General features: G+C 37.7%; 119 protein-coding genes, 6 long non-coding RNA genes and 3 other non-coding genes across 226 annotated transcripts in view; 66 read left to right on the forward strand and 62 right to left on the reverse strand.

The window, feature by feature from the left end:
* The first annotated feature begins 6,682 nt into the window (after positions 1 to 6,682).
* Positions 6,683 to 8,175, forward strand: LOC132195319 (RNA exonuclease 4). Its single transcript, XM_059617239.1, has 7 exons — positions 6,683 to 6,835; positions 6,972 to 7,186; positions 7,247 to 7,344; positions 7,394 to 7,587; positions 7,642 to 7,777; positions 7,836 to 7,935; positions 7,985 to 8,175. The coding sequence occupies exons 1-7, from the start codon at positions 6,817 to 6,819 to the stop codon at positions 8,153 to 8,155; spliced, it is 933 nt and encodes a 310-aa protein (XP_059473222.1). The 5' UTR covers positions 6,683 to 6,816; the 3' UTR covers positions 8,156 to 8,175.
* Positions 8,174 to 10,957, reverse strand: LOC132195317 (ATPase family gene 2 protein homolog B-like). The gene is made up of 7 exons (XM_059617236.1): positions 10,716 to 10,957; positions 9,933 to 10,661; positions 9,421 to 9,864; positions 9,041 to 9,368; positions 8,787 to 8,987; positions 8,379 to 8,725; positions 8,174 to 8,329 (listed from the first exon to the last, which is right to left on the reverse strand). The coding sequence occupies exons 2-7, from the start codon at positions 10,647 to 10,649 to the stop codon at positions 8,186 to 8,188; spliced, it is 2,181 nt and encodes a 726-aa protein (XP_059473219.1). The 5' UTR covers positions 10,650 to 10,661; positions 10,716 to 10,957; the 3' UTR covers positions 8,174 to 8,185.
* LOC132195318 (cysteine-rich protein 2-binding protein) lies at positions 10,902 to 13,599 on the forward strand. Its single transcript, XM_059617238.1, has 11 exons — positions 10,902 to 10,940; positions 10,999 to 11,213; positions 11,273 to 11,410; positions 11,473 to 11,624; positions 11,679 to 11,704; positions 11,764 to 12,019; positions 12,074 to 12,348; positions 12,401 to 12,507; positions 12,560 to 12,765; positions 12,816 to 12,997; positions 13,053 to 13,599. Exons 2-11 carry the CDS (start codon positions 10,999 to 11,001, stop codon positions 13,224 to 13,226), a joined length of 1,731 nt encoding a protein of 576 aa, XP_059473221.1. The 5' UTR covers positions 10,902 to 10,940; the 3' UTR covers positions 13,227 to 13,599.
* A 343-nt stretch (positions 13,600 to 13,942) lies between these two features.
* On the forward strand, positions 13,943 to 23,381 carry LOC132195582 (uncharacterized). Of its 2 annotated transcripts, none has more exons than XM_059617681.1 (10): positions 13,943 to 14,183; positions 14,677 to 14,747; positions 14,828 to 15,036; positions 15,089 to 15,306; positions 15,356 to 15,500; positions 15,570 to 15,771; positions 15,825 to 16,060; positions 16,122 to 16,360; positions 16,419 to 16,485; positions 16,777 to 23,381. In XM_059617681.1, the coding sequence occupies exons 2-10, from the start codon at positions 14,689 to 14,691 to the stop codon at positions 23,241 to 23,243; spliced, it is 7,842 nt and encodes a 2,613-aa protein (XP_059473664.1). In that variant the 5' UTR covers positions 13,943 to 14,183; positions 14,677 to 14,688; the 3' UTR covers positions 23,244 to 23,381. The 2 variants fall into 2 exon arrangements, with proteins under 2 accessions (XP_059473664.1, XP_059473665.1); XM_059617682.1 differs by lacking the exon at positions 13,943 to 14,183 and adding an exon at positions 14,538 to 14,620.
* Positions 23,382 to 23,420: 39 nt separating this feature from the next.
* LOC132195583 (guanine nucleotide-binding protein subunit beta-like protein 1) lies at positions 23,421 to 24,658 on the reverse strand. Its single transcript, XM_059617683.1, has 3 exons — positions 24,086 to 24,658; positions 23,822 to 24,016; positions 23,421 to 23,765 (listed from the first exon to the last, which is right to left on the reverse strand). The coding sequence occupies exons 1-3, from the start codon at positions 24,656 to 24,658 to the stop codon at positions 23,538 to 23,540; spliced, it is 996 nt and encodes a 331-aa protein (XP_059473666.1). The 3' UTR covers positions 23,421 to 23,537.
* Positions 24,659 to 24,660: 2 nt separating this feature from the next.
* On the reverse strand, positions 24,661 to 25,953 carry LOC132195584 (deubiquitinase OTUD6B). Its single transcript, XM_059617684.1, has 5 exons — positions 25,818 to 25,953; positions 25,607 to 25,758; positions 25,197 to 25,441; positions 24,923 to 25,145; positions 24,661 to 24,837 (listed from the first exon to the last, which is right to left on the reverse strand). The coding sequence occupies exons 1-5, from the start codon at positions 25,906 to 25,908 to the stop codon at positions 24,661 to 24,663; spliced, it is 888 nt and encodes a 295-aa protein (XP_059473667.1). The 5' UTR covers positions 25,909 to 25,953.
* Positions 25,954 to 26,585: 632 nt separating this feature from the next.
* On the reverse strand, positions 26,586 to 29,607 carry LOC132195298 (doublesex- and mab-3-related transcription factor A2-like). Of its 2 annotated transcripts, none has more exons than XM_059617208.1 (5): positions 29,323 to 29,607; positions 28,055 to 28,259; positions 27,294 to 27,565; positions 27,060 to 27,206; positions 26,586 to 27,006 (listed from the first exon to the last, which is right to left on the reverse strand). In XM_059617208.1, the coding sequence occupies exons 2-5, from the start codon at positions 28,249 to 28,251 to the stop codon at positions 26,909 to 26,911; spliced, it is 714 nt and encodes a 237-aa protein (XP_059473191.1). In that variant the 5' UTR covers positions 28,252 to 28,259; positions 29,323 to 29,607; the 3' UTR covers positions 26,586 to 26,908. The 2 variants fall into 2 exon arrangements, with proteins under 2 accessions (XP_059473191.1, XP_059473193.1); XM_059617210.1 differs by lacking the exon at positions 29,323 to 29,607 and adding an exon at positions 28,457 to 28,584.
* A 1,597-nt stretch (positions 29,608 to 31,204) lies between these two features.
* LOC132195269 (frizzled-1) lies at positions 31,205 to 46,155 on the forward strand. The gene is made up of 4 exons (XM_059617164.1): positions 31,205 to 31,301; positions 31,432 to 32,362; positions 34,027 to 34,637; positions 44,736 to 46,155. Exons 2-4 carry the CDS (start codon positions 31,689 to 31,691, stop codon positions 45,269 to 45,271), a joined length of 1,821 nt encoding a protein of 606 aa, XP_059473147.1. The 5' UTR covers positions 31,205 to 31,301; positions 31,432 to 31,688; the 3' UTR covers positions 45,272 to 46,155.
* A 337-nt stretch (positions 46,156 to 46,492) lies between these two features.
* On the reverse strand, positions 46,493 to 50,406 carry LOC132195253 (meckelin). Its single transcript, XM_059617121.1, has 15 exons — positions 50,174 to 50,406; positions 49,911 to 50,117; positions 49,515 to 49,843; positions 49,216 to 49,458; positions 48,883 to 49,164; positions 48,698 to 48,822; positions 48,470 to 48,632; positions 48,080 to 48,373; positions 47,814 to 48,026; positions 47,566 to 47,703; positions 47,382 to 47,515; positions 47,142 to 47,325; positions 46,958 to 47,086; positions 46,659 to 46,904; positions 46,493 to 46,602 (listed from the first exon to the last, which is right to left on the reverse strand). The coding sequence occupies exons 1-15, from the start codon at positions 50,358 to 50,360 to the stop codon at positions 46,522 to 46,524; spliced, it is 2,955 nt and encodes a 984-aa protein (XP_059473104.1). The 5' UTR covers positions 50,361 to 50,406; the 3' UTR covers positions 46,493 to 46,521.
* A 63-nt stretch (positions 50,407 to 50,469) lies between these two features.
* LOC132195377 (MYG1 exonuclease) lies at positions 50,470 to 52,263 on the forward strand. The gene is made up of 6 exons (XM_059617324.1): positions 50,470 to 50,591; positions 50,689 to 50,880; positions 50,957 to 51,052; positions 51,125 to 51,352; positions 51,578 to 51,970; positions 52,029 to 52,263. Exons 2-6 carry the CDS (start codon positions 50,765 to 50,767, stop codon positions 52,198 to 52,200), a joined length of 1,005 nt encoding a protein of 334 aa, XP_059473307.1. The 5' UTR covers positions 50,470 to 50,591; positions 50,689 to 50,764; the 3' UTR covers positions 52,201 to 52,263.
* On the reverse strand, positions 52,229 to 53,584 carry LOC132195380 (retinol dehydrogenase 12-like). The gene is made up of 6 exons (XM_059617331.1): positions 53,352 to 53,584; positions 53,109 to 53,300; positions 52,887 to 53,045; positions 52,705 to 52,824; positions 52,462 to 52,654; positions 52,229 to 52,408 (listed from the first exon to the last, which is right to left on the reverse strand). Exons 1-6 carry the CDS (start codon positions 53,464 to 53,466, stop codon positions 52,306 to 52,308), a joined length of 882 nt encoding a protein of 293 aa, XP_059473314.1. The 5' UTR covers positions 53,467 to 53,584; the 3' UTR covers positions 52,229 to 52,305.
* Positions 53,585 to 53,740: 156 nt separating this feature from the next.
* LOC132195379 (retinol dehydrogenase 12-like) lies at positions 53,741 to 55,658 on the reverse strand. The gene is made up of 7 exons (XM_059617330.1): positions 55,517 to 55,658; positions 55,206 to 55,337; positions 54,956 to 55,147; positions 54,743 to 54,901; positions 54,318 to 54,437; positions 54,060 to 54,252; positions 53,741 to 54,005 (listed from the first exon to the last, which is right to left on the reverse strand). The coding sequence occupies exons 2-7, from the start codon at positions 55,324 to 55,326 to the stop codon at positions 53,903 to 53,905; spliced, it is 888 nt and encodes a 295-aa protein (XP_059473313.1). The 5' UTR covers positions 55,327 to 55,337; positions 55,517 to 55,658; the 3' UTR covers positions 53,741 to 53,902.
* A 299-nt stretch (positions 55,659 to 55,957) lies between these two features.
* LOC132195378 (retinol dehydrogenase 12-like) lies at positions 55,958 to 57,856 on the reverse strand. Of its 4 annotated transcripts, none has more exons than XM_059617328.1 (8): positions 57,805 to 57,856; positions 57,529 to 57,660; positions 57,279 to 57,470; positions 57,065 to 57,223; positions 56,709 to 56,828; positions 56,433 to 56,637; positions 56,230 to 56,383; positions 55,958 to 56,149 (listed from the first exon to the last, which is right to left on the reverse strand). In XM_059617328.1, exons 2-7 carry the CDS (start codon positions 57,647 to 57,649, stop codon positions 56,281 to 56,283), a joined length of 900 nt encoding a protein of 299 aa, XP_059473311.1. In that variant the 5' UTR covers positions 57,650 to 57,660; positions 57,805 to 57,856; the 3' UTR covers positions 55,958 to 56,149; positions 56,230 to 56,280. The 4 variants fall into 4 exon arrangements, with proteins under 4 accessions (XP_059473311.1, XP_059473312.1, XP_059473309.1 ...); XM_059617329.1 differs by lacking the exon at positions 57,805 to 57,856 and adding an exon at positions 57,719 to 57,737; XM_059617325.1 differs by having other exon boundaries at positions 56,012 to 56,149; positions 57,529 to 57,674; positions 57,805 to 57,850.
* Positions 57,857 to 58,404: 548 nt separating this feature from the next.
* Positions 58,405 to 61,753, reverse strand: LOC132195245 (retinol dehydrogenase 12-like). Of its 3 annotated transcripts, none has more exons than XM_059617111.1 (7): positions 61,664 to 61,753; positions 61,330 to 61,433; positions 59,710 to 59,835; positions 59,448 to 59,639; positions 59,046 to 59,204; positions 58,676 to 58,988; positions 58,405 to 58,621 (listed from the first exon to the last, which is right to left on the reverse strand). In XM_059617111.1, exons 2-7 carry the CDS (start codon positions 61,424 to 61,426, stop codon positions 58,522 to 58,524), a joined length of 987 nt encoding a protein of 328 aa, XP_059473094.1. In that variant the 5' UTR covers positions 61,427 to 61,433; positions 61,664 to 61,753; the 3' UTR covers positions 58,405 to 58,521. The 3 variants fall into 3 exon arrangements, with proteins under 3 accessions (XP_059473094.1, XP_059473095.1, XP_059473096.1); XM_059617112.1 differs by having other exon boundaries at positions 61,677 to 61,695; XM_059617113.1 differs by lacking the exons at positions 61,330 to 61,433; positions 61,664 to 61,753 and adding an exon at positions 61,119 to 61,244 and having other exon boundaries at positions 58,406 to 58,621.
* Positions 61,754 to 62,422: 669 nt separating this feature from the next.
* Trnad-guc (transfer RNA aspartic acid (anticodon GUC)) lies at positions 62,423 to 62,494 on the reverse strand. Its single transcript has one exon. It is a non-coding gene; the product is annotated as a tRNA-Asp (tRNA).
* A 239-nt stretch (positions 62,495 to 62,733) lies between these two features.
* On the forward strand, positions 62,734 to 64,239 carry LOC132195203 (dnaJ homolog subfamily C member 8). The gene is made up of 2 exons (XM_059617034.1): positions 62,734 to 63,232; positions 63,318 to 64,239. Exons 1-2 carry the CDS (start codon positions 62,798 to 62,800, stop codon positions 63,639 to 63,641), a joined length of 759 nt encoding a protein of 252 aa, XP_059473017.1. The 5' UTR covers positions 62,734 to 62,797; the 3' UTR covers positions 63,642 to 64,239.
* Positions 64,240 to 64,421: 182 nt separating this feature from the next.
* LOC132195116 (vang-like protein 2) lies at positions 64,422 to 67,886 on the forward strand. The gene is made up of 10 exons (XM_059616876.1): positions 64,422 to 64,590; positions 64,844 to 64,993; positions 65,046 to 65,163; positions 65,227 to 65,492; positions 65,553 to 65,889; positions 65,949 to 66,105; positions 66,165 to 66,259; positions 66,310 to 66,469; positions 66,525 to 66,739; positions 66,791 to 67,886. Exons 2-10 carry the CDS (start codon positions 64,875 to 64,877, stop codon positions 67,007 to 67,009), a joined length of 1,686 nt encoding a protein of 561 aa, XP_059472859.1. The 5' UTR covers positions 64,422 to 64,590; positions 64,844 to 64,874; the 3' UTR covers positions 67,010 to 67,886.
* A 234-nt stretch (positions 67,887 to 68,120) lies between these two features.
* LOC132195419 (peroxisomal acyl-coenzyme A oxidase 3-like) lies at positions 68,121 to 71,566 on the forward strand. Of its 2 annotated transcripts, none has more exons than XM_059617394.1 (15): positions 68,121 to 68,232; positions 68,643 to 68,775; positions 68,836 to 68,994; positions 69,056 to 69,202; positions 69,266 to 69,413; positions 69,468 to 69,642; positions 69,697 to 69,812; positions 69,864 to 70,030; positions 70,087 to 70,209; positions 70,339 to 70,459; positions 70,512 to 70,742; positions 70,793 to 70,938; positions 70,997 to 71,123; positions 71,176 to 71,330; positions 71,383 to 71,566. In XM_059617394.1, exons 2-15 carry the CDS (start codon positions 68,647 to 68,649, stop codon positions 71,473 to 71,475), a joined length of 2,037 nt encoding a protein of 678 aa, XP_059473377.1. In that variant the 5' UTR covers positions 68,121 to 68,232; positions 68,643 to 68,646; the 3' UTR covers positions 71,476 to 71,566. The 2 variants fall into 2 exon arrangements, with proteins under 2 accessions (XP_059473377.1, XP_059473376.1); XM_059617393.1 differs by lacking the exon at positions 68,121 to 68,232 and adding an exon at positions 68,418 to 68,577.
* Positions 71,567 to 71,636: 70 nt separating this feature from the next.
* LOC132195420 (uncharacterized) lies at positions 71,637 to 72,687 on the reverse strand. The gene is made up of 4 exons (XM_059617395.1): positions 72,553 to 72,687; positions 72,298 to 72,480; positions 71,877 to 72,161; positions 71,637 to 71,822 (listed from the first exon to the last, which is right to left on the reverse strand). The coding sequence occupies exons 1-4, from the start codon at positions 72,652 to 72,654 to the stop codon at positions 71,667 to 71,669; spliced, it is 726 nt and encodes a 241-aa protein (XP_059473378.1). The 5' UTR covers positions 72,655 to 72,687; the 3' UTR covers positions 71,637 to 71,666.
* Positions 72,688 to 73,555: 868 nt separating this feature from the next.
* On the forward strand, positions 73,556 to 75,417 carry LOC132195056 (zinc finger protein 585B-like). The gene is made up of 4 exons (XM_059616771.1): positions 73,556 to 73,635; positions 73,693 to 74,381; positions 74,508 to 74,922; positions 74,982 to 75,417. Exons 2-4 carry the CDS (start codon positions 73,729 to 73,731, stop codon positions 75,342 to 75,344), a joined length of 1,431 nt encoding a protein of 476 aa, XP_059472754.1. The 5' UTR covers positions 73,556 to 73,635; positions 73,693 to 73,728; the 3' UTR covers positions 75,345 to 75,417.
* Positions 75,336 to 82,793, reverse strand: LOC132195055 (large neutral amino acids transporter small subunit 1). Of its 5 annotated transcripts, none has more exons than XM_059616766.1 (11): positions 82,546 to 82,793; positions 81,259 to 81,396; positions 80,677 to 80,890; positions 80,041 to 80,183; positions 79,720 to 79,845; positions 78,670 to 78,811; positions 76,471 to 76,594; positions 76,212 to 76,412; positions 75,760 to 75,994; positions 75,610 to 75,702; positions 75,336 to 75,556 (listed from the first exon to the last, which is right to left on the reverse strand). In XM_059616766.1, the coding sequence occupies exons 2-11, from the start codon at positions 81,389 to 81,391 to the stop codon at positions 75,486 to 75,488; spliced, it is 1,482 nt and encodes a 493-aa protein (XP_059472749.1). In that variant the 5' UTR covers positions 81,392 to 81,396; positions 82,546 to 82,793; the 3' UTR covers positions 75,336 to 75,485. The 5 variants fall into 5 exon arrangements, with proteins under 5 accessions (XP_059472749.1, XP_059472753.1, XP_059472750.1 ...); XM_059616770.1 differs by having other exon boundaries at positions 81,259 to 81,392; positions 82,546 to 82,719; XM_059616767.1 differs by lacking the exon at positions 82,546 to 82,793 and adding an exon at positions 81,766 to 81,923.
* Positions 82,794 to 83,483: 690 nt separating this feature from the next.
* Positions 83,484 to 85,666, forward strand: LOC132195058 (uncharacterized). 2 transcript variants are annotated; one of them, XM_059616775.1, is made up of 6 exons: positions 83,484 to 84,135; positions 84,316 to 84,440; positions 84,491 to 84,665; positions 84,767 to 85,016; positions 85,162 to 85,320; positions 85,376 to 85,666. In XM_059616775.1, the coding sequence occupies exons 1-6, from the start codon at positions 84,103 to 84,105 to the stop codon at positions 85,459 to 85,461; spliced, it is 828 nt and encodes a 275-aa protein (XP_059472758.1). In that variant the 5' UTR covers positions 83,484 to 84,102; the 3' UTR covers positions 85,462 to 85,666. The 2 variants fall into 2 exon arrangements, with proteins under 2 accessions (XP_059472758.1, XP_059472757.1); XM_059616774.1 differs by having other exon boundaries at positions 83,487 to 84,135; positions 85,162 to 85,323; positions 85,376 to 85,665.
* LOC132195060 (large ribosomal subunit protein uL10m) lies at positions 85,645 to 86,776 on the reverse strand. Its single transcript, XM_059616779.1, has 5 exons — positions 86,629 to 86,776; positions 86,370 to 86,566; positions 86,204 to 86,314; positions 85,945 to 86,146; positions 85,645 to 85,893 (listed from the first exon to the last, which is right to left on the reverse strand). The coding sequence occupies exons 1-5, from the start codon at positions 86,651 to 86,653 to the stop codon at positions 85,694 to 85,696; spliced, it is 735 nt and encodes a 244-aa protein (XP_059472762.1). The 5' UTR covers positions 86,654 to 86,776; the 3' UTR covers positions 85,645 to 85,693.
* A 47-nt stretch (positions 86,777 to 86,823) lies between these two features.
* On the forward strand, positions 86,824 to 88,997 carry LOC132195059 (solute carrier family 66 member 2). Of its 2 annotated transcripts, XM_059616776.1 has the most exons (6): positions 86,824 to 86,985; positions 87,169 to 87,494; positions 87,546 to 87,685; positions 87,905 to 87,940; positions 88,312 to 88,528; positions 88,584 to 88,997. In XM_059616776.1, exons 2-6 carry the CDS (start codon positions 87,280 to 87,282, stop codon positions 88,762 to 88,764), a joined length of 789 nt encoding a protein of 262 aa, XP_059472759.1. In that variant the 5' UTR covers positions 86,824 to 86,985; positions 87,169 to 87,279; the 3' UTR covers positions 88,765 to 88,997. The 2 variants fall into 2 exon arrangements, with proteins under 2 accessions (XP_059472759.1, XP_059472760.1); XM_059616777.1 differs by lacking the exon at positions 87,905 to 87,940.
* Positions 88,998 to 89,427: 430 nt separating this feature from the next.
* LOC132195057 (ubiquitin-conjugating enzyme E2Q-like protein 1) lies at positions 89,428 to 93,593 on the forward strand. Of its 2 annotated transcripts, none has more exons than XM_059616772.1 (5): positions 89,428 to 89,574; positions 90,314 to 90,595; positions 90,903 to 91,126; positions 91,184 to 91,534; positions 91,822 to 93,593. In XM_059616772.1, exons 2-5 carry the CDS (start codon positions 90,361 to 90,363, stop codon positions 91,948 to 91,950), a joined length of 939 nt encoding a protein of 312 aa, XP_059472755.1. In that variant the 5' UTR covers positions 89,428 to 89,574; positions 90,314 to 90,360; the 3' UTR covers positions 91,951 to 93,593. The 2 variants fall into 2 exon arrangements, with proteins under 2 accessions (XP_059472755.1, XP_059472756.1); XM_059616773.1 differs by having other exon boundaries at positions 89,465 to 89,524.
* Positions 93,594 to 95,154: 1,561 nt separating this feature from the next.
* LOC132195084 (uncharacterized) lies at positions 95,155 to 109,459 on the reverse strand. 2 transcript variants are annotated; one of them, XM_059616825.1, is made up of 5 exons: positions 109,209 to 109,459; positions 99,911 to 99,986; positions 99,609 to 99,766; positions 99,161 to 99,548; positions 95,155 to 96,639 (listed from the first exon to the last, which is right to left on the reverse strand). In XM_059616825.1, exons 2-5 carry the CDS (start codon positions 99,934 to 99,936, stop codon positions 95,532 to 95,534), a joined length of 1,680 nt encoding a protein of 559 aa, XP_059472808.1. In that variant the 5' UTR covers positions 99,937 to 99,986; positions 109,209 to 109,459; the 3' UTR covers positions 95,155 to 95,531. The 2 variants fall into 2 exon arrangements, with proteins under 2 accessions (XP_059472808.1, XP_059472807.1); XM_059616824.1 differs by lacking the exon at positions 109,209 to 109,459 and adding an exon at positions 100,037 to 100,897.
* LOC132195086 (uncharacterized) lies at positions 97,680 to 99,234 on the forward strand. 2 transcript variants are annotated; one of them, XM_059616826.1, is made up of 3 exons: positions 97,680 to 98,256; positions 98,320 to 98,440; positions 98,496 to 99,234. In XM_059616826.1, exons 1-3 carry the CDS (start codon positions 98,057 to 98,059, stop codon positions 98,640 to 98,642), a joined length of 468 nt encoding a protein of 155 aa, XP_059472809.1. In that variant the 5' UTR covers positions 97,680 to 98,056; the 3' UTR covers positions 98,643 to 99,234. The 2 variants fall into 2 exon arrangements, with proteins under 2 accessions (XP_059472809.1, XP_059472810.1); XM_059616827.1 differs by having other exon boundaries at positions 97,682 to 98,256; positions 98,323 to 98,440.
* Positions 101,039 to 109,174, reverse strand: LOC132195083 (uncharacterized). Of its 2 annotated transcripts, none has more exons than XM_059616822.1 (4): positions 108,389 to 109,174; positions 108,152 to 108,309; positions 107,747 to 108,098; positions 101,039 to 107,601 (listed from the first exon to the last, which is right to left on the reverse strand). In XM_059616822.1, exon 4 carries the CDS (start codon positions 105,899 to 105,901, stop codon positions 104,039 to 104,041), a length of 1,863 nt encoding a protein of 620 aa, XP_059472805.1. In that variant the 5' UTR covers positions 105,902 to 107,601; positions 107,747 to 108,098; positions 108,152 to 108,309; positions 108,389 to 109,174; the 3' UTR covers positions 101,039 to 104,038. The 2 variants fall into 2 exon arrangements, with proteins under 2 accessions (XP_059472805.1, XP_059472806.1); XM_059616823.1 differs by having other exon boundaries at positions 106,379 to 107,601; positions 108,389 to 108,552.
* Positions 109,460 to 130,853: 21,394 nt separating the features above from the next.
* Positions 130,854 to 135,207, reverse strand: LOC132195063 (uncharacterized). Its single transcript, XM_059616783.1, has 9 exons — positions 134,656 to 135,207; positions 134,228 to 134,367; positions 133,966 to 134,173; positions 133,707 to 133,905; positions 132,959 to 133,239; positions 132,647 to 132,903; positions 132,494 to 132,588; positions 132,035 to 132,260; positions 130,854 to 131,849 (listed from the first exon to the last, which is right to left on the reverse strand). Exons 1-9 carry the CDS (start codon positions 134,951 to 134,953, stop codon positions 131,694 to 131,696), a joined length of 1,860 nt encoding a protein of 619 aa, XP_059472766.1. The 5' UTR covers positions 134,954 to 135,207; the 3' UTR covers positions 130,854 to 131,693.
* A 779-nt stretch (positions 135,208 to 135,986) lies between these two features.
* On the forward strand, positions 135,987 to 143,845 carry LOC132195064 (protein Smaug homolog 1). Of its 2 annotated transcripts, none has more exons than XM_059616785.1 (8): positions 135,987 to 136,167; positions 137,459 to 137,692; positions 139,286 to 139,657; positions 140,007 to 140,266; positions 140,326 to 140,659; positions 140,716 to 140,899; positions 140,952 to 141,168; positions 141,603 to 143,845. In XM_059616785.1, exons 2-8 carry the CDS (start codon positions 137,500 to 137,502, stop codon positions 141,804 to 141,806), a joined length of 1,764 nt encoding a protein of 587 aa, XP_059472768.1. In that variant the 5' UTR covers positions 135,987 to 136,167; positions 137,459 to 137,499; the 3' UTR covers positions 141,807 to 143,845. The 2 variants fall into 2 exon arrangements, with proteins under 2 accessions (XP_059472768.1, XP_059472767.1); XM_059616784.1 differs by having other exon boundaries at positions 135,988 to 136,167; positions 137,456 to 137,692.
* Positions 143,846 to 144,486: 641 nt separating this feature from the next.
* Positions 144,487 to 147,981, forward strand: LOC132195413 (beta-galactosidase-1-like protein 2). Its single transcript, XM_059617378.1, has 12 exons — positions 144,487 to 144,624; positions 144,927 to 145,138; positions 145,200 to 145,385; positions 145,442 to 145,583; positions 145,644 to 145,803; positions 146,091 to 146,246; positions 146,310 to 146,456; positions 146,728 to 146,915; positions 146,974 to 147,218; positions 147,271 to 147,477; positions 147,534 to 147,762; positions 147,822 to 147,981. Exons 1-12 carry the CDS (start codon positions 144,580 to 144,582, stop codon positions 147,888 to 147,890), a joined length of 1,986 nt encoding a protein of 661 aa, XP_059473361.1. The 5' UTR covers positions 144,487 to 144,579; the 3' UTR covers positions 147,891 to 147,981.
* A 171-nt stretch (positions 147,982 to 148,152) lies between these two features.
* LOC132195412 (beta-galactosidase-1-like protein 2) lies at positions 148,153 to 153,487 on the forward strand. Its single transcript, XM_059617377.1, has 12 exons — positions 148,153 to 148,290; positions 150,335 to 150,549; positions 150,606 to 150,791; positions 150,846 to 150,987; positions 151,044 to 151,197; positions 151,763 to 151,915; positions 151,973 to 152,119; positions 152,180 to 152,367; positions 152,424 to 152,668; positions 152,720 to 152,926; positions 152,986 to 153,208; positions 153,271 to 153,487. Exons 1-12 carry the CDS (start codon positions 148,252 to 148,254, stop codon positions 153,358 to 153,360), a joined length of 1,989 nt encoding a protein of 662 aa, XP_059473360.1. The 5' UTR covers positions 148,153 to 148,251; the 3' UTR covers positions 153,361 to 153,487.
* Positions 153,488 to 153,563: 76 nt separating this feature from the next.
* LOC132195410 (beta-galactosidase-1-like protein 2) lies at positions 153,564 to 156,852 on the forward strand. Its single transcript, XM_059617375.1, has 12 exons — positions 153,564 to 153,692; positions 153,757 to 153,959; positions 154,022 to 154,207; positions 154,733 to 154,874; positions 154,929 to 155,088; positions 155,147 to 155,299; positions 155,353 to 155,499; positions 155,589 to 155,776; positions 155,837 to 156,081; positions 156,142 to 156,348; positions 156,414 to 156,642; positions 156,697 to 156,852. The coding sequence occupies exons 1-12, from the start codon at positions 153,633 to 153,635 to the stop codon at positions 156,769 to 156,771; spliced, it is 1,995 nt and encodes a 664-aa protein (XP_059473358.1). The 5' UTR covers positions 153,564 to 153,632; the 3' UTR covers positions 156,772 to 156,852.
* Positions 156,853 to 157,326: 474 nt separating this feature from the next.
* LOC132195409 (oxysterol-binding protein-related protein 2) lies at positions 157,327 to 169,552 on the forward strand. Of its 3 annotated transcripts, XM_059617372.1 has the most exons (20): positions 157,327 to 157,607; positions 158,045 to 158,205; positions 158,720 to 158,917; positions 158,976 to 159,120; positions 159,340 to 159,485; positions 159,537 to 159,749; positions 159,803 to 159,925; positions 160,193 to 160,318; positions 160,372 to 160,455; positions 160,570 to 160,765; positions 160,972 to 161,170; positions 165,658 to 165,868; positions 165,930 to 166,039; positions 166,105 to 166,263; positions 166,706 to 166,903; positions 166,961 to 167,065; positions 167,349 to 167,610; positions 167,773 to 167,855; positions 167,916 to 168,050; positions 168,695 to 169,552. In XM_059617372.1, exons 1-20 carry the CDS (start codon positions 157,484 to 157,486, stop codon positions 168,795 to 168,797), a joined length of 3,081 nt encoding a protein of 1,026 aa, XP_059473355.1. In that variant the 5' UTR covers positions 157,327 to 157,483; the 3' UTR covers positions 168,798 to 169,552. The 3 variants fall into 3 exon arrangements, with proteins under 3 accessions (XP_059473355.1, XP_059473356.1, XP_059473357.1); XM_059617373.1 differs by lacking the exons at positions 157,327 to 157,607; positions 158,045 to 158,205; positions 158,720 to 158,917; ... (6 more) ...; positions 160,570 to 160,765; positions 160,972 to 161,170 and adding exons at positions 162,746 to 162,893; positions 164,634 to 164,682; XM_059617374.1 differs by lacking the exons at positions 157,327 to 157,607; positions 158,045 to 158,205; positions 158,720 to 158,917; ... (6 more) ...; positions 160,570 to 160,765; positions 160,972 to 161,170 and adding an exon at positions 162,747 to 162,897 and having other exon boundaries at positions 165,662 to 165,868.
* A 160-nt stretch (positions 169,553 to 169,712) lies between these two features.
* LOC132195416 (serine-aspartate repeat-containing protein I-like) lies at positions 169,713 to 179,364 on the forward strand. 8 transcript variants are annotated; one of them, XM_059617386.1, is made up of 13 exons: positions 169,720 to 169,828; positions 169,908 to 170,021; positions 172,531 to 172,626; positions 172,694 to 172,768; positions 172,824 to 172,966; positions 176,277 to 176,823; positions 176,882 to 177,021; positions 177,718 to 177,770; positions 177,824 to 177,887; positions 177,959 to 178,059; positions 178,113 to 178,232; positions 178,320 to 178,681; positions 178,741 to 179,360. In XM_059617386.1, exons 2-8 carry the CDS (start codon positions 169,953 to 169,955, stop codon positions 177,740 to 177,742), a joined length of 1,095 nt encoding a protein of 364 aa, XP_059473369.1. In that variant the 5' UTR covers positions 169,720 to 169,828; positions 169,908 to 169,952; the 3' UTR covers positions 177,743 to 177,770; positions 177,824 to 177,887; positions 177,959 to 178,059; positions 178,113 to 178,232; positions 178,320 to 178,681; positions 178,741 to 179,360. The 8 variants fall into 8 exon arrangements, with proteins under 8 accessions (XP_059473372.1, XP_059473369.1, XP_059473368.1 ...); XM_059617385.1 differs by having other exon boundaries at positions 177,824 to 178,059; positions 178,741 to 179,359; XM_059617384.1 differs by having other exon boundaries at positions 177,718 to 178,059; positions 178,741 to 179,364.
* LOC132195417 (cyclin G) lies at positions 179,102 to 181,051 on the reverse strand. Its single transcript, XM_059617391.1, has 4 exons — positions 180,732 to 181,051; positions 180,458 to 180,564; positions 179,855 to 180,397; positions 179,102 to 179,770 (listed from the first exon to the last, which is right to left on the reverse strand). Exons 1-4 carry the CDS (start codon positions 180,751 to 180,753, stop codon positions 179,564 to 179,566), a joined length of 879 nt encoding a protein of 292 aa, XP_059473374.1. The 5' UTR covers positions 180,754 to 181,051; the 3' UTR covers positions 179,102 to 179,563.
* Positions 181,052 to 181,280: 229 nt separating this feature from the next.
* Positions 181,281 to 183,325, forward strand: LOC132195415 (glycerate kinase). Of its 2 annotated transcripts, none has more exons than XM_059617381.1 (4): positions 181,281 to 181,716; positions 181,773 to 182,027; positions 182,088 to 182,452; positions 182,509 to 183,325. In XM_059617381.1, exons 1-4 carry the CDS (start codon positions 181,551 to 181,553, stop codon positions 183,085 to 183,087), a joined length of 1,365 nt encoding a protein of 454 aa, XP_059473364.1. In that variant the 5' UTR covers positions 181,281 to 181,550; the 3' UTR covers positions 183,088 to 183,325. The 2 variants fall into 2 exon arrangements, with proteins under 2 accessions (XP_059473364.1, XP_059473365.1); XM_059617382.1 differs by having other exon boundaries at positions 181,579 to 181,712.
* Positions 183,326 to 183,721: 396 nt separating this feature from the next.
* Positions 183,722 to 186,373, forward strand: LOC132195414 (ADP-dependent glucokinase). The gene is made up of 7 exons (XM_059617379.1): positions 183,722 to 184,172; positions 184,243 to 184,433; positions 184,498 to 184,594; positions 184,654 to 184,790; positions 184,851 to 185,014; positions 185,069 to 185,283; positions 185,344 to 186,373. The coding sequence occupies exons 1-7, from the start codon at positions 183,850 to 183,852 to the stop codon at positions 185,645 to 185,647; spliced, it is 1,431 nt and encodes a 476-aa protein (XP_059473362.1). The 5' UTR covers positions 183,722 to 183,849; the 3' UTR covers positions 185,648 to 186,373.
* On the reverse strand, positions 186,104 to 187,847 carry LOC132195418 (breast cancer metastasis-suppressor 1-like protein-A). The gene is made up of 4 exons (XM_059617392.1): positions 187,444 to 187,847; positions 187,181 to 187,271; positions 186,916 to 187,123; positions 186,104 to 186,859 (listed from the first exon to the last, which is right to left on the reverse strand). The coding sequence occupies exons 1-4, from the start codon at positions 187,571 to 187,573 to the stop codon at positions 186,527 to 186,529; spliced, it is 762 nt and encodes a 253-aa protein (XP_059473375.1). The 5' UTR covers positions 187,574 to 187,847; the 3' UTR covers positions 186,104 to 186,526.
* Positions 187,848 to 188,061: 214 nt separating this feature from the next.
* Trnai-uau (transfer RNA isoleucine (anticodon UAU)) lies at positions 188,062 to 188,151 on the reverse strand. The gene is given in 2 exon segments: positions 188,062 to 188,097; positions 188,114 to 188,151. It is a non-coding gene; the product is annotated as a tRNA-Ile (tRNA).
* Positions 188,152 to 188,470: 319 nt separating this feature from the next.
* Trnaq-uug (transfer RNA glutamine (anticodon UUG)) lies at positions 188,471 to 188,542 on the reverse strand. Its single transcript has one exon. It is a non-coding gene; the product is annotated as a tRNA-Gln (tRNA).
* Positions 188,543 to 189,767: 1,225 nt separating this feature from the next.
* LOC132195340 (uncharacterized) lies at positions 189,768 to 190,738 on the reverse strand. Its single transcript, XM_059617278.1, has 3 exons — positions 190,698 to 190,738; positions 190,208 to 190,455; positions 189,768 to 190,151 (listed from the first exon to the last, which is right to left on the reverse strand). The coding sequence occupies exons 1-3, from the start codon at positions 190,716 to 190,718 to the stop codon at positions 190,070 to 190,072; spliced, it is 351 nt and encodes a 116-aa protein (XP_059473261.1). The 5' UTR covers positions 190,719 to 190,738; the 3' UTR covers positions 189,768 to 190,069.
* A 2,230-nt stretch (positions 190,739 to 192,968) lies between these two features.
* Positions 192,969 to 208,131, forward strand: LOC132195446 (uncharacterized). The gene is made up of 9 exons (XM_059617447.1): positions 192,969 to 193,212; positions 205,343 to 205,448; positions 205,755 to 205,888; positions 205,940 to 206,052; positions 206,222 to 206,331; positions 206,667 to 206,742; positions 206,806 to 207,068; positions 207,125 to 207,338; positions 207,636 to 208,131. Exons 1-9 carry the CDS (start codon positions 193,165 to 193,167, stop codon positions 207,811 to 207,813), a joined length of 1,242 nt encoding a protein of 413 aa, XP_059473430.1. The 5' UTR covers positions 192,969 to 193,164; the 3' UTR covers positions 207,814 to 208,131.
* Positions 208,132 to 208,172: 41 nt separating this feature from the next.
* LOC132195443 (uncharacterized) lies at positions 208,173 to 216,234 on the reverse strand. 4 transcript variants are annotated; one of them, XM_059617441.1, is made up of 27 exons: positions 216,083 to 216,234; positions 215,187 to 215,323; positions 214,946 to 215,085; positions 214,582 to 214,889; positions 213,921 to 214,134; positions 213,723 to 213,856; positions 213,497 to 213,661; positions 213,262 to 213,446; positions 213,034 to 213,211; positions 212,483 to 212,691; positions 212,274 to 212,428; positions 212,090 to 212,217; positions 211,924 to 212,031; positions 211,737 to 211,862; positions 211,563 to 211,683; positions 211,347 to 211,471; positions 211,138 to 211,292; positions 210,989 to 211,085; positions 210,740 to 210,925; positions 210,472 to 210,681; positions 209,884 to 210,120; positions 209,647 to 209,826; positions 209,474 to 209,584; positions 209,106 to 209,420; positions 208,946 to 209,052; positions 208,771 to 208,862; positions 208,173 to 208,710 (listed from the first exon to the last, which is right to left on the reverse strand). In XM_059617441.1, the coding sequence occupies exons 2-27, from the start codon at positions 215,300 to 215,302 to the stop codon at positions 208,331 to 208,333; spliced, it is 4,482 nt and encodes a 1,493-aa protein (XP_059473424.1). In that variant the 5' UTR covers positions 215,303 to 215,323; positions 216,083 to 216,234; the 3' UTR covers positions 208,173 to 208,330. The 4 variants fall into 4 exon arrangements, with proteins under 4 accessions (XP_059473424.1, XP_059473426.1, XP_059473427.1 ...); XM_059617443.1 differs by lacking the exon at positions 216,083 to 216,234 and adding an exon at positions 215,705 to 215,914; XM_059617444.1 differs by lacking the exon at positions 216,083 to 216,234 and adding an exon at positions 215,497 to 215,657 and having other exon boundaries at positions 212,090 to 212,211.
* A 118-nt stretch (positions 216,235 to 216,352) lies between these two features.
* On the forward strand, positions 216,353 to 221,051 carry LOC132195447 (uncharacterized). The gene is made up of 9 exons (XM_059617448.1): positions 216,353 to 216,618; positions 217,004 to 217,162; positions 217,216 to 217,365; positions 218,263 to 218,481; positions 218,880 to 218,987; positions 219,041 to 219,152; positions 219,204 to 219,306; positions 219,360 to 219,511; positions 220,060 to 221,051. The coding sequence occupies exons 2-9, from the start codon at positions 217,088 to 217,090 to the stop codon at positions 220,149 to 220,151; spliced, it is 1,011 nt and encodes a 336-aa protein (XP_059473431.1). The 5' UTR covers positions 216,353 to 216,618; positions 217,004 to 217,087; the 3' UTR covers positions 220,152 to 221,051.
* Positions 221,052 to 221,277: 226 nt separating this feature from the next.
* On the reverse strand, positions 221,278 to 230,805 carry LOC132195445 (myb protein-like). The gene is made up of 10 exons (XM_059617446.1): positions 230,618 to 230,805; positions 225,505 to 225,658; positions 225,294 to 225,443; positions 224,101 to 224,586; positions 223,873 to 224,042; positions 223,381 to 223,816; positions 223,228 to 223,320; positions 222,376 to 222,783; positions 222,010 to 222,087; positions 221,278 to 221,786 (listed from the first exon to the last, which is right to left on the reverse strand). Exons 1-10 carry the CDS (start codon positions 230,641 to 230,643, stop codon positions 221,673 to 221,675), a joined length of 2,115 nt encoding a protein of 704 aa, XP_059473429.1. The 5' UTR covers positions 230,644 to 230,805; the 3' UTR covers positions 221,278 to 221,672.
* Positions 230,806 to 231,412: 607 nt separating this feature from the next.
* Positions 231,413 to 232,744, forward strand: LOC132195448 (proline-rich nuclear receptor coactivator 2-like). Of its 2 annotated transcripts, none has more exons than XM_059617449.1 (2): positions 231,413 to 231,597; positions 232,311 to 232,744. In XM_059617449.1, the coding sequence occupies exon 2, from the start codon at positions 232,340 to 232,342 to the stop codon at positions 232,742 to 232,744; it is 405 nt and encodes a 134-aa protein (XP_059473432.1). In that variant the 5' UTR covers positions 231,413 to 231,597; positions 232,311 to 232,339. The 2 variants fall into 2 exon arrangements, with proteins under 2 accessions (XP_059473432.1, XP_059473433.1); XM_059617450.1 differs by lacking the exon at positions 231,413 to 231,597 and adding an exon at positions 231,642 to 231,736.
* Positions 232,745 to 234,309: 1,565 nt separating this feature from the next.
* Positions 234,310 to 241,955, forward strand: LOC132195444 (5-oxoprolinase). Its single transcript, XM_059617445.1, has 19 exons — positions 234,310 to 234,447; positions 234,532 to 234,740; positions 234,806 to 234,997; positions 235,055 to 235,293; positions 235,346 to 235,508; positions 235,557 to 235,642; positions 235,713 to 235,914; positions 235,971 to 236,231; positions 236,470 to 236,797; positions 236,847 to 237,066; positions 237,120 to 237,258; positions 237,320 to 237,597; positions 237,655 to 237,915; positions 237,971 to 238,223; positions 238,673 to 239,020; positions 239,077 to 239,301; positions 239,723 to 239,966; positions 240,341 to 240,438; positions 241,735 to 241,955. The coding sequence occupies exons 2-19, from the start codon at positions 234,558 to 234,560 to the stop codon at positions 241,885 to 241,887; spliced, it is 3,873 nt and encodes a 1,290-aa protein (XP_059473428.1). The 5' UTR covers positions 234,310 to 234,447; positions 234,532 to 234,557; the 3' UTR covers positions 241,888 to 241,955.
* A 3,975-nt stretch (positions 241,956 to 245,930) lies between these two features.
* On the reverse strand, positions 245,931 to 265,411 carry LOC132195270 (neuropilin and tolloid-like protein 2). 4 transcript variants are annotated; one of them, XM_059617167.1, is made up of 10 exons: positions 265,149 to 265,411; positions 260,236 to 260,277; positions 259,301 to 259,498; positions 258,750 to 259,010; positions 258,200 to 258,360; positions 257,329 to 257,572; positions 256,819 to 256,928; positions 256,382 to 256,519; positions 253,527 to 254,030; positions 245,931 to 250,725 (listed from the first exon to the last, which is right to left on the reverse strand). In XM_059617167.1, the coding sequence occupies exons 1-10, from the start codon at positions 265,225 to 265,227 to the stop codon at positions 250,711 to 250,713; spliced, it is 1,752 nt and encodes a 583-aa protein (XP_059473150.1). In that variant the 5' UTR covers positions 265,228 to 265,411; the 3' UTR covers positions 245,931 to 250,710. The 4 variants fall into 4 exon arrangements, 3 of the variants coding, with proteins under 3 accessions (XP_059473150.1, XP_059473149.1, XP_059473148.1); XM_059617166.1 differs by lacking the exon at positions 245,931 to 250,725 and adding an exon at positions 251,039 to 251,113; XR_009441624.1 differs by lacking the exon at positions 245,931 to 250,725 and adding an exon at positions 256,062 to 256,153 and having other exon boundaries at positions 253,909 to 254,030.
* Positions 265,412 to 267,498: 2,087 nt separating this feature from the next.
* On the reverse strand, positions 267,499 to 269,943 carry LOC132195589 (longitudinals lacking protein-like). Its single transcript, XM_059617707.1, has 4 exons — positions 269,784 to 269,943; positions 268,874 to 269,080; positions 268,625 to 268,819; positions 267,499 to 268,043 (listed from the first exon to the last, which is right to left on the reverse strand). Exons 2-3 carry the CDS (start codon positions 269,060 to 269,062, stop codon positions 268,625 to 268,627), a joined length of 384 nt encoding a protein of 127 aa, XP_059473690.1. The 5' UTR covers positions 269,063 to 269,080; positions 269,784 to 269,943; the 3' UTR covers positions 267,499 to 268,043.
* A 40-nt stretch (positions 269,944 to 269,983) lies between these two features.
* On the forward strand, positions 269,984 to 272,915 carry LOC132195590 (V-type proton ATPase subunit G). The gene is made up of 4 exons (XM_059617708.1): positions 269,984 to 270,152; positions 272,024 to 272,124; positions 272,409 to 272,507; positions 272,563 to 272,915. Exons 1-4 carry the CDS (start codon positions 270,071 to 270,073, stop codon positions 272,635 to 272,637), a joined length of 357 nt encoding a protein of 118 aa, XP_059473691.1. The 5' UTR covers positions 269,984 to 270,070; the 3' UTR covers positions 272,638 to 272,915.
* On the reverse strand, positions 272,813 to 275,668 carry LOC132195588 (intraflagellar transport protein 52 homolog). Its single transcript, XM_059617706.1, has 7 exons — positions 275,260 to 275,668; positions 275,070 to 275,196; positions 274,660 to 274,877; positions 274,475 to 274,598; positions 274,130 to 274,406; positions 273,828 to 274,070; positions 272,813 to 273,754 (listed from the first exon to the last, which is right to left on the reverse strand). Exons 2-7 carry the CDS (start codon positions 275,171 to 275,173, stop codon positions 273,488 to 273,490), a joined length of 1,233 nt encoding a protein of 410 aa, XP_059473689.1. The 5' UTR covers positions 275,174 to 275,196; positions 275,260 to 275,668; the 3' UTR covers positions 272,813 to 273,487.
* A 96-nt stretch (positions 275,669 to 275,764) lies between these two features.
* Positions 275,765 to 281,966, reverse strand: LOC132195587 (mannose-1-phosphate guanyltransferase alpha-A). 6 transcript variants are annotated; one of them, XM_059617699.1, is made up of 14 exons: positions 281,864 to 281,966; positions 281,341 to 281,668; positions 280,794 to 280,976; positions 280,500 to 280,739; positions 280,228 to 280,429; positions 279,790 to 279,944; positions 279,497 to 279,735; positions 279,225 to 279,426; positions 277,606 to 277,659; positions 277,301 to 277,499; positions 276,861 to 277,244; positions 276,425 to 276,704; positions 276,101 to 276,365; positions 275,765 to 275,994 (listed from the first exon to the last, which is right to left on the reverse strand). In XM_059617699.1, exons 9-14 carry the CDS (start codon positions 277,643 to 277,645, stop codon positions 275,894 to 275,896), a joined length of 1,269 nt encoding a protein of 422 aa, XP_059473682.1. In that variant the 5' UTR covers positions 277,646 to 277,659; positions 279,225 to 279,426; positions 279,497 to 279,735; positions 279,790 to 279,944; positions 280,228 to 280,429; positions 280,500 to 280,739; positions 280,794 to 280,976; positions 281,341 to 281,668; positions 281,864 to 281,966; the 3' UTR covers positions 275,765 to 275,893. The 6 variants fall into 6 exon arrangements, with proteins under 6 accessions (XP_059473682.1, XP_059473683.1, XP_059473685.1 ...); XM_059617700.1 differs by lacking the exon at positions 281,864 to 281,966 and having other exon boundaries at positions 281,612 to 281,668; XM_059617702.1 differs by lacking the exons at positions 279,225 to 279,426; positions 279,497 to 279,735; positions 279,790 to 279,944; ... (3 more) ...; positions 281,341 to 281,668; positions 281,864 to 281,966 and adding exons at positions 277,722 to 277,805; positions 277,881 to 278,023.
* A 4,136-nt stretch (positions 281,967 to 286,102) lies between these two features.
* Positions 286,103 to 290,439, forward strand: LOC132195396 (metal cation symporter ZIP14-like). The gene is made up of 8 exons (XM_059617353.1): positions 286,103 to 286,417; positions 287,789 to 288,083; positions 288,146 to 288,315; positions 288,363 to 288,476; positions 288,969 to 289,178; positions 289,235 to 289,457; positions 289,518 to 289,702; positions 289,822 to 290,439. The coding sequence occupies exons 1-8, from the start codon at positions 286,292 to 286,294 to the stop codon at positions 289,984 to 289,986; spliced, it is 1,488 nt and encodes a 495-aa protein (XP_059473336.1). The 5' UTR covers positions 286,103 to 286,291; the 3' UTR covers positions 289,987 to 290,439.
* On the reverse strand, positions 290,141 to 293,423 carry LOC132195397 (beta-1,3-galactosyltransferase 5-like). The gene is made up of 4 exons (XM_059617354.1): positions 293,009 to 293,423; positions 291,939 to 292,336; positions 291,262 to 291,544; positions 290,141 to 290,354 (listed from the first exon to the last, which is right to left on the reverse strand). The coding sequence occupies exons 1-4, from the start codon at positions 293,314 to 293,316 to the stop codon at positions 290,267 to 290,269; spliced, it is 1,077 nt and encodes a 358-aa protein (XP_059473337.1). The 5' UTR covers positions 293,317 to 293,423; the 3' UTR covers positions 290,141 to 290,266.
* A 2,155-nt stretch (positions 293,424 to 295,578) lies between these two features.
* Positions 295,579 to 296,553, forward strand: LOC132195382 (neuropeptide SIFamide). The gene is made up of 3 exons (XM_059617333.1): positions 295,579 to 295,660; positions 295,731 to 295,868; positions 296,206 to 296,553. Exons 2-3 carry the CDS (start codon positions 295,739 to 295,741, stop codon positions 296,304 to 296,306), a joined length of 231 nt encoding a protein of 76 aa, XP_059473316.1. The 5' UTR covers positions 295,579 to 295,660; positions 295,731 to 295,738; the 3' UTR covers positions 296,307 to 296,553.
* A 1,586-nt stretch (positions 296,554 to 298,139) lies between these two features.
* Positions 298,140 to 299,673, forward strand: LOC132195333 (uncharacterized). Its single transcript, XM_059617260.1, has 4 exons — positions 298,140 to 298,270; positions 298,627 to 298,823; positions 298,912 to 299,071; positions 299,126 to 299,673. The coding sequence occupies exons 1-4, from the start codon at positions 298,231 to 298,233 to the stop codon at positions 299,356 to 299,358; spliced, it is 630 nt and encodes a 209-aa protein (XP_059473243.1). The 5' UTR covers positions 298,140 to 298,230; the 3' UTR covers positions 299,359 to 299,673.
* Positions 299,674 to 299,869: 196 nt separating this feature from the next.
* Positions 299,870 to 301,639, reverse strand: LOC132195332 (trypsin alpha-like). Its single transcript, XM_059617259.1, has 7 exons — positions 301,482 to 301,639; positions 301,262 to 301,350; positions 301,096 to 301,184; positions 300,888 to 301,035; positions 300,723 to 300,836; positions 300,505 to 300,657; positions 299,870 to 300,442 (listed from the first exon to the last, which is right to left on the reverse strand). The coding sequence occupies exons 1-7, from the start codon at positions 301,588 to 301,590 to the stop codon at positions 300,287 to 300,289; spliced, it is 858 nt and encodes a 285-aa protein (XP_059473242.1). The 5' UTR covers positions 301,591 to 301,639; the 3' UTR covers positions 299,870 to 300,286.
* A 721-nt stretch (positions 301,640 to 302,360) lies between these two features.
* LOC132195330 (protein ERGIC-53) lies at positions 302,361 to 306,137 on the forward strand. The gene is made up of 9 exons (XM_059617258.1): positions 302,361 to 302,558; positions 303,043 to 303,197; positions 303,262 to 303,434; positions 303,569 to 303,668; positions 303,727 to 304,001; positions 304,193 to 304,389; positions 304,439 to 304,589; positions 304,923 to 305,204; positions 305,448 to 306,137. Exons 1-9 carry the CDS (start codon positions 302,390 to 302,392, stop codon positions 305,482 to 305,484), a joined length of 1,539 nt encoding a protein of 512 aa, XP_059473241.1. The 5' UTR covers positions 302,361 to 302,389; the 3' UTR covers positions 305,485 to 306,137.
* An 18,134-nt stretch (positions 306,138 to 324,271) lies between these two features.
* On the forward strand, positions 324,272 to 368,595 carry LOC132195334 (talin-1). Of its 3 annotated transcripts, none has more exons than XM_059617263.1 (32): positions 324,275 to 324,549; positions 351,394 to 351,568; positions 352,265 to 352,362; positions 352,422 to 352,551; positions 352,628 to 353,069; positions 353,126 to 353,294; positions 353,356 to 353,613; positions 353,772 to 353,848; positions 353,900 to 353,991; positions 354,569 to 354,588; positions 355,204 to 355,347; positions 355,405 to 355,719; positions 355,866 to 356,135; positions 356,192 to 356,385; positions 356,442 to 356,838; positions 356,899 to 357,393; positions 357,454 to 357,653; positions 357,711 to 357,968; positions 358,021 to 358,189; positions 358,327 to 359,543; positions 359,855 to 360,119; positions 360,182 to 361,054; positions 361,147 to 361,272; positions 362,575 to 362,691; positions 362,805 to 362,990; positions 363,084 to 363,300; positions 363,414 to 363,538; positions 365,050 to 365,175; positions 365,435 to 365,832; positions 366,215 to 366,358; positions 366,482 to 366,731; positions 366,954 to 368,595. In XM_059617263.1, the coding sequence occupies exons 2-32, from the start codon at positions 351,433 to 351,435 to the stop codon at positions 367,119 to 367,121; spliced, it is 8,076 nt and encodes a 2,691-aa protein (XP_059473246.1). In that variant the 5' UTR covers positions 324,275 to 324,549; positions 351,394 to 351,432; the 3' UTR covers positions 367,122 to 368,595. The 3 variants fall into 3 exon arrangements, with proteins under 3 accessions (XP_059473247.1, XP_059473246.1, XP_059473244.1); XM_059617261.1 differs by lacking the exon at positions 354,569 to 354,588 and adding an exon at positions 354,235 to 354,326 and having other exon boundaries at positions 324,276 to 324,549; XM_059617264.1 differs by lacking the exons at positions 354,569 to 354,588; positions 362,575 to 362,691; positions 362,805 to 362,990; ... (5 more) ...; positions 366,482 to 366,731; positions 366,954 to 368,595 and adding exons at positions 354,235 to 354,326; positions 361,504 to 362,543 and having other exon boundaries at positions 324,272 to 324,549.
* Positions 368,596 to 369,161: 566 nt separating this feature from the next.
* On the reverse strand, positions 369,162 to 376,962 carry LOC132195336 (solute carrier family 52, riboflavin transporter, member 3-A). Of its 3 annotated transcripts, none has more exons than XM_059617270.1 (7): positions 376,868 to 376,962; positions 373,314 to 373,582; positions 371,432 to 371,675; positions 371,200 to 371,375; positions 370,967 to 371,119; positions 370,592 to 370,903; positions 369,162 to 369,716 (listed from the first exon to the last, which is right to left on the reverse strand). In XM_059617270.1, the coding sequence occupies exons 2-7, from the start codon at positions 373,485 to 373,487 to the stop codon at positions 369,429 to 369,431; spliced, it is 1,347 nt and encodes a 448-aa protein (XP_059473253.1). In that variant the 5' UTR covers positions 373,488 to 373,582; positions 376,868 to 376,962; the 3' UTR covers positions 369,162 to 369,428. The 3 variants fall into 3 exon arrangements, with proteins under 3 accessions (XP_059473253.1, XP_059473252.1, XP_059473254.1); XM_059617269.1 differs by lacking the exon at positions 376,868 to 376,962 and adding an exon at positions 375,528 to 375,692; XM_059617271.1 differs by lacking the exon at positions 376,868 to 376,962 and adding an exon at positions 375,525 to 375,692 and having other exon boundaries at positions 373,314 to 373,570.
* Positions 376,963 to 377,178: 216 nt separating this feature from the next.
* Positions 377,179 to 390,549, reverse strand: LOC132195335 (SUN domain-containing ossification factor). 4 transcript variants are annotated; one of them, XM_059617265.1, is made up of 14 exons: positions 390,151 to 390,549; positions 389,802 to 390,042; positions 389,194 to 389,381; positions 381,628 to 381,941; positions 381,003 to 381,238; positions 380,751 to 380,927; positions 380,534 to 380,687; positions 380,282 to 380,395; positions 379,778 to 380,106; positions 379,421 to 379,723; positions 379,106 to 379,360; positions 378,797 to 379,051; positions 378,527 to 378,731; positions 377,179 to 378,369 (listed from the first exon to the last, which is right to left on the reverse strand). In XM_059617265.1, the coding sequence occupies exons 1-14, from the start codon at positions 390,216 to 390,218 to the stop codon at positions 377,852 to 377,854; spliced, it is 3,357 nt and encodes a 1,118-aa protein (XP_059473248.1). In that variant the 5' UTR covers positions 390,219 to 390,549; the 3' UTR covers positions 377,179 to 377,851. The 4 variants fall into 4 exon arrangements, with proteins under 4 accessions (XP_059473248.1, XP_059473251.1, XP_059473249.1 ...); XM_059617268.1 differs by lacking the exons at positions 389,194 to 389,381; positions 389,802 to 390,042; positions 390,151 to 390,549 and adding exons at positions 382,666 to 382,899; positions 388,416 to 388,492; XM_059617266.1 differs by lacking the exons at positions 389,194 to 389,381; positions 389,802 to 390,042; positions 390,151 to 390,549 and adding exons at positions 382,666 to 382,899; positions 387,775 to 387,928.
* A 369-nt stretch (positions 390,550 to 390,918) lies between these two features.
* On the reverse strand, positions 390,919 to 432,611 carry LOC132195553 (chitin synthase chs-2). Of its 2 annotated transcripts, none has more exons than XM_059617631.1 (24): positions 432,440 to 432,611; positions 404,284 to 404,390; positions 400,240 to 400,475; positions 399,915 to 400,003; positions 398,460 to 398,664; positions 398,185 to 398,391; positions 397,929 to 398,128; positions 397,601 to 397,745; positions 397,246 to 397,448; positions 396,992 to 397,180; positions 396,649 to 396,919; positions 396,325 to 396,587; positions 396,035 to 396,245; positions 395,781 to 395,981; positions 395,501 to 395,727; positions 395,279 to 395,446; positions 394,913 to 395,218; positions 394,579 to 394,826; positions 394,310 to 394,455; positions 394,092 to 394,252; positions 392,906 to 393,082; positions 392,468 to 392,635; positions 392,159 to 392,411; positions 390,919 to 391,764 (listed from the first exon to the last, which is right to left on the reverse strand). In XM_059617631.1, exons 2-24 carry the CDS (start codon positions 404,373 to 404,375, stop codon positions 391,382 to 391,384), a joined length of 4,749 nt encoding a protein of 1,582 aa, XP_059473614.1. In that variant the 5' UTR covers positions 404,376 to 404,390; positions 432,440 to 432,611; the 3' UTR covers positions 390,919 to 391,381. The 2 variants fall into 2 exon arrangements, with proteins under 2 accessions (XP_059473614.1, XP_059473615.1); XM_059617632.1 differs by lacking the exon at positions 392,906 to 393,082 and adding an exon at positions 393,123 to 393,299.
* A 553-nt stretch (positions 432,612 to 433,164) lies between these two features.
* On the reverse strand, positions 433,165 to 436,642 carry LOC132195554 (MPN domain-containing protein-like). 6 transcript variants are annotated; one of them, XM_059617634.1, is made up of 10 exons: positions 436,547 to 436,592; positions 436,099 to 436,235; positions 435,778 to 435,942; positions 435,182 to 435,328; positions 435,031 to 435,124; positions 434,882 to 434,981; positions 434,658 to 434,827; positions 434,354 to 434,602; positions 434,120 to 434,298; positions 433,165 to 434,064 (listed from the first exon to the last, which is right to left on the reverse strand). In XM_059617634.1, exons 2-10 carry the CDS (start codon positions 436,177 to 436,179, stop codon positions 433,567 to 433,569), a joined length of 1,683 nt encoding a protein of 560 aa, XP_059473617.1. In that variant the 5' UTR covers positions 436,180 to 436,235; positions 436,547 to 436,592; the 3' UTR covers positions 433,165 to 433,566. The 6 variants fall into 6 exon arrangements, with proteins under 6 accessions (XP_059473617.1, XP_059473618.1, XP_059473620.1 ...); XM_059617635.1 differs by lacking the exon at positions 436,547 to 436,592 and adding an exon at positions 436,455 to 436,471; XM_059617637.1 differs by lacking the exon at positions 436,099 to 436,235 and having other exon boundaries at positions 436,547 to 436,642.
* A 175-nt stretch (positions 436,643 to 436,817) lies between these two features.
* Positions 436,818 to 439,048, forward strand: LOC132195555 (nuclear pore glycoprotein p62). The gene is made up of 9 exons (XM_059617640.1): positions 436,818 to 437,006; positions 437,185 to 437,313; positions 437,369 to 437,671; positions 437,722 to 437,877; positions 437,938 to 437,998; positions 438,052 to 438,208; positions 438,264 to 438,430; positions 438,493 to 438,604; positions 438,662 to 439,048. Exons 2-9 carry the CDS (start codon positions 437,202 to 437,204, stop codon positions 438,818 to 438,820), a joined length of 1,227 nt encoding a protein of 408 aa, XP_059473623.1. The 5' UTR covers positions 436,818 to 437,006; positions 437,185 to 437,201; the 3' UTR covers positions 438,821 to 439,048.
* A 435-nt stretch (positions 439,049 to 439,483) lies between these two features.
* Positions 439,484 to 451,122, forward strand: LOC132195145 (protein phosphatase PHLPP-like protein). 3 transcript variants are annotated; one of them, XM_059616937.1, is made up of 21 exons: positions 439,484 to 439,957; positions 440,410 to 440,734; positions 441,149 to 441,292; positions 441,904 to 442,136; positions 444,776 to 444,969; positions 446,890 to 447,043; positions 447,327 to 447,500; positions 447,561 to 447,714; positions 447,833 to 447,893; positions 448,021 to 448,150; positions 448,209 to 448,333; positions 448,387 to 448,581; positions 448,671 to 448,833; positions 448,892 to 449,022; positions 449,076 to 449,210; positions 449,278 to 449,475; positions 449,667 to 449,957; positions 450,011 to 450,212; positions 450,306 to 450,418; positions 450,476 to 450,707; positions 450,767 to 451,122. In XM_059616937.1, exons 1-21 carry the CDS (start codon positions 439,931 to 439,933, stop codon positions 451,004 to 451,006), a joined length of 3,621 nt encoding a protein of 1,206 aa, XP_059472920.1. In that variant the 5' UTR covers positions 439,484 to 439,930; the 3' UTR covers positions 451,007 to 451,122. The 3 variants fall into 3 exon arrangements, with proteins under 3 accessions (XP_059472920.1, XP_059472921.1, XP_059472922.1); XM_059616938.1 differs by having other exon boundaries at positions 441,907 to 442,136; XM_059616939.1 differs by lacking the exons at positions 439,484 to 439,957; positions 440,410 to 440,734; positions 441,149 to 441,292; positions 441,904 to 442,136 and adding an exon at positions 443,101 to 443,335.
* Positions 451,094 to 460,215, reverse strand: LOC132195143 (activating signal cointegrator 1 complex subunit 3). Its single transcript, XM_059616936.1, has 29 exons — positions 460,141 to 460,215; positions 459,920 to 460,062; positions 459,753 to 459,850; positions 459,539 to 459,690; positions 459,228 to 459,482; positions 459,025 to 459,165; positions 458,833 to 458,980; positions 458,458 to 458,778; positions 458,041 to 458,387; positions 457,669 to 457,980; positions 457,042 to 457,552; positions 456,697 to 456,986; positions 456,527 to 456,646; positions 456,356 to 456,470; positions 456,145 to 456,302; positions 455,912 to 456,088; positions 455,634 to 455,859; positions 455,441 to 455,582; positions 455,092 to 455,384; positions 454,807 to 455,033; positions 454,600 to 454,749; positions 454,321 to 454,546; positions 453,942 to 454,096; positions 453,419 to 453,703; positions 453,074 to 453,364; positions 452,628 to 453,019; positions 451,969 to 452,395; positions 451,618 to 451,913; positions 451,094 to 451,517 (listed from the first exon to the last, which is right to left on the reverse strand). The coding sequence occupies exons 2-29, from the start codon at positions 460,051 to 460,053 to the stop codon at positions 451,244 to 451,246; spliced, it is 6,663 nt and encodes a 2,220-aa protein (XP_059472919.1). The 5' UTR covers positions 460,054 to 460,062; positions 460,141 to 460,215; the 3' UTR covers positions 451,094 to 451,243.
* Positions 460,216 to 460,406: 191 nt separating this feature from the next.
* Positions 460,407 to 461,897, forward strand: LOC132195197 (large ribosomal subunit protein uL2m). 4 transcript variants are annotated; one of them, XM_059617025.1, is made up of 3 exons: positions 460,407 to 460,554; positions 460,800 to 461,194; positions 461,360 to 461,897. In XM_059617025.1, the coding sequence occupies exons 2-3, from the start codon at positions 460,812 to 460,814 to the stop codon at positions 461,853 to 461,855; spliced, it is 879 nt and encodes a 292-aa protein (XP_059473008.1). In that variant the 5' UTR covers positions 460,407 to 460,554; positions 460,800 to 460,811; the 3' UTR covers positions 461,856 to 461,897. The 4 variants fall into 4 exon arrangements, with proteins under 4 accessions (XP_059473008.1, XP_059473010.1, XP_059473007.1 ...); XM_059617027.1 differs by having other exon boundaries at positions 460,414 to 460,546; XM_059617024.1 differs by having other exon boundaries at positions 460,425 to 460,690.
* Positions 461,898 to 462,188: 291 nt separating this feature from the next.
* Positions 462,189 to 465,342, reverse strand: LOC132195359 (uncharacterized). The gene is made up of 9 exons (XM_059617301.1): positions 465,140 to 465,342; positions 464,270 to 464,763; positions 464,031 to 464,209; positions 463,924 to 463,977; positions 463,721 to 463,870; positions 463,360 to 463,659; positions 462,853 to 463,307; positions 462,635 to 462,790; positions 462,189 to 462,578 (listed from the first exon to the last, which is right to left on the reverse strand). The coding sequence occupies exons 2-9, from the start codon at positions 464,741 to 464,743 to the stop codon at positions 462,316 to 462,318; spliced, it is 2,031 nt and encodes a 676-aa protein (XP_059473284.1). The 5' UTR covers positions 464,744 to 464,763; positions 465,140 to 465,342; the 3' UTR covers positions 462,189 to 462,315.
* A 99-nt stretch (positions 465,343 to 465,441) lies between these two features.
* On the forward strand, positions 465,442 to 466,771 carry LOC132195114 (uncharacterized). Its single transcript, XM_059616874.1, has 4 exons — positions 465,442 to 465,554; positions 465,614 to 465,822; positions 465,893 to 466,099; positions 466,157 to 466,771. The coding sequence occupies exons 2-4, from the start codon at positions 465,640 to 465,642 to the stop codon at positions 466,439 to 466,441; spliced, it is 675 nt and encodes a 224-aa protein (XP_059472857.1). The 5' UTR covers positions 465,442 to 465,554; positions 465,614 to 465,639; the 3' UTR covers positions 466,442 to 466,771.
* On the reverse strand, positions 466,626 to 468,484 carry LOC132195113 (palmitoyltransferase ZDHHC23-B). The gene is made up of 4 exons (XM_059616873.1): positions 468,151 to 468,484; positions 467,565 to 468,095; positions 467,225 to 467,401; positions 466,626 to 467,166 (listed from the first exon to the last, which is right to left on the reverse strand). Exons 1-4 carry the CDS (start codon positions 468,291 to 468,293, stop codon positions 466,971 to 466,973), a joined length of 1,047 nt encoding a protein of 348 aa, XP_059472856.1. The 5' UTR covers positions 468,294 to 468,484; the 3' UTR covers positions 466,626 to 466,970.
* Positions 468,485 to 468,558: 74 nt separating this feature from the next.
* LOC132195360 (splicing factor U2af 38 kDa subunit) lies at positions 468,559 to 470,237 on the forward strand. Of its 2 annotated transcripts, none has more exons than XM_059617302.1 (7): positions 468,559 to 468,691; positions 468,915 to 469,002; positions 469,062 to 469,128; positions 469,231 to 469,313; positions 469,397 to 469,602; positions 469,682 to 469,786; positions 469,988 to 470,237. In XM_059617302.1, exons 1-7 carry the CDS (start codon positions 468,648 to 468,650, stop codon positions 470,100 to 470,102), a joined length of 708 nt encoding a protein of 235 aa, XP_059473285.1. In that variant the 5' UTR covers positions 468,559 to 468,647; the 3' UTR covers positions 470,103 to 470,237. The 2 variants fall into 2 exon arrangements, with proteins under 2 accessions (XP_059473285.1, XP_059473286.1); XM_059617303.1 differs by having other exon boundaries at positions 470,009 to 470,237.
* Positions 469,667 to 486,146, reverse strand: LOC132195480 (dynein axonemal heavy chain 7-like). Its single transcript, XM_059617498.1, has 63 exons — positions 485,856 to 486,146; positions 485,573 to 485,799; positions 485,151 to 485,447; positions 484,939 to 485,092; positions 484,727 to 484,876; positions 484,461 to 484,667; positions 484,192 to 484,320; positions 483,901 to 484,142; positions 483,540 to 483,843; positions 483,266 to 483,481; positions 483,023 to 483,226; positions 482,677 to 482,966; positions 482,170 to 482,292; positions 481,731 to 482,111; positions 481,483 to 481,672; positions 481,190 to 481,421; positions 481,018 to 481,133; positions 480,816 to 480,957; positions 480,622 to 480,758; positions 480,340 to 480,564; positions 480,125 to 480,290; positions 479,932 to 480,077; positions 479,645 to 479,878; positions 479,444 to 479,595; positions 479,226 to 479,397; positions 478,997 to 479,173; positions 478,813 to 478,944; positions 478,543 to 478,764; positions 478,293 to 478,490; positions 478,113 to 478,236; positions 477,739 to 478,063; positions 477,535 to 477,682; positions 477,274 to 477,483; positions 477,050 to 477,222; positions 476,821 to 476,962; positions 476,444 to 476,584; positions 476,236 to 476,394; positions 475,957 to 476,180; positions 475,727 to 475,898; positions 475,433 to 475,660; positions 475,150 to 475,378; positions 474,976 to 475,097; positions 474,698 to 474,917; positions 474,409 to 474,649; positions 474,307 to 474,357; positions 474,152 to 474,254; positions 473,963 to 474,096; positions 473,714 to 473,905; positions 473,246 to 473,651; positions 473,010 to 473,198; positions 472,788 to 472,959; positions 472,584 to 472,729; positions 472,384 to 472,533; positions 472,181 to 472,332; positions 471,906 to 472,128; positions 471,699 to 471,852; positions 471,482 to 471,648; positions 471,404 to 471,421; positions 471,135 to 471,351; positions 470,931 to 471,082; positions 470,735 to 470,878; positions 470,547 to 470,681; positions 469,667 to 470,487 (listed from the first exon to the last, which is right to left on the reverse strand). The coding sequence occupies exons 1-63, from the start codon at positions 486,144 to 486,146 to the stop codon at positions 470,281 to 470,283; spliced, it is 11,826 nt and encodes a 3,941-aa protein (XP_059473481.1). The 3' UTR covers positions 469,667 to 470,280.
* Positions 486,147 to 486,418: 272 nt separating this feature from the next.
* LOC132195212 (anaphase-promoting complex subunit 11) lies at positions 486,419 to 488,542 on the reverse strand. 3 transcript variants are annotated; one of them, XM_059617053.1, is made up of 5 exons: positions 488,434 to 488,542; positions 488,233 to 488,366; positions 488,046 to 488,165; positions 487,624 to 487,771; positions 487,424 to 487,563 (listed from the first exon to the last, which is right to left on the reverse strand). In XM_059617053.1, exons 2-4 carry the CDS (start codon positions 488,249 to 488,251, stop codon positions 487,656 to 487,658), a joined length of 255 nt encoding a protein of 84 aa, XP_059473036.1. In that variant the 5' UTR covers positions 488,252 to 488,366; positions 488,434 to 488,542; the 3' UTR covers positions 487,424 to 487,563; positions 487,624 to 487,655. The 3 variants fall into 3 exon arrangements, with proteins under 3 accessions (XP_059473035.1, XP_059473036.1, XP_059473037.1); XM_059617054.1 differs by having other exon boundaries at positions 488,233 to 488,349; positions 488,434 to 488,532; XM_059617052.1 differs by lacking the exons at positions 488,046 to 488,165; positions 488,233 to 488,366; positions 488,434 to 488,542 and adding an exon at positions 486,419 to 486,943 and having other exon boundaries at positions 487,201 to 487,563; positions 487,624 to 487,759.
* Positions 488,543 to 488,697: 155 nt separating this feature from the next.
* Positions 488,698 to 489,979, reverse strand: LOC132195090 (uncharacterized). The gene is made up of 3 exons (XR_009441613.1): positions 489,711 to 489,979; positions 489,203 to 489,335; positions 488,698 to 489,143 (listed from the first exon to the last, which is right to left on the reverse strand). It is a non-coding gene; the product is annotated as an uncharacterized LOC132195090 (long non-coding RNA).
* Positions 489,980 to 490,025: 46 nt separating this feature from the next.
* On the forward strand, positions 490,026 to 492,097 carry LOC132195088 (26S proteasome non-ATPase regulatory subunit 4). The gene is made up of 9 exons (XM_059616831.1): positions 490,026 to 490,167; positions 490,430 to 490,570; positions 490,629 to 490,740; positions 490,806 to 490,961; positions 491,010 to 491,141; positions 491,192 to 491,278; positions 491,331 to 491,442; positions 491,503 to 491,667; positions 491,726 to 492,097. Exons 1-9 carry the CDS (start codon positions 490,142 to 490,144, stop codon positions 491,938 to 491,940), a joined length of 1,146 nt encoding a protein of 381 aa, XP_059472814.1. The 5' UTR covers positions 490,026 to 490,141; the 3' UTR covers positions 491,941 to 492,097.
* Positions 492,098 to 492,508: 411 nt separating this feature from the next.
* Positions 492,509 to 496,627, forward strand: LOC132195087 (protein bicaudal D). Of its 2 annotated transcripts, XM_059616830.1 has the most exons (10): positions 492,510 to 492,880; positions 493,072 to 493,212; positions 493,272 to 493,634; positions 493,715 to 493,814; positions 493,874 to 494,226; positions 494,284 to 494,436; positions 494,493 to 494,706; positions 494,770 to 494,991; positions 495,046 to 495,294; positions 495,411 to 496,627. In XM_059616830.1, exons 1-10 carry the CDS (start codon positions 492,686 to 492,688, stop codon positions 495,701 to 495,703), a joined length of 2,283 nt encoding a protein of 760 aa, XP_059472813.1. In that variant the 5' UTR covers positions 492,510 to 492,685; the 3' UTR covers positions 495,704 to 496,627. The 2 variants fall into 2 exon arrangements, with proteins under 2 accessions (XP_059472811.1, XP_059472813.1); XM_059616828.1 differs by having other exon boundaries at positions 492,509 to 492,880; positions 494,770 to 495,294.
* A 435-nt stretch (positions 496,628 to 497,062) lies between these two features.
* On the reverse strand, positions 497,063 to 498,358 carry LOC132195089 (presenilin-associated rhomboid-like protein, mitochondrial). Of its 2 annotated transcripts, none has more exons than XM_059616832.1 (2): positions 498,250 to 498,358; positions 497,063 to 498,178 (listed from the first exon to the last, which is right to left on the reverse strand). In XM_059616832.1, exon 2 carries the CDS (start codon positions 498,126 to 498,128, stop codon positions 497,202 to 497,204), a length of 927 nt encoding a protein of 308 aa, XP_059472815.1. In that variant the 5' UTR covers positions 498,129 to 498,178; positions 498,250 to 498,358; the 3' UTR covers positions 497,063 to 497,201. The 2 variants fall into 2 exon arrangements, with proteins under 2 accessions (XP_059472815.1, XP_059472816.1); XM_059616833.1 differs by having other exon boundaries at positions 497,063 to 498,202; positions 498,250 to 498,324.
* Positions 498,359 to 499,730: 1,372 nt separating this feature from the next.
* Positions 499,731 to 501,151, reverse strand: LOC132195310 (uncharacterized). Its single transcript, XR_009441631.1, has 3 exons — positions 500,635 to 501,151; positions 500,170 to 500,411; positions 499,731 to 500,104 (listed from the first exon to the last, which is right to left on the reverse strand). It is a non-coding gene; the product is annotated as an uncharacterized LOC132195310 (long non-coding RNA).
* Positions 501,152 to 501,263: 112 nt separating this feature from the next.
* LOC132195461 (uncharacterized) lies at positions 501,264 to 509,130 on the reverse strand. The gene is made up of 3 exons (XR_009441643.1): positions 508,999 to 509,130; positions 503,377 to 503,772; positions 501,264 to 502,029 (listed from the first exon to the last, which is right to left on the reverse strand). It is a non-coding gene; the product is annotated as an uncharacterized LOC132195461 (long non-coding RNA).
* On the forward strand, positions 505,106 to 506,929 carry LOC132195462 (uncharacterized). Its single transcript, XR_009441644.1, has 3 exons — positions 505,106 to 505,207; positions 505,259 to 505,563; positions 505,722 to 506,929. It is a non-coding gene; the product is annotated as an uncharacterized LOC132195462 (long non-coding RNA).
* A 4,132-nt stretch (positions 509,131 to 513,262) lies between the features above and the next one.
* LOC132195300 (transcription factor Jun) lies at positions 513,263 to 520,425 on the forward strand. The gene is made up of 2 exons (XM_059617212.1): positions 513,263 to 513,914; positions 518,614 to 520,425. The coding sequence occupies exons 1-2, from the start codon at positions 513,394 to 513,396 to the stop codon at positions 519,074 to 519,076; spliced, it is 984 nt and encodes a 327-aa protein (XP_059473195.1). The 5' UTR covers positions 513,263 to 513,393; the 3' UTR covers positions 519,077 to 520,425.
* A 3,621-nt stretch (positions 520,426 to 524,046) lies between these two features.
* LOC132195565 (cilia- and flagella-associated protein 410) lies at positions 524,047 to 544,146 on the reverse strand. Of its 7 annotated transcripts, none has more exons than XM_059617656.1 (10): positions 544,006 to 544,146; positions 538,761 to 538,826; positions 528,040 to 528,207; positions 527,773 to 527,968; positions 527,008 to 527,112; positions 526,125 to 526,237; positions 525,991 to 526,066; positions 525,387 to 525,623; positions 524,875 to 524,994; positions 524,047 to 524,614 (listed from the first exon to the last, which is right to left on the reverse strand). In XM_059617656.1, exons 2-10 carry the CDS (start codon positions 538,787 to 538,789, stop codon positions 524,459 to 524,461), a joined length of 1,200 nt encoding a protein of 399 aa, XP_059473639.1. In that variant the 5' UTR covers positions 538,790 to 538,826; positions 544,006 to 544,146; the 3' UTR covers positions 524,047 to 524,458. The 7 variants fall into 7 exon arrangements, with proteins under 7 accessions (XP_059473639.1, XP_059473636.1, XP_059473635.1 ...); XM_059617653.1 differs by lacking the exon at positions 544,006 to 544,146 and adding an exon at positions 540,942 to 541,172 and having other exon boundaries at positions 527,038 to 527,112; XM_059617652.1 differs by lacking the exon at positions 544,006 to 544,146 and adding an exon at positions 540,942 to 541,172.
* LOC132195568 (carboxypeptidase B1-like) lies at positions 541,809 to 543,628 on the forward strand. The gene is made up of 9 exons (XM_059617661.1): positions 541,809 to 541,961; positions 542,015 to 542,224; positions 542,280 to 542,373; positions 542,435 to 542,737; positions 542,791 to 542,881; positions 542,939 to 543,087; positions 543,139 to 543,195; positions 543,250 to 543,334; positions 543,399 to 543,628. The coding sequence occupies exons 1-9, from the start codon at positions 541,897 to 541,899 to the stop codon at positions 543,593 to 543,595; spliced, it is 1,251 nt and encodes a 416-aa protein (XP_059473644.1). The 5' UTR covers positions 541,809 to 541,896; the 3' UTR covers positions 543,596 to 543,628.
* LOC132195569 (RNA 3'-terminal phosphate cyclase) lies at positions 544,035 to 546,107 on the reverse strand. Its single transcript, XM_059617662.1, has 11 exons — positions 545,999 to 546,107; positions 545,817 to 545,934; positions 545,612 to 545,738; positions 545,429 to 545,552; positions 545,314 to 545,372; positions 544,897 to 545,041; positions 544,727 to 544,839; positions 544,519 to 544,672; positions 544,356 to 544,460; positions 544,230 to 544,296; positions 544,035 to 544,176 (listed from the first exon to the last, which is right to left on the reverse strand). Exons 1-11 carry the CDS (start codon positions 546,086 to 546,088, stop codon positions 544,169 to 544,171), a joined length of 1,110 nt encoding a protein of 369 aa, XP_059473645.1. The 5' UTR covers positions 546,089 to 546,107; the 3' UTR covers positions 544,035 to 544,168.
* Positions 545,891 to 547,432, forward strand: LOC132195570 (proteasome subunit beta type-4). The gene is made up of 6 exons (XM_059617663.1): positions 545,891 to 545,953; positions 546,184 to 546,353; positions 546,500 to 546,706; positions 546,764 to 547,109; positions 547,161 to 547,249; positions 547,306 to 547,432. Exons 1-6 carry the CDS (start codon positions 545,894 to 545,896, stop codon positions 547,313 to 547,315), a joined length of 882 nt encoding a protein of 293 aa, XP_059473646.1. The 5' UTR covers positions 545,891 to 545,893; the 3' UTR covers positions 547,316 to 547,432.
* Positions 547,427 to 549,238, reverse strand: LOC132195567 (uncharacterized). Its single transcript, XM_059617660.1, has 7 exons — positions 549,062 to 549,238; positions 548,899 to 549,013; positions 548,670 to 548,837; positions 548,298 to 548,607; positions 548,029 to 548,231; positions 547,806 to 547,975; positions 547,427 to 547,753 (listed from the first exon to the last, which is right to left on the reverse strand). The coding sequence occupies exons 1-7, from the start codon at positions 549,119 to 549,121 to the stop codon at positions 547,478 to 547,480; spliced, it is 1,302 nt and encodes a 433-aa protein (XP_059473643.1). The 5' UTR covers positions 549,122 to 549,238; the 3' UTR covers positions 547,427 to 547,477.
* Positions 549,239 to 549,278: 40 nt separating this feature from the next.
* Positions 549,279 to 553,025, reverse strand: LOC132195564 (NF-X1-type zinc finger protein NFXL1). The gene is made up of 12 exons (XM_059617651.1): positions 552,796 to 553,025; positions 552,536 to 552,698; positions 552,306 to 552,439; positions 552,108 to 552,250; positions 551,604 to 552,045; positions 551,313 to 551,549; positions 551,119 to 551,250; positions 550,853 to 551,064; positions 550,560 to 550,800; positions 550,338 to 550,505; positions 549,839 to 550,285; positions 549,279 to 549,780 (listed from the first exon to the last, which is right to left on the reverse strand). Exons 1-12 carry the CDS (start codon positions 552,889 to 552,891, stop codon positions 549,541 to 549,543), a joined length of 2,655 nt encoding a protein of 884 aa, XP_059473634.1. The 5' UTR covers positions 552,892 to 553,025; the 3' UTR covers positions 549,279 to 549,540.
* Positions 553,026 to 554,156: 1,131 nt separating this feature from the next.
* On the forward strand, positions 554,157 to 561,081 carry LOC132195182 (WD repeat domain phosphoinositide-interacting protein 2). Of its 2 annotated transcripts, XM_059617004.1 has the most exons (10): positions 554,157 to 554,386; positions 556,383 to 556,465; positions 556,925 to 557,091; positions 557,756 to 557,947; positions 558,467 to 558,747; positions 558,827 to 559,009; positions 559,080 to 559,187; positions 559,365 to 559,462; positions 559,809 to 559,871; positions 560,538 to 561,081. In XM_059617004.1, exons 1-10 carry the CDS (start codon positions 554,250 to 554,252, stop codon positions 560,645 to 560,647), a joined length of 1,422 nt encoding a protein of 473 aa, XP_059472987.1. In that variant the 5' UTR covers positions 554,157 to 554,249; the 3' UTR covers positions 560,648 to 561,081. The 2 variants fall into 2 exon arrangements, with proteins under 2 accessions (XP_059472987.1, XP_059472988.1); XM_059617005.1 differs by lacking the exon at positions 559,809 to 559,871.
* A 1,049-nt stretch (positions 561,082 to 562,130) lies between these two features.
* On the reverse strand, positions 562,131 to 563,355 carry LOC132195183 (transcription factor BTF3 homolog 4-like). The gene is made up of 3 exons (XM_059617006.1): positions 563,195 to 563,355; positions 562,507 to 562,990; positions 562,131 to 562,418 (listed from the first exon to the last, which is right to left on the reverse strand). Exons 2-3 carry the CDS (start codon positions 562,984 to 562,986, stop codon positions 562,413 to 562,415), a joined length of 486 nt encoding a protein of 161 aa, XP_059472989.1. The 5' UTR covers positions 562,987 to 562,990; positions 563,195 to 563,355; the 3' UTR covers positions 562,131 to 562,412.
* A 250-nt stretch (positions 563,356 to 563,605) lies between these two features.
* On the forward strand, positions 563,606 to 566,618 carry LOC132195511 (nuclear protein localization protein 4 homolog). The gene is made up of 10 exons (XM_059617555.1): positions 563,606 to 563,757; positions 563,950 to 564,033; positions 564,088 to 564,503; positions 564,572 to 564,695; positions 564,754 to 564,933; positions 564,991 to 565,128; positions 565,246 to 565,545; positions 565,604 to 565,764; positions 565,821 to 565,992; positions 566,198 to 566,618. The coding sequence occupies exons 1-10, from the start codon at positions 563,740 to 563,742 to the stop codon at positions 566,456 to 566,458; spliced, it is 1,854 nt and encodes a 617-aa protein (XP_059473538.1). The 5' UTR covers positions 563,606 to 563,739; the 3' UTR covers positions 566,459 to 566,618.
* A 61-nt stretch (positions 566,619 to 566,679) lies between these two features.
* On the reverse strand, positions 566,680 to 608,894 carry LOC132195512 (nuclear migration protein nudC). Its single transcript, XM_059617556.1, has 7 exons — positions 608,699 to 608,894; positions 608,532 to 608,609; positions 608,242 to 608,448; positions 607,865 to 608,038; positions 567,551 to 567,742; positions 566,943 to 567,145; positions 566,680 to 566,888 (listed from the first exon to the last, which is right to left on the reverse strand). Exons 1-7 carry the CDS (start codon positions 608,771 to 608,773, stop codon positions 566,837 to 566,839), a joined length of 981 nt encoding a protein of 326 aa, XP_059473539.1. The 5' UTR covers positions 608,774 to 608,894; the 3' UTR covers positions 566,680 to 566,836.
* LOC132195513 (uncharacterized) lies at positions 593,663 to 605,403 on the forward strand. Its single transcript, XM_059617557.1, has 5 exons — positions 593,663 to 593,895; positions 602,744 to 602,947; positions 603,866 to 603,964; positions 604,404 to 604,626; positions 605,143 to 605,403. The coding sequence occupies exons 1-5, from the start codon at positions 593,794 to 593,796 to the stop codon at positions 605,169 to 605,171; spliced, it is 657 nt and encodes a 218-aa protein (XP_059473540.1). The 5' UTR covers positions 593,663 to 593,793; the 3' UTR covers positions 605,172 to 605,403.
* A 44-nt stretch (positions 608,895 to 608,938) lies between the features above and the next one.
* On the forward strand, positions 608,939 to 609,772 carry LOC132195517 (guided entry of tail-anchored proteins factor 1-like). The gene is made up of 4 exons (XM_059617562.1): positions 608,939 to 609,166; positions 609,219 to 609,384; positions 609,441 to 609,508; positions 609,564 to 609,772. The coding sequence occupies exons 1-4, from the start codon at positions 609,080 to 609,082 to the stop codon at positions 609,747 to 609,749; spliced, it is 507 nt and encodes a 168-aa protein (XP_059473545.1). The 5' UTR covers positions 608,939 to 609,079; the 3' UTR covers positions 609,750 to 609,772.
* Positions 609,766 to 611,783, reverse strand: LOC132195515 (lanC-like protein 3 homolog). The gene is made up of 5 exons (XM_059617560.1): positions 611,415 to 611,783; positions 610,781 to 611,050; positions 610,507 to 610,728; positions 610,330 to 610,446; positions 609,766 to 610,277 (listed from the first exon to the last, which is right to left on the reverse strand). The coding sequence occupies exons 1-5, from the start codon at positions 611,779 to 611,781 to the stop codon at positions 610,030 to 610,032; spliced, it is 1,224 nt and encodes a 407-aa protein (XP_059473543.1). The 5' UTR covers positions 611,782 to 611,783; the 3' UTR covers positions 609,766 to 610,029.
* A 240-nt stretch (positions 611,784 to 612,023) lies between these two features.
* Positions 612,024 to 616,170, reverse strand: LOC132195514 (serine/arginine repetitive matrix protein 2-like). The gene is made up of 6 exons (XM_059617559.1): positions 616,010 to 616,170; positions 615,811 to 615,920; positions 615,456 to 615,646; positions 612,845 to 615,400; positions 612,409 to 612,723; positions 612,024 to 612,280 (listed from the first exon to the last, which is right to left on the reverse strand). The coding sequence occupies exons 2-6, from the start codon at positions 615,880 to 615,882 to the stop codon at positions 612,025 to 612,027; spliced, it is 3,390 nt and encodes a 1,129-aa protein (XP_059473542.1). The 5' UTR covers positions 615,883 to 615,920; positions 616,010 to 616,170; the 3' UTR covers position 612,024.
* An 87-nt stretch (positions 616,171 to 616,257) lies between these two features.
* LOC132195516 (mediator of RNA polymerase II transcription subunit 27) lies at positions 616,258 to 617,638 on the forward strand. The gene is made up of 6 exons (XM_059617561.1): positions 616,258 to 616,530; positions 616,589 to 616,736; positions 616,789 to 616,916; positions 616,971 to 617,064; positions 617,116 to 617,343; positions 617,410 to 617,638. The coding sequence occupies exons 1-6, from the start codon at positions 616,346 to 616,348 to the stop codon at positions 617,542 to 617,544; spliced, it is 918 nt and encodes a 305-aa protein (XP_059473544.1). The 5' UTR covers positions 616,258 to 616,345; the 3' UTR covers positions 617,545 to 617,638.
* A 500-nt stretch (positions 617,639 to 618,138) lies between these two features.
* On the forward strand, positions 618,139 to 623,591 carry LOC132195233 (enhancer of mRNA-decapping protein 4). 4 transcript variants are annotated; one of them, XM_059617083.1, is made up of 19 exons: positions 618,139 to 618,218; positions 618,442 to 618,519; positions 618,608 to 618,810; positions 618,864 to 619,068; positions 619,143 to 619,470; positions 619,532 to 619,653; positions 619,731 to 619,935; positions 619,990 to 620,152; positions 620,207 to 620,359; positions 620,415 to 620,701; positions 620,755 to 620,908; positions 621,229 to 621,292; positions 621,367 to 621,495; positions 621,562 to 621,959; positions 622,012 to 622,127; positions 622,183 to 622,348; positions 622,401 to 622,575; positions 622,731 to 623,084; positions 623,180 to 623,591. In XM_059617083.1, exons 1-19 carry the CDS (start codon positions 618,214 to 618,216, stop codon positions 623,370 to 623,372), a joined length of 3,498 nt encoding a protein of 1,165 aa, XP_059473066.1. In that variant the 5' UTR covers positions 618,139 to 618,213; the 3' UTR covers positions 623,373 to 623,591. The 4 variants fall into 4 exon arrangements, with proteins under 4 accessions (XP_059473066.1, XP_059473068.1, XP_059473067.1 ...); XM_059617085.1 differs by having other exon boundaries at positions 620,755 to 620,902; XM_059617084.1 differs by having other exon boundaries at positions 619,990 to 620,149.
* A 6-nt stretch (positions 623,592 to 623,597) lies between these two features.
* LOC132195234 (mRNA (2'-O-methyladenosine-N(6)-)-methyltransferase) lies at positions 623,598 to 627,775 on the reverse strand. 2 transcript variants are annotated; one of them, XM_059617090.1, is made up of 11 exons: positions 627,647 to 627,775; positions 627,026 to 627,335; positions 626,582 to 626,856; positions 626,355 to 626,509; positions 625,997 to 626,228; positions 625,671 to 625,933; positions 625,428 to 625,612; positions 625,094 to 625,374; positions 624,729 to 625,034; positions 624,519 to 624,669; positions 623,598 to 624,412 (listed from the first exon to the last, which is right to left on the reverse strand). In XM_059617090.1, the coding sequence occupies exons 2-11, from the start codon at positions 627,329 to 627,331 to the stop codon at positions 624,248 to 624,250; spliced, it is 2,319 nt and encodes a 772-aa protein (XP_059473073.1). In that variant the 5' UTR covers positions 627,332 to 627,335; positions 627,647 to 627,775; the 3' UTR covers positions 623,598 to 624,247. The 2 variants fall into 2 exon arrangements, with proteins under 2 accessions (XP_059473073.1, XP_059473072.1); XM_059617089.1 differs by lacking the exon at positions 627,647 to 627,775 and adding an exon at positions 627,412 to 627,608.
* Positions 627,776 to 627,857: 82 nt separating this feature from the next.
* Positions 627,858 to 631,956, forward strand: LOC132195061 (basic salivary proline-rich protein 2). Of its 2 annotated transcripts, XM_059616781.1 has the most exons (8): positions 627,858 to 628,288; positions 628,353 to 628,429; positions 628,501 to 628,582; positions 628,654 to 628,879; positions 629,131 to 629,234; positions 629,392 to 630,349; positions 630,410 to 630,443; positions 631,015 to 631,113. In XM_059616781.1, exons 1-7 carry the CDS (start codon positions 628,229 to 628,231, stop codon positions 630,415 to 630,417), a joined length of 1,515 nt encoding a protein of 504 aa, XP_059472764.1. In that variant the 5' UTR covers positions 627,858 to 628,228; the 3' UTR covers positions 630,418 to 630,443; positions 631,015 to 631,113. The 2 variants fall into 2 exon arrangements, with proteins under 2 accessions (XP_059472764.1, XP_059472763.1); XM_059616780.1 differs by lacking the exon at positions 630,410 to 630,443 and having other exon boundaries at positions 627,864 to 628,288; positions 631,015 to 631,956.
* A 1,139-nt stretch (positions 631,957 to 633,095) lies between these two features.
* LOC132195062 (cAMP-dependent protein kinase catalytic subunit 1-like) lies at positions 633,096 to 645,477 on the reverse strand. The gene is made up of 3 exons (XM_059616782.1): positions 644,783 to 645,477; positions 641,571 to 641,945; positions 633,096 to 636,211 (listed from the first exon to the last, which is right to left on the reverse strand). Exons 1-3 carry the CDS (start codon positions 645,302 to 645,304, stop codon positions 635,981 to 635,983), a joined length of 1,128 nt encoding a protein of 375 aa, XP_059472765.1. The 5' UTR covers positions 645,305 to 645,477; the 3' UTR covers positions 633,096 to 635,980.
* LOC132195304 (chymotrypsin-like elastase family member 2A) lies at positions 636,711 to 639,302 on the forward strand. Its single transcript, XM_059617219.1, has 6 exons — positions 636,711 to 636,809; positions 636,864 to 637,111; positions 638,079 to 638,284; positions 638,347 to 638,555; positions 638,633 to 638,693; positions 638,750 to 639,302. The coding sequence occupies exons 1-6, from the start codon at positions 636,738 to 636,740 to the stop codon at positions 638,863 to 638,865; spliced, it is 912 nt and encodes a 303-aa protein (XP_059473202.1). The 5' UTR covers positions 636,711 to 636,737; the 3' UTR covers positions 638,866 to 639,302.
* A 299-nt stretch (positions 645,478 to 645,776) lies between the features above and the next one.
* On the forward strand, positions 645,777 to 647,149 carry LOC132195228 (THO complex subunit 3). Of its 2 annotated transcripts, XM_059617077.1 has the most exons (6): positions 645,777 to 645,825; positions 645,886 to 646,087; positions 646,147 to 646,303; positions 646,354 to 646,558; positions 646,616 to 646,777; positions 646,834 to 647,149. In XM_059617077.1, the coding sequence occupies exons 2-6, from the start codon at positions 645,899 to 645,901 to the stop codon at positions 647,099 to 647,101; spliced, it is 981 nt and encodes a 326-aa protein (XP_059473060.1). In that variant the 5' UTR covers positions 645,777 to 645,825; positions 645,886 to 645,898; the 3' UTR covers positions 647,102 to 647,149. The 2 variants fall into 2 exon arrangements, with proteins under 2 accessions (XP_059473060.1, XP_059473059.1); XM_059617076.1 differs by lacking the exon at positions 645,777 to 645,825 and having other exon boundaries at positions 645,832 to 646,087.
* Positions 647,150 to 647,599: 450 nt separating this feature from the next.
* LOC132195202 (zinc finger and BTB domain-containing protein 40-like) lies at positions 647,600 to 649,479 on the reverse strand. Its single transcript, XM_059617032.1, has 3 exons — positions 649,238 to 649,479; positions 648,752 to 649,183; positions 647,600 to 648,512 (listed from the first exon to the last, which is right to left on the reverse strand). Exons 1-3 carry the CDS (start codon positions 649,356 to 649,358, stop codon positions 647,878 to 647,880), a joined length of 1,188 nt encoding a protein of 395 aa, XP_059473015.1. The 5' UTR covers positions 649,359 to 649,479; the 3' UTR covers positions 647,600 to 647,877.
* A 1,690-nt stretch (positions 649,480 to 651,169) lies between these two features.
* On the forward strand, positions 651,170 to 652,983 carry LOC132195108 (aldo-keto reductase family 1 member B1-like). The gene is made up of 7 exons (XM_059616866.1): positions 651,170 to 651,327; positions 651,381 to 651,548; positions 651,612 to 651,728; positions 652,039 to 652,236; positions 652,332 to 652,538; positions 652,625 to 652,776; positions 652,833 to 652,983. The coding sequence occupies exons 1-7, from the start codon at positions 651,250 to 651,252 to the stop codon at positions 652,861 to 652,863; spliced, it is 951 nt and encodes a 316-aa protein (XP_059472849.1). The 5' UTR covers positions 651,170 to 651,249; the 3' UTR covers positions 652,864 to 652,983.
* On the reverse strand, positions 652,910 to 798,517 carry LOC132195103 (atrial natriuretic peptide receptor 1). 6 transcript variants are annotated; one of them, XM_059616856.1, is made up of 27 exons: positions 798,303 to 798,418; positions 754,617 to 754,701; positions 754,450 to 754,560; positions 754,126 to 754,310; positions 753,813 to 753,972; positions 684,112 to 684,277; positions 683,639 to 683,716; positions 677,291 to 677,444; positions 665,195 to 665,317; positions 661,814 to 661,923; positions 661,505 to 661,693; positions 660,631 to 660,769; positions 660,180 to 660,407; positions 660,032 to 660,122; positions 659,434 to 659,542; positions 659,232 to 659,351; positions 658,697 to 658,954; positions 657,511 to 657,670; positions 656,544 to 656,702; positions 655,665 to 655,836; positions 655,394 to 655,540; positions 655,117 to 655,240; positions 654,982 to 655,050; positions 654,731 to 654,905; positions 654,577 to 654,675; positions 654,282 to 654,523; positions 652,910 to 653,817 (listed from the first exon to the last, which is right to left on the reverse strand). In XM_059616856.1, exons 6-27 carry the CDS (start codon positions 684,121 to 684,123, stop codon positions 653,683 to 653,685), a joined length of 3,093 nt encoding a protein of 1,030 aa, XP_059472839.1. In that variant the 5' UTR covers positions 684,124 to 684,277; positions 753,813 to 753,972; positions 754,126 to 754,310; positions 754,450 to 754,560; positions 754,617 to 754,701; positions 798,303 to 798,418; the 3' UTR covers positions 652,910 to 653,682. The 6 variants fall into 6 exon arrangements, with proteins under 6 accessions (XP_059472839.1, XP_059472840.1, XP_059472838.1 ...); XM_059616857.1 differs by having other exon boundaries at positions 754,455 to 754,701; XM_059616855.1 differs by having other exon boundaries at positions 754,450 to 754,701.
* LOC132195105 (neurotensin receptor type 1-like) lies at positions 702,678 to 723,736 on the forward strand. 3 transcript variants are annotated; one of them, XM_059616861.1, is made up of 6 exons: positions 702,678 to 702,933; positions 711,005 to 711,556; positions 716,079 to 716,260; positions 717,808 to 718,054; positions 720,512 to 720,713; positions 722,861 to 723,736. In XM_059616861.1, the coding sequence occupies exons 2-6, from the start codon at positions 711,026 to 711,028 to the stop codon at positions 722,983 to 722,985; spliced, it is 1,287 nt and encodes a 428-aa protein (XP_059472844.1). In that variant the 5' UTR covers positions 702,678 to 702,933; positions 711,005 to 711,025; the 3' UTR covers positions 722,986 to 723,736. The 3 variants fall into 3 exon arrangements, with proteins under 3 accessions (XP_059472844.1, XP_059472846.1, XP_059472845.1); XM_059616863.1 differs by having other exon boundaries at positions 717,811 to 718,054; XM_059616862.1 differs by having other exon boundaries at positions 702,684 to 702,933; positions 722,864 to 723,735.
* LOC132195107 (neurotensin receptor type 1-like) lies at positions 751,062 to 775,379 on the forward strand. 2 transcript variants are annotated; one of them, XM_059616864.1, is made up of 6 exons: positions 751,062 to 751,201; positions 761,577 to 762,131; positions 768,554 to 768,735; positions 769,966 to 770,200; positions 772,939 to 773,140; positions 774,868 to 775,379. In XM_059616864.1, exons 2-6 carry the CDS (start codon positions 761,598 to 761,600, stop codon positions 774,978 to 774,980), a joined length of 1,266 nt encoding a protein of 421 aa, XP_059472847.1. In that variant the 5' UTR covers positions 751,062 to 751,201; positions 761,577 to 761,597; the 3' UTR covers positions 774,981 to 775,379. The 2 variants fall into 2 exon arrangements, with proteins under 2 accessions (XP_059472847.1, XP_059472848.1); XM_059616865.1 differs by having other exon boundaries at positions 769,969 to 770,200.
* On the forward strand, positions 783,328 to 784,645 carry LOC132195470 (uncharacterized; the record flags this gene model as incomplete). The annotated part of the gene is made up of 3 exons (XM_059617488.1): positions 783,328 to 783,388; positions 783,836 to 783,954; positions 784,640 to 784,645. Coding segments are annotated over 3 exons (186 nt in total), but the record flags the coding sequence as incomplete, so codon positions are not given.
* LOC132195312 (uncharacterized) lies at positions 784,568 to 785,690 on the reverse strand. Of its 2 annotated transcripts, none has more exons than XM_059617232.1 (5): positions 785,616 to 785,690; positions 785,469 to 785,549; positions 785,198 to 785,411; positions 784,982 to 785,121; positions 784,568 to 784,919 (listed from the first exon to the last, which is right to left on the reverse strand). In XM_059617232.1, exons 1-3 carry the CDS (start codon positions 785,664 to 785,666, stop codon positions 785,199 to 785,201), a joined length of 345 nt encoding a protein of 114 aa, XP_059473215.1. In that variant the 5' UTR covers positions 785,667 to 785,690; the 3' UTR covers positions 784,568 to 784,919; positions 784,982 to 785,121; position 785,198. The 2 variants fall into 2 exon arrangements, with proteins under 2 accessions (XP_059473215.1, XP_059473214.1); XM_059617231.1 differs by having other exon boundaries at positions 785,175 to 785,411.
* LOC132195313 (uncharacterized) lies at positions 787,127 to 788,746 on the forward strand. The gene is made up of 4 exons (XR_009441632.1): positions 787,127 to 787,456; positions 787,815 to 788,133; positions 788,315 to 788,484; positions 788,568 to 788,746. It is a non-coding gene; the product is annotated as an uncharacterized LOC132195313 (long non-coding RNA).
* On the reverse strand, positions 793,733 to 795,348 carry LOC132195109 (uncharacterized). Its single transcript, XR_009441614.1, has 4 exons — positions 795,023 to 795,348; positions 794,346 to 794,664; positions 793,995 to 794,164; positions 793,733 to 793,911 (listed from the first exon to the last, which is right to left on the reverse strand). It is a non-coding gene; the product is annotated as an uncharacterized LOC132195109 (long non-coding RNA).
* LOC132195104 (uncharacterized) lies at positions 796,337 to 801,724 on the forward strand. 3 transcript variants are annotated; one of them, XM_059616859.1, is made up of 6 exons: positions 796,337 to 796,485; positions 798,661 to 798,882; positions 799,209 to 799,397; positions 799,647 to 800,117; positions 800,169 to 800,484; positions 800,548 to 801,724. In XM_059616859.1, the coding sequence occupies exons 3-6, from the start codon at positions 799,223 to 799,225 to the stop codon at positions 801,311 to 801,313; spliced, it is 1,728 nt and encodes a 575-aa protein (XP_059472842.1). In that variant the 5' UTR covers positions 796,337 to 796,485; positions 798,661 to 798,882; positions 799,209 to 799,222; the 3' UTR covers positions 801,314 to 801,724. The 3 variants fall into 3 exon arrangements, with proteins under 3 accessions (XP_059472842.1, XP_059472841.1, XP_059472843.1); XM_059616858.1 differs by having other exon boundaries at positions 798,661 to 798,878; XM_059616860.1 differs by lacking the exon at positions 796,337 to 796,485 and having other exon boundaries at positions 798,659 to 798,878.
* Positions 801,725 to 802,852: 1,128 nt separating this feature from the next.
* On the forward strand, positions 802,853 to 805,090 carry LOC132195218 (uncharacterized). Its single transcript, XM_059617062.1, has 6 exons — positions 802,853 to 803,133; positions 803,324 to 803,773; positions 803,824 to 803,903; positions 803,958 to 804,235; positions 804,302 to 804,411; positions 804,472 to 805,090. The coding sequence occupies exons 2-6, from the start codon at positions 803,345 to 803,347 to the stop codon at positions 804,568 to 804,570; spliced, it is 996 nt and encodes a 331-aa protein (XP_059473045.1). The 5' UTR covers positions 802,853 to 803,133; positions 803,324 to 803,344; the 3' UTR covers positions 804,571 to 805,090.
* A 669-nt stretch (positions 805,091 to 805,759) lies between these two features.
* LOC132195481 (putative gustatory receptor 28b) lies at positions 805,760 to 809,136 on the forward strand. Its single transcript, XM_059617499.1, has 7 exons — positions 805,760 to 805,895; positions 806,239 to 806,396; positions 806,458 to 806,775; positions 807,734 to 808,108; positions 808,242 to 808,310; positions 808,792 to 808,881; positions 808,993 to 809,136. Exons 1-7 carry the CDS (start codon positions 805,760 to 805,762, stop codon positions 809,134 to 809,136), a joined length of 1,290 nt encoding a protein of 429 aa, XP_059473482.1.
* Positions 809,137 to 809,183: 47 nt separating this feature from the next.
* Positions 809,184 to 828,087, reverse strand: LOC132195549 (ATP-binding cassette sub-family A member 7-like). 5 transcript variants are annotated; one of them, XM_059617626.1, is made up of 45 exons: positions 827,953 to 828,087; positions 819,773 to 819,884; positions 819,320 to 819,413; positions 819,128 to 819,266; positions 818,921 to 819,069; positions 818,719 to 818,855; positions 818,461 to 818,661; positions 818,278 to 818,405; positions 817,988 to 818,218; positions 817,417 to 817,575; positions 817,180 to 817,357; positions 817,034 to 817,125; positions 816,719 to 816,976; positions 816,441 to 816,662; positions 816,154 to 816,376; positions 815,865 to 816,086; positions 815,600 to 815,804; positions 815,432 to 815,548; positions 815,193 to 815,370; positions 815,010 to 815,141; positions 814,765 to 814,956; positions 814,626 to 814,711; positions 814,401 to 814,573; positions 813,990 to 814,341; positions 813,827 to 813,928; positions 813,712 to 813,759; positions 813,422 to 813,600; positions 813,150 to 813,367; positions 812,949 to 813,090; positions 812,801 to 812,889; positions 812,556 to 812,742; positions 812,333 to 812,502; positions 812,093 to 812,270; positions 811,920 to 812,035; positions 811,720 to 811,864; positions 811,536 to 811,659; positions 811,316 to 811,470; positions 811,133 to 811,264; positions 810,964 to 811,077; positions 810,703 to 810,900; positions 810,516 to 810,650; positions 810,263 to 810,459; positions 809,972 to 810,209; positions 809,815 to 809,914; positions 809,184 to 809,754 (listed from the first exon to the last, which is right to left on the reverse strand). In XM_059617626.1, the coding sequence occupies exons 2-45, from the start codon at positions 819,836 to 819,838 to the stop codon at positions 809,738 to 809,740; spliced, it is 6,918 nt and encodes a 2,305-aa protein (XP_059473609.1). In that variant the 5' UTR covers positions 819,839 to 819,884; positions 827,953 to 828,087; the 3' UTR covers positions 809,184 to 809,737. The 5 variants fall into 5 exon arrangements, with proteins under 5 accessions (XP_059473609.1, XP_059473607.1, XP_059473610.1 ...); XM_059617624.1 differs by lacking the exon at positions 827,953 to 828,087 and adding an exon at positions 823,136 to 823,464; XM_059617627.1 differs by lacking the exon at positions 827,953 to 828,087 and adding an exon at positions 823,136 to 823,463 and having other exon boundaries at positions 818,021 to 818,218.
* LOC132195551 (galactokinase-like) lies at positions 820,430 to 828,268 on the forward strand. Its single transcript, XM_059617629.1, has 10 exons — positions 820,430 to 820,558; positions 824,642 to 824,733; positions 825,355 to 825,555; positions 826,042 to 826,234; positions 826,298 to 826,427; positions 826,941 to 827,066; positions 827,116 to 827,297; positions 827,354 to 827,504; positions 827,557 to 827,677; positions 827,766 to 828,268. The coding sequence occupies exons 2-10, from the start codon at positions 824,713 to 824,715 to the stop codon at positions 827,877 to 827,879; spliced, it is 1,239 nt and encodes a 412-aa protein (XP_059473612.1). The 5' UTR covers positions 820,430 to 820,558; positions 824,642 to 824,712; the 3' UTR covers positions 827,880 to 828,268.
* A 150-nt stretch (positions 828,269 to 828,418) lies between these two features.
* On the reverse strand, positions 828,419 to 830,393 carry LOC132195552 (uncharacterized). The gene is made up of 4 exons (XM_059617630.1): positions 830,177 to 830,393; positions 829,435 to 829,762; positions 829,105 to 829,377; positions 828,419 to 829,026 (listed from the first exon to the last, which is right to left on the reverse strand). The coding sequence occupies exons 2-4, from the start codon at positions 829,756 to 829,758 to the stop codon at positions 828,439 to 828,441; spliced, it is 1,185 nt and encodes a 394-aa protein (XP_059473613.1). The 5' UTR covers positions 829,759 to 829,762; positions 830,177 to 830,393; the 3' UTR covers positions 828,419 to 828,438.
* Positions 830,394 to 831,403: 1,010 nt separating this feature from the next.
* Positions 831,404 to 833,212, forward strand: LOC132195467 (uncharacterized). The gene is made up of 3 exons (XM_059617484.1): positions 831,404 to 831,810; positions 831,868 to 832,446; positions 832,499 to 833,212. Exons 2-3 carry the CDS (start codon positions 831,887 to 831,889, stop codon positions 833,052 to 833,054), a joined length of 1,116 nt encoding a protein of 371 aa, XP_059473467.1. The 5' UTR covers positions 831,404 to 831,810; positions 831,868 to 831,886; the 3' UTR covers positions 833,055 to 833,212.
* LOC132195466 (HIV Tat-specific factor 1 homolog) lies at positions 832,356 to 858,174 on the reverse strand. Its single transcript, XM_059617482.1, has 7 exons — positions 857,792 to 858,174; positions 857,383 to 857,553; positions 856,774 to 856,986; positions 833,961 to 834,130; positions 833,721 to 833,907; positions 833,509 to 833,645; positions 832,356 to 833,413 (listed from the first exon to the last, which is right to left on the reverse strand). The coding sequence occupies exons 1-7, from the start codon at positions 858,092 to 858,094 to the stop codon at positions 833,200 to 833,202; spliced, it is 1,395 nt and encodes a 464-aa protein (XP_059473465.1). The 5' UTR covers positions 858,095 to 858,174; the 3' UTR covers positions 832,356 to 833,199.
* Positions 843,641 to 856,756, forward strand: LOC132195469 (C-type lectin domain family 7 member A-like). Its single transcript, XM_059617487.1, has 4 exons — positions 843,641 to 843,884; positions 855,167 to 855,545; positions 855,763 to 855,947; positions 856,034 to 856,756. Exons 1-4 carry the CDS (start codon positions 843,815 to 843,817, stop codon positions 856,288 to 856,290), a joined length of 891 nt encoding a protein of 296 aa, XP_059473470.1. The 5' UTR covers positions 843,641 to 843,814; the 3' UTR covers positions 856,291 to 856,756.
* A 35-nt stretch (positions 858,175 to 858,209) lies between the features above and the next one.
* On the forward strand, positions 858,210 to 874,957 carry LOC132195465 (pseudouridylate synthase 7 homolog). Its single transcript, XM_059617481.1, has 13 exons — positions 858,210 to 858,481; positions 858,534 to 858,616; positions 858,686 to 858,804; positions 858,864 to 858,993; positions 859,047 to 859,155; positions 859,205 to 859,411; positions 860,103 to 860,256; positions 860,307 to 860,501; positions 860,553 to 860,748; positions 860,805 to 861,003; positions 861,070 to 861,218; positions 861,276 to 861,470; positions 873,425 to 874,957. The coding sequence occupies exons 1-12, from the start codon at positions 858,303 to 858,305 to the stop codon at positions 861,467 to 861,469; spliced, it is 1,914 nt and encodes a 637-aa protein (XP_059473464.1). The 5' UTR covers positions 858,210 to 858,302; the 3' UTR covers position 861,470; positions 873,425 to 874,957.
* Positions 861,536 to 868,161, reverse strand: LOC132195463 (titin-like). Of its 2 annotated transcripts, XM_059617479.1 has the most exons (12): positions 868,018 to 868,159; positions 866,600 to 867,068; positions 866,046 to 866,197; positions 865,927 to 865,993; positions 865,689 to 865,867; positions 865,243 to 865,576; positions 863,923 to 864,010; positions 863,697 to 863,863; positions 863,443 to 863,643; positions 863,108 to 863,388; positions 862,066 to 862,155; positions 861,536 to 862,010 (listed from the first exon to the last, which is right to left on the reverse strand). In XM_059617479.1, the coding sequence occupies exons 2-12, from the start codon at positions 867,026 to 867,028 to the stop codon at positions 861,914 to 861,916; spliced, it is 2,085 nt and encodes a 694-aa protein (XP_059473462.1). In that variant the 5' UTR covers positions 867,029 to 867,068; positions 868,018 to 868,159; the 3' UTR covers positions 861,536 to 861,913. The 2 variants fall into 2 exon arrangements, with proteins under 2 accessions (XP_059473462.1, XP_059473463.1); XM_059617480.1 differs by lacking the exons at positions 861,536 to 862,010; positions 862,066 to 862,155 and adding an exon at positions 862,202 to 862,536 and having other exon boundaries at positions 868,018 to 868,161.
* Positions 868,319 to 876,454, reverse strand: LOC132195468 (T-box transcription factor TBX18-like). 2 transcript variants are annotated; one of them, XM_059617485.1, is made up of 7 exons: positions 876,174 to 876,454; positions 873,418 to 873,583; positions 870,139 to 870,255; positions 869,277 to 869,439; positions 869,022 to 869,219; positions 868,864 to 868,931; positions 868,319 to 868,784 (listed from the first exon to the last, which is right to left on the reverse strand). In XM_059617485.1, the coding sequence occupies exons 1-7, from the start codon at positions 876,286 to 876,288 to the stop codon at positions 868,499 to 868,501; spliced, it is 1,113 nt and encodes a 370-aa protein (XP_059473468.1). In that variant the 5' UTR covers positions 876,289 to 876,454; the 3' UTR covers positions 868,319 to 868,498. The 2 variants fall into 2 exon arrangements, with proteins under 2 accessions (XP_059473468.1, XP_059473469.1); XM_059617486.1 differs by lacking the exon at positions 876,174 to 876,454 and adding an exon at positions 874,100 to 874,357.
* LOC132195482 (pupal cuticle protein Edg-78E-like) lies at positions 876,359 to 879,430 on the forward strand (the record flags this gene model as incomplete). Its single annotated transcript, XM_059617502.1, has 3 exons — positions 876,359 to 876,385; positions 879,014 to 879,132; positions 879,192 to 879,430. Coding segments are annotated over 3 exons (354 nt in total), but the record flags the coding sequence as incomplete, so codon positions are not given.
* Positions 879,431 to 879,984: 554 nt separating this feature from the next.
* On the forward strand, positions 879,985 to 883,960 carry LOC132195297 (SH3 domain-containing protein Dlish). Of its 2 annotated transcripts, XM_059617206.1 has the most exons (7): positions 879,985 to 880,118; positions 881,493 to 881,677; positions 881,737 to 881,956; positions 882,018 to 882,196; positions 882,419 to 882,608; positions 882,923 to 883,071; positions 883,291 to 883,960. In XM_059617206.1, exons 1-7 carry the CDS (start codon positions 880,070 to 880,072, stop codon positions 883,453 to 883,455), a joined length of 1,137 nt encoding a protein of 378 aa, XP_059473189.1. In that variant the 5' UTR covers positions 879,985 to 880,069; the 3' UTR covers positions 883,456 to 883,960. The 2 variants fall into 2 exon arrangements, with proteins under 2 accessions (XP_059473189.1, XP_059473190.1); XM_059617207.1 differs by lacking the exon at positions 882,923 to 883,071.
* On the reverse strand, positions 883,950 to 888,284 carry LOC132195295 (molybdenum cofactor biosynthesis protein 1). 4 transcript variants are annotated; one of them, XM_059617203.1, is made up of 9 exons: positions 888,069 to 888,284; positions 886,728 to 886,847; positions 886,163 to 886,292; positions 885,937 to 886,104; positions 885,654 to 885,880; positions 885,380 to 885,604; positions 885,182 to 885,327; positions 885,046 to 885,131; positions 883,950 to 884,657 (listed from the first exon to the last, which is right to left on the reverse strand). In XM_059617203.1, exons 2-9 carry the CDS (start codon positions 886,803 to 886,805, stop codon positions 884,080 to 884,082), a joined length of 1,638 nt encoding a protein of 545 aa, XP_059473186.1. In that variant the 5' UTR covers positions 886,806 to 886,847; positions 888,069 to 888,284; the 3' UTR covers positions 883,950 to 884,079. The 4 variants fall into 4 exon arrangements, with proteins under 4 accessions (XP_059473186.1, XP_059473187.1, XP_059473185.1 ...); XM_059617204.1 differs by having other exon boundaries at positions 886,728 to 886,844; positions 888,068 to 888,284; XM_059617205.1 differs by lacking the exon at positions 888,069 to 888,284 and adding an exon at positions 884,912 to 884,972 and having other exon boundaries at positions 884,515 to 884,657; positions 886,728 to 886,968.
* Positions 888,285 to 927,062: 38,778 nt separating this feature from the next.
* Positions 927,063 to 930,009, forward strand: part of LOC132195117 (PR domain zinc finger protein 1) — a 23,333-nt gene continuing 20,386 nt past the window's right edge. Inside the window, exon 1 of the mRNA XM_059616878.1 lies at positions 927,063 to 927,316. The gene's annotated coding sequence lies outside the window, so the exon portion shown is untranslated. The remainder of the gene's footprint in view (positions 927,317 to 930,009) is intronic.

Here is a 930,009-nt window from a genome sequence, read left to right on the forward strand (position 1 = left end):
TTGAATTTTTTTAAAAACATAAAATTAACAAATTATTTATGAATTTGAAAAAATGACAAAAATTTTTAAGAAGCTAATAACGCAAAAAATGAAAAATTATTGACTATTGTTAAAGTAAAAAAATAGCTAAAACTACATCAAATAACATTTTAATACATTTTTTATTACAATTATATTTATATTTTTTTAAGCTATTTTTTATATATAGCAATTAATAGTCATTAATTTCTCAATTATTGCGTTAAATAGCTGCTACAAAATTATCGTCATTTTTTCAAATAGATGTATCACGCAGCTGTTGAAATGAGTGGCGATTTGAATGCAGATAGATAATGGAGCGAATGCATAATGAATTAGTGGCCGGCGCGCGCCTTCTCCGTGGGATAGAAAGAAAGAAAGAGTTAAGGTCAGTGCGGCGATGTAAGAACACCGTTTTGCCTGTTTTATCACAGAGCTTATCTTACGAGTGCATCGGCTTAAGGCCGACGGAAATAGACCCGCGAGAGATACCCTTTAATATAAATTATGATGGAAATTGGCAAGGACGCGTGAGGACTGTGAAAGTTTGCGTTCTTGTGCGGAGTAGGAAAATTGCGCCGCGCAAAATTTATTGAGCTGATGCACACGCGTTTACTCAGCCGAATTAACTGACTTTGTCGGAGAACAATTAAAATCACGGCCGCTTTGTTAAACTTGCCGCTGCAATTATATTAAAATGCTAGTCCATGAACGACGGAATTTATGATACAATGTCGAGGATGAAAGGAAAAGGTCAACACGCAAAAATTCACTGTCAGCAGGAACATAGTGAATGGCAAAAATAAACTTATACTTGTATTTTTAGAATGAGAGAAAAAATAAAAATAAAGCATCCCATGTTGCGATAATTACATGAAAGTACCTTTAGTATTATTATTTTAATAACAAAGAAGTAATAAAGGATATGAGGATAACGGAAAATTGTCATTTAAGATGCAGTAACAACCTTTAGTTCCATAGACGTTGCAGTTAGAATTTTAATTTTTGACGGCAACTCCAAATAGGCAAAAGTGCCGCTTATTTCGAAAGAAAATTTTAATAGAAATTGCATGAGTTTGTTAATAAAGCCAAATCTCTGCTCTTTATCCTGGAGTTTTATTTCTATTTTTAATAGCTTCCTTTTTATATCCTGGAATGAGTGGTTTTAAATTATTTTCTTTTGATTCCTGTCATCTTTTACAATGATTTCCAATAATAAAATATTCCATCGGCTACATTTTTTTAGTGTTGATCAATTTCAATAATTTCAGAGCTCTAATAATTATTTCCCTGGCATTAAGTTAAATCAGATTTTATAATAGTTTTTAATATTGACATTATTATTAATGATTGTTAATAACAAATTGAAACTGAATCATGTATCCTTTTTAAAATTAATTTAATCGTTAAATTCATTATTTATTTATTTTTTATAGATCAAATTTGAAACATACTGAAGATTAATTAAAAAGCCATTTAAAGAAACATAAATTTTAGTGTAAATTTATATTCAATCAATTATTTTTGTATTCCAGCAGTTTTTAATTCAATAATTTTCCCTCAAAATTAAATTTTTGTTTTTATTTTTAGGAAAAAATGGGCTATCGGCGCTATCGCCTACATTTTTTGCAGGTTATTAACATCAGATAATGAATTGCACAACACTTGCAGATGAATCTGAGTAGGTGCCGTGGCAGCAGACCAGTGCAAATTGAATTGCGGCGCGTCGAATCGCACGCGGTGTGCCTTATCGTCTAGGGCAGCGACCAGCGCGCGTTTCCCTCTCAAACGCACCCAAATTGAATGAGAGAAAATCGCAGCACCGCGTCCAATTATTTGTCGCACTCGCTGGCGAACACTTTGTTTCGCTTTGCATTCTTTCTTTCTTTCGATTTCTGCTTTTCCTCCGACTAACGGAACCGTTGTGCATTTAATGCGGTGCATAATGAGTTGGCGTGTAATGATTCGCGCACACAACAACACACGAGGAGCAACGGCCACCCGCACTAAAGGCTTCGTGCATTCCGCGGCTTGTCTTCGTTTCACTTTCGCTTCATGTGTGCGCAGCGAAGGATGCGAGAAAAGCAGAAAATCGCTGCTTTTGTTTGCGCAGTTCCTTGCTGTAAGAGTTTCGCAGTCCGTGCCGCCAAGGAAATGTTCTGTTCCGCCAAACTAATTAATCCTTTTTTCCTATACTAAGTTTGACTATAATTGGATTAATTGGGGGTTTGTTTTGCAAAAATTGTATTCATTAAACAAAAGTTTTTGCAGCTGGAAAATTATAAAAGATGAGACTAAAGGAAACTAAAAAAAGTACCATCTTTTGTTGGCAAATAATTTTTATTCTTTAAAAAATTTTCAGGCCATTTCATTCAACGCATTTAATTCAAATTTTAAAATAATACTGGAATGATTGGATTTGCTTTGCTCGCCAGTCACATAAAACTTGGAGTTAGCTTAACTTAAGTTGTAACTTATATCTTTAAAAAAAATAGTTACAAGTATAGAATTTAATTTGCGCATTGCATTTGTTTATATTATTTAAAATAATTTATTTTAATTTATTTTAAACATGTAGTTTTTTTCTAAATACTCATTTAGTTATTTATTTACATATTTATTATATTAATTTAGTTTTTAAATTAAATATTTTTTGTTTTAATAAATTTAAAACCCCAAAGAAAATTATAAAAAGGTAAATAGATTTTTGTATTTATAATGTGAACCCAACGACAAATTCTGGTATTTTTGACATAGGATATGATTTTGCACCTGCTCACGAGTGCATTCAGATATCCATTGGGACATAAAAGACGCGATTTGCCACCTGCAATCGAAAAGGATTTCTCAAACGCAATGAAGCAGAGGCATTTTTCAGGTGGCCGCCGCATCAAACTTGACCTTGGTGCTACGAAAAAGTGCATCTTTGCCGACTTAAATTAATTATAAAACCAATGAAGCCTACTGGCAAGTCAAGCAAAAACTAACTTCTTCGGTGTTCTTTGACTTCGCGGGCAAAGAGTTTTCACAGCTGAAAAGCCATATTAGGAGAAAAAGTGAAATTGACAAAGATCAAACTTGTGTGTTGCGCAATGTGAAAAAAAAAATATTTAAGAAACCTCAATAATGTTTTCCTTTGTAATAAAAATTTCCCTCCTTTCTAATATGTGACTATATAATTCAATTTGAAATAAATTAAAGTTCAAATTCCAAATAAAAATCAATTAACTTCAAAACCACGAACAAAAACTTTTAAATTTAATTAATTCTTATTAAATAGTACATTTCAATAAAATAATTTCTGCAACTATTTTCTTAAAAAGAATCCAGTTAAGTTAATCTATTTTGTTCAATGATTTTTAACCATGTTTTTTTTTTATTGAACGAAAAAAGGGTGAAGATTTCTGTGCTTTTCAATAGTTGCTGCAATTTTTACACCACTTTGAACATCCTCTTTGACCATTTTTTACTTGCTATGATTTTCCTCGAGTGTCTCTGTTGAAGCGGGTGCGAAATTTTCGTGAGAAATGTGAATTTATGACGCATAATAATGGCGCGCAATGCTTGATCAGGCAGCGAAAAATTGGCCGCATCGCTGGCTGCGAACGACAGTACTTCACCCACACGTGCTTTGCTCAGGAAAATTTCCTGCGAGGCGAAAAAACTTTTTCCCAGGGAAAGACCACATTTTCAGGCTTCTTCTTCTCCTCTCCGGGGGCAAAAAACAGCCGTCCTTGACTCGCGATTGTCGGCGGCGGAGCATCATTTACTCTCGCTCTCTTATTTTGTTTATTGCTGTCGTCGATTGATCGGCGGAGAGCGCAAAAAAAACCAATGAGATGAGTCGCGCATAAAAACTTCCTTGGGCACACAGAGGCGTTATTAAAAGCTGGGTGATATTGTCAGTGTAAAATCGAGTGTGGAAATTGGCTGCGATGAATCGCTTCTCGGAATGGAGCCTTTTATAGAAATCGTTTTGTTTGTTCGGCGCGCCGATCGGGTTCGATTGAAACTCTGATGCAGATTCAATGGCACCGCGCCGCGCAATTTTGCTTCAAGCGGAAAAGTGTAGCGAATGCTTAAAGGAAACTCTTCTCGCAACGAGATATTCATACAAAACTTATTCAATTAAATTTCGACCTCGCATGTGTACTTGTTTAAATTGAATTTTGCGATCAATGCCTATTTAGCAGAGGGTCCGCTCTTTGTGCGAAATTCCGTAAAAGCAGGGACCATTGGTAGTCTCCAGTGGGAGAATATTTTTCAACCATTTCATTTTTAATGACCTGATGTGGTTTTTTTTGCCTTTCAAGAATAATAGGATATAAATATCATATAAAGAAGTTTGTTGAAGCATTTTCTCACAATGTCAAAATTCTGATTTTTTCTCACGGATTTTTTAAAATAGGTCCAAATTTTTGTTGAGAGAAAAGTAATACAAATGGCAATAAAATTACTGTTGTTTTATAATTGAATGTGTAACAACAACAGCATCGTTGTTTAAAATCCTAATTGATTCAAATTGTTTTTGATTCATCATTTTAGCACGTTTTTAATTATGAAAGTGGAAAAACAAAAATTATAATTCCCAATTATTTATTTATTTCCTTAGAATAGTTCTGATTTTAATGTAGTTTGAAGAAAGTTAAAGTGACACATTTGAAGACCTTTGAATGCATATTTAATAATTTTATTCAGAAATTTTAGTGAGCTCCATAGAGAATAATCATGAACATGATTTAAAGAAAAAATAATATAATTAATTTTTTTTTTCAAATTATTTATTTGACATTTATTTTAACTGATTATGAATTACGATTTTTGTTTCCTAAATATATAAAAAATATTGGGTGCTAAAAATTATCATTCCGAATATTTTTGTATATTTTTTAAGTAAATAATATAATTCTATCATGACCTTGCATGATATTATGGCGCATAAAATAGCGTATAATTTATTATTCATATCAACAGTCTACAGATCACGTGATTTTTTTTTTTTTTTTTTGTTACAAAAGGATGCTTGGTCTTTTTAATAGAATTAAAAGCAAATAAACTGCCAATCGAGAGGTAATTGAGCCGCCGAATTTCACGTCGCATCGGCGGCAAAAACGTGAGAATCACGCGCGGATCGTTCGTCGCTCTGTGGCGAGCAGAAAAAAGGTTCAATATGTAATTTGAATTTGTGATGCACGCGACACATGAGAGTGTGCATCATGTTGGAGGCTGATGAACCTTTCCCTTCGAATTGGTATGTCTTTCTTGGGCATTATTTCCTGGTTCCTCTCTCGGTCGGCGGCAGCTCAGGTGACAAATGCATTTGATTTGCTTCATCTCCCGCGCTGACAACACATATTGATACAGAAAGAGATAGAAATATCAACAAAACGGTTTACAGTAGTGGCAAAAAAAAAAAAAAAAATACAATCAGACGCCAGTAGAAAATGACAAAAGACGAAGCGCGCTGGCGCTTTTGCATCCTTTGTTTATCGTCAAACGTCAAGTTAATGGAGCCCAAAACTAAAATGAAATCATTGGGGATTTCTCTTTCATAAATTTAAGTGTGCAAAATAAAAATCGGAAGTTAATCAAATTAAAAATTCTTATCTTTTGTTAGCTTCGTGGAAAAAACTGTCACTCCGCGGCAATTTTTTTAAAGGAGAAGTACACCCAATATTTTTCACGTTAATCTGCAAAAGGAGTCAAATTTCAGAATCAAATTTCAAGAACCTTCTACAAAGATCGACTGGTATATTAGTGAACAAAAATTATAACAGAACGAAAATTCGTAAGTCCCTGATACAATACCCACTTATACGTTATTCAAGCTAACAACAAAATAGTAAGTTTTTTTACAAGATTAAAAATTTATTTAGTACTTTTTTATAATTTTCAATCTATTATCAATTATTGTTTTAAATTTTTTAATTAAATACTTAATATTTAATTTAATAACTTCAATATTAAACTTAAAATTATTTCAAAAAGTAATGACTTGAAAATGTGCATTGTTATTTATTTATATTTAAATATTCTAACAGTCTTAATATTTTATTTCAAATATTAATGAGTTCTTTTTTTAAATTAAATTTTTCAGTAAATTAGAAAAAAAAAATCATTCCCAGTTATTTATTGGTTTTGAATTACATCCAAACTTAAAAATTTTTTGAGAGATAAGATCATTGAGATGACTAATTCACAATAATTCCCTCTTAATCCGGCAAAACGTTAAACGGATCCATCACTTCAAATTTAGTTAAAGTATGTACTTTTTGCTATTTTTTTATTTAAATTTATTTTCATTTTCTTCATTTAAGCACTAACCGCGTATAATAACATGCATAAAAGTATATATTTATTCACAATTTACACCATCAAATGGGCAAAAACTATATTGAATTATAAAGATATTTTAACAAGTGTTAGGTATATTTTATTATTTAGAACACATTTTTCAGATTTGTTTCATTTACTTTTATCATTTTATTCACTTTTAACATTAATCGCATTATTATCTTTTATTCACATTTATATCGGTGCACATCAGGTGCAGTGTTTTGTACCTTGGTTTTGTATTTTGTCTGCCGAGCGAGTTACCAACGCTTTGAGTGCTGGATTAGAAATACAGATGTCACTACCTGACTGCCTATAAGCATTATTTTATTGTTTTATTTTTGTTATGGTTCTCGTGCCCCAATCAATAACACGTGTTTACAACAACACAACGCAAAATTTTCAGAACATTTCTTTCACGGCGGAAATTATTCCTATTAACTCCTTCACTCAGGCAGTCGAAGAATGGCAAAATCTAAAAGAGGCTGGTTTTCTACATGTTTTTCTTCTTTTTTTTATGTATTTCAAAACATTTAAAAACTTGCTGTTTTGCCTTGAATGTTACAATTTTTATGTGTTCATTGGTTGTACAAAAATTTATACTTTGTATTTGATTTTAGGAGTTTCCCTGAAAGACGATAAAAAGCTTTCTGAAGTTCAAAAGACGCAGCTGAAGGCAAAAGAAAGGGTCAATAAAATGAAATCTCACCAGCGAATCCCTCCAAAACTTGTGACACCAGATGAGCAGAAGCATGAAAACCCCAAAGAACAGTCCATGAACTTCGCCTCCAGCGAGAAATCAAAGCCGTCACAAAACTGGCTTCTTTTTAAAACAGTAAAAATTTGCACTAATTTTTTAAAAGATCCAAATAATACATATTATTTTGTTTTTTAGATCTTAGCCAAGGATCCTGTCAAACCACATTTTAAGAAGCTGAATAAAAGTGGGAAAGCCGGCTTGGAAAAGATGAAACCAAATAAATTTTCCAACAAGTATTATTCAATTTGCATCGACTATTTTATTTATTGCTTAATTTTTCAGTATAACAGATGTGGTTGCCCTTGACTGCGAGATGGTCGGAGGTGGAGACAACGGAAGAGAAAACCTTCTAGCCAGAGTGTCTGTGGTCAACAAGTTCAATGAGGTTTTGTACGACTCATTTGTGAAGCCCTTGGAGCCAATCACTGATTACAGAACTCAGTACTCCGGAGTTCGACCATCTGATTTGGAAACAGGTATGTTTTTTTAATAACTAAAAAATTCATTTGTTTATATTTGTTAATTTGAAGGAGCCGACTTCAAGGAGGCACAGGAGAAAGTGGCTGGTTTGATTGACAAGAGGATTTTGGTTGGGCACGACATCAAAAACGACATGAAAGTCCTGTTACTCAGTCACCCTCATAGCAGAATCAGAGACACTTCCAAGTAAGTTTGGGGAATTATTGTGCAAAGTAATTAACTTAAAAATAAAACTGTTTTTCAGGTACAAGCCATTCAAACAATTAAAATCAGGAAAACCCAGTCTCAAGTTTTTAGCCGAAAAACTTCTTGAAATCAAAATTCAAACTGGCGAGCATGACTCTGTAAGTTTTTAATAATTTTATGTGTCGAGTTTTAATTGAATTTTTAAAGATTGAGGATGCCAAAGCTGCCATGAGCTTGTACATGATGCATCAAAAGGAGTGGGAAAGACTGAGGAAGGAGAAAAAAGCACCACGTGATAAGCCCATCGAGAAAGCAAAAATGAGGCGCAACTGGGAGCGCACAAATAATTCCGACAAGTGGTTCAATAAGAGGAAATAAATAAATAAATTTGATAAAAACACATTTTTATTAGTGTCCTGGTTTGTATTTGGTAAACCAATCTAGGCATTTACTCGACAATGACGGTTTCATATTCTGCAAAACAAACTCAAAGTGTTTGTATTGAACTTCTTCCACTTCCATCCCATCAATGGTGAGGGCGTGCAAGGCAGCCTATTTAAAATATGATAATTGGCTAAATTTAACTAAAATAAGAAAATACCTCTTGGCACAAGTTCTGCAAATCAGCTCCAGAGAAAAGCTCGGTTTTCCTGGCAATCGCATTCCAGTCGACATCTGGTGACACTGCCATGCAAGAGGACTTTGCCACCAATATCGACTTTCTGCTTTCAAAGTCGGGAGCAGGAACATGAATTATTTGGTCAAAACGTCCTGGCCGCAGCAGGGCAGCATCAACCAAGTCGGGTCTATTTGTTGAAGCTACAATGAGGACTCCACCTTCACTCGAGGGTGCAATTAAACCGTCCATTTCAACCAAAACTGTGGCCAGAACTCGTTCTTGCACTCCAGTCTGTATCTGGCCCCCACCTCGGTGACCAACAAGTGCATCTGAAAATAAAGAGGCCAAAAAAAATTAATGATTTTAATTCATCTTAGCAAATAAACTTGCCTATTTCATCAATGAATAGAATGGCTGGAGCAGCAGATCTTGCCTTTCTAAATAAAGCGACCACACTTTTTTCAGACTCGCCAACAAGAGACGAGTAGAGTTCCGCAGCAGACACGGCAAAGAATGATTTCCCAGTCATGGTTGCAATCGATTTGACTAAAGATGTTTTGGCACATCCTGGAGGCCCATAAAGCAGAACACCTGATTTTATATATATTCAATTAATTTGATCATCTTGAAAAATAATTAATCACCTTTAGGTCTGGGTATACCCATGCGTTCAAACGCCTCAGGATGGACCAAAGGCCACTCAATCAGAATTTTCAACTTCTTTTTTATCTCCGTCAATCCACCAATCTGCTGGATGGACATTGGGTCTGTTGTGACGACGCCTAGGCCACTTCGTAGAGACGCTGGTTTCATTCCAGCAAGGGCACATTTAAATATTGAGTGCCAATCATTGTGTGGCAATTTTGTCTTCAGAAGGGCAGTCTCCCTGGCGAGCATGGACAGGTCAGCCAGGACATAACCTGGGGTCACTTTTGCGGCCTCGGAGGAAAAACTTTCTACAGAATTGGAATCCTAAAAATCTAGTAATTAATTTCTTGTAAAAACTGAAATTTTTTTTCTGTACCTTAATAAAATTAGACAACAGGTTTTTCAACATGATCTCCCTTTCCTTCTCAGTTGGGGGACCAATAGAAATTTCGTGTTCGAGCCGTCCAGCTCGAATTATGGACGGATCCACATTGCCAGGCTTCGATGTGACGCCGACGACAAAAACTGAATGCAAATATTCGTCCAGCAAAGAAGCCATTTGTTTCACAAGTCGTCGAGAATGACTCTGGGTTGTGTCATTGATTTTTGGGCAGACTGCTTCGATTTGGTCAATTACAATGGCGCAGTGTGTTAGCCTCTTTGCTGTTTCAAAGATGCTTCTCAACTTTTGCTCTGCCTCTCCGGGTTTGGACTCGGCAAAGGTTCCGCCAGAAATTTGGATCAAGCTCAGGTTATTTCTTTGGCACAGGTGCTCCACAAGGACCGTTTTTCCGCAGCCTGAAGGACCAGAAACTAAGACCTGAAGTTATGAAAAAAAAGAACAGTTTTAGAAAAGAACAAAGTCAATTTTAAATTAATTTGTATTACTTTGTTATTTTTTCTATCCTCGTCTCCATTTCTAAGGCAATCTCGGACAAGATTGTTCAACTTCTCAAAGGGAGCTTCCAAGCCGAGGGCAACTTGGTAATTTTTCGTTGAGAGAACTTTTGAGTAAGAACCAATGTCGATGACATTCCTCACAGAAATTTTACTGTTCTTTGAAAATTTAGCCAAGCACCCATTCAGCTTGTTGCAGTGGAAAACAAGATACTTGATGTTGTGCAAATCAAGGCCCTCAACGTCCACTAAACTGTGCTGAGTTACGTAGAACAAATTCATGCTTAGAACAGAAAGGAGAATATTTTCAAAGGCAGGCAAGTCTGCTCTCCACGAAGAAGCACTTTCGGCACTGTCGAATATCACCGACACTTTGGCGTTGGCCACCGTTTTGATCTGCTGGTCTAAAACTTTTATTTTACTTATTTCCACGCTTGATATTGGCTGGTGTGGAGGAATTTTCATGGGCAGCCCATCACTGCCAGTTTGCATGGTGGAAATGTCAAAAACGGTTCTGTCGCATTGACAGTAGTCGGGGTGCAGAAATGGGTCTCTGGTGACTTCGCACACAGACCGGAAGCCATCTGACCAAGGAATGAGGGCGAACTTGTACAAATGTTCCCGCAGTTCATCGCTGTTCTGCTCAAAGCGCTGAATGTTGCCGTGGGTGCGAGCAATGGAAGTGTGGATTAAACTTTTGCCTGCCATTTTACTCCTCTCCTGCAATGAAATCATTAATGAACCTATTTTTGGTATATTGAATTATAAATTTACTCGTATTTAAATCTCGTTTTGTCTCAAAAACCAGGAAAATCAAGCATTTTTGCTCGCTGCTTATGAAATCCAGGTGTCTGCGCCAAAAACACACGTGCCTGTGTTGACAAAATTCAACGTAAATGCTGATTGGTCAATTTTAAAAATCCATCGAATAACAGCCAATCAGAGCGCAGTAGTCGAGAAGTAGTGAAAGTGAAGGAAAAAAGTAAACAAACAGCAAGGGTAAGAATCCGCTGATGAATTTAGCTTCGAAATTATAATTTTTTTAACCTCTTTACAGATGAGCGACTACGAATTTGCGACGTGTTCAAGGTGTTCGAAGTTGGAAACGAAGGAGTCGGCGGCGCTGAAATGCAATGCATGCGGCTTGGCCTGTCACCTCACTTGCATCAACAGCCCCACAGCGGTCTTCCTCGGCGATGCGTTTTTCACCTTTACCTGCGGTTCTTGCTCGCAAAGCGATCAGGACGAGCTCTTAAGAGAAAATTATATGTGGTAAGTTTTTGGTTATAATGTATTGGATTTAAAACTCATTTGATAAATTAATTAAACAGGCTCAACGTTGTTATTTTGGTGATGTACAACCTGCACCGCCAATACACTTGCCACAGTCGGAGAGGATTTTTCCACTACAAAAACCATGTTACAAAAATCATAGACGAAAAATGGAAATATCTGTTTCCGCAAAGATTGTGAGTCTGCATTAATGCAACATTTGCTTTTTTTCTATCTTTTTGCTTTTTCTTAATTTCAGAAAGAAAAACCGAACACTGCATGCAATAGTTTCGAGCAAGTTGACCAGCAACCTACACATTTTCGAAAGTGGATCGGCGGCACTTGGTGAACAAGGCTGGTGGCGCCTCTTAGAACCTGATCTCAGCCCTCTTTACCTTTCAAATCTTAAAAGTAATTAACAAAACCTCAAATTCAAGGGCTTAATTTGTTTTTACCAATTTTCAGAGCCAGTACTAACAAAGCAAACCGAGGTCAGCAAATATGCCAAATTTTAAATTTATATATTGTTTACTTTAAACTGATTTTTCAGCCCACAAAGTCAACAACCCCTGTTCCTACAACATCAATTACTATAGATCCAACACCTTCGTTCTTGCCAAAAATTTTACTAGAAGAGGATGAGGTTGACATCGATATGGAAATTGATCCATCTGCCATTCCACAAAAGATTTTTGATCCTGAACCTGCCTTGAACATTTTATCCCTCTTCAATGAAACTTGCAAATCTGAGATTGAAAGCCAGCCAGTGACTCCCTTGGAACCACAAGAGAGCTCAGATTCTGATGGTTTGTTTTTTTGATCGAAATTTGTGACCAAAAGGTTTACATTTAAATATTTAGAAGTTGAGTCTCGGCAAGATGTTCTGCCTGAGACAAAAGCTTGTAGGCCCATGACGCAGTACGAGGAGGTTCACCTGATGCATCGACTGGAGAGGGCAGGGCCGTTGCCGACCAGCGAGAGCCGCAGACTTTACAGGAAACTGGTTGTGAGAAATTTGCAAAGGAAAAATGGGCAGCCGCTTTTCAACCTTTCCTACTCTTTGATTGGATACACATTTTCAGACCCATCACTTACCATGGATCCAAAATTTGACAGGATTTTGGATAGATTTAGCGTAAATTTTCAGTTCTTTGTTTTTCTTCGGCATTAATGTTCATATGTCTCAGGTTAGCAACGCTCGTCTAAAGAGTTTAGGTCAGAAAAATCCTTCATTCATGTTGAGGCTCATGGGTAAAATTGAACCCACCACTTTTATCAGTCCGTTCACTGAAAGGTAATTTTCGGTCTATTTTTCTCTCCCTTTAATTTCTCGTTTGCTTTTTTAGAGCCTTGAAACCATTCATTATGAAGGAAAATTGCGCAAAATTTCAATGGATTAAGATGATGAGGGAGTTGATGGCAAAAGCCAATAAAAATAATCCTTTGTGGAAACCAAGAGTTGAAGAGACCCTCGACTATAGCTACGTCCGCCCACAGCACATCCCAGCAATCAACAGCCTTTGCCGAGACAATTTTTGGCCAGGAATAGATGGTAGGAGACATAAAATATGAAAATATGCCCTTACCTGATTCATAACTCAGTTACGGAGACTCTGCAATATCCGGACTTTTCGTGTGTGGCTCTTTACAAAAAACTGGTTGTCGGATTTGCTTTCTTGGTTCCTGACACTGGCATGAACGAGTCATACATTTCCTTCCTGTTTGTGCGGCCTGAATGGAGAAGAGGAGGCATTGCCTCATTCATGCTTTACCATCTTATTCAAGTATTCTTAAAATATTCAATCTTAGATTTTATCTTAAAAAAAAAATGTTCAACAGACGTGCATGGGAAAAGACGTCACGCTTCACGTCTCAGCAACAAACCCAGCTTTGATTTTGTACCAAAGGTTTGGATTTAAGGTTGAAGAGTTTGTACAAGATTTTTACGAAAAGTATCTTCCTGCTGACTCAAGAGAATGCACTCACGCTTTCTTTCTTCGACTGAGCAGATGAGTTTTTTTGTAAATACATGCAGAATGAATGAGGTTAATATAATTCAATTTAACGTAAAAATAAATTTAATGCTTTCGAATATGACGAAAAATGGAATCATTGATATTGAAGCTTAAATGTAATAAAGCTGAATTACGCAAGGATGATTTTTTAATTTGACAATTGATTTCGTGATTATTACACGCAATGGTTGATGTCTCGGATGTGAATAAAGGAATTTCTTAATTATAATTTCAGCAAGTTATCATAAATTTTATAATTTTTATTTTGTCATAATGATATTAATAAGTGCTGGTCAGAATGCGACCCTATTAAATGATTAATAAAATACAGAAAGCATTATCTGCAATATTGAAAATAAATTGATTTGTGATATTTCAATTTTGCTGAATTTTTATTTTATAGCCATGAACGTCTCCTCAAGTTCCAACTATTTCACAAAAATCAATTATTAATTTATTACTTTCTATTTTGTTGCAAATGAATTTAAAGTTTATATTCCATTAAAAAAATTATATAAATTCAAAAGAAAAAATCTTCTTAAGGCTTTTGTCTAATTGGCCCTTATTAAATTTGATGAGTCACAATATCGCTTTTTCCTTATTGAGTCATGACTTTCACTGTTGCGCGCAAAAATCCCATTGGCCATTATGCGAGCACTGCGAATTACGTCACAAATATTTTGCACACGGAGTACCCGTCGTTGTTTTGAGAGGCAGTTTCAGCTTGTTTACTGATACCAGCTACAGCGTAGAGTAAAAATTATTCACTTTTTATCTAAAAATTGGAAAATTTAAAGCTCTACTTTTATTAAATACCAAACCTTTGTATAGATAAGCTGATATAATTTGTGACTCACGTGAAGCTTAAATTTTAAGCTAATTATAAAGATAACCAAAGGTCTGTTATGTATAAGGAATAGCTGCTTTTTACAGACGCCGGATTTGTGAAGGATCGGTAAGGACACATAGTAGTATTTATTTTGTTTCTAATCCACACTTATCCATTGTTGAATTGGAAGACAGGTTTTACATTTAATATATTTGTCACTGTTGTTTATTTGTCAAATAAATATAAAAAAAAAATAACCATGATGTATTTTGGAATACACTTTTCTCAATAATTCAAAGAAGAGAAATGCTTCATTTAATACTTAATCTTTATGATATCATAATATTAAAAACACAGTAAATTTTGTAAGGACTTCTTGACGCCGTAATCGTTTTCAAGAAGAATTATAAACTTGTTACTTATTGTTGAAGTTCACTTGAATACTTATCACCCATTTCCTGTGTGAGCCATAATTATCTTGTTGGTGGTTTGATAAAACATTTTACAGTTATTGCGTTCACTCAAGACATTCAAGTGCAAAATGAAAATTTTTAATCATTTTTGTAAATTAAATCCATTTTTTCCACATTATTCTTATTATCTATGGTGTATTTTCAAGGATTTGCAGAAGATGGAGTTAAAGCCAGTGCTTGGCTACTTTGGATCAAATAAGGATGCCACCGACATAACGTAAGAATATTAGTTTAATTTCCAATGAATTCCAGGTGATATAATTATGTGAAATTAATTAATATCTCTGCTGATGATAGCGCTTGGGCATTGGTCATTCACTATGCATTCAAAGGCCATGAAAATAACATGGAAAGGCTTGGCAATGAGGCTGACGTGGAAAATCTGAGGAGTACTTTTCTGAGGCGCGGATGCCTTTTTTGTGAAAAAGGCTCTTTAAAAAAACAAGAGCTACAGGAATTTTTCAAAGATGATTTAGCGCTGAAAAAATTCTTTTTGGAAAGCGCGGGTATGACTGAAATTTTGCGTTTCAAAGAATATTTTATATTGATTAACTTTAGAAACAAAATTTGAAGTTGTCGGAACAGAAAAAGCGCCAGATGTGCTTTTCCTCTTTATTCTGTCTCATGGTGATGAAAATGGAGAAATTTACACTGAAGAAAAGATTAAAATACTGGACGGAAAACCCTTATACCAAAGTTTCAACATCGAATTCATTTTTGGCAAGCTTAAAGAAATGAGCTTCCTGAAAGACTGTTTAATTTCAGTATTTCTTGGGGTAGCTGGATTTTTCCACAAATTATCCGCTTACTTATTATACATTTCAGCCGTGTCGAGGCACTGAAGAAGAGCAAATTGTCCACACATGCAGTTCAGAAGATCAAAAATTTGAGCCTGTACCAAGTGATGCCAATCGATTTCTCATAGAGCCAAATAGCAAAAATTTCATTGTTGTATATTCAACCACAGAAAGTAAGAAAAAATAAAGATTAATTTTATTATAAAAATTATTAAATTAAATCTTTAATCTAACTTATTTAGAGATGGCGTCAAACCGAGATTCCGACGGCACTTGGATGGTAAAAAGCCTCTGCCTTGTGCTGAATGGGTTGAACAGAGACATGGATATCTTGGAGCTGCTTACTTCAGTGCAGCGCCACATTGATGGAAAAACTCGTGCACATAACGAAGGCCAAACTTGCGAACTGCGATATTTTCCTCACCAAAGATTTACATTTTGCAGGTAATGCGCTCATAAAAGTTTCCATCGTAATGAATTTAGGGGGAATTTCTCAGATCTTTGGATGAACCTGCCAAGATAATTGCGCGGGATGGAAGAGCGGGAAACCTGGATAACATCAGAACTATAGATGGAATTGAATACTACAGTTGGAATCCTGGGAGCAAACGCAAAGCTTACATTTTCAAAAGCCAAGCTAGAGATTCGTTCCAGCTGGAAGAAAATTTGCAGAATCTGTATTTCACAGTTGAAACAAACCATCTCCAAAACTTGATTCCCACTTTAGAAAAAGGCAAGGATAATTAAACGCCGAGAAAATAGTTTAAAAAATTGCAACGTTTTTTTGGTCACAGTTGCGCACGGTGAAGAGAAGATTGAAAACATATGCACGATGGTCATTGTTATGGGTGCAATAATTGAGTCTAAAACGGCCACCCAGAAGGAAATATGTGTAGATATAGGCAAGACGATTGTTCCAGTACAAAATTTAACAAGAATGTTCACCGGGATTGAAAGCAGGAAACTTTTAGGAGATCCAAAATTCTTTTTCTTGCTAGATGACTTAAAGAGACCACAGTTCACGGATGGCACGGTTAATTCTCTGATTGCGTTAAGTAACTCTATAAATTAATTTTTAATTTTTCACATAGAGCGATAGATTTGAAATATCAAGCGCAAACCACGCAGGAATTTACTCATTTCTTGCTATTGGAGAAGGTAAAAATTTGCAATATAAAAAAAAAATTTAATTTAAAATTTTAATATTTATAAATATATGTAATATTATTTTTAATTTCATTTCTTTTAATTGTTCTTTAATTATTTAGTAGTAATTATGTATTAATTATTTTATGTTTAAATATTATTTTAATTTTTTTAAATTTAATTTTAATTAAAACTGGTATTTTAAACTATTATCAACAACATTCATTAAATTATAATTTATTTATAATTTGAATTTAATTATACTAATAATTGTCTATAATTATAACTAACTCACCTTTTCAGAAGTTGTAAACGGCGTCATAGAGGGTTTTGGTAGCCCAGAGTTAAGAACTGGTGGCAGCATTCAAACAGAAATGGCCAAAGTTATTCGAAGCGCACCAATAGATAAATCGCCGCTTTTGACGCAAGTTACAACTACACTTCCCTGCCTTGTTAGCTTCCCAGGTTGCGCAAATGTTTACATTCAGCCGAGTTTTGAAATGCAAGGCAAGGTTCAAGACTTTGACGCCATGAAAATGCAAATTACGACAGCAACGGAGAAAAGACCAAAAATTTTGTGGCTATTGAGTGCACAGTCGGGTATGGGAAAAACTCTAGCAACGGAGGAAATGTCCAAACGACTGCAGAACTCACTCTCGTCATTTAAAATTGTCACAATCAACGCAGCCGATTTGGAGCATTACGAATATTTTGAGAGCTTGCTAGAAAAAGAGGTCGAGACTCCCGACGGCACTGAATTTTTGAGGCGAATTTTAGCAGCCCAACATAACCAACTGGCCTCTAAAACGCAGGAGGAATTGATCGAGAATGGAAAAATCTTTGTGATGATTGATCGGATTGACGAAATGACTGAATCTGAGCACAAAGAGTTTCTCATGAAAATTGTTCAGCAATTGTCAACCAAGTTCCACGTGTGGATAGCAGCAAGGCCTGAAGAGGCAAGAAATTTTGAAGAGGAAATGAAGCTAGCAAACATAATTAAGTTTTCACTAAGTGGCTTCAAGAAAAAAGATCAAATAAAATTTCTTAGAGCAAAGCTTTCTCTGCGTGATGATGAAATACGGCAAAAACTAGAAAACTACAGGCAGAAATCCACTAATGAAGTATTGGAGAATCCGCTGCACCTGTATTTGTTTGCCGACATGATCGCTGTTGACTTGCAGAGTGACAACCTCTATGACATTTACGACAATTTTTTCAACGAAAGACTGAAATACGTCATGAAAAATTACGAATACCTGGACATGACAAAACGACCGCACGTCAGTAAGCAGATCAAATTGAGAAAAGCAACACTTCGTAAGGCTGCCTGCTTGGTAGCGTTGCCTAAAAAAGTTTCTGAAATTAAAATTCACAAGACGGAATTGAGTCAGGTTGAGAAGTTGGATGAGTTGATTGTTACTAGTGGAGCTATTAGATCATTTCAACACCAAACCTACACAGAATATTTTTTGTCACAACTGTTCTTTGAGGATCTAGATACGGCACTGCTTGAAAAAAATGACTTGATTGAATTCTTGACTCAGGTGAATTTTAGGCAGGTTCGACTTTTCTTAGATAACGCTTTTGTGACTCATGAGGAAAAGTGCAAGAAATTTCTCACAAGACTGCCACCTCTGAATATCTTGGCAAAAGAAATGAAGCAAAAAATTCTTTTAGTCATTTGCAAAGAAGGGCTTGCGAATCTATTTGGGGCATTTTACCAATACGTGGAAAGCAACCCGTCAGAAAATGCATGGTTTGAAGAGATACAACATGAATGCCTCTATTATGCTTGTCGCTCAAACGAAGATATCGCACTGTTATTGATCAAGAGTAAAAATGACCTAGAAAAAATGATCAAAAAATACTACAACCAAGAGTTTTCTTGTTTCCTCGAATGTATCAAAGCTGGAAGACTGCAAGTCATGAAAATTCTCAATGAGTTAGGTGTTGATTACAAAGGCCCGCAGGATCATCCTGTTGATGAAACATTAATTAGAGAACCGCTGAACAACGCGATTTCAGGGGGGAAAAGAGACTGCGCCGAATACATTTTTGATTTGTATAAAAAAGAAGACGATCGGATCATCAGAGAAGCATTTGATTCAGCTTTCAATCAGAGCACAATCAGAACACTGATTGATTTGTATTGCGACTCAAGTGCTGCGCGAAGACGGGAGCCAGAAGATGACTACGAAAATTTTCTAAAAGTAAACAAGACATCAATTCTTAAGAGCATCTTGAACCGTGGCTCTGCATTGTTTGTAGGGGTCAAGGAGGGTGCCTTAGACTGTGTAAAGCAAATGGTTGAAAAGGGAGCTAAGGTCGATGAACAAGATATCAACGGTTGGACACCACTGCACGTGGCTGCTAGTACGGCGCAACTCGAGTGCGGAGCGTTTCTCATTGAAAAAGGTGCACAAGTGAACATGTGCACAAATGAGGGCAGACCACCTATTTTCCACGTGTTTGACTTTCCGCACGTTGGATTTGTATCAATGCTCTTCAAAAATGGCTCTTTTGGTGATTTCACAGACAATGAGAAAAACAATGTATTGCACTACATGCTTTCTAAAGGGACTGCAGATTACCTTGAATTCATGCTGTCACAACCAAGAATAAAAAAACTCTTAAACGAAACAAACAGCGCTGGAAAAACAGCACTGCATATAGCGGTTGAAAAGGGTTTAAAGAACGCTGTAGACATACTGATTGCAAGTGGAGCCAATATCAATTTGAAAGATAACTCTGACTCGACACCATTGCACGCAGCAGTTACTTGTGGCAACCTTGAGATTGTCAAGGTTTTCTGTTCAAGACAAGAACTCAATCTAGAAATGAAGAATGCCAATGGAGATACCCCCGCTGTTCTAGCAAAGCAGCTGCAAAAATGTGAAATAGCAGAATTCCTAGAAGAAACATTAACAAAGAAAGGGATCAATCTAAATAAAGCAGATAAACACCGAATCAAACGCCGAGAACAACAAAATGAAAACACAAGCAATCCATACAAAGATTTTCTCAACAACCCTAATCAGGAGTATAAGAACTCAAACTACATACTAGAAGTAAGAGATTCAAGTGGTAATATTCTCGATTTATCATTTGAGGAGTATATAGAGACCAAATTGATGTTCCTGAACAAACCATCTAGCAGTGATTTTCAAGTTTTAAATGCTCCTGAAATGTACATGGATAGTAGCATTTCAGAAAATGAAAATGCGGTGAAAAATGGTCACGTTGAAAAAATTTACAGCCCACAAACTTTTGATTTCATGCAGAAGCAAGGCATTTTCGGAAAATCTCTACTCCATTTTGCAGCACGCTTTGGCCAATCAAATATCCTTGAGCATTTCTTGCATCAAGATAAATCAATGGTGAACCATAAGGACCTGTTTGGGCTAACTCCATTGCATATGGCCATTATAAGCGGAAAAACTGATATTCTGAAATTACTTTTGGAAAATGAAGCTGTTGTAAACGTAGAAAGTAATAACGGAACAACTCCCTTGTGCCTCGCATTCCTAATGGGCTCACAACAAGCTATTCATACTCTTTTAACATGCGATAATTTAAATGTCAGTGAGGAATACAATGGATTTAACGTCATTTTTGAAAGTTCAAAACTTGGGTTCCTTGAAGTGCTCGAGGCATGCCAAAAGAAGGGAATTAATTTAGATCAGCAAAATGACCTTCTAGAAACGCCACTGATGTTTGCATGCTACTATGGCCACGAGGAATGTGTTGAATATTTACTTTCTCTGCACACGGGCAATATTAACCAAACTTCAAAAGTTGGAAAATTTCCTTTGCTTTTTGCAGCTGCAACAAATCATTTTAACGTCTGCAACATGCTTCTCCAACACGGGGCGGACATAAATTTAAAAGACAGCGACGGCATTGGCCCATTGCACATTGCCATAGGAAGAAAACATTTTGACTTGGCATTGTGGTTATTGGAGCAAGAAGATTTCGTAATTGACGATGAAGCTGTGCAAATTACAGTCACTAAAGGAAATGCTCAAATTCTTGAAAAACTAAGAAGCAAAAATGCTGATTTACTAAAAAAAGACGAAAGGTTCCGAAGCCCAGCGCACTTAGCAGCCATTTCTGGTAACACTGAGTGTTTGGGAATGCTATTGGACTTGGACACTCCGAAAGTTAACATTGAGGAAAAATGTCACAGTGATTATACACTACTACACCTTGCAGCCAAAGAAGGACATGCAGAAGTTATAAAATTGCTACTTGAACGAGGAGCGCAAACAAACGCTAGAGACTTCCAAGGAGTTCAGCCTCTTCACCTAGCAGTAATTCAATCTCACGAAGAATGTGCTCTTTTACTGTTGGAAAAGGATTCAAGCGGTATTAATGAGAGACTGCCAAGTGGTGAGTCACTAATGCACTTTGCCGCAAAAATGAGTGGTGGATCAAAACTACTTGAAGAATTAATTAGGGCGGGCGGTGACACGACTGCCAAAAGTGCAGACGGTAAATCTGTTATGTCTTTTGCCATCTCTGCGGGAAACGTTTCGGCAGTAAAATTACTGCTAAATGAATTTGATAAAGACGAAATTAACCATAAAGACGATGGCTATGGGCCCCTAGCCTTTGCAGTCCTATTAGACCAGCCAGAAATATTCGAAGTGCTGGCTGACGCAGGTGCCGACTTAAATTTGGCTGACGATTTGGGGAGAACAGCTGCCTTCTACGCCCTTGTTAAGAGCGATGAAGTTTTTGAGCGAATAATTAGTCGAGACGGTGTCAACATTAATGCGGAAACAAATAAAAAGAGGTGTCTTCTGTTTTGCGCCGCTGAAAGTGGTGAATTGAATAAAATGAAAATGCTGGTTAAGCGTGGTTTGAACGTGAACAAAAAAGATCTGAACGGGCAAACGCCTCTGACTGCAGCAATCAGATTAGGCCGTGAAGACATTATTGATTACTTGCTCACTTTCGAAAATTTGGATGTGACCTCTAAACAACATGAAGATACGACACCTCTTCACCTAGCAGTTTCTTGCAACAAAGTTGAAATAACAAAGAAGCTTTTGAGAAAGGTAAATGTCACAGAGCGCTCAAGTAAGGGAAAAACGGCTCTGTACTTTGCTGTCCGCTTTGCCGGCGAGGAGATGGTCAAGTTGCTATTGGAGCAAGAAGGAATCGACGTCAACGCCCAAGAGGAAGAAGGCACGACACCACTTCACATGGCCGCTATGAGGGACCTGCCAAATTTGATTCAAATTCTTCTTCAAAGCGGAGCCAACCCAAACATTCCAGATTGCAAAGGGAACTTACCCCTGCACAATGCCGTGGAAAGCTCGTTCAACAAAAGTACAGCTGCACTTGCTCAAGTGACCAAACCAATTGATGCAAAAAATAAAAATGGTCAGACTGCATTGCACCTTGCAATAAATAATTTAAATTTGGTAAATATGCAAATTCTTGTCAACGTAGGGGCAAACGTAAATTCGCGCGACTCCAATGGCGAATCGCCCTTGTATTTGGGAGTATTTTATGACTACGAAGAATGCCTACAAATTCTAACATCGAAAAACGCGCAAATAGACTTTGAAGAGCGATTTCATAATTTGACTTTACTGCAAGTCGCCTATCAAGATAGAAATTTCCATGCCTTTCGATTCTTAGTTCAGCGACGTTGCAACCCTTTCCGTGATCTAGGCCCATACGAGTTAATCCTATACGACTGCCTCCGAGGTTCTTGCAAAGAGAGCAATGAGCAAATTTTCACTTTCCTCTGCCAACAAGAAGTGGTGAACCTCAACTGCCAACTCTCGGCCGGAGTGACGCCGTTGAGCATGGCAATTAGCATGGGATTTGAACCAGCAACCAGGGTTATTTTGGAAAGAGGCGCCGACGTTAATCAACGAAACGAGTCTGGCGAGACGGCCCTGATCATGAGTATAGTGGCAAACCATCCTACGCTGATGCAAATCCTTTTGCAACATCCTGAAGTTGAGGTTGACGCAACAGATTCGGACGGCTTGACTGCTTTGCACTATGCAGCACAGGATGGTCTCTACAAAGCAATGGAAATTTTGCTGCAAAATGGAGCAGACGCCAACTTGCAAGACGCAATTGGGTACACCTCTTTGCACAGAGTGCTGCAATCGGGAAACCTGGAGTGCATAAATCTTTTGCTTTCAGTGCCAAACGTCAATGTCAACCTACGAGATCGTCTGAATGGATTTGCGCCAGTCCACATGGCACTGGCAATGCGCCTTGAAGACGCAGCTCTGGCACTAGCGGAGAAAGAAGATGCAGATGTAAATTTGAGGGTCTCCTTGCCTTCCTTACATGATACCTATATTGGGTTTACACCCCTCCACATAGCTGCTGCCCACGGCCTTACACGATTTATTCGACGGCTTAAAGAAAAAGGTGCCCAGTTAGACATCCCAGACGCCAAGGAACAGACTCCGCTTCATCTGGCTGCAAATAATAGTCAAGAAGAAGCAATAAAGATGCTCCTAGAAGAGGGTGTGGATTGCAATGCAAAAGACAATCAAGGGCAGACACCTCTCTTTTTAGCAGCCGCTGCAGGAAATAATAAGTGCGTCTTTGCTTTGTTAAAAGACGTCCGTATAAAATTGAATGAGACAAATGCGAACGGAGAAACGGCAATTTTAACAGCGGCAAGGAACAAGCATTGGGGTGTTGTGCAAATATTGATTGATTATGAGGCTGACCTCGAATTAAAAGACTCAAATGGGCACTGTGCGTTGGACGAATTAAGTAACTTGTAAATTATAATTACGTATAAAAGTTTTTTATGTAAATTTTGTATTTTTAGTTCACTAATAACCTATTAATGAATTTATAGTATAAATATTTTAAATAATATTCATAATAAATTTTATAAATTATAATTCAAATGAAATTTAATTTATGTTAAGTAATCCCTAGCACGTCACGTAGTTTGTTAAATAAAAAGATATTATTAAAAAATAGAATTAAACGTAATTTGTTGTTTAGTTAATTAATTTAAAATCTTCATTGAAGTTATAATTAAATTTGTTTAATTGCGAGGCATTTTTGCCTCAATTGTATACATCCCACATAAGAACAGAGCAGGCCTCACCTGCAGCTGCCAAAATAGTTTTGTTTCCAAGACTTACAACTGGAGAGTCTGAGAAGGCCGTGCAGCTGACACTTTTGTCCTCCACAAGGGTTGGTAGTACTGCAAGCGGTCGAAGGACAGTCTTGCTCTCAGGACCACGAAGAGAAAAGAGTCGTACCTTTGAGTCCCAACAGGCTGCAGCAAGTAACTTTTGGATGAAATAAAAAATAATTTCCTATTCACAATAAGGAATAAAAATTTCACCTTCTGGTCAGCTCGCAAACTCATGTGATTGATGCCCGAGTTTTTTATTGCTGATGACGTGAGATGTTTAAAATCCGGATTTTTAGAGAAGAGGTTGATGTTGTTGTCCGAGGTTCCAACTATTCCGAGCAATTTTTCTTTGCTGAAGGCCATGCACATTGCAGCCGTCGGATTTTCTTCATCCCCACCCAAATCCTGTAAAAAATTTAGAAAAAATTTAGGTTTATGGCAATTAAATATTATTGAAATTTAATTTTATCTTACCAACTTGTGGCTCAGCTGGTGTTTTGAGTTCCGCATGTCCCAAAGCAACAGGTCGCCAGCCTCAAAGAGAGCCAAGATTTGTCCACACCCCGCTTCACAAATATACATGATGTTTCCAACCTTCTCTGGCCACTGCAAACGACACACTGTGCCCTGCTCAAAATGATCAACCTGGATACAATTGGCCTCTCCGCTTGGAAAAACGACGAATTGGTCTTTTGTGGTGGGGGATTGCAGCAACTGAGCAGCACAAAACTGCAGGCAGCTGGTCGGTAGTTTGGCTGTGCACTTGAGAGACCCATCATCGACCACCGACCACTTCTTCACAGCGTCTCCTCTGTTGTGTGAAACAAAAGCACTTGATCCTTGAGGAGCAAGCAGAGAAATGCAAGCTCCATCTCCAGACGCAAAACTACGGTCAAGACCCAGAGATTGGAGGTCCCATATAAATATGTGACCATTCCTGGTGCCCGACAAAAGTTTTTCAGTTGTCGCATTTAGCAAAAAGTTCAAACTGTGCACTTGAGTTTGGTTTCCTTTGAAGGAGTAAAGCGGATCTGGAGGGGCGGCCATTTTTATTCTCTTTCATCTGCAGTGACCGAGTTGTAATGCTCGCCCAAACCAAAGGCGTGCCTGTGGTAGGTCAGGACGAGGGGAAGTTTAGGACGGTGATTGTCTCCCAGCAAAACTGGGGCTCCTTCCGCCTGGAGAACCTCGATTGGTGTAGAGAGAGCTTCGGACAGGGCTTGCAACTGAAATTAAATAATTTAATAATTTATTTATTTATTTACAAGCACAAAACATAACTTTTATTGTAATGAAAGAAATAAAACTAACCTCAAGTTGACCGCCCCACTCTGAACTGTCACTTTCAACTCTTCCGCAATATGAGGAATACTCCTCAGGAGAAAATTCACATCCAGTTGTTGGATTGCAAGTGAAGGGTCGTAAGTCCTCTTCGTGGGCCCGCAAGTACTCGGCTGTAAGTCTTCTTAATTCCACCACCTTCTTCAGTGGCCGATTCAACTCCTTAAGTTGGTGCTCGATTGCCAAATACAAGCTTCAAATCAATTAAATAAAAATTGTAATTTTCAAAGTTTTCAACTCTCACCAGTCCCCGTTGGATGGTACTTCGAATAAGCGCAGTTTTCTGGCTTGAAGCAGCTGTTGGATTATCGTCTGTTCTCTGTGCCTTGGACCCAATTTATTATCCACCTCTTGCTGTGCAATTAAAACCTCCCGTTCTTTATCTTTTTCAGCCTTCTTGTCCCGTCGCTTCTGGGCCTTTGTCAGCCTCGGAGGAGCTTTTTCGGCAGCGCTGTCTATGCCAAGAGCTTCTACTTCTTCCGAAATTTCCTAAAAGATTACGAAATAAATTTTTACAAAATTGCATTTTTTTGTATAAATAGTACATAACTCTGAAAAATTATCAAATTATCAATTTTTCATGAAATCCACCTCGAGTGTTACCATTCAATTTAAAGTACATAACTCTGTTCAAGGAAATGAAAATTATAATACCTCAACTGAAGAATTTGAATTTGTAATCTTCCTGACTTCTTCCTCTTGTTTTTTGTCCAGGTCAGCCTCCAACTTGGCGATTTCGTCCGCCACTTCTTTCTTTTTCTTTTTGTCGCCCTTCGCACACGACTTTTTCAGTGCTTGTATCTTGGCTGAAGATGACGACGATTATGTATACCAGAAATTAATTAAAGCTGAATAATTTAATTACCTTGCAGGTCTTTCCGTTCTTTTCTGTGAATCTGCTCCAATTCCTCAATATTTTCGGCTGGAAGGTCGCAAACTTCTGGTTTGTTTTCCATACTTGTGGTGCCGGTTTGTTGTGATTGTGATTTTGTGATTTTGCATGCGTGATGCGAGGCGAGCAGAGGCGAGAAGGGTCCGGTGGGCGCGGCGTATTTAAAATCAAGCGCGAAAAACGTGTGCAATCACACGAAAGATTCACATTATGCATGCTAAACGATTAGCACTGCCATTGACGGAATAAAAATACCGAAAAATACGACAAATTTGCATGCGATTCAGTAAAATTCATTAAAATTTGGAGGTTTTAACTTTTGTTGTAAAAAATGTGTTATAAAAATTGGGCAAAAATTGTGGTATCACTTCAAACTCAAACTCGGTGGGTGGGAATGCCCGCTGAGTGTACCGACCTTTATCCTTTATACCGCTTTATACTAGGAACTGGCTTGGCACCTGCTAGGGGACAGGGTTGTGCCTTGTTTCGCCAGCCTAGGCCCAACACCACTTTAAGTCTTGATTTAGGTGTGCTAGTTTCATATTTACCTGTTTAATAATTCGTCTAGGGTTAATTTTATTCAATTCAACAATCTTCAAACTAATCCAAAATAATATGCTTGCGGCTCACCAGCCGTTGACGGCTGGAAGCCCCCCACTGAGTATGACCCCCCGAAAGACTTACTGACCTTGTTTTATAGCCCTACTTGGGACCGGTCGGCGAAATAATAACTCGAGCGGCTCACAGGAGAAATCAAAATCATACTAATTTATTTGTATCACACACAAGGTGTCGCCAATGTATCGCTGTGAGGAGAAATACAAGATAAGGGGACGAGCATAAAAAAATCAACTTTAAAAAATAACATGAATTATGCATCCGAATCGCCGCACAACAATAATTAATGATAATTAATTTCTTATATTTTTAATACTTTTATTTCATACAAAATATTAAGGATGTGTATAAATTTTCCGATAGCTTTTTCCACTTTTGCATTTATTGATGAAAACTTTTTTGTATCAGCAAAGTGTTTAACCTCAGAACTTTTAAAGTGCAAAAATTTACATAAAGTATGGACGGTGCATGCTTGAAAATGCTGACAAGTGGATGCTCTTTTTAAATCCAGGCTGTCCTGGCAGAGCATTTAACTCGTTTAGTTCTGCAATGAGAAAAGTTTAATGAAACTCTAAATTTTTTATATTCTGGCCTTACCTTTTTTAATTCTCACAGAAGCTTCCTCATACGATCCTGTAAGTTTCAAAACGCACAAAAGAAAAGGCATTGCTTCCTCTGATATTTGGAACTCGTCTCTTAGCTTCAGCAGTTCCTCAAACATAATATTTTTTCTCTGTTTTTCCGCTACAAATGCAGAATAAAATTAATTATAATTTAATAAGTAGAAGAATAAATAATAATAATTAAAAATTAATTTTAACTTAATTTTACCTTCGGCAACCAAATAGGCCGAGCTGACGGCAGCGGCAGCCACGCTGTTGGAGTGATGGTAGTCGGGAATGGGGGCCGCCACCCCGGCCACCCTGTACAAATCTGCGCCTTCGAGGAGTGGAGACTGCAGGGGAGGATTGCGGCTGAGGGCCGCCGCTTTGGCCGCCTCCGCCGCGTCCTCCTCCTGCTGCTGCGCCCTGCGCACGTACAGGTGCAGAGCAACAATGCGTTGCCGCTCCTTGACCAGCAAACAGTTCTGACAGTTGCACAATCTTAAAAACAATAATAATAATAAAATAAATTAAATTTTTGTTTCAAGAAATCTGGAATCTGGAGTTATGAAACCAGCCGTTTCTTGATAAATATCGGAGTTTTAGTTTTCAAAATGTTTTTATAGTAGTACTCCATAAATTAGTTATGCTCTACACCAACATTTTCAACATTTGGATTGCAGAGAAATGAAATAGAAAGGCTCTTTAGAAGGTAAATGGGTGTGATTTTTCTCAAAATTTCTGCAGTTTAAATTATTTTCAAAAAATTATTTACAAATATTAAAAAAAGTTAATTATGCAAAAGAGTAAAAAAATGAAATAAGAACATTTTATTGAATTTTTTTCAGATTAAGCAAAATATTGATTTGTTTTAAGGTTAAGAAATTGTGAAAGGAAAAGGAGCTTTAATTTTGAGTCCAATTTCAGCATGAATCTGCATCCTCAACAGTAATTTTTATTATGCTGTAATAAAATAGACGAATTTTTTACCTGAACTTGCAGCGACGTTTGTGTCCGCGAACGGGAATTTTGAGGCCGTGGTTTTGGCACTGGGCGCACATGCGGTTCGAAGCGGGCTTTGGCGCAGGACTCGAGTTGCTGCTGCTGGACGAAGAGGATGATCGAGAAATTGCTCTAGCCGCAATGCCGACGCTTTTGCTGCTGCTGGCTTCTTTTTTGTTCACCATGCTCAAATCTACAGAAAAGAAAACATTATTCAAACAATTAAATCTTCAGGATTTTTTCCAAGTTTCAGTTTAGACAAATCTATTTTGTTAATTTATTCTTTAAAAGAAAATATAGCCGCAAAATAAAATAGGAGGAAAAATACAGTTAATAAATTGATATTAATGAAATTTAAAAAGTATAATTTTAATCTAGAAACGATCATACCTCTCACTTAGGAGAATTGCAAATAAAAGCGATTTTATTGCAATAATTGCAAAACATCACAATTATCAAGTCAAAGAATGGCAGAGAAGAAAGTTGCTCTCGGCTAGGAACGGAACGAAAATAGCTGCGCGCGCCGAGCGAGAATTATTATTGCAATAGATAATTATTGCACATTAAATATGCACACGTACGGAGAGATTCATATCTGTGTGTGCAGCTCTGCCTCTACTTGAACGAGTACACGTGCAGCGAAAACGGCAAAGTGCATTATTTTCTCTTCACTGCACTTGAGAACACAGGGGAAGGGGTAAATTGGCAAAGCATCTTGCGGCGCGTGCACTCTTGAGATTTCGCCTTGGCCTCTTTACGCGCAAATAAATATGTATATTGGTGCACGGAAAAGAAACTACATAAGCATGCAGGGGATAGCAACGAACCCTCTATGTCAATTGTCTATGCAAATCTATTGCTGCATACTCCGCTTGCGATAATCCAGAAAATATCATGGAGGCAAAAAGCAGGATGTCTCAAAATTAAACCGGTGCATATTTAAAACTTCAAAAGTCCATCAAATTTTAAAGTATTTTAAATATTTTTATTATTAAAAAAAGCAAAATAGAACAAAAATGCGATCAGATATTTTTTTCTATTCATTTGAATGTTTTTTTTAGTACAGTGATTAAATTGATAGTAAAATCCTTTCAATGGAAAAAACTATAATATATTGCAGTGATTTAATTTTGTAATTTCATGAAAAAAGTAGAAAAAACACTTTTCTTAAACTAGTGAGTACATCAATGCATGCATTTATAACATAAAACGAAATAATCAAAATGTGAAAATTATCATTGATAATTTCAAATTACCTTTTCAGTGAAAAATTGTCCAAATAATGATTGCCAGCCGCTTTCGCCAAGTTTAAATCTGAGGGATTGCAAGCAGGAGCGAAGTGTGCGAAGGAGCGGCTATTCACTTGAACTGATCAACTCATTACCGCACGTGCAATTGCACATATATGCAACTCGTCGCCGTCTCTCTCTCTCTCACTCTCTCAGAGTCATACCCCCCTCGTCCCCTTCGCGAGCTGCAAAGCTGCTCTCTGCACTCTTTGTGAAAAAATCCAAGGTCGATTTGAAAAACCTGAACCGTTGTTGCCTGCTTGTCGTCTTTTTAGCACCACTTTTTGCCCGCGCCGCAGCCAGTCTGATATTCCAGTGTCTCGTCGTCGATAAGCCTTCTCGATATATATGAAAATAAATTGCCTTCGCATTAAATTGGAATGTGTAGCAGGCCTGTGTACCACTTGTCGATATATAAAATAAAGAAAAAATGTGGGGACGACCAATTCAGCAAAAGTGTGCATTTGTGGCTTGTTTTCGTTGTTGATTGGCCAATATTTAATATGGACGGGTGAAATGCTGAGTAACCAAATTGAAACGAGAGTTGTTTCCTTGTTTGTGGAAAAATTAAATGTACAGATAACCTTAAATAAGCTTATTTCTGTTATGAAAAATAGCTGTTTTTGTAATTTCCCCTAATTTTCCTTTGGCCACCGCTGGCGTGAAGCTTTTTTAGGCTCCGCGTTGTAGCGACTTGTTCGCTAGAGGTGCTGCCGTTTCGTTACATTTGTATTTTCCCTTTGAGTTTTATTTTTTCAATAATATGATTTGATAAGAATAAGAAATAATTATTATTTTCCTTCTGTAAAATTATTCACTTTTAGATAATGTGAACTCATTCAAATGAAATACAATAAATATTAGCCACTTAATTGGACTGTTTTAAATGACACAACACGTGCAAAATGCATTTTTATTCATTTCTTCATTCCTTCACCTTTTCAGAACTCCACTCGTTTTCATTATAAAAAAATGCAAGAAAATCCTGGATCAAAACAATATGTTTTTTTTTTTAATTTCTCTATATCAATGGATTCCACTCATAACGCATAAGTCAAAGATATGCTCATTATTAAATTTTAATTAAACGTTCATTTTAATGATTCAGATATATTTATTAGATTGAAGAAAAAATTTGCACTTGAGGAGACCATCATGGAATTAATAAGTGAAGAAAATAGGCTTTGTCCTCATTGAAAAATTGTTTTTATTAAAAAATATGGCTCTATCCGTTTTGGTCAAGGTTTGTGACTCTATTTCATGAGTAAGAATAGCACACACAAAAATCAGAAAAACCAACAATTTAAAATAAGAAATAAGTAAAATATATTATATTTAAATATGGTTAATTTTCTAGTTTAATTCTAGAAATAAATTGATTTTTCAATTTTCATTTACAACTTTTTGAACGCGAAATATTAATATGAAGTAGAAGTATTAGGTATTATTAAGATAAAAAAAAACATAAATACAAAAATTTGCTAATAATAATTTTTTCTCTACTAAAAAATGGCCAAATAAAAAAAATATGCGCTAAAGAATGTAAAATAACAATAATAAATTTAATTTTAAATTGAAAATTATATTTGTATTTAATGATACAAGTCCTGCCAATCTAGAAAGATATTATCGGGTCTGGTGCTCATGTCAACTGTAATGTAATAACACAGACTCTATTATAATTATTTGTTAGTCTGTGTCATCTGTGTGTTAAAAATAACCCAACTCGGCGACCTGCGTTTTATGTTTTGCAGAGCAGAGGATCCAACCACAAGCGCTCTCTGATGGGAGTTTCTAGAGACAAGATGAAGCAGGTGCGCGCATGCGGTGGTGCGCGCCGACGAGCCGCCGAAGGGGGGGTCCCGGCCATTTTTCTACGCAAACGCAAACAGATGGCTTGCAGATGTTCCTCATGGGTCCCCACATAAGACAATCGAAGCGCCCAGGTATAATTTTAAACGTGTTTAAACTTGAAAGAGAATTTCAAAAATAATTCGAATGGACTTTTAATGTGCCAAAACTTATATATTAAATTAAAAATAATACCAAGATCTAATTCCATTTTCAAATTTACAGGAATTCTGAAAAGCAAGAAGCTGATCGCCGCACTCGATTTTACCGTGCTGCTGCTTATCAAGAGAGCTGTCGCGGCGATCAGCCCCCAATTCGGAAGAATCGAAACGAATCGATCGATCTTGAGTTTTGAGGCCCGACGCAGTACTCAACTTTTCGTCTGCTGAGTGCTGAGCATAGTTTCCAGTGTTGTGTGCGTACGGACGGAGGTGTCCGAGTGGCGCGTTCCAGCATGGACAGAGAGTGACCGCAGCTAGGAAATGGTCGGACGGGTGTCGATTTTGCTGGCAGTGCTGGCGGCGGTGGTCGGCCGGACGAGCGGCGCCTCGCCGATCCAGTCGTCGCGGGTGTCCGACAAGGACAGTCTGCCGCACCACGAGCGCTGCGAGGCCATCACGATCCCCTTCTGTCTGGACATGCCGTACAACCAGACCATCATGCCCAACCTGCTGAACCAGCAGAAGCAGGAGGACGCGGGCCTCGAGGTCCACGTCTACTTCCCCCTGGTCAAGGTCAACTGCAGTCCCGACCTGCAGTTCTTCCTGTGCAGCGTGTACGCGCCGGTCTGCACGGTCCTCGAGTACCCGCTTCCTCCGTGCCGCTCGCTGTGTCTGTCGGCCAAGAACGGCTGCGAGAGTTTGATGAACCGCTTCGGCTTCCAGTGGCCTGAGGGCCTCGACTGCAACAAATTCCCCAACCCGACCGACGGCAACATCTGCGTCGGCGAGAACAAGACCAGTTCGGCCGCCCCCGGCGGCGGACACCACCAGGACCCTGGCGGCCTCGGACACTGGGACAACACCCTCGCCGGTGTCGACACCTTTCCCACTCACCTGGGAAAACTCCCCTCCCCAGGCTTCAACCCTTCTCCGAGTGACTTCAGTCCGAATCCTGCTTATCCCAGAGGATACCCTTCAGATGGAGGCAGATACAGGTGAATTATTTTGTCCCTTTTGTCAATACATTAATTAAAGTAATTAATATTAATTAATTAATTAATTAAGAAAAAACTGAATTTTTAGTTGACTTACAAATCAAATTTTATTAAAATTTGAAAAAAAAATCATAATTATTAATTTAATTGAAACATTCTACTAAATGAATTGAAAAATACATAATTTAAATACAATATGAACTAAACTTTTTTTAATTTATGTAGGAAAAAATAATATTCAATATTTCATGTGTTTGTCATTCTTAAATATTTATTATCCTTTTAGACATTATTGGAGATGAAAATTTTATGGTTTCTGTTTCTCAGAATGAATTCTCCGACTTAACTCTAGATGATTAATTAAAGACCTTTGGACCGAAGTTTTAATCTACACTAGAGGCTACTTACAAATGAAATTGAATTATTCAACACCAAAGTTGCCAAACGCATTAATTTTATTTTCTTAATGAAGCTTCTTCAAGCTTCACGAATTTATTAAAGTTACTGCAATTTATTTTATTATTCTGTTGATATAAAAACCGATAAAAACCTCGTCGTCTCTGTGTTTTAAACTTAAATATGGAATTAGACGTGTTTGTTTCTATAGTCCTCGCAATTCCTTGGCAAATTGATATTTCAACTTCAAGATTCACAATCATTTTGGACACCTGACCTGAGTCAGGTGCACCCTTGGTGGGTGGCATAGCAAACCACCTTTGGCTGACACTTTTTGACACTAGCTTCTATTTCAAAAGCCACCCAAAACTATACTATTTGGTCTCAGGTGGCCATTCAGGGTCAAGTTTCACGACCTGGAGGGTCAGAAATCAGAAATCGGTCAACCTGACCTGAGCTTGCTGATAAACAAGCACAAAATTCTTTGTATCAGGTCGCGTCACCTGAGCTCTAGTAACCTGAGCCAGACAAAACCAACCTTTGAACCTTTGGTAGGTTTCAATTTGAAGCGTGAAGCGTGCTAAATATAAATTTGGAGTTTTCAAATTTAGATCAAATTTAATGTAAATTGAACAATAACTTTTGAGGTGGACTTCATGAAAAATTGAAAACTCGTTGCAAAGAGAAAAATGAAAAAATAACATGACAACTGACCCCAAAGGTGACCTGCGGTCTGTTGATACTTTAAAGTATTGAGCAATTTAAATTTTAAACCCGCTAAGAGGTTTTTTGATGAAAAAATAGAAATTAATATTGGGAATTATTCAAATAAAAAAATGCATACTAATTAAGTAATGGAGTTAGTCAATAGCATACTGTAATGTAAATTTTCCAGAAATTTCCAGGGCTTACAATTAGATGCATATTATTATTTTGTATTATTTATTGATTTTTTATTTTATTTTATTTTTTTAATGTTTTATTCAATACCTCCAATTTAGATTTAGTTTCGAAACACAAAAAAACCCTAGGTTTAAGAGTATCAGCAGACCGCCTTTTGGGATCAATTGTCCTTTTATTTATTTATTTTTTCAACTTCCTCTTTGCAAAAAAGAAGGTGGTTAAAAAAGTTTTTCATGAGCGGCATGCATTACGATGAAAATTAAAATTTAATTTGACCCGCAAATTTTAAAAATTGCGAGCATATTTTTTAATATTTATTTTCGTTTGAAATGCAATTTTGACGTTTTTCTTTTGCTTGTTCTCAGATACGGATTCGCGTGTCCTGAGCAGTTCAGGGTTTCGAAGGACCTGGACTACACCCTCCGGGTGGGCACCATCGAGGAGAAGGACTGTGGCGCGCCGTGCGACGAGATGTTCTTCAGCAACCAGGAGAAGCAGTTTGCGCGCGTGTGGATCGGCGTGTGGTCCGTGCTGTGCCTGGTGTCCTGCCTCTTCACCGTGCTCACCTTCCTCTTCGACACGAACCGCTTCCGCTACCCTGAGCGGCCCATCATCTTCCTCTCAGGCTGCTACCTGGCCGTGTCGGCCGCCTACGTGGCCGGCTTCATTCGAGGCGACCAAATCGCGTGCAGGGACCCTTTTCCGCCGCCGTCCAACCTGCCGAGGCTGCAAATGGTGTCCACCGTGACCCAGGGCACCAAGCACCAGGCCTGCACCATTGTCTTCATGGTCCTCTACTTCTTCAGCATGGCCTCCTCCATCTGGTGGGTGGTTCTCACCCTCACCTGGTTCCTGGCCGCCGGCCTCAAGTGGGGCCACGAGGCCATCGAGGCAAACTCGCAGTACTTCCACCTGGCCGCCTGGGCCGTCCCTGCCGTCAAGACCATCACCGTCCTTGCCATGGGAAAGGTCGAAGGTAGGGCTTTTCAAAAATTTCAAAAGTTTACAAAATTCGAGACCATGATAATTTTTTTTAATTTGAAAGTAAAAACAGTCTTACATGAAAATTGAACATTTTGCACTCCAACTTATTAGGGATTACTTTCAGAAAAATTTAAAAATAATAAAGTTTTAGTCATCGGCACAGTTTTTGTGAGGATCAATTGAATTAAAAAAACCGTAAAAATCAAAGCTAAAAATGAAAAAGGACTCCGTACTGTAGATTTTTGTCATTTTTCTTTGTTATACGATTTTCGAGAAAAAAATATTTTTTTAATTTTTAAGCAATTCAAAAACAATTTACCAAATTTTTTTTATATCAACTTTTCTGTCCAAGTTTATTGACTAATCTGGGACAAATATTTACTTTATGAAAGGGTTGGATTGAAAAGAAAAGAAAATGACGTTTCCTGTTTTCCTTGATAAGGAAACTGAAACGAGGCAAGTTTCCCTTTGAAGCTGACCGATCGTGACAAGCCTGTTAATTATTCTGGAAATGATAAATCACCAAAAGCGCGTCGTGCTTTTGTTTCGCTTCCCGCCTGATGAATTCTCGGATGGAGAAATATCCAATTAAGACGCGGGTCAAAAGTCAATTAATTCCACGCCGCTTATAATATGCAGATTACCAAGAGATAGATCTGATTGCGGCGCAGAATATTTATTCCCTCGGCTGACAATCTCGCCGGCATCTGGCGTTCAAATGTTTGAAAAGACCGAAATAGATTTTCTCACTCGCCACCCACGTCCGAAGCAGGAAGCAGCTCGTTTTCGTACCGAAGAGAAAAAAACTCCCCCGTTAATCAAATAAAATAAAAGTCCCCTCGATTTTTTGATTTCGAGAATCTTAACGACCGGTGATAAATTTGTCAAGCGCCGCGCTGCATCGAGCGAGCACTCGTGGCGTGGGTATTTTTTTGTATTTATTTATTTTGTCAAGTGCCCAGCGAGCGAGCTAGCGAGAAAAAACCAAACGAGGGCGAGAAAGGAATCTCAGATATTCGGCGCAGGCAAAGAAGAAACTGATCCACACGCTGGCCGGCCACGACTCTATGGGTTCTGCTCAGCGTCAAGTTTCTTTCTCCGGATTCGATTTCGCACCTGAAAACTAGATTTTGGCCGCAAATTGAGTTGTTCCCATCATGTACGATAGAGTATTCACGAAAGTCTTCAAAATGATTATAAAAAGAAGGAATGAATTATTATTTTACTTAAAAGTACGTCACAAATTTTATTAATTTAAATTAATGTTGCCAAAATATTAATATAACTTTTAAAAACAAATTTTTGCTTATTTTGAAATTTTTTTTGAATTCAAACTTCTAATGTAGAGTTTCAAACATTTGGTGCCATTTTGGGCAGCTGAAATTTTCTCACCAAGCCGGGCGAATTAAATTAAAAGTGCTTTAGTTGTTTGCCAACAAGCATCTGTCGGCATTATTTGCGACTTGGTCTCTTTGTCGCTTGTTTTTTATCAGACGAAATGAAAAGCCTGTCGTCCCTTTTGATAAGGCAGCTGAGGTGTCGTTTTTATTTCGGGTCGCCTATTGATCTGCGCCGCCAAAGCTTTTTTATCAGCCAATCAATAACGCACAGCCCAATTCTGATCGTAAAAACTTGTGTTACACAAACTGAATTATTTTTCGAAACTTAAAAATGTGCTCCTTTAACAAAATTGAAAGCGCCTCTTTTCAAAACGAATACGATTTTTGTTTATTTTAGAAAAGTGGTTTTTTGTTCTTCGATTGTGGGTGGAGCGGAAAATTTTGGGAGGCAGACACCAAACTTTATGCTCGAAATCACCACTTTCCCTCCCTCGCACTTTAGGGCGTGTTTTTTCACATTACGTGCGCAAAACATGCAAGGCAATTGTGAGTATAATCGCTGCTTTTCGTGCGGAGTCCTCGTTTAAAGCATTTCATAATCTTGATAATGGACTGGAAATATAAATATTCACCTGAACCGTACTGCAGAGGAGCGTGTAGTAATTTGTTGCTGCCAAGTCAAAAACCAAACAGCCAGAATTTATTTTGCTTATTTCCTATTTAAAAATCGAATATCGATTAAATTCGGTTTTATGAGAATTGTCCAAAAGTTTGACTATTCTGACTGAGATATGAAGTCAAAAATTACTTTTTTAAGCCAAAAGACATTCAAAATCTGTCTTCAACAAATTTAAAATCTGAATCTAGAAAAAGGAAAGAAAAAGATTCTAAAAAGTTTCACTGAAATAACTGCGACAGATTATTTTTCGCTTTAAAAAAAATATGAAAAATACTATCGGAAATAAAGAGATTGAGCTTTTCATCGTCGCAGAAATTATTTTTATTCAAAAACCAAATGGCCCTGCAATATTTGCAACGAGGAAAAGCCTGATCTATTCATTCCCATGATCATCTCCTTTAGTTTCAACTTCTTCAAACAAAAAGATATTAATTTGTAATATTACTGAAAATTACTCAACTTGGATCGTGTTGAGCAATTTGGCCATAAATTCAGCGCAAACCTCTTAATTTCTTCACGTGGAGGATTAATTAATTCATTGCGCAAAAGCCACGTTGACACAAAAGGAAGCTCTTCCGTGCATACCAAGTATGAGGCCATTTTCGTTTGTTCCCGCACCCTCCGAAAAAGGAGGAACAAACAGCCAAAGTCAGGTTGTGACTTTTGACAGGGACGAAAATATTTACAGTAAAATAAATAGGAGAGGGAACATTTTTACAATGTTTTCTTTGTGATTTATGAGGGTGTCTGGGTAGCAAAAGAGCCACGCATTATATTCCTAGCCCGATAAAGTACCGACACAAAATTTCTTTAATATTTTCATCCCGAAAAATGCATTGGTTAAAGATTAAAATCTTCAAATTTAATTTTGATCTTACTCTGGTTGATTTTTTTATTTTGGGCCGGAGAGAAACACCCAGCAGGGAGAAGCAGCCAAGCAAGAATCTTTCTCCCAGTGAGCGGAGCGCGGCTCACACACTGTTGCAACTTCTCTCGGGCTGCTGCAAATGTTTATCTTTTTCTCTTTTTTTGTCTCCTCTTTTTCTCTCTCACTGGCAGCAGCAGCATCAGCCCACAAATGCTAACAAGGTGCTGGCTGGCTGGCTGCTCGAGAAGAGATTCTTTCTTTCTTTCCTCACACACTACTCTGACGCCCAACGTGGAATTAGTGACCGCAAACGCCTCTTTTTGTGCCCCAATCAATTACAATTTTTTTCCGTCCGGTTTGTTTATTCTAATTCGGCTTCGGGGAAAAAGGGCACCAAAGCGTGGCCGATCTTGGGTATATTTTGAAGAAGAAAAAAATGTCGTCTCGCCTCATTCCTTTTATTCATCCTTCGGGATTAAATTTCGGAATCATACAATTTTTTGTCCTCGGTGTAAGCGATGATGAGATCTTTTTATTAACGAGTCGGAACTCAAATGTCTGGAGATATTTCCTCGGCAAGAACCTGTTTGAAGCATTTATTTGGCACTTAAAATCAGCAGGTGGTCCTTTAATCTCCGAGAGTTACGCACAATTGTGTGAATTATCTGTTAAGATTTCACAATAAATAATTTAAAGAACATTACACATTTAATAAAGTGAGCAAGTAAAATGCCTCAAATCAAAGAAATGTTTCTACTTCTGGAGAAAATTTGTATTCCAACACTTTTTTTATGTTGTTATTTTATAAATATTTCTTTTGCATTGATCACAATTGCTCAATATCGAATAAAAAATACACAATTGCTGGAAATCTACTTTTGACCTTTTGAGCTTAAAGGCAAAAATGGAGATGGCGTATTCCGTGTAATTGCCGAAACTCTGAAGTTCGCTGGTCTGAGTCGCACTTATTGGTAACGGTGCCAAATTAAAGTGCGTTCACTCTCGCCGGCTGAGAAGGAAAACCAGTTCTGGAAATTAGAAACACAAATCGCTCCAACGAAAAATGATGAACGTTGCAGAAGAGCCGATTAAAGCGAGCGTCCTAAGCGGAGATTTTGATTTGGAGCGAAATTGACACGCGTTCTGCCACAAACAAATCAAGCAGCGCTTTTTATGCGCGAATGAAGAAGTGGCAAAACCGCTTGGGCTACTGGAAAGCAAGCAATAAACTGCCTTTATACCTCTCGCGCTTAATGAGAAGCGGCGTGAAAAAAATACAATAAAAGCTCGCACGCAGCTGATAATGCGTCAAGTAAATGAAGTCGTCGCGCCATTTTATCCGAGGTACGAAAATCCATCCGGAAATTCGCAAAGTTCAATGAATCGCTCAAAGCCCTCTGTGCGAGTTTTTTTTTGTTCAAACAATGGCCACGAAAGTACCAAACGAAGAAGAAAAAATTGATGCGGCTCTTTTTGCCCCGGGGGGCTATTAGCATTATTTGTGCCCCGCGAGTACGATTTGATTGGTTTGGGCAAAAAGTGTTTGGAGCAGATGAGTTTTTCTTTCAAGTGCGTCCGGCCTTGGACTCTGGAGAAGAAAAGGTGGTACAGGTGGGGCCACAAGTTGCGCTGTGGACCGACCGGCCCATTAGCCGCTTGATTGATGATTTTTTCAACCAGACCATTTTCTCATGCCTTGTTATTTTATCACAATTTGGATGACCTCCGGTTCACATACATACGCAAATCCATTTTGCGCAGAATTAAACTGAAAATGAATTTATCTCGCGAGAAATATTATTTAATAATAAATTAGAAATTATACTTTTGGGTTAAATTTGAAATTTTTTGTTTCAAATATGGAATTGCAGCTTCTTGGTGAAATTAACTATTAATAATTGTAACAATTGTTACTTTAAAGTATCAGGCTTTTTCCTCGATCGTTGCATAAAATTGTTTTTTATTCACTAACAGATCTGCCAGTTTTGGTCACGATCTGCGACCATAGTTCATGAGCAAGAAAAATACAAAAAAGCAGCAAAATTGAAAACCACCACGTTTTAACATAAAAATTAAAATATTAAAACTAACAAATTCAAGCACCAACCTGTTTAAAAACAATTTACTGCAATTTCCATGATCATCCCCTCAAGTGTCAACTTTTTCAAACAAACACTTTAAAGTAATATGGGTGTTTTTTCTTTATCATAAATTTGCAGGAATGTGAGTTGTGGAGATGAAAATCTCTCAATGTTTATTGTTGTTTTGAATTAAAGCCGTGCACAGATGTTTGTGCTCCGACTTGTGATCTAAGTAATTGCAAGTTCAGCCTCTTGGCTCGCTTGCCTGAACATTTAATTTTTCTCGGCCGTCTCCCCAATCGAACCGAAATTGCCACTTTTGCCAGAAAATGATTTTTAAGTGGCAGTTTGCGGCAAAATCGGGAGCCGTGTGCAGATTTGCTGGGCTGATTTATGCGAGCGTTGACCCTGCCTGTCATTACCAGGCGCACCGGCCACGCAGGTATAATTATCAACGCAAATTAGCGCTCACCAAAAGAGATTTGTATGATTATAAAGTCCCTTTCAATAGGACCTCTGAAGCACGCTGCGGGCGTTTTGTATTGACGAGAGTCGATCGCGCTTTCCAAAAGCGCCACCTGCTTGATCAAAAATTGCAAATCGAGAATTTCCAAAATCCAGAGACGGATCTCGGTTTTCGGAGAATTTTAAGCGGCTGGAAATTAAACGCGTGTCGTGACTGGAAATTGCCGCGAGTGCAATAAAACAAAAACAGCAGTGGCGTGCTCGCTCATTTTCGACTCCATTCAGGCTGAAAAGTGAGACGCCCTGCTTCAGGCGAATCAAATCATCCGGGCAAACAAAGCATTTGAAAACCCTCATTAGGAGAGAAAACGGTTTTTTGCAATCTATTGCAACGGTAGAGATTTTTCTGCGGGCAAATAAAACGGCAACTTAACTTTTTGAATGCAATTTAGTTTTTATATTTTGACTTTAGGTTCATTTCAATGTACTAGAGAGAAGGAAGTTTGATGCATTGAATTTATTTCGTCGATGAATATGCCTGTAAAATTCCACCCTGACTGGGCAGGAGAAAGCTTCCTGCATGGAAATAATTCTGTATTGAATTTGAAATCTCGGCAAACGTGCAGGTGAAGAATGCTTTTCTCACACTTGAGCTGCGTTTTGTTTGCCAAGCAGCCCCTTTTTCGCTATTGTGAGCTCAACCTTCCAGGGCCGTCTCTAAATGAGGCCTGACACGTGCAATAAAGGGACTTTCATAATTTATTCTGCTGGTCGTAAACCCTTTCTTCTTTTTTACAATTTTTTAATTTCTGTTTGAATCAACCGCGAAAAATGAATAGTAATAATTTATACTGATAAATTTAATAATCTCTTGTTACTTATCCTAAACCAATATACTTAAGATTTCAGATGTTCCTAAAGTGAATAATTTTAAAATGTGCAAATTCAATTGATTTGCTGAATTAATTTATTAAAATTTAGAAAATACAGGATTTCAATTGTATTTCCACCTACCAAATATTACATTTCTGTCATTTTATTTATTTTACTGCCAATCAATCTGATTGTTGACAAATAAAGTTAAAAACTGAAATTGAATTTTCTCGGGAGGCTGCAATCAGCGAGTAGAAGAAGGTCCCGCCCGGTTGTTGGTCTCGCTCCCTCCGTCTCTCTCCTTCTCGTTCGCTCGCAAACAACTCACAATCAGATGCAGGCAGGCTGGCTTTTTATAATCCATTGTTGGAAGGTGTAAAGCCGCTGCTGCGTTGCCTGCTCAACGCCTAGTTTACAAACTGCGGCTGCTCTCTCATTACGACGTGTTACCATTCTCAAGGTGACTGCCCGAAATTATTCGCGTGGGCTAACGAGGCCTCTTTCCTTCTTTATCGGCCCCCGATTTTCATTTTTATTTTCATTCGTGCCGCCGTGGAATGAAACGAAAATTCCGGGGCGTGGGAGGCTCTGATAAAATGGAAAGCATAAAAAATACAAGACACGACCCCGAGAGGAAAGAAACGTGAGACGATCGCTGCTCTCTCGTTAAAATATTTGACTGCATTGTTGTTTGTCTCTCTCATGTGTGTGCCTTACCACCAGAGAAAGATGGAGGAAATTATTTATCACGCCCGCCAGGCCTAAAGATGTTTTGTGAAAAATATCATGTGACAGTTTGGTCGAGGAGCTCATAAATATAATCTGTAAATTTATTGAAAGCCGGTTTTTTCTGATGACATCAAATAAATCTTCAAACTTCTTGCAAATGTTATTCCGTTTACAATCCACGAATGTTCAATCTTCAAAATTATATTAAAATATTTCAGAAATATTGATAATGAAAAATTAAAAAAATGGAGTCTTCGATGGAGAGTTAGTTATTCTGGAGGAGATAACTCGGCGTCATGTTGCGCATTTGCAGCTGAAAGGAAATCTAATTTGGACGCAGCCACTGAGAAATTGGGGTGTCTTTTTCATCAGGACGGATCTGTGTGGGGGTGACGCTGGCAGGGGGCGGAATTTACGCAACAACGGGGTTGTGTAATCGTCGTCGAGCCGAGGAATTTTGGGTGGTGTGTGCGGCCATGTGCATGCCAGACTAGCTGGCCGTAAAAACAGCTCGATGGATTTTAGTCCCGCGGGAATTCCACTCGCTGAAATATATAGCACGAGCGAGGCTTCAATAAAAGCGGCGACGACCGCAATCGTAAAAAATTAGAATTGGCGTAGGAGAGAGACACAGAGAACTGGTCTTGTTTTACTGTCGGCGGCAAAAATGCAGCTCGTGAAAGTTTGGAATAATTTGGTTTTCAAAAATGCGAGGTATGACGAGACAAGCGAAGTGCCATGCATAATTAATTCCGGTACGTGCACTGACGACAGGTTTTGAACTTTCTCAGGCAGATTTTTATCACGACCAGGCTTCAATAAAATTTCAATAACAAATGACAAAAAAAGCATAAGTATAAAATTGCGACTCATTTTGAAAATTATCTCCCTCATAAATTTTTTCACTATTTTATGGCACCTCAATTAAAGAATTCTCAGATTTATTAAAAAGAAAATTATTTAAATGCTCAATTTAAAATAAAAATAAGTTGTGGAAATGAAGAGAATTTTTTTTATTCAAAAACAACTTCTTCAAACAAATGCAAAAACAACATTTGAAACAAAATTCAAATACTATTTTTGCAACGAGGATAAGCCCAATCTCTTCATTTCCATGATCATCTCTCGAGCGTCAATTTCTTCAAACAAAAATAAGTTGGTTTGGTTCAATGAAGCACAATGAAGTTTTTTAGCTCGAAAAGTAGTGCATAAATTTTAAAGATAATTCAAATAAGAAAATATTGATAATATGGATAAATAAAAAATCATACATTATTTATTTAAATGAAATTGCATATCTTTTGTCTTTTGCTTGGCAACTCTTTGCAAGAAAGACTATGCATATTTGTGTAAAAGAACATGTTCATAATTTTTCTCGCACATTTTAGTAAAATGTCTCTTAACTTAAAAAACAAACCTGAAACGGAAATTCAAATATTACTATGAACACATTATATTATACTTTTTACCGTGAGACATATTCTGAAATGGAAATAATGAAGTAGAAATTGGCCTTAAAAACTAATTTGTTTTCAGTCGATGAAAATTCAGGTTGAAAAGCTAGAAAATCCGACTTTTATACAAAAAGAAAAATCCTTTTTTACAGGAAAAAACCCACTAAATTTATGAATCATTAATATTTGTGTGAAGCCTTTTTGGATTCATTTTGTTGAAAGGGTCAAAGAGGTTCAAATTCAATCGTATTGTCAGCCGCAGCCTCGAATCCAAGTACGTCTCATTCCAAATGGCCGCTTCTCCTCTCTTCCATTTCAAATAATCCACTCGAGAGTTGGTCATTTGTTTGAGTGGTTCTTCTCAGCTAGAATGAGGAGTGACAAGAAACGCGCGTATTATGCAAATGCGCGTTTCTCTGAGTGTAAAACGAAAGTATTAAAAAAATCTCTACACAGAATAATTCTCCCTTGAAATTTATTTGTCCTCTTCTCTTATCGAGTGGCATCGCGACCAAATTTATTGCGCCCATTTTTGGTCGCATAAAAACCAGGGATAAGAATTTACGCCTCTATGAGATGCCGACCGCGTGTGTTTTACATTTTAATTCCCGCCCGAGGTGCAAACAAGAAAGTCGCGTCAAGTGGCAATAAATTGTATAAAAAAGGGCTTTGGCTTTGTCAACGCGTTGCCTTTAAAATTTGTCTATATAGTCGCGGTTTTGGGCTGGGAAAATTTCGGGCGGGCGCCGCTTTACTCTACCATCAGTCAAATGTTTTGACAGCGTGGCTCGCCTGCTCAAAAATTGATTTTCGCCCTATCTTGATGGCAACAAACGAAACGAACGCGCACACAAGTTTTATTAATGGTTGCTACTTTTAGCTGAAGGTCAATTATTGTCGATAATTGTGCACCAAATGCTGTTACCTACCGGTCATAGAAATGAACTGGCCAATTTTCACAAGCTGAGTTAAAATTTAAAAATTTAAAAGAAGATGTGACAGACAATTTATGGGAATATTAACAATTTTTACAATTTATAAGGAGAGGCTTTGGAAAAAAAGTAACGGCCCGATTTGTTTTGATGTTAATTTTTCTCTACATTTAGCAATGTTTTGTTCCAAGGAGACATTGCGAGAAAAATTGAATTTATCAGGAGTACTGAATTTTTAAAATTTAATAGTTTTTCTTATGGGAATTTTCTAAAATATTTTTTTTTTCTCAAAATTGGCCCGACCAAAATTGATAAAAATTTTACCAAATCTCGTTCATATCACCCCAATTAAGATAGAAAAATAAAATCAATAGGTTAGTCAACATAAAAAAATTTACATTTATCTTATGGGAAAAGGTTGAGAAAATTTATTTACGGTGTAGATATCATAAGCTCCTCGTTAATTTAGCTTTGTTTAAGAAATTTTATTTCCGCATATTCAAATATTGAAAATGAAATCATTTCTCACTGTCAAACTGACTTTCATTTACATGCCACACTTTTCCTATTAAGTTGAAGAAATTTTTAATTTCTGGTCTCGGCTTTTACATTTATTTTATTTAGTTTTGTTAAATTTGACTTTGGGACTAATTTTTGCGCAATTTCCAGGTGACGTCCTGAGCGGGGTGTGCACCGTCGGCCAGTGGGACCCGACCGCCCTCCGAGGTTTCGTGTTGGTGCCTCTGCTGATCTACCTGATGCTGGGCACCATCTTCCTGCTGGCCGGATTTGTGTCCCTCTTCCGCATCCGCACGGTCATGAAGCACGACGGCACCAAGACGGACAAACTGGAAAAGCTTATGATCCGGATAGGGGTGTTCTCAGTGCTGTACCTGGTGCCGGCCGCCTCGGTGCTCGGCTGCCTGTTCTACGAGCAGTACTACCACGACAAGTGGATGCTCACGTGGAACTACGAGATGTGCAAGGCGCACAATTCATACTCCATCCCGTGCCCCCCGCCCCTGGCGTCCGGAAAGCCCCTCGAGCTGATGAAACCCAACTTTGAGGTTTTCATGATCAAGTACTTGATGGCGCTCATTGTCGGCATCACCTCCAGCTTCTGGGTCTGGTCCGGCAAGACCCTGCTCACCTGGAAGAACTTTTTCCTCAGGTTCAGGTCGCGCCGGGCCGAGGCCTACGTGTGAACTGCTGTGTCGAGGAGGAATCTCCATTTGTTGGGAAAAGAACTGTCAGTGCCATTTTTCCTAATCATGCCAGTTTGAAAAGCAAACGGACTTTTCTTTCTTATTGATCTAATTTGAAGTGTCAGGTTGAAGATATTTGACCTTTGAAATTTCATTTGTACTTTGATTCTTTCTTTGTTACGCCCTGACATTTCAGCAGCTTTTTACTATGACGCTTTATTTTCTTGAGATGATCCATCGAAAAGGTGCTATAATGAGCTAATATTGTGTACGTTTTGTAATTACAAATCTTTTTTGTACAGTTTTTTTTCAAGTACCTTTCCAATCTTCAGTTTTTAGTTGTAGAAGTTAGTTTGATAATGTGTAAAACTGATTCCGTCACAACTGTTTGCGAGAGAAGTAAAACTAATATTTTTCTGCCACTCAAGACTGACTATGCAACTAAAGTAGCAAAATTTCCATGGAAAATTTGTATTTTTCGCAGCGTCTGTGTTTATACAGGCAGTTGACGACTCAAAATTCAACAAAGTGCTCGATTTGAATTGCTCGCCGAGCCACTTTATGCAGCTTATGCAAATATTTATCGATTTACAAACAAAAGTGACAAAATTCTCTCTGCTCGTGCATTTGATTCATTGTTGATCTGATGAGTGTGTTCGCTAAAAGGTTTAAACAGCAATTGAAGAATGCTTCGGAGTTGCAAGAGCTTCAGAATATTTGTGAATCCACAGTTGTATATTTATTGGGTTAGAGAGACAGTTGAGAGAACTCATTCATTGTTAGCCTTTATGACATGCATGGACACTTAAACAACTCGAATGTAAAAGCATGTTTATTTATGAAATCTATTCTATGAAATAAAATCAGGATATTGTATAGAAACTCACAAATCAAGTATTTTTTTTTTGGAAATCCATATTTTTTTTTTATTCACAGCTTTAATTTCATATAAATCCCAACAGGTTCATTATTTACAGTAAAAGAATAAATTTAAACAGGAAATATCTGTTCAGCATAAAAATAATGTAATATCGTTACTGTCGTGGAAAATTGTCCCACCAAAGATTTGACATTTTAATATATTCAGCATTATCTTTATTTTGAAAAAAAAAATCATTTTAATTTTACAAGATATTTAATTATTTCATAGCACATCCAAAGACATTAAAAATATTGATGTTAATTAAGAATTTTTCATAGTGCAAGATCGCCTTTATTGAGTTATAAACCACAAGAAATTTGTATTTTTATCAAATAAGGAATCTTTCATCCACCAGAGTCTTCCTCGCAACATTATTTCTGCCTCCTATTTGTCGAAGAACAATCAGGGTCTGGAATAAACCCTCAAGCAATAAAACAAAATTTCAAAACAGAGTCATGACCTTACCTTAGCTGCAAGGGCAGTCGTAATTGCGGCGAGCAGAAAGTCAGCAAATATCATTTCCGAGCAGCAAAAGAGAGCGAGATCAAACGAGAAGAGTGTGAATTCGGCTCCGTGAAACAATACCCTATCAAATGAACTTCCGTCGTCGGCATACAAAATTGCCTTATCCGTCGAGTCGGCCAGCTCAATGTCCAGCAGCTTTTCCAAAAAGGCCTTTTCCTTAATTTCGTAGTCCAATTCGCGAATGGCCTGTAATCGATAGAATTTTGAAACTGCGTCGCGATTAAATTTCATCGACTCACGTGCTGGAAAAAGGCGGCCAAGAATTTGTTCATGGTGTCGTAGGCCTGTGCGATTCTGTCCGCGTTCCCTTGCCAGTGAACACCGTTTTTTGTCGAGCTGGACATCAAACGTCTGCTGCGATGCCCCGCCTGAAGAAATCTCTTAATTTTTCGATAAATTCAATATGTAGAATATAAAACTGACCGAGGTGTCAAGGGGAGCCGTGACTCTTCTGCTGAATGCTCGCATTTTCGGAGGAACGGCCATCTCGAAAGTCTGTTGCTCACAACCAGGCACCAAACCTCTGTGCGCACACAGATCCTCCTGCTCGCGCTTCAGTTGCTCGCCCAAAGTTTGCATGTCCGTGTCTGCTGAACCGTGAGCTGATCTGCAAATTATTTCAGATCCAATAAAATTAAAAAAAAAATTGTTTCTGGATTTTACCTCCCGTGCAAATAGTATCCATAATTTTCGTGCGACATAATAAATACGCTGATGTTTGCCACAGAACACAGATCGATGAACTGTTGGACGCAGTTGGAAACGTACCGCTCAAAGAAGCCCGTTATAAAAATCCACTGGAAAATTAATAATAAAACGAAAATGAAAATATAAAACGTTTAACAACCTGAGCTGCGTAAACAACAATGTACACCAGTAATCCAACAGCAAATCGCAGAGCGAGACTTTTGCCTTCTCCAAAATTCCGTTGAACACTGGTGTGCAGATCGGGATCTGGCGTCGCCCAGTGCTCTATTCCAATTATCTAGAAAGATTAAAAGCTTTAAAACTAGCCCCTTTGAATAGATAAACGCAACCCGCTTAACATGTGTGTCCCGCAGGTTGCCTACATTTCCTATATATTTTTAATTTTACCTGCAATAAAAACGTTGTCGCGAGCAATTGGAAAGCGACGCTCGTCCTTCTTGTAGCCTGAATTTCGTTCCACTCGTTGGCAACCAAATATGTGCGCCAAATACTGACTGGGTTCGATGGCGTTGGCAAAGATGCAATTTTTGGCCGCTCCCAGTCCATGAAAAAGAGATCCACTTTGGTCTGCATCCATAGTAAGTGGAGAACTTCCACAAGCTTTGAGAAATTCTGATTAAAATTTTCCCTAATTTAATTGAATTATTTTATACTTTAAGAGCAGCAGCACTAATTACGAGGTCCCTTAGCAAAGTTTCGTGCTCTTCGGTGGGCAGCAAAGTGTGAGGCACCGACTGTCCTTTGTACAAGAGAAGGGTCAAAAGTCCCGAGACTCCGGACACGAGAAGAAACGCGTTTGCCACTGGCCCGCATGCGAGTAGAAGCAACCTGACGAGGGTCAGCAGGTCAATTGTAGCGCCCTGAGCACGGCCATCCCTTCTGCTTTGGCTCCACGCAGCGATCCCGGCCCATACAATACCAGCGCTTCCCAAAACTGCAGCGCTCACCTGAAAAATTGTAATAATAATTTTAATTGAAATTTAAAAGAAGTCAAAACGCAATTTATTTTTTAATTTTTATGGAGACAGCGTAAAAAAATTCACCTGCACGCTGTAAGTTGGAGTTTTTTCCATTTCCCAAGTGACCTCAAACGAAACCTTGAGTGCGGAATTTTCCTCAATTTGGCCCTGATTAATTTCCGCATATGTCAACTCAATAAGAGGTGGTAAAATTTGCCCTGCGTTTTCATGACTCTGAGCTGTAACTCTTTAAAAATTTAAAAATACAAAAATACACGTAAGTAAATCTATTCAAAACACTTTACAACTTACTTAACTTTGCATGACTTTAGGTAGCGAATAATTCTTGGAATTTTGTTTTCTTTGGAAGTTCGAGCCAGCTCGTTGTCAACCAAAAACATCCGCCTCACGAATTGCCAATTAGCGGAATCCACAGCCTACATATTTTGATAATTTTACTTTAATTAAAAAAATTTATATTTATTCCTATTTTGTACATCATTTCCGCGCATATTCCGAATCAGCAAGGGGATAGGGTAGAGTTTTTCACTGCCGTCAGCTAACGTTGCCTCCAAATACAAATCCTGCAAGGTGGTCGTTTGAGACAAAAATTTCCTGGCAGAGACCAAACAGGAAATCTGGTATTTGGCGCCAAATCTCAGTCCTTGCTCCTCTTCGTCCAAAGGGCAGAGTGTCAACAAACTCGCACCACCACTTTCTAGTCCAATTAATTTGCCTTCAATGCTGAATTTAACAGCTCGAAGATGGAGAACGCTAGACTGATTTTCAAATAAAAAATTGTGTCACATAAATTAACTTATTAATTTCACATTAGAATTTCGAGTCAAAGTGAATTTGAGTGGAGACAACTTTCTTTTGGCCAAAACACTGGGAGCGTCACCGTCTCCGTACAAAAGCCACGGCCTGGCTTCAGTTCCCGAAACCACAGCGCCTGCTAGAGTCCTTTTCGCGTCCCGAAACGTTTTGCACGCAGAAGGGCCAGAATCGTCGTCGTTGTACAAATTTAGAGCGCACAAATTTGCTACGAATTGGCATGCTGTGCGGTTACCTAACTAAAAAAGAAAAAATTAATTAAAATGGTGTAATTAAAATAATTTTTGTATTATACTTGGCAAAGAATTGCAGATGGCCGGAGTCGGTCTTTGATAAGTTGAGAAGTAACGGTTTCCGTGTCGAATTGGACCTGCGCGAGTTTTTCCGTAACAGGCCAATTGACAAGACTGCTTTTTGGAACGCAAAGTGGAGGTTCGTCGGGCGGTCGCAGCAGTTCGTGACTCTTGACAGGGCAGCTGCAGTTTGCGGAAACGTCCAGAGAGGATCTCAGATTGCACGGTTCGCACAGACCAAAAGCTCCTAAATTTTCTCTAGCCTTGAAACCCGGAGCGCAAGCAACGCATCGTGGTGTTTGAGACAAAAGTCCGCTCCATTCCGTGCTAACTATAAAAATATTCATTTTGAATGAAATTTTCAATTGAAAAAAATTAAAATGCGCTCTTTTCATTACCAGAAATGTGATTGGCCGGACAGGAGGCACAAAGAGACACGGCTGTGCTGTTCGGCTCTTCAGTGGTTGTGACTAAATTAGCACAAGGGACGCATTCACGCTGGTCAAAGGACGGTTCGTGATCTTCGGGACATTTTTGGCACCTGGGAAATTCGCCTCCGACCGTCGGCACAATCACACTAGCCGCGTTGCATTGACAAGAAAATCCTGGAAATAAAATAATTTGGTATGATTTTAAAATTTTTAATGTTTCTATTCTAAACCATCTTCGGTTGGTACGAGATTCGCGAGGTGACTGCACTTGGAGCACTGCAGAAGGTTCACATTGTAAAACTCGTCTGGGAGGCACGTCCCGATCTCCGCAAACTTGATTAATTCTTCAGCGTCTACAAAAATCCGAAAAAATGATAAAGAGAAAAGGAGGGCTGAGAGGAAAAGCGGTGAAATCATGTTGTAATCATATAATGATGTATTGACGGGCCTTGCACGCCTGGAAATTAAGCTTTCGGCTTTCGCGGGCATTCCAATGCAGTGCGCCGAGCGACTGCAGCGCTGCGGTCGTCATCAAAATCAGACAATCCGCCGGCTTTTTTGTAAACAATTAAACACAGAACCCCGTGCGTTTTTCAAATTGCTTTTTGGTGTTTATTTTCTCCTAAACGAGTTGTAATAACTTAACTGGTATGAACAAAAGGATATATTCTTAAAATAATTTCATTTGCCTGCATTTTTAAAGCATTTATTTTTGGTAATAAATCAAATAAATTGTGTGTTCCAGAAATAAAAAAGGTTTCATCATTCTTGCATTATTTCGTGTCTGCTTCTCCACATCTGCAAGAACAGCCAGCAGAAATATGAGTGTCGTTCCAAAGAAAATCGGCACCCACAACGGAGTTTTCCACTGTGACGAGGTTGTTGCCTGCAACCTGCTGAAGAGATTGCCAGAGTACAAAGATGCAGAAATCGTCAGGTAATTTTCACATTGTTTCACATGAGCAATTTAAGTTGCTTTTTAAGAAAGTAAAAACCTCTATAATTACTCACAGAACCCGAGACCCAAAAGTTTTGGAAACTTGTGACATTGTGGTTGACGTGGGAGCAATTTACGATCACGAGAAGAAGAGATACGACCACCACCAAAGGTAAGAAGAATTAATTTACTTTGATGTCATCAATTTATTTTCTATTAAATGCTAAAATTTTCTAAATTTTAGGGAGTTCAATGAAACTCTGAAATCAATCCGTCCTGACAAGCCGTTTGAAATTAAACTGAGCAGCGCAGGTCTCGTCTTCTGCCACTACGGAGAACAAATTCTTCGAGGAATGATCGGCAAGGAAAATGAAAGTCTTCTGGATATTTTGTACAACAAAATGTACGAAACATTTGTCATGGAAATTGATGGCATTGACAATGGTGTCAACATTTGTGACGGAGAGCAACGGTAATTATTTTTTTATGTACATAATTTTACTTGTTAATCGTTTTTTAAGAAATTTGTAGGAGTTTTAGATCTAAAATTATGTCAAGTTTTCTTGAAAATTCAAATTTTTTTAGTCAAATATTTTAATGATTCATTTATGTAAATTGAAAGATAATTCTGTTTGAAAATAAAAGATAGATACAATTTCTTATAATTAAGTTTTAAATAATTTCTTTCTTTTTGTAGCTACCAGATCCACACAAACCTGAGCTCAAGGGTGGGCCACTTGAACCCTTCGTGGAACGAGACTGACTTTGATGAAAACGCCCTTTTCCGAGCTGCCATGGCCATGGTTGGCGCAGAGTTTGACGAACGCGTCCGCTATTACTCCACAGCTTGGTGGCCTGCACGTAGCATTGTCCAGGAGGCGATCAACAAGTGCCTGAACTCCTCTGACCCCAAGCTGAAGCAAATCGCCATCTTCGATCAGTGCTGTCCTTGGAAGGACCATTTCTACTCCATTGAAGAAGAGATGCAGATTGAGGACAAGATCAAGTTTGTCATTTTCGAGTCTTCCGACAAGCAGACCTGGCGTGTCCAGGGCATTCCAAAAGGCAACGCCCGCTCTTTCGTTCTCAGGTTATTGAAATAAAAAATATTTATTTGTCAAAATCAATAATGAATATAATTGATCCAGGCTGCCTCTGCACGAGAAATGGAGAGGAGTGCGAGACGAGGACCTGTCGTCAATTTCAGGAATTGAGGGATGCGTCTTCGTCCACGCCAGCGGCTTCATTGGAGGTAACAAAACTCTAGAAGGGGCTATTGAAATGGCTTGGCAGACTATTGAAAAGTCCAAAACTGATTAAAATGAAACCAAAATAAATTGAAGGCGAGCAATTTTATATTCGAGGAAATTTTTATTCGTCAAATTTAAAAACACAACATAATAAAAATTATAATTTGATGATGGATTAATATAAAAATCTGGAGACGCGCTCTTCGCTGTACCTCCACAATTTTTCTGCACTTTCCTTATTTTTGGCTCTGCAGGACGTGGCAGCTTTGGAGCATTCGCTAAAAGATTGTGTTAGATTCATTCTTGTTATTTATTTGGGATTATAAGGAACCTATAATAGAGTCCGTTCTGCACCGTCAGCTTTTTGTCCAAGACGCAGTGAAGGGTGGTTTGCGCCCCTTCATTAGCTGTCAATTTGGCCCACTCGATTCTCTTTTGAAGACTTGCCTGAACGCCCTTTAAATGCCTCGTTGCTTCCGTTGAAACGAGACCGGGATGAACTGCATAAGCCACGACCTCTGAACCTGTATTAAGTATTTAAAAAATATTTATTACTTTTGTTCTAAAAAAATACCTTTTAAGCGTTGAATAAGCTCTAAGGTGAAAAGAATGTTGCAAAGTTTGCTCCGGTTGTAGGCCTTTGTTGGCTTGTACGACTTTCTCATCTTCATGTCGTTGTAATTGATTTTTCCAACTGAAAGTTTTGCATTTCACGCTTTGATATGATTACCCAGTTTAATATTTAATTATAATTACGCCAGTGAAGGCCACTTGATACATTGATTATTCTAGACGGGGCACTTGCTTGGATCACAGGGAGTAGAAGAAGGGTTAGTAGGAAGTGTCCAAGGTGGTTAGTTTGGAATTGCATTTCATTGTCATCCTCGGTCAAAGTGTATGGACACGCGTAAACACCTTGAAAATAAAAATTTTAAAGTAAAAATTTTGATTATATAATAATTAAAACTTTTTTGCAACCTGCGTTATTGATGAGCAAATGAATTCTGGCCTCGGTACTGAGAATTTCCTCTGCACAAGATTTGACCGATTGCAAAGAGGACAAATCGAGCTTCACAAAATGTAAATCGCAACTGGGAATGTCCGCCTGCAGTTTTTCCAACGCTTTTTCCGAGAGCTCCAAATTCCGGTTTGCCATAATGACACGCGCGCCTAAAAAGTGCAATTTGTCTCCTCTTCAAAATATATATTTGCCAGATTTACCTCGAAGCAACAGTTCCTTGACCGTTTCGAAACCAATTCCAGTATTTGCCCCTGTCACTATCGCCGTTTTTCCATCCAACCTGGCTGTCGATTTGCACTTCGCTTTCCGCCCCATTTTTAAAATCAATAATTTTCCTAGTCGCTCACTGTGTTATTGAATTATTTTTCTTATCAATTGCGTAAATCATAATGTCTTTTGAGTTGACCCGTAAATAATCCTAAAATCCCTTTGTACTTCTTTATCTTCGTCTGTTATCAAGTTTGCGGGCTTGATAAGAAAAGAGCCCAAGCACAAATACAAACATTACAGTTGAGTACATTTTTTAAAAATTCTTTACTACTTCTTGTTAAAGTAACCTCAGATGTAAATAAAATTATTTTGATCTGGTTTTTATTATTTCTATAATAAATCCAATTTTATTTTCAAATTAAATTTCACATTGAACAATATGATAATAAATCGTTAAAGAATCCATTATTTAGATAAAAAAATTCATGGCAGTAAAATTATTTATCGGTTATTACCTTTTTGGAAAATAAACGTGAATGAGTCATTCGAAAGCCCGTTTGACCAATTCTTCGCTTACTTCCCACAATTTCTGAGCGTCCGCTTTGTTCCTTGCTCGGCTGCTCGTCTTTCCAGGCTTACAATCACTAAAAATTTCCATATTAGCATAGAATTTTCCTTCAGTTATTTGTTTAAAATACCTGAAGTAGAGTCCTGATTGGGTGGCCAGCCGCTCATCAAGGGCGCAGTGCAGGGTGGTCTGGGCGCCTTCGACGGGCGTTTTCTTGGCCCAGTCCAATTTGTTCAATATCCACGATGTGCCTCCCTCCAAATGCCGCCCCAGTTCCGTTGAAACCACACCGGGGTGCACGGCGTATGCAACAACTCCAGTATCTTTGAAAAATAAGTTAATTTCTTTCTTTTTAATATATTTGCCGTCGCAAATTCAATTTAGTAACCTTTAAGTTGGTCGGTCAACTTTGATGTGAAGAGGATGTTGCAAAGTTTGCTCTGTCCATAAGCTTTGGTCGGACTGTAAGATTTTTTCGACTGCAAATCATCAAATTTCACCTTCCCAACTGTAATTTTAAAACAATTTTTAACGAAGAGATTAAATAAATTAGTAAACCTTTTAATAAAAAGCAATGAGAATGATCGGGAAAATCAGAGACTAAAAATTATACTATTCATACAATTTTAGGTTTATGTGTGGGTGGTAAAATGCGACCATTACTTTTAGTATAATTTCGATTTTTCTCTAATTTTACAAATTTAAATTTTCGTGCGTTTTTTCATTGCCCAATTAACAATTTTGATTTTAAAGCAACTCCTATAAAAAAGTTTTCATACCCAAAGAAATTATTTTTTATCAACGTCAACTTACACAAATGAGCTGTGCTGGAAACGTTTACAATTCGCGCAGGAGCGCTTTCTTTGATCCGCGGCAACAGAAGCGTCGTGAACAAAAAGTGGCCCAAGTGATTGGTCTGGAATTGCATTTCATATCCATCCTCTGTTGTCATGTACGGGCACATCATTACGCCTGAACGCAATTTTTAAATACAGATTTTTATTTAATAATAATTTTGAAAAGAACCGGCGTTGTTGATGAGCAGATTAATTTTTGGCTCGCTCCTCAATAATTCCTCGGCGCATTTTTTCACCGAGTGAAGCGAGGCCAAGTTGAGCTGAACAACACGCACGTTGCAATTGGGCACTTCTTGGCGCAGTTTTTCCGCCGCTCTCTCGGAAAGTTCCACGTTTCTGTTAGCCATGATAACTTTCGCCCCTGTGATTAAAATATCGTTGATTATTATTACGAGGAAGGAAAACTCGGACGACCAAACCTCTTTTGACAAAATCCTTGGCAGTTTCATATCCGATCCCTGTGTTAGCGCCAGTAATGACTGCGGTTTTACCTACCAAGCTGGCAGTTGAGTTGCACTTTCCATTTTTGAACAGCCCCATTGTCGCTCTTCCTGCACAGTGACCAAAATTTTACATTTAATTCACAAACTGAATGCTGCGGAAAATTCCTTTCAAGGTCCGGTGTAATTATTAATTATTATTTAATTTTTTAAACGCAGAAACTTACAATTTTTTAACCAAAATCTAATTTTAACTTATGAGAAGAAAATATTTAATGAATTTTTCTTACCTTATGATTTACCGCTTATCTTTGTATGCTTCCTTTCGGCAATCTGCCTGTGAGCGGATTGAGCTTCTCGAGTGGCTTCGCCTCTATTTAATATAAGCCCAAAGATTTTTGTGTGGGAGGAATGATAGTGCACAAAGTGTTTTTTGGTGACTGCTTAGAGTGCTTACATCATCTTTTAAAATTCCATTCTAGATTTCTAGAAATTCTATACAAAATGAAAATAAATGGAAAATATTCCACGTGCAAATAATCTCCCGCTTTAGAATTGCTATTCATTGAAGCCGCAAAATTACAAGTTGAAAGAAATTGATTAATTACGGTTGATCATGGCTTATCAGTGACATGCCGCAGAGCAATCATTTCATATCTTTAAAATTAGTGCCAAAAAAGGTATTAAGTTTTAAATTAATTAAACGGAATTAAATATCAATAAAAAAGTTCCGTTTCTTATGAACTTTAAAAAAAACATTACACAATTATTTATCACAAAATTTGTGGTGCACAGAAATAGCATAAATTACACTTAAATTTACAGTTTTCAGACTTTGCTGGTTCAAAGATGACTCAATTTGACAATATTTTACATCGCCTTTGTTACTTGTTTTAAGGAGGCCTGTGCTGATTTTACAGTCACTGAAATTATTAAAAAAAAAATTATTCATATTTTTTTTAAACTATATTAAAAATGACAAACTTTAAAATTCTAGTCACACCTGAAGACAATTCTGTTTAGCTAAGAACATGTAGCAGAAAATGTGAAAAACTCAATCAAGGGCCTCTTTGATCAATCTTTCGCTGACTTCCCACAATTTCTTTGCGTCACCCTTGTTTGTTGCGCGTCGGCTCATCATTCCAGGCTGGCAATCGCTAAAAATTCCTCAATCAAGATATTCCTTCGATTTCTTGTTTTATATACCTGAAGTAGAGTCCTGATTGAGTGGCCAACCGCTCATCTAGGGCGCAGTGAAGGGTGGTCTGAGCGCCTTCAAGGGGTGTTTTCTTAGTCCAGATCATTTTGCTGATTTTGCTCAACAGCCTTAATTGATCTGATCCCCTTAAATGCCGACCCAATTCCGTTGATACCACACCAGGGTGCACGGCGTATGCAACAACTCTGGTTCCTATACAAAATCAAAGTCATTGTGAATCAAAATTTAGTTTTGTTTTTGATTAAAAAAATAAATTGAATTACCTTTAAGTACTTCGGTTAACTCTGATGTGAAGAGAATGTTGCAAAGTTTGCTCTGTCCGTAAGCTTTTGTTGGATTGTAAGACTTTTCGGACTGCAAGTCATTAAAGTTGATCTTGCCAACTGTTATTAAAAAATAATTATGAATAAAACCTTCATAAATAGATTTGCGGATAATTTTGTTCAAAATTAGCAGAAGTGTCTATGAAGGCTTAAATTAAAAAGCCAGGGGCAATGAACTCTTGTAAACAATTTACAATTGCCCCAATTTTTAATTGGTTTATAGGAAGGGTCCATGACTATTTTCCAAAATAATAATAATTCATAATCAGATATTGTTATCAAAAAATTTTTCTTACACAAATGAGCTGTACTGGAAACGTTTATAATTCGCGCAGGAGCGCTTTCTTTGATCCGCGGCAACAGAAGCGTCGTGAACAAAAAGTGGCCCAAGTGATTGGTCTGGAATTGCATTTCATATCCATCCTCTGTTGTCATGTACGGGCACATCATTACGCCTGAACGCAAATTTTTAAATACAGATTTTTATTTCATATTAATTTTGAAAAGAACCAGCGTTGTTGATGAGCAGATTAATTTTTGGCTCGCTCCTCAATAATTCCTCGGCGCATTTTTTCACCGAGTGAAGCGAGGCCAAGTTGAGCTGAACAACACGCACGTTGCAATTGGGCACTTCTTGGCGCAGTTTTTCCGCCGCTCTCTCGGAAAGTTCCACGTTTCTGTTTGCCATGATAACTTTCGCCCCTGTGATTAAAATTTTGTTGATTATTATTACGAGGAAGGAAAACTCGGACCACCAAACCTCTTTTGACAAAATCCTTGGCAGTTTCATATCCGATCCCACTGTTAGCGCCAGTTACAACAGCGGTTTTACTAAACAAATTGGCCGCAGAGATGCACTTTCCATTTGAGAATATCCCCATTATTGCTCTTTCTTCAGCGAGAAAACTAAAGAATTAGTAGGCATTTTTTTTTAAATAACGTTTCGTTACTTGAGGCCTTGAATTAAGTTAAAAAATTTTAAAACTCAATATAAGATATTAAAATGAAACGAAAGAAAAATGAGCTCCTCTCTTACCTTTTTACTGACCCACTTATCCTAACCCGTCTTCCTTTCTCTAAAGTGCCTGCGCACTGAGTGCTTCGTATGTCTTCGCTTTCGAGAGTCTTCGCCTGTAGTTTTCTTTTTTGGAAGGAGTAAAAGGATGCTTTGGAAGCGTGACGTATTCCGTCTCCTTTGAAAATTACATCTATAAAATTATTGAAAAATGTTGTATTTTTATTACCTTATTTATTTTTCCCATTCAATTCACATTTCAAAATATATAAAAATACTATATTATTAATGAACAGTTTTGAAAATTTCACTTACAACTGATGAAAATTTCATGCAAAATTATTTATTCAGTTGCATAAATGAATTTAAAATAGTTTATAAAATAATTGGCATTTAAAAATCCCCTTGAAAATCAAAGCCATGCTGACGAAATCTGATAACCATTGAAAAAGATATCAGTATTAAAGGGCACTGGGGTCTTTGCTTGACTTAAAATTTAAGATGGTTTAACTTAATTGCAATTTTAAAACAGATATCAATATCAGCATTCTGCTTTTCAAAATAAGCATGTCCAACATTTTTATTAATTAATGTATTATTTAAAAAAAAAACGCAATAATTTTATTCAATAAATTCATGGTCTTGTATTTAATTATTTACAAATGACAAAATACAAAATAGTTTAAAAATTAAAACATAAATAATTATTTTAACAATAGTAATTTAAGCAATTCAATCTCATAGGTAATCCTTTAACAGTTCTTCACTGACTTCCCACAGTTTTTTCGCGTCCTCTTTGTTTCTTGCTCTTTCAGAGGTCCGCCCTGGGCTGCAATCACTAAAAATAATTTTTTTATCATTTGCTTTTGAAAACAAAATAATAAGAGCCAACCTGAAGTAAAGCCCATTCTGCGTGGCAAGTTTCTCATCGAGCGCGCAGTGGAGTGTGGTCTGAGCTCCCTGGAGGGGCGTCTTCAGAACCCACCCGAACCTCTGGAAGGCCCAGGAGCAGCCGCAGGGCAGGTGCCGACCGAGCTCGGTGGCGACCACGCCAGGGTGCACGGCGTAAGAAACAACGCCGGTGTCCTTGAGTCGCTCCTGCAACTCCAGGGTGAAGAGAACGTTGCACAATTTGCTCTGGTTGTAGGCGAGCACCGAGTTGTACGACCGGGTCGACTGCAGGTCTTCAAAGTTCACTTTGCCCCCTGAAATTAAAATTTTTTTAATCAAAGGGATGAATTTAATGAATAATGAGGGCGTACCAAGGTGAGCTGCGCTGGAAAGATTGATTATCCGTGAGGGAGCGCTGTTTTTTACTGTCGGGAGCAGCAGGTTTGTCAGCAAAAAGTGGCCTAGGTGATTAGTTTGAAACTGCATCTCAAGTCCATCCTCGGTTTTGGAGTAAGGGCATGCCATGACCCCTGAAAAAAGTCAGGTTTTTTTGTTTGCGCCTTGAATAATTTATTCAGCGATCTGTAATTACAACAGTTTTACTCTCCGGTCATGACTTTTACCCTTTAACTCACGATATTGGCATAGATTGCCTTATGGTGCACCAAGAAACTTAACTTGCAAGTAAAGGGTAAATCAGACAGAGAGAAAACAGCTATCATGTTTTGCTTGAGTGACGAAAAAAATTGTTTGTAACTAAGCCTTGGACTGACCAGCATTGTTGACCAGGAGATGGATCTTCTGCTCAGTTTGGAGAAGGACATCGGCGCACTCCTTCACAGACTTTAGTGACGCCAAATTGAGTTGCACCACGCGGATGTCGCCGCCAGGTACTTCCTTTCGCAGTTCGTCAGCTGCACTTTCGGCGAGCTGGATGTTTCTGCACGCCATAATCACTCGGGCACCTAATTCATTTTTTTTTCATTCAACAAATAGTAAAAATTAATAATTAAATTTAAAATAAAATATAAGCACCTCTTTTCAAAAAGTCTTTGGCCGTCTCGTATCCAATGCCAGTGTTAGCTCCAGTAATAAGGGCGGTTTTGCCCTCAAGGGTGTCTTTTGAGGTGCATTTTCCGCTGCCGAAGAGTCCCATTGCGCCTGAATAAATTATTTAATTCAAAAGTTTTTTTTATAAGCCTGCAAAGTATAAATTAATAAATAAGAAAAATATTGTTTGCACTTTAATTTAATATGAAAGAATCTGTTGATTTGGAACGTCAGATGATTCCGTTATTGAGTGTCAAAGTAATCAAACTTGGCATTGTTATATTTGAGAAACCTTCAAGTAGGACGCGCGCGCCTCTATTCCGAAGAGAGAAATACTCTCGCACTCCGTAAAAATATACAATAGCACCAATCGGCGCCGATGGAGGTCAGTGGCAGCTAATGTGCCAAAAGCTACGGCCGCGAAATTCTTACGGAGAAATTTATAAAGAATCCAAAACAAATTGAACTGAATACGCTCATTCATAAAAAGAAAGAGGCAACAGGTGCGCTGCACAATTTTTGCACAGTTGTTTTGAGTGAATGCGAAAATATGTTTGAGAAACTTATTAATCCGTATTTAATTATTATTATTCAATTTTTTATTTTCAATTGTATTTCTCGGTGTTTTTCAACTCGCCTACTTTAAATGGCAAAAAATGAGGAAAACAATTATAATTTTAAGATTTTTTGTTATGGAAACCTGAAAATTTATATCAACATGCGATTGACCATGTTTTATGAAGCAAAAATTTCACGCAATAAAGGACGTTCATGTTCAGTTGCATGTTGATGTAAATTTTGCGATTCCCATAATATAAAATTGTAAAAAAAAGCGAAAGAAAGTAAAATAAAAATTTTAATTATTATTAGTCAGTGCAGAAAGAACGTTTATTTATATTTTCTCAAATCATAAGCTAAATTCTAAATACAACAATGTTTCGACGGAAAAGTACAAAAAGCTAAAAACGGGTCCGTCAATTCATTCATATTGGTTCTGAACACTGAAAGATTTCCTCTGCATGCTTATATATTGTTGCGTTTTCTGTGTATGTGTAATCACCTTTTTGCGTCTAATCTAGTTAATAACTTTGAAGGTCTCACACTCGTATTGATTTTGGCTTCTGCAGGAAGCGTGTACACAAACTGTCACGCGACAAAAGTATTGACAATAAAACGACTGAAATACGTTTTGTTTTGGAGAAAAGACAATAAAAAAAAGAAAATTAAATAAATTTTATAATTTAATTCGATAATCTCTTTAAAATAATGCACCAGATAGAATTTTGTCATAAGTCCCACGTGTTAAATAAATCAAATAAATAACCAAAAATAATGAATAATAAATTTTTTTGAATTTCTCAACAAAGTGGACGGAATGCAAATTAGCCAAATACCTGATTTTGGTTCCTTCCTTAATCTTTTTATAAAACGAAGCCAGAGGAATCGAACACGTGCTGTGTATTAAGGACCGCAAACTGTCTGACTTTGTAATGAGAAGGAACTGACAAAGCACTGCGCTTATCAAAAAGTGTTCACCATTCTGCGGTTCCCCTCCCGAGAGCGAGAAATAAACAGCAGGGGAAACGACAGCAAACGCTTGGTTACCTTTGGAACGGTGCCAGACGGCGCGACTCAGGCTGCCGAGGACGTTGGTCAGGGTGCGCAGGTACTCAGGGTGCATCGAAACCGACGGCAACGCCATCCTTCCCCTAATGAAATCTAATTATTCACCGATATTTTTTTTTTAATATATCGAATGGTTAAAAACTTATTCTTCATGAATTTTGACCTTATTAAAAGCGATATTTATAATTCATTATATGAATATGCTACTTTTTAATGTCAACTCCTTGCATTAATTACAACAAAAGCACTATGCAGAAAACTGAAATTCAATTTCCTTTTGCTCTGCGGAGCTCTGGCAGTAATAAAAGGTCACCTTTAATACAAACTGGAATGTAATCTTTCGCAGTCACGGTACTCCCGAATTTCTGTAGTCTAGACGGTCGAGTGTCTGCAACTCTTCTGCCAATGAGCACCCCTTCAGTCCCTCCCCGCAAAAACAGTTATCGGGTTTCATATCCACTCTTGCTTGCTAATAAAATAAAATGGTCACCTGCGTAGAATAAATAATCTCCAGTAGAAAACAATTATTATTTCTTGATGTTTTTCGTTTTTTTTTCTGATGCATAATTTTAAGTTTATTGTTTACATTTCATTATTGAAAAGCAATTTTTTTTGCAACGAGGAGAAAAGAATTGACACCACCAATGACAAGAATTTTGTTAAAACCCCAGAGGTCAAAAAGACCCCATTCGCCCCAGTAAATAGAGGAAAATAACTTAATGGTTCATGGTGAATATTTCAAAGCTCGCTTTTCCTCAGAGGCTTTTAGCCGTTTATTATAATTCATGTGAAAAACTAGCCTCCCGTAGCGGAAACACGTGTAGAGCGCATAATATGCTTTTTTTCCAATTTGACCGACAAAACGACGTAATTTTGTAAGTTTATAAACTATAAACTAAAACTACTCAAAAGTTTAAAAGCTTAAACTATTTTTTTTTTAAATTCGCCGTGTGACAGAGAAATGCTTTAATTTATTCAAACTAAAATATTCAAAATAAAGTTTAATCGTATTCGTGTATTTACTATAATTGCAGTATTAGAAACCCAAATGAATACGAACGTGGTAAAAAGCCTCCCCGGCGGGGAATCGAACCCCGGTCTCCCGCGTGACAGGCGGGGATACTGACCACTATACTACCGAGGACATAGTAAAATTGAGAATTTTATAAAAATTTATACCTAAAACAAAATAAAACGATTTTAACCGGTTGTAGCACTATTGATAATCGAGTATTTGTACTGAAATTTCAACAAATTGTACCAACAAAAATGTGTAATTAACGCTATGAACATTGTTTTAGTGAAAAATTTACAGTTTTATTCATTTTCATCGATATTAAAATTGCTTGACTACAATTAATTTATACCGGTTAATATTCTTCATAATCGGTTTTCAGAAGAACAAAACAAAACAGCAAAACACCCAAAAGTGTTGAAAACGAAAATTATGGCGTCGTCCAGCCAAAGCAGGCCAGTTTCGGCCGGCGAAAGTGGAGTTTCGTTCGACTCGTTTTATACCGAAGTAAAGGCGATCGAAAAACGAGACTCCGTTTTGACCTCAGCGCAACAAATCGAGCGCCTCATGCGACCCGGCTCAAGCTATTTCAACTTGAATCCGTTTGAGGTCTTGCAGGTGGACCCTGAGACTTCGCTGGACGACATCAAGAAAAAGTACAAGCGGCTGTCCATCCTGGTGCATCCAGACAAGAACCAGGATGATGCCGAGCGAGCTCAGGAGGCTTTTGAAGTCGTCAACCGATCGTGGAAGATCCTTGAAAACGAGTTGTCTAGGGCCAGGTGCATGGAGATTGTTGAAGAGGCCAAAGGACGGACAGATTTAGCCCTTGAAGAAAGAAGAAAAAAGGAGAAAAAAGACGGAAAGGTAAAATTATATAATTATACAATAAAACATTCATTTTTCTTTATTATATATCTACATTTTCATTGATTAAAAATTTTTGCCCCAGGAATTCGTTGAGCCGAGTCCAGAGGAGTACAAGCGCCAGGTGTACGTCCTGACGATGAAGCTCTTTGCAGACATGGAGCGTAAAAGACGAGACCTAGATAAGCGCGATATGGAGGAGCGAAAAAGAAAACGAGAGCAGGAAATCGAGGCTGAGGAAAAGGCCAAGACGGACAAGGAGTGGCAGCAAAACTTTGAAGAGTCTCGACAGAACCGAGTGGAGAGTTGGAAAACCTTCCAGGCTGGTGGCAAGAAGAAGAAGTCCTCGTCAGAACCCAAGAAAATGAAGTTGTTCAAGCCTCCGAAGCACAAAGCCGAATCGAGATAAAAATAACTCAACGTGCAATTTGCGATCGAATGTGCCCAAATTTGTGTCCCAGTGTGTCGTTGGTAAAAATTAATGTGAAAAAGTTGCTTTGCATCTCCTCTGAATCAAGATTTGCATAGTTTTTTTCTCATTGAAGAATTTAAATTATTTTGATGCAGAAATTAATAATATAATAATACAGCTAATCCAGGAAAGAAATTTTTAACACTGCCGAGAATTTTGTATCTTTATCAACACAGAGTGGCTTGGCTTGAGAAAGGTGCCAAGAAGGTGATTAATGTAAATATTTATTTTGTTAAAAATTAAGGTCCAAATTATTGCTTATACAAATAAATTTAAATTAAATGTAATCCACTGGATTTTTTAATCATACATATTGTCAACAATTTTAAATATTTCTTGGACTGCTGTTACTTTTGACAATTATTTTTTTTAATGCACTTTTTCCGGTGTTTTTTATATTTATTTTTTATTGCTTCTTCTCTTCTTCTTGAGTCCCTGCCAAGAGGTGCGGATTTCCGTGGGTTGGTAGCGTACGAAGACGAAGACATGCAGCATGCAAAGTTCATCACCCTCTTCATCTCGCAAGCACATTATCTTAAGAATATTATGATCAAATAGATTTCATAAAAAAACCTTTCCAGTTTAAAATAAAAATACCAAGAAAAGTCAATGCAAAATTCCACAAAAATCTGCTGTTGGCTGTTGAGCAAAACAATTATAATTTTATGCAGTGTACTAGTGCAAGTTAAACTTTGTTATGTTGGCAGCAATGCACATCGTAAACTTTTCTAATAATTAAATGGCGTCCTTTGTTTTCCCCGAAGCCTAATGAGCGTGTTTCGACCGATAGACTCTTGAAGCAGCACGATTTCGGCGCCCGCCACACCAACAAAATCGTCCTTCGGCTTGTTGTCGACAATCGGGCCGATTTATCGAGCAATAGGCGGTGAGTTTAATTGAATTGCTGCCGGCTGAAAAGGGTTCCCACGGTCCCCTCCAAGATGCGGTCATTAGTGTGGTTTTACACGAAACCGAATTCCTCTCTGTCGGCGCGGTGTCACCGGAGGTCAAGAATTTCTCTGATTTACGGTCCGAAAGAAACCCGAGAACCTCTTTGTCGGAACCATTTTCAGTCGCGTCTTCTCCGCCAGTTGACACTTTTTTCATCAAAATTTAATTTATTATTGTCTCCGATGCAGGCTTCTTTATTTGAGGAGATATGCCAACGGCATGGAAACGGAAAGCGTAGTTTCTCACGCAACAGAGCGGTCGAGCAAGTCCAGGAGTCGAAGCTCGTCATCTAAACTGAACAACAGCTCCTCGAAGCACAGCATGGGTCGCTCAAATCGGTAAGTTTCTGCTAAAAATTGAACGTTGTGTGCTGAAAAATTATTTTGACAGATCGCACCATCGTCAGGGCAGGCAGGGCGACCGCTCTGCAGACATCTACCAGTCCACTGTGACTTTAGAGGAGACCAGAGAGGGACAAGAAATAATCGAAGTTCAAATTTTACCTCAGGTAAGCGTTCTTGCCCATCAAAAATAAATTTTTGTTAAAACAAAATGTTATAAAAATCTTCAGGATGAAAACTGGGGGGAAACGCAAACACACATCACCTCTGAGCAGTCGGTCAGCGTGGAAGACTTGTCCATGCCTGGTTTCAGTGGTCGAGGTGCTTTGGAATCGTGGGACGGAGGTGACAGCGGCTCGGCCTTCCATGTTTGTCAAAAGTACATCAGCGTTTTGGCCACCGTGGCTCTTTCGTTGGCGGCCGTTCTAAGTCCATTGGCAATGACCATTTTGCCAAAAATCGGCGTCTTTGGAGAAACAACCACAACCTCTAGCAGGTAAATAGCAAATCCTAAGCCTGCCTAATAAAATTCCTAAAAAAAATATTTTGATTCCAGCAAGTTACAAGTTTGCAAAGCGGACTGCAAAGGCCAAATTCTGTCGGTGTCACTCAAGACGGCAATACTGGCCGTGGCCATCATTGTGCTTCTGCTCCGTCGCCACCGTGCCACCATGCCTCGGATTTTTGCACTGAAAGCCTTCCTGATGGCCCTGCTGCTAGTGGTGCTGGTCAGTTTCTGGATTTTCTACATGGCGTCCCTCACCCCTGGCAAGACAGAATATGCTGCCCTCGTGTCTTTTGCAAACTCGCTCGCAGACACTCTAAATTTTGTGCTCTGGTTGGCCGTTGTTTTGTTGGAGATAAGACATCTGCAGCCAATTTATTGCATCAAGGTTTGAAACTATAGTTTGTTTAAAAAAAGCAGCTTAACTTAATTTGATAAATTTCAAAGGTGGTCAGATCTCCAGATGGCGAAGCTCGTTGCTATCCTCTAGGGCAGCTGAGCATCCAGAGAGCAGCATTGTGGGTTCTCGATCAGTATTACTCAGGTTTCCCAATTTATAATCCATACCTGGAAACTATGCCTCTCTCAAAGAAGAACAATGCCAGTGAGTTTGCCTGGTTAATTTGAAAATAATATTGAAGGCTAAATCTAAATTAATTCCAGCCCAAAGTCATCAAAGTAAACCCAGGAGCCAGCACAACTCTGTCTCAGAGTACAAATACTATGATGTGGACAACTCTACCACAAATTCAATTCTGGTAGTTAATTTTCTCAAAATAATCTTTAATAATTAATCCTCCACTTACAGTCGCCAGGGTCCAGAGCTAGTGGGAGGCATCGCAGAGATTCTAGTCATAATGAGAGGTTCTACGAGCAAACTGAATACGACCGGCGTGTGAAGAAGCGCAGAGCCCGACTCGAGGTTGCCACTGAAGAGGCCTTCACTCACATAAGACGCCTTCAACCAGGTAATTTTTTATTGTTAATTAATTCAGTGAAATCTAATTTTTATTTGATAATCAGGGGCAGCAGCTAACCAGCCTTTGGACAGTGAAGAGGCAGCACAAGCGATTTTTCCATCCCTGGCTAGAGCACTTCAAAAGTATCTGAGGGTCACAAGACAGCAGCCGCAGCACTCGGTCGAGTCGATTTTGAACCACCTTTCAGCCTGCTTGAGCCACGATCTCAGCCCTAAAGCCTTTCTTGAGCCTTTCTTCACAGCAACTCCCCTCTTACATGTAATTGAAAATTTCCTGGAAATGAATAATTAACCACTTATTTTTTATTAGTTTGAAAGAGACCCTAGGAGTATCCAAGGGTGGGCCCTGATTTGTCCCGAGCTGCTCAGCAGAGACATCCGTCATGGCATCAGGTTTTTGCTGCGCCAAGGAGACGTAACCCTGAGCTGCCTGGTGACCCAATTGCCCCAGTACAACCTGGTTGAGCAGCTCATCCCAAGTGCTTCAAACCGCTTTGCCCTCCGTCTGAACTCAGAGACAAGCGTCTGAGAAAAAATTTTGTGGACTTTTATTTACAAACAGTAAGTTTTGTTCAGCACCGTAATTACCGCAGGCCATCAAATACTTAATTTCTCTACCGTACTGTGATGGTTAGTAATTTAGTTCAACAGGATTTGCCAAATGATTTTTTTTTATCTCTATTTTGAAGAATTTACTGTCTGGTTTGTTGGAACTTTCAAAGTTTGAGCCAACTTTGCTCTCTTAGCAATTATCGAGTGTGATATGAACTGAAATTTACTCATGTCTTTTTGCATGAAACTTGAATAATACTCTTCTCAAAAACACATCAGATTTTATTTTATTAGTTGCTCAATTTTTAGTTTCTTCTGAAATTCTATGTTCAAATTACGTGTAAAATAATCTTTGACAAACTTTAGTGTTTTTCACCGACTTAACTCTTTTGTAATTTATGTACAAAGATTGAGAATCTCTGAAGCAGGCTTCGCCTATTTATTGACGACAGATTTATCACAAAATTCTAAATCAAGCATTTTGACGACTGCATTTTGTAAAGTTTTTACTTTTGTACCGAAAGCCCAAACAATAATTTTGTGCTGTAACAGCTCAAACATATTCTACATTCTAGACCGTCAGGGAAATCTAGATTTTACACTGTAAAGAAGGCGATCTCTCAAGTATTGTAAAAATGTCGATTATCACTCGTGAATAAGCATTTTCGTGTTGCGTTCTAGTGTTCAATGAGTAATGTTTGAACAGAAATTTACAAGATCGAAACTATATAGGTGTATCGATGTAAGAATAATAACTAAATTATATGATTGTGCCTTTGTATAGTGTGGTGTAAGCTATTTAAATACAATAAATTTATTACAGCTAAGTATAATCATACCAAATATCATAAGAATGTTTTTCATTTAAGAAGAAAAATAAAATTTAGGTAAATAATTTAATTTTTCACTTTCACCTTTATCTTGATTTCAAATTCCAACTCAATATTTGAATATCATCATTTATTCATCGGCAATACACTCAACATGATTATTTCTATTTCTAGCCTCTTCCTGCATTAAAGTTCATGACCTTTGAATGGGAAGCAGGTGTTTTCAGCTGGAGGGGATTTGGTCGGGAGGGGATTGAGGGGAAATCGGCATGTAAACACAGGCGATAGGCGTGACTTTGCACTTTGGACGGATGGAGATATTATTTTTGCAATTCTTTCGATAATATTAAAAATAAGGACAAACGCACTGGTAATTATCAATTAATGCAAATCGTTGGCTAATTTTTATTTAAAATATCATTAAACAAACTAGCCTCTTGAAAAATATAAAAACATTATGTAATTAAAAGTAAAATTTTATTTTTCGCTACAGTAGTACATATTATAGCTTTAAATTATCAACTTTTTTTATTTTCCAACCTTTGCTCGAGTTGAAGATTAGCAAGGACAAAGATACCTTCTCATCTTGATAAATCAATCAATATAAACTCGGTCTTGAAAGAATAATTATTAAGAAATTTAGTCCAAAAACTTTGTAGATAACTCGCAAAACAAAGGCGTCTGTGCTTTGATTCATATTAGGCAACAAAACCTGGTTTGGCTTTAAAATTAAATAATTAATTAAATTGTGTGAATAATTTTTCCAATCTAAAATTATAGCAAGATGGGATCACCAAAGCCCCTTCTGGAGGATTTTCCGCCAGGGCCTTTGGATGAGTATCGAAAGCAGGCTTCTTTTGATTGGAAGAAGTTGAAAATTTTCCTTGAAGATGAGGAGCAACTTAGGTTCAAAGTATTTATTTTTCTTAACCTCTCTCCTGCTCTGCTAAATTTTTAATAATACCTTTTGTAGATGGAAGTTTGGAGCAAAATGGAAAATGATCCGCTGTTTCATCACCCACCTGTTGCACTGACAACTGAACAAACCAGGGAGCTCACTGTCAGAAGGATGTACAAACTTCGTAGCTGGGACGTGCTGCCCACTGAAAAGATTTTGGAAGACCTTAAAAAGGTACAATTTTCTATATAATAATAATAAAAAGGCATTATAAAATAATTAATTTAAATTACAGCCGTTCTCCCTGACTTACCTCCTGAGTCAGTACGACCCCTCTTTGATGGTGAAATTTGGTTTGACTTTTGGTTACTTCGAGACTGTCTTGTCAGGAATGGGGACAAAACGGCACAAGCATTTCTTAAGCGCCCTTAAGAAAAATGAGGTTTGCTCGGAATATTCATCTTTTTATTGCTTTTTATCTGAAAATATTTTGATTTCAATCAAGATTGGTGGTTGCTTTGCTCTGACTGAAATTGCTCACGGAACGAACACAAAGGGTATGCGCACTACAGCAAACTACGACCCGCAAACCAAAGAATTCATCCTGCACTCGCCCGACTTTGAGGCTGCAAAATGCTGGGTTGGAAATTTAGGTACCGAAAGAGATACAAAAAATAATTTCTAGACTAAAAAGGCGTTACTTTTAGGGAAATGCGCAACTCACGCCATCACCTATGCCAACCTCATCACTCCTGATAACAAAAACCACGGACTTCACGCTTTTATTGTTCCTATTCGAAACCCCAAAACGTTGAAGGCTTGCCCTGGCGTCATTGTTGGCGATCTGGGTGAGAAAATTGGACTGCACGGTGTGGATAACGGGTAATCTTGTCTCATTTCACCCTTTCAAAATTAAAATGAAAATTTTTTCAAAAGGTTTATGATGTTCGACCAGTACAGAATTCCCCGTGAAAATCTTTTGAACAAGACCGGCGACGTTACCGAAAATGGCCAATACCAGTCCCCTTTTTCTGACCCCAACAAACGATTTGGTAAATGACACATCTTTTTTAATAAAAATTTTACTGAGGAAATCTCAATAGGGGCATCTCTGGGTGCTCTTTCCAGTGGCAGGGTGGGAATCATTGGAATTTGTGTGGCCTACTTGTGCAAGAGCATTGTTATCTCTGTGAGGTACTCGGCTGCTCGTAGGCAGTTTGGTGATGGTGGGCAAGGAAAGGAAATGGCCGTCATTGAGTATCAATTACAGGTACAATGTTAAATTCTGCAGGAAAAAAATTTGGATCAACCTTTCTTTTGCTCTAGCAATGCCGTTTGTTCCCATATTTGGCTGCAGCCTTTGCTCTGCGAGTCTTCAACGATTACTTTTCACAAAGGTACATTGATTTTCAAATGGAGGCCATCATGGGAGGAGACAAAAACCTTATTGTAAGCTGTTTTAATTATTATTTTTAACTGATATGAAAACTATTAAATTATTCTGCATTTTTTTAAATTAATAAATGCCTTATTTTCCTCTATTTAAAAACAAAATTAGAGATTTATTGCTATTTTCAGGCTGATATGGGAATGGAAATTCATGCTGTATCCTCAGCTGGAAAGCCGCTGGCTGCTTGGACGTCTCGTGACGCAGCGCAAGAGAGCAGGGAAGCATGCGGTGGGCACGGATACTTACGAGGTATGCAAAAAAATTAATTTAATGCATGCATAAATTTATTTCGTATTTTAAGTCGCAAATTTGGGTGAGATCCGCAATGACACCGACGCCAACTGCACATACGAGGGCGAAAACAACGTCCTCCAGCAGCAGGCGGCCAACTGGGTGCTGCAGAATTGGGCCCGCAGAAGGGAGGGACCCATCAGCAGTCCCTTTGGATCAATCAACTTCCTTTCCAACTGGCAGAAAATTCTGACAAGCAAATTCCAAGCTAAATCTGTCGAGGAAGCAGTTCACCCCACAAGTATATCTCAAAAATTTGTTATTTTGAATTTTTATTTAAATTTTGACCAGATCTGCTGGCTGCCTATGAGTGGTTGATTTGCTGGCTGGCTGGGGAGACGGAGAGTTTCCTGAAGGCCTGCAAAAAAGACCCTTTTACAGCAAAGAGCGAGTCACAAATGTTCAGGGCCAAGACGCTCTCGATGGCATTTATTGAGGTTTTACTTTTTTGTGTTTGTTAAATATTTTTTATTTTATACAAAATTCTTATGTTAGTACTACGTCCTGAAAACGTTTTGGGACTGCGCCTCCACGAATAGGGAATTCCAGCCTGTTCTGACAACTCTGTGCTCTTTGTACGGTTCTTGGACGCTCGAAAAGCACCTTGCCACCCTTTACCAGGGTAAGCCTATTTATTTCATAATTCATTTTCAATTGAAACTTGATGAAAATAGGAGGGTTCGCAACCACTCCTGAAGCTGCTCGCTTCATCAGAGACGGAGTGATCATGCTCTGTGCCAGACTGAAGCCCGACGCTGTTGCTTTGGCTGATGTGATTGCACCGACGGATTTTATCCTGAACTCGGCTCTGGGCCACTCAAGTGGAAAGGTGAGATCTCTTTTCGTTATTGTTTAATTGAGTTAAAACAATTTGGTATCAGATTTACCAAAACCTGCAAGCGGCCATTCTCCAAGGGCCAAAAGTGATGGAGAGGCCTGACTGGTGGGACGTGATTGTCCAGGCTAAACTGTGATTTTCTTGCCAAATTTTATTGTGATTTTCAACTCTTCTTGTTCCAAAATGGTGATACGTTTTTTTTTTAGAGAAAATATATTTTTACATTTTTAATGGAAAATTCAAATTGCGTTTTGCTCAATAATTAAAATATTACAGGGTTTTAAAATTATACTTTTGTTGCAAAATTATTATTTTTATTTTTTTACGCTACACTTGGTTAGCAACTATTTCCAAAGATACAACAGCGGTGTTTGCACGCCCTTCGAAAACGGATATAGCATTGTTCAACTTCAAGCGGGCTGCGTCTTCTTGGGCAAGAATATTATCCAGAATATCCAGTATCTCACCCACAAGGGGTTGGCTCTAGAAAACGAAGGAATTAATTAAAATTACGCTTTTTTTCAAATACAAATTTACTTGTTCAGCTATAATTCCAACAACCTCGGCACTAAGGAAGTTGACATAGGTGGTCAAATTGTTATCGACAGCAACAGTGATGGACAACGTGGTGCCTGTGTCTTTGCGGAGAGACACCAAGTTATCAGGGATGGCCACCAGGTTGACCAGGAGGTTCTCTTCATAGGTGTGCACTCTTTCCTCATAGCCCTGGAAGGTGTTGAGCTGGAGTTGCAGAAGGTTGTTGGCGCTCACGCTCGTTTGGTTCATGTCAGCGTTGAATTTGTCAATGATAGCTTGGTCAATCTAGATGTAAAATTAAATTCCAGTTGTTTCAACAAAATGAAATGTAAACAAAAGGAAACTATCATATTTACATTTTTGTTAATTTAATATCATTTTATAGAAAATTTATATTAAAGTACCTTATAAACTTGCTTACCCCAAGATCTGAAAATTTTCCAGAAATTTGACCAACTTGAGTTTTAAACTCGTTGTTTATCAGAGACTTGATGTCATTTGTCCGGAAAAAACAGCTCGAACTGCTGGCACTGAGCAGCAGCAGGTCAGAGTGCGCGACTTCAACGTCAAGCGCTAAATCTTTGCCACCAGAACATCTTACAGGCTTGTAATAGATTATTGTGTTTAAATTATTTGGAATTATTTAAAAATTAATAAAATTAATTATTGATTTTACCTCAAGCTGCGTTACCAGAGCAACACAAAAAGCCACGAGTGCGATTTTGTTCATTGCGAAAATATAAATGTTTATCAAGCTGTTTGTAAACGACTGCACCATAAGAGTCAGGTTTGAAGAGGGTCGTTGTGAATATCTTTTAATTTTTATCTAGAAAAAATGATATCTTAACAAAGTCAGGTGTGTTTTTCATATTTTTGATTAGTGATAAAAAAATACTTTCAAGGACACTCTTCCACTTAAAAAATATTGTATTTTTTATTTGGATGATTGTTGTTCAGAAAAGTAAGGAAATAAATGAACAGAAGTTAAAAATATAGTATTCAATAATGATTGACCGCGGATTGGCCTAAATTTTGGCTCACAATGCCATTCTGTAATCGAAGTATGATGTTGCATTGTGTTGAGTCCTTTGACTAAAGTTTATGAAATCGAAATTTTCAGATTTTTTTGTTCAAGTTTCTTTAAAAAGTCAAAATTCAAATATCCGTGCCTCTAGTGGGAAATTGGAAATTTGATGTGCTCTCTTCACGTCTTAATGTAACTTTTTATTCTTAACAATTTTTCTATTGACCATTTTTTGTGTAGGTCAAATAAGATTCAAATTAAATTTGAAGCCGATTTTTCTCAAAAAAAGTAAATTATTATTTTTTTTTCAAACAAAAAATATAGCTCCTGAAATTCTGCTTCTGGTGAGTGATTTTTCTAGTTTTTCTGCAATTCTTAGCTGAAAAACATTTTTTTTTGCTCGTCATCAATGTTCGTGAACAGCCTTGGCTCAAATTTCAGAAGAAAAAAATCACAGTTACTAATTTAATAATTTTTTATTGACCGAGAAGAATAAATAATAATAATAATCATGCACGCCTAACTAATGGATAATGTAATTTTGCTCATCTGCGCGCCTTAGTAATATTTTGAGACAACCCGCTCAACATGTGCGTCGAGCAGGCTGCCTAACTTTAGCCACCAACCGCTCGTGTTGGCCAATGAAACTAAAAGGCTTAGTCACGTGGTTTTGTTTTGATCTCACTGTTCATTTGTTGGAACCACTCGAAACCTTAAAGAAGCCAAGTCTGTATGGTCTGTATCTTATTTTTTCACTGTAACAACATTAAGAAATTATGTTATGATTTGCAGAGTTTTTCATAAATAAGAAAATCTGCAGACGCGACCATGACGGAGGTGATCGACTCAAAAGCCGACTCTGTGTCCAGCCGACTGCTGGCTGGCCTGTTCGCCCAGAGACGCACCGGCAAGTTTTGCGATGTGAAAATTCACATCGGCAACACCTGTCTGTGGGCGCACTCTTGCGTCCTCAGCACCTTCAGCTCGAGGCTGTACGACGCCTTCGTCAACCTGGACAGCGACGGCCGCAAACAAAACCGTAAACACCTGAATCTCTACAAAAACTGGTCGCTCAACAAACCGCTGGAAATTTTCCTGTCCGACTTTGGTGCCGAAGAGGGCGAGGAGTGTCTGAAGTGCGTCGACAAGGTTGTTGACTTTTTGTACAACGGCCGCATCGCCATCGACCACGTGGACCACATCGGACACGTCGAGAGACTCGGCAAGTTGCTCCAGATCAACGAGTTGGACGAGGTGTGCCAGGAGGCCAGAATGAAACTGAAAGAAGATGTGCCGGAGGAAGAGACGGAATTACTGATTGACCGAGATAAAGAGAAATGCAGAAAAACACAGCTTGCTGGAGGAAAACCGTACAGTTGTTTGGCCTGTGGCTCCAAGCAGAGGACGGTTGCTGCCCTTTTGCAGCACCTTCGAGAGCCGTCGCACGAAAACACCAGTCTTGACTGTTCCCTTTGCCTTAGGTTTGCAAAGCTAATAAATAATAATTTAAATTGTATCAAAAATTCAATATATTATAACATTTAGACAAAAAGATGAAATTAAAAGTGGAAAATTTTTAATAAACATTTTCTATTTTGTTTAATCAGGTACACTGCAAAGTCCGAGTCTGACCTGAGGTTGCACCTGGCTCTGCACGATCACTCGCTGCCCTTTTTCTGCGCCAGTTGCGACGCCCGTTTTCGAACTCGCACGGCGCTTTCCTCGCACGAGCCGCGCCACTCGACCCAGACACCGTTCCTCTGCGGAAAGTGCGGCAAAGGCTTCAAGTGGAAACACGCGCTCATCAACCACGAGTTGGTGCACTCGGACGAGAAGAGGCACTTGTGTGACACGTGCGGCTTCTCGACGGCTCACGTCAGCACCTTCAGGGCGCACAAGATGGTGCACGCGGGCGTCTGCTTCAAGTGTCCGGTGGCCGACTGCCAGTTCGTGGCCACCAGGAAGCAATCGCTCATGCAGCACATCCCCACACACACCAACCAGAAACAGTACCAATGCGAGGTTACTAAACTTTTCCTCGTGGAGAATAATTATTAATTTTATTAAATTTATAATTTCAGATTTGCGGTCAAAGTTTCACGATGCACAAGAACCTTCGTCGTCATGCTGCCAAACACGAGCCTTCGCCAGAGGGTCTGACGTGTTGTCCTGTGCCCGGGTGTCTCTACTCAAACACCCGCCTGGACAAAATCAAAGCTCATGCTGAGAGACACAAGTCTGGCAAACCTGTGCGCAACTCCCTCATTCCTCGAGTGCGCCAGTCGAAGATAAAAAAACAAAACACTCCTGTTCCGTCGTTCCTCAAAAGTGCTGCGGAGCCGGTGGCCGAAAAAAACTTTGTGGTTGTGATTCCAATGGAAGTTGCTCCCTTGGTGGACGATTTGAGGAGTCATGATATTGAAATTTCTGCAGTATCCGAGTAATTGGCTGCATTTTATTGTTCAAAATAAATTCACAGAATGTCCAAAAGTAACATTGGTCAAGTCTCTAAACAAATCATTGAATGTTTGCATACATAGTCGGTCATAAAAAATTATAAAAATGAGATTTTCTAATTAAATCTATTACATCAGATGCGGGCCTTCGTCAGGGCTTACCACCTCCAACCACGCCTGGATCAGTCTTGTCAGTTTATCTGATGAGATTTTCTCATTAATTTAATAATATCTTTTATCACGCAAAAATTACCAGTCCACTTTTCCAGAAAGGGGAACTTGTTTTGTCCAACGATGCAAATGTAGTACACCGGAACGCCAGTCAGCGTTATCAACACTCCGATGGCTGCAGATTATTTCCAATTAACTTACAATTCCTCTACCTAATTCAAGTATTAATTACCAGAGTCCAGCGGCTGATTGTAAGCAGGTACTATCACAAGCAAAGTGCAGGCGCAGAGAAAGATTATGGGCAGCCACAGGGGCAGGCGAATGGGTCGTGGGAGTTCAGGGCGTGTTCGGCGCATGATGAGCATGCCGAGGACGCAGGCACCAACTGTCGCCCACAGAATGAAGCTGAAGTAGTTGATCAGGCCGAAAATGTCGGCAGACAACAACATCACAAGAGACATTCCACACTAGAGACATAATTAAAAGTTTAGACAGTGAAACGCAACAAGTAAAACAAAATTATTTAATTTAAACTCCCAATAAAAACCCAACTGTGTAGGGAATTTAGCTAAGTTTTGAAGTTCTCGTTTTAAATTATTAATTTTTCATCGATATTTTTATTTTGAAATAAATTGTAAAATTGATAAATAAGCAAAATTTAGTAAAATTCTATTCAATGCTTACTGTGAACAAAAGAGACGGCACAGGCGTTGACCTTTTGATGTGAATGTAGGAGAAGAAGGCTGGCAACTGCTCCTCTTTAGCACCTGCGAGAAACAAGCGGCCCGAAGTGAAGAGGATGCCGTTCACGCCGCCAAAAGTCGAGAGCGCCACGAAAACCGGCACCGTCCAAGCGAGGGGGCCAAAAAGTTTGTTTCCAAAAGTCTGCAATTTTCACAGAATCGTAACTGAAACGGAAGTAAAATGCAGTAAAAATTCTTACGACAGCAACTGCAGGGGACGAGAGCATCTCGTCCGGTGACACGGCCGCCAAATAGGCCAGGTTTGCCAAAACGTAGACCAGGGTGACAATCGGCATGGCAATCCATATCGCCCTTGGCAGATTCCTTGAAAGAAAAAATGAATCAATGTTAGAGTACAAAATTCAAATGAATGTGGATATTAATAGAATTAAAATTTTATTTTGAGACTGCAATAAATCAAATAACTAATGTTTTTTATTGGTATTTCATAATTTTATAAAAAAAAAAACGTGATCAATTAATAATCAATTGATGCTGCAAATGATGCGATAGTTAAGAAGTCAAAAAGCGGTGTCACGCCAGTGATGTATGCTTTGAGCGATCGAGCTATTAAGATGAGATAAATGCTGAGAGGTCAATTGGACAGGTTATTGTTTCTTGTTTCAGCAGCGCCCTTTTCTGCTCAAACGAGACGAACGTGATCTACAGACGAACCCGAGAAAATAAACTAAGGCAATTTGAAACTTTGGTGTGTGTGAGGTTCCAGGCGTTCCAGCAATAGCTCCCCTTTCTGGCCTCTCAAACCATAAATCTCCTGCTCAAGTGATTCGACACTGATGCTGCCTAGGACTTTTCATTAAATTATCGAAAGATGTCTGAAATTCCAGTTCAACAATGAGACAAGGTCTCATTGTAAGTAGCGAATAAAGGCAGATATTTGCTCCAAAAATCTCCCAAAATACTAGAATAAGCATTATTTTATAATTTTGGAGAAGTATCAACTTGGGAAAATGTATTGTCTTTGCGCCTCTTTTTGTTGCACAAGACAAACTGATCTAAATACAAGCACGTGAGCCAATGAAATGGTAGCAAATTTATCAATAAAAAAAATATTTTTATCTATTACTTTTGAGTCGTAAAATTAAATTCTAAAAATTCCTACTAATGAATTTGCAGAGAGGAATGTGAAAGGAGCCAAGAAAGGCGAAATGTTGAATTTGCCACGCGGATATAATAGTTATAACAATAAGGTCTGCCTAATCAACCTGCACGGAGATGAAGTTTCAGTAGTAAAAATAAAAATTGTTTTTTTTTATCAGAGAGATTATTTGGAAAATTTTCAAGCGTGTTGAGAAAATAATTTTTGCTTACTTCTCACTCGAGAAAAATTGTATTGCTTTTTTGTTTCTAGACATGTCCTGAGGCGTGTGTTGTAAGCTGGTTGCCGATCAAAAAAAAGAAAAGACCAAAAAGATAATGAAATGAGCAAAGAATGCGCAGCATTTGCCTCAAAGACACCAGCAGCAAAAGTTTGGTTCAGGTTTCATATTGCTACAGTTTCAATCAGGTTTAATTCAGTTCATTTATTTAACTTTTATTTTAGAAAAAAATAATAATTTTCTATGTCAATTGAATTAATGTGTGATGATTAAAAACAAAAACGATATTTAAAATTACATTAAAAAAAACAAACCTGTCTCAGGAAACTTGTCATGATTGTTAGAAAAGAACATTTTTCTAGTCACACATAAAAATTATTTCTGAAACATTGTGAGTCTGAAACAAAACGTGGTCCAACTTTTATGCAACTAAAAGGACAATGGTCAATGATTGCATATTCATTGCAAAACGTTATGGAATCTGGCACAACAAGTGCACAGCGGCGCGACGGGTGGCAATCAATCTGCTTTTCACCCACTTGTCGGCTCTCTCGCTACCCATCCCTGGAAGAGATAGATGCGTTCCTCTTTTTTCGACATTGGCGCTGCCGACCGCTTTTTGTGTTTGCGCAGCAGAGGGAAAATCAGCAGAAAAGCTTTGACGTCACCCCTGGGAAAGGCTCTTAACACAAAAGGTCCATTTAGACCGACGGTTTGATTTTCTGGAGCATCAGGGAGGGTAAAGTATAGAACGCCTAATGAAACGCCCGACGTTAATAAAACATGTAGCTGCTGCTGGGAGAGAAGAAATTGAATTTCACATCCAGCAGCAGCAGCAGCGCAAGAGTCACTCCGTGGAATTAGATTTCGTCGACGTTCAGCAAACTTTGAATCCTACATTTCAACCTTTGCTTGATTATGATTAATATGTATTTCAAACTTCATTATATTCACCAGACTAAAATACAAACATAAAAAAACGTTGGTTCCAAATGATTTTTTTTTATACATTTTTGTCCCGAGTGAAAAAGACGCTGATGAAAATTAAAGAGGGCTTACTTGTATGGGTTTTGCAGCTCGTCTGTGACGAAATTGAGGTAATTCCAGCCGCCGAAAGCGAAGAGACCCGAGTAGAAGGCGAGGGTGATAGACTTTGCGTCATAGCGCCCTTCAAACGGCTTCTCTAAATATTCAGTGTGTCCTGTGGATACAATTCAGTTTTCTTCAGAATTCAAAATTAATAAAAAAAATTGAAATTTGTGTTTCTTTTTGTATTTTAATCATTTATTTAGAAAGTGCATCAAATAATCTCCTAAAATTCCAAATGCAAAAAAAAATGTGATCTTTCTGATCTTTTAAAGTTTGTTGATTGAACTTGGGATTCGCGCTTTATTGATTTAACCATGAAATGAGAATCTTGCTTAAAAAATTTCATGCGGGCCCACGGTGGAAAAAAGTTATTCAATTGCGCCGGGTGATGATCATGCTGCACATGTCACTTTCAATTAGTATTCCAGACACTAACTCGTCTTGGGCCGCCGCAGCTTAATTGAATATTCCCATTTCCAATGTGTTACTCGTCTCGACGCTCCACACGTCTTTAATTGAATTTTTTTTTTATCAATCGTAGTCGTTTAATAATAAAAATGAAATTTTTGATACATAAAATTAATATGGTTTTAAATATGCTTGAAAACACAAAGTTTTTATTGTCTAAATGTAAAGTGAAATAAACTAGAAATTCCAGTGGTTTAAGTTTCCTAGCGTGAATATATAAAAAAGCACATCCGCCACACCTTTGTTTAGTCCATACACGGAGTGTGGTTGTTTTTCAAATAAAGCCAGGAGAAGGGAACACCGCATAATGAAAGGTAAACCGATCCCTTCAGAGGAAAAATTCGACAGTTTCGTGCATTTTAATATTTTGCTGCTGCTGCACGCTAAGGAGAAAACCAGAGAAACCAGATCTATCAATGCAGATTTGGAAATTGATACTTTTAGCATCCTTTTTTTCGCGCCCAGATATTGGCCAAAAACAATCAGCTTCGGGTTTCTTGCACGAATGGAAGCAAAATGCATGAAACATGGGAGGAAAAAAAATTGGCTCACCACTTAGTAGGTGGACGAGACCTGCGATGATGATGGCCGCCAGGGCTACCAGTTTGGCGGTGGTGAAGACGCTTTGAACGCGCATTGCCCAGCGCACGCTCAGGCAGTTCACAGCCGTCAACAAACCTGTGGAGCAGAAAAAAAGCGATTCATTAATTTGAAGTGAAAAAAAGAAGACTTTTTCAACACACCAACTAAATTAACTCATGGGTTAGAGAAATATTTGTTTAATTCCATGTTTCTTGTTGCCAAATTTTATTTGCCAGCACTAGCAGGCTCGACAGTAATTATCAAAAACAAGAAGGGTCAAAGGTTACTCACAAAGGCAGGCAGCTGCGAGGAGGCGGACCGCATTTTCGGGCGGTGCGCAAGTTGTGAAGAAGGGCTTGGCCGCGTATTGTGCAAACGTCAGAGCCACGATGGCCTGCGTCGTTGGGCGAATAACCAGAAGGGCGCACCAGAGTCTGAAAATTTTAAATTTCAGTGGGATTAAAACATTATTCATATGAATTTTAGTTTCTAATCGCTATTAATTTTTGTTGATTTGAATTTAAAATCGGCTATCCATTGATGGACTTTGTGAGTTGTTTATTGTTTATGAAAAAACAATATCCTGCTTTAATGTTTCAGCTGCAGCCATAATTCATGAGCTGTAATAAGGCCATAATTAGTACAAAAATCAATCTTTAAAAATAAAAAAATTCCCTCAAATTAACAATAATTTTGTGAAAAATTAAAAATTATTTAAATTTTGAATTTATATAATTAAGGATATTGTTTTTTCTTAAACAATAAACAACTCAGAAATCCATCGAGTAAAAGCCGATTATAAACTAAAATCACCACGAATAAACCCTCAATTGTGAAATCCTTCCACAAAATTTAATTTTTATTCAAAAGTATGACTAAAAATTGTAAAAATTAATATCTGCTCATTTCTTTTTTCTTTTTAATTACCGGAGGAAAGCTGGCAGAGGTCCGAACGCCTCGAGAATGTAGGCATAGTCACCCCCAGACCTGCTGATGGTGGTGCCCAATTCAGCATAGCAAAGAGCACCGAGCATGGAAAAAAGGCCACTGCCGAGCCAGACGAGCAATGAGCCTCCCGCGCTGTGCGTCGCCTGGTAGACGCCGGCTGGCGACACAAAGATCCCTGAACCCACAATAGTGCCTGCGAAAGAGTATTTTTTTTGCCAAATTTTACAAAAAAATCTCAGACTTCAACCAGATTAAATAAGTCGCAAAAAAGGGAAGCTAAAATATATATACTTGATAATTAATCCAACTCTTCAAAGAAAAAGATTAAAATGATGAAGCAATTCACTAAAATAAGCAATTTCACCGTGCAATGGTGTTGTTTTAAATTGCACTCTCATTTTTTAATCTAATCTCGAACCAGAGGATTAATTGTAAGTTCGCAAGTAAAATCACAAATGAACTCTGTCGCTTCTATAATTGAGATCAATTGCGCGCGTCCTAGATGCCGCGTGAAGAGAAAGTTGGGTTGACAAAAAATTGCAAGTGCAAAAAAACGCTCACCCACGATGATGGCGACTCCATTGAAAAGGGTGATCTTCCTTTTCAGGTGCACCGAGTCTGGGTTGTTGGCCGCGTCGCTTTTGTCTTCGCCTTTCGCGGCAACGACCTCCAACTCGCTTTTCTCCGGGACCATTCTGTCTGCAACAAAATTTACATTTTCTTAATATGATAGCGAAATTAAAATTTTCTTCTATAACTTTTTTTCGTAAAATTAATTTGTCTGAGCAAACTAGCTTGATTGAAAGACCCTCCACCCTTTAATGAACGCATTCGCAATTCGCACGGTAACGACTGAGGATGGTGTTTATTTTTCAACCTTTGCACAAAACGTTTTTTGGTCAATGCAGAAAAAAAGTTGTTCTTTTTGACAAAACCAGGTGTGTCACGTGTGTTAACACTTGACACGCTGCCTGCTCGTGGCTGTTTCGCGCAATCAAAATAAAACAAGTTTCTTTTGCGCATAATAATTAATAGAGAGAACGAAAAAAAAATTACAATTAAGCCCACCTGTCTCTCGTCTCTTTTGGCAGGGAAAATTCTAAGACGTCTGTGTCGGCTGCACACACACTATACCTTTTTACAAGGCATAAGACATATAAGAGCACACGCGCGAGAGAGCAGCGAGTGAACCGACCGGTCCGCGGTGGAACTGCGGCTTCGAGCCCAAGAGACGCACGCATTCATGGGAAGGAGTTTTTGGAGAGGGGTGCGCTCTGCAAGACACACACGCGAGACCACAGCAGATGCACCAGCGAGGAATATTTTATTGACTCTCACGATAAAGTCACACACATGTGATGCCATAAAAACTAAAATAATCCACATTTTGCTATTGTATAGAACTAGAAATTACTACTTAAAAGGCAATCAAATAATACAAGATTATCAATTAGGAATTATTTTTATTAAATTTTAAACAATAAAAATTAATTACATTTTATAAAATTAACAAATAAATTAAAATTTGTCATTAAAACACTTATTTATGAATTTTGTTTAAAATAATTAATTTTAATTTAATTGTCAATTTTTAAAATTCATGTATGTTCATTTTTATTGTTGAAAAATTTGACAAAAACAATCTTTTCCCTAGAATTTTTTATTTTGAAAATGTTTTTCTAGAGGAAAAAATTGTAAAAATCGAATATTGTAGTTTATGCTACTTCATGATTATTTGAGGGATGCACGCCCCTGCGTAGACGCGAGTGGCGTATATTTGCCCTATATTGATGCCCGCTGGCGTGTTGCCGGTGGGCTACCCTTGCGCCTGAAAAGTGCAAAACTCACCCTGTTCACGGCTCACCCGTGGGTGGCCCTTTCTGCGCAGGAAAAGGTTTCTTGCCCGGCGTTTTTCCTCCTCATCCGCTTCAAAACAAACAACACATGACGAGAGGCGGAACAAAACGTGGTGCTGCGATGGCAGTGCTGGCAAGCAACGAAGCAACCCTTTTACTGCTGGCCGCACTTGAACGCATGCGTTTCCGCGTTTTCGGCGGGGGAAAGCCTTTGATAAGAGGCGCCATATCCGCAACACGTGCTCCCTATTGCGTTCCACATACTTCAATAAATTATAAAAAATATTAATAGAGTTGTACAAGTTATTTTAGTTGTAATTATTAATGAAATTTATTGATTGGTAATTCACTAGGCCACGATTAGGAGGAATGCAAAGAAAAAATTCCGCCAATATGAATGTAAAATAATCAAAATGATAGAGAAAACTCTAAACGCAAATTTTCCTATGGTTTTTGCAAAATGAGGCGAGAAATTCAGAGAATTAATAAAAATCCTTTAATAATCAATTGAGCATTTGAATACAATTAGTGGATTAGGAAAGGATTTTAAACAAAACTAAATTTGTATTTTAATAGAAGACTATAAAATCAACTTATGCTATGCTAATTATTACTCAGAGGCTCTGTGCATAATTAAATGAGATTATTTTTAAATCAAATACTTCTGCTATTTTTTAATTTGTTGCCTTTACCTTGGCTACACTAAATTTTTTGATAAATAATTTTTTCTTCCCTTTTTTTTAAGCTTAATAAATAAATTTTGTCTCCTTTTATGAAAAATTGTAAATTCCGTTTATTTATTATTATTTTATTTTAGAAGAGCGCATTTCCTTTCCAAATAAAACCCTCACAGCTGAGGGACAAAAAAGTGACCCCCCGCAAATCCACGGTCCTCCTCGCTTGAGGTTAATTTGGCTCGTACGCAATCCCAGATTAGCCGAGCTCCGTTGAGCACCAAAGAAAGCTGCAGATCCTGCTTTGAAAACAGTGCAAAATTTCCAGAGCGCAAAATGAGTCGCAGGGAATTTTGCGAGCGGCAAACCAGAGTAGCCGCGAGTTCTGCACTGAAATTCAGCGCGTTTTGTTTTCGAGCTGCTGGCGGGCGCTAGAAGAAAGAAGAAGTATCAAGCGAGAGGGCGATGCGACCACCACGACGACGCTCTATTTAAAAACTGGCGATTTTGCAATTGTGTCAAAATGTTTTGCTCAACCGACGTCTAATGTGAGTACCTGCTGCGGACGATTGGCGCCGATTCTGGTTCGCGAAAGAGTGCAAATTTTTCGGCGCGACCCTTTCGCGCTGACCTCGCGTCCCGTTGCCGCACTCGACACTTACATGACCCGAAGAACTTTGTTCTGATTGCGAAGCAAAGCGCCATTTTGCCTTTCCCGAAGCGGGGTGATTAAGTGAAAATCCACCCACTGGCATCTTTTCACCGCAATTCTCGCGACCTCCGGTCTTTTGTCGAGAGCCGCGCAGCTCGATTCTGCAAGGTGGCGCAAACGTCTGGTTCGCGTTGTCCTTTTCCGGAGGAAAACATCGACTGTCATGGTCCATGTAAGAAAGACAAAGAAACTCAAGGTAAGCTGCCTGCAAAGATGGCTTTGGGGATAATTTCGCAATCATGTTTGTTCCGAATTGAAAATTGCTCCGGAAAACCCAAAATTTAAACTTTTTCGCTCCAGAATCGCCAGCAGACTTTTATTTCATGTTTCTGGAATTAAAGGCCGAATTCCAAAATGACTCAAAATCATTTTTCAGACGGCGTCTCCAAAAAAGGCGTTCAAATTGCAGAAAAGAGACCAACGGTCTGAACGGTCGCGCAAGCAGACGCCTCCGGTCAAGATGCCCTCGGACAGGGTTCTCCGAGCCAGAAAGGCCAACAGGTTTTTTTTGCCAATTTTTCTTTTGGTCAAATAAAGAGATTTTGGTGCAGTTCCATCTGTCGCCATCTGCTTATGGGATTCGTGGGCCGCCCTCCTAAGAGACTTTTCACCCCGGAAATCAAGAGGAAGTTGAAGGATTGGCTCGTGAAAAGGAGACGCAACCCCTATCCGACCAGGGAGGAAAAACAGGCGCTGGCCAAAGAGACTGGATTAGAATATAGCCAAGTATGGGTTACATCATATGGCGTTATAATAATTGCCAGGCAAAAAATTATTAAAATATCCCAATTATTAGCATATTTTTTTTAGTTACATTTTTTCCACAGATTTGCAACTGGTTTGCTAATTGGCGCAGGAAACTGAAAAACGCAGAGGCAGCTGAGGATCCCGCCGAGTCCGACATTTCAATGGACTCGGAGCCAAGGGTCACGTCCTCGTGGGGTCGCAGAATTCTCATTTACAATAATGTGGCTGCGCGAAACGCCGAGAAAATTCCAATTGATTGCCAAACGGTGCTTTTGGAGGACAGTGACCAGGAGATGGAACTTTCCTGCAGCCGACTTACAAACTACAGCGGTAATAATTTGTGTAATGTTGGAATTTGAAGATTTGAATTAATTTTATAAAAGCAAATTGTATATAAATATATGATTTAAATAATAGAATTTCAAATTGGCAAAGCTGTCATTAAAATAATTTTTTTTATGTATGATTTTTCAAGATTCTTACAATCCAACTGTGATTGACCACTGCTATTCAATGGCACCGCTCCTGGTCAACGAGCTGGACAAAAACGGCAACTACTGCAGCAACAGTGCAAGAGATTGGATTTGGAGTGCTGGAGACGTGAAGAGATCTGATTGGCACCGCAAAAGCAACAGTGGTAACATAAATATTTCTATAAAAATATATTTAAATCTTTATACTAAAACCAGATACTGAAATGGAGGACGCAGACACTCCTCATCGGGAGGCAGAAATCGAGGCGGCCGTCGTTTTGGCTACGCTGGGAACGGCCTAGTTTTGAATGGCGTCGGGAGTTCAAGACATGATTTGAATACTTTCAAGGCTGATTTTACTAGAAATTGTATTTTTCGAACGCAAAAATCTACACCAGATTTTCTATTTTTTCGGAAAAATTTCACCTCCCTTAGATATAGACGTGTGCTAGCGAGTAGAAAAATGTTCAAATAAAGAGAATTCGTAATTTATACCAGCGTTTATGTCTTCCACTAATCACAGAGCAGGGGTGTCTATACGGATTTGAGCTGCTCGATCCTCGACTCCAAATTGGAAACCAAAGTTTGTTGATGCGTGTTCAGGTTAGATACAAGGGTGCTTCCGGCACTGTTCAGAACTGACACCAGCTGTGCTCTGGCTGTAGTCAGGTCAGGCAGGGCGGCGAACCTTTCCAGCTGGGCCACCGTCATAAATCGGTTCTCAACAATTCCAGCTAGTTACAGGATTACTTTAATTTAGAAAGATTTTAAATTTAAAATACTACCGAGCAAAATGTGATGGCGAATCTTCTTCCTGAGCTTCATAAATGTTGCGACTGCTGTGGGACTTTCAGCAAAAGCTATCGAGTTGTGATAGACGAGTAGCGGCAAAAGTACTTCGTACTTGGTATCCTTAAAAGCTCTAGTTGCTACTTGCTTGCCAATTTTTTCAATGTGGATGCCTTTACGCTTCAGAATGGCAAATTCCTAAAGAAATAAACTCAAATTAATATGGAGAATTTTGCAAGAGAATTTATTTGTTACTTTGTATCTGGTTTCTCCGTCCATGCTAATTTCTTGGAATAAGGCAACAAATTCCGACTTTTCTACCCAATTCATCAATTCCTTGGCTAGTATTCTTTCGTATGGGTTGTCCTGAAAACAAAAAGTGAAGAACATTATGAAGGAATCGCAATTTGTTTAAACAAACTATTTGATCCTCCTCCCCGCGTCCGTCCAAATTTTTTTGACAAATTTCTGCAACGGTTGGAGGCGGTCTGGGGTAAATTGGCTTTGTGAATTCGAGCATGATCAACTTCTGTGGGTGCGGAGGAGCCGGATTCTGAATGTTAATCTTCGCTTTGAACCGAACAAACTGCACTCTGGGCGTCCAAGGCAAAAGCATGGCTGGAAATCGGAAGAAATACAAAACTTACACTGCAAAAATGGTTTGAAAATTAATTATGAACCTCTTTTCAAAATATTCGACGTCATTTTCCTTGTACGAGTTTCTCAAATGTACAATAAAAAATGAAAAATTTCACTTCAAACTAAACTTTGTTCTGCTCAATGCTCAATCCGAGGGGGCGTGGCGCGTGGTCCATTGTCCATTGTCTGGCTTTTAGCGCCACCGTGGTCAAATGTTCAAACTCGGTGACACGCGGGTTGTTTAAAAATTCGTACCCTTCGTCAGGCGCAAAAGTTTTATCTCAAGTTTTAATCTCTCTATTTACATTGAAATGCGCGTATTTGCGCCACGCGCGCTGACGTGTTGTCCGCAATAGCCTAAGACAATGAGTATTCATTTGAAGAGGCGTCAAAAGAAGGTGAGAGCCAGTGTAATTCGCAGGCAGAAGGACGTCCTTCGGCCCGTCAATTTTGTTTATGTGTCAAACTCTGCATCAAAGTTCATTCATCGTGTGTCGTGCATGAGATTATATGATTTCCTGTGACCCCATCTTCGTCACATTTCAACATATATTGAATTTCATTATAATTTTCCTCACCAGGTCTTCCCCCTCTACTGAAAGGCAGCCTGGAAAATAATGCTCCTTGAAAGCAGCTTTTTGTAAAATTCGGCCGGAAGTTTTGATCACAATAAAGTAAAACTGGAAGACGCAATGGACGACGCTCTGGGCGAGGAGCTCGGTGCCGCCGACGAATACACGCTGACCACCTTCTTGTCATGGGCCTCCTCTTTGGCAATGATATTTGGCGGAGTGGTTCCGTACATCCCTCAGTACGCTGAAATCAGACGGACTGAAAACGCCGAGGGTTTCTCTTTGTATGTCTGTTTTGCGCTGCTCATTGCCAATACTCTCAGGATTTTATTCTGGTACGCTTAAATTATTCGTACATGGTTTGTAATAAAATTCCCCTCTTGCAGGTTCGGCCGAGGGTTTGAGCTTCCACTTCTAATTCAGAGCGTAATCATGAATATTGCCATGCTGGCCATGATCAAGTTGTGTGTGGATGTTAAAAACAAAACCCTTATCACCAAAGTGTCTAAAGACAGGCATTTTACAGGTAAAATAACACCCATGAGTGCCCTTTGCTCAACATAAAATAATATGCTCGGGTTTTATAATTTTGCACTCGAAATTTTTAAGATGAATTCCGACAAAATTGGTGAATGTTCTGCAGAAAAATCCCTTTTTGCATTGTTTTTACGTTGTTTTGTTTTTTATATTGATGGTTTTTATTCTTCTTACATATTCTGTGCTGTCTAAACCTTCTTTCGCCCAGCCGGAGCTTCTAATTTGGTGCACCACACTTTGCGTGGTACGTGGAGCTCACTTTTATATTTTCACAAAAAGAAAAACTAAAAAGTAAAAGTACACAACTCTCCATCTTTTAGACCAACGCATATAAAACGATTTTAATTTCTCACACAATCTCATAGTGTATTGCACACGTATGTATTATCCATTCACATTGTTGGTAGCATAATATTTTGTGCACTTAGTATGTTCTATTTTTTTCCCTTTTTGCTGGCAGACAATCTTGTGTTTTATTGCATAGAAGCAGCCACTTTAATTTAGAACTAATTTCTGTTACCAATTTTTTTCCGATTATTAGTGCTTCTTATTGTCTGAAAATGTAGGTTAATGGATTTGTAATTAAATCAACTAAAATTGTCTCCCTTCACAAAGATTTTGACCTGAACTTCTTTTGGCAATGGACCGACTTCCAATCATACCTCGAGTGCATGCTCTTCGTGGCAGCCGTCGGGAGCGCTTCCCTCTATATTTTCTCTCCGTCTTACTGGTTCGTCGAAGGACTGGGACTCTTTGCCGTCCTCTCTGAATCCCTGCTCGGCGTGCCGCAATTGTTGCGAAATTTCAAGCAAAAGTCCACAGAGGGAATGAGGTGCAATACTTGAATAACAAAGTATTTGATTTTGAATTAATTGTTCCGTTTATAGCGTGAAAATGGTGCTGATGTGGACAAGCGGTGATACATTCAAGACTTGCTACTTCATTGTTAAAAAAGTTCCAAAGCAATTTCCCGCTGGAGCGATCATGCAGGTGATCGTTGATATTTTGATAATGGGGCAAGTGTATTTTTATCGAGGGAAAGCGCGGCACGCTGTTCGTCAAGAATGAGCGCAATCAAAAACTTTATTTCTATGGGATGATTATGTGACAAAATGCGTGATTTTTGTGTGTAAAATTGTAAATTTACACTCACTTTTGAGGTTTTTAACTTAAAATTACTTTTTTTTCAATCAATAAATTTGTAAATATTTTCTTTACTACTTGCTGACATTTGATTAATTTTCTATAATGTTAAATAAACATGGAATATGAAAAATTATTCCAAACCTGACTTATATGTATGATATTGCACATTTTTTTTAAAAATCAAATCCAAGCAATTTTTATTGTCTCTGGCTGTGAGAAAAGCACCCTTACAATATCCAGCAGCATAATCGGCTTTAGGAAAAAGGTATGAAGGCGGATTGCTGTACTGAATATTATGTATGCGTGTTGGCGTGGATCGATTTTGAATTGCATACCGCTGTCGCCACCCACCCCGTCAGAATCGATTTTCCACCCTTCGACCGCCAACTTTAACCATCGATGTATGCATGACTCATTAATTTGTCCTGGCGAATTAAATTTATTATCAAGCGCTTCTGCTATAAAGTGCGCGTGCATAGTTCAGAAACGGCTCGAGTGAGTCATTGTTGCGATTCCGCGCAATATTATTATTACATCTCTCTGCGCGTATTATCCGGGGGCGCAAATCCCGACGGAGGGGCGAGTGAGCATGCGTGGCGCGCGCAGGGTCCTCCGCTGCCGATGAGTCGACTGCCGTCTTCGGGGCCGCAGCGTTTTTTTACACGGAAGGTCGCCGACGAAGGTGTGCGAGTGTCTCTCCTCTTTTCACCCTTTGGTCCTGACTGCAAATAGGTGGGTTGGGGGTGCTCGGTTGGTAGCCAAGTCCGCTTCAGACGATGCGGAGATCAACAACAAAAGTATTGATTTTCCATTAGCACGTCGCAACTCTCTCTGCTGCTGTTCATTCATGAGACGCATCGCAATTATTTTGCTTTTCCTTCTTTTTTTTATGTCTTCAGGAAATTGCTCACGGATTTTCGTTTGGCTTAGGACCAGCAAATCTCGTGTCCTCTGATTAATTTTATAACATATATATAGAACGTGCGGGGCTAGAAATTCAAGCGCGTTAATTATAAGAACAAAGCTAAGAACCTTTTTTTCTGTAGAGGTTTCGTAGAGATGTTTTGTCGGCACTGCATGCTCCAGTCATATTTTCTAGCAATATCGATCTTCCATTGATGTAATGACGCCACAGGAAAATATAGCTGCAGATAATTAGAATAAATTTAAATAAGAAAAACTCGGAGCCTCCTTTAATAATGCATTTTCTGGCCAGAAAAATTACTTTGGCTGAATTCGAACAACCAGTAAATGTTTAAATTGAATTCCTAGTTTGAATGTAAATTTGCAAACTTCTTTATTTTTTCCCTTTCTTCAAGTAAGCAATATATTGAATTTTTTGTCCACAAATGAAAGTGAGCATGTCGTTATTTGAAGCTATTGTAAACGCGGCACTTCATCGTCTCATTCTTTTCAATCCCATTATTTACTGCGCACGAAAAATCTTAAAGAGCTCTCAAATATTTTTCAGATGTCTTTCGAATAAATCGTCAAACGATCCACGAGTAGCGAGAAATCATGACATCGCGATCAAAGGAGCGAGTGGCCGCAGCCTTTCGTCGCATTTTCCGCGGCGCCCCCGAACGGAACGAAAGTCCGAGCTCACCTTTGAAGGTTGTGCCGAAAACGCAGGGCGGACCGGCGACGGTGCAGGCGGCTGCCAGCAGTCCCATGGCGTCACCAGCGCGGCGCCTCCTCAGGTGCAGGGACGCCGTTTCGCCAGCGGCAAACTTGGACATCGCGGCCAACGCAGGTCTCGAAAACTTAGTTTCAGATCTTCCACCAATTTATATTTAAAATTTTTATTTAAAGCATGAGAAATTTTGGTATAGAAATAAGTGTACATTTTAAAATTGAAATTTTCAATTCAAGAAGATGAATTATTTATTATAAACTTTTACTCTAAAAAATTACTTTTTTAATTTCATCCAAATCAATAAGTGGATATTCATTTTTTGCATAGAGTCATAATAAAAATAAAAATATGTAAACAGACAGTTTTTTTAAAGGATTATTTGGAATAAAAATTTAAATTGAAAAACATTAATTGTTTTTTACAGGTGTTGTGCCAGCCCAGCCAAACAAATCGTCCCGCCTTCATTTCCCTGGTGCCAGTTTTTTCAAGAGCAAGAGAAAGCAGGCGGCTGCACCCCAGGCTGCAAACTCTTCGTCCTCCTTGGCCAGCTCAAGCTCGTCCACTTCCAAGACCTCCAGCAACCCCCTTGAGCAAAGTTCTGGCCACGGAAAGGCAGTCAGGACCAAGCGGCTCATGAAGGAACTCAAGGTACTTGAATCGCTATTTTTTATTTAAATAAATAATAAAAGACATTGCAAAAATCAGGAAATACAAAAGCTGCAGAGAGCAACGCCGCAACCGAATTTCACCGCCGAGCTGGTCAACGACAATCTGTACGAGTGGCATGTGCGTCTTTACGCAATCGATCCTGAGAGCGACTTGGCGCGGGACATGCGAGAACATGGAATCACTTACGTCCTGATCAGCTTCTCCTTCCCGGACAACTTTCCGTTTGCGCCTCCTTTCATGAGGGTAGTGTCGCCGAGGATCGAGAAAGGGTTCGTCATGGAGGGCGGCGCCATCTGCATGGAATTGCTCACCCCGCGCGGATGGGCCAGCGCGTACACCGTTGAGGCCATCGTCATGCAGTTTGCTGCCAGCATAGTCAAAGGACAGGTACACAAAAAGATATTTTTCTTTTGAGTTGGTTAATTTCTCCATTTAATCCTCTAAACATCTCACTCTTCTCAAAGGTATTTGCAGTGTTTTTTTTTTATAAATATGTTATTTTATATTTTTGATTTATTAACTTAATGTAAGATTTTGAATCTAAATTGGAGAGGAAATAAATAGGGTATTTCTAATTTAAGGAGAAAATTGTGCAGCTTGAATTGAATCTGGATTTTTTTAATTTATTTTTAACTTTTCCTTATTTAAAAATTGAAATTGGCCTTTCTTTTCAGGGTCGCATCGCACGAAAGCCGAAGGGTAGCAAAGAGTTCACGCGACGCACCGCCGAGGACAGTTTCCGTAGTTTAGTAAAAACGCACGAGAAATACGGCTGGGTGACTCCTCCACTGGCCGACGGCTAGACCGCTACGGCCCTGCTGTGTGAGGGGTGCCACACTTCAAAGACACTTCTCACCCAAACCTCAATTGCACTCGTTTAGTGATCATCACTCTAGTGAACAATGTCCAGTTCGCAATCGGTTGATTTAAAACCAAAAAAGTCTAGACTTTAACAAGCCGCGTGCTATTAAAAAATTCACGCTTATGCAACCGGCTCGGCTTCGGAGTCCACACACGGTTGCAGAGGCGATAAATTTCCGAGAAATTATCTCCCTGTTAATTAAGGGTGGATTTCCGTCTCCGGTTGTGGAACCTGATCTCTTGATTGAGATTCGCGGCGTCATGTTGTGTTACAGTATCAGGTAAACATGCCAAGCGCTAGAATGTGTGAGAGGCTCACCAAAGCGACGGTAACACGCGCAACAAGAGATATTTAATTACATTGTTATGTGCTCAAATATACAACCCCCCAAGCCCTGTTATATTGCATGTGTCACGTGTTGTGTAACGATATATACAAAAAATCGTGTTGTTACCAAATTACTCCACTCATTAGCTGGCCACACGGAAAAAAAATAATCTGTATGTCTTTCTCGATTCTCATGAGCATTTTTACACGTTTTGGTGTTTATATATCTTTGACAAAAGTAATAAGTGCACCAGATTAATTGCAGGCATCACAAATTTCAGAGTGAGATTTTAAAGTTATCACACGCATCATATTTGCATGATATTAAGTAATGTGAATGATTGTAACATTTTAATGAATTTAGTTTAAAAAGCGAAAATCTGTTACAAAAAAAGAGAGCTTTTGCAAGTCTTGCGCGACCCGCAAGCACATTATACCTGATGTACGCGCGTAAATCCGAAAACGATAGGGTTGTATTTTCATTAGAGCTCGTTTGTTTTGTTTTCATTCAAGTGGCTGTGAAAAGTTTCTGTTCTGGTTAAATATCTAGAAAAGCGTACTTGAGAGTATAAATCTAAAAAAAGTCAAGAATTAGTTTTTCGTGTGTGTACTTATAAATTATATCCGTCCCATTCAAAGATATGTTAAAAGAGAGTCGGCGTTTGTGGGCACAAAAAAAGAAACTTAATGATTACCAAAAGAGGCTTCAAATTCCAGGCCAGCTCGTTGAAATTTTAATTAGCGTGCACCATCGTAAACAGCAAACACCAGGATATATAAGTTTTAAATTGATACATGTTAAAAATTAATATAAACGAGAAAGAGAAAACGTTATAAATAAATTATTAAATTCTGCTAAATATATCATTACTCGCAGAGCATTTGACATTTAAAATCAATGCATGTTTTAATATCAAAACTGATGTTTGGTCCTCTGATCGATTAAAATGTGTAGGTTAACCAAAGTTATACTTCCACAAAGCGCTGATCAAATTCTAAAAACAATTATTAAACTGGCGGAACCTTTGCACTTCGAATCGCAAATTATCGACAATTATTGTGAGAAAATATGCGTCTCAAGTCGAAGAGTTTTGTCGCAAAACACATTAAACATTATGTATTGATTGTAATTAATATACGTGTCTTGTAAATAAGTATAGCCGATGTTTTGCTCCCCGTGTCCAGTATGTTAATTCACCTTGCCTGCTTCACACTGTGTCAATACAAAAATGGAACATCATCGTCAGTAAACCAAACTGAAAAAACAAAAAATGTTTTTGTTTTCATTAACATTTGATTATGAAATATCTGGAAATATCCCCAAAAAAATAATATTTTTTTTATTTAAAGGATGGATTTAAAAATTTATGAAACAGAGAAGTCTAATTTTCCAATTAATTTGAAATTTTGCGTCTGAATTACACTAAAATTTTAATATTTTTTTCATCAGGGCCAGGTGTTTTTGGTCTGTGCCCTTTATTAGTGGTGCAGAAGGCACCAGCCAATTTAATTTTTTTTCTCAACTTTATTAAAAATCTTCATTTTTTGCTGGTATATCCTTATTTTTGTCCTCTCGATGAGACGAACAATGTTGAAAACATGAAAACTAATAAAGAGAGATAAAAAGATTAAGAAAGGATTTGGATTTAGGTTGCGGAAGGTCAGATTGTGATATTTTAGGTGTTTTGAATAATTTTGTGTTAAATTAATTGTGTTTGTTTTTATTTTCGTTTGTATTGCAAGTTAAAAATAATAAAGATTTCTCATTTTTATTGTTTTGTGATTAAATTTTTTTTGTGTTTGCTGAGAAACTGCAATTTTTGTTCAGTCAGGAATTAATTTTATAATTAATTTTATGTTTTCTTAAGCCGTTTGTTTCAAGTTTTTTAAGCGGGAAGGCTGTCGTATGTGCACAACGGTCAGGGAAGAAGGCGGAAGAAAGCATAAAACTTTCATCTTTGTTGGGAACCGCGGGACTGTGTAGCGTGTATTAAATTACTTCATTTTAATTTGTTGCTGCTCAATCAAAAATTCCTTAACAAAACGAGACGAAACAAGCTGGAACGCGTTTCAAGCCTGAGATTGCGACTTCTACTCAAATAATGCCTCTTGGTGGAATAAACAGTGTTAAACAGATAAACTTATGTTCATTCATGTTCTGAGAATTTCACTATTCGCATCTTATACAATGAGGAAGGGAGAAAGAATGCCAGCCTACTTACTCCATTCGGTCGTTTTAGATGTGGAGGGGGAAATTTCTTCCCTTCTCTCTTCTGCGTGAGACATGCTTTGCTTTATTTTTTGTTTCAAATTCTGATTGTTTCATTACCCAGTCCAGTCAGTACCCGCTTGTCAGTGAAAGAGAAAAGTAGAGAGTGAATATCAGTATTATCAGTGTGTCTGGATAATCAGTGCAGTGCGGACATTGTACTTTGGTGTGCGAATAACTGCGAATGCGATGTGTTTCACGCGTGTCGTGTGTGTGCAAATTTGCATTTTGCAAGAGGAATGCTCAGTCGGGATTCGGGATCAGCAGTGGCCTTTGAAATTGGAAACCCCGAGTTCAAAAAGCAGCGACGAGAAGAGCGACCGGCGAATTCCCCGTCTTCAGATAATGGAGAAAATCAATGGCAGCAACAAAGGTAGGTGAAGAAATTAAGGAAATTATGTATGTATTCTTTGTTATCCTATAAAAGAAAAAAATTTACCCGTTACTCAAAAGCAGGATAGCTTAATTTAATAAGATAAGAGAAACGTTTTTGATCAATAAATATTTTAGGAAAAGGAGCCACAATTTTGCAACTTGATATGAATGAAATTACAATTAAAATTTAATATTATTTTACTATTTAGTTATGCCTTTTTCTGCGTTAATAGTTAACATTTCCTTGGAAGAAATTGTTATAAAAAAAATCCATAATATTTCCTTAATTTTGATAGGAGTTTTGACGTGAAATTTTCAAATTTACCATTCATGGAAACTACAGGGGAACTGATTTTCAGTGAAAAAACCTTGCAAATAATGTAAAATATAATTTTAAATTAACTTTTGCATAAATTATTATAATTTAATTTTATTTTATTTACACGCCGCCCATCTTTGAAACAGGAGCCAGGTGCAAATTAAATTAAAATTTTAAATTTGCAAGAAAATGGCATACAATTTATAAAATCTTATGTGTGCGCGTTCTAAAGTCAAATTTCACTGAACACCTCATACTCGAGTGGTCGCATGTAAATGGGCTCGTATTCCAAAGAAACGTCCAGAGCTTCAGTCATTCTCAAAAACCACCTTTCCAGGTACGCTTCAAATGACGTGTATCGGTACCAAATTTTGATCCGCCTCAAAAACGGCGAGCGAAGCATGAGGATTTTGGCGATCTGCATCACCTGCTGCGTCTCAGATTCAGGAAACTCAACGTCAAAATGCACTTCCTTGATGTCTTTCAGGCACTCGTGGTCTTCTCGGATTGTCTGCAGAACGGACGGAATCATTTCGGCCACGAAAATGTGCACGCGGTTGTTGAGCTTTTGCGAGCCGGTGAGAAACATTTTGAGCAACTCGCAGTTCTCTTTGCGATAGACGTAGATTATATTTTCGTATTTGGTCCTGTAGAGGGCGAAAGTTTCCATTCGACTGAAACTTTCGGCGCTCAATGTGCAGTCCGCTGGTCTATTTAGTGTCGAACATTCATCGACGAAAAGTTTTCTCAAATTTGGACACATCTCAATTACTCGGTACAAATTCAAATTTCTCGTCATGGCTTGCGCCAATCTGAATTTGAGCCCCAACTGCTCTAATTTCGGCCCAAAAATTTCCAGCGACCGGTAAACATCTTGGTCTTGGACATTTTTTAGTTCAACAGCAATCAATTTTTCCGTGCAAATGGAGCGCATTTTTTCAAGTGCTGAGGTTGACACGAAGACAAGACCGAGGATTTTCAGTTTTCCAACAGTCAAATTTTTCGGCCACTCGCACTCCAATTCGTGCAGTACGAGTTCAACTATGTGCAATTTTCTCTTTGCATTTTGTTCCAAAGAAGAGAATTTTTCCAGGAAGCCGTTCCAAATGTTGTGGGTTAAATTGTTATGGCAGAAGTGGAAATTGGTCAGGTTCGGCGTCTTGGCCGCGACGTTCGCGATCAAAGCGGTGATTGTGTGCGGGTTGTACCGCGTGATTTGACTCGAGTTATTTTTCCCAGTGATTTGCAAACTCAGGTGTTGCAGGTTTTTCATGGCCGTCAGGTATCCAACGCACTCGCTGCTTTCCTCTTCGTTGTAGTAAATGGTAATTTCCAGTCCCCTGTTATGAAAATTTCATTATTCTCACTGTTTTAGTTTTTTGGATGAATCTGAACAGAAGAAAAAAGTATCAAATTCTATGGTGAATTGAATGGGCTTTTCCTCGATGGGTTTTGTAAGTTGTTCATTGTTTAACTTAAACTATAAACAAGTCACAAAAACCATGAAGGGAAAGCCGATTTTAAATTCAAGTCCCCATGAATCAAGCCTCAATCGTGAAGTTCTGTTCAACTATTAAAATATAAAATTCTTCCCCAAGTTATTTTCCTAAAAAAGAGTTTCCGAGTGAGATTGAGTGGACATTAAAGGAAATTTCAATTATTTTTAATAGTCAAATTCTGAACCTACGTTTTATTTTAATTTTTTAATTTTTATGAAATAATTTTATGTGAAATAATGTTACATCGGCCCTATAATGTTCGAAAAAGCAATTTTCTCCGTTTTATTTAGAGAAAAGAAGAAAAAAATTTGCTTTATCAAGCAAAATGCGCTGTTCAGAAATGCTTTTTTTTTTGTGTGTCTATAAGTCATCAGTGGTGGCGACTCAGGGACTCTCATGACCTGAGCGCCACCTCCTGAAGTAGCGATTTTTTTAATATAAAGAAAGACACGTTTAATTTAAACCCTGGGTTGGGTTTTCCGTTCTTTTATCCACTATATTCATGCCAACTCAATTGCAATAAATATTGAAATATAATTTTATTAAAAAAGAAATATTAAAAAAACTGATTAAATGAAAGTAAAGAAAAATTAAATTAACATAATAATTTTATTGCGAGTTGAGCTGGAGATTATATTCCAATATTTTTTGTTAAAAAATATCTCAAAAAGTGAGAGAGATGAAAAATAGTTGAAGCAAGAAATTTAAATTGACACATTTAAAAAAAATTTAATTGAAAATGCAAAGTTTCTTTAATTTATCTGAAAGAAAACGATTGAATAGACATAAAATTCATGTCAATCCTTATCAATTGAAATCTTAAGTCTTAAATCTTGTGGCGAATGGTGTCTTTTTGATATTGGAAGTTTAAGCAAAATCTTGCTAGTGGTGGTGCCGTTTTGCCCAACAATTCCATTTCCTTTAAACAATTCAAACTGTGATTTAAAAAAAATTTGAAAAAATAAAAAATCAATAAAAAAATAATAAAAATTAGATATTTTTCTAATATGAAAAATAAATGTTGTTCTTATGCATATTTATGTTGCCTGAATTTAAAATAAACAGCAATTTAAATTGTTGAGCAAAAAAAAAAATAAATAATAAATAACCGGGAATTTTATTATTTGAAAATTTTATACTATTTCCTGGCTGCATATTTATTAAAAAATACCAAAGGAAGTTGGTGTGATAAGCTTTTTTCTCAATAAGTAAAACCACTCGCGTGCTCCTACAATCGTCACTGCGAGCTTGAGTCGGGATGCATAAATCTTGTGCTAAAGAATATCCGGACGATTTGAATCCGTTCGGCGATGCCGAGCAAGATGGGGTGGAAACAAGATTTGCAGGGCTCAACCCATTTGAATGTGCAGAAGAGAGGAAACCCGCCGAGTACCGCGCTCGTTCCGTCTATGTCGTGCACAGCCCAACGCCGTCCCCGCGCCGGATATCAACCCAGTTGTGAGCATTCAAAGTCTCTTTCAAAATTATATTTTTGAAAATGCCATTTTTTTTCGACAATTGGAGTCCAACTCCTGCTCCTCGGAGAGCCTCAGACCGAGTTTCAATTTGCTCTAGTTATTTGTCTCGGGACTCTGAACCTCGTCCCGATTTTTCTTCAACCACAATCGACTCTAAAAAATGTGTAAGTTTTTGGTTTGCTCTAATTAAGAGATCAAATTATTTATTCATTATTTTAGTTGTCATCAATGCGCAGTCCTAGACCGTCTAAGAAAAAACGACGTGCACCGAGTCCGCCCAAATTTTCTCCCCGAATCAACCCTGCTAAAGACTTTATCAAAGAGGAAACGACTGATGTTGAAATTAGAAAGGAAAACTGCGCATGAGGAAAACGGTTTTGATACTCAAAATAAGCGTTAAAAATTACTTTTTGAGTGAATCCAACTATTATTTTTTATCTTTTTGAAGAAATTGACCCTGGAAAAGATGATCATGGAAATTGATGGAAATGAAGAGATCGAGCTTTTCCTCGTTGCGAAAATTGTTTTTATTTAAAAACAAAACGGCTTTACCAGTTTTGGTCACGATCTGCAACCCTACTTCGTGAGCAAGAAAAATACTAAGAACAAATCAGCAAAATTGAAAAAGAAAATATCACTTTTTAAAATAAAAATCTCAAAACTACCAGATTCAAGTTAAAAAAGTTTATGAATTTTTTGTTAACATTGTAGTTTATCAATTTGCTTGATTTTTTGTATTTTTCTTGCTCATAAAATAGAGTTGCAGACCGCGACCGAAAACGGTAGAGCCGTTTTGTTTTTGAACAAAATCAATTTTCGCAACGAGGAAAAGCCCAATCTCCTCATTTCCATTATTTTTTTTACAATAAATGTAACTTTTTCACCTGAGATTCGGGTGGTTTTTTAAGATGAGTCGTAGTGTCTTCGGCTCGCAAATAAAATCCTTGATACTGAGAAATTTCAATTCCCTCCACTGCACAACGCTTTCCCAGGGGAAAAAGTACTGCATCTGACTTGGCCAGTACATTCGCAGCCACTCGATTTTGGTGCAGTTTCTCTGAATGTGGTGCAGAAGGACGCAGGCTATTTGCACGTTCTTGAACGGTTGTTCCGTCGGAGCGACCAGTTGGGTCACAATGTCAAAATCGAACTTGGTGAAGCTGTCGTTTACCAAAGGCATCAAAAAATCAAAATCTACCTTGGAAGTGAATTTTTGTCTTTCAGTCAATGCTGTCCCGATGAATTGGAAGAACTTTCTTGCAAGTGGTTTCGCTGTGTAAAATAGTTAATATTATTTAAATTTTTATTTCATTTATGAATTGTTCTTCTTACGAATTATTTCCAGCAGTGATACTCCGTTTCTTTTGACTTTGAAAATGTGTGCGTTTTGTGTTATCGTCTTGAAGCAAATTTCGGAAAGAGGCAAAACCGTTCGTTCTTTCCATCGTTCCATATTCACTGCTTTCATAATCAAAGCAAAGAACCAATCACTGAAATTTAAAAAAAAATTTTTAAACCAGGTATTTAATTATAATAATTTAGATTATTAAAATTTCATTCTTCATTTTCAAATAAATTTTTATAACTGGTCAGTCGTGGTCAGTTAAAAAATTTACACGGCCTTTTAATTTTACCTCATAAATGCAATGTCGTCCGACATGCCGATATCGGCAACTTCTATAGACAGCAACACGAGTTAGCTGACATCAGCTATAAACAGAATGTAAGAATAAATATTGTACAGTTTTCTTAAGTTTTACTCTCGCGAAGCGCCTAATTTTTATTGATACACGCAAATTGACTGATTATCTGATTTATTCGTTTATCCCTGTCAAGTCAGTGTCAACCCTGATCTTTCTTGAAAAAGGAGAGGCGAGCTTTTGGGTTTTGTGAAATTCTTCAATAGCAATGGAAAAGTATAATAATAATAATTCTTTTATTAAACGCGTTTGCGTACATGCGCTGCTGGAGCAGCACTAGAAAAATAACATTCATACACCACCTAACGGTGGGAGACACAAGCATATTATTGGGACTGAAATCAATACAGCAAATAAATGCATAGCACGAAAATTATACAGCTCAGCAAATTATTAGTTAATCAAAAGAAAAATGATGACGTTACATGTCAAAATAATAACCACACCACTTTGCACTATTTTATGTCAAGTTGGACCTGCTCTTTTACTTCCTACAGAAACTTGTGATTTTGAAATTTTGGCACTCGGTTTTGAAGAAATGTTGCGGCACGGTGCTTTTGGTGCTTGAGGTCTTTGCTTCCTAGTCGTTATGAAAGTTTTGCTGAAGCGAGCTATCTTCGCAGGTGTTGCTGGTTCTGGACTTGGACTTTCTGCTACAAAAGGTTAACAACAACAACCAAAAAACTCAGGTTCCGTGACTCCACCAACCCAACGCCCCCTTATTGCGCCGATTCGTTGCTCACTTCTTTTTCTCTGCGGCTTCTGCCAACAAGAGCTTCTGCACCGACGAGAATTGTGTTTATGATCAATTTCACGGTTGGTTTTGCAATGGCATCAAAATAATTTTTTTCGGCTTTGGAAAGTGTTTTATATTTTTGAATAATTTATTATTATGTTAGTACAATACGTTTCATGACAATTTTGAATACCACTGCTTCATTTTTTTTTTTTTAAATAAATTTATACAACTCTATGCCTTTTTAATTTAATGAAATATGCTATATTTTGTTTTATTTACTTTAATCAATTTTAATGCTTGGGAAAGGATATTCAAGTATTCAATATGTTTTATTTTGTTAAGCATTGCTACAAGTAACAAAAACTTTTTAAAATAAGTCAGAGTACAGTACATTATTCAAACGATAAAACTCGTTCAGGTCATAAAATTGATGTTCTTGTACAAAAGATTTAACTTTCTTTACAAGGACCTCGTCACTTTCGAGGATTTTCAATGTTACAGGTAAGGCATTAAATATTCTTGGTATCATAAACTCGGGATTTTCAACAGATTTTTTTAGCTTAATTTCCTTCACAATCAGATCATTATCACAAATGTTTGCTTGATTATATCGAGTTACCCTCCTCATATCTTCGTTATCACTATATTTCTGAAATAGCCTGCGGTTTTGCACTAGAAATTTAATACACTCGAGAATGTACAGAGAAGGCACAGTCATAATATTATACTTAGAGAATAATGGTTTACATGTGTCCAGCGCTTCATTTGATCGCCAATATCGGACGCCAGCCATAGCTCTCAGGGCTCTTTTTTGTGCTCGAAATACTTTTATAAGATGACAAGAACCTCCCCAGATCACAATACTATACATTAAATGACTCTGTACATGAGCAAAGTATATCAGTTTAAGAATATCGTCTGACACTTTATATTTTAACCTAGTAAATATATGGGAGACACCTCTAAGTTTGTTAACAACCCTATCGCAGTGATCACTCCAATTTAAGGTATCATTTATTTCTACTCCTAAGAGTCTGCCGGTCTTTGAGATTTCTATAACTTGGTCTTGAATATTAATAACAGGTTGGACTATATTTTTCGTTTGACTTGTGTGAATCTGCAATATTTTGGTTTTTTTGGAATTGATTCTTAGAAAATTGTCGTTAGCAAAGCTGGTAAAACTATCGTTTACTGCCACTGTTTTTGTGTTTACTTCAGAAAATGATCCTCCCTTAACAATCGCCGTAGAATCATCTGCAAAGAGGATCAGAAGGGCCAAAAAAACAGCGAGAGGAATATCATTTAAGTACATAGAGAAACCAATTGGCCCGAGAACTGTACCTTGGGGCACACCCATATTACTTTCTAACACATCTGAGTTTATATACTCTTCATATCTATCACAACCAAGATTTTTGAGCTGTACAAATTGTTTCCTATTGGTCAAAAAGCAATTGAGCCACGAGAGCAAGTTATTATGTAGGCCGTATTGTTTTAGCTTATGCACGAGCAGAGGTGGATACAGAGTTCCAAACGCGTTTGAGAAGTCGTACAGAATTACGTTTACTTTCTCTCTTGCTTCAACCGATTCATATAATGAGGTCACATAGCTATAGAGCGCAGTTACAGTATTTTTTCCTCTCCTGAAACCGTGTTGCTCGGGAATTAAGATATTGTTGACATTCAGGTGACTTTCAAGTCTGTGCAAGAAGGATTTTTCGTAAACTTTAGATATTGCCGATGTAATTGAAATTGGTCTATAATTAGCTGGGTCTTCCTTATCGCCTTTTTTAAATAACGGAGTAATTTTAGCTAGTTTCATATTGTCGGGAAATCTCCCTTCCAGGAAGGACTGGTTTATCAGATAGGTGAGTGGAACTGTAATAAGCATAGATATCTTTTTCAAGACAGTAGTTGAGATTCCGTCCCAACCAAACGATTTTTTAGATGGAAGATTTTTGATGATACTATACACTTCAAATTCATCCATTAACTCAAGACCTTGTGCCATACAGTAAGCTTCATCCGGTAATTTTGAGCAATTATTTAAATTAATACTGTTAGTGTCGGGTTCAGGCTCAACAAATTTACTGTTCAAACAATTAGCAATATTTAATTTGATTGTTTCACTAGCACCATCTACAGTTAACTTTTCAATGAATTCTGCATTTTTGTCTTTTCCACATTGAGTATTAATTAATTTCCATGCTGCGCTAGATTTGTTTGTTGCCTTTAATATTTTATTGCCATTTACTAATTTTATTTCCTTTTGGATGTTATCTATAACTTCCTTCTTAATACGTTTTAATTTTTGCTTCATATCAGTTTTAAGATTTTGATCCATGTTAGCTTTTATTTCTTTGCTAAGTTCAATCATCTGCTTTTGTAAATTTTTTGTTTCTTGTGATAAATTAATTTTCCCAGTTTGATTAGCCCTTAGTGTAATACGTTTTTTTGGAAAAGAGATCTCAAAGTATCTTACGAGTATGTTCATAAAGGCCTCGCTTTTACTATCAATTGAGCAAACCTTAAAGACTTGATCCCAGCTTTCAAGTTCAAGCAAGGAATTAAATTTTTGATAATTTTCATCAGTATAACATCTAACATATTTAAACTATCTTGAAGTTTTTCGACTGGCAGTGCAATCGACGCATACACTGCGCAGTGATCAGAAAAAGTCATTGGAATTATTTTAAAAGTGCTTTCCAAATTAAAATTAGTATATACATGGTCAAGAAGTGTACCTCCATTTACATTTGCCCTAGTTACTTTTTTTTCATTCAACAGGTGCAGGTTGTGAAAATTAGTAATCTCTTTTAATTTAGTGCTGTTTTGATCATCACAGAGAAGATCAATATTGAAGTCCCCAGCTAGAATTACGTGACCACTAAATCTGGATTGCATGAGTACATTGTCTAAATGTTCTAAAAATTCAGGAACTATTGCATTTGCTCTTGGATTACTTGGGCGATAAACACCAATAACATAAATATTTTCAGACCCGACAGATATTTTACTTGCGCAGAATTCAAAAAACATTTCCCTAGAAAACATTTTAACTATTTTAGTTGAGCCTTTCATAAGTTTATTTTTTAGGATTAGAACCCCACCTCTTTCATATTTCTTTTTACTTCTTCCAAAATAGGCTAACAACTAAAATCCCTCCAGATAAAAAGTTTTTACCTCATGTGAATCTAACCAATGTTCTGTAATAATAATTATATCTGGACGTTCTTTTAAGCCATGTATAAAACTAGTAAATTCAGTATATTTGTCGGGTGTCTTTAGGCCTCGAACATTTAAGTTTAGTAATTTTAAGTTATTTAAGCGACTTTGTAACGGGACTTTACAATTGAGTTTTTTGAGTGTCTTCTATAATTAATCGACGTGGATTTAGAGGGTGATGGTGCGGCGATCTTCGGGGATGTATCCGATGGGGAGGGCTGCCTACTCAGGTGGCGCACGGCCGAAGGGCCGGCCTCCTTTCTTGGCAGCGATCGCCTGATGTTTACCGGAACTGTCCCACGTAGCCCGACCGAGACTTGCTCGGCCAGCGCGTCGATGCTGCGCCTCATGCCGGACAACTCTTTGGCCAGGTCCGCTGTGCTGCAGGGCGCATCAGGAGCCACGGTGGGGGCGGAGTAGGTCTGTGGTGAGGCTGAGGGCTCGAACGAAGCGAGGGGTGAGACTTTGGGTAAGTCCGAAACACCGATTGTTACCTTAGCATTGGGAGTTTGCCGGGGGGGTCGGTGATCGGAATCAAGTGGGGGCAGCTGGTGCAGGCTACCCCCACCGGCAAAATTTTCCCGAAGATTCTCGGCCTCGCTTCCTCCTTTCAGGTCAGCAAAGAATTTCGTCAGGCTGGTATACTCCTTCTTGCCCTCGCCTCCAGAATAGTTGGCTTCCAGACTAGAAATAATTTCCTCCTCAGGGTAGGTTGACTGAATCAAAGTTATTTCACCTTTATTAGCAGGTGATGAGGTGGGGCTGGACGCACGGGAGGGCACCCCAGCTTTTTTACAGGTCTCCGGTGTGCGCCCAGCTTGTCCACCTGTACCTGCTGTAACCTTGGCAGCTTCTGATGGGGCACCGCCAGGCCCGGGGGGAGCCGCGCCAGTCTCTATAGTTTGCTCCTTCATCTGTCCCGTTGTCACCGCTTTCGGCTCCGTCGTCCGCGGGGGTTTTGGCAGAGAGGAAAATTCGGGTTTAGTGAGGTCAGTAAGAATTTTATTTTTTACTAACCTCGTGCCACTCCTGGCCGCCCTTGCATCTTTTCCTCTCCCTCTTCCTCCTCGTTGATGGGCATCGGTCATCCGGGACGAGTGTCCAGTGCGCATTTGCTGCTGTCTCTCAATGTCGGCGGTCAGCCTCTGCATTCCATTGACCTTTGGGCTTCGCTGGTGTGCTGGCTGCTTGTTCTTCGGGGAATTTCTTCCAAATGAATCTGCGGATACGTCCGGACAGGTTTTTTCAGCTGCTGCTTGTACGGGAGTCGAGGCCGCGACGTCCCTGTACGAGCGGCGCTTCATCTCATTGACTGGACGCTCAGACGGGTGGACAAAGATGAGAACGTCAGTATCGACTCCGGCGAAGGCCTCTTCGATGACCGAACGGACCCACGGCCATGGTTGTCGGTCCAGTCCGGCCCCGATGCGCGGCATGGCAAGCGTTGGCACTCCAAGCGAGGAACAGAGCTGAGCCAGCTCTCGGACGGCGGAGACAAAGTCATCAGGGCGAGGTAAGCAGTACGCTGAGCGCGGCTTGGTCACTAGGTAGAAAACGAATTTCAGCTGCTCTTCCGAGATAGGCAGAGAGGCGACCTGACCAGGCCGGCGGCCGAGAGATTTCAGGTAACTCACGTTTCCGTACTTCTCCTTTATTGGCACTGCGATGCCGGCTCCCATCAGAAAATCGGCACCAACGCAGTGAGCCAGTGAGGCGTCGGCTGGAGCGTCCTCAAAAAGGTCGCCGTCGATTTCGTACACTCTCGCAGGACGCGTGGGCGGCGGTAGAGATTTAGGGCTTTCAGGTACGTTTTGAAGGCTTGCCTTTATTACCGCAAGTTCGACGAGGACAGACTGTAGTGTTTGGTAGATCCATTCGCCTCGGTGACAGCATGGCGTTTCTAATGGCGTTCTGTGCCCAGCCCTCCCAAACGCTGGTCGTCGTGGAATTTGAGCTTGCATCTTGGAAAGTCGGATATCACATCGGCTGCCCACAGACACACACCCGCACTGAACCTTCACGAGCTCTCAGACACCAAAAACGGGCAGACTCAGTTTCAAAATCGCAGCGAAAACTCAAAATTCCGGGACCAAAAGCAGTGTTTACAAGTTCATAGGGGGGCGTTCATAGGTATAATTTAAATGTAAATTAAATAACTGAAAAAATTTAACACACGACTTTTTAAACAATTTATGAAAAAGATTTATTTAAAATGAAGTAACGAATATGCATGTTTTTAAAATAACAAAATATATGTGATTTAATTATACATAATATATTTATTGTATTGAAATGGTTGATTTTTGAGGTATCAAAAAAAGTCGTTTCTTGCAATTTTACTGATTTTGCATTTTTTTTTTTACTTGCTCATGAAATAGGTTTACAGATCGTGACCAAAAATGGTGTAGCCATTTGTTTTTTTAATAAAACAAATAATGTTCAACAAATGAACGACACCTCAAGTGCAAATTTATTCAATCAAACAAAATAAAATAATATATTGACCTATTTAATCTCATTTTAGATTATTTTAAGCTCAGTTCTCATTTTTTTATCATGAGATCATATTCTTTAACAAAACTCATTTTTCCTCTATAGTTTATCTACAATGTTTAAGCTTACATTGAGATCATGAACCAACGTGATCAATTTATCAGACAAAAGCGATCGCATTTTTTTCGCATTGATCATTTCTTGGCATTTGATATTAAAAGTGTGAAGCCGCGGCGCGCGCTGAATCATGACGTCTAAAATCTTCTCCACGAAAAAGGTATGCATAATGCACTGGACATTAAAATTCAGCTCTTCAATGTCTTTTAAACAATTAGGGTTGCTCACCAGCGCGTCCAGCAGGGCTGATAACATTTCGCCCGCGAATATGCTCAGCCTTGTTTTGATTGCCTCCGAATTGAGGAGAAACATTTTGAAAATCAGTACATTGTGCTGCCTGTCGATCACATGCACGTTATCACTTTTGCACCGGTAGAAATCGAAAGACTCGATTTTTGTGAAATAGTCCGCGGTCAGTTCAAAACCCTCCATTTCCTCTGTGGTCGCAAACTCGTCCACGCTGATCTTGCGCAGATTTCTACAAAGATTCAAAATTTTGTAAAGATTCAAGTCTTCCGGTGGCCTTTTCCAAAACAGTCCCAAGTGCTCGATTTTCGCACCGAAATATTTGAGAATTTTGAAAACGAACGAAGTCTCGGAAATCTCACGCAGGTCCAGCCGTTGCAGATTTGCGGTCGGAATCGTGAGCACGTTGCGCACAGTGTCCGGATTCGAGTCGAGCAAGTCGCCGAAAATGGTCAGTTTCTCGACGGTGAGTCCATTTGCAGGCCACGTACATGTCAGGTTAAAAATTTGCAGCCCCAGCAGGCAGACGTTCCGATCGGATTTTTCCAGTGAAATCCATTTTTCAACAAACCCGTCCGAACTGCGCGATGGACACGCTTCTGAAAGCTCGCAGTGAAATCGTTTGACATTCGGGGCCGCGGCGGCGATCGTGGCGAAAAGCTGGTTGGCCATTCTTTCGCGAAATCTCTTCACCTTTTCTTTGCTCGGCAGGGTGCCCAAAACGTAGAGGTATTTCAGACTTTTCATCTCGGCGAAGACGTCGGGTGAGTCAAATTGGTTCACAAAAATTCCCATTTCTAGGCATCTGTGAAGAAAAGTTAAAATTTAAAGAAAATTGAAACAGGGATCATCATTGCAAAGAGAAAAATGAAACTTTTTTTAATTGTCTCTTTGCAAATTTCATTTTTGCACGAAAAGCTTTCAAAATGTTTGTATTGTAAGAAACTCACTCCAATTTCACGTGATTCTTTGTCAGCAAAAGTATCGACTGTGGGCTGAAGATGAAATCGCGCGCGGCTAAAAACTTGAGACCTCTCCAAGGAGCCAAATAATCCAAAGGCACGTCAAACTGCAGTTCCGTCGGCCACTGCAGTTTGACGCAAGTGATTTTTGGGCAGTTTTTCTGCATGTGGCGCAGGACGACACACGTCCTTGCAATCGAATCAAAAAAAGAAGAGGCTTTCTCGTTATTTTTCAGAATTTGAAAGTCGAAATTGGCGACAAATTCGTTGCACAACAGAATGATGAAGTTCAAATCGGCCGCTTTGAGCTCAGCCAGGATATTTTGCACCACATAGTCGGCTGTATAAAATTTTCAGATAAAATATTCCATTGTGAAATGAATAATTTCATACGTATAGTGTTGAATTTTTTTCTCAGAACGGGATTCGTTAAATACTTTGACCAATTTCGGAAGATTTCCTGGGCGCATAATTTCTTCAGTTTGGGGATGCTGGTTCTCCTCCATCTTTCAGCCTTGATCGCTTCTCTCAATAACGCAAAATCATCATCACTGTGGTTTCACAATAAAAACATAATAATATATAGTGAATTATTTGCAGAGAGAAGAGATTAATCAACTTTTACGTTACCTCAACCGTCGCAACTCAACCTCAAGCATAATTCAATAAATTTAAAAAAAAATATTAGATCACGAAGAAAAAGATATGGAATAATTTTTCTCGGTTAAATGTCCTTCTCAAGAAACCTGCTTAATAAACAGCAGCGCGCACAGTGATGCTCAGTCCTTTTAATCTAAAAATAATCCACTGTTGATCACTTGATGCGCACTAGATTGACCGCCAGCAGAGGGGCTCATACTATGGGAAATGATCAAATTTAGATTTAATCTCCACTCTTCAATTAATCAAGAGAGGATTAAAAAGAAAATGACAAAAGTTTTGCGTTGCTTGGTTTATTGTACATTTTATAATATATCGTCTTTGGTTTGTAAAAACAAACAATCTTATATGCAATTTTAAAGCTCTCTATACATTTAGAATTTTTTTCTAGTTCCCACAAGGAGAGTCTCCACAATATTTACATATATTGACGAGTTTTGGTCTACAACATTGCTTGGACGATCGACAGTTTCTTCAAAATTAAATATTTGATCATGATGAAAATTGATCTTATATTTAAATGAAGTATTTAACCTAGGAATTTAGATTAAATGAAATTTTTTTGCATCAAACCGGAAATCATGTAAAGAGTTGCTTTTTAAGCAAACAGCCATTTAACAAAAAAATAAAATCTCTACTTGTGTGTTGTGTTAAAGCTAAATGTGTGCGGTCGCAACGTTAAAGTCCATCTTGGTGCGCATGTCGTCCTCGCATCGGATTCGGAAAAGGGCACAAAGACGCTCGCTGTGACGGGCAAAGATTTTCCCGTCCGTAACCCAAAAAAACTTACACCCTTTTTCGGCGGCAGCGTTGCGAGTGAGGACAAGTAGTCGGCGGTGGTAGGGGGTCAGTAGTTCGTACGCTCGAATGTTTTGAGAGTCATCAAGTCGACAGCGTTGAGAGGGCAAGTTGTTGGCGGCGAAATTTTAGTCGTTCAAATCTTTGAGAGGTGTTAGAAGCTAAGAGTTGTGAATTTTCAAAATAAAAACGCTCAATCCTATATGAGACCGAAAATTTTAGTCTATCAAATCTTTTAGAGCTGTTAGATGTTTGAAGAGTTGTATTTTGAAAATAAAAAAACTCAATCCTAACAGACCCGAAATTTTAGTCCTTCGAATCTTTGAGAGCCTGTTAGAATCTGAGAGTGGTGAATTTTGAAAATAAAAACGCTCAATCCTATGAGACCCAAAATTTAGTCTATCAAATCTTCAAGAGCTGTTAGATGTTAGAAGAGGTGTATATTGAAAATAAAAACACTCAATCCTAACAGACCCGAAATTGCTCCCTCATGCCAGAGTAACTCCCTCTGGCCGGAGTTGCTCTCTCCTGCTCCCTAATGCAGGAGTTACTCCCTCTTTCCAAAGCAGCTCCCAGCCGCTATAGCATTTTTGGCCAGAGTTTCTCCCTCATGCCGGAGTCACTCCCTTTGGCCGGAGTTGCTCTCTCCTGCTCCCTAATGCAGGAGTTACTCCCTCTTTCCAGAGCCGCTCCCAGCCGCTATAGCATTTTTGGCCAGAGTTGCTCCCTCATACTAGAGTCACTCCCTCTGGCCGGAGTTGCTCTCTCCTGCTCCCTTATGCAGGAGTTACTCCCTCTTTCCAGAGCCGCTCCCAGCCGCTATAGAATTTTGGCCAGAGGCACTCCCTCATACCAGAGTCACTCCCTCTGGCCGGAGTTGCTCTCTCCTGCTCCCGAATGCAGAAGTTACTCCCTCTTTCCAGAGCCGCTCCCAGCCGCTATAGAATTTTGGCCAGAGTTGCTCCCTCATACCAGAGTCACTCCCTCTGGCCGGAGTTGCTCTCATACCAGAGTCACTCCCTCTGGCCGCAGTTGCTCTCTCCTGCTCCCTAATGCAGGAGTTACACCCTCTTTCCAGAGCCGCTCCCAGCCGCTATAGAATTTTGGCCAGAGTTGCTCCCTCATACCAGAGTCACTCCCTCTGGCCGGAGTTGCTCTCTCCTGCTCCCTAATGCAGAAGTTACTCCCTCTTTCCAGAGCCGCTTCCAGCCGCTATAGAATTTTGGCCAGAGTTGCTCCCTCATACCAGAGTCACTCCCTCTGGCCGGAGTTGCTCTCTCCTGCTCCCAAATGCAGGAGTTACTCCCTCTTTCCAGAGCCGCTCCCAGCCGCTATAGCATTTTTGTTTGGCTAGAGTTGCTCCCTCATGCCAGAGTCACTCCCTCTGGCCGGAGTTGCTCTCTCCTGCTCCCTTTTGTAGGAGTTACTCCCTCCTTCCAGAGCCGCTCCCAGCCATTATAAAATTTTTGACCAGAGTTGCTCCCTCATTCCAGAGTCACTCCCCCTGGCCGGAGTTGCTCTCTCCTGCTCCCTTATGCAGGAGTTACTCCCTCTTTCCAGAGCCGCTCCCAGCCGCTATAGCATTTTTGGCCAGAGTTGCTCCCGATTACCAGAGTCACTCCCTCTGGCAGGAGTTGCTCTCTCCTGCTCCCTAAAGAAGGAGTTACTCCCTCTTTCCAGAGCCGCTCCCAGCCGCTATAGAATTTTGGCTAGAGTTGCTCCCTCGTAGTGGAGGCTCTCCCTCAGGCCGGAGTTGCTCTCTCCTGCTCCCTTTTGTAGGAGTTACTCCCTCATTCCAGAGCCGCTCCCAGCCGCTATAGAATTTTGGCCAGAGTTGCTCCCTCATTCCAGAGTCACTTCCTCTGGCCGGAGTTGCTCTCTCCTGCTCTCTTATGCAGGAGTTACTCCCTTTTTCCAGAGCTGCTCCCAGCCGCTATAGAATTTTGGCCTGAGTTGCTCCCTCATACCAGAGTCACTTCCTCTGGCCGGAGTTGCTCTCTCCTGCTCCCAAATGCAGGAGTTACTCCCTCTTTCCAGAGCCGCTCCCAGCCGCTATAGCATTTTTGTTTGGCTAGAGTTGCTCCCTCATGCCAGAGTCACTCCCTCTGGCCGGAGTTGCTCTCTCCTGCTCCCTTTTGTAGGAGTTACTCCCTCCTTCCAGAGCCGCTCCCAGCCATTATAAAATTTTTGACCAGAGTTGCTCCCTCATACCAGAGTCACTCCCTCTGGCCGGAGTTGCTCTCTCCTGCTCCCTAATGCAGGAGTTAATCCCTCCTTCCAGAGCCGCTCCCAGCCGTTATAGCATTTTTGGCCAGAGTTGCTCCATCATACCAGAGTCACTCCCTCTGGCCGGAGTTGCTCTCTCCTGCTCCCTAAAGCAGGAGTTACTCCCTCTTTCCAGAGCCGCTCCCAGCCGCTATAGAATTTTGGCCAGAGTTGCTCCCTCATACAAGAGGCACTCCCTTAGGCCGGTGTTGCTCTCTCCTGCTCCCTTTTGCAGGAGTTACTCCCTTTTTCCAGAGCCGCTCCCAGCCGTTATAGCATTTTTGGCCAGAGTTGCTCCCTCACACCAGAGTCACTCCCTCAGGCTGGAGTTGCTCTCTCCTGCTCCCTAAAGCAGGAGTTACTCCCTCTTTCCAGAGCCGCTCCCAGCCGCTATAGAATTTTGGCCAGAGTTGCTCCCTCATACAAGAGGCACTCCCTTAGGCCGGTTTTGCTCTCTCCTGCTCCCTTTTGCAGGAGTTACTCCCTTTTTCCAGAGCCGCTCCCAGCCGCTATAGCATTTTTGGCCAGAGTTGCTCCCTCACACCAGAGTCACTCCCTCAGGCTGGAGTTGCTCTCTCCTGCTCCCTAATGCAGGAGTTACTCCCTCTTTCCAGAGCCGCTCCCAGCCGCTATAGCATTTTTGTTTGGCCAGAGTTGCTCCCTCATACCAGAGTCACTCCCTCTGGCCGGAGTTGCTCTCTCCTGCTCTCTTATGTAGGAGTTACTCCCTCTTTCCAGAGCCGCTCCCAGCCGCTATAGCATTTTTGGCCAGAGTTGCTCCCGAATACCAGAGTCACTCCCTCTGGCAGGAGTTGCTCTCTCCTGCTCCCTAAAGCAGGAGTTACTCCCTCTTTCCAGAGCCGCTCCTAGCCGCTATAGCATTTTTGGCCAGAGTTGCTTCCTCATACCAGAGTAACTCCCTCTTTCCAGAGCCGCTCCCAGCCGCTATAGAATTCCGGCCAGAGTTGCTCCCTCATACCAGAGTCACTCCCTCTGGCCGGAGTTGCTCTCTCCTGCTCCCTTATGCAGGAGTTATTCCCTCTTTCCAGAGCCGCTCCCAGCCGCTATATAATTTTGGCCAGAGTTGCTCCCTCGTACAAGAGGCTCTCCCTCAGGCCGGAGTTGCTCTCTCCTGCTCCCTTTTTAGGAGTTACTCCCTCCTTCCAGAGCCGCTCCCAGCCGCTATGGCATTTTTGGCCAGAGTTGCTCCCTCACACCAGAGTCACTCCCTCAGGCAGGAGTTGCTCTCTCCTGCTCCCTAATGCAGGAGTTACTCCCTCTTTCCAGAGCCGCTCCCAGCCGCTATAGCATTTTTGTTTGGCCAGAGTTGCTCCCTCATACCAAAGTCACTCCCTCTGGCCGGAGTTTCTCTCTCCTGCTCCCGAAGCAGAAGTTACTCCCTCTTTCCAGAGCCGCTCCCGGCCGCTATAGAATTTTGGCCAGAGTTGCTCCCTCATACAAGAAGTACTCCCTCAGGCCGGAGTTGCTCTCTCCTGCTCCCTTATGTGGGAGTTACTCCCTCCTTCCAGAGCCGCTCCCAGCCGCTATAGCATTTTTGGCCAGAGTTGCTCCCTCATACAAGAGGCACTCCCTCAGGCCGGAGTTGCTCTCTCCTGCTCCCTTTTGTAGGAGTTACTTCCTCCTTCCAGAGCCGCTCCCAGCTGCTATAGCATTTTTGGCCAGAGTTGCTCCCTCATACAAGCGGCACTCCCTCAGGCCGGAGTTGCTCTCTCCTGCTCCCTTTTGTAGGAGTTACTCCCTCTTTCCAGAGCCGCTCCCAGCCGCTATAGCATTTTTGGCCAGAGTTGCTCCCTCATACCAGAGTCACTCCCTCTGGCCCGAGTTGCTCTCTCCTGCTCCCAAATGCAGGAGTTACTCCCTCTTTCCAGAGCCGCTCCCAGCCGCTATAGCATTTTTGTTTGGCTAGAGTTGCTCCCTCATGCCAGAGTCACTCCCTCTGGTCGGAGTTGCTCTCTCCTGCTCCCTTATGTAGGAGTTACTCCCTCTCTAGAGCCGCTCCCAGCCGCTATAGCATTTTTGGCCAGAGTTGCTCCCTCATACCAGAGTCACTCCCTCTGGCCGGAGTTGCTCTCCCCTGCTCCCTTTTGTAGGAGTTACTCCCTCCTTCCAGAGCCGCTCCCAGCCGTTATAGCATTTTTGGCCGGAGTTGCTCCCTCATACCAGAGACACTCCCTCTGGCCGGAGTTGCTCTCTCCTGCTCCCTAAGCAGGAGTTACTCCCTCTTTCCAGAGCTGCTCCCAGCCGCTATAGAATTTTGGCCAGAGTTGCTCCCTCATACAAGAGGCACTCCCTCAGGCCGGAGTTGCTCTCTCCTGCTCCCTTTTGCAGGAGTTATTCCCTCTTTCCAGAGTCTCTCCCAGCCGCTATAGCATTTTTGGCCAGAGTTGCTCCCTCATTCCAGAGTCACTCCCCCTGGCCGGAGTTGCTCTCTCCAGCTCCCTTATGCAGGAGTTACTCCCTCTTTCCAGAGCCGTTCCCAGCCGCTATAGAATTTTGGCCAGAGTTGCTCCCTCATACAAGAGGCACAATCTCAGGCCGGAGTTGCTCTCTCCTGCTCCCTTTTGCAGGAGTTAATCCCTCTTTCCAGAGCCGCTCCCAGCCGCTATAGAATTTTGGCTAGAGTTGCTCCCTCGTACAAGAGGCACTCCCTCAGGCCGGAGTTGCTCTCTCCTGCTCCCTTTTGTAGGAGTTACTCCCTCATTCCAGAGCCGCTCCCAGCCGCTATAGAATTTCGGCCAGAGTTGCTCCCTCATTCCAGAGTCACTTCCTCTGGCCGGAGTTGCTCTCTCCTGCTCTCTTATGCAGGAGTTACTCCCTCTTTCCAGAGCTGCTCCCAGCCGCTATAGAATTTTGGCCAGAGTTGCTCCCTCATACAAGAGGCACTCCCTCAGGCCGGAGTTGCTCTCTCCTGCTCCCTTTTGCAGGAGTTACTCCCTCTTTCCAGAGTCTCTCCCAGCCGCTATAGCATTTTTGGCCAGAGTTGCTCCCTCATTCCAGAGTCACTCCCCCTGGCCGGAGTTGCTCTCTCCAGCTCCCTTATGCAGGAGTTACTCCCTCTTTCCAGAGCCGTTCCCAGCCGCTATAGAATTTTGGCCAGAGTTGCTCCCTCATACAAGAGGCACTATCTCAGGCCGGAGTTGCTCTCTCCTGCTCCCTTTTGCAGGAGTTAATCCCTCTTTCCAGAGCCGTTCCCAGCCGCTATAGAATTTTGGCTAGAGTTGCTCCCTCGTACAAGAGGCACTCCCTCAGGCCGGAGTTGCTCTCTCCTGCTCCCTTTTGTAGGAGTTACTCCCTCATTCCAGAGCCGCTCCCAGCCGCTATAGAATTTCGGCCAGAGTTGCTCCCTCATTCCAGAGTCACTTCCTCTGGCCGGAGTTGCTCTCTCCTGCTCTCTTATGCAGGAGTTACTCCCTCTTTCCAGAGCTGCTCCCAGCCGCTATGGAATTTTGGCCTGAGTTGCTCCCTCATACCAGAGTCACTCCCTCTGGCCGGAGTTGCTCTCTCCTGCTCCCAAATGCAGGAGTTACTCCCTCTTTCCAGAGCCGCTCCCAGCCGCTATAGCATTTTTGTTTGGCTGGAGTTGCTCCCTCATGCCAGAGTCACTCCCTCTGGCCGGAGTTGCTCTCTCCTGCTCCCTTTTGTAGGAGTTACTCCCTCCTTCCAGAGCCGCTCCCAGCCATTATAAAATTTTTGACCAGAGTTGCTCCCTCATACCAGAGTCACTCCCTCTGGCCGGAGTTGCTCTCTCCTGCTCCCTAAAGCAGGAGTTAATCCCTCTTTCCAGAGCCGCTCCCAGCCGCTATAGAATTTTGGCTAGAGTTGCTCCCTCGTACAAGAGGCCCTCCCTCAGGCCGGAGTTGCTCTCTCCTGCTCCCTTTTTGTAGGAGTTACTCCCTCATTCCAGAGCCGCTCCCAGCCGCTATAGAATTTTGGCCAGAGTTGCTCCCTCATTCCAGAGTCACTTCCTCTGGCCGGAGTTGCTCTCTCCTGCTCTCTTATGCAGGAGTTACTCCCTCTTTCCAGAGCTGCTCCCAGCCGCTATATAATTTTGGCCTGAGTTGCTCCCTCATACCAGAGTCACTCCCTCTGGCCGGAGTTGCTCTCTCCTGCTCCCAAATGCAGGAGTTACTCCCTCTTTCCAGAGCCGCTCCCAGCCGCTATAGCATTTTTGTTTGGCCAGAGTTGCTCCCTCATACAAGAGGCACTCCCTCAGGCCGGAGTTGCTCTCTCCTGCTCCCTTTTGTAGGAGTTACTCCCTCTTTCCAGAGCCGCTCCCAGCCGCTATAGAATTTTGGCCAGAGTTGCTCCCTCATACAAGAGGCACTCCCTTAGGCCGGTGTTGCTCTCTCCTGCTCCCTTTTGCAGGAGTTACTCCCTTTTTCCAGAGCCGCTCCCTGCCGCTATAGCATTTTTGGCCAGAGTTGCTCCCTCACACCAGAGTCACTCCTTCAGGCTGGAGTTGCTCTCTCCTGCTCCCTAATGCAGGAGTTACTCCCTCTTTCCAGAGCCGCCCCCAGCCGCTATAGCATTTTTGTTTGGCCAGAGTTGCTCCTTCATACCAGAGTCACTCCCTCTGGCCGGAGTTGTTCTCTCCTGCTCCCGAATGCAGAAGTTACTCCCTTTTTCCAGAGCCGCTCCCAGCCGTTATAGCATTTTTGGCCAGAGTTGCTCCCTCACACCAGAGTCACTCCCTCAGGCTGGAGTTGCTCTCTCCTGCTCCCTAAAGCAGGAGTTACTCCCTCTTTCCAGAGCCGCTCCCAGCCGCTATAGAATTTTGGCCAGAGTTGCTCCCTCATACAAGAGGCACTCCCTTAGGCCGGTTTTGCTCTCTCCTGCTCCCTTTTGCAGGAGTTACTCCCTTTTTCCAGAGCCGCTCCCAGCCGCTATAGCATTTTTGGCCAGAGTTGCTCCCTCACACCAGAGTCACTCCCTCAGGCTGGAGTTGCTCTCTCCTGCTCCCTAATGCAGGAGTTACTCCCTCTTTCCAGAGCCGCTCCCAGCCGCTATAGCATTTTTGTTTGGCCAGAGTTGCTCCCTCATACCAGAGTCACTCCCTCTGGCCGGAGTTGCTCTCTCCTGCTCTCTTATGTAGGAGTTACTCCCTCTTTCCAGAGCCGCTCCCAGCCGCTATAGCATTTTTGGCCAGAGTTGCTCCCGAATACCAGAGTCACTCCCTCTGGCAGGAGTTGCTCTCTCCTGCTCCCTAAAGCAGGAGTTACTCCCTCTTTCCAGAGCCGCTCCTAGCCGCTATAGCATTTTTGGCCAGAGTTGCTTCCTCATACCAGAGTAACTCCCTCTTTCCAGAGCCGCTCCCAGCCGCTATAGAATTCCGGCCAGAGTTGCTCCCTCATACCAGAGTCACTCCCTCTGGCCGGAGTTGCTCTCTCCTGCTCCCTTATGCAGGAGTTATTCCCTCTTTCCAGAGCCGCTCCCAGCCGCTATATAATTTTGGCCAGAGTTGCTCCCTCGTACAAGAGGCTCTCCCTCAGGCCGGAGTTGCTCTCTCCTGCTCCCTTTTTTAGGAGTTACTCCCTCCTTCCAGAGCCGCTCCCAGCCGCTATGGCATTTTTGGCCAGAGTTGCTCCCTCACACCAGAGTCACTCCCTCAGGCAGGAGTTGCTCTCTCCTGCTCCCTAATGCAGGAGTTACTCCCTCTTTCCAGAGCCGCTCCCAGCCGCTATAGCATTTTTGTTTGGCCAGAGTTGCTCCCTCATACCAAAGTCACTCCCTCTGGCCGGAGTTTCTCTCTCCTGCTCCCGAAGCAGAAGTTACTCCCTCTTTCCAGAGCCGCTCCCGGCCGCTATAGAATTTTGGCCAGAGTTGCTCCCTCATACAAGAAGTACTCCCTCAGGCCGGAGTTGCTCTCTCCTGCTCCCTTTTGTAGGAGTTACTTCCTCCTTCCAGAGCCGCTCCCAGCTGCTATAGCATTTTTGGCCAGAGTTGCTCCCTCATACAAGAGGCACTCCCTCAGGCCGGAGTTGCTCTCTCCTGCTCCCTTTTGTAGGAGTTACTCCCTCTTTCCAGAGCCGCTCCCAGCCGCTATAGCATTTTTGGCCAGAGTTGCTCCCTCATACCAGAGTCACTCCCTCTGGCCCGAGTTGCTCTCTCCTGCTCCCAAATGCAGGAGTTACTCCCTCTTTCCAGAGCCGCTCCCAGCCGCTATAGCATTTTTGTTTGGCTAGAGTTGCTCCCTCATGCCAGAGTCACTCCCTCTGGTCGGAGTTGCTCTCTCCTGCTCCCTTATGTAGGAGTTACTCCCTCTCTAGAGCCGCTCCCAGCCGCTATAGCATTTTTGGCCAGAGTTGCTCCCTCATACCAGAGTCACTCCCTCTGGCCGGAGTTGCTCTCCCCTGCTCCCTTTTGTAGGAGTTACTCCCTCCTTCCAGAGCCGCTCCCAGCCGTTATAAAATTTTTGGCCAGAGTTCCTCCCTCATACCAGAGTCACTCCCTCTGGCCGGAGTTGCTCTCTCCTGCTCCCTAATGCAGGAGTTACTCCCTCCTTCCAGAGCCGCTCCCAGCCGTTATAGCATTTTTGGCCGGAGTTGCTCCCTCATACCAGAGACACTCCCTCTGGCCGGAGTTGCTCTCTCCTGCTCCCTAAGCAGGAGTTACTCCCTCTTTCCAGAGCTGCTCCCAGCCGCTATAGAATTTTGGCCAGAGTTGCTCCCTCATACAAGAGGCACTCCCTCAGGCCGGAGTTGCTCTCTCCTGCTCCCTTTTGCAGGAGTTATTCCCTCTTTCCAGAGTCTCTCCCAGCCGCTATAGCATTTTTGGCCAGAGTTGCTCCCTCATTCCAGAGTCACTCCCCCTGGCCGGAGTTGCTCTCTCCAGCTCCCTTATGCAGGAGTTACTCCCTCTTTCCAGAGCCGTTCCCAGCCGCTATAGAATTTTAGCCAGAGTTGCTCCCTCATACAAGAGGCACAATCTCAGGCCGGAGTTGCTCTCTCCTGCTCCCTTTTGCAGGAGTTAATCCCTCTTTCCAGAGCCGCTCCCAGCCGCTATAGAATTTTGGCTAGAGTTGCTCCCTCGTACAAGAGGCACTCCCTCAGGCCGGAGTTGCTCTCTCCTGCTCCCTTTTGTAGGAGTTACTCCCTCATTCCAGAGCCGCTCCCAGCCGCAATAGAATTTCGGCCAGAGTTGCTCCCTCATTCCAGAGTCACTTCCTCTGGCCGGAGTTGCTCTCTCCTGCTCTCTTATGCAGGAGTTACTCCCTCTTTCCAGAGCTGCTCCCAGCCGCTATAGAATTTTGGCCAGAGTTGCTCCCTCATACAAGAGGCACTCCCTCAGGCCGGAGTTGCTCTCTCCTGCTCCCTTTTGCAGGAGTTACTCCCTCTTTCCAGAGTCTCTCCCAGCCGCTATAGCATTTTTGGCCAGAGTTGCTCCCTCATTCCAGAGTCACTCCCCCTGGCCGGAGTTGCTCTCTCCAGCTCCCTTATGCAGGAGTTACTCCCTCTTTCCAGAGCCGTTCCCAGCCGCTATAGAATTTTGGCCAGAGTTGCTCCCTCATACAAGAGGCACTATCTCAGGCCGGAGTTGCTCTCTCCTGCTCCCTTTTGCAGGAGTTAATCCCTCTTTCCAGAGCTGCTCCCAGCCGCTATGGAATTTTGGCCTGAGTTGCTCCCTCATACCAGAGTCACTCCCTCTGGCCGGAGTTGCTCTCTCCTGCTCCCAAATGCAGGAGTTACTCCCTCTTTCCAGAGCCGCTCCCAGCCGCTATAGCATTTTTGTTTGGCTGGGGTTGCTCCCTCATGCCAGAGTCACTCCCTCTGGCCGGAGTTGCTCTCTCCTGCTCCCTTTTGTAGGAGTTACTCCCTCCTTCCAGAGCCGCTCCCAGCCATTATAAAATTTTTGACCAGAGTTGCTCCCTCATACCAGAGTCACTCCCTCTGGCCGGAGTTGCTCTCTCCTGCTCCCTAAAGCAGGAGTTAATCCCTCTTTCCAGAGCCGCTCCCAGCCGCTATAGAATTTTGGCTAGAGTTGCTCCCTCGTACAAGAGGCCCTCCCTCAGGCCGGAGTTGCTCTCTCCTGCTCCCTTTTGTAGGAGTTACTCCCTCATTCCAGAGCCGCTCCCAGCCGCTATAGAATTTTGGCCAGAGTTGCTCCCTCATTCCAGAGTCACTTCCTCTGGCCGGAGTTGCTCTCTCCTGCTCTCTTATGCAGGAGTTACTCCCTCTTTCCAGAGCTGCTCCCAGCCGCTATATAATTTTGGCCTGAGTTGCTCCCTCATACCAGAGTCACTCCCTCTGGCCGGAGTTGCTCTTTCCTGCTCCCAAATGCAGGAGTTACTCCCTCTTTCCAGAGCCGCTCCCAGCCGCTATAGCATTTTTGTTTGGCCAGAGTTGCTCCCTCATACAAGAGGCACTCCCTCAGGCCGGAGTTGCTCTCTCCTGCTCCCTTTTGTAGGAGTTACTCCCTCTTTCCAGAGCCGCTCCCAGCCGCTATAGAATTTTGGCCAGAGTTGCTCCCTCATACAAGAGGCACTCCCTTAGGCCGGTGTTGCTCTCTCCTGCTCCCTTTTGCAGGAGTTACTCCCTTTTTCCAGAGCCGCTCCCTGCCGCTATAGCATTTTTGGCCAGAGTTGCTCCCTCACACCAGAGTCACTCCTTCAGGCTGGAGTTGCTCTCTCCTGCTCCCTAATGCAGGAGTTACTCCCTCTTTCCAGAGCCGCCCCCAGCCGCTATAGCATTTTTGTTTGGCCAGAGTTGCTCCCTCATACCAGAGTCACTCCCTCTGGCCGGAGTTGTTCTCTCCTGCTCCCGAATGCAGAAGTTACTCCCTCTTTCCAGAGCCGCTCCCAGCCGATATAGAATTTTGGCCAGAGTTGCTCCCTCATACCAGAGTCACTCCCTCTGGCCGGAGTTGCTCTCTCCTGCTCTCTTATGTAGGAGTTACTCCCTCTTTCCAGGGCCGCTCCCAGCCGCTATAGCATTTTTGGCCAGAATTGCTCCCGCATACCAGAGTCACTCTCTCTGGCAGGAGTTGCTCTCTCCTGCTCCCTAAAGCAGGAGTTACTCCCTCTTTCCAGAGCCGCTCCTAGCCGCTATAGCATTTTTGGCCAGAGTTGCTTCCTCATACCAGAGTAACTCCCTCTTTCCAGAGCCGCTCCCAGCCGCTATAGAATTTTGGCCAGAGTTGCTCCCTCATACCAGAGTCACTCCCTCTGGCCGGAGTTGCTCTCTCCTGCTCCCTTATGCAGGAGTTACTCCCTCTTTCCAGAGCCGCTCCCAGCCACAATAGAATTTTGGCCGGGGTTGCTCCCTCATACAAGAAGTACTCCCTCAGGCCGGAGTTGCTCTCTCCTGCTCCCATATGTGGGAGTTACTCCCTCCTTCCAGAGCCGCTCCCAGCCGCTATAGCATTTTTGGCCAGAGTTGCTCTCATACCAGAGTCACTCCCTCTGGCCGGAGTTGCTCTCTCCTGCTCCCTAATGCAGGAGTTACTCCCTCTTTCCAGAGCCGCTCCCAGCCGCTATAGCATTTTTGGCCAGAGTTGCTCCCTCATACCAGAGTCACTCCCTCTGGCAGGAGTTGCTCTCTCCTGCTCCCTAAAGCAGGAGTTACTCCCTCTTTCCAGAGCCGCTCCAAGCCGCTGTAGCATTTTTGGCCAGAGTTGCTCCCTCATACCAGAGGCACTCCCTCAGGCCGGAGTTGCTCTCTCCTGCTCCCTTATGTAGGAGTTACTCCCTCTTTCCAGAGCCGCTCCCAGCCGCTATAGCATTTTTGTTTGGCTAGAGTTGCTCCCTCATACCAGAGTCACTCCCTCTGGCTTGAGTTGCTCTCTCCTGCTCCCTTATGTAGGAGTTACTCCCTCTTTCCAGAGCCGCTCCCAGCCGCTATAGCATTTTTGGCCAGAGTTGCTCCCTCATACCAGAGTCACTCCCTCTGGCCGGAGTTGCTCTCTCCTGCTCCCAAATGCAGGAGTTACTCCCTCTTTCCAGAGCCGCTCCTAGCCGCTATAGCATTTTTGGCCAGAGTTGCTTCCTCATACCAGAGTAACTCCCTTTGGCCGGAGTTGCTCTCTCCTGCTCCCTATGCAGGAGTTACTCCCTCTTTCCAGAGCCGCTCCCAGCCGCTATAGCATTTTTGGCCAGAGTTGCTCCCTCATACAAGAGGCACTCCCTCAGGCCGGAGTTGCTCTCTCCTGCTCCCTTTTGTAGGAGTTACTCCCTCCTTCCAGAGCCGCTCCCAGCTGCTATAGCATTTTTGGCCAGAGTTGCTCCCTCATACAAGAGGCACTCCCTCAGGCCGGAGTTGCTCTCTCCTGCTCCCTTTTGTAGGAGTTACTCCCTCCTTCCAGAGCCGCTCCCAACTGCTATAGCATTTTTGGCCAGAGCTGCTCCCTCATACCAGAGTCACTGCCTCTGGCTGGAGTTGCTCTCTCCTGCTCCCTAATGCAGGAGTTACTCCCTCTTTCCAGAGCCGCTACCTGCCGCTATATCATTTTTGTTTGGCCAGAGTTGCTCCCTCATACTAGAGTCACTCCCTCTGGCCGGAGTTGCTCTCTCCTGCTCCCTTATGAAGGAGTTACTCCCTCTTTCCAGAGCCACTCCCAGCCGCTATAGCATTTTTGGCCAGAGTTCCCCCTCATACCAGAGTCACTCCCTCTGGCCGGAGTTGCTCTCTCCTGCTCCCTAATGCAGGAGTTACTCCCTCATCCAGAGCCGCTCACAGCCGCTATAGCATTTTTGGCCAGAGTTGCTCCCTCATACCAGAGTCACTCCCTCTGGCCGGAGTTGCTCACTCCTGCTCCCTAATGCAGGAGTTACTCCCTCATCCAGAGCCGCTCACTGCCGCTATAGCATTTTTGGCCAGAGTTGCTCCCTCATACCAGAGTCACTCCCTCTGGCCGGAGTTGCTCTCTCCTGCTCCCTAATGCAGGAGTTACTCCCTCTTTCCAGAGCCGCTCCCAGCCGCTATAGCATTTTTGGCCAGAGTTGCTCCTTCATACCAGAGTCACTCCCTCTGGCCGGAGTTGCTCTCTCCCACTCCTTAATGCAGGAGTTACTCCCTCTTTCCAGAGCCGCTCCCAGCCGCTATAGCATTTTTGGCCAGAGTTGCTCCCTCATACAAGAGGAACTCCCTCAGGCCAGAGTTGCTCTCTCCTGCTCCCTTTTGTAGGAGTTACTCCCTCCTTCCAGAGCCGCTCCCAGCTGCTATAGCATTTTTGGCAAGAGCTGCTCCCTCATACCAGAGTCACTCCCTCTGGCTGGAGTTGCTCTCTCCTGCTCCCTTATGAAGGAGTTACTCCCTCTTTCCAGAGCCACTCCCAGCCGCTATAGCATTTTTCGCCAGAGTTGCTCCCTCATACCAGAGTCACTCCCTCTGGCCGGAGTTGCTCACTCCTGCTCCCTAATGCAGGAGTTACTCCCTCATCCAGAGCCGCTCACTGCCGCTATAGCATTTTTGGCCAGAGTTGCTCCCTCATACCAGAGTCACTCCTTCTGGCCGGAGTTGCTCTCTCCTGCTCCCTAATGCAGGAGTAACTCCCTCTTTCCAGAGCCGCTCCCAGCCGCTATAGAATTTTGGCCAGAGTTGCTCCCTCATACAAGAGGCACTCCCTCAGGCCGGAGTTGCTCTCTCCTGCTCCCTTTTGTAGGAGTTACTCTCTCCTTCCAGAGCCTCTCCCAGCCGCTATAGCATTTTTGGCCAGAGTTGCTCCCTCATTCCAGAGTCACTCCCTCTGGCCGGAGTTGCTCTCTCCTGCTCCCTAATGCAGGAGTTACTCCCTCTTTCCAGAGCAGCTCCCAGCCGCTAAAGCATTTTTGGCCAGAGTCGCTCCTTCATTCCAGAGTCACTTCCTCTGGCCGGAGTTGCTCTCTCCTGCTCCCTTTTGCAGGAGTTACTTCCTCTTTCCAGAGCCTCTCCCAGCCGTTATATCATTTTTGGCCAGAGTTGCTCCCTCATACCAGAGTCACTCCCTCTGGCGGGAGTTGCTCTCTCCTGCTCCCTTATGTAGGAGTTACTCCCTCTTTCCAGAGCCGCTCCCAGCCGCTATAGCATTTTTGGCCAGAGTTGCTCCCTCATACCAGAGTCACTCCCTCTGGCCGGAGTTGCTCTCTCCTGCTCCCAAATGCAGGAGTTACTCCCTCTTTCCAGAGCCGCTCCTAGCCGCTATAGCATTTTTGGCCAGAGTTGCTTCCTCATACCAGAGTAACTCCCTTTGGCCGGAGTTGCTCTCTCCTGCTCCCTAATGCAGGAGTTACTCCCTCTTTCCAGAGCCGCTCCCAGCCGCTATAGCATTTTTGGCCAAAGTTGCTCCCTCATACAAGAGGCACTCCCTCAGGCCGGAGTTGCTCTCTCCTGCTCCCTTTTGTAGGAGTTACTCCCTCCTTCCAGAGCCGCTCCCAGCTGCTATAGCATTTTTGGCCAGAGTTGCTCCCTCATACAAGAGGCACTCCCTCAGGCCGGAGTTGCTCTCTCCTGCTCCCTTTTGTAGGAGTTACTCCCTCCTTCCAGAGCCGCTCCCAGCTGCTATAGCATTTTTGGCCAGAGCTGCTCCCTCATACCAGAGTCACTCCCTCTGGCTGGAGTTGCTCTCTCCTGCTCCCTAATGCAGGAGTTACTCCCTCTTTCCAGAGCCGCTACCTGCCGCTATATCATTTTTGTTTGGCCAGAGTTGCTCCCTCATACTAGAGTCACTCCCTCTGGCCGGAGTTGCTCTCTCCTGCTCCCTTATGAAGGAGTTACTCCCTCTTTCCAGAGCCACTCCCAGCCGCTATAGCATTTTTGGCCAGAGTTCCCCCTCATACCAGAGTCACTCCCTCTGGCCGGAGTTGCTCTCTCCTGCTCCCTAATGCAGGAGTTACTCCCTCATCCAGAGCCGCTCACAGCCGCTATAGCATTTTTGGCCAGAGTTGCTCCCTCATACCAGAGTCACTCCCTCTGGCCGGAGTTGCTCTCTCCTGCTCCCTAATGCAGGAGTTACTCCCTCTTTCCAGAGCCGCTCCCAGCCGCTATAGCATTTTTGGCCAGAGTTGCTCCCTCATACCAGAGTCACTCCCTCAGGCAGGAGTTGCTCTCTCCTGCTCCCTAAAGCAGGAGTTACTCCCTCTTTCCAGAGCCGCTCCCAGCCGCTATAGCATTTTTGGCCAGAGTTGCTTTCTCATACCAGAGGCACTCCCTCAGGCCGGAGTTGCTCTCTCCTGCTCCCTTATGTAGGAGTTACTCCCTCTTTCCAGAGCCGCTCCCAGCCGCTATAGCATTTTTGTTTGGCTAGAGTTGCTCCCTCATACCAGAGTCACTCCCTCTGGCCGGAGTTGCTCTCTCCTGCTCCCTTATGTAGGAGTTTCTCCCTCTTTCCAGAGCCGCTCCCAGCCGCTATAGCATTTTTGGCCAGAGTTGCTCCCTCATACAAGAGGAACTCCCTCAGGCCAGAGTTGCTCTCTCCTGCTCCCTTTTGTAGAAGTTACTCCCTCCTTCCAGAGCCGCTCCCAGCTGCTATAGCATTTTTGGCAAGAGCTGCTCCCTCATACCAGAGTCACTCCCTCTGGCTGGAGTTGCTCTCTCCTGCTCCCTTATGAAGGAGTTACTCCCTCTTTCCAGAGCCACTCCCAGCCGCTATAGCATTTTTCGCCAGAGTTGCTCCCTCATACCAGAGTCACTCCCTCTGGCCGGAGTTGCTCACTCCTGCTCCCTAATGCAGGAGTTACTCCCTCATCCAGAGCCGCTCACTGCCGCTATAGCATTTTTGGCCAGAGTTGCTCCCTCATACCAGAGTCACTCCTTCTGGCCGGAGTTGCTCTCTCCTGCTCCCTAATGCAGGAGTAACTCCCTCTTTCCAGAGCCGCTCCCAGCCGCTATAGAATTTTGGCCAGAGTTGCTCCCTCATACAAGAGGCACTCCCTCAGGCCGGAGTTGCTCTCTCCTGCTCCCTTTTGTAGGAGTTACTCTCTCCTTCCAGAGCCTCTCCCAGCCGCTATAGCATTTTTGGCCAGAGTTGCTCCCTCATTCCAGAGTCACTTCCTCTGGCCGGAGTTGCTCTCTCCTGCTCCCTTTTGCAGGAGTTACTTCCTCTTTCCAGAGCCTCTCCCAGCCGTTATATCATTTTTGGCCAGAGTTGCTCCCTCATACCAGAGTCACTCCCTCTGGCGGGAGTTGCTCTCTCCTGCTCCCTTATGTAGGAGTTACTCCCTCTTTCCAGAGCCGCTTCCAGCCGCTATAGCATTTTTGGCCAGAGTTGCTCCCTCACACCAGAGTCACTCCCTCAGGCCGGAGTTGCTCTCTCCTGCTCCCTAATCCAGGAGTTACTCCCTCTTTCCAGAGCAGCTCTCAGCCGCTAAAGCATTTTTGGCCAGAGTTGCTCCTTCATTCCAGAGTCACTTCCTCTGGCAGGAGTTGCTCTCTCCTGCTCCCTAAAGCACGAGTTACTCCCTCTTTCCAGAGCCGCTCCTAGCCGCTATAGCATTTTTGGCCAGAGTTGCTTCCTCATACCAGAGTAACTCCCTCTTTCCAGAGCCGCTCCCAGCCGCTATAGAATTTTGGCCAGAGTTGCTCCCTCATACCAGAGTCACTCCCTCTGGCCGGAATTGCTCTCTCCTGCTCCCTTATGCAGGAGTTACTCCCTCTTTCCAGAGCCGCTCCCAGCCACAATAGAATTTTGGCCAGAGTTGCTCCCTCATACAAGAAGTACTCCCTCTGGCCGGAGTTGCTCTCTCCTGCTCCCTTATGTGGGAGTTACTCCCTCATCCAGAGCCGCTCACAGCCGCTATAGCATTTTTGGCCAGAGTTGCTCCCTCATACCAGAGTCACTCCCTCTGGCCGGAGTTGCTCTCTCCTGCTCCCTAATGCAGGAGTTACTCCCTCTTTCCAGAGCCTCTCCCAGCCGTTATATCATTTTTGGCCAGAGTTGCTCCCTCATACCAGAGTCACTCCCTCTGGCGGGAGTTGCTCTCTCCTGCTCCCTTATGTAGGAGTTACTCCCTCTTTCCAGAGCCGCTTCCAGCCGCTATAGCATTTTTGGCCAGAGTTGCTCCCTCACACCAGAGTCACTCCCTCAGGCCGGAGTTGCTCTCTCCTGCTCCCTAATCCAGGAGTTACTCCCTCTTTCCAGAGCAGCTCCCAGCCGCTAAAGCATTTTTGGCCAGAGTTGCTCCTTCATTCCAGAGTCACTTCCTCTGGCAGGAGTTGCTCTCTCCTGCTCCCTAAAGCAGGAGTTACTCCCTCTTTCCAGAGCCGCTCCTAGCCGCTATAGCATTTTTGGCCAGAGTTGCTTCCTCATACCAGAGTAACTCCCTCTTTCCAGAGCCGCTCCCAGCCGCTATAGAATTTTGGCCAGAGTTGCTCCCTCATACCAGAGTCACTCCCTCTGGCCGGAGTTGCTCTCTCCTGCTCCCTTATGCAGGAGTTACTCCCTCTTTCCAGAGCCGCTCCCAGCCACAATAGAATTTTGGCCAGAGTTGCTCCCTCATACAAGAAGTACTCCCTCTGGCCGGAGTTGCTCTCTCCTGCTCCCTTATGTGGGAGTTACTCCCTCATCCAGAGCCGCTCACAGCCGCTATAGCATTTTTGGCCAGAGTTGCTCCCTCATACCAGAGTCACTCCCTCTGGCCGGAGTTGCTCTCTCCTGCTCCCTAATGCAGGAGTTACTCCCTCTTTCCAGAGCCGCTCCCAGCCGCTATAGCATTTTTGGCCAGAGTTGCTCCCTCATACCAGAGTCACTCCCTCAGGCAGGAGTTGCTCTCTCCTGCTCCCTAAAGCAGGAGTTACTCCCTCTTTCCAGAGCCGCTCCCAGCCGCTATAGCATTTTTGGCCAGAGTTGCTTTCTCATACCAGAGGCACTCCCTCAGGCCGGAGTTGCTCTCTCCTGCTCCCTTATGTAGGAGTTACTCCCTCTTTCCAGAGCCGCTCCCAGCCGCTATAGCATTTTTGTTTGGCTAGAGTTGCTCCCTCATACCAGAGTCACTCCCTCTGGCCGGAGTTGCTCTCTCCTGCTCCCTTATGTAGGAGTTTCTCCCTCTTTCCAGAGCCGCTCCCAGCCGCTATAGCATTTTTGGCCAGAGTTGCTCCCTCATACCAGAGTCACTCCCTCTGGCCGGAGTTGCTCTCTCCTGCTCCCAAATGCAGGAGTTACTCCCTCTTTCCAGAGCCGCTCCTAGCCGCTATAGAATTTTGGCCAGAGTTGCTCCCTCATACCAGAGTCACTCCCTCTGGCCGGAGTTGCTCTCTCCTGCTCCCTTATGCAGGAGTTACTCCCTCTTTCCAGAGCCGCTCCCAGCCACAATAGAATTTTGGCCAGAGTTGCTCCCTCATACAAGAAGTACTCCCTCTGGCCGGAGTTGCTCTCTCCTGCTCCCTTATGTGGGAGTTACTCCCTCATCCAGAGCCGCTCACAGCCGCTATAGCATTTTTGGCCAGAGTTGCTCCCTCATACCAGAGTCACTCCCTCTGGCCGGAGTTGCTCTCTCCTGCTCCCTAATGCAGGAGTTACTCCCTCTTTCCAGAGCCGCTCCCAGCCGCTATAGCATTTTTGGCCAGAGTTGCTCCCTCATACAAGAGGCACTCCCTCAGGCCGGAGTTGCTCTCTCCTGCTCCCTTTTGTAGGAGTTACTCCCTCCTTCCAGAGCCGCTCCCAGCTGCCATAGCATTTTTGGCCAGAGTTGCTCCCTCATACAAGAGGCACTCCCTCAGGCCGGAGTTGCTCTCTCCTGCTCCCTTTTGTAGGAGTTACTCCCTCCTTCCAGAGCCGCTCCCAGCTGCTATAGCATTTTTGGCCAGAGCTGCTCCCTCATACCAGAGTCACTCCCTCTGGCTGGAGTTGCTCTCTCCTGCTCCCTAATGCAGGAGTTACTCCCTCTTTCCAGAGCCGCTACCTGCCGCTATATCATTTTTGTTTGGCCAGAGTTGCTCCCTCATACTAGAGTCACTCCCTCTGGCCGGAGTTGCTCTCTCCTGCTCCCTTATGAAGGAGTTACTCCCACTTTCCAGAGCCACTCCCAGCCGCTATAGCATTTTTGGCCAGAGTTCCCCCTCATACCAGAGTCACTCCCTCTGGCCGGAGTTGCTCTCTCCTGCTCCCTAATGCAGGAGTTACTCCCTCATCCAGAGCCGCTCACAGCCGCTATAGCATTTTTGGCCAGAGTTGCTCCCTCATACCAGAGTCACTCCCTCTGGCCGGAGTTGCTCTCTCCTGCTCCCTAATGCAGGAGTTACTCCCTCTTTCCAGAGCCGCTCCCAGCCGCTATAGCATTTTTGGCCAGAGTTGCTCCCTCATACCAGAGTCACTCCCTCTGGCCGGAGTTGCTCTCTCCCACTCCTTAATGCAGGAGTTACTCCCTCTTTCCAGAGCCGCTCCCAGCCGCTATAGCATTTTTGGCCAGAGTTGCTCCCTCATACAAGAGGAACTCCCTCAGGCCAGAGTTGCTCTCTCCTGCTCCCTTTTGTAGGAGTTACTCCCTCCTTCCAGAGCCGCTCCCAGCTGCTATAGCATTTTTGGCCAGAGCTGCTCCCTCATACCAGAGTCACTCCCTCTGGCTGGAGTTGCTCTCTCCTGCTCCCTAATGCAGGAGTTACTCCCTCTTTCCAGAGCCGCTACCTGCCGCTATATCATTTTTGTTTGGCCAGAGTTGCTCCCTCATACTAGAGTCACTCCCTCTGGCCGGAGTTGCTCTCTCCTGCTCCCTTATGAAGGAGTTACTCCCTCTTTCCAGAGCCACTCCCAGCCGCTATAGCATTTTTGGCCAGAGTTCCCCCTCATACCAGAGTCACTCCCTCTGGCCGGAGTTGCTCTCTCCTGCTCCCTAATGCAGGAGTTACTCCCTCATCCAGAGCCGCTTCCAGCCGCTATAGCATTTTTGGCCAGAGTTGCTCCCTCACACCAGAGTCACTCCCTCAGGCCGGAGTTGCTCTCTCCTGCTCCCTAATCCAGGAGTAACTCCCTCTTTCCAGAGCAGCTCCCAGCCGCTAAAGCATTTTTGGCCAGAGTTGCTCCTTCATTCCAGAGTCACTTCCTCTGGCAGGAGTTGCTCTCTCCTGCTCCCTAAAGCAGGAGTTACTCCCTCTTTCCAGAGCCGCTCCTAGCCGCTATAGCATTTTTGGCCAGAGTTGCTTCCTCATACCAGAGTAACTCCCTCTTTCCAGAGCCGCTCCCAGCCGCTATAGAATTTTGGCCAGAGTTGCTCCCTCATACCAGAGTCACTCCCTCTGGCCGGAGTTGCTCTCTCCTGCTCCCTTATGCAGGAGTTACTCCCTCTTTCCAGAGCCGCTCCCAGCCACAATAGAATTTTGGCCAGAGTTGCTCCCTCATACAAGAAGTACTCCCTCAGGCCGGAGTTGCTCTCTCCTGCTCCCTTATGTGGGAGTTACTCCCTCCTTCCAGAGCCGCTCCCAGCCGCTATAGCATTTTTGGCCAGAGTTGCTCTCATACCAGAGTCACTCCCTCTGGCCGGAGTTGCTCTCTCCTGCTCCCTAATGCAGGAGTTACTCCCTCTTTCCAGAGCCGCTCCCAGCCGCTATAGCATTTTTGGCCAGAGTTGCTCCCTCATACCAGAGTCACTCCCTCTGGCTGGAGTTGCTCTCTCCTGCTCCCTAATGCAGGAGTTACTCCCTCTTTCCAGAGCCGCTACCTGCCGCTATATCATTTTTGTTTGGCCAGAGTTGCTCCCTCATACTAGAGTCACTCCCTCTGGCCGGAGTTGCTCTCTCCTGCTCCCTTATGTAGGAGTTACTCCCTCTTTCCAGAGCCACTCCCAGCCGCTATAGCATTTTTGGCCAGAGTTCCCCCTCATACCAGAGTCACTCCCTCTGGCCGGAGTTGCTCTCTCCCACTCCTTAATGCAGGAGTTACTCCCTCTTTCCAGAGCCGCTCCCAACCGCTATAGCATTTTTGGCCAGAGTCGACGTCCCAAGGATGCGGTTGCACCCTTCGGGTCCCTCACACAATGGCCAGAGAAGGCGGCTGCCTCCTCCCGGCGTCTCAGGCGGTGGACAGGGTGCCACAGCCGCCACACGCCTTCTGTCCGACGGCCTCCGATGTCTCGGCTGGCGGTGCTGGAGCGCACCCTTTTACTGCGCCTTCTTGGCTGCTTCTTTGAGTCCCACTCTGGTTGAAGTCCTCTTCGAGGCGGGGCTTCCTTGCGGCTGACTGTGGGCTCGTCTTCTTATCTTTGACCACCTTGTCGCTCCACATGTTCCGCTCCCTATGGGAAATGGAAGTGTTTGGAGGAAAACCTAAATTATGGCTTTTCAATGTTAAAAATTAACAATCAGCACGCATTTCCATGTAGCCTTCATCCAAACGCTTTTGCTTTTTAAAATCTATTGCTGGTTTTACTAAAAAATATTTTGCAGCCTTGAAATATGCAAAATTTTGAAAATTTGTGAATTCATTTAGATTTTTTAAATAAAATCACGATTTCAGTGCCATAATAAATTTATTAGTCTTCTCTATCTATAATAGTTCGAACTTAATAAAACATCAAACTAATAGTTAAGGCAATTAATGTTATTGTTTTACGCCATCATAATATTAAATAAAATATTTAGGAATGAATATTAATGCAACACGCTATTACATTGTTTTTTTTTACATTGACATTGAAATTTTATTACTCCTTCTAGACTATATAGTAAGTAGATCAGCCCCGGCTTGCCTAAATTTTTATGTAAGTGTCTATGCAATTGAAAGAAACTGCAGGTCAAGAAAATGAACATCGATCAGAATGAAATATTAAAAACTGTCGTCAAATATATAAGTGCTTTTCAACATTTTAAGTCCTAGCCACATCATTGCCTACTAAGCTTGTTTGCTTTTGTGCGCTCTCTAATTAACATCCATTAAATTTTTCAGCACATTTTGTATAATTAGTATTTGACCAAGTGCGGCAAATTTAAAATTTTGCAAATTTAAGATATACCAGGCTGAGATAATATAATGCTAGAGCAAAATTATCATAAAAATCAAGTTATTATCTGCACATAATAGAATAAAACATTTGACAACAGAATGCAGGACTTCCACTGTGGTTGAATTCCATTTAGCTTAGAATTAGTCTCAAATTCAGCACCAGATAAAATTTTGGACAGATTTTGAAAGTCTTCAAGTGCAGAAATCACAATAATAGCTTCAAAAGCATGGTGACTCACTATTTGTCAGTTGTTAGAAAGGTGATATTTCTGCTTTAGGAAAAAAGAAAAGGAATGTTCAAAAATAAGTAGCAAGATTATCACAGAGCATCAGAAGTATTGGTGGCTGCGATCTAATATGGAGCGATAAAAAGGTTGGCATGCAGGTGCTTCAAGTGGTGAGGACAGTTTGCCTCAACTCTGGCCCTCAGGACTCCCGGTCCAATCAGACTGCTCAGCTGGTTGAGGCACTGACTTGCTGCGCTTGAGGTCAAAGCATTTTCACTCTCCTGTAAATTAAATTTATAAGTGCATTCTAAATAAGATATGTATTGTAATAATTTGTTTTTGTTCCGTTTGGAAATCAATCAATAGCAATCAAAACTGACTAATGCATTTCGTGATAAAAATAATGATTGTTATTGCTGTAGATAACTTAATAATATGAAAATTGACAATATATTTGTATATTCACCAGAGCATAAAATATTGGGTCAAAAAACTCATCCAAATGCTGCTTGAAATTTTTTCTGCCAACACCTTTAGCAATAGTGGGCAAATTTTTGCAAACCGTCTCCAGAAAAGTCAGGTGAGAGGAATAGTGTCGAAGTCTGCAGGCTTCGGCCAACTTAGGAAGGGCAGCAGCTACAGTGTTAGTTGCGCTCGGAACCATAGACAACTCGGCAAATAGCATCACACACCTGCGTCAGGTTGAGTATTATTATTATCAAAATCAAACAGTTCGATGGTCACTTTTGATTCTGTCAACCTTAACATTACTAAGTTTTTTTTTAATAAATCTAAGATTGGCAGTTAAAAAATACAGCTTTGATATATAATATTCAAAATTAAAAATTAAATTTATAAATAAACATAATTTAATCTCTATTGAGGAATCCTAGGAAGCTATTGAGAGAATAAAATTAAGAATTACCCGTCAGCAAATTCCCATGGCTGTGACGGCCTGCAAAACCTGTGATCCATGCTGCCTGTTCTGCTCATTCTAGGATTCATGGAGCACATCACCCCCTAGATAAAAAAATTTAATATGGGCATTGCAAATTTATCAAATTCATTGCACTCAAACCTGTTTGTTCTCCTTGAAGACGTCTTCAGGCTGCTTTTCAAGGCCCTGCAGACCTTTCAGGGCTCTTTCGAAAATCTGCTCCAAGACAGGTGACCCTCTAGCCCTGGCAACGCCGGCCAGTGCATTTGCAGCTCCAGCACGAACAGTGGGAATCACGTCCTCGAGGTTTCGGTAAAACAGTGGAAAGAGTGTGAGAAGACTGGACTCACACTCTTTAGGAAAATTCGAGGCGACACTGCCACACGCCAAGCACGCAGCTATTTGAGAAAAATTAATAACTCTTTAAATTTGAGTGTAAAGAATTTTTAGTACCATCTCTGACAGGCCAACTATCATCGTCAAATGCTTGCAAAAGGGCGTCCAGAAGTCGGTGGACAAAGGGGCGGACTGCCTCCGGGGGCAGTTTGGAGGCCACCTCTGAAATGCAGGAACAAGCCGCCTCACGGACTGCATGGCACTGTGCGTTGGCGCTTTCACAATAAAAGTCGATGACCTGAGGCAGGTTCTGGATAACCAGGTCGCGACCAAGGGCTCCTGTCACTTGTCGCCACGTTTCCTGAGAGTAAATTCTCACACCTTCCGCTGCGTAGTAGCTAAAGTTCACACATTTTCAGAATAAGAAGAATGCAGTTCATTTATTTCAAAAACAAAACAAAAAATACATTCCGCTGAGATAATTCATCTATGCAGTCACATAATTCAATTTTATTTAGATTAAAATAATAGTAATATATTACATTTGCTTGAATTAAATTTAACTTGAATTTTGAAGTCAATAAAAAGGTTTTACTGATATGTTTTTACTTTTTACAATATAATTTATAAAATTTTAGAGAAACAAAAAATTACTCTCATTGAATTTTCAATACATAACGGAGGTAAAGTTATTGTAAATAATATTAATAACAATAACCCACCTACCCATACCAAACTGTGTGTGCAAAACCTGCACCTCTTATTAGTTCATTTAATGCGTCATTTATTCTTAAAATTTGTCTCATAAATGAATATATAATTTCTGCTAAAAGAGTTACTTTTCTAAATATCAACATTATATTACCGATTAAGGCACATTCTGGGGAGGAGAGTGTGGTAGAACTTTTTCCTGCTTTTGTCGGGTAGCGCGCAGAGAAACCTTCTGACAGCAACAGAAGCGGCCAAGCGGACGGGACTCCACTCGTCTGCAAGACCAGAGGCCAGTCGTGAGGCCAAAACGTCCCCAAAATGAATTAACCCTTCGTGAGAGTTTTTTTCCGCTTCTGAAATAACAGTATCGAATAGAAAATTGAAATAGTCTTTTTGCACCTTAAATTAATAACCTGCAAGAGAAGTGGCCAAAGAGGCGGCCAAATAAAACGCTGCCTCTCTGGGGGAATGAATTTTGTGGCCCAGGGCACTGTTGAGCAGTTGCAAAAGCTCAATGTCCACAAAGGGCGCCATTCGACCACGACACGCCTCGGCCACCCCTTGTATTGTTCGGAGGGCAGCCTCCAAGCTGCCAAAACAGGTTATGTCGGCGTGCAAAATCTACAATCAAAAAATCATTATTTTCTGCTTTTTCCATTACAGGGTAAAACCAACCTGATCAGCAGTGTCACCCTCAATTTGAGAGTTACTGGGGTCATTTTCCATTCCTTTCCTTATCATCCCTAATAGCTGCTTTTTGCTGTCTTCGTACACTTGAGGCCCTTGTTTCTGTGCCAGAGCTCCAATTAGCTCGCCTTGAAAATGGTCAAAATTAGAGAAAATTCAACTTCTATTTTAATATTGACTTTTTCTGTCCATCAATTACCAAAATTATAGAATTAAAACTATTTTATAGAGCAGGAAAAACGGATTATTAAAAACATAATTTTATTTTCAAAATTTCTCTCAAAGTAAAATTTTTCTTTATCGAATAGCAACAAAAGAAAGAATTTAAAAAAAAAATTTTTTTTTAAGAAAAAAATATAAATATAAATAAATTGCAGTAATTATACATAATAAAAAATTATTATTGCTTTACATACCCGCAGCCGTTTGAATGCAAAGGTCAGTCGGGTGTTCCTTGAGGAGGCGGAGAGCCGGAGGCAGAAGGGAGGCGGCAGGGTTGGCCAGATGGGGCGCCAAAATGCGAGCGGCGCCTAAACACCCAATCAGCGCGTCCCTGGATGCGGAGGAATCGCGCTCAAGAGGAGCCGTGACCTGTTGAACAAGGGTGGCCTTTTCGGCCGGGGGCAGACCGGGGGCGGCTCGCTGCAGCTCAGCCAGCGCCGCCTCCCGCTCTAGCTTCTTGCCGTCAAGCAGGCGGCTCACCATTCGTTCCATGCCACCGCCGGGGGCGGCTGACGGCCTCCAGTGACCACTGTTCGCTCTGCGTGGCCTCCGACCCCCCAAATACCAGCTCTCAACCAGCTGGCAGCTGGCGGCCTAGGGCTTTGTTACTGCTGCGGCCTCCCTTGGCTGCGCCGGCTGCGGCTGCTTCATGGCTGGTGCTCTTGCAAAAGAAGAGAGAGTACATGAGGGAGACTAGGGAGGCGAACGTTTTATGCCCCCTTCTGAGTTGGCTGGCAAGCCTGGCAAGGAATACACGGAAAAGAAAGGATGCGACCGCAGCGCCGATCGTGGAATTTCTTTCGAAGCTCGATTCCGCTATAATTATTTATATCATTTTTCATGCATTCCTTGATTTCCTTGCCAGCCGCCAGTCTACTCAGAAGTGAGCATTCGCCTCCCTCATATACTCTCTCTTTAAGTCAGCGGTGCCAAGCGGCCGTTTTCGGCGATCGCGCTCGCAACATAGGGAAAATAACATGCGTCGCCCGTCGCCCCCTCTCTCCCGGCTCTCTTCTCTTCTCTCTGATTTGTTTTGCTTTTTCTGTTTGTACCAAAGGGCAAAGGATTGCATTTTATTATTTCTTTGGCAGAAAGGAGCTGCCGTTTGAAACGGAAAAGTTATCTAATTTGGCAATTTCTTCATTCGTTTTCTTATAATATATAATATTCGATCAGTAGAATGGCAACTCAGGGAGTAAACAAAGGTGCTAAGGAGGATTTCTGCCAAGCGATGATTGTTTTCCAACAATCAGAAAATCAAACAATCCAAATATAATTTAAAAAAAAAAAAAGCAAATCATAATAATCTAACGCAACCTCTCATACCGTGAGGTACAAGAACAAGAGTAGAAATCTAGAAATCTCGCTCCTAAAGGAAACGCATTTAACTCTAGGCTAGTGCAACGGGTGCAACGTTTCCCCGCCAGATGGCCGACAACAGAACGGAATTTTTACAAATTCAAAACAAACCAATTAAAAAACAAAACCATTCATCCCGTTTTAAAATTCGCTAATTTTAATTCAAATGGTGAAACAGTGGCTTTTGAACAATCACTACTTTGCGGCAAAAAGTGTCTCATGTGGCGTACGTGCGAGGCAGAGGTTGGCTGCCCTGCGCTAGGCGTGTGCACCGTGTCCGTGTCCGAGGTGGCCCCAAACTCGGAAGGGAGCGAGTGCGTCGCCAGAAGGGCCCGAATGAAGAGGAGGTGAGTGCATCCTCAAAGGTCACCCAGGGCACTACCGAAGGTCGGTCGTCGAGAGGGCGGTGTCTGCTGGAAAGAAGGGGTGCGGGAAACAGGAAGGGAGCGGAGAGAAATCGGCCAAAAAAAGCAAACAACACTGTCGGGCAGGGGGAGGGGTCGCAGGGGGCTGTCAACTTAAATTTTATGTATTTTTGGGGTTGCATATTTACGATTGGATTTCCTCGTCTGGCACAAATATCGATGTGCGCGGAAATTAATAATTTTAGTCTATTTCATATTATTCCAGTGATATTCGTTTTTCATTGATAAAAATACTTTTCTTTCTATTTCGGTTTGCTACATATTTTAATATTTTCTACCTGCACATTTCAAACAATATTTTTGGTAACCGCAGATTTATGCGGTTCCAAAACATTTTGGAATGTTTTCACCGACTCGATTGTTTTCACAATGAAAAATTATTACCGCTGCGAGGCGCGTCTGTTCTCTCCGGCGACAGGCCCGGTAGTGAAGGTCAAGGGTATTTATATTTTCTTTTTATAGAAAAAAACAAACAGAGAAAAACATTCAAATCGTGGAATTAAATCGCGTTTTCCATTATTGACAAAGTTGATAATTTCTCCACTTTCCTAACAATTCTCTTAGTCTTTTAATTAAAAACTGTAAACTTTTTTTTATTTCTCAGCGTACGTGATTTTTGAGCACAAGTCGCGCTGCCGCTGTGTCGCGCGCGATTAACGGCAATTTTTCGCACGTAGGCCTCTCTTTATCTCGGCCAAATCTGCTTGGGTCAAAATGAAATACACAATATAACATTATTTTCGGGGCCATTTCGTCTGGATTCGGCGTTCATTTAAATGTCCGCCAGCTGAGGCTTACAATGGAGGGGAAGAAGAAGAAGAAGTGCAGCAGTTCGGGTGCAACGTCAAACAAAATGCACTTTCGGCGCACGCGCCCTTGGTCCAATGCAGCCGAAAATTTTATCGATGCACCCACTGCAGCGAAAAGATCAATACTCTGCCAGAGTCAGCGACAAAAATTCTGCACTCAACTTTGTCCAAGAAAAGCACTCAATGAAAATAATTTTGGTGAAAATAATTCACCCTAATTTTTTTCCTTATTCACAAACATCCCGTTTGAATGTTACAATAAAAAATAAAAAAATGAAATCGATCGATAAAGTATTGTTTTTTTTTTTTTTTGCTGAGGGGGAGCCCATCCGTGTGTCCGTGTCTGGCGGCGTATCAGTGTCGTGCAGGGACGATGTGAGTTGAAAGGGCTTTGCTTTCAGCAGGCGGTGAAGGAGCGGAGGCGGCTCAAAACACCTGACCCACGATGTTTCGCGAGCAAGTGAACCGGCTTTCGCTGTGGTTCGAGCAGTGGAATGAGTGCGAGCAGACCGTGGCGCTTTACTCGCTGCTCAAACGACTGGCTCCGCACCAGGCGCGCTTCTGCTCGCTGGTGCTCGACCAGTGCCTCCAGGACAACCACGACCTCCTCCAGCAGGAGCAGAGGGCCAACAACCCAGGTAATCAATCTCAACGACTATTTCAGGTTCACCAATAAAAAAATTCAAACATAAAGATATGCAACCCGCACAACAATTTTTTTGTAATGAATTTTCAGTTTTTTGTCTCTTTGGGGTTTCATTCAGTTCAACCAATTTTTTTTTTATAAAATTTTAAAAGGAAAATGTAAGTAAAATTAAATTTCTTTTCCTGGTTTCTTCCAGTTTCTTCAAAGAAAGCTTTTAGTTTTCAAATCATGTTTATTTATGCAAGCCGCATAATTAAATATTTTCATCTTTCCACTGTTGATGAAAAACCTTTTTTATTACTGCTTTCGATTAGGAATTTAAGTTTTAATTATTATTATTGCTTTATGTGACAAAAATTAGAAAAATGAGCAATACCTTAAAAGCTGCAATTGGATTAACTGCATCTCTTTTATTGCCTTTTGGTGTGATATGCAAATCATAGATATAATTAATACTCTTATTATTCACCCATTTGAAAGTGATTGAACAGAAAAATAATTTAACAAAATTAGCGTATATTAAAATAGAAACTTTTCGTTTTCAGAAAATTTCTGTGTTCAGCGAGTTGCATTAATACAAAGTTATTTTTTAAATTATCAACAAATGCGATATTTTAGTTCACATCATTCCATTTTCATTCGCTCTCCTCGCTTCTTTTCGTTTTCATTCTCCCCCAGCTTCTCTAATTCCCTAACAAACTTGCAGCCTAGCGAGTGCAGAGCAGACGCAGACAGAAATTTATTAGGAGGGTCTGGTGTGGGGAATGTGGGAAGCTGCTTCATCTTGGAGAGGGAGAGCAAAGAGGGACCGCCCGCCCATTCCCGATTTCCCTCTTTCCTCTCGCCTCCCCCATTCACGGTCCAGACGCTGCAACAAAAATAAATTCATCTTCCTCTCTGGAGATTCTGGACCTCAAATTAACATTCCTTGCTTAGACTTGGCATTTAAAAGTAGGAAAGAGAGCTCGTTTGTTTCAAGTTTCAATATTTACAATTTTAAATTTCTAGAAAAAAAAATGATCTGGAAGGTGATAACATTGAGGGCGTTGCTATGAAATTTTGTTGCTTGTAAATTATTTCTAAAGATAACCAAACGGCGCAGTAGAACAAACGTATCTTAAGGATAATATATATATTATGTAAATTTGATTATTAGTTATGCATATATCTGTCAGGTTAACTAATATATCACAGTTTTTAGTAGATGTTCATGTCATTAATCAAAATATTTCGTGAATGATAATCGGAAAAAATATGTTGAAGAAATTAGTATATTTGAAATAATAAAAATCGAAAAAACAAAAATGATTTACACTTAAAATCATATAATATTATTATTATTTATTCTCTTTGGTTTTAACAAAACTCTAATCTGCGCTAATTTTAATTGAAACAATTATATGAATTCGTGCTAGACAATTTTTGAATAAAAATTAGGACACTGATTGAGAGCAAAAAATAAGCACTCACTTTTTCCCCACCCTTTATTATCTTAAGCATACGATCGTAATTTTTTATATCTTGAAAATTCGTTTTTTGCTTCTATGCATGAGTATAATTAATGAATTTTTGTTTTGTGTTGCAGCTTTTGTGTCAGGTCTGCTGGGCGAGGGCGGACGAGAGGGGGCGCTGCCGGTGGCGCCGCTGCTGAATCACCTGCTGCTGCTGCGTCCAGGCAATGCCGAGGCCAAGGCGTGCTACCTGGCGCTGATCCCGCGCGTGCTTGGCGCCGCCGTCAACTCGGGCTGCAACATCGAAGCGGCTCGCCAGCTGCTTTCGTACAGCCTGATCCATCCGGCCATTGGCTCGGATGACCGCAAGCTGCTGACTCAGTGGCTCAGCCACCTTGAGGAACGCATCAAGAATCCACCGACGCCGGCCAACGCTGCTCACCACCATGAGCACACCTGGGACGGATACGGCGGTGGACCAAACTCAAATGGCCACTCAAATAATGGTCAGCTTCATATTTTAATCAATTTTTAAATGAATGCAGATTGTCTTTTTATTTAAAATTCCACAAGATAGAATTGCCATCAAAATTGAGGAAGAAAAAAATCATAAGAGTAAAAATTATTTTAAATTTTTCACTAGAAATCCAGTGATAATTTCATGAAATTCAACTATTTTATTACACGAGTTGTTATATCTCTATTTTTGTGAGAAAAATGTCAAACTTGAAACATAGTTTCTTTATGTTTAAAAAGTTGACACTCGAAGAGATGATCATGGAAATGAAAAGATCGGGCTTTTTCCATAGTTTCTTTCTCTAAAATAGGTTAATAATTTTTGATTCCATTTTGCAGGGACTGAATGCCAACCGCGCGTGCGCAGAAGCAACAGTCTGACACCGCCGGTCAGCATCCCGCACGTGGACCTGAGCAGTTCGCAGGACGACTTGTGCGCTCGCCCAAAGCCGCGCAGCTTTTCTTTGTCTTCGGAGCACGCGCCACTCAGCCCGCAAAGTTCGTTGGCCTCCTCAGGCAGCGGCTCCGAGTCCCATTTGGACGAACTGCGTTCAGGATCTCAGGCGTCCACGCACATGGAGCACCCGGGCATGAAAGAGGTAAATTTTTCAACAAAAATGATGTATGCAGAAAAAAACCAAAGAAATTTTTTGATCAGGTGCCTTCGTGGCTGAAAAGTCTGCGTCTGCACAAGTACGCGTGGCTTTTTGCTTCACTGACCTATGAGGACATGCTGACCCTGACTGAAGATGTGCTTGAGACGCGCGGCGTCACCAAGGGGGCGCGCCACAAGATTGTGCTGAGCATCAAGAAGCTGAAAGAGCGGCCAGCAACGCTGGTGCAGCTAGAGCAGGAGGTGCAAAAAGGAGGCGGACTGAGGGCTGCGCTCGATGAGCTCAAGTCCATTCTGACCACGCCGATGAAGCCTCCAGAGATGGACACCCCGGAGCACGAGGACGTACCCAAACTTTTCACCAGAGTGCTTGGAAAAAGTAATTAATTAGCTTTTTTTTTTTGCAAATTAATTTTTAAAAAAATATCTTTTCAGTTGCAACGGCCCTTTTGATGGGTAACAAGCAACCTGAGGAGGAGGTTTTGGGCGCTTTTCACTCAGTGCTGGAGCGCTGTGTAACGCACGAGGCGTTTGACGCTGCATCCCGGTCACGTATTTCGGCCTGGCGTCAGCAGCTGGTGCAGCTCTTCCCACATGAGCGTCCAGTCCCCCAGAGAAAGTAATTATTAATTCCTAACTTGCTCACATCCTAATCTCTGAATAATTCCAAGATGGAGCCATCCATTCGGAGAAGGAGCAGCAAGAGGGCGTCCCCTGCAGGCTCCCGCGAGTCGTTTTGGGGGAAACACTACACGTCATGCATCACCTCCTGTGCTGGCAAGTTCTTTTCCAGCAGGAGGGACCGAGTCTCTGCTGAGTTCAATGCATCGCCTCTCGGACAACTCGTTCTTTGCCAAGCGACCTAGCCTTCAGGACTCACTGACAGAGGTGATTATTTGAATGTATTCATTGTTATCTGTTCTTCAATTATATTTCCCAGTATTTAAGAAATGCTAAATATATAAATTTTTATCGAAAAAAATATAAAATACTTTAATGACATAGAGAATGTGATTATGGAGAACAAAAGTAATGCAATAATAATGATAACGGATCCTAATTATTGTATATTATTTAGAAATTCTTTCCCAAAATTAGGATCATTACCTTTTACTTACACTCAAAATAACAGTTTTTATTATTATTTCACAATTAAAAAAAAATTAAATAAAAATCTCTCCAGAGGATTTTAATTGGAGCGTTTTAATGATCAAGTTTGTGCTGTATTTAATTGTGAATTCAATTATTGTCACTTTTAAATTTTATTAATAATAATAATAAGTAATAATAATAATTTAACAAAACATCTTGCATTGTTTCAGCCTTTGCAGGCACTTTGGATGCAGCAGCGGACCAAGAGCGCGCCGTCGAAGGCTGCTGCTGGCTCTCAGTTGTGCGGACTGGTGGCCACCTACGGCAAGTTGAGTGCGGCCGAGGCTGAGCCAGACATTAATTTGCGGCTCGAGTCGTTGTGCCGCAGCATGACTGAGCATGCCCTTGGGGGCACTGGCTTGGGTGAGATTTGACCCTTGACCCCGCGCGCCACACCACCTTGTGATGACGTTACAAGACTGACCACCTGCTTCTCCGGCCCAGGGTGTTTGTTGCCGCCACTCGTCCCCTGAGTTGCGGCCCCGCGAGGGAGCTGCCAGGGAGCCCCCGGGGTCCCTTTTCAAAGCAAAGGAACCCTGCGGGTTTTGCTGAATCCTCGCGCTGCGCCCCAAGTACAAACAGACAGATTCGTTTTTGTTGCACAGCCTGGCTGTGCTGCTGGCTTGCTTTCTAGTTGAGGGGAATCCATTTACATTGAGCTGATTTATTCTGCATAGACTTTCTATTACATCTCGCTTCACGGAGGTCAGGGAGCGAAAAGAATATTATTGAGAACTGGGCATGGAATGAAATTGATGACTTGAGCGGGCTCTTTATCCGGTCGCGCTGAATTTAAATTGGGAAAAGAAAACAAATGAATTAACAAATCGACTGAGAAACCAGAAACCTAGATGTGAAAATCCAGTCCCAAAGAGAAGAAAAAAGACTCGCGTGTCATAAAAATATTCGCATTATATATTAGAGCATAATTATCTCTACACTCGATTATATTGAATTGATTATCGCGTTATTTAGGCGTGTGTTAAAGTAAGGTAAGGAAGAACGTGGGGAGACGATTAACAACTTGTATTGATGGTGGTTTGTTTGTTTGTTGTTTCTGGTTGTTGTACCAAATCGTGTTTTGTTGGAGCGGCCCCTGGACGCGGCCTCCGCCCGTTCCTTTCACGGGCCTGCGCAACGACTGCGTGCGCATGCGCAGCTGTCAGCGCGCTCGCGAAACGAAATAATATTTGAAATATTATTGATTCGATAATTATAAAATATATTCACTTTGTCTCTCACAACACCGTGGGAATCGCTCGCGAACGATCATTTTTGACAGCCAATCGGAGAATTTGACTGAGGCAGACCACTGTTTCCTGCCGTCATTATAGACTAGGGTTTAAGCACTGATAGAGCATAGGACTGGGGACCCGAGCGTCGAACCCTCGCCGCGCCTCCTTGCAAGCAGACTTGGCTTTTCCTCGTGTTTTCGCCCGCGAGCCCGATCGCTTTGGCCCCGACCCCGAATTCGCATGCTTTTCATACAAAACTTGCATTTTTTTTTTTCAAAAATTTTTTCTCATCATTGTTCAACGTACGCAGTGCATTTTGGGCGTTGTGCGCATGTGCAGCATTTGGTCGCTGCGCACGCGCCTTTTCATCCTGCGCTGAAACTTCTTTCGCGACTGATTGATCGGTCCGTGTAAGAAAACAATTTTTACCGGGCTCGGGGCCTCTCTTTTGAGACTGTGCATTTGCAATTGCCGGCCATCCACGCTTTCGGTCGGGGGGAGGAGGCGCGTGCGAATTTCTGTTCGACGGGTCCACTGCTGGGTATGGTTAAAAACTGAAGTGTTGTGCAGTGGTGTGCGTAGCTAGTGTTTTGAAACAAGAAAAGAATTGTTATAACCCGACTAGCAGTTAATCGAGTTCATTTTTAAAATATAAATTGATCTTTATTTTACATTAAGTTTCTTGTCCCGAGAGAAAAATCGCGCCTTTATTGATTATTTTTTGTTACTCGCCGTTCAATCGTTTGTTTGAAAAAATAAAATTACATCTCAATTCATTGATGAAACACGCGGGTATTTCGCTATTAGACCATCATGTCTGTTCAGAACAATTACGTGAATTTTGTAATCTGGATTACGACTACTATTTTGGTTGATGATCGCAGCTTTAATTGATTCTTTTTTTACACCGTGCTTATGAGAGCGGAGGACTACAAGATTTTAGCAAGGCAGGCCCTTTTTTTAATCTATTATTATTTTTGCAAAATGATTTTATCATGATTTGGCGGGTGACTCGGGGAGGTTAATAAGACTGGTGGCCTCACAGATGCTGGGCAACACGTTTCGGCCGCCGGCCGCTCCTCCTCAAGCCGCTCTACCCAGAGAAACCAAATTTTGTACCGACAAGATTTATATTGTAAAGATGAATAAATTCTTGTATTCTTTCTCTATTAAATTACTTCGTCTTTTTCTAAAATTACCTGAGTGCATTAAACTATTTTTATCAAACTACTTACTCCTGCATTTATTGACTTGTTGTGAGAGAATGAACAAAATGAAACCCAAATTCAAATGAAACATTTCTGATAATGGATCTTCAAAAGTTACTTAATATATATTATTCCTATTTTTTGAAGTTAAAAAAACGGGCTTTGGTGAAATTTTTATTCAAGAAACGATTTCCAAATCAGCAGCAATTCTTGCTCATGAAAGGTCGCAGACTGTGACCAAATGAACTAAAAAAAAAATCAATGAGGAACAAAGCCCATTTTTTCACTTCCATGACCGTCTCCTACATTGAGTTTTAATTTTAATTTCTTCACTTAAGTTTCTATTCCTATCAATTTCTATGCAACAAGGAAATTAATCATTATTAATACGATTTATAAAAATCTAAGGGTATAACTGAAACTGACAAAATTGAAAAGTAATAATTTGCTAGAATTTAATAAATTACAAAATAAAATTAATGGTAAAAACGTGAAAACATTTTTACAACTATAAATAATAATAGAATTGTTGAAAAATCTTGATTTGACTGTGCCAATGAAGAGTCCTCTTCACACAAAGTTGGAAATCTCTCTCACCAAATATTCGATAAGCAAGTTTTAATCTGACAAAAAGTCAAGGTGATCAGCTTCTTGCGTGAAGAGCTTCACCTTTTGTGATCTAGCTGCCGCCGAATCAACTGAAAATGGGTTCCTGGACTTGGATAAATATCCTCATTCTGGGAGCAGTTGTAAGCATCTGATTATATTATTCCAAAAACTTAATATTATATTTATTTCAAAAGTTCAAATTTCTTCAATCATTAAAATTTCAAGATTTTTATTCTAGTTTAACGTTGGAAAAATTAGCAGTGGAAAATTTACAATAAAATAAGAACCACCGTTTTCTTGTCAGCTAAAATAGAAGTTTTTTTAATCCCGAAAAGTTGCAAAACGTTTCATAATTTTGAAAATTCGCCTTTGGACATTCAACAGCCACTTTTCTTATCAATTAAAAAAGATAAAGATTCGAATAAATATATTTTTTCTACAGTGCGTGAACGCGCAAGTACTGCCCACCGTTTACGAATACTACACCGAGGGTGGAATCAATTCTGGTTTGGTGGCGTCGCAGGGAAAATTCACGCTCAATGGGAAAGACATCACTTTGTACTCGGGTTCCATCCACTACTACAGGGTGGTGCCTGAATACTGGCGCGACCGTCTGAGGAGAATGAGGGCGGCAGGCCTGAACGCTATTGAGACGTAAAATTATAAATATATTCATTTATTTTTTTAATTTAAAATTAAAAATCTCATCAATAAGCTACGTTCCGTGGAACCTGCACGAGCCCAAAAAGGGCGTCTTTGATTTCGGCCAAGGCGGCAATGATTTTTCGCGCCTGCTCGACATTCGCACTTTCCTGCAAATCGCCCAAGAAGAAGACCTTTTGGTCATTTTTCGACCTGGTCCGTACATTTGCGCTGAGTGGGAATTTGGAGGCCTTCCGAGGTATTTTTTTTTTTTTTTTAATTTCTTTATTATGAATAAAATTGAACCAAATTCAGTTGGCTGCTGCGCTATCCCGACATCAAAGTGCGAACCTCCGACCCGATTTTCGTTGGCCACGTGCGCCAGTATTTTGACCAGCTGATTTCTCAGGTCGTCGACCTCCAGTTCACCAGGGGCGGCCCCATCATAGCCGTCCAGGTTAGAAACCTCACCCTTATTACCGAGAGTTAATTTAATCTTACATCACTGCTGCACCAGATTGAGAACGAGTACGGCATTTTTGGTCCTGGTGAAGAAGTTAAGGACAGGGTTTACCTGGGCGCAATTAGGGACGCGTACGTTGAAAATGGAATTGATCAGTTGCTCTTCACGTGCGACACCCCTGCCAACTCGTCCGACAACGGCGCCCTTCCAGGATGTAAATAAATTCAACTCATTTTGTTTTCATCCTAACAAGTTAGAAAAATCAATTGTGAAATATTTGTTGGGAGGCACATAATGAAAAACTCATGCAATCAAGAAGGCGATTAATATCACAACTACTCACCGCACTGCACACGAAACTACAGAGGGAAAAAATTTTTAAATATATTTTTACACAATTTTGAGAAATTTTTGAAACACAAGTTTTACATGGAGCCAAAATTCAAATGCACCAAAGAAATAATTAAACACAAATAAACTTTTACTTTTGATTGGCTGCAGATCTTCAAATGGCCAACTTCAACACCGATCCTGAAGTTCAGTTTGAATTGCTGAAGCAGTTGCAGCCTGACATGCCTTTGATGGCCATGGAATATTGGACTGGATGGTTTGACCATTGGTTTGAGTCTGGCCACAACATTGGAAACACGCCTGACAGTAAATTTTATGAATTTTATACTACACTGCAACGAATTAAATTATATCATATTTTTTTTTTAGATTTTGCGCGTTATTTGCAAACAATCTTCAGCTACAACGGCTCAGTTAATTTCTACATGTTCCATGGTGGCTCTGCTTTTGGTTTCATGAACGGCGCAAATGTGTTTGATTTCTTCCCAAACTACGCAGCTGACGTTTCCAGCTATGGTAAAATAAAATTTCAGAGAAAACTAAAATTTCAAATAGATAATTTAAAGTTTTCGTGATTTTTAACTTTTTAATAGTGTGGGTTGCCGCGGCGACCGAACCTCTTGTGATGTCGTTTTTTTTTGCACTTCCTCTCTTTTTCCAATTTTTTGAACCAGAGGAATAAAAAATAAATCAAAATATATGATGAAATTAATCACACAAAAATGCACTCTAAATTTTAACGAACTCTATTTTCCATGGGAGTAAACTTTTCCACTTTAATTTTTAGACTACGACGCTCCTTTGAGCGAGGCCGGCGATTACACTGAAAAATACTCCCGAGCCCAAGAGCTGATCGCCCTGGACAGCAAAGTGTCTTTCCTGACCCCGTCACCGCCTCCGCCGAATCCCAAAACCATCTACCCGGCCGTGCAAATGCAAGAGTACCTCAGCTACGCCCAAATAATTCAGCAAATCGTGACTAATTATTTCATCAAAATCTATATTGTCCATAAAGTAAATTTTTTAAATTTAGCCACCCGAGTCGATAACTCAGATTGACACGGTGACCAACATGGAAGCTCTGGACATCAACGATGGAAACGGTCAGGCTTACGGACTTCTAGTTTACAGGTCGCAAATCGATCTGCCCGAAATCGCACAGTTGCAAATCACAGGCCGCATCAGAGACGTGGGCATGGTGGTTGTGGACAACCAGCAGAAGACGAGACGGCCTGGCAGCCAGGCGGCTCTTCTGGGTTTTGGATATTGGACCACTCTGTAAGCGTGCAAAAATGTTTTTAATTTACTTTCGAATAAATTTAAAAAAAAGGGACCCTTCTTTCAACCTTGGGGGCGCAGCGAATGGAACAAACACCTTGGATGTGATCATCGACAACTGGGGCAGAAACAACTTTGGCACGCCAGGCGATTTTGACCAGAGGAAAGGTCTCTTCGGCGGGCCCCTTTCCGTTGATGGTGTCGCCCTGAGCAACCTGACCGCCATACCCCTTGAATTTAAGTCCGCATGGGTGCAAAAGTATTTTTTCCTTTCTATATATAATTTGGAAGGAACAAAATGTCGCCACTTTTTAGTCTGACTGGCTGGCAAACTCTGGCCGGAGGCGAAATCTTGGAAGGGCCCCTGCTCCTCAGGACAACATTTTCGATTACGGGCGCTCCGACCGACACCTTCCTGGACATGAGTGCCTGGAGCAAGGGCAGCATTTTTGTCAACGGTTTCCACCTGGGCAGGTTCTTCCGCCTCGGTCCTGTCCGCACAAATTACATTCCAGCGCCCCTGCTCAGAGAAGGAGTTAACGAGGTGAAAATAAATCGACAAAAAGCCGGAAAAATTTAAATTCCAATTTGCTTTATTTTTAGGTCATCGTTTTCGAACACTACGAGCCGGCTGATCAACTTGTGTTCACCGACACCCCTATTCTGGAGTGAAATTCAAGCACGTGCATGTGTACATGAAAATGTATAAGTTCGATTAATAAAATGAGAAACGAGTGCACCAGAGATAAATCCAATGATGTTTATTATGCGCTTCATTAACTCTCTTTGAAGAAACCGTTATCCGAATCAAACAGTCAAGATAAGGGCCTGCATACTATATTATGTTTTTATGAATAACAAATCGCTTGTGCGATGCGCGAGACCCATTTTTCACCCACTTTGATAAGATAATGAGCTGCAAGTCTTCAGCCAGTTTTTGAATAAATGTTTGGAGGGGGGCGCGCTCGAATGAAAATAAAAATCTTGAGCGGAAAGATCGCGACATCATTAGGAGGAGGCTATCGCAGCAGACATGCCTGGGCAAGCGTCTCTTCTTCTACTGCTTTTTGCAGTGAGTAAAATTGGTATATTAACTCATTGTCGATGAAAGGAGCTTGATTTTTTTTATAAACAGTATAATTTGCTAAAATTATTAGTTTTTGCGAAAAGTTGAAAAAACATACGGGATGCAAATATTTTAATGATTAAGATAGTTTTTAATATTTTAATTCATTAAATAATCAACGCATTATTGACTACTTTTACGAATAGTTCTTGAAACAAATTATACTCAAAATTACAGGTGAAAAACTCATTCGTGTCATAGAACTGGTATTTTTGTATGCGATTTATTTCTCTAATTTCACATTATACGAATTTGGTTTGGTCTTCAATCATTTATTATGATTACTGGAAATGAGTTACATTCTAGGAAACATTACAAATTGATTTTGGTTGATATTAATTCTAAATGATCCTCAATCTCAATATAATTATAGAGGTTGTTTAAACAGCTTTATAGTAATAATACTAATAATATTTTTCACTTTTTGTTTTTGGGCTTCTTCAATTTGGAGCTTTTTCCGGGAATTTTAAGGGCGTTTAATCAGAAATTTCTTGCATTCCAATATATACAGTGAATAAAATGTTGAGAATTTAGTAAAAAGCGGCCTGAACATATCGAGAGCACAGTGTTGCTCATTCAGTATCTCAGCTCCACTATCGCTCAAACACACGCTTTTGAGAAAAAAAATCCCTAAGTGGTGATCACGATTTAATACAGTGGCATATTTTTAGACGAGTGCAGACGAGTGTAAGGGAAACTTTAGAAAAATAATAATAATAACTATATCATGCAACTTAGTAAAAAGCTTAAAAGGTACGTCATAATTTGCAATTTGTAAATTAATGATCACTTTTTCACCCTGAAAGATGCCAATTCATTGCATCTCTTATTTGAACGACAGGGATTTTATATATTATATGCTGCATCTATATCAATAATAATACCATAGATTTCAAATTTGGGAGCAACGACGATTCTAGTTTGGTATGTGTGCATTTGCATAACCTTTGTTTCACTGGGCGTTAATCTTTAGTAGGTTATCATTGGCAAACTGGACGAAGTCCTTGTTAGTTCCGCCAGTGTTTGTGTTTGCTTCATGTGAAGGTTTCCTTTGAAATATCGGCAAAAAGAATAAATATGGCAAATGGCAATTAATACTTCCGAGCGATTTATTAATACGTAAGCACGAAACACTTCTAGTTGGACCTAAAATTGTCCCTTGGATATATCTGCAGGGGAGCTCCGCGTTGATTTTTTATTTCTGTTCCGTCAAAATCAGGGTATCAAATTTGTACGTATTGTTCACGCTTGTTTGGAAATATTGTAGCCGTGAGATTGCATTTTTCAGAGATGCCTTAAATTTTAAGCTTATACAGGGTAAAAAAAGTACAATGCGTTGGAGAAATCATACAAAATTACAATTATTTTTCACGTGCATCAATAGAAAGAATAATAAATTTGTTGCACAAATTCAAAATGTCAAATAGAGCGGTTACTGCTTTTGAAAGCCGTGTTGGTCAGGTTGTAATATAATTATTTTACATTTTGATCTAAAATGGTATTGAATCAAAAAAATTCAAGAATTCATTTATTTCGTTAAGCATAATTGCTATAGATGCATCGTAATTAATTGTTAAAATAGGCCACAGTACAATATTCAAACGAATCAAGTCGTAGATCACAAAAGCTTCATATAGCTCTTTTATTTTAAAATATCTTTTCATTTGGATAATCAGATGATGTGTATAATTGTGATTAGTATAATATAATAATCACATCATAATTTTCCATAGTCCATGTAAATATTGTTTTAAATAAATTAACAAACATACTTACCATTTTGATCAAAATAATTAATATAATAATTAACCATAAAAGGTAGGATTTATACAAAAATTTACTTTTGTTTTCATAAAAGAAGACAGACCAAATCAGATTTTCCAATTATTTTTGTTGGAGTATAGTGAACAGATAACTTGTTCACAATGAACTTTAAAATTTTTTTGCTGCGTTTATAAAATGTTTTCAATATTTTTTTTCTAACCTAAAGGTTGCTGCTTCTGGGCAAATATTGCCAACCCTTTACGAGTATTACACGGAGGGAGGTATAAGTTCCGGATTACAAACGCCGCCAGGACAATTCAAACTAAATGGAAAGGACATCACTTTGTACTCGGGCTCCATTCACTATTTCCGAGTTCTCCCCGAGTATTGGCGCGACAGGTTGCGGCGAATGAGGGCCGCCGGGCTCAACGCCATTGAAACGTAACTCAAAAGCATTATTTTGCGAAATTCCTTGTTCTGATTTCTCTTTGTAAAAGTTACGTGCCGTGGAATCTGCACGAACCTGAAATTGGCAAGTTTGATTTTGGCGACGGCGGAAACGATTTCTCAGCCCTCGTGAACATAACCCAATTTTTGCGAATCGCGCAAGAAGAAGATCTCTTTGTCATTTTGCGTCCTGGACCCTACATTTGCAGCGAGTGGGATTTCGGAGGCCTGCCAAGGTTTTATTTGAAATAAGTCTAAAATTATAAATCAAAATTTTAATCCATTCAAAGTTGGCTGCTGCGTTACCCTGGGATTCAGGTGCGTACTTCAGATCCAATTTTCACTCGGCACGTGAAGCAGTTCTTCGACCAACTGCTCGCTCAAGTTGTCGATTTCCAATTTACTCGGGGCGGCCCCATCATCGCAGTCCAGGTTATTACTTTGACAGTTTATGAATGTCATCACAGTAATTAAGTTAAAAAAATCAGATTGAGAATGAATATGGCTCATTTGGCGCGGCAAACGTGCAGCAGTCGTATCTCCAATTCATCAGGGACGCGTATATTGAAAATGGAATCAGCGAAATGCTCTTTACTTGCGACTCGGCAGTTAGCTCTGGAACTACAGGAGCGTTGCCTGGATGTGAGTTGATTTTTAATGTTAAATATAAATTATAATTGCGCCAAGATTTATTTTAAAATCGCGTTCAACTTTGAGCATAAATTTAATTTCCTAAAAAAGTAATTAATTGGCACTCAAAAAAGACTTTCTTGTTGAAAAAAAGATTTTTTATTCATAAAAAAAATAGCCTTACCACTTCCGGTCAAAGTTTGCAAACCTATCCTATTTCACAAGGAAGAAAAAATACAAAAATTTGCAAAATTGAAAAACGACTTTTAACCAAAATTTTTAAAAATCTTATTGCTAAAACCAACAAAATTCATGCGCCTACCTTTTTATTTATTAAGCAAACGCTTGAGCAGTGCGTTTACTCGCGAAATAGATTAACATGAAATTTTGAAGATTCGAAATTTTTTTTATTATTTTTTAATTTTGCCTATTTGTGTATTTTTTCTTGCACATTGTGGCCGAAACTAGTACAGCCATTTGATGATCTATAAAAAAAAATTAGCGTGCTTCGCTTAAAAATTTAGCTTTTCAATTTCAAGCTTTCTACGTAAGATTTTAATATTTTTAATTATTTCAGACTTGATGATGGCAAATTTCAATACAAATCCTGCCGCTCAGTTCGACAAACTTCTGGAGCTGCAACCTGACAAACCACTCATGTCGATGGAATATTGGGCGGGATGGTTCGATCACTGGTGGTCCAAACACGACACTGGACTCACTCCTGAACGCACGTGTTTTCTAATCTCCGATTTCTCGTTTTTAATTATAACTTTCAAAATTTTAGAATTTTCGACGAATTTGGGAATAATCTTCAGTTACAACGCGTCGGTCAATTTGTACATGTTCCACGGCGGCAGCACCCACGGTTTTTTGAACGGCGCCAACGCTTTGGGCTCTTACCCATTTTACGCGGCGGACACGTCTAGCTATGGCATATAAATTTACTAAATTTGAACTTTCATTTATTTAATTATATATGTGCTTCGTTTAGATTACGACGCACCATTGAGCGAAGCGGGCGATTACACGCTGAAATACAACTTAACCAGAGACATGGTCGCTCAGAACAACAAAGTACAAACGCTCCTTCCTGCGCCGCCTGCCAATAGCATGAAAACAGCCTACCCTACCCTGCCCATCACTGAATACCTATCCATCGAACAAATCATTCAACAAATCGTTAGTTCAAAAAATTTAATTTATATATTTTTTTCTTGTTTATTTTTTATTTCAAGCCGTCAGAGTTGATAACACAAATAGAGACAGTCACAAACATGGAAGCCTTGGAAATTAACGGAGGAAGTGGTCAGAGCTACGGTTTGATTGTTTACCGGAAGCAAATAGATTTGCCACCATCGGCACAATTGCAGATAATGGGACGCATCAGGGATGTGGCGATGGTGGTTGTTGACGGTCAGCAGAAGACACAAAGGCCAGAAGGTGGAATTTCAAACGAATCATTCGGCTACTGGACTGTCGCGTACGGAAAAGGATGAATTTTTATAATTGAAAATTAATTTAAAAAATTCAGAGATTCCACGTTTACAATTGAGGGCACTGATGCGGGAATCAACACGTTGGACATCATTGTTGACAACTGGGCCAGAGTCAACTTTGGTTCGCCGAAAGACTTTGAGCAGAAAAAGGGTCTGTTTGAAGGAACTGTGTTGGTTGAGGGTCAACCCCTGTCCAATTTGACTGCCATTCCTCTCGAGTTTAAGTCCAAGTGGATCAAAAGGTTGTTAATTTTATTAAACTATAAAATAATTTCTTATTTAATTTTAAATTTCAATTCAGTTTGACAGGTTGGCAGCCAATTCAGGGCCAGTTGCAGGGACCCGTCCTTGTCAGGGCCCAGTTCCAAATCCAGGGCACGCCGACGGACACCTTCCTGGACATGAGTGGCTGGAGCAAGGGCAGCATTTTTGTGAATGGCTTCAACTTGGGCCGATACTTCCACCTGGGACCACAAGTAACCAGTTACATTCCGGCGCCGCTGCTCAAAGAGGGCGATAACGAGGCAAAATTGATTTTCATTTCAAATTTAGAAAATTTATATATTTTTTTTTCGTTTTTACACAGATTGTGGTGTTTGAGCATTACATTCCAGCTACTCAACTCGTTTTTACAAACGTTCCGATTTTGGGCGGCAAGCGGAAAGGAGGCGCCTAATAATCAAAACGCTGAAGACTGCGATGTTATATTATAATTTGTATTTTAAAATATGTTATTTAATTTTATAATGGTTTCAATTTGCTATCTTTGTTGCTACTCGGAATATTAAATTAAATTAAAAATGGCTATTTCATTTTGTTTTTCACCTGCCTCAATCAGCACATGCGATATCTTTTGATATGCTGTTTTTTTCTGAGGTCGTTTTATGGTACGTCAAATAATATGTCAAACCTGCTCCGATTAAATCAATGTGAGATTTCGTGGCGACAATGATAGACGTAAAAATCCTTCTTGTTTTGGGCTGCCTTTTGTGTGCCGTGTGCATTGAAGTATATTGATATTTTTTCTAATAATTTATTTCTTTTAAAATTTTTAAACAATATATTAATTAAGGGCCAAGTGTTGCCAACAGTGTATGAATATTACACAGAAGGGGGAATTAATTCAGGACTAGAGGCTCTGCCAGGCCAATTCAAGCTCAATGGAAAAGACATTACCCTGTACTCAGGGTCCATCCACTATTTCAGGATGGTGCCCGAGTATTGGCGCGACAGACTGAGGCGAATGCGGGCTGCAGGACTGAATGCGATCGACGTGTAAAATTGTCCATTTTTTTATGAAATACAAATATACAATGTCATTTTATAAAACGGTTCAGTTACGCTCCTTGGAATCTGCACGAGCCAAGAAAAGGTGTTTTCGACTTTGGAAACGGAGACGAGGATTTTTCAAAGGTGCTCAACATTCGGCAGTTTTTGCAAATTGCTCAAGAGGAGGATCTTTTGGTGATTTTGAGACCGGGTCCGTACATTTGCAGCGAATGGGAGTTTGGAGGACTTCCTAGGTATAAATGTGTATAATTTTACTTAAAAATAAAAATACCTAAAGTCAAAAGATTAAAAAAAAAATGTATGAAACTCACAAGCTAGTTGTATTTTGTGTAAAATGTTGAGGAAAAAAATAATGTTTCCAGCTCGGTGAGAACGTTAAATTTTTTTAAGGTCAGGCCAACAAAAAGTCTTGTCGGCCTGTGCCCCTAATTAAAAGTGCAAAAAGCATCGCATCACCCAATTTTTTTATTTTATTTTGCAAGCGTTTTTTTTCACTTTTTGGGTTCATCTTTATTTAAAAATCATTATCATTTTAAAACATGTTTGCTTCCCAATTAAGCCTATGAGTTTTAGTAAGTTGCTTAATAAAGCTTGCTTAATTCTCTCCCAATGTTACTTTTCCATTTAATGATGCAAGGGGAAATTTATTTTATATACATGTATTTAATTTTTTTAAGAAAAGTTTTATTTTTTTTTTAAATTATTAAACTATTTTTAGTATTAATAAAAAAGGAATCAATTTTTATTGCTATTTAAAGTTGGTTATTGCGCTACCCTGATATCAAAGTGCGCACCTCTGACCCAGTTTTTACCGGCCACGTGAGACAGTATTTTGATCAATTGTTGGCGCAAGTCGTCGATCTCCAATTTACTCGCGGAGGTTCAATAATCGCCGTTCAGGTAAGCAATTCATCCTAGAATTATTATTTTTATTTTTACAAGAATTTATATCAGATTGAGAACGAATACGGCTCTTTCGGTCCTTACGACGAAATCAAGGATCGCGACTATCTCGCTTTCATTAGAGACGCTTACGTGCAAAATGGAATAAATGAACTTCTCCTTACGTGCGACTCGCCAGCACTCGTCGGAGACACAGGATCTCTCCCCGGATGTGTGTTGAACGTTTCAATATTAAAATGTATTTGTTGTATAATTTCATTTATGTTTAGATTTGATGACTGCTAATTTCGACAACAATCCCGCCACCCAATTTGACAGACTCCTCGAGCTGCAACCGGACAAACCGCTGATGGCCATGGAGTTTTGGAGTGGTTGGTTCGACTACTGGTTTGGAGTTCACACCGGCGGCCTCAGTCCAGAGAGTATTTAAATTTTAAGCATTTAATATCCCCCTTTTAAACTATAAAATTTTTAGATTTCGCTGAGCATCTGACGACGATTTTCAGCTACAACGCATCTGTGAATTTTTACATGTTCCACGGCGGAAGCACTTACGGTTTCATGAATGGCGCGAATAAAATTCCGGTCTTCCCTGGTTATTTGTCTGATGTTTCCAGCTACGGTATTTATTTCATTTTCAAAAACATTGTTATTTCCAGTAAATATTATAATAATTAATAATCTTTTATTGCGTGTGTACAACTGTCTCAGATTACAGTGCACCTTTGAGCGAAGCTGGAGACTACACGGAAAAATACAACATCACAAAAGATCTGATCGCCTTGGATAATGAAGTGCTAACTTTGACCCCGGCACAGCCTCCAAACAACCCCAAAACAGCTTATCCTGCACTGCAAATACAGCAATTTCTAACTTACGATCAAATTATTCAACAAATCGTAATCTGATAACTTTCTTTGACCTTTAAAAATAAAAATTACTTTTAATTCTATTTACAGCCTCTTCAGTTGAAGACCCAAATTCCAACGGTGATCAACATGGAAGCTCTTGAAATTAACGACGGAAATGGTCAAAGTTACGGACTCACAGTCTACCGAAAACAACTTGACCTCCCAACTTTGGCGGAACTGCAAATAGTGGGACACATCAGGGACGTTGCCATGGTGGTCGTCGACGGCGTGCAAAAGACGAAAAAACCACAGGGCAGTGGTGCCCTATTAGGTTTCGGATTTTGGACTAACAGGTACATAAATAAGAGGAAAAAATTTCACTGATTTATTGATAGAAAATCACTTTTGAATAGAAATTCGACTTTTGCGATCGAAGGCGCCGCTGCAGGTTTGAACACTTTGGACGTTGTGGTGGAAAACTGGGGCCGAGTCAATTTTGGCGGGCCGGCGTACTTTGAGCAAAAAAAGGGTCTGTTTGAAGGGCCGCTGCTGGTGGACGGTGTTGAACTGACCGACCTCGAGGCCATTCCTCTGGAGCTCAAATCGAAATGGATCAAAAGGTGCCTTAATTTATAATAATTATGAATGAAATTAAAAGTTTAAAATCGACTGCACGCTATTGAAGTCTAACTGGATGGCAAGCGTTTGAAGTCAACCAAAATATGACCGGACCGGTTTTGTTGCGAGCCACCTTTGACCTGAGTGAACCTCCCCAGGACACATTCCTAGACATGAGTGCCTGGGGCAGGGGAAGCATTTTCGTAAACGGTTTTCACATGGGCAGGTTTTTCCACGTTGGACCTCAAATAACCACTTACATTCCAGCGCCCTTACTTTTGCAGGGCACAAATGAGGTTAGTTATTAATTCCAAAAATGTATACGTGTAAAAAAAAAATGTTTTTTCCAGATAATAATATTCGAGCATTACTTGGCGGCCGACGAATTGACGTTCTCTGATGTACCAATTTTAGGACGAAATTAATTTTTTCTTTGATTACTTCCCCTTTCCCCCAAATCTTTCTGAAATGAATTATTTAAAATTAAAAAAAAAAAAAAAACTAAAGACGATAATGTTTGTTTGTGTTCATTATGAGTTTTTAAGTAGTTTTTTTCAAAATAAAATAAAAATACTTGATTGTAATATTTGCTTTTTCCTTTTTTTGCTTTCAAGTACTTTTGAACTATTCTGCAAATGGGGCGCGTCGCAATGAGACATAACTTTGTGGTGACGCCTCACAAGTCAATTAATAAATAAAAATAATTGATTTATCAATTATTGTAATTTTATTATAACAAAATTACAATTGCCGACCTCGATCGTCAGAGAAAATAGTCGCGGATGTTAAAAAATAGAGTTATTAAATTAAGTCGGTGCCTTCTGCATGACCAACCAAAGAGCAAAGGCCGACGAGACCCTTGTCTTGGCCTAAACCCCTAATTCTTGAATCTTGAATATTTGTCAGCGACTTTGGCGCCGCGACTGCTTCTGCCTTTATTTGTCTCCGGGCGTGGCTTTGCATGTCAGCTGACCGCGGTCACGTGACTATGCGGCGAATGTTTTGATTTTTGATTTTCTCAGTTAGTGACTAGTGTGACAAGAGAAGCAAGCCGACCTCCGCAACGCCCGTCCGAGTTTTCAAATCCGCAGGACGAACGCTCGATGCGGTCGCCGAGGTGATCCTCCGAACCGGAACATGAGCGGCATGGAAATCGAGGAAATGCTGCTTTACAGCGCCAGGCACGGCGACCTGTCCATGGTCAGGGAACTGCTCGAAGCCAGGGCGCTCGGCAAGGTCAACTTCGACATCAGTTGCAAAGGTGATGATTTATTTATTTATTACATATATTATTGTTTTTTTAATTCATTTTTTTTTTATCACATTGATTTATACACATTCAATAATTGAAAATATTCGTTTGAGAAACGGAATTTTTATGATAAAACAGCAAGATTTTTGCTAAAATAACTAATAAAATTAATTTTGAAGCACACTAAAAGTGAAAAATTAATTCAGAGAATATAATTGCTACAATCTTCAAAGCTGAAAAAAAAAAATATTATTTCGATTTTAACATAAATTTTTAAACTTTTGCGTCCATTATTTTAATTTCAATGATTAATTTTATTTTTTCTTCACTAACACACTTTACAGAAGATTATTTATATTGTTAAATGCTTTAAATATTTATTTATTTATCATAAAAACTGAAATGAAATCAGTCTTAAGAAATAATTTATTTACTTTTTCGTACAGGTCAGGCTAAGAGCAATCAGGGTTGGACACCGTTGCACCTGGCAACTTACTTCGGACACCCGCGGATGGCGCAGCTTTTGCTGGAAAACGGCGCCGACATCGACGCCCTGAATGACGCCGGCGACACACCTCTTCACAAGGCGGCCTTCATCGGCAGAGAGGTGTGCAATTTTAAATTTAAAATTCTAAGCGGATTAGCCTGATTATTGATCGCGCGCAAAACAAATTTGACACCTGCATCGATTCCGTGTCATGTGCTTCGTGGTATTGCATTGCAGGGGGGAAGAGGATATCCTCCTTATGAAATAAAATGCTGGTCACATGATATCTGTCAGCAGTTGATTATATGAAAGAGAATTAAATAAATTCATGCACAATGAAAAATTCTATGCCAAAAGAAATCGATAGAATATTGGTTGTTTCAATTTCTTGTCTAAAAAAATATTTTAAACACAATTTGTGACTCGAGAGATAAAAATACTCCCTTTGCCTACAATTTATTGTAAATTAATTAGAATAATTGAATTTAATGTGTCATTATTTCTTTAAAATATCATAATTGATAAACTTCCAAAATGGAACAAAAATGTGTGTCAAATTTATAAATATTTCCACTTTGTAGATATTTAATTTTATTACGATAATTTTTTTATTATTATGTTTTTTGTTTTCAAGGACCTTGTTCTGCTACTATTGGAACGTGGGGCGTCCATCGGCGTCATAAATGGCGAGGGACAAACCCCTCGCCATGTCACCGACTGTCCTGAAGTGGCCAAACTTCTGCTGGCCGCCGAGCAGACGGACTCGAGGAGGCGTGAGGAGCGTCTCTTGGCGGCTGCCAGAAGCGGCCAACTGGAAACCATTCACCAAATGGTTTGAACCGTTTGCACATGTTTACAATGGAAAACCTAACCTTATTATGCATTTCAAGTTGCGGGCCGAGAGTGCACCAAACATAAATTGTCAGGACAATCAGGGCAACACTTGCTTGCACTGCGCCGCTTACAGAGGACACAAGGAGGTGGCCGTGTTGCTTTTGCAGAACGGAATCGATACCAAGGTTAAAAATAACAGAGGTAAATTCAACGTTTAACTTTAAAAACGTAACAAACAAAAAAACATTTTGCATGACGTGAACAATTTAATAATTTTCTTTTCCATTAATAAATATAAATTCTTGTTATATTATAAAAAATCAATCTGCTTTGATTTTTTTTCATTGTATGGAATTTAAAAATTATTTTTTTTTTAATTTTAGAAAACTAGAGAATTTCATTCAATTTTATTATTTTCAGGACAGACTGCTTTGGATCTTGCCAAGGATGAGCAAATGCATCAAGTTTTAAGTGTGCAGCCTGTGCGGAGGTTGTTGAAATCTGCAACCAGATTTGAGGGAATGCTTCTGAAAAGGTCCAGATTCCTGGGCTGGAAACCAATTTGGGTAAGAAAATCTAACACAAACAAACTTTTTCCCTCTAATTCAAATATGAAGGTTGTGCTTGAAAGAGGCGTGATGGCGTACTTTGCGTGTCGGGCAGACGCGTGCTCAGGAGTGAAACGAAAGGACTTCAAGTACCTGGACGGCGCCCGAGTGGTGCCCATCGAAACGGACGAGTGCTCCTTTTTGGTCAATTTCTCCGACTCGACCGTGCACAGATTGAGTGTTGTGAACGACGGAGATGATGCTCAGCAAATCAGTAGACAGGTGCGGCACGGATTTTGTTTAAAGAAAAAAAATTTCACGAAGAAATATTGCAGAAATGGTTGAATGCGCTGCAAGAGCACGCTGCCTTCAGTAGCCACTACCTCAGCCAAGGCCAAGCCAGCATAGATGAGGAGGACGAGGAGCCGAACACCGTCAAGCCTCTTGGGTCAATGCAGGCGAGTGTCCCAAAAAAATGTTTCAAAAAGCTTATTGGTATGTTTATATATACATGCCAGTCATGGTACAAAGGCAGATGTTCTTGGTTTCTATCCAGGCTCAGGCCAGGGTTTGAAAAAGCTCTGTCTCTGGCTGGTAATTTCACAAGACTCCAGGAAATCATTCCAATCATATTATTATTACTATTGTTGATATTTATTGACTTATGAGGCAAAACTCATAAAAATAAAATAGATTTAAAAAATAAAATCGTCCTCCTTCCACAGGACGCTCTTCAGACTGCAGCAGCGCATCACCAAGTGCTTGCCCAGAAATTAGCAGACAGCGCTGCCATTTTGGACTCTGCTCAGAGTAGCTCTTCCTTCCAAGACATGACCTTAGAAATCCACAAAGTATTTTTTGTTTTCAATTTAAATCGCACTTTCTGAAAATAAAGCCATTTCAGAACTTCCAAATGGTTTCGGACTCGGCAGCAAGCATGCTCGGAGCCCTCAGCCACTGCCTTACTTTGTTCCAGCAGCAGGAAGAGGTGAATTTTGCGTTTCCATTTTGCAAATGCGCAGAGCTACTTTTTTTTGCCACATAGAAAACCAAATTTACTAGTCAGCTTGGCAAGCTTTTAATTGAAATGACGCAAATTTAGGTTCGTGTGTTGCAACTGCGACAGGAGCAGGAGCGCGTGAGGGTTTTGGAGGAGGCTTTGCACGTTTTGGCCAGGGAGCACCACGAGCTGGAGCAGTCGGTGGCCATGTCTCAAGCAGGCTCTCCGCCCAACAGCAAACGCAGCTCCCGCCTTTTTGACCCGTCAGACGATGAGTTCTACGATGCCTTTGAAGCAGGTAAGAAAAAATTGCAATTGACCTGGAATTGATTGTAAACTTTTTTATTTGTGTTTGTATTATTCGACCCCTTTGTTGGTTTATTTATGAATCTTTTGTTCAAACTTTCTCAAACTTCCAATCAATATTGCAAGTCACTTGCATAAAAATAAATTTTGTGAAACGGTTTGAAAATTTTGAAATTTTTTTTTGTCTTTGCTCTGTAGACTCGGACAGTGACACCTTAGTCACGGCAGCCAGCCCTGATTCCGACACCCTTCGCAGTTTCAACATTGGCGGCCTCAGAGAATCAGCCTCGAGTTGCACCCTGGTCTCAGGAGCGATGAGCCCAGTTTCCAACATGTCCTTTCACAGCGCCCTTGACAGACCACACAGCCGACGAACGCTTGCCCCAACTGGCCACAGGTCAGACTCTGCATGCGACCTTGATGACGAAGTTTGCTTGCTCAACTGACAAATACTTTTATTTGCTTGGAAATGTAGAGCTAAATTTGTTTTGGTCACTTTTTGAATTGCCCAGATAAACCAGTGAATCTCTTGTGACAGTATTTTCAAATGCACCTTTTGTGTACTTCATTTTTTCGTATATTTTTGCTTTACAGCAGCATGAAATTTTAGAAATAAATTATATTTTAAACAATTTTATAATTTTATTTTATAATTTCTACTTACAATTTAGCTTTGAAGGTTGTGGTATTATAGTGTTCTGAAGGAAACTCATGGATACTGGAGTAAAATAAAAATTAATCTTTTCATTAATTGCGGCACAATAACATTGAAAATTGCAATAAATAATACATGAATTTTTAAGCACATTTCTATTTCCTTCTAAAAGATTTTTTTAATTGTGAACAATAAAATGGATTAAAAGAAATTTAAAATTCATGAATTAAATAAAAAAAATTTTCTGAATCCTGACAGTGACAGCAACAAAATAATTATGAAATGTTAAAATTTCCCATATATCTTCATATCCGTATTTCCAATAATGTAAAAAAAAATTTCTCTCATCATTTCATCTGATTTCATCTACTATATAATCAGCATTGCTAAAATATTCCCAAGTCTTAGGATTGTACTTTCATAAAAAAAGGAAATTATCAAAATTCCTCAGCTGGCTTTATAATTTATTGAGGCATGAGTTTGCAAGAAAAATCTTATTTTCAGAAGATATCAGTATGACCGGGCATTTTGTTTGCACTTATATTATTGATGAAATATTAAAAATTTAAAATATAGCTTTAAAATTCTCTTTCACAGTACAGAAATGATTTTAGATTTTATTAAATTTTTAAATATATTTTTTATTCTAATATCTTTAGGGGGAAACTTTTAAAAGGAAATAAATACAAAATGCTCATTATATTGTAATTTAAATGATTAAAACAAAATTTTCAATGATTGTGTAATAATGTGATGATAAAATCACATCACATAAGCAGTTGACACCACTGGTTCGCGGTTTCCGTCTAACTCTCAAAAGTCCATGTGGTCAACTTTTTTTGCGAGCGGTGGAAAATTCAATAATAGCAAGCAACCCTTTCCTGCTCTGCATACGCTGTAAATATCAAAAAGCCGCACACAGCTTTACGAGTGGGAATCACGCACGCTTGAAAATCAGTTCGCTCTTGCAGAAATGCTTTCATGCGCTCTGCGAAAGTAGGGCTTCTCTCCACGGGCCACTCTGCCTAAGCTAGATAATATTTTTACATAATGCGCCAGAGTATTCATATAAATCATATTTTTTCCTATTCCTTTCTGTCCAGCAAAAATCTTTAAATCATATCTAAAAAGTTTTTTTTCTTCAAATTTTCTCAATTAAAATTTAACTTGGAAATGACGAGGGTTTTTGCTTTGGTTAATGACAAGCAGGCGAGGTCGGAGTTGCGGCGGGGTGTCATCTTTCTCGGTGCGCCTTTGTCTGATAAAAGGCCAACAATCGATTTTCGGCGGCCGCGTCGCGCGCGCGCACTCGCGATTTTGCCCCGTTCGGGTTCGCGGTCGCTTCCTTTCATAATCGGTGCGGAGCGAACGTGCGAGTCTTTGGTCAGTTCCACCCCAAACGAGGTCGCAGCACGCAGCTCTGGCAGTGTCCCTCGTGATGTGAAGAGAGATCAAATGAGAGCAGGCAAGTGGTGTCTTCCGACTTCTTAGAATGCCTCTTGAGTCGCATCCCCCGCCACATCAACCGCGCCCGCTCCACCAACAATCTGCAACTGCCAACAATCGCGCCGACAAACCATTCGATGGGATGAAATCGTATTTAAACTTATTCATCTCATCACGCAGAGTCTAGAAAATTCTTGATATTAATAATATCAAATAATTTAAAATTACTCGTGTAGTTTTAAAAGGTTGATTAATAATCTATATGGGTCAGTTTTAGTTTAAATTTTAAAATTTTATAAAAAGATTTGAAGCAAATTATCGAGTTTTTGGACGCTTTAAACGCTAATAAATCACATCAAAATTATCAGAGGGTCTCGAGGGCCAGGCCAATATGAAGCAAGCTCAGCTCTTTTTGTGCTGATGAGTTTTACATGTAAAGAGCGGGCGAGGTGCGCTTTGGACATACAGTATGATGCTGAAAGGATTAAAGTTTAACAAGACGGGTTTTGGCGTGTGGTTAGTGGAAAACACACACTGGTGTATCACTCAATGCAGGCAGGCTTGTTTTCGTTCCAACTACACGAAGCGCAGAAAAATAAAAAAGTAAAAGCAGCAGCCTTAAAAATGTCACCAGTTGTTCCAACACCGTGACTGCGATCATATTTTATATGATTAAAAAACAAAACAAATGTTGCAGAGATAATCTCCCCCTTTGTTTAAATTGTAATCAACGGAGGGCAGAAGTCAACTGCGAGGGGTGTGAATATTATATTTTTAGTTTTTAATAATTATAGTCGGGGCAGGCTTGCTTGTGATTCGGTTGACTGATCAATATAGGCTCTTTGGTGCAGCGCACGTGGCAAGGTTGCATATACCCTAGCCCGGAGATCAATGCTGGGTAATGGAGGGTGCGGGTGCCAATTAGGGGTCGGTGCATACCAAAGCGCACAGCGAGAGAGAGCAACTGGTGAAAGGCCAGCGCGCGATATCGATTGCGCCAAGTGGGTTGGGTGCCCAGAGACCTTTTTTCGAATTGATATAAAAGTCTACCTGCCATTCGCACCTGCCGAAAGTAGATGGGAATGGTAAAAAAAGAGACGGCGGACGTGCTCCAACTTTATTGCAAAAAAAGTGACGTGAGACGGCAGACGCGAAAGATAGCTTTAGACTTTTTGTATTTACGGGGAAAATGATTAAGGAAGAGGCTTTAGCAAAAAACGGCCCAATCAATTTTGATGGCAATTATTCTCTACGTAGATTTTAGTTCCAAGAAGACATAGAAGAAAAATTGGAATTATTGCGAGATCCGAATTTTTGAAATTTAACATTGTTTCTAATGGCAATTTTCTAAAATGATTTTTTTTTCTTTCTTAAAATTGGCCAGATCAAAATTGATAAAAATTTCACTAATCACGTTCATATCACCTAGATTAAGATAGAAAATTAAAATCTATAGGTCAGTCGCTATCAAAAATTTATTTTGATCTTTGGGAAAAGGTTAAGAAAGTTTTATTTGCAGTGTACATGTCATAATAAGCTCCTCTTTAAATCTATAAAAAAAAATTTTTTTAACAAAAGCTCTTTGAATTTAAATTCAGCGTTAAGTTAAAATGAAAAATTATCAGGTACCATTATTTCATTATCGGTCCAAATATGTAAATAAAAAATAATTGTAAAACTCCAAGCGATTGTTGGCGTTTTGTTTTTCGGATTGTTATTGACTGGTGGGTGCGTGGCGTGACGTCTGGTTGTGTTTTAGCAATGGCCGGCCGAGACCCTGAGTACCAGCCGACGCAGAAGCACCTCAGGTTAGTAAGCCTTCTCCTGCACAAGGTTTATAATTCGAGCAACTGTTCGCGGATCGATGGCGCTCTGATTAGTGCGCTTGAGGACGAGAGAAAAGAGCCGCTTCGATTAATTATTCACGAACAGCGATCGGTGCTTTCTTTGTTTTCCTTTTGTAAAGACGGTGAAGTGAGCTGCTGCTGCTGCTCCAAGGAAACAAAACGGCCTAGTTAAACTTTTATTTACGTTGCGGATCGCGTGGCCCCTGAAGGACTTTCGACAATTTTCCACTCGCACCAAAAAGATTTTTCCTTTGTCATGTACCAGAATTTTGTATTATCATTTTCTTTGGAAAACTCGTTCTTTGTGGTTTTTATTATTTCCGGCATGCGTAATTTGTAAAAGTCTCGTTTCAAATTAATCCAACTGATCCGAGCACTGCACCGACTGGAAACAACAAAAACACATTTCAAACGATGAAAGAAAAACTTTACCAGGAAATCGCGTGCCAAGTACTTCCTCGGCTTCCTTTCTTGCTACTATAAATCACAAATTGCACAGATTTCACGGAACTCAACTGAAGGAAAAATAATGTCTTCGTAACTTGTAACCATTAAAAATATAAAATCTGGCTAATATTTTTTTTACTTCTAAATAATTTGCATTTTATAATTATTTGATCTTTAATTTCTAATCCCCGAAATTTAACCATCTCAAGCCAGGCTTCTCGCTAACTATGTGGTATGTTGCATTTCCTTTTTCTCTGCATTTAAATCGTGCTTGCTAAATTCATTTACAAATCAAAATCAGTCCTCCTCATACATTATTATATAAATATAATATATAATTCTCGCTTAAATCAAAACGCTTTGATTATATATCTGGTAAAAATCATTTTCATTGACACACGCACACAAAACTAATCACACTTCTTTCCCATCAGAAGATTCCATGCTTTTGAACTAATTTGTGCCTTATTTTTAATGTTTTGCGAGCAGGCAGACTCTGCCGGTGCCCATGTTCAGTCAGAATGACTTCAACCTGTGGTCCGTTTTGAAAAACTGCATCGGCAAGGAGCTCAGCAAAATCACAATGCCAGTCATTTTTAACGAGCCCCTTTCGTTCCTGCAACGCATGGTCGAGTACATGGAGTACTCGCGCCTGCTGAGGACGGCCGCGGAACAAGAGGACCCCGTCGACCGCATGAAGGTACTTGTTTTTTATTTTTTAATTCACTGTCACTTCGAAACTGATTCGTGTGAAATTCAAGTATGTGGCGGCCTTCGCTGTGAGTGCTTTGTCTTCCAACTGGGATCGCCTCGGCAAACCCTTCAACCCTCTGCTCGGCGAGACTTACGAGCTCGAGAGGGATGATTTCAGGTGCGTCTTTTGCAAAAACTTGTGGATAATTATATGCAAAAATTAAAACTTGATATGTTGCGCAGGGTGATTTGCGAGCAGGTCAGCCACCATCCTCCAGTGTCCGCTTTCCACGCAGACAGCCAAGACTTTATTTTCCACGGCTCCATCTATCCGAAACTCAAATTTTGGGGCAAGGACGTGGCCATTCAGCCTAAGGGAACCGTCACTGTCGAACTGCCAAGGTAAAGATGCAGGCTACCCGCTCAATTGTAAAGCGCAGCGGGTTGCATAATCTACGCCTGACCAAATCGATTTTTTTTATAGAATAGAATGTTTGCTTTTTTTACATTAAATTTTCAACGCATTGACAACTTTTGAAATAATGTCATTTAACTTCTTCTAACCATTATATTATTATTATTATTATTATCGTTGTTGTTTATTCTTCACAATTTAAATATTATTTGAAATGAAATTAAAATTTTTAAGTCAAGTTCTTTTTGGTTTTTACAAAACTTCTTTTTAGAAAAAATAAAAATACTGAATAAATTTTAAAATTTTTTAACAAAAGCATTCCAAAGCATTTCTCTAGATCAGTTTTGGAATTGCTCGTTAAATTTTACTTAGATCTTTTGTGTGCGTAATTTTTGCATGTTGTGTTAAAATTAAAATTAAAATTGTCAGATGGGGCGAGGCGTACACGTGGAGCAACGTAAACTGCTACGTGCACAACATCATTGTGGGCAAACTGTGGATGGAACAGTCGGGCACGATGGAAATCGTGAACCACCGCACCGGCCACCGCGCCTGCCTCACCTTCAAACCCGCAGGCTGGTTCTCCAAAGAACTGCACCGTGTCGAGGGCTTCATTACTGACAATAAGTATACACAAGCACTGCCTTTTCGCACCGCAAAATTTAATTGGCTTCACGTTCACAGAAAAAACAAACTATTCTTCTTGTACGGCAAATGGACGGATTTCATTCGGTGCACCGACTTTGACTCATACGAGTCCTACTTTAAGGAAAACGCGCACAAGTTCAGGTATGTAAATTTTAATGAACTTTAAAAAAAATCACAATTCAAACTTCTTAGGTTGATATTCTAAAAGCCTAGTTAGCGAAAAGTTCTTTTTTTAAACAATTATCTTTAACAAAAATTTTCTGAAATTCTAAAACTTCACACAAACCATTAAACTAATTCAAAAATTGCTCCTCTTGAAAACTCTAGTCAATTTTTGTCTATAATTAATTATTTTTATAACAGCTTTTGATCTTTATTGTAAAACTTTGTAGCGATTTCAATCTCTTCCATTTTGATCTTTTAGAAAGGACAGCGACAAGAAAAGTGGCTCGACGAGCAGTCCGTCGCACTCGCGCGTTCTAAAAAAGCTCAACAGCCTGAAAAGTCCGTTCAGGAGCAGTCGCGACGAGGGTTTGAGCGGCGGCCCCTCCCTCAACCCCGATGACCAGCCGCCCCCGGAAGTTCCCGAGGGCGAAATCCCAAAGTCGGACTCGACCTACTCCATCGACATTCCTAATTCGAGCGTCCTGTGGGAGGCACGGCCGCGACCGCCTAACACCAGTGATGTGAGTCTATTTTAACACCAAACACGAATACAAAATTATTTGATTTTTATAATAAATTTTTACCCAATTTAATCGAAAGGGGGAAGCAAACGTAGAGTGCGACGCAGAGGATCCATCCTGCTTTATCTTGTTTATAAACAGGTTGATTTTTGTTTGTTGCAGTATTTCCAGTTCACGCTATACGCGATGTCACTCAACGAAATGGAGCCAGCAATGCGAGAGAGATTATGTCCTACGGATTGCAGGTAAATTTCAATCATAAATGGTTTTTTTTTCTTATATAGTATGACGAATTTCCAATTCAGACTGAGACCTGATATTCGTCTCTTGGAAGAGGGAGACATCGACGGTGCGGCCACTGAGAAGACGCGGCTGGAGGAAAAACAGAGGGACGCGCGGAAGTTGCACAAAGCTGCAAAAGGAGAGGAACCTGCAGCCAGGTAATCAAAATTATCACATTTTACAACAAACAATCTTTTAATCCATAAGGAAGGAGTAGAAGGAACATGTTGATATAAATATAATTTTTACAAAGTAATTTGCGGAATTAAAGAGATCGGGCTATTACTCGTTTAGAAAATTGTTTTTATACAAAAACAAAAGCGCTCTACCAGTTTCGGTCACGGTCTGCGGCCCTATTTCACGAACAAGAAAAATATAATAAAATCAGCAAAATTGAATAAAAATTTATTTTTTTATAAATTTTTTCGATTTTTTTTGCTCATGCAATAGGGTCGCAGATCGTGACTGAAACTGATAATAGCAGTTCCGTTTTCCAGTAAAAACAATATTTTATAATGAGGAAAAAACCGATCTCTTCGTGTCCATGATCCATGATCATCTACTCTAGTCTCTAGTGTCAATTTCTTTAAACAAATCATTTGTGGAAGATTTTTTGTTTAGTTTATTTGAAATTTATTTAAATTTCATTTTTTTTTATCTATTATTTATTATTATAATTATATTTTTATTATACCATTAGTTTATTTAATTTTTTCATCGGTTTGGTCCAAATAGCTAACTCTTCATTTTTATTTAACAAAAATTAATTTAAAAAAAAAACCATCGACCCTGTGTATTGCAGGTGGTTTTGCCAAGGAACGAATCCGTACACGCGACAGGAAGATTGGTTGTACAGTGGTGGCTATTGGGACCGCAACTTTGAAGGTGTCCTGGACATTTTTTAATCTCCGCCAAATAAATCCGCACATATCCGACGTCGCTTGAGAATTTTGCGCGATCCAAACACAACGGAAACTCCTCGTTTATGGGCTGCTTAGCGACAATATCTGTGTGGCTTATTTTCTTAATGCTCTTCTGGCAACGAGAGAAAAATGCAATAATCTCAACTACGACGTGAACTGCCGGAGGAATTTTTATTTCAACATGTTTCAATTGATCTGCATTTCTCCTAAATAATTTATGCATTTATGTTTACGGAATCCTTGCATGTTTCTCCTAATTTTTAACAAATCGGTGTCAGTTATATCAGTAGAGTTGTTGCAAGAATCTTAGCTCACCAAGTCGACAGTTCTCCTTAATGCAGCTTTTATTATATATTTTGTGACGCGAATCCAAAAATTACGATTATTATAAAACACACGAATTTACTTACCTCTTTTGAAAGATGAAAATTTTGGAAACGATCACACTTAGAATTAGTTTTGAAACTCCCTAATCTCTATTTTATAATTCGAATTTCAACGCATTGAACTTTAAAATTAAATTAACACGGGAAATTCCTTTTTCAAGAAACTGTCGATCGTCCAAGCAATGTTGTAGACCAAAACTCGTCAATATATATGTAAAAAAAAAACATTGCCGAGACCTTCTTGTGGGAACTAGCCAAAAATTACTCAATGTATAGAGAGCTGTAAAATTGCATGTAAGATAAAACAAACCAAAGACGCTATATTATAAAATGTACAATAAACAAAGCAACGCAAAACTTTCGTCATTTTCTTTTTCATCCTCGTGATTAATTGGAGTGGAGATTAAATCTATATTTGATCATTTCCCAAAGTATGAGCCCCTCTGCTGGATTATTTTTAGATTAAAAGGACTGAGCATCACTGTGCGCGCTGCTGTTTATTAAGCAGATTCCTCGAGTAGGACTTTTAACAGAGAAAAATTACTCCTTATATTTATCTTCGTAATCTAATATTTTTTTTTTTTAAATATATTGAATTATGCTTGAGGTTGAGTTGCGACGGTTGAGGTAACGTAAAAGTTGATCAATCTCTTATCTCTGCAAATAATTCACTATATATTATTATGTTTTTATTGTGAAACCACAGTGATGATGATTTTGCGTTGTTGAGAGAAGCGATTAAGGCTGAAACATGAAGGAGAACCAGCATCCCCAAACTGAAGAAATTATGCGCCCAGGAAATCTTCCGAAATTGGTCAAAGTATTTAACGAATCCCGTTCTGAGAAAAAAATTCGACACTATACGTATTATGAAATTATTCATTTCACAATGGAAGATTTTATCTGAAAATTTTATACAGCCGACTATGTCGTGCAAAATATCCTGGCTGAGCTCAAAGCGCGCGTTTTCGTATTAATCGAATAATTGTGCTTTTCATTAATTCAATGCACAATTTTCAACACAATTAAATGAAAATATATAATTAATCGGTTTGTGGTTGAGGTACAGACCAAAAATTGGTAACCAAAATTATCCTCTTGACGAGACCTTTTTAAGTACGTATCACACATCTAGGTCAGGTGACCTCAGGTCACCGACCTGGGTGACCTTTGACCTGAAGGTCACCAAAGACCATCAATATATATACCATTCGATTTGTCTTGACGTGAGCATTAACTTTGGTCATTATTACTTTTTACCTAAAATGATCAGGGACGACGTTAAAGGCGATCATAATGTTGACCCTGCCTGCGGAGGCCCTAAAAACCACGTTTTTTAGTATTCTTTTTTATTTTTAAATTTAACAAAGAAAAACATCACTCCAGTTTTAACATATTTTTTGTAAAATTTTATGAGGAATCGAATGGCTATCTCAAAATTTTTTTAAAACGTGCGGCCCATTTTCAAATTTGAGTTTGAAAATTTGAGGTCATAAAAAATGACCTTGAACTTTGACCTAAGACGTTTTACTTAACAGCAAAGTTGTAGAAATCGTCAAGACATATTCAACCATACCCGGATTTTTGTTCTACGACCAATAGAACGCGAGAAAATTAGGTTTTTTATTTTTTTCGAAATGTCCCATAAAACCCGCAATTTTGGAAATTGTTTCAAAAAAATTTAGGGGTGTTGCTTCTAAGTCATGGTTGTTATGCTGTGAAAATCTCAATCGGCTAACTTCAAATTTAGGCATGGGGTGTGAAAACAGAAAGAATCGTACCTCATTTTCAAATTTGTTTAAAAATTTTGGGGCCCACAAGTGTGATCGGAAATTTTGCACTCAACAGTAAACCTTGAAGTCATTGAAAAGCTCAAAAAAGAAATTTATTCGATTCACGTAAAATTTTTTATGCTTAAAAAAAATTAAACCAATTTTGCGGCACAAAAAGAAATACGTTGAGTGTCACTTAGAATTTTATTTACTTCAATTAAAATTTTCTAAATTTATTTATTTATTTATTCATTTTTCGTAATGATTTTTTACCGCGTCATGTGTTTTATTCTGTGGCGCCACTCTAGTACAGCTTTTGAAACAGCTTTGTTGCATATTATTAATCGAGGCCAAATTTGCCAAAAAGAAACATGCTGAAGAGCGAGAAAAATTCGAAAAATTCAGTAATATGCGACCAAAACGTGGTCCATCTCCCATCTCTAAATGAAGAGACAATAAGAGAGAAAATATGATGAAATGACTGTATGGATTTCTTAATAAATCGATGAATGCCTGTGAAAGTGTGAAAAAAGGAAAACCAAAACAAACACAAAATTGACAATTGACAAAATAATCCAAGGTGAAGGTGTGGAGTGTAGAGCGGTGTGGAGGATATGAATTTCCGCCATTTTTATGTCTCTCCCGAAAGCATCGCATCTCCTCCAAAACTTATTTGCCTTGGTGCACGCGCACGTGTTTCTGAGTGGCGCTGCAGGCACTGGGTCAAAATAGAGAAAGAGTAAAAATGGGAGACGCGAACGACAACCGCCCCCTTTTTCGGCACAACACTTTCACCAATCAGCGGTGGCGTTAGTCATTTGTCTTGTCGTCGCTGATTGGTATAAGTGTTATGCCGAAAAAGGGGGCGGTGGTCGTTCGCGTCTCCCATTTTTACTCTCTCTAGGTCAAAATTGCCAACATGTGTTCGCCTTCTGTCAAAATCCTGACCTATCTTCTGTTAGTATAAGGTGCGTATTCCTTAATTTTGATGGTTTTTGACTCTCTAAACACAATTAATTTTTCATCCCACCTGGTCAGACTACAGGCAAGATTATCGAGCTGTGAGGATTTGATTCAATTGTGCAAATACCGGCTGTTATAAATCGTTTGGCGGAAGGCTAATTTCAGTGTGTATTATTTTTTAAGGCTAATAATTTCTCCTTCAAATTTTTTTTCTTATGATTAATTTTTTTTTTAATGACTTGCTTTACGTTAGGTTTGTAATTTTTCAGTGCGCCTTTCAGTAAAAGTGTAAATTGTTGATATTATTATCATATTTATCAAAGACATGGAGAGCAACAACCCTCTCGCATCACATGCGTGCGTAAATCTGTTTTGAACTAGCTGCAGCGCCCAAAACTTCACCTGATTTTAATTTGAATAACTGACACCGGTTTATTCCTCCTGGTGATGAACATTATATTATAATGAGAAAAAAGAACATAAAATACAATATAAATAATGAAATGAAATTAAAAGTTAAAATAATATGTAATTTATTTTTGTCATTAATTATATATAATTTTGTACATAGTTTCGTCTTGCTTGTTTCCTTAGATCAACAAACAGACGTACACGTTGAAGGAAAAGCTGACTAGTGAACCTCTGCCTGGAATAATGCCAGATAAATACAGTCATGTTAAAGCCAAAGTTGTAAGTCCTAGAAATTAATCACAGCGCACCAATATTTATAACCTAATTTCTCTTTACAAATGTTCAGGACTCAGGGCTAACCAAGAATAATAAGGAGGTGGCACCTGCCGAGCCCACGGACACCCCGCCCGATTCATGCCTAGTAAAATTAAAAATTTTCTAAAAAATATTAAAAATATTGTTATTTGCTATTTTAGGCACTGACGCCCCAGGAGGTCACGCCAGCTGCCGAGGCACTGACGGCCCAGGAGGTGGCGTCAGCTGCCGAGGCACCGACGGCCGAGGAGGTGGCGCAGCCCTGCGGAATATCGGACGTCTTGGTCGAGGATAAGTTTTTGATGTAAGAATATATTGTTGGAAATAGGTCTTTTTGTAAAATATGACATGAGAAAAACATATTTGAAAAGTTTCTTAGCTATTTTTCAAAGTTGCACTTGCCTCCAAAAGTCGTCCTAGAGACGGCATAATTTCGTCTTTTAGAGGACCAGTCGATGATCTCGGGAGGTCTCATGTCATGAGTTTAGGTCGTCCCGAAGACGACCTATTCTCGTCTTTCAATGGACCAATCGATGGATTTGGGGACGAATGAGACGAGTTTAGAACAAGTCGTACATGCATTTTCTGTGTCCTCATTGTTTTAAAATTTGCACAATTGAAGGAAAAAAAATACTTTTTATTCAATTCATATGTTCAATTTTCAATTAAAAATTTATAATTGAATTAAATATTTAAAAAAAATTATCTTCTGACTAGAAAAAGTTTTTTTTTATTAATTATATATTATATCCTATGGCTGTATAAAGAAATAAAAATTATGAATTTTTCATTTAAAATACATTGATATATAACAAAGCTATTGAAAAAATGGCTTTTAATGCATGAACAACTGATTTTACTGATGGCAAATAATGGAGGGGATGCTTGATATAATGTTTGTTTAAATTCAATGAAAAATTATTATAAATTAATTTTTGGTGAATTTTAATATTTGAATTTAATCTTTGATAATAAAATAGTACAGTACAAAATTTTATATTATATGTTTTATATTAAAAATTTATTGATTTGATAGTTACTCACGCAATCATTTTTTAACAGTAAAATATATTCCCACTTGAGAATCATTAGATCGGGGCGAAGCTAAACCTGTGGGATAAAAATATTTATTGTTTGCCGGTATATTTCGATAAATATCCAGCTTTTTACTATTTATATCTCTCAATTTTTTGTAAGTGGCGTAAGTGCATCCTTTATTAAAAATTAAAACTTCTCAATCTATATTTTCACAATCAGATTGTTGCAAAATGAATTAATTTTGCCATGATAGTTAATAAAGGAATATAATTTTATGATCCTTATTTTAGCTCAATTTGAAATTTTCTACAATTGGGTTCAAAAGAAAATACAGGTAGTGGACTGCACATTAAAATAATTTATATAGACAAAATTATAAATGAACAAAATTTATGCTGATTTATGCTGAGCAAAAAAAAAATATATATATATATTTTTGCACGCTCACGATTCCAATTTTGATTTTCAACTTTTTTTGATTATTTGCAACAATGAAAACAAAAACTTCTGCAAATTTCCTGCAACGTCAAGCTGAGAAAACTAATTTATCTCAATCCGCTTAAAAATTGCAATACTTTTGAATATTAACTTAATTACGCTCTTGATCATTATTTTTTCGTTTTATTTTTCATTGAACAACAAACACTAAGTTAGAAATTTATAATTATACGCAAACATATTATGTATAAAAAAATAAATACTTTAACAACGGATGGGTGCGCTCAATATTCTGTGCTCACGCTAATGGTTATAAAAATCTTGCTCTCGCACTCTGCTCTAAAATGACCAATATTTTGAAATTTTCTGCACTTAAAAAAAATATAGTGTACGCAATTAGTTTATCATCTTGATAAAAGTTAATTTAGATTTATGAAAAAAAATTGCAATTCCTAATTTTAACACTTTAAATTTGTTTACCATTAAATAATGTTATTTTAAAATTTAATATTGAATTAAAATACATTAATCGTCAAATTTTCTAAAAATTAAAGAATCTTGTTTTTTTTTATTATTACATATTACTTATTCTTCTCAGTCGATACAAAAAATTTGAGATTTGAAAAAGAGAAGAAAGGGTTTACAACAGTTTACAACTAGCAGATACCTGCTTATACGCCCGAATTTAAAATGTGGTTCGGCCGCGGCGGCAAACCCATTAAAATTAATTAAAAGATAAAAAATATATTTTAAATTCTGCTTGGTACCTCTAAACGCCATCTTATTTGCTTCGCAAGGCTCGCAATTTTGATATCTCGCTGAGTGCAGATGCAAATTTAAGATGAGACTTAAATTTAATTTTAATCAATTAACTTAAAAAAGTTAATTAAAAAAATTATTCTCAAATTGTTTTTTTTTTTAATTTTTTATAGTTACGCATTCAACAAATATTTAAAAATAATTCTTATCAATCAAAAATCTTGAAATGAACTTTCAAATTATTAAAAAAAAATTTAACTTGCTGCGAGTACTACAATTATGAGAGCGCACTGAGAAAGTGCACTCACCAGAATATTAATTAAAAACCCTCCATGCGCTCCGCTTAAATATACTGAGCGAAAAGTGTCCTCTTCCCATACTTGCTTTTAACCCAGCTTGGCATGTAATTTTAAAAGAAATTAGACATCAAATAGTGCTTGTGCCGACTGATCCAGAGACTGGTCCTGACTTGTCCGAAATTGACTTCCGTCAATTTTTCTAAGAAAAAATTTTTTTCTAAGAAAAAATGAGCACATTATACATGATAAATAAATAAACTGCATTATGCATAAATTTGTAAAGCTCATTCAAGAAAAATTAATTTGTATTGGGAATATTTTCAATGATCTATACGATCTATACAGACCACTCCGAAGTGGAGATAACGGTTTTTTTTTCAATTTTTTATTTTATTTGCTCAATGTCGTAACTGATTTTTTTATTTTGTTTTGCGTCTTGCAAAAAATCCATAATATATTATAGTGAAATACATCAGAAACTAATCATCAATAAATTTAACTTAAGAGAAAGGTGCGTGACTTTGAAGTCTAGTTAATTTATTTATTAAATAAATCATTAATTCATTATTATAGAATAGAGAAAGTCTAGTTTGATCTACGCGAGGTTGCATAATGACATCCATGCGTTGGAAAAAAAGTTATTGAAATATATTGACATTAATCATAAAATTTAGAATCATTACCAATAGTATATTGGTTACAGTCGTTGACTCACACCCGGTATATCTTTGGTTCGAATCTACACACCGGTGGACTTTTTATGGGTTTATGCTAATTAATATGGGATGTAATGATTGCGAATCATGTGCATAATTAGCTAAATTGCCAATTTAAAATTTAATTTTGCGAAATTTTGAGCTCCCTAACTTGATTTTTAAAAATAATTAAACTCGTCCGAGCTCGTCCGTTTCTCGTCGTGTCATACTTGCAAAACTTGTCCGAAACTCGTCCAACTGGACTCGTCCAGAAACCGAGAAACGAAAGACGTCCTGTGGATCGTCCTGAGGCCGTCTAACATGGACGTCCTCGGACCAGTTTGGTACGACTAAAAGACGACTTGAAGACGACTTTTTTTCGCAGGGAAGCTGCCCAACCAGCCGAGGAACCGGCGGCCCATGATGTGGCGGAAGCTGCCGAGGAGCCGGCGACCCAGCAGGCGGAGGAAGCTGCCGAGGAGCCGGCGACCCAGCAGGCGGAGGAAGCTGCCGAAGAGCCGGCGGCCCAGCAGGCGGAGGAAGCTGCCGAGGAGCCGGCGACCCAGCAGGCGGAGGAAGCTGCCGAAGAGCCGGCGGCCCAGCAGGCGGAGGAAGCTGCCGAGGAGCCGGCGACCCAGCAGGCGGAGGAAGCTGCCGAGGAGCCGGCGACCCAGCAGGCGGAGGAAGCTGCCGAGGAGCCGGCGACCCAGCAGGCGGAGGAAGCTGCCGAGGAGCCGGCGACCCAGCAGGCGGAGGAAGCTGCCGAAGAGCCGGCGGCCCAGCAGGCGGAGGAAGCTGCCGAGGAGCCGGCGACCCAGCAGGCGGAGGAAGCTGCCGAGGAGCCGGCGGCCCAGCAGGCGGAGGAAGCTGCCGAGGAGCCGGCGACCCAGGAGGTGGCGGCGCCACAACTGCCAGTTTACCGCCGTGACGACGTAAAAATACCAATTGTAATTTTCTAAAAAAAAATATTTATATACTCTTGCATTTCAGCATGTCGTTTGTCCGTTTTGCAATGATCGCCTCTCAAACCCATTCAACCTCAATCGCCACTGCAGAAATGTTCATTCCGAGCACCCACCTCCAGAAACGTGTGGCTTGTCTCACCTTTGTCATCTCGCATTTGAGAACACGTAAGTAAAATTTGATTATTTAGATCAGAGATCAGATATTGCGGTTTTATACCTTAGGACAGAGAGGTTCAAGCATATTTCTTCAGTTGATCATTCCAACTTCATAGGCTTTAGTGCTAATAAAAAATCACAATGCACCAACTGCCCAAGAAGGATAGCTCAGGAAAATTACGCTGCGCATATCATCTCGTGCCACCCTCTGTAACCCTCTGTGCCTTTTTTCTATTTGTTGGAATTTAGTGTAAATAAAATTTCTGTTAACTTTCATGCACTTCATAGAATTTTTAACAAATTTTACGATCGTAATTTTCCTCCTAATATTGTTAGTCAGCCTGCTGTTATATTTTCATTATTATCAGTGATATTTTCCAAAATTAAATTTATTATGCATCTATAGTTATAAAATATAGATAATAGGTTATAATGAAATATACAGTGAATGAAAAATATTTTTTTCGTAATAAAATCTCAGACTTGAAATTTTTCTCTTTAGAAATAAATTGAAGGTCTCAGCCGCGGTATTTTGCGCGGTGGCTATGGCTGAGCCGCGTTTTGCCCTCGGCGGTGGAAGTTGGTCATTTTGAGAGGCGGCTGACGGCTGAGAAGTCGAAATTTAAATTATTTTTTTCCGGTTGCCAAATCCTTGACCCTAGACAATGCAGATTTAATTCCTTTTTTTTGGGTTATGAATTGCAGCAGCGTTATGCAGCTTCGCGGCTGACTACGGCTCTGGCGGCTTCCCAAGCTGAGTGTGATCATGAGGCCAAGCAGTATTAAAAATTATAATTTATAAAATGTTAAGTTTCCAGTATCACTGGCCGAGGCGATGCCGCGATTCATCCAACCAATCAGATTCAAGTCACGTGGTAATGTGACGTCACATTGAACGGCCCAGCTGGGTTGTCTATAAATTAAAAATTTCGGTTTGTTGATTAAGGATTTAGGTAAATCAATTACGCACACAGACGTCACAGACTCGTCCCGAATTTCACTAGCAAACAGGAAGCGCAGGAGCAAAAGCTGCATTATTTTTTACAAGTATGTACTGAATCGTCTCAATACTATACATGTATACATATTATTAAATTTAGGTATCATTCCACATTTAGTCGTCCCAGAGGCCATGACTTAATTCCTAGAGAAAATAGGTGTGATTTGGATAATACCCCGACCATCCTGAGGCCTGAGGCGTCCTGTTTCTTAATTTTAGGGTAAAAATTATGTGTTGAATATTATGTTCTTCAATTAAAAGTCAGCATTTCAAAAAAATATACCAAAATAAATTTTACAAATTTTAGGAATTTCGCTTTTTGCACTCTCCCCGGACCGGAGATCCCGGATGGATAATTAATCATAATAATGGATAAGATCTACGAGCTTTCTGAAAGCTCTCTTGAAAAAGGGGTGCCGGATCTTCTGGAAACTGTATTGTCCTTTTTACCTGAACATTTGGAAGAGAACCTCTTTTTGGCACTTGTCTTTGTACTGTCCGTTGAAACCTTTGGCCGACAGACACCTTCAGTGCAGAAAAACGCTGAAGACTGGTTTTTGTTAGAATTGATGACACCAAAGACATTCCATCGATGGACGTTTGCAAATAATGTGAACGTGACCATTGAATTTGTGCAGACGCCAAATGGACTGAATGCTCTTGTTTCTGGTTAGTGTTGAAAAATATTTTATCTACGCTGTGAATCATAAAAATGTTAATATTTTCAGGTGTGGTTAAGAACTTTGGCTGCAGCACCTGTTTACAAGTGACTGAGTATGTGCCTGATCCAAAGAACAAAAGAGTTCCTCTGAAGTTTGCAAATCTTTGTGATTTGTCTTCAAAAATTAGATCCATGTTCTGGTTGTGCCGGATTGAATCTCTATCAATGACTGAGCATCCGGACAAAACTGCTTTAGAGAACTTGCCTGAGCACATCCTTGAAAGGATCGCTTTCTTTTTGCCAAAGTTTAGACTTGGACAACTAAAATAGAAAACTGACTGAAATTAAGATTTATCCCAAAATGTTGGGAAAGAATTTGTAAATACTGAATTAAATTGATGAAGTGAAAATAAAACCAGTAATTTTCACTTGATGGACTAGTCTTGTTTATTTTGTAGAAAATCTGTACAAAATTGAAGCTCACATTGAGAATGATTGGACTCAAATTTTGTACTATCTCAAATTGGCACTGTTGGATAAGAAAGTAAAAAATGCTTCACCAGTGTAGTTTTCAAAGAGCACTAGTTTTTTAAATTGCATCAGTACGCTGATAATGCCACCGATGCCCTGCAAAAACATTTGCTAGTGGTTGGTGCCATTTTGTCCAAAATTTTTCTTAATTTTAAAAACAAGTTGTTTTCCAATTATAATTGAAGTAAACATTGATAGTGGACAAATAGACAATAAATGTATGAATCAAATTCATCTCTGAGCATCATATAAAATTTAACACTAGATTTTAAAATAAGCACCATGACAATATAAGAGGTAAATAAAAATTACTGGCTACCAGAATCTGTGTTTTGGGGGAGATTAGGAATGGAAATCATTCATTCGACTGATAATTTGAGGTTCTCTTCAAGGATAGTTTCAAGCTCTCTATCAAATAGGCTTGTGGGGCGCAGGGTGCGGTAGGTTCGCTGCGAAAGACGCCACACAAGACGCTGCTTGTTTTGGGAACTTTTTGGTTGTTCCTCGTACTGCTTCAAACTGGCCAGGACAACTTCATAGCAGTACCACAGACTGTTTTCATTTATCTGGAAAAAAAGATATTATGTATTTAAAAATCTCTGTTCAATTTTTTTTTAATCTTCTAAAACTGGTTGAATTAAAATAATCACCTTGCAGGCGTAGTAGATGTCCGAAATAGGCTTTGAAAGGGCCAGCCTTATCTTCTCAGGGCTATCCTGAATGTGCAAATGCAAGAGCACCAGAGCCAGTTCGCAGGGCCGGAAGTTGGAACAAGCGGAGTCGGCTGCAAGGACTTCAAGAGCAGCAGAATTGGGTCCTGTGAGCCCCAGGATAGACCTAAAGGAGACGAGGAAGTCAAAAGCCGTGGCTGCAATCGAGGAGCCCAGCTTGAGTTCCATCAAGGCTGCCATGCGTCCAAGGTCAGCAGCAGTGCAGCCGCACTGAGAAACGGCTGCAAGGACGGCCAACTCTGGGCAGGTCCCTTCCGGCTGGAGGGCACGTGCGGCCAAATGAAGAGCGGCAACGCCAATGACGGCCAGGTGGCGACGCAGAGCGCGCATCTTGGTCAGGAAGCGGTCCATGCTCAAGGTGGCCAGCAGCAGGACTTCCGCCGGAAGGTCGAAGCAAACCTTCAGACAACGCAGAACCTGCACCGTCTCGTCTCTCATTCCGGCAGTCACTTCGCTATTGTCCTTTAAAAATTTATTTCGTAAAAAAATATTTTACATACTTTCAAAAAGGTTTTTACATACTCTGGCCACCAAGGGTAACTGCAGTAGAGGCTGGAAGAGTGGCTCTTGCTCAATGAGGCTCTCGAGCTGCACCCACGCATCTTCCTCTTTGTCCAGCACCATCTCTCCTGTGGAGGAAATAAGTTTTTATTATACTTTTAAGATAAAAGACAAACGTTAATATAAAAGCAGACGTTTTTTTGGACATGATGTCTCATGTTTCATATTTTTTTTTTAATTTGTTAAATAAAAAAAATTATGATTTTTTCCCTCTTTTTATACAATAGGCGCTTACCCTCCTCCAGCAGGTGACCCATTCGGGCTCTCTAAGTTGAAAGGTTCCGTAGTTGACGCTCATCGGCCAACTTGAACAGTGAATTGCGTCATATTCACAACTCAAATGTCAAGTCGTATATAGCACGGGAAGGGTCAGAGAATCTCTGAGGGATGGTTGATTAACGAAGGTGAGTTGTTCTAGAGTTGTTCAAGTCGTCCTTTGAGCGCTTTTCAGGTTGGAGCCTCCAGTTAAAAGAAAAAATAGCGGCAAACTACGCCTAAAAAATTTTGGCCTTCATCGGCGTTTGATTTAAGAGCTTGGTTTGTACAAGGGGTTTGTACACCAAGGAGGAGGAGCTAACTGTAGTTGAAATTATATCCAATCAGCTCGCTGCTTTTGGTGCGAGTAGTTGCTAATTGGTGGCATCGTTTGTTTACGTTTGCAATGCGAGCCTTTGCCCAGCTCTCCGGATTCTCCGGAAGTAGCACAAATGGCGCTGCAGTCGATAAGCCACCCAATAGCGTGTTGAGGTTGAGACGCGGTAGCCAATCAAGCAGCAAGGATAAAAACACATCAAATTTGAGACTGCAGCAACAAAACAATAAGTTAACCAACAACTTTTTACTGCTAAAAATTTCAAAACAAATTTCTTATCATAACACTAGAGAGTACATTATTCTAAATCGCTCTATAACACGTACACCACTCAACAGATAGTGGGATAGGGCATACATTTTTACTGCGCTTATAAAATTTTGTCAATATCACATTAAAATTATCATATTTACATTACATTATTTATTCGACTCTTAATTTTTGCAAGAATTTCTGCAAAAAATGGTTGAGGTGTCCACAGTCAGGGAAATTCTGCGGAAAATATTTATGCATGCCGTCAAAGCAGCTTCTCCGCAGAAACTTATTCAGCAGGCTGTGCATCGCCACTTGAACTACCTCACTGTCCAGGACAGGCAGTATGTCTTGAAAAACAATGTTTACTTGGTGGGTAAGGGAAAAATAAACCTCCTTTTGAATTTATAATTTGTTATGATTTTATCTAAGGATTCGGAAAAGCTGTCCTTCAAATGGCGGCAGCCACCGTTCCCATCCTGAGTGACCATTTTCAAAGAGGAGTCCTTAGTGTTCCCATAGGCAGCAATCCTGAATTAATTCAGCAACTTCGAGGCCAGAACTTGGACGTGAGAGAAGGTGCTGAGAATAATTTGCCAGATGCTGCCGCGCAAGAAACAGCTCTAAAAATTAAAAACCTAGTCACTCAGCTAAAACCCGAAGACCTGTTGATTGTCCTAGTGTCTGGTAAAATCCACGGCTTAGAAAAAGTAAATGTTCGAAATAAAAATGAATTTTTCTATTCAGGTGGTGGTTCTGCCCTTTTGCCTCTGCCGAAGGAAGACGTGACTTTGGAGGATAAGCTCGACACTATCAGAAAATTAACGCAGGCTGGTGCCACCATCAGTGAATTAAACGTTGTCAGGACAAACTTATCGGCACTGAAAGGTGGAAGACTGGCAGCTCTTTCCGGCTCTAATAATGTGTTGTCCCTTATTCTTTCCGACATTATCGGAGACCCTGTTCACCTGATTGCCAGCGGACCAACTGTCCCACCCCTTCCATGCAGTGCCCTTGAGGTTGTGTCGAAGTATGGGCTACTGGACACCCTATCTGAGAAAATCCTGAAGTGCATCAAAGAGGAGGACAAGCTTATTTTTTCTATTGACAAAGTATTAATAAATTTTGAATTGATTTTTTTTGTTTCTAAAAAAATGTTAACATTCAGAAAATCCACAATTTAGTAATCGGAAACAACTTGAAGGCACTTGAAGCAGCTGCTAGCAAGGCTGAGGAATTGGGATTTGCATCTGTGATTTTGACGGACAGTTTATCCGGAGAAGTGAGAAAAATTTGCTCTTTCTATGAGCAGTTGTGCCAAGTTTGGTCTGTTCTGACCGACGTAGACAAACTTTTAAATTCGAGTCAATTTCCTTCTTTTCACGTCAATTGCGACAGCATAGAAGATGCTCGATGTATGATTTATATTAGTGGGGGTGAACCAACTGTAAGTTTGCACGGGAAAGGCAAAGGTGGACGAAATCAGGAATTGGCTCTGCGAGTTGCCAAAATTCTTCCAATGGGCTGTGTTTTTCTCAGTGCTGGAACGGATGGAATTGATGGTCCTACAGATGTGGCAGGAGCCGTCTGCGATCCGTCAAGTGTTCTACCCAGCCTAGATTCCTATCTTGAAATTAATGATTCACACTCTTACCTTGAATTAAAACTGGAGAAACGCGATTTTATATTTACTGGTCACACTGGTACAAATGTTATGGATATCCACCTTCTTTTTGTACAGAAATGAAGCTTTCGGAAGCTTTTGCTTCTTTAATTTTTGTAAAATAATATTATATTATTGAGATTGAAATACATTGAGGAATTATGACTATAAATTATTTACAATGGTGGTTCCGATTAAGTCATTTTTATATGGGGGTAAATAAAATAATGTTAACATATATTTGTAGATTTTTTTCTATAAAATGATATTGGAAGTGAAAAAAGCAAGCTTTGTCCTAAATAATTAAAAAAAATTTTAAACCAGTTCTTCCAGTTTTTTATCAGGGTCTGCTGGGGTCTGCAAGTTCTGTGACCCTCTTTCATGAGCACAACAAAAAATTTGCAAAATTTAAAAAAAAATATGCCTGCAGGTTAATGTCGTGGGAACAGCCGAGCACCCTTTAGTTTTAATTATTGACATTTACACATAAATATATATTTTTCTAATTTGATAGAGATAAATTGTGGTTATGTAGTTTAAAATTGAAATTTAGAATAACTAATGCTTCACCAAACACCATTATATCAAATGACTGTGTGAAAAATGCGCAACGTGTTTCAAATTCGCGGGACATGGAAAGCGCCTCTCTTCTCCATGGGCCAGTTGATGGCACGCTATGACCCTCTCATTAGCCAATCATAAATTTCAGCTGGGCGGGGGCGGGGCGATCCTTCCCTGGTGTTTTTGTTTCTTATGTTTTTCACTACACCTCAAGCTCCTCAGACTGACACTTCTTTTTTTCGTTAATTCCACTTGAAATTCGTAGACGAAAAGAACAATAGACCCATGCCGTCGACGGCACTGAAAGCGGCTGGCGTCGCGTCGGCGATTGCTCTCGTCATCGCCCTGATGCTGCGCTCGACGCCACTCGTGCTGGACCAGCGCCTCGCCGCCGTGCTGGAAGGTCTGGAACGTGTCGAGCGGCGTCACGGTGTTGGTGCCGGTACGCGAGTTGCCGTCGGATACGGCGCCTGCAACGACTTGTTCGCGGACGCCGCTGCTCTATTCGCAGACTCCTCGGCCAAGCCGACATACTCGCCGAGACTTCTGGAGCGACAACAAGTTGTTGACACCTTTGCCTATTTCTTCAGACACGGCGCCGCTGCAGAGTAAATTTTATTATTTGAAAATAATTTGTTGAGAGTAAAATTATAACATAATTATGTATGTTATTTACAGGAGATACATAGAAAATGCGAGTCTGTTTGACGAATTGGTGGAGAGCGCTGCTCGGTTGGCAGGATCCCATTTTGCCCTTGGAGGGAATGCCCCTGTTATGGCTTCGAGATTTGTCCTCGAGGGCTGCAATGTTATGCTAGCAGCAAAAATGTCTCACCAGTTGCAGGAGCACCTTCCTCCCGACCTCAAAGGTTACAAACAAAATTTGTGTTGATTTGTATAAAGTATTTAAATTTTTGTGATATATAATTTAAGTGGTTGGTGGTGACGTTACACAAGATGATATTCATCTCATCCTCGAGTACAAAGCTGGACAAGCCTGGGGAAAGTTTACTGCACCCAGGGCCAATAGGTACCAGGCCTGAATAAAAATATGAATTTTTAAGTTAATATTAATTTGATATTACGTAGATTCATCATACACAATGACGAAAATAATCCGCTCGTGAAATCTCTAGAGCCGTTTGGCGAAAAATTGACTTCCTTCTCACCGCATTTGTTGGTGGTTAGTGGCTTGCAGATGATGGACAACTATCCTTATGCCCCAGGTTGGATTAAATTTGTACTTAAAAAAACTTATCAAAATTTTATTTTTATGAAAAAATCAGGACAACGGGAGGAGCGACTGCAAAGTATTAGAGAGCAAATTCTTTCTGTTGGGCCGGAGACAAAGGTACATTTTGAAATGGCCTCATTTGCTGAGTTGGAATTGCTGAAGAAATTAATAGAATACATTGTGCCGTATGCAGACTCCCTTGGAATGAACGAACAAGTACGAAATTTTAATTGTATTTGTGGATAGAAAAAACAATAAATTTGTTGACAGGAACTGCCAAATTTGATCTCAATGATGCAGTTTGGCAATGTGAGTGTTGTGTCGGACTCAAATCCTCGAGTAGCCTCAGCGCTGGACCAGATGCGCCAGCTGTTTAGGATGCTGCGAGATGCAGCAGAGAGCGTTAACGCGAGAGGTGTCAGCCGCCTCCATGTCCACACCCTGGCATATCAAGCTATTCTTACTTCAAAGGACTCGACAGTAAAGTGAGTGTGAATCTGATGAAGGAAAAACGTTGGATAAAATTTAAAATTATTTTTTTCAAGGTGGAGTAACTCTGGTGGTGCCGCAGCCAAGGCGTCCTTGACTGCACATCGACATGTTTGTGCCTCGACTGACGTGGACCCGTCTAGAGCGCGCCTCCTTCTCGACGACAGCTTTGCCGCCTCCCGTCTCCAGAACAGCCGCCGTGTTGGCGTCGACTCGTCAGAGCCTGTGGCCTGCTGGGAAGAAAAGCTACCAGAGGAAGTGACCATTTGTGTGGCTCCCGTGCTGGTCTGCACAAGGGCATACCAAACAGCTGGAGCTGGAGACAACATCTCGGCTGCTGGCCTGGTTTTGCAGATCTGAATTTCCATTCCATTGAGATATATTTTGCTGCAACTTTGAAATTCCTCCAAAATAATTTGTTCCTCGTTAATTTTAAAACTCCTGCACCAAAAATTTCTGCGTTAAAAAAAAAATTGGTTTTCAAAAAGGCAGCACTCCTCATTGTCAGAAGTCATAGAAAACTGAAGTCATTGTTGGTTTTACTTAACATTCCTTAAACGGGATCAGTTTGATCTTGGGCCATAAATTTTATGTAATGGAATAGATAATTAGGGCGATCCAAAGGCTAATTTAACCTGCCATTCAATTTGGCTGGTTGTTTCATTTGTCCCGGGCCAGATTTGCTTTTGCATCGCCCTTAATATTATTAATTGACTGACCCCCATTTAAATATTATGGAAACTTCTTAATTACTTTTAAATATTAAGACTATTTTTTACTGAAATTCGAATGATGTTGGCCCATTTATTGCAGTTAAATTAAAAGCATTCCCTTTGAGCAAGCTTTTGTTCTAATTGAAAGGTGCAAGTTACCTTTTGTTATAATTTGTCCCCACATGATGTGAGGTTTGAACGCTGGATATTAAAATATTCCAACTGTCTGTGATAAAAAATAAATCACTTGACACCAACTGATTTTGAAACTTTTGTAACTGGCGTGTCTTCAGTAGAAATGTCGGTAGTGTTTTTTTTTTCTTCGAAGATGAACCACTAAGAACTAAAATAAAAATTGAACTGTTGGAAAATTATAAAAGGTTTGACTGGAAATACAAAAACCCTTATTAAAAAATTCACACAATAATTTTGAACTTGTACACAGTTTCAAAAAAGAAATCAATTAACTTGTCAGTCCTTTCGTAGCAGATTCTCATCTTATTTCACTTTACAAAAAATGGTAATGTCAGTAGATGAAAGAGGCGTCTGATTTTCTCTTGGTCAGAGCCTTCTTAATGGCCGTCCAGTCTTCCAGGATTTCAGAGTCTGTCAGCATGTACACCACATAAGGGCCAGACACAGTAACTGGTTTCCGACGACGCTCCGCAGGCGAAGTGTCCTTGGGTGCAGAACCAATGTCGCCACCAGTTGTCCCATGGCGGTTCTTCTTGGATCTCTTTGACAAACTCTCCATCCAGAGACCTGAGGAAATGTCTGTGTTGTTTCGATCGTCTTCCAAGCGCCGGATCTTCTCCTCCAGGTCACTGTTGATCATGTCCCTCAGTAAAGCTTTCTCGCTCTGAAAGAAAAATTCCAAAATCATTTTCAGATCGACTTAAATCAAATAAACTGTACTTCAAAGTTTTGGTGAGATGCGAGCTCCTCTGCTTCAAATTTGTTCATTATATTATCGAGGCGGAATTTCTTCAGCACTTCAGCCACATTCATTCGAACTTTCATGTTCTCCTCGAGGTCTTCCAAGGGCTGCAGGTACTCATGAGCTTTTCCACAGCGAACCTCTACCAATTTAGCTTCCACTTGATTCACTCTTTCTCGATATAATCTAAAATATTGACGTAATTAATTAAATTTTGTTAACAAAAATTAATTGAACACTTACTGCTCTTTAATGAGACTGAATTGGCGCTCAAGATCTGCCAAATCCTCTATGCACTCCACTCTCCGTCTAGCACAGGTTTCGTCATCCATTTCTATGAATTTTTAATTATTTTTAATATTATCCTTTAGTTGGTGGCATTCTTCACAAAACAAAAATAATGAAAACATTCAAATCAATGCAATTTTAACACAAAATATTTAATAAATAAAACATTATTTTTAATTTTAAATTCTAATCAAACATCCTTGATGATCATTTTATACCTGAGCTATCGTCCGAGTCTGACGAATCACTTGGATCCAGACTGGACGAAGATTTGTCCGAGTCATTCGAGTCCTGCTCCATATCCTCGGCATCGCTTTCATCTCGATCTTGCTCCTTGATTACTGGCATTTTCAAGCAAAATTGGCACACTGAAGCTTGTAACAATTTCCCTTCCCCGAAAGACTCCCTATTCTAGGTCCAGATTCGGATGGGGATCGAGCGCGGCGAAAAAAAAATAATACTCTTCCTTGAGCTAATCAAGATGGAAATGCTCAAATCACGCTGAAATTCGTTAAGCTCTATTTGATTTTGATCAAAATTTCGAAAGGGACTGATGTTGGTGTTGAGAAGTATCAGGCCAACACCAACAGCACAGCACATATGCACCCCCGCTGACGCACGTGCCACGCCTCCCATGCAAAATTTCTCTCGTGAGACGAGACTCAAGAGCCATCTGGCCACTATAATTCAAAACTCATCATGAGGAAAAAGTATACAATATTCAAGTTTAAAATTAGATTTCAATTAGAGTACTTTAGTTGTTGGTTAATTCTGATATTTAAATTTACTGACCGCATTAATACATGTTTCAAAATCGGGGCGAGCGGATTTAAAAATTCCCCAGGTGAGGCTCGAACTCACAACCCCGGCATAGCTTAGATACTGTCGTATAAGTACCGTGCGCTAACCAATTGCGCCACTGGGGATACGTCGGCGGAGAGGGCTGTTGTCACTACATAACCCAAAACGCACTTCGCCCATAATTTTGAGACTGCAACCGCTCGATAAGCTCACTAATTGGCAATGCATTTTAAAATAAAATATTGAAGTCTCATTTGATTTTTACAACCATATTATGTAATAAACAATCAGCAACTGAACAATTTGTATTTTTTTGCATTTTTTTTTCAAATTAATTTTCCTTAACTTCTGCCTCGCTCAAAACTATTGGAATCACTGCTGCTCAAGAGAAAATGAAGAAACGCCAATAATTTTGCAGGCTGGTGGAACAAAAAGTGGTTGGGAAGGTCCCACCGAGATTTGAACTCGGATCGCTGGATTCAAAGTCCAGAGTGCTAACCATTACACCATGGGACCTTGGTGGAAACCTGAGCGCCGGGATACACTAATTATAATCAGCCGCATGTACTGCGACGAGAGCGCCAGCTATGAAAAGTTTGTTCGCACTAAAAATTGTGCGCCAAATTTCACTCCGATAGGGAGGACAATAGCCGCCTTCCTAAAATTTTATATTAAAATTCAGTCGACAAAAACAGATCTGGTACACCAAAAGCCAAAAACTTCATCAACATCTATATAATTGTCTAAGAGAATTTCCCAGTATGTTTTATTCATTCCAGGGAATCACAGGTAATGAGGAGCAAATGTATAGCAAAAGTGCAAAAAATTAATAAACTCGTTCTTGCATTGAAAAATGCTCGCGCAGCTATATTTATGCCTTTGAATATATGCAGAAGATATCCTGATAATAAGAATCACCATAGATGCTGATCATTCATCGTCTCTTGTAATTTTGTCTCTTCTCGTTTTGCCGAGATCTTGGCCGGCATATATGCCGGCAACTTTGGAAAAGGTTGTTAAAAGCTTTAATTTAACACCAATAAAAGAAAACATCAAATTATGGGATTGAAAATCAAAATAGTGATCCGGTAGTTGAAGGGCGAAAAGTTAACATCAACTATGAGAAGCCAACAGTCATGATCCCAAAATAAATGTTTGAATTTTTTATATTTTTAATTGGTAATTTTTTTTTTTTAAATATCTAACTATTCTCAATGTTTTAAGCTTGCTAAAGTATCAAACCTCAATACCAAACTGAAAACATAAAAATTGCAGTTCCAGCTGAGTTCCAGCACAAAAATTATTGCATTTAAATAAAAAAAAAGCTTTCTTGTCAGCAAAAAAATAGTTAAATTAAAATATTATTCTTAAACATGTGCATAAAAAATGCATTAAAACATTTAAAACTCCTTATAACAATGAAAATCCCCAACCAAAACCCAAAATCCAACCATCCTTTTTTAACCATTAAACTAATTAAGGATTATTATGCCAGCAAAAATGGTGATTTTTAAATAATATATAGTTGAATAAAAAAAAAAAAAAAAAAAAAAAAATGGTTGGTGCCTTGTGCGCCACTAATAAAGGGCGCAGGCTGACACAAGCAAGTCCTTAGCTGAACTCAAAAAAAGCAATGACGTATCAAGTGTTCATTCATTTTAGTCACATATCAACCAAGGACCACTGTGAACAAAAAACTAATTTATTTTCCAGTAAAAGGATAAGTAAATAAGGAGTAAAATTAATAGCAACTTGGTGGTTTTTATTTTTAAAGTACAAAAATACACTAGCTAAAAATTCGTCTCGTAAAATTAAAAGAAATTTTCCAAGTCTTGTTGTTTTGAGGTTGCATGTTATCGATACGGGCCATGTAGAATCATTTTCGCAGTGAAATCTGCCTCGATTTGCGCAAAATGAGCAACAATTGTGTGGTTACAGTCATTTGTCTGTTGGAATAATTGGGACTAGAGTCGAAGGAGCAAAATTATTAAACAGAATAATTTTCTTGACGACATGATTTTATACGGCCGATTTATATGTCGATTAGTTGTAGACAAGACGCAGTCTAGGCAGCACGTTGCGCACCCTAACGGTGTACCTCTTGACCAACACGGGTGGTGGGTACCTGAGGCAAACAAAAATTTCAATATATATGGAAATTTGAAAAGGGTGAATAAATACCTCAGTGTAGGGACGACGGGGACTGGAACTGGCACGGCTTTTACCACGGGCGGCACAAACGGAACCGGGGCAGCAGCAACTGGGAAAGGATGGGCAGGCAGGGGAAAAGGTGCCACAGGTGCTGGTACGGGAAGGGGTGCAGGGGCCAGGGCGAGTGGGGCAGCAAAAGGTCCGGTCGCGTAGTGGTAAATACCATTCGCGGCGCGCTTCTCCACCGCCGGCTCTCCCAGAGCGCAACAAACCAGTGCCTGAAAAAAGGGAATAATTAAATTACATAACAAAAATTGATGTTGATAAGAAATTATTTCAATTGTTTATCATGCATTATTATTTGAAAAATATGGTGAAAATATTAAAGGTTAAATTAAATTTGGAAAAAAATGAGATTGCAACCAAAATGGCTTAGCGAATTTGAAAAAGTAAAATTTAAGCTCCTCCATTTGACTGAAATTTTAATGATTACATTTCAAAATTTGAATACTTGGCTTACCAGAACAACGAAGACCTTCATGTTTATCGTCTTGACCACAAGTGCTTGATTTTTTTGCGGCGGCGGTCCCTTTTATTCAGCCGCCCCCGCTTTCGCTCCAAAAAGGGCGGCCACTTTTCTCTCTGTGTTAGCTAATGACCGATTGATTTGTGCGCCGATCACGCGCCTCCTAATTGAACACTCTAAAAGAATTAGTTTGTTTCGCAGCTCATTTCGCTTTCATTCGCGCCATGCAACTATTGTTTACTTTTTACGTAACCAATCCTCTGCCCCAAACTGAGCGTAGATTCAATTTGTAAATACTTCATTTTTTTTTCAAGTCTTCTGAAATTTCATGAACTAAAAAATACCACATGCAAAGGCATAACATTTTTACCACATTTTTACTACTTTTACTCTCTAAATTTATGATTTCATATTTAAATAAAAATGAGTTTTTTCTATAAAAAAGTTGTATGAATAAATATTTGCTCTTATTAGTCGTGTTGATAGTTCAAACTTTGCTCAATTTGACACAAATTAAAATGACATATAATTATAATTAAACGCGTGGATTGCACTCAATTGCGTAGCACCTTTTTTACATAATTAATTTGGTCTATAGGTTATTTTGGCATCTCTTCCCGGATATATCATTAATTGCAGAACCATATATTTCACTGCTATGGGTCGAGTTGCAATTATCGCCACTTTCGCCAGTAGCGTATGATGTAGAAAGCGAGATCGAAAAAGGGTTTTGGTATTCGCTTGTTTCGCGTTATCAGTGGCCGCGCGACATGACTCTTGAATCAAACGCACCACATTCCGATATTACGCGGCCCACTTTGGCACCAGAGAGAGAGCCTCGCCGCGTATTCAAATGACCCACGATCTTCCTAATAGTTCTAAAATATTTATACCTTTCAATTTTATCTTTGCTCCACTATAGGGTTATTTAAAATAATTTGAATTTATATTTCCCATTTCCCGTAGTTTTAGGCTGCAGTGCGGCGAGTAATTGGATATTTATATATCGCCTCTTGGTAAATACTCGGTTATGAGTTTCATTGTCAGTGAGTTGTTCGCTTGCACTGTGTCTGTGTGCCTATTTTTTTCCCAACGAATTTTTTACAATTGACTTGTTTTGAGAAAAATAAATCGAAACGAACTGAATTGAAAAATACAATTTCCACAAATAATTAAATTCAAAACAAAAGCGCTAAATTCTTTTTGGGACCTATAAAAAGACGTTTCCGAAAAGAAAAAAATCGTGATTTGGGAATAAACGATTGACGAGAACATGACACTTTTATAGACATTAAAAGCTGCGCACATATTCACCAAATTTTCCTCTGCTGGGGCCAGCTGGGGCAAAGCGTTTCGTCGTGAGCGACTGCATCTGCTTTCGAAAATGAAATTTTTCTAAAACCGAGAAATTTTTCCCGGCCACACACAGTATGTTGTTTTATTATTATTTATTCTACTCAAGTCCTACAAAAAAAAAAAATTGAAATTGGAAAAATGAGTAGAAATGGTATGTAAACTAGCAGAGGTCTGCTGCTAAAACGCCCGACATCAAAAGAGACGCGGCCGCCGCGGTGAACGCCAAATTTTGCGTATAGACAAATTGCCCGTTTCAATTTGTTAAGAACCGAGCTTCAAAGAGTTTTAAGCTGCTTGAGGTGTTTTATTCAGGTTCGTGCAATTTTTCTACACAATGCCATAGCTTTTGTCAACATTTAAATTTTAAGGAATATTGAGGGAAAATTGCTCAGATAAAATTTATGTATACCATACCATAGTGTATAAAATAATCTATAGAAAAAGTCACAAAAATAAAATGTCAAAATGAAGTCACACAATTTTTGTTCTCAAAAAAATAACCACATGCTTGTCATACAGAATGAAATCAAAATTGTTGGTAATGGTAACTAAAAACAATAATAATGTTTTTGATTTTGGAGATGATTTTAAAAAAAATCGCGAACTTGATATCTTGGTAATTGTCAGTTCTGATTTTTTACAAAGAAAACTTAATTATTTCCACTTATTACGATTCTCAGTGTTTTTTTTTCACAGTACATGAATTTTGAGAACTTAAATTTTCTTTTCATTCAATCTTCAATCGCAGGCAAGTTTTCTTACACAAAATTAACATTCAACGCGGGATGAATCAGACTTATATCGTCACAGGGCTACAGGCCTGTGCGTTTTTCACCACATTTTTTCAACCTTGCGTCAGAGGGCGCGGCATCGTTTCCTATGCCACCTGCAGATGCCGCTCAGGTGTTCAGGTGCGCGACCTGAGTAAACACGAGAGTGTGCTCGTTGCTCGTTCGTTTTGTTTCCATTCCATCGGGAGTTCGACATTCGACAGTTCGAGAGTGTTGTTAGTTTTAGTTAGTCAGTGTGCAACTTTGGTTCCGTTCAATCTCTTGCGAATTTTGAGTGCAAAGAAGCCAGGGTCGTGGCCACCCTGAGAGACAAGATGATCTCGCACTTCGTCATCTTCACGGTACTGCTGCTCTACGGCGCTGTAAGTCAAAAAATTTCTCTGATCAAATTAATTTTCACTTTCCGTAAAAAACGAGAGCTCTTGCCCGTATGCATAATGCTTTATCCTTGGCCAATTTATTAATTTCCTGCTATGGCTGGCCGATCATTGTAGTGGTGCATTATTTCGTTCCTTGCCACCTTCGAGGGTCGTCGGTCAGATATTAAGTTGCAATTCTGGCCTCTCTTTGCCAAAAGAATACATAGCCAGATCAAACCAATTTAAATATTAATTGTTTGCGATTTACAGAAGAAAATTTTTATTTATTTTATTCCATAAAATTTGCATTATTAAATTAGAGTAATTTTGTAGTCAAATTTCACAATCAAGGGTTGATTCATCATGGTGATTTGAATTTAAAGTCGGCTTTTCCTCGATAGGTTTTGTGAGTTGTTGATTGTGTTGATTGTTTAAAAAAAGGATAATGTTTTTTTTATTATTTTTTTTTTATTAAACAATAAACAGGCTCACAAAACTCATCAAGAAAAAACTGACTTAAAATTCAAATCACCACAAATTAGAGTATATTATTAGTTCACCCTCACAAAACATAATAAGTAAAAATGATATTCAGAATCGTGCGGAATTATGCATAATAGTTGCATACTAAAATTTTGACAAATAAACTCAAAAACGACAATGTAACTGAAATTAAAATAAATTTATTGCTGCTTGTGAACCGAGTAGAAATTAAAAGTAATATTTTTGAACGCTATTGTAACTAGCAAAAATCTGCGGATTTTAAACAACAATAATTTATCTCATTCATGTCCAGACCAACCCACTTTTTTTAGAACAAAAAAGCCGTGATATTTTATTATCATGATTAGGGGATTTTATTGCATTGCGGAATAATTACATATAATACCTTTTGTTCCACCCATTTACAATTACGTTGTAAATACGACCCTTAGATGATTAATATTATAATATCTCATTTAACTTAATTTCAATTTGAAATAAAATTTCATTGTGATATGTTGAGCAAACTCGCTGAGTTGACCAAATATGCATTCGATCTAGGTTCTCTTTAGTCTGAACAGTCCGATTGTTTGTCAATAGAAAACTCTTATTTATCTCAATTAATTACTGAAGACTACATACAGGGAGTTGCTTGGGCCACTGTTAATATTCCTCTGACATCAAGATATGGGCAATCAAAAATAAAACTAAAAGCAAAATTTTCAGTATATTGCAACACTTTCAGCTGATTGAATTTTTTTGTTTAGGGACCGTTCATGAATGATTTAAGATGAATTGGACCGATTTTTTTTTGTTACTAGCACCACTCTGATTTTTAGATATGTTGTTAGGGTTGATGAGAAACTACTTTGACCAAATTTTGAGACAAAAATTTTTAATACTTTTTGAAATATTCGGGTTTTTTGAAAAACTAAAAAATGCTTATATCTTTGCTCGTATTAATTTTAAAGTCATGAATTTTCACTCTAGTAGGTAACTTTTTGTTCTGAACAACTTTGCTGTTGACTAAAATGTCGTAGGTCAAAGGTCAAGGTCACTAAAATGCATTTTGAGTTTTTAAGGCCCATTTTCTCAAAAAAGTATATTTTTGATATTTTTTGTGTAAATGCAAAAAATGTAGGCCGTTAAATTCTACATCTGGTCAGCAAAATTCGCGATGGCGTTATTTTTAGTTTTTAAGATATTTTCATGTAAAATTAAAAAGATGCGTTTTGCCGATATTTTGATATTTTTCTGTTTTTTCATTTCTAGGAGGACTAGAGCAATGCGGTTTTCACTGTTATACCCAATTTTTAATTCTGAACAACTTTTCTATTGAATAAAAATACCTAGGTCAAAGGTTAAGGTCAGTAAAATGTATTTTTATTTTTCAAGGCCATTTTTCTTAAAGAAGCATACCTCGGATTTTTTCCGTGGTATAGGAAAAAATGTAGCCCATTAAATTCTACATCTGGTAGGTAAAATTCAGAATGGCGTTATTTTTAGTTCAAAAGATATTTCAATAAGTATTTAAAAAGTTCGTTTCCGTACATATTTTCCATAGTAAATTCTAACTTTTTTTTGCTCTTTTGAAAACTTATTAAAATATCTTTTGAACTAAAAATAACACCATTCTGAATTTTACCTACCAGATGTAGAATTTAATGGGCTACATTTTTTCCTATACCACGGAAAAAATCCGAGGTATGCTTCTTTAAGAAAATTGGCCTTGAAAAATAAAATACATTTTACTGACCTTAACCTTTGACCTAGGTATTTTAATTCAACAGAAAAGTTGTTCAGAATTAAAAATTTGGTATAACAGTGAAAACCGCATTGCTCTAGTCCTCCTAGAAATGAAAAAACAGAAAAATATCAAAATACGGCATATCGGCAAAACGCATCTTTTTAATTTTACATGAAAATATCTTAAAAACTAAAAATAACACCATCGCGAATTTTGCTGACCAGATGTAGAATTTAACGGCCTACATTTTTTGCATTTACACAAAAAATATCAAAAATATACTTTTTTGAGAAAATGGGCCTTAAAAACTCAAAATGCATTTTAGTGACCTTGACCTTTGACCTACGACATTTTAGTCAACAGCAAAGTTGTTCAGAACAAAAAGTTACCTACTAGAGTGAAAATTCATGACTTTAAAATTAATACGAGCAAAGATATAAGCATTTTTTAGTTTTTCAAAAAACCCGAATATTTCAAAAAGTATTAAAAATTTTTGTCTCAAAATTTGGTCAAAGTAGTTTCTCATCAACCCTAACAACATATCTAAAAATCAGAGTGGTGCTCGTAACAAAAAAAATCTGTCCAATTCATCTTAAATCATTCATGAACGGTCCCTTTAATTCATACTGATTCATACAATTCAAAGGATAATAATTATTTATCAATTTTATACTGTACAAAATGAAAAATGCAAATTAAAAAAAAATAAATATCATAATTGGAGGAAGAACATCGAAAATTTACTCATTTTAATATATAATGAAGGTGAAATATTATCTGAGTACTTTTCTTTCTTTAAATTATTTTTTCAAAATTGAACATAAAGATTGTGATTGTAAACATGTGGACCAATAAACAACAACATTGACAAAAAAAGTGAAAACTGCATATAAACTAAATATTATAAATGTGCAATTTGCACTAATAACATAAACTCCGTGGAGCATCAGCTCTGCCCTTTATTCAGCGCATTGTGAAAACTGAAAACGAGATTCGTTCCCATTTCAAATTGTACCCCACCAGAAACTGCATAATTTTTTTTTTAATCTAGTGCGTTCTACCGCTCTGCGTTTGTTAGCATTTGATTGCGTTCGGTCACGCCGGCCGATTTTAGACAAACTAGACGATTCCACGCCACAACGGCCCCCAACTCGTTCGTCTTTCACATTCAAATTTACAGTTTATCTGTGCACCGGATTGACCGAAACCATTTCTGACTCGGAAAAATTTGCATTCACAAAAAATGTGAATATGTGCCGTATAATTTCTTAATTTCTGAGATTTTACGCAACCTTAACGAATTCAATTAGTTTTTATTTTACTCCAAAAAAGTCGGAACGATTGATGAATCAATTGTGAAAATGTCTTGAAATGCGTGTTCTACTTGCAAATATGCTAGATGGCGAAAGTAAATAACAGAAAAAAGGGAAATAAACATTCATAATAATAATATATAATCCGAGCCGAGGAAAGAATTTGAGCGTGATTTGGGCACCTTTCGCTCGCTTGCTATCCGGGCATATAAATAATGTAATGGAATAATTTTGCGTGGGTCGTTGCGTGTTGGCCAACGTCTCAACTCTCACCTGCTTGATTATAGCAAGATGAGCAGCGCAATCGTTCAGATATGAGCCAATGTTTGCAGAAACTATTTTTATTTTATCATTTAAGTAGCAGCGCTGCGTGCAAAACTTTCCAAAATTATAATTATTTTGACTGGAACATATTAAGATTAAACTACCTGGCAAGTTTCTTTATTTGTTTTATTATTTACCGTCAAATACTCTCCTATAAACTGTGCAGAAACTGACCTAAAATAGGCCTAATTTTTTACCATTATTCGGCCTTGTCCTATTGTCGTTTAATTTTATTTGCGAATTAAGTGGGCGCGCGCGTGAAAATCATTATCATAATATAGCAAAGTTGCACCAACGCACTTTTGTTACTTGTGTAAATTTGTTCATCTATTCATTTCCTTGGCGTGTAATTATGATTGTGTTAATATTATTAGCACACCAGCATTAACATGAGACTCTACTTTAAAGTAGAAGAATTAATATAAAATGAAATTAAACCGTTACATCAATAAATGAAAAATTCTTCTGGGAATTATCGTACTTCTTGCTTTCAACAGACTACATACATTTTACGTTCATTCATTATTTTATAATATCAAAAGATGAAAAAAAAGTAACTCATAAATAATTTGTTTATTGGGATTTATTGTGATTGGATTAAGATTTATTCAATTTTTGAACTTGTTAAAAAAAATATTAGTTCTTCTACTTGAAGTGAAATGTTTAAATAAAAAAACTTTTAAATGTGTTAATTATATTTTTTCCACGCTGTTTGTTTCAATGAAAAAATTGTGAATGGGTGGGCTGCAGGGGCGATATTATAATGTGTAAACATTACATTATGAAGAAAAGCTACACTAGTAATAATATAATATGTATAATAAAAATTATAATAATACTAGTAAACAGTAATAGTAAAAATTCTTCCACAAAAATACTAGTATCTCTATTGCAATCCAACTCATTTACAACTGGGTAAAATGAAAGATATAAATTAAAAAAAATATAATAAATTTCTTATAACAATTATTTACTAAAGTTATTCATATACTCCGATACTTGAGTGACTCAAATTCGGGGGACAAACACAAAATCCATTGTCAATTTCCAAGCGATCAATCCGTTTCATACTGTTGCAAAATTCGTATTTTTTTTTCATTTTAATCGTAGGAATTAGACCAGCATACTTTCATTTTCTATTAGCACAAGAGGCTTTAAATTTCAAAAATTACTGTGGAGTTAATTTATGGTTTCTCCGTAATCTTCATCCCTCAACGCCCGATTAAATAAATTGAAGCGGCTTGTATAATGAATGATGATAGCATAACAACTTTTGTGCTAATCTGAAACCTGCACGCAGCGAATGGAAAAGTCTGTTGCAGAAAGTGTGACATACTTTATCTCCGTGGGTACAGAGTAGAAAGTGAGCGAGAGATAGGCAAAGGTTATTGGCCGGCCGCCGGCGCGTATTGTGTTCCTGCAGCTGCGTTTGCAGAGTTCCTGCAGGAAATCAATTAATTGTTTAGTATGTGAAAAATGTGCAAAATAATTTTAGTCATCGTAAGTAAGTTGTGACAGCAGGCGCAGTTTCATTGACGGCGGAGGAAGTCGTGAAAAGTTTAAAAATATTCCTGTGAACGTTAAGGCAAATTAAACTTCTGACTTTTTGATTGACTTTTTCCTCTGGCTAATTGTCTTGAGAATTAGCAGGAAAAATTTAAAAAAGCTTTATTTAAAATTAATTATTCGAAAGTTCTGCATGAATTGTTCAATATATAAAATATTTGAATTCAAATACTTGTAAAATCTATAAAATTTTCAATCAAGAAAAACCAATATACAAATAATCAAAATGCGAAAACGTTTTACACTATTCTTGCTAGTGATTTGAGAATAATGAAGTAATAAATAATTAAAATTCTGCATCTTTACAGATTTCCGCTTTTTGAAGTTATTTAGAATTTGCACCGCATTTTCAAGATCAAAACCTGTCTGTCGGCGTATAATTTTGGGCCGGATCTTTCTCACCAGACCTCGGGGATAATTTGTTTGAACGTGACCTTTGTTATCTCAATCTGTGCTAATTTATATTTATACTTATTCTCTCGACGGAGCGTGAGAATGTGAAAAATAATCACATTCGCGCTGCATAAATTATCCTCTTATTTTATTCAATTCAGATTATTTAAAATGCCTTCTGCTGCCGCATTACTGTTACTTTTCTTCCAGCGTCAATTACGCGAATAATACAGAAAGCACCGTTTTGTCTGTTTGTTACTTTAGTGTCTCTTTTTCTTGATTCACACAAATTCGTGACGTGCTGAGAGCTGAGAGCGTGTAATTGTCATAAAATAATTTGGCGTGCATGCGACTTTCTGTTCCCTCCCGAATGGAATACAAGGAGCGATTTCAAACGATTTGACAACTTAAGATTGAAATTATTCCATCATGTTGACAGTAATTCTAGCCAATTCGTTTTTTTTTTTTATTTCAATTCGTTTTATTTCTCCACAACAAGTCAAAGCATCCAGAGCACATTCAATTTTATTTGAGAATTGTAATATTTATTTTTGATTATTGCAAAAAATATTAAAACGTGAAACAGTTTCCAATCAGCAACCGGAGATAGAAAACGATATGTGAATATTTAAAATCTTTTTTATGTGCAAAATTACAGTAGAGAAAAATACGTCTGCAGAAAATCGTCTTAACCACGTTTTACCTTTTTTCTGAAATTTTCAAATTTTATACCGAAGCCTTGGATTTCATCTTTCATCACGCTTCGGCCCGGAGGCTGCGTTTTGCTCTTGTGTGAATATCAAAAAAGTATCACACGAATCCAACAAGCTAATTAGCCAACCTCTCTACACCTTCGTGTCCCGAAAGCGGAAAAAGAGAAACAAGTAAATTAGTTAAGCAAACTAAATATCCATAAAAATGATGAACTGCGTTTGCGTCACGACTCGCGACTTATGAATAAATATTTATTTCAAAAACGATGCGAAAGAGATGCGGCGTTTCTAATGAATTATTTAATCATTTCCTACAATAAGTGCGCTGGAAAATCAGCATTCCAATCGGCTCTGGCCGGGAACTGGTTACGCTGCGGAAAAATAACCAATGAATAATATTACATGGAGTTTTCTGCATGCCTGAATGACGACGTCACGGCCAATTCAATGAAATTCTAAGTTAATTTCATCCAGCCCTGACGAGGGAAACTACCAGACCAAATTTCAAAAACATCGAGTGCAAAATAAAAATAAATTAAGGGACATATCAATAACATAATTTTTATGTTTTATAGAACAAGCATTGTGCCTTTCTTTTCTGGCTGAAGTAATTAATTATTAATTAATTCAATTAATGCACATTTGGGTACTGAAAGGAATTGTTGTGACAATCTTGAAAAAATGAAAAGAGTCCAATGATCAATAATGTTAAACTTGAATGGTAACACTCGAGGTGGATTTGATGAAAATTTGAAACCGGGCAAACCATGTTGGTCAGTTAAGTGATTTATTTTTATTATTTTTTTTTCTTTGCAACAAGGTTTACCTGGTTTGATTTTTTCAAAGTTGTTACTATCATTATTACATAATTATATGTTTTTCTCTGTCGATACACAAAGTTCTAAAAAAAAGTGTTATTGAAATATATATATATTTTTTATGTGAGGGAGTAAAAATACATTTCCCAGCTAATTTTGAAGTCAAGTAACAAAAATTACGTTACAAAATTCCATAACAGTCACTTATTAATACCGTCTTGAACTCTCTTTTTATATGAATACAAACCCAACTTTTCCTTGAAATGGAAACGCGTGGGAAAAACGTCTGTGCGGTTAAGAAAGGGAAATGAAAGCAAAAGCGGTCCCATAGGCTGCGACAACCTTTGTTATGGTGCATAAAATGAAAACAAAATATAATTATACTTCTTTCTCTGGCGTTGGAATCTAATTATAGAAATATATTCCGAGAAGAAAAAAACGAACGCGAGTGAATTGGCAAAAGCGAGTTAGTTGAGTTGCAGAGACACTCTCCTTTTTCTCCAAGAGCACTAAAGCTTCTTGATGAATAACACAAGCCGTACAAGGAGTGGAAGGTGCGTAGGTTTGCTCATGGAAATAATGTGTTTTGTAACTCGTAGTACTTCTATACTTGAAGACAGCAAGGCTCTCCGCGCAGAATTATGTTTAAAAAAGGGTTAGCCGTCGCGTCAGTGTGATTTAAATATAAATTTTTTCAACCGAACAGCCTTTGAAGGTTGTTGGCAAACAAAAAATATAAGTGACTTCAACTTCAAAACTATAAGAGCAAAAATAAAAAATTCATGAAATCATTTTTGTAAAAAAATATTCCTACGCTAAATTCTAGTATTGTTTATCGTTATTCATAAATTTTTCGTAATGAAAAAAAAATTAAAAATTTGCGAATAAATTATAATAGAATAATTTATTTTGAACTATATAATAATAACTTGAAGAAAATGGGATATTGGCTCATGGATAAGTTTGTTTTTTAGTCACAAAATTTAATTTTTGAAACTGTTTTTAACATAAAAAAACACACGCACACTTAACAATTATCTGAGTGTTTTTAACTAATTAATACAATAAAAGGCAAAACTCTAAAATAATTAGAATAGAAATACACATGCACACATTAATAACATTTTGTTGATTTTTAAATTTCATATTTTTCAGCTTTGAAAGATGCTCCACGCATCCCTCGAATACTTATTTAAGAACTTTTAATTTTCTCTCTTCAACTTTCCCTTTGAACCGTTTTTGACACGTGTCACTTCATTCAATCAACGCCATTCTTACTAAAGTGTCTCCCTCGCACACAATAAGGATATAAATAAATTTAGGAATCCTTTACCAGCTGCTAGAGGCTAAAAATTGTTGTACAAAAGGTTTGTTTGTAGTTCTTTCATGGCAGATGCGAGAATTATAGGAGCGGCGATGAAGCAACCCACGCAGCATTTTTATTTCCCTCTTGCAAGCTCCGCCGCGCAGGTGAAGCAACGTGTGTTGCTATAATCACAGAAAAAGTTTACATTTCGAGCGTTTGCCTGATATGTTTAAATTTCCGCAATGCTATTCTAATTTCCTTGGCTTTAGATGCGTAATCTGTGCGCTCGGCATGCAAGAGATTTTGAAAAAAAAAATCAACAATATACATTTTTATTAGAGGTTTTTTCGTGGTTTGACTGAAACTGCGCGAGAAAAACTTGGCTTTAAAGGACCAAAAATTTGACTTTTAAGTAAGGAATTAATTTTTAATCGTAAACTTTCTTGTGCCACAAAAAATAAAAATAAACTTAATTAAAGCCCGGAAAATTAGGGCAAACAGAACAGCTGCCGCAGTCTGGTTTGTCAGTTTGGAGCTTCAGTAGAAGAAACATTCAGATCTGCTGATGAGCCCTGGAATCGGGCGAAATTGTCATCCAGGCCAGTTATGTTGCTCTGTTTGCCTTAATTTTCCTGTTCAAAATAGGGTCATGCGCATTATTCTGAATTGTAACAAGAGGATGCAAATAAGTGAAATGTTAAGAAAGCTTGATTGGCTTAATGTCAAAGAAAAACTAGCTCTAAATATTCTTGTGTTAATTAAAAAAATTAAAAACAAGGAGGTCCCCAATTACCTCTGTAAGGAAGTACAACTTGTGGGTGACGTGCATAATTATAAAACTAGAGCAGTTGGAGATTTTTATATTTCCAAAAGCAAGAGTAAATTTGGAGAAAAATCACTATTTCAAAGCGGCCTCCAATTATTTAATAAGATTCCATCAGATATTAAATGTATTGAAGGTACTAAATCGTTCAAAAAGGCGTGTAAAAATTATTTGAAAAATCAAGATATTGTACTATTGTGTTCAAGTGATTGAAAAGTGACAATTTGTGCAGGACTAAATAGTCATCAAGAGTGCAATGGACAAATTTTTGACATATTAATTTTAAATGTACATGTACTAGTTTTCGAACTAATAAATATATATTAAATCAAAATCAATTCATGACTCATAAAAGATACAATTATTTTGTCTTTTAAAATCAATTTCTTAATTAATAAAAGACAAAATTTTGGTATGTATTCCATAAATTCTTAAAAATTAAACCCTGAAACTGCTTCACACCTTACAACACAAGCAAAGACACTATTTTTCTTTACTGTGCACAAATTATCATTGTTCGCAGGATTACAAAAAGATACATTTTCGTTTTGCTAACAAGTTAACAAACTGTCTTTATTTTTTATGTGCAAGTGCAGTAATAAGACCGTTTTATTCAGTTCATATCCGTTCATATCAAATCCACATTATCTAAGTGTGAAAGTTGACGATGTGATTCTAACGACGCGGAAAAATAATCAACAGCAATAAATGAGTATTTTATAAATTTATAAAACAATTACAATATTATATTATTGCTGTTTGAATTTTTTTTCAAACGTTCTTTTGTTTTGCTATTGTAATATATAGACTATTGTTGCGAGAAAAATTACCGCACCTCGATCTCTTGTGTTCGCGTCCCACAGCGGCATTGCACAATATTTCAGCGTGCACGCCTGAGAGAGCAACGCGCGGTGAATAAATAAAAAGCCGTCTGGCCAGCATCAGAAATGCCGCTTTTCACATTTCTCTGCGAAAATTCCAGCCAAGCACATTTTATTATTATTTTTTAAAAGGCCGCGCCGAATAACCGAGCCAACTTTTCAAACGCAATCTGCAGTATTGAATATTGTTATATTTCAACGGTTGGTGCTCCGGAAAGCATCTCGCTCTCACCTGACCCTGGTTCGTTGGATCCTGGGTGGCCTTGGTGCACGTACATGGACGTGGGAGGCAGGCGGTTACGACGCCGACCGACCGACCAACCGCACCACAAGGACACTCCAACTCCATCCTCTGCTTATATGGACACCCTGCGGCCTTTGTGCAATCCTACGACCACGATTTGTCCCGACGGACGCCGGCTTCCCCGAAAAGGGTTCCCCCAATTGATTTAGCCGGCGCACCTGTCGAATATTATTAAATTTTTTTAAGCAAGTTGCATTTTGGTCAGTGTGTTTGAGGATTTTAAGAGACTTTGGCAGGGCTTTGAAAATTCTTGGAATCATAAACTCTGGATTTTCTACTGATTTTACAGTAACTTAGTTGTACGTAAATTCAGGTATCAGGTCATTGCAACACAAATTGGTTTGATTATTCAATTCAATTCTTAATTTGCGTCACATCGTTTGTGTGTTTTTCCCTATCCACGAGAAGGTTGCACCAAAAATTTACGTTTTCGCTGATTAAAAAAAAAAATTAAAAATAATAATTAAAAAAAAAAAACAATGAAATAATTAATTTTAAAAATTTATGTATTTTTGCTTTGAGTTTCTGCAATTCTTTAATTTGAAGCAATAAAATTGGAAGATATATTAAACTAGTATTTTCATGAATGTAATTTCATGTACCGATTACCAAATTACTTTGCGACGTATCAATCTCGGCAAGCACCTTTTTTTTAGGTTTCGCGTTTTAGCCAGAGAGGTGCCTGTCGTTTCTTCAAATTTAGTATTTTTTTCTTTCTCCATTAACTTGATCTTATCAAGATTATTATTAAAAATATAATAATAGCTTCCCCAGTTCCATTGATTAAATAATCAAATTTAATTAAAAAAAAATAATTGCATAAAATCTGCAAATAAAATGAAAAGATTTTATTTTTTGGTGTGGAGCACTTTGTAGCAACAGCGACTTTGTTCACAAAAATCTTGGTGTCAATCAAATCGACAATTTTTATTTCTCCGCGAGAGAGAGTGCAAGAGATGTGATTTTTGCGGTTAGAAGCGACTTTCTAAATCACGAACAGAAAAGCACAATTTACTTTGTTTGCATAATTTTTATAATTTTGATTATTTATTCATCTTGGGTTTTGAATTTGAAAAGAAAAGAAAGAGAATTATGCTAAAACGTCCAACATAAAATTTAATTACTCGGCTCACCATTGGAAAACTATCATTAAAAAGTTGCTGCCAAAAATGTATCGCTTGCACAGGGCGGGGAAATTGTTTTTGGGCAGGTGGTGGGTTATTGAAGCTCTATGGCAAGTTTGTCAACCTTGAATGGTTTTTTGCTCTAAAATATAAAAACTGCAAACAATACACTATATTTTTTGGAAAAATCTTACAGAGTAATTTATAATTTTACTTCCTCTGCCCTTAATTTGCCTTTTTGTTTCCAATCATTGTGCATTTCACTCTTTCATGTTGATCGAAACGAATTGCATGCAGGAAGTGCGCGTGATTAATCGATGTACACCTTTTGTTGGCAGGGCGCCCTCGGCCAACTGGTGGACAAAGACTTCGCGCCCACGGTCACAGCCACTTGCAAGGCAGGTCACATGACCATCAAGGTGGTCACCAACCAAAATTATGTTGGTAAGTAATGCAATTTAGAAAAAAATCTTATAAGCTCTAAAAGAGCAAAAATTTAATTCTTTATTCAAAATTATTTATAATTACATAATTTAAAAGGGGAAGAAAACGGAAAAAATGTTTTTTTTTTATTCAAAATTAATACAATCATTTTAATAAGGACAAAGACCGTTTCATGGTCGTCTCCTCAAGTGTTAATTTCTATAAAACATTTGATTTGAACATTGGATTTAAGTGCCGTGGAATTGGGAAAAACAAGCCTACAAGCGTTTAGGAAAAAGCTATGCTAATTTTAAAGTTTTATCACAGGCACGATCCACGCCCGAGACTTCCGGACGTCCAACTGCATGGCCGTGGGCAATGGCACCACGGTCACAACCCTTGAACTGAACCTGTTGGCGCCAAAGAACGCACCCGGCTACTGCGGGGTCCTCTACAACAATGTAATGTTGTCAATAAAATTGAAAAAGAAAAACTTGAAATTATCATTTTAGAAGGCGGACGAGCGGTCGGTACCAATCGCGGTGCGCATCCACAAGACACTTGAACTGGCCGACGACAAGTTTTACGTCATCACCTGTGGCAAGGCCGGCTTCAAGAACTCCAAGTAATGCTTTTTTTTTCTTCAATGCATAAAAAAATAAAGGGAGCATCTCTTGATGGAAACAGCAATTTATTTCAAGCAGATTATTTAACCAGAGGCTGTTTAATTTTTGTGTCTCAAGAGTTTTGCGCCAAACTTTGCACACAATTTTTATTAAGATTGCGCGTTCCAGGAACGAGACGGCCTTGGTAAATTTGGCGTTGTTGGATGAGGAAAAGCAGGTTAACGAGGCCGTGTATGGACGCAAGTACACCCTTCGAGCGTCAACCTCGCGGACAGATGGTAATTTTCACACTTTCATAACAATCGAAACTGTCTGTGGTGATTTTTCAATCGTGAAATTCTTAAACAAAAGTCCAAAAAAGTAAAGTCTCTGCATTGCTTAAAAAAAGAATATTAAAAAAAATGATAAATTTAAAAAACAAGATACTTTTATTATTATTTTTTTATTCTACTCAAAACCATGTTTAAAGACAACATATCTCTTTTATTTTCCCTCCCAGTTTTTTATTAATTCTAACAAAATATTGAAAATTATAAAGTTTTTTAAATTATTCTGGATTTATGTGCTTCTTTGTTTGACTTAAAATATAATAGAAATAATTAAATTTTTTTAGGTAATTATGGAATTAGCGTCAAGTCCTGCTTCGCCTTCAACAAGCAAAACAAAACAGAGCTCATTGACGATCAAGGGTTAGTATTTTAATTTTCAAATTAAAAACCATATAATTAATTTTTCTTCTTCAAATAATTCAGGTGCCCCCTGCAAAGTGGCGTTATTTCGCGCTTCATCTACAATGACAAAGTTGGCGCCTCCGAAGCAACTTTGTACTCGATGTTCCGTTTCCAGGACAGCAACGAGATTCACTTCCAGTGCGACCTGGCCGTGTGCAAGGGTGCCTGCCCCGAGCCCAGGTGCGATGGACAGAGCAAGGCACTGGCCGACGAAAGTGCCGAACAAAACGGAGGGCTTTTGGCCAGCACTAACGTCTTTGTCCTGGAACCTGGACAACCTTCAAGTGCGTTAAAAATTAAATAGATATGATTTTTTTTTAAATGTATTTTTGCCCAAAAGTTGCTGCCCTCTGCTCTGGAATCCACCCTTCCTGGTTGTTGTGGCTTTGCGTGGCATTCGGCGTGCTCTTCCTCATCATGTTAGTCATCAACATTTTCCTGTGCTCGGCCATGTCTTGTGCCTGTGCCAGAACCGAGATTATTGAAAAAGACCCAAGCATCATCGAGGAGTACGATCCCTACAGAACTTGGCAGGACTCGCACTATGGATCCAGGTACGGCTTGTGATTTTATAATATTCAATGAAATCTGGTTGCTGCGACTGACGATGGTGTCTTGCAAATTTATTCAGATAAAATAAAACAGCATTTCCTTTCATCAAGACGTTAAAAATTGATGGATTTGAATAAATTATAGCTTTTGCAGTAAAAAAATATAATAATATCAAATTTCGCGCATTAAACCATCAGCAACGTCTAAAATTCAATTGAATTTGCTTGGCCAAAATATAATTTAATTAAGTTATATTTTTTAAAAATTATGTAAAACACACTTTTCTCTTGAAATTTCAGATATTCTCTGAATGCTAAGCCAGGTTACATGTCTGGTGGCTCGACGATGAACTCGACGCATTCGGTTTCGACCAACAGTGACCACTACGCAATCGTCCACTCGCGGCCTGGCAGCAGGTACTCCGGCCACCAAAACAGGGCCGGCTCAGCAATGGGTTCACATTATTCGGGAAAGTGAGCCACGCAGAATGAAATTTTAGCAAAATACTGCCTTGCCATATTAGAAAACAAGAGTGAAAGAGCTTTGGAAATTTCCCGCGGCAGTGTTCTTTGGACCCAAAACAAGTGTTTGCGAGTGAGTGAATGAGTGCCGAAGAAGAAAATGGATCAATATTTTTTATAACAATCGAGTGCAAGATGACCAGTAGACGAAGATGAAGTGTTTCTGAACAGTTTTCATACATCTAACTACTTAACTAGAATCTGGATTATTTTTATTTTTGTAGATTAAAACTGTTACCTTATTTGTCAGAAAATAAAACAAAATTATATAATATATAACGTTGTCTGGGTTTTGTTGCAATGAAAAAAGTCGAGGAGTGTTCAAAGTTGACTCAGTTGGATGCTATTGTCAAATATTTTGCGATTGTAAACAATTGAATTACGAACTAGTGAGTATATAATAATAATCTTCGGGAAAAGTGGCAGCAATTTGAGTTATATCAAAAAATATGGCCTTCGTTGTGCGGTACTGGCTACGAGGTGCTCTCCTGCAGATGAGAAAGGACGCACATGGGACAGGCGAGCTTCACAAGTGGGTTCAGACTGAAGAGTTCGCGCAAGATAGAGGCAGTGGTGGGCAGGGGCTGGTTGAGTCGCAGCAGTGCCAGTTCGATTTCGGGTAACAGAGACCGGTGGAAGGTGTCGAGACCGTACCGATGGCCACATGTGAAGATGAGCTGCTCCTCGGACTGACTAGATGGGCCTTCGTTCAGCGTCATGAACGTGCCCCTGTCAGGGACACTGTCCATGAGACTGTGGGGGTCTCTTTGCCAGCTCTCTGCCTCTGTGCGTTCGCTGCTGTGAATCGACGTCACTTGCGACAGAAGCTCCACATACTCGGGAATAACTTTTTCTAAATTCAAATATTTATCAATAAGTGAGGATTTAAAGGCCAGATTTTATGAAATTTTACTTTCGTTCATCCCGGCCAGAATGTCTTTGCAGAGTTGGAGACAAAAGCTCGTAGAAAGTTGGCTCCACAGTTGCGAGTCTTCTTTAGTTGAGCTGAAAATAATTTTATTGTATTTAATCATACTAAATGTGTTTATTTTTCTATAATTACGAGGAAATAAAAATAAGCATCTTACCAAAACAACATAAGTCCTAGAGGCATTGAGAACTTGGAAATGTGTTTCATAAACAGCTCTTCCAAGTGGCCCATTGGCAAAGAATGGTTCAACCAAAAGTCAATTCCCTGAGAAATTTAATTTATTAAAATTAGGAGTTCTACAAAAATTTTTATCAAACCTGCTCAAGTAATTTTTTAATCACGCCGTGGCTCTCAGACTCAATGAAGTTGACATAGTGCTCAACAATATGGCTCGCCTCGCCAGCCATGCTCTCCTTTGGCATCTCCTGCCCTTCGTCGGCTCGTTGTTCAGATCCACCTTCCACAGTGAAGCAGTAAATTGCTCCCTGCGGTGAGTCAAGTGACAAAAGAGACGAGCAGTGGCTGTTTCCTCCTTTGCCCAAAGCGTGAAGCTGGTACGTGAGTGCGGCAGCATAGTTTTTCTGCAGGGCTGCAACTTTTGCTGCTGCTTGGTAATTTTCAGCCTCCAAACACTATAAAAATGTTAGTTAAAAAACAAAAATTTGACCATTTTATAAATAAATACCTTCGACAAAATTTTGGTTGGGTCATAAAGATCCTGAAGAACTTCCAGGACAAAATGTAAGCCTTCGGCGTCAAAAGGCAATTCTTTTGTGTTCCAAACAGGAGCACATTCCTTTAAAATGAAATTTTTTTAAACAAAATATTAATTTAACCCAATTAACATTAACAACAAACCTGCTGGTCCGTTTCTTCATCGTCGGAATTTATGAGCATTTGAGGAAACGAAAGAACTTCAGTTGGCGTTTCTACGATTGATTGGCGACCAGAAGGAAGTTTTATTACCCGTTTCATGTTCTTGTATTTGACCAGTTTTCCCTCAAAGCTCTTTTTCGGCTCTTGAGGGATGGATCCCAACTGAAGCAAACAATAGCAAATTAATTCCAGACACAAAAAGAAAACTAAAGATGCAACCTGGGAGTACGCATTGCTGCCCCACGAGATCAGAACTCCAGACTTGTCTACGGCGAGTGAAAAATCAGACCCAGCATCTATGGCAACTATGTTTCGTCCAGTCAATGAATGCAGGGCTAATGGTGCCGAGATTTCCTTGCGGTTCATTTGGCCCAGCTGCCCGTCAATTCCTCGACCCCACGAATAGACTTCACTGTTAGAGTCGAGCAGCAAAGAGTGATGGAAACCACAGGAGATCTAAACAATTTGTAATTTTATCATTTTTGATGCATGAAAATATCACAATTGTATAATCATTGTGCTGAAAAAAGCGCGAAAAAACCATGCGGTCAAGTACTGCTTAACACGAATCAAAAACATTTCCTTGACTACCCAAATATACCAAGGATATGTTTTCAGGGGAAATCAAAATATGGAATAAATCAAATATCATTAAGACAAAATTATCCTATGTACATGATATTTGTAAATTATAATAAGATCTATCTCAAAAAAGGATTATCACAGGGATCGGGGCTTGTAACTTATTATACCATGCACGTCAGAGTTGTCTGCTGTAACATAATTCCTGATATTTAATTTTTTTACCTGAACAATGCTTCCCTGCACTTGGCTTGTGTCTATTAGACTAGGTGAAAACTGAGGAGGATGAACGGCAGTTTCATCCTCTTGAGCTGATTCAGACACAAACTGTTTCTCTTGTACAATCCGAGCTCTTTTCTGGGCCTGAGCGTGGAGCCTCAGGGCCTGGTAACTTGAGCCCCATGTATATAATTTTTCAGTGGCGCTAACTGCTAGCTAAGGAAATAATTTTGTTTAAATTTACAAATTTTAATTTTAATTCAGACTCTCTTACACAGTGAAAATATCCACAGGCGATCAACCGAATCCTCTCTGGCAGTAAAATTTGCAAAGGAACACTGCTTTTTGGCAAGTTCGGGACACCAAGCTGGCCAAAGGCGCCGGAACCAAAGGCCCACACTTCACCTTCTTCTGTCAAAACAACTGAATGGCCATGGGCACCACAAACCTGAACAATAACCTAAAAAGAAATCCATAATTTATTAAGATTGGAACTTTGGTCTAAAAATTTGAAAAAAATTGCCTTGTCAGTTAGGGAAGTGACGAGAGTGGGTAGAGACTGATCGTCAGTCGATCGGTGCCCCAGTTGGCCATGCACTCCCCATCCCCATGAAAAGACTCTGAAATCAATTGGGATTGAGCAAAATTCTCATTAATATTAACAATTTTTACCTTCCACTTTTGCTAAGAGCCAGAGAATGGTACTGACCAGCAGACACTTGGATTATCTGCTCATCGGAAAGGGCTTCAACCAGTCTGGGGTGTGACGAATGACACGTTGGACCAACACCCAATTGACCAAATTGACTGCTGCCCCATGAATACACCTGTTGGCATTTTTTATTTTATTTTCATTTATTCACTTATATATTATAATATACCCCATTTGATGTCAGAGCTAGGGAGTGATTTTTGCCACAAGAGATGCTGAATATCTGAATTCCAAGAGCGGGAAACAAGTCAAGTGCTTTTGGAGTCATATATTTGATCATTGTCGGTCCACAGCCTGAAAATGGGTAATTTTAGAGTCGAGAGAAGCATTAATTGTAAATTTTTTTATATGAAAACAATTATTTGTTTATTAAATTATTGCTTACCTAGACTGCCATGTACACCATTACCCCACATGTAGAGCTGCTTGCCTCTGACATGACCAGCATGAGAAAACCCAGCACTCAAGATTGTGTGGCCAGATTTTGGGACAACCATTTTATTTGACTGAGAAAACAAAATTAATATTAAAACTACTGATCAATAAGTACAATCCCAACCTTAATGTTTGATTCAGGCTTAAATAGCTTCACCAAATTGTTGAGGTAGGGTGAGGATTTATTTTTCATGAGTTGCAGCATCACAACAATAAACATTTCCACAAACTCTTGCACTTGAGTATTTCCCTGAAATTTAGTTTTTCAATGATGAATATTAAAAAAAAAAAAAAAACTGAAGAAGTGATACCTTGTTATAAGATAGAGCTCCTGAGTTCTTGTACATCTTTTGCTGGTAAGCAGCGTCTAATAGACTTTTGAATTTCGGTGAGTACGGATTGTATAAAGCGGACAGTTTCTGTGACGGAAACAAACAATTAGTCTGGATTAAGATCAGCATTATGAAAATAAATTGCCTGTAACACATCAAGCTCTAAGCAAGGCAGATGAGCAGTCACAAGCTGCATGTGAAGCTTAGCGCGTTTATTGTTCAGCAATAACGGTTGAAGCATTTCAGGATCACTTAGACAGTTCCAAACTACACCTGGCAGCAGACGTTAAAAGTTGCGATCTTTTTAAAGAAATTTTACAAAAGCTTACATTCTCTTGACTTGACTTTTAGCAAAATATCCAAGACTTCCGGGTATAGGCCTCTGTTTTTAGCCAAAAATTGGAGAACCTTCCAGGTTTTTGTCTGACCGGCAATATTCACAGCCAACACTTCGTCATAGAATAGATTACATTTCAAAAAGCTCCTAAAATTGAGTTGGTTATTGGAATTTAAATAAATAAATTAAAAATGAGTTAACAGATATTTGTTGAAAAGTAGAGAGCCTTCTTGAGCCGACTGGCGCAAGATTTGTTCTGCAAAAGACATCATGGCCAAATTGGATAGGTGTAGTTTTTCAGATAAGGAGAGCTCAGTGTCCCGGGCAGAGAGCAAAATTTGTATGTAACTCAACAGCTCGCTTGGATGGCCACATTTTGCAAACTTTAGCGCACTTTTGAGATAACGACACTGAAAAAAGTTTGTGATACAAATTTGTTTCATTTTGGAAGTATAAACCGTTAAAAATTAAAAAAAAAAGTAAAATGACACATTTGCCAAAACTCAGAGAAAAATAAATAAAAGAACTAAGTAAATACTAAATATACCCCACGATCAAAATAAAGTTTAAAAAAAATAAATCCATCAACATATCATCTTTTGCATGTTGCAACTAATTGTAAGACGAGTAGGTACCCTTTGTGATATAATATGGCAAATTGAAATATAATTAAATATAATATAATTTTTTCTTTTTAATATTTAACTCAAAATTAAATAATTATTTTTCAAACTGAAGCCAAAGTAACATACCTTTGAAAGCTTATAAAGAGTGATTGCATGAGAGAACTGTCTTTCCTCCAGTCTCTGGTCGGCTGCCGCTTCCAGCAGATTTTGCATGTTCAGTCCAAACAAAACTGCCAGCTTTTCAGCACTTTCCAACTGCCCGCTGTCCAAGGCCATTAGCATGAAAAGTTCTGAAGGTGGTTTCCTGTCGTGCAAATAAGATCAAATGCCACTTTCTATTAGCGCGCAACTTACTTGGGACCAACTTCAATAACGTTCCTAGACGTGATCACAATGAAACAATCAGAGTTTGGATTCTCTTGACCAAGAGGAGGCCCGTTGCCATCCACAATTGTGCTTCGCAATTTCTTGTGAATGGCGATCACATTCTCTCCTGTGCTAAGATCAAACCTTTGTACAACAGAATCTGTACTTTGGTCCTAGAGAATTAAAAAATATACTATTTGCTTTTCATTAAAATTTCTCTCACAAGGTCAAACTTGACTTCAGACAATTGGGAGGAAGAAATGATGAGAGAGGATGTGTCATCGTTAAAGAGTAAAATGAAACGGTCTGCATACAGAAGGGGTTTTCCCTCTGATGGGAGTTTGTGTACATAGAGGATTTTTTCGTCTCCCAAACCAGCAGGGTAAATCTGAAAGAAAAAACAAGTTCACTTTAAACATAAATTTGTAGAAAAATTACATGAAAATTACTTTCATTAGTTGAGTTGAGGGGTTGTACGTTGAAATTAAATATCGTTCTTTTGAATACTGTGGAGAGTAAATTTCAGGTCCTTGCAAAGCCAAAGGCACTGTGCTGATTTCCTTACCGCCCAGCTCCTCGGCAGCTGCATTTTTTTTCACAATTTAACAAAAAAAAAAAAAAATTATTTTCTGATGGAAAATTTTTACCTCTTTTGACACTACTGGTGCCTCCTCTTTTGTTTTCAACCAGCATTTGCTTCAAAGAGGCCATTTTATCTACTGAGAGATGCTTGAGATTCTGCAGACGGGTGCGAACAGGAATGGGCATTAGTCCATCACCCTCCATGTGTTCCAGTGGCCAACAAAAGCCAACAGATCTTTGTTCCAGAATTAAACGCCATTGACGCACTGGTCCAGAAATCTAGCATCAAAATTGATATTTCTTTATCTCAATTTCATTGTTATAGTTTTTTATGCTATAATCATAAAAAAAATGAAAAAAAATAGGAGAAAATAATTAGCAGAGGTCTGCTAACAAGGCTTAATCTGACAGCGCAGTCCTAAAATGATGAACTAGAAAATCTTTAATCACCTCCCTTAAAGAGTGAAATCAATTGATAATGCAAAGTTACGTATACGTATTTTCAAGAGAAAATATGAAGATATTTTATGGGTAATCTTTTTACAAAATTGATGAATATTTTTCATGTAAAAACTTGAGTGAAATCAAAATTTTAGTATCCAGAATAAATAAGAGAATTTATGCAATTGATTCTTAAAAAAAAAAAATTGATTAACAAGCGTTTTTTACTCACATTAACCACGCTAAATAAACGGAATAAAAAAATTTTGAATCTCGAATGCTTACGATTAGAAAGACGAGGTCAAGGCTATTGTCATGGCTCAAGTGCAGATTGGAGATTTCTCCGTCAACGCATGTCCGGCCCAACTCGGTGCCAGTGGTTAGGCTGACGAACGCAACTTGCCCATTTTCCGATCCCAAAATCGCCACATGTTGTCCATCGAGGCTGTTCCACCAGACAATAGAAGTGGCCACTGGTCTCAGTTTTGTCGTCTGCAACTTTGTAAGGTTGCTGGTTTGCCATCGTAAATCGACAGCCGCCTCGGGGTCAACAAGGGCAAGGGCAGGAACTACGCACAGAGAGCTATCACAGGCTAAAATAGAGAAGAACTCAATAATAATTTGTTTAAATTTATTTAAATTATTTTACATGAGACAGCAAGCCAAGTGCCAGAAGGGTCAAAAGAGAGACAGCAAATTTGTTGCGTTGGCTCCAAATGCCAGTGAAGGTCTTTTATCACTGGCAGTTCTCTGTCCGATACAATGTAGTACAAAATTAGCTGCCCATTTCTGCAAAAAAAATCATGTTTATTTAATTAGAAACAAAAATTTTCTTCTTACAACAGGTTACAAGTTACAAGAATTATAACAACCACAAATCATAATCTTACCCAATGACGAGAGCCAGGATCTGGTGTCGACCGACACTGCTCTGAGCGCACAGTCTGATCTCCTGGTCCTCAGTGGACAGCAGCGGCCGCAGGCTGAAAACCTGCTCGCCGAACATGTCTGATTAGGTCTTTGATTTCTGCAACAGAGGCAAAGCGTTTATGTTAATGCGTAATTTGGGAAAGAATAAAAAGGCTCAGACTCGCGCATTGAAAACACTCAAAGATCATGTGACGGAACATTGAGAAAAAGAATTGTTTTCTTATCGGAAGAAGATCAGGCGTTTGTGGCTTAATTAATTGCGAATGATACCTTTGAAGAGCGAAAATTCCCTCATGGACACCGAATAATTGAAATCTAAAAATACTCGACAGCGACAACCGCCAAGGGCCAAAATTGTGACAGGGCCAGGCCAGAATCAGCCAAAATCGCATTCAAACCGGTGTATAAGAATAAACATTGAATAGTATGTGGGAGGGGGGCAAATCAAAATTTGCAGGGGCAAGAAGTGCACTTTTACCATAATACGCTCCAGCTGCTCTCTCTACCTCCTTCCTCTTTTTGACTTTTATATTACCACCTTGAGTCAACCGTCCGTGCGAATAGCAAATATGTCTGCGTATTGACTATTTCCACGGATTATCCGTGTATATTCATAAAATTACCATTGTGTCTGATCCATTGGCTGAATCAAGTAGTGATGCACGAGTATGGTTATAGGCAAAAATTATCTATTGTGCCATGCATTTAAAATAAATTATGTTAAGTGAATTCTTCGCAGATTTTTTTTTTTTTTTTTTTTTTTTTTTTTAAACAACTTTATTTAATTACAATAATCCGGATATAGATTGCAAAATTGCATTTTCTCGTTGAATAAGAATTGATGTATGTACCAGACCTTGTGTGTTTTCCGAGCTCCGTACCGCAATCATCACAATGGGAAATTAATGGGAAGTGGGAAGCTGGATTTTGTTTACTTTCCACAGCTGTCTCCACCGTGACGTCACTATGGACATTAGCAGCTGGATTGGTCGAGACGCCATTTTTCGGTTTCAAGACCCCGGGCGGCCTCGGGTCGTCTCGAAATGGAAAAATGGCGTCTCGACTAATCCAGCTTCTAATGTCCATAGACGTCACTACCACCATATTTTTGTGGTGGGGACTCTGAACCACACCCCTTTATTGTTATTTGTTTTGTGTGCAGACTTTTCCATGGTTTGCATTGCTCTACAAAAACGTCCGATTTCGACTGCAAATCGAAGCTGCCCTTCCGGCTGCTGTAAAATCTGTTTCACCGTTCAAACGACATCGTCGCGCCGAAATCGGCATCTGAAGCTCGACTGAAGCCTTCCTTCTTGCATCTTTAGCACCTGTCACTCTATAGATCTGTGGGGTGCCTGAAAATGAGATGATATTTTGAGATTTTCCACCCAGGTGAGCTAATTGATGCAGTTTTTTGTTATTTAGGGAAGATTAATTTCGATTAATTGAATAATATGTAATTATGTTGCTTATGGCGTTATAATTTCAAAATTAAAGAGAACAAAATTTTGTGGGTCAGGGCCATGCAAAGTCTTGTTGGCCCGTGGCCCCTAATTCTTAAGTATGTATGTATAGCGGTGCAGATTATTTGAAGAATCATCAAAATTATGTTATTTTATTATATTGGGTTAAAGTTATGTGTTTAAAAATCATCTTATTTGCTGACATATGTAATTATTACATATACCACATATTTGAAGATGACGAGAGGTTCGTCATTTTTGTCTTCAATCATTTTTTTAGATTACCAATTTATATTAATCTTTAATTCCCTCAGGTGTTTTGGTGAGTCGCCTAGCAGTGCCACATGTTGTCCGAAAGTGTGTCGAGCGCCATTTAACTGGCCCTGCCTGATCGAGTCATGCAGCAAGAAGGGACCCCAAAGTTCCTCAAGCACCACCAAGGCAGTGTGCGTGGCGTGGCCTTCAGTCCAAAGGTTGTAGCAATTTCTGCAAACTTGTATGTATTTTATAATAAATTGTCATCTAGGACCGTTATCTGTTTTGCTCGGGTGCTTACGATGGCAAAGTCATTCTGTACTCGGCCCTGCGGATGGAGATGCTGGTCAACTACCAGATCACTACCCTTACCCTGGCCAGGAATATAAACGCAGTTAGATTCACCTCTGATGGCAGCCGGGTAAGGAGAAATAAATTAACTTTAAATCTTCAGGCCAGTGTAGAAATATCCAAATTTTTCTGCCAACTTTTTGCAAACTCTGAACGATTTTGTGAATTGTAGTCAAATTCCCACAGCTCACTTGTCGCAGCTCAAAGCGGGCAAACGTCCTAAACATATGGGAACACATAGAGAAAGCACAATTAAATTGATACAACCTAAAAAATTGCACACAACACAATTAAAACTATTCATTAAAAAGCCAATAACAACACATAAATATGGTAATCAGCAATAAAAACCAGCAGCTTGAAAATGATAAAAAAAAAAATAGGTGTACCATAAACAAAAAACACAACGGAGCAAAATGCAAAACGCATTTCCTCTTTTTATTAATTAATTAATAAAAAAGACAAAAATCATCAACAGAATGCAAAATGCATTAAATTTAATTGCCATATTTAAAAGACAACTTCCAAAAAAATACGGCGATTGGAAATAATTTTACCATCTGGGATTACATATTTTTCACCACCACCTGCATTAACTGCAACCAACCCCCTCCCCCTTCCTAAAAAGAATAGTAACAAGATTCAATATTTCTATTTAAAAAGAAAATTATTTTATTACAAGAAACAAAGGCCACGCATCAGCTCTATTATGTTGGCCAAAAAAAAAGATGTCTTCCGCCCGAGCCATAAGGCCCCATGGCTCTGACGGCAGCCGTGTACCAACATAATTTTGGGATGCGCAGCCTTTGACAAGAAATAACTCTTTTTAGAATTAATTCAGAGTATATAGTATTGTTCAAATAATAAAATCCGTTTCAGTCAAAGAATTGATATTTAATTTAATATAATTCGTCTAAAATGCAAAAAAAAATTTAACATAATCTAACTTCCTGGAACCTCCTTTTAGATTTTGGCTGCGACCACTGTGCGCAGAGTGGCGGTCGTTGATGTGGAGAGAGGCGATCAACTGCTTGCATACGACAACTGTGCCTTCAACGGTCGTGACAGGACGGGCCTGGCCACCGACCCGGTCTGTCCCAACATGGCTGTGTCAGTGGCCGTCAATGGCAAAGGGCTCACACTTCTCGACCTGCGCATGCCACTTCCTCTCGACTTTTTGTATGATGTGAGTTTTTATTTTCCTTTGAAGCATTGAGACTGCCCTGCTCACTCAAAAATAACAAATTGCTTTTGATTGGAAAAAAAATGCCTTGAGTCAAGCCAATCCAAAAAATGGGGACAAAAAGATATTTAAAAAAAATTGATCCTGTTTATTGTGTGACATTTCTGGTGGGCCAGGTAGTGGAGCGAAATGATCACAAAAAAACGAGCAATTTTTTTAGGTGCGCAAGAGATTAATTCCCAACTTGCAGAAATTTTTTGAAATAAATATGTAATTTTATAGGAAAATTTAGCACTTTATCCACAAAAATTGTTATAATTCTCCATCAAGCACTAAAAATTTATAAAGTTTCCTTTTTTGTCCCTATGATAGCATTTTTTAAGATTCAAATTTAATTTCAGCTCCATAGCAGCATAATTCGTGATGTTACGTTTCTTGACTCTTCGTGGCCGTGGGGGAGAGGGCATCAAAGTGTCTTGCTCAGTGCAAGCGGTGATGGCACTTGCAAGGTAACAAATAATGAGACAAGTAATTTTGCAGCTAACCACCCTTTACTTTCAAGGTCTCCACCCTGGATGGTCGTGTGCTGCACTCGTTTCAAGTTGGTCACCAAGTGAACACCATTTGCCCTTCACCTGAACCCTACCATGATGAGTCTGACGAAGGCTTCAACAGTGAGTTCTCTTGGATAATTTAACTGGCAGAAGATTTATAAATTTTTGCAGGTGTCATCATGACGGGAGGGGACGTCGTCTCCACATACCTCCCTGACTTTGGCGTCAGAGAGAGACTGAAAGACAACCGTGAGACTCCAGTATGGAAATTAAGGTTTTTTTTACATTTTTGGTTGAGAATTTTTGTTCAAAATTTGTATTTGGCAGGTACACATCAAATGGAGGACTTTTGTATTCTGTGGGTGAGGACGGCATCCTCAGAAGGTACCGACGCTTCCCTGACCACCACAAGTACCTAGGGCCTGTTTACAAGCACAGACTGGATGTCCAAGATCTTGACATTTCACCGTACGATGAATGTAAGTAGGAGGTTTGGGGTTATATGATTTGCTCGACAAAAACTTAGTTAGAGATCGCAGGGTGATGTGTCAAAAAAATAATTTGGAAAAGGGGGAAAACCATTACATTGTGGTGACACCTCATAAGTCAAATGAAAATAATATACAGCAAAAATTTTGGAAAAAAATTATTCTTATAACAACAATGATTCGCTTACGTTGTGCTCTCCGTGCTGGCGTGAGTTGCAGCCGAGTGGGACTTGTGCGTGTTTAATTTTCGTTGAGATATCTGGCCGATAGAGTTAAAAAATTAAATATGCCGCTATTTTAAAATGGAGCGAACTAAAAGACTTGGATTAAAATTCAAAGTAATATTAAGGATATATGAGGTATTTCTGATGCACAACGCTTAATGAAATAAATTTTCTTGAATCTAACAGAGAAACAATCTTTAATCGGTGATTTGAGAATCAATATTGATGATTTAGCTATCAGTGCACCAAAAATATCTTTTTCGTAAAATAAAATCAAATATTGCTAAATTCTTATTATGATTTATTTTTTTCCAGATATCGTCACTGGGTCAAAAGACAGGACTGTTGGTGTTTTACGACTGGGTGCTCCAAATCATGGCTGCACTGAATACTGCGAGGTCACATGAATTCTCAACGCGTTGGTTTTAATTTGCAGGTGGCAAATTACCATCACTTTTGCAGTTTGTTAGCAATTTTAAAAGATCGAGATTTTTTTTTTAATTTTTCTGAAATAGTTTTCCCCTATCTTTAATTTAACTTCATCTTTTTCAACGCATTGCTAAATTTCCTAATTAAAGTTTGGTGCTACCATCGTGCCATGGACTGCTAAAGATAGCAATTAAACAATAATGATGCCCTTTTTTATCAGTTGCTGTGTAAAAATTCTTAATATTTAATGTAGAAATAAATTATAAGTGGGGAAGAATGGAAAAATAATGGCTTTTTGCAATCATCTCCTTCGAAAGAAGGTGCACCGACCGCTAGAGCCATCAAAAGGGTCACTAAAAAAACTAAAGCCACAAGTACGCCTTGCACAGAGATGGAAGCTGTGCCGCGGTACAGTCCTCCGCTGCTGTTGGCAATTCATTCCATAGTGATTTGACAACGCGGTATGAAAAGGCCTAGAGATCGCGTTCAAACTTTGTTCTCCCGGGCGGCGGCTGCGTTTGACTCTTAATTATGCGCACCCTCGCGTCCATGACAGTCACTCCCAAGTCACATCTTCAAATAGTTCAAATGAATTTATGTACATATTTCATAGAAATATAACGCCGGATATGATATCAATGAGATTTTAGATTTATGTGCATTAATTTTAGCAACAATTTATATTATTTATTCTTCCCTGTCAATTACGAAAATGCAAGGTGAAGATTATTTCAGCATATTTTTGCTGTTGAGTTTAGGTTGCACTTTGATTAACAATCTTGCAGGAAAGTTTGAATAATCTCATAAAAGGTGTACAGTAAATGCACTGCCAAATAAAATTTTTATATTTTAGCATGAAATAAGTGATTCTTTTTTTAAAATCTTCGACCTAGAAATGTTGCTGCAATTTAGTTCCTGCCTAGAGATGTAGACAAGATTTTTTGAGCCTGGTTAAAAACAAAACTATGATTATTATTATTTTTTATTCTTCAGTTCTTCTCTTCGTAAATCAAGTCAAGGAGAAGGAAAAAACACAAATGTGAAGAAGCAGCAACAGCCGCACGTCTGGGAGGAAAAAAAGGAATAAATCAAACAAGTTTCATCTGCAAGATAGAAAAGCACAACTGTCCTTTATTGATTATTATTATTGTTTTATAATAATACAATAATTTATTATAAATTTGAATCAGCAGCATTTGCTCTTATCAAAATGTCATACAAAAGCTTAAATATTAAGTAGCTCCTAGATATTTAATTACTGCTGGCATATATATATATGCTTATATATTATTTAAAATGCTCTCAAAGTTACAAAGAAAATAAATGCAAACATTATAGCAGATCTGAAATCACAGTAAAACAATAAAATACTGAGTGGTGAAGGCAATATTGTGACAAAAAAATGTTTACACAAAAAGCAGTTAAATCAATTTAAAGCGCTCGCGTTCATTTTTTTCTGTAAGTTATTTTCCCATAAAAGAAACGCCAACCCAGTCTATTTACAAATTCAGCTGGCGAGGCTTGTGTGTCGCCACCAGGCTGCGAGCCTGCTCAGTCATCTCCTGCTGGTCTCGTGATCGTCCGTATGCCACCATTTCAAATTTTACGCCAACCTATGGGACAAAGCACAGCTTAGCACAAATTTTGACAAACCAGCAGCATAAACAAAACAATAAATGACAAAAAAATTTAAAAAAATAATAGGATGACACGTATGGAAATAAATAAACAGCCAGCAAACAAAAAGCACCATGCAACCCAATAAATCAATAAAAAATAATGGCAAAATGAATGACATCGGGGAAAAATTGATGAAAACATGGATAATAAGGTCACCTTTGGCAAAAGATTCTTCACTGCAAGGGTGTCGGGTGAGAAGTTGAGTCTTTTGACCAATGTGGGTTTTTCTGGACTCTGTAATGATTAATCAACAACCTTAAGCATAATGCAGTGCAGACAAATACGGCATTGAAAAACAGTGCAACAATATCTCAGATACACAAAATAAACACCATAAATAATCCGAATACTTATAAAATAATCTACAAAATATCAAGTGGAATTTATGAAACTATGAGAAAAAGTTTGATAAACAACTTAATAATAAAAAAAATCATAACAAATACGACATTACTTTTTTTAAGTGTAAGCAAATCTGAATAGTACGAAAAGATCACTCATGCTGAATTTATCACAATTTACCATTGTGTCGGCACAGTCCAGGATGCCAGGGAGGTGCTCTGTGACCGGTGGGATCCTCCTAGAATCCGGAGAAACAGCTGCCAGAAGTCGCAGACCAGAGTCATCAGGTGGAGGCAAGTTAACGGAGCTCTCAGGAGACATGATGATGTCTGGAACAATAGATGGTGGCGAAAAAAGGACCGACGACTCGGCACCACCAAGACTTTTGCTCGGCGTCTCCACGTTGAATGACTGGAATGACATGTCAGACGCATCATGTGCAATTGGGATGTGACCAGGCGTGGACCATGTGCTGGCCAGAGCCTTCCTGGCTCGCTTTGGCTGAGCGTTCTCCTTTCCGGGTGGGGTGGGGAAAATCGGTCGCTTTTTGCTGTTGGTCGTTGCGTAACCACTGTCCTGAAGCATATCCTGAAAGTTTAACAAGAAATGTAAGAAAATTCAGATTCGAAATTATTTATTCTTCTAAGCAAACAAAAATTTTAAAATTGAATTTTTTTATGGTGTAGGTTCACTGCGGCAGCTATGTCTCTTTTTGATGTCAGGTATTTTAGCAGAACTCTGCTAGTTGATTTAAACTCTCTGCTTTTTTTGTTATGACTCAAGTAGAAGAAATAGCAATTAAAGAGAGAAATAGGTTTACGAGCAGCAGATGTCTATCAAAACGCCTGACATCAAAAGAGACTTAGCCACAGTAAACCCCCTATTATTGTTGATGATTTTTCTACATACTTTTTAATTAAATCACATTTAAATTAACACATGTTGCATCAAATTAAGATATCAAAATACAAACAAAATGCAAATTCCAAAAAGGAGAAAAATATAGTAAATAAATTAATAATATTTTCTTACATTTGATGATGTTGCAGACTCAGCTTGGTAAGAGTAATCAGATTCTTGTTCCTTCTTAATAATTTCTGTGACATCATTCAGCCTCGTCGGAGTCTAAAATACAAATAGAATGAAAATAAATAGCTGTTGATTAACAAGTTGCAAGTGACTTACAGCGTGACCCTTGAGGTTTGCAAGAACTTTCTTAAAGCTTGGCGGTGTCCTCGGACTGGTCTGTGCAAAAGTTGAATTGACTTTTTTGGGAGTGAGGTGCTCCCTTGAAGTGGGAGGCTGCGGCGTGCAAAGGCTTGCGTTGGCGGCCTCCTCGTCCCGCCTCACTGGGGTGGACATTGCGACTGGGCTGCCACCTCCAAGACCCAGCTCAAAGGAAAGGGGGCTCTGGAAGCGGTTTAGAATTTGCGATGGACTGTAAGGCACAGCATCCTTCATAGGCGAAAGCTTTGGTGGGGTGGTCATACCGAGACCCAAAATATACTCGGAGTTGTTTCTGCTGATGAGGCTTCGCGGCGACTTTGTGGGCGTTTTGCAAATTGACTCCATCTCGTCCGAAATGGAGATGGTGCACAAGTCATCATCCAGCAAACGGCTCCTGCAAAATTTCAAAGTTGCTTCAGATGAAAATTTAATTGCAAAAAAAATGTTTACAGGAATGAATTATCCATTTGCTTTTCTTCAGATGTCATCAGGCTCTCAGTGGCGTGGTGGACTAACGCATCAAAATCGTTATCTATGGTATAAGAGGGCTCAGGCAGCATTGCCTGACTCCCAGATGACATCGAGGTTGAATCAAGGAGGTCACCAGGGGACCATTTGTTCTAAAATTAAAGACAATCAGCTTTCTGTACAAAAATTAAAATTTATTTCTAATTATACCTCATAAACTACACTTCCAGGTTGCAAGTAATATTCAACGACTGAGGCCTGATGGCTTTGAACACTGGTTTCAGCTCTGGTTTCCGTTCTGTTGCTCACATGGGGGACGGCGATCAATGTTGGACTTTCAGCAGGTCTTTGGCGTCGCTTCTGGGCAATCTGCCTGGGGCGTTTCAACTCAGGCTTTTCATCGGCGCCCTCGTATTTGCGCCTCATGGTAGAGTTCCAGTGGTTTTTGATGGCGTTATCGGTACGGCCGGGCAGGAGTTTGGCAATTTTAGCCCACTGGTTGCCCCAATTGCAGTGCGCCTGGTAAATGACGCGGTCCTCCTCTTCCGTCCATGCGGTTTTCTTAATGTTTGGGTTCAGGTGATTGTGCCAGCGTTCTCGACACTGCTTGCCGATGCGACCTTTCAGATGGCGGGCTATCAAGGTCCACTTCTTTGGGCCGTACCGTTTCACTAGACTTACTACTTTGTCATCCTCCTGCGGAAATAAGTTTTATTAAGTTATTAATAAAATAATTGTACATAGATCGTACTAAATTCATAGAGTATACGATTTAAAATTCGATTTCTTAATGTTTAGTCAAGTAAGAATAATTGGCGTTAAGTAAAAAGACAAAGTTAAGTGAAAATCAGAGGCTTTATAATTGTTTTTTAATAATCTAGGAATCTTAACGAGACGTTAATTTAAATTATTTGAAAATTATAAAATAAAAAAGGATAAATCTTGAGGGACTTTTTTAGGACTCTTTCCAATTGAAACATATTATTTTGAAGGAAAATCTAATCTAATACGTAAATTAAGTTGACAGAAGCTTTTTCTTTGGTGCGCAGGCGCAATGTTAACAATTTGCGTAGCCAAATCAGTACATAAAAATTACTCAAATTAAGTATTACGGACAAGTACTCTTTTAGAAGTTCTATAAACATTAAAAATACATTTTTTTGAAAATTTTCGGGGGTTCAATATTATTTAAAAATAATCATTTGATGATTTTATGCTCCTCTGCAGGCCTCTGTAAAATTTTGATCTAAATGCGACAAAAAAAAAATGTCTTGTCTTATGGCATATGTTGAATTTCAGGCACCATTCTTGGTATTAAGTTTGACAGCTCAAAATGGCCCATTTTCATTGGCCAAAAAGGTAAGCATTGTCTTGATGATATAAGAAAACAGAAAAATTTTCACCTCCTTTGTCCATGGGCCCTTGATGAGTTCAGGATTGACCACCTTTTGCCAACGCTGCTGACACTGGATGTCGGAGCGAAGCTGGAAAAAGCTGGAGACAAGATCCCACTGGTCGCCGTGCGTCTCCACCAGCTGCTTCAGCTGTTCATCCTTTAACAAGAAAAGAGTCTTTAGAGAAAAGAAGAATCACATTTTTCACTTTCAAACGTACCTCCTCTTTGGTCCATCGTGCTTTGCTGACGGGTTTCTTGCCAACGCGCGACCTTCCGCTGTGGCTTGATGAGGAGGCGTTTTCATTCACGCTTGACTCGTCTGAGGAATCTTCGGCGCTCGAGTTGCCCGAGTTCTCATCGCACATTCGAGATCTTTAACAAAATGAAAATAATAAAAAATGAGAGTTACGATCAGTAAAAAGTGAATCTAATTTATCAAATACAATCAGGGGATGGATCAACTATTTTGGAAAAGGTTATAATGGGTTCAGAATGAATTAATAATTTCCCATTCAACAGAGTCTTTACATCACAGATTATTTTTATTATTTTGCTGTCACTCTCCTCTCATGACCAGATTTCTTTTTTATACCGAAATGAGGTTTGGTTTTGCTCTAGAAAATTTATACCCTCAAGAATATGCAGAGGGCACTGAGAGAATATTATACTTTTTAAAAAGTGTTTAACAAGTACCCAAATCTTCATTTGATCTGCAATTCAGAACCGCCGCCGTGGGCAGGTTAAGGCAGTACGTGCGTGCTCGGAGATAGAACCAATGAACGACAACAGGCAGCCAGCCGTGCCAAGTAAGAGCATGGCTGCGAGGTAGCAAATTGCCTGCCCCCATGACATGCTAATGCACACCTGACTGCGTTTTCCTCGCAGCTCCCCTCCTTGCATCTGCCGGGTCTACCAAGCTGTTGTTTTCCACAAATAAATGCCGTGCAAAGTCTGCTGCTATAAAAGCTTCGCCTTAGCTAGACAAGCCAATCGAGTAAAAATGCACTGATGCCTCACTTGCCTCAGAAAATACACACAATCGGTAATTCTATGAGTTTCGAATTTTTAAATGAGAAAGAAAAGAAAATCAAAGGCAAAAACTGCTGATTCATAATGCCAAAAAGACCCAACCTGACCCCCAATGCCCCATATGACCGCGTAATCCACCAACCTTCCACCTACCAATTCTATGTTAGGGTATGAATTTTGAGCACTTTTGGAACCATGTTTGATGCCAAAAACTAACATTTGAGGTTGATTTCACAAGAAAATAAAAAAAAATTGAAACCCGGTTCTATTACTGAAAGAAAAATATGTACAGATAGAAGGACAACTGACCCCAAAGGCGACCTGCGGTCTGCTGGTACTCAACCAAGTTTATTCTTAATTTTAATTATTTGTAAAATCTGCACCAATAGCAGAAAATCCCTTTGCAGACGACTCCGTTGCGGCGCAAGCTTCGGGCAAGAACTCGCAAGTGACGGAGAAGACGCCTGCTTGATAGACTAATTAGCAAATGCAATTTTATTTTAATACGCGTTAATATTGAAAATTAAATTGATAGAAAAAGAAATAAAGTAAATTTTCATATAAAAGAGATAAATAAAAAATAAATATTCTTCGTAATTAAGTTGTCCGGAGTTATTAATTTTTAAATTTGAATATGATTTTTTTATGAAATTTAAGCTATAACGTCACAATTAAATTTCCAATCAATTGGCTACCTGGAAAAAAATTCAAAAATATTTGTTCAATGCAAAAAGATTATATTTTTACTAACTAAGAGAAATTGTAGAAAATTAAATTGGCTTATTTTTTCTAAAAGTTCTAAGTACTGGTTCAGACCTTAATTGTAAGCTACAAAATAAGAAGGTCATAGATTAATTTTCGTAAGTTGGCAGATTCCACTCTCGCTGCTTTGTGCATTCAGACAAGAAGTCTTGCATTCAGATTTCTTTCTTTCTCCTGTCTTCTTCCAAGTTGCGCGCTTTTTATAAAGCGTGTGTGAATAGGAGAGGAAATGAAAAGTAAAAAGGGCAGCTGCATAGAAGCAGGCAGGAAGGGGTCGGTCGGCTCGGTCTCCAAAGAAGAGCGGCCGCGAGCAAGCTGTGTGTGCGCGAGGCGAGTGAACGAGGGGCACGAGCACAAAGGAGCGCAAGACGCGAGAAAATTCAACTTCGGTCGAAAGAAATAATACTTTACTGAAAAATTAAATCTTCTAAATTTCGACTTTAAATCTAGAATTTTAATTACCACCAGCAGAAAATTGCCCTCCAAGATTGCAGACTAGTCCAAAAATATACAATTTAATTGTGATTTTTTTAAAGAAATTTTTTTTATTGACTGTTCTATTTTGAAAACGTTCTACTTTTTTATGCGATGTAATGTGAACAAAATTATAAATAATAAAAATAATGGAAGTTGGAAATATTTGGAGCTCTAATTTCAATACAATTAAAATTTTTAATGATTGTTAGCATTTGTAGAAAGAGATGCACCAATGTAAATTTTTAAATTCAATTTGTAAATAATTTAAGAAGTTTGTGATTTTCTTTCGTTTTTAGTAATAATTCTAAAGGGTATTATTATTATTAATTGTGATATTTTAATGTACAAGCAAATTTTGAGGCAGAATTTTTCTTTTGACAATAAATATTCAATCAGAATTTTTATACAAATTCAAAACTCTCAGTCAAAACCTTGACACGTAGAAGAAAAATAAAATTGATAAAGAGAGAGGGGAAAAGAAATCAAGACTATAAAAAAGCTCGTGGACACACCGTGGGTTTACGAGTCTACACGCGGAAACCATTTTGAAAATTACAAGTATGGGGTAGCACCAATATAAATAAATATGGCGGCGCACAGAAAAACTTTTCGGACATAAAAATTTCATGTGAAAAGCATCTTGGATTTAATATGAAAACTTTCTTGATCTAATGGATTACCATATAGTTATTGTAATTAAAGTTTGACAGGTATGAATAGAATGTGGAGTAAAAAAAATTGAACGAAGCAGCCGGCGCGACTAAATCGACTGATGCAAGACATTGCTCAAAAAACGTGTTGATGACTGGATTTACATGTTAGAAATAAAAAATTAAAATTCAGAAGACAAACGGAGGCTTTCATTACTCTAAAAGCAGAATTGTTTACCGAGCTTCAATAAGGGCAGAACCACAATTTGTGAATTTTGTGCATCGGCCGAAACAACTCTTGTATGAGAAGAAGTTCTATTTTAATTATTTTGAAAATTTGAACTTAATTGCAAGTGATTGCAAGCAAGTGAGTTGTGCTGTGTTCTTATTTCATCGGCAATACCACGTTATCAACGATATTAATCATATTAATACCACAATTACTATTTTATATAAACTTGAAATGAAAAGTTGTGTTCCGATGATCAATTCAATAGATTTTTATTCCATTTTAGATCAAATATTTACAACGATCTTTAGAATAAGTATAATTATAATTAATTCAACAATTCCTAAATATTGACGTCAATATTTAAGGACTTGTTGAATTAATTCATAAATTATATTTATTCTAAAGATCGTTGTAAATATTGATCTAAATTGAATAAAACTCATATTGAATCTGATATTTCGGATCACAACAACTTTCCTTAAAAAAAAGTAATTTACTCACTCTGCATATTCAAAATTAGTTGACGCTGAGATAATTGTAGTTAGTCCTAGGAAATGTGTTGTGGTAATTTTCAGGCAAGACACTCGCGTGGTACATGGCGCGCGCCAAGAAAGACTGCAAGAATAAGCATCGGCGGCGATTCCCACGGTGGTGATCCTCTGAGGAAGAGAGAGTGGGGTGGAAAAGAGGGGCCGCTAGGGGTGCGGGCCCCACTCTGTCTGTCTCAGTCGCGCAGAAATCGCCGCTGCATTCGGCGGAAAACGCGGACTTTTTAATTATTGATTGCGTAAATTTCGTAATTTTCCCAACAGCGACGAAAATAATCAAAAATTCCTGGTTTTGCGCGGGAAATTTTTACATTTTGAGTGGTTCAATGAGTCGGATCACCAAATTTGTCAGCTCAGAAGTCTAATTTGCCTTTGTCAAATTATAATAAAAAAATTCTGATTACAGAGGTTTTTATACAATGCAAAATTTATAACAATTTATGTTGTTTCCTAGGCAAAAGTTAAAAAACACAGAGAATTTAGTCCTTTTTACTGCTAAAAAAAATAAAAATTCATTAAAAAAAGGACTTTAAAATTTTAACTTCAATTGAATACATTTAAAAAAAATATAAATTGAATGTAAAAGTAATTAAAAAATGTCATTTTTTAATAAATATTTCTCTTGGAATTAGCAATCTAAAGAATATTCCAAAAATAATTATTTTTTACAAGGGACAGACTTTTAATTTTTAACTTGCGAGTTCTCACAATGCACGTAGGTAATCCGGCAAAAGTTTTATACAAGGTTCGCGCATCACAACAATGAAATCATAATTTGATTGTTGTTTCAGCTCGCTGATTGGGATTCAAATTTTACCCAATCAGAACGCTTTCCAACTATACAAATTAATCGGATGCGCAAAGCTTGGTTTTGTTTGTTAAAAATTTGATTTCTTTTTTCTCTCGTGGTCTGTGGTCAAATTATACACATTTGCCAAGGGAAAAATCTGACGGCTTCTCTTATTTACAGAACCAAAGTAGGTGCACATACAAAAAATAAATAGGAATTTTTAGCAAAAGCGGCAAATTTAATTAATTTTTGAAAAATTTGAGTCAAAAATGCTGGTTTAGCCTTACCAAAATAAAATTAAATTTAGAACCCAAAATAGTGTACCGCGCAAACTTTTGAGCAAGTCAACATTTTGTCTTGTGTATTATTAATAATAATTCATGTGCGATCATTTTATGACAATTTGTTGCAACAATGGCATGCCCATGACAACAACAAAATTTTGAGTTTTTTTTTTGCAATCTCCCGCCTACAAAACTCATTATTCATCTGCATCCTTACAAAAATATCAGAAAATTGATAAATTTTCAAGATAAATTTTGGCCCACCCTGTTTAATAGCCGGAGCTAGGTTCGGTCAAAATGGAGCCGAATGAATTTTCGAGGGAAAGCTGAAGCAGGTGTTCAGTCTGGTCGTGACCTTTAGAGTCTGTGAATAGTCATCGTTTTTCGTGCAGAGTGGCAAAACGAGACCAAGCCAACAAAATCTCGGCCCGAGAAGGAATAATTGAGGCCGAATGCCTAACAATTGGTGACCAGACAGTCGGCCGGCTTCTAACCCAGGGCGCCCCACGGCCTTCGCCTTCTCGCACCTCGAAATCGCGCTTCGAAGCAAAATACTCACTGGACTTTGACTTTCTGCCGAGCCATCTTCTATGTTGTTTGCATTCCACTCGCTTTCCCGGGATCTTCCACTCAAAAATCGTCGGAATCTCATAAAAATCGGCGGTGCTGTTGATATTGTTGATGAAAAGGCTGTGATGAAAGATGGCGGATGGCGGATGCTAGCGCCAGCCGTGACTTGGTGAGCCGACGAAGCGTACGAAGCGCCACTAGCGCCAGAGCGGCCTCACCCATGTCGCCCTCTCCTACGCCTCCTTCCTTTTTTACCGCTGTCTCTGCGCTGCTGCCATCTGTGGTAATTATGGAAATTATTCAAAACCGTGCACGCAATTTAAAAAAATTCTGAAAAATATGTATGGTAGAACCTAGAACCTTGTAGAAAAAAGATCTAAAAGAGCTATATTTCAAATTTCCATGAGATGGTTGATGGTCTGTCTGTGCACTATGTGCTGTGTATGTTTGTATTTTTTATTTTTACGTGACTTTGAAATTTGAAATATGAGAAAAGTCCCCGCGCTCAGCGCCTTAACCCCTCTCTTACTTCACTGGCATGGGTGGGGATCATTGGTGGGGATCGAACCAATAAGGGGTGTGTTTGGAAACGTAGTCCGGCATAACACCCAACTAACCGGAAGTAGCACAAATGGCGCTGCAGTCGTTTCTTTACCCAAAAGCGTAAAACGCCACAACCAATCAGAGATAGCCGAAGACCTTCGGCCATTAGTTTACTGGAAGCTCTTTATCTACCTTATTCTTGTTTGAGTCAGATCGTATCCTTCTTGAGGTCCGTCTGCCATCTGCCTCTGCCATTTTGTAGAAAGCTATACTGGAGTTAGCATATGAGCAGTGAAGAGAGAAGATATAATTCAAGAAAAACAGCTTCTTCCTGTTCGCTTGATTGCTGTTCAAGAGCGGAGGTCTGGATTTAAGTTGCTTCGAATTCGGAATTTCCAATTTTGAGCCCACAAAGCTCTGCGAAAGGTGAGAATTTCCGTCGAAATTTTATTACGCAGTTGCCGTACGTAGAAAGTAGACGGACCCCCTCCCCCCCAGAAGTGTCTGGAGGCGCCTAGCAACAGCAATAATTTTAGAAAGTTTTGTAAATTTGGCCTGGCTTGAGGTAAGCTACTCCGGATTAGCTTCCATCTGTGCTGCATTCTCCAATTTATTCACAGTTTTTCCATTTCCGACCTTATCCGGCGGACTTTGTCGTTATTGTACCTTTCAGACGGAAACAAACACATCGATCGAGCTTTGTTTTTGCGTATTACACATTCGCGAATCCTCTGTAGGTAAATGTCACGTACGCAGTTTTGATATTAGATTTTACCATTTTTACATGCAAGAACTTTGATTTTAAAGTCGAAAACGTTGACTAATGACGCTTACAAAATTAGGACATAATTAGACTCGAGGCCGTTTCCATAACTTCTCACTAAACACAACAAAACACGTCTCGAGGTCATCCTAATCCAATTTAATGGTTATGTACTTAATATTTTCCTTCCTCAAATTTTTTTGCGTCTCAAATAATATTAGATGATTTGAGAAATTCATTCACATTAGATTGTGTACATATGTGTATGTATTGTCTGGGTATGCAAGCATAAATCTTGGTTTTCCGGATTGGAAAAAATATTATATTTTAGTGAACTTTTGGTATTTCCAGATATTAAAAAATATCTCTTTTGCAGCTGTGGTTAAACCTGGAGCCATCTCCAAGATGAACAATAAGTCTGTTCCAAGCGGTGGGCCCTTCGGGGTGAGCAACCGCAGTCCCGGACCATTCGGGGCGAAAAAGGGTGCCGCTGGCAAGAAGAGTGCACCCCAGCATGTGAGGCAGAGAAGAAAGACTGAGTCTGACTCTTCATCCTCATCCCCATCGCCTTCATACAAGCAGCAGCAGCCTATCATGGTGTACAACAACAACAGGGGTGGCTCACCTGTCGGCAGCCCCTACTACGCAGGGGCCAAGTTCTCAGAACCGCCGTCCCCTGCGCAGCTGCCCATCCCACCCACCCACTGGATGTCGGACAACAAGTCATCCAACTGCCATCACATGTGCAAAGAAGACAAGTACACCGAGATAACTAACCAGCTCAAGTTGATGCTCAACATTAGAGCGTAACTGCCCTGGACTGCATGCATGGTGACCCAATAAACATTAGTGAATAAGGATTTTGATGCAACTCGCTTAAGATTACGGTTTACGTGCCTGTTTTTTTTTCTTCAAAGGTAAATTTGAATTTGAAATCCCAAATTAAGTTGTTAAAAGATTAAGACCATTTTTTCAAATTGTGTACAAATCAGTTTTGTCATTCAAAAAAGGATTCGGTTTCATAAGTTATCATGAATTGTCGGCCTAAGTTGCTCGACTTAGAATAATCCTCATTCAACTGTTACTTCCACGAATATAATTATGATTTAATTTTTGTTCCTGCAAAATTCATTGATGGAAATGCTTTAAATAGTTTTATATTTAAGTCTGATTTAAATCTTTTGACTGCATTTAGGGTATGCAACTGAGAACGTTTTAAAATAATAAGACTCAATTGGGGGGAGGGGGGTATACTTCTTGGCTGCGTCATGCCTGCTACCGTGTAAGATATTGCTGTAAATTTTTGTTGGAACATAAAACGGCGAATTCATTCCGTGAAAAAACAAACTGCCAGGGTTTGCTGCCGTTGGGACAATCAGTTGCACACTTTAAATTACTCTTAAGGCGAGACCAAACTTAAATGTTATTGTGAAAAAATAAGAAAATGATTCTCAGCTCTGCTGTGATAAAGTGGAGCTAAAATTACTTGTATAGTACGGTAATGTAAGAAAAAGAAGGTATGTATTTTTTTCAGCACAAAAATATTTGAAAGCGAAGAAAACAAGTCATTTGATGATATCAATTGATGAATCGAGACGACCCAAGTATTTGTGGGCTCTCTCTTTTAATGGATGATTTTTTTGATTTGTTAGTGATGATTATCGATCTAAAAAAACAATGTGATTGGCAAGTCCGCTTGGCCCTGGTGCATTAATTCCATCCCCCACAGTACAAATATTAATGAGTCAAGCTGAATCCAGATAATACAAGGTTACTGGAATTAATCGACCATGTCCAGGCGGAAATAATATCAGTGTCAAAGTTTCATTGAGTTAAGTTGTTTCCAAAAGAGAATAATTTCATGTGAAGATATTGAAGATGAAAGCAAATTGTTATATGTTCACTGTTTAGGCCTCTAATAATTTTTTTTATGTGCAAAATTGTATTGAGAAGAAAACTAAATATTACTGTAACACCCTCCAAGGGTCCTACTCAGGACCCGCAAATCACTCAAGTATGAGCTGAGTAAGCAATATGGCAAGTCGCCTTGTGCGTCTTGTTAAAACAATTGGCACATAAGCAACAAACTGGCACCTATGACTGTTTACAACAAGAGGTGAAGGACGAAGGACTGGTGCTGAGATAAGGGACCTATAGGATAGGTAAGAAGTGTAGGCCGGGAACAGAAAATAGGTAAGGCAATGACAAGAAATTTCTCTTTCGGTAAGTGAAAAGGTAAAGGATTACATATAATTACAAATTTGATTTATTAAATAATTTAAATTGCTTATAAAGCAATGATTTTGATTTTACGAACGTTAAGTTGCTCGAAAAAATTGTAGATGCCTCTATTGCCTCCCCACCGCTTTATGGGCCAGGCCTGTTTGAGTTTGCTCAGTTCAGCAGTGATAAACAAGGTCATGTGATGTTATACCTCGTAATATAATAACTCGTCCTCTTCAGTTATAAACAAACTGAGCAGGACGGTGTGACAGTATCTTTCTGAATTCAAAGTAAGTGTTTGATAAAAGCTTTCGTCATTCTTTAGCCTCATTTTTCACTAATTATCTTTCCTTGCCATTTCATATCGACTTCAGTCTTCATACTATTCGTCTGCTGAACAATGGCTGGAAGTGCTGTCGAGACCGGCGACAAGTTCCAGTTTGCTATTGACAGAGGAGGAACCTTCACTGACATCTACGCAAGATGCCCTGGCGGCAAAATTAGGGTCATGAAGCTGCTGTCCGTGGATCCGGCGAATTACCCGGATGCTCCCAGAGAAGGAATTAGGAGAATTCTAGAGGAGGTTTTTCTTAGAAATAAATTGGCCCTTTTCTGTTCAATTAATTGGCCGGCTTTTTTAAAATACAGGAACTGGGTACTCCGTTTCCAGCCAATAAACCTGTAAATGCTGAGAAAATAGAATGGATTCGCATGGGAACCACGGTGGCCACTAATGCCTTACTTGAAAGGAAAGGTGAACGAATGGCCCTTGTTGTCAACGAAGGCTTCAAAGACGTTCTCTTTATTGGAAACCAGGCTAGGCCCCGAATATTTGATTTGGTATTTCATTTAAATGTAGCTCCAATTAAGGTTGCGATCTCATGCTGTGTCTTATAGGCTATTAAATGCCCTGATGTGCTTTACGAGTCGGTAGTAGAGGCTCAATGTAGAGTGCTGCTAGAGAAAGCAGAGTGCGAGCTTAAATTTGATGCTAATTTGAGAAAAGTGACTGGAAGCACCGGTGAAAAGTTGATTATCGTTCAGGAACTAGACGAAGTAAAGCTACGGGCTGATCTTATGTCTCTCCTGGAAGTGGGAATTCAGAGCCTCGCCGTTGTTTTTATGCATTCTTACACGTAATTAATATTTTGTTGCCTTTCCAATTATTTTTACATTGCGCAACCAAAGATTTCCTGAACATGAACTGAGGGTTGGCCAGCTAGCTAAACAACTGGGCTTCAAGCATGTTTCCTTGTCACATCAGGTAATGCCAATGGTGCGATTGGTGCCCAGAGGTTTTACAGCTTGTGCTGATGGCTACCTAACGCCGCACATACAGACATATTTAAAAGTATCTATATACTTAGCAATTAAATTGTGTTATTAAGTATTGGTGCAGGGTTTTGCCTCTGGATTCAAAGATGATTTGAAAGGGGTCAACGTTCTTTTCATGCAGAGTGATGGTGGTCTTTCACCAATGGAACTGTAAGATCTATATTAAAAGAGCCAACAAAAAATAAAATATTTTATTGGGCTTATGTTGTTGTTAAATAAGGTTCAATGGATCAAGAGCAATTCTGAGTGGCCCAGCTGGTGGGGTGGTAGGTTATGCCATGACTTCTTGGGATGATACTGCTAAACAACCCATAATTGGCTTTGACATGGGTGGCACTTCAACAGATGTTAGTCGCTATGCTGGCGAGTACGAGCACGTCTTTGAATCGACCACTGCCGGAGTCGCAATACAAGCGCCCCAGGTGCTTTGAAGAAATTGAGCTAATTTATTTTATAAATAATTTTAAAATTCCACCAGCTGGACATCAACACAGTAGCAGCAGGCGGAGGCTCCATGCTGTTCTTCCGGTCAGGCATGTTAGTTGTTGGCCCTGAGTCCGCTGGAGCACACCCTGGGCCAACCTGCTACCGAAAGGGTGGTCCTTTGACTGTTACAGATGCCAACCTGGTGTTGGGTCGAATACTTCCTCAGTATTTCCCACAAATTTTTGGACCAAGAGAAAATGAGCCTTTGGACAAGGAAGGCGCTAAAGATTCTTTCATCAAGTTAACCAATGAGGTTAAATTTAAACCATTTGACCCTCACTCAGGTCAACTAGCTCTCACGCCTTTCTCCTCTCTCTGTTTCACACGGCAGCGAGCACCATATAGATTAAACTTGCTTAAACTCATGCAATAAGCCTATTTTGAAATCAAGCATTATTTTCCAAATTAAAACTAATTTTGCCCAGCTGGAGCCATAAAGTGTGAAAAGCAAGATTATTAGCGTTAAATTGTATTTTAAATTTTGCTTTCAGATAAATAGGTTCTCGTCAAAAGAGGGTGCAGGATTTTCTACTAGGATGAGTGTTGAAGATGTGGCCATGGGCTTCATCAGGGTGGCTAATGAGGCCATGTGCAGACCAATTAGAGCTTTGACGCAGGCCAGGGGCTTTGACACCTCGCAGCACATACTCGCCTGCTTTGGTGGTGCCGGAGGACAGCATGCATGCTCCATTGCAAGGGCCCTGGGCATGAGCACCGTTTTAGTGCACAAGTATGCTGGTATCTTGTCAGCGTATGGGATGGCCCTTGCCAGTGTGGTACAGGAGGCGCAAGAAGCTTCTGCCAAAGTTTATTGCAAAGGTCTACTATTTAAAAAAAATATCTTCAAATTAATCACAAAAATATATAGAAAACTTTGCCTTTCTTGATGAGCGGTTGAATTATTTGGACAACAAGTGTAGGGCAAAACTGAAGGAGCAAGGTTTTTCCGACGACCAAATTAAAGTTGAGCCCTACCTGCACATGAGGTACCGTGGCACCGACTGCGCTCTGATGTGCCATGCTTCAAGTGGAGACTCAGAATCAGGAAATATGAAACACGGAGACTTTTTAGAATCATTTCTTGAGAGGTATTAAATTAGAGAAAAAATTGACCTATAATTATTTTTGGGCAAAAAATCAGGTATAAGCGAGAGTTTGGCTTCACCATTCCAGCAAGAGACATTCTAGTGGATGACATTCGAGTTCGGGCTACGGGAAACATTATTCTGCACAACGAGGCTGAAATTACACCAGCTGGAACTTCGCTGCCTATTGAAAAGGTAGAATTTTTCAATGATATTGGAGAATGTACAAATTATTTATTTCTATATTTTATATTAGACCACTAGAGTATTTTTTGAGACTGGACCTCAAGAAACCCCGGTTCTATTATTGAAAAATCTTGGCCAAGGACACACCATTAACGGACCTGCTATTGTAATTGATGGCCTGAGTACAATTTTGGTTGAACCCGGGTGCATTGCCAAAGTCACTCCTCAGGGAAACATAAGAATCCAAGTTGGCTCAACTGGGAAGAGTTTTGTTGGGGAGCAACGTGACCCAATTCAATTAGCAATTTTCTCTCACCGATTTATGAGTATTGCTGAGCAAATGGGCAGGTTTTTTAACAACTATTTAAGTAATTTATTAGAATTTTATTTCATTGCTAAATTTAGGATTTTGCAACGAACTTCTATCTCAACAAACATCAAAGAGCGCCTTGATTTCTCTTGTGCGCTTTTTGGGCCTGATGGTGGCCTGGTGTCAAATGCTCCTCACATTCCTGTCCATCTTGGAGCCATGCAAGAAGCTGTCCAGTTCCAGCTGAGGCATTTAGGTGACAACCTTAATCCAGGGGACGTCATCCTTTCAAATCATCCCAGCGCAGGTGGCTCCCACCTGCCAGACTTGACCGTCATTACTCCAGTTTTCCACAAGTACAACAAATTTGAGGTGTATTTTTAATGAACTGACTTATTAATAAAATTCTAGTCAGAGCGAAAGACCAGTATTTTTCGTGGCTAGTCGAGGACACCACGCAGACATAGGTGGAATTACGCCAGGGTCAATGCCTCCTCATTCCACAAGTCTTGACCAGGAAGGTGCTGCTTTTGTCAGCTTCAAGCTTGTATCCAAAGGAGAGTTTCAGCTAGAGGCTTTAAAAAAACAGTTAGTGGACGCAGGGACAAGAAACCTACACGACAACCTAGCTGACCTTCAAGCTCAAGTTGCAGCGAATCAAAGAGTGAGTTTTTTTTTATTTACATGTGTGTCAAAAATCCTCACATATCATTGTTAACAGTTTATTCATATTCAAAAACAAATTTTTTTTTTTAATGAAGTATATTTATTTGAATGAAGTTACAAGTCCAGCCAACTCCAAACGGAGTTATCGGCCGGTGCTTATGTGACTGGAAAGCAAGACTTAAAAGCCAAGCAATCCAGTTCTATACACATTGTTTTACATGCAAAATGGCTCTACCAGTTTGGGTTAAAGCCCGTTTTTTTCACCTCCATAGCTCTCTTGCTGTCACCAGACATTAAAAAGCAATCAAATTGAAACAAGAACAGAATTGCAAACAGTTGCTCATAATTAAGTTTTTCATTTTTCAATAGAATGAAACCCAGCTCAAAATTTTCAATAGATCCAGCTGGAGAGTTATCTTAAAAAATAACTTATAAAAATGTCTATAGGGTATCCAATTGGTGCTCGAGCTGATTGATAGCTATGGCCTAAACGTCGTGCAAGCGTACATGGCGCACATTCAGCAAAACGCAGAAATTGCAGTCAGGGACATGCTGAAGCAGGTGGCCCAAATCAATGGCCAGAATTCGACTCTCTCCGCCGAGGACTTCTTGGACGATGGATCCAACATAAAACTAACAGTTACAATTGACAATAACAAAGGTAGCGCCGTATTTGACTTCACCGGCACCTCTTACGAAGTTTGGGGCAATGCTAATGCGCCAAGAGCAATTACTCTTTCTGCAATCATCTACTGCTTGAGGTGCATGGTTGCCCACGACGTTCCTTTAAACCAGGTTTGAAATACTCGCATTTCACTTCTTTTTGCCTAACTCTCTGAACTTATCCTCAGGGCTGTTTGGCTCCTGTGAAGATTGTCGTGCCCAAAGGCAGTCTCCTGGACCCATCGGAAAACGCAGCTGTTGTGGGGGGCAATGTGACAACCTCTCAGAGAATTGTTGATGTTATTTTTCGGGCGTTCTCCACCTGCAGCGCCTCAAACGGCTGCAAGAACAATATAACTTTTGGCACTGACACATGGGGATACTACGAGACTGTCGCTGGCGGCGCCGGAGCAGTGAGTTAATCTTTCTGTTTAAATTTTGGTTGGAGATCTAGAGTTATGAATGTTGTCATAATTTTTTATTTTTTATTATTTATTTTAAAATCTCCCACATAAATTTAAAAAAAAAATTGTTCAAGAGAGAAAAAAGTGATTATTATTAATTCCAGCATTTTCTTTTATTAAGCATTACTTAAAAAGCAACAAAAACTTTTTTAAAGTAGGTAGGATTCAATTCAATCGATACAGTTGGTTCTTGTAAAAATTAGGATTTTACTTTCTTTTCAAGGATTTGCAGGGATGAACTTTAAATATATTTTTTTAGCTTAATTTCGCTTACAACCAAATCATTACCACAAATATTTTGATTTTATTGAATTAACCACGTCGTTTCGACTGCATGGGTTACTAAAAAGATGAAATTGATTTTTTTCAGGGCCCTAGTTGGCATGGCCGAAGCGGGGTTCACACTCACATGACAAACACCCGAATCACCGACCCTGAGATTGTTGAAAGACATTACCCGGTCGTAGTAAATCACTTTAGTTTACGAGGCGGCTCGGGCGGCGGCGGCCGTTGGAAGGGCGGCAACGGCATCCGCAGGGAATTGCTGTTCCGCACAACGGTCACTCTGTCGGTGCTCACCGAGCGCCGTGTCTTCCAACCCTACGGTCTGTTTGGTACGTATTCCTAAAAACTCTTTTTTGACGACCAAGTCCCTCGTTAGATGAGCCCGATCTGTAGCTACGTCTGACACAGTTTAATTACAATACAAGTATTTTGTTTGAAATAGGTAATTTCATTTAAGGATTGAAGTTGTTGAAAAAAACAACTTCTTACAAAAAAAACTTTAATTTATTGAATGGAGAATAAATAAATAAATTCATCTCTGAAGTATATATTTCAGTTCCTGTCTCTCCAGCTACATACTAAAGTATTCACTCTCTTTTTTGAAAAAATGTGAAAATATCTTTGAAGATGTTAAATTGATTTAGGTTTGAGAGGGCACGGCTTGAGTAAATCAAACGCCAGTAAAAGTGATTTTGTGTTTCAGGAGGAGAGGACGGCAAGCGGGGCCAAAACCTTTTGATCAGGAGCGACGGCCGCATCATCAGATTGGGATCAAAAACAGCAGTCAAAGTGAACCCAGGGGTGAGTAGCAAATCAAATTTTTACCTTTCATACTTATCTGCCATTTTGACTAATCTGATCAATTAACTAATCACTTAATAAATCACACATGGACGCAAAATGGCAAAAATGACCACAAGCCGAGTGGTATGAAATCGGCCCAAAAGTTCGCACAAAGCTAGGGCGGCAAAGTATATTTCATTCAGAATGAAGAATCAGAGCAAGGAATTCCCGCCTCTGCGCTAATTCATTTCTTTAATTTAATAATAATGCATGTAAATTTATACACTATACCATATAAATAATAAAAAAAAAAACATAAAAACAGTATAAAAAAAGAATACAAATATAAAATACCATAATATAAATACTGCATGTAAAATATATATCTGACTGAAATTTTTTTTCCGTTTATGGCTACAGCAGCTTTTTTATGAGGGTCAGGCAAAGACAAAGTCTCTTTGGCCTGTGTGCCTTTTATTGGTGGCGCAAAAGCAGAAGGCACAACCCATTTTATTTATTTTTGGGGGGTCAAACTATTAAAAAGCATCTTAACCGGTTGAATGTGGAATTAGCTCCTTCTTTGGTATTTTTTTTTTAACTCCTTTAATTTGCTGACGGCGCTGACCGATTTAGCTCCTTTGAAAGATCCCGCAGCGATTGCATCCGAGGGTCTAATAAACAAAATGCTTGGCTGGAAAAGTGGTGCCGTTGGTGCAGATTGCTACGCTCCTCTTACAAGCATATTATTTAGATGACTTTGATTAAATTTGGTTTGCAACTTGCATTACCTTTGGGAACGGATTTCCAATTTACATTATTGAAACTCATAAAATTATTAAAATGTGTTGGCAACAAAAGTGTCCTGCGTGTAAATATTTTACCTAGAACTGTAACTTCAATTATATGGATTTTAAATGGCAAGAATAGAAGAAAAGAAAATTAGGCAAATATTATTGTCTGTTCTGATGAACCCAAGGGTATTAGAATTTGCACTCCAACTTTCATCAAAATCGGGGGATGTCTCATCTCAATATCCTGTAAGTGTTCGCTGCAAATACGAATACGTCCAGTTCAATCCCAAGATGATTTACTTTCAAAAAATGACCTACGCATGAACTTCAAATTGTACAGCAATTCAAGATTAAAATATACAAACATACCATCTTAAATCTTAACAGCATAATTATTTGCTATTTATTCTCCAATCATGGAATGTGAGAAAGAAGCAAACTTCCTTTTTTCAGCGAACTCCCAACTGCTTGAACCTAATAAGCCTCCATTTAATTCTGATATCCAAATTTTGTTGCGTTTTAGGAAACATTCCGACTTCTGACCCCCGGTGGTGGAGGATTCGGCAAGTCGGACAACCTTTCGCCGTGCCAAGAAACACCAGTCGCTCCGAGCGTGCAAACTTTCGCTGAGAGAGGAAGTGTTTACGAGTATCGCCAAACTCAAGAGTCATCCTAATTATTGCTGTTTTAAAAGTTGGATAAAATAATAAAGTCATTACTATTTTTAGAGTTCAAAACTCTTGTTTTATCTCTTAAAACTCCCAATGATACCTACGTGAGGATGGTTAGTCAAAAATGCTTGAGCGAACTCGTAGATAATTACTAAAAAATAAAATATTACACTTTTTATAGTGAAAAGTCCTAAAAGAGTTAACAGTTGCTGTAGTTGCTCTTCTATACTTTTGAGCTTCCATATTTTCATGGAGTGAAGTTAGAAAAACAAAAACCAACCATCATAAAGTATTTTATATTTGTATCATACGTTTTCTGTAGCATTCTTTATACGAAACTGACGATGCTGCCGCAACGTTATAGACCAAGTATGATTTTTACACTATTTAGGTTTCAATTCGATTGACCTTAAATTTACAAGGTAATAAATCGGAACATAGCAAGTGCTTTTCTTTTTATGAAAAAAGACGTACTAGAGAGTCGTGATAGAGCGCCCTTTTTGTTTTCACAATATTCGTCTGTTAAGTGCCAAAATTTTAATTAAAACATAACCATTCACTATATTTTCCAGGTCACAGACGTTATAGACCAAGTTTGATTTTTACACTATTTAGGTTTCAATGAAATTGACCTTAAATTTACAAGGTAATAAATCGGAACATAGCAAGTGCTTTTCTTTTTATGAAAAAAGACGTACTAGAGAGTCGTGATAGAGCGCCCTTTTTGTTTTCACAATATTCGTCTGTTAAGTGCCAAAATTTTAATTAAAACATAGCCATTCACTATATTTTCCACGTCACAGACGTTATAGACCAAGTTTGATTTTTACACTATTTAGGTTTCAATGAAATTGACCTTAAATTTACAAAGTAATATATCGGAATATAGCAAGTGCTTTTCTTTTTAGGACACCGACGTGATAGAGCGCCCTTTCCATTTCACAATTCACGTTCGGCCCGCCTTATGTCCTAAAATTTGAATATTAAAAAGCAAGCAACTATAATTTTGAGGATAAAATTTAAGGTTCTGTTGGCGAGTAGACCAATATTTTGTAAGAAAAATAGCACTTCACTATCCTTTTCAGGACTGAGTCGTGACAGTGCGCCCTTTTGTTTTCACAAAAATCGTCTGTTCAGTGGCAAAAATTTTGATTAAATATAGCCATAATCTATATTTACCAGGTCACAGACGTTATAGACCAAGATTGATTTTAACACTATTTAGGTTTCAATTCTATTGACCTTAAATTTACAAGGGGATAAATCGGAACATAGCAAGTGCTTTTCTTTTTATGAAAAAAGACGTACTAGAGAGTCGTGATAGAGCGCCCTTTTTGTTTTCACAATATTCGTCTGTTAAGTGCCAAAATTTTAATTAAAACATAACCATTCACTATATTTTCCAGGTCACAGACGTTATAGACCAAGCTTGATTTTTACACTATTTAGGTTTCAATGAAATTGACCTTAAATTTACAAAGTAATATATCGGAATATAGCAAGTGCTTTTCTTTTTAGGACACCGACGTGATAGAGCGCCCTTTTCATTTCACAATTCACGTTCGGCCCGCCTCATGTCCTAAAATTTGAATATTAAAAAGCAAGCAACTATAATTTTGAGGATAAAATTTAAGGTTCTGTTGGCGAGTTGACCAATATTTTGTAAGAAAAATAGCACTTCACTATCCTTTTCAGGACTGAGTCGTGACAGAGCGCCCTTTTGTTTTCACAAAAATCGTCTGTTCAGTGGCAAAATTTTTGATTAAAATATAGCCATAATCTATATTTACCAGGTCACAGACGTTATAGACCAAGATTGATTTTTACACTATTTAGGTTTCAATTCTATTGACCTTAAATTTACAAGGGGATAAATCGGAACATAGCAAGTGCTTTTCTTTTTATGAAAAAAGACGTACTAGAGAGTCGTGATAGAGCGCCCTTTTTGTTTTCACAATATTCGTCTGTTAAGTGCCAAAATTTTAATTAAAACATAACCATTCACTATATTTTCCAGGTCACAGACGTTATAGACCAAGTTTGATTTTTACACTATTTAGGTTTCAATGAAATTGACCTTAAATTTACAAGGTAATAAATCGGAACATAGCAAGTGCTTTTCTTTTTATGAAAAAAGACGTACTAGAGAGTCGTGATAGAGCGCCCTTTTTGTTTTCACAATATTCGTCTGTTAAGTGCCAAAATTTTAATTAAAACATAGCCATTCACTATATTTTCCACGTCACAGACGTTATAGACCAAGTTTGATTTTTACACTATTTAGGTTTCAATGAAATTGACCTTAAATTTACAAAGTAATATATCGGAATATAGCAAGTGCTTTTCTTTTTAGGACACCGACGTGATAGAGCGCCCTATTCATTTCACAATTCACGTTCGGCCCGCCTCATGTCCTAAAATTTGAATATTAAAAAGCAAGCAACTATAATTTTGAGGATAAAATTTAAGGTTCTGTTGGCGAGTTGACCAATATTTTGTAAGAAAAATAGCACTTCACTATCCTTTTCAGGACTGAGTCGTGACAGAGCGCCCTTTTGTTTTCACAAAAATCGTCTGTTCAGTGGCAAAAATTTTGATTAAAATATAGCCATAATCTATATTTACCAGGTCACAGACGTTATAGACCAAGATTGATTTTTACACTATTTAGGTTTCAATTCTATTGACCTTAAATTTACAAGGGGATAAATCGGAACATAGCAAGTGCTTTTCTTTTTATGAAAAAAGACGTACTAGAGAGTCGTGATAGAGCGCCCTTTTTGTTTTCACAATATTCGTCTGTTAAGTGCCAAAATTTTAATTAAAATATAGCCATTCACTATATTTTCCAGGTCACAGACCAGACCGCACAGTTTAAAATTCTTAGTCTATCTTCAGTTTTATTTTAGTAGCTTGGCTGAAAAACAAAGGATTGGAAAAACTGAAATTATCATTTTTGGTGGCCTGTACTTTTGCAAAAATGTATTTAGAATTGCTCCAGTCTGTTGAAAAACGAACAGTCTTTAAATTTCCTGAGCCATTAACAAATTTGAGTCTCACTTTGGACCTATAATTGATTTCAGAGTAAATATTTTGTAAAAAAAAATATTTATCCACCTCAAGCATATGAAAGTCTCTCATCGTTGAAATTGTTATTTGGAAGGCATTTCTATATATCTTCTATGTTATCTGATCAAAACACAGATAATTATAATCGGGCAGCTAAAGTTCATATTGAACTAAAATTGCTATTTTACTAACCATTTTTTAAGCATGTATGCATTACGCGCATCATCGAAGTGCCGCGCGTTGCCTAATTTACACAGCGTCATCGAACGATGCACAAGGCAAAAGTGCGCACCGACCTCGGCCCCTGTTCTTTTCCCTTTCACCTCACGTCTCAATGAACCTCCCTCCTCTGAGTGCCTCAAATAAATTCCAAAAATTGTGCAAAGAGCATGACAAGTTTGATTTCTATTTTTTAGGTTGCAGAAAGGCGAGTAGTTCATTTGTATTTGAATTTGTTTGTTTTTCACTACCAATATGTGCGTAATATTAATAAATACGTATCATCTTTTGAGATACTTAAATCCTAAGTAAATCTTTAAGGTGCTATTGCTATTAATAAAAAAAACCTACAGTCTGCTTCATCGTCCCGTTTAAGATTCCCTGCGACATATAAACCCCACTTCAATGTGTAATTCAATTTTTTTTTTATCGAATTAAGACCAGATATAAAAATTCACGCATGCTTAATATATATTTTTATTTAAATGTTGCCCCTAATTGAACTGCATTTTTCTTTACCGGTAAGGCGCGCGGGTCTGCAATATCCGGAGGTAGTAATTGCCCGCTGCTCAGCCAGCTGCTAATATGGAAATAATGTCTTTTCCAATTTCCTAAGCCGGTGCTTGAGAGCCCGCTTCGTCGGTGGGGCGAGACATCGGCCACCAGTGGAACACCGCGATAAAATTATCGACGAAAAGAAGTCATAAATATAGCAACACGACTGGGAGAGGAAGGAATAAAAGTAGGTCAATCTCGTCAGAAGATGTGTCTGCTTTATTTTCATGTCTCTCAATTATAATCCTTTTAAATATATAAGAGGCCGAGACCGCAACATATAAATTGCTTCTCCAACGAAAGTACTTTTATAAGTATTGCGTGAAAGTTGCGTGCAGTGTTTGAACATACAACATTTAATTACACTTAATTAAGTGCGTATTTACTCCACAATCGTAATCAATATGCAGCACTCGCAGGGCGATGACGTCAACGGTGCACCCTCCACTGCTGCTGCCACCGCCGCTACCCGCAGCCGCGCCGGAGAGGACCGACCGCCACCTGTGAGTTTGTACAAACAGTTGACCCGCCGCCAATCAACAAGGTTTTCAATTTGTATCGGTCCGAGAGGGAAAGATTTTCTCGCAACACGGCGGCGAACAGCTTTTGGGGTTTGTAAATAATCATTTGAATGCGCTGCATTTTTCCCTTTTCAATTTTTATTGCTTTTCACATGCATAATTTCCCTCATACTGGGATCTCTGATCGTACGCTCGCGTGTTTAAATTAGCAAATTGTAAACTTACTAAATATTTTAGAATATTTTACATTTGATTGTTTCCGCTTTGAATGAGGGCAAGTGTTGGAATACAAACGCGCTCTTGAGCAGAGATTTATCACTAATCTCTCTAATAAGTATTTCGTATATATGATTAGTAGTGCAATAAATAACAACATTTTAATTTGGGCAACAAGTTGATTGAGATTTGTTCGGTGTTTGAGTGTGTAAATTTTGCAGTGGAGTGTTTCCAGAATACAAGAATTTTTGTTTTCTTTTTTTACAGCCCCGAACTGGGGTTTGTTACTTTAACAATAATATAAAAAATTTAAAAAAATACTGTGACTGAAAAATTTCTATTTTGTTAAAACTGATTGAACAAATTGAAGAATGGAAGTATTTTTTATATAGTGTGACAAAGCGAGTGATTAAAGCAGGGAAGTCCTAGTTTTTTATTGAGTAAAATTAAAAATTATTTTTTAACAAGGATGATGAGGAAAATGCCTATTTTCTTTTTTTGAGTGCCAAATTTTTAATTTTCTACAGATTAAACAAATTTCCCACTTTATCGCTCCACCTTAATAAAAAGTTTTAATTTCAAACTGAGGTTTTAGTGAGTTATAGCAAATAATCATGTGACCTCTGGTCCTGTTGTCCAAGAAAGGCAAGGTTTGACCTGGAAAAATGATAGGCTGAAATTTTCACAGATGATTGGGGGCGCCCTGGACTATAAAAAAAATAATAAAGTATTATAATCCTGAGATTTCCCAAAGTTTTCCCTTGCCGCTACCATTCACAGGGCAAAGAGCACCTTTCAATGGTGGTCTATTTTCTAATTATTGCAGTAATTTTTCTATTATATAGCTCACTCAAATAATACGAAACAAAAACCAATCGATAGGAAGTTAAATATAAGCTTTAAATACCCACCAAGTTTTTCCCCCCATAAAATATCACCAAAATTCCAAGGCTGAATCAAAAAACAAATTTGGCAATTTTTGATCTGTTTTTACCTCCGACTCATTACAGTGACAAATTTTTCATTTGAAGTATAATTTAATATTTAATTCACTCAAATATTTTTGATAACTAACCCTTTCATCTAAACAAATAGGAAAAGTGCTGTCAACACAGGAAGGTTGAGAAGTGTCGGTGCCTATACCTTCTCGGTGAAAATTAAACCGAAGTATTTAATGCTCCTGGTAAAATTTAGTCCTTATGCATGGAAAGTATCAGGCCAATTTAGCAGATATTTCCTCTCAGCGATTCCATTTTCAGTGACAAAAATGGGATTTTCTGTATGCGCTCGTTACACGTTTAGCCCCGCAAAAAGAAGCGGCCCTTGATAATGCGGGCGCGTCATCCAAGTGCCACATCATTGACATAATTCGCGCCGGAACACCGTCGGCGGCACCATCATCAAATATAGAGACGTGAATATCATTTGTGTACATGGACATGGCTCGCGGTAAGGCAGCCCGAGTCCTGCAACCCGCACGGCTTCAATCCGAGAGAAAAGCGGCTCGCCTACCAAACCGAGGAAAAGCCGCTCATGTTCTACGCGACCCCAGCATTGCACCTTATTATTATTGTTCTTATTTATTTGATGATTTTTTACATAACATTTTTCACATTTATCTTCCAAGAAATAAATTTAAAAATTTGAGAGAAATCGTAACGACTTGATTTCTGTTTTCGCGTTCCTCTCCTTGTTGGCTGATGCAATTCAGTCGGTGCACTTTGCCAAAAATTTGTGCATAAAAAAATACCAATTTCAGAGCCCATTTTATTTCGATATCGGTATATGAATTATGTCAAAACAGATTAATGAAACCGAATCAGTTTATTCTTTGTTAAATAAAAAATTCGGCTAAAAAGCACTTTTAAAAATTATTTTATTTTTGATTGTAGTTAATAAATGGCTCACTTAAACTTTCCTTTCTCTGAAACGACTTTTCAAGCCAATCGGTTTTTGTACGGGCCGCACATTTCCGGGGCGGCCAAGCCCGAGCTGCTCCGAGGAGAAGCTTTTGTGTTGCGTGGCGGAACTCCTCAGGGAGGCTTTATTTCGCCCTTTGCGTTCATCGCTTCAATTATTACACGAGTCCGTTTATTATTATTGTAGCTTTCTTGCATTATGGAATATCTCTTGTGCGACCCACCCATTTACAATTTTGTCCAACAAACATCAAATTGCGCTTCAATTATCTTTTGTTGCCTTTAGGTTAAGGTGATGATACTATGCCGAGCTATTTTTTTTACCGATACAACAGAGCAATTATTTTTTTTTCGGAAGCACGTTTGGTGGCTTTTAATTTGAAAAATTTAGCACTGAAAACGGTGGTAGCTCATTTTTGGCACACAAATACGGCGCAAGCCTTGTGTTCTCAATTAATCCAAGTGGCTGATCAATCTGTCTGTGTTTCCCGAGTTTAGTCATTTAAGGGCTTTTTTGTGGTGGAATATTTAAGTTTAAATATTTTGGCCCAGCTCGGCAAGCGGGAATGGATTGCACGATTGGAAAACTTGAGCGAGTTCAAAAGCGAGCCCTACATGTTATGCACGGAAAGCATCTCCCTAAAAAAAAATCATGCCCCTTCCGATTCGTTCTGAGCTGCGATAGATTCTTTTTTAAGTTTTCCGAAGCATTTTGTGTCCGAGCTCCGAGCATAATTTTATTCCAAAACTGAGTGTGTAATGATTATTTAACGAGCTTGTGAATATGTTTCTTTAAAATTATTAATCCTTCTTAGACCCAGTTAATGTAAATGAGTGAGTTTTGCCACTATTTGTAATATCACGTCATCATAATACAATAAAAAGCTGGAATAATAATAATAGCAGCAGCTGAATTAAAACCGACCTGACCTTCTCATTCTTCCGAAGGTGTCTGGACGGAGACACCGACATGGACATAATGGCGCGAATTACAAATCACGACCGCCGTGTAATGAGACCGGCGGCTCATTCTTTCAAAAGTGGGCACCGACCTTGACTTTGCTTTCGTCTCGCATTCCATAGTGTGGGTTTCCTGCTCTCAGTCTCGCTGTTTTAAATCGTGTGCACCAAATAATTATCCAAAATTGTGCACTAAATATGTGAAACTAAATTGACTTTTCCGGTAGTTTGGGCTGCAGCGCGGCGAGTTCTCGCGTATTTATCGATTGTTGGTTACGAGTTTCAGTGAGTCGCTCACTAGCGCTGAGTGTCTATTTTCCTCCCATCCTTATCCAACGAGTGTCCATGGAGGTCACTTTAAAATCTCCGTTAGACAAGGGAAACATTATTTATTTATAATTAATTGTTTTCCTTCCTTGAAAAAAATGAGATGAATTGAATTATTTGCTAGAACTGGCTATCAGTGTAATCATGTACTATTTTTACTTGGTGCGACGATAGACTAATTAAAATTAAACATACATTTTTTGTTGTACATATGTCCACTTCTTTAAGTTACAATTTCATACAATTTCTTACCACCCGTCTTATTTGTGAATAAATAAATGAGAGGTTAAACTGAAAAATTAGAAACATTGAAAGAAATGAAGAGATCGGACTTTTCCGTGATCATCTCCTTGAGTCTTCAAACAAAATTGACAGAGATTAGTATTTTAAAATCCCCACTCCTCTTTTGCAGCTTACTCGATTTAAGCAATTTGTATTGGCTATTAATCGCTATTTATTACTTCTATTATTTGTTCTTCTCGGTCATACAAAAAAATTGAAATTGGAAAAAATATCGGGTCTACAAAACAGACCTGCCGCGGTATTGAGGGGGTATATCTTAAAATTTATCGCCTAGCGCACGAAAAAAAAATGAGATTGATGTGCCCTGACTATATTTATTACTTGAAACAAACGTCCCAAAAGGTTTATGCACATTCTGACATTTGGGAAGAGACACACCGGTGTGTGCGGCCTTCCGGGCATGATTGGCCATTATTTACGGGATGTGTGTCACCTACAAAGCGTGTGATATGTGTGTGCGTGTGTGTGAGTTTATGTATGAGTAAAAAACCAGCACACATTCTCTTTCCAACCTGCACGGCTCTGACAAAATGTCTGTTCTACCACTAGTATAATATTTCGCGTCATTCATAAATTTATATAAAAAATCCACCCGCTTTTTCCTCTCCGGACAGCCTCACGCAAGGAACATCACACTGGTCTCTTTACCAACGGCGTGTCGTGCAGTCCGATCTGCAAATGTAGGCAACACGCCGAGCCGCAGAATGATCCTCCTCCAGCTGCGCGTCTCAAGAAACTTTTAATTAGCGCCTCTCTGTAACGAGAAATAAAAACGGCACCATGTTAAATTTCATCAACGCCGACATGAATTATTTATATTAAATTATATAAATTTATGAATGGGGCCAGAGTTTGGTTTCTTTGCCAGCTTTAGTTTTGAATTGTGTAGGTGCGTGAAAAATAATTTTTTGGTCAAAATAGGTCACCAAAATTAATGAATCAAACGATAAACGATAACAAAGGAAATAATTTTAATATTTATATAAGCTGATTATTTTTAAAGCGTAGAGGTGTGAAATTTTACATAATTATGACAGCATCCACGTTTTCTTAAGGTTGTTTTAATCCTCCTGAACTCCACGCTTCACATCAGATTACAAATCAAACCTCACTCAGACGGCTGCCGACTGACTCACTCTTGCCTGCAAAGTAATTGACTAATTGCAAATGCGGAAGTGGAAAGATTTGCTCTTGCAAAATTTTCAAATTTATCAGAAATAAAAGGAAACAGATTTTTGTTTCAATTATCCCAAAATAATTTATCAGGGCGCCATGATTCATGGGCCGGAAAAAAATTGTCAGAAAACGCTAAAAAGCAAAATTTAAGCATGTGAAGAATTTAACGAAACTATTGGCAAACAATTAAAATTAAATTTTCTTAAATGTTAATAACTAAATTCTTTATGATTAATTGGTATTGCTTATCACTGAATAAGGGAGAAAACGTTCCATAATTATGTTGCTTACAAACCGACACGGATATGATGGCGCGAAATTAATACGGGCATGCAGCTTCGCGGCGATAATAAAAGCCGCAGCCGCGGCTGCACCAGCCGCCTGCGAAAACAAAGGTTTGCCACCCGCAGTGAAGGTTAGAACCGCGGCACAGTTTCCACCTCTGTGCAAGGCGTACTTGCGGCAAAATTTTAGTGTGTAATAATTGCTCTAGCGGCCGGTGCACTGAAGATTGTGCTGTGATTTGGCAAGTTGATTGCTACTGAATAGCCATTCATCTCATAATTAACAGATTTATTATTCCTGCATAATTTTTGTATGTATTCTTGAATGGACAATAAATAAATTATTAAATTTATAATTTTATTTTCTCTCTGTACGAATAACAATGAATAATAATAAATTCTGACCCTTCATTTTCTTACTTTTAAATTTTTGACCATAATGAAAAACAAGATTACTGAGCAATGAAATACTGATAATAAATTGTCGAAGACTGTTTTATATAAATTTCTGGTAAAGAACGGCAATGACTCGTCTCTTTGGCAAACAAAATTCTTTTAATTCGAGTGGATAAATTTTCACCTGCCGAAAAACATTATCAAGTTTTGCTGTTTAAAATTTTTTCCTTCAGTTTCATACTTATTTTCATTTTTTTCCTCAAAATTTTGTATATAAATATTTTCTTTACGCACGTCTTGGCGGGAATTTCAGCAGACATCTGCTAGGTGTAAACCGTTTCTTCTCTGTTTTCCAATTTAAAATTTGTATGATCGAGAAGAATAAATAATAATTTAATAAAATGATAACAAAATCAATCAGAGAACAGTTCTGGAAGCAATGGCATGCGGGAATAATGCAATAAGCCAACCGAGCCAATAGTTTGACCAAAGGTGGATGTGTTTTTAGAGAGAGGAAGCAGAGAGCTTTTTCTCAAAAACGTATAATGGGTATAATGTGCCTGACGTCATTCGGCGCCCCCACGGTCGACTGCGCTTATTACCCAAATCCCAATAAAGATCACTTCTCCAAATCAATCTTTTTAGCTCGATCCTCGATTGTACTTTATCATGAAATATGTAATTATCACATTCAATCAATTAATTTTGTTAGTTTTAAGATTTAAAAATATTTACGTGGCTCTTCAATTTTGCTGACTTTTTGTTACTTATGAGACTTATGAAATAAATTAGCAGGGAGTGACCGAAGCTAGTATTGAGTCGCTTAGTTTTTAAATATGTTGGAAAATGTTTATATTTCTTTAAAAAAAAATCCGCGCAATAGCAGGATGGCAAATAAAAGATACTGGATGGCGTTTGACCCCTTTTTAAGGAATTCCAAATTCTGCCAGCCTCCTCCTAAATTACCCTGTTTAGCAAAGCATGACTTAATTGCTTGTAAAATAGACTAGATTGAACCTGACAGTCCCGTCCAGTCCCCACAGATTAAGATCACAAGAATTTTTATTATCTCCCAGAAAACATCGATATCATTATTAGCCAGTTTAAAATAAGGAAACTGTAATTGTATTATAAACAATATAATCAAATGCTCTATGACGCATATGAATATTTTATTTTGTATATACGGTGAATACTTGTTTCAACAGTAAGTTTATATTTTGTACATTTATTTATTCTTTCTCTCACTCTTTTCTAGAAAAATATCTGCAGATGTTGATCGGTATCTGATTAATTGAAATTCAATAGAAGGTTTTATGCTGATTTTGAATAAAATCGTCCTTCGGAACAATTTTGGAATGTCAGCTTCATATTGAACTTGATTTCAACTTTCAGTGAAATGATGAATCATTAAAAATAACAGACAAACAAAGAATCAAATAAATTAATTTAAGGTGCAATTAAAGCTTGAAACTCGGGAAAAGTTAATAAAACAAACAGGAGAAACAACACACCCAGCATGAAATAAATGTGAACGACGAATTGAGAAACCTTAATTTTTTGCAACACCAAATTTGATAAAAAAAAAAGAAGTTTAAAGAGTCACAATCACGTCGGCGGCCGACGCAGCGTGGGGTGCGCTGCCCACCGCACTGACGGGTGCGGGTCGAAACCCATAAGTGTCCGGTGTGTTACTTACGGTGGCTGAGCGCGGCATGCTGAAGCCGTAGGGCCTCGGTTCATAAGGCACGCGGCCGTGCAGGGCTGCGTAGCGCGGCGCGGGGGGCGGCGGCGGGATGACATCGTTCTGCTGGAAGAGGCTGCTGCGCGTCTGGCACTCGTTGTCGCGCATCTCGATGCTCGGACTTTTGCTGATGGTCGGGAACGATTCGTGTGTGCCCGCATAGAGCCCGTTGTACCGGTTTTTGGCCACTGTCTGAGGACTCTCGCGCATGACCGGCACTGGACTTGCTCCGCCGTCCACCAGCGATGGGACGTAGCATCCCTGGCCCGGATCCTCCTCGTCGGGCGTTGTGTCGCGGCACCGCGGCGGCTCCGACGAGTAGCGCGTCATCAACGAGCGGATCTTCTCGGCGTCAAACGAGCCGCTCGAGTTGTCTGGCAACATGCTCATCGATACGGTGTGGCACGTGCCGCGACCCACCTCGTTCAGACGGTTCTCGCGCGACTGATGTATATGCTCCTGAGTGGTCAACAGAGAAAACGATTATTATTATTATTGTTTGTTTCCTAATCCAATTGTTACATCACATTGTTTAAAATTAAGAAGTAATTGCTCCCTGCAATGGATATTGGGGGAAATTCACAACAGATATCCTCCCCGGTTATCTATACTTATAAATGGTTATCCCGGGAATGTCATCCATTATCATTGATGCATTGTAATATTTATATATTTTTTCCGTTTATTTATTTTACTTTATTGCATATGTTTTGTACTGTCTTGTTGCAAATTGGGCGCGTAGCGGTGACGCTTCCTAAGCCAATATAAGTATAACGGAATTGAAGAGCTCAGGCTTTTCCTCGTTGTAAGAAATTGTTTCCATTAAAAAACAAAAGACGGCTCTACCAGTTTCGGTCTGCAAACCTATTTCATGAGCAAGAAAAACATGAAAAATCAGCAAAATTGAAAAATTTAAAGAAAAATGTGTTGGTTTTTTTCCAATTTTGCTGATTTTATTTTTTTTTTATTTTTCTTGCTCATGAAATAGGCTCGCAGACTTTGACCGAAACTGGTAGCGCCGTCTTTGTTTTTGAATAGAAACAATTTCTTACAACGAGGAAAAAGCCCGAGCTCTTCACTTCCGTGATCATTTCCTGGAGTGTTAATTTCTTCAAACATATTTTCTTCATAATAGTTCTGAACGTGAAAATAGATTTAATGTTAACTTCCAGGACACACCAGCCACGAGGAATGATTGCTGTAAATAACACTCGATAAACTACTACAAACCGAATCTTTAGCAATCGTTCGAAGCTAAAACAGTGCTTTGATATTATGCGGGGAGAAATGCATCCAATATATCAAGCTGAGGTAAAAAATCGAGTTCTTAGTATATTAATGATTGATCTAAAAGAAAGTGAAACGAATTTGAAAACATTGTCATGAAAAAATAAATTGTTCTGTGAAATTCACAAGTGGAGTAGGTCCAGAGGCCAGTATCAATCACCTTCACCTGACATACATATTGCTTTTGAGCCAAAAATACTAAATCTCTTGCCTGCTCAGAGCATCCCAAAATCACCAGCCCGTAATTCATAATCAATATGCTGTCCATCCCGATTGAGGCGGAAGCAATTTTTTTTTTAAATTGCCCTATTAATCTATTCAGATTAGAATTAAACATGTCTTTTTGTCTCCTCAATGTGAGCTGACAAGCAAATCAGCGTTAACACAATTACGTAGAGCTGGTTCACATTTTCCTCTCATAATATTTAGAAGAATGAATTTTGGAATGGAAGTGCAAACAGGATCATCAAAAGCCCAAAAATAAAAAAAATAAATAAATAATAATAATTGGGTGGTGCCTTCTGCACCACCAATAAAGGGCACAGGCCGACAAGACTTCGTCTTGGCTTGGCCATAAAAAAATAAAAAAAATAAACTGCAAAATTCGTCTTATTTGGAAATTTTGAAGTATTTCATTGTTGCGAGGATCTGTTCTGCGCTTTTCTGTCGTTTACTTTTATCAGTTAAAAAGATTAATATTTCACTAGCAAGTAAAAACTAATCTGCATATTGAACAATTTTTTCAACAATATGTTTTAAGATCTGACAATTAACAAAATTCATATCTACCCGTGGTCAGTATTCAACCTTGAATTATGAAGATCACCTCTCCCAACCAATCTGACTACCTCATTCTAGTTTTAGTCTGTGATCAGCGCATTTGCTCACGAAATTGGGTGCCATGTGAATTTTGATAGTTTCAAGATTTTTATCAATGGTTTTGATTAAATAAATACTTCTAATTTTACTGATCTTTTGATTTTTATTGATGTTTTGTTTATTTTGCTCGTGAAATAAACTGGTAGATATTTTTTTTTTATTAAACAAGTTTTTCAACAAGAAGCCCGTTTACCTCCTTTCCATTATTAATAATAATGATTTATTGATTCATATATAATATTAAAATAGTAATTTAACAATAAAAAAATTTATTATATAGTAATAATGCTAAACGAAAAAAAGAAATTTTTAATTGAAACTCACTTTCATGACAAGGCTGGGGCAAGAAGCAATGGTCTCAGGGGGGTTGGGTGAGGCCCCTGTGTCCACTACCAAACCTTCGAGAAATCTCCAGCCTGGATGCGCGTGTTCAATTAAATAATATTCTTTATTGATTGGAATTTTTTTTAAACAGGCTGAGATAAAAAAAATCATATTTCCTTTTCTAATGATAAGGTGTGCTCAAAGCGTTCACAAATACTTTTTCTTTTGCTACTGGAAAGTCTCTCTAAAAATCACATCATAAGCATATACTCAACTTGAATGAAAAAGTAATCTGCAAAAGGGTTTCAATCAAAACTCACCTTCATGATTCTGTGGTCGCGGATCAACTTGCGACTGCAATTAAAGATGAAGGCGAAGCACATCCCTGACAAGATCAGCGTGAATATAATGAGAATGATGATGATGTGCTCTGAATTAAGTATCGAGACGTGCTTGTTCTGAAAACAGAAAATCGTTGGAAAATGAGAGCAGGGCTGACTTTAAGAATATTATAATCAAAGTTTGATCCTTTGAAAGTTACGAGAGACGGCAAAGGAATTATATTAAATACGCGCTTGCGCACACAGAGAAACACATCTCATATTCCTTATTTTCTTGCAACAATTTGCAAGAAATAAAAGTCACATTGGTATAATTACATTTTTTTTGGTCAACATAAGCTTGGACTGTACGTGTGTGCATGAGCGCGTGCGTGCGTGTTTCTGTGTTAGTTTTAATTTAAATAATTGGAACTCACAATGCACTCATCTTCGTCCCACCGGAAGCGACAGTTGATTCTGCCGTTGCACCGCATATTCCGCGAAATGCATGTATTGTCTTCACAGTCAAATTCGTCGCTATCGCAGCCTGAAATTAATACATTGCGAAAACTCGATAAAAAAAACATACCTTCACAGAAAGATAAATTTGCATATAAGGTTTAAATTAAAATCAGTTTAATGGAAATAGATTGTTGCTGAAAAAAAATTAACTTCTGTTATTAGGCTACGAAAAATGTAAACCCGGTTGGCGGCCAAATTTGAGCATAAAGAGCGGTTTTGTGGTGATCTGGTGATGCGGCCATTATTTTAGCAAAAAAGTATAAATTGAGATGAGGAATCAATTAAAAGATAATAATAGTCAGAGTGTTAAAGGACAACAGAACATGCACTGGAAAAGTACAAATAGTTTGCGTCTCTGCCCGCAATCTTTCAACTCTCATCTCGGCAACAAAGGCAGGAGCATGTTAAAGGGAAAAAAAACTCACCCTGTCCGGCGCCTTTGTCCCTGAAAGCCGTGAAGAGCGCCTCAAAGGTCGAATTGATAGCTTTGGCCTCGCCAAAGAAGCGCACATGCAGCACGTTGGTGGTGCTGGTGACCGAGTCAGCAATACTGCCGCAAAAGTTTTTCAGTCGGTTTGGCAGGTCCGTCTGCGTTGAGAAGACATCAACAAAGTTGCTGTCGCAGTCATTTGGCTTCTCCAGTTTAAACTTTTGGAATGATAGTTGAATCTATGGCAAGGAGTTTTCGTTTCAAGGATTTGAATTCAGAATAAGAGCAACTTTCGGAATTTTAATAATTTAATTACAATAAATTGAGAAATCTATTTTTAATGTGAGAATTTTCTATTTCGATTCATATTTTTTCTAATTACAATAATTAATCAAATTTTTATATCATTTAAAAACACTCACTAGCACTAATCCCGTTGACTTACAAATAGACTAATTAGATCTGATATTAATTACACCAATACCAAAAAGCAAGAGGTCTCATCAATCTAGATGAACCGCATATTTTAGGATCATGTAAACAGCCGCAGCAAAAATATGCGGCTTTTAACCATTTTTGTCTCGGCTGACGAGAGAATATTTTTTATTTTATTTTTTTTTTATTTTTTAGGGTCAGGCCAAGACAAAGTCTTGTCGGCCTGTGCCCTTTATTGGTGGTACAGAAGGCACCACCCAATTAATTATTTTTATTTTTGGGTTCAACTTTATTTAAAAAATCATCATATGAAAAATTTCAGAGTGAAAATTTGGTCGCGTGGTACTTTTTGAGCAAACAACCTAGCTATCCCTTTTTTAAATCTATTAAATTATGGGCCAGCCGAATGCCAAAAATATGCCTCGACTCACCTTCCATCCCTCCTTAACGCGGATGATCCACATACAATCAAGGGGCACCCCGTAGCTCATCGAGTGCTGAACCCGCCCCAAGTCGATGTCCGAGCGATTCACCCAGCCCTCCATGCCACCCACGTCAATGCGGCACATGTTGATCTCCGGCTGGTACACCGCTGCAGCAATTACAAATTTACTAATAACTTGGTCATGTTTTAAGAGATGAGATTTAATATATTGTCTTTTTTTCCATTCATTTCAGTCATAAATGAAGGTGTAATTAAAATTATTCAATGTATTTAGATAGAGAATAAATTAATTAATAAATTGTGTTTAATTGATTCAAAAGTGACATTCGTTTAGGACTAAAATTAGTAATCAAATGGTCAAACTATGAAACAATATTTTTTAAATGTATTTAATTGGTAGTTTCAGAACTAATCAATCAATGTGTAATTAAAATCAAATCAAAACGACATTCATCGCAGTAAATCTCATTGAAATTTCAAAATATAAAAAAATTAAAGTTTTTTTTACAAAATAACAAAATATTTAGCGCACTGACCCGACGTTGGCCGAGGGATGTACTGGTAGACGGCTTTGAAGCCCGAGTACTCGATGTTCTCGTCCGAGTGGAAGCGCAGCCACAGATACCGGTCTGAGCTGGTAAGCATTGGAGGAAATCGATTGTCACAGTAGGTGCCGATCAGCGTCGAGTATCCGTGGGCACCGTCACGCACCTCCAGGTAGTCATACCGGCATTCCTCACTCGGCTCCAGGTGGAAGTCGTCCCTGAAGTCCAGCCGTAGCAAGTGGCCTGCATCGGCTGCAGAAGAAAAAAACACAAGCACTAGTTTAGTAAAAGTGGGGTTTTACTTAGTAGGCAAATTTAATAAATTATAATTATTAGATATAAAATAATTAACAGAAATTTCCCTGCCAAATCCGATCAAAACATTTTGAATTAATAAATAAATGATGATGTTTTTAGTTTTATAAGTTTTGGTTCGTGCGCGTTGTTCTGGCAATTAGCTTTATGGGGCGAGACATTACAAGCCTTAACATCGATTCAAAGAGGTCACATTTCTTCTAATTTCAAAATTAAACAAATTGTACCTTTTAAAACTTTAATGCAATCGGTGTGGTTGGGATAGTTGTTGGGGTAGTTGGGCGAGTAGAACTCCATCTTCTCTGGGGCTCCGACCGAGAAGTTCTGGCACAAGGGCAACGTAGAAGATCCTTCAATGCTCCCTTCATCCTCGGTGGAGACGATGAGCGACGCCGGCGTCACCGCATACTTGGGCTGTTGCGTGCCTGCAGTAATATTATTGTTGAGTTATCAATTAATATCACATTTTTTGTGAATTAAATTTTTAGAAAGAAAAGAAAATCGTTTTTTTGAAGCCAATTAATTATTTGACTGGAAATAGTTGATGAAGCTATAATTCGATATAAATATATAATATTTTTAAATTTATTACAATTTATTAATTTTATTATCCATTCAGATAATGTGCGTGTAAATGTGCCAAAATAAGAAATCTTACTTTTATTTCATTCAGATTCAGAAAATATGTATTCTTTAAAGATCACCACGATTACCTATGTTGTGCGACATTTCTCGCGCTAATATTTTTTCCTTTTCGCCCTAAGCAATGGGTTTTTATATTCAAATTTTAATATTAGACTTGAATATATTCTAAAGACTTCTTTAAATATTCCGGCGTAGCTGAACAACAATTATGAATTTTGAAATTATTTTGAATTTCCTTGACTGGAATCGCAACAGACACATTTTGTTGGTCAATATCAAATAAATATTATTATTATTTTGAATCTGAATCAATCAAAATAGACCATTGAAAATAATCCCTCAAAATGAGGAGGATTTTGTGAAAAAGCGAAAGTTTTTGTATAGGAGTATGAATTTATTTGGCTTTAACGAATTGCATCGGTTGAAATATTGCAATGTGTTATAGCGACTTATTTTAAATGGTAATTTGTAATTTATCATTTAAATGGTATTATTAGGGCCGGGATTATTTACTCACCATGCGCTAGCTGAGCAAACAGGGCCGCGAAAATGCAAAGTGCTGAAACAAATATAGAAGATCATGTCAAAATACATAACTCATCAAGTGATTAACGATAGAGATTGCTGGGTCGCGCGACATCAATTATTTCACACCACGAAATAAATAAAAATGCGCCAACGATTCTGAGCTTTAATTTTAGGTTGATGAAAAATAGGGAAAGGAATGCTGATATTGCAAATCTGTTTCATGAAAATCGAGCCAACAAATGAAACGAATCGGCATTCTACGGGAGGCGATGACAGCGGAGGCACCTTTCTCTCTGAAGCCGCCCGCGAGAGAAAAATTCGGACGCGAGGCGTTTCCTTACAGCAAGGAATGAGAAATTATGCCACCCGCTTTGCAAGACTGTGCGGCGGCAAAGTTTCCATCGCTTTGCAAGGCGCACCTGACCAATGACTCTGGCGGCCGGTGAGCTTTCGCTTTTCTTTACCAAGTTATTTGCTAGCGAAGAGCCTCTTTGGAAGAGTCATTTCTCCATTCACCAATTCTTCTCATGTATTTTCAGTTTTGTCCTGATCAATTTTATTATTGACTCGCTGCGGATTTCAATGTGCTGAATGGAAAATCAATAAATAGTGGACAACAGTTTTTTTAGGAAGTTTTTTAAGTGTGGCTTTCAAAGGTTGGTTCCTAAGAGTCGTTAAATTATTCGAGCAAAGCAGAGTTATTTTGATGCTTTGAAAAATAAGTGTCGGTGGTAATATGAAATGAATAAGGATGGGTACCTTTGACACACTCGCAGCGGAAGGAATATAAAATACTCCAAATTGTCAGAGGTTTAAATTAAACATGCTAATTGCTCTATTGCAAATGCCCAGATTAAGAATGTCACGGCGTGGGAAAATGAAAGGTGGTTAAGATCGGGTTGCTATAAATGAGGAGAGTGCGGAAGTTGTTTCTGATGTTCCTCAAATTTGAAATGCAATGACTTATTGTGTCTACGCGTGAAGCATTCATACATTTTTCGCATTTGCTAAAATATGACTTGAACAACTTTAAATAAATAACAGACAATAATATATAATGGTTATAATAATATTAAAAATTAAAAATAATTGAAATAAAATTTCCAAAAATAAACCAATTTTTGTGTTAATAATGGAATATAAATTAAAATATAAGTTACAACAACAACAATTAAAATTAAAACCTGTTGCAAGAGATGAGTTTTGCGGGAAGTGTGTTTGGTGGCCATGAATAATGGAAGATAATTTTTTTTGTCTTATGCTAATGCTCGTAAGGCGGTGGTTGTAAATTTTTCTAATTTTTTGCACCCTAATTCGGCGCTTTATGAATTTCTAGTCTTATAAGTGGCATAAAACATGAAGTTGGGTTGAATATGCCCGCATATGTTGCTTAATTCGATTTTGAAGACTTCTGATGAAAAATAATAATAATAATAATAGTACCTAAAGGTGGCTAATATGCATATTCAGTCATCTCTTAGGACTGGTGATGCTCTGAGCAGGCAGAGTATTATATCTGTAATTAATATCACACCATAATCTACAATGAAAGTGATGCGATAATAATATGCATCGCGGTCGGATTGAAACTTGTAAATTGATAAGAATTTTCGAGGAGCCAAGGAAAAATTTCGCTTATTTGATATAAAATCCAAATTAATTCGCTTCTTCTAGTCAGATTGATGGGTTTTGGATTTTAACGGCAGAAATCACAGGAATCATACAAGATATTCGTAATAAGCGCCCTGCCGGAGTAAATATCTCTGACAAGGGAAAACGGTACCTTTTTGCAGCGAACTGCACGAGCGTACATTTTCATAAAGAAGCTAACGTGCCTCGCAAATAAAATGCCGGGGCGATTCGTTAAATAGCTCAGGGAAACATTTTTAGCAACGAATTTTGACATTTTATTTATTCCTGACCGTGGCCGGGACGTGTGTTGCGTGGCTGTGCCGCCCTTTTTCTCTGCCTGCTCACATTTACATAGTTGCTGGAAAACTCACGCCAACGTGCCTGCCGCGATGGGCCGCCGCCTCGTGCCGAATAAAATATGAATGTGGGACAAGTGCACGTGACCGCCCGCAATTATTATTTGCATGCATCATTTAGCATCGCTTCCTTCCGCCCTGCTTGCCGTTTTTCTGTCTGCTTGACCGATCAATTATTTTGCCCTGCAACATGCAATTTGTTATCTTCAGCGACGTCCGCGCGGTTATTTGTTTGCACAGATACGGTGTGAATAATTCATTGCCCAAATAAGTTTCATAATTTTGTAGTAGAATTTCGCAACCAAGTGTTGATTCATGGTGATTTGAACTTAAAATCGGCTTTTCCTCGATGGATTATGTGAGTTGTTTATTGTTTAAGAAAAACCAACTCTCATTCTCAACCACCGCCGAGAAAGGTACGTTCAAAACACACGTTTCAATATTCTGATGCAAATTATTATAAAAATTATTTTGTTATACAAATTTTGGATTCAATTGTCAAATTTTGTGTTTAGCCTAAAAATAAAGCTTTAAATAATCTTTACACGAACAATTGTTAATTTGAAATAAAAATATTTTAAAAAGATTGACCTTGGTACTAATTCTTTTCAAAATGATTTCACAGCTCAAGAATTATGGCTTCAGTTCTTATTTTTCAACAATAAACAACTAAACAACAGAAAACACGTCGAGAAAAGCTGATTTTAAATTCAAATCACCAAGTTTTATACATTTTTATGCTCTCCATTTAACTTCACTTTACTTGTTTTTTTCCTTAAAGCCAGAAGTTTTTTTTGTGTGTGTTTATATTCTTGCAGGGGGTGTTTTTTTTTTCTGGTCCTGTGTACAAGGGCGACTGAAAATGTGCACCGAATTGGAATTAATTTGAGAATTCAACTCAAATGGAGCACATAGTGAATCAGCAGCATTCGCAGCAACGCTCGTTTGCAAAAATGGGCCAACGTACACCCCAGCAACCCCTTATTTGCCCAGGGTTCTGCAGGAGCTAACAGGCCGTTTCGACCTCTCGAAATCCTTGAACTTGCCTCGCCGAAACAGGTGGCCAACTTTTTGAATGTAGCAATGTTGATCGCGATCGATGCCCTTACAATCACTGTTGAATCTTGAATCATTGGCAAATATTACAAGAAAGGCAAGTTTAACATCAAACATGGGCTGAGCGCACATTTTGCGCTCAAACCGGTATAAAAAATTTGCAAATTTGCGTGGTCAAAAATTGGAATGTATAGAGTTTAATTTTTTTTAATCAAAAACTTCAAAACAGTTATCAATTCCCCGGTAATTTACGTTCTTAATAATTTCCAATTGCAGATGGTTTTGTTTACACACAAACGTTAATTGTCTAATAAGTCAAACTTTTTCCTAAAAAGATTAATACTTTTTAACGCAAAAACTGAGCGCAAGACTGAAAAAATTCGAGTGCCAGCACAAAATTGTTGAGCGCATCCATGTATTTACGCGCACGGAGACTTATTAATTAGCTTTCAATTAGTGAGTCCGATTTTATTCGATCGTTGCGAATTGGCGAGTGATGGATTTTCAGGGGGGATGGGGGTCATTCCCCCGGGCCCAGAGGCGCTTTTATTCCCTGAATGGTAAAGACCTCGGTGGAGCTCTTTTTTAACACCCAGGTGCGTCCAAATAGCGAAAAAATGTGCGCAGCGCCGAATGCAGCGAGCACGCCAGGGTGGAATAATGTGTCATATCGAGCGAAACGCAAAACAATAAATTTTACAAGTTTTATCTAGAGAGACCCATTGGCCCCATCTGGTTATTCTGAACCCAAATTTCAGTTCGGGCTTTTCGTGGCTCAGCGCGAGCCCACATCTCATGAAGAGGGCCCTGCTATCCCTTATATCCCTACCTCAATTTTTATTGCAACAATTTATATCATTTTAAATTTTGTTCTATACATTAAACTAATTTTATTCTAATTGTGAAAGCCTTATTAGATATCTATAGCGAGAACAGCGAGAACAGCGAGTCAAAATGTTTTACCAAAATATGTACAAAGTTTAAATCAGATTTTAAGCAATTCCCCATTCTTCTCTGATAATGTTGCAAAATCTATTAAAATGTGGAATCAGTTAAGAAATTCAGTTCAACTAATTTTTCCCTCTACAAAAAGAAAAAAGCGCCCTTCTGCGATAGTGTTTTCTTAAAATATAAATAAATAAGATTGAAACGCCAAGAAAATATAATTAATAATATCAGGATATTTTCTGCACTAAAGACACGTGCGTATGCAAAAATATTTGATGGTTTTGAAACCAAGTTGACAGCAATTTCATAATTTATATCAGTCAAGGCATCGCTCCGCTCTGTTAGGACTGGGGCGAGGGCGAGGCGAAAATAAGATTTCTGAGTGCGAAGAGGCAGCGCGGAGCAATTATTGATGTTTTGCTTTTTACACCGATTCGCCAATCTATGAATCGAAAATCAATTTTTATTTTCAATATCCAGTAACCAGTTTCTATCTATTATATCTTTATAAGGAAAAAAATCTCGCTCCTGAATGAAGGCCACCAAAAATTTTTGGCAAAAATCTCCCAAAAAACTGAAAATCCGCAAAGCTGCAAGAAGGGCTGGAATTGTTTGGATTGAACCAAAAATGATAATATATAAGGGCCTTGCGATAAATAAAGAGAATAAAAACATCACGGTGCCAGTGTCACTGCGCGAAGATTTGCGTTTGAATTGACCAAATGACAATTCAGTCTCTCTCTCAAAACGGCAGCCGAGGGGTCACGTGATCGGGCCGAAAAATGCGAGCAAGCGCGCGCGAGCTGAGTCTTATTTTGGAAACTCACGGCTGCACCCCTTGTGCACCTTGACCTAGCCGAGCATTTTAGCCCCCCGTCTGCGTTAGTCTCAATAAGAGCGAAAAACTCACCGAAAAGTTGGCGAGGAACGACCGGTTGAAAACCAGGCTTCTCAATAAAGGTGGACATGGACACGGCGACCTGAATCATTATTCTGTCCAACACTCTATCCGAAAAAGGCGGACGCCGCGCACTCGGGCATAAATGCCAGTTTTTTTTTTTAAATCCAATTCCAAACTGATTATAATTGAATTGAAAACGAGAATTCGCGGCGGGGGTGACGCTGGTGGACCAGTCGACCACTCCAGTTCTCGCCAATGACTGAACTCGCAGCTCTACCCATCATCATCATCACGTTGCCAAATTTACTCGGCACCACGGCCACCACCCTCGATCTTAGGGAGGCTGCGCAGAGTGCGCGGTACACGCAGACGGCGGAATCTCGTCACCACCGCGATTGGCTGCCGCCGCGGGGGGACTCTTAGCTAAGAAAAGTCTTCTTTGACATAATTGCTCGCTGCTGAAGCTGCGTGTGTCAGTTCAGTTTCTTTTTGAACCAGACTCTACTTTCTCCGTTCTCCGCCGCGCGGCCTAGCTGCCAGCCACTAATTTTGGCTGACATGAAAAAAATGTTCTGACCAAATTGTGTTTCCTATATATATATTTTTATATTATCTTTGCCAAAATTATATTATGGCGCGACGACAGCGCCATATATGTTGTCAATTTTCCCAAAGATTCAATTTTTTCATTGTCATGCAATGCGCAATAATTAAATCTTGAAATAACCAAAATGTAGCTACCACTAAGACACCCTAAAATATCTAAATCCTTTCTTTCAGCTTTTTTCCTGCATATTGAATGGCTTAATTCCCGACTCCTCTATTACAAGGAATTCAAAACTTTCCATAAAATGCAAAAATATATATTTATGTGTGTGTTAGCGTCCTTCTAAACGATAAAAGACTGAAAATAATTTTTTAACCAACACAAATTGCATATATATTTTGAAGTTTAAGGGACAGGTTTTTCAAGAATTAGAAAATGAGCTACTATTGAGATGTTCTATTAAAGTTTTGATTTCCTCAAAAGGTTTCAGGAAAGTCAGTTCATATTCATATCGAGGAAAAACGGCCGGCCAGAAGAAAATTGAAATTTTACGGGTTTCTAGTCATCTAAATGTTTTTAGCTGTAATTCAATAATTTTGTTAAACCTTAAAAGTATAATTTTTGCTTTAAAATTTTATGGAAAGCAGCTTAGTACAGGAATGGGAAATTTTATCTGCTTTCAGAATCGATGTAGGTTTTATTTTATCTTTTGCTCCCATAAAGGCTGAGATAATAGAGAAATCTGGAGAAGTCTTTTTCAAATGGGCCATTTTCTGGGAAATAGCAAGATAGAAAAAATTTCGTTGCTTATAAATTATTATATAGGTCCAATATATAATTACACCTAGCCCAGTAGATTTCAAGTTTTATATTTTTAAATAACTTTAGCCAAATAAAATAAAGGAAAGAGCCCCGGAATCCTTTTCAGGGGGGTTTTGATTATATTATGTATATTTCAAATAATTTTACTCCCTAACCAAGACATATATCTGGATTCACCATTCAGTTTTGCTTTTATAGAAATTGTATCAAATGATAGTTTTGTATGTCTGTAAAACCCTAGCCATATTATCTCAAAAGTTGGAATTGTCAGGTCAAGCAGAGCCATAAGAAAACTTTCTTATTAGCATTTTTGGCTTTGCCTGCTTATTAAACTCTAAATTTAATGCTTTTTGCCACGCGCAAGGCTGCAGCCTCAGAAAACAATAATTAAAAATGAAAAATCTATAAAGTTTACTTTTTACCTTGCCAACAATTCAATATAAGCCCACTTTACAGAAACGCCAGGATCTAGAGGATATATTGCTCTCATTTGATTAGAACAATTAATTAGAGCAACACTCTATGCAGTTTGCAGACTTTTGCTCGTAAATAATAATAAAAGTGAAGGCCCATACTTGGATTTTCTACTTGTTTACCTTAAGCGCAGAAAGCACCTATAACATTAATTTGTTTTGACCCAGCTTTGGTTTGGGCAAATTACAATAGTGTAGTAATGAGACGATGAACATTTTTCATCAAATTTTTTGAATAATTGAGGTTTATATCATGATATTGTGCCGACAAGAAATAAAATGTTTAAGTTAAATTTAGTTATTAATTGGGCACATGGATCATTTTTTATTCTATTGGCCGTGTCAACTGAAACGATTTAACTCCGTCCTTATTTTAACGAAACTTATTTTAAAAATTCACGATAATTTTGCTAAGATGGTCAACAGCAGGGGGTCAGCAATCCGTTAATTACAAACACATTTTTATTTTCACATTAAATGAAATCGTCTGTTTATTGATTGATGCACTCGAGTGTCAGTGTTTGTTTTTTTTTGTTTGAACAATTTTTTTTTGATAACAGGAACAAATCCTCAATTACACTGGCGCCGCTGCACTATGGAGACTGCCCGTGTTTCGAATTTAACACATGCTTTGATACAAAAAGTAAGAATTAAAATAAAAGGAAATCGCCGGTGGCTTGTTGATTTCTACAACAGCGTGCCGAATCAAAGCACATTCAATATTTACGTTTATTTACGCATGAGGAAAACTCATACTTTAATTTTCCTTACCACATAGAGAAGATAATTACAATTCAATCAATTATAGTTGCAAATAAATATTATCTCGGTCCAGCAGACAAACAAGTTGAAGCAGATTTACTATTAGGTTCAGAGCACGGAAAAGTTTGTGTGTGGTTTGCTGTTCTCTTCTTCACTTGTTAAAACGGTTGCTTGGTGAGAAGTCTGGCCGCATTTTGCTGAGAAATGGCAACCTGACGTAATCGCTGTTATCGGCTGAGATGTGGCCCGACCGACTTGCGCTGCTGCTTAGAAATTCATGGATCCAACAATTACAACCATCTGAAACAGCAACAAAGTTATGATTTAATACAAATGTGTTGCAATTCAATTTAATTTACTACAGGGTATTTATTAAGACAAAATAACATGTTTACTAAAATTTGTAACCGAAAATAATAGACCAGACAACTGGAAGTCCAATATTACCTATTTAACAGGAGCTCAAAGCTCAAAGTGGCGACTTTTTGGGGGAAAAAATAGAGTTTTCTTTAACCTCGCAAAGTAACTTTGAACCAGTTTTTTTTACGCAAAGTTTGATATAATTGTCAAAATATTTTTTAGCCACTGAGGCATTTGAACTCTTTTAACTCTGACCAACTAAATATTTGGACCCCTTAAGCGTACCTACAGCAAAATTAAGAAAAAGAATAATGCAGAAATTAATTGTGCCTTAATTTTGTTTTCTCTTGCAACGAGCAAACTGGTTTCAATTGTTGTATGAATATAAAATTACTGAAATCATTTTAATGAAAGAAGCGGGAAGTGGTGAATTTTTTTGAAAGTTGAAAGAACAGATTGACAAGTTTGCTAGAAAGAGGTAGCGGAGAGCGCAAAGTCTTTAGCTTAAGACTAAAAATTACCTAGTGTTCCCTCTTAATTGACTGGGGTGCCTCAGCCAGTCCTTTCACTTTCAACCGCTCAGCTGTCTTCAAAAAGGCTGGCAGTTGGTCCTGAGAAACGTTAACCTCACCAGCGTACATAAACTCGAGAATCGCCTGCAGGTGCGAGAATGGCACATCTTTGAGGATGATGATAGGATGCTTTGAGGGGTTTTCCTGGGGAAAAAATCATCGTAAGTGGTACAGATATTTGCAAAAACTCAAATTTACCTCAAGTAACGATTTAAAGTAGGGACTGCAGGCCGAGAGGACCATTTTGTGTGCTTTGCAGGTCTGCCCGTCACAAGCCAGTGTCACGTCTGTGAAGCTTTTCTCATCACGCAGGTGCTTGAAGGATGAGACCATGTTTGATTGGAAGTCGTTCCATTTCAGGAAAAATTGCTGCTGCTCGGCCGCCATTTCTGTTATAATTTTTGTCTGAAAATTCAAATAAAGGTTTTTAAAATATATTCCAAGAAAGAAGTAAGGAATAACAATTTTTTTCACAATTAATGATACTTTCACATGAGTGTTGATGATATTTTGCAGGCAATTTTGGCACAGACTTATCTTAATTTTAAATTGTCTATTGTACCAACGTGATTTAAAAAGAAGAGTGATAATAAAGTAATTAAAATTTATTTTCACTGTCAATATTTTCAAAAATACATGTTTTGCAGAATTCGCAGCCCAATCTGATTATTTTCTTTTCCAAAGGCAATCAGATTTGTACTTGAATTGATGGTGTGTTTTATTTTTACAGAGTAGGATGCAAAATCACATCGACGCCAATGCGTCGGAAGTTCACCTTTTTGCTATTTTTACAGTTATTTGCAGTGAAAATGGACACGGCGACCACTGCGCTAATTCCAGCAATTTCGCGTCACTCGACTATGCACAAACTGATTTAGGCGCCGATCAACAATTTTAAATTGCAATGCCTTTCAAAAGTAACACACACCGACGTGCACACCGTTTCGCCGGCCGAATTCAAGCATCGGGAGAATCAATCGGACATAAATAAAATGGTAATAAGATGGCCGCAAATTCCATGTTTTGGTTAGGAAAATCTCCAAGATTTGCGGCGAAATCGTTGCCGTCGTGGTAGCTCTGGCGTCAGGTCGTCGAGCAAGGTCTTTACCTGATTGATGGGTCGCAGAGGAATAATGTTAAGCGGCCGCAGCAAGCCAAAACAACATGAAAAGTCCGATTTTCCGCCACTTGCTTTTTTACTTCTCGAACGCAAAGCAAGTCTTTGGTCTTTTGGGTCTGATGATGGGCTGGAGGAGACGCGGCCTCTGAGGCGCCACGCGAGACCTCTGGTGGCGGCCGCCGCACTCAAAAACATGTGATTTGATCGATAACACCCTTTCGGTCGGAAACTCCTCATTCGCTCGCTCGCAGATTTCACACTTTTCCAGCCGGAAAATGGCCAGCCAGACCCAGGGAATCCAGCAGCTTCTGGCAGCTGAGAAAAGGGCCGCCGAGAAAGTGTCCGAGGCCAGAAAAAGTAAGCCCACGTTCGGTGTTAGGGACATGAAAAGAGGCGCCTCCGTCAAATAATGGGAACGGCAAATGGGAATCATTCCATATGTTTTAGATTTTGGCAAAGTCACATTTGTCTTCAAAGTGTTTTCTTTGGTAATTGTTGGAGAGAAATTGGAAATTTCAACCACCATTGATGTTAAGACTTGATTTGACTTTGCCAATTCACCTTTTTCATTACGGCAAAAACGGAATCCGCAGGCACAAAAGCTAGAAGCACATAAACTTGTAAAGAATTCAGGTGTTAAAACACGACCTTCTGTGCTTCCCGACGTCTTTCTCAGGTCATCAAATCGCCTAAATCTTGCCACTTTTGGAATTCTTGTGAAACGAGCTTTCCCGAAATGTGCCTTTCGTTGCTCCGAACGGACGCATTTGTTTCACAGTTCAAAGATTTGACTGGTTTGAAACAAAAATTTCTGCCAGAATTCTAAATTGACACGCAATAACATGCACCTTTGGAAAGCATTATTTTTGTTTCTTATATAATTTAGTGTCAGAATCCTGGTAACTGTGATATCTTTCCTCTGTGAGTTGAGATTTTCAAGAAGCACTCCTCGGTCCTATTTGCGAAATTTTGATGTTGAATGCAAATCGGTTGACCCCTAAAATTTAACCTAGATATGTTTATGAGTTGCTTGAAATAATTAAAATAATTCATTTGAAGAGATTTTTTGGAAAAGAAAAACTTAAGGGCACAAGCTGACAAGACACTTTGTCTTGGCCTGACCCAAAAAATGAAAAAAAAAGAGGAATTTAAGATGAAGCCAATTTTTTCAGTAGTAATAAAAAAAATTATAAAAAAATGTATATTGGAGAAAATGTCGGAATACGAAAAAATGAAAATAATTGAGTTAAACTTCTTCGACACAGAAAATTTTTTGGGATTTTTTTATGTTCAGCAATGTCTTTATTAGTACAAATTAAATTTTCTTCAATACATAATTTCGCAACAGTTAAAAATACAAAGCTTAAATAGAAAAATCCAAATCGTTGTAAAAGGTTGTGCCATTTGTTTTCGTAGATAAAAGAGAGGTGCCGGCAAACATTTTGAGAAAAATTGTTGCGGCTTTATTTGTGAAAATTTAGTCAGACTAAATAAATCTATCGGTTATTTAAAAAAAAAAAATAATAATAAAAAAATTTGTTTCATGTATATTGAATTATATTTCAATTTTTTTCCAATTAATTTTTCTCCAAATTTAAAATTGTTTTACAGTCTTCATCAATGCTATTGAAAAAGAAAACAAAAACGTGTACTTAAAATTAGCTACAAAGTTTCCTAATATTTTTTTTCTGAAAAAAATAAAATAAAATAAAAATCCACGCAAATTTACTATGTCATTAATCGTTTATACAGTTATTTCAAGCAACTCTATTAACTACATATTTCCAAAATTTTATCCTTCATTCTCATTAAATTTTTTCAATATGACGTGATTTAGGTCAGGGGTCAACCAAATGGCAATCAGCAAGATCAAAATTTATGCAAGAAGGAAGGACCGGGGGCGGGGGGTGCTTGTTGACCAAAAAGGAGATGAGTCCAACTCAAACAAAAGTTACAAGTTTCAGTTTTCTGCATCTAGAAGATATTTTTTTCAAAGCTCATTTCATAATGGCCGAGCTATTGCGATTTGGTGACCTCCAACCTCAGAAAGACGTCGAGATGCACGGAAAGTCGCGTTTCAACAACTCCACAATTTAATTTCGTTTTTGTGCTTTTTGTGGCTAATTTTTTTTTTACTTATTTTTTTATTATACTGTAGAAGAAATCTTAATTACCTTAATTAATTAATATGCGTGTACGTACAAAAAATCAAGTATAACTTTTTGCAGGGAAAGCCCGCCGATTGAAACAGGCCAAGGAAGAGGCCCAGGACGAAATTGAAAAATACAGGCAAGAGAGGGAACGGCAATTCAAAGATTTTGAGTCTAAGGTAAATATTTGAATATTTTTTATCTAATTCTGTAAGGCTTAAATAGAATGGTACATAATTGGAGTCCTTGCTGACTAAATCATTTTGTTCCTCACGATTATAAATGTTCAGGAAAGATTTCCCCAATTTTATTCATAGTTTACAATTTGCCCCTGTTTAGAAGGTGTTGGAAATAATGAATTTTTACTTTCAATTTTTATAATTTTAAAATCATTTATTAAAAAAATAATTTTTTTTCTACAATTTAAATGGACGGAATTTTTCTCATTTGTTGAACATTTCAGCACATGGGTTCTCGGGAGGATGTTGCTGCCCGAATTGAGGCAGAGACCAGAGTCAAAATTGAGGAGATGAACCGAGCTGTGAAAACGCAGAAAACAGTCGTAAGTATTTGTTACAAGTCAAAATGTATTCGTTTGTAAAATGAAATTTAAAAAGGTCATTGGCCAACTCCTTGACTTGGTTTACGACATCAAGCCTGAGGTTCACAAGAACTTCCAAGCAGCCAAGTAAAGGAAAGAGAATAAAAATAACACACCTTGAAGATTCACAACATGCACCGGGAGCATTTTCAGAAATTGGTCAAATCTATCACATTCCAGTATTAGAATTCCGGCTCGGGTTTTTCAATTACCTGAAACTCCCCGGTGCTAGAGTCCCATGTTTAAATGTAATCTAATTATTCATGGTACATATTAGGGTTGAAAATGTGTTAAAAAGTTAAAATTGTAGCTTAGGCTTCTTTTGAGTTAGTCATTTGTAAATATGTCCAAGAAATATATATACTCATCGTTGAAATGTTTATTAAAATATGCACAATAATAAATTTTCCCGTCAAAACATCAAAATTTCTTTTTAAATCCCAAACATTGACACACCTATATGTTTTTTAAATATAATTTGTGCTAGAAACGGGAACTGTGCAAAAATACACTTAGTGCAGGTGAAAATTTTGTGTGGTGCAAGTTAGATTAGTGCAGAAAAATTTGTGCTTTCAAGTGCATTGACATGGGGTGCATGATGCACTTACCACATACGAAAATTCAGGGGACGTGATTTGATTGCGAATGATGAGGGCCCGTGAGGGGACTGCAAAACTGAGCCGCGGCAAAGTCCCGACAGCACCGACATCTTTGTCTCGGTATTTCAAAGACGACGGATGTTGTCGAGAAGTGCCGACGACTGAAATCTTTTTCTCGCTTGACTTTTTCTTTATCCTATTTAATTCAAATGATGGATTGATTGCGCTGCATAAATTCTACTTGTGTCGTGCCGCAACACATGACAAAACCTCCCTTTTGTTATAATAACACAAGTACAAAAAATAGCTGGTTATGCATGGTCCTGAAAGTTTCTTTACCTGTTAGAAAATATCCATGGGCGCTTGGCCCTGTTTTTTGAAGGTGGCGATCTGCAGGGCTATGGAGTAAAGCATCTCCTTGGTGCTCTTTTCACTCATGTTGTTCATCCCGAGCACTTCATAAGCACTTGAAATGAAGTAAGACAGGTCGGCGTCACCGCATTTGTTGGCAATCTGGGCGACGCGAGCCGCTTCAGAACTGAATGCCTCGTCCAGGTCGTAAAGTTCCAGTGGTGGAACTGACAATTCACGAAAAGTGGGAGGGAAAACCTGTGAATGAAAAAGATCAACAAGTTAAATGTAATTTTATTAAAAAATTTTCTTAAAAAAAAATGATACTTACTGAAGGTTGGAGGGTAGGTAATGGAGTTTCAAACTCGGGCATAATCAACTTGAGCAGATCGTACTTGATCCCCAGAAGTTCATATGACCTTTTTGCGTTCAAAAAGTGGTTGGTGTTAATCGACGTCAGGGTGAAGTCAAAAAGGTCCATGTACGACACTGGAATGTCTTGTGGGGCGTTCAGAGACACTTTTAAATTTTCTGCCAACTGAGCTGTGTCAGGCACCATGTGATAATCTGAAATCTGGTTCATTTTTATTTTTTAATATTTATATACATTTTAGAAGTAAAATAATATAGTACCTCGATATCATCAGCGTCCATGTAGCTGATGTCAATGATGTTAGTGCAGAGGAAAGTAAAAATGATATCCTTGAATTGGCGGTTGTCCTCCTTGTCCAAATAAGTGTCCGATAACATATGTCCCGAACCGATGACTGCTATTTTCCCGGCGCTCTTGTGGTAAAGAGCACATATTGGTCTGCACGACGGAAAGCAAAGGTGGCCCGAGGACAAAATCGGAACTGCAGGTTTTGCAACGTTCAGGGTGGCACCGTACGGATAAACCAGCGTCAAAGCTCTTGAAAATTTAAATATTGAATTTAATTTAAAAAGGGATTTACCAATTTATATGCCTATAAATATTACCTATTGAGCTTATTGTTGGAGTGCTTGGGCAGGGCGTCAATCAAGATCTGGTTGGTGAGTGCGTTTGGGAGGTGGCACTCTTTTGGGTGGAAGTACTTGTAGTAATGAGTGCGAATCACGCAATCTGCGCAGATTAATTGCTTTTTAATCCGGCCGTGCCCAGCGCTTGCAAAAATATCCCCTACCGTTGTTGATCATGATGCCGTACTCCTCAAGCAGGAAATTGATATTGGTTGCGTATTGATTTTCTCCACCGTCGCCCAGCATCACCAAAATACTGCCGCCGTTGTCCACGTATGTCTTCAAGCAGTCCAACTCACTCTGGTTGAACTTCTCTCTTGGTGCCCCCAAAACGAAAACGCGAGCTGACTTCAAAGATTCCGCCGAAATCTCATCCTTATTTCTAATTAATGAAAATAAAATATAAGGATTAATATTAAAAATAGGGACTTGAAGCATTTAATTTTAAAGAGATTTCATTTTCCCTGAAAAATGTAAACAATAATTCGAGTCAACTCTCTCGTCTAACAATATTATAATTAACATTTTTTTAAAATTATATAAATTTGAAAAATACAATTAAAAAACCATGTACATTTCCACTGGAAGAATTGTGCTTAGCTGGCCATGCAGATTCCTATATTGATCGGACAAACGAAAGTGCTCGCTTTTCGTCTCATTGAATATAATAGAGGTCATTGCGCCCTTCTCATCTACCTGACCTGTGAACCAAGTTGCGCCGCTTTTGTGATTGGAGAAATTTTTTGATTTTTTTGATGAAATACCTGTCCTTCCTCTTCAATTTTTGGAACTATGCACCAAGTAAAGACCTTCTCTGCTAAGAGTCGCACAACAGGCATTTGCTTTCAGGGATGAGGCAGTGCAAGAGTGCCTGAAAGACGAGACCTTCGCGATGAACGGACGGAAGCACAAAATCGTTATTTTCCAAGGTGCTCTGTGCTATCCGATGAGAAGTGACTCAAATATTGACCCGTTTCAGGTGGGGTGGGTGAGGGGTGCGCGCACCGTCGCTAGGCAACCGCTATAAGGGCTGAAGTGCGCGCGTGCGATGACCCCTGCCGCACATTAAATTCAGTCCCTAGTCAGGGCCTGGGGCTACATCATTGAGCGAGGGCGGCCCAATTTGGCGGCGCAGTCCACCTTTCTTATAAGAATAAATTGGGCCGCGGCCTATCGGTTTTGGGTCAGACTGCCGTTATATGGCCATTCTGAGCCTGTCACTAGTGAATTTTATGCGTCTCTGTGCTGTGATTTAATCAATGATTCCTTCATATTTTTTTTTAATAGTGCAAAATAAAGCAAAGGTTTTTTTATTGCAGAACATAAAACCAACACAACTTTCATAACTCAAGAATTCAAATATAATAAAAAATGTAATATGTTTGCTGAATTTTTTCTTTACAAAATTATTTCATTTTTAAAACTCCTGGTGAGTTCTTTATAAGGCAGGACTATGGAGTTGAGAAGAATGACTTCCGCAGGAACAGAGACATTGCATCCTAAAATTTTTTAAATAAAAATGGAATATAGAACAATTTAAATGAATTGTCTGCAAGTGTCTTGCAGAATGCTTGGTCTATGTTCACAAACATATTATAAATTTACCTAAAATTGAGATGGAAGGATTTAGCCTGCCGTCAGCATTGAAAAGAGGCACATTGTCCATTTTGGCAAAAGGCTTATTTGGGTTGGGGTCACAAGGTGTGCCTTCCACTCGGGCCCACGCTCCAACTGTGCAGCTCTTGCCAACGATGCTCTGCAGAATGACACTGTGGTCTTCAATATGCACACCTTCCAACAGGATTGACTCCCGGATTCTTGCACCTGGGCCAACAACAACATTCGGACCTATGCTTACGTTTGGCCCAAGCTGCACAAAATTTAAAAAATGCTTCAATGTTGTTAATGAATGAATTTTGATAAACTAACCACTGCGGTTCGATGAACCAAAGCTGTTGGGTGAACATGAACATCACCAATGATTTTTGGAGCCTCTCCCTGCAGAAGTCGGGAGGTTTGACCCTGTTTCCTGTACAGCTGGAGGTAGTGTCTGTTTGCATAAATAGCCGAACCTGCCGTCTTGAGCTGCGACCACCACCTCGAAGTTGTGTAGACAAAGGCTCGAGCTGTACCGGCCAAAGGCATCAGGATGTCCTGCTCCAACTGGATGGCCTCTTTCCCAGCACCATTGCCATTTTCATGACCCTCACTATTGAGAAAAAAATGTTATTTTTGTTTTGATTTCTTAAAACAAAATCCAATTTGTAGAATAATTTTTTCATAATCATAAAGTTTGAAATGAAAAATAGTAATTCTACAATAGGTTTTGCAAGTTATTTTCCTGTTTTTTAAAATAACCAATTACTTGTAGTACTGTTCCTGCTTCTTAGTGAAGGCAGCTGCGATAATTTGAAAGATGGCAATCGAGCAGACGTAAGCACCGCAGTTGATGAGAGGAGACACAAAGGTCGATGGCTTCTCGACGTAGTGGGTGATTGAGTGTGTCCTTTTGTCCTCGACAATGCAGCCGTAGTTGAGGGACTGCTGCCTGGTGGCCTCAGTGGCCATCACTGTAATCAGGGCTGAGTTCTCTCTGGCCTTGTGCGCCTCGACCATGTCCGTGAGTGGAAAATCGGCACAAACATCCCCGTTCAGAACAATAAAGACCTCAGGGTTGCCGCAGCGAATCTGGTCGCGGAAGTGGTAAATTCCTCCAGCTGTCCCAAGTGCGGTGTATTCTTGTAGGTACCTGACAATTTAGATATAGTAAGAAAAAATTAAGCAGAGGAAATGACAAACAAGTACCGAATGTTGATTTTGTACTCCTGGGTCATGTCATTGATGAACTGAGCAAGTTCCGAGACAGGGTAGTAGCCGAGAATAATGATTTCCTTGAGGTTTTCCACTTTCACACATGCCTCAATGTGGTGCTGAATCATTGGTAAACCAGCCACAGGGAACAGAGGCTTTGGTGTGTCCAGAGACAAGGGCCGGAATCGAGTTCCTTAATTATAATTATTAATTGATTCAAAGTAAAAAAATAAATGCAAAATTATTAAATTTGTAAAGCAAAATTTAAATCATTTATCTTATTTTTAAGAAATCTTTACCTTTCTGAGGTCCTCCAATTAAAATGACTGCCTTCAGCATGATGATTTAAAGAGCTTGCAACATAAAGTCAGGTGCATTAAGGATTTAAATTGAATAGTCTTTTAAAATAATGTACTATGTTTCAAAGTTTAAAAGTGTTATAGTGTTAATTAAGATCCAGGCAGCTAATAGCGTCGTCCGTCTGTTGTTTATGATCGATCTGCGTGGCAAAATGACAGCTCATTTGAGGCCTTTGAGCCTCTTTCAGTACGTATAATAAATTTTTGCAACTTACTTAAGAGGGTGGAATAATAAAAATAGTGTAAGAATAATAATAACTTATTTAACCACTTAGAAATTATCAATGCAGATGCAGATTTGCAAATATGTACATAAACAATAAATAAAAAAGGGTCCAATCTGGGGACCGTCGGTCACATTATTACTTTCTTTCTTATCAGTAAGATTTATGAAAAGTGGATAGGAGATAAATCTGACACGCCCAAGAGCGCAGAGATGAAAGGGATTGGAAAATCCCACGAAAAAAAAATTAAAAGGTCAGCAGACTCACTGTAGCAAAATTATTATGTTGACATCATTGTTTGTTTTGGTCGGTAAAAGTGAGGTGAGATCTCAGAGATAAGAATCAATGAGGGAGACAATGGCCTATGAGACTATGGTGTGGTGACTGGACTGCTTGCTTTTTTAGCTCAGCTCTCGGCTCTCGGTGAGTCGGTGCTGCTCGAATTACTTGGGGTTAATGAGACGTGACCGCAGCGCCACCTGGTGGAGTTTTGCTCGAACCTCAAATTCCACCAATCCACGTGCGTTGCAGCGGTAAAGTTGTCGAGAGCCATTCTCATATCGTCTCCCTCATGAACTCAACATTATTTTTCACAGGCTAATTAAGTTAGATTAGAATTATAAGAGGCGATGACGTCCGAATTTATTTACTTATTTACGTACGCAAGTTTATAAATGATAAGGTTTTCGTCACTTGTTAGGTGCACAATGCATAGTGGCAAAAAGCTTGGATGAATTTTTAGTACTATTTTATTCGGAAAAAAATGCTTTTTAGATAATCCTTTTTGATTTCATTATCAATTGAATTTAATGGTATGGGGGAGAACTGTTTAATGAGAAAATGCAAAATAATGGACTTTAGATCGGGGGAGATATTTTCCATTAGTTATTTATTTCATGTTTATCAAAATTAAATTTTTCATGTTTATCAAAATTAAATTTCAATCTTAGCTAGGATTCCCTCAGAAATTTGGATACATAGGATAACATTGCTTTATTAAGTAAATTTGAAATTATTTGTTGATAATGAATTTTTTTTATTTCACTTATATCACCGTAAATTACATCATGTTTTATATATTTGATATTTGTTTAATTTCACTCTTTAATTTTTACAGCTGTTTCTCATCTTAAAAAGTTTAAATTGCTTAATCTCATTTTGGAAGATTGGAATGAAATTGGCATCTCTTGATAAGAAGTAAATAAGAAGTATAAATATTTTTCCTCTTAATGTAAAATTACTAGGTTAAAATTAGAGTAGAAATGCAATCATATTTTAAATGTTAAGTTTAAAGCAGAGGACGTAAAACAAAAAAAAACATCATTCAATCCTCACCAGCCGCCAAACTCGATGGCTTAGTGCACTAATCTGTGGCACCACCAACAAACATCCAGTTGATCCAGTTGATGGCCCTCTGGAAGAAACCTTTGGCTTCTTCGGCTGGGTAGCAGCTGCCTCTTCTTGTTCTCGCCGCAGTTTGTTGCGCTGCTTAGCTTCCTTTGGGCTCTGTCGACCAATGTTGCAAAGTCAGCGTGCTCTATTTATAAAAGAAAATAATTGTTTTGGTATATTTTGAGATATGCAGATAATTGAACAGCGCTACTCACGGACAGACCCGTAGATGTTGAGTTTGTTGGAGAGGCAAAAGTTCACCAAAGACACCAGCTGGGCCTTCCTTGGGTCACCTCGCATGATGCCAGCTTCAGCCTGATCCACACAGCTGTAGTCAAGGAGTGCGCCTTGTTGATTGTCTGTGGAAGCAGGAGCAGACGAGACTTGCCCCGCGTCCGCTGCCCATGATGCATCTGCAGGTCATTGAAGATCTTCTTTGCAGTCTGCAGTTTTGCTGTAGAAAATTCATTAGATTCAAATACCAATTATACGTTTTCCAGGCCCTTACTGTCATTGCGGATATCAAGGATCAAGGTGAATCGTGGGGTTTTGATAACCGATATCCAGTTGGCAGCCAAAGGGCAAGTTGGCGAGAAGGTATTTGGGGCCATCCTGAGTGCAGCCTCCCTCAGAACTTCTTCGCCGCCCAAAGGAAACTTTCACCTATATCACCGTAAATTACATCATGTTTTATATTTATTTGTTTAATTTCACTCTTAAATTTTTACAGCTGCTTCTCAGCTTAAAAAGTTTAAATTGCTTAATCTCATTTTGGAAGATTGGAATGAAATTGGCATCTCTTGATAAGAAGTAAATAAGAAGTATAAATATTTTTCCTCTTATTGTAAAATTACTAGGTTTAAATTAGAGTAGAAATGCAATCATATTTTAAATGTTAAGTTTAAAGCAGAGGACGTAAAACAAAAAAACATCATTCAATCCTCACCAGCCGCCAAACTCGATGGCTTAGTGCACTAATCTGTGGCACCACCAACAAACATCCAGTTGATCCAGTTGATGGCCCTCTGGAAGAAACCTTTGGCTTCTTCGGCTGGGTAGCAGCTGCCTCTTCTTGTTCTCGCCGCAGTTTGTTGCGCTGCTTAGCTTCCTTTGGGCTCTGTCGACCAATGTTGCAAAGTCAGCGTGCTCTATTTATAAAAGAAAATAATTGTTTTGGTATATTTTGAGATATGCAGATAATTGAACAGCGCTACTCACGGACAGACCCGTAGATGTTGAGTTTGTTGGAGAGGCAAACGGTCACCAATGACCCCAGCTGGGCCTTCCTTGGGTCACCTCGCATGATACCATCCTCTGACTGTTCCACACAGCTGTAGTCAAGGAGTGCGCCTTGTTGATTGTCTGTGGAAGCAGGAGCAGACGAGACTTGCTCCCGCGTCAGCTGCCCATGACTCATCTGCAGGTCATTGAAGATCTTTTTTGCAGTCTGCAGTTTAGCTGTAGAAAATTCATTAGATTCAAATACCAATTATACGTTTTCCGGGCCCTTACTGTCATTGCGGATATCAAGGTGAATCGTGGGGTTTTGATACCCGATATCCAGTTGGCAGCCAAAGGGCAAGTTGGCGAGAAGGCATTTGGGGCCATCCTGAGTGCAGCCTCCCTCAGAACTTCTTCGCCGCGTCCAAAGGAAACTCTCTCGACAACTTCGTCATTTTGATTTCGTTTGCCGTACTATTCAAAAAACCGAGCGATGAATACAAGTTTGAAGGAGCACAACAATTGGAAAAGTATTAACGATCTTTTTGCAACAACGGAAAAATTATTAAGATTGATAGCTATGTATGTCGTGCCAGCACTAATCTACAAGAATACGTATAAAAAATGTGGTTTCGGAAATAAAATTAATAAAATATATTTTATTATGATAAACGCTGAAAGACGCTCTACATCTACATAAAACTGACTAATGCAAGCGTCAATTAAATAGAGCGCGAGTGCAAGGGAAAACGAAATAAGCAAGTTTTATGTAATCACTTTAACAAGCAAAACAAACTTTGCGTGTCAGCCGCGCGTCGAATCGTGATCAAAAACTTACTAAAACCGGCGGAGTGATCTGATCTCGCAGCTATCGTCGCTTCGGCCGATTTGGTGACGAATTTCGGCCAAAATTCGCAACCAAAACATGCAAACAACCACATTTGACATTATGCTTGATGAAACTCCAGCTGGTACTGATTAAGGAGACTAAGGAGAGTAAAATAGATAGGAGGAGCGAAGGGGCGGGACTGTCTAGGTGACCTTGGACCCAGGTCTATCTTTTAACATTGAGCTGGGCCATAAGCCACCTCCTCTTCGCCTCTCCTAACCTATGGGGTTTAGCAGCAGAGAAACACCAGAAATCCGTTTTTCTTCTTATATTCAAACTGGAAAAACAAATACAATCAGTATTTATGCAAATTAAAATTAAAATTTGAAATTCTTGAAAATTATTTCTGCACATTAGACTTTTTCTGATTTAAAAATACACATATAAATTCTTAAGCAACTCTGACATATTATACACCAAATTAAAGAGCAATTAATGAAGATTATTTTAAACATAATTTGAGCAGACTTACCCCTAGTTAAAGGGTTGAAAACAGAGGCGAAGAACAAGAACGCACAAATTGAGAGATGCGCGGTTGCCCTTGGCAACAAACGGAGAGAACAACAAGGGCAGTTGGCAAGGTGTGCCAACTGAACAGTTTTGCACACAAGGGCGCCACAAACCTATTTTACTCTCCTTAATACTGATCATATGGTCTGAGGTCTGAATATGGCGCATATCGTTTGTTTTTAATAAGAAAGGCGGGTCAAGAGATCCTACACTCGATAAGTTAACAAAATGAAATGAATGAAAGGAAGAATAAAATGAACTCGGATTTATTGAGTTTAAGATTTTAAGGGACAGTGAAGTGAACTTTAGAAGAATAATTAAAACATGGGGAATCTCTCAAGTCTCGAAGTGTGATAAATTTTTTAATTTGAGCCGCGCTCAATTCATTACGCGTTTGCGCGAATTTAATTTTTTATTAGTTAACGTTGAAATTATTCTTTCAAATTTTCAGCATTTCTAGCCATCTAAATTATATAAATTTTTATTTTTGTTCATAAAATAATACTAAAAAAAACTCCCGAATAGATTAAATATTAAAAACATTTAATTTGAAAGAATTTAAAGGTATTTCTTTGTTTATAGGACTAACCGCCAATCTGGCGGATTTGTCAGATTTTGTCGTCTGTCTTGATTAAAGCAATATTTTAACTCCCGAAAATCGAAACTACTGAATATTAAAAAAGTCATATTTGAAAAAAAAATTAAAGGCACTTCTTTGTTTGCAGGACTAAGCGCCAATCTGGCGGATTTGTCAGATTTCGTTAAATTTTCTTCTCTTGAATAAAGCAATATTTTCACTCCCGAAACGACTAAATGTAAAAAAACGTATATTTGAAAAAATTTTAAGGTACTTTTTGTATACAGGACTTACCGCCAATCTGGCGGATTTGTCAGATTTCATCAAATTGTCGTCTCTTGATCATCTTTTGAAGTTTAGAGTAATTCATAATTAAAAACTGAATGTTAAATACATTTATTTTTTACTATATTCATTCTAATTTTTCTAGGCAATTAATTTTATAATATTACTTGATATTTTTAATTTTAATTTTGCCTTAAAAAATAAATTTTTTTGATAATGTAAATTTTAATTTGTGATTGCATTATACTTTTTTTCTATTAATTATGAAGGCTGCTGTACTGTAAAAACGTAAAATAATTCACACAAGATGCAACACGCGCAAAAATTGCCATCGCGTAATTTGTCGTCAGGGATTATCAATAATCATATTATGAATAAACTGGATTCAACCGCATCAATTATTATTTTGCATTATGATATCTTTTCTACTAACATGAAATTTTTAGAAACACTTTTTTTACAATTATGCACTAAAAATTCTTATTTGCATAATAATTATCAAAATTCTTCGTCATCACTTTAATTATTATTGCATCATTTTTGTTGTAGATCATGGTGTGATATTTGAGATATTTACCGTTTGTAATATTCTACGAGCACTAAATATTTTTCATTTCAATGTTGTTATATCAAAGCAGTTGGCTGGTTGATCGTGTTTTTTTTTATTTATTTATTAACAAAACAAGAATTATCATTGTTCACCATAATTCTTTCCTAGCAATGACTCAGCTGCAATTATCGCTTTCTTCACGAAATTAATTTTTTTTTACTCATATAAACTTGGCAAATGGGGTTTTGGAATTTAAATTTTAAAAGCTTATTTAATATCATAATTGCACGGCCCAATAAAAATCATTCTTGTTCTTCCTTGTCCTTAATTTTCCTAATTTATTAACAGCTGAATTAACTGGAATCCACCTGCAAGGAGGTGCGATGAGTGGGCACAGTGGTAACTCAAAACCCGCAGAATATCACAACCCGTGAATTTTTACTAATGTAGTGACGTGTCAGACCCAAGTTTTTTTTATAGAAAAAGATTTATTTGATCTAATTTTACAAGTCCAGCCAAATCCGAAGACTTATCGGCTGGTGAAGTTTCTCTTTGTCTCGGAAATTTCCCACCTGTGACCGCAGTTTCAGTGTTGCATGTATATGTAGTGTCATTAAACTTAATTTTTATTTCATTTTTATCATTCTGATTTCCTCCATGTTTCCCATATCTGCTGCGAAGGTTTTTATCACTGTTGACCCACGCACACACACAGGTTGGTAAAAAAACTTTCTTATCAGTCAAGCATAAGTTTTAATTTTTCTTTTCTTTTCCATGCAATATGTTGAGACAAATAAGAGCTGTTTATGGTTGTACAGCGACTGCGATTTTACTTTAACGAAAAGTGCAGAACATTAAATTTTGTGCGTACGTTTCATCTTCAATTAAGTTGAATTTTCGTAAATCATCGTAAACGAAATATTTATTTTCATGGAAATATAAATATCTTGAGCAAAGGCTAATAGTTTGGATTTCGACTGATTCATTTTCTATAGGGAGTTTGGAGTTTTATTAAAATTTGTCTTTCTTGACGAAAACATGAAAACAGATTTGTAATGCGGATTAATATGTAATATCATGTAAATATAATATTAAATTATACCTGTATTAAACTATACAGTAAGGATAAAAGTAATTTCAAAATAAACAAACTCTTGTAATGAAATATAAAGGATTATTTGAAATAATAGTAAATTTTCAGAAAAGAAAATTTTTTTCTCCTAATATTTAGAAATTTTTATTGCAAACGATGTGAGAGAACGTTTATATGGAATAAAAATGTGATATACAGAAATTTAAAAATATTTCTTTGAATATCCCTCTTTTGAATTCTATACGCAAATAATTTTACACTTTTGTATGTAATTAAGTGACAGAAAAAATTATTTAATCTCTTCTCTTTTTAATTTTTTTTTTATCTTTCACTATATTATTTTTCCACTGAAATTATGCCAAAGCATCAGCATAATCTTTTTCCTACTTGAAAGGTGACAATTAAGACCTTATTTCGACACAAAGGTGATGCTGAGAGCCAATTAAGGCTGGAGGGTTAATTTGGCCTGGGCATTATCATAATTATTTTTATATCCTTTTCTATTCAGTAAATAAAGTGTATTGGACAAAAAGTGTCCAGTTCAACGATTAGAAAAATCTTTCATGTTTGGATTGTATTGATTTTGCGCTCGTTGAGTATCTCAAATGGTCACGTGTGGCTAGTTTATAGTAGCGCGATAACCTCTATCTAAAGCAATTATTTAATAAAATGTGGTGCTCGTCAAATCAACTGGTGCTGTTGGGGATCGGAGTACAAAGAGTGCATCAGGACGGACGTGATGAGATCACCATTAAACAACCAAGCAAATTTGCAGATGGAGTTTATAATTTTATTTGTTACATAAAAGTTAGTGTTAGTATAGTAGTGGTTTATAGAAATAAAATTTACTATGCAAAATAAATTGTAAGTATTGCTAATTTAGAAAAAATAAATTTATAAAAAAAACTAAATGTTTATAAATATTCGTTATGAATTTTTTTTTACCTATTGCAAGTAAATAAGCCAAACGGCAAAGGCCGATAAGGCACTTTGGCGTGACAAAATAAAAATATAATAATAATAAAAATAGGGATGGTCAAAATCGCAAAAGGAAGTGGAACGCATGCGATCATTTTCGATCTTTTTGCAATATCGGAAAGCAATTTTAATGCTTACAATTAATATGGGAGGATTTAAATGTAAGATGTGAAGAAAAATTTTCAATATCTGGTCATTTGATAGAGAAATTTTCATTCACAAAGTACCTTTTTCGCTTTCTCTCCTCGCTCTGAAACCTGAATTTATAAAAAATCGTTCAAATATATGTGTTTTCTTTGAAGAAAAAATGAAAAATGATCGCCAAAGATCACAACATTTTATTTTTTATTTTTGAGATCGCGTTCATCCTTGAATAAAAATTAAAACGTAAATATTGGAAGCCGTTGATAGTTGGACCCGTTATGAAAGAGTTACAAACCTTGTAATAGATTAATTCGAATTTTGCATAAGTATAGCAAAGAAAAATTGAAAAAAAGTCTAAGAAAGCAGATTTGCAAACTAAAAAGCATCACGTGTTAAGTTTTGGTCTCGTAATTTTATAACCTTGCGAGGTTCAATTAAAAAAAACTCTCTATTCCGCACTTAAGCGCCTTTTAACCGGTATTTAGCCGTGTGTCTACCACGCTCCTCACACGCACGCTTCGTTTTCATCCACACGTAGCACCACAGCCTTCTATATCTTATCTGGTGCTCAGTCGGAAGACCCGCGCGGCTTCTCATTGCCAGTCCAACTCGAGGGCCCGGCGTAAAAGGTCTGTCGGAAAATAGTGCTGGTTGGATAGTCGGATGGCGCCTCAAGGTATCATTCCCACAGGCTGCTCACTCACGTGGATCCGGCGGCAAGACTGATCTTCTTAACACGCGCTAACGAGGACGAAGAACAATAATGAAGGTGCTCCTCGGAGTTGTGCTGCTCTTCGTCGGCCGAAGCTGTGCCTTCGATATTAACCTCTTGTCTAGAGACGTCTTCAATGCCAAATGTGAAAATAGGACGTGTTTAGGAGAAATCCAGGTTACATTTTTTATAATATTTATTTAAATATAAATAGGGCTATGCTTTTTATGATTTTGTTTTTAAATATTGTTTTTCTTCAGTATTTATAATAATTATTATTATTCCGCACGCCAGATGTGTGTCAGCGGCACCGCCAACGGTTTTGTTGCATAACGTCCATTTATTTACGCGCTGCAAGAGGATTAATTAGTATGGAGATATTTTCCTCGTGAAAGTGACAGCCGCGATTTGTTTACTTATTTGCATGCATATGCAAGTGCGCAGTGGTTTAAATGATATAACGGTCTGTTGTGGAATAATTTGAATAAAAAAACGAGCACGCGGTCAAAATAATCTAGAACAAATGTTACAAAGCAATGCAGAATTTAAAAATTGTAGCAACAGCAACAATATTATAATTGTAGATCTTCTCAAATCGATTCAAATCTTGATTTAAAATTTTTATCTTAATGAGCATATAAATAAATAATAAAATTTAATTTTAATTAACTTATTGAATTAAGTGCCCTTAAGAAATAGGAAAGTTACTGTCAAATTATAAAAAATGTATTTTATCCATTTAATAATTTCAATAATAAAAACTTTGACCTTCGGGGCAGTTGTGATCAATGAACTGTAAATTATTTGAGCTACTTACAGCCGGAGAAATCTAGAGGACCCATCTTTTGATCCCATTTAATATTTAAGTATCAAAAGACAATTTTTATCATCATTCCTTGCTTCACTAAAAATTTCTTGATGATTATGTACTAGACATTTATTGTAGTCTGTTTCAACGACTCTTGCTATATTCCTTATCTTTCTTTTCAAATAATAAGATAAACATTTAACGTAGCTGCTAATAATTATTAGTTATAATCTATATTCTATTAAAATGACTCTTTATTTGCTGTGAATCCCCAGGGTAAAGAGTAAAGAAAAATAATGCGTGGTTTAAAGGTCACATTTGTGTCGCATCAGCAATTGTCGTTCAGATGGTGGGAGGAAATATTAAGAGCGTTTTCCTTGTACATATACAGCTCATTAGCATGCCCGATGCAAGTGTAGCACGATTCGATATAAACATATCAGCACCATCATTTTGTTGGTGCTGTCCACTGAACCAATATAAAATACCCACACCGCATCGATAGTTTGATTGAATTTAATCAACAAACAATGATAAAAGCGTCTGCTTGCGTACTTAATGTTGTTTCAACACTTGATATGTTTATTTGCGTTAATAAAATCCGGTGAAGTCTTATTAAGACAAATCAAATAAGATAATTAAATTTAAAAAAAATTACCATTTTAACCTTTAGAAAACTCTTCGTTATAATGTTGAAGTGATTGAGGTTTTTTATACAATATTTTTTCATTAAATTTCAGTGTAGTGCCTTGAGTGAGTTGAGAGGCAAGTCTGATACAGTCTTACTGGTGGAGCCGATCAGTGCAACAACTATTCCATCACACGTGACTGGCATCTCTACAGAATCCATTACCAATGCTGATATCAATTACACTTCATCGCCAATTGCTGAAGTTACGCCGTCAACAGAGGAGGCCACAAGGCAAAAAAGAAACGTTGAGACTGAAAAGTGCTTTTTGGTGTACAACGAAAATTTAATAGGAAATGAAACTGACGCCAATGAAAGTAATGGTTCAAAGACAGTAAACTGGCAAGGTTGGAAGAAGCATGTGACTGATTAAAAAAGTTGCCAATTTACATTCTAAATTTGATTGCAGTGTGGTTGTACGGATTTCTCTCCGTCGGATTTATCAGCTTGTCGGGCATTTTCGGCGTCGTCTTTGTACCTCTGATGAAAAAGAAAATATTTGAAGTTGTGCTGAGATATTTGGTGGGCCTCGGAATCGGGGCTTTGAGCTCCACAGCGATTTTCCAACTCATTCCAGAGGTGATAAATAGATCGCCGGAAATGAGAAGTAATAATTAAATTTTCAGTGTTTTGAAATTATGGACAGGGACTACTTGTCTTCATCAGTGGTCATCTGGATGACCATTTGGGTGTTTTTTGTGTTTGAAAGCGTCTGCAAAATAGTTCTTAATGGAGTGGAAGTAAGTATAACAGAATTCTTAAAATGGTAATGTTTTAATTGGTTTTAATCATGCAGTTTAAATAAGCATTTGATAATTAAAGATAAGCTATAAAAAGTAGCTTTTTTTATCCTTGCTTAAACACAAGTTTTCCAGCACCTTCTTTCTGATTGAAAAAATTAATTTTATACCCAATTTGTTAAATTTGATTGTTTTTTTTGTGTGTTTCAACTACTATTAACGCATGAAATTTTTAAAATAATATTCTATTTAAATTAAATAAAATTAAACTCCAGTTAATTTTTGTGATTGACTTGATGTGAGATGTTGTGTATTTCATTGTATTTGAATGGAGAATTAATAATAAATGAATAAAATACAATATTTACCGTCACTGCAGTGACGGAAAATTCGTAGGAAACAATTAATTAAATTCAGGAAGACAATTTTTTTTACTTCAGAATGAAAATAATTTCAAAATTTATGATTATTATTATATATTATTGATTTCAGAGTCACCACGGCCACAGTCACTCGAACAGACGAGCGTCCGCTGAAAAATCCAGCAGACCCATCTACAAGCCGAAAAATGATAATGCAGACATAGAAGTGGACTGTTTTTTGCCCAAATCATTTGAAAATGGAAATGCCAAAGCCGAGGAAGAGTCAAAGTTTTTGGAAGTGCTTCCGGCCGGTAGTGCAAAATTGAATTCTGAAAACAAGGTACAAACTTTGCACTTCTAGAATGCAGTTTTCTCATTTTGTTCCGCAATTTATAGATGGCTTTTCACCACAGGAGTCACGATTTCCTGGCTGAGCCGCCCAGAAAAGGCTCTGGCACACTGGCCTCAATTTCCTCCGTCGCCTGGATGATCATTTTGGGCGACGGAATCCACAATTTCATCGACGGCGTTTCCATCGGTGCTGGTTTCACTCAAAGTCCCCTCGCTGGCTGCAGCATAAGTCTGGCCATTATTTTTGAAGAGTTCCCTCATGAACTGGGTATACATTTTTTTAAAGCTAATACATTTATTTAGTTTTTCTAATATTTACAATTTATAGGTGATTTTGCAATATTGATCAGTTCTGGAATGTCTGTGAAAAAGGCATTGGCTTTCAACTTTGCGTCGGCCTGCACTGCTTTCCTCGGACTGGTTTTGGGAATTTCACTTGAATCGTTTCAAATTAATTCCTACATTTTCGGTCTGGCTGGAGGTCTCTTCCTGTACATCTCTTTATCGGACTTGGTAAATGCCGTTTTTTTTTTTTTTTAATTTTAAAGACAGGGCTAAACTATTAAAAAAATGAAATGTTTTTTTATTTTAAAAAAACAATATTTTCTCAAAAGTAAAAATTTTTCACTTAGATTCCGCAACTCAACAATATGCTCGACGAAGCTTTAGAAGAGGAAAATGGAGGCAAAATGAAATCAACGTGGATCCTCATTCAACAAAATCTCGGTATTTTGACTGGGATGGTGCTCATCTATTTGATTACCAGATTTGGTCACCTCATACAAATAGGCGAATAAGAACACTGTATTATTAATTTCTGTTTAAAACTTGCCAATAATGATTTGTATTTTTGAAAAAACCCAATGAACTGAAGCGAATGCTTTTATGCATAAAATTTTGACGTGCCATTAAACAACAAACATAATATTTAAGAAACTGCAGTTTTTAATTCTTTCACTCTAGTTGAGTTTTATTTTATTAGAATTCACAACTTGTTATGATCACAAAATGGTAAAATCTGCAACTCGCATTTTTTCAATTCACATTTTATCACAGTCTTTAGCTTCAAGTATCAAATCAGAAATCCATGCACGGGTTCGGATCACTAGTAAATTTATCCCAGATCGCTGATTGCCTTTGCGGAGTAATGTGGTGTCCCGTAAATCTAGAAAAAGTTAATCATTTAATAAAGAACAGATACACAATTATTATAAAAAAAAAATTGCATAAAAATTCAAATTGTTTTCTATGTTAAAATTTTCTGCGCTGGCCGAATCTCTTTTGATGTTGGGCGTTTTAATATTAAATGTTTTCTTCTCTTTTCATTAACAATTTTTTAAAATTTTGTTCCAGCAGAGAAGAATAAATATTAATATTTCAAATATTTTTCCACTTAATTAATAAGGCCACGGAGCATAAAATTGACTTATAGGGTTCAAGAGGAATAAATATAATTTTGCAAGTTCTTGCGGAATCTATTTCATCATCAATCCACTTTCTGATTATTTCGTTCTTATATTATTTAAATCAAAGTGAAAAAATGAACTCTGCACGAATCAAAATCTCGCAAGATTACTATAATTGCGTGAATTGCATTCTGATGATGAGGGCCGGTTACTGTTATCCACTGGAATGAAAGCTAAGCTCTCCTTTTGTTATTAACAAACACAAAAGCAATATTTATCACTTTCGCCCGTTCCTGTGCACACGAGATGCAGACATCAGAAAATGAATTTATATCTGGTGCTTAATCTCTACTTTCTATATGTACGACAGGCAGTAAAAAGATCAAGAACGCGAAAGCAGCGTTTAAATTAAAAAATTAAATTATTCAGGTTAAAGGAAAACTTCATAGAGAAAGAGTACACTGGTTGTATCATATTCATTTTCTAAATATATAACAAAATGTGAAGATAAAATTAAAAAAATTCGAGAATCCTTGATATGTTCAACGGTTTTAAGTTCAAAAGTCCAAAATTAATTGTTAAATGTCAAATAAATACAATTCTGTGAATCATGATGAAATGGTGATTTGAAAAAAATTAAAATACATATTTTTCTGTGGTACTCACAAGGAAACAAGTTCGCAGTCATCCTTGATTATGCCCCCGCAGCTAAATCGAGGGTCGTGTCTTGGTGGGTGCGCCCCTGGCACCAGTTGGGCGCATTGGGCAGTCACAAAAATGTCCTCCATCTTCAGAGGTTTGCGGACTCTTCTGGCAGCGGCGTAGAGTTCAGTGACCAGAGGTCCACTCATGACGTAACCAGCGCCAGCCACAAAGTCTGGCAGCAGCGAGGGCGCCGTACGGCCATCCATGCTGATTCCTTTTGGTGCTGTCTTTTGTTTCGCACAACCTGATGCAGAACAATAAACTGTTAATATACGAGGCCAAATATAAAGTAAAAGTAGATACTTAATTAAATAACTGCATTAAGCTATTTCAATTATAAGTTTAACTTTTAATATTCGTTTGCACATTTTCTTTGATATTAGATAATTTATATAATTAATTATATGACATCATTTCACAAATTCAAAAGTGGAGAATAGTACAGACATCTTTTGACGACTCTAATTTAACAAGCAACATTATAAGATTTAATTTTTTTTATTTTATTACAAATAAAATTCAAATAGTTTGCGCAAATTTTCATTTCATTAAATTATTCCTTAAAAAATATTAAATACTAAATAACTGATACATAATTTGACTACAATAAATTTTTATTCAGAAAAGCTTTTTAATACCTGTTATTACTTTTTCTGCTTCTTTATAATTCTTTTTGAGAACCGCAACCAACAGCGGCACGTTCACGAAAATATCATCGTCAGTCTTCATGACGAAACGCGGGGCCTTTTTCCCATCTCCGCACGCTCCGGACACATACTTGAGCAGCATTGTCGACTTGAGGGTGAGATTCATGTACGTGTCCTCAAAGTCGCCCTGCAGGATGTCCCCAAATTGCTCGGCCTCAACGTGCACAGCCTCTTCTCCAGCCGGCCTGGAACCCAATGCGAACACCACGGCCGCATTCAACGGCGCCAAAGCCTCGGCGGAACCCCAAGTTTCGCGGATGGCCATCCGCCTGTCCGAGTGCTGCACCGCCGAGCAGACGACAATCAGGAGATCAGTTTTGTGACAAGACCTTCGGATGCAAACGAGACGGAATTAAATTTTGAATTAATCACTAACAAGTTAATAAATTAAACAAAAAAATTTAATATGGAGCTGCTATTTTTTATGCAGGCTTTTAATTGTTAAGGTAAAATTATTTTCTGCTAGGTTGATTGTTAAAATATAATCAACCTCAAAGAAAAATATAGTTTTTTTCTACGTTACTGTTTGTTATTATTTTCACCAACTTTTGTGGTTCCTCTTAAAAGTAAAAACTTGATCCAATTTTACAATAAAAAGTGCTGAGCGAAACCGCAACTGATTTGTGAGAACTTTAAGCTATTTACAGTCAATCATGAGAGGTGCTAACGTTACCACAATATCTTGCAAAATACAATTCTCTTTAGAAATTCAACAGTTTCCTTTTCTGCAATCTGCAGCCTTCTATAGTAGCATGTTTAATTTACGGCACGATTGACAGGTTCCGTCGTGTCAAGCGTGAATGCTAATGAAGGTTTATTGTTCTGTTCATTTTAATTTTTCTAAAATCATTTACTTATAAAATTTAATTAAAGTTTGTTTTAATTTATCATAAATAATTTGCTTCAATATTAATGGAACAATCAAAATATTTCAATATTTGATTTTAATTAGAGGCACTAATTGTAAGAAAAAGAGTTAAGACAAAAGAATCAATACTTACTTAAAAGTACCTCTTGCGGACGGCTGCAGTTTAATTTCAAACCCAAACGGTTTGACGGTGAGGTCTGTGGCGTCCAAGTGAGGCCCGGTGGGCTCATGAAGAGACAAAGTCCGTCTGATGGCTTCATGTTTTTGCAAGTGTCCGGAGGTGGACTGTTGTTGGGTGGAAAAAACAAAGAAAAGGACGCAGAAAGCGAAGCACATGAGGCACACTAAGCGGTAAAAGGGTCTGCTGGCGTAGCAGTTGCAGTACTTGAGGGACGCGTCCACCACCAGGTGGTGCACCCAGCCGGACACGCCGGCGTCCATGTCGGACGGACACACTCGAGGCACTTCGACGGGCAGCAGGCAACGACGGCCGACGTCGTCGTTGCACTACTGGAGCAGCGACAGAGAGTGAAATCAAAATTATTTTCAATGCCACGCGCTGCAGCTAAAAGAGTAGGAGGACGAGTGAAAGTGAAAATTCGTACACTGTTGAGAGACGCGGTTGAGCGATCCGAGCTGCAGAGTGTGTAATAATAAATAAATCACTTGAGCGTTACCATTGTTTTGGGAAAAAAGCTTATGACGATGAAAATATGTCTTAAGACTCTTCAGTTAAAACACTGAAAATAAACCAATCTTTTAAGACGAAACTTGAAATGGAAATAGAAATATAAAAAAAATTTTAAAAAAGCAGCATCATAATAAACAAAGATTTAACAATAATTTCTATGTACGTTTGTAAATTCAGTTCAGCTTAATCAAGAAATCTGTAAAAATGAATTGAAAAAAAGCTTTAAGATGCCAAATAATTTCCTTCTTTTAAAATTATTATTGCAGATCAGAGATCACGTTTATTTTTATCGAAAGCATAAAAAAAGTAACAAATTTTGTTGGACAGAATAAAAAACAATAAATGCGACATTCCAAGTGTTAAAATGATTAAAGCAGCTTGATCGGAACCATATAATTGTTGGTTGGTGTAGAGATGTGACCTTGGTAACAGGGCGCGGATAATCAGCTCACCAGCAAGAAGGCGTTGGACTCGTTTGCAATTTTATGTCACCTTCACCCTAATAAAGAACAGACACGATTGTGGTTGCTTGATCCTTCAAGGTTTTTGCATCTTTGTTCTCTAAGGTGTAAAAATATTAACTCGCCCACACTAAGATTTAAAACTAATTTTAAAATCAATTAATATTTTATTTAAAGTTTGATTTTTGTATGATAAATCGATAAATGTTGTTATACATGAACAGAAGGTATTCAACTGATAAAGAACCACAAAGTAATTTCAATTGAACAGATTTCATTTAATTATCATTCAATATTGCTCGACGAGCTCTAAAATTATTGCTTATAAATTAAATCTCGTGGCTCTCTTGGGCTCTCTATACTTTCTTAAATCGCCTAGCAACTTTAATAGGGCACGTAAAAGTAAGTGAATGTTCACGTAATTGGAGTGCCAAAAGATCATTCCTGGCTGGAGATTCCGAGTCACGATTTTAACATCTGCGCGTTGCAATTGTGCACGTCTCATGCACATTCTATTTCTTTCCTACTGGAACCGCATTGATCGAATGGAGAAATTTCAATTGCGTAACACAAAAAGAACTCTCCAGCATGTAACAAATATGCCAGAGGCTAATTTCTCGCACGCCAATATACTGTCCAAGGCTGGACCGAACACGACCTGATCAGAAATAATAATACGTAAGCCAAAAATAAAAAATGATATATAATTTATGCATGAAACGCAGAGAAACGCCGGTGGCACTTTCGTTCGCGCTGCAAAACAATTAGGAATCACCTTCACTTTTTTTTTGAACGACCTGAACCTGAGAGTTTTACAATAAAAAAGCTAAAAGCATGCAGCGCGGCGCCGTTTGTGTGACAGAAGTGCAATTGTGAAAGTCATTATGTGAATCGTCGTTATGATGAGCTTGCTTAATTAAACACGCGCTGCGTCTAATGGCTTAATCGCTTTCTCCATTAATTGTTCAGCGTTGGTTAAATTATAGATAAACTTAATTGATAACGCTGTTTTATGTGTGAAAATGGGCAATGATATCATGAAATAAAATATCCTAGGAAAATAAAAAAATCATATTTTAAAATTATATTTTAGCTTATTTAACGTAAACATAGGTTAAGAGTTATTTCTAAGCTTATTATATACATATTTAATTGATATTGTTGATTATTCCAGTTTATTTGTACAAATATAAACAATACCAAACTGTTTCAATTATAAAGTTGAAAAAAATAGTTAAAAAAAGAAAGGTAATATGCTGGAAAAACGGCACCACCAAGAAAAAATAATATAAATAAATAATACATATTTGCAAACAAACTTTATAAGTTATTTTTCCTACTTTATTTCGTGGGTCATGACCTCTTCTTCTATTATTAGTTTTATATTATATACACACACCCCGTCCCACATTTTTTCGTTCCAATGAGCAGAGGAAATTGATTTTCGTTGGCGACGTAGCTTCTCATCTCTTGGAAAAGATAATCAAATGATGCACCGCAAATGAGTTGGTTATTGCAATTAGGCGATGCCTATATTGAGCCCTTTTTCCGTCCCTTATAAAAACGGCACCCTCTCTTCACTGGTCACATTCAACCACCAGCTCTCACCCCAGCAAGCAGCTCCTCAAAACAAGTGAGTATTTTTTACAATAGAGTGTTTGATTTTGAATTTTGTAAAACTTTTGAAAATGATTTTTTGCTAGAAATTGCAATGGCAGCCGGTCTCATGGTTCGCTTCGGCACCGTCATCCTGATCGTTAGTCTCGTCCTGATGGTCTGCTACCCTGCCGAGGCTTACCGCAAACCACCCTTCAACGGCAGCATTTTCGGAAAGAGAGCAGGTATGATTTCCCGTTTTTGCATTTTCAATTGTGAAGTAATGAGCAAATTAATTTTCATATAAATTTTTTATCAATGCAGTTAAAATAATTTTACGCTAAAAATTTCCATAAAGTGTTGGAGCAAAATTTTCCCTTCCATTGAATCTAAAGCTGGACAATGTATTATTAGTAACTCATAATCTTGTTCCTAAACTTCCTCAAACTTTCATTTTTCATTTAACCGGATTGAATTTAATTAGAGCACTGCTAAAAAGCGACAGATTTTTCTGTCCACAACTTGCTGCTTATGATCGAGACCACTTTCAATGAATACTGTACTTTATTTATACATTTGCAGAGCCGGAAGGAACCGCTCGTACCATTTTCTCGCTCTGCGAGTTGGCTTCGGAGGCTTGCACAACCTGGTTTCCCGCGCCGGCCGCCACCGACAACAAATAATGTAATCATGGCGAACACAACTAGGCACTGACCAAAACCGGCTGATAAATATAGCTTGTACTTGACGTTTTAGCCAGAGAGAGAAGAAATTTAAACACCGTAGCAGTAGTTTTGGGGGGAAAAGATGTGCACTAATATTTTGATTGGGCCGAGTAACGCTTGGCTCTCTGGGTTGGTCGTTTTAGGCGTAGAATTTATGTTTGTAACTTTCTCTGGATAGAATTGAAAATTAATAAACGATGCACAAAATGACTTCAAATTTGTATTTTTCCTCTTTTCACTGCCCACATACAATGCCGGAAATGCCCTTTAAGAACGCGGCACATTATAATGTGTTAGCGAAAGTGAAGCTTACACGTGTATAAAATAAGTTGCGTATTTTTTCTATTACAATGCAAATGCAATGATACTAAAATTAAAAATAGATCTGGAAATAATAAGAATTGGGTGGTGCCTTCTGCACCACTAATAAAGGGCACAGGCCGACAAGACTTTGTCTTGGCCTGACCCGGCCTGACCCTAAAAATAAAAATAAATACAGAAATAAATAGATACAATGAATTAAATTAAATTTAATAAAACATTATCTTATTTATTATATTTGTTTGAAGAAGTTGACACTCAAGGAGATGATAATGGAAATGAAGATTCGGGCTTTTCCTCGTTGCAAAAAATTTTGTTTTTATTCAAAAACAAACGGCTCTACCAGTTTCGGTCACGGTCTGCGACCCTATTTCATGAGCAAACGCGTTTGCAAATAGGGTTTGAAATAGGGTCGCAGACCGTGACCGAAACTGGTAGAGCCGTTTGTTTTTGAAGAAAAACAAAATTTTTTGCAACGAGGAAAAGCCCAAATCTTCATTTCCATTATTTATTATAATTTTTAAATAAAATGAATTTAATTTAAATTTTTATGATTTAATTAAATAAAAAAAATAAAAAAATACATTATTTATTAATAATTGTGTGCATTGGCAACTTGTAACAAAATTTTCTTCAAAAAAAGTCTCATATTAGGTTAATTTCGTCTTATTTTTCTAAGTATTGCAATTGCAACATTATGCTACTTTTCTTTTTACTGAAAATCTACTTGGCAATTTGCAAATTTAAAAAAATGTTACAATAAAGATTTTTGTGTGTGTCAAAAAACGAATATTTCTAAAATTATCTATAGGATCCATGCAACGTGTTTCCATTTCCACATAAAAGCTAAGGATGTGCAATTGTCAGCAATCAATTATGCGATTTGTGCGCATAGGACGCGTGTCGAGGGTGGTTGTCGCGTGGGGTGCCAATAATCTCATGGAAGGCGCTAGACAAAGATCAATCGATTGGGAACGTGTAAATCAACGACATCTGCATGCTGGTACCTATAAATGTCAGAAGCGCACCGGGAATTAGGCGTCCCTTGCAAAAGAGCATTCAACCCTCCGCGCGCCTTTTCTCGATCTAGGCCACTTTCCGTCACTTGCACGCGCTGAAGTAAAAATTTAGTTCAAGTTTTTACGCACAATTAATCGAATTTGATGCCAAATAAAAATAGAAGAGTTAATTTCACTTTTTCCTTATTTTCATAATTCATATCAATTTGGCCGTGAGAGTGATCGAGTGCGACAGAGAAGGTCTGTGAATAAATTTCAATAAATTATTCCTTTTTCCGTGGAAAAATATGGCACCCTTGAAAATAAAAATTGGTGACGTTTCGATCACTGTCTCGCGACCGCCGCCCCCGAATGAGGCTAATGTTCTGACAAGCGGCGCCAGAAGAGACGACAGGTGCAATGAGGGTCTCACCTTGGTGCTTGTGCGGGGTATAAAAGCCAGTTGATTCTCAGGGGATGGAACAGTGTTCAGGGACCACAACTCGTGGATACACATTGCAGACAACGAGGACGGCGCATTTTGATTTTCAAACAAAGCAAAAATGGGCAGAGCTTTCAAAACAAACTGCAAAGTCACACCAGGTAAGTTGATTGTTACAGATGTACTGTCTTGTCTTTTTTTTTTTGACAAAAAGTATTTTAATTATTTCATTTAAAAACGTAACTATAAAAAGTCAAAATAAAAAACAGGGTTTTCTGTTGACAAAAAAAAAAGAAAATAATTGAACTTTGTGACTTCTGTATTGAAAAAATATTTCACGACTGTCTTAATTAAACAATGGATACAAAATTATTTCTTTAAATTATTCTCAAAAATGAAGAACAGTGATTTTTAATAAATAAATTATAGCTCATTTTATCATTCATTTTGATCAACTCAAGTGCTGCTTCTTAAATTTTAAATCTTTATATTAATTAAATTTTAATTTTTTTTTTAGCTGCAATTCTGTTTTTACTTTCTGCAATGATCATTGGCTTGGAAGCCGATTCAGATGCAGGAACATTTTTCCTAAAAGCAACGAAAAATGTGCCGAGAATTGGTCGACGCAGTGGTGGAGGAGATACGCCGTTTTTCCTCAAAGCAACCAAGAATGTGCCTCGCATTGGGCGACGAGGGGAAGGACCGAACTCATGGGTATTTTTACTCGGAACATTTTATCATGATTATAAGGCTATTCTAATGAAAGTCGGAATTTTTAAAATGGCACTTACCTTCATTGCAGGGAATTTCCGAGGCAAAAGACGGCTCAACGCAGTGGTCATCTGGCCGTCAGGACGTGATTCCAAACAGGGTCGCTCGGACAGGACCCACCAGCTTGACCACCCTCTGGAACTCCCCTGTGCGAAGCCAAGTGCCGAACTCCCGCACTCAAAGCGCCCTCGGTGAGTTTTGCTCACAGAGAATATTTTCTATTTTGAGCAAAAACCAAATTGCAGGCAGTGAAGCTGTTCGCGGCCCGGACTCGTCTGAGGAAAATACACTGATGGGTCCCCGTTACGAGCTGTTTGACAGTAGCTCGCAGGACCTTTCCTCTCAAGAGATCGAGTTCTCCGCTGCTCAGATGGTGGCACCGCCGCCCTTCCAGACATACCAGCGTTTGCCGCAGGAGGGTGGATATTCGCCGTTCCGACCCCGCAGAGAGGATCAAAATAAGGAGTATGAAAAGTGACGTCATTCACTGTGAGAATTTTCATTCATTTAGCGCGTATTGGTGCCTTATTAAAAGTGGTTTCCCTTGCATAATTTTTCTCTGTGGTGAATCTAGTCGTCGAACTGCTTTTGCTTTATTTAGCCGTAAAGATATTATTAATTTTCTAATAATGCTTTGCCAACCCTATCCAATGATGGCCTGAAGGAGTGTTTTAATTCATAAAAATAATGTATTTTATGAAACGCTTTTTCAGAGAGAAAGTGTTCTTATGCGAATTTTAAACAAATATTTTGTTTGTTATTATTGTGGACTATTTACAAAAAAAAAAAAGAATTGTATAATATGAGATTGAGAAGAGAAGAAATATCTATAAATAAAACATATTTTTGCAAACGCTTTCAAAGATGAATTTAAGTTGTTACTAATTTTCTTCACAGAATCCATTTTAGGGTACAAATATTTACATATGCCTATATAATTAAACAAGAAATGATTCAAATGTGTTTTTATTGCTGCATAATTATATTATAATTATGTAATAATTCTCATTATGTGAAGGCAAAGTGGAGATACGCGAACTGACCCACAAAATGTTTATTTTTGTACACCATTTGCTCTGGTGATAATGTTATCAAGCTATCAACAAAACAAACCTCAGGTGTGCAGCAGTATTTACACATATTTTCTCTCCCGTATCTCACAAAAAACTGCAAAATCCATTGTTATTATATTAAAATTTAGTGCAATTTTTGAACCAAAAAAGAATACCAGTTGATTATTTTATATTTTTTTAATTATAGATTATTTACAAACTATTCAAAATAAAAAAATTAAATTTAAAACATTAGCCATATTCAAAATTTAATAAATTTTATAACATAATTTTATTCTTAAATTTTTGAATAATAATATTTAATTAATATAAATAATGATTAATGATACTCTCTCATAGAGAATTGGTGTTTTCTGATATCCAGCTACGAATTGATGGGTCACCAAGATTTGTGTACACTCCAGGTAGTCCAGGTGTAGCACATCCTGCTCCAAATGAGACGATTCCAATTTGAACATTGTTTGCAGCAAGTGGGCCACCGGAATCACCCTTAATTGAATAATACGTGTTGCTATTAAAAATAAAATTTTAAGATTTTTTTATCTTCATACTTGGCAAGAATCGGTAATTTCGTTTCCTGCGCAGATCATTCTTCCTGTTAATTTGGTCCTCACGCGGAAAAAATAACTTCGTCGGCACCTACGAAAATCTGCTACCTTCACCCGACCAAGCTGAAGAGTGTTGGGCACATTTTGAGCTCCAGACTGACTCGGTAATTTATCAATTAGCCTTTTTTTCGGTATATAACAATTATAATAAAAACATGCACCTGGAGAAGTCCCCATCCTGTAACGACTGCATCTGTACCCGCAGAGGGCTGAGCACCACTTTGTGGCAATGCAATTGCAGCCACACGTTCATTAAATACAAAAGGATCGGCCATCTAAAGTTAAATTATTTAGTACAAAATTAAGAAAATTTAAAAAAAAAATACCCTAAGCACAGCTATATCAAATTCATTAGTTCTGTTTGAGTAGTTCGGGTGGGAAATTATTGATCGAATTTTGCTGGAGGTTCCGCCATTGTCCAGATAGGTGCTCCCAGATACCACTGTAACTTCTTTCACACCTTCCAATATTTCCCTATTGTTTAAAAGCATAATTATATTGTAGAAATGAAATGTTAATTAAATAAAATTTTACCTAACAAAGCAGTGAGCAGCACTCAAAGCATAATTTGCACTTATAATTGAAGCTCCACAAACATGCTGTCCATCAAGCCGAACGGAAAGCTTAAAATGGTAAAAATCCAGTGTTTTAAATTAATTTTTTCCATATTGAGGACAATAGCAAAGAAGCAAGAAGTTACCTGATATGGATACCTAGCGATATCAGTATCCATTCCTCCAACGATTTTTGAATTCGGTGATGGTAATTTGTTTGGCCTGATTAACTTGACTAAATCATCAAATAAAAATTGGTTAGAGTTTATTATTTTCTTTAAAGGTGTGATCAAAATATTTTTTACTTATTTTGGTGAAGTGTATGGTTGACATAATTTAATTAATGATAGTAGTATAATTATTTACCTGCAGAATTCCTCTCTTGCACATCAGGTTCTACGTCCCCTGACCCAATTGTAAAATTTACTAAAAATACCAACACCACAACAAAAATAATGGCCTTTCCGCGCCTCATCTTTTCTTTAACGAGAGTTGGCGTACGAGTAAATTTAGCACGTAGAGTGCATCGCTTTTATATTGCAAAATATTTGCCAAAGTTCTAATTTTGTTAGCCCCCTTTTTTTATCACTAACGTATTCGTTGACTATTTTCATCAAATATCAGCAAATGAAAATAATGTGGAGCACGTTATCTACGGCAAATGAAACAGATTTGAATGGGGTGACATAATACACTTATTTTGGAACAAAGATTTTGGACCTTTTTCGTTTCATTTTAAATTGTAAAATTCCTTGTTCAGGGTTCATGATTTTTTTTTTTAATTTGAATTGGCCAGAAAAGTTTTGTTGAGAATCACCCGGAATCACCATTCTGTATTTTAAGTACATATGTTGTTGACCAAAAAGGCATACTCTGACCTCTGACTAAATTCGGAAATAAAAATTTCGGGCTTGCGAAATAAATAACAATGCGATAAAATCATGGTCAAGAGGTAGTGCCATCTAAATACCTTCTTGGTGTGATCATTGGTTCAAGACAGCAGTAAAAAGTAAAAACACTCGCTTCAAGTTAATCACATCACACATTTTATAAATACCTTAATAAGAAGCAGATGAGTAAAAATAACCTTAAGTATTTGAAAAGAAGAGGGAAGAAAGAAGAAACGAAGAAAGAAACAAAATCATTAGAGTTCAATCAATATGTATCTTGGAGCGACAGACGTACAATTTCGCGGGCTTTGGGTCGAAACAAATGAAGGCGTTGCACGTCGGCCAATCAGAAAATTCCAACTCACAGGTGGACAAGGATTGAAAATGGCAGCGGAGGTGAGGTGGCTCTTGCTGGTTTCGGCGATAATTTTGGCGATTGCTCGCGGAAACGACGGCTCTGCGCCTCACCGACGCTTCGAGTACAAGTACAGCTTCAAGCCGCCCTACTTGGCCCAAAAGGACGGCAGTGTGCCCTTCTGGCAGTACGGAGGAAGTGAGTTCGCACCGCGGTCGGTGCCGGCCCGCCAGCTGCTCCTCGCCAAAGTCCCGCTGCTCTTTCGCACCTTTCATTGAATGAAAATCGTCCGACTTTTCCACTCTACTTTTTCATTTAAATTTTTAAATTCCCATCTCTTAATTTGGTATTATTTTTTAAATTTTTGTCTAAGGGAAAATTATAGAAATTGATTATAATTTTCCCTCATGTTATGGTCAGATGATTTGATAAACACCCATTAATCGCTACAACGTGGCTTCAAGCTGTCGATGAGCACAATTTTAACCTTATTGATAATGTTGTGATAACATTTTATAACGTTGCAAAATTGATTAATGACCCGACGAAGGCATTGTAGCATATTGTATGTTATTTTCGGAGGAGCAAGTTTTTTTATGCATATTCCTTTACAATTTACAATAAATTTTTATCATTTCTGTTAATCATTGAATTTTTAATTTAACCTTTAATTTTTTTTCAGACGCGATCGCAAGTGAGGAGAACGTCCGTATTACCCCTTCATTGAGAAGTCAGAAAGGTGGAATTTGGTCGAAGGAACGCACCAGTTTTGATTGGTGGGAGGTTGAGGTCACCTTCAGGGTCACCGGCCGAGGCAGAGTTGGTGCCGATGGATTGGTCAGTTTTATTAAATCTTGCTTAAATCTAAAGCTTGCTAACTTAATCACTTTGAAACCCGCAGGCCTTCTGGTACACTGAGAACCAAGGAGGACACGATGGGCCCGTTTTTGGCAGTGCCGACCAGTGGAACGGCCTGGGCGTCATTTTTGACTCGTTTGACAACGACAATAAGCACAACAACCCCTACATCATGGCCATCTTGAACGACGGCACCAAAGTCTTTGACCACCCAAAGTGTGTATTTGTTTGTTTCCGCTTAAAAAATTGAAAATTTGATTAACAGTGGCAGCAAGTGCGGTCCAGTATTATTTTCTTTACAAGATTGTCATTTCTTGAATTCAAATAATTCATTTCAAATTTCTTTTCAGTGACGGATCGACACAACTCCTGGCCGGCTGCCTCAGAGACTTCCGAAACAAGCCGTTCCCCACAAAGGCCAAAATTGAGTACTACCAGAATGTCCTGACAGTATGTTTTCAATCTAATTTAATTTTGTTTTTGATCTTCTTGCCAATTCCTGTCACAGGTGCACTTCCACAGTGGAATGACGAACAATGATGACGACTACGAAGTGTGCATCAGAGCTGAAAATGTGTTCCTGCCCAAGTATGGCTACTACGGTTTGACGGCTGCCACTGGTGGACTTGCCGATGACCACGACGCTCTGGCATTCCTCACCACCAGTCTGCACCCCCCAGGATTGGCGCCACCCACCATTCCTCACCCTGTTGATGCCGAGCAGGAGAAATTGGCTCATGAATATGAGGAGTACCAGAAGAAACTCGATAAGCAGCGAGAAGAGTGAGTTTTTTGTATACAATTAAAATAATTTTTCGACCTATCGATCTTTTAACTGTCCTTTTTAATTTTTTTTCGTAATTTATTTCTGATTTGTTTTTATTTTCTTCACCTTTAAAAATGAATAAAATATTTTATTTTCCTCTTTTTAAATTTTATTGGGTTGCTTTTGATTTTGAATTATCATTTTTAAGTTACCGCCGAGAGCACCCTGAGGATCATCAAGGGGAAGGAGAGGAATATGAAACGGAGCAGGATAGAGAGCTTCGTCAAATTTTCACCGGCCAAAGTCAAATGTTTGCCGAGCTTCGAGACATGGGCCGCAAGCTGAGTGAAATTGTTGGTCGGCAGGAAAACACCATCAGTTTGCTGTCTCAAGTCCACACATCTGGTAAGAACCTGCAATTTTTATAAAAAAAATCTAATTTTGAAATCTGCAGTTTCTGGAGGTGGAATTCCAGTGATTGGGTCTCCCCATCAGCCAGGCCAAGTTCCACCCCAAGTTGCTGGCCAGCCTGTGATGGCAAGACATGAAGTTGATGCTATGCTGCAAGGCCAAAGGGAACTTGTAACCACCACAAGAGAACTGAAGTGAGTTTTAATTAAATTCATTTTATTATTCTCCGTATGAGTAAATGAGTTGGTCTATTCTAGTGCAGTTTGTATTTTTTATTTGAAAATAATTTATTGATAGTTGTAAAAGAAATCAAATGGGAATTTCAAAAACTGAATTAAGAATAGTTCGGGACATGCATCGATTTGGAAAATCGAAACGAAACTTCCTCGTGACCGTGAAAGTGTGAAACAAACCTTGCAACTATTTTTAATTTTTTTTCTCCACATTTTCATATTCTTATTTTTAAAACATTCAAATATAATTTAATTTATTCATCATGTTTTTAAATAATTTTGTTTCTGCTACAGGACGTACTTAGTTGAAATTCACCAACGCGCTGCTGCCATTCAGCAAGCTCAAGAAAAGCAGGGCACTGCCCATGTCGTCGGAGGTGCCTTCGACCAGCAGCAGTTGGCCAACGAGTTGAAGGACGGCCTCAACAGCGTCAAGAGGGACATGGCTGCAGCCGCCCAAAGACTTTCAGCCCCACCGCCCCCCTGTCCAGCAGCCACAGGCTGTGTCTCGACAACGGTGTTTGTCGTTGTTGCTGCTGTTCAACTTTTCATCCTGCTTGGGTACTCTTTGTACAGGTGAGACATTAATTTTCAATCTTTCAAGTAAATTGCTGTTAATATGGATTTTTTTTTTAAATATCATTATTTACCAGGAATAAATAACTTCTAGGGCACATTTTAAATTGGCACTTTCATTAAATATAATATATATTTTTTTCGTTTAATCCAAAACGTTCTTTAAAATTAATTTTTTAGTCACATTACATAAAATTTGTAACATTTTATTAAATTACTAATCAGCCACTTAATTTGTTTCAGAGATAGCAAAGAGTCGCAAGCAAAGAAGTTTTACTAATTACTGAACTCAGTGATCAAACAACCTGCCAACTCCCCAAAACTCAAACATTCCTGCTTGCTGAACAAAACTTATCAATTTCGCTTCTGGCTGAAGAGATGGCTCTAGCTGTGCGTCATTCCGTGCTCCAATTTGCTCCGAATACTCTCTCGCAGGAGTTGTGCTTCTTGTTTTGTCATCAACCATATCTTTTTGTTAGATATTTAATTTGTTACGACGCCCAGTTCTTTTATTTTTCTACTCCTTCGATACGATTTTCCACCTTTTTCGTTTAAAATGTGAATTTTTATTTTCAAAACCGAAATTCTGTTAGACCTTTAAACGACAGAGAGTTAGTCATCATTCAATTTAAGTGAGCATCAATGCTTGCTGCCAGTTATTCCCCACAAATGAGGGACTTTCAATTGTTTATGGTGCATTTCCGACAAATGGGTATAATTAAATTTGTGAAAAGAACATTGTTACTGTGCGTGGGCGCCGATTAAGCGTGGTGTAAACGATGGTGTGTCTGTCCTAGCGCAAAAAGAAGTATTAGGTGAATGCTTGTGCGGTTGTTCGTATGCAATTATGACGTGTGATACATGAGATTTAAATTATGTAAGCAGTGATTGAATAATGGGATTTCACAATAAATGAGAATGTTTTTCACTAAAGTATTTTATTTAACAATATTCCAGCCATTCCAGCGCCTTAAATTTTAATTCAGACCCTTGCAAGGAAAAATTTATTATTTTATTTAATATTTTGCAAAATCATTAAAACAAATTAAATTTAGTTTTATTTTATTTACTCCATTCTTATCTGAATTTTGATATTTTCTTTAATTCAAATTTGTGTGGCAACATTGATTTTTTGTTGTTAAATACTTGAACTAAATTATGTTGTTATTGATGTGAAGAAGGTGTAAAATTTGAGATTGAAATTGAACAGATACAATTTCTAAATATGCACATTTTGTACAGTATTCATCCCTCTCAGGACAAAAGCAGTTTAGAGCGCATGAGATATTCTTTGAAACTATTATTTTTTTCTTGTCTTTATCAGGCCCTGAATATTTCCAGATGCTGAATGAATTTAAGCCATAAATTTTAAAATAAAATCTCTATTTTTAATTCAGTTTTTGAATAAAAAAGATATATTTACACATAATGTAGGATTCAATGCGAAGATTAGTTATCGGCAGTAAAAATATTGCTCATTTTTCAATTTTCCGCTAACTTAAAATTATTATGTATTGTAAAAAATAAAAACATTTTTTTTTCAAAGAGTGTCATTATTTTATAGCTTCTAAAAATTAAGGATCAGCAACAACAGTTATATGAAATAAAATATTCCCAATCTCTATACAAAATCTGCAAATATCGTCATTTTAGTTGATGTGTGTGACAAAAGTATAATTTTCATCGTCCAAACACTAATTTTCACTTAGTTGTTAATTAGACAATCAAAAAACAAAATTAATTATTTTGCATCCATGCTTGCTATAATTTTGATGTAGTAGATGTTCAGCACAATTGTTCTTAGCTTGATTGATACGTTTGTTTGCATTGAAAATGAAATTAATGAAAAATGTAGCAATGGACGCAAGTTGAAATTATGCATTGTGCGCTACACTCGCGTCGAGCGGATTGCCTAAGTACAAATCTGCTCAATTCATGTGTGAGCAGCGCGCACATCTCTAGGGACGCATAACAAGGGTGGCTACTTGAACAATTTATCAAATCATAACCATCCGCAACGGGAGCAGTTTCTCGTCTCACTCGCAATGCAAAGTAATGAAATGCGCTTTCACTCGTCGCATAAATGGAGTTATTGCATTAAATTCCCAGAAAAGAGGGTGCAGCGCAGTGCGATCCATACAAATTTGATTAGCGGCAAACAGAGAGAGGTCGATCCTCTCTCTCTGCACGCGCGTTTTAGCTGATGACAGTTTAATCCAATTACTCGCCGCAGCATTTCGCTGCACTGCACTGCGGACCGGCAGCGGCAAACAGAGGAAACCTCTCCGGCTGATGAGCTAAATCAATTCGCCAACACACGCTGGTCCCAAAGCCAAAATTCGTTCGGTGACAAGCGTGTGAGTTATACGGCTCGAAAGTTTGCTTTTCTGCCGCGATCGCTCACCTTCGACCCCCGGTGCTGAGCTGGAATTCGACTGGGGTGAAAAGCACCGCACCCTGCTCGCGTCGTCCCACCGGCGGAGACATCAATGCAGGTGAATCGCGCGAAATGAGTGCTGAGATTTCCCGGGGGCTGCCGAGATTTGCAAGGCTGGGAAAGGAAATAAAGCACTGACTTTGACGCAATTTTTATTCTTTATATTGATAGTTTCAAAGTTGATATTTTAATCGTTTCCGATTTCTTTTTTAATTGAATGCTAACATTCATGAAAAATTTAAACCGGGCAAATCTCATTGCAATATTTTTAATTTTATTACAAATTTCTGCTTTAAAACCTAGAATTCAAATGAGTAAGAATGAGAATAAAACAAAAAATTTTGTGTAGACGTAGAAAGTAACTAAATTTCGGATATTCAATGGAGTTTTAAAGTAAAATTTCCTACGTGGTGGTAGTTTTTAAACTTTATATTAAAAGAAACCGCGCGGACTGCTCAAGTGAAGTTTATAAAATATTCAATGGAGTTTAAAATTTGTGAATCAAATCAAAAGTAATACCTGTTATTGTCTTCATTTATCTTACGTAATATTATACTTATTATCTAAAAAAAATCCCTTAATTATTGGATACATTTTAGCAACACTTAACAAGCATATTGCGGATTTTAAGTTAACTTTCGAATTGAAAATATTGATCGCAAATTAAGAAAATTTGGAAAAGGCAACAAAATGAGCTAATTTAAACTTGCCATGTGGTATGTGTTTGATGTATAATGATTTTATATTCTTTTTGATGGTAGTTTGTGTTGGACTCAGTCTGCCCCAAGAATGGTTCTAGCAAAAAGAAAATTGATTCATTAATTTAAAAAAAACCTGAAAGTGAAATAATAAAAAAAAGTATATAAAGCGATATGACCTTTTATTGTAAATCGAGTAAGCTCAATGTTGTACTTACTTGAGCACATTCTAAATTTAAAAAGAGTTTCTTTCCTTATTCTTTTCATTAAAAAACTTGATTATTTTCTATACTAACAAAAGAAAGTATTTTTAGTTTAGGAGATAATTTTTTTTTTTACTAAAAAAAGAAAGCTTGCAAAAAATCAGCCTCGGATGAAAAACCAATCGCCCCCGAACTGTTTTGGGAACAGCACCTCGGCTGCCAAAAATCGACGCCGGCGGCGATTAACTCTCTCGCATCATCCAGCCGAGTATATAGAGAGAAGGAAAAATAGAAAGGGTCTAGCGTGGCGAATCAGAGGGAATAAAAAAGCGTGAGATTTATTCATTGGCATGTGGACAACTGCAGAGAGTGGCGGTTGTTGTAATTCACGTATTGATTCGGCTAGGGTGAGAGCGAGGAGTCGGCAAGGCAAGCTGGCGGATAATAAAAAATAGTGAGAGTTGTGCAGGCGAGCAAGCGAATGGTGGCTGGCAAGCGTTGCAGCCCAAAATCCCGGGCCATGGAAGTGGCTGCGGAGGCGCCCGCCGCGGTGGCGCCGACCTAAGGGGATGGGGCTCCATAAAGTCCAAGTGTGCACCGCCCGTGCTTGCTTTTTGTGCGAGATAAATGACGCTGCTCCGCGAAACTTTGGGCGCCACCGTGGCGCCTTCTGCAGCGGCAACCCGCCCTGCTGCCAGATAAGGATTAGCACGAGATGCGCGCGTTCTCCGCCGCCGCTTCCTCTCTTTCTCTCTCTCACACACACACACACACGGCTGCAAATTAACTTGAGGAAATGTTTCCCTCTTCCCCGTTTGCAGCACCAACTCGCAGAAATAAATTGTCTTTCTTGCTCTCTCAATTTTTTATCTCCCTCAGCAGCCAGAGAGCGCGTTTTGTGACCTGTAATTTCAAGTCTATAATCACTTCTCATCAGAGCGGAGATGTTGCGAGAGAGTCGTTTGTTTTCTCTAACAATAAGAAAAAGAATGCAGTTTTTTTCTGCCTCCCCTTGTGTTGATTTCCAGGCTTGATATATTCTTCTGCTTTCGTAGAACGGAACATAATATTAATGCAAAATATTTTTTATATATTGCTGATTATTATTCATGTTGAAAGTTTAATTTTAATCCTTATTGTTAGTATTATGGGCACAGATTCACTGATTTCTATTTGAAATTGTGTTTAAAACCTAATTTAACTTGAAGATTAGAATAGAAGATTAAATTTAAAGTGGAATATCTAGCTTGTATTAATTGACAATAAATAATACTAGGCATAAGTTAAATTAAATTTTTATTTTTATTTTAATTTTTGTTTATTTACATATTTATTTATTAGAATACATGTAATTTTGAATATTAATTTAAAAAATATATACAATCCTTATTTCATTTAATTGGTTTTATTATTAATATAAATAGTTATATTAAATTATTATTCAAATATAAATTATGTAGAATTTAATATTTCAATTTTATTAATAACTATAATAACAAATTAATTGTGATGTTTGTTTTATAAAATGTAACAACAATAAACTTATTTACTTATAAACTTGTTAATAAAAATTATTTACTTCAATTTTTTTAATTCTAAAATTGTTACAAACATGAATATGCATTTAAAAAATTATAAATATACGGATTTTGGGAAACTTTTAAAAATTGCTAACGTAAATATAAATAAACTTATTTTGATTAAACTCTATTTAATTATTGACAAAACATTCTTAACAATATTTTTTCCATATTTCTAGGTAACAATAATAATTTTTGTGGTAATGGTATCATGATAATATTAAAAAAGGCTAAATGTTTTTTATTTTTATAATTAACTAGCTGATGTAATTAAAAACTTTTTCTTCGAATCCGCTCCTTTTAAAAGTCACTGAATTAATATCAAACACGAAAATTGCTTTATTATTTTAATAAAAGCATTGATAATACTTTCCTCGTTAAAAGAAATTTCATAATTGCTTTTTTTTATCATTTACAATGATCTTCACAAGATATGAGACGCTATTCCAAAATAATTCTCGATTTGTTATATATATATAAAAAAAACAGCAATGTAGCAAAAGACGAAAAGCAAACGTTTGTCGTTTGTGGCAAACATATATAGCGGTGGTCGCTTTGTGCACCCTTGACTTTTCTGTTATTCCCTTGTAAATGGCATTAGGGAGCGCGGAGAGGAGCGAGGGTGCTCGTTCGTTCCGCAGGGCGTGCGTTTGCTTGTCTCTTTGGTCTCTTCTTCTCCGCAGAACAGAAGCGGCAATCGTTGCTGATGCTCTTTTCCTTTGACAGAGGACGGAAGGAAGCCTATTTATTTCACTGGAAAGAAACAATTTCTGGCAAGCGCACACAATGTGGTACCCATCGTTTTCAGACCACGCAATCCATGCACTTTACTCACTGCGACAAAAACCCAACTGCAATAATTATTTATTTAAAAAAACCGTTCATTTAATTGGAAGTAAATTACAAAATTATAATTCTACGTATTATTTTAGTGAGAAGAAACGGGATTTTGTCCTCGTTGATATTTTTTTCTTTATTTAAAAATGAAACGCTCTAAAAATTTAAAATTTGTTTGTGCGTAATAAATTATTTAATGCAAAACAAAACTTTCCTGTTTTTAAATGTGTTTAGTTTGTGAGTGCTATTTTTTAATAATTTAAATTTTATTTTATTATTTGATTTAAAATTATACATATATTTTTTTTAAGACAAGTCACAAAAGCATTTAGAATTAAATTAATTGAAGTTAATTTTAATTTTATTTCTTTTATAAGTTTCACTTTTTACTGACCGTCAAACTTTTAATGATAAATTAACTCTTATTTCTCTTATAAAAGCGTTTTGAACATAACTTTTGGTTTGCAATTTTTAGAATTTCCGAATTTAAATAATTATTTTCCGAGCAGCCATTAAGAAATCTCTACCTGGCCATCTTTTTCCCCTTTCACGATGGTTTTGCTTCTACAATTTCCAAATTGCGACGGCAATTTTTCTTATACGCCAGCGGGCGCATTAAAGCGAGCTGAGTGAATGAAGGAAGAAAAGAAGAAAAAGCTCATTCCGTGCGTCTGCCCAAATGATTTTCCCCTCCGCCCTTTTGCAAGTAATCACACTGCGCTGCGTTTCTTCTTTTGTAATCTCGGCATGTTGTTCTATACAGCTCCGGCAATATAAAGTTTTGCAAAGAGCGGAGCGGAGATATTGTCGTTCGCTGCCCCTCACTATTCTCTATTTTGTCAAGGAGAAAATAATGTTTCTGCTCAATAAAATCAAAAAACTTTCCCTCCTTTCTTTCCGTTTTTCATGCGCGCAGACGGCAATAAAAATTGAATTTCAAATTCGCCGGCGAAGCAGCACAAAAGTTGCAGCGCGGCCCGCGTATTTTCTTTTCCCTTTATTCTCTCACTTTATTGCCCTGAGAGATAAATTTCCAAATGGAACTGAGATAGGCATCTTCTCGTTCTCTCCCGCGTGCCGATCGCCTGGAAAAGAAAATTATTTCCCCGACGGCGCGAGGCGCGCGGCAAGTTTTGCGATTAATTATACAGCACGTCATGCAGCAATTTTTCAAAAGTTAATAACTTTGGTGATAACTCTCCTCTGAGCAGACTGATTGAGCAACTGCGAAACGAATCTGCTTGATTTGATGCTCGCTGCTGATAGATGATGAGAATTGATTTATTAGCTAACTCTTTGATGGATGCAAGTTTTAGGTACGTTATCTTGCCAAAAGCTTCATTAAAAGCAGATGAGATATTATCAACTTTAAAAATCTTCCCTTTTTTATTAATGCAATGATTTTATACTTAAGGGGAACTTATCAATTTTATTGCAAAAAACTTCCTTTAACAATTAAATTGCTTTTAGAAGATGGGTTAAGTATATTATTATATTGTAATTTGTGAACATTAAAACATCAAATGTGTTATAACAATAACTTTTAATGGCCAAGTACTTTGTGAAAATTCTAATTCATGAATGTTAATTGAAAATCCCTGCCAATTAATAATAAAATTAAATTAACTTATAAAAAAGAATATTTTTTTTTAAATTGTCATTGAATAAAAATACTGAATTCAAATATCAATATAAATTTTTTTTAATCAAATTTTAACATAGAATATAACGGAATATAATATATTGTTAATTTTACTTCTAAATTGGGCCTGTGAGATTTAGTAAGTTGTGTGCTAGAGCTGCCTGCCAATTCTCTCCCAATGTGACTTTTTCTTATCATTATGATAAATAAATGAATTTAATTTAATTAAATAATAATTAAATTGTTAATTTGTTACTGTGAGTGTGTGTTTTTTTGGAATATTTAGTGTAGAGCATACTTTTTATTATTATTTTTTTTTTAAATTATCATTTTAATATTATTTATATTATTAGGAACGAACAGGAAGATCACTATTTTGTAACAAAAACCTCAATAATCTTTTAATTTATGCATCAACTTGATTTTTATTTCAATTTTTAAAAAGCAAAATCTTTTTTTTTCTGGAAAGTGCCATTGAGTTACCATTTTCAAATATACATAATGTATTTTAAATTAAAATAAATGTTACACTGAAAACTCAAATAATTTTGCATAAAGAAATTAAGAGATTATTTCGTTTTAAAATATTACTTTTCGTTATTATTAAATTGTAAGAAAAAATATAAAATAAATTAATTATATAAAAAGTACAAATAAACATATCTTCAAAATTCGCAGTTTCAATTCTGTTATCTGCTTAATTTGTGATGATAGACAAAACCGGTTAAGTAACCGCTTCTTCCATTTAAGATCCAAATAGCTGCGCTTTATTTGCGCGGTCACGACGCGGCCACAACTCAACTTGATTTCAGCCCAGAGTGGCTTCGACTGCACCCTCGACGGGTCGCGCTAACGCCACTCTGGGGAGCGGGTGGTAATTCTGTGAGTAATGGAATGGCTGGCGAATTAGCTAAAATCACAAGTGTCCCCTGCGGCCTGTCACAAAAGCGAAACGCGATATCGCCCAGCAGCAATAATCACGCCGAGAGAGAAGTTTGCGCTTTATGGCGGCGCGCAATGCAAATCGGCCCGCTTGTTTATTGCTCGCCTTTATTACTAACGAGCTTCCGCCGCGGGACTCTAAAAATTCTCGTAAAATGCTAAATAAAGGCATCGAGGAAGTGTTTTTGCCCGACCAAACTGCCTCTGAAAATAAAAATGCTCACAGCGAATATCATCTTTTGCTATTGCGGAAAACAGGAAGAGTTGTAAAAGTTTGGTCTCTCCAGCTCCTTTTCCGATTTACGACAATTGTAATTTGCGATAATCCACGCAGCTGTAAAAAACACCCATTTGCCGTTTTTGCTAGATTGAGAACAAAAAAATCCTGCCGACAGTTGTTTGAAATAAATTTTCAATTTATTCAAAAGTTACTTTAGGAAGAGGCCAAAAATTTTCGAGGTTCCGCTTGAATGAACTTACGAGAATCGTATGCAAATTTTCGGTAACAAAATGTACCATTTTTCTCCAACCCTCGGCGAGTATCAAATTGCACTCAGCGATGACAAGAGTTTCGAGTTGGCAAAAAGCAGAGCCGCATCATTTGTTATTTTCTGCCCTTACGCGAGTGCGTCAGGATGGAGGAATCAATTAGTAAATCAGAATGAAAGAGCCGTGGTGCATGACTCTGGTCCTGGGGTGCATCACATGGGTGGGGGACGCGCGGGGGCTGAAGGGGTGGCGAGCGGCAGTCAGCGAGGCGTATCGGCAATGCATGTGTACTCTAGCATTGCATCTTCGTTGCATCAAGATTAATGGCTCGGACGACGGACGCGCGAGTGCACGCGGAGAGAGTAAAGGAAAAAAAGAGCGTTTGTTGCTTTTGAGCCGAGCATCTTATTTAAGCGAGAGATTATTTTGCACCATAAGAAAATATTATTGCACAATCATGTTATAAAAATAAATGTAGAAATTTCCAAATGGCGAGTTTTACACGATTTTCCTAGCTTTCCAAATTCTTCAAATAAAGCGATCGCTCAAAATTAAACAAGATTTATTATTCTGTAGAGTTAAATACGAAATGTAGTAAAAGACCATGATTTAGATTTTAGCCAACTTTAAACAAACACAGTTATCTCTCAATAATATCAAATACGAATTGAAGAAAAGTTCCTTTTTGGTTTTGTAAGTAATTTACATTTTATTGCTTTTTTATGAAAGAACTACATCTTGCCAATATAAAACAATAAACGGCTTTTCTATTAAAATAACCTTCGATTGTGAATAATTTGTTCTTAAAAATAATTCCAATTATACTAAAATTTAGTTACATATGCCATTTGTTAAATAATTACTATGAAGTACACTAAATTTACCGTTGAAACTGCAATAAATTAACACTATTTTACGTTTTCTATTTTACCAACACAAGTGTTTCAACTCATATGAAATATTCGACGGAAGATGAGAAATAACATTCCACTCAACAAAAGACAGAAAGACAAAAGCAATAAAACATTGCGTGGCTGCTTTAATCCTCCCCTCACGCTGGTCGTTACGACATCCACGCACAATATTTTATCGTCATCATCATAATTTAAATGAATTGCAGCTTTTCAGTTGATGTCTTAATTTTCTGGGAGTGCCCCGGCAAGGGCAATATCACTCATTCACTTCCAGCCGAGCGATCAGCACCCCCTGAGCACTAATTAATTTCAAACAACATTTGCGCGCGCGCTGCTGTAATTAAGTGCTTCTCTCTCCGAGAGCTCTGCAATTAAATTTGCGGCCCACGCAGCACAGTAAAACTTCTCCTCTGAAATAACAGAAGATTTTTTTACAACAGAAATTTGAATTATTCAAGCATTGTGATCACGTACATTTTTTCCCTGCTTTTTTTCACATCGAGAGCGGTGCGAGAATGATAGGGCGCTTCCTGGAAATTTATGGCCCTGTTTGCATGAGAACATAAATCAGCTCCTCGAAACCTTTCAGCGTGAACGCTTCACTTCATGCAGTTCTTGTTCACAAAAGTTTCTGCCTCATAGAATATCATTCCAGCAGAAAACTTCTGTTGCTTTGCTGCTCTCATGGAAAGCAAAAATAAAAAAAAGCAATTTTGCTCAAAAATTTCCCTTTTCTTAAGTCTATTTTTTCATTTGCTTAGATAAAAATCGATAAATAAAAAAATCAACTCAGCAAACTTTACTAGAACAATTCAAATCTTAAAATTTTTAGACAGCTTTAAAGTTTATTTCAGCTCGCGCGTTGACATTACCTTGAAAATAACGTTGAGAATTCAAAACCACTCTCCGTTCAATAAAAGTGAGTAATAATTGCTGAGTTTGTGGATTGCTTTTGTAGTAAAATATCTCGAGAGAGCCATCATAATGTTAAGTGGATGGATGGGGTAATAAGCCTTTTACAATATCCTTCCCTTCAAACTTGAAAAGCATGTCTGTCGCGCATCTCACCCTCCCCTCTGGACGAGGATAAATATTTACTTTTCATATTTTATCTTTTGAATGGTGCGGCGAGTGCATTAGCAATGACACAACATTAGTCGTGAGAACTCGACATCAGTCTCAAATATTTATGTATCTTTCCCTTACTGCGCGCTGGCTGATGGGCTTTTAACTATGCAATTCCGCAAAGACGCCTACTTGACTGGAGATGCTGTGAATAATTATTATTGAAATGTGAAACGTCATCTTCAAAATTATATAAATATTCATTGTATCATGAGAACGATACAGCTCTCAAAGAGTAGTTTTAATAATTTTCAAGCAATTAATTTAAAATTATTACTTACAACATATTTAGGCATGAAGTTTAAATACCCATTATGAAAAAAGAAATTTTTATAAGTTTGTTTTTAATGTCATATTTTTTTAGATATTAAAGAATTTTCTATATGTTTGTAAAATAAAATTACTAACTAATCATACATTTAAATAAATTAACAAAAATTAATAAAACGTATTGCTTGATGAAAATGACTCTCAACTCTCAGCTCTTGGATCTTTTTAATAATTGATATAGACTTTTAATAGCAATATAAAAATAAGTTTCAGACGATTGGAACTGTGCAGAGATAAAACTACCTTGGTATTGGATTGAAATAGAAAATATTATAGCTATCAATGACCGCAAATTTTAGAAATAAGATTTTGCGGCTTAAAAATCATTTTTGCCACAAATCCAATCCTCAAGTCATTCGGGTGCCTGGAATGGTAGAAGCCTTATTTTTTTTATATTTATTTGTCCCATGCAAATCGCGGGTGCGATGAAAAAACCGGCGCCTGACAGTCGTATGAAATATGAAATTAATTCGTTCGCCAGATAGGGGGGCCATGAAAAATGGGTGCACGATTAATTGCACAGGGGGCCGGGGTAAACATGGCGGTAAACATGCCTACCTTGATGGCCCCAAGGGCGTGGAAGTGATGAATAGATTTGCGCCATTGGGTGTGGTGAGCCCCTTGCAAATCCGTGGCTCCAATGAACAAGTGCCAGCACCTGGGGCGCCGAGTATGCGCCTTGCCGGGCCACCGGAGGCGCCGCCCTTGCCCAAAGCAGGTGCCGCTCGCTCCGGCTCATCCACCCCTCTGCCCAGGGGTGTGCGAGGCAAAAAGGACGCAACTTTGCAGGCGCAGATCCGGCCGGTGGTGGAATATGGCGAGCGTTTTTGTCTCCACAGAGCACGAAAATTTACAGAGCAAAAGCCCGGGCAAAAATAAATCTGATTCTTCTTGAGAGCACTTTCGAAGTCAACGCAAAGCCGACTTTTGTTTTTTTGGTTGGGAAAATAATCGGAAAAACTTTATTTGCTGCCCGTGCGGTTAGATTTCAAGAAGATTGACGAGGAAGACAAAAAGTTTGAACAAGTTTACCAAATTTCCAACAGCATCAAGTTTCCCAATATTTTTTCCACACGCAGTCCGGTGGGCAAAAGGGTACTTTGTTTGTTCCTTATGGCGCCTGTTTAAAGGTTGAAAAATGTATACTTGAACTTTCAAAAAGAACAATCATGATTTTTACTTTTACTCGTAACTTGATAAATTGTTATTTTCAAAAAATTTAAGAAATTTCTAAAAGAACATTTGCTTTAAATAAACTAATAAAACAATACTTTTGTATTTATTTAACTCTAAAAATTAGCAACGCTGTGTTTGAATATTAGCTCTGCTTTTGTTATGCAAATAATGGTATTGAGTATTAGTACAAAACAAATAAACAAACTTACAAACAATAAAATTTATTTAGTAAAAAGCCACTAATTTAATTACTAAATATCTGATTTAAAAAAAAGCTTTTCACTGAAGCAATGAAACAGATGTAAAACGCCTTTTGTAAACCAATTAGGCAAATTGTTGGGCGTCTGTGTCGTGCAGGTTGCCGAACACTAGTTTGCTGTTCTCTTTTACCAGCTCGAAACTCTGATCTTTGTGCAATACATCAATGCAAAGTTGGTCGAGTGCCATGTTGTAGGCTGGAGCGAGAGGGCAAACAAAAAGCCTACTCGTGTTTTTCGCTCTATTCTTGGTTCCTTCCCGAGCTGCTGCTGCTGAATACAGAAGAAGAAGAACAATGAATAATTTCTCACATCACGACGACGGAGCCGCAGAAGCCCTGCACTGCAGTATTTCGCTTGTGGCGCAGCAAATTAAATGGTGTCCACTTTAATTTGTCTGCAGGATTTCTGCTTCAAACGTGAGAACGACCAAAGTTCAGAAGCAATAAAGCCACAAAATTCAATTATTCTTCAATTAATATTGGAGATTAAAACGAAACTAAATTATAAATTCTGTAAAAAAACATAAATTTTATTCGGAAATTTTTTACTCCTTTTTTAACCCGAAATGTCAATGTCAATTTTGAGATAGCAGCGTACACAAAGATCATCTATGGCGATCAAAACAAACCGCCCCCCAATTGAAATGGAAATTTTGGAAACCCCACTCGGCTGGCAAAGATGACTAGCCAGAATTTTTTTTTCCGAGCGGGTCGTCGGCCAAATAAAGAAAAGCGACGTCGACGACGGAAGAGCGAGATGGCCTAGCGCGACGACGATGGCTGGGGAAAAAATGGGAAAGTTGCAACAAAAGCGATGGAGCGCTGCGGGGGAGCAAAACTAACTTGCTGACACATCCCTGCAGGAACATGAAAACTTTTTATGTCGCGCGTGTTCCGCTCTATTAGAGGCGCTCGGCATGTCAAACAGCGCGCGCGAGCCACATTCGCACACCCCTGCATTCTGATTGATTGTATCTGCGAATCAAAACTCATCCGCATCGCACACAATGCCCTGCCATTTCTCAGCCTTCAGATCCAATCTCGAGAAACGCTTTGATTGCTGCCATTCGTCTGCTACTTTTCTTGCCCCCGCCAAACGTCATCTCGGGAAATTTCGAAAGGATGTCTTGTGATTGTTGCCCCTTTATCACTTCACTTGCTACATTACAATTTCGATATTTGCTCAAGAGATGTCAAATTTGAAATATTGATAAACACAAGCATTTAATTATAATGAAAAACAAGTTATAATTATTTCATTTAGAATATTAAGAAAAATTATGTATCTTTAAGGAAAATTTAATAAACTTACAATTAGACACCTGTAGACTCCATCACTAATAGTGCCTAGGCTGCCTAAAGCAAATTCATTTTATTAAACAAGATTTTTTTCCAGATTTATTAAAGTTTTTCAGATTTCCTATAATGCTCCTTTGTCTCTTAAAAGAGACCAAAAGCCTACAAAAAGCGTTCTTTCATGGGTGTCTTCTTGAATATCAATTTGATCTTCCTCGTATGTCAATAGAATTTCAAAATTTACGTCTCCTCTTCTAAATTACGTGAACCAGCGTAATACTTTTGTGTATTTTTCGCGTTGGAAACATATCGTAGTTCAAGGTTTTAAAGAATTTCACTCACCACATGTTTAAAATTTGGATTTGTAAAATTATTGCTGATTATCAAACACATTTTATCGTTTTTTTCGCACAACTTGCATCATAACAGGTTATATATGCACACTTTGCCGCCACAGATAAATGAGATAAATCACTCTGTCCATTTTCATTGCATGAATTGTAAAAATTACAATCCAATTTTTTTTCTCGCTTGTTAAATTATGCATTTGCCATTCTCAGAAAGTATTTCCATTAGTGAGATAATTTTGATTTTTCATTAACCCCGCATTGACCAAATTGGCTTATTGGAATTATGAAAATAAAAATATCTGGTCACTTTAGAGCAGCATTATCTTCAAACTAATAATCTTTAAATAAAAAAAAAATTATTTATCAATTATATTATTTATTGTTTTACTTTTAACCATTCTTATTTTTCTGTTTATTTAATTTATAATATTATTCTATATATTTAATTTTCAATTTTCCGCTTTAAACTTGAAATGATTTGGTTTTACATTTTAATTTGTGGTAAAAATATATTTTGATCAGTAATTATTTCCTTGAATTAAATATTATCAATGTCTTATAAGTATTAAATTAATAAATTAACCAAGAAATGATAACACGCTGCAAAAATTTAGTTTGTTTATTATTTAAAGAATCAGGTAAAGACTTGAAGATGTGTTTCCCTCTCAATGTTGTAAATATTTTTTTCAATGTAAATGTTTTAAAACTATAGATCAGTCCGTACGTTTGCAGATAGTCCAGCTATTCGCTTTACTGATTGTCCGTTGAGTGTGGGGCGCGGAGAAAATCCGGCAGGCGATGAGGCGATCTAATCTAGTTATTGAGAAGCAAAGATTTATTGTCGCCATCCTGCATGCATGAGAGCAGTTTTGTGTGCGCACTCAATTCATGAAACGGCTCCCCCCGCGCGCGCTCTCAAGCATTTTCGGGAGAGCAAACCAAATTATGTGCATCTATTTATTTATTGTATGGGGAAACTGCAAATGTTGTGCTTTATACGTTTGTCATAAAATAGAGAGGGAATTGATAACAACATTTCCAGAGCGAGATATCCAATCCTATTATGTGTGCGGTTTGGTCAAGGGAAAGGAAAAGACGAATTCATTTGTCTCGCTGCGAGAGATTGAGGACCACACACTTGGCCCATCTTTCAGCAGAATCGTTGCCGAACACAATTGATGGATCAAAAAGGTCTAACGAGATTCTATTTACTCTGATTCGATCAGCTTATTTGAAGCTTCCTTTGAACTTGCTTGAAGTAGTTTTTTTTAATGTAAAACTCTCTTCAGCATTTATGTTTATATGTCACATAATAAGATAATTCGAAACGAAGTTTGCGAACTGCAAAATTTACGACCGCGAGTGGAAATAAGATCTCCATAACCATAAAAGCCCCATTAAAAAAGTTCTGCGCGCGTATTGCTTTTCACGCTGGGGGGCCCAGAAATTCATATCTATATCCGATGACAATCTCGCAGAGCAATATATTTTATTTCAACAAATTTCATCTTCTGTCTACCACACCCTGTGAGATACAGAAAAAATCTCAAAGAAATGGAAAAAACGTCAAGATTTGGAAAAAACAAAAAAATAGAACATAAATTAATATAATTATCAATTCTTTTCAGTATCTCATTAATTTTGCCTGCATTTATGTAATTAGGAGCGTTATACAATTATGAGTTGCAATGTTTATTGAAGGGAAATGAATAGATTTGTATATAATTTTGAATAGTTTTGTGTATAATCATATTTCATATTTTAAATAAATAAAAAAATACGTGATAAAAACAAAAACCAAGTCAACTGAGGCTCACTGCGGTGATTGGGGTCTTTTTTATCTCGGTAGTTTTAGCAAAATCCTTGCTAGCGGTGGTGCCGTTTTGTCCAACAATTCCTTTCTTTTCAAATAAATTGTTTTCAACAATTGAAAGTAAGCAATGTGATGTAAAAATTTGGACAAGAACAATAATAGTAAATTTGTACCACGAAAACTTAAGCTCATTTAGTCAAGCATACGTCAAACAGTTTAAAGAAAAAATCATGTAAATAATAATATGGTAAGTAATTTGTTAATATAAAATTTTAATGAGCAAACCAAATATAATACTAAATTTTGAAACAATGTGATATAAAATAGATAATATAAAAACATTTTTTACAACATATAATGTACAAGTTTGGGATTAATTGCAATTTGCAATTGATAATAATTATTTCCATTAAATTAAGCAAAAAATTTTAAAGAAAAAAAATATAGCTTTTTTATGCTCTTTATCCGCAAGGTTTGAAATAGCCAATACCAATATACTAATAGGAAATAGATGTTCACCACTCCAGCTTTTAATTATTTGCTCTGCGGGTATTTTAAGCTCCCCTGTGTTGCGTGTGTGTTGATAGCATTGGTGTTGATAAGATATCAGTAAGCTAAAAACCAAGCTACCGATATGTATGACCGGAGTGCTCTATTTTATCAAGACATGTGGAGAGAAAGAAAATTAACGCGGGATCTGCTTTCAAAAATAAATAAATTGCCCATTTTTACGTGCGTCTAAAATAATATTTAACTTTGGATAATTTAAAGTGAAAAAAATTGTCTTCTCTATTTAAGTTACAACGTTCTGGAAGAACCAAGTATATCATTAAATTAGATTTCGGATAAAAAAAGCATACTTTCTGAAATCTCGGAAAATTCCTCTGGCGTGTCAGGAATGTGGAAGGCCGATTAAGAGACAATTAAAATAAAGCGGCTGGGCGCAGGAATTCGCGCCGAACGGACGTCACGTAAAAAATGTTGTTCTTGCGTGTTTTATTCTAAAAAGTACTCTCGTGTAAATGTTTCGTATCACGAGAGCTGCTCGGCAATGCCAAAAGGACCAATGAGAGAGTGCGGTGAGGGCACCGAGTTGGCTTTCCTCAGATGGTCATGAGAGCAGGACCGCATGTCAACTGGTCCAGCGAGCGAGCGAGCACTCAGCATCCCACTTGAGACAGTTTTTTAACTGCTGGAGCGAGAAAGTGACGTCACTGCCCAAGTCACACTACAATTGTTATTTCAGAGTGGCCCTTTATTGGTGCCTCGCTCGCGGCCGCAGCGCGGACATAAATAAAATACACACCACAATTTACTACATGGTGTCTTTCCAACTGCCAGATGCAATTTTTGCTCAGACTCTTGATCCCGTCAGTCTTGCCATTGTTTTTCTTTCTGCCGGTTCGATCTTCAGACCACTGAATTGGCATCTGCATTGAAAGAAACGTTGATTGCTCTTTCATTATAAAAAAATATTCATATTTTCAACTCACTTTTGAGCACATAAAATAACGAAATTATTCAAGAGTAGACAAAAATTGTATTTTAATTAAAATTCTCTGTATTTAAAAATCAAACGCAAATTTTGTTTCTCAGACGTTTCTTTTTTATTTGTTTTTGCATAGTCAGTCTGGTGTCATTGCGTGATTGATTTACAATTTTCCAGTATTACCATTTGCAGGCGGATTATTTACTGGATTAAATAATATGTATAAAATAAAATACACATAGTGCGGAGCAAGACACAATAAAGCAGTTTTCCTCTCTGTGGTGCGCGGCGAGCGTAACCATAAAAGGAGCACCGAACGGGGTCAAACCGTACTCGCTCTGTGGGCAGACACTTCCAGCCAGCCACCGGCCTCTTATTCCATTTCTTGCCTTGTCCACTTGTGCCAGCAAATTGGTACCGCAATCGCATTTTTTAACAAACAAAAAAGGCGAATCCAGTGGTTTAGGAAATACAATTTCTTTCCATTTTTGCATTTAAAACTAAATGAGTCACTAAAATAATTTGAATTCCTTCATCAACCAAAACAAAAAATATATTCGTGTTGTACTTTTTGAAATCATTTTTATCAATTTTTATTCATCTCGAAAGCGAAGACGTCAATTTTTACTCAATTAATTACTAAGTCTGTAATTAAGTAAAAGATTTGAATAAAAGTGTGGAAAAACTTAATCATTGGATGTCAAAGTCGATGCCTTTCGCCACTAATTTGTCAAAATTTGCTCTATTTTTATGACACATCTTTTTAGCATTTCTTGTGGAAAATTATACAAATATCTTAATACAAAAGTTGAAAATTTTAAGTACTACAAAACTATAGCAACATGTACATGTGATCTATTGTTGTTCTGATAATAATTTTTACTTTGTTTAATTGTATACGCAATTGATAAAAATAAAAGTTATGTGAAAATCCTGGTTTAGAGGAGCTAAATATTTGTATTTTCTCCACTAAAAATAAAAAATATTGATGAAAAAAAGGCGATTAATAATGAAGGCAAGCTTTCTGGAGGTATTGATTGAAAAAACGAAAAATTGTTTACAAAAAAAAAAAAAAAAAAAAAATGAAACCAGACTTTCTTTTCTTATCAACAAGTATAAGCCAAATTTTAATTTTTAAATTGGATTTTAGTTCAATATTAAAATTGATTTTAAAGACATTTATTAAATGTTTAATTTAAATTATATGCTTTTTAATTATGTAATTTAATTTTTAAACTAATATTTAAAAAAAAATTATAATTGATTATAATAATAATTAATCATTTTTATGAATTCAATTTTGTTATAAACAATAAATTATTTTATTTTAATGTTTTGTACAAAATTGGTATGTCATTTATGACATTTCCAATAATATTACAAATTAAAAAAAAAAAATTAAATTTCGCCATGGTTGCTATGTCAACTTTTAAGTGTACTGCTCGCGGAGGCCTCTGGTGTTGCTGGTTACGAACTAACAGGGCGCCGAGTCGGAAACCCATCCATCAGATGCACTCTCAGTCCAAGATCGCGACAAGAAACGCACACCGAGGCTGTTCCCCGCGCCCAAAATTCACACCCAGCCTTGTGAAGGCGGCCAGTGTCCGGAGAGCAGTGTTTCGGCCGCCGAATCGCGCCAGCAGGTCGGCCGTGGGGCCGAATTCGCCCGTCGAACGAACAATTATGTGCCTTACCTGAACCCAGTCGGCTGCCTTTCGACCGGATTCCGAGTGCCTTGGCCGACGCCAGACCGGCCCCCCTTTCGGTGAGTACCGACCCCGACCCCGACCCCTTGGGGCCCCTCGGGGGGCGCGTGCCGCCCCCGATCACTTGCCTTCGGCTGCGTGCTCGAGGGCTGCTGGCGCGATCGATCGCGACCAGGCCACCGCCTACTCGCGCCCTTCGGTCCGCCCCCGGCCGCCCCCTGGCGGCCAAATCAAACGGCCACCGCGGCCTCCGCGCCCTTTCGGCCTCGGGGCCTCCGTCGGCCGCGACCCTTTGGCCCGGGGGTGGCGTCGGGGGCTGTCAGCGCGTCTTTTGTGCACATTTGGTGGCCTTCTGCTCACCATATGATGCGACGAGAGAGCGCGTTTATTGACAGAAAGAAAGAAAGAAACACGCACACGGCCCGCGATATATTGTACATTGCCTTTCAGAGATGCAGCTGGCCTTTTTGGTCCGCAGGTGTGAAGGCTCTCGTGGTCTTGCACAATGCAGAATCCAAATTAATCATCACTGGCAATTTTTGCATACTGATTTAATCCAATAATTTCCTTGTTTCCAGATCTTGAATGATAAAGAAAAATTACTGTTTCTCAGTGCTCATAAGAAAAACGACGAGCAGAAATTGTGAAATGTTTAAATTAATAAAACAAAATAAATATTTCTTTTAAAACATTTTTATATCAAATATTAATTTTTTTACAAATATTTTATTTAATAAACGTAATTTTAGTCTTTTATAGCTTTATTTTAAACGCATATTTTATTTTAAACTACATTAAATTTTAAATATTAAAGATTATTTTATCATTTATTTTACTAGTAAATAAAACAATATTAATTGCTTCACTACTTCTATAATCTCAACATTCATGAAAGTGGCTTTCGAAGCTTTGCTATCGTGGGGTGAAAATCTTTATGATCAATTTTATTATTAAAATGATTTAAATATAAAAATTAGTTCAGACAAAAGCACTTATTGAGCAGGATCGTACAGTTGTTCATACGAGTCTTCACATTTAAATTTCACTCAGCCAATGCGTTGAATATAAATTTGTTTCTGGCGCGCACTGTCACTTTTCGTTCAATGACCCAAATTGGGACAAGTATTGCCGGACTCAGGAAGTGAAATGGAAGAAAGACGTTTCATCAAAAGTACTCTGATATGAGTTGCGGCTGACGTTTCAGTTCCGCGAATTTTATTGACACTTTGCAACATTTGCAAAAAATAACGAACGTCTGACGAATGAGGAAAAATGAATGAAAAAAAAATCACCTGATTGCTTTAATAGGTGAAAATTTTTGTCTCCATTATCATTTCATCTCTCTTATCATAAATTTAATTAATAAAAATCTCGAGTGTTGAAGATGAATTTTAAATATAAAGCAAATATATTTCTCATTTTGGCAATTTCATAATCATGAATTCAAGTTACAATAAAACCTCATCAACAAACTACATTTTATATTCGCCAGCAGAAATCTTATTCGCAAGAAAGCTCTGACCGGATGATTGGTCACGAGGAAACCGACGTCCTCTTTTAACTTTCATGTCATCGCGAAAAAGCACCTTTTTCCTGTGGAAATGCGTGCATCATTTGAGTCGGCCGAGTCGGAATTAGGCCCATGATTCACACGGCGTTTATGCAACCGGACCAAACCGAGGCGCGGCGTGACGTCATGTTCACAATAAATAACATTACGTTAGCAGCGAAAGAGGAGTCGCAGGTTTCTCCGAACAGCTGCGGCCTTTGTAGATGAAAGAATGAAGGGAAAAAACGAACGATAGGCCGTTCTTGGCGAGCCGCGTTCGCCGGTGACGTCACGCCGCGTTTAAAGGGTTTAACCTTTGCTAATCGACCTCAAGCGCGCGCAATCGTACAGTACTTTTCGCTCCAACAAAAGTCACACTTGCACACCAATGTTTGTTTTGGTCGATGAGACACAGAGAGCACGCAATGGATTTTTCCAATGAGGCATAAAATTGTCAAATGAAAAAATTATTTCTTTTTAAGTTAATTAAGTAAAATTCTGTGTTTAATATAATTTGTATTTTTAATGAAGAAAAATATTTATTTTATTTTAATAATTTAATTTTTTTTTTATCAATTTTTAGTTCAAGACTGTTATAAGACTGGCAAAGTTTATTATTTATATTGTTGATAATAATAAAAAAAATAAAATAATTTTTACGTGTTATTGTGTTAAAGTATTAATTAGAAACATTTTACTAAAAATATTTGGATTTCCCCTGTTGATAGGTAAAGGGAATTTTTGAATCCATTTCATAAATAATCAAGTAAAGTGAATACTTAAAGCATAAATTAAATGAAGCAATTGAAATGCGAAAATGCTTCTTTCAAATTTGTCCTGTATTCAATATACTTTGAGCTCAGTTTTTCTCAAATAATCTCCAACACCAGACCATGCATCTAAACAAAAACAAAAAAACATTTTAATTAAGAGTCAATTTGAGCTGAAAGGTCAAACTGAGCCAGCAACGAAATGCAAATTAGCCGTCCAGACCGTGACATTTGCGAGGAGACCTTTCGTCAGACGCGCGTTGTTCGCTGCTGCCTTATTGTTTACCCCTGCTGGACCTGAAGAGAGACACGGTTATTTGAGTTTGTTGATGGTAATCCAATATTAATCCTAAAAAGCCTCATCTCGCCGACTGTCTCTCGAGATATCTCGTTTCAACATCGGCCATACTATACTTTCCTTCCATCCATCCGCAGATGGATGCTTTTTGTTCTCCGCAGGCTGGATGGACGCGCGCGTGGTGGAAACACTTTTGCTCTTTCTTGATGTGTTGCCCTCCTCCAGCTAATGAAAGAATGGCTGCTGCCACCCCATTTTTTGCACTATTGTCTTTGGACAAAAAAAAAATGACACTCGCCTGTCGAGCGGATGTTTTCTTGCGCGAGATTACTTAGTGGGTTTGCTTCGAACCGACCAGAGCCTCGACTGCGACAAAATATCATAGACAAAAATAAATTGCCAAGTTTCTTAACTCGCAGATCACCTGCGTGAATAGTTCATTTTTTTCAGAGAAAGAAAAATGACTTGTTTGAAAAGAACGAGAATGAATCAGGCTCAATTTGCTTAGCAAAAATTGTTTCATAGCTCGGAACCGCCGTAAAATTTTCTTTCGGGACCCTGAAATTGGTTGGCAAACGGAATAATTTACGACCTGTTTATGACTTTGTTGTGATAAATATTGTATATTTGTTATTCCGGCGGAACGCATGTGTGCAAAATTGGCATAATCATAAAATGTTATTAATAACAAATTAAATATATTTATTTTATAATTAGATATTTTTATATTAAGTCATTTTGTTATTTACTAGCATTCATATCTTTAGTATTTTTTTTTTTAAATTATTTGTGTTTTATTTATTTCATCAAAATTCATCATAAATTGAGATTTCATTATTGTATTGCACAGTTCTGAAGTTTGCTATTAAATATTAATTTCTACAATTATTTTGTTACCATGGATCTCAGGTGCTATGCGATCAATATGAACTTAATTTGAATCTATTTCTTAATGGCCAAACGATTCCCATTTAGTACCATTATAAATCATCAGCATTGTCCTGAGAGTAGGAAATAAAATCCAACTCTCAGAGATTTGGTCCGTCTCTCACTTTCATTAAATAATGAGCTCTCTCTCTATTCATTAGACCGGCCCGTGTAAGCAAACAAATTCACGGTGGCGTGAATACGTCACATACACTACACGAGTCGCGACAAAAAGACATCGACAAACACGCCGGGTGACATTCGATCCACCCACCTTTCCCCTTTTTTAATGCGCGGTGCCCAAGAAAGCGAGGGCGCGCATTATATACAAAGGCGTCCCTTTTATTCATCTTTGGGACGCGTGCTTGCTCCATGAATTTTAACTGCCTCAGATAAGCCGCCGGGGAAGGAACAAGTTGTGTGTTGGAGACCAAATTACTCCCGAGTTAAAGTCGAGCCTCGGCTCTTCTCGTGCCTGCATAATCTTGATAATTACGGCCGTGCGCGCGTGGAAATTTAAACTCAATTCACGAGATTAAGTAAGACGAGCCAATTTAAGCGCGGAAAAGCTTGCAACAGCAAAAATATTTTTGAGTTTTGAATAATTAAATTAATTTAAAACAACCTCTTAAGTCTGGAGGCCGCTTGAGATAAATTGTTGGGCAAAAAAAGCTCTGAAAAATTATTTCTTATTGTTTCAAGGAATTAAAAAAAAATTCATTATGTCAAATTCAATTTTTTTGAGAATAAAATAAACACGTCTGCTATGGGCTTTGTTTTTGAAAGATAAATTAAAACATCCTGATTTATTGGCTAATTCGCGAGGTGTTGTATTTATATTTTGTTTTTTTTCCTTGTGAGACCCAAGCGTGCCGTGAGCTATTTTATGGCATGCTGATTGAATCATTTCCAAGCGGCTGTGGGATCACGCGCTCACTTTATTCGCCGAAATCGCCGTGTTTATATTCCGAGGCACGTTTGACAAATAAAGCACACGCTCAGCCGCCGCGCCGGTAATCCTCAACACCCTTCAAAAACGGCAGTGCACCGGCTAAATGCAGTGCCGGAGCATTAGCGTTATTGGGCATAACAGCAGCGCGGCGGAATTTATGGCAAAAGTTGCCCCAACGCCTCATCGCTTGCGTCTGAGTTATGGCCCGGCGAAATTGCTCAATCTTTTAACCTGCGGGATCACCGACGCCGTCCCTGAAGACCAAAATCATCTACATACGCACGGGTTGATGATTGAAAATTTACTAATGGCAATTTCATTGTTCAAAAAATTTAGAACAATTATTAGACTTTGAAAATTCTAAAAATAAATTTAAAAGTAATGTAATTAAAAACTATTTAAATTTTTTGTTATTATTATTGCTTATTATTCTCAGAATACACAGAAAAAAAATTGAAATTCGAAAAAGAGAAGAAAGTGTTTACAACTAGCAACGCCCGATATCAAAAGAGACTCGGCCGCCGCAGTAAACCCACAATTCAAACTTGTATAACTTGTAATATCACATAATATGATTTTTCGATCTTTATTTTAAACAATTTTTTTGGTTATTATAGCAATATTTTAAAGCAATTTTCTAGTATTACGCAGTTTTAAAAGGAGGAGGACAAAACTAATTTCATTCTCAGATAGTTGTTAGTATGCGTAAAAACCTTTTAAGAACTAATTTAATTCATAAAATAATTGCTTGATTGAATTTTGATTCATGATATTTGCAGTAAATTTGGATTTTTCTCGGTTTGTTTTTTACTACTTCATTCAAAGAAGTATGGTTTTATTATTTTTTGAAACTCTGAACAAACGCGTCGTCAGGAAAAGCCGAATTTAAACACAACTCTTTAATTTGATAAATTTCAAAACTTTCATTTCTCAATTGAAAAGAAACAATAATAATAATTTGACCAAAAAAATGTAGGAAAAAACCAGTTTAAATGATTGACTTTGAACAGTGTTGGTTCATTTGGCAGAAGTTTGATCTTTGGCATGCAGTTGATATCAGGTGGGCCAGCGCGGGCCGCTGCATCTGCCACAAGAAAGGAGCCCCTCGTCGTCGGTTGGCAGGGCGTGGGTGGTTGGACGGATAGAAGCATTCGCAAAACCAACAAGCTAAAGAGGGATCGAAATGGCTTTTAGTGTGATATGCACTTCTTTCTTCAATGCACCCTCCCATAATGGAGAGAGAAAAACACAGGGTCGACTCGCTCTTTGTGTTTCGCTGCTGCAATCCAAGCCATTCATCTATTTTCGCTGTACTTGCACTCTTTCAGTTTCTCCATTCTGCAGTATTATGGCCCCTTTTGTTTTGCCCTCGCGAGCAAAAAGTGTCCGAGCGTAATATTTTACCAGCGTGGCAGTTTTCTTATTTGTCTGCCTGTTTATTTATTATTTGATATAATAACAAAGCGAGAGCACAAGAGGCGCAGCAAGATGACTTTCTTGCTTCTGTACATATTCCAATTTCTCAGCTGCTTTTACGAGGCTTTGCAAAATTTGTTTTGCCAGCCAGCGAATTCTGCTTTCCTGGAATCGGGCATATTACATTCTTGCGCCAACACAATATACATCATTTTCCTAAAATTTGAACTGTCCCGAGATTAAAAACAGAAATCTCAGAAAATTGCACTTTCCTCCATGAGTGATTCAATTTCAGACCTTGCTTTTGGAATATTTAAAAAGGCTCTTTAAAATTGAACATCATCCTATAAATAACGGTCTAAATTAAATCATTCCTAGAAATGAAACGCCCGATTCGATTGTTATATGATTGCAGTGATGGAAATTTAATTTGACGTTATCAACAAGATGACAAATGCAAAGCAAACTGTTTTCAGATAAACCAGCAGCGTCGAGAGCAAGTTGTCATCTTGAAGAGTGTGACAATTAACTAGCTTACAGTCGTTCCCCTCCACTCCAAGTTTCAAAATCCGAGAAGTGCATTTCCGCCCATTAACGAGATTGCGCAAACTTTCCCTCTCATAAATAATATTTTTCAAGCAAAATCATCATTATTCACTGCAACGCTCACTCGCCGCGTCGAGACGGACGGGCGAGCGGCGGAATAAAAAATTAAATTAATTGCACGCCGTTTGCGGAAAGCCCTAAATTATTTTTATATCTGCGGCACATTATCGCATAATTCATGGAGCAGAAGGTCGCTCCACCCTTGGGAAGAAAGAGTCATTAATATTATGACGTACAATCTCCTTTCCTGCAGCGCTCAGGCCGGGCTGTCCGCCGTGTTTGCTCGTGATAGGTTCGCGTTCGATCCACGGCTTTTTCTTCCACTTTCGCTTGCCTGCCCAGCAGCGTTATTAGCGAAAGAGCCCCTCCGCCTGTATTTATACAATCCAGCGCCGGTATGGTAATTTGTCAAGCGCGTTTTCCCGGCAGCATCCCCATCAAGAAAATGCAACCTCTGCCGAAGTGACGCAGACAGGCAGCGATGTTCCATTTGGGAGGAAGATAATTACAATTTACAAATAATTAAAGCAGCTTTTAAATTCTTTTAATAAAACGTAAAATTTCATTAAAATAAAGCATTATTAAAATTATAATTTTTTATTACTATTTTAAAGCATAAAATAAATTTATTTTTATTATTATTTCAGTTTATTTATTTATTAGAGTGAATAAAAGTATTTTAAAAATGTAAATAGCATTAAAATAAATATTAAGACATTGATTAATTTAAATCCCTTACAATTAGATGGATGAAATTGATTTAACCAAATCTGATCATATTATGGACTAAAAGTTAATAAACGCAGGGTATAATTATCAAGAACTGAAATTATTTTTAACCCTGCTCCCGATGACATTGATGACCGGTAAATTCTTTTGATTTGGGTATTGCAGGGGTGTCAGAGAGCCTTGACCAGATATGATATAAACTGCAAGTTTTTTTATTTATTCGTTATAGAGGCACTAACTGCATAATTATATCATAAAAAAATTCAAAGTTGGTACAATTTAAATTTTAAATTTATAATAATAGAAAAATATCTAGGTACAAATCAAAGAGAATGGGGTTTAATTTCTCTTTTGGAAGTATTTAAAACTAAATATTTTATAAACTAAATTAAAAATGGAAAAATTGCTACATGTTATTATGAATAGCAATAAATATGCAAATTGCATCCTTTCCAATAGGATATCCAATTATTCTCTCCACCCTGCAGCACTTCCGCGCGAAATCGATATGACGCGTGCGGTGAATGCATCGTCAGCAGAAGTAATTACAACCGACTTCTGAAGACTGTATTACAATAATTATTCAGATCGCGCGAGAGAGATCTGAAGACGAGCACAAGTAGTACAAAAACACGCTGTCGATGTGCCGTCGGCTGCGATCATGTTGGACACGCGTTGAAAAACAACGCGATCGAACGAAAGTCACTTCGGCTCGCTTAATCATCCGCACGACAATGGCTGTACGCAAATGAGTGACCATAAAAGGCGATGCATGCATTTCATTTCACGCCGCGTCGACTCGCATCATCAAATGCAAGTGCTCTGTGTACAGACAACATAGTCGGTGCAAAAATTAATTTAGCAGGCATGCGCGCTGCTCGATCATGACGTGTTCTGCAAAAAATAATTTTTAAACAAGCGCAAGAGCTGCGAGAGCACTCGAAGGGCGTGCCGAGTGCGATGTGCCGCACTCTGAAGTTGATTAACTGCCTTTGTTTTGACATGGAATTGTGTAAACATGAGTCGAGAGAGTTGTGCAAATTAAAATTATGGCGGGAATTTTTGTAAAACTAAAAGATAAGTGATGTATAATCATATTTTCACAACAAATGTTTCTATATTTCTTTTACAAGAGTTACTGAAACTTTCAAAGTGCGGTTTGAAAAAAATACAAGGCAATAATATTGAAATTGTAATGAAATACAAAAGACTTGCAATTAAAAATGGAAAATTAATTATTTTTATCAAATTTCCTCAATGAATTTGAAAATTTGTAAACAAAAAATAAAACAAGGGTGGTTTTATCTCTAAAGTTTTAGCAAAATTCTTACTTTAGTTTTTTTCCCAACAATACCTTTTTCTCAAACAAAACTAATTGTTTTCCAAAATTGAATTTAACAATGTGATGTAACAATTTTACAAGGAAACAACAATATTAACATGAATAATTGTTTGGAAATTTTTTATTAGAATAAAGAATGTGAAAATCTAATATGAAAATATAACTTATAAATATAACGATTCAAACAATTAAGGCTGAGAATGAGATTAAATGTAGATAAGGAGAAAATTTATTACGATTAATTTCGTGACATTTTCAAAACCACTTGATAAAAGTTTCAATTTTTTATTTTTTAAATCTTTCAAAAGCTGAAAACAATTTAAAAAATGTCTATATGAATAAGAAATTTTCAGAATTTAAAACTCTTGAACGTCAGCTTTAAAGTATAAATATTTTAAACCGCTAATTAGACTTTCTGGAAAACGTCTTCCTCCAAATCGCTGCCACGCTGAACCGGTTCCCAAGTCGCAAAAGGCGCAATACGCAGAAAACATTCGCGCATTTTTTTTTAATAAACGCCTGCAAACCGCGCACTAATTTCCTAGGGGAGTGTGGAAGGTGCGGCCAAGGGAAAAAAGCATCAGGCACAGGGCGGCGCGGAAATACCACGGCACGCGTTTCTCGCCGGCGAATAAATTAAATGTAAATTAGAGAGGAATGTGCGGCGAGCGGGATTCCAATGCAGCGAGCAGTAACGCACCATAAAAGCCAGCGGCGGGCACAAAAAGCCGCCGCTTTTCACTCGCCCGCCGCGGTTCACATAGAGATGGACCCAAAGAGAGATCGCTCGGGGGAGCAGGTCTGCATAGGGACGAGCGAGCGAGCGCCATGGAAACGGCGCCCAAGGGACGCAATCCTCAAATCTATTATCGCAGTCAAACGCCGTTGAGCAAATGCATCAATAAATTCTGATGGCTCCGATTTTATTAGGAGCATCTCAATTGCCTTTTCATGGACCCTTTTCGCGGTCGATCGCAGAAAGGCCACCGGATTTTTCCGGCGGAGACGCAGAAAAAGCGATGCTGGGGCTTATTTTCAAATGTAAATATTTGCTCGGCTCGTTTTCCAATCAGTGCAATCTCCAGCACAATTCTCAGTGAAAAGGCAATTCGCGAATTGGTTAAATTTGAATAAAATGTAAAATAAAGTTTTGATTAAACAAATTACTAAAAAAATATCTACAAATTTCCAATTTATTTCTATTTAATTTGTTATTTACTTTGCTTTTATTTAATTTTCTAGGCAACAATTTAGTGTTTATTTTCAACCATTTCATATTTTAATCAGAAATTGCGTCCAAGTTGTGAACATTCTGGTTGAAAAAGAACGCCACAGATAAAAGAACGCCACATCCCTGGGTCACACTAACCGCAAAGTGCACTAACAGTCGCATTACTTTATTAGGTTCGCCTTCTTCTTTTTTCGGTTGACTAACTGACTGACAGACGAGTTTTCTTTCTTTCCTTGTCTCTCTCATCATCTTGCCGACTTCCGGTGCAGAGATGCAACTCGTCGTAAAGTAAAATCGCTCCACGTGTGCAGGCAGGGGAGTCTGCTGCGGATTATCGCGTCCTCCTCGCTACAGAGCCGAGAGAGATGGAGGGCAATTTGATGATTGATTTAATTTACTAGTGCGTGCCTCTGTTGGTGAAGTGTTCAAATGACGCCTTTTTGTTACCACGAGACCCTAGTCCCAACTAATGAAGGGAGGGATAAGGCAATTTTATAAAAAGCCTTCCGTCCGTACGCATTTTCATTTAGTAATATTAATTTTATTACATAAGGATTATTTATCAATATACAAATTTTAAATTGTAAAAGAGAGAAGAAAGGGTTTACAACTAGGATATTATATCTGCTTAAACGCTCGACATCAATAAAAAGAATGTAAAGCAATATAAACACAAAATTTTTTTATAATAATTTTTTATTAATATTAAAAATTAAAATAGTACCCAGTTTTCACTTTAATTTTACAGGCTTTAAATATTTTTAGACATATATTTATTATCTTTAATGATTATTTTTAGTTATTAAATATTCGTTGTTAACCTATGGAGCCGTAAAAATATATAAATAAAGTTTTATTTATTTATATAGCAAACAAATATAATTCAATGCATCACTTATCATAGTTTAACAGCATTAATATGACATCGTATTGGGAAAATTTTGCTTCTAATAATTGAATGAGACCTTATTGAAATTACTTGTATTAAAATGTTGTGGTTGAACCAAATGAAATGTTCTGAAACTCAAAGAGAGTCCAACACCTAAATTAACCACATTTTATTTATTCAATTAACATAAATGCTATGTATTGTTGATATCACTCAAAGTTGAATAGCAATTCTCTGCTAAGAAAAGTAACAGCATTTGATGGAAAAATGAACATAACACACTTCTTCTGATTATTTTCACCAGGCTTTCTCCGCTAAATCCAAGTATAAACAAAAAACGAAACCAGTTTGAAAAGCCCCCTGCTGGCCTCAAAAATGAAACGAGGAGAGGAAAAGACAGAAAAAAACCCGCGCAATCTTTGTCGCGCGACTTTCTTTCGTTTTGAGCGGCTCGCCGTGGCAAATTGGGTGCCCTCGAGATCGTTTCTTCTTCTTCTTCTTGGATACTCTCACACGGACCATCAACGCGCCAATATTAGAATGCGTGCGATCCATTTTTAGCCACACGCCTCTCTCTGGCACCCAACTCTGCGCTCAGTTTCTCAAGTTTTCTACCAAAAAAATCCCCTCAGAGAAACTCATGACAACTCAGAACGGATGGTATGTTTGCAATTAAATTTTTTCTGCGCTTACAGGAAATTGTATTATTATTTATTCGTTTCCATGGCGAAGTGAGTGGTATTCATAAAAAATACAAATTTTGGTCCCTTCACGTTCAAGTTGCGCAACTTGAACCACCAATTAGTAAACATTTGGCTCCGAATCAAACACTTTTAATGATAATTACAGCGTAGGGGCGACCAAGTTTTATATTGCCAATTAAAGGGGCTCTTCATGTGTCACATAATAGGCGCGAATTACGTCTCATTTCCGACAAACAACAATGGAGCCCTTAATTATTCGGGGCCGCAGAGCTCATCTGGCCCGTGTTTGTCAAGTTTATGTGTGCAGCGCACGCGGCACAACACACGGCAGCACTTATCCCAGCTGGATTAACTTTGATGTCACTTGATGCGCCCCTGACCAGCTCCTCGGGGACACTCGCGCTGCTGATTCGCCCTCTCGGCAACACCAAGCTCTCTTTTCCTCAAGTGGAGCACCGAACGAGAAAATTGCTGGTCGCAGCAAGGGTTGTTTCCCGTTTCGGCGAGCTTACAATTAGAGAGAATAATGATATGAAACCCTGTTTTTCGTGAAACAATTTCTATTTTTTGTTTGCAATATATTTTTTGTTTCAACATAGAAATAAATAGAAGGTGTAGAAATTTTCTGGCAGGAAATATCCTTATGATACTGTTTCCAATGACAAATATCAGAAAGAAGAAGGAAATATAAAGCTAAAAATACAGAAGAAAAAAAATTTTATCGAGAAACTTTTATTTTTTAGAGAGCATGTTGCGGTCAATGCGGCCGTGTTATCGTGATTTCCTCAACTCCTCGTTTCCTTTTTCCTTTCCCAATTTGAAAATACAAAACAAAATACCGAAAATTGAAAATAATTTTTACATGCAACTAAAATAAATAAATTTCTACCCACTAAGAACCAAGTGAAAACCACAGTTTGTGGGACATTAGGACGTTATTTTGCTGTTGACTTTTTCCAACTCGAGGGAAATAATAAATTTGCAAGGCGGCGGAGCGCGAGAGGAGTCCCGCGGGCAGAGTAAAAAACTTTGGCGAGTTTGGAAACGAGCAGGGCAAGCAAGATCAGGCCGTCGCGATAATAAATAACTCAATATCAGGTGGTTCCGACGAGAGTCGCGGGTGCAGCGAGATCGATAAAGGGCCGATGCGTTTGGCACTGCCGCTGCGGTGGCGGCGGCGATCGCGGCGGCGTGCGCACGAAAAGGGTGCTGCTGCAATTATTCCGGCTACACATCAAAAGGGGATGATTTGAATAGCCATGCATGTGCGCCAACGCACTGCAATTTAGGGGGACGCTGCGCTTGCCAACGAGCAAGATAGATCGATACGCACACGCAGCCGAGGGCGCCGACCAGAGAGAGTGCCGATGGTGCAAGCAAATAATCGTCACACTTCTTCACTCTTCAGTGCAGTCCTCTCCACCGACGAACGCTTATTTGATCGGCCTTTTATACATTTTTGATGACAAATTTGACCCTTTTTCCGGCCAGTGCTCTTTAACACGGGCCATTCCCGACGTCGACTACAGCAGGGGCAACTCCGATGATTAATTTCGGTCGTAATAGGTTTTAATTAAAGTTTGCCGCGGACGATCGATTGATCTGGGAAAGTGTTTTTGTGCCGGGGTGTACGAGAGGCCTCGCTACAATTCAATCATGTGTGGAACCCTGAAAATTAGCAGCTACAATTTAATAATTCTTTTCGTCATTGTTCAAACATTTGGATAAAACTTTTAATTTTTATCCTTGGCACGAAGCAATTCACAAAATAAATAATTATATTTGCTTTAAAAGGTAATTTGTACTTAAAATTATATTTTTAATTTAAAAAATTAATCATGACTAAGTTTTTCAATAGAAATTCTACGTGGATTCAGAAACTGAGCTCGGAAAACAAAGGAAAATTTGATGGGGTCTTTTTGATTTTGGAAGTTTTAGCAAAATTCTTGCTAGTGGTGGTGCCGTTTTGTCCAGCAATTCCCTTTTTTACCAAATAAATTCTTTTCAACAATTTAACAATTTGGAAAAATAAACAACAATAATAATTAAAATTTTAGAATCTTTAAAAAACAAAGCAGTGTTTACTATTTAACGTATATTAAAATAAAAATTTCCTCCAATAATTCCATTTTTGTTTCAATTTGAGCACAACAACACGCAATATCATACTATTTTTGCAGCATTTCCTTAAAGTAAAATGTTCAAAGTCACCCTTTGGATTGCTTTGGATGAAGTTTTGCTGGCGCAGCGAAACATGCACAAATAATTCCATCTCTCTTACGCTCGGCGCACAATCACTTTAATTTGGAGCCGGCGAGCGATGAATGCAGCGCGTTTCGCCAACTCGCAAGAAGCCAGAGAAGAAACTCGCTGGCTACACATGTTGGGTGCACGCAGAGCTTGCTATTCAGCGTGCCCGAACAATGGTGGTTCATTATGCATGTAACCGCGCGGCGTCTCCGTCTTGGTACTGCGAGAGCAGAGCGCGGTGTGTGTACTTATTACGCGATGTTTGCATGGCTCCCGAGATAACCTGCCCGCGGCTTCGCGCCGCCCGCCCTCGCGATTAACAGGCAACGCAGAACCTGTGCGGATGCTGCTTGCACTCCAACCAATTGGCCACACGAGATATGCATTTCAATTTGTCGGGTCAAAGGCAATGCTCGGAATTTCCATCCTTATTTTATTTCATTTACCAAGTGCAAAAATTTTTATTTAAAAAAATATTTTTGAATTGTTTTTCGTTCACGAAATTTAATAAAATTTATTTGTACAAAAGAATTGATAATCAAATTATTTTCGTCTAAGAAACATTTCATTTTCTTTCATAAAAATTGTTTTTCAATAAATGGAAATGTAAATGAAAGATTGTAACGATGGGGAAAAATAAACTAAATAATAATAATTTCCTGCTTCAATGAAAACTCCTTTCACATAAATGCTATAAGATTGAAAACAAATACGAGTAAGAATCAGATCAGTTTCCTCAAATTTATATGAAACTTCATAAAAACGTCTTTGGAATTAGTCAATAAGTTGAATTTCTATTTCTATAGTGATTTGAATTTAAAGTCTGCTTTTCCTGTGAGTTGTTTATTGTTTCGGAAAAAAACAATAATCCTGCTCTACATGTTTTGGCTGCCCAAATCGAGGAAAAGCCGACTTTAAATTCAAATCACCATGAATCAACCCTCAATCGTGAAATTCTACTACAAAATTCTATTTATAGATTTATCTTTTTTATGGATCATTCATAACATCATTAAAAATGCATTCTAACATTATTTTCTTGGTCCTTTTATGGAGGAAAGCAAACTTCAGAAATTATAGATCCTTCGTCGTCTCGCAAGAATAAATTATGCAAGAAGTACACGGGAAAGAACTAACTAACGACTCTCTTTCTTTCGCTCTCCGCCCACGTTTCCACTTTTTTTGGCAGCCAGGCAGAGATCAATGCCGTTTGTTCGTCAGCACCACATCAATTTTGCAATTCGCCCGTCTGAAAAGTTCTTGAATTCATCGGAAACCAAAGAGATTCAATTTAATGGATCCAAAAAGGTTCGATTGTAATTTTAAACCAGGCAGATTGAATTAGCCTCGGAGAGGAGAAATTCGTCCGCCCACACGCCAAAGCAGCCAAATCGCCGTGGAAATTAATTAGATTGCCGCTTAATCACTATCAGCAGCTTTAACGGGGCCAACGGCAGTAGCAGAGCTTGTTGTTTGCCGTGCGAAATCCAATCGCTGCCGAGCCAGCAAACTTCCGAAGCAAGATCTGCGCTAAAGTTTGGACGGCTCTTCGACAACTGCCGCGTGCTCTCACGAGCAGCCGCGGTTTGATGGCAGTGTGAGTGAGAAACGAACGCTCTTTTACGAACGCTCTTTTTATAGAGGAAAATTTAGACGCTCAAAATTATGAGAAACAAACTAACAAAATTATGTCAAAACAAATTTTTAAGTAAAAATACCTTGTTAAGATTTAAAACCAAATTGAGCTTAGAATTATTGAATCTGGCAGTAAATAAAATCTTTCATTACTTTTTTTTTTTTTAAATATCTGCCCCAATTATAAAAAAATTGATCAAATTAAAAATTTATTTTATCATTGAACGGGAAACATTGAATTTTGGGGCAAAATGGCATATCCTGGTCATAAGAGTTAAAAGATTAAAAACAATTATATTTATTTATTATTATTGCTGTTTATTTGTCCTTATTGTTACATCAAATTGTTTACATTCAACTATCGAAAACAATTTATTTGAAAAATAAAGGCAATTTTGGAAAAAACGGCGCCACCATACTTACAAGAATGTTGCTAAAACTTCCGAGATCGAAACGACCCCATCCTCTGCAGTGAGCCTCTGTTGACTTGGTTTTTTACTTATTTTATATATTTCCGCAAGATAATTTTAATTTTATTTATCTTAATTAATATGTATTGAATGAAAGTGTTTTTAGCATAATTTTTATGTTATATTGTACCGAAAGTAAATGAACGCAAAAATTTCCCCTTGCTACAATTTTTGGAATTTTCCCCAATCGAACGGAAAGCTCTGCTTGCTTGATGGATTTATAATATTTCGAGCAGACGTTTTGTTTTGTTTACTCCACGCCGGTTATTTTGGAGAGCAGTAATGCTCGGAGGAGCCACGGACGGACAGACGGTTGGTTTGCAGTTGAAAATATTGAACGGCGTGCGAGAGAGCGATGACGCGAGAGTGTTCGACTCGGTCGGTCGGTTGGTGTGTCGAAAACGCGGGTGGGTGGGTGGGCGAGCCGCTCTCTCCGTACCCTTTTCTCTTTCTTGATGATCTGCCAATTGCGCCCATTCAGCAGTCTATTTACTTTTTCTGACGATCAACCCCGCACACTATTCAAAGTATTTCCTATTTAATTATTAATTGAATCGTTAATTAATCCGTTCTTGACTGAACCGGTTCGGCTGCTCAGATCGTGTCGGGCAAGCAGATTGGGACGTTTTATTTTGTTGATGGTGACGACACCGACGAGAAGTGAAGAAATCAGGGGATTTTTTTTAGTTCTCTTACAAATCATTTGGTATTCCAAGGAGTGTTTTTTTTTTTTTTTTTTTTGCTTTGTTTCAAATCCATGACTTCTTTGTTTTGTGCTCTATATTTATTCAGTTTATTTTAATTTTAATTTATATAATTTGACAACTTGTGATGAATTAACAACAATAATTCTTAATTCCCAATTATTCATGTACTTTTGGTTTATAAATTGATACTCAAACGGCTGTTCAAAATATATATTAATTGTCCAATCTAAAAAAGTTATATGTTTTGTAATAGAATTACTATAAATAAATGAATTAAAATTATTTTATGTAAGAAGACTTAGAAAATATGATAAATTTAATTTTTATCTATTTTATTAAAAAATTATAACTGGGAACATAGTATGAAGTATCTCTCAAAAATTATATTTTTTAAATATTTTTCTTTCTCATTGCGCCTCTGCTTGTGCACATCGACAAAAGGGAGGCGTCCTCCGCGGGCTGAATCAAAGAGCGAGTGTGTGTGCGTTTTGACCATGAATGGAGCACATAGCGTGGCGTGACGTATTCAAAGAGTAAAATGCGGCTGCTTGATCTTGCGTGGGAATGCCGAGTGTGGGCTCGAAACGCCACTCTCGCTTCGTCTGCGGGACGGAGGCGTTCCAGAGTTGGGCCACATGCACATCGCCCATATAATCAAGGCTGGCTTGCCAACCGGCTGTTTTAATCTGCCGACTCTGAAGGGTTGGACATCTCGAGCGGATTAAATGGGTCACTGGCCGAGTTAATTGAGCTGCAAACGGCCTCGGATGCGCTTGCAATTTTCCCTCTATGTCGATTTTGCAAATTCAACCCTTCAATTAACCCTATAATCTGAATTATCTTGAAATCTCACTAGTAACACAAATTAATTTATTTTAAATTATCCTTAATTATTTCTGCCAGACCACCAGAGTAGTTTGCAAGTTTGTGCTGAAAAATTTATGTAGCGATCTTTGGTCTTTCTGGCAGCAAGCTCAAGAAATTTGCACTTAACCCGTTCAATTTTATACCCAGAGGCAAAACTTGGGAGAAATGATTGCAACACGTACTCTCGTCCAAGAAGTATAGCATAAATTTGCAATAATTCCCATAGAAGCTTGTCCCACGCGACCGTCTTTCCACAGTCGGCGATGCATAATTTATTTAAACTGAAGCCAAGCTTGAAAAATAAAATTATGGAAAAACCAGAGGATTCATTCTCTCTCCTCGGATTCATCTCGCGGCGTGTTATGAGAGAAAGAGCGGCGGCGGTGAGGTCGGCCGCTATGTTTAGGCGTTTTAATTTTAGCTCCTTCGCTGTTATAAGCACGACTAGCCAACAAAACACAGTCATCGGCCGCGGGTCTTTCCCTCACGACACCCTCGCCAGCCGAAGCCGGACGGTCTCGGACCGTCTTTCGTCACCGCGCCAACCCTTTCAGATCCTCTAAAAAAATTTGTCTCGCTGTCGGTTTCTCAATCTTAAACTCGGCTAACTGGCTGAACAGAAACAGGCAATAATCACACACCTGGCTTATTTATTAACTTTTAAATCATGATCTAATGCAGAATAAATATGTCTTGACTTGACATTAATACTGATTTTATAGAAGGGGGAAATTCATTGTAGGTATAATTATAAAATAATTACAATACTTATAAACCTGAATTTCTAATTATTAATTTTATGATTTCAACGATCTTTTTATTTTACAATAAAATTTTTTAAGTTTTATTTATTAATATAAAAAAATCTAAATAATATATTTGATCTCAGTAATTTCATGTGATTTGGTAATATAAGTACAATGAGAATATATTTTTAATTAAATGTACTTAAAAATTGATATTCTGTCTATTAATCAAAAATTAATTTTCATTGGAAAATATGAATGCTTCCTTAGGGTCCATAGTATGTCTCTGAATTGTATTATTTATGTAAACATCTTTGATTAAAATAATTTACCTCTAATTAACATACATTTAAGGCATTTTGAAGAATGTCATTACTGAAAATTCTTTAGGTTTAGTGATACAGAAAAGCATACAAATATTTACAATCAACAAACATTAAAGTAAAAATTTTTAAGTTGTAATAAATATAATATTCCTGAAGTAAGTTGACAAAATTTTGAATTTACAATAAAAACTTACTGATGACAGATGACCATAATTAGTGATACGAAAATCTATGTTAATAAAATAACAAAACAAAAAAAAACCCATTTGATAAATAAATATAACTCGCAAAAATTTACTCTTATTTAGACGTAAACATCCATTTTTGCTTGCAATTCAAATTACCAGCCAATTAATTAACAAAAAAACAACCGCTCCCATCACTTGTCTTAATAAAGTGCTCCTGACACAGTCACCGTTATAATGAACGCCCGGCGGCAATTGATTCGTCGCCCAAAATATCATCTCTAAATTTTGGCGCCGAGAAGAAGAAGAAGAAGTTGCACGAATTTAAAAAGCGGCATCAAGATGCTCGAGTAATTAGTTTCATCGGCTAATTGACAGGCGGAAAAGACAAAGACAAAACTGTTTTTCCTTCCATCGTTGGCGCGTTCTCCGTCGCCGGGAGACAGTCGTCTCATAATTTAATATTCGCTCTGAAGCAAAAGAGAAAGATGGTATGAAATCGATATTGAGCGTCGCCGAATTTTTGCCAGTTTTGGCACAAAAGCCGTTGGCGCGGCTTTTGAGCGCTCATCATCGCCAGATCATTTTCACTTGCTCGACAAGAAGTTATAATTACATTATCATCTCGTGCCTGATTAGTAACATTATCATAGGATGCTGCGCCGGTTGCATATCTCCATCGGCCCCCCTCCTCCTTTTGATTTTTATCCCCTCCAAGGCGGGCGGGCGGGCGGGCGAGCATCCCCTTTTTTACACCCCTTGCGCGTATCTCTCGGCGCTGCAGCAGCGGCAGCAGCAGCTAGGGGTGAGGTCGGGTTTGATCCTTTTTTGGTCCCTTTTTGTGTAGTAACAGTCTGTTGACGGTCCTCGCCGGGACAGCATGCCCCTCTCGGATGCACGTGAGTACAAACTTCGCAGGCTCGGTGCCGTGCGATTTTCATTCAAAATATGCTAAAAATTATTTCCCACGGGAAATTGTAGTTTTTGCGTAAAATTATCTGAAAATTTTTTAATTTAGTCGTTTTCATCTAAATCTCATTTAAATTTACTTCAAGCTTGAACAATTGTGCTTAGAGAACTTTTCAATTCCGAGGGAAATTTATCACGACCCAGCAAACTTTCTATCTCCAGATCCCTCACTAATTTTCTCGGCTCCCCTCGTCGTCCCGTAAATTGTGCACAAAAGCGGCGAATTTTTCCATTTGCGCGGAGTTGGCAGTTAGCAGAGCGCACCACAAGCTAACTAACTAGCAAACTTCTTCATTTCAAACGCAAGCTCGCCCGCCCAACGCAAGAATCGCAGTCAATTTAGGCCGCCCACGAGCCCGGCTTGAGTGCACGCCGCCGCAAAGTTAATTAATTTTACGCACAAATACTAAATTAGCAGAGCGCTTGGCGAGCGAGGGGCGAATTCACAACATCCGGCCGCAGCGTTTCGGCACTTTGCCTCTCTGACAAACAACTCTCGCATTCGGCCAACTTTAATCTAAAGGCCGAACCCGCGCATTGTTCGCCGGCCGCTCATTGTTTGCCGTCGCCTGGGTTCTCCGTCCCTGCATCTCACTTAGGGCCCTCGAAAAGCACTCGGCTGCTCTCTTTTTTTCGCGTGATGCAAGTGCGAAAATAAATAATTTCCCGCTGCACGCGCGCGCTCTAACGTTACCGCACCCCCGTCGAGCGCTGCACGAGTGGCTAAATTATTAAAGAGCCTCTTGGGGCGAGATAATAGTCAGCTGCGGATTTTCAATTTCCAGCCTCTTATCCGCCCGCTCGACGGGGAAACTGTGTCAATAAAGTGTCTCGCGACATCCTGTGACTCGTTTTCCGCTCGAGGTGCTCACGTCAGATTGATTTTCCTTGAGGAAAAACCTGAAAAATCAGAAGAAAAGATTCCGTAACTTTGAAGTTTTCAAATAATATCTAAATTCAATAAAAAATTTTGCTTTCAATTCAACCCGGACGATTTTTTCAACAAATAATTCCGATTCCGCAAATTGCAAAGATGAGTAATCCAATCAGGAGACACGTCGCTTCCTGATTGGCTGCTCAGGGGTCAAATTTCCCCCACCTCGGTTCAGGGAGCAAGCGCAGCAGGCGCCATCTGTCGAAAGTGCCGCGAGCAAGGTGTGGGTGTGCATTGCAAAGGTGCGCGCAAAGGTGACGGTATGACCCCGTCCTCGCCCCCTGCCGAGGGTTGCAGTTTGTTTCTGTTGGGTGCGTGTCTGACGCCGTCCCTGGGGCTCCACCACCTCATGTGGAGGTCGCTGCGTCGCCGGCAACGCCGACGGACGTCGCCACCGGTAACTATTTGTTCTTGCTTGTTTGCTCGCGCTATTGCAATTGACAAGCAATCATGTCATAGTTACGGCGAAAATGTTGCTTTGACACGCATCGGAGCACCCTTCAAGCTTATATTGCCCAGAACTTGCTGGACACTACTTGACCTTTCTAATTTGCTGCGAATGATTTTGATGAATTTTTCACATTTGACTGGAAAAAAGTTAGTTAAAAGAGTCGGGAAGTTAAAAATTTAAATTTTATCAAATTCTGGAGAAAATTAAAAACATGTAAAGTATTTTTAACCAGAAACTCCACCAACCATTACATGATAAAATTAATTAACTTTTGTCGTTTTCTTTCTGAAAAACTACAATCGCATAGATTAATCACAGCTTTTTTTCACAATCCCAGTAAAAATCTGTTGTCTCCAACTTCCATCGCCGCCTTTTCTTAATCCCCTTTGAACGCGGCTCTGCTGCATGTGTTTATTAGCTCTGGCCGTAGTTAAATTTAGACGGCGTGCCCTCTCAAAAGCGGCCGTTCCATTTCCAAAATGAAATTCTCCGGCGGCCCTCGAGCCTCTCAAACAATCATGAAAAGAGCATTTTTCTTCTTCATCTCTCAGCAGATCTTTTTATTCCATCGTTTCTTCGTGCGCGCCCTTTTACGGTCCCGATTTATCTGCGGGGGCCGTAAACGTGTTTATTATTAAGAAATTGGAGGCGGAAATGTATTTTTTATACTGATAGTAATCAAGCGACCAGCCGATCATTACCCAACAGATCTTACCACGCTCACTGCTCTGCATGCAATTCACCTGCGTTTTATTGCACCGAGTACGTTAAGCTGCAGTTTCGAGCGTCGTTCGGCGACTCATCCGCCCGAGTTATGGCAGAGTCGGCGCCGACGGCTCATTTGGGTGCGATTATATGGAATCGTTTACGCCAATATCGAGGAGGCACAAGCTGGCTGAAAAATTTGCTCATCATCATCATCATAGCAGAAAATTTAATTCACTTGTTCTTCCACCAATTCCCATCATTCCTATCAATACAATTAATTAAAATTTCATTATTTTTTCTTTTCAGCCCTAAATAATAAGTTAAATTTAAAATTGGTATCACTGCCTATTCTTCATTGTTAATACTTTTGGGTGGTGGCGACGATTATTGATGGATTTTGATTTAGTTTTTCTGAATTATTATAATTATGACTCTTACTGCAGACTGCAGAGGTTGAAGAACAAGTAATTGTAGAATAAGTGTGATGAGTTCATTTATTTATTCTCCATTCAGATACTTTATGAGTATGTTCAGCAAATTATATAATATTTAGTAAAAATGTTAAATTATTTTTTGTAATATTACACACACACACACTCACAATTGTAATAAAAAAAATACTAATATTTGATATAAAAATTTTAATAACAGTTTTTTAAAGCAACTTTAAACCGTATATAATAATTAATAACTTGTTATTGCATAATTTAAATTTTAAAAATAATTAGGCTCATCACTTTGTATTTTACTTTTTTGCAGCATTAAATTTTGCATCATTGCTGCATAAGACCACATACAACTTCATTTTGCCCAATCACATCAATTTGAACTGGCCGCTTTAATTTGATGCGAACTCTCGTACGGCTCATTGGCGCCGCACGATGCACTCGGCTGCGGTTAATTCTCGCTTCGAAACGCAAAACATTTTCAATCACACCAACCCTCACTTATTTCGTAGCCACGCGATCAATGCGCTGTTTTCAAGCAACAGCCGCGAGGTTGATGTATTTTTTATCGCGAACAACAACCCGGGCGAATTTAAATAAAAAAAAAAAAATGAAAGAAAGAAGAGTGTGGAGTTTTATTAAAATTGCTTCTTCACACGCCCCGGTTTAATGCAATGATTAATTGCGTGGGCCGAGCAAAAAGCTTCTCGAATATTTATTTTCTCGCAACTTTTTGCACCGATTAAGAAAAGCCGCGGGTGACGAGCTCTTTTTCCATCAAGATGGACATGAATGGGCTCACTAAATTTTCGGTGCAGCCCCCCAAATCTCCCTTCAAGCTTGTGCACTCTGCGGAAAAGGGAGTAGATTTTTAAAATATTCGGCGGAGACTTTATTTAAATAAACGTCTTGCTAAACCGCCCTGCGTGCCCGATTTGGGTGAAATTACGAAATTAATTCGCGTCTCTGGCAGACAAAAGCACGCGCAAACGGGGACAGAGGCAAAATAATTAAAATCTTCCCAGCGTTCGTTTCGCCGTGCACATTCTCTTTGCACTTTCCCGCAGCGTTTTCCGATGGTACCGCCACGCGCGACGTGCCACGGTATTGTGTTGACATTTTATTAAAATTTGCCCTCGCCAGCACCAAAACAGCTCAGACCGTAGTAAATTATTTTCCTCTTTGTGGAGTGTACATGTGTTTTTACAAGTTTGTTTTGTTCACTATAAACTAATTGTTCAAAAGCAATTTTTCAAAAATTTTAAAATTTAACAAATTAGATTTATGTAAACAATTTGAAATTAAATAATTTTTTATACAATTAATTAAATCTTCAATTATAGTTTTATTTATTTACTTTATTGTATTCTATCATTTGATTGTTATGAATTTTATATATTAAATTCTTAATTATTGAATTTACCAATTAATAAAATCTTATGAAGAAATATTGTGGAACATGGAACTGATTGAATTACAATTCATCTAAACTACCAGTAAATTATTTATAATCTTTTTTGATGGATTTATTATCTTACAAATTAATGTGGCTTTAACAAAAATAAGAGGAAATTTTATGAGATTGTTGATTTTTATTGCATCTAACAAAAACAAGCGAGAAAATTTTTAAACGGTTAATATTTGCTGTGAGCTTAAAAAAAATACGAAAAATCCACACGGGGCATTGGTGCCACTCTGGGGAAATCGGCAAAAAGTTAAAGCGCCGTGCCAAATTGCACCCCACGCAAATTATGATGAACGCCAAAAATTTGGAAATTATTCGCCACGCTGGGGGCGGAAGAGGGTTCGTGCCGTATTAATTGCACGCTTGTTAAAATTATTAGAGGGCCGAGCGAGCTTTGGAGCGATGGGGATAATGGGTGGCGAGCTGAGGGCTCGGAGGCCGGCGCCTGACTGGCGACTGTTCCGTCACACACTCGAATATATCCGCGCCCGATGCCATAGCAACCGCCACCCCCTGCGCCTCCATCATCCCTCGCAGTGCACGGAATTGCGCTCACAGTGTAATATGGGGGCATTCGAGCCGCTGCTAACCGAGCGGCTAAAGTGATGCGCCCGCCAGCCGCCCACGACACCAAAACAGCCTCCTGTCTGCTCCAATTTGATCCAATTTATTTATCAGACCAGCATATTCAGAGCTCGGCTGCATTTTGATGAGCTGTCGGGGGCGGCCAAGACGTCCCGCACCGCCGACCGGACCCTGATTTTCCACGCATATTCAAATAACATGTAATGATTTTGGCAGAAAAAATTTTCAACGTCTCTAAAATAATGGGTCTTTTTAATGGCTCTCCATATTTGACTTCCAATTAAGTACTTTTGATCATGAATAAAAAATTTTAATTGCAAATAATTACTTCTAGTAAAGATGGATAAATATTATATTATTTTATCAGTTAAATAATTAAAAATTATCAACTTCCTCTCCTTTTATAAAATAAAATTAATTTTAAAATTTTAAAAAATATTTTATTTTTATTATTTTTACCACATTTTTACAATAGGAATTACTACAATAGACCTTTTTAAGAATACCTTGTGTAATTATTTTAGATTCCACTAATTATATCAATTAACAAATGCAGAGTCATTAGAATTCATCTTAAGAAACCTGAACGCAATTGTAAATCAAGACTATTCTCCATATTGTATTAATCATGAAAAATATTAAAGAACTGTGAATCTGCTGCGAATTAAATTATTTATAATTATTAATTAGAAAAGTAGCTTTTTTACTGCAACTCTACGCGGATGAGAAAGAGATTAGAGATTATTCATGTCTAGAAATTATGAATGAAAAAAGGATATTTAATAAAAATTTTGAAATCTGCTCTTATTTCAATAAAATATCTTTTTTGCATTTTTTATGACCATTTATTTGTGTTTTTCAAGAATGAACTGACATAATAGGAACAATTTTAGATTTTTTATTCAGTCAAAGTCGACTTTAATCGCTCTGAAAAGAAACAATCGCGGTTTCTTCGTCTGCCAGCTTTTCAAAGCGCTCTTCTCTAGTGTTTGCGTGTTGGCTGAAAAATCACTCATTTCCTTGTTCGGTGATGCCAGAGGATGGCGATTGTGTTCTTCTGGCGCATTATCTTCTTCTTTTTTACGGAGCTAACGATTTTTTGCGCGAGAAAAATGGCCCTTGTTAAAAGCGACAGGCGATATTTTACGCGGATGCACCAACCTTCGACAGCCGCAAAAACTTACGTGCTCCCTCAACGGTGCATCACGCAACGATCAATGAGAGACAGAAATTGATTTCCCACAAGCGCTTTTATTGTAATTGTTGTGGGATTTTTGGGCTTCTTCGGCGGCGTTTGTTTCGAAAAGTAAATAATGGGGAAAAAAAAGTGCTCGTCACTCACTCGCTCTTTGCGAAAATCGATCTTCGGCTCGTGCAGCGCCCGCGCCACCCATTCCTGCACATTCTGCACAATTTCTCACGATCCTCGTCGTCGGAATCGGGTTACCCTTCTTGCGGGGTATGTTGACCCGCGCCACCGGCAAATATTGACCTTCTTTGTGCCCCGGCAAATGGACTCGAGCCGCGCCAAATTGAATCGCTATGGCTACGTGTGCATGCAATTTGCAAAATACATTCCGGCAACACACGTGCACGAGCCGATGCTTGTATGTTTATTGCTCGCTCCAATCCAATTCGGCCACTTTGTGCGCCCGTTCGCCTTTGAAGTACCCTCAGTGCGCCCCACGTGTAGCACGCTTGTGACTTTCAATAAGCGAAATTACCTGCGCTATCAGCCGCGAGCGAACGGATCGAAAGGGATTTTCCTAAAAATGGGTTTTGTTCTGATTTTTTTTTATCCGGAAAACAATTTTCCTTGTGGCTCAAACGATTTATTTGAACGCATTCAATGCAAATTAATAAAATATTTGTTGCTCTGTTATTCAAGTTTTTAATTTTTGGGAGTTGTTGTTTTAAAACAATAATTTCTATGTTAAAAGTAACCAATTCAAGCCTAGCTTTTTTCTTGCCAAATTTCAGTAATTCACCGTGAAAACCAGTAGAAACGTCTAAAATATTGCAATTACAGCAGTTATAAATTTAAAAATAATCTTTCGTTCAAGAAAAAAACCTCAATCGGAATCATTTTGTCACAAAAAATTTTAAAATTGTAAACAATAAAATAAAAATAGCTCATTTAATTCTAAATTGGTTTTTAAACTATTAGCGAGACTTCTATATTATTATTTTTTTTATTCATGAAACTCTCAAAAAGGTCCAATCCATCAAAAATAAATTTTCTTTCGAATTTTGTTTATTTACATATTTTAAATTTCTGTGTAAATTATCAAGTTGGCCGCGCTTTTGATTAAATCGTGAATATTCCAGCAGCATCGCGGCCTCTCAATAATTCAAACCAGCCATCAAAGCCAAAAACCAAACGTTAATTTGGCATTTGGATTGGCCGGCGCAATTTCGGTCGGTCGGTTTGCTCCGGCGAACGCCAAAAAGCGAACAGCCGGCTGCATCTGTGGCATGAATGCCGCCGCTTTCGGAATCAATTTGCGTGTATGCCGAATCAATAAACCGCACATTACCGCTCCAGCAGCAGCGGCATTCGCATCTGTCTCTCTACACGTATATGTTGGAACAGAACACACTGCGAGGCCAATACATCTCGCGGCGGCCCGCTCAATAAACACGCCGGGCAAAAATTCAATCGCACCCTTTCAATCCTTTTGCCAGTGTTTTTTTACTTTATTTTTTACCTCTTTTTAACGTTTCGATTTTGCGTGTTTGTTTGCAGAAGAGTTCCACACAAGCCGCTCCGCAAATCACCGAGGGCATGGCGACCCTCTCGCTCAAGATCTCCATTGTGGAGCAGGGTGTGACCAAGACAATGCAGTTCGAGCCCGCCACCACCGTCTACGACGCGTGCAGAATAATCAGAGAGAAGATCACCGAGGCCAATCTTGGTCAACGTAAGTCAATCTGTATAATAATTAAGAATATATTCATTATTATTATTAATTTTAAACGATAAAATTTATTATTACACTATTTTATTTTTTTGTTAGTGTTATTTTTCTTTATTAAAACAATTTTTATATTTTTAACGAATAATTGAATTATAGTAATGAATTATATCAAGAAATAAAGATATTTTAATTTTTTAAGGCAGCATTGAAATTGAAATAATTAATAGCTTTGTATCTGTCCTTACTATGCATATAAGTATTAATTTCTTAATGAAAAATAATCTTTCTTTGTGCATTTTTACTGTGACATTTTATGCGTTGTAATTGTTTAATTAGTTATATTGAACATAATTGCCAAATTTATGAAATATTGTTAAATTTCAATGAATTATAAATTTTTGCCATTTACATGTTTCATAAATCATTGAAATACCAGAATTGTGTCGGTGTAATTCAGTCTATTAGGCAATTCGGTAAATTATGATGAAAAATAATTGAACTCAATCTGCTTAAATTGCAATAAAAATTCTTGCTAAAATAACGTGTTTACGTTTTTTGTTATATTTATAAATATTAATTAATTTAAAATTAAATTTAGTTTAATTTGTTGGCTCTTGTAGAAAAAAAAACCAAGAAAAATATGAATTTTTGAAGTCTGTTATAAATAAATTAAACTCAATCTACGATTTCGTTGCACAGCTAAAGACTATGGCCTGTTCTTGGCCGACGAAGATGCCAAAATGGGTGTCTGGCTCGAACCTGGGCGCAGCCTCAACTACTACATCCTCAAAGGAGGCGTAAGATAATGCGGCATGTAGCTGCCGGGCTAATTAATCACGAAATTCTGCGTCATTAGGAACTGCTGGAGTACAAGAGGAAACTCCGCCAGCTCCGAGTGCGAATGTTGGATGGAACCCTCAAGACCATGTTGGTCGACGACTCGCAACCCGTTGCCAACTTGATGGTGGTCATCTGCACGAAAATCGGTCAGTGAAATTTAATCATAAACGAGCCGAAAATTAAATTTAAAAAAAAATCGGGTTTTAATTTTAAATTTTATAGGTATTACAAACCACGATGAATACAGTTTGGTGCGCGATTTGCCCGAGGACGAGCTTGAAAACAAGCCCGGCAACTACGGCACCCTGACCCTGAAGCGCCGCAAGGAGGAAGGTCGCGAACGCGACGCCAAAATGGAGCAGCTGCGCAAAAAGCTGAAGACGGACGACGAGGTCAACTGGATTGACCCGTCCAAGACCCTGAGGGAGCAGGGCATCGACGAGACCGAAACCGTGCTGTTGAGGCGCAAATTCTTCTTCTCCGACCAGAACATCGACTCGAGAGACCCTGTCCAGCTGAACCTGCTCTACGTTCAGGCCAGGGACGCCATTCTGGACGGCACGCACCCTGTCACTTTGGACAAGGCGTGCGAATTCGCCGGCATCCAATGCCAAATCCAGTTCGGCGATTACGTCGAGAGCAAACACAAGCCAGGATTTTTAGAGTAATAATCACATGAATTAATTTTTAAATATTATTGACGCTTTTTTTTCTTTTCAGTTTGAAAGAATTTTTGCCACAGTCTTATGTGAAAGTAAAGAGTGTGGAGAAAAAGGTATTCGCGGAACACCGCAGACATATCGGAAACAGTGAGCTCGACGCAAAGGTCCTCTACACCAAAACGGCTCGAGATTTGAAAACGTACGGAGTCACCTTCTTCCTGGTCAAAGTTAGTCATTTTATTTTTTACTCCTAATAAAGAAAATATTTTAATTTTTATTCGATTTTAGGAAAAAATGAAGGGCAAGAATAAGCTGGTGCCGCGACTTTTGGGAGTTACGAAAGACTCCGTCCTGCGCCTGGATGAGCGTACAAAGGAAATTTTGAAAACTTGGCCACTGACCACAGTGCGCCGTTGGGGTGCCTCGCCAAACACTTTCACCCTTGACTTTGGTGACTATTCCGACCAATATTACTCCGTCCAAACCACGGAAGCAGAGCAGATTCTGCAACTCATATCAGGGTACATCGATATCATTTTGAAAAAGGTATTTTTTTCATTTTTACACAAAATACTTTCCTAAAAATTTGGACTCTTTTAATTAATTTTATTTAATCGAAAAGAAATTATTTTTAATGAGTTCATACTTTTTAATAAAATTCATAAATTTTGTACACAAACTTATAATTTAATCCCACTTTCTAGAAACAATCAAAAGATCATTTTGGAATTGAAGGCGACGAGGGATCGACCATGGTGGAGGACAGCGTGGCGCCTTACAAGTACGTTTGATCAATTCGAATTGCTCCGGCAACTGACAAGTGACTTTTCAGAGCCACCATCCTGCAGCATGAGACGAGCAAAGTCGGCAAAGTCAATACCGAGTCGCTGGCGAAGCCTGCAATTATGAGAGCAGGTGCTGATGGTGAGTTAAAAGTTTTACAATTTAAAAGAGCCATATTTCACCATACAAATGGTGTCGAGCAAACTTCTCCTCCGCCGAGATTTATCACCCCAACTTTTAATACACTTTTCTGCATAATGTAACAAACAGCGTTTTCAGCGACATTTAAACTTTTGATTCTGTTATTGTCAGGCTTTTGTATGAGGGTTTCTCTTTTTTTTTTTGTAAATAAAACCAGATGTAAGAGTTGAGGGGACATTTCAGGTGCTCGACCCTACGGCACTGGCCACATGGGAGGTGCTCAGTTCACAACAGTCACAGGCCAGGCCAACATTTCGCACTCGGCTGCGCCCATGGTAAGCTGGAGACCACTGTGGGCAATTGACCTGTACTGCTTGTTGCCGCTAAAAACACTCTATGCTTAAACTCTACTCTCACGTGTCAACTAACACACAACTTGTTTCTCTCATTAGCTGCTAAATAAAAGCGCGGGTGCAGGAGCTGCTGTTGTTGCTTATTTTCACATTACGCTCTTTTCTATGGTGTCTGTTTACACTTGACTAACTCGTGTTTTTCTTTTCTTTTCCTGCTGCCGCAGTTTCAATGGAAAGGATTCATGTAGGTATTCAATTCCTGTTTAAAAAAACTAGGCGTTAAAATTATTTATATTTTGTTATTATTTTAACAATTATAATTAATTGCAATATTATTAATTTTATTTATAAAAAATAAAATATTGACGATTCAATGAAATGTCATAATTTTTTAACATTAAAGTGATTATAAATATTTTTAAAATATAAAATTTGCTATATTTTTTATTTGGAATTTAAAGTTTTATTTTATTAAAATTTTAAAAATAAGAGTAATAACACATTAAATTCAAATATTGTAAATGAATTTATTTGACATCACAAAGGTGCAAAAATGTAAATTTATATTTGTGCTGTCTCATCTTTTGTGGAACAACAAGTGGGCACGCGCCTTCTTGACAGATCATGTCGAGAATGCTATTAGATGTATAATTGAGTTTAATGTGTCATTTTTAATTAAATATTTTTATTATATTCAAATATAATAAAGAAATTCTGTTCCCTTATTTAAGTAACCTTCCAATTTGTTTAACATTCTTGTTGCTTTTTGCTCTAAATAAGTAATAATTATTTTTCTTGTCTGACTTTTTTTATCAATTTTAAGACAAGTATATGCATTATTAAACTTGTAAATTCATAGGTTCAACAAACAAAAGTAACAACTGTGATGAGCGAGCCTCAAAGGGCGCTCTTGGGTACCATCAACGCTGGCCATGACGCCATCAGTGCTGCCGAGCACGAGCTGCAGACCAAAGCTCAGCTACCTAAGCTCGGAAATGATCCTGTACGATTTTAAATTTAAAAATAAATTAAAACACAATAATAACGTCGTTGGGCACAGGCTTCCATTAAATGGAAGGAGACGACGTTGGACACCAACAAGCAGAGCGTCACGTCTCAAATCGCGGCCATGAATGCGGCCACTGCTCAGGTCGTCACCCTGACCTCAGGGCCCAGCGAGGACGTGGACCATAATGCAGTGGGTGCTGCCATTTCCACGATCACCAGCAACTTGCCTGAAATGACCCGAGGAGTGCGAATGATCGCTGCACTCATTGACGATGATGATGGTGGGGACAAACTTCTTGATGCTGCCCGAAGACTGTGCACTGCTTTTAGTGACATGCTGAAGGCTGCTGAGCCCGAAGCCAAGGAGGTGAATTTTTTCTTTTAAATTTGTTATCATAAATTTCCAATAATCTAAAATTTCAAAATTACTTTAATAATAAAATGTAAAGTTAAGAAATATTTTCTGCAAATGATTAAAATTAAAGATTAAATGTACAATTCATTTATTTTTAGCCACGCCAAAGCTTGTTGAACGCTGCTGGCAGAGTTGGTGAAGCCTCGCACGCCGTTTTGGCTTCCATCGGAGAAGAGGATGACAGCAGTCGAGAGCTGCAGGAGATGCTCCTTGGCCTGGCCAAGGCCGTTGCCAACACTACCGCAGCTTTGGTGCTGAAAGCCAAGAACATCGCTGCCGCCTGCGACGACCAAAACACCCAAAACCAAGTCATCGGCGCCGCCACCCAATGCGCTTTGGCCACCTCACAACTGGTTGCCTGCGCTAAGGTACTAAAATCATACATTTCTCAGTGTTAAAATTAATTCTAAAACAAAATCATCAGGTTGTGGCTCCTACTCTGCAAAACGCTGCTTGTCAAGAGCAGTTGGTCGGTGCAGTCCGAGAAGTTGCTCGGGCAGTTGAACAACTGGTCTCTGTTTGCCAAGAAGCTCAACCTGAGCAGAAACTGATGGGTGACCTGAACGGTGCCGTTGCCGAAGTCACCAGGTCCCTCAATGACCTTCTCCACCACATCAAGTAATTTTTCCAAAGCCTTTGAAATAATCTCTTAATTCCAATTTTTCCTTTTTTAGGTTCACCGTAAATGAGCGTGGCAGAGAAAACATGCACGAAGATGCTGTTGAAACCATCATGGTGACCACTGACCGAATGATGGCGGTTTCTGGTGACTCGGGCGAAATGGTGCGTCAGGCGCGCATTTTGGGCCGCGCCACCGCTCAGCTCATCCAGGCCATCAAGGGCGAGGCCGACGTCCAGCAGGACACTGAGGTCCAGCGGCGTTTGCTTTCTGCTGCCAAAACTCTTGCTGACGCCACTGCCCGCATGGTCGAAGCTGCCAGACTTTGCGCTTCCTCGCCTCATGACGCCACTCACCAGGACGCCCTGAGACACGCCGCTGAGGAGATCAGGGCTGCAACAACCAACGCTTCCACACCTGCCATGCGTGCGCGCATCATCAACAGACTTGAGGTGATTTTTTATTAAAATTTAATCATGGTTATTTATTTAAAAATAATATTTTTATTTCAGAATTCTGCCAAACAAGTTGCTAGCTGTGCCACCCAAACCATGTCCTCTGCCCAGGGCTCCCTTGCGTACAACACGAACCAAGTCAATCACCAGCACCTCCTGGCCGAGTGCAGACAACTCGCCGATCAGGTGCCCAAATTGGTTGAGAGCATCAAAAACACCTCTTCCAGACCTGAAGATCCGGAGGCTCAATTGACCCTGATTGAGACCAGCGAGTCCATTCTTCAACCCGGAAGCAGGGTCGTGCAGTACGCCAGGTCGGCGCTGCCCACGGTATCTGACCAGGCGTCTTCCACGGCCCTCAGCCAGAGCTCTCAGCAACTCGCTTCAGCTCTGGGCGACCTCAGATCTGCCGCCGCCAGGGCCAGAGAAGCCTGCGGCCCTGAATTGGAGCTCGAGAGCGCCGAGAGGCTCGTCGCTGGAATGCGAGAGGAACTGGCCGCTTTCGAGAGACAGGCGCAGATTTCTCAGCTCAGACCTCTTCCGGGCGACAATGTAATTTATTATTTCATTTTGCAAATAAAGTTTGAAATTTTATCGTTTTATTTAAAATAGGCTGACGCCTCGTCACTTCAGTTGGGCAGTTCCGCCCAAACTGTTGTCGCTTCCATGGCCAAGTTGGCTTCTGCCGCTGCTCAGGGTAATGAAAATTACACTGGACGCGAAGCACGCGCCACTGCTGCTGCTTTGAGCGACTTCACCAACTCAGTTAGGGGAGTTGCTGCCACCACAAATGACAAAGCTATGCAGACAAAGTAAAATATTTTGATTTCATCCTTGCTTTTTTACTTATTTTTATTTATCTTCCGAAGGATTATTTTGAACGCCGAGGAGGTGATGGAAAGGTCTCTGCTGTTCTTGGACGAGGCCAGAAAGGCGGTGGTTGAAGGTCGTGACAAATACGACATGAGAACACTAAGCCAGTGTGGCAAGAGGGTCCAGCAGTCCATTGAGGACACAATCAACTGCCTGCCTTCTCAGAAGGAGGTCGACGATGCCATCAACACCATCAACGAAGCCTCACAAATTTTGGCCATGAATGAATATCCTCCAACTTCAAAGTCCTACGGGTAAAATAAAATTAATTGGGTTTGTGGCAAGAAACTAATAAAATGTTTGCAGTCAACTAACACAAGACCTGCACACTGCCGCTGCATACTTGAATGACGCCTCAACTGATGTTGCTGGTTCCGTCGGAAGTGCTGGAGAATTGGCCAATTCTTCAAAGAAATTCGGAGACGCCTTCACCAACCTGCTCACCGTTTCAATGGAAATGGCTGGACAGACCACTGTAAGTATTTTTATTTAATATTTAAAATAAATTATTATAAAATTTATATATTTAAAAAAAACAATAATTTATGCTTCTGAAATGGAACAAATTTGTATATCGAAAATTTTTAAATAAATATTTTTTTTTAATTTCAGGAGACTGAGACCAGGAGCCACATGATCATGTCCCTGAGAAGCATTTCTCTGACTTCTTCCAGCCTCTTGGTGACCGCCAAGTCTGTTGCCGCTGACCCAACCGCCCCCAACGCCAAGAACAAGCTCTCTGGCGCCGCCCGTGCCGTCACAGACAGCATCAACGACCTGATTGATGTCTGCACTCAGTCCGCCCCTGGCCAGAAGGAGTGCGACAACGCCCTAAGGAACATCCAGGCCATGAAGCCACTGCTGGACAACCCCAGCGAGCCAGTCAGCGAGGCCACATACTTCGAGTGCTTGGACTCGGTCATGGAAAAAAGCAAGAGCCTTGGCGACGGCATGACCGGCATCGCCAACCACGCCAAGAAAGGACAGCACCACGAATTCGCCAACTCGGTTCGCAACACCAGTGCCGCCATCTGCGGTCTGGTTGAAGCTGCGTCCCAGTCTGCCTTTCTGGTGGCCGTTTCCGACCCGTCCAGCACAGCCGGACGTCCAGGTCTGATCGACCAGGCCATGTGCAGTCGCGCCTCACACGCCATCAACACCGCCTGCCAGAATCTGGCCAACCCATCCAGCTCACAGCAGCAAGTTCTTTCCGCCGCCACTGTCATCGCCAAACACACCAGCGCCCTGTGCAACGCCTGCCGCATCGCCTCCGCTCAGACTCACAACCCAGTGGCCAAGAGACACTTCGTCCAGTCCGCCAAGGATGTGGCCAACTCCACTGCAAATCTCGTCAAAGAAATCAAAGCTCTGGACAGGGACTACAGCCCTGCCAACAGGGAGAGGTGCGCCGCGGCCACTCAACCGTTGCTGGAAGCTGTGGACAGTCTCTGCACATTCGCCAGTTCTTCCGAGTTTGCCTCTGTTCCTGGACGCATCTCCGAAGAGGCCAGAAGGTCCCAACAGCCCATCACCCAAGCTGGAAGGTCGATTATTGATGGCTCCTGCGCTATGATCGGCGCCGCCAAGTCTCTCGCTGTCAACCCGCGAGACCCACCGACCTGGCAGATCTTGGCAAATCACAGCAAGTCCGTGTCTGACTCGATCAAGAGACTGGTTTCCTCCATCAGAGACAAGGCTCCTGGTCAGAAGGAGTGTGACATGGCCATTGAAATTATCAACGGCAAGATCAGAGATTTGGACCAAGCCTCTCTGGACGCTGTCTCTCAAGGCCTGAGGCCAAGGAAGGAACTCCCTGCACAAAAATACAGGTAAAATATTAAAAACGTAGTTTTTAATGCCAAAATTTTAAAGGAAAATTTGCATTTAATTCATTTGCCCTTTAAATTTTTAAGATTGATATATTTTTTTCTTCTACAAATTGTGGGAAATTTAAATCCACATTGGAAATATCAATACAGTTATATAAAATTGACTCCTTTAATTCAACTAGAATTAAATTGAATTCATGAGGCATAATTTTTTTCCTCAAAATTATTATATAATTTCTATGTTTAATTCATTCCACATTGTGTGTTTGGAACAAATAAAAAATAATTGTTTAAAAAAATTATATTTACAGAGAGCAAACCGAAGCCTCAGCAAGCGAAATTCTTGATCGTCTGGAGCCTCTCAGGGGCGCAGCCAAGTTCGAGGCTGAGAAAATTGGCCACTCCGTCAACCAGGTTGCAAACTACCTGGAGCCTCTGGTCAACGGCTCGATTGGAGCCGCTTCCAACATGACCCACTCGAAGCAGCAGATGGTGCTCCTCGATCAGACCAAGTCTGTGGCTGAAAGCATTCTGCAGCTTGTCTTCGCTACCAAGGAAGGCGGCGGCAATCCAAAGGTAAAAACTCGCAATTTAATTTGAAAATTTTTTAAACATTAAAATTATTTAAATTTTTCCAGGCATTGAAAATCCATCCTGACATTGATGAAGCCTGCGACGCCACCAAAGAGGCTCTGCAAGATTTGGGCAGTTCTCTTGAGAAACTGGCCACCCAGGCCGGAATCGTCACAGGAATCGTCGAGTCCATTTCTCGCTCGATGGCGCGCATCACCGACCGCAGAGTCACGCACATGGAGACCAACTTGAGCTTCGTCGACTACCAGACGAGGATGGTCACCTGCGCCAAGGAACTGGCCAGAATTTCGCAGGAGATGGTCGGCAAGGCCGGCACCTCCGACACTGCCAGACTCGCCCCTCTGGGCGGAGAACTTTCCAGACAGTACGCCCAGCTGGCCGCTGACGCCGGCGGCGCCGCTTCAGCCACCACCAACCCTGACGTGGCCCAACGCCTGACCTCCGGCGTCCATGATTTGGGACAGGCGTGCATTGACCTTGTCCGCTGCGGTGGAAACTGCCAGCCCGGCGATTCCTTTGCCCAACGCGAAGTTGCCGAATCGGGCAGGAGTGTGTCCGAAAAGGTCTCTCAGGTCTTGGCCGCCCTTCAGGCTGGCTCCCGAGGAACACAGGCGTGCATCAACGCCGCATCCACCGTGTCTGGTATCATTGGAGACCTGGACACGACCATCATGTTTGCCACCGCTGGAACTCTGCACGCCGAAGGTGAAAACGAGACCTTTGCTGACCACAGGGAGCAAATCCTGAAGACGGCAAAGGCCCTTGTTGAGGACACCAAGACCTTGGTCGCTGGTGCTGCCTCATCTCAAGAACAGTTGGCCGTCGCCGCCCAGAATGCGGTCACCACCATCGTCCAACTGGCCGAAGTTGTCAAGTTTGGAGCTGCCTCTCTTGGCTCAAACAACCCTGAGGCTCAGGTAAATACAATTTTTATTTTAGTTTAAGTAGAATTTTGAGGCTTTTTCTTTCTTGCGAATTTTCTTGAATTTTGGCATCTCTTTTGGTGCAGGTGATGCTGATTAATGCGGTCAAAGACGTGGCTTCTGCTTTGGGAGACTTGATTCAGGCCACCAAAGCGGCCTCTGGCAAGTCCATAACCGACCCGTCCATGAACCACCTGAAGGATTCGGCAAAGGTAGGCGATCCGAAACACCACCTTCGGAATTGAAAGTTTTTGGGCCGCGGTTGCTAACAATTTCTAACTGAGAGCGCACTGACTTTCCAGTTCCCATTGTAAAATTCAGTCCCGCTGATCCTGTCAGGAGAAAATTTATTTTTAAACGGAAAATCAATTTGGAATAAATAAAACAAAGCATGGTTCTGCTTCTTTTCGGAGAGTAATGGGTGATTTGCAATTATTAATTAGGTGGTGGACACCCAATCTGATTGCGAACCAGCAGACTGGTTCGTTTCCGACCAAGAAGATGAACTTATTCGACTCTTAGGCGCTGAACAAGGAGAGACAGCGAGTCTCGGCCCCACCGACGACATCCAGCAACTTCTTGCAAACTAATCTCTTGTCCTCCTTCCGCAAACTAATCATTTCTCTAACCCAACTTTTCAGAGCACTAACCCCGAGGCAAAAATTCTTTTTTCCTTTCGATAGACTTGACATATCATTAAAAATTAAGAAGTTTTTATTTCTTTTGGCATGATGGTTATTATTTTATGAAAGTGCTGTGGAGCGTCACTTTTAAATTATTTTACTCAGTCTTACTCGTTATTTATTTTGATTTTAATTCCAAATAACCCAAAGTCATAGTTTTATCTTCGTAAAAATGATACTAAATTGTCTCAAATAAACTCTAACTATTGCTATTATTGTAAATTTTTATCTTTCTTATTTCGAACAATAAATAAAACGTGTATATCAAAGTACAACCCTTTATTTGGTGAAATTCTTCTCCCTAAGACAGAGTCGATTGTGATAAATTTGACTAATCCCTCCAAGCTCCAATTTCGTTTGCAGTGAGGTATGTATCTCTGTCGACCTATAGGCAAAAGTTCTATGACTAATAATACTCATTAGCATGGTTTGATAGTTTAAACTGACCTCCCGCACTTAAAATTCAATTCTATTAAAATTTTCTTTTAAAAAAATTTGTCGATTTAAATAAAACTTCAAAAGAAAGGAGGAGTCTCCACCACCAAAATCAAATTATGCGTCAATAATACACACATGTGTCTAAATCAAAATTTCAGGAGCTTGTTGGAGCTTGTAAGATCTTTGTCTGCGGCTGCTGTTTGTCCCTTCCTCCTCGCCCTTTCAATTAAAACCACTAATTTACTAAAATTTCCCTTTTTAGTGAATTTGGATATTTTTGCCTTTGTTGTAATTTTTTGAGTAGAATGCAATGTTCCAATGGAAAAATTGCCTGCATATTTTTGTTGAAAACTTGACAGGGCGGAAATTTGACCGGTTGCTCAAAATTCTCAGGTCATGGTCACCAACGTAACTTCCCTGCTGAAAACAGTCAAGGCCGTCGAAGATGAGCACAGCCGTGGCACCAGAGCTCTTGAAGCAACCATCGAGGCCATCGCTCAAGAAATCAGGGTAATTTTTGCTTGTTTTGAAATAAAATTCAAAATAATTCTATTTCTGAATTAAAAAAAAAGCTTTTATTTATTTCTTAATTTAATTGGGATTTTTACAAATCTTGTTCATAGGCCCTGCAATCCAGTGAGCAGCCCAAGATCAAGGTGAGCCCTGAGGATTTGGTGCGCTGCGCCAAACCGATCACCCAGGCCACTGCCAAGGCCGTTGCTGCTGGAAACAGTGGCAAGCAGGACGACATCATTGTTGCTGCCAACATGGGACGCAAGGCCATTTCAGACATGCTGACCATTTGCAAGGTGAAATAAATATGTGAAATAAATATTAAAAATTAATATTAATTAATAATTAATATAAAAAATAAATTTACCAAAAATGCGATTTTTTTTTAGGCTGCGGCATTCATGGCTGACAGCAAGGAGCTGCGCCTGAGAACCATTGAAGCAGGATTCAACGTGTCCACTCAATACAGGGAGCTTCTGCAGGTCGTCCTGACCGTCCTTGAAAGGCCCGGAGCCGCTGCCGAGTTGAAGCACAACATGGCGACCATTTCCAGGAGGATTGCCCAGAGCGTCACTGAGCTTGTTGCTGCAGCCGAGATCCTCAAAGGTACAATTTAATCATTATTTAAAAAATTCTTCAAATATTAAAGTAAAATAGTTTTAAATAATTTAAATTTATATTTAAATGGGAATGACAATTTTTTATAACTTGGATTCCAGGCACTGACATGGAAGACCCTGATGACCCGACCGTCATTGCTGAGAATGAATTGCTGGGCGCCGCTGCGTCGATCGACGCCGCAGCCAAAAAGCTGGCCAGTCTTCGTCCACGCCGCTCTGTCCAGGTACGTTTCTGCCCGTTTTCTGTGTTCGTCTCTTTTCTTTGTGTGATGCAATAAACTGTAATTTCGGTGGTTGGTTCGGGGTTGGCTGGACGGAAGTTCCGGCGCGACACACGCTTTTTCTGTGGCGGCTTCTACATGCAACTCTTGCCGTGCCCCGTAAGATATGTTTGATATTCTTGGTTGGACTTTGATGCAACCAGGAATCAAACATATTATTACGGTGCGCTCGGCACTCTCATCCGGGGACTTCTCCAAAAATCATCCCTGGTGTTCTCTCACTCGCACTATTTTTTGCGACAGCGCAGACTTCACATTGGCTCTTTTCGGAAACTTTGTTTGTATTTTGTATGTTCTTGTAAAGGGTTTTTGTAATTTGAAAAGGTGACACTGTGTACGGTATTGGCTTCAATAGTTGTTAAAAAATTACAAATCTGGAACTTAAAATTGAGAATATCTTTTATAAACATTTGCACGTAGAAAATAAAATATAATGGAAAGGTAAAATTGTTTGCTATATCTTGTAAACTATCTGTTTATCACTTTTATGAATAATTGTTATGCTTGCAATAAATTTTAAATCTATGAAATAATTAAAAGTGAAATTTCCAGGAATGTTTTGTATACTTTCCAATGGAGCTATCAAATATTATTATTATTATTATTCTTCTTTATTGACTTATGAGACGTCGCCACGATGGAATTACTCAATGCGACGCGCCCCATTTGCAACATAGTACATGATAAGAGAGAAAAAAAACAATATCACAATGCATTCATAAATTGAAAGAACTCTTTCCTATCATAAAATTTATGCACATGAACAAAACGCCTTAAACTGGTTTCAAAAACCTTATACCGAGGCTCCAAACGAACCGAAACAGGCAACTTGTTATACAAAGAAGACATGCAAGTCAAAGGGTTTTGGTTGGAAATTAACAAAGCCTGGGCCGGAACATACAAATCGCTCTTAGCCCTTGTCTGGTGATCATGAACTTCACTTGTCTTTTTAAAATAATGCGGATATTTACGAACAAACTTGCAAGATTCAAAAAGGTAAATTGAAAATATTGGAAGGAAGCCGAACCGAGCGAAAAGTGGCTTCGCAGAACAAAGCGGCTCCGTACTGCGCCAATAGCGCTCACCCGCAAGAGCTCTCACCACTTTTTTCTGCGCCAGAAAAACCTCATCCAACGCTCGATTCGACCCTCCCCAAATTACAATGCCGTAACTTATGATCGAATGACAGTAAGCATAATAAACCATTTTCAAGTATTTCTCATCAACGGAATGCATCAAGTTGTTAATTAAAAATACAGCACTATTTAATTTTCCAACTACATAATCTGAATGCTCAGTCCACTTTAAATTATGCGCGAGATACAAGCCCAGAAATTTTGTCACATCCGATTCTGTCAAATTTTCGCCATTCATTGTATGTGAAAATGAAAATGTGTATCTATTTTTTTTCTCATGGAGAAAAGATTAAAATTTTTATTTCTCATTGATTTTAGGAGGCTGATGAAAGCTTGAACTTTGATGAGATGATTTTGGAGGCCGCGAAATCCATCGCCGCAGCCACTTCGGCTCTTGTGAAAGCCGCCTCTGCCGCTCAGAGAGAGCTCATTGACCAGGGCAAGGTAAGCAAATTGAAAAATTTCTTGCGCTTGCAACAAAATTGCACCGTTTGCAAAACATATTTCCAATTGGTCAGGAGACCTGTTATATACTTTTGAAACCTCGTCTTCGGTAGAGAACAAATTAATTTCTCTCATACTTAATTATGGTTTTTGACAACGTTTCTTTAAATTTTAAGGTAAACCAGTTCAATTTATTGTTAGATTTTAGTTAGAAAGAAATAGAAAACTAGAAATTAAAAATTAATTTTTATTTTAACAGGTCAGTCGGCGTCCCCTTTGCAATTCTGACGACGGCCAGTGGTCCGAGGGCCTGATTTCGGCCGCCCGCCTTGTGGCCGCCGCCACACACAGCTTGGTCGAGAGCGCCAACGGCCTCGTCCAAGGCGTCTCTGGTGAGGAGAAACTCATCTCAGCGGCCAAGCAGGTTGCCTCCTCCACAGCCCAGCTGCTGGTGGCCTGCAAGGTCAAGGCTGACCCTGACAGCGCCTCCACCAAGAGGCTGCAGGCGGCCGGCAACGCCGTCAAGAGGGCCACGGACAACTTGGTGCGCGCCGCGCAACAGGCGGCCGCGCAGGAGGAAGAGCGCTCGTTGGTGCTCAACAGACGCATGGTCGGTGGAATGGCTCAGGAAATCAACGCGAGGAGCGAAGTTTTAAGGTTTGTCATTAAAATCATATTAAAAATTATATATATTTTTTTAATTTCTATCAATTTTAATTCATAGAATTGTTTAACAAATAATATTTCAATATAATTCGTGGATCATGGTAGTTATTATTTAAGATAAATAAAATATGTATGAAATTAAAAAAAAAATTAATATTTAATTTTATTAAAATTTTATAAAAAAATTAAAGCATTAAAATTATTATTTTATTTCTAAATAAATATTAATACAAACATTTAATAAAAACTAAAATTAGTATCAAAATTTAAAACGCTGAATGTTTTAACTTTTCTTGTGTTTTATTAACTGATTTGATTAAGCCTGTTCATCAAATGGAAATATTATAAATATTTATTAAATTTATTTCAATAGAATTGAAAAGGAGCTGGAGGAAGCACGAGGCCGACTGACTGCGGTTAGACAGGCCAGGTACAAAATTCGCGCACCCGGAGCTGGATCTGGAGATGACACTGGCGACGAAGGAGGATACGGAAGCGGATATGAATCCTTCACCAGGTAATTATTATGAATTTTGGAAAGAAATCTGAATATTTGTATAATTTTGTAACTCTTTGTAGAGCTTTTTAATTAATTTCTACCAAAATTTAAACGCACCGCTTTGTTTTGGTTAATTTTTAGTCGTTACGAAACGCGCACATTCGATCAGAGCCAAAGCCCGAGCCACCAGATGTACGCGAGCACGCCCCAGAAACCTGGCAATCAGCAGCCACCGAATGCTGTCCCCTCACCTGCACAGCCACAAGCGCACTACAACAACGGCACAGCCAATTACTCGCACAGCAATGGGACCATGAGCACCTTTGGAACGCCCATGCGCTCCTCAATGCAGCAGCAGCACATGGACAACCAGAGCTACCACACCAGCGAGGTAATTTCAACCTTGCATTTTAACCTTCAATAATAGAAATATTTGTAAATTTTTAGTTATTTCCGCTAAATAGAATTAAATTTTAACACAATCTTGGGTATGTTTAAAAAATTAATTTTTAATAGGAAAAATTTTTCAACAACGACATGGTTTTCTTTTAATTTATGGCAAAAATTAAACTGAATGTGCTTTTTAAAATATGTAAAATTCTTCCTGTTTTAGGTATCTACGAGTAATCAAAGAATTGGAACTGAAGAAAAAATGATGCAAATGATGCAGCAGTCGACGCAGCGAGTTGAGCGATCAGTGACCATGGTCACTCAGCAACAGCAGCAACAACAGCAGCAGAGGCAGACGCTGTCATCCTTCCGCACAATCAACCAGAGTTGAAATTGCAAATGAAAAAATTCGTCGCAACCTTGTCTTGACGCCCCGAACCGATGATAATAAGCTTTTAACCATTTCATTACTTTACGCAAATGTACATTTTCTTGCAACAGTATTTTGAACGAGCTTTTATAGGGACCTTCCTTTGAAATGGGGTACTGTTGTCAAACATTCAAAGCATTTTTAAACAACCTTTTTTATTGCGTGTTTTTTTTTGTAACGAGTCTATATACTATTTTAGAAAAAAAAATGATTTTAATTTTCGGCCCCCAAAAAGAAGGTCTTCGCCTTAAAGAATTAAATGTTGGTTGCCTGTTGAAAATTCTAACGCAAAGTTAGCCTTGTAAAGTAGAACGTTGATTGTTCTTAATTTGTTTGCTGTGGTGCTACAATAATTGTGTATTATAGTAACACGGTAGCAATTTAAGTGGATTTCTATCTTTTCATTTTGACGGCGCACAAACAGAGAAGGTATGTTCGTTTTAATTATATTCTTCCTAGCAAAGTCATTAATCAAAATCAGTTGTAACTTTAGATGGAATTTTTTTTAATTAAGTGCGTATAAGTGGATAATTTTACCTTAAAATATAAGAAGGAAAAATAGATTTGTAACACAGGTGCTCTAACCGGAAACTTGCGATTCAAAACAAAAAAACACGGTGCTTTATTTTTTTGTTTCTCTCTGTTTTGCTTTACACGATTTTAATTAAACTTGTTTTTACCAGACCCCTCCCCTCGTAACTTATATTAACGAATCAACATATCATTTAGAGTTTTAATATTTAGTTTAAACTTATATGGGTTTTCTTACATTATATATATTTTCACACCCCGACTCAACTTCAGCCACCAGTTTGCCAAAGTTTTTACTTATATTTTTGGTCTAACACTTTTGCGAAAATTTAAATGAGCCTTGTGACTTTAAAAAAATATAATCTAAAGTGCCTGGCTTGCGGCAAATGCGGGCCGAGAAATCTGAAAAATTGAGCTGTAAAATTGGATGAAATTACTGAATGAGTATGAAATCTTTGTCATATTTAAGGAAATTTTCTATGCCATATTATATGAAAACAATATATTATTAAAGTTTAAGAGCATAAAAATGGAAACTACTTGTCATGCAGTCCTAGATTTGTAACGAAGAGGCCTTATCGACAAAATGCTTTGTAAATCGCCGCGCACCACTTTTGTGAAAAACGGATTGTGCCTCTGTATAAGAGAGTTGGAAACTCCAAGGCTCGAATTGTGGATTTTGAACTATTATGTACTGGGACTGTTAAGAAGAGGAAAATATACGGAAAAATTGAATTAAATATATATTTATAGTTGATGAGAGGAAATTGAAAAATCGCAGATTCATATTAAAATATAAAATAAAAACTACTATTATACAAACTACATCGTGACTAAAAAGAATACAGTGTAATATGTTTTACCGAGTTTTACAAAAATAAAAATATCACTTGTTAACTAAAAATTTAGCTGTTTTACGCGAATAAAACATCCTCGTCGATTTTGAGCTGGCAGTCGCCAACCTGAAATTCTTGTCTTACTAAAATTAGTATTGGGACGGTGCTTCGCCACATAAAATAATATTGCTCAGGTTTCCACGAATGGATTAATTCATTGGCAAGCAGACAAGTTTAAATAAGGAAAGCCAGAATTTAAAATAGAAAAACTTTCTTTGATCGGAAACCGCCGATGCCAGACAGAAAATATTAAATCTGACGGCATCTGAATGAATAGACGTTTCAGATCCCTTGATTGCAGGTAATTGTTTATTATCTTTTACGTGGTCGACGTACAAATTTCCATGCGGGGATTGAATAAATTTTACTTTTTGGCACAAATTTGCTGGGGGGGATTTATGGAGATGTTCCGTGTTTATGCTTTATTACAGCAAGATTGGAAAAATTATATTTTTTATTGATTCAATTTTTGAACAAAGCATAATTAGAATCAAAAGTCTGAATGAATAATTAATATTTTATTGGTTTCTTCTTAAAAAATTAATTAATTTATGTATAATATAAAAGCTGAATGTTGCTGTATTTTTTATTGCACATTTTGATGTTTCACATTAAAAGACATTAAACCTAACAGAGAAAACAATGGTATCCAGTATCCCATTTTATGATTGTATCAAAAAATCGAAAAATTATTGATAAAAACTTAATAGCTAAATCCTTTTATGCAGTCAATCAATGGAGTGCGCGTTTAAAAAATCCTTAAAAATCCATACATCAATATTGAGACGGCGCATCATATGCGCGTATGAGCGTAAAATTTGGAGGGTCAAGTTTTCAGAGGTCACTGGCACGGATATTTGGCCTGGAAAAGCACCAAAACGTTGACCAGGACGAAGGCGATGATGGACCCGACGAGGGACCCGACTTGCGTGGCGACGCCGTAATAAAAGAGTCGGTCTTCGGCAGGCGACCTGGCTTTGTTCACGTGCGACCCTTCAAGTGAACCTTCGCGCACAGAGTCCGTCTCCAACTTGTCGTTGTCGCGCTCCCAGTTGTTCTGGCGAAGGACGCACGCGGTGCTCACCTTTGCGTAGGTTGTCACGGCCGCGTAAACAAACCAACCGAGGACCTAAAATTTTAAAAATTTTAAAAAATTATTTCTTAACATCGGCTAGATGAAAACTTGCTTTTTTACATGAGCCGAGTGTAGAAAAATTTATTTACATCGGCCGTTTATAAACTTAATAATTTGTTAATAGAGTAAATTCCTTTCTCAAAAATGGAAATTCAAAGCAATGCAAAATTATATCTAAAAAAAGTTCAAAATAATTATTTGATAAAACTATTTTTAATATTATTTATAAATATTAACTTATAAGTTTAATTTTTTAATATAACTTGAAAAAAATTAAAATTTTTTATGTAATTTAAGACTATTTTTCCAATTTATATTTAAATAAAAACGGTTAAAATAAAGTTTTTTTTTATAAATATTAATTTACTAAAAAATTATAATTTATACAACCTATGCTAAAGTAACTCGCACCAAAATTTGTGTGTTAAGACAATTCTCGAACTCTTGCTTCTAAAATTAGTATTTTAATTTTTAGGGAACATTACTCTGTAAAAATTAGTAATATAACTTAATAACTTATTAATTATATGAAATTATGAAATTTTTCTAGCTGAAAAATTACATTTCTCTAACTTCAATTTTAAAACGGTTATTTCCTCTTTTTTTATTAATAAGGCAAAGGCAACCATAATTATCTAATTGAATAGTATATAATTTTGGAACACTTTTGCTTCCGAATTGGGTTTACGAGTTGGAGCTGCCAATTCTCTCCTAATGTGACTTTTCCCTTTTTTGTTTGACTTGACGAGAACATATGAACGCAATCAATAGCATTGCTTTTCACTGCTTTTCACATAAAAGAGTGGAGACTCGTGACTTCAAAGTTTCGCAGTAATCGAAAAAGTAAAATTTAAAAATAAAAAACTCACCACGAGAATGGCACCGGCGAGATCGTCGACGAGGGGCGGCGAGGGGCTCGTGGCCGCCGTCCACAGCAGGTAGGCGCACGTGAGGCTGCTGCCGCACAGCAACACGAAGATGCCCCTGATGGAGACGCAGGCCCTGACCAAAGCGAGCACACAGGCCAGGGGGTTGGCTACGTTGAAGAGGATGGCCGCCCAGTGGTAGGCCTCGCTGCCGTACGGCATGCACGAGTAGCTCTGCAGACCCACCATGAAACCGTTCGACCACAGACACAACCAGAACTGGATGGCCAATAAAGACCACAGTGATTTTTTATTCTGTTTTTCAAAATCAAGTTTATCCAATTAAATTAATTTCATATTTTTCCAATTTTTTATTACATATTTGGCGCCTTCGAGGGCTGCGTAGGTCTGCACTTGCTGCTCAGTTTCGCGCTCCTTCAGCCGCTCGTGCTTGCAAATGGGCAAAAACTCCAAACCGCTGAACGCGATCGTCGACATGATCATCATAGCAGCCAAAGTACCGAAAAATGCCTAGAATTTACCCAAATTAACAATTCAACATGAAACATGATTTTTTTATATAAATTAATAATTAAAAAAAAATACTGTACCTCAGTGCTGAAAAGTGGCGGATCGAGCTGCTCGACGAGGCCAGGGTAATTTGGGTCGGTGGAGTTGACGCAGGTGGATTTCCCCACGCCCTGAATTGTGGCCACCAAACTGGGCAAAAGGGCACTCAGACCTTCGCCCAACAGGTAGCTCGGCAGATAGATGCTTTTGAAGAGCCCTGTGTTCGCCAATCAATGACCGTTTTCAAAGTTATAATAACAAAAAATTGTGTACCAATGTAGGGCAGAAAAAGGACGGAACTGGTGCAGTCGACGAGGCTGAGGGCGAGGGTGAGCGCAAGAAGCGCCACGGACCGCTCGGCGCCGAACAGGAAGGCCGTCTCGTCCCAGAAAATGGGCATCAGCACCGAGGCCGCCACACCGACGCACAGGGTCGCCCAGACTGCCCTGGACGGGGTCACCAGGCGGGGCACGGTGCGGCTCAACACGCCGTAAGCCAAAGGGCCGATATTCGCGATCTGACAAAATGAAAAGAGCATTTATTTTAGATATTTTTTTCTATTTCAAGTTTTTTGTGTGCTTTAGAAACACAGATTTTACGATTTTTATAAATCCAAACAATAAATTTATAAAATTTTTAAAATTGTTATTTAAATATCCTTAAAATTTCCTTGAGGGAAGTGGAGGGTTCAAAGGTCACAGTGAGTTTTAAGTGGAAATATTAATTATTTTAAAACGGAAATCTGTTTTAAAAATAATTAAAATTTCCAATTAAAAGTTGAAATTTGGACATTTTAATTCGTTTTCCGAGCATTGGTTTTCTCGCTCAGTTTCTGAATCCACGTTATAAATTTCTTTTGAAAATATAATTTATAGTTTTGCTCGGCAGAAAACATTTGTCTTTTTTACTAAAAATTATATAAAATTCGTCTTAATTTAATGAAAATGCAAAGAAAAATGTATCTCAAATTTTCAAAATTACATAATATGCCATAGTGACCCCAATGTTGTTTAAATTAGACTGATAAAAGCACACACTACGCTTTCTGACGCAGAATACTCAAAAATTAAGAAAAGCAGGAGAAACTGAAATACACTTAAAAACGCAAACACGACACAGCTCTACACTAAAATTTACAAAAAAAAACACACTCACACAACAAATAAACAACATTATAAATTAAAGTCGGCTTTCAATAAAAATCTGTATAAAAACGAGTGCATTGTTTTTAACTTCAGTAATTTACGTCTAAAAAAATTAAAAAACGAATCTTTGTCATATATATTAATTAATTTTAATTTACAATTTGATTCATTTTTAAAGAATCACAAGTACATGTGATTGTGTTGTGCCCGTTTTTAAATTCACATTGTTGGTCACATGCAGTTATTATTTTTTTTAAGTTAAGTCAATAAATCTTGATACCACTTGATACATTGACGTCGGATTAGTTTTTAATGTACATTCTCTGTGTGTCATTGTGGCAAATTTAATGCGTCAAGTGACTGTGACAATAATATTGAAAAGTGCCGAATAATAGATCATAAATCATTTTCTACTTGGACCCTTTCAAGTAGGCTATAATTGGCATATGAAGATTAAAGAATACAAGTTCAAAAAATCCCATGTAACAATACATCGCATTAAAAGTCACGAGCTAGCCGCCCTTGGCACCGATGAAATCTACATATTCCAATTGTGGATAATTGCGGCGACTCCAGTTAATTATTACGCGTGACTTTTGAGAATTAGTACGCTTCAGTTCTCAGAAAAACGTGTATGGAAGAAAGTATCGAACGATAATTATTTCAAAATGCACAATTAATTAATGTAATAATATTAATAGTTTAAAACTAACCAGTCAAAAATTTCTAAACACACGATCATAAAATTTATGAAAATGTTTCATTTTTGTTTAAAATAAAATAAAAATTAATATTTACTTATGTTTATTTTATAAAATTTAAAAAAAAAATTAAGATGTTTTAAGAATTATAACAACTACTTCTAGTTTGTAAGTTTTACTGAATAATTATCACGTACTTAATTAGGACAGCCAATATTTTTGTTGAAAGTTGAAATATTTGCTGACTTTGCACACATTCAATACTGATGAATAATGCTTCAAACGCTTTCGTTCAAAAACAAGACTTACCTGAATAATTACGGACAGGTACGATGGCAGCGACCATCCTTCGGGCAGGGCCTGCACCAGAAGGGGCAGTTCGACCCACAGGCCGTTGATGGCGACCCAAGAGGCGACGCCGAAAAGGGCGGCCAGCACGTCGACGGCCACTTCGCGGTCCTTGAACCAGCAGTCCATCTTCATTTTGCGGCCGTCTCTGGTGCTCACAGTCTCGGTGCAGAGTTTCGCTCTTCGCTCGCTACTCGAGAACAACACGCGACCAGCAGCAGCAGCAGTACCTGTTGCGTAAAATTGCAAAACACGATCAAGTAGAGGCGAAGAAAGTTATTTATTTGCAATGGTGATCGATTTTGCAAGCTTTTATAAGGCTATTCAAACTCCTAATTTGTTTAAATCTGCAAAATTTCCTGACGAAGAAAAGAGGATTCTTGGCACAACTATAAATTTTTAATTAATCATTGGAACGATATTTAAAATAATTACGCATAAAATCAAAGTTCTCCCGCTGCATCTTTATACTTGAAATAATGAATTGTAAAAATTGTATCAGCGCCATAATTATATAGTAAAACTTTTAAGTAGGATGAAACTGTTTAAAAAAATTCCCAATCATTCCAAACATTCGGGTGAGCGCTATTGGCGCAGTACGGAGCCGCTTTGTTCTGCGCGGCCACTTTTCGCTCGGTTCGACTTTCTGCCTGTGTTTTCAATTTAACTCTTCGAATCGTGTAAATTTGTTCGTAAATATCCGCACTATTTTCAAAAAACAAGTGAAGTTCATAATTATCAGACACGGGCAAAAAGGGATTTGTATGTTCCTGCTCAGACTCTGTTAATTTCGAAGCAGAACCCTTTGACTTGTATTACAAATTGCCTGTTTCGATTCGCTTAGAGCCTCGATACAAGATTTTTGAAAGTAGTTTGAGGCGATTTGTTCATTCACATAAATTTTATAGCAAAGAAGAGTTTTTTCAACTAATTGATACATTGTAATATTTTTGTTGTTTTTTGCTCTCTATTTTCTACTTGTTTTGTACTATGTTGCAAATGGGGCGCGTCGCAATGAGTAATTACATCGTGGTGACGCCTCATATGTCAATAAAGATCAATAATAATAATAACATAATCTGCATCATTAAAAAATTATTAATTTTAGCAAGCATAGGCCATATAAAAATGGGCAGATAGAACAATGCCAACAATGAAGAACAAACAAAATTTTGGCTTAATTTTCAACAAAGGCCGTTTCTGCACTTACAAATTGTGGCTTGATTTGATATCAGAAGTGATCAGAAGCCCCTTTTTGAGAAAAAAGTCGCATTTTTTAATACACTATGGTTTGTGCATGACATCCTATTTGAAATTCAAATTAAAGTTTTGTATTTTTTTCTTTCAAATTTTTATGCCTAAAAAATTGGCTTCCTAAAATAATTATATTGGCAATATTTGATATTGAAAATGCTCGCTTATGAATGCCCCTATAATTTGTATTATTTAATCAAGCTGTCTCCTCTACGACCGCAAATTCTTGACGTGTTTTGACAGGATGCCTTGGTTTTTATGTGCGCAGTTACAATGAAAGTTGAAATTCGATCCTTTCCATGCGCGCCCTTGCCCATTGAAATAATAAGTAACGAGAGATCGAAGAGCACGTGCTAAAAATCGCAAGTAAGTCAAGTGCGTGGGAGAATTGCTTGATTAGATAACAAGAACGGTTGTCTGCGTATTGGTGGTGCATGTCGTCTGCTAATTAACAAGGCGCTGCTCGCACGTGATGCACTTGTAATTAAGATTATGTCGAGTCCAACAACCACTAATTTTGAAACGATGGAGACGCCTAATGAGGATTCCGTTGTCAACGAGAGTGGAACTAAATTAATATTTCTTGAAAATTGTGCTCTTTGCTTTTTTCGAATTATTCTGAATTATTTTCAAACTGTTAGAAATTCGATAATTTAATTGTAGTAGGAAATTGTTTTTGTTTAGAACATTTTTAAAACTGCAAAGCAATTCCCACAGAAAATCTATATTTTTTTTAATTAAAAACCAACAGGCACATTTATTAGAACTGGCATGAATATTCTGGAAGATGAGATAACCCTTTCTATTAAATCATATCTGCTGTTTATCTTTCCCATGTGATAAAAATAAAAAAGCTAGAAAACCCTTTCCTCGTTTGCGGTCGGTCGGTCGACTGCTTGTCGAGAATTCTCGTGCAAATACCTATATCGGCTGCTGGCGCGGCACCACCTGCGAAAATCGCTGCACTAGCTGCTGACCCTCGCTAAAAATGACCGATGAGAAATTTTGTCGTCGGTTCCTCCTGCTACGCGACTCGCTTCATTGGACAGCAGTTTGTGCTGCGATAAGGCGAACGCGCGCGAGAACGAGACTCACTCAGTGCGCCTGAAAACTTCCGACGAACCTCAGACAATAATTATCGTGTGTACAAAAAGATAACATTGCGTTCGGGTAAAGGAACCTCCTGATTAGAATTGAAAAGCCTCTGGACCACCGCGCTGTAGATATTCAATCGCGCTCTCCCCTCGTGCATTAATTATATAACGTGAAACTTAATCTTCATTGACCACTTGATGCCTATTGGCACACTTTCGGTGGTCCTAAAGATCAATGAGTTCTAAAATTTATTCAAACCCATTCATCGAAAGTTCATTTTTTTCCTGCCAAGTACTATTTCTTTCCAAATTAGAATAAATATAGAAAACACACCACTATATTTCTATTTTTAAGTGTGTATAAAAATATAATTAACGCGCTTTCCGCTTTAATTTTTGCAATTTTAGGTATAAATATTTAATTCATAATTAATTGTGAATTGTGATGAAAATTTCATATTCACATCCACAATGAACTTAAACATTCAATATTCGGCAATATTCAATTGACATCAGATTATCAGAATCTTATTCTTACATTAGTAGATATTTTCCATATCAAACATCCATGTTGCTTGATAAATTTAAAATTATTAAGAAACATTTTACACATGACAAGAATAGAGTATTTTTATAAATTGCATCATTCATTTTAACATTAAAATTGATTAAAATATGCATTTTTTTTTATAAATTTATATAAAGTGAAAAATTTTTAGATTAAACAAATGTTAATGGAAATAATAAACATATTTTAAAAATTTTAAATTATATTAATTTAGTTTAAAAAAAATAAGTATTTATAAACATTTGTTTGTTGTTAATATTGCATTTTTGTAGAATTTTAGGAAATTCTTTTTCTAGTTTTCATGCCTCTTTTCTCCAAAATTTATTTAATTTTTTCATTCAAACAATTTCTTTTTTCCAAAATTCTCATGAAGTAAGAAGTATTAACAATTGGACCAATGAATAACAATATAAAACTGTTTCTAAAAATTTAAAGGATCAGATCGAATTATATATTTACTTTGACAAGATCAGCTTAGTATTTTTAAAGGCCAAGATTTTCTTAATTTATAAGCTTGCAACAGAGAGTTAGTTTCCCTAAATGGCACTAATATCAAGTTGTCAGCTCTCAAAAATAATAAATTTAGTAACAAATTTTACCTTTATCGTTGCGAGGTCTTCCTGTCAAGAGGACACGGCGGTGGCAAGCTCAGGAGTTGATCTGCGGCTGGTTTCTCAAGAGGCGATGCTTTTTGAGAGTCCTCACGTGTACCTCCACCTTTTCGGCGCGCATATCACGCGGCGGCGGCTCCCTCGTTTTTAAAATGAGCGTCCTTGCCTTATGCGACGCAAAATCATAAATAAATTCGCGACGCGGCTCGAGAATGGCAATAACTGCCGATGCACGAAACATTTCAAGACGAAAGCAAAAAAAATTGTGGGTAAAAAAAGCAAGTGAAGAACTGGCGAGATTATCTATTTGGTACTTTTTATTTTGGTCTGTTGATCTACTTGCATACAACACGGCACAAAATATATATCGCACTTTTCACACTTTCAATCGCAATCCATTCCATTTTGTCGAAGCGTTATCCGATTATTTTACAACATAAATTACATTTACATAATCTGCCAGTGTGAAAGTCCTTGGCTTGATCACCACTTTGCTTTGTTCCGTTCATTTACGTTAATTACACCAGTCTGCTTTTTACTTACAACGTAGTTCTAGTTTACAAGTAGGAGCAATAAATAAAATTGGGAACATGAATGACTACACAGTTAAAAAATGCCAAATCAATCCCTCCGGTTTTTAAAGGAAACCGTCAAGATGATTTTGAGATGATTCCTCTCGCTAAAACTAAAAAAAGAAGCTCAACACTTAACTTCGTTCAGAACATCATAAAGTGATTTTGATTTCGTAAAAACGGCAATTTACAACATTCACATGTGTATGTATATAAGTTTCTAACCAACCTGACTCAATCAGATTTCGCAAAGGAACTTGAACAAGCTAAAAATAAAAACGTGCGCGACTACACTGTAGTGAAAACATTTCATAATTAATTAACAATTCATTCATTAGTGCGCCATTGATCACAGACAGAAATGCAGTAAGCGTCGGAAGTGACCACTTTTCTACTTTAATCAGAAAAGTTTTTTCACCATCTTCTTGAGACCGCTGCTCGACTTTTTTGGCTGCTGGACGGTTTGCGCCGCTGGAGGCGTATTTTCGTCCTCGTCAGCCTTGATGAGCTCCACCGTCAAGGTGCTGCCCTCTTTGCCCTCCTCGCCGTTTGTGAAGACGGCGATTTTGTCAGAGTGACTCAAACTCATCTTGAACTCTTTTTTCCAAAACTCGTTGTCTATGATTGAGTTGTCGGTGCTGTGCCTCCTGCCCTTGATGGGTGTCAGTCGGTGGATTGGGCTGATGGAGGGTTTGGGAGCCACCTTGAGCGTTGGTGCTCTCATGATGGCCAGCGTGCCGGGACTGAGACCAGAACACAGATCTTGGACGCTCATGCCTCGCAGTTCGCGCCTCAGTCGCTTCCTCTTTTTCTTGTACGGGTCCAGCCTGTTTTCTTTGTCAGCAAGGGGGTCGTGTTTCAAAGCAAGTGGCAGCACTAGTTTCTTTTCTGGCACTTTCAGCTTTGGAGACGGGCAAACTGAACAGTCAAAAAATAGAAATACATTAAAAACATGTTTGCGAGTTAGATTATTTAAATTGATGCATTCTTACTAATTTTCTCAATTTTAGATAAATTCTGGAAATTTTATTTACTGAAGTCAAACAGGATTCTGTTTTTTTAAATAAAATTTTACCTTCTGTTTCAAGTTCGCTGGTTCTTCTCTTTCTTATGGGCTCATCGTTAGGAATGTCGTCGGCAGACAAGTGCCTTTTGAAAACAGAGAGCCTTCTGTCCAAATCAGGAGTGCTCTCCTTGACAGTTCGAACGCCGATCTTTTTGATGAGATGCAAAATTAAGTAGACGGCAGCACTCACAAGGATGACATTGTGGCATATGGCCTGGAAATTTTAAGATCATTCCATTAAGATTTATTAACAAATAAAAAATAAAAATAAACACTCACTTGAAACTTATACTGCCAGGAATCTTTTTCCGCAAGAAGAATGGCCGCTGTTTCGGCCAAAATGAGGAACCTCTGCTCCAGCGAGTTGAATTTCTCAGCCTGGATTTGCTCCCGCTGTGCAGCTTGCCTTGATGACTCAGAGACTGCAGCTAAAGTTCGGTCGTACGCTTTTTGCATTTCGTCCACCTGCTTCTTGTACCTCTTGCTCAGCTCCTCCAGATACTGGGCGCTCAGGGACATGTTTCTCTCCAGAGCCTGAAATAAAAATTTAATTTAAAAAAAACTTGCACTTTTAAACAGTCACGGTACCTTTATTCTATTTGCCAGTCTAACAAAGGCAGATTCTTTCTGCTGGCCCCCTTGCATGTGCACATTGACTGGGTTTGGCGTGGCACTGGAAGGAGTTGCAGGAGCTGCATTGGTGGTTGTCGTGCTTGAGGAAGTTTGGTGTGTTTGTTGGGAGGACTGACTTGTGAGCTCAACAACATCGGAGCCCTCGTCCTCCGGAAGCAAATCCACAACTTCTCCATTTTCACTAGCCGGCCACTCTTCAGTAACATTTTGCTGCTCATAAAAAAAGAGGATAAATTCAAAGAAATTTTCAGATATGTTTTAAAATTTTACATCAGTCTCATCTTCAGGAGCAGCTACTTCCTCAATTAAATTTTCTTGAGGCGCTTGCTCGACTGGCACAATATCAAGGTGCACACTTGCTGTTGGTGCAACGACAGACTCAATCTGGACCTCCTCAGAGTCCTTCTTCTGCTTCAACGTCTGGGTTGGCTGAATGGGGACACTTGAATCAAGTGAGCTCTCCTTTTCTCCACTTGAAATGTCTGCAGAAGAGCCACTAACTTTGCTGCAAGTCGAAACACCAGACGGCTGCCCTGATGGCTTGACAACCAACACAAAATCACTGTTTGCATCCTGCATTAAAAAAATCATAAATAAAAAATATTGTTAATAATAAACAAAACCAACCTCTGCTAGGCTCATGTTTATGGGTGCAGGGTGCAAAGAGAGGAGGATTCTGCAGAGAGCAGAAATGTAATCCGGTCCAAGCATCACGCCCAAGAAACTTTCATTAAAACTTGTCCTGAAGCAGAGTTGCTCTCGCTGGAGAGCTTTGAGTACATAATTAGATGAGAGCATGGCCCGTAGTGCTCTGTAGTTGCATGTGAGGAGATTCAACACACCAGGTGTGCAGTTGGGACACAGCTCTTCAAAAGGTATGTTCGGAGACATGCTGCACATTGTGTTGTTGGTAAGCAGCATGTCCGTCACGGAAGACGTCGAGTTGCTTGAGTCACCTGAAAGAAAAATTATTCAATAGTATTCAAAAAGATGGATTTTAAATGCTCAGAAAACCTTATATTATTTAATTTTTATTTCTAGAAATTCTAGAATAAAAATAAACCAAGTAATCTAGCAATAAAAAAGAATAGTATGTGAACTAAATGAGATGTTTTTTTGGTCCAAACTAACCAGTTTTTGCAAAGACATTTGCAGCTTGAGCAGCTTTTTTAACTATGCTTATCACAGCCTCGGTGGCGCTGCCGAAAAGGTTCTTGGGTTGAACCTTCTCGGGTTGGATTGAACCTGGAAATTCAAGACGGTCGTCAGTGTCATCTGAGAATTAACATAACAAGATCATGTTTGAGCATGTCGTTGCATAAACACGATATCCAACATCGGATGAATTTTTTTTCTAAAACAACTAAGCTAATCGGCTTGTACCTGCCACATCATCATCAATATCGTCTTCTTCCGCGTGTCTTGCGCTGTGGCCTTCCTCTTCAGTCTCAAGAACCTCAAACTCGCTGGTGCCGTAGGCGCGAAATAAAGATACAGGGCAAAAGTGCTCCTTGCCATAATGAGAATGCATCTCCACCTGTGACAAACATGGACGCGACTCATTAGTCTTAATGCAGGTGCTAATTAAAGAGTTGCCGACCTTGATGAATTTGCCAAAGGAGGGGAACGGCTCCAAGTTGAAGCTTTGCACGGTTCGCTCGTCCTGGGCGGTGAATTGGCCCACCAAGTGCCAGTCCCGGGTTGGGTATCTGTCGCTGAAGAAAACTGAAAACTCCTGTGGGGATGACGAGAATAACTCGTAGTTGGCCAACTCTATCTGCAAACGAGGATTAAAATAAATTATTATATTAATTAGCATCAAAGAGAAGAAGATTTGGGATGATCCAAGTACCTGCTTAGGCTGGATGGCCTCACAAAGCTCTACCACGAACCAGATCTTGGCACTGTTGCACGGACTCAGAGCGTACTCGTCCTGCGAGGACGACAAGACGGAGCTGGCGTGCTGCGCCTCCTGGTTGGCGCCCACAATTTTGGCACCACAGTCGGGCGACGCGTAGTTCTTGGAGCGGATTTTTATGTTGCCCTGCGCCTTTGGCGCCGCTTTCGGCAACTCGCTCGTGTTTTGAACTGGAAAGATGACAATGCGAATTTATTTTTAGTAACTGGATTGAGCAAATTTTATTTCAAAGCAAAAAAAAAGTGCCGTTTCCTTTAAAATATTTACAATTTAAAAAAATGAGAAAGCTTATTTGAATCTTTTTTTACGGTGAATTAAAAAATCAATTAATTTTCAAATTCGGAAAAATCAATGAATAATCGAGGGCGATGAGAAAGAAGCTTTTTTTAAACATTGAAATTTCGCGCATTTTTATAAACAAAATAAAATAAATTTGACATTTTTAGCTCAGTGAGCAGCAGACTTTCATGACGATAACAACAGATGTAAAAACAGTCCAGACACGTGGATTATTTTTGGAAGGTCTAGAAATAGATTGCAACTATTTTTCGCAACAAACCTTTCTTCTTCTCGGCCTCTGCCAGCTGCTTTTGGGCCCACTCGTTGAACGACGGAATCTCCTCGCTCTGGTTGGCCGGCTTTGGCTCTTCCGAAACCGTGGCCGCCGAGGGCTGCTTCTCTTTGGGGGCTTCTTTGTCAGGGGGCAGTTTGGGGGCGGCAGCGACAGTTGCCTGCTGCTGCTGCTGTTGGACGAGCAAGTCGACTGTGTGGTTTGTCGCGTCGTCGTTGAGCGATTCGGAAATATTTTGGAGATCGGGCAGCTGCACCGGAACAATTGGAACGTTCAGTTGTTCCACCGTTGGTTTGATTAGTCTGAAATGACAATTAATTTGGTTCTATTGATTATTTGAAACAAAATTAATTGATAAGGAATGCAAGAAAGAAAGGTATTCTCAAATATGGGTCAATGGCAAGTCAAATTCTTTGAATAGGTAACAAAAAAAATGTTGAACTCATTTGATAAGCGTTTGTTTATCTTGTTGAAAAGTATCTTTATCAGATAAAGAAAGTCTCACATAACTCGATATTTTCTACTTGTTTTTGATAAAATGAATCTCAACAGTTTCAAGCATAAATAGTTTAATAATAATTTAGCTGCTAAAAGAATTATACAAATTCACTACAGCTAAAAAAAAATGAAATATAAAACTAAAAATAATACAAATTACAGATTAAAATAAATAAAAAGTATTTTTTAAATAGTTTGTGATGATTTGATATTTTTCAATTTTGATTGATCTAAAAATTTTATTTGGAATAATTTACAATAAAAAAAATATTTTCTTTTTATAAGTTTAATAATAATAAAAATTGTCTTATTTTCATTTAGAAAAAAAATAATCTATATTAGATAAACAAGATAAGTAATATTATTTTCATTTCACAAACTTTAAACTTTTAATGCGAATAAACATTTTTTAAGCAGCAACCGATGCGTGAATTGTTAAGAAAGTAGCTTGGGTGTTGCAAACCCAACATCATTCACACAAACCGCGAAATCGATCTGTCCGAGTTGGTGTTTTTTGAGCAGGCAAACCTGTTAGTGTCGTAGTTGTTGGCTGCGGGCACGGCCCAAAGGACCCACAGGGCCACCAGCAGGTACATGGAGGCGAGGTGGAGCAGCCTGGAGGCGACGCCCGCCCCCAGCCACGCGATCACGCCGAGAGGGTTGCGACTGGCCTTGACCTCGCACCGCTGCGACTTCTGCTTCATCCCCCGGTCGGACTTCGCTTCGGATCATCCGCCGCCTCGACCGACGCGCACAAAACTGCTGCAAATGTTATTTACTGTTGCTTATGCACGTGAGATCGACAAGAGGAATTTAATTGCGTTTCGCTCGACGTGCGACGCATTGGTCGGTGTGTGATTTCGGCTTTGCTCAAAAGAAGCCCCACGCGATTGGTGTGGAGAATCGTAAATGCGGGGAGAATTATTGGAGAAAAGAAAAGTACGACGTGCAAAAAGGCACATTGCGGGCGCGTGAAGAGGATGAAACGGTCGGAATTTCGATCGCACACGTTGCTGGTGCGCTGCGGACTCGCACGTTTTTTGCCTCGGCAAAAGTCGAGTTATGTAAATGTACCGAGTAATGGGGAATTCTAATCCTAATAAAATTAAGTTTCAAACAAAATTAGACTTGTTAGAACGTAAAACTTCAATGCATGTTGATAAATCTTAAGTTATTGCTGTTGAAGTATGTTTACAGGAAAAAAAGCATTAACTCAATCAATTTACTATTTAATAATAAAGCTAATTACATTTCCAAAACAATGTAAATTTACAGAATATTATATAGTTTTATTTTCTCTTCATTTCCAATTTTATTTAATTTAATTTATTATATAATTTTATATTCTCATTTACGATATTTATTAAACGTTCTTAATTAATTTAATAAAAAACTTTGACTTAATCCCATTTCAAAAATATTTAGTACTATTTTTATTATTTATATTAACAAATTAATTGTTATGTGTTCAAAAATGGACTCAGCTATCTTGCTGGCAACATACTTCATTTACTTATATTATAATCATTGCATTACCAATTAATTCAATTGAAATTAATATTGCGGCATATAATAAAGTTGAAGAAATAAAAATTGGAATCAATATTAAATACTAAAGCTATTTCTTACAATCCCACTTTGTTAAAGGAAACCCAAGCTTCCGAACTTATTTTCCTTCTGGTAAATTTATATTTTTACTCACTTCCTGATTTATTTTTGATATATAATTGCATCATTTCAAATAACTGCAAGAATTGTTAATTTTGTATGAGAGAAACTCCAGTTTACTAAAGCACATCATTAAATATATGATTTCATACTTAATTTTTCTATGATTTGCTCTCGTTTCCAAATTAAGTAAATTTGTTAAGTTGGAACAAATAATTATTTTAAATTGCTGTAGTAAAAATGCATTCCACGGTTTCATCTTACAGTGATGAGCGGAAGCAGGCTGAATGTCTGATCAGACAAGAAAGTGCACATTAGCCTTTTCTCGGAATAAAGCTGCGTACGCCAGCAAAATTTTAACTTACATCAGATATCTAAAAATAGCTACGGACAAAAGCGGCACTCGATTTTTAAAATATATTCCGTGTAGTTCCTCGAGCAAGGTGAAGCTCAAGTTCAAAAAGAGCCGCAAAAACCGGCCCTTGCAAAAAATTCAAATGTGCTTTTTGTTCTGTAAGACGAGTCAATTATTTTAAATTGACGTCTGCGCGTGTTATTAAGAGTCACGAACATTTTCGCCTCGCAGATATGATTTGAATATTTGAGTTTAAAATTAAAACTGGAATAACTTGTACTCACGATTATACAGAAACAACAAGGAAAACGTCAGCTTTTCGAAAAGCGATAAACGACAAACAAGTGCGGAGGAAATGTATCAAATCGCTTGCGTCACGCGAGTTCAAAAGTCGAATCACGACAAATTGAGCTTCCAAGTTGGAGTAAAAACAATGAAGATTTTTCGGTTCAGAGCGAACGAGAATCCCCGTTAGCAAAAAGCGACCTTGCGATGCGCAAAATTGTTGCACGAAGCCCTTCGCGGGCAACGGCATGCGAGCCAGGGATGCGGACAATTCGAAGCACTCCTCGCAAAACGCACTCAAAAGAAGAAACTCATTGCGCAACCGGCATTCAAATACATCGACCAAAAAAAAAACGCTGCTGCGTGTATATAAAGGCGCCAGCAGTTTTACAACCAATTCACATTGGCACCCGCTGTTTGAACTGGCGAATATAAAAAAAAGTGCCAAGGTCTCTTTTTTTACATCGGGCGCAATTTTCCAATTCAAATAAGCGATCGATGTTTACAGCTAGTTGATTTAGTGAAGTTTTAAATTTTAATTCCGCATGTTTTACAGATTTTTTTTTTTAATAAAACCTCAAAATATTATAAAATTCAATGATTAACTTCTTTAATTTATGTTTTTATAAAACCTATTTCAATAACTTTGATTTTTATTTTAAAATGCAATCAAGTGCATCCATGTTACTTATCCTTAATCAATTGGCGATTCTAAAATTAGCAGACACGCCCTCGGCAAGCCATGACCTTCGTTGGCTCCAAATATTAGACCCAGACGCCCTTGAATCAGCAAGTGCATGTGAATAGTATGTTTATGGCCATGCTCAGGATTAAAGCTCAAAGCATAGCAATGAATATTGGCAAATTTAAATTTCTGTATCTGCGATTTATTGCTGTGTACATTGAGAGAATTTATTTTAAATAATATGAAACATTTTATTGAAGGAAATAAAATCTGAAAAATTAAATAATGCTTAAAATTAAAATTAAATGGTAGCTGAAATTTCAAGCTTCAATCAAAAATTTGAATCGGTCTCAGAAATGTCCTCATTACAAGTGGAAAGCACATCGAATGCAAGACCGAATGTGTAATTGGAGCTGTTTTCTCCTCGAATGCGACAACGAACTTCTAATCCAGATATTTTTTTAGTAAACTTGCAGTTCATTTAACTCGACTCGCTTGGACAAAAGTGGCTCTGAAGGCACTGAACTCGATTGGCGTGCGAGTCTCTTTTGACTTTCGAATGCATTAATTTGGTTAACAAAATTTGTGACATCTACTTGCACTTGACAATTTCTATAAGGCAAAATTTATTTTTGTACTGCGCAAAGATTTTATTCTTTTATAAAAAAAAGATAATTTGAAATCCAAAATAATAATCTTTTGTCCTTTAAAAATTCCGCGTATCAAATAAAATATTTTGTGTATATATAAATAATTTTTATCTCTACAGTATTTAATCTATAAAGACTGTATAAAACGCACAAGCCGGCGGCATTCTTATCGTTGGCATGGCAAAAACAGAAAGATTAATGGACAAGAATTTCCTATAAAAATGGGTCTTGTTTTGCCCCGTAAAAGGATCGAAGCGCGACAAACACGCGCCCTAACCGGCATCGGCAGATTTCAAAAAAGGAGAAGTCGAAGCGAATTGCGCAAATCTTGCTGCACTTGGCAATGCTAATTGCAGTTCTCAGAAAATTGAATATATAGCAAAATAAACGCGGACTTGCATGTGCCTCGGAGCATAATCTTTTGATAATTTGGCGTCGCCACGACCGGAATCCATAAAAGGCACCTCGCGCGACCCAAGGAATATTTCGAGAGCTTTTCGCCTCTTCTTTTATGCCAACAGGTAGCTTGACCGGGTTCAAAAATCTTATCTTCCCCTCGGTCGCGAAAACAAAACGACACGGAACACAGACGTGCGTGCTTGTGTACTCGGCTGTTGCGCATTTCCTTTCTCAAACTTGTGACACGCAAGCAAAAGGACACGAAAAATACCACAGAGGGTAAAAATGATAAAAGAACAAAAATTGAGTTTTCAAAAGTAATATTAAAATCATTATTATAAAATTAATAATAAATTGAATTGTTACAAAGAGCTTCAAAATAAAGAGTTTAAGAAAATTGAAATTAAATTTGCCAATTTGGAGGAAAACATTACTGAAATATCTGCTGACTATAAAGAATATAGAAACGCTTCTAAAATGTTCAGATAATTCAGATAATGACTTGAAACATTATTATCGTTATATTTTATTATTTTTATTCCCTATAAATTAAATTATTGAGATGTAATTATATGAACTATCAGCCTTTTCAAAGAGAATAGGAAATTTCCGACGAAACACTAATGAAGTATAAAATAAATGCTGCAATAATTACCAAATTAGGAATAAAGTAATAAGAGAAATGGTAATGAAAAACTCAGCAATGATAATAAATATCAAGTTTCGCTGCAGAAAGTCAATCTGATTGACATTGGAATACTCTTCGGAAGGAAGTAAGTGGAACAAAGTAAACAACTTGGGCACAACTAGAAACACAGTGATGGTTTTCTTTTTATAAATGCATGAGCGAGGTGATTCAGCATGATTGTCAATTCAATAAGGGCGTTTGATTGCGTTCGATCGAATGCATGCATAAAATAATAACGCCTGCCACCTGCGCTAATGACCCCAGTTGTGACCCCGACGCAGAATAATGGACGCATCTTTGTCACCAGAGAAGCCGATTTAAAATCATTTGCTTGCAAATTGCGGCGAGAAGTGATTCGGGCCCACTGCTGTACGAATTTTAACGAAGACTGGAGGTCGTTTAAATCAAATGTTGAATTAAGTGGGCAGAAGACAGGCAGAGAGTAATCCTAATCGCTTTTGAATGTTATTTATTTTAGTTCCTGCTTGTTTTCTGTTTGAAGGAATTAAATAATATTATTCCTGTGTTTCATAGAAATTTTCATCGGTATTAATCTAAAAAATTATAAAAATAGGCAAACGAAAAATAATAAATTTCTCTTCATTTAATTTAAATAAAAAATATTTAAAAAAAACCGCCACGTTTTAATTTGATAGGGACAACTATTCTACCTATTATAAAACAAAACATTATTTCCAAATTAAGATTGTTTGAAGAGGTGAAAATTCCAACCTCAAACAACGCTATCGTCCGCAGTACTTTGGCAATTATTATTAATTTAATTGTTCCACCATCACACCGCAAAATAGAAAATCAACAACTTTCGCGAATCGAGCAAAATCTTTAGGGCGAAAAAATACCCGTAGGAAATAATTCCAAATTTGCGTGGAAAAAAATTGAAACGCACCAAGGGTGACCGGAAGGTTGAACGGAAGGTTGACTGCGGACTTGTCAATCGGCAGCTCCTGCCCGTTCGCCGCGCACCAACTGACTGGCTGGCGTCGTGGGCACACACTTGTCGGCCGGTGTGCATTACACTCTGACGCGGCGCCACTCATTTTCACCGGCAGACTCGGCCGGCGTGCGAATCGAACGCAACTGCAAGTACACAGTGCCGAGGCCAACCGGAATTTGGTTTGAGCGAGTACGGGTTTCTTTGCGCAGAGAGCCGAGGGGTTTTTTAATTGTTTTATTACGGGTCGCGCTTTGAGGGGCAAAAGATTTGCTTCCGCCAAATCTCAGTGATAAAGTTTTCTATTTAGAAAAGTTTTTATTTTTAAAGTTGATTTTGCGTTAGTAACACTAAAATTTTAAAACCCTGATTAACAGTGAAATTAATACAAAAATTTTGATAAATTGATATCGAAATTTATTATTTAATAATTTTAATAATAAATTTATAATGCTTACTAGTATTTCAAACATAAATTTAATTAATTTAAAATTAAATAGTAAAAAATATGTTTAAAAAAATTATTATTGATTATTATTGAATTCATAAAAAAATCGACTGGATTTAAACGTAAATACAATAAAATTAAATCTTACCAATAAAAACACGAAAATAATTGTAGTTTTTAATCAATTCAAACTGCGCAGTTTTCTCCTATCGTCTCTCACTCAATGGCACTATCAGGAGACAACAAACATCTCATTTTTCATTGTCAAAAGTAAAAATAGCAAAAACCTTAAATGATTACAACTCCCACACGCATTGTTGGCCAATAGTGACCCGCGTTTCAATCTTATCAACTCGCGCTGGTGAACCGAGACTGACTTGGTGCCCCGCGATTGGCTGCGAGCACCACGTGTTTCGCAACGCAAGATAATGATGAAATTAATTCGCGCCAACAACTGTCACTGCAGCGCTTTTGCTATCAACAAACCTCTGGTTAGCGAAAAAACGGAAAGTAAGCAGACGCACGACTTGATCTAGAAAATTTTACTGCTGCGTAAACTTGGCATTTAACCCTGGCTTCCTCAAATAGAATCAACCATCTGTTGTTCTGCTACTTTGTTCATTTCATTTTGTAATTAAATAGGACGTTATCATTAAAATCAATATCTTAATTGCTGTTTAGTTTCATTTCTTATACAAGCAGTTAAAAGGCAAAATTAAAAATAAAATAAAATAAAGTAAAATTTTACACCATCCACCATCAATGTAAAAATATAATCATTTTGAATTATATAAATTGTTGGAATATCAATAATATTTAAATTTTTATTTTACTAATGTTCAAAATATATAAATAAATTGACTTGCCATTGACCTTGTGAGAGAAGTCGTAAAAATTACTCAATATTTTGCTATCGAGCCACTTACTTTGACTTTTTATGAGATTTTGTCTCCAGCTTTGATGTCTCAATAGGCTGCTCAGAGATAGAAACGTTGAGTAAGTTGCTGCTCGGCTCGACGACATCTTCAACTGCAGACGGCGCAGAGTCCTCTTCGAAACTGGAGTCCAATTGAGCCACGATTTCGGAATCAACAGTCTGAGTTTGTATTTCATCCTAAAAGCAAAGGTGAAATTAGCAGAGTTATTTGAAAACAAATAACAGAGGCGTCAATTGTTTTGCGCTTGGACCAGATCAGGTGCACATGCATGAGTCTGTTTATCTGGCAAAGGGCCAAAGTGAATTTCGCGGCACTGATCGCTTGAAGAAGAAAGATAAACATGTGAATTTTGCACGTCTACCCTAAATTGCTACTATTCTTGAAAGCGATTGAGTTCAAGTGGCAAAGAGATCTTAATGAGTCGGGAGAAAATAAGTCAAGGACAGCGAAAGGGGAAGCTAAATTTGGCGGGAAAGCTCTTAAATAATTTCATAAATTACTCTTCACAATTTTTTTGTAAAAGATTAAATTAAAATAATTGAAACTTTTGTTACGTTTTGTACGAATTTAGTCTTGCAAAAAAAATGGATATTAACCTGGTTGGCGATTTTGTCCTCATTTTTCTGTGGACTCTCAGCTGCAATACTGTGTAGAGGTAGAGGTGAATTGGATGGCCCGTTTCCGGTCACAGTAGTGACTGACGGAACTTTAGTGTGCTCCTCTAGGGTCGAATTGTCTGTGCTGTGGTCCAGCGGAGTCTCAGAATTTAAAACGGAGGTAGCCGCAAGCGGAGTTTGCGCCGCTCCTTTTTTCGCTTTGACATCTTTTGCAGAATTTCTGCAAAAACAAACGAATTAGTTGAATGCAAAAGCGATACACGAAGTGTCAAGGCCAACGAATATTTTATGCAAATCGATTGAACGGGCCAACCAACGTCACACGTACCGAGCGGGCAGCGACGACAGGAAGCAAACTGCAAGGACAAGTAGGATTTTCCCACTGACGATCCGCATGATTTAGGTCGAAATGTTGTGAATCGCGAGTTTTCGCCTCACTCGCATCTCAGCAGTTTGTTCACGGCCGAAAAGTTGCGAATCCGAGAGCACTGACGTGGTGTTTGCCCATTGATTCGCTAACCCTGAGAGGTGACCCTGGCGCAAGGACAACGGTCTTCTACATGGCCATGGACACGAAACGACCAAAAATCGAAAACTATAAACGCAAGATTTGTTTTCGAGTGTTTCTGCACAGTCGGTTCCCAGGAAGAACGCCGCTTTTGTCACTAAATTTAAAAAATTCGCGAGCAAAAGTCGCCGTTCTGCGACACAACACAGACGATACTAAAAAAAGGGGCGTGGCTGCGACTGCAGCGCCAACAGCGAATGTGGATTTGACTACGAATCAATGTGGCGCGATAGTCCAGGGAAAATAAAAAATAAAGCAATACAAATTTGAAATGTAAATTGATATATTAGATTAAATTTATTCTTTTATTATTAATTTATTCCTAATAATTATTTTATTTATTTTTATATTTATTTACTTTTACTTGTCAAACTATAAAATAATTAAGTTATTTACTAAAATTTAGAGATTTAGTGTAAATAAAAAAAAACATTTTAATCAAATTTCAGCATACAATTATTACAAATAAATTAACAATTAAAACATATATGAGTAAACTGGATTCCAAAAAGTAAATAAATTAGCTAGTTTTAGTTTTAAAATAATTAATTTGCTTGTTTTATTAATTAAAATATCATACAAATAATTTTATCACAAAATTCAGAATCAAGATATAAAATAACCTATGTGCTAGGTTGCATCATACATCAATTGATCATTTCTCAGCAAGCATCATTCATTGGCACCCAAAGGAAATAAAAATACCCATTTAAAAATTGCACGCACACCCTTATTAGTTAATGATAATTACTATTCACTACATGAGAAATTCAATCCAACTTGCATTTAGATTTATTCCACGCAAAATACATCAAATCTCGCACAGTTTCTAAAAATAATACGACTCCTCTATATCGTTTGTTAGTTTCTCATGAAAACTCAACTACACATCAATATTGGCAGACAATAGATTCGCGATTCAAAATAAAAAAATTTGCATTTTCATAAATTAAGAATCTCAATTCGGTCATTTTCGCAATAATCATCTCATTCACATTCTGCTGTTCTTTCGGGACGACTCGGACGGCGCCTTCCACTTGACGTTGCTGTTCCGCTGCATGTTGGACAGCCGGACGGAGCTGTTGTTGTTCAGGCTGCTCGGCTCCTCCTCGTAAGCGTGGTTCACCGACCCACTGGGCGGCTCGAACACGTCCTTCAGACTGACTCCAGAGGCCACAGAGACTCTGTGGCGCGGCGCTGCCAGGGCCTGGGCGCCGGTCACGCCGTACTCGGAGGGCGTTTTGGAGGCGCCCAGCGTCTTCATCTGAGACTTGCGTCTCTCGGCGAGAACTGAGTTGCGGCGAATTTCAAGGGCCTTCAACGCTTCCTCGCGGTTGGTCATTTTGCGATTCAGACCAAGCACTGGTGTACCCACTGAAATCATTCAAAAAAATATTTTCAATTTTTTTACAATAAGTGCATTACATTGAATGATGCAAAAAAGGTGCATTTTTTAATTCTGAATTGGTTTACCAGTGAAATCATTTGTAATATTTCTAAATCATTTTCAAATGAGAGTGTCTTTCAGGGAAAAAAGCTATGAAATGACGCAATTTTATTGTTTTTAAATTCATTATAAATTGGTGTACCAACTAAAATCATTAATTTTCATTTTGATGATAAATAATTTTGTAATATTTTTCAACCATTTTTTTCCAGAAAAAGAAAGATCAAATGAATTTATGTGTAATTAAATAAGATTCCAACAAAATTTAATTTAATCACCCTTCACCCTTTGAATTGAATTTGGATTAAACGATTTTCTTACCTGTTTCGGCATTTCCTTCAGCCGACATAGCAAAGAAGCGCTTCTTGAAAGCGACGTCCAGCGTGCCAATGACCTGCTTCTTGCGGCTGTGCTTGTCCAGGTTGTGGATTGTCCGTCTGTGACTGATCCTGTCCGGATCTGAGGAGGATTCGTCGTTGTCAGGATCGTTGTCCAACCCTCGTAACTTTTGCATATTTCGCACGATCTCGATCGCGTGCCGGTCTATCAATGCGTCAGTGGACGTGTCATCGACCTGCGTTTCAGAATTAATTTGAATTTTTAAGCACAATCGCAGGGTTGGATTTTTACCTTCTTGTTGCAATACCAGTTGAGCTCCGTCGAGGCCAAGATGTGCGAGATGGTGCCGAAGCGATGGAACAACATGGCCAAGAACTGGATGATCAAGATCAAGGCGAAGAAGAAGACAAACACGAGACCAATGGGCTCGAGTTGCAAATACTCTTTGCTGACGTGAACCTACAGAGTCAATTAAAAGTTAGCAAAAATTCGATATTTTTTTCGTTTGGGTTGAGCCCAATAAATTAATTTCTTATTTGACTGGAATGATCTTTAAAGAAAATACCGGAAAACAAAAAATTATATATCGTTTTTCTTTTTTTTTTTTTTCTTTTTTTGCTCAACCTTCTAGGATTTTTATATTCAACAATACTTATCTAGAAGCGTCTCCTTTTGAATTATTCAAAATTTCAGGCGCTCCCGAAAGAGCACCTTAATTATTGACGTTACCTCTTTAGTTTCTTCATTGAACGTGACGTTGGTTTTTACACCCAACGGCCAGTCAACGTGAATTTGATCTTTGTTAAGTTGTAGGAGGAACACTATGAGCACGAAGAGTGCATTGAACATGAAGAAGGCGAACACCGACTTGTTTCGGAGCTCAATCAGATCGCTAGCAATTCTAACCTGTTGGTGATAAAAATGGAAAAACGCTGATTAGACTCACCTCTTGAGACACTTCATCAAATGAAATGTTAGTCTTCACTCCAAATGGCCAGTTAACGTGCAGGGTGTCTTTGTTCAGTTGCAGGAGGAAAACAATCAATACAAAGAGTGCATTTATCACAAAGAAAGCAAACACCGACTGATTTCGCAGCTCTATCAAATCTGTGGCAATGCGCGCCTGGATAAACAGAAGACAGAAAAAACATAGTATAAAGAGAGAAACTTAGAGTGGTAAGAGAAAAAGTACCAGAGACGGAAAATTAATTCAGAAATTGAATTATTTTTCTGTACATGTGAAACAGATATTGACTGCATTGATTAGAGAATAAATCATTCTTATACATTAATATTTATTTTTCAAATAAACTTTTGAGCAATAATTTCAAGTTGTTAGGTTTTTGCAGTCAATTTCTGCCGCTAAAATAGATTAAAAATTAGATAGAGAACTTGGTTAGCTCCCGTTATTTTAAAATATTTATAAAAATTTAAATTTAAAAAAATTATATACACATTCTAACTTTATATATACAATTTGAATGAAACCCCCAAAAGTTCAGGTTAAATATGGCAATCCAAGAGCCCAATCACTGAGCCATCTTTTCACCAATAAAACCCTTCCAACCCTGATACCTTGAATCTCATTGATTTGCGTTAACATGGTTAAACCTTTACCTTAAAATGGTACCTCTGCCAATAACAAAATAAACTAAAACTGATACCCATTAAATTGTCCAGAAAAGAAAATTTAAATGAAAAGTTTACACAACATTCACACACTGAAGATTTGCAACGAATTTGGGAATAAATTGTGCTGACAAATATTAATTAAATTATTAAAGAAGACTGAATAAACAAAATGAACACAAAGTGACTTTTGGTTTGGAAAAAAATTAAAGAACAAAAACAGTAAACAGTAAACAAATGGAGTGAACAAAATTTTTTTTTGTTTTTTGTTAAATGAAATGCAGACCTGCTCCTCTTTGTTAGCGTCAATGGGGTAAAGGTATTTGGCGATCAAGTCTTTCCAGAAGCTTTCCTCGGCCTTAGTCATGAAATCGACCTCGCCATGCCTGAGGTCGTGATCTTCCATCCAGTAGGGATTGACCAGATCGTCTCTCTTTTCTTTTGGCTCTGGAACACGATCTAAATTTTAAGACACTGCACCACTCTATAAAAAAAATAGTGCACCTCCTGTTCCCTCGGATTCATCCTCGCCTTCGGAATGGCTCTGGTCCTCCTCGGCCTTGTCCTCAGGAATAGCCCCATGGTGACTTCCTTCGCCTCTGCTGATTGACCTGCGCCTCGTTCCGTGCATATTGTGGGGATCAACAACCCTTTTAAAATGAAATTAACATTTACAAATTTAACAAAAAATAAGTTAGTCAGCAGCGATGTTCTAACTGAATATTGAGTAGTTATGCAACTTGTGTAGCACAGCTGTGAAGCGTGGTGCATACCTTTCAATGTTCTCCAAACGCTTGCTGAGGGAGTCAAGCGACTCAGCGATCCTGGTGAGCTGCTGCCTTTCACTGCTGCTGGCTGGGTGCTGGCAGAGGATGATTTTGAAAAGACCGGCCAGAGAGAATTCAATGGCGCCTTCGTCCGAGTCTCCAGAACCGTTTCCTTTGCCAAGGAAGCTGAGCAAAGAATTTTGCTTGACCTTCTTTTTGGCCTCCTCAGCTTCTTTTTTCTCTTGCTCCATTTCCTAAACAAGCAAATAGTTTATTCATAATTGAATTTAATTATTATTTTATACACATAATAATTGTAATTTTTTAAAGTCTCGCCTACCTTTTTAGTTTTCTTTGTTTGGACTTCACGTGTTCCCCAGGAGACGACGTTCAAGTTGATGATCGAATAAAGGATAAGGAGAAGATACATGGACGGGATAGACAGCAAGTAAATGATTCCGGGAACAATACACCAAAATTCTTGCGGATGCAAGAACGCTGCTATTAAGAACGACCCTGTCATTGCTATCAAGAATATAGCTGACGGAGAACCGATGCCGTCCTCGCCCAACTGCAGAGCTGTACCCACGATCACAGCCATCATAATCAGAGCATACGCCGTTGATAATATTTGCGCCACAAATAACTGAAAATCAATGTTTTTATGACATCATTATATTTTAATTTATTTAAAAAAAATGTTTACTTGAACTTCTGACTTTGTGGTGAAACAGATCAACATGAAGAATAGAATAGGAATGATGTTGTAGGTGAAACTGGTCCAGTTGTCGATTTTGAAAGCAGCCACAAAGGCACCCACCAACATAAGGAAAATCGTTCCAGGGCCAAGAATGGTGCCTCCCATCAACATCATCTGATAATTAAAATTAGCAAAAAAAATATTCTTTCAGTAATCCTTCCATCAAACCTGATAGGAAATATATGGGAGGGAAATGTTGTCATTGACTTTGATGGTCTTTTTGTAGTCGCCGAGCAGATCCATGATGTTGGCCATAGTTGAGGGAACCCAACGACGACGCTGCTGGTAGAACTCGTTGAAGCCTTCGGGACAGTGCGTGTAAGCGTCACTGGCGGCTGAATATTCTACTCGGTAGCCTCTCTGCAGCAACAACGTACACAGCCAACGATCCTCCCCTGGACAAAAAATGTTAAAAAGTTGAATATTTTTAAATGCGAATTGAATTTACCTTGATCGTATTGGACGTAATGGCGCGCCTCGTCAGAACGCTGCGTGTATCGGCGCATGACATTGTCGTCCATAAGGGCCTTTCCTCTGAAGAGGGAAAAGCATCCAGGACTACAAAGGACGCACCCAATCATGTGTTCGGTAGCCTTTTGCAGCCAATGGCCAATAGCGTACTCGAACATTTGGTACCACACCATAGGTCCTAAAATTTATATTTTAATTTTTATTCCACTTTTCGTAAATTTTGTTAATTACCTGAGCCGACGGGGTGAATACGACCACAGGCAGCTCCCAGATTGCGATTTTTCTTCATCAAGTCGACCAGCAGTTGGACGGCTAACGGCTGGAAATCAATGTCTCCGTCCAGAGTGAGCAAATATGTGTTTTCGGCCATCACTTCTTTGCGGTCGACCGAAATTGGCAACTCCATCAAACGGTGGCCCAAAAGGTAGTACATGTACATGACCTAAAGTTTATTCAATGTAATTATTAATAAAATATTTATAATAAATTTATCAATATTTTTTTGAATAAAAAATATGTACCTGGCTCCACCGCTTCCTGTGCCTGATCTTGGACTTGTCCTTCAAGTGAGCAATCATTTTGGTCTTTCCGGGAAGGGTCCAAACAAGTTGTCCTCCGTAGGGCGCGGGAAGTTTCTTTGGTGGCCTGAGCCTGATTGTGGTTTCGTGAACATGCGTGGCAGCTTCGTCGATGGTCTCAATCAGCAATTTCACAAATCTGTTCACAACATTTTCATCGTCGTTATCGTCACTGATTTCAAAGGCGTCGTCGAAGAAAATGTGTGCTAAAATTAACAAAAAAATATTTAATATAAAATAATAAAAAAATGATTTAAAAATTTTTACTTTCGAATTCGTAATAGTCGGGGTCCACGATGCGGAGGTACTTTTGTGCAACTCTTCTGGCTGACTGATCTTCATCAAGACGCATGATAGATTTCAACATTTCCATCATCTCCTCTTTCGTTTCGTGCCACATTGTGGCGCAAGCGTAAATTCTGGTAATGCTGTCAGAAGACTTGATCTGTTTGCCGGGAGTAGAGCCACTGCCTTCGGTTTGGACAGAAATCGTCTCATAATATTCGTCCATGCCCTCCTTGATCATTTCAGCGAGATCCTGGTTTAAAATTGAACGCAAAATAATCATTTATAAATACAAAATTTTCAAAAATATAAGTTGATTTATTACCTCAGTTTTAACGTCACCTTCGTCATCTCTGCGCCTGTTCATACCCATAGACTGATCAATCAGCAGTGAATCGTACATGGGAAGCACAAACAGCTTCTCGGTTGACGCTAAACGCTCGCACTTTGGTGTCCAAATGTGCAGCGTAATCCACGTCTGTGACAAAAGCCACAGCAGCCAGACCCACGCGTGCTATTTGAAAAAATTGATATTTAATTAATTATTGTTAACAAATTTTTATTCTTTTTTCATTTCACCTCTCCTGTGATGAATTCGTTGAGGAAATACACTGGGGGCGAGTCGAAGAACAAATAGTCGGGGATGGAGTTGTGGAAAAAGCAGGGGTCGCCATTGCGTAAGCCGCAAGCAGCGATGAGCAGGGAAATCGACACAGGGATGGTCAGGTTGACTGGGAACGCGTAGCTGAAGCCCTGGATCATGATTTTACAAGCGAATTTGCCTGGAACGCACATTGAAAACAAAAGTATTAAAATAAATTTAAATTAAAAAAAATTCTAATAAACATTTTTTTTAAGCAGAACTTGACTGTCCATATGAGGAGCAAAGCTGACGAGGCATCGATTAACTTATAATTATTATTTTTTGACTCACCAAAAATGTAGCAGATGTAGGCGGCGCAAATTTGAATGAGCAGCACGTAGAAGGCGGTGTTGTAGGCAGCGTCGATTTCAGTCGTCTCTCCAGTGGGTATGGCATTGGCGAGGTCAGACAACGTTGAGGTTGACGCGGGTCGCACCTGAGAAGCAAAGCAAACTCGGCGTTGACATCAGATCCGTCGGCGGTAAGAGCACTATTAGCACTATTTGCGGTCGAGGCGCCGCGGCAAACACTTTTACTCTCAATTCCATTCATGCACGCGGCACGTCAAAGGATATATTTAAAGTCTCCAAAATAATTTCTAATTTTTTAAAAATCTTACCTCATTGATTGTGATTTTGTGCTCTGCGAATCCAGTTTTGAACATGGAGAAAAAGTTGGGCACCGACTGGCCCCGCATGTGCAACACTAACAGCATCGAGCAAAAGAAGACCAACATTTTCCACACAGACATGAAAATGTAGGTGAAGTAACGAGTCCTCTTCATTCGCTCCTTCACTCTGCCCAAGGCTTTCATAAAAGCTAAAAAGAAATGTATTAAAATGAATTATAATTTGTGCCAGGGCTGAAAATAGTACCAATTGGCGATTGTCTGCTGGCGTAATTTTCCCACCAGCCGACGGAAGTGAGGAAAGCGGAGGCCGGAATGAGCCACACGCCGGGTTTCTTGTCGCCCTCAACAAGGGGCCAAACGACCAGACCAGTGATTTGAGCGGCGATGGCCAGCATGTCGACAATCACTTTGGCGTATCGTTTGGTTTCTTTGTTGCTTCTTGACAACATTCCTATTTAAAAATTGCATTACTTCGTATTTTTGGAAATTTTTATTTAAACATAAAATTAATTAATTTACCAAAAATTCCAGGGACAATACACATGCAGTTGGTTAGCATGGCGCCTTTGACGACGTCCAGGTCGGGCAGCACCGCAAACATGAGCAGAGCCAGTCCGACTGTATGGCAAGTTTCGGCAAAGAAAACTATGAAGAAATCTAGACCGGGCGGCGTCTTCCACGACTTGAAGAAGCAAATTCGCACAGAACGCATAAAAGTTCCCATCTGCGAAAAATTATTGGCGTGGCAAATCAATGGAAAAAAATTAATCATCTCGTTATATTCAAAAAGATTTAATCCGGAGCACCAAAATTGTGTTTTTCAATCAGACACGCCACAAGGCCGTAATTCGACCGGGTTGTAGGAGACAAGTTACCGCAGACACACCTTACAAACGAGGAGGACAGAAGCTACAAGCCCCTCCTTTTTTTGTAAAATTCATTTAGACACAAGTTACAAGCGCGAAACTTTGAATAAGCAAAGCAAAATTGATCAGTTTTATGATAAATTTTGAATTTAATGAAGTTTAAATGCAATTTTAATAACTTCTTGCTGATTTTATTTAAAAATTCACTTTTCAATAATTATTTGAGTTGTCTACTTCATTCATTTTCAATCCTAATAATCTCATAATTTTATAATTGTCTTTAATATTTTCATTAGAAACAATAATCTGTTTTGAATTAACATCCATCTGTAATTATATATTAAATTTTCCTTATGAAGCCGCTAGAGAGTAATTTTTACGCAGTACTACTATTTAAAAATTTAGAGCTCGCTGCAGTGGATGCTGGAGTCTTTTTGATCTCGGAAGTTTAAGCAAAATCCTTGCTAGTGATGGTGCCGTTTTGTCCAAGAATTAAGTTTTTTTTTCAGATAAATTGTTTTTAACAATTGAATGTAAACAATGTGATGCTGTAACAATTAAACATTAAAATTAATAAAATCTCCTGCTAACGATAAGAAGCGTAAAAATTGAACAAGAGACAAAGAAATTAAACTAACTGGTGGCAAAATTGGTAATTTTTAATTTTAGCTAAGTGAAAAGTGTAAATTCTGTCTTAGGTCCTAGCTGATCAATTGTTGGCATTAACACGGTAATTTCTGCAATTCTTTTTAAATTAATGCGTTGAGCTTCATGTTGGCAAAGTTTTAGTTTGATTTAGAAAATAAATCATTTTTTTAAAATAAAAAGTTTCCTAAGTTTGAGGCTTTCATTGAGTTACTAATACATGAATTACAACTATTTTTTGCTAATATACTCTCAGTATTGCTTAGGATTGACTTATACAGATTTAAAATTTCCGCGTGTAACTTGTGTCCCAATATATGCTGAGAAAAATGTGTCACGTGACGTGTATCACGTGATCTGTATAGCACCGGCTTGTAGCTTGTGTCGCTTTGTCAGGTAAGTTGTGTCTGCGGTAACTTGTTGCCGCATCCCTTCGACCGAGAGCGCAATTCATTATTCTCACCTCAGGGACAATGTAAGCAAAGAAAATGCACCACGCCCAGGCAACCCTTTCCTCTTCTGGCACAGACACTGTGAAAGTCTTCTGACGCCCTGTAACACAATAAATTTCGAAGCATTCAGAAAAAATGAATTTTTTTTTGTTTCAACATTAAAATTTATTTTATATTGTTTCATAAAAATTTCTAAAAAAAATGAAGAAAAATAAGTATATCATAATTTTTAACACAATGTTATTAAAATTTACGAAGTTAAATCAAAATGGAATAAATTTTATCACTTTTCGTTAAATTTATCTGAATAATTTTTCAAGTTCTCAAGTCACTCACCAACGTCGACATTGCAATAGGGGATGGTTTTGTCCGGCCTGAGCTGCGATGTCATGAAAAGGATGGAGCCCTTGGCGATGACGCCGGAGGTGAGCACAATGATGAAGGTCAGAAGGTAAACGACAACTTTGATGACCTTGATGGTGGTCTCCAGGAACTGTTGGTTTGCAGTTGAGACACTTTCCGCCTCCGGGGGCAGCACGCGGAAAACGTCCCATCCCGCCTGCTCCGTCCGACTGTAAAAGCAAGAAAAGAAAAATACGTAAAACAATGCAAGTTTTCATCAATATCAAACTTTTAAAAATCGGTTTCTTAATTGTTAGGCTGTGAGATGAGAGGTGACATTAATTTATGCGTGAAATCAAAATCACTCAGCGAGGCGTTGGCCAAGCGAAAATCTTTTCTGACAGGCCAGAGGTCTTGTGTCGTAATTGGTTTAATCTTGGCCGTCAATCAAACCAGTTTCAAATGCGTTTTACTTTCATTATCACTAGAATGAATTATCTAAAATATAACCTGAATCCGCGTAGTTTTGAATTAACTGAAATAATTGAAAATATGCAACCTGCTGGTCAGAGCAGCTTTGCAGAGTTGCATAATTTTTGCAGTTGGTCAGTTTTAGTGAATAATTATAGTTTTTAAAAGTGAAACGAATTATGCAAATCGAAAACCACAAGAGGAAATTGTGGGAAATAAGAAACGAAGAAGAGAAAAATTTAGCTACTTTTTAAGATTTTGTAGAGAATCTCGCGCACATTAACGTGAGAGTTTTAATTAAAAGAGCATAAAAGACGGCGAAGGCGGATTCCGTAAACTCATTTAAGAGTTAATTCTCTCTCTCTCTCTCGTTGTCGGTCACGTCTTGGAGAAGTTTCGAAACTTTTCCGACGATGATTAATGAGCCACAAGAAAATTTTGCCGTTTCATTCGATCAGATGGATATTGTGTATAAGAAATTATCGCGGTCAAAATTGGAGCAAATCGCTTTCTTGTATTCACGTGCCCGCGTTTTGCTCGCGGCCGCTGTTAGAGCAACAACAACTCAACTCTCTCTGGCTGTGATTTCTGCCGCCCCCGTCCGCCCGCCCGCAGACCGGCGGCCAACGGACAGTGAAAGACACACACACTGCTACTTTTAATAAGCTCACGGAATGTTATTATGCGGCAGCAGCGTCGTGAGACAGACTCGCGAGGAGAAAGTGTCTTTAATAGCAAAAGCCGCGCCCAGAGCCCATTCCCAATGGAGCGGAATTCGATATTTTTTGCTCTACGCGTGATGGAGAGAGCAATCATTTTTCTCGGACACTCTTGATATTGATTTTCTCGCTTTTGTTGAATATTATAAGACAACCTTGGGTTGAAATTATGTTGAATCAATAATGATTATTGCTGCTGGAAGAGGAGGCCGTTAATCAAGTGTGTTGTAATTTAATTGAATGGAATTATAAGTTGATTAATTGTAGCTTTCAAGCTGTTAATTATTGGTGATTCAACGAATTGGTTCAGCTATGTTATGTTTTTGGAAAGTGCTATGCTTCTAGAATGGCTGAAATATGGCAATTAATTCAACATTGACGCCTATAAAATAAAAATTTTATTTAAAATTACATTTAATATTTAAAATGAATTTAAAATAAATGTTTTTTAAATTTTAAAACATGCTATTTGTTTTCAAATTATTTAATTTGTTATTTTAAAGTTTCTTGTAATTTGTTTAATAATTAGTAGTCTTTGCATAATTATTTTGTATATTGTACTGGTAAAATAGTAAAATTATTTAAATAGCACTTATTTCATTGATTAAATTGTGGATTTTTCCTTAAAATGGAAATCATTATATCAAATTTTTTTATTTTAATTCTCTCTTGATTTAATAAAACCAAAAAAGAAAACACATTTATGCCATCAAAAAGAAAGAAAAATAGCAAAATAGCTCCAGAAATCCTTAATGCGAGTTACGTGAGGCGCGCGTGATCTTAAAAAGACACTTTATCAAAAGATGAGAAGAAGGCGCTTAACACACATCGGAGTTCCAGGCATTGTCTGCTGATGTGAAACAGATTCTCATGCGGAGGCATCTTTCCAGCAATTTTTTTCACACGCCGCGTCAATCTGCTCTGTACCAATTCTAAATAGCAGCCGCGTGTTTGTTCTTGGCGTTAATTAAACAGAGGCACTGTTGTCGGCAGCTATAGAATGCATTAACCCATATCGGAGAAAGCGTTTCTAGATCACGAGGGCGGCCTAGACGAGCAGCGGCTCTTTTATTTTGCTATCATTCCGTCACGATTGAGCAGCAGTAAAAGTAATTTCTCCTCCTCCTCCTCCGCGCAGCTGCTAAAGTATTACATTTCTTTTGCGCACAGCACAAAATCTTCAGTAAAAAATAACGAGTGCGTCGATATGCCTACTTTTCCAATTCGCACGCGGTAATTGGAGTGTGAATTCCACTTGGTTTATTTCGCGGATCATTTCACTTTATTCCACTGTATGGTTTGGTGCATTGAAAAAAAACTTACTCGCATTAATTCGCATCATAAATCCCGGCGAGTTGAGCAATCGGTGCAATGAAACCGTAATAAAAGCGATCCGTTCACATGTGTGTAATAAATTTTCGTGTCTAATTGAATTGAGTCGGTCGTTGCGCAATGATCGGTGGTTGCCGAATGGGCGGAAAATTAATTTCTTCAAAGTGCTTCCCACAGAACCTAGAAACCTGCATTTTTTTTTACAATTTATGTTTTATTTTATAAAGCATCTCAAATCTCAAATTTTACATTTTTTAATACGAGTAAATTAAAATTAAATTTGATGTTTAATTTTTTTTTTAACAAAATGAAAATGGTGATTGGATATTAAATATGAAGTGATAATAGAACGTGTAAAAAATAGAATATGTCATTGATCTCATGTCCGTTCTGCTTTGATTCACAACTGAGTTTGAAAAAGGCCATTAATTTTTAGCTCTCTTATAACAGGTACATATTATTATGCATGAAGAATTACCGCCAAGCAATAGACAATAAATTTTAAAGAAAATTGATAAACATGATTGATTTCTTCATTTTCCGACCTCCTCCGATGCCTCTCATTCCGTGAATGTCAAATAAAAATTATTTATTGCCACGTCTGCGTGGCTTTTCATGACTCGTGTAAGTTGAACTTTCAAATAAAATTGGTCGTAACTCCGTCAAAATATTGATCACCATTAGTTTGACCTCTCTGGTGAAAATCGACTCTCTTTTTTTCATAAAAGTATCTCTCAAAGTCCGTTTGTTACTTTTCTAACGAGGTCCATTTACGACGCGTGTTGCGACCGTTCGAGCGCGGCCATAAAAGTGTAAATGCTCCTTATCGAGAGCGCTCTGCTTTGAAAAGAAATCGCCAACACACGGTGAATGTAACTCTAGTAACTCTACTTGCACCGCTTATATTAATAAAAAATAAAAAATGTAGGCCTCTGCTGATAATAATTCTCTCATATTCATATCTGATGAAAACGCATTTGAATGGAAAAGGTCGTGCAATTAATTGAATTGTTACTTTCTTTCCGATTGCATTTCACTCTGTCCGGCCACACAAAAAGACTCACTCTTAACATTCAGATGGGAGACAGGCGATAAAAGTAGTAAAAATAAAATATATATTCTTTATATATTCAACTGATTGAAATGAAACGCCGGCTTTTCTCGAGTTGCTCCCACAGAAATAAAAGGAGCGCTGGACGATAAGACTTCATGCGTGTGCTACTTTCTTTCTCTTCGTATTTCCTTAAAAAAACGCACACGGGATTGAATAACACTTTATAATGCATAAAAAGCACATTCGAAACTTGTAGTCCTGTCTCTTTTGACGTGTCCCGTCCCGCAGCAAAGGAAATAAAGAAAGAAAGTTCCCATTGTGCATGTTGAATTATGATATCCAATTAATCGCCGAGTGGCGAGGAAAGAAACGTAGAATTAAATTCTCGGCGGCCGAGTGTGTTTTCAATCGTCACGCAATATAAACAAAATTAACAATGGCCCCTGAAGGGTGGAAACTTACCTTCCGTTGTAGATGTCATTGTTCAACGGGGAGCTCTCGTCGTCGGAGAAGCTGCGGTCATTGTCCGTGGGCTCTCGGCGCACGGCCGCCATTCTGACCTCCGACCTCTGCAAGCACACGAGGAAATTTTAATTGATTTACGACTCTAATGTAATCGGTCGAAAGTTTAAGTGCTTTGCTGCTGCAGGAACTAATTTTAATGATGTGAAAGAAAGGGAGAAAGAAAGAAAGAAAGAAAGCAACTTTTGACTCAATTGTTTTTTTGTTGAAATGTTTTGACTTCTATGGCAAGTATGAGAAGAGCGAGAAAGGGAAATTGCTCCTTTTCCTAAGTAAATATTTAAGTGATCAATTAATTAGCCTTCAGGCCGCATAAGTTATAAATAATTACTTGTTTACATGATATCTTATTTAGTCAGTTTTCATGTATACCATTGAAAAAATATGAAATGTTTAATTTAATTTAGTTAATTACATGGATTTTAATTACATAATAATTGAATGTTTTAAAATTCAGAAATAAATTTTCAACTATTTAAGTTTGATGAATTGCAATTATTTTTATAATAAACCTATTTAATATGTAGTTAAGAACTATTAAATTTGGAAGTAAAGAAATCTGCTCTTTGAGTACAAGTAATTTTTAGAACGAGGAAAAAGCCCTATTTCTTTACTTCCATGATCATCTCCTTGCGTGTCAAGTGTCAATTTCTTTAAACAAGCCCTAAAATTTGTCTTGTAAATAGCTGCATTAAGTACAGTCATATATGTATTTAACATAAAATTAAAAGAAAACAACTCTTTAAATATTAAACTGTTTTAAATTATGGATTTTTCAGATATTTTTAAATTTATTATTTTCTTCTTAGCATATTTTTACTTAAATTATTTTTAGTTATTTTTCTTTTATAATTAATTCCTAAAAGTTTGTAAACTCTATGGACAAAATTAGCAGAAGCGATCGCCACTAAAAAATTTATTATTTATGATCAATTAGTTAATAGTATATATTTGTTCTCTATAGTATAGTATTAGTAGCTATATTTTTAAAAAACTTTTCTTATGGGATTCTGATGGATTCTGTCCTTGTTGAAAAAATTATCTATATTAAAAAACAAAACGGATTTTAATAATAACAAAATAAGAGATATTACAATAAATAAGGAAAATGACATTCCTGCATATATTTAAATAATGAGCAAATTAAAAAAGGTCAATTTTTAATTTAAATTTTTATTTACAAGATTAAGATTTCTCATCCCATCATAAAAAAATTGACTTATCTAAGGCATAAAACATTTTAAAAAATAAATTGTTATTAATTAATCTTTGGACGGTATTTTTTTTTTGCCACCAAAATATTCAAAATAATACGTATGTGAAAAATATTTTATAAAATTTGCATGGAATTTCTTGTGTTTTATAGGCGTTTTTATTGTGCAAGACCATGAAAATAAATGCCTTTGAAATCTTCATATGTTTTATTTATTTTAATTGCCATCTGAGAGTGATTTATTGCCGATCTAAAATTGTCTTGTCCGGATTCCACACTTAATGGTTCAACAAACTCTCGCTTTCCTGAAGAGCAGCGAATTGTGCAAAAGCACACACACAATGCATCTGCTCATCTCGCTTGTAGTAGGTTGCATTATCAGTGAGAATCTACTTGAAGATAGCGAGCCGCTGCTTGGCCAACTCTCGCGGCGGGGAGTCGGCGGCCGCGCGTCGCTGTCCCGTCATAAAAGCAGCAGCGTCCACGGCGCATACGGCACCAGCATCTCTCGTTATTTTATTGCATCGCACTTCAGGAAGAGACTAACTTGAGCGCACGCAAATAATCCACACGTGAATAATAAAAAGCACCGAGAGAAAGAACAAGAAAGATCACGCAATCCGCCGCGAGAGTCAATCACTCCACCCAGGCCGTTAACTCTGGCGCGCTCATTTGCAATTCGCCCAGCCAGCAATTGAATTTCAATTATTCAGTCGTGACCGCTTCTCCACTTTAAACATTTCATGAACTTTTTCTGAAATTTTGCAACTTGACAGCGCCGAGCAGCGCTCATTAATGCACATTTCGTGTTTCCCCATTTTTATTTTTTCCTCATTGATCGAGAATTATAAGAAAAGTCGCAGACACAACATTTCGAGAAAAGCATCGGAGCATGCGGCTTTTAATTTATGGTGGCGCGACCATGATCTGTCACATCCGCGTGTCACTCCAGGAAAGATTTATTCGAGGCAGCGCGCGCGGGGGCAAACTGGACTCGAAAGGGACAATGCGCCGGATAGTCGGGCTAGTGTTGCATGACGCATTCGAATCGGAGAGAGAGAGAGAGACTAACTGGACCGTTGAGAATCCAATCTTGAAGGAAAAAGCGAGGAGAATCCGGCGAGGGCAAAAAGTTTCAGGACAATCAAATGCGTGAATGAAAGTGAACGACTGGCGAGGAACTCGAAATGAGCAGAGAATTGAACTTTTAGGAATTTTTCACTTCAAACTAGCTAACGTACTTTTGTACTTTTTTCATGGCTAGTTTGATAAAGCAAAAATCGTTTAAGAAAAAAATAATAATAATAATCCAACATTGCTGAAATTAGTATCAGACAATCTTAATGCAAGCAAAGAAAAAAGATATAAAAATAATAATTAGATACATAAAGGGAAGTGCCGAGTAAAACCCTGAGTAAACAAAATGTATCTTAAATTTTTAAGTGAGTATATTTCAACTAAACAATATGCGTAGGGATTTTATTGAGCTGGGATGTCCATACTGACAATTAAATTAACAAATATTATTGCAGCTTTTAATAATTCAAAATTAAATTACCAATTAATGTATTATGCATTTCTGATAAATTTGTTAAAATATAATTATTATAGAAATAATTTAAGCTTATAATAATCTGTTACAGCCATATTCTCAAGAGAGTCAGTCCTATTCATAGACATCATTAATCATAACTTGTGATCCACATGAATGAATTAAAAATTAATATATAATTAATTAATTTTTATTCATTACAATTTTTGTGCGGAGACATGCATCTGTGAACAATGCTTACTAACAATATTGATAGAGATTATTATTATATTTAAAAAAAAGTTTAAATTTTAAAAATTTAATTAACTAAAATGGTAAATAAGAAATTTTTAAAAGAAATGTAATAATATTTTAATAATTAAATATTAAAAGTTCATTATTATAACTTGAGCTTACAACATTTTTCTCATTTATTAACAGTAAAAACGGCTAAGCTATTTTATTTATCCATGCACTTTCGCCGTTTTATGTCATTCCACCTCTCTCTCGTTTACTCACTTTTATTTTTATTGCACCTCCAACCCGCATTCGTCATCCTATTACTTTTATTGCTGCCATAGCTGTCCGTTGGGGTGCATTATTGCTTTTATTGCCATCTGCATCAGCCGTGCAAATTGTTTCACGGAAAACGAGATGAGCAAATTAACGAAACGATTTTCCGAGCGCGAGAGAGAACATCGGTCGGTGTCAACGAAAGTGAAAAACGACTCGGGGAATTCTTCGCGGTGCTGCAATTGCGGAAATTGAAAAATACACGCGTATTTTTTCATAATTAATCGTGCTGAGGAACGGCGGGTGTCGAACGACTTGGAAATGAATTGTTTTCGCAGCAGCGTGTGTGTTTTATGTTTTTGCAGAAATCCAGACACGTTCTCGGGAGGAGTTTGCAACACATTTTTCCTCCGAAGCGACAGGCGAACGCCAACTCGCACACACGCTTTTAGCCGCAATTAATTTACACAATGTTTTGTGAAATTGAATGTGTGTCTTCTGTGGCGCGGCGAAAAGTGCTTTTAACACGACAGGCACATAAATTATTGCTCTACATTTCTTGCGTGTGGGCTCAAAAATTTTCTTAACAGCACTATATGTCGTGACTCGCAATCATCATGATTTATTTTCGAGTAGAATGATTGAAAAAAAGTAGTGTTTGTATAAAATTGTAATATTGTGTAAACATTTTTCTTAATTTAATTAAATGAAAATCTTAATTTACAATAAAATAAATTATGTTAAGATCGTTTCATCCATTCTAAAATTTTGCTAAACAAGACTTCATTTTCAAAGTCATTGATAAAGAAAGGAAATTAAAAACTTTTGCTAACTTTAAAGATCCTCTCCGGTCAATTGTATTGGTCTCTATTCTGAAGGATTGCTAAATTTCGATTATATCTTGTGAAAACACTATTTGAAAATTCCAAACCGTTGCGTCTCAATCAAAAGAAAACCTAAAAACGAGTGGATTCGCGCGAAAAACGTGTGAGAATTGAGTAGCCAATCAGATCCATCAGTTTGTTCCAAAAAGTACAGAATTTGGTCACATTGGCGCTGCGATCGCTGATTTTGCCACTAATGCTCCACGGCGCTGCAGAAAACTTGGCAAAATCAGCGATCGCAGCGCCAATGTGACCAAATTCTGTAGTTTTTGGACTGATGGATCTGATTGGCTCCTCAATTCTCACACGTTTTTCGCGCGAATCACTCGTATTTAGGTTTTCTTTTGATTGAGACGCAACGGTTTGGAATTTTCAAATAGGTTTTTCACAAGATATATGTACTCGAAATTTTAGAAATCTTTCAGGATAGAGAGCAATACACTTGTCCGGATCTTCTTTAAGATTTTAGTTTATAAGAAAATATTTAAGCTAATTTAGATTAAGGAGGAATTGGAAATGCTTTAGCTTGTAACAAATTTTTAAACGTATAAAAAAATGTACACATGATTTTCATTAAAACTCGCTTGCAATTTTTTTAAATGAAAAATAAACTAAAATAATATCTCATGAATTTTTAATTTCATTATTCCGTCATCAGATCGGCACAATAATTATGTAATTATACCTGTGTTCAAGACACATACATACGTCAGTTCTGACAAGTATGGAACAAACCATAACCGAGATTGGATCAAGTCCAAATGCGATGCAATCGGAATAATTGACACTTACGATGAGAGAGCAGAAGCAATAGCGACGACCTATATATTTCCACCGAGCCACACATTTGTAAAAGAGAGAGAAGAAACCTCCATGCTAATTACGCATTCGAGCATGTCAATTAAATGCACTGACGCATTCCTATCTCTCGAGAAGTCGTGCGACCAGACGCCGATTCCCATCTTCATTTAAATTCATTCAGGATTAGGTAAGAACCGATGCATTATTACGGATTTTTTCCCGTAAAATCAAAATTGAATAATGACACACGCGGTCGTGCATGTTGACGACGAGTACAGTTACGGCGGGAAAATATGATGCGCCGCCACCTTTACTATTATTAAATTAGGCTGAGCGCACGTACGAATGAATAAGAAACGGTGCCGAGTCTCGGACTGACCGAGGAGGGGCCGACGCCGCGCCGCAGCTTCTGGGCTGTGTGATTAGAATACGAAATGAACCATTAAATTACACTCCAGGTGCACCCATGCATCAAATCAACTTTTTCAATACACCCAGAATGTAAAACTCGATGTTTTATCATTGTGGAAAAATGATGGTTCTCAAAATGTTTGATCAAAAAAAGGGATAAAAAAAAATAATCCATTAATCCTCCCACTGAAATTTTCATTATAAATTTTTTTATCAGTTCGCAAAAGAGGACATTTTCAAACAGGCCATTTACTAATAAGTCAAGGGCGAATTAAAATTTTTTCCCTCCACCCAATAAGCGTGAAAAGTTCAGCCGCACTAGAAAAACTTTTCATCAACTAATTTTATTCTGAAATATGAATCTGTGACTCAATGAAGGGTAAAATTTACTGATTTTCCTGATAGTTAAATAATATGGAAAATTTAAACAGGGCAATCCAATGAGTATGAAAAGTTCAGACGCAATAGAAAAACATTAATTAAGTAATTTAATTGTGGAATAATATGTCTTTGACTCTATTGAGAAAAATTTATTGCTCCTACCAAAACAGGTAAAAATTAAAAATAACTCATTTGATAAAAAAAAATGCATATCATAGCTTATCATATTCATTTAAAATGAATCATTTTACCATTTTGCTATGGCAATTTCCAGCATTGTACATAAATTTCCGACTCCTGATTTTCGGCATTTTTTTGTATGCTTGTACTTTTTTATGTCGATGCATGATTCCGCTTTTTTTTGTACAGTGTACTTTTTTTAGCGTTGTATGTACTATGAATGGAGAATAAATAAATAAATAAATAATTAAATTATTGAAAATTTTGAAACTAAATTCAATGAACAGAAGTTAAGATTTTAGATTTAAATTTTTTATGCAAATCAATTGCTATCCAATGCCATCAACGTGTCAATGAAACTCATCTCTTTTGTTTCTAATTGAATAGTTTCAAACATTATTATATAATTACTATGAGGCGAGAAAATCCATAATTACAGTGTTCAGTCATTAAACTCTCTGGCATGAGCAAAAGGGCGCGCGCTCGTTTTACATAATACGAAACAATGCATCTCGGCCTGAAAAGGCGCGCAGCAGTTCAAAGAGATGCTATCGGAAAGGAGAGAACATTAAAAATTATTATTACACGGCGGCACAACCTACATTGCTGCCCTTTTATTGAAAGTGGTTTATACATATCAACGCGTGAAATATGAAAACGATTTTTACATGCACTGCTGCCGGGATGAAAATAAAAACATGAAAAACGAGAAATGGAAATAATAATAATACGTCCAAAGCATATTATGATAATAATAACGGCGGCCGTAAATGGCCACACAGTCGGTTGTTATATTTAATATGCTGCGGACCACGTGATGATTTCTCGATGATTTATACGCGCCACGCATTCGCCCCTTTGAATGCACCGGCGCATGTATAAAATTTGTGTTTAGCTGTAAATTTATTTGCTCCCCAACAGTAGCCAGTGGCCATAGAACCAGCATCTCTTTATTACAGCCTTTCAAAGGCTCCATTAATTACGGCCGGACACAATGATGCGACGCCAGAGATTGTAATGCACGCAGAGGGCAGGGAAAATAATTTAACGAGCAGAAAATTGTAGACATTTCCAGTCATCGCCGCAGATGATTTCCGAGTTTTCCGTGATGGATGACTCGCCTGGAGATTTTCATTTTGTAATTAGAGAAAGAGGCAGATTCTCGTTCTTTTTGTTTTAATTTATTTTTGCTTATAGTTAGATTAAGAATTTTGAAATTATATCTTTTATAAAAATTACATAAAGAAATCTGCTCACATCCCCCTGTGGAAAACGATTTTTATTAAAAATAATATAATTTTTCCTGCTGTGCACTTTTTTTTATATCATTTAATTGTATTTTTCATTCACTTAAATATTTGTTGTGTATTTTAAAAAGCTATCTCAGAATTCTAATTATTTTATTAAAAAAAATTAAATACAAAAGCAATGACGTGGGTTCACCGCGGCGGCCGTATCTCTTTTGATGATGGACGTTTTTTCTGCTCATTAATTTCATTCAATCTTATTGTAATGACTTGAGTAGAAAAAAAAATAATAATGATTTGTGTAAAATTTAAAAACATATGATGATAAATTTACAAGAAAAAAAAATAGAATTTTGTAAATAATTTATTAATAAAAAGGTTAAAAACGAACAATTGTGTGCAGAAAATCAAAATATTATTTAATAATTATGACAGATAAGGCACCTTTGTCAGATGTTTGCGCAAGCAAAAAATAGGATGCTATTCTCTCTATTCTTTATCTCGCAACTCCGCCGCATTCTCAATCGGAGCAAAAAGGCACGGAGCAGAAGACGTTCTTGTGTATCTTCATCATAATAATAGAGTTCAAAGCAACAAACGCGGCGCGCCGCCACAATTACTTTTCAGTGCATTAGAACTAGTTCGTAGGTAATTACTTCATTGTGCTTGGCTCTGAAATAAGAAAAAATTCGCAGCTTATCGCTCTTGCTTGCTTGTGACGTGTGCATGGAAGGTGACGCAAGCGGTTTCAGTTGTAGCTGGAAAATATTGTTTATTATCTCCACTGCGAAAGAATGAGAGTGAAAGGCGGATTTGTTATGTTATGAGAGAGTATATTGCAGTGCACGGGGCGGCCGCCGGTTATTATTTTATAGAATGTGCCCGCGTCAATATAATAACTCTGGTCGCTCCGAGACTTACTTCTTGCGGGCGGCTGGCCTGATTGTTTGTTTAAATAATTGCTTAAAAGCAGCTGGCCATTGTTTTGAGATTGGATAATTTAGTGCTAAAAAAATCACGGTCAAAGCTTTTAAAGAAACAATTTTACTTTTTACTTTTGTATTTTATTTCCACATACTAATTTCATATTGCTTCAGATATTTACTCTATTTGGATTATTTAAATATTAAAAACCTTAATGAATAGAGCGTTAAACTTATTTTAAAGAAACATATTTTTTAACAAAGTATATTACAAAATTGCATTAATTGCTTTATTCTGTTTTATTAAAATTTTCAGCCACAATTTCAATTAAAAACAAATTATTTGATGACTTCCAGTTCTGGTCATTAAAAAAAACTTCAAAATTTTTAATGTAACTTGTAGCTCGAGGCTGCATTCCCTTTTATAGAAAGCCTTTCGACGCACAAATTCACGTATGTCGATTAAAAAGAAGAGCTCTAAAAGCTTTTCCCAGAATTTCAATTTCGTCGATTCGCGATCCGAGATGCTGAGGCAAACAAAAGCGGCCACTCTCATCAGGCAATTACACGACCTCGGCGTGGGTCGAAATTGGAGCCGTCAAGCGCCCACTTTTCACATCCCGCGCGCAGTAATGAAAAAAAACCTGCATGCACTCTGGTGTTTATTAATGTGCACAAAGGACGCTTAAAAGGTCCCGACCGGAATTGGTTCAACAACCCTTGACCAGCGAGACGAGAGGATAAATCCAATTTGCTCTCGAACGAAACGAGAAACGCCGAGAGATGACACTCGCTTGAAAAGCAAACAAGAGAGAGAATGTCTCTCTAGGAAGGAAAAGAAAAGTCACTCACCCGAGCTGGATGACTGAAACAGCTCAATCAAAGACACTAGAAAGGCTAGAGCATGCCATAATATTACCGGCTATTTATTCCAATGTACACAACAGCCGCTGCCGTCTGGACCGGATTATTTTGAAATCTCGACTAGGCCCTGCTTTCTTTCTTTCTTTCGTGCGTCGTGCGTACACAAAGAGGCGCGAGAGTTCATCTCTATGATTAATGCTCCGCTTCATTAACATCGATCCAGAGTTTTTTTGTGTAAAGCGGCTGAGAGACTTCTTGATGGACGTTCCAAGGTAAATCAAGTTGAGAAATTGATCGAGCGAGAGAGCATTTATTTATCTATTTAATGTGTGTACAGTATTGTTTGCGTTCGATTTCGCGCAGGTCATTCCTGCTTGGCAAACTGCATATTGGCCTGATTGATGCTTTTCTTTCCCAGGGACTCTCGAGGTGTGTGGAGCAACATCGAAGAAGCATCGACCGCATTACAAAACTTGTGAGGTTTTCTAAAAAAATTGTGCTTGCTTGACATGTTAATTGAAAAATATTAATAATGGTGTCGCACTTGATAAATAATTATTAAAATATTTCTTTTTAAATGAGTAATTAGTCAAATGACAATGAAAAATATTAATAAATGGTACTTCTTATATAAAATAATACAATTTAAAAAAAAAATTGTACTGTTTAATATTTTGACCAATGTTTTTCCGGTTCTAGTATATTCTTGAGCCCTAAAATTTATCATCAATTTTAATTTTATTTTATTTATTTATTTATTTATTTATTTTTATTTTTTTTTTGTGTTAAAAAAAATAGCTGTAAAGACAATTTTAAATAAGATTTAGAACCCATGATAGACAAAATATTATTGTTTAAATTCAGATGTGTTCTTTTAGCGTTAAATAACTCATGTTGGTAATAAATATTTGAATTATTTAATTTCATACACAATTTTAATATAAAATTACATTCTCATTCATATTAGATGGTACATTACGCGCAAAAGTGAATTGCATAACTCGGCTTTTTTACCGAAGTTAATGTTGTGTTAAATTATTTCGATCAAAGTTGTCCGCAAAAATTATCTGGTTCAATTTTAACAGGACAAAACAATGCTCTAGCAGTGTATGTGTTCAATTGACCAGAAACTCTTATGACACAAAAGCATTACCGTCGTTTCATATTATGGACTGCACAAAAACGGAAATATTTGCATTTTTACCATTGATTAGCGGCCTTTAAATTAAGTATTTGAGCATCACGACTTGTTTGTTTATTATATATCAATCGGGATTATTGTCAACGCCTTCTCTGAAATTCCTGTGAAGGCTGTGCATTAATTGGTAAACATATAGCCGGAGAGATCCAAATTGTATTACGTGCATTTACTTTCGAAACAAACGTCGAAATAATGAATTTTGTCATGCTCGGCCGGCGTGAAGAAGTGTTTGCGTCACAATAAGCTCTGTACCAACGATCTCCAAAATCAAACTGCGAGCAGAGCAAGAGCGGTATTATTTAATTCTCTTGGTTTTTTTTATCGAAAGAATTTTAATAAAGTGCAGCTGCAATAATGACTTCGAATTTAATGGAAGTGAGCAAGGTTTTGAGCAACGATCATTTCCTATCTCGGCGTGACTCCGCCTTGGGAAAAATGTAATACTGTAATAACGCACGAGATTCCGATTAGAACATTTTCAATAATTCCCAATGAAATTATATAATAACCCACAAAATTCCTTTTCTATTATTCCAATGGTGGTGAGACGAAACACAATGGGAAAAATTGAGCGCCCCGAATAATGGGACGATAAATTAAGCAGCGCGCGGGAGGGGAAAATTAAAGTAATTCGTAATGGCACGGCGTGCTGGGAAAATGAACAGAAAAGTGCAGATGAGAGGAGCGAGGAAAGTGATCAACAGAAATAGACGCAGCCCTATCGAAGTAAACCACCCGACTGGCGGCGTGTTCTTGACCTCCGGTGCGGGTAAATTACCTTGGCTCACCACACTGCTCTTCTGATTTTCCTCTCGTCGTGGGTTGAGAATCGAGACCACCGCAAGAACGCCGTGAGCCGTCAACGCACCAGGGCCACGTTTTTTTATATATTTGTTCTAATAAAATAGTTGCATTTTATTTCATACATAAACAAATTAAAATTAGTATTATATTAATTAAATATTTTGTTTCTTTCTAAAATAATTCAATTTATGGTTATAAAATCATAATTAAACTGTTTTTTTATCATTATATTTATATATATTTAGTTCTTCATTTTGCAGTCTATATGATTTTATAGATATTTCGAACAAATAAATTATATAAATTCCGACTGTGTCAATTTCTGTTACTAATTTTTATCTATGCAAATAAAATACGTCAGAATAACTTATCCTGGGTGTACTTTTCAGATATAGAAATGATTTTAGACTGTAATGAAAATTTTAAATGAAATCAATTGCCTGACTCTAAATTAATATAACATTAATAAAATGAGTACAGCATTTAAAAAAAATATAAGATATTATGTAAAGTCGCCCATCTCGTCGCTGGCATCTCTTTAAAGTTCCCAAAATTAACCACCCGCAAAAAACCAGTGCCGGTTTTTTTGCGGTTTTTTGCATCCACAAAAACCCGCATTTTTGCACTTTCTGGTTTTTTTGTCATTTTTGGTCGAAAATAGGCACCATTGCTTGATATATCTTCATGACTTTGTAAGTTACTTATGTTAAAAGTTGTTGTTTTATTGCGATTTATGTGAAAATAATGGACATTTTAAGTGCCTGCAAAAATCCAGGAAAAAAATGCAAAAAACCAGAAAAGTGCACCGCATTTTTCTACAAAAACCCGGGTTTTTTCCAAACCCTTCTTTGAAGGCCTTTACGTTTTAGCAACTTGTTTGCAATAAGTGTTACACGTCTCTTCAAATTTTGTTTTGTGTTTCTTTAATTTATTTACATGATTTTTGAAGAAAAAAGGAACAATAATAAAAATCATTCTTCTAAAAGAACAGAGAGCAGCGCGTTTGCTCATGAAATAGGGTCGCAGTGACCGAAACTAGTATATAGAACCGTTTTGTATTTGAATAAAAATTAAATTCTTTTTAATGAAAATATTGATCTGATCACCGAATTAAAAGCTCGTTAGCAGTTTCCAATATTATTTTTTTTAAATGAGCTAAAATTTTAAAATCTCGTATACTATAAACGATCGCTATGGTTCTCACTCTTGACTCGGAAACATGGCACCTCCAATATTATATCAAATTGTTCTCTTGTCCAGGTGCATCCCTGGCGCGAGATGATGCATGGCAACAATGCCAGTTTAATCCCGTAATCACACCGCCTCAAAAATGCGTTGACCGTCCTCAATCATCATCATCATCACCGGTAATTTTGACGTTTCCATCAAACCGCCGCGTGCACGCATAGAGCCTTCCGCGTACACAATAAAAAAATAAATAATTTTTTCCTCTCTCGGGCCGCGGACAACTGTATATTTTCCTCGCTCGTCTCTTGACGAAGATGAAATAGGGAAAATAATACAAAACGAGAGGATTACGAGAGATGGAATTTCTACTAAAATTAGGCGTTTCGAGCAATTAGCTTTTTCAACGCTTTAAAACACGCGCTGACAGCCTTTCGAATTTTCACTCGCTCAATTCGTGCTTCATTCATTTGGATCGTTTGAAATTCAGGAAGAGCCGAATTGCTAATTTTTTTTTCCACCGAGCCAGCACACGCGGAATTGTTAATTAACTTAATAAGAGAGCGAGCAGCAGACTCGTATAATTCATTCCGGCAAAAGTTATGCGAGCGGATTATCGAGTCATGAGAGAGTCCAATTGGAGAAAGAAAGAATATATAAATCTTTCTCCTACACCCCTCCGGGCGGTCATATAACACATTATACACATTTTGCAAGAGTCGAGAAAAAAATAAAACGATCAGATGCAGCCAGCGAGCGTGAAAATGTGTATTAAGCCTTTTCCTTATCTGCTCTGTCGGCCCGGGCTCACTTCTTATAAAATAATGTTCTCGCACTCACCACAGCTTGTTGGATTATTTTATATGTTGTTTCAGTTTTTTGTTACGAGCTGTGTTATGGCATCGGCGTGCTTGGCGATTGGTCTCGTACAGAACAGTCAGTCAGCTATGCTTTAGTTGTGTGTTTTTGAAAAAAGGCGTTCACTTTCACTTTTAACAAAGATCAACAGCTGACTTCATAGAACTTTATTGTTACCGGCCCGTAAATAAAACTCGTTGAAAGTCATAATCAAGGTCCTCAAAATTCGATCTTCACATCCAAATTTAAAAGAAAAAAAAAATCAAATAAATTGAGACAGAAATAAGAAATACTAGAATAAGTGGAATTTTAAAATTATGCTAAGGAAAATGATTATAGAAAAAATTTACTTTTTTCAGCTTTGTTTGTTTTAGTTTTCAGCTTTGTTTGTCAAGTTTCAGCTTTGTTTGTTTAAGTTTTCAGCTTTGTTTGTCATCATCGCGTGGACCAAAATTAAGGATATGCCAGCAAAAAATGATGATTTTTTAAATAAAGTTGAACCCAAAAATAAAAAAAAAAAAAATTAATTGGGTGGTGCCTTCTGTACCACCAATAAAGGGCACAGGCCGACAAGACTTTGTCTTGGCCTGACCCTAAAAAAAAAAAAAAAAAAAAAAAAAAAAAAAAAAAAAAATACTTTAAAGCCCAATAAGAGGTGCTAAAAAATTAAATAAAACATGTAAGTAATGAATTTATTAAGTAAAATTTTAATGACGCATAGGAATTAGGAACATTGAGAAATGATCAAATTATTTCCAATTCGATTTCAATTTTTATTTTTTATGACTTGAGGAGAATAAATAATAATATGCAAACACGGAAGACTTTCTTTATATTATAAGATTCAAATCAATAATGGAACAGACTATTGCAGCAGTCACGAAAAGGATGTTCATGAATGAAGAGCCGCTTAACTCAAATTAGTTTGAGTGGCATCTCATTAATTAGCACCGCTCATTGAAATTTCGCACGTCGGCGCTCAAGTCCCGCCTCTCAGTTCACGCTCTGGTCAGAAACTGGTGTGAAACTTCTGTGGGAATTATAAGAAAACATAAAAGCAACCGAACGTGACCAAGTCGGGATTTCTCAACCTCGGTCTTTCTATTTATTTGTCCAGCGGCTTTTCTATGGAAATCGCCAAAGATAACAGAATTAAAGAAAGGACAAATACGACGGATTTTCGTGTCGACCCTCGAGCGCAGTAATAATAAAAACGGTTTCACTAAACGTGTTAATGAATCGGCGCTGCTGGGGAAAGTCTTTGAATAAATTCAGATCGCCACCCACTATTGAATGGTAATCACGACTCGCATAACCTTCGCGCTGACAGATTCTATTTGGGATTATTTCTTATGCAGGCACTTTATGCGCTTCGTCCAATAAGGAATTATTATTATTGTCGTTTGAATCAACAAATTACGGAGTCTGAGTGACAATTGAATGGCCAAAAGTGAGAGTTTTCTTTCTCTAATCCAACTTTTCATTGTCGGTGCATTACGCCTGTGTGGAATTTGAGCCGCCTTTGTTCGCGGCCAAGGACTTCGATGATGCATCCATCGTGCAGCGCCAGTGTGAAAATTAGATTTTTGTTCCGCAGGAGGTTGACCCCTTGCCATGTCCGCGTGTGTTTTTCTCGGCTTAAAGACGATGCGCAGCTTTCAGTGAAGATGTCCAGTCGTAAATCGTAGTCAAATTCATTGAAAAATGACTCTAAGGAATTTCCATGAGATTTCCCCAATTAGATGTTTTTATTCAAAATGTTTAGCGCTTTGATTATATCTTGGAAATGTTTTAATAAAAAAATATAAAAAATTTTTAAATGCATATTTTATAAAATTCATTCTAAATATACTTTATTTTTATAAGTCGCAGAGAGTGGGCGTTTTGACAAACGTGATTCAATAAACTAATTATTATCTTGTAAGTAAGACACATCATTATCCACTAAACAATTTTTTAGCAAAGGGAGAACTTTCAATTGTTGAGAATTATTTAAATTTGCAAATTATTTAAATATTTAAATATTTTTAAATGAAAAAATTCAATAATGTCAAAAATATAATAAGAAATTTTTCATAATTTCAAAAAAACAAGTCAATAATAAAATAATAATTTGAGATAAATGAATTTAAATTGTTTTTAACATTAAAGCACCTTTAAAAACAGCGTCTCTATTTTTATTTTCAACATCCTCTCTATTTACCATTGAAAATCGAACTCCAAGATTGTGCAGAGGTGCAGATTTCAGTAGCAAAAATGCTCAGCGCGCAAAGCAAGTTGATTTTGTGCACGCAATCTGGAAAATCACGAACTGCTAAACAATGGCACCACTTTTTGCCATGCCCATCTTTGGACCAGTTTTCGTAAGTGACGGCCCGTCCAGATTATCGTGCGACAACGAGGTGCTTTTTGCTCGAATTTCACGAGGCCAAACTGGTTTCCGATTCACTTTGCCGTATCATTTTGTGGCGGGCAGGGTGAAATTGCGTCTGCCGCGCCGTCGCCGCGATTAAAAAATACACACACGTATGTATCATGAGAAGGCGCCCTTGAAATCAACCTGGATTCGGTTGCGTGGCAGAAAAAGAGACCTAACTTCAAAATGTCTGGTAAAGTAGGTTTTCCAATAAGGAGCAGCCGACGCAGATTTATTGCAACCACTTTCGATTTTCAGCCACGCACACTTCCTGCCGGCCGAGGTGGGCAGCTAAGGTGGGCAATGCATCAAGAAGTACTCCAAGTAAGAGGTCATTATTATGTATGGAAACCAGATGTCCGCAAGCAGTTTGCAATTTAGTGGATCACAGCATGGTCATCTTGGCGAAATTAGTTTTTTACCCAAGGTGAAATCATAAAAACAGACCTTTTTTACTTTCGAGTTATTTTTACGAGGATAATTTATCGAGTTTGAAAGTCATTTCGCTTTACGGCCCAAAAACAATGTAAAATAAATCAAGACGGTTTGTGTTTTATTTTACGGCGTTTAGTAAATCAACAGGTCTAGTTATGTGTTGTGCCTTTGGGCCATTGTATAGGAGTGGAAGAGGCGGCGGCGGCGCCTCCTGATTTACGAACTGTGCAGAGGAATTCACTAATGTGGAAAAACAGCAGAAGATAAATATATTTTGATCGGTTTGTTCAAAAATTTGAAGGCCGGATGATGCAATAAATAGATTGTTTTTATGGAAGGATATTCGTAGTTTTAGTTACATAAATTCAACTGCTTGGGGTTTAAAATATATTTCTATATTTTCACACCCTTTTAATATTTTGTAAAATTTATCAGCAGAGAAAACTATAATTAATTGCTAAAGGTTAAACTCCGTTGAAAATTAATTTAAATACGTCAACTTTTAGTTTGTTTAATTATATATTTTGATGTGATGTGTTATTTTTTATTTTCAATGGATGATAGATATTTTTTGAGAATTTAAAACCCAAAGAAACCACTCGGAACGGGAAATGATTTAAATTAGTACTTTTGTCCAAACGCCTTTTACGTGGAATTACGTTCCGAGACGCGACTGTTAATGGATAAATCAACTTAAAGTTACCATTGAAATTTTCACTGATGTGCCAAATTTTTATTATTTCTTAAATTCATTTTGATTTTAATGTAATAAGAAGACTGTTTCATTTAAATGGCACTCAAAACTCTCCCCGCAGAAGCCAGTTTTTTTTTTAGTGAAAACACTGCCCCAAAGCATCACCAAAAGATGAGCCTACGTTTTGCACAAAAGCAGTAAAAAGTAATTAAATTCTAATAGGCCCGCTTCTCCCATAAACCTATATAAATTTATATTGTAGCGCAGCCAGCGCAGGACTACGTCAAAAGAAATTAATTTAATGCGGACCGCTGTGACGAAAAGGCCGGAAGACATCCTTGATGTGACAAAAATGAGCCTTCCACACTTCATAACGCAACGCTTAATTTGCAAATTGAGCCGTGCAAGGCGATGTACATTCAAAGGGCCTCGCCTCGGTATAATTTTTGGGCCTCGCGGAACCAAATCCGGCAATTTTATTAAGTATGAATCAGCAAACAAGCGGCGGCGGCGGCGCTAAAAAAGTAAGAGTGGAGATTTCGAGCAAAGGGCGTTGGATCGTGGAGGTCACTTGGGTGTGGTTTCAGCTTCCACCCGGCTCCACCCAAGGCTGTCCAGGGGCCACTCTCGTCTTTATTGATGCCACAATTAATTCCGCACTCGCCGATCGTGAGTCTCACTGTCTTTTGTATCCTGCACCGTATCGTTTTCGTGTTGGAAAAAAATAAGAAAAACTCGCGGACAGCAAAACACACGCTGAATGCATAGAGCCGGCGGGGAGGCGCTCGAACGCTCTCAAGGCGACGCTCTAATTGCATTCCGGTGTCAACTTTAATTTTGCTTCTTTGTATATGGACTGTGCAAAAATACAAGCTTCTGTGAATACGTTTCAGGAAGCAACAATAGGTCTTAAAATAGACTTGACGTTTTGCTACGAATGTAAGATGTATAGGTGCTTTCAAATGAGCAAAGCGCTGCAAGTTGGTAAGAATAATTGTCACTGGAACTGCAGCACTGAAGTTTTTACTCCAATATCAGCAATTTCATGAATTTAAATATTTATCTATAGTATAATTTAATTAATAACCAACTGCTTCATTTGCTAGTCAAACCGAGATTAATTGCTCTTAACTTTTCTTGCTGAATATAATTGAATCTTTAAAAAAAATATAACATTACTGAAATCACCTATATAACTGTATGGAAAAACAAAACTTTTTTTAAAAATGCATGAATTTATAAAACGCAATTATGACATTAAATGTTTTTTATTAAATAAATATGATATTTAAATTCATGAAATTTATAAATATGCAAGCAGAAAATTAAAATATTAGTTTTTAAACATTTTTTTACTAAAAATTTATAAATTCTTAGCATTAAAATAAAGTAATGCATATGTGACCACGCTCGCCACAATTTCACAATGGCACGCGAACGCAGAAAGAAGATCATGTGTTCTTGTTCGCAAAGATAAAAGACGTTTGGCACAATTTTCGCGCCAGCAAGTACTGTTTGTCCGCAATTAGCATAACAGCACCTCGCCGTAATTATTCTGCATGACTGCGGCGTCGGAACGCGCGGAGAAACGCGATCAAAGCGGAAGTCAGGCAAATCTCGTGAATATTTTTGGCGTGATAAAAAGAAAAAATTTGCATCGGTTTTCACGGTTTTGCTCTGCCTAAGAAAGAAGAGACCTTGTGCTTCTGGTCTAAAACACAAACATACGCTCGGCTTGTTTTCACCTCGGATTCATCTGCGGTCTGTCATTTTCATCTCGATAAGGACCTTCGAAGCTTGATTTTGCCGTGAAAAGGCAATAATCGGCCGTGCAATTTCCATCCTTGCTTTTGGTCATTTTTCACTTTATGCACAGCACACGTCTAATAAAACCAGTCTAATTTCGAAACTGCCTTGAAAAATCCATCAATATAATTTTGCTCGCCATTTTCATTTGCAATGGCGTTGCGTAATTTATTGCTGGGGCCTGAATTTATAACAATATGCGCGCGCGACACGAAAGTTCAATTTCCCATGCGCACGTGGGTTCCAATTACGGCAGCCAATTTCTCTCACTTCCTGCTGGACACAATGGACAAACAAACAAAAACTTTCTTCTAATTCGGCGAGCTAATTTGAATTAAGTGGCGTCCCGCTGCTGATTCACTTGAAAGACGAGATGGCGCTTTCCTATGCCTGCACGTTAATGGGCGCTGAGAGAGTGATTGTCGCTTATATATTTTATTATGCAACTCGTCAGAAATGCTCGGCGCAATTTCTTGCAATGCTTCGAGGAGTAAAAGTTGCTCTCCGCAATGAGACGGCATTTGAGAATCTCGTCGGTCGAGAAAAATGGCAATTTGCAAATCTGGACGAGCGCGCGTGCTGTCATCAACTTGACTCATGAATAATTTTGCCCAGGGCAGATAATTTCTTTATTTATTATACAAAAGCAGTATTATATTATATAGCCTTTCTCTTTCGTTCACAATTGCAAGTGCTAATGCAGTTTTACGATGAGACAGGGAGACTAGAAATTTAATAAATTCGAATTTCTCATATTCTGTAATTAGTGCCTAAATAATGTGAATGGAAAGTTAACAGAAAACTAATCGATTTTTTTTTCATAAGCTTTATATAAGGTTTTTTTTATCAGTTATTGCATTTTATTATTTTATTGAGCAATTTTCATTTCAATAAAATCTATTTGAAAATTTCACATTCAAGTTTTCGCATTGCAATTTAGTTGGAGTTTAACTCCTGATTTGGATAAATGTAACTTTTAATAATTGAAGGCAAGGATGGATAAAATCGCAATCGCACCAATTTTTGAAAAGATGATCGCGATCGCGATTGCAAAAGGTGGTTGATCGCAGGCGATCATTTGCGATCTTTTTGCGATCGAGGAAAGCAATTTTTATGCTTAATCTGGGCGAATTTAATGATAAATCTGGAAGAAAAAAATGTCAATTTCAGGTAATTTGACAGAAAAATTTTTCAAAGTAAGGCTTTTCATTTACGGATTTCATTTTTGTTTAAACTCCTCGTTCTGAAACCAGAATTGATAAAAAACCGTTCGGATATGTATTTTAAAAAAAATATATTCGATCGCAAATGATCGCAAAGTTTTTGATCGCGATCGCAATCGCACGATTTTTCAATTTAATGATCGCGATCGCAATCGCAATCGCACAATTTTTAATTTTCAAGATCGCGATCGCAATCGCAAAAATTTGAGATCGCGATCGCAATCGCAAAAATTTGAGATCGCGTCCATCCTTGATTGAAGGTAATTGTTGAATGGAATTTTCATTCAACTGAAAGAAGAGACCTTTCATTATTGCAGTGCGCTTACGAATCGCACGCAATCAAATACCGAACCTTTCCAATCAACCCTTTCGCCGATCCTTTTGATATGCAAACCCCGCGTGTTTGTGCAAAGACCTGCATTAACGAACTGACTCATCTGATACAATCAACCGCGGCTTTCATTCTAAAAAGAGTCATCACCTCTGCAACCTCGCAAATTCCCCTCTGCAGAAAACACATCCTGCATCCTTTCATTCAAATCTTTCGCTATTTGTCATCATCAAACTTCAACAGAAGTCACAACACTATTTTTTCATTTTATTCGGCTCGCGAATATGATGTTATGAAACTTGCGATTCAGTTCGCTCTTACAAAGTTCGCCTTTTTCTTTCTCGGTTCGCGAAGGCGTGCGTGTGCGCGCTCAACGCGGCGGCCTTCACGTGCTAAAAAGTCATATCAATCTCGTCTTTCTCTTTTCACTAAGCTTCCCATCAGCTGGAGCGGCGGAGAAGCAGAAGCGGCGCAGAAATGTTATTTTGATATGTAGGTCTGGCGGTCACCGTTACAAGAGACGAATTCACAACACACCTGAAAGGAAGGTAGGCTTTCTTTCTCTCTCTCCATCCGCACACTCGGCTTCATTTGCTTACAGGAATTTCTTGCCTTCTCCGTTTCGCGTCGGCTCAGCCCGCATAATTATAAAATTTGTATCGGCCATTATTTCTTTCCGGCTGCTGGACACGAAGAATTTGGTGTTAACTCAGAGCTTATGATCCAATTTTTTATGACCTAGGTCGTAAAAATTTTATTAAAGAATACAAAAATTCTACTTAGTTGATATGGAATGAGGTCCCCAGAGATTAGTGTTACAGATAATGAACTTGAGGCCAAATTTACCTTTAATTCGGATTTTTATTTGCATATAAAATGATATAACTTTAACTTCATCATTAGGAAGGCTATGAAATAAATGATTAAGTTGATTTTTTTTTAATTTTGTAACTAAATGTTTAGCATTTTTGCACATTTCGCCTGTCAGCACTCATCATGCGCCTTTCCTTTTGTCAACATCGTCGCGTTTTAGTTTGTATGACACTCTTGTAATCGGCACGAATCGGAGAACGCAACTCTCAGGCGCGCTAAATTCGTCGTCGCGAGAAATTAGAAACAGTTATGTCACAATCGCGGAGAAATAAAAGCGGCACCGAGATATTGTTGTTGAATCGCATCACGTCGAACGCACTTGAATCAGCAATTCCAGCAGCGCGCAACGTGCTATGCTGACGAACTCGCGCGTTGGAAATTTTCCAAATCGTTTCCTCCTGACTGAGACAAGATACAAGAAATCCATGAACCATAAACTCGCAAAGCGTTTAAAACAACACAAATAAATCATTTTGTTGAAAGGAAATGTGAAGACGCTTGGGAAAATGAAACAACTTTGATACATGCGCTGACGGTTTTTATGCTAAACGTGATCCTTACCGTCATTAACGTTGCCAATAAAGTCATGTAGGTTAAGATTAGAAAAAAGATAATATGATCAAATACATACGTCCTTTGTAAATGGTAAAATCCCAAGAAGTTAATAGAACAAAAGCACAAATTTTTTTAATCAATATAATCTGCGAGTTCAAAAATTCAGATCAATTGCGGAGTTGCTCATCTTGCTTATGCAAAATGAGACCCAGTTTCGTTTGTAGCACGAGTGTCTGCTTTTCTCATTAAAACGAAGCCATTAGCCGTGTCGCAGCTGCGAGATGATGATACCATTACGATTATTACCTCAGTTATAATACGCCGCACTAACCTAGATCGTGAAAATTGCGGCACAATGGATTCAAATAATCGTTTTCGGTACGTGTTGCAAGCGGCGCACGAGGATGTTGCACTTCTTCTCTTTCAATCCGAACATATATGCAAATTTTCCGATTGTATAATGGTTGCGGCGGCCTTTCCTGCTTTTATACATGCTCGGTCGCGCAGTTAGAAACAATAAAGAAATCCGATACGCCGCTTTATCGTAATATCTTAATTCAGTGCATCAATCTTGCCGGGTTGCAGCGCATCCTTTTTCTTTCTTTATCTGTGCGACTGACTGACCAGCTTGGGTTGCATCTTATTATTATTTGATGCAGGCGTAATAGGCCATTCTTGTCTTTAATTCCCTCTCGTCGGAGGTGAGGTCCGATGCCCTGCTACAGATTAATGACAGCCGAGACACAAAGGCTTTCTGGAGGTGCATCGTGCTCTCGCGCGCAGCCCAATAAAGAGATATACGGAGACGCCGAACGTGCTAAGAAAGACGAGCAGGGCATAAAATAAAAGCACAGCAGCATTGAACGAGAGTGCCGCGGGCTTAAGAAGGTGCATTGTGCTGTTTATTAATGTATGAGCCTGTTGGCTTCTGGGAAGCGAGAGAGACGCAGTGAATAATTACAAGCAGAAGAGGGACTAATTAATTAGAGCATTATTTGCAAGTAGCGCGCAGCCAACATTCTGTACGATAAACTATGAGCTGTTGACCGTGTGAACTATGCAGCCTTTAAAAAAAGTTGTTTTCTAATTTTATTGTGGCCGATTTAAATGTTCATTACAAATCATTTGATTAAATTAAACATTTTTAAAATTTATTGATGAAGTAAAAAGAGAAATTGCAAAAAAAATACAGGTTTATTGCATCAAATGATGACCATTTAATATTTTTTCATAAATTCGTAATTATATTATTTAAGATTCAATTTTTTTTTCTTTTAAAAAGATGGAGGTTTCTAATATAGTGAATTATACTTGATAGGAAATGAAAATAACATTGATTGATTGGAATATTCACCTGCCTTTTTCTTTTCTAAACGCTCTTATAAACTCTCAGCGTCTGACATTTATGCAAATAAAGTGGCTTTCGCTGTGGGTCTGTCTCTAACTAAATGTTTTCCGTTAATAATCGCCCGTGTCAACCTTTGGCCTTTTACTTTTTGGAAAAAGTGCCGGTGCACGGCTCGCCTATAAATCTTCTGCACAAAACCAAACACTTATATATTCAGCTCCAATCAAACAGATTTGTTTCAAAATCTCGGCGCTGCAGTCGAAAAGTGAGTCAGTGAGTCAACCAATTTGCCAGGCACTATGATTGTCTTCATCGTTTGGCTCGAGGGCCAACAATCAAAAGGTCTCTTTCCGAGGAGAAAAAAGAGCGTGAATTGAAATTAGGCAGAGATTGTTGTTGATTTTGAAAAGCAGAGGAGCCCGCAGGCGTCAGCGATTTCTTTCTCGGCCATAAAAAAAGGTGAATTTCGCCATTTTTATTTATACCTTGGACAGCAGGAGCAGCTCTATCTGGAAGGATATTTTAATCTCATAGAGAGCCGTGTGAACCTGTTTGTTTTCTGCGTCTACTTACTTATGAGGAGCATAATTTAATTAGAAGACAAAAGAAAGTTTTGCAATCTCTCGGGGGAAAAAATTAAAACGGAAGGCACGGTCATTTAATATCATTTGGATTTGATAAAATTATGAACTCGACCTTACAATTAGGTGCGTATACTTCTTTTTTAAACAAAATCGGTTGGGCAACAAAAGTTAAGAGCAAGTACGCAAAGGTAAATTATACGGCCGTGACCGAGCGCATTCATTGTGCACCGGCGACTGCGTGATTCTCTCAGGATAACAAAGCATCGTCAGACAGATGCGTTTCAACGCGCGTCAGTCTGACTTTGAGAAGTATACAAAAAAAAAACCAACTGCGTGTGCGTAGAAATTAGAATGTGTTATACACCGGCACGGATCTACATCACACGTCTGTCACTGCTTTATAAATCAGTGCTATTTTATTTTGACTCTTGAAGAAGAGGAGTGCAGTGCGTGCGAATGGCTGGCTGATTATTTATAATGAGAACGCTGAGAATAAGGAAGATCAAGACGCTCTCTCAAACATCCGCCAACTGTGAGAATATCGCAGTGTGGCATTTAATGAACAGGAAGAATAAATCGATTAATTTAATTGTTATATTAAAATAATTGTAATATAATTTTTTACTTTTAATTTGACTATTACTTTTTTTTAAATGAAGTAAATTTTAATAGCTTAATATCTGTTTAAACATTCAGAAATAAGAACTATTTATTAAAACACATAAATTTTAATATTTTTTATTTAATCATATTTAATATAATAATTTATTTTAAATTTTAATTGACATTGTTTAAATAAATTTAATGTTATTACTTTTAGACAGCAGAAAATAAATTTTAAATAACTTGATATTAAAAAAAATATTATAGATTTTCCTAAATTCTCTGTCGTTTCAATTGTTTTGAAGTTATATTCAAATTTATTTCACATTCAAAGATTTTAACCTTTTAACCCCAAGAAACGACTGCAATATACAAATCAGCCCAAATCACTCCACTATTACTAATGTACAATTATCGGAAAGAATTTTGGAAGTAAAGCTTTTGTGTTATTCTGATAATTAATTTTATAATAAGTGATCAACAAAAAGAGTCTGCGAATATCTTTTATCGCTTCTACTGTTTGTTCTCTTAATTAAATCTGCAGAAACACATTTTCTTCGTTCTCTTTTGTTTTCATTCTTTATACTTTCTTGCCTTTCTCTAACATTTATCTCTTCCTGCACGGCGCGGAAATAAAATTAGCCAAAAGTAGCTCAGTCAAGACCGATATAACGCATTCTTTTTTTTCTCTCTGTCTCCACGCATTTGTAATTTCGTAGAAAAAGCCGAAAAATCGCGGCAGCGTGCGGTCCAAGTGGCGTAATTGGCGCAATATTTCATGGTCCACCGCCCCAATTAGCCGCTGAGCATACATTCATCCGCCTCTCGCGCATTCTACGCTCTTCCCATTTTTTTTTTTCAGCAGCGAAAAACCACTCGGCAGGTGCACGGCACGGAGATTTCGAGCCGCGAGCTCTCATTACGAGTTTGGCCGTTCGTTCGCTCGCGCTCGCACACTGGCCTACTTTCTCGTCCGTCGCACACTTAATTCTTGCCAGGCAACTCTTCAGAACTTGATTCGCGCGCTAGAGTGTTTTGCCTTTTCTTTCTTTCTCGGCAAGCGCGACTCTCGCGCTTCCTGTTCGTTTACTGACCTAGTCCATGCACTCGTTCGCCAGCTGCCAGACTTGAATTTGTCTCCACCTGCGATCAATTTTCTGCCGATAGCGATCGGCAATTTCGGCGACGCACCTGTGTAATGAAAGTTTACTTGTTGCGCGAGCAGGTTTCGCCCCGGTTAATTTTCGCAGCAGGAAGCGATCGCTTTTTTCGCTTCTAAAGCTTCTTCTCCCTTGCAAGGATTAAAAATGATTTTCACTTTTAAACTTCATGAATTTATTATACAAACCCAGTGAATGAATATCTTATAATTGCGTTCATTGATACCAAATTATGAGAAAATCCTGATACGAATTTCAATTTGAATACTTATGAGGTCAATTTTAGCATAAATTGATCAACTTTGGCTAATTTTAATGGACGTTCACATATGCAAATTGCTCTCAAATCTCATATCTTGGTAAAATTTGGCCTCGTTCTCTAATTTTTGCCTGAAGTGTAATTTTAAACACACGTAAATGATTGACCTGACGTAGAACTCCTCGTCAGATGATCTCATTTCAGATTAATTTTATGCTCGGTGAGATTCTGGATCCAGTCCAGTTTTCCTCGCCCGCATGTTGACATGTTTATCCACACCGTGCTCATTAAGCTGCACTTTATGTAGAGGAAAATCAAGATGAAATTCTGCAGCAAATGACACACCCTTAGCCAGAGAAGGTCTCCATTAAGAACCTCTTTCATTTTTTCGCTCAGGTCAAAATATGCGCAGGTTAACAAAATGACTCTGAACTTCAAATCATTTTAATTATTTTTAATTTATAAAATTTTACTTGGGTTGTTTAATCTAAAGATTGTCTTGTTATAACAATCACAGTCACACAAAGTAGAAGATAATTAATCAACTTAATTGGTAAAATTTACTGCAAACTCATCGCCAAATTAGCTCAGAACGCTTCACAAAAGGCATCAATGCCTTTATCACAAATATTCACAAAGCATGGGAGGAACCGAGAACCTGATCAAGTGATCAGAGAAAATTTTGTTTATTTACTCGCAGATTAAAAAATGAATTTTTTATTAGAAAATAAGTCAGTTTTTAGTTGAATTAGTACAAAAAAGAAAAGCCGACATTATTCATTTGAGTGTAATTTTCCCGTCTCGGACAGGAAGCGGTGATTAAAAGCGAATTTTCGTTTGGCATGAAGCAATTAACTGTAATTTGCAGCCGCAATTTTGCATGTTGTTTTTTCGTTTAAGTGAAAGGGACATGTTTTGTGAGTATTTTTCGCAGTTAGCCTTCCTTTGGCCGGAGGAGACCGTGCGCGCCAACTCGGCGAGATCACTTTCTTCGCTGTGAGCACAGCTCTGACGCAATGACCGGCTACACTATTGCTCTTCTGACCCCAGTGAACTTTTCACGACATTTTTTTTTCTCAGCGCGGAAATCAACACCGTTTCTAATTCGATATTGGGCCTGGAATTAAAGGGTTACGCTGCTTTTTCCCCCGACAAATTGTTGCAGGCCCTTCTAATGATGATGACTACAAATTACTTTCTTCGTCGGGGTCCATCTTTCACCGGACCTGAAACTGTGCAGCGTAATCGCTCTCGTCCCTGCGCCTTCACTATTTTTAAATTGATTACCGGGGTTATTTTATTTTCGTAGCCGTATAATTTATGGCTTCATTTCTGAGGATTTATTGTGGGTACTGTTACAAATCCGTCAGATTTTTTAGACGAAATGAGAAAATCCTAAGAACACGCAGGTGATAATACTGCACAAAAGTACAGGTCAAATTTAATTTTCAGCAATCAATTATTTTTATCTTATTTTATATTTTTAAAGCAAAAATATTTTAAATATTTATATTATATAATAATATTTGCACTCTCAATTTCTTATTTCTTGAATAAATAATATAAAAAATCGTGGAGTCCATTTTTCCACATTAATTGAAATTTATTTATTTTATAAATAAGAATCAATCTTAATATTTGGAAAATCTCCAATCTCAGTTTCTTTTAGTGGTTTTTTTTTTCTAAGAAAAGCAAACCCAACCGTTCCAGACCGTCTTGGTATCCGTACGTATTATCTAACAAGAGCCCATCGAAGTTTATTGACTCTTCGCACTCTTTCAACAATAACACACAAGCAGAAATGCGAGCGTCGAAGTCTCCACTCGCACCTCCATGTCCGTGTATTCGTTGTATTTTATTATTTATCTCAAACACACAATCAAAAGTGCTAAAGCGATGCTCAAACAGTGAGTTAGCCTCGTTGCACCTCAAGTGCAGCTGCATTGGCAGGTATTATTAAATCAGTGGCTTTTGACGTGCATAATAAACGTGAATTACAGCGGCCGTCGCTTTCGTGCTCTCTCATTATTTCCGCGAGCTGCCGCTTTTGACAAGCGGGTTGCGTCAATTCTTTGAATAAAAAATTAATATCACAGATTTTCACACGCCACTCATCGATGCAAAATTCGCAATCGAAATCGATCATTGTGGTGCACCCACTGAGGTGTGATTTTTATCGACTTTCACTGCGAATTAAAAGAGAGCCGTGTGATCTCAGGGCCCCTTTCTACGCAAGCGAATAAATGGAGGAAAAAGGCAAAGGTTGAAGCAGAGATAAAAGCGAAAGATTGTTTGCTCCTTAGCAGGAAATTCGAATGAATAATACACCGGGGAGCAGTTTATGCATATTATATACGCGACTGGGTGTTGGACCGACGAGTGACTATTACTAAAAAGGAGAGGCGAGTCAACCCGAAAAAAATTCACGTGTGGGTTTGGGCGCTCGGTTTATATTGCAGGGCAAATTCGAGAGTGCAAGTTGTAAAAAAGCGACCTGCTGTGAGATCGAAACAAAACATTAGAGGCGGAAAGGCCGCAAGCTTAAGAAATAGCTCAGTTATGATTCAAAATTCAAAGCACCCAAATGTAAAAAACAATTCTGATAAGTTATTTCGCATTAAAATCTGCAAAACGTTTGCCAATTTTATAAAAAAAAAATTGAATAAACCTTTTTCACTCAAAACAGATTATTCCAATAGGACAAATAATAATGTTTTCCTCAAAAAAAGAAGTCATTTAACTTGTCGAACTTTCTTTCTCGTTTTCCAATTTTAATTTAATTTTTTGCTTCAATTATTAAAAATAATTCCTACCTTAGATCAGGCTCCTGAAGGAAATGTAGCGCTGTCGTTGCACTCAATAAATCCTCGCGCCGATCAGCATGCTGTGTCCCTTATACACGCGCGAACTAACTGGCACTCTCACAGACGAGGACCCAATTATTGCAGCCGCCGTGGTGCTCGCCGAGTCACTGGTGTGCGATCTCTCGAAGGCTCACTCGCCTCGCGCCTTCCTCCTCGCGATCAGCGCCGCCCCTCTCTCCTTTCCCCCGATAAATTGGCCGCTCCACAATAAGAATTAGCCGAACCTTGTGGCGCCACTCCCGTCTTTTAACACTATTTTCTTTATTGATATTGGTCATGTCAAAATTAAATTTTTTAGTAAATTATAAATAAATAAAAAATATGTTATAATTAAGTATTCTAAAAATTTATTTGATCAAAAGTTATTTTTTTTCATAAAATTCAAATTAATAAAAAAAAGTAATTTACTGTATAACTTAGAAAATACCAGTCATCTTAAACGAATTTTTTTTCTTTTTCCGTCATTAATCATAAATTAGTAATATTAATTTAGTTATTGTAAAATTTAAAACTAGCTACTTATCATTGTCAATACTAATAATTGCATTATTTTTGTTCATTTATTTGCTTGGGATTTTTAAATCGTAGACTAATTTGAAAAAATGTATTGCCATTTGAATGAAGATTTATTTTGAAATGTAGATTGGAATTATTTTTTGCAAGAACACAAAAAGTTTTAGCCACATTTAATATTATATTATTTATTAAATTTCAATCAGTCAAAAATTAAGTGAACGTAGCAGAATAACATACAAAAATTATTTATACAAAATAGTCTCAATTCTACAACTTTAAAACAGCTATACCAAAAATTGACAAAATACGATTAAAACCCTGCAATCTACTTAAAAATTGAGAAGAACTGCATTAAATACATACATCACTCTATAATTACAGTGCAACAGCACTGCAAAAACATATTTCTTCAGTTTTCTTATTTTTCGATCAATAATGTATTTTTACAGCTCAAATAAGAGCATTTTTTCTTCTAAATTTGCACAGCAAAGACATTTAGTCAATCTACAGTATATGAAAAAATTGTTTCGAAAACCTATAAATAATTCAAAAGACTTCATTCAATTTAAATTCTGTACTTTTTCTATCGTATCAACCTCTCTTGACTGGTTTTCTTCAACTAAATTCTTCTTTTCTTCTGGTTGATTTACCTCTGGCCTTGTGTCGATCTCCATTGACATCTCGTGATTATTTTTGCTTGTGGATGGCTGTGGAGATGCGTCTCGCATTGCGACGTCTTCGGATGGAAGGGCAGTAGCTTCTTTCTTCAAGTTTTCAGGTTCTTGGTTTTCAATTTTCTCCATTTCAGAAGCATGGCCATTTTCAACTTTGGATGTGCTTGCAGTTGGCTCGTTTTCAGCTACTGCCGGACTCTCCTTCTCACCCAGAGACACCAATTCAAGCACAAAGGACCAGATAAGTTCTTCATTTTGGTCTCTGGGAAATTTCGGAGACAAGGATGCTTTCAGCTTGTCCAAATAGGTGACAGATTCGTCAAATACTTTGTCCGCAAATTTAATTGCATCTGGCTCTCCTTTGTAGAACTCGGCACATTTTTTCTAAGAAATTAATAAATTTTAAAAACTCGGTCAATTTTTAATTTAACATGCAAACCATTTCATTCAGCGCGTCCTGAGATAAAAATTGTTCTTGTGCGACTGAATAGCTCATCAGCATAGGCCGAGCATACTCGAGGGGTCTGTTATCAGGCGGAGGCATAACCCAGTAGCACATGATGGACGATTCAAGATTAAGTTTGCTTGTAGACTCAATTTCAGGCTGGTAGTATGGAGCTGTTTGAAAAAAAGTGTAAAATTTGACAATTCTATTCATTTTTTTTAACCCTACAGCAAATGACTCCGACACAGGGAGTGTATGTTGCATCACTGGGCCCCTTCATTTTAATCTCGTATTCCAGTTGTGCATCGATGTCCTTGATGGACGGTGCGGCAGGAGATCTGGGGTGGCTGTGATACCAGCCTACAAGGGTTAAGCGTCTTTGTTCGAGTGCCTTGTAAATGTCCACTTCAACGTGAGCAGCTAATTCGCGGTCTCCGAGGCGGCATCGGCATGGAAACGCATTTGTTATGGACAAAGCTGGAAGCAATGTCAATGATAATCCATAAAAATGTATTTTAAGAATTTAACTTACTGTGCGAATTGACATCCCAGTGGCCAGCTAAGTATCCGACAACTTCTGAGTTGGTGAGGTGGCAGTGGAAATCCATCACCATGCAGGCGTTTGTGCTCATTTGAACTAGAAATGGTTGGATTTTGCCCAGAGATGGAAACGGAACACTTTCAACCAGGACCCTTGTGTCCCTGTTTTGACGCTTTATAAATGAAAATTTTGAGATTAAAAAAAAATTAACTCACTGGTTTGCAGTCCTGCAGCCGAGGACACTGTGCTTGACGACCGTTTTTGGACCTCTTGAGCAGGTTGAAATTGTAACTGGTTGTTTTTCCACTTCTTCCTCTGTAAACCAAATTCAGAATTTGGGAACTTGATGAAAAGTTGTGCATACCTTCGGATTGAGCATTTTCCTTGCTCATGTCGAGCCGCTTCTTTTTGAAGTAGGCGTTCTTGTACGCGTCCAGCTTTCGGCCTTTGTATTTCACCTGCAGTTATTATAAGCCAATTAGAAAAGGTAATAATTTAGTTTATTGTCAACTAACCGATGCCCAACCGCAGCCTGACTTCTTGTCAGGGTTGATGATTTTCTTGCAGTGGATGGCCCAAGCGCTCGGTGAGCTGAAGACTAGGTCTGTTTCTTGCGACCTAATTTTACCGTTTGGCAAAAGATCTCCAACAAATGTTTGGCCCTGTAGAAATCAATCATTTTTAGCTCAACATAGTCATATAAAATTGAAACATTGTTAAAAGGGGAATTGGCGCCTCAGTAGATTTTTAAAATCATTTTGCAAGTGAACTTGAGCGTCAAGAGTCTGTTCCTGGAGTATTAGGGGACAAGGAATGGGAAATGTAGCCTTGGTGTGATTTCAAGAGTAACTTTTCAAACTCAAGAAAGTTACTATTGACTTTTTCAAGGCCCGTTTTGTAATTTACGGTGGTTTCAAGCGGCAGATAAAATAAAGGGAAGAAGGGTGAGGTTGGGGATGATGATATTAAGGCATTTGGCTGTTTATTCTGCCTCATAAAATTCTCCACCCTCCAATTGAAACAAATCTCGAAACTCGGCTTAAAGTGCATCAAACCTTTTACTTAGTCATCATTGGCAATTGAATTAAATTTTCCAATTAAAAAATCTTACCAGGTAATGAATGGACATAGCCCCCTCTCCGGGGGTAAGAAGCCTCTCCCTCAGAAGGGTGAAAAGGGTCACGCACGACTTGCTAGGGGACGAGATGTGCGTTCCTCCCTCGCTTTCCTCGCCAGACGTGCAGCCGAGGGGAGAACCCAACGAGTCCTCTAATTCCTGTCCAAAATATGAAACGCTAAAAATTGGATTCTTATTTAATTGATCATGCAGTGTTCTATGAGGTATGAATTCTACAAAGAGTGCAAAACTTCAGTCATGCGATCAGACACAATCAACGGACGGACGGAGAGAGAAAAAGAAGGGGTAGCACACCTCGTCAAACTCATCCTCATCCATCAATTCCGCGCAGTCAGCACTTGTTCCCAGGTTAATTTTTCTTCTGCCAGGGTGCATTTAGTTCTCAATGCAAGCCCATTTTACTAAACCACCACCTTTGCACTCCAAATACCCTGTAGTAGTTACAGGAGCCATCATTTTTGTACAAAACGTTAATGATTATTAAATAAAAAAATATGCTCAATTTCAAAAACTCAAAATAATTCTTCTAGATTAAAAAATAATGTGTATTGTTTATTGTTTGCGAGACGGAATGCCAGCAGCGTTAATTCCGCTGAGAGATCCGCCGTGCTCAGAATTTCGATTAATTCAATAATTCTCAATAAAAATACCTTCAAAACGACTAAATAAAGCCGCTGCACTTCAGTTATCAACTTAAGTAACTCTCAAACCAAAAATACTCCTTTTTGACAGTGAAATTTACCTTTTTTTTTAGATCAATTCACCGACTCGCGTCTACGATCGACACAAACAAAAACACAAGCAAAACATCACACAGCTTGCCAACGGTACAGATTTATCAGATATGCAGAAAAATTTAATTTATTGTAATTGTCTGTTCAAAATCCAAAATTTATTACACTTTACTTTATTTTTTCTTATTTCACGTTTATTGTTCTTACAAAAAAAAATTAAAATTGTATTATTTATGTACGCTTTTTTCCACAGGTTATGTTTGCAACACTGCAGTCATATGGCGGCTTACGACCGGCGGCCTTCCCTCTTTTTGCTTTGCTCTTGCGTCTGATGTTGATGCTGTTCACGCATGTTGTTATTGTCTAAAATTTTAAACAATTTTGCAATCATTGCCCTGATTATCAACGTCTCGATCTTCTCGTTGTATGCCCTGCAGGAGCAGTCCCTCTGAAAATTTTTTTTACAGGGTTAAGTTTTTCATACATACATCAACGGAAAGAATCCTAAATTTGCAAGAATTGGCAAAAATCTTTAATATCTTTATTTTTGCTGTCACTTTGAGCAATTTTAAGTACATATTTTCTTCATACCAGCTTCATACATATGTTCAATATCATAATCCATAATATTGCATTGATTTTTCAGATTAAACAGAATTTGAAATGGCCTTGAATCTGGGCGGAGGTGCAGGAAAGCCTGGAGGTTTTACGTTTGGTCAGCCTGCAGCAACGACAACTGCAGCGACTTCAAGCACTACCTCCTTATCAGGCGGAGGTTTGGAAATCGATTAATTTGAAAATTCACCTCTAATTTTCAATGCGTTCTCCAGGATTCTCATTTGGCAATCTTGCCGCCCCTGCCGCTTCGGCGGCCCCCACAGCCACAGGAACATTAGGATCTGGATTTGCGCTGAACACTTCCACGCCCAACAAACCACCCCTGATCGGCGGAGGTCTCACTTTTGGCACCACTCAGGCTGCAGCTCTAAATCTAGGCGCTACCCCGAGCCTGGCTACAACCCCTAACCAGGGTGCTGCCCTTAGCCAGAGTGTCGCCCCCACCCCTGCAACTGGAGCCCAGAGTTTCTCATTTGGTGGTTCTGCCAACTTGACATCTGGGACGAGCACTTTTGGTATGAACTATATCTTGAAAAAATTTGCAAGATTTTAATTTTTTTATCAGCCACCCCTGCTACAACTGGAATAGCTTCCTTAGGGGTCAACCCATCCCCAGCCTATGCTACACCTACCCTCAATCTTCTTGCCAAGCCTGCCACTCAATCACCAGCAGCCTCCACAGCAGCCAGCACAGCTTCGACTTTGGGCGGAACAATGTTTGGTGAGAAATAAATCAAAATTGGAATTTCCGTCAATCTCTTACAATCTTTAATTCCAATAGCAACCAAAACAACTCAAGATCAGACGGCCATTGCAACTGCACTTACTTCATCCACAGCTGCGTGAGTTATTGTTTATTAACTTTTTCTTTTGAGAAACTGAATTTTCCTCTAAGTTCCAGCACAAGCACATTGCCCAAGCTCACATACGCAAAGCTGGAGGAGGAAATCAACAAATGGAGTTACCAACTGGAAGAGCAGGAAAATATTTTTATCCATCAAGCCACTCAAGTCAATGCCTGGGATCGACTCTTGCTCGAAAGTGGAGACAAGGTCGGAGTTTGCGACGATGTTTTTGAGTTTTTTTATTCTCCAATTTTTGTTGCAGATTGCCCTTCTGAACTCAACCATTGAATCATTGAAAGTGGAGCAGCAGAAATTAAATCTTGAGCTGGATTACATAGCTAGCCAGGAGCGTGAGCTCGAGGACAGTATTGCGCCGATTGAATCTTTTGTAGCTAATTTGCAACTGTCTGATCCAGAGAGAACTCAGACGTAATAAAATATATTCCTTTGAGATGTTGCATGACTGAAATATTATTATTATACATTCGCAGCTATGAAATGGTGGAAAATCTTGATGGCCAAACTCAACAGATGGCGAATGATTTGAAGAAGATCATTTCCCACCTCAACATCATCAACAAGGAACAAGACGAGAACAACCCGGTAATATTTTTAACATTATATTTATATTTGTGCAAAAATTTGAATTTTTGTCCACAGATTGCACAAGTTGGACGCATCTTGAATGCTCACATGAACTCGCTGATTTGGATTCATCAGACTTCAACCTCGAGCCAAAACGAAATGGACGAGGCCTCTAAGATAATCAGCACACTTCAGAAAGATATTATGGACCATTCAAGCCTGCTCAAAAAGTAATTTTTTAATGTCGCAATTTAAAAATTTTAAATGTTTGGTTTCCTATCCACTGCGACAAAAATTTCATATCGTCAGCTATGCGGACATATGGCCACTCTCCTCCACTTCATCCCATTTAGTTCTAAACAATAGACGTTAAGGAAGCCACCTCAGATTGGCCATTTGTCCGCGAAGTCGACAATATTTTCATGTCCTCAATTACTGAATAAAAGTTTTAATAAATTAAATTTCATTCCATTCGATTGTATTTTTATTTATGCGTATCAAGTTATAGAATCTCAAAGTGAATTAAATTTCTGCATTTAAATATTTTAATTCACATTTTTACTTTTTTTATATGTTAGATAATGAAGAAATAGTTAAAAAAAAATTCCGTAATAAAAATCACGCATTTTGTATCCAGAGTAAAGAAACTTAAATTCTAGATATACATTAATCCGAATGTTGTAACATAATTGCGCAAATTAGACGAAACGCATGCATTTTAATTTTAATTGGGGCCTGCTTCCGTTCGCATGAATAAGCCGCAGCTCATTTCCGTCCACCTGTTCCGATGAGAGCGAGAGCATTCTTTGCTATGTGCGCACACACCCAGACGCAATACGAGGGGGTGCAGCATTATTTTGAGTCCTTTTCGTTTCTCCCACACTTTAGTTGCAGTGCGTGGGTCGGCGTGTGAAAAGTGCCAAAGTGTGTTCTCTCGCGGCTCGGAGATTTCGACTCTCGCGATTTATGAAGCAGCGAACGGGTGCCAGCAAAAGCAGCAGCGAACGTCAAGTGGTGCCGCGACTTGAATGCTGATTCGCGAAGATCACGCCCCGGTCACATACTTTGAAATATCATATATTGTGTCCGGCGCGCGGCCGTGGGACCCTGGCCAGATATTATTTGCGTCTCTCGATCATACCAACAACGCTTATTATACGCGATCACCGCAGCGACAGCAGTTGTTTGGCCGTTGCGTAGAAAATCGAGAATATTATGTTGCTTTGTTTTAACATGCAGGCAATCGAGGAAAATTATTCTTTGTTACTACGCGTATAGTGAAAAGAAAAATTGACTGGATCTATTTCACTTGAAATTAGTTTGTCTGCTACACGGAGGATAAAAATGAAGACGACAATTTTACAAGCTGAGGTAGGAACACATTTCTATTTTTCAAAATAATTTTAAAAGTTTTTGCACAATGAAAATTTATTGTATTATTAACTAAAATATACAATGCCGGGGACTGCAAAATTTTCCTGAATGTTTTAAAACGGGAACTTTTTGTACGACATATGACAAATTAATACAAAAAATAATATTATGTTTAAAAAAAACTTTTTATAGTTATGGTTTGTTATTTAATTGTTTGAATTAAATTGAATATTTTAATAATCCCGAGATATCTTTCAATATAGTTTCCAACAAAATATGACAGCTGCTCTTGATCACACGCAATATATAATTTCTATTCATTTTTTCATTTAAATAATTTATTATGCATTTTCATGTTACATATAATATTGTAAATCTCATTTCACATAATGGGGAAAAAACAAGCTTGTATATTTATAGAAAACCCTAATTCAAATGCGGGATTGCAGAAAGTTGGCGACGTCGAAGGTTGGGTGCGCGTATTCCCAGGGCCCGAGAGCGTCGATTCGCTGTCCGAGGAGCACCACGGCACTCTTGTGTCCGTGCAGACGCTGACGACGAGCGGCGAAATCTGCAGGTCTCACTTGGGCATGTCGCCCGACTCGACCCTTTGGGCTCAGTATGGCGCAGGACCCAGTTGGCGACTCACATCCTCGGAAGCGCCGCTCCTACTGCAGGAGCTTTTTCTCAGGGCGCTCGGCTATGAAGATCCAGAACGCCGGAAACGCATGGGAATCGACCCTGAACTAAGGCACCTTTTAAGATTTCACACAGGTAGATGCACAACATTATGTACATTTATATATTTTTTATTAAAGTGATAAAATAATATTAAACAGTATAATTGTTTAAAATTTGAATTTTTATTTAACAATTTTGCTTACATATAAAATTGAAATTAAAAAAATTGTGCTTTTATTCAATTTTATCTTATTATTAATTAATTATTCATGGTTTAATTTTTAATTATGTATAATATTTTAGACCAAACTTATATTTAATTTATTATATATTTATTTAGATGCATGTCTGATCTGCTATTATTATTTTATTAAATTTGATTAAAAAAAATTAAAAATCCGTCTGGATATAATTTTAAATTATTATTGAATATTATTCTTCACTACACAAATCATATCAGGAGAGACAAAAATAACGAAAACCCAATAATTTTCTTTCCTTTTTCAGGTCCCTCTGAACCCCAAGGTTCAAGCCCTTCATTACTTGGATTCCCCAGGGCTGCCAGATTATTTGTATTAAAAGGACTTGTTGTGCCAAGGTGGCGCAGGAGAGCAATCGCCCTTCTTGGTTCGCGGCTTCTTCTTTTCCCAGGTACAATTTTTTATTTCTTGCTACTCTCTTTTAATTAATCTATTAAATTTTCCCTACTCTAACCTCTCTTTAAAATAATATGGCAAGCGATGTGCGATGAGCCTGAAAATTGTGCGCAGTTTCCAGCGCTCCCCCATCAAGGAGGGGTTGATAATTTTCATGATGCGCGCTTCCGGTAGAACTCTCGCATTTTTTATCTTCCGCTTCAAGAACGCACAGTGTTTTTATAGAGGGTGAAAGATCGCACCGACGGATGTGCTATAAACCAACGCGTTTGTCGCGTGAGAACAATTTAAAAATAAGAAAAGGGCTTATTTTATCCTGGAATTGTTAAAAAGAGTAGCGACGCCTCCACTAGATATGATCAAGAGTATCTTTTGTAATTAACTTTGCCCTCTTTTTTATACATTATTTTACTTCTCTAAATTTAAATTTTTACTCTTCAACTTAATTGAAATCTACTGTTTGAAAGTTTTTCTCCAAAGGAATCAATATACATTTAAATTTAGGATTGTCAGTTTATTTTGAATCTTGACGATAACTTGAAACGCCTTTTATTCCAGTCACCGTTTTGATGAGAAATATTTCAATCGAATGATTTTTTACGTCAGCAGAGGCCGGTGCGGATCCAGAATTAGAGTTGGAGCTCAAAGGCGGTCGTGTGGAGGCGCAGGTGCCGCGCGGAGGGTGCCTGGTGCTCAGGGTCATACCTGGCGAGCCAGAGAACAACAACCTGCCAGGCGCGGTGGCCAACAACAAAGCGGCTTCCAAGCAGCAGCAGGCGCTTTTCCTCGGCTTCCAGGGCGAAACCGAGCGTGACCTTTGGCTGGCTTGGCTGACCAAGGTAATTATCACCCGACGAAAAGTTGTATAGATTGCCTATCTGTACGCAGTGTACAGTTGGAACGGACCATTGCGGTAGAATTCGGTCTGGTTGAAAATAGCAGCGTAAGGTAGCTGAGCTGAATTCATCTCCACCAATATTTTTATTAGAAATCTTATAAATAATTTCGAATGCAAAATTAAAACATTTGAAAAGTTTCATTTCAAATACTTTTGCTTCAATTTGTCTCTATCTCTAATAATTAATAATTAATATTACGAATATTACAACAAGTCATTTTCCAGGTCAAAATTTTGTTAACAACTAAATTGTACTAAAATATAATTAATTATTTTTTAATTTAATATTACTTTAATATTTAACTATTGAAGAAAATTTAAAGTTGCAAACAATACATGCAGATTTTCAGATTTGCACTTTGATTTTCCTAAACCTTTTACCTTTTTTATTTTATTACTAGATGAAGAAATGGTCAATCTCCTAAATACAGTTATAAATAATTAAGAAATTAATGCTAGTCAAATGCATAATCAAAAGGGAAAAATTATGAAAACAGGCGTTTAATGAAATCACTCAACAACGGTTCCTCTTTGACTCCCACTTTTCGTTCTTTTTGCGGCTCCTTCCTTTCCTCGTTGGTCCGTTTTCGATAATGAAGCGTGCTTAGCGCGGTGGCCACGGCGCGTTGAACACGGTAAAATACTCTGCGACTAGACAGCGCGGGGATGAACGCTCTTTTTTCGTTGCTTATATTTTATATTATGTAAATGCACTCTTTCGGTTCCGTCGTACATTTGGTCGGAGCCGCTGTGAAGAGAAGCGGCGACTGGAGCGTGACATTATTTTCGAGGGCCATCGCATATAATATATGAAAAGGTTCGGGGGAAACGTGCAGTCAGCGAGGAACTCACTTCCTCCGCGAGCGCGAGTCTATTCTCTCGCGCGTGCTCGCGCACCGGAGCAGAAGAAGAGCGTCGAGAGGTGACTCAATTCAATTTCAGGAGCCTCCGTGAGACGCGGTGTCGGTGCTCGAAAGTGCGAGTAAATTTATACGAGCAGTGAAATGAGTTGGATTTGAGAAGCGCGAGTTGGTAGTTTTTAGAAGTTCGGTTGAAATGGAAATGGACTCGTTAGAGGTGCACGTTGTGGACACCGTTGACGAGGAGGAAGATGAGGATACTGTGGAGGATTCCGATGATGTAAAGTTTTCACTTTCATTTATCTAGTTATTTTCTTGCATTAACGTATGCTATTTTTTTCAAAGATTATAAAAATCTTACAAACGAAAATTATGGCTTATTGCAAATTGAGGTATTAAATCAAAAATTTAAAGTCGGCGTCGGAAATAAGTTATTTCTTTTTAAATACACAAACATTTAATAACAAAATTAAATTAAATAGCTGAAATATCATGGAAATGAAGAGATCGGGCTTTTCCTCGTTGCAGAAAAATTGTTTTTTTTTTTCAAAAACAAATGGCTCTACCAGTTTCAGTCACGGTCTGCGACCCTATTTCATGAGCAAGAAAAATAAAAAAGTCAGCAAATTTGAAAAAACCACATTTTAACATAAAAATAAAAATCTTAAAAACTAACAAATTCAAGTACCAACCTATTTCATGAGCAAGCGCGCTGCTCGCTGACTAATACAAGAATGAGCTAGCTAAAGAGCCATTTGTTTTTTAATAAAAAACAATTTTTCTGCAACGAGGAAAAGCCCGATCTCTTCATTTCCATGATCATCTCCTTGAGTGTCAACTTCTTCAAATAAAAAAGCTGAAATATCCTAAACTTTATTAATTTATCATTTTTTTTTTTTTTTACATATTTTTAAGCTCTCATCATAAATATGTTGCTGTTAAAGTTTTCGTAGTTCGTGATGATTTTTTTTAATTATTTGTATAACCGTTTTAATGTACATTTTACGTCATGTGAAACAGTTTGAAAAAAATAATTTTTTGTTTGCTTCTGTTATTTAAATTAATTATAATATTATCTATTATTTATAACATAAAAATGTGCTGGTAACCCAGTTTATGAGTTTGATTATTTGAATAGTTTATTTTAGTTCATCGTTCATCTATGGATATAGATTAAAAATATCATGAAAAACGGGTGAGCAAACTTTACAATCGAAAGATATGAATAGAAAAAATGCAAATTGTTGCTAAATACCATATGATATGCCTGAAATTTTGCACTTTCCCTTTTCAACTGATCATGAGCGTGAAATAAAAATTTTTCCCTTGTTCAATCAAAAGCAATATCCTTCATTTGTGCCAAAATCAATTTGCAAACGAACAATGCCTCTTCCATCGCTAATTGACCTGTTGCGAAATCAATTTCGCCCGTCCGCTGCATGCTAATTGCAGTGCAATTAGACCGAGAGTTCCCTCCTCCGCTCTGCTCGCAGGCAGCTTCATTAGCCGGACAGCGGGGATTAAAATTATTATTAATGCACATTTTCGAAACGGTCTATTGTTTTCACTTGGAGAGTGCGATGCGCGCGGAGAAAGGAGCCGCTGCAGGCAATTTACATGATTTTTTTTCACTTCACGCCCGGTTTGCCATCCGAATCGAAAGAAATATCCATTCGAGTGGCAGTTCGCGCATTTGAATGAGAGCCTTTTGCGTTTGCAGGCGTGCGACCGGCAACATCTCGCAGCCGAGGACATCTCGCCGCAGGACTTGACCGCCGAGTCGCGTCTCTGCCTCGCCAGGAGCGGCCTTCGCAGTCTGCCGGCGCAGCTCTTGTCCGGGCCGAGACTCACCGTCCTGGACATCAGGGACAATCTGCTCACCGAACTACCCAATGATATTTGGAGGCTTAAAGGGTGAGTCAAATTAAAAAGCGTTTTTACTTTATTTTTTTTACCAACATATTGGTTTTGCTGTTTGCAAAAAGAAAAGAATATAATAATAGTCCAAAAAACACCTTATAATAATTTATTCTTCAAATTTGAATAGTTTCGTTGGAATTTAAAAACTTTGATTTTTTCTATTTTATTTGGTAAAAAACACCAGCATTCATTAAATTCAATTTTAGCAATTTTATAATATTACTATTTTGTTCTTTCTCTGAAAATTAATAATTTATTAGCTTAATTTAGTCAATTTCATGTCACATTATCATAAAGCTCTTTTTTTTGCTGATTGTGCATCTTTTTTTTTAATTCCATGATTCTGAGACTGCTTTAATTTTGTTATAATTAATACAACATTAACTTTCCCATGATACTGCGCGCGTCTTCCCACATTTAATTTAACATTATTCGAGGAATTTTCATAATTTTTTATAAGAGCATCAGGTACGTAACCTGACTCAGGTTTGACACTGTTTTTATGCATCCGCCGCCATTGACATTTTATTTACCTTAAAAGTTTCGCCCTTTTGCTCTGGCTAATTCCCACATCCTCTTCAAATTATATCTGCCTAATCATAATTAATCGCGCGTCTGCTGTACACGCCAAGCAGTTCTGCTTTCTTTTGGCTTATTTTGTGTCGTGCACACGTAGCTCCGAAGGTCGCGCCCCTGATTCATAATTTCTTTGTTGTATAAAACATGCTGTTCACCGGTTGTATGAGCCAAGAGGTGTCCGATGCAGTGCATGACTCTGCCGGTGTCATTACCCAACAACAATGCAATGCTGCGGGTTTCTTTTGCTAATAACTTTCGTTTTGCAAAACACGTTGACATTCCTTTTTTTTCTTACCTTTAGACGCTATTTTCTGTTTTTTCTTTCAATTTTTATTTTACTGGAATAACAATTTTTGCCAAAAAAGTTTATTTTAAACATGTTTATAGTTTAAACGAATTTAATTATGATTTGCACTCTTACCAGAGCAGCATTGAGCCAGGGAATAGAATATAACGTACAATTATAAAAAGCATGTTTTAATACTTATATTTCTTTTGTAAAAAAATATATATTAAAAGTTTATTTGAAATTATTAAAAAAAAACTGCTTAAAAAAATTTAATTCATTTAAATCATTATATTATTGCAGTAAAATTTAATAAAGACAACTAATTTCTCATTATTACTTATTTTTAAATAAATAAATATTTAAAAAAACTTCTTAGAAATGAACATGGGAGTAAAAATTGGAAATTTATTTATTTAATAATTTTTTTCCAAATTTAATGATAATCAAAGGAAATTTAATATAAAATTTTTTTCAAATTTTTATAACTTTGTTTTATTCTTTTAAATCATTTTAAATATTTATTTATTTAAAAATAATTAATATAAAAATTAATAGTTTCTTAAATTTTAATTTCAGTAATTTAACGTTTTATTTTCAATTTCATTTTATTTAAAACAATTAATTTTTTAAATTTCAAATACAAGTTTTAACCATTTCTTTTGCTGCAAAAAAATATATTAAGAATTAAAATATGCCTCTACAAATTGTATGTGATTTCCTGGCGCAACCAATGCAAAGCGATCTGGACAAGGGTGCAAATCATAATTCATGTAGTGTGTTAAAAGTGTAAAATAATTAATGGTATCCGGTGCACAGTCAGTGCACATCATAATAAGAGCCACCAGTTTCAAGTTGTAGAGAAAGCAACTGATTGCATTAATTATCAAAGAGGCCTCTTAATATTTTTTCACGCCTGTACATCCATTGTTTTCATTAATAATTAAACCGAATCAAATTATGTTCTATAAAGAAGTACAGAAATGAAAACTAGATTGAACAATTAATAATTATGTGGGCAAGAAATAACTTAACCAATAATATTTCAGATTGCAAGAAATGCGGTTGGACCGAAACGCGTTGCGCGAGTTGCCCGACGGGCTGGTGCAGCTGCACGATTTGCACACCCTTTCAGCCGCGCAGAACCGAATCACCACTTTGCCCGCGGGCCTCCTGGGACACATGGAAGCGCTCAGGTCACTGGTGAGTTGAACATTTTTTCTCATCTCGTTTCACCTCGGCGAAGTTGCGAGTGAAAGGGAATGTTATGCGTCAGTGGAGGAGATTGTTTGAAACAAAGTATTTTGAGAATTTATTGCTTCATTCAGAGCGGAAGTAGTGAAAATACGCATAATCATAAATTTGAGACGGTCCAGTGAAATTCGCCTTCATCTCAATTTATAAGATAATTTTATTTAATAAGAAAGCTAAAAATTTCTTGCACTTTTCCATTTTTAAATGCAATGGTTTTTTTCTTAATTTTTAGACCTTAAATAGCAACTTGCTGGAAGCGGCAGCTGTGAGTGCCGCGGCACAAAAGCCGATTCGCGAGAATGGAAATTCAAATGAAGGGGATGGTATTGAATCCCTGGGACCTTTGAGTCACGTAGACTTGAGGGGAAACTCTTTAAGCGGCTCCATCGTCTTGGCTGACTACGGGGTAAATTTTATTGCTTTTTCCACTTTGATTAGGAAATAATTTGCTAAATCTCACAATCAGGCGTTGACGTCTCTTGACGTGGGTTTCAACAAAGTACAAAGCCTGGACTTGGCCGCCCTGGAACAGTTGCGGAGATTGCACTGCGCCAGCAACGAATTGCGACATTTGGCCCTCAGCGGCCGCAGTCTCGAAGTGCTCGTCGCGACCAACAACAGTGAGCAATAATTTCTTTTTAACATTATTTATTTTTGAGAAATTGCTCCAAAATTTCAAGATCACAATCATTGTGAAAGGGAAACGTGACTAACCCAGAATTTTATTTTCCTTCGCAGAATTGCAGATGGTTCAAGTTGAGCCGCCACCATCTAAACTGCAAGAGCTCGATCTTTCAAGGTAAGCCGTTTGAAATTTAAATCGAATTTAATAGCGACGAGTTGAAAAGCAAGAGAGAGATGGTCATCAGTGAGAGCGAGAGACTTAATTTTTGCTTGTAATTTAATAAAGAAAACGAACGTTGCAGAAACGAGCTGACGATGATGCCGTCATGGTTAGTTGAGTGCCGCGGCTTATCTAGCATCGATGTCTCTCACAACCAACTTACATCATTGCCTGAAGTTGTGTTTCTCCTGCCGCACCTGCACACGCTTCAAGTAAATCTAATTTCACTCGGTCACTGAGATGTCGTTTAATTTTTAATTCAATTTTCAGGCCGGGCATAATTCCATCAGACTTTTGCCCACTATTCAAAATTCCAGTTTGTCGCTGCAAATTCTGCGCCTCCAAAGCAACGTCCTTGCAGCCCTGCCTCCGCACCTTCTCAACAGCTGCACCAGGTTAATAAAAATTATTTATTCCTGTTTTTAATTATTAAAAATATTTTTAATAGATTGGTAGAGTTGAATCTGAGCAGTAATAGACTGATGGTAATTTTGGATGATTCGGGAGGCCAATTGAAGTCTTTGAGACGGATGTTGGCCTCAAACAACCAACTTGGGGATGCAGCCCTTCGCCAAATCGCACGCATTCCTAACCTCAAATCGCTTCATCTGGCTCACAATAGAATTGCTCAAATTCCCGAAATGTGAGTGTTTTTATTATTCTAAATTAATCTATTTTTGGCTTTTATTTGTATATAAATAACAAAATCATTATTTATTTATTTTTCTTTAGTTGCATTGACTCGTGGTCAGATTTGCATGAACTTGTCCTGTCAGGCAATCAACTGACGTCGTTACCAGAGAGCATAACAAACTTGAGGAAACTTCAAGTTCTACGTGTGCATTCGAATCAAATTAGAAGCTGTCCAGTTGTAAATCAAATGCTCTCCCTCAAGGTAAAAAGAGAAACTGAAACAAAGGTGAATCCTAATTTCACTAACAACGCTTTTTTAGGTTTTAGATCTTTCCCACAATAGATTGGAACACGTAGATTTAGCTCGACTGGCCCCACCGGGACTTCAGTGCCTTGATATAAGTTGCAACTTTAGGCTACATGTTGACCCCAGCCATTTTAATCAATACAGGTATTTAAAATACTGAATTTAAAAACATTCATTTCATCTTTAATATTTGGAAGATCAAAACGAGCAATGAGTTTGGTAGACACAAGTGGACAGAACAGAAGTTGCCTGCCAATGTCACCTTATCACGAAGCTGCAGCCCTGGAATTACCCTGGACACTTGGATTTGCAGAAGCTGGAGCCTGGTCAAGGTAGAAGAAAAATATTTGTATATAGTTTTTAATTTTTAATAAAAAAATTTATTCCCTTTTTTTCTAGGTTTCCAATAAGCCAACTTCGAATCCCAGCTTTTTGCAACACAGAGGCTCTGTTAGGAATTTTTGAAGGAAGTGGATCTTCGGGACCAGAAGTTTCAAAACTTCTAGCCCAATCAGTACCGCGATTGCTTTTGGAGGAGAGAACTTTGCCAGAGACGGCGCACGAGTACATGAAATACACGATTTTGTCAGCACATAGGTGAGCAGACTAGCCCGCAACACATCTGCGTACTGCAGGCTGCCTAAGTATATAATTCGCAGGCGCTTTAATATTTTTTACTACTGTGTTCAATTGTTGTTGTTATTATTATCTTATTTTTTTAAGAAAATCACTTGCTTTAAAGTTTAACAGATAAATTTTAGCACTGTTTTTAAAACTAACTTTTTTAGAGAGCTGCGTCAGAAAGGACAACTGAGCGGTGCCAACGCAGTGATGTGCCACATTTCGCGACCGTCGCCAACAAAACCTTACACTTTGCGTGTGGCCAGTGTCGGCCCCCAGGGTGTCCTCCTAGCTCGTATCGGCGGTTCCTGCGCCAGACTGACGAAATCTGCACCTCACTCGGAACCCAACAGAATTCTCGGTCAATCATCTGAGTTTCCTCTTGTCATTCCGGACCCTTTTGTGACAGAGGTCGTGCTTGGAGAAACAGACCAGTTTCTCATTGGTGCCTCGGAAAAGTATAAATTTCAAATATTCGTATAAATTGAATATTCATAAATTGTTTCCAAAGGTTTTGGGACTTTGTACCGGAAGAGGAAGCAGTTCGAGAAGTGTCTGTGACTCTCGGAACAGCTCGCGGCAGCAAGGAGGCAAACACGGCGGCCAAAAGATTGGTGGATCTTGCGCAGGGTTACGGATGCAATAGCCCCATCAGTGTTCTTGTTCTCAGCTTACTCGGAGAGGGGCTTAGGCCTTCCAGTCAAAGCGTCAGGGTAAGTTAAAAATATTTTAGTGCTTGTCTTGCATTAAAAAGATTTTTTTGTAGAATTTTGGCTCATGTTTTTTTTTTTAACAATTAAACGCAGGTTGTTTCTCCAGCTGAAGCTTTCGTAACTCAAGCCAGGTCATCACCAAGCGGTCAAAGTGCCGAAGACGATCCAGGCCTAGAGCACTTCAGTAGCGCAAGCAGTTCTCACAGGTTTGAAATTTTGGTTAGAAACTGTCACAATTTTTTTTTAAACCGAAGCAATTTTAGCGTGCCTCTGTCAAGGTTTGCGGCACTGCCTGGGTTTTCAGACATGGGTGGAGACGCCGAGGATGAATTAACAGACACAGGATCTTACGGAGCAAACTCTGCGGGGCCCGAACAACTGAGATGTTGGGAGTACATGCTTGAGAAGAACAGTAGAGTTCTCTTTGACAGGGATTTGCAAGCTATGAGGCCTACACTGCCAAGAGTGGGAAAAATTGGGTCGGACATTTCAAGTGTAAGGTTTTTTTTACTTTTTTTTTTAAATTTTCTAAATGTAAGATTTTTAAATTTCAGACAAAAGGTTCAATGCGCAACAGAATAGCCTATGCAGGTCACAATGCAGCTTACTTTGGTTCCCTTCAACGACTTTTGCCCACGCTGACTAAAGATACCTCGAGAAAATCCCCTGCGTTCATTCGCGCCCCCTCGGCTGAAATGCTGCAGTACGTGCCTGAAGAAGATTTTGGAGAAATAGACCCTCTGCAGTGCAGCAGAATGCAACGTTATTGGGGCGTAGCCACCACAGAACTGTGATTTCTGTTCTACAGAACTGCTTTTACCAATGTATTTTAACTATTCAGAGTTAATGTAAAAATATAAGTGTAAATTTAATATAATAAATTTAATTTTAAATTTAGCCGCCATTTGAAAATGGGCAACTTTAATTTATTGTAAAATAATTCAGTCACTGCCTTTTGCCGCACTTTAGCGGCGTTAAAAGTAAAATCACATTATGATACTTTGCCATTAATAACACAAACTTTAGGAATTTCACTCAAAGTACCTGACTTTTTCCGGCCCTTCTTTGAAAGCCTGGAGAAGCGTTGTGCTTGGAATAGTAATTGATGTTGGTTTTGGTCTCTCGGGAAGGTCTTCTTCCTCCGCCGAGCCACGAGGAGCATCGTCAATGACAGCGATTGGAATCTGATACTGCTGGTCCAAGCCCATGTAGCAATTTGAAATGAGATACAGAGATAGAACTCCAAGACAGGCTCGTGATGGTGTCTCAAACTCAATCGAAGTAGTTCTATCAGAAGCGGGGATTCTAAAAAATTCAATTGAAATTTGATTAAAATACAAGTTAATAAAAAATAATTAAATTGCATTATTAAAAAAATTGTGGAGTATAAAATAAAGCGTCAAACCTTTTAAGTCCAAGCAGTGTGCCAGACTTAGATCCATCTGGATCATTCATTCCAAGAATCACAAACCAGCCGATGTCCTTCTTTCGGGGGAAATGAGGTGCAAAGGCATAAGTGGCTCTGGGGGTGCCCCTTGGAGTCAGACAGATGACATAGGTTTGCCCAGCGCTGAGTGTAGTGTAACTGGAGCAAGGTAGACTCAGACGAATACTGGCCTGTCTCGACTGGGACTCTCGACTGTATCCATTGATCGAAAGTCTCATTCCAGGTGCAGGCAAAGTTTTCAGCACTTGTTGCAACTGGAGAAAAAAATATGTAAATCTAGCCTTTTGATAATATCAATTTTCCACTTACAACTTCCACATCCTTTTCGGGCAAGCAGGTCTTCAGAATTTTTCTTAGAGTATCAGGTTGTTCACGACCTTTGACGACAAGAGTAGGCAGATCAGAAGCAAATTCGACTGTGATTTCTCGGAAAAGCTGCTCAGTCATGAAGGGCATTTGCCAGAGAGGCTCACTTTCTGGCCATTTGGCTTGAATGATGCTCTGCAGAACCAGCTGGATTGTGATGGTGGTGCTAAGCAAAGCTTTCTCAGCACTGACGTCCAGCATGGCCTGCAGGATTCGAATGCACTGGTCAAGCACAGACTTGAGGTCGGTGTTGTAGTCTGTGCTGGGCATGTGGAGATGCAGGAGGTATGCTTGGATGAGTAGGTTGGTTTTCAAGTGCGGGTTATCCAACTCTCCATCCACCTTGACACGAACTTGCTTCATCAACTCACTGAAATATATACGAGATAAGTTTGAAATATTGATGATGTACTCTATAGTAAAATGTTTTCTAATTTAATTTGATTGTGCCAAAATGCTACCTCATTCAAACCAAAAAGCTTAAATGAATTACGATATGGCAAAATAATATCGCCCAAAAGAAAACAGATTAAGTCAGTTTCAACTTTCTGACAAGCATTTTGGGCTCAAAACATGAAAAACAATAATTTATTTTGATTTACCCGTTGATGTTGTCCTCATTGTGTCTGACGGGAAGCTCGTCGTATTCGGTGGCATTGCTCAGGAGCTGGATGATTTCATAGGGAGTGCAGTCGGGATGGAGCTTTTCATCAAACAAGGCAATGGTCTTATACGAAATGTAGTAAAAGGAGGAGATGCGGCCAAGTGATGTGGCCATAATGCCTCTTCCGTCTTCAGCAATCATCACACAGCCTGCATTGGATAACTCGATGACAGTTTTTTCAACCAAGCTCGAGAGGAACATGTTGATGTCATGGGCCTCCAATGATACCAAGCCATAGTATGTTGGATTTTTCAGTAGGCGGCGGAAAAAGAAGGTCCAAGTTAGGTAATCCATGGCATCTTGCTTGCTTTGAATTGTACCAGCAACGATCTATTTTTAAAAGGACAGTTTTTATTAGAAACATTTTTGCATTCTGTGTCTTACCTCAGCATTCAAGTGATCAGGAAGAACAGCTAGTAACTTTGACTCAACAGGGAATGGTTCATGAAGGAATCTCTTGTAGAAGGCCTTCTTTATATCCTGCACTAGAAGGACAGCCACTGCCTGGTCGTCATACTGTGGGCGACCAGCTCGGCCGATCATCTGCAGGACGTCTGTAATTGGCATGTCCTCGTATCGTTTTTTCTTTCCGTCAAAATATTCAGTGCCCTTGACTACGACCAAATGGGCAGGGAAATTCACACCCCAGGCAAGAGTTGCAGTGGTGACCAACACCTAAAATTTATTCCATAAACATTTGTTCCTTTAACATTGCAAAATATTATTTACCCTAATTTTCCTTGTTACAAACAGCTCTTCAACAATCGACCTGTCTCTGTCCTGAAGACCTGCGTGATGAATACCAATACCAAAAGGAATGAGCAGCTTCAAGTTGGGATCATTCAGCGAGTCAACATTTTCATAAGCTTCCTCCTCGGACATTCCAAGCCAATCTTTAGATCTTTCTGGATCAGAAGCTTGGAACTGCAGCAGAGCCATGGCTGTCAACCTCGTTTGTCTACGAGAGGCAACAAAAACAAGGGCAGGTTTGTCGGGAGAATGAGTCCTGATGGCCTGAAAGTTTTAATTTTACAGTTTAGAAAATCAACTTTCAAATGTTTAGCCTTATTCACATTCAAAATATTTGTTAGAAACTGGGTCAAGGCTACTGGTAAAAGCAAAGCCAATTGACGACAGTATCTTTTAATTTTGCTCATTAAGAAAACATTTGGACTCATAATAAAATCCATGTCAAGCAATGAGCAGCTTCTATAAAATTTATGAAAGTAATCATTACTGATTATTACTATACCTGGAAGGTTGGTTTGTTCATAGTAGCCATTCTTGGGCAGAAGTGCTTGCCAGGAAAGCCAGAAATGTGGATTTGCACAGGCACGGGACGTACGCTTGGCCTAAAGTTGTAGAGACCACGCTGGGTGCTGATTCCCAACCAAGCAGCCAAGTCGTCTGAATCAAAAAAAAAAAAAAATTAAAAAAAAAAATAATAATTATAAATTAAATTTGATGGTTTTGTATTGATAATCCCCAAAGACACAGGTCACAAAAAAACCTTAAATGCAAATAGGAATTTATCAAATTTTAGTGTTGCCCATTTAGAAAACGGCTAGCACCACAAGAAGCTCCGTCAAGCAAATATGGGCAAATTTAATATATTTCAAACAGAAACGAACCTGCATTGGCCAGGGCAGTCGACAATCCTACAACTCTGCAGTTTGTGGCACCGCCTTGTGAATGAGCAGCAATGTAGCTAGCTCTGGAGACAATAACCTCCAGGACAGGACCACGATCTTCTCCCAGCAAGTGGATTTCGTCAATGATTAGCAATGACACTTGGCGAACGTAGTTTCGAGTTTGCCAGCTTCGACTCACACCATCCCACTTCTCAGGAGTTGTGACCTAGAATTATTTTATGTTTTACAGGTGAATGAGAGTCAAAGTTTTAAACTAACCACAACATCAGCAGAAGCAATTGCAGCTGCATCGGGACTGGAATCGCCCGTCAATTCTATCACCTTCTTTCCCAACTTGCGAACCAGCTTTTCATTCCAGTCCTTGATTCTCTCTCTGACCAAAGCTTTCAGGGGAGCAATGTACACAACCTAAATAGAATATTTCCCTATATGAGAAATATATTTAAAATTATAAAGTAAATATACCTTTGTGTTAGGGTGTTCCTTGAAGACACGGAACATGGCAAGCTCAGCTACAACAGTTTTGCCTGAACCAGTTGCAGCTCCAAGAACCACGTTTTCGTCAGTGTGGTAAAGGCAGTGGAAGACTTGAGTCTGAATTGCATTAAAGGCCAGAATTTCTCTTCCAAAGAGACTCTCAAGTTTTGGGTCGTTCAGAGCACTGATTGGCAGAGGATCCAAATCCAACAAATCTATATCAAAATTGTATGAATTCAGTCATCAGATTTTATTTTGTTTCTAGTTTTATACCTGTGTGAGCAGAGTATCCATCGGGAAAAGTTACGTCCTTGAAGCTAAAAGACTGGCAGTAATCTGCATGCAACCAGCGATCACTTACAACCCTGACGATGCAAGTATGTGATGAATAGTCCATGTCTTGCAAGTTGAGAGGAATCATGATGGTCGTCCTGATCTGCTCTCCAAATCTGACCTGCTTTTTGGTGATGAGGACAGATTCATAGTGATGAATTCTGCTCGTGGTGCAGTCTTCGATCCACAACCAAAATACTTCAGCAGTCTTTCCGTGAATATGATCATTCCACCTTAAAATACAAAAAATAACACTTCCTCCTTTTAAATTAATTTAATAGTTGTATACTTGAAGGTTGGTGTGATTGTGACGCTGATCTTGACAACAGTTGCAGTGATGGGCTGAACAACAGTGTCAATTGCTACACTGGGAAATGCCTCAACGCATTGCTTCAGTTCAGGTCCCAATCTTGTATTCCTCACCATAGCACCTATGCATTAATTAATAATGAAATAATTTAAGAGTTTATTTCTGATCTTACCAATATCCGAACCAGACATTTCCCTCATTCTATCGAGACTCAAGCGACTCTTTTGCAGTTTGTCAAGCACGTCCATTCCAAACTTCCCTATCTGAGCCAAGGGGTGCTCAGAGTCCCACATTTGCTTTTCCATCATCTTTGCAATTTTCAGAGTTCGATTCGACAATATAGCATCACCATGCTTTAGGGCCAAATCAAAAAGCGCCCTTGCAATTCTTGCAGCATTCTAATCAATTGAATATTAATATTTTAAATTATTAAAAATGTAAAAGATGTACATCGGTAACGTAGCCCTTATCGGAAATCAAAGAGAATGATTTGATGAAACCTTTGGAGAGGTAGGTTTGCAAAAGGATGTTCACTTTTCCGTGAATATTATCAGGTCCGCCTGCAACTGGAAGGTAGCAGTTGCTCTCAAAGAGTTCGTCCAACTCATCCATTTCATCATCGCGAAGCTGAAAATCACAAATTTTTTCACATGAAAATTTACAGACAAAATTATTTTATGAACCTTCAGTTGCTCAAATTCTTGCGCTTGAGACATCAATGCCACAATGTCAGCATCACCTAGAGCCGTCATGTTGTTGTCGCTGCCTGCATTCATTGTTTCGACAAACATCTGCATTGTATCATATTTGATATAGAAATAGCTGGCAGTCCTTCCAATGTCTGTGAATAAATTTAAGGGAATATATCAAAACCAATGTGAATTTTGCATGTACCTGTTGCGTCAAGGCTGCCTGTGGGGTGGTGGAATCTAACCATTCGTGCCTGTTGAAGTTTGTCAGCAGACAAAACTATGAGCTCTCTACACTTTTCATTCAGCTCAGGATCATCCTGAAAAGAGCATTAAGAATTATCTCTCATAGTCAGTGTACCTGAAAATATCTTACTTTGAGCATTTGATTTGTAACTCCATAGCACATAGGATTTTTCCGCATCCTCACGTACAGATACGAGTACTTAAGCCACTCGATGGCGTCATTGATACTTGAAATTGTTCCCAGGACAACCTACATGAAAAAAATTTTAAACTCGTCTCAAAATTGCAAAAATTTGGTACCTCAGCATTGAGATTGTCTGCAAGGCAATTGACAAACTGACTCTCGATTGGGTACTGGTTTGTCAGTAGAGAAAGGTAGTGGTTTAGTTTTTCATGTGAGGTAATGATGCAGCCATGACCAGACTTATCAAATTGAGGTCGACCTGCTCGACCAAAAATCTGAAGGACATCCAATATTCCAAGGTCAACAAAGGTTCCATGCTTGGCGTCGTAGATTTCTGTTCCTTTGATGATGACAGCGTGGGCAGGCAAATTTACACCCCAGGCCAAGGTTGAGGTGCACACCAAAACTGGAGATTGTAAAAAATGCTTTCCTGCACAATTTTTAATATTTTATGAAATTACCAGAAATAAATCCTTCAGCGAAGTACTGTTCAACCAAATTTCTGTCTCGTCTCGGCATTCCAGCATGGTGAACAGCAAAGCCGTGCGGCATCAGCTCGGCAAGCTGCTTGTTCTGCAGCTTCCCTGAAGAGCGCAACGCCTGTCCTTGGACAGAGGCAGTTTTTGGCTCAAAGGCTGCCAGTTGACCATTGACTTGAGCCTTGTTCTGCAGAGTCTGCGCTGTTCGGACAGTAGCATTTCTTGCATGCACGAACACCATCACCTGATGTCCTTTTTCAACCATTTCAAGGACCTTGTCATAGCAAACATCATCCATGTCATTCATCTGCTGCAGAGATTTTCGCGCCTTAATGCCGACAAAACTCATGCTGAGCGGAACTGGACGGAACCTGTGGTCAAAGTAGAAAAGGCCTTTGTATAGATTGACGCGGAGGAAGAAGGCAACATCCAGGTAGTTTGGAAGCGTCGCTGACAGACCAACAATGCGAACCATACGCTGAGTTGTTTCCACCTGCAATTAATGATTCTATGAATTTATTTATTTAAACTAGTAAGAATATAAAATAGGAATATTTTTATAATTATATAATCAAAAATAAATTGGTATATTTGGTACTTATTTATTACCATTCTCAGTGTTCTTGCAACGATAGCTTCAAGGACAGGGCCTCGGTCGCCATGCAGTAGATGAACTTCGTCAATGATGATAAGTCGCACAAGTTCTGTAAGCTCAACATCTGAACTTGGATTAGACTTTCGGGACACTACGTCCCATTTTTCAGGCGTTGTAATTAGCATCTGTGTCTCTTCAATCTCCTTCTTAGTAAGATTCATGTCACCAGTCAGTTCTCGAACTTTAATTGCAAACGGAATAAGTCGCTTCTGGAAACTCTTTGCCATTTCAGCCGCTAGAGCTTTCATTGGTGCAATGTAAACAATCTGCACATAAAAATTAGTGTAAAAAAAATATATTGGAGGTTTTAACAGTTTGAAGCAAACCTTGAATTTGTTGAGTTCAATCCTATCATTGATGTAATACTGGCGAACAACGTTCATCACAGTTAGTAAAGCGACGTTTGTCTTTCCAGCACCAGTCGGAGCGCAAATTAATAGATTCTCATTTGTGTTGTATGCAGTATCAAATACAACGCTTTGGATTCTGTTCAGCGATTCAATACCGTTAAAAGCTGCCTGTCCAAGCTCGTCGAGACTGGAGATTTTTACTTTGTCTTCGCCAACCGTCAAAGGTACTGGCTTGGAAATCGGAATGTCAACTTGTTCATACTCTTTGGTGTCTTTCCTGGTCACATTTTCAGGCAGCAGCATCTTCATGTTGGTAATAAACCCTGAAATGCACATAACCAACAATTTAAAATCAATAAATATTTCTGCTTATATATTTTGGCCCATTCTAACCTGCAGTTTGACGAGCGTCGTTCTGGCTGTCATACACATTAGGAAGATCCATCCAAGCTGGTCTGCTTGGCATTATCATCTTCTTTGGCCCAAAAAGCCCCTTCTTCTGCACTGCCGTAAGCTGAGCAATCCTGGCAGCTCGTAACTTTTCAGGGTCAAACTGCTCCTCTTCGTCCGAGTCTGACTCGACGGCGTTTTTCATAGCAGCCTTGTGCATTTTTTTCTCTTCTTTTCTAATTTGCTTCATGAGCAACCTCTCGTCTTCTCGCTGTACAGTGACTTGGCATGCAAGCGTAGGTGCTTGAGCTTGGGACATTCCATCTGCATGGAAAAAATTTTATTTCATAACTAGATAATTGCAAAAAACAAACAAACATTTTAAATCTTTAGGAGGCTTTCGTTTCTTGTCAGCAGCATTTTCTAAACACGTAGCAGCATTTCGTAAGTCTTCGTTAATCAGAGCTCGTTTCTCCAGTAAGATTTGTGCAAGTTCAATTTTCTCAAACCCCAGCATGTCCAACAGCTATAAAACTATTATAATAAGAAAATATATTTATCAACAACTACCTCTTCTTGAAGTTCATCATTACTCCTGTAAGATTTCAGCATTTCTGCCAGAGAGTTGGCAACTTCATTGCTAGGAATTCCGCCCATAAAATCCTCTCCGCACCAACACTCAACCTGATCAATAATCCATTGCATCCCATACTATAAATCAATGCACAGTGATTATTAGGATTCGGGAGTTTTTTTTTATGGAAAAGACAAACATTCTGCTTGCGATCAGGTGCACTTTGTTTGTATTGCATTGAGAAATTATCCACTGCTTGGATTTTCTGCCTCTTAACAGTCATGTCCTGCAGCCTGCTGAAGTCCGGGATTGGCCACGGTTCAGGAGGAGCCACTTTGATGTTGTCACCAAATACAGGAGTGTTTTCGATCGACTTCAAAACAGAGCCACTGCAAATTGCCTTGATCTGTTCCACTTGATCCGGACTCAAGTCTGAGCTTAGATCTTTCACAGCCTGAAAAATTATTTCTCTAACACATGAAAATATAAAATAAAAGACTAAATTTTAACCTGGAATGCACAATTGGCCTGAGCTGGAGTGATGTGGCCAAATGGGGTCCCTAACTTTTTCTGCAGAGCATTCGTGAGAACATCGTTCCCAATCAATATTTCCAAAAGTGTTATCACAGTTTCTTCCGCTAGCTCATCTCCACTTTCAGTTCCTTCAAAATCACAGGATGGTTGTTTTACAGATGAATTATATAATAATTTTAAGGAAACTTACCAACAATTTCTTTGGCAACATTCTTCAGTTTAGTGAGTTTTCTGCTGGCGTCCTGAGACAACTGTGAGAGGAAATTCTTCAGGTCCGCTTTAATCAACCTGGATTGATGTATGTATGCAAAAAAATAATAGATAAATAAATTCATAAAATAATCTATCAAATCCTACTTCTTTCTCCTATTTTCTTTCCACGATCTGCGAGCCTGCAGAGCCACTGCAAGATCTATCTCAGGAACAACAGGTCCCAGTTTTGCAAAGGTTCGTAAGTACCTCGAGAAACTTGGTTTAACGTGGGCCGACATATTTTCTTCCTTCAAATCAATAAGACTCTATGGTTGCTTATTCCCTGAATTGTTCAATCTCGTGCAATCGCAAAAAGCAATACGTACGTGGAGAACAGAGATAAGCACCTTTTTAATTCTAATTTTAGTGGACAGCGTGGTGCTGGGCTCGTTCGTCGGAAGTCAGGCACACGTATTTACATGTTTAGTTCAAATACCTAGCAAAGAAGGCGCTTTTTATGGCGCAAATTTGAATTAATAACAAGATGGCAGCAAGCAAGGTGGCAGCACGGGTGGCTCGGCTCCACGAAACAAAAGCAATGAAGTTGTATTTCTCACCGCTAGGTGGTGTAGGAGGTATAATTATGAATGAATATAAATGAATCCGGGTTTCTGGTGCTCGGTGCTGCTCCAGTGGCTGGAGATCGAGATACGACTGTAAACAAAAATCAAACCAACCAGTTTCAAGAACATTGGAATAATAGAATAATTCATCAATAAAGGGACTAAAGAGGTTGAAAGGTGGTTTTGATGAAGATATAATAGTTCGTGAATCGATTTTGCCAGCTTTAAGATATTTTCAATTCTTTTTTTTTTTTTGTAACATTCAATCAAATTATTTTTTATTTTTAACCACGTTCTTCAGCAATTCATAAGGGTGAGCGTTGCTATTGTCAGTTATGCATGTTTTAATAAGAATGCGTGTATTTTGATTACATAAATGTATTGTATTAATTTATAATATAATGTGTAATTCACACTTTCAGGTAAAAAAAGAAATGAATTTGCTGGTAAAACTGTGCAGCCGGTTGGCTGTTTCACCTCGACCCCTACAAGTCATGCCTTCAAGGGCATCGGCTTACAAGCACGTCGAAAAGCCGGCTCCTGGCACTGGCAAGGCATTCCGAAGAATTGTCCACTACCCAGAAGAGTACACTGTGAAGCCCCTAAATGTGACTAACCTGGGCGGCAGGGATCCAGTCTCAGGAAGAATGGTGGCCAAAGGCATTGGTGGCGGAATCAAACACAAGTATCACTGGGTCGACTGGAAACGACTTGCACCCAAGGATGGATCACCATTGGTCGAGAAGGTGTTCGAGGTCATCGAGGATGGCTGCAGAACTGGGCATGTTGCCCTCGTTGGGCAGGGAGATGAATTGAGGTGATAATTTTTTTGAATTTGAATGTTTCAAATTAATAATTATATATATAGTTGAAAAAAGTATGAAATAACTTTATTAAAAACTACACAGTAAAAAAATTACAACCACTGAAAAAACAGAAGTAGAAATTTCATCTCTAATCGTGTTAATACTCCAAATTTTAGGTACATAATGGCTACTGAAAACATGAAGCCTGGCAACCTCATCACAACCTACAGCGAAATCCCTCGAATCCCTGTCCGGCCAAAAGAAGGTGACGCCCACCCTATTGGAGCTCTGCCCCAAAACACAAAAGTGTGCTGCGTTGAGATGCACCCTGGACGTGGCGCCTTCTTTTGCAAAAGTGCAGGTAGTTGTGCCACGATTGGCCGGAAAGTGGGCAACGAAGTTCTAGTCACCCTGCCTTCCAAGCGCGAGTTTTTCCTGAACCAGGAGTGCATTGCAATAGTTGGTAGAATCTCAAACGCGATCCACTCAAGTATCCCTATTGGCAGCGCTCAAAGATTGCGTTGGCTAGGATACAGACCACGTTCGGGACTGTGGCAACGGAAGAGCGGCATCCACGGCAGGAAGATTCGGGCACCCATCCCCATTATGGCCATTACGAAGCCTCGCGAAAAACCTGCAGAGGCCATCACTTTTACCCTCAAAACTTTTTGAGCTGTTCCAATAATAAACAATTTAAATTTGGTTAACATGCAACTGTTGAAATTGAATTTGTTTATGAATTACCCTTTTTAGACTATGTCTTAAATCACAGAATCACTTAAAAATATATAATAAGTCACAATAATTTTTTGTGCTTAATAAAAATGAAAAGTTGTTTGCAGTTATAATTATTAATTTTTTTTTAATAGATTATAAAAATAGAGATAAGTGTTTAGAGGCCATGCCATTACTACAAAAAAATATTTTTATAAATGTACTGTAAGAGATGCTTGATCCAGACAAGCAAGTAAAATTGTGGAAAAATTGACAATAATTGATTTGTATGAATAAAAAAAATATTCCAAATTTATTTGCCATAGATAGACACAGATAGAGAGATATAGAAGGCACTATAAAATTGTTTATAAAATAAGGGTATAAGAATTAAATGCTGATGTAACAAAATGTTCAATCATTTTCGAAGTTTGAGCGAAAGCTTTTTGTTGGAACGTGGTTTAGGAGAAGCATTTTCAGCTTCAATTTTTGATGTTGAAGCACTCACTGTATCCACTGACCCAGTTTTCACGACTGAATTACAACTCAATGTCTCTTTACAGTTGGGAGGAGATAGTGGGGTGGAGGATTCAGAAGCAATGCGATGCGTTTCTTCTTGATTGCCATTTTTCTTGACGCTCCATGTCCCATAGGTAGAGAGCAAGTTGTTTACTGCTTCACCTAAAATTAAATTATCATTTTTATTAATTATAGAAACTCAATTTTCTTAATAATACCAGTCAGAGATCCTAGTTTCTTTTTAGCAAGAGTGGACAAAAAGTAGTAAAGCTCAGCACGGAGATTTTCAGTCAAATCCACAAATTTTCCATTTGCTGACGAAAGCCACCACATAACTAGTGAAAACCTAGCAGCAAGCTCATCTTTTTTCTCATCTATCAGAAAGAGGCAGAATTAATATTAGAATTTTTCAATTTTTAAATCAATCGCGAATTACCTGGCCTGTGGCGGACACTGTTCCTGATTAAAATCCTAGCAAGAAGCGCGAATATGCATTTTAGGCACTCGGTAGATCCAACCAATGATAGGCAAGAGGGAACTTTGCTGATATGAGCAAAATGCAAGCTTGACATCAACTCGATCAACTTTTCAGCCACTCGAGAAGCAAACAGCTGTTTCTGTGGACAGCTATTTCTCAGCCCTTGCAAAAATTGGTCTGGTATTTTTTGCCTTTGTCCGTTTGAAACATTCTCATCAAAGACAATCACAGTCAGATTTTTAATAATTTCACTAACAAGGCAAGCCACCGAGCTTTCGTGGCTGCAGCTTGATGTCAGGATCTCAGGGTTGACTGAAATGATTGATTGGACGGCACTCACTAAGCTGATAAGGACGCAGGGTATCGGCTTGATTTTGGCACATCTGCGCAAGATCCAGCAACATAGACCTTGCCTAAAAATCAGAAAAATTACTTCAAATGACAAAAGAATTTTATAATTTTTACAAATCATTATTATTCTGATGGAGAAGAATACTAGTGGAGAAATTTATTGATGCACAAATGAGTGGCCCGAAGGAGAAAAAGTCGCTTCGAACAGCAATAATATCACAGATTTGAGCCACTTGCTGCAAGATCAGAGGAGTGTTGAGCACCAGAGGCAGGTCTGTATTGTCACAAAAACTGATCCCATCAAACTCGCAGGTCCGACTGATGGCCAATTTTGAAATAAGATGTGGTGTTTTTAGGAGACCTGAAAGCTTTTGCAGCTGTTGACTAATGTCTCGAGCTCCCTCATGTCCATAACTAGAATATGATTTTATTCCATTAACTTGTTTTTCATCAAGAAGATTAAATTTTATTTTACCTCTCACAAGAAACAACACTAAGCTCTTCCCAATAATGTTGAAAATCTTTAGCTATGCAACTTCTTTGGTTGTAGTGAGGAACGCTCATTAATTCTCGAAAAAGGTCAGCAAAGAGAGTCTCAGTTTTTGGCACTTCAGTCAAGAATAACCTGTAATTTTAAATTCATAATTTAAAAATTTAAAAACAAAAAATTAAACATACTGCATGGTGTTAACATACTCTTCGTCTGGTAAACTTTTAGAAAATTTCCATGACCTAACAAATATAAAAATAAACTTTTTTGGATTTCTCAAATTTAAAATTCTTACGAGCTTTCTACAACTTTAAAGTGGAAGTCTAAAAGAGAGCTATTGCCATCGACTACATCTTCCGAGGATTCAGGAATTTTTTCAGCCCTTGCCAACTCTTTCGAACTTGAGATTTTCCTTGATGAGACAGCTGAACAAGTTGTAGAAACTGTAGCGTCGTTACTATTCACTTTCAAATCCTTGAAACAATTTTATAAATGTAAATAATCAAAACTAGTTCAACTTATTCAAGTTAGTACCTGCTTTTTAATTATCTTCACGTCATTCTTCTGCACTTCATCTTTGTGCTTTTGAATTTTTTGTTCCACAACAGTCACCTTGTTCTTAGCCTCAACTTTGACTGGTGGCTTTGCAGTGACCTTTGGTTGCTCCCGCTGGTTCTTGATGGTCAAATCTTGCTTCTGAACCAACGGATCTGGAGGCCTCTCGTACTGGGACAGCAAGGCATCCAGTTCGGATGTGTCTATGTCATCATCATCGTCGGACCAGTTCCAACCAGTGTCCGGTTCGGCCTTTGGCGTGTCTGCTGGATTTGCCGGGGCATCCGTAAGGGTAGAAGCTTGGCTGTATGAGGCACCAACGGTTTGCACGTTTAACTGCGAATATTGCAGATTTATTTTCTGCCGAGGCTTTTTCGGCGGTGGTGGTTTGAGTTGCGCGTCCCGGTTAGAAAACTGAGACCTCATCTCAGAAAACTTAGCCTGCGAGACCATGATTCAAGTTTTGCGCAAATCTGAAAAACGGCAACAATAAAAATTATTTTAAATGTGATTTATGTATTTCAAATATACGTTATCAGTTGAAAATCTTAAACAATATATTCTTACATTCTTTTAAAAAATAAATCATATTATATGAATCATTATTGAAAATCTGAAGAAAAAAGAAGAAAAAAAGCGGAACAAATACTTGGCCGGTAAACGAATTTATTTATGTATGCTAAAAAATGCATCATAAAAATTTACGTTTGGTCCATTTCAAAGTTTTTCACACAATTTCAGAGATTGTTTGACTAATTATTCGTAATTATGTATTATCAATATCAAAATAACACATGAATTAACACTAATAATAATCAACAATGTAAATACCGGTAAATACATACATACCTAACCTACATATAATCAGCTCAGGATTGACAAGTACACATAAATAAACTTATGTAAGTTCCAAACTGATCGTTTCGTAGAAAAAGTAAACGTTTTGAATCCATTGATAATCCATCACTCTTTCAAAAAGTCCAATTTACTACAGTAAAAAATCAAAACACATGTGGTGCTGCTTGCTCCTTGAGCTTGATGTGGTGGATGGATTCGGTTCGGTTAGGATTGTTTTGTTTTTTGTTTACAATTAGATGACGAGCACCAAGGTTACTGGCAAGGAGGTTACTGCTTTAGCCAATCAGACCACAGCGTTTTCCAAACATTCACTCCCATCAACCAATCAGAGACTTTGTCCAAGTCACGTGATACCAGGAAAAGCGCGCGCTCGCAGTGCCGTTACATCTGTGCTCAATGAATTTCGGTAAATTTCATGTTTATTATTATTTTATTTCGAGCTGAAATTGGCTGATGCGTTTCTAGATTGGTGAGATTTGGAGCCAGCAAAAATGTTCCACCAGCTGCCGAAAAGTCGAGCTCAAGCCGAAGAATTCTTCATCAGTTACAAGAAAAACGTACTAGCCAGGTTAAAAAATGACGCCTTGGATAATTCCAAAAACCTTTCAAAATGCATTCAAGACGGAGTTTCAAACCTCTTATGCGAACTAAATGAAAAGAAAATGAAGCTGCAGGTACGCAATTTTTTTTTTAATTTCCAATTTAAAAACTTCTATCAACAAAATTTGATGTTTATGTATGTAGGAAACAGGAGTGTCAATTGTAGAAGCCAAGAAAAAACGAAAAATTTTGACTCAGCGTATTAAAGAGGCGAGTTTAAAGGACAGAGAAGACTTGGAACGAAAACTGAAGGAAATCGACAATGTTTGCGAAGGCCTGGAGATTGAACGAAAGCAGATGGTGATGCGTCTAGAAGAGAAGAAAATGGAAAAAAGACATGGAAAAATAACTGTAAATTAATCCATTTTTAATTCATGTCCATTTACAACTCATTTAAATTTTCTTCAGGATCAAATAGAAGCACTTAAGGTGGCTAAGTCTTTGTTTTCGAGCTTTATGCAGCTGAGCATGTCTCCCACCAATTGCAACCACAGAGTGTTGCTCAAGTTTCCGTATCGACAAAGCCAGCAGACCCTTCATATCTTGTTCGACACATCAACAATGACTGTCTATGAACCACAACTTGAAGTGAAAGAATTTGCGAGAGGCTTGGAACAAGATGGTAATATTGCTTTGTTCTTGGTTAAAATTTGGAAGTACTTGAGAGCCAAAGAGAAAACCAGATTGGATTGAAATTTGAAAAGTAGCAATAATTCAAGTTTGTTTTAAAATGTGTAAATATGTAGCATTCCCTGGTATGAAGTTCATAAAACAAAATCGATTGATTAAAAACTTCAAATTACTTGCTAATAATGATTCGAATCTCAAACCAGCTTATAAAACTGCCTCATGTGATATAGGTTGAAATTATAAACAAAATTTCTTTATACAGATTGATAATTTACTTCACTTTGTTCATGTTTTATTAAATTAAATCTTTGTAATTAGATCGAATTTTAATATTTTCCTAGATTATGAATTATTAGAAAAGGCACAATAAATAATGTACAGAATTTTAAAGTCATTATTAATTAGGTTCTTGGAACTTAACAGAAGGAATTTTTTTCAATTTTGGAAATCACAGCTCTCACTAGTATTGACATAACATAAATTTATAAACAGAAATCCCAATTCAACAATTCTATCAACTGTGCTACTTTTAACTCCAAACAGAGAAAGCGTCAATTGCAAAAGTGATCAATATGAACTACAAAAACTAGGTTCACACATGCATATTTTGCATTTTACCCTTCGTTCTATTTTTTGTACAGATGTAGCTTTTTTCACTGGAGGGAAGCTGCGACCACTCGTAATTTGTGTATCCAAGTGCTCTCAAATAGATTTGCCGTAGAAACGCAGCAAAAATAATTATTGCCAAGATGAGGCTGTAGACACCACTCACAAAGCAGATGGCGATGCTGGAAATATTGAGAAATCAAAATTGATGCTTAACTCTGATAAATATATCAAACTTACTTGTAGTCGTAATATACATCACTGCAGTCATCTGGGACTAAAATAAAATTGTAAAACATAAAAGGGTGACAGGCTGTAGTAAGAACTAAATAGGAGTTGATGATCAAAGCAGCCGAGATGAAAAACATTCCAGTGATGAACGGTCTGATATTTTTGCTTCCAATGCAGCAATCCAACCTGATTTAATAAGAACTTTCTGTTACTAAAGCCTATTACGAGTAAAGTTCAAGTTATATTTAATAAGAATTGTTAAAAAAAATTATATTTCGAATTATTTTTAATACAAATATTTTTTTTCACTGAATTTTACTGCTAAAAATTACATAATTATAAAACTGACCAATAGCAGTGATATTCTCCTCCAAGTACGTAGTGGTCGCAGATATTGCAGTGCATCAGTTCAATCGGACATCCTTTTTGGCTAACTTTTTCATCATTCTCCTGGTTGACACTGACGGTAGCGAGTCGAGTTTTGACAAGGAAAACTAATCCTGTTGCTAATGCAACGATCAAAAGAAAGTTTTCCGAGGGCAAAATCTCCAGTCGAGGAATGATCATAAGTTCAAAAACGAAAAACATACAAACAGCAGAGGTCAACGACCAGGATAGAAAAAATTTGTTAAGTGGGAAATATTGTTGGTAGAACTTTTTGGAGTAGAAAATCAGGAACGGAATTATGAGAGCCACAGCAACTGTGCACCAAACGCTGAGAGATGCGAAGAGACCAAGCAGAGGCAGTAGGAAAACTGGCAGGATGAAGTCCAAGGGCACAGGACGTGCGCCACCCTTCCACGGAATTCTACATCGGTCTTGAAGGACTCGGTACATGTTAAGGTGGATGTCGTTCGGTTGCGCTTGTCTGGTCAGTTTCCTGTGTTGAAATAGATTATAATAATTGAAATATTATTGTTTAAGTTAAATAAAACCGGTCAAAATATTCGTCAACATGCTCGCAGTCGCAGCAGCACCCAAGGAGATGGCTCCTTTGCCTCTTTAGATTTACGTATTCACAGAAGCAAAGAAAATTGTTCTCTTCTCCGTTGTCTTCTATGATGCGATATTGTTTCATCTCACTAGTCTCTAGACATACCTATTGCCATTAATTTTTTAAGGCTGGGCTGTTACAAATTATCTAGACTGACTGATTTAGGTAAAAATTTTGATAAAAAAAAAACGGAATATTTATTTATTTTCGTTTTACGTCAGTATAGATAAGGCGCCTGAAATTTCTACAAACAAGGGGGGCGCGGTCGATCATTCCTTAACAACAAAACTACCAACTTTCCAAAACACAAGTTTACGTTGGCCAGCTTGTAACTTGTTTTTTCGTCCATACTCCATTGTTGTTGGTTGTTGTAAACGATTCGTCGGAGTGTCGGCATCTCCACGTTTTCTGCATTTTGTCGCCGAATATTGTGGAAAAATGGCTGAATATTTAGCCTCGATTTTCGGCACTGAAAAGGACAAGTAAGTGAATAATTTTTAGAGCTGTGGGGATCGCAAAATATAGCAATTAAGACCAGGACGGGACACGACCTGTGTTCGACCGCGCCATCGACGCGCGTTCTAATTTTTGTTTACTAACCGGCCCAGTAAAAATAATGCAATCTCCTTTGGGGTTTCTTTTCACATTTAAATGTGTCAGTTGTCTTAATTATTTGACATAAATCATAAATTTTAACTTTCCCAGGGTGAACTGTTCTTTCTACTTCAAAATTGGTGCTTGCCGGCATGGAGACCGCTGCTCGCGAATACACAACAAACCAACTTTCAGCCAGGTATGATGAATTTTTAATTGAGCTGATCAATTGGGCAAACATGACCTCTCTCTTTGCAGACTGTCCTGCTACAAAATTTATACGTCAATCCACAGAACTCGGCTAAGTCGGCTGATGGATCCCACTGTAAGTTTGTATTAAATTTTGTATTCATAATGATTTCTTTCCCCCGATCAATTCTTGTTTTGCTGCGTATGGCAGTTTTCACCACTTTTTTATTTTTTTCAGTGATTGCAAATGTTTCTGATGAAGAAATGCAGGAACACTACGACAACTTTTTCGAGGATGTTTTTGTTGAGAGTGAAGACAAGGTCAGTTTAGAAAAAAAAAATATTTTCAACACTTTAACTTTCCAAAAATAAAATAACTCAATCTATAAATATCAATTTTTCAGTACGGCGAAATCGAGGAGATGAATGTTTGTGACAATTTGGGTGACCATTTGGTGGGCAACGTCTACATTAAATTCCGCAGAGAGGAAGATGCTGAAAGGGCAGTTTCTGACCTGAATAACCGCTGGTTTGGCGGAAGACCAGTTTATGCTGAACTCAGCCCTGTGACCGATTTCCGTGAAGCTTGCTGCCGCCAGTATGAGATGGGGTAAGTTTTGTCTTTCAATGAATATCAGTCAGTTTATATTGATAGTAAATATTAATTAATTTTTATTGTGTCATTCCAGCGAGTGCACCCGCAGTGGTTTCTGCAACTTCATGCACTTGAAGCCAATTTCCCGCGACCTGAGGCGCTACCTTTACAGCCGCAAACGCAAGGGTGGTGGCCGCAGGTAAAGTATTTTAAAATTAAACAGTATTGCAGAAGAACACATAATTTTTTTCTCATTATTTTCATTGGCCAACAAATTCAATGAACATCGCGAGTATGAACATAAAATTTAATAAGTGAGTCGTGTTTCCTTAAGCTATTTTTTAAATAACGCTTTGTAATAATTGTGAGGGCAGTTTTGAAACAAATTTCAAATTGGCAGGTCTCGATCTCCTCGTCGCAGGTCCCGTTCGCCCAGAGACAAGCGCTCCCGCTCCAAGGAAAGGCGCCGCAGAAGTCGCTCCAGGGAAAGAGAGGGCAGGTCAGGACGCTACTAACAACGGTACGTGCATCATCAAGCGCTCGAACTCTTTTATTCCCAACTTCAATCCGTGTACTAGTTTAATGATTGCGTGTTAATTTGAATAATTAAAATAATATAAACGGTAACTCTTGTAAAAGTGCAAAAGTAAGCAATGCGTTTTTCAATTTTTACGAACAAACTACTCTTTAAAATTAGTCCGGCAGTTGGCAAATTAAAGCGGTTCCGCGCAGAATCCAGTGCTTTGGATCTTCAATCGTGTCGAGTTGGACTGAAAACAGGAAGTTCGAAGAAAGACCCGTCGAGTTTATAGATCCCTTGCGTTCAGACGTTTGATAAACCGGGCAAGTGTATTTTTTCGCATCAAAATCGTCCGCTAAGAGAAACGACTTCAACCAGACCTAGATCGCAAATAAAAACTTCATTAATAAAACTATAAATCCAACAATTAAATGCCTACTTTAGGGAATACATTGAAGGGATTATTACTCTCAATTTCAGCCAAGCGGCCATTTTCCATGTCCCACTGTGCGCCATTTATGTAAAGTCCAGACACAATTACTCCTCGGTCGATATCCTTCTCGCCTTGCAAAACCTGTTTCGGAATTTTTTATGAGAACGATGCATTATTAATGAGAATTGACGTACTTCGCAATCAATTGCCACTTTTTCCATGTCGAGTCGGTCAAACACCTCTGCGTTGCAATCTGATAGCAAAACAGACAAGAAGCTGTTGGGTATGAAAAACCCTGGAAGCCAGAAAACTGTTGGTTGACCATTTTCCACCCAATCCTGAAATCATAATATGATATGAAGAGTGAAAAATAGCTTAAATTTATCATACTTGACAGAATTTGACTCTTTCATTCAAATTTGTTATAAATGAGTCAAGCGGCTTAACACAGGCGTAGCTTTTTGATTTCCAGCAATCGGGAATTTTATTTTGTGCCAAACTTTGTGCCAGTTGCTCCAACAAAATGTGCATCTTGGCGTGACCTGGACAAGGACAAACGTTTAATTTTCCCTTGAGAGTTTTTAAACACACAACCTTTGACTGCTCCCACTAGATTTTCCAATGAAAATGCTATTTCTTCTATCAGTCCGTTGTATTGGATCAAGTCTTGGATGAGGATTGTCGCAAGACCGCCACTGATTTTTCCTATCGCCAAGTGCAAATCAAACTTTGCAGGAAGTGCGCTAATTATTTCACGGACTCTTCCGAGCAGGAATTGCTCAGATTCGTATTGCGACATCTCTTTGAATGGCTTCGATTTAAATCAATTAACTAATACTCAAATTCTAAAGTAAACCGATTACCTTAAAAATAAATCCGGTCTAATAATTAAAAAACAAAAAATTATCAGTAAGTAAATGATTGTTGTTAAACTTTTCTACCTGAGAATGATTCAATTTGGCAATCAAATTCTGGGCCAAAGCCTCATCACTTTTTCTACCAATGCTGTTGCTGATGCCGCAAAGCTCCGGCTCTGTTTGGACCGACAATCTTTTTATATGACCGAGTTGCTCTTCGTACTGCAGATTAATGGGATACTTGAACGACTCTGAAATTTCAATGTAATTATTAAATGTTGACTGTATTCTCTGGTCAAACCGTTTTTGTCGCAGAAAAAGTTGCACGACTCTACACAGGGTCGACAGCACTCGTTCAGTAGCGTTTCTAAGCACCTTTGATCCCACGGGTCAAACATCAACCCACCGTAGTAGCACTCGCTGGCCACATAGTAAATTAAATTAAGGGGCAACTCCTGTTTAAAATTTAGGCTATAATCAAGTTTTATGGTTAATTAATGAATTTTACTGTTGCTTCAAGTAAAATTGATTGCAATTGCACCAAACTGGACCTGAGGTCCGCCTCTGTGAATTTATACGGCTCCGTCCAGCCGAGAGGCATGAAGGATGTTCGCTGCATGGCCAGGGCGTGGAAGAAGCAAAAGCCGTAGAGAAGTTTGTGGAATTCAGAGCTCATTCGGGCGCAACTCTCAAAATAGTCTAAGTCCGAAATTGGATCGGTAGTAAAAGACCTAATACAGAATTCAGAAATCTCTAATAATTTTAAAATAATAACTAATTTACATGAGCATGTTTTCCTTCAGCTTTTTCGGTGGGTCAAATACGATTTTAATTCCACTTTGTAAAATCGCCTCTGGAAAATTCTCCGAAGAAATCGTCGAAAGCCAAAGTCGGAACTCGGGGTGGGTAGACTCTGCGTTGAGTCCGTCGCAAATCTTAAATTCAACTTTAGTTTGTAATTTCGAATGTAGAAATAAACCTGAAACCTTTTCTAAGTGGACCGTCCATGCAGGCTCAAGGTGGCAATTCTGCAATAAAACCCAGGAACCGATTTTGACTGCTTCTTCGATCAAACCGGCCGCAACTAGGCCTTGATGTTCCCCCAGAGAGACAATTTGCATTTTTTGAGTCACTCGCTGAAATTTTAAATTGGTTAAAATGCAACATCAAAGTTAATTATTTATACCATATCTGCTGCAAATTTGAGCAGGGTCAGAGTTGGATCTGAACTGGCAGGGTGGATGAAAATCAGCGCGTTCTTGCACGATGAGCTGGAGAACGACGAGGGCAGATTGAATATTGGCGGCTCTGTGTATTCTGAACCCAGAAACTCTGACAAAGTGAAAACAAATAGTTATTTTGACGTCTAATTTTTATCATATAGCAAAACCTTCAATTAAATTCGTTGCTGCATTTATAAGCATATCAGGCCTGATGCATTTAAGAATTGCCAAAATTTTGAACTTTTCGAATTTTACTGGGCAAAGATCAATTCCCTTGCTCGGTGTATTGTAAAAATCCATCCATAGACTTTCATTCTGTTCCATATGGTCCTTGATGCTCTAAAAGAGAATTAACATTGTTAAATCGATTCTAACAAAATAAGCTCAACCTGATAAGCTGGAATCTTGAAAAGAGCCTGAAACTTTCGCCAGTAGGAATTTGGAAGCCAGTCAAATCGATTTCCATCTCCATTCTCGCTTTCATCAAATTCATTTTCCACCAAAAACTTCCACTCCTCCTCATCCAGATTTAGCTTTCCCATCGCCTTTGCAAGCAAAATGACAAACACTTGCTTGTCCTGGTGTAAAGAAATCAGTCATTGCTATTAAATTCAAAAGTCGCAACCTTTTCGAAAATGCAGGGCAGCACGTTTTTGTAAAGGGCCAGTGAAAGTTCAACGCTCAAATCCTGCATGCGTTTTTGCAAATCCTCGACGCGCTCCGTTGTGTCGATGACGTTTGTAAATAAGTCAACATACCAAGTCAGAGAAAATTTGTAAACGGGCTCCAGGGCCAGAAGTTGCACTAAGCTGAAGTAGAGATTGCTCGCGTGTTCCGCCACCGGTTCGTAAGCAAAACGCGACTTGTCAATTGCCACCTCGGTCAGCTCGTTGTTGGTCTTCTTCTCGATGACCTCGTTGATCAACGTTTTGGCCAGGCAGACGGCCTGCACGGCCATGTCGTCCTCAAGGATGTCGCCGTTCGATGTCCAAATCTCGTCCAAGATTTTGTTTTCGAGCTCTCGAAGTTGCCTAGAATCAATTCAATTCCATTTTTCCGTAACTTTTCAATTTTTTTTTATCGCTAAAATCACCTCAAATTATCGGCCCCAGAAGTCATGATTTGTGACTTTTCCGACTCGAGGTCGGGCCTTTCCCTTTGCACAGTTACTGACAAGAGCTGCTCTTGCAATCCCTTCGGCGTAAGCGCAAAATTGATCAGACTCGCTTTCGAAGCAAATTCAGGAGACAATTTTAAATCACGTTTTCGAGTCGTAATGTAAAGCCTAATAAAATCATTGTCATCAATTCTTTTCCGCGTTGTTTTGAGTAAATAAATTTACTTAAAATTGGGGTTGTACTCGACATTGGAATCTCCAATTTTGACTGCCACAATCGATCCCTGTTTAAAAGTCTGCTTCATTAACAATGGATCCAAAATAGGGTCCAGCTCCTCGCTGATATTTTCCAAAAGTGCCTGATAAGAAATTTTTAAAAATAATTGGGTGTTAAATTACAGTATTTTTTAATACAGCTTTTCCGCCTTGGACACACGCGTCCAAGTTTCTTATGTAGTCCGAGTCGCAAAGCCGAAGGACTTGCAACTGATTTGGCGCCTCAATTGCTCGGATCCACCTGAAAATGGCCAACTTTGAGACTTTTTATTAATTTTTTTCCCTAAACAAACCTATTTGCCTGTCCGTCCGGATCAAATATAAGCGGCCACTTTCCAGAGAATCTAAAGTTAATTAATTTTTAATTGCAACGATTTTATTTTAATTTTAAATACTTTGTTATAATGGCGCTTCCCATAACAAAAGCATCGTTCAGCGGCAGTCCAATATTATTCCAATCGAGCAACTCGACAGAATCGCCCAAGATGGAGCTCAATTGGAACTCCGCAGGCTTTGCAGAACATTCAAAACCTTGGGCGTTAACTTCTTCCACCCACTTTGTGGTCTGTTCGTGGCGCAAGCGGGGGCCAAACGGGCCCAAATAAGCGATCGACGCGGCGCAAATCAACATGTCACCTGAATAATTTCAATATTCAGATTATTTTCTTGAAAGTTTCGACGCACCTGTGATGTGCTTGTAACTCTCGGCAAGTTCCTTAGCCCTCGTTTGCCATTTGCCAGTTTCGCTCAAAAGGGCCGCGAGCAGTTCTTCCGAGCGTTTGATCTTTTTCTGGCACAACTCGAGTCGCGAATGCAGCTCTTCCCTTTGCGCCTGGGCCTGCACCAAATCCGCTTTCGCGTCGGTCAACTTGCTCTCGGCCTCCCGCAATACCGCCTCTTTTTCCTGTTTTATTCCGAAAAATAAAAATTAGTCTTCAAAAAAACCAAAATAAAATCGGCACCTCTAAAACAGCATTCGCGCTTTGAAGGTCGTCGTTCGCCTCAGCCATCACTTGCCTCTTTGGAGCGGCCGTTTTCACTGCCACGTCGTAATTGTACAAAGCAATCACCCATCTGCACAGAACTGATAGATTTTTTTTTCAGTAAAACTTTTTTTGAATCAATTCAAATCGTACTTTCCGCCACAGGTGCAATGGCTTTTAATTTTTCCGGCTCGAAAGTCTCGTCTGAAATAATTCGCTCCTGAATTTGCTTTGACGCTTTCGACGGAATATTTTCCTTGTCGATTTGCATCAAACCCTCGATGAACTTCTGGTCGGCCAAAAGTTTCTTTCCTGGACCCCAGTAGTCGTCCATCGTCTTGCCGGGCGCGTTTGGATTTGCAACCTTTTCAGCTTTTGCATCCTGAAATTTATCGAGTTGAAAAAAATTTAATTTCATGTAAAAAAAAATCCCAACTTTCATCAAGCAAATTGCTTCCATGAGTAGTTTGAGGTTTTTCGGCGGACTTTTGATCGCCCTCAGTGCAGAAATATCGGCCATTGGCAGGGTTTCTAAACTTGCAGTTGCCTCTTCCAGAGGCCCGAGCATTTCACCCACACTCGACTCGCATTCTTCCTGTAAGACTCGAACTTGTTCCTTTTTTGCTTCCACCGATTCCCTGTCAGTCAGAACAGTTTGCTCGGCCTGTCAGCAATTCAGTTTTATTTTTGGCCCAAATTGAGTTTGAAACGAAACTTTTACCTCCGCAACCTCTCTGGTCTCATTTTCAACTGCCACCGAGCCGAGCTCCACAAGCTCGGAAGACTTTCGCAGTTTCGGCATCAGATTTTGAATTTCCTCCTGCATCTCAGGAACCTCCTTCTCGGCGCCCAAAATCTTTTCTGCAGCCGTGTTGCACTTGTCTTGCTCCTCAATCGCCGATCTGAGAAATGCATTTTCGTGAAATTCAAACGGTAACGTGAAAATCCATTTTTCAAAACCTTCGCCTTTGAAGTAAAATCTGCTTGAACGTTTTGAGAAACTCGATATACGTCGTTGGTGTAATTAGACTAAAAATTTCGTTTTTCGCAAGGTTTGAAAGAACTTGGGCGTCCGCGTGGAATTTCTTGCACAGTTCAATGCAAATTTGCAACTCTTTTGGCTCCAGACCGACTTCGCCCAATAAATTTTCGGCCACGTCTTGCAACGCATCGTCAGGCCAGTTCTTTGTTTCGAATTATCTGTATTCTTATTTTGTGTAAAAAAATTTAAGATCTTACCAAAAACCAGTTCATCGTGCAGTTATTGATAAGCGCAGGAAACTTCTGCAACCGCGATTTGAAGTTTTCCGAATCAGGGTTGAGACATATTAAAATGTGTAATTGATCCCTCAGTTTTTGCAAAAAGAAGTTCAGCAAGGCCGCGTTGCTACCGTCAGTCTTTTTAAATTCAAATTAAAAAGGATTTTCGTTATTATTTTTCAAATACCTGCACTGATTTGTCTCTCTGTCTGTCGATTTCTCCCATTTTTTCAACAATTTCCGTCTTCTCATCCGCCGTGATTAAGTTCGAAATTTCACCAATGCAAAGCAAATGATTGAAATCCTCCAAGTAAACTTCGCTCTTTTCCTACGCAAAAATAAAATTGACTGGCGATCAGCATTTTAAATGAAAATTCAGTATATTATACTTGTTCATCTGAGAAGAGGAGAACAACATTTTGATCAGAGGTGCCGCTTCTGATGAGCAGTTCCTTGATATCCTCTCGCCATTTTACCATTGAATAATTTTTATTTATATCCGGCTGAACAAATTTCAAACAGTTTTATCAAGATTAATAAAATAATTTTGAAAATTTTGAATACTTGATAGAGTTCGTAGTAGCAAATAGACGCAGCCAATCTTGCCAAAGACTGTTTGCCAAGTCCAACTGGGCCAATTAACAGTCCATGGCTGCGGGGTTGCTTCAAAAGTCTGCATATTCGCGAGAGATGCTCCATTGCGTATCTAAAGCATAATTAATTAATTAATTTTTCTCAGAATTCAATTATTAAAATTTAAGTTGCTTGTTTTTAAATTTAAAAAAATATTGACCTAAACATAACCAAATCGCTTGGCTTTTTTGTCATGCTGTTGAATTCTCCGAGGCACCGTTCGACCACGCTGCGCAAATTTTCCAATTCGTGAACTTCACTGTAATTCCGCGAGTCAGCTTTTGGGTTTGCGTAGTCGCAGAACAGCAACTGCCGCAGCGCATGTTCCGTAACCTTTAGAAATATTTGAATAATTTAAAATTAAACTATAATTGTAATTCGCACCGGCTGGTCGTTGCTGGTCAAGTGCTTGAACATTTGATCCATGTCGTTTCCCAGTTTGTCGATGCACGTCTCTCTAACCACCTGAAGAAGCCAATCTCTGTCCGCCTTGTCTGGCATTCGGTCGGCGAAAACTCGCAAAACCTCGTGGACCCACAGCCGCTTCATGGCTGCCAAGTCTTCAATCGCCTCCGGAACAGACAGCAAAACACCCTTTAAACAATAAAATACATTTCTGTCTTTTAACATATTTAACATTTTTACTTGAATCACTCTTGAAAAATCACGCAAATTGAAAATGTAGTGGCATTTCGAAGGGGTTGGCATTAAAAAGCCCTTTGTAGTTGTGTAAACCTTCAACGTCGCGGCCACAACTTGGTCTATTGACGGATCAAACTCTTTGCTGAACCCTCTGCAGAAAATTATGTTTAAAAAAAAAATTAATTTCGATTTAAATATTATGGAAACCGAGTGTCCAAGTGCCAGAGCATGAGCCGGCTGAAAATCGCCACCAGGGTCGATTCCTCAAATTCGTTGATGGAAATTGCTGAAAAATGCCGCAAAAATCTTGTTGACGTTTTCGCCAATCCAACGGGCGCCGAGCCCATCGCACAGAGAATCTGCAGGTCCGTGATTTTCTGCGGCGAACCGGTCGCAATTTCAAACCACGTCTCGTGGTCCAGCAACTGGCGCAGTAGCTCGATCGGGGGTTGACAACCGTTGACACTTTCAGGCATGTTGACGTCGTCCACAAAAACGAGACACCTTTTGCCCAGAGGTGGGCCGTAAACTCCTATAAAAATCGATTTATAAAAAAATGTACTCAAATTTAATATTCAAACCTTTGCGCCGCTTGTCAACGTTGCTCATGACCAAATCTTGAATCTCCTGAGCAGTGGTTTTGTTGGAGAAAAGCACAAACAGCGGTTTGTAAACGTTCTTGTCAACTTTGTTCTCCAAGAAATCCTTTCGTTCACAATCAATTTTTATTTTTTAAATTTTATTTTTAATTATATTAATACCGTGATATAAATTGATTTTCCAACTGCAGAGGGCCCAACAAGAATTATAGGTTTGTTATTTCTGACAAGTTGGTTGAGAAGCGTCAAGCACCTCACAGTTTCCAAAGTCGGTACAATTATTTGGTTGACAGGGATGTCTCGTGGGATCGGAGGAGATCCTTTCAGATCCTCTTCCCAAGGCCTCCATTTACCTTTGCCCTGAAAAATTCCTTTGGTTTTTAGTTCACAACATTTTTTACTTCAAGATTACCTCTTTAAAGTATCGATAATTGTAGACGGAAAAATTATCAGGAATGGGAAAGATGTACGGCTTGACCGGCGCAGGGATTTCGTCCACTATGCCGTACTCGGAATTTAACTCTTGAGGGAACTCCTTCGCTAAAAAGCCACGGAATATTTTGTCAAATTTCACTCTGCTGTCGGCGTCGAGCGCTCCTCCAATAGACCAGATGCAGGCGTAAAAGAAAATTCCCTGCGTTGGTCAAATTTTAAAATTGATAATTTTTATGTTCAAGCAAACCTCAAGTTGAGCTCTCATGTCAATGCTTGAAATCTCGTCCTTTCCGTCGTCTACAGTGAATTCAATTGCATAGCAATCAAAAATACTTGTCGTCGAACGTAGTAAATTGCACTCCATGAATGGGAACTCGGACTAAATGTCAGATTAATTTTAAAAGTCCATTTAAAATTTAAATATAACATGCCTTGAAAATGCCTTGTTTGTGCATATTTATTAGAGGCGGATAAAATCGGTCAAACAGGTCTTGAATAATTTGCAAGTAATCTTTCAGTGCAGCTGGCAAAGTTTTGATCCAGGTGCTCAAAATTGCATTCCAACCAACAGCTTCGGAACTGACGTATGAAATCCCGCACCTCGAGACCTTGAAGATTTAATTTAATTTAATTGATATTATCATTAATTAATGTCCAAACTAATGCTGGAGACACGTTGTTTAATTCGTCCGTCTCAAAAATTATGTTCATTTCCTGCGGCAAATGGCAGTTTTCTCCCGACATGAGAAAAAGGCGCCTGCTGTCATCCAAAACCGTGTTTAAATTCTCTGCCCAAGACGAGTCCATGGGGCCGTCAAATACCAGCCATTTCCTGATTTAAAATTTTCAATTTTATAACTTCTTATATGATTTAAAACCTGTTGGGGGTCGCGGCCAAAGCCATTTGCCTGAAGCACTTGGGCAAAACGCCGTCCGACCATTCGTGGGTCATCGAATCAAAGGCTCCATAAAGTTGGTTCAGAGTCATGGATTTTGGATTGATGATTGTCATTTGAACTTTTCTCTTTTCCTGAAGCCAAAATTAAAAATATTTACCATTTCAAATAATTTTCATTTACAATTTCACTCAAAACGGCCGCGAGAACTTGGTAGGCAGTCGTTTTTCCTGCAAAAGGCTGCCCTAAGATAATCACTCCTTGTTTCACTTTGAGCAAATCGTTCATTTTCAAAATGCATTCAAGGAATTTTTCCGTCGCCTGCAAGTCTCTGTCTTGACAAACCGATTCAATGGTCGTTTTCAAGTCAATGTCAATTTCCTCCATCTCGTTTTGGAAAACGCCAGCCAGTATTTCCTTAGAGAATTAATTTTTAAATGTTAGAAATTCCGTGGTTTATTTTTTAAAACCTGATAAACTTTCAAATCGTGGCTTGTGTATTTTGAGCTGTTGACGCTTTCAATCGCATTGCGAATTATTTTCCCTTCCGAATCGTCTTTGTTGGTAAATCGCCACTTTATGGCGCAGTCGAGAACTGATTTTATTGCCCTTAAACCTGAACATTAAATTTTTTTAGCCGTTTCAGCAATTCTTTAAATTAACCGTGATCGTAGTGCGTCTGCAGGGACAGTTTCCGTGCACACTGACTAAAAACTTGCATCATTTTGTTAGCCAAAAGTTTTGCATCGCGAAATCCGTTTGATGTTAAAACCACTTCTGCCAAAACCCTCACTGAGGGTATTTTCATTGCCACTGGTCTTAGCAAGGACTATAATTGTAAAAATAAATATTAAAAAAATCTATTCAAATAAGATTACTCTTAAATTCGCTGGCAGTTTTTCTGATCCTGAATTGCCGAGTGTAGCTAAAATCAAGCATGTCGAGTCCAGTTGAACTTTGCTGCCGTCCAAAGTCACAAACGCCTTTTTAGCTTTTGTTGCTCTCTGAATTGCCAAAATTTGATGCGACATTGAGGAAAGCGTTTCCACGCTCAGTCTGTCCAATTCATCAAGACAAGTCCAAGCTCCAGACGAGGCAACACCCTTAAATTGACACAGATTTGTTAGAGAATTTAAAATTTGTACAGATTTGCTGCTCACCTTAAATAATTTCACAAGTGTGATGCAATCCATTTCTGCCGAGCAACTGATGCAAACGCAAAGTTTTGCGGCAATGTTGGCCAAATCTTTAATGCTTTCGGTTTTGCCCGAGCTCACTGGCCCATCAATTACAACACCTGTTGTTTAAAATCTGGTCTTTGAATTTGAAATTTAAATATCAAATCAGTTTTTACCTAGACTCAGTTTAAGGGCAGCAAATATAGCTTGGAAACATTGGACCGTTTGCGAGGTCAAGACCAAGCGCACAAAGTCTCCTAAGTACTCGTAGCCGTAAGCGACACTCGCATTCAGCATTTTAATTGAAATATCCTTTTCCTAGTATTTTTTCCAATGTAATTTTTAATTAAATGAAAACATTTATTTTGCTCAACCAACCTCCCAATAATATCTAAGTTGCGTAATCCAATGGAAATTCTCAACTTTATCGACGTGATTGTTAACCAGAGCCAGAATTGCATTTTGGCAGTAAATATTTTGTGTCAGAAGAGAACCTACAAGTAATATTTTCAAATAATTAAAAAAAAATAATAATAATAAAAATAATAACCAAGCATCGACCGGTTGCTGCTAGAAATTTCTCGACTCAGTAGTTGCGTCTCCTCTTGTACGTGTTTTGTAAATTTTGCGAGCAAACTATTCAAAGTTCCGTCGACTATCGCCTTTTCCGTCTCTCGCGTCCAGTTGATGTGGAAAATTGCAAGAACGGCCTGGCTGGAATTTTGCAAAACCCACTGGCCGTCCCCGTCAAAATTAACATCACGTTGGCAGTCGGAAATCATCTGAAATCAATCGATTAAATTAAGAACACTTTATTTTTATTTTTGCGCCTGCCTTTTTCACGCTCGTTTTCATCCCGATTTCCAACTGTTGCATCCACTGCTCCACCTGTCCCCTCGCCGAGGCAGTGTCAATGACCTCCACCAATTCGACTTGCTCTCCCCGAGCCGAAATAATTGCCGAAATCGCCATATCCTCCGTAAATGACAATCTCGATATTCCTCGGAAACACTTTCTCAAATTTTGCTGCACCCTTTAAAAATAATAATATGTGATGCTCTCATTATTTTTAATCTTACTTATTTTCTCACCGAGATGGATCTTTTGTCTCCGAGAGAATTTCCAGAAGCTCGTCGTTGGAAAGGAAGAAAAAGCGTGGGAAAAATGTGCGTTTCTTGTCCAAGTAGTCGTTCAGTCCTCTCTGAATTGCGTCCAGCAGGTCGCTCGATTTGTGCAAACGTTCGAGCATTTTGTCGATTTTGGCCACGACCAATACGTGCAAATCGGTCAGAACCACCTTCATTATGTCTCTCCACATTTTGTCAACCGCTCCGAATCGACGGCCCTCCTCAGGCATTTGCGCGTTAATATCCGGGGAGGAGAAAATCGGCTCCAGGTACATCCAGGTACCCTGAACCTTCATCCAACTGTCCAAAATCTCTTGCAGAAGCATCAGATTTGTCTCCCACTCACTATTTTGATTTATGAATAGAAATTAATTTTCATTTTAAATAATTTTTTTAGAATTACGTAATGTCTTTCTCAAATGGCTTGATGTAGGGTGATCCTCGCATTGTTTGCGTTTTCACGATGTGGTCGTCTAAAAGAAGCTGAATGTCGTCTATAGAGGATAAGAAGTATGTTCCACTCTCCCTAAAAATAAAAATAAAATCATTATTAATTCTGCCAAAAAAAAAAAAAAATAACCTAGCGAATTTGGATGATTTTTTTTTATTTTCTTTGGCAAGGGTTTTATTTCCAAGGAGATATAACAAGAAGATTTAATTAACACTGAAAACTGAAATTTTAAAAATGAACAATATCTTTAAGGAAATTTTCTGTAACCATTTTTTCTCCAAATTGGCTTGACTAAATTTTACAAAAATTGCACTAAACCAAATTTTTCCCCATCCCTATTAATTGTAAAATTAAATCAAGAAATATCTACAAAATTTGGATTATCCTTATGGAGAACTTTCAGATAAAATTATTTTCGTAACTGGTTAAAAAAATTTATAATAATAACGACACGCCAACCTGTACGGCACGATGGAAAATTCCATGGTGACCCATTCAGCAATCATCGTATTCAGAGCCTTTTCCAAATTATTTTCTTTCGTGGCCGACTCGCTTATGACCTGAAATTTGCTGTTGTAGTCGCCGAGACCGAAGTCAATGATTCGCGCCAAGGTCAGCGCTGTGTCGGCCTTCAGAGGAAATCCGACTATTTCCGAAACTTTCTCCCAATGTCGCTCTTTCATGTCCGGATTGCCCAAAGTCTGGATCACGGGCAAATTGTCGCGAAACTCTTCGATCCGTTGGTGCACCTTTGAAATTTATTTCGACTCACATTGCAGCTCTTTATTTAGTTTTAATTATATACTTTGCTTATTAATTGTTTCACAATCAGAATATCGGTGAAAGTTTTCTCCAATTGTTGGACCGTCTGCCAAAAGTGTTCCGCCTCAGCCTCGATCACCGCTGGGTGAAAAGCGCCCACCTGGCTGCTCATCCACAGCTCGTGTTTTGTAATAAACCCGTTCGCCGTCTCGTAAAGCTCCAAATATGGTCCCAATTGCTCAGAAACCTTTTTTAATTATTTTTTATTAAACAAAAATTAAATTACTTGTTCCCTGAGCGGATATTGCGAAGTTTCCCAGCCAAAAGCGACCTCCTCGGCGTTGAACTGCTGAATGTCTGTCAGAGCCGCGTTTAGTCTTGACTGGAGAGTCCGAGCGCGTTGCAAATACTTTGGAAGTTCGTTAATGTCGCCCAGGGTTTGAAATTCGGCCACCAATCGTTCTTGCTGGGAAAGCGATTCGACGAAATTTTGCGTTCTGACCTGAATTTTTTTAATTCTAATTTAAAGCCATCGTTAGCGAATCGAGGGAGTTCTTTACTTTTAGTGCTTGTTGGTACTCTGCAGTTTTCTTCAAAACGATTTCCTGATGCTCCAGGAGGACGTCGGGCATTTTGCCGTACCACTTGAACGGAGCCGCGTTCTGTTTCACCTCGGCCGGCACCACGGTCATGTGGTCGACCAGAAACAGCATCGACAGACAAACCTGGCGCAGTCGTTCCTCCAACTGGGCCAACGTGCTCGACTCGACTTGATGCACGAATTCCTTCAAATCCATCAGTTCGGCCGTGTTGGCAGGCGGGCTCAAGGCGCGCGTCGCAATTTCTTCATATTCTTCACTCAATCTATTGTGACATTTTTTCTTTCTTTCTTAATTTAAAAATGAATTTTATAAAAATTACTTGAACGAAAGAGCCAAGTGCTCAGCTCGCATGTGTGCCAGAAGTTGATCTCTGAGGGCGATGGCAGCCTGAACGAGCGCCACCACCAGAGGACCTCGGTGGACTTCGAAAAGTCCCGCGTCCACCACTAGCCACGTGTCGCACGGAATCGTCTGGCTCAAATCGTGCAACTCGGTCACCCTGGCCACCATTTCCTCGTAAGACTGTTTGTTACGCAAAAAATGGTCCACTTCCTCTTGCCACTGTTTTTTTTATAATTAGTTGATTTTTATTTCAAATTCCTTTCCATACTTCTCCGTTTATTAAGCTGATGTAGTTGTCAAAATCCTGAATTCGCATCTCTGGCAGAATTCGCTGCTCCTCTAGATTTGCAATCAGAGTCTCTTTCGCCTGTCTTATTATTTTTTCCGGAATTATGGGCTAAATATTAAAATTTGAATTAATTTTTAATTTGTATAAAAAATCGTGGCAGTTTAAAATTGCGAGAACTGCCTTGCCTGCAGAATTCTGTGTAGGCTTTTTGCTCGGCATACCTGTCGTGCCGGTTGCATAATACGTACCTTTAGAAGGCGTCCCTCCTGCGGAAGCGGCTGCAGCCCCAGTTTTTCCACGAGAACGGTTTCAATTCGCGGGATTCTCGACACCGCGTCTTTGAATTTGTCGATCAGATTTAAAATTTCTTGCTTGTATGCCGAAAAAGACGGATCGAAGACGACCACTTTGTTCCTGTAAGCCACCTCAAGCACAAAGCCCTTGTTTTTCCTTGACTAGAGACAAATTTTTTTTATTAAATTTCATTTATTATTGAAATAAGAATTATTTTTACTTTTGTATCGCAGATAAACTCCGTGAAATCTTTGATTGATGCAATACAGAGATGTTGTATTTGGCTTGTCATTATCGTGGCAACGCACTCGAAAAAATCCCTCCTCTGTTTTTCGGCAGTTGCCGGAGGCAAAATTCGGTTCCTCGCGCCCTAGTTTTAAATAATTTTTAAACTTGATATATATATATATATACATTCTTGATTCCTCGTACCTGGAGAAAAATTGCCTCCAAAGATGGAAACCAGTTATTCTTCAAATACAAAACCGCTGTCTGGATTTGCTTGCCAATTAATTCCTTGAACGGTTTTAACTCGAGCGCCTTTTCTACAGAACTCAGCTCCTTCAAATCAACTAAGCGAATGTCACTATTAAAAATTTAATAATTATTTCTATAGATTTAATTATGAAATTGAAAACATTTACCTGTATGATTTGTGCCAAAGGTCTAGCACGTGTAAGATGCATTTATTGACGACGTGCAAGTTTTTGCGGACGTAGTTTCGCGTTCTACAAACCGCCTCCTTGCGCTTTTTGTCAGCGATGGCCTGCCTCGTTCGCTCCACAGAACTGAGCCTTGGCCGTGCATCAGGGAAAACTTCCAGGGCGCTGTTCTTGTGGTGCAAAACATACTCAACGACAGAAACTTTGACCTCTTGGATGAATTCCTTTTGCACTTCGGTAAGGAGTGTTTGCAGATCATCTTTGAAATTTTTCTTTAACCTATAGAAACCGTTTTTTTGTTGCAAAATGTAAAAGTAATTTTACCCAATTTTAAAATTTTTAACTAAAACGATCTAAATTAATTATATGAGCTATTTTCCTTATATTAAAAAATAAAATAAGACCTTGTTGGTATGAGACTGAGAATTCTATTGATGAAACTTTGTTGGAGAGGCGCAATATGCTCCGTGCCTATGCCATGCTGGACATATCGTCGATACCTCCGCATGCGCCTCTCCGACCTGTTCTCTTCACTTTCGCCCTCTTCGCCACCATCATTCAGGTACTCGAGAAGCTTTTTCCTGTATTCGATTCTCTGCTGCATCATCTCTGTGTAAGGTCTGCTAATTTTCTAAAATATAAATTCAATTTTGTATATTTTTATTAATTTTATTAAAAACTATCAACCTTTGCTGTTTTCTTTTTGTGGCAAGTCTTGATTGGAGGTAAAAGTTCCTTCCTCTTTGGCTGCAACCCTACAACAGACCTTCGGCCGATCTGCCTTGGCGGCTCTTGGTTCACCTGCAGCCGTTTGAGCAGCTCCGCTTTCAGTTGGTGATACTCCTGCACAATGTTGAACTGCTCGGGCTGCGCGGCGCCTTCCCTGTCGTCGCGCAACAACTCCTGCAGGAAAGCCATCTGCTTTTTTGCATCTCCATCGTCCTTTGATTTCGACGGATCTCTCTTCCTTTTGTACATTTTTTCAATAATTATTTAGACATCAATCAAGATTTGGAGTATTCTTGATTGCAATGATATAATATAATTGTTACCATAGCAACTGACATAGCTACAAGAAGATATATCCATATAAAAATATGTTACGACGTTGCTTGTATATTTCTTTAGCTGTATTATTTTTTATTTTATAGCTAGTGAAAAATTTTTAAGCGTAATTAGAAAACTTTTTCTTTGGTTATTTATCGAAGTGAGGTGTTTCATTTTGTCTCTCAATGAAATGCAATTTTGAAGGGAATGATTAAGAGTCTTTTATTTGACCAAGCTTTATTAACATACCATCATAATTAATTTTTACAATTTTCCATTATCCAGAGTATTTTATATTTTAAATTACTAGTATGGCAAGGACAAGAATAAAATTTTCAATTTCATTCCAAGGATAAATTTTCAATGTTGCAGCGTTGCTTTTACAAATTCTGTTTACACACCCGCATCATTCATTAACTTGTCTCTCAAATTTAAAACCCGATTCAGTGTGGGCCGCTGCGAGTTCACACATTCCCAAACTCAACACTCGACTCTGAGGAGCTGCTCGAGAGTATGTATTGCTCAGGTACGGCAGGAAGGACAGCTGCTCCTGGCAAACGGAGGCCCGCAGTGGGCGCCAGGCGGAACATCTCGTCATTTTCATCAGCCGAGGGCGGAGACAGCGTAGCCTCATCCTGTTCCTGCAGCATCGCTCGGAACTCCTGAATGTTTTCATTGAGCGCCCACAGCTGTGAGAGAAGGGAGAGATCCAATTGCCTTAGACCAACCTAAATCAAATTAAATGATTAAATAATTTTTTAATATCACAAAATCTTTATTTGTACAATATTAAAAAAATATTTGAACAGAAAATTTATGAAATAATATTTTACTGAATACTTGGATCCACTGTTATTTGAATAATAAAGCCCAAGAAATTTCAAAGCTGAAATATAAAATATTTTAGAAATCTAAACTTTTATTGAATCATATTCAGTTTGGTTTTGAGAAAATTTTCAATAAATCAAAATTAACGAAGACAAACCATTTCCTGTCTGAGAACAGCCAATTGAGCATCAAGAGATGACGACGTCCTGACTGACGAAATTGGCAGACGGGACGAGGAGCTCTGGTGTTGCAAACTGACAGGCGGAGGCGGCACCGGCGGTGCATGCCTCTTGGTGGAAGGGCGTGGCGGAGGCGGATTTCGAGGTGGGGCTGGCGGCGGGTTCCTCGGGGGAGGCGTTGGTCTCTGGCGAGTCGGTTGCTGCTGCAACTGCTGCTGTTTGAGCATCTCCTCCTGCAGAAGGGCCAGGTTGTCCTTGTCGAAGGCACCGCTGAGGCTTTTTGGCAAAGGGGGCAAGGTGAACGGCATCGAAGGTGGAGACGACATTTTACATAAGTTATCCTGCCAAAATAATCATTTTAAAATCAAACCATTTTTCCAACGTCCATTTCGGTTCATTACCTTAAATTTACAATTTGTGAGGTACAAGCGTTTTATTCTTTGAACTTCCACTCCTGGCGGCACATGGGACAAAGACTGTGAACTTGGTTTGAGTTGAGCCACTTCATAATGCAGTGAATGTGGAAACAATGGGAGCACTGGCCCCACACTGAAAAGAGAAAAGAAAAAATTACGATAAAAGTTGTGCAGTCAACCAAAAAAACACAATATACTTTTTGAAGTTGATTTTTTTGTTCTCAAATAATAAAAATATATTAATCCGGATTTAAAAGTTGCGTTACTGTTTGATAAAATATATTTAAAAAATAAAAACATCAACAAAGAGATGACCCAAAAACTGGGGAGACTATTATTATTGTATTGAATTCAGATTAAAACGTTTGATATTTTCATATTTCGTTTAACAAAAAAACTGAAATTACCAAGAGGACAATCATCGCCGGGCAATTTGCACTCAGGACAGCAACCATCGAAGGGCATGCGACAAATGCCGCAATTCTCGTCGTTTGCCACCCAACGCCAAGTTGCGACTCCGGCCCAACCTGCGAGCAAATTTTTGTAGTTTGCAAAGGCGTCATGTATTATGCTAATAGCAGAGTATACACTCACACTTGATGGTCACTTTCATTTCTCCGTCATTAGGCGTCGAAACATTAAATAAATCAAACGAGACGGCCGCGGGGCGACGGAGAAAGTGATTTTGCGAAAGGTGCGCACGCCCTGGACCTGAAAACAAACGGCACCTGCTCGAAAAATTATTAATGTTTGTCTTCAGAAAATGACTTGTGAGGAATAATGTGTTACGGGTACCTCTAATATTGACGAAGTCTCGCAACGGAAATAATAAAATGTAGAGAATCGGCTTTCGAGCTGTCAGAAGAAGTGCAAAACAAACACCTCCGTGACACGCCCCTGTCCCCTTTTGAGGGAGTTTTGGCGCGAGAGGTTTAAATGTTTTTGCAATAAGGAGATGTGTGTGGTGTCATATTAATTTAAAAAATTCCAAACTCTTTCAATCCCATAAATATTCAATATTCAGAGTATTTATTGATAATATTAAATATTTTTAATTATAAATTTGGGTACAAAGAATATATCATTTTATTACAATATTATTTTAATTCTTTTTACAGCTTTTTAATTTTTCCATTTTTTTACACACAATTTTTACGTATAAAGTTAAATTATAATTTCCATTTTTGGTATTGATTATTCGTTGCAGTCACTCCCAAGATCGGCAAGGTCAATTTGCTGGACTCTTTTCAGCCGTGTCAAAGCTGTCCCTCTTTTCTCTCGTAGGTGAATCACAAAACCAGTAGTTGAAACGCCGATTATTAAAATAGCGATAATAATAACGCACACTATCACAGTTTTATAGGAATTGTCATCTTCAAACCAATCAGAGTTTGAGTCAAAACAGTAATAAAACACGACAGCTGCTATTTTCATCAGCAACAGCATCAGCAATAGTCCTGCTGTAATTGCGCCTCTGATTTTTACTGCAAATTTACGTTTGATTCCTAGAAAAAATTTTAAGTTTTAAGACAAAAGTTAGAAGAAAATAATGTTATCATATTACGCTTTTCGTGCATATCATGATCACTTTGATCATCCATATTGCAGAGATGTGTGATCAAATACGGGATGAGGATTCGATTTGTATCTGGTTTAGTCTGATTTGTGTTGCTCAAAAGAAGCAAATATTACACCACCTGAAAGAAAATCAATATTAATTTTTAAAGAATCCTTATATTGTCTAATTCTTAGGCTGTAGCACTGCAGCAGATGATTATTAATAATAATTAATGTAATAAATAACAACTTCATAAACAAAAAATTGCAAAAAATAAAAATAAATGATTTGTAGGTTATTTACCGATCAAAAAGGGTGTGTATTGATTGACGCTTTACAGAGGACATGTTAAAACAGTTAAAACAAGAAAAATTAAAAGACAGTATTATGCCAGTTTAAAATAGACTAATGCACTTGCAGATCGAGGGATTTGAATGTTTTATACGTTTTATAAGACAAAAATTCGTAATATATATAACCTTGTAATAAAAATGACAAATTAGTAAAACCTTACGCTGCAAAAGGTGGCGCATTATCTTGTCCGCTCAATCAAACATAATTTGTGAGAAGACAGAAGAAAATCGATTGCATTGTTTTTCTTCTTCATATGAATTGCTTCTACTGAGGATGAATAAGTTGAATTCCTTCTCTGTTCATAAACCGATGGTATTTACCGTTCGTTTTATTTTACTTCTTATCTTATCACGTTTATGCGCGGTGTACTTGCACTTGCCTCGAAGTAAATCTGTGAGTAAAAAGGTAAACAACCACCATCTGATCTGTGACCTTGAAATAGATAAGAATGAGGGGTTTCTACTGGTTGATTAGAAAAGTGGAAATAGCCAGAGGGGTGGCAGGCGGCGGCAACAATGTGGAAACGTCGCGGTCAAAATTTTCAAATCCCGGCCTTGCGCATGCGCACTCCGGTGTAACAACAGATCCAAGATGGTGCTGGAAAGTACTATGATCTGGTAAGTCTGACCGAATTTCCCAAAATTTGGCGTTTTATCGAAATATTTTTGAAAAACCGAGTGCAATCTAGAAGACCGAAAGTATTCTGCATCTGAAAAAGTCAAATGTTTCGTTGTAGAAATTACAATCGTGTCAGAAATCGTACATTTAAATTTGACGGGTCAATGACTCAACAGCTTTCCAAAGGAAGATGAAAACAAATCTTAAAAAATATTATTCTGAAGTGTTTTAAACCGAACTCAATGTATTTTTTGCTTTCAGCGTCGACAACAGCGATTATATGAGAAATGGAGACTTTTTGCCAACACGAATGCAAGCTCAGCAAGACGCCGTCAGCATGGTCTGCCATTCGAAAACGAGATCCAACCCTGAGAACAACGTTGGACTGCTCACCATGGCTAAGTGCGTAAATTTGTATTATTGCTCTAACGAAATTCCTTATTAAATTCTGGTACTGCAGTGTTGAGGTCCTTGCAACTCTAACCACGGATGTTGGCCGCATCATGTCAAAACTGCATCAAGTTCAGCCGAACGGATACATTAGCCTTTTAACTGGAATTCGCATTGCCCACGTAATAAATTAATTAAAGAGAGATATTTATATGCTTAGCACTTATTTGCCTATTTTGGATTCCAGTTGGCACTCAAGCATCGCCAGGGCAAAAACCACAAAATGCGTATCGTTGCTTTTGTCGGCAGCCCTGTTGAGATGGAGGAAAAGGAACTGGTCAAGCTGGCCAAGAGACTAAAGAAAGAGAAGGTCAATGTTGACCTTGTTAGCTTTGGAGAGGAGGCAAGTTTTATAGCTTTTATTTTTTCCAGAGCTAATTTTTTTTATCAGGTGACTAATAATGATGTCCTCACTTCGTTCGTTAACACTCTGAACGGAAAGGAAGGAACTGGCAGCCACTTGGTCACTGTCCCACCAGGCCCACATCTTTCGGATGCTCTTCTGTCTTCCCCCATAATCCAAGTAATTTTTCCATTATTTCTCGACAAAGATTTTTATAACTTTTTTCAAAGGGAGAGGATGGAACTGGAGGCGCTGGACTTGGAACTTCAGGATTTGAGTTTGGCGTTGATCCCAATGAAGATCCTGAGTTGGCTCTTGTAATATAAATTTCTAAAATTTCTATTTTTATAAACTAAGCATTTAATACAGGCTCTGCGTGTTTCCATGGAAGAGCAACGTCAAAGGATGGAGGATGAAGCTAGACGCACTCAAGCCGAGTCGGCTCAAGCAGCCCCCGCTGCCACTGATGCTAGTGCCGAAGGTCAAATGATTATTAACAAACTTGAATTGTGCATTATAAAGAGATAATTAATAAATTTAGGAGGCGCTGATGATGCTCTGTTGGAACGTGCACTGGCCATGTCCATGGAAGGTGTTGACGAGTCTCGCAGTGCTGCTACTACTGGCTCTGCAATGCCCGACTTTGGGAGCATGACTGAGGAGGAGCAGATTGCTTTTGCCATGCGCATGTCCATGCAAGATGCCCGTGAGTCTTAATTAAAAATGAGTGAAATTCGGAATTGAAATTGAATTTTTTTGTGCAGAGGAAACGCCAATGGAAGTGGACGAGGGCACTGGAGGGGCAGCAGGTGGCGCGTCGGAAGATTACGCAGAGGTGATGAATGACCCTGAGTTTTTGCAAAGTGTCTTGGAAAACCTGCCTGGCGTGGACCCTCAGAGCGAGGCTGTGCGCCAGGCTGTCGACAATGTTGCCAAGGAAAAGAAAAAGCCTGCAGACAAAGATCAGTCCAAGAAGTAAACTTGCATTTATCTCACACAATTGAAATCCGATAGATATGAATGCTTGCAATATTCTTATTAAATAATTTCTCTGATCCTCTGCTGTGCAAGTGAATTCCACATTACGTGTTTATTTGAATTGTAATAAAATAATATTGCTTTAAAAAACCATTTTGATTTTACTTGAAGTTTTTGCAACATGACATATATAATTTTCAACTTAAATGTATTCTTTTGCGGTTTTATTGTTAGCAAATTTATCAGGAAAGTCATTGAACCGGGATATAATTAGAAATTTAGTCTTTGTGTGATTCACGGTATTTTGCTTTGCTCCATGTATGTAATAATAATTATTAGTGCGTGTCCTCAACTTTCAAATAAAAATATTCGCTCCCGCCAAATTCTGCACAGTTTTCAATGTACGCAAATTTATTAATAGGTACGAAAAGTTTGATGCAAACTGATACATTTTAAAACTAAAATTTTTATTCCTTGAAATGTGTTTTTAAGTTTTCAAATAAAAGAGTTTTATTTGAATTCGCAGCTGAAAAAGTCTTGATTTGACTCCAATGTTGAAGGGTGGACAATTAACTTCCGGGTTATGTCATTTCTCAGCTGGAAGTTGGCGACAGCAACTCAGGGTTAATAGAAAATAACCCTTTTTCCTCCTATCATGACACGTCCGTAATTTTTAAAGCTGTTTTCATTAAAATGTTAATTGTTGGAGATGTTATGAATCTGCATTGAATCGGATCGGAAGAGAAATGGCGACGTTAGACGAGTTGAAACTCGAAGTGGAGCGGCTGACCCGTGAACTGGACCAGGCGGTCAGCGAGAAGATCCAGTCGGCCCAGTATGGACTTGTTCTGCTCGAAGAAAAACAGGCCCTCGAACAGAAGGTCGAAGAGCTGGACAACATGTACGAAAACACCAGGAGTGAGCTCGAGATCACGCAAGAGGTTTGTCAAAAGCAATTTTACAAAGTGGCAAATGCACGCTCTGAAATGGTTTGTGACGATGAAAAAACTTTCGAAACTCAATATATTCAGAAGTTTGTGCGATTTTGACGCTTTAAATTTAAATTTTAAACATTAACATTATCCAATTTAAACTTCCATGAAATTAATAATTTCCTATTGTGATTTTACAGGCGCTCACAAAATTTCAAACCACCCACAAGGTCACAACCATGACTGGAATTGAACAGGAAGAATCACTTTTGAGTGAATCGGCTATGATGGAAAACTCTCTGAATTCGCAGATCCTCGACCTTGAAAATGAAACCAAATTCGTATGTTATAAAAAAATGCCACTTTTTTTTAAATAAACTAATTTAATTTTAATTCACAGATTCGAGCAGAACTTGAAAGGGTGAAAGCCGAGAAAGAGAGAATGATCAGCGAAAACAACAACTTGATTAAGAGCCAGGAAGAAAAAGAATGCGAACGGAAACAGCTGAGGTGTGAGCTTCGAGAAATCAAAAGCAGAGAAACAAGCCTGTTGACAGAGTATTCGGAACTGGAAGAAGAGAACATAACGCTGCAAAAACAAGTCTCTGCCCTGAAATCAAACCAGGTTGAGTTCGAAGGTGTCAAGCACGAGGCTCGACGTTTGGGAGAAGATGTGGATTTGCTCCATCAGCAGGTTAATGAACTGAGCTGCCTGAAAAAGATAGCAGAAAAGCAATTGGAAGAAGCTTTAAACAGCTTGCAGGTATTTACCATTTAATTGCATAAGATCAATAATACTAATAATAATAATGTCAACCCATTTTTAAAATAAATCATTTCCAGGCTGAGAGAGAAGCAAAGTATGCCTTGAAGAAAGAACTGGACCAGAGAATGAATAGCCAATCAATGTACAACCTGAGCAATCTTGCTCTTAGCATCAGAGGTTTTTAAAATTATTTTAACTAATTATATGAATTCTATTTAAAAATCCTATTCCTTCAGGTCTTGCAGAAGGTTCGGGTCTGGGAAGTGACGGAGAAGAGGATGAATTGCCTGAGTTGAGACGCATAGAGGCCGATTTGCAGTCGGACGAAAACGCTCCCAAGAACAAAGACAACAAGCAGGTCGACCTGTTCAGTGAAATCCACTTGAATGAGTTGCAGCGATTGGAAAAGGCTGTTGAGCAGGCAGAGACCGACAAACAACTTCTGACTCAGAGCTTGCGAGATGCTCAAGGGCAATCCGAAAAAAGTCAGGCCGAGTTACAAGGCTTGAGCGCTCGTATTGCCACCCTGAGTGCCCACGTCGAAAGCCTCCTCTCCCTCAAGAAACGTCTTTTACCTGATGGAGTTCCAGTAATTGTTTGTTTTCTTAAATAACATCATTTTATATGTTCAAATATTTACTTCCAGCCTTCTGATGTTGTTGCTCTGAAAGACTGGTGTGCATTGTCAAGTCAAGAAATCCAAGAGTTGCAGAAACAGCTGGCTGATCTGGAATCTGGTCTCAACTTCTCGGAGACTGCCCAACAACTCAGAGAGGACATTGCTAACCTGAAGGGAAAGGTTTGTTTGATCTAAATTATCCTTCATTTACAAAAATTACATGATTTTGTATGCAGCTTTTGGACGCCGAGCAGAGAGCAAGAGGAATGTCTGCAGACTCAGTCGTTCTGGCCGAACTTACGGCTGAGGCGAGCAAGGCCTTCGACGCAGCTCAAACTGGCCTGAGCACCACCTGTGATGAACTAGCCACCCTCTACCACCACGTGTGTACTGTGAATGGAGAAACTCCGTCCAGAGTCATGCTGGATCACGAGAAGCACTTGAATGAAGGTATGTTTATTTGAAGAAAAAATAAATAAATTTCCGTCTGTTTAATCATTGATTTTATGATAGATGGCAAAATAAAAGCTGAAGAGACGGAAAACAAAATCAGTTGCCGACTTGACGAAATTAGGTCCAAACTCCAAGCTGGAGGCAACACTGCTGGTCTGGAGGGTCTGTGTGAAGCAGCAAACTTAGCACGCAGTGTCGAAACTGCGCTTGACCAAGTTAGACACTTGAGCAAGGCAGTTTACCACACTTTGGAACAAGGAAAGGGATCGCGCACAGAAGAAGGTACTTTTTTTGAAAGTTCAGAATTCGAAAATGTTGAATCTGCTTTTTTTCTAGTCTCGAGAGACTCTGCGGAAGCCGATGATCTCAGCGAACAGGTCATCAAACTGAAGGCTCTTCTTTCGACCAAGAGAGAACAAATTGCCACTCTAAGAACGGTCATTAAATCCAACAAAAACACCGCTGAGGTTGCCTTAACCAACCTGAAGTCCAAGTATGAGACAGAGAAGGCTATTGTCAACGAGACCATGACCAAGTTGCGCAATGAACTCCGAGTGCTCAAGGAGGATGCAGCAACTTTCTCAAGTAAGAAATGATTTGAAATTTAATTGATACAACTCCCTGATGATAATTAACAAAATATGAACTAAAAGTTTTAAATAACAGCCTATGTAGATTTTATTATAAATTGTCTTTTACAGGCCTGAGAGCCATGTTTGCTGCTCGCTGCGAGGAATATGTAACTCAAGTGGACGAGCTGCAGAGACAACTGGCAGCCGCCGAAGATGAGAAGAAAACGCTGAACCAGCTGCTGCGTCTGGCCGTGCAACAGAAACTGGGATTGACGCAACGGTTGGAGGAGCTGGAGGTGGACCGCGAGATGCGAAACGCGCGCGGCCGCCATGTGCAGGCGCAGAGGGGCGCGCCAGGTCCAGGTCGGGTCGGAAACCGACCCACTCGTCCTCATCGTAGTGGTGCTGGTGATTTCTTTTAGCCCTTCCTGTAAGAAATACACAACTAACTTCCTTCCTTGAAGCTACGCAACATAGAAATCTCTCAGAACCAGTCGCCCTAGTCGTCGAGGGTGAGCTAGATTCTGAATTAATGTCCAAGTAAATTGTACCGTCCCTGTTTTTGGTGGTGGCGAGTTGGTTTTTTTACGGTTATATATACATACACATAACAATCGCATTTTTATTGTACTGGGGGTTGATTCGATCGGTCAGTGACCAATACCACTGACTTGGAACGCCATTGCAAGAAGATCGTCATAGTGTGATAAATGTTCTAATTTATTGGCAACTATGCATAAATAATTACCACTGGAAGGTGTGACAAAAAGACGCGGAACATGAGGAATAGTTTTATATTTTCTACGCACCTTTTCTTTTTAATGAAAAGGTCTAGAGATGATTTGCTCTCCGGATAAACATATTCTTGTAGGTCACAAAGAGGCCACAATCTGCTATTCTTCACTGAGGATTTTTCTCTCCTGTTTTCTGTTGATTTTGAAGTTTAAATATTTTTCTTTTTTTAATAATATCTGGGATATCTATATTCCGACCAAAGTAAAGCTTATAAGACTATTCTTATTTGTTGAAGAAATGTTTATTGGGTGCATTGCTTTTGGGCTTTTCCATGAATTGTGATAAAAAAAAAACTATGTACTACAAATCGAAAGAACTCCATGCCAAGTGCATCTCTTTTTGCTCTTTATTAATTTCCTTTGCTGACAATATATTCTTCCATTGGTAGATCTTAGTCAAACAATATCACCGAGTCGCATATCTCTAGTGGCTCCTTATTTCAACTTTACTATACTTACTAGTCTGAGTGAATTCGTTGACAGTCTTTGACAATTTTTTGAACTAGCTGAGTTGAGCAAAATACTAAAAAAAAAAACAATATTTAGTAGATTTGAATCAATTTGAATTATTATTGCCTGTGAAAATGAGGGGATATTAAGATAAAAACTTAGTTAATTCGTACTTTAAAAGAAAGAATTAAGTGGTTTTTCTTTTACAAATGAAACTAATGCAACTCAATTATCCACCAAGGTTACACCTAGTAATAGTTAATCAAAGCAATGTTACGTCTATTTGTTGCTTTCTAATTAATTGCATTAAACATGATTATGGTAGCTGTGTAGTTGGACTGGTTGTAAGGTTATTAAAATATTGAATTATGATAATTGTACCATGCACTCTTTTTCTTTAATTTATTAAAAATGTATTTAAATAATATTACTTATCATGTTAATGATCAGTGCACCTAACGCATTATATGAGCTAGCCTTTTTACCTGAAATATTTTTTAATGTTCATGAGGTAATAATTAAAAGAATCTGTTGAAAATAATTAAAACAGTGACTTTTATTTTAATTTTTAATTTATTGTCACTTCATTCTTTCAAAACCAACAATAATAACAGCGAGAATTGACGGAGAAAATAAATATAACACAAGTTGAACTTTTTTTGCTTTCAAAAATTCTTCACTTTGAGGGCACCCCACGTTGGTTGTGCCACCACGTGACTAGAACCTCTCTTTTCATCCACAAACCTTGTCCGTACATAGCCCAGAAAATGCCAAAGAGGGCACCGCCGAGGTGGGCCGCGTGGTCGAAGAAGCGCCACCGGAGCACCATGCCCACCGAGTCCATCAGGAGCAAACACTTGATGGCCATTTCTCCTGTGAAGTTGAACTGTGGCAGGAAGATAATGGACAGTCGAATGTCAGGGTGCGCTGTGCAGACATAGCCAAGGATGGCCATGATGGCACCAGAGGCTCCCAAAGACCTGCCAGGGAACTTTGTTGAAACTTTGTAAAGGTGACTGACCAAAGAGGACACAACCCCTGAGGTCAGGTAGAGTCCCAGGAACTGCTCCTTGCCCAGTGAAGCGACCGCCCCTGAGCAGAAGCTGTGCAGGACAAACATGTTAGTCGCCAGGTGGAAGGCAGATTGGTGGCTGAAGGTGGAGAGCAGCATTGGCCAGCAAACGGCTCTTTGGGCAGGGTCGGCGCTGAAGAAGCGGTACATGAAGGGCTGCAGTCGAGGAAGTTGCCAGGCGCAGAAAATGGCAACGTTGCATGCGAGAATGGGCACGAAAATCCTCTGCCCTTCGGTCAGGTTGTTCCACCAGCCGTTGACGTGCTGTCTGAAGGTGCCTGTCTTCCTGACCCTTGGCTGCAGAAGAGTTGAGAAGTCTTGTCGTTGGATCACCTTGGACCTGAGGCCTTCGTACTGCCACAGGCTGGCGCCGACGAAACACGTTGAGCCCACCACGCCGGTGAACAACACGGGCTTGAGAATGTTCCTCGAAGGGTTCTCACTGCTCGGCGCAACTTTGCCCATTCGGAAAAAGCGCAGGTGTCCTCCGCAGGGAGGCCGAAACAGGCGCCGCTGCGCCAAACTCAGCATTTTGCAACGCACTCTTCACTCCGTTAGCAAATATCGACTCGGTAGGTCGTCTGGAATAATTCATAAGATCAGTTCTATAGAAATATTAAATGATTGCATCACTATTTAATCAAATACTTACCAAAACTGACCAAAACATTAAAAAAATGCTAGACCAAACAGGGATGGCAATCATAACATTGTGGATTGTGCTGCGGAGACGCCCCTCTTTTGGCAAGTGACCAATGAAATGCAATGTTGAGTCTCACGCACCAATCACGTGCTGGGATTTGAATCTAAGTGGCGGCAACAGGCAACATGACAAGAATTTTGCTGCATAGACATTTTGTAAAAATAAAATTATGTATTTATTTAATTTTGAATGTATAAATGATGTATCCCGTTATGGGCAGCAATTGTTTATTGGATCAATAAACACAATTTGCAACTATTTATCTTGTCATAGCATCACAGCATCTAACGAAATCTGCACCTATCAAGGAAATTACGTAATAAGTACGTTGATTATTATCTGCAGCCGTGTTAAAAGGAGCGGGAGTATTTTCTCTAGGGCAAGAGTGTTGTTGTTTTTTATTTGTCTTTTGGTTGGCCAGGTTTACATTATTCTGGCTGTTTTTGTTATTATTATTATCGATTATTATTATTATATTTTTTTTAATCTAACTTGCCAAAGACATGAATGCTCAGGAAAGAATTTAAATGCAAGAGAATTTTAAAAACATTGTTGTTATAACAAGTAGATGTACTTGTAATTGTTGCAAGATATATTTGTGAACTGTAACACAACAATAACAATTAAAATATAATATAATTTAGCTAGAGGGCGCGTTAACAATTTTTGATAATTCAAAAAAAGAAAATTTAAATTCTCTTCCGACGGCCGAAGTTTTATGTAAGTATTTTCTATGTCTAATTATTTGAAAATTAATTCGCGAATGAGAATTCTCATGCCCCGACTCTCTCCTGCAGTGGAGAATCGTTGCACAGGGTCTCTTGCATGAGAATCTTTGTAAGAATTTTGCTACAGAATCTTTGCAAGAATTTTTGCTTGATGAAGTACGTTGCACAAATTGATTCTGAGCAAGAATTCTTGCAAGGATTTTCAAACAAGAGTTCCTGTACAACGATATTCTTCACCGCATGAGTGAATCGATACAAGAGAATTATCAATCGAGAACTCGTATTTTATTCTGCATTTTTCATTTACCCTTTTTTTTATAGCAAGCCAAGAAAGTTATGAAGATGGCCCTGGAAATCGAAAAGGTGCCGGCCGAGGACTCACCCCTGAATCACGCGGATTTGGAGCAAGATATCAAAGGGCTGCCGGCTGGAGCCTCCAGTGCCAGATCATTGCCTAGTCTGGCGGAGCTGCCTCTTAAAAGCAAGCTGAAAAGGGCTCAATCCCTCTTTGCTGCTAACAGGAGGCGGCTTGGCCACCGCCAGACAATGGCCAACATCGCCATCGACTATGGGAGGCACTGGACTCACTGGAGGTAGAGGAAGTGACGCATTTTAAGGAGTTAGCGAAAGAGAAGAAGAAAATGCAAAGGAAGAAATAAAGAAAAATTTCAATCTAAATATTCTGTTATTATTATTATTATATTTTTTTTTTTTTATGAAAAATACACAATAATATTTTAATCTATTTTTTTTTTTCACTGAATTACATAACATCTTCTAATGATCCGCTTCCTAAACAAGAAAATTTACCTCATGAGCTCAAGTTCACCTTCAGGCGGAATGAAGTTGATGGAGTGCTCGGTTTCACACTTGGAAACTTTGACGCACTGATGGAACTGACAGTCATCAAACACAACCACTAGTTTTCCAGACCTGGCCGAATCCTTGCAGGTTGTCACTTCCCTCGCCTTTAGCCTCCATTACAATTTTGTCGAGTTGATTCCGAACTTGCACTCGGGCATGCCAGACAGATCGCATGACAACTTTTTCCGCAACGTGGGCAGACAAGACTTGGTCTATATATAAACAAGAACAGTAAATATTAAAACTCTTTAAAATTCTATTTGTTAAAAAAACTGACCTTGCGGAGACATAAAAGCAGATTGACGATTGACATGCTCAGGGACGTCCAAGAAGCGTTCGTTGCGCCTGTACTAAATTCCCTCTCGTCGCCAACGGTACTGATTTGGCCTGCGCGGTTATCTAAGCTTGCTGATCGCCTCCTTCCTCTGCAACTGTTTGCCCTGCTGGGTGATGAAGTTCTTCGGCACACCAGTGTCGGTGTTCTGTCAATGGTTTTGTGGGCAACCAAAAGTCAGTAATCTGTAAAATTGCAAAGAAAAAATTATCGTCACCAAAAAGACGGTAAATTTATTATTTCAGCAATTGACATTCTTAACCTTTACTTAATTAATGAATACAAATTTTAAGTAAATTGCAAGATTAGTTATGCTTCAAAGACGATAGATTCAAAATGCATTAAATGCAAACAAAAATGTTAAAAATTAGTTATCCAAAAACGATGGATTAGAAGGGATTCACAAACCATCGATCGGCTTGTAGATAAGCAGGAAGTTATTCTTGATATTTTCCTCGGGAAATCGTTCCGAAATACTAACGGGGCGATGTTGTGGTGACCGGCGAGAGCGCACTTGCTGCCTCGCGTGGATGACGTGTTGTTGTGTCCGATGTCGTCCGTTACACCCGAGGGATGAGAACCTCCCGCTGAAATCGTCTCGAAATCCGATGCTTTTACATTTTGAGACCAGCTTTTCCGTCGAAAATATTCGAGTTATCGGCACAGCGCGACAAAGACCAAGTAGTGAATAAGTGCAAGCTCTGGCTCTCTCTCTCATAACTCATTAAAAATTTCATTATTTTTGTTGTTTTTTTGCTCCTAGTGAGGCGATCGGTGCTGCCACTGGAGAATTTTATAGAACCTAATGCAGCGAGCCAAGCGCGGCAAATTTGTCGTTTTGATCTTATTTTGTGGCTGGTGGATTGCAAGATACTTTGCTTTTTAATTATCATTATCACAAAATGACAAATTTATCATAATTATTTTAGCTTAAAGCATGATCTTGCAATACATTTTTGATCCCCCGATTTTCAAAAAAGAGAAATACAAGACGTGAAATAATTAAAAGAATGGAAAACATTAATTAAAGCGTTGAAAAAAAATATTCTACCTATAATTCTTTCCAGTTTTTACTGAAAATTAAATCATTTGCATGTTTGTACTTAAGTCTAATTAAAAAGAAATAAATTATTATTTTCTATACTTTTAATGAGTACTTAATGAGTACATGGCTATACAATTTTATAAACTAAAAACACCTGGGAACAATTATATTGGTTCACTCGGCAGCCACGGTCTCGGTGTAGAGGATTGAGGCAGTGAGTTCTCCTTGAGCATTTTTCTTGAGGTAAACTTGGCTCTTGGGCTCGGCTTCGATGAGAGTGACACGGACGAGCTCTCCATCAGAATTGAAGGACACTTCCTGCCCAACCTCGACCACTGTCAGTGTCTTGAGCTTGTTCTCCAGTGCAGTGAAGATATTGTCTGTCATCGTGAAGGCGCACTGGAAGTCTAAAGGCGCCTGCCTTTCAGACGTAGTTTTTGTCCGGTCTCGATCCCCATTCGAGTCATTACTTCGTCAGGGATGAGAACTCGGCGGGCGTGGCGTGCAAAAAATTTGCCGCTGAATCCGCAATGGAATGATTGCTCCTCGCCAGCAATCTTTGCGTGAAAGACGAGGTCCGTGTCTGCCTCGATATGTGTGGACAGTTTCGCCTCCTCGAGCCATGGCCTCACCTTCGAGCTGAACATCACCTTGTCGCTGTGCTGCGCGTCCTGATACCAGGGTTTTGATGTGAACTGCGTCACACTTGACAAGGGCATCGCGTGGAAAGTTTTGTACGGCATGACGCTGCTCTCAACCTGTAAAAAAACAAAAAAAAAAAACAAAAATTAAAATAAAATCTACATTCGATGAATTCGATCAACAAAAATTGGATGCTTGGGGGAAAAGTGTGTGGCCACACGTTGTGTATTATGAGAATTTGTTGCTGTTGCTGTGGAACTGCCCATGCATGAATTTAAATGTCAAGAGAATTTTTTTAAAACTCATGAATGCTCATGAAAAATAAGATTTTGTCAGGATTTAAATTAGTGCGCGCCCCAGTAAATTAGTGAGAAATTACTCCCACTCACCGGGAGCGCACAATAAGCAAAAATGAGCACCTAGTATGTGATGAGTGACGGCGGCGTCACTCATCACCACGGGACGAACCCACGCGGACGTTCTCGAGTATCACCTCCGTTAAAGGTATTTATGTAATAATTGTCTTTGGATATTTAATAATAACAATGACTTCCCTGGGTATCACATTTGTTTAATTAACTATTCCCATAGGATCTAGCACCGTCAGGGCTTAACCCTGACAATTTTCCGTAAACAATTCATAATTACGCGGACCTAACCTAATTGTGAGTACTGAGGAGTAATTAAAATATGTTTGATTTCTGATTACTTTGATGAATGATCGAATTCTTGTTGGATCGAATCGACGCCGTGAGAGCACAACGCTGGACGCTGGGGAATCACCAACGACAACGAGCAACGACTTTTTTCGCGTGCGTAATGCGTTAGTGTTTTGTTTTTCGATTTGAATTTTAATCTATTGAAATCGGGGTGGGGGAAGAGCGATTGTTTGTTTTTGTTGCCGCCGTTGATGGGCGGCCGTATATGCGGGATAAAAACAGAACAGAATCATGACAATAAATTAAAAATGACAGATATAACAATAAATAAATTCAAATAATCTTATATCGAATTCACAATATATCACCAAGCGTCGAAAAGGAAATTTAAATAGATGCTGCGCGTACTTTCTCGGTTTTCTTGATGCAACACACGAAAGATGATAATTATGATGATATAGTTCAGACAGTTTCAGCACTGCAGACGTGAGTGACTTTTTTGGAGAATGAATGGAAGGTGCAGGGTGTCGCACACACTGTCAGGTATGAGGATGGGAAGGGATTGGTAGGTAAACTTAAGCTGCATGGGTGTACGATATCTGCACCTCCGATTCATTCTCTGAGAGCCGAAGAAGACACTTCTTGCATCTGCATATGGTGCAAAAAATTTCTCACAAAAAAAAAAATAAAACAATCATCTCATATATCGTGTGTTGAAACACACAGCGCCTATCTAAATTTCTTATCTACAACCTCATGAATCTCATGATAGATTGCAAATGCAACTAGAACAAATTATTTCACCTCGAGTGCCAAAAGGGTCCTGGAAGTCTAAAAAACGGGCCTCTGGGAGGCGCCTGCTTTTCAGACGTAGTTTTTGTCCAGTCTCGATCCCCATTCGAGTCATGACTTCGTCAGGGATGAGGACTCGGCGGGCGTGGCGAGCAAAAAATTTGCCGCTGAATCCGCAATGGAATGATTGCTCCTCGCCAGCAATCTTCGCGTGAAAGACGAGCTCCGTGTCTGCCTCGATACGTGTGGACATTTTGGCCTCCTCAAGCCATGGCCTCACCTTAGAGCTGAACAACACCTTGTCGCTGTGCTGCACCTCCTGATACCAGGGTGTTTTGATGTGAACTGCGTCACACTGGACAAGGCCATCGCGTGGAAAGTTTTGTAAGGCATGACGCTGCTCTCAACCTGTAAAAAAACAAAAAAAAACAAAAATTAAAATAAAATCTACATTCGATGAATTCGATCAACAAAAATTGGATGCTTGGGGGAAAAGTGTGTGGCCACACGTTGTGTATTATGAGAATTTGTTGCTGTTGCTGTGGAACTGCCCATGCATGAATTTAAATGTCAAGAGAATTTTTTAAAACACATGAATGCTCATGAAAAATAAGATTTTCCGTAAACAATTCATAATTACGCGGACCTAACCTTATTGTGAGTACTGAGGAGTAATTAAAATATGTTTGATTTCTGATTACTTTGATGAATGATCGAATCGACGCAGTGACGAGCACAACGCTGGACGCTGGGGAATCACCAACGACAACGAGCAACGACTTTTTTCGCGTGCGTAATGCGTTAGTGTTTTGTTTTTCGATTTGAATCTATTGAAATCGGGGTGGGGGAAGAGCGATTGTTTGTTTTTGTTACCGTTGTTGATGGGCGGCAGTATGCGGGATATAAACAACAGAATCATGACAATAAATAAAAAATGACAGATATAACAATATATAAATTCAAATAATCTTATATCGAATTCACAATATATCACGAAGCGTCGAAAAGGAAATTTAAATAGATTCTGCGCGTACTTTCTCTGTTTTCTTGATGCAACACACGAAAGATGATAATTATTATGATATAGTTCAGACAGTTTCAGCACTGCAGACGTGAGTGACTTTTTTGGAGAATGAATGAAAGGTGCAGGTGTCGCACACACCGTCAGGTATGAGGATGGGAAAGGATTGGTAGGTAAACTTAAGCTGCATGGGTGTGCGATATCTGCACCTCCGATTCATTCTCTGAGAGCCGAAGAAGACACTTCTTGCATCTGCATGTCGCGTGTAATTATTTTTCCTAACTCACAACGACAAAAGATGGGTAAAATGCCGGAGGCAATGAAATCACCTCAAGTTACATATAAAAAGTAACAAATTATTTTATTTCAAATTTCTCAATTAATTATACACAGCAATCAATTCTACAATTTTTTTTAACGCCGCCACACAAGTCGCCCCAGGAAACATGGAGTATTTGAAAATATATGAATTATTTGGTGAATATTTTGGTTATATTTTAAATATTTGTATTTGCAGATTTAAATAATTGCAAAAAATCTTTTTGGAATAATTATAGGCAAATATAACATAAATATAAATTAGCGAATGCTAAATTTCCATTTAAATGTATGTGAAATTTTTTGCGAATATTTTGGTAGAAATATAATGGTTTCGCTTCTTGACCGCTGTGGCGCTGCCGGCGCTGTTATCGGCTTTGTTTATCATCAAAAGCAATTTGAATTGGGGAGTCGCGAATTTTGTAATCCGACAAATTTAATCACCTTTTTTGACTGAAGATGCGACTTGAATCCGTCAAAATTCATCTCGACTATGAAATTAAGGTAACAACTGTAGAAATTGACAATTCGTTAGCTTAATAATCTAACTTTTAGCTCGAATTATGTATGCAAAATGCAAACACTTGCCAGGAGGCGGCCTGCCTTTGGCTCTCGGCGTGCAAGAGCAGCAAAAACCGGTCGCCTATTTCTCAAAACGGCCGGCGGCCGCGCGAGGCCAAAGGCTGAAGATGATTCAAGTTGGAAATAACACCGTCTCCCCCCAGCCTTGCACAAACATCCTTGAAGGAAGAGCCTGGACTTTTGCAAGTGTCGGAGTCGGACAACGGGATGGTCAAGACCCTGAATTTTCCAGAGATTGCGACAGATCAGAGCAGCGCGCCTACATATCTGAATTTAATGTGAGTGATATTCGCTTTGATAAGAACGTAGTTAATTTTCAAAACTCCAATTTATAAATTGGTTTTCATTTTTGCAGCTGGAAGTTATAAAATTAATATTCAAGGCAAAAAATCCATTTTTTAATTTTTTGACTATTTAATTTTTTTCTTTTTTGCAGTTGTCTTGGACACTTCTCAAAATGCAATTTGTGGACTTGCCAGCGTGGTGGCTCAGCACCAGCAGCAAAATTTGGGAATCTGGCAGTTACAGAAAAAGGAAAAGAAACATCGGACTTTGGTTCGTCAAAAAAATATATATATTTTATATAAAGCAAAATTGAAATTTTTTTTAAACAAATTTCAACAATTTGTTGCAAATTTTGAACATATCTCTTGGTTATGATTCTAAAATAACTCTGATTAATGATAAAATCTGGTTCAAACTGAAATTTTGAAATTTACGCCTTGTTAATAATTGAAAATGAGAAAATCTGATCGATTTTTCATTCTCTGCACTAAAAAAATTTGTACTGTGAAACTTTTTTTGTCATTCAATTTTTTTAATAAGTCACTTGTATTTAAAATTCTAATTCATTTTACTGTGCAGGCTGTGCAGCAATCATTACTTTTTGGGCCTCATCCGTAAACTCCACAAGTTGTTTCTTTTTTTAAGCAGCGCATTTACAAAATGAACGAATTAGTCGAATGAAGGAGTTGAAATTTCAAAGCAAACAAATAAGAGATGCAGCCAAGCCGACATCTTTTCGTTGGCAAATGGAGGCTTCAAAATTAAGTGAACGAGTGTGAGCCCACCCCCTTGGGCCCCTTGCATCTTAAGGGTGTGTCTAAATTTGCGGAAAAGTACTGCACACCAGTCATACCAAAGCCAAAACAGGGCACCTCCTGCAATAAGCAATACTGATTTTGGCGAATTCTACCCCTCGTCAAATACCCTGACGCTCCTTTCACGCACCTCATATTGCCAGGGGTAACTCATCTCAGGTGGAATTCCCCAATTCACCAATTGGTATTGCCCATTGCATAGGAAGAAGTGCCCTATTTTGCTTTGGTAAGACTGGTATGAAGTCTTTTTGGCAAAATTGGTGCCCACTCTTATATGAGAGGCCAAACGGATCGGGGCACATTTTTTTCGGTGCCAATGAAGTAGCTTATATTGTAGCCCCCATGTTCCTTAACGGTGCAACCCCGGAATTATATTTTATTTCTTAATTCTTTTAGGAAATAATTTCTTTTATCCAAATAGAATTAATTAACGCACTGCAAAAGTTTTTTGTTTTTTGTGGAAATTTTTACAAGTAATATTAAATTTGCAATTTTGCTTAAGTTTAAAAATAAATCTCTGAAAGAAAATTCAACATATAATTGATCTAATTTTTAGCCAAAGTTTTTGTGAAAATTATTTTATTTTTTACTTTTTTTTAATTTTGAACATCTTTGGCGATGCATGCGGATTAAATTTTAATCTTCTAAAAAATTAACATTCTAAAAATGCATTAAGTATTTTCTTCTCTTTGTTTTCTGTTTAATAAAAGCGTCCATGGGGATCGTTCGAGCATTTCATTTTTTGCTATTTTAGAGTCACTGAAATTTGCCGATAATTTCTAGATATTTACGAGGTGGCCTGAGTAATATATTTTAGATATTAATTTCTAACTTTTTAAAATGCTTTGTTCTTAACGGCTCCTTCACTCGACAAACAAATTGCGCTTGAATCAATAAAAAATGTGTTAACCTTGAAGTGATACCCCAATTTTGATGGAACTTGTTTTGCAGCCAACTTCCTTGCTTATAATTCATACTGATAAAAACAAACATACTTGAAAGAAGATAATGGGTTGCTGTTAAAAATTATGTCATGTTCACGTTTTTTATTTTTGAGTTTATTTTAAGTTTTAAACCTGTGTTAATTAATAATTGAGATATTAATTTAAAAAAATAAACTAAAGCAAGAGTTGTGCAGTGCTTAATTACTTTTAAAGGAAATAAACAACATGTCCATGAGCAGTGTGCAAAAATTGTTTCAGAGCTCCTTAGGGCTGTGTGTTTTAAACAAACTAAGAAAACATTTCCATTGAAGTGGTGTATCTCACTTAAATAATTATATAATAATATTTTGAAAATTATTTTTTCTTTCTTTTTAATCTTAATATCATATATGTTTTTGAGATTCTATTTTACATGTAAATGTTCGTTGTATTTTGTATGTTTAAAATTTTGTATTTGTCTGATTTTATAGAAATAAAGATGCATGTATTGCAAAGGACTGTGTTTTAAATATAATTCCATATTCCATGAATAATCTATAAATATTCACAAATATTCCATAAATAAAAGAAATATTCACAAATATTTGAAAGCAAACAATTGACCCGCGACCGAAAAATCATATTGTGCTTGCCAAATATTCAACAAACATTCCACAAACATAAATATAATAATATTCAGGAAGCTTTAAAAAATGTTACATCCTAATATTCGGGAATATTTGTAGCCAAATATTTCCAAATATACAGGAATATTCAGCAAATACTCCACAAATACTTAATGTTTCCTGGGGCTATTCTCAAAGGGTCGGTAGTCTAGGGAAAATTATTTAAGGGAAAAATGCAATGTTGGGGAACAAATATGGCTGACGCCTCGTGGCGACGCCGAGGGTTAATTTCAATTTAATGGGCAAAAAACAATTAATTTTAATCAAAAATGACGGAAAACTTCGCGTCCTCAACGCTCTGGCGGAGTCGCGGATTCACGTCCTTAATTAAACACAAAAGGAATTTCACTACTTTGGCAATTCAAACTACATGGGCAAAAATAAGGGCAACCGTCACACACAGCAAACCAGCCGGTGACGAGAAGCAACCTGATACATACCAATAATTATCTGGGCACTTAACCGGGCCTTCACCAGCCCTCAGTGTGCATCCCAAACAATTATCTCGCACCTTTGAGTCTGTCGGCTCACGAAATAGTCCATACTCGCTGACTACCGATTTCCAACTGACGGCACTGACGCTTCAATTTCAAATCTGGCCGGCGTCTCTTTTTGATCGCCTGTTCGCTTTCGGCCAATCAGAAGCGTCGATTCAAATCAGCTCGGGGTCTGGGCCAATGAGGGTGGGAGGAACTATTTTGGAACGGCGTAGGGAAGAAAAGGGCACCGGGCGTAACGTGCGCTGCGGCTTTTACACCTCAGATTTCTAATTGATGATTTTAATTCGGGATAATTAACTCAAGGTCAGCGGGACAATTAAATAAAACGTGGGCGGGACTTCTGAGCGAGTTTTTATAACTAAAAACCTGCCATGCTTGTCAGAACTCGGGGTCCGCTCAGCCGCCGGCGAGCTCTTTTAGGGCAAAAATCGGGTCTTTTTGGGTCCGGGGGCCGTTAATTTTCTTATCAATTGGGTCGGGCGGGGCCAGTGAGTTGATACCAACCTTATTTTTAATCCTTTACAGTCACAAAACTTCCTTTTCAACCTTCTCGAAAAACTCGTCTCTCGCGTCTTGCGTGTTTACAAACGACTTGTCTCGGAGCAGTTTACCTTTCCCACTCGACCGGCAGGTGGCTGCACCAGTCTTCTTTTTGAAACTTTTCCCCGGCAGCTCACCTGCTGTGATATGCATATAGTGCAAAAAATTTCTCATAAAAATAAAAAAAACAATCATCTCATATTTCGTGTGTTGAAACACACAGCGCCTATCTAAATTTCTTATCCACAACCTCATGAATCTCATGATAGATTGCAAATGCAACTAGAACAAATTATTTCACCTCGAGTGCCAAAAGGGTCCTAGGCTTATTAACAAAACAACTACAAGAACCACTTTGGAAACTTAAGAGTGATTAAATTGAATTTTTCATTCGTCCCAACAATTTTTTTTTCGTTTTCAAAAACGGAACAAAATCTGTTTTAACAAGTTACTGATAATATAGAAGAAAATAAAACTTTTAAATAATTTTATTAAATTATTTAAGGTGTTTAGAAATTAACAAAATATGGCTCTTATAGTAACAAAGGTTGAAGTTATTTGCAAAATTTACTATTTTTCTACTGCATTCATCAGTGCCAAAGCAAAAACAACAGAAAAATAACTTTAAGGGAGTGAGAAGCCATTTTTTTTGTATCTACATCTCCCCATTTCTAAATTTATGTCAATTTTTTACTAATAAATTATCAGTAATGTTTTAACTGCGTACGGCCCACCGTAATCTTCCTATTGAAAATAAATTAAAAACAAACTAATGAAAAGAAAACGTACATATATGTAAATCTCAGTTATGCTTTCCCGCAACCATTGAAGAAACCAGATATAGATAAAAGTTCTATTAAAAAATATGATTAAGTTGACAGAATTCTATTAAGAGGATGAAAAAAGAATTTTGCATATAAGTGCCGTTCAGGTTTATTCATTATACCTGCAATTGCGACTAAAAATTGTAATCCTTAACAATCAAATTTCAAATTGTCCCATTTAGAGGAGGAAAAAAGAATTTTGCAAATAAGTGCCATTCATTCTGGCTGTTTTTATTATTATTAGATTTTTTTAAATCTAACTTGCCAAAGACATGAATGCTCAGGAAAGAATTAAATACAAGAGAATTTTAAAAAGATTGTTGTTACTTGTAATTGTTGCAAGATATATTTGTGAACTGTAACACAACAATAACAATTACAATATATAATTCAGCTAGAGGGCGCGCGTTAACAATTTTTGATGTCAACAAAAGAAAATTTAAATTCTCTTCAAAACTTATAGCGACGTTGACGGCCGAAGTTGTATGGAAGTATTTTCTATGTCTAATTATTTGAAAATTAATTCGCGAATGAGAATTCTCATGCCCCGACTCTCTCGCAATGATCTGGCACTGGAGGCTCCAGCCGGCGGCAGCCCTTTGATTTCTTGCTCCAAATCCGCGTGATTCAGGGGTGAGTCCTCGGCCGGCACCTTTTCGATTTCCAGGGCCATCTTCATTATTTTCTTGGCTTCCTATTTTAAAAAACGGTAAATGAAAAATGCAAAATAAAATACGAGTTCTCGATTGATAATTCTCTTGTAACAATTCACTCATGCGGTGAAGAGAATCGTTGTACAGGAACTCTTGTTTGAGAATCCTTGCAAGAATTCTTGCTCAGAATCAAAGGACGCCTTGATGGCCACCTCTTCGTAAGTGTCAAAGTTGGACGCGTCGCCCGGGCTGCTGCACTTGGGCCGGAACGGCGGCTCGGCCCGCCGGTGCAGGATCTGTTCCCAGTCGATTGGTCGGAACCACCGGTCCCGTTTGATGTCGGCGGCGCCGTCCTTCAGGTTGCCGAAACGCCGAGACAGGTCAAATCTGCAACAGCGATCAGATAAAAAATTTAGTGGAATTCTTGCTGGGAAATTATTGTGGAGTTTTATAATTAATCGTGTCTGCAAAATCTTTTACACAATAATTCTGCGTCCATTAATCAATTTGACCAGAAGCATTGCGGTTTGTATTTATAAGTAGTGCTTTCCATTCAATATATCTCTTATTTTTTAGATTATAGAAGAGTGTCAAAAAGGAATACAAATATATTTTATAAATTTAGCTGCAAAATTTAAAATTTTTGAAAAAAAAATATAATACTTTTTAATGAAATCTTGAATAAAAAAAACGCTATCAAAAATTTCACTTCAAAACAAAGAAAAAGCAAAATTACCACAGAAGAAAAGTGAAAAAACAGCAGGAAGTAAATTATTGAAAATTGCTGCGGAAAAATCTGGGAATTTACAAAAAAAACCTTGAGATTTTAATCTGCAGGAATGAAATTATATCAAAATTGCGATAAGAAGCTTGAAATTCAGAAGAAATGTGACTTTACTTCCTTGGCGCTCTCGGAGAGGCCAAGATGCGTCTGATCGGCAATGCAATTTTCTTATTGTTATTATTATTTTTGTTTCTTTATTGTATTGTTTATCTTACTAGCAATTTTTTCAACCTCGCCAGGAAAATATCAGGTGAGTCTCTCTGATTTATAATATGCAACAAATTCGCACAAAAATTGACAATAGCAAAAGTGCGGCGTGGGTCCTTTGGACAAAACCAGCAGCAAGGGGAATTATTCGAATTACGCCAAGCGCATCGTCGGCGGCACCACGGCCACAAAACATTCCCACCCTTGGGTAGTTCGTCTGCAGATTTGGGATAAAGTCTTGGAAAACGGCAAACCCGTTTATTTCACAAGCACGTGCGGTGGTACTTTGATCTCGAGCTTCTTCGTTCTCACCGCCGCTCATTGCATTGGCGAAACGTCTTCCTGGTCAGTGTTTTTTGATGAGTTTCACGGTGTGGACGCAGATAAATGGCACGTCGAAAAATTTGGAATAAAATACATATTCCTACATTATAAAAAAAACGCGATTCAGCAAAAAAAAATTTGTTATAGGTGGGTAGAAACAACAAATTAAATATTATTAAGTTGTTAATTAAAATCAATAAAAATGTATAATGTTGCAAGAAATAAATATTTTAGAATGTGTTATTTCATTAGTTTTGTGAAGTAAGAAACTAATATAATTTTTGTCCTTATAAGCCAAGCTGATATTAAATTTGGTGTTTATGTTAATTGCCGAAAAGACGAATTCAACTTTCGAAAATCAACATCCTGGTGTCCGGTCACCGGCGTATTAAAAATGTTTACGTCAGAACACGTCACCAAGCGAAACGCAGCCAAAATACTATTTTACTACTCTTTATGCAACGATCTCGAGCGTGAGTCACCGCTGCCGACCCATTCATAAAACCTGGAGCGCCCAATCCTGTTTCTCAGCGGCGCCCGCCTCGCTCTTTGGCTTACGTGATTCCCGGTAATCTAGAGAGGCTTTCTGCGAACTCGATCGCGAGAAGCTGGCTCGCGGCCACGCTGCAGCAAAGGAGCAAAGTGGGCTTTCTCAGTAATCGACTCTTGATCGCCTCCGACAATACTTAAAAAAATTTATTAACATAAACGTGCTCAATCTTTCAACAAATATGTAATAAAAATAAATTCTTCGATGCAGTTACAATTTTTTTAATTCGTTTGCATCTTATTTAGTTGTTAGCTGGAAACGTTAGAAAATTTTTGCGGAATAACATAACTGCAAGTGCAATTAAAAAATTATAATTATATTGTTTAATTTTTTATAAATATTAGTGAAATATAAATGAGTATATTTTAGAGCTCAGACTGAAATAAAATCTAATGTGATAAAATCATTATTATTATTGTTGTTTATTTGTCCACATTGTTACAAATTTTAATTAGAAATTTGAAAATAAAAAAAAATTATATTCTCTAGGTTCTTAAATAAAGCTGATAAAAAAAAATTTAATTCCAAATTTAACATGCCTAAAAAATTAATTTAGTTTTTTTTTTTTAAAATAAAAGAAAATATCGTGTGACTTTTTAAAGATATGAAAATACTGCAATAAAAAAATTGGAATTATTAATGTAAAATTTAATCAGATTAATGATAAATTAATTTTTTTAAATAAATTAAATCGCGAAGCAAATGCCATTAGTGCCGGCGCTCGTCTCTTGCGGTGGATGCAGCCTAGGCCCGACCCGCTGGTGCCTACGTCACGAGTTCCGAGAACTCGCGTCGTAAGTTTGAGCCAATGAGCGTTCGAGAAAATGACGTCAGTGCGCCGAAAATAGAGCGCATGAGTCAGTGAAATAAAGGCACGGTGGTTGCTGGAGGCTCAGTCAGTCGTCAGTCAGTCAGTTGTTTCCGCAGCGAGTGAGTGTGCGACGCCGCTCGGCACGCGAATCGTCAACCCTTTCTTTCAAGCGCAGAGTTACCATAGCAATAGCGATCGACGCCACAATGGCCGCACCGATGGGCAACAACCCCCCGATCAAGGTCGACCCCGCGTACTACGAGGAGCAACACCAGCAGTACCAGCCTCCGCAGGAACAGCAGCAGCAGCAGCAGGTCAACCGGCTCAAGCGCACCCTGACCCTCGACCTGAACAGGGCGCCGGCCTTCAAGAAGAGCAAGCTGGGCCAACAACCGGTGTTGTCGTCGCCCGACCTGCACATGCTCAAGTTGGCCTCTCCGGAGCTGGAACGGATCATCATGCAGAACCAGAACGGCTCGCTGACCACGCCCACGCCGTCGCTGCTGTTCCCGCGTTCCGTGACCGAGGAACAGGAGCTGTACGCGCGCGGCTTCGTCGACGCCCTCAACGAGCTGCACCACAGCGACTCGTCCAGCCAGATGGACGGGCCGCAGGCGCCCGACACCCCCGTCACCTACACCACCCTCGAGTCGCAGCCGCCCCTGCAGCAACAGCAGCAGCAGCAACACAACAACAACACCTCGCCGCCCAACCACCTCCTGCAAGGGTCAGTATCTTTGCGTACCTTTTTGCTCGACCAGCACGACCGCTGGTGTCCCGAGTGCTTTTGGCGGTGCTGCCTCTTCCAGCTCGTCAAATGCTGCGTCTGGGCAGTTTTCTTTCTCGTCCTCGCGCTCATCAACGCCTTCACCAGGCAGATCGCACAGGGTTTTTTCTACCCTGTGTGAAAAAATTTATTTTCGATTAATTAATTTATTCATACCTTCAATTTTGGAGGTTTTTTAATCGTTTTATTTAAAACGTAATTGCCATTAATAAGCTTAAAGCTTTGTTTATTCATAGTAATTTAAAATTCAGTAATAATTATTGAATATTAAATTAATTAGGCTTTCTATGTTTAGGAAAATGTTTATGTTAAAATATAATTTAGAGGTCGATCCAATTAAGTTGACCTGGGATTTCCATCGCCCTAATTAATACCTAAATGATTTTTTTATATTAAATATGTAATTAAAATTTTGAATATTTTCATTAATCAATATTAAGGCAATAATAAGCTTAGATATTATTGCGTTTTTAAAATTAAATTTTTTCATTTGATTCGATTTGTTTCATTTCAAACAAATATTATTGAATTAATTAAAAAAAATATTACATTTCGGGTCACAATTACTTAAATACTCTGCTATTAATTTTCGTCACAATATTATTATAAATGCTAGAAAACAAGCTGGAATGAAAGAGGCGCCAAAACCAATTTGCATCCGCATTTTTTCCTCAAAAATTCTGTTCCTCGCACGCAAAAGTTAACCACTTTGCACTTTTTATTAACGTAAGCAACCAATCTCGGTCATTTTGACGTAATCAAGAATTATTGGTCTGAGGAATCACGCGCCAAACCCCTACACCCGCATCCCGCAGAAGTGGTCGACCGAACAAAGCGGAAAGAAATTTCCGTTTGCCCTTTTAAACTCTAAATAAAAACCAAATTACGAAATTAATTTAGTAGAAATAATCTTTATGCTGTAAATAAATTTTAAACTAATAAATAAAAGCCTATGCTTAATTTTAAAAACAAATATATCATTTTAATGGTAGAATTTCACGATGAAGGGTTGATTTGTGGTGATTTGAATTTTTGCTTTCCCTCGATAGGTTTTGTGAGTTGTTTATTGTTTACGCCATAATTCATGAGCAGCGAAATTATTACAAAAAAGCCTTTTTTCGAATTATTTGCTTTTTTATTTAAACGTAAAACAATTTACAATCGAATTCAATTTCTTTTGTTAACAAAATTTGAGCGTTTTTTTGCGGTGGTTGAGAGAAATTATTTTTCGTTTGGTTTTTCAGATTAAAGATATCTTTGTGAAAAATTATATTTGTGTTTTTAGTTGCCATGAGGGTAAAATAATATAAAATGAACTTTCTGGATCAAGTATATTCGTAACCAAGTGCATTATTTTGTCGATTACGAAAGCAGATAAGGAAGTATCGAGCAGCTTTATCTTTGTGCCGCCCGCAATAATTATCTCCGGCGCGTCTGTTTGCACTTGTTGTCGGCATGTCGAGTGTACTTTATAAAGTACACTGCAGTTTGGTCTCCGTGTAGGAGGTCGTCGGACACTCCCATCTTTTTTTTTTCATTGTATTTTCTCGCGAGGCGAGGCCTTTCCTGGAATCGACGGCTCGTTTCGCAAGCACGCGCAATTATTTTTATTATTATTTGCGCCTTCACGGTTTCTTCCTCATTAGAGAGCCACAAAGAAACAATTCTCGTTCGCATCAGGCGATTAATTAGTCGGCCGTACATGTAAATAATTTATTATTTTTTTCCTCGCGCACGTACGGAGACGTGCAAGGACGAGCGCAACTTATCTGCAGCTCTTGGCGCAACGGCTCTTTTTGTTTTGAAATCCGAGAGTACAGCAATGGAAGAAGAGTTGCTACAGGAAATGGGTGATTAAGAGCGCAAATATTTGCTAAACGCTCGTCCTTAAGAATCCGCCTGTGGGCATTGGGAAAAATTCGGCGGCACGGCAAAGGAACCACTTGATGGGGTCCAAAGATCAAGTGCGAATGCAAAAGTACGTCCGTTTGAGTTCAAAGTGCTTAGAATTTGACCGAGACTTTTCCACCAGTGTAAGAATTTCACACAGTAATTTTGCTGATAAATAATAATTTTTTTATAAAATAGAAAATTAACTAGTTTTTATCATCTGGAAAAAGGAATAATTTGATTTGAGGCAAATAAATAAATTATTTTGGAAAATGATAAAAAAAAAACTATCACTTGATTTATTTTTTATGAGGTGGATTATTTAATGAAAAATTGAAACCGGTCGAACTTCTTTACCAATAAAAAAATTTAAAAATAAAAAGGCAACTAACCTAGGGTTTTGTAGTGTCCAAAAAATATCAAGAGGGAGGAAGTCGCAAAAAAATTATAAATCCATATCTTTATTTGCGAAATTCAATAATATTTTTCTTATGAATATCTTTAAATGATAATATCAATCCTAGGTTATGTGAGAATAGATGCAAAACGAAAAACACTGGCGTTGGAAAAATCAAAATTGGTCCAGCTTTACTCGGGCATCCAAAGATCTGCAAAAACTCCACAAAAATTAGCTTCAGTTGCCTAATTTACAAATCTTTGGTCGCCTGAATGCAGCGCCACGCTGAACCAATTTTGATTTTTCCAACGCCAGTGTTTTTTATTTTATTTCTACCTTAGGATTGAAATTGAAAAGATACAATAATGTTATTGAATCAATCTTTTGGGGTCAGTTGTGCTTTTATTTATTAATTTTTATAAGATCTATTCCTTTTAAACGAGATTTGCTTTGTTTTAAATTTTCATTTTCAATAATTATCGACATTTCATCTTGAATTGGAGCTTAGATCGTGTTTGGAAATTTAAAAAGCTTAAATAAAATATTTTAATCAATCCTATTCTAGGATTGAAAAGTTTGCCATTATTGGTGGTGAGAATAATTTTCTAGAACATTTGATTTATTTGCCTGCGCTGCAAATTTTCCAGAGCTAACCATTCACGGAATTCAGGACGTCCGCTCTACATTTGCAATTGTTATAATTTTCAATTTTCTAGTTCAACTTAAAATGGGGTCAGTAAAATATTTCGTATTAAATTGAACTTTTTCTCTACGTTCTTGACATTTTTCCTGAAGGATCTCGAGTCGCGCAAACACGAACTTCTTTTTATTTTTCGCTGCGTGTTTTTTGCGCCTCGCATCTCTCTCTCTCTCGAGAGTATCGCACACTCTGGTCGAGGAGGAAAGAGCGAACATAAAGAGGCCCCATCACTCTCCCGCGCTTATGTACATATAAATAAATAAATATAAAAATGCCATTTCAAGGCTTTTCAAGCTGCCACACATGTGCGCCGCTTTCGAGATTTCGCTGCCTCGACTGCAGCTGGCCGCGAGTTGCGCAACCGAAACGACCACTTTGCGCCCGTACTTGTTTCTCGCGCTTGCCCAACGCCGAGAGATTTTCTCGCCGACCTTTATTTTCTGCTCGTTAGGGAAATTTATTTTTCCACCGATTTGAAGAACGCGCTGCGTGGGAGAGTTTTAGAAAGTCGACGTGGCCGCCGCGCAATTTGAATCAATTTATTTGGTCGCGGCCGAACGGCGGCTCACTTCAGTTGCGTTTTATTGCGCACTCACCATGCTAACGACAGGCAGCTGCGAATGTGCCCAGCGAATGCACAAATTGCTTGGCACTCGCCGGCCAACCAACTCATTTGACCTCGTAAAAGCGCTAAAAAGCGCGGCTCGCTAATTAAAACGGCGCCCGAGTTGTAGGCAAAAATCCAAATTGCGCAGAAAAATCTAAATTGACCAACTAGAAAAAACGCAGTCGAAGAAACTAAAACAGAAATGCAATCAAAAGTTTAATTGTTAGTCTGCTAATGAAAATATTTGGCATTTAACAGGATATTTTTTATAAATTCTAACACTTATTTTGTTAATTAATTAAATATTGCTATTAGACGAATGAAGATATTTTAAAATAATCTGTAAATAAATAAATAATTGGAAATGTCATGGCTATATTTCAAAAATTTAGAACTTTTAACCAAAATAACCTTTAATTAAACTTATCTTATTATTATTTTTAAAGTTTTATTCTTTAATTTAATTCAAGACTTAATTTCATTTTTATTTAGAAATAAGCTCCATTTTCTTCCTGTTGGAAACGACATTATTTATCTTGTTGTAAATTTCCTGTTTTTCTTCTGTTGAGATTAAAAGAAAAGGAAACCCCTGGGTTTCAGGCTAATGAAGTTAGCGTAAAAGAATTAATTTTGAAGAGTATAGATTACAAAATAACTCTTAACGCTTATTAACTTTTGAACGGCTCGATGAATTCTGATGGTAATTTTTCTCTACATTAGCATTGATTTTTAGATGTCAAATACATAGTGACAAAAATTTTATTTATTGGGAAAACTATATTTTTAAAATTTAACTTCTTATGGGAATTTAAAAAAATTATTTTTTGTCCTCAAAATTTGCCCGATCAAAATTGATACAATTTCTGAAAATCACGTTCATATCAGTTAAGATAGAAAAATAAAATCATTAGGTCAGTGGACATCCAAAATTTATATTGATAGGAACAGATTGAGAAGTTAATATTCATTCTTATTAAAAAGTTATCTTGAATTTCAATTTTCAGAAACTTTGCAATCAAATCTAAATTTGTGCTTTTGATTTCAGGATGGTGAGCAGCAGCAGCCTGAGCCACCCGTACGTGACGTCGAGCTGCAGCGGGAGCACGTCGAGCGGCGCGTCGTCGCCCGTGGGCAGCCACTACGCGGCCAGCATGTCGCCGGCCAACCTGATGGGGGTGCGCATCAAGGACGAGCCGCAGACGGTGCCGTCGATGGGCGGCGGCGCGTCGCCGCCCGTCTCGCCCATCAACATGGAGAGCCAGGAGCGCATCAAGCTGGAGCGCAAGAGGCAGCGCAACCGCGTCGCCGCCTCCAAGTGTCGGCGCCGCAAGCTCGAGCGCATCTCGCGGCTCGAGGACAAGGTCAAGAACCTCAAGGGCGAGAACACCGAGCTCAGCGTCGTGCTCAACAGGCTCAAGGAGCACGTGTGCCAGCTCAAGGAGCAGGTCATGGAGCACGTCAACTCGGGCTGCCCCATCATGACGGCCACGACGAGCCTCAGCTTCTGATTCCACGCTCTTGGACAGAGTGAACGCGATGCTAGTTTCGATAAAATTAGTTCAATTATTGTATTCGTCCTAAATGATTCCTTAGTTGCGTCAAAAGAAAAGTGCTGCGCCTTCCGAGCTTCAAATTAAAGCCGGACGGGCCATGAACTTTGTCTTAAGTGAAGCGTCCAGGGGCCGACCAATTTATTAATATTTTTTTCATAGATTTTTCCCACTAATGTGGTGAACTGGCTGTTTATATAAATTTTGGAAATATTTTCTATACGACTGTATAAAGGGTGCTATAAAATTTTGAGTAAATTTTCAACAAAATCTAAATGACAGTTTTGGATAATTTTGACTTGTAATGCAGTTGATTGGCTCTATTGAAATATTTCTATGAAATTTATCCTCAATTTATGAAAGTGTGCTCCTGCCTCGGCCAATCCCACTCAACTGCAAGTCGGAAATTCCAGTCGTTTTTATTATAATTTTTTTTGCATAGTCGGCCCCGCTGCTCTCAGAGTTGTGAATGAGAATCCAAGTTGTAATGAAACAAACCCAAGTACAAGAAGTGATCGATTTCAGCACCAGTCATCTGAGCAATAATCCCGAGGTGCCAAAGCCCTCGGCTAATATACAATTAAATTAGAATGTATTTTTACGAAATGAGATACTTTGACCGAGTCATATATAAATGCACAAAGCAAATAAAAAAAATAATTGGTCAATTTGTACACGTTTTGTATTGGATTATGACACATTGTGATTTTTTATAGAATATTCAAGTGCCAATGAATAAATAAACGACGTGCAAAGCAATTTTCCTTTTTTTTTCTTGGTATTTGGATGTTATTGTAAGCGCTGCCGGAGGCTGCCGAAAATAATTTTGTTTTAAATACAATCCGCTCAAATCCGTTTGCCAAACTGGAAGCTCTACTTTCGATTTACGTGCGTTGAGTGAAGATGTTTCTCAACGCGGCGGTTTTCCCCGGCCTAGGGCCTTCCCGAGACAACTTTCCAAGCAGCCTCTCGCAGCGACCAATATTTTCGTAAGCGAAATTTCTTTCGCACTCTCCTCACCGAACGCGTGCTCTATCCATTTAAATATCGATTGAGAAAAAATAAGTAAATGTACAGTATTTTTACATCCACACAAATTTGATGCTATATTATATTGTTGTAGCCTGTAAACAAGCTGATGAGAAAAATATATATTACCATTTTGAAGCGAGAGACGTGCCCGTCGTCTCGGCTGGAAAACTTATTTATATGCTAAGATCATCCAGAGGAGATAATAAAATATAGAGAACCATATAGTTTTTTTTTGTATAGCAATAAAATAAAACGACGCCTTGTGCTTCTGAACACAAACACACGAGCCTTATTATTCGAGCACTCCCCCGACCAAGCAAAGCTGGGTCAAATCCTCGCAGCGCGGGACGAGGGCACCGACCTCGGCACACTTCGCGCCTGCCCCAAGGAGCAGCTTTTGAATATGTTTTCACAGTACAGTACCGCGCAAGCAGTTGAACTCGAAATTATTAAATTGAGCGCACCTTTCACTCTTCAGGGCGCCTCTTCGCCTTGCCAGTGACTTATTTGCATTTGCTCGCTCCGTGCCAACGCAGGCGTCGCGCACGACAAAAGAATATAATTATTGTTTTGCTTTTGTGTGTACGAATAATGCACACACTCGCGAGCATGGAATGTTTAATAAGAAAGACGAGATAAATGCCCGGAGATTACATGGAATTTCAATTAATTACAACACGAACATGAGCACAATAAGATACTTAATTATGAACATCTCGCTGCTAATAAATCAAAAAATAATTTATAAAAAATCGTATTAAAAAAGATGCACAATTTATAATTAATTTGCATTGCAAAATTTATATTTTATTGTCTATACGCTGTTTATTGATAATAAATTAGATTAATTTGGAAGTCAAATTTCATGCTGATAAATTAATTGCTTTCTTCAAATTGTTGTTTTTCTGTTCAAATTGGTGTAGAGTAGTGTTTTAGTTTTTGTTTAAAAGTGTAAAGCAGTTTCTGGGTTTAATTTTTAAGAGGTTTTTTCGTGGTTTTATTGAAACTGTGCGAGAAATACTTGGCGTTAAAGAATGGAATACATACCAAAATTTTAACTTTTATTTAAGAAATTACTGTTCAATGACGCAAAAATTATACCTATTTGTGTCGCAAAAAAAATATCAAAAACTTAATTTGAACCCTGAAAATCAAGGCCTGGTTCTCGATTTTGGCCAATTCCAGGACTCATCACCAGACTTGCATGTTTCGACTAACTAAGTCAAAATTATGGATTCCATTCTTTAATGCCAAGGTTTTCTCTGTTTCAGTAAAACCACGTGAAAACCTCTTGAAAAAAAACAATATGCTTTCAAAATATTGAAAGCTTCTTTGTGACTGTTTAAAAACTGAAAAGATTTCTAGTCAATTAATAAATGAGAATAAAATGAACACTACATTATAATCTATAATCACTAGCAAAATTTAACTTAAAATTCGAGATTCCCTTAAAATATTTGCAAGAATTTTTCTTTATCCAAGTCTTATTCTTTTTTGTCTAATGGGTGAAATCGGGAAAGGATGAGGTGTAATTGGCAGTGAAAAGTTACCATTTTGATTTTCACATATGTTGTTGGGGTTGTTGAAAGGTAGCTTCTCCTAAATTTTCAGCTTGAAATATGGTGCGCTTTTCCGGGAAATCGGATTTTTCCAAAAACAGAAAATGTTGAATATCTTTGCTAAAAATGAGAATATATGAATGCTCTTTTCACTACCAGACGTAACTTTTCACGCCCAACAACTTTGCTGTTGATTATTTTTGTATAGGTCAAAGGTCAAGGTCACTAATTAGCAAATTTCACTTTCAAACGCAGTTTTCGCAAAGAAGCACACCTTGGATTTTTTTCGTGATATACAAAAAAATGTAGCCCTAAGTGTGTAGAACAAAATACTTGATTTCCAGATTGGTAACTTTTTCTGTTTAATTGATATTTTTAATTGAATATAAAAAACAGTGAAAAATCACTTTTCCGCAAACGAAACTAATTTTCAAACAGCGATAATTTTTTTTCTGTTAGAGATACGCAAAAACTTGTAAGTACAAAAAGTGTTTCTAATGACCTAACCTATCGAACCATGTATTGATCATGTAGGTCGAGTCACTTAAGGTCATTGACCTCAGTGACCTGTGACCTTGAAAAACGATATTGCAAAAAATTGGAAACGTTTCAAAAAAGGCGCACTCTTTTTCATTATTTAATGAACTAATATTTTGCAAAATCATTTTTCAAGGTCACAGGTCACTGAGGTCAATGACCTTAAGTGACTCGACCTACATGATCAATACATGGTTCGATAGGTTAGGTCATTAGAAACACTTTTTGTACTTACAAGTTTTTGCGTATCTCTAACAGAAAAAAAATTATCGCTGTTTGAAAATTAGTTTCGTTTGCGGAAAAGTGATTTTTCACTGTTTTTTATATTCAATTAAAAATATCAATTAAACAGAAAAAGTTACCAATCTGGAAATCAAGTATTTTGTTCTACACACTTAGGGCTACATTTTTTTGTATATCACGAAAAAAATCCAAGGTGTGCTTCTTTGCGAAAACTGCGTTTGAAAGTGAAATTTGCTAATTAGTGACCTTGACCTTTGACCTATACAAAAATAATCAACAGCAAAGTTGTTGGGCGTGAAAAGTTACGTCTGGTAGTGAAAAGAGCATTCATATATTCTCATTTTTAGCAAAGATATTCAACATTTTCTGTTTTTGGAAAAATCCGATTTCCCGGAAAAGCGCACCATATTTCAAGCTGAAAATTTAGGAGAAGCTACCTTTCAACAACCCCAACAACATATGTGAAAATCAAAATGGTAACTTTTCACTGCCAATTACACCTCATCCTTTCCCGATTTCACCCTAATGCTTTTTGATTGCATTAGCCCGTTCTTGCCTTTCTGAAAGTGATGAAATGAGTTTTTTTTTACCTTCTCTCACGCGTTTAAAAATAATCGTGATTGAATACTCTTGTAATGCGATTATAATAAAACCTTGGTTCTCTGAACAAAGAGGAGAAAAGCGCCCAGTAAATAGCATAATATGCAGCGTCAATTGCAATGAAACGAGACCAGCATCGGTGTCACAGTGAGATACTTTATGCCGTCGGACAAAGCCGAAGACGCCCACATCGGATTTATATACAATGCGTGCATTGTTATATACACGAAAAAAAATTACATATTTAATGAGATGGGCGCCGAGCTGTCGGCCGACGAGAAGGAGTGAAAAATAATGTGAATGTGTGTCTCGCTCTAGACTAGAGCAGTGAAGGAGGAAAAATAATAATAAAAGGCTGGGGGCCTCCCCGAAGTGCACACAGAGAGAACTTGGCATCTGGCTGGCGTGTGCTATACACATGAGCGAGCAACGCTGGCGGGCGCTCCCCAATAAGGGGGAGGCACTACAATGGGTGGCTGAGTCACCCGAAACCATTTAAATAAAAGCTCTGTACTGCAAAACACGGGCGGCGCTACAATAAGATTATCAAATCGGCCCCGCAGTTGAACTTTTATCGCGCCGTATTTTCGTCTCGTGATGTCACCGGAGCTCGCGGGACGAACGGGAGCTCCCACCGGTTGCATGCAGAAATAAACCGTCCTATTCTAATTCCGACTTCTTGTCTTGTTGCTTGTCGCACTCGAGCATTATTTTCGATTGACTCACTTAATTGCAATTTGGGTCGGGTCTGCTCTTAAAGATTAAACTCGCTCCATTTGTTTAATTGTTCTCTCAACTGCCAATTTTATTTTAGCTTTTAAGTACACATTAAGTAAGTCTGGACAGCAGTTTTTAGTTGGTTTATACATTTTCCAGTTAAATTAAAAATTGAAGATTTCTAGTCCTGTCAGTTCAGTATACATTGTTTTTCTTAAATCAACGGTCTTTCTTTCTTGGCGACAGTTTCAATTTCAACAATCGAGAACTTTATGGAGGCGCGGCTGCCAGCACATGTGGCGGTACCAATTGAGCCCAATTAAAAGTTTTGACAGCTTCAAGAGGACAATGCTCTTGGTTGATGAAAACAATAAAAGCTTGTGGAATTTTGGGCCGGCCTCCACAAATTAAAAAAGCCACTTTTCAAAAGTTTTGGTTAATCAAGTTACTCTCCGTGCACGAAAGTTAACAAAAAAAACTCTGCTATGGTTATAAAAATGCATTTCTTAAAACACAATTAATGTAAAAAGGAGCGGCTGAGAGGGCACAAAAAAAAATCGAGTCCGTCTCTCCTTGGTTCAGTTTGCATCTTCTTCGTTCTCTCTCACTCGACAGGCTGATTTTGAAACGGAGCACAAAACTTCACACACGTTCAGGCGTTGTGCTCGTGCATCAGTTCGTTCATGCGCGCGTTCACAGTGTTGTCCACCACCTCGAGGCTCTGGTAGTCGAGCTCCTTCAGCAGGCACAGCACGGCCGACAAGATGTTCGAGGTCTGCAAGGAGATTTCAACATGGGCGACTTGCAACTTTTAACCACATGTTTTTCAAAATACGCCGTTAAAATTTATTTTTCAAACAGTAACAAGTACGAAAAAAAAATTAAGAAATAGTGTCAATAATTTTTATTTCCTGAAATTCTATATGATTTCCAGCGCATTTGATAAAATTACAGTTAAAAAAATTCTAAAACAATTAAAACTAAAAAAAATCGATTTTTTTTAAAAAATATGTTGCTTGAAATGAAAAGTAATGACAATATTGAGACGAAAAATAAAATAATTCTTACCCTGGATTTGGGTCTGCCGTTGCCGGTGATAGGCACAGAGGGCGGGTGCTGCTGCATGCTGCTTGGGTGATGAAAACGCTGCCGTGGCTGCTGCTGCGATCTGTAGTAGTAGTCTTCGTCCTACGATTATAGAAACGCCGATATAATTATCAGATTTGAGCCAGATTTATTTTATCTTCATGCTCAGATAATTTCAGAAAAAAATTAATATAATGTAAAATAGGCTTTGTGCTAGACATTGATGTCAATCATTTTGCCTATACACAAGCTTATAAATAAAAATCTCCAAAAACATCCAAATATCAAGAATCTACAAAGAAAAATTCCGTTTCTTTAGCAGAATTTACAGATAATGTGATAAAATGCACAATTTCGAGAGCCTAGAAAAATTAAAGCAACCAAAAAAAAAAACCAAAACCGTGTTACAAAATCATGATGATGATTCTAAGAATTGCAGCAGTACAGGGTGCGCGATAGGGGTGCAATTCTAGTTGTGAGGCAAATTTACTCACTTGGTGATTGCATGGGTACAGAGCCAGCTGCTCGGGACAAACTCGCGGCTCACTATCGGACCGAAACCTCGGGCAGTGCTCGGACGGCGAGCAAGTTGAGGAGATTGGAGTGTTTTGGGGTAGGTTGGGGGGAGAAGAGGGTGACGGCGGCAGGAAGGGAGGAGCGACCTCAGGGGACGCCTCCTTTTGCCTTCGTTGAGGGGTCAAAAGGGGGTCAGGGCTGTTTGGTGTCAGCGGCTGCATGAAAAGCAAAATGTTAATCAGGTTAGTTGCCCAGCAGTTAAAATTAAATTTTTGTTAATTTCTTTACTAATTTTTATCACATATTATGTCGATGGATATCAACCGTCACCAATATTACCAGGTTAAAGCAATTTGAATGCATTTAATCGCGTTTAATTATAAAATAAATTATATTTAAATGAAAAAATTCAATAGAAACATGTCTTTTTTATCAAATTTTTATGAAGAAACAAAATTCCAATCCTATTATTATAAAAAAGAAATTTTTGATGATTTCTATTGGTTATTTCTTTTTTGATCGTAGGATTAATTGATTGCACGGGTCAGCAGTACCTTAAATCAGAAAAATATAATAAATTACCTGGTAGGACTGCTGCTGCTGGTACGACTGTCCAGTTGAGTGGTACGATTGGGTGCTGTCGCGCCGCTGACTGTATCTGCAAAGGAAATTTGGAGTCAGCACACCAAAAGTTTAATCATTAAACTATTTTTTACCCTGAATGCTCCGAGTTGTTGTAGTTTGCGTTTCGTCGGTCAGCGTACTCATCATGATACTGTCGGGGTGGCTCTGGAGACTCCATTTCTGGAGGCGTCTGGTCAGGCGACATCTAAAATTTAAGTGTTTTGTTACAAATCCGCATTCAACTTTTTTCATTTCCCTTAGCATTAATCACATTGAATATTATCTGCCAGCGTTGGCATGGTTTTCATTATTTTGATTTATATTAATCTGTTAAAAATGCACGTTTAAGGCACAACTAAAAAAATTTTAGAAGCAATTAAAATTGACTAAAATAATTAATCAAAATTCAGCCCACGTGAATGTACATAAATATATTTAAAAAAAAAAACAATAATAACGTTGAAAAAAAATTCCAAAGTGTGCGAGATGAGAGATGAAATATGTGAAAATATGAACAGGGTATATAAAAATGACAAATAACAAGAGGAAGCAAATTTACAAAGCAACACGAAAACACGTTCCGAACAAACACAGCTCGAAGCAGCACACGAAGCTCTCTTAAAAGCACCTCTGCAAAAGTAAAGAGTGACTTTTGTCATTTCTGGGCCAACTTTCCACCAAACAGAAAAGAAAAAATAAAAAAAGCCACTCGCAAGGAGAAAGAAAACCCAAAACAACAAAAAAGGTGATTAATCTTGCCCGAAAAAAATTAAATGGGCCCCCATGCGGCATGCGGGGCCTCGGACGGAGGAGAACGGCAGCCCCGTGTACCTTGCAAGCTTTGCCCCGGGCATCACACCATTGCACCGCTTTAGAGCTACTGCGAATGAGGCGCGCCTTGCTGTGCGGCTCACATGCAGCCGTGGTTGGCACCAGAGAGTAAGTGAACGACGAGGCTTTGTTGTTAAGACGCACCTTGTGGGCCACCAGCACCTCATTGCTTACTTCGGGCGACGACTGCCGGCCGTTGGGCTCCGCGGGCGCCTCCTCGATCGACTCTTCCCACGTCGGCTCGTCACTCTGCAACGCGACCACCACACAAACACACGATCAGCCGTGCACCCTTGGTTAGATACATACTCAGGGGGATTAATTTTTCATTTACGATGTGTTTTGATTCAGCTTCAATGAGTTTAGTTGTTTTAATTTGTGGCGATACTGATTTTAAGCGTTCAAAAAGGACATTCTCAAGATTCAGTGGTTTTATGAGAAAAATGGTAGATTATTAATTTAGACTGCTGGTGAAGCATAAACATACAAAAAATACTGAGAGGATTGATTGAATTTAAAAGCAAAAAATATCCTAAATGAAAATGATTAAAGCAAAATCTTAAAATTCAAATGCAAATTAACGTGAAAAAATCTTATATCGAATCTGAACTTTTTGAGTTATAATTTATCCATCATTTTTTTTGCCAGGACTGTATCTTTTACAATTGATACTTTTATCGACCAATTTATATAATTATATTTTGTTAGTTTTTCTATCAACAATTTATATCCAGATAAAAAAAAACTTTCACTAACAAGCCATGCAATGCAACAGAGCATTGTACATGGTCAGAACCACAAGTTGGACGAAACAAACAAATCACAAGGACCATATTTCACTCTGACACAAATGTGGACCGCCTGAACACACGGACGGTGAAACACCATTTGTCAGCGGGCGATCGATACCTCATATTTGATGCCGTTCGAGTAGCCGTTGTGCTCCTGCGACGGGTAGCTCGGCACCTGGTACTGACAGTCCTCGTCCTCAGGGTGCACCAAGTCAACGCCCTGCCTCAGAGCGTTCCTGCGCTCCTCGTCGGTCACCTCGACGTCGTCCAACTTCTGCAGTCTTGGCAGCGCCCTGATCACAGCTAGGCGGTACCTGAAATCATTTCAAAATTAGTTTTCTCGATTCATTTGAAAAAAAGATTTTTCTGGGGTTCAGATTTTTACCCTTCGAAGTTGGTGCACGGGTTTTCCGTGAGGGTGAGGTTTTGCAAATTGGCACAGTCCTGCAGGTAGCAGACTTCGTTGAGTTCGGAAATGGAATTCTTGCGCATGTACAGCTCACGGAGCTTGCTGCAGCACCGGAAGTCGGCCAGGGAGCTTATGTTGTTCACACTAAAGAAAAGAGAAAAACACAGAATTAATTTTTGTTAACTTAATATTCAACCTTTGTCAATAGAGCAAATAATTGGTTAGTTTATATAATTCCTTCATCATTTGTGTTTATTTTCCAATTTTTTTTTTTATAAAATTATTGAGAAAAAACGTTTTTAAAGGAAGATAAAACGGCACCATTGGTTAAGATTTTGCAAAAACTTCAGAGATAAAACAAAAGCTCATCTTTTTTTTGTAGATCAATATTTATTTATTTAATTATATAAAAAGCAAAATTATGTATGTATGTAAATTAATAGAAACCTATTTCACAAATAATTAATTTTTGAAAAGTCAAGAAGGTTTCTTGCTCTATTTACGCAAAGTAACTCCAGCGTTAAATGTTTAAAATTTCAAGTTGAGCGACTTTTTGTTGTTTTCGTCCGTCGAAGTGTGTATTGGATAATAAATCTTGAGTGGATTTCACTTTTTCTCCGTTTTCAGTTTCACACGCACTATCGGATCTTTGATCTATCCAATGCACATCTGCGTGCAGCGTGCATGGCAGATACAAACAAGCACTATTATTATTATTCTCTTTCATTCGAGTGCACTCGGCTGTCAATTTCGGCGCTTTTCTCCTCGCTTCCTGCCCGAAAGGAAAGTTCTGCGCACGCAAGAAATAAATTTAATGAATTAATAAAGAGGCTCGATCAACACGGCTCAATGAGAATTGAGGTGTAAATAAATCACGAATTGGCGCAATGACGAGACCGCACTCGGGCCTTGATCGCGCGGGCAAAAACTCCTGGTTGCTGATGTGCCCATAAAAGAGCCGAGCAGGCTTGGCTTGTCCTCCGTCGGTCGGCGCAAAAGGAAACAATAAAACCAGAAAAGCATGCCAGCCAGGAGAGGAAGTTTTTGCGCACAACTTGAAATACCGCCTGCTCGAAATAAAATAAAAACGGAATTGATTTTTCAATACCGCAGCGAAAAGCCAATTTAGAAGGAGATTTATTGCCGTGAGCCGGAATAAATCTGTGAATATGTACTGAATGAGAAGTGGCTCTCAAATATTTGCCCAGTGAATAAGAGGAGTCAACAGAATAAATCATGCGAAATGAGCATTCTCGTGTGCACAAGCAAGATAGCGAGTCAGCGCGCGTGAGATTTACTGCCAGAATACTTTGTTTCACTTGGTTTCTTTCTTGCCAATTTCTCGCCATTTTCAATTTTTGATGCATTTCTTTAATTGGTTGGAGATTTTCATGTGAGGTGTTTGCAATTAAAATAAAATAAAACGAGTTTAATAAAGTTTAAGAATAATTAAAACACGATTTGTACTGAAAATTTGAAAAATTTGAAAAATTTTGAAAGTTTATGAAAAGGTAAAAAAAAGTACAGGATTAAGATTAGAACTAGTAAGACATTAATTTAAATTAGAAGGTCTGGTTTCTAATATGACTTTTTACATTTTAGAAAGCTCAAAAGTTTAAAAGGTTTAAATTTAAAATACAAGGGTACAAAAACAATTCGTTTTTTTTTCATAATTATAAAAATCAGTTTTTTGCGAAAGTCTGTAAGCTTCAAAAATAGAGGTGGAGAAGGTTAAGAGGCTTAAATGGAAACAAAACGTTTTCATTGTTTGAACTTTGTCAACTGGAGAAGGACAGAAAGAACGGTTTGAAAAGCTTGGAGATAATTCAGGAATGTCGTGTGACGCCGCGAGCTGCACATACTGGATCACCAGCTGGGTTTTCAGTTCCGCTCGCAGACGATCGACAAAAAAATATTATCAGCTTCATTCGAATGCACTCGACAATGACAAATTGCATTCGTTACGACGCCAATTCAGCACAGAACAGAGTGGGCTGATTTGCATCTTCAGAAGAGCCTTTTCCGTGACTCCGCAAATGCAATTTAATGATCGAATCCCGCTGGGAATGGCACAAAAAAAAACATTCACCGTCAATTAAAGAAGGTAATTACGACGGTTTAATTGCAAATTGCGGACGAGATGGATGTGAAATTGAGCAAGCGAGGTTTGAAATTATAGGCGGGCGCGTAACCGCAAGCCAAGTTCAAGCAGCGTGGAAGGAGAAAAATATAATATAACGAAAAGAGTCGCCGCAAAGAAGCAGGATACATTCGTTATTGTACAAAGTGTTCAAGATCTCTTGGCAGAAATTCCGCAATTCGCTGCAGGAAAAAGCTGCAGAGCCCCTAAAGTATTTTCCACCGAGTGCAAAAAAATGCCCAAACCGATTCTCCATTTTTCCACTGTTTGAACTCGATTTTGTTGAACCTTATCACGGCCATTCAGCCGCTGGCGTATGGAAATGAATGTGTTGAGAATATATTTCGCACCGCAAAAGGCCCTCAAGTGAAAAATGCACAGTGAAGTGGAACAAATTTTGACCGCACAGGGAACGGGCCAGGCATAAAATCGCGGTCTTAAAAAGTATTTTATGATAATTTGAAACGGTACTATCGGCAAAGATGATCAATATGGACTTGCATTATATAATGGATAAAATTTGTATTAAATTTGCATTTAATTTACCCAAATGTACCTAATTAATTAACTGTTAAAAATAACTATAACTTATTAGCTTAAAATTCAGACTCAGATGCTTTGACTTGTTGTGGAGAAATAAAACGAATTGAATTGAAAATTTCAATGTATTAATTTTTATTTGTACTCAATAAAAAAATGCAATGTTATCAAAAAATTCAAAACTTCGACATATATTTTGGGAAAGGTTTGCTATAAACCCTGGTTTCTAATTCTGATTTCTCGCTGGATTATAATACAAGAACAATGAACTTGAATAAAATTATTTTTCAATTCAAATTGATGAACATTTTAAATGCCAACCCCATTACGATCTGCAGAAATGAGCAATCGAGCCGAACAGAAGTAATTTATTTCCACACAAATCACTCGGCAGAAACAATAAAGATTACACTCTTCATTATTATTGCCTGACCTCGCGTGCAATTGTGGAACAATGTGAGCGGCGAAATTGTGCGCGAGCAGATGTTTGGCAAGAACGGAAGCCAATTAATGCAAATGAGCGAGCCGGCAGAAGAGCAGCTTTTGAGAAAATGATCGAAAAGGTTCGTTCGTTGGTTCGGTGATGGGCAGTGCCAAGGTTGCGCGAGGGCGTGTGCTGCATTATCCCGTCGTCATCGCATCGCCCCAACGGTGTCACGCTTGCACGCGAAATATTTTTTTTTTTTTTTTTTTGCCTCCGAATGATCCGAGGGCGCTCTCGCGTGCGTCGTTCTATTCTTGCACTTTTTACGGCCGGTGGCTGAGACGGGGTTGTTTTTTTTTCGGGCGTGGGAATCCGATTGATCGACTAAAAGTCTGTGAGCATTCGGTGTTGAAGAAAGAACCGCGATAACCAAACTCCTCCTTTGTGTGACGACAAAGAGACGGAAAAAGTCATTCAACTCTCCTTTGGGAATGAAAGAATATGGTTTGGAGTTTGGAGAAAAGCTCTACTCAAAGAAAGTACTACATAAATAGTATAATTATGCATAAAAGTAAGATTTTTTAAAATTTAATATTGATTTATTAATTGATTTTGAAAATTATATAAAATAATGAATTTAATTGTATTTATTAATGGACCGCCATAGGCGTGCAACAACCTTAAAAGATAAAAAATATAAGGCAAAATTTATTAATTTTTTTTTCAAATTTGTTTGAAAAAGTTGACACTCGAGGAGATGATCGTGGAACGAGGACAAGCCCGATTTTCTTAATTTACATTTTTTTCCAAACTTTGCAATTTTGCAGCTTCGCGTAAACTTAACTACTTTTCAACGCAGTCCTTGATATGATAAAAATTACATCTTACCTCTCCGAATTTACAAACACAAATCTTCCCACTGTTCAGAATGATAAGCACTAAGCACCGTTATTACGAAATAAAAAATAATAAATTTAAGTAGAATCTTTTCTCAATTAATTTTGCCGCAATTTTTCTATAAAACGCTGTGGCAAGATTTGTGAATACTTTAGTGATCTTCATTTCTATTGATTTCTAAAAAAAAAAAAACGTGTGCTTTTTAAACTGATTTCTAAAAAATGAACTTCAATAAAAAAAAAGCACAAAATATAAAACTTTTTGAAGTACAAATTGACGTTTTGAAATCACCCATTTGAGAAAAAATATAGCTGCTTATTTATGAAAAAAAAAATCACATTCTGAGACATTATTTTATCTTAAATAATTTATTTTAGTTTTCAATGTTTAACCTAAAATCACCTCTTTTTAGAAAAAACTGCGTATTAAAACAGTTAAACTTGAAACAGCTTAAACTATTTTGATGAAAAGATGTTCACCTATTACATTTCAGGTGGAAAAAATAGCCTATCTATTTGACCCTACGAAAATAATGTAGAATTTTCCCAATTTGTATAAATTATTGTAGTAATTAATTAGAGAACATTTGCAGTTCATTCTAAATTAATAATGCGGGGTGAATAACTTTGCAAGACCTCGTCGCAGACATTTACAATCGATTTTCCAGCTCTTGCGTTACAAACGTCCTCTCTCAGGAAACCCGATCCCATTTGCTGGTGTTTGTCTTCAAGGCGCGGTGCCATATTTCAAAGTAGTGCAAATCGTTTGGCCCGGCTCGTGGCGAGCGAATAATAAATAGATTGTATTGATCTGACCTGGATGCAAGAAGAGTGGTGCTCTTCGGTCAGCAGCGCTTCTTGGCAACAACAAAAAAATTTTCGCATGCAACAGAAGCATTAGCAGTGACGAAAACAACAGAGACGCGCGAAATGGAATTACACGGCAACGACGGCATCGCAGATTCGCTACAGATGTGGGTCGGCAGATGGGGTCGATAAGCAGGGTTGTTTGCAGGCAAAGGGTGTGTTGATTGGGGGTGATAAAATTGTGGTCAGCTGACCGGACCACGATGGAAATTATTTCGTAACGCCTGCAGTGCGGCTCAATTGATAATTTTTCCGACGAGAGACGGATGAGAGCTTTTTCGCCACGCGCACTTTTCCACGTGCCACTCCTTAGGGGATGAAATCAATAAGGGCGTTTCATCGCATTGTGTAATAGTCGTGATGCAGAGTTCTAAAACCATGTCGAAGCTTCAATTTCACAGTATTTGAAATTAAAGGTAAGAAAGGAAAATATAACGACGCCCACAACTGCAAATTACAAATTAATTCGGAGATAGATTCACTGCTGATCGTGCTAGTTTTAATTTATCAAAAATAATATGATATTAAAATGTTCCACCAAAAAGAAATTAAAAAATACGTATAAAATATGAAATATAAATTTAATGTTTAAAAAAATTTCTTACTTATATAAACATCAAAAATTATTATGCACAGTATTATAATTTACTGTTCATCATTTCTTCTAAATAATTTAGTGATTAAACATTTAAAATTGACGGCTGCAAATGCATATTTCAAAAATTTCTTCCATAACATTGTGTAATGAGAAGAGAAATCGCATAAAATAAATTTATATCCTTCAACCGATTTTAGTGAGAAAAGAAATTTTGCCGAATGCCATAGAGAACGCCTTGCGCACACTTTGGTGCATGTGTGGGCGATCAAAAGGAGATTTTTAGGTGAGAGAAGACACATTTTTTATTCTTTGAAAGATTGATACTCCCCTCCATAAAGGTTCTTCTGCATGAATAAATTTTTGAATAGATTTGGGTCGCAGATTTATTTTGGCATCACTTAATCTCAGACTCGCAGGCGCCGGGATATTTCCGAGCAGGAATTTTTATTAATGCCCGTCAGCAGATTCAGGTGAAAATGTATATTTGTTGACTAGGTCTCGGAATAGCATAGCAGACCGACCGGCTGGTTATTGATCTGACTGGCAGGCGCCGAGCAAAGCCAGCAGCACCGCCTGCGTGCACACTTCATCCAAGCTGGAAAAGGCGAAAGGGCAAAAACCGCGACGGCGAATTTATACGTGAATGCGGTGATCTCTCAATCGCTTATCCAAAGAATGGAATTTACTTTCCTTCAGAGTCTCCAGACGGTCGTTAGCGACGACGGGGGGTAAATAGTGGAGCAGTCTTTAGACGCAAAAAAATTATTTTGTAAATAATTGATCGGGGTTTTCCTCGTTGCGAAAATTATTTTTATTCATAAAAAAAACAGCTCGATTTTTGCAACGAGGAAAAGCCCAATTTCTAAGATCAATGATCATCTCCTCAAGTACATATCAATTTTGTCCAAAAAAATTTGTAAATAAACATAATAAATAATATCCTTTGAATTTATATTAATTTTTATGCAGATCAACACAAATTGACGAACATAATACTTTTTATTTTTTAATGAATTTTTTTATGGTGTTCATTTATTTATTTTTTAAACATTGTTTATAATGTTTATTGTTTTAGTGAATTCATGTTTATGCTGAAGAAAATTGATATGCAAGCTTTATCAAATTTAAAAATTCAACGAGATTTATTTGCATAATAACACGACGTTATTGTCTTATGGGTGGGTTGAAATTACTATTGCAATATTTGATTTTTATTCGCTAGCGGGTCGTCAACGCCACCAAAGCAATAAACGCGGTGAATCACGAATCTGTCCATTTGAATCTTCCCACAGCGCATTCGATGCACAAAATATAGGAGGACGCACCGTTTTGGTTCACCATGTTTGCCCACGTTATTTGGCAAAGGAAACAAAAACTCTGCACACAACTGTTCACTTCACGTCGCGCAGTTTCCTTCCTCAGAAGCACAAAAGCGTGCAAATTCACGGTGTGTTGGATGCATTATTTTTTGTTTGCCAAAATGCTTTCCTTTTTGCTCATTAAAAAACAAATAATCGGAAACTGCTCCACAACACGGCGAGTTGTGTCGTAGTTCATTTGACATTGGCCAGAGAGGATTTTTGTTCCGAAGACCACGCCCGGGTTTATTCGAATCGACGACTTTCCTTGTTGCTCGTTTTGGTGCGAGAAGAGAGGAATAAAATGAATATCTTTAAGGTCGACCAAATATCTCGTTTCACAGATGACGGATCCAGCGAAGGAGTAAACAAGTTTCAGTTTTTGCAAGATAATATTTAGGAGCAAATTTTACGATCCATTCATGAACTGCATAAATATTTTAGCTCCTGTATGATAAAATTTAAAGGGCAGTTAAACAGATTTTTGCAAGCTAAATTGACATTTCAATAGACACAAACTTGTTCCTTTGACGTAAGGTTTAAATCTGAATAACTCGTGCTTGAAATTTGTTAAATTGGCAAACTCAAAATGTAAAATACGATCATGCAGATATCCATCGAAAAATTAATTCAGGAACCAGATACGGAGAGTTGTTGTACCTCAAATTTTATTTAAATTTAAAATGGAAAATTGATTACTTTTAAACTATTAAATTAAATTGAAAATTGAAGTTTTAAGTCAATTTTCACAAAATGCTATTGCTGCACGTGTCATTTATTAATGCTAAAATTTAAAATAATTTTATCACTGGTTCTTAACTGGTTTCCAGAGCGTAAAATTTTCATTCATTGTTTAGCATAGCTTATATTTTTTAATAAAAACTACATAGTTCCGTGTTCAACTAGGCAATAAATCAATGTCGGATTATTAATTGTCACTTTGATTTGATATCCACCTGTCAGTCTGCTCTCTTGAGAGATGGATTTTAATATATATGCGGAGGAAACCGCCCGTTGGCCTAACATTCATTTTGCAATTTGGATTCAAGAGATAATTAACAAGGTGCCACATTCGAAGCGTCCCACACGGCGGAGTGACTCACTGCGGTTCTTTTTGAGCATGCAAATGAAAATAAATGCCGTCGTCTGCCGTGAATTGCGGCCAATAATGCGTGACCAACGTTAAAGGAGTTGCTCTTGAATGTTGCTGCATGAAATAAACCCGCGCGCCGCAATCAATTTTCACAGTTCCCACGCAGGACGAAGTGCTCGTTTTTGTACTTGGCCGACCACGCAGCGTAATATGTGAGTCACGGCAGTGCGGTTTGTTTTGCGATTACATTAAAATTACTTTCACTTGCACACTAGCTTTACTTAGTTTTTATCAGCACTCACGAAAAAGGCGTGTGATGCGCTTGGCTGCAACGCTAGAAAAAGATTCAGCTTCCTTTATAGAGCCTGATAGTGAGTGAAACTTTTTCCTTTTCGGTGCTTCCTTTCATTTGAAAAACACCGATTGATAAAGTGGCAATTTATTATTTCATTTTTTTTATTGGCAAGAGCGGAATATTATATCATAAAAATTGAGTTGAAATGGATTTGGGCGAAAAAAAGGAAATCTGCGCTAGGCACACATGGCGCCGATAAGATTAACAATTCAAGAGCACTCGAGCAATGCCAATGTTGGCGATGGATTTGCCAACAGCAGCTTGGCAATAATGGGAAATAAGATAAAATGCACATGCCAAGCTCGGAAATAAATACAAGTAAGCGTTAACAATGCATAAATGACGATTTAAATTTAACTATTTGAAGCAAAATGAACAAAACTGAATTGGAATTAAATTAATTAAAAGTAATTCATGCGAACGAAGAAAAATGTGACTTTTTATTAAATAATGCGACAATTGGTCAAAACAGTATTTTCCTTCCTAAATTTTATATTTTGTTAATGTATGAATGTTGTATTTGAAGCACTTTTTATCGTGCAACAGCCAGAAATTTTTTATGCTCATTTTCCCATTTACATGAAAACAGTCACGTCCTCGTTGTGAGAATTTGGCTGGACGAAAAGATACAAAAATGCGCGACTGCCCTTCAAATTCCACCTCTCTTTCTATCACCAAGTTAATTAAACTTGGACTTTTACAGAGAGCGAACTCGAGCCGTGCCGTGCGCATAAATGGCGATTAGGAAACTTATTATTTGTATCTGCAGCGCGCTGGAACAACTCCTCAGGTAGATGTTCCCATTTAAGGCGCACACGGCTCCAGTGGGCGGAACCGGCTTTGCTTTCGCTTCTCGCGAGGAAGGTGTGCTAAAGTCACAAACCCACGCGACTTTTAACTCTTCTCCAGAACCACACAGCAGACCGTGAATTCTCAACAATCGCTCGAACGATTTCTGCTCGCCATTGTCTTCGAATGGAACGGCGGAAATTGATTGGAAAATTATCGAACGCCCGCAATTGACATCGCGATCGAACTTCATTACTTAATTTCGCGATTGAGTGACGCAAGGGCGAGTAACGAGCAAAGAATCATCTTCGCCATTGTTCAGCTCAGCTTACAAAATAACACATTTATTAGCTCGGACGAGAAGCATTGAAAAATCTAAATAAACAATCAAATGAAGCATAATTGAGTGAGAAAAAAGTAACATTGCAAATAAAAAAAATTTGTTTTAATTTGTATTTATTTGATTTTTTCAGCATAAGTTTATATTGAAACAAATTAAATCAAAACCATTCGTATGAACACATTTTTTATGGATCTAATTTAAATTGTATCTCTATTTTAAATTTCAAGAACATTATTATTTAGTAAATTGTGAAGGTACCGACCTAATTAAATGACTTTAAACTCGTTTCTCAGTTGTAACTTTTCATTAAACAAAGAGGGTGTTGACTGCGTGTTGAGTTGCCAGTAACAATGGATATAAGGGGCTGTGTGTTTGTGTTTGTCGCGGCGAAATGGCATAACAATATCGTCGGCAAGGTCGGTTCTCATTAACACGAGTGGACTTCTTGTTTTCGCCTTTCATCAATGTTTTTTACTACTTCCCTTTCTAGAAAAACCAATGAACTTTTCAATGCACACAAATTGCTTCAACCATTTCAAATAAAAATTTTAATTGAAGAAGTGAAGATAAAAAAAATATAATTTGTATTTATAGCTACACTTTTTAAAAAATTAATGGAGCATTTTATTTTTTTATCCGTTTGAAATATTAAATGTCAATTTGGAAATTTTTAAGTTAAGGTTAGGTCAAATGTATAAGTTGCTCCCACTCAAGAAATGTATGATTTCACGCCTCCGAATTGCCAGGAAAGAGCGCTGTTCAAAACAAAACTTAAGCCTTCTTTCATGGGTGTAAAATAAAAGCATTGAGCGACTTGTAAAATATAATCCCTTAATGCGTTTCCACGCAAATTTTTTGCAAGCAAGTCTGCACGACTCAGTTACCATAGCCAGATGAATTTCATCACTTTTCAACCCACGAACAGCACGCGCGCCTGCTTATTCTCAGCAAATCGAATTACGCCTTCAAGTTGAAGCGCACAAGGTTTTCATTCCATCCGCGCAAAATAGCGAAAATTCAGAGGACGGTTGTTTGAACTAGGTTTGAACCTTTGCCTTTTGACACACGCCGCGTGCATTTTAATTTTAGTCGGTCGCTCGGGCTTGGCACCGTATGGCGATTTGTTGTCTGCAGGAAGACGCCGAGAAGAGTAATTACCCGTGTGAATGGTTCGCCGTGTTTTCCTAACCTCACACCGTGACCCTTGTCTCTCACAGCAGGAGACCAAAGAGGATTCGCGAGATTGAAAGAAGAGAGAGAGAGAGCGAGGGCAAAACAATGAAGAGGAACTCACCTGAGGGCCAGAACTTCTACATTAGGCATTCGCTGCACCAGGCTCACGTCAGTCAACTCGTTGCCCCTGAAACAGCAAAATTATTGTTATTATTATTATTATAAATAATCATAGAAATTATCATTAATTAAATATTTTGTATTCCAAATTTAAAGGATTGAAAACTGCATGGCACATAAAAGTTTAAAAAATAAGCACAAACCTGGCACAAACAGAATAAGAAAAATAAAATATAAAATTAAAGTTACTATATAGGTTCTTGTCGTTCTTTTTGTGGAACCTTTTGGCTCTCGAGGTGTTTGTTTCCCCCCACATTTTACAAATTTGTCAGCTTGTTGAATTTAATCCGAATTAAATTAAATTAATTCCAATATTTTGTGTTCAAAATTAGGAAGAAAAATATTTTAATTTATTTTTAAAATTTTCTGAATATTATTTGCATGTTAATTTAATTAGATGTACTTAAAATGGTTAAATGTCAGCTTATTTCTTTTCAAAAGCTCATGAATTAGGGTTGCAACGCGCAACCGAAACTAGTAGAGCAGGGATTTGCTGTATCATGCAGAAATAATAAATTTGCTCATCTTTATATCACAATAAAATTAAAGTTTGCTTTATGTATATTTAACTATTTGTTATATTTTCAGCATATTTCTTTGTGATTTAAGATAATATTCATTATACTAAATTTTTTATACATAATGCACTTGAATTCACAAAGATTTTGATACTAAATTTTAGATGAAATAAGCAAATTTGATATATAATTATTAATAATTCATTCAGCTCTCGCTTGACCGAATTTTCTTTGTGTTAAATTAGTGTGAATTTAATTGAAACTTTCATGCAAGAGCTTGCGAAAACACGACAATGGTGCGAAAATTCTGCGCCAGCATGTGTAACTCCCAAGTACTTAAACACGACGTCAAGAAAAAGAAAACATTCTTCATTGTTCTTCATAATCATTACTTGAGCGCAGCCCGCGAGAACTACTTGTCTTTTGTACATATTTGATCAGGAAACTGCTTGGCTCTCGCGACATGATCATTCAGAACAAAAATCCTTCCCTTTACATTCTCCGCGGGAGACAAAACGGATGATGAAAGAAAAAAGTAGCTCATTTCCTCAGAGTTAATTGATCGCAAATCAACGCGAGTGGAATTATTATTTAGAGGCTAGGCAGGTTTGTCCAATTCCGTTACTCGGCTCCGTGTATCAGAGACTAGAGAAGCGACCCTTTTTTTCTACGACCGTTATTCTGATTTTTCGCCTAATCCGAATCAATAATCGGACACTGACCGAGGCGGCGTTTTTTCGCGTCTGATGCGAATTTTCCGGCTGCTAATATATTTGCAGCACTTGAACGGATTCTGTGCTGACACTCGCTATTCTCGGTGTGGCATATTGATTCGCGGCGGCCGAGTGCCAATTATACTTGCTTCTGTCAAGTGGCAAAGCGATCGGTTTGTGTCGGGATTAATTGTTAATGAGTCTCAAAGTCTCTCATTGTCAGTGCCAGGTGCATCCTCGACGCGACTGATTTGCAGCACGCGAGCGAATAATTATACAATCATCGAGAGGCATCGCAGTGGCGCAAACAGCGTCAATTACGCACTACGTCCAGCTGCATCTTTGTGATCGATTGACAGTGCACTTTTGCACAATTGCAGACGGGCGTTGCATTTTATAGGTTGAACGTTTCCTTATCTCCATAAACACTTACTTTCTTACTCAAGCAGTTTGAATCAATTAAAAGAGCTGTTTCAAACAATTTTTTAAGACGAATAAAATTTGGCCAATTTTTTAATTTAGAAAGAGAAAGAGTGAAAAATAGACTATTTATTTTTTGGAAAATATGTATCCTTTTATCCTAATTTTGTAAATTTTGTGTTTCTTCTTTTTCAAATTTGTTGAAAAAAAACTGTTCATTTAAACAGAGATAAAATTGCAAACACAGCCCGATATTTTGTAAAAACAGATTTTTTAAAAGGTAGAATAAAAATAATAAAATAAAAATCACTAGAAAATTTAGAGCAAAGAGGATTTTCTGTATAAGACAATGAACATTTAATTATGCCTGATTTTAAATTCTCAGCAAAAAGCGTGATTGAGCGAGAGACGTGCTTGGCGTTTTTGTCTCCTTTCCTTTGGCAAAGTCGAATGAGCAAGAGGCACACTCACCAGCAGTTTAATTTTTTGATGGTGTTCAGATCGGACGACTTGGCCCGCGCGATGATCATCGGTTCCGTCAACTTTGACATCTTGGCGAGTGCGGTGCACACAAGCCACGCCAAGACCTAGCACAGCTAGAGTGCAGTATTCATATGCGAAAGGGCCCCGCGGACAGGTCTTTGTTCGCAACACCTGGCTCGCGGGCGCACAGACACCGACTGCCGCGGATTGACGGAGGAGAAATCGCCGTCCAAGGAAGAAGAAAAAATAACACGGACCGAGTTAGTTTCGAGGCGCGCCGGTCGCGAGGCGCACCGAGCGGCGCATCCACTCCGGTGCTCACTTTTGGTGCTCGGAACGTGAAACAATCGCCAAATGTTTTTCAATTAAAAATTATTTGATTTAACTTACACCATATTCAGCTGTGTGACATATTCGAGGCTGTCTTTGTGCGCGTACTGCAGAACGATGTGCTCTTTTAATTTAGTCATACTGAAGTGTTCCTGCATAAGCTTTTTACTAGAAAAACTAGAATCAATCAGCAAGGAATGCAGAGCTTTTGATTAAGACGGATCTTGATGAAGGCAACAATTGACTCAAAAATTGTATTTCTAAAAAGAATCACGCGCATTGTTGTGCCATAATAAGTATATTAGTCTCCAGAGAAGCTTGATAAACAACAATGTAAAAAAAAAAAAATTAATAACAAATGGAATAAAGAAATAATGCAAAAATAACAATTTTTTTAAACTACGCATTACGTCGAAAAATTGATAATTTAAGAATAATTAAGAAAATATTGTTCTCATTTTTTAGTTTTCTTCGCCAAAATCAATAAATCAATAATTATGGTAGGAGCGCGATGTGATAAACAGAAATCAGTACTTGGATGATATCTTAATCAGTTAAATATAATGAAGTAGAAACCCATCAGAGCTGTCAATTCTACCAGTTTTTGAGCACAATGAGGTTGCTGGCATGTTTTCTGTCGACAATTTTTGTCGTCAGTGCATATAAATCTTACGACGGGCAAGTATTTTGATAAAAGTTAAAAAGTATAAAATTAACTAATTAAAAATTAGGTACCAAGTAATAACCTCAAGAACTGTTACTCTGAGGGATTTATCAGAGCCTCGGAGACTAGAAAATGATCCCGAGTACATATTCTGGGCCAGACCTGCCGTCGGTCGCCCTTTGCACGTCATGACTTCGCAGATTTCAATTGGAAAGCTCTGGAGTGAACTTGAGCACTTGAATTTGGCACCTTCTGTTTACATTGAAGATGTTGGGCCGTAAGGTTTACCAAATTTTACTTTAAATTTGAAGTGATTCGATAAATTATTTCAGAGTTTTGGCAAAAGCAGATGAAAAACGTCAAAAGCTAATGGACATTCCATTGAATCGAGCTGTTTCTTTTGACCGTTACATGACCCTCCAAGAGGTATAAAAGAGAAAAAGTTATTTCTTTGTATTTAAATTTACGATTTTTTTTTTAATCAAAGATTCTTGACTACACTGCGGAGGTAGTTCAAAATTACCCTTTGCATTCAAGTTTGCTCGAGTTGGGAACCACCTACGAGGGCAACCCTTTGAGGGCCGTCAAAGTGAGCAACGGGCCGGGCAAGAGAGGCATTTTTCTGGACGCGGGAACACATGCCAGGGAGCACATTACCCACCCTCTGGCTTTGAAGGCAATATTTGAGCTCGTCGAAAATTATGATCAGAACAAAGCACTGGTCGATTTGTTTGATTGGTACATATTACCGGTGGCTAATCCCGACGGCTACAACTACACATTCAATGAGGTCTGCCAGGCCTTTTAAAACTAGGTTTTCCCTTAAAACTTTTATTTAATTAGGATCGTTTCTGGAGGAAAAACAGGAGTCCGAATGTTGGCTCTGATTGCGTTGGCACAGACCCGAACAGAAATTATGACATCAATTGGGGAAGTACTGGACTAAACGTAAAAAGATTTTTGCCCATTTTGCTCACACGAAAATTTTAAGTTGACGGAGATGCAAACCCCTGCAGCGAGGCTTACAGAGGAGTAGCAGCGTTTTCAGAAGCTGAGAGTTCAGCAATCGGATCTGCACTCAGGGATATTGAAAATAATGGAGGCCTCGCTCTTTATATGTCAACACACTGCTATGGAACAGTATTATTATTTTAACCCATCTTAATTCAATAAATTTAATTTTTTTTCCAGTTCTTGATTTATCCTTGGGGATTCACGTACGAGTTTCCAGTTACATATGACGAGCTGGTTAGTAATTAAGATTGCGGATATTATATTGTTCAGAGCATGTTTATTTACCAGGCCAAAGCTGCTAATCTGACAGCAACAGCGATTGAAGCTGTGAACGGCACAAGATTTGTGATCGGAAGTAGCGCCAACGTTTATTGTGAGAATATTTTTCAGTGACAATACGATGAAAAAATTCAAACGAATTCCCTTTTTATAAATAGTCCCTGCTGTTGGAGCGAGCATGGATTACGCGTACGCAGTTGGAAACAACAACACCTACTCCTACACGTGGGAGCTACCAGCCGGCGGTGAATTTGGTTTTGCACCCCTCCCAGAGGATATTCTACCGATTGTGTCTGAAACTTGGGAAGGCATTAAGGCCCTTGCAAACTATGTGAATACACAAGTTCTGAAATAAAATATGGTCTACAATGCCACATGGGTTTACATAGATTTGAGAGGCAGATTATTCTGGATTTCCCCCGATAAAACAATAAAAATTTCTAAGTTGCCTGATAATGTTCATCCATTTTTTACATTCAATATCAAGAACTAATTTTTGGTCCCCAACAAAAATCAACTTGAGCGATATTATCTAATCTAGAACTGTGAAGGTTTTTCCGAAATTAAAAACCAGACAATACAGCTCACTGATATTTCTTTACCTATTCTTCAATTAAAAGTAGACTAGCAAGATTTATTAGCTTTTGCTAATGACTGTGATTAATAACCCTTCTTATAATGGGTATATTTTGAAATCATTTTTTGATTTTTTTTTTTAATTTGGAAACTTTATGCTTAACATTGGAATGAAAATAAATTTCTTACCTAAAGATATACGACGACAAGAGATTTGACTGAGCTTTGGAGATTAGAAAATGACCCTGCACTCATTTTCTAGAACTGACCTGCCTAGGGTCAGGCACTGAAGGTTACGACTTTGCAGGATTTGGTTGCAAGTCTTAGGAAAGAAACTTGACGTTTTGAATGTTTATAGAGCTAAAAAAGCAAATATTAGAAAGGGAAATTTTCAGACAGAGTTTAATATCTACCAGGTGGATCTCCAACACAAGTAATCTTGAAAACCTTTTCCGACAACTCCTCGATTTGGAATTTTGCCTGTTTAAAAGGAAAAATCTTAATTATTTTGACAATTACGATAGTTACGGAGAACATACATTAGATAGCTGTTTGACAATTTCGATGGCAGTCTGAGTGTGCAAAGTCAATGGTCCACAAATCACTGTTGACGTTCCATTGGCGAGAGCCATTGGCAAAATTATCTAAAATCATATTAATTTCTATTAAGATTTTTTCGCTTAACATTTTAATATTCCATACCTGGTCCTGTGCATACGAATCAACGCAAGAGTGGTCAGGATCAATTTCAGCAAGTTCAATAGCCACCTGCTCTCCTTGCTGAAGTGCCACTCTAGACCTACTTCCAATTACACTGACTCCATAAATACATCCTGTGGAGGACTTTCCAACAACCCTGTTACATGTTTTATAATAGAATCAAGCTTGAATGCTGTGCAATTATTTTTACAATAAACTAGATCCAGGGCAGAATGAAGGACATTGCTGGACAGAAATGTTAGGTCTGATGCTGAACTTTTCAAGCAAGACGTTTTCAGCACCTTTCTTCATGTCGTTTGCAACCTGTTAAGGTTATTTTTATTAAAGTGAATAAAAAAAAAATTAGTTAAAAAAAAATACCTTCATTGGGCATGATCCTCCAACGATAGCAACACCAGTAAGAGATTCCAAGACACCTGGATTTGTCAAAGACACAGGCCGGAGGCCTTCCTTTGCATTTTGAACGGAGACATGAACCTCACCCCCACCTTTGGGGAAAAATCCTCTAAAAAAGATTTTTTTAATGAATAAAAAGGAATTTAAAAAATAAAATCTGCTAATTAACTTATCAAAATATTAGAAATGTAGAAGCAAGCAAAACCAAATTCACTTAGTGTCTCAGCATTTCAGCTAATAGTGAAAATGGGTGAAGAAGCTTCAAATTGTTATTCGACCACATTAAAACCTTTGCACTAGACTTTACTTGCAAAGGGGAACGGCAGTCGATTTGTGATTAAAACATTTTACATGTTTCCAGCTATTTTATTAGATAAATACCTTTTTATGACTTTTGTTTCAAGCTCAGCACCAAACTTTGAAAGCAACTCGGTTGTAACCTTGAATACCAGTACATCCAAATTTCAATCAATTACAAATTTTAATGCGAATTTACCAATTTCATGTAGTCTACTGGTGGAGCCATATCAGCATCAGTTCCACCATATAAATTAAAGTTGCATGGCCCAGGAGCAAACAGGGCACAGGGTATTGCAATTTGCATCAAAAGAGCAATGCTCCTGAGAAAAATTAATCAATTAAATATTACATTAAATCCAATCAAAATTTAAAAATTTACCCAGCAGTGCTGATCTTTGATGTAAATGTTCCACTCGTAAGCTCCCCTGGATGGAATGTAATTTCAGTTGAACCGACATGCCCATTTTGTAAAACACCATTGCACATGTCCCTCACAAGCATTATACCTGAGTTTGCGTAAAATTACATCAACATTTATTTAAATATCTCAGATAAATCTGATAAGAATGATAGAATGAACGAACCTTTAAGATGCTGCTCAGCAAGGCCTGGTTTCTTCCTCCCAAGTCGAATATTTTTAATTTGGACCGGAATCCTCTTGATGGCACTCAAGGCGACGCTTATCCGAAGGATTTGTCCACCCTGCGATGATAAGTTGGTGGTAAATTTTATTGTTTAACTTAAAATTGAACAAAAATTTTCGTACCCCTTCTAAAATGCTTCCATCTATCACAACCATTTTTGCATTATCCGAGATTCTCGTGCCAATGTTTTGGTTTTCTTGCTGCGCCGACATGTTGTCTCTCAATTTTGAATTCTCGCGCTGTTTTGTTGATTTTCGAATTTCGAAATTGAACCAATGAGAGGCCGCTTTTTTTGATTTGGTGGCAGCACCTTCGCTTGGGAATGACAAAGCGAGTAAATACAACAGAAATGGCTCATCTCGGCACCGATGCATTTTCTGCTAAAAGTTTTTGGCACAATGGCCCTGCCCCAGGGGCCTTCTACAACTTCCCAGGAATGCAGAGTGGATCTTGCAATAAAGAGGCCCAGAGATCTCAGTAAGTTCGAAGATTTCTGCAAGAAATTTGCCTTAAAATCGGGCCACCTTTTTTGCACATCAGACCGGCATGAGTTTTGAAAATTTGCTTTTTGAAAATGTTTTATTTTCTATCATTTGATATTATTTAAACTTTCGTAATTTTAGGCAACCAATCACCACTGGAACATCTGTGCTTGGTCTCAAGTTTGAGAATGGTGTGATCATCTGTGCAGACACCCTTGGATCTTATGGCTCAATGGCCCGGTTCCGTGACTGCCAGCGAGTGATGAAAGTGAACAACAACATCGCTGTCGGAGTTGGTGGTGACTATGCCGACTTCCAGTACTTGAAGAGGATCATCGACCAGAAAATGTAATATCCTTGCCTGATTTGTCCCTTGCGAATACCAAATAATTTGCAAATTTTTAGCATGGACGAACACATTGCTGATGACGGTTTCTCCCTCAAGCCAAAAGCTCTGTACACCTGGCTCACCAGAGTCATGTACAACAGAAGGAACCGTTTTGACCCCCTGTGGAACAATTACGTAGTTGGAGGCATACAGGAAGGCGTTCCTTTCTTAGGCGCTGTTGACCTGAGGGGAATGGCTTATCAGGATAGACACATTGCCACAGGGTATGGTGGCTACATTGCGCTGCCCCTGTTGAGAGACGCAGCTGAGAAGAACCCAAATATGACTCAGCAGCAAGCGAAGGACATCATGGAGAAGTGCCTTGAGGTGCTCTACTATCGCGACGCTCGTTCATTCCCCAAGGTAATTAAAACCTTAATATTTTTATTAATTTAATAATATTCAAATTTTTAGTACCAAATGGCAATTGTGACTGCTGACGGAGTCACTGTATCTGATGTTCTGGAGCTTAAATCCAACTGGGAAGTGGCACACATGATTAGGTAATTTATTTTTTTGGCCATATGAATTGCAAGTGCTCAATTTTATTTCATTTTAGTGGATTTTAAACAAGAATGGCTGATTTTCTACTCCCGATTCTGAAGGTATTTCCCAAATTCTGCTAAATTTCTTTGTTATTAAAATAATTAATAAATCGTAATTTAAGAAGATAAGAAATATTTGTAATTTAAGAAACTTTTATTTTTGGGTTCAGCAAGGTTCAGGTTCCTCTAGTTTCTCTTCTTTTTGTTGGTCAGAAGTTGTGCTGCGCTTCTCCTAGAAGTGTCAACCTCATTTCCAGCATTAAAGTGCATATTTCGCAATACATTAAATGCCAAAAAAGTAATTGCTCCAATCACAGCAATGTATTCAGCTCTGTTCCTGAATGGGGTGCCACAAATCGTGTACCACGACGCAAGGTTAGAAGGTGTTTTTCTCACACAGTGGAAGTCAAAGTAATCCTCGTCATAATCTTTAGTGCAAAGGTATTTCCGCTTTTGCAGTACCTTTAAAAATCGAGGAAAATTTATTATAAATTCTGAGGGCTTTAATTTTTACCATTCCAAAGGCTGTATTGACTGGTAGAGTTTCGTTGCACGGGCCAACAGTTTCATGAAGTCCACTTGATATTTCATCTTCAGGGTTGAAGAAAATAGTCATTGCGAGAAATGAAGCGTAGTGGACAATCAAATGGACCAGCAGAATCCAACTTTTTCCCAAGAAATGAGCTGATTGTCAAAATTAAAATGATAATCAGAAAGAAGATAAATATGCATCAAACTTTTTGGTTTTGCATCTGGGTGGGCTTTTCTATCTCCTGACCAAGCGAACGCCAGGAAAATGGAGAACAGAATGAAGTATGTGACCTCCGAGTGTATTCCGTAGATATCATGGAGTGGGTGGTAAAGTGGCAAGAACAGAAGAACACCACCAGGCATTCCCAGTAAAGCAGCCAAGCAAGTTACCCCAAATTCGTAGATAAAGCTATAAGTTTAAATTACATATTACATCATAGATAATTTGATTTTCCTCAGTTGTAAAAATTAAAACCCTTTTGTCTTCCACTTGGTTTCCTCTCCGTCATTACATCCCTTGATCCACCTTCGAAAGCCGTGGAACCAAAAGGTGAAAGAAGCGGCAAAGCATGAGTGGAAATAGTAAGAGTTCCATGGCACCCAATAGTGTCGATCATAAATGTTGGGGTCAGTATCGTGCCACGTCCAATGAACAAATTTGACCGAAACGATATCATAGGGGATATCAATGAGCACCACGGTCAGTCCTACGGCAAAGGGTTCGGCCCATTTTGGGAGGCGCAGCTTTGAAACTGCCACTGAAGCATTGTATAGAAAGCAGGGGTCTGAAATGTATTTGTTAATTATCTTTAATTTTTTTGTTTTGTTATTTTATATTAATTTATACAAAGACACATAATATGTAGAGGAAGTCTACGTCCCAATAGTATCACGGGCGTTTGCGAATGCCAAAAATTATCAATGTCCGGAACCCAGTAAGCTGCCATTTCCACAACTAGACCATGGAGAAGAATACCAAGCCACAAAAATGGCATTCTACCTCCAGACCATATTGCTGTAAAAATTATTTTGACTAAAATATTTTTCTTTTTGAATAATCAGTTTTTTAAGAAAACCATGAATGAAGGTGCATATTCCACCAAGTAAAAATGCAAACTGAGCAATGAGATATGTGGGCTGCACGTCCCAGTGGGGCCTGGGGTCTTCAACGTGAACGAACCAGTCAAGAAACTTAAAAAAAATATCAGATTTGATTTATAAATTAATTTACTCAATTACCCCGTCAAATTTAAGCTCCGTCAATTCTTCGCCAAAGAGCGGAATAGCCGGTTTGGCCATGGTCCTGGCTGGAGCTCTGTTCTAAGATTAACAGGTGACCAAATTTAGAATCGGGCAATGAACAAAGTCCCCACTCCTTTACTGCCAACACCACAAACTCTCAGACGGCTGATTGATCATCAATTGCGATAAGGTGCTGGACTGAAAACTCGTTAACTGTTTCTCACTATCTTTATTTTTTTTACTCTGAAATCAGCATTTTTCAATCAAATCTCATTTGTGCTTATAAAAATCAAACATTTGCAAGAATGCTATCACTTGACGTCTAAATGAGCTTTTGAAGTCGTTAACCCTTTGAGGCAGCAAAATTGATTGATCGACTTGCAAGATATAAAAGCTCACCACTCTGCCCAAAGCAAACGTTTAACTATCGTTTAAAACAACGAACAAAAAGGAACTGAATTTATAACTATCATAATCTAAGCTTGAGCTTGAAACAAATTGATGAAAAAGCCAATGAAAATTGCAGCAAGGGTGGAGGCAACGACGGTTTTGAGATAACGCTGTGACCAGGATGGCTCTTCCTGCTCACTCTGCCTGCGCCTCTTGTCACGACCAGACTTCTTCTTGCCCTGCTGCCATTTTTCAAATTTCTCCAACTCTTCTTTTTCTTTGCGCTCTTTTTCAGCTCTAACCCTTTCAGCCTCCCGTTCTCTTTCCTGGGAATAAAATAATATTTATATTTAAAAAGAAAATCAAGCAGGGATAAAATAGTACCTCTTTTTCTTTGGCAAGCCTTTCCTTGCAAGTGTCGTCACATGACACTGACACCGATCCATCTCTCACTGCGCAACATTGCAATTCCTTTTTCAACCTCTTGCAAGGGCAGAAGACCTTCACCCTCTTCTTACAGGACTCAGGATTAGGACACTCACCAGAGTGACAATCTGCCTGACACCTGTGTCCACAGCCGTAATTTTTAGGACACTGGTTGCCGCAATTGAGCAATTTTTCCAATTCCTCTTTATTTCCCTCATTTTCAACTTTTGTCCACTGATGGCATGGTCTGAGGAGCTGGTTCAAGCCGCAGTGACACTTGAGTTTGATGCTCTGCTGACATGGCTTGCAAGGGGCTGGGTGACAAGGCAGCAAACAAGGATGTGAACATCCTTTAGGACGGCTAAGCTGACAGGGCGATTCGCACGCTGAGCAATTTGTTCCAGCCTGAATTAATTATTTACAAGTTTGAAATTAAAAATAAACTAAAATTTCTTACTTTGAGTACATCCGGCGCATTCTTGACTGTGTGGCACAGAAGAGTGCACAGATGGTTGCCGCACTTGAGACTTCTGCCGCACTGCCGACCACAGCAAGAGGGAATTGCCTTAAAGCAGGGCCAGTCCGCCTTTTCATGACCGCCAAGACAGATGACAGGCATTGGAATCTGACCAAAAAAGTTAGAAATTCCTTATCATGATAATTATAATTAAATTCCAACCAAACAATCGGGACAGGGGAGAGCCTTCTTTTCCTTAATGACTTCTCTTCTATCCCAGGGTCCCTCCAAAGGTCTATCAGGATCAATCACTGTTGTAACCCAAACTGAGGAGTGACAAGGTGCTGGACACGAATGTTTGCATCCGGGGTGGGTGAGCTTGCAAATTTGTTTGCAAGGTGGACACTCTCCAAGGTGACACTTGTGAGGCACTCTCGTCGGATGGTGACAGTCAGACGGGAATCTGAAAATAAAATTGCCAAAAAATTTTGTAATTAGTTAAAACAAGAGCGTACTTGCAATTCAAATTGCACTTGGGTGGTTTGAGCAATTTCTTTCTTCCGCAAGGCAAAGTCATTTTGGCAGCGCCGCAGGCACAACTGTAGGTGTCATTGAGAGGGCAAGGGTAGCACGGCCCAGTGTGGCAAACAGCCGCGCATTTATGCTTCCCACAAGTCAGTTGACGGCCGCAGATCTTCTCGCATGGCGAACATTGGCCGTCACAGCACTGAAAATGTTTACAGTTTTGACTTTTATTAAATTTAATAGTCTAAAGGAATACTTTTCTATTGCAAGGGTGCCTCATGCAATTTTTTGGACGTTTGCACTTGACTTCGCAAGTGAATTCTTTGTGGCAGGGCATCTCCTTTTCATGATTACCACATCGACATGATTTCACCGAGACTTGTAGGCACTGAAATTGAAAATCGTTTTAAAATAAAACTTATTAATTTGATTGAAATAAAAAAGACCTACAATTCCACAACTCTCCTTGTGACACCTTTCCAAGCACTGATGAGCTTTGCAAGACAAAGTTTTGCCACATGTGTCTCCACAGGTGGGGACATCCTGCGTGCAAGGAATATTCTGGACATGACTTTTTCCACAGGGACAGGTTCTCTTGCCCGATCTTGGGCATGGGCCACATTGACCAGGGCGATGGCAGACATCAGAGCAGTTGTGGTTCCCGCAGGAGAGAATTTTTCCACAAACCTGATTTTGTTACAAATACATTTTGAAAAGTCAAAGATCAATTGAGGGTGTTACTTTTTCGCACTGCCACGCCGGACTGGCGCACGGCTGTTCTCGGGACGTGGTTTTGCAGAGACAGAACTGTTTGCTGGTCCGAGGGCAGGGTTCACACTCTCCAGGGTGGCAAAGACTCTCACATTGGTGCTTTCCGCAGGCCAGAGTTGCTCCGCACATGGAGCCGCAAGTCCAAAATTTGTCCGAGCATCTTTTCGGGAATGGTTTACTTTTCTTGCAGTGGCAGGTGGACAAAACTACCTGAGGGCAAGAAGGGCAAGGGCCAGGGTGGCACAAAAGGAGGCACTTGTGACCGCATTCGGGTTGTAGAGGCTTCTGGCAAGTTTCTCCACACGAGTGTGGAACGAGCCATTCCTTGAAGGGCGGATTTTCTCGCTGGCCGCAGAAGCACTGGTATTTTTGAGGGGTGTCGCTTGGCAGATGCTCTGTTCGACATTTAGGGCTGCAATTTTTGTTATTTTTAACACTTGTTCTCCAGTTTTTAAGCTACAGAAATAAACTCACCAGCCCCACTGGATGATTGGTGCCACTTCGAAAGGGGCAGTCAGTTCTTCGGCAGCTTTTTTCTGCTGCGCGACAGAGTCTGCGGCCCAGCGCTGGATGCAAGGCAAGTGGAAAAAGCAGAAGCACTTGTTGCAACTCCATATCTGAATGCAAAAATTGTTTAAAAAAAAAATTGGAGATATAGAACTCAAAAATTACAGCATCTGCATGTTTCACTGTTCCGATGCAGATGAGACAAGTCGCAGCTCCCGACTGGAAAACTTCCTGAAGAAAGTGATTGATTCTTCCTAAGTCTGTTCCACCAGTAGATGTGTATGATTGTAGGACTTTCTCTAAAAATTATAATTTTATTAATCTGATCAATTTTAATCCTTTTTTTAATTCAATGTTTTTGCTTTTTTCCTGTGTACTAATTATTAAAGACTAACCCAGAATATTATCCGTTTGCAGCTCATCGTCCTCATCAGAGGATGGAGAATCAGCTTCCAGGTGCTTTTGAACAGAACTCTCAAGTTTCGCTTTTGCTGCTTGAAATCGTCTCTCTGCATCAGCCCTTTCTAATTCCTTTTTTTGCTGATTCGAGTGATTCGTCTATAAAATAAAATTAATTAACACAAACATTAAAAAAATTAAAAGAGAAGAATAGATGAAAATGAGATTATTTCATAATTATTTTATTTTTTTCTACCTTTGCTGATGAATTGTTCTCCTGCCGGGGCCCAGGCTTCGGGACGCCCCACGCATTTTTCTGGCCTCTGCCTTTCCTTCCTCTTTGTGAATCCATATCCGGACGGCTAGAAGACCATTGCAAAAATTTCTACGGCATTGCGGATTCGGGCAGGAGAACGGCGACTCTGCGTGTTAACGTGTTTTCTTCAGCTTTCGACGTGTTTGCAATATTTTTGCCAAACGAGAACAGCTGGAGCGGACGGCGAGCGCTGATTGGATGTCTTTTTCTACGAAGGTAATTTTGAGGCATCTGCGCGCGAAAATAGAATTATTACCACGGTGGTGTTTTGTAGCTTTTTGTAGTTTTCATTGTTTGTAGGTTGTAGTTGTTCGCAGAAGCGTTTAATAAAAGTATTATTATTAGATAAGCACTATGTATTAGTTGCAAACTTTTAATAATTTATTAGATTTATTACGTATTCCTTTTATACCTATTTTATATTTATTTGGAAAAAAAATGTTCTCTAAACGTATATTTTATAACAGGTAAATATTTTTGATTTTACGTATATATTACAGCGAGATGCTAGAGAAAAAAAAAACACGAATAGTTAGGAAAAAAGCGAAAAAAAGCAAAAATGATAAAAAAAATCTTGTAATCATATAAATTTTATTATGTCTTTTTTTCTAAATCTTATTTTGGTTGGAAAATTTCAAGTATTCATAATGTTTCAGTTGTAAAGACGAAACACGAAACTGAAACGATTTTTTTGTATTTGCACAAGACATGCTCTAATTCAGCTATTTTTTTATTAGAAAAGCTAGTGTAAAGCAATAACACTCAAGAAGTGGCAAAGTGGTGACAAGTATTACATTTTTTTGCGAATTATGCTAAAAACGTCGTGAGAGAATATTATGTGCATTGCAGCCACACAATAGAACTACTGCAAAAATTAAGCACAGAAAAAACGGAAAAAACTGCACGCGGTGGGAATAAAAGTTTTGCTGGCTTCTTGTGAAAATTTCAAAGTCACTTCTCTCATCAAGTTCATTGAAGAGAAGAAACCCCTATTTGCAAATCAGCTCAATCTGTTGTTTTTGACTCAATCAAATGTAAAGGGAAAACGTGAGCTAAATAAATTCCCCATTCGGATGTATAATTTTGCAGAAACGTATTGAGAGTGTTGCCGAAAGTGGCCGAGGTGGTGGCAGGGGCGCTCGTCGCCCCTTTTGCGCAGCAGAAAACAGCGCGAATCGGTGTCGCCGCGCGCTGATTGGTCGGCCGCGGCCGTCGGGCGCTGGTCGGGCGAGCACTCGCGAACGCCTCGACCAATCAGAGGGCGCGCTGGCTTCGAGCTCGGCAGCAACGTAAATACAAGAGGAGCATTATCGCTGTATCAGCTGGTGGGCTTGTATCAAGCAAAATGGAGTGATGCCATCAAGGCCGTAGTCGTGCGATTTTACGCAACATTTATGCAAAATTTCGTCCACGGGATAGATGTATTGTCAGCTGGCATCAAAGCAGGAATATCGAGCCTAATGAACCTCGCCGGGCAAGCCGCCGATCCCAACAACGGCGTCTACTTCGTCAACTTCAACCAGGACTTCACGTAAGCCACACAATTTTTAACACTTGAATTTTTTTGCAATTTTTCATTTCCGACTTCGCTTGTCCAACTTTGGAACCTTCGAAGTGTCGATCAAGTTCGGCCCCGAATTCCAAGCCTTGTCACTTCCTGTCCGCGTGACGCGCCTTCTCGTTCGAGAAACTCGGGAAAAAATTGAATTATTTCCGTCGTCGAAATTGCTTGCTTGACTGCAATGGTTTTTTTTATCAGTAGCGAACAAACGAGTGAAATATACGTGTAGCCTTGGATGAAGTTTATATTTTGGCCTGACCTATCTCAAGCGAATGTAGGATTTCGGTGCATCGACGTTGCTAACCAGCGAAAGGCTACTTTTCGGAGGTCGTTGCCCCACTTTCAGTTTGGAACCGAGCAAATTCGAGGAAAAAAAGCATTACTGCGAACAAATCAAATAAATAACTCATCATTACACTCACATAAGTGGTCTTATTATAGAAGGGGAGGAAGGAAGTAAATTAGGTAATAATTAACCTAGTTAAAACAAACTTTGTTCCAGAATTAAGTTAGTGATATTTATATTTTAATGTTTTTGTAAATTAAAAAATAAAAATATTATTTTGCTGATATTATAAATAATATTTTATTAAGAATTAATTTTTTATTCATACTCGTTTAAATGGAATTTTTTATTAAATATTAATTCACGTTTTATTTTCAACGGCTGCAAATTAAAAACCAAATTAATCTCACAAATCATATAAGAAATGTTTACTTTTTCAAAACGTTGTTAGTGTGCGTGTGTTTTTTCTGTTCTAATTAGTGTCTTTTTGTGTGTTTTAAAGTGTAAAGCAGTTTCGGGGTTTCATTTTTAAGAGATTTTTATTTTATGCGTTGTTTTACTGAAACGTTGCGATAGAAACTTTGCTCTAAAGAATGAAATACAAACAAAAATTTTGAATTTTAATTGGGGATTAATTTTTAAATGACCCAAAAAATTACTATTCTTGTGTCACAAAAAATTAAAAAATTGGAAAAAAAATGGCAAACAAAGCGATCCAGACCAGTTTAGTTGCTCTGTTTGCCCTAATTTTCTGGGTTTTAATTGATTTTTTTTTGTGACAGGAATATTAATTTTTGGGTCGTTTAAAAATTAATTTCTCAATAAAAATTCAATTCCAATTTTTAAAGCCAAGATTTCTTGCACTGTTTCAGTAAAACCACGTAAAAATCTCATAAAAATATTTTTTTGCAAATTTCTTCAATTAATATGGAAACAAAAATCAATTTTTTATTTCAAGCAATCAAAATATTACTAAACCTTAAAAATCTTCCGAGATTGCAATAATATAATTTAAGCCTCTGTTAATTAAAATAATTATCTTCCTGTTATTTTTTCTGCAGCAATATCAAAATGTCTTATTTTACATAAAATCAGCTGCAGAATTTAATGATATTTTTTCTCCTTTTACGCGTAGTTGACAAATAAAAGCAAACATTTTTGCAATCGACAGGCACGCGTGTGTTCGCAGGCAGGTTCGCGGTATATTGCAATCGTCGCTCTGCACAGCTGCAGTGGAGGTGAAAGTCAAAATCGGCTGGAGAGGGAACTGCCGCGCGCTTATTACATTTGTAATAATAATTTATCCTCGATAAAAATGCAACAAGTCGTCCCCGTCAGTCTCGTTTGTGCGAGTGTCGAAATCGGGCGCGTCGAGTGCACCTATTAGCCTTGAATCATCTCAACCTTCCAGCAGCTGCGCCACTTGTTACTTTTCACCCGATAAGCAACAATATCCTTTTTATTTATTATTGTTCTCATTATCGCGACTAAGACGACGGGTGTGCGCGAGATCGTTGACTGTCTCGGACTTTAATTTTTTTTCCTCGCTCACTCGGAGATTAAACCGATCTATGACGGCGATGATGAGTTTCTGAACAACGACGGAGTTGCGTCACGCGGACGCAGACGGAAGATGTTTTTGTCGCAAGAAGACTGTCTGAAACCATCCCTCTATTTCAGGTCGCTGGCCGTTGGCTCGAAAACTGGCTACAAGTTGTTCACACTATCTGCAGTCGACAATCTAGTCCAGATCTACGAGAATGGTGAGAACAACAAGTGACTTAAAAATAAAGCTCCTAATTGATTTGTTTTGCTTAATTTGAGTAATTCATTTTTTGTTTATGATTTAAATTAAAGATTCTAATTTAGTTGGCCATTTTCTGAATTTTTTTTCCCAAGAAAATGTTCAAATATGATTTCTTTTTATTCAAATGAAGAAGAAATAACGCGATTTTTAGTTAAATTTTACTCATGAATTTTCAGTTTTTTTTTTTTACCATTTTTCAACCAAAATCCAGACGAAATGAGTTTCCGCATTTTATCAGAGAAAAATCATAAAATCTCCATGACCGTGGCATTAGAAAGTTGAGCAACCGCAATGCCATTAGCCGTGCAAACTGCGCAGTATCCCTATCTCCGTCATTCTCTCTCATTTTTATTCCTTCCCTGCCCACGGTTGTTGTTTTCATTTTGCTGGAGTTAACATGTCAATTTTTTCGCAGACTCGGAGGATATTTGCCTGGTGGAACGGCTGTTCAACAGTAGCCTGGTAGCGGTGGTCAGTCTTTCGTCTCCTCGCAAGCTGAAGGTCTGCCACTTTAAAAAAGGCACCGAGATCTGCAACTACAGCTACTCAAACACCATCCTCGCCATCAAGCTCAACAGAAAGGTGAGACGCTGGCAAAGATGAAAATAAAAAAAAGTCTGAGAAAGCCCGGGAATGAGTCTCGAGTAATCTAATTAAAACTACTGTACAAAACTGGAAAACAAAGACTAAAGATGGAAATTCATGCAATTTGCTATTGAGGAGAAAAGTTAATCAAGTGCAAAATTATAAATTTTGGGCCAATGCTTATTAAAAAAGTAAATTCAAAGAAGTAATATTCTATCAAATTAAAACAAAAATGAATTGCTTATTGCGTTTAATTGATTTCGATGATGTTAAGAAATTTTGTGACACTTAAAGATAAGTTTTATTTGTATAAGAAAATCTCATCATTGACCTCTTTCAAATCCAAATTGGTTAAAATTTAAAATACTTTTTCCGATGAGAAATTGAATTAATATTTTTTCTATTCTTGCAAATGCAAATTCTATTACAAGGTCTGCTAAAAGTAAAAAGAGCTTAGGTTTATTCTTACAGCATTGTTTTTGCTGACATTGTGTCGCAAATTTTTTATGTAAATCAGCCAGACGCATTCATTTGGCGATCGGTATTTGCTTATAAAACGAGCCACCGCACTCGTCTGATGTTTGACCTCCTATTGTGTGCGGCGAGCAATGCCATTTTATTAGCTCATCTATTAAATGCCAATGAATGGTTTTGATTTCAGCGGCTGGTAGTATGTCTGGAGGAATCGTTGTACATCCACAACATCCAGGACATGCGCGTCCTGCACACAATCAGAGACACGCCACCGAACCCCATGGGCCTCTGCACCTTGTGCAATGGAGAGGTCAGCTACCTCGCATACCCTGGCTCGAGCACCATTGGTGAGGTGCAGGTGTTCGACGCCCTAAACCTGGTGAGAAAATTATTTATATCCTCCTTTTTTTAAACAGTCCAATTGCCATGATTGTTCCTGCTTTGAAAGGATATTATTTAAAAAATTTAAAGTATTTGTATCTTTATATTTTATTTTATTTTATTTAACTAATAAAAATATTGACTTCATTGAATATGACAATAAATTTTAATTCAATTACAAGAATAATTTCCGAATAGTTAAAAATTTTCAAAAAATCCTTTTGCTTATTGATGACACTAACTGAAATTAATATTCATGATTTGAATTAAAACCCCAATTTTCTAAAAAATTTTCATTAAATAATTTGAATTGAATTTCTTTCAAAATAAAATCTTTCCTTAATTCTTTTCAAACTGTCAATTTTGACTTGGTATATTTTATATTGACAATCTGAAATTCGTTGTTTTGAATCTGTCTGAGCTGTTAATTTGATAAGTGGTAATGAAGCCAAATCTGCGAATCTACAACCCTGAGGAGTTAAACAAATAATTGTTAAACAATTTTCTTTCTGACCAGAGTGCAAAAATTATGATCCCCGCCCACGAATCGCCACTGGCTGCGATGGCCTTCAACTACACGGGTCAGCAATTAGCCACCGCTTCGGAGCGCGGCACTGTCATCCGAGTCTTCAACGTTGCCGACGGAAGTCGACTGTGGGAGTTCCGGCGCGGCGTCAAACGGTGTGTGGCCATCTCTAGTTTGGCCTTCAGCCCAGACGCCACTTTCCTCTGCTGCTCCAGCAATACCGAAACGGTGCATGTTTTCCGCCTCGACCAACCAGACAGCCCCAGGCAAAGGTAACTTGTTTAAAAAGCATTTTGATCAATAAAATTTAAATATTTATATTACATTTAAATTAAATTTTTTTATCAACAGCCAACAAAATTTACCGCAACCTGCTGATGCTGGTGCTGGCTGGATGGACTATTTATCCAAGGCTGTGTCTCGATCTGCAAACCTCTTACCCGCCAGGATGACGGACGTGTTCTCTCAAGGAAGGGCTTTCGCTACTGCCCACCTGCCATTCCAAGGTGTTCGCAGTATGTGCTGTGTAGTTAGGTAATTCGCCGCGCAAGCTGATTAATTTGCATAATTGTTTCAACGCAATGCACGTTTCTTCTAATTGCAGCATTCAGAAGGTGCCAAGGCTGTTGGTGGCATCGGCAGATGGCTACCTGTATGTCTACGAAATCAACACTGCTGAGGGCGGTGACTGCGTTCTCCTCAGACAGCACAAGTAAGCCAAATTATAAATAGCTCAATTACTTAAATTTAAAGTTATTTTTGCAAGCTGGACTACGACAGTTTGTTAAAAGTTTCTTGTTTCAAATTACTTATTTGAATTAAGCAGACCATTTTTTAAATTCTTTTTCTTGCCTTGAACAATTCTAAAAATTTGAATTTTTTAATCCAGGTTGGACGGAAAAGCCACAGAAGGCTGCCCGCCAAAGGCTATTTCGACTGACGTAGTCGACAAACCCTCGAGCTCCATTGCGCTGCCCAAGCCCGAAGGTAAGTCGACTGGACACCGCATTTAGCATGGTGTGTTAATCTCCACCCCGAGGACGTGGTGCCAAATGTGTTTGCACCAGACCTCCCAAGCAATTCCTTGCCTACAATGAATTGGCCTCTGCCGACGAAGGGCGCGAGACGTTGTGTCTCCGCTCGTGCGGCACGCCAGACATTTTTTTGCACACCCGACAGACTGATGTTTCTCTCTCTCTCTCTGTTCCTTCACACAGCAGTTTTTGTTCCTTTGACTTTCTCTGACTGAGAGTAGCTTTGTGACCAGACCAACTGGACCCCATCCAGTTGGCCGCCGAATTAATTTTGATTGTTGAAATTTGTGCTCCCGCAGCAGGCGCCATTAGTAGCTACGCTGGAATTTTGAAGGGCAGTGGCAGCGCCAGCGTCATGTCAGGTACTACTGGCCCCCCTTAAAATTTGTACTAAAGAATTAAAGGACATTTTGGGCAGCGCAAGTACCTCTGTGCTGCTTTGCATCAATCAAAATTCCTCATCATGTACATTCACGTTCACTTTAAAATTTAAGTCCAACACCTTTAGTAGAGTATCTTCTTTTTAAATCTATGTGTCGCAAAATCTTTTTTTTTCAACCTTACTTCTAGATTCCTATAAATAAAAATAATTAAGATCAGGAGAACAACACAAAGAATACTAGTTAAAATTAAATTGGCCCTAAAAAATGAAAATTATTGAAATAAATGTTACTTGCAACATTAAATTCATTAAACCTCTTTTTCTCAACAAATTTTTATTATTTTCTTGGCTGTTTCAAGATTAGTTAAAATAAAAAATGATTTTAAAAGATTCTTTGTGTAAGTGGGCCAAACTGAAATCAATTTTTCCGGCAGGTAAGTCTTATCGAAAAGTGTAATTTTGAATTTGTGTGGTGTTGGGTTTTTCCATGGATATATTATTATTGTTGTTCAACATATTTTCTATGGCAAGGTCAATCAAACCCGCTTTTCCTCTTATTATGTCTGAATTTTTGAAAATCTTTGGGTCGAAATATTTTGTAGTTCACCAAGCAAATTAACCAAAGTTGCTTCTGCTGTGCTTCTAGAATCGGACAAACTGCGCGAAATGAAGTTTGCCACGGAGCTGCCTCCCGAGGGACCACTCCAGTTGGACGACGACAGCGAATTTCCTCCAGTTACCCAGAAAACCGAGTGATAATAATAGAAGCTCCTTTCGTGCACAGACTCGCTTCGCCACGAGAGCATAGAGACACGTTTGTTCGATTAATTTTCACAAACCGTACGTCGCTAACGTAAAGAACAGCAAAGTTATTTTTGTACACGAAATTCCAAAATCCTTTTTCGACTTTCCTTTTTTGGCTGATGTGAGCTGGACAAAAGAAAAATGGTGGATAATTATTTTTAACTTTCGACGCTCACTTGCTGTTTTCACCGAATCGCATAAGTGGTCAGTTTGAAGATTTTCCTGTGTAGCAAATAAGTTGTAATAATTTTATCTCGCTGTATAATTATCGATAAAAGGAAAAAGCGTTCTGTGAAAATTTCAAAAAGCCTATAAAAATGTTAAAATTGCTGAAAATGACAAGAAAAAAATATCTTAACTTTTTAAGAAGCCAGTAAGTCGAAAAATCTTTTTCATGTTTTGGTTTGTTTTCTCTTTTTTTGATTATTTTGGGATTATTTTTCTAAACTCCTCAGCACTCCTTGAAAATGTAAAAAACTACACCCACTCAAGTAAAACTTCAAAGTACAACAAATTGGTGTCATCGTGTAATGTAAATAATCAAATTGCTATATTAGAATGAAAATCGATCGTTGGACAATATACAACATGTAGCGAGAGAGAGAGCAAGATTTTAATTTATTCGCCGCCATACGAGCACTTCTCTGCTACGAATATGATTAAAGTGTATAATTTTATGTTAACGCGTATGTACCAGCTGCGTCACTCTTATTTGCCGATTAATTAATTACATTTGGAAGTACGGAGCAGTATAAAGCGCAGTTGTTTTATTTATTGCTACAAAAGTGTGTCGTCAATTAATACTGTTGACGTGTAAGCAGTACTACGTTTTTACTCTGTATCATTGCATGTTTTTGAGAGAACATGCTTTCAAAGGCTGACGACGTGAGACCAGCGAGCCGCCGAGGGACGGCCCGTCATCAAGCAAGCGCCTGTTCTGTTTGTGAATTGCTTGACTCTCCGCGGTGAAATTATGTAATTCTGGATTGTAAAATAAAAATGTTGCTTGATGATGAATGTGTCAATAAAAGCTAAGTGAGAAGAAGAAAAAGAAAATCTACAGTTGATTGATTTATACTTGAAGTTGCTTTGTTTGCCTTGGATTTCTCATCATAATATTTAACAACAGGCTTTATCAATCTATATGTGAAATAAAAATTGTATTTGTACTGTTGTCTTCTCAACAAGTTAATATAGTTTTATGAAGTCTACATGAAAATTATGAAGCACAAGAAATGTTTAAGTTTCCCTGTACAATTAAGAGTCCTGATTTGCGCTTCAAGAACAATTTTAAAATAATATTTTATTAATATTCAGTTATTAAAATTTTGTAGCTCAACATAAACAAATAATATCTTCAGATTTGTACTAAAAAATTAGGTCAATCATAGAAAATATCAGGGTACTTTGACGTGACTAAATAAAATCCAAGTAATCGAGTAGTCTATCATTTCGTACAAATCATTTAAGACTTGCGGAAACATTTCTCTTTAATTTGAAAAAAAATATTACACCAACACAAAGGAAGTACAAGAACTGCAAAAAATGGGTGGCGTTGAGAAAGAAAATTCCAAGTGTTACTGCTGCTGAAATCAAACAGGCACTAGGAATGTCCATGGAAATTCCTTTACTTTCTTCTCCTCGTCAATTTAAAATTGTTTCAACGTCTCCGGCTTGTTTCTGATCGCAACAGTCAATTTGGTATAGTTTTAAACGTTTAATCCTGAAACAAAAGAAAAACATGGATTAACCAGACTGTTAAGAATCAAGTTATGATTAAAAAAAGAGAGTCCTCAACCGTGAAGACATACCGATTTCTTGGCAGACGGGGCCTCTCCTTTACTGGCTTCGTCGAAGTTAGACTTGAGGTCAGGCACGAAGTCATCGTCCTCGCCTTCAGCCGGTCGAGGCTGGCTGACTCGCTGCGCGTTGATGGACGTGGCCAGACGTCTCAACTGGCTCATGCTGTCCGGTCCAAGTTGGCTGAAGATTCCTGGAAGCATGTCGGTGATTTGCTTCTCGTCGGCGCGGCCCGTGATGGCAAACGTGTTGGCGCCACCGGCAGCCTGTGTCTTCGGGTTGTTGAAGTGCAGGACGGTGCCGTCGTCCTTGAACATGTTGACTTCCTCGATGCCAGGAATGGGGTTGACGTTGAGCTTCTTCAGGCAGCTCTGCAACTTCTTGTCGTCGGTCTCGGCGGTTGCGTGCACAACCTTCTTCTTGCGGCGCGGGGTGCCCTTGCCACCGATGCGCACCTGCGCCTGCAACTTCTTCAGCTTCTCCTCATTCATGGTTCTGAAAGTTTCCAAAAGTCAACTTCAAGTTTCAAGTAATGGAAATCGCAACAAAAAAATCAAGAGAGGCGACGCGGCGTTTGGGCGCGATTCGCCGGAAAACAAGGAAGTGAATGTTCAATGTCATGCACGGAAGGCCAGGTGCGCCGCAAATTCGTGCTGGCTTTTCGAGTCAAAATGTCGGCTAATTCGGCGTGATACTCACTAAATATGTTTTTTAGATGCGGAAGGATGTGTTAAAACTTGAATTGAGCGTTCGTGAAGTGGAATTCGGCTTAAATTAGCTTGAAAACCGGCTAAATTACGCTCTGCGGTTCGTCAATCACCCATGAGGCGAGCTGCAAAACAAACGAGAATCGCCAAAATTGGAGACTGCAGCGCCGCGAACGCTCAAATTTGCACTTTAGTTTCGATTAGGTTGCCTAGATGGCGTTGTTAATAGATATAGCCACAAATTATTTACAGAATGTTGACAAAGAACAAATAAATTTTAAAATAAAAACTCTTTAAATGCAAAAATTACAATAAAATTAGAATTTTGATACTTTAATTGCAGTTCAAATTGTTTTTTATTGTGTGAAACAGCAAATAATTCATGCATAATTTGTGAAGGTTTGAACTCCTTCCTGCACTACCCGCCTGTGCCTGTGGCCAACCTTCCGTGTGTTGTTGATGAAACTTCATACAGCTGGAAAATGAACAGTCTTTGAATTTGTTGAACTTTCAGAATTCGTAATTTAAGATTACAAAATGAATTCCAAGGAACTGGTAAGTTTTCTCTCTCTTCACAATCCCTTATACTTCTAAATTAACTCTAAATACGTGACTTTTCGAACGAACTTCTGTTCGAAAAACTGAAATTCGCTGAACCCTTTCGCCGTGAAAATCTGCCTTGTCATTCATTCCGTGTGCCCAAGAATTTGTCAAAAAATGATTTTTTTCAAAAATTTCTTTTTGCAGATCATTCGGGTGCGCTCTGCGGAGAAGATGCACCGCATGGTCTTTACTTCTCCAGCTGCCTCCACAAGCGACCTGCTCAAAATGGTATGTGTTGAGCTCAAATGACTGAAACACTTGAATTTTGAAAAATTCTCACAGGTCTGCGAAGAACTGAAAGATTCGCCAGACAACTACTCGCTCCACACAGAGCAGAGGACGAGCAGTCCTGCTGTGCCCATCTCATCTAGAAATCTGCTGAACAAGTATGCAAGTGGTCAAGTTTTCTATCTGTTCCGTTCTCCGCACGCTCCGTCAATGGATCAGGAGGAATCGATGCAGACTGAGGAGACTGTTAGAAAGGAAATCGTCATGGAACCCATCGACGTGCAGTTGCTGGCCGAGTCTGGCAAAATCGAGAGGGGCAGAGACGAGAAACTGTGTCGTCACGGACAGAATGGAAGGTGCATCCACTGCTCACCGTTGGAGCCGTACGATGAGGCTTACCTCAAGGAGCACAACATCAAACATTTGTCCTTCCACTCTTATCTGAAGAAAAAGTCCTCATCTGCCAGTGGGTAGGGAGTTTGAACACACATTTCAAAATCAAGATTGTCCTGCATTTAAATTGCTTTTAAATTTTCAGATCAAAGTTTCTTGGTTTGGAAGATCTCGAATGCAAGATCAAACCTGGATGCAGGGACCACTTGCCGTGGCCAGCTGCGGTTTGTACCAAGTGCTCGCCAAGTGCAGTCACCCTCAATAGACAGGTAATTTTCATGAATTAATCTCTTAAACAAGAAAAAACTGTTCTCGCAAAAATTTCAGTCCTACCGACATGTTGACAATGTGATGTTTGAGAACTCGAGGCTCGTGGAGCGTTTCCTCAATTTCTGGCGGACAACAAGCTACCAGCGCATTGGCTTTCTGTACGGCCGCTACGAGGCCCACACAGACGTGCCTCTCGGGATCAGAGCCACTGTTGCAGCCATCTACGAACCGCCTCAAGTAAAACAACAATTTGATTTTTTGGTACATATAAATTTGATTTTTTTCAACCATCAGGAAAACTCAAAGGATCTGGTCAAGTTGCTGCCTGACGAGCGGCAGGACATTGTGGACAGTTTGGCGCAGGCTTTAGGTCTGAAGAAGGTCGGCTGGATCTTCACCGACTTAGTTGCAGAAGACATTAAAAAAGGAACAGTAAGTTTGATTGAAATATCATTATTAAACACATCTAATATAATTATGTTTTTTTTTAATGCTTAAAACTAGAATTTTTTTAAATGAGTGTTTTAACAAACTGATAACCTACCTCAGGTGAAAAATCTTCGTGGTATCGACACCCACTTCCTGTCGGCCCAGGAGTGCATCACGGCCGGCTACTTCCAGAACCAGCACCCCAACTACATTCACAAGTCACAGTTCGGCTCAAAGTTTGTCACCGTCTGTGTGACCGGAGACAAGAACAATCAGGTGCACATGGAGGGCTACAGTGTGTCCAACCAATGCATGGCCCTGGTCAGGGACAACTGTCTTGTGCCAACCAAGGACGCCCCCGAGCTGGGCTACATCAGGATCCAGGGCGACAACGAGTTTGTGCCTGATGTCTTCTACAAGGTTTGCATTTCTACTTTTTCAGAGCTTTGAAGATTATTTTGTATTTTCCCTGCCATAGGTGACTGACGAATTCAAGAATGAGGTCCAAAGACGCGCCAGGCCTCTGCCTGTTGAGTACTTGCTGGTGGACGTGCCTGCCTCCACCCCTCTCAACCCCCAATACACCTTCTTGGCGAACCAGTCAGTGCACAACAAGAATCCCTTTCCAAATGAAAACAGGTTTGTAATTTGCAAAATATTTCAAGAGTAGAGAATAATAAAAGAAATTGTTTCAGACTCGTTGACAAGCAAATCCAAGATTTCAACGCTCTCACTGATTATTACCAGCAGTTCAATTTGCTGAACGAGGGCGACAACACAGCCGAGATGGCGAGAAGGTTCCTTGAGGCCATGTCAGACTTCCATGTGCTGCTCTACCTTGCCACCATGGACATGTTGCCATTTAAGGTGAGAAATTTCATGAAACCAATAGACTGTTGTGAATTGAAAAATAAAAATTGTTAGCTTTTGAATTTTTTATCACACTTTCCTCTGACAGTGTCAAAGTTTAATTTTTTTTAAACAGAAGGCAACACGACACAATTATTTCAAATTTTCTGCCTCCAAAGCTGAAATTTCAATTGAATTGAGAATAAATAATAAATTGTTTCAGGATCACATGGCTGGCCTGCTGCAGGCAGTGAGGACAGAGGACGCAGAGGCTGCTTGGACGTGGTCTCGAACGTCGCAGTGGACAACAGTCGAGCAACTGATGCTTGCAGCTGGCAGCTCAGACATGTCGGCCCCCAGCAGCTTCTCACCAATGAATGAGATGCCATCGCTGCCTGGTGCGGAACCTTGGAAGTGTAAATACTGCACCTACGAGAACCAGCCAAGCCAGTCGAGCTGCGAGATGTGCAACCTGCCTCGATAATAAAGACGCGCCGAAATCAACCCCCTTTTAAATGCTACAGGAATCCACTGAGCGCTTTGGAATTCGGTGGCCGCGCTTTCAAATTTTCAGTTATGCTGCTCCAAAGGAAATTAATTATTTGTACAAGAACTTGAAAGAATGAAGAATTTGCTACGGACAATACGTAGTTTTGTTTGTTTCCGTACCTTATTTCGGATGTATAAAAAGACGGAACACTGATTTTGGAATGAGAGTTTCTTTATTTAATCCATTTTGCACTTTTCAAAAAGAATTATCCAGCTCATTATTCGCACCGTAGCAACAGAAGTGTGCGGTAATTTTATTGTTAATTTGTGTTAAGTATAGAACTTAGCCTATTGTGCTTGCCAGTGTATTCTGTCAGTTGAATTTGCACTTGGAAAAGTCCATTTCAGGATGCTGTTCCATGAATCTAATGAAAAGCAAGAGTTAAAAATATAAAAAAAAGATAATGGGAAAATGTTACTTTTTCAGCATGTCTTGCTTCTTTTGATCTTCAGAGGTAGGGAGGCCGAGCTCCTTTTGCCTTTGGTCGTACATCATTTTCTCGACCATTCCTCTTGTCTCTCCATCCAGATCTGAGAGCTTCGATGGCTCAGGGTTGATTTTCTTTGTGTTGAGCTCAGGGTGTGTCGTAATCAGACGATTCCACCAGTTCATTTGGTTCACCTGCAAAAGGGTTATTATTAAGATTTGAAAACCTAAAAACCAGCAATTTTTATAATTTTATTTAATACGTCAAGATTAAAAAAAAACTTATATTGCAAATCTTTGAATGAATGACTTATGCAACCTGAAACACACCCGTGTTCAGAAGTTTGCATACTTTAAAAAATGCTGAAATTAAACTTAGCACGATGGCTATTTATTTTATAGAATTTTGTTTTGCTCATGAACAGTGAAAAAAAGAATGAGGAATTTCATTTGTGAGAAATTATTCATAATTTGACTCTCAATTAGAGTGCAAATCAAGTGACACTTGAAATAATTTTCTGATCTAGATCGCATCGGCTCGTTGACATCTAGGCCAAGTTAAGAGTCACTTTTGGTTGGACGAATTAATTTTGGGAGCACCTTTTCGAGGTTGATGAGCAGCGCGCGTCCATTGTCGACGGTCCAAGTGCTCTCATCCACCTTGATCTCGTGCGGCAGGGGTCCGTCGAGGATTGGGTCGCGGCCCTTGATGCCGAAGCGCAGGTGGTTTTTCCTAATGTCGATGAAGAGGTCACGCGGCTTGAGCGGTGCCTTGCCCAGGTCCACCCGCACCTGAAACGCAAACAAGCGGAAAAGAGTAAATAAACAATTGGGCAAGAAGCGTATTCGGTGTTTACTGGCCTTGGCCGCAAAGCTCTATTAAAAAAATGCGCAAACAAAGGTCTAAGGACAATTATTGTCACGAGGACAAAAATTTGATTCATTTTTGTAAAGAACCCGTAAAGTCGTTGAATTTTCAAAAAATGATATATTTTTGTTCTAAGAATATTTTCAAAACTTATGAGTCATGACTGAAGTTTTAAGACGAATTCCTGAATTTAATTATTTCCTTGTAAATGTGGAGATAAAAAAATGGGGGAATTATTGGGAATTTTGCTGACACAAAGAAATAAGAAATTTGATGCTGTGCCGTGTTCAGGAGAATTTCGCCGCCGCCGCCGCCGGTTCACCTTGTCCAGCTGACGCCAAGATCTTTGAACCCACTGGAATCCCAGCCAGGAGCCAAGAAGAGACAATGTCGCCGTCGCTGCGACACCGCAACAGGGAAATTTTGTATGAAAATGCGTGACTGGCCGCGGAGTGCGCGTAGCCTTGACCGCTCGTCGAAGAAAGTCACAAAATTTTCCTTCCTCGTTCGCGAAACTGTTTTGTTGCAAAACGAAAATTGACTAACGACGCTGGCGCCAGAGTCTGGATTTGACTTGATCAGGCGAGTTCTCATAAAAAAAAATGTTGGATTCAAAGGTGAAAGTTGGACACAGCCGCAAGAATAAAAATTAAAAACATACCATTCATCACAAACATGGCAGAAATATTTGATGCATAAATCATTTCTAAAAGATTTTTTTATTAGATTTTCATGATTTGAATTTGAATCGGCCTTTCCTCGATGGATTTTGTGAGTTCTTTAATGTTCAAGAAAAAAAAAAATCCTGCTCTACATGTTTTGGCTCCAAGAGCTGTGGAATTCTTTTGACAAAAATTAGTACATAAATTAATTATATAAAAGTGTTTTCATCACCACAAAATGCCCCCCAAACGATTTGGGACATTTTGCCCCTGTTTCCATCCGAAACTGAGACGAAAATTGAAACATTCCAAAAGACGGAGACGAATGGCCGGCGCCGGAATGCAGCGGACCGTGGTACTCACCCTGGCCTGTGTCATCCTCCTGCGGCTCCAGGTTGACATCCTCCGACGCCGACACAACCAGCAGGCCCCGCGAGCGCTGCCGAGCCCCCTGACTGCCCAGTTCACCACCCTGGAGGTCAACAATAACTGCGTGGTGAGCTGCTGGGTCGCGGTCAGCTGTGCACAGGTGAGCGAGCGGAGCGCATACAGGAATGTGCAAACCGCTCGCTTGATATGTGCACCGCGCGACAAATGCAGCCTTCGCTCGGCAGTGTCCGCCGCAGGCAGCTGTCTCACCATCTTCGCGCTGCTTTGCGGTGACATCAACGTGCTGCCCGGCCCGACAAGGTCAGCCCCGGCTCTCTGCGTACACTGCGACAAGGTAGGACGCAAAAATGCAGTAAAAATAAATTGTTGCGAGTGCGGCCGAATATTTCACAGAACGTGTCTCATCAAGGCAGAAAAGCTCTCCGACAAAGAGTTCAATAGGCTGCGAAAAAATAAAAACTACCGCTGCTGGAGTTGCAACCTTCCCTCCTTTAATGATTCATTCTGGAGTTTGCCGCCGCCGCCTCCCAGCCCCCCTCGTGTCACAAACGCGCCACGCCGGATAAACAGAAATGCCCTTTCGTTCTTGTCCTTCAATGCCCGCTCCTTAAAGGACAGAAAGAAGGCCGCCGATATTCACGCCCTGATTCAAACACATTCGGCCGATATATGCGCGGTGAACGAGACGTGGCTCTCGCCTGATATTCACAATCACGAGGTGCTGCCGCGAGAGTACGTCGTCCTTCGAAAGGACCGACTCGGCTGCCGACGCGCCGCGGGTGGGGTGCTACTCGCGATTCGTCCACACCTGCAGCCAAAACGACTCGGACACCTCGAGGGGCGCGCGGAAATTGTTTGGGCTCAAATAAAAGTTGGCAACCTGCGTCTCCTGGTCGGCTCTGCGTACCGGCGGCCAAATTCCGACGCGGCCTACAACGCGGCGCTGATCAATTCACTTGAACTCGCGGCGGCCGAGCAACACAATTTTGACGGCTGCTTTTTGACTGGCGATTTTAATCTCAATGTTTGCTGGCAAAGTGAACCACCGCTCGCTCGCGCCGCCCCCGCCGAAGATTTTGTCGACGCGTTTTCATTAATGGCCCTGACACAATTAATAAAAGACCCTACCAGAACAACAGATACAACAGAAAACACTCTCGACTTGTTCCTGACCGACGTGTCTGCCCTTGTTGCGGCCACGGAGGTGGTGCCGGGGGTGAGCGATCATGACGCCCTTTTCGCCACCCTTACGGCCACCGCGCTGCGCCCCATGTCGGCGCCGCGCGAAGTTTTGGACTTTCGTCGAGTGTCTTGGCCCGATTTGAATGCCGCACTCGCTCAGAGGCTAATTAGAGTTTTCGCGATTAACGAGGTGAATGAGCTGTGGGAAAATTGGAAAAAGATCGTCTTTGAATGTGTAGAGGAATTTGTACCAAAGAAAAAAATCGGTGGCGCCAAAAGAAGACTTCTCCCATGGCTGGATAAATACACAAACTCGCTGATCAAAATTCGCGACCAGCTCTACAAAAAATGGCAAACGGAAAAAACGCTCCCGGCGCGGCAAGCATTCCTAGCAGCCAGAAAAACAACGCAATCTGCCATTCGGTCGGCGCGAAATAAATGGCTATGGCAGCTCGGAAAAGGCCCTGATGGCAACAATGAGTTCTGGAGGTACATTAATTCAAAAACCAAGGTGCCGAATAATAATGCCAGTTTTGAGCTCAATGGGAAAAATATTGTCGAGCCCCGCGAGGTGGCAGCCGGCTTCAGTGACACCTTCAAGAGTAATTTCTCCCAGGCCACAAATATTTTCCCATTCATTAGGCGCACACCGGCGAGCGTAAATTCCTCGGCTACTACACTATGCGAGATAGTATGCATACCTTGGCTGGTGCACAATGAATTGCAGGCAATAAAAGCGAATGCAGCCGCGGGCCCCGATGGAGTGCCGGCTGTGCTGCTGAAAAACTGCGCCGCCTCTCTTTCTCCAAGCCTTTCGCACCTCTTTCAAAAGTCTCTCGAGACTGGCGAACTTCCCGCAGACTGGAAAACTGCAGCAGTGACGCCCATCTTCAAGGACGGCGACAAGCAGGACATGAAAAACTACAGGCCAATCAGCGTCACGTCTCTAGTCGGGAAAGCGCTGGAAAGAATAATCCGAGACCAAATTTCCCAATTTCTGGAAAGAGAAAGTTTAATTCCTGCGTGCCAACACGGATTTCGCTCAAAACGGAGCTGCACAACTCTCTTGACAGGTGTGATTGACAAATGGACGGCAACCCTGGACAAGACAAGTGGTGCGCACATTCATGCAGTTTTTCTGGACTGGAGCAAGGCCTTCGACAGGGTGCCGCACGCACGGCTCCTTTCAAAGCTCGCCCACTACGGCATAAAAGGGCGGCTGCTTAAGTGGGTGGAAAATTTTCTCGTCGGCCGAACTCAGTTCGTCTCCTTCAATGGCGCACAATCCGAGCCCTGTGAGGTCTCGTCCGGAGTAATTCAGGGCAGTGTTTTGGGGCCCCTCCTCTTCAACATTTTCGTGGCTGACCTCCCTGAGGTCGTGGGCAACAGCACCCTGGTTCAGTACGCCGACGACGCGACCATCTACATGGAAATCGACTCTCCCGAAAACGCCGACGAGCTGCAGGAAGATCTGTGCAACATTGACGTGTGGTGTTCAAATAACGGAATGAGCCTTAACGCGAAAAAGTGCAAAGTGATGGACATTTCTCACGCGCGCGATCGGTTGGAGTTTGTCTACAACCTCGGTGAATCGGTGCTCGAGTTCGTGGACAAGGAGCGAATGCTCGGCGTCCACATCTCGAGGGATCTCCGGTGGCAGATCCACACGGACATTGTGTGCAGCAAGGCGTCCCAATCTCTCGGTTTTGCGGCCCGAAACTTGCGCGGCTGCACCCCCCGCGTCAAAAGAATTGCGTATCTCTCGCTCGTCAAGCCAACTATGACTTACGGTCTCCCTGCGTGGCACCCTACGTTGCAGGAGAACGTCAACAAACTCAACCGAGTGCAGAATCGGGCACTGCACTTCATCTACGGCCGCACCCCTCCGCCGCCAATTGAGCAGAGAATTATGCCCATTGACATGCACCTCAGGTACACCGACCTCTACTTCTTCAAAAAGTGCCTGAGCGGCGAGACGGACTTTGACGCGCGCGCCCGAATTGTAACGGGTCGTAAGCTGAGAGGTGACGACAAACAGGACCCCCGCCTCCAGCCACCCTCGGCCAACAACAAGTTCGGTCGCGGCGCTTTCTCCTTCAGGATAGTCAAGCCTTGGAACGACCTGCCACCTGCCCTTAAAAACTGTCCCTCAAGCAATTTTCCCTCCCTCTGCAAGGAGCACTTGTGGCAGTAATTCAAGATGAAGATTTTAAAGTGTTTGTGATATCGTTCTTTTTTTTCCGATAGTGTGGGTTTACCGCGGCGGCCGTGTCTCTTTTGATGTCGGGCGTTTTAGCAGACATCTGCTAGTTGTAAACCCTTTCTTCTCTTTTTTCCAATTTAAAATTTTTGTATTGACCGAGAAGAATAAATAATAATAATAATAATCAAATAATCAATATTTCTCATAAATTCTTCAACAACTCACGAAACCCATCGAGGAATAGCCGACTTAAATTTCAAATAACCATAATTTTTTACTTTATTTATAAATAAATATTTGAAGTTAAGTTTCCTGTCAGTTGATAAATTTATTTTTACAATTTTAGCGCTCTTAAGTTAATATTTGAAATTTTTTTCACCAAGACCAGGGCATCACTACGGTTTTCAAAAAACAAAATGTTACGCAAAGCTTTTAATTTAACGTCTTGGCTCCTTGCCAGCAAAAAAGACGCGAAAAAATTATGGCCTTTGCCATACATTTGCACAGACTTGAAAAAAAAAAAATTATACATAAGCTCAGGTCGATTATGTGTGAGAGCGCCTGCGATTAATACACATGCGGCAAGGTCGCCGAAGGTCAGCAAAGGTTGCTTCAGCTGCCAATTGTATGGGGAGCTAATTAAGTGCCGAATGAAGCTGATCGAGAGAACATTTTAAGATCGGAATGTGACGGAAATGGAATATGAAATGCGCGTTGCATCATCCTTAATGGACTTTGAGGAGGATCGAAGCGTAAATTAATTACTTGGGATCGGCATTTCATCTCACAAAAGCCAAAATTTTAAGTTCTTAATTTAAACTTTCTTCAAGTAAATTAAATTTTTCAAATTTATTTCAGGACCAAATAATTTTGTTCTTATTTTGCTGGACGAATTTTTCAACAAAAATCTGTTTGACCAGTTTTTGAAAGAGGACCAGACAACAATGGGCACTAATCAAAACATCTCTTGAGAAAAATAGCTTTCGAGCGTGTTTGACATTTGGTGTCAAGAGACAGATGATCAATAGAAATTGGCTGCGGGGTGTGCCAACCAGCTGTGAAAATATTTGACTTGAAATCTTGTTCCATCCTCGTACACATGACGCACCATCCAATTAGAAAGATAAAGAAAAAAAGGTATAGAAACAAATTATGAGCGGACGAACTTTCTCCAGCCGATTGCAATGGGTCGAGTGCACGTAAAGTGACATTACGGCTCTGAACTGCAAACAAAACAAATAACTCTTTCGACGCTGACCAACGGCGATGACCGCCAAGGCCACTCGAACATTCCGATTTGGGTAAAAAAGTGAAATGAAGACCAAACGTCCATACAAAGTTGGATTCCCATCAGCAACGTTGTGAAAGAAATTGGAATTCGTTGCCCTTAATTTTAGGGCAACTCCTTTCCATGCATAAATAAAATGGAGTGCTCAATTTATTTCCAAGAACTGCGGCTCGTTCAAAGATTTCAATCTTTCTTGTGTCGTCGACGATGAAATAAATAGGCCATTGACATTTCAAATGTATCAGAAACGTATTTTGGGATTTTATCATTTAATTGCTTCAAAAACGAAAATTACGGTTTAAATAAAAAATGAATTCATGGAAAAATACATTTTTCAGAATTATAAATACAAATGTTGAGATTCTTTTGAAAGCGAAAGCATCTGGTTGGTTAGTAACAATTTCAAGTTGCTACAGCCGCAGTTTAGTTGTCACGTAGGCGGTAATTATTGTTCCCTTTTGTTTGCCTTCCCAGTCACTTTTGAAAAGCACTTAATCACGATAATTGCACGTCACATTTAATTGCATGCCATTATCAAGTGACGACTCTTGACGAATTTCATCAAAAAGTGAACAAGTTATTTCAACTCAACACATAATTTGAGGCACTAGAAAAATATAAAAGAATATTTCTCATTTTTTGCTTTCTTTTAGTCAATTATTTTAAAAAAAAATTATTTATAAAAAATGGTGAATAATTGGAATACTTTTTTTGCGCTGGTATTGAATTATGAATTAAATTTAATGAGTTTCAATATTGTTGGTGGAAAGTCAACCCTGAGTAAAATAACAAAGAACATTATTTCTCAAGCATCTCGAAGGATTAGCAGCTGGACTCGAAATTATGGAAAAATGGCACAATATTTATCGCACCGTCGGTTATTTTGTACGGCAACGATAAAGGGCGTTGAATATGGAATCACTGGTTCTGGTTGCTCAAATGAAACAAGAATTAGTTCCAACCGGCCGCGTCTGGAAAACAATTATCGACAAGTTTGAAGGCCTCTCTGTCGTTATTTCTTTCTTTCGCTCAAAAATATTTAATAAACTGCATGGCGAAGGATGTTTTCCGACGAGAGGTGTTATTGTTCTGCTTTTCTCCCTCTCACCTCGCCGCGTGCAAACCAAATTGAATGCAACGCGAGTTCAATTAACTTTTCACGCAGAACGCGGATGTTGCTCGACAGCCCCATAAATTGAGTTGTCGACCCAACTCTGCTCTTTTCCTTCGAAGTTAAAAGTTCAAGAGCCAATACGGTCCCTATTTGCTGTGCAATTTTATCCATTTTGTAAAAAATAAGGTACTTCAGTGTGGTGTGAGCGAAAAAAAAGTATAAATTATATTAATTCCTCTTACTTTCTTTATAAATCCTGATTCACTTTACCTTTTCAGTTAAATTTGTTTTGCAATTTTATAGCAATTTTCATTTACTTCAAATGGACTAATTTTTTTATATAAGATAATTGATTTGTTAAATTTATTTTATATTAATCACAAAATGTGTAAAACTTTACAAAAGTGCAATCGATCATTTATGAGAATTATAATTTCTACGGGCAGAATGCAGCCTTTGCTGAATTAATTTTCAATCCACATTTTTCGCATTCACAGTCACCATTTACATTTTTAGGATAATTTCTATATTTACGAAATAGAAAATGAATCCCATGAACTGGTAATTAAATGTCTGTCGACAAAACACAGTTTTTTTCTAGATCAGATTAGACATTGCAGGAGTTTCGTACAATTTGAGAATCAATTTCAGAAATTTTGTATGGCTGATTTTTGTAGCACTTTTAGGTAATTTTTTAATTGAAAGTGTTAAATTAAAATTTCAAAGGCTATTGCATTTTTTCAACTTGAACAAGAAATCGATTATGGAAGTTGTTCATAACCTTCAAAATGGAAGAAAAATAAATCAATTTTTTCAATTTTAATTATTAATTTAAAAACCATATTGTCAGGACTTAAAATTAAAAAATACATTTACCGTATATTTTTTAGCTAATTACCAAATATTTACCAGCCAATGTTTGTACTTTGTACATCTTTTAATTCAATTAATTAATTTTGTTCAAAGATAATTTGTTCCCATTCTCTTTGCTGTAATTTAATTGTAAGATTTATTCAACCCATTTTTATTCAGAGACATCTCGAACAATCCCAGCGCGTTTGTTCTTGAACTTATTGTGTGGTGATCAACGAGCTTTCATCTACTTCCCTCTGCATCAAATCGAACATTAATGGCGCTTTGTCCTTTCTAAGGCGAGACCTCGCACCTCAGTGTGCGCGAATCTGGGCCTTGAACCCGCCAAAAGGCAAAAGAAAAAAGAGCGCGTCGAGCGGTTCAAGGACGCGCAGCGCGGAAGTCATTCTAAAAATAAATCGCTGGTCAATGAAATCTTGATGAGAGAGAAAAAAATTAAAGGATGCAAACGCATGGGAAGGGGATACAAATTCCGGCAGCACTGACATCATCTTGAACTTTTTTGCGCGCACACCTTCGGCTTTGTTGTTTAACGGATCTGGTTGGTGACGCAAAACGCGATCAGCACAATCCTGGCTTGCATCCCACAGCGGGGAGCTGGAAAATTAATAGCGTGACCGGCCGGAGAATCCCGGCGGCCAACGCGGATCTGCGGCCCCCACAAAAAAAAAGAAGAATGGAAAAAGGAGAACGAGGTGTTGAGGAAAAATGAGAAGAGAGTTTACGACCTGTTATAAAATACAAACGGACGACTTTGCTAAAGAACTTGCTTTCTATTTAAGTCAAGAGTTATTAATTTAAACAATTGAGAATTTTTCAGGATTTTCAAAATTGCCAGAAGCATAAAAGCATCAGCCAGATGTAAATAATAATAAATAATAAAAAAAATAATTTAAATTTATCGAATGGAGAATAAATGGATAAATATAATTAATATAATAATAATAAAGAGGGGATAAATCAATAAATTAGTTCATGTAGAAGATTTTAACAATAATTTAAATTAATGTTACATATTATTAATTATCTATTTATTTGTAAATGATCTTTTTATAGCATTTGAGGTATTATTATTATTATTTTTATTATTTTTAACAAAAAATTAATCAATCATATTAATTAAAAAGTTAAATTGAATGGTAACACGAGGTGGATTCCATGAAAAATTGAAACCGGGCGAACCTCGATGCAAAGAAAAAAGTCATTTTTTAATTTTTTTTTTTCTTTGCAACGAGTTTCGCCCGGTTCCAATTTTTCATTTAAAAAGTTGTTTTTCTTTTGAGATCATTAATGCAAATTTTTCCTATATTTTTGTTTTTGAAAAATAAAAACTTGCCTGCTTCACGCCACGGTAATTATATCACGAAAACGGAACCGTCTCCGTGACATGATGAATGGCCTGGGAAACGGAAGCAAGGCATTATTATTTGCTCGCGGATCGCAGCCTTGCCTTCTCGCGGCTCCTTTTGATTGTCCTCTCTTCATCGGCGGATACATAATTGAATTAAAAGAGGAAAGAAAAAGGGCTTTGTCGAGAAGCCAAGGAAAATCAGCGCCAATGCAAACGAAATTCGCAAGTAATAATAGCACTTTGGTCTTTCCTACTTTGGCTCGCAACCCTGGAGGGTAAAGATTTTCCGCACGTTTCGTGTCACTGTCGTGACGACGATTTTGGGTCGACCATTGTTGTCTGTCGCGCGCGCAGTTTGCTCAATCAGTCAACAAGAATGAATCATGAACACGAGAGGTTATTAATTATGAGCGCCGGACACGCGACCTTTGTTTTATCCGATGGCAACAAGTCGTCGGATGCCCTCGCCTCAGGTTTGGTTCAGACTTAATGAGCAGTTTTGATTATTTCAAGAGCACTCGAATCGAGTCCACCTTGCATTAATTTAATTTTGATTTAGATTCGATTTAAAGGAGTGCTGACCCCTCGCTTTGAATTTAATTCCTGATTCAATTAAGGGTCCTGATTAAAACCTGAAAAGGGCGGCCGAAAATTCGACGTTTTCGCTGAGAAATCTCAAAATGAAATTGGGCTGATTGGACTTTTTTTGCGCTTGGTCGCCATCTTGGTCCAACAATCAAAAATGTGAAATTGTTGTTTGCAATTTGGATGGCCGTGACCTGAGCCACGTTAGGTCAAGAAAATACCATGAAAAATAATTGAAAATGAATAAAATTTTGTGAAATCAAAGCTAAAGAGTTGCTTGAAACGACCCTTTAATTGAAATTATTAAATTATTTAGCACACATGAGATATAAAAGGGTTTGCTAAAAGTACTGCCATTTGAAAACTAATTTTTTTAGAAGCAAAAACTTAATGGGAAATTTGTAGCAAATAAAACGCTCCTTCTTTTTGTAACAGTACAAAGTACTGCACAAATTTTTCTTATTTAAGAAAAAATGAAAAATCCAAAAAAAATTAAATTTTAGGATAAAGGGAATTTTTTAATATTTTTTTCGAAATAGCCAATCGATTCAGCATGTCTTTTTTAGTCAAGATCTAAATTTTCGCTAATAAATTCAAGACAGTTAAAAAGTAACATCAAAATATTCAATGACAACTCTTTGATCTTAAAACAGGGCTCGACCTGTTTGAAATTTTTTGATGTTGCTTTTTAACTGTCTTGAATTTATTAGCGAAAATTTAGATCTTGACTAAAAAAGACATGCTGAATCGATTGGCTATTTCGAAAAAAATATTAAAAAATTCCCTTTATCCTAAAATTTAATTTTTTTTGGATTTTTCATTTTTTCTTAAATAAGAAAAATTTGTGCAGTACTTTGTACTGTTACAAAAAGAAGGAGCGTTTTATTTGCTACAAATTTCCCATTAAGTTTTTGCTTCTAAAAAAATTAGTTTTCAAATGGCAGTACTTTTAGCAAACCCTTTTATATCTCATGTGTGCTAAATAATTTAATAATTTCAATTAAAGGGTCGTTTCAAGCAACTCTTTAGCTTTGATTTCACAAAATTTTATTCATTTTCAATTATTTTTCATGGTATTTTCTTGACCTAACGTGGCTCAGGTCACGGCCATCCAAATTGCAAACAACAATTTCACATTTTTGATTGTTGGACCAAGATGGCGACCAAGCGCAAAAAAAGTCCAATCAGCCCAATTTCATTTTGAGATTTCTCAGCGAAAACGTCGAATTTTCGGCCGCCCTTTTCAGGTTTTAATCAGGACCCTTAATTGAATCAGGAATTAAATTCAAAGCGAGGGGTCAGCACTCCTTTAATTTTAACTTTTTAAGATGTAAGTTGAAAATTGAACTCAATCGAGTTTTCAATAAAGACCATAAAAACTGGCTTATCCACAAGAAAATACATTAAAAGTTTAAAATGTCCCAATTTCATAATAATAGAAGATTTGGAGAAGAAGAGCACGCAAATGAATTTTAGTTGCAAACAGTTTAGAACAAATTAAGGGATTTTTTTCTGCTTTAAAATTAAAATGTTCAAACATGTATCTCATTTCAACAAAAGGCTTTCTGAGAAAAAAAAAGATTAATTAAGATTGATTGTTTAACAATATCCACAAAATGAATCAGCTGACATATAACAAAATCTTTTTTTAGTTTAATGTTTTTAAATTAATAATATTTGCTATTTTTAATGGGTAAAAAACCTGAAATTTATTTCTTAGCTGCTTCAATTCTCAAGTTTGCAAGCGTTGGATGGATATGATTCATATGATTAAAAAAATTATATTAAGAACAAGTCAGAATGAAAACAAGTATTAGCGCGATCCTTCCTGGTGAGAGCATCATTGAATAAACAGCGCATTAAGTAATAAAAGGAGCAACAAAAAGTGGGCGTGATTGTGCAGAAACCGCGACGCCTCAGATTTTGGCAAAGTGGCTTTTTTCACTCGCGATAAATCGGCGTAAAGAAACGACTTGCATTTATCTTTTTGATTCGCTGAAATTAATTTTGCTTCCAACAATGGACCGCGAGTGGGTAACGGCAGAAAAAAATCTGGTGACCTTCCGCAGATTCCTTTTGCCGACTGAGTCACACCACGTTGCGCGTCTTCCTTGTTTGTCAACGAGCGATTGTTTGCTCTTTGCGAATCCAAATTAAAAGGCGATTAATATTTTGCACTTGATGAACCCGTTCGCGAGTGCCGAGGTCGTCGCGACAGCGAAAAAAAAGATCGGCTTTTCAATATTTATAAAAAAAGTCAATTTCTGAAAAATTCCTCGCCTTGACCCGCGAGGTTAATTTCAATTTACCTGTCGACGCGTGAGTTTATTGCAAAGGGTGGTAGCAAAAATCAGTTGTATATATTTTGGTGTGATGTTAATTTTATGTCGGCATCACGCCTTCGATTTCCGCGTTCTGCTCATTCGCAAATCAAAATCATTTTACAGCGCAAATTACCAGACGGGCTCTTAAATCTTGTCTCAGTTTGATTTGGTAGCGATATTTGCATTTTTATCTTCAGCGGTCAGCGAAGAGGTTGCGAAAGAATATTAACTTGGCCTTTTAAAAGTATAAGTATGAATTATTCAGAGGAAGCAATCTCTGTTTGTAAATTTACAAAAACATGCGATGAACATGCCGATTAAATTCAGTTAACTTAATTCATGGTCTGAAAATTACGCTTTATGGTTTTGGTTAATTTTGACCAGAAAAAAAAATAAAACTGATTTACTCTTCGGTTTTTTTCACAAGTGATTGATTTTTTTACTTAAATTTGCTCATTATCTGCACAAAGTGAAAAAAATTATCTTGTTGCATGGTTAAAGTGAGTTTAAGGAAAACCTACGAATTTTGTTTTTGGTTTTTGCTATGCAATAAAATAAGATTGGTTTAAAAGAAAACAAAATTAAATAGAAAAATCTTAATTTACCATTGATTTAAGAGAAATCATAACGTGAGCAAGAAAACCAATTCTTGGAAAACGAATTAAAATGTCCATTTTCAACTTTTAATTGCTAATTTTAATTGTTTTCAAAACTGATTAAAATTTCTAAAATAATTCATTTTTCAACTTAAACTCAAAAATTAAGACAAACGGCAACGCACTGAATTAATTTGTTAGTTTTAAGTGGAAAAATTAATTATTTTGAAAACAGAAATTTTAATCTGTTTTGAAAAGAAAAAAAATTTCCAATTAAAAGTTGAAATTTTGATTTGATTCATTTTCCAAGCATTGGTTTCTGAATCCACGTTAAAATTTCTTGTGAATAAATAAAACGAAAACTGAAATACACTTAACAACGCATACACGACACAACTACATACTAAAAATTACAAAAAAACCCTAACAAAGTAACAAATTTAATTTTAATTTCAGTTCTTTTTCCACTTTAATAAATCCTCAATCCGTTAGAATGCAATATAGTAAAATTCCCTTGAAAGTTTTTATTTTTCATTTCTTACTTAGCAGCAATTTGAGTAATTGAGGCAAATATTTAATTTCTTCACGAGACGCATTTCAGCGAAAACATATATATTATTATGTCACTTCTTATTTTTAGCGTCGGCGCCGCCGAAATTCCCACTGTTTTTATTTGTTCAACGAATTTTCAGAAATTAAAGACTCAGTTAATGTACATTTTCTCGAGACCCACGCGTGCCTATGTGGACGTCGAAGGTCGCGCGAGCGAAAGCCGAGCAGCGTCTTTCGATCGCCGCAGATGCATTTTCATTGCATACGGCGGCGGCACTCGTGTTCATGTAACAATGCATTCTCCGTACTACCTGCTTCTTATCACGCGCCCGAGCATGAGATGAAGGAACGAAAACATGACGTCGGCGTTGGGGCGCCAATTAACACCTGGTTATTCTAACAAGACGTGCCAAAGCCAAGATAACATGTGAATGGAAATTTACATTAATTTTGTTTGGGGTTTTTCAAACACACCAACTATAGAGGATAATTCAGCAAAACACGTAAAATTTATTTATAGATTTATTTGTTAATGATTTAAACAACTCTAAAGAGTGCCAATGAACCGAAAACCCAACAAGATAGCCCTTTCCCTAATAATTAATTGAGAAAAGAAAATAAGTCATTTTGAAACTATTTGTTGGTAAAAATGATCGATTCATTTAGCGTTTGTTGTTAGGATTTTAATATTTTTATAAAAATAGTTTATTCGTCAAAGTTACAGCAATACTCTTCACGTAACTTAATCAACTAATTGATTTTAATTTTTGAAACAATTTTTTATTTCTTATTGAAGAAAATTTCAAGGTGAGGCAGATCAAAACCTTCACCTGAGTAAAAAGGGGTGATTGTTCCGATTCAGGAAAAGATTTTTATTCATCCTTCAAAGTGTGCGGGAGTTGTCTAGTACCTCGATCATATTTTTACGCGCTGGCAGATATGGACGTGATTATTTTTCACTCAAGCAAGTTCGAATGCAGAAATAATGCAAATTATTGCAAGTTCATGCACATGTCGAGTGCGATGCAGCATGGCACGCAGTTATAAATAAAACGATCAAAGATCCTTTCCATTCCATCTTTCAATGACAATGAATCACAATTTCAGATTTTTTTTAATCATCCACCAGTCGATCGCGATTAGTTTCAGGCAGAGAATGAGTTGCTTTTGCAAAACTGCGGTTAATATCACGTGATTAATTCGTCCTTCCCATGTAAACACTCTTGAATTTTATATAATTAAATTTGAAAATAATTTTGTATTCAAGTGTCAAGTTGTTTTTGTGTAAAAATGTATAACTTTTAGTAATTTTCACACAAAAAGTGTTAATTTAAAGAGAAATACTTTTGAAAAGATTGATTTTTTTGCTAATTCTTGTCAAAATGATTTCATAGCTCATGAATTAAGGCAGCCGAAACATTTAGACCTGAAGATATTGTTTTTTCTTAAACAATAAATGACAATAAACAACTCACAAAACCCATCGAGGAATGGCAGATTTTAAATTCAAATCACAATTGAATTTTAACTATAATTCTGAATTAAAAAAATTCCATCTAGAGTCAAAATGAACAAAATTTGCGAATTTTTATGAAAGACATTCACAATTTAAATGAATACTTTTCTGGTAAAAAAGTTGCTTGTAAGATGATTTAAAAAATGATTACATTTTAAAAATTCAGTCATGCCTACAAAACAGGCGCAACGGTACATCTCATTGCAGTCATTACTTCAAGTGATGTAACGATTGCACCTTGTGATAAGAGGTCAGAGGAAGTTGATGGGCATGAATCACGTCGTCTCCTTTCCTTGCCTGGAATTTAAATGCAGCCAGCATAATTATAACAATACCGCCAGCTGTTTGTTATTTCGAATAAAATTGCGGCGCATATCAAGTGAAAAAAAGCAGATCATTTGCACGTGCGCGCACGTTACGAGTGTGAAACAAAACATCGCATACCGCAAAGGGCATTCCTATTGCTTCACCGACGACCTTCTTCTCGAAAACGAGGAAAGTTCAAGTGCGTCCGCTTTTGTGTCAAAAAAATTTGGACGCAGCCACGCAGCTCAAATTACAGCCCCCGAGCAGGCGAACCTAGGAATTATTTTCTTATCAAATTAGCATACAGTGGCGACTTGAATGCACGTCTCGTACCTTGGAACGCCAATTTTGATATTCCTGCAGCTAATCCCGAATAAAACGCTCCGAGTTTAACAAGCTGCAGCAATAAATCCTGCATTAATAGAGCCATTGGAGAGGCCATAGCTCATTTCGTAAACCAGCGACAGGCATAATTTTATGGTTGGTCTGGGTGTGGACTTTTAATTTTATTTATTTTATTTTTCACAGGAAAAGCAGAGAAAATCTTAGGAGTTATAGAAACTTGTTAAAATTATTAATTAAAATGAAGGTACTTTAAAAACAAATTTACTTGACTTGAAGAACATAATTTTCATAGAGAAATTCGAATGCCTATAATCAAAAAAATGTTATGAAATATGTTTATATTTAATTTTATAATATAAGTTTTATTTTCTTTATTATTTAATAAATTATATAAACAAAAGCACAAATTTGTTGTTTAATTAATTTATGTGATCATGTAAATATAAAATATTATTATGTTTATTTGTCCAATTGTTACATCGTTGACAAATTAAAATTTAGAATTGGCCCTTTGACCAGCGTGATATTTTTTTATACAATGCTCAACAATGTCAAAAGTCAAAATAAATTTATATAATCAATTCGCTTAAAAATAAGCTTAAATTATTTGTAAGTAATTTTTGCAAAGCTGAATAAATATTATTACTTATTAAATAATAATTTAAACAATCTAAATTTAAGCAGCAGCAACTGAACTGGTAAAAATATTTACCTCTATCATGGGAGCCTAATATTCTTGAATATTTTTAATTTGTTACTTTTAATTGTCAAAATCGCAGAGAAGGTTGAGTTAATTTACACGTTTTCATTAATTAAAAGCACTTTCAAGCTCTATTAATTGCAATTAAGCTCAAAATTAATTAAATTTAGTCCAGAAAGAGGACAAATTATTTGAAAAAGTCGATTTTTTTGTCATTTTGTGATTTTAGCGCGGGTTGATCCAGAGCATTGCGCTTAATTAATTATGCAAATTCATCTCAAGGAGAGATATTTAAGCCACGTCCCGAGCGAATATCTCAACCCGCGCTAATTTCCTTAGGAATCAAAGATCGTAGGTTTACCTCTATCAAGGGAGCTTAAAATTCTTTAATATTTTTAATCTTTTACTTTTAATTGTAAAAATCGCAGTGAAGAATGAGTAAATTTACACGTTTTCCTTAATTAAAAGCACTTTCAAGCTGTGTTAATTGCGATTTAGCTCAAAATTAATTAAATTTAGTCCAGAAAGAGGACAAATTTTTTGTAAAAGTCGATTTTTTTGTCATTTTGTGATTTTAGCGCGGGTTGATTCGGCGCATTGCGCTTAATAAATTATGCAAATTCATCTCTAGGAGAGATATTTAAGCCACATCCCAAGCGAATATCTCAACCCGCGCTAATTTCCTTAGGAATCAAAGATCGTAAGTTTACCTCTATCACGGGAGCCTGATATTCTTGAATATTTTTAATCTTTTACTTTTAATTGTAAAAATCGCAGTGAAGAATGAGTTAATTTACACATTTTCCTTAATTAAAAGCACTTTCAAGCTGTGTTAATTGCGATTTAGCTCAAAATTAATTAAATTTAGTCCAGAAAGAGGACAAAATTTTTGTAAAAGTCGATTTTTTTGTCATTTTGTGATTTTAGCGCGGGTTGATTCGGAGCATTGCGCTTAATAAAATATGCAAATTCATCTCTAGGAGAGATATTTAAGCCACATCCCGAGCGAATATCTCAACCCGCGCTAATTTCCTTAGGAATCAAAGATCGTAAGAGTACCTCTATCACGGGAGCCTGATATTCTTGAATATTTTTAATCTTTTACTTTTAATTGTAAAAATCGCAGTGAAGAATGAGATAATTTACACGTTTTCCTTAATTAAAAGCACTTTCAAGCTATTAATTGCGATTTAGCTCAAAATTAATTAAATTTAGTCCAGAAAGAGGACAAATTTTTTGTAAAAGTCGATTTTTTTGTCATTTTGTGATTTTAGCGCGGGTTGATTCGGAGCATTGCGCTTAATAAATTATGCAAATTCATCTCTAGGAGAGATATTTAAGCCACATCCCGAGCGAATATCTCAACCCGCGCTAATTTCCTTAGGAATCAAAGATCGTAAGAGTACCTCTATCACGGGAGCCTAATATTCTTGAATATTTTTAATTTTTTACTTTTAATGTTCAAAATCGCAGCTAAGAATGAGTTAATTTACACGTTTTCCTTAATTAAAAGCACTTTCAAGCTGTGTTAATTGCGATTTAGCTCAAAATTAATTAAATTTAGTCAAGAAAGAGGACAAATTTTTTGTAAAAGTCGATTTTTTTGTCATTTTGTGATTTTAGCGCGGGTTGATCCAGAGCATTGCGCTTAATTAATTATGCAAATTCATCTCAAGGAGAGATATTTAAGCCACGTCCCGAGCAAATATCTCAACCCGCGCTAATTTCCTTTGGAATCAAAGATCGTAAGTTTACCTCTATCAAGGGAGCCTGATATTCTTGGATATTTTTAATTTTTTACTATTAATTGTAAAAATCGCAACAAAGAATGGGTTAATTTACACGTTTTCATTAATTAAAGCACTTTCAAGCTGTATTAATTGCAATTAAGCTCAAAATTAATTAAATTTAGTCCAGAAAGAGGACAAATTTTTTGTAAAAGTCGATTTTTTTTGTCATTTTGTGATTTTAGCGCGGGTTGATCCAGAGCATTGCGCTTAAAATTATGCAAATTCATCTCAAGGAGAGATATTTAAGCCACGTCCCGAGCGAATATCTCAACCCGCGCTAATTTCCTTAGGAATCAAAGATCGTAGGTTTACCTCCATCAAGGGAGCTTAAAATTCTTTAATATTTTTAATCTTTTACTTTTAATTGTAAAAATCGCAGTAAAGAATGAGTAAATTTACACGTTTTCCTTCATTAAAAGCACTTTCAAGCTGTGTTAATTGCGATTTAGCTCAAAATTAATTAAATTTAGTCCAGAAAGAGGACAAATTTTTTGTAAAAGTCGATTTTTTTGTCATTTTGTGATTTTAGCGCGGGTTGATTCGGAGCATTGCGCTTAATAAATTATGCAAATTCATCTCTAGGAGAGATATTTAAGCCACATCTCGAGCGAATATCTCAACCCGCGCTAATTTCCTTAGGAATCAAAGATCGTAAGTTTACCTCTATCACGGGAGCCTGATATTCTTGAATATTTTTAATCTTTTACTTTTAACTGTAAAAATCGCAGTGAAGAATGAGTTAATTTACACATTTTCCTTAATTAAAAGCACTTTCAAGCTGTGTTAATTGCGATTTAGCTCAAAATTAATTAAATTTAGTCCAGAAAGAGGACAAATTATTTGAAAAAGTCGATTTTTTTGTCAGTTTGTGATTTTAGCGCGCGTTGATTCAGAGCATTGCGCTTAATTAATTATGCAAATTCATCTCAAGGAGAGATATTTAAGCCACGTCCCGAGCGAATATCTCAACCCGCGCTAATTTCCTTAGGAATCAAAGATCGTAAGAGTACCTCTATCACGGGAGCCTGATATTCTTGAATATTTTTAATCTTTTACTTTTAATTGTAAAAATCGCAGTGAAGAATGAGTTAATTTACACATTTTCCTTAATTAAAAGCACTTTCAAGCTGTGTTAATTGCGATTTAGCTCAAAATTAATTAAATTTAGTCCAGAAAGAGGACAAATTTTTTGTAAAAGTCGATTTTTTTGTCATTTTGTGATTTTAGCGCGGGTTGATTCGGAGCATTGCGCTTAATAAATTATGCAAATTCATCTCTAGGAGAGATATTTAAGCCACATCCCGAGCGAATATCTCAACCCGCGCTAATTTCCTTAGGAATCAAAGATCGTAAGTTTACCTCTATCACGGGAGCCTGATATTCTTGAATATTTTTAATCTTTTACTTTTAATTGTAAAAATCGCAGTGAAGAATGAATTAATTTACACGTTTTCCTTAATTAAAAGCACTTTCAAGCTGTGTTAATTGCGATTTAGCTCAAAATTAATTAAATTTAGTCCAGAAAGAGGACAAATTTTTTGTAAAAGTCGATTTTTTTGTCATTTTGTGATTTTAGCGCGGGTTGATTCGGAGCATTGCGCTTAATAAATTATGCAAATTCATCTCTAGGAGAGATATTTAAGCCACATCCCGAGCGAATATCTCAACCCGCGCTAATTTCCTTAGGAATCAAAGATCGTAAGTTTACCTCTATCACGGGAGCCTGATATTCTTGAATATTTTTAATCTTTTACTTTTAACTGTAAAAATCGCAGTGAAGAATGAGTTAATTAACACATTTTCCTTAATTAAAAGCACTTTCAAGCTGTGTTAATTGCGATTTAGCTCAAAATTAATTAAATTTAGTCCAGAAAGAGGACAAATTATTTGAAAAAGTCGATTTTTTTGTCAGTTTGTGATTTTAGCGCGCGTTGATTCAGAGCATTGCGCTTAATTAATTATGCAAATTCATCTCAAGGAGAGATATTTAAGCCACGTCCCGAGCGAATATCTCAACCCGCGCTAATTTCCTTAGGAATCAAAGATCGTAAGAGTACCTCTATCACGGGAGCCTGATATTCTTGAATATTTTTAATCTTTTACTTTTAATTGTAAAAATCGCAGTGAAGAATGAGTTAATTTACACATTTTCCTTAATTAAAAGCACTTTCAAGCTGTGTTAATTGCGATTTAGCTCAAAATTAATTAAATTTAGTCCAGAAAGAGGACAAATTTTTTGTAAAAGTCGATTTTTTTGTCATTTTGTGATTTTAGCGCGGGTTGATTCGGAGCATTGCGCTTAATAAATTATGCAAATTCATCTCTAGGAGAGATATTTAAGCCACATCCCGAGCGAATATCTCAACCCGCGCTAATTTCCTTAGGAATCAAAGATCGTAAGTTTACCTCTATCACGGGAGCCTGATATTCTTGAATATTTTGAATCTTTTACTTTTAACTGTAAAAATCGCAGTGAAGAATGAGTTAATTTACACATTTTCCTTAATTAAAAGCACTTTCAAGCTGTATTAATTGCAAGTAAGCTCAAAATTAATTAAATTTAGTCCAGAAAGAGGACAAATTTTTTGAAAAAGTCGATTTTTTTTGTCAGTTTGTGATTTTAGCGCGGGTTGATTCAGAGCATTGCGCTTTATAAATTATGCAAATACATCTCTAGGAGAGATATTTAAGCCACGTCTCGAGCGAATATCTCAACCCGCGCTAATTTCCTTAGGAATCAAAGATCGTAAGTTTACCTCTATCACGGGAGCCTGATATTCTTGAATATTTTTAATCTTTTACTTTTAATTGTAAAAATCGCAGTGAAGAATGAGATAATTTACACGTTTTCCTTAATTTAAAGCACTTTCAAGCTGCATTAATTGCAAGTAAGCTCAAAATTAATTAAATTTAGTCCAGAAAGAGGACAAATTTTTTGAAAAAGTCGATTTTTTTGTCATTTTGTGATTTTAGCGCGGGTTGATTCGGAGCATTGCGCTTAATAAATTATGCAAATTCATCTCTAGGAGAGATATTTAAGCCACATCCCGAGCGAATATCTCAACCCGCGCTAATTTCCTTAGGAATCAAAGATCGTAAGTTTACCTCTATCACGGGTGCCTGATATTCTTGAATATTTTTAATCTTTTACTTTTAATTGTAAAAATCGCAGTGAAGAATGAGTTAATTTACACGTTTTCCTTAATTAAAAGCACTTTCAAGCTGTGTTAATTGCGATTTAGCTCAAAATTAATTAAATTTAGTCCAGAAAGAGGACAAATTTTTTGTAAAAGTCGATTTTTTTGTCATTTTGTGATTTTAGCGCGGGTTGATTCGGAGCATTGCGCTTAATAAATTATGCAAATTCATCTCTAGGAGAGATATTTAAGCCACATCCCGAGCGAATATCTCAACCCGCGCTAATTTCCTTAGGAATCAAAGATCGTAAGTTTACCTCTATCACGGGAGCCTGATATTCTTGAATATTTTTAATCTTTTACTTTTAACTGTAAAAATCGCAGTGAAGAATGAGTTAATTTACACATTTTCCTTAATTAAAAGCACTTTCAAGCTGTATTAATTGAAAGTAAGCTCAAAATTAATTAAATTTAGTCCAGAAAGAGGACAAATTTTTTGAAAAAGTCGAATTTTTTGTCAGTTTGTGATTTTAGCGCGGGTTGATTCAGAGCATTGCGCTTTATAAATTATGCAAATACATCTCTAGGAGAGATATTTAAGCCACGTCTCGAGCGAATATCTCAACCCGCGCTAATTTCCTTAGGAATCAAAGATCGTAAGTTTACCTCTATCACGGGAGCCTGATATTCTTGAATATTTTTAATCTTTTACTTTTAACTGTAAAAATCGCAGTGAAGAATGAGTTAATTTACACATTTTCCTTAATTAAAAGCACTTTCAAGCTGTATTAATTGAAAGTAAGCTCAAAATTAATTAAATTTAGTCCAGAAAGAGGACAAATTTTTTGAAAAAGTCGAATTTTTTGTCAGTTTGTGATTTTAGCGCGGGTTGATTTAGAGCATTGCGCTTTATAAATTATGCAAATACATCTCTAGGAGAGATATTTAAGCCACGTCTCGAGCGAATATCTCAACCCGCGCTAATTTCCTTAGGAATCAAAGATCGTAAGTTTACCTCTATCACGGGAGCCTGATATTCTTGAATATTTTTAAACTTTTACTTTTAATTGTAAAAATCGCAGTGAAGAATGAGATAATTTACACGTTTTCCTTAATTTAAAGCTCTTTCAAGCTGCATTAATTGCAAGTAAGCTCAAAATTAATTAAATTTAGTCCAGAAAGAGGACAAATTTTTTGAAAAAGTCGATTTTTTTGTCATTTTGTGATTTTAGCGCGGGTTGATTCAGAGCATTGCGCTTAATAAATTATGCAAATATATCTCTAGGAGAGATATTTAAGCCACGTCCCGAGCGAATATCTCAACCCGCGCTAATTTCCTTAGGAATCAAAGATCGTAAGTTTACCTCTATCACGGGAGCCTGATATTCTTGAATATTTTTAATTTGTTACTTTTAATTGTCAAAATCGCAGAGAAGGTTGAGTTAATTTACACGTTTTCATTAATTAAAAGCACTTTCAAGCTGTATTAATTGCAATTAAGCTCAAAATTAATTAAATTTAGTCCAGAAAGAGAACAAATTATTTGAAAAAGTCGATTTTTTTGTCAGTTTGTGATTTTAGCGCGCGTATATCCAGAGCATTGCGCTTAATTAATTATGCAAATTCATCTCAAGGAGAGATATTTAAGCCACGTCCCGAGCGAATATCTCAACCCGCGCTAATTTCCTTAGGAATCAAAGATCGTAAGTTTACCTTTATCAAGGGAGCCTGATATTCTTGGATATTTTTAATTTTTTACTATTAATTGTCAAAATCGCAATAAAGAATGGGTTAATTTACACGTTTTCATTAATTAAAAGCACTTTCAAGCTGTATTAATAGCGATTTAGTTCAAAATTAATTAAATTTAGTCCAGAAAGAGGACAAATTTTTTGAAAAAGTCGATTTTTTTGTCATTTTGTGATTTTAGCGCGCGTTGATTCAGAGCATTGCGCTCAATTTATTATGCAAATTCATCTCAAGGAGAGAAATTGAAGCCACGTCCCGAGCGAATATCTCAACGAGCGCTAATTTCCTAAATAATTGCAAAATTGAAATTTTTGCATATATATGAAAGAAAGCACCAATGCTTTTACACTCTGGGTTGATTTTGCTCAAAAAAATTATGCAAACCTTATTATATAATAAAATTTGCAAACATTTTTTCCAGTCTGAAAAACTCATAATTTGTAGGTATTAATGAAGCCACCTTGGCAAGGCTCCTCTTTCTTCTGACCGCAGATGCTTTTATTACCACATTGTAGGCGCATAAGTAGCACTTAATCTTCGCACGGTGCATCAAGTGTGGCCGAGTTGCGGCTTACACTAGATACTATGGCTATTTTTGCATCATCCACTCGAGTGATCTTGAACAGCAGCAGCGGGCGGATGACTTTGATAGTGAAACGCATCAGACGATGTGTATTGTATGTGTGGCTGTGCGTGCAGCACCGCGTGCACCTGCTTAGCAATTTGATATCTAATGATTTTTAAATTGTATTGTCTGCGCAATTTTGCCTCTCGACGCTTGCGATTAGCGAAAGCAAGGTGAAGTGCACAACTTGTTTTCTAGAATGTTTGCATAAATGTGCATGAGCTTCTGATACTACAAAAAAAAATCAGAGTTTCTGCCCAGTCATAAACTTAATAGATTTATTATGCAAAATTTCAAAAGAAAAATTCATGGGATTTTTGGGAAAATTAAAAAATGATATTTTCATTGTGAAATCTGAAAAAGATACTCAGTATTTTTTTTTTTTTTAATAAAAATTTAAAAGCTCGTAATAATCTTTGAAAACAATACCCTCACTTCCCAACAATAAGTTTGGCCGTGGCGCGTTCTTCTTCAAAATTGTCAAGCCTGCCCTCAAAATTTACCCCTCAAGTAAAATCACTCCCTCTGCAAGGAGCATTTTGTGGCAGCAAGTCAAGGTTTATTTTTTATTTTTAAAATGTCTAATATTTCTTCTTTTTTTCCAATTGTGTGGATTTGTCTTCTTTTTGATGTCGGGCGTTTTGAAAGTCATTTGCTACATGTATAATGTAAACATTTTACTCTTTTTCCCTAAATAAAAATTTCAGCATGATCAAGAAGAATAAATAATTAAATAAATAAATAACTGAACAAAAACCAGGTCAACCGAGGCTCACTGCGGCGGATGGGTTCTTTTTTATCTTGGGTGTTTTTCAAAATTCTTCCTAGTGGTGGTGCCGTTTTTGCCAAAATTTCCTTTCTTTTCAACAATTGAATGTGACGTAACAATTTTGACAAATACACAGTAATAATAATAGTTATAATTTTTTTCACGGTAAATTTTTGTATCGTACTTTGTTTAAAATTATGCTACGTATTTCAATTTGTACAGAAATAAGAGGTTGAGCCTTTTGCCCTCAAAAAATTCAATTCCCTCTCAACCGTTGATTGTATTTCAATACAATTTGAATTTTTTTTTACAATTTAGACAAAAAATAATAAAGATAAAAATTTTTAACAAGAACAAACATACATTTTTTTTATAGAAAGGATAATCCGAGAAAATCGTTAAAATTTTAAACTGAAAAATAAGAGTTTAGCAAATTAAATTATTTGTTAAACAATATGGTATCCAAGTTTGGAAATAAATTGCACCAAATTTGCATTATTTTAAGGAGAATTCCATTGCCTTCTCATTGTGATTCACAGATGTAAAATAATCGATACACGGCGGTGGAGAAAATTATTCAGGAAGGGCGAGTGAGTCAAGCTCATAGCTCGCAGGCGGTGTTATTTTCATCAAGTTTTGCATTGAATAATAAGTGGAATTATACTTACTAATCATTTCCTCAAAGAAACGCAAATACCGGAGTTGAAAAAAAAAAATAGATAGTGCGCTTTCTATCAGGAAAATGGCACGTCAGGGATTGAATTTCGAAGTCGTTTGTGGTTTATTTCACAGCCTGGAACAGACGCACGTAGCTCCTGGCCTACTTTTTTGTCGTATCAGTTTTTCTCACTCAAAAATCGGAAAGCGATCATTTTTTGACAAGGGTGTCGTTGCGCAGTGCATCCTTGCGCCTGTACAAAATAATCGGCACCGATCAATATAACGGTTGTAAAAACACGTGTCAATCAATCGTTAATCACCCCTATAAATTATGTGGATTGGGACACATTATATTTTTATATCAACAAAATAGAGGTCACCAAGGAAGAATTTAAAATAGAGCACGAAGTAAAAAAATTTTATGCCTGGATGTTATCAGAAATCTGGCCTTGGTTGTTTCCGTGGGAGTCGAGAACCTGATTTGCACAAATTGCATAAGAATATCAGATGCGTTTTTGGATGAGTCGTTTTTGACGTCAGTGGCGGTCAGATTTATTGGTGCAATCAAAATCAACTGCCGTTAAAAAGAGAAAAGACGATAAAAAATAAATAAAGAATTATTAGAACAATCTAAATATATAATATTTTGAAAATTAAAGTCCTGCTCACGCTTCATTTTTTCTACAGATTTTTTCAAAAAGCTTTTCCTTGAATCAAAGACAAAAATCGGAGCCCATTCAAGAATAAAAAAAATTTTATCGTCAAAATTGCATTTAATTATGTTCCTATTTCTGTGTTTGTTGTCGAGTTTGAAATGTTATGAATCAGTTTGAAGCAAAATTTGATGATTAAAACTTCCCAGAACAAAGGTTAACGAATTGGGCAACGCATGAAAAACCCGGCAATAATTGCACGTTTCGCGCAAGCCTCGCGTTTTTGTGCCACTTTGCATGAGTCGGCGGCGCGAGATGCGCGGCTGCGGCGACGTGAAAATGAAAGTGAGCCATTGAAAGCGCCGCGCGCGCGTCCAAGTTTAAGGTTAAAAGTGACGTGCCGGTCTAGCCATGCATCGGGGAACCACGTGACACCTGACGTAACCGCCGCGGTACCTGAGCTCAGGTCGGCCGAGCAGGCGGCAGTCGCTCCAGCGGCACTGAACGCACCGGACAGACCTCGCAGCCGAGGTAGTGGCCGGCGACAAAGCGCACGCGAGACTTTCAAGAGAATTTCAAGCCAGGACAGACCGTTGTCTCCAACAATGGTAGTGGCCGAAAAAGCGACCGACCCCAAGTCGAGCACCACCATGCTCTGGGTGCAGGCGTCCGCCCTCCAGCAGCAGTTCCACCAATGCGAGGTCCACGTAAGTGCAGCGATTTTTTCTTTTAAATATTGCGATTTTGAGAATTTCAATTATTTTTTTGGCATTGTTCGAAAGAAAATTTATTGATTTTTTTAAGGGGTTTTTGTACTGAAACTGAGCAAGAAAAACTTTGCTTTAAAGAATGGAATACATACCAAAATTTTGACTTTCAATTTTAATTAGGAAATTAATTTTAAACGACACAAAAATTGTGCCTTTTCCTGTTACAAAAAAAAATAAAAAACTTAATTACGACCCGGAAAATTAGGGTAAACAGAGCAACAGACACTAATCTCCACTAATTTGAACAGAAAAACACACGCTCACTTGAAAAAAAGCTTATCGAGTTTGAAAAGATTTAATTACACGAAAATTCAAACAAGTAAAAATTATTTAAAACCCAAAGAAACCACTCGAAACGGGAAATAATTAAATTAGTACTGAGACTAATCGCCTTTTAATTTTGGGAAATTTTCGCTCTCAATTAAAATTGTTTATTATCACAACAGGAATTTTTCTAACTTTTTTACACCGGCTTTGTCTCAAATATCTCGTTGTCTCAGAACGTAATTCCACGTCAAGGCGATTAGTCGCAGTACTAATTTAAGTAAAAATTACCCAAATAAAAATTCATTTCATCATTAAAATTGTAAATTGCACATATTTACCAATTTGTATTATTATTGACAAGAAGATAGATAAATAATTTTTAATTTCTATTTTTTGTTACTATAAATTTTTGTTCTAAAATATTTTGGAAATAGATAACTTTAAAAGAAAAACACTGAAAATGAATAGCGTTGACATGTTTAATTTTGTAATTATCTTGTTACTAATTTTTTCGATTAAATTAAAACTGACCTTTAATACTCTGCGTGTGATTTATTTAATCCAAATATATTATGGCGGTCACAGAAGCTTCCGTTTGGCATTGGCAGTGAGATCTGCCTCTGATTACGGAACCTTTCCTTTCAATTTCACGCGAGGTGGTCACTCTTGATTTCTCTTTTGCGCTTCGCCAGTTGCATAATTGCGGATAAGTCAGCGTTCAAGATGAGCAGCATTGGCTTATGCAATGACCGGAGAATAATTTATTCCGTTTCCTCGAAAACAATGAATGCCAACGGTAATGAGCACAAAAGGTCAGTTATGCATCAAGCGACTCATCTTGCCATCACCGGCATAAAAATAATAAGAAAACTTTATTTAAAAAAGAAATCGTAGGAGATTCGCATTTAAAATACATAACATTATTTTCAGAACTAAAATTCAGTTTTTTTTTTCAGTGTTACAAAGACACATAAAAAATTAAATCAAAAATACACAAATTGACTTTTATTTATTTATACTTTTTATACAAAATTGCAGCCCACGAATATTTACTCAAAGCAAGCAAGGGAGCGACATTTTGCAAAATTGTATATATCATCATTATTTTGGCATGAATGCAAATAAAATAAAATGGACTTCCGCACGCGCGAGTTGATTCAGTTGATCAAGGGTACAATTTTTGGGCCAGAAACTTTGTTTAATCAGAACGCAGAGGGCAAATATTTGCATCCCATGCAATGAGGAAGCTGCGCGTCGCGAATACAAAAAGCGGTGGCGTTTGAAATAAAATATATGCTCACTTGCCGGGCTGACGAAAAAAATTATATAAAACACAAAAATGCACGCGCCTCTCAATGTCAAGGTTCAAACAACACTCCTTTTTGGCTCTGGCTGGGCAAACACTCGCTCGCCAAAAAGTAAATAATACAAGAGATGTGCACGTTCGCACAAAAAGTACGTGAGTGAAATTCCTAAATTGTTTCGGCGCCCTTTTCGTTACAATATATTCAAGCAAGTGAATTTTAAACTGATATTATTTGCTTGTGAACAATGCAAATAATGAGCTTTCATGAGCGCTGCCGGTTTATTCAAAGGCACAATATTTAAATTACGATTTAAAATTATTTTCATTTAAAAAATAGCTCTTGTCTTATTAGTTTCAATTTAAACAAGAAAAAGAAATTCAGATAGAATGTGCAATAAAAGTTTATGTATTTTAACAGTAAATTAAGGAACTTTTTAAACTTATTTAAACAAACAAACAGATCGTTTTTTTTATTAATTTAATTAAGTGACTTTAATGTGAAATACAACAATAAATATTGCCATATTTATTGTTAGTTTCAAATGATTTAATGAGTTTTTTTTAACTTCCAATACAATTATAATTGGAAGTATTTTAATAATTCATTTGAATACGTCCTGTCTCTATAAAACTTGAAGTAATAAATCTTCCACATCAGCTAGGCCAATCGAGTTTCTGTCAAGTGCAAATTACTACATAATATCACAATCCAATTCCTGGTTTATGCAAAACAATGGTATGAAATGAATGCAACTTAATGTAGAATTAATCCAGATCGTGCATTTAGCAAGTAATTCGCATCCGCCTCTGCTCGCTGCACTCATTGATCCGTGCTTGTGTGAATCACGCAGCAAAAGTCGAGAGATAATTGCATCCGCGTGGTGGCAGCCGGCGCGGATTTGCAAAAGGAATCTCGCAGGAAAACGAGTCCGAATGCATCAAAGTTTGTTCGAAAATGTCTCGGGGGCGTTTTGAGTTTTCCGAGTGCCGTCGCCGACCCTGATTCTGTATGTAATAGTTGCTGGTAATTACGAAAGGTACTCTCATGATCCAACTTAAAGTACATACCCGGTCGTAAATCCTGACAACGAGACACACTTACGAAGTCTATAAAATGCCTGTTGTAAATCTTCAGGAAGAAATCGCAGCCAGATCGAATAATCTGTTGTGCTTTTATATAAGGATTTTAATTTGCTTTTAATGGATTCACGATTCTGCTACTTGTATTTTTATTCGTTTTTAATTACAAGCTACCGTGGAAAGTATAAAAATAAATATGTGTGCAATCTATTTATACATTTTTACCTTGAAACAAAGTGCAACAATTTAGCTATCGGCAAAATCATCACGAATCTTAATTATAAGTTTACATTTTTATGACAAAGATGGGATTGTGTGATTTTTAGGAAGTGAAAAAGTGCACGACTAATTGCGGCCAATTATGTTGTATTATCTTCACACGTTGTAAAGTAATTTTAGTTTCAGGTGCACGCCAAATTGAGGAAACGCTAATCGGCTTTTGTCTGCTCAAAATAATCGTTTTTAAACCAAAATATAGAATATTTTGCTGATTTTCTTAAATCTATTGTAATTGAATTTTGCTCGATTAGGTTTATTATTTGACCAACTTAATTAATTTGAAGCAGGACAAAACCGTAATTAATCTCGCTCGGTGATCAATTCTAGAAAGTGAACTCGATCAGCAGCACAAATGAACTCGTTGGAGCAAGGAAAATAGCACTCGATTGTCTCCGCAGCACTGCGCGGCGGATTAATTTATCACGTCAATTTTTTCCGTCGCTATTGAAATAGTTTGTATCGCGCAATAATCGTATGCACGCGCTGATTGACGGGTTCGTCACGGCGAGGTGATTTCTGCCGATTTGCGTCCAGATAAGCCGGTCCGAGAACAACAACCGAGAGATGTGATCGGCGAGAAGTTGTAGAAAAAAAGAAAGACCAACGACTTGCGGACGACCTTTAGTGTTTTGAAATTAACTAACGCACTTTCAGATCTGTTTACTTCCAGTGTGTGTAAGGTTGAAAGTCACTCCGAGCCATCCGGAGGTGTTTGCCTTTTTTATATACTTGTGAGGCTACTTTGACCAGCTGTTTTGACATTCACTGAGAAATAAACAGCCACATTTCTCAATAAAAATTTAATAACAAAAAATTATAGTTATTTGTAAGAAAGCAGTGGCATTTTAATTTATTCATAAAAAATTGTGAATTAATTTTGAAATTTTTCAGATATTAAAAAAAAATATTAGAAATGTTTTTTTTTTCGTTAGAATTTTTGAGCAAACGATTTTTTTTTAAATTTCAAGTTTTTCTTAGATTAAAAGATAATTTCAACGTTAATAATTTAGTCCAAAAAACAGAAGCTTGCGTTATTGAGAAATTCATATCACTGAGCTAGAAATCTAAAGAAAAAATATTTGGAAATTTAAAAATTGTTGAAAAGTTAGAAATCAGATTGATTTATTAAAAAAAAAAAAATAATAATAATAATAATTCTGACATTTAAAATAACTGTTTTACTGATTAAAAATAATTTAAAAATATCCTTAGGTTTATAGAGGCACAATTTACATTCAGATTTTCCAAAGAAAGGTATTATTTTTTGCTATTTTATTTGTTACAATCAGACTAAATTTAATTGAATTTTCCACATTTAACAAATAAATTACCTTTGAATTTGAATTGAATGCATCGGCTTTTAACGCGAGTTAAAGTAACAAGGCAGCAACATTGTTGAGCAACTGCATAATTAGTCAATTTCATCCCCTGGTGACCCACAAAGCCAGTCGGTCACACACAATGCGTTCGTTCGCCGGCTCGATAAATCACGACTGGCCGTGGCTCGTTTCCCATTCACAAGAGCAGCGAGCGCCTCCGTGCGTCTAACCGCTCTTAAGAACAATGATAAATCTGTCCCAATTAATCGAGCATGTGATTTCAAATTAAAATGCGCCGTTTGAAACAAAAGTATCAAGTGCCGGTCGCGGTTGGGCAACCGCGAAACGCCGACCAGAGCGTTTAATTAGACTTTTGTTGTTGCAGCTCGCCGGCCGGTTGGGCAACTTTGAAGTGCATGTGTCTTAGCTAAACAGCTCCGATCGCGTTCGCACACCTGAGATAATTGCCACACTCGGGCCGCAAAAAACTTGCGTGAATTCTTTTTTGGCAAACCTCGGGTTTTTACATATTTCTATATAATGCGCCAACTTGCTCAAGATTCTCCAACAGTCGGTGACGCAAAGACACATCATGAGAAAAAGATACGGCGACGTGCCATTGTCCCCATGGGAATGTCGCAGAACCTTGATTTTGCACTACCTGGCTTTTTAGGCCAATTTCTGCCAACTTTGTTCATAATTCATCTCTTGCAAGCAGAACTTGTGATTTTATTTTTCTAATGCACAATTAATAGCAATAAATTATTATTATATTTGTTTATTGAAGTGCAATTATCACATTATTTAATTCAATTTAGGAAAAATAAAATTTCGTATCTAAGACAAAAAAAATACTGCGGCGTGTGGGGTCTTATTGATCTCAGAAGTTTTAGCAAAATATTTGCTAATGATGGTGCCGTTTTTTCCTAATATTCCTTTTTTCAACAATTTTATTTTACAAAAAATAAATGTTAACAATGCGATTTGGCCAATAAACAAAAATGATAAAAAAATAAATTTTCTAACTAAATTTTAAATGATATAATAATATGTTTGAAGAAGTTGACACTCGAGGAGATGATCATGGAAATGAAGATTCGGGCTTTTCCTCGTTGCAAAAAATTGTTTTTATTCAAAAACAAACTTCTTCATTTCCATGATATAATAATACTTCATGAGTTTTGTCCAAGTAAAAAGTCTTTAAGTTGCATATTTAAGCGTCACCTTCCGAAAACATTACATAACCAGGAAATTGCCTTTTGTGTTATATTACAATGTTTTTTTTTTAAACTTCAGTGCAAAAGTCTTCCGCCCAGATTACCCATTTTTTTTACCTCGTCTTTTGTGGCGACAAAAGAGCGTCTGCAAGCGCGGCTAATCTCCTATCCATACAAAATTATCCGATGCTGATGTGCAAAGACCTTCAGTCGAGAGTCGGCCTTTGCGCGGAGCATTATTATCTTCTATTAACGAGAACATCCCTAATTGCGAGCGACTCATGCTCGGACGTTCAGATTTTGTCGCGAGATGCACTTGCTTGTCGGAAGTCAAAAGTGATGAATGCGGAGGCAGAAACGACGGCTAATTACGGCGACTCCCTCATTTAGCGTTACCAACACTTTGAAATTACTTTTATCAGACTGAACGTCATTTTTCGCACTTCACACGAGAGAGTAATTAAATTAAAAGCGGCAGCTGGTCGTGACTTTCGGCGAGTTGAACGCGCGGGCAACTTTGTATAATTGAATTTTGACCTTGATTGCGGCGAGTCTGAAGATGGCACACATTTTATACTAAGGAAACAATATTTTAATTAAATTAATTATTACTTTTATGATTATCTAGATATTTGTTACAAAATTATAAACTTTAAGCGTCATTTTGAGATTTTAGAATATAAATTAACTATTTTTTATTTAATTGTTAAATATGCTTTAAAATCTTACGCTCAAAATATTTATTTAACGATAAATAGTTTATTAAAAACTGCGTCGATTATATTCCGATGAAACAAAAAATTTATCCGATGCCAATTTAAATTGCCCGTCGTGATGAAAAAAAAAATTAATTTTCAATTGCACGAAATCAATTGCCATGGCAATAAAAGCTTGACCTCGATTGACTCGCCATTGAACCTGAAACGTCCGCAGGTGCGAAAAGTTATTTCACGCGATCAGGCGTTTTTTTTTTATTAGGCGGTGCTGAGAATTTTTGGCTTGCACATCCTGATCGGCCCGGTTACTCAATTCCTGTCATGCAAAATAAACTCACAAACGAGCGCCCTCAGCGCAGTGCAGACGACGCGTTGAATGGGTTTTTTGCCATGCACGCGCTGGAGTGTCCGTTTTTAACAAAAGCCTCATCACGATCTGGATTTTCTGCACAATCGGCCGCGGGATAATTGGACCGGCTGCCGGCGCATCCTGCTCGAACCCACGCAACCTGTCCAGGGAACCCCAACAATAAAAGCACACAGTTTTGTTTTGAATTTTAATTACATTTGAAAGTACTTAAAGTAAAACTAAATTAAAATTTTAAATTGTAACTTTCTTTTTAAATAATCCATTTTTTTTAGCTTAAAAATGCAAACTTTGTTATTTGGATTATTTTTTTTCCAATTAATAAATTTCATAAATTTTAAAATTATGCTCCAACAAAAAAATTGTTGTTGATCATTCTTCAAAAATCAGAATTGAAAAATTAACCTAACTAAATAAAGCTTCACAATCAGTTGCTTTATCTTTCGTCTTTTAATAATGCTCAGCTTTGAAACTTCCTCGTTATGAAATTTGCATACTCCAATGTCACGAAGAAAATGATATCGGTTGCGTTATGTTTCTCAATCCAACGACATGTGTAGGATTAAGTATTTAACATCTACATTAAACCGTGATTTGCAATATTCTTTCTTCTTTTTTCTTTTGCTTAGACGGTTTGCGGCTTACAAGAATCTAATAATAATTCGTGAAACCGGTCGACAAGCTTGTGGAAATTAGAGCCAAAAACCAACAAAACCGCAAGCAAGAAGTGCAAGTTTCGATTAACCAAAGCCACAAAATAAATAATGGTTTCTGAAAGAAAAAAAAACTAGAAATTTTATAATTGTATTTTAAATTAAATTTAAGATTTTTACTTTTAAAATCAGCGGCGCGGTTCCCTCTTACGAGAATATGCACGTCAATTCATTGATGGGCGATTTTTTTTTAGCTCGCTCCATTAACGTGTCAGTTACGTAAAGATCCGGCAGTGGATTATTTTTGTTCTGCGGCTGCATCACGCTCGACTGCATCAGCTACTGGCCGGCGACTTATTTTCTATACATTTAGAGAGCGACCACCCGTTCACCTTGCGCGCCGATCGAAATTCGGCCGAAAGAGACACACGATGGGTGCCGCGCCCTGATCTCTTGCAATTGCATCCATTCGGAGACCTCTAAGGTCGCTCTCTACGAATATACGCCCTGGGCACGAATTTCGCACATCCTCATTCCAGACAGAAACTTGTTTGTTTTGGATTGGGCGACGTCTGCCGAACACACTCCAACCGCCTCTTTTCATTTTTCAGCATCAGAATTATTATTATTTAATAATGAAGCTGTTTTGAAATTCGATCCCAGTGATATTTTATACCGCACGTACTGACGGCAGGTGCGGGCTGCGAAGGGAAGAAGATCCGCCTCGATAATGACCGTGAATTGTTTCACTCCAGCCGCCTTTGTCGCATCGGTGTCTGTTATCATATCAACTACATACGCTGTAACGATTTTGATGCGCCAGTTTCAGCAAAATATCTCTAAATAATTCAATTTAATGCAGCCATAATTAATGCTCATTTTCATATGGAATTATTTAAAATCTAGAATTTACAAAAGAAATTTGGATTAATTATCATTCCGTCTTTAAAAGGGATGGCAATGGTTGAGCTTGTAATTGAAAATTAATTTAATCATAAAACTGATTCAAATATAAAAAGTTTGATTGTAGTGTTTGAAGAAATTGACACTGATTGTGAGATGATCATGGGACTGAAGAAATCGGGCATTTTCTTTGTTGTAAGAAAAATTGTTTTCATTAAAAAACAGATTTTACCTCTACCAGTTTTCGGTCATGATCTGCGACAATATTTCATAAGCAAGAAAAATAGAAAAAAAATCAGTAAATTGAAGACAAAAAAAAAATTAAAGTACCAACCTATTTAGATTAGTATATTAAAATTTGTTGGTTTTAATATTTTAATTTGTGTGTTAAAATGTGGTGTTTTTTCAATTTACTTAATTTTTTATTGTATTTTTCATTTTTCTCCCTCATGAAATAGGGTCGCAGACCGTGACTGAAATTGGTAGATCCGTTTTGTTTTTGAATAAAAAAAATTTTTACAACGAGGAAATGCTCGATCTCTCTTCACTTTGATTTTAGTGAATTAGCATAATTTTGCAGATAAATTCAACTACCAAAAATTAGTGATTAATTTTAATTCTTTACTTCTAAAAGAAAAATAGCATAGATTATTTACCTATTAAAATTGTGCGTTTTAGGAAAAGGGCACCGAGTGGTACTACATCCCGCGTCCCTCCCTATCTCTTCCTTCGCGAACCTCGAGTCGTCGCGTGTCGGAGGACTCGTCAGGGAAACACAGCTGGAACAACTCCAGACACTCTAGTCTCGCCTTCTCCACGCACCCTGGCGTGCACGGCAACGGGGGCGCCTCGTCCTCTTCCGCCTCCTCGGCCAGTTCCCAGGTACGAAAACTTTTTTTAATCTTCAATCACGCATTGAATGAAACAAGGACGCCTGCTTTTGAACTCGAGCAAAAAACAAAAATCACCAGTATCATTTTGACTGCATGAAATTTGAATAACTGTTTGCAGATACCGATCGACGTGAAGCACATTATTAAAAAAAAACGTCCTTGCCTCCAGCGGGAGCACAATGCGAGGAAATCACGGCGATGCTTTTTGTTGGTAATTAGTAAAAAGGAAAGGCGACTGGAAACATTTTTTTTACTGTCGCGGTACATTATTGTAATTGTTTTCGCACCTGTTTTAATTTCCTGAAATTACTATATCTCCGCATAGGTCTGTTAATATGAACCGGGAAGTTTTTCTTTTTTGCTGCCTCTTCACGGATAATCACGATAAGAGCGGTCAATTTATGCTTAAAACGATTCGAGGGAAACTGTTTTTGCCGCAAAAAAGGGAAAGAAGGTGAAAAAATTTATGAACGCGGAACAAGTGACACAAGAAATTTATATCTAAACACTCTAATTAAATCACCCGGTCCACGCTCATTTTTGGTATTAAGAGCTGGTTTTTGTCGCGCATATATTATGACGGCGGCGCCAACTCTGGCGAAGATGAGACTTAACTAGATTTCTGGCGTTTCCTTTTAATTGGCCATTTGAAGGTCAGGTGCCGATGAGTCTGAATCACTTCACGTGAAAAATGTTGTCATATTTGGCGCTATTTTTAGAACTGGTTTGACCTTCATCCAAATGCCCCGTTTTGAAAACACGCGCGGGTTTCATTTTTAAATCGGAATTATTTTTTAATTATATTGATTCAAAAATCATTAAATATTAGTCGAGAATAAATTAGTTTAATTAATTTTCATTTCACCAATTTCCATTTAATTAACTGTTTATTTCTGTACATTTTTAGCTCAGTGACAACAGCGGCCAACCCTTGGTGAACGCCGCGACCTGGTTGCCCCCTCACCCCCCTGCACTCATCATCACAAAGGACGTGATTTCCAAGCACGTGAGTTTCAAAACGTTTTACTTTTTTGGTTGCATTCTGCACTGTTCTCGCGACACGACAGTTTAAAGTAGCAAAAAACCATCACGCCCTGACTGCGTGTTTAATTGTGGCGTTTTTGCTTTCATTATCACGAGGCGGGGTAATTAGCAGGAGGCTGCATCCTGATGCACTTATCTGTCGTCCAAGGCCGACTTTAATTTTGGCTGCTCCCTGTATTTACGCTTTCTGTTGACAAGTGTTCGCGGCAATCGTTTTATTACCCTGTTCAATTGCCGAAACGAGACAAAACTGGTCACGACAGAAACCTGATCATTACTCGTCAACCTTCCTTGAGAACTAAATTATACACTTTGAGTAAAATTTAATTGTTTGATAAAATTTTCAAAAATTTTGATTTTATCGGAAGTTGCTAATGAATTCAATTTTTTCCTGCTTCTAGGACCCTGAATTGGGTGGCGAAATTGCATCCGTCAGTAAAAAGTGCGACGCCGACAGCATCTCGCTGGCTTCGTCGACGCACTTCACCATGATCGGCGGCGCCAGTGCGAGAGGGCGCCGAAGAAGTGGCTGTTGCAGCCATTCACACCGAATCACAGCCCTCGTGCTCACCATGAGTGTCATTTTCCTAGTTGGTATCACCGTCGCAGTCATTCTTATGGAAAGTAAGTAAAAAAATTAATCAAAATGTTTTCAAAATATTAAAAAATTAAAAAAGCGTTTCCAATTAATCCTGAAATTCTTTAAAAATGATTATAATTGTTTAACAATATAAAATTTCCTGTAATTGAACGTTTTATGGTTGATGAATGAATCAACCAGGTTCAAATAGAAAATTTATTTAATTTATTTACTACTAAAAATATTGCCAAAAAGCATTATTTTTAAATTTTTTCTCTTAATCAGTAATTAATTTGTCAGGTGCAAGTGCAGCATCAATCTGTAATGACTTGTCTGATAAATGTATAAAAATGCAATAAAATAACCATTTTTTTTAAATAATTTTCAAACCCAACTCAAGGCAAACCTCTCCCATATCGGCTCCCATAACAGAGTCATTGCGATGTTCTGTTTTAAAATTTATTTTTTCACTTTAAGCGCAAATGGATTTAGCATCGCAATAAAATTCTTTAACACATTTTATTATTACTTTTAGTAATGAATGCTTTTCGTTGTTTCAGTGCGGATCAAGTACTACAACGTGCGGTGATGGCGGGTCGCCGTGGTCGTTCAAGTTGAGTGAGGCGCCTGGGCGCTTCGCTTGCGTGACAAGCTCGTGATCCACTGTGTGCTACTGTATTTTACAAATCCTTTAGTTTGTAAAAGAAAAACTTCGTCAACTGATAAATTTGGAAGCCTTAGAAGCACATTTATTTATTCTCAAACTTCTGTTTAAGTCTATTTATAAAAGTAAATAAAAACCACGGTGAAAATAAATATTCACAAACGAATGAATCAAGATTGTTTTCTTTTAGATAAAACTGAGATAAAACAAAAATCGTGTTTCAGTTATTTAAAATTAATTGTACGTATATATATATATATATATATATATATATATATATATATATATATATATATATATATATATATATATATATATATATATATATATATATATATATATATATATATATATATATATATATATATATATATATATATATATATATATATATATATATATATATATATATATATATATATATATATATATATATATATATATATATATATATATATATATATATATATATATATATATATATATATATATATATATATATATATATATATATATATATATATATATATATATATATATAAAAAATATCAACAAAAATTCCATTATTTTCACACCATGAAAAATATATTAAAAAAATATAAATTTCCACCTCTAAAAATTTAGTTCAGTTTAATGAAAGTTTTTACAACTCTTTCTTAAAGTTCATGAAAGATACATTATCTATAACCTTTTATTGTTGTTGTTTGTTGTTTTACTTAAAAATAAATGCAATTTTATATATTAAATTAAAAAAAACCTGCTCTTTTTTAATTATTGTTGGATTGTGGTTGTTTGCTATAAAATTCTACTTTCAATTTTGAACCCATGATGAACAAAATCCAATTTCTTTTGTTGTTGTCGAACATTCCAGGTCGCTCAAGTGCATTTTAATTAACGCATTATTTTCCTCTGCCGACCTTGTTCTTGCGGAGACAAAAACAGATCGGCGCCGCGGGTGCCGAAAATCCAAGCTGCGGGTTCAAATCCCACTTTCCTCAGACAAACGGTGTTTGTATAAAATAAATTATATTATTTTGTCAGCTTAATCCGTCAGCTGGCCAAGGACAAATAATTGGATCGCAAATCTTTGGCGCGAGCAAAAGGAGCAGGAAGTTGGCGGAGAAAATTAATTAATTAGAAGAAAGAGCGAGTCGCACCCGAGGCGATGACACGGGTTGCTTCATCGCGGCCTTCAGATGCGCACAAGGAAAAAGGCTGTTTACATAATTTGGACCATCGGGACCCTCCAAAGACGGACGGACGGCCTTCGGTGACCGGTCGGTCGGCTGGGGCGGCGGGGGTCAAAGCGACATTCCGCGGACGAGACGGAGCCTAAATGAAACGCGCGCGCCCACGAGTTATTTATTAGCATGCGTGGCCAGTCGCGCCTAAGAATTGATTCGGTTGACCCTTCAGACAGTGCCAAACAAGTCACAATTTGCTTTGGAATGTTTGTTTCTTTGTTTGAAAGGGTGAACTTGAACTATTTTTGCAATGGCACCATAAATTAGAAAGAAATTAATATATTTGAAAACTATTATTTTTAATCTTAAGAAACCTACAGATCATGAGATTTTACTTCTCAATTTATGCATCTCACAAATCAAATTTTTTGATCACATAGAAATTCTGGTCAAATTTTCTCTAACACGCAAAACCGGACAGACAGTTTTGCGCCGTCAATAGAGCAAAACGCGACACGCACCCTTGACCTAGTCATTGAGCAGATTCTCGGAGAGGCATTTTAATTCTCATAATTTGATGTCAGATTATTATTATAGACCGCGGAAGAACAAAAGTGCCAATTATCGCATCAGCGCTAAAATGTTAGAAGACGCTTTTGTGCCCAAATGCAAACTTCAGCTAAAAATAGAAGGCTGTGATCTCATCCTCAATTATATTTGCCTCTAAAATTGATTTATAGCTGCTCTGTGTTTTGCCGCCCATTATAAAACGATTAGCGTAAACATTCATTTTTTCTATTCTTAGACATTGAACTTCCCAACAGTGGTGATTATTCAAATTTAGTTAGGAGAAAAATTCCCATTATTTGTGACCTTTTAAAAGGAATGTAAATTTATAAAAGGCATCAGAAACATCAAAAAAGGGAAGAGACAGTACACAAACAAGATACTTGAACTGTGCTAATAAAAGGGACTCGGACTGCCCAGCGAAGACAGGGGACAAGGAGACCTGAATTTGACTACAGCACACAATTTTATCCTGTACAGAGACCGGTGCAAAGAAAGAGGCAAACTCCTGCAGCTCATTCATTGAATAATTATTTGTATAGTAACCTAATGACGCAGGCTGTTACTCCCGATTAAACTGACAATAATAATTACTTGTAATAACATTAATAAAAAGAACATATAAACATATCAAAAATTCATTCAATTCCTGAGCGACGGATATCTCGGATGAAGTCGGAAAGGGCATATTCGGACGAATTCCTTTCGAATGAAGGGCGGGGTCCACCCATCAACTGGCGCGATAATTTCCATTATTTTTTCTCGCTGGTAAATTACAAATTTGCTCCTAAACCACTTTTGTTTGCGCATTTTTATTATTAGAGTCGAGCATTTGGAAGCAATCATAAGAAAAAGGGCTGTACTCACCTCCACTTCCTGCAAGGTTTGGGTCCAGGTGAAGTTGTCAAAGTCGTATCCATTCCCAGCATTGGGCTGAACTTTTCCCTTGTCCTCTTCTTTCTCTTCGTCATCACTTTTGGAACCTTCCTCTTTGCTTTCTTCCTTCTGCTCAGCTGGCTTCTCAGATTTCTTGGTCTTTTCCTGAGAATTTTAATTAATAACATTTTTTTAAATCAAAATTCCCACAAATTTTAAAAGTTGCAGCAACTGAAATAAATAAATATTTCATGTGAAATAAATTATGCTCATAAACAGTAAAATGTCGATGATCCAACTGAAGGTTATGATATAATTACAATCCATATAGAAACATAATTATGCTTCATATTAAAACAGAAATTTACCTCTTCAATCTCCCTCTGGATTTTCTCCGCCTCCTCATCAGTCAGCTCGCGGACAGTGGCACCCTTTTCGGCAGATTTCTCCTCTTCTTCCTTCTTTTTTTTGGCCCTTTCTTGTCTGCGCCGCTCCTCCTCGGCAGCCTCAGCCTTTTTCTTCCGCCTCACCTCATCTGCACCCTTTGAGTGCTTTTTAAATGCATCCATCACCATCTTTAAATTCAAGAAATGTTATTTAAAAAATGCCTTTATCCAAATGCTTAAATATCATCTAAATTTGTTCATAAAGAAGGAACCTTTTCAGCCTGGCCATCAGGTCCGCCAATGTAGAAATCTGTCTTCCGCAGCAGAAAACCAAAAACTGTGTCCAACATCTGAAAATTAAAGCAAATGTTGTAAAAAAAATACAGGTTTTGACAAACATGCAGGATGCAGGACAAAGCTTTTTTGCAAAATTGTTCACCTCAGCAACTCCTCCTTCCATTTGCTGGGCCATGGAAAAGAGGAGAGCATCAAAATTTTCTTCTTGACTGCTCATTGTAGCAGAAATTTAAGTCGGAAAAGTCCAGAAAACCAGAAGAGGCGGCTTTGATTTGGAAAAGAGATCGGAATTCGAATGATGACAACGTGATTCGGCTCGCATTCAATTGTTCAGATTTGTTTGCCGCCAACAGCTGGCGAGGGGCGGGTCTGCTTAAAAACAACAACAACAAAGAAAACTGCATGCAACAGAAAGCTGCTTGTTATGCCTTGTTCTTGTTGACTTGCTGCAGTGAAATTAATTCTAATTAGCATAGTTTTAGCTACGATTGAGCTGTAAATACAGTTTTAGATTGATAATAATATGGAAAATCTGGAAAATATCTCTTTAGTCGTAAAACTCATAATCTTCAGTTTTTGCAGCGCTTTTTTGCCAGCAATCGTAAATTGGGTAATTCTTTGAACATGCAATCAAAAAAATCCTTATAAAAATTGTTTTACAGGTCATTGATTTAAAGCAGAGCAAATCAAGCAGAGAAAAAGAACTGATATCAGAACTAAGGACATTAAAAACCGATTTGGCAGGAATATCTATGATGGACGAGTTTGCCAAGCACGCAAAACTGCAAAGAAAAATAATTAAGACTCAAGAAGAATTAAAAACTGCCGGCATGGAATATATTACAAAATTATTATAATTTAATTATGTCTGTTCAAATACTTAGCCAATGCTCGGTCCCTGAACGCCACTAAGAACAAAGCAATTTATACGCAGATTGTGAATGCTGTCTTGGTGAGTTTCTGCTTAGGCAATTGATTTGATTCTTTGACTCTTTGTTTTAATTCAGGGCATTTACTTGATTTATTTGGTGTGGAACTTCAAGTTTGACCCTGTACTCATCATTCCGGAAGGCTGGCTTTACCCACTTGAAGGGATCCTCAGTTGGCCGACAGGCCAACCCGGTGCAATATCCGTAGCAGTCTGGCTCACTTTGTCTAGGACTAGTATTAGGGTTTTATCTAGTTTAAAATAAAAGAATTGTTTTTTTATACTCTATCCGAGTTGCGGTATAATATTTTGAATATTTTATTCATATATGAAAAGAAAATTTGTTCCTCGCAAAGATAAAAAAGATCTGAAACTGTCAGTCTCAAGAATTATTTACAATATAGTCAACAACCAACCAAAGAAACATGAATGTGATGATTAGGTTAAATTATTATTAAAAAAATGGCATATATTGTAGTGGCAAGTTTTGCAAATGTCTTTTCTGTTTAAAATAGTTTTGCAAAAGTCATTTTAAGTTTGAAAGGTTAGAAAACATCTGAGAAAGGGAATGCTGCTGATTCAGGGTGAGCGAGATCATCAAGAAAACAGCAAGTTCCTGCAAGCCCTTCATACAAGCTGTAAGGGCTGTCTGGTTTCAGCAAAAGGGGCTTAAACTCCTCAGAATCGATGAACTGGGCAAAAGCGTGGGCTCTCTGCAGGTAGTGCTGCTCTCCTGTCAAACGGAACAAGAGCAGAAAGACGTAACCACTGCCGGCAACTCCATGGCAAATTCCTGCAGAGGAAAAATAATGATCAAAAATAAAATTTAATTTCAATGGACAAACCAGGTCCTTTGCGCAGCAGACCCTTGTTCCAAGTACATTCAGCACACTTGACAGCCGCCTGCAGATATTTCTCGTCACTCCAGACCAAGTATGCTTTTGCCATCAAGTAGACGATACCTGACGACCAAACAAGTCTTTTAGATAAAAATCTTAACTGTTGGTAATTCTTTTTTATACCAGGGGCTCCGTGGCACCAATGCACAAGCTCCTCGGCTTCAGGTCGAGCTCCACGACCAATTTCCGAAAGGTCGCTTGGAAAATTCCCTGATGGTGTCTGCAGGGACAGCAGGTAGTCCACGCTGGTCCGGATGTCTTTTTCGACTGAAGGGTCACTGCTACTAATGAAACTTGGCACACTCAAAAGGGCTTGCAGAATTGCACACAAACCATGGGCTGCACCTAAATCACATTTTTATTATAAGTTGAAAAAATATTGTAATTATAATCTTGCCTAAGTACTCAGTGCCGTAGTAAGCATACATCAATGGACAGGGGCTACGGTGATGCCGTGCGTACTGTCGGCCGGACTCGACGATTACGGTACATATGGCCATTAGGTCCTTGTCTGCAATCACTGGTTGTTGAAGAGTTTTCCGAAGCCATAGGATGCCCATCACGTAGCCGGCTCTTCCGACAAAGAGTTCGTCACTGCCACATGAAATGAAGTTAGTTTTCAAGCAGTTGGACAATCCCTTGGCATAGTCACGCAAAAAGCCATCATCTAAAAAAAGAATTGCATTATTTTATTCAGTATTATATTTGTTCGAAGCAGTTCAATTGCAGTACATTAGCTTACTATTGTTTTTTTTTTTTAATATCCTTGATTTTTTTTATTTATCTTTACATTTTCATTAATATTAGGTTACTAAGATGATTTCAATTTACAAAATATAATATTATATTTTAAACTTTTAGATTTTGGGTTAAAATTGATTTCAATAAATCTTGTCATGTTTATTCTTACAAATTTATTTAGCGAGAGGGCCGAGAGGAATATATTATTCTTTATTAAAAATATAAAATATACAAATGAGCTGATTTATGACTGCTTTATGAAAAACAATAATTTAAAAATTAATAAGTACCGTTAAAAACCGCAGCACAAATTGCATACAGTCCAGCGTTGCCCAATATAAATGCAGTGTCATCCCTGGAATTGCCCTTCTTGTGACGACCAGCCTCAAGAGCAGCTTCAAGGTACTCCTTGGCTTTGCTCTGAAGAGCACCCTTGCTGTCCTGGAATATCGGTGACTTGCTCAAGTGATAACAGAGATAGCCGATCCCGGCAATCCCCACGTAGAGACCACCCTCAGCATCCTGTGGGTCGGCCTGTTGTTTTTGGACAATCGTTTCGTATTTCTCAATGACACTACATTTCAGGACACTCTTGCTCAAGACGCAATCTTCCCCTATGGGCAGGTTGTTAGGAAAGTATCGCTTGGGCGCACTCATTGAAGGGCTGTGGTCGAATTTGATTATCTCTTCCTTAGAGGTATCAAGCAAACACCGACTTTGGACTTGACAGACTGTTGCCTCACTTCACACCCACAAGCCGCAACAAGCGTAGAGGAAGAGAGTATTGATAAAAATGGCGCCAAATTTGAAATTATCTTCAATAGAATCATCTTCTGTAATGCCTTAACAATAAGTAATAAAATAGGTGTATCTTTGGCGGGAAGCTGGAGCTGATGATGATTAGTCAGAGTCGTCAAGTTCTCCCTCCTCTGAAGCTTCGTCCAGGTCAGGGTGATGAGCTGAGCTTTTGGTTTTTGCACTGCGTTCTACTCTGGATCTTGATTTTTCGATCACTTGGCGCAGGTCACTCTTTCCTTTGCTCACTATTGGGCTGTCCTTACGCGATATTATGTCCCTGACTTCTCTATCACTTCTGTGCTCTAGTGATCGGATGCTATGCTTTCCGTAGCTGTCTTCACTTTCTGATCTCCGAGACCTACAACAAAATAGATAAATTCATCGATGAAACCATTTGATTGAATAGTCACACAAAATAATTTCTTTAAAAAAAAAAATAATAATTAATATTTAAATAATTGTTTATGATTATTTTCCAGATCTTACCTATTTAGTCTCTTTTCTTCACAACGTTGGCGCTTAGGAGAATGTTCTCTTCCTTGACTTCGATATTCATAACGTTTGTCACTCTCGTTCCGATAACTACCATTTAACTTCGATGGAGGCGATAGAGATTTCTTTTTTCTGCGGCTTTCCTCTCGAGCTGGGGACACGGAGAAATCTCTTTGATCTCGTCTCTCATATGGCGAGGGAGATCTTCTCGAGGTTGAAAGATCTGGAGACCTTTTTTTGCTATACGAGGGTCCTGGAGACTTCCGACTAGATGAAGAATAAGACGAGCGTTCTACTGATCGGCTCCTTCTGTAAAATGGATAAAAAAAGAAAAAAAGTTAAATCAAGATATTGTATTTGGGCATAAAATGTCTCAGCCCTTTTCATATTCAAGAAGTTAAAATTTTTAAATTTCTGTGAGATATTTTACCTCGGTTGTCTCCTGTCTCGATCATCGATGGGCTTTCTCTTATCTCTAAACTCAGGCGACTTCCTTCTTTCCTCAGCATATTTTCTCCTTTCGACATCCCCTGGGGACCTCCTCCTCTTCTCTTCTGGTGATCTTTTCCTCAATTCAGGAGACTTTCTTCTATACTCGGGTGACCTCCTCCTTGCTTCAGGTGACCTCCTCCTTGCTTCAGGTGACCTCCTCCTTGCTTCAGGCGACCTTCTCCTTGCTTCAGGCGACCTTCTCCTTATCTCTGGTGATCTCCTCCTTAATTCAGGAGATCTTCTCCTCACATCTGGCGACCTCTTTCTTTCTTCTGGCGACCTCTTCCTACCCTCAGGTGATCTCCTTCTCAGTTCAGGTGACCTCTTTCTTTCTTCTACCTGTTTTTTCCTCATCTCAGGTGCCCATTTCCTCTCTTCAGGGGATCTCCTCCTTTCTCGTTCATAAGATGACATTCTCACTTCCCTGTCTTCAGGCGAGAGTCGTCTTTCTCGATCAACAAAAATTCTCCGATCTCGATCAGGAGACCGTCTTCCCTCCCTCTCAGGTGACCTTCTCCTGTCTCGATCCTCGGGCGTTCGTTTTCTCAGCCTCTCTAGTGGTGATGGTGACCTTTTCTGATAGTCTGGTGATTGACGATACTTGATTCTTGCAGGTGACCTCCTGCGCCTCTCATCTGTTTCCCTTCTGCTCTTTTCTCGGTGCCACCACTCCTCTTCGGTCATTCGCTTTTTCTCTTGTCCATCTTCACCCTTTGTTGATCCCTCTAAGTCCTTTCGCATATCATCAGTAACTTCCATGTCCATAGGATAGTCCCTCTCGCTGGCCGGAGAACTACCAAACATTTCAGCCATTATAATCTTTTTCTTTTGCTTCTTCTTGCTCCTTGGCGTCAGGGTAAGAATATGAGAGTTGGAGATAAGTTTCAGTTTGCTCTTGGTTGGGTGCGGTGTTGACGTAGCAACTGCGGACGGACGATTTTGAGGCACAAATGGTGATGGTGACCTTGATATCTCCGATTCTGATGTGTAATGCAAGTGAAAATCCTGTGAGGTGCCGCTGTCGTTGGACTTGCGTCCAGTGCTGGGAACAGAGGCTGGTGGCGCTTGAATTTGATGCTGAGGGGTACTCATTTTTTTCATGGGTGACTTTTGAACTTCCACTGGAGGCGCTGTGGATTTAATTGGCAGTCTCTTTGGCATAGTTAATTGCCGAGTTGTAACACTTTCTTCCACAGTTGGCGCAGATTTTGGTGATGGTTGTTTTACCGCGCAGACTTTCTTTGCAGGAGGCTCGGCATCTTTGATGTCTTCTGTACTTGAATTGCCGACTGAGGTGCATTTAATTTTTAACACCCTCTTTCGCTTGAAAGGATAATTTGCTGGCTTGACTTTTGGGGTGTTTCCTGTGCGAGAAAGGTCAATCATGAGCTGCGTCGAGGTGCTTGAAGTCACGGAAGAGTTCAATGACTGGTTCGGAGAAATCAACTGCTGAGCTGGTATCACTGGTTCCTCTGGTACTTTCTCTTTTTCAGGAGTTTTGGTCTGTTGCAAAGGTCTTGTGCTGACAGGGGTGTTTTGCAAGGGGCTCAAAAGAAGAGGGTGGTGAGTCATCATTTTCAATGGGGTGGGAAGAATACTAAAAACAGCACTGTCCAGCTCCTTCTGTGCTCTTTTCGTTGGAGAATTTTCTAGTTGAGCAGGGATTTGGCAATTCAGGTATTTCCCTGGCGTCTCGGGAGGGTGACAAAATTCTGGTGAAAGTGATTTGTCTTCAGTTTTATTTCCCAATTCTTTGGGTGTTGCAGTTTCGGCATCTCCTTCGATCAAAAATTTTCCAGGCGTGTCTGGATTGTCCTTGGGACACACTACTTTCACAGTCTTATTTTTCCTCTTCTTGATAGATTTGACCTTGATTCTCTCTTTTTCCGACTCAAGCAAAGAGCTAATCAGATCACTGACATTTGATCCTTCTGTGTCGGAGGTGCCGTGATCATGATTGGAAACTTGTTTAGTTCTCGGAGACAATCGTCTGATGTCATTGGCCACTGCCAATGGGTTATCTCCCTCCCGCTCAATTTTTTCTCTGTGGAGTCGTTCCGCTCTCTGAATTTTTGACTCTTTCAAATTCTCCTTTAAGGATGATGAGCCTGATTCTGTTGATGTATCAGAGTGTCTTTCTGCTGGGGTCTCCTCAGGTACATTTCCGTCTCTTTGATTCCTCGTTGTATTAGGAATGTTTGATTTTTTTGTCTCCGTATTCTCTTCTTTCCTTAGCTTTACTTCACCTGGAATTGACTTTTGCTTTGAATGCCTTCTCTCTGCAGTTGGCGCAGTACGCGATGGGCGTTTTGTCTCTTTTTCATCATCTTTCTTTTTCTCAACTTCTCGTTCCTTTTCCGGCGCTTTTGTTTTTCTGGATTTAACTGGAGCAGCAACAGCTTCTTCTAATTTTGGCACTGGCTCATCTGTGTAAGCTGGGTTAGGCTGGTGATCTGCTGTCTTAGCAGATCTTCTGAACAGGATCGAGTCTCTCCTAAGAAATATTTTAATTTTAGCAATTTTTTTTTATAAAATTTTAACAAAATTACTCTCGTTGAAGGTCTGCCAGCATCTTATTTTTATGCTCAATTTCAGCAAGGGCTGTGGCATAAAGTACTGAAATGTTCCTGTGCAAGGACTTCACCTGTTTGGAAAGCTTATGGTTGGTGCTTTCCAATGATTGTACTTTGCATTCGAGCTCTTTGGCTCTCTTCCTCAAATTGCCATTTTGCAACTCCAACTGTAAAAATAAGAGCAATTCAGTTTCAAGATTGTTGACAATCATGATTGTGTAATGGAGAAAAATGGTATCATGTTACGCGTTATATAAATAATGAGTAAGTATAATTAAATGAAGGTATTATTATGCACACAAAAATGCGGGATAATTTGTTAGATACATACGTCTTGAAGCTTTTTATCAAAATTGAAGTCTGGAAGACCACCGTATATGTCAACATCGTCATCATCAGCCATCGCGTGGAATTTAAATCACGCGATTTTTTTGAGCTGGACTGAAATGGAAGAAAGACCGAAGTTAATTTCTTGCAAAACATAAGAGCGCACAGGTTGCTTGAATGTTTGAAGGAACGCATTAAATTACCTCAGTTACAATTAACACGTCTGCAAGCAGAAATTAATCAGAAGGTGAAGAATGTAATCAGAAAATGAAAGTGAAGATGGCAAAGAAGAAAATCCAGCCGACATGACCCAATCTCGTTGTTTACATCCACATTTGGCGCGAGTTACTGCCCCCTAGTTCTGAACCTGGCCGCAAGAGTCTACGGCTTAATTCTAACGAGTGGAAGTGATGGCGCTGCAGTACTTTGGGTAGAGGGGCGTGTTTTGTTTTACTCTTTTGCGTTGCGCTTGGTTTTGCGGCTAAAAAACAAAGAGGACGAAAAACGTAAAATTGTCTTAATTTTTACTCATTTTCGCCATGGATCTACAACTTGATGCGCTGAACGAAGCCCTGAAAGCGGTCAAGACGCTCAGGTCGAGCGTGGGAAACTTTTTTGTGACCCTGAGCCAGGGCGTACGGTCAGACCATGGAGAGGACAACAAGGAGACGAAATTTATTTTGGAGCTGCAGGACCTCATCTCCGAAGTCAACTCGCACATGAGGCAAAATAAATATTTACTTGAATAATAAGCAAATATTAATTGATATTTAAATTATCAGGAGAGTGGATCAAACATGCTCGTGTTTGGCTCCGGCCCCTGAAGGACTGTACAATTTGGGGAACACTGCCCTTTTGGCCCAGGAAACCACTCAAGATCGCCAAGCCCTTTACAGTGAATTGGTTGAAAGTTACAAATGGACTGACAAAGTATTGAAACATATCAATGAAGTAATTTGAATTTGAAAATAAATTTTTCCAGCTGCACGACTGCTCCAACTTGACAGTGTCGTATCTGCAGCAGAATGTGATGAAAAGAACTTACGTGAATGCTGCAGGCAATGCTAAACGAAGGAGATACACCCCCAGTAGCCACAATGTACCTCCTCAGTAAGAATTATCTTTTTAAGTTTTTTCTAGATTTAATTTGATATTCAATTTAAGGACGGTGGATAATGTGATTGCATCGGTGGACAGACTCTTTTCGGACATGACCCTGACTGTAACTAGGCCGTACGCCACAAATGCAATTCTTCAAGTATGATTAGAAAATATATAATTTGATGTAAACTAAAATCTCTCACTGTAGATCACCCTCGGAAGAAGTCTGAAGGCCGTGGTTGCTTTCAAAGGTCTGATGATTGAATGGGTGCTTGTTAAGGGGTACAACGAGGATTTTGTCAGTGAAAATGGCCATCTTGACCTTTGGACTGAATCTCGATATCAAGTTTTCCGTAAAATCACAGACAATGCCAATGCCGCGATGCTGCATTTTTACTCACCAATCCATCCAGATTTGGCTGTTCGTTCTTTCATGGTGAGTTACAAAATATAAAATTGTCGAAGCAAAGTTTTTAATTGAAATTAATGTAAATTTTTCTAGACTTGGTTCCACAGTCTTATGACTCTCTTCACTGACAGCTGTCGTAGATGTGGAAATCACCTCTTACTTGGCATGCCACCAACTTGGAGAGACTTCCGAACACTTGAAGCTTTTCACGAGGACTGCAAACCATAGATTTTCTCAATCATAAGCTTATCGCACTGTCGCACTCCAGCTTAATTTGATTACTGTTTTGTAAATAAATGTTAAATCTTACCTTACAAGCAAATTATTGTGCTTTTGTGCTGTACTTTCTGCCCAAAAAGTGAGCAATACATTTATTAAGATCCAGTTACACCACATTTAGTTGGTGGAGCGAATTGGTCAAGCACTAGCGTTGTGGTGATTTACCCTTAATAAGAAGACATTGAGGACCTTAATTTCACTCTGGAGTGAGTCTTTATATTGACTGGAGTTCCAATAAAATAAAGACCTGGTCTATGAAGTTGTAAAACAAAATGATTAATTTTTATGAAGTGCGTTGTACACCATAACTCGCCATTCTATTACAACAAAAAACTATATTTGGTTTTCTACACGTTCTGCAACTTTATTTCGCTTTATTACATCTGAAATCTGAATTGAATAAATCAGTAAAAATTAATTAATAAAAAGAAAATACAAATACATACGAGAATTACACGAATAAACAAAATCGGCGATTTTCCTTCCATTTCGCGCCACTGAATAGTTGTGTCAGGAGATGGCGCTGGTGCATGTTTGGTGCATGCATGTCTTGACTTCTGCCTGCTCTGCTGTCTCGCCCAGGTCCCAAGTTTGATTAGCGGCCTAATTTCGATTGCTATGGGGTAAGATTTCTCTGCAATTACGGAGAATATCAAAATTTTGAAACTTTTGCTCGGAAGGTCGTGAAATTTTGCATGCGAGGAAGTTTTCTCTATTTGAGTTTATCCCTTAACACCGACGAAATTTCGACCGTCGTGCAGATCACTTCAAAGGCGTGACAGCCGCACTCGAGATTTTCGACTGCCTGTTTTGCAAATAGCGTCACTCACGGTTGAAAATTTTCAGGGACAAAGAGGACTTTCTCGGCGTCAGTGTGTCGCCGGCGAGCAAGGAAAAGAAGCTGATGAACTGCACTCAGAATGTGTAAGTTTCGTTTGTTTGCCATTGAAAGAGCAACCCCTCAACAGTTGTTTTTGTCTTTCATAACACCGCATGCTTTTCATTTTCCAAGGAAATTCATCGGAGAAGCGGCTGAAAGCCATGAACTTTGCTGCACAGACGTCAAGGTTGTTTGCGGACAGGGATTCCACACGTCCGGCTCCTCCAAGCTGACTTACAAGAACATCGTCGACTTCAACTGGGAGTCACGCTACTACACTGGACAACTCATTGCCGTCCACTGCCGTGGCCGCTACTTTGCCTATGGATTGAAAAGTACAAAAAACCGAAGAAAAATTAATTTGAAAATAATCATTCTTTTATTTAAGCTGTGAAAGGTGACGCTGGAGCAAATAATGGAGTGATCAGAGTCGTCAGTGAGAATTCTGGAAAGAGGGCCTTGATCAGAGGCCTCAAAGGAATGGTCCAGGATTTGGCTTTTTCTCACATCAGGGAAGAGGTTATTCTGGCGTGTGTGGACCCTCAGGGCTCTCTTTTTGTTCATTCCATCGAGGAGGGTACCTCGGAGCTAAAGTGAGCATTTTGTTGTGCTTAACAATTTTTCTTTTCTAAAATTAAAGACTCATTTAACGAACTTAAATTCAAAGGTGTCAACTAGTACTTCATGTGGAGAAAAACTGTAGCTTGTCTGCCAACATTGTCCATCGAGTTGTGTGGTGTCCGTACATTCCAGACGGAACAGTTGACAAAGAGGTGGCCGAGTTGCTAGTATTGACAAGTGGCCAGAAGGCTGAAATGTGGTGCGTGCCCATTGTACACGCCAGCATGGGTGCAGGGCCGCACAAGCCAGAGGACATCACGGAAGGTGTCTTGAGAGTTCCTGAATTTGATCACACTATTACCGATGCTGCCTTCAGTCCTGACGGCTCGGCAATTGCTATTGCAACAGCAGGTGGCCTTGTTAGCTTTTTCCAGGTTGGTGTTTTTTTAACTTTGAAAGTCTCCTACAAAGCTAACTGCTTTCTTTAAAATTCATGTTTCAAAGGTTTACATGCACAACAAAGCAGCACCTCGCTGCCTGCACTCGTGGACACCACACAATGACCAGCCACTGACCACACTCCTCTTCCTAGACAACCACCAGGAGCACTCTCCTGAGTAAGTTCTGAGATAACTTTCTCTGCTAAAATACTTTGTACTAAAATCAATTAATAATTCTATTTTCTTTCAATTAGAATACAATTTTGGAAATGGGCTCTGACAGGGGCCAAAGACAACACTGAAATCAAACTATGGGCATGTGAAACCTGGGCCTGTCTCCAGACAATCAAATTTGAACCTGGCCCAAATCGCGGTTTGGCATCGGCCAATAAGCTGGTCTTGAAAGCAGCCATTGATTTGTCTTCAAAATACTTAGTGCTCTCGGACATCAATAGCCGAGTAAGAAACTGCTGTGATTATCATTTTGAACACTTATTAATTTGAACTATTTAGATGCTCTATGTTCTGCAAATGCAAATGGACAACAGTCCCGCCCACGTTTCTCTGGTCTCGGGTTTCAATTTGCACCACCCTGCCATTAGTTTTGCCATTGTTGAGGCTGGAATTAAAGCCAGGTTCAGACTGCTTGGACGAACTGACATTCACTCGAGCCATGGTATTTTTTACCGATCAGTTATTTTGTGCATAGGAAATAATTTTATTTTCTCAGATGATGATGATGACGACGACGAAGATGATTCTTCAAGAGCAGCAACATGTGTAGTATTAAAAATGTACATTGTCGGACCAAAGTCGCTGCAAGAGTGCCAGCTTGCTTTTGAGCCAATTGCTGAACCTCCCACCATATCCCATGAAACCTTAGGTTTGCTAAGTTGAAGCGCAGCGGAATGTAATTTAATTTTTAACAAATTTGGCAGATTTCCCTGATGAAATTGCTGACAACAGTTGTCAGGACACAATAGTAGTTGGTTCGGAAAGCTTGTCCACTCCGGTGAACACATCTTTAGTAGACGCTTTGAATGCCAGTTCTGGAAACAATCTGAGTTCTGGTAACCTGAACTTGATGACCCCTGAAGCTTTCACGTCTCCACAAACAAGGCAGGAAGAAAATCCGTCTGTGGCTTCAACTATCAGCACAGGCAGTAACAAAAAGTTGGAATCAACTCCCATTCCATCAGCTCCGGACGTCTCTGCCATACTTACTGTATTTATTAATTTTTTCATCTTAATGAAGCTTTATTAATTAATTCTTTGTAGCAATTGACTCAAATCTCTCAGTCAGCAGAAGAGCAAAATTTGAATGCAGATGAATCTTTGATCATTCGTGTCAGAGACGGAGGAATGGCCAGTGGTGGAAGCAGCCCAAGTCGAGAGGTCCAGCAAATATTGTCCCAAGACAAGGACGGTACGGGTATGATGAATATCCATTACTATATTTATCGTAAAAATTGTGCATTCCAATTCGTTTCTTTTTTTTTTTTTCTTAAAATACAATTGATAAATCTGCTTAGACGATTCTTTCAAAATTATGGCCTAAATTAGGTTTTTTAAGTATTTAAAACCTTTTCATTTTTATGTTCAAATGTTGCTTGGGTTTAAATTGTTATTTTCTTTCTTTATTCTACTATTTTGCAAACAAGTTGGTTGTGCTGTGTTGAATAACTAACACCACGTCAAAAAAGCTATAATATAATATATTTTTTACATGGATTTTATTGATTGATTTTGCAGGAAGTCTCAGTGATGACTTCTTTGAGGCTAAAGAGGAGCAGCAGGACATCACTATTGAAGAAATGTGAGTAATAAATAAGAAAAAATATTAAATCTAATTAAGTATGGATTCTGACTGACTCTTAATTAAAATTTTAGCAATGTTGAGCCTAAGGAGGAACTGGAGTCTGACAAATCAAGTTATTCGTGGCCTCAAATACCTCCCATACCTGACATGCCTCCTGCTTTGCAGGACATTACTGATGACGTGCCCAACATAAATGATATGTATGTGTTAAATTTTTCTGTCCCCTCGCATTTTTGTGGTTTATTTCAACATTTGTGTCCAAACAGAGATATTCCGGATATTCCTGTAGTGCCAACAGTGCCTGAGCAAGCCGTCGAGCAGAACAAGGAAGTGCTTGAAGAGTTGCGTTCCCTGTCACGATGCGTCCAGGCTTTGACCACCATTATAGAGGAGCAGCAGGTGCAAATCAAGGATTTGCAAACTCAAGTGCTGAGGACGGTGCCAAGGAAGGATGTTCTTGAAAATGCAGCTACGGTTGCTCTAGAAAAGGCACTCTCGAGACAGCTCAGTCGGCAGTCGCAGGCCATTGAAAGTCAAATCAAGCAGAAGCTGTCTGACATGGAGAGTTCCATGAGCATTTCTTTGGCCAAGTCTGTCGATGTCCATGTGTACACCAAAATGCAGAAGGTGTTTGAAACTGAGATCCAGAAGATGATTATGCCAAGTACGATGTATAATTTTGTTGTGATTGTCAATATTTTTATGAATTTCCAAAGGTGTGATCAGCAACATGGATCTGATCAAGGGATTGGTCCAGACAGATATCTCCCAAAAGATGCAAGCAGCTGACAAGACTCTCAATGAGAACATTTCTAGACTTGTACACAACAAAGTGGGTGTAAAAGTTATTTCGATGAGTTTGTATGCATAAATTTAATTGTTCATAGCAACTTCAAGACAATTTGTCAGCCTCTCTTGCGGCCTCTCTTCAAATGAGCATGGCGTCCTGTTTCAAAGAAGTCCTCCTAGCCACAGTTGTGCCTTCGTTTGAGAAAACTTGCAAGACATTATTCTCTCAGCTAAACGAAGCATTCTCTCGTGGAACTTCTGAACGTAATAGTAAACTTGAGAAATAATATGGAAACTTAATGTTTAATCAACACAGACTTGGCTGCTGTGGAAGCCCAGCTGGAAAAACAGCGTCTGCGGCATCAAGAGAAAACCCGAGAGACGAACTCTCAGCTTGCTGCCTTGAGTGATTCTGTGAGAATCGGTCATGACGCCACTGCTGCCATGGTGCGAACTGAGCTGCACACAGCCTTGTCCAACATCACCTTGAAGTAAATATTTGTTGCAAATATTTATTATTAGAAAGCTTAATTTTTTTCCTTGTCTTGATTGTGGAAAAAGTAAACATAAATATCTTTCAAAAGTTGCCACCAAGGGATTAAATTTTATTTGTTCAAATTGAAAAAACTTCATAATTTTTTTTTAGCCTTCAAGAATCAGTCATTAGAGCAACAAGAGATGCTGTCAACGACTCTGTGACTAGAACCCTGCGTGAACATTCCTCCAACATCCACTCCCGCCCAGAGACTCCGCAGTCGAGGATTGATCCTCAGGCTCAACTGGCTTCTATCCTCAACCTGGTGCAGCAGGGCCAGTTGAATAGTGCCTTCCAGCAAGCACTCTCAGCCTCAGATCTGCAACTGCTGGTCAAACTGTGCGAACGCGTCAATCCCCAGCAGGTGTTCAGCATGCAGCCATGCCCCCTGCAGCAGCCTGTGCTACTCTCTCTCATTCAGCAACTCTCAGCCGACCTCACAACAAACACTAGCTTGAAAGTCAGGTGAGGGTTTTAAAAATCAAATTTGCACATTTTCTAAAAAATACGGCATTTTTTCTTTTTCAAAATGTACAATATTTAAAATAATTGTTTTTCAGCTATTTGGAGGAGGCGGTTGTGAATTTGGTCCCTGACAGCGCTGGCACAAAGCAGTATGTGCCCAACATTGTGAGCTCTTTGCAAAAGCAGCTCAACTCCTTTATCACCATGCACCCTAATGACAAGGTCGTTCGCCCCATGAAGATGCTTTTGCTGGCCACACAGGCCCTTGTTCCCACCACAAAGTATTGAATCGACGGAAAGTGAAAGAATGAATGGTACTTGGTGACTGAATTGATTGCAGACTTTTTTGTTTGTACACATAGTTTTAAGGTGCTGCTCTGTTGTTTAATTTTCTTTTTCTTTGTATAAATTAATTTACTTTTTCACATCAAGTGCCCCCCCCCCTCCCCATTCTGTACCTTGGAATCCTCAATTAAAGTGTAAGTTTACAAATCAAATATGAACAAATTAGTGTGCTTTTTTTCTTCATTTATTAACATTCAATACCTCTTGGATGTTTCACAAACAGATACACAGGAAGCAGCTGTTTGTTTGGGTGAATTTTGCACACCTAGTGCTCTTAGCAGGAAATAAAAGATTTTAAAACATTAGTTTTTTGTGAGAGATGAATAAATCTTGAAACGTAGAAATCTACCTTACATGTAAATGTGCTTTCCAAGCAACAAAATAAAATGTAGAAATCTTTTTTTACGTGGATAGTCCGATAAATTAAATAAAATGCAACAATTTAACAACTTAGTAACATACACTGAATATATTAGGTTAGGGTGTTATTTTCCATCTTTTTTATGGACAAGTTTTTATCTAGAAAGGTACAAAATAAACCAAAATCTGTTTTCTCTGGCGCATTAAACAACCCAGACAAGTTAAATAATTTGTACCGCTAAATCGTTTCATTTCATCGATATTGTCGACAGACTAAACATTTTTCATAACTGAATAATTCACATCCTTTCATTCATAAACATTTCATCCTTTACATTAAAATTAATTCCAAATGGAAGGTAATATACAATAAATAGAATAATGTATAATCAACTAGTTTTTTAAAGAGAAGAACTTTGTCATTATGACGAAACTAAAAACAAAAAAACCTCAGAGGATCACTTTGCTTCTGGTGTCACTGCCTGTCCGTTGCTGAGGGGGTGCTCTGCAACAACAGGAGGGAGCACAGGTGCCGGAACAACAGGCACAGGAAGGGTTGGTGTCATTGGAACACTGTGGTGATGGGTGCCGCCCAAGCCTGGCCGAGTCGGTGATAGAAGCTCCTAAATTTTTTGAATAGTTTAGTGTTTCAATACAAAGCATCTTTGTTTTGTTTATTAAATCTGATTCACAGGAAGATAAGATTGCAATTTTATATAGATCAACAACCTTTCTTTCTCGGTCAGTATTCCTCCCAGGTCGGAACGCCTCCAAAAGCTGCTCGACCCTCTCCTCGGTGGGTCCCCATTTATGAAATCCAGAATCATTCTGCAGCCACACGAGGACAAGAGCGTGCGAGCTTTTGATTATGGACTCGCTCCTGCACCAAACACAAATAAATTATTTTATGCAAAATTAAAAATATAAAGAACTTATTACCTTGAAATGCAATGCTGCAAGCCGTGGATGGCTTCGTGCTCAAAAGCTGGCACCACGATTTGGCGCCGACCGAACCTAGACTTGTTCAGAGCCTCAAGAGCAGAGGTTGGCGCTGGTGCTTGGGCGTCAGGTCCTGCAGGGGCACTCACCTCCCTCCTTTCAGGAAGAGAGACTATAAAGGAGAGAGGCTCAGGCGAGCCAGCCAAGAGTCTTTCGATGTGGGCCAAAGAGGCAAGGAGAAGTTCTTCACAAGCTGGAGCGTTCACTTCGAATGATCCGCTCACTGGCCAAAACTCGAGGAAGGGTCTGGATTTGATAATTTTTGTGTTTCAAGACATAAAAGAGCTGATGTTAAGAAAACTCACCCTCTTGAGCCAAAGAAACCATCTGTGTCTGCAAATGGTGAACAGTACTGCCTGAAGTAGCAATTCATGGGTGACGCAAAGCATTCAAAAGTGACGCCAAAGCAGTTGTAGAGACACTCGAAGACTGACGTTGGCAATGAAGAGTGACTGGAGTTTGCACCTCCACCTCCAGGCAGGGTCTCGCCCATGAAGGACGAGTATCTCTTCAGCAAACACCACACTCGAGCAAGGAACATTTCATACTTTTTGTCGTCAAAGCAGCTATGCTTGTAAAGTTGCTCCTAAAATTAAAAGTGTCTTAGTAAATTTCCGTACTTCGAGATTTCTCTTTTACCAATTTTTGAAGGTGCATGATGTTGATTGGAACACCATCGCCCTTCCATCTCAGCACAGCTTGTTCTCCTCTATCAGGCAGGTACTCAATTGCAGGCAGTCTTGCACCAGGACTGGCCAGCTGAACAGGATAACACCAAACCTTCCTCCGCAAATGGGCAGGTGGCAGTGGTGGCACCTCAGATACTGAGGAATGTATGTTCAAATTAGGGAAAAAAATTTACTCTGCGCTAATCAATTATACCCTGCACGTTGTTGGCTTTCAGCAATTCTTCATTTTTTTCTCGAACCTTGCGAGCGTAGTCACAAGAGAGGGCATAAATTTTGAGACAAATTCCTTCCACCGACCGTTTGACAGCTTCAGCCAAGTGGGGTTGGCACTGAGCTTTCAAGTGTGCAAGTCGCTCTTGAAAATCATCGTAAGTGGCTCCTATTGTCTTCCGTAACCAATTGAATGTCTCCTCGACATTCCATTTCACAATTTTCCTACTTTCTGGTGAGACCGTTCTGAAAGCGAGATAATATATTTAGGTGATTCCAGAATGATTAATTTGGGGCAAGCGCAAGTACCTTGACTCAATCATTTTCTTGGCTGCCTCAGCATACTTTGACAACTGCTTACGCGCGTCACCAGTAAATTTAGGTTTGACCAGACGTATGGGGATGTCATCCATGATGGCTGCAAACATGGCTGGAGATATTTCTGGTGCGCATCTGCTTGGCAGCAGAGTGTCGGTGCCAGTGTCAACTGTTTTCCTCTCCATGAGCCACCGGTTGAATGATTCCCGAGGAGCATCAATCGCTATAATTTAATTCAAGGAATACCATATAATTATGATTGATTTCAATCGCAATTTTGTACTTTAGAACTTAAATGATTTCTGTCGTAGCATTAAAATAAAACTTGATATTATTCAAAATGTCTTACCTTCACGTGAATGGCAGAGATCCTGATAGCTTTGCCTAAGCTTGGCCACAAAATTCGCCCTCATCGCTTCAGTCTCTGGGTGAGGTTGAGGCAACTCGGACAATGACCGCTCCAAAATAATTACATTTGTGCTCACTTCCAAGTCCCAAGGACCACTGAGGGAAAATATTAAGATTTAATTTTCTTATTCAATAATTAAAAAAAAAAAATGAAAATTGGAAACGCACGCCAAGATAATCCTCTTTGCCTGTGGAATTGTTTCGTCAGAGGCTCGTCGCTTTGTTCCACATTGGATCCCCAAGGGGTCAGTGACGGGGTCAAATCTTTGCTGAGGGTGAGGTGACTTGAGCACAGGCGTCTCCCAAAGTGACTCGTTGGTCACTTTGTTCCAAAAGTAAGGTCGATTCTCCCTTTTACTCCAGCATTGGCGCCAACCAATGTTCATCAGCTCTGGGGTCAGAGGTGCAAGAATTGGTTCTCCAGGGGGTGGCACACTTCCGTCCTTAAAAAGATATTTTATTTTATTTTATTGAAATAAAAATTAGTTGCAACAAAAGTTGATGACAACAAATGCATGAATTATAAGTTCTAGTTTAATTCATGCTTTTTATTTTAAAATATAATAAGATTTTCATTTAAATTGCAGAATAGCGATTTCATAATTAACTCACCCCTGGAACATGTCCTGGTATCATTGGAATGGGCTCTGTTGATGGTAACATTGGAGTCGGTCTTATGGGACACGGTGCGACAAGTCCTGTCGGCGTGTGCGGCATGTTATGTTCCATCATAGGCAAGTGTCCAGGGTGTCCGGGCGGCATCACACCAGGGTGCATCAGGTGCGTCGGTGGCGGCGGCATCTGATGCATATGGTGCATCGGGGGCGGCGCACCCATGGGCAGTCCAGGCACCATTGGTGCCGCCTCCCAATGAGGCTCGCCGACGGGCCCGTGCTTTTCGGGCTTGACTTCGTTCATGTCTCTGGAAGGAAAAACGGTGTTATTATGAATTGTCAAAGTGGGCAGCTGCAAAATTTCAGTTTGGCATTTCCATTTACAGGCGCTTTCCGGCCAAAACGGCGAGTGACACCGGCTGAAAATGCATCCCAGCGTTAAAAATAGACGAAATTCGGCGTCTGGCGCGAGAATTAAGACAGCCGTCGGTTTAATGCGCTACTAAATAGACTCTGTTGTCATTGAACGCCAATGCACGTGAAATCGCCAACCGCGAATTGCGCCCTGGGCGCCGCATCGCGGCTACAAACGATGGCCAGTTGCGTGCACCGAACATACCTGCAGCTTTTGAACGTGATTTCATAGGATGAGATTCAGTTTTTACGTGATTCATTCATGAATTTTGAGAGACAAAAAAATAGAGTCCCTTCTCGCTGACGCCATTTGCCTCAGCTGAAGATGGTCACGTGATCACTTCGACTATTTTTCTAGCGTCCCCTCCCATTTGCAGCGCTGCCAATATCGATCATCGATCGGCTTCGGTCAGTGATTAATGTTGAAAAGTAAAAGTCAGCAAGATATCTGCATAAATTTATTTTATTTATTTCTAATGATTTTATTTTTAATTGAATTTTATGTCTTCAGAAACTTTTTAGAATGTATTCAAACGGCAGCTGAACAAAATGTAAATACTATTAAAATGGCAACGTCGCTTTTCGGTAGACGCAGTCCGTAGTACGCACCGCACACTGCAGAGCAGACAAGCCAGACAACTCGCCAAAGGGTCTACCGGACCAAAAGTTTTACGTATTTCGAGAAATTTCTGACTCTGCACCCAAATTTTTTGTGACTCGAACGTTCCCAGAGCGTTCTTTTTCGTACTGAGCTCTTATATTTTGGGCTCCGAACCAAATCAGCAAAATGTCAGTCGCTTTCGTTTCGCGAGGCCGGCCGCAGCCGAGTACCCAGCAAATTCAAAAGGTCTGTAAAAACACCGAAATCATGTCTTGTTCCTTTGAAGCTTATGAGTTGAGTATTCTTTCAGATGCTGGACGAGAACAGCCATTTGATCCAGACAATCCAAGAGTACCAAAACAAGGGCAAAGGGCAGGAATGCATGCAGTAAGTTATTTTTTAATTTTCATAATTATTTCCTCTGCAGGGTTTGACTCGTTATATTTTTATTTCTGCAGATACCAGCAAGTTTTGCACCGTAACCTTGTCTACTTGGCATCGATGGCAGACTCAAATCAGAACATACACACACTTTTACCCGTAAGAATACAAATAATAACCGTAAAACTAGTTTTTTTTAACACTGATTTCATTATTTGTTTTTTGTGCAGGCGCCTGGAACTATGCAAGCAACAGGACAAGCGCCACCTTCAAATCAGCAGCAAGGTGGTCCTCCTGAAATGAATGTCGGTTACAACGGTCCGCAGCAAGGCCCTCCTCCTCATGGACCTCAAGGTCAAAATCCCCAACAAGGGCCTCCTGCACCACAGCAGGGAGGATACAGAGGTCCACCGCCACCTCAGCAGCAACCAATGCCTCCAAACCAGCCTCAACCACGTAATAATTGTTTGATGCTGAAACTTTATATGTTGAAATCTGCATTTAATGATAATCGGGGCAAAATTTATATTTTTTTAGCCTTTTGATTGGGTTTACGGTGCGGGCATCAAAATAATGAAAGAGTGGTTTGAAATTGAAACAAAGATCTTAATTTTTTTATACATATTAGAAAAACTTAATATTTAAAGAAATATTATTTATTTGAATCATTTTGAAATTTTAAAATATTTTATAAATTTATTTTATAGGACCTGGAGCAGGGCAGCCATACAGACCTGGTCCTCAGGGATATCCCCCTCAACCTCCCCATCAGCCATATGGAAGCCAGTATGGCCCTCAACCTGGAGCACAGGTAAATCATTTTTGTCAATTTCTACATTTTACTTATTCATTATTTAATTAGTTTGGATTATTTTGAACCACTTAAAATCAGAGTAAGAACTGAAGATTAAAATTTAGAAATGTGTTTTTATAAATAAATATTTGAAACAAAAATTGTAATTTTGCAGAACTATCCTCCCAACCAGCAAGCACCCCCGAGCAACTACCCGCCACCTCCGCAGCAGCAGCAAATGCCTCCCTCTCAGCCCCCTCACTCTCAGGGGCCGCCCCCGCACAATCAAATGCCCTCGTCCTCGCAGGCACCACCACCCCAGCCACCCTCTCAGCACTCCGGGCCGCCCACCCAAGGTCAACCTTCGACGCCTCAGCCGTCAGGTCCGGTTGGAACTCCACCGCAGCAGAATCAGGCGCCGCCTCCACCCCAACAACAACAACAACAGCAGCAGCAGCAGTCGCAACAGCCGCCTCAGCAATCCCAGGCTCCTCCGCAGCAGCCACCAACCCCCCAGCAACAACCCCCACAAGGACCACCCCAAAATTACCCTCCGTCTGGTGCACCTCCTTCATCGCAGGGTCCGCCGGGACCGCAGAACTACCAGGGAGGACCTCCTCCATCGTCGTACGGTCCACCGCCTCCAACTCAGGGTGGAGCTCCGTATCCTGGCGCAGGTTCTCCCTACGGTGGACCTGGCCAGCCTCGTTACGAGCAGAATCCATCGCAGACCCCTCCGTCGTCCAACACCCCTCCCACAGGCCAATATCCTCCCCCACCCCAGGGTCCGCCAGGGCAACAGCAAGCTCCGCCTCCGCAACAGCAGCCCTACCCACCAACTACTTCGCAAGGTCCTGGATATCCTCCTCAGGGTCAGGGTCCGCCCCCTTCGCAGGCAGGGCCGCCCGGCAATCAGCCACCTGGCAGTCCCGCACCCTATCAGCAAGGGCCACCACCTCAGGGGCAGCCGTACCCTCCTTACGGTGGCCAGGCTAGTCCTTATCACAACTACCAAGGCTACCAAGGCCAGCCTGGATACGGATACCAACAGGGTCAGTACCCTCAAGGACAGTACCCACCGTACCCTCCGAACGCAAACGCAGCAGGATACAACCAACCGCCTCAGCAGCCAGGTGAGAAATATTTTCCTCGGCTACCAATTCACCTCATTTTTATTCGAAATTTCATTCTAGGAAACTAAAATAGTGAATGATTAATTAAATTGTGGTAATTATTTTAATTTCCAAAACTTCAGCACCGGTTTTTTTGCTTTTTAACTGGCACTAATTTGGAGTAATTTGAAATTGATTTTTTGCACCATTGAGTTTTAATTATCAAGGTTTGTTTACTTTATGTTTTACTATAGACAACGAGTGCTATTTGTTTTTTTATGTTTGTGTTGATATTTAGTTAAGGGATGATCGGCTGCCACTGAAAAGCAGCTGTGCATGCAAGGTCAAGGTTACATCCCAGGTCCGACATGCTCTTTTTTACGGAGCTTATAAAACCCTGCTTTTCCTCACTCAAACTATTTTTATGCCCCAAAGTCAGTAAGGATGGAGAAAATTAAATATATCATTGAAGCAATAATATGAGGATGAAAATTTTCTAATGATCTGTAGTAATTTAAAAAAAAAGAAAGCTTAATAATTTACTCTTTTTGAATTGAATTTCACATAATTATAATCGCATTATTGGGGCCTTTATGTATAATTATGTTAATTTCTGGCTGCTTATAGGGGTGCTAATTTTTCAGTCCTGAATTATCCTCTTAAAAAAATTTGTTCCATTATTCCAGGTCAGAACTATCCACCCCCCAGCAATGGACCGCCTCCAGGGCCTCCGCAGCAAGGTCCGCCGAATCAGCCTCCATCGTCGCAGGCAGCCGGCACCGCCCCCTACGCGCCGCCTCCAGCAGGCCAGACGTACGCCCCACCATCGCAAGGCGCCCCCGGAGGCTACGGCCCTCCTCAGGGAGGCCCTGGTCAGTACCAGCAGTACGGTCAACCACCCCAGGGCTACCCGCCGCAGGGTCCTCCGCCAGCAGGTTATCCTCCTCAGCAGTACAGCCGAGCGCCTCCCGGAGGCCCCCAGCAGCCGCCTCCGGCCGGCGCGCCTCCCCAGGGGCAGTACTACGACCAGACCAGGTTCCAAGGCTACCAACCGCCGCCCCAGTAAGGGCAGAAACTTTGAACATTCCAGAGCGAATTTTGAGTTCTTTGATTTTGTGGTGATAAAAAAGCGAAACGTTTTGTTTCTGGTGTCGTGAGACAAAGAACAAAGTAATTTTTTAATATTATTTATTTTCCTACTTCTATGCTGATTTGTCTTAAGCATTTGTGTCGGTTTGCTTCTTGACTTGGAACTAATTACTTAAATCAGTCGGGTTCCAAACCCGTAGTTGTCACAAAACCGTGTTTTATTCGAGATGTGAAGTTCCGTGTGTAGTTTTGAAAACAAACTAATTCCATTTAATTAGTGAGATGCGTAAAACTCGAAGGCTTCTCATCCGTTTTTCAGTAGATCATCAGTATTATAGAAGGATGCGCTGAGAATTTTTTCATTCAAAACTCGGCTCCTTGTTGTAAACTTTGATGTCTCTTACATCCCGGTGCAGGTGGTAATTTGTAGCATTTTAACCCTCCATATTACAGGCCGAGTAGCAATTAGTCTGAAATGTAAATTTTGGTTGTCTTTTGTATTTTAATCAATGAAAAAATAAACCTCTATCGGCTTTGTCGTAATTGTCTGCGTTTTATTTTGGAAGGAATGAAACAAAATTCGACTTTTATTTGTAGATAGAATATATATTAATTCTTCATTCATTATCCAAACATGGAAAAAATAAGGAAAATACACATTAGTGGTCAGATCTCAAAGCAAGGGTTCCAAATTTCTTCTTCAACAATTTCAAATTCGTAAAAATAAAAGTGCTCGAGAGCAAAACAGATGAGATTCACATAAATTCAACAATGTTTTGGCAAGAGATAAAATTATACGTTTTGTACTGAAAGTTAATAAAATTCGCAATATTTATGGCACAACAAAAATATCCCTGTAATGACAAGTGAGGAGGAGTGAATGAAACATGTCGTCATTTCGCCGGAATGGAACATTTATATTATTTTGATGACGAATAATTTACGGTCCTTTTTTTCTGCATCTCATTGTGAGCGGTGGTAAAAATAAATTTCGCGACAACTCATACATGAAGCGTGGGCAGTTTGCGAATGTGAGTCAGACGAATTTGCATTATGGGAAACATTATTATTTATTGTATTGTTCTGATGGATTGAATTAAAGCGTTTGCGTCAAAGGGCTCATAAATTTCGTCGATCGGTGCAGGGCAAAAATCAATTTTTGTTCATTGGTCAAGTGCGTTGTGTATTTTAGGAAGCGGAAAAAAACGTGGAAAGTTTCACATACATTAACCAATTAATATTATTTTTTACTTTTGGACATGGACAATCACGAATTAACAAAATGAACGCAGTTTAAAACGGACACTGATTGGCGTTTTGTCTCTAATTAAAATTTTTTTCTCCAAATATATCACTATAAAGCATTTCGCGACATTTTATTTATATAGTAAAATATTGCTTTTGATAACCTACAAAGAAGCAGTGGGAGCAGAAACGACGAAATTTCAGCAAAAAATATGGCAAGCTGTGTAAAATTGTGAGTGTATTTTATTCGCATGAGCATACTTTGGACTTTAGACATTTTTCTTGCCGTCACAAAATTAAAAAAATGATTACGTTCCACCAATTCGAATGCCTCTCATTTTTTTTCTGTAGGAAAAAGCACCATTTTTCTCTTTCTAATTTTACGAACGAAATTTACCAACACGCAACGTCAAAATTTTGGTGTTTGATTTACTGGTTTCATTTTTTTTTTTTTGAACAATTAATCCTACTGATCAATTCCTTTCTTGAAATAACACGTAGGGCGAGTGACACAAATCCATTATTAATTACACATGATTTCTTGCACACGTGATGCACATCAAATAGTAAACAGACAGGTGTATACATCAGGGAATGTCAACACGAACACTGATTGCGAGTCGGGACAGAGTTTGATTATGTTCGAGTTTATTTTTTTTTTTCATTTTTTGGCAGAAGCGGCCGCTTCTTTTCGATGGAAGGTTGAAATTCCATTTTCGGTTAAGCAAGTTATTTCAAAATTATCATTTAATTTAGCGCTATCACAGTATAGGGGAAATGTGAGGATGATTTTCCGCATAAAATATTAATATGACGCAAATCTGTGCGACAGTTTGCACCGGTTTGCACCAAAATTTTACTATAACAATTAAAAATACAATTATCTTCTATTCACGGAATAAAAATAAATTATTTACGCGTCAGATTAAATAGTTGAAGGTTTTTTCAGAGAAAACCCAAGAATATATTTCTAAATTGTATTTTTTGTTTGCTTGTTGAAATTGGTCATTATCACATAGAGCTCTATATACGGGCGAAGGTTTTCTTGGATTGCTAAGCTTAAATACAATTATTGGAAACATCAATCAACATGGAATTAATGTGTATTTAATTAAATTATGGAATTATAAATCACTTTGTTGCACGCAATGTAATTAATACTACCAATGACGAGCAACAACAATAATTATGAGATGATAATAATAATTATTTTGATTTTGAATTACCACATGGACGTCAATATATGTTTCAACGCGATAAATATATATTATGTCTTTTGTAGATTTCACACAGAAACACGCACGGTAAAATGAGCAAAATTGTATTTTGATGAGTTGGTTTCAATTCAATTATTTCAAACAATAATCCATCGATTCGATTTTGTGTTTAAATTTTGTTGTTTTTTCGTTCACTTGTTTTTGCTACTTTAATAATGGCAATGCGTATTTTGATTAATGTCTTTCTTTCACACACAGAAATCATGACTTGTACAGCTCAACGAACAAGACGTTGGTTCAAAAGGGAGACGACACTTAAGTAGAAACTATTTGATTAGAACATTCAATCTACTCTCTGAAATTTATTACGTAATTTGATCAATAATTACTTTTGGAAAAGTTCTAAGATGAGATTTGCGCTGTTTCGAGATTGTCTCTAGTTGGTTGCTTTGCATTCAATGTATCTATTCAAAAAACGTTATCAATTAAAAGAAGAAAAATATAATAAGATAATTAAAAGTAATAAAAAAAACTGTGTGCAATTTAAAATTAAAATAATTAACGAGATATTTTGTCTAGAAGATTCTTGAGATTGATATTTTTCGTACGAGTTAATTTAAAATACTTTTAATGAATTTGTGTTTTGTACTTCGTCAATTTTCTTTTGAATCCTAGAGATTTTTATAATGTTTTAGTTTCAGAGGAGAAAATAAGAGCAAACTCATATCAATTTTTTTATCAGAAACATAGCTCTATTATTTAAAAAAAAATTTGAATTGTTAAAGGGAACTGCATAAAATATTTTTTTATAAAATATTTTCTGAAAACGTCAAATTCTATCCCACGCGGTCCAACGCGAGTCGAGGCCGCGACCTTATCTCACAATTAGACAAGGGACAGCATTTTTTCTACAGTTCAATTGTCTCAAATAGGAACGAGAGTGTGTTTTAAGAGAGAGGTGTTTCGGAGGAAAGACTTTTTGATTTCGCTTGCTGATATGAAAACGTCATCTTGCTTTGCCATATATAATGTTTATTTCAATTAGCTGGAAATGAGTTGCGACACACCCGTGTCGATTTGCATAATGAGATTTCGGTAGGAATACCATTAGCTGGGTGGGTTTTTAGTTTTTAGTCAGTGAGCTGCTTCTCTTCACGCCTCCGCGCCAGTAAACTTTCTAATTGTCCGCGATTATGAACGTGGGAGTGCGAAACGTGTGTAACTCTAAAAGTTGGTCGCTCGATTCTTAAGTGAGTGCGCTGGCGACTCGTTTCTTTTCCAGCCGGCTAATTATTTTTTAATTGCGTGTTCAGTGTATAAATATAACTCTATCTCATTTGTTTGATCCCGTGTAAGCTCATTCAATCAATCAATCGATAAAAAAGCCAACTTGAATCAAATAATTCGTGAGAAACAATGACGTTTTTTTGGTTTTTTGAAAAAACCAACAAAAAAATTAATAGTGGGTTTGAAAACGAAACCATGTTTCTTAATTTTTTTGATTAATCAAACCTCTTATCGTTGCTTCTGTTAAAATCTTGGAGTTGGTTTGGAATTGATTGTGTAAAACTCAAATATCTTGAGGTCTCAGACTCATTTTAAAATAAAATTTGGCCGTAAAAAAAATCAATACAATAATATCAACATCAAATTCGTATTTATAGCACCGAAATAATTTTTTAAACTTAACGAGACGATCTACAATTAAACCCTGTAATCTCATTTCAGATAAATCAAACAATCTCGCACAAGGATGAATTTCCGCAGCCACGCCTGTTAAATCAAAGTGGCTTTTTATCTGTTTTGCGAAATCCAAGCTCAAACAATGCTCTCGAATTCGGCTGCACATTTTCATCGATCGGGATGCCGCGGGGGTCAGTCTGTCGGTCGAGAGGGAGGGACGCGCCGAGTTCAATTGAGTCAACTACGGACGTTGATATGTCGACAACCTCACGGGTAAAATAAAAACAACAAACATTAAAATGCCCAACGGTGAAATTAACGAACCGATTAATCAATCAATCAATCAGCGTAGAGAGCTCAGTGTAATTAAACATGCAGCAGTCAAAGGCAGATCACTTTCTTTTTGTCTCGCATTTTTTTAGAAATCCTCAAACTCCTTGATGTACTTGTTGGTCGAGGACGCCTTGATGGCCACCTCTTCGTAAGTGTCAAAGTTGGACGCGTCGCCCGGACTGCTGCACTTGGGCCGGAACGGCGGCTCGGCCCGTCGGTGCAGGATCTGTTCCCAGTCGATTGGTCGGAACCACCGGTCCCGTTTGATGTCGGCGGCGCCGTCCTTCAGGTTGCCGAAACGCCGAGACAGGTCAATCTGCAACAGCGATCAGATAAAAAATTTAGTGGAATTCTTGATGGGAAATAAATTGTGAAGTTTTATAATTAATCGTGTCTGCAAAATCTGTATACAATATTATTCTGCGTCCATTAATCAATTTGACCAGAAGCATGGCGGTTCGTATTTATAAGTGCTTTCCATCCAATATATCTCTTATTTTTTTTAAATTAAAGAAGAGTGTCAAAAAGGAATTTATAAATTTAGCTTCAAAATTTAAAAAAATTTGAAAAAAAATATTAAACTTTTTAATTAAATCTTGAATAAAAAAAACCTTATCAAACATTTCACTTCAAAAAAAGAAAAGCAAAATTACCACAGAAGGGAAGTGAAAAAACCGCAGGAAGTAGATTATTGAAAATTGCTACGGAAAAATCTGGGAATTTACAAAAAAAAAAACTTGAGACTTTAATCTGCAGGAATGAAATTATATCAAAATTGAGATAAGAAGCTTGAAATTTAGAAGAAATGACTTTACTTCCTTGGCGCTCTCGGAGAGGCCAAGATGCGTCTTGGCAGTGCAATTTTCTTGTTAATCTTACTAGAAATTTTTTCGACCTCGTCAGGAAAATATCAGGTGAGTCTCTCTGATTTAAAATATGCAACAAATTCGCACAAAAATCGATAATAGCAAAAGTGCGGCGTGGCCCCTTTGGACAAAACCAGCAGCAAGACGAATTATTCGAATTACGCCAAGCGCATCGTCGGCGGCACGGCAGCCACAAAACATTCCCACCCTTGGGTAGTTCGTCTGCAGATTTGGGATAAAGGCTTGGAAAACGGCAAACCCGTTTATTTCACAAGCACGTGCGGTGGTACTTTGATCTCGAGCTGCTTCATTCTCACCGCCGCTCACTGCATTGGCGAAACGTCTTCCTGGTCAGTGTTTTTTGATGAGTTTCACGGTGTGGACGCAAATAAATGGCACGTCGAAAAATTTGGCTCTCTAAAAATAAAATATATGGCAGGCCCAAGTGACATGTGAATTTAAAATATTTCAATTTTTTCTTTCTTTCAAAATATCAAGATTTTTATTTTCCAGTTTAAGATTAAGGTTTGAAAAGCACTTTTCCAGCCCAATATTGTAAGGCCTGACAACTTTTCAATGGTGACCAAACGTGTAGGAACTCGTTCAAAGTCACTTTCAGTAAAATTTTGACTTTTTAACTTCAATTTTCAAAATGAAAGCCATTTTTTTAAGTATAGAAAAAATGTAGCCCGTGTCTACTTAAGAATCGACAAATTCATTTTCAGAGGTGCATTTTTTTCTTTTTTAATTATTATTAATATTACTTTTTTTTGAAGCAGTGTTTAAATAACAATGCAAAATGCAGCGCGCTGAAAGAATTTTAAATAAAGTTTCCAATAAAAAATAAAGAAAAATCATGCGCCTCTGAAAATTACCATGTCGATTGTAAATTAGACGGGCTAAATTTTTTCCTATACCTTTCTAAAAATTAAATTAAATTTCATTTTGAAAATAGGAGTAAAAGTCTAAATTTCACTGAGAGTGACATTGAACGTGTTCCTACGCGTTTGTTCACCATAGAAAAGTTGTTTTAAAATGTTTATCTCAAAGTGGAAAATTAAAAACTCGATTTTTGAAATCATTTTGAAAAATTTAAAAAAAACATTTCGGTAATTTTTTAACCTCACAGGCGTGACCAAGTCACTTAGGACTACTAAATATGCTATTTTCAGAAAGCCAAATTTTTCGACGTGCCATTTTTCTGCGTCCGCACGTGAAACTCATCAAATTGATTAAAAAATATCCTTTCATTGAAATTACTTTTTGATAATTATCTCAATTTCAAATAATGATTAGAATTTTCATGAAATTATTTAGGTACAAATATTACAAAGTGATTTTGGGCGACCATGACCAGTACGCAGTTTACGAAGCCAACCACGTGACACGAGGGGTGAAAAAAATTTACATCCATCCGAAATACAACCAAAGCAACCACGACAACGACATTGCCCTGATAAAACTCTCACAGTCCGTCGGCTTCGAGGACCACATCCAACCGGCATGTCTTCCATCGGCTGGAGGTATTAAAAATAAACTACAAAAATTGCACAGCTAATAATTATTAAAAAATTAAAAATAAAAGAATACAAGGATCCGCCGGCCTTAAAAGCGTGGGTCGTTGGATGGGGACACACCAAAGAGGGAGGCAAAGGCGCGGACATCCTGATGGAAGCTAAGCTGCCCCTGTTATCGCACCGCTCTTGCACCCTCATGACCAAACACCGGAAAAGAAAGAGTTTCATCTCAAATAACATGCTGTGTGCAGGAGGGCAAAATGTAGACGCTTGCCAGGTTTGACGAATTTGAAAAGAAATTGCACTCAATATTCTTGAGCTTTCTGCATAATTTACTTTTATATCGTTTGATAGGGAGACAGTGGCGGTCCACTTCTGATCAGGAACAGCGCAACGCGTCAATTTGAAGTGCACGGTGGGCAATTTTCGCAAGAATAAAAAGCTGCATTATCACGAAACATTTGTTTGCAGGCGTTGTGTCGTGGGGAGTTGGATGTGCCAGGCGAGGTTATCCAGGACTCTACGCCAAGGTGCACAACTACCTTGGCTGGATCAAAGGAGTGATGCACGGGAAATATTCCAAATAATCTATGGCTTTTACTTTTGGAAGAATAATGATTTTTTTTATCAGATTCTAAATTTGCGCTTTTAAAATTTCGAGTCCAATGCTTAAAGTACACAATTAAGTTAAGTATTTAAATTAATTATTAATAATATTGTTTAACTTGAATTAAATTTTTAATTCACATACATATTTTATAGAAAATTGTTAATGCATATTTAATTTCAATTTTATAATAAATGATTAGATTTTATAAAATTATGCTTATGTGTACACTTTAAGTGCACAATATAAAAAAAAAAGGGACATTTTTCAATATTCAATGTTTTAATTACTTTTAAAAATAGATTGAAAAGCATTTTAACATTAAACGCAGTGTGAATTGAAACTTTTAATTAGCAAAATTGAATTATTTACAAATAATTGGGTCCTTACATACAGAAATAAAAATGAAATGGCGTTGGAAAAAGAAAGAATAAGTGTTTTTATAATTAAAACTATTATTATTATGAAAATTATCTACATCGTCCGTTTATAAAGACTTTCTACTTCAAACGAGCAATAAATATACAAGTTAACATGGCAAATTTTTGCAAATTCGATTGGCATAGGAAGAGCTCCATCCGTGTCTATAAACCGTGGAGAGAGGTCGTAAAACGAGAAGCGCACAATTGCCAGTTTCTGGCGAGGCAATAAAACATCCAAATCGTCGGCTGCTATTAATTTCAGCAATAAACGGGAAGCCCAAGCTAGTGAATTTTCCGCCTTTTGAACAAATCAAGCAATGGGATGAGGATCTGAGGAACAAAAATAGAAGAGCACAGAAGTCTTGGCTCGCTAATCTTCAAAGGAACAGATTAAGACAGAGAGAGCAAAAAGCAACAAGTTGGGGGACAAATTGGACAATTTATCACTGCATTTGATAAATGAATTGATTACAAAGTGAGATCCATAAATTTTTTTATTATTGAAATTGGAAAAGAAGAAAATTACATGCCATGGAAATGAGACTAATCGTTTTCGTGCACGATTCAATAAAAGAAAAACTATATTTTTTATAAAATGACGAGTCGTAAAAGAAAGAGGGCCGAGCAAAAATTGACTTTTCATGTTGATGTATAGCTGCGGAATTTACGATCGGCGCACGCTCCTATATTACGGCGTGAGTGTCAGGCGCGCGGGTCTGTCTCATCCCGTCGTCCGCATTTCGCATCAATACGCCCGAGCTATTTTCGAATCGCGAATCGTTCGGCCTAGATCGATGATGAATGAAACCGGCGCTGCTACACACGAGCGAGTCAGTCCGTCCATTAGCAAGCAAAAAAAAAAAAAAAAAAAAAAAAAAAAAAAAAAAAAAATAGTGCTGCGGTTCCAGACGACGGCACGCACCATAAAAGTAAATTGCACTCCGCACCAGAGTCGTTCTTTATCTCTGTCCGCCCAATAAAAGATAAAACGCCTCTATCACTTAATTTGCATAAACAAATGAGTTCTTTTTGATACACTTGTAAAAGAGCATAATTGAAACTATAAAAATGTAGACGGAAGGTAGCGCCTTATCTTTTTTTTTTTATATATATTTTATATATTATTTTTGGTAACAAAGTGTTTAATTAATTTTGATATAGGCTAAATTATACATTTTACGGTATCAGCTTTTACAAGTAAAAAAAGGAATAAAACTAATTATTTAGAACAAAAAATTCGCCTATTTTTTATGAAATCGATTTTCTAGCACATAGTGTTAAACCTTTTTCACAAGCTCATCATCATCATTACTGCAACATTTAATATTTTCTGGTAATGCATTAAATATTCTTGGTATCATAGCAGCAGGACTGTCTTTAGATATTTCCAACTCTTTATCATTTGCAATATTAAATTATGTAATTGGTTCGAGGCATTAATTAACTCCGCTTGATTCATTTATTATTAATTGCCGTAGAGCACTTGATTTATTATTTGATCGCTTAATTTTATCATCATTAATTGCCGTTTCATTATTTTGTTTTGTTTTTAATTATTGATTTCTATTCTGGATTAGTAATAATTTTACATTTCTGTGATAATTCAAATAGTTCATTTTTTAACCTCAGTTTGTGCAGATAGTTTAATTTTCCCCTTTTGATTTACTCTCTTTATAGTCTTTTTCATAGGAACAGAAGCTTCAAATTAATGAATCAACGTATGTACTCATAAAAAGCTCAGCTTATCCCGTTCGTCAATGAAATATACAGCAGGGAAAAAAAGAAATTGAAGTATTTACAAGTTATTTTTGTAATGTATAGAATTTGTGAGAACTAACAAACTTTCGATAAAGAACTTGATTTTTAAAACTCGAAAAGTATTTACTTGAAATTCTCACCTGCCAAATTGGCTGTCAGGGATTACGGGGCGTCAACGGCGATTTAAAAATGATTGAAATTGCCAAAAGGTTCCACAACAACTACAAGAACCTATATTTAATAACATTTAATTGTAGTTAAAAAATTTTCAATTAATTCTAGGAAAGGTACGAATTAAATTTGGATGTCAATATAAATTTCTCCTGATTTTTCTATGAAATTGGGAGTTTTAGTTTCAATATTGAAACAAAAACGTGCATTTACCAATTCAAATAACGTTTCCTTGCCATAAACAACAATAATAACTTTGATAAGAATTGATACTCTTTTCCCACTTTAATTTTTTTTATATGACAGAATAAATAATGGAAGAATTGATTCCTACCTGTAACAGGTTTCTGATGAGCTCTTTCAGGTCAGTGCTGAAGTGCGGCGGGCACCTGTACCTGCCAGACACAATCTTCTCGTAGATTTGCATCTGGTCTTTGGCGTAGAAGGGCGGGTGGCCGGCGGCCATTTCGTACAGCAGCACCCCGAACGACCACCAGTCGACGGATTTGCCGTAGCCCTTGGACAGAATCACCTCGGGCGCCAGGTACTCGGGGGTGCCGCACAGCGTCCACGTGCGGCCCTCGATCTTCTTGCAGAAGCCCAGGTCGGTCACCTGCACGTAGCCGGTCGAGTCGATCAGGATGTTCTCGGGTTTCAAGTCGCGGTACACCAAGCCCAGGTAATGCAGGTACTCGAGCGCCAGGGCCACCTGAAACGGAAAAACCACACTTTGTTAAAATTACAAATTATCTAACAATTTTGTTATCTCTTGTTTTAACGAAAAGCTTATGTTTTCTACAAGTTCTGTAAATAAAACTTCTATTCTTTTTTCCATAAGATCAATGTAAAATTTTCATGGCGACGGTCATATTGATTTTATTTTTTCATCTTAATTGGGGTGATATGAGCGTGATTTGCTGAAATTTTTGTCAATTTTGAGAAAAAAATATTTTAGAAAATTCCCATCAGAAATAATCTTGAATTCCAAAAAAATCATTTCTCTCAAATTTTCTTGCTATGAGAAGAATTAACATGAAAATGAATGGGACCGTATTTTAGCAAAATCCCCTCCTTAAATCGTTATATCAAGTTTTAAAGAAAAATAAATGAGGCTCAGCACTGCTGCGGATGGGTTTTTTTATTTAGGAAATTTTAGCAAAATTCTTGATAGTGGTTGTGCCATTTTTTCCTGCGATTTCTTTCTTTTCAAATAAATTGTTTTTAACAATTGAATTTAAACAATGTGGTATATCAATTTTGACAATTAAACCAACATCAATAATAAGTAGGCTTGCGCATTTTAGTCGGCTTTTACAGGTCAAAAAGTCAACTATTTTTAGTTGATTTTACAGATATTTAGTCGCCTTTTTTAACTGGTTTTGCCAAAATAGTCGGTTTTAGTTGATTTCTTTAATTTAGATTTTTGGAGCTTTTAAGTACATGAATATAACCAACTTTTTTTTTAATTTACATTAATAAATCTCCATTTTTGGAGGTATAAACATTATTTTATCACCCATTTTTCATCATTTGTAAATTTCCTAACTAGAAATTTTGCAGAACTTTGTGATTCTATGATAACTTTATTAAGAGAGGATGCAATTGAATTTTTCTTAGCATTGTTGAAGATAGTAGGTCAATACGGTAATTTATTAAATGTGTGTTTGGTTTGATATTTGGTAATAAAATTTAAATAATTTTGTTTTAAAATTATAACTCATAATTCTCTAAAATGGCTCAAAAACACGTTTTCCATTCCATTATTGAAAGTTATGAATTTATCGTTCATCAGATATTCTATACCTTTTCTTGTGATAAAATAAAAGATGATGAAAAAATTCTATTCGCTGCTTCTTTCAGTTGCTTCAATAAAATCTGTATAAAAATAATCTTTAGGTTTTTTTTTACTATTCAAAAATTTTTTTACGGAATTTCGCCGAAAATTTTATTGAAACCATTTTTTTTTTAATTGAAAAGTTGAAAAAGTCTGTCATTTTAGTCTGTTTTAGTCGCTATAGTTGGAAATTGAAGAAATAGTCGGTTTTAGTCGATTTTAAATAGGTGCGAATCACAATAAAATCATTTGATTCATGCAGATATGCATTTTCAAAACGTTCCGAGCGACAAATTTCATCGACTAGAATAATTAACAATTACATTTTTTTATTTAAATACAGCTTTGAAAAGTATTTTGTTATTTCAATTTTCTTTTAGATTCAGCACTGGCTTGAGGTAAAATGTCACAAAGTGAGTTTTGCAACGGAGACATCCCATCCCCCGAGGGGCACCGTTGCTCAACTCCGAGTAAGGAAAAAAAGTTTTATCATTAGGAATTCAGACAATCTTAACTTTAATGGCTCTGGGCTGTTGGCGGCCAATGCGAGCGGCGCCCAGTTTTATACTCATTCCCTGCCGAGAGTGAGTGATGACTCGAAACATTTTCTTCTTCTCAAGAAGGCGAAATTATAATTCGGCCGCACGCACCGGCTTATTTTTATGCCGCTTCACGCGCGCGACACACAAGTAAAAAATAAATAAACGGGAGTGCGACGTTTTCTCTTTCAAACTTAAGAAAATAATAATACTGGTGACAAAAACCAAAATCGTAAAAGATGAGGTTTAATTTGTTTCTAGACGCGCAGAAATAACGAGACAAGGAAAAAATGGTACTTTTTGGCACAAGAGAACTTCAAAAGGTCAGAGAGATCTTTTTTATTTTTAACACAATGCCTGGAAGCTTCAGACTAAAAAAAAGTGGAAAAGTCAAAAGTAAAAAACCAGAAACATTTAATGTGCTTATAAACAATCAAAACCTTTTTACAATTTGATTGAATAAAAAAAAAATATGCATCTTTAAAAAAAAATTAATTATTTCTTCTTCTTGCAGCATAAGTTTAATTTCTAATTAATTATTTATATCAAATCTCGATTTGCGTATTCGTAATTATAATTTTTAGCAATGTCTTAAGATTTTTTTGTTCCATAAATAATATAAATAATAGTGGCACACGTTATACAAAATCCATCATAGAAAATGAGAATAAATTAAGCCAAGAAAAATAGGAAAAAAAATCAGCAAAATTGAAAAACGCCACATTTCTTAAACAATTAACTCAAAATTTCAATTCATTTATTCTCTCGCAACAAGTCAAACAAAGATTAAAAAAATCACATTGGGAGAGAATTGGCAGCCAGCTCTAGTAAACAACTTACTTAAACTCGTGAGATCTTAAAACGAAAAATTCAAGTACATTGAATTATTAGTCAGCAAACAGCGCGTTCGCTCACGAAATACTTGAATTTGCTAGTTTTAAGATTTTTAATTTTTGGAAAAAATTGCTGATTATTTTTCCTTAAGCAACGAGGAAAAGATCGATCTCTTCAATGTAAATTTCTTCAAATAAATCCTTTTATTTTTTAATGTATTTCGTTGAAGAAGAAGAAACGAATATTTTGCTAAGAGCTTTAACTGGTGTTGTAAAAAATTATAATTATTTAGAAAGAATAAAATGCCAAAATTTTATAATATATGAAAATTATGCACACCTGCGCGCCGTAGAATCTAGTCTGGACCTCGCTGAATTTTCCCTGGCGTCGGAGGTGGGTGAACATCTCGCCACCTGAGATGAAGGGTAGCACGAGGTAGAGGTTGTCGTTGTCCTTGAAGCTGAACTCGAGGTGCACGACGAAGGGGTGCCTGATGCACTGCAGAATGCGCTTCTCGTTCAGCGTGTGCTCCACCTGCTTCATCTTGACAATCTTCTGCTTCTCGAGCAACTTCATCGCGTAGAACTGCTTGGTCGGTCGGTGGCGCACCAACATGACGCGTCCGAACGACCCTGTGCCCAGGGTGCGGATCCGTTCGAAGTCGTCCAGGCTGCACGTCGGCGGCACAGCCTTGCCCTCCCAACGGGCCATGAAGTCATTCTTGGCCTCGGACAGGAACTTGTCGCCCGCCCCGCCGCCCCCGGTGCTCCACGGCGGCGGCGAACGGGCCTTCGAGCTGCGCTCTTTGTCGCTCGTCAGCTCGTACCTGTGTCCGCTGCCTTCCGAGCCGCGCACCATCATTGCTACTCTTTCTGATCGGCTGCTGCTGCTTCTTTTTCCTTCTGCTGCACCGCCGCCGCCACCATGCGATCGATCCGCCGCTGACTCGCTAACAGGTTCACCGACGAGTTCACCTACTTCGCTTTGGTGCTCACTCGGTTGGTTCGGTTCAGTAGTGGTGCTCGGTGCTCCTCCTCTCGCTCTCCAACCCTGCTTCAGTCACCGCCGCCAGAGGCGCTTCGCCCGCCTATTAAAAATCTTTGGATTATCGCCTGAGGCAATTTTTACAAAAATAACCGGTTTTAATAAAGTGTCGTTATTGCTTTTAAAGGATATTACTGATATTAAATTTAACTATTGGCATTAATATTTTTAAAATATAAAATTTTTCATAAATTTAGCAACATTATTTTAGATTAGATCCAAAAAATTTAATTTTGGTTGCCAGTAAATTTAATATAAAACCGGTTGTTATTATTGCAAACACTGGTACCGGTTCTTTAACTTGTTTATTTTGAAAATTGTGACCCTCGTGAGTGCTCGTGAGTCTAACGCCGAAAACTCTGTGTTTTTTTCAATTAAACTTTTGTTCTGTGGCACAGTTGAGCAAGCAAAATGATCGCGCCTGTGCGACCGGAGTTGTTGGAGCTGAGGAACCACTTCAAGAAGAACAAAAAGATCAGAGATTACCAGGCGCATTCGTCGAAAGTGCACTCGGTCGGCTGGAGTTGCGACGGAAAAAGATTGGCATCAGGCTCCTTTGACAAAAGCGTCACTATTTTCACCCTCGACAGAGATAGACTGGTTTGTATTCAAATTATCCTATCAGGATCTCACCCAATAACAATTATCTATTTTTTCAGAGCAAAGAGCACACTTTCACCGGGCACGATGGAAGTGTCGACCAAATCTGCTGGCACTCCACCAATGCCAATTTGCTGAGCACCGCCAGTGGTGATAAAACTGTCCGAATCTGGGATTCTCGAGCAAAGAAATGCGTGTCAAAAATCAATACAAAAGGTATGATTTTTATGTCAATTGAAATAATTAATACATATTGATTGTATTAGGAGAAAACATCAACATTACTTGGTCTCCTGATGGTAGTACAATTGCTGTGGGCAACAAGGAAGACCTGGTCACATTCATCGACACACGGACAGATAAAATCAGAGAAGAGAAGCAGTTCAAATTTGAAGTGAATGAGATCTCGTGGAACAAAGACGGAGACCTTTTCTTCCTAACAAACGGCCAGGGATGCATTAATATTTTGAGGTTTATTTCATTTACTTGAATATCCTTACATTTTTATCTATAAATTGATTTCTCTAGCTATCCCAATCTTGAGCTTCATCACATTCTTCAGTGCCACCCAGGAACATGCATTTGCATTGAATTCGATCCCACTGGTAAATATTTTGCAACAGGATCGGCAGATGCTTTGGTATCTCTTTGGGACGTCAATGATCTTGTTTGCTTGAGGACATTCCAAAGGTTTGAAATTAAAGCACCGAAAAGGACCATGCTAAAATTTATATATTATTTTTAAGATTGGACTGGCCTGTGAGAACGCTGAGCTTCAGCCACGACGGCAAACTTTTGGCTTCAGCATCGGAAGACTTGATCATTGATATCGGCGATGTCGAATCTGGAGAGAAGGTCACAGAAATAACGGTGGAAGCAGCCACCTTCACGGTTGCATGGCATCCGAAGCAGTACCTCTTGGCGTTTGCGTGTGACGACAAGCAGGAAAGGTACGAGAGAAAAGGCGGCTCAGGTACTGTCCGACTGTTTGGATGCTACGGTACCAATGAATGAATCATGTATTTTTTATTGAATTAAATAGTTAAGGCAACATAGGATTAAACAAAAAGAGGTGATTTTCTTTTGTAAAACCATATTATATATATTTTTTTAAATTTAGTCTTTTATTTAGGCAATTTCGAAAAAAAAATATTTTTTTAGTCATAAATAATTTAGAATTTGGCGTTCTGTAAGAAATGACCAATGGGAAAATGCTTTATGTTGGTTGTGAAAATTGTTTTATTACAAAAAAAAAAAAAAATGCTTCTTCCATTTTTGGTCACGGTCTGAAACCCTATTTCATGAGAATTCTCTTATATTAATCAGCGAGCAGTGCGTTTCCTCAATTGCTCTAAAATAGGGTTGCAGATGGTAGCTATGACATAGAGCGGGTTATTTCTTTTATAAAACATTTTTACGACAAGGAAAAGTCCGTTTCTCTAACCTCCATGAATTTAGAACTAAAAATTCAAATTATAAGACATCGAATTATCTCAGAAAACTCTTTATTAGAGATATCCATCATAAGACTTCATATGAAACTTAGCTTAATGAGTTGACATCATTCAATCGCGCAAAGCGCACCATTCAAAGGTTTTGATTGCAAATCTACTCTACATTAGTGTAAAAATATTTATCATTCAATCTAGCAGTCAAATGCTGCAATTTTTACTCCTCACTTTGTACCAAGTTTTGTTTCAAATGCATAAACACCTAAAACTGTCTAAAAAATTAAACAAATTGAGGGAATAATAGGGATATTGACAAAAAAATGACTCGAAAAATACGTCTTAAACCCACTTGCTTGGATCCAACTGAAGATTCAAGCCCAGAACCTGGAATAGGGACCCGACTCGAGATTTGGGATCTCCCTTGCTGAACCTCAGTCTCTTGTTCAAAGCTTTGGCAAGAGGGTCATTGTTGTGATCATACTTTTTCTTCGGCTTGCCCTCCTTTGAGTGGACCTTGACCACGTGCTGGTCCAGTTTAGCTTTGGAGGCAAATGACTTTGAACAAGATTGGCATGGAAGCTTTGTGTCGGGAATTTTTGGAGCGAGATCAGTAGTTTTCTTGACGCTTTTTGACTTGCGGTCCGTGTGCTTTGCTTGAGTTTTCACAGACCCTGCGGCAAACTTCATCAGGTTCGGGTCGACCCTGTGCTCCATCTGGGCGTGGATTTTCATGTCTATGTTTGTGGCAAAGTTTATTCCGCAAAGAGGACATGAGTGAGGAAGTTTTTTCGGCTGGGTGCGACGCCTCTTGCTTGCTTTCAGTCTTTGGAGGTTGACAAATGGCTGGTTCTTGACAATCTCACGATGTTCGGGACTCAATTTTCCCATCAGGCACTTGTGAGTCATGTCCAAGGAGCAGGACAAGTCGAAGGTTTCGTCACAATGAGGGCAGGTTTCATATCCTCCAAAGATGCCTGTTAAAAAATTTTTATTACAATTAGAGACAAATATTAAGTACACTGTAAATATTTAATTTATGGGTTCGATAAGGATTTATAACAACATTGCAGTTGTGGAAAAGTTTTGAATCTTAAAAAATACATTTCCAGCTAGTTAAGAGTATTTTTCAGAATATTTATAAAGCTTCATCTTATAAAATGACGCAACTATAAAAATTTTTGTTGCAAAAAAGAATTACAGAAAATAGACCCACTTTCGACATGACCATCACTGTCAACAGTGTCAACGTCCATGAAGCAGATATCACTGGCATACGAGGAAGAGCAGCTGAAATAGTCCTCATCGTCATTTTTGGCCACTTGTATTTTTGAGTCGTCCAGCAACCTTTTCCTTTTCTTCTCAGGCTCGACCATAATTTCATCTTTTTCGTGCTCGTCCTTTTTTGGCGAGGTCAGCTTCATTGGACTAATGAGTTGAAGCTCGACGTTGTGGACCATATTCAAATGCATTTGAAGGTAACTGCTCCGTGAGAATTCTGTATCACATTTCTTGCACCTCACAGGGAAGTCGGAATCCAAATCCGAGCCAAGCGAGTGGACCGAAAGCACGTCTTCCTCATCGTCGCTGATGACGACGATCTCCTTCACGGGCCTGTCCGGCAAAGACTTGCGCTTCATTGTCTTTCCTGAAAGTGAACACAAACTCAGTCAAACGAAATTCCCAATTGATTAATAAAAACCTTCCACTGAGTCGAGCATGCCTGACTTTGGCTTTGCCGCGACCGAATTTCTTCGCGTCGGTTTGGCCGCACTTTTGGCCTCGGTGGCCTGCAAGGTCAGCGAACTGCGTGTCTGCATCATTTCACAAACTGCACTGCAGCCTCAGGGATGGAGGATGGATTTGATGGGTGGTCGTCCGCTTTTTCCACACCATGCAAAGGTGAAATCTAAAAACCGACAGAAACAACAACAAAAATCAAGGCGAAAATCACCTGGTGGGGGCGGTCGACGATTTTGGCGCCTAAATTCCACGCGGCAAAACGTGCGCCGACCGTGTTTTGTTTCTCTGTTGAAATCGAGAGCGACACATCGTGAGTTGCAAAATTAGCTGCGGTCAGATCATCAAAATGAAGTGTTTTACACTGATAATGCATTATGTACTTATAAAGTTACCAGCATTCAACAATTTCAACACGTTATATAATAAAATAAAAAAATTAAAACTTTACCTCTGAAGTTCTCAAGAGTTTTTGCTCAAATTTATTCAAAAAGTTCAATTAAAAAAAAAAATAAAAAAGATATGAATATATTAGCGAAAGTTTCAAAAAGGTACTCGTCATGATACTGAATTTTTTTTTTAATAATTAGAGTTATTTAAAATTTATAATAAGGATAAGAATAAAAATAAGCAAATGCAAAACTGAGCAAAACTTCAGCAAAGTACACATTGTAATAAGGAATAAAAAATAAATTTACTGAATTTCGATTACATTTTATGGAAATTGGGAGTAAAATAATAAAATTTGGTGAAATTTTTAGTAAAAGAAAAATTTAAAAAAAAAATATAAGCTGAAAAATCATATTATTATTATGAACATCTTTAATCTTGTCAATTTTTGGAAGAATTTCTCGATCGAGGGTTGATTCATGGGTGGTTTATTATGTCGCATGAATGATTTGAAAATCTTTGAAGCTTGACTTTTTCTGAGAAAATAAGTTGAAATGAATAAATTAAAACAAATCACGCTTTCACTGAACAATATACTCACTAAAAAGGATTTAATTGTTGGTATTAAAAGCTTCCATGGGTTTATTAGGCCGCATGAATGATTTGAAAATTTGCTAACTTTTTCACTCATGTTTCTGAGTTTAAACTTTTTATTTTCTCAGCAGCATGAGTGCAAAAGATGGCAAATTTTCCAAATCACTCCTGCGACACAACAACCCCATTAAAGCTTAATTTAAAATCGACTTTTCCTTGATGGGTTTTGTGAATTTAATATTGTGTAAGAAAAACAATCCTGCTCTACATGTTTTGGCTGTAGCAATAATTCATGATCTGTGAAATCATTTTTTTTTTACATGTGCAAAATTCCATGTTTTAAAAAAATATTGTTCTTTCACATTAACAATTTTCCGTGAAATATTATTTAAAGAACTAACATTTTTACACAAAGCCATTTTTAACACAAAATTTGACATCGATTTTTTTTTCAACAAATTAATTTTTATCATTATTTTGGTCAGAATATTGAAACGTTTATTTTGAATGTGGTCGACAGTCGACAGGATATTTTTTTTCCTAAGCAATAAGCAACTCTCAAAACTCATCGAGGAAGAGGCGATTTTAAATTAAAATCACCATCTTTAATCTTGTTTTTAAAATGCACATCATTAAAACTCTTCAATTAAAAAAATCTGACAAATATAAAATGTATTCCAAATTCAAAGCGATTCAAAGCAAAAATTTGGAAAAACCACAATTAAAAAAAAGCTTTCATCACGTTTACAGAACATTCTAGATAAACAATTTAGTACTAAAAAGCATTCAAAATGTGGGCGCATCATTTTCAAACAAGCGTGACTTTGCTTTTCTCGGCGCACTTCATTATACTGTGGATCCCGGCCGCTTATCTTGAATCAGCGCATTACGTCACCCCGAAAATCATATAAAAATAAATAGTTGAGCTGAGCATAAAAAAACTCCAGTCACTTTTCACACCACGAGGAGGAAACACCGACCGAAAAAAGTATGGCCCCTGCCGATATCCCGAGTGTTAAGTTTTCGGACGGAAGTTCGGTTCCAATTCTGGGTCTAGGAACTTGGAAGGTATATTTCTTGTATTTTTGAATTTCCAAACAATTAAAAATCAAATAATTCAGTCAAAACCTGGCGAAGTGAAAGCTGCGGTGGAGGCGGCGATTTCGGCCGGTTACCGCCACATAGATTGTGCACCGGCTTATGATAATGAGGCCGAAGTTGGCGAAGCAATCGCGAACAAGATCAAGGACGGAACCGTCACCAGAGACCAACTCTTCGTCGTTAGCAAGGTAAAAAATTTCCTTTAAAAGTAAAAAATAAAATAAATACTCTTGGACAAATTGATTTTATAGCTTTGGCAAACATATCACGAGCCGGAGGTGGTTGAAGAAGGACTGAGGACGACGTTGAAGGATCTCAAACTTGATTACCTCGACCTTTACCTTATTCACTTCCCTGTTGGCTTCAAGGTATGGTTTTTACTCAAAATTAAATTTACAATTTGCAGAATTTGCGTTTACTCTAAAGTACAAAAGTTTATTAAAAATTGCTAATAAAATTAAAAAAAAAATTTTTAATGTTAAAATATTCATGTTCATAATAATCAAATTTATTCAGTTAATTAAATAAGTTTAAAAAAAGAATTAAAAAATTAAACAAAAAATAGAAACTATTGATTTTTGATCATTATTTCTTTTTATTCATTTCCTTCTGATGAACTTCATTTATTTTTAATTTTTAATAATATTAATTTAATATTTATTATAATAAAAAAAACAGCAACAATCTGGGAGCACCTCTGCTCGAGATGCGAACAACGTGATTATTACAACCGACAGAGATTACGTGGACACATGGAGAGCGATGGAAAAGTTGGTCGAAAAAAAGCTGGTGCGCTCGATCGGCGTTTCCAACTTCAACGAGGAGCAAATCGACCGTATCTTGAAAAACTGCTCCATCAAGCCTGCCACGAACCAGGTTATTCATTAATAAAAATTTCCTCTTATCGCTCCATTCTCGTTACATAAGTGTCCGGCGTGATATCGATAAGGCACTTAATTGATCTCCAACAGGTTGAATGTCATCCTTATCTCATCCAAAAGTCGCTCTCCGAGTATTGCAACAAGAACGGAATCATTTTCACCGCCTACAGCCCGTTCGCCAGCCCTGACAGGCCCTGGGCAAAACCTGACGAGCCCAAGTTGATTGAAGACCCCGCTATTGTTGCTATTGCTAAGAAATATAACAAGACGACGGCTCAAATTCTTCTTCGCTACCAGGTTATAAAACTAACTAAATTTCAAATTTGAATAATTAGCCTATATAAATTAAGCCGAAAATTATTCTAACTAAAAATAAAAAACAGATCCAACGGGGACACGTGACCATCCCAAAGTCAGTAACTCCTGCAAGAATCGTGCAAAACGCCCAGATTTTTGACTTCAAACTGTCACCTGAGGACGTCGAGGCGATCGAAAAGCTGGACAGACCGGACGGACGTGTTTGTCTACTTTCATTGTAAGTCTTGTTAAAAACGTACAAATCAAATTTCTCAATTTAAAATATTATTTCAGCTGCAAAGGCCACAAGTATTATCCGTTCTGAGGACTTCTGTGAAATGTGCGGTTATGAATAAAATTTACGATTTGACACATTGAAAGTATTTATTTTGCTGTTTACTTTTATTTTTCTTAGTACCAAATAAATAATGACAGATGCTGGGGTACTGTTTGTCCGACGTTAAAAATACATTTTCCTGCGTATTATCACATAAAACCTCAGAGAAAAATTAAGCTATCGACCAGTCAATTTTGATTTTAGGCCCGTGGTTTCCCATTTTGATGTTTGTTCGTTCAAGCTTAACTTTCCTTTGATCCCTGTACAGATGCAATTATCACAAAATTGTTCTCCAAATTCCACAACATCGCTCGGTAAAAGTAGTTTGCGTTTTAAAATGACGCCTCGTAATATTTTTATAATTGCTGATCAAACACATTTATATCTTTTTCTTAATATCTCATAAACTCAGGAATGCGTAACAATCAGACAGCGATTAATTAACATTGCAAATATAGCAGTCAGGTTCGCTTGACTAGGCTTTCTCCAACGAACAGGTACACATTTTTCGCACACAGACGGGAAAAGATCTCCAAAACTTTACCAGCGAAGCCTACAAAGACAAAAAATTAAATCTGAGGAAACATCAGTCGAAAAATCGAGATCAACAATTGTATACTTTGAAATAAAAAAAACGATTTCCTGACCAGAACAAACAAAATTAGCATAATACGCTGGTGTTTAAGTATGACAAAAATGTGCGCCGCGATTTGCTTTTTCGAGCGTTTTGCAAAAGTAATTATAAAAAAATACACTATTTTTATATGACGAAGATTGATACTTTCATAATTGACACAATTCTCCACATTAAGTAAAATTCTCCAAATCCGAGTTTGACGGCTGCAAAGCGGGCATTCTGGGCGACGAAGGCCAGCACGGCTCCATGTTCAGTGAGGTGTCGCAACCTGTCACCCTCACTTCTGGCACTTCGCCAGCTGGACGCTGCAACACCATTCATTCCAAACAATTACATGACGGCTCAGAGATTGCTGCTCTTGACATGTTTGCAAAGGGAATAAAAAAATTGCCATTTTCCTTCCTATTGTTTGTCTCGAAGTATCCTCTTACTATAATATATAGGCCATAATATTGCAAATGAATGAGAGATATTATTTTCAATCTGCTTCCAACAACCAGATCAATAATGAATTTAAATCTTTTAAATTGAATGGTAACAGTCAAGGTGGATTTCATGAAAAATTGAAACCGGGTTCATTTTTTCTTTGCAACGAGGTTCGGCCGGTTTCAATTTTTCAAAAATCTTTTAGTACGAGTTAAGAAGACAGAAATAATTCAAATAAATATTTCTTCCTTGATTGATTTAAATTTGGCCTACAAATTGTCAAGCGTTTCAGTAAACTATTGAATAATTTAGCCAGACATTTCATTTTAAGTTTTTTTCTTACCATAAAAACTAGAGGATACGCATTTAATCCGCCGTCAGCAGGAGCGGCTGTGGTTGACCCGTGACAAACAGACTCGTCCGTCGCAGGGGGCCGTCGGAGGTCGGGCTCTGTGCAGCCCAGAAGCCAGTATGTTGTGACCCGACCCTTGCCCTTAAGCTCAACTTCTCCCCTCAACTCCAGTTGGAAGGTGCCGAATCGGCTGAGGATTTGCTTCGTCGCGTCGCTCACGTGAATGCGCAGAGCTATTGAGCGAAAAATCATGTTTTATTTTGAAATGAATTTTGGTGAATTTTACCAAGTCCGCTGGATTCCATCCGTGAAGCAGTGTTCACCGTGTCACCGAAAAGACAATAGTGAGGCATTTTGTGTCCAACAACGCCAGCACACACAGGCCCTTTAGAAGCAATTTATAATTTTCTTTCATATTTTTTGAAATCTTCATCTCAAACCTGAGTGAATTCCAATTCTGATTTCAAGCTGCGCATCCGGTCTGTGGGCAATTGTAAAATTTTTAACCGCGTCCAGCACGGCGAGGGCTAAAAGGGCCACTTCTCTGGCGTGTGCGTCCCCATTTCGCGTTGGCAGTCCCGACACAACCATGTAAGCGTCACCTATTGTTTCCACCTGACGATGAAAAGAATTTAATACTTCAACTTATTTAAATAAATATTTTATAATACTTAATTAAAAAAATCCTTACTTTATAAACATCGTAGTAGCCGATGATTTTGTCGAAAGTGCTATAGAGGTCGTTTAGGAAACCAACAACCTGGAAAATGAATGAATTTAATTATTTTAAATGGATTTAAAATAGGCTAGAAATAAAATTAATGACCTGCATTGGAGTGCTGTGGACGCAGAGTGAAGTGAAGCCTACAATGTCACTGAAATAAATGGTAACGCACTCGAACTGCTCAGGTTGCACCACTTGACCTGACATGAGTTGTTCAGCAACTTGTCTGCAAAATTTATACAACACTTCAGAGAAGAGGAAACGAGGGAAAATTGTGATTTTCTATTTCTGTGTATAAAAATATTCAAATTTGAAAATATTTATAAAGAGGCTTTTGCGTGCAAAAGAAGTTTCTCTTTTCAAATAATTAGAAACTCGCCTGGGCAAGACTTGGTACAAAAGCTCTTCTGATCTTCTTTTCTCCTGGCTGAGGGCCTCGGTTTTTTCGCTGACGAGCGCCTCCAAATTGGTTGCGTATTGTTCCATGCGCCTCAACAAGTCGTCCATGAGATTTTCGCAGTGTCCCCTGAGATTAATTAAGATTTAATTATCAAACCACCAAAAAAGGAACAGGCAGACGCAGTAATTATACTGCCAAAAGTTTTGATGTTTTTTAGAAGCTAATTACGAGATAATTAAAAGTTTCTCACTTCATTAGTCTGCGGATTACGGTCCTGATGGCCTCGAAACTGGGCCTTTCGTCTGGGATGTCGGCCCAGCACTTCTCCATAAGCTCTTTTAAATCCTCCTCTTGGCCGTCTCTAGCGGCCACCGCCGGCCTAAATGGAGGTGTTTCGCGGGCGGCCACCCTAGCCACGACATCTAAAAATAAAACAATTAAATTGAAAGTGATTTCATTTTCCTATTCAATGAATTCTGTTCTTATGAATAAATAATTGCTGTTTATTAAAATTAATAAATAATTTTTATATTTTTTATCATAATTATTTTTTTGTATATTGACTTAAAGTAAGATGCTGTGCATTTTAATGTCTTGACTGGAAAATGGATAAATAAAAAAAATTATTTTTGAAAAGAGTTAATTATTCTTCAAAGAAAAAAATAGCCATGTGCAATTATAATAAAATTATGATAATTTAATTGCATTATAAATGGAGATAGATGTAAATTTTAATATTTCTTGTTCTAATAATTTAATACAAGATAAAAAACGGTAGATTGAAACAATAGGAATAAATTTTTTTATAAAATTTCAAAATAATACTGTACAAATATTAAATTTGTAATAGTTTGAGTAAAACTGTGTCAAGTGTAAACATTTTAGCTTTGAAAAAGCATTTAGCGTGCTATTTTTCATTATACAAACATAATCGACAAAAGTTTAAATTAATTAAGTAACGACCAAGAAAGTTGGATCAGTAACTTTGAGGGGCGAATGGAGAGCGAACGTCCCTCGACACACATAAATCCATTACGCGCAGAGATAGACCGTCGCGTTCTTCTTCCTTACAAAGCAAACAGGGGCCAGAAGTGCGGTGCTCAAGAGACCGGCGCCTAATCTAATTTACCTTGCGGACCGAGGAACTGCGATGCTGCTTCGTACGGGCCTCCGCGCACGATTATTTCCTCGAGGATGATGGCGAAGCTGTAGACATCCCCCTTCTGGGTCGCAGGGGTGCCCGGGACAATTGTCAACGGCAGCAGTTCCGGCGCCACCCACAGCAGCTCTGGAAATAATGGGAGATGGAGCTAGAAATTTTGTGTTATAAAACAACACTTTCAGTCGAAATAAAAGCGCGGACGTGTTCAATAATTTTGTTAGTCGCATTTCTATGAAAATAAATAAACAAATTTAAACCAATTTTATACTGAATAAATAATCTTTCTGAGAACATGTTTCATTACCTTCAAGAGACGATTAAAGCATAATCTGATTGAATGCTGTTATTTATTGTTAAATAAGATTTGTTAAATGCATCAGTGAGCACGAAATTATAATTTTAATAATTTTGAAATAAATATTTCATTGCAATTTTACGCTGTTTTAAACATAAAAGTCAGAAGGAAAAAATCATTATTATAAATTTATAAACAATTTGATAAATTTTAAATATAAATTAAAATGGTTTTAAATTTTAAAAAACAAACAATAATATAAATAAATGTATAAAATTACAAATTAAATTTAAATTTTTACAACTATTTTAAATTGTAATTAATTATACACCAAAAGCAAATTAAAAATAACCTGCAAACAATAAACAAAAACAGTTTGTTGTAAATAAATATATGCTCTAGATCAAACTGTCAATCCGACTTAAAAATTAATAGAAGAAGCAAGAACTAAATTAATATGTATTTATTTTGAATAACCTATATATTCATGTTTTATTATTCAAATCGTTTAAGCAGATATTTTTTACTTTTTCCATTTAAACTGATAATCAGAAACAAAAGATTTTTTCTCGATTTATTGCCAGAGTTGAGAAAAAGCTGACATGCATTATGCATTGCTGGAATGGAAAAAAAACTCACTAGTGTAAAAGTTGCCATCTCTGGCGACCTCCGATGGCGTCGTCAGCGTGTGGAGGCCAAAGTCGGAAATCTTGAGGACAAACCGACCATCGATCAAGCAGTTGGCTGACCTCAGTTTGCCATGGACGCCGAGCTCGCTGCCGTGAATGTAGCACATGCCCTGGAACGAAAAGTCCAATCTCGTTTTCATCTCCATGCAGATTTGCTCTTTTGATCGCTTCGGCCAAGGGTTAATTTCCCTTCCGCCCGAAACACCTTTTGTACGAATTGCGCGTCTCTCTGTGTTTCGAAATGTATCAAAAGCAGTCTTTGCGACGCATTTATACATGCGCGTTCAAATAACTGCTCACAAAAGCGTGAAAAGAAAGAGAGAAAGGCGGGATGAATTTTTCATCTCCAGATCCCCATGAGACTTTTCGCACTTTTCATGACGTGCCGACTGCCGCACTTTCCGACGCGTTATATTGCACGGCTTTTTATTTTTTGATTATTTGTTCTGTTGTCGCTCGAGTTATTATCACGGCACAAAAGAAAATCTTGGGACTTTCCGAGAACTGCACAAAGGAGACTCGAATTACGTGGGCTTGAAATAGATTTTTCCAAGAAAAGGCGTCTGACTAGTTTATGACTTTGGAAAAGTAGAAAAAGGATTTTTTGATTATTCAATATTGGAGCAGATTCCGTGAGGGTAAAATGTTTTTTGACTGAATATTTGAATAATATTGATTTGTCATACAGAATTTAATTCTAAAAACGTAGTTTTATAAAAAATTCCAGACTTTTCCATCAAAATGTTTAAGATGAAAATTCAACAAAATTTTATTTTTATTATTTCCCACACAGCCCAAACTAAAAGTTTTGTAACTTTTGGACTGTTTTGGACCACAATGTGTTCTTCTTGAAAAATTTGAAACTTTTAATATTAATATTTTGCTTAAAAATCATAATTAAGTTGAAAAAAGGTTTCGGAGAATTTTTAGCAAAATTCTTGTGGTGGTGCCGTTTTTTCCAAAAATTCCTTTTCTTTTCAAATAAAATGTTTTCAACAAACAATGAGATGTAAAAATTTGGCATAATAAATAAATATGAAGAGAATGTAATTAAAAAATAAAGCTAGAATTGAAAAAGAAGAAAATTGACAGATTGCATGTATTTTTTGTCAGAAATGAAGAAATATTTGACTTGCCTTGACCATATCGTGGATGAGCGACATCCTGAAGTTCCAGTCGAGAGTGATCGCCTCGTTCTCCAGCACGTCCTTGAGGCTGCCTTTGGGGCAGTACTCGGTGAGGATCACGACCCCGGGCGAGGCGTCAATGCAGGCGCCCACGAAGCGCACCGTGTTTTCATGAGTCACGTCGCGCACCTGTTTGATCTCCCACAGCAGCTTCTTGTTGACGTCCACTTTCTTGCGGGCAACTTTCTTCACGGCCACTCGCGTACCCTGATTAAAAGTTGAATTTTTTCTTTTTAAAATTTGCACAAAGTTGGAATCAAAATAAATTCATAAAATTATTTATATAATTGATATTTATTTAAATCAAATAAAAATTAAAAAATTTCTCTACTTCTGATATATATTGCAAAATATTAAAGAAATGTTTAAAATAAAATCTAATAATTGCCCATTTTATTTTGCAAATTTTGTTCAAATAGTTGAGCAGGAAATTGAATGAGTCAGAATGTGAATTTTTAAATCAAAGATGAATCACGACAAATACCTTGAAAATGCCGACGGTGGTGAAGGCTTGTTGGCCGATGTTGAGGGAATGCGAAGAAGTGACGGAGCCGCGGGCGCCGGCGGCCACCCCTAATCCGACCAAATCCAGGCCCACTTGACCCTGCGAGTGCGAGAGCAAAAGAGAGAAAGAGAAAAGGAAATCGGCACCGAAGCTCACACGAGAGGTATAGAAAGACCCTTACCTCCGACATCCACTGTAAGCCCTGTCTCGAGGCGCACGGCTCCGGTTTGATGTCCTCTGGACGAACCCGCCACGACATGTTGTTCAAATCGGCAGCGGCGCGCACGTGCCTGGAATCACAATTGCGAGATTTGCATGCCGAATTCTGGTTTTGAGAATTTACAAAATGACGCAAATCTCCTTTTACAAGATTAAAACCGTGGGATTACAACAAGGGTTTGGAGTTCACTGATTGTATTTAGCATTATATTGATACATTTTGGAATTAAACAGTTTCAGTCTAAATTAAACACCAAATTAAAGAAATATAATTTATGAAACATATAATTATTTTCTGGATTTTTTATTAAATAAAAAAATTTACTTTCTCTCAATTTAATATTTTTGTTTTTGTGTCACTATCTGACTTTTTTATTGTTCTACCAACTTTTCATGTAAAAATATAAATTTTATCTGCAAACTCATATTAAGGAAGTGACAATTAAGATTGATAAGGAATATACGCGCTATTCATTTAAATTATTAAGTGGGGAAATGTAGGGAAATTTTTAAGATTGCAAATTTTTCAGCCATGATTATATGAAGAATTATTAACAAACCTGTACGTGATGCACGCCAAGGTAGTTCCAGATACGATGAATGCGAGCAGTGCGAATGACACGTAGAAAATAATACTAGGGTAAGCGTCGTCTACGGCGAAAAGGGCCAAAATCGTTTCAATATTTTTCGAATAGCGCTTCTTGTTACCTGTCGGGCTGAGACACCCCTTGCCTAAGAAACCGCACTCGGGCTCGTCAGGCGGCGGTTTTCCGTTGGGCCAGTGGATGCTGCGTCCGAAGCGAGGCTTGAAGGTCTTGTTTATTCCGGTGTGGTTACCTACCTCTTCAAACTTGCCCAGCTTCGGGTTGAAGTCGTACAGGGAATAGTCTGCGTCCCTATCACCGTTCTCGTCGATTCGAACTTGACCCGTTATACCTAAAGCGTCAATTTTAATTAAACTTTGAATATAATATTTCCAAAATAAAGGTTTTTCAACAATTTGTTTGTAAGCAATTTGATGTAACAATTTGAACAAATAAACAACAATAATAATAATAACCTGAATATTTTTTTTTATGTTATTGCGAAAATATTTAAAATAACAAACAACTTTGAAGAGGCGTGAGAGAAAAATACATGAGAGGGGTTTGGAACTTGCCAGGAAAGTTTCTGTTCCACATCCGCTTGGTGATATTGACACCGTTCTTGACGATTTCGCCACCTTCGGTGAGCGTCTCATTCAAGGACATGCCGAGCAAGATGACTCCGTCGTAAAAAGCTCCGATGAAAAAGTTGACCTGCAGCAAATTAGAACAGGTCGCCGTGCGGTTCAATTTGCCACCCGAGAAATAGCAATCTTGCGGTGTGAAAATAGAAAAAACGAACGCGAAGCTACACTAATGGAGTTGGTTCGAAAAAAAAGCAACCGGATAATCTCAAGAGACATGCTATGTGACGTTGTTTTTCAAACAATATTTAATTAAAAAAAAAAATCAAATGAATTGTTAAAATGCGGACGAAAGAAATGTTTATTGAAATCAAAATTCGTGTTTTTAGGGAAATTTAGGTTTTTTTTTTTAATTTTCAGGAAGAGAAAGTGATTCTGGTATTTAAATGATTTGAGCTCCAAACGTAGCAAATTTTTTATTCGGATTGATGAATTGAGAATGATAAAAATGGGGTTTCAAAAATTTATTGAAAGAAAAATTCGTGTTTTTAGGGACATTAAAGGAATTCTTTAAATTTTCAGGAGATTAATTAAAGAGAGAATCAATATTCAGTCTAGATTTGAAATGATTTGAGCTCAGAACGTCCAACTCTTTGCTTAGCAAATTGATGAAATTCGGATGAAAGAAATATAATCCATAATTTATCAAAAGTTGAAGCGACAATCAATAATAAATAATTAATTTGAAAAAAAGAAATTTTATAAACTTTCGTGCAATGATATGAATTCAACGTGAAATAAAAATTCAATAATGCCAAAAAATTATTTCGCAACTTGAATTTAGTCGTAAATTTAATATTCATACCTCCTCATTTTCAGGTAAGGTGTAGTTGTAGTCCCTCTCAGCGTTCTGTCGCACATCGACGGCGAACGATTTGAATTTCGGGTCCCTGGGCTGCAGAAGCGAAACCCGCAGCAACGACTGGTACGCCTGACGAGCCTGCGTGTCGTTGGTGTCGTTGCGGTGCCAGCCGTGGTCGCCCCAGTACGAGTTCTGCGTGACACTCGCATGAATATTCATCGTCAAAAGGCGCAAAAACCGCAGCCACGCGCTTTCATCAGCAGTGGTGCGGTTAATTGCGAGAACATGTATCGCTTTGCCTAGCGAATCTACCTCAAAGAGTTCGACGTCCAGAAACGCCCAATCTCCACGCGTCATGTTGAGATAATACGCCTCGAGCAGGAAGTTCCTCGTCAGTGGGCCGCGGACGCTGAGAATAATCACTGGAAAGGCGAGAGCAGAATTTTAATCCGACGGCAATCTTTCTTCCCCCGTTTTGAATTTCATTAAGATAGCTTTGTTTGCACAGAAACGTGGGAATTGTCGGGGGAAGAAAGTTGTGCCTTTCAAGAGTTTAGGGTTTATAAATTAAATTTGCCAAAGAGGGAAAGTGTTGAAGAATTTTTAGCCTTTCGCTTTTTACAAAGGATTATTTATTAATTTTAAATGAGAAGATCAAAGTAAGTAAACATAACTATTGTTTTAAAAGAAATTACTTTTATGAGCTGAATAAACTGGGTAAAATTCAAGCAATGAATTAGAAATATCCTTTTAAGTAGGCTTTAGAATTTTTTAAAATATTTAAAAAAAAACTCTATCAATGAAGGTATTTCTGAAATTATAATTAATTATTTCTTAAAATACAAAATTCTAGAAAACCTTTTGAAAATTGAAATAATGCTCTCTGTCTAGACAAAGAAATTCATCAAAATTTCAGTAACAAATATGAACGAACGTGAGAATATTGTTGACCGACCAAAGAAACTGCTTCCAGTGTGATGAATTCAAATTAAAAAAACCAGAGTTTCTGGAGCGAAATAATTTAATTCCCACATTGAAATGCAAATTAATTTTCCAGGCAAACGGACAGCACAATGCAAATGACGAGCGTATCCGTCCCGTTTTATCACCGGGCGAGAGAGCTCTTTGCTAGTTAGAGAGACTAGAAGAGAACGCCTGCAGCGAGTGTCAGGTAGGCAACGCGCACGTCAGCCGCTAACAGCAGGTTGCATACACAAGCAGCCCCACTTGCACCGCAATGCACCGTCAACTCGGCGGCAAAGTGAGCCTTGGGAAATCATTATTAAATAAATAACTCGGTCGCGGGCAAGAGAAACTTTACGACTTGGAGCTGTTTGAGCAATTATTAATTAAATAGAAGCTAATGGAATCTGATATGGAGAAGGAACAAATTGTCTTCCCTTTTTCTCTTGTTGGTCGGCATCGCCGGAGGCAAAAAGAGTCCGACGGATAAGTTTGCAACTGGAAATGAAGAGAACATAATGCCGTAGTGCCACCGAGTGATCAATGAAGCGCGCAGTTGCGCGAGACGTGTAACAAGAAAAGTAAAAAACTTTCGCAGATCGACCGTTTGATGCAATCAAATACCGACGGCGGCACAGGAGAAAAGTTTGAGATTCTCAAGTTTCACAACAAATGTATAGGCAAAAGGAAAAAAAATGGAGTGGTAATTGGAGCAGATAAGATTTTCGTTGGAAAAGTTGCACCAGGAAATTTGAAATCTAGAAAATATAGGGAATTAATATTTATTACAAAAACAGTATTTATAATGCCGTTTTTTTTCAACGATTCCTTTCTTTTCAAATAAACAGTTTTCAATTTGGACAAATACACAACAATAATAATTTAAAATTTCAATTAGGAGAAAAAAGCGGCAAAATAAATCTCTCCTGTTGAAAATTCTGCAAAATTGTGTATTTTTGTAGTACTAATTTCAACATAACATAAAATTTGAACTATAAATTCTCGGATTGCATAACAGATCATTCAACTGCGCATTTCCGCAGTTGAATCGATTTTCACTCGAAAGCTCAAGTGAGACACACGACTTGGCAAACAAACTAATTAGCAAAGCTATTCACGACATGTTTTGCTGATTCGCGTATCTAAATCAGCGCTCATTAGGGCGGCTGCACTCGTTCTCCGCACACACAATCGGCGGCTCCATTGATCGCGGCGAGCACTCATTGATGGGGGCCGAGAACGGAGCAAGCCAGAGATGACGTTAATTCGCCGCTGCCGCTGCCGCCGCCGAGTGACAGGCAGCTCGTGCTCGCACATGACTTCACCGCCGTAATGAAGGCACTCGTTCGCTTGCCGAGGAAAAGAGGACGCGCGAAATAATGAGGCGCGTTTCACCACCGGCTAATAATAATTTTTCCTCTCTGCGACTTTTCAACATCCAGCTGCGCGGTGGAATACATTGAAATAAAAATTGGTTGAGAGTAAATCAACCTAGGAAGATCAGGTAAGGCAGGTAGAAGTTTGTGTAATTTTTAATGAAACTTCCAATTCGATATTAACATTAATATCAGATTTAGAATTACCTCAGAATCCCAAAATTAGATCGCAAAAAAATATTTTCATGAAATTTGAATCATGAATGATTCTTGCTAAGAATGGTAGTTTATTAATTAAATTTTTGATTTAAATAGAGCCATAAAGTAAAAATATTAACTGAAAATATTTGTGTATATAAACAAATTAATTGAAATAAACAAATTTATTTAATAATAAATACATAAATTATATTTTTTAATATTAAAAAAATTAAGAAATAATTTATTATGATTAACTTACATAAAAACTTATTTAATAATTAAAGATCCTCTCCAGTCAAGTGTATTGCTCTCTATTCTGAAAGATTGCTAAATTTCGAGTATATCTTGTGAAAACACTATTTGAAAATTCCAAACCGTTGCTCTCAATCAAAAGAAGCCCTAAATACCGATAGATTCGCGCGAAAAACGTGTGAGAATTGAGAAGCCAATCAGATCCATAAGTTAGTTCCAAAAACTACAGAATTTGGTCACATTGGCGCTGCGATCGCTGATTTTTCCACTAATGCCCCGCGGCGCTGCAGAAAACTTGGCAAAATCAGCGATCGCAGCGCCAATGTGACCAAGTTTTTGGAACAAACTAATGGATCTGATTGGCTACTCAATTCTCACACGTTTTGGCGCGAATCACTCGTATTTAGGTTTTCTTTTAATTGAGACGCAACGGTTTGGAATTTTCAAATAGTGTTTTCACAAGATATACTCAAAATTTATCAATCTTTCAGAATAAAGAGCAAAACAAATGATCGGAGTGGATCTTTAACATTAAAAATATATCAATATTAATTGCTTTTTACTTTGACAAATTAATATGAAACGATAAATTATTTTCATTTATTGTTCAAAAATTCATTCAGCCTCCCTACGGATTGTTATTTGCAAATAATAATTTTAATCGTAACTTTAGCAGCACCAGAGAGGCCTGCAAAAACGAACGCCTTTGAGGAAAATCGGCTTTTCCATTGTCATTAGATCTCCTCCAAAACTCTCGCGCCGAAGAGCAACAACGGCGGCGGATTGTCGCCCTTGTTGCTGCTCTTCTCGCTGACAAAAGGACGGATGGAGTTTCATTAAGCCGGCGCGGCAGATTAGCTTTCTTGGACGCTCACACACACACACACACACTCTTACTCACCTCGTGCGTAGATGCTGACGTCCTGCAGATGATCAGCATAATCGATATTGTCTTCGCTGCCGTCAAATTCCCGAACGTGAAGCTGGAAGCCCTCTTTCTTCAAGCCGTGCTCCAAGTTGCGACCTGAAACCAAAATGTGAAAATCGCACGCTTTTAATGTATGCAAATATCGTTCTGAAAGTTATCCAAATTGTAAATGTACAAAATGTGATGGGGAAAAAGGTATCACCTGATGCAATTGTAAAAAAAAAAAAAAAAAATTCACTGTAAATAATGCGACTTTCATGAAAATTTAAGGAGTTTTCATCAATTTCCACCTATTTTACTTTATCATTATTGTTAAGGACTCCTTATTGATATAGTCAAATCAAGTCTTTGCAGCAATAGAAGCAATATTTGGCAATTATTGTAAATTTAACAAACCATTGATGTAAAGACTTGATTTGACTTTATCAATAAGAAGTCCTTAATAATGTGTCTTTATAATGATGATATTTAATAAAAGAAGTAATTTTGAATGTTTTTCAGAGCAGTTTTTTACTTTCAAATTCTTGTTTATTTGTGCAAATTGTTACATCACATTTTTTGACATTCAATTGTTGGAAACCATTATTTGAAGAAAAAAGGACAAAACGGCACCACCACTAGCAAGAATTTTTCCAAAACTTCCGAGATCAAAATGCCGGTTTTTTTTATATTATTTTATTTTTACATTATAAAATAAATTCGATGATCAGAAAGATATACTTTTAGTCTTTCAACTATAATTTTTTAAACTATAGCATAATAAAAAATTCTAAGCATTATTTCAACTTAAAGTTAGGATTTTATTAATTTATTTGTTAAATAAGCCTAAATTGAAATATTAAAATAGTTATTAATAAAATTGATAGAGTCCATGCTACATTTTGATTACTTTCAAAACTGCTTCTTTAATTATTTTTTAAATTTTAAAGCAACTGAAGAAGAAATTATGGTCTTTAAAACCAAAGGAAAAAAATCAATCAATTGATTTAAAACAAAGCAGGCGAGAGAACCTTTAACGAGCTCGACTCGCGTTTAAAATCACTCCTTTGTTCCTTTACGACGACTCTCTATACCGCCCATTTCAATCAGCAGCCATTGTCTCTTTTGATGACGACGACGAAGACATCAAAGCGGCAAAACGGCTTGAATGGGCGCCTCGCACACACGCTCTCGAAGTTCCTTTGAGGAAAAAATTTTTAGCGCAAATCATAGCGGTGAGAATCATAGCGGTGAGAGTTGCTCATTTAGAAATATCCATGCAAGGGCTGAAATTTAAGAACAGAAACGCTGCAAAAAAAGGCTGGTGCAGCGTTTCGCTTTTAGACTCAAAATTTGCGCAAACGGCCCCTTGGTGGTTGCGGCCTCTTTTTCTCACACTTGTTTTCTCTCTCGCTCATTGTTTATTCTCTTCTCTACAAAAAATGTGCACATCATATTTTTCAGCACGTGAAATTAAAAGGTGAAAAACATAGAAACTAAAACATCTGTTTGGGGAAATTTTAATAAAAAGCTGTCTAAAATTTTTAATATCCACTGAAAAGAATTAAAATAATAATAAAAGATATGAAGAAATCTGACTTTTCCTAGTTGTAAAATATATATATATTTTTTTTAATAAAACAATTTTTACATTGAGGAAAAGCCCGACTTCATTATTTCCATGATCATCTCCTTGAGTGTCAAGTTGTTGATCTTATACTTAATTTTAAAATTAAACGCAAATAAATTAGTAATTCAAATTTCAAAATAAGTATACTAATAACTAAATAATAATATAATTTTTTTATAATTTTTTGTGTTAACTCTATTGTTAATTATTTTTGCTTTGATATTAAACCATTATAACTTCAATTAGAGGCGCAATTTCTTAATGAATCAATAATTGGATAACGAACTTGTTTTGATATTATGTGTTGATGTCAAATGAAAGTTTAAATTTTATATAAAAAAATCCATCAATTTACTTTAATCTTAGTTTCTAGATGGAAACTTAAAATTACATTTTCCCCGCTTCTTCCTTCTATCGTGAATTGAATCTGGCCCGAATATATTTTTACTCAATCGATAACGTATTTTTCAGGCGTGATGTGCCGTCGATTAAATTTCCGCCTGGCGTCGTCGCCAGAGGCGCGAGCGGGGATGCCAAATTTCGGCGGCGTCGGCCGACTGCATTAATTTCGCCAGACGCCGGCGGCTCATTTCGAAAGCAAATCGAAGTGCTGAGACTGCGGCTGCTTTTTTCTATCAATCGGCGGCGGCACACAAAGAGCGACGTGCACCGAGGCCGTCGTCGTTGCACGCGCAGGAAATGGAAATGGTTATTGAGGTACGAGGGAGAGAGAGAAACCTCTGGGGAAAATGATCAGCGAGCCAATTTGCGGTTTTATACACACGTATGTGTTCCCGTTGGTCACAAAGTCGCCGGTCAGCCAGCCAGGATTAGGCCCAGGGTGCAGCACAAAGAGCCTTTGCGAGAATGTTTGGTTTGCAACACCGGCTGCAGCTTTTCGCCAGCCCTTGTTTGTCTAATTACGGCCGGTAACCAGTGGCACGCGCGCGCGTTTGATCGAAATTGGGCCTGATACAGGGTCAGCGTCAGCGGTCGGATTAAAACCCCTGCTTTTCAATCGAGCTGCATGTGTGCTGGAAATTCATTGCTGGTGATAAATAAAAAGTTGATTGGAAAACGGATTTTTTGGAAGGCTTTTTCCTCATTTATAAAAGATTGTTTTTATTCAAAAATCAATCATGTGCAAGAAATAAAAATCAGCACATTTTTTAACAAAACAATTCAAAACTTTAAAACTAACAAATACTAGAACATTCTTGTATTATTTGGCGAGCAGCGCGTTTGCTCATGAAATACGTTAGCATGAATGTCAATTTCTTCAAACAAAAGGGAATTTTTTTTGTTAAAACATTCATGTGAAAAAATTGGAATTTGACAGCAGATGCCAATTAATTTTTTTTTATCCAGATTTACTACAGTTTAAAAGTAATTTTAATGCGATTTCAAATCTAAAATATCACATAATAGGAATAAGGCTCTAGCATTTCAGAATTCCAAACATGATGGTTCTGGAAAGAATTGAACACTTTGCAAAAGATCTTTTTAATTGAACGTTGAAAAATTGAAGTAGGCGTCTTATTTAAATAATAGAAATCAAGAAATGTGTGAATCTGCATATTTGTTTGAAGGAGTTGACACTCGAGGAGATGATCATAGAAATGAAGAGATCGGGCTTTTCCTCGTTGCGGAAAAATTGTTTTTATCCAAAAAACACAAATGGCTCTACCAGTTTCGGTTAATTATTATGTTAAAATGTGGTGTTTTTCAATTTTGCTGATTTTTTGTATTTTTCGTGCTCATGAAATAGGGTAGACCGTGACTGAAACTGGTAGAGCCGTTTGTTTTTGAACAAAAACAATTTTTCTGCAACGAGGAAAAGCCCGATCTCTTCATTTCCACAATTTGCATATTGCCCAACATTACCTTCGCATTGCAATTTTATTTTAGTAATTCTCAAAATAATATCTTAATATTTTTATTTATTTTTTTTTTTTTATATAAAAATTGCGGTCTTCAGTGTCTTTACCGGCAATATTTATTTTTAAAGAATTATTCAGAATAATTAGATTTGAAACATTTTTGTAATTTTACGTTCGAGTACATAAATTAAAATTTTTGAATTATATTCTTAATAACTAAATTTCATTTGAGATTAGGATAAATTAGGAGCAAACTCTAAAGAACCACCACTGTGTATAAATATTACTATTTTACTATTCCGTGTAAAGCATTCCGCTTGTGAGTTAATATAGCAAAGTTTGAATATTTAAATAAACAAATAAAAATTATTAAACTTTATAAAATTTTAAACAATTACACTTTATTAAACTTAAAATGAAATAAAATTCTTTAAACTATAATTTTACCAATAATCTTAAAAATATAATAATTAATCTTCAAAAATTGAAATTTAATGTATTGTTTAATTTTTTGCATAAAAATATGTCACTTTAAAATAATTTGAATAAAATTCTTGCAATGTTATGATGTCTGACTTTCGTGTCGCAAAAATTGCGATTTTTTCAATACTCTTTTGTCTATAGGCAATGATTGAAAACCATATCAAGTGCAAACTGTGCGAAGGCAAACAGTGATATCAATTTGCAAAGTCAACACAGAGGGATCTCGACAGGCATCGTTAAACGGTAGACACCTTGTTGGGCTGTCTGAATGACATCATAAATAAACTTATCAATCAGGTTAAGGTGTCATTGTCACCGCCGAGAAACACAGCAGCCGCTAAGCCAAACGCCTTTTTTATCGTTTCTCGTCCTTCGTATTTTATTTATTTATTATTCACAGCATTATTCATCGCTCCATTTCACTCTGCATGCTGTTTCCTCTCGGCAGATTTTCTGGCTCTGCCAGGCGAAAATAATGAGACACCATCAAGGCCGGGGCAAATTTAATAAAGACGGCGCCTGTTCAAAAAGTAACGCGGCGTAATGTGCAGCCGTAAAAGCTCGGATGGAAATTTGATGGTTGGTCTCTCTTTCTTTCTCTCTCTCGCGAGCAAGCGGGTGATAAAGATACGCAAACACACGCATATCATAGGAAGTAATTATACGCTCGGGAAAAAAATGAGTCAGAGGATGATGAAATATTTCGCACGACTTAATTATAATCCGAAGACGGTGTTTATTTCTCGTTAGCGTCTCGTTAACTTTTCTCGAGAGGACACTCACAACAGAACTTGCAATTCCCGCCGGGAGTCGAAATGCATCTCGCACTTCGTTAGAGCCACGGACGCTGTGTTTTTGCCGACACGTTCCGGCCAGAGCGGGGTAATTTTACGGCAATTACCTTCGCAATTTCGGTTCCGCTCACGCTCTGTGCTCACCGGCGCGTCAGCTAAATACGCGCCGGGCAAACGCGTGGGCAAACAATTTGTGTTTTTCCAGGTAGTAAATAAAGCGAGACAAATCGCGAATGTTCTAACTAAAAAGCCGATTATCGGTGGAATGGTGCTGGATGTGACATTGTTTGTTTTAAAAACTGATTGCTTGGCAAATTGCTCTAGTTCCAACAATTTCGTTTTGTACAGGCAATTCTAAAATTCTAATTTATTCTGCACAGTTTATTTTTTTTAACGGGTTTATTCAATTTATTTATTATTATCAACACTCACCCTAAACATTGGAAAGTTGTTTTGTAAATTTTTATAATTATATTTATTTGTCTTTTTATAAAATAAATGCTACAGTTTTCTGCAGTTTTTTTCAGTGTAATTTTTTCTATGCAATGCTTACTGATGAAAAAAGAACAAATAAATATATACATGTGTAAATAAGTAAATTATTCATCAGCCAAATAAACAATTTAAACGATAAATTCATATAAAATAATTGTTAAACATATATTTAATTTTTTATTCTCCCTCATATTGAAGATAATGGAAATGAAGAGATCGGGCTTTTGCTCATTGAAAAGTTGTTTTTATTGAAAAAAAAAAACGATTCTACCAGTTTCAGTCACGGTCTGCGACCCTTTTTCTTGAGCAAGAAAAAAACTCAGCAAAATTGAAAAAGAAAACACCACATTTTAATATTAAAATTCAAATATTTAAATTAACAAATGAGTGTTTTTTTTTCCAATTTTGCTGATTTTATTTTTATTTTTTGTCTTGATCATGAAATAGGGTCGCAGACCGTAATCGAAACTAGTGGAGTTTCTTTTTGGGGGAAAAAAAATAGAAAAAATTTCTGCAACGAGGAAAAGTCTGATCTTTTCATTTCCATGACCATCTCGTCGAGCGTCAATTTCTTTAAAAAAAATCGACAATTCAATTTCAATTTCAATTTCGTTTATTCTCTCACAACAAGTCGAATATTATTTGGGGGAAAAATTACATTGAAGAGAGAATTGGCAGCCAGCCCTAGTAAACAACTTACTAAAACTCATAAACTCAATTTGAAAGCAAAAGTGTTTCCAAATTAAATCTACTTGCCGAGCTGGAGCCGAAAAGGGGAAATTTTAAACAACAGTCAAATATTCTTTACATGCAATTTTTAATTGGTTCAGCAGTTTGCGAGCACATCGATTGGCGGCCTGCGCAATTACAGCTAAAATTATGCCGTTTGAATGCGGCCAGTCGATCCTGCTCTGGCTATACTAAAAAGCGATGCCCAGAGAGCAAAAACAAGCACTCATCAGTTCAAAGGCTAAACTCGCTCCGATTTGGACGCTCAATCGGAGAGACGAGTGGCAATCAAAACGCACCGGAAAAACACAAGGATTTTGCGGCAGTCGCCGCTGGCAAAACCGAGTGTTTATTTTAGGCACTAATCAATCCCGTTCCGCTTTGTCGCCTCGCGCAAATTGGAGACCGGCTTCATTTTCGCCGCTCTCAAGAAAAGAAGCAGCTCAGTCTCGTTGGAGAATCGACGACACGGAACCCCTGCCATTGTGGCAGATTTACCCTCTTTTTTTCCACCGGCTTTTCTCGCTCTATACCTTTGACCCAGAAGCATGTTAGTCTCTTTTGGGCGGATCAAGTGTATATTTTTGGTGCGTCTGTTGCTGAGGGTGCGCTTCTGAAGTGTGCACCGCCGAGGGGAGGTTTCTTTCTGCCTCCACTTTTCATTCACCGCAAGAATAAAAGAAAATGTTGAATTGGAATGGCAGGAAATTGCTATGAAAATTGGAAAAGTTTAACGCCCTATGGGGGTGGAAATGCCACAGTTCAAGCTAAAGACACAAGCGTCTTAAAATAAGCTCAACTTGTAATTATTAAACACATTTCACTTTTCTAGAACAAGCGCCAGTCTTAAAGATGTTATTTTTTTAATTAAAAATATTAATACGCACATTTAAACTTCTATTTTAATTTTGATTAAATGCGTTATTAATTATTTTAAATGTTCATTTTACATTATATTGACAGCAAAAATCCACGTATTTTAACTCATTGAATCTTCTCGGGTCTTTCAGAAACGATAAATATTTTATTTTCGTTTTTTTCTTCCACGAATGCTTTTCAAATAATATTAAATAAATGGAAACAATAGATATAAATGGAAAAAAATTAAAGCAGAGCATTAAAGATTCCAACTTATAAAAAGGAAAGGAAATTGGATTTTGTCAAAGAATTTTGATTAAATGCTAGAAAAATTAACCCTCGTCGATGATTTCTGTTCATGCCAATTATTTTCAATTTACTATATAGACATTCTACGCACTTTTGAGGGAGATAATCAATTATTTGTTGAAGTGCATGTCAAAATATTATCAAAACACGTTTTGCCGAGGACGAGAGTAATTATAATTAATTATTCTAACTGTAATATCAAAGTCTACTTTGAAGAACTGAGAATGGTCGTTTGCCAGCTGAAATTATTATCTCTGTCCACGAATTTCCAAGGGAGATGAGTTGGCAAACACGGTGCAAAACGACCACTTCGCAGCGTGTCCGTCCATTTGCGAGTCACAAAGTCCGCATGTTCTATCTGGCCGACCGAACACATATTATTTGGCCTCACGCGGCGAAGAGTCATTTGGGCCGACAGATTATTTTGCCCCCATCGCAGCGCGCGCTTTTTAAAGGCGAAGCTCCCTTTCACAGGAATTCACTCGGAGAAAACCGACGTCGATTCGCAAGAAATGCGTTGCCGAGATTCATGCGTACGTCTGCTCTTCGGAGGTAAATGAATGGAACAAAAGCAGTCGCTCGCTCCATCGAGCTCTAGAGTAATTATTTCGCCGTCGATTTCTCTTCTCTGCGAAATGGTAATTTTCGCCTCTCTGCTTGCGAAATCTCTCGAGCAGCCTTTGAAATTTAGTCATTACCGAGGCGGAATGTAAACGTCGGTTGTTGCGCTTCCCTAAAATCGACTCTGCAGACGAAGATGATAAATTTTCATTTGGTCGTTATAAGAGGAAAAAATTTCGCCGCCTTCTGATCGTTAAATTTTGCAGCGTGCGAAACGTAACTACATTTTTTGCCTGAATCTTATCTCTTTATGAGAAAACGAACTTGAAAATTAGACCGAGAAAGAGAGCCATTAAATTTTTTCGCAAAGGGAATTTTATTATAAAATATGTGCAAAAATATCCTCATTTAGTCCACAGGGCAAAATAAAATAATTTGCGGTTTGTTTAGCTCATAATAAGTAAAATGTAATGTAGAGCTACTTTAATTGTTGTATAATTATTAAAAAATTATCAAAATATAAATTTGGGAAAACTAGGCAGAAAAATGCTAATAAAATTGATTTGCTCATAAAGAGGTGAGAAGTTAAATTTAATTATGGAGTTTGAATTTAAATAAGGCTAATCCGCGATAGATTTTTACCGACTCATAGGAAAAGCCAAATTTAATCGAAATTCATTTGCAAAATTCAAATTAATAATTTCTCAGGCGTTTTATCAACCCTTTGATTTTCCAATTTTTTTTTTTATTTCCAATACATATTTTAGCTTGATAAGATAAATATTTAAACTCTTTTGCAAATTATTGCTAAAATTGCTTGTGGCTTGTTTTATGAATAATCAAAATCGTATTTTTCCATTCTCAATATAGTTGAAAGCTTTCGCCAACTTTATTGCAAATGCAAATCACACGTGAAATTTACATCTCTTTTCATCTCTTTTCAATCTCATATTTTGTTTTATTGCTCTTTTCCGCCGTCCAAGAGTTTCGAGGGCGGCAGCTGAAGCCAATGGTTGCACAAGTCTTAATAAAAAATCCCAATAAAAAAAAATATATACAGCTGCTTTCCTCTCTGTGTAAAATAGTACGGGGAATTAATGCGCGCCTCTGGTATTTCCAATAAAGTCACCTCGCTCTCGTGCACCAGCAATAAACCATCTGCTCTTCATTGTCTCCCCAAAGCCAGCTTTTTCCGTCAAACGCGCGCAGGTGCTCGATAATTTCGAGTCCGCCGGCGAATTACATGAAATACGCGCTACAAACATACTGCGCCGCCCACACAGGGAATAATTTTGTAGATTTTGTCGCAATGCTGCGGACTTTGCTTGCCCTGCTGATGGCAAACATTGTGTGCGTTGCGATTTATGAGCTTTCCTACTTTATTTATTGTCGGTCGAGTCTTTTGAAAGGAGATGCTTTGGTGCTCTTTGAATAACTTTAAAGAAATGGCACAAACGCGGTTTTTTTTCTTCATAAATAAACTCTAAATTATTTTATTTTGTTTTCACTCCACTAGATTGCTCATAAAGCAATGTCATCTTGATTTATTATTGAACTTATCGTCATAACTTATCAACAAAATAATTTTTTATCTAACAAGTTTCTGGGGTTTACCGTACTTGAAATTTTACGTTGAATCATGTTCTTTGGTTAAAATAGATTGTGCGCAATCTCTTTTATGTGACAGATGTAAATTAATACGCAAAATTTTGAACAAACAAATTAAAATTGGCCATTAAAAAGTTCAACTCTCTAAGTTAAGGAAAAATACCGGCTCCAGTTCGGCGAGTAGGTTTAAGTTGGAAACACTTTTGCTTCCAAATTGAGCCTATGAGTTTTAGTAAGTTGTTTACTAGAGCTGGCTGCCAATTCTCTCCCAATGCGATTTTTTAATTTTCTGTTTGACTTGTTGCGAGAGAATAAATGAATTGAATACCAGGTTTTTAAATATAGTTTTTGTGGTTTTGCCTTCTTGAAATACTTTGAAGCATCGTTTTTTTGGTCAAAATTAATTCTGCGCGGCTTGTTTTATAATACGCATGAAAATTAATTCGCAAAAATTGTGAACAAAGAAATTAAATTGTCCTTACAATGTTCAAACCTCTGAGTTAGGGCAAAAGACCAGGTTTTTGAATTTATAGTTTTTTGGGTGAGCCCATTTGAAATATTATGTTGAATCATTATTTATTCTTTGATAAAAATAGATTAAGCGCGGCGTGTATTATAAGACGGATGAAAATTAATTCGCAAACATTTTTGAATTAATTGGGCATCAAAATGTTCAACCCTCTGAGTTGGGGTTTTTAAAGCTACAAAATAAGTAAGGATAACGTTTCAATAAGTAATATGATTTGCGTATTAAAAAATCGAGTTGCATAAAAAGATAATAATATGTGTGTATTTTAAAGTAAATAAAATTATTAATTTTATTGGAGTGACTATTTTTTTTTTTTTTTTTGTAATTTTATTTGTGTAGAGTTGTGTCGTGTTTGCGTTGTCAAGTTGAACCCCAAAAAATAAAAATAAAATAAAAATTAATTGGGTGGTGCCTTCTGTACCACCAATAAAGGGCACAGGCCGACAAGACTTTGTCTTGGCCTGACCCTAAAAAAAAAAGTGTATTCCAGTTTCCGGTTCTATTAAAATTTCTAATTAAAAGTTGAAAATTTGGCATTTTAATTTGTTTTCTGAGCAGTGGTTTCCTCGTTCAGTTTATGTAAGTACTTAAGGACAAAACGAACATCAAATACTAAAATAAAATGATCTTTCAAATCTAATATAAAATGCTTGAATTTAAATTATGTCAATTATTAAATGATTTATTTATTTAAATTTTAAATATCTATTTACAAAAATTGAATTTTGTTACTTGAATCTTAAATAAAAATTAATTTAAAATCAAGTGCTCCATTGATGCTTGCAATTTTGCACATCACATTATTGCATCAAGATTTCGCGGCAGCATCTGGTACTGCTTGTTGCAATGCAACGAAGTAAGTCTCCCTTTGTTAAGATGAACTTCTACGGAGCTGTTTATCTTGCAAGAAAGCGGAACGTTGCGCGTTATGTGTGCATTTTGCACCGCAAAAACGTCCAAGCACACAAACTGCTCGTTCCTCGGGTGCTTTTGTGCTCGGCAGACGCGTGTATTGCAATTCAAAACAACTGCGCCGGCAGGAGGATGCGGATTACTTGTGTGCACATGCATGCGATGCACCTGATAATCCGCTTGACCTACTTGCAGCCGATAACGTTTCTACGTGTGCGAGTGTTGAATTCAATGGCAAATCGATCCGACTGCGAAATTCCATCTCTGCATGGACTGCGATAGTGGAAAAGCAGCGAGCACTGTTTGCATTTCAATTGAGCATCAATAATGCAGTTGACGCGCTGCCGATTGCTTTTCAAAGGAGCTTTCTTATAAGATTGGAGTTTGGATAAATCTTTAGGATTAGGTGAAAAATCAGATGTTCACTGACGATTCAATGCACACAATGCTTACATTTGAATTCTGAGTGATTGAAGGATGATTTAAAGTTATAAGTGTAGGAGTGGATAATGTTTATTTAAAAATATTAATTATTAAAAAAAAAGGAAACAAAATATTTTATTTGAAGAAATTGACACTCGAGGAGATGATCATGGGCTTTTCCTCGTTGCAAAAAATTGTTTTTATTCAAAAACAAATGGCTCTACCAGTTTCGGTCACGGTCTGCGACCCTATTTCATGAGCAAGAAAAATAAAAAATAAAATCAGCAAAATTGAAAACACAAAAAATTTACATAAAAATCAAAATCTTAAAACTAACAAATTCAAGTACCAACAACATATTTAGATTTTAATTTTTATGTTAAAACGTGTGTTTGTGTCTTTTCAATTATGCAGATTTATCTTTGTATTTTTCTTGCTCATGAAATAGGGTCGCAGACCGTGACCGAAACGGGTAAAGCCGTTTGTTTTCGCAGCATTTCATTTCCAAAATATTTTGTTAAAACAATTAGGAATCAAACAGAGCTAGAATAAATTTTCCACGAAATTAAATTATTCTAAAAATAAGTGAAAAACTTTGGAAACCCTGTCGCGCAAACTGATACAATAAATTGTGAATCTTAATTTTAACCTTCTAAGATGTAAGTTGAAAGTTGTACTCAATTGAGTTTTCAATAAAGACCAAATATTAAATTATTCTGAAATTAATTCACAATAGTTGAGCTAATCGTAAATATAAATCTAGATTTTTCACCTTTAAACTTTAAAACTACCATTATGGTTAATAAAAAGCTTAAAAAAAATTCAATTTCATCGCCAAAGTAAGGAAACTCCAAAGTTAGTTTTGCAAATTGTACTCACCAACTGTGAAGCTGAAGAGGTCGGATTTGTCAAGGATGAGGGCCACATGGTGCCATTTGAACTGGCGGAAAATGCTGGCAAAAACGAGCCGAAGACGGCACTGGCAGTAAGACATCCTCGTTAGCGTCGGGTACTCGGTCTTGTTGAAGATCCTCTGCACAAAAGAAGTCGGCTCAGAACGCACAGAAAACAGGCCGGCCTAATGCACTTTGCCATGCTCTCAGCAGGCGATCGGAGTAGTGACTCCGTGAAAAAAACACACACATTTCGTAAACATGCCATGCTCTAATTGCAACGTGCACTCTCATCTCGACGAGAAAGGAAAATTGTGAAAAAGAAGATGCAAAAAAGCAAAGGGCATATTGTACCTGAGAGTGGAATCTGAAGAATTTGGCGCGAAAGCAATAAAGCGAGAGAGGGAAAAGGAATTTCATTAAAAAAATATTTGTCATTTTCACGCCAACTAAATTTCAACCGATTAAGGCAATTGTTTTTAAAACAAGAAGCAAAAGTGGACGAATTTTTCAGAATTTACCAATAAGATTTCTTCTCAAAATCGATAAATTGTGGTTCTAGAGAAATAAATCCACGCCGAGCATCCATCACTTGGCCGTTTCTGAAGAACGGCCTCCATTTTCCAGACGGCTATAAATGCGGATCATTTGGGAGATAAATTGCGAGAGACCTTGGCTATTCAAATATCCGATCGGAGCAGGGAGGTCGTTTGAATACGTAAAAATTAATATTTCACGTGCGTAGCGAGTTGGTCTCGAGAGGTAGTCGAGCCTGGCTGCCGTAAAAGCAGGGTTACCGCCGAGAGTTCTTCTTGAGGTCTTGCAGGCCTCATAAAGATGTTGTACTAAAACCTCCCTAGACATTTCATACTGGAGCCTCCGTGCGCACTTTATGCGGGCGGAATGCGAACGAAATTCGCCAAGCAAGAGAGATTAACTCGCGCTCGCGATTTTCGCTGCAATTGGCGATAAAGTTTTTGCGCACGTTCCCTCTACGGAAGGAGTTATGATTGACTTATATGTCAAGAAGAAGAAAGTTCGCCATCTCTTTTTAACGACACGTCTTTCATTTGCATACCGTTAAATGTCGAAAGTTAAATTTCCCAATAAAGTCTCAACATCTAAATTGAATCTCAGAATATTTGGGAGATTTCTTAAGATCTTTTCCTTATTTTGGAAGTTTTCATGCAAAATGGTTGACAATATATTAAATTAACCGGAATGAAAAATGTTTAAATATTCAAATTATTAAGTGATTGTAATTTTGTACATTGTATATAATTTTTTTTAAGTGCGTTGTCAAAATTCAATTTTGTAATTTTTTCATTTAAATTTTTGTAAGCATGAAATCTTAGAATTATGTTGACTCTAAAGTTTTTTTTTTTAATTTTTTATATAATTTCAAATTTTAAAGATCCTCTCCGGTCATTTGTATTGCTCTTTATTCTGAAAGATTGCTAAATTTCGAGTATATCTTGTGAAAACACTATTTGAAAATTCCAAAAGTCTCAATCAAAAGAAAACCTAATGTAAGGGCTTAAGGCCCGGGGATGCGGGCATAGCCCTTAGTGATAATGAAACAAGATGGTTGAGTTCTTACCTTGCGGCTTTATTGTCCGGTGGCCAGATTCCGTCTGCCCACCAGGAAATCAACATTACATAACATCAGCTTGTATTTACCGCTGACACATAAAGACAATACAGATAGCAAAACCGGGTCACCAAAATATATATCGGATATAAAATGCTGTCAGGGTCGAAGAGACCCTGACACTAAATACGAGTGATTCCCGCGAAAAACGTGTGAGAATTGAGGAGCCAATCAGATCCATCAGTTTGTTCAAAAAACTACAGAATTTGGTCACATTGGCGCTGCGATCGCTGATTTTGCCAAGTTTTCTGCAGCGCCGTGGGGCATTAGTGGAAAAATCAGCGATAGCAGCGCCAATGTGACCAAATTCGGTAGTTTTTGGAACAAACTGATGGATCTGATTGGCTACTCAATTTTCATACGTTTTTCGCGCGAATCACTTGTATTTAGGTTTTCTTTTGATTGAGACGCAACGGTTTGGAATTTTCAAATAGTTTTTTCACAAGATTTACTCAAGATTTAGCAATCTTTCAGAATAAAGAGCAATACAATTGACCGGAGTGGATCTTTTATGTAAAATACAAGAAACGACAAATTATCAAAAAATTGAAAATAACTTCAACGTTATTAAAGTGGTGCCATTTTCCTTGATCAAATATATATTATATAAAAATATTAAACATGGGTCCGTATTAGTTTGATTTATATTATTTACTTTTTTCCGACAGTATTTTGCTCCCTGCGCAACCAATTGCAAAAGGAAGCCATTCATGAGTGAATTGGAGCTATTTTGGCAATCTGACGCTGAATCCAGTGAGAGGAAAGATCAAATTTCTATATTTGGTCCGACGCATCTCCTCCGCCCACGCACAACAGTTCGCAACACAAAGGCTCCCCCTTTCGCACGGACCGACAGATATCTCGTTCAATTTTCCCTCGTCAAACACGACCTCTCTCATTGAACCTCTGCGAAAATCTTGCTTTTCTGGACGGATGGATGTTATTAAATTTATCCATCCAACTCACCGCTCCGTATATAATAAAATCTAGTCGGAAGAAAGAGATTTACTCGATGGGAAAGTGTGAATTACTGAGCGCGTTGTTCTCCTATTAATTAACTTCCGCCGAGCAAACTCTTTGCAATTGTTTGAGTTGCGAAATGAGAATGGCTTGGGGAAATCGTCCTTTCCGTGCAGGTTTATGGAGTTGAAAAATCGCCAAGTAATGGAGTGTTTTTTTTTTACTCTTGTGAAAAACTGGCGCACGTGATGCAATTTACTTCACAACTTAGAGACAATGTAGATGACAAATGGGAATAATAAAAAGACGCTCGTTTTGCCACGGAAAGAAATAATGAAATCGTCGCAGTGAGTTGCATTTTTTTTATTTAGAAAACAAAACCTAAAGAACTGTGGTTGTAAAAACAAATAATTTTGCAAGAATTATATAATGCAAGGAATTTCGGAACGGGAAACGTGCCAAAATTCCCGAGTTTATGTTTCGGCAATAAATTCGAAACGTAGCACATTGCGGCAGCGTATTATCTTTTGAGACCCATTAAGGCAAGGGTGCTCAGGAGCCATTAGATGGGAGTAGAGCGAAGCTTGCATTAATTAGTAATTGCGCCACGTGCACTAAAGCGGCTCAGAGAGAGAGCGAAGATTCGAATTTCGACACGCCATTTAGCTTCCAAATTCGGTCGACATCCTTGAACTGTGACATTTGTGTGCTCAACTTAACAGGTGCAAAGTGGCATTTGATGACACAGCTGAGGAATGTATCTATTTTTTTATAATGAGAATCAAGAGGGATTTGATTTGAAGATGACATATTATATAAAATGTAAATTTGGAGAACTGAAGACATTTCTGTTATGTAAATCCTGTAAATCAATTTTGAAAATAAATTAGTTTTCAAATTAGGGTGCCAATATTTTAAGTACAGAGGAAGCATAAAGTAAAATTAATAAAGACAATTTGCAAATTAAACTAAAGACATTTCTTTGCATTGAGTTTACTTTTAACTGTTATACCTTAATTGACCCGAATAATAAAATTTATGATAAGTCCACAATCACCTGACATAAAATGACACATTCAAATATTTTTGGAAAAAAAATAACTGTAATGATGATGATCCTCATGGGAATAAAATAAATTAGTATTAAACAGAAAAAAAATTAAAAAGTAAAATGTTGTTGAGTGTTTTGTGTATCTAAATATATTTAAAAATAATTTTTTTTACCACAATAATAATTAAATTATAAATTTAAATATAACAATTGTTCTATAAACGTATAAACGTAATGTCCGTAAAAAAACGTTTAATATATTATATAATTCTGTATAATTCATGGCAATTCTATTGTAACCATTATTGACTCTGTTAGATTGGCAAATAATACTCTGTTCGCCTTCTCGTAAATTGTTGGTAATTCCTCCACCGCGTTGGCGAATTCGCACCGGCGAAACGGAATTGTTAATTCAATTTCGCATTTACCGAGGTAGCTTCTCGACTCCTTTGTTTCCTCACAACGCGTCGACTTCGAATGTATCCCTCTCTTGCAACATTGCTAATTACTTCTTACACAGCCTGCGGAGTTAAGGGTGCGGAGAGGGCCAGAGATAAAAATTAGCGCCGAGATAGGAGGTGGCGCAAAAGAAGCAGAAACAGCCTCTCTATTCTGGGTCGGCTCTGGATGATTTGCATGTATTTGTTAATTCAGCTAGGCCGCTTCAGACCCTCCACCGCATTTCGACGAAATGGAGCCGGAGCTTGAAAATTAATTGCATACAAAATGTGATCTGGCTGGCAGAGCGGATTTCGTATTTTGCAGAAATAATTCATACAGAAATAATGTTATGTAAGAGAGAAATTTATGTTCAGATTAAATTTCCATTTCATTACGTTAAATTTCATGTAAAAACTTTATTATTTAAAATGTAGCGCTCATGAAAACTTGAAAAAGTCGGAAAAAGTCATCTCTATCCAATATTAATATCAATTGGAATTAGAACTGTTGGCTATGGATGAAGTTAAAACGTTGATTTTTTATGGGAAAAATAAATATTTGAATAAATAATCGGATTGTAAGAATAATTTTTGACATTTTCACGTTTTAATCTGCAAGATATTTATGTTTTAAGTTCAGATTGAATCCCTTCCGTTCACTGGTTTATTTGAAATTAATTAATTAAAGAGCTCATTATTGATCCTTGAACATTTACTCATTTTAGAGAATTTACACTTGACTTCGTTCTGCGTTACGTCAACAAACGTCCCACACACCGAAGGAACGAGTTTGAATGTTTCCAGATTTCCCTAAAGAGATCCGTTCTAACCAAAATGTCAAGCGCGAAAGCAAATCAAGAGCGCAAATCCGCACTCTTTTTCCTCCAAATGCCTCTTGAGTGCTCTCGACTCGAGCGACTCGCTCACTCAAGCCACGTCGGTTATTTTTTAAGTGCAACTCGTCATGACATTGTGTTGTTTAGCCCGGCTGAGAAACAAACAGAGCAAGTGGATTTGAGTGAGAGCAGCTCCCAGGGGGATGAAAACGGGGTTGGCCGGGCTGTGTGTGCGATGCGCCCTTCCAGCAGCGGCGAATGCAATTAGCCTGCCGAATGGCATTAAGTAAGCAAGGCAAGAGACACGCGAGACTCGTTTTGCTTCACTCGTACAATCATATCAACAAGATACACGCTTAATTTCGTGTCCACTCTCGCCAAATGAATTAATCCAATATGTGATGCTCGCATTGCGTGATGATTGGCTTATTGTTCATTAAATTTGAGCAAATGGTTTTCTAAATGAAAATTGAAATTTTGTTTCCAACTCTAATTAGTAAAATCTCTATGAAAATTGTCAACGAGATGAAAATTAACTTTTTCTCTCATTAAAGTATTTTGATTACAAAAAACAAAAAAAAACATTGAGACAATTTTAAATTACTAGAAAGTTATGATGTAATTTCATATTAATTATAATATTTATTACATAAATAATTTTTAATATTTTTTATTAGAAAAACGACGATTAATAGCTGATTGCAGGAATCGGGACTCGGGACGGGTCCAAAATTTCGTTTTAGGCACTCCCGGGAACGGGACCAGACTCGGGAAATTGTTTGAAAAAAATTCGGGAACGGGACGGGAAAATTTTCAAAAATTGGTCCCGTCAAACACTCTGGTTCCAACAATAAGGAGAGTACTTCAAAATTAAATAATTACATAAATTACTTATTTTTTTTCCCCGAATCAAAAGCTTTAAACTTAAAATATTCTAATAGTCAAGGACCATGAAATCATAATTGCCCTATAATTTTAGTAAATATTCCATTTAATTTTTTAAGCTTATTTGCGTTTATAACTCTAAAATTTTTAATGAGAGTTATCTTTATTTTGAAACATTCGCGTTTTCTCTGCTTTTCCAAAACGTAAGCTGAGGCCAAAGTTAAATTTTAAATCAGTCACTGGATTCGCTAAGCCACGCGTAAAGCTGACGAAAAGCAACGAGCAAGCAGCGTGTCAGGCGTAATTAAAGCGGGCGCGTTGTACATACAAAGTACCGAGAGCAAATGAATGCATAATTAATGTCATGTGCGTGTGATCTCTCGTCGTCAGATAATCCGCCGCTGCGCGTTTAAGGTCGTCGGAAGCGATAGAAATTTATATCCTGCGTGCAAAACACTCACACACGTGCAACAAATATAAAGGTGCGAGATTGATTGATGCGAGTACTCACGGTCGACTGTCCTTTCTTCAGTTTGTCAAATTTGCTTATGAAAGGCGAGGTCACTGAGAGTTCGCCCTCGGCTGGCGGCTAACAAGAAACAGGCGCAGGTGGAATAATGTAACGGGGAAAAACATGACACGGGCTGAGAAAAATGGCGGAAAAGTTAATTTCAAAAGTTGGCAACTTCATAATTTGTTCCAAAGAAAAAGTGACGAAATAAGCTTTAAACTTATTTAAATTTGACCAAAGCAAAAATTAAAAAGTTTTTTTTAACTTGCATAATCTGTGAGATATTCGAGGACATAAATTTTTCTCAGCCCCAGGACTGAAAGAACTGGAACGACAACAACAGTGCTCTAGGACAAAATGCAAACAACTGTGATTTAAATTATGAGTTCTGGATTTTAGGGCTTCAAGACACTTGCAATGGGTTGTTGAAAATATTTAAAAATTCATCGAAAAGCGATGCAAATTTTTCTTACCTGGTCACCCATGCCTGTGATGATCGGGATGTCCCAGTAGGCGGCCAATCTTGCCACTGGTTCGAGGGCAAAGGCGCAAGCAGGACCAATGAAGGCGATCACACCCTCGTTGTAGTGCAGGTCAGATGCCAGACCGGGGGCCAGGGCGTTCGAACACGACGGATAACTGAAATCATTATTAAAAAGGTTATTCATAAAAAACTTATTTTGAAATTATGTTCAGTCAGAAAATTTCTGTCGCTCACAATGAGTTTGTTTATCTAAATTCTAATAACATTTTTGGTTTTTCAATGCATGTGGGAAATGAAAATTGTTTGTGTTCAAACGATAAGAAGTGCATACATATATAAAATAAAATATGAAAATACAATTAGTTTGATCAATAAAGGAAAACAATGATAATGAATCTCTGAGCTTCAAATTGCAATATTTGAAGCATAAATAGCTAAATTCAATTCAAAACTATTATTATTATTATTTATTCTTCTCTGTCAATACAAAATTTTGAATTGGGAAAAAAAGAGAAGAAAAAACTCAGGAAAAACTACAACTCAGTTAAAATAAAACCAAAAGAATTCAATCATGTAAATTATTAATCATAATTGCTGTAAAACTGCAAACTTTAACAGTGCGTTTAAAAAAAACTTTTTTTTATCATTTTTATCATAGAAATTAAGAGATCGGGCATTTTCTCATTGAGAAAATTGTTTTTATTTAAAAACAAATGGCTCTACCAGTTTCGGTCATGGTCTGCGACACTATTTCATGAGTAATTTCTTACTCGTGACCGATACTGGTAGAGCCATTTGTGTTTTTTAAACAAAAACAATTTCTGCAACGAGGAAAAGCAATTTCCATGATCATCTCCTCAATTTCTTCAAACAAAAGAATATTTTCATTTGACAAAACGCGGTTTAATTTTAAGAATTTTCAACTTCATCAGCCTCGCGGTTTTGGTTTCCCAGTTTTCCACGTTGACAGACACTGTATTTTACATACTGCTTGTCAGCTTGCGGTCGCGAACTCTTGATTAACTCATAATTACACGTCGCGCGCGCAGCGTAAACAAAAGTCTCCGTCGAGCACTCGGCGCGAGTCCTTTAATTAAGTAAGCCGCGCACTAGGGCAGGGAAAAGCGTTTGCAGCGCTCTTTGTTTTGCAGGACGCCGTAAATTAAACCGCGTGTTTTGAGTTTTGCATGCATGACGTGCTGATGCTGTCATCAGGTTTTTGTATTAATTTAATTAATTATGCACAATCGTAGGATTCATCAATAATCTTATTTACAATGTTCTCTACAAAAAAAAAAAGGGATAACCTAATTTTATTATTAACAGAAATATTAAGTTCATAATGATTAAAACTAAATATTTGTTAACCCTAAAATAACTATTTTTTTATTAAAGTTAATAATCTAATTTTTAAATTATATATCTGTAAAAAGACAATCATTTATAGTTTTTTAAATTTCTCTATGTTACATGAAACTGTGTAATTTCTTTTACAAAAAAGCAGATCTTTAATGAAAGGATATAAATTTTTTGGCAATTTATTTTCAGCAGTACAAATACAATTAAATTGTTAAAAAGTAATTACATCTGAAGTTTCGTTAAATTATCTAAATGCGTGGAATTAAAATAAAAAAGTAGAGAAAGAAAACCTTGGAAATGTTGAATGGAAACCCCATTAAATTTATGCAAAAAACGGTTTGAAACGAATTTTGAGCATGTGCCAATCACAGCTTGTTATTTTCAACTTAGCAGCTAATTAGTGAAGGATGAATAAAGCTTTGGTACAATAGCGCCGAACAAAAGCAGATTAATTTTCGCCTAATTTTTACTGGCAGCCAGATACGGTTTTTGATAATTCATTTAGCCGCGACGAAAGCTGCTTTGCGAAAAGGCGAGGCTCGAACGGAACCAAACTCAAATACTGCTGCTTCGTTCCCCTGAAGCTTTGCTACTTTTCCTGCAAATTTGCAGCTCCGGACGGCCTGGTGCCGAGCGCGTATCAAAAGCGGAATTAAGTTCTTAATCCTTGCTTGTTCCGCCGCTCGCAGCAGCCAAAGCAGCGACGCGAAATTAACTTTGAGTGTCATTCCGCCCGGGGTAGCAAAAGTGCCACTCCTGACGACGAAAACAAAGCACATAAGATGAGTAATTGACCTTGCAGCTGTTTGCTCGCATCTGGCTTACAAATACAAAATTACACTTTTTTCCACAAATAAAAAATAACCGATAAAATTGAATATATTCAATTATATTTAAACTTGGATCCATTAAAAGGTACATAAAAATTGAAAAATATAGAGACTCAGATGATAAAATAAACGAATTTAAACGTGTAAGTTTAAAATTAATTATTACATAATAAATGGGTGAATATTATATTTTTGCTTACTCTGTTGCTTATAATATTATTTATTAAAAATAAAATATTATTTATATCTATTATATAGAAAATCTATTGTATGCAAAGCAATACAGCAATCATAAATTGAATGTAAATATATATACATTTTAATATGATTGAGAGAAGAAAATAAAATAATTTGTGAGATGTTACATTATTATAATACAACTTTTGAATGCAGAATAAAACAATAAAGCAAATTAATAAACTTTTTGCAGAAGGCTTTTATTTAGACTGTTTGATAATTGATCCAACTGCCGCTTTTCCTCTTATTCATTGTATAATTTGCAGCTAATTTGTTTGAAGAAATTGACATTCAAGGAGATGATCATGGAAATGAAGCTATCGGGATTTTCTTCATTGTAAAAATTCAAATTGCTTTTATTCAAAAACAAAACGGCTTCGCCAGTTTCGGTCACGGTCTGCGACCTTATTTCATGAGCAAGAAAAATACAAAATAAATCTGCAAAATTTAAAAAAAAAACATTAAAACATTAAAAAATGTTATGTTAAAATGTGTTTTTTATTTCAATTTGGTGTTTTTTAATTTATAATTTATTTTTTTGCTCATAAAAAAAGGGTTACAGAATCTGATCGAAACAAATAGGGCTGTTTTGTTTTTGAATAATAAAAATTTTTACAAAATGAGTAAAAGCCCCATATACATATTAATTTCCAAGCTCTTCATTGGTTTTAGATCAGATTTTATTCTTGTCAAAATCTTCATTTTATCCTCATCACGTGTGATTAATACGCCTTTATACTAGTTTTGCTGGAACAATTTCAGTTTTTTGTGCATTGATATTTTAAATTGTACACATTTCAGTCCAATATTGCTTTGAAAATAAATAAAAGTCTTTTGCTCCGAAACATACTCTCAGCAGTAAGAAACCATTCATGCGCAATTTTCTCGCTCACAAAAGCCCATTCTGAAATTGCTCGTTCTCCTCCGCTCGTTTGACTCTAACAATCAGACTTTGTCTCTCTATAATAATAAATATGCACGCCGCGTACACATTTGCGCCGCCGAGGGAAAATAAAACTGCGCGCGCCACACAAAAGAAAAGTTGGCAGAAACCGCGTTGCAGAGCGAAATGTTGATTCTTATTATTACCGTCGCATATTATTTTGCTCTGAACCACGTCTTTGAGCGCACAAAACACAAATGCATTTATGTAGCAGCTCGGAGGGCGAAGGGAGTTTCTACAAACGCTCTCATATGTGTGAGCGAGGAATTCACGCAAAATATTTATTCGCGGCGGCTCCGGCGAGTACGAATGAATGAATAGAGCAACTTGGAAAGGGAGCTTGCATGGAGATGTAATTTACGGCCGCCTTTGTTTCTGTGTAATTCGCAGAAAGCGCAGAGCGTAAAATGGAAACAATCAGAGTGCGCCGGCCAGATATGAATCTGGTGCTGCTGGTACGCAGCATGCAAACAAACGGATAAAAAATTCATTTCGCGCATTGTTACGGTCAGTGGTAGGGTAAATAGACACAGTCACAAGATTTAACAATTAAACTTGCGAAAAGCCACACGATTTTTATGAATATTTGCTGCCAATTCATAAAAAGACACATTTGGAAGCAAATTATTAGAGATGAAAATTTATTCTTGTTCGGAATTTGTTTGAGATATTAAAGGAAGTTCGTACAAAATAAGTAAAATTTGATTTTAAATAATTTAGCTAAAAAAACGAGTGATCATAAAATATGTTTACAAAAATCTATATGCTAAAAATTTACGTTTAAAACATTTCTACACGTTTACATCCTTAATTTTTTGGTTTTAATTATCACTTAAAACTTTGGCCACCTCCCAATTTATTTAATAAAATTGATTTGGTGATCCTCCAAAATTTGAAATACACATTTGAAGTTTGTATTATTTATTGTCTTATTTATTGCAAAAAAATGGTAAGTTTTTATAATCTGAATTTAAGATGCACCTGAATCTGCTTGAAAAATCTAAAAATTTAATATTATTTTGTACTTATGCAAGGAAGCAGAGGGTAAAAATAAAAGAGAAGAACATTTCCATCCCATGTTCGCCCGCTTCTTTGAGCAAAAAAGCTCAATCGAAGTCAAATAATTTATTACTTCATCTCACTCTGGGAAGCAAGTCTTTATGCGAGCCATGAAAAAATTCGCCTCCACATGCAGCCGCCAGAGACAAAGAAATTCAGAATCAATTTGAAATTCAGATCAATTCGTTCAGGAGCACGTGAATTTATTCGCAGCATCTCTCTTTTCCCTTCTCTCGCCGGCAGCGACGAATTCATATATTACTTATGTATGTATGTATTCGCATAATTCGTCGCGAGAGGCTGAAGAAGCGGAATATGTGCATATATGTGTGTGTGTATAACGAATACGGGCGGCAGATTTAGGAAGTGGGAATTCACAGAACGTGTGGGCAGGAAATCTTATCTCTCGTGTGAGGGAAATTGCTTCTTCACTGTAAACATGAGCAGAAATTCAGAAGCCACTGAATTTGAGAGTAAATTAAATTTAATTGAATTAAAAATGTCTGTGGAAGTGAAGTACTCGGGCTTTTTCCTCGTTGTAAAATTTTTTTTCAGTTTTGGTCACGGTCTGCGACCCTACTTCATGAGCAAAAGATATAAAAAATCAGCAAATTGAAAAACCAAATTTTTAACAAAAAATTTTCACAATCTTAAAACTAGCAAATTCAACTTAAGATTTTGAAGTTTTTTATCTTGATAAAAATATACATTTTTAATTTGCTGATTTTTGTATATTTCTTGCTCATGAATTAGGGTTGAAGACCGTGACCGAGACTGGTGGAGCCGTTTTGTTTTTTGATTAAAAACTATTTCTTTATCATAAGCAAAAAGCCCAAGTTCTTCACTTCCTTGATCATCTTCGCGTGTGTCAATTTCTGAATAAAAAAAGTGTATATTTTTGGTATTTCTATAAACTAAAGATTAAATTCCTCTTTGCCAGTTTTACACAATTGATTTTAACGAGAAATGCTTTCTAAAGAGGCCTGCTTTGATCCTTTCATGCTCACCCGTCGACAAAAGGTCAAGTTAATTGAAATTCGCAGGACGCACGCACGCAGGTCGATTCTGCGTTTTGAATTCAAGTCGACTTATCGCCAGGGTCTCACACGTGGACCCAAAGAGACTACTGAGAAAACCTCATCGTCCAATCAAACTCCCCTTTGTATCCAAACTCACATCCACCGACCGCGTCCCTTTGAAAATGACCCTTTCATTACGACATGCAAACTTTTGGTCAGAGCTTGCGGTTGTGTTTCCTGGTTATCTTGATAAATTCATAAACGAACACGTTGACAATTTGTCACTTCAACGAACAAAAGGATTTTTTAGTTAAAATAGACAGAAGGGAAGTATTTTAAATTTAATTTTTTTTCTATTCATATCGATCCTGATTTCATGACAGATTTCTGACAGGCTTTTAATAGTTCCAAAGTTAATAATATTATGTTTATATTTCTCCATTTAAGAAATATTATTTCATGTAAAATTCATGATTAATTAAATTTCGAAATTTATATGCAATACGAAAAGTAAAGCCTGATCGATGCGATCCTGCGTTTTTGCTGTTCAAGCAATTTATTTTAATAACAAAAACGCGCACTACGCTTTCCATTCGGGGTTTAGAGAAATACAAAAAAAATTAAACAAAACGCAAGCAAAAAGTGTTTGGAGAGCATTAAAAAAATGAATATTACGCAGCAACTTTGCCGTGAAGTGGGGCCTTCAAAATTTCCCATTGAATGCGTGGCCTCTGCTCCTGTGAGAATAAATCCATCAGGCAAATTGTACTCAACTGAGTGATTAAACCAACTTTCCCGTCCAACGAGCACGTCTGAAAAGTTCCAGCGCAATTATTCGCAAAAAGCGTACGTTTTTTCCAACAAGTGCCTCTTGCCGAGACTCCCTCGGCTCCTGCGGCCGTTTGTCCACCGCATTATATGGAAAAAGTTTCCACGGCGCAAACTTGGTCCATTAAAGGCAGCCAGCCAGGTATGCACGCGTGTATATTTATACGGGCGAAGCTAATTTATTTCTGCGCCAGGTCGATTTGTTTGTCGACGCTTGAACAAACCCCGAGAATGAAAAATTCACGTCTCCGCATGTGCATTTCCCGGCCGGCAACTAGAGAAGCCGCTGTTGTTCGGAAAATTAAGCCGACCGCAGATTGCCGGTCCATTGTATGACCGCAGAAATTTATCAGGAGAAGCCGGACCTCTCTAGATAAATTTACTCCCGAAAGAAAGTTGCACGCGCGCGTCTTCTACTCGGACCGGCCAACAGATTTCCCAGCGTTAACTGAGATTTATGTGGGACTGGGGAAAGTGTGGTTTTGCAGTTAGTTGAAAATGAAGATTCGGGCTTTTCCTCGTTGCAAAAAATTGTTTTTATTCAAAAACAAACAGCTCTACCAGTTTCGGTCAAAAAATACAAAAAATCAGCAAATTGGTGTTTTTTCAATTTTCTGATTTTTTGTATTTTTCTTGCTCATGAAATAGGGTCGCAGACCGTGACCGAAACTGGTAGAGCCATTTGTTTTTGAATAAAAACATTTTTTTGCAACGAGGAAAAGCTTCATTTCCATGATCATCTCCTCGAGTGTCAACTTCTTCAAACAAATTGCAGTTAGTTTCTTCAGCGCATTCCTTATTATACGCAGATTGGTGGAATTCGGCATGGAAAAGGAAGCACGCTCTAGATTTCAACATCAGCTTTTATAGATTTAAACAAAATGTATAATAAATTCAAAAGGGAAGAAATTAGTAAATGTAAAGTTAGATTAATTTTATATTTTAATAAGATTGAAAACTGTTTGCATTCTGTTTTGATGCTTATCTAAAAACAAAAGAAAATTCAGATAGTAAAAAATTAGGTTAAGAATTAAAGAAAAATCTAAATATTCACGAAGTCAATCTAGTAATATAATTAATAATTATTATTATAAACGTAAAACGTAAATTAAAAATATTTAAACACTTACAAGTTAAAGAAGTTCAACGTTATTTTTAATAACATAACATTTAAAATTTATTTAAAATATAAATTTAAAAAACTTGCTATTTATTTAGATTTTTTATTTAATTTTTTTTATTTTTTTTACTTCTTATGTGAAGTTTTTTGCTGTGTTTTAATGAATGTATTAAATGAAGAAGAAGTAAATAAACTACTTTTATATTTAATAAATAAATCAGTGACACAATCAGTATTAAACAAGTGAAAAGTTAAAGTTTGATCCTGTTTTTCTGTGAGTCTTCCGAGTTTGACTCATTACATTTTTACTGTAGAGGCTGATATTTACAGGTTATAGAAGATTATCTTTAATATAATAAATATAATTACATAAAATTAAAGAAGTTGAAATATTAAGTGTAATTTAATTATGCGACTTGTGGTGCTCATCATAAATATTATATATTATTATTCATCTTTCAATAAATTTTTAACAAATTTCAAGATCACTTTCAGATTCATTAATAAATTGCAAAAGCTAAAATTTAATTTTGAATAAAATTATCTCACCTCCTCTGCACCTTCTCAAGCTGGACGCCGTGCATCTTGAGGTACTTTTCATTGACCTCTTTGAGTGCGAGGTCGATGGCCGGTCCGCACCTTTCGAGGTCGAAGGGCGAGTCAAGGCGCGAGGCCATCAGTACGGCGACGTTGTACTTTTTCATCGGCTTGTCGTCGTCGTCGGCGAGCACCGCGTGCGCCGCCAACAGCAACGGCAACAGCAGCATCGTGCGCCGCCGCTGCGCCACCTGCGTCGCTCGCCACATCCCAGAACACACTGGCTTCGAAGCTTCAAACGCGCCGGCCACGGTGCTCCTGAGCCGAGACGCGCGCATTTGCATCCACTTCAGTGAGAAAAAGGCGCCCAGGCACCAGCGCGCCCGAGATTTTTGCTACTTTGCAGCCGAACAGCTCTCATAATATTTATTTATGCACGTGGGAAAATCGCGAATAAATAAAAAATTAACCATCGTGTTATGAATTTTATTTTATTTTTTGTTTTAAAATTCTAATAAAAAGTGCCTGATTTTTTTTTTAATCAAGAAAATAATAGAGTTAATCACGCAACTCATTTTGTGAATCTGAGAGCCAGACACTCTCACTCCATTTTTTATCAAGATTAAAAACTGTACAAAAATTTATTGCATATTTCAAATCAAAATTTTATTTATGCGCGGTCAGAATCAAAATTTGACAACCATGGCGATTTTTTTTTTATTGAAAGATTCTGAATTTTAACTTGGAATAATAATAATATTATAAATGTTTGAAGAAATTGACACTCGAGGAGATGATCGTGCAGTGATCGTGGAAAAAAATTGTTACAATAAGGCTTTCCTGATTTTTATGTGTTTTTCTTGCTCAATAAAATAAGATCGGAGACCGTGACAAAAACTGGTAAAGCTATTTGTTTTGAAATAAAAACAATTTTGCAACGAAGAAAAGCCTGATTTCTTCATTTCCAATAACAAATCATTCCCTGTTATTGAAAGACCCGGACTGAATATTTAATTCTCATATTAATGATATTATTCCATAATATATAAAGACCTTTTTTATGTAGAATTATGGCAAAAATGCAGGCATTCTTACAGATTAATTTTAAACAACCCTTAATTAATTTACAGTGGCTTGTTTTTAAAAATCTCACAGAATTAGAACGGAAGGAAATGAAATGGTCTTTTATGACGGAAATAAACCCAAGCTGATTGTGAGCATTATTATGACTTTAATGCAACTGTTGTCTTTGAATTGAGTTTATTGTAATTTGCAAGGCCAGTGAATGAGTGGCAGAAAAATGTGAATGTAATAAAAAGATTGTTAGGAAATTATAATTATTATGAAGAATTTTATCGCATAAGGCTAAGTCATTTAATTAGATTTTTATTTTGGACGTATGAAAATGAACTATAAAAAAAATTTGTAGTGGAATTTCGTTGATTCATAGTGATTTTTTAATTTAAAGTCGGCTTTTCCTCAACGGGTTTTGCCAGTTTTGCGAGTTGTTTATTGTTCAAGAAAAAACAATATCCTGCTCCTGCTCTACATTTTTCGGCTGCGGGCCATAATTCATGAGCTGTGAAATCATTTCAATAGTTTAAAAATCAATCTTTTGCTTTCAAACTTCAAATCAGCACTTTTTTTTTTTGAATAATTATTCAAAGTTACAGTTTTACTCAGAACATGCAGAGCAGGAAATTGTTTTGTCTTAAACAACTCACAAAACCCATCGAGGAAAGCCGATTTTAAGTTCAAATCACCAAACAATAAAAAATAATTCAATTTGTTCACAATAATTCAAACTGTACAATTCATTAATTTGTATTGCCATGTTGCCGCTGCGTCCCCCATTCCATTTAACCATTCTCATCGGAGCATAGCAGAGGTTGTAAAAGTTGTGGCCGCGATAATTGATTAAACGCGAGCATGGCAATACAAACAACGATAAAGCCCGCGCGCCTAACGCATAATATTATTGGTAATTGTTGACTCATTTTTACGCACCGCAGAAGATTAATGAGTTGCCATCCATCCAAACGATGGTATTATTTTATCTGAATAGATCGCGGGCATTCCGCTGATTAATTTACTTTGCAAATATACACTTAACCAGATGAGCGATATTGCAACGCATTTCATATCCGTTCAGTTCTGTTTGTTCGCAAACGAAACAGCAAACAGTGCAAATAAATTTGCTAACGCCGCCCTGGATAAACATTAATTGCAGAATTCAAAGAGAATTAAATTAAAATGAAAACTTTCAAATAATTCCTATAAAATGAATAAAAGAAATAAATAATAAATAAATTCAACATAACCGCGGATGTAGATGAAAATGGATTGAACTAGAGATCTGAAACTTTTGCATCCCCCTTAACCCCGAAGCTTTAAACTACCTCCCAACATTCCACAGTCGACTTAAATGAAATTGGAATTTCCGATAGAATGTGCTGCCGCAAAATGAAAGACAATCGAAAATTTAAAAATGACAAGAGAAATGTTCCAAAATTCAAAATTTCTGTGCAAAACTTAAATTATGCTATAAATCTTTATGCTTTTCATTAAAATAAATTCACATTAACAATTCAAAGCTTGAAAGTTTGTCATTTGCAGTGTGAAACTCCATCAGCAGCGAGTTAATAGCAAAGCAGAATGAAAATGGCCATTAATGTTGAAAGCGCATCTCTCTGACCATTATTTGCATTTGTTTTGCTGCACCTGGCCTTTGGCTGTTGCCACTAATTTTGTCACAATGATGGATCGCGTTACGTGCTCAAAGCTTCGGTACTAATGCACCGTGAAATAATTGCAATTATCGTGAAAGGCTGCTCGTGAGAAAAACATACATGTATGCGACATTCGTTAGCATTAATTGGCCCTTGGCTGACCTCTTGTGACAGATAGTTTGTCCAATCAACGGAAAACGCAAATTCAAATTAACCTGATCAAGTTGTTTGCTAGACTCATTGGAGAAATTTTCGTTTAAAAAACAGTTAAAACCACCTTCAATTAATAAAAAAAATCTTAATAATAAAAAAATCAATTAAAATGTTGAAAAAACTAATAAAAACACTTAAGAGCCAGGAGAGCATCATTGTTTTGAATTGCAACATCCAGAAATAAGCTGCGTGCGTTGTAATTAAAACGCGTTTATCGCTTCCCGCTCCCAAAATAATACCAGCATGATTTGCCTCTGCGTAAGTTTGTTCCAATTTCGAAGCTTTCTGTCAATACCAACGAACTCCTGACGCTCTTGCGTAATTCAACACATAGGTTAAGGCAATGCTGATATTTTGCTTATTTTTGTCATATTGCAAAACAAAAAATACATGATTTTAATAAATTTTATCAGCAAAACAATCTCTTTTAAAAAAACCCATTTCATTGAAATTATTATTACTCTTCTTATTGATTATATTGTTTCAAAATTTTAATATATTATTTTTTTACTTTCCTTAATAGCTAATTTTATTTACGTTCCAAACAGTTCAAAAGATTTTTATGCCGTTGGCTATGACAGCCTAATTGTAATTTACCAGAAGGACCATTTATCAATATTTTTTCCAATTTTTATTTAGCGATGGTTATATAAAAAGTGGATAAAAGCAACTGGGGAAATTAAAAAATACAATTAAAACTTAACAAGATTTAGAAAACTGAAGATTTCTCAGCTCACAAATTCGTTTTAATTTTGTTCTGCCAACTCTGAGTAATATTATAATCACTCTTATAATTAATCGAATTATCATTTATATATTTCATGTCTTTTAAGCCACAAACATATTCAATCCCTGGCAAGCCGACAAATCGTAACGCGCATTGAGGCGTTGGATTTGTTCCTTCTGCCAACGCAGCACTTAAGCCTTTTCCGCTTGCCTGGAACACGACGCTGATGAGCGACATCTCTTCCGCCTTAATTACGTCCTTGATTAGCACGTCCTCCAAGGGCCGCAAAGGCAAACAAACATGTGCGACGAGCATTTTGGCCAAGTAAAGATTTCCCACCCGGGCCGCGGCATCGATCAAAATTGCACAGCGAATAAACGAAATTTCAAGGAAACGACATCACTAAATTTAATTAACTTTTGTACGTCTTTTAAAATTTTCTTTCTTCTCAACTTGATTGATTTTTTGAAAAACGTGAAACTTTTTCAATCTTCAATTCATGTTCCTAAAATTTAACTTTCTAACGAAAGCAAAAATTTACGTGAGTTTGATGGTGATAATTTTAAATGTAGAAAAAGTATTGTTTGAAGAAGTTATCAAGTCCAAAAAATAGTTCCTGGCTTGTCCGCAAGTGGTTCTCCGTCCTGGAACACAGCGACAAGTGGTTGTTTGGTGCGCACCTCCGAACACCATCTCTCGGGAACTTTTCCTCTTAACCACTCTTTACGTTCTCAGTCCTTTCTAAACAGCATAATAGTCGATTTTATTATGTTTTCATTTTTGACTGCAAATTGTGATAAATATTTGCAGCACATCGTGCATTTTTTTTTTTCAAATAATGAATTACGCAAAATGGAAAAAGTGAAATTTAACATTTTATTTTCTTTATTAAATTTTTAAACACTGACATTTCAACAATTGATAATTGATATTATTGAAATTGCATAATTATGATGCTTTTTTTATAGGCATCTTTTTATTTAAATGTAATCGCGAATTGATAAGAAAAACTTTTTAAAAATTTTCACAGTAAATAAAATCGATCCATATGCGCATTTATTTTACTAGGAAGTAAATTAAATTACCTTCGGAAATTTTTGAATATTTGGCAATATTTAAATGTAATTTTAGTGAAAATAAGTTTCCAGTTTTTTGTTTTTCAATTTTTTTCTGCATTTTACTTTTTTAATGGGAACAAGCAGGGAACAAGTTTTTTTTTTTTAGCAAAATTCTTACTATTGGTGGTACCGCTTTGTTCTTTTCCAATAAATTATTTTCAACAATTGAATGTAAACAATGTGATGTAACAATTTGGACGAATAAACAACAATATTAACAAGAACGGACTAAAATACTTGATTAGGCAAGAGGAAAGATAAATAATGTGAAGACACAAAGGCGCTGAAATTGCTTTCGCTTCTCCGCATTTTCAGCAAAGTCGCTGAAGTCCTAAGTTGCAATAATCGCCGTCTTTATTGGGAAAGCCGGGGGATGTCGGGTTAATTTCAAACGAGAGTTGGCGAAGCGAAAGCGGAAAAGCGTCCAACGCTTTCCTGCAGTGGAATTTATCGCCCTTGTCTTTCGCGGTCTGCATGGCTTGACGCGCCAAGCGAAATTAAAGACGAAAATGCCATGGGTGTCTCTTCTTTTTTTAGGAGACCAGGGGGTTCGATTCTGTGAAACCGATCAATTAAGATTTCAATTCGTCGCGGATCTAAACGAAAATTAAAGCTAAGACCAGTTAAAATTAGGAAGAATTTAAAAAAAATTTAAAAGTATATCCACGAATGTTAAAGAACATAAAAAAATAATTATGAATGGAATAAAAAAAAAAAGAATTTTGCAGATATTTTTTTGCGCACTTCGACGTTTCCACTTAACTCCGCGTGGGAAATTAATTTTTTTCTCATTAATTTCGGCGCAGGTGTTGCCAGCAGCGTCCCAACGTCATTCATCAAAGGCAGCGTTGGTCGCGTTTAATTTGATTTAAAATAAGCGTCACCTTGCTATAACGTGTCAAACACTCTCTTGTTCTCGTCATTTTTTTTTTTTAATATCTCGTTATTATGAAATTAAAGAGCGTAAAATATTAGGGATCAAAAAGGGAGAAAATTAACAAAAGTTTCTTGCTAAGCAGGGGATATTAAAAAGTTTTTTCAAGTTAAAATGGAGGATGAAGGAAGGATGTTAAAAGGTATGGATTTTTAATTAAATAAATCATCTTCATAACAAATCACCTGAATATGATTTTATCGCTGGTAATAACAGGTTATTTAAGTTTTGAAATAATTCCACGTTTTTCAAGACGAAGGAAAATACAAAAATGTGTTCCTTATGTTTTTTTTTTTTAAATTCAATTTTTTCAAAGTTTTCCCATTAATTTTTGTTGAAATCACGTGGAATTTTCAATATACATATTTAATAATTTTGTTCATTAAGCTTAAAAAAAGCGGTTGATAATCTTCTGTGGTGCGTCAAGTGTCGCGGGAAATGCGACGTCGACATTCCCCTTACCGCCACTCTGCTTACGGACGAGGATTTTCCTCAATATTTTAAAAGCAACAAAATCTCCTCTATCAAAGCTTCGTGAAAACGGATTTTCCTCAATATTTTAAAAGCAACAAAATCTCCTCTCAATTTCAATTCAATTCAATTCAATTTTATTGTTGTTCTGTTAGACAAGAATATTAACAGTAGTCTTTAGAACATGTCAGGTCTAAAATTAAAATTTAGAGAAAAAAACCCGTTGCTTAGGGCAAAGGGAAAAAACTATAAGATTAGCGCGAGAAATTTCACTTGTCAAAACTGCACAGTAAGTATTCGTGTATGTCATAGAAGTTGTGTTCACTTAGCACTTGTTTCACAACTTCTATGACATACACGAATACTTACTGTGCAGTTTTGACAAGTGAAATTTCTCGCGCTAATCTTATAGTTTTTTCCCTTTGCCCTAAGCAACGGGTTTTTTTCTCTAAATTTTAATTTTAGACCTGACATGTTCTAAAGACTACTGTTAATATTCTTGTCTAACAGAACAACAATAAAATTGAATTGAATTGAATTGAAATTGAGAGGAGATTTTGTTGCTTTTAAAATATTGAGGAAAATCCTCGTCCGTAAGCAGAGTGGCGGTAAGGGGAATGTCGACGTCGCATCAAAGCTTTGTGAAAACATGTCAATATAAGTCAACATCAACGCTGATCCAACGCTACCGTATGCAACCTGTCTGTCAGTGAAGGCGCGGTCGGGCTTGCTATTTTAGGTTTAACCGTGATGAACATTCAAGCAGAGCGATGTGAAGCAGGTGACAAAAAGCTCAACACTTAAGTAGTGTTATAAGTTTTTACTACTAAAAAATATTGTGGTCTTTACTATCAACTTTGATATTGAAGCATTTTTATTTCATTAATTTTTTTAAAAAAATATATTTATTTCATAATTTGCATTAATTATTTCACATTTAAATTATGAAGTTCATTGTGTACATTAATTGATTGAAATTTTCCATTCATTATTCTCAGTAAAATGAATAGATTTTATTTAATTACTAGCAGAAATTATTATGAAAACTCAAACGGTGAAAATTGCTCTTTATTGCGTGGGCTCGAAGTTAGCGGAAATCTCATTTCATGGGCACTTCAGAAAAGAAAGAAAAAATCCAATAACATTTCACATTTTAAACCACTTCTCATGTTTCCGCAGAAATATGGCAAAAAAAATAACAAAAATATTTCAACCAAATTTTAAGCATTTTAATTGCAAAGAACAAAATAATAAAATTTTTTTATTTTAGAGCAAGAAAAAATACTATTCATATCAAGTAAGACGAAGGACAGAAAATGAATTGAAAAATAAATGGAAGATGTCTTTTTGTAATAATGTAGGCCTGGTTAATTGTTTTTCCCTTGGATTGAACCAGCCTGAAAATATCTTTACACTTGACTGGAAATGTAGCGCGTTTGTTTTTTGAAAGCAGGATGAAGGAGCTTCAACGTTGTAATTAATCATTCACGTCTTGCAATCTAATTTGTTTACTGCGACGCCGTAAAGATAATTTTATCAAGTTGCACACTTTGCAGAGACATTTAATTAGTATAATGGGAAGAGTTGGGTGAGGACACAATGAGCGACAAAAGATCACAAAAGGATAAGTTTCCGTGGACAAAAAAAAAAATGCTGCAATACAGGAAATTTAATATTGCCAATCAAATTGGAAAGCCAGAATTTTTTGCCTAAGTCTGGAGAAAAAAAATTCACACTTTATTTCTCAACAGCAGACAAACTTGATAGACGCCTCTGCCAGCGAATTTCCTTCGCTCGCAGAAAAAAATGTGACAAAGGTTAAAAGTTACGGCGTAAAAAAACTCGCCCTTATCTCGCGACTACACCTTACATTCTACCCACGCAAAACTCCTCGATTCTGGCCGATGTTTTGCATTTATTTGCGTGTAACGATGTTTACCGAGCTCTTCGATGAACTTTTTCTGATACACACTTTTTTCACCCCTGCAATAAACAGCCTCATATTTTATTCATGGTGCAAAAAGTCCACCATTTCTTGAAAATTCATTTCCAAATGTTGTGTACATGCAAAAAGTAATCTGTTTTTCGGAAAAGAGATCCTCGTCTTTTGTGCGGATCGCTCCGGTTCCGTGGAGCGAAAAGAGCCAGGCAGAGGGACGCTTTTGTGTGCACCGCAGCCACTCTCGGATATCAACGCTTGCTTCAGCAGAGAGCACAAAACGCACTTCTCATCATTCCTCTCTCGCCTAAATAACAATAAGCGAACATACTGTTTCCCATCTGAAATCAACCGTCGGCAGAGAGCCTTTGATCCTACTCAAGAGATTCAACCGAATTTCTCGAGTTTGATCAAATTCACGCACAATCAGAAGCACTACTTGTAGATTAATTTGATCGTTTGTTTACATTGAGTCTGCAAAATAATTAAGTATGACACTCAATTATAGTACTTTAGCTTACGGGATTAAGTTTAAACTGGTTTAAACTTGCACAAATTTTAACCATGTTTCCTGGAGGGTTCCAGGTTTTTCATTTGATAACTTCAAATCTAATTTGATAATTAACAATCAAGATGGATTTCGCAAACAAATGAAAATAATTCTAATTTTTTCATCAATTATTTTAAAATATCAGCAGACCGCAAGCTGCCATTTTTTGGTGTCATTTTTTCAATAGGCTTTAAAATATTTCTCAAGGTTTTACTAATTTTTTTATTTGGAAAAGATTTACTTTTATTAAATATCAAAATTTTCTAATTACTCAATTTGGATATTAAAATGATTTAACTTTTATTATTGTAAAATGAAATTATATAAAATTGCGACAGAGAGAAAAATTTCACGTGTGCCATAAAAAATTGACGTTTATTTGCCTCTCCTTTTTCCGCGAGCAAATTACGATTTCATTTGCATAAATACAGAGCAGTTCACACCCCCTTTCGCCAAAGCCCTCTGTCTGCTCTCACATGTAATGAATAGGACTAATTGACATCGCGGAAACCGTCCAGACAGCGTCCTTTCCTACCAAAATTCCTTTTTTTGCCATCTGAATGTCGCCCGCCGGAGACATTAATTTTTCACGTGGTGGAAATCCGTTCCATTTTCTTCATTCCCACTAAAATCAGTGCCTGGGAGGGCTGGAATAGATTTTTTAATCACGCTTTTGTAGGAAAAAAATTGTGTGTAATGTAAAAATAATAAATTTAACAAATCATTTGAAACAATTTTTTCAATTTATGAAATAAATGAAAATTTAAATCATTTGAAAAGATATAATATAAATACTTTTTTTAAGTATCTGTCAAGATAATAAGATTATAAATCAGTAAACAATTGAAAAAAGCCGAGCAAAAACTTACCGCGCATAAAATAAACTCCCAAACGTTTTTAAGAAGTAACGCGCACGATGAAGGTTACTGGCTCTTGGTTATTACCAGTGGAAAAAGTATTTTCAAGCCTATTAAATACGATGACCTCTCTGAAAGGAAAATTGCGAAAATTGCGTGCGGCGAGCAATACCCACTTTCATTCATTTGGACCATATTGACAAGGAATAAAGGGAAGAAATTGCGACACGCTGGTTGCGCCAAAAGTAAATACCGAGTAAGCAGAATCGATGGCTTTTGCTGAAAGGTCTGCTGATTGTGCACCCTTGATAAATTTTTTTTATTCTCAGGGCAATCTGATGGAAAAAAAATTCAATCCAAAAGTGGCTTTGACAATGTAAAAACCGTACCCAGAAGGTGAAATGGATGTTTCGCTTTCGAATATTCTGAAATTTTTGTCAGGTAAAAAATTGTAAAGTGGAACTTATAAAAAAAAAACAGATATGAATTGTGATCAGCAATTACAAATCTTTCCAAAAAGTTTTGATGAAACATGATTAAAGTTATTAAATAAAACTGATTACATGAAAAAATATAATTAAAACAAAATATTTGTTCTCTAGCCATTTTTCTCATTTTTGTGTGTGTATTTAATTAATTTCTTATTCATATCAAAACATTTTGAAATAATCTCTATTAAAATTTTTTTACTTCTTTAATCGCATCGGGAATAAATGAAATCTGTTTTGCGCAATAATCACCAATCATATACATATATTTAAATTTGCCAGATATTCACTTGTTTGAATTGCACTCTTGACTTCGTCGAACATCTGCGCTTCGTCGAATTAATATGAGAAATTTGGAGATGTGCAAAAAAATCTAAAACCAATAGCGTGAGTATTTGTTTAACGAGAGATAATTAAGAGCTGCTGAAAAAAACGGAAGATTCGCTTCAAAACGATTACCTTGTGGCGATGTTTGATCTTTTCAAGCAGGCCTCGTAAATCTTATCATCATCAAACGAGCATTTCTGAAGAAACTGAACCTAATCGGTGCTTAAAAAAGTCAAAGAAAGGAGCAATATTTCTGATTAGAGACGCTCTCGGCTGCACGAACGCATGCGCCTCGATTTGCGAACGTGAGGCTTGGGCCTCTCAACGTCCATTCAGTCTCCTCTGCTCCTCCAAAAGTGCATGAGGACCATGTGAACCAACAGTACACCATATATTTTGAGCATCCAGCAGTTGTTGCCACCACGCGCTAAACAAACACCGCTCCGTGTTGTGCGTGTGCGTTAATTCAGTTTGATTAGATAAGTGCTTGCGATAGACGAAATGTCAGATCAGCGGATGGCGTCAGGTAATTAATTAATTGCCATGTATCAGCTTCTGTCCCGCTTTGTGTGCACACATCATTTATTGTTTGTCTGCACCAAACAATTAAGTTGTTGCATCTATTTTTCAAGATTTATTTTTATTTTCAAACCGTTTTTTATTTACATTTTTTATCGCGCGAAAAATAAAAAAGTCTTAAAATTTTATAGGTAATTGCACACATATTAAGTAAATGTTGTGGAGGCAGTAAAATTTAATTTATAATCATATCTTTTTGCATGCATTACAGGATAAAATTGTTTTAATTATAGAAATTAGAAACAAAATTAAACAATTAAAAGTACGCGCCGTATTTTCATTCATTTAAAATTTTTTGTTTAATTTTTTTATTTTTTTAGTATTTTTTTATTTATAATATGAATTTTTTATAGTTAAAGTTATTGTTAAGTCGTTTTTTTGGTTCCAATTATAATTATATATGTTTCTTTCTGCGCGTGACATTAATATTAAGGTTAAAATTTTCATTCATTGTAAATGTGGTATTAAAAAAAAAATGTTAACTCAAAGCAACGTCTGGTTATAAACTTAAAAAACCTAAAATCCTATTCTTTGTTAACTAACAATAATGAATCTTATTTACATTTTTTATTTTACATGCATGTATTTTTAACCACCAATTAATTAAAACGCAAAACTACTTATTGATGTTCTTGTAAAGAGGACAAACCCTATTATTTCACTCCATTGCCATCTTATCTTCTCAAATTGAAAAATTTGGCTTGTTATTTTTTTTAGTATTATCGCTTCAATCAAAAAACATACTCAATATTAATTTTCATAAAGAAATTTGAAAAAAATAAATGGTTCATCATACATAAGTTTGATTGGGGCCTGAATTTGCTGGCAAACAACTTGCTAATGGCAAAAACACGGCTCACTCGAACCAAAGGATTTTTTTATTTGTTTGATATTCACGCTGAGATTGAAAGCTCTTCACTTTCTGATGGATTTCTTTTATTATCTAATGGAGTTCCACCCAAAACGTAATGCAATCACTAATCTCAGCAAGCTTTTACGACCGGCCTTCGCAATGGCCTTTCCAAATAGCGAGTTTTGTGCGTTTTACCAATATAAATAGCCCAGCCAAAGCTGTTTCGGATTCAGAGTTATTGGGAACGACGTGCAAAGTGAGATTTACACTCATTGATCTATTTTGTATAAAAATGTAAACTAACGAAAATTAGAAAATTATTTCTCTCCTCTCAAATTGGGAAACTATTTTTTTTTCACTTCTCACAAGCACTTGGATAATTTATCGCCTCCAGCTTGATTCCTAAGGCGATAAAATTTTTGTCATAGTCTCGGCGATGAATAATGTAAACTTCCTTGCTCAGCTTTTGCATATTATTACAGATGGTGTACAAAGAGAGACTATATATGAAAAAAAAAATTGATCTTCTTTCTTTAGCACCATACAAATATAAGCGATCGTATTAATAAAGAAAGTACGAATACTAAATTAGAATATTATAAAAACAAACAAATTAGCTAGAAATAAATAGACGAATAAAGAGTAAAAGATGAAGTTTATGTTATTTTTATTTTCAAAAGATTTCTTTAAGAAAACTAAACGGTTAAATAGTATTCAAAAAAAGATGTTATAATAAAATTTCTAAATTGACTATCAGTTAAAATTTATTTTTTAACTGAAAACCTTCTCCTCTCGTTACTAAATGCTTTAATTAAAAAATTGACAAAGAACTCGAATGGAAATGTAATAATTCTAAATAAAGAAAATACAGTTTGGATCTTATTTATGAAGAAAACAACAGTACGACGGCATGATTATTATTTGCTTATCTCATTTTTTTTTTACGAACCCTCCATTTATCAAAGTGATGCATTCAAACATCAAAATCGCTCGCTGGGAAGAAGCAGCGTTATTACAGTAATTATGTCATAACCACCCAGAAGTCGGCTCGTGATGATAATTCCCAATCTCAAGACGCGTTGATTACAAACAAGACGATGCACGAATTCAGATGTCTTGAAAGGTGCTTTTGCCAGAAGCAATAATGTATTTTATGAGCATATATCTGACTCCCTCCCTCCCTTTCAAGAAACGGGCCTTGGGCTGCTTTTCCGAGCACCAAAAGTTTCCGCGACTAGGTCTTTCAATTTAAATTGCAAAATCGGAGATATTGCGATCCCCCCCCCCCCCCCCCCCCGAGTATGCGCTGCGCGACTTTTATTGCGATTTTATTCAAGCAAGAGCAAGATTCCGGAGAAATTACTTTTGCCCGCAGAACTGACATGCAAGGGAAAAACTCTTTCATACTATCCTGAGTTGTGCAGGTGAAGCGGAGACATGGTATTTTTTTCCTGCTGTCACACACGAAAACGGTTTTTCTATGGGAACTAATCAAACTGGAGTTGGTTGAGTCCCAGTGCCGATTCGATTTTTGCGACGCGCTGGAAGGGACTAATTGCATGGAGGCCGCAGCTTTGTGTAGGCCAAATTAAATCATCAGCAATTCGATACCAGAGCTTGATTTTTCGGATTTTCCCAACTTTTTGGGTTGGCTGAAACCAGTTGAAACGTTTGCAATTAATACTACAAGAGCTCTTTTTAAACAATTTTTGTAATTATTTTGCTATCATTTATCCTATGCAGCGAAAAATGTGAAAAACATTTCCTGATTTCTTGCAGTAGCCAACCAGAAGAAATAAGTCTGATCTTGACTAAATCCTTTTATCACGCAAATAATTACTCAAACTAAGTAAGAGGTGGTGAAATTAAATTAAAACAGTCAGATCAGATTTGTTGAAAAAGAAATTATTAACAGAATGATTTCTTTACATTTGCGAGGTTTAGCATTAAAAGTTTAAAATTAGGGAAGTATTTTTAAATCAGATTAGGGAACTGAACCCAAAATGGTTTGTTTTCCGCTTATGAAAGGAATTGTGATGCACACTGGTGTTGACAGCGGTACGGGATTATCCTGGCAAAAAGTGCGGAAGATGTTATTTATAAGTTAGGAATAAAAAAAGGGTCGAAAAATTGATTAAAGTTAAATATAAAAATTGATATTCAGCACGACGCTATTTTAGACAATAATTTTTTTCTTAATTGATTTATTATTATTTATTACAGTAATCTTTTGTTACAATTAAGCTCCTAAATTTTATTATTATTATTATAAATTTTAAAGCGATAAGAGTTTAGGATTATTTTTTTTATTAATTGTTGTTTATTTGCTCAAATTGTTCAATCATTATTTACATTCAATCAAAAACGGCACCAACATCAGCAAGAATTTTGCTAAAACTTCCGACATTAAAGAAACCCCATCTGCTGCCTTTTTTTTATTTTTATGTAATTTTTTTAAATGTCTTTTGTTTGGCTATATTGACTTATTTGACTTGTGAAAGTAGTAAGAAATTAAAACAAATAATAACCTTTGATAATAAGCACAAAATTGAATAAATCTACGCACATGAAAAATATTTTGAGGAAAGAAGAAAAAATAAAACTTTAAAGATACAAACAATTTAAGTTGCAATTATGTGAAGAATCGCATAAAAGAAGGCTCAATAATGTTTCCTCAAGTTTCAATTTAATGGCATATTTGGAAGAAAAAACTTGAATCAATAGCGTGTATATGAACGCATGGAAAATTGGCTGTTACCCAGCACGACAAAATGAATTGAAAAAAATGTCAACTACGGCAGAAAAGTTCTAGATAGCGAAAGCAGCATAGGAACTCGTACCTCCAACACTCTTTCATCAGGTATTACATTCGCCAAAAAACTTTTTTCAAACGAACTGCAAAACTTGTATCACTTTTTATATTTCTCTCAGCTTTCTGTATTCGTGGGCGGTACTTGACAACTTGCTCGTTTTTAATATGTCTCGAGAGAAACAGGGACGCTATCCAGCCGCCCACAAGTTCTTAACGAAAGATATGAAATTTAGGGTTGAATGCCGTTCTCCTTTTTTTTTTAGAAAGAAATGAATTTTTTTGTTTGTGAAGAATTTAGTACTTAATAATCATTTTATTAAATTTGCATTTGGAGAAACAGACAGAGAAATGAAAATATCCCAATAATATGGCTTCAGCTCTGAAATGTTGTATTATTGCAAATTATTTGTTCAAAGTTCCATAACCCCTAATAATGAATTTCCAATCTGAGCATTCGTTTTTAAATCAAAATATTTTTACTCTATATACTTTCAATGCCAATTTTGTAATGAATCCTTCAAATCACTTGAAAATCTCATCTGCAGAAATCAGAATTTAGATTTTTGAAAATATCTTAGGCACTTTTATTGATAGCATAAGAATTTATCGTGGAGTGCGTTTATTTAAAATATCATTTAAGCGTTTCTTTGTTGAATTTTGTACAAAATTCACCATCTCGTTCTGCTTTCCGTACCACACACTTGGAGCAAATCAGTGATTCGATTCGCGTTTTGGGTGGAAATGTGGAATAATATATTGTTGCTGATGTGAGCAAAGAGCCGCCGCTGCAGAATACCAAAAAGCACATTGAGATATTTTGGGCTAGCGTAGAAAAGGTTTATTGCGATTTTGGACAGACTTCCTCTGTTGATTGAATCAATCTCGATTGGCGGAGCTGAAACTGGAGAGGTCGACCACCGTAAACATAGTTATTCAATTACTCTTATTGACAACTAATTGGAAGGTCTGGTAATCAAAGCAATTGTCCATCTCTTTGAAATTGCTGTGGATGTTCATTTATTTACAGCTGAAATTAAACCAGTCTGCACTGGATATTTTATCGTGACTCTAAATTAATCGTCGGTTTGTAAAGTAAAATTTTAATTTTCTTCCGCAATGATTATTCTTATCCTTCCGTTGAAAAAATATATTGTCTTAGCACTTTTTAACTTATTTCTCTTTTCTTTCAAAGCTGTAAAGTGTAGTGATAAGATGAACTTGGTATGCAAATATATTTAACAATTTAGATTTCAAATTTTCAGTTCTCATAAAAATTAGTTCAAAATCACTAATTTGATAAAAAGAATTAATGTGGGCTACAGACCCATATTCTGAAAATTATGACTTTACCTTAAGTTTAAACTGTTTTAACAACTAAACATTATTTTTTGTTTTGAAAGTAAATCTAAAACTGGAAAAGTTGGGTTTGTTCTAAAAAAATGGCCGGTGGTTACAATTAATGCATTGGATGCGAAAAACTGAGATTTATTGTATAAACAAGCCTATCTTGTTGAGAGGTGATCAATCACGCTTCATAAAGCACTCAATTCTCGCGGGACGCAGAATTGGTAAATGGTATGGGGTGGAAAAATGATAGAGCGTCACTGCTCGTTTCAGCGAATCAAATAAAATTGCATACCTTTTTGCCAAAATTTTTATCAAACTCGCTCGTGTCGGAATAAAATGAATTTTAGAGATCACAATGCTCTCTTTGTGATATTTCCGGAATGTCATCAACAGATTCTTACTAGTGTTAGGCACCCACGCCTTCGCCACCGCGATTTTGTTGTCAGCGTTTGATTGCGTCCTGAGGACAGGAATGTCACATCCAGAGATTAGCATTTGCAAAGCCGCGCCTTTTACTCGATGATCAGAATGCTGCGTTTCGCTCTTATTTTGCGGCAAAGCCAGTGGTGCTCGGCTCTGATTAAACACAAAAGACTTTCCTTGTAGGAGCGCAATTCCCATCAGCAAAATGATATGAGATGAATCTGGCGAACTCTTTCATCAAATATACAGTTAATTTTTTTAATGTTCAATTTATTATACTTTTGCATATTAATTGTATGGTTATCGCGTAATAAATACTTTTAAAAATCAAATTGAATGCTTAATCATGAGGTGCATTTCAGGAAAAAATGTTAACTTTGATTAAAAATGAATTTTCTTTGTAAATAATTATGCCTTTTGTTAATTTTTATTTATAATAAAAAGAACAAAAAAAATATTACAAAAAATTTAAATGCATTTATTAATTTGCTGTTCAAACAATTTCCGCATTATTTTCAGGAATATAATTTTGTCATAAATAACCTGCATTTCAATTTTTTTTTATTATAAATTTTTCGATTATAAAAGTAGTCAATATTATTATTATAATTTTCAATATAATATTATTTATCTTTATTTTACCTTTTATTTTATTAATATTTTATTGTTTATTTATTTCAAATTTTTTCTTTGAACAATTCAATTAAATATACCAAAGTTGAAAAATTTTAAATTCAGAAAAAATGTTAATAAAATAAATACATATACATGAGACTAGCAAGCTAGTTGAAAATTCCTCGAAGTCAAGTATTTCATTAGTTCCTTGGACTATTATGCGGCAATTCATTATAATTGATATATTAGCGATTTTTAATTATTAACATTAAAATATACAGTAAAAATTTAAAATATTTTGTAAATTGAATGAACAATGAAGTGCTTGAAAGGCTTGACAATTTCAATCAGTTCCGTGTTGTTCGGCGCTTAGATTACTCTTGTGTGGGCAATCAAAATGGAATATGCACTGTGAACAATTTCCTCTCTACGTGTAATGAAGATTTGTTTTTTTTCCATATCATATTTTCTACAGTACATTTGAGGAGAAAGTCATAAAGTTTAGCATTTTTTGCCAACACTTTTATAAGCAGAGAGAGCAACACAAACAAAAATGGTAAAAGTACTCAATGCTGGAAAGTATGGAATAAAACCAAAATTCTTTCGACAGCAATACCGGCTTCATTCTGATTGTAATTTTTCTTTTAAATAAGTAGAAATAAAAAATCTTAAATTTTTTATGAGAAACAAAACGTGTCTGATAGTTTTGTGATAACGTTCTTTGTAATGCTTTTGCCAACTCTCAAAATTACAAAAATCATTGCTTGCCAGTTTATAAAATTTCCATCGTCACTTTCACAACCGCTTCAAAGCTCAGCTAAATATAGATCAAGTAATTTATGTGACTCAAGCACGCCATTCTCCTCTTTTACATTTTTTTGCTACAAATTGAACCGATTGTTACGGCACAAAGGACTTGTCCTTAAGCAAATCATCATGGGGGTTTCAAATAAGGCGCGATAAACAATTTCGCATTTGACAAACATGCACATAATAAATTACCTCAAAGGTTACCAAGGCATGCGATTCTCCAATTCGGCGTGTTTACTCATTACACGTACGACCTCAATTAAGCATGTCAAGTTATTGGCCTTTTTCATAACACAGTCCACTCTCTTGTGACTTGATTTTTATGAGAAAAATAAAACACCATTATTTATTTTAGGCCAAATAAAAACAATGAAATAAAAAAATTCAATTTCAGAACATTTGTGCTGACGAATTATCGTGTAATCTCAGAATTTGCGTTTATCTTATGTACGATTTTTTTCCCATGTTAGTAGTTTATATTTTTATGGTTTTTATGCAACGAGGTCAAAATAAAATGAAAATTTTTCCTCTTGAAGATAAGATTTAATGTGTGCAAACAATATGCACAATAGCACCTGTTCCTATCTAGTTTATTTAAGCGCTGCGAATTTTTCATCATTTAATTTCTTTTACATCTATTCTTTAGAAAGAGTGATTTTGAAGAGGATAGAAATAAATTACTTTCTTAATGCAAGTAAATATTTGCCAAGTCACAGAGAATGGAAAGGACCGAGCTGATGAGAAATGGATAAAATAAGAAATATGAGAAATATCCAATCGTCTGTCTTCATAAAAATAAAAATAAATATGCCAAAGGAGTGCGTCTGAAGTCTCATTTCATATAAAGGGGATTTTATGAGAAGCAATAAAATTGGAAAACCATTATTAGAACCCCGACATTTTCCGATATTTTATTGTGCTCTCCGAAACTAAGCCATCATTTAACTTTGATGCGGGACAAAAGATTTATTATATTTCCAGACCTTTTTGGACAATTTGCGCGTCAGTGGTCGAGGATTGAAATTTTTTAGGTTGATCTCATCATCCATTCTTCATTAATATATAAATAAAAAAAATGGCAAAAATTATTACAAAGCTCTTGGGCTTTTGTTCATTATAACACGCCTAAATTAAATTGCATGTTTCTTTTTTTTGCAGAATGGCTCAAATAACAGCAAAATGAACGCAACGAGTTTGAACTCGACCGCGGGCAACGGGTCTTCGGTGTTGGCCGTGGACGACAGTCCGGAAGGGGCCGTGGTGCTGGCCATCCAACTGTACTACACGCCGGCGCTGGTGGTGCTGGGTTCGGCCGGCAACTGTCTGTCGGTGGTGGTTTTCAGCACGGCCAAGTTGCGGCAACTGAGCTCGAGTTACTACCTGGCCGCCCTGGCCATCAGCGACACCGGCTACCTCGTCGGCATTTTGATGGTGTGGCTCGACCTGGTGGACGTGGCCCTGTACAACGAGCAGGGCGCCTGCCAGGCCATCATGTACCTCTCGTCGGTGTGCAGCTTCCTCAGCGTGTGGTTCGTCGTCGCGTTCACCGTCGAGCGCTTCGTCGCCGTCAAGTACCCGCTGCACCGACCCGCCGTCTGCACCGTCGCCAGGGCCAGGGCCGTCCTCGCCGTCGTCACGCTCGTCGCACTCGTCCTCAACCTCCCCATGCTGCTCATCACCGGACCCGTCTACATCAGTGAATATGATAAGGTCAGTGGATTTTTTTAAAGAGAATATTAATTTAAGTTCATATACTTCACATTTGAAAATCTGTAGAATTGGAAGTAATTTTATTGCAATTTATGGTTGCAGAAAATTTAATTCTTAATTTATTGGCTATTTTATAATTTATGATTCCGAACGAAGTTGGTAATTCTTATGTTTCTAATATCAAAGTTTAAAGGGAAATTTTTCTTCGACCAATGTTGATGGTCACGTTTAACCATGTAAATAATAATTTGTCAACTTTAAAGAGGGTAAACCAATTTAAATTTATCTAATTAATGATAAGCACGGTGCTCTAAAGGCTATGGTTGTTGACCTCACTCTATGCAAATCAAATTCATTTTACAGAGGAGTGTATCAAAGCACAAACTCACCAGCCAAAACCTGCTTTTTTATTGCCAAGTTGATGGATTTTCACCTCTGATGAATGTTATGTTTGCATTGCTGTCAAAAATGAGTCGCTTTTGCCGATTGAAAGGAAATATTGGAGTTCATTTAAACATTAATATATTTTTCTGAATGAGTTGAATCAAAACCACCTTCTGAATAATTTTTGCATCCTTCTTGCTTTTGGGTGGTAAAAATTCTAATTTCCACGACCCCTTTGAGCAATCTTACTAAACGGATGCTGGCCCAAAACTTATAAGGGGCTGGAACCAACGTCGCTGTCAAGAGCAGAGGGAGAAAATGGGATTAATTTATCGCTAATGCCTTAAAAAATAATCCCATTGGTGACTTCGCATGCAAGGGTAAATTCGCGTGGGCGAATCTTTATAAGCTAAAATTTTAATCTAATTTTGAATAAAAGTATATATATTACGACTTTTATCTCCTTCTTGGCAGGCAAGGGGAAGACTAATAATGAAAGATTTTCTTACATCTTAGCAGGAAATTATAAACTTTTAATTGTTTGAGACAGTATTCAGTGTAAAATTAATCGCGTCACCAGCGGTCTTCTTACACCCTCTTCACTCAACAAGATGCCATTTATAATTTAACACGCGATCGCTCCCAGACCAGGAGTGTCCGCCGCCCACCCGAAATAAACGGAGAGACCAACAAGGAAAGCCCATTAGACATGAATCCAAACAAACTGCACGGGCTGGTTTGTCCCTTGTAACCGTCCATGGCAATTTATGTAACTGGCCTTTCATGGGTCAAGGGATTTGTAGCGAAAGAGCTACTTGGATCTTCCATCGTAAAACATCAATTGAAAAAAGAAAGGAAATTCCCACAGGTCTGACTGAGGTCAATAATCAACCCTTATATAAATTGTTTTGTCAGCTGTGTCAATATTTTAACGCAAAAATTCTCCTTGGACTGACAATTTTATTCTGCACCATTTGATAAAAAGGTGAAATTTCCTCCTCTCGCCCGAGACTATTATTGAAATTTAGTGCGTTTTTTACACATAAACTCGCCGCACACCTCCTTCCGTTTTCGATTTTTATATTTGAATTGAATTTTTCTTGCACCTGTCACAGCATTTGTCATGTTCGCAGGAGTAACTTTTGAATTACCGGTGTAATGCTAGTGGAAATTTAAGAACTTTTCGAGGAAATGTGATCGGATGTGGAATAAATGAACGTTTTTCTGTGCCTATTTGATCCGATTTCCATATAAAAATCAGTCATTTAATTAGAACGAACTCGACAAAGCAGCATCTGGCATTCTCGGAGGTCGTTAAAACTTTCGGCTGTCGCGCGTCCACATAATTCAGTCAGCCTGTTCGCCCCACAGACCCTTATTAATCCGAATCAGCTTCATTTCCACGTTCTGCATATAGTGAAAATGAAAAAAAAAACTCGCAGCTGGTGCTTTGGCCCTCCTATTTTTAAAGAGCGCTTTTATCTTCGTAGCAAAGCGACCGCCTTTTCCGGCAGCAGATTTTTCTCTGCCTCAGTACGAGGCGCCAGCGCTATTTCATTTTAATATTGTTCATATGCGCCGAGTGAGCTTCATCTAAGATGCTTTTATTATTTATGCGCTCCACCGTGGTTGAAAAATTGCAGGCGTATCTCGTCGGCATAAAGGAAACACGACAGTTCACAGAAGGGAGGTGGCGAAGATAGCTTTTTGTTAAGGTCGGAGTGGATGAGAGGAGCAAAAATGCACTCTGATTTCACTTAAGGAGGGTTACATATTTTGGTTAGGAGAAAATTAATTAATTTACTTTAATTAGTAAAAGTGCGAGTGTTGCTTAATTAATTTTATTATTGTTTTTAAGTTATTTTCCGATAAATAGACCTCCATTTTTTATTTGGTAGTTTTATTACCTTTTAAAATCTCCTCATTATCTTGTTAGTGGCTTATGTATATAATTTATTATATACTTTTCTTATAAAATATTTAATCTCATATACTGACAAAAGAAGTGAAAACAATATTAACATTAGCAAAATTAAAATTTTCAGACGGCTATAAAAAAATAATGAATTTATTTCCAAAAACGCGGATACTAAATCGGTTTGTATCGATCACTCGTTTGAATGTAATAAATATGAAATAAGTCTGTTGGAAGTTTCTCAGCAAGATTATAAAAGATGAATTTTTGTAAATGTTAGTATTTTGTATGTAGTTATAAGAATATATTGTGTTTAAATATAAATACATATTTGATTGATATTGATTGCTATTTTAGCCACAAAGTTTTTTCTAGATTATTGCAAGATTATTAAGGATAATATAACTTTTTCCCATTTACACAACATGCTAAAGTGATTAATAAAAATCAGTTAAAAATATGAAATGTTAAACGCCCTAAACCCTTGAATTTAAAAAATAATAGAGAGCTTTTTAAAATAGAATTGGTTAATTTTTCGGCCAAGAATCACTTCATTGTTCAAACATCTTGTATGAATTAAGCAGCAGGTAGATCTTCTTACAAGTTTGTTAATGAAAACCAAACACACCGTTCAGGAAATATTTGCCTCCGCAAAGATTTATTATCTTCCAATAACTTTTAGATTGATATTGATGAGCATTAGTTTCTTAAGTTCAACACACAGAAATCAAAGTTTATTTGCGCAAGCTAATGCAAACATTGGCAGGTGCTCTCTTTCCTTGCATAAGCAAACTTGATTTAGTTGCCGAGTTTCTCACGCAAACTTTGCTTATTTACTATTCATCCGTGATTATCGCTAGGTACGATCAAAGTTGGTTAGCCGCAGAAAAACTAGGGAGTATTCAACGCCTGAAGTACATTATTTGTTGTTTGGAGTGGCTGCAGAAAACGAGAGGAAGGGACGAGCACTCTTGTTAAGAACAGGTGCCCTTGTTGCGAAAAGCTAGCAATCAGTCTTTGTGTCAACACACATCGCTCAAAATGCGTGAAAAGAGGCAGCTGCCGCGTTAAGAGTGCATTTGCTGGATTTGGAAGTTTTCTGATGCAAGCATAGGGGTACGTGTGCGTCACAAGGCAAGTTTAAAAGTGGGAGAAAAAAAGGTGCCGTAAAAAACCCTCTCAGAGCATTTCCTTTTTCACTTTCAAGTTGTCTTTAACAGCAAAAAGAAGTAAAATAAATGGATTTAGATTTAAAATAAATCTTTTAATCACATTGGCTGAAGTTTTAATTATTTGAAATTCATAAATAAATAATATTTTTTTCTTCTGTGTATAAACATTGAATTTAATTCAAATTGTTCATTTTTCAAAATATAAGAAAATTTGTGATTGAAACTGAGAGAATAACTTCAATTAATATTATAAACGAAAAATATGTGTATATTGTAATTTTATGTATTTGAAAAAAAGTGTTTTTCATTTTGTTTGGACATTCAGACCTGAAGTTGTTATTGCCTCTACGTGGCTCATAAAGCATGTTTTTTTATTGCTCGGGAATATATCTGGGTAAAGGATCAGGATCATTCGTTTGAATTTATTTGGTCACAAGTGAATGCCATTTTTACTTTTTCTTTTCTGCTTCGATCAAAATAACGACGACTTCTTTGAAAATATCGCTTCCCAGGGGATGAAATATAATAGCTTTTTGATGTTTTGCACACTGAAACTTACTTTCAATGGTTCCCTTGTTGACTTCAAAAACGAAACTTGTCAAATTCTCACGTTCTTCTTCCTCCTAACTTTGTTGGCAAGTTTCGGATCCACCATCAATTCTCTGTATTTCCGGGATTGCTTAGGACCAAAAGTTATTGCTAACTTATATGATTCAATTCAAAGATGAAGAAACACAACGAATGGAAAATCAAGCAACTTTTTTTACAGAATCAACGCAGAATAATATTTAAGAATCACTGCAGGGGAAGATGTCTTTTGAACTTTTGTTCCCTTTTGTTCAAAATTGAAATGATCACAATTGGGCCAATAAACAATAATATTAATTAAATTCACTTTTTTTTATTCAGAGTTACGAAAAACTCTGAGGCAATGAATATTAATACTGTTTGCAGATATCTATATTATTTTTACAACTATTTTTTTTTGTTTTCTGCTGAAAAATACCCCATGGTAACACATCCTCATCTGAATTTATCTGTATTTTTGCAGGTAGCGTGTGGGATGCGGTCCGAGTTCGAAGAGCTGGCGAGCATATTTAATTACGTGGACACGGTGCTGACCTTTGTGTTGCCAGTGCTGGCCATCACAGTTCTCAACACCAGCATCGCGTGCACGGTCTACTATTTGGCCAAAGTTCGTCGCGCCATGACCCGCCAGCAGCGTAGACAAGAGTAAGCAAAAGATTTTTTTTTATTTGTCCTCTCATCGTGTATTTTCAATCCGGAAAATTTCTCAAATTGGGGTTACGTTCATGGTTATTTATTGATTTTCATATGTTCATTGGCATAAATATTTGTATAATAACAACCAAGCGAACAAGAATTGAGTCCCAGAGCGGGCTTTTCAAAAACATTTCAAATTTTAAACAGAAAAAGATTATAAATTAATGGAGTAAAAATTCATGAATTTACCAAGTATATAATTGGAAGGTAAAAAAAATACACAATCACGGTTTTAGTAGAATCAGGAAAATATTATCATAAAGCTAAACAAAAACATCATTATTTGTTATATCTTCATTGTCAATCGTAATTAGATTATGAAAAGTGCATCAAAAATACTATTTATAGCAGTAATTAAATTTATACATTTCTGTTCTATGGAAAAGCTGTAAAAAAGTGAGTGTAAAATGAGCTTAATTGACAGAAAAATGAAAAAATAATAATGAATTTTAAAAAAATTAAAAAATTTTACTATCCGCAGAAGTCTGAATAGCCCTCACTCTATTCTGGGAATGGTCAATAAATAGAGCCTTACGCAAGAAGCAAAACTCACCACCAAACTCGTGTTTCATTCCGGAATTTCTATACGCTTGGCGAACATTATGAACTGAGAGATAGAATGTGTATTACACATAAGCCGTGGAACCAATATCCCTTTTCGAGCGGATGTTTTATTGTAAAAAATATAGGAGGATTATATTGCATGATTCCTTCTCCATCGTACCCACTGTTGGCATTAATAACTTGCAGAACATGTTGTACGTGGTCAGAATACTCCTTTCTGACTTATGAGATGAATAATGAATTTCGGTGTGAACTAATTTTCCTGTCCTTCAACTTGCGGACATGTTCCGCAGACAGGAAGCGACGGAGGAAGTGATTTTCTAATCTACTTCAAGCCAACTTCTCTCGTGCTGAGAAAATTCGCTGCTCCACAAAATTTCTTTGTTCCCTTTCAAAGACCGCTATTAATATTGTAGAGCCGCACTTTTATCGCCTCTTGCTTGCATATTTATGCAAATCGTTTGCGGGAAAAGCGGCGCTTAACTTTACGTGGGGCCACTTAATATTTATTCCAAGAAATCGACATGCGATAATCAGCAATCATAATATTGATCATATATTATAATAAATTTAAACATAAAACTTGTTGATGGCGAGACTGAAAACAAAATCTGGTGCCAATTTTTTTAAGTTTCTAGTGAAAAATTACAATTTATATGGAAATTTTGACGTGAATTTTCAAAAATTTCCAATTCACTATTAAAATTTATTTTTGAGCAGACCCCATTCTATTTGAATGCTCGAAAATTTGAAATTCTAAAAGAGAAATATCACGACACGGGAAAAGAACGAGAAAATTTCCATTTATTTTCCAAGAAGAAAAATAGAAATTAATGAGGACAAGGAAAGTATGGTTTCTTTGAAAACAAATCATTAAAAATGAGCGCAAAATCATAAAAAAATAACTAGAGATCGATTTCCGACTGTTTCAGTAGCAACGGAAGCGACTTCAACAGCGTCGCCAATAAAAGGGTGTCGAGCACTCGTGGTGGCGTGATGCTGGTGAAAAACGGCGAGCAAATGGAATTGGCCACCCACGGAGGCAACGCCAGGGCCATCAGGGCCCAACACTCGGCCAACACGCAGGCAAAGATCACGAAAATGCTGCTGCTGGTGTCGACCGTGTTTGTCGCCCTCAACCTGCCCTCGTACGTCTGCCGCCTTTGGGTCTTCATCAAGGTGAGACAGAAATAAATTTTATTTTTATTTTTACGTGCGTACAGTTAGTTAGCCAGTCCTTTTCATGGTGCAAAGCAAGCCCGTTTCGTAATTTGAACTTGTGCGTGCGGAATGATGAACGGCGCTCCCAAACAGACGGCAGACTTGCACTTGCGACACTTTAATTAAGTTGGGGTTGAGCGCATTCCTGCAGTTCAGAAAAGCACGAGGAAAAGTTTGGCCTTTGCGTTGACAGATGAGTGAGGAAACTCACTGCACCAGTAAAGCATTTTTAATATGTACACATGTAAAATGATAAATGACTCTTGCTTGAAAAAGCGCTTCATCTTCAGAGATTATTTAATACACATAATTAAACTTTTATTTTTTTTTTTTAAATATAATAATTTTAATTTTCTTGACTGCAATGAATGAATAACAAGTCTTTTTTTTTATCTCTACAGGCTAATACTTTCTTTTAATAATTATCTCTTTCCACTTTAATTTAAATTTTATTTAGTTGCACAAAATACCCGTTTCATTCACTCTCGTTGCTATTTATCACTTAAAATTTAGTAATTTTTGTACGAAACGGCTCCTCAATTATTCAATGAGCAACTTGGATATCAACGATATGTTCTCAAATTTCACTAATTGATTTATATGGAAGCATTAAAGCTTCAAAACTCAAGTTTGTTTCAAACTCTCAGACCCTCGTAACTGGAATAAAATATTCAGAAACGCGAGGTTTGTTGCAAGTTGAAGCCTAATCCCTGCTCGGAATCCAATCCTTTGTATATAATCTTTTGTTTCTGCAAAGACAATAATTCTGGAGATATTTCCCCTCTCAATAGGCACGCACAAAGCCCGCACGGCTTATATGATTTGAGTGCAGAATTATGCTTTTCCCAACAAGCAGCATCGGCGGATAATGCAAACAATCGATATTTTGTGCCTCTCGGTTGATGGCGAATTATTTCTCACACACACTTGCGGAGTGTCAGTGAATAATGGGCGGGAAGGCAATTATCTGCGTGCAGAAGCTTTAATTGCCTCGGAGCAGCGAGAGTTGGTCGGAACGGAAATGGGATGCGAAGAACGCCAGCCAGGTGCTTTGTTTCTGTGCGCCAGGGCTTGCGGCTAATGAAAGGGTTTTTGGCACACTTGACTTGTGCGCTCTTTTCCTGTCCCAATTGTTCATAAGCTCCGCTCATACCTCTAAATTTTCCTTTCGCTTTTTATTCAAAAGACGCAAGCTTTTTTATTTCAAATGCACCTCCGGCTTATTATTTACGGAGGAAGTTGTCATTGTAGTAAAATTGAAATAAAGATGAAGCGGTTCGCTCCGTTTGCTTTGTAAGCGACGTTTTCTTGATTAAAAATGCAAAGAAAAAATACAAATGAAGAGTCTGTCATCCGCACTGCTAGACCTGGATTTTTTTTCACGTGCATGGGAGGAACTTCTATGTCAGCCCAAGCCAATTTAATCTGTTCGGCGCTGGATGAGTTTATTACTTGCATTAATTGCATGCCAGCAGCACGCAAACCACTGTCGACTAATTGCCTCGAGCGAGCGCCTAAATCAGCCCATTCAGTTTGCGTCGTTGTAGACTTTGCACGGGGTAATTGCCACATGAATGGCCGCGCATTAATAATTTACAGTCGCCGTTTCGAGAGACCCGGTTGTATAATTGTGGCAGGTGTTTGCATTGTGCGAGATCTGGACCAGCAATTCAGGGAAACAATGACGAGGGCTTGAATTTGTAACTTTTTGATAATAATAAAAATAATAATCAATTATCAATAATCAATTTATTGCAACGACACCATTTTTTTTTGTTCGATTATCATTTATAACAAACCGATATAATTAGATATTTAGCAGATTTACTTATTTTAATTATCGACTTTATTTAGCCAAAAACAAATAATGTAAAAATGTCTTTAGAAACTGATACCTGTAAAAAGTTTGGTTTGAAATCCATTTACACCTAAATTAATAATCATTCAACATTTCACCCAAATTTTATAAAAATCAGTATTATGAAAGATTTACGTCAATACATTGTTTGAAAAAAAAATCAAACATTATCTAAATCCCCTAATGGACCACTTGGCTGAATTTAATTTAGTGGCATTTGGCAGACCACGGTCATTATGATTGATTAAGCACAATCACTCCGTCGAGTCCCATCATTGTAATTTTCAATTGAACAAATTGATCAAAGCTGATCGAGCGCAGCAGTTGCCCCGCTGCTTGCATCGGCGATTTGCGACTCGACCCGACGTAAATTACTCGATGCCTGAACAAATTTGCCACGGAGGGGTCGGACAATAAATTACTCGCGCTGAATTTGCCAGGGTCGATTTGGTGCCCTTGCGACGGCTCGAACACAAATATACACGCGTGTGTGTCACTTTTGACGCGCCGAGCAAACATTTGCCTAGGCTAATTTAGGGCGCATGTGTGTGTTGCAGCCGCCGACCCCCGGGGACAAATGGCTCAGCCACCTGATTGTCCTGCAGCACATCAGCTACGTGCTTTTCAACACCAACTTCGGCATCAACTTCGTGCTCTACTGCGTCAGCGGACAGAACTTCCGGCGGGCGCTCAAGACGATGTGCTGCCCCGGCGCTGGTGTGCACAGGACCGGCCGCAGGGAGGTCAGCCAGTCAACAGGTCAGTAAAAGTTTCCCTCTAAAAGTGCACTTTACAGCATTATTATATATTAATGGGCTCTTTAGTGCCTAGAATGATAAAATTCTATGCAATATTCATATGCGATGAGTACGTAATTTTTTTATAATTTTATTTATTAGAAATTTTTTATTTTATTCATTTTTCAATAAAAAATTATTACTATTCTTAGTATTAAATGATTTTCTATTATCAATTAATTATTCTATGTATTTAAATTTTGAATATTTTACTGACATCATTAGTTAGAAATTTTTATTTATAATTATTTTTGCTTATCTCGGTTCCGGTGGAAAAAGCGCCACAATTTACTACCAAGAAATGATCAATACCCTGGGAAAATTAAGTCATGTTCATGAAATCTCAAGTGATGTCTAGGAAGTTTCAATATTATTTCAAGCCGTCTTAATTAAACTCTCCTTCCAACATGACTTTGAAGACGTAAGTAAGCATATTGAATGTCTTGCTACGCGCTTGAGTGTGTGCCGAATTAATTTTGAGCTATCTGCTTTCTAGCTAATTTTACGTTGAGGCCATTCTAGCGAGATAGTTGATTAATGTCAGTGCTGCGTAACTTAATTTACATTCTGTGCGACGGCACAGAAAATTTTTGGAAAGTTAAAATAATGAAAATGGTTTCACGAAACACAACTTGGCTTTCATTTTTGCAGACACTCCAACCAAATGAGAAAATTATTATAATTTATTGTTAAAAAAAGTAGCAGTAAAATTTCTGGTCTTGTAACAACGATGATGGGGCAGATTAATTGATTAAAGAAATAAAAATGATCATTTCAGCCTGTGGAACTTTTAAGATGCTTCCTGCTGAACACGACGAGCGCGCGGGTTGCGTACATTTGAAAAGCGCAAGCTAATTTAATAATGTACTATAGGAACCGCCCGAGGTCTGGAGGCGGAAACTTTGGTGTAGTTTGCTGCTGGGGTTGGAATCTGCAAACAAGGACTCGCTAAATGAGGCTGCCTTTGTTGCTGCGCGCGTGTGAATTTGACGTCTTTACCAATCAGGCTGCATTTGACAGAAATTCACTTACTTGTTGCCGAGTGTGAAAGGGGGCAAAGTAAACAAGCTCAAATCAGCTTAAAAAAAGCCAAAAGTATTTAAAAAGTTTTAGTTCGCAGAGGGATGAGTGGCGTTTAGAAATCGATGAATTTTTTAGCGAGGGTTTGCGCACAAAAATTTCTCCTCTGGGTCAACACCCATGCATCAAATGGAGCGGAAAAAAATATCATAAAACTTTGGTGTCGACCCCAAACATTATTTTTCGTCAGAGTGCGAGGAAAAACAGACACACGCTTTTACCGAACTGAATTATTGAATCGTAAAAATGAATCATGATGAAGATTAATGCGTTTTTTGTGTGAGACAAAAACAGACCTAATCCTTGTTGAATATTTAATTTTGGAGCCTGTTTTAAGCAATCAAAAGCTTCTATATCAGAAAGCTCTTTCCTCCTAAACCCACCGTACATTTTCTACTGCAGGTACTTCCTAGATTATTAAATAAGGGAACACTACGTATTTAATAGAATTTAAAATTATATTTTCAATTGAATTTTATCTATCTGACAATAAGAATGATCCATTGCGCTCTATGAATTTACAACTGTTGCAAGTTAGAAAATATCACAGTATCATCATTTTTTTTTTTTTTAAATAATGAAAAGGTTAATTGATGTTGATCTGACCCAGCATTTAAGTGGTAGCAGGTTGTAGATTAGTTACACAATATTTAAGAAATATTAAATGCTAAGTAATGCAAGTTGTGCGATTACTATTACGTAAGGAAATATTATTTAACTATAAAAAATCCTATAGTGTGTATAAAATGTATCCCCCTCCCCCCACCACAAAATCAATAATATAACAATTTAATTGTTTAAAAAAATTACATAAAACTCAATTTTAAATTTGATGACTACTTTTGTCTGAATAGCAAAATGAAAAACATCAAAAAGTTCGAGTTTACATTGTTATTTTGTGGTAAATATAAATTTGCCACTAAAATTGCCTTTATAGGTATTGGAATGCAATGTGAGCAAGCAATATTTCTATAGCTAAACTTGCATATTTTCCACACAAAAATAACACAATCATGACATTTGTTTCAGCAGTTTCCGAGTACCAACGGGCCGCCGGGTGCAGTTTTAACTCGCGACACCGGACCGCTCTGAACGGGGTTTGGCGAGAGGCGCACGAGCTGCTCCCTCTGAACATCTCGCAGCCGCAACAATGAGGGATTGAAGGGTGCGAGACCAAGAGGCCGCGATTTATTTGCGCTGGAGATGAAGCGAAAATTCAATTTCATTAATTGCAGCTGAAATTCCGCCACCCCAAAAGACTCGCGGCGCTAACGAGATGGTTTTGCTGCGCCGCGTCTCAGTTCGTGTTTTAATGACAAGTTGGTGTGCAAAATGTCACTGTCGACTGCTTGTTGATACCAAAGTCGCGTTTACGTAGCGAGCGATGAAGAATCGCTCAAGAGATCTCTGGTTGCATGTTCAAAATCTATCAAAGCTGTTTATCGTTGCATGGATTTTAAATCTATTGCTGATTTCTGGTTTTCTGATGAGATGAAGACAAAACAACAATTTATTGGGGATTTATGAAATCTGACTGTGCTCTTGTTTCAGTGTTGAGATAAATATATTATGAAATTTATTGATGTACATATATATTGAAGCTTTTCTCTTTGACAAAAACATTACACCATTATCATTATTTTCATTACAACGTTTTAAGAAATGTTCATAATTAGGTTCAAAACAAGCAAAAGGTTGAAATAGGAAGTTGTTCCATTGACATAATACTTATTGTTAGCTCTGAAATCCAAGGTTAATTGCAAGCATTGAAAATAAAAATCTAAATGAGCAAAGAATTATAAATTTCTACTGGGGTCTAATTCTGTAAGATAGAATCGTTCCATTTCTATTTCAATTTCCATTTGCTTACTCATTCTATTTCGTCGCCTTTTTCGATAAAGACTTCTATTTCGCAGCCATTCCATTACCATTTCTATTTATGGGCTGCAATTGCCTTCGAGTTAGATCAATAAACACAATTTGCAACTATTTCGTCGTCAATTTTATTATTTGTGCCATTTATTTAATTCCACGTCAAGGCGATTAGTCACAGTACTAATTTAATTTTTATGAATCATTTATATTTTATTTACATTTAATTTTTTTTTTAATTTTTCAGTATTCAATTCCTAATAATCATGTTTTTTGCTTTTATATTTTAATTCTTTTATTTAAAAAAGAGCTTTTTTTTTAAATTTATCAGTTGTCCTTCATTTTTTCATTTTTTTTTTTTTTTGCAACGAGGTTCGCCCAGTTTCAATATTTCATGAAATGCGCCTCAAGTGTTAGCATTCAATTTAAATCTGCGGGACGGGCCCGCTAATTTACGGAGGAAGAAATTTGACCTGAAAGTAAACCTAACAACGTTTAAAATTTCAAAATATGGGACTATACTAAGACGTTATGAGTGAAAGGGCGAATTCTTTGTTCGTAGTCCTAGATATTGGAAATATTTTTTCAGACGAGGAAGAAATTTGACCTGAAAGTAAACCTAACAACGTTTAAAATTTCAAAATATGGGACTATACTAAGACGTTATGAGTGAAAGGGCGAATTCTTTGTTCGTAGTCCTAGATATTGGAAATATTTTTTCAGACGAGGAAGAAATTTGACCTGAAAGTAAACCTAACAACGTTTAAGATTTCAAAATATGGGACTACACTAAGACGTTATGAGTGAAAGGGCGAATTCTTTGTTCGTAGTCCTAGATATTGAAAATATTTTTTCAGACGAGGAAGAAATTTGACCTGAAAGTAAACCTAACAACGTTTAAAATTTCAAAATATGGGACTACACTAAGACGTTATGAGTGAAAGGGCGAATTCTTTGTTCGTAGTCGTAGATATTGAAAATATTTTTTTAGACGAGGAAGAAATTTGACCTGAAAGTAAACCTAACAACGTTTAAAATTTCAAAATATGGGACTACACTAAGACGTTATGAGTGAAAGGGCGAATTCTTTGTTCGTAGTCCTAGATATTGAAAATATTTTTTTAGACGAGGAAGAAATTTGACCTGAAAGTAAACCTAACAACGTTTAAAATTTCAAAATATGGGACTACACTAAGACGTTATGAGTGAAAGGGCGAATTCTTTGTTCGTAGTCCTAGATATTGAAAATATTTTTTCAGACGAGGAAGAAATTTGACCTGAAAGTAAACCTAACAACGTTTAAAATTTCAAAATATGGGACTATACTAAGACGTTATGAGTGAAAGGATGAATTCTTTGTTCGTAGTCGTAGATATTGAAAATATTTTTTCTGACGAGGAAGAAATTTGACCTGAAAGTAAACCTAACAACGTTTAAAATTTCAAAATATGGGACTACACTAAGACGTTATGAGTGAAAGGGCGAATTCTTTGTTCGTAGTCCTAGATATTGAAAATATTTTTTCAGACGAGGAAGATATTTGACCTGAAAGTAAACCTAACAACGTTTAAAATTTCAAAATATGGGACTACACTAAGACGTTATGAGTGAAAGGGCGAATTCTTTGTTCGTAGTCCTAGATATTGAAAATATTTTTTCAGACGAGGAAGAAATTTGACCTCAAAGTAAACCTAACAACGTTTAAAATTTCAAAATATGGGACTATACTAAGACGTTATGAGTGAAAGGGCGAATTCTTTGTTCGTAGTCCTAGATATTGAAAATATTTTTTCAGACGAGGAAGAAATTTGACCTGAAAGTAAACCTAACAACGTTTAAACTTTCAAAATATGGGACTTTACTAAGACGTTATGAGTGAAAGGGCGAATTCTTTGTTCGTAGTCGTAGATATTGAAAATATTTTTTCAGAGGAGGAAGAAATTTGACCTGAAAGTAAACCTAACAACGTTTAAAATTTCAAAATATGGGACTATACTAAGACGTTATGAGTGAAAGGGCGAATTCTTTGTTCGTAGTCCTAGATATTGAAAATATTTTTTCAGACGAGGAAGAAATTTGACCTCAAAGTAAACCTAACAACGTTTAAAATTTCAAAATATGGGACTATACTAAGACGTTATGAGTGAAAGGGCGAATTCTTTGTTCGTAGGCCTAGATATTGAAAATATTTTTTCAGACGAGGAAGAAATTCGACCTGAAAGTAAACCTAACAACGTTTAAACTTTCAAAATATGGGACTTTACTAAGACGTTATGAGTGAAAGGGCGAATTCTTTGTTCGTAGTCCTAGATATTGAAAATATTTTTTCAGAGGAGGAAGAAATTTGACCTGAAAGTAAACCTTACAACGTTTAAAATTTCAAAATATGGGACTATACTAAGACGTTATGAGTGAAAGGGCGAATTCTTTGTTCGTAGTCCTAGATATTGAAAATATTTTTTCAGACGAGGAAGAAATTTGACCTGAAAGTAAACCTAACAACGTTTAAAATTTCAAAATATGGGACTACACTAAGACGTTATGAGTGAAAGGGCGAATTCTTTGTTCGTAGTCCTAGATATTGAAAATATTTTTTCAGACGAGGAAGAAATTTGACCTCAAAGTAAACCTAACAACGTTTAAAATTTCAAAATATGGGACTATACTAAGACGTTATGAGTGAAAGGGCGAATTCTTTGTTCGTAGGCCTAGATATTGAAAATATTTTTTCAGACGAGGAAGAAATTTGACCTGAAAGTAAACCTAACAACGTTTAAAATTTCAAAATATGGGACTATACTAAGACGTTATGAGTGAAAGGGCGAATTCTTTGTTCGTAGTCCTAGATATTGAAAATATTTTTTCAGACGAGGAAGAAATTTGACCTGAAAGTAAACCTAACAACGTTTAAAATTTCAAAATATGGGACTATACTAAGACGTTATGAGTGAAAGGGCGAATTCTTTGTTCGTAGGCCTAGATATTGAAAATATTTTTTCAGACGAGGAAGAAATTTGACCTGAAAGTAAACCTAACAACGTTTAAACTTTCAAAATATGGGACTTTACTAAGACGTTATGAGTGAAAGGGCGAATTCTTTGTTCGTAGTCGTAGATATTGAAAATATTTTTTCAGAGGAGGAAGAAATTTGACCTGAAAGTAAACCTAACAACGTTTAAAATTTCAAAATATGGGACTATACTAAGACGTTATGAGTGAAAGGGCGAATTTTTGTTCGTAGTCCTAGATATTGAAAATATTTTTTCAGACGAGGAAGAAATTTGACCTGAAAGTAAACCTAACAACGTTTAAAATTTTAAAATATGGGACTATACTAAGACGTTATGAGTGAAAGGGCGAATTCTTTGTTCGTAGTCCTAGATATTGGAAATATTTTTTCAGACGAGGAAGAAATTTGACCTGAAAGTAAACCTAACAACGTGTAAAATTTCAAAATATGGGACTATACTAAGACGTTATGAGTGAAAGGGCGAATTCTTTGTTCGTAGTCCTAGATATTGAAAATATTTTTTTAGACGAGGAAGAAATTTGACCTGAAAGTAAACCTAACAACGTTTAAAATTTCAAAATATGGGACTATACTAAGACGTTATGAGTGAAAGGGCGAATTCTTTGTTCGTAGTCCTAGATATTGAAAATATTTTTTTAGACGAGGAAGAAATTTGACCTGAAAGTAAACCTAACAACGTTTAAAATTTCAAAATATGGGACTACACTAAGACGTTATGAGTGAAAGGGCGAATTCTTTGTTCGTAGTCCTAGATATTGAAAATATTTTTTTAGACGAGGAAGAAATTTGACCTGAAAGTAAACCTAACAACGTTTAAAATTTCAAAATATGGGACTACACTAAGACGTTATGAGTGAAAGGGCGAATTCTTTGTTCGTAGTCCTAGATATTGAAAATATTTTTTTAGACGAGGAAGAAATTTGACCTGAAAGTAAACCTAACAACGTTTAAAATTTCAAAATATGGGACTACACTAAGACGTTATGAGTGAAAGGGCGAATTCTTTGTTCGTAGTCGTAGATATTGAAAATATTTTTTTAGACGAGGAAGAAATTTGACCTGAAAGTAAACCTAACAACGTTTAAAATTTCAAAATATGGGACTACACTAAGACGTTATGAGTGAAAGGGCGAATTCTTTGTTCGTAGTCCTAGATATTGAAAATATTTTTTCAGACGAGGAAGAAATTTGACCTGAAAGTAAACCTAACAACGTTTAAAATTTCAAAATATGGGACTATACTAAGACGTTATGAGTGAAAGGATGAATTCTTTGTTCGTAGTCGTAGATATTGAAAATATTTTTTCTGACGAGGAAGAAATTTGACCTGAAAGTAAACCTAACAACGTTTAAAATTTCAAAATATGGGACTATACTAAGACGTTATGAGTGAAAGGGCGAATTCTTTGTTCGTAGGCCTAGATATTGAAAATATTTTTTCAGACGAGGAAGAAATTTGACCTGAAAGTAAACCTAACAACGTTTAAACTTTCAAAATATGGGACTTTACTAAGACGTTATGAGTGAAAGGGCGAATTCTTTGTTCGTAGTCGTAGATATTGAAAATATTTTTTCAGAGGAGGAAGAAATTTGACCTGAAAGTAAACCTAACAACGTTTAAAATTTCAAAATATGGGACTATACTAAGACGTTATGAGTGAAAGGGCGAATTTTTGTTCGTAGTCCTAGATATTGAAAATATTTTTTCAGACGAGGAAGAAATTTGACCTGAAAGTAAACCTAACAACGTTTAAAATTTTAAAATATGGGACTATACTAAGACGTTATGAGTGAAAGGGCGAATTCTTTGTTCGTAGTCCTAGATATTGGAAATATTTTTTCAGACGAGGAAGAAATTTGACCTGAAAGTAAACCTAACAACGTGTAAAATTTCAAAATATGGGACTATACTAAGACGTTATGAGTGAAAGGGCGAATTCTTTGTTCGTAGTCCTAGATATTGAAAATATTTTTTCAGACGAGGAAGAAATTTGACCTGAAAGTAAACCTAACAACGTTTAAAATTTCAAAATATGGGACTATACTAAGACGTTATGAGTGAAAGGGCGAATTCTTTGTTCGTAGTCCTAGATATTGAAAATATTTTTTTAGACGAGGAAGAAATTCGACCTGAAAGTAAACCTAACAACGTTTAAACTTTCAAAATATGGGACTTTACTAAGACGTTATGAGTGAAAGGGCGAATTCTTTGTTCGTAGTCCTAGATATTGAAAATATTTTTTCAGAGGAGGAAGAAATTTGACCTGAAAGTAAACCTTACAACGTTTAAAATTTCAAAATATGGGACTATACTAAGACGTTATGAGTGAAAGGGCGAATTCTTTGTTCGTAGTCCTAGATATTGAAAATATTTTTTCAGACGAGGAAGAAATTTGACCTGAAAGTAAACCTAACAACGTTTAAAATTTCAAAATATGGGACTATACTAAGACGTTATGAGTGAAAGGGCGAATTCTTTGTTCGTAGTCGTAGATATTGAAAATATTTTTTTAGACGAGGAAGAAATTTGACCTGAAAGTAAACCTAACAACGTTTAAAATTTCAAAATATGGGACTACACTAAGACGTTATGAGTGAAAGGGCGAATTCTTTGTTCGTAGTCCTAGATATTGAAAATATTTTTTTAGACGAGGAAGAAATTTGACCTCAAAGTAAACCTAACAACGTTTAAACTTTCAAAATATGGGACTATACTAAGACGTTATGAGTGAAAGGGCGAATTCTTTGTTCGTAGGCCTAGATATTGAAAATATTTTTTCAGACGAGGAAGAAATTTGACCTCAAAGTAAACCTAACAACGTTTAAAATTTCAAAATATGGGACTATACTAAGACGTTATGAGTGAAAGGGCGAATTCTTTGTTCATAGTCCTGGATATTGAAAATATTTTTTTAGACGAGGAAGAAATTTGACCTGAAAGTAAACCTAACAACGTTTAAAATTTCAAAATATGGGACTATACTAAGACGTTATGAGTGAAAGGGCGAATTCTTTGTTCGTAGTCCTAGATATTGAAAATATTTTTTCAGACGAGGAAGAAATTTGACCTGAAAGTAAACCTAACAACGTTTAAAATTTCAAAATATGGGACTATACTAAGACGTTATGAGTGAAAGGGCGAATTCTTTGTTCGTAGGCCTAGATAGTGAAAATATTTTTTCAGACGAGGAAGAAATTTGACCTGAAAGTAAACCTAACAACGTTTAAACTTTCAAAATATGGGACTTTACTAAGACGTTATGAGTGAAAGGGCGAATTCTTTGTTCGTAGTCGTAGATATTGAAAATATTTTTTCAGAGGAGGAAGAAATTTGACCTGAAAGTAAACCTAACAACGTTTAAAATTTCAAAATATGGGACTACACTAAGACGTTATGAGTGAAAGGGCGAATTCTTTGTTCGTAGTCCTAGATATTGAAAATATTTTTTCAGACGAGGAAGAAATTTGACCTGAAAGTAAACCTAACAACGTTTAAAATTTTAAAATATGGGACTACACTAAGACGTTATGAGTGAAAGGGCGAATTCTTTGTTCGTAGTCCTAGATATTGAAAATATTTTTTCAGACGAGGAAGAAATTTGACCTGAAAGTAAACCTAACAACGTTTAAAATTTCAAAATATGGGACTACACTAAGACGTTATGAGTGAAAGGGCGAATTCTTTGTTCGTAGTCCTAGATATTGAAAATATTTTTTCAGACGAGGAAGAAATTTGACCTGAAAGTAAACCTAACAACGTTTAAAATTTTAAAATATGGGACTACACTAAGACGTTATGAGTGAAAGGGCGAATTCTTTGTTCGTAGTCCTAGATATTGGAAATATTTTTTCAGACGAGGAAGAAATTTGACCTGAAAGTAAACCTAACAACGTGTAAAATTTCAAAATATGGGACTATACTAAGACGTTATGAGTGAAAGGGCGAATTCTTTGTTCGTAGTCCTAGATATTGAAAATATTTTTTCAGACGAGGAAGAAATTTGACCTGAAAGTAAACCTAACAACGTTTAAAATTTCAAAATATGGGACTATACTAAGACGTTATGAGTGAAAGGGCGAATTCTTTGTTCGTAGTCCTAGATATTGAAAATATTTTTTCAGACGAGGAAGAAATTTGACCTGAAAGTAAACCTAACAACGTTTAAAATTTCAAAATATGGGACTACACTAAGACGTTATGAGTGAAAGGGCGAATTCTTTGTTCGTAGTCCTAGATATTGAAAATATTTTTTTAGACGAGGAAGAAATTTGACCTGAAAGTAAACCTAACAACGTTTAAAATTTCAAAATATGGGACTACACTAAGACGTTATGAGTGAAAGGGCGAATTCTTTGTTCGTAGTCCTAGATATTGAAAATATTTTTTTAGACGAGGAAGAAATTTGACCTGAAAGTAAACCTAACAACGTTTAAAATTTCAAAATATGGGACTACACTAAGACGTTATGAGTGAAAGGGCGAATTCTTTGTTCGTAGTCGTAGATATTGAAAATATTTTTTTAGACGAGGAAGAAATTTGACCTGAAAGTAAACCTAACAACGTTTAAAATTTCAAAATATGGGACTACACTAAGACGTTATGAGTGAAAGGGCGAATTCTTTGTTCGTAGTCCTAGATATTGAAAATATTTTTTCAGACGAGGAAGAAATTTGACCTGAAAGTAAACCTAACAACGTTTAAAATTTCAAAATATGGGACTATACTAAGACGTTATGAGTGAAAGGATGAATTCTTTGTTCGTAGTCGTAGATATTGAAAATATTTTTTCTGACGAGGAAGAAATTTGACCTGAAAGTAAACCTAACAACGTTTAAAATTTCAAAATATGGGACTATACTAAGACGTTATGAGTGAAAGGGCGAATTCTTTGTTCGTAGTCCTAGATATTGAAAATATTTTTTTAGACGAGGAAGAAATTTGACCTGAAAGTAAACCTAACAACGTTTAAAATTTCAAAATATGGGACTACACTAAGACGTTATGAGTGAAAGGGCGAATTCTTTGTTCGTAGTCCTAGATATTGAAAATATTTTTTCAGACGAGGAAGAAATTTGACCTGAAAGTAAACCTAACAACGTTTAAAATTTCAAAATATGGGACTATACTAAGACGTTATGAGTGAAAGGATGAATTCTTTGTTCGTAGTCGTAGATATTGAAAATATTTTTTCTGACGAGGAAGAAATTTGACCTGAAAGTAAACCTAACAACGTTTAAAATTTCAAAATATGGGACTTTACTAAGACGTTATGAGTGAAAGGGCGAATTCTTTGTTCGTAGTCGTAGATATTGAAAATATTTTTTTAGACGAGGAAGAAATTTGACCTGAAAGTAAACCTAACAACGTTTAAAATTTCAAAATATGGGACTACACTAAGACGTTATGAGTGAAAGGGCGAATTCTTTGTTCGTAGTCGTAGATATTGAAAATATTTTTTTAGACGAGGAAGAAATTTGACCTGAAAGTAAACCTAACAACGTTTAAAATTTCAAAATATGGGACTACACTAAGACGTTATGAGTGAAAGGGCGAATTCTTTGTTCGTAGTCCTAGATATTGAAAATATTTTTTCAGACGAGGAAGAAATTTGACCTGAAAGTAAACCTAACAACGTTTAAAATTTCAAAATATGGGACTACACTAAGACGTTATGAGTGAAAGGGCGAATTCTTTGTTCGTAGTCCTAGATATTGAAAATATTTTTTCAGACGAGGAAGAAATTTGACCTGAAAGTAAACCTAACAACGTTTAAAATTTCAAAATATGGGACTATACTAAGACGTTATGAGTGAAAGGGCGAATTCTTATTTTGAAAATATTTTTTTAGAGGTGGAAGATTGCTGTGATCTTGCCAGAAAAATCTTTGGGTTCATTGCCCTGGATATTTTTATTTATTCATGTTTTTCTCCCAACAATTTTATCTCATTCGACGTAGAATTTTTGCGACCATTTGAAAAATGAAAAAATATAAAAAGTATTATATATATTATCGTTCTTGAGGATACGTTCCTTTGACGATCCAGACGTGCAAAAGCGGCGTGGTCCAAAAATTTTTAGTAAATATTGTGCAATTTTGCAATTTTTTTTATAGAAGTATGCAATAGTTTTCAGTAAAAAACTTGATTTCGAATTGAATTTGACGTAAAAAAGGATGTGAAAAAGGGCAGCCCAGTCCGGTTTCGAACCCCGCCCCGGTAGTGACTCGCGGTCCAGTGCTCTACTGCCCGCCCAGTTACCGGGCGCGCGTTCTCAACCCACTGGGCTGGCCTTCCGGCAACAACTGAAACTCCAAAAGCGGTATATAAACTGCGTGATTGGGGTCGACATCACAACAATGAAACAATGAAAGATATTTTGATTGTTGCTTGAGCGCTGTGATTGGATACCTTAGGTGTCTGATCAAATTTAAATTATTGCACTGAAATAATTTTTTATAGATTAAATTTTTTCATATTTACGGTAATTTCATTTTTTCATATCCTGAGATCAAGCATTTTTGACGCGTGAGCGGGTGCGTAAAACCCAGCTGGGTGCTCCTTGAAATTATTTAAATAGGTTTTTATTTTTAAAACTAAGTAAAGTTTGTTTAAATTTGCAAGCGGTCCTATTCCCTTTACTGAATAAATATTTTTTAATGCTAAAATAGTCCTAATATTTGTCTCCACTTGCATGCATTAACTTTTCTAATTAAAGTTGAGCAATTACGTATAACATCATTATAATCAGTCTAATAAAATTGACGACGAAATAGAAATGGAATGGCTGCGAAATAGAAGTCGTTGTTGAAAAAGGTGACAAAATAGAATGGGCTAAGCAAATGGAAAATATAATTAAAACCAAATGCTAGGATAGATGTGAGATTAAAAAATGACCAAAAAATTGAATATAGCATGTTCATGTTTAAAAATGAGAACTGTTCTACCCACAGAGGGTTCGTAAATAGATTTTGAAAGCTACAAAGGACACAGGAAATTTCTGAATGTAATTTTTTTTTTTTAACGGAAAGGCTCAGCTCCTGTGAATTCAAATTAAGTGTCAGAACCGCAAAACATGGGTCGGTCGGTGACGAAGAGGCGACGTTCTAATTAGAGCTGCCTTGGTCTACAGTCGATGAACGAACGAACGAAATTCTTCAAAGGGTGCATATCACCCATCGTCCGAAATATGCGTGTGGAGATTAATTCCGGAGAGGAAAAGGGACAAAACCGCATAGATGCTCAACAATCTCTCCCAAAATAGGCGCACGCGAGCCCCTGCTGTGGTTTTCCAACACGTTCGCCTACGAGAAAAGCTGCTTTTCACTTGAATGATGCGAACCTTTTCCTTCAACACGCACTGAAAATTATGGGAATTTGTGTCTGGTTGAAGCGAGGAAATCATCAAGTCAAAACTTCGTTACGATTCTGACAAGTGGTGCTTCACTTATAATGAAACCGAAACAAAACTTTCATGTAAATTCGAGAGTTGGCAGCGTCCAAGGCCAGCAAGCGGGACTGGAAAACATTTTCGTCTTCGTCCTAAAATTAGAGCAGGCGCGGTTTTCCTGGTGAAATAATTCTCTTAAACGTTTTGAGGTTTTTATTGAGGAAAGTCAACGATCTAAAATGGGCTGAATTTTTACCGAGGAAACTAATGAATTAATTGCTTTTTCTGCTCATTTTTGTTCGTTTTCAATTAAATTGTTTTTATTGACCTAAGTAGAATAGTTGCAAATTGTGTTTCTTGATTCATCTATTTTATTTTGTAGAGTATAATATTAATTCCCAAAGCACTGCAAATTAGTGTTGTGTGCTCTCTAGGTTTATTTATTTTTTTTTATTCACGAGACTTTCTTTTAAAAACGGCTAACAATTTTTATTTTGAGTTGCAGTAAAAAATATTTTATATCCAAAACACCCAAGTGAGTTGAAAGAGGGAAAATGAAGAAAATAATCCCATTAATCTCTAATAAGGATTACGGATACTCAATTACAGTCCTCTAACGTAAGCTACTTATGAGTTACTTTGAGTTCATTAACTTTTAAATATCTCCCAGCATAGCAGTATGTTTTAGTGACAAATCCGCTTTAAAGAGTTAAAAAAAAATAGAACAGATTAAGCCGCAGAACTGTCAAAGAAACTTTTAAAAATTTCGTACAATTACAAAATTAATGCTCATTTCTTTACGTTTGACTGAGATAAGAAATAATCAGTCTTTATAATATTTGAATGGGAGTGGAATTAGTCGATAAATAATAATTTAAATTAAATTGAAGACATGTATAATAATGTGTTAAAATTAACATAAAAATTGGACCAGTCGAAAATTCGCCAAAGTGTAGCTGTAAAATAAAATTATTTTTAAGTAAAATGAGTTAAAAAATTGACAAACAAGCAAACGCGCTTGGGCAGAGAATGCCCGGTGATAATAAATCAATAAAACATTACTCAAAACTAATTGGTGTTTGTGACGGTATAGCAATAGTTTTAGTTGCAAGTTGTGTTTAATAATGTATCACCGGGCATTCTAGTTTTAGCCGCAATTCAACGTAAATTGTCCTGTAGTCGCTTCACAAACTTTCATCGTCGGTCGCTTTAGCATTTCCATGAGAATAGCAAGTGGTAAGCGCCCGCGATTACGGTGGATTAATGAAACCTGCAGAGACACTCCCTCTAAGCTAACTCATTAGTCGTTCTAGTTCTTGTGTGATGAGGAAAGACCGCGAGCCTATTAATCATTCATTCGGTTCCGTCTCACATCAATTTTTTCAGAAGACACGTTTTCGGCCGAGTTTTTATTTTATAGATTTACAGTTGTGAGCCAACTGAACTCCCTGCGGGGTATTTTCTTTCTATTGGAAAATTCAGAGACAAGATCGAATTCATGTCGAGGGTAGTTTAACAGCCCGAGACGTGTTTCAACTTTACCATTTACATACGCAAAAAAGGGATGAGAGAAATTGCCTCTACGTGGACTCGCAAAGATGACCCTATTTGTTTCGACCCTTTTAGTCACGGCTCACAACAGCTTAATTTGAAAAAATATCCGCTCTGCCGGAGCAGATTAAATTTGAGATTTTTTCCAAATGCTTTGAAACTCTATGTTTAATCAAAATTTATACATTTTTGCAGGTATGCCGAAATTGCAATTGAAAATTTGATTTCAAAAGTTCAAAGATATTATTTTTGTTTTCAATATTTCGTAATTTTAGTCACGATTCCAATCAATTCCAATTACAGTTTTGCGATTTCCCTGTCGATAAATTCGACCGAACCCGCTGACACAAAACTTTGCCAATTATCGAGTTGTATCGCGTGTTGCCTAACACAGAAGACATCGTTCTCTCGACGCAATAAATTTATCTCTACACGCTTCTCGTCTCTGAACCAATTAAGAGACGCCGCATGATTCCACCCAAGTTCACGGCTTCTTCCCTTTCCCGTTTAATTTGCGAGCAGCTTATTAACGCTTTCTCGCAGCAAATAAAATTTAGTTCGGGGCGGATTCGGGTATAGGGAAAACCTGACACCACATAAGGCAGAAAGTTTAGCTGTGCCGAAGCACTAATTATTATAATTAAGCTCCAAAATTAATCTTGATTAATATTTGGTAGAGATGTAAATTGTTTGAAGTTTCTGTTTGTTGCGACGACGAACGCAAAATTACGCAGATATTTTGATTTGTTTGAAAATTTCTATATGAGCCCTTATGAGTATAAAATAAATTTATTAAATCAGTTTAGATTCTCTTTTTACACTATTAAGAGCAATTAGAGGGGAATTTTAAAAGAAAAGTTTCAAGTTGCAAATTAATAAATGAGAATATTGGAAATTTGTCTTAACCTTCCGATTCTAATAATCTTTGAAGAATTTTAAAATTAGTTGTGTTGGTTTCGTTCCTTGTTGACCTGAAATTAATGAACCCACAATGAGAAATTCCACTCACATCGAGGATGGTATCATTGCATTCACTGGATGGTATTACGAGCTAACAATGGCCGACTAATTAGATCAAAAATTTATGGAGCGGCTTTCAATGACATGAAAACCACGTCAAAGCTTTTAATTGGCTGACATCTTCATGGAAATTTAAGCCTTTATGTGCCGAGTCAATAATAATTTAAACAGTTCGTTAATCAGTGTCATTGTATAAAACATAACTCAATTCATTGGTTTTCTTCTTTAAGCTATTTGTTCAGCCATGACTACAAAACATAAAGCAAATTCCTTCAAACGATATTATTATAATAAAATAAATAAAATTTCATTTTTATTTCTGCTGCTGGGCCTAAAAAAACCATTTCCCACAATATCGAGTCAACCATATTGCACATAAATTTATAAAATTTAATTATAATTAATTTGCTAATTTTTCTTTGTTAATAAAATTTAAGGCGAATTAAGGCGAACATTAATAAAATTTACATTATACATACCAGAGTGAGTATTCAATTTTATTAATAATTTATTATTATAGAAATAAAGATATCGGGATTTTTCCTCGTTGCAGAAAATTCTTTTTATTCAAAAACAGGTGGCTAAAAAAAAACAAATGAGTCCTTTGTTTTTGAATAAAAACAATTTCCTGCAACAAGAGAAAAGCCCGATCTTTTCATTTCCTTGATCATCTCCTCGAGTGTCAACTTCTTCAAACATTACTTATAAAATAATTTTGATTTTATAGTTATTGAAATTTCATCACTTTTTTGCCACAAAGTGATCGATGAACAAAAACCCTGTTGCGCAGCTCATCAAAATTACTTAACATGTTTACCTTAGCCAAAAAACAGGCCCGCGGGTGATCCATTATTGGCGAAAAATCGAAGCACAAGAATCGAACTCGGTAAGTGTGCCATCGGGACTCCCTTCTTCATTATGACGGTAATAACCGAGCGTGCTCTGGCAGGAAAGGCTTTACGAATTACGACTTGCACGTGTCATTTAGCTCCAAAAACAGGCATTTTCCGCTTCGGTCCATCGGCAAACAAACCGCCCAAGCTTTTGCTCGTTCCCGTTAATCAAACTGCAGATCAGCCTCTTCTCTCAAGGCTGGACTAATCAACGTTCAGCTGCATTATTCTGCTCGCTCTGCCTATTCGGATCCAATATTGGCAGCAAAAAACAACGTGTGTGCGCCAAAACGGAGTTCCCCGGGGCTTTGTTAGCTAAACCAATATTTGCCACTGCTTTTGTCGGCCAAGCTCTCAATCGCGACGGAATTTACTCGCGGAACACACTAAAAAATCAATGTTTACATTATAAACTCAGCAATTAGGAATTAAACTATTAGAAATTTGGGATTCAATAATTTTTTTTCTTTAATTTGAAATTTGAAAGCCTAATGTGGGTCAAATTAATTCAGCACCATAAATTTATTTTACTAATTAGGCTAGGTTTTTGCATTTTCTAAATTAACAATTATTTCGAGTGGTAAATTCGAATTTGAACGTTTGATTTCCATTTTCATTGGATTAATTGTTTTACCTAAATTACAAAGATATTTTCTATGAAACTCATAATTTTTAGAACCCAAGAATGCAAAAATGATTAATTAGAAATTCAAGGTGATCAACTAAAAAGCAGCACAAAAGCAAGGGGTTGTTAACGCATCCAAGTACGGCCGCTGCGCTCGCGCCAGGTGCTGCGCATGAATTTACGTGGCGGTCGACACGTTTCAAGAAGGTGCCGTGGCTTAAAAGCAGCTATATAGGTGTTCTCTGGAGCGTGTCTCGCCGCAAAATTTTGAGGTCAAAGCAGTTTTAAAGTTTCCACGAAAACAGCAGCAGGAGCTATAAATTTAAGAAGAATATCTTGTCGTTTTGATAACATTTGCGTCACTTTGCACAAAGAATATGTAAAAGCTTTCACTCATAATTTCACCGTAAAAAGAATCTTTTATTCAATCAAATTCTTTTATCATAAATATATGCTTGCAATAGTTGCTATATTTTGATTTCTCCTTTTTATAAATTGATTTAATTTTTTCAATAATTTAATAATTTTGGCAGAGAAAGATCACAAATATGTGGAAACTAATTGAATAATGAAATTTTCACGTCGACTTTTGTGCAATTATGGCGGCAAAGAGAGTCAAGTCAAAAGTACAGCCCGCAGCGCTTAATTTGCCACAAGAAGAAGATGAGCTTTTAACTTGCTGTCGCGAAACTAAATCCGGAGCAGCCAGAGGCGTGAATTTCGTTCCCAAAATTATATTCTAATTACGAGATTTTCTTTCTACCGAATTTAATTAAAACCAACCTCTTGAACATTGATGCATAATTAAATCAAAGTTTTATCTACGACCCTCTGCGCACACCATCCACAACGTCTGAACTTTCCCTTGGGATGGAAGGAAAGCATCATTTTCAGAGTATAAAATTCTGCGTCTGAGGAACGAGAAAAGAAGAACAAACGATAACGAGCTGTGCCTCCATCATATTTACCACAGACTTTTCCCACTTTTTTAATTTGCACCACACTCTGACTGAGAAGCCTGCGCCTGAATTGTAATTTCGCAGCACGGGTCGACGCGGCAAAACTTTGCAAGCGCAAGAAGTAAGCAGGGTCGTTATTACGCTCTCTCATGCCCCATAAAAAGTTTCCAGCTGCTTGAAAGGCTTGAAAGCTCTCCATTTTCTTACAATTATATACAAAGAAAAAAGAAATTAGTAAAATTAGGAAAGATTGTTCCAGGAAGCTGCTTAAATGTAAATATTCTTATTATTTATTAATAAAATGCCTTTTTAAAAATAAAATTTTAATAATGTTAATTCTTGTAGTCATTACTCGCAATAAATTACATTACAGTGAATATAATGACTAAACTATGGAAGAGCTAAAAATGATTTTTGTTCTTGTAAAAAAAAAAAAATGTGTTTATGTTATTAAAAAGCAAAATTTCACAGCCAATTTGGTCATGGTTTGCGATCCCATTTAACGAGAAATGAATAAAATATCGGAAAATGATTAAATTTTAAGTACGAGTTAAAATTTAAAACAATTTGTTTTTATTTTCAAGTAATTTATTACAATTCTAACAAATTAAATTAAAAACGATATAATTACTTGCGTTATTATTTATCATTTTTAATACATTTCTACGCTGCGATTATATATGTTTTCCTTAGCGTTTTACAAAGTTTCAGAATTTTGATACATGAATCTTTTGCAATTATCCAATCAATTGGGCGTTACTAATCGGAAAACGTATATTTTAGTAAACAGACCATCTGAATCTAATTGAAAACGATTTACAAGAACGAGAACCGATAAATTAAATTCGTCGAAGGCGGAAACTTATTTTCTTAAGAGATGCGGCGAATAAGAGCGGAGGCGCAAATCGATTCGGACCAAACAAATGCCTTTTCGAGATCTGTCTGACGCCTCTAGCTCATTTCTTATTCAGACGGGTTCGCAGTGAGCTGACGCATTAGGCCGTTAAAGTTCTTATATTGCAATGATGGTCTGGACTGAATTTTTACTCGTCCATCAATTCTGCACGTCGCACGAAAAAAATCATAAAAATAATTTATCTTTTCGTACGGAATAAAAAGAAAAAAAAAATTAAGCATCACTCGGAGCCCACTTGAGAATTTCTCCAACAATTGAGCGCAGCTCCGTCGTTCTGCTCAGTATGCAAATAGCCTCCCCCATCAATTCCCACTTTCTCTCTCTGGCCAGGGCGAGAGCCTAAAAACTTCCATATTCACACGACAAGTGCAAATTGCAAATTGATGATTTGTTGACATGCTCACTAGAATGCGTGGAATTTTCCACCGGCATTGTTCACCACATATCGGCCTTGAAACCATGTGACTGCCTCAACTACACATTACTCATTGCCAGTGCAATTACAACATACAAAGACATTCAGTTTCCCAAATGATAAATTTTAGACCACTCAAATTATCTTCTTACAATTCAAAAAATTGAAAAATTGAAATTGGAAAAATGAGCAGAAAGGGTATCACAACTAGCAGAGGTCTGCTAAAACGCCCGACATCAAAAGAGACACGGCCGCCGCGGTGAATCCACACTATATTGAAAAAAAAGAACAATCACAACACTTTAAAATTGCTGCCACAAATCATTAATCATTTCATAATAAAAACTCGGGTTTTTGTATTAATCGTTTTGACTTGTTCAGAAATAATCGAAAGTTGGAAGTATCTTTTCTGTGCCCATCTTCTTTAATAATCCTTCTATAAAGTGCTGCAATATCAGAAGAGAGCATTCGGAAAGGTAACAAAAGTTATATGTACTGGCGCTAAATGGCACTTTGCTGCCACAAAGTCTTTCTTCTTCTTCAAAGATGAAGAGTACACTTAAATGTAAGAGTACAACTTGCTAGCTCTTTTGACCGGGAGAAAAAAACTAGTTCATTGTGAAGACGTCGTTTCGTTCATTCAATATGATAAGCCATATCAAAAGCTTGTGCTGCAAAACCTTGATTTCAGTGCTTAAAAATTGACCCTTTAAAAACTAAAAATTGTCATAAAAAATATGAAATCGATGAAAAAATTAATACTGTGACAGAAAATTTCACTTATAAAAATCTTTACGTTAGCAAGTATGTCTACTTTTCCATTAACAATATTTATTTATTTAATTGATTTAAGCTAATTTTTGTCTTCTAAAATATTAAATCTAAAATAATTATCTTTATAAAAAGTTTTCAAATAAATTTTTTTGGTAGAATTTTGAATTTTTGATGGGGAAATGCAAAGGTAGAAAAATGTTTCTGGCGAGGTTATAATCATCATTATAATTAATTTAAGTCTCAGAATAATTTATTTATTATTATTACGAGTCAGAAAGCGTGAAGCAAGCGCAACAATCTGCGAGCGCAGCCCACTATGCAAATAAATATATTTCATTATTTTAGGCTAATTTTTATTCCATTAGGAATACACGAAAATTGCAAAATAAATAATTGAATTTAAAAGCACGCATACTATAAATTAAAAATAAATTTTGAAACAAAAATTATCAATTCGTATCAATATTTTCTAACCAATTATACCCATTAAAAGATCTGAACAAATCGAAGACAAAATTGTGTAAAGTATGATTTTATTCAATCTGGATTCAATTTTGATATGGAAAATTCAGTTTTATGAGAACATGCATGAGACATTAAAAAAAAAAAATTGTGTATGAACGTGCCACGAGCGATTCTTTAGAATTCTCATGAAAAGCAAACCGCAGGCGAGTGCGCGTTTTTGATTTGTATGTATGGGTGAAAGAAAATAATAAAAGAGGAATCTCTCATCGCCCGAAGTCGAGCAGAAAATCCGGTCGAAATTTCCACAGCGAGAGTTCCATTTTTTTTTCTCGGCTGCGGAAAAGGGAAAAACAAACGGCCGTGAGGACTCGGGGGAAATTCCTATCACGCAGCGAACCGAGATCAAAGATTCAAACATTCGCCTCGTACATCGGATGGCTACGGGCTTGGGTGCTGGAAAAAGGACCATCGTCTGGCACAGGTCTATGCCTATGTGAAAACAGGGCATTTTCATGAGACCAGGCAGAAAGGCTGAAGACAATGAGATAAGCGCAGACATTTGATGGAGTAATTTTTTTGCTGCTCTATAAATAGAAGTTTGCGTGTTACTGACTTTTCAAAATTGTGTATTTGCAGCAAGAACTCGTCATTTTGTTGGAAATATGAATTTTAAATTATTAAATTGTTCCTTCATATGGTACGGCAGGTAATTTACTTCATTTTATATAAGAAACCTGTTTTATTAAAAAAAATCCATTCTTTTCTAATGCTTTAAACCACATCTTAATACCAAAGTGAATATATAAAGCAACAATGTAAGCAAGAAAATTCAACATTATTATTTTTTTTTATTATTATTCATAATATGCAAAAATGTTCCTCCCATCCACCGCAGAGAAGGAATAAATTTTTCCTATGAAATACGAAATATGCAAAATATTCTCCAGATCAAATTACTCTGACATTCCTTTCAAGCCATCTTGTTGCGACATGAATGCGCCCAGCGCACTCAACAAAAGAATTAGTATTAAAAAAATCTCTTTTTATAAACTGCTGCTGACTTTGTAACGTTGCGAAAGTGATTTCATGATTAATTAAGCAAGGATAAAGATGTAAGGAAGCGCATGAAAAAATTTCCATAAAAGGTTAACAAAATAAGAACGAGTCGGAAGAAAATGAAAACATATTCTACAAACAAGGTAAAAGTTATAAAGCACTATAATATGATTTTGCACATTAGAGCGCTCTTCATTTTCAATATTTTCGAAAGCAGTTTAATAAAAATTTTTTTAAGAATTTATGATCCAATAAACTCTAGCACCCAACAATAAGAAGTGTTTTGTTTTGTGATTTTTGTGAAAGAAATAATTTGAGTATGCAGCCAACATCTCAACACATTGATTTAAGCGACCATGTAAGTATTTTTTGCTAATATTTTTTAAAATAAAGTAATTATTGCAAAATATCAACAGAAAGAATAAAAAAGTAGCGCTTTGTCATCATAGAGTGGCCATGTTTTATTTTGAAATTATAATTTTACTTAGTTCGACTTTGTGGAAAAATCGTGGATCTTATTGGGCTTTTTTTCTTTTGAAAAGAGCAAGCTCATATTCTGCTTTCTTCAGAATTTCTTTGGTCCTTTGTTCTTCTGATTCAATACAGAGATAAAGTAATCCTCATCCTCTTTTTCTCAGAGGAGAATAATCTGAAGTAGATCAATCCAAACCGCACAGCGGAAATTCATATCACAGTTACATTTTTATTGAAATGGGCCGAGCTTAAATCTTAAAATAGACTCTGCTGGGCGCCGTTTGTTTTTAAGTGGAAAATCAATCTAAAAACGATGCATGATTTCGCATTTTATTTTTAAGTGCAAAGCAGCTAATAAAAAGCCTGCAGAAATTTCTCTTCCCTGCTCTTGCAAACTGGGATAGTTAGGGATGCTCGACACGCACCTTGCTCACGAACCAAGCATTATTTGGCTCCATGCGTGTGAGCAATTCAATGGATTTGCCGCTCTCCTGCCGATAAACGTGATGGGTGGACCAAAAGAACCAACCCTTTGGGCACTGCCGTCCTCCCTTAATCCTCTCGACTTTGGCGACGCTCAAAAGCATAAAAAAGTCCCGAGTTTTTATTTTTCCTCCACGTGGAATAAATGCGTCTGCACTTTATTGTACATATTTACGATTATTCCTTTCAACTTCGCCGTAGTTTACGGCTCTTATGTTCTCCAGTGAAAAATACTGGAAAAATTGAAACCGGGAAATTGTTATATTGAGATTATATTGACAAAAAACGGCAAAAAGAGTCTTTTTTAAGATTTAAGCTCGGTACATTTCTGTAAAAATGTAACTGTGCCATGAATTTCTGCTGTGCGGCTGGATTTATAAAAAGATAAAATGAAATAATAATGGACAAGTGCCCTGCGGTCTGCTGGTACTTTAAAAATCTAGATATTTGTCGTGTCGTGTCAAAACTAAAACTAGACTGACAATGAGTGCAAAATCGAAATAGATGACGGAATCTCCATGACCTTCCAATCAATTTACAAACAGGACATGATTGGCGGTATTTTCATACTTTTTTCTGTATAAATTAATGAAGCATGTCATATTTACTGGAAATTGACTTAATATCTCTGCTCGAACGTACTCTCCGCGGTTATCACTAAAAATAGCGCAAAATTTGGCAGCTCTTAAAAAAAAATGCTTTTGGACCAAGTTGTTAGACCGAACGCGCTGAGAGTAGGAGATTTCATTGTGGATTGCGTTTGGTCCAGACTGAATGCATTCGGGCCAAGCGGCGTTAGACCGAATGCATTCCGACCAAAGCGCTCTTAGACCGAATGCATTCAGTCAACTCAGCGCGTTCGGACAACAACATATATGTACTAAAGAATGTAAAATGATTTTTTGAACATCTTATAACTTATAAACTGGCTTTCCTCAGCACACGCGTTATTTTTATTATGTTGACTAGTTATAAATTTCCATGTTTTTTATGGCAAATATCTTGATTAATACAATTTCGGTCAAAAAAACTAAAATAGTTCAAATTTTAATTAAGCATTTCAGCTATTAAATTGACCCAGTTGTCCTTGTTGCTTGAAATAACAATCAATTTATTTTGTTTGAAGTAAAAATGTGTACAGGCAATTTTATTGTTATTTTATAATACGAATTTTGATTTATGCTGCACGCGCAGAGTAAAATTTAATGCTTCGGTGAAATCTGCGTGGCTCAGCGCAATATTACAGCTCTAATGATTTTATAGTGTTATTCACAACAGAGATTTAATTATTTAAATTTGAAATTTCAGTTTTATTGCTAATTGCTTGCCGCTTGTCTGAATTAATTAATATATTATCACACTTTCCAATTTTCCGTGTTAAATTGTAAAGCGCCTGAGGCTTTATGAAAATATTATGTTTACCTTGACCACCAAGCGGGCTGCATAATTCATCTGTGGTTTGAGGTGAGCCGTTACCATATAAGCGGTTTGGATCTCTCTTAGCAGGCCCTCGCGAGTCCGGTTTGAAGCAACAGTGACAGATAAATTTTGGTCATGGGCAACGAAAAGTATTATTTTAACATACAAAAGTAATTTTTTTCATTAAAAAATAAGCAAACAAATAAAATAGTAATTAATTCTATTGTAGGAAAAAAACACAAAATTACGATCAAATACCAACAATTTACACCATCTACGGAAAATTCCGCTCTTGTGAGCAATGGGCACGATTCTATTTTGAAATCAGGCGTGCAAGTAGAGCACCAGCATTTCTCTCCCACAACGGAATTCATCACCCTCTTCTTCAGAGCTCGGTTCAATTCGCTTGGCTTACCAAGTTAAATTAATGGCAAACGGCCAGAGAAGGACTCTTGTACCATTTCTTTGCCACTCTGATTTTGTGAGGGCATAATTAATTGCATTAAAGTCATGCATCAAAAGTTTTTACACTGGATTAATAATTTTAATTAATTAATAAGAAATTTTAAAAAGACTACAAAATGAAAAATATATTTAACGCTGGGAAATGAAATAAAATTGCTCTTTAAATCCAAATAAAAGGAAAAAATTCTTAAAAAAATGGAGAAACAACAGAAAAATATTAATAAAGAAAATTTTATTATTATTTATTCTTTCAAAATTGCAAAAATTAATTCCATACAATAGAAGAAAAAAACTAAAGGTATTGATTTTTTTCTTATTACCTGCCTGGGTGATGAATTTCATTGGGAATTTTGCGCAGTTTCCTCTCTGCCCTTTGGGACTTTTATTTCATTACTTAATTACGACGCCGGTTTTTGCCACCAGCCACCATTTTTCTGCCTTTCATCAAGGCAGCGTTATTTTTGGCGTTGCTTGTGGGTGGGTGTCTTAATTTGATTTAGCGTGCACGTGGCACACTCCTAATTCATTAAACATTTTTCATTATTTCCCTGCCCAAATAAAGGTGAACCGTTTTTTATTGCTAGAAGGAAAAAGGAAAAACTCCATTGATTAATTTTGTTTATTGAATGAAATATGAACATTTAGCTGATGAATTTCTCGATTATTTTTCAGTTTCCCGCTACGTTTGGTTTATTAAATTGCACCAAAATTTTTCTCGCGTGTTGCATAAAATTATTTAGAAGAAATTAACGTTACGGTAGAAAAATGTAATACAGCAGTAAATTTTATTTTAATTGTACAATTTGGATTTTTTTTTTGCATATAGTTTTTCCTTTACTGATGGGACGTTAAAATATTGCTTTAAACTTAATTGAATTCTTCTCTTCCAGCGTTTCCAAACAGTGCAGTGAGGTTTTGTGACATTTTTTCGCGCGTCACTATCGCTCACATGTGACATCAGTGGGTTTTCTGTATAATATTTTAAGAGCAACAATCCACGTCACCAAGGCCTTTGTCAAAACTCGTCAATAAAAGTCAACATCTACGCTGATGTGAGGCTGCCAAGACGCGTATGTAACCTGCCTGTTGGCCTTGTATGTTTGCTTACTATCTACATGTTTATGGTAAAAAAGTCCACAAAGCGGGAAATATTTTATGGAAAAGAAGTGCAACATAATCACTTTTCTAGCTCTGAATTTATATTAAATTCACCGTTTTAAAACTTAGCATTTCAATAAAGTTTCAATATTTTCAATAAGGGTGCAGCTTTTATAAAAAATATTTGATATTTAAATGAATATAACTATATTATTGTAAATTATATTTTTTTTTTCAAAGCAATATATTCAATAATTTTATTAATTTAAATCGGTGGAGGGGGATGATAACATAATTTCATAATTATTATTGTGATTTTTTTGGTACCAACAGACCAGCGCATGTTTTCAACTGTTTCCAACCAAATTGATTCAAAATATTCACTGAATCTAACTCTCTAGGTAATTTCCTCTCCGTTCAAAAGGGGCGCATTAGGGGTAATCGGATTTTCGATGCATCAGGCTATTTTGTGAATATTAAATTAAATACTATAAATTTCATTCAATTTGTTCTTTGGCATGAAAACGGTTATATGAGTTGTCTGTCAAGCGTGCAAAATTGTTCTTTATTGCGTTCTGCTTTTGGGATCAGAGACATCAGAGTGGATCCTTTATGATGTTGCACTGAATTGAGATTCCATATCAATGTCACCTATGCAACCTGTCAAAAATATGGATTCTCACTAAAAACTTTAAACAAAGTGTGCTGCTTCAACTACTTAAGTTTAATTTATTAAATTATACAAGGTCTTATTTATTAATTTACTCTCCATTCCATTCCAATAAATTTGAAAATTACATAATCATTTAACATTAAAATATTATACATCAAACTATAAATTAAAACTGATTGTTAAAATGTAATTTATCATTGATTTGCTAATTGAAATGTTTGGTGCAATATTTTTTAAGACAAGAATATTTAGTAAAATAATCAATGATTCGTGCATTGATCATTATGAAAAGATAAATGAAAATGTAGAAATATTTCAAAATGATTTTATTTAAAAAAAATTGATCTTAAAGGAATGCACTGGAAAATTTTCAAGCAGGAATAAAAATTTAACAAAGAAATACGTGTACATAATATTGAGTGAAAACGATTTTACTTGCAAAGTGCATATTATAAATATATTCAAATATGTATTCACACTTGCTATCAAATAAGCTCCAGTCCCTCCGACGTTTTGAGGATTCGCAATAACCTTCAACCGACAAGAATTCGTTCTTTTCGCTCACAAAAAGAACAAAAATAACAGCCCTAGGCTGGCTGTTGCGGAGCGAAAACTCGCCCTTATCACCGCTCTCAAGCGAAGCACACATTTCACATGCCGTAACGTTGGCTGCTGAAGGAATTTTTTTTGCACATTTTACTTTGTGGCGACGATGTTTACGGAACACTTCTCTTCGAGATATTCCTGAAATAATAGTTCTCTTTTACACCTGATGCAGCTTCATGTTTTATTCATGGTGAAATTTGAAATTTTGACCGAAAGCTTCAGTCATCGCTAAAATTTAACTTTGAAATGTACTGCATTGCCCATGGCTTACATGAAAATAATTCTATTTTGGCTTCGTTATCGTTTTGGTCCTGAGCAGAAAGAGACGCTTTTGTGAACACAGCACTCAATCTCAGTCGTATCTACAGAACTTCCAGAGATGTGCACATTTTATAGGCAGCAATTTCCTTGTTTAACAAATCGTGAGGACACTTACTGTCGCCTAAATGGACCCAACAAGTGAAAGGCATTGCCATTGATTCTTTTTCTTTTTGGTCAAGATAGCTCCGTCTTACCGGCATGAATGCCCTTTTGAGGCAGATTTTTTTTATCATTATAAAGGGCTTTTTATAAATTTTAGTAAGTTTTTCGCGAAAAAAAAAACAGTATTTCTATTTCTTATACTGAAGCATAGCGGAACATAGCAGTAAATTGGTTGACACTGGCAAATTTTTTCAAAGACATGGGTCAGGCACGCAAGCCCGAGACTTTTTTACGTATTTTTAAAGACGTGGCAAGTGGCGAAGTTAGCTATTTCCCGCGAGGGTGTTGGCAAACAACACTTCAGACACGGATGCTCTCCTCGGCTCACACCATTGAGAATTCTGAAATTGTCACGTTTGCAAAGCATGTGAAATAAATTGAATTATTTTGAAATCATCTCATGTATTTGTGTATATTTACTGTACTTTAATTTTATTTTAAAAAGCAACATAACAAAAAAATGTAAATTTAATAAAATATATTAATGAAATCTTTGTTGCAATGATTTATTTAATTTACATAACAATTGAATAAAATTTGCTAGATATTTTTTTAACTACATACTATGTACAATAATATTATATGAGTGTAGAAACTCGAATGATTGGAAAAATAAAATCCAAGTTTTCGTCATTTTTAAACGTCTGATTTGATCTGTAATTAATTAATTTCGCTAAAAATTATATAAAAAAATATTTGCCAGATTGCGAGTCAGCTAAGCTAGCGTTCGTCCTCACTATTTTATTTTTCATTAACTATTGTTCATGGGGATGTCGCCTGTAGGGAAAAGGATTTGATATGGCCGCCTTATTTCTGCGAAACACCTGCTCCTGCGGGGAAATAAATCCGGCTCCGCCATTTCATTCTGCTTGATAAAGGCACTGCAAAAAGCCCATCTCTCTCGCTCCAAAAGGACTGAGATCTGTATATTTTATTTTCACGTTAAAGCTTGGTTCGATTTCCTCCGTCTACATGTGAATTAATACCGAGAACTGCTCTCGCCTAGCGATCCGCCGAGTTAGATTTAGCAATCACATCACGCCGTCTTTATTAAATCACGTAATATGTTCGTTGAATCGCGTGTCAAGAGAAATAAGGGAAATTTGTTTGAAAATTGAACCGAGCTTGAATGGCTCACACATTAGAAATTTGGGTTAATTACACAAAATCATTTCATGAGTCTCATTGCCAGAGCAGCCAATAATAATTTTTTACACCATATTTCATCAATTAAAACGTAATGGAAAATGTTTCATTTTATTAACTTTTGGACATTTTTACTGAAGAAAATAATTATAAAAAATATTTTTAGTTACTTTCAATCTTGTAAATTTTTATGAAATTTATTATTTAAAATGTGAAAAAAGAACTGCAAATAATATAAAATATAACTGGGAAATGTGCTTGACGACACAGAAACTCATAATTTATTCTTTCAATAAACTCCATTCATCAATTTCAAATAAAAATTCATTTTTTTTTTTAACAATTTAAAATTATTGAAGGGAATTGCGAAACACTAATCACTTTCCTCCGAGTACGCCGCAAAGCCAAAGGGGCTTCTGATTGATCTACGTATTTAATTTTAACATTATTTTTTTTCCTCTAAAAAAGGATGTTGGTAAAACGTTTTGATCTTCGTGTGTCAGTGGCAGCGGAGCACGTAAATCTGGCGGAACATCTGATTAGTGTATAGTTCAGACGGATTTCGGATGTTTATTCCAGAAGGAGACACTGCGACAAAAAATTTAATTTATGAGAGGATGCATCGCTTTCAATAAGATTGATGATAATGACAACGTTTGAGATTAAAAAAAAAGATCTTTTTTCGCTTGACTTTGTTTTCTTAAAACTTATTACATTGGAAATAGGACCAGAAAATTACTGACTCTTTAATGAAATTCATTTTAATTAAAGACAATATTGAGTTTGAATAATAATATGTTTACATACAAGATAAGGAAAAAACTATATATTTTTGCCACATTATACGCATGACAGAACAATCCCATTCCATAATATAATGTAAAAACCGACGAGCTGTCAAGTCTCTGTAAATCCTTGCTTTTTACAAAAGCAAAAACATTGTCGCAAAAAAGCGAAATTGTCGCTTCAGGAAAGTATATTACGCATTGATTTTGCCCGCAGATGACGTCAAAAAGCCACCACCGTCCAAGCAAGGCATACTTTTTGCGTGTAATCACATCAAAAGTAATGAAAAAAAGAATCTTTCAGTAGATTTTCTTTAGCCTAGACTAAATAATCTGTGTTTAGCAGCATAATTATTACTTTTTTCAACGATATTCACTTTGCCGAGAAAGCAATTTGTTGCAAAATCCCGTCGACGTTTGATCTAGAACGTATAATTAATTGGATTATTTTATCATCACTGGAGAGGCATTATTTAAGAATCTATCCTGAACAACGTCAAAGGAGCAATGTTTTTTTGTCGAGTCGGACGCATCGCAGGCGCTCTGCACAAACGCATGCGCTCGGTTTGCAATCCTGAGGCGGGCGCCGCTCTTTTGCGAGGCTGCGACGTTCAGTCTTCTCTGTTCCCAAAGTGCACGCGGAACGTGATCTGGCCACGCCATTTGAGCTGTTGGCAGTTTTGGCCACCGCGCGTTAAGTTAACAATGTGCGTGCGCGTTAAGTCGCTGTGATTAGATAAGTGCTCTGGACAAAATTTCAGATCATAACTTCAGGTACGTATTTGATGGTTTTATATTTTTATAAAAAATACATAATTATCTCGCTTTGTTCAGATCTTAATAGTTTAGAAAAATCTGTATATCATTTTTATATGATTTAAAAACAAAATGATTAAAATGCTAATTTTTTGTTCAAATTGAAGTGTATATAATTTCTGTTTTATCATAGATTCAATACACATAATAACAATAGAAAAAATATTATTGACTATGCTTCATTTAGAAAAAAAAGAAGGACAAAATACAAGATTTTTATTTTCCACAAAATATTTTTTTGTCACTTTCACTGACTCTCATTGTGGATTTATTTTTCCTCCTGTAACGAATTTCCTTGCAACTTTTTAATCAATACCCATTGTTCCAAAGTGAGTTTCAATCATCATTACATTGCACACCGTTGAATACATAAATAACGGGCACATTTTTTAAAGATTCGTATTACGGAAATATAAAATTTATGCTCCAAATAACTATACTTTTAGGTATTGTTGCAGAAATTATATTGAAAATTTTAGTTTAAATTATTTTAAACTTTTTATGACCACTAAAATTTAATAAATTGAGATGCTCATTTAAAGAGAATTTAATTAAACACATTTAATTGCATTATCTTTACTATCCCGTTAGGTTACTACGCTGAAGGGAAAAAATGCTTTGCCTTCCCCTTTAGCCTGAGCAAACTGGAATAAATCACGAAATAGCTGCAGAACTTCTTGCCGTAAAATACGCTCAATGATTTCAATTATATTTCTATTTGCATTCCTTTCGTCTTATGAAATCATTGATGTGAACCTTTTCCCTCCCATTGTATCATTTTTTAGAGAATAGAGAATCTGAACTAATGAACCGCCTGTGGCTATCGCTGCTTGTTGCAATAAATTTTCCGTCGCAACAATTTTTCTTCCCACTTTAAAAAAAAATCGAGCCACGCAATATTATGCAGTATAATTATTATGACCTCGTTTTAGTTGCAAATTGAGTTAATTGATAGATCACAAAGGAAAATGCACATGCGAAAGTTTTTTTGTTTAAGCAATTAAAAAACTAATTAATCAATTAATTTTGCATTCCTTTTTTCATACAAAATTAGGTGCAATATTATTACGTGGGAAGCCAAATAAATTGAAGTTTTGTGCTGAAGAAATAAATTGTACGGGGAAATGTAATCATTATTTGTAAACGCATGTGGGAAGTAGAGACGAAAAGGAGCAACAATGAGTTAAAAACATCCTCCACATCAAACTATTAAAATCTCTCAGTACCACGCAAAAATTAATGAATTTTTTCGTACATTTCTTTTACTATTTAAAATATAATCAATGCCGATTTTCTATTCTGAATTACGTTGCACCTGCATTAGATAATCTCTAGGATTCAAGTGGGATTTGAATCAAGAGCCAACCACTAATGATAACTCTGAGGATGCTGCTGCTGATTACGAGCAACACTTGGGGCGTGGAGTCTTCGGTGAATAAGTCGAGCGCATCCATTCACGTGTCTCAAGTGTTGCACGGGAAAGAAAGAGCAAAGGGAAGCAATAAAATAAATAATATACAGCTCCAGAGCATCCTCCCCTTTCAAGACGGCTACGTGCCTCGAGCCGTCTTTTCTCGGCGCAAAATACCACGCACAAGCGCTGCTTCTTAACGTGAATGGGTCTCTCGATTTAAATTGCAAAACCAGCAAAGCTTTACATAACCGCGACTATCATAATTCTCGCTCTGCGCGGCTTTTGAATGATTTAATCTGGAACAAGGTACCGTGGCGATTACCTGCGCCACAAGCAGAGATTTTCCCGGCACGTTTTTAGGGGAATTCTGAAGTAGAAAAGCTCGAGAGGGATTTTTTCGTTTTTTTCCCTTTACTCTCTTTTGCTGGAGAAATTTTTTCTCTGGGGATTAATCAGAACATGTTCTTTCCTTTCCGTACCGTTCAATATTTGCAATACGCGAAGGGACTAATTGAACGAAGGTCGCAGCTGCGAGCAGACTCTCGTAAATTACAGCACTGAAAATTGCCACCCACGCTGTTAAAGCCGCTGGCTTGGAAGTTGGAACTGTTAGAAGTACTTTAATTATTTGTTGGCTGGCAAACTTCAGTCTAAAAAAAGGAGGCTGTTGCATAGGGGTAGTTTTGAATAGTCAGTGTAACTTTTCCAGAATTTTATCGATAATGTTGAACATAAACGCAACATTTGGTGAGAACGAAGATTGTTTCAACGTTTATGCCTCTTGATGCATATAAATTAAAGGTAATTTACAGAATAATTCTGTAGCTTCTTTAGTCACTAAATTGTTTCCGTCTTTTTATTCAAAATATGAATTGAAACTGAATTAGGAAAACATTTTAATTCATTTTTTTTTTCTTCGGTTAATACAACAAAATTTAGAATAATTTATAAAATACGAGCTTTTAACGATGAAATTTATTTTACTTTTTTTCAAAATTATTACTCTTGAGGTTACCTCAGCAACAACGTATAAGTCGGTAAAAGTTAAAAAAAAAAGGCAGAACAGAAGTCCTAACAACATTAGGGAAACGCACCAAGTAAGTGCCAAATAATCAATTTAGATTTAAAATATAAAAATAATAATCAGCCACTGACCTTATGAAGGTCTTGAGCAGGGTGACTCCATCATGTTCAGCTTGCTGATGGCGATGGGGTTTGCTTTCCTGATTGAAGGCTCAGTTCAAAATGTTCCCTTTGATTTCTGCAGTTTCGACTTATTGGTCTCTCAAGTTTTCTGCAGCCCCACTGACTGAAACTGAAATTTTAATTGATTTATTAAGAGGAATGGTTATCAATAGTAAATTAATTAATTTATCCAAGTTGAAAAGAAAAAAAACCCATAAATATGTTACTTCTGACTTGAAGGCAAAAGAAAGAATGAAAAAAATGCTTATTAAATAAAAGATACCTGAGCAGTTTCCATCGTCTTCTTTGGCCTTGGTCCGTCTTCGACGAGACCTCCGTGGATGAGAGCCGAAGCTTACTGCAAGGCAACCCAGCATCCGCAAGTCGGGACAGAGGTTGAAATTTTAAGGACTTTTCCAGTCGAAATGCACGATGTGTTAGCATTTTGCTCTGGGGCAGTTTTCCTCCCTAGGAAATTGAATGGAACGAAATTAGTAATCATTGTTTGCCTCGCTATCAAAACAAAAATACTTATGTTTTATGCCATGTATTTATGTTTGTGACGTGAACATACATTCAGTTTTGAATGTACATGCATAAAATATACCTTACGGAAGATTCTGGTCGATTTTGGGAACGTTTGAAGCCCGAAACCCCGTCTTCAGCCCTGGCCTCAGAACTTCAAATGGTCTTGAAGGACGATGTCGGTCCGCAAACACTTTTTCGAGGAAAAAAGTCTTTTATTTACAGTGAAAGCACGAACGAAACACACACAAATGAGCCCGATACCCGATTTGACTCTGCTCATCTGCTGCTTGGAACTGGACACTGGACATGGACAGCTGGAGGCGGGAACGGGCTGGAAAAACAATAATGCGTTACCAACCAAACAAATTTTGGATAGAAATTGATACCACAAAGTATTGAAATAATTTTGAATTATAAAGTGTCTTAGAAATGGCAGAAAATCGTATATAAATTTACAAAGTTTATCAATTTCGGATTATGTTTGCGGCAAAATTATATAAACTTTTCAGTGAGTTTGGTTTTGTTAGGTTGCCTACATCTGCAAAGAATTTTAAAGCTGCCTGTCGTGCAGGCCAACGTGTAGCGGTGCAAGCAGAATTAGCGAGTTTAGCCACCAATTATTTTTGTCACGCTTTTTGCCTTTGCTTTTAATAATAGTAATTTGCAGTATGAAAGAAAACTATAAATTATAAAATTTTTCAAAATAATTAATTTAATGTTTTTTCCTTCGCTATTAATTGAGTGAGATTAAATCGAAATTAGAATAAAATAATTATATCCTAACATTCAATACACATAAAGTTAATGTAATATTTGGCCTTCTTTTTTTTAATGTACAAATTTAAAATATGAAAGGAAATATAAAAAATTTATGAAATATTTAATTTAATATTTGAATAAAATTATCATGTTAAGCTGGTTTAGCTGGTGATTTTGCGATAAGTGCAATTTCAACGTCCGGTGCACTACTTTTGCTCGGCTGCATAATTCTTGCCAGCATTTTTCTGTCTCAACTAATTTTTTTACCCGTGTTTCCTCCTCGGCCACCGATATTTTATTAATTATACTGCATTATTTCTTGAGAATAATTGGTAGAAGGAGGCATGACTTCTGATTTCCACCCAGTGCTCATTTTCATGTTCAGCCACTTGTCCGTTTCTGCTGCTGTGACCTCAAAGTAGTGGATTGCTAATTAATTATATCGATCGAAAGCGAGACGCGACACACTTTCAAAATAAAAAAATTAAATATTTGAAATCTTCAAAAATTATCTTTTTTTAAAAAAAAAACTAAAATTAAGTAAAAGTTTTAGTTTAAAAATATCCAATGTTTATACCTCCATTTTTTTTTAAATTAAAAGATAGGGTATTAATGATGTTTCTAACTGCGTTTTCCTTCTAAAATTTGTGATAGAATAGATTTCAAAACTGGTTATATTATAAAAAATAGAATCATTGTTGTCAAATAGCTTCCTTTTTCCTTTACACAAAAAGCCCCGTGGCTCTGTGATTGGGGTGCTTTCATTCTACTGATCAGTGGGTTGCCGACCGTAATGGAATCAAATGCTCATTTGTGGATACAAATAGCCTCTGGTATGAGAATCATTAATACATTTTGGCTCGACTCGCCCAGAATTTGAGAGGTATGGCGCAAGCTGTGCCGACTCGCACTCTGACATGATTTATAATAAAATCAATTTAATTCAATTCATTTTATTTTTCTCCAAACAAGTCAGATGAACAATCAATAGTGAAAAATTGGTTGCGAGAAAAATAGGCACACAGTGCTAGTGAAAAACTCACTGAAACTCATAGCCTCGTATTTAATATCAAGAGGCGCGATAACTATCTGAATACTCGCCGCACTGCAACCTTAACTAGTATAGAAATTTTTTGCAAAATTTTGAAAAAAGTCTGATAGCGCCGGATAAATGTTTATTCCGTTGACGTGGGTTATAAGAAAAATTTATCCCACAGCGGAATAAATTTTAACTCTTTGGGAGTCTCGCAACATCTTTTATACCGGGAGAGCTAATTTTAGTTAACCTTCCCTCATTATTAATTAACAGAAGAAAAGAACAAAATAATTATTTTAAATATTACATTTTTTGCATGTTGCAAAATACTGTCAACATAGCAACTAAATTTTCTTGTGCACAGGCTTCTCCTTCTGCTTCTGGCAATATTGATCGGGCCTTTTGAGGCGCAGTGAAATTTAAAGCAGCAGTTTGTAAGTGGAATATAAAAAGGAAAGATGTAGACGTTATTGATGCCATCGGCATCAGATTTTACAGGAGGACGGAATAAAAACTGATGCGATGCTGCTTGTATCAATAACGCGAGCCAAATGCGCGCGTGTTCATAACACTTTATGGTGAGAGAAAAGCAGTCAAAAGTTTCGGGCAGGATTGTAAAAATCCCTTTCAGCAAGAATTTGCCTCAGTTGCAAAAACTTAAACAAACTGCCAAACTTTTCAGACTTTTTCTACTTCTCTCCGTACGTGCCGAGCGCGCATTACTGGAAAGTCGCGAGGTTTGAAAACGCTGCTTCATAACCTGCCCGAATACTGATTAAAATAATGTTTTTGAGAAAGAGGATGAAGAAGGAAACTCGCAGCACTTACAAAAAAGTTGTTAAGATGAAATCTTTACGAGTGGTGACGTTTGCGCAGCGAAACTTCCAAAAATCAGACCTCAAAAATGAATGCTTTTTGTTCCCTTGATTGTAAACTGATTAAATTTCAATCATAGATACAAGGAACCAGAAACAGTGGGGGAGAAAAGATTTCGTTTCATCTTCCTCTGTGGAGGAAGAAATTAATTAAAAACAGAACCAGCATGCATTGTGTAAAAAGAACAGAAAAAGAAATTAATTTGAAATATAGTATTTTATATTTTGCAATATACTTTAGAGCAAGAACGATTTTTGGCAGTAAAAAGGGTCAAATATTATTATGTCTAATAAAACTATAACAAAATACAAGGGCCCTAGATTTTTTTTAAAATCTTTGAACACAGAATATTTAAATGCATTGATTTCTTTTGAACCCTCTTAAATTTTTAGCTGCACTGCATTATTAAATAACGAAGAATTTACCTATCACTTCAAAAACATTAAAACATTTTAAAAATAAAATATTAAAAATATTTATTTTTTTGTATTGTTCTTAATTAAAATATGTATATCCTTTTACTAATTATATTTCTTCAGTCACTTAATTAATGAAAAATTTATTACTCGCTTCCATGTAAAGCAGTAATCAATTTAATTATTAATTTCATTTACAATTATTTGTACAAAAAAATCCCTCAAATCAGCAGAACAGATAAAATTGATTTTTTTTTTGTCGGTTGTGCCACAATCTGTCCAAAACGCGACTCACAAAATTGAGCAAACCCAAACACAAACGGAATAACAAACAAGCATATTTGGGCGAAAGCAGAGCAGATTACATTTTTGAGGACGTCAATCCCCATCATTAATGTGATATTCTGTCCAAGCATGAAATCGAGAGAGGTCCTCCGCAAACAAGGTTATTAGATTCTGACGGAAGATGCTTTAATTGAGAACTAATTGGACGGCTTGCTAATCATCCATCCCTCTTGCTCTTTGGAATTTGGGATGCAAATGTGGCCAACTAGCTTTTCGGTGGCTGAAAGGGATTTGGTAATGAATGCCCATCTATATATCTGCGGCTGCCAGCTTTTGCCTGAGCGTTTGCAAAATCTGCTTTTGTGCACAAATAAAGCGGCTGGATGAGAGACCGTTGATGTATAATTAGCTATCCATGGAAATTAAGCAGAAGATTAAATAAAATTATATTTAATAATTAATGTCAGAATATGATTGACAGAGTAAATTATTTACTATAAGAGAGACATTTTTATCAACTTAAACACGGTAATTTACAATTCAGTCTGATACACTTGCTTGAACAGTTTTCGACAGAAAGGGATTGAATGGAATGGATTGATGTAATACACCACCGTACTTCATCTTGCGAGTGATCAATCAGGCTGTTTGCACAACAGCCAGTGACGCGCGTGGGCGGCAGATCCGGCCAGGTATAGGATGAAGTCATGATTTATAGGAGCTTTGTGTCGCATTTGGTGGCAAATGCATTTTATGCCTGCGGCTGTGCTGATATTACAAATTGAATTACAAAGTACAAGCTAACCAAAGGAAATTTGTATCTATGGCGTTGAAATATATCGCTTTTTAAGAGGATGAATTAGTAATCTGTATTCAAGAAAATTTCTTAAAATTTTAATTCTTAAAATTTTTCATATTAAAAATTTGTATTCATAAGAGAATTTCATAATAATTATATGCAACCCAGGTCTTTTGAATGGAATGTCTTTTTTGTCATTTCTTGAGTGGCAAGGATGGAACCTCGGAATCCGCCGAATGCGCCCACGTTTATTTGCAAAGATAGGAGTTTGATTCCGCGTGCTACAGAAAAAATGTCACATCCAGAGAGATTCACAACCGCAAGGACGCGCTTTGCAGCCAACGCTTTGAATTTGGTAGCATTTTTTGCTCTTATTGCGGTTTTGGGCAAGACTTTGTTGAGAACTCTGTTGTTTGCGGATGCTTTTGAGCTGAACGTTGCCTCTGTTTGCGATAGGCGGATCTGATGAATATGAAAATTTCAGCTCAATGTAAAATTCTGAGCGATGCGGCTTCGATTGAAAATGCGGCAAGAGAAAAATTCTCTTTTGTGTAAAATAAGCTAAGATATGGGATTAAAATAAAAACACGCGCGCGTTTTTTTTTTTTTAATTTTAAACAGATAAAAATTTAATTTTGTTTAAAAAAACATTCAGCTTATCAACAAAAACCCAGCGTTAAATCAAGTTTAATTGTTTGTTAATTAAGCCTTACGTTTTTGGAAAGACAGGAGTGAATTTAAACTCATAAAAATATAACTGAACAAAGATTTATATATTTTATCTATTAATTCTTTTCAAATTAAGTAAATTGTCTAATTATTGGCCTTGTGTTGAGGTTTCAGAGGAAAAGCGAAAATCGTTTTTTGAGAGTTTATAATCAATTATCAACAATTTATATTTTGAAACCTTTTTTTCTCAATGCATGTATACGCAGAAATTTACATCAGAAAATTAGGCCTTATATTTAATTTTTCTCTTTACAAAGAAAAACGTTTACTGCGAGATATTTTCAAGCTTCAAAATGTTTTGTTTTGTTTACCACAAGTGAAGCTCGCAGCAATATTGCCTAAAATTAAGCTTTTTGTCGGCACTCAAGTATGCAGAGAAAACGACGGGAAATATTGCTGTGGTAATTACACTCCAGGCGAGCTTGGAACGAAGCCAAATTTCAGTCCGTCGAGAGCAATAACGAGCGCGGTATCATTCCGGTCGCACTTTTTCCTTTAAATAGTTAATGTCGCGCACGCTGCAAAATTCCAAGCATTTGCACTTCGGATGACAAACGCAGCATCTGATAGTGAATGTAACGTTCGTCATGATGCAAAAAAAAAATCATCCCTTGCCATTCTGATAAAAATTCTATCGAATCGATGCCGCTCGCTATCGCAACCCTTTTTTCAGCCACATCAGCAGCTGGCGTTATTTATGGGGCGCGAGCACGATATTATTGCTTTTTGCCGCAAATTGGAACCAATTGTCGTTCTGACGAGGCGCACAAAGGACTTGTCCTTGTGATCACTCCAGAGCAACCCTACGTGTGTTGCTAATAAGACGACGCAATAAACAATCACATAGCTATAAATGCATAAACAAGAAGCATATGCATTTCCTCACGCTCAGCGATGCATGTGATTTTCCATTTTAACTGCCGTTTGCTCATCCGTACATACGCACATCCCAAAGGAAACGACATGACCGCATTCCTCGATGTAATAATTGCCATTGCATCCCTGAATATTTATTCCCTGCTGCGACCTATTTTAGTTATACCTTTGAAATATCCCGTTGAAGTAATGACTGCGCAGGGAAAATAGCCAAGAATTTCCTTTCAAACAAATTTATTTTTCAACATTTGAATATTGAATGTGATTTTAAGTATTGGACTAATAATTAACATTTTTTTTTTAAATCTTAGTAATAAGGTTTAATCAAAAACACAACTTTTATGATTTGGTTTCTAATTTTTTGTTCAACCATTTTAAATTCAGAAACTATCATTTAATTGTAATTGAATTATCAATCAAAAAAAAAATAAAAAAAATAAAATAAAAAATTCCAGTTAATTCAATAATAATAATTCAAAATTGGATTTGTAATTTGTATAGCATCACTAATTGAAACATGAAAGTAACAGAATTAATTTATAATCATAAAATCTAAATTTTTTTATTACATATTATTATGTGTTATATAAATATTTAAATTCTTTAATAAACAGACCATTAATTTATTTTTATTAGTATTTTTTATTTAAAAAAAGTTGTTGATATGATTGTATATAATTTTTTTTATTCTAGTAAGTGTTTAAAACGATTGTAAAAAATGCTTTTAACTTCTTATGAAAACATAATTATTAAGTATTTCTCATAATATTCTCAAATAAGAACTCTATGATTTTTAATTTTACATTTGCACTTTTAGGTTACGCAAGCAAAAAGTGGCCTAAAAAGCAAGCTTAATAAGAAGAATAATTTGTGTAGATAATTGTGAGGTAATGAAATAAGAGATATTTCAATATATTGGAATCCTTTCCTTTTTTAATCCAAATTCTCATCATTTGAATGAAAAATGACCCAATTAAGGGCTAGAGAATGAATTACAAATAATTGTGCTTTCTATAATAGGAAAACTAAATAACGCATTTGATTTTTGTAACGAAAAATGCCTTTCTGTATTTCAATAGCTTTGATTATAAGGGAAGAACTGCGAGAGCAGCGATAATATTGGAAAACCATTAAAATTTATTCTGCTGACATTTCCAATATATTTCTTTTGGTTGAGCACAAATTTGTACCTTTTTCCGGACAAAAAAATAATAATTGCGTTCGCAGAAATGGTTTTCAAGACCAGTTGGCTGATTGTGAAAGCAATTATCATTTTAATCAACACTCTTCGCTCACCAACAGTTGGTTTGGAAATTGCCTTTGGTGGCCAGCGATCGATATTTAATAATTCTCCCCCAAAAGCAAATAAAAAAGAACTCTGCTTTTATCAAATTAGTACCTTTTATTAAACTCGGAACTGTTTGTTTCAGAATGGCCGAGTTGGAAGAAAAATGAACAGCACCAATTTAACGTCAACCCCGTTGAACGGGTCCTTCGGTGGGGTGACCCTGGACAGCAGTCCGGAAGGGGCCGTGGTGCTGGCCATCCAACTGTACTACACGCCGGCGCTGGTGCTGCTGGGTTCGGCCGGCAACTGTCTGTCGGTGGTGGTTTTCAGCACGGCCAAGTTGCGGCAACTGAGCTCGAGTTACTACCTGGCCGCCCTGGCCATCAGCGACACCGGCTACCTCGTCGGCATTTTGATGGTGTGGCTCGACCTGGTGGACGTGGCCCTGTACAACGAGCAGGGCGCCTGCCAGGCCATCATGTACCTCTCGTCGGTGTGCAGCTTCCTCAGCGTGTGGTTCGTCGTCGCGTTCACCGTCGAGCGCTTCGTCGCCGTCAAGTACCCGCTGCACCGACCCGCCGTCTGCACCGTCGCCAGGGCCAGGGCCGTCCTCGCCGTCGTCACGCTCGTCGGACTCGTCCTCAACCTCCCCATGCTGCTCATCACCGGACCAGTGTACATCAGTGATTTTGATAAGGTCAGTCACGTTTGTTTAATTTATTGTTAGCATATTTTTTAAGAAGTGCAACAAATTTTAAAAATTATTTTTATGGATTTTTTATGACCCTGTAAACTTATTAACATTTCTTTTATCTAAAATTTAAAAATTAGAAATCATTTTTGTTGTCTCTTCTAGGTCACTTAATTAATTACCATGCTAATATTTATATGAATTAATTGGGTCTATATAAATGTATTGTTTCACTGGCATATTAATTTTCTTATTTTCTGATGCATCCAATTTGTCTACTTTTTTATTGATTGAATATAATTTTGGTTTCTACTAATAATCTAAATTAATGTATATTGATCTTGCATTTATGATTCGCATAAAATATTAAACCATTGACTGCACCAAAAGGGCTAATTGTCTTGGAATCCTTTTTTCTTTTAGACTATAATTGAAGTATTTCGATTTTTATAGTCTTTATCTTGAAAGCAAAGAGAAATTAATTATCCACATGAATACATTCCAATTTGCGCTTTTCAAAGTTTAATTATGAGCAGGAAAAAAATCCGCTCAGAAGGCTAGTTTGAACTTTTTCCATTCTATCTCGTTAAAAAAAACACAGACGCGATAATGAGCAGCCAAAGGGTACTTTTCACGCACGGATGAAACCGCCACAGCCGCGTTGTGCAAAAATTGTCGGATTCCATTACACCGCACGGTCAGAAAGCTACGGTACCATTGCGTAAATGTGAGATCCTGTTTTACGGCGGGCAGCAAACAATAACCCTGTTGTGTCATAGAAAAGGCTAAGAGGGATTAAGGGATTACGTGTTCACTGATGTCGGAAATAAACCCTGCGGAGGATTTGCACGAAAGGATGAAGTTTGCCATGGGAGACGCAGGACAAACGAAATTTACTTTTGAATAAGTAAGCATGTATACAACCTTTTCGGTTTTATCTCCCTTGCATGGGGAAATACGTAAAGAAGTAGGCAACGTGGACTTTTTAATGAGGTTTGGTTAATATTTTCCTATCAAATATACCATAATAATAGTTTCTTTCTACTCGGTGACCTTCCTGGTGAGTTTATTTTTACATTATGATTTTAATGATGGAAATACATTTTTAAACAATTCATCTTCCTTACGAATCACTCAACATTTTATTTTTCCTCTTTTCTAAAAATTCCCTTGAAGCTTCACTTATTCAGTTGATTTCTTTTTATTTATATCTCCACCACACCCCAATTTTTCATTTATTTTATTTTTTTGCCATTAATAACATGCAATCGCCATGAGATCATGAGGAGTTGGTCAGAGATGCTGGAGAATAAATAATGGCGAGACCGACAAGGAAAGACCATTAGTTGTGAATCCAAACAAATTGCAAGGGCCGCTTGGTCCATTGTAAATGTCCATTGCAATTTATTTAACAAGCTTTCCAAGGGTCGGGAGATTCGTTGCGGAAAAGCCTTCTTATCTTCGAGCTCCTACCATTAACAAATCAATTTGAAAAAGCGAGGAATTCCCGCAGGTTCTGACTGAGGTCTGAAAAAGAACTTTTATATATATTTTTTCGTCTGCACTGTGAATTTTTTAGATCGAAATTCCCTCCTGACTGCAAACCAATTTTTTTTCCTGCACCGGCTGATACAACAGCAGAGACTTCCAACGCACGCCCTTTATATTGACATTCAAAACGCTTGTTTGTTGAAAAAGGGTTTGTGTTTTCACATGCACTGCTACACGCAGCACTGCTTGTTTGCATTCCATTTAAAATTGAACTTTTCCAACCTGGGAGTTTGGGTCAAAAAGCACCCTCCACGTGCCAAAATAATTTATCACTCTTCGGAACCACCCAGCTTTTTAATTACCACATTTCTGGTGCCTGTGGCGAAACTGCAGAACTTTTGTTCAGTGCGACTTGGTGCGGAACGAATGGATTTTGAGAACTTCGGGATTCCTCTTTTATATCCAGCAAATCTTTGAGATGCGATTTGCATAAAAATCAGCTTTTAATTAGAAAAATTCAAAGGCAGCATCTTTGAAAAAAAAAAACTTCCGCATAATTATTGCTCGCTCCAACTAAACCTTTCAAAGTTAATTGAATAAATTTTTTCTTCTTTCCCTTTCTGCATCTGCAAGTTCAAGAGAAAATTTGTAAATTTTGCAGGCTGCGGAAGGCCATGAGTGCTTTTTTCTTTATAGAGAAAAGAAGAGAAGCACTTTGAAAAAAGGCAGCCAGTTTTCGCTGCCCGTTTTGGGTCTCTTTTTGCCTCATTTTAATGTCATTTGTACACGACTTCATCTAAAGCGTTCAGGTTATTTATGCGCTGTGGCATGTGCGGGAGACGGGCTGAAAAATTGCCCGCATACCTTAAACCTTTGCATGCGCGAATGAAGGGTGGAAGCGACAGAGGAAAATCAGCTTTTAGTTGGGACAAAGGGAGCGTGATTTGCACTTTTAATTATAGATAATAATAATTCAGCAGCAATTTTATTTTGATCTTCACCATTGATACTCTAAATTATACTCTAAGATATGTTTTTAATTTTCCTTTTCTTGAGGCGCATATTTTGCTGACAAGCTGTTACAAGAAGCTTGAGCTTATCTTTAGAAACGATTTATAAATTATTTTGCAAGAAAGGTAATTTAATCTGTGTATCGTCAACAAGAAAAAGATGAGTGCAAACGATTTTAATAAATATTTGCATCTCTAGCTTCACAAAACTATGAGGCCTTGTCATGCATTTTGTCTTTTGTTGTTATGTCTCATACTTTATAGGGATGGAAGGGCCTGTTTCCCTTACAGAAAAAATCGATAGTTGAAAAGTTCAACTGTATTTTTTTTATCAGCATATTGGAAAGATTAATTTTCTTTTCTCTGTCACATTTAATAATTTGTACGTAAGGAATCCATTAATGAAATAACCGCGCGATATAAAAACTCCCAATAATTAAAAAAAAAAATTGAAAAATTTGAGCTGCATCTCTCGAATGAAAATATGGTAACACGAATTTCGGGTGCAAGCGAGACATCGATTGATTTAATTTTTTCCGGTCCAGGTGATCTGGATGATTTTGAATGCGCAGCAAAATCTAATATTTTCTCCGATCATGAAGCCGTAATATTTTCAATGAAGCTGAATATACCGCAGGAGAGAGATAAATATATTGAGTCTCGTATTTTTTCGGACGATAAAATTGCTGAGTTTATAGGTTATTTAGATTTACAAAATTGGCGCACTGTTGCACTTTCCAGTACAGTTGATGATAAATACGACTCCTTTTTGAGAATTTTCTTGGACGGTTTTAATAAATTTTTTCCAAACAGAAGGAAACTTGTGAGAGCAAATAGGAAAAATAAAATTGCTTTGTCTCCTTTGCTTGCCGCGAGACGTCGTGAATTGTTACAAAGGAGTGTTGCTGTAAAGCGGCTGCCGGCGCGCCATCCGCAGAAATTGCAGTTTAAGAAGGACCAGTACGCGTATAAACAGCAGTTGCAGGCGGAAATTAGAGCATCTAATAATGCGTTTATTGCCAATGCGCAAAATAAAACTGTAGCGTCTTGGTCTATTTTGAACCGTACTCTTGGCAATGATAAGTCGCGAGATAACATTAAGGAGATGCGAGTTGGAGGGGAAATAACTTTTGATGTGGAGAAAATAGCCAATGCGTTGAATTCGACTTTTGTAGTACCGGAGGCTGATTTGAGTGATTATGAGTTTCGTACACCGGCGGCTGATAATAATTTATTTTTGACCCCTGTTGGTGTGCAAGAAGTAATTTTGATTTTGCGTGGGCTCGCGGCAAAGAAATCTGCTGGTTTTGATGATATTCCTATGTTTCTGGCCAAGCAGGTGGCAGCAAGTGTGGCAGCGCCGCTGGCTGACATTGTAAATTGCTCTTTCTCCACTGGCTGTTTTCCTTCGCAAATGAAGCGAGCGGTTGTGACTCCGATTTATAAAAAAGGCGACCGGCGCGAGACAATAAATTATCGTCCCATCGCGAATTTGCCGACTTTTTCTAAAGTTCTTGAAAATTGTTTTCTCCTGCGTATTGCTAATTTTTTTGCGGGTAATGGTTTAATTCCTGCGAGTCAGCATGGTTTAGTTCGTGGGAAGTGTACGGCGTCGGCATTGTTTGAGTTTTTTACTGAATTGCATAATGTTCTCGAGCGCCGGCAAAAGTCGGTGGGGCTTTTTTACGATCTTTCGAATGCGTTTGGCACTGTGTGCATTCCCCTTGTCCTGCAGAAATTTGAGCGTCGCGGTGTGCGTGGCGTGGCGTTGGACTGGTTGCGATCTGCTCTCACCGGCAGGTCGCAGCGAGTTCGATTGCGAGCGTTAGATGGGAATGATGAGCGAGACGTTTTTTCCGAGGAGTTGGATGTTGTGCGCGGCACTCCGCAGGGTGGAATTATTTCCCCTTTTACTTTCATCGGCTCGGTTTATGATATGTATTGTTTTTTGACGAATCGCAAACTTGTCAATTCGCGGATGATACGAGCGAGTTGGTAGAAGGTGGGACTGTTTGTGCTTTATTTGGTGCGGCACGGTTAGCTGCATCTTGCATGGAAAAATTTTGTATTGATAATTGTCTGCAGCTGAATGCGAGTAAATCCGTAATTTTGCGTTTCCGGCACCCTAATGCGGCCTTGTTTTCTGATTCGCCCCTTGTTTATGTGAATGGCAAGTCTATTTGTGTTGCCCAAATGACAAAATTTCTTGGGTTGTATGTCACGGAAAATTTAAAGTGGACGGAGCATGCAGATTATGTTGTGGGCAAGTTGCATAGTGCTGTTTTCCTTGTAAATAATTTGTTGAAGTTGGTTAGCGAAAAGCACTTGCTCATGATTTATTATGCTTATGCGTACTCCATTATGCAGTATGGCATTGTAATTTGGGGTGGATCAGAGCAGGCAAGAGATCTTGTTTTTACTGCACAAAAGCGCCTTGTTCGTGCGATGGCCGGCGAGCGATATTGGCCTGGTCCGACGCCTGTTTGTTCGGCGCGGCCTCTTTTTAAAAAATTTGATGTTTTACCACTGTTTTCCATTTACTTGATTGAGGCTTGTAAATTTGTGCGTAAATACCCTCAATATTTTGTGAAAACGCGAAATGTGCATGCATATGAGACGCGTGAGAAGTTTGAGTTGTACGTGCCGGTCCAGACGTGTGCTATTTCGAGGCAAAATCCGCTCATTTGCTTGTCGCGCTTGTATAATAATTTGCCTGTATCTATTCGATTGGAGTTGAGATACCCTCAGTTTGTGGGCTTGTTAAAGAAATTTGTTAGTTTTCACAAGTTCTACACTGAGGAGGAGTATGTAAATTACAAAAATAACTTGTAAATATGTTAAACTTCTTTCTTTCCCTGCTGTGTATTTCATTTTGACAAAATTGTAAATGGGTGGGTCGCACGGGAGATATTACATGTGATTAGTGATTACATTCCATAATGCAATAAAGCTGCAATAATAATACTTATGGAATATATCGTGGGCTTGGCAAGGCAAAACCTAATTTATAAATAAGAGAGCTACGAGTGGGTATAGGGGCAACAAATTTAGAGTAGTTTTCTTCTGGTTCTTTTGAGTTTAATGAAAGAAAATGAATATTTTAAAATATTTCCTTTTTCATAACAACCTTATTGAATTTTTTAATAGACTTATTGCATGTAAATAATTCAATAATTTGAGTGCCCTATTAATTAAAACGTCTCTGCAAGACAAAATTGAATTGAAGACTTATTAGCATAATTGCCACGTGATCAGAATTCCTAGCTCTCATTATTTTATTCCAATCGAGCCCGAAAGCAGCACATTTCTCTATTCAAACTCCCACGGCAAATTAATTGCCTGTTATTCAAACTTTTCCGTTTTCTGGAATTCAAACAAAGAAAGAAGCTATTTCCTGTGCTAAAGCAAACTTGGGTTTGGCAATTAGTTTTGCACAATGTGTTTTTAGTTTTTAACGCAATTTTCAACCGCGGCAAGAGCTTAATTAAAAGTAAAGACTGCAGCAAGTGTGCTGGTCAGCCTCTGAAAGCAAGAGTAAGGCCGAAATAAAAAAGTCTTTTGTGGCTTTTGGGTTGGCTGCTAACAAGAGGAAAGAGCACTCTATTTGAGAACAGGCCAGGCACCCTTGTTGCAATCAGTCTCTGTGTCAACAGACATCGCTCAAAATGTGTGAAATGAGAATCAGACTTTGCGCCCATATGTGTGTGGCTTTTTCGCCGGATTTGAAAGTTCCTGCTGCAAGGAAAGAACCTTTAAATTAATCAGCGTGGATGCTCAGCTAATTTTTATTAAATATGATTGAATGCATAAATTAAATTTTTTTCATCAATATGGGACCCTATAGACCATAAACTGCACATTAATATAATAAGTATGTAAATGACAATGTCATTATCTGAATGTGTCTCTTTTTATCTTTTTTTTCAGGTCGCTTGTGCGATGCGGTCTGAATATGAGGATTTGGCGAGCTTATTTAATTACGTGGACACGGTGCTGACCTTTGTGTTGCCGGTGCTGGCCATCACAGTTCTCAACACCAGCATCGCGTGCACGGTCTACTATTTGGCCAAAGTTCGTCGCGCAATGACTCGCCAGCAGCGTAGACAAAGGTAACCAAAAACTACTTGCTTACCAATTTTTTTTCGATATTTGATCAAAAGAAACTTTTAATTACACTAGATGTGCTCTCTAATTATATTTTCCGCCTGCAAAATGAGGGATTATAATTTGTGCCACAGGAGGAAATATCGGTGCGACATGAACTATTTACTTGACGCAAATGCTCATCGATTTTCCCAGCATGTGATTCAGAATTTTATGAACTTGACCAAGCGTGTAGGACGCGTCTGAGGAATTTTTGCCAGCGATAAAGGGCTATTCGAGCATTGGTTCCACTTGACTTTGCAATTATATTTGATGCCGAAAATATTGCTAGAAAATGCATTCTTCTTGAGCATTAAAAAAATCCATATAAATTCCATGATTCAAATAAATTGTTTTCAAAAATTAAATAAACAATGCATGTGATTTGAAGTTTTGGAATAAATAACAATAATAATAAATTTTTTCATCTTCCTACACCCACTGACCAATAAATTCCGTGCTTGGCAAACATAATATTGCCAATGTAGACGAGAATGTAATCAATATGCATGAGCCTTCGTGACGTGGTTGTTTTATTGGAAAAATATCAGAACCTTCTTAAGGGATATGCATTTTTTTCCTCCTCCCTGTTGTTCTTTTCTGATTGCTTACTTCTGAATTCCAGTTGAATACCCTCAGAAGAAATATTTGTTGTGAGATATAAAAAAAAATGATCTGCCTAAACTAATTTTCCAATCCTCCGACTTGCTGACAAAGCCTTTTGCCGAAAGTTACCATCAAGCGCTATTTTTTTTTCTCCTGAAAATTCATGAACTAATATTACAGTTACAATTCATTAAAATAAATTTATACTTTATCTTACAGTTAATATACTACACAGATAATTTTAACAAAAATCATAATAAAATAAAAATAAATTTAACCTTTTGCACAAATATTTTATTTAAATTTCTAATAATTTTTTTTATTATACTTTGAATTATATTATTTATTTACATACATATGTGTTAAAAATTATTCAAAATAACTGTCAACAATAGTACAATAAAAAAAACATCATGAAAAATAACAAAAAAAAGACAAATTAATATGTAATAAATTGATGCTTCTTGCTTGATTGCTTCCATTTAAAATTTAATTTCTCGTGAAACATCATAATTTTTTTTTAACTTTTCTTAGCAAGTTTATTTTTATTGAAGCTACATAATTTAACAAATTAAAAAATTTTGTTTCAGTAGCATTGGGAGCGATTTGAGCAGCGCTTCCAACAAAAGGGTGAGCAGCGCGCTTCTAATGAGAAACAACGAGCAAATGGAATTGGCCACCCACGGAGGCAACGCCAGGGCCATCAGGGCCCAACACTCGGCCAACACGCAGGCAAAGATCACGAAAATGCTGCTGCTGGTGTCGACCGTGTTTGTCGCCCTCAACCTGCCCTCGTACGTCTGCCGCCTTTGGGTCTTCATCAAGGTGTGAATGAAACAAATTTGGTTTTTTTCTTTTTTATACTTGTGTGGCAGTTAGTTAGCAAGTCCTTTTCATGGCGAAAAGCAAGCCCGTTTTGTAATTTGAACTTCGTGCGGAATAATGAAGGGCGCTCCCAAACAAACACATCTCAGTCGGCTCTTGCACTTGTGACACTTTAATTAAGTAGATGCGAAGAACGGACGGCAAATCTCTGCGCGTTCAAGAATTAGCAAAGTTTTTGCTTAAGAAAACTTCGTTCTTTATAACAAAGATCTTAAATGGCTTACACAAGCTGTGAGAAGCACGTTTGCTTCATTCTTCTCTATTTGAGAAAATTAATTTTGATTTTTTTTTATAATGTGAATACGAAGTTTTTTTACCATTTCCAACTAGTTTTTGTTTTAAATACTAGCAATGGGAAAGTGTCAATTTTATTGAACATGTGAAAAACTTGTGCTAAAATACGGTTGCAGATTATAACCATAGGAATTGATCAATAATATTTTTCATTAAACTCAATTAAACTTTGTCTTGAACTTAATCCTTAATTAAGACACTCATGCGAAACTGATCTGATCAAAGATAAATATTAACTACAGATTTACGAAACCAGCAAAACTTAAGCAAGGGTACCCGATCTCGTGTTTATGTTTCATCAAATTACACTTGAGCTCCCCCAGGCTGCTATAATTTTGATTATATTTTCAAATAAATATAACGTTTGTTGAAAAAAAAATTATTCAATTGGACCTTAAATGTCAGCAAATTTTTCCAAAAGAAAAATAAATAATTTCATAATGTAGCATAATTCATCTATTTTAATATGCACAATAGAGCAATCGCTTTTAAAAAAGGCGTGAATTTAACATTTATATTATGTAAATCTGTACTTTGCTAATTCTATAAATGGAGTCACTCAAGATAGCTGACGCACACGTTCTAAATTAGAATTATGCTGATAAAACTTAGGCAGCTGATTAACGATCGATTCCTGCTGGGGGTGATTTGCACGGGGCGAGTTTCTCGCATTCGTCGGGTGTGAGGATGCGTGTCTGTGAATAATGGGCAGGGAGGCAATTGTCTGTGGGCAGAAGCTCTAATCACCTTGGAGCGATTTGGTTGCGGGAACAAAATAGGGGCGGCTGCAATGTCAGGGAAGCCAGACAGGTGTGCGCCTTTGTTTCTGTGCGCCAGGGCAAGCGAGCAATGAAAGGGTTGGCGTGTCATGCACCGCTGACTTCGCGTCACAATTGCTCGCATGTCAACTTTTACTCTGCTTTGCATCCATTTTTTTTTTTTTTTTTACCCACTTTTGCGTTTTATTTGTACATACAAGAAGACGACTTGCTTCATAGTCAGTTCTCATTTTGAATCCGCCTACACTTTTCTTTATTCGCAACGAGACGAATAAAGAATTATATTTACGGAGGAAGTAGTCTCGGTTTGGGAAAGAGAGACGAGAGAGTGAAATTAAAATAAAAGATAAGCTTCGTTTGCTCCCTCCGAGATACATTTCTTTCCATCTTTAAATTATATGAACCACTCTTCTTTGTTTTCCTTATCATACTTTTCTTGCCGCTGAATTTTCAAATTGTCATCACAGAAAAGGGTTGAAAGCAACCTCAAACAATGCCAATTTAATCTCTGTGAAACAAGTTCATACGAAGTTCTACGAAACGTGCGCAAATGCAAATCCACCCACGACTAATTGCCATAAATGAAATTTTGCAACCCATTCAGAAGAGGTCAATTTTATAGAACGGCAGCTGCATTAGCATGTGAATGGCCGCGTATTAACAATTACAAAAGGACGACTGATATAATTAACGGAGCAGGTGTACAGATACTGCGGATAGAAGTGCGAGTTGTGGAACGGGAAACTTCGCAAAGCTATTACCTGCTGTAACTGCGGCGGAAATGACAATTTTTGTTTTTATTGTTTTAGAAATTTTAGCTCATTGCGCATTATGCTTTATCAAATCAATAACTATATAATATTTTTATAAATGATGAATCAATAAATAAATGATGATTAATTGATGACAATAAAGATAAAACAAAAACAAAATAAACAAATACCCAAATAATATAAGATTGGAGCTTGCCTTCCGCAAGCTCAATAAGGGCACAGGCCGACAAGACACTTTGTCTTGGCCTGACCAAAAAAAAAAAATTACGTCATTTTTAATGAACTTTCGTTAATAAATCATTGAAAATACAAATTAATTTACCAAAAATAAAAATTAAAAAATAAAAATAAATAATAATTCATAATGAAATTAATTATTTACGTTTGGAAAATTTATTCTAACCTTTACATAAAAAATTATACCTTGCAATTAATATTAATGGATCCATTACAAGAAATCCACGAAACACATCAATCCGGCTGTTGTAGCTAATTAAAAAAAAAAATTACGAGTACTATTGTTTGGCTAGTTTGATTTTAGCTCAAATTAGCATAATGACACCTCTCTCAGCAAACCCCATCGCTATAATTTGCAATTGATCGAATTGATCAAAGCTGATTGAGCCGCTGCTTGCATCGGCGATTTGCGACTCGACCCGACGTAAATTACTCGATGCCTGAACAAATTTGCCACGGAGGGGACGGACAATAAATTACTCGCGCTGAATTTGCCAGGGTCGATTTGGTGCCCTTGCGACGGCCCGAACACAAATGTCACTTTTGACGCGCCGAGCAAACATTTGCCTAGGCTAATTTATTTTGTGTGTTGCAGCCGCCGACCCCCGGGGACAAATGGCTCAGCCACCTGATTGTCCTGCAGCACATCAGCTACGTGCTTTTCAACACCAACTTCGGCATCAACTTCGTGCTCTACTGCGTCAGCGGACAGAACTTCCGGCGGGCGCTCAAGACGATGTGCTGCCCCGGCGCTGGTGTGCACAGGACCGGCCGCAGGGAGGTCAGCCAGTCAACAGGTCAGTAAAAGTTCTTCTTGTGTGGTAAGGGTGCAATGAATAGACACAAACGTTACCACTCAAAACTGTAAATCGTCTTTGATATGTCAGCAAAGTAAATTTGCGAATAAAATATTTTTTTTTCTTCCGCAATTCAATAAAATAAAATTATAAATTTACTTATTATCTATTTGAAAGCAATAAAAACCATCAAAAGTGAGTATTAATCATTTTACCAATATCTCAAAGGCACATTAATATAATGTCGATTTTGAATTTAACAACCACGCGGCCTTTATTGAAAACCCATTCAAGCTCTTTCCTATCTCTTTATAAAGTGCGCGCACATATAAGGACTTAAAATTTTTATATATGCCGTTTATTTAACTGTTTTTGATAAGCCAATTTGCTTTCTAAAAGTTCTTAGTTAAATTTAAAATTTTCTTCTCAAAACCAGTTTCACAGTTGCTTCTCTTTGTTTTGCCCAAACAATGTTTTATTACATGTACATCTAAAATGCGTGCTGGTAAGATTTTCTGAGAATTTAATTTCTGCACTGAGGAGGAAGTTTACTTAATTTGTCTACTTTCGACGCTACTTTCTAATTAATTGTTTAGCTTCATGAAATAACTTTGTCTCTTGCAAATATATTTGGAAGAAAAAGTTTGACAACATTCTCTGAAATTTTAAGCAAACAATATTCTAACTGCTCCATATAATTATATGAAAAGGGTACAAAAAGATATTGAAAATTAATAATAAAGAGCAAATATTTTCAAAGCAATATTAAATAAAATTCGGAAAAATAAAGTTAGAAATCAAAGAGCCATTTTTTGCAGATAAAAAACACATTCCTGTTAGTGGAATTTTCAAAACGCTGAGCTTTTGTCAAGAGGGTTGCCTGTATATGAAAATAGAGCACCCTTATTTAATATTCTACAAGCGCCTGCAGCCAGAATGCGCAGGAGAGGCGCGGGTGCGATTCTGGAGGCAACAGACTCAAAACAAGAGGCACAATTCGCGCTTTCCACGCCTGAAATTGCTTCTTTGCTGAAGCACGCGCGTGTTAATTTGACATCTTTTGTTACCCAATCAATCTGCGCTTGGCAGCGGTTTTTTGGTAAATTACAAATTAATAATTGCTCCAAAAGGGTTAACACTTTTAGACGCACCCCTACCGCTGAGCAGAATCTTTTTTCCGCCTTTGTTCACAAAATGCTTGTTTTTTTTAGCGTCTCGTTCAGGAAATAATAAATTTTCCTGCGAAGCTTTCCGCGAAAATAATTCTCCCCTAGGGTCAACACCCATGCATCAAACTGAGCAAATGGAGCGGAGAAACATTATTTCAAACTTTGGTTCAAACCAAATGGTTATTTTTTCCGCAGAGGGAATAAAGGACCCACCACAAAACTTTGCACTCCTCAGAATTGAACCGTAAAACGAAAAGCGCCTAAAGACGCTTTAATTCTAAAAGTTTATTTTTATTTTTTAGAGCTCAAATGCTCATTAGTCATCATGAATCGATGATGTTGTTTGTATTTGTTTAAAAATTATTCAGGAAATAAAAAAATTATCTTATAATTATTTAAAATATATTTTTTTTTTCAGTGTAAAAAATAATAATTTTACACGTTTTTAAAGTAATAATTTTGCACAGTTTTCCCAAGGAAAAAACTTCTCTTTTTATTTTAATCAATTATTCAGTTCAAAAAAGCTCTTCACGTCTATTGAAATGTTTGTTTCAGCAGTTTCCGAATACCAACGGGCCGCCGGGTGCAGTTTCCACACGCGGCACCGGAACGGGGTCTGGCGAGAGGCGCACGAGCTGCTCCCTCTGAACAACCCGCAGCAGCAACAATGAAGGGTGCGCGAGGAAGAGAGGCCGCGATTTATTTGCGCTTGGGACGATTACGTTGAGCAAATTCAATTCCGTTAATTGCAGCCGAAATTCCGCCGTGTCGTTGGCAAACGACTCGACGGCGTTGACTGTTTTCCTGCGCCCGTGACAAAGTGCGTGTTTTTAATGAATGCGTGTGATCAACGGTTGGTGTGCATCAAGTTTATGTCACTTTCACCGTCGGCTGTAAATACGTGTTTACGTAATGTGCGATGATGAATCGCTCAAGATCTCTGTGGTTACGTACTCAAAATCTATCAAAGCTGTTTACTCTGGTCATTAGATTTTAACCCAACATGTTATAGATATTAAAACATTTTATTGGAGTGGGTTTTATGCATTTGTGAAATCTGACTGTGCCCCTCTTTGATTACCTAGATAAAATATAATTTTATTAATGTTTAAATTGGTTTTTATTTATCCAGGTATCAAAATTAATTATAATACCTTATAACTTATTAATTAAATAATCACAATAATATATAATTTTTTTTTATTATTAATTTTTTTTCTCAGCATGAACATTATAATGCTTACATTTTTAATTATTTTTAAAAATAATTTTACAATTAAAATGATTAAAAATCTTATACTATATTAGAATTAAATAAAGATTTTATTTTATTTTTTTTGTAAAATTATAAAATTTTAAAAAGAAAAAATATAAATTTTGCTAAGAAGCTTTGGTCAAAAGTCATAATTTAACATCATTATACACTAAAATTAAATATCATTGATTATGATTTTTAAACTAACTTTAGAATACATGATGTGAAATAAATTTGACTATTCTTTAATAGAGTGTATATCAAATATATCTGTTGAACTTTATAAATCATGATTGAATAGACAAATAAAATGAAATTGTGCGGAAATAAAATTTGAAAGCAGAAATACTGGCAATCGCCAGTGACTCCGCAGTGGTGAGGAACCGAGGAGCCGTCACCATAATTGAAGCACTCATCAACAAGACGAGTCGGTGAATGAAATCCCTCAAAGGACGCATCGCCAGGATGCGTGCGGGGATTAATTCCGGTGAGGGGCTTGCGAAACCACATAGTTGTGTGTAACAATCACTCGGCGTACCTCGTTACTGCGACTCGCTCAGACTCGCTTTTAATGCTGAAAAGCTGCTTTTCCCTGCGAACATACATGCCGCGGTCCAATGCACAGCAAAAATAACAAAGTGAACGTCAAAATCACAGAGTCAAAAGGCTCCTACCCACATCACTCATCTAAATTAAAGTTCTCCTGCAATTTCTAATATTGTTGTTCTTAATTTGTGATTGCAAAATTCAGCATGTTTAATTTGAAATTCAATGTTTGCTCATACAAAATTTATAAGTTTGGTAGAAATAAATTAATTCAATTCAAAACCTTTTAATTGGGTTACTCTGATTAATTAATTAAAATTTAACTTATTTTTGTTGCATCAAAGGAAGGTTCTTTGAAAAGGAAGTGGAAATTGTCTACCAAGAACCGTTTATGCAAATGTGGATCAGCCGCAAACAATAAAACGCCAAGCGTGTACGGCGCCTCTACCTGTTCATAGCTTCATTTTCAGCACCACTTGAGACAATATTGTCTCAAGAGCCGCGTAACGAACTTTTCAGGAAAAGACGCAAAGGTAAGATTAAAGCTTAACGCGGTGAATTAATCCCACAGAGACACTCCCTCTTCGCAAACACGCGGTTTAATAATAAAGAAAGACCGTGAGAATATTAATCATTCACCCCCACCCCGTCCTGCATTAATCAAGAGCGCCTAATGAATTTTTCCAGGCTCCGTGTGTTGGAATTTGGTAGAGATTAATATATATGCGCAAGGTACATTGGGATGAGCGCCGTGGCTTGATTTATAACCTCGAGTCAACTTCAGACCGTCCGTGTACATATTTTTTCATCTTTGCTCTCAGCAAAGTTAGCGATGGGATCCAATTCAAGGCGAGAGTAGTTTTACAGCCCGGCGAGACGTGAATAGACTTTACTGACGGCTCGAATTCACATGGACGAGCTGAATCAAGCCGACGTGTGACGCAAAGACGAGTTTCCTATTTGTTTTGACCCTTTTAGTAGAGACAGAGCTCTAAATTGGAAAATTTCCGCTGTCTCGCGAGCTCAAAGGAAATTGAATTGAAAAATTTGCATTTTTGTTGAAACGAATTTATCGTGTTTTTCGCAAGTTGAAAGGGAAAAAATTTCTGATTGAAAATAAAATTTCGTTTCCAATAAATTGCTGTCAGTCACGATCACTCTGAATTACTATTTTTCAACAAATTTATTATTCGATTGGCTTGACAAAATAGTTTCAAAACTTTGGCAATTATCAAAGTTAAGTCTCTGAATTCTGATCACGTAGCTTTCATTCTTGGCGTTTAGTAAATTGATTTTAATTTATGTCCGTCTACTGAAGCCGCATAAATTTGCTACAGGTCACGGAATTTCCCCATTCAAAACTCAATTTGCAAACGAGGCTTATTAACGCTCTCAACGCGCCAGAGAATTGCCGCAAGGATTTAATTAGGCTTCTTTTAGGATGAGGAGAAATTGGTTGTAAAAATTTTGGTCTGTGCAGGAGCACTAAATAATAATTTTGAATATAGCAAATTTGCTCACAGAATGGATTAAGCTAAAGATAGCGTTTTCTTGTTTGCAAAAAATCACACTGCACGAAATTTTTCAGGACCACTTGCATTAATATTTCTTTCTTATTTCCTATCCATCCTTCCTATTATTTATACTACGTTTCAGAGACAGTGAATTTTTTGCACGTTCATTGCAAGTGCAGGAAACCAATTTCGCTCGTCAAACTTTACACATGTTATTATTTAATTTTTTAATTTTCTCGGATATTAAAAATTTTATACCAATTTGAAAAAAATCAGAAAATAAATTATAAAATTCTTGCTATTGATGGTGCCGTTTTGTCCAACGAATCCTTTCTTTTCAAATAAATTGTTTTCCGAAAATTAAATGTGAACAATTATTTTTGTTAAATCTGATTTGATCTAAGTGTGCGTCAAGAGTAGCACAATACATGACTAAAATAAGCCCTACTAATGATAATGACCCATGATGTTGTATTTTACAGAAAAATTTTACAGAAACCATGATTCGCCATAATTATAATTATAATCGTATAGGCTGATCTGTGATCACACAATTCCTCATCTGCATTTATTCATTCATTAGCGCAGAACACAGAGCTTTTTGTGGTGATACACTATTCCGATTGCCCACATCAGCTAATGAAGTATTTACATTTTAGTTGCTACTTGTTTGTTTTGGGATGAATTTCAAAGCGTGGCTTTTTGTAATTCAGCACGTGTTATTATAATTTGGAGCTCAGCCAGGACGACACAGGAATAAATTGAAATAATTTAGTATGATATTGATTTTTGCTAAAAAAAAAATTGTATCCTTACGAAAACCAGCACTGTTCTCTGCTCAATTTCACTCTTTGTTTACTCTCTCGGTTAAAACAAAACATCAAAGCAAAGGGAATCCAAAAGTTAAGTATGCCGCTGGGACTCTGCTTCCATTATCACCCATCTGCCGAACAATCCACCAGTCAGCAGGGAGAAAGCAAACTGGGGCTTTTGAGATTTGAGACTTGCGCGTGTCATTAAGCATACAGAAAAAACGGGGTAATTTCCACCTTTGGTAAATTTAATGAGCAGTTGGCCAGCCCACTCGTCTTTCTATAAATTACAAATCAGAGACGAAATGTGACATGACAATGTCGTATCCACGCAATGACGGCAGCCAAAAGATGCTAAAAGAAACCACCCGGAGACTTTTCTTTTTAATATTAAAATTAAGTAGAAAATAAATATTTTCTACAGAAAATTGATTCCTGCTAAGTAACTAACAATTTTATGGTTTAAATGCATGGCGAACACTTTTAATACTCAAAATGGACTTTAAAAGCTTTAATTAGCTTGTTCAAGTTTCAGGCTGTGGGTAATTATAAGATGCGATGGAGCTTTTATTACAAGCAAAACACGCTATAATTAGTATTCAAGCTCGCAGATGTTACATTCGGAGTTTGTGTTAACTGAAGAATGGCCAGCAAAACCCATACACGAGTATGATAATAACGAAAACTCATTCAGCAAGACATAACAGACAACCCTTTCCGTGAAGGGTGCTTGTAAAATTTCTATCGGAGGCCCGTCTTTGCATCCTCGGCCTCTAATATGTTCAGAGACCAATTTCGACACTGACCATTTACATGCGGAGAGGCGTGTTGGATTAATTTAACATGCTACGATTCCCTCGTGTTTATACGGCCGATCTGCAACTGACGCGTTAATAGACCCTGCGTGCGACAGCGGTTGCCCTAAATTATTCAATTATTTCAAGCATTTTAATAAGCATTCTTCAATGCATTTATTGATTAAAAATTATTTATTTATTCAGTGAATATTCAAGAAACATTTTGACGTCCACCTACTCATTATAAATATACCAGAATTAATAATAAATTTGCCTTATTTACCATATTTATATAACATTCCACATTGAACCATTGTAAATTTTGCAAATTGTGTTGTTAAAAATTAGATCACAAATCCATTTTGTGTAGGCAGGCGCAGGAACAGTATAAAGGATTAAATTAACAGTGCAGGTGTTGCTCTTAAATCACTCAAGTGTGCAGATGAATGTACGTGGGTGGATCGATCTGTTAAGTGCCGCACTTTTAACTTGGAAACGACTGGCGGTTTGCCGGCGAAGTCTTACAAGGAAATTTTAGGCCAAAGGAGTCTTGAAGTTTACACAAAAACACGGCAGCTATAAATAAAGTAGCTGTTCTTGTTTTGTCAGAGAGCTCATTTAGAATAATAAAGCAAGCGGTTCTTGGGAGTCGTTGCTCTTTTCATTTTTATGCTACCGCTTAAAATTTAAAAACAATGAAAACTTTTATTTCTCTGCATGCTCAAAAATTATAAATTAAACGCATATTTCAGTAAATATATTTAGGTGGAAAACCATGTTTTGCGGCTAATTGTAGCTCATAACAGTAAATTTCCTCTTAAAATCATATTAATGAGTTCCAACTCAAAATTAACACTACCAACTGGAAACGCTTCCTCTTCCCCCAAATCATTTTCTAATTTGCACATTAAATTATTTCCTTTTCACCGAATTTAATTAGAGCCGAGCTACGGTTAAATACTTTAAATTTGACGCAGAATGAAAATCGTGGTTATCCTTCATTATGCGCCTCTCTAACTTTCGACTTGGCACAAGCGGAAGAAGCAGGAAAGACTGTTTTTTAAGTAAGATTGCGAGGAAATGCAGAAGAGGCTGAACAAGCAAGTGAGGCCTTCATCTAACAAAATCCTTTCCTTTCTTCCCTTTTTTAATTTGTTCACTCTGGAGCTCGACAAAATTGTAATTCTGCAACAGCGAGTTGCTATAAAACTTTGCCAGCATACATCTCGTTATTACTCTCTCCTTCATTCCATGAAAGTTGCCAGCTGCTGAGAAGTTCTCCATTTTCCTGTAGTTATATTTTATGTACTGTACGAAAAGCAGCACAGGAAATTACGAGCGCCTGAATCTCAACTATCTCAACCCTTTGAATTTTTTTTTTCCCACTAACGGCTCCAGTTCGGCGAGTAGGTTTAAGTTGGAAACACTTTTGCTTCCAAATTGAGCCTATGAGTTTTAGTAAGCTGTTTACTAGAGCTGGCTGCCAATTCTCTCCCAATGTGATTTTTTAATTTTCTGTTTGACTTGTTGCGAGAGAATAAATGAATTGAATTGAATATTTTTTATGTTATTGCACTATTCAAGATCAAGAAATGCAAAATGGAATTACATTTATTTTTATTATCTTTTCTTTTTTGATTGCGCTCTATTATTCATTTTTTTTTTATCATTTGATTATACAAAAGTATTTGTTCAGGGATATAAAAGTATTAGCAAATATTTGAGTGACGCATGAAACGGAAGCTCAAAAGACAATGGTAAAAAAATAGATTGATGGATAAACAAAGTAAAAAATCGTTGTGTATAAAGTTCTATTCCGTTTTTTTCCCCACTTTAAAGATTTCCTCACTCCTACAATCATCGTTCTATAGTTAGTAGGCAAATAGAATAGCCTCCCATCACGACCCGCTACTCTCTCTGGTCACGCGCGGCGTGAGCCTTTAAACATATTATACACCACGAGTGCAAATAATGGCGAATTGATTTGCCAGCCACGCTAGAAACTTGGCCTGTGAGGCGTGCAAAAACCAAATTCGCGTCGCAGCCCACGCGTGATGTTTTGGCATCGAATTTGTCGAATGCGAAAATTTTGCACTTTGTGGTAGAAATTCAACAGATCAACGATTTCCCTCAGATAAAAAACTCGCCGTTCCATCGTCCCATGAACGTGCTCTGACTGAATTTTCACACCAGTCAAAAATTTTTCGCTCTTCGTTAAAACGAATTTTATGGACACAAAACTTTTTCTTGATGTGAAATTGAAACAAGAGAACACCCATTTTTTTTTTTAACTCTGGGCTTGTCATCATTAATTTTGCTCTTTGCTGCTCAACAGAGTTGAAGGCAGTGGGAAATGTAATGAAAGTCACTACACTGGTGGTAAATAGCACTTTATTTGCTTCCGACAGTCTTTTGCTCAAAGAGGAAAATTACACTAATTTGTGAGAACGCGTTTAAACAAAAAGGTTGACTTTTGGTTCTTGTTTGCTCAAAAGTTCCTTAACTTTAGCGCTTGTGTGAGGTAAATTTTTATTTTATAATATTCAAACTACACGTTATTAGTTCATTAAATTACTTAATTACTAATTAATTTAAATAACTATATTAAAAACTTATTCACAGCGTTGTTTATCAACATCGCTCAAGTTAAGTAATGCGTTTTTAGTTCCAACATTTTCACATCGTGTATGGCGAATCTTTTGTCATCACCATTCAGGGAAACGTCTTGTATTTAATCTACTTCGCGCCTTCTTTAATACAAAATAACTGAGCATGATAGGCAACCTGTTTGCCGTAAATGTTTAGCGGGTTAGTCTAACTGGAAAAAGTGTGGTAAAGTTTAAACAATTTATAAATATTGACAATGAGATAAATAATATCATTTTAGTTTAAAAATATTAATCAATATTTTATTTAGCATTCCATATTAATATGGAATGCTCAAAAGAAGGAAGCGTCATTGTGAAAATCCACTTCATGCGAAATTTTCTTACATACATAATATATTTTACTTTTGAAAATAAGCGCCGCAAGCGACTCTTCAGTATGCGTGTACCATAAACGCAAATCGCAAACAAGTATATATACGTGTTTGATTAGTCTATAGATGAAAAAATAAGTGAAAAGCCACTCGTAGTTTGCAGCTGATTGTGAGCACGAATCCGAGCAAATTTTCCACGTCGTTTGCGCATTTTACGTTTGGGCGACAGTATGACAAGGGAAAAAGGTGTTTCCAGGTGTCCACTAATGCTTGATAAATTCCAATCACGCAACTAACTGTGATTGAGATCAAAGATTCAAAAACCCATCTCATGCGATAGATAGCAATAGCGGGAAGTGCGCAGAAAAACTGTTTTCTATACTGGCCAACGGTCTTACTTTTAGCAGGGTACATTCCTCTGGGGTTCGTTTAAAGTGAAGCGCACCGGTCTGCAGATTTACAGATAAGAAAAGCCTTTTTCAATTCAAAATTTACAGCTGAAAGGAGAGGCATCAAAATTAAATTTTGTTAACTTAAATTAGAATTTTTTTCCCTTGATAATATATTTTTATAATAAGATTTCCTATAGTAAATTACAATGACATAATGAAATAAAAAAAACCAAATTATATTGATTCATTAGCGCTAATGATCTTGTAATAAAAATGAAAAAAAAAATTACCACAAAATACACCTCCAGAAGCAATCAAATTGCCATCATATCATGAGTGTTGTAGGTTTGTAAATTGCAATCTAGCTCGCTCTCACATTCACTCACTCACTCGCTTGCTCGCTCTCGCACTCACTCACTCACTCGCTCGCTCTCGCATCCACTCACTCACTAACTCGAGCGAGCGATTGAGAGCGAGCGGGCGATCGAAAGACTAAGCGTGTGAGTGAGTGAGTGCGAGAGCGAGCGAAAGAGGGAGTGAGTGAGTGAGTTAGTGAGAGCGAGCGTGTGAGTGAGCGAGTGAGTAAGTGAGTGAGTGATTGCGTGAGTGAGAAAGCGAGCAAGTGAGTCTGTGCGTGATGAGTGAGTGAGCGAGTGAGTGCGAGAGGGAGTGAGCGAGTGAGTGAGTGAGCTCACTCACCCTCACGCTCTCGGTCGCCCTCACGCTCTCGCTCGCCCTCACGCTCTCGCTCGCCCTCACGCTCTCGCTCGCCCTCACGCTCTCGCACGCTCTCACACTCTCACGCTCACTCGCTCTCACGCCCACTCGCTCTCACGCTCACTCGCTCTCACAAAAATAAAAAAAAAAATTAATTGGGTGGTGCCTTCTGTACCACCAATAAAGGGCACAGGCCAACAAGACTTTGTCTTGTCCTGACCCTAAAAAGCTCTCACTCGCCCTCACGCTCACGCTCGCCCTCACGCTCGCCCTCACGCTCACGCTCGCCCTCACGCTCGCCCTCACGCTCACCCTCCCGCTCTCGCACGCCCTCACGCTCTCGCTCGCCCTCACGCTCTCACTCGCCCTCACGCTCAATCGCTCTCACGCTCACTCGCTCTCACAAAAAAAAAAATTAATTGGGTGGTGCCTTCTGCACCACCAATAAAGGGCACAGGCCGACAAGACTTTGTCTTGGCCTGACCCTAAAACGCTCTCACTCGCCCTCACGCATATACTCGCCCTCACGCTCTCACTCGCCCTCACGCTCACACTCGCCCTCACGCTCTCGCTCGCCCTCACGCTCTCGCTCGCCCTCACACCCACTCGCTCTCACGCTCACTCGCTCTCACGCTCACACAAAAAAAAAAATTAATTGGGTGGTGCCTTCTGCACCACCAATAAAGGGCACAGGCCGACAAGACTTTGTCTTGGCCTGACCCTAAAACGCTCTCACTCGCCCTCACGCTCTCACTCGCCCTCACGCTCACACTCGCCCTCACGCTCACCCTCTCGCTCGACCTCACGCTCACGCTCGCCCTCACGCTCTCGCCCGCCCTCACGCCCACTCGCTCTCACGCTCACTCGCTCTCACAAAAATAAAAAAAATTTAATTGGGTGGTGCCTTCTGTACCACCAATAAAGGGCACAGGCCGACAAGACTTTGTCTTGGCCTGACCCTAAAACGCTCTAACTCGCCACATTCAATGATTTCTCGATTTTTCACACGAGTTTCACTCACTCACGTACTCACTTGCTCGCTCGCTCACTCACGCACGGACGCACTCACCCACTGACTCGAGTCAGCTGGAGATAAAAGTATGCTCTTATTTGTCTTTTATTTTTTTTATAAATAAAAAGGTGTCATAATTTTCTGCGTTATAATTTGGATTTTAATTTTTCAAATTAAACAAAACAAATTTTTTTTTTCGAGTAAAATTATTATTTATATAATCTTTATCCAAACAGATTTAAAATAGATTGGGCATGCATTATTCCTTTGATAAATTAAGCATAATTTTCATTCATTTATTTCAGACTTGATCTCAATCACAGAAATTAAATATTAAGCTTAACAAGACTTCAGATGAGAGAACAATTAAAATCCTTAACTTCAGTTTACGGATGGTAATTAAGTTTAACAACATAATAAGCAGAGTAAATCAATCACATGGAATGGTTTTGAACAACATGCTGACGGTAATTAATGTGGAAAGGTCTGGAATTACAATCAGTGCATTTGGTTTTACTGAAAGGCTTGAAATCATTTGACAAATTAGCATGATCCGTTGATTCAATGTGGTCGTAACGTTCCTTTCTAGAAAATTAAATATTGTTAGTCTGGTCTATGAACAAAAAATTATTTTTTTCGTTACTCACTTTGTTTTGAACGAGAGGTGGCAATACATATTTAATCCGCACACAAAGGGCACCGTCTTATTTTTGTGCAAGTTTTGATGGTGTCTAAGAAAATTGTGTTTGATATTGGTCTCGTAATCACAGAACGAACATTTGAAGTGCTAAAAAGCAAAATCGTAAATTAATGAAAAGTAAAATTTTATTTTATTTTTACTCTATGAGGAACTGCCAGGATACCTTAGCCTTTTTTGATATCTTGGCCTTCCTTGCCAGCCAGGTCTCTCTTATCCACGCCATGAGCCATATCTTCCTTAGCGGTGACCTGCTGAGTGGCAGCCTTGGCCCGCAGGTGCTCAATCATTTTCATGATTGACCGCATAAAGAAGCGAGTGACGGTCATCAGTAGGAAGGACACAAACAGAAATACTCCCTTTATTGGTTGGGTCTGCATCTAAAGAGCAAAACCATAAAGAAAATAAAATGAATTCCTTTACAAAAATTGTTTTACTTGAGCCACTCCTTCCGAACCTCCGTCCATCTCTGTTAGCACTGGCGCCGTAACACCTCCAGTCTCAGTTTCTTTGGCGACCTAAAGAGCAAACCATAAAGAAATTAAAATGAATTCCTTTACAAAAATTTAATGTTTCAGTTTTACTTGAGCCACTCCTTCGGAACCTCCGTCCATCTCTGTTAGCACTGGCGCCATCACAACTCCACGCTCGGTTTCTTTAGCGACCTAAAGCGCAAAACCATAAAGAAAATAAAATGAATTCCTTTTCAAAAATTTAATGTTTTTTTACTTATTTTTTGCAGAAGTCGCGAGCGAGGGGTGGAGGCGCAGCGAGGCCGAGGACGTGGGGAAGGCCGTGCGGAGGGCGAGGACAAAAGGGCGGCTCCGCAGGAGCCCCCTCACGAACCCCGCCCTTTTGTCCCGCCCGGAGCCGGCGTTCACCACTTTCTCGGGTGAGCGCGCCTCCAGCCCGAAGCTCGCAAACCCACAACGGAGGTGCCCACAAAAGGTGTTGTCTGCAAAGGGAGTTGTGGGCACCACACTTTTTGCTTTCTAAGCCCTTTTTGCAGACAATTACATTTGTAAGCAACTCCGTTGTGGGTTTGCGAGCTTCGGGCTGGATCGAGGCGCGCTCGCCCGAGAACGTGGTGAAGGCGGGAAAAAAGGCGGGGATCGTGAGGGGGCTCCCGCGGAGCCCCCTTATGAACACAGCCGCCCTTTTGTCCTCGCCCTCCGCACGGCCTTCCCCACGTCCTCGACCTCGCTGCGCCTCCACCTCTCGCTCGCGACTTCTGCAAAAATTAATCTTGGGGGGTTGCCCACCTCTGAGTTGCCGGTTAGTGGGGCGCCCACATCTCCGGCCGCGTGCAACACCTTTTAATTAATTTTCCGTGCGTGTCGCGCCTCCTATAATCGTGCGTTGCGCGTACTATAATCGTGCGTCGCGCGTACTTTAATCGTGCGCCACGCGTACTGTAAGCATGCGTCGCGCGTACTATAAGCATGCGTCATGCCTCTTACGATAGTGAAAAGCGCCCTCCGGAGGTCATCTTGCCCCATTCTGAACCCATCCCAAGGGACCCTATTCTTCCTAGCAGTCCCCTACATTAAGATTGTAGGAAAATATTTGCGTCGTGCGTGCTATACATGTTGCCGAGGTATCGATGGAATAATCGGTTTTCCGCCACCAGTATTGTACGCGCCACGTAAAACCATTATTGTATGCGCGACGTATAACCACTATTGAACGCGCGACGTGATACTTTTACATGGGGGCTGGGGGCACAAGTGTTGCCAACCTATGAAAAAACACGCCGCGCGTACTATTACATTACCAGAAGCCGAGCACTTCTAGCACTAAAAATAGAATATATCTTTTCATGAAAAATTACAACCGCGGTAAAAACAATTTGTTATTTGCAATTTGAAATTATTTTTATAGAACCCAGATTTATTTCGATTTTGCGGTGAAGCATTCCACAATCTCGGATAGATATATTCAAATGAGTGATAGAACATGATAGGTGAATTTATTTACACCAGCCTGCTCCATATCCGATTATTGGAGGTCTGGCCTTTTGATCCCCTCTCCCCGCTGGCGCTGCGTGACGTCACGGGGGAACGTCCGCCATATTGGCTATTGATATTCTGAGTGGCGATTCACGTTTTTTCGTCGAGTAACGTGTTTTGTGGCCGTGCGGGGCACTTTCATCGCTCGATGAACAGTGCTACACGTTCTCACATGTTTCTTCAACGAAGCGGCAGGCGGAAACGGATGAGTTCAGTCGAAGGAAGCTCACAAAGACGACAAATCGCGACGGAGCGATCGCTGAGTGAGAGAGGGGCGCGGTGAATGCGATTCTTTCCGTCTTTGCCGTTTAAATGAATTGTTTTCGGCCGAATCGCCCAATATTTGGCCATGAACGTGTGTGCAGAAGGTGTCCGACGAACCGAGTGTCGCAACAAGGAGGTGGAAAATGGAAAACGTGAGTTGAGGGTGGAACTAAACGCCGGTCAACCTTCAAAAACACCTTGTTTTCATTTTGCCCGACACTTGGCCTTTTGCTTCCTCACCACTCTTCGGTTAGAGATTTCTAATTTGATAAATTTTTTCATGTTGACCAGCGTCACAAATGACTTAATCTAAAGGGTGGAAGATGATTTATAATTTGTGGTTCTTGTTTTCGCTTGAAACACGTCGACACTCTCTCGCTTGCCGCTCGTTGCCCTTTGCTTTTTCGCCTTGCTCTGTTTTTTACCACGCACGATCTTATTTGTTAATTAATATTTTTCCATGTTAAACAAAAAATCCAAAATATAAACATTTAATTCATTTTATTTCAGCGCATCTCACAATCAGGATACATCATGTCTGACAGGCCAGGGCTCCCCCCGAGAGGTGATCTCGAAAGAGACGGACACAGAGCCCCTGGAACATCCCCCTTTGAGAGCTGGGTGTCCACACTCCCAGCGCCCTCACTGCCCTCGGCAGGCCATTTTCCAGGTGGTCCAGGTCCTGGTTTTCCATATCAGCCGACGCCAACAACCTGGTCCTCGGGCAGTTGCGAGGAGGCGGCCCTGCTCCACCTTCGAACACGCTGATCGATTCGCTACACAGAATCATGTAGTTGGAAAAGCCTGCCATCAAGCACACCATATTAAGGTATAGTCGGTTTAGTATAGTAAATGAGGAATAAAAAATAAAATTTATTTTTCAATAATTATTGAAAATATTTAAATTTTTATAAATACTGCGGAGCTGGTTGATTTCTTATTTTAATTCGTATTGTGCAAAACTGATTGGAGATTTAAATACGCTTTATTAACAATATAAATTTTTTCAGCCCATGTTTTGCTGTTTGCATTGAGGGGATGTAAGCAGTTCTTTGTGCAACATGCCGCCAGGAAGAAGAATGTGCCGACCACACTTGAGCACGGAGAGTGTTCCGTTCTCCGACCAAAATACATTCGTCCGCAATTTCTCGCTGCTATCACAAAACGGCTGGCGCTCCAAGTATGTTATTTGTTTTATTTGATCGACTTCAAATCATGAAAATTACCTATTATTATACTCTAAAAATTTGCATTTATTTCTAGCAGCCACTTCCACAAAGTCACTTGGATGGACGGACACAAGAAATGGTTTATCGGCTAACCGGACACCAAGAAGAATACCGATTTTTCTGGTGAAGTGCTAGTGGGGGCCAGCTAGAAATCAACCTGTCAAGCCAGGGAATGAAATTTCCATTATATTATTGTGATCATTTTTTTTTTTTTTAACAAGCTTTATTTTTAAATGGGACTTTTTAGTTTTTATTCAACTGCGCACTTTGATTATCAGGATTATCATAAACCTTTCATTCATTAAAAAAAAAATTTGGTTACTCTCTGTTGAGAATTAAACAAAAAAACGGTTTTAAAAATTAATAACTGGAATCTTTTTATTTGCTGTTTTGCATGATAAATTTACGAAAATTGATTACAAGTCTAGTTAATCCAAATTTTATTTCTCCTCGATGTTCTTGAAGTTTTGTCAACCCCTGCATTAGCCATTGTGGTCACGACAGAACCTTTGTTCTTGTTCCTTGCTTGGTTGAGACACCGAAGCCGACAGCACAATCTGAGAAATCCAAACGTTTTGATGGCTTTGAGAGGTGCCGTAATATTTTTCTTTGTTGCCATTTGTGAGCTTTATATTTGTAAACCATGCAGGCGACTCCTTGTTATTTTAATTCAATGGGATTTTAATAATTATTATTGTCTAATTATTTTGAAACTATTACTATCATTGTTTTTTTGTGGACATAGGAGTTAATAGAAGATGTAAAACAATTTTTCTTTCATACAAGGTTAATTTTTATTTAAATATGTCCTAGTTGAACTGAATGTTTATAAAGAATGAAGTTTGAAAGTTCTGCTTAGAGATTAGGAAAACAAATGTGCCAACAATATTTTCCATGATATTGATTGAAATATCACCGACTGTGCGCGCTGTTGACTGACACTCCTTATGTCAAGTCGGTCTAAAGCAGGAAATGCAAGTAAAAACTTGTCTGGAATGAGAGGAATTTCAGACGGAACTGAACAAAATTTTACGGCGCCATGAAGGCGTCAATTGGCGCTGAGATGGCGCAAAACTGCTCGCCTGCATTTAGAGCAAAAGCAGGGTCAAAACTTTTTCCATCTCGGATTGCGGCCCTGACGGGTCTGTTTTTAAATGCACAATGCCGCAGTGCGGTGTTTATAATTGTTTCGAAAGTTCTACGCAACAATTAAGAGAAAAGATAAAAAAGGATCAGTTGGCCTCTGCAAATGTTCCAGCACCTCCAGCAACTCAAGAAGTAGAGGTTATTGATGGCTCATCTATGTCCAACTTTCTGAAGAGCCAGGAAATCAGAGCGTTAATGAAAGAGAGATTTCTTAAGGAAGATGTTCCTTTGAAGGATGATTATATCCGCTTTTACAAGCCACCATCTGACGAGGCTTTAAAAATTGCATGGTTTGCTGCAGGAGGACGGGAAATTGCTTCATACAGCGCGCACACCGTCTTTTGCTCAAAGCATTTTGATCGTACGCAATACAATTATGATTTGCTTGAAGAGTACCACTACCAAGTTCCACCTGGAAAGAGGCTCTTGAAACATGATGCAGTACCTACCAGAAGCCTTCCGAAAAAGAACGATCCGACAATTTCCCAAATCAAGCGCTCAGAGCGAGCTGTGAAAAGAAAACTCCAAGAGAGGTAATTAATTTTATATGGTTATTATCATTTATATTTTTACGGATTAATATATTTTAAATAAAATTATATTTTGACTCAAATATGCATAAAAATATGTATTAAAAAACTTGGGATGACAATATTCATGATTTTAAACTTTTTCATGATAAAAAAGCGACCACGAGCTGGAACTTGTGGTAAAAAGGAAATTGCCTTCGGTGCCGACATTGCCCGCCAAGGAAGAAAGTCTCATACCTGCAGCCTCTGGACAAGACGTCAACGATCAGAATATGTACGACCAGCCTCATTTTTCAGGAAATGAAGACCAAAATGACTCAAAATCTCGTCACTTTTTGGAAAAGTAATTTATCCTTTAATGTACAATAACCAGACTTAGTTCGAACCGTTCAATCAATAATTTTTTTTATTCTTTACCTTTAATTTTAATAATACCACCGTTTTATTTCCTGCAGATTGAGTGAAATGCTGAATAATGGACAAAAACAGACAAACCACATTGGAAAGGAGCATTCCCATCTGAGCTCAATGTAAGTAAAAGTCGCACCAAAATATTTATTTTACAACTAAGACAGATGTGAATAATATAAAAGCAATTTCTTCATTTTTACAGGCCTCCGCATCAATCTCCAGAGGTACTTTTTACGGATTTGGAGCAAAAGATTACCTTCATTCTAGAAAGAAACTTTGAGTTGATGAAGGAAAAGGCTAAACTGGAAAAAGATCAAGAAAGACTTGAGAAAAAAGTTAACCTATACGAGAAACAAATTCACACAATGGAAAAAGAGAGAGACGCCTTCTTCAGGCAAATTGAGGCTTGTGGGGGAGCAATTAATGAATCTAAAAGGGATGAAATCATCCGAGATGCACTTGGAAATCATTTTACCAAGGCCCAGATGGACAGAATTTTGCTCAAGAAAAGAACGCGATGGTCCGAAGAGGATTTTTGCAATGCCCTTGTGTTGGCCACTTTAAGCACAAGGGCATACAAAAAAATGCGCACACTTTTGAAGTATCCTCTACCATGTATTGCCTCTGTCAAAGCATTTGCCTCCAAGCTGCACAGTCCTCCTGGACTAATGCAAAATAATCTGCGTCTCTTACAGGCGCATTGCTCGGGCCTCCCTCGATTACAAAGATTGGTTGCCCTCACTGCTGACGAGGTCAAGATCTCCAGAAATTTTTGCATGTAAGCCAAGAAAGACAAGGTGCTGGGACGCCATCGAGAGGTACAAGTTGTCCAAGCAAGGGCCTTGTTTGGCAATTTCCAAACAGAAGTGTACTACAATTTTGACGAGAGGCTAACAAAAAAGAGGATTGATTACATCGTAGAGGAGCTGTACAAAAGGGACCTTGAGGTGGTGACATTTGACTGTGATCTTGGTCCAACAAATAGGGCTCTTTTAAAAGAGCTGAACATCAACACACAAAATCAAAGTTTTGAACATATAGTGACCAAGGAAAAAATTTTTGTGTTTTCTGATTCACCACACGATGTAAAAAATGGAAGGAATCATGCATTTGATCAAGGCTTCGTCCTTGACCCAAGCAAGCCAGTCAAAGATCAAGAGATCGCGTGCAAACAGCCTTTTGAAGAATTGTTGAGTTTGCAGAACAATACCGAGTTTTCCGATCACAAACTGACTTGGCGTCATCTTGAGGCTCGCCATCAAGACCGGCAGAAAGTAGATTTGGCAGTCCAGACTTTGTCGAATTCGGTGGCTCGTTGCTTATTAGACGCTGGCGATTCTGGTCATATCAAATCTCCGCACTACAAAGTTAGTATAAAAATTAAACAAAAGATAGTTATACTAAATTGCAGAAAAATATCCAAAAATAAATGTAAATAATATTATATGTTAAAAAGTTATACTTTTTAGACAAAAAAAAAATTAGAAATCAAATTTTTAATTATCAACGCAATTAAAAAAAATTATAATAATTTTAGGCCACTTCAAGATACTGCAAAATTTTCAATGATTTTTTCGACATCTTCAATGTTCACGAAGACTTGCGTCTAAAAGAAGAGCATTTGGGTAGAGAGGACGAAATTCCTTCAACAAAACTACCTTTTGGTGCCAGAGAGGATGAGCAGCAAGCAGCTCTGGATGAAATGCTGGAGGTTTTTTTTCTAACTTATATTAACTGCAAAATAAAATATTCATTATTTCAGTTTCTTGAGAAAATGAGGAAGAAAGAGAAGCCAAGCAAAGCAAAAAAGAAAAACAAGGGAAAGGCCACTGGAATGCTCTACTTTCAAAAGGGCATGATCCAAAACATCAAAGCTTTAAAAGGCCTCTTGGAGGATTTAAAGAGGCGCTTTCCTGATCATGAAATTTTGATCCACACATACCGAATTTGTCAAGATGGCTTGGAAATTCTGTTTTCGATTATTCGGAGCCAAGGCGGGACGTACATCAACCCCACTCCAGTGGACTTCATTTACCGAATTTCAAACTACGCTATTGTGAGAAACCCATCCAAGTGTCTCACAGGAACAGGCAATGTCAAGGCAATTGACAAGGATATTGTTTCAATAACAGGCCAGGTAATGAGAAAAAAAAATTAGCCATGAATAAAAAAATAACAATATTATGTTTCTAGTCGGTAGCGAACCTGCTCGATGAAAGCAGTGATGACTTGGAAATGGAACAGTCAAATGAAGATTATCAGGAAGACACCCCTGATGGTGAAGAGTATGCAGAAATTCTTGCCAACACGGAGATCGCAGAACAGGCAGATACTTGCAAAAACGAGGAGAGCACATCAGACGTTGAAAGCGATGATCAAGAGCAAGAAGGTCTGATGAGCGAAGAGGAGGGAGAAGCCCCTGAAGACATCTGCAACAGCTCTAGTTGTTCGAGGGTGGCCTATGATAATGGGGTGGCTGGCCTAGCAGGTGTTGTTGCGTTTCGCCTACGTAAAGAGCACCCCGAACTCAGATCAAGCAGCTCGCCAACAAACATTCCTCCTTGGGTAGAGCCGTATTCTAAACTGGGACGTTTTGCCCCATCAGATGAATTTGCAGCAGCAGCTGTGGAAATGGACAAAATTTTCATTCAAATTCATGGCAAAGCTGTAAACAAAGAAGAAGGAATCACTGCGAAATTCATTGAAATGGCAACAAAGAAAAATATTACGGCACCTCTCAAAGCCATCAAAACGTTTGGATTTCTCAGATTGTGCTGTCGGCTTCGGTGTCTCAACCAAGCAAGGAACAAGAACAAAGGTTCTGTCGTGACCACAATGGCTAATGCAGGGGTTGACAAAACTTCAAGAACATCGAGGAGAAATAAAATTTGGATTAACTAGACTTGTAATCAATTTTCGTAAATTTATCATGCAAAACAGCAAATAAAAAGATTCCAGTTATTAATTTTTAAAACCGTTTTTTTGTTTAATTCTCAACAGAGAGTAACCAAATTTTTTTTTTAATGAATGAAAGGTTTATGATAATCCTGATAATCAAAGTGCGCAGTTGAATAAAAACTAAAAAGTCCCATTTAAAAATAAAGCTTGTTAAAAAAAAAAAAAATGATCACAATAATATAATGGAAATTTCATTCCCTGGCTTGACAGGTTGATTTCTAGCTGGCCCCCACTAGCACTTCACCAGAAAAATCGGTATTCTTCTTGGTGTCCGGTTAGCCGATAAACCATTTCTTGTGTCCGTCCATCCAAGTGACTTTGTGGAAGTGGCTGCTAGAAATAAATGCAAATTTTTAGAGTATAATAATAGGTAATTTTCATGATTTGAAGTCGATCAAATAAAACAAATAACATACTTGGAGCGCCAGCCGTTTTGTGATAGCAGCGAGAAATTGCGGACGAATGTATTTTGGTCGGAGAACGGAACACTCTCCGTGCTCAAGTGTGGTCGGCACATTCTTCTTCCTGGCGGCATGTTGCACAAAGAACTGCTTACATCCCCTCAATGCAAACAGCAAAACATGGGCTGAAAAAATTTATATTGTTAATAAAGCGTATTTAAATCTCCAATCAGTTTTGCACAATACGAATTAAAATAAGAAATCAACCAGCTCCGCAGTATTTATAAAAATTTAAATATTTTCAATAATTATTGAAAAATAAATTTTATTTTTTATTCCTCATTTACTATACTAAACCGACTATACCTTAATATGGTGTGCTTGATGGCAGGCTTTTCCAACTACATGATTCTGTGTAGCGAATCGATCAGCGTGTTCGAAGGTGGAGCAGGGCCGCCTCCTCGCAACTGCCCGAGGACCAGGTTGTTGGCGTCGGCTGATATGGAAAACCAGGACCTGGACCACCTGGAAAATGGCCTGCCGAGGGCAGTGAGGGCGCTGGGAGTGTGGACACCCAGCTCTCAAAGGGGGATGTTCCAGGGGCTCTGTGTCCGTCTCTTTCGAGATCACCTCTCGGGGGGAGCCCTGGCCTGTCAGACATGATGTATCCTGATTGTGAGATGCGCTGAAATAAAATGAATTAAATGTTTATATTTTGGATTTTTTGTTTAACATGGAAAAATATTAATTAACAAATAAGATCGTGCGTGGTAAAAAACAGAGCAAGGCGAAAAAGCAAAGGGCAACGAGCGGCAAGCGAGAGAGTGTCGACGTGTTTCAAGCGAAAACAAGAACCACAAATTATAAATCATCTTCCACCCTTTAGATTAAGTCATTTGTGACGCTGGTCAACATGAAAAAATTTATCAAATTAGAAATCTCTAACCGAAGAGTGGTGAGGAAGCAAAAGGCCAAGTGTCGGGCAAAATGAAAACAAGGTGTTTTTGAAGGTTGACCGGCGTTTAGTTCCACCCTCAACTCACGTTTTCCATTTTCCACCTCCTTGTTGCGACACTCGGTTCGTCGGACACCTTCTGCACACACGTTCATGGCCAAATATTGGGCGATTCGGCCGAAAACAATTCATTTAAACGGCAAAGACGGAAAGAATCGCATTCACCGCGCCCCTCTCTCACTCAGCGATCGCTCCGTCGCGATTTGTCGTCTTTGTGAGCTTCCTTCGACTGAACTCATCCGTTTCCGCCTGCCGCTTCGTTGAAGAAACATGTGAGAACGTGTAGCACTGTTCATCGAGCGATGAAAGTGCCCCGCACGGCCACAAAACACGTTACTCGACGAAAAAACGTGAATCGCCACTCAGAATATCAATAGCCAATATGGCGGACGTTCCCCCGTGACGTCACGCAGCGCCAGCGGGGAGAGGGGATCAAAAGGCCAGACCTCCAATAATCGGATATGGAGCAGGCTGATTTACACCACTGAATATATGAGAAAAATTCATGATTAAATGAGTCGATATATAAAATACAATTATAAATTTAATATAAATATTTTTTTCTTATTTCCTTTCAATACCACTAACCATGATAGTGTTTTTTTTTTTATGTACTGATCTCTGAAGTTTTTTTGTCATTGTTAAAATCAAATAAATTGACATTCAAGCTTGCATTATGCTTTTGATAATTACCTACATTTTTATTATATATAAAAGAATTTATTATAAAATAATATTAATTTATTTGATTTATTTTTGTGTTTTGAAAGGAGGCGGTCGGTGGTCATCAAGAGGGTTTATGTGTTCAGCCCAAAATCAAAAAGGGGCGTGGCACTTTGAGAAATTTTTGGTACATTTTATTTCAATTTTTTTGTCGCCTTTTTTCTTTGTCTTAATCACCGGGGTCTCGAACCAATCTGCTTGTCAGACATGTCCTCTGTGGGCACCAGCAGGGGGAGTGGCAGTGTTTTCATGATAAACAGGACCGAATAAGTTTAGGCGCAATTTTAATAAATGTTTTAAAAAATCAAGGAAATATTCACACACCTACTGGGGCGAGTCAATAAGTGCGGCGGCACTTCCGAGTGGTCGGCGCGGCAAGAAAATCCATCATTCGCCTTATTTTGGTGAGATACGGGCTGATTGCTGATAGTTATGCCCGATTCGCCATTTTTCCTCCAGCGAGGAAGTTTCCAGGTGCATGGGCAGCCGGCGAGAGAAAAGGAAATGAGGGAGGGTTGGGAGGGAGCGCTACCTGCACAATGCAGCAGCATTGGAATGCGCTCCCACCAACACTCTTTTCTTTCTCTTATCACTCGCCGCTGCCGTTGTGCCCAACTTGTCCTTGGATTCCTTGGAAGAAGGAAAATGGCGAGAAAGGTGAAAATTTTCATGAATCGCCACCGTATCTCATCGAATTGAGGCGAATGGGGAATTTTCTCGTTCAGCCGACCACTTGGAAGAGGCGCCGCACTCATAAACTGGTCCCAGGTATGTTAATTTTGCTATTATTTGTACAAATTAATGCTTTCCCGTTGATTTTATTTATTCATGTCACTTTCACACGCTGGTGAAAATTTGAAATTTGCGCCACCGAAAACCAACAGCCAATCAAAAGTGGTGACTTCAGCGGCCTATAGAGCCATGATGCATTGCGCGACCGTTTCAAAAGATTTTCATGATCGAGACCCCGGTGGTCTTAATTAATTCACATATGCAAATTTGGCTTCAATTTTCAGGGCATTTTGCTATCGTAAATTAACAATTTATTATGATGAACAACATTTTAAATGCATGTTACTTATTCTTTGAAAATAACACAAGTTCAAAAATTTTTTATTGGATTTTTTTTTAATAATTTCATTATAATATAAAGTTTTATTTAAATAAAACTTAAAACACGGCTGATGATGATGATGGGTTTTTGGAGTAATTAATTGTTTTGTAAAAAAAAATATCCCAATTAATTCTAAATGTTTTGACTAAAATTTTTTTCTTTAAAATTGTTTTAGAGAAAATTTGTCCAAATAATTCTTAGCCCATGACTTATGGCTGCAGCCGGCAGATAAAAAATATTTTTATTTCATTTTGTATGAAACGACTAAAAAAATCATCCAGTAAATTGAGGACGGCCGCCGCTTGCGGCAGAGAGCGGCTTCCAATTTCCAACTTCAACGGCGCTGCCGGTGGTAAGCGCTCTGGAAAAACTGTTCATCTTTTTGAAAAATTTGTTTTTATAAAACCCAATTAAATTTATCTCTCAGCAATGATATAAATTAAAACTCAAAATTTTCCTCGGCGTTGTGAAAAAATTAAGGTTTGCAAAGTTCCATTTTTCTCATAAAATTTAAAATAAAAAAGTTTAAACTTTAATATGATTTTTTTTAGAGAAAGGCACGGACTTTCTTTCCGCAATTGTAATTTTTGTAGTAAAATATTTTTTTCACATTTTAAAGAATGCTCAAAAATAAAATTTCATTTTTTAAGACAGAAATAAATTTTTAAGAATTTTTCCAAAATAGCCATTGAAATCGGCGTGTCAAATATTTTTATTTTTGAGCATTCTTTAAAATGTGAAAAAATTATTTTGCCACAAAAATTACAATTGCGGAAAGAAAGTCCGTGCCTTTCTCTAAAAATAAATTTATATCATTGCATTGAGGGATAAATTTAATTAAGTTTCGTAAAATTAAAAACCAATTTTTCAAAGATGAACAGTTTTTCCAGAGCGCGCGCTTATCACACCGCTGAAGTTGGAAAATTGGAAGCCGCTGCCTGCCGCAAGCGGCGGACATCCTCAATTTGATCATCATTCTGATCATTCCATCCGCGGCACGGCGGCAGCAGAGGTATTTCTCAAAATGAACACGATTTCGCTCCTCGCCGACTGGGCTCAAATTTAGTATCGCCAAGGAGCCTCTAATTGATAAAACTTTTTCTTGGTGTATTCGTATTCAATCTAGAAATAATCAAAATATATTTTAACACTAAACAGCATGAAAATGCAAAGTTCAAACGATGAAATTTGATTTATTTTGCTTCATTAATGCAATTTTTTGTTTTTAAAAATGGAAATATTTGAAATATACTAGAGATAATTTGGTAATTTTTCACAGCTGACGAGCTCCCTTTCAAAAATTTTAAAACTCAATAGCCGCCCCATTGTACGGTCTTGTATATATCCCGCGATCGCGATATGCAAGAAAAGAGACGCTGATTTTCAGTCTCTTTATCAACAATTATTAAAGAATTGAACGATTAATTTCACGAAAAATGAATAAAGGCATCATCAAATGTCTTAATCCTACCTCAAATTATCATCAGCCGACTTCAACCAGTCCGAAAAGTCCGAAAACGCGACGGAAATCACTGATATCAGCTCGCGCACGTCGCCCAAACAAAATAAACATTGAAATATGTGGTGATTTCCAACACATACTGGCCAGCATAGGGAACGCATTAGCGCCTGAAAGTAGGCAAATTTGTGTTTCACCATGCGCCTTTATGGAGCTCTCCTGTGAGCAAGTTTAACACCCCATGCCGTTAGAGGCGCTGGCGGCGCAAATTGGTTCTCGTGCAGCGAGGCCAGCGAGCGATAGAAAAATCATAGAGCGAACAAGACATGGATTGACAAATCAACAAATTGCATGTTTGATCTTGTTTCAGCCCATTTCAGCCGTTTGAGTGTGTCGGTGTCGGTCGGCTCATGCGCTATTGAGTGGTGAGGGCGAGGGGCCGAGGGCTTGCGACGCTCACTAAATACAAAACCAGACAAGTCGCTGCACGTCTCATCTCATTCGAGACGCGGCTTTCTTCTGTGATAGACTCGATCTTTCCGTGGGTCTCACACAATTTTGCGTCGTGTCTATTTGCTAGCAAATTTAGTAGGTAAATTTTGATTATTATGGTTATTTCATTGTACATGCTCATTACTTAAAAAATAATAATGTAAATTTGTCATTCGGTATATAAACATAATTTTTAGATAAATGCCGTATTAGCTTTTTTATCCAAATAATTAGGAAGTTATGTCCATATTGCGCACTAAATTGATGAAAGAGATTGCAGTCAAACAATTTTTCTCTCCTTTTTTTTAATTTTATGTAATTTTTATCGGCACGGGCCTAAATGCTGATGTATAACTTTTTTATCATTTGACATATAATGGCGAAACTCTTGATTTTTTTTTATATTCACCTCTAATTTTTGTGCAGTTGACTTGGCCAAAATGGAAGGCAATGATGCTGAACTGATGAGGCGAGCCAGGATTCTGCAGTCGAGAAGAAATTTGGACACTCTGCAAAACTTGTGCATCAAGATGATTCCTAAGAAGTTGGAATACTTTTCCACAACCGCTGGCATCGATCAGCTCCAGAAATTGAAAATGATTGTGTCGTGTGATGGTACGTTAATTATCTAACAATTAATTTCATTGATCCTCAATTTATATCTTACCATTTCTTTTTAATCCTGCTGAGAATTCTGAGAAGAAATTTTTGTTTTCTTAATTTTTGAGATTTTATTGTTTCTGTATTTTCCCATTTTGTTTGAATTTTTTGTTAAATAACTCTTCCTGTTTAAGCGGCTAAGTCGTTCGCTAAGTCAACATGATAAAACTATTTAAATATTAATTATTGCAACTCAATTTTCAGACCAAATAGCTGGAGGCCAAACACACCCAAAAATCAAGATCCTCTCTCACCTGTTTTCTCAACAGTCTGCTCTTGATGTCCACAATTACCAAAATCATCACAGCTTTCCCAAAGGCCTTGATGAAGTTACCAAAGGCCTCATTTTTGATGAACTGGATTTGTTCGACATGACAATTTGCACTGCAGCTGCAAATCACGAAGCTCCAACAAGAAGGGAGAAAACCAAGGAAATCTTCAAACTTCTGGCCAGCAAATGCCCTGCAAAGATCAAATTCCTCAACAGTTGTGAAACCTTTCACACTGAGGCTAGAGAAGAGAGCTCAAGGACAGCAGTCAACCCAATTCTTGTGATGATCATAAATATGAGAAGGAAACTTCCTCCACCTGAAATTCCTATCGGCATGAAGAGGCAGCTAAAATTGATGGAAAATCTTCAATGCCTTCAAATCCCAGATTTCAGCTTTACTGATGGTAAATTTAAAATTCCAATCGAATAAGAAAAATATTAATTTTTAACTCAAGGGGACCTGAAAATTATTTCCAAACTGAAGCTGCTGCAGACTTTGGGATTGATGTTGAAGGATGTCACTGCTCCTGGCATTGAGTTTCTAACTGAAAATCTTCTGCTGTTGAAGATTTTCGAGTTTTCTGCCAGGGGCTCCAAGCTTCTCGCTGGGGATGTTGCAGCTTTGCTTTTCAAAGTAAAGCCTTCCTTGAAGGTGGTTGCTTGCAGAGCTGATCTGCAATATTTCGGCGTTGAACTGCCAATCCCAACTGATCTGAAAACCCCTATCGAACTGGAGCACTTCACCACTTCGGAGTACGTGATGGGAAATAGGTAGGATAAATTAAAGTATTTCATGTTTTGAATTGTTTCACTAAAAAACTTAAATTATTTCAGATTGGCGAAGGTGATGCCAAATTTGACGCATTTGAAGCTGCTCTCCCCAAATGTTCGCAAGAATGGTCCAAATTTGAAAGGACTGAAAAATCTCTCATCTGTCATCCTCGACCAATTTTCTCCAAAGTGCCTGAAAGCTGTCCTCAACTCTGTGGGCTCTCAACTGACTCAACTCATTCTGACCCAAGATGGAGTGGTCGAACAGATAAAAGTTGATCTTCATCAGTTCATCATGTCATGCCCTGCTTTGGAGACCCTTGTTCTTTACTTTGACATCCATCTAGCTGCCAAACCCTTGTTGACCTCCAAAGGAGCTCCGCATGCACTTTGCTTGAAGAAACTGGACCTGCACCACCTTCTGAGTGTGCCCGAGCACATCCTCACTCCTGTTCTCCGAGCCCCGATGCTGGAATACGTCTCTCTGACGGAAATCATGGTGCCAGAGAGTGACTGCTGCGCTATCACCAGCCTCGTCAATGAGAGAAAAATTCTGCAGAATTTGAGATTCCTGGAAATTGAAGCTGGCGGTGATGAACTTGGTGAAATTACCGATCGAGAAGATTTTGAAGACTACACTGAAACACTGGCCTTCATGCTCAAAACCATCGTATCCAGCTGCCCCAAATTGGCACGGGTCAGGTATGACTACCCTGAATGGCACAATGATGATGAAATGACTGATGAGAGTATTAATAGAGAACTGACCCCTTTTATCAATTTGGTCAACTCCGACCAAGTTGGTGAGGCTTACTTCACTCCTGTGTAAATAAAGGTGACCAACACAGAGTAATTTTTGCCATCCTTTCGAAATTTTATTCCTCGTGAATTGAAAGGATAGGAATTCTATTTTTTCTGATAACAGTCTTGACAATTGCTTAATATATTTTTATATTTTACCCCATATAGAAAAAAAAATAATTTCCCCGAGTATGTTGTGAAATCACTAAGGTGATAATTTTTCAAAAGTTATATTTCTCTCAATTTGTATTTGTTTGTATTTGACACAATTGTTTGGAATAAATAATCATTCTTGTCAATACAAAATATTGTTCGAAGGAATTTAAGTATACAAACAAAAAGCATTGCTTGCCGAAATACTGAATCTTTAATCCCTCTCTAATTATCTGTCTTGAATATTGTAGTTGTTGAGAAGGTAATAAATATTTAATTTAATAAGTCTCTAGTTTCTTCTGTTTTCTCTGCTGTTGACAGTTTTTCCTGCAAAACTCATCACACCTTTGACCTGTTGTGAATTCATGCTCCACTCTGTCCTATGAGAAGCTCTAAACACCGTTTTTTTCCAATGTCAAAAAGGGAAAAATGACTGGCGTTAAGCCATCCACTTTCAACTTGTTTTGTGCACTGACACGAAAAAAGGATTAATGGCCAAAATAAATGGTGCCATTATTATTGATGAAAGGCGCGACTAACTTCTATATCTTTCCCGCATAGGAAATAGGTCAGTCCACTTATTCAGTGAAACAAAAATTATTTTATGGCACAACGCAATTGATTCAGAATGAGTTTGGTGTGAGAAGCGCTCTTTTTATTTTGCGTTTAATTGCGATTGCAGCAACTTTCATTTAGCTGGAATTAGAATTTTTTTGGCTAAAATCGATTTTTTTTTTATTCAGAAAATATGGAAGTAATTTATTTTAAGGAATAAATAAATAATAAATAATAATTTTTTCAATAAGATATTTTTATTTGCGACTTTAAAAAAATTCATGCAAAAATTAAATGGTTTTAACTCCAAATCTTTCTTAATAGCAATAAAAGTAACTATAAATGGATTTAATCTGTTTCATAACAGCTCACGGCGCACATTCTAAAATATATTTATTCGCAAATTAAAAATATGTATTAAAAAATCTATCAAGTTGATTTGTAAATCTCTTTTGAAAAAGCAGTGAATGTAAAAGGAATTTTTATTATTTTTGCATAAATAATTATTGCAGAAATGGTATAAAATTGATTTAATTTGTATGAGAATAATAGACACGGCGCGGCGAACAGAAATATGTGCGTCGTGTTCAAGAAAGGGAAAGAGCGAAAGCTAATTCACACAAAAATCGGCTTCGTGCATGTTTGGTCCGGTTTGAACAGCATTGAGCAAAGACATGCGCGAGGATTGCGAGAAATGTGAGCATCCGCGGACCACCCATGAAGTCACCCAACATCGAACTCGCAAGACTGTACACTGTTGCCATTTATCGGTCTCTCCAATTTTCGCATTTGTATGAGTTTAGATAATGAGATGTGCTCCTTAAATGTAATTCAATATCTCCATTTTCTCATTTAGAATTTAAATTTACACAGTTTCGCACAGTTTAAAAACTAATTACAAAACAAAACTTCATCTATGTATTTTTCGTATGTATGAAAAATTGCAACATCGCTCTCATGTGAGGAGATTCTTTTCTCTCTTCAAGCGAGACAAAGCGAGCTCTGTTCGTCTGTTCGTTTCGTTCTGTCGTTACAGCGAAAATCAAGTGTCAAGTGCAGTCGAGTTGAGATTTATGAGAGAAAGGAGCGCGTATCTCTAGGATAAGGTGTATATATTAATCAATTGCTACGTCTATACGTGTAAGTTTCCTCGGCGGTCAGCCGCACACTCTTCTTTTTGGTTTTGCTTTGCATTTTATGTCCTTGACCTGACAAAATTTAAGTTTTCAGGAGCTTAGAGAACGAAAAAATTAAGAGAGAAAAGTTTCGAATGTTTTGCTAGATAAAAATTTTGTGTCTTTTTAAATGTGTATGTATAATTTTTTTGCAGGTGTTAATAACAACCCAAGGAATGGAAGGTCTGATTAACGTGAAGCCAGAACCAGATGAAGATGAAGATGAAGTGGAGTGGAAAGTGTACGAAAAATTGGTCAAAATGGGCCTCTTCGAATCTAATGCATTTTCCGATGAAAAGAGCTACGGAGAAAGCGGCACTTCCAGCAGGAAGCAGAATTTTGACGATAGCTCCGACCTGGACGAAGAAGATCTCAAGAAGAATGTGTCCAAGTTGCTGGCTTCCGATGTGAAGTTAGAGCAGGATGAGGACCTGTTTTCTGACGTTGAAGAAGATCAGTCGTCCGAAACTGAGGCAAAGCCTCTCAAAAAGGGCCGAAGAGGACGCAAACGAAAGCATTCTGATTCTTCCAAGCAGGCGCCCTTGTTTGATTTGGGCGAACTTGTGTTCGCTCAGGTCAGAGGCTACAACCCGTGGCCTGCCAGGGTAAGCTGAAGAACAGTTTGGATCTTTAAAATTCTAACCATATTTTACAGATTGATGATATCATTGAGCATGCCTCCGGCAACACGGATCTTTGCAAATACCAAGTTTTCTTCTTCGGAACCCATCAAAAGTACTTTGCAATTTTCTCATTGTTTATTTTCAATTGTCGTCATTCAAATTGCAGGGGTACTTGTGGGCCTAAATTCATCAAGCCATTTGGTCCTCACAAGGAAGAAATGCTGAACAAGTACAGTCGTAAATTGTACCATCAAGCTTGTGTCGAGCTCCAGTTCAATCCTCAAGCTACTGCTCCACCCCCAGCACCTCCTAAAGCAAAGGTTGAAAATAAGAAACCTGCAGACAAGAAGATCCTGACTGCAAAGAGGAGAAAGTTGACTCTGCGGTCATCAAAACTTCCGTTCTTGACCAGATCCCTCTTCAACAACAGATCCTTCTATTTCGGTATAATTATCGGGTTAATGTTTTGAGTGAAAAAGCATTTTGTTTTATCTCTGTTTTTCTATTTAGGCAAATTCAATGATGCTGGTGTGAATAAGTGTGACAAACCAACCACTTGGAAACCAATCTGGTGTGAGCGGAAACCCATTGGAGAAAACGACGAGGAAGCGTTGAAGGAGGTAATGTTTCATCAAGCATAAAAAAATCAAACTTAATTTAAATTTTTTGGTTTGATTTAGGTGACTGAGAGTGAATTCGGTCAAACACTTGGTAGGGTTGCTTCGGCAGTTGCACTGTTGAAGACCATGGCTGACAAAATGCTGCACAAAGTTTTCTAATCACCTGATCTACACTAATTTGTAAGCTTCTGAAATTCAGTGCTAATTTTGATGCTGAGAAAATTGTTGCAGTCAGCAAAATGTGTACTGAAAATTTTCCTATTTATGTTTATTTATTTCCAATGTTCAGTTTTATTTTTTGCTGGTCCAACATTGAAAGTTTCCTAATATATGGCACAAATATTGAATTTCTTAACTGAAATCTTGAACAGGAGGCCTACAATTTTGCATCTGTCGGTAACTGTAATTAGTTTTTCTATTTATATGAAGATGTACAACTCAGGAATATAATAGTATTATTTGAAGATGAAATAGAGTAAGGAAATTGAATTTCTATAGTATCTTGTATTTTTCTATCTTTAATATTTACATTGCAAGTAAAAATTCAAATACAAATCAGCTATCTCAGAAAACATAATATTGCCATTGTAGCTATTTCTAAGAATATAATATGGCACACTTGCCACAGAAATTTATAAAAAAATTGCAAATAAACAAGGATAAAAAAAATTATTGAAAATTCCGAAAAACTTATTTCGGGAATGATAATGTGGAATGCTAAGAGAAAAAAATGACATGAAAATTGACACAAAAATAATCATTTTACAGAAATACGAGATGATCTCTTCAACTCCAATTAAATAACATTGAATTATTTAAAAAGTTAGTAAGATTTAATCGGACAGAGAAGAAAACGATAAAATTAAGAGTGAAATTAAGTGCCCATTAAAAATTGATATTTGAATAATGAAAAAACATGATTCACAACCCACAATTAATTACTTGATATTATAAAAAATAATGAATTTTTTTCAACATTACTATTAATCTCAAGCGTAATCGGCTGTAATAATTCTCGGGATTCTCTAGAAGGTCTGTTCAATGGTCAATGGCCCACAATTTTCACTCTCGGGGGGTTTGTTTTGCCTGCCGCGATGAAAAGAACAACAGGCGCGCGCGTGTCGCATGCAAATCAAATGGGGCGCCGCTGCTGGGGGTCACCTGTGGCGACGCCGGAGATGAAGCAACAGGAGTCTCGCTCGCGTGTGCGAATCCACTTGCACGGCCAATTACACAGATTGAACCTGCGCGCAGAAATCGCGGCGACGGCGACGAAGTGTCGTCCTCGCCTATAAAAGGGGGTGCGACGAAACCGCGGCGATGCTTTTCGTTCGGACGAGTCAGACGCATGGAGAGGGTGTTCCTGCGCAAATCCTCGCGGGTGCTGGGTTTGCCGCCCGAAGCGACCGTCTGGAGTCGGGTGTACTCCCTGGTGATATTCCTGCTCGTTACGCTCTCGTGCCTCCACGTCCTCTACAAGTCAGGCAAGGCTGATATATCGACTGGATTGCTTTTTATTCCGAATCTAATTTCAATCACGACAATCTTAAAAGCGATAAACGACCCTTTTGATTTTATTATTCAAAGTCAGATTTTAAAATGAATTTGTAACCTCGGTTGTTCTATATTTTGAAAATATTTAATTACACAAATGTATTTTAAAATTGATTCTTTATATTTTTTTCTGATTTTTTTTTTCTAAAAATTGTTATTAATGAAGTTTTTCTGCCTCCATCTAACATAAATTCTAATTTATATTTAAAAATGTGTACCATTAATCCAAATTTACTTAACGTCCATAAATTTTTCCCACAAATCAACTTTCAGGTCTTGAGCCTCTTTTGGACAGACGCTCGGACGTGACCCTTTCAATAGCCTACATTTTTGACTTCATGGCTCGGACGGCGCGCGTGATTAGTTACATCATTATGCATTTGCTCACCTACAAGCATGCCGGCGAGTTTGATAAAATCTACCAAATTCTGGTAACAATTTAATTTTTTTCTTTTTATCAAATTAATCAATTTTTAAATTTTTTCCCTCCAGGTGAGCACAAAGTACAGGGTCACCGGTGACCTGTCGAAGAGGAACAACGATGCGATTTTATTCACGGTGGTGCTGGCGATGATCAGGGTGATGGTGGCCTTGGGCAGAGTTGTTTTTCGCTCGACCGGGCAGCCAGTCAGTCTGCTAAACACCTTCATCACCATGCCGTTCCACCTCAAGTTCATTTTCAACTTTTACATGGAGCTGCAACTGTTCACCTTGTGCTCCGAGCTGGACCATTCGTTCGACTCGATTAGCCACCGACTGAAGCAGCTCAGGAAAAATTGCACCTCGAACTCGATAACTGACTCCGGACTGGTGAGTGGATTGAAAGTTACAATATAATTTTAACGATGATGATTATTTGACAACGCACTTTTTCTTAAAATTATTCTATTATATTTTCTGTGATAATTATAATAATTCGAAACTTTTATAAGTGAAATTCAACATAGTTATGTGAATTTTCTCAATTTGAACACTTCCTGCAGTAAAAAGCGCCTGCGTTTTTACGAGTTATGCAACACGTTTGACGTGGCCGTCACGCAAGTTGCATAAATACCTCAAATACGTTTTATAGCTTGTGCGTGGTCAAATTTTCTCTTTATTTTTTATATGAAGACGCGAGCAGACGCGAGTAATACTGAATGATTTTTTTTTTACCAAATTTTAGTTTCAAAGAATACAATTTTGTTTTAAAATAACATTCAAAAATTATTTTAAAAATAGTTTTCTTCTGGTTTTTCTGGGATGAATAAGATCTAATAAATTTGTGAGTCTTAATAAGAGTCTATTTATGTACTTAGTAGATACACTTTTGTGTATTTAGATTTAGAACCAAAAAACTTCCCTCGCGAATTTATATGGGGTATTTTCCTATATTGTGTTTGAAACCCTCATATAGCTACTGTTATAAAACCTTTGTTATTCGTTTGAACCTTTTCATATCAAATAATTTTCCTTTTTTTATTATCCCTGTGTCATTATTTGTTACGATACAATGTTATTATACGAGGATTGACTTTCCTCTTTTAGAGAGGATCTGATCCGAGATGGGAGCAAAACGAATTCAAAAGATTGGGACGCATTAGGTTGATTGCTTTCAATTATTTTGGAAAATTTTTGCTTTATTAGAGATATTATATAGCTTTTTAATAAAATTAAAAAAAAAAAAAAAAAAAACTGGTAAAAATAATAACAGAATTAATCGAATTAATAACTGGCAAATTTAAATTTATACTATTTTCAGCATTTAATGTATTTAAAATTTTGCCAGGTTTTAGTGGACAAATGGAGATTGCCGATGATGCAACAACTAAGTCTGCACACCACCTATCTCGCCTCGTACGCCAGCACGGTACGAAACCTTCGAAGAGCGCACTCCACCCTCTCAAGCCTTACCGCCAAGGTCAACGCACTTTTTGGCGTTCGGCTGCTGGTGGACGTCACGGCCCAATTGACGGCGCTGCTGCTCCGATTGAAAATCATCATAATTTGGATTTTCAGCGTGCTGAGCCCAAACGCCGAGAGGGTCAATGAATTTGCCAACGCAATCGAGCTCGAACGAGCGGCGTCGGCGCTTGTTCTGTGCCCTGTGCATATCGGCACCGTGTATGCCGTCGTCTATTTTTGCACACGGACCGTTAAAAAGGTGCGCATTTGATAATAATTAAATATAGAAATCATTATTAACTTATTTTTAAATTATCTAAACTTTTTGTATAAAATTGTTGAAATCTTTAAAAATTTCAAAATATTATTTTAATTTTCTGTGAATTTTGCAGAACGATCTGATTTTGGCAGAAGTTCATAAATTGCTAAACCACTCGTTGGAAGAAGACAATCGACAGGAGGTTGGTGGTGTTAGCATGACAAATAATCATTTCGTCTCTTGCATTTGCACAGAGCTGTATATATCAAGCATTATTTACTTATTGGATGAATGTTTGCTCAATTGAGACTAAGATTGGAGGAGTTGTTGAATGTGCAGAATCACAATCGAACGCGTCACGCACTAAAACAACCAAATAGAGCGAACATGTCAGCAGATTGCTTTCCGTCGTATTTGAAAAGCTTTTTTATCTTATGCAACTCCAATTCAGTAACTAGAATATAATTGAAAATATTGTCTACTTTTAATGAAGCAATTCAGCGCAGTTTATATTCTTAATAGTTATTAGACTTGTTGTAATTTGCTCAAAAGTTTTAAACCTTCAAACTGCAAAGGCGCGCTCTAATGGGATTCTCATCACACGCTCTTATCGTAATTAAGTGTCCCGCTTTTCTTATTGACAAACCCCTGAACAAATTACTTATAAACTAATCTATTTCTAGCTGCAAATATTTGCCATGCAGCTGTCACAAAGGAAAGTTCAATTTACGGCTGCTGGAGTCATGCCGTTAGATTTCTCGCTCCTCTACTCGGTGAGTGTGCTTCACAAGTTTTAATTAAGACTTGATTTTAATTAGACCTATACAGCAAAACTCTTAATTAAGGCTTTAGTTTGTTATTGAGACCCTCTTTTGTTTTTGCAGTTCATGGGAGTCGTGACTACATATTTGGTGATATTAATCCAATTTGGGGCTTCGGTGCCTAGATATGCAAATAATGATTCAAAATTGTGCGTCGACTTGTTAAAAAATTTCCTGATAAATGCGACAGCACCCACGTCTAATTAAACATAATTTTAATAAATTATGTAGTGTAAATAATAAAAATGTTATTAAATACCTTAGTGTTATTATTTTATTACAATGAAAGTCGAATTTTTGATGATTAATGTATCATTATTAAATACTTTTCTCTAGATCACATGCCACCGGACATCACATTTTTAAACATAAATAAATATTTACATTTAACTGATTGCCTAACCTAAATTATGGAAATTATCACAAGAATCAAGGAGTGAATTAGAAATGAACTGGCACACCAGCATTGAAAATTTAGTTCAATGGACGCAATTTTTGAAAACATGAAGTGGCGTCCAGATTATCTAAAGTTCTAATCAAAACTGTGAACTGCTGTATCACTTAATTGTACTACCACAGGCTACGTTTCAACTATTCCACAGCATTAAATATATATCACAATTCAAACGATTTGACTTGTGACTAATTAATTTTCACTAAACAAAGAATTCTTCGCATGGTGCAAAAATACCTCCAAGGATTGGTGAGATTGTGGTGACAGGTAGTTGATTTAATATAGAGCTGAGAAATAAATTCATGACGCCATTCCCTGAGAAGTCATCTTTCAGAGCTTGCTTCAGTTACAGAATTAGTGCATAAATTTACCTGCAACAAAGAAAACCAAGTCAGAAAATCAAGGCAAGCCGAAATTCTTCACTCGATTACATTTTTGGCTGATGAGACGTTTGAAGCACGAGCAGTCGATTACGGCTTTGTCGCTGCTTTCAACGAGATCATTTTGTTTGTTGGCAAATCGCAAAAACACCTAAAATTGTGAAAAGTCAAAAACTTTTGCAGTAATTCACATTTCTCCTCCACTTACCTCTTCAAGTGTGGTTTGAGAAAGGGAATAGTCGTAGAGGAAGTTGTTGGTTCTCGCCACTTCGAGCGCCCCAAGTGCAGACGACAGCTTGTGCGAACCAGTGGGTAGCTGGAAAACCAGTCTTGTGTGGTGGCTCTCGCTAAGTACTGCTTCTGGCAGCATTTGCTTCATGTGCTGCTCCATTGCCCCAGTGCTGCCGACAGGGCACCTCACAACCAAAGTGTAGCCGTTGCCAAACCTTAATTTATACAATTAATAAAAACATTTCAAATTATTTTTGAAAATACTGACTTGCTCTTCAAATGTTGGGCACTTCCAAGGCAGGAAAGTTTGCCATTCACCATCACGGTCAGTCTTGAGCACAGAGCTTGGCACTCCTCCATACTGTGGGACGTTAGAACGACGGATCGTCCTTCCCGAACAGCGCGAAGAATGCAGCGCCACAAAAAGCGCCGAGCTGCTGGATCCATTCCACTTGTCGGCTCATCCTGCAATTCAATTTTTGAAATAAATAATTCAATCAATTGAAAATACGAATTTTTACCAAAAACACCAGGGGTGGATTTCCGACAAGTGCAATAGCTGTTGAAAGCTTTCTTTTGTTACCACCGGAGTACGTCCCAGCACATTTGTCAGCATACTGAATCAGACCCAAGCGAGACAACCCTTCGTCCACCGCCTAAAAGAATAAATTATTTTGAAATAATTTAAAATAAAAATCATTTGATTACTTGAGGCAGCTGTTGACTAGGAACGCCTCTCAGTTTGCAATAAAGTTCCAGGTGTTCCCTGGCGGTCAAAAGGGGATCCAGCGCGTCAAATTGAGGACAGTAGCCTAATTTACGACGCACCAAACGAATCTCGGTCTGGATGCTGTGGCCGCACACAAATGCATCTCCTAATGACGGTTTCGTGTCTCCAGTTAGCATCTTTTGGCACAGACAGAATTATTAAAATTTATTACTTAAGCGAATTTAAAAAAAAAAAAATACCTTAAATGTTGATGTTTTTCCTGCTCCGTTCAGGCCAAGAAGTCCAAAGCACTCCGCCCTCTTAACGCCGAAGCACAGCTTATTGACGGCTGGTCTGCCTCTCGGCTTGTAAATCTGTGTTTTATATTTTCAATTAATTTCATAATTATTTTTAATCTTCAAAAATTACCTTTGAGAGATCATTGATGGCCAACACATGTTCGTCACTGCTGCTCAGTTTGACTCTTTGTCTTTCAGCCCCGACGTCTTCTTCATCATCATAAATGTCAGACAACATATTTTCACTCAATTTAGGTGCTCGCTATATATTTCAAATTTGTAAAATACAAATGTCAGGAACTCATCGACTTACATTCAATTTTACAAGAATCCACTGCCATACTGGGTCAAAAAATCCAAACTCTATAGCAAGAGTGATTGCGAAGAAAATGAATCCTTCTATCAGCATGGCAAACAAATTTTTTCCAAGAAACTCCCATTCAAATCTGTTCTTCCTTAACTCCAGACCTGCAGAGAAATTTATTTTATTTTTAATTCCTTAATTTGCAATGTATTGGAAATTGGAAACTTACCAAAAGTTGCAAATGTTTGAGCAGCTAAATGATTTGTGGCCATTTTCATCAAGCCTTGGCCTAGGCAAAAGTGCGGGAAGATGAGGAAAACTTCTTTTAAAATGGAGCCAATGAACTGCAACTCCTAATTTAAATGCAAAGAAAAATATAATTATAGAAGAAGCAAATTTTTATTTTTACGAACCTCGTCATCAAATATTTCAAGTACAAAAACGGCAACAGTAGTGACAATTCCAACAAACAGATTCCAGCAAGCCAAGAAAACAAAAGCTGTGCTGGAGACTTTGGCCATGAAGCTGGCTGGGTACATTAATGGGATGCTGGACCACCTGGTGAGCAAATAAATTACATATACGAGTCTTTAAATTAAGTCAATAAGCGCACCCATAAAAGACGAGCAAAAGTATCAGGCCTGGAAGATTTTCACTCGAAACATAAGCCTTCTCGTCAAATATGAGGAAGATGAACACGCAGAGTGTGGCCGAAACTAAATAGCTCATCTAAATAGAAATGATATGAAATTTATCTACGCAGTTCAAAAATAGTATTTCTTTTACCATATCCCAGAAAAAAGCTGCGATCCAGTATACAGCAGCATCTACTCCAGAGACAAATTGCAAATGTTTTGCTTTGGAGGCTCTTTCCTCAATTAGCGTCACAACGAACGACGCCGGCACAAAGCTCATGGCAAAAATCACAGCTATTGCATGCAACAGGCTGATACTGGATTGTTTGCTAGAAATTGGAACAAAGCAGAATAATTTTATGAATTTCAACAAGATCACGATAATGCTTACATCATTTCTTGGGATAACTGGGTAGGTGTGAAGTTCATGGGGTGATTGATGGCTTTGATGCCGTAGAGCTTTGGGTTCTCGTTCTCTGGGAGGGAGGCTCTCAGCACAACATTGTTGATGGCATTCATGTATGAAACTGACATTGGCCAGCCTTTGTTGTTGAACCAGACCTAGAATTGTAAAAATTAATAGTAGTAAAATAAATATTGATTATTTTTAATACCTTGATGTTGTCAAAGATATCTTCTTGCTTGATTCTTTCGGTCAGGTTCTCGGTTACGGTTTTGTAATCGTCGAACCTATTTTGACCTAGGTTTGATGCCCGGTCAAGCCGACTGATGCGGTCAAGAACGTTGGAGATATTAATACGATTTGTGGGGTTGTAAACGCCAAGAGAAAAGCCACCGTATCTAGTGAAGAAAATCAGTAGAAAATGAAATAAAAAAGAACTATATGTGCTATACATACCTTATTTTGTAAAAATCGTCTTCAGTCTTTACAAGCCAGTCGGACACATTTCTTCCAGTGAGATCGTGGAATAAGTCACCAGTAGCAGCCTGAAGAAATTCATGCATTATATAATTATTCTAGTCTTTCTGAAAGGTAATTTAAATACCTTTATCTTCTGCGGACGTGGCCCTCCAGCACCAGCAGGGCAAGTCTGTGTGCCTCTCTGACATGAACAGCTTGGAGATATCTGGGAAATATTCTCTAGAGGTTCGGCAAAAATCTCGCTTGGTGCCACGCAGTTGTAGGTGCTAAACAAATTAAGAATAATCAAACTTTGCATCAACCAAGTTTACAGCTATTCACAAACCTTTCTCCAACACATCTTGTGCCAATTCCATAAGGTCCTAATATCTGGTTCTTGTATCGCTGGGTCCAAATGTTATCAGGAGATTGAACTTCCAAAAACATGTTATTTGGCTCCGTGTACATCCAAGGGTGGAGTTCCAAGGGAGGTTCTTCTTGTAGTCCTGGCAGAATCATGGTGAACACAAAGGCTAAGCACACAAATACGGCTGGCAGCACAATCTGGTGAAATTGAATAAGTACTCGGAATAAGAATCGCTGAGACAAAAGCCATACCTCACAAAAGAGTGCTTTCGGATTTCTCCTTGTGTGATGGAACCGCTTCGTCTGCAGAGCCATGAATTGTCTCCAGCGCAGTTTTCTTCGGCCAGACTTTGTATCCCAGTAGTCGGAATCGAAACTGTCTGTGTCTCCATTTTCTAAATTGCTGGGATCCTCTGTTGATGCTCTTGTGTCTAAAAAGATGAGACAAGAGTCAATAAAAAAGATTAATATAAAATGGTCAAAAGATATTTATGTTGGGCACGATCAAAAACTCACACAAATAAAGCAACACTTTAACTTACATTGAACCTTGTTTCCGTTCGCCTGGATGTAGATATTTCTTCTTTTTCCTGGGCAAAAAGCAACAACCACTTACAAATCAAGCCACATTCAAGGGTAAATTTCACTCGTAAATACCTTTGCTCGTCTGTTTCACAGTTGCTCCGTTTTTCAAAGGGGGTACTTGAATATTCTCACTTCCACCATTGTTCACAGGGGCACTTCCATTCAGTTTTTTTCCTAATAACAATAAATTACATAAAAGTTGATTTTAGAAATCAACAAAAATTCAAATTCATACCGTTCATAAAACGCTCGCTTTCACTGTATTCTCCATCATGTGCAATTTTCAAGAAGATTTCCTCCAGCGAAGTGTCGGAAATTCCATATGAATTGATGCCCACAGATTCACCTTGCTTGTCTAGTATGTCCAGTAGACTTTGCAGTGTTGGAAGCGCACCTTGCCTCTGTGCCATTGTGAACGGCAGGGAATAAACAAGCTCTTGTCCAACGGCTTCAAGGAGTTCAGCACTTGGGATGCTCATTTTTACAGTCTCAGTTATTTTCTTTATCTGCTCAGATGTAGCCAAATCCGAGTCAGGTTGCGATCCATTGTTCTGTGTCCCGTTCTGCTGCGCCTCTCTATTCGCTTTCTATCAAATAATTTATCATGCAACTGTAAGCCAAAAATCCTCAGAACTTGTCAATATACCTCTTCCATGCAAGATATTCTCTCCACAGTTAGGTAAAAACCAGAGCCAAATCTAGCCTTCAGGAACAGGCTCGAACCACAGCACTGAAGGTTTCCTCCAGAAATAATTGCGATTCGATCAGCAAGGAGGTCAGCTTCGTCCATGAAATGCGTTGTCAATATCACAGTACGATCTAAAATAAAAATTTGATTCCTAAATTTTTTGGAAGTTTTTATCTCTCATACTTTGTTTGTATTTGACTAAAAGTTCCCAGATGGATCGTCTTGAAAATGGATCAACGCCCGACGTTGGTTCATCCAAAATCACAGTTCTATAATGAAAATAATTAGAAAACTAGCTTTTGAATGTAATATTTTGATATACTTTGATCCTCCAACAAAAGCCACAGCAATTGACAGCTTTCGTTGCATCCCACCAGAGAGATTTTTAGACATTTCATGTTTCTTATGCGGCAGGCCTAAGTCGAGGATCATCTTTTCAGTTTCCGTGGTAACTTCGGAACTCTCTCTGCCTTTAATTCTTGCATAAAACCATAGGTGCTCCTCAACTGTCAACCTGTCGGCCAAATCTTATTAGTAAAAGTTTAGTTACTTTATTTATTTCCTAACTGGTCAAACAAGACATTGTGCTGGGGACAGGTTCCAAGACTGCCTCTAATACTGTCCATGTCGGTTCTAATGTCGTATCCATTGACATTTGCAGTGCCCTTTGAGGGTGGGAAGAGGCCAGTCAAGATTGATCTAAAAAAATATTGATGAGAAATGGCGCATTGAAGGTCATAATGTTATTACATTGTGGTTGTTTTGCCGGCGCCGTTGTGGCCTAAAAAGGCAGTGATTTGATTTTGGTAAAAGTTCAAGTTCAGATTGTTGAGGGCGACTTTGCCGTTGTTGTAAGTTTTGCTTAAATTCTTCAGGGCAACTCCAACTTGAAGACCATTTGGTTCCTCTTCAAAGTTTTCTGTCTCTTCTGGAACCAAAGTTAATTTGTTAATTTTAAAGTCATTCAGAAAATGTACTAATTAAATTACTTTTATCAAAGAGTTCGTCTTCTGCTGGAATTGGCCCTGAGTCAACAGGCACATCTTTTCCGCACCAGTAAGATTTTTTGACAAAGAAATACCAAGGTTTAGGCACTCCGTATTCACCTGAGTACGAAAAATAAATAATCAGCCTAATATGCTTACTTTCTATCTTACCTGGGAAAACTGCTTCGATGTACCAAGTGAGCACGGCATAGATCACTGCATCAACAACCAACAGGTGCATGCACGCTTGCAAATTCAGAGCATCATTTAGCAGAGGGCTTTTGTTGTAATTATGCCAGTGAGCGCCAATGCCAGTTTCCTCAAAGAACGACAAATACGAGCAGCCATAACCAAATGCTACATTAGATATCAAGCACTGAAAATTGAATTAAAATTGTTTAGAAAATAATTATTTTAAGTAGAGTAGTAAATGTACCACAAGGCCTTTGACGACTCCAGACATTTTCTCTTCCCAGAGGACAGTGAATGAGTAAGGCAGGTACATCACAAAGAAAATAATGCCACCAGCTGCTGCTGCCAAATTAGCCTTGGAAAAGAATGTGGAAATCAAGAAGCACTTGCTGATGGTTGCAATGCCGTAAATGAGCAGGAAAACGAAGATCAGGGACGGATCCGAGTTTTCAAGCACTTTTCCATACTAAATAAAAATTAAAAATGAATATTAGTGAAGGTAAAATTGAGGGCTCCAATAAGGACACACTCACCACTAATATCAAGGTGAGGAAAAATGTTGTGATCACCATCGGTGTAAAACTGTCCACGAACCAGCCGACCCAGTGCACACCATTTCCGAGGCCCATCACACGCATTGTCTCTTTCAGCCGACGCTCCTTTTCATAAACAATACTCTTCACTATCATTGAACTTGTGTACACCCAGGAAAGGGTCATAAACAAGGGGAAAGTTCTTGATATTGCAAGAATGAACCTGGAATGAAAATAATAATATATAATCATTTTGTCTCTTGTTTGAATGAGCATTCAATACAAACCTATCGATGATGTGGCAAGGATAAGGAAACTGCTGCAGAAAAATTCCAGGTGTTCGGCTTCTGTTGGTCTGCTCTTTGATCAAGCTGGAGTCAATCATGTCTTGAAGATAGGCAAATCCATAAGTGATGTACTTCAAATCGATTCCAGGTCGACGTCTAGGCCCTGGTCGGCGCAAGACGTCTTCCACTCGTTTGGTCGTGTCTATCCTGCCACTGTCCGTTCTATGAAAAAGATAAATACTTGATTAAATATTCTGCATCTTAGCAAAGTTAAATACCTAATTTTGTAAGTAACATATGGAGGAAGCTTGTCCAGAGTGCCATTGCTCTCGGAAACGTCGAGGAAGCTAACAACAGCCCACAATTTGTTGTGCTCCAAAAGTTCCATTCCTCTTTTTACAGCCTCCTCTTCAGTAGCATAGCTTTCAATTTTATTCGCATCGAAGCACTCAAGCAGGATGGTAACATTTACTTGAAGCTCTTCCAATGTGTTCAGTGCCGCTTCACGAAGCTCAGTGTTATTTTGATCCAAGAATCTATATATAAAATTTATAATGCACAATTGAAGAATATTAATCAGATTTTAATTTTACCTCAAAGCCATTTCATTAAGATTTTCCAGCTCACCAACCAAATTTTCATTCAGATTAGCCTTCAATGCAGAGTAAATTCTTGGCCAAGAATCCTAATTTATTTAAAATATTAATTTGTGTAAAAAGAAAGTAAAGCTTCTTCTTACTCTAATGACTTGCAAGCTGACAGTCTGGTTGATTAACGAGTCCTTCAGTCTTGGCATGACTGTGGTTGAGAGTAATGAAGCTGCCTCATACAGCCTCTCAATAATTGCAAAAGATTCGTTAACTCGCGTCATCACTCTGTCAAAAGCAGGTTCGGCTGGGGCATACAAAATTTTTCCTCTGTAAAAAAGGAAACAAATAATAAAAATTTTCAAAGGTGCTAAAATCAATAACAATACCGGATGAAAGGTTTGACTTGGTTCCACATGAATCTACTCAAACTGTTTCTTTCCAAGGTTTTGAAGAAATTGTTGCACTCCGCAGAGGCGTCCGTGTCATTGACGTAATCATCAAAGTGGGTCTCGGAATCTTTGAGTTGATCTTTCAGCTCATCAAATCTATTACCAAATTGCAGGGAAAAAAGTTAAAAACTTGTTAAAACACAAAATAAACAAACAAAGCTCTGTCACATGGGTGTTAATGCTTTTTGTTGCTCTAAAAAAAGGAAAACTGTGCTACAAATGAAATATTAATCAATTAACACAGCTACAAATTGATAAGCAAGCATAAAAAATTAAGTTTACTACTCTATTGCACAAGGGGTTAATGAAGCAAGCCAACGGCGCGTAGGGAAGACGGTCTTAAAAAAATAGGATTGGACCAACGACCTGCGAGCAAATGTTCCTTACTGCGATCTCTGCGGCCCAAAAAGTGAGGATGGTGCGGTTAACTAAACAAACCTGCAGTTTTGTAAATGATATTGTACAAAACAAGCAGTAGCAGATACTTAGGGAGACGCCAATGACTTGCTTTTGCATAAACAGTGAATCTCTTTCTCCCCACCGTGTGCTTTCGCCTCCACCTGCTGCAATTTGGTCCAGGATGCTCGTTGTGTCTGGGCCACACAGCATATTTTGAACGATGGCCACTGAAGTGAGCACCGACGGACTCAGCTTTGAAAAGTTTGCAATCCTCGAGTTCGTCGACTCGGCAATGAGCTTCTCCGTAGGCATGTACTTTCTTCCGACCGTTCCCACTTCACTGCGAAAATATTTTCGTGATAACATGGATTTACAGCCAAGTGATAAATCGGCACTTACTTGAGCGTCTCTTGGAAGGAATCCAGTTTACGAATGTTTTCGGCAAGTCTGGATGACAACTGCCCCAACTGCCGCCAGTCCGACCAACTCAGTTCTCGACCAAGATTCAGCTCCGTGAATTTCCACAGCTGAAAATTTATTTTTGTTCCTTGTCCATTGAAAAAATTTAACCAAATTTCAAACCTCATCCAAAAATTTCTGCGCTTTCACATTTTGCCCCAAAGACCTTGCTATGAAAGTTACATTTGACATTGGCAGTGAGCAAATTTCCCTCGACACATCCTGAGGTGAAGCTTTAATTGGTCCCCAAACCAAAATTGTGCTTAGTGTGGCTGCATCACAGAGCAATGCCCTTGGATCGTTTTGAACGGCAGCCAGTTGACCCTAAAAATTACGTACAATTGAAATACAATTAAGATAAGAGTGAGCAAAGATACATACCAGAGATATATTTTGGGGGACAATTTTTGCAGAAATTATAGAGTCAATCACCGATTCACTTAAATTGAGCTTTTCTCTTCGAAGCATCGATTTAAACTCTCTAGGGTCGTCTAAAAAACTTTCAACAGCAATGAATCCTAAAATTGACATTTTATTAATTGGGTTTGATTTGTGTTTTTTGGAGCTCAATTAATTGATTTACCTTCAACTGGTCTCTCTTTGGCGGCAATTGTCTGCACCAACGACGCCAAATCCATTACGTCTTGGGTCGCCGTTTCCAAACTGATCTTTTCTTTCGCACCCACATTTTGACCCAATATGGACTCAAATTCGTCAAACAATTTTTCAAACCTTGCAAAACGCAATTAATTTTTTTCTACAACCTATTTTGGGCAAATAATCTACTTACAGGGTGGTGTTGAGATTCTGCAAATCTTCTCCCCGTCGCTGCTGCACAGTGCGGTGACAAGTGTTGTTCAAGGTGCAGATGAAACTTTGAAGAAAGGGAAACTGGCCGGCCGACGGCATGGCCTTTTCCTCAAAGTGGCCTACAACACGACCTTTCCAGTGTTAAATTTTTACAAGCCCAAAAGTTACTTACACTCATGAATGTACGACTTGAGCCCTCGGGTTCTCACCCACATCAAGATCGAGAACAAAATCAGAGGCCATACCAGTTCTACCAGGCACCGAATCTGGAAGAGCAATTAATTCACATTGCATGTAAATAAAGAAGAGTGGTAAAAAAAAGCTGGTCTAATAAATTTCAAGTGCTACAGTTTATGATGTAAACTGTCTGACCAGACCGGCCTTGAGTGCCGGCGTTCAATGTTGCTTGCCTTGAAGCTTGGCAAAGAACTTGAGGTAGGTCCGCGTCAATGTAAATTGAAAAGCAAACATTTTTTTAATTGAATGCTAACACTCGAGGTGGATTTCATGAAAAACTGAGGCGGGCGAAGAAAAATGAAAAAAATAAAAGTCAAGGCAAAACCTTTGCGACAAGGTTCGCCGGGTTTAAATTGTTCTCTTTTTATTATAATTCTTAATTTATTACCTTCTGCCTTTTCCTCAGCACCCAGTTTTTCCAGAGAATCAATTGAACCTGCCGGAGGAAGTTCATTTTGGCGCCGGTGTTCACCCTTCAGAGGTGAGGCGCGTTTTCAGATCTGAAACAAAGAGAGCGACTTTTGTAATCGCGCTTCTTAGAGAGATAAAAAGCATCAATTTAAGGCTAATTTCGCACAAAGCAATAAAACAGGGAGAGGTTTAGCAACAAAAACTCTTAACGTAAAATTACAATTTATTGGTGTTTATGACGTCATAAAGATAAAAGAAAATTATACTCTTGCGTGAGCACAAGAAAAGATCGAAGCCCTCTTTTAAAGATCGGTTGCTGGGAGCTTGACAGGTCGATCAGGAGATTCATTTTACATTTATCTTCATGAAAACCTTGGGTAACATGCATGCAGGTGAATATTGCAAAAGATCACTCGAGTCCAGCGTGATGCACTTTTCTTTTATGCAATCTCCGTATAAGATAAATGACCCGAGCGAGCACATGCAATTCCCACGCGCATACTATATATTTTTTTTTATGTAATTATGATCTTCAAAAGGAGAGAGAGGTGCGTGCACCCGCAGCGAGCTCAAGTGCACTCACTGGAGCGCAGGTGATTTTTTTTAAGGCGGTTCAAGGTGAATAGCACACGTAGCAACCACGGCTGCTGCCATGGCAGGAAGATCGAAGCGACCAACATTTTGTTCGTTGCCGGCGCACACGGCGGCGCACAGCTGATTTCTGTCAAAACGGCTGAGGACGAAATGGAAAGTGGAACTAGAGGTTTGTTGGGCAATCAATATTGATATAATTTAATTCACACGCGAGATATAATAATATATTATCGACCATTGCACCTTCTGAAGATAAGAAAAGAAGGTTCTCAATTCACAAAAACTATTACATGGTGATTTCATGAAAATTTGAACCAAGCGAAACTCGTTGCAAACAAAAATGAAAAAATAAAGGACTGAACTGACCCCACAAGGTGACCTTCCGTCTGGTGGTACTTTAAAAACCTAGGATTGTGTCATGTCCAAAGTAAAACTAAGTGGGAGGAATTAATGAAAAATTTAAAAAAATGGGAACAATTTAATGAAAATAAACAAAAATTGCAGAAATTAATTAAGCAAAGGAGTCAGTCAATACTTTGATTAATTAATTTCTGCAATTTTTGTTTGTTTAGTTATTTTTTTTTATGAATACCTGCTACTTTTAAAGTACCAGCAGATCGCATGTCGCCTTTTGGGGTCGGTTTTAATTTTTTTTTCTTAACAACGAGGTTTGCCCGGTTTAAATTTTTATTAAATAGAATTCGTTTTGTTGTTATGAAATAATGTCAAAGCAAATGTTGAAAAATACTGCAATTAAATGAATGGAGTAGAACGTCAAACGTTAACAAACGTTTCGTGTTTTTCTCTGTATTGGGAATTATTTCTAATCGTTAAATTGATTAGTGCAAGTAGGCGTTGAGCTATAATATAGTGTTTTCCATACCCAAGAGCAGCATGCACGTTTCTACCGGCAAGGGCATTACTTTCTTAATCGAGTGGAAACTCTCGCGACAGCTACTAGAGTGAGGCCACACTTTGTTTTGTTCGATTACGCTAATGTGCAGTTAGTTTTCTTTCCAACTGCATAGTCTGCTTTGTGCGCTTATATAACACAAAACAACTGAGCCCGGGGCATAGTAGGGGTTGCGATATAAAAAAAGATTTTACTTTAGAGTAGACTTTTAAAAACGTATTGACTGGAATCAGAAATATGAATGCAGTCAGAAATGTAAGAGGTATTGAACTATTTTATCATGGAAAAAAACGCATTAAAAATTCCTATATAAACAAATAAGCAAATTTCTTTGTTTAGGATGATCATGGAAATTATATACATGAAAAATTATAAAAAGGGCTTACAATTCAGCCAGGAGAGAGCTGGAGGATGTTTACAGAGAAAAAAAGGGAACTCTGTAGAGTTCCCTGCCTAGGAGGAATTAGATTGAAATGTCACTTATTGTTAGCTGGAGCAAGACGCTCACTTCAGTAAAAGTGATAAATTTTCTAGTGAATAATAAATAATATTTATACATGACAAATAAACCGGAAGCAGAATTTGGTCAACATCCTAAATCTGAATATTCATTCGGTCAATGTACAGTACAAGAGGGAAATTTTAAAATTCCTTTTTACATAGTTTTACTGAAACTTTGCGAGAAAAACTAGGCTTTAAAGAACGGAATACATATTAATTTTTAATTCAGAGATTAATTTTAAATGACACAAATACTGTACCTTATTGGACAAAATTGCTCTGTGCGCCCTAATTTCCCAGGTTTTAATTAAGTTTTTGATTTTTTTGTGAAACTTAAAGGTACATTTTAATGTCATTTAAAATAAATTTCCTAGTTAAATATCAAAATTTTCGTATGTATTCCAATCTTTAAAGTCAAGTTTTTCTCGCACAGTTTCAGTATAAACATGTAAACACCTCTAAAAAATTAAACCCTGAAACTGCTTCACACTTTACAACACAAACAAAGACACCATAACACTAATTAGAACAGAAAAAACTCAACTATTTGGAGATTTAAAATTCCTGTTCAATCAATGTCCTGTAGGTGTGGGGTGGGTGCGTTCGGCGCTCCCGAATCAACTACTTATGCGGACAAGCGATGAAATTTAGTTTAAAACTCCCAAGAACTAACAATAAGGAAATGAAAAACCTACTTCCTCTGTATAAAGATAATAATTAAAAAATAATAATTTCTATTTAATCTTATCATGAGAAATTCCGTTTCATTGCCCCGTCGGAAAATTACAAATTTCGGGACTTTTTCCCTTCAATTTAAATTTTGCAAAACTTAATTAAATTCTAACAAATGAACAAAATGGACCCGTTGACAACTTTAAAGAGTCCATGGTATAAAATTTCGACGGACTCACCGAGGGTCGCATGACTGCTGACGGTGGAAAGTGCGTATTCGGCAAACGATCGCCGAGCTATGGCTGCGAACTTCCTGCGCGCGATAATCGGCGGCGTGCCTATGAACCGTGTGTATTTCTGGCGAAATGACAGCAGCCGCGACGCAAACCACAAGCACACAGTATACTCAAAACACGGCGATGACGAGCGAGGTCTAACTACACTTTCGGCGGTGCTTTTTTGTGCTGCAACAAAAGCACACGGCGCGCGCTCTCAAGGGCATGTCATAAGCGAGGAGGAGGCGCGGGTTGCCGAATCAATAAAAAAATATATTCATACGCCGAAAAAACCTTGGTCGGAAAAAACAAACACAGTTTTTCTTTTCTACCAAAGTTTACAGAGTGACAAACGAATGACGGCGCAGAAAATGAAATTGCAAACCTTTGCTTTCGGCGTCAAAGGAGCATCTCGTGCGTGAAGTGAAGATTTTCCTCCTTTTGCTGGCGCGGTCGCAGCCTCGACTGCGGCAAGGTATGGACCAAAGGTGCGAACCGACTGACTCAGCAGAAGATCCGTGGGGGTGACTCGATCGCTCATTGCAGCGCGCCTCGCGTAAACACGGCGGTCCGCACGCGAATCAGCTGCATTACGTAACCCTTTCCGGTCCTGCGGGCCCCCCTGGACGAAATTCGCGTGCGACCGGCGGCGGCACAGTGATGAGATGCGCTCTGAGGAACGCAGTCGGAACAGGGTCACAAAATAAATCGATAATCCGGCGGCTGTGCCAGGCCAGCCGCGCGCGCTTTGCTGTTTGTTTTCGCTCGCGTTTCTCTCGCCAAAAGCACGGCTGGGGAGCATCGGCCCCGCGCCTGCTGACGCGAATTAATAATTAATCAAATGCGCGCGTCGAACGAGTGCGGAAATTGCCTTTTGTTGTCTGTCGCAGCCGCGATAACGTGTATTGTTTGATTCCATTTATTATTTACGTGCAAGCCGCGGACTTTTTATTGTGTAATTAAATTTAATGAATCAATTTGGGAAAAATGCTTTTCACGCAATTTATTTCTAACTAAAAAGGATTTCTCTCAAATTTAATAAACAGGAAAATGGTCTAAAATCCAATAAGTATTCGTATTTTCCTATTGCCATATTTTTTTCATATTCAATGCGAAATGCATAAAATTATTTTGTTGTTAATTATAAATTATTTTCCTTTTTTTGTGTGTAGAGAGTTGTGTCGTGTTTGCGTTGTTGAGTGTATTCCAGTTTCCGTTTAAATTTTTCAAAAGAAATTTAACTTTGATTCAGAAATTGAGCAAGAAAACTACTGCTCGGAAAATAAATAAAAACGCACAAATTTCAACTTTTAATTGGAAATCTTAATTTATTCCAAAACAGATTAGTACTTCTGTCTCTAAAAAAATTAATTTTTTGTGAAATTTGTTTTCATTTTTAAATTTTAAATGGAAAAATTAATGTTTTGGAAACAGATATCCTAATCCATATTTGAAAAAAATTAAGATTCAAAATGATAAGTTGAAATTAGGACATTTTAATTCGTTTTCCGAGCAGTGGTTTTCTCAATCAGTTTCAGAATCCACGTTAAATTTCTTTTGTAAAATTGGTAAAATTATTTAACTTGGTCATTGTAAGAATTTTGATGATATATTTAAGATTTCATCATTTTTAGGTTCTTTGCAATTTGCCAAGTTATCAGTATATTTTTTAACTTGTTTTATAAGGTAAGAGACCAAAAGACCGAAATTAAAGAGCAGTTTTTGTTTTGGAAGTAGATCAATATTTCAAAATTTCTTTGAACTATTATATCCTTCAAAATATTTTGTTTATAAACGGCAATCTAGATTGTTTTAATATTAATTAATTTCAAATTTAGAACAACTTTAACTAACATTTCAAACTCTTAATTCTTATTTATTTTTGTTTCAGCCAAGAGCAATAAGAACTTCACAAACCGGCAATCACTCGCGAATTGAGGCAAAGGTTTCTAACGTCGCCGAATGCCACGCTACTTGGCCAAGGTCAGAATAATTATTAATAAGACAAACGAGAATTCGGCTGCGGATGCGAGCCTGACCGTACAGTCTAGAATTATTTAACAGCAGTTGTGGTAAAAATACATATTAATAAAATTATTCAAGACTCTCATCAGGCACAACAAAAAATTTAAAAATGTGGTGGAGTTAATTTTAGAATCACCTTGGAACTTAACGAGAGTCCGAAAAAAGATTTCCATTTTTAAATTCTGAGATCAGAATTTAGAGTTATGCAAGGAAAGGCTTGCGAATGTTTTGATTCTCAATATTTACAGGATTAATTTATTGCACTATCGATTAGATATGATAAATCCTTGATAGAAATTTAAGAATAAAAGCCTCAATTGCTTTAATCTACTTCAGAGCGTTATCAGCCGTTCCCTTTTTTTCGTTTTTTTTTGTCACCGTCTGCGAGTATGTGCAATGTTGGAATTACGGAATTCGCCTAAGTTTCTGCTCTTTATCGCAGCGAGACCGCGTGCACCGCATGCTTTTTTATTTTATTTTTTTGCTTCAAAATCCAACTGGCGCGCTATCGCGGGACCTCCAGCTGTTATCACGCTCGAGTCTCTAGAAGAGCCTTTCGTTGTTTGATTAATTAATCAGCGACGACTCGTCCGCCGAGGCGCTCCTCCTCATTCCGCCATGGCCTGCCGCACTCTCGAGCTCGACGAGCTGCTCGCGAAAGCGCAAAATGAGTTCCAACAGCAGTTCGGGGCGCGACCTGACATTGCCGCCGCCGCCCCTGGCAGGGTCAACCTCATCGGCGAACACACCGACTACAACGACGGCTTCGTACTGCCCATGGTATTTATGTTTAATTTCGGCACTTGAGAAAAAAAAGTGAATGCGCCAGTTGAATTTTATTCCTGGCCTTGGCAATTATTTTTTTTCCAAAGCTCAAGTTAATTTTATCCAAAATCAAGCTAATATTTCTTAATAGGAACATTACTTGGATAGTAATACAAAAATACCAATTGGGTCTTAATTCAACATCAGAAAATTTTCATTTCAACATAGTGAATTTTCCAATGCATGTCGCCAATGTATAAATTTAAAAAAAAAAACTTTTTATGATTCTTTAAAAAAAATGAGGGGACCAACTGAAACTAAGAATAAACGTGCATAAAATCCAATGATAATAAACTAAAGTATTAATATAAATAATAAAATTATAGTTTTTATTTAAAAGTAGCTTAAAATGTAATTTAAAAATATTGATTAAATTTATGAATAAAATAAAGACTTTAAAAAAAGTAAGTAAATCATATTTATTTAAAATTTTAACGCTAGGCCTTGCCGATGGTGACCGTGGTCGTGGGGAGAAAAACGTCGGACGGGCGATGCACCGTGGCGACTGCTGTACCTGAGGCGGACGAACCTCGTCGGGTGTCGTTTTCCGTGCCGTCCAAGCAGCCTTTGTTGCCAGGCTCGCCGAAATGGGCAAATTACGTGAAAGGCGTGATTGCGAACTTCCACGCCGCCAGTACGTTGCGAAACTCGTCGCGCGATTAGTTAAACTCGACTTTGACTCTCGGTGCTTTTAAAGGTGCGGTCGAGGGCTTCGAGGCAGTGATCCTGACCACGGTGCCCTTGGGAGGCGGACTGTCGAGCAGCGCATCTTTGGAGGTGGCAACTTATACTTTCCTCGAGGCTTTGACCAACAACCAGAGCAAACAGTAATTTAATTATTTTTCAATTAATTCAATTTTTGTTTAAAAATGCTTATTGTGAGATTGATTTTCAAACCCTTTTTAATACAGAATAAATTTTGTGGTAGAATAAATTGTTAAAAAGAAATCGAAAAATAGAAAATAAGCTTTAAAATGATAAAAATGGTTTCTTCATTTTTTTTTTATAATATTTTATCCATATCATTCAAATGTTTTGAATGAGTTAAAAGTGAATTCCCTGTAAAAACTTAAAAACTTTGTTCTATGAAGAAATTTACACTGGAGGAAAGATCATGGAAATGAAGAGATCGGGATCTTCCTCGTTGCAAAACTTGTTTTTTTAATAATAAATGATCTAAATTAATAGTTTTCAAATAAATAATTAAAATCATAAAAACAACTTTTGCAACGACAAAAGCCCAAATCTGTTAATTTCCAACTTTTTCTATACTATATTTTTAAATTTATCAAATTATGACAAAGAAAAGCAATTTTAAATTCTTTTTAATTAACTTTCAGATTGAAGGACAAAGCTCTCGCTTGCCAGAAAGCGGAGCACGATTTTGCAGGAGTGCCTTGCGGAATTATGGACCAATTCATTTCGGTCATGGGCAAAAAGGGCAACGCTCTTCTCATCGACTGCAAGTAAATTGACCTTTTTGATTGACGCCCTAAATTAATTACGCCAATTCAGATCGCTGGAGGCTGAGCTGGTTCCTCTCGACGACCCAAAAGTCGCAATTTTGGTGACCAACTCGAATGTGCACCACAACCTGGGGTCAAGCGAGTACCCTGTGAGGAGGCGGCAGTGCGAGGAGGCGGCCAGGATTCTCAAGAAACCGAGCCTCCGGGCAACAAAGTTGGAGGAACTGATGGGTAAAAATAAAAAATAATAGCAAAAAATCTTAATTGCGAGCGTAAAATCAAACCAGCCCAGGAAAAAACGATGGACGAAGTGATTTTCAAAAGGGCTCTGCATGTTATTGGCGAGATTAGGCGGACCGAACAGGCGGCTTTGGCCCTCCGGGTTGGCGACAACGCCTGGCTTGGCCGACTTATGAACGAGAGTCACCAGTCGCTGAGGTGATTCTAACAATTATTTCCTATTCAGAAAAATGTAATATAATTTTCAAAGGTACGACTATGAGGTTTCGTGTCCAGAACTTGATCTGCTGGTGGATTATGCAAACGAGGTGGAGGGGGTCTGGGGTTCGAGAATGACTGGCGGCGGATTTGGTGGCTGCACCGTCACCCTTGTAAGTTTCAAAATATTATTCAAGTTTTATCATTTAAATTTTCTTTAAAATAAATCCAATTTGATTGAATTTCAATTTAAAATTCTAGGTGAATCAGGACGCAGTTGACAAAGTGATCGCCAACATCAGCAGCAAGTATCCGGGAAAAGCCACATTTTACGTGGCAACTCCGAGCGACGGGGCACAAATCGTGAAATTATAATAGTCGCCGAATTGTAACAAAATAAATAATAAATTTGTATTTAAAACTTGCAACAAACTACACCGTGACTTACTCTACTGCTGCTTGTCCAGGACGACTTTCAGCTCCATCATCAAAAAGCTGCGCATCATCGGGTCCTTGATGTTGGCGATGGCCTCCTGGGCCTTTTTCCCACCGTCCTTGTAACGAATGGCCATGATCTCGGCGTACTCGATCCAAACGCAATTGGCACAACCGGACATGCAGCACGTGGTCGGCTCCTCGGGGTCTTTGGTCGCTGTCACTGGGTCTTCGATGGGCGTCGGAGGCTTTTCGGTCGAGCAGAGACGGACATTGGTTGGAACTCGGATGAGGCTCCGAGGGAAAATTAATCGACTCACAGCCTGAAATTTGAAAAAGAATTTGAGTTAGAATTATATTTGAAAGTTTTATACTGTAACTTTGAAAATACTTCTTTCCACCAACTTAATCTGATATTAATTTTTCCTTGGAAGGACAAAACAAAAAAATAACACCAAAATTTAGCAAAATATTTTTGTTTTATTTTTTAGTTTGAATTTCAATCATTTTCATTGTCTGTCCACTGTACAATTGGCATGCTCAAAGCCTTTTCCAAAACTTGCTCCTCATTTGTATCCTCAACTTCTCGATGTTCATCACACTCCATTTGTTCTTCAGCCTCACTTTGCACAATTTCCGAGGCGCCCACTTCCATCTCATTGTCGTCCAGCTCTTCAAAAGAATCCATTCTGCCCTCTTTTGTAAGTTTTCTTAGTTTTTCGGACATGCATCTTGCTTGCTTTTTGCTATTGTGGGTGTAGATGAAGGAATATTTAGGGTCTAATGGAGTCCGTCCCTTCGCTCTAGTGGCAGTTTCCGGAATTGCCTTCTCAGTGCTTGGATCTTCGCCACTCACAGGCCGGAGAATCAAACTTCTGCGTCGCTCGCCAATTCCACGCTCCTCGTCGTCAACCTCCACCTCTTCGTCAACACACATTCTGCGGTTGGCGTTGACAAATGTCTTGTACTTGGCCCACTTTTTCGGCACTCTATTGAGGATCGCTTGCAATTGCTCAGAGATGCTGCTGGGGCCGATGCCACTGATGTTTTTAGCCATCTCATTGTAAGCAGTCTGTGCCTCAGTCACCTGCAAAATTGTTGTTTTTTTATAAACGGAAACAAAATTGTGAAACACAGAGATTTTAAAAAATAATGTCATTTATACCTTTCCAAGGTCACCTTCATCCAGCAAGCGTTTTGAGTCGGTCAAAGCCGGGTCAACCTCTTCCATTATGGATTCTTTGGCCACGATTCCCAGATCTTCGTAGCAGCTCTTCTTGTTGAGCAGAAAGGAAAGATCGATTGGGCTGTAGACAAAGTCGAAAGCATTCAATCTCCACAGTTTCTCAAAAATGTAGCACTGCTCTTTGAGGTCGTTTTCCGCGCAGTAACGGAAAAGGTCGAGGAAATGCTTCCAGTCGATGTGAGTCAGTCGAATCTGGAATTGATAATAAAATTAAGATTCACTTTCAACATATTTTGTGCCTTCATTTACTTGACAAATTCCAGTGCACGGTTGTTTGAGGTAGAGTGCGTAGAGGACCAAGAGGGCGTACGGCCGTCTTTCCATTTCCGTAGGTGGCTGCAGGTTGACCTTGGCGGCCAGAAAGGTGACAGGAGTGAACTCGAGCATCTCCTCTTGGTGCGGTCGGCTGAAGATGTAGGAGAATCGCATCTTGCGCCATTCCTCTGCCAAGTTGGCAAAACATGGGCCCACGGCGCCCTCAGTCTTGTTCTCCATGTTGTTTATGAGGCGGTTTACGTCGGCCAAAGTGGCCAAAAACAAACTGGCAGGCTCTTCTGAAGGCTTGCTGGCCATGATTCTGAAATTTTATCGAATAAGTTTTTTGTAAGTGGAGTTAAGGATGATTTTTTTTTCATTACCTTAAACACAGCGGCGACGATTAAACTTTTCGAAAATTTGCAATGGTCTCTCTAAACCAGGAGTATCGGAATAGTTTGCAAAGTATTCCAATTTAAATTTGTTTCATACATATTCAAGTTTCAGAACGTGACATTTTATCAAAGAGAGGCAATAAATATATGTAAAATTATTCTATATAAAATGCAGTCAAATTTGTGCCAATTTGATTTAATTGAAGCATGTGTTTCGATCAATCGACGACAGTAGAATGAACTTTAAAAAATACATAATTGCTCCATTTTCTCATAAAATGCGCATAAGTTTTCTTTCATACATAAATCAAGAAGCCTAAAAAATAATCACGTCGCCTTACCATAAAATAAAATAATCTTGTTGGGTGAGGCTCTCTTCGGTTGTCTCGCTCCTTTCGTCGGATAGAAATTTTCATGCGACGTCGGATGCAGCGATTATCTTGAGTGCACTTTTAGGAGAGTGGTAAGTTCTGCCAAAAGTGCTTCTGCGACACAATCCATTCAAAATTGAGCCATTTTCGACATAACTTTGACTTCTTGGGCAACATTCAGCGCATTTATTTCTGATAAAAGTGGGCGTGTACGATTAAAACGAGAACGAACTGCACGGTAGTGCCTCCTGCGGCGAGTTTCAGAACTTTTGTTCATTAAATTTCAAAAACTCCGGCGGGAAACAAGCATTCTTGCTTGCATTGCAGTCATGTGCGCTTCGTATGTATCAGTAATAAACAATACATTTACTCGAATTCATTTGACTTTGAGGTGAATATCAGTCGCATCCGTGGAATTAAAAGTTATTTTTCGCCACAAGTACTAGATAAATTTCGGCATTTTTTTTTCACATTTAAATTTTTCCTTGACAATTAAAACCGTGTTTGTTCTATTGCTGAGCTGATAAACATTCCGAAACATTCATTCTAATTCAAAATGAGATAAAATAACTCTGACGTGGATATCAGTCGCATCCGTGGACAGGAAATGACTTTTTCACCGCAAGAACTAGTTTTTTTTTTTGCAAATTTGGAATTTAATTTCTTAGAAAATATTTCATTTTTTTTTTTAAATTTATTCTAATTCAAGAATTAGAAATTACAAAATATCTTTGACGTAAACATAAGTCAAATCATAAGTGAACTAGATTATAATTTTTCTTCACACTAGACCTAAATTTTTTTGACACATTTTGGGTCTCTTACATAATCATTAATGATCATAAGTGAGAATAGTTTTTCATTAAAATACTTTAACCTAAATATTGTGTCATTTGTACAAAATGCTATTTTTATTTTGGTTAATTTTATTTTTTGGCAGCCTGAACGAGAGAGATTGTTACATAACACATTTGAAATCGATATAGGATGAAAATCAATATAGGGGAGTTTCCTGATTCGACGAACAACAAATGCTTAAAAATTGGGACTGAATTCAGTGAAAAATTCTTGTTCATCTGTTAAAAAGGTGAATTTAGTAACTTTTATACTGTAGAGCTCTGCACGCCAAGGGAGTTTTGCGGTGCGTTTGGACGAGGAAGTGGTTTTTTTGTTTTTGTCGCCCCTCCTGGCTTTTGTCCAAAACACATCTTTTGCGCCCACTTTAGCTGAAGTCAGCCTATCATGAGACGAGCAAATTCTTCCATTTTAAAGCAAGTAGCATATCAACTAAATTGAATTTGTTGCTCCTTTAATTTCATGCGCCACAAATACTTTTATCACAATTAACAATTGAACTCTTAGAGACAATTTGCCTCAGGAATCTTTTTACCCGACGTTCTCTGAACGAAGTCTCCGCTCGCTTTATCAAATATGAATGACCTTGCGCAATTTCATCTCTGCGATGATCATTTAGTGCTCTTCACGCTGCCTCTCGAGTGATAAGATAGGAACATTTTCCCACACTATCTAAAAGCAAAACAAATCATTATTCAACAGCAGTGCAGTGCAGCAAGGCTTCACTTTCAGCGTTTCCTTCTCATTCGGTACAGATTATTTTTTCTTTAAATAAATTTTATAATTAAAAAATTCTTAATCTTTAGGCAACATTAGAGAAGGAAGATGACTGTCAGTCTCCCGAAATGTCTGCAGCCACTCTACGAGGGCATCAACACACAAACTTATCCTGAAAAAGACTTCCCCAAGCCTCCACCTTGGCTCGACCCGTTGCTCTTGACCCGAGGCCAAAACTTTGCCAAAGAACACTTCTACGCCCTTGCATATTGCGACATCCTGTCCCTGATTTTCCTGTTCTCCTTCAAAGACAGTCTCGACCCTCTGATTTTCACTGGGAATTCTTCTTGCGTCTTTTCTGCCTTCAACCGATACGTTTCAACTGCAAGCAGAGTCGTCTCGTGGTACGAGAGCGACATTTTCGATCCAACTTCCAAAGCTGGAAAAAACTTGGCCTCGGTAAGACAAATGCATCGGCACGTAATCGACAGGCTGAAAAACGCGCAGGCGAAAGAGTTTGCTGAACGGACAAAAATTGAAAGACCGATGGCCAGAATCGCTCCTTTTCTGAAAAAAGATTTGGATCAAATGAAAGGATTGGACAAACAAGCGCACAGTGTCGGCACTTTGCCCCTTAACCAGTGGCACTCTGGAATCACCCAATTTGCGTGAGTTTAAAAATTACAAAAACCAGTCAATATTTTTAAACAATTACTTCAGGTTTATTGGAATGGCTGTAATGTATCCAGAGAAATTGGGCATTGGATCACACACTGAGGCCGATTTGGAGGCTCTGGTTCACTTGTGGGCCGTGCTGGGGTACATGATTGGCATCGAGGACAAGTACAACTGGTGCATTGACGGTCTGCAAAAATTTCGAGAAAGGGGTCTCGCCTTGAGAAGAAGTTGTATTTTGCCGAATTTGCGAAATGGCGACGCAAGCTGGGAGCACATGTCGAGGTGCATGGGACGGGGCACAGGACTGTACATGCCATCAGTAACTTTCGAAAGTCTCCTGTTGTACTTGATGTTTGTATTAAATGCACCGATGAATAATTTGTGGGCAGTAATCTCATGGCGTCACAAAATTTTGTACTGCATTTCAAAGATCATGCTTACGATAGTAATTTATTTGCCAGGAGCAAAAGAATTTTTCAATCACTTGACTCGAATGGGGCTCAAAGTTGCTCAAAATGCAAACCCTGATTGGTTGCAAAGGGCTAAAGAAAAGGCAATGATTTACGAAGAAAATTTTAAACGTGTTAAGCATGATTGAGAATGTAAGGCTTTAGTCACTTAAGTAAGGGAGTTACGAGAGCAATATTTGCATGTGATACGAATTATACTCAAAAATAAGGTAGTCACAAAATTTTACGAGGAGAAATTAAAGTAGTATAATAAAAACTAATAAAAAACTTAAATTAAGCTTCTTCTTCTTCTTCTCCCTCGGTGTCTGCATCACTCTCAGCATCACTTTCAATGGTGACTTTGCTCTCCTGAGTGTTTGGTTGCGTCTGGACGACTGGTTTCTCTTCACTAGCTTTAGTCTCACTTGTCCTCTCACCTTCAGAGGATTCCAAAAATTTGTCCCAATTCTGAAGTCGCTGCTGAACCTCAGCATCAGTTTCTCCCACCCTAAAAATATTCAAACTGGTTAGTAAATATATATACATTTATTTTAGTATTTAAAAGCTTTTAATTTTTTTTGCATAATTAATATTTGAAATTACTTGTAAACTGTTTTTCCGTCCCACGTTTCAGCGGTTATTTTCCTCTGGCCAAACCAACGGTTGTTTAAAAGCTGCACACACTGGTCGGCCTCTTCGGCGTCTTTGAAGAAAATTTGCGCCACACCGTCGGGATTCCTCTGCAAAATAAAATACAAGAGATATAATAAAAGTGTTCATTACTTAGAGGGGATCGCTGAGTAAACTCTGCTCACATCGTAAATAATGACTTTTCGCACGTCGCCGCACTTTTTGCACTCCTCTCTGAGATCCTCCTGGTACTCCAGGATCAGCGCCACTTCCTTATCGAAAATGCTCGGCTCGAACAAGTTTTTCAAGACCACGACCCTCTCGTTTCGCTCTCGCTCTCCGCGCAATTTGTCAGGTCGCCACGCCAGTAATCTGAAATGGCAAAAAATTATTCACAGTCGGCCCTTGAAAAAAAAATAAATTACTTGTCCTGCATCTTCTTCATCCTTTCCTTTTCCTTCTTCTTCCTCTTCTTGGGCTTGAGTTCGGGGTTAAACGCGCCCTTTAACTGGAACTTTGCCGGTTCCACCTGGACCTTGTGACCCCGCAAGTCGGAGCCATCGAGCAGTTTGCAAGCGAGGTCAACAGACTCTACCTGAAATGAGAGAACAAACTTTCTTTCACCTGCTGTTTTGAATACACGAGCAAGGAAATAAACTTGGATGCGGAGAATTAATGTACTTTGTTAAAGAGGCAATAAACACGCTTTCAACAAGTAATTTATCGACTACAAGACACGGGACCCAGGAAGAAAGAGTAGAATTACAAAAGAATGTTTCACGCTTCAAAATCCATGAATTTCTGTGAGAGTTACAGATTTATATTCTGAATTGAAATCGTGAATTTTTGGGCATCAGAAATAATATTATATTTTACTGGGAAAGTTTGTAATTTCAAATTGTTCATAGACGTCAAATATTTTTTTGCTGCTGTTTAAGGTTTCTTTCAAGATTAAAAAAAAAAAATTATATTAAAAAATTATTAAGTCAAAAAGGAATGCAGAGAGCGTCAGGTCAGAAGTTAATTTAGCACTCTTTCAAGCAGATATTTAAAAAAAATTAATTTACATGCTTTTAAAGTTTCTGATTGTTTTTTTAATGCTGTAAATTAAATTTCCGATAGCTTTAGTTTCTCCCTTTTTTTAAATTATATTGTAATATTTAATTTTGAAATATTTTCATGATTTATTTCAAATTGAGCTTGTGGTAAACTAATTTATACTTCATGGTGATTTGAATTTAAAGTTGGCTTTTCCTCAATGGTTAATTGAGTTGTTTACTGTTAAAGGAAAACAATATCCAGCTGTATTCTGACCAAAATTATGAAAAATATTAAATTTGTAAAAATAAGTATAATTATTAGACAATTACTTTTGGCGAAAAAATTGCAACTGAAAAGGTATTTTTATAAAAAAAAATTATTATTTCATGTAAAACACTTTTTATAAAATTAATTCTCTACTAATTTTTGTCAAAATAATTTCACAGCTCAAGAATTATGGCTGCAGCCCGCAGCCGAAACATGTAGTGCAGGATATTGTTTTTTCTTAAACAATAACCAACTCATAAATTCGAGGAAAATTAACATCACCACGAATCAACCCTTGATCTCGAAATTCTACTACAAAAAATTTTTACTTAAAAACGACGAAAAATTATTAATATCATAATTTATGTTGGAACCGAAAAACGAGTTATGTAATAAGCTATCGTCACTGAATATTACGAAAACACTGCCAGCGTTAAAAAATTATCATTGCAATTGTCAAAGAGCCGGTCTGTCAAGAGGGCTCTTATCTGGCGGCAATCTGAAATTTCTTGACAAGTGAGCGAAAACTATAAAAGTCCCTAGATAAAAAGCCGACGGTGGGCAGCAGAATAATTATGTACGATGTCAATTTCCAGTTTGCGGCTGCAAATTGTTCGCTGATCAATTAGCGTGCCATGCGTGACCGACGGCAAGAGCAAAATAAGGTTGTTGTGAAAAAAAAAATACTCGAGCGTGGTCGTCTTTCTTAAGTGGAAAATATGAAAACACGCTTCGGAAGGAGAACAAGATGAATTTTCACAGTCTGGTGGGCACGAAGAGCAAAAACAAATTATTGCCCTGCCGATTTGAAAAATTTCTCTTTGAACATGACCAGCGCGATAAAATCTGATCTTTTTTTTTAAATTTAAATTTGTGAGCCTTTCTCTGTGACTTGGAGGCAAAACGTGCTCGCGCTTTAATTGGCCGGAATAATTCAGCCGCGAAGTGCCGCGCATTTGCCTGCCAAGCTCATGTGTTGTGTGCTCTGCTCGTGTTTGATACAAAGAGTGCTTTTGTGCTCGGGCGTGAGATAAGCGGGCCAGTTTGCATTTGTACCGCAAAAGTGTTTGCAAAATTCTTCACCGCTCTCCTCCCGCGCCAGCAAAAATATTTACATTTGTTTATGGCGCGAGCAAAATGACTGTTGAAAGAGAGACGGGATTTGAGTCTAATTATTGTAAATAGTGCAAGGTTTTCCTTCTTAGAGCAAATTCATTCATAATTTCAAGCGAAAAACATTTTTATAAATTTTTTTTTTAATTTAAAAAATTTATTTTTATTCGGTTTTTCTTTTCAGTAAAAATTATTACTATTTATAGAAATAATAAATTTTCTGTGAGAAAAAAATTGAAAAAAAAAGCGATTACAAATATTTAATTTATTAATTTGCTCAAGGATGTGAAGCAAAACGGGCTTTGTTCTCATTAAACATTGATTATATATTATATATCTGATATATATTTTATAGACAAAAATATCACAAGGACAAGAAAGTTTTTTTTTCTCTTCCAATATTTTCTTCCCCCCCCCCCCCAAATTTTCTAAAGCCAAAAGCTAATATTTATATAAGGATTTTTTTTTTAATTATTATTTTTGAATAATCCAACAGTTTATTTGACAGTCATATTTAAAAAAATTTCTTTGCTTGTCCCCATGGAATTTACACCATTTTAAAGCATAACTGCATGCTTAATTTGAGGACTAGTTGCAAATTAAGTTTCTAATTCCTCTATAAATGTTAAAAATAATTATTTGAATAAAAAAATGTGAGAAAAAACGTGGTTAATTGAAGATGCATAATTTAACTTGATTGTTACGCGTGTTATTAAAAATTAAATTGATCAAAAACATAATTCTTTTATGAATATGCCAATTTTTACAAAAATATCACAATCGACAATTAATTTATGGTGAATTGAATTTAAATCAAATTTGCCTGATTTCAGATTTCTTAGGAAAGACAACATCGTGTTATGAAAATATCAACCAGACCAATATGGACTAACTAAAATAATAAAAACTCACCAAGGAAAAACAGACTTTACATTAAATTCAATTTAATTAAATTTAATTGAATAAATTAAAAAAAAAATTACAGTGTAATGTATAAATTTGGTTACAAATCCGAAAAAAAAAAATAAAAAAGCAAATCTATTATTTAATAAGAAAAACAATTAATTTAGTAGGATAGTCGACAAAAAAATTATGTGTGTATTCTGTATTTATAATGTGAACAATATTTCTTTTCAAGAATAAACCGGAATAAACAAAACAAAGCCTTTCCACAAATTATCAGGTTCAGAGTCTCATTAAATGGCCACAAGAACGCAAATTATTCATAAGTGAATCAACCGAGATCATCGATAGTGCGTCACCTCAGAGACCGCAGCACCGCAAAACCCTTTTTCCTCGCCACACGCAAATTAAAACATCTCGTCACCCGAACGAAAACACGTAAACAAACATCGCGGCGAGATCTCGAGTGTTTCATCCTCTGATCTGGAGTGACTTGGCGGAAAAAAATCGCGCTCGGTGGCGATTGGTCCGCGGGCGATGTTGAAATTTTTTTTTTACGGGTGAACCGATCACGACGGAACGCGTCTTTTGGAGAAGGTGTGGTTTTGTTTGGATGCTGAGAGGATAGATCTGAGTTGATCGCCGCGGGAGATTGCGTGGGTGTCCGTCCTCTGAATGAACGCGCAAAGGTGGAGAGCAAGGCGAGCCACCTACGCTCGGCAATTACGCCGTCATTCTTAATTTTTAATTATCGACTTGTGGAGCGAATCTTTGCACTTGAAATGCTTCCTACGACTTCGATAAGGAGCGTGTCAAATGAATTATGCCGGAATTTCAGACACGCACAGAAAATAATGCTAAATTAAAAAATATTACATTTGAGTGAGCAAGACGTTCAAAGAGGTGAACAAAGCGGGCTTTAACCTTGTTGACATTTTTATACAGAAAACTGCTCTGCAAGAAATTTATGCGACAGACTAAAATTATATAAAAAATTAAAATAATTGAGGGTTTTTTTGATCTTGAAAGTTTTAGCAAACTTCTTGCTAGTGGTGGTGCCGTTTTGTCCACAAATTCCTTTTCCAAATAATTTGCTTTTCAACAATTGAATATGGATAATGTGATATAACAATTGGGACAAATATTCAACAATAATAATAATTAAAAAAAAAAACACTGTAATAACAAAAAGAACCATATTTACTAGGAAAAAGCCCAAAATCTTCACTTCCATGGTCATCTAAATCGCTTCAAACATATAAAATAAAATCTTACAATTAAACTAATGAATGTATTAAAAAAACATGAATCTTGTTAAATTGAAAACTCACATTTGAAGTTGATTTCAAGAAAACTTTAATGAGACCAAAATAAGATAAAAATGAAAAAAAAAAAGAAAAAAATCTTCCGGTTTTTTCATTTTTGACCTGGAATTCTGTGGCAAATCACAGTATGAAGCTGTTGACTGAATCAGTTTCTTGAATACTTGCTGCAATCTTTTCTTTTTAATGAAGAAATTACAATTTTTATTTTCAATTCTTTATAACTGCTCGATCTTAGTTTTAGTTAGACACGAGAAACCCTAGGTTTGAAAGTCTGTTTTATCTTTTAATTATTTCATTTTTCCTAGCAAAAAAGGAGCCTGGTTTCAATTGTTTACAAATAATCTAAATTAAAGATTTCGCATTTTTTTAAGTTGTCTTTCAATTTTGTCTTGCTCAAGAGGTAGGATCGTGAAAAAATTGGTTTTTAAAAAAAAAGCAAAAAAAAAAAAAACAATATTGCGATTATGTTCAAACTACATCTTTCTGATTTTTAAAAACATATTCCGTTAATAATTCTATATTATTAAACGCGTTTGCGTACAACATGCGCTGCAATTGTTTCACGAATAATAAAATATGAGCCTAATTTGAACAGCTGCGCCTGAAATTGAAGTAAAAACGGAAGCTCGATGTTTTCACTCGATAGCTTTTTCCTCCGCATGACGCAACCGGGGTTTGAATTTGAGAAGTTGACTCACACGCCTCGGACGCGGATTCCGCGGAATGTAAATGAAAAGAACGCCTCAGCACTTTGGCTCTCGCTGCGTTTTACTTTATCCTGGCCTAAATCTGGCAACTTCAGTACGTGCATACGCTAACGAGACATTATACGAGAGTGCTTCGCTTTTTCATTCACTCGCTGCAAATAAATCTTGCAATAAAACAGACGTTATGCACTCACTCTCTGGCCAGATGTTGATGTTCGGCCGGACTTTCATTTTGTTTCGAGATTTTTGGATTTGATTCACAATAGGAATCACTCCTACGAAAACGTGCTTATTTATCGGCGCTCATTGCCTTTTCATCTGAGATTTTTATTTAAATTCGCTGCTCCCGGTATTTTCCCAGTGGCCACGCCAAATACACATATTAAGGTTGAGCTTTGTCTCGCACAGCATTGCACAATACGCTCCCAAGAGAGCGGAATTGCAAAATTAAGGCAACATCATCAAAAGTTCTTCCATAAATCAATCAAAATTTGTTGGATTTGATCACATCAATGGTGAGAAGGGATTCAAGTATTTTGTAATTTTTTCAACATTAATCAAAAGCAAGAGGCCATTTTTCTCAATATGTTTATTATTTTCTTTGCTTTTTAAATTTTGAAATCGTTTTGAAATGAAGAAATGACTTTAAATGGTAAATATTTTAAGATAATAGAGTTTAAAAAATTTAATTTAATTTAATATTTTTATAAAAAAAAAATAATTGAATTAAATACTGATGTTAATTTAAATATTTTGTTATAAAATGGTTTCATATAAATCATAATTTACATCAATTTTACTGAAATATTTTCACCCATTTCAATAGTTGAACGGTTATTTAAAAATTTAAAAGCCAAATCAAACGAAGATAAAAGAATAACATTTTGTAGATGGTGTAAGAAAATAAAATTATAACTATTTAAAAAAAAGATAACAATAAATAATAAACCATTAACTATTAATTTTATCATCACTGAATTAAATTATATATTATCATATTCAAGCACTAATAAAATTAGGATTTACCATTTTATATATTTTTAAAAAAACGTCAACTATTTTCTTCTATTCCTTGGCAATTAGAGATGAGCTCCACTTGCACGAATGCAATAAACCAATGTTTACCTGCACTAGTTTCATTCCCAAAGCGTTTCTATCCGTGATTCCGCTCTCGCTATGTGTGGGCCTGCGTCAAATTTGATCCTATCAAAGCGCATTATATTGTATAAATAAATAATTCCCTTGAATAAAGCGACACGCCAAGACTGAAAGGAGACAAATCTTTCACCAAAATGAGCAGTGGCTCCGTTATATTTTTAAAAGGGAAAAGATGCCGGCGATAAAAGCATATACATATTTTTCGGACTTGGAAAGCTTCTTCTTCTGGGGCTGCTGATGCACTCGAAACTCTCGGCTCCAAAAATAATCTCATTCAACTTGGGGTCTGCGCGAAGAGTGCAATTTTAATTGCCGGCGGCCGGCCAAGCGTCGACAGATAACCGAAAAGCCTTTTAACACCTCCGATGTGGGTCGCTGCGTGAAATGGAAACAATTGTGTAAAAATGACGAGCACAAGTGCAGGTAACGAGTGGCAATGCATGTAACGAGGCTCATAAATCAAGATTGCGATTGTTGTCCTCAGTCAGGCTGAAATTTAATTACTTTGGAAAACGTGCCGATATTCAGAGCCGTGTTGTTGTTTATTTTCATTGTCATCGGCGCAGCACAGCCTTGATCTGAGGAGAGAGAGAAGAACGGCATTCCACAAATAATTGATTGCCATTAGAGCTATTTTGTTAATAATTTTAATAACCGGTGCGTTGAGGGGAAAACAGGGCATTACGTGAGCGCTGAACCTGTAATTAAGTTTCACCGACGGTCAAATCTAATTTTTATTAATTTAGCAAAGTCGCAAGAAATCACGTTGATGATTAAAATGAAAGCCGCTGAATATTGAACGGACGAATTGCATTTAATGCATAAAAAATCAGCAAACTTAATTTTTTTCTGGTGCGTCTAAAAATGATTGAACGATACAATAAAGTGTGATAAAATTTTTCAATTGAAGTTATACATATTTTAAGAAATGAACCTTTCTTCTCTTTTTCCCAATTTAAAATTTATTTATTGACCGAGAAGGCGAGAAGAATAAATATTAATAAAGTAGTGAGTTTTGACTTCCAAATTAAGTTATAAAAAAAAAATATTAAGTCAATTGTAATAAAAAAAAAAAAATGATAAGATTTAGATTGATTAAAAGAAAAAACACAAATAGCACCTAAATACCTTGTAAAACTCAAAGTTTGTCAAAATCTGATCTTCCTCAACCTCAAAAACTAATCAAAATATCATTTCTTAAGGTTTTCATTTTCAGTATTCTTTGATCATCATGAAGACTTATTAAAGCGAAAATGATGATTCAAAAATATAGAAAAAAAACAAATCCTTCTACAATGGCAAAGGCCGAAAAGAATTTGTCTTAGAAAAAAAAGAATAATTAATAAAGAAAGAAAGAAAGAAAACAAGTATGAAGGCTCGCAGCAACAAATGGGGTCTTTTTTTATCTTGTAAGTTTTAGCAACATTCTTGCTAGTGGTGGTGCCGTTTTGTCCAACAATTTTTTTTCCAAATAAATTGTTTTATCAACAATTGAATGTAAACAATGTGATGTTACAATTTGAACAAATAAACAAAAATAATAATATTTTCAATAAAAATCTTACTATTAAAATAAAATGGCAAATATTAAAATTATTATTTTAAATATATTAAAAAATTGTGTTTAATATTTATAATAAGTTTGGCGCGTGGCCAAAACAAGAAGATTCCAGCTCGTTTTACGACCCACTCAAGATTCAACGACACCCAATCTGCCGCTTAAGGGGCGGCAGTTTGAGATAAATTCAAATTAAAACCCTTGTTTATTTCAGCCGCGGTGGCTGTTAAATTTTAATTGCGTTTACGAAGGATGATGCATATTTAATTGAATGACTTCACCGCTGGAAATAAGGAGATGGAAAGGAGAAGAATATAGGGGTGTGGAAGCAGCCAAGGCGAGAACCGGCGCTGCAGAGGACGCACGGACAATTAATGGCGTTCGTCGAGCGCGGCAAGAAGAGCGGGATTATGTTAATAAACATATCTTTGCGTCACTCGCTCTCGTGAGTCAGCCTTATGTAATGAATTAAAAAGGGGTGATGCCGCGGCACGCAAAGAATGCAAATGCATTCCAATTGACGGCACCGTCCAGATAACACTGAACAAAAGAAACGGGGCGGCCCAGACTATTTGGGGCGTCCAGAATTTAAGACCCCGCATGCAAACGCGGCGATGGGCGCTCTCAGTGGCAATTAGCGACGCATTTATAAATCGGATTGTTGATAAACAAAACTATTCAAATTGCTGAAATAAATGCCGCTTAAATAGAATTTATAGCTATAATTAAAATTAGGGAACAGTTCAATGAATTTAGGAGGATTTTAATATTAATTTTGATGTGTAAAGAAAACTTTCGTACATAATTTAATTTTTTGGTACTAGAATAAAACAAAACCAAAATTATTAATAATAATTTGGTCTTCTCTCAACCAACGCCGAGAAAGGTACGTTCACAAACACACGTTTCAATATGCTGACCAAAATTATTATATACAAATTCATTCCTTAAAAAAAAAATTAGAATTCAATTGTCAAATTTGTGTTAAAAATAGAAAATAGTTTGGTGTAAATAAATGTAACTTGAAATAAATTTTCACAAAAATAGTTAATTTGAAACAAAAATATTTTTACTACATTGATTTTTGTTGTACTAAATCTTGTCAAAAGAATTCCACAGCTCTTGAATTATGGCTGGAGCCGAAACATGTAGAGCAGGATATTGTTTTTTCCTTAAACAATAAACAACTCACAAAACCCATCGACGAAAAGCCGATTTAAAATTCAAATCACCATAAAAAATTTAATTAAGAATCCTTTTAAAATATTTCAAGTTAAATTTTTTTTATTCTGAAATTTTTGTAATTTTCATTTATAATATTGGAACATCTGGATGATGTGTATCTTGTTGCAGGCAGAGATTGTCTTGCGGTATGCAAATAAATTTAATTTTCAACTAATTTCAAGGAAGATATTGTTCAGAATAAAAAAAGGGAAAAAGTTTTAGTAAAAATATGACGAACAATAATAGAGAATTGGTTTTAGGTAACATGAAATTAAATAAGAACCCATAACTCAAAATTATGAAACATAAATTATAATTCTTTATACAAACTTTGTCCGTTTTGCTATTTTCTACATCATATGATTTTAAATTTATGTAATTTTAACCCGCGATCGTGAAATTCTACCTCAAAATTCCAAACTAAAATAAACTTTCATCAAACCATGATGATATGTGAAGCAGGTTGCATATTCTGGCTAAGCTGTTTGATGTAGAAAGCAAACTGGTCGTTCGATATAACTTTCAGCTGCAAATAGAAAACCAACAGAAAATAAAGAGGAACAATCTCAATGTTTTGCTTCGTGCCCAGAATCTAATTTGCTGAGAACAAAAATAAAGCGCGGCTTAGCTAATAAACCTTAACTAACACCCACTTGGAAAGGAGCTGACGTTTCTCTCGGGCGAATTTGCACTGCGAGTTCCAAAGTGCGCAAGGTGCAGCATAATTTTTATATGCGAGGGCAGGTCGGTGAGCAATTCACTTTGGCGCATTTAAAAGCAGATCCCCCACTTCGGAGTGAGAATGAGAGGAGTATGTATCTGACTGAGAGCGCGCGCGGGCTCGCAGCGCGCCTCGTCAGTCGAAAAGCGGAGCTCGTGGACTCGAAAAGTAGTTTTGCCGAGCCGAAGCCGTGTGCATGCTCAAGTGCGCCCTTTGCTAAATTCTCGCCCAATTGTAATCGCTGATTCGCCGAAACAGAATAATGCAGACCAAGAGGGTGCTCCTTTTGGGCTTTGTCCTGCTCGTCGTCATCCAGCTTTGTCTCGCCGACGGTACGTCTTTTCTCTCTCTTTCCAGCGTCATGATCAATTCGAGAGTTTTTTATTAAAATATAACTTATTTCGGTTTGGTGTCTTTTAATTTTTTGTTTCTTTTAATGAAATTGAGTAAGAAAATTTTTAAATTTTTATGAACGATTTATATGAGAATTTTATTTAGCGCTGGAATTTCTCTTGTTCAGAATTATCAAAGAAAAAGTACGATGAAGTTTTAAAGGCATAAAGTTTTAATTTTTAGAGCAGTTTCATAACATAACCGACTTAAATTGAAATTGGCCTGTACTCAAGACTCTTGACAGCTGACCCTAAAAAGTTACTTTCAAGTTGATGCTTAAATAAGCTACCGGTTTTAAAGAACATTAGTCCTTTTTTTAAAAACCAGAAAATTTGATGTTAATAATAAAATTTAAAAAAAGCTCTCAGTAGACGCCAGGCATAATTTAAATAAATGTGAACTTTCACATTTAAATGAATGAATTAAATCAAAATGATTGATTGCATAAAGAACAGTTATTAAGCATGGAAAACTGATTTTGAATAATGAGATGAAACGAGATTTGAAACCCACATCAAATGTTTGAACGGCAGGTTTATTTTCACCGCTGCGCCGGCAAAGTTATTTTGAACTTTGTCGTCGGTGCACCTTGGCGAACCGCAGCCAGCATTCATTAATTTCTATGCACTTCTTCTTTTAATTGAGCGTGCTACCCTGCCTGGCAACTCGACCGCTTCGAGAATGTTGCTCCTGCCGCGCGAGACACTTTATTGCACATTAATCAGGGTTGACATTCACAAAATGCTTTCTCGGTATTTCGAGCAAGCCGATCTTCGCTCTCTCTCGTGTTTATTAGCATTTAATCATCGCGTTACGATCGACTTTATAGAGTTGTCCTTTAATTGCTCACTTTATACATTGTGTGCAGATGATTCTTGTACTTGGAAAAGTGACACTCCAGTGTTATTTGCATTTATAGATGTAATTATGGACGTAACGAGCCAGATTAAAAGCTTTGCAAGCATTTGATGACTCAGCGCGAATTGGCATTTCCTTTTCAACCTTATTCATTTATATTGCAAAAACTGAAGTTTTATTTTTGGCTTTGGAAATAAATAAAAGTGCGAGCCGATGTTTCTTTTCACTTTTCACTCGACGAGCGGCAACGCCCAGAATTGAAAATAAAAAAAATTAATTCTGTCCTTGGTCACGTCACCATTTACGCGCAGGTACATATTTTCGCGAGCCAAGTCAGGGTGCAATAACTCACGATCAGGCTTTTTCTCTCGGCCCGCCGCGTCAAATAAAATTCGCACACACGGCATATAATTACTGTTGCAAACATAATTTAATTATTCGACCGTGATGACGACGGTGCTGCAGCAGCTGCGGAAAAAAATACTCGATCGCCCGTCATCTGCTCGGTAAGTGCCGTGTAATTAAAGTTAATTACCGGCGCGGCATCGCCCTGCAGAATTAGCCGAATAAATCTCGGATCGTTTTATTCCGCCGAGTGTCACTTTTTGCAAGTCGAATAAATTCAAGTTCGATAGCATCATCGTCGCGCGATAATTGATGCCGGCATTGTTTCTTTCTCGGCAGTGCCATTCACGCGCATGTAATACCGGTTTCATTGACGAACAATTCGTGCCCTTTGAGAAAAAGCTTCTTCGACTTTCATTTCGCAGCGTTCGAGTCGCGTCTGCAAAGACTCGAGCTTTGCAGCTTTCGGCATTTGGCCCAATTCCTTGAAACGTTCCCAAAGACTTCAGAGAGAAGAAAAACCGTTTCCAATGAAGGAAAAGTTAACAGATTTTAAGAAATAAAAAAGGGCTTTGAGCTCTAGAGTTTCAAATTTCTTAGTCTCTTTCTCAATTTTAGAGAATTTTTAGAAAAATTTTCAGGGTTCACAATGCAAAGGCAATAAATTTAAAATAATTATACATATATAAAATCCATTTAAATTAAACAAACTAAATTTTGAATTATTTCTATACATTTTTATTTATTTATTCATTTAATTTTATTTTTATATTTTTATGCCAATATTACATATTATTAAATCTGATAACATTTTACATGTTTTTGCAAAACCTAAACTAAATAATAAAAATAAGTACATAATAAGGAGACGCATGTATATTGTATGAAAATAATCTTTATCAGGAAGTCCATGACTGGCACATCAGAAGAAATTTTTATTTCTATGAACCATAAATAATGTGAGCATAAAATAAATTAAAAAATTAAATTTTTCTCTATAAAAGTGAGTTGAGAAAAATTTCAATTGTTAATAATAAATGATTGGGATAAAAATATATTTGTCAAAATACTTCAAGTTGAGGATGAACTTGACCCGAAAGAATTTTGTTATCACAGTTTGATTTAAAAAAAGCATGCATGATATTAATTATACAACACGGCCAATAAATTTCACTGCTCTGACTGATAACGAATTAGATCATCTGTCAGGAATCCAAGAAAAAAAGCGTCGAAAACGAGAAACATTCGCGCCGACTGATTTGTGGATGGCGCGGTCCTCAATCACTCGGAGCTTTTATGGAGAGTGAAATAAAACGAAACGAGCATAATAACAAACATATTTTATCGCGACAACAAAAATGAATCATCTCCTCTCCTAGAGCGGCAATCGAGCTGGGCGCACAATAAAATGTATTTGTTTAGCGCGCGTGATTTACGCGTCGACATAAATTTAGGCTGCACTCTTTCGTCTCTATTGCTTTTTGCAGCCCCCCAAGGCCTCTGTCTTATTGCAGGGCAAAAATGCGCGCAGACAAAAAGAGTTGGTAAATATTTGACTAGCGACGCGGGCGTTTACTATTATTTAGTCCTATTGTTTCGCAGAACACGAGACTCTCTCGCTCGTTCTCCTTTAAATTGACACGGTGCATTGTCTTCATACTGAAGCCAGCCAACTTTCGTTCTTTCTCTTTTTCCTCTTATTTTAAACTACAATTAAATTGCCGGCGGCGTGATGTTGGACTTTTGGTCGATCTTACAGGAGAAAAGTGCTTGCATTTTTATTTATTTTTCTTATCATCAATTTTCATAGCTCGCACAGTAGTTATTTGACCCTGTTATTTTAATTGACAGGGGAGATGTGGCAATGAAATGTAATCGGCACATTTGCGTGTCATGTACAAGTCCGACGACATCCACCAAAGGGCGTAATGTCAACCCAAGCCATAACCCAGAGCACGTCATGATGATAGTGAATTCCTCGATTATTGCTTTTAATATGCAATTCAAACAATTTTTTACTGAAATTTTCATTCAAAATATATTTTACAGGATATTAGAGGAGGCTAAGTTACGCATAAAATGGAATTATTGATCAAGATATTCAAAATATTTTATTTTTCTTTCAATTTTTAAAATTTTCTTTCGACTGAGAAGTACTGAGAAGAATACATATCAACAATAAAATGTGTGGTGACCAAATTCATCTGCAAGAACAATTTTAATTGTAAATTTTAAATAACAATTGTGAAATTTCAGCACAATCAAATTTATTAGAAATTGTGATTTAAAAATAAGTTCTCAGCTGATTTCATTTAAATTTAAAGAAATAATTTATAATTTCATAGTCGTATCAGAAAAATATAAATTAATAATTGAATATAAAAAATCTGGTAGAAAAATACATTAAAAATTAAAAAACCGTTAAAAATTTCCTTGAAATTATAAATATTTTTATTTAATTAAATAACTTTAATAACGTAACTTTTCTTCCTGGTTTGTGGACTTAAAAGTTTAATGAAATTTTAATCCTTCTCAAATAAGCTAAATAAAATAATATTATTAAAAAAATTTCAACCTTTTTATCGATCAAGAATAAGTAAACAGTTTTTTACTGAAATTCACATTGAAAATTTTTTGTCATGAAATTTTCAATGTGAATTTGAAGAAGAAACTGTAATTGCTTGTCGTCCAATCTCCAATCCAATCGTGTATCGACTGCTAGATTTATTGCGAAAATTCCAATTCAATTTCGCACGTCGCGAAGAATGAAGGGGCTGAGCGCGCCGGGTCAAAGATGATCACGGGAGCGCGACCGGCGGACAAAAAGCGCGGCGGCGGCTGCGGTCAAGATTAATTTGGCGGGCGGGCCGCGCGAGTGATTCACGACGCTTTGTGAGCAGCGCCAAAGTCATTACCACAATCAATGTTGGCGCAGACGGGCTAATAAAAATCTGTCTATCTCGGTCGTGAGCCAGGCAAGGGTTTGCAGCGGCCGCGGCGTATGTTTGTCGTCGTGCGAGAGTGACGAGCGAGGAATTTTAATTGAAATCAAACTCCTGTCCGGACCAGTCGTGTGTCGTTCACTTGTAAACTCAAGTTTGAGTTGAGAACTGGTGCTTTGACGAGAGAACTCTTTGATCTGCTTAACTGCAAAGGGATGTTGAACAGACAAAGGCAGAGCAAAATAGAATTATAATTTTTTCAAATTAACCAGAAATGCAAAATTAATCAAAATTAATTGATATATGTAACAAAAAAACAAGTCTTAATTTATAGAAAATGGAATGAAATATTAATAAAAGAAAAAAAATAACAATTTTTTTAATGAAAAATGTAGCATAAAATTAAAAAAAAAAACTTATCAAATTCGTTTTTAAAACCATTAAATTTTTGAATTGTATAAATTAATTTTTGTATTAGAATTTCACGATCGGGGGTTAATTCACGGTGTTTTGAATATAAATTCGGCTATACAAATCATTTTTGATTTAAATCCTCTTCTTGCATAATGCAATTTTTAAATTTCTATTTGTTTCTTGTCAGATTTCCAATATTGTAATTAAAATATTATTCTGCAGTAAAAGAAATATCTTTGAACGAGAATTCCAAACTTGAAAGTCGGGATCAACAAAATTAAATTTATGTAAATTTTTATTTTGCCCCTAATTTTAAAATTAAATTGGAAATAAGCTCTCAACATTTAGCCCCTGAAGTGCAATCAAGATTAATTAATTTTTTGAGAAGCCGTGATTAAAACTTAATTAGAAGCTCATGACATTTGTCAATCTTTGTGAAATATTATGCATTCCAAAAAAATCTAGTAAAACAAAAAGAAATACAAAATTTATGAATAAGACAATTAAATTTTCACAAACAGACAACATTATTTAATTATTTTAGTTATTAAATGTAGTAATTAACATTTTTTTTGATTGTGAAAATTCTTTTATAATTAAATTTTTGTCCTGCTGAAATAAATAAGAAAAATTCTTTAAAAGAGAATTCCAAACCGTCTCTTTGAAGCTCCGGTTGATAAACTTAAGAGATCCATTTAGGTATAAATATTCGCAACTTTTATTGCTCTTAATTCGAATATTAAATTGAAAATAAACACGCGAAATCAGCCTCTGAGGAGCAATTACACGACTCATTTGCCTTGGAAGCGCGCGCCGCAAGTGCTCATAAATGGAGGCAGCTCGTAAAACAATAAAAATTTCAATTGCAGCTCATTCTTTCGAGTGCTGAATTTTTTTAAGTAGCAGTCGAGACAATGCTGCAATAATTTCATTTCTACTCTTTTTATTCAACTCCTACTCAAACCGCCGCTGCCAAGCAAACGATTCGACACGACAATTAAGCGAGATAATTCCAGTAGCCGCTGAAGGACGAAGAAGTACTTTGATGGGGATTAGGCGCGAGGGCCACGTGTTTTTTCTCCCGTCTGCGCGAAAGACAAATCACTCGGTCGGCTCTCTTTGCGGTCACTTGATAGTCTCCGGCCAATTTGCCATCCTGTGTATCGACTTTCATTAAAATAGGAGGAGGAGGAGGAGGAAATCGCTATGGCAGAAAGAGCCGCGAAATCGACACTTATTACACTGGAGAGAAAATATCGAGTGTCAAAAGTCACGTCCGAGTAAAAAGAACACGTGCTTACGAGTTTTACGACTTTTGTACATTTCAAAAAACGACTTTTTATTCCGTCGCGTAGGAAAAAAATAGGCGAATCTTGTAAATATTATAATTCACACCGTCGAATGCAGTGTAAACACGAGATATTCAGAGATATTTATCTTTGCATTCAGCGCGTTGGTGTGAGGAATATGTCTGATCAAAACACGCGTTTCGATTTGATTCGCGTGAAAAACGCCAATTATTTTTTATCTGGAAATGGAGAAACAATAAACCAGTGTCTTCATTACGCTGGCAGCCCTACGCCCTTTTGGCAAAACTCGACGCCACTAATTCTTCAATAGGCTCAAGTAGGCAGACGCGTTTGTTTTTTTCATGTGCTAAAATTTTATGTACACTCGCGTGCGTTGCCTGTGGGCTTTCGCAGCCTGTTAGCAAAATGGTGATCTCATTTGAGATTATACGCGAGAAATATTCACAGGGGTGCAATAAAAGTGAATAAAATTGTAAATATTTATCAATCTGATAAATTTGATATGAAATGCTGATTTCTAAGAAATACAAAGCAGGCCAGTCCTGATTTCAGCCTCGGGGGCAAAATAAAATTAGGAACAACTTATCTAACAATCAGATCAAAGTTAGGCTTCCTGTCCATAACATCAAATTTTAATAAATATTTTTCACAAATTTTTATTAAATATTTATTAAAAAGTGTTTTGGTTCATTTTGGTAATAAGTTTCTTTCCTTTTGTAATTAAAAATTAAAATGTGATCATTCTTTCAAGAAATGGTTACAATTATACTCCCAGGGTGGAGCACAAGTTGTATTAATTTTTTTACTAAAATAATTATAAATTTTTTTGGGAATTTGAAAATTTTAATTTAAAATTTTATGTTAAATTCAAATCACAATTATAAATTTATTCATCTGATTAATTGACCAAGTTGTGTCTTGGACGACTAAAAATTATGCATATTAATTGAACTGTTTTTATTTAGTAATGCAGAAGAATAAATAAGGGCGAGGTTGGCTTTGCAACAGTGTATTTTAAACATTCTTTATACACTGCAATTATTATTATTATTGATCTTTATTGACGTATGAGGCGTCACCATGATGTAATTACTCATTGCGACGCGCCCCATTTGCAACATAGTACAATACAAGTAAAAAAAGAGAGTAAAAAACAACACCTCTTAAAAAATCTAATCAATTTACATTTTCAAATAGTATATTTCTGATGTTTTAAGCTACAGTTAAAAAAAAAAGAAACATCCCAAATCAAAATCCAAATGTTAAAAATTGAGGAAACTCTTTTGTGGAGCATAAATCATCAAATTTATTGCTTTTTGCTGCAAATCCACATCTACCCAAGGCGTAAAACTTGTATAGGAAACCATCAATGAGCGTTCCTCCCAAATTGATAGTCTTTAACACGCATTAAACTTTTATTATTCTCGGGCTATGTCAATGCGATCCGCAGTAAACTGCACCATTGGAATTCGGTCCGTCCAAAAGAGACATTTATGTCCAAAACAAAAGCAAAAAAGGCTCATTCGGCGAGTCGTAAAGAAGAAATTAAAGCGGCCGTTGTAAAAACGGACAAAGTGGGTCACCGAGAGCAAACTCGAATTATTAATCTGCTCAGACTCGACTTTTTTGCCGAGTGTTGCAAATCGCTGCGATGGATCTTTTGCTGCAAATCGCTGCCGGTGGTGTGAATGCCTCGCTTCAGTTGTACAACCAAAATGGAAAAGATTTTACGACGCGCCTAGGCAATAAATATAAATTTTTCGGCCGGCAATAAATCTGACCGCAAACGGTTATTATTTTGGCTAGATGAAATGCGGGGTGCGCGCTTCGAGATGATTAATAAATTACACGAATCATTTCATGCTGGAAGACACAGAGGCTCGCTTTGTGCTCTTCCCTTTATGCCTTCATCGCCTTATAAAGTTGGCTGCAAATGTGCATAACGAAGCGCTTTGTGTGACAAAAGCGCCTCAGCCACCTGCGTGGGACCTCCACGGCATGATTAATGTGCCAATTTCGCAGCTTGTTTACGAGGATATCAGGTTTTTGGTGCGCTATTTGTCTCGGCGAATGCAAACTTAAAACCACAAATCAAATTGTGGAAAGCAAGTTGCACAAGTTTTTATTAATGAACTTAGAATTTAGAATTTATTTTTAATTTTTTTCTAAATCTAAAAAGAAATCGATTTCATAAAAACTAACGCATAAGTTGCAGTTGAATCATATTTTCATAAAATTATATTTTTGAAGCATTTGGAACATCAAGTCTTATTTATTATTTTCATTGTAAAATAACATTAAATTAGCTTCAATCCAGACCGTCATTACATACTTTATGGAAATTGTAGCAAGAAATTTATATAAATATAATTAAATAATTAAAAAACATAAATATTAAAATAATGAATATAATTTAGTTAAAATAAGAATAAAATAAATGAAGGATTAATTAAAAAATAATTATAAATCTTGCGATGGTTTAACTTAAAGTAGAAATAAACAGCTAGAAATTTATTCTAATAATTTACTCTGACCAATTCTAAGAAATATACTTGGTGAAAACCGGCACCAACAAAGAACAATAGGATTTGCCTATCAGCTCCAATCAAGAGCCGAATTCTCTCTAGAGCTAGACGGTGCACGCGGTGTTCAATCAATTAAAAACAATAGGCTCGTTGATGGTATCGGACGAAAATCACGGCCGCCAATATGATAACAACAATTACGGATCGAGTTTCCCAGGCGTCCGCGGATTGTTACCCGAGGCACAAGAAAGACACGGCCCGGCGCGCATACAATATTTTATCGAGGGCTCCGATCGGATCGGCAGCAGCTCTGGCGTGACCGGCCGACCAAAGAGCCAGAAAATAGTCTCCGCCACCATTACTTAAAGGAGGTTTAATCGACGTGAACTCGCGAGGTCACGGACTCACTCTGTTGCACTACGATTTATTTATTCATCCCCTCGACGCTCTAGGAACAGGAATTCGGAGAGCCCGCCAGAGTAAAAAGAGAAAAGCAAATAATTCTTTAGGTTGCTGACAAATGCAATCGGAAAATAAACAATCGGAAACTATGTTAATGGCACCCTTGGCTAGGGAACGAAAAGTATTTCTTTGGCTGCTGCTCACAACGATTAAGATAATAAATGGACCTGTTTTTGACACAAGACTTGAGAGGAATCGAAACTCAGACCAACTATTTCTTTCAAAAAATGTACGATTTTAAACAAAATTCTTCCGACGGATTTAATTTAAAAGAAATGTTGCAAAAGTGTTGAGCACCAACAAATAATCCATTAATACACTTGAAATATAGTTTTGAATAAACATGTAAATTTTAAAATAAATTAATTGATTAAGCTAATGAAAAATAAGCAAATTATTATTTTTTATTGATTAATAGTTGTTTTTGCTATATAATTATTGCAATTATTTCTCAGCAAAAGTAAAAGATTTTCCGCTCAAGTGACAGCCAGACGTTTTTTTCAACCCTATTTGGCAGCAGCTCAGGTTAATCAAGCGACCGCAAGTGCAATTTGCAATTCAATTATCGCACCGTCGCCGAGGCACATACTTAAGAGGGTATAACGAGTACCTAGCGACCTCATTGCAAATTGAAATCACGCGCAATTCTCAGCCGCACCTATAAAAAATTATACAACTCTTTTCACGGAGAAAGAAAAAAAACCAGGAAATAATAATAATAATCGTTGTTGTGCAAAAAATTTAATCACTCTATAATTACATCCGTCTTCTGTACAATAGAAAAAAAATTATACAGCTTTCGACAGAGAGTGATTGATGGTTAAACAAGTGCACTTGGCGCAGAATGATTTAATTCGACGCGATTTACTGGCTCGGCAGCCGCGTGCATCGCAATTTGCCAAATTGGTTCGCGTTGTGCCACTGACAGGGTGATGATAGACCGCGTCGGCGATCGCTCATTTCACTGCTCTCCAGTGTGTAAGTAAACCATCAACCGAATTTATTTTTATTCCGTAAAGTACCCGCGTCTATTTTCGAACGCAGATGCTATCGCGAAATTTTATTTTAACGGCAAGGGCGGGTCGAGCGATAAAAACTTCTTTCGTTTTTATGTACGCGTGACATACACTATGAAGTAAACCGGTTGCTTTTGAATTTTAAATAACGAGATATGACGGGAGATGCTTCTCTCGAATTTGAATAAATTCACGGATGGACCGAGAGCGGAATGCTGCTTCGATTGAGAAATAACAAATAATTTGAATAGGAAAAAAAACAGGTGGCGACTTTCGAATCTTTTGACACTGCTAATGAGCAAGTAAACTGCTCCTCCCTGCTGAAGGGCCGGTCGAATTTTAACTCCGAAGGTTCATGCATGGATCTGACTGAGATGCTTTTTAGATACGGCCCAACCTTTTTGACCTCGGATACTTGTGACATCAGAGAAAAAGGAAAAATTCAATTCGAGAGTTCATTGACAGCCCGGACGCAGGACTTGCTTGAGACCCTCACATTTTTCATGAATGCGTAATGAGACCACACACTTTGTCTTCATAAATAACAAAAAAAAACTCGAGTCTCATAAATAAAATGTAATCTAAATTGGCCGCGATCCCGATCTGCATATACAGAGCCTGCAGCGGGAAGTCGCCGCGTGTGACGCGACAAAAACGGTCTCATTGTTTAATCCACGGCCACCGGCAATTACTCTAGAAACGGTCTTTCTTTGTGAGGCCAATTGCGCCATGCTGAAATTATTATGTTTAAACGAATGCAAAGTAAACGCGCCCGAGGCGCTCGCAGCGGAAATTAAAACCAGCCTTATAAGGGCTAATTTGATACTCCGAGTTGATTATTATTCACAGACACTGCTGTTTTTCTTGTCAATATTGAAATTTAATAGTCTTTTGCAGTCCAGCCGAGGTAAAATGATTTCGTTTATCATTCTCATGTGTCTCAAAAAATATTCAACGCTTTGCATCTACCACAAAACACTCTTAAGTAAATTATTTTGGAACATTACGAGTCGATTTGATCACGATATAAGTTAATAAATATAAAAGAATCTACACAACAATAAAGAAATTGGCAAATTTTATAAGTTTAAAACAGTCAAATATAAATCAGGAATTATAGAAATGCTATTAAATAGATCTTTAGCGTGGAAAAACCATTTTAAGGAATTTAAAATAAAAATCAATCTCCACAAAACAGCGTTAACTTCTTTGGAAATTCGTGTCTCTATTTAATAAGACTTGATAATATAGAAATTAAAAAAATATTATTTCTTAAAAGTATTAATTAAGTAAAAATTAATAATAAATTTTCAACTTTTTAAACTAAATTGCACATTTGAAAATTGCAGTGGACGATGACAGACAAAGAAACGAGATCGAGCGCGCCAGGAGACGGCGCAAGGAAAAGTTGAGGGCCGAACGCGCCGAACGGCGGCTGCAGAAGGAGCAGCGACTTCTGCAGCAGCTCGAAAGGGGCAAGAGACACCGCGAGCACCGTCCGCGGACGGAGACGGGCAACCCGCAGCCGTACGAGGCTCAGCCGCCTGTGCACAACAGACACAGACTTGAGCAGGAAAATTTGCGTGCCGAGAGGAACGAGAGGCGCCGAGTGAGACAAGAGCAGAACGAGGTGAGGAGGAACCGCGGCGGCAGGAGGAGGCAACACGCCAAAAAACTTCTCAGGAGCAACGAGCTGGACAGAGATGAGAGAAGGAATGAAACGACCAGGTATAAAAATTGTTCACAAAATAAAATTGTCAAGTAATTACACACAAAAAAAGTAAAATGTTTGAAATAAATTGTGTAAAACTTTAAATAATGGAAATAGTCAATGCAGATTTTACAAATAAACTAAGGAAAAAACTTTTTAAGAGATTTTTACATGGTTTTAATGAAACCGGCCTGATCCGAATTAAAAATTTAATATATTTTCTATAATTTGCAGGCCCAACTATGTGTGCCCCCCTGACTTTGTCCGTCTCGGAAATTCTTGCTACTTGCTGAGCAAGCAGATTCTTGCTTGGCAGGAAGCTCATCACTACTGCCGAGACATGGGAAGCCACCTCGCGTCCTTAGAAACGGCTTGGGAAGATGGCAACATGCGGGACTACATCAATAGAAAGGAACTTGGTGAGTTCAGAACATTTTTAAACTAAGCGTTTTTTTAGTTAATAACTCCTGAAGTAAAAAATAAATCAATTAAAATAATTTTCTAGCTCGGCTTGAGCGCTGGATCGGGGGCAGATACAACTGGGAGACGTCCAAGTGGATCTGGGGCTCGTCTGGCAAGCGAATGGGCTACCAAGGCTTTTCGAGACGCAACTCGAACGACGACCGAACCTGGCACTGCGTGTTCATGGACCCGACCCGCCAATACCGCTGGGCCCACAAGAGCTGCTTCCAAGCGCTCCACTTCATCTGCGAGGCGCCACTGCAAAAGGAGCTGCCGCCCAAGGACAACAACGAGATCTGAACTTGAGGAAGCGCAAACACACTATTATAGCAAAAATTAAATTAAAAACGCCTCATGTATTCTACGACAAACCTAAAAAAAGGAGACCTGAATAATTTCAATTTTCTTACAACTCCCAGTTTCTGACAAATGCCATCGTAATTTTTAAGATAAATTAATTATTAATTAATTCCGAATGATGAAAAATAAAGATTAACTCATAGACGGGTATGTATTAGCTTTGTACAATGTAATTAATTATATGCCCTTGCAAGTTTGGATTATTTAATGTGAAATTACAAGTTTTCAAATCCGTGTCTGACATTTATGTTTACTTTTAAGCCTCTGATAATAATTAACACAAATGTGCTTTGAGCACCAATTTTGATTGTATTAATTACGCGATAAGTTTATTGCCTCTTTAATTTATGTAATGTAACTGTAATATATATTATTGGAGAATGCAATAAAGAGAGTATAAAGAAAATTATAAATTTCTCCTACCTTAATGTAGGTGCAAAGCCCGTCGCCCTTTAGGTTTCCCTCCTTGTCCGAGTAGAGTTTGATTCTCAGCTTTCCAGTCTCGATGTCCTTCGTGATGATGCCACACTTTTGCATGAAGTCGACAAATTCCTGCTCAGTGATGTCATGCGGCAAACCCGACACGTAAACTTTGGTGTTGTTTTTCTGGTCCTGATCGAACCATTTTGGCTCTTCCTAAAAGCAAAGTGTCCATTAGATTAAATCGCAATTCACATTAAAATTTAGAAGAGACAAAAACAATAATAATAATTTAAAAAATTTTAATTCATTAGTTCCAATTTAATTTTTTACAGTATTATTTTAAAAATTTGTTTGTGAATAATTCAAAATTATAAAAAATGATCAGCAGTCAGCATTGATTAGCATACATATCAAAAAAAAAATTCTAACAAGCCCATTGTATCAAATCAATTTAAAAAGTTATTATATTGCAGGCACCTTTTCTTAATTTAGGTTTAAAACTTAAAATAAATTCATAAAACTATCTACTACTAAAACAGTTATAAAAAAAAAACGAAATTTAGCAAAAATTATCCCAGTTTAAGAACATTTGATGTGAATTAGGCATACTTTGGCCAGGGCAGCCCTCTTCTGTGCCTTCAGCTCTTTCAACTCAAGTAATTCCTTTTCCTTCTTAGCTGCAGCTTCAGCTTCTGCCTGGCGAATCTCACTTAGTGACCTTTTCGACTCTTCTGTAAAACCATAGTTGAGCTGGTAACGGGCGATGAATTCTTCATCAACCTAAAAAATACAACTGATTTGTTATTAACAGATCAATAAAATTGTACATTGTAATTTTTTACACATTTTGCTTTGATTTAAATATTCATTTAACCATATTATATGTATATTTAATTAAAAAATAAACATAATGTAAAAAAGTAGATTAAGTGAAAGTTCATATGTAATCCATGATAAAACTTTCAGGTATGATTACATTTTATTTAGATTATTTATCAATTAAAATTGCGAATCATACCCTTGGAATCCAGGCGTTCTTGACCTTGTCCCATTCATACTCGGTGCCGTCGTTGGGGTCAGTGAAAATGGCAACCCCGTCCTCGTACCTGTAGTTCTGCTGGGCCGCCGGGTCTCCTTCGGGCCCACCTTTGGGCAGCGACGGACCGGCAGGCGCGCTTTTGCTGCTGCCCTCGGTGCTCTCCGCAGTCTCAGCCACGACGTCCCACTTGTTCTCGGCCAGATTCCACCGATATCGGACACCGGACTCTTTGTCCGTGTAACAGTACGTTTCACCGTCAAAATCGTAGTCTTTGCCCTCCATTCTGGCCGAAAATTGGAAACGAGTTTTTGGCAGAGGTGCAATGTTTACATTCGGAAAATAAACAGCGGGAGGCGATTCAACGCAACGCTTGCAATGATTTAGAATCATCGATCATTGCTTGCCGGCTCTCACGTGGATCTGTTTTTGTTATTGAAATACAACTCATCTCTTACATACTTCTTATGTATTTCAACTTCCATAAGGCAAAATGAGTGGAAGATTTGCTAACAAGAGGAAGTTTGGGAAATTCGACAACCGGAATTCAGGTCCTTCAAATAAAAGGCCCAGGGATTCCGGAAATAATGCCCCAAAGTTGAGGGAAATTGATGTCGGTGTGACCGAGTTCGTCAGTGATTATCCTGGTTTCAGTGGAATCATAAAGCAAAGGCATGATAATGTAATAATTATCAAAGCTTATAATAATATATTTTTTCTTCAGGTTTTCCGACTTCCTCGTAAATGAGATCAACTTGGAAAATGAAGAAATCCACTTGACAGATAAAGATCCAGTTGTTTTGGATGGTGAGAATGAGAAATTACAAATTTACGAAGATTTATTCTCTTTTGAAATCTTTTTTTATTCTTTATCAGAACCACCAGATGATCTGGAGTTTGCTTCCTTGGATGATTTCACAGACGCAATTTCAAAGGATGATTGGGAAGCCTTGAAAAATTTAGCTGATACAAAGTCAGGTTCTGTTGAAATTGATGTAAGAAAATGTTTTATTAAAAATTCATGACCATTTCAATATTGAATAAAATTTTCAAGGTATCTAACAAAAGCAAGGACGAAAGGCGTCAGATTCATGAATCTATCAAGAAAATTTACAAATCGGAGCTGACAGCAAACACCAAGGACGTGGATGGTAGAAAACTTATTACAGTCTCCTTTAAGACTGGTAATTTAAAACTTAATTTCTTGAAATATTTAGGCTAAATTTTTCTTCATCAGATACGAGGCGCTCATATTACAAGTCCAAAGACCGATACATCCACTTCACTCTCTACAAGGAAAATATTGACACAATGGAGGCAGTGAACCAAATGTCTCGGAAACTAGGGTATTTTATCGTAAATTAATTTAATATAATAAAACCAAATTCGGAATAGATTGCGTCCAGGTATGATTATGTATGCCGGGACTAAAGACAAAAGGGCAAAAACATGTCAGAAGATGTCACTCATGAATGTCAAGCCAAGCAAAATTTTGAATGCCATCAAGTATTTGCGTGGCATGCATGCGGACGGATTCAAGTTCTGCGGGATTCCCCTGCAGCTGGGGATGCTCAACGGGAACAGATTTCAGATTGTCCTAAGGTTTGATACAAATTTTCGTTTTTCCTTCAAATGATTTAATTTAACTGCTTCAGAAATTTTTTTTGAGAATTTCTTTGGGTTTTTAATTCTCAAAAAACTATTTCCATTCGTGGTGGACAACAAAGTGGCAGCCCCTTCATTGCGCTGTCGCTTTGCCCGTGCTGTATAAAATCGCAGACCGCGATCAGCAATTGGGGCGCAAAATATCACTCCGGTTTTGCGTGGCTCGGGTGGCGACCGCCGCTCTTCCCTGAGATGAGACATTTACTTTGGGAAAAAAAAGGAAGAAAGAGTCGGACGAGGGGGTGGTTCGCTGGTGAAGGCCGCGAGCTCTCTCTTTTTCGTTCTCTGCAGGTTGCTAAGAAGCAGCCAGCAGTCGTATTTGTGCGCCGAGCAAAGCAACATCTTCTCGCAGCTCGCTGCGGGTGGAATTTGATTTGCTAGGCAAAGTGCTGCTGATGAGGCTTCAATAGCCGAAACAGCTGTCCAGCACAAAACAATACGGACAGATTGGGGTGGTTTTAAAGAGTTTTAATTTTGGGAAATTTTCGCCCTCAATTAAAATTGTTTATTATCACAACAGGAATTTTCTAACTTTTTTACACTGGTTTTTGTCTCAGTATCTCGCGTCTCGGAACGTAATTCCACGTAAAAGGTGTTTAGTCAAAAGTACTAATTTAAATTGCTTCAGAAATGTTACCGGCTCTGACGAGCAGATTGAGCTTTCCATGAAGTCTCTGCAGGAAAAGGGATTTTTAAACTACTTTGGCCTGCAGCGTTTTGGTACCCAGTCTATTCCAACTTTTTACATTGGAAGGGCCCTCGTCTCTGGAAATTGGCAAGAGGTAAACTATTTTTAAAAGCAAGTATATCTCATTGAAATTCTCTTATTCAGGCTGTGGATCTGATTCTAAAACCAAGGGATGATTGCGAATACCCAGACATGACCAAAGCCAGGCAGATTTGGTGGGAAAAGAAAGACGCTTCTGAAGCTCTGAAACAACTTCGTTTTAAGACTTCGGTGGAAGCTCAGCTTTGGAAAGGGCTGCAGGACAATCACAAGAACGATTTGGTCAATGCTATGGAATCTGTGAGTGTTTTAGGGCAGCTATATTGCAAATTATTTATTTCATTTCACTAGATTCCTAGAAACACAAGGCTTCTGTACTTACACTCGTACCAGAGCTACATTTGGAACAAGGTCTTGTCAAAGCGAATCCAGGAGTTTGGATTCAAACCTGTGGTTGGTGATTTGGTGTTGGCAGACGACTCAAAATTGGTTGACACGGAGGTTCTGGAAGGACCTGTCTCTGATCCTAGTGATGGCAGTGAAGCCGGTTTGTATACAAACACATTTCAGACTTTTAATTTTAATTTTCTTCTTTTTTTTTAGTCTCCAGCACAAATGAGTCGAAACTGCCAAATGTAATTGCAATCACTGAGGAAAATCTTGAAAAATACACCATCCACGATATTGTGCTTCCTCTGCCTGGTTTTAATGTCACATACCCTGAGAATAAAACTGCTGAGTGGTTCAATGAGTTCTTCCAAGAGGACGGGTTGACTTTGGACTCGTTGAAGCAAAACGTCAGGTAAATTAAATGTTACATTATAAAATTAAATTTATATTCTAAAAATTCCTTCCTGTTTTATTAAAGGAAGTACAGCTTAGGAGGAGCCTATAGGAAAATGTCAATTTTGCCTACAAATGTTAGCTGGAAAATTCAACATTATGATGACGTAACAGAGCCGTTAGTTCTTTCAGACCTTGATTTGATTGAAAAGAAGGAAGTCAAAAAGTTTCCAGGTAATTTTAAAGCTTTTTTAATTTAATGGAATTTTAACAATTTTAATACATATTTAGATGGAAAATACAAGGCACTTGTTGTGGATTTCTGCTTGCCTTCCTCTGTTTACGCGACGATGGCTCTCAGGGAGGTTTTGAAGGTGGACACTAGCTCTGATCATCAGAAGTCTCTAAATCCAACTGAAGAGAAGCCAAAAGCGGAAGATGAGAAGACAGCTGCAGAATCTACAGAAGCCACTTCTCCACCGTAAGGTAGGAAAGCAGTTTTTACTTATCTAATATCTGGATTTCTTTGTAATTAAAAGTCTCACAGAGAATTATTTTTAACCGTTTATTTAAAGGCATTCTTTGAATTTTTTCAACATAAGCTTGGATATCCTTTTTGTGTACGAAGCAACACATTTTTATTTTTATGAAATAATGGACATGAGTGGTACAGGTATATTATTTGAAATTTGCGGATACTAGTTGAAATGAGTGTGCAAAAACCAAGGGACGAAGAGCGTAAAATTTACATCACAAAATTCAAAGATTCTTCGTAAAACTCTATTAAACAAACAGCGATATATGTGTTGCAGAGACTTAACATTAGACAGCATCAGAAGTATTTTGATAAAGGAAGTTTAACATCTTTTTTTTTAAACTTAAATATATAATATTATCTTTTGATAAATTCAATCAGTGAATTTGAAGAGTTAAGCGTTCTCGTCCAAATCCAAACCGTGTACCATGCGGTAAACTTCGGAGTTTTTAAGGTGATCGAATCCAGGTGTGAATTTCTGGAAGTTAACTCTGCAAACAGCAACACTTGTAAGATTCAAACCAACCCTCCATTTAAGCAAAGTACCCTAAAGTGTGGCCAACAATAACTTCAGTACTTGCGCTCATCATCTCGGCAATTTCGTCTTCTGATAATTGTGGTGCAGGTGACTGTGTCCTGAAAGTTTCTTGGTTTTAGCCCCGAATTGCCCATTTTTTTTAAAAAAAATTGATAGTAATTTACTTTATTTATTTATTATTAATATTATAAACGTATAAAACAAAGAAATCAGGAACTCACCTGCGTGTTTATACTAAATTTCTATTACATTTTTTCTCAGGTATTTAGGGCAAGAATACACAGAACGAATCTAATGGGCTAATTCGTGTGGCTAAAATGAGGTTCATGCTAGAATGTACCATCGTGGAATCACTTTTACTTTTAATAGAGAGTTTTTTTGATATAACAATGTAGAAAAATAAATATTCATTTGTTTAGAGTGCTGGGCCCGAGGGGCTAGGCTGAGGAGGTTGGTCATTGAGTACGAGCAGAGAAAACCTAAAAACAGGAACAAAAACTCTACTTTAGTGCCTACCCTTGCAAACTAATCATGTATATATACAGTGATGTGAGTTTTGAGGACGGAGAGAGAAAGACGCATGTCTTGTGTTGGTTAGAAAAAAATTACACATGACTCAAAAACGGACAACTACGGAATAATGGGAAAGAAAGACAAATCACACAAATATAATAATGGAGACATAAAATATATCAATGTGTAAAATCGGAAATAAGTACATAATATAACAAAGCATTTCAGATAAATGTAAAAACCTATAAATAAGCGGGGGGTAACTTTCAATTAATTGGCAGCCTGCGAATTTTGCATCGGGAGCGAAGTTTTACTTGAAAAGTCTTTGAATTTTGGCTGCCGGCCAAAATGTTTCTATTTCGGTGAGAGTTCACACGAACTTTGAACCGCGATTCGATTCGCCATTGTGCAGAGAATTAGAAAGTTATACAGAAATAGACACGCAATAAGAAAAATATATATTCCAATATTTGGGACATGCAGCAAATATCAAGGCGATTTGCCGAATGTCTTTGGTTTCATCGGATGTGATTGTACCTGTAAGGCGGCTCAGGCACAGGTTGCAATGGGTGAGCCACGGGTTTCTGAGGCTCCCTGTGGGGCTCAGGCTTGGAATCCTGTGCTGGGGGCAGGAACTCCTGGTCACCTCCGTCTTTGCTGCCCGGTTGGTGCACCGTCGGCGTTTGCTTGTAGGGCAGTCCGTTGATGAGTTTGCTCGGCGGATGCCACTTCATGGGAATCACGCACTGCACGGCGCAGGCTGGTTTGGCCTGGGGCTTTGGCCCGGGCGCCGGATGGAAAATTGGCGCAGGTTTTACCTGAAAATGGTCAAATTTTAAAATATCCTTTGATTGGCTTGAATTTGGTTGTACCTCGAAGGGTTTGAAGGCTTCTTCCTTGGTTGGGAAAGCATTTCCCAGGAAGGCGATCGGGGTGAGTGGCAGGCTGGGACGATAACGCGACCCAGCCTTGGGCAACTCGAACACCCGTCCAAACTGATCCTCCTCGAGTTTCGGTGGAGTTATGGTGGGAGCGTAGATCGTTTTCTGCGCTTTGTTGATCCTTCTTCGGCACTATTAGGACAAAATATGAATTTCTGATCATGTAATTTGCAGTTTATTTCTACCTCTTCCAAGTGCATCTTGTGATGCAACTGATACTCGAGCAGCTCCTTTTGCTTTTTCGAAAGCTGATGCTGCTGCTGGAAGAATTGGTTTGATGGGGGTGGTGGCGGTGCTGGTTGTTGCACCGCTTTCTCAATTGCGACCAGCTCTGGGTCGTCTCCGTGCACACCTGTTTAATTGCGTTTTTAAAGTTAGTGTCGATTTTTTTTTCTCGTTTTTATTATTTACCATTTGTTTGTGGCTGTTCGGCAACCGGTTCTACTGTTCCATTCTGAACAGGAGGCTCCTCCTGCTTCGGCTGCTGAGGTTCCTCAACCTAAAAATAAACTCTTTGTTATTTCAATCCTAATTTTATCGACGCAGATTCGATCTTAATGACGTAATTAAAAACACCCGCCGCTCTCTTTCTCGCAAGTAAGTGTGCCGCGCGAAGCCCCTGTCCGTCTCGGAACGCAACCGGCCTTACGCCCGCGTCGAACCGGCGGCCTATCTTTTCCTTTCATGTGTTTCTATTATTTATTATTTCTTTTTTTTTTGACGAGAGATGTGTGGCTGATTTTCAACTGACAGTTGGGCAAGTCGTTCGAGAAAGAAAGCCTATGATCACGCAGCAGACCGATTTCTTGGCAGCCAAAGCAAAAGTAAAGTGCCCGCTGTTGTGTAATCTAAATTTCACCACACCTCAATACTTGGCGCGACTATTGTGATGCGAAGCGGCGCTCTATGCCGGGAATCCCGAGCCAGTTGGGGGCGTGCAATCAAAATTTGCAAATCAGAAAGTGTTACGAAATAATTTCATCTAAATTTGCTAAAGAAATTACCTCTCATTATCAGCTGAGATTTATAATTAATCATGGCATTTCGAAAAAAATCTACAAAAACTAAAAACAATGAAATTTATTGACAAAAATACACGTCTTTACTAAAATATTTTGCAACTTTAAATATTAAATCTTCATATTGAAACTGAATTTTTAAAAGTCGAGATTTCTGTCTCGTGACAATGCAATAGCCATGCCGTAGAAATTTTTGAAAGTACATCTTCGGAACTGAGGTTAAAAATAGCCCGGACGTATATTCGCGGATTTAATTCCGACCGATCAGCTCATTTGAAATCGAGAAAAAATCTCTGTGCCCATTCAAGGTTGTCGCCCCCGTGCACCCTAAGGAGTGTCGATTTGTTTACTCACAGTGGTCATTTCGCACTGAATTTAAAACAAAGTGTCCGCAGCGGCGATTGTCTCCTGTGAACCGGGCGAATGCTCTCACAAAACTACAAAAGATTCCAACAATCTGACTACATAAATAGAATCTGCTTCCCCTAAAGTCGAGCGCTCATAGACGTGCGAGAGAAAGAGCGTTAAGAAACCTCCCCTTCGCAAGTTCGCGTGTTGTCCTCGGCAAACCTTGGCCCCGTAAAGTTACGATATTTACATTGACGGAGATGCCAAAAATGCACTTGCAGTAATTGATGAATTGTAACGCATCGGTAGAGCGCCGCCTGCTGATACGAGGCAGAGGCTCTCTTCCGAAGCTTGATAGACTCACGGCAACTGGTTCTGGCGTGGGCTCCTTCGGCGGCAGTGGAGTTGGTTCCCTCGGAGGCGGCGTCGGTTCCTTCGGAGGCGGTGTGGGCTCCTTTGGAGGTGGGGTGGGCTCTTTGGGCGGAGGGGTTGGTTCTTTTGGAGGGGGTGTCGGTTCCTTCGGAGGTGGGACTGGGGTGCGAGGCTTCGGCGGCTGCTTCTTGGGGATGATCTGCGGCTTGAGCACTTTGGGCAGGGTCATAGTTTTGCCCTTTTTCTGCTCCTCCTCGAGCAGAAGCTGGTAAGTGCCTGACCGCTCTAAATGTTCGAACCTTGGCTCGAATTTGTGGAAGTTAACGCTAGAATTGTTTTCATTATTGCTACAAACAATCTGCATCGGCCAGAGACATAAATAGACATATAAATGTGTGTAGGTCGGGATGGGTGGCAAACGGGGACGGTCCTACTTACCCCAGTGCGGTACCAACAACAACCTCAGCGTGTGCAGACATTGTCTCTGCGATCACCTCTTCGGTGAAGCACGACTCGGCCTGCTCAGTGTTCAGCGTGCCGAGAGCCACGTTCCTCATGGTGGCGGCGGCGACGACGGGGGTGGACAACGCTGGTCTGGCACCACTGGGCTGGGCGACCTAGGGTTTTTTTTTTAATTAAAGGATCATGCGGAAATAATGCTCTTTTTAATTAATACCGTGAGATCCTCTAATTGAACCATAGGCTTGTAAGGGCGCATCATTTTGCCCGTGGCTGCTTCAGACCTTCGAAAATTTTCAATATTTTCTTTATTCCAATAATTTTCATTTGGTCTACCTGACAAGGGAGAATAAGCATTTGTTTCCAGCCTTTTTGATGACTTCAAGCGCCTCGTTGTGAGACAGCTCGACGGTGGACATTCCATTGATTTCTTGAACGGTGTCACCGACCCTAATTCCTTGTTTTTCGGCAAGACCTCCAAACTGGAGCTGTTTTTTTTTTCGAAATTAGAATGTTATTCTAATAATATGGTAATGTCGTCCTTATTTTCCATCCCATTTTCATTTTTATTAAAGGTGTTAAGAAGTACTTGTCAAAGTTATGCTTCTGTTAAATTGTTGTAAATTAGGTTGAGCTTAACAAAAAATATTAAAAGACGGATGCTTAAATAAAATTATAAAATTTCTATACATATTAAAAGTGTTTATATAATAAATTAAATTTAATATTATATTTCCATCATTCTCACAAAATTCTTTTAAGATATTATTATTAATTTTTTTTTTAAGTTCGTTTTAATATTTCTTTTAATTTTTTTTTTCATTATCAATGACGCTTTAATTTTTGAGATATTTCTTATCTTTATTCTTTTTAACTAATTCTCAACTTGCCTTGATGACGCTCAAAGGTAGTCCAAACTCTCGTCCTCCGCTGAGTCGCAGGCCCCAACTCTGACCCTCCTCCTTGTTGAGAGTGATCTCCAAGTTGCTGCTGATTGGAACTGGTGAAGGCTCAGCCGGCAATCCATTGAAGTGACCATTGGTGTGGCCATTGGTCAGCAACGGAGAAGGCACCACAGCGGCCTGAATCGGCACAGGCGAAGCGACGATCGGCTGGAACATGGGGGGTTCGGGGGCGACCTGCACTTTGGCGGCCTCGCACTCGGCAACGGCTGGGGCGGCCTCCGCTGGGATTGGCTCAGGAGCGGGGGCGGCAGGCTCTGGGGCTGGGTCCGCAGGTGGTTCGGCGGGGGTGGGTTGGGGCTCGGAGAGGAGCTGGGAGGCTTGCTCGTTGATTAGTGCTACTTCCTCGTCAGCCATGCGGTGACTGTGAGATCTGATAAGATCTCAAAAGGGATTCCTGCCAAGTTATGGAAATTTTTAATTAACGTTGGTTTTGTTTTTTGTAAAAAATTAATAATAATAACAACATTAAATCGTCAAGCAACGAAAATTAAAATTTTAGCAAATTTTAATAATAAATTGATTAAAGAAATTTGGAATGGAGAATTTTTTTTAATTAATTTATTGGTTTTTTTTACGTCCTCTTTAGTTTATTTCCAAAGCGTTTCGTTAGTTAAATTTGACACACTTTGCATTGCGCTATAAATTTTAAAATTTAATTTATTTTTAATTCTGGCAAAATATGAGATTTTTTTGTTTGCCAGCGTCGGATCAGATTGATATCTAGGCACACAATGGCATTGTGCTGCGCCACGAAGCGCTCGCGACTGAAAATAGCCACAGAGGCTGCTTTATTGGATCACTCTTGTAGCGATTGAGCGGAATCGTGCTCTGCTATTCTTGAAAGGCGAGTCGAGAGGCGATGCCCGCCAGCGGCATGGTTAGCGCAATTTCAACCCCCCTCAGCAAATTATATTGTGTCATTGACACTTGTGGATGACATAACACCACACTTTAGTGTCAACTTTAAAATAAACAACATGGCTTTTTGGTGTCAAGTCATTAAATTTCGATCAGTAAAATAAAAAAATGATCCACTACCCTTATATTCGTGTGATAAATCATGTGCCAAATATCTTGTTGATAGCTCGTAAATTTTATCCAAGTCTTTCAAAGTAAGCAATTTTTATCAAAAATCATATTTTTATTTTAAGATTTTATCAAAATTAGCTTCAAAATTTTTGCGAATATTGCCATTAATCACCTAGGTGAGACATATTGAGCTATCAAATTTCGCCACGAATGAAAAAGTATAACACCCGAAAGAAATAATTTTTTTTATGAAAAAAGTCCTACGCCTCCTGCGTGCATTTTGAGGGGAACCGGTTGTGTCCCGACTGACTTACCCCTAAGAGTGTGCCGGTCAAGGAGAGTGCAGGAACCACCAGACCATCACCAGAAGTTCTGGTGAGCGGACTAAGAGCACTCACTCTCGCGACGGACCACCCCCCAGTCAAATTTAGTCTTTGAGCCGCCACAGAGAAGCGCCAAGAATCCCTCACTCGCAGGACACAAAGAGACGATAAGACACTCTCGTAGTTGCTGTGCCAATTATAAACTTTTCTCTCGCGGCGCGCGCTTTTCTATCCAAGCGAGTCCGCCTCCTGTCATTTCATTGAAAGTGACACTTTTCATTATTTATTTTCAAAATTTTCACACGTTTCAAATCTCAGCAGCATCGGAGGTTTTTAAATAATAAATTTATCCATATTATTATTATTTTCTTTTTAATTCACGTGATGAAATTTTTTATATGGAATGTGATAATTGATAATGATGAGTTTGGAATGGACTAGTTTTGTGTCATGGTAAATAATATTATGCAGTCTATTTCAAAGCCGCCGACAAGTCCAGTGCTTCCAAAGGCTTCGCAAACCCTGAAAAGAGCGCGTTGGTCTGATGGGGTGGATAAGGGAAGTCGGCGAAGTAGTTGTGACTTCTGAAGGGCATCAGGGTGGGTGACGGGGGGATGACAAACTTGATCGGCGTGTTGATGGGTGCCGGTGGTGGCCACGAGTACGACCTGAAGTCCGGTTGCAGTCCGTGAGGTGGACAGAAAAGTTGGTTGTTCGAGTACATCGAAAAAGTTGCCCGAGAGGATTCATCTGCATTCCTAATTTGTAATAAAATAATTAATTTAAATTAAGTAAATGACTAGAAATTGTTAAAAAAAAAAAAGATAAAATAATCACCTTGATGGCTTAGAAGCTTCCCGAAAACCCTTCGCGAACGGATTGCTGGCTATTTTTAGACGGGTGATCTGAAAGAAAGCAAAATAAAATTAAACCCAGTTTATATCAGGCAACACATTGACTCGTTGGAAAATCCAAAACAACAATTTTTGACTCACTTGTTGATTTTGGTAAGCCGTCACCGTGGTGAATTTCGTCTCGGGGAAGCTGAAGGTGTAGAGATCAGGATTAGGGACGGTTCCTTTCTTCAAACTCTGCAGGGCGACCAGCACTTGCGCCTCGGCTGGGGTGTCTAAGTCGTGCGTTCGCAAGATATGCACGCGCGGTTGGTATTTGTGCATCGAATGAAGTGAAACCTTTAATTGTTATGCCAATTAAAATATTTTCAATGATTTTGGCAGATTTAATTTTACTTGTCCTCTGACGACTGGTCTTCTGTTGTTGGTCAGTTTCAATTTGTCAAAACTAATGACACCCTGGGCCATCCACAACTGTCCACTGGCAGGCGAGTCAGGGTGGATGTAGGTGCTTCTGGGTAACGGAGGATCACCCGCTCCGGCAACGGTCCACTGCGAACTGGTTTGAAAATTGGGCGATAAAATTAATTCTTTTATTTTAAAATCATTAATATGATTGTTAGTTTTTTATTGTTATATTTATTTTATATTATTATGGCTTGATATTACAAATTCAATCGTAATTCAATCATTTATAATAATAAGGAATTGAGAAAAATTTTCAAAAATCAGGGGATTTCAAGTCGAGTGTTTTTGTTGATCCCTGACTCATGTTTACTGTCTCTAGCAAAGACTGTGCCATTTATAACACCAGCCGCGAGTAAATAGTGTTATATTCACCCCTTTAGAATGTTGAGAGCGTCAACCAATTAGAACTTTTTGCTGCAATTAACATTTTATTTCGCTAACCTTGCGCACTAGGAACAAATAACTTTTGTTTACGTCACGATTCGAAACACACTTTCACATGAAATTTACAGCTAAATAAAGTTTCATGATGAAATTGAAACATTATTATTTGAAACGAGCTTGACACAGACGTAACTATTTATATTTAGAAATAATCCAAGTCTCGAATTCAACGCTTTGAGAAAATTAAGACGTGCGGTGCGGTTTGCATCACAGCGACTGGCGTCATTGCTCTTTGGCAAAAACACTTGACAGACGTGATAAATGGCAAGAGCTCAGTCAGAAATAAAGAGCCACTTCCATTTGTTTTGGATGCAGAATAGGCGACGAAAGCTCTCGTTTTTCTCACCTGTGGTACACGTATCTGTATCTCTTGTCGTCCACGGGCAAAATGTCCATGAAAATGATGTAGCTGGTTTCCGGGTCGAGATTTTGCACCCGAACCTTGACCGTCGGAAACATCCGTCTGAAAAACAGAGTGTTTATATAAATTGACTTATTATTTCATTAATTATAATTTTTTTTTATTGTCTTTATGGTCTTTATTAAACACAAATGTGTACAACGTCATGAATTGCTGGTCGCAATCAATAATATATCTAAATTTGATTATAATTATCATTTAAGTTTTATCTTTATCTTGTGTAGCATATTCGGTTAGAGATTTTACTCTCTTAGAACAATTAATTATTATTTGCTCCCTATTTATTTGGAAATAAACTTCCCACACAAATATTAAATTCACGATCAGAGGGAGGCCTTCACAGCTGTCGCCCAAAGAGTAATTTTATTTCAGACTATGCTTTTCTCAACGGCTGGGACAGGATGTGGTTATGATTATTACTAACTAATATGTTATTCACTCGGGCTATGATTGATCCCCGCGTAAACGTTGGTGCGATTACAACACAATGGTATCTGACAAGTCGGCCGACACAATCCTCCCCTTTGTTTAATGTTGTGTGGCTAAATAAAAGCTTATTACCGTGTAATGAAATGGCGCGTAGGCGGCGAGTTAGTGTGAACAGCAACTCATGAGAACGCGCACCCTCCAAAATAATGAAGAAATGAGTCAAATAAGTCCATTCAAAAAGATGAAATCTCCTTTTTTTATAAAATTCAATTCATATTAACAATAAGTCATATTTATTGTACAACATTCGTAATCATACATACATTTTTTTTTTGCAATAACTTCTTGTCATTTAGTTTTTCTGAGCAATTTCTAACAGACTCATTTAATTTTTACTGTGCGCATTCAAATCAAAAAATTTTTTTAATTTTTTAACATGATTGATCAACTTTAAATCCACAGAGTTATTTTAAAATTCTTAAAGTTTAAGTTTTAAAATCTACAAAATATTTCAAATAAAATTAAAATAATTTATAAATTTTAATATTGTAAAACTGGTGTTAAAATAATTATTATTAGTTATTATTTTCTTTTTACTTTTTAAAACTATATATAATTATAATTAATGTTATTAAAATTTTGCTTTACATGTTTTTTACAGCAAAATCTGTTTCAAATTTTCTTGTGCAACAAAATCTCGCACGTCACTTTCTCAACTGACGATTAGACGATGCGACCGGTCTATTATTTTTAATTGCGATCATTGACTCGGCTTGAATAAAAGACGACGAACTTCTTGGACGGTGGCCCAAGCGATTTGTTACCATCCGATCCGCCGGCAAGCGTCCTCAATTCCAGATGAACTTCTAAGAAAACAATTCGAGTCAACTTTTCGCGAATTTAATTTTTCATTCAATTTAATTACCGAGCCGTTTTATTGCCAAACTTTTTTTCCGTGTCTCAAACTCGTTAATGCGGCCGAGTTACGTCACGTGTGCGCACGGCAGTGTGAATAAATTTAAAGTTGAAAAATTCTCGCTGCACGTTTGGTGCCGCAGTTAATGGCTTCCTTTGTTTGATGTTATTAACTCCACCCTCTCTTAATGGCTTGCCGGTAGTTACTTGTGGCGATGATGTGGTTAATAAAGCAATTCCGCCCCTCGGCTCGATCGGCACCCTCTCGCCTAATTGCCCTCGTCGTCGGCGGACCAACGAAAAAAAATAAACTCCTAACAGGTATCACGTGTGAGAAACTCAAACAGCGCGTTTATTTTCCTGCGCTCGCAATTGCCACCGATTAATTTATTGTTTGTTGGTTTTCGCGGCAGCAGTTTTGTAATAAGTTTGCTTGACCGACAGCATCTGTCAAATTGCTGCTTGGTCACGACTCTCGATAAAACTATTTCCTTCTCGAGCCAGCACAGAAGGTGTCTTGACTTAATTTACCTCAAAATCTTTTGTTCTATTCCTATTAATTTAAAAAAATCATCAATAATATTATGCTGAGAAAAGTTTTATGTTTCAGAGTTTCTTTTTTTTATCGAAGTATAATAAAATAAAAATTTATATTGCAAGATTTAGAAGAATGAAATTAATATTTTTAAATCACTCGTATGATTCCTATGAAAATGAAACCTATTTAATTAAATAAATGTTGCATTAATTTCAGTGCATATAATTAAAGTTCCAATTTAAAAAAAAATTAATTTTCTAATTAGGCAAAATGTACCTTCCAGATAAAAGCTTTTTCCAAAGAAGACATAATGTTTTTCTCAATGATGATTTTGACACCTTCTAACTTACAATTTATCTTTCTCATCGTTTTTATCACACCCTTTTTTCAAACCGTTCCCTACTCTACAGGCACCCACATTGAAACGATTCTCTCATTCTCAATTCCGATTATTTTCTAATCGGCCATAAATAACCGCATCGTGTGCTCCCAACAATATGCGATCTTGTATGTAATTACAGCTCATTAATAACGCCAAATAGTCACGCTTTGAGCTAAAACACTCCATTAGTCATATCGAGAGGAGTTCCAAAGCCTCCGCGTGGAAAATAAAAACCGAGATCGCCTAACAAAGGAGTAGATCACTTGGCGCGATATGCTCATGGGCGCACAGAAGGCGTGATCGAGAATTTATTTTGTCTACCCGAACAAAAAGAATGAAATTTTAACAGAAAATAATTTTTTTAAAGTTAATTACAATGTTCATTGAAATCTTTATAAAAAGATAAAAAGTTTTTAAATTTTCCCCTTTCTTCTCTTTTTTCCCAATTTGAAGTTTTTGGAATGACTGAGAAGAATAAATAATAATATTAATAATAATAATGAAAAAAAATGGTGAACAAGTGCCAATTTTAATACATATTAATGATTTGTTACAATTCCCTGAAAAAGAAGCTGTAATGGGAAAATAAAAATTTAAAATAATCCGCGACCCACGTCTCCTTTAATGATCTATTATATAATATTAAGAATATAAGTTATAAAACGAATTGTTAAACAATCATAAAAAATTAAAAATATTTTCATTTAAAGAAATAAATTTATCCAGAAAATCCCAATTTAGAGATAATATTATATTAAAGTTAATTAAAGTTAAATATATGATTTTATTTTTATCTTATTTATATAAAAAAATTTTAACGTTCTTTCTTAAAAATTTTCATAAATCAATTAATATTATTCGCGACAAGAATATGATAATAAATTACTGAACTTAAAGTATTCTTAACTTTGATTAAAATGCATATTTTAATTTAATTTACCTTCCAGCTTTCGTGATGATCATCTCGGTACCCAGTGAGTGGAACTTCCTCCATAGGTCTTTGGAGCACAAATCAGCCTTTATCTCCAGCGCAGGTTTGTGCCTAAAAATGTCCATCTGTGAAGGGGCCTCATCAGCATCATTCATTTCTTCTAAAGCGCTTGATTCTGCAAAATATTTGTATTAATAACCTCATTTTTTTCTGGGGAAAATCAATTAGGTCGACATTAGTATTCAGTGATAATTTCTTGCAATTAGTCATTATCCAAAATCAGCACTCGAGCGTATTTTCAATTAAGATAAAATGCGCGCGGCGAAATAAAAAGAGAAGCAGCTCTTGACGATTGTCGCATTTTGCGGGGATAATTGAGTTTTAATTTCAAGTAGTTTGTCGTCCTTATCGCCACTGTAGTGCATTAACTTCAACAAGCTCGCGCGAAAATAATATTATTCCATATAAACAACTAGCCGAGAGCAATTTAACAACTGATACACGTCTATCGATAAGGGCCAATTAAACTGTCAATTTTGATTTAATAAAACGCAGATATTATAGAAAATTAAAACCAATATTCATTGAAAGGCTAATTTTCCCCCAAAAGAAAGCAGATTATAAAAACTCATAAATGAGTCAATATTAAAGAAAAAAATATCAAGCGCCGCGCCTTGAATGAATTTCACACCAGTTTGATGGGAAGAGGAGGCGATCGGGATAGAGTCCAAACGCGGAATGTTTGCGTTTGTCTGTTTGCTTGGTGTGATTGAGAGGGTAAGTGTACTAAAATCATCACTTCGGGTGATCAAAGAGTGATTCCGCCATTGATATCTCCGCGACTAGCGCTTTCAAGCACTCGAACGTGCAGCGCTGGGGCTGATAAGCGCGCGGCTCTCTTTTCGTCAGTCTAGGTGCGACTCACTCACACCTTTCACACAAAGGACGCAGCTTCATGTGCGGCCGTGGCTCAGATTGGAGGAGCCTTTCTTTTTGCTTTTAGCGCTGCGTACACACTTAAAATTCATAATCACTGCTTAATGAGCTGCTGATCGATATCTCTCAAGTGGCCGCACAAGTGATAACATTTTCATTAAAATTCAATTAAAAGCGCCGCCGTCGATTTTTGCATACATACACAGGGCTATTTTTGCAGCTGTTTCTATGTAATTTCCCAAAGATTGTGGATTTTTAGAAAATCAAATGTTCCGGAATTGGTTGATGTGCGGATAGAATAATTTAGTGTCATATTTAGTTGAAATTCAAGCTGCACGCGTGCAAAATTGGCGATTCATAGATAATGATGTTTCGTCTATTCGCTTAATCTATGCCCAATACTTAATTCTCCTTTGATTTTAGCGAAAACACAAATGCAGATAAAAGGTGCCACTTTTTATACACGATTTTGAACGAGGAGATGAAAATTATCGAGGTCTAATAGTTTTCTAATGATTGCTTTGTGTGGAGAAAGATAAAAATATCAATTAATTATTTTTGTTTCATAGAATAGTTTGGATTTTTGTATACTAAATTATAAAATTAAATAAAGCTTTGAACTCTACATTATCTCAAATTAAATATTTAATTTCTCAAAACGCTCAAAACTAAGAAAACTAGTAAAATTTGCATAATTATAAGACATAACAACCATTAAAATAAAGCCATTAATTTTTTAAGTTATCAGGAATAAAAGGAATTTCCTTAATGAGATAAATGCTGGAAAAAAATTATGCTATTATTGCAAAACATGAAGTGAAATATGATTGAAAACAGAGCTTTTGCGTTAATCCATTTCATTTATGCTTTAGGAAACAGTTCATAGTTAAAGTTTAACTGAAAAACTGTATTAATCGGAATTAATGAAGGAGATAATAAAACATATATACTGAAACATGCAAGGAAACACTTTAAAAGGTTTTTTTATATGTATAAATTTCCCATACATATACTCCATTAGAATTTCTTTTGATTATTATCTATAAAACAGAAAAATTTCTGGTATCTTTTTATATCTGCCGTTTTGTCCCACAACCTCATTGTTTTAATTGCATTTAATTTTTTTTATCTTTAACATTGAATTATCATAATGTTTTTACGTGTTTTTCTGATTTTTCACCAAGTTCATTCCATTTATTCAAATTTTCTTAACTGAATTGACATTTTTTAAAATCGTTAAATTCGCTGGGATTTGTCAAATTTGTTGTTACAACGATCTCATTTTTTAATTTTGCTGTTGGTCCTCTCAATTTTTGAATTAAATTGTATCCAAAGAAAGAATAAATTAAAATATATAGTACACAAACAGCAATAACAATCACTTCAACAACATTTAAATCATAATTTTTGTGATGCGTTTTATTCGAAGGAAATATTTCCTTTCTTTTGAATTATTAAAAAGAATGATAAATATGAACTGAGTTTGAATAATAATACGATTTTATCTCTTTCTTCTTACTGCATTTTATAATATGAAGCTTTGCATAACTCAATTTATGATTGCACCCCCTAAAAATCTAGTCGAGTTTGAACATTTTGTCAAAATTCTTATTTGCATCAAAAGGAATAACATTAATTTGTAAGCATTAGATGGATAATTTGTGTTAAATTTAGGCGAACAAATTATAAATAGATTTTCTTTTTCTTTTTGAGCACCTGCAGAATAATTGCATATTTTTTGCAAAGACCATTGAAATTTTTTACGAAGTTTTCCTGGAGACTTAAATGTAAATTTTCTGGGCAGGAAACTTTTAAAATGATGACTTTACCTGTGCTCGGCGCCTGTCTCTGCAGAAGGGCATCGACGCTGAAGGCGCGCGCCCTGGAGCTGAGCTGCTGGTCGGCGACTAGGTCGTCGCTTGCGCCCAGGGTCATCCTGCTCATGCTTCGAAAGGGTCGTTCTCACTTTCTCAGGTGGATGGATCGGAGTTAATGAAGACGTCGCGAGAACAATAAAAAAGCTGCACGCTCGACTTGCAAAGTGAGTTTTTTTCCGAGTGAATTTTTTATTGGAGTGGCTGGAACCTCCCTCGGGTGGCGTGCCAGCCAATAAATGGTACTGATAGAGGCGGGCCTTGGCCACAATTAAACGATAGCACTTGACACCTCGGGTGCTGAGGCGGCCACAGAGGCCCGTGGCCACCCATATTTGACACTGATTAACGCCCAGAAGTTAATTATCGCAAACGTCACTCTTGAATTTTCAATCATTTTTATTTTTAACTGTTTGAAATCTTCTACAAATTTTATGTTATCAAATACAAACAAAAATTGGAACTATACAAAGTTTACAATACATAATGTCAATACATATGAGTCATATAATAATTTCAACGTTTTTTTTTTTAGTTTAAGCAAATTTATTTATTTTAATCATTTGCATTCATTTCATATTTTATTTATTTTTATGTAAAGTGGTCTATTTTAGGTTGTTTATTGTAAATAAATTTTTTTATTTGTGTTATATTAATTAATATTTATATATTGACTTGATGGAAGATGTTGTGTAATTCAATGTATAGAATAAAGAAAAATAAATAAATAAATATTATATGAATTTAGTAGTTTTCTATCTAACTCTCAGAGATTATTGATCAGATATAAATCCAGCAGGATCATCCAGCGCTTTTTGAAAGGAAAGTAGTGTCATTAAAATGTTTGTAATGAATTTTATATTCATTGGCCAAAAATTTATCAACCATCAATAATAATAATATATTTGATAATATAATAGAACGAGTTAAGTTTAGATTAACATTTATTAAAATTTCCAGTAGGAAGCCTTCATTGCTTTCCTCTAATTTTAAGTTTTCTATTATAACAAAGAATAAAAATGCAAAGCGTTGTTCATACCGGTCCGTGTTAAAAACCAAACAGGAGAGAGAAAAAGTTTGGCCATTACTTTTGACTCTTCTATAGTTTCTTTCCTTCGTCCGTGTGATTCAATTCTCTCCACAAGGTGTTTTTTTTTTTTAATAAAATGCTGCGCCGTGGCGTGACCCCTGCGAGGTATGCCACCACCAGTTCGTCAGGGAGGGGGGTTGATATATCCGAGCGTGTATATTAAATTAATTCGACAGACACGGCTGGTTGCCTGACTTGCAGGCGAGATGGCAATCTGCGGGATTCGCGATAATTGAAGCGATAACGGGGCTGCTACCAAGGCAAAGCAGCACCAGCGTCTGAATTCTACGAATAAAAGCGCGACCTGCGCCTGTGAAGTCGGTTCAGCCGGCCGCAGGGCAAAAACGCAGAAACTTACTTTGTTCTGGGCCATCTCGAGCGCTCGTAATTGTTATTCTCCGAATGCTGCTTGATTCACAGTTCTGTTATTTTTTTGCTTTTCTTCGCTCCATAAATCTCCTCCTGCATGAAAAATAATTTTTCCACACATTCATCAACAGTTTACATGAAGGTGTGACAGAAAAAGTGTTTTAAAAATGAACATTAAAAATGAGCAAGAAATATTTTTAGCAACGGAGATGACAGCATCCGACCTTTTTTTTTAAATGTTTATTTTATTTTATAACATTGAATTTTCTTACAAAAGCAATAATAAAAAAATATCAAATAAAAAAGGAAATAATACAAAGCAAAACTTATCTGGATCGAGATTTCACTATTCACCTAATTCCTAGTTCCAAATAATTAAAAAAATTAAAACCTTCTGCGTTAGCTGACTTTCTAAAAAGCATTAGTTTGTCCAGGAAGCAGCAAATAAAATAAAATGACAATAAATAAGTTCACAAGATAATTTTGCAAAATTTTAAAAGAACCATTTTCAGGAAAAACTTTCTCAATCCATGCTCTGCAAAAATTACTCTATGCTACACTTAAAAAACGCAGGGCATATATGGAAAACTAAAATTGTTATTGATTTTGTTTCAAAATTTTCATAATTAAGCCTAATTTTTTACCAACGGTTTTCTTTTTATGAACTCTTTTTTAGTGTAATTTACTCGTAGCAAATTTACAAAAATTGCTGAATACTTTTTTATACATTAAATTATGCTAATAATGCGAAATATTAAATAAAAAAAAATCATTATTTGATTTAGTTTTATAAAATAATTTCATTGCAATGTAAGTCGCGTTTTGTATCATTCATGGCACAATTAAATTCATTTTCATATGATCGCAAATCGGTAAAACATTTATAGCAAACAAGAATATTGTGAGTTTATGCAAAATTTGTAAAGATCGTATTATTTCTTTTTCTTATCATTTTCGCAAATTAATCGATTTTAACTGTAACACCAGTTCGTAGATGCAATAAATATCAATTTAATTAAATTGAAAAAAAAAAATATTAATTCGACACTAATTCCTTCACTTTCGCTTTCAGTACGAGGGTGAAAGTGCGACATACTCGTATGTTTTGATGGCTTGGTCGGTATTTATTATTCAATCAAAAGCGTGCAGCGACCTGTCATAATAAGTTTGTTTGTCTGCTGCGCTGACCAGGTATAAAAGTCGCGGGTGGCGATCACAAAGCATCAGTCCATCCACAGCCGATCAACAACCAATCAGCTTCAAAATGAAATTTGTTAGTTCAACTATCAAATATTCATTTTTTTGTCAATTTAAATTTTCTTTCCCTCGTTCGTAGGTTTTGGTCTTGCTTGCCTGCGCCGTGTGCGCCTTGGCCGCTCCTCTGGACGTGCCCGTCGTCATCCCTGTTGTCCAGCGGACGGAAGTGAGAGACCTTCAGGGTCAGTTCACCCTTGAGTAAGTGAAAATCTACTTTAATTTTTAAAATTTATTAACTCTTAAAAAAAAATTAACAGCTACCTGTCTGGAGATGGCACGAAAGTAGAGGAGAAGGGCCACCTGGTGCCGAACTCCGACGGAACTGACAACGTCCTCGTCTACGAAGGCACCGTCTCGTACGTCAGCCCTGAAGGCATCCCCATCACCCTGTCTTACACCGCCGACGAGACTGGATTCCACCCCGTTGGAGACCACTTGCCCAGGGTTGCTATCCCTCACGTCTAAATTGACAACAACTGCGAGATGAGACGCTTTTGTATAGATGCTAGAAATTTAAATAAAGTTCGTTTTAGGATTGTTGCCATAACACAAAAAAAAAATGGTTCTAATTTTTTATTTCCTTGAAAATTACTTTTTATTCAAAGACAGATCTTGTTTAATTAAAAATTTATTAATAAAAAAATTAGATGAATTTATTTTAATAATAAACATATAAAAATTATAAATATATTTAAATGTAAAATTAATAAAAACAAAATTTTAAATTTATATTTGCCAGTTTTAAATATCAAAATAATTTTTGAACTTTAGAATAAAAATTTTTCATTGCAAATATTATATAATTTTTTTTGTTTTATAAAAAATTGTCGCTAAAAGTAATTATTGTAGTTAAATTGCTTAAAGGAGCACTACAGTTTTTTACTGGTCATCACAGGAATCATTTGAAAACTTGCTATGTGAATATGTAGTGGACACTTTCTCAAATTTTCTTTTATATTACCGACGTTTTTCAATGTAGGCTAAAGAATGGAAACTTTTCAAAGAGCCTAACACTTTTCGCGCCACAAATTCACAAAACAGAGAGTGGGACGCGTGCGCACAGAGCGCCAGCTACAAGTGGAGACTGACATGATGGCTGTCGTTTGAGGATTATGTGCAGAATCTCCGCGAAACCATGGCTTTCCTGTGTCCAGTGAGGATCCGAAGAGGCAAGAAAAAGAAAAGTGAGTGTCCGGCGCGCGAATTGGAAACTTTTGCGCGCCGAAAGCGGCCGTCGGCGGCCGAAAAGTGGTGCTGCAAACCGTGCTCCCGTTAGCTGGTGCATTAATTACACACGGGGACGGCATTCTTTGGCTCACTTGTTGAATGCGTCAGGTGCCCCAACCCTTTCGCACGCCCTCCGCACCCCGTCCACGGGCCTGTCCGACGCCGCGCCCGTCACGCAGGGGTTTCGGGGTCGTCGGGGGCTCCGCGGCGGCCCTGAACAGGATGTTTGGGTAATGGGAGCGAGAATGTAAAGCAGAATCGCCCCGGGGGCCGAATCGGAGGGACCGTGGATTATTATTATGTGCGTTTGATATGTGCGCGCGAGAGAGAGGGCCTGAGAAGCTCGACCTGACTTTCGTGCAGCCGGTTTCAGAGGCGAAAATCGATTAAAATTCGCTCGGCGTACTGGTTTTGTACTTGTTGAACTTTGTTTTTCGTGCACAAGTTCAAGTCAAGTGCGGCGGCCAAGTTAAGATGCTCATTTTTTTTCATTTCGTGAATTGAGAAATTCGTTTAATTCTATGACCTTAGTAGAAATAATTATTTAAAAATGTCGAATTAACAGTTTTCGCAAATAATTTGATTAAAGTTAAAGTTTGAACATTTTGATGTTCGTCATTAATTTTTTTGTTCGAAATGTTCAGATACGTATATTTTTCCCAAATTTATTGATAAAACGTCATTAAAAATCCATACAATTAAAAATTTATCAAATTTTTGAAGTGCATGTTATTATTTAAAAGTATAAATTTTAAGTTTAATATATATTATTTTTTGAATTTATTTTTATTTAAAATTTTTAACTAATAACATAATTAAATTTTCATTTTTTATATTTTCTTTAAATATGTTTTAATACACATACATAAAATAGTACAGCTTTTTTGTTTTACTTTTTTTTAACGTTTATGTTGATTTTCAATAAATATTTTTAAATATTAATACCCTTCTTTATTATTATTATTGCAAATTCACTAAGAGAAGTGATATTCAATTTGATTTTACCGTTTAATTTTTTTTATAATTTTAATTAAAAAATAGACGAAAGATAATATATTTTTTCGTAATATAGTTTTACTCTTTAGCTAAAATTTTTAATTAAAAAATGGTCATAATTTACGCTTAATTTACAATAATTCATTTTTTAAATTTTAAATTAGTTACGCTACAAAGTTTAATAATATTTTAATATTAAATTAAAATTATTTAAATAAATAAAATTAATATTTTAATAATATTACAACGTTAATATTAAATAATAAAATATAAAAAAAAAAACTAAGTATTAAATGATAGTTTGTTTTTATAAAATTTTATTTAAATTTTCCCAGGTGATGTGGACAAAGATGTGTTGCGTGGTCCCGGGATGGGTCGCATCACCGGCAGCGCCTCAATCGAGACCCTCGTCAGGGTCGGAATCGAGAAGGAGAACGGCCTTTCCCCGGACAGTAAGATGGTCGTTCTGCACGACTTCACGCCCTGCGTGGATGACGAGCTGGAAGTCAAGCGTGGACATGTAATTAAAAGCCCTCGTATTAAATTAAATTGCAAAATTGAGCTCGTTTGGAATTTCAGATCGTCAACGTTCTTTACCGCGAGAATGACTGGGTGTATGTGATATCAGAAAACAGACACGAGGGCTTCATACCCCACTCGTACTGCACCCCGTACGGTTCACACCTCGGTGACCTGGCGTTAAACAATGTCAAGAAAAAACTGCCCAGGGACAGCAGTAAAGGTCACCTGGACACGTCTCAGGACGACTCGGCAGTTCGGTCCATGGGAAACCTCTCAAGTAAAATTTAATTGGAATGAAAAATTGAACCATATTTTAACGAAATATTGAAAAATTCCAGGTCCACAAAGCGGTCCGCCTGACTTGTCAGTCTCGGACAGTGAAAGTTACGGGATGAACAATAAAAAAAGCATCATCACGCAGGCAACGAGTCACCACCAGCAGCAGGTGATTCGAGGGTCGCAGGCGTCTCTCCACAGCATGGGTTCATCTCAGCCAGAAATCCACCCTTTCTTCAAAGTAAGTGCAAAAATGTGTAAAGCTAAATCATTAAATTTTATATTTTATTAAAGGTCCACCTAGAAACTTTATTTTAAAATATAACTTAAAATTATTCTCCAAAAAAATGGGATCTACTGTGGGATTTATTTTTAGTTTAATTTAGATTGACGACTTTTTTTTTAAATCATCCTTCAGTTACTTTAAAACTCTTAAATAATTTTCCTTTTCTTTTCCAAAAAGGACCCGGCTGGTCGTTACATTGTCTTGTACACATTCATTGCGCGAGATGAAAATGACGTCAGCGTTGAGAGGGGTGAGTTTGTAACGGTGCTCAACAGGGAAGACCCTGACTGGTATTGGATAGTGCGGAGTGACGGCCAGGAAGGCTTCGTGCCAAGCGGGTTTGTCTACCCGGCAGACGTGATTCAAGGTGAATTGACGAGCTTTTAAACACACTATAATTATCTCAATGTTCTGAATTAAATTATTGCATGAAGTAAAAAAGACGGTTTGAAAGTTTTAAAAGGTTACATTTTAATAACAGGGAGTAATTCTTGGCCTTGCAACTTTTATTTTTATTTATTAGATCCGGTTATTTTCAATATCAAAACTTCATTGTTGCTCAAAAGTGTGGTTGTGGAAATTATTTCAAGCATTTGGTAACTGCCCTAAAAATATAAATTTAATCCTCAACCTAATTAACATGACCAAAAGACCCATTTTTAAAATTTCTGATTTTTTTAGCATCTCTTTCGGGCCATCTCAATCAATCTCCAGTGCAGCCTGCCAACAATTTCTCCCCTCCAAACTCCCCGCCGCACCACATGTCGCCAGCAAACTCTGATGAGCTTCGTTATCACGGCACAGAGTTGGTCATGCTGTATGACTATAAGGTGAATTAAATTTAAAATTTAACCTTGAGGAATGTCAAATTCCTAAAAAAACCCACTTAAAAAAAATTCAGAACCATTCAAACCTAGAAAGACCGGGGTTAAAAGTGTTAGTATTAATAATAGTCAAAAAAAAAATATCGCATTTATTATTATTCTTATTATTTTACAAAAAACTTGTGAAATAAATTTAAATTGTACTCACGGCTTGTATCATTTTAGGCACAAGCTCCAGACGACTTGACCGTACGGCGCGGCGACTGGATCTACGCCGACCTGGGCAATCAGACGGTGGACGGGTGGCTCTGGGCTTACGCGCCCAAGACGAGAAAGTACGGTTTCATCCCTAAGGCGTACGCGCGTCCGCCGGCGATGACCAGCCTGTGACCTGCCGTATTTATTGGCGCCACCGCGGACCCTCTGCTGAGGACCAAGGTGTGAACCGATCAGTGTCATACTACAACACAGAGGCCTGTCGCCTGGCGCCGAATCCTCTCCTCCCACTGTCCCTCTTGCCATCGTGTTAATAGGAATGTTCAAAGTACATACATACTTAAACGAGTAACTTTAACGAGACGAGAGTGCCTGCAAGACAGTATTAACTCATGCGATACGCAAAAGCAGTATTTTTTGATGCATTTTTGTAAGAAGGAACAATCGGATGAGAAACTGACAATAATAATACCTTGCTTTTTTGGTTATTGGATTTTTATCGTCAAGAGCATTATTACTTAGATCTTGTTGAATGTGTGCTTATTTATTTTTCAAACATGTCCCAGAGTTGTGTTGACCATCGAAAGCTCTGGACGTCGAGGTACAGTGCACAAAATGTTGAGATTATGATGTATACTCTTTTTTTAATATACAATAAAACAAATTAATCTATTGAAAATATAGCCCTTTTTATTTTATCAAAAAATAAATGTTAAAATCATAACCAATATTGTGTAAAATAGAAAAATCTAAAATAATAAGACAAATAAAAATTTGTATATTATCAAAGGCACAGTATTAATCACTTTTAAAATCGCCAGTTTTTCCGCCAGACTTGCTCAGCAATCTGATTTCTGTGATTTTAATCGCTTTGCTAACAGCCTTGCACATGTCGTATAAAGTGAGCGCAGCAACCGAAACTGCCGTCAATGCTTCTAGTTCGCAACCCGTCTTCCCGTCTACCCTGATCGTACTGATGAAAACCGCCCTGTCGCCTAAAAGTTCTACCTCCACATTAGCATAACTCATCTGTAGTTGGTGGCAAAGTGGAATGAGGTCGGAAGTTTTCTTGGCAGCCATTGTGCCCGCCAGTCGCGCCACTGTCAGAGCTTCGGAGCCTTTTTTCAGGACGGTTTTCTCCTTGAGCATTTTTATTAATTGCGGTCCCAAAATCACCGTTGCTGAGGCTTGTGCTTCCCTTTTGGTGGGTTGTTTGTCGCCAACGTCGACCATGGTGAAAAGGCCATCAGGGTCAATGTGGGTCAAATTCGAAGAGGTTGAGTAATTTCGTACATTTGTAAATGATTGTCCAGGAATGTTGAATAGGTGCAGAGGTAGAGAGGAGAGTTTGTTGAAAATCGTAACACAAGTTGACACTGAAAATATATTTTATTAACATTTAATTTAAATACATTTAAAAGTTATAATCTAAAACGCAATTACTTGATCATTCTGGGTGCCGCCTTTTGGCATTCGAATCAAGAAAGCAACATTTTTTTTTAAATTATTAATTTTGATCTTACTTCAACTTAATGAATGATCCACATTGGATCCTTAATTTTTAAGAAAAATTTGTAAAAAGAATGGATAAAACTTTGCAAATCGTAAATCTAAAGCCAAACAGACTCACCGGTATTAGCCACCGATTAAAATCATGGGCCTGTTTGCCATGGAGGGTAGATTCTCCATGCCTGTAAGGGAAGTAATTATGAAAATTCTGATTGGCCTTAGATTTATGTACAAAAAGGCTTAAAAATTATATACCTGCATGTTGTTTCTTCTTCCTACGAACTGCTGCCTGAATTGTGGCCCGCAGGTCATCTTCGGAAATATTTGCTCTTAGAGCATCCCTTAAAAAAATTACTCTTGTAAACAATTAAGCAGCGGACTTTTGAAATACCTCAGGGAGACTTCACTATTTCCGAAGAGGCAAACTTTGAGATTGCCATCTGCCGTGATGCGAAGTCTGTTGCATCCTCCGCAGAAATGGTCCGACATTGAACTTATAATGCCAACCTGGCCCTGGAATCCCGGAGCTGCGTAAATCTGGATTTTGATTTTGTTAAAAATAAAATTTTAGATAACAATTTTTAATTACCTTGGCTGTGTCCGATTTGTGGCCTTTGATCCTGTCCAGATCCGGATATTTAGTTCTGATGACTTTCAAAATTTCCTCGCAAGACATCATCGTCTTCCTGTCCCAAGCGTTTCCGGTAAAAGGCATGAACTCGATAAACCTGACCTCCAGTGGCGTATCTCGCACCCAGTCAACAAAGTCCATGATTTCATGCGAATTTTCATCTCGCACGACCACGCAATTAACCTGCATTAAATTTAAACTATAATTTAAAATTTCCTATTTTTATACTCACCTTTAGGGGATTCACGCCCAGCTGCAACGCCAAATTGATACCGGCCAAAGCCTTTGCCAGTCCATTTCGCCTGGACATTCTCGTGTAGGTGTCTTTGTCCAAGCTGTCCAGACTAATATTCAAACCCTTAAGACCTGCTCTCATTAGAGGGACGAGCTGCTTGGTCAGAGTGAGGCCATTCGTGGTCATGCTTATGCTGTCAAGTCCCTGAATATCATTCAACTGACCTATTTTTTTTTTCATATATATTCAAATTTTCAAAATTAATATTTAATTTATTTACCGACTAAATCAACGAGGTCTTTCCTCAACGAAGGCTCTCCACCTGTGAGCCTAATTTTGGTGACACCCTCGGCCACAAAAAATTTCGCCAGGGTCACAATTTCGTCGGTTGTAAGTAGCTTCGATTTGGGGTTCAACGGCACCCCTTCTGCGGGCATACAATACTGGCCTGCAAAAAGGTTCACAGAGTATGATGACCTTTCCGATTTTAAAGCAAGATGACTTACACCGCAAATTGCATCTTTCTGTTAGTGAAATCCTCAAGTATGTATGTCGACGACCAAAAGTGTCCGTCAGCGTGTCAACGCCGTTTTTCGCAAGTTGTGGTTGATTAACTGCTTCATCAGCTTCTAATATCTGAAATGACAGTAAAATTATAATTTTAATTCAATTATGAAAGTAATTAAATTGATAGGGGCAGGCTTCCAAGAGCAATTAATATTCTTTAGTATAATAAATATAAAATTTGTTATGTGCAACAAAGTATTGATTTAAATAAATTGTAAAAAATTTTAATATACCCAAATGCATAATACTAATAGAAATAGATAGAGTATTTATTGAACACAACTAGGTGTACAACGGGTGTCTAAAGCTAATTTGTCTTCCTAAATACTAATGTTGTATTTAAATTTTAAATGTAATTTAAAAATTAATTTAAATAAAATATATAACCCAAAAATAACTTAAATATTAAAATGCAGTAAAATCATAAAATTATTTTTAATAAAAATTGTAGTTTTTTATTTAAATTATAATATTAGTTTATATTTGGTAAATTAAATTATTTACCTTTGACGAAATGCACTTTATTTGCGAGATTTGGTGTCCTCTGGCTGCAGAAACCAATCTGCTGCACGTTCGGATCATCTTCTGGCGTTGTCACGATTTCATAACTTGCAGATAGCGCGCCTAGGACCAGAAATGCGGACTGATAAAAGTCGATCGATGATGCATTTTAAAAAAAGCAACCAGCTGCTGAGTGTGGAAATATTGTAAATAAAAAAAAAACCAAGGGGCGTTGGTACTCGTGACCTGCGAATATGAGCGCTGAGCGGCGCTCGCTTGGGCGCAGTAAAAAACTCCGAGCTGCGCCCGGATCGTTAGTTGTACTTTGTTACCGCTAGATGGCCACATTAATTAAGATTTATTTTTATATTTTACATTTTAATCAGTTTATTATTATTTTTTCTAATTAATTTATTTATGTTTATTATTAATATTTTATTACTATTCAATATTAAAATAGAAAGTTTGAATTCATTTTAAGCATAATTAAGTGGATGCTGTTGATTTGCAAGTTGAGTATTAATGAAAAATTATTTTTTAATAGATACTAGACAATCCAATTTGAAATTTAATCCTTCAAATTTGTAATTGTTACAAATAATATTGTTGACATAAGTCTGGCATGTCTAAAAAAAAAAAAAAAAAAAAAAAAAGACAAAATTGAGTGGCGCCTTCTGCGCCACTAAAAAGGGCACAGGCCGACAAGACTTTGTCTTGGCCTGACCCTAAAAAAAAAAAAAAAAAAAAAAGTTTGATTGAATTAGAATAATTAAAGATTAATAATAAAAAACATCGATGGAAGAAAACTAAAAAAAAAAGGAATAGACTTAAAAGAATTCAGCAAACACGTTTTTAAAATGTACATATTACAATTATTTTCTTTTGAGAAATTTCACGCATGAACTTTATCACTAAAATTTTAATTATTATTAGTAAAAAGGATCAGATGTACTAATAAATGTGTTTACAAATTTTGAGAATTAAATTATATTAAAAAACAATTTTAATCACACAGAAGTGTTAATCTCCGGTTCAATCGTTGCAAATTTTAAAACATGCTGCAACAAGGTAGAATCCAACACGGATCAAAAGAAAAAGAAAATCACGCGAGATGCAATGAGAGATGATGGGAGAGTACATGAGCGAGTAACGAACGATAATTGCGCACCTGTACGAGCGGGTGAATAACAAACGAGCTGCCGAGGAAATGTTCCCACAGAGAGAAAGAAAGAGAGGTGATTAACACAAGGCGCGGGCGAGGATAAAAATTGTATTATTACAAATCGGTTCGCTCGCCGGTTGAATAACCTTTTGGAAAAAAGCGAATATATTAAACTCACTCACTTTTGCACGGCGCAGTGTAACTAACTGTATTGTGATGTCACGCTCGGCATTTACTTTTCATGGTCACGAGGCAGACTTTTATCGCGGATTTTTCGCCAGCACGACAGAATAGAAAAGAGTTATTAAGCCGCGTTTTGCATGTTTTGCATTGTCGATTTGCCGCCACACGCGCCCTGCACGATCAAATCGAACTTGTTGAGCTCCGTTGCTTTTCCTTTATCTGCAGAGTGAGGTGCATTTTTTTTTTTTATCTGGCGGTGCCCTTGGATGCTGATTCGCACAATCTGTGATCGTGCTGGGGCCCGAGTTGGCTGATTACGACCGCATTGTCCGCCACAGTGACAATGCAAAAAGTCGATGCACGCGCGCGAATCCTGCAGTGTTTGCTTTGCCTCTTTTACATCTCCCGTTTGTAACTGTGTGTCTGCAAATTAGCAGCCTTGCATTATTTGCCGATTCGACGCACATAAAAAACTCTCGCGATTTCCCTGTTGAATCTTTGTTTGAAATTATTGCCGAGTTATATTTTGTATGCGAAAACATCGTGACAGGACTTAAATGTTAATTAAACATACAAATTATTAAAATTATTATCAGTAAATTTTTATTTTTATATTTTATTGAAGCTTTTTTAACATTTTAAATTAATTTATTAAAAAAAATTATTTTTGTTTTAAGTAAATTTAGATTGAAAACGTTTATTGAAACTTATGTAGTCATTCTTTTACGTTTTAATTTCAAGTATAAGCTAAAAATTTCAAAAAATATATTATGCACGCAATTACTATCTCTAATAATAAATAAAAATATTAATAAGCATGACCAATATTAATTTCACTCTTTTTTAATTTATTTATAAGTGACGAGTGCGATAATTTAAATGAGAATATTGGTTATTAAAATATTTCAAATGCCATAAGTCGAAGGTTTAATTTATCCCTGCTGCACTTTGTCACTTGTACGCATTTTAGCACCCAACTTAAAGAGTGCGATATTGAATTTGTTCCACTACAAAGCGGGACACAAAAATAAAACTGAATTAAAATTTAGAAATTATTTTGATTTAATATATATTTATTATTTTTGAAAATAGATTCTTTCAAATAATTGTTTTTCAAGATTGTCCATTGTACTTGTGATGACTTATTTTAGTCCTACAAAAATTAAAAAAAAAAGAAAACTAAAACAAGCTCGTGTATTTTTCTAGTTTGCCAAAAAAGTATATGTATATAATTAAAAATAACATTTAAAATCATTTCATAAAAAATGACACCTGTGCATACACAATGTTATTGGTGTTGATGAAATTAAAAAAAAAAAAGTGGAAGTGAGATCAAAAGTTCAGAAGTAGAGGAGTTTCCGAAACAAGGCTTGCAGCTACAACAGCCAATTTCTCCCAATTCGGTGTCAATCACTGCCACTGATTAATGCAACAACGCGAGGAAAACCCAGCAGCAGATGATTGTATGGCACTGCACGCGCATCCTCCGCCTCCGTTATGAGCCAAACGAGAAACAGTGAAATAAAAAAAAATGTAACGGGCCGATTTGAAAATAGAGCCGTTGATCATGAGAGAGGTAACGGTGAGGCCATTTAACAGCGAGAGTGTCTCGCTTTTCAAAAGAATAACAGAAAATTAAAACCGCCACACAGGTCGACGACCTCTCTCCCCAGCCAGCCGCTCGCGTCAAAGTGTTCATCTATTTTCTGCAGTAATGAATGTTAATGATATGTATCAGCAGCAGCGGTAGAAATAATGAACCTGCCGCGCGCCAATAATTTAATATATTGAAAATAATAGTATTTCGAGAGCGTTTATCGCACCTAGCCATCGGCGGCGCCAACTTCCTGTGTTGTTTCTGCGCTAATCCAAGTTATTATGAGAAAAGCGATGCCATCAACACCATCCGTTCCAAAATGATATGCAAATGCAAACTATTCGCACTGTATTCAAAATTTACTATTAAGTGTTTATAAAATGCCGCGTCCAAAATCGAGCTAGTTCAATTAAAGAACTATTGACGCAATGTAAAGGTCTATGAACTTTTAATTTACATAATTTTCTTTTGAAATGAAATGTTTAAAATTCTCGCTTATTTTAATGCAAATTTAAATTTAGTTTAAACAGACATTTTTTTTTGTTATTATTAGGTTGGAGAAAATAAGATCATTTTTATGGCCGAAATAAGTACCTTGTGGGGAGATTTTATAGCTAAAATAGGTGAAAATAGCTCTCTCAATTTCGCTTTTGAATTAGAGTGTTTGACGGGACCAATTTTTGAAAATTTTCCCCTCCCGTTCCCGAATTTTTTTCAAACAATTTCCCGAGTATGATCCCGTTCCCGGGAGTGCCTAAAACGAAATTCCCGGACCCGTCCTGAGTCCCGATTCCTGCAATCAGCTATTAATCGTCCAGTTTTCGTGGTATGCAAATAGCACTACTCGTACGTGCGGGTTGCTTAATTTATATCAATACCTCAAATATCTAAAATATTATCCTGATTTTTTTAATTTATTTATGATTATTTATATTTTTTTTAAAAAGAAAGTGCGAAAAGGAGTTTGCGATTAGAAAAATATGCTATTCAAAAACTTTTAATCTTGAAAATTATAATTCATTTGACAGAACAGGGAATTGAAAACTGGTTGTCTTTGCAAATAACTTCAATTTCCCGGTCCCGCGTCCCGTCCCGTTCCCGCTGCTCTTAAAGAAAACGGTGCCGGTCCCGTCAAACACTCTATTCTGAATTCTTGTCAAACGTATTGCACAGCTTTTTTACTTTAAAAAATAACGTGACTTAATTTTAAATAAAACATTTATATTATTTACTTTAATTTAAAAGACTTTATTTTTTTTATTAAATTTTTTTAACATTTCATTTTTTATTTTCAGTAAAATGTTTTGTTCTAAATTTTTTAAACATGTATGATTTAATGAAATTTTTACGTAATATAATAATTTTGTGCATAAATACAAAAGAATGTCTCATACTTATCAAGTAGTAATAAAATTATTCTTCATAAGCGTTGCATAAGCGTAATGTAGAAATGATTAAATAATTCAATATTTCTCTATCATAAAATATAGATTTTTGATGAAATTTAAAAAAATACCTAGCCGACGTATAGTTGCAATTTAAAAGGTGAAAAATACCATATAATTTTGAAAATGAGGCACTCATAAGTCAACAAAGATTGATAAAAATACTAATAGATAATTTTCTGTACAAATAAGTTTTTTACTAAAGCACATGAAGTACGGTGAAGTGTTCACTTTGTGCCAATTTGGCGATTTCAAGTAATTCTTCACGCGAATTCTTCATAATTTTTTTTTTTATCTATTCCACATTTTCAGTTTCTTTTACAAAATAAATAAAGGAAATAAAAGTTTAAAGGAACATTTCTCTCTTCTCTAATGCACACTTTCGATTTGGTTTTTATTTACAATAATGAATTATACAAATAATTAAGGGATTAATAAAAAAGTTTTAATTATTTTTAACGTTTTTGTCACTAGCATGCTTAAAAAACGTTACATAACATGAATTACTCATTTAATTCGTATGATTATGATATATGGTTTAGTATATATAAAACGTGAAACAATGAATTAAACAATGCATCACTCCATTCACCGCAAGACATGAGGGTCATTTGGCGGGCAGAGTGAAAATCGACGATTCTCACCACCGTTAATTAGAAACTTTGTTTGAAACAAAGATCCGCCACTGCAGCATAGCACACATACGCAAAAAAAAACTCGTCTGCTGAGTTCTTTCTTTCTTTCTTCCTTCACTTCTTCTTCAACAGTACACACGTCTGCTGTCTGTTCGATTCACGGAAATTCGTCTTCTATAAATTGTGTGTGTCTCTCTCTCAAGAGAGCGTAACAATTATTTCAATCGTCCGCTCACAAAACAAAACGCTTCTAATTATTTATGTGTCTGGCCGCGGCAAAGCGATATGTGTGTCGCGATTCCTGTGCATATCCTGATAGGCGGAGATCGGAAAAAGAAACAAAACCCGCTATTGTTGTGAACGGCGAGGCGGCGGCTTTTGATCTGCGCAGCTCGCGGAAAACGCACCAATATGTCACACACCGCAGAGTATACTTTTCTTGTGAGAAGGAACTAGACTGAAAGTTTGTCTTTTCTTTTGCATTCGCGTTACACTTTTTCAGTTCACCTCGATTTTACTTTGCGCGCAATCGAATAAACAATGGCCGCGCGCCGAGTGATTTGTGCATGGCCTCTTAATTGGAATTGTTTGCTTAACTTCAATTAGAGAGAGAGAGCGAAAATAATTTCAGCGCACCATTTCAATATTAAACTCTTTTGGTGACTTCTGACCTGGTTATATTTTTTTAAATTTTTTTATAATATCTTTAGATCCATGCGACCGAAATTAAAACTCTTATTTGTTTCAAAAATAAGAAAATGGAAATATGATTTAAAAACCGTAAACACTTGAATATTAAAAGATTTTTTGATTTGTTTTTCCGTATTTTATTGATATTATGTATTTTTAGTATTTTCTATTAGAATAAAAAGCTGCTTTTTACGCAATACTTAAATATCATGAAATTAATCCAATTTCCTTGAGGATCAAAAGTTATTTTTATTGATAATTTAAGGAAAAAAATTTTACTTGCAATCTTTTACTGTAGAAAAAATTCAGAAGACATTAATTTGGTTCATTTCCTATAGTCTTTAATTTATTTAATTATTTTGATATAGTATTCCTAGTTTTCCTAATTTCAATGCCACGAATAATTTTATTTGTCCCTCTTATTTTTGACGAGCCCCGCTGTTCGATTTTTGAGATTTCTCTGTTGCTCTCAATTTTTTTTTATTAATTTATACAACCACAAAATTCTATTTTATTACATTTAATTTTTAAAGATAAATCTTTTTAATACATAATTTAAGTCTTAATTTTGAATTTTCATATAAATAAAAGCATTGATAAGCTCTGTAATTTCTCTAATTCTACTTTAATCATAAATATCAGTCCTGCCCTTGCCATCTTAATTGAATTGCGCGTCTGCAGCAGCGACTTGAGACCTGCACCGTTTTGCTTTTGGGCTTAAACTTTGTCTTTCCAATTAGTTTGCGTTTCTTGTTACCCGCGTTTCGTGCCTCATGACCTCCGAGGGTTGCTGTCAAGGGCGGCTGCCTATTCAAACTTTGACCTGCACAAGAGCAGTTCATCCCTTGTGGAATAACATTTTCAAACAACTGAATGTAACTGGACCGGGCAGTTGCACATAATTCAAAGCCCGAGTTGGCGACCTTTGAGCCATTGTGTCAAATGGCCAATTTACAAGAGACACAGAGAGACGCTTACAACACAGTCACACAGACAGAGCCCTTTATGCTCGAAAATTTCCCTCGCGACAAAAGCGAAACAAATGGAGACGTGTTGCGTCTGCTCAGACCGAAATCCTGCCTTTTGTCAGCGGCGACCTTAACCCCATAATGCAGCGGCATCCCTGCTATTCAAATTGAAACGCATGGCCCAATTATTCATGCACAATCGCGGCTCGAATCGGACTGAAAAAAAAAACAGAGCGAAAATGCATCCTTGAGCGGAATCCGGCGCGAGCCCTTCACGCCTCAGGGTTGTTTACCTTTGAAAGGGTGGCACGCGCTTTTTTTCCGGAATTGGTTCAGGTTCAAAAATAGAGTGCAATAAATCGTCGGCCTGACTTTGAGAGAAAAGGATTTTTTTGTTTGAGTTGCACAATTGACCGAGCTACTGACCTTTGATTAGCCAGGGTCAAAATACATATAATAGGCGCGCTTTGCTCTTGATTTGTTTAAGTGCACAGTGCGCTCTGTTGTTGATGGGAACGGAGAGCAAACAATATATATATATAAACAAGAGCGAGTGTAACAGCAAATTACTCACGCCGGGATTCATTCAGTTTGCACAAGCCGGGGTCATTGTTCTCCGCCACATCGCTGATGAGATAACAAAACAAAGGCACGCATTAAGGTAGGTCATGCAGACGCACTCGGATGCGGCGGCGGCTTTTTCACTCGCCTACCGAGAATTCGGCGCAGATTTCCCTTTGCTCATTACGGCGCGAATGAAACTCGGCTGCGCCACCGAGTATAATATTTCGAATTCGTGCAGAATGGACTCGCTGGGATCGCATGCAGCTTGTAATTACTATAACAGGCTGGGAGGAGGCAGTGCTAAATTAATTATTATATGAATTCTATTAATCTAATTGCACATTATTTCTGGAAAATATTATAAATTATCCAAGCAGTAGATTAAAATATTAGTTGAAAATTAAATTGAAAAAATGCTTTTATTTTTCAACATTGCAAATTTTTCTGGTGATAAGACTGTCGATAAAAAATGAAAAAATTTATTTTTGAAATTAATTGCTTCAATAAAAAAAAGACAATTCCTTTTTCAAGATCATTGCAGCTTCAATATTTTTTGGAATTTTGAGGGTCAAAATTTTACAATTTTTCTATTAAATTAATAAGTTCATAGAATAATTTAACGTATGCCCAAATTATTTAGATTTCAGTTAATTTGCATAAACACTAATTATATAAAATGCTTTTGAATCTCTCTGGGATGGAGCATGTTAAATTAATTTAAGTCCGAAAACAGTGTCATCACAATTATAAAAACTTAAACCCCAAAAGGGTTACTTCTTTCCTCGTTTTCTCACATTTTCCTGCTCTTTGTTCCTGCCACTAATTAAAATCTTTTCCTCCGTCCCCAAGCATGTCCTTCCCGACGGATTTTTCCTGCTGTTTTGTTGTTGCTTTCCTGCAAAGCAACACGACACCCTTCAACACAACGAAGAAGGGATGTTTTTCTCAGAGATTGTTTTCGCCGCACTCACCTGGAAGAAAGCTCGAAAAAAGAAGGCCAACGACCTTTTCTGAGAGAAGCTTTCGCATTGTTCTGAACGCTTGGACCACACATCGTCCACAAGATGATGGAAAAGGTCGCTCCTTGACCAGGGTCAACGTCCCATTTGCATTGTTTGCAACCCTTGCTGCTGCTGACCATCAAATCCTCTCTGGGGAAATTGTGTGCGCTCCTTTGACAGCCGCATATCTTTCTTCTCCTCGTTCGATCGTCAGCTGCACATACTTATTTCTTGAGGAAAATAAATAACAATCGCGTTCTGCAGCTGCGGAAAGGATTGGGAATTTTTCTGAAGGAAAATCCTCTTTTCTTGTTCGCTTCGCCTGCCTGCCTACCGAAAAGAAGCGCGTCTTTCAGGGAAAAAATATGGTCCCCTGGCGAAAAAATGAATTTTCACAATAATATGCTTTATGTATTTACACTGGCGCGGTTTCTCAGAAGCGACCTGTTTTGAGCTGCACTTAATGAAGTGTCCCATTCAATTTATTGTGTGACAAGTGTGACGACGACACTTGTAAATGGCTATTTAGTTTTTAAAATATAGATGCTGAAAGCTTTGAGCAAACTGGAAAAGTGTGCTTTCAATTAAAATTTGAAATAACACAAAATTTCCCCAAAAATGTCCTTCATTTCAATTTTAAATATTATAATTTTTTATTATGGTTTATTTAATTTTATTTTTAATTGCAAAGTTTCTTTATTGATTCAGGCCCAAATACATCATTTATTCAAAAATCATAAAAATTTACAAGTAAAAAAGACACAAATTTATTTTTAACAAATTAACAAAATTCGTTTTAACCCCTGAATTTTTCTATAATTTTTTTTTAAAATTGATTATGTGAATTTTACTATTTGTTATAATGTTGATCTCATCATAAATATTTATTTTATGCAGAGCAGACAAATTTATTTTGGCGTCTCACATCTAAAATATGCAAACAAGCTGCCATGCGCAGCTTCCAGGGACCGCGCGTCGTTTATAATGTTTCAGGGCCAAAGTGGGCAAAAAAAAATACTAGAAGTCTTGAGAAAATTGGATCAACCCTTAAGGAACCGTTATGCCGCCCCCACACTCGCACAATACAAACATACACGCAGCACAATATAATATTCATTTCCCCTGAGAATGACAAGCAGAGGGCGAGGTTAAAGAACTGCTGCACCCTCACTAGAGAGGCCCTGGCTCGCTGGAGCACTCATTTTTTACTCACCTCTTGCATTGTTCGGCGTGAGTATTATGATGTAGCTGCTCATTTTTTTGGCAGCTCCTTTTTCAGCCGGCAAACAAAAGGTATGAAAAATAGAAAAAGACAAGAACTGCGCTTTGTTGTGTGTGTTTCTCATGAGCCCTGCGCGCACCCCGACAGGCATAAATGTATGAAATATTATATTATTTTGTGAGCCTGTTTTTGTATACAAATATATAATAACTGGCCGAGGAAAATCACAAACAATAATATATGCGGGGGAGATAATTGGGCATCAACCTTGACATTCAGACGCATGCACGTGGATAGCAAGCGAGTAATTTATGACGCGGATTGTCAGGACGTTATTATGAGGTTATGTTCAACAAAAACATTAACATATTTGTCCAGTCAATTCATATCGTGGTGAAAAAATACAAGACAAATATTTATAAATTTATTCACAAAAATAATATTTAAAGATAAAAATTAAATGAATTTTAAACCTGTAATAATAGTGAAAAATTATAAAAAATATTAATAAGTTAAATTATATTTAAAAAAAAATAAACGTAAATAGAAAAATACTTTTATATAAAAATTAAATTTCTTCAAATAGTTTAAAAAGTATTTTTATTATATATAATAAATAAAAATATTTTATTTTTTAAATAGTACAAGTCCAGCCAAGCTTGGAAGCTTATCGGCTGGTACTCGTGTTAACTGACGAGCACGTTAACTCGGCAGTTTTTTTTAATGCACAGTAATTAATAATTAATATTAACATAATCATTGAAAACTCATTAACGCATAAAATGCAACCACTTGCTTGCTTAAACTTTTAAATTTTTGTGGTATATAGTTTGATAAATGAAGTTTGGACCTTTAAAAATATATTCAATGCTGAATATATTTAAGAACAAAAACAGTCAACCGAGGCTCACTGCGGCGGATGGGGTCTTTTTGGCCTCGGAAGAAGTTTTAGCAAAATGTTTGCTATGGTGGTGCCGTTTTGTCCAAAAATTCCTTTTTCAAAATAAATGTTTTCAACAATTTGTATGCAAACAATGTGATGTAACAATTTGGACAAATAAACAACAATAATAATGCTGATTGTAATCAATATCATTGCAGACGGTCGTGAAAATAACATCGAACGCGCAGGAAATTTGAATCAGAAGGTGGGTGCGGAAACTTTTTACGGCTGAGGCCGTTTTGAAATTCCAATGAATATACTTCTTCAGAAGGAAGTCTGATGTTCAATTACAATAGGAACAAAAATATTTAGGTCACCAATTGAAGCGAGCGCCGCGCAGGTATATTTCTGGATCTTTTCCGGCTCCCAAAACAGCAAAAAGTGCAGCGCAGCATCCACCTGGCTCTTTACCTTATTGAAATTCAAGTGGCTGGTAATTTAGTAATTTATTCAAGGGTAGCTTTCTTTGCTCAAACATTAAATTTATGCGTTTATTGATCTTCCAATGCAAAAAGCATTTGCATAACTTAAAAGCGAAGTTTGTGCTTTTTCCAGATTGTTCAAGGAATATTTTTCCCACAATTTATGTAAATTCAGGAGGATGAAAAAATGATTGAAAAACACAAACCACCTGTAGAATTTCCAATTACAAAGACAATTTCCACGTTTTCAAAATAAAACAAGAAATGATATTAATTTAAAGACTGTTTTCGAGATTTTTTTTAGCTTCCATTGCTCCCGTCTGATGTTATACTTTTGTAGTGCAATCATAGCAAAGTCTAGAAAGAAAGGAAAGCAGCGAGAAAGAAAGTACTACAAAGAATACTCCGGTGTGTGCATTTGTATTGACTGGAAGGAACGCGAAGCAGAGAAGAACGAAGAGGAGGAGAAGCTGGGAAGAAATGAGAAGGCACCGCGGAGAGAAAAAGTAAACCAATAGATCAAAAACCCACACGGTATTTACCCAACCATCTTTGATCATGCATTAAATTTTGATAGAAGAAACTGTAAATTAAAAAAAAAGGGGAAAAAAAGAGTTGACACGATAAAATTATTTGTTAAAGGCAAAAATTAGAATTTTTTAAATCCCAAAATCAAGTATTGGTGGCATAAATATGATTTTTTTATTTTAAAGGGACCAAGAATGGAAAAAATAATTGATGGAATTGATGGAAAAATTGCACTCTCCGTCAAAAATAAGCCTTGGTTAAAATTTTTAGTTGCAATAAAATTGAAATGAAAAACGGGTTAAAAAAATTTTTGTTTTACTATAAATCTAAAATAAATAAATAAATTATAATTCATAATTTTACTGCAATTAAAATTTTAATCTCTGGGGACGGCGAGACACGCGCGCAATTGCGAAAATCAGTGAGTAGGAAGAAATGAACTTGCGAAAGGTGACGTCAGGTGTGGTGGAAATGCAACTCAAGCTCGCGCCGTATTGTCAAGGGCAAGGCTACTGTCGGTCGTTGTGCCCGTTACCCACACTCGCTCACACACACACAAATAAAAAAGACACCTTCGCTGGAAGCAACGGTACTCGGCAGGGGCAACGAACGATCAGCCACTCATGAAAATCGGATCCTCTCGCGCGGCGCAGCAGCCTCACAAAAGTGATAAGGCGCGCGCAGTGAAAGGAGCAACGGGTTTGTTTTGCACGTAAAATATCGCGCACTTCCCGCAACAAAACCGCCGTTCGCCATTGTCTGCAGCTTTTTTCATCGGCGCAAAATAATAATAATAATCGGGTGCAAATAATATATGCGGTGGACAGTTAGATTAGACACGTAACTGCTCTCTTGGCCAAATTATTCGTCTTGTAATGTGCGAAAAGTAACAGGTTCACTCGCTTATCTGGTTATTGTCGAAACCTCTCATCACTCACTGCGGCGCATACAAAACACGCTCATCTCACAGAGTAATTCAAATATCATAATTTATGTACCGTTGCTGAATTTCATGAAAGGCCAATTGTGTGCTGCAATAAAATAATGGATGACTGGTTTTTGCTTTAATTTTCTTATATTTGCTTTTTACATGGCTGTTTAACGGAATATTGTGGATTTAATTTAAAATTAAATAATATTTTAATATAAAAAGTAATTTCAATTCTAATTTTTTTAATGTTCATTAATTTTAATTGAATTTGGCCATTCTTTTGCCTGGTCAGATGCAACGGTTATTAAATTCAAACAAAATCAATCAAAAAGAAAAGTGCTGGAAGCAATGGCAATGGCAATGGCATGCGGTAATAATGTAATAAGCCAACCGAGCCACCAATTCGATCAAAGGTGGATGTCTTTTTTGAGAGAGGAAGCAAACATCTTTTTCTCGAAAACGCATAATGTGCCCGACGTCATTCGGCGCCCCCATGGTCGGCCGCGCCGCGCGCTAATCACCCAATAAAGATCACCTCCCCCAATCAATCTGTCTTTAGCTAGCTCATTCTTGTATTAGTCAGCGAGCAGTGCGTTTGCTCATGAAATAGGTTGGTACCTGAATTGGTTAGTTTTTAAGATTTTAATTTTTATTTTAAAATGTGGTGTTTTTTCAATTTGCTGATTTTTTGTATTTTTTCTTGCTCATGAAATAGGGTCGCAGACCGTGACCGAAACTGGTAGAGCCGTTTGTTTTTTTAATAAAAACAATTTTTTGCAACGAGGAAAAGCCCAATCGTTTTATTTTCATTAATTTTAATTTATATTTTTTTGTATATTTCATGATATCAATTAATATTAATTTTTTTATGATTTTATTCATATTCTTTTTATTATTTATCACAATATATTTATAATTATATTGATTTTAAAAGTTCATTTCAATAAAATATATTTATGGTGACACTCTTGATAAACCATCAATTGAAGATCTAAATTTTAATTAAACATCTTAGGCTGGTAGATGAGTGAAATGAAATAAATATCTGATGAATTATTCGTTTGAAGAAAATTGTTTATTCTATATACTTTAACAGATGTGTCAATTGTCAATGAATGAAAAAATTGAATTTTTTTAATTAAATAATTTTTATGTTGAAAATTAAAAAATGAATGTATGCTCGCATTCCATCCTGGAAAAAAAATCGAAGCTTTTCGTATCAAAGTTCACCTGGAACGCCATCCAGGTGAGAGATGAGAGCAGCACAATTGCTTCGAGAACAACAGCCGAAAAGAAAACAGGCGGACAAAAGCGTTCGGCGCGCAGGGCGCACTTTCATCCATCATTAAGAGGGTTGTTAATCGCAGGGAAAAAGAAAACGTAACGGGAAAACGCACGCCCGGCGCAGAGATTGTGGTACCGAAATTAAAATAGAGAGCGGCAGCTGCTTTTAGGGGTTGCAGGATGGGGTGGTGGAGGCAGGTGGCCGGCACAAGCCACTGCAGATGCGGCAGAGAAATTAGAAATTTGATGCACCTTGCCTCTTCTCTGTGACCTGTCACGGGATTAGCCCGCCTAAGTAGGCCAAAGGAGCGACAAAGGGATGCCCAGCATCTGCTCTGCCTCCTTCGCCCCCTCCCCGAGTGACCATGAAAAAGGGTTCAATGCTCCCTTTTGCCTAAGAAGAAGAAGCTTTTCTCGGAATCTCTCTCGATACAACGAACACGCATTTCATATTCTTTCTTGTACCTGTGGTCAGATTTATTTGCTCGAGGGAGGAAAATAACAAGACGAAGAAAAGCTGCAGTCCGTCTATTTGTGTGTGGAGAGTTGTTGTGTTTGAAAAGCTTTTCTTCTTCTGTGGTTTCCCTTCTTGTTCTCTCGCTTGGCCTGCGTTTTCCCATCTCCGGGGGTGGGCAGGTATTTTACCAGTGCTTATTTTGCTCAAACGTGTCCTTTCTTCAAGTTTTCGGATCACAAATTTCATATTTCAGTTGAATTTTCCGCTGAATGAATCTGGTTAAGGCTTTTTTCCCAAATAAAATTGTGCTTGAAGAAAAAGTACGCAATTCTTATAAAAAAAATGGTGATTTTTTTTAAGAGTAATCTTCAATTCAAGTTAAAATTAAATTTAAAAAAAAAGTAAAATATATCGTGAAATATCATTTAATAAATAATAATACGGTTGTTATAAATTTTACTTAATCTTTGGTAACGGAATATTATAAAAACGTAACTTTTATTATCTAAAAAACCTTTCCATTAAAAGGGTTAAAAGGGTTAATGTGCCGTTAAAAATCATCTTCCAGAAATTGAAAATTAACTCCCCTATTAATGTCACGCATCATTTTCCTGAGCAATAACGATGAAATTCCGAAACCAATCAGCCTGATTTCTAAAAGAATTCTACTAGATTTATGGCATTTTTAAAAGATGAATTGAAGAAGTTCTGCGCCCGACACGATTTATTATTATTTTCATTTATGTGTCCAACCCTTCACTAAAAGGTTGATCAAAGGGTAAAAAAATGCGCCATGTGCTGGTGTCGGGGGCAGCGATTAATTTCGATTGTTGCGTGCGAGGTCGGCGCGCATTGTGTCAGGCAAACCCTTTCGCGCAGCAGGCAGGCCCTCATTATCTAATCGCCCAAAGAGATGATGACGATCAACGGAACGAACACACCTCGCGCATCCTTTCCTTTTTCGGTCTCTCTCTTTTTGTGCATGAATAACCGAACAGGCTGCAGGTGGGACTTTTTGTATCAAGCCGAGCCGAAAGAAACACTACCCTTTCCTTGTTAAGCAGGAAGCGGTGGTGGAGGGTGGAAAAATAACGGGAACTTCTCAAGTGATAATCACCGGTAGATACACAACAAAGAGAGCGAAAAGGGTTGCTCTCTTCTTCCCGTTCGCGGCTGCCGATAATTACCGAGTATTGAACCGCCTGCGTTTATCCGTCCTGATTGCATCTGATCATTGTTATTACAACGCGAATGTGTGTGTGATTTTCCTGCCTCTGTATCGGCAACATCTGTGTTGTGTACGAAGGAACGGTTTGAGATTCTGAATGACCATGACCAGAGTAATCTTGCCGCTTCGTTTCCTCGCGCGTGGAATGAATGAAATCCGCTTTCATGGTAAATGCGTTTAATCTCGTGTAACGTTCCTGAAAGTGCAATGTTTCATCCTGTGATCTTCTTCATTTGAAACATAATTATGCTGGCTTGAAATTCAGAAAAGTTATTTAATTTAAAAGTTTGCATTAGAAAAATACCAGAAAAATATCTTAAATTTTAAATATAAATTCAAATTGTGAACTTAATTGAATTGAAATTTCTTTTTGATATGTGTCTCCAGGGAATCAATAAACATAAAACATCGGTTTTATTGATACTACATGGATAACATTTATTCATTTTATAAAGATCAGGGGGTCAAAATTAATAAAAATCTAGAATTAAAAAATTGATTGGAAAGTGCAAAATAATATACTTTATTCAAGATTCCAAATAATTTCTGTTCTGCATTTTTTCACATTTCATTTAAATTATCTCCCTTTGTACTTGTGCATTATAGTAATAATTATTATTATATTTAAAAATTATATTTATTTATTTTATGTTTCAATTTTTTTTGTGACACATTTTGATAATAATTTCTTTTTTTTTCATTTTTTTCCTACCCATATTTGCTTTTACCACCGTGAGTAATTTGCTCGTGAAAGAATCCCCTTTCGACACGCGTATCAAAATTCACACCCCTTTTCATAGCCTTTTTACCTCGGGGACTGTAAAAATCTTCCCCATAACGTGTGCATTTCTGTGGGCCATAAACCACCCACGGCTGCATCATGTCTTGGTGGAAAGCAGGGAATTTTTAAGTAGGGCACTGCGCAAAAGAAAACATCCCGAGGCAGCAACCCTTAGCAGAAAGTAGAGAAACCAAAAACCACCCTGCGAGTGGAACGAAACGACGCATCTATCTTTTTTTTCTGCTCCTCAGCGCATACAGGATTGTTTACCCAGGACAATCGAAATGCGATATATGTGGTGAAATGCGCGCAGAGGAAAAAATTTGGATGCCCTCGCATATAGAAAAAGTCAATGGCTGCAGGAAAGCTCGGAGGGAAAGGCGAGCGGCGCAAATGGACTTGTCTGGAAAAGTAACGGGACCGCCGGGGATGGATGGAGTATTTGTCGCCTTGTTAGTCCTCTTATCGAAAGTACATTAGCGACGGACGACGAGCTAGTGCAACACACAAAGTAGTAAAGTTCCCGTAAGCCTTGCCTTTTGTGATGAGCTTCCAACATAAACAGCGTCAATGGACATTGGCTTCATTTTGAATTAAAAGTCTTTAAATTGGTGAAGACAATATAACATTAATTTAAAGACAACAAAAATTATATTTTTGTTGTTGTTTATTTGTCCAAATAGTTACATCACATTTCTTACTGTCAATTTATTAGAAAAGAAAGGAATTGTTTGACAAAACGGCACCAACACTATAGCAAGAATTTCGATAAATTTGATTAAATGCAATAAATTAAGTCAACCCAGGCTCACTCGATGCTGGATGGGGTCTTTATGATCTCGGAAGCAAAATTCTTGCTTGTGCTGTTTTGTCCAGAGTGTTACATATTTTTGAATAAATTGTTTTCAATAATTAAGTGTAATCAATGTTCTGTAACAATGTGGACAAATAAACAACCAACAATAATAAAAATTTTCTTTATTGATATAATTATATCACCGCAGAGGAAATTACATCTCCAAATATTATGAAATTCACATTGAACAAGAACGAAAAATTATGTTTTTATCAAATTATCATAAATTTTAAAAATTAATTAATTTAATTAAATTTAATTCACACTAGAAGGAGGAGAGTTTTAGCAAGTCTTTTCGTGATTATGCAAGTGCTACAGTTAAAAGATAAAAATCGATTTTGATTATGCGCCTAAATTTTATTTTTTAGGACAAGAAAAGTGTGTGGATTAGTAAATTCTAATGTCAGCGCGATTGTTAAAAATTGTTCCACAAAGGTCACATATCAAACAACTCAGCAAAGTCTCATAGCTTCTGATGCCAATCCAAAATTCACGAAGACCGCTCAACATTTTTAATCTAGTCTTGGTACGCATATCAAAAACAGTTTTCACTTAATTTGGCAGATTGATGTCTACAAAAAAAGTGTGCGTTTGTGAATTAAAATATTAAAAATATTAATTAACACCATAATCGCTTTTTTTTTTTTTTTTTTTTAATTTTTGACGTTAAAAAATTATTATTAAATTTAAATTATATTTTATATAATTTAACCAATCTGTAAGTATTTTTATATAGTACAATCTTCTTCAAAAATGATTAAACAGTATAATAAATAAAAAAAAAATTGCGGCATTTTTTAAAATTTATATATATTGTGTGTGTCAATGTCATGATCATTAAGTGATGTATTTAAAAGAAAATATAGGTTGTTATTATCCAGTTTTTTTTATTTATTTTACTGGTTTCTTAAGCATCCAATTGTAAAACTATAATGATTAATAATTTAATAAATGATTTGATAAACAATTTTTTCTTTAAATTAACATTTGGCATTTTACAATTTTTATACAGCAGTTCTGAATACGCATAGGCATGTTATTTTGCTTCATGATTGACATAATTAACCTGAATATCTCAACTGTGATAACCAATGATCTTACCAATTATTTTTACCTTGCTTGAGCTCGTATTTAATTATTAATTAATTAATTAAACTATTTATCAATTGATCAAATCTCTGCCTCATGCGTAATTTAATTAAATTCATTAGATCAACTTATTGTTAGTACAAAAGTTGCAAGATTAATATGTCAAGAGTTCACTTGACCGTCCCAAATCCAAGCGCGGACCAACCGCATTAAATCAGCAAATGACGCGGCGATTTGCGGGATTATCCCGCGCGCCGCTTCGCAAAAAGTGCGATGACGCGCGGATAATAGAGAGGAAAGCGTGCGTGCAAAAATGAAAAAAAAAAACGAGCGCGTTATGAAAAACGAATTTAGGTTCGTTGGCCTGAGACGCCGGTTGGCCGGACGAAAAGTGCGTGCTCAGCACCTGCCGAGTGCGGTTGCTGGACACGGATGTGTGTCAGTGTGCCGTACTGCAAACCATGCGCAGGGGTCCCGCCGAGGCCCATGGACGCCCCTCTCCTTTTCTCCTCTCGTTCGTTTTCTGCAGCTCAGGTCGATGAACCTGCCTGCGAGTGCGAACTCACTCTCGGCGAATTATATACGAAAACGGCGCGGAAGGAGAAAAGCAAGAAGAGCCGCAAGAGCGAATAGCACTTTTCACACTTTTGCAAGGTTTTCGTCAGCCTAATTTTTTTACCTTCGTGAAGACGAGAGCGCCGAGAGTTCGTTGACTCTCAGCGAGGCACCAATTCCAAACTGTTACTTCTTCAACTTGCTTTTAACTTTTATATTTTTATATACTGGCTCTTAATTCTGATTAAAGTAACACAAGTGTATTATTTTGATAATAATGTAAAGAATTATGTTTATTAAAAATATCATATCTATTTAGAGAGAATTAATTATTTGAAGACGTCATTTTGAAATTCAATCCATATAAGCAAGGGTAAATTCATTTTATATTTAATTTATTAGGACAATTTTCCTAAATAATTTTTATAAATTTAAAATAGGATAATTAATACTTTTAAATATAACATATTTTACAATTTTTTTTAATAGTGACATTTATAAAATCATTGAATTGATCTGCTAATTTTTAAATAGATTTTTGTATAATTTGATTAAGCCGGACCCTGAACTCTGAAAAACTTTGAAAAAGTGTTAAAACAAAAGATGACAGGATGTTCAACCACACAACTGAGCAGGAAGTCAACCTGCTCTTGTTGCAAATTTTAACAAATTGATACATCTGTGAAAAATGCCGATAAATAATAAAGAAAAATCGATTCAATAAATTTATTAAATTGAACAGATTTGAGCACACGTTTTTATTGTACGAAATTCTTGCCAGCCGTGAAAAAGCATCTCTCGTCTAACAAGTTTTTGCACATGCAAAAACTCCGGTTTGCGCGCTGGGAACGCCGCAGCAGAGCGCCGAGGTCAACAACCTCGAGAGAGTAATAACGATTTTTCGCACAAACAGGTGGTTTTTGGCCGTAAAAAGGTGCAGAAACGACAGCCCCTATATGCATTAGCTTAATTTTTTGACAAGCAATTAGCTGAGGTGCATTTTCCGCTCAGGTGGAAATTCGCGCACATGCGGCGCCTGCGGGGATTGTCTCCGAGGCCAGGTTGCCGCTGCTGCTGCATGTGTGGGGCATAAACCTGAAGACCTAGTTTCCGTTACATCACTTGCGTCATGCCAGCACACACTCGCATGCTCTCTTCACTTCCCTGAGCATAACACGCTGCAGAACGGTAAGTGTGGCAGTGACCGAGAGAAACCCCGACCCTCAGCCTCGGTCGTTCAACTCTCCGGCGCCTGATTTATCAAATTGACTGACTGAGTTGACTCTCTTCTCTCTCATCAAATTCACTGCGAGTAGAGCAGAAAGTCTCGTGAACTCTTGGAGGATATCAAAATTTCATAAATTATGTGTGCAGTTTTTTTCTCTTTAAAAAATAATTTAAATTGAAATTGCTAAAGATGCGATAATTAATTTGCTTTCTTTAAAAGTAAGGTCGACGAAAGTGAGATAGTTCCTTAGTGAGTTTTTATTCAAAATTTAAAAACTCCTCAAATCATAAATGAATCATTCAATAAGGAAATGAATAAATTGTGAATTGATTTTGGGTGACACACGAAGTATTGAGGGGGAATAATTTACTGCAAATAAAGTGATATGTTTTATATTAATTTTAGTACGCGTGACACAGGATTCCTTAAAAAATTAAAATTTCAAATTTACATTATCTAGCACAGTTTTTATTAAAAAAAAACATCGATATTTCTATAAAATGTCTGTACGATAATTTAAGATTTTTTAATATTTTTTTTTCTTGAATTTAGCATTAAAAACTTTGCTTTAAGAACTTGTTGCTTTATTTATTTATGTCTGTATTTATAATTATAAAAAAATAAGAAATATTAACCAAAGAATTAACAAAATCTTCACGTCTCCATTTTTTAATCTTAAAATGACCAACAACAACTGAAGCAGAATAATTATTGTTGTATTTTCTTTGCAGCTCAGCAGCATTAAAATCAATGCCAGTGATCGCACTTGAAAACAGTTAATCACAAGTGAGCCGCAGCCATGCACTGCAGCATTCACTAAAAAAGGAGCCTGCACTGATAGCCAACAATGGAAAGACAAAGGCTGCTGGCGTCGAGTTCGAAAATACGGTGCCTTTCCGTGGTTAAATAACATGGAGCAGCGCAGGAGGTATTGGGCTAAAGCAAGGCTGGTCGTTGAACTCGCGTCAAGTAAGAGTTGAGCAAACGGTACTTTTCTTTCCATTTCCTACGGAGGAGCCTGAAAGTGTGCGCCGAGTAAAAAATGGGCCTCGCGCGCACTGCAAAAAATGTCTCCGAACGGGACGGAAGCCATTGTTTGTCCTTTTCGGGAGTGAAAAAAGCGACAGAGTGACCTTTCGTATGTGTCTGAGATTTGAATAAATAGAAATGTGGGGGAAAAGTTTTTTGTTGAGGTCGCCGAGGGATGGCTGCGATTCGCAAGTAATGATAATTCGGCGCCGAAAGTCGGCTAAAGCAATTTTCTGCCAAGTTGGATAAAATCTCTTGACCCCTTCATTGTCCGACGAATTGCACGACGACGTGTACATTTGTAAGTACACAATGGGCCCCTGGGTGCTTCCTTTTTGATCCTTTCTTATTTCGTTTGCTCAATTCTTTGTGGCGACTCATTCTGCAGCTTTGTTGTTTCGCCACCGGGCACTAATGAAAAAAGATGCGAATCTCGGCGCCGAGCGTGTAATTGCGTGCCAGTGTCAAACGTGCAAATTAGCGAGCTTGTGTTGTTCGCTACTGCCACCGTCATGCTATTTAAAAAAGTATTTGCGAAATTAATCAGCACTCATTTTAGTCCGAGTGGACTAGACAGATTTCTATTTTCCAAGGTGTAAATTAATGACGAATGAATAATGGTTTGATCTTTCCTTCTTCAGTTGCAATTATTTGAATGCAAAAAACGATAATTACTTTATTATTGTTGTTTATTTGTCCTAATCGTTACATCTCATTGTTTACATACAATTGTTGAAAACATAGTCAACCAACAAAAATTTAAGAAAATCAAGATCAAATTGCAAAAATAAAATTACTTTTATTTATCCAAAGCCAGTATAAAAATGATAAATATCACATCAATAATATATATTCTAACAATATTTTTTAAATTTTATTTTTTGAAATAAAGATAGTTAAAACTGCATAAATTTGTAATTTTCTACTATCTTTTAAGCAGTAAAAAGTTTACCTAAATTTATTTGTCTTAAAATAATAACATTTAATGTGACGAATAAGCTAAATAATGATATACAAAATTTTAAATAATCAAGTATTCTTTTAATAACAGTTAATTAATTTTTAAGTTTAACAGGAAAATAAATTTTAAAAATAAAAAACTTTTATACAATAATGCGTGTGGGCATAGTAAAAATGTCGTCCCGTTGAGTTTGCTCTTTGTTATGATTATGGGCCCGCCTGCCTCGCCAGACCATCAATGCACAATGTACAGTTTCATCTCAAGGCGCTTTGTGGGGTGAAATTTGCCTTCCCATGGTCTTTACCGTGGCCAGAATGCATGGGAAAGGCTCGTGTGTCCGCTCGTGTGCTTTCATTATTCTTTATCGCTTTATGGGCTGTCAAAAAAGCCGAAGAAAACGAAAATGCGCGTGAAAGATAAGGAAAGTATTTTTCTTTCACTGCGCGCACGGTTCTTCAACGGGCTCTATAGTCTCGCAAGTGAGAAAATATTGGAAAACATCACTTTCAAAGGTGATATGAATAAGCCTTAATTTTTTAACCATCCCCAAAGAAGGGTTATTTGTCAAAATGCTTAGAAAATTTCTTCTTAAAGAAATTACATATTGAGATGAGAACATATTCTTTTATAATGAAAAATAAAAAATAACATTAGTTTGCTAATAGGCATTTTATTTATAAATAAAGAAAAATTTATAAGAAAATTGATAAAAATTTAAAATCTAACGTGAATGAGTTTATAATTTTGGTTAAAATAGATTGATTATTTCAATTATAAAGTTGAATCATGGTGATTTGAATTTAAAATCGGCTTTTCCTCGATTGGTTTTGTGACTTGTTTATTGCCTAAGAAAAAACAATGTTATAAAAAATTAATTTGTTTAAAAGTTTTCGAATTCGAATTTTGTGTAGAAAAAAATTGTTTTTGCTGTTCTTTCATTTTTCACGAAACGGTGTTAATTTGAAAGAAAAATATTTGTAAAAGATTGATTTTGGTAACTAATTATTTTGTCAAAATGATTTCACAGCTCACTGAATTATCTGCAGCCTACAGCCGAAAAATATAGAGTAGCATATTGTTTTTTCTTAAACAATAAACCATGCACTAGCTCTCACAAAACCCATCAAGGAAATGAGATTTTAATTCAATTCACCATGAATCAACCCTCGATCATGGAATTCTACTTAAAAAAGAGTTAAAATATTACATATAAATTCAGTCAAAAATGTGGTTTCCCCTGAAATATTTTTTCAATTCAACCTCAATAGACAGCATTAAAGTGAAGTAAGAAAAATGTATATATTTTACCATTTTAATTAAATATTTAAACTTCATAAACCCAAATTTAGTGGTGATTTGAATTTAAAATCGACTTTTCCTAGATGGGTTTTTATGAGTTGTTATCTTTTACCCGAAAAACACACTGAAAAATAATTTGGTCTTCCCTCGACCACCGCCGAGAAAGGTACACTCAAAACACACGTTTAAATATTCTGACCAAAATTACTATATAAGAAAATTTATGTTTTTTAAAAAATATTCTGAATTAAATGTCAAATTTTGTGTTAAAAATTATTTTGTGAAGAAATGTTAATTTAAATAATTTTTCCACGGAAAATTTGAAAGAAAAATAATTTTTGAAAAAAGATTTAATTTTGTACTAATCTTTGTCAAAATGTTTTTGCAGCTCATGAATTATGGCTGCAGCCCGCAGCCGAAACATGTAGAGCAGGATATTGTTTTTTCTGAAACAATAAACAACTCACAAAAACCCATCGAGGAAAAGCCGATTTTAAATTCAAATCACCATGAATCAACCCTCGATCGTGAAATTCTATACCAAATTTAGTAACTATTGATTCAAAATAACTTTTTTAACACTGAATTTTTGATATATTTTATAATTTATTCAGTTTAATTGTAAAACGGTTCCCCTTTACAAGCATGACAAATTACCCTGAGCTAACAGATTGCGTAAGTCGATAATTTTTCAAAAGCCTTTTTTTTTGTCAACAACTCTCTTCCTATTTCCTTACAACCCTCGTTTTTTGTCGCCGGCGGGTGGGTATGTCGATCGAGCTTATTTTGGGGGTTGCGATTCGCAACGCAGCGTCCGCAAGCGTAACTGTACCGCGCGTGCATTGTGTCGTCAAAGCTATGCATTTTGGTCAGCGTGAGAAATTCCGGAACCCAAACAGAGAAGGCGCGACGGCGACACCGCTAGACCGCCTGTGCACCCCCTTTGTGCAGGGTCAATTTCTCTCTTTCCGTGCGTGTACAAAGGGCGACCGTTACTTTTCCCGCTTTGTTTGGCGCGCAAGGGAAAGGAGCCGAACGCATTTCTCTACGATTGGACACACATATAGACTTTGCGGGGGTTGATGGATGGGACACTTTTCTCTATTTGTTTTGGGCAAGCTTGAAAGGAAATGAAACGGACCGCTTTGTCGCCTCTTGCGTGGGAGCCGGGCTAGGGAAAGCAATTTGAAAATATTGCCTTTCTCGCCCCCAACAAAGGGGGAAGGAAAGTTCTTGACTAATTTTTCACTTTTTTACAAAATAAAATACTGCATGAGAAAAGCAAACAAAGTGAAGGAGAAAATATTACCGTCAGATGCTAATACTTAGGAATAATATTGAAAAAAAAAATATTGTTCATCAATTAGATTAGATTAGATTAGATAATAGTTTTATTCATTTGAGCACAAATTTACAGCAATATTTGCTTGTACTAATTTGGAAGCAGTTTGGTAAAAACAAATAAATAATTAATTTTCTAAAACTACTCACATTTTTATTTTTTTATGTATTTTTTTTTAATAATAAACCTAATATTATGTATTAAAAATAAATAATAATTATTTATAAAAATAATTTACAAAAATACAAAACAACATTAAGACCATATTTATACATTTTTATTTACTCCCTTTTATTTGTGTCAAATTACGCATTAAAACTAAAATATATTAATTTAATATAAATTGCATGTACGTGATCATTAGGAAATAAAATACATTGAAAATATTCAATTACTCAAATGGGATTTAGCAGGTCTTTCTTTTTTTTTTATATCATTTTGATGGATGAACAAAACCTTGATATGACACTTGAAAATAAATTCGTGAATATTTAATAATATAGTTTGTGAAAATTATTTTTTTAATTTTCTTAAACATGCAGCAGCAGCAGGTTCATGAAATTAATAATTAATAATATCTTTGAGCTGAAATTTAAAATCAAAATAAATCAATAAAATTGACAATGCGGACTCAAAGCTCAAACATGCGTTGTTACTGAATAAATTTTGTTTGTCATTAATTTATTTTAAGTGTTTCAAAACTCGAACGCTTGCATTATTAAAGACAGATGGTGACTCAATGTGTAATTTCAATATCCGAACAGTGATCGCAAACAAATCGGCAATTTTATTCAACTTCGCTATCAGCTCTCGCAACCATTCTTGTGGATCTTGCGACGTCCCCTCTCATATAAATAAATAAAAATTTATATTTATAAATTTTTTATTTGCTCACAGACTGGTGAATAATTCATGATTGGTCTCGTGATCGATGTGAAATTCGAATCACCAAAATCCAGTCGAGTGGGTGTTCAAACAATAGCGTGACGTGGAAGGTCGCAGCGCGGTCGTTGAACCCGAGTGGCTCCAGTTGTGTGAATGAACTTGCAGCTCGTGATTCGCCAAAAGTAAAAGAGGGCCAAGCTCCGATTAGCAGAAGGAGAGGAGAGTGAGTTTCGAGTTTGCTTTTGCGTATATATAATGAATTCAATAATGCAGGAGGAACGAAAGAAAGCAACTGTTGGGCCGGGCGAGGTTGATTAGCGGTTGATTCTAGTAATTAGACATGCGCTCGAGGTCAACTAACGCGCGTCGCACTATTTTCGGAGCCACGGCGAGGGCGAAAGGAAAAAGTGACACGTTCAAAAGGTGTGAGCGTGGACTATACTGGGCTTGTTTCCGGTTTCCTTTTCCCTTCGGAATTCAGAGAATTTTATTAATTTGCAATCAAAGTTAATAATGCATAGTAATACGAAAACGATTTGGAATATCTGCTCAGCAGAAAAAGCTATGCAATTTGTGTGACATGAAAACTATATTAAAAATAAATAATGTTAAAAAAATTGTTAAAATGTGTTTAAACATCCATCATATAAAAATTAAGAAAAAAAATTTATCCAATAATTTTATTTATTAAATAATATTATTTTATCAATATAATTATATAAAAATAAATAGAACATTGAAAAAGTTTTACAAAAAATAAAATGATATTAAAAAATTAAACAGTTTTTACTTTTAAGCTTTGTTACTTGACAAAAACTGAATTGAACATAGAGAAAAAAATGATAAATATTATTTTTCATATTTGTAATTAATCAATCAATGTCGTTTAAATATCTGATTAAAAAAAATTTCAATGAGAGCAAAAAATTTGATGACATTTTGCTAAGTAGCCTGCGACTTCAATGAACTTCAGCCCTAGCTACTATTTTAATTCCAGGTTTTTTTTAAAATGAGCTGACTTTTTATAGCACCTGCATCACGTGCAGTGGAAAACCTTCTTTTCAGCTCTGCAAGTCTTGCGAGAGAAGAAACGTCTGATTATCGCCGTCGCATCTTTCTGTCGCCTGACTGAATTATATAGAAAATCTGGAAAAGAAAAATAACAAGTTGGGAGACGCTCTTTGCTGGGTCTTTCCACCTTTGTGCGTGTTTTTCCTTTTTCAGCCACAGCAGGTTGATTGTCAACAACTGAGCCAGGGCGCTCGGTCGAGTGGAAAATCGGTGTGAGCAAAAAATAATGTCGCTCCGCGGTCCAGGCACGTCCACGACAGGCATGACAATGTTGCGAGATGGTCCGAAAGAAAGGTCGTTGACAGCAGTTTTTCCAAGAAATGCCGACGGAAAGGGGCTCAAGTTCGTGGAAAAAGGTATGAGTCGCACGAGGGGTGTTTGTGAAAAACAAAATTTCATGAAAATGTCTAATCCCCGAGAGGGACGAAAACTCAAAGGGGGAAGAAAAATAGTATTTTCTCAGGTCAGAACTTGTTAATAATTATTACAGGTAAAAATAACTAAAAATAATAATGACGCATCTCTGGATTTGATTTTTCTCCGAACGCTTCACCCCCCAGAATCGATTTCCTGATTAAATATTTCCTGCTCTCTTCTCGTCCCCCTTCCGCTACGCAATTTCCTTTCTCGTTTTTTTATTTTTTTTATTTCATTTCTCCGGCGGCTGTGGCTCCGAAATGTGTTGCCAGACAAAAAACGACCGCAGCCACGAATAACGCAGCGTTGAATAAGAGCAGCTCAGGTAAATGTCAGGGTTATCGCCGGTCGATGTCCTACTTTTGGTGAACTTGCTCTTGTCCTATAATAACAAAACAGACTCGATCGCGCGCTCAGTGTCTGCTCTGCTCCCAAACACCTGGCTTGAGATGGAAAACATTTTACCAACCCCGTACATAGAGAAACACACTCAATTAATTTTTTGTTCGCCAAGGAAGTCGCTCAACCCTCCGCGGATAACTGTAAAGCGTGTTGTATTTGATTGAATGAGAGATGCGGGAAAAGTAAATTTTCGAAAGGGAGCTCGCCAGGAAGTGCTGTTCGCCTCTGAATATGTATTCGGTTTTTTTTACGGGTTATGCCGGGCTCAAGACCTTTCTAGCAAACTAGCCCACTTTTATTTCTAGAGGAATACAAACTTATAGCCCCACTGATATGCGAGCCGTTTTAAACTTTTCTATTATTGTTGTTTATTTGTCCAAATTGTTACATCACATTGTTGAAAAACATTTATTTTGGAGAAAAAAGAAATTGTTGGACAAAACGGCACCACCACTAGCAAGAATTTTGCTAAAACTTCCGAGGCCAAAAAGACCCCATCCGCCGCTTACTTAAAAAATAAAATGAATTCATAATATTGGATATGGTCATGAATCTCTTTTTAGATGCAGTGAATTTCCATCTCAATACCAATAAAATGATAATTATTTTATATTTCACTTGGAAACTAAAAATTCAAATGCATTTACCAAAAAAACAGGTAGAGTGAATATTTGTTAAAAATCACAAAAAAATTAAAATTTATTTTGTATATCAAACATACTCTCGGTTAATTCAATTAAGTTATAAATTTTAAAATTATTGAAATTTAGGTGAATCAACATATTATCAAATACAAATAAAGTTATATAAAGTATAAAGTTAAATTATAAACAAGTATTTTCAATTTAATGTTGAAATTTTTAATTATTTTCCAACATTAACTGAGCGTACGTTATTTTATTTAATTCATGATTTATTATTTAGTTTTTTCTGTTTAAACACGCCTTTTGGCATTATTATATGCTCTCTCGTTTTATGGGCTTGTCTTTCGAAAGAGACATTTTTGAGTGGGCAACTCGTCTGCTCTCAAATGTAATGGTCAATACACCCTATAGATGATGTTATATAAAAAAGAATAAATGACAAGAGACGAATAAGAAAGTTGTGGGGCCACCGTAACTCTCTGGTTGCGTAATTTAACGCTCACCTCGAGAGTGCGACAAAGATCATGCAGCGCACGTGCTCGAGAGATAACTTTGACATGAACCAACAACTTTGGACTATAGAAAGCTCATTTAATGAATAAATGCACTTTAAATGACGTGCATGGGTCAAATTAAATTTAATCAAGCGCGTAAGAATAATTCAGTACAAATAAAATTATTTATGTGTTTTCTATTTTCCGATTTTTTTTACCCGCCCCATCAGTTTATATAGGAAGAGAATAATAAATTAGTAATCAAATTTATTGCAATCAAATTGAAAAGCCGCGTTTTCCCATAACTGTGCGTCATACGAATGTAGATTTTACAATTTGAGACCAGAATTTAAATATCATGTAAATTTATTGTTTCTAAAATTGCTTTATTCAACTTGTTGATGGAAAAAGATCAAAGTTTAGAAAGTTTCAACAAAGGGGGTTGCTTAATTTGGTTGATAAGCATTAATAATGTAAAAATGTATCTTATGAATAGAAAAAACGTTTAATTAAAATATAATGTGTCGCTTAAATTTAATCAAGGAGTTTCATATTATTTGTCAAATTGTTATAAAAATTACACGTTTTGAAATGATCGAAAGGAAAACAATTGTTGGATTTTGCTAAAACTTCGGAGATCAAAACGATCAGTCCTAATTTGGAGATTGCAATTAATTTGACTAACAATCGCAGATTTATTTTGACACGTCATCTCAGGTCCGTGGTGACCCTTTAGAGAAACACGTCGGTTGTCAGTTCACGGACCTTGAGGTGAATCGGCGGTTCAGGTTGGCGACTGGCGAATCAAGCGGCGAAAAGTGCCGAACGAAGATCGAGTGCTGCACCGACGTCGAGTCTCGACTCTAGGTAAGTGTGCCAATGTTCGGAGGTAACCTTGCGTCGAGTCAAGGAAAGTATTCCAAGCAGCGAGTTGGCGGCAAACACGGCCGTGGCGCTCGCCGGCCCAAGGACCAAAGTCGCGTGTCTCGCGCAGCTCTGCGCGGAAATTAACAATGAAATGTAAAGTAGGAAAAGTGCGTGCCTCCGCAGATTATGGGGATAATGGGTTACGTTGGCCATCAACCTCTGCCGAACGAAGCCTCTCTCATTTTCGTACTTTTTCGTTTCTTCTTTCGGTCGTTCGCAGTTAGCGCGGCGAGATGCTGCTCGAAGGTTCAACAAACTCGAGAGGAGAAAATGAGGTTCACTTTTATTATGCGATATGTAGGGTGATGACGAAAACGCTTGCGATGAGTATTCACTCTACCCACTCCGACCAGGAAAATCCCTAGTGCGAGGAGCATAAGTTTTACTTTTGGGAATTTTGCAACGAGGAAGTGTCGCAATGACCAACTTTCAGCATTGGGATTTTGACTTTTAACTAAACCTCGATTTATTAAATTTCATAATAAAAGGTGAAAGACTTTTAATGGGGAAGGGGGTAGTATTTATTTATAAAACAATTTAATAATATTTGAAATCCATTAAAAAGACGCATAGATTTTAAAAAATTCCTTAATTACCTTGATATATTTTTGGTGCTCTCCAATTTGATATATTCATGAAAAAATAGCGTTGTAGTTGAATTTATAACTCAAATTCATTATTAAGATCGGTTTTATCACGCCATATATTATAAAAATTAATTCTACAACTGACTTTGGATGTAATATGTACTGATTAAAAATCATGTGTCTTATAATATACACTATGAAAAATGTATAATTAATTAATTGATGGATTTTCAATTATAATATTTCAAACAGGCTTCTCCACAATGCAACACTTCGTTTAATATCTTTATAGCTCATAATTAATATCATGTTAAACAAAAATGAAAATAAAAACTTACAAATCTCTAATTTTTGAAATATTTAGAATTTAATAATTTATATTTTGCATACAACATTTAAAAAACTTTAATTTATATTTTACATAATTGACATTTTAACTTTTATTTTATTAATAAATTTTATTTTTAATATATTTTATGATTTTAATTATATTTAATAATTTAAAATTAAAAGTTCATTGTCGTTTTTATCAAATTATTCACTTTTATCAAACTTGTTCACAGATTAAATTTTTAAATTTCTGCTTGCTTCAGTTCTATTGCATGAAATTTAAAATTTTAAAGTTCACTTGGTCTTGGTATTCTTAAATTATTATTCCAGATTACATGTCAATTTAAGTTGAATTTACAAATCAGATAGTAATTTATCTGTCAAATGCGCTAAAGTTTGTCGGAGGCCGAGCCAGAGCGTTTGACGAACTAGAGCAGTGGCACAAGGGACTCCAAAAGGTAACACCAGTGACGTCACGCTCGAGTTCGATGAACCTCCTCTCTGAAGCGCACACACACAAACAGTTTTTGAGGCATCGACCTCGCTTTTTGCTATTGAAAAGTGTTAGTGGAATATCATATAACAGTACCGCGGCGCGGCGCGAGAGAGCAATTTCTCTCATAGTTCACATTGCATGCGGCTCCTCTCTGATAACAGAAGATGCAACTGTCCCGGCCGAAGTGCTGCTATTTCTCCAAGACCGACCGAGACGAATTAAGCGGAATTCGCAGTTAAGCCGGAATTCGCGTAGCAACAACTGTTGTTCCTCTCTCTGATAAACGGTTTTGTTTTTGGCAGATTTAGAAAGAGACGTCAACCGTAAAAAGTGTTCGCTTTAATAAGTCAAATCAATTTTAATGTTGAATTTTTTTTCCTGTCAACCTTAATGTCAGTTATGAACTCTTTTGGCAATTTAAATCAATTATTACTGTCTATAAAGTTTTTAAGATTTTTTTTGAAGAAATTGACTTTTACTTCCAATTTGACGAGCAAAAAGGGCAGTTTCAAAAAATTTTGACCCGGCCACAATTGGGATGGACAGCGATGATTTTCAAAAAGCTCAATTAACACGCGACTGAATTCATTCTTTTGCCTGGTCAGATGCAAGGATTATTAAATTTGAACGAAATCAATCAAAAAGGAAAAGTGACGACAGTTTTTCCGGAAGCAATGGAAATGGTAACAATGCAATAAGCCAAAGGAGCTACTAATTCGAGCAAAGGTGGATGTCTTTTTTGAGAGAAGATAAGCAAAGCAGACAGCTTTCTTTCAAAAGCTCAATAATATTATATTATATGCTCGATGTCATTTGGCGCCACCCGTGGTCAGCTAATCACCCAATAAAGATCATCTATAAACTTATAGGCTCGTGTTTTTTAGTCGTTCAACTTTTTTTCTACATCGCACGGAACGTTACGGAAATGCAATTTATGCATGGATTAAGTGATTCTATTACGATTGGCACCTATTTAAAACCGACTATTTCTTCAATTTCCGACTAAAGCGACTAAATCTGACTAAAATGACAGATTTTTACAACTTTTTAAGCAAAAATAGTTTTTTTTCAACTTTGAAACAAAATTTCCACAAAATTTTGCCAAAAACTTTTTTGAAAAGCTAAAAAATTATTTATTTAAAAAACTTTTAACAAACAGATTTTATTTCAAGCGACTGAAAGTAGCACTAATTAAAGCTATTTTTCATCTTCAATTACAAAAAAGAAATAAAATATGTGATGGAAAAAAAATTCATAATTTTTCAATATTGGAAAAAAATGTTTTTGAGCATTTTTAGAACATCATAATTAAAATTTTACGACAAAATATAAATTTTTTTTCCAAATATCAAACAAAACAAGCATTTGATTTAATTACCATGTTCAACTATCTTCAAAATATATATTTCAACACAATATTACAAAAATTCAATGGTTTCAGCAATTGTATCCTTTCTGCATAACGTATCATAAAATCTCGAAGTTCTGCATAGTAAAGTAATTTAAAAACGATGAAAAATGTTTACTCATGAAATAGGTTGTGTACTTAAAATTGTTAAATTTAAGATTTTGATTTTTTTTTTAAGTTAAAAATGTTTTTTTTTTCAATTTGTTGTTTTTTCCCCTTGGTAGAGCCGTTTTGTTTTAGAATATTAAAATTTATTACAACAAAAGAAAAATCCTGATTTTTAAATTATGATTTATTTTGTTATAACACGTATCAAAGGTTGCTATCAGTTGTAAATATTTTATTTAAAAAAATATTTATTGAAATTAATTTTGTTCATTTTTTATTAACAAATTCATTTAATTTTTTTTTTGCACTTTTTCAGTTTACTAAACAGAGAAAGAACGGGTTGGTGAAAATAATAGGAAGCTTTGTTACAAAATCAACATCAGTTATACATAAAAAAGAGAAGGATAGTCCTTTGAATGAAAAAAAATAGTATATGATGGTGTTCGATGATGTTTATAGTTAAACTTTGGCGCACTTTGGCAAAGCGAATTATTTTGGCGCAGGATATGCGTTGCGTTCATTGACTCATGCGGCTGAGTAGTTTGCTAATTTTAATTTGCTTTGACAGCGGTTTTAAGTCTACGATACGTAGCTCGTAGTTAAGCCAGAAGATGCTTCCTCTATTGAAACTTCATCCCAGCAGACACTGACAAAACCGAACGTCCAGGGATTGGGTTGCAGCGTAATTTGTCGCTAAAATTAATTATACATTGTGCGTTAACATGCCTGCTTGTTCGTAATTTCGAACAAGGATATGATATGGGTTGTTTGTTACCGCGAGGATGTAAAATTGATATTTTTAATTCTTTAAAGATTATGCAAAAAAAAAAGAAGAAAATCATTACCCTAACCATATTGATCGAGCTTAGTGGTCGGATGTATCATCTGTTGTGGTTTTTCAATGCATTCAAAATTTTACCCACATATGCGTTTATAAATAGGATGCAGTATGAAGAAATCTTTTTTTTACTCTTTTGGTATTTTAATTAATTATTAATTAAAATCAAGCAATGTTCTAATATATAATTTGTGTTTCAAAATCAAGAGGAGAACAAAGAGTAAAATTATGTATGGCAATTTTTGGAAAACAGTAATTTGAATTTGAAATTACATAAAACCGATTCAATGATCTCCAAACAATCAAATATAAGAATGTGAAAAAATAATTTAAGAAAAATTAGGAACACAATTGCAGTGATCGAACTTCTCATTAAACGCTCAGAGGAATATTGATCACGAGTTGATAGTTAACTTACGCATTTTGAATTGTAAACTTTTTCTATCGATTCGATAATTGAAAAAGTTAAATTTAAAAGGTGAAGAAGTTTAAAATGTAATTTTTAATCACAAACTGAAATTTTTCGCACAGAAAGCACTTTTGTTAGCCCTTAAAAAAGGGAGACAAAAAAATACAATTATTTACATTATTACACAGAATTATTTGCCATATTCTCAAATTTAAAATGCAAAAATTCCCCAATTCAACTCGTGATTGCAATTCAAAAATTAAGTTGAAACTTTAATTCAAAAATTGGATCACGCAGACTATTTTAAGCCATCCCACTTATTACGATGATCATTAGAGAAACCGAGTCGCGCATACATTAGAATTGGAAATTTCTAGGATGCAACGTTTCTTTCGTCTGGAGACTTTCAGTACGACATTGACGCGGAGCAACCAATGCAAAGCAACTTGTTGCTCATTTTGTGCTTTGAGCTGGCAGTTGCCGACGAACGCGAGGCCCGGCGATTCCGAGAACAAATGTATAAAAGCGTTCGATAAATCGTCATCGTGTCTGGTTGGCGAGTTTTGCTTCCGGTCATCGGCGGGGCTTCGCGTTGTTCGCCAGACGGAACAGCATCTTGCTGGGCTGGAGTTTCCCTTTGCTCGTTTTTTGCGCGTGATCTACTCTTTGCGATGCAAAAGACCGCGGCTTGCTCTCTATCAATACCGAGAATTCGCGTTTTCTCCCGCACTCGCCCGTGCACTTTTCTATACACTTTATTTCATGCTCTTTGTCTTTGCACCATTCTTAATTTCTCGCGCCACAACCCCTTTCCAATACAAAACGGTTCCAGTTCCGTGATGTGTGCTGATGGCGGTGAACATCAAAGGCGACCGATAGCAATTAATTCTGCATTTAAACTTGAATGTAAAACGTTTTGGTTCAGTGCGGATTTGTTTCAATTCCAATCCTTTTTATATACTATATTTTTCGTTGCGATTTTACATAATAAAATATTAAATTAATATTATGAAAGTTAACACTCTAGGTGGATTTTAATTGAAACCTCGTTTTCATTTTTTTCTTATCTGCAACTTTTCAACAAAGTTTGTCCAATTTAAATTTTTTAAATAATTTCATTTTATTTGTCTTTAAAAAATTATCTTACTTTTACATAATTTAAGATCATATTTATTTGAAATTTATTTTAGTTGCAATGTTTCCTCATTTAATTATAATAAGGCTCTAAAATTAGTTTTAAACGAAGTTTATTGGTGTACCTCAAGGCAATCTCTGCCCAAATCGAGATACATAGAGTGGGTCCGAATATGAGAGAATTGATTCGAGAAGTGATTCTTGAGAAGCGATTCTCGACTATGGTTAACTTCGAAAAAAGTAAAGTTTGGCGTGCAGTTTGAATAAAATATTAAATTTTTAAACGTTTTAAACAATTATTTGTCACTTTAGGTGATTGGTTTAATCAAAATGCACGCCTAACATTACTTTTTTCTGCTTTTTTCGAAGTTAACCATAATCGAGAATCCCTTCTCAAGAATCACTTTTTGAGAATCGCTTCGCGAATCAATTCTCTCATATTCGGACCCACCCATAAATAATTTACTTCCCAAAAACGTTTTAAAATTACTAATTTAACTATTTTCAACCAATAAATATTTAAAAGATAAAAACAACTTTTATTAATTTCATTTTTTATTCATAGGTGTTCAAATCCAGTTTTATAAATGATGGATTTATAACAACTACTTTAATTGCATACTCAACGGTCAAAATTAGAAACCATTTAAATGAAGTTGCAAATGTAAACTGAAGTAATTAATTCTGAGTTGCACGTTGCATGCTGGCTGACATCAAATGAACGTCATTCGACCAAAAATGCACTATATTCTTACCATCCACAACATACAAATCTCGCTTCCTCCTCGCAAGAATACCATTAAAACCAACGCACGCGTTAAAAAAAAAAACGAATTCAGCCGACGTGAAATATTGAAATATGCGATTTGAAATTCATAAATAAAATTTCCGTGTCAATAAGTTCATTGCTCCCTCTTGGAAATCAACAAACAACTCTCGGCGAGGTGGAAGGATCGCAATTTTTCGAATGTGGAGCTCACATGCTTGGAAGAAGTAATAAAATAATCCGCTGACAAATAATAAAAACTAATGTAATCCACGCGAGAGAGCAAATCAGTCCGAACGTGATGCCCTTGAGAGAAAAAAACACGTGCGTATAATCACTTTACGGCAAAAGGGTTTCAAAAACTTTGATTGAATGCTCCGAAATGGATGTAATTGGCTGGAATTAATGCAAATATGATGGATGGGAATGGAAAATTAAAGGAGAAAAAAAGGCTGGTGACCTCCAGCGACGGCCAGTCCTCTGCGCGCTCCGCTGAATTATATTGTGACTTTTATCGCGGGTTTGTAATTTCATACAGGCGCGTTTTATTTTATGCATTGCAAACTGACTGACTGCTGCTGAGGTGACGAACCTGCCGAGTTCAGCTTTAACGTATGAAAATTTATGAAGTCGCAGGGGACGCACCAGCAACACTCTCGCCGGGCGCCAAGTTCGCCAGGACAATGCACCTCTCTCGCTCGGCATACCTGGCTCTCAATTAAATTTTTTTCAATGTCGTCAAAAACCTGCTCCATTTGAATAAAGGCAGCGAGTAATCCCGTGCAGCCCGCGCAATTACACATCCATATTATACCAGAGTGCTCTGGCTCAGGTCCCAACCCAAGCAGCAGCAATCGAGCGCCTCTTGCATCGAATCTATCAGAGAATGAAAACTAAAATTAGTCATTTTCATACTCAAAGAAAAATTAAATCTTTCATAACTTTTCGCTCGGTTCGACTTTCTGCCTGTTTTTTCCATTTATCTCTTTGAATCGTGTAAATTTGTTCGTAAATATCCGCACTATTTTCAAAAAACAAGAGAAGTTCATAATTAGCAGACACGGGCAAAAAGGGATTTGTATGTTCCTGCTCAGACTTTGTTAATTTCTAAGCAGAACCCTTTGACTTGTTTAGCTGCTTTGTATAACAAATTGCCTGTTTCGATTCGCTTAGAGCCTCGATACAAGATTTTTGAAAGCAGTTTGAGGCGATTTGTTCATTCACATAAATTTTATAGCAGAGAAGAGTTTTTTCAACTAATTGATACATTGTAATATTTTTGTTGTTTTTTACTCTCTATTTTCTACTTGTTGTTGCAAATCAGGCGCGTCGCAATGAGTAAATACATCGTGGTGACGCCTCATACGTCAATAAAGATCAATAATATAATAATAATTTAATTATCTTATTCTAATACAACAAAAATAATATTATTATTTTTTTAATATAACTTTCACAAATTAATTTTTTACTTATAAAATTTGTAATTTTGTTTTAGTATTTAATATAAACATTTTTTAATTTTTTTAAAAATTTCACAATTAATTTAAAATATTAATTTTATTATTACAGTTCAAGAACTAACATTTTTGTTCCAATTTAATTGTAAATAAAAAAAATTATATTAATGCACTAAACTTTGTATCGTTTCATAGTAAATTCAAAATCCAAAGAATCGTCTTGAACCTTGGCGTGCTCCATCTTACATTATTTCAATATTAATAATTGATTGTCAGATAAAAAAAAAGATGTCAACAATAATATTTCTGGTTCCTTATAATATCTAATAATAAATAATTTCTTCTTGGATACAAACATTGTTTTAGACATATTTAAGTTTTACATGGAAGATTGTATTTTTTTCTTTAGAGCTGAATGAAAAATTTTAGCTGAAACAAAAATTACTGGGAGAAAATATTAAATATCTTGATAATAGAATTATTTTCTGCAATTAAACTTATATAGCCAATTTGAGATGTAGTTGAGTATGTTGAATGGGTTTGGATTTATTCCAAAAATAATGTAAAATGTAGACTACAATATTTTAAAAGCTTTTAATTTTTACGGATAATCGATATTCTTTTGAAATTTTAGAGCGGCTTGAACTGAATCCACCAGATTGATTGCTCTGCTGCAAATATACAGCGTAATAGCTCAAAAATACATATTTATTTGAAAAGCATGCTTCATGATCTCTCTCGATTTCTTTATCTTTTTGCTTCTATTTTCCCGTTCGTTGAAATCACCCCGGAGATTCGAATTACCAAAGCATGCAGCAAAATAACAAGTTCTGCAGGGTCGTGATCCAGCCAGAAGCAGAGCGGGATAGGGAAATAGAGATTTTGAGTCATTGGAACAACTTATGCGTCGGAAAACTTCTTTAACTGCGGAGTGAGTAAGAGGAATAAGAAAGAAGAGAAAACAATCAAGAGACGTCGAACGCCGTGGCAGTCTGGAGAAGAGAAGAAGAAGAAGCGAGTTCATCGACCTCCATTTGGTATTACATCTCTGCAAGTTAGTGTGTTACAAAGTGTTCTAGAGTGCATTACCCAGCACGAAAGTGGAGCAAACTGCACTCTCGGAAGCCTCCTCTCTCATACATTAAAAACATGAATATACGGTTTTCGTGTGATCAAAAATTATACAGATAAGAAACATAACAGTCTATTTCTAGAAGTTAACTTTTATATTCAAATTGGTTGCGGTACAATTAAATTTTAGAAATACTTATTTTAAAATAATTTAACATAATTTTTTTGAACAAGTTGACTCTCGAGGAGATGATCATGGAAATGAAGATATCGGGCTTTTCGAATAAAAACAATTTTTTGCACCGAAGGAAAAGCCCGATATCTTCATTAACATAATTTTTTGTTTTGAGTAAAAACACTTTAATTAATTCACGCAAGTTGTTATTATCTGACGTACAAATAAGTCACAATTATTAAACAATTAATCAATCAATCGGCAATCCTATAATATATGTTCTCGCATATAATAAATTACCTTCCTCTATAGTTTTTACTACAAGTTATTGTAATTACTGACAGTGTAATTATTGGAAAACGTTTGATATATAAAAACCTCTCGCCTTCAGCTGCATTTGTACTTAAGATCAATGCACTTCTCGGTCTATGATTATATCCGAGTAAGAAAATCTGCACGAATGCAAATAAATTGCACAGCCGCATGCACTTGCGGGCATGAAACTCGTGAGCAATAATCCGAGGATAAACCGCAGAATCTTCTTTCACACCACGTGTATCGGAGGCTGCAGTGTCGGAAAGTGCTTGCTAGAAAAAAAAGCGTGCGATAATTTATGGGGTTATTGAATGGTGTGGACGGCGCACCCAAGGCCACCGCCGAGTGAGAATGAAAATAATTATATGAGAGATGCACTCTCAGGTGCGCATTTAATACAATATCACGACAATAAATGCAAGTTGCAGGCGAGAATGAATGTGTCATTTGAACTGCACCCACACTTCTTGCATGTGGCGTCCCTCTCCGTTTCATCGAGCATGAAGAAGAAGAAGAAGTGTTAATGAAATGCATGCCTCCGCAGAGTTGAAGGTAAAATTATTTGCTGCGGGGGTGAAACTCAATATATTATAGCCTTGGTCGCGCATACGTGCACAGAATCACATTGAGAGTTGAGGCTTATTGGGCGTTTTGACATTGAATCTCATTTTAGTTGCAAAAAGGCAGAGTTTACGGGCTCAAAATTTGGAGTGAAATCATCCTTGGCTGAGTTTTATCTGGAAATTACGTAAACAAGAAAAAAAATGTTATATTATTTATTTCCTTCAAACACCTTCAGTACGCAAAATAATGATAACATGAAATATATCATATCATCAACAAAAATAAATAAAAAGAAAAATACACTGGCCTAAGAGGTTCACTGAAGCAGTTTTTTTTATCTCTCGGAATAAGTTTTAGCAAAACAAAAGTATTTTGCTTTAGTCAATTTTGGTGGCGCTGTTTTGCTCTACAATTACTTTTTTGGAAATGAAGCGATCGGGCTTTTCCTCGTTGCAGAAAATTGTTTTTGTATTATTTTATATTTTTTCTTGCTCATGAAATAGGGTCGCAGACCGTGACCGAAACTGGTGTTTTTGAATAAAAACAATTTTCTGCAACGAGGAAAAGCCCGATCGCTTCATTTCCATGATCATCTCCTCGAGTGTCAACTTCTTCAAACAATTACTTTTTTAAAATTAAATTTATAATATAGATAATGCGGTAAAATAAATGACAAACAAGATTCACCTTTAAAAATCGTAAAATTTTTATGATAAATGTATTTGGTATTACAATTTGCACCTCAATCAATTTATAATTCAATTAAGTATGCATGTCTAATGCTTATATTAGGACAATAACTTCATAATGCAGCTTATTTGCAATGAAAAACAATTAAAATTAAATATTAATTTACAAAATTGATTTAAATTAAAAATTTTTAAAATAAAGCTCTGAAAAATGTTTAATTCTATAATAAATGTGTAAATAAATTTAAAAAATTATAATGTGATGTTATTATTATTATTGTTTGTTTGTTTAAATTGCTACATTGTTTACCTTCAATTGTTGAAAAAGATTTATTATAAAAGAAAATTAATAGCTGGACAAAACGGCAATTTTGATAAACTGCCCAGATCAAAAAGTGCCTATTAATGAAACTTTTTTTAAGAGATTTCCTGGAGACTTGAACGTGCGTCTCGGGTCTCGAAGGACCATCAATTCTCTTATCTGCATGGGTTTTTTTTTATTGTGTTGCGAGAAAAGTTGTTGCTTGAAAATGGCCCAGATCAGGATGTCCGGCCGGCGTCTGGCCGGCTTATTACCACGAGAAACAAGTGTTTTTAATTAATGGTGTGGTGGCGTACCGAGGAGGAATGCTCAAGTTCACTGCCATGAATAGGATAACGGAGCAGCGAGCAAGCAAGCCCGAGCTCCTCCTCCCTGGCTGGCAGCAGGTATGCGTTGGGGGAACTGAAAATGAGGAAGTGTAATCACGGCCCGACGCCTGCCTGGTTAGTTGGCCTCTTGGTTGCCGAGCAGAAGGACGTGTCTGTGCGTTGTGGTCTCAAATCACGTGGATTCGCCGCAAGCACGGATTATCATTTGCCTTCCCTGAGCTGATTTTGGATTTTGCCCAGTTTGTTCTAAACAGTTTTGTGTCCCGCTTGTGACCGGAATTTTTTTGGATTTTTCGTGAACATTTTACTGCCCGAATCCGAGCAGTGCCGGTGCATGAGCTGACGACTCCAGTGAGTACCATTTATTTCGATGACCTTTTTTTCGATGCGTTCTAGAGGAGAAATTTTGAGAGTGTAATTTTCTAGTATGTTCGGAAAGTATTTTTAAAATATCAAGCAGTTCAAGTAAAATGGAAATTTGTTCCTCATTAATTAAAATTTAAATGGAATATTATTGTGTAAATTTTTTTTATTTATTTTTTTTAAACCAATTTTTTTTAAATTTTTCACTTTTAAAATCTAAATTTTTGGAAATTTAAAATACAATTTTTTGAAAATTTTGTAAATGATGCAATTTTTTTCAATTTTATTCATTCTAAAACTTTCAACATTTCTCAACTTTTTTGTTTATCAGTTTTTATTTTTTATTTTTCTCACTTGCGTCTAACTAAGTGCGTGTTCATCTCAAACGTGCCCGCTCGATTTTCCTTATGATTTACGATGGCAATTTGGAAAAGAGCGGCTCTTAAGGTTGATTGCAAAGCGCCGGTCTCGTCATCACTCAACGCCACCTTTCTCGCCCAGAAACCGGTACGAATAATTCAAAATCGCTGTTTCGCGATTATTCATCTGCGCTCGACTCCTCCCGAGATGCACTTCTCGCCCCGCAGGTGATTGCATTTTTGCTTTATTATTGTTGCCGCCAACAACAATAAAGGCGTGAGTGGTGCAAGCTGCACACACAAGAAGATAAAACCGAGCGGGCGTGCCCGCTTTATTTATCATCATCCGTCGCGAATTTATTTCTCACTCCCTCGGGGAAAGAAACGAGTAAAAAATAAAAATAAAAATCGAGCAGCTTTGTTTCGCGCAAGGGCAGGTGGATGGCTTCGTCGTTCTTTCACTCTCGACTTTTATTAAAAAGAAGAATATAATCGGCAAGGTGTTCTTCTCTTCTTCGATTTATATATATTTATTCTTCGCCGCTCTTCGAATATTCACCTGTAGTGCAGCTGCACTTGTGCGGCTGCCAAATAATATAAAACGTAATTCGACGGCGCAGGTTAACGCTCTCGGCGTCTGCCGCGGCCTTTTTGCTTCGAAATCTCTGACCTTTGGCGTACCCGTAATTGCCACCTGTCGCGCGTTTTATGATGAAAAGTTGCCCCGGCTCGATATGGCGAAGCGGCTTTTTTTCCATTTAACGGCGCTTCGCTCACTGGCCCTCCCGAGGAATTGTTAATTTTCGTCATTACACGGCGGAATCGTGTGTACATAACGAACACAGGCGGGTTTATATAAAACGGACGATGAACCGAAAGTGAATATTTTTGGCACCTTTTTGTTTCTCCGCAGCAGGCGGCTCGCGAAACATGTTTCGCAAGGTGCGAAAAGCCAACGACCTCGCCGTGTTTTATACACATAGACTCGCTCACGTAATCGAACCCGCCGCAACTCGCCTCCTCGAATTTTTTTTCCGTTTTGCATATTATTATTATCAACTGTCGGGTTTCTTCCTCGAAGGGGATGGAAAATTTCAAGGCTACGGTGGAGAATCCTTTCGATTTCGGTATAAATTTATGGGACGGCAATAAAATTGTCAGAGGCTTTTCAATGCAATTTCTTCTGGGAAGAGTTCTTTGTGGTGAAAATAAATAAAAGGGCTGCGAGCACAATCGCGCGAATCCACTCCTTTAGGGTCGCGGTAAATGACGGTCAAGGCCCCAGCGGATTCATCACGGCCACTGGCCCCTCCAGCATTGTCGCACCCGTTTTTCTCATTGTTTCAAACAATGGACGTAAAAAATCTATTCAAGCTGAAATTTGGCCCAGTTTCTTTCAGCCAAAGTGTTGCATAGAGTGAATTTTAAAGGGAAATAATTTAGCCGTTTTTTTTTTTTTAAATAAAAGTCGTAAATAATAATTTGCCGATTTAATTTCTCATTAATCTATTATTATTGTTGTTTATTTTTCCAAATTGTTAAATAACATTGTTGACATTCAATTGCTGCAAACAATTTGTTTGAAAAGAAAGGAACTGTTGGGCAAAACGGCAAGAATTTCTCTAAAACATCCGAGATAAAAAAAAACCCATGTCAGCCTCTTAATTCAAATCTTTAAATTACCTAATTTTTTTATGTAATTTTTAATTACCTGAAAAACCATAAATTTTAGGATAAATAACTCTGTCTGAAATATTAAACCAAAATTTAATTTTTCTCTCTCAATATATTAAGCATTATTATTAATTTATTAATCAAATGTCATTATATTTAAACTATTTTATTTTGCGTTGAAATATAAATAGTTTCCTCTGAATTTTCATAGAAACTTTTCCTCATTCTATAATAATGACAGTTGTCGTCGCATATATAATACAAAAATAAAACCTTGCAACGGCTTCGCGTTTTGATTCAAAGTCAGGGTCACACTTATACACATTCTCGATTCAACGCTCACTCTCATTTAGCGCACACGCACATCCCTTTAAGGCTGCTCGCGCGCATTCCAATCGAACCCAATCACCCGAATATAAATAAATAAATTTATTTCGTCCCTTTCACCCGGCGCGGCTCTAACAAGTGGTGTGACCGGGAAACAAAAAGGAATTTGCATAATTCCGCGAAGGCCGTTCGCTCACACGACGAAAAAGAGCGATGACACCGCTGACGTCACGCGGGGACATTTTTTATTTTCCGAACAAAACTTTCGCTGAACAGGAAAAGCAGCCGCGCTGGCAATGACCATCATCATCATCTCGCCGG

The sequence above is a fragment of the Neocloeon triangulifer genome, unplaced genomic scaffold (genome assembly GCF_031216515.1).
Source record: "Neocloeon triangulifer isolate White Clay Creek 2 clone unplaced genomic scaffold, ASM3121651v1 ptg000009l, whole genome shotgun sequence".
NCBI classification, from domain to species: domain Eukaryota; kingdom Metazoa; phylum Arthropoda; class Insecta; order Ephemeroptera; family Baetidae; genus Neocloeon; species Neocloeon triangulifer.

What these genes read in the sequence shown, in the direction of transcription:
- LOC132195319 (XM_059617239.1), top strand. An exon ending in CCAAATAAATTTTCCAACAA is followed by an intron (nt 7,345 to 7,393) that starts GTATTATTCAAT and finishes TTAATTTTTCAG; the next exon opens with TATAACAGATGTGGTTGCCC. An exon ending in AGAATCAGAGACACTTCCAA is followed by an intron (nt 7,778 to 7,835) that starts GTAAGTTTGGGG and finishes ACTGTTTTTCAG; the next exon opens with GTACAAGCCATTCAAACAAT.
- LOC132195317 (XM_059617236.1), bottom strand. Translation starts at nt 10,649, where the DNA reads ATGGCAGGCAAAAGTTTAATCCACACTTCCATTGCTCGCACCCACGGC. An exon ending in TGTTGTCTAATTTTATTAAG is followed by an intron (nt 9,369 to 9,420) that starts GTACAGAAAAAA and finishes CTAGATTTTTAG; the next exon opens with GATTCCAATTCTGTAGAAAG. An exon ending in GGGTATACCCAGACCTAAAG is followed by an intron (nt 8,988 to 9,040) that starts GTGATTAATTAT and finishes ATATAAAATCAG; the next exon opens with GTGTTCTGCTTTATGGGCCT.
- LOC132195318 (XM_059617238.1), top strand. Translation starts at nt 10,999, where the DNA reads ATGAGCGACTACGAATTTGCGACGTGTTCAAGGTGTTCGAAGTTGGAA. An exon ending in GGATTTTGGATAGATTTAGC is followed by an intron (nt 12,349 to 12,400) that starts GTAAATTTTCAG and finishes CATATGTCTCAG; the next exon opens with GTTAGCAACGCTCGTCTAAA. An exon ending in TGCTTTACCATCTTATTCAA is followed by an intron (nt 12,998 to 13,052) that starts GTATTCTTAAAA and finishes AATGTTCAACAG; the next exon opens with ACGTGCATGGGAAAAGACGT.
- LOC132195582 (XM_059617681.1), top strand. Translation starts at nt 14,689, where the DNA reads ATGGAGTTAAAGCCAGTGCTTGGCTACTTTGGATCAAATAAGGATGCC. An exon ending in CAAAGATTTACATTTTGCAG is followed by an intron (nt 15,772 to 15,824) that starts GTAATGCGCTCA and finishes GGAATTTCTCAG; the next exon opens with ATCTTTGGATGAACCTGCCA. An exon ending in ATTTCTTGCTATTGGAGAAG is followed by an intron (nt 16,486 to 16,776) that starts GTAAAAATTTGC and finishes TCACCTTTTCAG; the next exon opens with AAGTTGTAAACGGCGTCATA.
- LOC132195583 (XM_059617683.1), bottom strand. Translation starts at nt 24,658, where the DNA reads ATGGCCGCCCCTCCAGATCCGCTTTACTCCTTCAAAGGAAACCAAACT. An exon ending in ACCAGCTGAGCCACAAGTTG is followed by an intron (nt 24,017 to 24,085) that starts GTAAGATAAAAT and finishes AATTTTTTACAG; the next exon opens with GATTTGGGTGGGGATGAAGA. An exon ending in GTTTGCGAGCTGACCAGAAG is followed by an intron (nt 23,766 to 23,821) that starts GTGAAATTTTTA and finishes TTCATCCAAAAG; the next exon opens with TTACTTGCTGCAGCCTGTTG.
- LOC132195584 (XM_059617684.1), bottom strand. Translation starts at nt 25,908, where the DNA reads ATGGAAAACAAACCAGAAGTTTGCGACCTTCCAGCCGAAAATATTGAG. An exon ending in ATTCAAATTCTTCAGTTGAG is followed by an intron (nt 25,442 to 25,606) that starts GTATTATAATTT and finishes GTAATCTTTTAG; the next exon opens with GAAATTTCGGAAGAAGTAGA. An exon ending in GTACCATCCAACGGGGACTG is followed by an intron (nt 25,146 to 25,196) that starts GTGAGAGTTGAA and finishes ATTGATTTGAAG; the next exon opens with CTTGTATTTGGCAATCGAGC.
- LOC132195298 (XM_059617208.1), bottom strand. Translation starts at nt 28,251, where the DNA reads ATGGTGAACAAAAAAGAAGCCAGCAGCAGCAAAAGCGTCGGCATTGCG. An exon ending in AAACGTCGCTGCAAGTTCAG is followed by an intron (nt 27,566 to 28,054) that starts GTAAAAAATTCG and finishes ATTGTTTTTAAG; the next exon opens with ATTGTGCAACTGTCAGAACT. An exon ending in TTCTGTGAGAATTAAAAAAG is followed by an intron (nt 27,007 to 27,059) that starts GTAAGGCCAGAA and finishes TTCTCATTGCAG; the next exon opens with AACTAAACGAGTTAAATGCT.
- LOC132195269 (XM_059617164.1), top strand. Translation starts at nt 31,689, where the DNA reads ATGGTCGGACGGGTGTCGATTTTGCTGGCAGTGCTGGCGGCGGTGGTC. An exon ending in TCAGATGGAGGCAGATACAG is followed by an intron (nt 32,363 to 34,026) that starts GTGAATTATTTT and finishes GCTTGTTCTCAG; the next exon opens with ATACGGATTCGCGTGTCCTG. An exon ending in TGCCATGGGAAAGGTCGAAG is followed by an intron (nt 34,638 to 44,735) that starts GTAGGGCTTTTC and finishes CGCAATTTCCAG; the next exon opens with GTGACGTCCTGAGCGGGGTG.
- LOC132195253 (XM_059617121.1), bottom strand. Translation starts at nt 50,360, where the DNA reads ATGATTTCACCGCTTTTCCTCTCAGCCCTCCTTTTCTCTTTATCATTT. An exon ending in TCCGGCCAATCACATTTCTG is followed by an intron (nt 49,844 to 49,910) that starts GTAATGAAAAGA and finishes ATATTTTTATAG; the next exon opens with TTAGCACGGAATGGAGCGGA. An exon ending in CTCCAACTTACAGCGTGCAG is followed by an intron (nt 48,374 to 48,469) that starts GTGAATTTTTTT and finishes ACAATTTTTCAG; the next exon opens with GTGAGCGCTGCAGTTTTGGG.
- LOC132195377 (XM_059617324.1), top strand. Translation starts at nt 50,765, where the DNA reads ATGAGTGTCGTTCCAAAGAAAATCGGCACCCACAACGGAGTTTTCCAC. An exon ending in ATTTGTGACGGAGAGCAACG is followed by an intron (nt 51,353 to 51,577) that starts GTAATTATTTTT and finishes TTCTTTTTGTAG; the next exon opens with CTACCAGATCCACACAAACC. An exon ending in GCCCGCTCTTTCGTTCTCAG is followed by an intron (nt 51,971 to 52,028) that starts GTTATTGAAATA and finishes TAATTGATCCAG; the next exon opens with GCTGCCTCTGCACGAGAAAT.
- LOC132195380 (XM_059617331.1), bottom strand. Translation starts at nt 53,466, where the DNA reads ATGGGGCGGAAAGCGAAGTGCAAATCGACAGCCAGGTTGGATGGAAAA. An exon ending in TTTGCTCATCAATAACGCAG is followed by an intron (nt 53,046 to 53,108) that starts GTTGCAAAAAAG and finishes TTTATTTTCAAG; the next exon opens with GTGTTTACGCGTGTCCATAC. An exon ending in ATCAAGTGGCCTTCACTGGC is followed by an intron (nt 52,825 to 52,886) that starts GTAATTATAATT and finishes CAAAACTTTCAG; the next exon opens with TTGGAAAAATCAATTACAAC.
- LOC132195379 (XM_059617330.1), bottom strand. Translation starts at nt 55,326, where the DNA reads ATGGGGCTGTTCAAAAATGGAAAGTGCAACTCAACTGCCAGCTTGGTA. An exon ending in GTTGACCGACCAACTTAAAG is followed by an intron (nt 54,253 to 54,317) that starts GTTACTAAATTG and finishes TATTTTTCAAAG; the next exon opens with ATACTGGAGTTGTTGCATAC. An exon ending in CAATCAGGACTCTACTTCAG is followed by an intron (nt 54,006 to 54,059) that starts GTATTTTAAACA and finishes GGAAATTTTTAG; the next exon opens with TGATTGTAAGCCTGGAAAGA.
- LOC132195378 (XM_059617328.1), bottom strand. Translation starts at nt 57,649, where the DNA reads ATGGGGATATTCTCAAATGGAAAGTGCATCTCTGCGGCCAATTTGTTT. An exon ending in CAAGGATTTTGTCAAAAGAG is followed by an intron (nt 57,471 to 57,528) that starts GTTTGGTGGTCC and finishes TTTTAATCACAG; the next exon opens with GGGCGAAAGTTATCATGGCA. An exon ending in CAATCAGGACTCTACTTCAG is followed by an intron (nt 56,384 to 56,432) that starts GTATATAAAACA and finishes AGGAATTTTTAG; the next exon opens with CGATTGCCAGCCTGGAATGA.
- LOC132195245 (XM_059617111.1), bottom strand. Translation starts at nt 61,426, where the DNA reads ATGGCGTTGCCGTCGGTTTCGATGCACCCTGAGTACCTGCGCACCCTG. An exon ending in CAAAGACTTTTTGAAAAGAG is followed by an intron (nt 59,640 to 59,709) that starts GTGCTTATATTT and finishes AAAATGAATTAG; the next exon opens with GTGCCCGAGTGATTATGGCG. An exon ending in CAGAATGGGCTTTACTTCAG is followed by an intron (nt 58,622 to 58,675) that starts GTTGGCTCTTAT and finishes AATTATTTTTAG; the next exon opens with TGATTGCAGCCCAGGGCGGA.
- LOC132195203 (XM_059617034.1), top strand. Translation starts at nt 62,798, where the DNA reads ATGGCGTCGTCCAGCCAAAGCAGGCCAGTTTCGGCCGGCGAAAGTGGA. An exon ending in AGGAGAAAAAAGACGGAAAG is followed by an intron (nt 63,233 to 63,317) that starts GTAAAATTATAT and finishes TTTTTGCCCCAG; the next exon opens with GAATTCGTTGAGCCGAGTCC.
- LOC132195116 (XM_059616876.1), top strand. Translation starts at nt 64,875, where the DNA reads ATGGAAACGGAAAGCGTAGTTTCTCACGCAACAGAGCGGTCGAGCAAG. An exon ending in AGCCAATTTATTGCATCAAG is followed by an intron (nt 65,890 to 65,948) that starts GTTTGAAACTAT and finishes TAAATTTCAAAG; the next exon opens with GTGGTCAGATCTCCAGATGG. An exon ending in CTCAAAGAAGAACAATGCCA is followed by an intron (nt 66,106 to 66,164) that starts GTGAGTTTGCCT and finishes AATTAATTCCAG; the next exon opens with CCCAAAGTCATCAAAGTAAA.
- LOC132195419 (XM_059617394.1), top strand. Translation starts at nt 68,647, where the DNA reads ATGGGATCACCAAAGCCCCTTCTGGAGGATTTTCCGCCAGGGCCTTTG. An exon ending in TCATTGAGTATCAATTACAG is followed by an intron (nt 70,031 to 70,086) that starts GTACAATGTTAA and finishes CTTTTGCTCTAG; the next exon opens with CAATGCCGTTTGTTCCCATA. An exon ending in GAGGAGACAAAAACCTTATT is followed by an intron (nt 70,210 to 70,338) that starts GTAAGCTGTTTT and finishes TGCTATTTTCAG; the next exon opens with GCTGATATGGGAATGGAAAT.
- LOC132195420 (XM_059617395.1), bottom strand. Translation starts at nt 72,654, where the DNA reads ATGGTGCAGTCGTTTACAAACAGCTTGATAAACATTTATATTTTCGCA. An exon ending in GAAAATTTTCAGATCTTGGG is followed by an intron (nt 72,162 to 72,297) that starts GTAAGCAAGTTT and finishes TTTTACATCTAG; the next exon opens with ATTGACCAAGCTATCATTGA. An exon ending in TTGGAATTATAGCTGAACAA is followed by an intron (nt 71,823 to 71,876) that starts GTAAATTTGTAT and finishes TTCGTTTTCTAG; the next exon opens with AGCCAACCCCTTGTGGGTGA.
- LOC132195056 (XM_059616771.1), top strand. Translation starts at nt 73,729, where the DNA reads ATGACGGAGGTGATCGACTCAAAAGCCGACTCTGTGTCCAGCCGACTG. An exon ending in GACTGTTCCCTTTGCCTTAG is followed by an intron (nt 74,382 to 74,507) that starts GTTTGCAAAGCT and finishes TTGTTTAATCAG; the next exon opens with GTACACTGCAAAGTCCGAGT. An exon ending in AGAAACAGTACCAATGCGAG is followed by an intron (nt 74,923 to 74,981) that starts GTTACTAAACTT and finishes TTATAATTTCAG; the next exon opens with ATTTGCGGTCAAAGTTTCAC.
- LOC132195055 (XM_059616766.1), bottom strand. Translation starts at nt 81,391, where the DNA reads ATGGTCCCGGAGAAAAGCGAGTTGGAGGTCGTTGCCGCGAAAGGCGAA. An exon ending in TGGAGTCGCCATCATCGTGG is followed by an intron (nt 80,891 to 81,258) that starts GTGAGCGTTTTT and finishes ACTCTTTCGCAG; the next exon opens with GCACTATTGTGGGTTCAGGG. An exon ending in CTTTCTGGAAAAGTGGACTG is followed by an intron (nt 75,557 to 75,609) that starts GTAATTTTTGCG and finishes AAATCTCATCAG; the next exon opens with ATAAACTGACAAGACTGATC.
- LOC132195058 (XM_059616774.1), top strand. Translation starts at nt 84,103, where the DNA reads ATGGTCCATGTAAGAAAGACAAAGAAACTCAAG. An exon ending in GAAAGACAAAGAAACTCAAG is followed by an intron (nt 84,136 to 84,315) that starts GTAAGCTGCCTG and finishes ATCATTTTTCAG; the next exon opens with ACGGCGTCTCCAAAAAAGGC. An exon ending in CCGACTTACAAACTACAGCG is followed by an intron (nt 85,017 to 85,161) that starts GTAATAATTTGT and finishes TGATTTTTCAAG; the next exon opens with ATTCTTACAATCCAACTGTG.
- LOC132195060 (XM_059616779.1), bottom strand. Translation starts at nt 86,653, where the DNA reads ATGACGTCGAATATTTTGAAAAGAG. An exon ending in GCGGGGAGGAGGATCAAATA is followed by an intron (nt 86,315 to 86,369) that starts GTTTGTTTAAAC and finishes TTTTGTTTTCAG; the next exon opens with GACAACCCATACGAAAGAAT. An exon ending in ACGGAGAAACCAGATACAAA is followed by an intron (nt 86,147 to 86,203) that starts GTAACAAATAAA and finishes TTATTTCTTTAG; the next exon opens with GAATTTGCCATTCTGAAGCG.
- LOC132195059 (XM_059616776.1), top strand. Translation starts at nt 87,280, where the DNA reads ATGGACGACGCTCTGGGCGAGGAGCTCGGTGCCGCCGACGAATACACG. An exon ending in TAAAGACAGGCATTTTACAG is followed by an intron (nt 87,686 to 87,904) that starts GTAAAATAACAC and finishes TCTTTCGCCCAG; the next exon opens with CCGGAGCTTCTAATTTGGTG. An exon ending in GGTGCACCACACTTTGCGTG is followed by an intron (nt 87,941 to 88,311) that starts GTACGTGGAGCT and finishes CCCTTCACAAAG; the next exon opens with ATTTTGACCTGAACTTCTTT.
- LOC132195057 (XM_059616772.1), top strand. Translation starts at nt 90,361, where the DNA reads ATGACATCGCGATCAAAGGAGCGAGTGGCCGCAGCCTTTCGTCGCATT. An exon ending in GGCTCATGAAGGAACTCAAG is followed by an intron (nt 91,127 to 91,183) that starts GTACTTGAATCG and finishes TGCAAAAATCAG; the next exon opens with GAAATACAAAAGCTGCAGAG. An exon ending in CCAGCATAGTCAAAGGACAG is followed by an intron (nt 91,535 to 91,821) that starts GTACACAAAAAG and finishes CTTTCTTTTCAG; the next exon opens with GGTCGCATCGCACGAAAGCC.
- LOC132195086 (XM_059616826.1), top strand. Translation starts at nt 98,057, where the DNA reads ATGCATAAATCTTGTGCTAAAGAATATCCGGACGATTTGAATCCGTTC. An exon ending in CGCCGGATATCAACCCAGTT is followed by an intron (nt 98,257 to 98,319) that starts GTGAGCATTCAA and finishes TTTCGACAATTG; the next exon opens with GAGTCCAACTCCTGCTCCTC. An exon ending in CAATCGACTCTAAAAAATGT is followed by an intron (nt 98,441 to 98,495) that starts GTAAGTTTTTGG and finishes TCATTATTTTAG; the next exon opens with TTGTCATCAATGCGCAGTCC.
- LOC132195084 (XM_059616825.1), bottom strand. Translation starts at nt 99,936, where the DNA reads ATGTCGGACGACATTGCATTTATGAG. An exon ending in ATCACTGCTGGAAATAATTC is followed by an intron (nt 99,549 to 99,608) that starts GTAAGAAGAACA and finishes TATTTTACACAG; the next exon opens with CGAAACCACTTGCAAGAAAG. An exon ending in AAAAACCACCCGAATCTCAG is followed by an intron (nt 96,640 to 99,160) that starts GTGAAAAAGTTA and finishes TTTTCATAACAG; the next exon opens with GGGACTGGAAATTACCATTT.
- LOC132195083 (XM_059616822.1), bottom strand. Translation starts at nt 105,901, where the DNA reads ATGCAAGCTCAAATTCCACGACGACCAGCGTTTGGGAGGGCTGGGCAC.
- LOC132195063 (XM_059616783.1), bottom strand. Translation starts at nt 134,953, where the DNA reads ATGGAACGAATGGTGAGCCGCCTGCTTGACGGCAAGAAGCTAGAGCGG. An exon ending in TTTGGCCACTTCTCTTGCAG is followed by an intron (nt 133,906 to 133,965) that starts GTTATTAATTTA and finishes CTGTTATTTCAG; the next exon opens with AAGCGGAAAAAAACTCTCAC. An exon ending in TAGTTGGCCTGTCAGAGATG is followed by an intron (nt 132,904 to 132,958) that starts GTACTAAAAATT and finishes TTTCTCAAATAG; the next exon opens with CTGCGTGCTTGGCGTGTGGC.
- LOC132195064 (XM_059616785.1), top strand. Translation starts at nt 137,500, where the DNA reads ATGTTTCGCGAGCAAGTGAACCGGCTTTCGCTGTGGTTCGAGCAGTGG. An exon ending in AAATGGCCACTCAAATAATG is followed by an intron (nt 139,658 to 140,006) that starts GTCAGCTTCATA and finishes TCCATTTTGCAG; the next exon opens with GGACTGAATGCCAACCGCGC. An exon ending in AGCACCCGGGCATGAAAGAG is followed by an intron (nt 140,267 to 140,325) that starts GTAAATTTTTCA and finishes TTTTTTGATCAG; the next exon opens with GTGCCTTCGTGGCTGAAAAG.
- LOC132195413 (XM_059617378.1), top strand. Translation starts at nt 144,580, where the DNA reads ATGGGTTCCTGGACTTGGATAAATATCCTCATTCTGGGAGCAGTT. An exon ending in GAATTTGGAGGCCTTCCGAG is followed by an intron (nt 145,386 to 145,441) that starts GTATTTTTTTTT and finishes AACCAAATTCAG; the next exon opens with TTGGCTGCTGCGCTATCCCG. An exon ending in CCCAAATAATTCAGCAAATC is followed by an intron (nt 146,916 to 146,973) that starts GTGACTAATTAT and finishes TTTTAAATTTAG; the next exon opens with CCACCCGAGTCGATAACTCA.
- LOC132195412 (XM_059617377.1), top strand. Translation starts at nt 148,252, where the DNA reads ATGCCTGGGCAAGCGTCTCTTCTTCTACTGCTTTTTGCA. An exon ending in CACTGGACTCACTCCTGAAC is followed by an intron (nt 151,916 to 151,972) that starts GCACGTGTTTTC and finishes TCAAAATTTTAG; the next exon opens with AATTTTCGACGAATTTGGGA. An exon ending in AAGTCCAAGTGGATCAAAAG is followed by an intron (nt 152,927 to 152,985) that starts GTTGTTAATTTT and finishes ATTTCAATTCAG; the next exon opens with TTTGACAGGTTGGCAGCCAA.
- LOC132195410 (XM_059617375.1), top strand. Translation starts at nt 153,633, where the DNA reads ATGATAGACGTAAAAATCCTTCTTGTTTTGGGCTGCCTTTTGTGTGCC. An exon ending in TGTGTGCCGTGTGCATTGAA is followed by an intron (nt 153,693 to 153,756) that starts GTATATTGATAT and finishes ATATTAATTAAG; the next exon opens with GGCCAAGTGTTGCCAACAGT. An exon ending in CGGCGGCCTCAGTCCAGAGA is followed by an intron (nt 155,300 to 155,352) that starts GTATTTAAATTT and finishes TAAAATTTTTAG; the next exon opens with ATTTCGCTGAGCATCTGACG.
- LOC132195409 (XM_059617372.1), top strand. Translation starts at nt 157,484, where the DNA reads ATGAGCGGCATGGAAATCGAGGAAATGCTGCTTTACAGCGCCAGGCAC. An exon ending in CAAGGTTAAAAATAACAGAG is followed by an intron (nt 159,121 to 159,339) that starts GTAAATTCAACG and finishes TATTATTTTCAG; the next exon opens with GACAGACTGCTTTGGATCTT. An exon ending in GGAGAGGAACCTGCAGCCAG is followed by an intron (nt 168,051 to 168,694) that starts GTAATCAAAATT and finishes TGTGTATTGCAG; the next exon opens with GTGGTTTTGCCAAGGAACGA.
- LOC132195416 (XM_059617383.1), top strand. Translation starts at nt 169,953, where the DNA reads ATGAAGGAGAACCAGCATCCCCAAACTGAAGAAATTATGCGCCCAGGA. An exon ending in ATCTTCCGAAATTGGTCAAA is followed by an intron (nt 170,022 to 172,530) that starts GTATTTAACGAA and finishes TTGTTTCCTTAG; the next exon opens with ATCAACAAACAGACGTACAC. An exon ending in GTCGAGGATAAGTTTTTGAT is followed by an intron (nt 172,967 to 176,276) that starts GTAAGAATATAT and finishes TTTTTTTCGCAG; the next exon opens with GGAAGCTGCCCAACCAGCCG.
- LOC132195417 (XM_059617391.1), bottom strand. Translation starts at nt 180,753, where the DNA reads ATGGGTCACCTGCTGGAGGAGG. An exon ending in AGTTACCCTTGGTGGCCAGA is followed by an intron (nt 180,398 to 180,457) that starts GTATGTAAAAAC and finishes AAATTTTTAAAG; the next exon opens with GACAATAGCGAAGTGACTGC. An exon ending in ACATCTACTACGCCTGCAAG is followed by an intron (nt 179,771 to 179,854) that starts GTGATTATTTTA and finishes CTTTTTTTCCAG; the next exon opens with ATAAATGAAAACAGTCTGTG.
- LOC132195415 (XM_059617381.1), top strand. Translation starts at nt 181,551, where the DNA reads ATGGTTGAGGTGTCCACAGTCAGGGAAATTCTGCGGAAAATATTTATG. An exon ending in AAACAATGTTTACTTGGTGG is followed by an intron (nt 181,717 to 181,772) that starts GTAAGGGAAAAA and finishes ATTTTATCTAAG; the next exon opens with GATTCGGAAAAGCTGTCCTT. An exon ending in GTTGATTGTCCTAGTGTCTG is followed by an intron (nt 182,028 to 182,087) that starts GTAAAATCCACG and finishes TTTTCTATTCAG; the next exon opens with GTGGTGGTTCTGCCCTTTTG.
- LOC132195414 (XM_059617379.1), top strand. Translation starts at nt 183,850, where the DNA reads ATGCCGTCGACGGCACTGAAAGCGGCTGGCGTCGCGTCGGCGATTGCT. An exon ending in ACTGCACCCAGGGCCAATAG is followed by an intron (nt 184,595 to 184,653) that starts GTACCAGGCCTG and finishes GATATTACGTAG; the next exon opens with ATTCATCATACACAATGACG. An exon ending in CAACTATCCTTATGCCCCAG is followed by an intron (nt 184,791 to 184,850) that starts GTTGGATTAAAT and finishes TGAAAAAATCAG; the next exon opens with GACAACGGGAGGAGCGACTG.
- LOC132195418 (XM_059617392.1), bottom strand. Translation starts at nt 187,573, where the DNA reads ATGCCAGTAATCAAGGAGCAAGATCGAGATGAAAGCGATGCCGAGGAT. An exon ending in AGACTCGGACGATAGCTCAG is followed by an intron (nt 187,272 to 187,443) that starts GTATAAAATGAT and finishes AAAAATTCATAG; the next exon opens with AAATGGATGACGAAACCTGT. An exon ending in TTCAGTCTCATTAAAGAGCA is followed by an intron (nt 187,124 to 187,180) that starts GTAAGTGTTCAA and finishes TCAATATTTTAG; the next exon opens with ATTATATCGAGAAAGAGTGA.
- LOC132195340 (XM_059617278.1), bottom strand. Translation starts at nt 190,718, where the DNA reads ATGAAGGTCTTCGTTGTTCTG. An exon ending in TGAAGGTCTTCGTTGTTCTG is followed by an intron (nt 190,456 to 190,697) that starts GTAAGCCAAGTA and finishes CCCTTTTTTCAG; the next exon opens with GCACTGGTTTGTTGCGCTCT. An exon ending in CCCGTCGTCCCTACACTGAG is followed by an intron (nt 190,152 to 190,207) that starts GTATTTATTCAC and finishes TGTTTGCCTCAG; the next exon opens with GTACCCACCACCCGTGTTGG.
- LOC132195446 (XM_059617447.1), top strand. Translation starts at nt 193,165, where the DNA reads ATGATCTCGCACTTCGTCATCTTCACGGTACTGCTGCTCTACGGCGCT. An exon ending in CACCAACCAAAATTATGTTG is followed by an intron (nt 205,449 to 205,754) that starts GTAAGTAATGCA and finishes GTTTTATCACAG; the next exon opens with GCACGATCCACGCCCGAGAC. An exon ending in GCGGGGTCCTCTACAACAAT is followed by an intron (nt 205,889 to 205,939) that starts GTAATGTTGTCA and finishes TTATCATTTTAG; the next exon opens with AAGGCGGACGAGCGGTCGGT.
- LOC132195443 (XM_059617441.1), bottom strand. Translation starts at nt 215,302, where the DNA reads ATGTTCGGCGAGCAGGTTTTCAGCCTGCGGCCGCTGCTGTCCACTGAG. An exon ending in CACTTGGCTTGCTGTCTCAT is followed by an intron (nt 214,890 to 214,945) that starts GTAAAATAATTT and finishes TCTCTATTTTAG; the next exon opens with CCTGTGATAGCTCTCTGTGC. An exon ending in CTGAAGTCAAGTTTGACCTT is followed by an intron (nt 213,447 to 213,496) that starts GTGAGAGAAATT and finishes TTAATTCTCTAG; the next exon opens with GACCAAAGTACAGATTCTGT.
- LOC132195447 (XM_059617448.1), top strand. Translation starts at nt 217,088, where the DNA reads ATGCAGCAAGAAGGGACCCCAAAGTTCCTCAAGCACCACCAAGGCAGT. An exon ending in GCGTGGCCTTCAGTCCAAAG is followed by an intron (nt 217,163 to 217,215) that starts GTTGTAGCAATT and finishes ATTGTCATCTAG; the next exon opens with GACCGTTATCTGTTTTGCTC. An exon ending in GTCTGACGAAGGCTTCAACA is followed by an intron (nt 219,153 to 219,203) that starts GTGAGTTCTCTT and finishes AAATTTTTGCAG; the next exon opens with GTGTCATCATGACGGGAGGG.
- LOC132195445 (XM_059617446.1), bottom strand. Translation starts at nt 230,643, where the DNA reads ATGGCTCGGCAGAAAGTCAAAGTCCA. An exon ending in AGTCTGCAACATCATCAAAT is followed by an intron (nt 222,784 to 223,227) that starts GTAAGAAAATAT and finishes TTAAACTTTCAG; the next exon opens with GATATGCTTCAGGACAGTGG. An exon ending in TGGACTGTGCCGACACAATG is followed by an intron (nt 222,088 to 222,375) that starts GTAAATTGTGAT and finishes TAATCATTACAG; the next exon opens with AGTCCAGAAAAACCCACATT.
- LOC132195448 (XM_059617449.1), top strand. Translation starts at nt 232,340, where the DNA reads ATGAACAATAAGTCTGTTCCAAGCGGTGGGCCCTTCGGGGTGAGCAAC.
- LOC132195444 (XM_059617445.1), top strand. Translation starts at nt 234,558, where the DNA reads ATGGCTGGAAGTGCTGTCGAGACCGGCGACAAGTTCCAGTTTGCTATT. An exon ending in TTAGAATCATTTCTTGAGAG is followed by an intron (nt 237,067 to 237,119) that starts GTATTAAATTAG and finishes GCAAAAAATCAG; the next exon opens with GTATAAGCGAGAGTTTGGCT. An exon ending in TCGCTGGCGGCGCCGGAGCA is followed by an intron (nt 239,302 to 239,722) that starts GTGAGTTAATCT and finishes GATTTTTTTCAG; the next exon opens with GGCCCTAGTTGGCATGGCCG.
- LOC132195270 (XM_059617165.1), bottom strand. Translation starts at nt 265,227, where the DNA reads ATGATTCAGGTCGCCGTGTCCATGTCCACCTTTATTGAGAAGCCTGGT. An exon ending in TTGCATTAAAGTTTTAAAAG is followed by an intron (nt 259,011 to 259,300) that starts GTACAATTTGTT and finishes TTTCTTCTGCAG; the next exon opens with CCGATGCAGGCCACTTGCTA. An exon ending in GCGTTAAGGAGGGATGGAAG is followed by an intron (nt 257,573 to 258,199) that starts GTGAGTCGAGGC and finishes TCCTTGCCATAG; the next exon opens with ATTCAACTATCATTCCAAAA.
- LOC132195589 (XM_059617707.1), bottom strand. Translation starts at nt 269,062, where the DNA reads ATGGCGGCCGAGCAGCAGCAATTTTTCCTGAAATGGAACGACTTCCAA. An exon ending in ACTTTAAATCGTTACTTGAG is followed by an intron (nt 268,820 to 268,873) that starts GTAAATTTGAGT and finishes TTTTTTCCCCAG; the next exon opens with GAAAACCCCTCAAAGCATCC.
- LOC132195590 (XM_059617708.1), top strand. Translation starts at nt 270,071, where the DNA reads ATGGCCAGCCAGACCCAGGGAATCCAGCAGCTTCTGGCAGCTGAGAAA. An exon ending in AGTGTCCGAGGCCAGAAAAA is followed by an intron (nt 270,153 to 272,023) that starts GTAAGCCCACGT and finishes AACTTTTTGCAG; the next exon opens with GGAAAGCCCGCCGATTGAAA. An exon ending in TGAAAACGCAGAAAACAGTC is followed by an intron (nt 272,508 to 272,562) that starts GTAAGTATTTGT and finishes AAATTTAAAAAG; the next exon opens with GTCATTGGCCAACTCCTTGA.
- LOC132195588 (XM_059617706.1), bottom strand. Translation starts at nt 275,173, where the DNA reads ATGACCTCTATTATATTCAATGAGACGAAAAGCGAGCACTTTCGTTTG. An exon ending in TCCAACAATAAGCTCAATAG is followed by an intron (nt 274,407 to 274,474) that starts GTAATATTTATA and finishes TAAATTTTCAAG; the next exon opens with AGCTTTGACGCTGGTTTATC. An exon ending in TGGACGCTGATGATATCGAG is followed by an intron (nt 274,071 to 274,129) that starts GTACTATATTAT and finishes AAAATGAACCAG; the next exon opens with ATTTCAGATTATCACATGGT.
- LOC132195587 (XM_059617699.1), bottom strand. Translation starts at nt 277,645, where the DNA reads ATGCTGAAGGCAGTCATTTTAATTGGAGGACCTCAGAAAG. An exon ending in AATTGGAGGACCTCAGAAAG is followed by an intron (nt 277,500 to 277,605) that starts GTAAAGATTTCT and finishes ATTATAATTAAG; the next exon opens with GAACTCGATTCCGGCCCTTG. An exon ending in GAGTACAAAATCAACATTCG is followed by an intron (nt 277,245 to 277,300) that starts GTACTTGTTTGT and finishes CTAAATTGTCAG; the next exon opens with GTACCTACAAGAATACACCG.
- LOC132195396 (XM_059617353.1), top strand. Translation starts at nt 286,292, where the DNA reads ATGAAGGTGCTCCTCGGAGTTGTGCTGCTCTTCGTCGGCCGAAGCTGT. An exon ending in AAAGACAGTAAACTGGCAAG is followed by an intron (nt 288,084 to 288,145) that starts GTTGGAAGAAGC and finishes ATTTGATTGCAG; the next exon opens with TGTGGTTGTACGGATTTCTC. An exon ending in AATTGAATTCTGAAAACAAG is followed by an intron (nt 289,179 to 289,234) that starts GTACAAACTTTG and finishes CGCAATTTATAG; the next exon opens with ATGGCTTTTCACCACAGGAG.
- LOC132195397 (XM_059617354.1), bottom strand. Translation starts at nt 293,316, where the DNA reads ATGGACGCCGGCGTGTCCGGCTGGGTGCACCACCTGGTGGTGGACGCG. An exon ending in TCCGCAAGAGGTACTTTTAA is followed by an intron (nt 292,337 to 293,008) that starts GTAAGTATTGAT and finishes TTGCATCCGAAG; the next exon opens with GTCTTGTCACAAAACTGATC. An exon ending in GACTGCGAACTTGTTTCCTT is followed by an intron (nt 290,355 to 291,261) that starts GTGAGTACCACA and finishes AACTTTTTCTAG; the next exon opens with ATTTACGGGACACCACATTA.
- LOC132195382 (XM_059617333.1), top strand. Translation starts at nt 295,739, where the DNA reads ATGGCAGCCGGTCTCATGGTTCGCTTCGGCACCGTCATCCTGATCGTT. An exon ending in CATTTTCGGAAAGAGAGCAG is followed by an intron (nt 295,869 to 296,205) that starts GTATGATTTCCC and finishes ATACATTTGCAG; the next exon opens with AGCCGGAAGGAACCGCTCGT.
- LOC132195333 (XM_059617260.1), top strand. Translation starts at nt 298,231, where the DNA reads ATGGGCAGAGCTTTCAAAACAAACTGCAAAGTCACACCAG. An exon ending in AAACTGCAAAGTCACACCAG is followed by an intron (nt 298,271 to 298,626) that starts GTAAGTTGATTG and finishes TTTTTTTTTTAG; the next exon opens with CTGCAATTCTGTTTTTACTT. An exon ending in GGGAAGGACCGAACTCATGG is followed by an intron (nt 298,824 to 298,911) that starts GTATTTTTACTC and finishes CCTTCATTGCAG; the next exon opens with GGAATTTCCGAGGCAAAAGA.
- LOC132195332 (XM_059617259.1), bottom strand. Translation starts at nt 301,590, where the DNA reads ATGAGGCGCGGAAAGGCCATTATTTTTGTTGTGGTGTTGGTATTTTTA. An exon ending in GCAAGAGAGGAATTCTGCAG is followed by an intron (nt 301,351 to 301,481) that starts GTAAATAATTAT and finishes TTGATGATTTAG; the next exon opens with TCAAGTTAATCAGGCCAAAC. An exon ending in TCGCTAGGTATCCATATCAG is followed by an intron (nt 301,185 to 301,261) that starts GTAACTTCTTGC and finishes TACCATTTTAAG; the next exon opens with CTTTCCGTTCGGCTTGATGG.
- LOC132195330 (XM_059617258.1), top strand. Translation starts at nt 302,390, where the DNA reads ATGGCAGCGGAGGTGAGGTGGCTCTTGCTGGTTTCGGCGATAATTTTG. An exon ending in ACTACCAGAATGTCCTGACA is followed by an intron (nt 303,669 to 303,726) that starts GTATGTTTTCAA and finishes TTCCTGTCACAG; the next exon opens with GTGCACTTCCACAGTGGAAT. An exon ending in CTCGATAAGCAGCGAGAAGA is followed by an intron (nt 304,002 to 304,192) that starts GTGAGTTTTTTG and finishes ATCATTTTTAAG; the next exon opens with TTACCGCCGAGAGCACCCTG.
- LOC132195334 (XM_059617261.1), top strand. Translation starts at nt 351,433, where the DNA reads ATGGCGACCCTCTCGCTCAAGATCTCCATTGTGGAGCAGGGTGTGACC. An exon ending in CACAAGCCAGGATTTTTAGA is followed by an intron (nt 353,070 to 353,125) that starts GTAATAATCACA and finishes TTTTCTTTTCAG; the next exon opens with TTTGAAAGAATTTTTGCCAC. An exon ending in TGCAGCCGAGATCCTCAAAG is followed by an intron (nt 363,301 to 363,413) that starts GTACAATTTAAT and finishes CTTGGATTCCAG; the next exon opens with GCACTGACATGGAAGACCCT.
- LOC132195336 (XM_059617270.1), bottom strand. Translation starts at nt 373,487, where the DNA reads ATGAAGATGGACTGCTGGTTCAAGGACCGCGAAGTGGCCGTCGACGTG. An exon ending in CGCCACTTTTCAGCACTGAG is followed by an intron (nt 371,120 to 371,199) that starts GTACAGTATTTT and finishes GGTAAATTCTAG; the next exon opens with GCATTTTTCGGTACTTTGGC. An exon ending in TCGCCGGTGCCATTCTCGTG is followed by an intron (nt 369,717 to 370,591) that starts GTGAGTTTTTTA and finishes TTAAAATTTTAG; the next exon opens with GTCCTCGGTTGGTTTGTTTA.
- LOC132195335 (XM_059617265.1), bottom strand. Translation starts at nt 390,218, where the DNA reads ATGCGGATCGTCAGTGGGAAAATCCTACTTGTCCTTGCAGTTTGCTTC. An exon ending in AGAGGCCGAGAAGAAGAAAG is followed by an intron (nt 381,239 to 381,627) that starts GTTTGTTGCGAA and finishes TCATCTTTCCAG; the next exon opens with TTCAAAACACGAGCGAGTTG. An exon ending in GACTGGCAAATAGAATAAAG is followed by an intron (nt 379,052 to 379,105) that starts GTACCGTGACTG and finishes TTTTTATTTCAG; the next exon opens with GCTCTGGAGAGAAACATGTC.
- LOC132195553 (XM_059617631.1), bottom strand. Translation starts at nt 404,375, where the DNA reads ATGGCGGCCGTGCGCCGAGAGCCCACGGACAATGACCGCAGCTTCTCC. An exon ending in CTACATCTGCTACATTTTTG is followed by an intron (nt 397,449 to 397,600) that starts GTGAGTCAAAAA and finishes TGTGCGTTCCAG; the next exon opens with GCAAATTCGCTTGTAAAATC. An exon ending in ACTGGTATTGCAACAAGAAG is followed by an intron (nt 392,412 to 392,467) that starts GTAAAAATCCAA and finishes TCTGAAACGCAG; the next exon opens with GTCGATGACACGTCCACTGA.
- LOC132195554 (XM_059617634.1), bottom strand. Translation starts at nt 436,179, where the DNA reads ATGCACCCTGGCAGAAGAAAAATTAACCTGGGAACAAGTGCTGACTGC. An exon ending in CAGGCTGCGGTTGGGCATCG is followed by an intron (nt 435,125 to 435,181) that starts GTTAGTTGACAA and finishes TAATAACTGCAG; the next exon opens with GTGAAATACAAAGGCCGAAA. An exon ending in GGAAAATGCTCAATCCGAAG is followed by an intron (nt 434,982 to 435,030) that starts GTATGCACAACT and finishes TTTGGTTTACAG; the next exon opens with AGGAAGAAGTGGAAAAACAA.
- LOC132195555 (XM_059617640.1), top strand. Translation starts at nt 437,202, where the DNA reads ATGGCCTTGAATCTGGGCGGAGGTGCAGGAAAGCCTGGAGGTTTTACG. An exon ending in TACCTCCTTATCAGGCGGAG is followed by an intron (nt 437,314 to 437,368) that starts GTTTGGAAATCG and finishes TGCGTTCTCCAG; the next exon opens with GATTCTCATTTGGCAATCTT. An exon ending in GATCCAGAGAGAACTCAGAC is followed by an intron (nt 438,431 to 438,492) that starts GTAATAAAATAT and finishes ATACATTCGCAG; the next exon opens with CTATGAAATGGTGGAAAATC.
- LOC132195145 (XM_059616937.1), top strand. Translation starts at nt 439,931, where the DNA reads ATGAAGACGACAATTTTACAAGCTGAG. An exon ending in ATCAAATGCTCTCCCTCAAG is followed by an intron (nt 448,834 to 448,891) that starts GTAAAAAGAGAA and finishes ACGCTTTTTTAG; the next exon opens with GTTTTAGATCTTTCCCACAA. An exon ending in ACGATTTTGTCAGCACATAG is followed by an intron (nt 449,476 to 449,666) that starts GTGAGCAGACTA and finishes TAACTTTTTTAG; the next exon opens with AGAGCTGCGTCAGAAAGGAC.
- LOC132195143 (XM_059616936.1), bottom strand. Translation starts at nt 460,053, where the DNA reads ATGTCGGCCCACGTTAAACCAAGTTTCTCGAGGTACTTACGAACCTTT. An exon ending in AGGCCAATTGTGCATTCCAG is followed by an intron (nt 459,483 to 459,538) that starts GTTAAAATTTAG and finishes ATAATTTTTCAG; the next exon opens with GCTGTGAAAGATCTAAGCTC. An exon ending in AGGCAGCCTTGACGCAACAG is followed by an intron (nt 456,303 to 456,355) that starts GTACATGCAAAA and finishes ATTTATTCACAG; the next exon opens with ACATTGGAAGGACTGCCAGC.
- LOC132195197 (XM_059617025.1), top strand. Translation starts at nt 460,812, where the DNA reads ATGAATTTGCTGGTAAAACTGTGCAGCCGGTTGGCTGTTTCACCTCGA. An exon ending in GGGCAGGGAGATGAATTGAG is followed by an intron (nt 461,195 to 461,359) that starts GTGATAATTTTT and finishes TCCAAATTTTAG; the next exon opens with GTACATAATGGCTACTGAAA.
- LOC132195359 (XM_059617301.1), bottom strand. Translation starts at nt 464,743, where the DNA reads ATGGTCTCGCAGGCTAAGTTTTCTGAGATGAGGTCTCAGTTTTCTAAC. An exon ending in TTTAAAGTTGTAGAAAGCTC is followed by an intron (nt 463,978 to 464,030) that starts GTAAGAATTTTA and finishes TATATTTGTTAG; the next exon opens with GTCATGGAAATTTTCTAAAA. An exon ending in GAAACTAGGATCTCTGACTG is followed by an intron (nt 462,579 to 462,634) that starts GTATTATTAAGA and finishes ATTTAATTTTAG; the next exon opens with GTGAAGCAGTAAACAACTTG.
- LOC132195114 (XM_059616874.1), top strand. Translation starts at nt 465,640, where the DNA reads ATGTTCCACCAGCTGCCGAAAAGTCGAGCTCAAGCCGAAGAATTCTTC. An exon ending in AAAAGAAAATGAAGCTGCAG is followed by an intron (nt 465,823 to 465,892) that starts GTACGCAATTTT and finishes TTATGTATGTAG; the next exon opens with GAAACAGGAGTGTCAATTGT. An exon ending in AAAGACATGGAAAAATAACT is followed by an intron (nt 466,100 to 466,156) that starts GTAAATTAATCC and finishes AATTTTCTTCAG; the next exon opens with GATCAAATAGAAGCACTTAA.
- LOC132195113 (XM_059616873.1), bottom strand. Translation starts at nt 468,293, where the DNA reads ATGAAACAATATCGCATCATAGAAGACAACGGAGAAGAGAACAATTTT. An exon ending in GTTGACGAATATTTTGACCG is followed by an intron (nt 468,096 to 468,150) that starts GTTTTATTTAAC and finishes ATTTCAACACAG; the next exon opens with GAAACTGACCAGACAAGCGC. An exon ending in GGAGAATATCACTGCTATTG is followed by an intron (nt 467,402 to 467,564) that starts GTCAGTTTTATA and finishes TTATTAAATCAG; the next exon opens with GTTGGATTGCTGCATTGGAA.
- LOC132195360 (XM_059617302.1), top strand. Translation starts at nt 468,648, where the DNA reads ATGGCTGAATATTTAGCCTCGATTTTCGGCACTGAAAAGGACAA. An exon ending in GTCGGCTGATGGATCCCACT is followed by an intron (nt 469,129 to 469,230) that starts GTAAGTTTGTAT and finishes TATTTTTTTCAG; the next exon opens with TGATTGCAAATGTTTCTGAT. An exon ending in CGCAAGGGTGGTGGCCGCAG is followed by an intron (nt 469,787 to 469,987) that starts GTAAAGTATTTT and finishes TCAAATTGGCAG; the next exon opens with GTCTCGATCTCCTCGTCGCA.
- LOC132195480 (XM_059617498.1), bottom strand. Translation starts at nt 486,146, where the DNA reads ATGTACAAAAGGAAGAGAGATCCGTCGAAATCAAAGGACGATGGAGAT. An exon ending in TGGAGGCAATTTTTCTCCAG is followed by an intron (nt 484,877 to 484,938) that starts GTACGAGGAATC and finishes ATTTAAAACTAG; the next exon opens with GGCGCGAGGAACCGAATTTT. An exon ending in GCTACTACGAACTCTATCAA is followed by an intron (nt 476,585 to 476,820) that starts GTATTCAAAATT and finishes ATTTTTGCGTAG; the next exon opens with GAAAAGAGCGAAGTTTACTT.
- LOC132195212 (XM_059617052.1), bottom strand. Translation starts at nt 487,548, where the DNA reads ATGTCGTCTCCACCTTCGATGCCGTTCACCTTGCCCCCTTTGCCAAAA. An exon ending in CTGTTCTCAGACAGGAAATG is followed by an intron (nt 486,944 to 487,200) that starts GTTTGTCTTCGT and finishes AATTTGATTTAG; the next exon opens with GTTGGTCTAAGGCAATTGGA.
- LOC132195088 (XM_059616831.1), top strand. Translation starts at nt 490,142, where the DNA reads ATGGTGCTGGAAAGTACTATGATCTG. An exon ending in TGTCTTCCCCCATAATCCAA is followed by an intron (nt 491,142 to 491,191) that starts GTAATTTTTCCA and finishes CTTTTTTCAAAG; the next exon opens with GGAGAGGATGGAACTGGAGG. An exon ending in CATGTCCATGCAAGATGCCC is followed by an intron (nt 491,668 to 491,725) that starts GTGAGTCTTAAT and finishes TTTTTTGTGCAG; the next exon opens with AGGAAACGCCAATGGAAGTG.
- LOC132195087 (XM_059616828.1), top strand. Translation starts at nt 492,686, where the DNA reads ATGGCGACGTTAGACGAGTTGAAACTCGAAGTGGAGCGGCTGACCCGT. An exon ending in TTGAAAATGAAACCAAATTC is followed by an intron (nt 493,213 to 493,271) that starts GTATGTTATAAA and finishes TTTAATTCACAG; the next exon opens with ATTCGAGCAGAACTTGAAAG. An exon ending in AAGCTTTAAACAGCTTGCAG is followed by an intron (nt 493,635 to 493,714) that starts GTATTTACCATT and finishes AATCATTTCCAG; the next exon opens with GCTGAGAGAGAAGCAAAGTA.
- LOC132195089 (XM_059616832.1), bottom strand. Translation starts at nt 498,128, where the DNA reads ATGCTGAGTTTGGCGCAGCGGCGCCTGTTTCGGCCTCCCTGCGGAGGA.
- LOC132195300 (XM_059617212.1), top strand. Translation starts at nt 513,394, where the DNA reads ATGGCCGCACCGATGGGCAACAACCCCCCGATCAAGGTCGACCCCGCG. An exon ending in CCCAACCACCTCCTGCAAGG is followed by an intron (nt 513,915 to 518,613) that starts GTCAGTATCTTT and finishes TTTTGATTTCAG; the next exon opens with GATGGTGAGCAGCAGCAGCC.
- LOC132195565 (XM_059617652.1), bottom strand. Translation starts at nt 541,021, where the DNA reads ATGTCAAAGTTGACGGAACCGATGATCATCGCGCGGGCCAAGTCGTCC. An exon ending in CCGTGCACCAACTTCGAAGG is followed by an intron (nt 527,969 to 528,039) that starts GTAAAAATCTGA and finishes AAATGATTTCAG; the next exon opens with GTACCGCCTAGCTGTGATCA. An exon ending in CGAACGGCATCAAATATGAG is followed by an intron (nt 527,113 to 527,772) that starts GTATCGATCGCC and finishes GTCGCGTTGCAG; the next exon opens with AGTGACGAGCCGACGTGGGA.
- LOC132195568 (XM_059617661.1), top strand. Translation starts at nt 541,897, where the DNA reads ATGAGGTTGCTGGCATGTTTTCTGTCGACAATTTTTGTCGTCAGTGCA. An exon ending in GCATATAAATCTTACGACGG is followed by an intron (nt 541,962 to 542,014) that starts GCAAGTATTTTG and finishes ATTAAAAATTAG; the next exon opens with GTACCAAGTAATAACCTCAA. An exon ending in TACATTGAAGATGTTGGGCC is followed by an intron (nt 542,225 to 542,279) that starts GTAAGGTTTACC and finishes AAATTATTTCAG; the next exon opens with AGTTTTGGCAAAAGCAGATG.
- LOC132195570 (XM_059617663.1), top strand. Translation starts at nt 545,894, where the DNA reads ATGGCACTCAAGGCGACGCTTATCCGAAGGATTTGTCCACCCTGCGAT. An exon ending in CCTGCGATGATAAGTTGGTG is followed by an intron (nt 545,954 to 546,183) that starts GTAAATTTTATT and finishes ATTTGGTGGCAG; the next exon opens with CACCTTCGCTTGGGAATGAC. An exon ending in AAAGAGGCCCAGAGATCTCA is followed by an intron (nt 546,354 to 546,499) that starts GTAAGTTCGAAG and finishes TCGTAATTTTAG; the next exon opens with GCAACCAATCACCACTGGAA.
- LOC132195569 (XM_059617662.1), bottom strand. Translation starts at nt 546,088, where the DNA reads ATGTCGGCGCAGCAAGAAAACCAAAACATTGGCACGAGAATCTCGGAT. An exon ending in TGCTGAGCAGCATCTTAAAG is followed by an intron (nt 545,739 to 545,816) that starts GTTCGTTCATTC and finishes ACGCAAACTCAG; the next exon opens with GTATAATGCTTGTGAGGGAC. An exon ending in ATTCGTATGCACAGGACCAG is followed by an intron (nt 544,461 to 544,518) that starts GTATGGAATATT and finishes ATATGATTTTAG; the next exon opens with ATAATTTTGCCAATGGCTCT.
- LOC132195567 (XM_059617660.1), bottom strand. Translation starts at nt 549,121, where the DNA reads ATGGCCAAACCGGCTATTCCGCTCTTTGGCGAAGAATTGACGGAGCTT. An exon ending in ACCAAGTGGAAGACAAAAGG is followed by an intron (nt 548,232 to 548,297) that starts GTTTTAATTTTT and finishes TTAAACTTATAG; the next exon opens with CTTTATCTACGAATTTGGGG. An exon ending in TCAATACAGCCTTTGGAATG is followed by an intron (nt 547,754 to 547,805) that starts GTAAAAATTAAA and finishes CGATTTTTAAAG; the next exon opens with GTACTGCAAAAGCGGAAATA.
- LOC132195564 (XM_059617651.1), bottom strand. Translation starts at nt 552,891, where the DNA reads ATGGATTCACAAAGAGGAAGGAAAGGCAGAGGCCAGAAAAATGCGTGG. An exon ending in CCAATCATCCAGTGGGGCTG is followed by an intron (nt 552,046 to 552,107) that starts GTGAGTTTATTT and finishes CAAAAATTGCAG; the next exon opens with CCCTAAATGTCGAACAGAGC. An exon ending in GGCACCCTTGCAATAGAAAA is followed by an intron (nt 551,065 to 551,118) that starts GTATTCCTTTAG and finishes AAACATTTTCAG; the next exon opens with TGCTGTGACGGCCAATGTTC.
- LOC132195182 (XM_059617004.1), top strand. Translation starts at nt 554,250, where the DNA reads ATGCAAAATTTCGTCCACGGGATAGATGTATTGTCAGCTGGCATCAAA. An exon ending in CCAGACAGCCCCAGGCAAAG is followed by an intron (nt 558,748 to 558,826) that starts GTAACTTGTTTA and finishes TTTTATCAACAG; the next exon opens with CCAACAAAATTTACCGCAAC. An exon ending in CAGCGCCAGCGTCATGTCAG is followed by an intron (nt 559,872 to 560,537) that starts GTACTACTGGCC and finishes CTGTGCTTCTAG; the next exon opens with AATCGGACAAACTGCGCGAA.
- LOC132195183 (XM_059617006.1), bottom strand. Translation starts at nt 562,986, where the DNA reads ATGAATGAGGAGAAGCTGAAGAAGTTGCAGGCGCAGGTGCGCATCGGT.
- LOC132195511 (XM_059617555.1), top strand. An exon ending in AAGTCCTCATCTGCCAGTGG is followed by an intron (nt 564,504 to 564,571) that starts GTAGGGAGTTTG and finishes TTAAATTTTCAG; the next exon opens with ATCAAAGTTTCTTGGTTTGG. An exon ending in TGGACATGTTGCCATTTAAG is followed by an intron (nt 565,993 to 566,197) that starts GTGAGAAATTTC and finishes AAATTGTTTCAG; the next exon opens with GATCACATGGCTGGCCTGCT.
- LOC132195513 (XM_059617557.1), top strand. Translation starts at nt 593,794, where the DNA reads ATGGTAGTGGCCGAAAAAGCGACCGACCCCAAGTCGAGCACCACCATG. An exon ending in CCTCCTCGGCCAGTTCCCAG is followed by an intron (nt 602,948 to 603,865) that starts GTACGAAAACTT and finishes GTACATTTTTAG; the next exon opens with CTCAGTGACAACAGCGGCCA. An exon ending in AGGACGTGATTTCCAAGCAC is followed by an intron (nt 603,965 to 604,403) that starts GTGAGTTTCAAA and finishes TCCTGCTTCTAG; the next exon opens with GACCCTGAATTGGGTGGCGA.
- LOC132195512 (XM_059617556.1), bottom strand. Translation starts at nt 608,773, where the DNA reads ATGAGCAGTCAAGAAGAAAATTTTGATGCTCTCCTCTTTTCCATGGCC. An exon ending in TGGAAGGAGGAGTTGCTGAG is followed by an intron (nt 608,610 to 608,698) that starts GTGAACAATTTT and finishes TTTAATTTTCAG; the next exon opens with ATGTTGGACACAGTTTTTGG. An exon ending in TGCTCATCAACCTCGAAAAG is followed by an intron (nt 567,146 to 567,550) that starts GTGCTCCCAAAA and finishes ACCCTTTTGCAG; the next exon opens with GTGAACCAAATGAACTGGTG.
- LOC132195517 (XM_059617562.1), top strand. Translation starts at nt 609,080, where the DNA reads ATGGAAAATCTGGAAAATATCTCTTTAGTCGTAAAACTCATAATCTTC. An exon ending in AGAAGAATTAAAAACTGCCG is followed by an intron (nt 609,385 to 609,440) that starts GCATGGAATATA and finishes TCAAATACTTAG; the next exon opens with CCAATGCTCGGTCCCTGAAC. An exon ending in AGATTGTGAATGCTGTCTTG is followed by an intron (nt 609,509 to 609,563) that starts GTGAGTTTCTGC and finishes GTTTTAATTCAG; the next exon opens with GGCATTTACTTGATTTATTT.
- LOC132195515 (XM_059617560.1), bottom strand. Translation starts at nt 611,781, where the DNA reads ATGAGTGCGCCCAAGCGATACTTTCCTAACAACCTGCCCATAGGGGAA. An exon ending in CTACGGCACTGAGTACTTAG is followed by an intron (nt 610,729 to 610,780) that starts GCAAGATTATAA and finishes AATGTGATTTAG; the next exon opens with GTGCAGCCCATGGTTTGTGT. An exon ending in TTGGTGCCACGGAGCCCCTG is followed by an intron (nt 610,447 to 610,506) that starts GTATAAAAAAGA and finishes TTTGGTCGTCAG; the next exon opens with GTATCGTCTACTTGATGGCA.
- LOC132195514 (XM_059617559.1), bottom strand. Translation starts at nt 615,882, where the DNA reads ATGGCTGATGATGACGATGTTGACATATACGGTGGTCTTCCAGACTTC. An exon ending in TTGATAAAAAGCTTCAAGAC is followed by an intron (nt 615,647 to 615,810) that starts GTATGTATCTAA and finishes TTATTTTTACAG; the next exon opens with TTGGAGTTGCAAAATGGCAA. An exon ending in GAAGAAAAGAGACTAAATAG is followed by an intron (nt 612,281 to 612,408) that starts GTAAGATCTGGA and finishes ATTTTGTTGTAG; the next exon opens with GTCTCGGAGATCAGAAAGTG.
- LOC132195516 (XM_059617561.1), top strand. Translation starts at nt 616,346, where the DNA reads ATGGATCTACAACTTGATGCGCTGAACGAAGCCCTGAAAGCGGTCAAG. An exon ending in GTTACAAATGGACTGACAAA is followed by an intron (nt 616,737 to 616,788) that starts GTATTGAAACAT and finishes AAATTTTTCCAG; the next exon opens with CTGCACGACTGCTCCAACTT. An exon ending in AGCCACAATGTACCTCCTCA is followed by an intron (nt 616,917 to 616,970) that starts GTAAGAATTATC and finishes ATTCAATTTAAG; the next exon opens with GACGGTGGATAATGTGATTG.
- LOC132195233 (XM_059617083.1), top strand. An exon ending in TCTCGGACATCAATAGCCGA is followed by an intron (nt 619,936 to 619,989) that starts GTAAGAAACTGC and finishes TGAACTATTTAG; the next exon opens with ATGCTCTATGTTCTGCAAAT. An exon ending in CTAGACTTGTACACAACAAA is followed by an intron (nt 622,128 to 622,182) that starts GTGGGTGTAAAA and finishes AATTGTTCATAG; the next exon opens with CAACTTCAAGACAATTTGTC.
- LOC132195234 (XM_059617089.1), bottom strand. Translation starts at nt 627,458, where the DNA reads ATGCATTTTCAGCCGGTGTCACTCGCCGTTTTGGCCGGAAAGCGCCT. An exon ending in GTTTTGGCCGGAAAGCGCCT is followed by an intron (nt 627,336 to 627,411) that starts GTAAATGGAAAT and finishes TTTTCCTTCCAG; the next exon opens with AGACATGAACGAAGTCAAGC. An exon ending in GCAAAGAGGATTATCTTGGC is followed by an intron (nt 626,510 to 626,581) that starts GTGCGTTTCCAA and finishes ATTTTCCCTCAG; the next exon opens with TGGTCCTTGGGACTTGGAAG.
- LOC132195061 (XM_059616780.1), top strand. Translation starts at nt 628,229, where the DNA reads ATGTCAGTCGCTTTCGTTTCGCGAGGCCGGCCGCAGCCGAGTACCCAG. An exon ending in GTACCCAGCAAATTCAAAAG is followed by an intron (nt 628,289 to 628,352) that starts GTCTGTAAAAAC and finishes GTATTCTTTCAG; the next exon opens with ATGCTGGACGAGAACAGCCA. An exon ending in ACATACACACACTTTTACCC is followed by an intron (nt 628,583 to 628,653) that starts GTAAGAATACAA and finishes TTTTTTGTGCAG; the next exon opens with GCGCCTGGAACTATGCAAGC.
- LOC132195304 (XM_059617219.1), top strand. Translation starts at nt 636,738, where the DNA reads ATGCGTCTTGGCAGTGCAATTTTCTTGTTAATCTTACTAGAAATTTTT. An exon ending in ATTGGCGAAACGTCTTCCTG is followed by an intron (nt 637,112 to 638,078) that starts GTCAGTGTTTTT and finishes GAAATTATTTAG; the next exon opens with GTACAAATATTACAAAGTGA. An exon ending in GCGTCAATTTGAAGTGCACG is followed by an intron (nt 638,694 to 638,749) that starts GTGGGCAATTTT and finishes ATTTGTTTGCAG; the next exon opens with GCGTTGTGTCGTGGGGAGTT.
- LOC132195062 (XM_059616782.1), bottom strand. Translation starts at nt 645,304, where the DNA reads ATGATGGTGCGCGGCTCGGAAGGCAGCGGACACAGGTACGAGCTGACG. An exon ending in CTAGATTCTACGGCGCGCAG is followed by an intron (nt 641,946 to 644,782) that starts GTGTGCATAATT and finishes TTTCCGTTTCAG; the next exon opens with GTGGCCCTGGCGCTCGAGTA. An exon ending in TCATCAGAAACCTGTTACAG is followed by an intron (nt 636,212 to 641,570) that starts GTAGGAATCAAT and finishes TCGCTGTTGCAG; the next exon opens with ATTGACCTGTCTCGGCGTTT.
- LOC132195228 (XM_059617077.1), top strand. Translation starts at nt 645,899, where the DNA reads ATGATCGCGCCTGTGCGACCGGAGTTGTTGGAGCTGAGGAACCACTTC. An exon ending in CCCTCGACAGAGATAGACTG is followed by an intron (nt 646,088 to 646,146) that starts GTTTGTATTCAA and finishes CTATTTTTTCAG; the next exon opens with AGCAAAGAGCACACTTTCAC. An exon ending in GGATGCATTAATATTTTGAG is followed by an intron (nt 646,559 to 646,615) that starts GTTTATTTCATT and finishes TGATTTCTCTAG; the next exon opens with CTATCCCAATCTTGAGCTTC.
- LOC132195202 (XM_059617032.1), bottom strand. Translation starts at nt 649,358, where the DNA reads ATGATGCAGACACGCAGTTCGCTGACCTTGCAGGCCACCGAGGCCAAA. An exon ending in CATGCTCGACTCAGTGGAAG is followed by an intron (nt 649,184 to 649,237) that starts GTTTTTATTAAT and finishes GTTCACTTTCAG; the next exon opens with GAAAGACAATGAAGCGCAAG. An exon ending in CAGTGATGGTCATGTCGAAA is followed by an intron (nt 648,513 to 648,751) that starts GTGGGTCTATTT and finishes ATTTTTTAACAG; the next exon opens with GCATCTTTGGAGGATATGAA.
- LOC132195108 (XM_059616866.1), top strand. Translation starts at nt 651,250, where the DNA reads ATGGCCCCTGCCGATATCCCGAGTGTTAAGTTTTCGGACGGAAGTTCG. An exon ending in TGGGTCTAGGAACTTGGAAG is followed by an intron (nt 651,328 to 651,380) that starts GTATATTTCTTG and finishes CAAATAATTCAG; the next exon opens with TCAAAACCTGGCGAAGTGAA. An exon ending in ACTTCCCTGTTGGCTTCAAG is followed by an intron (nt 651,729 to 652,038) that starts GTATGGTTTTTA and finishes TAAAAAAAACAG; the next exon opens with CAACAATCTGGGAGCACCTC.
- LOC132195103 (XM_059616851.1), bottom strand. Translation starts at nt 692,284, where the DNA reads ATGCTGCTGTTGCCGTTGCTGTTGGCGGCGCACGCGGTGCTCGCCGAC. An exon ending in TGAAGAAAGGACAGTCGACC is followed by an intron (nt 677,445 to 683,638) that starts GTGAGTACTCGC and finishes TCTTTTGTGCAG; the next exon opens with AGGATCTTCAACAAGACCGA. An exon ending in CGTCAGCATCTACGCACGAG is followed by an intron (nt 661,924 to 665,194) that starts GTGAGTAAGAGT and finishes TCGCCTTTCCAG; the next exon opens with TGATTATTCTCAGCGTCCGC.
- LOC132195105 (XM_059616861.1), top strand. Translation starts at nt 711,026, where the DNA reads ATGAACGCAACGAGTTTGAACTCGACCGCGGGCAACGGGTCTTCGGTG. An exon ending in GCCTTTGGGTCTTCATCAAG is followed by an intron (nt 718,055 to 720,511) that starts GTGAGACAGAAA and finishes TGTGTGTTGCAG; the next exon opens with CCGCCGACCCCCGGGGACAA. An exon ending in GGAGGTCAGCCAGTCAACAG is followed by an intron (nt 720,714 to 722,860) that starts GTCAGTAAAAGT and finishes CATTTGTTTCAG; the next exon opens with CAGTTTCCGAGTACCAACGG.
- LOC132195107 (XM_059616864.1), top strand. Translation starts at nt 761,598, where the DNA reads ATGAACAGCACCAATTTAACGTCAACCCCGTTGAACGGGTCCTTCGGT. An exon ending in CGCCAGCAGCGTAGACAAAG is followed by an intron (nt 768,736 to 769,965) that starts GTAACCAAAAAC and finishes ATTTTGTTTCAG; the next exon opens with TAGCATTGGGAGCGATTTGA. An exon ending in GCCTTTGGGTCTTCATCAAG is followed by an intron (nt 770,201 to 772,938) that starts GTGTGAATGAAA and finishes TGTGTGTTGCAG; the next exon opens with CCGCCGACCCCCGGGGACAA.
- LOC132195312 (XM_059617232.1), bottom strand. Translation starts at nt 785,666, where the DNA reads ATGGCGCCAGTGCTAACAGAGATGGACGGAGGTTCCGAAGGAGTGGCT. An exon ending in GTTCCGAAGGAGTGGCTCAA is followed by an intron (nt 785,550 to 785,615) that starts GTAAAACTGAAA and finishes TTTGCTCTTTAG; the next exon opens with GTCGCCAAAGAAACTGAGAC. An exon ending in GTTCGGAAGGAGTGGCTCAA is followed by an intron (nt 785,412 to 785,468) that starts GTAAAACAATTT and finishes TTTGCTCTTTAG; the next exon opens with ATGCAGACCCAACCAATAAA.
- LOC132195104 (XM_059616859.1), top strand. Translation starts at nt 799,223, where the DNA reads ATGGAAGGCAATGATGCTGAACTGATGAGGCGAGCCAGGATTCTGCAG. An exon ending in AATGATTGTGTCGTGTGATG is followed by an intron (nt 799,398 to 799,646) that starts GTACGTTAATTA and finishes CTCAATTTTCAG; the next exon opens with ACCAAATAGCTGGAGGCCAA. An exon ending in GAGTACGTGATGGGAAATAG is followed by an intron (nt 800,485 to 800,547) that starts GTAGGATAAATT and finishes AAATTATTTCAG; the next exon opens with ATTGGCGAAGGTGATGCCAA.
- LOC132195218 (XM_059617062.1), top strand. Translation starts at nt 803,345, where the DNA reads ATGGAAGGTCTGATTAACGTGAAGCCAGAACCAGATGAAGATGAAGAT. An exon ending in CAACAGATCCTTCTATTTCG is followed by an intron (nt 804,236 to 804,301) that starts GTATAATTATCG and finishes TTTTCTATTTAG; the next exon opens with GCAAATTCAATGATGCTGGT. An exon ending in ACGAGGAAGCGTTGAAGGAG is followed by an intron (nt 804,412 to 804,471) that starts GTAATGTTTCAT and finishes GGTTTGATTTAG; the next exon opens with GTGACTGAGAGTGAATTCGG.
- LOC132195481 (XM_059617499.1), top strand. Translation starts at nt 805,760, where the DNA reads ATGGAGAGGGTGTTCCTGCGCAAATCCTCGCGGGTGCTGGGTTTGCCG. An exon ending in AAGAAGACAATCGACAGGAG is followed by an intron (nt 808,311 to 808,791) that starts GTTGGTGGTGTT and finishes ATCTATTTCTAG; the next exon opens with CTGCAAATATTTGCCATGCA. An exon ending in ATTTCTCGCTCCTCTACTCG is followed by an intron (nt 808,882 to 808,992) that starts GTGAGTGTGCTT and finishes TTGTTTTTGCAG; the next exon opens with TTCATGGGAGTCGTGACTAC.
- LOC132195549 (XM_059617626.1), bottom strand. Translation starts at nt 819,838, where the DNA reads ATGAACTTCCTCCGGCAGGTTCAATTGATTCTCTGGAAAAACTGGGTG. An exon ending in TCCTCACCTTGATATTAGTG is followed by an intron (nt 816,087 to 816,153) that starts GTGAGTGTGTCC and finishes ATTTTTATTTAG; the next exon opens with TATGGAAAAGTGCTTGAAAA. An exon ending in AAGCGAGCGTTTTATGAACG is followed by an intron (nt 813,929 to 813,989) that starts GTATGAATTTGA and finishes TATTGTTATTAG; the next exon opens with GAAAAAAACTGAATGGAAGT.
- LOC132195551 (XM_059617629.1), top strand. Translation starts at nt 824,713, where the DNA reads ATGCCACGCTACTTGGCCAAG. An exon ending in TGCCACGCTACTTGGCCAAG is followed by an intron (nt 824,734 to 825,354) that starts GTCAGAATAATT and finishes TTAATTAATCAG; the next exon opens with CGACGACTCGTCCGCCGAGG. An exon ending in GTGGCTGCACCGTCACCCTT is followed by an intron (nt 827,678 to 827,765) that starts GTAAGTTTCAAA and finishes TTAAAATTCTAG; the next exon opens with GTGAATCAGGACGCAGTTGA.
- LOC132195552 (XM_059617630.1), bottom strand. Translation starts at nt 829,758, where the DNA reads ATGGCCAGCAAGCCTTCAGAAGAGCCTGCCAGTTTGTTTTTGGCCACT. An exon ending in CGTGCACTGGAATTTGTCAA is followed by an intron (nt 829,378 to 829,434) that starts GTAAATGAAGGC and finishes TATCAATTCCAG; the next exon opens with ATTCGACTGACTCACATCGA. An exon ending in ATGAAGGTGACCTTGGAAAG is followed by an intron (nt 829,027 to 829,104) that starts GTATAAATGACA and finishes ACAATTTTGCAG; the next exon opens with GTGACTGAGGCACAGACTGC.
- LOC132195467 (XM_059617484.1), top strand. Translation starts at nt 831,887, where the DNA reads ATGACTGTCAGTCTCCCGAAATGTCTGCAGCCACTCTACGAGGGCATC. An exon ending in TCTGGAATCACCCAATTTGC is followed by an intron (nt 832,447 to 832,498) that starts GTGAGTTTAAAA and finishes CAATTACTTCAG; the next exon opens with GTTTATTGGAATGGCTGTAA.
- LOC132195469 (XM_059617487.1), top strand. Translation starts at nt 843,815, where the DNA reads ATGCAGACCAAGAGGGTGCTCCTTTTGGGCTTTGTCCTGCTCGTCGTC. An exon ending in CCAGCTTTGTCTCGCCGACG is followed by an intron (nt 843,885 to 855,166) that starts GTACGTCTTTTC and finishes TGAAAATTGCAG; the next exon opens with TGGACGATGACAGACAAAGA. An exon ending in AGAAGGAATGAAACGACCAG is followed by an intron (nt 855,546 to 855,762) that starts GTATAAAAATTG and finishes TATAATTTGCAG; the next exon opens with GCCCAACTATGTGTGCCCCC.
- LOC132195466 (XM_059617482.1), bottom strand. Translation starts at nt 858,094, where the DNA reads ATGGAGGGCAAAGACTACGATTTTGACGGTGAAACGTACTGTTACACG. An exon ending in ATGAAGAAGATGCAGGACAA is followed by an intron (nt 833,908 to 833,960) that starts GTAATTTATTTT and finishes TTGCCATTTCAG; the next exon opens with ATTACTGGCGTGGCGACCTG. An exon ending in GACGGAAAAACAGTTTACAA is followed by an intron (nt 833,414 to 833,508) that starts GTAATTTCAAAT and finishes GAATATTTTTAG; the next exon opens with GGTGGGAGAAACTGATGCTG.
- LOC132195465 (XM_059617481.1), top strand. Translation starts at nt 858,303, where the DNA reads ATGAGTGGAAGATTTGCTAACAAGAGGAAGTTTGGGAAATTCGACAAC. An exon ending in CAAATGTCTCGGAAACTAGG is followed by an intron (nt 859,156 to 859,204) that starts GTATTTTATCGT and finishes AATTCGGAATAG; the next exon opens with ATTGCGTCCAGGTATGATTA. An exon ending in TCTCTGGAAATTGGCAAGAG is followed by an intron (nt 860,257 to 860,306) that starts GTAAACTATTTT and finishes TCTCTTATTCAG; the next exon opens with GCTGTGGATCTGATTCTAAA.
- LOC132195463 (XM_059617479.1), bottom strand. Translation starts at nt 867,028, where the DNA reads ATGGCTGACGAGGAAGTAGCACTAATCAACGAGCAAGCCTCCCAGCTC. An exon ending in CGAACAGCCACAAACAAATG is followed by an intron (nt 863,864 to 863,922) that starts GTAAATAATAAA and finishes GCAATTAAACAG; the next exon opens with GTGTGCACGGAGACGACCCA. An exon ending in ATTGTTGGCCACACTTTAGG is followed by an intron (nt 862,011 to 862,065) that starts GTACTTTGCTTA and finishes TGCTGTTTGCAG; the next exon opens with AGTTAACTTCCAGAAATTCA.
- LOC132195468 (XM_059617485.1), bottom strand. Translation starts at nt 876,288, where the DNA reads ATGAGCAGGATGACCCTGGGCGCAAGCGACGACCTAGTCGCCGACCAG. An exon ending in ATCATCACGAAAGCTGGAAG is followed by an intron (nt 870,256 to 873,417) that starts GTAAATTAAATT and finishes TCTGTTTTTCAG; the next exon opens with ACGGATGTTTCCGACGGTCA. An exon ending in GAAGCTTCTAAGCCATCAAG is followed by an intron (nt 868,785 to 868,863) that starts GTGATTATTTTA and finishes ATTACAAATTAG; the next exon opens with GAATGCAGATGAATCCTCTC.
- LOC132195297 (XM_059617206.1), top strand. Translation starts at nt 880,070, where the DNA reads ATGGCTTTCCTGTGTCCAGTGAGGATCCGAAGAGGCAAGAAAAAGAAA. An exon ending in AAGAGGCAAGAAAAAGAAAA is followed by an intron (nt 880,119 to 881,492) that starts GTGAGTGTCCGG and finishes AAATTTTCCCAG; the next exon opens with GTGATGTGGACAAAGATGTG. An exon ending in AAATCCACCCTTTCTTCAAA is followed by an intron (nt 882,197 to 882,418) that starts GTAAGTGCAAAA and finishes TTTTCCAAAAAG; the next exon opens with GACCCGGCTGGTCGTTACAT.
- LOC132195295 (XM_059617203.1), bottom strand. Translation starts at nt 886,805, where the DNA reads ATGATCCGAACGTGCAGCAGATTGGTTTCTGCAGCCAGAGGACACCAA. An exon ending in AGAAAGATGCAATTTGCGGT is followed by an intron (nt 886,105 to 886,162) that starts GTAAGTCATCTT and finishes ACCTTTTTGCAG; the next exon opens with GCCAGTATTGTATGCCCGCA. An exon ending in ACAAATCGGACACAGCCAAG is followed by an intron (nt 885,328 to 885,379) that starts GTAATTAAAAAT and finishes ATCAAAATCCAG; the next exon opens with ATTTACGCAGCTCCGGGATT.